Source organism: Giraffa tippelskirchi, chromosome 3 (genome assembly GCF_054371585.1).
Source record: "Giraffa tippelskirchi isolate mGirTip1 chromosome 3, T2T-mGirTip1v1.2.pri, whole genome shotgun sequence".
In the NCBI taxonomy this organism is placed as follows: Eukaryota; Metazoa; Chordata; class Mammalia; order Artiodactyla; family Giraffidae; genus Giraffa; species Giraffa tippelskirchi.
Window position 1 is genome coordinate 171970965 of NC_137277.1, and position 1118133 is coordinate 173089097.

Genomic DNA, 1118133 nt, shown 5'->3' on the forward strand with positions numbered 1-1118133 from the left:
TTCTTTTTCGGCTGTGTAGCACATGGGATCTTAGTTCCCTGACCAGGGATCGAACACATACCTCCTTGCTGTGGAAGCTCAGAGTCTTAACCCTGAACCACCAGGGAAGTCTCCATTCCCCCTTCTTTAGATGACACCTTTTGCAGGAATCCCCCTCCCCATTGGAGAGACTACGAATAAAAATGTCTTGCTCTATCCTGTCCAAAGAGTAGCACTGAGATGCAAACCAGGCCTAGTCCTTCCTAAGACACTGGTTCTTCAGCACAATGATACAGAATGAAAAAGAAAAAAAAAAATGTGGCTTCCTGTTAAAATGATCAGAAATGAATTCATTTATGCCTGCATTTATTTGATCAAGATTACTGAGCACCAGTCCAGGAACTAAGGATTCAGGAGTGAACAAACCTGACGAAAAGCCCTACTTACAAAGCTTACATTCTAGTTGCGCATATTGGTGGCGGGCGGTGGTGGTGGTGGGGTGTCAACCTTGTAAAAAGTAAAATAATAAAATATGTAGAAGTGAAATAAGTACCATAAAGAAAAAATTTAAGGGGACTTCCCTGGTAGTCCAGTGGTTAAGACTCCACACTGCCTATGCAGGGGGAGCGGGTTCGATCCCTGTTCAGGGAACTAAGATTCCCACAGGCTGTGCAGTGTGGTCAAAGGATTTTATATATATATATGCACTGTAAAAAAAAATATATGTATAATTTACATTTTAAAGCACTATAAGAAAAATAGATGAAGGAAGGGAGGCAGTGAGAGAAGACAGATGAGGTTGCAGTTGCAAACAGCTCTCACTGAGGAAATGACGTTTAAGTGAAACCCGAAGTCAGTGGGGGAGCAAACCAGGGAACAAATACAAAGGCCTGAGTGAATGTGAGCCCCGCAAGGTCAAGGATAATCGTAGAGGTCAATGCAGCTGGATCAAAACAAAACACCTGAGTGGTAGGGAAGAGGTTAGCCTTTCGTGGGTATAGCATGCATAGAGCTTTGTGGGCCACTGGGTAACTGGCCTTCTCCTCAGCCTATCTCAATCAACTGTTGCTCGAAGAGAAAGAAGCACAGGCTGTCTGTGGCATGCTACCAGCATCTCTTTTACTCACATGCCTACTAGTAAGGCATGGGCTTAGTTGGCTTAGAAGCAGCCAAGTCTAGATCGGGCTCACCTCGACAGCATGAAGCAGCAGTTGGCCCATTTCTGCTCCAAGTATCTCTCATCCTCCTTAAACAACTGGACTAGGCACAGTGTATCCTCACAGAGAGGACAGAATACAGAAGGCAAGTGGAAATACAACTCAGGCTTTTTAAGGACTGAGACACTGTCACTTCTGCAGACCTCTCTCGACTTCTATCTCCTTACCCAAAGCAAGTTCAAGGCAGAAGATGGGGCAGCATGCTGCTGCTGCTAAGTCACTTCAGTCGTGTCCGACTCTGTGCGACCCCATAGACGGCAGCCCACCAGGCTCCACCGTCCCCGGGATTCTCCAGGCAAGAACACTGGAGTGGATTGCCATTTCCTTCTCCAGTGCATGAAAGGGAAAAGTGAAAGTGAAGTCGCTCAGTCGTGTCCGACTCTTAGCGATCCCATGGACTGCAGCCTACCAGGCTCCTCCGTCCATGGGATTTTCCAGGCAAGAGTACTGGAGTGGGGTGCCATTGCCTTCTCCGATGGGGCAGCATATTTCCCCTCTAATGAGAAGGATTGCAAAGTCATACAGTAAAGGGACAGATGGAGAATCAGGACTAGTAACTCAGTCTACCAGAGAGCCATTGAAGTTTCTAAACCAACGAGTTACCTGATCTTTCATTTAACAACATCACTATAGTTGGTGTGTTAAAAATAGACTGTGGGAGGGCCAGGATGAAATCTGGGAAGCCAGGGAGAAGCTATTGCACTATTTCATGTAAAGCATGGGCTTCCCTGTTGGCTCAGACAGTAAAGAATCCATCTTCAATGGAGGAGACCTGGGTTTGATCCCTGGGTTGGGAAGATTCTCTGGAGAAGGGAACAGCTACCCACCCCAGTATTCTTGCCTGGAGAATTCCATGGACAGGGGAGCCTGGCAAGCTACAGCCCATGGGGTCACAAAGAGTTGGATATGACTGAGCAACTTTCAAAAAAAAAAAAAAAATGTGAAACATGTTGGTGGCACAGCTCAAAGTGATAGCAAAGGCATTAGTTAGAAGGGGTTAATCCTGGAAATGTTTTGAAACTAGAGACAAAGTTCCAAATCGATATACTAACTGTGAAATTTTTTGAGTTCAGCAACTGTAAGTGTAGCATTGTTATTTTTGACACAAAAAGGCTGCAGGAGGAGTGAGCTAGAAGAAAGGGAAGTTGGGGACATGTTAAGTTTGCGATGGCTATTAGACATCCAAGTAGAGAGGTGAGGTAGATGGTTGGATATCAGACTGAAGTTCAGGAAAGAGGTCTGGACTGGACATATAAATTTCAGGGTCATCAACGTATATGGTATGTACCTATGTTCTATTGCTCTGTAACAAAGTACCACAAACTGAGCAGTTTAAAACAATATCCATTTATTATCTCAACAGTTCTGTAGGTCAGAAGTCCAGACTCGGTGTGGCTGAGCACCCTCCTTGGGCTCTCACAGGCTGAAATGAAAGTGTTGGCTGGAGCCTCAGTAAGGCTTTGATCATCTTCCAAGCTGGCTTGATGGCAGAATTCAGCTCCTTGTGACCATCGGACCGAGGTCCCAATTTCTGGCTGGCTGTTGCTCAGAGCCGCTCTCAGATCCTGGAGGTACCCCCAGCTCCCTGCCTCATGGCCTTGTCCACAGCAGATTTCAGCTTCAAGGTCACCAAGAGAATCTCTTTCTCATAGAATCCCTCACCCCAGGAAGCGCTCAACCCTCTTTTAAGAGCTTGGCTGATTAGATCAGACAAACCTAGGCTAATCCTCTCTTTTGATGAACTCAGAGTCAACTGATTAGCAACCAGATCCTGGCAGTAATATCTCATCATGCTCATAATCTCACCCACACTGAAGGGGAGAGGATTAAATAGGATGTGTATACCAGAGTGTGATGGTAAATTTTATGTGTCAACTTGACTATGCTAAGGGGTACCCAGATAGTTGGTGAAACATTATTCATGGGTGTATTTGTGTTTCCAGAAAAGATTAACACTTGAATTGTAGACTGGGTGAAGAAGTCTTATCACCCTTATCCCTGAGACCAGGCATTATCCAACCTGTTGAGGGCCTGAATAGAACAAAGAGGCTGAGGGTGAATTGACTCTCTCTTGAGCTGGGACATGGGTGCTCCTGGTTTTCCAGGCTTCAAGTTTGGACTAGAACTGCACCACTGGTTTCCCTTGGCTTCTAGATTGCAAACAGCAGATTGTATGACTTCTTAGCTTCCTAATCACGTGAACCAATCTGTCATAATGAATCTCTTTGTGTGTATATATATATATATATGTATGTATGTATGTATGTATGTATACACACACCCAAAGGTATTCTTGCAGTGAACACTTCTGTGCATGCATTTTCATCGCAAACATTTTCAACACATAACTATTAATAACTAGCTATAAGACAGTTATGCCATAAAAGATTAAACAACAAAAACAAATAAAGAGGGACATTAAAATAGACATAATGAAACACGAAAAATAAATAACAAACTTAAAAAGACTTTACATTTTCACTGTGTAACTAATTGGCCATAAGGCAATTTTCCCAAAAAAAAACTGAAGAATTTTAAAACGGACACTCAAAAGGACATAAATATGAAACATGAGAAATGGATAACAAAATTAAGAAGACTTTATTGCAAAATATAAAATATCTGAATGCATTTAAAATGCACATAGATTCATGGCAATTCTACACAGATAACTAATTTTGTCTTGTGGGTGTACCTAAGTGTTTGCTTTCCAAGTCTTTCCTTCACAGTATTTGATACTTTTTCTTTTTTACTTGTTGATTTGTCTCCTCATTCAGTATCACACTTTTACTTTTTTGCCAAAACTTCTTCTTTCATTGAAAGAGGTATCAGTTTCTAAATACTGTGTATTGCCTTTTGAAAACCTCTACACAGTTGTTTGTTCTTGGCATATTGTTCCATGTTCATTGATAGACATTTCAAAGTTCTATGGGAAATGTGGGTTCAACTCTGGGCCTACAAGTCACCAAAGGATTTGTAAACTAAAAAGTTATCATTTTCTAGTGGTATACAATCTGACTTTACAGTCTCTTGTTTCACATAACCAGTAAGCTTTGTCACTGCATTTTCTATCAAGTCCATACACATAGTTGCTATCATCCACTATTTTAAGATTGCCATGTCCACTCATCACTGTATAGATAGAGACCATTATTTAAGATCTAAAACTGGGAGTATTGCATCAATGTAGAAATGACACCAAACTGTCAACAAATTATTTTATCTTTTATGGCAAAATTGCCTTAGAGCCAATTAATTATGCAGTGTAAATGTTTGTGGCAAAAATACCAAACACAATATATGCTATACATATTTCAGGTGGCGCAGTGGTAAATAATCCTCCTGCCAACTCAAGAAACACAAGAGATATGGATTCGATCCCTGGTTTGGGAAGATCCCCTGAAGAAAGAAATGGCAACCCATTCCAGTATTCTTGCCTAGAAAATTTCATGGACAGAGGAGCCTGGCAAGCTACAGTCCATGGGGTTGCAAAGAATTGAACACAACAGAGCATGTACTCACACAACAAATGTATATCTCATATACATTTTATTAATATATATACATCCTATTGATTCTGTTTCTCCAGAAAACACTGACTAGTACATAGTGGGTGGGAATCTTAGGAGGTTTAGTTGCTAAGTCGTGTCCAACTCTTGCAACCCCATGGACTCCTCCATGGGAGGAGGCTCCTCTGTCCATGGGATTTTCCAGGCAAGAATACTAGAGTCGGTTGCCATTTCCTTCTCCAGGGGATCTCCCAGACCCAGGAATCGAACCTGGGTCTTCTGCATGGCAGGCAGACTCCTGCATTGCAGGCAGATTCTTTACCAACTGAGCTACAAGAGAAGCAGGCCCATATTAGAATTCTACTATAGATAGCTAGTTTTAAATCATGGAATTAAATGAAATCACAATGTAGAGTACAGGAAGAAATAGAATTAGTTTCCCTTACTTATACCCCTAAAGCTGTCTGTCTCATTCTTTTTTCCATCTCTGTTCTCCAAGCTTCCCTCTCGTTCTCAGTTCAGTTCAGTCGCTCAGTCATGTCCGACTCTTTGCGACTCCATGAACTGCAGCATGCCAGGCCTCTCTGTCCGTCACCAACTCCCGGAGTCTGCCCAAACCCATGTCCATCGAGTCAGTGATGCCATCCAACCATCTCATCCTCTGTCGTCCCCTTCTCCTCCTGCCCCCAATCCTACCCAGCATTAGGGTCTTTTCCAATGAGTCAACTCTTCGCATGAGGTGGCCAAAGCATTGGAGTTTCAGCTTCAACATCAGTCCTTCCAATGAACACCCAGGAGTGATCTCTTTTAGGATGGATTGATTGGATCTCCTTGCAGTCCAAGGGACTCTCAAGAGTCTTCTCCAACACCACAGTTCAAAAGCATCAATTCTGCGGCGCTCAGCTCAGAGCTCTCAGAGTTCTTGTTCTCAGAGCTGCCCAAATCCTTGCTCGTTACAGTAACCCAAGAAGATTTCTGTTACTTGCAACCAAAGAACACCAACTGATTCACCTGAGAATGAGTCTTATTCATACAAGGTTTGAGAACCGCTGGATCAGACCAATAGACCAATAGAGTAAGGCTGAGATACAAATAAATGATAATGGATCTTTTATACCCCAAATTTTGAAATAAGAATGTATCTACATTTCACAGGAAATCCTATCCAAATGACTTCGTGATAATTTGCTCAATGGAAAAATCTGAGCCTCTGGTTTAAAATGTGGAAACATGGCAGAATAGGGTTCTAAAGTTGATTTTACAAGTCTAGCCTCTTTTAAATCAGTGACAACTGATGTCTCTTTTGGGTCCTGCCTATTGTTCTTGCTTGGGCATGGTGGATGGAGAAGCAAGAGTAGTATGTAGTCAAGAGAGTAGAGGTGACACATGTTTAAATACTCATGTAACCTGTGGCCCCCATCTCATCCCATACCTTCTCAAAACCTAGCTTTCCAAAAAGCAGCAGAATAAAGTAATAAAAGCACAGATGAAAGTACAAGTAACAAAAGCAGGAGATGAATCTGGGTTTGAGCTCTTAACACTTTTATTCACCAGCTGTGCAAGTTTGAGCTCATGACCCAACATTTCTGCATCTCCCTTTCCTCATCCATCAACTGCAGTAACCTTGCCTTTCTCCCAGGTTATTGAAAGGTTTAAATGAGATTATGGATCTAAAAGCATTTCTAGTGTGTGCTAAATAACGGTGACCGTTTGCTGTGGCTGTCATGCCTGTTATCCTCCTGAAACAGGAACCGGAGAGATGACCTCCCTTTGTCTCCCTTCATTGCCAAATGCACACAGATCAGAAAGCTTAAGAGAGAAAAGCTGTAAATAGCATGAAGCTGCAACACGGCTTGCTCATATTCCCTGACCTATTCCTGACTCGCTAATAGTATCCGGCCCTCATCCCTTGTCTCCTCTCCACTTTGGATTGGATAGAAAATGGGGGGAAAGAAATAAAACTCCCTGGACAACTGAGCTACGCTATGTAAATGCATACCAAGGCAGTGAGGTAGAAATCATAAAGTCTAGGGAATGTTAAAGCAAATTAAAGCATTAAAAATCTTCTATTAAGTGAATGCAAAATCAGAATGAGCGCAGAATTTATCACTTTTCTCCTGGTACCAAGATCCTCTCTACCAATTTGGAGACCCAGCACCTAGGTTGCGCATGTCATGGTGTCTCCTCTCTTGGACATTTTTTACTGCACAAATACATTAGCATGGCAACTCAAGAAATGTTATGTGGGTAAACCTTTCAGATGTTTTCCCATGTTTAACTACACGATAACTCTTTCATCTGGTATATCTAACATCTTTCTTTATATTACCTTCTGCATATTAACAATTAAGATTTGTGCCAAATCCAACTCTTAATTGTTCTCAATTAATCTCACAGTTCTACTAATGAAGCTAATCAGATGAATTCACCATTACATGGTTTATTTTCATGTTCCTTGATTCCAAGGATTATCATCATCCTCAAAGTAAAGATAAGGATGAGTCAAATGTTCCCTTTCAGAGTTCCTCTTATTCATTGGCACTTTAATTAAACTGGCTGCCACCTGGTAATAGAAGAAGATGTTTAAGTACATATGAAACTCATCCTATCATTTTCTTGAGTGTAGACATCCCAGCACCCAAACCTCCCACATCAGCAGATTTAAAGACATCACAAGACACAGAGGTGGAGGTCTATGGCAATATGACTGCCAGTTCCCTTGACCTAATATTCCCTGGTTAATATGTTGTGACTTTCATTCAAGTTTCACTTTAGCTAAATCATGATATTTATGAGACAGAATGAAACAATTGCATGCCTCATGAAAGCAGAGAGGGAGGGATTTGGGCCATCAAAAATGCAAATGAGCACTGGGAAAAGAGCAAAACTTGACCTATTAATTCCTAACTTTCACTTTCTATTTTAATTCCTAAGGGCTTATTAGGAAAAGGAAAAGTAAAAAACTACAGGAAATGATTAATGTAGTTTGTAATTTATCTATAGTCTCTTCATAAGATTAACTAATAAACATAAATAGGTGTTTGCGGGCCCAAACAACTGGTTTGTGGGTCAGTAGGGTTCTTGACTCCATCAGTCTATCCCACAAATTACTGAGTTAATATATTCTGTGGGATTTAAGAGCCCCCAGGCAATGGCTAATTGTGCTCATCAAGAAATGCCTAATTTAACTCAAAAATGAGAGAAAAATTTTAGAGGTTAGAAAATTATTGCATATATGTCCTCTTTGCCTTCCGACGTTTATATCAGTTCAGTTCAGTTCAGTCACTCAGTTGTGTCTGACTCTTTGCAACCCCATGAACCTCAGCACGCCAGGCCTCCCTGTCTATCACCAACTCTCGGAGTTTACCCAAACTCATATCCATTGAGTCGGTGATGCCATCCAGCCATCTCATCCTCTGTCGTCCCCTTCTCCTGCTCCCAATCCTTTCCAGCATCAGAGTCTTTTCCAATGAGTCAACTCTTTGCATGAGGTGGCCAAAGTATTGGAGTTTCAGCTTCAACGTCAGTCCTTCCAATGAACAACCAGGACTGATCTCCTTTAGGATGGACTGGTTGGATCTCCTTGCAGACCAAGGGACACTCAAATCTTCTCCAACACCACAGCTCAAAAGCATCAATTCTGCGGCGCTCAGCTTTCTTCACCATCCAACTCTCACATCCATACATGACTACTGGAAAAACCATAGCCTTGACTAGACAGACCTTTTTTGGCAAAGTAATGTCTCTGCTTTATAATATGCTATCTAGGTTGGTCATAACTTTCTTTCCAAAGAGTAAGCATCTTTTAATTTTATGGCTGCGATCACCATCTGCAGTGATGTTGGAGCCCAAAAAAATAAAGCCTCTCACTGTTTCCACTGTTTCCCCATCTATTTTCCATGAAGTGATGGGACCAGATGCCATGATCTTAGTTTTCTGAATGTTGGGCTTTAAGTCAACTTTTTCACTCTCCTCTTTCTCTTTCATCAAGAGGCTTTTTAGTTTCTCTTCACTTTCTGCCATAAGGATGGTGTCATCTGCATATCTAAGGTTATTGATATTTCTCCCGGCAATCTTGATTTCAGCTTGTGCTTCCTTCCAGCCCAGCATTTCTCATGATGAACTCTGCATATAAGTTAAATAAGCAGGGTGACAATATACAGCCTTGGAACCAGTCTGTTGTTCCATGTCCAGTTCTAACTGTTTCTTCCTGACCTGCATACAGGTTTCTCAAGAGGCAGGTCAGGTGGTCTGTTATTCCCACCTCTATCAGAATTTTCCACAGGTTATTGTGATCCACACAGTCAAAGGCTTTGGCATAGTCAATAAAGGAGAAATAGATGTTTTTCTGGAACTCTCTTCCTTTTTTGATGATCCAGCGGATGTTGGCAATTTGATCTCTGGTTCCTCTGCCTTTTCTAAAGCCAGCTTGAACATCTGGAAGCTCACGGTTCACGTATTGCTGAAGCCTGGCTTGGAGAATTTTGAGCATTACTTTACTAGCGTGTGAGATGAGTGCAGTTGTGAGGTAGCCTGAGCATTCTTTGGCATTGCCTATATATTCTCTTCCTCTCTCCTGCTTTTCCACTCCTTTTCATCTTTTTTCCTTTTTTCTTTCTTCCTTATTTATGGTAAGACATCAGTCATCTCACAGGTGTTATTAAAAACCCAACAGCTTATTTACTCTCAGCTCCTATGAAGGATAATTTTTCTATTGTTTCATCACATTTCCTGGGGATTACTTAAGCTGTAATGATCCACTAAGTTCCTCATTGTGTAGAATCCATTCAACCAAGTTGCTTTTGAATCAAATGCAGAAATTAACTCCAGTTGTCAACCCAGTGTGTTCCTAACTCAAAACCAACAGGAAGCCCAGTGAGGTCATAGAGAAGAGGGAGTGGATAAGGAAGGGGATTAGATGCCAAGAAATAAAGCCCTTTTCATGGTAAGAGAACTCAAGCAACCACAAACCGATAAGGAAAGCCCTGGGGCTGCCCTTCCAAAGAGATGCCAACAAGGAAAGCTGATTCTGAATTTAGAGGAAGCGGCTGCCTGCCAGAGAACAGAGAGGCAACACGGAACACCAGAGAGGCAGCCTGGGGTGGGTGAAGCATTGAAGCCCCTGAGTCAGAGCTCTAGCGTTTCGTCTTGGATTCTCTACACCAGCCTGGCAGTCTGTACCATTCAACTCACCTCTCTGAGTCTTAATCGCCTCATCTGTACAATGTAGATGATACAAATCTACTCTAGGGGACTGTTCTCAGGTTCAAATGAAATTAAGTAGTAGCAGCCCTTCCTAAAGCAGAATGTGGTTTGTAAATGTTAGTGTGTGTGCATGTGCATGTGTGCCCAGTGGTATATGACCTGATGGACTATACAGCCTGCCAGACTTCTCTGTCCATGGGATTTTCCAGACAAGAATACTGGAGTGAGTGGGTTTCCATTTCCTTCTCCAGGGGATCTTCCTGACCTAGGGATCAAACCTGCATCTCTTGTATTGGCTGGCAGATTCTTCGCTGCTGAGCCACCTGGAAAGCCCATTAGTTACATAAGTTTTGTTTTTGTTTTGTTTTTAAATACTTATTTGGCTGCACTGGCCTTAGTTGCAGAATGTGAGATCTAGTTTCCTGACCAGGAATTGAACCCAGGCCTCCTGCATTGGGAGTCTTAGCCACTGGACCACCAGGGAAGTCCCACATCAGCTTTTTTTAAAATCTAAAGGTTTTAACACAGAACGTATGACTTATCTGGAAGTCTTGATAAGGTTTGGATGATCTGGGGGCTGGACAGTGTCATGAAACACTCAAGTTCTTTCTATCTCTCTGTTCTGCTAAACACAATGTCAGCTCTATCCTAAGGTTGTTTGCCCCATGGTTATAGGATGGCTATGTGTATCAGTTAGGGCCCTATGCTTCCATGTTCCTGTCCACAGAGGGGCAAGAGAATGGAGACGGGGAAGGGAGGAAGAGAAAGATGTGTTCCCCTGCCATTGAACCAAAGCTTTTTTTTCTGTCTGTATGAAAGGACCTATGTCATTCACCCTGAGCTGTCACACAAGGAATGCCGCGCTTTGAGTTCCTGAACCTGTTGCTGATAAGGGGAAAAAGACTGCCATGATCCGCTGAGATGAATCAGGCTCCCTCCCTCTCTGGAGCTGACTTCACCACCACCACCCCCACCCCAACCCCCATTGCTGCTACACACAGGAGAGGCAGTGGAGTGGACACAACAGTCTGCATGTCCCAGGGGAAACCTTCTTGATGAGACTGGTGTGTCACTTCTGGCAGAGACATCAGCATCTTATCAAAGCAGGAAACGAGACAAGGCAATGAATATCTGAAATTTCAAGTTTCAGAAGTCTGACCGAGAAAGGTCCCCTTAATGACTCTAAAGTCATATCCTAGAAATGTTAGACTGAATTTCCAGAGGCAAGGTGACTTCCCAAAGTCAGTGTAAGGGAAAGAAGGGTCCAGAGTGCAGGTCAGTCCAGGAGGAGTTTTACTTAAAGAACCGTTGTTAGACATGCACGGTCCAGAAAGGACAAGTGTGGGGCTGAGAACAAGAGGACTCAGAAATTGGATAAAGGCTGAGAAATGGCAAAATGAAGACAAGATGAAAGTGAATGTTAATCAAGCCTAGAGGGTGGGGGTCAGCCCGAGGGACCAGAAGATTCTGAAATTAAATCAGAAAGACCCGGGGATGGGATCTTTGGGAGCAAGCCAAGCAGTAGTAATATATCCTCAGAGGAGCCACTAGGCCAAGACTCAGCCAATTTGGAGGCAGCATTTATAACTACCAGTGGGAAAGGAGAATGTTCACTTTTGTTTTAATCATGAAGGGTGCTTCTTTTTTTATGTATCACTTTGTATGAGGAACTCAACAAACTAAATGAATTATCTCACAAAGAGGACACCCTCTACAAAAAGAGTGCTTAACTGAAGCAGAAATTACATGAAAATGCAGTGTAAAATGGGTTTTGGAGATCTCTAATTTACCAATATATTTTGCGGAACTAAGCATAACTCTTTTCCAAACTCTATCTTCCACCCTGTCTTGGTGGCATTTGTTAGTAATTGTACCCAGGTGACTCTGCTTTGGATGTTGCCTAATCAAACACCTAACCTTCTGTATTTGTCACCACGCCTTGCATTTCAAATGACAAAAACTCAAACTAGCTCTTGCAAAAAGGGCAGCCCCATACTTCTGGAAGGTCTAGAATTATCACTGATGGAGACACAGCTGGTGTCAGGACCTAAATTAGGTCTTCAGGATTCCATCTCTCTAGACCTCACAGCTTTTGATCCAGCTTGGCTTTATTCTTCAATTTATGTCTCTCCAAGATGACTTCTGGTCATCTCTACCGCCAGCAGCATCCTCTCTGTTTAGCCACTCCGGCAGGAAATGGTTAATTCCAACTGAGACATTTTAGGGGAGGCAGTCAGTGGTTGGGTCAAACTGGTCCACGTGACAATCTCCGAACCAATCACTATAGCCATACCAAAAAGATACTCTGAGTGTTGTGCCCGGCTCCTGTGATGAGAAGAGGGCAGGTCATTGTGAACACCAGCCCCACCAAGTTCACATGCAATGGGCATGTCAGCACCCAGAGGAAACCAAAGGGTTATGATCAGAAGGACACTGGAACAGTAATGGTGGTAACTAGAGGTCACAGTCCTCAAGTCTCACACACTCTCGGGTCTTAATCTTTAAGCATGACTTCTCCAAAAGTAATTTAAATATGTTCAGCTTCCCACCTTGAATCTGTAATAAAATCATGGTAATTTCCATCCACCCAAATGAGAGTGATATGTAAAAATCACCTAATAGAGGAGTTCAGCAAATTGAATATCACAAAATGTTTAGCAACAAACGTTACAAAACAGACGGGGAATACCACTGTGATGAAAGTGTTTACTAACCTCAGTGAAGTTTAGCCTAATTAGATGGTAATCACACTGGGCCAGTACATAGTGTTCATACATAAGAAATAGGAGCAGCCAACGTTTGATCTGAGCTCCGATAATCCTGGCTGGGTTCTCCTTTTAGACACATACGTCTTCAAAGGAGGAATCTTTTTTACCTAAATGTTTTTTATGTGCTCTACTCCTTTATAATTAGCTTTGAAGGATTAAAAATTCATAATCATATCATACAAGCCTGGATGTGTTCCAGCCTGCCTCAATGTCTTTTAAATAATTCTCCATTAAAATTCTGCTTTCAGCACTCGAACAAGTGAGCAGGGCTGCTGAGGCAGAACAAGATTGGTTTTATTGACAGGTTTTACTGCTATCTGTTATCCAGCTGTGGGTTTCACTGATCGTTTATCACAGGGCAATTAAAGACGTTGCTCCTTAGATACACGCTAGCTTGTTCAATTCAAAGTCATTTTGCTAATTAGAAATTACTATATTCGATATGCATAACTCTGTAAAAATCCTCTCCAAAGACTGACTCCACATTCACATCTCAGAGAAACTTCCCCAATCGAAAGGATGTTTGGACACAAAGATGTACAGAATACTTCAGCTGTAGAATCGTCACCTGATCATACACAGCAGTTATAATACTCTCATCAAAAAAAGAACAACAGGGACTTTCAACGGTTAGGACTTTGCCTTCCAAAGCAGGATGCAGGTTCGATCTCTGGTCAGGAAGCTGGGATCGTATGTGCCTTGGGCCAAAAAACCCAAATATGGAACAGAGGCAGTGTTGTAACAAGCTCAGTAAAGAATTTAAAGATGGTCCACATTAAAAAAAAAAAAAAACAACTTAAAAAAAGCTCACTTACATGCAACAGTAAATTACAACTAAAAACTAGAATGGGGTTGCAAAAGTAAGCAAAATGCAAACAATTTTTTAAAACCCAGTTACCTTCAAAGTGAAAAGTGAGGCCTCAGAACTATAAAATTCAAAACAGTTTGATTAATAAGACTACGTGTTGTCCTTACGAAAAAATAAACACTGCCTCTTTTTTTTTTTTGGCAAATGAATATTATAATTCTCCCTGAAAAACACTGGCCCTGAGCCCAAAAGAAAGCAAGAAGCAAATGGCAACCTATTTGTGGGGCTGCAATGAGCTGCCTTTTCTGTAATTGTCTCTGCCCCGGGGACGCCTGACCTTGCTTATCTGAGCATGAACTCGCCGCTGAGTTCAGTCTGGCCGCTTCGTATCTGCACATGCTGGCTGGTAAATTAAGCAGGCTTCTCCAGGCGGGTGGCCTGGCTTGTATATGCACCGCCTTTGTAGCCCAGTGACAAACACTTGGTGTTATGATGGGTGTTACCCACCAAAATCCACAGAGACGTGGGAGAAATCCATTGGTCTTCAGTCACAAGGGAAAAGGGGCACATTTACCCTAGGCTCTTTTATTTTGCTTTATTTCTATGGTCCTTCTATTTTATACTTGAGTATATATATGGGGGTCAAGGTAGAAGAGTCGTGATTACAAGTCTCTATTTGGAGAAGGAAAGGGTTATATATCTAGTTCTTGTTCCATATGCATTTGTGTTTTCCCCTGATCTTACAGAAGGAAAGAGAGATTAGCAAACCACCTCACAAAAAGCTGTGCCTCATGAATGGAAAGAAAGATCTAGATCTGAAGAGTAGGTTAGGAACTGCGTCCCTTTGAGAATAGATACTGTCTCCTCATTTTCATTCTGTCTCTAGTGCCTAGAACATACCTGGCATGTAAATATTTGTCTACAGATGATCAAACAGTAGTTCTCAGAACTATATGATTCCTAACAGGAGCTCAGCTAGTGTGTATCTATCTCATCAAACCTCTTCCTCCTACAGTCACAGTCTTTGGAAGAAGGGAGTTCTGATCTGCACAAGCCCTGGTGAGCACACCCTGCGTGAAGCCTTGATGTGATCCAGGAATCATCAGGGTGTAGAGTCTGTCTTGTGAGGCTTTGGGAAGGAAGTGGCAATTGGGCTGGATTTTACACCTCAGCAGTGAATGGTGGAAGGAAAGATACTTCAGAAGGGGAAACATGCAGAAGTGAAAAATCACCTGGGAGGAATTAAACATTCTGAAAAACCATCTTTTGTGATCTTCTCTCCCAAGTTAACTCAGATGTCAGGTTGGTTGTGTGAGATGACTTACACACGCCAGGAAATAATACTACAACTTGATCCCCTGGTTCAGTCTGTTTCTCCCTGCTGGGCACAGAGAAACTTCATCCCCCAGGAGTCTGGCCTCAGCCGGGAGCATAGGGAGCCATGTACCTGCTGATAATCCTTCGAGAAACTTCAGCTTGATCAATGATCACACCACCAGGTTTTTGCTGAGAGAACTAGACACTAAATCTTACATAACTGAGATCTGAGATAATTAGAGGGACATAGTGTGCAGGTTCAAAAAGTGTCATGGATGCCTTGATGTTTCAGAATAAACAACCAGAGGCCCTGAATTTTTTTTTTTTTTAAGTGATTGTTTAGGAAAATTGAAGCCCAAACAGTAAGTTGAGGGCCTTGAAAGTGAAAGTGTTAATCGCTCAGTTGTGTCCGACTCTTTGCGACCCATGGACTGTAGCCCACCAGGCTTCTCTGTCCATGGAATTCTCCAGGCAAGAATCCTGGAATGGGTAGCCATTCCCTTCTCCAGGAGATCTTCCCAACCTTGGGATCTAACCCAAGTCTCCCACATTGCTGGTAGATTTTTTACCGTCTGAGCCACCTTGGAAGTTCAACTCATCAGATGCTCAGTAAGTAAGAGACTCTTGAAAACCTTTCTCTTAATAACTCAGTGGGCACCAGCCATAATGGATGTCAGCCTGGCACCACGGCAAAATCCCGGAAACCCTTTTGTCTGGAAAGCACTGGAACCTTGCGGTGGCCTTTGGGGACTGGAAGGTGGTAATTATAAAAATGGTTACAAGTGATATGGATAGTTCCATACTGATTGGAGAAGACTCTTGAGAGTCCCTTGGATTGCAAGGAGATCAAACCCGTCAATCCTAAAGGAAGTCAACCCTGAATATTCACTGGAAGGACTGATGCTTAAGCTGAAACTCCAATTCTTTGGCCACCTGACAATAAGAGCCAACTCACTGGAAAAGACTCTGATGCTGGGAAAGATTGAAGGCAGGAGGAGAAGGGGACGACAGAAGACAAGATGGTTGGATGGTGTCACTGACTCAATGGACGTGAGTTGCAGCAAACTCCAAGAGATAGTGAAGGACAGGGAAGCCTGGCGTGCTACAGTCCATGGGCTCACATAGAGTCAGACATGACTGAGCACCTGAACAACAAAATGGAAGCAACAGGTAAAATCACATGAACTTCCTGGTATTTAACCATTTGGGGCTACAAAGCTGATGATTTCATGGAAAGCAGCCTAATAACTCACTATTTTAATAACTGGCATAGTCATATCAGAGCGTATGTGGGGATTATGTCTCTCTGCAAATAAGCAAAGTCTGACACTTTGGTTGTGTTTACCCAGCACAAGTAAATATGATCTGACAGGTATCTAGTTGATTTCACCATCGAGGCAACTGGATATTTTACACTCCAAGCAAAAACTGCTGGGGCTGGGAGCTCAATCAACAGCATACCTTTCTCCATACCCCATTTCAGAACCACGAAAACTAGCATTTGTTGAGCCTGCACCCAGTTCCCAATGTCGTTCTAAGACCTTAATTTGAATAAACTCCTTAAATTCTCATACAACCCAATGGAGCGGATTCTATCATCATCCTCATTTTACAAATGCAGAGACTGAGATGGAAAATAGATCACTTTTGCAAAGTCCCAGGTCAAGAGTAGCAGAGGCAGTTGTGCACCCAACCTGTCTGCCTCCAGAGTCTACATATGCATTTCAGACTCATACTCAAGCTGCTGGAGATAACATAGGAGGAAGACCACAGAGATGTTTGGACACCAAAATGGCAGCCTTATGACTGAGAAGAGCTGAACTAGAGTGCACAATTTATTTAGTACCCCTGCAAAGAATTGTAAACACCAGCCCTTAAAAATGGAGAAAGAAATGGTAACCCACTCCAGTATTCATGCCTAGAAAATCCCATGGACAGAGGAGCCTGGCAGGCTACAGTCCATAGGATTGCAAAGAGTCGGACACAACTTAGTGACTAAACAACAACAACAACAAACCCTTGAAACGGACAGATTTGCCCAATCAGTAACTATCACAGTTCAAAACTGCAGGTCTCCCTCACAGGGGCAGGTGGCTCTGCAGACAGAGAAGAAGATATGCATTGTGCCACCAGTTCAGTTGAGTTCAGTCACTCAGTCGTGTCCAACTCTTTGTGATCCCATGGACTGCAGCACGCCAGGCTTCCCTGTCCATCACTAACTCCCGGAGCTTGCACAAACTCATGTCCAGCAAGTCAGTGATGCCATCCAACCATCTCATCCTCTGTCGTCCCCTTCTCCTCCCACCTCCAATCTTTCCCAGTATCAGGGTCTTTTCCAATGAGTCAGCTCTTTGCATCAGGTGGCCAAAGTGTTGGAGTTTCAGCTTCAGCATCAGTCCTTCCACTGAATATTCGGGACTGATTGTGCCGCCAGGCTGGATGGAAAAGAGAAACGACCGAGAGAGGCTGAGCTGAGCACGAGTGCATCTTCTCAGAGTCAGAAGGCACAGAGCCCCACCTCCTCCCATGCAAAGTTGTGGCGTCTTAACAAGAGGTCCCTGGAGAGAATTCTCGGGGACTATGAAATTGGAAAGAGGAAAAATTACTTCTTTATTTTCATTGACCTCTCTCTGACCTACTAACCTCTAGCTGAAATTCAGCATTTCCTTACGTTAGGAAAGCAGAGAGAAAGCCATACTCACATAAGCAGCACGTATGACTGTCAGGTGTGTTCCCAGCACGTTACTACTCTGGAAAGGTCTGGAAGCTCATTCGTGGGTATCAGAACTTCAGAATCACTGAGGTTCAGACCTGCTGCTCTGCCTTGTTATTTAGGGCATTAAGAAACATATATGCTATTATACCATAACTTTTCATGGTTTTTTTCTAGTATTTTGAAAATGGCATTTAGCTATAATTAATTTCCTCTATGCCTCTAAATATCGTATTGTATACATTTAAAAATATTATTCTGAGAAGAGGTCCATAGGCTTTGCCAGACTTCCGAAGAGAGTCGCCCGTCACCCTTGCCACAAAATATATGAATCTCTGCTCTGATTACTCCTTACTCCTTACTCCTTGGAAGGAAAGTTATGACCAACCTAGATAGCATATTAAAAAGCAGAGACATTACTTTGCCAACAAAGGTCCATCTAGTCAAGGCTATGGTTTTTCCAGTGGTCATGTATGGATGTGAGAGTTGGACTGTGAAGATAGCTGAGTGCAGACGAATTGATGCTTTTAAACTGTGCTGTTGGAGAAGACTCTCGAGAGTCCCTTGGACTGCAAGGAGATCCAACCAGTCCATCCTAAAGGAGATCAGTCCTGGTTGTTCATTGGAAGGACTGATGTTGAAGCTGAAACTCCAATACTTGGGCCACCTCATGCAAAGAACTGACTCCTTGGAAAAGACCCTGATGCTGGGAAAGATTGAGGGCAGGAGGAGAAGGGGACGACAGAGGATGAGATGGCTGGATGGCATCACCGACTCAATGGATACGGGTTTGGGTGGACTTAGGGAGTTAGTGATGGACAGGGAGGCCTGGCGTGCTACGGTTCATGGGTTCACAAAGAGCCGGACACGACTGAGCAACTGAACTGAACTGAACTGAACTGAACTGCTCTGATTGAAGTCCTTCCACATAGAAAAGTGAGGCAATAGAAGTGGAGCTTTCACCTTAAGAGATATTATATGTGTGTGCATGCTCAGTCGTGTCCGACTTTTTGTGACCCTATGGACTGTTGCCCACCAGGCTCCTTTATCCATGGGATTCTCCAGGCAAGAATACTGAAGTGGGTTGCCATTTTCCTCTTCAGGGGATCTTCCCCATCCAGGGAATGAACCCGTGTCTCCTGCATTGGCAGGCAGGTTCTTTACCACTGCACGACCTGGGAAGAGATGTTAGTAAATCATAAATAACTAAATAATCTTATTTCTTCAGATTTGATATCCCCTTCCTCATTTCCCTTAATCCGGTCATATCTGTCCATCAATGTCCTCAAAATATTAAGTCTGTGTGAGGGAAGGCTCTGATATAAGATGGCTAGGTTGGAGATTTTTTTTTTCTTTCTAGCCTTTCTCTGATCACAAATTGCTTAAACTGTGGAAAAGTGTTCAATGCATGTTTTTATTTTCAATTCATGTATTTCTACCCTGTGTTGCTCCAGAAATACTTTTAGGGATTATTAGAATGAGTGTCTTTTGGGATCAGCAAGGCAATCTTATTAATTATAGTGATGGGCCATTCGGCAACTCCTAGCAGCATTGCCCTAGACCCTCCCTTCAAGCCCTGGTTTCAGTACAGGTCCAAGCGCAAGCTCTTCCCAGAGCAAACAGCTAAGAAACAATGAGCACCAACATTGAAAGCCATTTCATTTCTACTTGATAAGGAATAGATTTAGAAATGCTTGCTCCAGATGCTACTTTTATTGCATCAGGAAAGTTCTTTCTCACCAAGTTCGGAATTTGTGTCTCATGAAAGATGACCCACTTCACTGTAGACGTCTTGGTGGCATCAGACTGAGGTTTACCCTGAATGTCCATGACCAAGTAAGGCTCCCACTTCGTTCCCATAAAAGTTCCCATTTTTTACCATGATTTCTCATGTCCAACTAGGAGAGTGAAATTAAGAGAGGAGAGAAAAAAAAAGAAAACGCTGCGTGAGTGTGTGTTTAGTCGCCCAGTCATGTCCCATTCCTTGTGACCCTATGGACTCTGCCAGGCTCCTCTGTCCATGGGATTCTCCGGGCAAGAATACTGGAGTGTTTTGCCATTTCCTCCTCTAGCGGATCTTCCCAACCTAGGGAACAAACCTGGGTCTCCTGCGTCGCCTGCAGATTCCTTTACCACTGGGCCACCTGGGAGGCCCCTAATTGATTTAACGCTGACCTTGCCTTAAATATTCACCTGTATTTGATTGGTCTTCAAGTAGCCTCTTTCTGGAAATTTATTTTTTTGATTTAAGTGACTGCCCAAATATTTGTTCCTAAGATTCAAGCCTTTGTTTTTTTTCAATCATATTATTAAATCCAATTCCAAATCATCAAATCGTATCATGATATCCAATGACATCATTTGTATAGCTATTCTGAAGGCTTTTATTTTTTAGTGTTTACTTTTTTTTTTTTTTGGCTTCTTTGAGGGCTGCTCTCTAGTCCTGGTGTGTGGGCTTAGATGCCCTGCAGCGTGTGGGAATCTTAGTTCCCTGACCAGGGACTGAACTGCGTCCTCTGCAGTGGAAGGCAGATTCTTAACCCCTGGACCACCAGGGAAGTCCCCTTGTCCTTATGAATTTGATTCTCTCTCTCCCAAAACTCTGCTGTGAGGGAAAAAAGAATACACAAATGGGTTTCCTGCCCTATCCCTGCCAAATATAAGCAGCGAGTACGCGACCAAAAGCAAGCAAGCTTTTGTCCTAGCTGACTGTGAACACACCCAGGCTGCACCAAGCCTTGCCCGGAGGCACTCTGGAAGGATTGCTCTTTATCTGGTCAGCCTTCTGGGAGGATCTGAGACTCATAAGAATTTCGTTGATTCCACCTGGTACAAATATGTCTGTAAAAAATCCGAACAGACTCTTCCACTCAAGACTTTATAAAGAGTCTACTGAGAGTGATGAAATCCACACTATGAAATAAAAAAACGGGAGAGAGGTGACTAACTAATTAGTGTAAGAATGTGTGCACGCACACCAGCAGAACCACAGCTAGCACCACCACACCCCGAAAACAAACAACAGATACTGTTCTATAAAGTTCTGATGTTCACTTCCAAGCCTTTCTTCTCTAAGTGAAAATTCTTAGCCAAGAAGGGCTAAGGGACCTGTCCCTGGCCAGGCCTGTGTGTATCCTTTGCTGCTGCCCTGGTTCCAGTTCTGTCACCTGACGACCCACTTCCAGGAGTTCTAGGAATGTTTCTCTGTAGCAAGGCATTTCCTATCAGCTGCACAGATTTTCAGTCTGCAGTTGCTCTGAGTGGCAATTTCAGGTGTTTAGTCTTTATCAAGCCCTACTGCAGTTGTTGCATTCGCTGCCCTCTGAAATGTAGCACTTGTTTGACGGGGCTCCGTGGCTAGGCTTGGTTGTGGGCACTCCAACTCTGTCTCTTTCTGCATCTTGAGGGATCTCACCCCCTGAGGCTTTGTCCAGTCTCCTCCAAGGGACTGCAGCGTTTGGGAGGGTTTTTAAAGCAACTGATTTTAACTTACAGACTGGATCCAAACTGAAAGAGGTTTCCCAGACATGGAATTCTTGATCGTCACTGGCAGGCCCATTATACAGGCTCCCAGGAGCCCAGGCTCAAGGCTTTAAGAGTTTAACCCCTTTGTTCCCATGGACTGTTTGGCGACACCAGGGGTTCTCATCCATGGGGTCAGGACATAATGGGTTTTAGGCATAAGATGTATTGGAAAGAATTCACTGCTAATATTGGAAAATAACTAACTTAATAAGAACCAATTCCAAGTTATTCCTTAACAGTGGCAATTCTATTTAACACTCACCCTTTCTTTAGTGGAAGAGAGAGCTGTACATGTCAGCACTGGGAATAAAACATAGCCTAAGGCCTATTTTATCTATGCTTCAGGCTTTTAATTCTTGTGACCATAAAAAACTTACTGTCTCTAATTCCTCATTCCACTCTCCTCTTGTTCTGATGTTTCAATGAAATCTGAGTACATCCAGGCAGAATGCAGCATATGGAAGTGTCAGCTCATCATAGCAGGTGAGTAATGAAGGGGGAGAGAAGAAAGTTCCAAATACCTGAGTACCGTTGTTGATCAGTTTTGTAGTCAACCTGCATAACACAAACCCAGAAATATCCATTTGAAATATGACCAGACGAAATTGCCAATATTAGACCATTTTTGACACACAAAAGCATCATTTTCACATGGTTCCATTTAATATCATTCACAGTGCATTAAAACAACCTGGGAAAGAGACCAAGAAAAATCACCCAGACCTACCCGATAGGTCTGCATCAAGGGAAAGAGGCGGCCCACAATGTTTTTGTTTTGTTTTGTTTTATTCCATTTTTAACCAAGAGGACTTCAACAATATGCTATAAATGTTTCCTTGTCTTTATCCATGTTTGGGTACATACATCTGAGAATAGCAATGGAATTTCTTCCTCAGCTCTGGACCCTTCATCGCTCTAAAAACAAAAAAAAGTACATCAACAGAATTTAAGAATGGTTGGTCTAAGTCCTCTTGAAATGGAAAGCTATTATTTTAAAGTTTCTGAGGAATAAATGATCCCTTAACTTAAACTTTTCTGACTGAGTTGCCCCGATCAGTACAGGGTACTATTACAGCTGCCACTATAATTTTGACCCCAAAATACAAAGAAAAATGAGATACTGTGCATGAAGGGTTTAGAAGAATGATTCTATTCTTTTCCTATTTTTGTTGTGTTTTCGTTTCTCAAGTTAATCTGATTGCTATTGTTGCAAGGACGGTATTCATCGAATATATCATAAATACGTATTACCAGGCTCAAAGTCCTTCAATGTGCAGAAAACTTCCTTAACTTATTTACCTGTATATATGGAACTAGGTAATACTCCATTGCCAAGATCATAACAATTACTATTTCCAAACAAAGGTGTGACCGTAAATAGTTTAAACACTTTAGGATTAGTTTTTAATCCTAAACTTCCACAGACACAGAAATTCTCAGCCCCTCAGGTCTTGCCTTTCAGTTACAAACTAAAATCTGCACACTGTAGAAATACCTTAAACATTTTATCAAAACCAGTGAGGATCAGAACATGTGTTAGGAGACGTCCTTACCCGCTGACATTTCCAAAGGATTTCAGTCCTCTAGGAAGAAGGAAAAAATGGAGAGGGGAAAAAAAGATACTTAATTGGTTGTTCCTTGACTGCTGAACAATATCCATGCAATTTATCTTTTCAACACATCAGTGGCACTGTTGATGGTGTGAGTCTGCGTGGCTACAATAACAAAATACAGCAGACCAGGTAGCTTAAACAGCAGACATTTATTTCTGGAGACACAGTTCTAGAAGTCAGGAGGTCCAAGATCAAGGCGCCAGCTGATTGAGTTCTTCATTAGGAACCCCTTCCTGGCTTGCAGTAGCTGACTTCTTATGTCCTCACATGGTAAAGAGAGGAGGGAGGAGTTGGGGGCATAGAGGGAGAGGAGAAGAGGGAGGGAGGACTGATGTCTCTGACTGCATCATGCCTCTTCCCTCATGACCTCATCTAAATTGGGTCTAAAGGTCCAACAGTGCTCTCAGTCATGTCCAACTTTGTTGCGACCCCATGGACTGTAGCCCATCAGGTTTTTCTGTCCATGGGATCCTCCAGGCAAGAACACTGGAGTGGGGTGCCATTTCCTCCTCCAGGGGATCTTCCTGACCCAGGGATTAATCTGAGTTTCCTGCATTAGCAGCTGGATTCTTTACCACTGAGCCACCTCGGAAGCCCCAAATGCTGCTACTTTGAAGGTTAAAGCTTCAACATACGACCTTGGCAGGACTGGGGAGGGGAGGACAATTCAGTCCACAGCACTAGTTAACAACATCCAAAAAAATCTTCAAAGTTCTAATTCATTTAAGAAGCAGCTTTCTAGATATCTGTATTTAACAAATAAAATACAGAGATGGCCATTCTAAAATGAATGTCTTCAATGTATGTGTAAATCTCACATCTATAGTAAACTATGGCCACATACCAACAAGTTTATATTACCTTTTCCTTTTAGTGTTTATATTTCCTTTCTGCATACCTACTCTCCTGGTCCTTTTTTAAAAAAAAAAAAAACGAAAAAAACAATTTGGCTTAGTGTACTAAAAATAGCTTGTGTGCGCTGTTTTTCCTTCTAGCTTCATTGTTACAAACTGATTTCTAACAGTCTTGGAGACTGGGTAAATCTCCTGTGAATGCAGTAATCATATTTGATTGAATCTCATGCAGATTATCACAGCCCTGGGTTTGGGGGGCACAGTCCTTCCCACCCCTTGAGCCCTGCCACTCCACCCCTCCTTAATCAGACACTCTTTGGGGATTTATTCTACCCTGTAGAATCTGGGTATTAAATGCTCTGAGTTGCTATAGTTAGAGAGGCTCTATTTTTAGTTACAAACTCTTTCCCTGAGATACATACAGCTGCTCATTAACACTAGGAGCCTTTCTGACAAAGCTTGTGTTCTCAACCTTCCTTTTCAATGCCCAATAGGCCTATAAGGGAAAATACAAACACTGGTTATATTTAGTTTTCTCCTCAACCATGTCAAACCCTAAATTGAGAGGAAGTTATAAATACCCTGCAAGGAAAGGGCACTCTTTTCTTTAAGTAGCATTTTAGTGCCCCACAGTGTTGTGGTATAAAGGGTTGAGAGGAGCCTGTATTAAAATAAGAGATTGAGTACATTTAACCTTTTGAATGGCAACCCACTCCAGTATTCTTGCCTGAAAAATCCCATGGACAGAGGAGCCTGGCGGGCTACCGGCCCTGGGGTTGCAAAGAGTCAGACATGACTGAGCAGCCAACAAGCAGGCAACCTTTTGAAAGTATTCTCCAGTACGTGCAGTTTCACACTGGGTGGCATTGAAGATTATCTAAGACATAGCAAGCGTTCATCCAATATTTATGGCATGCACTGCTTGAGTGAATGCATCCTTTGGCACTGTTAACCCTTTGAGATCAGAGAGAACCTTCTCTGAAACGAATTCCTTGGAGAGGTGGGCACTGCCAACCCACAAAGCATCCGACACATTTCGAGCAATGGATCCAACCATCCGTTTGCAAGGTGTTTCAGCTACTTCCTCGGTGGTGATGAGTTTCCACTTGCAGAGACACAAGGAGAGGCAATCTGAGTTTGGAACTCCCGGTTTGTGAAAATTCTGATACCTGCCACCAGCCAGTCACCCCGTGATCATCCTTCTCACTCTTCACCAGCTCATAACTCATTTCCTAATTTCCCTTGGGGGCCTGGTGATGAGCACCTGGAACCCATCCAACACCATCTGCAACACCTCTTTCATCCTTCTCTAGGGGCTCACACACATCCTGACCACCCACAGCCTCAGGCTTTCACCGCTCACTGCAGTCACGGGTACATTGTAACACGAGGGCAGTGGCCTGGCACTCGGCAGGCTTGCATTTAAATCCAGGCTCATCTCCTTTAACCTGGAAGCAGATGAAGGAGTGCCTTGAGTGAGTTTCACCTCTAAACTTTGATTTCCCCATCTGCGGCATAGGAGGGAAAACCTACTTCATGATAATGATGCAAAATAATTAATGTAACTATTCTAGCTCAGTTCCCAGTGCTGGAAGGAAGTGCTCCGTAAGTGGGCACCCGTGTTACTCACAAGTCTGTAAATTTTACCTCATCATCATCCAAAACCTTGACATCTTCCTTTTCTCTCAACTTCTGTCTATTATGCATTAGTCTCTTTCCACCGCCCACCCACCCCCCCGCCCAATTTTTTCTTTCTTTCTTGCTATTTGCCCAACTCAGAAATCAAAACAAGGCTCTTACTGATCCTAATAACAACACTACTGATAGACCCACAGACAAGAAAAGGGAAACCATCAACTCTGAAATAAAGTGTTTGAAGTGAAATATAGACTAGTGTCAATAAGTACAAGCAGCCTTAAAAATAAGTTCAAAATACCAAATAACTTCTTTAGAATGTCCCCAGAAGTCTCTTCTACTTCTAAGTTTAATCTGCTTTTCTTTGAGCAGTCAACACTTCAAAACAAGCCGAAAATATATTGGTTCTTACTCGATTTTTTCAAACTTCAACCATATTTTTGGAGAGTAGTATCAAGTAATTAGGGCTTTCCAGGTGGTCCAGTGGCTAGAGAATCTGCCTGCCAATGCAGGAAATGCAGGAGATCGGGTTCTATCCCTGGGTCGGGAAGATCCTATGGAGAAGGAAATGGAAACCCACTCCAGTATTCTTGCCTGAAAAATCCTGTGGACAGAGGAGCCTGGTAGGCTATAGTCCATGGGGTTGCAAAGAGCTAGACACAACCCAGCAACTGAGCACACACACAGCAAATAATTAACATTGCTGAGTTTTGATCCAGTCTTCCATTAACAATGAGGAGTCCAGAGAGGTATTTTCTACTGTCTTTACTGCAAATATACCATCATCCCCTCCATAATGAGCAAAATAGATGACTAGAGTTTAGCCTTGGAAATAAGTAAATTATAAAAGCACTTCCATAGAGAGCACCATGCAGACTCCAAATAACTGAGTTACAGCTACGTATGACATGACTTGATAGCAAGTTGAAACCTGTGCTGTTAAGCATTTTCCCACACCTAGCACATCTTCCTTTCTCTGTTTTATTGCTTTGTTTTTCTAAGATGTCTTGGAAAGGAGTTAGCTCTCCAACACAGATAAAAGTGCAGGAACCCAGTATCCAGAAATGAATGACAGTAGGAAAGAGATCCACTTGCTGAGACATTACCACTTTTCATCGCAGAGAATGTTTGGCCAAGAAATAACCATCAATCCTGCTCTAGGAATACCTGTAGCCTCAAGTTGTTTTTTTTTTTTCTCATTCTGATTTTTACTGAGGGACTTATCATATTGCAAGAATGTGTTTTGCTTTTATGATCAGCATTGCAGCTTCCTGGGAAGACTAAATAGAATTTTCCAAATGTTAAAAACACACAGCAGACATCATCTCCATCAATTCTAAGTAGCACGTGATGCAGGGACTCACGGGCATTCCTGCTGTGGTCCCTCTAGAACTGTGCTGTGCAGTATAAAATCTATTAGACACATGTGACTGTTTAAACTAAAATGAATTAAAAATAAATAAAATGAAAGTTCAGTGTCTCGGTCTCCGTAGCCACATGTGGTTTGTGGGTACCATATTGGACAGTGCAGATATATAGGCCATTTCGTTCACTGGGGAAAGTGTTTGTTGAAGAATGCTTCAGCAGAATATGGATTTTTCATAAAAGAACACTCCACCCAGATGATGCATTTTTGGAGTGGATTTTCACTGCTCTGGTGTGTGCTGTGCTCAGTCACTCAGTCGTGTCCCACTCTTTGTGACCCTCTGGACTGTAACCCACCAGGCTCCTCTGTCCATGTGTTGCAGGAAGGGGGACCCCTTCCAGGGCCCGAAACTGGGCTCTTGGCTAACACTCAGAAATGAATTTTCCAAGGAGACACGTGTGCTGACAAAGCAAGAGATTTTATTGGGAAAGGGCACCAGGGCGGAGAGCAGGAGGGTAAGGGAACCCAGGAGAACAGCTCTGTCACATGGCTTGCAGTCTCGGGTTTTACGGTGATGAGATTAGTTTCCGGGTTGTCTTTAGCCAATCATTCTGACTCAGAGTCCTTCCTGGTGGTGCACGCCTTGTTCAGCCAAGATGGATGCCAGAGAAAAGGATTCTGGGAAGTGGTCGGACAGGTGGTGTCTCCTTTTGACCTTTCCTGAACTCTTCTGGTTGGTGGAGGCTTATTGGTTCCCTGTTCCTTACCAGAACCTCCTGTCGTAAAACAACTCATGCAAATAGTTACTATGGTGCCTGGCCATGGTGGGCGGTTTCAATCAGTGTGCTTCCCCTAACACGTGGAATTCTCCAGGCAAAAATACTGGAGTGGGTTGCCATTTCCTTCACCAGGACATCTTCCCCACCCAAGGACTGAACCCATGTTCCCTGCATTGCTGGCAGATTCTTTACCACTGAACCACCAGGGAAGCCCCTTCAGCACTGCTCTGGACCAGTGTTCAAATCAAGACTTCTCTATTTGAGAATTGTTCAAATCAGTTCTTCTCTATACCACACGATCTTTCACCACCTGCCAGTGGGTAGCACAAGAGCGTCATCACTCTTCTCTTCTGACATAGTGGCTTGTGGCCTAAGCAATAGCCAAAGTGGCAGATTCAGACCTCTGACTCCCTTACACAATTTAGCTGACCGAGAGCTGCCAAGGAGTCAACCTTTGTTCTAAACCACTTTGTTAGCAAGCAAACTGAGCAAGGACAACAACCCAGTTATCATGTTCTCCCCAAATGCAACAGAGATTGTGAGTACATACCCAAGGTCAGCATACAGTTCTGGAAATAAAGCTTCCTCAGTTTCCTGGGTGGCATTGAGCATACACACAAAAATGACTCTTGACATTTTCAAGAATGTTAGTACATGGACCACCCGCTCAGGACGGGAAGGCAGATAACAGAACATTGTTTCAGCCTTAGGATGGATCCACCTTTTTTAGTAGTCATCTCACTTTGAGCCGAAAAATATTCCCCTGACTGCCCCCCACCCTTTGTTATTTGGACATATTTCCACCTTCTAAAATGCACCTATTAAATTTGGTCGCCCAATAAGGGTTTTATTAAAAGTGGGTTGAGTTGGCTTTGACTTAAACTCTGCTGTGAGCTTATTAAATGAAAAAAACCTGCTAGAAGATCAAAGTTCCGTCTTTTAATTCCTTTAGATCTTTTGGGGAAACCAGCGTTTATCTCTGTAAAGTTCAAGTCCGCGTAACTAAAAGTCAAAGGGATCTGCATCCAGCGATGGAAACTTGCATAGGCCACCTCCCCCTCCTCTCAGTCTTGGATCCTGGCTCCCTGCTTAGACTTCAGTTTGGAAGTGGCTGAATGAATTCACAAGTACTACCGTTTGCACTTTCACACACTGTTTAAAGGCAGAAGTATCAGGTTTCACAGCACTGTGAGGAAGTTGGCAACCACTTCAAAGAGATATCCAAGCATCTATTACTTTATTAAGCAAGGGCAATAATGATCTACAAAGTGCCAACTTGCTCACGGTTTCCGGCTCTCTCTACGTCACATTGAGAATACCACAGGCTGTCTCTTCCTGCTTAACCACCAGTTAGGACGTTGCCTTTAAAATGCACTGTAGATCTGACAGCAGTAATATAAAGCGCTAAAACCACATAGCTAAAGGATATATATGGCTTGCAGAGCTACAGAGAGGTAGAAAGATCTGCTGTAAAATAATTTGTCTTGTCACTTTCTAGCTGTGTGCATTTTTTTCTCCCTCATTCCCTTCATTTTTGAGCTCTGTATATTTCTACAGATATAGTGAAATCCAATAATAATTACAAATGATTAGCCCCTACGGTAACTCAACAGATATTTAACTGTGTGTTTCCAATTAGCCCAATGCTAGGTAACCCAAGTGGAAGCAATATAAGTGCAAATATTCTGTACTCTATCCAAGGAATACACAATCCAATCTTAGAGCTAAGTCTAATCCATATTAGGCAACAATGACCCATTGTAGATTAATTAAATGGGAATTTGGGAAAATGAATTATCTTTTCTGGTCTGTTTCTACTTTCATGGCGTATGAATTCTAGGATGGTATAACCAGAGGGCTTCCATTATGTCTTACAGGCTGTAAGTCTTGTGGATGTTAAGACCAAAGGCGACAATTGAACTGCCATTCCTAAAACTTGACCTTGTCACTTTCAGCAAGGCTGGTTCTTACCAAGTGATCCCTCGCACTTAGGATCTCTTTGTCAGCAGGAAGTGAAACTCTAGCCAGTTGACAATCTGCACTCACCTCTCCCCTCTCTGACGATCCACACTGGGATAGATGAATGGAGGTAAATGACTATCAAAGCCTTGGTAACCAAATCTTCCTTTTTAATGATATCTGTTAACACTTGGTGCTGTCACAATCTTCTGTAAGCTCTTGTAAATGAGTCAATTATATGGATTCCAGACGTTAAATCTGATTATTGGCCTTCCCTTTTGTATGTAAAATAGAAATGATTTGGTCATTATAATCCATCTCCCACCAAAAACTCTAATGTTGAAGAATATGGGAATGACATCTATCCAGGGACTAGAAATTATGATGACCTTAGCTCACCCGTCATCTGAGTATTTCAGAACTCAGGCCTGAGGCCAAAGTCTGTTTGAAGAGGATGGCTGGATATGGCAGAACAGAAAGGAACAGAAGTAGCATAGGTTACTGTGTTTCCCCAAATCTCTTGTTCACATGATGTAGCCATGCCTGAGTTTTTTATTAAGCACAAAGATAATGACCTCCTTTGACCACACCAATAATCCTCATCTCTTTTTCTAGTGTTGTTCTTGAGTCAAAGACATCATTTTTCACCCTCACAGCTAGTTGGTTCAATTCCAATAAATAGAGAAACAGAGAACACATTTCCATATGCAAAGGGTTAGTGAAAAGAATTCAGAGAAATTAGAAAGAAATCCATATTCACAATAGTGAAGAGTGACTTATTAAGGTGTAACACTGATTTTTTTTTAGGCAATCATTTGTCCAAGTGGACAACGGCTTTCAAAGCAATTGGCTTAGACTTACGCCAAAGAAACAGCTCTCTTCAACATATTTCTAAACCCCGATTTTGGAGTTACCTTCAGCTCCAGTGTATGAGACGCCTCTGAAAATCAGCTCCAATGTATGAGACACCTCTGAAAATCTAGCCCGTTACTTTAAAATCACACTTCAGATGAGGCCCAAACTGTATTGCCTGATTTTATCATTCATTCTGTTAACCCAGTGTCTTGGTTCATTCAAGGCGTTTATTATAACAAAATAACAGAGACTGGGTGGTTAATAAACAACAAACATTTATTGCTTACAGTTTTGGAGTGTGGCGAATCCAAGGCACCAGCAGAATACATATTTAGTAAGAATCTCCTCCCTGGTTCTTAGACTTCCATCTTTTCACTGCGGTGGAAGAAGAGGGGGAGCTCTCTGCAGTCTCTTTGATAAGGGCACTAATACCACTCTTAATCCCATGAAAGCCCTCATGACTTAATCACTTCCCCAAAAGCCCTACCTTCTAATACTATTACCTTGGGCTTTAGGATTTTTCACATATAAAGGGTGAGGGATGTGGAGAGGACCAGCTTTAGTCTACAGCACCCAACTTGACCATGAACTACCGTTGGCTTTTCCCAAAATATTATGCGTGTTTTCCAGTAATGAAAGATCCCCCCAGTGAGAAAGTTCAAAAGCACAAGTCACAGTCTCTGAAGTAGGTTTCAAAAGAGGCATTTCACGATGATTTGAGCAGAGGTATTATTATTGAAAGTTTATTGTTTCCCAAGATAATTTCTCTAAAGTTATAACGTAAATATCTAAATATCATGTTATAGTGTACCTCCCAATGTCATGGTTTTGCAATCTTCTCCATAAGTAATGTGCCCTGTAATGTACATTTCTCTACCACCATCATCCCTGACCCATAGGTTTCATTTCTTTCTCCTTAAATCCTGTACCCAAAGTCCAGTCCTACATTTTCCAGGAAACCTTTCTTGACAAACCAGCTTACCCTCAGCCAAGATTACTTGCACATTCCTTTAGGTTTTTTGTTTTGTTTTGTTTTTTCTTTGTCTGTTTGAGATATCATGTTGTTTCTCTGTGTGTTGTCTTTTAGTATATAGCTTCATATCTACCCCATCAATTAAATTATAAGCTATTTGAAGGTAAAGATCTCTCTCGAGCTTCACTGTATTTGCCATATCATCCAGTACTATGCCTAGTATGTCATAGGCCCTCAATAAAATTAAGCAACCTGATCCTTTTTCTATCCCACTTTTATCTAACATTTTCTCCTTAAAATTTTTTGGCTTTTGCTGTTGTTCAGCTGCTAAGTCATGTCTGACTCTCTGTCTTTCACTATCTCCCAGGGGTTGCTCAAATTCATATCCATTGAGCCGGTGATGCTATCTAACCATCTCATCCTCTGCCAACCTCTTCTCCTTTTGCCTTTTATCTTTGCCAGCATCAGTGTCTTTTCCAATGAGTAGGCTCTTCGCATCAGATGGCCAAAGTATTGGAGCTTCAGCTTCAGCATCAGTCCTTCCAGTGAAGACTCAGGTTGATTTCCTTTAGGATTAACTGGTTTGATCTCCTTGCAGTCCAAGGGACTCTCAAGAGTCTTCTTCAGCACCACAATTCAAAATTTTTTGGTTATGTAAAGCATAAAAGTAAAATGCCCAAGCCACTAGATGCATTCTTAACTTCGTACAAATAATAAAACTCTTCAACCTTTCTTTTGGCCCACAACTACATACTAAGCACTTCCTATCTGAAAGCCACAATTCTCAGTGCTGAGACTACAACTGCATGAAAATTGAGCTCACGTTTCCAGTAAGGGGAGAGGGGAGATAGATGACTAGCAATAATAATAACAAATAAAAATGACTACATATTATAGCAGATGGTGGAAGTTGCTGGAGAAAAAGAAATAAAGTATGGAAGAATAGCAGGGAATACTGGGGATGTACAGACAGAAGGTATAATTTAAAATAGGATGCTCAGGGATGACCTCAGTAGGAAGGTGACATTGAAATGTCCCAAAGAGAATGGGACACCAAACCTTGTAACATGTAGAGAGCATTTGAGATATTCAAAGAAAGAAGAGTCCATATTTGTAGTTGTGGAAGTCTTTGGTGATCATTGGAGCCTGATAGTTCCTGTCAGGAGCCCCCTAAATTATTTCAAAGCCTCCTATACTTACTTACACCTAAATATTAATCACAACATGTCATTAATCTTTCATTAGGTGTCTCCCTTAAGAGACTATGAATGATTAGAAGACAAGGATTAGCTCATTTATCAATGCAGACTTTATACTATTTAGCACAATTCCTGGCCAACAGTGAGAAATCAATGAGTGTTTGTTGAATACTGAATAAATCTTCATTCAGCCAAACAGTTCATCACATCTAAATTCAAAGCATAGCCTATGCTAATTTGAGTCAAATAGTGTTTGTGCAGATATGTTTGTTTTTAATGTAAACATTTGACAGACTGCTTTTGAAACAAAGAATTAAATCTCTTATAAAAAGTCAAGTAAATCTGACCCCATCTCCTCTTTTGGCACTTCTGTCTGGACCATGGAGATCTTGCTAAATATGGACTTAAAACTGGGTAGCGCACTTGCTACTGTTCAATAAAGGAGGAACAGCCAGTACAAGAAGAGATGGTGCAGGTTCCCAGAGGAAAATTTTAAACTAGTACACTCAGTACTAATTTGGTCCTTAGAGATATTAAAATGAGGAAAGAGTAAAGTTCAAGTCTTCCAAACACTTGAAGACAAATGAGATGACTACACAGTTTCCTTGGCGTTATCATGGTTGTATAGAGATGTAACTATCTTGCCAGCTTTTAAATTGGGGGGTAGAAAATTACAGGATGGTGGAGTAGAAGGATGTGTGCTCATCTTCTCCTGTGAGAACTCCAAAGTTACAACTCGCTGCTGAATACCATCGACAGGAGAATGTCGGATCCCACCAAAAAAGAGATACCCAACATCCAAGGGCAAAGGAGGAGCCCCAGCAAGATGATAAGAGGGGCAAAATCGAGTTTAGAATCAAACCTCATACCCGCCAGAGATGCTTGGAGGGCTCAAAAAAACCTTGTGTGCACCAGGACCTAGAGACCCCACTGAGACTGAGACAACTGTGTTTGAGTGTCTCCTGCAGAGGTACAGGTCAGCAGCGGCCTGCTACAGGGGCAGGGCCTCTGGGTGCAGCAGACCTGGGTATGGCATAAGCCCTCTTGGAGGAGGTCGCCATTAACCCCACCATAGAGCCGCCAGAACTTACATAGAACTGGGGAAACAGACTCCGGGAGGGCACAAACAAAATGCTGTGCCCACCAGGACCCAGGAGAAAGGAGCAGTGACCCACAAGAGACTGACCCAGGCTTGCCTGTGAGTGTCCAGGAGTCTCTGGCGGAGGCCTGGGTCAGTGGTGGCCTGCTGCAGCGTCAGGGGCACTGAGTGTAGCAGTGCATGCATGGGACCTTTTGAAGTCAGTCCCCATTATTGTCATTACCACCACCATAGTTTGGCTTCAGGTCAAACAACAGGGAGGGAACACAGCCCCAGCCATCAACAGACAGTTGGATTAAAGATTTACTGAGCATGGCCTTGCCCATCAGAGCAAGACCCACTTTCCCCCTCAGTCAGTCTCTCCCATCAGTAAGCTTCCATAAGCTTCCTATCCTTCTCCATCAGAGGACAGACAGACTGAAAACCACAATCACAGAAAACTAACCAAACTGATCACATAGACCACAGCCTTGTTTAACTTCATGAAACTATGAGCCATGAAGTGTAGGGCCACCCAAGACAGATAGGTCATGGGGGAGAGTTCTGACAAAACGTGGTCCACTGGAGAAGGGAATGGCAAACCCTTTCAGTGTTCTTGCTTGAGAACCCCATGAAGAGTATGAAAAGGCAAAAAGATAGGACACTGAAAGATGAACTCCCCAGGTGAGTAGGTGCCCAATATGCTACTGGAGATCAGTGGAGAAATAACTCCAGAAAGAATGAAGAGATAGAGTCAGAGCAAAAACAACATCCAGTTGTGGATGTGACTGGTGATGGAAGTAAAGTCCGATGCTGTAAAGAGCAATATTGCATAGGAACTTGGAATGTTAGGTCCATGAATCAAGGTAAATTGGAAGTGGTCAAACAGGAGATGGCAACAGTGAACATCAATATTTTAGGAATCAGAGAACTAAAATGGACTACAAAGGGTGAATTTAACTCAGATGACCATTATATCTACTACTGTGGGCAAGAATCCCTTAGAAGAAATGGAGTAGCCATCATAGTCAACAAAAGAGTCCGAAATGCAGTACTTGGATGCAGTCTCAAAAATGGCACATTGATCTCTGTTCGTTTCCAAGGCAAACCATTCAATATCGCAGTAATCCAAGAATATGCCCCAGCCAGTAATGCTCAAGAAGCTGAAGTTGAATGGTTCTATGAAGACCTACAAGACCTTCTAGAACTAACATCCCAAAAAGATGTCCTTTTCATCACAGGAGATTGGAATGCAAAAACAAGAAATCAAGAGACACCTGGAGTAACAGGCAAGTTTGATCTTGGAGCACAAAATGAAGCAGGGCAAAGGCTAACCAGAGTTTTGCCAAGAGAATGCACTGGTCAGAGCAAACACCCTCTTCCAACAACACAAGAGAAGACTCTACACACAGACATCACCAGATGGTCAATATCAAAATCAGACTGATTATATTCTTTGCAGCCAAAGATGGAGAAGCTCTATACAGTCAGCAAAAGCAAGACCAGGAGCTGACTGTGGCTCAGATCATGAACTCCTTATTGCCAAATTCAGGCTTAAATTGAAGAAAGTAGGAAAAACCACTAGACCATTCAGGCATGACCTAAATCAAATCCCTTATGAATATACAAGGTAAGTGACAAATGGATTCAAAGGATTAGATCTGACAGACAGAGTGCCTGATGAACTATGGACGGAGATTCATGATATTGTATAGGAGGCAGTAATCAAGACCATCTCCAAGAAAAAGAAATGCAAAAAGGCAAAATGGTTGTCTGAGGAGGCCTTACAAATTGCTGAGAAAAGAAGAGATGAGAAAGGCAAAAGAGAAAAGGAAAGATATATCCATTTGAATGAAGAGTTCCAGAGAATCGCAAGGAGAGATAAGAAAGCCTCCCTCAGTGATTCGGTTCTATTGAGATGGATGAAACTGGAGCCCATAATTCAGAGTGAAGTAAGCCAGAAAGAAAAACATCAATACAGTATACTAATGCATATATATGGAATTTGAAAAATGGTAATGATAACCCTATATGCAAGACAGAATAAGAGACACAGATGCATAGAACAGTCTTATGGACTCTGAGGGAGAAGGTGAGGGTGGGACGTTCTGGGAGAACAGCATTGAAACATGTATATTATCATATGTGAAACAGAACACCATTCCATGTTCGATGCATGAGACAAATGCTCAGGGCTGGGGCAATGGGATGGCCCAGAGGGATGGGATGGGGAGGGAGGTGGGAGGGGGGTCCAGGAAGGGGAACACATGTAAACCCGTGGCTGATTCATGTCAATGTATGGCAAAAACTACTACAATATTGTAAAGTAATTAGCCCCCAACTAAAATAAATAAATTTATTTGAAAAAAAAAAAAAAAAGAAAGCCTCCCTCAGTGATCAATGCAAACAAATAGAGGAAAACAATAAAATGGGAAGGCTAGAGATCTCTTCAAGAAAATTAAGGATACCATGGGAACATTTCATGTAAAGATGGGCAAAATAAAGGACAGAAATGGTATGGACCTAACAGAAGCAGAAGATATTAAGAAGAGGTGGCAAGAAAACACAGAAGAACTATACAAAAAAGATCTTCATGATCCAGATAACCACGATGGTGTGATCACTCACCTAGAGCCAGACATCCTGGAATATGAAGTCAAGTGGGCCTTAGGAAGCATCACTATGAACAAAGCAAGTGGAGGTGATGGAATTCCAGTTGAGCTATTTCAAATCCTAAAAGATGATGCTGTGAAAACACTGCACTCAGTATGCCACCAAACCTGGAAAACTCAGCAGTGGTCACAACACTGGAAAAGGTCAGTTTTCATTCCAATCCCAAAGAAAAGCAATGCCAAGAATGTTCAAACTACCGCAAAATTGGACTCATCTCACACATTGCTTAGCATTACTAGCAAAGTAATGTTCAAAATTTTCTAAAACAGGCTTCAACAGTACGTGAACTGTGAACTTGCAGGTGTTCAATCTGGATTTAGAAAAGATATAGGAATCAGAGAGCAAATTGCCAACATCCATCAGATCATCGAAAAAGCAAGAGAGTTCCAGAAAAACATCTACTTCTGCTTTATTGACTACGTCAAAGCCTTTGACTGTGTGGATCATAACAAACTGTGGAAAATTCTTCAAGAAATGGGGATACCAGATCACCTGACCTGCCTCCTGAGAAATCTGTATGCAGCTCAAGAAGCAATAGTTAGAACTGGACATGGAACAACAGACTATTTCCAAATCGGGAAAGGAGTACATCAAGGCTGTATATTGTCACCCTGCTTATTTAACTGATATGCAGAGTACATCATGTGAAATGCCAGGCTGGATGAAGCATATGCTGGAATCAAAATGGCCAGGAGAAATATCAATAACCTCAAATACGCAGATGACACCACCCTTATGGCAGAAAGTGAAGAAGAACTAAAGAGACTCTTGATGAAAGTGAAAGGGGATAGTGAAAAAGTTGTCTTAAAGCTTAACATTCAGAAAAATAAGATCATAGCATCCAGCCCCATCGTTTCATGGCAAACAGATGGGGAAACAATGGAAACAGTGACAGACTTTATTTTGGGGGACTCCAAAATCACTACAGATGGTGACTGCAACCATGAAATTAAAAGAATCTTGCTCCTTGGAAGAAAAGCTGTGACCAACCTAGACAGGATATTAAAAAACAGAGACATTGCTTTGCTGACAAAGGTCTGTCTAGTCAAAGCTATGGTTTTTCCAGTAGTCATGTATGGATGTGAGAGTTGGACTATAAAGAAAGCTGAGGGCCGAAGAATGGATGCTTTTGAACTGTGGTGTTGGAGAAGACTCTCGAGAGTCCCTTGACCTGTAAGGAGGTCCAACCAGTCCATCCTAAAGGCAATCAGTCCTGAATATTCATTGGAAGGACTGATGCTGAAGCTGAAACTCCAATACTTTGGCCACCTTATCCGAAGAACAGAGTTATTAGAAAAGACCCTGATGCTGGGCAAGATTGAAGGCAGGAGGAGAAGGGGATGACAAAGGATGAGATGGTTGGGTGTTATCACTGACTCGATGGAGATGAGTTTGAGTAAGCTCTGGGAGTTGGTGATGGACAAGGAGGCCTGGCGTGCTGTAGTCTTTGGGATCGCAAAGAGTCATACACAACTGAGCAACTGAACTGAACTGAGAAAACGAGGAATGCCAGTTTCTGGTGGAGCAGGTTTTCTTTCTTTCTTTTTTAACTGCTTTTTAACTGTTTTTTGAGGGTTTGAACCCCTGAGGTAGAGAAACCCAGCACTCTGTCATCTAGCCATCTGTCCAAAAGTGCTCTTTACCTGAGAAAGGCTGTCTACTGAGTAGCCTTGAAGGTTGACGTCACTCTCCTTTTCTAAGCTCCCTGGCAACAAAGTATCATGAGCCAGTTCATCCCAAGTAAATACAATCTATTATAATTCCAGGTGATACAAAGTCATTTGGTATTTCTCAGTACGCAAAGGTGAGCATTCCACTGCATCTCCCGAAGTGCTTAAAGAGAACGCAGACGACTCAGGGGTCTTGCCATATGCTCCTTGGCCCTGAGCTGCTGTGGCCGCTCCAGTAAAATCTGCTCCTGGCTTCCAGCCAGCCAGGAGCCTATTTACAGCTACTGTTCTGGTCTTTGAATTGTTGGCCAGCTCCAGCCTTTGCTCTTCACGGTAATGTTCTCCCATCCCTAGAGGTAACAAGGTGCCTATAGAAGGCTGCTATAGTCACTCTCCCAGCTCTGTCTCCCTTCCACTTCCAACTCTCTTGACTCATCTGGTTTCTCTCCCATTAACTGAACTCTCTTTCTCTGCATATGTCCTTCAGATTGAGATATTAGCTGCATGCTTTTTTTTTTTTTTTTTGGCTCTGCTGGGTCTTTGTTGCTTCATGAACTTTTCTCTAGTTGTGGGGCTACTCTCTAGTTGCAGTGCACTGGCTTTTAATTGTGGTGGCTTCTCTTGCTTTGAGCATGGGCTGCAGGCAGGAGGCCTTCAGTTGTTGCAGTTCCTGGGCTCTAGAGCAGACTCAGGAGTTGTGACACATGAGCTTATTTGCCCCGAGGCATGTGGGATTATCCTGTACCAGGGATCAAACCTGTGTCTCCTGCATTCACAAGCAGATTCTTTACCACTGAGCCACCAAGGAGGACTCTGGCTGGACGGTTTTACCTGATTTTTGTTTGCTTGTTTCTGCCCCAGATGCTGCCTTTCAGGCTATTCTTTCAGAGACTCGGCATTAGCACCCAAGGCTATCGCTGGCCCTTTCAGTACCATCTAGCAAGTATCTCAAGCTACTGCTCATCTAGAAGAGACTGTAGATAGGCACTCATCCATGACCCCACACCAAAAAGTTAAAATAAAACAAATGCAATAAAAGGAATGTACTCAGTATCTGTGCAACAATATAAATCTCACAACTTATCATCTTAGGGCAGACTGTAAACCTAGAAACAGTGTAAAGGGAATCAATATGGTGCTCTTAGATGCTCTGGGCTCTGCACATGGCCAACACATCAGCAAGAAAAAGACGCGGTGTCCAGATGAGTGGCCAAAAGGTGAAGGCAGGTTTGATTTTGCCAGTTCTATTATAAAGATTTTTTTTAAAGCTAATCATGAATTACCTTAGGAAGCTTCCTAAGTCTTCTGCTTGTCTGTGAACCCAAGTTCTGCCTTTATGCCTTTATGGGGCAGTGAATATTATGGGATAGCTTAGAGATTCCCTCAGATACGCAGAAAAGTGAGTGTTACTCGCTCAGTAGTGGCTCTTTGGGACCCATGGACTGCCACATGCCAGGCTTCCCTGTTCTTCATCTCTTGGAGTTTGCACAACTCATGTCCACTGAGTCAGTGATGCCATCCAACCGTCTCATCCTCTGTTGTCTCTTTCTCCTCCTGCCCTCTATCTTTCCCTGAATCAGAGTCTTTTCCAATAAATGGGTTCTTTGCATCAGGTGGGCCAAAGTTTTGGAGTTTGAGCTTCAGCATCAGTCATTGCAATGTATATTCAGGACTGATATCCTTTAAGATTGACTGGTTTGATCTCCTGGTAGTCTAAAGGACTCTCAAGAGTCTTCTCCAGCACCACAATTCAAGAGCATGAATTCTTTGGTGCTCAGCCTTCTTTATGGTCCAATTCTCACATCCATACATGACTACTGAAAAAACCACAGCTTTGACTATATGGACCTTTGTCAGCAAAGTGATGTCTCTCCTTTTTAATATGCTAAGATTGTCCTAGCTTTTCTTCCAAGGAGCAAGGGTCTTTTAATTTCAAGGCTGCAGTCACTGTCCGCAGAGATTCTGGAGCACAAGAAAATAAAATCTGTCACTGCTTCTACTTTTTCCCCCACCTATTTGCCATGAAGCGATGGGACTGATGCCATGATCTCAGTTTTTGGAATACTGAGTTTTAAACCAACTTTTTCACTCTCTTCTTTCACCTTCCTCAAGAGACTCTTTAGTTCCTCTTCACTTTATGTCATAAGGGTGATATCATCTGCATACATGAGATTATTGATATCACTTCAAGCAATCTTAATTCCAGCTTGTGATTCAGCCAGCCTGGCACTTTTCTTGATGTACTCCGCATGGAAGTTAAATAAGCAGAGTGACAATGTACAGCTTTGACATACTCCTTTCCCAATTTTGAACTAGTCCATTGTTCCATGTTCAGTTCTAATTGTTGCTTCTTGATCTGCATATAGGTTTCTCAGGAGACAAGTAAGGTGGCCTGGTATTCCCACCTCTTGAAGAATTTTCCACAGTTTGTTTTAATCCACAGTCAAAGGCTTTAGCGTAGTCAATGAAGCAGAAGTAGATGTTTATATGGAATTCCCTTGCTTTTTCTATGATTCAATGGATGTTGGCAATTTGATCTCTGATTCTTCTGCCTTTTCTAAATCCATCTGGAAGTTCTTAGTTCACATACTGCTGAAGCCTAGCTAGGAGGATTTTGAGCATTACCTTTGCTAGCACATGAAATGAGTGCAATTGTATGGGAATTTGAACATTCTTTGACATTTCTTCTCCTTGGGATTGGAATGAAAACTGACCTTTTCCAGTCCTGTGGCCACTGCTGAATTTTCCAAATTCGCTAGTATATTGAGTGTAGCACTTTCACAGCATCATATTTCAGGATTTGAAATAGCTCAGCTGGAATTCCATCACCTCCACTAGCTTTCGTAGTGATGCTTCCTAAGGTCTACTTGCCTTTACACTCCAGGATGTCTGACTCTAGGTGAGTTACCACACTAGTGGTTGTCTGGATCATTAAGACCTTTCTGTATAGTTCTTCTTTGTATTCTCAACACCTCTTCTTAATCTCTTCTGCTTCTGTTTGGTCCTTACCATTTCTGTCCTTTATTGTGCCCATATTTGCCTGAAATATTCCCTTGGTATCTCTGATTTTCTTAAGAAGATCTCTAGTCTTAATTATTCTATTGTTTTCCTCTATTTTTTTTTTTTTTGCATTGTTCCCTTAGGAAGCTTTCTTATCTCTCCTTACTATTCTCTGGAATTCTCCTTTGCCTTTTGCTTCTCTTCTTTTCCCAACTATTTGTAACGCCTCCTCAGACAACCACTTTGCCTTCTTGCATTTCTTTTTCTTGGAGATGGTTTTGGTCACCACATCCTGTACAATGGTACAACACTCCATCCATAGTTCTTCAGGCACTCTGTCAACCAGATCTAATCCCTTGAATCTATTTCTCACTTCCACTGTATAATCATAAGAGATTTGATTTAGGTCGTACCTGAATAACCTAGTGGTTTTCTTTACTGTCTTCAATTTAAGCCTGAATTTTGCAATAAGGAGCTGATGATCTGAGTCACAGTCAGCTCCAGTCTTGTTTTTTCTAACTGTATAGGGCTTCTCCATCTTCAGGTGCAAAGAATATAATCAATCTGATCTCGGTATTGACCATCTGGTGATGTCCATGTGTAGTGTCGTCTCTTGTGTTGTTGGAAGAGTATTTGCTATGATCAGTGTGTTCTCTTGGCAAAACTCTGTTAGCCTTTGTCCTGCTTCATTTTGTACTCCAAGGTCAAACTTGCCTGTTACTCCAGATGTCTCTTGATTTCTTACTTTTGCATTCCAATCTCCTATAATGAAAAGGACATCTTTTTTGGTGTTAGTTCTAGAAGGTCTTGTAGGTCTTCATAGAACCATTCAACTTTAGCTTCTTCAGCATTAGTGGTTTGGGCTTAGATTTGGATTCCTGTGAAGATGAATCGCTTGCCTTGGAAACAAAGCATGATCATTATGTCATTTTTGAGATCGCATCCAGGTGCTGCATTTCAGACTCTTTTGTTGACTATGAGAACTACTCCATTTCTTCTAAGAGATTTTTGCCCACGGTAGTAGACATAATGGTCATTTGAATTAAATTTGCCCATTCCCAAACATTTCAGGTTCCTACGCAATATTGTTCTTTACAGCATCAGACTTTGCTGTCACCACCAGAAGCCTCCACAACTGAGTGTCATTTGCTTTGGCACCACCTCTTCATTCTTTTTGGAGCTATTTCTCCACTGTTTCCCTGTAGCATATTGAAAACCTACCAACTTGGTGAGCTCATCTTCCAGTGTCATCTTTTTTGCCTTTTCATGCTATTCATGGGGTTCTCAAGGCAAGAATCCTGGGATGGTTTGCCATTCCCTTCTCCAGTGGACCATGTTTGAATGGTTATAATATATAGAACCTTTCATTAACTGTTAAGTGCTTACCTGTCCAAGCACTGTCCTCAGCACCCGATGAACATCAGTTAGGATAACAGACAAAGATCTTTGCAATAATGGAGTTCGAGTCATTAAAAAATTATGTTTTCAGGAATTTCCTGGTGGTCAGTGGCTAAGACTCTGTATTCCCAATGTATGGGGCCTGGGTCCAATCTCTGATCAGGGAACCTAGATCCCACATGCTGCAACTAAGAGTCTGCATGCCACAACTAAAGATCTAGCATGCTGCAACAGAGATTGAAGATCCTGCCTGCTGCAACTATAACCTGGTACAGCGGAATAAATAAATATTTTTTATTTATGTTCTTAAGAGCCTTTAACTGTATACACAAAGCTTAAGATATGGTATGAAGTTTAAAAAAAAAAAAGCAAGGTATAAAATTATATATTCAGCAGGATCTTTGTATATTCCTGTGAAAGTGTTAGCTGCTTAGTGGTGTCTGACTCTTTACGATCCCATGGACTATAGCCCACCAGGCTCCTCTGTCCCTGGGATTCTCCAGGCAAGAATACTGGAGTGGGTAGCCATTTCCTTTTCCAGGGGTCTTCCCGACGCAGAGATCAAACCTGTGTCTCCTATCCTGCAGAAGGATTCTTTACCCACTGAGCTATTGGGAGAGCCCCATATATTCCTATAGTCACAGATAATCCCTTTAAAACTTAAATCCTTCATAGAAGTTGTCTCTAGAGTGTTGAAATTGTAAGTTATTGTTATTTTTCATTGTGCTTTTCTATACTTCAGTATTTTTTAAATTATTTTCAGTAACAATTTATATCGACAGATAAACAATAGAACAGGTAAGACAGTGAGTAACACCCCCATCTAAGCCATGGGAATCTGGGACTTTCATCCTAGAAACTCCTACTCTGTGTTCCTCATAAGTAATATCACTTTTTTAAAGTATAAGTTTCCCAATCTACAAAGCTCTTTCCAGCATTTCTTTATCTGTCAGCTGAGAAGAGCAAACAATAACCTGCCATGAACAATTGCTGCTCAGTGTTAAACGTGTCTGAGGCTGATAAATTAACAAGTTGATGGGTCAATGTAAACTGCATTTTGAGATATCACATATTTTAATACCCATGTAATTATTCATATAATGCTACTTGTATACAATGTAGATTGAGCATCTGTGAGCATGATACACACACACACACACACACACACTTACACATACACTCCGAAGGATAAAAAAACAATGATAGCCAGGTGACAAAGATTTTCTAAAACAATCCTAATATTGAATTTTCTTATTACCAATACAGATACCATTTGAAGTAAACATTCTATTATTTTTATCCCTTTGTGAGACTTCAACCAAATAGATATTTAAATACTAGGGGAAAAAATACCACGTGTTGTAATTTTGGATTTAGAATCTAAGGTCATTTACACAAAGGAATGGTATATAAATGTTCATTGTTGTTGCTGTTTAGTCAAGCCCAACTCTTTGTGAACCCATTGACTGTAGCCCTCCAGGCTTCTCTGTCCATGGGATTTCCCAAGCAAGCATACTGGAGTGGATTGTCATTTTCTTCTCCAGTGGATCTTCCCGACCCAGGGATCTAACACCTGTCTCCTGCCCTGGCAGTTGGATCCTTTACCACTGAGCCACCTGGGATTCCAATAAATGTTCATGGAGTAATGTAAATAGAGAGTCTTATATTTATTATCACACAGTGAAAGTTGCTCAGTCATGTCCGACTCTTTGCAACCCCATGGACTGTAGCCCTCCAGGCTTCTCTGTCCATGGGATTTCCCAGGCAAGAATACTGGAGTTGGTAGCCATTCCTTCTTCAGGGGATCTTCCCCACTCAGAGATCAAACCCAGGTCTCCCACATTGCAGGTGGATTCTTTACCAGCTGAGCCACCAGGGAAGCCTTATTATCCCAAACAGATTGTCAAATGTGTGCATGTGTGCATGCTAAGTCACCTCAGCCATGTCCGACTCTTTGCAACCCTATGGACTGTAGCCCACCAGTCTCCTCTGTCCAAGGGATTCTCCAGGCAAGAATACTGGAGTGGGTTGCTATGCCCTCCTCCAGAGGATTTTCCCAACCCAGGGATCAAACCCGCATCGCTTATATCTCCTGCGTTGGCAGGCAGGTTCTTCACCACTAGCACGCACAAATGTAGACAATTACTCTACTGTAATTTTCCTATATATCTACTTATCTTAAACACGCACACACACAAAAATGAAGTTGAGAAACTAAGCTGAGTGTGAAGAAGGTGACTCGAAGGCATAAGAAGTCAGGTGAAAATGAGCAATAGCAACAATGATATTAAAGATCAGAAATTGTAACATCTCACCTCTGGTGAGTGAGTGAGGAGGTAGGTACAGAATAGAGGGAGAGTGGGTATGGATTTTTTTTTAATATATAGAACTGGTCAATGAGCACCTTTGAAGAGAAAAAAAAACTCAAATACTTGGTTAACACTGAAAATAGAATAAGTTAAAGATTATCTGTCTAATATTGTATGTATATGTGTGTGTGCTCAGATGCTTCACTCATGTCCAACTCTTTGAGACCCCATGAACTGTAGCCCCCAGGCTCCTCGGTCCATGGGATTCACCGAGCAAGAATACTGGAGTGGGTTGCCATATTCTCCTCCAGAAGATCTTCCCAAACAAGGGATCAAACCCACATCTCCCAAATTGCAGATGGATTCTTTACTGCTGAGTCAGCAGAGAAGTCCAAAAGACACACTACTATATAAAAAACAGGTGACTATTTTTAGTTATCTAAAATAGATAACTATATTGTATAGCACAGGGAACTCTATTCAATACTCTGTAATGACCTACATGGGAAAAGAATCTAAAAAATACTACTACTACTACTACTACTACTAAGTCGCTTCAGTCGTGTCCGACTCTGTGCGATCCCATAGACGGCAGCCCACCAGGCTCCGCTGTCCCTAGGATTCTCCAGGCAAGAATACTGGAGTGGGTTGCCATGTCCTTCTCCAGTGCATGAAAGGGAAAAGTGAAAGTGAAGTCGCTCAGTCGTGTCCGACTCTTAGTGACCCATGAACCGTAGCCTACCAGGCTCCTCCGTCCATGGGATTTTCCAGGCAAGAGTACTGGAGTGGGGTGCCATTGCCTTCTCCGAAAAAAGACTAGACATATGTATATGTATAACTAATTCACTTTGCTGTACATATGAAACTAACACAACATTGTAAATCAATTATACTCTAATAAAAATTTTTGAAAAAGATTATCTGTCTAAACAAAAGATTTGCTTTCAGGGCAAATCTCATAAACCAAAAGACTTGCTTTCAGAGCAAAGCTCATGACAACATGAAAGGCTAGAATGGCAGATTCGACTTACTGCGATGGGTCAAAGTAATTTTTCAGTGAGTGTTGACAGTGTGTACTGCCTTCCCAACAAGGTGGCTAGAAGCAGGAGTCAGTATGGGAGGACAAGAAAGTGACACTAAAGACTGTTCAAATTTTGTTCCAGACTGTTAGCTAAAAGAAAAGCAATCCCTTTCATTGTGCGTGTGTGCATGCTAAATCGCTTCAGTCATGTCCAACTCTTTGCGACCCCATAGCCTGTTGCCCACCAGACTTCTCTGTTCTTGAGATTCTCCAAGTAAGAATACAGGAGTGGGTTGCTATGCCCTCCTTCAGGGGATCTTCCCGACCCAGGGATCAAATTCTCATCTCCTGCATTGCAGGCAGATTCTTTGCTCACTGAGCCACCTAGGAAGCCCAACCCTTTTCTTCCCAGAGGTTCAAAGAGTTACTAAGGTATATGACATGTGAACAAGTCAGGCTTAGAGAAACATTGTCAAGGTCAGAGAGTCTGTAAAGGCATGCCACCAAGGGCTTGACTGTGAGTACACAGGTGGGGGAGAAGGGGATGACAGTCACTGGGGAGTGTATATAGATTCCAGTCCCTAAATAACTTGACCTTGTACCATGCAAGGAACACAGTGAGAAGAGGAAGGGCAAAGGACAGGGACTCAGATTATTTTTTCCTATTGTGTTCATCTTTCCTTTTTGTTTTATTGAGTGTATTTCTTAACATAACAGCAATGCAGATTAACATATGTTTATTATAGAGAATACATAGATGCAGCATAACACAAAAATAGAAGTAAATACCACCTGTAAGCTCATCCTTCAGAGATACTCAACTTGAACATTCTGACATGTACCCATCCAGCTGTCATTTTTTTCTCAATGAATAAAGTTGCTTGTTTCTTTTTTTTTAATTGGGAATCATTGTGAATATACTGCTTTGTAACCTGCCTCTTAAATTTTAAATAAAATCCTCATCATCTGGCAATGCCATTAAATATTTTTTCTAAAATATGATTTTTTTTGTTGTTTGTTTTGTTCTGTCTTTGGCCACACTGTGCAGCATCCAGGATTTTAGTTCCCCGACCAGAGATTGAACCCAGGCCTCCTGCAGTGGTAGCACAGAGTCCTAACCACTGGACTGCCAGGAAAGTCCTTAAAACATGGTTTTTACTGGCTGCGTGCCATGCTGTCACATGAATGCCTTCTCATTTAGCCAACTATGACCACACTCGCATTTCAACCAATTCTGATCTACACATAGTGTGCGATGTGTTGCTGTTATTCAGTCGCTAAGTCATGTCCAATGTTTGGTGACCCATGGACTAAAGCACCCCTGGCTTCCCTGTCTTTCATCATCTCCCAGAGTTTGCTGAAACTCATACCCATTGAGTTTGTGATGCCATACAACCATCTTGTCCTCTGCCACCCCTTCTGCTTTTGCCTTCATTCTTTACCAGCATCAGGGTCTTTTCCAGTGAGTCAGCTCTTCGCATCATGTGGCCAAAGTAATGGAGCTGCAGCTGCAGCATCAGTCCTTCCGATGAATATTCAGGGTTGATTTCCTTTAGGATTGACTGGTTTGATCTTCTTGCTGTCCAAGGGACTCTCAAGAGTCTTCTCCAACACCACAGCTCAAAAGCATCTGTTCTTTGGCACTCAGCCTTCTTTATGGTCAAATTCTTATATCCGTACATGATTACTGGAAAAACCATAGTTTTGACTATATGGACCCTTGTCAACAAAGTGATGTCTCTGTTTTTTAAAACACTGCCTAGGTTTGTCATAGCTTTTCTTCCAAGAAGCAAGTATCTTTTAATTTCATGATTTATTCATGAAATTAATTTCATGATTAATTTCATGATTTATTAATTTTATGATTGCAGTCACTGTCACTGATTTTGGAGCCCAAGAAAAGAAAATTTGTACCCTCACACATAGGACTGTAACAAATCTCTTTTTTCTTTTTCTTCCAGATAGATTTCTTGAAGTGAAACTAGGTGAATGGCTGTGCATATCTTTCAGGCATTTGACATTTGATGTCAAACTGTCCTCCAGAAAAGTCTACTGCTCTATATTTTATCAGCAGCGTATGAGCCTGTCCATTCACCATGCATCCTTGGTCACATTAAATATCACAATATTACAGTGAAAAGAATCTGTTGGGTTTATTTATGTGTAAGTGTTATACTGCAGTTTCAGCTGCAATTTTTTAAATTATTGGTGAGGTTTCTCTTACAAGTATTCATGTCTTGTGTTGTAACATAAAAGTAAAACAAGTGCAATTTTCCCTTACACACATTCTTTTTATAAAATTTTTTGTTGTGGACCACTTTTAAAATCTTTATTGAATTTGTTGCGATATTGCTTCTGTTTTAAGCTTTAGTTTTCTGGCCATGAGGTATGTGGGATCTTAGTTCCCCAACCAAAGATTGAAGCTGCACCCTCTGCCTTGGAAGGCAAAGCCTTAACCACTGGACCACCAGGAAAGCCCCTCTAATACACATTCTTTTACACAAAAGCAGACAGGGACACTTATCTCCACTCCTTCCTAATGCCCATGGAAGTATTTTCCTCACCATCATTTTTCCCACTTGTAGTTGATGGTTAATAATAACAGGAGTGGGAAGAATAGCAAAAAAGAGTGTCAAAATATTTGGATGAGAGAAGAGACTTATATTTCAACTTTGGTGTCCCTAAAGGAAAGGACCGGTCAAGGAGTAAGTGAATATTTGTAAGAGGACATCAGAAACACTCAGAAGTCGGTATTAGGAAACGTTCAATCTTCACACTCCGTCTTCCCAGCCCACAACCAGGAGCTGCTCCTCCCAAGCGAGAAGGTGGGTGGTTACCTAGAGATGAACGTAGAACCGGTCCTTGTATCCAAGGAAGTGCCCAAGCTAAGATGTTTGACTGGTTTCTGTCCAGCTTAGCATTGTCAATGGCAAAGTGTCTCGGTCTGAACAAAAAATATGTGGTCACTGTATTGGATAGAATTGTGTCACCCAAAAAAATATCCACTTGGAACCTCAGAATGTGACCTTATCTAGAATGATCTTTGCAGATGTAGTGAAGGTAAGAAACTCGAAGGGAGACCATCTTGAATTAGGGTGGCCCTTAATCCCACGAAAAGAGCCCTTATACAAGACAGAAAGGGGAAGACAGGGGCACAGTGGGGAGGGCCTTGTGACAACTGAGGCAGGAAATGGAGACCACACTGCCCCGAGTCGAAAGACGTCAGGGACGGCCAGCAGCCACTAGAAACCTAGAGAGAAGCATGGACTGCCTTACCCCTCCAGAGGGAATGCACCCTGCCAACATCTTGATTTAAAATATTGACCTCTAGAACTGTGAGAAAATAAGTTTCTGTTGTTCTGAGCCACCTGGTTCGTGGTACTTTGAGACAGCAGCCCCGGGCAGGTAATACCGCCAGCCTACTTTGAAGAGGCCGTCAGGGGTTCAAGACAACTGTGTACTGTCCTGGCTTTATCATTGTTCAGTCACTATGCTGTGTCCAACTCACTGTGACCCAGTGGACTGCAGCACACCAGGCTTCTCTGCTCTTCACTGTCTCCTGGAGTTTGCTCAAACTCAGTGGTAAAGGATGCTCCTATCAACATCCTTTGTCCGCTCAGCTCCAGAACTCAGTTTCTGGGTTTCCACACCCAGCCCTCCCCAGCATGAGCAGGAGATGGGAAGGAGAAGCTGGAGAAGCTGACTGTCCTGGTTAGTAGCCTTACTGCACGCTCTCTTGTGAGGTTGGCATCAGCCAGCTTGCCCGTGCAGAAACAACACTCAGTCATGTTTCCATGCCACCCTCTTAACTATAAACGGACACCAAATTATCATAAATGGAAACAAATTCAGAGAATTAAGAGCCTGGTATGCAGAGATTTGCAAGTCAGTGGAGCCCTGCATTCTTGAGAAAGGCGGCCCTCCTTTCCATAGCCCCAAATCCCTCTATCTCACTCTGGATTCCTAGGGTATGACTAGCTGCCTTAGTCCTGTGGCATTTACAAGAATTTTATTATCTAGTTTCCTCTCTCTTTCAGACGCTGAGCTCTATATATTTTAAAATTTTTTATTGGTGTATAGTTGCTTTACAATGTTATGTTCGTTTCTGCTGTACAGCAAAGTGAATAGGCTATATAGAGTGGATATATCCACTCTTTTTCAGATTTCTTTCCCATTTAGGTCACCACAGGGCATTGAGTAGAGTTCCCTATGTTGTAAGTAGGTGTTCATTAGTTATCTATTTTACACATAGTATCAATAGTGTATATGTCAATCCCAATCCCCCAATTCGTCCCACGCCCCTCTTCCCCCCTTCTTGTTCACACATTTGTTTTCCACGTCTATGTCTCTACTTCCGCTTTGCAAATAGGTTCATCTATACCATTTTTCTAGATTCCACATACATGCATTAATATACAATATTTGTCTTTATCTTTCTGACTTCATTCTGTATGATAGTCTCTAGGTCCATCCATATCTCTGCAAATGTCATGATTTTGTTCCTTTTAATGGCTGAGTAATATTCCATTGTTCTTCCCCACAGCACTATCAAGAATCTCCATAAATATGACTAAAGATGAGACTTGGGGGTCCAGTAGATTCCCCCCTGCAACACACACAAACACAGATTCAGCATAATCTTGATAAATTAACCATCAAACCCATGTTCATAGACTCCCCATGGCTTGACACGTCATTCGCAAGTGTGTCCATGGACTGAGTGCTTCCAGATGCCTAGTATGCAGCTAAGAGTCTGACTCAAGGTTGTAACATTCAGTCTTTGTAGAAACTTGGAAGCTAAGAACTGCCATGATCCCCCATTTTGCAGGTTAAGAAACCAAAGCTCCCTAAGGCTTCTCAACCCACCCAGAATCACACAGACTAAATTCAGGCTCTGGCAATTTAACTCTAGATCCTGGGCCCTTCAATCTCAAGGCAGATTCTTCTTCTGACATTATATGGATCATCCTATCCAGCAATAAAACTCATCCTCCCCTTCTCCATTGACAGCATCCATAGCACCAGACATTACAGGCACGCACAGGTTAAATCTAAAGGATGAGAGGGAATTCACTGGCCAGTGTCATAGGTGGGGCTCCCAGCTGGGGAGTGGAAAGCAGCCAAGCTCAGAGCTTTACACAGGATCCCTCCAGACCTCACTGAGGTCCAGAAAGATCTGAGTCAGTAGGACTTCCAATTAGTGCTCCCATGCAGTGATGAGACTTACATTTGGAAGAGTGAAGAGCACAAGAGGAGAAAGGAATAATCTTTGTCTGCACAAACTCAGGCTACCATGATCTCTTCCAGAGAGCAGTACAGATTGAATATAAAGTCTTGGTGGCAGGGACTTCCCTGGCAACACAGTGGATAGGAATCCGCCTGCCAGTGTAGAGGACATAGGTCCGTTCCTGGTCTGAAAAGATCCTATGTGCCACAGGGCAACAAAGCCCATGCACCACAACTACTGAGCCCATGCCCTAGAGCCCGTGAGCCACAACTGCTGAGCCCATGTGCCTACAGTCTGTGTTCCATAACCAGAGAAGTCACCACAGCGAGGATCCCATGCACTTAGGGACTGAGCACGCAGGTATGGGGCAGGCTTCGATAGGATCCATGCATCTCAAAGTCCATTAAGATCATCTGTTGTTCCTCAACAAGTAGCACAGTAAAACATTGGAAATTCACAGCTAGTAGCCTGCTAGCACAGCCCCAGACCACTGCTTCCCAGCGACTTCAACCCACATAGGAGTAGAGAGACTGAAACCACAGTGTCAGCATGATGCCTACAGATTAAGGGCAAAATATTAAAGTTCTTCCCTCTTTTCCTCAAAAGGAAGGAGCAAAGCTAAGGGACAAATTGAACTTAGCCACTGTAACCCAGTTCCTCTTTTCTGGGCCAAGCTGTCTCTGAATAAGAGCTTTGAGGAAGTTGTTCAAGACATTTGATAGTTCTGGCCACATTCCAATCTTCTGTCAGCATTGGGTGGTAGACAGTAGACAGGTTTTTGTTGTTGTTTAGTCGCTCAGTCGTGTCTGACTCTTTGCAAACCCATGGACTGCAGTACGCCAAGCTCCTCTGTCCACTGAATTCTCCAGACAAAAATACTAGAGTGGGTTGCCATTTCCTTCTCCAGGGGATCTTGCTGATCAAACCCATGTCTCCTTCAAGTCTCCTGCACTGCAGGCAGATTCTTTACTGCCGAGTCACCAGGGAAGCCCTTAGAATAGGACAAACTCACCTTTGACACTTGACATCTGAGCCCCAGTGTCCTCATCTGTAAGATTCAAGGTTTGGCTTAGATCAGGGTTTGCACACCAGAACCTCTTATCTACTGATTTCATTGGTCTGCATTGTCAAAATAGTTTAAATATCATTGCTCAATGTGTAGCTGAGAAATAGTCTTTTTTAGAATCTATATGCAATGAAGATTATTTTTCCTTTTGCAGATAAAACTATGTAGAACGAGCAGCATTCTTTTTAAATTCTCAGTAGAGATGACTATTTTCTGAAGGCAGTACTTTGAGAGAGGAATCAAAATAATACCAGCTGGAACTATAACTGTCTTATTTGTGATAGTGAAGTCCTCTGCTAACTCACCAAGCATTCAACCAAATATCACATTTCAAAGCCCCTCATTCGACCTTGGGTATAAACATGTATCCACACTGCCAGATGTTTGCCAAACTTTAATGAATGATATAAACTTGTAGAAGCCACCACGACATATACCTTTTCGTGAAGCACCTTTTGAAATAAACCTATGAAGTCTCTAAAATCAAGACACTCTGTAGAAAGTGCTGATCATTACTTGTTAAAAAAATTAACGTATGCAGTAGTGTAGGTGCCATAGGTGAGAAAGTGCTTATCAGTGAATATTTTCCACAGTCCCAAACTTAAGAAAATGCACTTGCAACTCTTCAGGTTGTTAGTTCTGTGTTATTTACTGTGCAGGGGCTTCCTCTTTTTCTCTCACTTTTGTGCAGGGAAGTGTTGATCTTGCTGGAAGGCAGAGCTGGAATATAGGATAGACACTCTGCACAGATGAGCCTTTCCCGGAAAATGTGGCGATTAGAGGGATTCTATAGGTCTGCACATGGCGCCACTTCCTTCCTGTTTCATTCACACAATTGCTCTTTCTTCTGTATTACATCACTGCCCTGCCTTGACTGCTCTAAATTAACTGCTAAGAATTGAGTTTTACCATTTTATCTCTTACATTAAGGTCTTTGGTCCATTTTGTGTTGATTTTTGTATGTGGTGTGAGCATTTGTTATATCTTGACACTATGTTAAAACCTCCAACTCAGAATTTTGCTGAGCATTAAGTAAATCAGTTATATTTTTGTAAGTAGAAGTGGCTGAAAATATCTGAGCCGTTAAAGAAAAATATTTCAAGCACATTAAAATATTTATTTGTTATAAAAATTGAAGTAGTTACTGGTGTGTGCATTAAAAGTCATCGTTATATATTAGAAGACACCCCCTAAGATATTTATTGGGCAATAGATTATTGACTTTATTTGACTTAGTAGTTTTACTTAAAAACAGTGCAAGCAGCATTTCTTTAAAAGTCATAATGCATACCTTTTAATGCATTTAACTTATTTTAACACTCAATAACTAATTTCTTTAAGGTAGAAAACTTTACAAATTAACATATTATCCTTCTGGCTACAACCTACATTAGGCACATGTTAACAAATATTATCATTCAAAATTATTCTTGCCAAAGTGTAGGTGCCTGACAAAGAGAAATAAACTTGTAACACTCTACTTCTTCTTAAATGAAGTCTTGGATAAGATGAAATGCTGACAAATAGAATGTTGGTAGACTGCCATTGAAACTCAATGCATGCAGAAATTCATGAAAACATAAATAGAAGACACATCTAACTCAGTGGATGTGAGAGGAAAAAACAGGGAAGGAAACTAGAGACAGATATATTTTTAAAAACAAAACTTATGACAAGGGACCTCCCTGATAGTCCAGTGTTAAGAATCCACCTGCCAATGCAGTGGACACAGGTTCGATCTCTGGTCTGGAACTAAGATCCCACATGCAACAGGGCAACTGAATCTGTGCACTGCAACTACTGAGTCTGTGCTCTAGAGCCACAACTAGAGAAAGCCCTCGGACAGTAACAACGACCCAGTGCAGCCAAAAATAAAATAATTTTTTAAAAACTTATGACAGAGGCACCCAAAAAGTAATAAAGGATATATGATTTTGGTGTTAGATTTCCTATGTCTGCAACTCAGTTCTACTACTGACCAGCTGTGTGAACTTGAGTGAATTAGCCTCTGTAAAGCCTGTTTCTTCCTCTGTGAAATGGGTTTCAAGAGACTATCTATCTCATAGGATTGCTATGAAGATTGAATGTGTTACTGCAGATAGGCTACAACTCAGTTCCTTTCTTACAGAGAGGACTCAATAAATGTTAGCTTTAGCATTTCTTCTTTTTATTTGGTATTTATTTCTTTTACAAGTTATCTAATATTTTGAGTTACTAATATTTTGTTAAGGGACCTGTTTCAATTTAAAAAATCAGTATTAAATATTATCAAATGCTTTTCCTCATATATTAGGGCAAATGACCCTTATATATTAATAGCTTCATTTACTGATTTGCTAAATTATGTTAAAATTCCTATTTAAAAATCAGCCTTATGGACCTAAAATAAACCCTTCATTGGGGTGAGTTATTTTTTTAATGTGTTGTTGGAATCTATCTGCCAATATTTTATTTAAGCTTTTTGTCTAACAGTATCATACTGTTTATAGCTTTCTTTTTATGCTATCTTTGTTGCATTGTGAAGACTACTAACATAAAAAACTCATTTCGAAGCTTCCCCCTTTTCTGCTCTGAAACAGCCTGCATGGCCCTGGAATTATCTGTCCTTTAACAATTTGGTAGAACCTCCCTGAAAAGCCATCTGGGCCTGGGACTTTCCAAGGTTTCGCTTTCACAAACTTCTCAATTTTGTTTATATTATTTGTCTAGTTTATATTTCAGTTTTGTTTTGTTTTTTAAGCTTCAGGAACAGAAGGTTAGGTTTATCAGACGCTTCAATTCATGGCACATTGTTATCACTGGTTACACAAAGCCCCTCTTATTTATTCTTTCAAAGTATCTTTTCTTAACCCCACACTTCCTCCCCTACACTTCCCCCTCAAATAGGCAACCATTCTAATATGTTTCATGTATGTCTTTCTAAAAAGTAATATCCTTGCAAACTGTGCACTGGTTTTCTGTGTGTCTGCACTCTTTGACATAAATGCTACTGTGTACTACAGTGGTCCCACTGGATCATGGGGTAATTGGTTTCAGGACCTCCATGGATACCAATGGGGTTTCCCAAGTGGCACAGTGGTAAAGAGTTCACCTGCCAATGCAGGAGATGGGGGTTCAATCCGTGGGTTGGGAAGATCCCCTGGAGAAGGAAATGGCAACCTGCCCCAGTGTTCTTGCCTAGAAAATTCCATGGACAGAGGAGCCTGGCGGGCTGCAATCCACAGGGTCGCAAAGAGTCGGACACAAATGAGCAACTTAGCTCATGGATACCAAGATCCGAAGATGCCCAAGTCCTTCGTATAAAACAGCTCAGTACAGTTGGTCTTGCGCATCCACAGGTGCAGGACCCATGGATACAGAGAGCTGACTAGTACATCTTATTCTATTAATATTTGTTGCCTTTTTTCCTCAAGCACTGTGTTTAAGACCCATCCATGTCATTGTGCAAACATGGAACCCACAGCTTCTAACTGGTGTGATAAACTCCAAGATGAACACCCACTTGATTATACATCTCTACTCTTCTGGTGATGAGCACCCAGATTTCCTGATACCACACAAGCCTCTGTAACTAATATCCTTGTACCTAGCTCTTTTGTTGTTGTTGTTTTTCAGTAGCTCAGTTGTGTCTGACTCTTTGCACCCTCATGGAGAGCAGCATGCCAGGCTTCCCTGCCCTTCAAATCTCCCAGAGTTTGCTCAAATTCATGTCCATTGAGTCAGTGATGCCATCTAACCATCTCATCCTCTGGCACTTCTTTCTCCTCTTGCCCTCAATCTTTCCAAGCATCAGGGATTTTTCCAATGGGTCAACTCATCACATCAGGTGGCCACAGGACTGGAGCTTCAGCTTCAGCATCAGTCCTTTCAATGAATATTCAGGGTTGATTTCCTTTAGGATTGACTGGTTTGATCTCCTTGCAGTCCAAGGGACTCTCAAGTCCTTTAGGAACCTAATGGTGTCATAACTCATCTGCTGGACTTCCTAATTATAAGGTGCTGTGCTGTGATTAGTCGCTCAGTCGTGTCCAAATCATAGGGTCCATGGCTGTTTAATCTGACCAAAATGGCTGACCAGCCTATACTCCCACTAGCAGTGTATAAGGATTTCTGCGCCCTGAACCCCACTGATTAGTCTTCTGTTGTCAGTCCAATGGGTGTATATCATATACCCTTGTTACTTTAATTTTGATTTTTTTTCTTTTCAAACACTGATTAGCTTTTCAAGTGTCCTCATCAGTATCTTGCCTATTCATATCCTTTGCTCACTTTCTAATTGGTCTTGCTATATTTTTATTTTTGGTTTTCAAAAGTTTCTTGATTAATCTAAATATTAGTCTTTGGCTTGGATGTGGAAAATACCTTCCCTCATTCTGTCACTGATTTATCCATTTTAGTCATGATGATGTTTGTTGAATAAAAATCCTTTGCTCTGATGTAATCAAATATCTCAGGTTTTTAGTTTATTCTCTTGCTTTTGACAGTTTATTTTAAAAATATTTCTCTGTTCTAGGTAACAAAAATAGTGTCCTGTACTTTTTTATATTAAATTTCTCTTTGAAATTTAATTATCTTATTATTTAATTATCTTATTAAACCCATTTATTCACCTTTATTTGAGATGCCTGGAATGGATCTGGGCTTCCCCAGTGGCTCAGTGGTAAAGAATTCACCTGCCAAAGCAGAAGATGCAGGTTCGATCCCTGGATTGGGAAGATCCTTTGGAGAAGGAAATGCAACCCTCTCGAGTATTCTTGTCTGGGAAATCCCACGAACAGAGGAGCCTGGTGGGCTACTGTCTATGGAGTCACAAAAGAATCAGACACAATTTAGTGACTAAACAACAACAAAGCTTGAAACTGTTAGATCTTTGCTCCTAATGGCTCTTTTTCATGTTAAACTGTGATATGGTTGTAGTTATAAAGGCAACCAGTAGATCACAATTATTATAGTTGCTTCCTCCCCGTTATTCAATTTTATATTTATCTTTATATTTTTACTTTAAATATATTTTACTTCCACCCTTTGCTTTATCCATTTATTTATATTTATTTTTGCTTATAAATTATGTTTTGTCTCTTCACCAAAAGATCAGGAAATCAGTGTATGTTCATGACCTCCACTTCATTCTCCTATCACAATCACTTCAACATCATCAGGACTGATAATATTCACATTCAGTTCCATCACAACATATCGGTATCAGTCTAAATGGAATCCATTATGATGCTAGCCCTTTCACTGTGCTTTCGATTCTGGTTCCCAGCATCCCCCACAGGTCCTAGGCCTCAGAAGAGAGGTGGTTTTGTCCCTGTCCTGTGAGGCTTCACTTCTGGGAGGGCTGAAAGAAATGTAGCCAATTTGGAAACTAGTGACTCTGGGTTTGGAGCCCTAGGCAGGAAGCTTGGTAGAAAACAGAGTTCAAGGGCCTGTGGAGAAGGCCACGTCCCGTAGCAGAAAGGAGGCAAAGCTGTGCCAGTGAGGAGGCCTTGTGTGAACACAGCTGATGTGTCTTCCTGGGACACAAGGATAATCTGGGCAGAGGCTTGGTAGAGGACATAAATCCTGCTTGAGAAGACGGAGACACTGAATCATGAAAATCTGGGTTTAAGTGGTAAAGTGGTCACATGTGACCACCTCCCCTCTGCCCCCTCCGCCACCCACCCCCCAGGCTAGATAGGCCTGGGAACATTTAGCTTATATCTGACATTAAAATGTGACTCAGTAGGAAAATACATTTTTTGGGGTAGATAAATAGCAAGGTCTGCTAAAACAGAAATGCAGGATTATAGATGTTTATACGAATCTCTTAGTCTAATAGATACAGACGTGTAGTTTTGTCTTGAAAGAAGAATGGAAGACAAAACTGGATAAGAGAAGGAAATATGCCCTCCCACAGCTACCTACAAGCTTTCTCAGAACAGAATTTAAACTCATAGTCATTCTCACCTTTCTATTCTCTACTATAAAACACACACACACAACACACCCTGGGATTTCATATTCCACTTCCAAATGTCCAGAATCTCCCACCTCCCTCCATGCCCGAATCTTCAAGGGCTGAGATCCAGAAACACGAAATCACCTTGTCACAACTCTTTCCTGTTGCCTTCATCCAGAAGCCACGTCTTCCTTCTCTGAATTCTCATGATATTTTATCTGTACTTCTCATGGAGCTTATCTCTTTCTGGCTTGTATCATAGTTGTTTACACGTGTGAGACACCACGGTCCAGAGAAAATAACCGCTGTGGGCTTGAGAGTCAGACCTGTCTGGGGATGGATCCCAGGTCCTTCCCTCACAAGGTGGGTGGCCTTGGGAAAATACCAGCTCTTGAGGGCCTCCTTTTTTTTGGCAAAATATAAAAGTAATACTCTCTCATGATGCTTTTGAAGACAGGAGATAGTATACATAGAACACAGTACTCAGTAGCATACCAAAAAAGTCAGTCATCATTATTATCATTATTTATGAAGTTATTTTTGTATTTCTTGTGCCCCCTATGAGAGTATCTATTTATCCATTCATTCAACAGACATTTATTGAAGACATACTAACATGACAGGCACTGAGGACCACATGGAGAAAAAGATAGAGTCAGTAGTCTTGCCTGGAGAATTCCACGGACAGAGGAGCCTGGCGGACTAGAGTCCATACGGTGGCAAAGAGTCGGACACGACTAAGTGAGTGAGCACAAAGGCAGGAAGTAAACAAGCAAGCAAACACAGAGCTGGTTTCATATGAAGAGTAAAGCTGTGAAGAACCTAGAACAAAACACGCGACAGAGAGCATCAGAGGTTGGGGGAAAGAGGAAAGTGTCTCTGGGAATGGAGTATTTGGGTTAAAACCAGGACAAGAGGTCAGCACCTATGAGAATTCTAAAGCCAGAGCATTTCAGGAGGAGGAGACCTCAGTGAGGAAGCTCTGAGTGAGGCGTGAGCAGACAGCAGTACCAGGAAGGAAGGCAAGGTTGGGGCATGGGAAGTGATGGCAGGGGCGAGTCCCCCAGGGACTCTGATTTTGTGTACGGATTTTTTTTTCATTATATCGTTTTTAATCTTTGCATTATTGGTACACTTTGTGAACTGTTTTGTTTTAGTCAGAAAGAGAAAACCAAATTTCGTATATTAAAGCGTATATGTGGACTCAAGAAAAAATGGTACAGATAAACCTATTTGCTGGGCAGGAATGGAGACATGTTGGTAGAGAATAAAACTGTGGACACGAGGTGAGGGTGGGGAAGGAGGGGGTGGGATGAATTAGGAGATTGAGATTGACAGCCCGTCAGGCTCCTCTGTCCATGGAATTCTCCTGGCAAGAATACCAGAGTGGGTAGCCATTCCCCTCTCCAGGGGATCTTCCCAAGCCAGGGATTGAACCAGGGTCTCCCACCTTGTGGGCAGATTCATTACTGTCTGAGCCACCAGGGAAGCCCCTAATGTATACGCTACCATGAGTAAAATGAATGGCTAGCGGCAAGCTGCTATGTAGCGCAGGGAGCTCAGCTTAGTGCTCTGTGATGGCCTAAAGGGATGGGATGGTGGTGGAGTGGTGGGAGGAAGTTTCAAGAGGGAGGAGATATACATACACAAATAGCTGATTTACTTTGTTACACAGTAGAAAATAACACAATATTGCAAAGCCGCTATACCCCAACTTAAAAAAAAAAAAGGCACATGAAAAGGTGCTCAACAGGTTCATTATTAGAGAAATGCAAATCAAAACTACAACAACAATCACCTCATACCTGTCAGAATGGCCATCACCCAAAAAACAAACAAACAAACAAAATCTACAAACAATAAAGGCTGGAGAGGGTGTGGAGAAAGGGTGGTGTCGGTGGGAAAGAGCCCGGATTTTATTCTCACTGTGGTTGGGCAGCTCCTTGAAGACTGATCCACTGTGTTTGCCTCCTGGAGAGATGCTCCCCGGGATGTAAGACTGCAGATTGCTGTGAAAGGTAGAGATGAAGGGAAGGAAGGAGGGTGGGAGGGGAGAAAGAAAAGAGAGCTGGAGGGAAGGAAAGGGGAAGATCAGAGTACAGACACTCATACTGCCAACCATCCACACGTGCGATTCAGTGCTTCTCTCCACTGTCAGGGCCTCAAGGAAACACCGAGGCCAGCCCTAGTGGGTGGGGAAATCTTCCACCCTCCCGTGAACATTTGGTGTCACCCTGGTCCCTTTCCTTGTGTGGTCCTAGATGGTGGTGGGGGCTGAGGAGCCTGGAGATCGGTGAGGAGCATCTCTCATCGCTGCCCCTGACTCCCATTGCTGGCAGCTCTGTCTCTCAGGTCACAGATTACGATGGTCAGATGGCCTCCCTGTGAAGCAATAAGCTTCCCCAAAACAAAGAGGCCAGCCAAGCTCCAGGAAAGCTGCAGTCTGGACAAAACACACCAGCCTGGAAAAAATTAAGAGTTCATGAGCAACTGAACAAAGGACCTCCGGGAAATGCAATGGGTTAAACGCGAGCACACAGTGTTCCTGACGCCCTGAACACGCAGGGAGAAAAATCATCACACATCCCTGGTAAAGGAAAAAAGAAACCACGAGAGAAACAAGTCAGTGTTGTCGCAGGAGAACTAAAAATAATGGCGTGAGAGGTTAGGCCAGCCCAGAAATGAAGGGAAAGAGAGATGATAGGCAGTAGGGGAAGATGAGAAATGAGACAGGGCAAGGGGGCCAGAGTCCAGCCCTTTTGTCTTTCAGAGAGCGCTCCCTTCACAATCTCGGTGGCATGTTCCCCCTGGACCCCCTCCTCTGTAAGAACACTATGGTGGGGGAGAATCCAGACTATTGATAAAGCAGACACAACAGTCTCATCTTAAAGATATTTCTTCATTAATTTGGGTATTAAATCTAAAAAGAAATGAACTCAACCCCAGGGGCCAAATGGTGCAGGGGGTATTTGCTAAGAGACAAACCTCTCTCCAAGAAGGCTTGTGGATCAGAACAAAACAGCAGCTTTCGGATAAGCAAGAAGTATGAGAGTGGGAGACCCAGAGGCCATATCGGAATCCAACTTATAGGTGAGCACGCGTGGAAGGGATGAGCATTTCTAACCTCAGCTCAGATCTTGAAGAAAGTAATGCAATAATCAGAATTAAAGGCGGAACTAGCTCATATGTTTATCATTTGTCATGTCCAGTTTCCTCATCGGTGCCACTTTTGTGCTCAGAAACCTGCATGACTGCATATCTGAGAAGGGGTGCCATAGTTACAAAATTCCACCTACAGTTTCATCATTACCTTCCTTGGACCACCAGAAAGGCCTTTTCCACCAGAAAGATAAACTCCAGACTTCCAACAAGGAAGACTTCTCGTGTCTAAGGCCTTTTAAACTTCACGGTTATAAAAAGGTAGACCCAACTGTTCTGGTATGAAGGAAGAGATTTTGTCCGAAAGTTGTAAAAATGTTTAGAATTTAAATTATTCTGCAAGGTCTACAATGTATGGGGTGCCAGCTATGGGCGAAGCACTGTATCAAGTGCTCTGCGTGTGGTGAGAATGCCTTTAATGCTCTCCAAGCCCCTGCAAAGTAAACGTCATAGCCCTATGTTCCAGAAGGTAAAGCTATGGCTCCAAGTAGTTGAGCAATTTTAAGACAGTCCCCCAGCTAGTAAATTGGATTTCCAGGGTGGCCTAGGACTGACTAATTCTAACACTACAGCCCTTTTCTGGAACAAAAACATCACTCCACAGCTACATAGAAAAATTACATGGCATTGACAAAAAAGAAAAAATTAAAGGACAGATTTCATCTGCACAGTCATCTTTGGTGAAAATCTTTGATAACTGATTATGTTTTCATTGGAGGCTGAACATTATAGTGCAATACACACAGCGGATATAGTCTTCTTACCTGAAATACTGTATTGTAGTTTCCTAGAGAAGATACTTTGAGTTTATAATCTCCAAAGAGAAACAGTATTTGTAAATTTTTGGCTGGGGTTTTCCTTGTGTCATGAGGATCAACTCCATTGCCGGGGCACCAAAGAGTAAAAATAGATTTCCCATTAGTAGCAACAAGTAGGAGTTGTTTGTCAGCCAGAAGGAAATTCATTCTTTTCCTGCTTTAGCTCTTTTTCTGCCAGCAATTAAGCAATGTTCATCAGAGGGTGAGTCAGAGCCAATTTCATGTACTGGTAGAATAGGTTGTTGTTGTTGTTCAGTCACTCAGTTGTGTCTGACTCTTTGTGACCCCATGGACTGTAGCACAACAGGTTTCCCTGTCCTTCACTATCTTCTAGAGTTTGCTCAAACTCATGTCCATTGAGTCAGTGATGCCATCCAATCATCTTATCCTCTGTCATCCCCTCCTCTTGCTCCCTTCAATCTTTCCCAGCATCAGGGTCTTTTCCAAGGAGTCAGTTCTTTGGATCAGGTAGCCAAAGTATTGGAGCTTCAGCCTCAGCATCAGTCCCTCCAATGAATATTCAGGGTTGATTTCCTTCAGGATTGACTGGTTTGATCTCCTTGCTGTCCAAGGGACTCTCCAGCACCACAGTTCAAAAGCATCAGTTCTTCGGTGCTCAGCCTTCTTTATGATCCAACTCTCACATCCATACATGACTACTGGAAAAACCATAGCTTTGACTATACCGACCTTTGTCAGCAAAGTAATGTCTCTGCTTTTTAATGCACTATCTAGGTTTGTCATAGCTTTTCTTCTAAGGAGTAAGCATCTTTTAACATCATGGCTTCTGTCATCATCCACAGTGATAGATAGACTAGGTGGTCATCTACAAAAGATGACTTCAGAGTTGTGAGGATAGGAGAGCTGATCCCAGGCAAGACTTGAGAGCAACAGCCCAGCAGGGACCCCATCCGCTAAAAACAAAAGAGAAAACATTTAGCTTTGATGAATATATCTAGAATTAAAATTATTCATAAAATCTAGAAGTGAAGTTTCTTGGCTGCAAACATTCAAGTTTTAGGTCATTGTCACAGCAAACTTTTATTTTAATTTAATTTAAAAAGAGAAAAAGGACCACCTCATCGGATTCCTTCTCAAGACTCAGTGTCTGTACAGCACTAAATCTGCTCCACAAAACTAAACACCACACCCCCACACCCCCTGCTACTAAACCTCTCTTCAGATGGATTCCAAAAACTCCACTATTAGCTACTGGTTCCCATTTGCCAAAATGTTCTCTTTTTCCTGGGTTCAGTTCAGTTTAGTTGCTCAGTTGTGTCTGACTCTTCTTCCTGGGTAGCCCTTCTTTTTTTATCAGATAGCCTGGAAGCTGATATATTAATTTCATTTCAGTTCAGTTCATTTGCTCAGTCATGTCCAGCTACTTGCGACCCCATGGACTGCAGCATAAAAGGGTTTCCTGTCCATCACCAACTCCCAGAGCTTTCTCAAATTCATGTCCATTGAGTCACTGATGCCATTCAACCATTTCATCCTCTGTCATCCCCTTCTCCTCCTGCCTTCAATCTTGCCCAGCATCAGGGTCTTTTCTAATAACTCTGTTCTTCGGATAAGGTGGCCAAAGTATTGGAGTTTCAGCTTCAGCATCAGTCCTTCCAATGAATATTCAGAACTGATTGCCTTTAGGATGAACTGGTTGGACCTCCTTACAGGTCAAGGGACTCTCAAGAGTCTTCTCCAACACCACAGTTCAAAAGCATCAATTCTTTGGGGCTCAGCTTTCTTTATAGTCCAGCTCTCACATCCATACATGACTACTAGAAAAACCATAGCTTTGACTAGACAGTTGGCAAAGCAATGTCACTGCTTTTTAATATCCTGTCTAAGTTGGTCACAGCTTTTCTTCCAAGGAGCAAGATTCTTTTAATTTCATGGTTGCAGTCATCATCTGCAGTGATTTTGGAGCCCCCCAAAATAAATTCTGTCACTGTTTCCATTGTTTCCCCATATATTTGCCATGAAGTGATGGGACTGGATGCCATGATCTTAGTTTTCTGAATGCTGAGTTTTAAGCCAATTTTTCACTCTCCTCTTTCACTTTCATCAAGAGGCTCTTTAGTTCTTCTTCTCTTCCTGCCATAAGGGTGGTGTCATCTGCATATCTGAGGTTATTGATATTTCTCCTGACAATCTTGATTCCATCTTATGCTTCATCCAGCCTGGCATTTCGCATGATGTACTCTGCATATAAGTTAAATAAGCAAGGTGACAATATACAGCCTTGATGTACTCCTTTCCCGATTTGGAAATAGTCTGTTGTTCCATGTCCAGTTCTAACTATTGCTTCTTGAACTGCATACAGATTTCTCAGGGGACAGATAAGGTGGTCTTGTATTCTCATCTCTTTCAGAATTTTCCAGTTTGTTGTGATCCACACGTCAAAGGCTTTGGCATAGTCAATAAAGCAGAAATAGATGTTTTTCTGGAACTCTCTTGCTTTTTTAATGATCCAACAGATGTTGGCAATATGATCTCTGGTTCCTCTGCCTTTTCTAAATACAGCTTGAACACCTGGAAGTTCTTGGTTCATGTACTGTTGAAGCCTGGCTTGGAGAATTTTGAGCATTACTTTGCTAGCGTGTGAGATGAGTGCAATTGTTCAGTAGTTTGAACATTCTTTGGCATTGCTTTTCTTTGGGATTGGAATGAACACTGACCTTTTCCAGTCCTGTGGCCACTGCTGAGTTTTCCATACTTGCTGGCATATTGAGTGCTGCACTTTCACAGCATCACCTTTTAAGGTTTGAAATAGCTCATCTGGAATTCCATGGCTTCCACTAACTTTGTTCATAGGCCCACTTGACTTCAATGTCTTACTCTAGGTGAGTGATCACACCATCATGGTTATCTGGGACAAGAAAATCTTTTTTGTATAGTTCTTCTGTGTATTCTGGGGAAAAAACCCAATTTATCAGAAGTGTTTTCATCGCTCCAGAAAGGCCTTGGGTTCCAAAAAATCATTTTGTGAAGGAAGTATACCCAACCTCAACCCATCTGTAGAGCTGAGGGGAGAAAGTGATGGGGACAAATTTCACTAATCTAATATTTTGCCATAGGCTAGCCCCTAAATTCTCTAAAAATTTCTAGCACACCATAAAAATCATGAAGTTTTCTGATTCTAAGAAGCCATCTCTCTGTTTTGAATTTTTAATGAGTGTACTAGAAGTCACAGACGCCATGCCCAGGAATAAAAAATGCACAGAGTCATACCCAGGAAAAATACTACATTTGCTTTTAGAGTGTAGACAAATTTCTGGATCTCAGGTTAAGATCAGATAACCTTCATATTTTATAAACAATGAAGGAAAGAGCCAGAGAGGAGTGCTTTGCTCTAAGTCACTCAGTGGCAAAGCAAAGATGAGAGCTGAAGTGTTGCCCAGTCACTAAAAGAAATACCCCCATCAGATTCTCATCTGTCAAACATTTCAGCAAACACAAATAGCAGGGTTACTCTATTCAGGAAGAAATTTGTTTAGCTCAGCCAACCTTATTTTCTTTTTCAACAGATGAAGTAAACCAGATTCAGAAATCTAATATATTTTTACATATGGGGCATGAGACCCTGCTAACCGGAGCAGTTGGTATGTGGTAGTGATGAAAGTGGTATGTGAAAAAGGAACAATTCGAATTTGAACCAGAAACTCACTGCTGATGTAAAAAAGAAGTTAGCCATTTTAGATGCATCATTAACTTTTTCCCCCTAGGATTTTATGATGGGGTGGGGAAGGAAAGGGGGCTGTGGTGTGCTTGTGTGTGTGTGTATAAGTGGTGTGATATGGTGCGTGTGTGTGTGAGATGTGCTGTGGAGGGAGTGTGTGTGTGTTGGCTACCATCTTCTGTGAAAAACAAATGTTAAGTTGAATTTAATTGAGCTTCAAGAGGTTAATGAGAGACAGCTGAGGAGCACTTGCACCCCAACCTAACGAGAGGCCCCCAGAAGCGTCAAGAAGAACGTTAGACTTGGGAGGTGGGAGTGGGGGAAGGGTACATGTTGTGTCCTGCAATGGGAGTGTGAATCAAGCACTCTCCCCCATGGTTGCATAACTAAACAAATAGTAAGAATATGTGGAAGTAAAAAATATATTTTTTTAAATAGATTTAGTGTCCATATATTAGCACCTTAAGAACAGATAGAGTAAGTCAGCCCATCAAACCAGTCAATCCTAAAGGAAATCAACCCTGAATTTTCATGGGAAGAACTGATGCTGAAACTGAAACTCCAATACTTTGGCCACCTGATGCAAAAAGCTGACTCATTGGAAAAGACCCTGATGCTGGACAAGACTGAGGGCAGGGAGAGAAGAGGGCAACAGAGGATGAGATGGTTTGGATGGCATCTTTGACTCAATGGACATGAGTTTGAGCAAACTCTTGGAGATAGTGAAGGACAAGGAAGCCTGGCATGCTGTAGTCCATGGGGTCACAAAGAGTCAGACATGACTGAGCCACTGACAGCAACAAAGTTTAAAAGAAAATGAAGCAAACAAAAAAAAAAGAGAGAGAGAGAATTTTCCACAGGGCATTTTCTGACAACCCTGTGTCAGAAATGTGTATCAGGATTTCAGTGAACATTTCTTTTTTCCAGGTTCCATGTCTTTCAATTGTTGAAACTCTGGAGTTGGATGGGACTGAGTGGGAAGGCCAGTGCTACACTTAACCATCAAATGACCTTAGACAGGTTCCCTTCTAGATCTTAGTTTATTTTACTCTTCAAAATGGGGTTATATGCAATATCTACAAACATTTGGGATGAAGGCATTGGAGCTGATCCATGAACAGTGACAGGCACGTAGCAAAATGCTTGAAAATGTGAGCCGTGGGTGCTCCTCGGGTTTTCACTCTATCTGATCCAGGAGTCCTGAATTCATGGGCAGGAGATGGGGACCTTAGATCCCTGACTTTACCTAAGAACAAGGAGTTGTACCATTGATATATAAAGGATTTAACTCTTTCAGATTCTCTGATACCTTCTGGTCTCTTTGAAAGCTGGCTACAGGAGCCTTTCCACCTGGTTGCTCTGATCCCCTCATTCCAGCTTTCTGGTCCTTATAGCTGTCCCATTTCAATGCTGTCGCTGTCCTAAACTCCCCACCTCACTGACTCTCCGGGTCGACCTCAGCCACCCTCCAGGACAGGACTTCCCAGCCTGTGCACCCACTTCATACACTGCAGATGGGGCCATGAGAGCACCTCAAAAGGTGCTAAAAGGGTGTTAAAGCCCTTTTAGGATCTGTTTTAATCAACCCGGTACAGACACAATTTTAAAATAAAGTCATGTTAAATAGCGGTGGAACAGAAATTCAATTTTCTTACCCACAAAACAAGCGGTCCAGACACAGATCACTTTCAGAACAAATATGAGAGCACCACGGGAGCAAGAACTGAGGCAGCGGACGCAGGAGACATGGGTTGATCCCCGGATCCGGAAGATCCCCTGGAGTAGGAAATGGTAACCCACTCCAGTATTCTTACCTGGAAAAATTCCTTGGACAGAGGAGCCTGGTGGGCTGCAGTCCATCCATGGGGTCACAAAGAGTCGGACACGACTGAGCACACGCTCTCTACTCTGCCACATCACAGCACATAATGCATACGAGCTCAGTCACTCAGTCATGTCCGACTCTTTGAGACCACGTGCATGGACTGTAGCCTGCCAGGCTCATCTGTCCATGGAATTTTTCCAGGTAAGAATACTGGAATGGGTTGCTATTTCCTCTCCACAGCACATAATAGTTCCTCAACAATATCATGGATATGATGAAGGAATAAATAGTGGGATTTTATAACTTTAAAATACCAAGGAATTGCTTTCCAGCCTAATAACTTATAACAGTGGTTCTTTTTTTAATTCAATAATCTTCATCTCATAGGTTATCAGGTATTATCTTCCTGACCAAAATCCATGCTCTTGGCACTGTTTTCATTCTCAGCACTGCAGTCGTGACAAGTTGGGAAAAAAGACTGGGAAAGGACGGCTGTTTACTGTCTCTCCCATTGGTCGAAGTCCTGCTATCCTGGAGACCATAGTCTATTTTGAACCTCCTTTAGAATCTCTTGAGGAAATCCTCTATTTGAAAGCGATAACTTTTAATTGATGATTTGTGGGGTTTTTCTTTTTTTTGGCTCTTGATATAGAAAAACTGAGGCACCAAGGACAAAGCATCATTCTAGATTTACTCTAATTCAGCTCCATGTGCCTAGTTGTAAAAGTATTTCAGTATTTGTAGGCAAAACTTAAAGAAGTCCGTTTAGCACTTCAATAATCAACCATACAGGTTGATCCCTGGGTTGAGAAGATCCGCTGGAATAGGAAATGGCATCCCACTCCAGTATTCTTACCTGGAAAAATTCTGTGGATAGAGGAGCCTGGTGGGTTACAGTCCGTCCAAAAGCACTGTAATTGTGTCAGCAGATCCAAAAAGCTCCTTGAACAGATCCAGGAGAATTTCAGAAGCTCAGGGAAAGAGTCTCTGTCTCATCCCAATTCTCTCTCTTAAAAAGCAGTGATTAAAAGCTGGACAACATTTTTTCATAAAAGACCAGATGGTAAGTGTGCTACTTGGGGGCTGTTTGGTCTTTGTCACAGTTACTCAACTCTGCCATTGTGGTGCCATAGGCAATATGTAAATGAAAGAGCAGATCTATGTTTCAATAAAACTTTATTTACAGAAACAGGCTCCTGGGCTGGATTTGGCTCCCGGACCATAGCTGGCTAACCCCTGATTGAGTGATCATGGAGTGTTGTGATGTATGGCAAAACCAGCACATGGGGATTCACTAAGATTCTCATCCAACTCCCTTTGTGTTTTATAGAATATTTTTTCTTTCTCATTATGAACATCAGACATGATTATTGTAAAAACTTACCAAAAAAACCCCAGAAAAGTTAAAATTCGTCCATAATGCCATCAAACATGCCACCACTTGTAACATTTTGAGATTTTTGTTTGGGATTTTGTTTTATAGAATCAGGATAATGCTGTATTTACGACAAATTTACCTAGTTCTCATATTTTTATGCTAAGTTTTACATTTCTACTTTATAGATTGTGCTTTTTCAGAAGCCATGAGAAACTCCAGCAACGTCTTCACTTCTCTCACATTTACAATTAGAGGCTGTGGGACTTGAGATTTGGAGAAACTTATACAGAGAAGAGAGCAGAAAGGATACTGCCTAGTGACTGCCAATAGCACATTCCACCAAGGTCAGGGTGTAGCACAGCCCCAGAGAGAAGGAGTGTGTGTGTGTGTGTGTGTGTGTGTGTGCACGTTGGGGAAACAACTTGTCACTAATATAGTTTCCTGAGGCCCCTGTTAAAAATCTTTATGCTATCAGGAAATTCTGTAGGTTGTATACAGTCCAAGTTTTGAGAAGCACTGTGGGTTTATGGGGTTCAGGACACGCCACCCACAAATATAGCCCTTTGGCCACTGAATATTTTAAGCTGAAGAAGTCTGAGAAAGCAGCAGCAGCAGGAAGGTCACCCTGACCTTCTCTTGCCCTTCTCCCCTGAGAAATAGGTCATAAAACCCTCATGTGAGAGATGCCCTCCCTATACTCAGAGCAGAGGAGCATCCTTATCCCCAAAGACAAAGAGATGCCAAGAAGAATGCAAACAGACAGGACTTGCTGTTTCCCTCAGTTTGGTACACTAGCCCCATACTCCTTATCCTATTCATCCATGAGGGTCCACACTCATCAAATGCAGCACAGAAAACACTCAGCTGTTTCTTCGGGTCCTTAGGAAGGCTCCCATGTCATGCAAAAATTCATGCATCTAAATATACAGAGTTTTCTCTTGTCAGTTTGTCTTTAATTTTCATTCCAAGCCAGGGACCTTCAGAGAGTCAAGGAAAACCTTTTCCTGCCCTGCAGGGCATATGAGAGAGGGGATTCCTGTACTGAGGCAGCTTTGACCATTCTATCACTTCAAGTCAGGATGCTCTCCAGCTCAGATGACCCCATTTTTTCCTATCTCCGATCTTGGTCATTGATCTAACCATCAGTCTCCCTACCAGAGAATGTAAGGAGCTCTGATTTAAAGGGTTTAAGGAGGCAATATGTAAAACCTGATGCCAAAACACACACACACACACACACACACACACACACACAGAAGCATCTGGATTATTTTGTGGCTTTCACATCTCTGTCCTGGTATGTTCCTGAAATAAAATTATCTCTGTTCTGTTGCTGGGGACTATGTAGATGGCTCAAGTGGTAAAGAATCCATCTTCCAATGCAGGAGAGGCAGGAGATGGATGGGGGTTCAATCTCTGGGTAGGGAATATCCCCTGGAGAAGGAAATAGCAACCCACTCCAGTATTCTTGCCTGGGAAATCCCATGGACAGAGGAGCCTGGTGGGTTACAGTCCTTGGGGTCTCAAACAGTCCTTGCTGAAAAACGGCGAACTTTCGTTTGCTTATTTTTGGCCACGCCACACAGCTTTCAGGATCTTAGTTCTCTACCAGGGATCAAACCCTGTGCTCCCTGCAATGGAAGTGCAGAGTCTTAACCACTGGACCCCCAACGAAGTCCCAGGGGTGAACTTCTTAAGCAAACCAGTATGGAATCAGAAAAAGATTTTTGACACTAGACACAAAGATAAGGAATCGAAATAAACATAATAAGGGTCTGTTACTTTGTAGAGTGAAAGTTATAAGTTGGAGAGAGTTTTTCTTTCGGGCTACCGTGAAATCGTATTTGCTCAGTACATTAGTAATACAAGCTGAGTGGAATGATAGTGTTTTTAATGTACAGAATTTAATTTTTTTTAAGTACTTGGAAACCAGAAACTGGCAGTGGTGACGATGAGAATACAAACTTTGCCATCAATCAGTCCATGGTTGAGAGGCTGGCCATCCCATAATATCCCTGGACCACATCACATGCCTTCTCTCTACTGCTTGCCTGTCTGGGAAATAAGGATCGAGATAGTATCTACCTCTGTTTGCTAAAAGGATAAAATGAGATAACTGTTGTACATCCTGGCGACTATGAATGCAGAATAAATGCTGCTATTGTTTATAATAGAATCAGTGAGGTAATTACAGATTCTCCTTGCCTGTTCATTGTCACAGGCATCTTATTGACAACATTTTACTTGCTATAGTCTGTTCCAGCATATGTGTAAAAGTAATAAGACGATTATTGCTATAAATTGGACCATTAATTCACTCCAACTAGACTTCCCTCAAATTAATACTAATTAGTGATGTGTACTTGTAATTTCTGTAGAAGTTAGAGTGATGTTTGCTTTGCAATACCACTGAAAAAACCATGTTTTTTTTAAAAGAATAAATGGAGGAAGCCAATATAAAGTGAAGACGAAATAATGACTTCAAGCATTTATTCAGTCACGTTGTACGTGACTTCTGAACAATAAAATTATCGTTTACACTGCATGCCAGGCAGAAGGAAGAGTCTCAGACCTCGTATACCAAATAAGCATAGGAAAGACAGAAATCTCAGTCTTTTCACTCTCAGTGGAGCATTATGCTCATTAAACAAAAATGAATTTAGAAAATTATATCTCAAATCTGTTTCCAAAGTGTTCAATAATGTGGGTCTGCCCTAACAACATGAGACACGTTCATCATCTGTTTGTTTAAGCAAGAAAGCACAATTTGGGAGGACCTGGGGAGTTGGCTGTTTATATATTGGCCACATAGTTTATTATTTTCAAAAATCATTGATATTCTATCCCGTCTTATAGCGAAACAATCCAAAAGATGTCATGTACAGAAATCAGGATTTTCCAAACATGCCAACCACAAGGGTCACCTATTTAAATACACGTTCCCAGGCAGCTCCAGGGGGTCAGCATTTTGAATAAGTGACTCCAGTCATCAGATGAGCTTGAGCAATACTTCCCATACCCATTCTAAGCCCTGACCTGTACTGGAGTCTCCTAGAGAATATAAAAAGCGACTAAACGTGCAAGGAACTGAGAGAGTTGCAGCAAAACATGTACATTACCATATGTAAAATGACAGCTAATGGGAAGTTGCTGTATAACACAGGGAGCTCAATCTGGTGCTCTGTGACAACCAAGAGGGGTGGGATGGTGGGGGGTGGGAGGGAGGTTCAAGAGGGAGGGGACATGTGGCTGATTTATGTTGTTGTATGGCAGATATCAACACAACATTGAGAAGCAATTATCCTCCAATTCAAATTAAATTTAAAAAAAGGAAAGCTACTGATACCCAGCCCCACCCCAGACAAAGTGCACCAGCCTCACTGGAGGTGGCCTGGTCATTTTCGTTTTTCAAAAGCTACCCAGACACCGACCATCTCAGGCCCCCTGCAAGGCAACCTGCATCAGAAAAAGAGCTTGTGTTGAAGATCACCAAAGCTGTTCTATTATAGCAGCTCTCAACAGAACAGCTCAGCTGGTAAAGAATCCACCTGTAATGCAGGAGACACCCTCGTCCAATTCCTGGGTTGGGAAGATCCTCTGGTGAAGGGATAGGCTTACCCGCTCCAGTATTCTTGGACTTCCCTAGTAGCTCAGTCAGTAAAGAATCTGCCTGCAACGCGGGAGACCTGGGTTTGATCCCTGGGTTGGGAAGATCCCCTGGAGGAGGGCATGGCAACCCACTCCAGTGTTCCTGCCTGGAGAATCCCCGTGGACAGAGAAGTCTGGTGGGCTATAGTCCATGGGGTCTCAAAGAGTTGGACGTGACTCAGCACAGCAACAGAACACATATCTTTCCACCCCGGGAAGGATGGATTTTTGCTCCTCTCTCTCTTCCCATTACTTCACCACCACCAAAAGCAACTCACAGTCTGTCTTTTCAGAGGTCTTTTTCTTTATCCTCTTGGCCATTGGAAGCCAGGTGAAGAGGGACAGGGTGAGGTAAACCTATCCATTCCAAAATCATTTATTAAAGCATTTAAACAGTGTACACTGCTCTTACCCAATCAAGTGGCCCGGAAAACTTTAATTGGCAGCTTGTTTCATGTCCCATAATCGAAAACATGAAGGATCACTAGCATTCACATCCGTGAATTCATTTAGACAGTTTTCTTTAATTAACGATGAAGACACTACAGTTCTAAGTACCAGACAGAATCGGGAGGGGGGGGAAGAAAAACTGAAAAAAAAGCATAACACTCTAAAGAAAACTTGGAAAAAGTGAATCTAAATAAAAATATAGACCTGGCCTGGTACCCATTACATATATACATCACACATATGTTATACACATATATACAGTAAATGTTTTGGTAGCAATACAGACCCTGCATTGGTCCTTTTGAACACAGATGAAGTAGCGCCAGAAGCAGCGCCACCATCTTAAGATGATAAACCTAACTGCACACACATCAAATGAAAAAATATATATGTATTTAATTTGGCCCACCCTGTAGCCAAGAGGTGTAAGGAAAGAACTTTGTAAGAAAGATGGTTCCGGGAACTACATTCTTGAGCCAATAGCAAAATTCTAAGAAGAAGAGAAAAAAAAAAAAAAAACACTAAAGATGTCCATACAGAAAAATCTTTCTGTTTACTGAATTTGTCCTATCACGTGGCATCTTGATTAACACTGAGCAAATTAACAAAAAAACAAAGAGAGAGAGAAGTGAATAGCCAGTCTATAATACCAAGATCTCTTGGTGTACACATCACAGATGCCATCAACAAACTAGGAAGACAACTCTCCAACCATGCCTTATGTTCTTCTAATCATATTAGCTAATTCTAAGCTCTGATAAATTCATTAAAAATAGGGTCAAACACCTCCAGTATCATTCCACCTCCTCCTAGCATCTAATTTGATGCTCTGGTTACAAGTAGGGAAGAAATCTAATATGCCATCTGACCCATACCTTGTCCATCTGCCCTTAAGAGGCTGATTTATAGAGCTGTGGAGGGACCCTCATGATCCTCTCTGGCTTGGCTTTAGAAATGACCAATGGCACCAAGTGCTTAAGCCGTTGATGGTCTACTGATTACAAGGCTTTATTTGCCCTCCACGACTAAGCTTACAGGGTGGAAGTCTTTTCGCCTACTTTTGGCAAGGTCCTATTTCCTCACATCCCTAGAAGCATATGCTTCTTCCTTTCGAATTTCTCAGCAACCTATATAAATGCAGCATTACCTCCAACGAACATATACGAGGTCCTAGGAACGCTAACTCTCCTGTCAAGTCATCGCAAAGGATCGAGTTTCTATCTGGCCTCCATCCATTCCCCTTCCCATGCCTTCCAGAGGGTCTCGTCTTTCCGCAGTCAAGGTCTCAATCTGTGAAGTGTTTCTAGTTTCAGTGCCTCCCTGTGTGACAGACTGACCCATAGAGCTCTGCCAAAGCAGCTGGAACACTGCACATTCATCTCATTTTTTGTGGCTCTGTCATCAGTGGATGATGACCTTCCTCCCCCCATTTTGAAACCATCTGTAGTAAATAAAAATCAGTTTTCAACTGCATGGCATATTGCATTCAAGATGCAGGACTGAACAAAACAGGGCTTCAGCATTGTCAAATACTGTTTCTTACGGCTTAGTAAAACTGTTTAACACTTTAAAGATCTCAGACTTAAAAGACAGCTAGGAGGCAAGCATCAGGGAAAGAAAAGTTAAAAATCTCTACTTCTGGCTAGATGATTTTTGGAAAATTCATTTTTTGCAGTCAACGTCAGTTCGTCAAGAGAGTCCCTGACCTTTGAAAGTTAGCAAGAAATAGCCACAATTGTAACATCAGCACTGAATTGTCATTATTGACTCAGGTGGTTGATCATTAATGGATTCTCTTCACTTTTAGCTGGTTCTAGGACCTTTTTTCCCCCCCAGGATAAAGATATCATCAAAGTCATGGAACATATTTGTTCTTTCCACAAAGGAGAATTTTAAAACTCTGCCTAAGTCTCTAAGATAAAACACTGTGAAAGGTTGGTCTCATGAAGAAAAAGCCACTAACTTATAGGTTAACCAGAGGCCACTAGAAGTCCCATTAATACAAGCCCTTGGCTGGCCTACAAATACTTTGAAACGGATAAAAGCCAAGTCTCCCAAATAAGAACTGAACACAAGGACTTAGCAGCTGAAGGTCAACCCCTCACGGAGACAGAGCATGAGTTTTTGCCTTAAATACCAGCAACTTCCAGTTTTAAACGGGTGAAGTTTGATACTACCAGCAAACCCAGCTCAGGGACCACTGGAAACAGCTTAAATGGGAGTGTCTTACCTTTATACTACATGCATGACTCAACAAACAGACACCAAGAGATGTTTTTTCCAGTCCGGTTCATTTCTTGTTCTCACCCAAAATATGTTAATAACCCCACATGCAGAGGTACCTTGGTAATACATATTCAAAGTTTAGGTTCCTTGAGAAATAACCACCTTTAATAGGAAAGTGGGTGGGGTTGACTTTGTTCACTGATATCTCTCCTTGACTACTTATGTCCTCAAGGGAAGAGAGCGGGACAGCTTGCTTCCTTCCTACACAAGTGAGAGTATGAGTCAGACTACTTGAAAAATAAGAGCTTGATTAACAAAGTCTTTTTTATGAAAGGGTACAAAAACAAAACACTTTCATATCAGATTGTAAAGATCGGTGGTGTTCTCTCCTAATAGGAAATGATGTCATTCAGCAAGTTCCTTGAAAACAATGGGTTCTTATGACTACAGACCTATTTATCTTAGAAATTGATGAGCATGCAAATGCTTAGAATCTGCAATGGTGAACATTGTACAAGAGTCTGTGAGGTGCATGTCATCCGGCAGAATTAACAGTAACACGGCCTCAGCAGGGGAAGGGGTCCACTGATCTCTACTCCCTTTTGAGTAGAGTGGGGGGTGGGAGAGGGTCCCTGACCCGTTGATGAGCAGCCACTGCGATGGCCCCCAACTCTGGCCCCTTCCTGACAATCCCTCCCCCAACCAGGGAGCTCAGCCCTTCAGTGAAAGAAAATCTTGCTCCTCTCAACAGCAGGGCTGGGGATTCCTGATAGAGCATTCACACGGACTCCAGGGGAGCCTGATACTAGACTTAATTCACTGAACTGTTAGGAAGTTTCCTGATCAAAAGATTAAAAACTCTGTAGGCAATTTCTTTTAGTATGTTCATTGCCATTTCTCTTTCATTTCTTTTAGTATGTTCATTGCCATTTCTCTTTCATTTCTTTTAGTATGTTCATTGCCATTTCTCTTTCACAAGGAAAAATTCCAAGGTGTGTGTACATTTCAAACAAGAAAAGGATTAACATTTTCACTGCTGGCTAGGTGTTTCCCTAGCAGGTCACTTTGCTTTGATATGCTCTGTGCCCTGGGTTTTATTAACTAATCACACACAGGCCAGTAGCCACCAGGGCAAATGGACCAAATTACATTCAGTTAAATAATGTAACACTGGATGTCCTCAGATAACATGAGGTAAAAGTCTTAAGGAAAGTGACATGTAGCCCTGGTCATCGTAAAAAACATGTTCTGGAATTTTAATTTCTGGTTAGAAATGAAAGACAAATACTCACTTGTCTTACATCTTTCTTGAGACAATGCAGGAAATGAAAGATCCTAACGTGTGCAACAGAAAAAAAAAAAAAATTTGGTGGCAATGGAACAGGAAGCTTACAGAAGTGGGGGAAGGGGGAGAAGAAAAGATCAACAGTCTCTAGTTTATTATGAATAGAAAGAAATTTCCAGAATTTACAAACACCCACATTATTCATTCCAAAGAGAGCTTTTGATTCAAAGGGTTCACCCATGTCTCCTCCTCTTTACAGTATATACAAAGGAAGACACTGATTGCCTTTTCTTATAATTTTGCTTCCATTCAATTGCCAATTTTAAGCTGACACTTGAAAATACCCAGCAGAATATATCCTTCTTCAGTTTCATTAACATGGCCTATTGCCTTACAGAAAAAAAAAATACAAAATTAATGATCAATTTTTGTAAGGATCTCAGCTCAACATCAAGGCTATATTACAAGAGATAGTATCAGCAAATAGAACTATACAATTGAGAACCAAAATCTATGGCACTATGATTCTTATTATATTACTTTTCTGAATTACAATCTTAAAACAAGGATCGTATCCTATTCTACTCGTTAAGCCTTGTTTTAAGCATTTGCTCCACTCTTTACAATAGAACACTGTATACCTCAGTTCCACATCCCCCCAAAAAAAGATGTGCTGTAAGAAAAGTTACATTTTAATTAAAAAAATTACACATATAAATCAAAAACCTATGTTAAATATTTAATACTCTCTCCACCCAATGCGAACAGTTCCATAGGAAATAATTTACAATGATGCTCTGTCGTACGGTTTCAGCAGCAGATGAAATGTGTCTTGTAAATGCAATGAGCGTAAACTCATTCTCTTGTGGCACGGTGGCCATCAGCTCATGTGGCCAGCTAAGTCCTTAAGGTTGAAGATGAAGTTTATGCAGACTCATTGTTCTGGTGTCACAGTGCTTTTTTTCTTGGCACGATATAGAACGTGCAGTTCAGTCAACAAACTCCTGAGGATTGTGTAAAGTAAACAAACTGAAATGGGTGCATCGTACCATCTACTGAGGAGGAAGATGTGAGGTCCTGGTTGTGAATCATGAAATATTTAGAGTCTGGGTACCCATGAGTTAAAGGAGGATTTGCTGAGGTCATTTAGGTCTTCATTCTGAAAAGAAAAATGAAAGAATCCGTCATCATCAGCATCTCAAAACGTTCAATCACTTTTTTAGGGTTTTTCTTTAAAAAGGGACAACGGGACAGCATGGGATAAACTGAAGTTACAGGCACAAGCAGTACTAGTACTTCAGAAAAATAAACAAACTGTATTTAACTTCTTTTTTTCTTTCAAAATGCAAGAGTCTAAAGCAATCACAAACTCACAATAGTCAATATTAAGTCAGCAAACCAATCGATGTGGTTTGGAGGTTTCAGAGGTTTAGCAACACAAAAACACAGAACACTTTGATGTTCTTATGATCAAAATAAAAACGTCCACTGCACCTTTCGTGTAAAACAACTACAAAATATGGTAAGCAGGTTACCGTCAAGCTATGCTTAATCTTCTTTTGGTTAAAAGTCAACTGGAGATTTTAGAATTTGAAGTTGCATGGCTTTCCCATTATAAAATCTGAAATTGGTATTTAAGTTGACATTGGTTGATAGGAAAATTTTAGATGCAAAAGAATGTCTAAGCAAAAGAGACCTAGTTAATCATTAAATTTAAAAAGGGGGTTCTAATTTAGGTCTAACAGAGATAAGTTATTCTGGCAGAAACATAACATTTCTTCAACACAGTTTAAAAGTCAGATCACAATGAGTGTTACCCATTCCCCTCAGCAGGAGACCTCTTCTCAACCTTATAAAGTCTCATTTGCTCTCAAGTCTTAACGTTAGATAGTCCTTCTGAGGGCCTTATTTTTCATGCATCCAAAAGGTATCTATAGAAACATCAATATTTATAGGATGTCCTGGGCAGGAGATAGCACAGCAGAGCTAATCAATAAATACCTGTCAAATAAGTAAATGGTTGCATTAAGTACTATCGACGCTACAATGGTGAAGTCTGCTATAGGCTCTGCTTTCCAGAAATTCTAGCAAGGAAGGTAAGCTTCATTCACAAAGAGAGAGAATGCAAAGTTGAAACGGGGTGAATTCCACAAAAGGTGCAATAGGCAAAAAGCCATTTATCAGTGGTCCCCAATCTTTTTGGCACCAGAGACCAGTTTCATGGAAAACAATTTTTTTTTCAGTGCTGCAGAGAAAGGATGGTTTTGAAGTGATTCTCATGAGGAGCATGCAGCCTAGACCCCTTGCATGCACAGTTCACAGTAGGGTTCACACTCCTGTGAGGACCTGATGCCGCCACTGATCTGATGGGAGGCGGAGCTCAGGCGGTAATACCAGCAATGGAGAGCAGCTGTAAATACAGATTAAGCTTCCCTGTCTCTCTCATCCATCACTCACCGCCTGATGTGTGTTCCAGTTCCTAATGGTCTACAGACCAGTACCAGTCCGTGGTCCAGGGGTTAGGGACTCCTGCCCTAGATGTACAGAGGAGGGAAGAACGTTTCTAGCTGGGAGTGTAAAGGAAGCACCTCACTGACACACTTGGCTCCGTTTGGAAGCCATGGAAGAGTCTGGAGACGTGGAAATGGTGTTTCAGTGCTGGCACATAGCAGGAACTCACTAAATATGAGTGGAATGAATGAAAGGGACAAGGCACACTTCCCACGGAGGGCACAGGACAAAATAAGCCCAGGGGGGATGAGCATGCAGCCCTGGATGGGCCAAGTGAGGAAGGTAGTTTTGTCAGAACACAGGGTATCTGCAAAGGGGAAAGAGGAGCTGCTGCTGCTGCTGCTGCTAAGTCGCTTCAGTCGTGTCCGACTCTGTGCGACCCCATAGACGGCAGCCCACCAGGCTCCGCCGTCCCTGGGATTCTCCAGGCAAGAATACTGGAGTGGGGTGCCATTTCCTTCTCCAGTGCATGAAAGGGAAAAGTGAAAGTGAAGTCGCTCAGTCGTGTCCGACTCTTAGCGACCCCATGGACTGTAGCCTACCAGGCTCCTCCGTCCATAGGATTTTCCAGGCAAGAGTACTGGAGTGGGGTGCCATTGCCTTCACCGGGAAAGAGGAGAGACGTCTACAAACGTAGGTTGTGTAGATGGTGAGGAACTGTGAATGACAGACCAAGACGTCTTTAAATAAGTGAAGGGACCACAAGGACATGCTTTGTGATATGATCAGCACACAGCAGTAATGATCCATGTCCACAACAAGGACAGCAACAGACCTGAAAGTCCACACAAGGTAAATGTTGACCAATGTAAATTGTGTTTTTTTTTCTCTGCCGCTCGGTCTCCTCTTTGCAGGAGAGTATGGCTGGGACCCACCAGCATTGATCGTCTACTGAAGTGCTCTCAGGTAAGCTGAAATTTACCAGATGAGGATTCAAGTTTTACTACGAGATTTCTGTTCATTTCACAGTGTTAACTGCACCCCTAAATGACAAATAAAGTCTATGTTTCTACTTACAAATAAAGACTTGACATGGAGACATCAAGGTAAAAACAAACAAACAAAAAAGCACGCCAGGCTTATCTCTTTCATTATCAAGGAGATAGGATTTACTTTGTGTGGTTGCTATAACTGAAACAATAACCTAGCTTTTCCAAAACCCCAGGTTTGGTGGCTCAGATGGTAAAGCGTCGGCCTACGATGTGGGAGACCAGGGTTCGATCCCTGGGTCAGGAAGATCCTCTGGAGAAGGAAATGGCAACCCACTCCAGTACTCTAGCCTGGAAAATCCCATGGACAGAGGAGCATGGTAGGGTACAGTCCATGGGGTCGCAAAGAGTCGGACATGACTGAGTGACTTCACTTTCACTTTATAAGTGAAACAATAACCTAGCTTTTCCAAAACCCCAGAGATCTTACTTACTTTCAAGTTTCTTCTGAATCCATATTGCAATCTATCAAAATGTTCCTACCAGGATATCTACGTACAGCTTAACACTGCTTCATACATTCTAAAATTAGGTAGGAAGGCCATGTTTTATTAAAAGGCTTGAGACAAACATACTGCCAATTTAAAAAGTCAAGGGTACGCTTTTGATTTTACATCTGGCTCTTATCCAGAAGAGCTGAATGAACAGCTTAGCATAGGAACAAACTATATCCAGTTGTGTCATCACACGTGCCAACCTGCATGGATGCACAAGGGTGGAAATTGGGGCCCCTTTGAGGAGAGGAAAAGAAAAATATATGGCTTCCCTAGAGGCTGAAATCTACTGCTTTGGACCACACACACATACCCTTGCACCCTTGAAACCATCCTGGTAATTTTCCACAAGTAGTATGTTCAAAGAGCAGGAAATCAAAGGATATATCAATTCCATCATATACTGTCCCCTCCAAAAAATTTCAGCATACTACTTTTCAAAGCCTTTATCGTAAATCCTGATCAATAAAGGCCTCAGTCACTAATGCTACCTACCAGTGCCAGCTGGTCTAGGAATAAGGTAAGTGAGAAAGTGGTAGGTAAGGCTGACATGGAGGGGATAGGAGCAGAAGCTATCAATAGGCAAAAGTGGAAAATTTAAAGGGACAGTCTGAAGTTCGCCCACTGTTTATTTTTGTGCAAGGGTGTATGTGTGTCTGTACATAAAGTTTAGCTACTGAGTAAACAAGACGGATTTTTCACAAAGATCCTCAGTGAGGACTCTTGCACACAGCCACCTCAAATCTGCATACTTATTCCAAGCATGCAGCATTGTTCAAAGCATTTTTGGAATGCCTTCTTCAAGTCCCCTTTCTTTCTTGCAACTGCCTTCTCAGCTTTGGGCATACCCTTTTGAATGGTCTCTATAGCAGCCAGTTTGGCCCTTGGAGGGCACATCTGATCTTTGGAGACAGTCAAAAAGCTTTGAGACCCAAATATGGTGAATAAAAGAGCTGATTAAGCTGGGTAATGGTTCCCAGTGAGGTATTATCTAAAGCCAAAGAACTCCAAAACTAAAGTTCCAAAAACATCACCGTAGAGTTTTGTTGGAAAGGAACTGTCCTAACTTTACAGACAGACCTTAGCAGATGCCTCATGGGACTTCAGTTTATCTGTCTATATGCCTACCACTACACATTTGCAATCCATAAGGGCTGAGCTTGAATAAAGCAACCCACTTGAAGAAGGGCACCCATGTAAATTTGTTTGCATGCATGACATGATATAGTGACTAAATGATAAAAATACATATCATCTATGAACGTATATTCATACATTTTTGCAATGTGGATATATGTTTAAAAAACCAAAAGCAATACCCATCCATACTAAACTCCCACAGTCATTAAATACAATAAACATCTGTTGAGTGACACAAATACAGTGGTAAAGACTGTAATACATACTGAAAAAGAAGACATGGGTAATGTGCTTTAGATATACAATTTCAAGACTCCCAATCAACCATACAAGGCAAATATTGCTAGGATGTTTTACAAAACCTCATTTGTAGCACTCATAAACTGGAAACAAGAAAAAGCAAAACATATCCTTGGAGAAGAACTGTGCAAATATCAAATGGTGATGTTCCTGTGATATATTCTCTCGAGTTACATCACTGGGGAATAACTTTTGAACCCAGAAATACAATGCACCTGTCACAAGATTTAGTAGCAGGAAATTACATTTTGACAAAAATTTCATCACCACATCAGCATCTATGGTCCGCATGTGTCTTCTCACAGGATAAAATCCGCCTAATCCTGTTGCCAGTAATGAAAAATGTAATTTTTAAAGCATTATCAAATAAGTCAACACTTGACTATGCTACTTGAGATCTATGGATTATTGCATTATTGTATCCAGTAGGAATTTACATCTCTTGGACTCAACCCACTTAAACTCTGCTGGCTAGAGCTGAAAAACAAATAAAGCTTCTGCTTCCTTTCACACTGTCTCAGCCTACTGATTAGTCTCCACTGGGTGAGCAGCTGAAACAGCATACGGTTATGATATAAGTACAAAAGAAGGCTGCTCCTTTTCAGCAATGCATTTTTAGTCAAACCCACTGTCTGAAAGTTTTTATCTTGTATTTAAACACCTTGAAACTTCCTGCCAACTTGTTAAGTGCAACATAGTTGAAATACCTGGTTAGAACATCACTTTCTACTTTACTAAGAAAACAGAAGTAAAAATATTGTAAGTTGCTTGGCTGTTGTCATGCACTAAAATGTAGCCAGAAAGAAACTCTTCCTCATCCAACTATGACTGGAAAAAAAAAAAAAGACTATAGTAATGACTTTTCTTCAATGGAGATCATTGTTTGAGATCTTACATTGTAGACTCAACTAGAAAAATTCATATAAATAAATTCCTCCACTTAAAGAAATGTGTCAAACAGCATATTTCTCTTTCGCTTAACACAAATAGCTGTGACTGAAAAAAAAAAACAAAACTTTAGCACAATAAAGAAAATTTACAAGAGACAGTAAATGTAAGGAAGGAATAAACATAATTCATTATAATCATTATAATTCCTGTCACCTAAGGAAAACTACTATTTAGCTATGGTTCTGATTTCACTATTTACTTAAAAATTTTGAACTTTTAATATTCTATATCTAATGTCAAAGATGTTTAAGTAGCAAGGAAGATAATGCTTTAATAGATTTAATATTTAGATCTTTCCCATTCTGAAAAATCTGTGATAAGAAAAAATGTTAACCAACTTTTTAAACCTTCTTGGTATTTTAACCCCTTTCCCATCCTCCCAATTCATTGTGTATGGGGAGAAGTATGATAATTTAAAAGTAGAAGAAATAAAAAAAACCTCTGGCTTCTTGGGTTTGTTTTCTAAAAGCCTAAGTCCTTAAGGAAATGGCACAGGCAAAGTATTTAGAAAAATTGGTGGGGGCATAGGCGGACTCCTTCCAGAGGAGAAGAAGATTACCTTTGATTGGGATTAGAAAAAGAAAGAAGGTGGAAGGTATGTGAGAGCAGAGAGGTTGGTGGGGAGCTCTGTCCCTTGCAGGATGCTGAACATGGCACCTGTGATATTTCTCTATATCCTGTCTGCCCAGGTTTGTTCATTTCTTTTTCACACAGTTATATTCAGCTGTGTACCACTAACCATGACCACAGTTCATTTCTTTGGCTACCCCACTGATGCTAATGCAATTAATTCACAGTCACGTACGGATATGAGAGTTGGACCATAAAAAAGGCTGAGCATCAAAGAATTGATGCTTCTGAAGTGTGGTGCTGGAGAAGATCCTCAAGAGTCCTGTGGACAGCAAACAGATCAAACCAGTCAATTCTAAAGGAAACCAACCCTGAATATTCACTGGAAGGACTGAAGCTGAAGCTCCAATACTTTGGCCACCTGATGCAAAAGAGCCGACTCATTGAAAAAGACCCTGATGCTGGGAAAGATTGAGGCCAGGAGGACAAGGGGGTGACAGAGGATGAGATGGTTTAATGGCATCACTGACTCAGTGGACACAAGTGAGAGCAAACTCCAGGAGATGGTAAAGGGCAGGGAAGCCTGGCGTGCTGCAGTCCATGGGGTCACAAAGAGTGGGACACAACTGAACAACAACATATGGCCAATTTAACGCTGACCAAGCCTTCTAGAATGCTTCCGTATAATAAAACACCTTAGAAAACACTGCAAGATTACTGTTTTTAAGTGTACCTGAAATCTGAAAAACAGGCCCAGTAATTCTCTTTTAAATCATCAGTATCAAATACATTTATAGTCCTGGTAGTGTACCATGCAGTCTCAGACGGATAAGCAATCTGTCTGATGGACTGTGTGAAAGCCCTTAGGTAAGGAATTTCTTGGCTCAGAGTTTGGCTTGTACCATGTGTGCTTGATGGTAGCATCTAAGGAGGAAGCAGAGTTACCAGCCCAGCTACCCAAGGAACAGAGAATTAAATCCAGACAGCTTCAAGTTTGGGCCAGAGGGACTGTCTCTCCGTTTTTCACCAGGTACTCCTGGAAGTGTGCGGCAACCTGAGACTTTGGGAAACGACAGATCTAAGTAGTGAAAAAACATTCTCTTTTAAAGCCTTCAGACCATAATCACCAAAATGAAAAAAAATCAAGTGAGGAATGAACTCAAGAAGTCAAGTCGGAGATAAGACCCAAGGTATCTGCTACTTTATTTTGAAAGGAGACAGCCATTTTAGCTAAAGAAAGGCAACCAACATCTTTCAAAACAGGCCAGAAGTGAGCTGGAAAGACTTGGTTTCATGGTCTTAAATGGCAAAGGGTAACCGACCAGCCAAGCCAGTGCTTTAATGGAGCTGCTTAAATAGCAGTTTTGCCCAGTGCAAGTCACATGGGGGAGGGCTGGTGAAAATAACACGGTTGCTGGCCAGCCCTTCCATGGCACAGAGTTGCCAAGGAAAGAAATTCAGGGAGAGCTGCCAACATGTGCGAGGCCATCTCGCTCCAATTCCCCTTTTGTCCCAGGGAAAGACCTTCTGGCAGGGCTGGTGACTTCAGGAGACCACCAATGAAGACAGGCACACGTAGTATAAACACAGGAAAGAAGAGAGGGAGGGACTGAGACACTGCCCATCATGCCTGTGGGCTCCCGCTGTGGTCCAGCCAGGTGAGGATTTCTCCTTCCCCAGCAACAAAGGGCAGAAGACGGAAGGGTCTGGAAACTTTGCAAGAAGCCTAGGGATTTATGGAGAAGACGATTTAAACAATGACAACATACGGTCCTCAACCATGAAAAGTATTCCATCAATGATCTACTAAGGAAATCTGAATAAATATTCAGAAATCTTTGAAGCCAAAGACTAATCACTTCAGTTACTACCCATATTTTTATTACAGATGGAGCATGCTGATAAAGCCAAAGGTAATTAAAACATAAAGCAAAGGGGGTGTCAACACCCTAATAGTCTCCCCCACCCCCACAAATGTGAACTCAAATGCCTCAAATCTCTCTTCTGCCAATATTCTAATCTGTCCCCATGTATTAATACATCAAAATCAAGGCAGAGGAAGTCAGAGAAACAATCCCTCTAACATTTCAAGGCAGACCACGTGTGCTAGGGGACAGGAAGTTTTCATTTTCACAGCGCTCAACTAAAATAAACCTGTTACTTGAAGACATGAAAATAATATGATCTCATCTTCCCTACCTGAGGAAGGAGGTCATAAAAGTTGCTTTCTTCCGCTTTCACGGGAGCTCTTTCTGCAGTATATTCTCCCCAACAGGAATTACAATTGCACCTCTGAGGTTTATATTGTAATTTCATACCAATTTTGTTTGTTTGTTTGTTTGTGTCATGTTCAGAAATATGGGACATAGCTTTTATTTGGCTCTGATACAAATCTGTAGACTTATATGACAATCACTTCGTTTACAATGCGGTACAGAGAGAGTAAAAAGTGTTTGCAAGACCGTTTCTATTAATTAGGCAAAAGGAAAGCAGGCGAATCTCATCCTCTTGCCTTTATTTTTTTCTGTTAAACACTCAATAGACGTCACAGTCTTTGCCCACTCCCTAGAGTCTGCTCATAAACTGAAAGAAAGCAAGTGCCTGACTCTACCTTCGAGTAATTGTCCAGCTGCTCAGCTGTCTCTTATCAGCCATCATCAGCTTTTCTGTAACAGCCGAGGAATAAGAGTATAGAACAAGCCTTCGCACAGACGGCCCCAGGTCTGCAGAGGGCTGAGGCAAGGATCATTAACGCCACTGACATCACTTTTGGCAACCAGAGAAAAGGGAAAACCTGTGTTTAATCTATTTCCTACTCACCACAAGTTTTAGTCGGAGTCCCCGATAATATGGGTTGCAGTTGACTTTATGGAAGAACTTGGTAATGCAAGAAAAATGTACTGAATTGAACAAGCATCTTTCAAAGGAACCACGAGGTACTGCAGCCATGTGGCCCTGATCTCCCTCCTGTAGGTGTTTTGGTCATTAAACTGGCCTAACAGAGAAGCCTGGTAGGCTGCAGTCCATGGGGTGGCTAAGAGTCGGACACGACTGAGCGACTTCACTTTCACTTTTCCCTTTCATGCACTGGAGAAGGAAATGACAACCCACTCCAGTATTCTTGCCTGCAGAATCCTAGGGACGGTGTAGCCTGGTGGGCTGCTGTCTATGGGGTAGCACAGAGTCGGACACAACTGAAGCGACTTAGCAGCAGCAGCAACAGAGAACAGGGCCATTGCCAGCTGGTCCTAGGAAGGTCAAACTCAGTAGGAGACTTTCCCTACTACACGCATCTGATTAACATCTCCTGAAACACATCATTGTAAATCACAAATAAAAAGGATTTAGCCTTTGTCTTCCTTCTTGCTTTGAGTATATCAAGGGGGAAGTGTTGGGGAGAATTCATCTGGGATTTTTGGCAGTTAAGTATGTGTGTGCATGCTCAGTTACTCCGTCATGTCTGACTCTCTGCGACCCCAGGGACTGGAGCCCACCAGATCCCTCTGCCCATGGGATTTCCCAGGCAAGAATACTGGAGTGGGTTGCATTTCCTTCTCCAGGGGATCTTCCCAACATAGGGATGGAACTCGCCTCTCATACATCCTCTACATTGGCAGGCAGATTCTTTACTACTGCACCATGCAGTTAAGTGAGCTATTTTTCTTTTTTTCCTTAAGCAGCCTAAATAATGAAAGAACACTCTCTGAAACCAACTGTTTCCCTTGAGTTAGCCGCTACCTGAGTGATATGCGAATAACCTGCAAGCAATCTTGAGTTCTAAAATGTAGTCTAGGACACTCCATCCAGAAAGGTTATTTTGAGAATGAAGATCGAGCCATTACATGGTTGTTACGTTTTTTTAAAGACTGATCAATTTTAACTCAGCACTTATTTCCAAGTTAAACTTACAAAAAAAAAAAAAAGACTAAGAATGTACATTGTCTCTTCTCCTGCTTCTCTTCTCTCCGTAATTTTGGGCAAGTTACAAAACCTTGTAAACCTCAGTGTTGTCACCCGTAACATGGGCTAACAGTTAACAGTGCCCACTCTATAGGGTCATCACTTGAGGTTCAACGAGATAATACATGAAAAGTTCTGATCACTGTGCCTCACACATAATAAGCCCTCAGACATTAACTCTTGCTGGTACTATTCTCATGAAGAACTAGAAATCCTTGGATCTCATATCCTCTCCTGACACCTGAATACATAGCAGCCAAAAATGTCCTGGTGGGAGAAGGAAGCAGCAGGGAAGCCACAGACCAGATGGCAGCCAAGAACCGAACCTGAAGTCAAGATTAGGAGGTGTCTTGGGAAGAGAGAAAAGTTACTTCAGAGAGGAGGTGGGTATGGGGGAAAGGCCAGAACAAAACATAAAAGTAGTAAAAGTAGTAGTAGTAAAACGCTAAAAATAGGATCTTGTGAGATGAAGTCCTTTGTCTTTAGACAAAGACCTGCTTATCTATTGAATACAAAGGGAACAGCTCCAGTTGAACACTGGGATAAACAGCATCAACAGGTCTTTGAGCAGCTCTTCAATGGATGCCATCTACAGAAATGTCACAGAAAGGCCACTTCTACTGCTTGCCAGGAAGAAATGAGAAGCTTGAAGATCCCCACCCTATCTAAGTCACCTAACGAAAAGACTTATACATGGAAGAATTTACAAAGAGTTCTCATGAATAGGCTTAAATGGATGTTCACTGCGATTCTTATGCACTATCTCCAGGTGCTAAAGCATGTTTCTAATTGTTGGGGAAGGAACTGAGTGGCTTTTGTTTCCGAACTCATTTCCCCAATCTCTACTGAACAGGAGAGTGAGGCCAATGCTGCTTGAGGAACTTGACGAAAAACTGAAATTGCTGCCAGATGCACATGTCTAATTGTTGGCAGCTGGAAAAGGAAGGGAAGACATCAGAAAGATGATCTGAAATAATTGATAACGGACACATCGCTCACATCTCTAAGGTCTTTGAAGCAGACAATGATGCAGATTTCTAACCAACTGCAAACACTTCTTCATTGTCTTGGATAAGGGGGCAAAACTCTTCCAGTGGAAAAGAGGGGCTGACCTTTCACGCACTGACCCCAAGCTCCTGGTCCTCCACTTTCATCTTTCAAGTCTCACCACCACTGTGCCCATTCTTCCCTCTTTTCCTCCATTATTGGACATCTCAGCCTTGTCATTTTTGACTTGGAAAATGATATTTGCTGAAAATTCCCTACCAGCATGCTGAACTAAGTGCTTCATGCCAGTTCAGGGCTGAACTAGAAGCATTCTGAAGACAGCTGGGCTAAGTTCTTAATGAAGAGGTAGTGACAACTCTTAAGGAATCCTTATGAAGAATATTTATTGGGGGCTCTGAGGGAATCACAGTCCCAAAGGAAATAAATGAGGTCTGTGAAGGTGATCCCCAGGCCCACTGGAGTACCAGGCAAAAGTCACCTGGACTTTAGCTAAAATGTGCTTGTGGGGCTAAGCCCACTTCTCATGCGGGAGACCCTCTTGCCTCCATGTACTCCATGAAGTCTCTAGAGCAATAATTCTCAATTTGAATGGGTAGGAATAATTTCCCCCCTCAAGGGACACTCAACAATGCCTGGAAACACTTTTGGTTGTCACAGTTGGAGTTCAGATAAGAGAGAAGTTGTTGGCATTTAGTAAGTAGAGACCAGAAGTGAAAAGTGTTAGTTGCTCATTTGTGTCTGACTCTTTGCAGTCCTATGGACTGTAGCCTGCCAGGCAAGAATACTGGAGGGGTTACCCATTCCCTTCTCCAGGGATCCAACCCCAATCTCCCACATTGTGGGCAGATTCTTTACCATCTCAGCCACCAGGGAAGCCCAAATGGAGACCGGGAATACTACCAAATATCCTACAGTGCACAGGCCACCTGCGACAAAGAATTGTTGTTATTGTTGTTAGTCACTCAGTCGTGTCTGACTCTTTGCAACTGTAGTCCACCAGGCTCCTCTGTCCATGGGATTCTCCAGGCAAGAACACTGGAGTGAGTTGCCATTTCCTTCTCCAGGAGATCCTCTCTACCCAGGGATCAAACCCGCACCTCTTGCATTGGCAGGCAGGTTCTTTACCACTGAGTCACCTGGGAAGCCCACAGCAAAGAATCAGTTCAGTTCAGTTCAGTCGCTCAGTCGTGTCCGACTCTTTGTGACCCCATGAATTGCAGCAAGCCAGGCCTCTCTGTCCATCACCAACTCCCGGAGTCCACCCAAACCCATGTCCATCAGGTCGGTTATGCCATCCAACCATCTCATCCTCTGTCGTCCCCTTCTCCTTCCACCCCCAATCCTACCCAGCATTAAGGTCTTTTCCAGTGAGTCAACCCTTCGCATGAGGTGGCCAAAGTATTGGAGTTTCAGCTTCAACATCAGACCTTCCAATGAACACCCAGGATTGATCTCTTTTAGGATGGATTGATTGGATCTCCTTGCAGTCCAAGGGACTCTCAAGAGTCTTCTCCAACACCACAGTTCAAAAGCATCAATTCTTCGGCTGGCCCCAAATGTCAGTTGAGCTGAGTCTGAGGAACCTTGTTCCAAAGTTACTGCTATAGCTGAGGAAATGGAGGAAGACACACACATGCCTGTCAGCTGTTTCTGGAGTTCCCACCGGTTCTAGGGAAGAATAGGAGGGAAGAAGTGCTCTTGGTTCTGAGGCTTTATTTCTGACTGTCTCACCATGACCTGAGTCCCAATGGTGCCTCCCAATTTATCACTGATAGGAAGTTACCTCTACTGTGTCCAGTTCCCTCATGACCTAGAAGACATCTAGTTAATCTGATTAACCAGTCCTAGCCCATGTTTGCCTACGTCCCTGCTCCAAAGGAAAACAGGAATCTTCTGGATGCAACGAACAAAGCTGACTGAAGAGAAGAGACTAGCAGGATTGCTGAGGCCAAAGGAACAGATCTAGGGGAAGACTATCACGGTGTGATGATGCTCCTCTTATTCTGACCCACAGGAGACAGATCAACCCCACAAGGAAATACATCTGAACATTCCCAGGTCTGTGTCTCTGCCCAGCTGAGCCAGGACCTTCTGTCTGGTCTTGGATAAGTCATTTGATCTCATTTTGCCTCCATAGTACAATGAAGCGGAGAAAACACCTCGTTCTCACAATCACTTGCAAAACTCCACTAGATAACAAGAGAAGGACATTGTGAAGCAGAAGACAGTTTTCTTATGTGGCTTGTGACTGTTAGCCCTGCTCATTGCCCTTCAAATATCTGGGAGGGGAAAAAAAAAATTAAGGATTAGGTCTCCTCTGTTCCAGAGTTAGTCAACTTTTAAAATAAATCCACTAACTTTGCTCTCTAACGGGCAACTCCTAAGTCACAAAACTGTTTCACACACATTGTTTTCACTTTGTGAAATAAATATCCACCTTGGAAGATGATTTATTGCAAAAAAAAAATAGTCAAAGTACAAGACTGAGATAGAAACAGCAACTGGAATTTCTAAATATAAGATGTGTTCCCAGGAAGACACTTTTAGGTCTGTTTTCCCTCAACTTAAACTTGAAGAAAAATAACAGAGGAGGTGGAGGAAGGGGGCAGGGCACATGTACCATCATCAGTAAGAATTCAGGGTTCAAAATTCTAAAATCTAGACCATGCGCAGAAAGAACAAATTGATTTCCAGGTAGTTAAATACAGATTTTTTTCTGATAAAACTTTGTGATAGTAATAAGAACAGATCCTCTTTTCAATACTGGCCCCAGAAGCTGCTAAGGTCCTAAGATACACAAAGAAAACAATAGCTTCTATTCTTTCTCGACTGTAGTCTGAGCCACTGACAAAATGCCTTCAAAATAAAACCGAACCACACAATTTCACCATTACTATCCACCAGCGACAGGCTATAATTAACACTTAATTAACAGCTCTATGATGAGCTGTGCTGAATTCTGCTCAAAGATTGCCTTACATTTTTTCCATAAAACCAAGTCACCAGTGGACAATGGCCTACCTGTTTACTTGGCTTCTCCATGCTTTCCTTCCTCAACAATCAGTTAAAGAAGAACGGGACTAGGTCGAGGTCCAGACCAAGACTGGTTCTTCAGAGATGCTTGTCTTCCGACTTTCAGCTCTCCTCACTCCCAACCATCAGCAGTTCCTAACAGAGACCCTAACACAGCCACTGACTTAACACACATCATATCTTCTTGGAGCCTCCCTAGAGAACTTCTAGTAGAAATAAACGCCCTTGCAGAGTCTTTCAACAGAGGTGCAAGCACTGGGAACACCCAGATCCTTGCTAATTCCCTATAGGAATTAGCTGGAGAAAGTCAATACGAAAGTGACTTGAGAACCACTGCACATAAGTAAATAAGCTGGGACCCTTATCCATGGTAGCCTTCTGCCGCTGCCTTTGGCCATTCAGTGGTTTATTAGCACTTGTTTCAGAGACAGTGCTGGGAAATACAAGAAAAACTCAACAAAAAGTGAACTCATACAATATCACTTATATGTAGCGAACTCATACAATATCACTTATACGTGGAATCTAAAATATGATACAAATGAACTTATTTACATAAGAGAAACAGGTTCACAGAATTAGAAAACCAACTCTTGGTTACCAAAGGAGAAGGCAGTGGAGAAATAAATTAGGAGTTTGGGATTTGCAGATACACACTGCTGCTGCTGCTGCTGCTAAGTCGCTTCAGTCGTGTCCAACTCTGTGCGACCCCATAGATGGCAGCCCACCAGGCTCCCCATCCCTGGGATTCTCCAGGCAAGAACACTGGAGTGGGTTGCCATTTCCTTCTCCAGTGCATGAAAGGGAAAAGTGAAAGTGAAGTCTCTCAGTCGTGTCCGACTCTTAGCGACCCCATGGACTGCAGCCTACCAGGCTCCTCTGTCCATGGGATTTTCCAGGCAAGAGTACTGGAGTGGGTTGCCATTGCCTTCTCCGAGATACACACTACTATATGTAAAAAAGATCAACAGCAAGGTCCCACTGTATAGCATGGGGAACTATATTCAGTATCCTATAATAAACCATAATGGAAAACAATATAAAAAATAATATATCTATGAATCACTTTGCTGTACACCAGAAACTAACACAATATTATAAATCAACTATACCTAAATTTTTAAAAAGTCCACTTAGCAAGTTTTTCCCACCTGACAGTTCTATCAAAGCGGTAAGGAGGATGTTACAATGACTAAGCAAAATACACATATGGATGACAATCATCCCAATTTTTGTTTTAGACACCCCATTCCTATTGCTATAGGCAACTTCCACTGCATGATCAAGTCACTGTATAAAGGTCTCATGGATTAATAGGAACAGAACAGTCAAAGCAGTCACAGGCCTGATATTATGGGGACTTCCCTGATGGCTCAGCAGATAAAGAATCCACCTGCCCATGTAGGAGATGCAAGGGACATGAGTTCAATCCCTGGACGGGGAAGATCCCCTGGTGAAGGAAATGGCAACCCACTCCAGTATTCTTGCCTCAAAAATTCCATGGATAGAGGAGCCTGGCGGGCTACAGTCCAAAAGACTGCAAAGAGTCAGACACAACTGAACAATTGAGCACAGTGGTACCTTGACCGTGTGGTTAGTTAAGAGTTAAAATGATCACCAAATGAGTTGCTTGAGCTCACAAAACTGATTAGTAGTAGCATGGAGGTGAGATGGAGTCTCTCCACCCACATTCTTTCTAACCATGAGTCACTGAACTCTCAATAGCCGACCTCTTTAGAAAAGCAAAATAGAAAAAGAAGGCAGGGTGGTATTCTGTATATATACATGCATAACAAACTCCCTGGCAGCCCAGTCACTCAGTTACAAGCAGGGGGTTTCTTTAGGTGATGGACGTCAATATGGAGCAGAAAAAGACAACCCCCCCCAAAGCCTCTGAAGACTATACATTTGTTATAACTGAAGATTACACAGCAATTTAGTTTGAAATCTTTTAACATCATGGGTATGAACAGGAGATAGAAGTGGGTATGAACTGAGATAGAAGAATACTTGCTAAAAATATTTCCGCTTTTGCAGTACCATGCCTGGCCTTGGCCTCCACTGTTAAGGCGTATTAGAAAAAAGTACAGAGAAAATAAATCATAAAGAGAGAAAATAAAGCAGTGCTGGTCTCACTTTAACGTGCTTAGGGTCTCCTGAAGATTTGGTTAACAATGCAGATTCTGAATCTCTAGGTTTGGAGTGGGGCGGGCCCCAGATTCTGCATTCCTAACCATCTCCCAGGTGATGCCAGAGCCACTGATCAGAGGACCACACTTCAAGGAGCAAAGGAGTAGTGATGGTGCTATAGTTGTTAAGTTGCATCTGACTCTTCTGCAACCCCATGGACTGTAGCCTGCTAGGTTCCTCTGTCCACAGGATTTCCTAGGCAAGAATACTGGAGTGAGTTGCCATTTGCTTCTCCAGGGGATCTTCTTGATGCAGGAATCGAACCCACATCTCCTACATTGGCAAGTGGAGTCTTTACCACTGAGCCATCAAGGATTACACACTGAATCAAAATATGCTTCCACTTTACCCATGAGTATTAATTCATCCTCCAAAATCTCTCTGAAGAACAAGGATGATTCCATGTGCTGGCATCTCATCCCCAGAACCATTGATGTGTGCAGAGGAAGACCCGGAAGCAGCACATTGGATAGTATCAGAGGACGAGGCAAAGCCACCATGACTTAAAGAAATCAACACTTGGGAAAAACTGAAAAATAAGCACAAAAAGATAGTCTGTGTGTGCTAATAATTTCCATTCAGGTCAATAGGCAGTAGGAAATTGATCCCCATTTCTACAGGAAGGCAAACAGCCCTGAGTCAAGAACATGGCCATCAGTCTGATTTATCAGGTAGTCAGTTATCAGATTCCGTTTCCCTATCCACGAAGTTTCACAGGAATGCAAAGCCTTCATTATTAGATGGCAGCTTCATTCTCTGGGTTGGACCCTGTGCTCTGACCAGGAGGTACAAGTTTACTGGTCTGGAACAGAAGCCCAGGCAAGGCAAGCATAGATTTCTAATGGCTTGAGGAAACAGCAGGAAAATGATGAGGTGGCCAGAGATAGTCTCCAAGAGCTAATTCCACTGGGCACGGCAGTTCACACACCGTGCCTTTCACACAGGTTGTTACCCCAACCATTTGGGACACAGAACATATTTCGCCAAGATCGCTGGGAGACAACAGGAAGGGAAACTGCTTTTGGACCCATGTGGATACCGCACTGTGGGAGACTTTAGCTCCCCCAGTGCTATCTATCGGGGACGCAGGCACTTGAACAACCTCGAACAACATCAGTGAGTTCCTGGTAAAACGCCATTAAAAGCACCTAAGTCACTAGCCTGTAGCAAGGCTTAAATGAGAGGGTGACTATAAAACATGTGACACAGACTCTGACAACTGAGCCAATTACAGAACAATTCATTCATTCTATCCAGTAGCTAGAAGCCACCAGAAACCATAATGGGAGGGGGACAGAAGAGGAATGAAAGGGGAAAGAAAGTACCTGACATTGAAGCTCTCTGCTCTTGGTCATGCCGCAGATGTGTTTGCAGAGGGGAATATCTCAAAAAATGTTCTCATGGAAACTCCAACATTTACGCTTATCAGATGACACCACTGGTCTCAAATTAGGAATACTTCCTGAGTTACAGCTGTTTTAACACTGGGTATGAAGGCATTTCCTATGTGGTTTTGAACTTACAATTTAAAAGCTGACCTATTATTAAAATTGATTGTCCTTAGTGAGTATAAAGCACCCTAGCACCCTTAACTGTTATAACCTGAATGTTTACGCTTTACTAGCTGAAAGGAAAAACTACATCTAAGCATGGTAAGTTCACACCATATTCCATATATTCCATGAAGTTTAATTTCCTAAGACTGGGAAAAAGCTTCATTTGACTGACTAATATCTTTCCCCTAATAGTTTTTGAGGTTTCTTCTCTGCAACTCTCAGCTTGATTTATCAGTGTTTAATACAAGTTTTCTGAGATCTGCCTCATATTTGGCAGTGAGTAAAGTCAGAGTTTGTTAACCTTTTAAAAGTATTATCCTCTTTTGCTAAATAAAATAAAAATCTCAACCAATTTTTTAATGCTACAAGTTAACTACGGCTAAGAAAATACAGAAATTTTAATATCGATTATAACTAATTTCAAATAATACGAACTCTTGTATTCTCCTTCCTCCTCAAATATTTCAGCAAACCATTCCTGGGGTAAAGATGTGGTATGTAAATTACCAAATCCACTAACACCCATGAACATATCACAGTAATTTCACACGTAATTTAGAGTCTTCATCAACTACATAGCCAGTATTTGCTCCATGTCAGGCAGTATATTAGGGGTTTTAATATGCATTATTTCATTTAATCCTCACAGCCACCCTGAGGTTGTTCTACTATCCCTGTTTAAAGATAAGTAAACTGAGGTTCAAAAAGGATAAGTAAATTCCTCCAGATCTCAAAGCTAGTAAGTAGGGCAATTTGGATTCAAAGCCATGCTCTTGACCATGAATGTATAGACAGTGCTATAAAAAGAATGGGTGGAAGTGCTGTCAAACATCTCATCTAAATAGAGGCCACCAGAACATACAAAGTTATTTTTATAAAAGGAAATGAAGAGTAAGCTTCGTGTTTGCAAAGGGTAATGAGAAATCACATAGTGAAATGCCATTCTGATAAATCTATATGAAATCAGCTAGAACAACATTTCACATAATAGGCACCTGGATATCGGAAATGCCTTCACTTCTGGAAAATAGTTTGCAAAAAGAGATTGTCATCACAAAAGCACCTCTTCATCCCTTAATTCATGCCCTCCTGGAAAAACAGTAAATATGAAATCTCTCATTCCCTGGAAAGTCTAGACAGTGGTAGATGCAAGCAACTGGGTGTGACTAATAGATTCTGACAAACAAACACAAACAGAGCCCTAAGGTAAAGAGTGAGGCCTGACATTTACTGGCCCCATAAAATAGAGACCCTTTTCACTCTAGGATGCTAGCTCTTCTGGCCCAATGCTTGCAGCTCAAGATCTAGTGGGCTCGGGGCTATTTTTAATCTGACAACTTTTCTTTCAGTCCCTTCCATCCTTTATTTAGAAAGCCAAAATAAAAACCAAAAAAATATAGAGCCATAAGCCATACACTAGAATAGGTAAAGAGAAGTCCTCTGACATAAAAAGCCACAAAAGAACAGAAGATGAAAAAGTAAACCATAAACAGCTGCATCTCCCCTCCCAATTGTTTACATTCTTAGACATCCACTTTTCAAAAATATTCCCTACGTAGATCAAAACAGGCTGTACTTTGAGAAGGGGCAAACAATGACGTTAGCTTTAAGCTATTACACAGTTTACATATAAACAGAGCTGAGTTTATACGCCTTATTCTGGTTGTTGAGAACAGATCTGAAGGGCTCAAATAGAGAGCTATCATTGTGTTAATTATCTGTCTACAGAAAACTCTAAAATACAAAGGTGACCTTTACAATTCTCTAGCTTGAGTGTATGTTCCCCATTTACGGTATAAGATACTACCGGTTTCACCAATCAAAATAATCCAAAAAGCTTTCTCAAGTTGAACTTGGGTAGCACGAGCCCTGGCTGACACTGACTGCAGTTACTGGGGCACTCTGTCCCTTCATTTCCCATACTTCCCTCCCTCCTCCTCCCAACTTCCCCCCTACCCTTTCCCCTAATCCCTTCTACCTATCTATCACTCAGCTGCTGCTGCTGCTGCAAAGTCGCTTTAGTGCTGTCGACTCTGTGCGACCCCATAGACTGCAGCCCACCAGGCTCTGCCGTCCCTGGGATTCTCCAGGCAAGAACACTGGAGTGGGTTGCCATTTCCTTCTCCAATGCATGAAAGTGAAAAGTGAAAGTGAAGTCACTCAGTCGTCTCCGACTCTTCGCTACCCCATGCACTGCAGCCTACCAGGCTCCTCCATCCATGCGATTTTCCAGGCAAGAGTACTGGAGTGGGTTGCCATTGCCTTCTCCATCTATCACTCAGGGCCACCCATAAATACTTCTCAGCATTGATATTGATACTCATCACTATTATTGGCCCCATATCAATAACCACTGTTCAGATTCTTGCCTTTGAGAATTACAACACGAATCCACAATTAATGAACCCTAAGGGCATGGATCTCCCCATCCCATCATCACCTATGCACCTGGAAGAGGAGAAGGGACTTCAATCTCTAAAAGTCTAGTTTGTTACATTCTCAAGACACCAGCAGTTAGCAAAACCTCTTTAAAACACGCCATCCATTCACAGACCTCATGGCATTTACTTTGAACTGTCCATATCAAAGGAGAGACTTCATTCTGAAATGTTCCAGCTTTAACTGAACGCAAGCCCACTCCATCAGGAGCAGCCAATTAATGAGCCAATAAAAAAATTCAGGTAGATAAAAGATTCGGCTGTCCTGAACTATCATTAAGAAATCATTTATCCTATACCCACATGTCTCAGGTACAAGCCAAGGTGAATCACCAGCTTCATCTTTCTCAGAAAGTTCTGATGTTAAAATCTGGCATTGATGACCTCAATGAAATCAAAACACTTGCTCTGTGGAAGGTGGTGAAACAGCCCTGAATATGCATTCCTTGTCAGTGAATCATGGTTGCCCAAAAGTTTCCAAGGACTGTTTGTAAACATTAACCCTACAACAAGGTCAATGTCTTGACATCCAAAAAGGTGGCTCCAAGTGTTTCACACCCCGAGGTTTCATGATGAATAAACAAAACAATATATTCCACCTTTAGAATATTAGTGAAAAAAGGTAGTTTTGAAATCAGATGACTTTATTGGTCAATTATACCTTTATTGATACATTACAATAGCAATGTGAATTCAGACTCAATGGTCCAAACCAAAACTCCAACAGAATTACAAGGAAGCACCAGACTGACTCCTTTAAGATATATTGGTTCCGAGAAGGCTTTTTATTGATCTTTGCTGCCCAGATTCATCATTAAAAGGGTTGGCTTATGTATATAAGTTTGCTAGGGAGGGAAGTGAAAATGTCTGTAGAAGCTTCAATGCTCTGGAACAGAACTCTTCGAATCAAAAATGTTATAATTTAAAAAAAAGATATCAGGACTTCCCTGGTGGTTCAGTGGTTAAGACTTAATGTTTCTACTGCAGGGGGCATGGGTTCTACCCCTGGTTGGGAAACAAAGATGCAGCATACCCTGTACAGTGTGACCAAAAAATAATAAATATATTTAAAAGAAAAAAGATACAATGGTTTCTCTCCTTAATAATCTTCAGAGAAGGAAACCACATGTAGCCAAAGAGAGGTCTGGAGGACTGTATCCTTATTTTCAATGATGAAAGGCAGGTATAAGAAGTACAAATTTGATTGTTTATAAAGTGTTAAAATGAATGAGTCATGACAATGACTCCAAGTAATACAACATTTGGGGGACCTACAATGTACAGAGTGAGAAGTCCTAGCACATAATGGTTAGCACCACTTCTTCAGACCTAGTCCTGGATATGCAAAAAGCCAGCAGTTCCAAAACATGTTCTACAGAACAAGGCTCCAAGAGAAAGAAGGTTCTGTGGCCAATGACACTTAAGCAGTATCTCCCTCTTGACATTAGAACCTTCACCTTTTGTTTAACTATGTGTTTCCTAAACTTCTGATCAAAAAAATATGTAGATTTTATTTCACACTAATGACTCTAACATTCTGTGAAACACACTTTGGAAAAAGCTGTGTTAAAAAATCCACGCCCCCACCCGACCCCCCCCAAAAAAGCATTTGTCCCTGAACTTTGCTATTCAAAAAATATTATGATGACATATCAGACAAAATAATATACAGAGATAAACTAAAGAAATGTATTAGGGGATGGAAAAGTTGATAAAAAATTAATTGAACACAAAAATATACTTTGAGAGTATCATATTCATTTTTTATTCCTAAATTCCTAACATCATTTGTAGTCAATAATTTACAATGTGGCATACCATATGTCAAAAGTATTATTTGCTGCTTTGATTTTGAAAGAAAATGAATATACAGAGATAAAATGAATTGAAGAGTGGAGAGAGCAAACTTCCTTCCCTAATCATTTATAGATTTGATTTGACTTCAGAAAAACCATCCTTCAGTTTTCCTGGTTCATGTATGAAAGGTGTTTTATTTTTACCTTCATGGCACTGGTGGATAAAGGTCATATAAATGAAATAGTTTATTACTGTACAAATAATTTTAAATAATAATTGAAGAAATACAGACAAAAGTAAAAATATTTTACATTGCTAGAAAAACCAATTCTACCATTAGTCTACCACTATGACCAACCACCCAAGATGGGCACATTTAAAATTAAAAAAGAAAATTAATGACAATATCATATATTATTTCAAAATATTAAACAAATATATTATTTTTAGCCTAAATAGTTTCTCAAGATACTGCTGGATATACTGGAAAAATGTGAAGTCTGAATGTTTAAATGTGAATATTAAGATGGGCAGAAATTTTACCTTATGAGGTTAAACTTTGATTAATATAGAAATAATTACAATGATTCAGACTATGACCTTGATCCCTTTCTTGGCTTCCAAAAGGCTGTGATGATATGCATATTTTCTAAGATATCTTTATGTATATAAGATAAACTCCCAGAAATATGGAAATGAAACAGAAAGAGCATAACATTTTATAGGAGTAATCAAAAAGGCAACGGTGGCAGGGAAGGGAAGCTAAATCACCAGATGTAAATGGCAACAGCCCCACAAGGGCTGTTGAGGACACAGCCAGAGAGGACACAGTCCAACTGAAGATGCCTAAAATGTCCAAGGAAGGGGAATTTTTGCAACTCTTCTGATAGACACAGGGATTATCTTGAAGACATTTTTATAAATCCCTGTAGCAAAAATGCTCAGCACACATTACAAATTATTGTAGCCAATAATTGCAGAAGAAGAGAGGCTGTGCAATTATATATTCACTTCTGTTTGTGCCCAGAAGATGACTCATAGAGGCCCAGTGGGGGATCATGTAAAAATAAGCCCTAATATCCAAAACTGCCTGTTTCAGGGGAAAAAAATATTACACAAGGCTCAAAGCACAAAGTCACAACTAGTAAATAATATTCATTAGGCACACATGTAGTGTTGAAATCCAAATGCTCATTTATAAATGTGAGATGAAGTTCTGTATTTTTACAAATGAAATGCTGGTAAATGGAAAAGTTCTTTCCACAAAGCAAAACACCTTGTTCAGAGCAAACTTTTATGGAGGTCTGGAACAAATGAACTTCTAAACATGGTACCTGCATGTAATAAAGGGGCAAATGAGTACTGGGTTCTTGAGTCTGAAATTACAAAGGTTTTGACATCGCCAGCAAAGCATGGCAGCTGGCAAACATTCCGAACCATTAACCCACCAAACAGCAGCTGAAGCAAGCCGCATTCCAAAACTCTACAACCTCTTCTTATAATGTAGTAAAATGCTGATGTGCAGGGAAATTTATTTCCTCTACTAAGGCTGAATGAAGATCATGGGAGCAGAGAAGAGCTCATTACAAACATTAGAAACAGAGCAGAGAGAAATTTTCATATGTATTTTAAAAGTGAATGAAAAATAACACCAAAACTTAACAATTTTCAAAATTCATGTGAAGGCAAATAAAAACCATTTTTTAAATCTAATTTAAAACATGCCATTTTCTTTACGCTAGTGAAAACTCTAGAGACTTGAACATCACAATAAAATGTAAATATGCCATGAATCATGAAGCCATGAAAACTCACTGAGATGTTTTGTCTTCTAGAGCTCTGTTAGAACTCATATACAGGCTTAGACAAGAGAAAAGTCACTCACAGAGTAAGCCCACCCTCCAAAAAAAGTCTTCTCCTTTAGGTGCATAAATTGAATTTGAGGTTAATTTTGCTTGTTTTATTTTTACCTTGTTTGTTTTGTTGTCTTGCGCCCTAAAGACAAGATTAAAAGTTAACTTTAAAACCAAGATTCCATAAGTAGCTTTACAAAAATGTTGTCTGAAATATTATTTCAAGAAAAAGTAGCATTGAGAATCTCCCTATTCCTTGCAGCAAGTTGAAATACCCAGTTAGTTTATAAAATGTCAGTAGCAGAGAATCTCAGGAACAGCAAATCTAATGGTGTCCGGTCCACACTTCCCTACAAAGATAAGCAGTCATCCTTTTTTCCCCTTCTTAATCTGCTGTGGCTCCATTAGTAAGCCCCTAAAAATGTAACCTGGCATTTACACTCTTATCCATCTGGAATGTCTCTACGTCAGAGGAAAACCCTCACCCCCCTGTGAAAGATGAACAAGTACACAGCTGGTAGAGATCTGGGCACGTAGGAAGGAAGCCCGCTTAAGTGCCTGCATCCACATGGCTCAATGGTTAATCCCCCATATACCCTCTTCTTCCCACCTTCCGATGAAGCCAGCGAGGAACTGAGTGGTTTTTTTTTATCACTGAATTCTGTACTATATCAGACACCTAACAATTCTTTTGTTGAAAAGATATTGCAAGAACAAAGCCTGAAAACTCGCCATCAAAGCTCTCTGAAGTCCAGGGTGTTAACCGTCACTAGAAACCTTGGAAGCAAATGTGCACAAGGTTAAGGCCAGTCTTGTGAAAGTAACATTGTGAAATCTAATCCTGCACCTCTGCCCCGCTCCCAGCAGTAGACTCACACATGTGCCTTGCAGTGGAGATTCGGGAATTGCTGAGGTTTTCCACGCTGCTTCCATGAAAACCAACACTTCTAGGTTTCACTGCTGGCTCGCAATGTGAAGCTAAACTTAGACATCAAGCTGCGTTCTCTATCAAGCTACAACATCTCACTGGCTGTGGACAGGAATGCGAACGTACAGACAATTCCAATTAACTATTGGTTTTAATGAGCAAAGCAGGGCAATCAAACCCAACTCTCCAGATAAGTTAACTACAACAGTATAATTGCTTTGGAATGCTTTCGAAGCCTGGTGGGCTATGGTCCATAGGGTCGCAAAGAGTCAGACAGGATGGAAGGGACTTAGTACCCATGCACGCTCGGTATTAAATTTAGCTTTTGTTGAACCTGAGGTTTTGACAGTACAACCACAGGGGGTGCTATTTACACCATCATCTGTATGAAACAGTCCCATGGAGTGGTGATCAGGTGGTTGCGGGTTTTATTAAGTCTACCCAGAGGTATACTTGGAAATTATCCATTTTATCTCTGATACTGTGCTTATATAATTCTTCCTAGCCACTTTCTCCACACTGGTCAACTGTCAATTACAGTGATCAAGTTTTGCTTCTCATGTAAATTTACACTAAATAAAGGTCAGTTGAGGTCCCACCAAGAATCCTAAATTGCAGATAACAAGTTCTAAAATTTGAACAGAACGAAGATTTTACAGATATTTCAATAAATCTGAAATTCTCCCAAGCCAAGGAATTTGCCCAAAGAAGTAGTGTTTGATCTAGTGAAGTTCCAAGTTGGAACTTCACTAATGTAATTCATTAATGTAACTTGGAAATCATGATAGAGCCATTAACATGGTCACAAATAAGAGAGGTTGCCAAGTGACACTGCTTTCCTTCATAAACTAAAGGAATATTAAGGTTTATCATTATTTTAAGCAAAGACCCCTGATTACTGGCTTGTACAGGCACTTCATTCTGATTATCCAAAAATCATGTAAGGGAGGGCAAAAATGACTGATCTGTATATAGGGCTGATCTACAGTCCTAGATCAATATAATTCTTGCTTACTACAGAAGCAGTCTCAATACAATTAGACGGCTCCCTAAGGCTCATGCTCTTCCAACAACTGGGAATCCTTTTCCAGAACAACACAGATTTAACTTTGGTTTGACTGATTAGCAAAATTTTTAAAAACCTTGCTCTTCGTGGTAGAAAAATGCACTATTACCATCTGAATGTAGCATCCTGACACAGAATCAATGCCCAGAATTCTTTAGGAAGCCATTATGTCTATCATAGTGTACTAATAACTGAAGACACATAACTCATGTTTCCTGTGATATAACCATCTAAAAAGGCATGAGACCATACAAATGTAAAAACAAGATAAAGAGCAAAACATTACAATGTAAATTTTACCTACCAGGTCTACCTACAATTTCTGTTGCAAGAACTCAATTCTGTTGCTACAGCTGGAAAGCAACCACAGACAATACATAATGGGTTTAGCTGGGCCCCGCAAAATGACAGAAACAAGCGATGGTCAGATTTTAGGCTCTAAGACTAATTTGTTGACTCAATCTACTGTGAAGTCAGTAAAACCATATATTGCACTGTAAATCAGGAATAAGAATACAAAAGAAAGAGAGCGCTAAGTCATGTTCGACTCTTGCGATACCATGAACTGTAGCCCATCAGGTTCCTGTGTCCATGGGATTCTCCAGGCAAGAATACTGAAGTGGATTGCCATTTCCTCCTCCAGGGGAACCTCCCGACCCAGGAATTGAAGCCAGCTCTCCGGCATTGCAGGCAAATGCTTTACCGACTGAGCTATGTGGGAAGCTTTTAAGAATACAAAAGGGACTGCACATAAGCCAAACTGGGGAATGAGGGGGGGATGGATCAGGAGTTAGAGATTATAGATGCAAACTACTATATACAGAATGGATAAACAAGGTCCTGCTATTTAGCACAGAGAACTATATTTGATATCCCATGATAAACCATAATGGAAAAAAGAATATATAGGGAATTCCCTAGTAGTCCAGTGGTTAGGACTCCATTCTTCCACTGCAGGAGGCCTGGGTTTGATCCCTGGTCAGGGAATGAAGATCCTCCAAGCTGTGCAGTGTGACCAGAAAAAAAAAAGGAAAAGAGTGTGTGTGTGTGTGTGTGTGTATACTGAATCACTTTGCTGTACAGTAGAAACTAACACAACCTTGTCAATAAACTATTCTTCAATAAAAGTAAAAAAAAAAAAATCAGCTCAGAGTAACAACCCTACAAACCGAAAGCACCTTTCAAATGCAAGGAATCAGGTAAGGAAAATAGCTAACAAGTGGTCTGCCCAAGTATAAATAGGTTATTTTTATTCTTATGGAATATTATAATGCTATTTTGATCACCCAGAAGAGAACAAGACTACCTTTAGAACATTGTGTGTCTTGATCTTCCTTTAAATGTTTTTGTAGTAAAGAAGGCACAGAAATTTTCTGAATGGAAATATAAAAGGGGAAAAGAGACAATATCTTCAAAGGCAAGGGATGAAGATAGTGTAAGGAATAAAGAAGCTTCGAAGACCACATGGCTAAGGCACTTACACTGGAGGGTCTTGATAGTTTTAAATTCACCATTCTCTAAATATTCCCCAGACCAGTCTATTTTCGGCTCCTTTTTATTCAAATGACTACATTTTTAGGGTTTTTCTTTTTATACCATATTGTGGTTTCTTCAGTACTGAAATTATGCAAGCTTCTGTATGAAGGCTCTCTGGGAAGGCTACTATGCACATTTATGACAAAAATATGACAAACAAAATCCATGAGAAGTGCCAAAGATGCCACATCTCAGATCCTGGTGGTTCCCCCACTTTGAATGCTCGCATGACAATGAAATGAGCCATTCAAAGAGCGTGACTTTCAAAAGACACCATCTGCTTTCTCTCCCTCTCTAGCACCAATGATCCAAAACATTATAGTACATTTGATTTCCAATGGCCAAGGTATCAACATTTTTGTGGTCTTTCTCTCTTGGTTTCTATAACTTATATTCCATTTGGAATTATTCATTATCCTCACAATAATTTCAAATCAATTTTAAATGCCATCAGAAAGGACCTTACATGAATCCCCCATTCACAAAAACTCTGACTTCTGAATTGAATTTCTCTTTAGTAATACCAAAACTATTCTTTTCTTCTTTGGCAATACCAACAATGAACCTCAGGACATTTAAGATATCCTACTTAATATGAAAATCTTTGACCCAGTCCCTTAGTAGTCAGAGCATCAAAACTCATTTCTATCAATGTCGTACAATATGTAAACCACAAACACTAGTACTAAGATGAAAACCCTTGACATAACTTTGCAAAGGAAGCATGGATAGCTTTTAACAGTACACAATCCAGTATCACTTTACCCCATTTGAAAACAAGTTTTATGATTTTTCCCCCATACCAGATTTTCTAAATAATATTTTGTTTTTGCTTTTATTGCACTAATTAAAGTGTGTGCTCCTTTGGTGACAACAAGGGATCACTAAAGAAATGTGACGAAGCTTCAAATTTTAAAATATGGATTTTTAGAATTGGACTCCACAAACCTAACACATAAAGCCTGGGGAAAAGAGAGAACAAATGAGGATTTTATGAATCCAGAAACGGAGTTGAGGCAGCAGATCATGGTGTTGGCGTCGTGGCATCATCATCTCTGTGCGAGAATGATCTATAGTCAACTTATAAATTCAGTGTTATAACTCATAAGTGTTATAAGTTCAGTGTTATAACTTATAACTTCAGTGTTATAAGTGTTTTAAGATATAAGTGGTATAAGTTCAGTGTTGGAGTCATCAAGTTCTCATGCTTATCTGGACATATGTGAGGGAATCCCTGGTGGCTCAGTCGTCTAAAGAATCTTGCCTGCTAATGCAGGAGACGCAGGAGATGTGGGTTCAATCCCTGGGCCAGGAAGATCCCCTGAAGTAGGAAAAGGCAACCCACTTCAGTATTCTTGCCTGGAAAATTCCTTGGACAGAGGAGCCTAGCAGGCTATGGTTTATACGGTCTCAAAGAGCTGGACACAAATGAGCACACATGCATACATACGTGAGCAGATCAGAACCAGATCACCTGCCCAACTGGTTTTCCTACAGGATTATGCCCCACATGCTACTAACAACGTGCTCCCTAAAAATCTTAAAAATGCAACAAACGAGTGAATATAACAAAAATAAAGCAGACTCACAGATCTAGAGAACAAACTAGTGGTTACCAGTGGGGACAGGGAAGTGGAAAGGGAAAGGGTAGGACAGTAAGAGGTACAAACTACTAGGTAAAAAACAAGCTTCAAGGATATATTATACCACACAGGGAACATATCCAATATTTTATAATAACTATAAATGGAGTATAACCTTTAAAAATTATGAATCACTATATTGTACATCTATAGCTTAATATTGTATAGCAACTATATGTCAACAAAAAAAATTAATTAAAAAAATAAATCACACTGGCACAATCATACTGACATGAAGGTTACAGAAATGCCATCACTATAACACTTAAAACTCTACTGCCCAAATTTTGATTCTTGGTAATCCTCTTCAAGCCAAGAAAATTCGCTTCTTTTCCATTTCTTTCCCCTTAGATGATATCCCTATCTACCTCAATCTCATGCTAGCACTTCATCAATTCATATTTCTTTCTTAGGAAAAAAAAAATCTGCTCAAATTCTCCTCCTTCAGGAAACACACAGTTGAGCTGACATGGGAATTCGACATGAGATAATCCCTTTAAGATCTAAAATGTTATTGACTAGTAAGTAGCAAGCTCTTCATGAATAGCTATTTGTTGTCAGACAAACTACTTAGGAGGGTCCTCTTGATGCAGCTGTCTTCAGGACTGGTTCATATCCAGCGCTCAGGGCCAGGAGGAATTTTGATGGGGGCCCTGTGAGGAATCGGCAACTTACTTGTGTTTGCTACAAAGTTGGCTAGCATCACTGTTCCAGTGAGTTCTTGAAAACAACCCATGAGCACTAATGGCCTTTCTTGGGCCCACAGAAGTGAAATATCCCTGGAGCTTTGCCACCTGCTTGTTTAACAACTGGCCTCACAGCTCCGAAACAATAAGAAACTCCAGTTTCTACTGAGCAAAATGTGGGGAGCAAAAAAAACGGGCTTCCCATGACTGTCTTTTACCACACCCTGAAAAGGAATATGTATGATGCCATTATCAGCTGAACCTAACTGGTACCAGAATAAGGTCATTTTTAAAAGTAACATCTAAAAAAAAAATAAAATAAAAAAAATAAAAAAAAAAAATAAAAGTAACATCTAGGTAACACAGGGACCTGATTTTCGTAGTAAAAAAAAAAAAAGGGGAGGGAGAGGTTGAATGGAATTTTACATCGGAAAACTAAAATATTCAGTTCAGTCACTCAGTTGTTTCCGACTCTTTGCGACCCCATGAATCGCCAGGCCTCCCTGTCCATCACCAACTCCCGGAGTTTACCCAAACTCACGTACATTGAGTCGGTGATGCCATCTAACCATCTCATCCTCTGTCGTCCCCTTCTCCTCCTGCCTTCACTCTTTCCTAACATCAGGGTCTTTTCAAATGAGTCAGCTCTTCGCATCAGGTGGCCAAAGTACTGGAGTTTCAACTTCAACATCAGTCCTTCCAATGAACACCCAGGACTAACCTCCTTAAGGATGGACTGGTTGGATCTCTTTGCAGTCCAAGGGACTCTCAAGAGTCTTCTCCAATACCACAGTTCAAAAGCATCAATTCTTCGGCGCTCAGCTTTCTTCACAGTCCAACTCTCACATCCATACATGACCACTGGAAAAACCATAGCCTTGACTAGATGGATCTTTGTTGGCAAACTAATGTCTCTGCTTTTTAATATGCTATCTAGGTTGGTCATAACTTTCCTTCCAAGGAGTAAGCATCTTTTAATTTCATGGCTGCAATCACCATCTGCAGTGATTTTGGAGCCCCCAAAAATATTTGACATATTCAAACTAAAATATATGAGAAAGAGCTCTTTTATTCTATGTTTATCAAAAAAGCCTCAGTTGCATCTACTAGCAAAGTCTCAGAATGAACAGACTGTGATTGAGTGTTCAGTTTTTGGATTATTTATCCTTCATGTTTCATCTGATTTCTTGTTTGGTTTTCATAGAACAATCATATAAAGGATCATTTCTATAAAAATAGTCAAAGGCTTCACTGTTTTCCCCAAGGGCCTCTCTTAATCCGACAGTTTTACCATGTGCATTAAAAGTACTAAGAAAATAATTATCTTTGATTTGTTTCTTCAACCATTGACTCATCTAATTCTGCTAGATCTTGTCATTGACTACTTGTGAATCTTAGCCCTTCTTTAACCATTTTCATTGACTTCATGAAATTCTGCACCTTTTGCAAAATGTACGTTTTCAATGTTGAATATAATGATGAAGGCACAGTTCCTGGTTTAATAATTGTTGTTCAGTCGCTAAACTGTGTCCAACTCTATATGGACTCTACCAGCCTCCCTTCCTTAGTTATTTGTAATGTGATTATAACTCAGACTTCTACAAATCCATTTAGAGAGAGAAAAAATTCATTTAACTATGTTGTTGTTTAGGTGCTTCAGTCATGTCTGATTCCCTGAGACCTGATGGACTGTAGCCCACCAGGCTCCTCTGTCCATGGGATTTCCCAGGCAAAAATACTGGAGTGGGTTGCCATTTCCTTCTCCAGGGAATCTTCCTGAACCTATCTCTCCTGCATTGGCAGTAGATTCTTTATCACTGAACCATTAGGGAAACTTGGTATTAATGATAATGAGATAATACACAAAGGGAGTTTTAAAGTGGTTCATTCATAAATGAATATTTTTATAGCTTCTACTTACCAATGAAATCTTTATAGCTGCAGGAACTCGTATCATGAAGATCACTCTTCCACCACAACTCACCCCAGCTACCCATCTATTAGGGTTTCATCTACCCATTCACACGTCCCTATGAAACTACTACAGCCAGCTGTCCAGAGCAGCTCCAAAAAAGTATGATCACAGAATTAACACCTTAAAGCACATGGCATATCCAAACATCATGAAAAGTTACCTAGGCCAACATTTTCCAGGAAGTAGGTAAAATCCGATTTAAAGAAAGCAATAAAAGTCAGTGCTAACTCATGCTACCTGACTGGTGCCGTATGTTTCCATGATAGGTTTTAAATGTCACAGGAAGAATGCTCTGAAAAGTAGGTGTTGGAGCAGACTAGTCTCTAGCATACAAAAGATTAAAGGATTAAAATGAACTAATACTTCACTTCCTAAAACATACAGATTTCCACTCAGGGCCAGTCAACTGGCAGCCAAGTGATACCAGCAAGTCTAAATTTGGATCTCATAATCTAAAAACCATTTAAGATAAAAAGAGTGCTGAAATAAGTACAAGTACTAATAGGGCCAATATGGGAATGGGTCATGTCAGGTGACATGGATTCCAAAACAAAAACAACCCAATCGAGGTATATAAAAACTGGGTTAGTTATTTACAGTTGGTATGCTTGTTGGAGGCTTAAACCAAGGCTCCTACTCCAGAAGGAAGGGCTTTTGCCATTCCCTTTTTTTTTTTTTTTTGGATGTTGGATGATCTCTCTAGGTTTATTTTATATTTTATTAATTATTTTTCATTGGAGGGTAATTGCGTTACAATGTTGTGTTGGTTTCTGCCACACATCAACATGAGTCAGCCATAGGTATACATATGTCCTCTCCCTCTTAATTTCCAATCCCACCCCTCTAGGTTATCACAGAACACCGGGTTTGAGCTTCCTATGTCATACAGCAAATTCCTACTAACTATTTTACATACGGTAATGTATATGTTTCAATGCTACTCTCTCAATTCATTCCACCCTCTCCTTCCCCCACTGTGTCCACAAGTCTGTTTTCTATGTCTGCAACTCCATTGTTGTTGTTATTGTTCAGTCGCTCAGCCATGACTGACTCTTTGCAACCCCATGGACTGCAGCATACCAGGCCTCCCTGTCCCTCACTATCTCCCAGAGTTTTCCTAAGCATCTCCATTATTACCCTGGAAACAAGTTCATCAATACCATCTTTCTAGATTCTGTGTGTGTGTGTGTTAGTCGCTCAGTCGTGTCCAACTCTTTGCAACCCCACAGACTGTAGCCTGCTAGGCTTCTAGACTCTATATATATATGCGTTAATAATGCCATTCTTTACAGAAGAATTGGGATCTGGCTTTAAAGAAACTAGAGAGGCATGTCTTACAAGGAATGTTGCAACAATCACCAGGTAGGCGGCCGAGGATCCAGACTGGCCTGGAACTAAGACCAAACTGTAGTCATAATATTCAAAGGACCCTGTTTGGCCCGTGGGCATCCCAGGGGCCTGAGCCGTAGGCTGCAATGGCAAGACTAAAGAGGAAATCTCCGGAATGCACCACTGGGTGATGCTGGGAATGAATGTAGGAAAACCAATCTAGGTCACAGGTGGCTTTAGTTCCCATAGAGAAGAACTCCACATCTCTGCAACAGGAAACTTGGTAGGCATGTTGGGTGGTCCTGGCACATATGCTAACCTTCTTAATGGAATTCCCATCACACTTAGAATGAATCCAAATGACTCACCACAGTCTATCAAACCCGACAGGATCTGGCCCTAAATTACTAGTCCAGGCACATCTCCCACCCCTCTCTCTGCTCCTCTGGAAGCATTGGAACATGCTGGAATCGTTTCCATCATAGGACTCCATCTGCTGCTGCTCCTCCTGCGAACAGTCGTCACCAGCACAGTTTACATGACTTTCTCCTGCACCTCATTCAGGTGTTTGCTCAACATTGCCTCCTTTTCTGACTACCCTTATCGGAAACAGCCCACGCTACTACTGCACCTCTATCACTATACACTACTTACTATTCTCTGCAATGCTTAGTCTCTGAAATTACATGACTTTTGTTTGCTTGTTTATCATTTGTCTCTTCCACTGCAATCATATATACTCCGTGAGAACAAAAAAATTTTCACTCTGCCTGATTCACTAGAGAGTCTCCTTTTTCCAAAAACATATCTAGGCACAGAATAGACACTCAACAAGTAATTGGACATATTTTGATTGCATTGATACAAATACATTTTATGATGTAATAATGAAAATAAGCAAATAATCACTGATAAGATGAAAACAACCTCAGTCACAGCCAAAGGGCTAATCAAAGGCAAAAGTGTTTGTGTACTGCATAACATGCCAAGAGTTGACTGGCAAAACTGCCTGGAGCACTCCTCTGTATTTGCTGACCTTAAAATCCACTTGAAACTAGGCTCTGGCTATTACCGATTTGGATGCCCTCAAAAGTCACTAAGTTCTTGATTCTTCTTTAAAGTCATCAGAGCTGACTGAGGCAGGATAGATGGTACCTTCTGTGACCCGTTCTCCAACAGCATTGTAACTTATTTGCATGACAAGACCATTCACACACTCTCTGTATTTTATGGAACTCTATTCAGTATAGCTCAATACTGTTTATGCAACTGAAAAGATAATCAGAACCTAGAAACTGGTACTAGAATTCTCCGAATCCAATGCTACCACCATCACCAAATCACTCTGTGGCCACAAGAATGCTCTTAAAAGCATTGAAGACATGCCAAAGATTGCAATCAATGGCACGGAGTCAGAAAAGAGTTATGAACAAACAATGAAACTGAAGTCAACTGAGGACATCAGCCCTTGCCCAGCCAAGGATGGTCACTGCCAGTGCAGAACAAAAACGTCAAAATCAGGACAGTCCAGGTTCCTATGATCAGTGACTGACAAGGAAAAAGAAGCTCAATCAAGACTGCCCACGGTGTCTCTGGGAAGTTCAAAATTAGACCAAAGCAGTCCAGGCCTCTAGCACCCCATGGGACCACTTCTGGGTCTGGCCTTCCAGCCAACCAGGCCATGGATGGAAGACATGCCATGCAGGTCATGTCGTTTCAGGCTTCCTAAAAGTTTCACTGACTCTCAGGCAAAGAACAGCCTCATTGGAAAAGACCCTGATGCTGGGAAAGACTGAAGGCAGGACAAGGGGATGACAGAGAACAAGATGGTTGGATGGCATCACCGACTCGACGGATATGAGTTTGAGCAAGCTCCAGGAGTTGGTGATGGACAGGAAAGTCTGGCGTGCTGCAGTCCATGGGGTTGCAAAGAGTCAGACATGACTGAGCTACTGAACTAAACAAAAGAGTTCCACAAGAGGCTAGAGACTTAATTTCCATTTGAAAAGTAACAACTTACCATCCCATCATTATAACATCAAAGTTGTTTAATAAAGTAATTCTTTTAGTGGTAAACGGGGAGATAAGAGGGTGATTCCTCCGGTCATTATCTCTAGAAAACTTCGCATCTATGACTCTTGGAAAACAGGTGTGTACAAAAAGTCATAAGCCAATGGAACAGTCTTCCAGCTTTTCTGAATGAACTCGGGTCACACTGATAAAAAGCATACATTTACCTTAGTTAAGACATCTCATCCATTGATTGCCTTACTATTATATAAGACATGCCCTTTCAAGTTGTGTAAAATATAGCATCATGGTTTTCATTGCTCTCCTCTATGAGAAGTACAGTCACTGGGAATACACTCCTCTTCCAGAAAGAAAACAGGAGGTTGAAAAAAAGAGCTCTAATGAAGTTCTAGTAGTCATAAATGTATTTTTAAAACTTTATGGTTAGGGTTGACTAAGTTATAGATGCTCCTAGAGAAGGAAATGGCAACCCACTCCAGTATCCTTGCCTGGGAAATCCCATTTGTCAGAGAAGTCTGGCGGGCTACAGTCCATGGGGTCGCAAAGAGTTGGTCATGGCTCAGTGACTGAGCACTCACTCAGGATGATAATAAGGGTTCTTGGCTGATGCTACCACAAAAAAGCGGTGTCATCTTGAGCAAGTTATTCAGCTTCTCTGGGCCTAAGTTTAAAAGTGAAGTGAAGTTGCTCAGTTGTGTCCGACTTTTTGCGACCCCGTGGACTATAGCCTACCAGGCTCCTCCATACATGGGATTCTCCAGGCAAGAATACTGAAGTGGGTTGCCATTTATCTATAAAATGAATGTTTTAAGCTTTATCATCTTTAAGGACACTTACAGCCCTAATATTCTTCTTAATAAACTCAAGAGACTCATACATGGTTTACATAATCCCTCTACACGGAAAACAAAATAGCAAAATAACTAAAATTCTAACTCCTGACCTCTGGGTAATTATAAATCATTAAGTAACTATGGCCAATGACTAGCTACAGAAGTGTGACACAATTTTACACCTCCTCCAGTTTACTCCTTTGTTCTCATTTTTCCCCTATTTTCTTTTTCCTTGACCAATGGAGCTGAAATGCCCTGAACTTTGGACTACAAATGCACCTACTGAGCCCTTGAAATTATTGTTCTAGATAGCTAACTGGTGTTGTCCACCTGAGCAAAGGAAGGAGCAAGCTGCTGTAAACGCCTCTACAGTCATGTGTACCCTCCTGTCATCTTTTTGTTGCTGTTGTTCAGTCGCTAAGTCATGTCTGACTCTTTGTGACCCCATGGACTGCTGCACACCAGGCTCCTCTTCCTCCAACTATCTTCCAGAGATTGCCCAAATGCCTGTCCATTGAGTCAGTGATGCTATCTAACCATCTCATCCTCTGCCTCCCTCTTCTCTTTTGGCCTTCAATCTTTCTCAGCATCAGGATCTTTTCCAATGAGTTGGCTCTTCGCATTAGGCGGCCAAAGCATTGGAGCTTCAGCTTCAGTCCTTCCAATGAATATTCGGGGTCATTATCCTACTGTCATTATCCTTCCCCAAAAACCACGACCTTGAAAAACACAAGTCAGGACCAAGAATGTGCTCACATCTAAATACTCACTCTCCCCTATGGGGGAAAAATAAAGGGTAGCCTCCAAAGTCACAACACAGCCCACACTACCAAGGTCATTTTATCCCAGCAAGAGTAAATCCCACTCTTTCAGCTAGCTTACATGCTCCAAAGCTTGCTTTCTTTAGGACTAGTAAATTGCCCCATTCAAATTCTAAAACCAACCTGAAAGAGTTAATCTAGTTCCTTCATTAAGTGAGTCATACTTTCTGTTCCCGGTGGCCACAGATGGTCACCATTCTACCCAGCACAGCAAGGAATACCAGTTTTCTCTGGCAAAGGGTGCTGGGACTCCAGAGTAGAGATATTTATCAACAAGAATTCTGTGGAAGGAAACATTCAGTGCCACCCATCAATACTTTTATTTTCCATATTTAGCGTATCAAAAAATCCACAAGAACTATACAATGCATGCACATACCTCCTTTTAAAATTTAACAAATACACTGCAGTCTTTAATCCTGATTTATACTTTCAGCTTCTAAAATAATTTAGCCCACGTGTAGAACTTTGTTTCTTCTGTGCCAAACTAATAATTCCCAGAATTTCATAGTACAAAATACTCATGCTCCGAGAAACAAATATCTGAACTAGAGAGTCAGAGTCAATGTATCTTTTCAGGCACTCGGTCACAATACACTTTTTAAGTCAAGATGTATAGGAAGCTGACTGAACTTGAAAAGCATTTTGAATAAGGAACAAACATAAACCAAAAGCATCCTTGTGTTTTAAGAGCAAAAGGGAAGTGGAGGGATTTAAACTCAAACCACTGCAAATCTTAGGCTCAAAAGGCAATTCACAGTTTCCAATTGCACTTTTACTTGATTCAAACAAAACTGTGAGATTGGGGAAATACCACTATAGCCAATGTTACGGACCAGAAAATTAGGTCCAAGAAAGTTGGATTCCAGGAAGTGGTTGAATCAGGAATAAAATTCACATCGCCTCATTTCCTGCCCATGCTGGTTCTATCATATCATTCAACCCTTCTTGTATTATAGTCAACCTGGCCTTGCCTTGTAAACATATACAGAATCAACCTTATATGCACACACAGAGTAGATGAGCCAATGGGATGAGTGAACAATAGTACAAGGTTCTTCTCCTAGCAGAGTAAATACTATTCAGTAGTAGGAAATGAAAGAATCTTATCAAGACAGGAAAAATGATGTTGGCAAATTCTCCCCAAACCCCTAAACCCCCCTACCCCCTCCCCGCCCCCACCGATTTCTAAAATCCTCTCACAGAAGCTGATTACAAGGAATCAGGAAAGCAGAACTGAAACCAAAAGCTTATCTGACTGATAAGGACATACTTCCACAGGATGCAATAAATTACCATTGCTTCCTGTTTTAAGTATTCTTATCTGGAGGACACTAAATGTTTTTTTTAACCACAGAACCTCATATTTAGGACACGTCCCAAAATAGGAGCTTCTGATCTTCAGCTGTCAGCTGAAATTGTTTCATAAATAGCCCAGCATATGTACTCTGGAGGCTTGCTAACACTCTAAATGCAAATATAGTCCAGTCACACCAATTCCTCTTAGACTTTGGTGGCAATCGAGAAGGTGCAAAATCTAGCAGCCCCAGAAATTCTACAGAGGATCCCATGAATGTCCCCAGTCAATGACCTATGGACCTCTATTTGGGTATTTTTGGAAATTTTGAAACAAAAGCCTTTAACAGATACAGATCCCTATTTTTAATATCTGGTTCGTAAAAGAACGAAGATTTATTTCAGGTCAGTTAATTTTCAAACAAGTTTAAAGATAGTTTTTGCCCAGAGATTCAGTTTGATGAAAAGGATGTGTTTAAGGAAACCCTTGGGTCCTATATTTTTAAACAACTTTTCCAGAAGCTTTGCTAGTCAACAAGTACAGACAACAAAACTGATTATACGGGAATGTGCTTGAAAAATTACACATGTAACCCAAGGTAAGAATACATGTAGACACACACATACACAGTAGAAAAGACGCCTAGCTATAATCTTTATGATCTAGTATGTCAGGAATTCTATTGCCAGAATTACACAAGTTGAGACCATTTCAGAGAGTGAGAGAGAAAAACAAATCAATGTTTCCCCCCACTCCAAAAAAAAGAACTATGGCACATAATATAAATGGCCTGAGACTGTATCACTTGTCTTTTGTATTTGAGCAAAATATCTGTGCCTTTATGGCCCTCTTATCACCCTGTGCTATGATTACCTGCCCTACAGCACACTCGCCCTGGGTGGGTAAAAAGGGGTTTGACTGTGCTCAATGGAAGTCAATCTACAAGAGTAGCCTCAAGATTGATTTCACCTTGAACATAGTAAATGCTCAAAAATTTTTGTTGAGTGTTGAAAAACTCTTCAATATGCTCTTCAAGCCCCTTTTAGCCATTTGTTAAGTAACTGCCTTTTTTTAAGCCCAAGTGATAAGCACAGATTCCCACAGAGTGGCCCCTTTATGAGTCTAGGAACAATTCTGCAATCCAGGAAGTGAAGTCCTGTCCCCAGACTACAAGTCCAGACAGGAATGAATTTTGTGGCCGTCTTGTGTAATCCATGTCTGGTGTGAACCGCGTCTTGTGTGAACCACACTGCACCCAGATCAGGTAGCAGTGCCTGGCCAGTTCCAGATTCCTATTGCAGAATCGATGATGACCACACTCACATGATCTGGATTATTAACTTGAGACCTGGGAAAGAATTATGATAATGAAAAAAATGTGTTTTTAAAATGTCTATGCTAAGTTGCTTCAGTTGTGTCAGACTCTTTGCAACCCTAACTATAGCCTCCCCCACCAGGCTCCTCTGTCCATTGGATTCTCCAGGCAAGAATACTCACTTCACCAGTGGATCTTCCCGACACAGCGATCGAACCCACGTCTCTTAGGTCTCCTGCATTGGCAAGTGGGTTCTTTACCACTGCTAAGTCACTTCAGTCGTGTCCGACTCTGTGCGACCCCATAGACGGCAGCCCATCAGGCTCCCCCGTCCCTGGGATTCTCCAGGCAAGAACACTGGAGTGGGTTGCTATTTCCTTCTCCACTAGTGCCACCAAAATATCTATAGCAAGGCAATATCATAAAATATTCTTTAAAAGATTACTGGTGGAAGGATTCATATAACTGTTTTAAAAAGTCCAAGTAGCTAGGTCCTTGGAAGAAAAGAGCTCAAGAAGGTGGTGGTGATCACAGTAGCTCCAAGGTGATACAAAAATCTATAATGTTCTGATTTGCATAATAACTAGCAATTTTGAACATCTTTTCATGTGCCCATTGGCCATCTGCATGTCCTCCTTCACACTGGTCAGAACGGCTATCATCAAAAAATCCATAAACAACAAATGCTGAAGAGGGTGTAGAGAAAAGGGAACCCTCCTACACTGATGATAGTAATGTAAATTGGTATAGCCACTATGGAGAACAATATGGAGGTTCCTTAAAAAACTGAAAATGGAGCTACCATCACCTTGAAATCCCACTTCTGGGCATATATCTGGAGAAAAACAGGACCCAAAAGGATACATGCGCCCCAATGTTCATTGCAGCACTGTTTATAATAACCAATACATGGAAGTAAATGTCCATCGACAGAAGAATGGATAAAGAAAATGTGGTACATACATACAACAGAATAAATTCTCAGCCATTAAAAAAATGAAATAATGCCATTTGCAGCAACAAAGACGGACCTAGAGAGTGTCATACCAAGTGAAGTAAGTACGACATAGGAGAAATATCATATGACATCCCTTATATGTGGAATCTAAAAAGAAGTGATACAAATGAACTTACTTAGAAAACAGAAAGAGACTCAGAAGATGAACTTATGGTTGCCAGGGGGAAGGGATAGCTAGGAACTCTAGGAAGGTCATGTACACACTGCTGTATTTAAAATGGATAACCAACAAGAATCTACTGTATAGCACATGGAAATCTGTTCAATGTTATATGCCAGCCTGGATGGGAGGGAGTTTGGGGAAAATGGATACATGTATATATGTGGCTGAATCCTTCGCTGTTCACCTGAATCTACTACAACATTATTTATTGGCTATCAGTTCAGTTCAGGGTTTAGTTAATTGGCTATACCCCAATACAAAATAAAAAGCTTCAAGTTTGGGGAAAAAAATCTATAATGGTCTGCTGTCATTGAACAAAGAAACACTGACAAAGAGCCGATTAAAATGGAAAGAACTGGAGAAATTAGGAAGCAAATCTCCCACTGTATGCTGGGTTGGTCTGAAACACTCTACTCCAGAATACTGACCAATTCTTGGCAGGGAAAAGATGCAGGACATTTTATAGACTTTGGGAAGAACCACAAAATTGACTAAAGGTTTGAGAAACCAGAATGCCAACTAAAATTTAATAATGGTTAATATAAAGGAAAAAACTAAAAGCTGACTTCACAAAGGTCTTCAAACACAAGTAAGAAAATATCCCATAAAAGGTCAGTGGACTAGATAAGCAAACAGTGGTACATCCATATAACGGAATATTATTCAGCAACATAAAGAAATGAACTATCAAGCCACAAAAAAGGACATTAATGAATCTTAACGAACATACCTCTAAGCAACAGAAGACAGTCTGAGAAATAAAAGTATGTACTGTGTGATTACAATTATGTAACACTTCAGAAAAGGCAAAACCACAGAGATGTTAAACAGATGAGTGGTTTACCCCCAGATGCTGGAAGACGTTTAAATAGGGAAGCACAGGTAATCTTTAGGAGAGTGAAACTATTCTGCATGATACTGTTAATGGTAAACACAAGACAACAAGCGTTTGTCAAAACTTAGAACTTTATAGCAAAAAGAATAAACATTAAGTGCATGCAAAAAAAGCTTTTTTTTAATTCAAGAGGTCACTGATTACAGGTGGAATACTGAACGTGATGGAAGCATCTAGATATATCACAAATGCATGAGGCAATCTCCCTGAGGTAGGTGGAGATATGAAGTGCTGACCTAAGTAACTCTGGAAATGTGGCAAAAATCTGCAAAACTAAAGGCAAAAGAAACTGCACTCTAGTTGATAAAGTCATTTCCTATAGGGCATGTGTTGACAATTCTGACACTGCTACATACACATATGCAGTGGAATTGAACCAGTAAGTACATGGATGAAGGATGGTGACAGCCAAGTTTCTCCCTGTTGGGGTGGAAATTAAAGATAAGCAAGGGGCAGAGGCTAGAATAATCCACCAATAATCTGATCAATAATGATCCATTGATCAGAGTTCAGACATTAGTATGAACCCATGATTAGCTTAGGTTACTTACAGATGGTTACATGCAGAAATTTTTATAGATACGTGTGCGTGTTTAGTTGCTCAATCGTGTCTGACTCTTTGCAACCCTTTGGACTGTAGTCTGCCAGCCGTCTCTGTCCGTGTGTGTATGTATATGTGAATACACACACACACACACACACACACACACACGGGCTTCTCAGGTGACGCTATTGGTAAAGAGTCCACCTGCAATGCAGGAGATGCAGGTTCAATCCCTGGGTCAGAAAGGGAAAGGCGGCCCACTTCCAACATTCCTGCCTGGAAAATCCCATAGACAGAGGAGCCTGGCAGGCTACCGTCCATGGGGTCACAAAGAGTCAGACACAGCTGAGCAAACATACATACATACATATATATATATATATATGTATATATATAGAGAGAGTCTATATATTATATATCATATATACTATATATTATCACATATACTATATATTATTATATAAACATATATATAGTATTATATATATCTAGGTTAATATACACACATATATTTCCTTGCTCCGACAGCTAAGAGAGCAAAAAATAAATAACATTTCAGTAGCAACAAACAAATCTAGTACCAAAATCTTGGTTTCTAACGCAATTCTCCAGTAAAAGGAATCAGAGCTCCTAGAGGAATGGACGATACTAGGACAGGGGCAGGAAATAAATAAGATAATCATGGAGCATCTTATAGCAACAGAAAGTACAGAAATGTTTTAAAACATTCCTACTGGGCTAAAAATGAGTGATAAAACAAGGTTAGATAATTATAAAAATATTCATGTGTTCTGCTCTCTAAATGGTTTTCAAACACCGTTAAATTTCCTGGCCACTTTAAAGAACCCTAAATGGTAAATTGTATTTGATGAATTCTTCTTTTTTATAGAAAAGTAGGATGATGCAAAATTTCTTTCAGAGGAAACTGACTGCAATTAAATGTCAGCAAATAAATATATATTCGAAACCCAGAAAGTCATATTCAGTTTAATGAATACTGTCTGCTCACTGATGAAACAGTTTCATGTTTATGGCTATTGTCTTCTAAGAATTTCTGTTTAAATTTATTTCCAGTCTCATTTCCTCTTTTAGTAAACTGATTAATAATAACAGCAATGTTGTTATGATTTCCTTTTTTATATTCTGCACATTTAAATGCATTGTTTTATTTTTTAATTTTTTTAGAACCTTATTGTACCTTACAGAAGTTTATATATATATGTATAAATTTAAATATTCTGATAAAAATATAATTTATATCTTCAATTTAAAAACAAAAAGGACAGGGGCCTTGTTTCTTGTCATCACTACTAAAATCAGAGTGAGGGAAATAATCTCACATTTCCTCACCATAAAAACTGGTAACCACTAAAAAAAAGTCACCTCAAAATGGTAGAATTTACTCTTGTGATGTATGGATATACCAGGAACATATCGACTATCCTTATTAGTAAATTACACAGTAATATAAAAATAAAACCATTTTTTAAAAAAGTAGTTTCAAGATACTGGTCTTTCCTCCCAAACATTTTATACAAAGAATAGATGCAGAGAAAAGTAAACATATTAAATAATTTTCCATCAGAATTTTCAAACAAAACTTCAGAAAAGAATTGGTATGACCCATAACCAGTTTTGCATAGTAGTCTTCAAAAGAAACCTCTTAAACAGTGAAAACTACTACCATCCAGTACCACATCATAAGCTGTGGTTCACGACGTCAACACACACACGTGGCCCAACACAGTCAGTGGTGGCCACACACAGTCCCAGTCTTTTCTGAGGCCTCCTGGAGATCTCACTCCCCCCTCACACCCCTTCCCTGAATGTCATCTGTTCCAGATATTGCCTTTCACATAAAGGCAATCTCTCCAAGCAGAAACACACCAATTTCAAGTCTTTACTTCCTTCTCTTTCATATTGTGTTCCATGAGGTCAGAAAAATGTGACTTTGTTTCATTTGTGAGTCACAAGGTAAACTTGATCACAACTGAAAAGCCACAAGGAGTATAAAAAACATACTTAAATCCAGGCAAAAGGATGTGATGAGTAAAAGTACACGAACAAATCAATGTGAACCCTTCAAGTCCATGAAAAGGGTTGGCAGTTTTTGTTCCTTTTCTCAGTGGGCCTTATTTGTCCCCCAAGGAAGCTGATCCTTTCTAGCCTTTCTTTCAACGGGTCCTCAAAAAAAAAAAAAAGCTCTATGAGGGCCTAAATTTTCACCTGTTTTCTTTACAGTTGTAATTCAAGAACTTAGGGATATGCTTGGCACTCAGGAGAAACTCACTAACTCCTTGTTGCATTAATTAACTAGAACGTTTGTGTCTTCAGCACTTCCCCACAGCTATCTTCAAGTTGGGTTATGATTTCTTCAAATGTCCAGGTTCAGTAATAACAACAGCTTAATTATGGAATGAATGGAAATATTTAAGAGCTACTTACCAAGTGTCAGACAGTGGTAATGTAGCTAAGAAAAACTCTAACTCTCTGTCCTCCTGAATAGAATATGATTCTGTTCTATAGATAAATGAGGTGTTGGCACCTTTCCCGTACTGTGGTTTAAAAACATATGGTCCCACATTCATTTATTCAGTATCTACAACAAATAGTGTCGACCAAATGCCAGAGGCATTGCACTAAGCATGTAAACCTTGTCAACCACCCTGGCAGAGAGAAAAATAGCCTAATTCAATACCAGACACACGCCCATTGAAAATACTTTCACATTTTAGAAAGTAGCATAAATGCCAACGTGACTATGTAGGACCAAGAAAATTGAAGTCCTATTTAAAATTAAATAGAACATATTTATGTTACAGATCTTGGGGACTTGTAGGGTTTTATATTAAAAACAATAAATTTTTGCTATATATAAAATTGCTTGGATGCTAATTGTTAGCGTAATACTTAAAACTTCAAGCAATGTTGAAAAAAATTACTATAATAGGTGATAAGCTAGTTTAGAACACACAGTCTAAACTTTTGGTCATCAAGCCACCCCAGCCTCAACCAAGCACAGGAACAGAATGCAAGAGCAAAGTCTCATATCTTGACAATCAGGGTCAACTGCTCAGACCGCGGTAACTTTTTAGCAGAGTAATAACAAGTACCACACTGGCAAAATGGACTCATTTAAATTTAATTCCTTTCCCCATATCTTATTCATATTTTAGTAGAAAGGCTAATTAGCAACAATATACTCAAAAGGGAAAAAAAAGGATGAGCATGGAGACAAATTAGAAGGGTCCTCTATGAATCACGTACTTAATAACTGGCCTCATTTTGAAAACTAGAGGTAACTGCTGCTACTGCTAAGTCGCTTCAGTCGTGTCCGACTCTGTGCGACCCCATAGACGGCAGCCCACCAGGCTCCGCCGTCCCTGGGATTCTCCAGGCAATACTGGAGTGGGTTGCCATTTCCTTCTCCAGTGCATGAAAGGGAAAAGTGAAAGTGAAGTCGCTCAGTCATATCCAACTCCCAGCGACCCCATGGGTCTGCAGCCTGCCAGGCTCCTCCACCCATGGGATTTTCCAGGCAAGAGTACTGGAGTGGGGTGCCATTGCCTTCTCCGTAGAGGTAACTATGATACAATAATTATTTTTCAAATACTTTTTGCATTGCTTTTGATATCTTCAAACCTCAGTAAAAATGCTATGCTTTGACCTAGATCAGTAGGCTACAATTAACATCAGAACTGTATTAGTAGAATAAAAGTTGATGAACTACTGTTGGAAGCAGAGAAATAAATCTTGTCAAAACAAAGCAAAGTTTCTGTCAATCTTTCAAAGAATGGTTTAGGGGAGCAGAGGAAGTATGCAAGGATTTCAGACACAGCAAAGATACAGCTGTAATTAATTTTCCCCAAGTTTTCACATCCGGTCATATCAGACTGCAAAGATTCCTGTAATTCTGTTTGATGATTTTTTTAATACCTTGTTAAATCTGAATTTGATTTTTAAAATATTTCGCAAATGAAAGGGTTTTAGGGCCTCAAAATAGATCCACAGTGTTGTTTTCATTTAGGATTTTTCTAAAGCTATCGTCTCCCTGGATTCAACAACTCTCTCCTTAACTGTCAATAAACAAATTTTTAATTTGGCAAGCATTTTGTGAGCACCTCCACTGATACTGGAGTCATGAAATAATTAGTGAGACTACTCTCAAATAGCTTACAATTTTTAGGAGGAAAGAGTAGCATGAAACCAGTAATTCAAGCCAGGAAAGGGGTTTCCAGCATCTCTCAGGAAGGGGTAAACTTTCTGAAAGAAAGGAAAGAGACAGCGTGCTAGGTATACTGGAATCCAGGAAACCAAAGGCTCTAGATATTTTCTTTGATCAATTAAATGAATTGATTTTACACTGCAAATGCAGTTTTATAGATGGTGAAAATCCATTCTGAACTCATCGGAGCTAAGAACTCTTCATTTATGTCCCTAAATATCTCCTGCCATTATTTTTTTAAATAATATTTCCCAAGCCAAAAAAAGGAAAAGCCTGAAGTTTCTTTATCTTATGAGTAACCATGGAATGGTGTTCTATTCTTAGGGAAGAGACATTCATTTAAAATCCACCAAAAAGTAGCTAGTGAATTAGATTCAATTGGGTGGCATGGGGTTTTGTTGAGTACTTGATGCTGCAAAGACACTTTCCAAGAGCCCAGTGGGGTGGGAAGCAGGTTCTGAAGGCACAATGACATTCCTCCAGCGAGTTTCAAGCTGGAGGCTAAAAGCTCCAGCCATTCATTTTTCCATCCTGAGACACATTCCTCACCCTGTTCAAAGACCCAAGAAACAACAAGCCTGCACACTTTCTGAAGGTCGTCCCTTGCGGGGACTTGTGAGGGACCAAGCCTGCAAGATATTTTTAAAGACCTAGTTTTAGGAATAGAACGCTTTTTATCAGACTGTAGTTTCCTCTCCATAACCCTCTGCTTCACCTCCCCACCTCCCCGTCTACACACACACACAGAGTGAAGTTGAGGCAAAAGGGAAAGTCTTAATTATAATCTCAATGACATCTAGGGTGTCCTACTAGTGGAAGTAAAGTATTTTCAGAAATTAAGTCATTACCTACTCTTTAAAAAAAACAATGCAATATTTATATTCCTTAACCTGAGGAATGGGATCAGGTTTGAAAGGAAGTTATTGTTTAGCTGTGGTTTCAAGTATACACTGGAATTGGGCAGTGGGGGGGGAAACAGCAATCAAGGGAGGATTTGGGGGTTAGGTGGGAGTTGCCAAAGGTAGGTTATAGATACCCTGCTCAGCCAGGCCCTCAAAACACTTTAAGGAAGCCCCTCCCCTTCCCCTACCGTGACATACTTCCTACAGTGGTCCCATTTTGTTTTGTTCTGTAACCCTGGGAACATTTAAGGCATGGGGATCCTGGCAAAAGAAAAAAGTAAATGCTGACTGGTAGGAGCTCTGGGGCAAAGAGTTACAACCCTGCCTTGGCTTTGAGTGGGATGTTGCCAACCCTTTGGGTTTGCTTTCCCATAATTAGCAACTCTTGTTACCCAGATCTGGACTTGTACTCAGGTGGGAAAACCTCTTTTAAGCCCTTTAAAAGTCTTTGACCTTATTTCGATCATGGCTCCCCAGCTCTCCCCACTCAGGTTTAAATTCTCATCTGTTTCAGCTTCCAGGGTCCGTGGGGAGAGGGCAGTTTTGGTGAAGAGGTAGAGAAAGGATTGTTCAAGATGTCTCAAGCCCCCCTGAGTTCTGGATGCCTTTCCAGGACCACATTTCATTTCCAGTCCTATCTGAGCCATCTGGGGACTATTAGAAAGTAAAATTCTCCAGTCTAGGAAAATACCATGAATATTTTTACCAACCACCAATGGCATTAAAAATAGAGACAACAGCCTGGTATGAGAAACCCCAGTAGTGACGTTTTTTGTTTTTCTCAGAGGTGAACTTCTAACTTTTACTCATCCAGCAAGAGGCATTAATTCTTTTGAACTCTCAGAACTACGAGACTTCGGTGTCCAGAAACTCTTCAGAAAGATCCTTAACCTTTATACTTAATCCTACTACACTATATTAAGAACTAGTTATTCATTCAGTCTTAGAGAGGTTAAGGGCTGGGTGTCAAATGCTCGAGTACTACTATGAAAGTGAACCGGGGAAGTAAAGAAAGCAATAAAATGATAGTATGTGAAAATTTAGATACCTTCCCCTTCTCCATCAATTAGCAGAAATGTTTCAAAGTTAGAAAAAGAGACCATTTCTTAACCAATGCTTTTCCTCCTTCCTGGGTTATGTGCTTCTTTTAACCTGATGATTCAAAAGAGGCATGGAAAATAGAGTACTTTTCTTTTTCCCTTTAACAGGAACAAAGCATTGAATCTACTGTAAGAGGTATCTTGTCTGCTGTGTTCCTTTTGTGCAGAAATGTGAGGTCTGAGCGTGTTCTTCCATGGAAGACTGAGTTGTTGGGCATGTAACCAACTTTCTACAACTAAGCTTCAAGATTTACGAGCAGCTCATCTCTGGAAAGATAAACAAAAAAACAGTGTTGGTGGTGGCCTCTGAGAAGAGAAACAGGGCTACAGGAGTGGGAGGAAGACTTAACTGTCACTCTATACCTCTAAAAACTGTGTAAACCACTTGAAACTTATAGCACGTTACATTCATTGCCTATACCAAAATAGCAAAGAAAAAAGTTTGGATACAGCAAACTTTCATAAAACTTGGTGGACTTTTTAAAAAAAATGCTTTTTTAATATTTCTAGAAGAAACTGCTGCTGCTAAGTCGCTTCAGTCATGTCCGACCCTGTGCGACCCCATAGATGGCAGCCCACCAGGCTCTCCCGTCCCTGGGATTCTCCAGGCAAGAATACTGGAGTGGGTTGCCATTTCCTTCTCCAATGGATGAAAGTGAAAAGTGAAAGTGAAGTCGCTCAGTCGTGTCTGACTCTTAGCGACCCCATGGACTGCAGCCTACCAAGCTCCTCTCTCTATGGGATTTGCCAGGCAAGAGTACTAGAGTGGGTTGCCATTGCCTTCTCCTATCTAGAAGAAACTACTACAAGCTTAAAAACAAGTATGACTTGCACACCATCAAAACGAAGAAAGAGAGAGAAAAGAGAAATGACAAAATCTCAAAAGAGATTGTACTTCCCGCCAGAAGCAAGCTCAGGAACCAGAGATCAGGGGGTTAGAGGTTTTCACAACTAAAAATAAAAGCCACCCATCCAAAGGCAGGGGGGAAATGTCCTTGAATAATAGAGCTTCTAAGACCAAAAAAAAAGAGATTTCACTTTTTTTTGCAGTTCTCATTCTCACCCCATGTTTCCTAACACTGACCAATCCATGACAAGTACTCACTAAACTTCTGCTCATTTAACACCTGGACCCCTCTCCTGGCTGCTTCACTTAGACTAAAGATAACTTTTTCGTGCTTCTTGCAAATGTTATGTTTGCCATCGGAAGAGCCAAAAATGAACCATTCTTCCTTCCAAGGGAGAGTTGCAACAGCTTTATAAACTCTTTCAATATACTAGTGTTATGGTGAGGCAGGAAGCTGAGGTTAGAATGATTAAGAAAAGCACAAAACTTTAGGGTAGATGGACACCTGAAGTGTAGGAAAAAATGCTAATTTTCATGAATTACACCTTCTGAATATTCCCTGGTGGCTCAGGCCGTGGGAGACCTGGGTTCAGTCCCTTGGGTGGGAAGATCCCCTGGAGAAGGGCATAGCAACCCACTCCAGTATTCTTGCCTGGAGAATCCCCATGGACAGAAGAGTCTGGCGGGCTTACAGTCCATGGGGTCGCAAAGAATCGGACATGACTGAGCAACTAAGCGACTACGTGCGTGCACACACGCCTTCCAAATCTTGATTTCTACCCTTCCCCAGCAGCCCCCACTGCCCCCGCCCAAGTTCTGCCAGAAGAAACTTGGCAGTTCTTGGATAAACTCTCTTCATTCCCATTTTCATCCCCATTTCCACATCTACATCTCCACCCTCTTAGCAAAACAAGTGCTATCTGGAATACAATAGGTGCTCAATGGTACTTATTGAGGCAAAAGGGGAGGGAAACCAACAGGAAATTGTAGTTTAGGGTTTGTCTGGCCAAAGAAGATCTCTGACATTGAGGAAGGGAGGGGTGGCCTCTATAGATTTGGAAAGTTCTGATTATTTCCACAATCCCTTAGACTCAAGGATAAGTATGATTATTCCTCACATTCCACAGAGCCCATTCAATAATGTTAAAAAGAAAATGGAGATTGTTTTATTGGAGAATACTGAATAATAGTTAAATACATAGTAATTGGGAAGATCCCCTGGAGAAGGAAATGGCAACCCACTCCAGTATTCTTGCCTGGGAAATCCCATGGACAGAAGAGCCTGGCAGGCTACAGTCCATGGGGTCACAAAAGAGTTGGACATGACTTAGTAGCTAAACAACAACAAAACAACAAAGTAATTACTGAATATTTCAGAGACCTTGAATATTTCAGAGACCTTCAACTGCTCTATTTTTAGCAAATGTCTTTTTTTTTTTAACGTTGCCAGTCTCATTTAGATCATAATCTTCCTGAAAGTAAGAATCATGACTCTGTGCAAAATATAATTTGTTTGCCACGCTAGATATATTTGAAGGAAAACAACAAAAAGAATGCCTCTTTGATCATTTCAACAAACATAACACAGCTATCAATTTCTCAAGATGAACTAATACTGCTCAGTTACATGACCTAAATATGTCAAGGACAATCAGAGAACTCACACTGAAGAATTTTTTGGTCAACAGAAAAAAAGAGGGGAGGGTAGTTGATCAAGGTCTTTTCCTTACTACAGTCTTTTCTTTACTACAACTTGGGTTATACAGACATCTTCTTCAGCCCGACCAATTATCATCAGATGCATATGAATCTGGCTCTAACAGAGCCAGGGTGATACTGGACAGGGTGGCATAGAATGGAAAACAAAAACAACAAAATCACAGAATGGCAAAGACCATGAATGCAACTCGGTTTACTCAATAAAATATTCAAACTAGGGTAATAAAATCACAAAAATTTCCTCTCTGATTGAAGGTAAATACAATTAAAATTATACTCTGACCCATGTTCAATTCCATGGCCATCATTAACAAAAATGCAGAAAGGGGGTTGAAAAAGAAAAGCAGCATTTTTAAAAGCTGTGTTATTCAAAGATCACTGACTCATTGAAGAAGCACAAATAACATTTAGTCAAACAAATTTGTTTTAACAAACAGACTACAGTAGAGCCTGCAGCAAGACTATTAAAATGGAAAATGTTCCTCTTCCCATAGATGACAGTACCTTATACTTATCTGCTCTCTTCTCCCCCGATTCCCATAAATTAAGAATGGGAGAAATACTACCATTTTCATAATGGAAGATAAGAATAGGAAAAAAAAGATATACTAGTCTATCATTTTAAAAAGCTTTACAACTTACTTTTTGCCATATTTCACCATAGTTTGAAATGAGTGTACTATGATACCATACTAATATTAAAATGTAATTCTGTTCAAGTTCAAAGTGATTACAACTTCTGAGCCTATTTCAATAACATTTTTAAGAGAACTTTTCAAGTTTGCCACACAGCTATAGACTTTCAAGGTAATGAAATAATGTCAATTACATAATTATAAATGTGGTACAGTATCTATAATTTTAAATACAAGAAAAGTACTAGGATGAAAAAAGTTACAGAATATTTAGTGTGAAACTGACTTCAAGTTAATCCACCAGAAGCAATTTTCCTTTAATACAATTTCCAGTAACTCTGTAACATAAGGAAATAATTGAGGAAATGGTTTTCTTTAAAACAAAGCAAAACAAAACCTTAAAATGGTGAAGCATTCCATTATACTAAAACTACCAACCCACCAAAATAAAAGGAATCATTTATATACAATACAGCTAAGAAATATATCTGATTATAGGAGGAGGACTGGAAAAGCATTAGGTCAATGAAGTTTTGAATGAAAGAGTCAATAGACTATTCTAATGATTTATGAAATCCACACGGAAGTGCCCAAAGGCTAGGACCTTCTGAAGGCATTGGCAACTAGTCAGGGAGGGTTACGTTGGGTCAGCAAAGCAATGAACAGTCAGACGACCAATCAAAAATCCTGAAGCACAAAAACTGGACAACACTAACTTCCGCCAGCAAGAGAAGCTTTGAGCTTTTTCACACACCTAACAGAGTAAAATAAAACTAAACAAAAAATTGTGCATGACTTCCTAGAGTTCCCAATTGGCCTCTCTGATTTCCTCTCCATTCATTCAAGTGGATACCTCACTGAAGGATTCTGATGGAATAACTGAGAAACATTATCCATAAACAGACCACCCGCTCTATTCTGACAGAATAACGTCATGGACATGGACTGGTTAAAGCCTGACCTAAATTGTCAGTAAGGAATCTTCCTATGATGCAGGAGATAAGGGTTCGATGCCTAGGTCAGGAAGATCCCTTGAGGAAGGAAATGGAAACCCACTCCAGTATTCTTGCCCGGAAAATCCCAAGGACAGAGGAATCTGGCGGGCTACGGTCTTGGTGGTGGTGTAGTCAGTCCCTAAATCATGTCTGACTCCGTGACTCCATGGACTGTAGCTCCGCAGGCTCCTCTGTCCATGGGACTTCCGAGGCAAAAATACTGGATTGGGTTACCATTTCCTTCTCCAGGAGATCTTACCCACCCACGGATTGAAACTGGATCTCGTTATTGAAAGCGGATTCTTGACCAACTGAGCCACCAGAGGCTGGCTATAGTCTATGGGGTTGCAAAAAAGAGTGGGAAAGGACTTAGAGACTAAACAACAGCATATTGTCAGGCAGGGAGGGGTGCTTCCAATAGCTGAGCTTAAAGTGAAGGAATCAGCAGGTAACTTACATCCTTCAATCAGTTCAGTTGTGTCTGACTCTTTGCAACCCCATGGACTGCAGCACGCCAGGCTTCCCTGTCCATCACCAACTCCTGGAGCTTGCCAAACTTATGTCCATCGAGTCAGTGATGCCATCCAACCATCTCATCCTCTGTCATCCCCTTCTCTCCCTGCCTTCAATCTTTCCCAGCATCAGGGTCTTTTCAAATGAGTCAGTTCTCCACATCAGGTGGCCTAAATATTGGAGCTTCAGCATCAGTCCTTCCAATGAATATTCAGGGCTGATCTCCTTTAGGACTGACTGGTTTGATCTCCTTGCAGTCCAAGGAACTCTCAAGAGTCTTCTCCAACACAAGAGTCTTCTCCAACTTACATCCTTACATAAATTTTATTTTTAAAAGGGGAGGAGGGAGAGGAGCCAAACTGAGTTTAGAAAAGGTTCCAAAAATTTAGACTGGTATAGTCAGGAAGGTTTGTCTTAAGGTCTGTTAAAACCTGAAAACGCTCCATCCAAATAAGAAAGGTTGAAATCAGTCCTGAATCAAATCAAAAGAATGATTCAGAAGGTAGAACGGGACAGAACAGTCTAATGCACTTCATTACAACCCCAACAACAGCTTCACCAGAAAGAACCCTCATTACAACTGACCCATTAAAGAATATCTGTCATTTTCTACAAAATATCGCTATGTTTAGAGCTGCAAAAGAGGTTAGAATAATTGAGAACAAAATTCTCAAGTTACTGAAAGGGAAATAGGTCCAGACAAATTAAGCGACTTTCTCAAGGTCACCCCGCTTAGCGAAGGACACAGGCTATGTTACAACCCAAGATCTCTGGTTCTCAGAAACTGTTTTTTCCATTGTATCATTCAAGATGGCGTTAAATTATTTTCCAGGAATTTTGATAAACAAACAACAACAAGAAAAAGAATAGGGAGAGGGGAGGGAAGTATGCTCTTTTGAATTCCAAGTCTCTTACTCTAAGACAATCTTGGAGATAGTGTTTATTTGGGGGTGGGGAGGCAATCAGATAAATGACAATATGTGTAATATTCATGGATTTTTAAAATAAAAAGCTACCTAAACATTGGCAGAAATTATGAAAATTATGAAATGCTCAAAGTTTTTTGGAACAGAGAAGCTTGCTCCCACCTGCTCAGACACAGTATCAGGACACAGAATTACTCAGGGGGCATAGAATTACTTCCTTACATTTTCACCTGTGATGTTTCAATCCACACCTAAGGAAAAATGCTGCCTTTGGGGCTTATGATTCAGCGACTGAAACAGTGATTGCTGGCTGCTGAGAAACACTTACTTGAGAGGCATGGAGAGAAGAAAATACTTCCATGGGATTTCTCTTTGTTATTTTCCCTCTTTACTGTAGAAAAGACAAATGTGAACAAATTTCCAATCTCATCTGGTTATACAGCACACAAAAGTTTGGTTATGTTGAGGGAGCACAACACAGATTTAGCAAGCTTTCAAAATCAGTTCGTCCAGCCTGTCTGATGAGCTGTCTCTAGAGCTGTCACTGGTGGGGAAAAAAAATCGGTTTTTTAGAAGCAAGCCGCATTACCTCCAAGCTCAGTAAGGAACCCTACCCAAGCCCTTATAATGAATCTCTAGATTCTCACGACTGGCAAAGATATATCAGATGTTTTCATTTCGCCGGGAACTCCCGAGGGCCTATGATGGTCAGTTTCTGTTGATCTTACCTAGCTTCGTGCTTTGCAAACTGCAAGCACTCAGTGAAGTGTTAACTCCAAGGCAAATTCAAGCCAAATGTGTTTTCCGAATGATCCCCACACGGTGCCTGCCACAGCACTTGTATTTTCTACTCCAATGTTTTCTTTTGTTTTTCTCTCCTCCCTCCCAATAGTAAGAGAAGTAAATGTAAAACTCCGGAGCCAACCCAATCAAACCTAAGCCACGTGCTGTAGCTTCCTGGGAAGGTGAAGGAACAGGAAAGTGGCGTAGTAGTAAACCGTAGTAAAGAGAGGAAGGAAACAAAATGGGGCACGTCACATGGTCACGGCCTGGATTTTTCTCAATTAAATATAAGAGGAAGTGTGCGTTTCCGGCCTCTGTCAGTGGGCTGGTTGGACTTTCTCATTCTTAGGAATCTGGTCTGGATGCACACTAAGAGGGCCGAGTGCACAACATCCTCCGGGAAGGGGGTGGAGGGGGCATGAGTTTGGCTCCGTTTTCCCGTCTCCAGAGGGAAGGGGTGGCGGGAGAGGGGTGGGCTACAGCCCGGAGGCCTGGCCCGCTGCCCACGCCGGACCCCAGACCAAGGCCCCCCAGTCTACCCTCTTCACCCGAGGCCCCTCCCCACCGCTACTGCAGCACGGCCTGCGCTCGCACTGATTGGCTCTGGCGGGAGCCAATCAGCGCCCGGCTGCCCCGCCCACTCGGGGCCAGTCTCTGCCCCGCTCGGCTGGGGCCAAGGGCTCGGCCGCCGCCGCTTCTGCGGCCACCGCCCACCGCGCGCCGCGCGCGGAAAGGGTCCGGCCGCCCCCGCGCCCTCAGGCGACCGGCGACGGACCGGGTGGAAGTCTGAGGGTAGCCTCCGCCTCGCTACTAACCCCCCCAACTCCGAGCCAAAAGGGGCTTGCAGGAGGGAGGGGGAGCCAAGCGCCAAATAAATAGAGAGGCATGCAAGAAGCAGAGGTGACCGTGGAGATGAGAAAGTGCCAGACAAAAAGGCCACACAGCGAGGTGACAGGAGAGAGGAACAGGGAAGGAGAGACGAGAAGCAGACTTGGAGGTAGGAGTCCTGGAAATCACAACTAGGAAATGCAATGGAAGGAAGAAAAATGGACTTTTTTTCAAGGGGACAGAACAAAATGACCAAAAAAACAAAAAAAAAGGGAATCTAAAATAGATGGCTGGAGTCGATGTCTTTGCCAAAGCCTGCTCTACCTGCCCAACTGCAGTTTCCAAACAAAACAAACTTGAGGTAAACGCTGGTTGAAGATAGCTGGCTGCTGTGCCCTTTCTGCCCTGCTTTTGGAGCTCTCCATTAACTCTCTGGGGAGCGTAGGCCACAAGTACTGCGAAATTCTGAAATGGAGCCAAAGAGAGAGAGAGAAAAAAATAAAAGGACAATGGCAGGAACATGAAATAAGAGGTGGGAAACAAGGGGGATGGGAGAGGAGGGTACCGGAAGAAAAAAAAAATCCAGCAGGTTAGAACCCAGAGGAGACATGGATGGACGAGAGAGGAGAGGAGAAACAGAAAAGGTGATCAGACAGAAGGTGAATCAAGGGCAACCAACACTCCTGGGCACCTGCGCTAAATGCCTCAGAAACATTCTCCTGTAACAGACGGTGAAAAACATTCAACACGCAGAGACGTTTAAAATGAGGGGTTAAGAGAAAGAGCACACACGCATCTCCAAGCCCCTCATTACTTTTCCTGTTTTAGGTTTTACCTGAGAAATAGGAAAGACAGGCAAAGATAGCAATTGCTGAGAAGTTAGGAAAACACCGTTTTCACAATGTAACATACTCCTTCCCAGGCAAAGGGGTTTGCCACAGACAGGCTTGATTTCTTTTTGTTTCATATGATAATTACCTATTAAATCACATCTTTAAAGGCAAAACAGCAAAGGCAAACAAGCAGAATTCAGGGTGTAAATGTGCCAAATAGCATTTAGTGCCTCACTTAAAACACACACACACACCCTCACCTCTCTCCATTTACATCTTACAAATACACATTGTAGAATTTTTCTGGCATGGTGCTGTCCATTGTTGGTCTATTGCTGCTCCAAAATTATTAAGGAATGATTATAAGGTTATTCCAGAATACTATATTCTCCCTCAGAAAGTTAAGAATAAAAGATTGTTTTGTTTGGGTTGGTTGTTTTTAATGTGTCCTCCATAAAAGGAGGATTTTATTTTAAAGCCGTTTTGAAAAATGAAAACTTTATTTGGTCAACTTCCTTCAAAGCAAAATATTATTTATTCTACTATCAAAAACAAAAAAACCTGATCAAATTAAGAAAACAGGTGAGGAAAACTTATTGTTTCTTAGCCTCTTCTTTCTTCTTTGAAATCAAAATCTTGGTTCTGCTGGGATTTTTTTCCCCCTTCAAATTCCCATTCCTTTATAAATGAGAAACTTTGCAACACAAATAGTTAAAGTGTTAGAGGGATCCACATGTCCCAAAACATCATTTGAAACAACCAAAATTTTTACTGTTGATGCACACAACTAAAACTCTCTTCTAGAAAAGGAATCATGAAAATAAATCTAAATACTAATCAGATAAATGTTTTGCATAATATATATCCCCTAAAATCTTAGTTTGAATGTTTGTACACCTGTACCTTGTTCCAGAAAACAGCAAATGATATGGGTCAAATATTAGTATTAATAGGAATAGGAACCCAATATACACATGAATTTCTTATGGATGGGCACATATTAAGAAGAATAATGTAAAAGCACATTTGATGAAACATATATAAAAAGGTTATCACAAGATAATGTTTGTCAGAATAAAGTGTTTCCAAATGCTGGAAACGTCTACATTGCCAACTCATCACATTATTTGTAAACTATACTCCTCTCCTCTTCCCACAATTATGACCACCAGAAAAAAGCCTCAACAGAATGAAGGGCAGGCTAATTTCCTATTAGAAATGTTTTTCATTTTCAGTACAGCCTTAGCCACAGAAGACCCAAAGCCAACTTTCAACATTTAGTGAGGCATCCACTCTAGAACTTAAAAGGCAAACAGTAAATATCCTACAAAGGAAGAGGACAGGGTTTAGCCCTTACATTCAATGTAGATGAAAACCAAACTCTTCCATCTCCCTGACTTAATATTTCTTTTTAACGTGACTTAATATTTCTTTTTAACATAAAAGTGTTAAGTAATTTTACAGAAGATGTACAGTAGCCCCCATATGATCTATGTGGGGGTCTCTGTACAGGCCTTTGCAAGAACAGACAACTGTAAGACTGACACGGTAGGATGAATTTTCATAACTCTTAAATCAATAATGGGTCCCAGATGCATGCAGACTTCACTGTGTAAAAGCTGCCATGCCTGTGAGGTGATGGGTCGGTGTGTGGGTAATATTTCATAAATCTTCATTCAGAAACAAAATGTCACCAATAATTACTTTCTAAAGAGAGTCATAGACAGGCAGGTATTTCTCTAAATTTCTAAGCCTAAAGCAAGCTCTTAACTTCTGAAACTTTTTAGGGCAACAGGAATAAAAATTGATGTTTCCCATTGCTATTTATGTTGCCTTGGTATTGTGAAATCACAGAACTAAAGTACACAGGGCAACTTGATAAGATCACCCTTAAGAGCTCAGAGAAATTACCTTTCAATGAAGGGCTTAGCCCCTGGATTAACAAATATTTTTGTAGAACTGTCCCTTCTAGAGACTGACCTCAGTATATAGTCAAAAGAAAACTTCCCTAAGGAGATCAAGGTTCTTACAAACGAACTTCACAAACCTCAGAACTGGTATTAACAGGATATATGTCTTGGAAATACTAAAGTACTTCACTTGGGAAACCCAAGGGGAAAAGCCCTCTGGAGTGTCTGCTCCTATAGATTTATCTGACCATCAGGCACATGTCCCCTCCTGTGCCCAGACCTCTCCCTCCCAGGAGTGCACTCCCTACAGAAGCAGAGGGAGGAGAGGGAAGGGCCCTGGGACAGAGGCACCAAATTCGAGCACCAGGTTAAAAGCAGTTTTGTCTTCTGACTTTGTCACCATGAAACGCACCTGCTGTGATGTCCAGTTGAGCTACTGGAGGTCCTCTGGCTGCTTCTGGAAAGTGATGCTGGCATAGGCGCTTAGATCCTCGCTGGAGCGGCTGGTGGGGCCGCTCTGACTACTGCCCAGGGGCTGATGAGGGGCTGGGAGTGGAGGAGGCTGCGGTTGAGGTGGGCGCTCTTGAGGGCGCTGTTTGAAGTCCTTGACCAAATCCAGGTCTATGTAGTTAAGACCATTCTCCAAACCCCCGGCGGCCCCGCACACCTGGGCCAGCTCCTTGGGGGCTCCCCCAAGTTCCCCAGGCCTCAGCCACACGTTCTCGAAGGAAGCAGAGCTGTGGCGTTTGACGTCCTCGGCGCTGCTGCTGCTGCCGCCACCGCTGCCCCCGACAGCAGTCCCGGCTCCAAAGGGCACCGTGTTGCCCACCCGGGTGGCACTGGGCGTCGAGGAGAAGGTCTCGGAGCTGTGCCGCCTCCTGCACCCTTGCGGGTCGGCACGGATCACTTTGGCACTCTGGTTGCGGTTGGGACTGAGGTTCACCCGCGTGAAGGCGCTCGGGCCCCCCAGCAGGGCAGAGCGGGCCGCCAACTCCCCTGTTCCCAGAGGCGCAGTGGAGGAAACAGAGGCCGTCGAGGATGAGGAGGGAGCAGCCGCGGTGGCCCCGGGCAGGCTAGCTTCCTCCACAACGACGCCCGTCCGCATGTCGGCGTAGCTGATGGGCGCAACGGGTGAGGTGTCCACGTAGCTCTGCCGGGGACCGCCCATCTGCATGGTCATGTAGTCGCCGCGGCTGCTGGGCACCGCCCTGGTCGGCCTGCACACGCTAGCAGCTCCAGGGGGCGCCGGGCCCACCCTGCCCGGCTGGACCCCCACGCTCTCCTGCCAGGTGGCCCTCCGGCCCGGCCCCAGGTCCATGTTCATATACTCTTCTGCGCCCGTCTCCTCCTCTCTGGGAGCTGGCTGGAGCTGGGACGGACACCTGATGGAAGGCGAGCTGTGGGACGCCACCGGGCCCGATAAGTAGCCTGGCTGATCGTTCCCAAATTCAATATTCACATACTCCCCTGGGCTCTTGGGCTCCGGAGGGAGCAGCAAGGGGGGCAGCGGCTGCTGCTCTCGGGCCCGAGGTAAGGTGCTGGCCTTGGGATCCCCCAGGGATAGCCTCGTGGGCCGAGCCAGGCGGTTGTTGGTCTGGGCAGCTGTGTCCACCTTTCGAGGCAGATGGGCCTGCAGGACCTGATGATGGAGATGCGGGAGGCCGGGCTCCGGCCGAGCCCCACAGTATCCCCCGCCCAGGCTGTCACTGCTGGTGGACGACGAGGAATCTTCTGTGGCTGCAGTGTAGAGGAGTCGACCGGAACTGGAGGAAAGGCGAAGATGCTGGTGGTGCCGGGGCTCCTCCAGCTCCCCAGGACGCTGGGTGTGCTTAAAGGACCTTGGCAATGAGTAGTAGGAGAGGACTGGCTTGTGCTGGGGGTCCTCGGGGCCATAGTAGCAGTCGGAGGGGCTGCTGGTGTTGGAGTCCCCAACGGGCGACATGTTCATGTAGTCACCTGTACAAGACAAGAGTTTGCCACTACCACTCTCCACCGGGAGTTTGGGGTGTGGCAGGGTGTGAGAGTGGTGGCTCCCTACCCCATTTGTCCAGAGCTTGCCATAGCTGCTCCCAGAAGGGGCAGCGCTGCTGCTGCTGCCGCCGCTGCTGGGCCCACCTCCAATGTCAGGCGAGCAGCTGCCGCTTGGGGACATCATCATGTAGCCGTTGGGGTCCACTCTCTGGGGATGGCGTCTGATGGGGTTGATGATCTGCTGCGGGGCAGACACGCTCTTGGGGCTCATGGGCATGTAGTCCCCACTGCCCTTCCGGCTGCCAGGCACTGGGGCCACTCCTGGGGACATGGGCATGTAGCCATCATCGGTGTGAAGGCTGGAGGTGTCTGGGCGGTGGTGGCCCCCACGCCGCTCCAAGGGGTGCATTTCCAGACCCTCCTCTGGGTAGGAGTGGGTGGGCACGAAGGCGGAGTGCCGGTAGCTGGGTACTCGGCCTCCACTGCCACCTCCTGGTGGGTAGGCGGGCATCATTTCAGTATATTCCTCAATGGAAGCCACGGAGGACTGAGATGGGGTCTTCTGGTGGGAAATGGTAGGCGAGGTGCCCGCAGAGTGAGTCCGCTTTCGGAACCGATTATCCAGATCTGCCGCACCGGCTGCTTCTTCTCCTGGCAGGGCTGGGCTCGTGCCCAAGCCGGCGGCTGGCACGTAGCGGTGACCATTGCCACCCCGGGGCAAAATGTAGTGGCCATTGGGGGCAGTGAGGGTGGAGGTCCCCTTGCCTCCCATGCAGATGTAGTTGCTTAGCTCCTCCTCACCCCGGGCAGGCGGGGTGTGGCCCAGGGAATCTGGGGTGACGCTGCGGAAGGAACTTCGGAAATCGCAGGGACTGGAGCCATACTCATCAGAGGAGATGAAACCCCCATCACTGGGGGAACCAGACACAGAAGCACTAGACCGCCGCGGGAAGAGGCAGTCTGAGGTGGAGCCGTGGCCACTCGTGCTGCTGGAGGACAGACTGACGGGACTGGTGGCGGAAGGTGAGCAGCGAGAAGAAGGCATGGGGATGGAGCGGCTGTGGTTGAGAGGCGGGTGCAGCCGGGAGCTGCCTCGATGGCGGTGGGAGTGGGTCCTGTTGGTGCTAGGACTCACAGGACTGCCGTCCACAGAGGCGGGGCGAGACATGGTACCTTCGCCATCACTGGAGGCACGCACACGGAAGGAGCCCTGCTTCCCGCCCACCAAGCTGGCTGGGGAGGTGGCTGTGATGCTCTCAGTGCGCGAGCGGCGGGTCAGCCCCACCTGGCTGGGTGGAGGGTTATTGAGGTGGTGCCTCCGCAGGGGCACACTGATGGGGTTGGAGCAGTTGGAGGAGGACTGGCTCTTGCTTCGAGGGCGGAACTCATCGCTCATGGCCCGCATGGCCTCCAGGATTGTCTCGTGCATGTTCTGGGCCACCACGGAGTCGTCCACCTGCATCCAGAACTCTCCCGGACCCGTCACTGCGGAACGGCCCACTTCGATGAAGAAGAAGTTCTCTGAGTGGCCGCAGCGCCTGATGTTCATCAGCTGCAGCACCACGGCCGCCGCCTCCGAGTTCAGCTTCACGAAGCTGATGGTCTTGCTGGTCAGGCAGAGGCGGTAGATGCCAATCAGATTCTTTGTCTGACCCAGGCCCTTGGGTTTCAGGATCACCTGCCAGACCTCCTTGAAGGCGGGTCCTGGGGGCACGTCCCCATAGCTCAAGTCCTCCCCGGCCTCCCCGAGGCCGGAGCTGCCACTGCAGCTGCCCCCGCCGCCTCCCGCCCCAGGCGCCGCGGCCCCGTCGTGGTGGCCCTTGGCACGGTTGTGCAGTTGCAGGAGGGCCTGGTACCAGCTGTCCTGCTCGGCCTCGCTGTCTGCCGCGATGGCAAAGTGCTCGTCCCTGGTGTAGAGGGCCACCAGGTGCTTGTTCTTGGAGTCCGCCCGCTTGTTGATGTTGAAGCAGCTCTCCAGGGGGATCGAGCGTTTGGGGGCGCTCGACTTGTGCCGCCACTTCTTCTCGTTCTCGTAGTACTCGAGGCGCGCCGGGCCCCCAGCCTCGCTGGCCGCCCGCAGCACGAAGAATCGCTTGTGCATGCTCTTGGGTTTGCGCAGGTAGCCCACCTTGCGCACGTCCGAGAAGCCGTCCGTCTCCGGAGGGCTCGCCATGCTGCCGCCGCCGCCGAGCAGAGGGAGGCGCCGAAAAACAACCGGGTGGGGGGCGGAGGCTCCTAGCCGCGGCCCCGCACATGCAAACAGGGCTGGAGGCGGCAGAAACCCCGACTCCGAAATCCACGCCGCCCTCTGCGCCGGGGAGGGGCGGTCGAGGGAGGACACAGCAGCTGCGCCAAGGAGATAGCCCCGACCCGAGTTTACTGGCGTTTCATGCCCTGGGGGGGAGACAACGCGTCCGGCGCGAGTGCAGCCCGGATCCCCAGAGAGCCAAGTCTCCTCTCAGCAGCCGCGGTCGGGAAGAAGCTAAGATGCATCTCTCGCCGCCGGGGCCAGAGTCCGGCGCTGGCAGGCGGCGGCCCGGGCGGGCGGGCGGGGTGGCGGGGTGGGGGGGGTCTTCTCCTGGCCCCTCCAGGCGCGCGCTCGCGCCTTCCCTCCGGAGTTCCTCTCTGGAAGTAGCGATTCCCGAGGCAAATTAAATATCCTTGGGCAGGGGGAGGCGAGCTGCCAAGTCCCAACGTTGCACGGGGTTCTCCCTCCTCCTCCTCCTTCGCCTCTTCCTCCGCCTCCTCCCACCCCCCGACCGTCCCCGCCGCCACCAGCCGCCCAAATACCAGTTCAATCGTAGAGACCGCGGCGCTGCGGCTGTTGCTGTTGCTGCCGCAGCCCGCGGACGCGTCCTCTGCAGCCCCCGATCGGGCCCATGTCGGCGGGCGGAGAAAGTGGCTTTTCCACGCGAAATGCGACTAGGCAGCCTGGGGAGCTGGGGGCGCGCCGAAGGGACAGGCTCATCCCTGCCCCTCGCTCCAGTCGGCCGGGGAGGAGGGGAGGGGACGAGGGCGGTAGGCGAAGGCGGGGGGGGGTCGGGGGTCGGGGGTGCGGAGGGGGTAGGCTGGGGAAGGAGTCGGGGGAAGACGCCTCTTCCCCAGGAGGCGCTGCCGCTACTTCTCCCCTCCTCCCTCCTCCTCCGAGAGTTGCCGAGAGCCCCAACCAAAACAAGCGGCGGCGTCTGGCTCTGCGCGCCGGCCCCCTCCGACCGCGCCGCCGTCTCACTCGGGAGGAGAAAAAAACACGTGACGGAGCCTCCGCGCTCCGCAGCCCGGCCGCCGCCGCCGCCGCCGCCGCCGCCGGGAGGCTCCCGCCCGGGTCTCTACATTCCCGGCCGAGCCCGCCCCGCGCCCGCCCCTCTCCGCCCCCCGGCTGTGCCGCAGAGGCGCCCGCGCTCGGCCTCGGCACCGCGCTCGGGCAGCGCCCCTACGCGGCCGGCCGCCCGGGCTCAGAACCGGCCTCCTCGCGCGCCACCCAGTGCGCCCCCCGGCCCGCAGGAATCCCCGCCGCGGGCGCGGGCGGAGGTGTTTGGGTGTCTCCCCGAAAGCACGAGGGGAGTCTGGGAAAACGGGGGAGGGGGTCGAACCCGGGAAGACGCAGGAGTGAGGGTGGGGGGCGACGGGGGGGCACTGCGGCTACTGGGCCCTGCGTGGGAGGGCCCGGGTAGGAGGGGACTCGAGAGCTGGGCTGGATCTTACCTAACAGGTAAGAGCAGCCCCTTCTGAGAGAGTGTTTCTAGTCAACGCTTTTTTTTTTTCTTCCCTCTCTGGAAATCTAAAAGCTGGATTTCAGTTTCAGTGTGATAGGCCATGGTGAGATCTGTATTTTCGTCAGGTTTTACTAAAGGACTTCTGGGCCCGCCTTTCACCTTGGAATCCCCGAATTTGCTGCAGTGAAGTACCACGAAAGAACAGAGGGACGCCCAAGGGCAGCGACTGGGGAAGGGAAGGAGGAGGTTATGGTCACTCCCAAACAAGAAGAGGGATCCCGGGGAAGTGTCGTGTGTCCGGAGTGGTGGGGTTAGCCGCTTATCCATTAGGGAGAGAATGTAAATATCACAGCTTCTGCCCACCCCATCCCACTCCCGCCTCAAGCTAGCGAGCGGTCGGGGAGTCACACCTTGTGGGTGAAGGCTTTGGGGAGAAAATGAGACGCCCCTTATCACATTCCGAAACCTATTTGTGATTTAAAAAAAAAAATATATATATATATATATTAGGGACCTACAGCGGGTTCGTAAGGCCAAAACCCTACTGGGTAAACTGGCCGAAGTGTCTGTTTCACACGCAGCTTCCACACCCATCGAACCACCCCATAAAATTTTTACCCTTGACTACAAGGATAATCGGGAGAAAACAAAGACGGTGCCAGCTGAGCTGTACAGGAAAATGGGTGTTTCGTGGGTAGCGGAGGTCAGCAGCTTGGGTCTACTTGCAGAGACTCTTAGGCTGTTAGCTTGCGGTAGCAATCTCACCACAAGCAAACGCTCCCCAAAGTTTTTTGTTTGTTAAGGTGATCTACAGATCATTAAGGACCCTTTAAAAAATGACTCCTCGTCTGTTTGACGTTATCTTATTTTACCACCCCAGTCCTGGCCCGTTTGGGGGTCTCCACCACCCCCTCCGCGCAGGAGACCCTCCCCAGTCGCCAGCTCTCAAGCACTGCCGGAGGCTCGCGGCAGTGGAGGCGCTGGGCATGCGCTGGGCAGGACCCACTGGGCTGCGGAGGAGGCAGCCTGGGCCTAATACCGGGCTGAGGGGCGGGGAGACTTTCTTAGGATAGCCTGCTGATTGGTGGGGCTGCCTGTCTTTCAAACCTTGGACTGCAGGAGGGGAGGTGGGAGACAGGGTGAGGGTACCAAGGTAGGTTGCAAAGCGTAGTAAAAAAAAAAAAGAAAGAAAGAAAGAAAAAGAACCAAAGGCGCCATTCAGCAGAGTGTGATACGTGAACTGGGGTACCGGGTATCTGCAGAGGAGCTACACCCCACCAAAGCCTGGGAGCTTTTTATTTCTTCCCTCACCTTCTTATTCCCTGCCATCATGCAGCCTCATCTGAGCCTCCTTCATCTGTAATTTGTGTACACGCTGTTGAATTGAAAGCCCGCCCTTCTCTCCCTCTGACAGCTTGGTGATGTGGGCACACGTGCCCACAACAGCAAAGCTATAAATAGCAGATGTAATCCGGTAACTAGGCGGCAATGACAGTGACCGGGATTCTGGGGGAATAGCGTGTTTTATGGGGAGTAGAAGAGGGGAATGCGAATAGGGAAGTCTGAAGTTAGTAGTGAAGTAATTGTGAGGTTTTACCCTTGGAGAGAGAGAGGGGAAAAAAGGTAACCGTGTTGTTTACTAGTAACAATGTAATCTAAGTCCTAAGGGCTTTTTACAGGTTTGATGTTAGCGCAGGGTGGGGGTGGAGAATATTTCACATTTTGTAGGAAAAATAATCCAAACCCACTTATTTTAGAAATGATGCCCCCTTCAAAAATAAAGCTAAATGAAGGTAGTATACCTCTATGGGAAACAAAATACTCTTTTCTAGAAGAAAGAGGGATCTGAAAGATCAACTTAATTTGCAAATATTTTGGAAAAATCTTCACAGACAAGTTAGAATTTTGATCATATAAAAATGTTATTTTTTTTATTATAAAAGCTTTTTAAAAAAACTCTGTGGGAAAGGATCTCTGCTTTAAAAGCACAACTTCAGTGGCTAATATATTCATTAGAAATCATGAAATAAGTCAGATTGCTGACATTTTTTTTTCCAAATCAATGGATTTCCCATCATAGATAATCACTGATGGTAAGATGTTCTTGTCCTTTCTTCCTACTTGCTGATGTTTTACTACCAATGTTAAAGGTGTTTAATAGTTAATTAAAATTATACTATAGTAATTCATCTTCCTTTACTTTTTTGTTTTATTAATGGGTTGAGCTAACTCTGGAAATGCATATATGGTTTATATACAGAATAGAAAGGATGCTTTTGTGGAAACTAACTGAAGTAATTTTGAGCAGGTACAAGTATTATCCTGCCAGCCTATGCTAAATTAGTCTTGTGGTGTACTATAATGAAATATATTGTATGAAAAATTGACTCCCAACTGAAAATTCTCAGAAACCAAAACAGCATCCTTACCAAATACTAATCTATTGCTCAATGCTGCCATCTATAGGACATGTAGAGATGACTTGCATGGACCCGAGCCGGCCAGGCTCCTCCATCTGTGGAATTTCCCAAGCAAACATACTGGAGTTGCCATTTCCTCCTCCAGAGGATCTTCCGGGACCCTTTCTGTATGTCCTGATGGCATACAGAAGTATAAGTTACTGGCAAAAATAACCAAAATGAGAATTGAATTGGCTGAAGGGTCAACTAACTATTTGAAAATTAGAAAGTATTTCTTATATCAAAGTGATGCTTTACTTCAGTGAAATAGATCGCAACTGGAGGAGCTGTTTAAATATTACCAACTCTAGAATTAGTTTTGACAACTTAGAATGATGCTTGGAGGAAAATAAAATTGTGTAGATTTTCTAACTTTAGTGGTTTTTTTAAGTTTTAAGATTGCTCTCAGTAGTAAGCAATAATTGAATGCCTACTCTGCAAGACAGTATGAAAAGTATAAAAAGAAGCAGCTTTTTACAGTTTTGGTGGGATAATAAGAAGAGATATAAAACAAAGATAATTGATAACTAAAGTGCCGGGAGAAATATCAGTAACCTCAGATATGCAGGTGACACCATCCTTATGGCAGAAAGTGAAGAAGAACTAAAAAGCCTCTTGATGAAAGTGAGACAGGAGAGTGAAAAAGTTGGCTTAAAGCTCAACATTCAGAAAACTAAGATCATGGCATCTTGTCCCATCACTTCATGGGAAATAGATGGGGAAACGGTGGAAACAGTGTCAGACTTTATTTTGGGGTTCTCCAAAATCACCGCAGATGGTGACTGCAGCCATGAAATTAAAAGACGCTTACTCCTTGGAAGGACAGTTATGGCCAACCTAGATAGCATATTAAAAAGCAGAGACATTACTTTGCTAACAAAGGTCCATCTAGTCAAGGCTATGGTTTTTCCAGTGGTCATGTATGGATGTGAGAGTTGGACTGTGAAGAAAGCTGAGCACCGAAGAATTGATGCTTTTGAACTGTGGTATTGGAGAAGATTCTTGAGAGTCCCTTGGACTGCAAGAAGATCCAACCAGTCCCTCCTAAAGGAGATCAGTCCTGGGTGTTCATTGGAAGGACTGATGTTGAAGCTGAAACTCCAATACTTTGGCCACCTCATGCGAAGAGTTGACTCATTGGAAAAGATCCTAATGCTGGGAAGGATTGGGGGCAGGAGGAGAAGGGGACGACAGAGGATGAGATGGTTGGATGGCATCACCGACTTGATGGACATGGGTTTGGGTAAATTCCGGGAGTTGGTGATGGACAGGGAGGCCTGGCGTGCTGCGATTCATGGGGTTGCAAACAGTTGGACACGACTGAGCGACTGAACTGAAAGTGTGTGTATGTGTGCGAGCGTGTACGTGCATGCGCATGCTAAGTCACTTCAGTCATGTCTGACTCTTTGGGACCTATGGACTGTAGCCTACCAGGGTTCTCTGTCCATGGGATTCTCCAGGCAAGAATACTAGAATGGGTTGCCATTTCATCCTTCAGGGAAACTTCCCAACCCAGGGACCAAACCCTCATCTCTACATCTCCTGCATTGGCAGGCGGGTTATTTACCACTAGCATTACACGTCAAATAAGTGGTATTTACTTAGAGTAGGTGGAGATTATGCTAGGTAAAATAACTAAAGAAATATTTTAGAGGAAAGGAGCCTTAAGCTTGAACCTGAAGGGTGGATATAATTCATAAGTGGCAATTTTTTTTCCCCCATTCAGGCATTTTGGAGCACTTCCTTGGGTTAGGCATTAGACTGGCCACAGAAGATTTAAATACCCTAAGAGGATCCTGCCCACAAGAAGCTTACAGTGAAGAGAGACAAACGAATACAGTTCAAGGTACTGGGGTCTCAGGCTCCTGTGATCTACAGAGCACTGTGATCTCAGGTGAGATTCCATAAAAACCAACTGCCTTCTGATTTTAAAAGTCATAAGTCACAGAGTCAACTTGGGGCCCTTCAGTTGTCTCTCTCCTTAATAACCTTATTTTCTGTTGTAATTAAAATCTTTCATCCTTTTGGATTAAAAATACAAAATAGTGAAATTAAAATAGTGAGCTGAAAAATCATATTTGGCTGGAAAATTTGCAAGATCAATGCATCTCAAACCTGAGGATCTTGTTAAAATGCAGGTTCTGATTTAGAAGGCCTAGGGCAGGCTGAGGTCTGCATTTTTTAGATACTCCCAGTGATGCTGATTCTGCTAGGGGGTAGATGTGGTCAGTACACTTTCAGTAGTGAAGTTCTAGGTGATTGATAGTTCATTTAAAGGCACAGGAATATGATGCTGTGAAAGTCAAGCAAGATACTTACATTTTAGGATTGTATGCATGCCAAGAACAACAGCAATAAAAAAATCTACTTAACTAGGACAATACAGCATGGAGGTTTCTCTCTTTTAGTCCCAAGTATCAAATCTTTCTGACAAGTGTGAAGAGTTAATTCTCTCTCAAACATTTGTGTTAGTGTTTTCCAAAGTGTGATTATGAATTCACTGTGAGTACTCAGTTGGGTCCCCAGCTGTTTGTGATGACTGGACTGTAGCCCACCAGGCTCCTCTGTCTATGGGATTTTTCAGGCAAGAATACTGGAGTGGGTTGCCATTTCCTCCTCCAGGGGACCTTCCCCACTTAGGGATCGAACCCGAGTCTCCTGCACTGCAGACACATTCTTTACCTCTGAGCCATTGGGGAAGCCCCACAGAGAATGTTACTTACAGTAAAATTTGAGAATGACTAGTTTAGGCACACAGGAAAATCAATTAAATACTTTGGGAACAGGATTTCAGAAAGACACTAATACTTTTAAAAGACAATTTCAAGATGTTTTTTGGTTTTGATATAAATTAAGCCCAAGATAAGGGGCTTTGCTCAGTGGTCAAGAATCCACCTGCCAACACAGGAGACAAGGGTTCGATCCCTGCCTCAGGAAGCTCCCCTGGAGAAGGAAATGGTAACCCACTCCAGTATTCTTGCCTGAAAAATCCCGTGAACAGAGAAGATAGGTGGGGTCACAAAGTTGGACACGACTGAGCACCCAAGCATGCAAGCCAGAAATAAATAGATGGATGACATTGAAGGAAAGAGAGGAGGTGAAAACTTTATGCCACTGTTTAATTTTTCCATTTCACAAGTTTTACCAATTGGTGATTATTTTTAGGTTAGTCCTTAATAACTGACACTTATCTAAAAGACTTGCTTTTGCTTTTTAAAAATTATCTTGATTGCTTTAATATGTTTTCATTTTTCTTTGCATTCTTTGGTGAGGATTGGGGTTTGGCAATTTGTTATCTGAGATAATGCCATCAAATCTGTTGATCAGTTAGTTAATCTAAAGAAAGAATCCTCAGCTGTTTCTTGTATTTAAAGAAACATATGTTTTACACAGAAAAGCACATGCCTAGAAGGGTTTGTAAACTTTATAACACATCTTGTTGATTTTGCCCTATTTTTCATCTTAAAGTTGTTGTGATTTTTTGTTTTTGTTTTTGTGTTTTAGTGCAATGCACTCAGTATAAAATGTGATAACTAAAAAACGTCTTCAAAATAATATTTGTTTCTTAACAGGGAATTGAAGTAATGATGAATTTTCGATGCCTCTGTTAGGTGGCTCGGGTAAAGAACCCGCCTGCCAATGCAGGAGACATAAAAGACATGTCTTCCCCTGGATCAGGAAGATCTCCTGGAGGAGGTCTTGGCAACCCATTCCAGTATTCTTGCCTGGAGAATCCCATGAACAGAGGAGCCTGGCAGACTACAGTTCACAGGGTTGCAAAGAGTCAGACACGACTGAAGTGACTTAACATGCACGTACCCAGGGCTCTAGAGGTAAAAACTAATAGGTTTTACTAACAAAGAATTGCTGGATCCCCATGACCCTCACTTTTCTCACACTCTCTCCTTAAATGCAAGTTTAAAAACCATCTTTTTTTCTTCTCTCTCTCTTTTTTAAAATAGTTCCTCAAACTTCAAACTGGGGCTCATGACTTCAGGTCCTTCATTTTAAAAAACAAAAACCAGCTGGTTAGAAGTTTAGACATATTTGCTATGTGTGGATTAGGAAGATAGAACTTAATCTTAACTCAAGATGTTTGTAATTACATAGCTACCAGCGGTGTTGCAGGTTGTGACTCTTCAGATGGGCAGAACACCACCCACATCAGAATCACCTGGGTGCTTGTTAAACTCAAAGCTTACATCATCCCCCCCAACTCCCTCCCACTAGCTCTCTCTCCCCAGGGTCACAAAATTGGATGTTCTGTAGGTCCACGTGCCCTTCCCCGTTTCATACCCCTACTCCCAGGAATTTTATATGTGCTAAGATTTGAACACTACTCGTTAGCCTGCATCTAAACTGTGTATTTAAAATGAGGGTATTATGAAATAAATACCTATGGATTGAACTCCAGTAATTGCTACATTCTGTCAATAGTTTTATTCAGAAATACTCTACCATATTTCTTAAAAACTTTTGACCATGACCTAGAGCAAAAAAAGAAAAAAGGACTTCCCTTGTGGTTCAACTGGTAAAGAATCTGCCTGCAATGCAGGAGACCTGGGTTTGATCCCTAGGTTGGGAAGATCCCCTGGAGAAGGGAAAGGCTACTGACTCTAGTATTCTGGCCTGGAGAATTCCATGGACTGTGTAGTCTGTGGGGTCACAAAGAGTCGAACACGACTGAGCAACTTTCACTTTCACTTTTCACTTAACAGCAAAAATACATTTACAAACCTTGTACCTCAAGCCCTGTCCATGTGTACACTTAACCGAAACACACTTATTCTTACTCTTTATAATGCACTCAGATCATTCTACTTTCTTTCTGTCCCCCTTTCTTGCTCCCATGGCTCTTTTTCTTCCAAAGCTTGCTAAGATCTACTAAATTAATTTCCAAGCACATTCAGGTGTCATGACTTACAGTGTGAAAAGTTTGACTGTTAGCCTTCTGGTGTCTGTAATGTAAACTTCTAGACATTTCTTAAAATTTTGAGAGAGGGGAGAGGGGAAGAGAGAGGGATAGAGAAATTTATAGGAAAGATTTCCAAGATAATATGTCCTCATTTTTACCAATCCTTTTAAAAAATATTTTCAGATGAAAGTTTACTTCTAGAAATCTTCTTCTAGATTTATTAAACTTTACTGATTTAAAATTTCCCCAATAACAAATAACAACTTTCCTCTTTATCTTGAATTACTTTTTTATATAAATAATATCTGACAATTTATTAACCAACAGAGCATACCAAACAACAAACTGTTTTATATCTTTCAGAAAGAAAAAACACTAAATTTGAGAAGACAGCACCCACTGAATTTGGACCCAATTACAATGTACTTTAAGTATTTCCTTGCGGAGGGGACACAACACCTCTACTGAATTAAGAGAAACATTTGTACAGTCCAGATCTTTATTTTTACACCCATCATGCCATGAATTCATAGAGAATGGGCTCAACTGTTAGAACTGTTTTAAGCTTCTTAACATTCATCCTCACAAAGTGAACTTCTCTGGGTGGAGGAAACTGGTGCTTCAGCTGAACCCAAGCCCCTTTCTCTTTGGTTTCCTTCTTTTACTGATCATTTTCCTTCACACATTTCAGGAAGCTATCTCGGCTCTTAGAGTGCTTGATATGCTTGATACGCACATTAATTCTCTTGACCAGAATCTTGCCTTTAACTTGTTTGTTTACAGTGATGCCAACAGCATGCTGGGTAATGTAGACTCTCCCAATTTTGCCATGGTCACATTTCTGGGGCAGTCGTTTTTGAACATTACTCATTCTCTTGATATCTACAATATCACCCTTCTTGTAGATTTGTATGTATGTAGCCAAAGGAACAATTCCAAGTTCTCCAAAAGGCCTAGAGAACATGTGGAGGGTGCCCCTCCTCTTTCCCTTTGTGCTGGTCATTTTGGTGAATTGCTGAAAGAAGGTGGTTCCAGCCAAAAGGTTGAATTACTTTTAAAGATTAATGGAAAATAATTTAGCACATTCAAAGGACAAATATCAATACCAGCACTTAGTGTTAAACTGGAAAAATAAGAAATAAAATCTTATGTAAAATAAATCAATACCCAACAATATAATTATGTAAAACAGAAATGACTTTATCTTTGGTGAAAGTGAAAGTTGCCCAGTCATGTCCAACTCTTTGCGACCCCACAGACTACACAGTCCATGGAATTCTCCAGGCCAGAATACTGGAGTGGGTAGCCTTTCCATTCTCCGGGGGATCTTCCCAAACCAGAGATCGAACGCAGGTCTCCCACATTGCAGGAAGATTCTTTACCAGTTAAGCCACAAGTGAAGCCCTTTATATCATTGGTGGACACATAATTTACCAACAAGTAAAAACTATAACTCTTGAATTACTAAATATACTTAAACACATATATCTGTGAATTGGAAGGTTTTACTATTGTTTCAGTTCTGCAATTTTTTCATTATGATATAAAAGTTAAAAAATCAAGAAAATCCATGTATAATTTGTTTTGGGTCAACTGAGAATGGCAGTTGAGCCATCTCACCTTTGCTCAGTGGTGATCTGCCCACTCCCCTCAGAGATCTTGCTTGTTCAGTTCAGTCCAGTTGCTCAGTCGTGTCCGACTCTGCAACCCCATGGACCACAGCACACCAGGCCTCCCTGTCCATCACCAACTCCTGGAGCTTACTCAAACTCATGCCCATTGAGTCGGTGATGCCATCCAACCATCTCATCCTCTGTTGTCCCCTTCTTCTCCTGCCCAATCTTTCCCAGCATTAGGGTCTTTTCAAATGAGTCAGCTCTTTGCATCAGGTGGTCAAAGTATTGCAGTTTCAGCTTCAACATCAGTCCTTCCAATGAACACTCAGGACTGATCTCCTTTAGGATGGACTGGTTGGATCTCCTTGCAGTCCAAGGGACTCTCAAGAGTCTTCTCCAACACCACAGTTCAAAAGCATCGATTCTTCGGTGCTCAGCTTTCTTTATAGTCCAACTCTCACATCCATACATGACTACTGGAAAAACCATAGCCTTGACTAGATGGACCTTTGTTGGCAAAGTAATGTCTCTGCTTTTTAATATGCTGTCTAGGTTGATCATAACTTTTCTTCCAAGGAGCAAGCGTCTTTTAATTTCATAGCTGCAGTCACCATCTGCAGTGATTTTGGAGCCCACAAAAAATAAAGTCAGCCACTGTTTCCACTGTTTCTCCATCTATTTACCATGAAGTGATGAGACCGGATGCCATGATCTTAGTTTTCTGAATGTTGAGCTCTAAGCCAACTTTTTCACTCTCCTCTTTCACTTTCATCAAGAGGCTCTTTAGTTCTTCTTCACTTTCTACCCTAAGGATGGTGTCATCTGCTTATCTGAGGTTATTGATATTTCTCCCGGCAATCTTGATTCCAGCTTGTGCTTCATCCAGCCCAGCGTTTCTCATGATGTACTCCACATATAATTTAAATAAGCACAATAACAATATCACCATGCAATCTTGCTTATGCATATGGACATTTGCACAGATGGCAATGCTTCCCACCAAAATTGCTTATTCTCTTTCAGTTTGGCCAAGGTTAATTGTGGTTTATTTGTTGGCAACAAAATTGATAAAAAATCTTTTTTTCTCCCTAACAGCCTTTTCAATTTCTCTTTTCCCTAATTCCCTTCCTATCACATTTCAACTGACTCTAAAATGAAGCACCACCAGGTGGTTCAGGACCACGGAGAGCGTAAGGAAGAGGCACTACCAATGTATTCTACTCGTACAGGTGGGGAAAAAGCTGTTCCTGAGATAGTTCCTGGACAGTCTTCACTTAAAGGACATTATTGTAATGAAGAAAAGTGGAATCTTGATTCTCTGATATTTGGGAGAAGTTATTTTTCTGGACATTGTGTCAGTGTTTTCTAAACTTCTTCGTTGAATTCTATGTAATGAAAGACAAAAAGACACCAAAAGTAGGCAGAACCAGAAACTGCCCATACAAAACATCTTTCAAAGTCTCATGTTTATGATGTGCGGCCTTATATGTAAATTTTCACCTTTTTTAACAGTTATGAGGCTCACCCATCTACCATAGAAGAGAATGAAATAATTCAGAGATACATGACGTTGAGGATGGATAATTAGAGGAGTGTATGAAGGCTCCAGTCTTATGTTTCTAGAACTGCCCTGGGAACTTGCAGCTTGTCCTTCAGTTCTGTGAAACACCTAGAATCCTTTCAGTAGTTTTCCTCCTCTCCCCTTTTAATTTCCATAAACTAGATTCATTTGAGTTTTGTTACTTGCAACTGACTGTGTCCTAATACTGCAGATATGTAGGATGAGATGGATAAATGAGAAGAAAGGTAATTCTAGGCTAGAAGCAAAACAAGTTTATAGCAAGGAAGCAGGGATGTAACTTAGGATTTTCTAGGATAGTGAGAAAATGAGCTTAAGAAAATTGAAGTGGTTTATAAGGAATGTATTTTAATAACTTCTCTGTACTAGGACTGAGTAAGAGTATATTAATCTTTCAGTTCTTCAGAAGGCAGTTGAACAAGAGCTATACAAATTTTGAATGCATATGCCATTTGACCCAGCAATTCCACTTACAGAAGTGAATTCTATGGAAATAATCATTCATGGATATTCATTGAAATTTGTCTTGTCATAGAAAGTGACTGAAAACAACACACATGTCCATCAATAGTGAACTTATTAAATAAGTTATACCATTTTACATGTTGAAATACTGCATAGCCATTAAAGATAATTTAGGAAACTTATATGTATCACTGTGAAACAATTCTCACAGGAAAAAAAAGTCAAGGTACAAAACTGTATTATAAATGCTCTCATTTGTGTTTCTTAAAAATCACAGGTATATTTTTATACATAGACAAACTCTAGAAGGCCAAACAAATCTTAACAATGGTTTTCTCTGGGAAAGGGACTCTGTTTCCCCATATTCTCTTATAGTGCTTATTTGTTTTTTCAACTACATTCTTGTATTACTACTGAAATTAAACCATGATATTTAATATAGCAAGTATAGAACAAGGAAAACTTTAATAACATGTAACGGTTATCACTTTCTTAGGAATGTCTATATAGCCATTGCTTTAAGCCCTTTAATATGTTTTCTCATTCAGTCCTCACAGCAACCCTATAAGAAAAATGTGTTTCTCAAATTGCACTTGACATTGCTGCAAATAAGGCTCAAAGAATCTTAAATCAGAGTGCCATAATTCCAAACCCCGGCTCCAGAGCTTTTATCTTTAACCGTTCCACCCCTTTGCCTCCATGAGTTGCTCCTGACTTTCCTGTAATACACCCAAGGACAGATTTCTGTGGATGAAGAACTAAACTTCCTTGTAGACAGTCTATCAGTGACATCCAGTAAAGATTTCTTCATAATGACTAATAAAACAAAGTAGAATAAGCTTACCCTTCTGTTCCAGGTGCTTAGATTTGGTGTAGAGGTTTTCTTAAACTGAGAGTTAAGGTAAATACCACTTTGTAAATTTCACTAGAGAGCAATGAATGATAATAGTTTCTCCAGCAGTTGGAGCCATTAAATTGTTTAATGCGGTAATGACAAAGTTGGACTTTGTAGTTAGATCACTCCTGCAGTTTTGGAGGATGGATTTAGAAGAGAAAAGGTTGGAGGCAGAGAGGTAATCGACATGGAAATTTATTAAGCATCTACACAGCATTCACTTTATTCATCTGCCAAGAGCACCCTGATCCTCTGTGGATTAATTCATAGAAGGCGATTAATTTAATCCCTCCTTAGAATGAATTGTCTTGTTCAATTGGCTCTGCCACTTACCATCATTGTAAATGTTGATAACCTATCTAACCTTCCTCATGTCTCAGCTATTAAAAACATGGGGATAATAATGGTTATCTCATTGGGCTATTGTGAGATTTTAAACAGATAGTTCCTATATTATCAATGCTTTATAAATATTAGTCACCATCATTATTGTTGTCTTAGCCATGTATTTTGAATGGGATTACTCCCACCAGTCATCTCTCTCATCTTTAATCCCTCATCCCTTGCAGAACAGGGCCTACCATATAGTGGTGAGAATCATAGAAATTTTATCCTTCAAGAAGGGGTAACAGTTTGCTAGGTCGACTCTCACCTTAACTTACTTTATTTTTCTTAAGTATCACAAGTTACATACGTTAAATATGCAGGCATGTGTGCTAAGTCATTTCAGTCGTGTCTGACTCTTTGTGACCCTATGGACCACAGTCCACCAAGCTCCTCTGTCCATGAGATTCTCCGGGCAAGAATACTGAAGATCTCCAGGGGATCTTCCCAACCCAGGGATTGAACCCACATCTCTTACATCTCCTGCATTGGCAGGTGGGTTCTTTACCACTAGTCACCACCTGGGAAGGCACAAGTTAAGTATATCTCCAGACAAATATGTGTTGAATAAAGATGGCTTAAAGGAGCATTCCAGGCATGAAGAACTATTTGAACAATGGTGGGAAAGTCATGAAGAAAAGCAGGTATTCTGTGTCGACTGGAAGAAGAGGAATACACCGCCTGTCTATAAATGAGATAATGCACATAAGGGATTAATCACCTCGTAATCATCACAGTTCCATTATAAGAAGCAGGGACTATAAACTCTTTGAGGAGAAGAGGGTCCTCTTCATTTGAGAATCACTCATAGCAAGCGCTCAGTGCCCCATTGTAGAACTGAATGCTCTTACATTAACCTCGAAGGCCCACACAGCTGACTTTGAATGCGGATCAAAAAGTTTGGAATTACTTGGCAAATAATAAGGAGTACTTATGATAAACAGGGGAAGTAACATGAGCAGATCTGAAAACAGAATAAAATGGAAATCTTGGGCAATGTAGGTTAGGTAGAAACCTGTTTCAAAAGATCAAATGAGATAATGAGGGTCCGGGTTAGGTTCATGGTGATAGAAATGAGGAGGAAGGAACAAATGTGGAAGAAAAAAAAGAAACAACTCAGAGGTGGGGATATTGGACTTTGAAAACAGCCAGCTGTTTGGAACAATTGTAAGAGAGAAGTCAAGGATGACTGGGATTTTGATCCTTAGCAATTGGGAGGATGGTGGGATGTCTGACTGCTTTTTACATTTTTTTTTTTTTTTAAAGAAATGGAAGACTATATTATGCACAGAAAAAGTAGTAGCTGGAAGTCGGCATGTTTGTGTCAGTTCCCAATCCCTCAAGCCCACAAGGGTAACTTAGTTGGCCGATACAAATTTTGCATAGAATATAGAGAGGAGCTCAGGGCTACAAGCCTCACAAGCAGCAAACAAGCCACCCTCCATCCTTGCCATCCTCCAGGGAGTCGGCAGTTGCTGGCAGTCACTCCGTGTGCTCCTTGATCTATTTGACTGCTCGTCGTATGACTAGCTACAGAAACTGCTCAGTGTCAGAAGACAGATCTGTGTACCAGCTGGCCACTAAGAAATAATTTTCAGAGACTGCTTTGGGCCCATGGAGGATGCCCCTCCCTATGCCATTTTTGCAAGTGTACTCATTGGATCAGTTTTAAGGAAAACTGGCTTGAAGTCCTTTTATTGTATTTGCTCAAACTCTAACCTAATTAATTTTTCTTCTCTTAATCCTTATTAGAATTAGAATTGTTGGTAAGTAACATTGGTTTTTGTCATGAAATTTCTGATCAATAATTATATAAGCTAATTTCTGCAATAAGCATGGTGAAGATTATTTTTATAACTCAAAATAGTGATGTGTTATGAGCAATTTCCTAGAGTCTGCTTTTGGAATCCTTCTTTGCATCTAGTTTGGAGATTCTTTTCTAAAATAAGAATCAGATAATACGGTTACTAAACATTTCATCTGAGCTTTAAAAATGCATTGAATATTTTACTGCTTATTTCCTCTAGGTAATGTAGAAATCTTTGGGGAATTTTTATATTGTATTAATTGAAGCATATCAAGGTCAATTGATTCTAAAGACCATAAACTCTACTTACATAACATGAGGCAAAAGTAAAAATTAAAACTTATGATTTCTATTCCACTTCATTAATTCTTTTTGATGGAGGAAAAGGGTTATTTGAAGACTTGTCACTAGATTTGTCTCTAGCAAAACTAAAGTGCTTATTGTTATTATTAGTCTAGTTGCTTGTCAGCTGGAAGACTGAATTTTCCAGGAATTCTTCAAAGTGTAACTTTCAAGACTCTGGCTATCAAAGGTTAATTCTTATCTTTCTCTAAGTTGTAATACATTCATGGGTTCTTCAGATATTAAAATAAAGGTCGACACTTTGAAGTGAAGGAAGTAAAAATAAAAGTGGGCATTTATAGCTTTAAGTTTTGTTTGTTCGTTTTGTTTGTTTGTTTTACAAAAAGAACTGCTCTGGGTGTCTCGTTTGTGAGGTAATGCTGATGGCTCCTCTATTAGTGTGCAGTTTGGGCTGTCTTTGTCAATGTATCTGGCTTCAGCTAGGAGGTGGATTCAATAATGTTATGCTGACTTGCAGGCTACGAAGCCTCTGACGAAAGGTCATCACATCTGAAGTCTGATTTTATGTCAGTAGCTGACCTTCTTTTCACCTTCTTCCCCATGGACTTCTTAACTTAGTATTTCTAAAGATATTATACAGTGCCATCTTGCTGACTTAGACGAGACTGTGACAAATTTAATGTCACTTCACCTTTGCAAGGGAGAATTCAAGACCTATCACTGCATCCAGAACCCAAGTAGCATATTTGAATATTGTGAACTGCAGAACCGGTTGCATTAACTAGACTGGAATGGAAATGATGAAAAAAAGGCAACTTGTGCAAGGAATTATCAGTTTATCTCCTGGAGAAGGTTATCTCGGAGGTCAAATGTTTCTTTTGTCTAACAATGTTGGAATAAAGAAACATCCCTACTTATAGTCCAGGCTAAGGGATGAATAATCTTTTAAACTGTGCCCTGTATCCAAGATGCTGTCATTTACAGGGTGTGAACACAAGATAGAAAACAGGTTTAATGCCTTTCCCCACTCTCAATGTTTTTAAAAGAAAATTTGCATTTTGGTTGATTTTTCACTGAAGCAAAATGACAATTTACATTTCAATTGTGGTTTTCCCTAGGCACGCTAAAATGTGGAGTTCATTGAACATGTCAGTCTATCAGCATTTTCTACAGCTATTGTTTCCAGTGTCTAAAATGGTGTGACAATACCACTTTGATGATACTATTTTTGTCCTGTATGACAGCGCATAGTGAGTTACATACTCCTAATAATATGTTTACTCTATGAAGGGATGAGCAGGCAAGGTCAGAAGTTATATTAATCACTTGGGGATGGGCTCATTTGGTCAAATGTCATCAAACAATCTTCTGAGAGCTAAAAATTAGTCAAATTATTGGCTTAACTAAAATGCCTGGTGGATTAAAGTAAATGATTATTCAGTTCAGTCACAGACAGTTGATCTGGTAGGCCTCGTTGACAATGTTCTAATTAATGCATTATAATAGTCAATCAAAGATTACTTACTGGGCACCGATCAGGTACATTACACTGATACTCAGTAGGGAGCCACGAAGAAATAACCCACTAAGACATTAGCTAAATGAAGACATAAACTGAGCAACAATAAACTGCAAGCTAATTGGGTAGACATTTGTCATTATGAAGTATCAACCTGTAACTACGGGACTGAATGACCCCAAAACACAGATGTGCTATGATCATCCAACTAAGCAGGGATCCAAAGGATCCGAAACCTAACCCTCTTTAAATCACAGCTGTCTCTGCCTGGGAAAATAGGGAAGATACCGAAGTTACGACTGGCAGTAAAATGACCACGTAGCCTGCAAATTCTCCAAGGGAGGGACTCCATTAATAACTATTAGAATCATCTGGGGATCAGGGTGGTTGGACAAAGTCAGATTGCTAGAAGCCACCTGAGACCTAATTAATGCAAATCCAGTATGCACATTTTAAATAAGCTCTTCAGTTAATTCTGGAGTAGGCAGTGTATAGTTTACATACTGAGAAATATACTTTACGGTTTCACCTAGAACCCTAGGCCTATGCCATCCTTTTTGTTTCTTTTGGGAAAGTACAACTTAAGTGTATTTTTAACATATATGAAGTCTAATATGGATATGAGAATTCAAAACTATGATTTCATTTTCAGGTATTATTTCTATTACTATTATCTTACTTTCTTAAATCTGTAAACTGGTAGCCTGCTGGCCAGATGTGGTCCATGGGTGGTTTTTTAAATTGGTCCGAATGGCATTTTTAAAATTAATTGTCAACATAAAGATTAGAAGATGATACATCAAAATTTGAAATTCTAATTTCTCTTTAAAAATTAGATGATCTGAGAGCATTGGCCCTCGATTCCCAGATGGCCTCAATCCGCCAGAACTGAAAAGCAGCTGCCTCTTTTGATGGCCAGTTTGCCATGATCGCATGGCTTCAGGTCACCCCCTTGACACCATGGCCAAGTGTCAGGTGCCATTTGTCACCACAACGTTTCAAATGCTTTCTTCCGTCCAGCCCACTTGACTCATTTGTATCACCTGCCTACCTCCTAGAGGCACTGGAGTTGGTGACCCCTGTCTTAAGGGTGCTTCAAAACCAATTGCTTTTGAACAGTATTTGATGATGAAGACAGATATTCTGCATTCAGATTTGTTCAACTGCATCCCCCTGGGATGCCCATACTATGCTCCGGGCAGAATCTGGACTAATTCGTTTAAAGAATGCCCATTAATCAAAAGAAGGTCCAATCTAACTGAAGTCTTTCTAAGAGGCTACACAATTTGCTTTGTTTAATTGATGTGCATATTTTATTTTGTGTGTGTTTTTTTATAGCAAAAGGAAAGATACTGCTAGAGATTGTTGTTTTACAGAAAATATGGTTACTATATTTTACCAAAAATAAAAATAAATAATAAATTTAAGAAACTGCTAAAAATTCACTTTAAATCAATCACATGTGGTTAATAGTCCAAGAATATTAAATAGGCAAAGTGTTGTCCATTTTCTTTGTTCTATAAAAAATATAGTTAAAATATTGTGTATTATTTCTCAGCAAGGCCTTGAAAAAGTATTATCTTTACCCCAGACCAAATATAATCTGGCAATGGAAAAATAAGCCTTTCTCTTCATTATTTTCATTCCCTTGATTATGTGCACTGAAAATAAGTCTCAAGGAAATTCAAAGTAAAAATCTGTTTATGAAATATTGCCTGGATTTAAATCTGAGAACCGCATCTCATATCATTTCTCTCCTGCAGTCCGGTGTCTCTTTTAGCCAGGGCAGTGGAAGCTGTGTGGATGAGTTCAGTGATTTAGGTTTGGGTTCTAAGTCTCTCATGTTTTGTCTCTGTGAACTTAAAACTAGTCATTTTGATTCTGAGCTTCTTGTCTGTAAAATGTGATAATAATCCTACTTCACAGACTCATTAGGAGGATAAATGTAGTTTTATGAATGAAGTTCATGGCACAGGTTCAATAAATGATAGCTCTATTATAATCAATGAGGGTGACTTTTTCTGATACTGTTGTTGTTCAATCACTCAGTCGTGTCTGACTCTTTGTGACCCCGTGGACTGCAGCATGCCAGGCTTCCCTGTCCTTCACTATCTCCCAGAGTGTGCTCAAGTTCATGTCCATTGAGTCAGTGACGCTATCTAACCATCTCATCCTCGGCTGCCCCCTTCTCCTTTCTCCTTCAATCTTTCCCAGCATCAGAGTCTTTTCCAGTGAGTTGGCTCTTCTGACACTGACTAAACAATATTTCATAGGTCCTAAGAAAAATCCCTAAAAAAGTGTGCCATAAACCCTTGTTTCAGTTTTCCTTTTAAGGAAATTTATTCACCTAACAAAAGAAAGGCAAAGGAATGTATTATTCACGACAAAGTAGTGTTTAGGCTAATAGCTAATCATCACTGCTGACTCTTGTTCAGTCTCTAAAAATTAAGGTCTACAGAAAAGTAAATGTTTCTTTTAAAAATTAACTTTTATTTTTGAAAGTAAGATCAAAAAATCTATTAACACAGATCCAAAAGGGAGTTTCTAGAAAGTCAGGTGATCTTTCAAAGAATTGCATGGAAGAAATGGGGCCTGTGAACTAGTCCAGGAAGGTGGATTAGTAGCACCCCCAGTATCAGTCAGACCTTTTCTGCTCTTTCTCTAGACTTCTGGGTAAACCCATCCTCACTTATCCCTGCAACTCAAGCTGTTGTTTTTCCTCCTCAAAGCAGAAGACTGAATATGAATGATGGAAAGGTTGATGTGACAGTTAACATCTTTTTGAGCCCTTACTATGTGCCAGTCACTAAGATATATATTTTATATGACTTATCACAATCAATCTTGACAAGAAGCCACAAAGGAAGGAATTATTGCTCTGTTTAAGAGGTTGGTCGGATCACACACTCCCTTGGTTGGGCTGGGACCCAAGCCTGGTTTGCCTGAATTCAAGCCAGTTATAAATGCAATAATGATTGGTAGTGTTTTCTGTATTTTTTTTTAAAGCAGTGAATGAATATATTTTTCCTGTTAAATTTAAAATAATCAATTTATTCTTTGCTTGAGTTTGTTCCAGAGTTGTTGACTTTGTTTAGTTATATTTTTTTCTTTATTCTTTTCCTATGACTTACTGGCTCTCAGTAGATAGAGATTTTTAAACTTAATTTTTTTTGACTCATGCATTTATAATTTAGGAATTTTCTTTGTACAAAGCTGTGATTGTCTCTCATGGATGTCATAGCACAAGATATATTTATTAAGTAACTGTGAGTCATATTTAGTTTACTGACTACTATAAACACGATGGTGTGATCACTCACCTAGAGCCAGACATCCTGGAATGTGAAGTCAAGTGGGCCTTAGAAAGCATCACTATGAACAAAGCTAGTGGAGGTGATGGAATTCCAGTTGAGCTATTTCAAATCCTGAAAGATGATGCTGTGAAAGTGCTGCACTCAATATGCCAGTAAATATGCAAAACTCAGCAGTGGCCATAGGACTGGAAAATGTCAGTTTTCATTCCAATCCCAAAGAAAGGCAATGCCAAAGAATGCTCAAACTACCGCACAATTGCACTCATCTCACACGCTAGTCAAGTAATGCTCAAAATTCTCCAAGCCAGGCTTCAGCAATATGTGAACCGCGAACTTCCAGATGTTCAAGCTGGTTTTAGAAAAGGCAGAGGAACCAGAGATCAAATTGCCAATATCCATCCGCTGGATCATCGAAAAAGCAAGAGAGTTCCAGAAAAACATCTATTTCTGCTTTATTGACTATGCCAAAGCTTTTGACTGTGTGGATCACAATAAACTGTGGAAAATTCTGAAAGAGATGGGAATACCAGACCATCTGACCTGTCTCTTGAGAAACCTGTATGCAGGTCAGGAAACAACAGTTAGAACTGGACATGGAACAACAGACTGGTTCCAGATAGGAAAAGGAGTACATCAAGGCTGTATATTGTCACCCTGCTTATTTAACTTATCTTCAGAGTACATCATGAGAAACGCTGGGCTGGAAGAAACACAAGCTGGAATCAAGATTGCCAGGAGAAATATCAATAACCTCAGATATGCAGATGACACCACCCTTATGGCAGAAAGTGAAGAAGAACTAAAGAGCCTTTTGATGAAAGTGAAAGAGGAGAGCGAAAAAGTTGGCTTAAAGCTCATCGTTCAGAAAACTAAGATCATGACATCTGGTCCCATCAATTCATGGGAAATAGATGGGGAAACAGTGGAAACAGTGTCAGACTTTATTTTTTGGGCTCCAAAATCAATGCTGATGGTGAATGCAGCCATGAAATTAAAAAACACTTACTCCTTGGAAGGAAGATTATGACCAACCTAGATAGCATATTTAAAAGCAGAGACATTACTTTGTCAACAAAGTTCCGTCTAGTCAAGGCTATGGTTTTTCCAGTAGTCATGTATGGATGTGAGAGTTGGACTGTGAAGAAAGCTGAGCGCCGCAGAATTGATGCTTTTGAACTGTGGTGTTGGAGAAGACTCTTGAGAGTCCCTTGGACTGCAAGAAGATCCAACCAGTCCGTCCTAAAGGAGATCAGCCCTGGGTGTTCATTGGAAGGACTGATGTTGAAGCTGAAACTCCAATACTTTGGCCACCTCATGCGAAGAGTTGACTCATTGGAAAAGACCCTGATGCTGGGAAGGATGGGGGCAGGAGGAGAGGGGGACAACAGAGGATGAGATGGTTGGATGGCATCACCAACTTCATGGACATGGGTTTGGGTGGACTCCAGGAGTTGGTGATGGACAGGGAGGCCTGGCGTGCTGCAATTCACGGGGTCGCAAAGAGTCGGACACTACTGAGCGACTGAACTGAACTGAACTGAAACTACTAAATCAGTTTACTGATTTTATTTTCTTTGTTCCAAAATATAGCAAAACTGTTTATTCTACCCATTTTTCTACACCATTAATGTTTTAATTAAATTTAAGTGAATTTTTAAATGTTAAAAATTATGATGATTCTTTATATCTCAAACCTTATCTTTCTTTTGGCTCAGCAACTCTTAGGTCTAGTCACATTTTAATATCTTACTGCTGCTGCTGCTGCTACGTTGCTTCAGTCGTGTCCGACTCTGTGCGACCCCATAGATGGCAGCCCACCAGGCTCCCCCGTCCCTGGGATTCTCCAGGCAAGAACACTGGAGTGGGTTGCCATTTCCTTCTCCAGTGCATGAAAGGGAAAGTGAAAGTGAAGTCGCTCAGTTGTGTCTGACTCATAGTGACCCCATGGACTGCAGCCTATCAGACCACTCCGTCCATGGGATTTTCCAGGCAAGAGGACTGGAGTGGGCTGCCATTGCCTTCTCCTAATATCTTACTATCTTTGTGTTTTTCCGAATGTGCTATTTATTTTTTCTTTAGATCTTAGAATCTTAAAATACTTAAGCTGAAAGAGAACTTGGAAATAATTTCATGTGATTATTCCATCTTACAGTTGAGAAAATTGAGTTTTGGAGGGTTTAAATGGCTTATACAAGACCACATAGCTAGTGCTAGAGCTGAATATCACATTCCCTGAAAACCACTAGGGGGTTTGGGTTTTTCAATATGAGCCACCCGGTTTTCCTCCTTGCATGGCCCTGCAGTTAACTTCTCTCTGCTTCAACTTTTGCAGTTTTGATTTGTTTGGCCTCACTATGCATCAGCTACACAAACTTGGGTTTGACAACAAAATGATTCAGAAAATGGTGTGTATGTATATAATGTATGTCAATTAATATATTAATACCACCTACATAGATGGAGAGGGAGAGAGGAAGAAAAAGCAACAAATGTTAACATTTAGGATATTTTGCAAATATACAGAAATTCTCTGTACTATTTTTTCAACTTTTCTATAATGTCTGCAACTATTTAAAAATAAATTAAAAACATAATTGAGAGCATGAAAACTTATATAATATGCCTTTCACTTAAAGACTGGCATTCTGATAACTTAAGAAAAATAGACAGTAAGCTATAAAAAATCTTCACTTAAATACATTTAACATTCTCAGATAAATGTCAGCCTTTACTTAGATAGTTATCAACTGAGTAACAAATTCCCTGGAAAACAGATGCTTTTGTTAGAAGTCAGGTGTGTTAGAAAAAGAAAAATCTAAATTATGTAAAGTGAAGCTATCTGTGATCATAGGTGATGTCAAAAATTCCCTCCTCTTCTGCTCTGCCCACGACTTCTATTTTCCCTAGTCCTATTGTAGTAAATTGGGCAAAACCTTAGTAATAATTCTGCAAATTTTCCTACTGTGTCTTTTATCCCAATTTCCCTCCTTCCACTCAAGATCCCTCTGCTTCTTGTTCCCTCTAGTCAGGACTGCCACAAGCTGGGAGACAGGTGGACTCATTGACCTTTAATAAAATTCATTCACTCCTAAGTGTTCTTTCAACAGCCCTACATTTTAAACATGGTATGTCTAATTGTGGGTTTCCCAGGTGGCTCAGTTCAGTTCAGTTGCTCAGTCATGTCTGACTCTTTGCAACCCCATGGACTGCAGCACGCCAGACTTCCCTGTCCATCACTGGAGGTTGCTCAAATTCATGTCCATTGAGTCGGTGATGCCATCCAACCATCTCATCCTTTGTCATCCCCAGGAGACTCTGTGGTTAAGAATCCGCCTGTCAATGCAGTAGACATGGGATCGATCCCTGGGTCAGGAAGATCCTCTGGAAGAGGAAATGGAAACCCACTCCAATATTCTTGCCTGGGAAATCCCATGGACAGAGAAGCTTGACGGGCTACAGTCCATAGAGTCATAAGGAGTCGGTCTCAACTACACACACACACTCATGCCTAATGGTGGATGGAAGGGCACTTTTTGAAGAGCTTTTAACTATTAGCAAACAGTGGTGGAGGTACAGCTGTGTGTATGTCCTTAAAGAAGGTCCTAAAATCACCATGGACGATGGGCTGGCAGGAAAGATAGCCTGAATGCCTGCGTCACCTACTGCTACTGTCATCACAGCCTCATTTTCCGTATCTTGATGCAAGTTCCTTTTTGAATATTTTTTCCTAGCAAGAACATTTGCAGATCTTCCTTTGCTAAGAATTCATTATCTGAATTGTTTTTTCATAAAGGACATATAGAGTTATCATGATATGTTCTGTCAGATTTGAGGAGATGTAGTTTGGGAAGCCTTCTATGAGATCTCATATGGCACATAGAAAATGTGATATGGCAGTGTGGAGTGAAATTATTCATTGTAGTCATGGAAGCATTAGAATTTTAGTTGATATGAAAACAGAAGTGGCAGTTGCAGATGTAAAAGAAAAATGTTGTTAAAGGAATGATTATTAAAAATAAACTGCTTATTTAGGATTATTTGAAAGAAAAAGGAACTCTCAAACAGTATCTACTATTATCCTGTAAACATAAGAACAATGGGACATCTGTAAACTCAATTTAATTTTTAGATAATAATCATGATGAGTCAAAATACGATTAAGGAAGATTTATCCAAAACACTCAATAGAAAAAAAAAACTTCCTGAAATAGAAAAATGTAGAAAATTGAAAGAAACACAGTCATTCAAAATAATTCTGAAATGGATAATAAATAGCTGTCATTTTATCTTTCATAGTTTAGATAATTAGAAACAATGAAAACTTTATGTAAACATGTACATGAATAAAAACAAAGTTACCTTTTATGTGGACAATGATGTATCCAATGCCAAGCAGTACTAGATTACAATATTCAGAAGTAGAAATAGTGTATGAGAAAGCTTGAGCCAGGGACTTCTCTGGTGGTCCAGTCGATAAGAATCTGCCTTGCAATGCATGGGAGGCAGGTTCGATCCCTCATCAGTGACCTGAGACCCCACGTGCTGGCGGAGCAACTAAGCCTTTTTGCTCCAGCTACTAAGCCATGCGCATCAAGGAAAGATCCCACATGCCACAATTAAGATTTGACACAGCCAAATAAATAAATATTTTTTTAAAAAGAAAGCTTGAATCATTAATCCCTCTAACCACTAGCTTTGTGAGCTTTGGTAAGTTACTTAGACTCTCTGATCCTCTGTTTTCCCATTTTCAAAATGGAGATGAAGTGCCTGGCCCATAGTAGACAATCAACAAATGGTGGCTAATAGTAGTTAGAAGAACAGTTCATGTGTATTGAGTGTTTATTGTGTCCCAGGCACTTTCATAAGAGAAGTCTAAATGCATTATCTTACTTATCAGGTAGATGTCACAGTAATGGTAATAGTGAAATCTTATAAGATCTTAGAGGAGTGATGAAACAATTTTTAAAATTTACTAAAATAATACTGAGTTGTAAGAAAATAAAAGCTGTACCTGAAGGTCTTAGCAATAGAGAGTCAAGTGTTGGGTTAAAGTTCGGGGAATCCTGAGATTGTTAAGCTAATACCCTTCCCTTCTCTGGGTGCTTTGAGAAGTACTCAGTCTCCAGCTTGCCCATGAAGGTACTGCCATTTCAGATGCTGAGTTGAGTATGGCCTCACCACCTCTAGATCCTTCCAAGAGTCTGTGTCCCAAGAGTGAGCTTTGACTGACATCTTCCCAGTTACAGTCTTGCTTCATTAGACTGACTGAGTCGATTAGTGACAATTGATATGCAATTATAATAATGACCATAATAATGTCAAGATAATTAACCATCACAGGTCTACTGCAAGTGCATTGCTCCTGTTTGCAGTTTTAGTGATAACTATTACTTTCAGGACCTCTCTCGTTGGCTGTAGAATGAACTCAATCATGATAGATTCTGAATTCTATATTCTTCATTTAAACCAATGGAAACCACTGAAGTACTAAAGCACACGTTTCCTTGTAAAGGCTCGAAGATCATTCATTGTAAGAATTTCTAAAACATTAGCATGTTGATAGCATTCTTATTATTAATTTTTTCAAGGGGTATTTCATATTCTCTTTATCTTACATCCACAATTTATAGCTAAACTTTCCCATTATTCTCCTAATTTTTTTTTCCATTCCATTTAGTCCAGTACACACATTATAATGCTCATTCTGCTTGTGCTTAGTGTCACTCAGTCGTGTCTGACTCTTTGTGGCCCCATGGAATGTGGCCCGCCAGGCTCCTCTGTCCATGGAATTTTCCAAGCAAGAGTACTGGAGTGGATTGCCATTGCCTCCTCCAAGGGGTCTTTCCGACCCAGGGCTCAAACCCACGTCTCTTAAATCTCCTGCATTGGCAGGCAGATTATCACCGAGCCACCTCATACACCAAGAATATTGGACACAATAGCATAAACTTTTCCTTTTCATTCCTTATTATTGATCAAAATAATACCCTGCTCAAAAGTTACACAAAGTATAAATCACCCTAATGATTGATTCCTTGTAATATTGTTCTCACTTTACTGTTTTTTTGGGGGGAGAAGGGTGCTGAAATTCTCTTCCATTCATCTCAGTGAAAGAGTTAATTTAGACAAAGTAATAAGTAGTCCAAGCCTAAGGCCCCTTTAAGGAGGAGGTGAACATTCTTTCTTTTTCACATTCTTTTGCCTTAGACACATAGGCCTCAAAGGCAGCAGTATCTCTCATTCAAGGACACACTTTTTTCGAGCTCAGAATGTATGTTATAGGAGAAGGTCTGGGTAAAACTTCCACAACCTTGAGCTCTGGGTTAACCTGTTCCTTCTGGCTAATCTCGTGCTGATGTCATCCCAGGATGTATGTTATGGGAAAGGGTCTGGGCAAAATTTTCACAGTCTTGAGGTATTTTTTTTCTATTCTCAACAACTAGCAGAAAAGTATATATTTCCCTGCTTAAAACTAGCAAGGCGGGTAACATTTCTCCCCTTTCTGATGTCTATGTCAGAAGCTTCTTTCTGTCACTATTACTTTAATAACATTTCTACTACACAAAGCTCTGAATGACTGAGACTGTCTTTGGTCCTGGAGTTAAATCTTCTCCTTTGGAGACCATGAATCCGGCAGAGCACTGTAAGCTTTCATCTGTCATCAGTAGGTCCAATCCCACTTGTACCTCAAAGAAACTATTCAGATACCAACTCCACAAAGCATTCACTCATCTCTGCAGTTTTGGTCAATATGATCTTCCTTTGAAGTCTTAAGTTAATTTAACTAAACTTCACTTAGAGCAGTTAGCTCTATCTGGTTTCACTGAAATGGATGTAGAGCCCTCTGCTCCAATTCAAGACTAGAAGATCCTAGAGCATGCCATCCAAAAACAACTTTGAGGTATCAACAGGATTTACATACCATAAAGTTCACCCATTATCTGTGTATAGTGTGTCTTTGTGACTTTTAATAAATTTACGGAGTTCGGTAACCATCTTCACAAACCAATTTTAAACATTTCTATCATCCCCCAATACTTTCACATGTCTATTTACAGAAGTATGAGTCCAAATTAATAGTCTTTTTTAATATAAATATCCAATCTTCCTAGCATTATTTGTTTAAAAGACTATCCTTTGCCTTGGCAATTTGTTGAAAACCAACTGACCACATAAAGGTTTATTTAAATTCCATTCCATTGATCTCTATGCCTATTCCTACACTGACAATAACCTGTCTTGATGTTTGTAATGTTATCGAGTCCAAGATCAATCTGCTCCCTGTTCGATAGGCTAGTGAATCTGAGAGATGAGGTGTTGAGGCAAGAAATATGACTTTATTTGGAAAACTGGCTTATCAAGAAGATGGCAGACTGATGTCTCAAAGTAACCGTCTTATCTGGGTCTGGATGCCAGTTCTTTTATAAATCATAGATGGGAGGAGGTGAGGCAACAAGGGCCATTAATCTTGTAAATATCTCCTAGAATGGCAAGCCTCAGGCAGGGGGATGTGTTAATTTCTTCCTTTCTGCCACCTAAGGTGGATAGGGTTCTGAAGTCCACGGGGTCGCAAAGAGTTGGACAATACTGAGCTACTGAGTGACTGAACTGAACTGAATTGACCTAAGGAGGATAGGGTTCTGGACAAAGTCACTTTAGTTTAAACAGTCAGGCAGAGGGGCAGGATTTTCTAAGGTAGGCCACTATGTATGATTGGGCTTCCATGGTGGCTCAGATGGTAAAGAATCTGCCTGTTATGTGGGAGACTTGGGTTCTATCCCTGGGTTGGGAAGATCCCCTGGAGAAGTAAATGGCAACCTGCTCCAATATTCTTGCCTAGAAAATTCCACGGACAGAGGAGCCTGACAGGCTGCAGTCCATGGGGTCGCAAAGTCAGCCATGACTGAGCAACTAATACACATATATATAATAACAAAAGCAAGTCAAAGAAACAGTTTCAACGTGGAGTCAGAACTGGATTGTCTTGCAACAGTAACTTCAGAGTACATTTTGAGCAGTGTCATTCCTCTGATTTTGTTCTTTTCCAAAGTCGTTTTGGCTATTGTAGATGTTTTATTCCAAATTATAAAAATCAGCTTGTCCAATTTCTATCCAAAAAATCCAAAGAATTTGAGAGATTTGATTGATTCTGTTATCAATTTAGAACTGCCATCTTAACAAAATTACAATTCGGGTCCATGAATATGGAATATCAATTTCTCTCAGCCATTTTAAGCACTTTTCAGTGTATATATCTTCATTTCTTTTGTTAGATTTATTTCCAAGCATTTTATTCTTTGTGATGCTATTTGTAATGAAATGTGAAATGAAATATTTCTTGCCTTATAGGTAAAGAAGGATGTCACAGCCAGGAGGGATTCCAGCCTTTCAAATGCAAATTTCTTAGCCCAGGAAACAATATGGTTATTAGGTAGGCACCAATTGCAACCTAGACAGCATATTAAAAAGCAGAGACATTACTTTGCCAACAAAGGTTCATCTAGTCAAAGCTATGGTTTTTCCAGTAGTCACGTATGGATGTGAGAGTTGGACTATAAAGAAAGCTGAGCACCAAAGAATTAATGCTATTGAACTGTGGTGTTGGAGAAGACTCTTGAGAGTCCCTTGGACTGCAAGGAGATCCAACCAGTCCATCCTAAAGGAAATCAGTCCTGAATATTCACTGGAAGGACTGAAGCTGAAACTCCAATACTTTGGCCACCTGATGTGAAGAACTGACTCATTGGAAAAGACCCTGATGCTGGGAAAGATTGAAGGCAGGAGGAGAAAGGGATGGCAGAGGATGAGATGGTTGGATGGCATCACTGACACGATGGACATGAATTTGAGTAAACTCCAGGAGTTGGTGATGGACAGGGAAGCCTGGCGTGCTGCAGTCCATGGGGTTGCAAAGAGCTGGACGTGACTGAGCGACTGAACTGAACTGAACTGCTTCTCAGGCAAGCTCTGAGGAGCTAGGAGTTGGGGTGGATGTTAGAAAGTGCAAGAGGTAGCCATCAGCTACATCTGCAACCCCTTAAGGAGGAGGGTTTAAGGAAGAGAAAAGTGAAAAGCAGGATTTGGCCCCAGATAGATGAGAAGACTTCTGAGAGTCCCTTGGACAGCAGGGAGATCAAACCAGTCAACCTTGTATCAACCCTGAATACTCATTGACAAGACTGATGCTGAAGCTGAAGCTTCAATACTTTGGCCACCTGATGCCAACAGCCAACTCATTGGAAAAGACTCTGATGCTGGGAAAGATTGAAGGCAGGAAGAGAAGGAGATGACAGAGGATGAGATGGTTGGATGGCATCACCGACACAACGTACATGAACTTAGGCAAACTCCAGGATATGATGAGGGACAGGGAAGCTTAGCGTGGTGCTGTCCAAGGGGTCGTGTAGAGTCTGATATGACTTGGCGACTGAACAATGAACAGGTGCGATGCATGTGAAAGAAATGATTTTAGTAAGCATCTTCCCATACATAAAAGAGTGCTAAATCCCTTAATGCACGGTATCTGGTTTTCCTTAATTACCAATAATCTTTTAATATTCAGATTACCTGCCCCTTGCTGCAAAACTTCTATATAGCCTGATTCCTCCCCTAGTCTCCTGCAAAACAGTTCTCTCGGGGTCACCTGAGATACCGTCTCCTGGGCTTGAGCGTGAATCCCATGGAATAAACCTAACTCAACTTTTAGGCCGCATGTATTCTTTCAGTTGACAGAAATTATCTTATTTTTGGACTTTTAACTTGTATTAGAGATACATTTAAAACTTTTTGATCTTGTATTCAAAGACTGTGCTAAACTCATTTATTAATTCTAGTAGTGTTTGTATGTGTGTACCCCACTGTTTTTGTGGCCTGGAGAATATATGTTAAAAGAATATAAACTCTGCTATCACTAAGTTCAGAGGTCTATAGATACCTGTTGGGTTGATAATATTGTTCAAGGCTTCTATAGCCTTAGTGGTTTCCTGTCTAGTTGATCTACCCATTATTGAGAGTATGATATTAAATTATCAAGTTATTGTCCATTTCTACATTCATACCAATTTTTGCTTCATGTATTTAGGCCTGTTTTGGGTGCATGTACATTTCTAATTGTTACAGTTTCTTGATGTATTGACCATTTTATTATGAAATGTCTGTTTCTAGAAATACTTGTCTTAAAGTCGTTTTGTCTGTCATTATTATTGCCACTGCAAATCTCTCATGGTTACCATTTGCAGGGACTATCACTCTTAAGTATTGTTGTTAGTCTTTTTGTCATAATACATGATGCAGTTTTGAACTTATTTTGTTGTTTTAATTTTCAAGTTTCATAATAATTAAGCTATAAATTCTTTGATGAGTTTCACACACCTTTCCCTACAGTGTTGGGTATAATAAATACTTGATCCATTAAAAGCAATCAGATAGCAAACAAGTTCCTCTTTAAATAAAATAATCCAGTTGTGTTATTTGCTAACAGTGTTGTCTTCTGATGCTTTGTCACCTTCAGTCCAGGTTTTGAAACCTGAGAATGACACTTACCTGCTCTCCTGCAAGTTCCGATCCTAGACTTATGAACTGTACAAAGGTTGTTACCACAACTCCTCTGTATTCAAGAATCACATTTTAGGAACACTCATTTAAGTCAGATGTCTTAATCCTAGGCCTTACTGCTCTCATGTAAACCTTTTATAAAGAAAATTGGGACTCCCCTGGTGGTCCAGTGGCTAAGACTTCATGCTCCCATTGCAGGGGGCCCGAGTCCAATACCTTGTCAGGGAACCAGGTCCCACATGTTGCAACTAAGACTTTGCATGTCACAACAAAGGTCGAAGACCCTGCAGGCTTCAACTAAGTCCCAGTACAGCCAAATAAATAAATATTTTAAAAATCCCAGAAAATTGTCCAGACCATTACATAGGTCTCTGATATTATTCATAATGTGCATAATACTGCTTATTCTCACAATTAAGATACAAGAGTACACTTGAACTTTAGGAATCATTCTCTTACAAGGTAATTTATAATTATATAACTTGTGCTAAACGACCTTTTCAAGTATTGATTCTTTGATATTTTGAAACCTTTCCTCAGAAAAAAGATCTTGCTGACTGCCACATATGTTAATGTTAAAGATATTACAATTATTATCCAAGTGATCTGTTTGTCAATTTAAATAGGGTCTGAGTTTGATACATGTTGATGTCAATGGGCTTAAAAAAATTTCTGTCTGCTCAATGAATCCTATAGGACAAAAAAAGGTCACTTTTAAAAGAGCTAGACTTTTTCTGTACTCTTAAATGGCTATGAAATTGTTCACTGATAATACTTGGAATTGAATATAATTGCCTCAGAATACTTCTAACCCCCATACATAATGACATTTTTATGAGATTATTGCATTGAGCCTCTTTGATGTGTGGCTTAAAATCACCTATGTATTTGATATATTAAGAAAACAACAATAAAAATTATGCGATTATAGAAAGGTGCAAACGATGGTAGAGAATGGAAGCTAAGGATTAGCAATAACTAAACTGATGCTCGTGATCATGGATCAGGAATAAAATGGAATGCCTTCTTTTTGAGAAATTACTTTAAGTTTTTCTAAGGAAATAAAGAGAAGGGGATGACAGAGGATGAGATGCTTGGATGGCATCACCCACTCAACGGACATGAGTTTGAGCAAGCTCGGAGAGTTGGTGATGGACAGGGAAGCCTGGCATCCTGCAGTCCATGGGGTCACAAAGAGTCTGCCACGACTGAACTGCTGAACTGAACTGAACCGATACAAAAATATTCCTACTGGCAATTCACCTCCATCCTTCAGTTGAATTTCTATTTCGAGAAATGCAGCTTCTCCTTGTCAGCCAAACTTTCTGATCAGCATATTGTTTTCAAAAGAAAGGAATAACTTGCAAGGCTCAAGGAACATACTTGCAAATTGCCAAGATTCTTCTTTATCATTTGAAAGTCTGTTATACACCCTGCACGCGAGCTAAATCTTCATTTAAATTCCAAACTCCAAAATAAACATTTCCATGAAGAATTCTTGCAATACATAATAACAAACGATCATCAAAACGCTTCTGATTTAGGCAGTTTTTAAGTAGACTATCTAAACACAGCTGCTACAACTTCCAATAAATACAGGGCAGCATAGAACCACCTGCACGTGGTTTCTTCCTTGGAAAATACGTTATCCTCCCCTTTTATATTATCATATTGTATGAAATACAGCATTTAAATTAACCTGACTCCTACAACCGAACATAACACTTGCTCCAGGGCAGAAATGGATCCATAATCAACACAGCATCAAATGATACATTAACAAAAATTACTTAACACCTAAAGCCTTAAAATGGCAAATGAAGTTCGAAATGTAGCCTCAAACGGAAGCTCTAGGTAGTGAAATGTACACCCACAATCTTGTTTTGCTAGCTTGCTTCGTAACCACGGGTTCTGCCCTGAGATAGGTGGTGGCCTGCTCTTCGGCATCTGATAACTCATGAACAGGTGTCTCTTCCGCCTTCCAGTCCACGTGTGTTACTCCTCCACGCAGCAGGTCCTGAGCCCGTGGGAGGACTCCGTCCGGAAGGGCAGTTTCTCAGCCCCGATCATCGGGCCTACTCCATCCCACATCCAGGTACTCGAGTGCAAGCCATTCACTTGCTTTACGCATGACGGGCAGCCAATAGTTACTTATGGCAGAAGGAATATTATTATCTAGGTGTCACTCGGCGCTTGGAAGACGGGTGGAAGGTACAAATCCTCCACACTATGCTCGGCCGCAGCTCTTTCCCCGTCGCGTCCTCCAAGCCACCAACACCGCTGGCGGTCCAGCGGGGAAACCTGCGAGGAAGAGCGCGCACGTGCGCGCAACTGAGCATGCGCGGTGGCCCGCCCGCTGGGCGATGGCCGTAGGAGCCGCGTCGCAAAGTCAACCACCCTCTCTCCCCGCCCCCAGGCCGCCGGGACCTGGAGCGCCGGGAGCCGGCGCCCGTGCGTGATGACGTACTTGTTCGTGAAGACGTGGGGACGTAGGGGGGCCGTAAGAGAGCGTGAGTTTCCGCGTCTGTTCGTCGCCGCTACGGTGGTGCAGTCGGGGCCGCGGGCGCCGGCGGCTGTGGGGCTGGGGATGCGGGCGGCTGTCGGCGCTTCCTTGAGACCCTAGCGGGGGCGGGGTTGGAGGCCCAGCCTCCGCATCCAGGGTTCTCTCGGCCGGTCTGAGAATGGGGAGTTTCCCGGAGCAACTCTTTCCGGGGGTCTAAGCGTCTTCACCCTCCGTCTCTGCTTGAGGCCGATCGCACCGGGAAGGACGGGCCTTGGCGCTGGGGGGATGGGATCCTTGGTTTCGGGAAGAGGGGGTGACTAAAGGATCCCTTATGAAAGCGGGAAGTTTAAAGTGCTGTTGCATCAGCAGTGGCTTGTGGTTTCAGTTTCTCTTGTAAAGAGTAACACTTTCTCTGCCCCAGTGTATGGCAAACACAATCCTAACCTGAGTAGTGATATTTCCCTTAATAGGGGACAGGAAGCAAACTAAGTGTACACAACCCTTTTCTGTCCAGGCCTTATAAACCTATTCAAAAACGGATCCTATGTGTGTATGTTTTTCTAAACCAAGCATGAGCTCTGTTGAAGACTCAGGGTTTACCAGCACAATAAATTACTGCGTAGTCATGAGTGAGTCATCGAGATGGGTAGGCCCTTTTGCAGTGACAGCTGGACTTTGTGGCTTTTTTGTTTTTTTCTTGTCCTTTGGAATTGCTTCTTAAAAATCTGTTTGATGTCTCACATTTATATGATACACTTTTCTGGTTCTAATAACTTTTAAATCTGAAACTTATTTGCTGCTGGTGTGGCAAGGGTTGGGAAAACAAGTCATCTTAGAAGAATGCAGTGCATTGTTCCTAAGTTGTCTCAGGATTACTGGCATCACCAACACCTGGGAACTTGATGGAACTGCAAAGTTAAAAGTCTTACCCCAAACTCCATGAATCAGAAATCTGTTGTAAGGAGATTGCCAATTGATCCCAGTACACCTGGGTGCTACAGTTTGAGAAATGCTGGCGGGAGTGATACAGAGCAGCCAGCCATTGTGGAGTCACAGAATGGAATTTGAATCCAGGTGAAGCCTTTCCTAGGTTTAGGACCTTGGACTAGTTACAGGTAACTTCATAGGGCTGTGGGTATTCTGTGTGAAAATTCAGGAAATATCTTCTAACACAGGTCGGAAACAGATGAGATGTTATTAAGTGATTTGTTAGAATGAGATGTTGTTAAGTAATTTGCCTAAAATAAGTACATAGATTGTGCTAGAAGGATTCTTTGGTTTAGATGTGAGTTGTAGTGCATGAATATTGTGCCTGCTTAGAGGGCATTTTGTTTGTGGATTCTCATTGTGTTGTATACAGTTGAGGTTGTCCAGTGTAGGATATTCAGTTAATACCTATGCTGTGGTGTTTTTAAGAACCACATTAATAATTGCGTTAAAGAGTAGTTTTTAATTCTTTGGCCTTTTGGTCTTTCCCATGTAATTGTACCTTCTTTTGGCCCAGAATTTGGTAAAAAAGCTAGAGTGGATAACTGACCATAGACCAGCTTCAGTTGAGAAGTATTATAGAGCAGTGACTTGGAAACAAGAGGCAAGACTGAAGATGTTTCTCTCCTTATCTTTTTTTCCCATGTGTCATATAGCTCCACGATATTAGCAGAGAAGGCCTCATCCTATCCACTTATCTCTGTTTTCTGGAAGCATCACAGGAATTAAGTTAGATATGTCCTCCATCCACTGTTTTGACCAAACGTCAGTTGCAGTGTTTGCTTACAACTTTTTCCTTCCCTTTTCAGAGCGTCAGTGTTGGGGGTATATAGAGAAATATTCAGGACTTGAAGCAGCTACCCTGAAGCCTAGACTCACTGTGATGTTGAGAAGAGTGCCACACCGTGGCTGAGAGAACACGTCATTTTGACTAGTCCTCTGCTCCTGAGTCCGCACTGTGGTTCCTGGGTATTGTGGTGAGTTATCAGATAAACAGGAGTCGGTGTAGATTTCAGCTCCTATAAGTAGTTTTGTTAATGTTGCTACTAAGTTAACACTGTCCCTCCATGAAGCATTCACTTTTCACAAAGGCCCATTTTTCTTGTTCTCTGTGTCTGAGAGGCAGATCTCTGTGGTTGGGGTCAGGCAGACCCTGCTTTGAACCCCGCCTCAGTTACATACTGATCATGTCAAGTAGACAAGTTAATAGCGTCGCAGTATTCATTTCCTCTCCTACAGAGTAGGAGTCATGGTGTGGGCTACCTTAGGACATTGAATAAAATAAAATCAAGTGCAAAACACGTCTGTTACGCTGAGAGGCTCAGTTAACTGGTAAACATTGGACAAGGGAGAAAAGGTAGTTATCGCCTCAAATCTAGCTTGACCTCATTCATTGCCTCATAATATTTTTATAAATGAGGTGATTCTGTTAATTACCTAACTACACTGCTTTTTTCTTTTTTAAAGCAAAATGCTGAGGAGTCAAAGGTTTCACATTATTATGTATGAGAGAAAGCAAACACTTGGAGAAAGTTAAAACTCTAAACGCAGTGGAAGAACACCATTTTCAGGTCTATCACTGTAACAGAGCAACTTTCCTGAATTTTTTGTGTGTTTACTGAAAGGACAAGGTCAGGATCTGGGGTTAATATTTAAGTATCTTCAGTTAACAGGGATAGCTAGAGGAAGGGGCACTTGTCACAGGAGATGAGACTTCACTGAAGACATGCACCAAAGAATAAGAAAATGCTGTCAGCTCTGAAATCATTATTTTTCAATATGGGTGCTTAATGATAGCAAAGTGAAAAGTTTTGTGTTCCATTTTTTAAAGTACCAAAACTCTTGTATTTCTGTGTATATTACGTATGAATATGTGAGCATGGAAGGCGTCATTACTAAGTCTTAGTTTTGTTTACTTGGCAATGTATGATAATGTGGGAGTGGGGACAGATATTCTACACATTATACATGTATTTGTAAAAATTCTTTTAAAAGCCATTAAAGAGATAGAAGCGCCTTAAAAAGATCACCTTTTGTGCTGCAGTTCCAGTCAGTCCTCTAAACAGGGGACCTCAGATTTTAGTAGCAGGGGAAACTGTTTAGCAGCATCTTGTAAAGCTCAGGAGCTGAGAGGCTTTGAGAGAGTTTGGAGGGCTTATCCTGAACCTCCTGCAGTGACCCTTCATGGAGGCTGAGTCAGAAGGTGTGAAACCCCTTATTCTTGGTGTGGAGATCCTCAGGAGATGAGCTGTACTGTACCCAAGAAGTCTGGGCGCTGAGAATTCCTGAGTGGGATTCACAAACATGTTCTAAAAACAACTTCCAGGGTTTTCAGCAGTGTCAAACATGCCATACATATGCTTCTCTTGCAGAGAAATGAGTGGCTATTAGAAAAGAAAAATCCAACCTTCAATGTGATTTATACAAAAATAGGAATCTGGGCACATTTTTTGAGAAATCATCTGAGGTTTTTTTTTTTTAATCACTCTAAGCTTGTGACATCTGTTAGCACAGTTTAAACTATTTAATATTTTAACTGGCTGTTGTTTAGCATTATAAGTGACTCAAGGAAAGAGAAACAAGGAGTCAGTGGAAATATATTACTTGTGTTTACTGTCCTTTGGTTTTCTGTTGTATGAAAACAGCTGGTTTGCATTTATATGGTAAAAGGTTTTTCTTAAAGAGTTAATTTCCAGTTAAGAGTGAGCTTTCATAAGAAAAATAATCTCAAATGCTACATATTTGTTAGATTGTTATTAATAGCAGTAGTAGTATTATCACATTGTCCTTTTTCACACATTGAGGAGGGTTTCCTGGTGACAGCTGGGGTGTGGGGGAGGGGGAGTCACTTTCAGTCAACCAGCTGCTCTGTGCAACATCATGATGGTGATATTTCAAAGCCGGTGGATAATTTTGGCTGTATTCAGAAGAGAAAATGTATCAAATTTCTGGGAAGCAATAGATAGTGTACAAGAGCCCTTGGGGATCTAGCTGGTAGCCAGCTAACAATGTGTGCATTCAGGTTTACATGTTGGTGTTATTTGCCACCTCCTCTTTTGGACATTGTTACATGGGTATCATAATTATAAAGCAATAAGTCTAGTTCCACGGGGGGCAGAAGGCTCATTACTTTATGGAGAGGAAGGGGAAATGGAAAACAAACTTTGGGGATGTGCTATGTGCTTTTACATGACAGGCTATTGCATTTCTTCTTCCTGATGACGCCAGAAAGTAAGTGGAATTTTCATCAGCCATGGATAAAGAAACTGAAGCTCAGAGGGATTGATTATGTGATTTGCCCAAAGCCACGTACTAGTAAGCGTCTAGATTTGACCCCAAATCTGGCTTTAGCCCCAGGAATGTTGTTACTACACCAATGGCTGTGTCTCGATGGTGTTCAGTTGCTTATGCATTTTTTAAATCCAAAGTCACAATATCAGGATAGTTATGAATGAAATTTAGATACAGATGACAATGACTTCAGTTTTATATAAGTAATATACAAGGGTGTGTGTGTTTCCCTTGAGCAAAGTCTCTTGGGCAACACTGTGAAAGAAATTTTGCTAACTTTTTTTATGTTACAAATACCAGACATTTGCAGTGATGTATATTGTAATGAATCAGTTGTGATGCTGAGTTTGAACAGATGTAGGAATAAACTTGTGCCTGCTGCCCAGGTAGTAGAAATTCTTCACGCCAGAGTCTTCAGGTCTTTCTCTTTCCAAGCAATGTTCATTTTGTATTAATAAGGGACCTTTTTGCTTTCTAAACGATCACCCTGTAGCTGTTACATCCACCAAATGATGACTTAAAATTTCATCCATTTCTTTTTGTGGAATGGCTCACTGCTTTGACTCTGAGTGTCCTGGTCATTTCATCTCCCTCCGCGTTGCCCACAGGATAATACTTGCTCCAGTACTTCCTTTCTCTCTTTCCTCCCACACCTCATAAAGTGTTAGTTGCTCAGTCGTATGTCTGACCCTTTGCGACTCCGTGGATTGGAAATTGTAGCCTGCCAGGCTCCTCTGTCCATGTGGTTTCCCAGGTAGGAATACTGGAGTGGGTACACTCTTCGCCAGGGGATCTTCCTGTTTAAACCAGGGATTAAACTGGGGTCTCCTGCATTGCAGGCAGACTCTTTATGGAGCCATAGAAAAGTCCACATCCCATACTGAATTTTAAAACTTACCTTTGCTATTTTCCAAATACTTAAAGCATCTTTATTTGCAGACCTGTTACAGTTCTTTATCACACGGTAATGTTGCCGTTTGTCTGTCTGCTTCTCTCTCAAGACTATGGTTGTCTCTAAGGGGAATGCTTGTTTTTTAGTAGATGCTCAGATGTTTCTTAAATGATGGAATATAGATGAAAATATATTGACTTACATGCTTAGTGCTTTTATTGCTGTAGTTTTGCATTCATTGGTTTTCTTCTCTGGGTTCACGATTAGAGAAATGTGGATATTTAGATCTGTTAATGAAGTGCATTATGGTGGAAAGGAGGGTTAAACCTTTCCACAGAAAGCATGCAGGATACCTCTGTGTTCCTTCCTGAAGGCTGTGAAATTGAAGTCTCTTACCCCCTTTTTCCTTTTTTCCTCTCTCTCTCCTCTTCCTCCTCTCCTTCCTCCCTCCCTTCCTCCCACGAATCTGAATAATCCATTTTCCTAAAGTTCTAGCCAGAAGTTTCTGTCAACTGATAATGTTTTATTAGGTGTATAGACTAGTCTTACTTTCAATGCAGAACAAAGGGAGTACATCACTTCAGTAATTAGAAGTTTTCCTGAAAAACAATCTTGTATAAGTAGAAGACACATTTAAGACAATCAGTTCTTCTTTTGAAATAACATTCTTCATTTAGTGTCCAAATTTATGCACCAAGTGTATGGCATTGAGAGGGCTTTGCCTTGTGTATGCAGAAGCTGCTCTTGTGTTCACCTCCTCAGCTCTGTGCACACCTGTTTCTTCGGGAGTAGCTTGTTTGTGGCTGACCTTTGGGATGCTGCTTATATACCCTCCAAGTTGTGGTTGTCCTGTCAGCCAGAGTGTTGCATGGACTCAATAAAAAATGAGAATTGGTGATGCTTGAAAGATACTAGGATCTGCTGCTCATCCTTGGCAAATGCCCTAATATCTGGGTAGGGTTCTTCCAACTGTGGAAACAGAAGTCAACTAAGTTACCTGATAACTTGTTCATGAAAGTTGCTCAGTTGTGTCCGACTCTTAGTGACGCCATGGACTATACAGTCCATGGAATTCTCCAGGCCAGAATACTGGAGAGGGTAGCCATTCTCTTCTCCAGGGGATCTTTCCAACCCCTGGGTTGAACCCAGGTCTCCCACATTGCAGGCAGATTCTTTACCAGCTGAGCCACAAGGGAAGCCCAACTTATTCAAGAAAGGAGATTTAATGGAAATATATGAATAAGCTCAGAAAATCAACAGAAAAGCCAAAACCACAGGACAGCAGCCAGGTGAGCTCTCGAGGCTTAAGTAGAGTTGGGTAGATGTGGAAAATTCTTTAATGTTCTGAATATCAGATCCAGAAGCTGTTAGTATCTCTGCACAAGTTTTAGATTCCAGGAAGAGAGCTATTATTCCAGTTTTGGTCAGCATCACCCTCGAATCCATATAGGAAACGCACCCTTGATTTGTGGTCCTTCCAGGACCACATCCAATGGGAGTGAGAGCCATCTCTCACTTGTTACTGAAAGAACGAAATTGATGCTGGCCAGGCAGCAAAGCAAAACAAAAAAATCCAGGCTGTTCCCCCCACCTTGTAATTAGCTGATGTCCTGTGTGCTTGAGGAACATGAATATCTCTGATGTCTGGCGTGCCATTCCCCTCTTGACTTGTTCCTGTGCTAGGAGGATTTCAGTTCCATAAATAATTTACTAACAGTTCTTACATACGTTAGTTTAAATGGAGTTATGGCTCTCACCTTTTCATTGATTTTAGGTAAACAAAGAAATCTGATGTGGAGTGAGCGTGAGTGTAGAATTCCTTAAATCCTCTTGAAGGGAGTGACGGTGGACTGCTGGCATTGCTGCTCCCTGAGTGCCTCCTGGTTGAAGGACCCACGTCTGAAGGGCTGTCAGTCGGAGAACTTTAATGAGCCCTCATTACACTAAAACCTGTAGTCTGTGAGAGAAGGAACCGGCTTATGATTGATACTGGAAATCATAAGTGATGATGGATCAGAATTGGAGTTGGCACTAATTCACCTCACAATGGAGCACAAGTCAAGATTATATACAAAATCCAGTATTTCATTTTTCATGTGTAAAGATCATCTAATCAAGAGTATAACACTCTAAAAAGGGGGGAAAAATTAAACTTTTGCCATCTGACTTTTTTTTCCTAATCCTAAAATGGAGGCTCATTAAATTCTCAAATGTAATGATTAAAGATCATCTTGAGAAAAACTGTGGTTTGAGATTTTATTGTTAAATTTTTTTTTTTTCTGTTTTGTTGTGCCTTCCACATACTCCATCATGGTGTTATACTCCATCATGTTGTTTTTTAAAAAAGTGTATAATTGTATCACACAATACAGTTTAAAAATGGAGGATCATAGGTAGCCCAGAAAAAGGCTGTTTGGTTACTAAGTTTTAAAATCAAGCTTTTTAGAATTTTTAATCTTAAACGTTATTTTATGTGTTTATATGCATTAAAAACCATATCACTTTCCAATTTATGATTTTATGTATATCATCTCATTTGAGCTTCACAGTCCCAAATGTGGGCTACAGCATTTCCTTGTACTGGTGAGAAACCAGCAGTTAGTAGCTTTCCTATAAAGTCACATGGCTGGCATATTTTGGAGCTATTACTAAAGACCATGCCCTTAACTACTGTCCTGTACTGCATATGTTAATATTACTAGTCCTGTATGCCATTTTGACAAAAAGCACCATGATATTTCCTTAGCCAGAGTCTTGTCTGTTTACCCCCTATTGGCTGACAACTTCTTTGTCTTCGGAAACTGTTTGAACGTGTTGTGCTATCCATCATCTTGTGCGTCTGTTTGCTGTGGATGTGGCAGCAGCTCCTGTATTGCAGCAGTGTGCCCTGTGAAGACTTGTCCTTTATGTCTTAGAGCAGCCTGACAGCCTCTCATGTTGAATTCAGCAAGGTTGCTTTTCGTCTAACAAAGCTGAGTGTTGGCTTTCTAGGTGAAAAATAATTAAATGCTTTTAAAGATGTATTCGGTTAACAGGAAGCAGATCTGTGTAAATTAATTATAGCCCTAATGATGTCATAGCCTTGTCTTTTGTTATTAACCAGATAATTGACCAGAAGTTTGGAAGCTTATTGTCACTGACAGCGGTTTGACCTTGTATGCTGTGTAGTAGTGAAACATGCACAGTGCATGTAAATGCAGTTGGTTCATTGAGCTGCATGTGTTGTCAGAACATCTGATCTTGGGTTCTTACTTTCACGCTTCCTTTACTTCTTTGCTGAAATTGTTGCCCTCGAATATTGTGCTAATATCTCTTACTAAAAGCATCTGGCCAAACACAGATGTTTTGTGTCATTGAATAATTGTAATCGGACGTGAAATCTTGACACTCCTAGGACATACAGTCAAGTAAACAAATGCCGAAATTAAACGAGCCTTGGTTTTAAATTCCATGTGAAGGAAGGTGAAACACCTTTTGGTAGAGAAGACTTAAGGGGGAAAAATGGGCATATTTGGTAGGTTGAAAGAGAATTTATCCCCTCTTATTCTAATTTGTCCAAGAAAGTTCAGAGTATACGGTGTTTAAATATTTGAGTGATGAGAGCCTCTAACCTGAGTAGTTTGAGTTACAGAGTGAAATGATAGAAATAAAACACAGAGTGGGTGTGGGATAACGTGGGCTAAAGAACAGCATCTCCTGAATACAGACTGTCCTCCTTCCCACACACTTTAGACTCGAGGAATAGTCAGCTCTGCCAAAAGTGACAGAGGCATTCCCCAAACCACCAGACTGTACGAAATCATGCAGTAAAAACCAGAGAGCTTATGGCGCAAAAGGTGCTAGGAGCAAAACGCTCAAAAACTTTATCAGTGGTACCTTTAAAAAAAAAAGATAGGAACCTAATGGTAGCATGGTTTTATACTCCTTAAATGATAAATACAGAAGTACATAAGAAATATGGCACTTTACCTTTCCAAAGTTCTAAACTTTGCCATCAGAAGTGGTTGTCAGAAAGACTGAAGCTTGTGAATTACTGTCAAGTGGTGGAGGAAGGATCATCTGGATGGGTGAGTCGTAGCTGGAGACGTGGAGGTGCATAACTCATTAAATACGCAGTGAACTTTAGGCTGCTGGTGGGTGTTCAAAGTGTGCAAATGTGTACATTTTATGAATTTCTGTACAACTTGCTTTAGCAGAGTGCAGTTTCCTGCATTCACCTAGGACTTCTTGCTGGTGAAACTGCGCACATCCAATGCAGACTTTGTATTCAAATTGTTCTCTGATATATCAATATTAGTTGCATTTGAACAAATCTGCTTGTTACAAAACACACATTATAGCAGAACTGAGCAGCCTAATGCATTTAAACTTCGCTGAGCTTCTTTTGGGCTTCTGTGGTGGCGCAGTGGTGAAGAATCTGCCTGCCAGTGCAGATGTGGGTTCAGTCCCTTTGTCAGGAAGATCCCTTGGAGTAAGAAATAACCGACTCCAGTATTCTTGCCTGGGAAATCCCATGGACAGAGGAGCCTGAGGGGCTACAATCCACGGGGTCACAGAGAGTCAGACATGGCTGAGCAGGCACGCACAAGCACTTTTCACCTATTTCCTGTCTCTGTGCTAACAGCTTCCCTGGTGGCTAAGACAGTAAAGAATTTGCCTGCACTGAGGGAGACCTGGGTTTGATCCCTGGGTTGGGAAGATCCCCTGGAGAAGGGAATGGCTACCCACTGCAGTATTCTTGCCTGGAGAATTCCATGGACAGAAGAGCCTGGCAAGCTACAGCCCATGGGGTTGCAAGCAGTTGGACACAGCTAAGTGACTAACACATATGCTAACAGCACAAATACTTTTCCTCCTTTTATCTGCTTTTTTAAAGTCTGATACAGGTGAGGAATCCTCCCAAAGGTATTCTCTGAATTGAATTGACAACACTTGTTTATATTGGCACAAATTTGTACATTTGCCCATTTCCAGAAAGTGTCAGTTTTAGAAATGACTTAAGACAGAACTTGGTAGTGAAGGGGGAAAAAAGCAACCAAATGACTGAGTAGCTCTCAGCAGAAGAGAGCACAGGCACTTCTTAGGTGAAATTAAGCCTTTTCTAGCTCTGGTAGGATTTTGCACAGAGAAGAAGTCTGAATAGTGTTTTATGACAATGTGAAGATGATTCCTCCGCAGCAGTCCCTCGGGTGAGTGAGACCTATGTCAGGGCCTCAAATAATATGAAGGTGCATTTCTGGAGAAGTCCTTCAAAGGCAAAGTGATGTGATCCAACCAGGCAGCATTTGGAGATTTGGCAAAGAAATTTGCCCTAGAAACTCAAAGCCCTTTTCCTTTGCCTTGTCATTTCTCTAAAAATGTATTGTTCTTTTGTTAAGATTCTGTATAAGCCCAAGTTCTAGCCATCTGTTGAGTTACTAATCACTGGGTACTTTCTTAAGTATCATGATCACCCTGAATAAAATAAGAGCAAGGATAGGGTGAAGGTTACCCTTTCCTCCCAAAGAGGCTGCTGTATAGAAATTTTTACACTTCGTGAGTGCTACCTAAATATATGTTGACTGTGAAAAGAAGATACCCCTTCCAGGGTGAAACACAGGGCTAAGAGTTGGAAAAGTGTCGCTTAAAAGGTTGTTGTTGTTCAGTCACTAAATCTGACTCTATGACTTCATGAACTGCAACATGCTAGGCTTCGCTATCTCCTGGAGTTTGCTCAAGCCCACATCCATTGAGTCAGTGATACTATCTTATCCTCTGCTGCCCTCCTCTCTTGCCTTCAGTCTTTCCGAGCATCAGGGTCTTTTCCAATGAGTCAGCTCTTCGCTTCAGGTGGCCAAAGTATTGGAGCTTCAGCTTAGCATCAGTCCTTCCAATGAATATTCAGGGTTGATTTCCTTTAGTATTGACTGGTTTGATCTCCTTGCTGTCCACGTAAAAGGTAGAAAAGATGTTTGCCTCTCTGTGGCTTAGATTAAGCCTTACTTTGCAGGATTGAGTCTGAGAGTGAAAGAATGCTGGGCAGGGCACCCTTCACATCCCCCTGCTTCATGCCCGTCTTTCCAGAGTCCTTGCCAGGTCAAGCCCTGGTCCTGGTGGGAGAAAAGTCAGTGAAGGAGCAGGGGCTTTTGTTCCTCAGCTTCTCTGTGTGTATAGAGTATATTCCAAAATGAGAAAAGTGACATTTGGATTACTGTTACTGTTTTGTTTCTTGATTTTAGCAACAGATTTTCTTGTTGTTTTTTAAGCTTTGACAATGATAATTACCAAAAGAAGTTGGGTATTTGAACATTACTTTGTACCTCAAGTTACTTTGTGTCAAGAAACAGTTACATTTGGTGGAGTAAAAGCTCTATGTTCTGAAATTTTCTACATTTGAAATACTTCAAAGTGCATATATATTTTGATGTGTGATGAAAGTTACCAACTGTACTTTCTTAGCAAAGACAAGTCTTTATGCTCAAATAATGTCCTTCCTAATTCTTTTGGTGGTTGAAGTGTCTTTTCTCTTGTCAAAAGACAGTAGGAGTGACTTCCTATTTCAGCTCTGACATGTAAAGAGCTTACAGGTCATTACCCCAATTTTCACAAGAAGAAGAACCCTGAACAAACTGAAAATCAGTGACTTTTTCTTAGATCTGTCAGAGAATTGAGGTCACAGGGCAAACTGTCACCTCCAAATCTGGAGCTAAAGGCTCATTTTGAGAATTGCAGCCAAGCTTGTGCACACAGTGGAAGTACCTTTGTTGCTGTTGTTCAGTTACCCAGTCGTGTCCAACTCTCTGCAACCCCATAGACTGCAGCACGCCAGGTCCCCCTGTCCCTCTCCATCTCCTGAAGTTGGCCCAAGTTCATGTTCATTGCATGAGTGATGCCATCCAGCCATCTCGTCCTCTGATGCCCACTTCTCCTCATCTGCAATGCAGGAGACCCGAGTTCGATCCCTGGTTTGGGAAGACCCCCTGGAAATGGGAATGACTACCCATTCCAGTATTCTTGCCTGGAGAATTCATGTAGTACAGCTTTTAGTGGGCTTCCCTGGTGGCTCAGGTGGTGGCAGTACCATACCTAGTGATGAGTAGCTCAAGAGTTGGTTAGAACTTGGGCTTATACAGCATCCTAGCAAAAGAACAGTACGTTTCTTTGAGAAGTGACAAGGCAAAGGAAAAGGGTTTTGAGTTTCTAGGGCAGCAAATGGTATGGAGGCAAAAGGGTCAGGGAACTAATGGAAGATTAGGGCTAGTTGATGAAATTTGCCGTGCAGATTTTTTTGGAGCCAATTTTAAGGTTGTCTCTGGTTAACTTTTGTCCTGCCTGGTAGAGGGGGAGTGGTATGCATATTTATGTCCTGCTTTTAAGCAGACTGGGGAAGCAGAGAGCTTTAGTTGTATCTGCTTGTTCTTAATTATATTCAGCTCAAGATAATTCTTATGCCAAGTGGCCTATTTGGGGGTGCACCTCTCCTGCCCTACAGCTTACCTAGAACCATGGCCACTGAGCAGTAGTAGCTCACTGAAACGCTTATATGGTGGTTCTGACAACCTGCTAGAGTACAAGAAGAGGCCATCTTAAGAGCTAAAAACTCACAACTTTCATGCGGACAGACCTGATTCACAACTTCCTTTTAAGAACCAGGACTCTGGAGCCAGATTATCTTGATTAAAATCCCCACTCATCTGTAAAAGGAAATAATACCTGCCGCACAAAGTTTAGAGGATTGAATGGGATATGCAGGATGACAAAACTAAGACAACTTAGTGATGAGTTTGATGTCCTTTGTTCATAGAGTTGGGGGGCAGGGTGCCTCCCAAGCAGTGGAGCCTTATTCCTGGGGAATTTGGGGCCAGAGCGAGTTTTACAAGAGCTTCCCAGGTGTCATAATGGTAAAGAACCTGCCTGCCAATGCAGGGGACGCAGGAGATATGGGTTCGATCTCTGGGTCAGGAAGATCCCCTGGAGTAGGAAATGGCAACCACTCCAGTATCGTTGCCTGGAAAATTCCATGGTCAGAGGAGACTGGCAGGCTACAGTCTATGGAGTCACAAAGCTTTGGACATGACTGAACACACACACATGCACACATGTGAGTTTTACAGAATGTTAGAAGAGGCAAGGAAGAAACGGCGTGGTTGGCTAGGGGGTAGGGGGTGGTCTCCTTTTGAGGCCAGCAGGACCTGTTTTTTCAAAAGAGTAAGGTGACCTGACTGAAGCTGATCTGAAGGATTGTGCTTGGTGTTAGGTTTCCTGGGCAGCAAGCCTGTTCCCATAAAAGCAGGCTGACTTGGGTTTAGATTTGTGGCATGAGCCAGACCTTTGGAACAGCCTTCATTTTGTGGGTCCTGATCTACGAATTAACTTTGTCAGGTTATAGTGCATGTGTAAAGCTTGAGAACAGCGCTGCCAAGGATGAACTCATACTATGTAAGAGTGTAACTTTAGTCAAAGTTTTGACTTGTGTGTTTGACCCGTGTTGAGGAAAACTTAAACTCAGTAACAAATGAGAATCTCTGTTTAAGTCATTAGAACACGAGCTGAGATTGACTGTGTTTACTGTGTGCTTGACATCATGCTAAGCACTTGGTGTTTTAGGTCACTGAATCCTTGGAAGAATTCTAGGATCAGGTTTGTTGTTGTTCAGTCGCCCAGTTGTGTCCAACTCTTCGCAACCCTATGGACCACAACATGCCAGGCCTCCCTATTCCTCACCATCTCCCGAAGTCTGCCCAAGTTCATGTCCATTGCATCAGTAGTACCATTCAGCCATCTCATCCTCAGACACCCTCTTTTCCTCCTGCCTTCAATCTTCCCAGCATCAAGATCTTGTCTAATGAGTCAGCTCTTCGCATCAGGTGACCAAAATACTGAAGCTTCAGCCTCAGCATCAGTCCTTCCAATGAATATTTAGGATTAATTTCCTTTAAGGTCGACTGGTTTGATCTCCCTGCTGTCCAAGAGACTTGGACAGAATCAGGTTTAGCTATTATTGTTATTATTCTATTTTCATAGCAGGAAACGGGGGCGTAGGTTAAGTGACTTGCACAACTTCACACAGCTCTTAAGGCTAAAGCCAGTCACTGGGACCAGTTTAGACTCCAGAATATGTGCTCTCAAGCCCTGAGGTATCCTGAAAACACAGTGTGGTAGAGATGATAAAAAGCTTCTGGTGACATCCTGTTGGCACAGGTGGATTGTAGACGTGGAAGGCATTGTGGGAGATTTCGTGAATACTCAGATGGCTGAGGAATCTGACATTAAGAATGCAATGCAGGAGAGGTGCTCTGAAGGTTGGGGCAGAATTGAACGGGTTGGGAGGAGTGGCAGGGAGTGTGTCTCGCATCAGGTCATGATGCTCGCATCCCTGTGCTCTTGGTGTCCTCTGACTGACTTCCAGCCTCCAGTACCTGCGGTTCTTTACCCGAGTGTTTTCTGTGGCCCCTGACACCCACCTTTCCTGCTCTGACAAGCCACCAGTGACAGAGAGTTAAGGCAGAGTCCTAGCCCTTGGCATTAACACTGAAGCGTATCTGTACTAGCTCTCAGAGTTCCCGGTGAGATAAAGCCTGGCACCCACAGTGATAGCTCACTTGACAATGAATCCATTTCAGTGGGTCTCATTATTGCCACGAGCAATACCTACCTTAAACTGGGTGGCCCTCCCTTAGCTCTTTGGTGAGATCTTATTTTTCATAAAAGCAAACCCTTGGCTAAATGGAAATATTTATAAACTTTCACCCTTTTCTCACTTATTACTACCTAAAATAGTTCTCATTGAATTTTATGCCATATAAGGAGAGAGAGAACTAAAAATGAAACATTGTTTAGTCTTTTTTTTTTTAGAACCTACAAGAATTCTCTTAAACTTGAGTTTACCACCAAGAAGCAGTTATATGAAAGCAGAGTAGCTGACATCTTGTTTCAGGGTTTCTGTTGACTTAAAAAAAGATGGACTGTGCATCAGAAGTTTGAGCTGTTTCCTGGTCTGCCTCTAGATCACAACCTAAAATTCCAAAAGATTTTTATTTAACCCCATATAGTCATTCCAGAAATTTCTTACGTGCTGTGGAAGTGTGCTGCTGACAAGTGCTCTGTCGTGTCTGACCCTTTGCAACCCATGGACTGTGGCCCTTCAGGCTCCTCTGTCCATGGGATTTCCCAGGCAAGAATACTGCGGTGGGTTGCCATTTCCTTCGCCAGGGATTGAACCCAGGTCTCCTGCGTCTCCTGCATTGGCAGATGGATTCTTTGCCGCCAGCACCACCTGGGAAACCCATGGAAATGTGGACATTTACTTTTTGAGTGAGGAACAGGCAGGACCATGGAGGTCTCTCAAAAGCGTTGACAGTAGCAGCAAGGGTTGCATTTGTGAGAGGCAGAAGGTTGAAGGGCTTGCCAGATAAATAAGCACTGTCTGGTGCAGTGAGCTGATTTTGAGTTCTAACAGTCTGGTTTAAGAGCATTGTCATCTTGGTGTCTTTAAATGAGAAAGAAATGGAATTTCTCTCTCTGAAGCTTTCTCACCAAAACTGCTGAAACGATTTCCATTAAATTGGGCAGTTATGTTCTGAATACTCAGACTTAAAAGCTATGGGATGTATGTAAAATTCACTTTGGTGACCTCTGGTGGTGAGAGAGCCCCATAGGACTACCCGTCTGTGGAGATGGCCATAATTATTTAGCACCTTGGACAGAGGAATTTAACATCCCCAGAAAGTCTCAAGGGCAGAAGCTTCATTGAGCTCCTTCTCATCTGGACAGCTCTACAGAGCAGGCTTCAGAATGACTAGCAAGACTAGTAAAGTGACTTTTTTTTTTTTTTTTGGCCAGTACTGGGTAGACCAGCTGGTAGATAACATGGAACTAACTTTGTTTTCCCCAGATTGTGAGAATTAAGTGAAGCAAGTATACTTAACTATTTTGTAGACTATAAATAGCTGCATAAATATTAGTTATTATTGAGAACAGTATACCAATATTATAGGACTGAAGTATAGGCTAAAATGCTTGAAGTTGATCTGATGTTTATTTTATATCAGCTAATACAAAGTCCTTACTATGTTTCAGGCCTTGTCCTATGTGTTTTACATATACTTACTCATCAACTACTCTATGAGGTAGGTTCTAGTATTCTTTAATATCTGTTTTATACGGGCTTCCCTGATAACTCAGTGGTAGGGAATCCATGTGCCAATACAGGAGACATGGGTTCGATCCCTGGATTGAGAAAATCCCTTGGAGAAGGAAATGGCAACTCACTCCAACATTCTTGCCTGGGAAATCCCATGGACAGAGCCTGGCAGGCTACAGTCCATGGGGTCACAAGGAGTTGGACACAACTTAACAACGAGTTCATACAAATGACAACAAGGTCATACAATTCCGAACAGTTGAGCCAGAATTTGAACCCAAGCCATGAAGCTTCAGAGTCTACTCTGTTAACTATGATACTATTCCTTCTTATTACAGTGATGATGTAGAGAAAGCGGATCTAGGTAAAAAAACATGATGGATTGGGGGCAGGGAATAACATGATGACATTGGATTTTAAGCAAATCGAGTCAGGCATAACTTAAGGTAAGATTAGGGGAGGAGCATCAAGTAATAAGGGTCTGACCTTTGGTTGGGTCTGTCACCACATAACATATGACCTTATTAATGGCTGCTTACTTGTCTGGAAGATTCTTTAACTTCTATGTCATTTTAGTGGTCTTAAATCCTAACTCCCCAGAGGTCATCTATTTTGCCTTCCACGTGGACAGCATTGATATTAGTACTTAAAACGGCCTTGTAAAAGACAGTTGGACCTAGTTCCAGTAAGGTATAGGAAATTTTGTATTTGTTTTCACTTGGAGAGATGGTATATGAGGGGGAGAAGGAAAGAGGAGCTCTCGTGTTAAAAACTAGGTCTTGTGTGTTTAAGCTAGGTCTGGTAGCTGAAAATCAGAAAGATGTAGCCTATTGGTATCTGAGAGAGTTTAATGGTTGTCTCAAGCTGGGTTAGAGTTTCTTACATAGTTGTGAAGATGAAGTGTACGAGGTTGGAGAACCATTGTGTGCATGGAGATGTCAGCAATCTTCAAAATGGGAAAGTGTTCTCAATCCCCAGTTTCTTCTGGCCCCGAGTCCAAGCTGTAGATATTTCCGTGAATAGACACTGGAGTGTAATTACTGAGTGTCACAGCATTCATGAAGACTAGATTCCCACTACCTTCTTCCTATAACTTGATTCCAGTTTTAATTGTCTATTCATGAAGTCGGTTTTCATTCGATTGTCCTCATTTCTTTGTATCTCTCTGTCTCTAATGTGAAATAAGAAAACAGAAGTCTGCTCCAGTTCCCTTTGATTTTTATCATTAACGTAGCTCATGAAGTCATGTAACAGAGTTTGATGGCCGGAAAAAGTCTGTTGTTTATGTCGTTAAATGTTGATGGTGCTCTGTCACGGCTTCCACACCGGACCCCCGGAGCCCCCCACTGACTCATCAGCTCAGGTAGATGATGCATTCTGGTCAGCTGAACACCGTGCAGTGGTGTGAAGCCAGACCATCTGCTATTACATTTAATGTTTTAAGTACTAAGTTTTAAAAGTATAATTCCTATGTTATTGAGGTAACTATGTATATTGTATTTAACAACTGTATCACATTTTAAGCTATCTAAGCTTTTGAAATGCATTTATATATTTGAAAAGGGGAACAAATTACTTCAAGTGTTTGGTTCATAAATTCTTGTTTTCCACTAAATGCAAATACATATTATACTGAAGCATTTTCTTATTTTCAAAAGTATCTTGAAAATCTGCACTTTGTAATTGGATTTTCTGGGAGCTCATACCTTTAGGAAAAATAAAATTATGCTAAGATGTATTACAGGAAGAACAACAGATTGTATTATTATTGTCCTGGACCAAAGCATTCTCATCTATTGGCCCTATAGTAACAGATGGTAAAAACAGTCTCTTATGTTTGGATTAGAAAAATCATGAATGAAAAGGCTGCTGAGAGTTATGGTGGCAATGAGAAGAAATGCTCCATTTTAGTTCATTCTTAGAGAAAAAAGACTACACTGGCAGTGAGAGAGAGAAAAAATGCATCTAATTGTTTTGTGAATTCATTTGGGCGGATATCCGAGTCAGTGTGGTATTTATGATGCTCTAATTTGTTGTTCAGCTCTTGTAATTTCAAAAGTGGAGGACGTTTTTATATTTAGCATATCCAATCTGCTATTTCCGTAGTTTTTTTTTGCTTTATTTGAATCAATAAATCATACTGACCCTCTGCATCTTTCAAAAAAAGATTTTACAGTGTGTAGAGCTGAATGTCTTGGCCCCAGCCTGGCCCCTGCTACTGAAGTACATTCTCGTTCACTTTTAACACATCACATCACATCACAGGGGAAGAGATGGATGGTAGTGCTAAAACTCTGGCCGTTTAACCAGGATGACTTTGTGGTTCCATCTTTTTTTCATCATCTTGCTTTTTTTTCTGAGGCGTTTGTTAAACTGTTCCTTGAAGGGGCTGTGGGAGGGAGGTTGAGGGAAGGGACATGTTCATCTGTATGGTTACATGTAGCAGTGAACATGCATATTTATATTTTAAGCAATAAAAATTTAAGCATTTGCTCAACATCATTAGTCACTAGAGAAATGCAAGTCGGTACTGCTTCACACCCACTTAGGTTGGCTGTAATAAATGAGATGAATTAAAAACAAGTGCTGTTGAGTATGTATGAGTATGGAAAAATTGGAACCCCGTACACTGATGGAGAAATATTGCCGGGAGAAATATCAATAACCTCAGATATGCAGATGGCACCACCCTGATGGCAGAAAGTGAAGAAGAACTAAAGGGCCTCTTGATGAATATGAAAGAGGAGAGTGAAAAAGTTGGCTTAAAGCTCAGCATTCAGAAAACTAAGATCATGACATCCGATCCCATCACTTCATGGCAAATAGATGGGGAAACTGGAAACAGTGTCAGACTTTATTTTTCTGGGCTCCAAAATCACTGCGGATGGTGACTGCAGCCATGAAATTAAAAGACACTTACTCCTTGGAAGGAAAGTTATGACCAACCTAGACAGCATATTAAAAAGCAGAGACATTACTTTGTCAACAAAGTTCCGTCTAGTCAAGGCTATGGTTTTTCCAGTGGTCACGTATGGATGTGAGAGTTGGACTATAAAGAAAGCTGAGCACCGAAGAATTGATGCTTTTGAACGGTGGTGTTGGAGAAGACTCTTGAGAGTCCCTTGGACTGCAAGGAGATCCAACCAGTCCATCCTAAAGGAGATCAGCCCTGGGTGTTCATTGGAAGGACTGATGTTGAAGCTGAAACTGCAATACTTTGGCCACCTGATGCAAAGAGCTGACTGATTTGAAAAGACCCTGATGCTGGGAAAGATTGAGGGCAGGAGGAGAAGGGGACGACAGAGGATGAGATGGTTGGGTAACATCACCAACTCAATGGACATGGGTTTGGGTGGCCTCCGGGAATTGGTGATGGACAGGGAGGCCTGACATGCTGCAGTTCATGGGGTCGCAAAGAGTTGGACATGACTGAGTGACTGAACTGAACACTGATGGAGGAAAGGAAAAATGGCCCCAAAATTTGGAAAACAGTCTGGTAGTTCCTCAAAAAGTTAAGCATAGAGTTACCGTACTAAATCACTTCAGTCGTGTCTGACTCTGTGAGACCCTGTGGACTGTTAGCCCACCAGAATCCTCTGTCCATGGGATTCTTCAGGCAGACAAGAATCCTGGAGTGAGTTGCCATACCCTCTTCCAGGGAGTCTTCCCAACCCAGGGATCGAACCCACGTCTCTTAAGTCTGCTGCATCGGCAGGCAGATTCTTTACCACTAGCGCCACCTGGGAAACCCCAGAGTTAACCCAGCAATTCACTTCCTAGGTATATGTCTAAGAGAACTGGAAAGATACGTTTCTACAAAGAAAAGGTACATGAATGTTCATAGCAGCAGTATTCTTTATAGCCAGAAAAGTGGGAGTAACCCAAGTGTCCATCATAAATGGATAAACAGTGTGGTTTATCTATGTAATAAAATATTGTTGGACCATGAAAAGGAACTCTTAAGTATTGATACTTCATGCAGTGTAGACAAACCTTGAAAATAGTGTGCTAAGTGAAAGAAGCCAGACACAAAAGGCCACATACTGTATGATTCTGTTTGTATGAAATGTTCAGAATAGGCAGATTCATTGAGGTGAAAAGTGGATTAGTGGTTGCCAGCTACTGGGTAGGTGGAGGGTTGAGGAGGTAAGTGGAGGGAGTTTCGTTTGGACGGAACAAAAATATTCTGGAATTAGATGGTGGTGGTGATTGTGACGCCTTGTGAATATACACAACCCACTGAGATGTGTAGTATAAGAGTAAAATTTATGGTGTGTGAATTATAGCTCAATTTAAAAAAATCAACGCTTAAGCATCTGGAAAGTCAGGCATTAGCAAAATATTCAACCTGAATGATAGCAGGCCTCTGATAAATACTTGCAAAGTGACTTGGACAAACATACGTTCTCTATGATTTTTTTTTTTAGAGGGTGTGCTTAAATACATATGGAACCTAAATGAAATTTTCCAAAGGCATGAAAATAATAATAATGACATATCATTAATCTACTTCAAATATGTATTGATAATCCTTTTATTGATTCTTAGAGAAAAATCTCACACAATTTTAAAAGATCTCAATGAATAATTTTAAGATCTGTTGTACTTTTAGTGACATAGAAGGCTGTTTTCAGAACAGTGTTCGATTACTCCTATTAAGACTGTAGTTGCTTTGTTTCTTGTGATAATTTTGTTACTATCAGATGCCAAATTGGGAATATAATTTATAACTGGTATATATGTTTGTAGTTTAACAGCCTGAGTTCTTGAACATTTAAACTGAAAATTGAGATACAGTGTCACCATGGTAAATGGTAATGATGAAATATTTCTTGCTTTTTTGTAAGTAGAATTGAAAATCACCGTACTTAGTTCTTTTCCCTTTTCGTAAAACTCCTTTCTCCCCGCCATGAGACACATTGGTTTTCCAAATTATAAATTCAGTTTCTTTTGTTTGTTCTAACCACTTAGTTTTTCTTATTACATACCTGTTTAATTTTTAATTTCTCATTAAAAGTAAATGTGGCTAATTTTCCTATCAATATTTTAAGAGGTCTTGCATTTCTCTTTGTCACAGCCTTGATGCAGCGCTGTCTGGTGTGTATTACTACATAATTAAAATGCCATTATTTTATCAAATAGTTCTGGCAAAGCAACTTATTAATATATTTTAAATGGAACAGCAGTTTATTCCTTTAAAGTTGAGGTAAATGTTACAAACACTGTTCAGGAACTGAAAGTATTAAGTGTAATAATATGCATAGTGCTATGAGCAAGGCTGCTGCAATTGTAGGAAAAATACTTAGGGATGAATGTATCATAGGTATTCAAACCTTGTCAGTCAGTCTCACTTATTGTACAACGTAGATATATTTAACATGCTAATTTTGATTCGTTGGACAAACACTAACAAGTCATATGAGTATATGAGTCACTATGCTAGGCCCTGGGTATTCAGTGGTAGCCAAAACAGATAACTCTGCCCTCAGCATTTATGCTGTGACCATGGAGTTCCTGGGGTAGGAGCACCTGAGTGGCTGGATCATAGCCGATAAGGCAGAGACCAGTGTGAGATGAGCCCAGAGGGGCAGGCAGGGCACTCGTTATCACAAGCATGTAGTTGTGGTCAAGAGTTTGGATTTCATCCAGCCTTTAACAATAAGCCTTTGAAGGCTTACCGCAGGGGATTCCAACTTAAGTTTTATAAAGATTACTTTGAGCAGTGGTGGAAAATGGTTGATGGGTATAAGAAGGAGAAGCAGAATTTGCTGTAATCCATGCAAGCTATGATGGTTTAGATTAATATAGTGGATCTAGGGGTAGAAAGAGGGAGATTGATAAAAAGCAGTTCGAAAGAATTAAAGTGTGGTGGATGGGATTTGGGGATGCAAAGGGGAAAGTATGTGTTGAGGATATCATCAGCATCTCCAACATGAATAGCTAGGTAGGCGGAGATTCTGTGTCCTGAGATCTGGAGCTTGGGGAGAGGGCCAGACTTGGAAGGGACCTTCCAATGTTCAGGTAGGGACATGTTGAGTGTGAGGGGAAGGAAGTGTTTATAAGGCAAGGGCAGGGTTGGAGCGAGGACCCAACCTGCTCTTCCTTGAGCTGGTATAACTGGTTATGGTCTGGGTACAGATTAGAATAAACAAGTCACTTTCAAAACCAAACACATTGCTCCAGTTTCCAGCTTATCAATCTTGCTTCTGTGCTCTCTCCCACAGCTTCAGTTCAGTTCAGTCTCTCAGTTGTGTCCGACTCTTCGTGACCCCATGGACTGCAGCACACCAGGCCTCCCTGTCCATCACCAACTCCCGGAGCTTACTCAAAGTCATGTCCATCGAGTCAGTGATGTCATCCAACCATCTCATCCTCTGTTGCCCCCTTCTCTTCCTGCCTTCAATCTTTCCCAGCATCAGGGTCTTTTCCAATGAGTCTGTTCTTCACATCAGGCGGCCAAAGTATTGTAGTTTCAGCTTCAGCATTAATCCTTCCAAATATTTAGGACTGATCTCCTTTAGGATGGACTGGTTAGATCTCCTTGCAGTCCAAGGAACTCTCAAGAGTCTTCTCCAACACCACAGTTCAAAAGCATCAATTCTTCTGCGCTCAGCTTTCTTTATAGTCCAACTGTCACATCCATACATGACTACTGGAAAAACCATAGCTTTAACTAGTCAGACCTTTGTAGACAAAGTAATGTCTCTACTTTTTAATATGCTGTCTAGGTTGATCATAGCTTTTCTTCCAAAGAGCAAGCATCTTTTAATTTCTTGGCTGCAGTCACCATCTGCAGTGATTTTGGAGCCCAAGAAAATAAAGCCTGTCACTCTTTCCATTGTTTCCCCATCTATTTGCCATGAAGTGATGGGACCGGATGCTATGATATTAGTTTTCTGTGAAAAAGCCAACTTTTTCACTCTCCTCTTTTACTTTCATCAAGAGGCTCTTTGGTTCTATTTCACTTTCTGCCGTAAGGGTGGTGTCATCTGCATATCTGAGGTTATTGATATTTCTTTCTGCAATCTTGATTCCAGCTTGTGCTTCATCCAGCCCACCATTTTGCATGATGTACTCGGCATATAAGTTAAATAAGCTTAGCTTAGCTCTGTAGAAATTTCTGTATATTGATGGACAGGACAATATTCATCTTATAGTAAATGTCACTTGTGATCTGTTGTCTTTGGTGTTCTTAGAACTGTGCCTTCCTGACCCACAAGGTCAAGTTACATATTTGATCTTCACATGAACTAGTTGGATTTTCTGTTACCTTGTTACAAGCAGGCTACACTCCTCACCTTGGATGTCTGACTTGGTGTAACTTATAAGAAAGGAAACTGGGCCACAGATCTGATATGAAACAATACTGATTGATCTTGGCTACTTAAAACTCCAAACTTTATGTTCTGTTGCCTCTGTGAAAGCAGAGCCTTACATATTATGCACTTCTCACATTGGTTTTGATTTTATCTGCCTTTGCACTAATAAGCATAGCATGTCGTTTTATTCATCATGTGATTTTTTTGCAGCCAGTATTTTTATTTCCTTCAACCAGTAGAAATGGGCCATTTAAGGACTGAGATTGAGAGTGTTTTGGTCTTTGCTGTGCTTCTGGTGTCTGGCACAGGGGCTGGCATGCATTCAGCACTTGTTATTTATTAAATAAATTAGTGATTGAAGGTGTGGCTGAATAGTCATCCTGTGAGACCAACAGATCGGGCAGATTATATTCGTCCTAGAAGGTTATGTCTCTGAAATCTGAGAAATAAAGGATGTAAAATATAAATTTGGGAACCATCCTGATAAAAAGAATTATAAAAACCATGAGAGTGGAATTCCATGAGTGTATGCAAAATAGAGTATAAGAATGGAGGGAAACTGAAAAGCATAGAAAGGGGGATTGGAAGGAGTCAGGAGACCTACAAGGGAGCCCAGCGGCCCAGGGGGGCAGGAGCAGTCATCAGTGGGGAGACAGAGCCAAGAGGTGAGAAGGGAGAAAACAAAAGGTGCCCTTTGGGTCTGAGCAGAAGTCAAGCGAGTGTAATGTGAGCCTGGATGCACGGCGTAAGAGAGGCTTGGGGAAGTGCTACTATCTTTTTGTTTGTATTCTTCATCTCTAGTAATTCCAGTTGAGAGGGAACTTTTTCTTACGCAAAGACATAATTACTTTTGGTTTTCTTCTGCGCATATGCCTGGTATCATAGGACACTGTACTAATACTGAAGGGTTTATTTTGTGATCTCTTTTAAGCCGGTTACTTAATGACCATGGCCATATTTTTCCATTACTCCCATTACAGGTAATGATGTTCAATATATATATATATATATGTGTGTGTGTATATATATATGTGTAACTATTTAGGGGAATTGCAAATGTGTCACAATAGTTGGAGATTTGAAAATCAACATGAATGTCAATGGGAAAAATATAGATTATTTCTCCAAAATTATCTGGCAAAAGTTGAAATTTTATTAAATTCTCTAGTTTATGAGATTGCTACAAAGCTATAATGATAAGCCCTGGCAATAAAGAAATTTGAGTGCTAATAATGGGGATACACATATGACACGCACATATATGTATAATTTTTTCTTTTGGGTGTGATGTTAATAAGAATCCATATGGGGGGTGGGTTGGGGAGTATATTTGAGTCTTATTAGAATGCTGTCATTTGTGCAAGCTTTTTCTCTTAAGTGAGATTACTTTATTGTAATGAAAAGTTGTTGTTTAGTTGCTCAGTCATGTCCAACTCTTTAGCGATCTCATGGACTGTAGCCCACCAGACTCCTCTGTCCATGGAATTCTCTAGGAAACAGTACTGTAGTGGGTTGCCATTTCCCTCTCTAGGGGATCTTCCTGACCCAGGGATCAAACCTGTGTCTCCTACATTGGCAACTGGGTTCTTTACCCTTGAGCCACCTGAGAAGCCCCAGTGAAAAAAGTAACTACCATTTATCTAGCACCTACTTTGTTCTAGACATGTTACAGTGATCCTGGGAAGGGGGTATTATTTCTAATTTAAAGTGAAGAAATTGAAGTTTAAGTAGTTTGTCCAAGGTCCCAGGGCTAGTAAGTAGGGGAGTCTAGCCATTTTTTAAATCCAAAGCTATACACTTTCCAGTGTGCTGTCTGAATGAGAATCTTTAGCGTATCAGAGTGAGGTATGTATTTGATTGGAAGCCGTAACCTCAGAAAAAGGGAAGTCAGGCAAATCATAAAACCACGAGCTGAGAAGTTTTTCAGCATCCTTTCCCCTAATCTGCCTGTTTACCCATATCTGTACCTGACATTTGTCCTCTTGTTATAGTGGACAAGGCTGTTCCTCTCAGGACTTGATTCCTTTTGTTTATCTCTCGCGTCTTTAATCTGTGTCCCTTTCTGTACTAGCTTCTTCCCAAAAGCGTAACCCAGACCCTTTCCAAAGCAAAGGCCTTTGGTATTGTTTAATCATTGCTGTGTAACAAACCACTGCAAAACTTAGTGAAGTTAATTTAAAATATTTACTGGGCCTCCCTGGTGGCTCTGTGGTAAAGAATCCACCTGTCAATCCGGGAGACACGGATTTGATCCGTGGTCCAGGAGGATCCCACATGCAACAGAGCAGCTAGGCCCAAGCGCTACAATTACTGAGCCTGCTCTCTGAAGCCTGGGAGCTGCATCTCCTGAAGCCCACACACACTAGAGCCTGCGCTCCGCAATAAGGGAAGCCACCACACTGAGTAGTGGGCACTGCAAGTAGAGAGTAGACCCTGCTCACTGCAACTAGAGAAAAGCCTGCACAGCAAAGACCAAGCACAACCAAAAATAAACAAATAAAAAACTTTAAATATCTTATTATTGATAAAAGCTATCATTTGTTTAACTCACTGTTTTGTGAGTCAACAAATTAGTCTGGGCTCAGTTGGATTTGTGTGTTAGTTGCTCAGTCGTGTCCGACTCTTTGTGACCCTATGGACTGCAGCCTGCAAAGCTCCTCTGTCCATGGGAATTCTCCAGGCAAGAAGACTGGAGTGGGTTGCCATGCCCTCCTCCAGGAGATCTTCCCAACCCAGGGATCAAACCCAGGTTTCCACATTGTGGGCGAATTCTTTACCATCTGAGCCACCTGGGAAGCCCAAGAATACTGGTGTGGGTAGCCCTTCTCCAGGGGATCTTCCCGATCCAGCAATCAAACCCAGGTCTCCTGCATTGCAGGTAGATTCTTTACCAGCTGAGCTACCAGGGAAGCCCCTAGTTGGACTTACTTATTCATTTTTGGTCAGTTCAACAGGTCTGTTTCTGAGGCATTAGCTGGTCAGTGGCTGCGGCCATCAGGTGACTAGAGCACGTGTCTTCCATCCTCCAGCAGACTAGCCCAGACTTGTGTGCATGGTTGCGTGGGAGGGTTCCAAATGAGAGCAGAAGTCTGCAAATCACCTTGAGGCCTAGATTCAGAACTAGTGTCCTTTGCTCTTCATTCTGCCAACCGAAGTAGGTCACAAGGTCAACCTTGGAGAAGTAGGAGAAGCATGGAGAAGTAGACCAGCGAACAGGGTACTCTTTCCTTGCTGGTGAATCCAGTTTGCCCTTCAAGACCATAACCACGTCAGGCTGAGTCACTGCCTCGGGTCGCGGCTTCCTCTGTCCCTGCATTTAAAACACTGTGTGGCAGCTGTTGGTTTACTTCTTAGTAGAAAATGAGTTCTGTAAAGACAGTGACCGTGCTTCAGTCCAGGATTTGGCACATAGTGGAACATTTAAAAGTGGAAATTTTTATGAGAATAAAGCACTCTAGCAGTTAACATCTGGCAATAGGGACTAGAAGATAATATATGCTTGCATTTTAAGACTTGCCAGTGTCGAACAACTTTGGGGCAGACTCTAATATATCAAAATTGAAATTTCTTTAAAATTAGAAAGCATTCTGAGAAGAAATCACTAAGTATCTGTGTACTATCATTAAATATCTGTGTACTATCTTTGTCTTTTTGTTAGGTTATAAGTTTTTTTTATACGGGAGGCAAGTCACATTTTTATGGCATGTTTGTCAGAAAAAGCATACCCAGCCATTCACTGGCCCACTGGGATTTGGGATAACATTTCTCCTTTAGGATGTACAATGAGGAGAGACAGCAGCCGGTGTCTTGGCAGTTGCTCTGGAGGACACGGAATATAAATGTTTCCATTAAATGGGAGATGAGATATATGTAACATAAGCTCATCTTTCAGTGAGCATGTCTTGTCGATGCCCTAATTCTTAATTGGCGGATTTTCATGTGCATTTTTTTATTGTGTTTTAGAATCAGCTGCCTGTGTATTCCCCAAACCTGACCGCATGTTCCCATCTCCGGCTTGATATCTCACCATGCATCGGAGATCAAGAGGAGTTAACATTGGGCTGCTTCTGCTCCTTTCTCAGATCTTCCAGGTCGGGATCAACAATGTTCCACCTGTCACCCTGGCAACGTTGGCTCTCAACATCTGGTTCTTCTTGAACCCCCTGAAGCCGCTGCTTAGCTCCTGCCTCAGTGTGGAGAAGTGTTACCAGCAGAAGGACTGGCAGCGCCTGCTGCTCTCCCCTCTTCACCACGCGGATGACTGGCACTTGTATTTCAATATGGCATCCATGCTGTGGAAAGGAATTCATCTGGAGAGAAGACTGGGGAGTAGATGGTTTGCCTACGTCATTGTCACATTCTCCCTCCTCACTGGGGTGGTGTACCTGTTCTTGGAATTTGCTCTGGCAGAATTTTTGAATGAGCCTGACTTCAAAAGGAACTGTGTTATAGGTTTCTCAGGTAAGGCAGACACATTTATAAAGGTAGCCTGCATGAAGACAGTAAGGGAGGTGCAGCTGTTGTTTGATGAAGCGGGGATCCCAGCGGGTGAGGGAACTGACATCTGAGTGGCTAAGGGCTGCTGGGGCTTGGACTTTGGAGAAGAGGCTGATTGGAGCACAGGAGAGTCATGGATTTTGCCATTATGCCGCGTTATTCATTCTTGAACAGTTCAGACTATGGTCTGCCCAAAGGTAGTTTTGCAGGAAATAGGATTTTGGAAATATGCCCCGGCTCCATTGTGATGGGGCCAGAGAGAGATGCACTGGTGTATTTGTGATAGGGAGTTCTCTAAAAAGATCAGCGCGTCTCTCAATGACACCATTAAAGTAAAGGTACCACACCCTATGATGGCACCTCCTTACTATGATATTCTCTATACGTGTGTGTGCATGCAATCATGTCTGCCTCTTTGTGACCTCATGGACTGTAGCCCACCAGCCGCCTCTGTCTGTGGGATTTCCCAGGCAAGAATACTGGAGTGGGTTGCCATTTCTATCTCCAAGGGATCTTTCCAACCCAGGGATTGAACCTGCATCTCTTGCGTCTCCTGCTTTGGCAGCTGGATCCTTTACCACTGCACCATTTGGGGAGCCCAGTCTCTATGCACAATTTATGCTATTTAATTAATGTAACAGGTCCATAGGGAGGTGGCCTTGTGTTGATTTTCTAAGTTAGGAAGCTAAGGCACAGAGAAATCAGTCACGGTTATACACCTCATAAGTGATGGCGCTGGGATTTGAACCTAGTCTACATGACTTTAACCACGTGTTACGGTGCCTCTCACTGTTGCCCCTCACTTGTGCTTTTCCTATATTTTTCTTGTAGGACTGAATTGCCATCAGACTTAAAATAGGTCTTCTAAAAATAGAATGTGAAGGGTAGGAGGGAAATTGTCCTGAAACAGAAAGAAAACAAACCCTTCCCTCTCCTTTCCCTGCTGTCCTTTCCCCTTTCCTCTAAGATACATCTTCATGCATCTAATTGTGTGAGAAGAAAGGAAATATGCCCTGCCTTCAGTATGTCTTTCCATAGGAGTTAGAAAAATACACATTAATGGCGTTTTTTCAAATTGAGTTAAAAATCACATAACATACAATTAATGATTTTGAAATTTAAAATTCAGTCGCATTTAGTACCATTACTAGTGTGCTATTCCCATTTTATGTGTTATATATTTAGTAGCATACTCAAAGTCAGTATGAACTTCTGTTAAGAAACATTGAAGGAGATTTCCCTGGTGGTCCAGTGCTTAAGGCTCTGGGATGCCATTGTAGGCGTTGAGGGTGTGATCCCTGGTTGGATTACTAAAGTCCTACATGCTTTTCGGTGCAGCCAAAAGATCAAAGGAAAAAAAAAAAAAGACATCGAAGGAATGGTTACCTTGAGGATTGTCTTTCTGCCAAATGTTTCATTGACTTGTTATAAGGAATAGAGTATGTTTCAAAGCCAAGAGTTGGATATAGTCAGATGATCATTTTCACTTCAGTTAGGTTTTTTTTTGCCAGTGTTGATCATCTCTGCATTTGGATTGCTGATATTTGTATGCTCTTTATTCTCTTTTAGGAGTTTTGTTTGCTTTGAAAGTTCTGAACAACCATTGTTGCCCTGGAGGCTTTGTCAACGTTTTGGGCTTTCCTGTATCCAACAGATTTGCTTGTTGGGTGGAACTCTTGGCTATTCATTTCATCTCCCCAGGGTAAGTGTTTACTCTTAGAGAATGCAAATGAAGGACCTGATATTCCATGGAGAAAGAATTGTAGTAATAATGAGGTAACCAGTGCTCTTTTACAGTGAAGTTTGTTCTTTAACTCTAAGGACAGAATCCAGTTGGTGGTTTTAATGTCAGATATTCCTGTGTTTGAATCCCGTCAGCTACTGAGCTGTGTGATTTTGATGTACTTGTCTTACGTGAGTTTCCATTTTCTCACCTTTTAGGTAGAACCTGGTACACAGCTTAGGGGGTTAATAGTAACCAGCCTGTCAATTAGTTAATTCTAATAATGATAATTCAAAGAGGCAGCTAGAAACCACATAATTTTAAAGATAAAAAATCAAAAGGTATTTTAGAGGACTAATGCTTTTAAGCCACTTTAGTTGTGAATTGTCTTGGTGATTTGATGATAGATTCTATAAGCAGAAGATTTTACCCACAGTCTTGATACATGAACTGGATCAACTCTGAACTGTTTTGGGTGGATTGAAGCACAGGGCCCTATTCCCTTTTATTCATCCCCATGTCACTGTGGCTGCGTCAGAAGCACCTCTGGAACACTGGAGCTCCAGGGAACACAGTTTGGGAATCCCTGACACCTGTAACTTTTCCTCTACAGATGAGGACAAGGAAATTCAGAAGGCTTGGAGACTCATTGAGCAGCTGGTGATAGATACCAGGCTAGTTAGGATTCTGGCCTTCTGATTCCTTGTCTGTGTGTTCCCAGGGGAGTGGGGATGGAGTTAGGGGGTGCTTTTCCACTTTGATTCTTTTCTCTACTTTCTCTTCAGAAAAAGGAGTGAATTGTTTTTTTATTTCCCTACCTTGATTCTTTTCTCTACTTTCTGTTCAGAAAAAGGAATGAATTGTTTTTTATTTCCCTGCCTCTTCCACCAGCTGCACTTCTCTTAATCTGTGTAATGCAACTGGAAGCCCATGGTTTGCACATTTATTTTTAAACTCTGGGGACCTGGACGCTGTTTGGAGAAAGGAAAGATTCAGGAAGGTTCAGAAAGAAGTATGAATATTTTTTGGCTGCTTTTCTTTTCAGTAAGGAGCTCTTTTGTTTTGCTTTTGGTTTGTGTGACTGTGTTGGGTGTTGTACTTTATTTGAGAGTGTTCTCCTTGGGCTGCATGTCAGGCCAGTAACCTTGAGTCCTTCTTTAATGCTAATTTCCCATCCCCGGCAGGGCCGCCTTCACCAGCTGGTCTGTAAAAGGCAGTGGTGTGGCCACCGAACTCCACTCATTTGCAACTGTATTGTTATCTTGTGACAGTTCTACCAAGAAAGCCTAACAAAATCTTCAAAGTTTTCTTTGAAAAAGGGTCCAGTAATGTGTGTCCCTTATCTGAACAGCTCTCTCTATACCTTGTCACTCACAGCTCCCTGACTTGCTTGATGTGACTCGGTTCTCTGTGTAGACCAGAGACTCTTGTGTGTGAGGGCAGCACCCAACATTCATATGAAAATCACTCCCTCTGGTACTTGAACTTTTATTCTATAATGAATCCATTGAATAGCTGTGCCTTTAATATTCTCAGGCAACTATTGCTTAAGACTCTCATCATGCATTTTTATGTTTTTAGGAACACCACCCCTCCCCCCTCTGCCCCGCCCCCAGTCCTTTTACATAGAAAAGGCATGGTTGCATTTTTATGTAATATGCTTATTCTGCATGGAGGGACCTGATATTCTGAGCCTGGGAATTAAATGGAATTTCCTTTGAAGTTTGAAAGACTAAATCTTCTGGTTTTTGAAGATCTGACTACTTTGAATGATAAACTGATGATATCCAAGCATCTCCTTATGTATGTGTCCAGTAGAGACAGAGTTGAGCGCTGGTCCAGGAAACCTAAGAAGGGAGTGCTTCTTTGAGATGGATCTTGGAAGAATGGGAGAAACCAGAGCTCTGCTGCTCCGCACTGTTATTCTCCTGGTGCTTGTCAATTAGAATTTTCATTGGGAAAAATTGTAAATCTTAAGAACAAAGCCTGCTTTATTGATGGACTTAATGAGCTGCCCTTTGGGAGGGAAAAAAAAATCTGCCAAGCCAACATTTGTGGCCTTCTGTGTTTTATGAAATTCACAGAATTAGTAATTTCCCCCAGTTAGGGAGTTTTATGGAGGGAAGCCACTCTAAACAGCCAGCCCTGTGAGGGGTATGGACCTGCACAGCAGGGTGAAGTAACCACTCTTCTTTGCTGGGCCTTTTGCTCTTGATGCCGGAAGCTCAGCTTCTCTGTACGCCAGTGCTGAATCGAATTTCGGAGACAGTTTTCGGTGAAGTAGAAAAGGATAGTTTTGTTGCTTTGCCAGACAAAGGGGGGACATACAGCAGGTTCAGTGCCCTCAAAACCTTGTGTCCCCACTTGGGGAAGACAGTGAGAAGTTTTATAGTAATTGTTCGAAGAGGGAATGATCAGTCCATGGCCATTTCTTCTGATGAATTGGTGATGAGGTAAGTAGGAGTCAGCATCATCAACTTTCAGGTCCAACTAGTATGGGGTTTACAGGCTTGTGGGCAGCGTACTATCCTTGATCATTAACCTCTCCCACTTTGAGCAGGGGTCAGTATCTGCAGAGCAGCTCAGAGAGGTTGTGTGTATCCATTGATGGAGAAACAGAACCTTGCCTCAGGGCTGCTCTTGATTGTTTCTCCCTGGCTTTGCATCCTCTCCCTTCCCTGATTAACAACTGCTTGACTCTGCCCACTGGGACTCAGGGAAGGTCCTGGAGGCTAAATGAAGGCTGTTTCCTACAGTCAGAGAAATGGGGGCCACAAAGGCCTTGTGCCCAGGAGCCCTGCAGGGCCCTGCACGGCGTCCCTCTCACAGTGCCCGGGTGTGGCTTGTTTCAGTGACAACTGTGCCTCACTCGGTCTTTTCCTTTTCCTGTGTGTCCTGGGACCCCGCTCGGTGGTTGTGTCTGAAGAAGTGACCCGGCTCCTAAGGTGGCACAGGAGGGAGGAGATTACAAAATTCTAACTTTTACCTTAAAGCTCAAATTTTATTGACAATAGATACCGTTGGGTTTTTTTTTTTTTCTGAAGGCTTACATTGTTTATTTTTAAGAAAATGTGTGCCATTTTCCATTTATTTAACCATGGACGGTCAGTTTTTCTTTTGAGTAAGTGTGATGAGGCAGAGTTCATAAAAACAGTGGCCAGTTCATCTCACAGCTCAACCAGCCACACTGGTGCTTCACTGGGAGATAAGCACTTTAGTTGGATATAGAGTTGACGTGCTTTATGCCTATTTCCCATTTTGTCACATAGCATATGAAAAAGATGTATGCTTTTTAAGAAATTAAAATTTTACTATTTATCAAGGATATTCTTAAGCAGAGCTTCCATTTTTCTCTTTGTGAATCTGTGGCTGTGAGACACACAGCAACTCTTGGTATTTTTTCGAGTCTGCCTTGATTCAAGCAGCCAAGGCACAAGCGGTTGTACCCCCCATTGCTTTTATGTTGTTGTTGTTTAGTTGCTAAGTCTTGTCCGACTGTTTGTGACCCCCTGGACTGTAGCCTACCAGCCTCCTCTGTGCATGGCATTTCCCATGCAGGAATACTGGAGTGGGTTGCCATTCCCTTCTCCAGGGGATCTTCCCCACCCAGGGATCAGATCCCTGTCTCCTGCATTGGCAGGTGGATTCTTTACCCCTGAGCCACCAGGGAAGCCCCCATTGCTTTTACATCATTAGTGAAAATGCCAGTACATGGAAAAGGGCAAATAATGCCTCAATATCATTATGAAAATAGTTTTGACTTCATGAACTGCGGGAAGGGCCTCTGGGACCTCCCATGGTCCATGGAGCCCACTTTGAGAATCGCTGCTCCCAGCTCTCAACCTGCCTCTCTGGCACTGCACTTGGCTGTGTCTTCACTTACATGAAAGGAAAGATGGTAGCTTCATGCAGCCAGGGCTGGAAGAGAAAGGGAAGCAGTGAAGTATGCAAGAACACATGTAACCATTGAAATCGCTAATTAACAACTCCTAATTAGCCTGAACTGTTAATGCTTTGTCCGAAGAAGAGTGACCACTTGTCTCTCTCGTTACAGGGACTGATTATAAGTTCTGTTCCGCTGGAACATAGATGCAGGGAACTCCCATCCTACCTTGAGTTCTCTCCTTGCTTACATTTTGTGATAAGGTGCTTCTGGCATATTCGTCTCAAATGCAACACGCATGTTCTTTCTTCCCCAGTAGTGCTGAGATGGGGAGCATAAAAGGCATGCCTTGTGTTTGAGTGCCACTTGACACCTCTTTGAAGTTAGCTACGTAGCAATCGGTTGGATTTTTGGCTTGGGAATTAGGAATGAGGTTGGGAAATAATAATTTGGAAGATAATGGTTACACTGTCTCCTGTCCCACGTGTTCTTTTAGAACTTCACTTAGAGATGGGGTCCAGGGCTCCTCCCCCTGAATTGAGTGGGTTTGTGTCTCATTGCAATCAGTAGATGGCAGCAGAAGTGCCATGTTACTTCTGAGGCGAGAAGTCCCTTGCCTTGTGAGTGGCAACACTGGCCCGTGGAGCCCACATTCCCTGGTTCCCCCGTGCTGTGAGGAAGCAGCCCAGAACACGTGAGTGAATGGCTGTTAGCCCAGCCTCAGCATGCTGGGGGAGAGACCTGCCACCCCATGTGCTTCCTGAATTCCTGACCCACAGAATCCGCAAGTGGAAGAAAGCAAGTGTTCTTTTGTGCCTCTGCATGTGGGCAGATTTGTCCTGTGTAATGCCAGACAGGTGAATGAAAAAGAAGTGGGGAAAGTAGAATGAAAAGCAAAGGAGTACACAGGGCAGTGTGGGAGAGAGGGGAGTGAAAGTGGAAGAGAGCCAAGGAGGGAGGCTTGGGGCGGAGTGCATGCTGGGATGCTCTGGTGCCATGGATCATAACAGCATCACCCATCAGGTAACAGGGCTTTAAAGCAGTGGTTGGCACTTGTGGGTTCTAATCCTTTAAAAGGTTCTGAAATCAGTGTAGTGAGACACAAGCAGCGTTTGAGAGAGAGAGAAAGGAAGAGAGGAAGGAAGGAAGGGGAGAGGAAAGAAAGACTAATGTTGAATGTGGTGAGGGTATTATTTCCAGGAGCTTTTGTTTTAGGTGTATATGTGCTACATTTCTAACGTGTATTTTTATTGTGGGACACAGTACAAAAATTCTGGGAGGTGCTGCTTTAAAGCAGCTATTAGTTGCTTAAACTAGAGTTAAATGCATTTACTCTAAGGTCAGGGACATTTATTGTCTTCAGTGCAAGAGCATTAGATTGCCAGGTCTTGAGGGGCAATGAGAATAGGCTTTGATGACAGATTTCTGCCAGTTTATTATTTTTCATTAGAATAAGTAGTAATTCACAAGGCTTATTAATTAGTAATCATGCCAGCTCTCCAGATAGCTGTCTGTATGGATATGTGTGCTAACAGATTTAGACTTCACCTACCTAAATCAGAATTGCTAGTAATGATTGCTCAGTTATAAACATTATTCTTAAAAATCCTTTGGAATTCAAGAGAAAGGGTTAATCTAGAGCAAAGGAGACAATGAAGTGTAAAAGTTAACACATTTCCCCCAAAAGTGCAACATTCCTTTCCCAGATTTTTAATGTATTGATATAATTATTTCCAATAGCTTAGTAGAAAATAAAACCCAAATGAATATAGGGTTAAAATACACCTTGGGAGTTTGTGTAAACAAGCAAATGACAAATAGGTAAATCCAATGATACCCAAGTTAATTGTGCTTTAGAGAGAAAGCCCCTTTAACAAGATGGACATATATACACTGCTATATTTAAAACCGATTACCCACAAGGACCTACTGTATAGCATAGGGAACTCTGCTCAATGTTATGTGGCAGCCTGGATGGGAAGGGAGTTTAAGGAAGAGTGGATACATGTATATATGGCCTACTCCCTTCACTGTTCACCTAAAACTGTCACAACATTGTTAATTGGCTATACTCCAATACAAAGTAAAAAGTTTAAAAAAATGGCCTAATGGATGAGAGCTGAGGAGGAACCATGGTCTTCTCAGGGCCAGGGAGGGTAGCGGTAGCTCACTGAGAAGAGAGACGGCTGCCGTACGAGATTACTGTTTTTCAAGTGTGGGTTAAGCTGTTTTTTCAAGAAGTTATACCAGTTCATTATTTCATCTTTGTCAGTTTTAATGCAAATTGACCTGTATTGGAGGGGCCATAATTTTTTTAAAAAACCCACTTCTTTAGTAGGCATAATGTATTGTTGCCAGGTTGTTTGGTATGCTTGTGTATGTGTGTATACGAATTTATTTATTGGCCAGGGTGAGCGTTTTCTGAAGCATTGCTTTTCTGTTTATATTATACAGTGACATCTTTTATTTTGTATCTACTGGCACGGTTGCATTTTTCTATTAAAGTTGGCTGACACATGTATATAAAGTTGATACTCACCCTCTGTTTTATTTCATAGAAGCATGTTTTCACAGCCTGTTAACAGGTTCAGCTTGAGTCAATATTCCAGGACTCTCCTGAGCAGATTCTTCTGCATTCCTTGGGTGTCCATTTATACATTTCCTTCCTTCTCTCTTTACAGACTCCCATAAAGGAAAGTTATATGAGTTATAGAAAAGAGTTAGTTAGTTTGTTTGTCTCCCAGGAGGGCTTACAGTTGAACAGAACTCGAGGTGAGAGCAGTACTTAACGAAAGCAATGATTCCCTTGGGTTAGGTTTTATGAGATGAGAATGAGAACTTTGGAGGCAGAGAACTTTCCCTCCCATTAGGACTGGAACTTTTTGAGGGACAAAGGAGTGTATAAATCATTTCCCTAGCTCTGGAGTCCAAGCTTGTGGCAGGAGAGAAGGCCCGGCCTTGTCCTGGAAAGCTGACCCATCCCTGACCGCTTACAAAGAGCCTCAAGCTGAATAGCAAGTGGATTAAGAGCAGAAAGGAGTTTTATCTGACTACGGTGTTTTCTTCTTACTTTTCTGAGAGATTTAGTGTAACAGTTTCTTTTAAAATCTGGTTATATTACCTAAAGAATTAAACTGAAAAGAAAACAGTAGCCAAATGAGAGAGTAACCTAATTTCTCAGCTCCTAATTGAAAAACAGTATATTCATGCCTGCATGGCATGGCTCACAGCTTCATTGAATTACTCAAGCCCCTTCGCCTTGATAAGGCTGTGATCTACGAAGGGGTATTCACTGTAAGTTCAAAATATATACAGATAAAGAACACAAATTGCCCACAATCTCCTACCCAGAGAAAACTACTTTTAGCATTCTGCCATTGCACACCCGTCCCCTCACACACAGTTCTGTTTCCTACTTCCTCGTTTAACTTGTTACAAGCATAGCTCTTCAGAAGCCTCCGTTTTAATGGCTGTATAATGATTCGTGTTGTAGTTTCCTTATTTTCTCATTCACTAATTTTACGTGCTAATTTTATTACCTAATCATCCAAATTACAAGTGAGAATGTTTATTAAAGCATTATTTGCTAGTCTTGGCTCCCAGATCTGAATATGTCCTTGGAGTAGATTTCCAGAATCAGTTCATGGGTTTGAACTATTTTTCATGGCTCTTTCATACATGTTACTAACTTGTTTTCTCCAAGTTTGTTCTCATTTATAGCCCACCAACAGCATATGGGAATGCCTACTTCCCCACTTCTTGACCAGACTGAATATTTGCTATAATATTTTTTTAAAAATTTGATACGTAACAAAAATTGTTTCCTTACTGTTGTTTATAATCTTTTGTTAGTGAAATGGGACAACTTTTTATTCCTTTCTAGTAAGTTTTATTTCCTTGTCCATGACTTGTCTTTGTGTCCCCAACTTACTTTCAAGATACTACACAACTTAGTGACTGAACAATAAGAACAAATTAATTGTTTATTGTTAAAGAGTGGTGATACTGAATTTCAAGGGGTTCTTATTAGATTATATATACTAAGGGACTTTAAGTACACAGTACAGTTTTAAGTTCTGTAAATAATAACTTGGGACTTCCCTGATGGCTCAGTGATAAAAAATTAACTTGTAACACAGGAGACTCAGGGTTGATCCCTAGGTCAGGAGGATCCCCTAGAGAAGGAAATGGCAACCCACTCCAGTATTCTTGCCTGGAAAATCCCACAAACAGAGGAGCCTGGTGGGCTATAGTCCATGGGGTTACAGAGTTGGACGTGACTGAGCAGGCATGCACAAATAATAACTTAGACAATGTTTATGGGGATTTTTTTGTCTGATATTAATCGATAAAGACTTAAACTATAGCTAAGGACAGAAAGTTTTTTACACTGAAAATAAGGAATCTGATAGGTTGCTTTAGGAGTAGATTGAAGACAGGTTTTTCCTATTTATATGTTTTAAATAAATTTTACTTTTTAGAATATCCTTAGATTTACAGAAAAATTGTAAAGAGATACAGAAAGTTGCATAACTTTCCATAGTTCCATAACTTGCACCCAGTTTCACCTAATTTTGACATCTTAACATCATGTATGGATGTGAAAGTTGGACTTTAAAGAAAGCTGAGCACTGAAGAATTGACGCTTTTGAACTGTGGTGTTGAAGAAGGCTCTTGAGAGTCCCTTGGACTGCAAGGAGATCCAACCAGTCCATCCTAAAGGAAATGAGTCCTGAATATTCATTGGAAGGACTCATGTTGAAGCTGAAACTCCAATCCTTTGGCCACCTGATGCGAAGAGCTGACTCATTTGAAAAGACCTTGATGCTAGGAAAGTTTGAAGGCAGGAGGAGAAGGGGACGACAGAGGATGAGATGGTTGGATGGCATCACTGACTCAATGGACATGGTCTTGGGTGGCCTCTGGGAGTTGGTGATGGACAGGGAGGCCTGGTGTGCTGCAGTCCATGGGGTCGCAAAGAGTCGGACACGACTGAGCAACTGAACTGAACGTTAGTATGGTATATTTGTTACAGTTGATGATCCAATAGACACACTATTATTAACTAAACTCCTTACTTTATACAGATTTCCCTAGTTTTTACCTGATGTCCTTTTTCTGTTCTAGGTTCTTAACTGGACTCCTATGTGACATTTCGTGTCTCCTTAGGCTCCTTTGTTAGTCAGCTTGGGCAATCATAACAAAATACTATAGATTGGGTGGCTTGAATAACAGAATTTAATTTTCTCACAGTTCTAGAGGCTAGAAGTTCAAGATTAAGGTGCCAGCATGGTTGGTGTCTAGCGAGGAGTCTCTTTCTAACTTATAATGGCTGTCTTCTTACTGTGTCTTCACATAACAAAGAGAGACTGAAAGAGAGAGAGCATGCAACCATCATGACCTTACCTAAACCTAATTCTCTTCAAGAGGCCCCATCTCCAGCTATCTTCACACTGGGAGTAAGGGCTTCAACATACGGATTTGGGTAGGGACAAAATTCAGTCCATAGCAGCTCCTCTTGGCTGTGACAGTTGGTTTTATTTTAAATGAAGAGTTACAAGCTAATTTTCCTAAATGTCCATGTGTATAAGCATTAACTTCTTTGGTTTGCCCTCTTGTAATTCAGAAGCAGTGTTCAGTTAGCTGTTGGCATGGTTTCTAAGCAAGTTTTTTGTTTTCTTTTTTGCTTTAAATTAACTTATTTTAATTGGAGGCTAATTGTTTTACAATATTCTGGTGGTTTTTGCCATATATTGACATGAATCAGCCATGGGTGTGATGGGGTACATGTGTCACCCCATCCCGAACCCCTCTCCCTCTAAGCAAGTTTTAATTTAGGTGTATGAACATATATTGTCTTTTCTTAAATGGCACTGCTGTGGTTCCATTGTAAGATGTGCACGTCATACACAGAGGTAGATATGAGAAATTTCCATCCCAACTAGGGCACACCAGCGTGGAGGACTCCTGCCGTCGGTAAATTACTCAGACCTTGTTTCAGACCTGCTTCACCCAATTGGTTGGCTCAGAATAACAGAGAAGAACAGTAGGCAGAAATGAGGAAGCAGCTGTTTTTCCAGTTGAATGCAGAGTTGTCTGGAATAAGGTTCACTGCTCAGGTTGAAACTAATTGGCCATCATGCTGTGATGTAATTGTGGGCTTGTGGATGATAATACCTACCTAATCTGTACTTAACTAACTAGGCTTGTTAATGATCAATTCTGGTGACTTGGTGACAGGTGCAGGGCTTGGGTTTACTATATTGACTGTCTCAGGTAATGATGACTACAGGTTAGTTTTAAAAGATAACATTTTTTAAAAATTAAATAAGTCATATGCCATAAGTTAATAGATGCATCTTATTAAATTAAAGAGCCCTGTGTAATGTGTGTTTTACAGGAAAAGGTGTTTTTTAATCTGAAAAGTTAATTAACAATTGCAGCAATTATTTTGAGTTGATTGTTTTCTTACTAATAGTTTTTTCATTAAAAAAATGAGCCCTGTGAAGTATAGTACATTTATTTCCCTTGGGAGTATCAGTATTTAGAATGTGCACTTTGGTCAACTTGGGTCTTTTTTTCAGGAGATATTTATTGGAGATAAATGTTACACAGAGTTCACTCTCAACTAATAAGATGATAAATCACATCTCTGGAGATTTTGTGGTGTATTTACTTAATTCTTCCCATTTCAGTATAAGAAGGAATGTTTTTAAATAGAACGTTCTTTATATTTGCAAATTTCCCCTTCCTCTTCTGCAGGATTAAATGATTTTTAGTTAAAAGTCTTGGGAATTAAATAGTCAAGAGGACTGTTTTCCATTTACATTCAGGTTTGGTTTAAATTATGCAAAATGAAGACAGTCGGTGCTATGAATTGAAATCATTAGTGCATCAATTATTCCGTGATAACCAGCTGAGAACAGGCTGCAGACTACATGAATGTTCCTTCCATTTCAAGTTGGCTTCTCATTAGCTTATATGAGAGATAAAATAATTTGATTCTAATTTATCTCTCTTTAAATGGACATTGTTCCCCTCTGAATTCAAGAGGAGAGTATTTTAATTTTGTAGTTGTTTATTATAACACACATGTCAAATAAATAACAAGTTTTTTTTCCAGCAATATATATCTCCTTTATGATTTATATTACTGTATTTTCTTGATTCTAAGACATACTTTTTCCCCCTGCATCTTTTTAGGGCAAAATAAGCTATGAACATAATAAAGATAACATCATAAATCTGTGGGGATAATAAGGGTTATTTAGCAAATGGTACTTGAAGAAGAGTTTAACTATTTGGAAGAAACTGTTTTACAGTTTTAACTCACTATACCCTAAAACAACTTTCATGTAGATTATGTTTAGAAGATTTAAAAAATAGCATCTAAAAATGTCTAAAAAGTTTCAGTGAGGTAAATTTTTCAGGTCTTGCGTTGGGAGGAAATTTCTAAACATAAAACAATAACATATCAAATGAAGGTAAAAGCAATATTTTCTAGGTCCAAATACATTATTAGTTAAAAGCCCCAAAATGTGTTAGAAATATATTTGGAAAAAGAGGATCATATTTTTGTGGTGAATAGTAGTAATTGCAAGAAAAAGTCCATCAATAGACTGTTAACAGAAAAAAAGCAATGAGTGACCTAATAAATGTATAACAAAAATTCATTATTGCCCAAATAATGAATATTAAAATAATGGACTATTTTACTTATTAAACCAATAAGATTAAAAGATTATCACTGTTGTTAAGAGTTTGGTGAAATGAGAGTTTACAGAAGCTTTTGTTGGTGCTGTATTTTGTTATAAACTTTCTGAAAAGTCATTTGGTGATATGATTCAAAAGCTGCAAAAAGTTTATACCATTTAATTTGGTAATTGCTTTTCTGGGAAATTGGCCAAATTAGAAATAACAGTAAATACAAAAAAAGATAGATTTTATTTTTTATTTATTGTCATAAAATGTTTGGAAAATTGGAAACCACTTAACAATCCAATAATAGGTAAATTGGTTAAATGATAATGTAGTAGAATATTATATAGCCATTAAAGTGCTATTTCAGAGATTGTTTTAATAGAATTGGAATATCCTCAAGATAAGAGTAGAAAGTAGAATACAAAGTATTACATGTGATGTGGTTTCAATTTTTTTTTCCAAACTAAGAATAGTCATAAACAGGACTAAAGAAAAACATAAAACAATATTATTAGTGTTAATGTTATGGAATTTTATAATTTTTCTTTAACCAATTTTTTGGTCAGATTCTCTATAGTGAGCATGCATTATTTACATCGAAAAAATTGAGTTATTAAAATATAAACATCATATTTTCATGATCCTTAACTTTCTTGTGCCTCCCAAGTTCCAGGAGGGCAGAGCTGTCATCTGTCCTGTTCTCTGCATATCCTCAGTGTCTACAATAGTGCTTGGTACATCGTAGTTACTCAGTAAATATACGTTTGTTGAATAAAGACACTTTGAAGTGACTAGTCCAATTAAAGATAATAGGCAAAGTGTAAGTTGAGTTACTGACCTTGTTCAGAAGTCTAGAGTGGAAAGAAGTCAGATGCAAAACCTGAGTGCCGAGTTAGAAGGCAGAGTACATTCAAATGGGCAAAGAGAAAATGACATGCAGGAGGCTTGAGAGTCAGCTCAACAATGGGGCTAGAATGGTGGAAGTGCCCCTGGGCTCAGCTCATCCTCCTGAGAGACCACATGTTCCTACATGAGATAATGAGATAAACAGGGACTGTGCACCAGGCTACAAAGGCAGCTTTAATCACCTCTAAAAATATGGAGATTTTATAGGCTATATTCTCTGCTCACAAAGTGATGATAAGGACTTTAAAAACTAAATATGAGGGGCTTCCCTGGTGGTCCAGTGGCTAAGACTCTGAGCTCCCAGTGCAGGGGACCTAGGTTCGATCCCTGGTTGGGGAATTAGATCCCACATGCCGCCACTAAGACCTGGTGCAGCTAAATACCTAAATACTTAGGGGAGTAAATACTGAATATAAGTAAAAGGAAAAAAACAACCCCAATAATTATTCATAATCACTTGGAAATTTAAATAACTCCCTGATGAGGAAATGATAATTTAAAAAAAAACCTTTAGAAGTGAATAGGTAGAGCACTCCATATCAAACCCTTAAGTTCTTTTTATAATATAGTAAGAATGTTTTAATAAAAGCTTTGAAAGGTAAATAAATGAAGTCCTCACCTTAAACTAGAAAAGGAATCAATACAAGATTAAGGAAAGGTGGAATTGGTGAAAAGTAAAACTTAATAAACTGAAAAAGAAGAAAAATAGATAACTGGAGGGCCATATCTTTAAAATGACGAATCAAATGGCCAAACCTGTGGCAGGCTTAATTAAGAAACTTAGAAGGAAAATTGGAAACAGCAGATATGAAAAAGATGTAAGCATAGTTATGGAGGAAGCTGGGTCAACTTTCAAATGGATGTATGTTTTCATAAACTTTTTTTTCCTGTATTAAGAGATAGCTTTTTAATTATTAAAATTCTGGACTCATTAAAACCAAAATTTCTTTATAAAAAACATTATGGAACAAATAATACAGATATGTAATTTTTAACAAGTCTCTGAGTTTCCAAGAGGTATTCCAACATCAGTATTGCATCCAAACTTGTAGAATTTATTTGATGAGATCTTACCAAGTGTCAGTTTGTGAGGACTTAAATCCTGTAACTTGGGAGGGAAAATGTCCCAGTGTAGCTGACAGTGCACAGATTTTTTTTTTCCTTGTATAGAACTTCTTGTTTTAATGGCCATGCGGGACTTTAGCTCCCCGACCAAGGATCGAACCCATTCCCACTGCTGTGGAGGCACAGAGTCTTAACTGCTGGACCACAAGGGAAGTCCTGACATTGTGCAGATTTTGATGAACCAGTTGATTTTACTTTGAGGGTGGAATGCATTCATCGAATGATATAAACCAAGTAACTTGAACTCTGAACAAAGGCTCGCTTTGCTTCCTATTCCTCGCCAGTGATTTTGTGAAGTGTGATGCTCCAGTGGGTAAAAATACTTGAGGACTTGATAATGAAAGACTGTGTACAGAGTCTGCTTCTCTAGCACATATTTTTATAGATGTTGAAAACATTGTTGTCAAATGGTATTTTAAAAACTGTCAGGTGTGTGTGTTTTTCAAATGAGTTTTAAATAATTCAGTACTATGCAGGCGGTAGAAAAGCGGCTTTATAAACTTGCAGTGCTCTTTTGTACTGAACATACAAGTAGAGTCTATGAATTAAAAATGAACACTATCCGATCCATCTTTTTACTAATAACCAGTGTAGTGTTGATGGAAATTCACTGTTACTGTTTTTTCTTTCTTTGTTTTTTACATTTTCCCATTAGAAAATTGCCTTGAAGTTATTTAAGCATAGTATCTTGTGTGTGTGTGTGCACGTGTGTGTGCGCGCATGTGTTCTGTTGTGTCTGACTCTTTTGCGACCTCATGGACTGTAGCCCGCCAGGCTCCTCTGTCCATGGGATTCTCCAGGCAAGAATACTGGAGTGGGTTTCCATTTCCTCCTCCAGGGGCTTTTCTCCACCCAGGGACTGAACCTGTGTCTCTTCCATCTCCTGCACTGGCAGGCGGGTTCTTTACCACTTTGTCACCTGGGAAGCCATCGTGTGTACTTACGGTGAAATAGGTTTCTAACAGGAGCAGTGTCTGGTTTGTCTATCCTGATGGCTGACTCCTGGCAGCCTCCTTCCCTTTTTTTCCCCCTTGTGTGCTGCTGACTGAGGGGTGAGGAAAGAGTCAATGTGGAAGATAGTTCGCTTTGAATAAGTGTCAGAGTCCTCAGAGCTTGCCCATCCAGACAGTTTGTGTCTGAGTAACCTTATGGAATATTTAAAGTCCTCTCCTTGATTCGAGAGTCTAATTGGGAGTAAAAACATAAGGGTCGTGGATTATTATGAGTCTTTACCACATTTCTCATTGATTCATCACTCCTCTCATATTTCTCCTGATCTCATCCAGGAAAGCTCATCTCTGGAAAAAGCTAAGTGGCATGCATCATCCTGTGTACAGTTCTTCCTGCCCATAAAGAATTATAGTTTTTCTGAAGGCAGAAGAATTTTCTTCATGATGGTCATTACTATGGCTCATATTTGATTTTGTTTCCCTCAGGTGTTTTGCACTAATAATAGTGGTATTAGTCATGTTCTAAAAAGATGCTTACTCCTTGGAAGAAAAGTTATAACCAACCTAGACAGCATATTAAAAAGCAGAGATATTATTTTGCCAACAAAGGTCCATCTAGTCAAGGCTATGGTATTTCTAGTAGTCATGTATGGGTATGGATGTGAGAAGTTGGACTATAAAGAAAGCTGAGCACCCAAGAATTGATGCTTTTGAACTGTGGTGTTGGAGAAGACTCTTGAGAGTCCCTTGGACTGCAAGGAGATCCAACCAGTCCATCCTAAAGGAAATCAGTCCTGAATATTCCTTGGAAGGACTGATGTTGAAGCTGAAACTCCGATACTTTGGCCACCTGATACAAAGAGCTGACTCACTGGAAAAGACCCTGATGCTGGGAAAGATTGATGGCGGGAGGAAAAGGGGATGACAGAGGATGAGATGGTTGGATGGTATTACCGGCTCAATGGGCATGAGTTTGAGTAAACTCCGGGAGTTGGTGATGGACAGGGAGGCCTGGCGTGCTGCAGTCCATGGGGGTCACAAAGAGTTGGACATGACTGAGCAACTGAACTGAACTGAGTCATGTTTTGGAGTTGTCAGATATCTAATCTGAGAACCTCCGAGTTAGGCATTAAATGGCTTTCATGGCAAAAGATTTAAGGTGTATTTGCCAGGATGGAAAAACGGCCGTAAAGTCACAGTGGTTGAAAACACCTATCTTTAAGCTTTTTTGTGTTGTAGCAGTTTTAGGGCAAATTTTAAAGATTTGCCCTAAGAAATGGTAAAAGTTCATTTAAAATTCATAAATTCCGCTCCACTGTCTCTCTCAGTGTACCACATATGATTGCTATCAGGATTGCTATCAAATGTCTTGAGCACACTGATTATATACTGTTTAACACACATCCTTTGTAGTGGTGTTTCAGATAATAGAAGACTGACTCGTTCTGAGTACAGTAGGGACCCCCTTCTTCTGAGCGAATATGTTCCAAGACCCACAGTGGATGCCTGAAATCAGGGATCATGCTGTACCCTATGTGAATGTTCTTCCTCTACGTACATACATAGGATAAAGCTCAACTTATAAATTAGACACAGAGATTAACGGTTATTGTTGTTGCTGTTGTTCAGTTGCCAAGTCATGTCCAACTCTTTGTGACTTCATGGACTTCCCTGTCCCTCACCGTCTCCTGGAGTTTGTTCAAGTTCACATCCATTGAATTGGTGATGCCATCCAACTATCTTATCCTCTGTCACCCTCCTCTCCTCCTGCTTTCAGTCTTTCCCAGCATCAGGGTCTTTCCATAAGTTAGCTGTTCACATCAGGTGGCCAAAGTATTGGAGCTTCACCTTCAGCATCAGTTCTTCTAGTGAGTATTCAGAGTTGATTTTTTTTTTAGGATTGGCTGGTTTGATCTCCTCACTGTCCAGTGGAGTCTCCAGAGTCTTCTCCAACACCACAGTTCGAAAGCGTCAATTCTTCTGGGCTCAGCTTTCTTTATGGTCCAACTCTCACATCCTTACATAACTACTGGAAAGATTAACAGTAACAATAATACAATAGAACAATCACAACAATATCCTGCAATAAAAGTAATGTGAATGTGGTCTCTCAAAATACCTTATTGTACAAATTTAATATTTTTTCCTTAATTAAATGCTTATCACACACCATGATGGCCAAACTTGTGCAGTTTGAGATGTGCCAGCAAAGCTAGCACAATTTTTTTTTTTCCTTCTTCTCAATTTCATTGATAGAAGATTCATTCTTATTGCAGATTTTAGCAACCTCAGCATACTGTTTTTCCTCTTTATTAAGTGGAAAACTTTTACCTTTTCACTTAAAGGAAACACTTTATGGCTTATCTTTGGCGGATCTGAATTGCCCTTGTACTTTGGGGCTGTTATTAAGTAAAATAAGAGTGACTTGAACACAAGTCCTCCAATACCATGACAGTTGATCTGATAACCCAGATGGCTACTCAGCATCTCCAGGCATATATGCTGGGCAAAAGGATGGCTGACAGACCAAGACAGCGACAGATTTCATCGGGCTACTCAGAGCAGCACACAATTTAAAATTTATGAATTTTTTATTTCTAGAATTTTCCATTTAATATTTTTGGACCATGGTTGACCTTGGGTTGCTGAAACCTCAGAATGCAAAATCATGGATAAGGGGGCACTGTTACATTTAGTCTGAAATGACTCACGAGAGTTGTTGTTCCCTGTCCACCTAGAGGTGAACTGCCCACCTAACGAGATGGGTGTTTTTCCTGTGCTCCATATTATTCTAAGATCCTCTTCCGAAGTCTTCATTTTTAATGATGGCTTTGAGGTCTTTTGATCTGTATTCCATAGAATTTTGCATGCTGGTTTCAGTTGAGTTTTCATGAGGTTCAGCTCAGAATCAGCACTTAAAAAAAGATTGAATGGGGAACGGGCAGCAGATCTTAGAAAACAGTAAAGAAAATTAAAACTACCTGGTGAAACAAAGTCTTTTAGTAGATTTGAAGGAGGCACACATAGCTGTTTTGAAAAAGTTTGTTGAGGGGTACAAATTAGAAATCAGTAGATTAGTTCATTTTGGGGAAATGTTTTATGGGTAAAACATGATCCAGTATATTGTTAGACTTGTGTTACATGAACAGTTATATGGCTTCTGGTCACACATGTGGTGTCTTATCCTCATGTTCCTCATTGAAGATTATACATCAGACTTAAAAAGTCTGAGCAAAGGCAAGCAGAAGGTGTATCCATCAGTGAGAGAGTGCTGGGTACAGATGCATTACTCAGTTCTCCTTCTTCCAACACACAATTATTGAGCACCACTCCTACTTTCTCTTAGCTCTCCCTTTCATAATCCTGGCCCTTGGTTTTACTTTTCAAAAATTCAGTTCTTCATCTGTTATGTAGGAACTGCAACAGTATGCATCTCATGGATTTGTTGGGAGGACTAAAAAGATGAAATCAGTATCAGACTCATTGGAAAAACTCCCACCATTTCAGTGCCTCTGAGCTGTCTTCTGTGGGCACAAGAAGAATGGCAGATGAAGCTCACACAAGTCTGAAGACATCAGAGCCCCTGAGAATGACACCTTACTGGATAAAAGTATCTCCGTATTTCAGAGAGCTCTTGAAATAGTAGATGCTCCGTCGCTCAATAGTGTCCAAATCTTTGCAGCCCCCTGGACTGTAGCCTGCTAGGCTCCTCTGTCCATGGAATTTTCCAGGCAAGGATACTGGGGTGGGTTGTCATTTCCTACTCCAGGGGATCCTCCCAACCCAGGGATTGAACCTGTATCTCCCATGTCTCCTGCACTGACAGGCAGGTTCTTTACCACTAGTGCCATCTGAGAAGCCCTTTAGAGATAGTAAACGAGTACTTAAAAATAGTGTTTCTCAATTTTAACAAGTAAGGTGAGTATATTTTGACTCACATTTTAATACGTCCAGTGTATTAAGCATTATATGGACCACTTTTGTATGTATTTTCTCTTTTAATTTTTGCAATAGTATTTTTGTTTTCTCCTGCACATGATAAATTGAGCTGTATCTAATACAAGGGTGTGGTGGTTGGTTTAATTGCTAAGTCATGTCCAACTCTTGTGACTCCATGGACTATAGCCTGCCAGGCTCCTCTGTCCATGGGATTCTCCAGCCAAGAATACTGAAATGGGCTGCCATTTCCTTCTCCAAATACAAGGGTGTAGGTTCTGGGAATTCATAGAGTGAGTTGAACATTTGGGTTAGTATTTCTTTAGTGTGGTAACATCCTTTTTGACACTTTTATTAGAATTTTCAAACCTTACATGTCAGGCTTTCTCACGAGACTGCAGCAGAGATGTCCATCAGCCCTGAGGTCTCATTTGAAGGCATGACTGGGGAAGGATCTGCTTCCATGGTTGTGTAGCTTTTGAAAGAACTCAGTTCTTTGTGGGTTGTTGGACTGAGAGCCTTGCTGTCGGCTCTCATACAGAGGACATCCTTAGTTCTCTGCCACTTGAATCTCTCTGTAGGTCAGCTGACCATATGGCAGCTTCCTTCATCAAAGCCAGCAAGGAAGAGTCGGCTCACAAGGCAAAAATTACAGTTTTATGTCATATAGTCATGGAAATGGCATGCTTTATTCTATAGGTTAGAAGCAAGTCCCAATCCCATCCATGCTCATGAAGAAGGTTTATGAAGGGCGTGAATACCAGGAGTCACCAAGCTCATCTTAGAATCTGTCCACCAGAGCTTCTTTCTCAGAAAAGCTCTCTCCACACAGTGACAGGGTTGACCAACAGCTCCTGTCTTACATCGTCATAAGGCTAGCGATTCTAGAGAAAATAGAGCCACTTATCTCCTTGTCGTCCATATATGTACCTGTTCCTTACCAGTTAGGATTCTTGATGGAAAACAGAAATTAACTCTGGCATATTTAACCATCGCAAGACTTACTGGAAGGATGACAAGCAACTCTTAGAATTGTTGAGAATAATGACGTATTGGGCTCGAGGAGGACCTGTGAGAACTGGATGGACCCTTGTGCCACTGCCACTGCTTCACTGCACCCTCAGCACTGTATTCTCAAGATTAGGTGTGAGGTGTGTCTCACTGGCCATGTATCGGTCCCATGTCTGTGCTCCCGCTGCCAGCAGGGGAGATGAGGGGACATCTGTCCTGGTTGGGCCTCCATCAAAGGTGGGACTATGTATCTTCAACTGTGACAGTGCTCCTGAGATGAGCCCATGTGGATCCCCTGGCTTCACTGGGATTACGTTGTCCACCCAGATGTTCAGCCTAGCATGTTGTCTTACATAAACACATTCTACTCTAATGGGTAGTTTTCAGAACTGTGCAGCTGGTGGTTCTTTGCCCTTGTTCAACAACTATTCCTCACAGGCATACCAATAAAGTGGCTACAGGAGCAGCATGTGATGTCCATGGCATGTCTGGGTCTCTGAGTCATGGAGAAGGTTGGGCATTTGTAGAATTTTGACTCAGACCACATTTAACCACAGGTGGAATTTACCTTTTCTGAAATTATAGGTTAGCTTTATGATCCAGTTTTGTTTCCCAGTCTTTCTGTTGGATTTAGAGGCTCAGGGATTACCCTAGCTCTTTACTGTCTTCAATTTTGACCATGTTTATATGACTCTCTTGAATACGTGGGTGCATTAGCTAAATTATCATGTTTTCCAAAGAACAAAGAACTTGTAAACCTTTTGAAGTAAGTTCACATGTTTCCTTGCACGTATTTTCAAAGCTATACCTACTCTCTTTGCTGCCTTTCAGAATATATTAAGACCAACTTTCCAAGAAGGGAAACAGATGTCACCTCTCTGGGGGTACATTGTAGGGTAAAAAGTCTTGCCAACACTCAAAATGTTTTTCTTGTTAGCCTGCCATGCCAGCTAAAATCTCATCGTTAGAATTTGAATTTTGGCTTAAGATCAGTAGGCCTCAACCCCAACACATAAAATCACCTGGGGAATTAAAAACAACATAATCAACAAGTAACCCAACAAACAGCAATGTCAGGATCCCACTCGAGAACAATTCTGCAGAATTTCTGCGAGTGGTAGCCAAGGAGCTATGACTTTAAAAATCTCTTTAAGAGACTCAGTTGAGAGCTAGGATTGAGAGCCATTGGATTAAGACTACCACCTGGTAAGAGAAGCCCACCATTTGTTTTCTGGTCTGTATAAGCGCAGTGTAGAAGTCACTGCCACCGTTCACAGCCAAGACTGTTCCTTGCTGTCCTTCTCTTCTTGTGTACCCCATGATGAACTCTTATTAATTGGGGTCATCTAAGCCAGTCTCTTCCTACAGCTTCAAAGAGCCCAACTATCATAGGGCCATGAGATTTCCAGTTATGACACTGCTTCTGAAAATACCTCTAAAAGGCTGATTTGCTTCATAACAGTAGCATATGTTAAAGTCAGGCTATAAACAATCCCACTTCTCTTTCATTTCACATTTACTTTCTGGAGGTGATATGCACATAACCATTCATGTGGTATCCAGGAATATTTTCGTCTGTAGTAATAGCAGATGGCAGAGCGTTTTTCCTGTGCCAAACTGCATTTACTCTGCCACAGCACAGCATGGAAGTGATCATGGCCTCTTTCGAATAGTCTGACTCCCCGTGTGCGTTCCAGTTGTGGTGGGAAGTTTTCTTGCATATCACTTCAATATGTTGTAGATTTACTTGGAATCCTTGGAATGTGTGCATGGTATAGTCACATGAAAAGTACTTTGAAAAGAAATATTTCTGAAGCTCAATGATTAAAGATCATCAATTCAATGAACATTTCGTAAGTATCTGCTATGTGCTAATAAGCTAGTGGTTTTCCCCCGGGATAGGTGATGAGGTCTCCAGGAGGGATCTTGGAAGTTTACAGGGTTGTTTTCAGGTATCCTAACGATTAGTGAGGGAGCTGCTGGCACTTGGTTTGTGAAGAGCAGAGGTACCAGCTGCCCTGCAGCCTGCAGGACTGTCCCCTTCAACAGAATGTCCTGCGCACACCACACCCCCATTCGGTTGGAAGGAATTTTATGTAGGTGAAAAACCTGTTTATGATTATCTGAGCCTGAAACCTAATTGTGCTTTTCATGTAAACACAAAGATTTTCCTCTTTGGCATGGATTTAACAGGCAGTGACTTTTTCAACAGGAAAATTGTAAAATGAATTGTAAATGTAACTTAAGAGAAGATTATACTTTGCATTATTCAGTCAAAAGTTTCCCATAAAGTCATGTCACCAGTGAAACCCTGCCTGTGGTGATTGAGTCACAGAAAGCCCATCTGTCCCCACCTGCATCTGTGAATCTCGCCTTCATGCAGATTCCATACATAGGGGCAAGCAAAGGACCACTTTATGTGTCTTCTGGTGATGGTGTGCCTGAACATTAAAAAAAAAATCTTATTTATTATTTTTGGCTGTGCTGGGTCTTCACTGCTTTGTGAGGGCTTTCTCTAGTTGCGGTGAGTAGGGGCTTCTCTTGTTGGGGAGCACGGGCTCTGGGGCACGGGGGCTTCAGTAGTTGCAGCATGGACTCAGTAGTTGTGGTGCATGGACTCAGTTGCCACACGGCTTGTGGAATCTTCCTGGACCAGGAACTGAAGCCGTGTCCCCCACATTGGCAGGTGGCTACTAACACTGGACCACCAGGAAAGTCCCTGAACATTTGTAATTCATAGTATTTTATTGTGCGATTTAAAATTTTCTAGTGTTTACAGCTGGCGTATTGAATTGAGATTGAGTGTATGTGTTGTGTCTGTGTTTTTAAAAATATGTGTGTAGATACGTTATTTATAAATTCCATTACAAGAAGGCAGAATGAGCATTAAAGAATATTCAGGCTTGAGGGTGGTTGGGTGTGATAGGGTTCATAGCCAGTAGGTTAAGCAGCAGGGCAACACACCTGCAGACAAAGAAAGTCTTAAATGCTGGAGGAACTCAGAGGATACTGCAGGAGCCAAGAAGCCGCCCCTGCCTTGTCCTGAGGCAGCAGTCAAGGGTGATCAGGAAGGCTGTTTCACTCGGGCTCAGCTAGGCAAAGGGCATGCATATAAAGCTGTGCGGATGGAATCATGGCTTTTGCAAGTGGCTCAAGCCTGGGATGGGACAGGGCTTGAGGGCAGTGCAGAGCAGATGGAGAGATTTTGGGCAGATGGAATCTACTCAACAGTGATATGGAAGATATGGGAGAGGGAACTCTAGGAGGTGTCCAGTTACATACATGAAGAGTCTGGTGAAGAAAAGAACACCAGCCTCACTTAGAGAATTACACTGACTCTGTAACATCTGTGCTCCAGTTAAGTATATTGGGTTGTTCATTTATTTTGTGTGTAATTTCGCTTACTTGTTGTTTTCATTTAATTTGGCACAACTTCTCATTATGTTTTGAAGGAGATTTGAATAATAACACAGCCTCTAAAGAAACTTACTAATGCTACAAAGCTAGTGATCTTGATTTCCATCTGGAGGTCAACTTAGGAACACTAGCATATGCCAAATGGAGGAAAGCTTTCTTAATGATTTACCTCAACAGCAACAGCAAAAATATTCAGATTTATATGCCACATCAATGAGAGAAATGTTGTCTTTTAAATGAGAGCCTTGTCCAGTTACTGTTTGCTTTATATATTTTTAAAAAATAATGAAATTCTTCCCAAGATAGCTCAGTGGTAAAGAATCTGCTTCTCAATGTAGGAGACACAGGAAAATACAGGTTTGATCCCTGGGTCGGGAAGATCCCCTGGAGGAGGAAATGGTAAGCCACTCCAGTAATTTTGCCTGGGAAATTCCATGGACAGAGAAGCTGGCTCCAGTCCATGGGGTCACGAAGTCGGACATGACTGAGCACATACCCAGTAACATAGTAAAGACACTCTTTTAAGAAATTTGGAACAAAGAAGGGGGGATGTTTCCCCCCCCATACTATTGGTTGCTGTTTTTATGTATTTCTTATTTTTAGATATGTATACATGTATTTGTGTGTGTATAATGCATCAGAACCAGAGCTTCCCTGGTGGCTCAGACAGTAAAGATTCTGTCTGTAATGCAGGAGACCTGAGTTTGATCCCTGGGTCAAGGAGACACCTGGAGAAGGGAATGGTTACCCCCTCCAGTTATTCTTGCCTGGAGAATCCCATGGACAGAGGAGCCTCATATGTTATATACTTAAAGATATAATACCATGGCCCTGTGTATACAAATATTCTAGGAGTCAAGTAAAGTTAAATATATGAACATTATTTTGAATCATTCTTCCTCTCAATTTCCAACTTGGTATCCAGCTATCTAGTGAACACTCCCCTCGGTATTTCTGTTTAATTGTCTTGCAGGCATCTCAGAGTAAACGCATCAAAATGGAGCTCTTAGATTCTCCCCTCTTGCTCCCCTTTTTCTGTGGTTTTCCCCATCTTAGTAGGTGGTTCCCTCATCTGTCTCATTACACAAGCCAGAAGCCTAGCTTTCTCCCTTTTCCTCACCCCCTGCACTGAATCTATCAACAAATCCTTTATCTTAGCCACCAAATAGACCTCAAGCCATTCTTTTCTCTCCATGCTTACTGCTCCCACCCTCTTCCAAGCTGCTGCCATGTCTCACCTGAGCTACATTAGCTTCCTTCTTGGTCTGCTGACACTCGAGAGTCTGCTCAGCTGACAGAATAGATCACTCTTAAGAATTCTCCTTTTTAAACTTCACCAGTGGCCTCCCAATGTACTTATGAAAGAACCTAAATTCCTCCACATGGCACATAAGGGCTATAGGACTTGACCTTTACCTGTTTTTCTAAATTCATCTTATGCCAAAATTCATGGTTTCCATCATCTCACTGTATTTGGCCACTCATAGCCATCTCAGTGTTTTTAAAACACCAAGTTCTTCCTTCCCTCAAAGCTCTTCCATATGTACTTTTCCCTGCCAGAGGCTCCCATCCTCTCCTCGTGGCCTGCCAGCTTCAAATCCTGTGTATGTCACTTTAAATGCCACTTAAGGAGCCATCCCAGACCACCCTAGGGAAAGTGGAGTCACTTCCCTACACTTAACACAATTGACAGTTAGTGTGTGTGTGTCTGTGTCTGTTTCCCCCACCAGTTATAAGCTCTGTGAGGCAGTGACTGTTTGTCTTGTTTATGTAGTAGTCAGTCAATAAGTATTTGGTGAATGAGTGAATGAATGAATGCTACTTCCTTGAACCAGCTTGTGGGATTTTCTTGCTCCCAGACTGAGAGACGTGGACTTGAGAGCCAAGGAATTGCTTGGTATCATCCATTATATTGGAAGCTCTTGTGTAAGAGAATCTCCTCCAATCTTTGTAATGCTTATTTTTGTCTAGGTCTTGTTTGTCTGGGACTGAAGTAAATGTCAGCGGTCAGCTCGCAGCTCTATGTTTGAGGTTGGTGCCATGTTTATCAAACCAACATGAAGAGTAGAGATTGCATTACCTTTATATATAATACTGGATATAATACTGGAAGGCGAGTAGTTTTTCCTTCTGAGGCCACAGCGAGCTGGAGAGGGCATGAGGAAGGCATGGTGAGAGACACATAGATCAGGTATCTCCCAAAGTGCCATTGCTAAAGAAACAGGCTGGCTGTGGTTGAACAAACCTCACAGATAGAAAACAGATGGTATAAGAACAGGGTATCTTGGGAAGAAGCCATCTGATCAAGATTTTCCGTAGTGATGTTCATTAAAGCTGAAAAATTCTTGCTACATCTTGTTTCTGTAATGTCAGTCAGGAGCCTTTTATTAAGATCCCCAAACCTTCTGATCCACTCAGTTCCTACCTAGTAGTAACTGCTTTTACAGGAGGAAAATTCTGGAACATCCAGTACCAGAGGCCACTTCTAGCTGACTGTCTTTAACCGTACCTTATTGTCTTGCCTTGTCCAACACTGGGTCTCCATCAAGTTGCGCCCTTAATAAGGTCTTCTGCTGTTCATCCACGGTGAGATCACATCTTAGAGTAATTCATTTCCTGCTTTCTGAACTGTGCCTGAGAGGATCACCTCTTCAACTGTGGGCAGAGTTTGCCATTTAACAGAGGTCCTGTAGAGCTTGTCCTGGCTTCCAATCATAACTTTAGTTTTGATTCAACAGTGCATGTGACCGTAGGAACATTTGTATAACCGCTTAGCTCAGCCTGACAAATAATTTGCCTTTTAAAGGAGTGGGGATCAGCCGATGCTGGCATAGTAGGAAAGAACACTGTGTGTTGTTATTAACAAGATTGTCTGCATATAGTCTGTGGAACTAAAATCCACAATGATATCTTTTCTTCAGCTTTATTGAGAGGTAATTGACCTATGATCCACAGTAGTATCTTAGTTTTGCTTCCAAATAATTTTTCCACCATCACTATTCCTTATAAGTAATATGTAGCAACATTGATTTGATATTTGCTTTTCATATTTTTTTTTTAGTTTTTTTTCTATAAACACGTATTGAGCCCCCACTTTGTGCTCAATACACAAGTGCTGCATAGCTGGAGGTCCACAGGATGAAAAACAATGAAGATTTTTCATAACTACAGAAAGACATGAGACCTCAGGTTGAAAAAGCAACAGCAAATCTCAAGGAGGGAATTAAACCAGTCTAACAACTGGAATGATCCATAAGGGCAGTAAATCTAACATAAAGAGGAAATCTTAAAGGCTGAGAGAAGAGCCAGATCACCTATAGAAGAATGACTGTCCGATGGTCAGAGCATTTCTTTGCAGCAGTAGTAGATTCAGAAATAGGACCTTCTTGAACATACAAAGATTGGCAGAATTTTTTACTCTCAGACTTGAACTGAAAGAATTGTTAAAAGTTGGATTTTAGAGAGAAAGAAATTGATCCCAGATGTAGGTTCCACCATGAGAGAGCAATGGGCCAACAAAGAAGTTGGACATGTTCATAAACAAGTGATCTAAGGAAATGGCTGCCTCTATGTTAGGATTTGAGTACAAACAAAATGTTTTTCCAGTTGAGTATGTAACTGCTTAGACTTAGTGCCGGTATTCGAAATTCTTCTGTTTGTGATGTATTGTTTTCAGGCAAGGATTTTTAATCAGAGGTCCATGGATAGGATTCAAGGCATCTATGAACTTCTTAAAATGATAAGTGACATACCTTGTGAATGTGGAGTCTTTCCGCAGACAGGATTCATGGTGTTTATCAGACATTTAAAGGGATTTAGAACCTGGACAAGTTAAAGGACTACTGGATTATGGTATTGTCCCCTTATTAAGAAGAAATTACATCAGCACTTGACTCGCTCTGACAGTGAGATCGGAGCATCTGGATTTGAATATCGGATCTGTCAGTTACTTTGCAGAACCATTGAGACCCTGGACAGGTTGATTTGCCTTCTGTCTGTAGTTCACACAGCGCACAACCTGTGTGGCCACCACACAGCAGTGGTATATCTGGCTCTTGTGACCACATCTCACCATCACAGTCAATGTTTGACTATAGCTGTTAGGATTTTCTAAAGAGTTCCTCTTGAGCTATCAGAAGAAACCAAACTTCTAAGTGATCAATTTTAGGCTATAATAATAGACTTAGTGCTGTTGTTTTGTTCAGTTGAGCACATGGTTTGTGTAATATGTTGTCCAGGTGTGCAGGGGTGAGCACGGGGAGGAAGTGTGTGTTCAATAATTGTCTCTCCCAGTGAAATTTGATACTAAAGCAACTATTCACTAGTGACCAGTGTTACTTGTGCTTTTAGAAAGTAGTTGTACTGTAGGTCAGATGTGTGCATTTTGTGTGTTAATTTTAATTCTACTTCTCCACTCCTTCAGGAGTTGTTTACTAAGAACTAGAGTCAGCCCACTTATCAGTGCTGCTGATGCTGTACCAGGTGTGGTTGTGGATGCAGAGTTGAGTACAGCGGTTCTGTCCCCGAGGAATTACCGTAGATTAGGATAGAGGAGAGCAGGTCACCACCAAATCCTCATCCTAGCCTGAGACCTTCTCAGGCTGTCCCTAAAAGCAGGGTTTCCCCAGCCTGCCACTTGGGGTGTCAGCCGGCAGGTGTAAGTAAGAGCAGAGGAGAGTGCAGCTTCCAGGAGGGCTGCTGTGGAGCTCGGGGAGCCTCAGATGTCAAAAACGGTGAAACATCTGTCTAGCATGTGTCATTATGATCATAGTAACACAGTCTGTTTGTAAAGCTGTGACATTTGAAGGCAGTTCCCAGCCACTGATCAGAGCGCCCAGGTGGGTCTTCTTCCCTCAAAGCGCCGGGCCTCCTTTATCCCTGCCTCCTTCCCAGCACCCCCAGGGGCCAGGATAAAGTGTCCTAATCCTAGGACTGGGCTGCCTCATCCTACTGGGGAGGAGGTAGCTCCTAGCTCTACTTCCTTTTGCTGTCTGCAGGTCTGTTTCCTCTCTCATGACATGGGTATCTCTTAGAAAGCAAAGGGCAGTGGTTTGTCAAACGGTTACCTACAGCATGGAGCAGGTTAACTCACCTCTTGAGACAAGCATATGATTCCTTTGTCATGGATGGCATCCTTCCCTTTTCTATGTATCATGTTGAGACTTTCTCGGGTTGGTTGGTATGTTAGCTATGCCGTGCAGCAGGTGGGATCTTAGTTTCCCCACCAGGAATCAAGCCTTCACCCACTGCATTGGAAATGCAGGGTCTTAACCACTGGACCACCAGGGAAGTTCTGAGAGGTTCTCAGTTTAGATTGAATAAGATGATAAGCTCTTCTTGTTTTTTATTTTAAAAGAAAAACACTTCTATATAGCTTAAGTGAAATTATAAGGACAGTAAGAGTGTTGAGATGGGACTTTAGTGGAAAAGGCTGAATTTAGGCAGATAATGAAATATAGTCTCTAGTCTGCCAGCCTCCCTTCCTTAGTTATTTGTAATGTGATTATAACTCAGACTTCTACAAACCCATTTAGAGAGAAAAAAAATACATTTAACTACGTTGTTGTTTGGTCACTCAGTTGTGTCCGGCTCTCTGCGACCCCATGGACCTGCCAGGCTCCTCTGTCCATGGGATTCTCCAGGCAACAGTGCTGGAGTGGATTGCCATTTCTTCCTCCAGGGGATCTTCCCGACCCAGGGATAGAACCCAAGTCTCCTCCATTGGCAGGCAGATTCTTTACTGCTGAGCCACCAGGGAAACTTAATACAAAATATACCTTTTTTTTTTTTTTACTATATTAACTATATTATGATCTAATTTATAAATGAAGTTTAAACTTGATTGTTTAATACATTGGGATTTAAAATTGAAATTTTCTCCCATGTCATGTTATAGCTGTATAATTTACCGTAAAATTGGCTTAAGAAGTTTCAAAGATATCGATGTATTTTATTCTTTTCAGTTAAATTGAAGTTACTGTTTTTAAAATTTTGATTCTGGACTCTTCTTTGCTTCTCTCAAACCACCACTTTCTTTGCCATTCCTTGAACTAGTTGGAGAGTTTATTGCCTAAAAATAGAATAAAATAAGTACTGTTTGGGTTTTTTTTTTTTTTTTTGAAAAAGCTAAAGGAAAGCACAGTTAATATTGTTCTTCCTTGAAAATGGGAAACTCACTGTCTGATCCCAAGTTTTTATTATCAGGTCAAACATGCTGTTAGAGATATTTGATGAAAGGAACAGCTATCCTTAAGGAATAATTATGTGTGTGTGTGTATGTGCGTGCACACATGCACGCCCACACATGGTATGACTTTCAGTTTGTGTAGACGCATGCAGAGCCTTGTTGGGCAGTAGTGTGATGAGTTGGCTATTGGGTAGGACCGTCCTGACTACACAAGGCTTCCTTTCATCTTTTTCTCTGAAGTGCTCCCTTGTCTGTTTCTTTCCTGCAAGCCAGCAAGTCTCCCTAGCTCTGAGACCATGGCAATTACTTGTGGCTGCCTCACTTGTGACGTTAAGGGCCTCTTGCCCCTGTCCTTTGCTGCCATAGTCACAAGGTGAATTGGATTTAATTCTACGTCTCACGAGGGTGACAGCATCAGCGGCACGGCTCGGTCCCTGCCATGCCACAGCCAGTGCTCTGAGGCTGAAGGTGCAACGACTTAAAATTGACTCCTGCTCTTCTTGCTGAAACCATCCTGGGACACTGGAATCATGCATTCCACACATATTTGGGTGTCTGTCCTGGGCCAGGCACCATCCTAGGTGTGTGAGATACATCGTGTAAACCACAAAAGTCACTGTGCTCTTGGAGCTCACATCGGCTCCTTGGTAACTTTCGAAGGAAGAGGAACTCTTCACCTAGGATGTGAAGAGTTTTTATGACGGGGTACTCTTCAGCCTAGCCTTGGGGTCACCAGTGAGCTCTTGAGGGGTATGGCAGTGAGCTGTGGGGGTGGGTTTAGTAGGAGATGAGGATGGAGAGAACAGATGGGCAGGGCCATGAGTGGGGAGGCCTTGAGCGCAGGCTAAAGTGTCTGTACGCAGAGGAGTCAGTGAGCCCCACAGGATGGCAGTGACGTACATGACCTCACCTCTGGGGACAATAACTGATGGAGGGTATGGGCTGCACTGAGAGCCGGAGCTGGGGCGGCAGAGAGCCGGGCTGGATGATCTTCGATTTACTCTTTTTACTCATTCAGCGTATACTTAGCTGGGGCTTGCCTTGTATTTATATTTAGAAGCAATTGCTAATCTTAGATGCTATTTTAAGAAGAATGGAACCGATTTAATGCTCTATCTCATCTTTCAAGCTTGAAGTTTACATTTTGGGGTGTTTTGGGAGGCTGAGGGACTGAAAGATCCACATTTATGTGGGGGGTATGGGAGGGGGTGGACATCTCAATCTCTTCTGCAAAGTTTCTCTTGCTCTTTGCCTTACTAGTCAGGGTGGGAAAACTTCAGCTGTCTGCTCTGCGGTGAACACAGGTAACGCCTGTCCCTCACAGTAGCTGACTAATTCAAGATTTAATTCAGAGAAAATGGATTTCATTGATACCTCCTGATAAGAGCTACATACATAAAACTGGAAGAAGTATAATGGGTTGTCTTGACAAAAACACTTCTGCTGTCCTGAAGGAGCTAGCTCACTTCACTTGGTCAAGGAGGGAGATTGCAATTTAAACCTGTTATGTTTGTTATTCATTGTACTTTTTTTTTTCTTATAAGGTAGGAAGTGATGTCCTTGGGACTGAGTTAAATGCTGCTCAGCCTGAAAGATGTGATGCAGAACTAGAGCCTGCAAACTATGACTAACTGACATGCCCCTGGCTATTGAGAAGACAGTGTATAGTCCGCAGCAGAGCAAACACTCATGAAGGTTCTCCTTCTCTCCTAGGACTTCCTTTGCCGGGCATCTGGCTGGAATTCTTGTTGGACTGATGTACACTCACGGGCCTCTGAAGAAGATCATGGAATCGTGCACAGGTATGGAGCAGAACAGGGCTTCTCCAGTGGCTCAATGGTAAAGAATCCATCTGCCACAACACAGGAGACTCAAAAGACACTAGTTCTGTCCCTGAGTTGGCAAGATCCCCTGGAGTAGGAAATGGCAACCCACTCCAGTATTCTTGCCTGGAAAATCCCATGGACAGAGGAGCCTGGCGGGCTACAGTCCATGGGGTTGCAAAGAATCAGACACGACTGAGGAACTGAGCACACAAGCACAGAACACCTTTGGCATGACTAGTTGGAAGTTCATCTTCATTTTAATGGGAATAAAAAGCAACCCCAAGTTTCCCTGTGATTCAACTTGGGAATTCCCTAATAGGCTCTTGCTAAACTAAGAGGTGAACCAGCTGATGCTGGTCCTCACATGGCTCCAAAAAGGAGGCTACAAACCCCAGTTTTAAACCTGATGCTTTCTTAGGGGACAAATGAGGTACACACTTACACCCACAACATTATTGCCACTCACCGAAACCCATGATTTCCTTGAAATTCAGAGAACTAAAGCAGGTTTAAAATATGCCTTCTTCTGTAATATTCCATGAATTCAAAGTGCAAGGCAAAGTTAAAAAAAGAAAGACAAATCTGTACTGAAGTACAAGGTCAGTATTTTAAAGAATTCAGAATGACCACTAGATCCTTGGTGGGCGAGACATATATTCATGCATGGCCAAACCAAGTCTGTTATTCCTGAAACGTGGCTCCTGCTTTTTAATTAAAAATTTTTTTTCCCTTTTAATTGCTGCTCAATGAAAATACTTTATTTTACTTAGGAAAACTATGAATTTTTTCGCTCTCTTAATTGAAAATGCTATACTAGTCGTGACTTATAAGGAAACTGTTTTGCAAACACTTGTTGTATAGACCATATGAGTTCCAATAGTTCATCTTTTACTCATGGGGAATCTTCTGAGACTATTTTACCTTCTCTTGAATCATAAAGAATTTGTTTTCACTACTTGTGCCAGTGACTGGTATTCTTGCAAACCATATAATATTCATGATATTAGAAAGCTTTCCAAACATTGTGCCCTTGCCTTTATTAGCTGGTTGTATTCACTTTTGGGTGATTTTTACAGACTGTGTTGCATCCACGCAAGTTTTTATTTTCCTACGTTTGCATCTTACTGTGTTTCTGGTGTGTGTGCCTGGAGGAGGCAGCAGGAGCTTCCTGTATTGAAAATGTAGAGTTTTATCATATTTTTGATACAACATAATTATGGAAATCCAGTTATAAGTTTTGTTGACCAAATGTCCTCAGTGCTGATATAGGAAAAGAAATGATTCTTGGGAGTCTATAATATTTTGTTTCCTTTGTGTGTGTGTCTGAGGATTAAGTGGTTAGTAAAGCTTTCTTACAGACATGTTATGAAATTTAGGCAAATATTTTGTTTTTAAAGAGGATTTTCCCCATAATTATAACATTTTAACTTTTAGTTTCCTCCTCGAAACCTTGCCTGTTTTCTGAGGAGACTTATTTTTATATCATTTTCAGTATAGCAAGTAGAAAATGGAATACTAGAAGTTGAAACATTCAGTGTTGTTCACAAATTGCCTGCAGTCTCTGCCTTTTTTTTCCAGTAAAGCAGGAGAAAGATCTAGAGTGATTTGAGAACTGGGGTGACACAGGAGCCCTGTGGAAAATACATGAAGGCTGCTGACTGATAACTCCCGGGAAAGGAGCATCACACTGAGGGTGTCCCCTGCTACTCTTCCCTCGCTCCTTTCCTTCAACAGTGCTGAATTTTCTGTCCTATGGCCCTTTTAGGGGTAAGAAACAGGAAAGTCCCTTAGGAAGGGTAAGAACATGGCTCACGAACACCCTTGTTATGGGGCATGTTCTCTCTATAGCCAGAGCATCTCTACTTGTACAGAGATCTCAAAGACCAAGCTTGGTTCCTTAGAAGGCAGAGACCATCTTATGTTGTCTGGAACCTTAAGGAACTTCAGAGGGTATAAATTAGAGTTTCATTGTCCCCACCATGTTCTGTTCCCTGTAGGACTAACCCCAAGCAAAAGAGAATATATTTTAATTGTTCAGAAATTATTTATAATGACTTTGAGCTTTGTTACAAAGAATCTAGTAATTGTTGGAAAGGCTGATAGTTACAGCTTTAGGGCTATTCTGTTCTATCAGACAACATGTCTATTTTTATTCCAGTACCATACTGTTTTGTTTACTATAGTTTTATAGTATACAATGAGCTTCCCGGGTAGCTCAGTGGTAAAGAATCTGCCTGCCAGTGCAGGAGACAAAGAAGACACAGGTTTGATCCCTGGATCAGGAAGATCCCCTAGAGAAGGAAATGGCAACCCACTTCACTAGTCTTGGCTGGAGAATCCCATGGACAGAGGAGTCTGGCAGGCTACAATCCAAGGGGTTGCAAAGAGCTGGGCATGACTATGTGACTGGGCATGGCTACGTGACTGGGCACACACACATGCGCATACTGTTTTGTTTGCTGTAGCTTTATAACATCGATCGCAGTCAGAAATTGTCAAGACAGCTGTTATCAAAAAGACAAGAGATAACAAAGTTTGGTGAGGATGTTAGTGAGAATGTATATTGGTGCAGCCACTATGGAAAATAGCATGGAGAGTCCTCAAAAAATAAAAAATAGGAGTACTGTATGATCCAGGAATCCCACTTCTATGTGTATTTCCAAAGGAAACGAAATCAATGTCTCGAAGATACATCTGTGCTCCCATGTTCCTTATAGCATTTGTTCACTACAGCCAATATAGGGAAACATTCCAAATGTGTGATGAATGGGTGAAGAAGATGTGGTATGTGTATATATATAATGGAGTATTATCAGTCATAAAAAGGAAACTAATCCTGTTTTTGACAAAGTGGGTGAACCAGGAGGACATTGTGCTAAGTGAAATAAGCCAGATAATTAAATATGTTGTCACTTACATGTGAAATCTAAAAACGCTGAACTCACAGAACCAGAAAGTAGAACAGTGGTTTCCAGGGGTTGGCAGGTAGGGTAAATGCAGCGATGTTGGTCAAAGGGTACAAACTTTCAGTTATAAGATGAGTAAGTTCTGGGGATGTAATGTTCAGCATTGTGACTATAGTTAATAGCACTTTATTAATACTTGAAATAGTACTTGAAATTTACTAAGAGAATAGATCTTACGTTTTCTCATATATATGCACACACAATGGTAAGTATATAAAGTGATGGATGTGTTAATTAATTGTGATTATCATTTCATAACATATATGTATATTAAATCATCCGATTGTACACCTTTTAAAAAATCATGACCAACCTAAACATGCACAATTTTAATTTGTTAATCATACCTCAGTAAAACTGGCAATAGGGGTCAGGGCAGAGCCTATGGCTACAATTAAAATGTTTTTTTTTTTCTTCATATTTAGGCATTTTCCCCTCCAATATTGATTACCCAGGACAGCAGTATTACTTTAATAGTTCAGGTAAGTAACTTTATTTCATTTAATACAGTTAAACTTGTTTTTAAAAATTATACTGTTTGTTACTACAGAGCTCCCATAAGGTAATGTGAGTTTATGCTATTGGAGAGTACACCAGACATTAGGTCCTTGTGCCTCTAACGTCCCTGGAAGCTAGATGGGGAGGGCCAGCCATAGAGCATATTTGAGTGTGTTGTTAGGGAAGGAGGGAACTCCAGCAAGAAAATGTTAAATGATTGGTTTGAGGTTTCTCAGACATGTTAAGATTTATATGAGAAACAGGCCCCTTGATACTCAACCTAAGAGACCATTCACTGGCTAAGTGTTAGGAGTTACTTTCATAAACACAGCTCTCCACGGTCCACTCCACCTACATATTCAGGAAGAATCACACTTACTGTAAGAAGCTAAGATAGGCATTCCTCTAATAGTTAAAGAGGAGAAGGTATTTTTTTCTAGAGGTCTTTGTAAATAGGTAGAAAGGACTTCCTATTGAAGCATATGACCTGTTTTAAGCTAAAGCCCTTACATTCCAGCCTGGCGTCAGTACCAGTAGACAAGCATCAAAGAACCTAAGCTCCAGAGACAGTGGATGGCTTTATAGTCCTGCCTGTCCAGAACCATTGTAGCTTGAATCTGAGGTCAGCAACCTTTCCTGTAAAGGGCCAGGTAGCTACTGTTTGAGAGTCTAAAGGCTTTGTTGACCATATATAGTTTTTGTCTCAACCAGGCAACCTGTCGTCCTAGTGTGACGACGACTATACACTGTTCAGTCACTCAGTTGTGTCATATTCATTGTGACCCCATGGCCTCTAGCATACCAGTCTCCTCTGTCCGTGGAATTTTCCAGGAAAGAATACTGGAGTGGGTTGCCATTTCCTCCTCCAGGGGATCTTCCCAACCCAGGGATCGAACCTGAATCTTTGCATCTCTTGCATTGGCAAGTGGGTTCTTTACCACTAGTGCCACCTGGGAAGCCAACCATACACTATTCATGAGCAAATGTCTTTAGTTGTGTTCCAGTAAAACCTTATTTATAAAAACAGGCAGTGGGTTGTATTTGTACTCCAACTTGTAGCTTTTTGACCCCTGGCTTAAATAATATAAGTACAAAGAGTTATATAATTAGATATATACTGGTGCTTTTGCTTTCTTTTCCCATACAGTATTCTGACCCTCAGTCTGGTTTACCCAGTAGCACTCTGAGTGGTCATGTTATGCATGTTTGTCAGACTGACCACTGTGGGAGAGAAAGAGCTATAGTCCTTGTCTCAGAGTTTATAACCAGGACTTGATTGTAGATGCCATACATTTGGAAAGGGAAAACAGTAGAAGTGAATAGGACTAATCTGGGTATAGAAAATAGAATGGTGAACCATGGAGTCAAGTAGTACAGAATAACATGATGATAGTTAATGTTCAACAAAATCTCCAGCCGACCCCATGAAGATTTCCGAAGGTTTTTCTGTACACGTAGTTTTCTCCTTTGCTGTATTCTGCCCTGCAAATTCCAACTGTACTCAGGGAGCCTGCTGCATCTGCCTGTGTCCCTCCTTGCACCACAGTCTAGAAAGTGCCTTCAGGCTCATTTCCTTTATTTCCCCTCTCTCAAGATTCAGAATCTTGAACGGCCAATTATACAATGCCCGAAAACATCCATCTCATATGTTTTCTCCCATCTTCTACTTGATTTGGTAGAAGATCTAGTCCAGTCCGCGTTGCTCCTTGCTGGCAGAGGTAGGAGTCCATTTCAGAGACACTGATGCACTGCAGTCAGTGCTCAGCCTGGAAGGGAGGGAGCAGGGTTGCAGTTACTGGAGGTCATCCAGAAGACGTGGAGTGCTGGGTCTTGATGAATGAAGTAAGCATCCTTACTTAACTTGATGAAGTTAAGGAAAGCAAAGAGAGGAAAAGGCTTTTCAATCCTTTATGAAAAAGCCTGCCTGGAATTATCCAGAATGTAGTAGAGTGCCACTGAATGATTTACTCAGTAGAATGATACTGTTAGAGTTACAGTCAAGATATGTTTTTGATGTAGGTGTAAAGGCTTGGATCATGATAGTCAAACTTGGCTGTTTATGTGAACCACCTGAGGAGCTTTTACAGTGTGTCCATGGCTTGAATTCAACCCAGACCAATTAAGTTATAATTGGGATAGAGACAGGGACTTGGGCCTTTTTTTTTTTTTTGGAAAAAAAAAAGAAACTTCTCAAGTGATTCTAATGGGTTCAGGAAGAAAAATCATGGGCTTAGATGATTGGGATTGCCTAGGCTTATGGACTACAGTGAAGAATACTATTGTTCCCCGGCGGCTTCACTCTGAGGCTTTCACTTCTGATGCTCTGGATGCTGAAAATCCTAGAACTGTGGTCTTGGTGCAGGAGAGGCACAGTTGCTACACAGTGCAAGCTCACTTGCTTCTATCTGAACTCACCTGAAGAGAGGAGGTGTGATGATTAGTTGTCAACAGAGCTGATACAGTCTTATGGAAGACCACTGGGTCCTTTTGGTTGTTGGTTATGGAGGCCAGCTCACACTGACTTAAGTTTGAGTAGAGGTTTCTCAGCCCATGTGACTTGGAAGAGGTGAATCATACAGGAAGACCGTTTTGGCTCTGTCTCCCATTGTGATTTCTTTCTTCTTGTTGACCTGATTCTCTCCAGTATATATGGCTCCTAATACCTCAGAGTGCTAAAGGAAAAGGGGCTTCTCTCCTGGTTCATTTTTTAAATCTCCAAGAGAAACAGGAATGATCCTCTGGATGAAGAGAATAATAACATATTTGTGCACAGACATGGCTTGAATTATCATAAATGACCTCATCCTAACATCTTCTGTGACAACTGGGAATTGAGGTCTAAAAATGTTCAGTATTTTGGCTAAAGTCATACAGGTACTTATTTACACAACTAGGACTAAACATGCAAGTCGCTGATTCCTGGCCCCTGCTGTTTCTGTTGTACAAGGATATGACATAGGCATTCTACTGATTTCACCTTACCAAAGAGGGCAGTTTCCCTTCCTGGCTTTTCTTTCATCTTTTTTGAACTTACTAAGAAAAAAGGGAAACCTGCTAAAAAAGCCTCCTTCATATGAAAGAGGCACAAGCAGAGCAGACACACAGACCAGAGAATGAAAGGCAGCAATAAAAGCCTCTCTCGCCTTCCTTTCCTGTCCCCTGTAAGATTACCATATTTATACTTCTTCCGCTGAAGTGATTGGATTTCTTCAAAGGCACCACTACATAAGGCCAGGTGGCCATGCTAATGGTCACCTAGGGAACTTTTATGAGAGCATATGTATCTCTTACAGGCAATGATTTATTCTGAATATGGCCGTCCTTAGCTGGAAAAGAATTTATAGGTCACAGAACCTCATGAATGTTTAAAAAGCTGTTACCGACCTTTCTGATCTTGGTGGTGTTTCTTGATCTCTTTTGCCGTGAAATCCTGGTATGTGTATAAGGAACAGATGGAGTAGTTTATAGAATAATGATAACCAGAATTTCTTTTATTACAGGGCCAAAGTATGTAACTACAAAAGAATATTAGACTAGCATTCATCACAGGATGTAATTTAAACTTATTTATCATAAGTGTTTGATTGTTAGGTTTTTCCAGCCATGTTTATTATGAAGATTTAAAAATATCTGATTGGGCCAGTGGAACAGCTGTGGAAAATTTTTGGTCCTAGGAGACCTGTTCTCATTGTAATAGATATTGATGGGATCTTCAGTCCTGTTGATAACGTGTGACTGACGATGTAGAACGTTTAACCACACTACTCTTTTTGACTTAAAGCGTTACAACTTTCCCTTTCTCTCTCCCTGTGTTTTGTCTGGCAAGTACCAAATTAGATTTTATAATATTCAGATGTTTAGAGTTGTAGGCTTTATTTTGTGAAGGCACTGCTCAGTTGTGCTTTAAATAAGAAATAACACGAAGAAAGATGTTCTTCTCTCTCAAGAAAACATTGCCTCAAATCATAGCAAATTTATCTGTCAATTGAAACTCCACAGATGTATGTCGTGTTTCTGGTATCTGTGTAGGTAGGTATTCAGAGCTTGGGGCTATTTTGGATTTTGAATTAGCTGAATATTTTTGAGGGTAGATAGGTAGAAATGCTGCTTAGACCTTCTGCAACAAAATGACTTTCCACAGGGATTTGAAAGTGGTAATGAGCCATATGGGAAAGTGCCCAGTGTGCTTTTCGTGTTGCAATAAAATAATTGGCACTCTTAGGGAATTGGGCATTCTCTTCCTTCAGGATTGCTGAAACATCCTGTGGTATTCAGTGACTTGTCCATAAATACTCTATTATGTTCTGGAATAGTTGCCCCTGTCTTTTTGTTCTTTGTGAAGTAGATGTATTTATTATGTATTGATCATTTGTCCTTATGTGAAAGGTTTGGGGGGTTATTTTTTTGGTTGGTGGTTTGTTTTTTTTTTGGCTTTTTGGTGAAAAGCACAGAAAGCAAGGTTTCTGGCAGTGCCATAGTCTCCTTTATCTTAGGATATGAAACTTGCTGGTATGTGTTCCCCAACACAGTGGTGGGAGCTGAATTTTTCTGATTGTTCTGTTGAGTAGAAACCAATTTGAGGAAGAGTGTCCATATTAAAAATTGTGTCCAGATCCCATTTCAGTCCTAAATCATTGAGGGGATTTGAGGATATATCCTTATCCTGATTTAAATATCATAATGTTTATATACTGACATGGTAAATGTGAGAGAGAATACAGAAGTTGGGTTACAGGAGGTGTTTGGTAAATCCCCACTAATTTCTGGGCTTCCCTGGTGGCTCAGCTGGTAAAGAAAGTGAAAGTGAAAGTCGCTCAGTTATGTCCAACTCTTTGTGACCCCATGAACTATATATTCCATAGAATTCTCCAGGCCAGAATACTAGAGTGGGTAGCCATTCCCTTCTCCAGGGGATCTTCCCAGCCAATGGATCAAACCTAGGTCTCCACATTGCAAGTGGATTCTTTACCAGTTGAGCCACCTAAAGAATACACCTGCAATGTGGGAGACCTGGGTTTGATCCCTGGGTTGAGAAGATCCCCTGGAAAATGGAACAGCTACCCACTCCAATATTCTAGGCCACCTAAAGAATAGAAAATTGTGTAACTTCTTTGGAAAACATTCTAGCGATTTCAAATGGTTAAATATAGAATTACCATATGACCTAGCAATTCCACTCTTAGGTATTTACCTAAGAGAAATGAAAACATATGTCCAAATAACAACTTGTATACAAATATTTGTAGCAGCATTATTCACAATAGTAAAAAGATAGAAATAACCCAAAAGACATCAGTTGGTGAGTGAATAAACAAAATGTGATATATTTATACAATGGAATATTACTTGGCCACAAAAAAGAATGAAATAAGGATTTGTACTGCAACATGGATGAACCATGAAAACATTATGCTGAATGAAATAAGCTATACATGAAACACCACATGTTATATGATTTCTTTTATAAAATTGTCCAGAATAGCCATAGCTATGAAGACAGAAAGTAGACCAGCGTTTGTTTAGGACTAGGATGATCAGCTTAAAACTCAACATTCAAAAAACTAAGATAATGGCATCCAGTCCCATCACTTCATGGCAAATAGATGGGGAAACAGTGGAAACAGGGACAGACTTTATTTTCTTGGGCTCCAAAATCACTGCAGATGGTGACTGGAGCTGTGAAATTAAAAGACACTTGCTCCTTGGAAGAAAAGCTATGACATACCTAGACAGCATTAAAAAGTAGAGACATTACTTTACTGACAAAGGTCTGTCTAGTCAAAGCTATGGTTTTTCCAGTAGTCATGTATGGATGTGAAAGTTGGACCATAAAGAAAGCTGAGCGCTGAAGAACTGATGCTTTTGAACTGTGATGTTGAAGAAGACTCTTGAGAGTCCCTTGGACTGCAAGGAGATCCAACCAGTCAATCCTAAAGTAAATCAGTCCTGAATATCCATTGGAAGGACTCATGCTAAAGCTGAAACTTCAATACTTTCACTACCTGATGTGAAGAACTGATTCATTAGAAAAGACTCTGGTGCTGGGAAAGATTGAAGGCAGGAGAAGAAGGGGACGACAGAGGATGAGATGGTTGGATGACGTCACCGACTCGGACATGAGTTTGAGCAAGCTCTGGGAGTTGGTGACGGTCACGCCAGGTGAAGCCTGGCGTGCTGCAGTTCATGGGGTTGCGAAGAGTTGGATATGACTGAGCGACTGAACTGAACTGAGGCTGATCGAGGGCTGGTAAGTGAAAGGTTGTTGATTTCACACACACAGGCACACCATAGAGTTAGTAAAGTATAGCAGAAAACATGTTTACTAGGAGAGTAAAGAACTAGAGCTTCAGTCATCCTTTCCTTGTCTTGAAGATCCCGGACAAGCCCCCAGGATGAAAGGTTGCTGCTGTGAGCTGTGTGTTATGCGGGATTTATGACCTCTGGAGGAGAGGATTTTGATCTGGGGTCAGAGATGAGGCTTCATTACTTGGAGCTTTTTGTGTAGCAAAGTTTTATTAAAGTATAATAGAGATAGGGAAAGCCTCTGACATAGACATCAGAAGGGGACAGAAAGAGTGCCTGCCTTCCTAGTTTTTAGCAAGGTGTTTTATGTCTGTACACCCATGGTGAATTCATGTCAATGTATGGCAAAACAAATACAATATTGTAAAGTTAAAAAATAGAAAATAAACTAATAAAAAAAAATAAAACACACACACACACAAAAGAAAGCTATTAATCAGATAAGAGAGATACGTCAAGGCTGAAGGAGTTGCACCAGGCCCCTTTCCCACAGTATGCACTTTTGAGATAGGGTGGCATGAGGTGTGTCATCCCCAGGTCATAAAACAATTGACAGGAATACTGGTTTGTTGAGCCATTATCAGCCCAAGGTTTGAGGAAAGAAAAAAGTCTTAGGGGGAATCATTTTGAAGAAAGGCAAATTCCAAAGCAAATACATAGTTTTATCAACATAAGAAAAACACATTGGTTAGCTCAAGGCAGAACCAGGTGTCCTTAGCACAAAATTAAAAGAAGCCTCTTTTAATTTTGTGTAGAGAAGGAAAAAGAAACTGCTACTTGCAGTTTATTTCCTCCTGCTGCTTGGGAACCTCTGGCCTTCCTACCCATTAACCCTCTCATAACTAAAGAGTACAGGTTTCTTTGGGGGATGATAAAAGTGTTCTCAAATTGTTTATGGTAATGACGACACAGCTTCATGAATTTACTAAAATCCATCGAGTTATATGCTCTAAATTGATGAATTATATAGTATGTCAGTTAAATCTCTTGAAAGCTGTAGCAAAAACACAACCAACAGACACATACTTTACATGACAAATATTTATATAAGCACTTATAGTTAGATTATCCAGCTGAGTTTTATTGTCATTTCATTTTTTAGGACTAATTACCAGAAATTCTGAACATGAAATTTTAATTAACCAGGTTCTTCCCTACAATATTCTTCTTGTTGGGTTTTTCCCCCCCTATAGTCTTATTAAAACAATAAGAAGTTTAAACTGAGGCCTGTGCTATGGTGATATGGAATGATATGGAGGCATATGACACAAGATGCTTAGTGAAGGGTAGGAATTCTCATCAGCAACAGGAAGCACATTGATTAAACATTTGAAACATTACCTTCAAAGGGTATGACAATGGTAGGAGAGAAGGAAAAAAAAAATAAGTGGACTTCTTTCTCATTATGGGCTTCCCAGGTGGCACTAGTGATAAAGAACCTACCTACCAATGCAGGAGACATAAGAGACTCGAGAAGATCCCCTCGAGGAGGGCATGGTAACCTACTCCTGTTTTCTTGCCTGGAGAATCCCCATGGACAGAGGAGCCTTGTGGGCTACAGTCCATTGAGTTGCAAAGAGTCAGACATGACTGCAATGACTTAGCATGTGCACACTCTCTCATTACGCCAGAATTAAGTTGTTAGTCTTCTGTGGGCAAAATATCCTCTTCCAAACAAATTTCATAAACGTGAGCAATAAAATCAACTCAAACTGAATTGAAAAGTTGGATGGAAACATCTTGCAAAAGTCAATCTGCCCCTTGTTAATAGTATGTAAAAGTTTGACTCTTAAAGCATTATTTAATGACCACACCATCTCTTCTCTCCTTTGATCTAGCAACCAGTTTCTTGAAAGGGCTACTAACAGAAACTATGATCTCTGACATAGAGTTACAATTAGAGAAACTCTATCTTGTATATCTCACTGTAGTTATTACTATCTGAAGTAACATACCTAACACAGAAGTCCTACAGTATATGTATTAAATATCTGTCTATCTGTCATTGGACAGTAAGGCTTTATCAACTGTCATTTTAACCATTCTCTCAAGTCCAGCCAAGTCTGCACTGAAAATACTTCCAGTGTTAAGTAGCTCTAAACTGAAAGAACCTACTCCATACGTCAATAGCCTATTCCAGTCCCCCTCCAGTACTACTCATGCCTTCTAAATTAGCATCTTCTTATGTAAAATAGTTAATAAGAACCTAATATAGAGCATGGGCTTTCCAGGTAGCTCAGTGGTAAAGAATCTGCCTGCAATGTGAGAGACTCAGGTTTGGTCCCTGGATCAGGAAGATCCCTTGGAGAAGGGCATGGCAACCTAGTCCAGTATTCTTGCCTGGAAAATCCCACGGACAGAGGACCCTAGTGGGCTACAGTCCATGGAGTCTCAAAGAGTCAGGTACAACTTAGTGATTAGACAACTGTGTGGCACAGGGAATACTACTCAGTACTCTGTAATAACCTATCTGGGAATGTTGTGCAGTTGCTAAGTTGTGTCTGACTCTTTGCAACCCCATGGACTGCAGCTCGCCAGGTGTCCCTTCCCCTCACCATCTCCCAGAGTTTGTCCAAGTTCATGTCCATTGAATTGGTGATGCCGTTCAACTATCTCACCCCCTTCTCCTTTTGCCCTCAATCTTTCCCAGCATCAGGATCTTTTCCAGTGAATTGGCTCTTCACATCAGGTGGCCAGAGTATTGGAGCTTCAGCATCAGTCCTTCCAGTGAATATTCAGGGTTGATTTCCTTTAGAATTGACTGGTTTGGTCTCCTTGCTGTATGGGAAAATGAAAGTAAAAGAAAGTAAAGTCGCTCAGTCGTGTCCGACCCTGTGCGACCCCATGGACTGTAGCCTGCCAGGCTCCTCCATACAGGGGATTTTCCAGGCAAGAATACTGGAGTGCGTTGCCATTTCCTTCTCCAGGGGATCTTCCTGACCCAGGGATCGAACCCGGGTCTCCTGCACTGCAGGTAGACTCTTTACCATCTGAGCCACCAGGGAAGCCCAAGTGAAGTGAAAGTCACTCAGTCGGGTGCAACTCTTTGCGACCCCATGGACTGTATAGTCCATGTTTGAATTCTCCAGGCCATAATACTGGAGTGGGTAGCCTTTCCCTTCTCCAGGGGATCTTCCCAACCCAGGGATCAATCCCAGGTCTCCCACACTGCAGGCGGATTCTTCACCAGCTGAGCCACAAGGGAAGCCCTGCTGTATGGGAATAGAATCTAGAAAAGAGTGGATAAGTATGTGTGTATGTGTAACTGATTCACTTTGAAGTACAGTAGAAACTAACACAATATTGTAAATCAGGTATACTCCAATAAAAATCAATTAAACATAAATTAATATCTACTTCATCTTCAGCACATAAGGACTCAGGCATGTCCAGTCCCATGTGGACACTGTGGTACCATGGTGACAGGATAATTATCACCCACCCTCATGAAGGCATTCTCCATTGGTCATCTTTTTTTTTAACTTTCTTTTTTTTAAATTGAAATGTGTATTTTAAAATTTTGCAATGTTGTATTGTTTTCTGCTATATAGCAATACTAATCAGCCATAATTATACATATGTCCCCTCCCTCTCTAGTCTCCTTTCCCTCCCCCCTCTCATCCCCCCAGGGCATCATACAGTGCCAGTCATCTTTTCTTATTTTGAGAATTATTACTATAATCAAAATAATGACATACATTAGTTTCATGTCTTTGCTTACAAAATAGGAAGTATGAAAAGGAATAGTCCATGACATTGTTCCATAACTTGTTCATTGTGCCTGTAGGCTACTCTGGATATCAGGATTATTACCCATATGGCGGGCGAGGTGCCTATGAAGATGTCCCCAGGAACTATGACACGTACACTGCGGGACTGAGTGAAGAGGAGCAGCTGGAGAGAGCACTGAGAGCCAGCCTCTTGGACCAAGGTAGGGAATTTGCACCCTTCACTTATTTTAAAGTACATACCTCACATGGTGTGATGTCTGAAAAAGGGCTGTTTGTAGCAAATCAAACTTTAAATAGTTTATAAAAAGGAGATGTAGATGAAAAAAATGTGTGCAGATTGTGATTACAAAGAATGGGGTGTGATGCCATATTCCCAGCAACCTAAGCTAATAAGGTGCCAGACTATGTATGTATTGTTAAAGTGGTTCTTTTTATAGGCCTGCTGCACTCAGTGCTTTGGCGTTAAAGTCAAGAAACCTAAGAAAAAAAATTCTTAGGTACATGAATGAAGGGTTTACTTTGGAATTCATATGTATAATGCAGGCTACATGTCACTGTACATCAAAGTGTTGCCCACAAGCCTTCTTCAAAACCACATGGGCACCTTGGTGAGAATGCAGACTCAGGGTTCAGCTGCAGGCCTGCTTGAACCAGTCTCCCTACGAGCAGAACCTAGGAATTTGTAATTTTAACTGACTTTCCAGACAATTCTTTTACCAACTAGTATATGAAAAGAAAGTGAAACTGAAGTCGCTCAGTCGTGTCCGACTCTTTGCGAGCCAATGAACTGTAGCTAACTAGGCTCCTCAGTCTATGGAATTTTCCAGGCAAGAGTACTGGAGTGGGTTGCCATTTCCTTCTCCAGGGGATCTTCCTGACCCAGGGATCAAACCCAGGTCTCCCACATTGCAGGCAGACGCTTTATCGTCTGAGCCACCAGGGAAGCCCTATATGAAATAGTATTTGAAAAGCGCCCTGTATATTTTGCCATCTTTCTTCTAGGTTTGGTAATAAGTTTTGGTATTCCTCTTTTTATTGTTTGTGTGTCTGTGTGTGTTAGTCACTCAGTCATGTCCAACTCTTTGTAACTGCATAGACTGTAGCCCGCCAGGCTCCTCTGTCCATGGAATTCTCCAGGCAAGAATACGGAGTGGGTTGCCGTTCCCTTCTCCAGAGGAGTCCCCCCAACCCAGGGATCAAACCCAGGTCTCTTGCATTGCAGGTGGATTCTTGACCATCTGAGCCACCAGGGAAGCCCTTTTACTGTTTCAGTTCAGTCGCTCAGTCGTGTCCGACTCTTTGCGACCACATGAATCGCAGCACGCCAGGCCTCCCTGTCCATTACCAACTCCGAGAGTTTACCCAAACTCATGTCCATCGAGGCAGTGATGCCATCCAACCATCTCATCCTCTGTCGTCCCCTTCTTCTCCTGCCCCCAATCCTTCCCAGCATCAGGGTCTTTTCCAATGAGTCAACTCTTGGCAAGAGGTGGCCAAAGTGTTGGAGTTTCAGCTTCAACATCAGTCCTTCCAATGAACACCCAGGGCTGATCTCCTTTAGGATGGACTTGTTGGATCTCCTTGCAGTCCAAAGGACTCTCAAGAGTCTTCTCCAGCACCACAGTTGAAATGCATCAATTCTTCGGCACTCAGCTTTCTTCACAGTCCAACTCGCACATCCATACATGACTACTGGAAAAACCATAGCCTTGACTAGATGGACCTTTTTTGCAAAGTAATGTCTCTGCTTTTTAATATGCTATCTAGGTTGGTCATAACTTTGGTCTATCAGTTGTCTATTACTGAGTAAAATCGCCCAGACACACTTGGCCTAAGACAATACATATTTCTTCCACATTTATGGTTCCACATGAATGATTCCATGGGCCAGGCTTCTCTGGTCTTGGCTGGTGTGCTGAGGTGTCTGCAGTGGTCAGTTGGGGCTGGCTGCTCTAGGACAGCCTCCTCTACCTGCCTCACTGACCACTGTCTGATACAATGATGGCGATTGGTCCACACATGACCCGTCATCCAGCCAGCCAGCCCAGGTTCATTCATAAGGCCTCAGCATGTGTGTTCCCAGGGAGAATGAGGGAACATACTTAGGCTGGTGCATTGTTGGTTCTGCTGTATTTTGTTACCGAAGCAAGTCAGGAGACCAGACAAGATTCAGGGGAGAAGGAAGTAGATTCCACCTCTTCCTGGGCGGAGCTGTAGAGTCGCATTGCAAAGAGGATGCACAGAAGCAGAGGTGGATAACCAGGGATATTCTTGCCATCACCAGCTTTAATGGACTGCTGGCATCACAGTCACTGGAAGCATGCCTTAGCCTTAGAATCCTAAACACTGGGGTAAGGCCCAGAGGCTGTATTTTAACAAATTCTAAAGGTTAGTCTTGGGCACAGCAGGTGCTTAATCACTCCAAGGTGAGACATGAAATATTATGGGAGGTAAGGATATTATATATTTAATTTAATTTGGAACAAACCATAATCTTAACAGAACTGTGTCTGAATTTGTTACCTTGGACTGTCCGTTGCATGTAAATACGGTATGCTCTATTGGATGTGAATCTTAGAAGTGCAGTAGAAATGTTATCACTGATAAAAATATTAATCCCTGTGTATCACACACACACAAAAGTAAGGAAGTCATGGCAAAGCTACCAAGCCTGGACTTTGTACAGAACTTTATTTAGTACCATAGAGAGACACAGGAGGGGATTGTTGGAGTGACGGCACTGTTCTGTATCTTGGTTGTTGTGATGGATACACTACTCTTGGTGTTTGTCAGAACTCACCTAACTGTGTCCCACCAAGAGAACATTTTCCTAAAAAGGAGTTTTAAAAGATGTAAACAGAAATTAGCAAGAAACCTAATGAAATAACTAGTAGTCTTGCAAACACTATAAAAATCATTACTGAAAAGGTCTTGTTTAGAAATGGGACATTGTTATAACTGATTCACTTTGCTGTACACCTGAAGCTAACTCAACATTGTCAATTAGCTATACTCCCCCCACCAAAAAAAGAAAAAGAAACAGGTCATTCACATGATGATAAAGGGTCACTTCCTAGAGGACATGTTAATAGGGAAGCAGGGAGACTTAGGATTCATCATCTGAACCCAGCGATCAAACTTGGCAGCATTATTATGGGATGGCCTGATAGTGTATGTCTCCTGATGCCATGCCATATGAGGAACACAGCATCGACTATGACATATTCTTATTAAAAATGCTTAGTCTTCCAGAGTAAAGGTCCATATACAGGAAATACATGGAATAGAGAAATAAGTCAAGACATCATATAAAACATGAGGTTTCTATAATTCAATGAGACTGGTCTCCTAGAAAAAAAATCAATGTCAGAAATAAAAGGAAGTAACAAGCAAACATAACAGGAGCACCTTGAAAAACTGGTTCTTATAAAGAGACATTTTTTGAGGAAACAGAAACTTTGTATTTGGACTATGTGTCAGATGTTATTTGGGAAATAGACTAACTTTCTTTGAGGTAACAGAAGGTCCCTTATTCTTGGGAGATATCCACTGAAGTATTGTATTTGGAAGCAAAGTAATATGTCTGCAACTTACTTTCAATTTTTAGATGAGAACAGCTCTCTCCTCTCTCTCCTTCTCATTCTCCCTGTCTCACTCACTCAAATAAAGGTGAGAAACTGCAAACTTTACCCTGCAATATATCTCTTGAAAATCCAGAATGACAATACTGACAATTCTAATTATAGTTCTGCAATTAAGAAACCAGTTTATGAAATTAATGTTTTCCAAATTTGACCACAGAACTTCATTTTCAATTAATGTTTTTAACAGCATATGGAACTAGTTCCGATGAAACTGATCTGAAGAGATCTCTTAAAGTGCATGTATGTACAGTAATGGGCGACAGCAAAGGAAATAACTTTGCAAATTGTTTATATTAATTTCAATTTTATTTCCCTTAAAACATTTCATGACTGTCTTACTAAGAGTGAGAAGCCAAGGAGACATTTTAAAAAATGGCCTTTATTATTTTTTAGCCTTATTTCCTGTAGAAAAATATTTGGTTTATTTTATAACCGTTGACAATTATGGTAGGTACCTTTGTTTTAAACCTTACTTTTTTTCATTCATTATTATGTTGTAATGTTTTAATGGCATCTTTTCATGCCATTAAAAACTTTGAAACATACAGATCCTCCATATATTTTCTTTAACTTACACCTGTTTCTTTTTTTTTTTTTTTTAAGGTCGGGAGATGTGCTCTAGGGGCTTCCCAGGTGGCTCAGTGGTAAAGAATCTGCCTGCGAATAGAGGAGACACAGGACAAATGGGATTGGTCCCTGGGTCGGGAAGATTCCCTGGAGAAGGGAATTGCAACCCATTCCAGCGTTCTTGTCTGGAAAAATCCACGGACAGAGTAGCCTATCGGGCCACAGTCCATGAGGTCGCAAAGAGTTAGACACTACTTAGCAACTGAACCTGCAGGCACAGTGTGTTATTAATAATAATATTTTTAATTCTGTGTTTGTTTGAGATCATTATATACTTTTTCTTCTTTAGTCTATTATTAGTAACATAGTAAATAATTTTGATTTTCAAACTCTGTGCTTGGAATTCTCCAGGCAAGAATACTGGAGTGGGTTGCCATTCCCTTCTCCAGGGGATCTTTCTGACCCAGGGATCAAACCTGGGTTTCCTGCATTGCAGGCAGATTCTTTACTGTCTGATTCACCAGGGAAGCCCCAGTCTGTTGTTAATAACATACTAAGTAATTTTGATTTTCAAACTTGAAGCAGGTTTGCATTCCCAGGTTAAATCTCATGTATTTGTGATGTTTATGCTGCATCTTGGTGAAGTGCCATGTGTACCCAAAAAGACTTCTGTGTTGTGCTCTAGTTGGGTGGGCTATTCTACAAATTTTAATTATATTAATTGAGTTGATAGTGTTGCCCAGGTCTTCTAATCCTTGCAGATTTTCTGTCTACTTGTACTATTGAGCACTGTATTTTGAATTTTGTAGAATTACTCTAATATTGAATATGTACTATAAGGTTACCCTCAGTGTACCAACGGCTTTGAATTCCTCCACCGTTACCTTGTTTCTAGGGTGGGGGCTAACTTGCCTGAGTGTTCCTCAGTGTCTACTTGGACTTCATTTTTAAGTCCTTGTGCTGTAACTGGGTTAGGTACCCTGTCCCCTCCCTTACTCCTCCTCCGGTGGGTGGCACACTGTTGTTACTCATTGTTGTTCAGTCGCTCAGTCGTGTCCAGCTCTTTGTGACCCCGTGGACTGCAGCACGCCAGGCTTCCTAGTCCTCCACTATCTCCCGGAGCTTGCTCAAACTCAAGTCCATTAAGTCGGTGATGCCATCCAACCGTCTCATCCTTTGTCGCCCCCTTCTCCTCCTGCACACAGTCTTTCCCAGCGTTAGGATCTTTTCCAATAAGTTGACTCTTCTCATCAGGTGACCAAAGTATTGGAGCTTCAGCATCAGTCCTTTACTCTTTCCTGACCCAGATATTGAACAGGGGTCTCTTGCATTGCAGGTGAATCCTTTACCGTCTGAGCCACCAGGGAAGCCCCATTTACTCTTTGCTCTCTGCTTTTTTTTTCCTCTTCCCTTTTCTAAGCTGCAGAAGGCTCTCACTATTTCCCTAAGGGAAACTTGGTTTTTGTCTTTCTTGCAGGCACTTAATTCTTCTGTTCCTTAGGGACAGTAGGGAATAAGGATCCAGGCAGTCTTTCCTGCGTGACTGCTGTTTTGTCCCTCAGGACTATCCCAGGAAGGACAGAGGACACAAACTCTGAACTCACCTGTGTCTTTATAAGGACCACTGGAGGTCCTGAGAAGAGCCTGAAAGTTGGGTGTGAATTCCTTTATATTGCAGCCCTCTATGTGTTCTGTGTTACGAATTCTAAGAATATAATCTTGCTAGCCATCACTCTGCCTTAGCAGTGTGTTAACAGTGTTGGCTGAATTCTCTTAAGTGTCCAGTAGAGCCTGTCCTGGGTAAACAAGGGCTCCTGTAACATCTTGGACTTCAGATTAGCTGACTGCCCTACTGCTGTCCCTTTCCCATAGGTTCAGGACAGAATATTAGTTTGCAAATTGTCCAGCATTTATGCTTAAAGATAATAGTGGTGCTTTTTCCAGTTTTCTATATCCCCAGTGGAAACCAGAAGTGTTTCTGAATCTTCATTGGGAGTTTCAATTTATCACCTTAGTACATTTATTTATTAGCTTTTTTAAAAAAAATAAGGAAAATCTTTCCCTCATGAAGAAGGTAGAATCTATAGGCTTGTTTTAAAAGGCAGGATAAATGCTTAATTCTTTTTCTTTGATTCCCAGTTTTCAGAGAAGAAGTTAGCGTAATAGTCACCAATAATACTGGGATATGAAAGGGCCAAATTGTGGAAATTCATTTGGTAGAATGCCAGTCCAGCAAGAAACATCCAGCACCAAATTAGTTTCAGACCTCTCTTTAGTTCGATATACTGGAAGAGTAAATTAAAGAATCAAGGTAGCAACTTTTTTAACCTCAGAATTTGCTGTTGTCCTATTTCTTAACAGTGTACCTGGCTATAATTACAAGTCCTAAAGCTCATGCCAGGAATAATAATACCACAGTAGCCTTTGTAGAAGAAATATCGAAATCCTATTATTTCAAGAGGCTTTTGCACATTTACTACCATTAACAGAAATCTTGTCCTGTTCTGTTGGCAGTCTCAGCTTTTATAAATGAATCCAAGAGGCAGCTGATGCCACAATAATAGAAAAATTCTGGATGAGAGCCATCTCTTTGAGTCAAAAGGCAGATGCCAACTAGGAACATTAGCTCATTCCATTTTCCTCTCCCCCTCCCCCACATCCTTCCATGTATAATTTGTGCCTTTTTTTTTTTTTTTTTAAATAGCCTGCCACCAAGTTCAGCTGGCGGCTGGGTACAAAGCTGTGTCCTTTTCAACTTCTGTCTGCCAGCCTGGAGCATGTGTACTGGTTAAAACTGGAAATCCTCATGACATGTGGAGTAACGTGTGCTGCTTTTCCTAGACTCCTCTGAAAGGCAAACGGCCACAATCACACTCCGGCTCTCTTGTGAAAATCAAGCAGAGTTGTTACCCCCTCCCCAAACTGTACAGTTGGGGTTCCTGGCTGGCCATATGTGGAGCTATGGTGGGATAAACTATAATACAAAGGTCTTGGCTTTAAATTGAAACGGTTTCCTGCTTTGTCTCTAAGTCTTCACATGTTAAATTAACCAGGGGAGCCATATTGGGAAAGACTATTGAGGTTCCAAATTAGTATCTAAGGCTTTTGTTGCTAAAAGATCACTTGACAGTATCTTTGAATCCTGTTTATAGGCATTTATATTCATAGGGGCCAATTCAGGTATATTTTAAGTGAAAAAACAAAGAGAATTTAACTGAGTTGTCTGTTTTGCCTTTTATTGAAGCTACACCAAAGTATATGCAAATGATATTTGTCTTGTTTATTATTGTATGGAAAATTTTGAAAAAAAAATGGAGTAAATGACATACATGTTTTTAATCTTTCATCATATGGTACATCATATGGTACAAAGAGAAAAGGCTTGGAACCACAGTGGTCTGAGCGTCAGTCCTCACTGAACTAACTTTACTTGAGATGTGTGTCACTGAACCTAATCAGATGTTTGCTTTATTACTATTCTTTTTTTAATAATAAGAGTTGAAGTGGGTCCCCTTCAAAGTTTTCTTTCTTTTCCATTCTTCTGTGGTAATGGACTGAGTAGGGCAGGTGTAGCCAGAAAGAAATGGGGACATTGAGAGGTGCCAGGAATATTGGCGCGTTTGTCATCTAGGTCTCAGGGCTGACGGATAAAAGATCATTTCTGTATCAGAAGATAAAGTCACACAACTGTCTAAGGCAGATCTACATTGATATGTAAATGCGTTTGATGGTGGTACCTTCTTTAGTCTCTTGATTATATGAGTCTTCACTGGCCCAATGCAGGCATAATGCAGTTGGTGATTTTTAACGTATGCAAATGTTCACGGCTGGCCTGCTTGGCTTTGCAGGCGTGTTGGAGGCCAGGACAGAGATGCACAGCTCATTCTGTGTGAGCACTTAACTTTTTTTTTTTTTTAAGTAATTTGGTGTGTTTTCCCCTAGGAAAACTTTCTCTGTAATGAAAAAGTGCCATCTGCTAGATTTCCTAAAAGCAATTTCATCACAGAACGCTTCCTTTAGATTACTGGTTCTTACTTCCTACTCTCGACATTAGAGATATTCATTTCAGTGAGTAAAGTTTGATATTCGACACTGTAGCTAGATGTGAAATTGTGCGTGTAAAGAAATATAAATACATGCTTTTTCAAACCTGGGAACTAACATGTGAATATATCCCAGTCAGGAAGAGAAAGAATAAAATAAGTGGACCAAGGTTCTGTTTAGGTTGCTATTGGGAAGGAGCAGGCTTCTGTTGAGGTTTTATACTTAGAAAGATTAACTATATCTTGGCCATTGCTAAAATAAAAAAAGGTAAAAATAATGATACGTGGAATTGAAACACATTTGAGAAATTGACATTAATAGTTCTTTGTGAATTATTTTATAATTTTTGCTTTGCCACCTACCCCCACAATCACCATTTATTTAAAGCATTATTCAGATGCTAATGAGTAGATTTAACAATAAACAAAACTCTAATGAAGTAGTTCTACCCACCCACATCTCCTCCATCCTGCTTTGGGGGCTAGCAAGTCTTAGTGGTTGCAGGAGTGTTGCCTGGTGCATTCTTCACATTGCTCCATTCATTCTGTTCCTTAGCAAATCCCTCTTTGAGTCCCTTGTCTGTGTGTAATAACAGGGTACAGAAATGAGTAAGTCTTCTTTGCTATCAAACCAAAATTATTATTCTTTTTGCTGAATGACAGGAGATTTAAGTGACTTCACTTCAGCTACCCCAATAGATTAGATTTGGGAAAGAGACAAAGTAACTTTTGAAATGAATTGGTCCCTTTACTTACCCATCTATGAAATTCTCTGATTCAGCAACTGTGATTCCTTAAGTTGTGTAAGAATTTTTTAGAATATCAAATTTATTAATATGATGATTTGGATACTCAGGTTATCTATACAATTTTTTTCTTTTTTTAATCTGTACAATCTTTAATACCAAAGTTATTGATGGGTATATTCAGTGTCTCATAAGATCAGACGGAACTGGAGAAAACTCTTTTAATATAGGTCTGTTTAAGAGACCCTTCATTCCTATAATATGTTTTAATTAGGAAGAGAGTTGTCAAATAGTGCTTTAAAATTATAGTAGATTCTGCATTCTTATTAATCAAACAATTGGAGGTATGAAAAATTTTCTAATTCTATGTATCTATACTAAAATAGGAAACAAAACAAATTCTCTTTTTTTGGAGCTAAAGGCCTAGACTTTGTTTCATTGATTCAGCAGTTGATATTTTAATGAATAAAATTAAATAAATTTATTTTTTTTTAATTTGAGCCTTTCTTGTAATATATACCATATCAGTTCAGTTCAGTCGCTCAGTCATGTCCGACTCTTTGCGACCCCATGAATTGCAGCACGCCAGGCCTCTCTGTCCATCACCAACTCCCGGAGTCTACCCAAACCCATGTCCATCGAGTCAGTGATGCCATCCAACCATCTCATCTGTTGTCCTCTTCTCCTCCTGCCCCCAGTCCTACCCAGCATTAGGGTCTTTTCCAATGAGTCAACTCTTCGCATGAGGTGGCCAAAGTATTGGAGTTTCAGCTTCAACATCAGTCCTTCCAATGAACACCCAGGATCGATGTCCTTTAGGATGGACTGATTGGATCTCCTTGCAGTCCAAGGGACTCTCAAGAGTCTTCTCAAACACCACAGTTCAAAAGCATCAATTCTGCGGCGCTCAGCTTTCTTCACCATCCAACTCTCACATCCATACATGACCACTGGAAAAACCATAGCCTTGACTAGACGGACTTTTGTTGGCAGAGTAATGTCTCTGCTTTTAAATATGCTATCTAGGTTGGCCATAACCTTCCTTCCAAGGAGTAAGCGTCTTTTAATTTCATGGCTGCAATCACCATCAGCAGTGATTTTAGAGCCCCAAAAAATAAAGTCTGACACTGTTTCCACTGTTTCCCCATCTATTTCCATGAAGTGATGGAACCAGATGCCATGATCTTAGTTTTCTGAACGTTGAGCTTTAAGCCAACTTTTTCACTCTCCTCTTTCACTTTCATCAAGAGGCTCTTTAGTTCTTCTTCACTTTCTGCCATAAGGGTGGTGTCATCTGCGTATCTGCGGTTATTGATATTTCTCCTGGCAATCTTGATTCCAGCTTCAGCTTGTGTTTCCTCCAGCCCAGCATTTCTCATGATGTACTTTGCATATAAGTTAAATAAGCAGGGTGACAATATACAGCCTTGTCGGACTCCTTTTCCTATTTGGAACCAGTCTGTTGTTCCATGTCCAGTTCTAACTGTTGCTTCCTGACCTGCATACGGATTTCTCAAGAGGCAGGTCAGGTGGTCTGGTATTCCCATCTCTTTCAGGATTTTCCACAGTTTATTGTGATCCACACAGTCAAAGGCTTTGGCATAGTCAATAAAGCAGAAATAGATGTTTTTCTGGTACTCTCTTGCTTTTTCGATGATCCAGCGGATATTGGCAATTTGATCTCTGGTTCCGCTGCCTTTTCTAAAACCAGCTCCCGGCCCCCGGCCCGGCCTAGCTCCTCTCGGCCACGCTTCTGCGCGGAGCCGTCTCAGCCGCCTCGCTTCTGTGCAGAGCCATTGCAGCCGCCTCGCTTCTGCGCGGAGCCATTGCAGCAGCCTCCCAATATACCATATAATTGTACCATATAATTTTAAATACATAACTGCAATCTTAGGGAGGGACCTCTTATATCAATCCTTTGCTTAATTTACATAAATTATTTTTAAAGTAGGTAATGGAGAATGATATAAGACCATTCCATTTTCAAACATGAATGGCATGGAGAGTGACCTAAAGGTCATCATTGTCTGACCCTTGATTTTACCCAATGAGGAAGCAGACTAGGAGAAGTCAAGAGACTTACATCCTATCACAGTGTGTATCTGTGTCTGTTAACTGTGGACAGTGGCCTGCCCTGGGGATGCCGGTGTGATGTAGGTCAGGTTCCCTGGGCATGAGGATCCTGGGAGTCAGGACCTTCCTGGAAGGTCCGAGATTGAATCCACATTTCCTCGTGCTCTTATGAGTCCAAGTGGGAGCAGAGCCAAACCTTGAATTAGCTTCCACATCCGTCTTCTGGGCTGCCTGCAAATGGACTCCCAGCTTTCTCCCGAAGTCCTCCCTGAATTCCAGATGTCCCAGGGTGGGTGTTGCTGAGGGCCTGAGACAGGTGGTGATGAGGACCTGAGTTCAGTTCAGTTATTATGGTCTTCTAGAATTTGGACAAGTGTTGTCATGCTGGTTAGAAAAGAATATAATAACCTTGGAAAATACAAACCACCAAAAAGAAAAGAGAAAAAATAGTTCATAACTCCACCACCCACATTAAAACCACTCACATTTAATCCTTGCAGCTACCCATAAGGTAGGCACCCAGAAGAAACCGCTGTACATGTTTTGGTGATTTTTTTTCCAGGTCCATGAGCATTAATGATTCTGTGCCAGGAAGGTTCACATCCCCATACAGAACTCTATGAAATAAGCATTTGTCATTGTAGTCATTGTCTTAGATTGGGAAACAGAGCACAGAGAAGTTAATTGCGAGGCCCGGGGTCACGTGCTGAGTGGCAGACAACAGATGAGAAGGCCAGACCCCTCTCTTCCTTGCCAGGGCACTTTCTACATTGTCCAACACAGCCTCTTCAGAAAAAGCACTGTGGGCTGCGGTGAATTTTCAGTTACGGAAGAGTCCAGCATGAATCTGTCTGTTGCCCTCCACATAGTCAGCCCATGTGGCTGAGCTGGAGTTATGTTTGTGTTCTTGAAAGTGGATTGGCCATTGCAATGGCCATTGCATCATCCTGACATCAGAACACTGAAAACTCTTAGGTAGGCATGGTCACGATAAAACAGTCTCAGCTAAATTGAAAAAGATAGTATCATTTATAGAATTGACAGTGACATTTCTCTTACTGTTGTCCTCACATCATTGGCCAAGTACTTTGGTTGATTTTTTTTTAAGCAAAAGAAGTCCTGACGTTAATTAAAAATTGTGAAATCAATAGTTTGTACAGGAGAAGAAAGCCCTTCTTATGCAAGAAACTTGCATATTAGGTATCTAATAGAACACACACCAAAAATTATGCTTCCTATGGACAGTCATAAATAGTCTTCTGGGCAGTCTTTTATTTCTACCAAAAATTATAGCATGTGAGCTTGAAAATATTGTTTTTACTGTGGGCTCAATTAATGTCATTTGAATTGATATTTGCACTGTTCATTTAAATAGGACTCAATTTTTCTTCAGTGGCTTTCTTTTTAGAAAAAGATTCATAACAAAAAGAAAGAAATGCGCTTGCACTAAGTGTGCCTTAAGACATCAGAATTTTACATTGAGCAACCACCTGCCAATGCAGGGAGATACAGGAGACATGGGTTCGATCCCTGGGTCGGGAAGATCCCCTGGAGGAGGAAATGGCAACCCGTTCCAGTATTCTTGCCTGGAAAATCCCATGGACAGAGGAGCCTGGCAGGCTACAGTTCCATGGTATAACAAAGAGTCAGACACAACTTAGCTACTGAGCACAAGACAAAAACACCAACGTTTTACACATTCCTCTAGTTCCTTGTTGGGCTTCGCTGGTGGCTCAGGCGGTAAAGAATCCGCCTGCAATGCAGGAGACTTGGGTTCAATCCCTGGGGTGGGAAGATCCCCTGGAGGGGAGGGTATGGCAACCAACTCCAGTATTCTTGCCTGGAGAATCCCCATGGACAGAGGAGCCTGGAGGGCTACAGGTCCATTGGATCATAAAGAGCTGGACACAGATGAGCAACTAAACAGCAGCTGAAAGTGAAAGTGAAATCGCTCAGTCGTGTCCGACTCTTTGTGACCCCATGGACTGTAGCCTGCACCAGGCTCCTCCATCCATGGGATTTTCCAGGCAAGAGTAATGGAGTGGGTTGCCATTTCCTCCTCCAGGGGATCTTCCCGATCCAGGGATCAAACCCGGGTCTCCTGCACTGCAGGGAGACGTTTTACCCTTTGAGCCACCAGGGAAGCTCAAACAGCAGCTAGCTCCTTGTTAACAGGAATCATTCATGTGAGAATTTTCACTGTCTTTTACTCAGCCTCTTGAATCTCACTCGGGGTTGCATGTGTTCATCCATTTTGTTGTGTTGTTTTGCTAGTGAGAAAAATCAAGAGTCATATGTTGGTTTCCATTTATTACAGAATCACAAATAGCTTTCAAAGTGGTCTAGTTTCATCACATGGCAGTTCTCCAAGGATTCAAAACTATTTATAATTCTGTTGTACTTCGTTATGGAGAGCCAGATGTGAGAGTCATGCATAATATGTATTTATATATCTTCGTGAATCTCAATTAGGGACCAGCAGTCTTCCTGTGTCACATCTGTGTTATTTAAATCTACTTTTGTTGTAACACAGGACCAAAATTGTGCAGTATTATTAGGATTACTATAAATATTAAGCTGATTAAAATTACATTGTAATCATCTGCTTTAGAAAAATCGCGAATGGCCTAATCATGCCCCAAAAGGAGGTAGGTGAAATAAATCTTGATCTAGAATAATACTTAGCCACTAAAAAGAGAGAAGCAGGTTCACAGTGAGTCAAATGAGCAGGATATAGCAGTATTCTTAGTAGAGACACATCTATTTTTGTAAGACCTAGTAAATGTACTATAAAAAAGATTGGAATAATATTTAGCAAAATGCCACTCATCCTATTTCTCGGGAATAAGATTGTGGTGACTTACTTTCTTGTTTTGACTTCATGCCATTCTCTCAAATGTCTGAAAAATCATGTAGAACTTTTATAAAAAAAATATGAAAATCTACACATTGCTAAAAATATGCAGTATTGGCCTTCCTCTTCTTTGATGTTATCCACAGTCCCACTCTGTTAAAGGCATCAGGTTGTTTTTTGTAGAGAAATACAGAGAAAACTCCACCTCACGCCTTCACCTCCAGCCTCTGTGGGCTACTTACTCCATCAGAGTGATGAGGGAGATGGTGCAGAGCTGATACCCAAACTAGGATCTCTCTACACCCAGTCTCTACTTTTCCTTTTTGCTCATTTCCTCCTTTCCCTTTTCATCTACCCTGCAATCCTTCCAGGCTAAAAGTATCCACATACTCTGGGCAGGAAGAACAGTGGCTTCATTTACCAGTAACTAGCTCTCCCTGGCTGCTTCAGTGATTTCTTTCTTTTTTTTCTTTAATTAATTTTTTTTTTAATTGAAGGATAATTTCTTTACAGAATTTTGCTGTTTTTCTGTCAAACCTCAACATGAATCAGCCATAGGTATACATATATCCCCTCCCTTTTGAAACTCCCTCCCATCTCCCTCCCTGTCACACCCCTCTAGGTTGATACCTAGCCCCTGTTTGAGTTTCCTGAGCCATACAGCAAATTTCCCCATGGCTATCTATTTTACATATGGTAATGTAAGTTTCACTGTTACTCCTTCCATACATCTCACCCTCTCCTTCCCTCTCCCCATGTCCATAAGTCTGTTCTCTATGTCTGTTTCTCCATTGTTGTCCTGTAAATTAAGGGATCCAGAACACACTGGATCCTGTCTCAGTGGAGCTATCAGGAGCCACGGCACCAGGCGTTGCCATCTGACTTTACAGTTTACAAAAGTTAAAGCTGCGCACATTTTACCAAGCACATTTTTTTCAAATCAGTTGTGTATCACCTCAGTGGAAGGTGTCTAGTAATTGGCACTCAGAAGTTTGGGTCGCCAAGGAAAGGGGGGAGTCTGGCATGCTTTCTCTGGAAGAGAATTTTTGTATCTCAAAATACACTTTTTGTGTTTCTAGGAAACAGTGGGAGTTGACTCTAGGATCATAGTGTTCAGGATTCCCTACAAATCCCTGCAGAACAACCCCAAACCCAGTAGTTTGTAATTTTCAGCTCAGTGAGACTAAAAGGAGCTCGGGGTGATGCCGAAATAAAATGTAGCCTAGCCCACCAACATTAAGGGAGATAAAGTGTTTAATCGGTGTCTTCTAGAAAGAAGAGACATCTGTATGGAACACCTGCTGTCTTCATTATAACTTTAAATGAGCTGTGTCTCTGGGGGTTAGCAGGCCCTTCTTTTAGCACACTGCACTGTGACAGAGATAAACTTTAAGCCCCAAGTAATTCACCATTGTGTGAAAGATGCTTTTTAGTGAGACATGTGGGGGTGAGGAGGAAAACGAGCCCCTTCCTTAGATCACTCAGACCCAGCAAGGACCATTTTGAGCATAGCTTTGACACTGTGACACTTGTCAGGTTATGACAGTGTTTTCTTACCCCCTCAGCAGCCCTAATTATTTGCCAATTATTATCATTTTAATGTTTTATGCATCAGGAAGGCATGAAGACAGTGTTTCTTGGTTTATGGGCATAGCTGTTTCCTGGAATTCTGGATTTCTTTCTCTTTTTTAAAAATTTTAAACTTTTTATTTTGTTTTGGGGTGTCACTGATTAACAATGTTGTGATAGTTTCAGGTGAACAGGGAAGGGAGTTAGCTGTACATGTACATGGATGCATTCTTTTACAAACTCCCCTCCCAAGCAGACTGGCACGTAACACTGAGCAGAGTTCCGTGTGCAATACAGTAGGTCCTTGTTGGTTATCCATTCTAAATATAGCAGTGTGTACACGCCCATCCCAAACTCCCTAACTACCCCTCCCCCTCTGGCAACCATAAATTCGTTCTCTAAGTCAGTGAATCTCTTTCTGTTTTGTAAGTTTGTTTGTAACATTTCTTTTTAGATTCCACATATAAGGAATGTTATAAGATATTCCTCTTTCTCTGTCTGACTTAAACTTCAGTCAGTATGACAATCTCTCGGTCCATCTGTGTTGCTGCAAATGGCATAATTGCACTGTATGCTTTGAGGAAGGGATCTGAGTAGTCACTGAGCAGTCCCTGCGTTGATGGCCTGTTTCTCTTACACTTTTGCTCATTATTGCAGGAGCGGACAGTCCTGCATGTAAGGGACAAGGATGCATAGAAGGGAAAGATCAGCAAGGAGTGCTTTCTCAGAGAGCCTTTCAAACCAGTTACCATTTTGGCAGATTATAATCTAACCAAGAATGATTTCCATAAGCAGTGGCTGTGAAAAAACACTGTGGCCCCAGAAAATAATGTTTAACCAGCCATGTAGTTCATCTAATTAGCCTGAGGGGAAAATAACTCACCACCAAATTTCTGCCATAGTGTAGATAGGATTGTTTGAAACCCAAATCAAAACATCTGCTGTTTTTCAACTGTGTGAACCTAATGCTTTGTCCCCCTAAAGCAGCAGCAGTAGTACAGCTGCTGTGCACTCTGTATCTCTTAGACCTTGACACCAGACAAGGGGGACATCTTCAGAGTTAATGAGCTATTAGGACATTCTTTCCTGTCAATTAACTGGTAGAATAATGAGATCAAATGAGCACTGTCCTTAAAAACACCCAGACTTGTATTTTCTAAAAAGAGTATCTTTCTCTGCTGTAAGTTACATGAATAGACAGACAACTGTTTAACATGAAAATAAAAACTGTACCTACAGCAGACAGAAGAGAGGTATACAGACAGGATTCTATTTACTCTATAAACTCAGGATTCACAGATTTTCCTCTTGAGTGGATGTAATGACATCAGAACAACTGCTTTCACCTTGATTGTCCTAAAGACTGGCAGACAAATATTTAGGGGGTGAGCATGCTTTCTCATGTGAATACATGTATCATATCTAAAGTTTGAGGCAATCAAGGTATCAATCCTAAATTTGAATTAGTGGGCTCTAGACCATGGGCCATCTAAGGATTTTGATTCTCCCCTAAATGTGATGAGAAGTTAGGGAAGGGTGTGACGAAAGGAGAGAGGGGGCCATGGGGAAAGGCCCTGAGATGAGAGGGTGGCCCATTGTAGGTACTACAGTGGTGTAGCAGCAATAGATTTTTCAGTGTGCGCACCAGAGTGGCAAATGGGTGGGAATCAGGTTGTCAGAGACCCAGTATGTTGTGCTTAAGGGTTTTGCACTTGACCTTGGAGACAGGGGACACCACTGAGACTCAAGTATGGGGGTAGCAATAAAATGAAATCTGAACTTTAAGCTCACTTTGCTATGTGTGGATTAGAGGAGAGAGATGGAATTTGAGTTCCAGCATGCCAGGCACCATTATTTAGGGACATATGCATGCATATATGTGTGTGTGTGTGCATGTGTATATATGTGAGCATGTATGTGCATGTGTGTTCACTCAATCCAACAACTGCAAATGAAATGTTACTATTTACCCATTTCAGGGAAGAGGAGACTAAACTGAAGGGAGGCAAACGGAGGTCGAATAGCTAATAAGTCATAGAGCAGAGATTTAAGCCCAAGGAGTCTTGGTTCCAGAGTCTATTTAGCTAATCATTACATTGTTTTGCCTTTCATATTGTATTGGTAGGGTCATCATCATAATATTTTACTTGATAATATAATTAATAGTATTCTAAATGCTACTAGTATTTTACTGGCTTAATGAACTTTTTTTTTGGTACACATACTCATAGGAATGAAATTAAAAATTGTAATGAGCTAGAGTTTTCTGTAAAATATTCATCAGAAACTTTCAGGCTTCCCTGGTGGCTTAGCGGTAAAGAGTCTACCTGCCAGTGCAGGAGACACGGATTCAATCCATGATCCAGAAAGACTCCACATGCCGTAGAGCACTAAGTTTGTGTGCCATTAACTCCTGAACCTGTGCTCTGAAGGCCGGGAACCAAAACTGCTGAGCCCACGTGCCACAACCTGCTGAAGCCTGTGTGCCCTAGAGCCCATGCTCTGCAACACGAGAAGCCACCACAATGAAAAGCCTGCACACTGCAGCTAGAGAAAAGCCCAAGCAGCAATGAAGACCCACCACAGCAAAAATAAAAATAAATAAAAATTCTTTAAAAAATTATTCATCAAAAAGTTTCAAATTAAGTTTTCCAAGTAGAGGTTTTCTAATGTCTTCTTGGCCAACGTTAACCTTCCTATGGGAATTTCTACTACACATTTCATGGTTGAGTGTTTCCAGAACCTTCAGTGGAGACGTGTAAAAGTGGAGAGAATATAAAATCCCTGGATGTTTTCCAGCCCACAGCTAACAGCCAACTATAGACAGAATCTTCCACTTCAGTGGAAAGTTAGAAAAGATGATATTAAATGGAGGAGAGTGGACTTTTATGAAAGGTACAGCTCACTGACATCAAGGAGAATTAAATGTATTTGTGACCACACTTGGTTTCTGGAAAAAAGAGAATCACCATTGGTATCCAGCATGACTGTGGTTCCATCTAAGGCCTGTAAGACAAGAAAGGTCAAGTGTACTGTTACTGAGTAACTCGAGGTGATGTTTCAGAGATTTTGGTGGTTTTCCATCCTGGCTGCCGGTCAGAATCATCTGAGGAGCTTTTAAAAATTATCGGTGTCTGGACCCCCAAATAAACCAGAATCCACAGCCGGTGGGGCAGGGGTGAGGGTGGGTGCACAGAGACAGCCATGTGAGCGCAGGCACTAGGACTGCGTTATGAGCATCCTCTGATTCTTGCAGGTCTTCACGTGGGGGGCTCCTTGAGGACAAAGGAGAGAGGTTTCCGTTTATCTCTGTGTCACTCTTTAGCTGTAGAAGATGACAGAGGGTACCTTTTTTTTTTTAATTTTAGTTGAAAGTACAAATAGTACCGTCCATTTAGTAGTTACCTAGATTTCTAAATTCTTTCTATGTAATTTTTAGAATATATGGAAAACCCATATTGTGCCAGGTGTGAGCCAAGGTAGCCACCCCTCTTCCCTATAATGAAGACTAAAACCAAAGTCTCTGCCTTCAGGAAACTTAGTCAAGTGGAAGAGAGAGAGAAGGTTGGAAGGAGGGAACTCAGAAGGAATCAACAGAAACAGCCATTGTCTGGGTGAACCTATTGTTAATCAAAGAGAAGGGTGACTGATGGTCGGTAATATTTAGGAATGGGATGGATTGATGGGAAGGAGCAAGGGAGAGAGAGTGGGTTGTGAATGGTTTCCTCTTAGGTTTCCATGACAAGAAAGGAAACCATTAAGACCAACTTATATCACATACTAATTCTTATTAGAAATCATGCAATTAAGAAACTGTAAAAGAGAATGTTTGTTTTTCATTTACTCTGTTTTTTAGGCTTGCCTTTATTGATGAGGAATGTTGATATAAACACAAAGCAGCACATTTTAATGATTATTGCTCATAGTGTGTTTTCTTTTTTAATTATTTTGCCTTTTAACATGTTTCTTGTTACAGAGGCATGAGATTCTTTTCCAGGCCTTTTAGTGATTAGGAAATTTGCAATTCACAAGAGCACCAATTAGAGACGATTATAACCTGACGGGCATGATTCTGCCATTTGAGGAGAGCTCAGCTGACACTTTCAGAAACTGTGCAAAAACAATGTTAGTCTAAGAGCCTTGTGGCAGCAGTTAGGCCTTATAAGAATTCCACAGAGATCTTGTTTGTAATAATATAGTTATTCCTTGGATTATAATAACTCTGTAAGAGCCTTAGCACTCACCACCTTGGTCCTAACCCCCTTGGCACAGTGCACCCTAGAAAGAGAGGGTGTTGGCTGGAGCCACACGGCTTGACCATCCCTGAGCTCGTCCTGGAGTATGCAGCATCATACTCCCCGTTTGGAGCTACTTTTTACTGTATTCCCCAAGTTCACTTTTAAGCATAATATACAATCAAAAAAATGAACGGGATTATTCAAAGAGTAATAATACACATTTTCACCATTACAGCTGTAGGGTTGGCCAAAAAAATTGTTTGGGTTTTTCATAAGCTATTATGGAAAAAACCTGAATGAACTTTTGGGCCAACCCAATGCATATGCTCCTCTACCTTAGAGAGTTGTCAGTAAGATCCTTCAGTGCCTACATTTGCTTTGAGAAGTGTCTATTGAGCAACTAGAGCAGAGAGGCGAGGATCTATCCTTTAAAATAAATGTTAACAAGTTCCATTGACCAGCTCGCATCAGCTTACTTTCTAACATGACGTTGGGAACTCTGGTGGGTTTTCTAGCATCTTGTATTTAACTGAACTTTCTTGTGGATGGATCCAGAACATCCTCCAACTAGATTTTCTTCTTATGCACTGAGTGTCTTGATGCTGTGAAGTTTTGGCCAGATTAATCTTTAAGTAGTTGATTAAATTAAGTATCAAATGATTTTTAAGACAAAATTAGGAGTCAACTTATATTTTCTTAGTCTAATTTCATGGAACAACAGACTGGTTCCAAATAGGAAAAGGAGTACGTCAAGGCTGTATATTGTCACCCTGCTTATTTAACTTATATACAGAGTACATCATGAGAAACGCTGGGCTGGAAGAAGCACAAGTTGGAATCAAGATTGCCAGGAGAAATATCAGTAACCTCAGACATACAGATGACACCCTTATGGCAGAAAGTGAAGAGGAACTAAAAAGCCTCTTGATGAAAGTGAAAGAGGAGAGTGAAAAAGTTGGCTTCAAGCTCAACATTCAGAAAACTAAAATCATGGCATCTGGTTCCATCACTTCATGGCAAATAGATGGGGAAACAGTGTCCGACTTTATTTTTTTGGGCTCTAAAATCACTGCACATGGTGATTGCAGCCATGAAATTAAAAGACACTTACTCCTTGGATGAAAAGTTATGACCAACCTAGACAGCATATTAAAAAGCAGAGACATTACTTTGCCAACAAAGGTCTGTCTAGTCAAGGCTATGGTTTTTCCAGTAGTCATGTATGGATGTGAGAGTTGGACTGTGAAGAAAGCTGAGCGCCAAAGAATTGATGCTTTTGAACTGTGGTATTGGAGAAGACTCTTGAGAGTCCCTTGGACAGCAAGGAGATCCAACCAGTCCATCCTAAAGGAGATCAGTCCTAGTTGTTCATTGGAAGGACTGATGTTGAAGCTGAAGCTCCAATACTTTGGCCACCTCATGCGAAGAGTTGACTCACTGGAAAAGACCCTTGTGCTGGGAAGGATTGGGGGCAGGAGGAGAAGGGGATGGCAGAGGATGAGATGGCTGGATGGCATCACTGACTCGATGGACATAAGTTAGGTAAACTCCGGGAGTTGGTGATGGACAGGGAGGCCTGGAGTGCTGCGATTCATGGAGTCGCAAAGAGTCGGACACGACCGAGCGACTGAATTGAACTGAATTTTATAACCTTTGTACACAATTGGATTTTTAGTTGAAATCAGCCCTAATATTGACGTTTTGTTAAATTCCAAACATTAGCTTTTTGAATTGAGGGGGACTCCAGCAAATGCCTCTCATTCATTCCCTAAACACTCCCAGCAGCATCCATGTGTCTGGCCGTCTTCGCTGTCAGAAATGTGCGTCTCTGGAAGGACCTTTTAAAACAGCATAAAGCGAGAATAATTCTGTTTTGAGCCCCCTTGCCCAAGTTGGTACTTAAGAGGATCAGAAAGTTGATTAACCCAACTTAGTTTAAAATTGTCTTATGGTAGTTATTTTACGGTAGTTATCAGATACAGTTCAGCTAGACAGCCGAAGCTTTGCCTATCAAGAATTTGGTTTTTTTCTTTTGAACTTTTTGTTTTATATTGGGGTATAGCTGATTAACACTGTTCTGATAGTTTCAGGTAAACAGCGAAGGGACTCAGCCATACATATACATGTATCCGTGTTCCCCCATCAAGGCTGCCACGTAACACAGAGCAGAGTTCCCTGTTCTATACAATAGCTGCTTGTTGGTTATCCATTTTAAATATGGCAATGTGTACACATCCCTCCATTTCCCCCAGGCAACCGTAATGATGACTGTGTTTTAAAAAATATGTAAAGCAGGGAAACAGGGAAAAAAGATAGGAAGAGCTGAGAGTCTGTCTCCGCCTCAGTCTGTGAGGAAGCCCTTTGCAGCCTGCCTTTTCACGCCTCCACACAGTGTGGGCTTCACAGCCAGTCAGGCCCCAGTTGGAGTCCCAGCTGTCTCTCCCTCACCAGCGAACAAGGTAATTAGGGGATTTATGGGGATTCTGTGGCTGGTGATTAGACCCTCCTCTTGGGGCTGTGGTGATGGCCGCCTGATGGGTGGATGAGCTCCCCCCGCCCCCCCTGGCATTCATTTCAAGCCATCCTGGAGATATCTCCAAAAAAGATGATAATGGTAATGAATGCTTAAGCACAAATGTTTAGCAAGCCCCCTTGTATGTACCAGGCCCAGCAAGGACATTACATGCATTTTTAAAAATTTACTTTGTACAGGAACTCATGAGGCAGGGCACAGTTGAGGCTTAGATATTAAACGTATTAGGGCTAGGTTCTGATTCCAAAGCACTGCATCCTGCTCTAAGGATCTTGTTCTCGGAGTGTGAAATTCTGTTTCTACCCCCATCCAAAGCCTCCCAAGTGGCTCAGTGGTAAAGAACCCGCCTGCCAATGTAGGAATGAGGGTTCTATCCTTGGCTCGGGAAGATCCCCTGGAGAAGGAAATGGCAACCCACTCCAGTATTCTTGCCTGGAGAATTCCATGGACAGTGGAGCCTGGTGAGCTGTAGTCCATGGGGTTGCAAGAGAGTCAGACACGACCTAGCAACTGAAACAACAACCGAACAACAGCCAGCCAGCATATACCTTGAGCTGGGTGCTGGTCTAAGCCCTTTCTATGTATTAACTGAATTAAGATTCACCGTAACTTTCTGCAAGTTCTATTGATGTTTCTGTTTTTCAGATGAGAAAACCAAGGCACAGAGAGTCTCAGTAACCTGTCCACTTACCCAAGGTCACAGAGTGTAAACTGGGTCTCAAACTCTGGTTCTTAAAGCCCCCAGCTGTCCTTCCCCTTTCACTTAAGCAGTTCTTAACACTTGTTTTACAATAAGTCTCAGACTAATCAATGGAAAGACAAGAATTCTCTCCTCCCCTTAACCATCCCAGCTAGTCTTTCTGCTTTTCCAGTAAACTTGCAGAATTCTTTTCCTTATCCTTGCTAAAGTCCTTCTGAAGTAGTGATATATTGACTGTTTGATCCAAAGGCTAAACCAAGACTAAAGCCTAAGCAAGGAAGAACAAATAGTGAATTCATTAACTGGGAATCTATTTACAATCCCCAAGGCTCATTGTGCAGGCAGTGCTTCTGTATCATTTAGAGTTGCTAATAAATGAAAGTCTTTGCATCTTTCCAAGCGTCTTGATATTTACCAGTCTCATATTTTACCATAGGAAGCGGCTTCAACAAGCATATTCATGTGTTGACAGTTCTAATTAATACAAGTAATTAGTCCTGACAGTAGAACTGTGAAAAGAAGACCCATTCATAAATTTGCTAATTATGTCACTCTGCTTAGAATTTAATTGCAGTCTAGTCTTTAATCATTTCTGTATATGGGCAAAAGGCCAGCTGACTAAATTCTTCAGACTTTTAAATTTACCACTCGTAAAGGAATTTTGTCAAAATTAATTTATCATTGGAACATAACGGTCCGGTGTGCCTAAGTGGTGAAGAACAGAGCTCCTTCTGCAGAGAAACAAACAGGAGAATGGGAAAAGCCAGGCAAGGAAGGAGGGAGGAAGAGGAAGTCATCAAGAGCATCCACATCCTTTCTTACATATCTACATCTACAAGGTGTTGTGTACTCATATTTCAGTGTTTTTCTAAAAGGTAGTTTTTATTTAGGCTGTTCATATGCTCATGGTACAGAAAATTTGAAGACAATTTGTTACTCGGATCCAAAGTTGAGCCCTCCTCTCTCTGATGTAAATAGCCTACTTTTCAAACAAGGATGTCTGTTCTAAAACAGGGTTTTTCTTACTGAGCTCTATTGACCTCTTGTGTGTGTGTGCACGCACGTGTGTGCTTAGTCATGTCCGACTCTTTGTGACCCCGTGGACTGTAGCCTACCAGGCTCCTCTGTCCATGTCCATGGGATTTCCCAGGCAAGATTATTAAGAGTGGGTTGCCATTTCCCCCTCCAGGGGATCTTCCCGACCCAGAGACCGAACTCGCATCTCCTGTGTCTCCTGCAGTGGCAGGCGTCTTCTTTTCCACTGTACCACTTTGTGAAAGTGAAAGTCCCTCAGTCATGTCCGACTCTTTGCGACTCCATGGACTATACAATCCATGAAATTCTCTGGTCCAGAATACTGGAGTGGGTAGCCTTTCCCTTCTCCAGGGGATCTTCCCCACCCAGCAATCGAACTTGCATCTCCCGTGTCTCCTGCATTGGCAGGCGGGTTCTTTACCACTGCAACACCTTTGGGGCTAGATAATTCCGTGTTGTGGTGGGGTGGGGCCATCCTGTGCACCATGGGATGTTGAGTAGCATCTGACTTCTTACCCACTCCATGCTTGTGCACCCTTCCTCCCAGTTGTCATGGCCAAAAATATCTCCAGACACTGCCATTGTTCCCTAGGTGGGCTAAATTGGTTGAGAACCACTGCACCAGAGTGTAAGTTTAGATGAAAAAAGAATCAGGTAAACTTGTGTATAGGATGCTTACATAGAAGCAGTTGTAGCAAAATCAATAAAGCACATCACTTAAAAACAGTTTGGTAATATGAAATTCAGATGGAATGATGTTCCTTGAATTTAAGTACCTTCTTCAGTATCAAGCTCCCTCTGGTTCTCTTGGATTGTAAGTACAGTAGTGTTGAGTATTAATAGTAGAGTAGTTGTATCTAAACCTGCAGAAGGCAATGGCAACCCACTCCAGTACTCTTGCCTGGAAAATCTCATGGACAGAGGAGCCTGGTAGGCTGCAGACCCATGGGGTCGCTAAGAGTCGGACACGACTGAGCGACTTCACTTTCACTTTTCACTTTCATGCATTGCAGAAGGAAATGGCAACCCACTCCAGTGTTCTTGCCTGGAGAATCCCGGGGACGGGGGAGCCTGGTGGGCTGCCGTCTATGGGGTCGCACAGAGTCGGACACGACTGAAGCGACTTAGCAGCAGCAACAGCAGCAGTTGTATCTAAAATCCTTTGCTTCTCGTGTTAGATACACTGGGCCCTTAGCTTTCGTGGATTTTAATATTCAGAGTTCTGACCACGTTAAGATGGCCTTGAAGTTACGGATACTCAGCTGCAGGTGTTCTTTGTTTTCAAGTTCATGAATTTCTCCCTTCTTGTCTTGCCTCCATCCAGTGCTTAGATGTCCAGTCCTTTGTTTCAGTTACTCTCTTACAAATACTTCAGTGCCTTTGCTGCTCAGTCCTTCATCCACTTATATGGAAAAATCCTCAGACTTGGATAAGTCCAGCCAACGGGCATCTGGGACCTAGCATCCAGCAGCCGAGCCCCATTGGAGAATGTGACCCGAGAGAGCAGAGTGAGCCTGTTACAAATGACGTCAACGTCTCCCCTGTCCTCGACTTCCCAAAGAAAATGGAATCCACCTGTAGGTAACACCTTCGGCCTCCTATCATGAAAACTACAAACCTACCTGCATCCACTCCCACACTTGTTCCTCCTGACACCTGGGCAGGGAGGGCTTTTTCCTCTTTTCAAAAGCTAGTTGTTCACCTGTCTTCTCTGCTCAGGAAAGTCTGTTGTTACTGATTAACCCCCTCTCCATTCTGTCTTCAGCTTTTGAGTCTTTACCAGATCCTCCCTATCAACATGTAAACCTACTCAAGTCTCTTTCCTCCCGCATCCCAAAGAGAAGGAGACAGGTCAGCAACTGGACTGATTTTTATTCACCACCTTTCCTTTGCATTTACAGTCTCCAAAGTCTTCACTTTCACTCTGGATCTTCCCTCCATTTCTTCAATCGTGCTGCTGCCCCCCTCCCCTTATTCTAATGAAAGTTCTCCAGTGATCTCAGTGTTGCTGAGGCCTGGAGACACTTTTCTTCCTTAGACATACTTAACGTTACCTATCCACTCCTTGAAACCCTGCCTTTTTCTTCCAGTTCTCCTGATGCCCATCCTCCCAGCTTTCCCACTGCTACTCTGCTCTGAACCTTTTTTTTGGTCTACTTTGCAGGCTTCCCCCATACCCCCAACCCCCACCACCACCCCCTGCCACCTTGGAATATCAGTTTTCCTAATGACTTTATTCTAGATCTTCTTTTCTTCTCTTAAGCTTTAGTTACTATTTGTACTTCAAATTTATCTCCTCCGCTCAGATCTCTTTCTGAAATCATAGATAAATGAGCTCAAGGACCTCTCACGTGCATCACGTACAAACCTGAATTTATGGTAGCTTTTCTACTTCCCCAACTTGCTCCCCATCAGGTGTTACCTCCTGGGTGCTGGTCAGTAACCAGGTGATCTTGATGCTAACTCAAAATATGTCTCAAATCCACATCCACTAGTTTGGGCCACTGTTAAAACTGGACTATAAGAGGTCAGGACGAAGAGATGTAAGAGCCAGATCCCATAAGGCCTTTCAGGCCATTGAAGGACTTTAGTTTTTCTCTTGAGTGAGATGGGAGCCATTAGAGGGTTTTGAGCACAGGAGTATCATAATTTAACTTGATTTTGTAAAGGGTCACTGGTGCTCTTGTGTTGAAAATAGTCTGTGGAGTAGCATAGAGGGTTGAATGCAAGAGATATATTCACCCAGAGCCTCAGGATATGACCGTATTTGGAGTAAGCCTCTTTGCAGATGTAATAAAGTAACAAGGTGATATCATCCTAATTGGGTAGGACCTAAACCCAATGGACATGAATTTGAGTAAGTCCTGGGAGCTGGCGATGGACAGGGAGGCCTGGCGTGCTACAGTCCATGGGGTCGCAAAGAGTTGGACATGACTGAGCAACTGAACTGAACTGAACTGAAACCCAATGACAGCTGTGCTGATGAGTTAGACAAGGAGAAGATAGACACAGAGGAGGAGGCACAAGTGGAGACAGAGGCAGAGGGGAGCAGCAGGAAGACCAGTTAGGGTCCCGCTGCAGTAATTCAGGCAAGGGAGGACCACTGCCCCCGTGCTGATGGCAGCCGTGGAGGAGTGCAGAGTGGTCAGCTTCTGGATACGTTTTGAAGGCAGAGTGGAAGCATCTTTAACAGAATGGTGGTGATTATGAGAGAAAGAGAAATGAAGGAGGAGTAAACATTTTTGGCTGAGGGCACTGAAAAGTTGGAGTTCCCATTAACCTGAACACATAGAGCAGGTTTGCGGGGGAAAAAAATAGAGCTCAGTCTTGGACGTGGAGAGAGTGACAGGCTTATGAGAGCTCCACATGGGGATGGAGTAGGTGGTTCAGTATGAGATTAGATGACAGGTATGGTTTGGAACTATGTATTTGGAAGTCATCAGCATGGTGTAAATAATATTTAAATTTGGGAACGCAGATGGAATCGCCAAGGGAGTAAACATCAATGGAGAAGAGGATCAAGGACTGAGCACTGGGGGTCTCCAACATTAAGGGGTTGAAGAGAAAAGGAGGTACCAGCAAAGCAGAGTGAGAAGGAACCACTGAAGCAGGGTGAAAAAACAGAGAAAAAGAGGGCAGGTGGTCCTAGAACTAGGGTCCCCAGCCTCTGGGATCTAATGCCTGATGATCTGAGGTGGAAGTGATGGGAATAATAATAGAAATGAAGTGCACAGTAAGTGTAATAACTTGTGTGTGTGCTGTGTGCGTGCTTAGTCGCTCAGTCATGTCCTACTCTTTGCAACCCCATGGACTGTAGCCCACCAGGCTCCTCTGTCCATGTGATTCTCCAGGCAAGAATAGTGGAGTGGGTTGCCATCCCCTCCTCCAGGGAATCTTCTCAACCCAGGGATCAAACCCAGGTCTACCTGCATTGTAGGCAGATTTGTTTTTACTAGCAGAGTCATCCAAATCATCCCTCCAAACCATCTGCCTCCCCGGTCTGTGAAAAACTTGCCTTCCACAAAACTGGCCCCTGGTGCCAAAAAGGTTGGGGACCGCTGCCCTCGAAGACAAGTTTTTCTAGGAGGAAAGAGTATTCATCTGTGCTAGGTGCCCTGGTGGTCCTGGGCGGACGAGGACTGTGAAATGACCTGGGGGTTTAGCAATGTCGAGGTTAGCAATAGCCTTGACAGGAGCTGTTTCAGGATATGAAGAGTTCCTGGTGTGATATAGACCCTGCTGTTGTCCTTTGTTCCACCAGAGTTGAAAGCACTGAGCTTCTAAAAGCTTTGAGTTTCTTAATCATCCTCCACCCCTAATAAAGAGTGAAGAGAAGGACCCTGATGATTCAGATAGGCTCCATTACTACTGCTGGTTCCCCAGCCTTAAGTAGTATTAAATATATAAATTCCTGATGCTACTCATCCTAAGCAACAGAGAATCGCCCATGGGAGGAGCGGCCCAACCACAAAGCAACATTTGCCTTTGGTGTGGACCATATTGCCTTGTGCTTTTGCAGTATAAGGCTAATAATGGAAATTCCTAATTTCCCTACTGTAGTACATGACCATCTATGGGGGGGTTTCTCCTCAGGGTCACTCAGTGGCTCTAGAGCAGCACCATCTTATAGAAGTTTCCACAGTGATGGACATGGTCTTTTATCTTCTGTGTCCAAAATGGTAGCTGCTAGCCACATGTGCTGAGTGCTTAGAATGTAGTTAGTACAACTAAGGCACTGTATTTTTAATTTTACTTAATTTTAATTCATTTAAATGTGAAAATAGCCATGTGTCTTGGGTGAGACCCAAGAGTCTGTAGTTCAACAGGCTCTGCAGGTGATTCTCTTACACACTGAACAGAATGGTTTCCCATGTTTAGAGCTGGGCTCCACCCCTAGAATTCCTGACTTAATGGGTTTGGGGATGAGGTGTGAGAATTTGGGGCTTCCCAAGTGGCTCAGTGATAAAGAGCACACCTGCCAATGCAGGAGACACAGCTTTAATCCTTGGGTCAGGAAGATCCCCTGGGGGAGGAACTGGCAACCCACTCCAGTTTTCTTGCCTGAAACATCCCTTGGACAGAGGAGCCTGGTGGGCTACAGTCTGTGGATTTGCACAGAGTTGGACATGACTGAGGCTGGCACACAGTAAGCATTTGTTAAGAGGTTCCCAGGAAATGTTCAGAAGCTGAAGTGGAGATGACTTTGAGAACCTGATGTAAAAAATGAGCCTTCTCTTTGAGAGGTGACCCCAGATCCCCAAGAGTCAATTCCATAAATGCCATGTAACTAATACTTTGTCAGGATATCCCAAGTGTACCCTGTGAACTTTATGAAAATCTTTTTAGCAATTTTCTCATGATCCAGTAATGAGCAGTGCCTGACTCATTGAGGAGCTCACAGTTCTGGGAACTGAACCAGCAAGTCTGCAGTCTGTAGGACAGGCCTTCAGGAAATGGTGGGATGAAGATGCAGTTCTACGGTGGAGTTTCTTCTTTGTCCAGGAAACCTCAGCTTTGTTCTTCGCTTTTTTCAGCAAATTCAGTCAGGTCCACCTGGATTTACTAGGATGGTCTCCCTTGAAGTCAACTGATGAGAGACATAATAACATAAAGGATCATAGTTTGAAAGATGTGGTATTTGTTCTGCTCCTTGAAGAATGGGAGAGTCTAGTCAGTGAGGACTAAGGCAATAGATATTCTAGAGAAAAATGAGCAATAAAAGATGCCAGGACAGGAAAGTACAGTTGGTATTTGCAGAGTGGCCAGTTGTTGCTGTATGATCTTTCACTGAATCTCCCTTTCTTCATCTAAAATAATGAGTTAAATGCTTGTCATAACTGTCCCCCAAAATGGAATGAGGTGGTGTTTGAAGGTGCATTTTAGAAACAATAAACACTGTTTGATCTCTAGTAAAGAAGGCAGAATGCCAAAGAATTGATGCCTTTGAACTGTGGTGCTGGAGAAGACTCCTAAAAGTCCCTTGGACAGCAAGGAGATCAAACCAGTCAATCTTAAGGGAGATCAACCCTGAATATTTACTGAAAAGACTGATGCCGAAGCTAAAGCTCCAGTATTTTGGTCATCTGATGCAAACAGACAGCTCTTTGGAAGAGTCCCTGATGCTGGGAAAGATCCAGAGCAGAAGGAGAAGAGGCCATCAGAGGATGAGATGGCTGGATGGCATCACTGATGCAGTGAACATGAACTTGGGCAAACTCCAGGAGGTGGTGAGGGACAGGGAGGCCTGGCGTGCTGCAGTCCAGGGGTTCACAAAGAGTCAAACACGACTGGGAGACTGAACAACAACAACAACAAAGCACTCTGAATACTAAGATACTTTATAGCAATGTTAGTGGTGGTAGTGTTTGTGTATAAGTTTGTGTGGTGAAGAAAAACAAAAAAGTTTGGGCAGTAAGAAAGAGCCTGATGCTTGTGGGCTTTGTCTAAAATAACGCTTGTGTGAGGAGAAAAAGTACAGGCTTGGACAAAAAGTTCGTTCATGGTTTTGCATTACAGCATATGGAAAAACCCAAATGAACTTTTTGGCCAACCCAATAGTTTCAAATGGATTAATAGGAAATAAAAATGTGCCTACATATGCAGTCACACCTGATTGCCACAAAGGTGTGGTAGGCATTTGATCGGAGCCTAAGATAGCTCAACATTTTTTACACAAGTAGACCTTAGGCCTCTATTTTTGATGCTTGAGATATTAGAGGTGAGGGAGAGTCATTTATTATAAAATTATTGAATAGTTTGCCTAAATAGGGAGAGAGAGTTAAATGATTTCCAAGAAAGTTGTTCCCAGGCAACGGCCCTTGTAGCCAGTTGACCTGGTCGTCAAAGAGAGCACTGGGTCGGGTGGGGGGATGCCAAAGTGACTGCTGTCCCCCACCCCCCACCCCAAGCTCTGCTCTACAAACCAAGCTAATTTTGCCAAGCCATTTTCCCCTTGATTTTTAAAGCCGTATGCATTTTGGATGAAATTTAATCCACATGTTCCTCCTGAGTCTCTTATGCCCAAGCCATGAAAATGTTATTTGTAAAATGTGATTCCATGTTTGAAGTCACTGTAAAGTATTTTTAGTAGATTTTCGTTCTTCATCATGCAAAATTTTTCTCGGTTTGTTTTCTTGTTTTATTTAAACACATTGTATATGATCCTAACATAAATCCTGTGGTGAGACACAGAGAGAATCTTGAAGCTGGAAAGAGGGTCTATTCTAACACAGGCCAAGCAGCCAGGTTCTACTTGCACAAGTTTATAACTATTATCCCTCTTCAGTTTGTTATGTTGTGTCCTGTACTCCCTTTCACCCAGTCACACCCTACCCCAGCCTTCTCCTACCCCACTCCCTAAAAGGGTGTCCATGAAGACGAATAGGGAAAAGGGAAAATGAGAAATAATAGAATTAGACTGCCTCCTAGGACTCATTTCTGTGTTATACCATATGATCCCTCCTTTCCAAAGCTGAGTTCGTTTTCTCCTTTTACATGCGTGCTAACATTGCCCCCCCGGGAAGATTAAGTTGTTTCATGAAATGTCTACAAAAACGAGAAGTAAAATGAAATTTAGGAGCAGTCTGCAGCTTCTCATTCCAAGGGAAAAATAGATGGTGGTGTCTGTTTAGGGCTGAGCTAATTGAAAAATGGTTTTATTTTTACCGAAGTAAGCAATTTTTTGTTTATTTTTAAACCATTGTCTGTGTGTGTGTGTGTGTGTGTGTGTGTGCACGTGTGCTTAGTTGCTAAGTTGTGTCCGACTCTTTTTGACCCCATGGACTGTATCCTGCCAGACTCCTCTATCCATGGATTTCCTAGGCAAGAATACTGGGGTGGGTTGCCATTTCCTTTTCCAGGGGATCTTCCCCACCCAGGGATTGAACCTGGGTCTCCTGCATTGCAGGAGGATTCTTTACCTGCAGAGCCTTTAAACCATTGTCTCTTTGGAATCTCATGATACGGACCTGGTTTTTTCTTTACATGAAGCATCCTGGTTTATGTATGTCTGTCTCTCTCTCAGAGACATCTGTGGGCTGCAGAAGGGCACCAAAGCAGCCTTATTTTTAGAGTATGGTGGAGATTTGTCCCTGTTCTGAGTACTGATTCCCACATAGGCAGCAGGTATAGCACCCAACGTAGTAAGAGACATTTCCCACCAGGAGGAGCTAAGATGCTGCTGCTAAGTCGCTTCAGTCGTATCTGACTCTGTGCGACCCCATAGATGGCAGCCTACCAGGCTCCCCCATCCCTGGGATTCTCCAGGCAAGAACACTGGAGTGGGTTGCCATTTCCTTCTCCAATGCATGAGAGTGAAAAGTGAAAGTGAAGTCGCTCAGTCACGTCTGACTCAGCGACCCCATGGACTGCAGCCCACCAGGCTCCTCCGTCCAGAGGATTTTCCAGGCAAGAGTACTGGAGTGGGGTGCCATTGCCTTCTCTATGAGAGGGGTTAAATTTGACTTCTCATGACTCTGAGCTTATGAAATACTTTCCTATCGTTTAATAAAACATTGGTCCTCAAAACTGCCCCTAAGGCTATGGTTTCTGGTTGGTTATTTTTTCACGAAGAAAATGAGGCCCAGAGGGGAAACTTTCTCAGGCATTTCATAAGGTGATGGGGGTTATTCGTGTGTGACTGTGGCTCTGCCACACTGTACACTCCAGGAGGGCAGAGACGTCCTGTCCGTCCGGTCGGGGCATTTGAGGACTTCTGTGGGCTTTAATTTTGGGAGCCCCACCCCTTACTCCATGTCATCTCAAATGTGTTCAAACATGTGACATCCCAGCCGTAGTATATTAATACATTTTTAAGTAAATGGCTGTAAATATATATATATCATATTTATGAGTTGAGATATTAAATGATCAATATGGTACATTTCATAGGCATTTAATCAAATATTTATTGCTGTTCAGTTTTATAGGTTTTTTTTTTTTTTTTTCCCACTTAGGGAGCCAGTTAATTATTTTGAGATCTCAGACATTTTCACAGGCTTAGTCCCTGAGCACTGGTCCCACAGAGGATAAAGCCATCCCCCTGCCCTTATACTTTCCTGCTCTGGGAAGGTGCTTAATAAATATTTGTTGGATGAATGACCACCTAGTGACAGAGTGAAGGAATGAACAAATGGGTGAATAGTAAATTGTAAAGTCTGTTATTAAAGCCCACATAAGCCCTGGATGGCCTATTTCTTTTACACAGCCATCCTGGTGGACACCCCCAAACTGCATTCAAAACATAGTCCTTGTCTTTCTCTCATTGTTCTTTTTCAAGCCGATTTTCTACCCTATTACAGCTAAGGCACACGGAAGAATAGACTACAGGTTATTTGCATTTTGGTAGTTCTTGTGAGGGCTTCCCTGGTGGCTCAGTGGTAAAGAATCTGCCTGCCAATGGAGGAGACTCAGGTTTGATCCCTGAGTTGAGAAGATCCCCTGGAGGAAGAAAGGGCAACCCACTCCAGTATTCTTGCCTGGAAAATCTCATGGACAGAGGAGGTTGGCAGGCTAGGTTCATGGATTCCCAAGAGTTGGACACAACTTAGTGACTACACATACACACAGAGTTCCTATGAAGGAGTAACCACCTTAGGGTGATAATCAGTTCTCTGTTTAATTTGCCCTAGTTTATTTGCTTTGCCTTACAAGTGTGGGATAAATGGTGGCTGTTATTAATATTCAAATACTCATTTTTTGACAAAACCAAAGAAGTGTTTCTGCCTGTCTGTTTCGTTTTGTTTAGAATTCTAAGTGTCAGCTCTCAAGTGTTTCCCATGTGATATCTGTGTTTTCAGGAGATGTGACTTTTTTTTAATCTAAAAGTGAATCTTTGTGGTTTCTCTTCAGAGCTCTTGGATTTGGATTTGGTAGCTATTGAACATGATCGAAAGCTAGAGAGTTCCCTTCTTAGGCAAGAAAGAAATACAAAGAGAACGATGAGAGGGGAGAGAGAGATGGAGATTGTGTAAAGGACAGAGCCATGCTTTCCTTCCTTAGCCCTGAGTTCAGGTCTACATGCTAGATTGCTTCAGTCATGTCCGACTCTTTGCGACCCCATGGACTATAGCCCACCAGGCTCCTCTGTCCATGGGATTCTCCAGGCAAGAATACTGGAGTGGGTTGCTATGCCGTCCTCCAGGTGATCTTCCCAACCCAGGACTGAACCCACATCTCTTAAGTCTCCTGCATTGACAGGTGGGTTCTTGACCACTAGTGCCACCTGGGAAACCCTGGTTTACCCCTAGAGAAGTGGATCCTCACTTTTCTTATGTAAATGGATACCAGGATAGATTGCTCTTCTCAGATCATCCCAAGGTCCTTAGAAGCTGTCCATCTCGCTGGATGGATCCAGGGCAGACTAGGGCTAAACTAAAGACCTGCAATGCCCCTTGATTGGCTGAGTTTGTGGGTCAAGACCAGAGCTGGAAATGGTGGAACTTACTCTCCATCCATGTACAGTCTTTGGCATTGAGTCCTACAACAAAGGACTGGCCACCTGCATGGGGACCACCACCAGGACCAGACAGACTTCTCCCTGGAGTTCAGACTCTCGATCAAGCTCTCGCTTGAGGTATAACTTGAAATGACCTTGGTTTTTATATCTCATTTTTTGGTTAAATTTGGTTGTATGTGCACAAGTGTCCTTGTGTTTTCAAAAGGCTGAAACCTTCTGTTTATAAAGTTGGAGAGGGAAAGAAAGACTGTAACATAGAAAATGGAAATTAAAACTTTAGTTCCTCCACTGCTTTATTTTTTCTGATTTCTTTCAAAATCTCTTGATGGACTTGGACTTCAAAATAGAGGAATGCAGAGCCCTTCTTGAGTTTGTGTTGTCCCCTGGCACTATCCTTCCTCATGGATTCCTGCCTGAACTTTCAACCTAGGGACTTTCGTGCATGTTCAGTATTTGCTGTTTCCAGTGTGTGTATGTTGTTTATATACATATGTGTCCTACACATGGCCATATATACACACACATATATATGTATGCATATGTGAGTATATGGTTGTCCTTAAATGATTTGATTGTCCTTAAATGATCTTTCTCTAAACTCATCTAGACCATTTAATTTGTGGCAGGAATCCCAAAGTATATTCTCCCCAGAGAAAGAACAAGATTTGCCTGGCATCAATTTAAGAAAATAATTACTTAAGAAAATTGTGCAAGATGTTTTCTTACACTGGAGATTCTGGTAACATGAAGTGGGTGCCTGTGTGGGGGGACGTCAGGCCTAATTTTGTCTAAAGAAGTTGGGAAGATAGTATTTTCTTTTTTTTTTCTAATTGAAGTGTAGTTGATTTACAATGTTATATTAACTACTGCTATATAGCATAGTGATTCAGTTATATATATGTGTGTGTGTGTATTTAATATTCTTTCCCACTATGGTTTATCATAGCATATTGAATGTAAGTTCTCTGTGCTAGACAGTAGGACCTTGTTGTTTATATATAAAAGCTTATATCTGCTAACCCCAAACTCCTTTCCATCTCTAACCTAGGCTCTTCCCCCTTGGCAACCACCAGTCTGTTCTCTGTTGTCCATGATTCTGTTTCACTGATAGGCTCGTATGTGTCATATTTTAGATTCCACATATAAATGATATCATATGGTATTTGTCAGGAAGGTATTATTTTCATATTCCACTCAGCTTCCTCATGCTTTGCCATTTACCCAAAACTATCCCCTTTTGAAGATTGATATTTTCTTTATTTAGAGCAAAGCTCCATTGCCTTGGGAGTATTTTCAAAAACAATTCGTAGATATGACCTCTCACTCTCCCTGCCCTGTCCCCTTCACCAGGGACTTTTCCATTACTTTACATTTGAGTTATTTTCTTTTCAGAAAGCAAGGTAAATTCGACCGAGAATAAGCAAGTGGAAAAGTCGTAGAGATGGTCATTCTTTGCAAAGGCCAGGCCTCATATTATCACTGCTGTTATTGTCTTTTAAGGAGTGATAACCAGGGGAGAAGAACCTTGACCTGATTCTTTCACTGACAAGATCACAGCTGATCTTACCTCCCTGGTGGCATGTCTGTGAGCCTTCACATACAGCTCTAGGGCCAAGAACTATGAGTATTCTATCCTAAAGTTGTAATCCTGACTGTTTACCCTCCTAGCTGCCCACTCCTGTGCGTCCCCTTTTGCGCACATGAGCTAGTCAGTAGCAGAATGCCCACCTACCCACGGTGAACTTGAGGCTTTGAAGGGAGGATACCCACATGCCTCACAGCCTTTCCTCGATCTTGACAGATGGCCACCATATTTCTCATCCAGGACACCTTTTACACAGCACTGGGTGTGAAATTTAAGTAAATAGAATTCTGACTCTCCTCTGCCAAACATTCAGAGTTCTAAGCATACTTAACTGTCAAATGTAAGTCTGAAATTTGGTTTGAAATTAACTGGACCATTTGCCTGCTGTTGAACCAGGTGGGTATCGTTTTTGCTTTGGCTCCATCCCATCATTCTTTCTGGAGTTATTTCTCCACTGATCTCCATTAGCATATTGGGCACCTACTGACCTGGGGAGTTCATCTTTCAGTGTCCTATCCTTTTGCCTTTTCATACTGTTCATGGGGTTCTCAAGGCAAGAATACTGAAGTGGTTTGCCATGCCCTTCTCCAGTGGACCACATTCTGTCAGACCTCTCCACCATGACCCATCCGTCTTGGGTGGCCCCATACGGCATGGCTTAGTTTCACTGAGATAGACAAGGCTGTGGTCCGTGTGATCAGATTAGCTAGTTTTCTGTAATTTTAGTTTTAGTGTGTCTGCCCTCTGATGCCCTCTCGCAACACTTACCGTCTTACTTGGGTTTCTCTTACCTTGGGCCTTGGGTAATTCCTCTCACCGCCGGCCCCAGCCCCCGGCCTGGCCTAGCCCCACTCGGCTGCCGGCCCGGCCTAGCTCCTCTCGGCCACGCTTCTGCGCCGAGCCGCCGCCGCCTCGCTTCTGCGCCGAGCCGTCGCAGCTGCCTCGCTTCAGGTCCATGAATCAAGGCAAGCTGGAAGTGGTCAAACAGGAGATGGCAAGAGTGAACGTCAACATTCTAGGAATCAGCGAACTAAGATGGACTGGAATGGGTGAATTTAACTCAGATGACCATTATATCTACTACTGTGGGCAAGAATCCCTTAGAAGAAATGGAGTAGCCATCATGGTCAACAAAAGAGTCCAAAATGCAGTACTTGGATGCAATCTCAAAAACGACAGAATGATCTCTGTTCATTTCCAAGGCTGCTGCTGCTACTGCTGCTAAGTCGCTTCAGTCGTGTCCGACTCTGTGCGACCCCATAGACGGCAGCCCACCAGGCTCTGCCGTCCCTGGGATTCTCCAGGCAAGAATACTGGAGTGGGTTGCCATTTCCTTCTCCAGTGCATGAAAGGGAAAAGTGAAAGTGAAGTCGCTCAGTCGTCCGACTCTTATCGACCCCATGGACTGTAGCCCACCAGGCTTCTCTGTCCATGGGATTTTCCAGGCAAGAGTACTGGAGTGGGGTGCCATTGCCTTCTCTGTTTCCAAGGCAAACCATTCAATATCACGGTAATCCAAGTCTATGCCCCGTCCAGTAACGCCGAAGAAGCTGAAGTTGAACGGTTCTATGAAGACCTACAAGACCTTCTAGAACTAACACCCAAAAAAGATGTCCTTTTCATTATAGGGGACTGGAATGCAAAAGTAGGAAGTCAAGAAACACCTGGCGTAACAGGCAAGTTTGGCCTTGGAGTACAGAATGAAGCAGGGCAAAGGCTAATAGAGTTTTGCCACGAGAATGCACTGGTAATGGCAAACACCCTATTCCAACAACACAAGAGAAGACTCTACACATGGACATCACCAGATGGTCAACACCGAAATCAGATTGATTATATTCTTTGCAGCCAAAGATGGAGAAGCTCTATACAGTCAGCAAAAACAAGACCAGGAGCAGACTGTGCCTCAGATCGTGAACTGCTTATTGCCAAATTCAAACTTAAATTGAAGAAAGTAGGGAAAACCACTAGACCATTCAGGTATGACCTAGATCAAATCCCTTATGAGTATACAGTGGAAGTGACAAATAGATTTAAGGGACTAGACCTGATAGACAGAGTGCCTGATGAACTATGGACAGAGGTTCGTGACATTGTACAGGAGACAAGGATCAAGAAAATCCCCATGGAAAAGAAATGCAAAAAAGCAAAATGGCTGTCTGAGGAGGCCTTACAGATAGCTGGGAAGAGAAGAGAAGCGAAAAGCAAAGGAGAAAAGGAAAGATATTCCCATCTGAATGCAGAGTTCCAAAGAATAGCAAGGAGAGATAAGAAAGCCTTCCTCAGCAATCAGTGCAAAGAAATAGAGGAAAACAACAGATTGGGAAAGACTAGAGATCTCTTCAAGAAAATTGGAGATACCAAAGGAACATTTCATGCAAAGATAGGCTCGATAAAGGACAGAAATGGTATGGACCTAACAGAAGCAGAAGATATTAAGAAGAGGTGGCAAGAATACACAGAAGAACTGTACAAAAAAGATCTTCACGACCCAGATAATCATGATGATGTGATCACTCACCTAGAGCCAGACATCCTGGAATGTGAAGTCAAGTGGTCCTTAGAAAGCATCACTACGAACAAAGCTAGTGGAGGTGATGGAATTCCAGTTGAGCTATTTCAAATCCTCAAAGGTGATGCTGTGAAAGTGCTGCACCCAATATGCCAGCAAATTTGGAAAACTCAGCAGTGGCCACAGGACTGGAAAAGGTCAGTTTTTGTTCCAATCCCAAAGAAAGGCAATGCCAAAGAATGCTCAAACTACTGCACAATTGCACTCATCTCACATGCTAGTAAAGTAATGCTCAATATTCTCCAAGCCAGGCTTCAGCAATATGTGAACCGTGAACTTCCAGATGTTCAAGCTGGTTTTAGAAAAGGCAGAGGAACCAGAGATCAAATTGCCAATATCCGCTGGATCATCGAAAAAGCAAGAGAGTTCCAGAAAAACATCTATTTCTGCTTTATTGACTATGCCAAAGCCTTTGACTGTGTGGATCACAATAAACTGTGGAAAATTCTGAAAGAGATGGGAATACCAGACCATCTGACCTGTCTCTTGAGAAACCTGTATGCAGGTCAGGAAGCAACAGTTAGAACTGGACATGGAACAACAGACTGGTTCCAAATAGGAAAAGGAGTATGTCAAGGCTGTATATTGTCACCCTGCTTATTTAACTTATATACAGAGTACATCATGAGAAACACTGGGCTGGAAGAAACACAAGCTGGAATCAAGATTGCCAGGAGAAATATCAATAACCTCAGATATGCGGATGACACCACCCTTATGGCAGAGAGTGAAGAAGAACTGAAGAGCCTCTTGATGAAGGTGAAGGAGGAGAGTGAAAAAGTTGGCTTAAAGCTCAACGTTCAGAAAACTAAGATCATGGCATCTGGTCCCATCACTCCATGGGAAATAGATGGGGAAACAGTGGAAACAGTGTCAGACTTTACTTTTTTGGGCTCCAGAATCACTGCTGATGGTGACTGCAGCCATGAAATTAAAAGACACTTACTCCTTGGAAGGAAGGTTATGGCCAACCTAGATAGCATATTAAAAAGCAGAGACATTACTTTGCCAACAAAAGTCCGTCTAGTCAAGGCTATGGTTTTTCCAGTGGTCATGTTTGGATGTGAGAGTTGGACTGTGAAGAAAGCTGAGCACTGCAGAATTGATGCTTTTGAACTGTGGTGTTGGAGAAGACTCTTGAGAGTCCCTTGGACTGCAAGGAGATCCAATCAATCCATCCTAAAAGAGATCAATCCTGGGTGTTCATTGGAAGGTCTGATGTTGAAGCTGAAACTCCAATACTTTGGCCACCTCGTGCGAAGGGTTGACTCATTGGAAAAGACCCTGATGCTGGGTTGGATTGGGGGTGGGAGGAGAAGGGGATGACAGAGGATGAGATGGTTGGATGGCGTCACCAACTCGATGAACATGGGTTTGGATAGACTTCGGGAGTTGGTGATGTACAGAGAGGCCTGGCGTGCTGCAATTCATGGGGTCGCAGAGAGTCGGACACGACTGAGCGACTGAACTGAACTGAACTGAACCAGGTGGGAGGAGAAAGTCAGTTGAGGGACACAGAATTCTTTCGTGGAAGGTTAACAGCCTACCAGCTGCACATTGGATTACCTGTGGCCCAACTTCAAAGAGAAGCCACAGTTGTAACACAGTCATGTTCTACCCTGCCTGAGCACGCGGACCGTGTCCTCTGGCCCGCTGAACTGTCCGGGTCAGGACCCATTGTGCTTGTAAGCTTGCTCTCTGGGGCACCTCTGGCTTCTCTAGAACACCGATTTCCCTGAGAAAAAGTGGAAGGAAACCCGTCTGCATTGTACATCAGGTTGCTGTCCCGTTACAGAGAGAAGGGGCCTTAGGAGGGCGCCCCCTGGAGCCTGGGTGCTGCTTCTGACCCCAGTATTGTGATTTATTTTTTCTAATTTTATTTTTGACTCTGCTGGGTCTTCATTGCTGCACCGGCTTTTCTCTAGTTACGGCGAGTGGAGGCTACTCTCTAGTTGCAGTGCACAGGCTTGTGACAGTGACCTCTCGTTGCAGAGCATGAGCTCTAGGGCGCACAGGCCTCAGTAGTTGCGGCTCCTGGGCTCTAGAGCACAGGCTCCGTAGTTGTGGTTGTACATGGGCTTAGTTGTTCCTCAGCATGTTGGATCTTCCTGGATCAGGGATTGAATCCATGTCTCCTATATTCGCAGGTGGATTCTTTACCACTGAGCCACTAGGGAAGCCCCCGTCCTTGTGGTATTTTTTTTTTTTTTTTTTTTGCTCTTGATGGTATTGCATATGTAAAATTTGTGCTTCATTTATTCTGTCCCCTGTCGTTTAAAGAGACATCATCTTTTCCTAAGAGGCCCCGCACCAACAGTGGCAAGAGGCCATGTGTTTGGTACGAGATACAGGTTCCTAGCTGTGACAAGGCTGTGCTTGACAAATCAAACTGGGAAACCAAGTCACTGCCCTCCTGAGGTTCCTCTCTCCATGGATAAGGGACCTTTGTAGTCATTTCATCCCGTGCCTTTGTTTTCTAAATGAGGAACTTGAGGCCCAGCGAGGTGAAGGGCCAGGGCTAAACCTTGCCCCTCTGGTTTCCCAGTTTGGACTTCTGTCGGCCCTGCAGCTCCTCCTCCGTTTTGTTTTGCATTCACTATGGCCTTGCCTTCATAACCGCCTCCTCTTTTTCTCTGTAAACATTAATATGAAATATATTTGCTTTGCTTTTCAGCCTTGCCTGCCACCACCACCACCGCCCCCTGCTCACCCGCCGTGTGTCCAAAATAGCTGCCGGAATCATGAGAATGTTAGGTCTTCAGATGTTTATAATCCGAAAGAATCCCTTCTGTTTTTTTTTATAATAAAACTACTTGGATGTCGGTATTTTATGTTGGAAAGGCGAGCCAAGTTCACAATGCAGCAATTACAATGCAACGCATTATGTATAATTTGTAGCGCACTCCAGGAGCAACGGTAAACCGTGAAATGCCATCCCAGCCCCACAGCATAATTAGCAGGATCAAACGCTGCCCAGAGAGGAGCACAATGGTTGTCGTCGGAGGTCCACCAAAGTAAGGGAAAGTTCCAATAAAAGCAGTACACCCCAAATTATATAAAAAGCAGCCCCTATATCAGGCTGCAAATATGTCAAGAACCTTCACTGCTAATTGAGGAAACCTTTTGAGGTTTAACAGCTCATAAATTCGTGCTGGGAATGCCCCATTGTTCTGGGGTTATAAGTCTTGTCTTTGAAATTTAGCAGTTGTACTTTTATATTGCATTCCTCCAAGAGTCCTGTTGTAAACATGAAGGGTTTGCATTTTAACATAAATTTGAACAATGTGGTTTGAAAAGAGCTCACCACATCAAAGGGAGGCTGTTTGGGCATGTTTCATAAATTCTTTTTTCTATAGTATTTAAAGCTACAAATGACTCATGGAAGTATGTTCCATTTAGATCAGTCATACTAGTGTAGCTTTTAATGCCCTTGTTTTTCCTTCCCTAAGAGTGCCTGTGTCAGAAAACAGGTCTACTAAGCCTTTGACCAAATCAGTTGTCCTCAATCTAGAATCTTCAGATCCATAGAGACAGCTCTGGAAATGTTGTTCCACTTGGTCTAAATAGCAATAAATTTTGTGCCTTTTCATGGCCTTCTTGTTTTTTTTTTAACTCAAAAATCTCCCTCTTATGAACTCTCAATTTTTTCTTTTATCCACATGACAATTACAGTCTGTAGCCCATGGGGTCACAAAGAGTCGGACACGACCGAGCAACAGGCTTCCCTGGTGGCTCAGATGGTAAAGAATCTGCCTGCAATGCAGGAGACCTGGGTTCGATCCCTGGGTTGGAAGATCCCTTGGAGAAGGGGATGGCAACCCATTCCAGTATTCTTGCCTGAAAAATCCCACGGACAAAGGACCCTGGCAGGCTACAGTCCATGGGGTCACAAAGAATCGGACATGACTGAACAACTAACACACACCCCTGTGTCCTCATAGTCCCCCAGTTTTAAAAAAGAACCCACAATTTTTTTTTTTTTTTTGCTGAGCTACCAGCTAATGTGAAGAGAGATGTGGGTGGTGGTTTCTGAAGCAGTGTGGTTGGGGGGAGTGTGGGGATCACTGCTCTTTGGTCTAGCCTCTGGGGATCTTGACCTCAGGAAGTCACACGCCACGCTCAAGCCTCAGTCTGGATGTAAAATGAGGACAGTGGTTGAACTCCTCCGCATCTTCCTCCCTCCCATTCCTGCTGGATCCTTTATTTATTCATCCCAGGGGGATGAATATGAACACAGAGCCTCAGTGCTCACCCCACAAAGCTCACCACCTAAGGAGGATGTGCTAGACTGCGATCGCCAGAATCCTGTAATTTGCTAGAAACTACTAACCGTGGCATTGTGTGCTTTGGAGAAAGGGGACGTGATCCAGGAGAGCTCAGAGCAAAGTGTGGCACGGCCACTTGCCTGAGAGCTGGGGGAGGCAGGAAACGATCCCTGGGAGTTGGTGCTGAGGGAGGGCAGGCTTATTGGACTGGACAGAACTTGATCTTTGTTCTTGGATGAAAGGAAACTCCTAGAGGGCTTTAGGCTGAGGATAAAGTTGATGAGATGCATGTTTTTGGAAAGCTTTCCAGCTCCCCTGTGGAGGATGGCTGGTTGGAAGACCAGAGCGTGGGCAGGACACCATCTCAGGGCTCAGCACCACCCAGGCTCCCGAAGCAGGTGGCTTAGGCAGGGCAGGTGCTGGGGAAGGGATGGGTCAGAGGAATGTTCAGGTGATGATGACAGGATTTGGTGATGGGCTGAAGGGGGCAGGTGAGGGAGGAGCAACTTCCAGGACGACTGGGGTCTGGGCATGTGTGAGTAACTGAGTGGATGTCAGGAACATTCCCGGGGTGGGGCAGCTTGCAGAGGGTCATCAGTGAAATAGCAGAAGACCCTGACCCTCCAATGCTTTGCGCCAGGCGCTGGCGTCCTTTACTCCCTTCCATTCAGAGCACATCTCTAGGTAGGTTTCTGCATCACACAGACAAGAAAATTGAGGGGCGATGAGGAAAGTGACTTGTCTGAGGGCCCAGAGGAAGGGGCAGAGCCAGTATTCCAACGCAGCTCTGTCTGGCACCAGAGCCTGTACCCTTCCACCAGAGCCGGGTGGCCGGAGGGCCCTCTTATAAACTCCGATGTCCACTCCAGACTCGAAAGGGGGGTTGGATTCTTCAGGATGAAATGGCTGCAAGAGAAAACAGTGAAGCCTGGTGACAGGACCAGAGCCCCGAGAGACGCAGCGTCTGGTCCTTCCCCCATTAGCTGTGCAAAGCAGGAGACCCAGTCCCCCTCTCTGGGCTTCAGTTCCTCGGCTCTGAAATGCAGACAGAATGCTGCCATCCCAGGTCCTCCTCAATCTCACTCTGAAATCCATGATTTTAAGATGTGCTGGCTGCATCTCATATTCCTTTCCACCTGTGACACCGTCTTTAAAGCTTCTTTCTTAAAACTATAGGTAGGCCTTTCAGTACTCGCCTTTTCTCTGGTCACGGCACATGCTTAAATATTCCCAAAGATGCTCAAGTGAGCAACATTTTCCTCCCCACTTACCTAAAATCATGTCATCCAACGTAACCTTCACTCTAGATTCCTAACTTGGAATTTAAAGTTCAAAAAATTTCGTACTGAGGTCTCCCTTTCTGTTCGTAAGTTTGGTTTTACTAGAAATTATTTGACAGATGCGTAAGGAGAAGGTAAGGAAATGGCACTCCAGTAGTCTTGCCTGGAGAGTCCCATGGACAGACGAGCCTAATGGGCTCGTTCGTCCATAGGGTCGAACAGAGTCAGACACGACTGAAGCAACTTGGCACAGCAAGAAGTAGCTATTTTTGCTACTGAGTCTCCATAGCACAGGCCATCTTAGAATCGTTTCTGAACGATTCTAGGTTACTTAGAGGCAGGCTAATTCAAAGGTGTCCCCACAGTCTGAGAAAGCCCTTGGCTCCTCCTCAGACTGGGAGGGCTTATTTATTGGAGACATTCCAGTGGCAAGGCATGTCTGTTAACACACATACTCGTGCCCACACACAAGCATGCACACACACATACAAACTCTCTCTTTAATGGATCAGATGTTGGTATGGGTGGGGTGAGTTAGTCAGACCTAACAGAACACAAAAAACAGCAGTGCAGCTCAGGTTAAATACCGTCGAATACAAAAAAACAAGCATTTTTAAGATGGCAGTCCTGCCTCTGGGGTAGTTTATCGCGTCATGGAAGTTGACCACCATCCCAGTTTGGGGCCAGCTCTGACCCAGAGGAAGCATTTCTCAGCTCCTGGTGCAGAGAGCAAGGCTCCCGTCTGTTCGTGTTTGTGCACAGGACTCTCCCTGCCACTTAGCTCACAGAGCTTGTCCACTCTGAAGAGATTCACGTGTGTGTCGTCCTTACCCTCTCCGGTTATCTAGGCCTTTGCCAAGGAGCCCACCCTGGTTTTCTAACCCACCAACCAATAAGAATTCACAGGGCTCAGACTGTTGACAAGGATGTTGTTCCTCTTCCAGTTACTTTTCCTCTCACCCCTGCCCTTTTTTAACCCAGCAAGTTCATCTGCCAAGGCCCTTGCATTGCTGTTTCCTCGTGGGCTTGGGCTGGTGAGTCTCAATGCCCATCCCACCCCACCCTGCCAGCCGGGCCCCTTTGAGACCAGCTGTGATGCACTCTCATTGCAGGCCTTTCCTGGAACAGCTTGTCTTCCTCTTTCCACCTGCAAGAGAAGCTGGCCAGCAGTGTCCAACTCTTGTGAGAGCTTTGAACCACAGTGTTCTCCTTGACTGTTCACCATCTTGGGGACTGTTTCCTAGGTCACGGATTGTTTCTGTAATTGTGCATTGATAACTGATGCTTCTTGATGTGTAGTTATGCACTTAACGTGTAGTTAGGCTTATTTGAAAAGTGGAAATAATTTAAATTTTTACAGTCTTTGCAACAACATTCATCATGGATATACATATCACATCTCATATCTCAGCCTGTGTCCAGGTACTGAAGGCCTCTAATGTAGTGGAACCCCAGAGCCCAGATGGCCTCCATGCGTTTGTTAAAGGAAACAAATAGATGAATTGTGTTCTGAAGCCTCCTCTCACCTTTTCTCACACATTTATATCTCAGAGTTTGGAAGCTGGTTGTTGGCAGAGGTGAGAAACCAAGATTCTTGGGCCTTGAAATTCTCTAGCTGCCACTATTTACCTGTACCTCTCAGGTTCCTCTAGCTGCATGGGCCTGATCTGGCCCCCCAGCCCCCAGCTTCCTCTCTGCCCAGCCCTGCTCTCATATTAGTTGTTGTTTTGGTTCATTCAGCAAACATTCAGCAGACATTTATGATGCACCCACAGTGTCCCAGGCACCTGGGATTCAGAGGTGAGTGGCTTTGTTCCCAGGACTGGGTGAGCAGCCAGTTTCAACCACTCTCACGTTATAATTCATAGACTCACCAGGGCAACACCATGATCATATTTGGTATATTCTTCAGGAGAACTGGGTTGCCTTGGTGTCTTACGTTTAAAATACATCTCCTCCAGGACTGAGCACAGCACATCCTGGGAAACCACCAGAGCAGATTCTTTACCAACTGAGCTATCAGGGAAGCCCCAGGGGAGATGTGACAGAAGACAGTGTGTACAACACCAAATGGCATCGTGCTGGTGCTGATGGTCACAGCCAGACAAAACCCCAGAAGAGAGCACAGCATCCCTCTGAGCCAAGTTTCTCAAAGTGGGGCCCGGTAGCATCAGACTCACTCGGGGTGCTTGTGAAAAGAGCAGATTGCTGGATCACGTTACAACCTAGAACCTGCCCCTCGCCATGCTCGCCCACGGGCAAGTTTGGAAGTGACTGTTCTAGACCCAGTATCTAGTCTCTAGAGCTTTGATGTGCCATGTGCTCTGCAGGACTGTGACATGGAAGCAGTGGATGTATGTAGGACCTGTTACATGTTTCATCTTATTTGCAGCCAGTCAGTCTTGCCACCAAGCCTGGGGCCAGCTGTCCCAACCCCCTTCCCTCCCAGGCCCCACAGACTCGCTTCTGACACGCGGTGACCCAGCAGTGGTTGTCCAGTGTGATCTGGATGTGACCCCTGAGTGCTTGCTCTCAGCAGAAGTTCCTGATTAAAGCTTCTTTGTCCCTTTCCAAAGTTCTCCTGTTGACCTTCCATCTTTTTACTTTCTTTTATTCTTTGATTTATTGGGGTGATCTTAACTTATGTTTTTTTATTTGTTGTTCACTTGCTCAGTCATGTCCAACTCTTTGCGACCCCATGAACTGCACCATGCCAGGCTTCCCTGTCCTTCACCATCTCCTGGAGTTTGCTCATACTCATGTCCATTGAGTCAGTGATGCCATCCAACCATCTCATCCTCTGTTGCCCCCTTCTCCTCCTGCCTCCAATCTTTCCCAGCATCAGGGTCTTTTCTAATGAATCGGCTTTTCACATCAGGTGGCCAAAGAATTAGAACTTCAGCTTCAGTCCTTCCAGTGAATATTCAGGACTGATTTCCTTTAGGATTGACTGGTTGGATCTCCTTGCAATCCAACGGACTCTCAAGAGTCTTCTCCAACACCCCAGTTCAAAAGCATCAGTTCTTTGGCGCTCAACCTTCTTTACTGATCACATGGATCACAGCCTTATCTAACTCAGTGAAACTATGAGCCATGCCATGTAGGACCACCCAAGATGGATAGGTCATGGTGGAGAGTTCGGACAAAATGTGGTCCACTGGAGAAGGGAATGGCAAACCGCTTCAGCCTTCTTGCCTCGAGAACCCCATGAACCATATTTTTTTTATGCCCAAAGGTTAAAAGGTATTTTTAGAAGATTATTATTTGAGTCAGTTCTAGTGAGACGGATGAACCCAGAGCCTGTTAAACAGAGTGAAGTAAGTCAGAAAGAGAAAAACAAATATAGTATATTAATATATGTATATGGAATCTAGAATAACGGTATTGATAAACACAATTGCAGGGAAGGAATGGAGATGCAGATGTAGAGAAGGGACTTGTGAATAGAGGGAGGGAGGAGGGGAGTGGGACGAATGAAGAAAGTAGCACCGACATATGTACATACAGTATGTAAAATAGATGGCTGGTGAGAAGTTGCTGTAAAACACAGGGAGCCCAGCCTGGTGCTCTGTGATGACCCAGAGACTTGGAGTGTGGGGAGGGGAGGGCGGCTCAAGACGGAGGGGATGGATAGATGTATAATTATGGCTGTTTCGCATTGTTGTATGACAGAAACCAACACAACATTGTAAACAATTTTTTAAAAGCATTGAAGTTTCTGAGGGAAATATGGCTAATTCCAAGTGGTCTATGATTTTAAAAGTCAATGAAAACATTACCTTGGGCCTTTGCTTAAAAAGCCGGACATTGATTCCAAACTCAAGTCGAAGGAAATGAGAAAAAAATTGAAACAAGTCTGAATATCATCAGCAGTGCTTCTCTCTGCCTCTCTCTGCGAGTCTGGGCAAAGAGTAAGTGTGTTGGGGATTTTGTTGTATTCTGAGTGGAGGACCTGGCCCTGTGTGTGACCGAGTGGGGAGCCGTCTACTGGGGTTTTATCCTTTCTGGGGAGGGAGCCACTGTCCCAGGCAGTTATGAGCCCACGACTTAGAGCAGGGCCTCACCCACTAAGAAGCACATCTATGCATCCCCCAGACGGCCAAAGGTCTGCCGAGCAGCAGAGATAGTTAAGACCTGCTGAACTACTGGTTACCAAGCTGCTGCCTTCCAAGATACCCTCATGGCCTCTCTGATCTCAGACCGACCAGGACAGCAGCAGCTGAGTGTCCAGGATCGCAGGCTAAGGAATTGAAAACATTCTCCAGGGAGGAACCTGGAGGTGCTAAAGGCCTTTGAAGATTTTCAGAACTCATGAATACTCCGTTTGTAACACCCTGGTCCTGCACACTTTGAACCACTGCATCAGGCACAGTGAACATGAGCGCTCCATGGCCCTCCTTGACCTTGCTTCCTCCCTGGGGTCATCAGCACAAGGAGAAGGGGCAGGGGAATAGAGGGTTTGGGCACATTTAAGTGAGGGTCTGGGTAAAAATGTAACCCAGGAAGCAGAGCCACTTTGATTAGGCTTACTATAAAGCATTTTTAAGACTGCTGCATCCAGGATTCGTCTGATTATCACAGATTGTATGTTTCTCTCTTCTCATTTGGAGTTAGAGTGATCCCAGTCATTTCCAAGAAGAAGCATGCAGCCGTGGAAGGCAGTATGCACCATAGCAAGGGTAAATTCTGAGTTTAGAGCTGGTTAAAATATCTACATCCATACCCATACCCATAACCACATCTCTCCCAGGGCCTTGTCATTCTCCTTTGCCCTGGAAGAAATCTGATATGACATAGAAACTGCTAGACACTGGCCAATAATCCCTGGGTTTCAAACCATCTAGACAATAAACAACTCCATAATATTCAGTGCAGCAGCTTCTGTGAGAGCCCATCTGTTTCAAAATAACCCTAATTCTGCTTACTATGCGGAATGCTTTGTTGACTGGAATTTGTCCTAGTTTTCTGCAGCAGATTCGGAGTCACAGGCCTCTCACTCCACCTGCTGGCAAGTATAAATACTGGCCTGAAACCCAGGGTGGATATTTTCAGTTGAAAGAAAAAAAAAAAGTCTGAGCTGTAGCTCAGGGATTCTCAAAAGCTAGCATAGCCCAGAGTCACCTGGGAGCTCATTAAAAATACAGTGGCCTGGGCTCAGTGCCAAGCCTACTAATCGGAAACTCTCAAAGAGCTCTCCTGGTGATTCATACATTCACATCTCTGTTAGAGAATCTGGAATTCAGGGACCTGAGCTAGGGAAGGTCCGGGATGACCCCACCCTATCCTGCTCATCCTCAAACAGGAAAAGTGATGAAGCCGACTTTAGGTACCTACTTCTATATTGGTAACTCTTGGTGGTGAGAGTCAAGGCTTTATTCCTGGATTTCCCTGGTGGCCCAGTGGATAACAGCGGATAGGAATCCGCCTGCCAGTGCAGGGGACACAGGTTCGATCCCTGGTCTGGGAGGATTCCACCTGCCATGGAGCAACTAAAGCTTGACCCCACAACTACTGAGCCTGCACTTTAGAGCTTGTGCTTTGAACAAGAGAAGCCACCGCAATGCAAAGTCCATGCACCACAAGGAAGAGTAGCTCCTGCTCACCTCTACTAGAGAAAGCACGCGCATAGCACCGAAGGCCCAGCACAACCAAAAAGGGGAAAAAAAAAATTAAAAAGCTTTATTCCTTACCCAGGGCTCAAGGTGACATCACCAGTGATAAGTCATATGATTGCATGGTGTGATGGGAAGGGCACGTCTCCTCTCTGGTATTCTGCCCAAAACCCTAACCCCCATCTAATGATGAGGAAAAGCATCAGTCAAACCTAATGGAGGCACACTCTGTAGGCTAGTACTCCTCAGAATTGTCAAGGTCACAGGAAATAAGAAAAGACTGAGAAAGTACCACCGGCAGGAAGAAACTAAGGGGACCTGACAACTAAATGGAGTGTCGGACCCTGGAACAGAGAAGGGAAATGAGTGGAAAAACAAGTGAGATCCAAGGCAAGTCTGGAATTCAGTTAACAGAAACATGCTCATCCCTGTAAATGGTTGGTCTTGACAACTAGACCGTGGTAATATGTTTGGCTGTATTACCTTGGAGACTTTTTTAAATCTAAAAACTATTCCCAAATAAAAAGTTTATTAAAAATTGAAATATCAGGGGGTGGGGAGGGACACTGAGTTAGATCAGATGAGTTGGAGGAAGTTTGCAAGGAGCACAGCCTGGCCAAACCTCAGTCCAGCTGTCAGAAGTCATGGCCAGGCTGGCTGACAGGCAGGCAGAGTAGCTGCCCAGACCACCGGCTATGGAGGAGGCGGGTTGCTGGCATGGCCCACTCTGCCCTCTTTGGCCAGCCAAACCTGGTGGCTCATTGAGTGGGATCTTACATCTCTGTGTGGAGGTCTTAAATGTCCAGTCCAGCTCCCTCATTGTGCAGACGGGAGCCTGAGACCCTGGAGAGAATTGAATTGTCCAAAATTCTGGTGGAGCCAGATGCAAGCCCACCTGTAAAGACATGTGTTCTTTTCCCCAGTGATTCTCAGTCATTTGATACATTGTCTGCAGCAGAAACACCTGGGTGAGTTTTCATTAAAATATAGCTTCCTGGGCCCCAACCGCTTAATGCAAAGAATCTCTGCCTTGAGGATCTAAGTAACTCTGCGTTTTTAAAAAGTTCTTCATTGTTGTGCACACAAAACTTTAAGAATCTTTGCAGCAAACCAGACAACTGTCCTATTCGTAGAGCCTCCAAGACAGTCTAGCTTTGCCCAAACCTCTTGCATTTGAGCTACTGAAGGGCTCTGACTCCTATCTCCATTGGCCAGCTGCTTGCTTTCTATGGAGACTGCTCATAGTACAGGGCTACTAAAAGGCCTGCAAGGGGAGAATTCAGTCACAGCTGAACTGTTTTATGATGATGCCCTAGCAGGTGGTGAACTGCCCGACCAGAACCCTGTGTGTCTTGAGAGGAGGCTATTTAATATCTTTTTGAGCTCAATTGATTATAGTTTAAATAATCTCCTACCCATTTCCCTCTCCTTTTAAAAAATAATTAAATTGTAAGTTACTCAGGCCTTCCCTGATGGCTCAGTGGTAAAAGAATCTGTCTGCCAATGCAGGAGACATGGGTTTGATCCCTGATCCGGGCAGATCCCATGTGTTGTGGAGCAGCTAAGCCTGAGTGTCGTAACTACTGAGCCCGGGAACTGCAACTACTGAAGCCTGCGTGCCCTAGAGCCTGTGCTCTGTGACAGGAGAAGCCACCACAACTAGAGAGTACCCTCTGCTTGCCACAACCAAAGAAAAGCCCACACAGCAACAAAGACCTAACACAACCAAACATAAAAATTAAATTAAAAAAAAAATTTACTCAAAGATAACCCCATGATCAATAAACAAAAGGAGGCGTGGGATCCAGGCTCCAAGGAGCCACTAGAAGTCCCATCCTGCTTGTCCATTCCCCACCATGGCCCGTCTTATCATCATCAGAAAGTCCAGGCAATGAAGACAGTGGAAGGCCTTCTCTGTCTGCGAAATCAAGATGAAAAGTCAGAGCTGACGGAGGACCAGGAGCTGGAGGAGCCAGAGACTTTAGTAGGTAACCATTTGGACCTCGGGATTCCCTACAGGCAACAAAGATGCAGGCCAGGCTGGAGGTGCAGGGCAGTGGCCCCCACTTTGAGGTCCTCCTAGGGCCCTGTTTGCGGGCAGGTGTGGGATCTCCATCAAAAACATCCAGAGAGGCTGCAGCCACCCGTCCTGGGCGAGTCAGGCATGTTGGTCTTGGAGCTTCAGAGAAGAGTGTGGAATTTTATCTTTCTGAAAGGTCTTCATCTTTTATCTAGCATTGTCTGTACTCATGTATGTGTGTGTGTGTGTGTGTGTGTGTGTATTTTAATCAGAACTCTCTACCCACAAAAGGACTTCCTTATTCTACTTTCTTTTTTATGTTGTGAAGTATGTTCTTCAGTCTGTCCCTTCAGACAGTTCATGTCCGGTTTCTCTCTGCCGTCCCAGCCAGCCACGTGGGACCTCATGGTACTAGGCAGTGAGAATATGGGAACAAAGGGAGGCCTGCATCTAGTTTTCTAAGAATTTTCTCTTATCTGTCCAGTGGATATTCTTAGGTGATTTTGAATTTAAAAAAATAAATAAATACACTCAGTCCCAGAGTGTATGGAACTGGGAAAGATGTTCTTGGAGACAGTCAACCTATTTGCAGAATCAGATGATGTCACTGAGTAAACTCCACCTGAGGCACCTCCAGATTGGTGAGCGTTCTGTTTTAGATCAAAGAGAATTGGAAACATCCTAAAATTTGAAACATTTGCATATTAAATATATATAAATCATTGTATAGATTTTAATACTAAAGAGATTTTTACTAAAGGGATTTTATGTATAAATATATATAAAAGGTACTTGAAAATCATTCCTAATTTCATTAAAATCCCTCTTGATAAAGTGTTAAGGTGATGACCGAATTGTGAAAGGATTACAGACAGACTGATTTAAAAAATGGAAAATCCCTTTAGTATGAAAATCTACATCCATTTGTTTAAAGAAATACATACCTCATGTTACAGTGGTTCCCCATGGGAGACACTTTGCTCCTCAACCTCTCTCTCTCTCTTCTTTTTAAAATTTGTTTGGCTGCACCAGGTCTTAGTTGTGGCATGCAAGATCTAGTTCCCTGACCAGGGATTGAACCCAGGCCCGCTGCATAGGGAGCAGAGTCTTAACCACTAGACCACCAGGGAAGAAGTCAACCTGTCTCTTTGCAGCTCCTCCAGCCTACTGAGAATTATTTCTGTAAGAACTTAGAGGCTGTTCTCTGTTTAGAAGATACATGATGTAGTTAATTACCAAGGCTGAGGTACACAGCTGGACCTCTTGCCTAAAACCTTGTCAAGGGAGATCCTAATTCTAGTTACTTTGTTATCCAGAAAATCTTGCTGTTTGCAATGAGACTTATCTACAGCAGAAGGTAACATTTTCCGGCTGCATTCTAAACAGACCCTGCCTCCAAATCGAGTGTAAAAGCAATAGTATTGTTCAGGTTTACAGAGTCTGGTTTCAGAATTAAGGAAGACAACTGACACACTCCATGTCTGGAGCAGAGTAGAAACAGACCTGAATTTGACTTTGGACTCAGTTCCTGACCAGACTGTGTGGCCATGGCAAGTTCCTTAAAATCTTTAAGCCTCAATTTTTCTATCTGTAAAACAGACGAACTTCTACTCAGAAGGATAAATAGAATAAAAACTACATAAAGCAATATGGTGAATCTCACAAAAATAATATAAAATGAAGCTACTCACACAGGGTGCATATTGTATGAATCCAGTTATGGACAAAAATAGATAAAACAAATCTCTGCTGTGAGAAGTCCGTGGACCACTGCTGGGAGGGAGCACATGGAGGCTTGTGAGTGCTGGAAATACTCTGTGTTTTGGTCTGGATATTGCTCCCATATGTTCAGTTCATGAAAATTAATCGATTAAGTTGTATACTTTTTCAAAGGAGGGGACAGTAAGTAGGGTAGTTCAGTTCAGTTCAGTCGCTCAGTCGTGTCCGACTCTTTGCGACCCCATGAACTGCAGCACGCCAGGCCTCTCTGTCCATCACCAACTCCCGGAGTCCACCCAAACCCATGTCCATCGAGTCGGTTATGCCACGCAACCATCTCATCCTCTGTCATCCCCTTCTCCTCCCGCCCCCAGTCCTGCCCAGCATTAGGGTCTTTTCCAGTGAGTCAACCCTTCACATGAGGTGGCCAAAGTATTGGAGTTTCAGCTTCAACATCAGACCTTCCAGTGAACACCCAGGATTGATCTCTTTTAGGATGGATTGATTGGATCTCCTTGCAGTCCAAGGGACTCTCAAGAGTCTTCTCCAACACCACAGTTCAAAAGCATCAATTCTTCGGTGCTCAGCTTTCTTCACCATCCAACTCTCACATCCATACATGACCACTGGAAAAACCATAGCCTTGACTAGACGGACTTTTGTTGGCAAAGTACTGTCTCTGCTTTTAAATATGCTATCTAAGTTGGCCATAACCTTCCTTCCAAGGAGTAAGTGTCTTTTAATTTCATGGCTGCAATCACCATCAGCAGTGATTTTGGAGCCCCCAAAAATAAAGTCTGACACTGTTTCCACTGTTTCCCCATCTATTTCCCATGGAGTGATGGGACCAGATGCCATGATCTTAGTTTTCTGAACGTTGAGCTTTAAGCCAACTTTTTCACTCTCCTCTTTCACCTTGATCAAGAGGCTCTTTAGTTCTTCTTCACTTTCTGCCATAAGGTGGTGTCATCTGCATATCTGAGGTTATTGATATTTCTCCTGGCAATCTTGATTCCAGCTTGTGTTTCTTCCAGCCCAGTGTTTCTCATGATGTACTCTGCATATAAGTTAAATAAGCAGGGTGACAATATACAGCCTTGATGGACTCCTTTTCCTATTTGGAACCAGTCTGTTGTTCCATGTCCAGTTCTAACTGTTGCTTCCTGACCTGCATACAGGTTTCTCAAGAGACAAGTCAGATGGCCTGGTATTCCCATCTCTTTCAGAATTTTCCACAGTTTATTGTGATCCACACAGTCAAAGGCTTTGGCATAGTCAATAAAGCAGAAATAGATGTTTTTCTGGAACTCTCTTGCTTTTTCGATGATCCAGCGGATATTGGCAATTTGATCTCTGGTTCCTCTGCCTTTTCTAAAACCAGCTTGAACATCTGGAAGTTCACGGTTCACGTATTGCTGAAGCCTGGCTTGGAGAATTTTGAGCATTACTTTACTAGCATGTGAGATGAGTGCAATTGTGCGGTAGTTTGAGCATTCTTTGGCATTGCCTTTCTTTGGGGTTGGAATGAAGACTGACCTCTTCCAGTCCTGTGGCCACTGCTGAGTTTTCCAGATTTGCTGGCATATCGAGTGCAGCACTTTCACAGCATCACCTTTGAGGATTTGAAATAGCTCAACTGGAATTCTATCACCTCCACTAGCTTTGTTCGTAGTGATGCTTTCTAAAGCCCACTTGACTTCACATTCCAGGATGTCTGGCTCTAGGTGAGTGATCACACCATCGTGATTATCTGGGTCGTGAAGATCTTTTTTGTACAGTTCTTCTGTGTATTCTTGCCACCTCTTCTTAATATCTTCTGCTTCTGTTAGGTCCATACCATTTCTGTCCTTTATCGAGCCTATCTTTGCATGAAATGTTCCTTTGGTATCTCTAATTTTCTTGAAGAGATCTCTAGTCTTTCCCAATCTGTTGTTTTCCTCTATTTCTTTGCACTGATCGCTGAGAAAGGCTTTCGTATCTCTCCTTGCTATTCTTTGGAACTCTGCATTCAGATGGGAATATCTTTCCTTTTCTTCTTTGCTTTTCGCTTCTCTTCTCTTCCCAGCTATCTGTAAGGCCTCCTCAGACAGCCATTTTGCTTTTTTGCATTTCTTTTCCATGGGGATTTTCTTGATCCTTGTCTCCTTTACAATGTCACGAACCTCTGTCCATAGTTCATCAGGCACTCTGTCTATCAGGTCTAGTCCCTTAAATCTATTTGTCACTTCCACTGTATACTCATAAGGGATTTGATCTAGGTCAGACCTGAATGATCTGGTGGTTTTCCCTACTTTCTTCAATTTAAGTCTGAATTTGGCAATAAGCAGTTCATGATCCGAGCCACAGTCTGCTCCCGGTCATGTTTTTGCTGACTGTATAGAGCTTCTCCATCTTTGGCTGCAAAGAATATAATCAATCTGATTTCGGTGTTGACCATCTGGTGATGTCCACGTGTAGAGTCTTCTCTTGTGTTGTTGGAATAGGGTGTTTGCTATTACCAGTGCGTTTTCGTGGCAAAACTCTATTAGCCTTTGCCCTGCTTCATTCTGTACTCCAAGGCCAAACTTGCCTGTTACGCCAGGTGTTTCTTGACTTCCTACTTTTGCATTCCAGTCCCCTATAATGAAAAGGACATCTTTTTTGGGTGTTAGTTCTAGAAGGTCTTGTAGGTCTTCATAGAATCATTCAACTTCAGTTTCTTCGGCGTTACTGGACGGGGCATAGACTTGGATTACCGTGATATTGAATGGTTTGCCTTGGAAACGAACAGAGATCATTCTATCGTTTTTGAGACTGCATCCAAGTACTGCATTTTGGACTCTTTTGTTGACCGTGATGGCTACTCCATTTCTTCTAAGGGATTTTTGCCCACAGTAGTAGATATAATGGTCATCTGAGTTAATTCACCCATTCCAGTCCATCTTAGTTTGCTGATTCCTAGAATGTTGACGTTCACTCTTGCCATCTCCTGTTTGACCACTTCCAATTTGCCTTGATTCATGGACCTGACATTCCAGGTTCCTATGCAATATTGCTCTTTACAATATAAATACAATATAAATACAATATAAAGTAGGGTAAGCATGTAGCAATTGCCCAGAAAACATTATCTCCCCCTGGACTTTCTTTCTTTTTTTTCTTTTTTTGCCACATGGCATGTGGTGGCTCAGTGGTAAAGAATCTGCCTGCGATTTACGAGCTGCAAGAGACTAGAATTCGGTCTCTGGGTCAGGAAGATCCCCTGGAGGTGGGCATGGCAACCCACTCTAGTATTCTGGCCTGGAGAATTCCATGGGCAGAGGAGCCTGGAGGGCTGCAGTTGATGAGGTCACAAAGAGTCAGACACGACTGGAGCATTTTAGCACACGTGTGGGATCTTAGTTCTCTGACCAGGAATCAAACTCGCACCCCCTGCATTGGAACTTGGAGTCAACCTCTGGAGCACTAGGGAAGTCCTGGACTTTCTCTTTTTGTTCTAGAGCTCAGACGGTGCATTGTCTCCATCGCAAAAAACTTTAGATCTGACAGAGTAGAGCCAGTATTTTAGATTACTCACATTGCTGACTGAATTATAGCCTGTTGATTTTAAGTCAGTTGTGGCCAGTTAAGGTCCCCAAAATTAGCCAACTAGAGCAGGCAGAGAAGTACAACGGGAAAAGTAGCAACTGAGTTGATTTCCATTCAAAGCTTCTCATTTTGGAATCCCAGGTACTGTTTCAGAACTAAGAAATTCCTACTGCTGTTACTTGATTGGTGGTGGTTGTTGTTCAGTCGCTAAGTTATTTTTGACTCTTTGCAGCCCCGTGGACTGAGCACACAGGATCCCCTCTTCTTCACTATTTCCTGGAATTTGTTCAAATCCATGTCCATTGAGTCAATGATACTATCTAATCCTCTGCATCCCCCTTCTCCTTTTACCTTCAGTCTTTCCCAGCCTCAGAGTCTAATTTTTCAACTCATTGGTTGAGGAGTAGAAATGTGAATTTTTCTCTCTCAAGTCACACCTGTTAATAAGTGTTACATTTACTATAAACCGCAACGAAACTTCCATCTGTATGAAAATTACGAGACTTTAAGTGATTTCAAACTCTTTTTAGAGATGGACAGATGGATGGATAGATAGGTCATTATAATTAGTGACTCAAACAATAGAGTGGTCTTACTGTCCTTGGGCACCTCCCACTTGTAAAGAATATCTTGCTAATTGTTGCACTTGGGATTTCTTCCAGGCCTTTTTGGTTGTAGTAAATGATTTAGCATCTGTGCTATCAGAAAGCATTTTGCAAGCTTTAGAATTCATGAAATTCTAATCAAGTAACATTTTTTGAAAGACAGACTATGGGTCCCATGTTACTGCCCTCATTTGACAAAGGAAAAGAACATTTAGAGGTTTCTTGCTTTAAAAAAAATTTTTAAGTGATTGCCTCCATGGGTCCCTGATTTAAGGGAAAGATATGCCATCCTGCGACTTCATTTTAGTGTAATTTCACTGAATGGCCTACAGGGCTCATCAGATTATGACAGCATCTATGAATACCAGCAAATTAAGCATCTCTGTTTACAGGGATGGTGAACAGTAGGGAAAATGGCCATCAGCTCACGGCATTCTTTTTAGCAATTCTTATGTGGATGGAATTGCTTCTCCTCCCTCAGATGTAAAACGCAGAGGTTACTGCATTATACATAAGCATAGAGAACTGAAAATTTTTCCATCAAGAACCACAAGTCAATAAATCTTATGATCTCACCATTGGTGCCATTATTGACCTAAATCTTCTCAAACCGGGCACTGTTCCTGAGGTTCTTTGAAGCATGCTCACTCTTTCTTTCAGTAAAATTGAGGGCTGACCTCCATTTACAGGAACACAGAAGCAAGGCTCATAAATACTAATATTCTGTACCAAGTTCATCAGAGCAAGGCCATTTCACCCAAGTCTATAAACGTTCAATGCATGATTTTACTCAGCAGAGAAAAGAAGGTCTACAGCTTCCCCAAAGCCTGTTAAGGCTCCTTCTGGTTACAAAAGTAGGGATCATAAATTACCCTTTTGTATCTGTTTCTTGGAGGACAAATATTTAATAAGTAGTGACCCCGCACTTTGTATAAAATACTCCTGGTTGTTCCTCAAACAGAATTAGGCTCTATCTTTTTTAAAGTTTTATATTTATTTATTTTTGACTGCACTGGGTCTACGCTACTGCACACAGGCTTGCTCTAGTTGTGGCGAGCAGGGGCTACTCTTTAGTTGAGGGTGCGTGGGCTTCTCATTGCCGGGGCTTCTGTTATTGCGGAACATAGGCTCTAGAGCACAGGCTCAATAGTTGTGGCACACAGGCTTGGTTGCTCCTGGCATGTGGGATCTTCCTAGACCAGGAATCGAACCTGTGTCCCCTGCATTGGCAGGTAGAGTCTCAACCACTGGACCACCAGAGAAGTCCTGGGCTCTTATCTTTTAAGAAGTCATTGGTAATTTTATTTGGTATCTGTCTTAGTCAAGGATAGTAACAAGCAGACATTTAACCCATGATTCTCACTGATGTTAGAGGTTAAAATTCCCAGCGTCCATTGGCCATCAGGCACTAACTGCATGCCTGGCACTCAGCATTTTATATGCATCATCTCTTCTTATCCTCTCAACAACCCAACAGAGGAGGTACTGTTACTATTCCCATTTTATAGATAAGAATACTGAGGCTGAGGGACAGTAACCTACTTGCTGAAGGATATATAACCATAGGAGGCACAGTTTAATTCCAGTCATCAAACTCCAGAGTTGTAGCAAGGACCCTGGCAGTCACCTTGCTCCTCAGCCTCCCCTGACAAGTGACCCAGCCAGAGCCTATGGAATGAAGTTTTCCCTGGGGTGTCCCCCTCAGCTGTACACAGGGCTGGAAACATCTCCCATTTCCAGTACACCCACAGGGACCTCTTTTTCTTTTACCATCCAGCTGAGGCCCGTTCGGATCTTTTTCTATGTGCTCAGGCTTTCCAGGTGGCACTAATGGTAAAAATCCTGCCTGCAATGCAGGAGACATAATGAGATGTGGGTTCAATTCCTGGGTCGGGAAGATCCCCTGGAGGAGGGCCTGGCAATCCACTCCAGTGTTCTTGCCTGGAGAATCCTATGGACAGAAGAGCCTGATGGGCTACAGTCCATAGGGTCGCAGAGTCGGACACAGCTAAAGCAACTTAGTACATATGTAATCAATATAAGTAGATATTAAAAGCACATTTCTTAAGACCCTTTGAGAAATAGCTTCAGAGGATCCTGGAATCTAAAGAGAGAAGTGATAGCTCATGTGATATAAGAGGAAAATACAGAAATGGGTTAAAAAACAAATGAAAAAGTGTAGATTTGGAAGACAGAGTTCAGCTGAGACTGAGCGGAGCAGCTGAGAGGCACTGACCTAAAGTACAGATGTGATAAATAGGATGGGTGGGTTGCCGACTGATATCAAATACTCAATTGCCTTTAAAATATCACGTATAATTTAGACTTGAAAACTTTCCAAGAAAATTAACCACCAGCATTAAGAAGAATGGAGTTCAAAACCTGACATGAAAGGATTAAGTCATTCTTCAGACAATAGCGTGGCTTTGATAAATCAGAAACATTGAGTTTAAAGGACTTAAAATATCCATAAAAACATCCACGTCAGGCATTGTCATCGTTGTTGTTTTGTGGTTGCTATACCCAAGGCCTTCCCAGGGATCCTAAAAAAAAAAACCCAACCACTCCAGCAGTCAGTAGAATTTAAGGGGACCCAAAGTGGGAACTTGGTGGTGGCTCAGACAGTAAAGAATCTGCCTGCAATTCAGGAGACCTGGGTCGGGAAGATCCCCCGGAGAAGGGAATGGCTACCCACTCCAGTATTCTTGCCAGGAGGTCTCCATGCCTGGCATGCTACAGCCCGTGGGGTTGCAAAGAGTCGGATACAACTGAGCGACTAACACTTCTGTGTGGGAACTTTGTGGCCACATCTGTCATGACAGCAGAGTCCCATCAAGTTGAGGACTTAGGCTGGTTCATCTTTTTCTCTTTTCAAATAGTGAGCTCCCCACATATCCATACAGGAAAAGGACTCTCTGGGTTTGGGCAGGAGGAGAAGGTCGAATGAAAAGATGAGATGCTTAACATACTCCATGTGTTAGAAGGAACAGTGACATGGGATTGCGGGAAAGGGGAGGAGAACTCGAACTGCAGTCAGAACACCTGGGTTCAAGTTCTGCTTCCCCTTGTGCTAGCTTTGTGACCTTAGGTTTGTCCCTAGCTCTCCCTGAGCCTCAGCTTCCTCCTCTGTAAGGTTGGCTTCATGAAATTAGAATAAAAACTAATGGAAATAGGATATCTTAAAAGGCTCTCGTGAAGGAGTGATTATTTGTTCCTCTCTTGATGTGAGTTTTCTACGTGGGCACGTGGTATTTCTGCCATTGGCTAAGCCCTGGTTCTCCTCCAGTGCCCTAAGCGGGGGTCCAGAGAGCTTTTGTGCGGGCTGCCCACTTTTGAGAGCCGGACCCCTGGAACCTTCACAGTATGTCCTCTCTAATTCCTCCCTCCACAGAACAGCTTTTTCTCTTGGACACTGTGAGTCCCTTTGGGCGTCTGAGCATCTTTCAGCATCTGTGGGCTTGCGCCCTGTGGCCCAGAGTCAACATGCCACGTTGAGCTTGCTTCTGACTCTGCCCACAGCCCAGACCTCCTAGTTCTCTGCCCAGCTGGAACAGGCTCTCACACACTGGCCCATGCTCATGAGTGCAATTAAGGATGGACTTGTTAAAAGCAACTGTCAGAGGAAAAGCAGGATTTGGATCTCATTGTATAAAGCAATTTGAAGCCTAATGGTAATTGGACTCATGAGTTTCTCTGTAATTTCAAAGCATTTACCACTTTAAACAGAGAGGAAGCCCTCTACAAATGTATATGGCAAAAGCTGTATCCAGTAAAACTTTTATTCTTACAGGATTCATAGAATCTCTATGGTAAAAGTGTTCTGTGTTTGAACATCATCTTCAGTGAACGTTGGTAAAATGATGGATACTTTGCTGATCAAAAAACCTCGAAGTGGAGTTTACCCAGTGAGAGTGAGTGTCGGGCTTGGCCCACCCGGTTCACTTTTGGGTGGACTAGTCAGGAAATGTTACTAGAGGTCTGGGAGGGGAATTCCCTCGTGTCTGAAAAGGAAAGAAGAACCACATATGGGTGAGTCTTGGGGTCTCTATCACAGTGTCGACCAAAAACTGCCTTCTTAGAAGTTTCTGTCTGACCGCTGAAATTCTAGTTGTAGCTCAACAAACCGACTCTTAGTTTCACACTGCTTTCTCTATCACCTTTTCATCACAGGTTTAACAGTCGCCACATCGATACATTACCTGTCACAATCTCCGACACTCGGAGTGTGAGCAGGAGGGATCACCTGTTCACTTGTTTTCCCTCGTGGCTTCAGCCCGCTTGCCCACCACCCACCCTTCCTGGCTCAGCCAGGACTTCCAGAGTCAATTGTGTCAGAACCTCAGAGGGCAGTGTTGAGTGTGGTGGTCTGGCTGTAACATATAGAACTTTTGATGGACGGATGGGAGCAGGCCTTTCAAAGTTAGCAGAGTTAGCAGATGCTCAGAAGGGAAAAGGTGTAATCTTTTTGGTCCACGTGCTTAAAAGTGAATCTACTATTTGTCTGTATCCATCAGTGATACCCTGCATGGCTGCCTCATTGCAGACATTAAAGCTCTTTTATTAGAGTTAAGTTGCCGGTTCCTTGAGCTCAAGGACTATCTGTTGTTATTCCTTTATTACCCACCCCCAACAATGCCTGGATCTTCCTTTTTTTTTTTTTCATGCAGTAAACTGAAGTGCTTCTATCATTGCAAATGATTTTCTTGGTCTGTTTGCACCAACAAGAAGCTCTTTTCAGTAATGACTTCCATGGACCTTCATATGATCTTCACATATTATGCCTGTATTTTTGTCTGCCTGCCCTGATACTGGTCATTATGGTAACATGGCCTCTGCTCTGTGGGCCGTGATGCCCTGTGGGTGCTTGTGCGTCTCAGGCAAGTGTGATTCCCACTGGCTGGCGAGGTACAGGAGACAGCAGGTTAGAGGGAGGAAAAGGGAGACCCTCAGACTCATAGGGCGACACCTCCGAGCACATCTGGTGAGGACGTTGCAGATAGCAACAAAGTTATTTCTGGGCATTAAGAAAAGATAAACTAAGCCCTTGAGACATTAGGAAAATTAAATGATGCAAATTATGGAGCATGGTGGGGGAAAAAAACATAGAAATGGGAGGATTGTCAAGAAGTTTCAAAATGAGTCAAATTAGCTTCATGGACTGGACCTGACTAAAAACATTTACTTGATGTCGCAATGTCATATTGACAGCTGCAGCTGAAATATGTTTGTTCTATCTCTGTTTCGTGCTAACGACAACACCCAAGCCATCTTCTTCCCCCACCCTTGGAATCGGGCATGGAGAGCCCTGTGAATGCCAGAACAAGGGCAGTGCTTGATTCTACCTTGTGCTTTCCCTCTTCAGGAAATCGCAGAAGCAGCCCCCCGGCCTATGGATTCCGTCTCTCACCAGAAGAAGAAATGAGGAGACAGCGGCTGCACAGATTCGATAGCCAGCGAGGCAACCCAGCCTTGTGAACAAACACGGTCCGGTTGTGCATTAGTTACCCCCAGACCCTCAGTTTTGTACAAAAGCAGAGAGGGCGCATGACCGTCCCCGTTGCTCACATCAGCAGTGGCTTGTCATCCTACAGCCACCATGAGTCCGATTGATGTCTTGAGCTGCTTGACGTCTTGAGACCAGGCTTGTTCTGACAGCCCCCAGCTCTCGGGAATGGCATTCCTGACCTTGTTCCCTTGCAGACAGAAGCTCGTGCGTCTCCACATAGGGACCAGTTTCCATGCTCCCGTCTCTCACTGCTGACTCAGCGGTGCCCCTGCCTTGTTATGTCTTGGAAGACCGTGACCTTTGCCAGGAGGATTGTGTTCACCAGCCCAGAAGATCAGGTCCTCTTCCTGCTCGGTGCTCGACTTGGCAGGAAGCGGGGAGCCATCCCTTGTCCTCCTGGCACGTTGCCGTGGTGACTTTCCAGGCACCGGATGTAGCCGTCATCGCGGGATGTCGTCCCGGCCTCCCTCGCTCAGGCGCCTCGGTTCCTGGGGCCCCCACGTCTGAGCGGTGTCTGCAGTGAACCTGCTTTGCTCTGATGCCCCTCTGCCTTCCCAGCATGTGTGAGTGGAAAAGCTTAAGTGAGACCTCAGACGGGAAACCAGTTCCACCCTCCACGACCCAGCAGGTGGCACCGACAACCTGGCTCCAAGAGCCTCTCCAGTGACTATGTCAGGCCCTGGAGATGCGACTTGTATTGAACTAACCAGCAGAGCAGCAGCAGGTGCCACATGCAGAGGGGTGACCAGCAGCTTGGTCACAGAGAAATCCTTCCTGAGGAAGTTGTTTTTTTTTTTCTCATAAAAGTGCCTTTTAATTAACCACTGTAACAGCCACCCTCCAAGACACTCCCCTAACACACAGACCCCAAGTCACTTAAGACCTGTTTCCTGGTGCTTGTGTTTCATGAATAAAAGGAAAAGGTCAAATATCACTGATGTCTTATGTCACTGAATATTTATATTTAAAGAGAGAAGCAGAAAAGGATCTTCCTCTATGGCTTTATCTAGCATTTATATAGTTTTCTGATTCTGAAAGTAATATATATACCTTGTATATGCATAAAGCCAACATCTGGCAGGAAATACACCCACATATTAACAGAGGTTATTGAGGAAGGTGGAGTGCATAGGATTTTGCTTTCTGTTTTTCACAATTTTATATTGTTCTCTTTTAAAAATGTGTGTATATGTATATGTGTGTACTACTTTTGCAGTAGGGAAACTGATTTATATAATAATAAATGAAGAAATATATAATCAGGAAAATGGACTCAAGAATAAGTATTGTGTCTCTGTTGATAAAATTTACAGTGTAAACAGAAATACAAAAAAGTACATGTGCAATTTAAAAATCACCTGTGTTTCCACCAGGGTTAAGATTTTAAGGATATTGCTTTCTCAGTCTTTGTATATGTTTCACAAATTTGGAGCATCCCAACTATGCAGTTTTTTTTTTTTTCTGGTTTCTATCAAATGAATTTATTCAGTCAATCAGTCAGTGATTGCTAATGAGCTTTTTCTTTAGTTCTTTTTTTTTTTTAATAAATTTATTTATTTTAGTTGGGGGCTAATTACTTTACAATATTGTAGTGGTTTTTGCCATACATTGACATGAATCAGCCATGGGTTTACATGTGTTCCCCATTCTGAACTCCCCTCCCACCTCCCTCCCCATCCCATCCCTCTGGGTCATCCCATTGCCCCAGCCCTGAGCATTTTTGCAGTTTTGTGTCTGGTTCCTAATGTCAGCTGACCTGGGTGAGACTTTGTCACTTGCATGTAAATGAGCTAACAAACCACTGTGAGACCTGGGAACACTTTGACCTGCCAGCTGGAGCAATGTTACCTGAGCTTCTCAGCTTAGTTTATGACTGATACAAAGTGACACACAGCACATTTATAGTATGAATTGTATCTCTGAGTCTTGCAGCTTCAAATATTTTAACATTGAAATGGTTAAGCCACATGTCTTTCCTCTTTTCTCCCAAACTCTTCGAACTTGTTTTCCATGACTTCTGCTGGCGATGCATGCATGCTAAGTCAGTTCAGTTGTGTCCAACTTTTTACAACCCCATCGACTGTAGCCCACCAGGCTCCTCTGTCCCTGGGATTCTCCAAGCAAGAATACTGGAGTGGGTTGCCATTTCCTCCTGCAGGGAATCTTCCCAACCCAGGGATCAAACCCAGGTCTCTTACATCTCCTGTATTAGCAGGAGGGTTGTTTACCACTAGCGCTACCTGGGAAGCCCCCTACTGGGAATAACCTCATTCTTATACTCCATCTTCTGATAGCACATTGTAAAGGTAACTCTGACATTTATATTTGGCTCTATGATTATTTGTACACAACTGTAGAAAGACATGCCTTCTACACAGGAGCACAGATTATGAATGGCTGTGGAATGAGGTCTTGTTAACTCCACACTTTGCAGCTCTCTCACTGCATCACCCAAGGCTGGCCCCGGCCTCCCAGTAGAGGCTTCTTCAGTGTTGGTTTCTCACCAGAGTGTTTTTATGCAGCAAAAGTCCAGCCACTGTATATGGAGGTATTTATATTTTTTATGGCTGCCAAGTCTAGTGATAGTAGCTCCTTGCTCTGTTTCACTTGTCAGATGTAAAAACATCAGAATTGGACTTCAGATGGTGTAACTGATAGGTACACCTTACTTATGGAGTGTTTTATCACTAAACTTTACAGATGTGGGAAAGGGCATTTCAGTTATAAACCAGTTATCTTAGCACAACAATAAAGATGTTTTGGAAATTATTATTATTAACTTTGTTCAGTTAATAGGCTTGCTTGTAACCCGTGCTTATTATTTTCAATATCCATCTTATTTTTTCTTCCTACAGTAAAGAATCTCCAAAGTTCCACCACAAAACTGAAATTGGGTTGAGAAAGACAAAAACCAGTATATTCAACTGATAATCTCTCAGGGAGTAAGCATTTAGAGCTGGTTTTAAATTTGGTTTCTTTGCTTAATAGTGATTTCCTGGCTGTCTGTTAAACATTCTCACGATTTGGTTGTCAACTTAGGAAACCTCTTAATTCAGACTCTTTCCTTGGTTTTCAAGATGAGGAAGCAGTTAAAATTGCTTCCTCTTTATGACCTTGAATGTATTTAGTGCCTGTGATTCCAAAGTTGTACATGATTGTTCACAGCCCCTCTGTCCTTTTAAGCTGTCTGTTGTTGAGGCCTGGACAGTAAAAGACTGATTTTTGTAGAATTGGGGCCAGTATACATATCCATCACACATTCTGCTGCTTGGGAAGTAAGTTAAGGATCTGAGGAAATGGAGTCGCCCAGTCCTGTCCAACTGTATATGACCCCATGGACTGTAACCCACCAGGCTCCTCTGTCCAAGGAATTTACCAGTCAAGAATACTGGAGTGGGTTCTATTTCCTACTCCAGGGGAGATCTTCCCAACCCAGGGATAGAACCGTGTCTCCTGCATTGGTGAGCAGATTCTTTACCACTGAGCCACCTGGGGGATTAAAAGACTGAGACCCATCACCTGAAAAGGACAGTAAAACCCAGAGAGTGTGGCAGACCTGGCCACCTCCTTCCTGGTCCTAGTTTCTCTTGAAAGACTCAGTAAAGAATTGTATTCAATTAATAACTGATGCGAAGAGCTGACTCATTGGAAAAGACCCTGATGCTGGGAAAGATTGAGGACAGAAGGAGAAAGGGGCAACAGAGGATAAGATGGTTGGATGGCATCACCGGCTCAATGGACATGAGTTTGAGCAAACTCCAGGAGATGGTGAAGGACAGGGAAGTTTGGCGGGCTGCAGTCCATGGGGTCGCAAAGAGTCGGACACAACTGAGTGACTAAACAACAAGTCGTTAAAAAACAAAATCCTATCATCTCTTCCCTTCCCTTCCTATTGATTACTGCAGTCATTTTCTTTCTGCTTTTGCCCCAGTCTTTTATTTTAGAGTCACAGACTCCCTGCTTAAAATCTCTGTTCATTGCCCCACTCAAAATTCATCTTCACTCAGTTCTACATAGCACTGCCCATTAATCTTCCAAAATCTACTTCTGTGATGTCACTCACCATCTCAGTACCTTTTTATCATTTCTCTGTTGCCAAAGGATAAAGGTCAAACTCATTCGCCTCAACCATGGGGCTCCAGCCAGCCTTTCAGCCTCACCCTCACTTATCCCTAACGGAGTCTGTGCTACTGCTGACAGGTCTCATCGTTGCCCAGGCCACGAGCATTCCTGACCCTGTGACTTCCATGCAGTAGCCTATTCCTCTCAGCGCATCCAGATCCTCCCCGTTGTGCCCACAGAATGATCTGCCCTTGGAGGGTGTTCATCACAGTTTCCACAAGCCACTTAGAATTGCTGGTTATCCTGAAGTGAGAGAAGGTGTTTGGATTGTAAGCTTCACAAGGGCAGGACTTTGTGTTTCTGTGAATCTCTTCATAGTACCTAATACAATGTCTGAAATGTTGAAACCAATGAAGTTTTTGTGGAGTGAAACAGAAGCTCATTTGTAACATCACCAGTGGCACACGTGAAAAGAGGTGCCTGTTGCTGCTTGATATTGTTGACTGTGTGTCTGTTTTCTTGAATCACAGGAAAGAATCACTTGAAAGAAAGCTTTTGTCCATGTTGTTGTTCAGTCGCTCGGTCGTGCTTGACTCTTTGCGACCCCATAGACCTCAGCACGCCAGGCTTCCCTGTCCACTGTCTCCCGGAGTTTGCTCAAACTCACGTCCGTTGAGTCGGTGATGCCATCCAACCATCTCATCCTCTGTCGCCCCCTTCTCCTGCCCTCAGTCTTTCCCAGCATCAGGGTCTTTTGCCCATAGAAGCAGAAACATCCAGGCCTTCCCCGAGGCTTACCAGATGGTGGGGAGAGGTCGCCATCCTTCTGTGCCCAAAGCTGGTTCCATGTCACGAATGCTGCAGTGTAGTGCACAAAACTCAAGATTCCAGGACCTTCAAAGGGTATCACCAAGGAGCCCCCGTGGATACCACCAAATCTGGCCACTGTCCCTTTGCGGGTGTGTTTGTGTGTCTGTGCTCACTGTGCTTTTCCCCCCATGGCATTTTTGACATCTTGTTCAGGAATCTTCAGATGAACTAGCAGTTTGGAACATACAATTTATACTTTATCAAGGAAAACCAGAACATGACTAGCAGAAATCACTAAATTTGTCTGTAATACATATTGCTGCTTGGGTAGAGAATTGTGTGATAAAACCAGTAGTATGGGAGGCCATGGTATAGTGGGTAAAACACAGTCTTAACCAACTGATGGACCAGGGTTCAAGTTCTCCTGGTGTTGACTGTGTGACCCCGAGCGAGTCATTTATTCTCTCTAAACCTCAGCTTCCTCATCTGTAAGATAGGATAGTTGAGAGGTTGAGGGGAGCTCGTACCACAGGGTTCATACTGTTCCTGTCATATAGTAGGTGCTCAAGAAACATTCATTTGCTAACATTATTGCTCTATTAAGTGAGTACATGACCATGCATGCTCAGTTGCTAAGTCATGTCCAACTCTTTGCAACCTCATGGACTGTATCCTGCCGTGCTCCTCTGCCCATGGACTTCCCAGGCAAGACTACTGGAGTGGGTTGTCATTTCCTCCTCCAGAGGATCTTCCCAACCAAAGGAACAAAAACTGCATTTGTAGGCAGTTTTTTTTTTTTTTACCAGTGAGTCACCTGGGAAGCCCAGTTGGACCAAATAACCACTGAAGTTCCCTCCTAATTAAAAAATGTTGCTCCATAAAACAGCTATTGAATATCTGCACTACACCCACCCCTGTGCTATGAGAATAAAAATACCTCCTAACCCCTAACTTCCAGTTACTCTGGTTGTCAGTAACAGTACCTTACATTTTACATCTCTTTGTAGTTATGTCTCTTAATTTTTTAAAGATTTTTTTGAACTTTTTAAAAGTCTTTATTGAATTTGTTACAATATTGCTTCTGCTTTATGTTTTGACTTTTTGGTGTGAGGCATGTGGGATATAAGCTCCCTGAACAGGGATCAAACCCACACCTCCTGCATTGGAAGGCAAAGTCCTAACCACTGGACTGCTAAGCAAGTCCCCTATAGCTCTTACTTTTAACCTTTACAGCAACCCTGTGAAGCAGGTGGTCTCATTCTTCAACTGGTGGGACAACTGAGACCCACGAGATCAGAGCCCCATGCTGGCAGGTGAATGCAATTCAGCAGAGGTTTGGTTTCATGTCCACCCCAGCTCACCACTGCATGGAGGACAGTGCTCCCTGGAGCCTCAGAATCACGCTTTCCCAAGCCCGGGGCGGGGGGGGGGTTGGTGAGGGGGTAGGGGGTGGTGGTCACTGTCTACGCTCCGCTCATGCTCTTCCCATCTGCATATCACACTTCTACCATGCAGCCTTTCCTGTTCCTCCCCACCCTCAGAGCCAACCCTAGGGCAGGCCATATTACAAGATAGGTCAAGTAGTAAACTCACTTTGGCTTGAAAGAAAGTGAATACACCAGATAAAACACAGTTGCTTTTGGAGGTCATCAGAGAATTTTATATATAATAAGTGATAGTATAAATTGCAATACAACATTTCAATGTCAATAGCAAACCAGGCACCTTGCAAATGTTACATGTTGAAAGTCTTTAACTTTACAACTGTAGGTTAGATAAAGGGATGCAATTTACCAGACATGTTTCACATTTTTTTCCTATGAATCATTAAATATTTAAGCACCATAAAATTCAAGCATTTCACATGGATGTGGCAGCCAACCTTGGTGGTTGAAAATGCATTATGCAGAATCTCTGGCAGATAATAACAGTGGCAATTGCAGAGTACTGATTTTTAATGTCAATTGTTGTGTTCCCTGCAGAACTTCCTGATAATGATCCTGCAGGAAATGGTGACTTTTTTCACATGTGGTATAGTAAGTTCGAGAATTGGAATAAAATAGCTTTCCCAAGGACATTAAGAATTGACCAAGTATAAATAATTCTAATCAGTAATTTATTTGCCCTGTGAGAATCATCATGTTCTACTATGTAAAGAATTCCAAGAAATATGTTTTCATGTGAAAAGGTTTGTTTTAAATCGGAGATGTGGCCATAATAAATATATGAGGTCAGCTATGTGCTGGACATATAATCTTACAGAGTTAATTTTCAATGCAAGAGTAGACATTAAGCCCCATATTTTAAATGTGGAGAATAGGGGAAAGGGAGTCGGTGTAACACTCAGGGTGCTGCCACTGGAAAGGGACAGCTGAATTGAAACCTAGGTTCAACCAACTTTAAGGCCACATCTTTCCACTGTTCTTGCAGCCATACCAAATAAAAGTAACAATGATAAAATTAGGCTGGTGAGCTGACAGAAGAACAAATCCATGTAATTTCCTGAAACACAGAGAATGATTTGTCTTATTATAATCTCTAAGAGGCTCAAAGTAAAACCCTTGATAAATCCAGTTTTAGTAAACCATTCTGTTACTCTTTTCCTCAGCACCAATAACATATACAGATTTTGTAGAGGAGATTTTATGCTAGGACACTCAACATCATGAGGGAACACAGCCTACAGCATGAGTTAAGACATACCACATTTCCGCGAAGAGTCTTCTCTCATTGTCAAATCTCTCAAATGTTATTTCTAAAATTTCAGTTTACGGAAAAGTAAGCTATGTTTCAGGGGAGCCCTGGTGACTTAGGGGTAAAGAATCTGCCTGCCAATGCAAGAGACATGGGTTCGATTCCTGGGTTGGAAGGATTCCCTGGAGAAGGAATTGGCAACCCACTCCAGTATTCTTGCCTGGGAAATCCCATGGACAGAGGAGCCTGACAGGCTACAGTCCACGGGGTCACAAAAGAGTTGGACATGACATAGCAACTAAACATAAACAAATAAGCTACGTTTCAGGAGTGGGTGATAGTTAAAGTTTATCAGTCGGCCTTCTGTCAACAATTGTAAGATGAGATTGTGGGTGTGCAGATAGGTTGTCACATTAAAATCGTTTGAAATAAGACATGGTTTGTATTTGTAACCATTTTGTCAATGAGAACCGATGCCCAGAGCTGAACATCTAACGTCTAATGATGCTTATTTGAATTGTCAGTGAAGAAAGAATTAAGAGTCAATAACATGCTGAGCTCTATGTGAGCCCTGAGCATACAGCAATGAATGAGGCATGGTCCCTGCTCTCTGGGCTTACATTTTAGCAAGAGAATGAAGGCAGTGGGATGAGGTGTTACAGGAGCTGTGGGGAAAGCATGAGAGAGTGAGCAAATCCCTGACTCGTCCTGGGAGCAGCAGAACGGAGGCCAGGTCATCGTGGGGAAATGCACACAGTCCTCCCTACCAGCTAATTCAGTCTAAAGATAAGTTGTTGTCTGCCAGGTAAACTTACTTACGGGGGTGGGGCAGGGACATCCCTGGTGGAAAGAGCAGGAGCAAAGTCACAGAGACAGGAACATGCCTCTGTGATGAGCAGAGAGTTCCCACAGGCTCTTCCCCCCTATGGGAAGCCATCTAGACTTCGTGGGCAGTGGGGTCATTTATCACTGCAGACAGTGACTGCAGCCATGAAATTAAAAGACACTTGCTCCTTGGAAGAAAAGCTATGACAAATCTAGACAGCCTATTAAAAAGCAGAAACATCACTTTGCCAACAAAGGTCCATATAGTCAAAGCTATGGTTTTTCCAGTAGTCATGTATGGATGTGAGTTGGAACATAAAGAAGACTGAACGCCGAAGAATTGATGCTTTCGAACTGTGGTGCTGGAGAAGACTCCTGAGAGTCCCTTGGACTGCAAGGAGATCCAACCAGTCAGTCCTAAAGGAAATCAACCCTGAATATTCATTGGAAGGACTGATGCTGAAGCTGAAGCTCCAATACTTTGGTCACCTGATGCGAAGAGCTGACTCGTTGGAAAAGACCCTGATGCTGGGAAAGATTGAAGGCAGGAGAAGAAGGGGATGACAGAGGATGAGATGGTTGGATGGCATCACCGACTGAATGGATGTGAGTTTGAGCAAGCTTCGGGAGATAACGAAGGACAGGGGAGCCTGGTGTGCTGCAGTCCATGGGGTCAGAAAAGAGTTGGGCACGGCTGAGCAACTGAACAACAACAAAAGCCAAAGAATAACAAAATCAAGTTTGCATCTTAGAGAAATGATAATGAGAATTTGAAACTGGAGGCAGCAGCTAGGAGATGTCTACTACATGAGCAGAGGTGAAGGACAAAGGCTATGTTAAGACAGGTGCAGTGAGGTCGGAGAAGAAGGTAGCAATCCACAGAAGCAGCAACTGAAGTTGAGGTCTGGGGAGAATCTGAGATGGGAGGGACTATGGTGGCTAGGCCTCCCTCCGCTGGCAGCATGGATGGGCTCCACTCATTGAGAATAAGAACCTAGAAGGAAACACCCTGACCCCCAGCTCATAGCAACTGTCTTTGGGCAGTCCAGAAGCATTTCAACTAACTCGCTGGGGGAGAGGGTTTGGGAGAAGGAGCTTTTGATAAGGATAATCACCAGTAAGGGATTAGGGGAAGAACTTTAAAGCTTTGTTCATCCTTCAGAGAGAAAGGAGAGAAGTACACTGACGGGTAACCAGATAAAGAAACTAATGGGCTAAGAAATAATGTGGTTTTCTGATGCAAGATAGTATTTTTGTTCCATCGTTTTGCTTTTTCGAGCATTGAAAATAGTTTTTCAAAATCAGCAGACAGCATTTGTACTGCATTTAGAGGGGGCTCTTGTGATACTAGTATTTTGAAATCAGCCTTGTACACGACCTTGGACTCACTGTGGAGGAACTTGTCCACTTAATTCAGGCTGTTTTTTTTAAATTTTATTTGGCCAGTTTGTTAAGATAATATTCTAATACTAAAATGAAGGTGTTTAAAATAGCAAACAAGGTATGTTTCCTTATGGTCCATCAATCACCCTTTCGTCTTCCCAGAAAATGTTCTCAGAACAATTTCGTGAATGAACAAGATGAATTTTTGGAAGGCTTGAATTTAGGTAATATATGAAAACACTTTTGGAATCAGAAAGTTGTAATTATAAATAACGTTGAAATTGGCTTAAATTTCAGGTGTATGCAAATATTTAACATGCCGTAGCAGAGTTTAATAAATGGGTCAAATGAACTAGGAAATATTCTGGTACATCAAGATAATATTTCCTCTTAAAATGTATATTTTTCTCTTTTTACCAGGAAGCAGCCTTTAAATAAATTGCCATCCCAGGGTCAGCCCAGAGCAAGATTCATTTGAAATATATTCTGCATATAAGAGCACACTCTCAATCAATATTTGGCAAGAAAAGCATTTCTTATAAACAAAGTTTTAATTATTATTAAGTGCATTGAAACTAAGCACTAAAATGATGTCACCTTCTCGTGGGAAATTTCTTTAGTTTTCTCTACCATTTTTTTAACATGAGAAAAGGAAATTTAATAAAAGTCTTTTCCAATAAGCCTTTGGATTTTTAGGATTAGATCACAGAATTCTAGCAAAATAGAAAACGTATCCTTTTGCTAGACAGAAAACTACTCACTATAAAATGACATGACCTCTAAGCTTTTATTAAAAAAAAAAAACAAAAGCCAAATATCAAACTGCTGCCTTGGTCTAATACTGATATAGAATACAAGAATGTTTTTAGGATAGGAAAAACAGGATGCTCCTGTAAAAACCAATAACAGAACGTAAGATTCAAGCTGTAGGTTGTCTTTGTTTCATTTAAAAGTGTCAGGTCTTTGGCGGGGGCAGGGGGTGACGATGACCTAAATGACTCTTCTTACCTTAGTTTAATTAAGTCGGCCCTTAATTTTCTCCCAAGCACATAATGATAGCTCTGTCACTTCCCTGGATGAGATGACGTTATGTGGATGGAGGGAAAGTGTCCTTTGTGGGGCTATGGGGCGGCTCTGTAGGCGTACCCAGGGGAGGGAAGGGGTCTGCTTTGTGTGAACGTGGCCCCCTGTGGCTTCAGGCCCATTAACACACACACACACACACACACACACACACACACGCGGAAGACAAGTTGGACCCCGACTGGGCCAAAGCGGTCTGTTTGGAAGTTCACTGCAGTGGGGAATCAATTTTTGTGAATCACTGCCTTAATATTCATTAATAGCTTTTAGGCTCTTAATCCCTTATTGAACATATTTTTGCCCCATAATTGCTACTTTTCCAAAGGGTTGCCAAAGTAGGCATTTCTATTCTCTGAAAAATGCAGAAGGGAACATAATGTTTTATGTTCATCTGCGATGTGTTTTATGCTAATGTTGCATCTCTGGAATATAGCAACCGTGGTCCTTCATGGCATAATGATTCAGTCTGCTTTGAAATGAACTGTTAAGGCTGGCTGTGTGGTTGTTTTTTTTTAATCTCCTTGGGTCATGGTTTTACAATTATTTAAAGTGCATGGGAAAATAGATTACAGAGGAAATCATTTTGAAACATAGGAAATCTCTACTTCCTAGTTCATTTGCTGGTCTATTTTTTTTTTTTCCTGGAACATCCATCCAGAAGCCCACTGTACTATAAAGTAATTGACTTCAATTGTTTGAGTTGCTATTAACCAATGAATGAAGTTTCCAGTAATGTCATTTGTAATCTGGCCTTTATCGTCTATTTGCCTTCCCCTGGATTAGCATACTTTTGGATGGCATCACCGACTCGATGGGCATGGGTTTGGGTAGACTCTGGGAGTTGGTGATGGACAGGAAGGCCTGGTGTGCTGCGATTCATGGGGTCACAAAGAGTCGGACACGACTGATCGACTGAAGTGAACTGAAATGAAATAAAGCCAGCTTTTCCCACCATCCTCAATGAAAGAAGAATATCTGGGTTTCGTCTAGATTGGTAGATCCAAACAAATCCATATGTGTAGCATTTGCTTAATCTGTCCGGAACAGAGGAAGGAATTATATAGCCCTCTGGGAATAACCCACATTGAAACAGAAGGAACGGCTAAACCAGGAGTCTAAGATGAGCACCACTGAATCTCTTAGCACATCCTAGGATGTCTCAGCCTCCCGGCAAGTTTCTCTTGGCAACCTGATTGCGAAAGGTGGGATCTTAGCTCTGCTTCACACAGACCTGGCACCTGCTGATTTTCTGGCGTTGAGCGTGGCTTTCTTTCAAGGTGTCCGGTAATGGTGCAGAGGAAAACTGCAAGTCAGGTCTCACCGTTGTTAGCCAGAAGCTATACTTGTTGGCAAAAAAGTGGCAAGTTCCCTGCCGGCCTTGGCATTCCAGGAATGGTGCAGCTCTGAAATCCTCTAGGCAGCTGCCTGGGGACATGAGGGCCTGCCCGCCTCCTTGGTCCCCAGCGCCTGTGTGCTACCCAGACAACAGGAGAGAATTAGGGCTCAGACATGCAGACAACCCCAGACCCAACCAGTGACACACCCAGGTCTGGGCCTGACTTTACATTTTCCCTGAAAATCATCCCAGAAAGAAGAGACTATGATCTGCTAAAGAAAGGTGGCTCAGTGGTAAAGAATCTGCAATGCCGGAGACACAGGAGACAGGGTTCAATCCCTGGGTCGGGCAGATCCCCTGGAGGAGGAAATGGCAACCCATCCAGTATTCTTGCCAAGAAAATCCCAGGGACCAGGGTAGCCTGGCAGACTACAGTCCATGGGGTCACAAAGAGTCAGACACGACTGAGAAAACAGGAAAGGATGGGCTTCCCTGGTGGCTCAGTGGTAAAGAACCTGCCTCCCATTGCAGGAGATCCTTGGGTCGGCAAGATCCCCTGGAGAAACGAATGGCAGCCCAATCCAGTATTCTTGCCTGGGGAATCCCACGGACAGAGGAGCCTGGCGGGCTGCAGTCTGTGGGGTCACAAAGAGTCGGACAGGACACAGCGACCCCATAAGGACAACAAAGGAAAGGGTACATGGGAAAGGAGATGGGTGCACACACAAAAAGAAACCTCTTTCACTGAGGGCTGATGCAAATCTGTTCTCTAAATTCTACCCAAGTAATACAAAAATTCATCCACAATAAGCAAAACAGAGTGGCCCTGCGTCTCAGCAGGCTATAGTTTGGGGTAGCCTTCATGACCTCCATGCCAAACTGTCACCCATCGGCCCTGGATTCTCAAATTACGGTCCAGTCCAGATGGAAGGGGCGTGGAGGGGGTCTTAGGGACGGCGGAGGCACAGGGGCTCACCATGAGAAAGGAGTACCCGATCCAGAGGCTCCTCCAGGCCCGCGGACATGGTGGGATGGACTGGTCTTGGCTGTGCACCGCCACGGCCTGGGCGGGGGCCTCGCACACGGCGCAGCGGCTGATGTACGGGCGGATCGCCTCCTCTGAGAGTGGCATCATGGGCAGAGGCGCGGTGCTCGCCAGCCAGTAGGACCTGTCGTTCCTCCGGGCATAGTGGCACACCTGGTGGATGTTGCAGTAGGCGAAGGGCAGCGTGCTAAAGATGGGGAGGCAGGAGCCCGCCAGACCTGGGCAGGGGAGACCACGTGGAGGCTTAGTGCTCTGCTCTGGGGTGACCTTCCCTACCTGGGCCCTCTGCAGACACTCGCCTGGCATTGGAGGGGGGCAGGGGACAGGGGCGTGGCATGGGGGTCGGGGGGCCCTGGCCAAAGCCTGCTGCTGTGGGCACCTGACCACTTCGATCACCTCTCAGGTCTCACGGGTCAGGCCGCTTTTTTCCCTGGATCCTGCATCGCTCTCCTGAGTCAAGCAACAGGCCAGGATGGAGAGAGAGACGTGAGCACACCTCTTGTCGGAGAGGAATTTTCAGGAAGCTGCTGGCCTGGCTTGGTGGGGGTGGGGAGCTGAAGGAGCCAAGGGGCCGTGGGAATACAGCAAGACAAGCCTTGAGAAGTGGGGGCTCCGGGGCACACAAGCCGGATGGCTGCAACAAGTGATTGGAAGCCAGGACCTGAATTCCGAACAAGGTTTGGGCCAGGTTTGGAGATGGTAGTGATGGTTCAAAGGAAAGGCCTGTTTATACAGCAGTAAAGAAGGTCAGAGGTAATTAGGGAGCATGAGCTCAAAGGATTCTGAGAAGTTCAGCCCCGGGGAAGGCAGGGAGAGCAGGTCTGGGTCTATCTCTAGCGTTGCTCAAGTATTGAGTTGGCCAAAACGTTCCTTGGGGTTTTTCCGTAGGATTACACATTTTCAGCCAACCCAGTAAAGCAGACCAGAGGATGCAGGCTTTGTCCATCTCGTTAAGGAGTTTGGATTTTATTCCAGGAGCTCTGCAGAGCGTGGCCACAGTGGGGTGGCTCTGGCTAGAGTAAGGCAGGGGAGCTGGCACTGGTGGTACACAAGAAAGTAGGTGCCCCCCACAGGCCTGCATGCTTTTCTCACCCTTACTGACAGCGGGGGTCATGCCCAGCGAGAGAGGTGACAAGACTCACCTCACCACCAGCTGATCCTGTGGGCACAGCCCTCCTGCACCCACCACTGCAAGCACCACTATCTTAGGGAGATCATGAGCGTCAGCACCTAGGGCCTCAACCCTCAGCTTAGAAGTCAGTTTCTGAGGCTTACGAAGCCACTATTGGAAATTGACAAACAGTGCTAAGGAATGACACTCAAAGTAAAGTTCTAAGTAAAGTAAACTTTACTTTTCTCAAAGTAAAGTAAAGTTGTTAAAAGGTATAAATTTGAAACTAGTAGATACATAAGTCCTAGTGATCCAATGCATAGTGGAATGAATATAGACAACAATATGGTATCATAATCATCAAATTTATGAAGCGATGAGATCGTAATTATTCCCACCACAAAAAAGAAATGAAAATTATGTGATATGATGGAGGTGTCAACAATTGATACAATGAAGTCATTATGATATATATATGGACCAAATCAACACCTTGTACACCTTAAACTTACATCATGTTATATGTCAAATGTATTTCATTTGACAATGAATTCCAAAAGAATACTGGAGTGGGTTGCTATTTCCTTCTCCAGGGGATCTTATTGACTCAGGGATTGAGGGAACCAGGAACCTCGTGGTTCTCCAGGAACCAACTATATCCTGATTAAATCATTTACATTGGGAAATAAAAATTGCTTTTTATATCAGAGTTATACTTACTGAGGAAGAATTATTTTTAACTAATACTATGTAGTCAGATTATAATAATAATAAAAAATTATAAATAACCTAAATGTTAAAATAGTTATTTTATAATTTTATTTTATAATTTTAAAATGTTATAAAAATTTTATAATATTTGTCATTTTAAATTTTACAATAATTAGTATTTAAAATTAGAAATAAAAATATAATAATGATATAGCCAGAATGAGCTTTCTTGGCACCTCACAGGGCCATAGATTTAACAGAATTAGTTAAGAATTAGCATGGTAGTTGAAAAAGAAAAAAAAAAAAATCTAATAGAAGATGAATGATCGTTTAAGATGTTGATGAATCCATGAAACTAACCCCAAAGTTTTGCTCATAAGCAATGAACTTGGGTGACCACGCGCCATTTACATACCTAGGTCTTGATTGTGAGCTTTTTCCTGTCCTTCGAGGTATAGCAGACTATACCCAGTCCAGAGCCTGGGCATGCCCGCAGGGCAGGTGGGTTCTCCATCCGTCTGACTGTGGAGAACCAGGAGGAAGCCACTGAGGTATCCAGGGCCAAACCCTATGGGCCCAGGATCCCCCATGGGCCCAGGAGGGCCTGGAAGAATAAAGAAACATAAAGAAAGGTGGTTTGGGGAGTTCAGTTTAACAGATATTTCCAAGTACCTCTGTCTGATGCTATGCTAAGTACTCAGAGAGCAGAGAGGAATGTCCCACTCACACAATTGCAATGCACTTCAACAACTCATTCAACAAGGACACGGTTTAGCAGCTTCTAGCTGCTTGGGTTACATTAGCACAGAAACAGCCGAAAATACCTGTCCTCCTACAGCTTACATTCTACTTGAAGAGGAGAAATGACAAGCAATAAGCATAAGGAAAAGGTAAACTATGAAATACTTAATAAAGGATAAGTGCTGAGAAGAACCACGATGGGGTAATGACAGCCAGTGTGGGATCTCCCAGACTTTTTCAACTAGACTAGGAGTCTGCTATCTGAAAAGGTGAATCTCAAAAGTTGGTCTTTCTTATACCTCCCAGACTCATTCCATGGTTCTCCCATATTGTCAGTTCTGTTTCTAAGAAGGACAAGGGTTTAGAGTCCACTGGGATTGTTGTTTAGTCGCCAAGTCGTGTCCGACTCTTTGCAACCCAGGGACTGCATAGCCCATCAGGCTTCTCTGTCCATGGGATTTCCCCTACTCCAGGGGATCTTTCCAACCCAGGGATTGAATCCGGGTCTCCTGCATTGCCAGGCGGGTTCTTTACTGCTGAGCCACCAGGGAAGCCCATATGTTTGGCTTTGTATCTCTTCTTTTATAAGAAAGGGAGGTGGAAGAAGCCCAAATTCTAGATCTCTAACTGGCTGGTGGGAAATGAACAGCTGTACAGAATATGAGCAGGGACATCTCCTTTGGCCTCTCTAAGGGGGTGACCTACTGAAGAAGGTCAGTGGCTACTTCTAATTGCCAAAAGCAGAGGGTGGAGTTAAAAAAAGGTGTTTTTTAAAAGTTTTTGTTTCTGGAAGAAACATCTATGCTGTAAACCAGAAGCTACAACCTGGTAGCTTGTGGACTGCATCCGGCCTGCTTATGTGTTTTGACTTATCAAGATTTGATGAGTTAAGATTTCAGACTAGAAAAGCAGAGTATAGGGAACACTGGGCCCACATTTCCACATGGCCACAATTTCCACATAACAGAAGCCGAGCCCTGCTTTCAGATTGCAGCGCCCATTTTCCCAAGACCCCTTCCTCAGCATCCCAGCTGCCCCACACTCCTTCACCTGCTTCTCATTACTGACCTGGTACTGCCAGATACTCTCCACAGAGGAGCCTGTATCTGGGAGTCTTCAGGCCCTAACATATTGCTTGATGAGTTATACTTCAGATTTATATTCTAAAGGGTCTTATCTGCCTTCACAGAAGGCCCACTCTCAAGTATTTTTAAAGAAAAGTCTTGTATTCTTTTTAAGTGGCATCATTGACTCAATGGACATGAGTTTGAGCAAATTCCAGGAGACAGTGAAGGACAGGGAAGCCTGGCATGCTGTAGTCCATGGGGCCACAAAGAGTCAGGCACAACTGAGCAAGTGAACAACAACAAAATGTATTGATGGCTGTATGATAAGAGAAATGAACTCAGAAAACCAGAGACCAAGTGATTCACCCAGTTATAGATGTGAGACCACCCCTGCCGACCCTAAGATCTTTAGCACAGCCTCTCAATGCCAGGCTCACATTGGGAAAGTGAGCAGCAGAAATGGCTGAGCCTTTTATGATAATGAATAGTGCTTTGCTTTGGAAGAGTAATGGACACAAGGCCTTGACCCGTTTTTAGGATAGTCGAGTATCAGTTAGAATGTGGGGGCGTCCGTTCTTTTCTGTTCCTGTTGCTTTGTCTCCCTAAAGCCTGGTGAGTTGGTATCTAAGGCAAATGCTTGAGAGGCCAGGGACCTTGTACACAGTTCTCAGATTCACTGGGCCAGAGAAAAGAAGAGAAATGGAAACTCGTTACCTGGTGCTCCTGGACAGCCTGCTTCTCCCATGTCACCTTTATGTCCCGGAGGCCCAGGGGACCCTGGGAGGCCATCCTTACCCCTCCTGCCATCCAGCCCGGGCTCTCCTTTGCACCCTGCAGGAAAGTTCACAACAGCAATGATGACAATGACGTGACACCAGCTAGGCTAGCATTTACTTCCTGAATTCCACTTGGCAGCCTGGGGCCTCCCATCTGGACACACCTGCATTGGTTCGTTCACCTTGCAGATACGTGAAGTTGGGATTATACCACCTCCACTTGGCAGTTGAGGTAATTAAGACTCCTAGAGGTCAAGTAACTTGACCAGTTAAGACCAATGAGCCAAGAATGGGCAGAGCCAGGATCTGAAGCCAGATCAGCAAGGTGTTGAGTGAGGCATTTTCATATTTTCTTCGTAATCTTGTATTTGGACCTGGTTGGGTTTTTTTTTTTTTTTTACACTGAACATCTATGGCTTTTGTCATTGAATATTTTCCTTAATAATGATGCTTTAGAAGCCTGAATGGAGGAATGAATACAACTGAACAGCATTCAGTTGAGAGAGAGTCAGGTTAAATTTAAAGCAAGAGCAGCGACTTTTAAAAACAAGCTGTTTGTTGAGGGTTCAAGGCACTAGGGAGCAGGGTAATCTCTTTATGTGAAATTACCTGATTCAGTCTATACAGCAGCCACACGACTAGGTGCTACCACGTGGGGAGACGGAGGCTCAGAGAGGCCATGGTGAGGGTCACGTGTGCAGAGGACATGGACCCAGCAGGCCAAGTGCACAGGCTGTGCCAGGCATCACCAGCCCTGCGCTCGGGACAAGCCACAGGGCTCAGGAGTGCTCCCTGGGGCTTCGGCAGCCAGCCATCACCCTGAGACTCCAGCAGTTCTTTCTTTAAGTGTTTGGTTTGTTTTGGCCAAGGCATTAATTCATCAGCCGTGATCTGTTTTGGTCTGGGAAGCAGATTTGGTCCCTGCCTGTGGGAGAGCATGCAGCCCTTACCGTAATTATCTGAATTACTAGCCCCTTGAGGTTTCCGGTGTCTAATCTCTCTCCCTTCCTCGATCATTGTCCTTCTCTAGCCAATCTCTCTCTCTTTCTGCCATAAATCAGCCTAAAACCAATCATTATGTCAAAGAGGCTTCACTCCAGGAGCTGCCCCTCTTTTCTGCGCTGGGCTGTGTTCTTTGAGGCAGCGGGAGCCCCCTGAAGGAATGGAGGAGGGGCTGCCGCACTCAGGGGACCAGACGTCTCACTCAACTCCCCTCTCACACAGGCCCCCCTTAGAGCCATCTGAAATGCGTGCCCCCCAAACCTTTACATTTTGCATCCCCTGCCTGAGTGGCCCCCATAAACCTCCTCTTTTTGTCCCACAACCAGCAGCCCCCATACCCGATGTTGGTCGCAGGACATTCGATGTGGGCATCAGGGGTGCTCCTGGCTTTTGGGGTGCTGTCCATGTCAATTCCTCACCTCTTGGATCAAAAATTCTCTTGGAACGTGCTGCACGCCTGGACTGTGTTCTTACATGGTCATCACTCAGTAAGTGAGAAAGGACCCCCTCTCCTCCTCCCCAGTGAGGGGAGGGCTGCCCTTCCCCATCTAACTAGGCAAACGTCTCTTCCTAGATGGCGCTGCTCTCTTTCCACCAGCTTCAAAGAGAATATCTGTTAGTTTGGAAGGAACCTAGGGCCCCACGGTGAGCTCAGAGCATTCTTTTCTTTCCCATCCAAAGACATGATTCCAACACGTGGCCACAGGGTGATTCTGGAAAGGGCTGCCCAGGGTTAACGAGCCAGCAAACCAACAGGTGTATTGCAGAGAAGGCAGGAGCCGTTTTTTTCCCAAGCCCCCACATGCAGCAAGCCCACTGGCCATCTGGAAAAGAGTCCCCCGACCAGATGTTACAAATGGGCTTTGCTCCCTTTCGAGGAAGACAAATGGAAATTGTACGCAGAATACGTTTTCCGAGCCCCAGGAAGGAAGGCTTTTGTTAACTTGACATGTAGGCCCAGAGATTTTCATCTGGAACTTTTTTGCAGGAACAGAAAAACAAATGTGTGCTCAGTGGAATCTGACTCTGCAACCCCATGGACTGTAGCCCACCAGGCTCCTCTGTCTGTGGGATTTCCCAGGCAAGAATACTGGAGTGGGTTGCCATTTCCTTCTCCAGGGGATCTTTCTGACCCAGGGATCGAACCTGCGTCTCCTGCATCGGCAGGCAGATTCTTTACCATTGCGCCAGGGACGGACCTACATCTGAAAGCCCAGCACTGTCGGATGGAGTCCCTCCTCTGAGAGGGTCACATGTTGAAGATAAATGCTCCCAAACAGGATGGAGGGAATGTCCATGAGACAGTAACAGTTCAACCCAGAATGGAAACCACTTTTGAGTTCATCACAGGAAGCCTCAGACTTTGAGGGCCACTCGGGAAGAATAATTGTGGAGATGAATGAGACGCATGAGGAGAAAAGCATTAGACCTTCTGTTATCCAGGGATCTTAACAGATTCAAGTTTTACTTGGTGTGGCCATTACCTACTCAGATTAGGCAGAAAGGAGCCAGAAGTTCATTTTTTTCTCTGTAGATCTCAGCTGCAGCACTTGGCTACAAGATCAGCTCAAAAATGAAAGAGGTCTTGATGGAAAACAGGAAGAAAACCATATTTTTTTAAGCGGAGGTGGTACTTCTATGGGGCAGTTGATCCTTCACAACCAAACTTGGGGTGGTTCTTAATGCTCTGTTCATCCTGCTGAAAGAATCTCCTTCAGAAAAGGAAAGATGACCCAAACCCATAAGGGTTCCAAATTTCCAAATTTCCTGGCATATCGAATGCAGCACTTTAACAGCATCATCTTTTAGGATTTGAAATAGCTTAGCTGGAATTCCATCTCCTCCACCAGCTTTGTTCATAGTAATGCTTCCTAGGGCTCACTTGACTTCACAGTCCAAGATGTCTGGCTCTAGGTGAGTGATCACACTATTGTGGTTATCTGGGTCATTAAAATCTTTTTTGTATAGTTTTTCTGTGTATTCTTGCCATCTCTTCTTAATCTCTTCTGCCTCTGTTAGGTCCATACCATTTCTGTCTTTTATTGTGCCCATCTTTGCATGAAACATTCCCTTAGTATCTCCAATTTTCTTGAAGAGACCTCTGTTTTTCCTGTTCTATTGTTTTCCTTTATTTCTTTGCTTTGTTAGCTTAAGAAGGCTTTCTTATTTCTCCTTGCTAGTCTCTGGAACTCTGAATTCAGTTGGATGTATCTTTCCCTTTCTCCTTTGCCTTTCTAATTCTGTTTTCTCAGCTATTTGTAAGGCTTCCTCAACCACTTTGCCTTCTTGCATTTCTTTTTCATGGGATGGTTTTGGTCACCACCTCCCATACAATGTTATGAACCAAATGGTTTGGTTTAAATACTTAAGAATCCTGCCACCCTGACAATGACTGAGCAATGCCCAAGTCCATGAGGTGAGTAAAGCCATCTTTGCCAGAATTTAGAATGACCCTCCCCCTCTTTCCTCTTCCTCTTCCAAGAAATACACCTCCACCTCCCTTCTTATAGGCTGTTTCTGCTCTACTGAGCCCTGATTCAATAGTTTTTAATTCAAGGTCAAATCAACACCTAACAATGACTGCTCGTAGAGCATTTAATCAGTGATGCGAAGAGATTTCAATGCTTCATGTCCAGGGACTTCCGAGGTGGTCCCATGGTTAAGAATTCATCTTGCAATGCAGGGGACATGGGTTTAGTCCCTGGCTGGGGAACTAATATCCCACACGCTATGGAGTAACTAGGCCTGCATGCCACAACTAAGACCTGAGACAGCCAAATAAAGAAATAATTTAGGCAGATAATTATTTCTTGGGGAAAAAAAAAGAACACCTCGTGCAAAAGCCACCCAAGGATAAAAGTTAAAATAGGCATTCCCCTAAAAATAGAAGGGATATTGTAGATCCCATTGCATGCATGCATGGCAAGTCACTACAGTCATGTCTGACTCTTTGTGACCCTATGGACTGTAGCCCACCAGGCTCCTCTGTCCGTGGAATTCTCAGGCAAGAATAGTGGAGTGGGTTTCCATGCCCTCCTCCAGGGGCTCTTTCTGACCCAGGGATTGAACCCTGGTTTCTTATGTCTCCTGCATTGGTAGGTGGATTCTTTACCACTAGGTCCACCTGGGAAACCCATAGATCCCATTCAGTTCAGTTCAGTCACTCAGTCGTGTCCAACTCTTTGTGACCCCATGAATCACAGCACGCCAGGCCTCCCTGTCCATCACCAACTCCCGGAGTCTACCCAAACCCATGTCCATCGAGTCAGTGATGCCATCCAGCCATCTCATCCTCTGTTGTCCCCTTTTCCTCCTGCCCCCAATCCTTCCCAGCATTGGAGTCTTTTCCAATGAGTCAACTCTTCGCATGAGGTGGCCAAAGTATTGGAGTTTCAGCTTCAACATCAGTCCTTCCAATGAACACCCAGGACTGATCTCCCCTAGGATGGACTGGTTGGATCTCCTTGCAGTCCAAGGGACTCTCAAGAGTCTTCTCCAACATCCCATTTCAAAAGCATCAATTCTTCGGTGCTCAGCTTTCTTCACCATCCAACTCTCACATCCATACATGACCACTGGAAAAACCATAGCCTTGACTAGACGGACCTTTGTTGGCAAAGTAATGTCTCTGCTTTTAAATATGCTATCTAGGTTGGTCATAACTTTCCTTCCAAGGAGTAAGCGTCTTTTAATTTCATGGCTGCAGTCACCATCAGCAGTGATTTTGGAGCCCAAAAAAATAAAGTCTGACACTGTTTCCACTGTTTCCCCATCTATTTCCCATGAAGTGATGGGACCAGATGCCATGATCTTAGTTTTCTGAATGTTGAGCTTTAAGCCAACTTTTTCACTCTCCTCTTTCACTTTCATCAAGAGGCTCTTTAGTACTACATGATTAAACCTTTGGATAAATGTAGAAAAAATGTTAAAGGGGAAGGAGATTTTCATGCTTGATCCCCAAGAGTTGTTTAGGCTCCATACAAAAACCTACATAGCAAACACCCAGATTTTCATTTCAGCAATCTTCAATGCCAGAAATCAGAGTGAGGTTCATACCTGGTCCCGGCGGGCCTCTCATGCCAGGAAGCCCCATAGCTCCTTCCGGTCCTCTCGGGCCTGGTACCCCAGGAAGCCCTGGGATTCGGGGGCAGGCATCCAAGTCTGCTGGGGGCCCAGGCTCACCTGAAATTGGAATCACCACCTGTATAAGGGGTTCAAATGCTTATGAACCAGTGCCTTCTGCAATTTGGATGGGCTTGTGACACCACACTGGAATGTTATCAAGAATGTTCAGCCATCCAATGTCAGCTCTGTGAAGGTAGGATTTTGCCTTGTTCACTATGGGGGGCAGGCAAACTTCTCCAAAACTTTTCATTGAGTGACTGAATGAATGAGTGAATGGGATTTCAGAGGAAGCAAAACAAGTAGGAAATAGTGAAATCTGGCTGAGACAGTGACCGTTTGGTGAACTTCACAGCATTTGCCATCTTTGGGCCATTTCTTACTAGGTGCCAGCCACAGGTGGCATGGGGAGAGGTCCTGGTGGGTTCCTCACACTCAGCTTAACATTGCTTTAATTCAGCCATCTACACTGCAGCCAGCTGGGTTTCCAGAGTGTCTGCTACTCAAGGAGACATGATTTCAGGATGGCCAGAGGCACTGAGGCAGCAGTGATTTTCAACCTTGAGTGCACGTTGAAATTATCCAAGAGAGTTATAAACACTCAGATATCTGGGCCCCATCCCAGAAATAATGGTTTAATTGGTACAGGATGTGGCCTGGGCAGTGACCTCAAGCTTGACTGTACAATAAATCCATCTGCAGAGCTTTTCAAAAATACTGCTGTGGAATCTAGAAACATGGCACAGATGAACCCATTTGCAGGCAAGGAACAGGGTGCAGACATAAAGAAAGGAAATGTGAACACGGGGCCGGGAGGGAATGAATTGGGAGATTGGGATTGACATATTAATAATATATACTGCCATATGTAAAACAGATAGCTAGTGGGAACTTGCTATATAGCTCAAGGAGCTCAGCTCGGTGCCCTGTGATGACCTAGGTGGGTGGGATGGGTGACAGAGTGAGCGGTCCAAGAGGCAGGGGATATATGTGTTCATATAGCTGATTCACTTTGTTGTACAGCACTGTAAAGCAACTATAGTCCAATTTTTTTAAAAAGTACTACTGACGGCACCCTGTCTAGATTATTAAAAAGGAATTTGTGTGAGTGAAATCCAAGCATCACTAAGTTTTTAAACTCTCCAGATGATTCCAATATTCGCCCGGGCTAAGAAGCACCACTGGAAAGCTGCAGCTGTGACCTGAATACATCATGACTGTCTCTCAGGCTTCTTAGAGCCCTGAGTCTCTGAGTCAGTAGGTCTGGGGGAGGGGGCTGCAATTTGCATATTCTAATAAGTGCCCAGGTGAGCTCAATGGTACTGATGTGGGAATCTCACTTTGAGAATCTCTGCCCTAAAGGTTGAAATTTTTTTTATTCTTGGTTAAATTCACATCTCTAAGACAGTTTTTCCCCCCTAAATCTTCATTCAGTCTCCCTGCAATCATTCCACAAAGGACAAGAAATAATAGCTCTAAGCAAAAATGATGACCGCTAACACCTAGTGGACGCTTTATCGTGCATCACAAGTGAGTGTCAGTTGCTCAGTCATGTCCAACTCTTTGGGACCCTATGGACTGTAGCCCACCAGGCTCCTCTGTCCATGGGATTCTCCAGGCAAGAATACTGGAGTAGATAGCCATTCCCTTCTCTAGGGCATCTTCCCAATCCAGATCCAGGGATCAAACCCAGGTCTCCTGCTTTGCAGGTGGGTTCTTTACCATCTGAGCCACCAGCGAAGCTCAACATGCATCAGACCTCACGCTAAATGTTTTATAACTGAATGTTCCCACCCAGGCTGTGTGTATGTGGTACTGTCATTAGAATGTTACAGGGAAGAAAACTCAGGCCCAGGGAAATAAATGACATTTATTTATTGACAAATAAATGACATTTATTTATTGACAAATAAATGTCATGTGGCCAGTTTGTGGCATAGTCTAGATTAAAACCCAAGACACCTTGTCTCCAAAACTGTGCTCTTCACCCCCACCCCATACTGCCCTCCTTAAGGACTCTGAACGTCTACATGCTGAATTCTAGGAAGTGCAACATATTATAAAGCACACCCTTTATTAGTTATCATTTTCTTAAAATTCATACAAATGTGCCAAATAATTTTAAAAACAATGATAAAGCAGTGAGAAAATCCTAGAAAACCTGGCCATAATGGCAACAGTGTCTACATGATAGTAACTGTGCCTGTGGAAAATGGACTTGAATGCTATAAGCAGTTTGGAGTTTAACCTCCTGGAAAATATTGTATGAAACCACAAATAACACCAAGTTAGAGGTATTTTTACAGTATGACTAGTTTAATGTAAAACTTGGCTTTTTCACTCTGGGTGAGTTGAGACAGGTATATTTCTTATTTTTCCTAGATAATCTGGTATGTTATGGTGGAAATTCACCAATGGGGGTGGAATGGAAGCAGGTAAGTAAAGGCAGGGCTGGGCATTTGGCTGGTACTTTATATTTAGGATGTTGATGTTATCGTCTAGTGAGTCACAGTATATACTGTGACTATACGTATAGTCACAGAGAGACATTAAAAAGACTGAAGTGAAAACATTAAATATATAGCAATAATTTTAAAATATAAACATTAAAAGCAGCAAGATTTCTCAAAATTCTGTTTTTGCTTTTTCTTTACTTTTTGACAAACCAGAAGCTGAAAGGAAGGGGCCAAGGCATCTCTTCTAAGGGCCCTAAAAATAATGTACAGCGTCTGTATTCAGACCAACATTCCTTGGGGTTAATAACAGTCTCCTGGAAAGAACAAATGCCCACATTCAGGGTTTTTCTTTCCTTCTTTTGAGAAACTCTTTTTATTCTCTTTGAAAATGCCAGACACAAACTCATATGTTGTTTTTGCACTGTAGAGGATTAAGTACACACTTAGTCGAAAAGAATGGCATTTTCATTTTAATACACAAAGGAACTTGCTCGTTGAAAATGGACCTCAGGTGTGATGGGAAAGGCTTGTCACAGCCCCTCACTGGGTGGTCAGGACCCATCTTTTCATGTTGTTCATATTGTTTATTTTAGGGATGGTCTCTGTATTCATATTGCAGAATTTAGAAAGCAAACTTACACTGCTATGTACTGTAGCATCTCACAGAGAAAGCTCATACCCTGTGCCTGAACTGAATTATATAAGCCGAGTCTCTACACGGCCGTGACAACCTCTAAGGAAGTTCAGCACTGGGACACTTTAATATAGGGTTACTGTATCTGGAATGAGGAAGGGGAAGCATTAAAACCTAATATAATTACAGCACCCCATCTAAAAAATTGAACAAAGTTGCCCTCACAAATACAGTGAAAAAAGCAAGTATGAAAATGACTAGAAACAAGACTGAAAGGAAATTATTCATCTTATAGCAATGCTTACCTCTGGAACCTGGAGAGATCCAGAGCCAAAAATGTGAGGCCACACAACGATTTTCACAAGGCGGAAAGAGATTATAAATGTGTAAGTTAGGACAAAAGTGAAATAGATTGAGAACGCAAATAATAATTTGAGGACAGCATAGACAACAAGCAGAATGACGGCATCTTATTTACATAAAAAGTCCACATTCCTGTTACTGACAAGAATAGCTATGATGAATGAAGTTGTCATATCTAGAAAGACCTGAAATGAAACCCTCTTGCGCAATATAAAATTCAAGTTGGTTTCTTACGGCAAATATGCCCTAATTTAATGTATGGAAAAATTCTGTCCTTTTAAAGGCCTCTGGAGATTCCATATTAATTTGCCAAGTTTTGTAGATTATTCACAGAAAGGAAATACAAGATGAATCATAGTAGTTCTTCACCATGTTGTTCTGTGGTCCATCAAAAAGCAGTACAGTTTTCTTACTCTTTGGACTAGAGTGCTAATTTAAGAGACTGCAAAATATTCAGAACTGATACCACACTGCTATCATATTGACTTAGGATCCTGTAACTTCTGCCAATCTCAGATACACATGTGTGCCCTTCCAACTCTTCCTTGGCTTCTTTTGACTTTCTGATGAAAACCTGTTGTCTATAGAGCTGAAAAATCAAATAGCCTTTCATCTTCATAGGAACTAATATACTTGACAAGAAACATAATATAAAACATATAGAAAAATTAATGGTAGGGAAGTCGGAGACAAGAATTGAATACACAATGTTCACGTAAAACAATCAAGTCTGTCTTTGGATCTTGTGTGAAGGAAAAAGGGTTTATCTACCTTAGAAATAGTATATGTAAAACCAACTCCTAACTTTCAAACTCACTTGTTCTAATTATAGGTAAGTTTTCCAAACCTGAGACTCTGTCATGCAGCTTGAGATAAACATAATCTTTATAAAAAAGAGCTTAACTTACTAGAATTTGCTGATAATTTCAGAATAATTACTTTCTGAAAGATGACCCTCATAGTAAATATTTTTTAAAAAACACTCCATGTAGCCTAGGTAGAGATGATTAGGCATTAGAAGCTTACCCGGAGGACCCAAAGGCCCTCGTCTGCCTGGAGGTCCAGGTAAACCTTTGTCTCCAGGTGGCCCAGGACTTCCAGGTGGCCCCTGTGGCCCCGGGAATCCCATTGGTCCTAAAAGAAATGTGAAAAGGAGGGCACTAGAATGAAGCGTTATAAAGACAACAGCTTGACGGGCTGAATTCAGAGGTTCACTCCAGCAAAATGCAGGGCAAAGTCAGCCTCGGAATGGAGAATAGCTCCCTCTTTCTTCTGGAAGACTGAGAAGAGTTGCTTCTGTCTAAAGGAAACACAACAATCCATCAACAGGACAAAGGGAAATTGTTCCATGACCAAGACAAAACTAAGTGAGGATGAAAACCCAGTAACCCTGAATTTTCTCTGGAGACAGTCAAAGGACTGCCACGGAAAGGGAAAATTAAGAAAGATGCTCCACTATCTGGGAACACCCACCCTGACCCTGAGATTCCACCCTTCTCTGCCCCACTCTCTCAGTTTCAGCCAGACCAGCCATTTAGTGCCTCATACACACTGCTCCTTCTCTCCTCCTCATCCAGGAAGTCCTCCACCTTCTGTAGGGTGCAGATCACACCAGGGAGACCCTCCCTAGAATCCCAACCCAAATCCAGTTGCTTTGCGATAAACACTCAGACAAGGGTGCCTCACCACCCAAAGCATGTCTGTCATTTAGAACTGTTCTTGTTGTTCAGTTGCTCGGTCGTGTCAGACTCTGTGACCTCATGGACTGCAGCACGCCAGGCTTCCCTGTCCTTCACTCTCTCAGAGCTTGCTCAAACTCATGCCCACTGAGTCAGTGATGCCATCCAATCATCTCATCCTCTGTCATCCCCTTCTCCTCCTGCCTTCAATCCTTCCTAGCATCAGGGTCTTTTCCAATGAGTCAATTCTTTGCATCAAGTGGCCAAAGTATTGGAGCTTCAGCTTCAGCAACAGCCCTTCCAAACAATATTCAGGGCTGATTTCCTTTAGGATTGACTAGTTTGATCTCCTTGCTGTCCAGGGGACTCTCAAGAGTCTTATCTAGCACCAAAATTTGAAAGCATGAATTCTTCAGTGCTCAGCCTTCTTTTGGAGTAGGAAATGGCAACCCACTCCTGTATTTCTTAAATGTCTGGAAAATTCCATGGATAGAGGAGTCTGGAGGGCCATAGTCCATGGGGTCGCAAAGAGTCAGACACGACTGAGTGACTAACACTTCAGCCTTCTTTATGGTCCAACTCAGTTAATACAGACGATCCTTTAATGTGAGTATCTGTCTTCCCTTATGAAACCATATATTTAACTTACTTAGTGGGTATTCCTTTTGAATTTGTTCACTACTATATTTCTTGGATTCCTAATAATAATTTATGGAACAGATCAAATATTTCCCACTGGGTAAGTCTAAAAAAGGTAAGCTAAAGAAATTCCCTCGTCCTTTTAACAGTTAAGCATTCTTTGGCCCTAGGCTCACTGGAATGGGAGTTAAGAAGCATGATTAGAGGTTCTACCAATATTTCCAACTCTTTGTATATCATTTTGTAGGTTGCTATTATTTATATGTCTTGCCATTTCTCTAAGCCTGAAGTATATTTCCAGGTGAAAGCTAATTCTCTAGGGAAACCGCTGGGGAGGAGGAGTAACTTATTAGGGAGAGGAACAAGGCTGTATAGCCAGCCCCCTCCTCCTCTCTCTTGGTGACTTGAATGCTACGTGTATCTGTCTAATCCAGGAGTTTAATAATTAGAAGCCAAAATAGCTGCAGATATAAGCCACAATTTCTACAATTCATTTTACCGCTAATAAAGGTGAATAGGATTGCTGAGTACTGTTGTACAGGTTATGCACTGCACAATTTCAGGGATGCCATTTGTGTTCTAGTCATAGCAGCCTCATGGTGATTCTGACCTTCCCTCTGCTCTAATCATTTAACTTATTTCACTTTTGTTTCAGAAATCAGACAGGGTGCTAGTTACTGGGCTCCTGCAAAGTTCAACATTTGCATCTCAGGTATAAAGTTTCCTTATTTATGACATAAGGGAGGTAAAATGGATAATCTTTATTGATCTCTTCTCAACAAAATATCCTATGAACCTTATAATTCTCTAAAATTGTTACAGCCAAAACTAAGGTCCCCAAATATTCAGTTCAGTTGCTCAGTCATGATCGACTCTGTGTGACCCCATGAACCGCAGCACGCCAGGCCTTCCTGTCCATCACCAACTCCCGAAGTTTGCTCAAACTCATGTCCTCGAATTGGTGATGCCATCCAACCATCTCTTCCTCTGTCATCCCCTTCTCCTGCTGCCTTCAATCTTCCCCAGCATCAGGGTCTTATTCAAATGAGTCAGCTCTTCGCATCAGCTGGCCAAAGTATTGGAGTTTCAGCTTCAACATCAGTCCTTCCAATGAACACCCAGGACTGATCTCCTTTAGGATGGACTGGTTGGATCTACTTGCAGTCCAAGGGACTCTCAAGAGTCTTCTCCAACACCACAGTTCAAAAGCTTCAATTCATCGGCACTCAACTTTCTTTATGGTCCAACATTCACATCCATACATGACTACTGGAAAAATCATAGCTTTGACTAGATGGACCTTTGTTGGCAAAGTGATGTCTCTGCTTTTTAATATGCTGTCAAGGTTGGTCATAGCTTTTCTTCCAAGGAGCACGCATCTTTTAATTTCATGGCTGCAGTCACCATCTGCAGTGATTTTGGAGCCCCCCAAAATAAAGTCTCTCACTGTTTCCATTGTTCCCCCATCTATTTTCCATGAAGTGATGGGACCAGATGCCATGATCTTAGTTTTCTGAATGTTGAGTTATAAGTCAGCTTTTTCACTCTCCTCTTTCACTTTCAACAAGAGGCTCTTTAGTTCTTCTTCGCTTTCTGCCATAAGGGTGGTGTCATCTGCATATCTGAGGTTATTGATATTTCTCCTGGCAATCTTGATTCCAGCTTGTGCTTCATCCACCCCAGAATTTTGCATGATGTACTCTGCATATAAGTTAAATAAGTAGGGTGACAATATACAGCCTTGACATATTCCTTTCCCTATTTGGAACCAGTCTGTTGTTCCATGTCCAGTTCTAACTGTTGCTTCTTGACCTACATACAGGTTTCTCAGGAGGCAGGTAAGAATTTAAGAATTTTCCACAGTTTGTTGTGATCCACACGTCAAAGGCTTTGGTATAGTTGATAAAGCAGAAGTAGATGTTTTTCTGGAACTCTCTTGCTTTCTCGATGATCCAGTGGATGTTGGCAATTTGATCTCTGGTTCCTCTGCCTTTTCTAAATCCAGCTTGAATATCTGGAAGTTCACAGTTCATGTACTGTTGAAGCCTGGCTTGGAGAATTTTGAGCATTACTTTGCTAGCGTGTGCAATGAGTGCAATTGTGCAATAGTTTGAACACTCTTTGGCATTGCCTTTCTTTGGGATTGAAATGAAAACTGACCTTTTCCAGTCCTGTGGCCACTGCTGAGTTTTCCAAATTTGCTGGCATCTTGAGGGCCGCACTTTCACAGCATCATCTTTTAGGATTTGAAATAGCTCAACTGGGATTTCATCACCTCCACTAGCTTTGTTCGTAGTGATGCTTCCTAAGGCCCACTTGACATTGCGTTCCCCAAATATTAGCAGTTAGGTAAAACTTAATTAAAATAAATATTTTAGTCTTAAATAGTGAGAGAATTCAGTAGTGGAGACACTTTAGTGAATATAAAAAGGCAAAGTCAGCAGTCTAAAACTGAACTGTCCAATACAGAAGCCACTAACATGGCTATTAAATAGCTGAAATTGGCAAGGCCAAACTGTGTTGTGCTGTAAGTTTAAAATACACACCAGATTTCAGCATTAAAGAGGAGCATCTTATTTGGGAAAGAAACTAGGTTTGTACAACCAGCCCTAATTATCCCTTTGATAATTTATATTGATTTTATGTTAAAATGTAATAATATCTGAATATATTATGTCAAAGTAGTAAAATCTATTTATTTGTTTCTTTTTACTTTCTAAAATGTGGCTATTACATCTTTTAATTACATATGTAGCTTGCATTAAATTTCTATTTGGTAGTACTCATCTAGAAGATTATCAAGCATGTTATTAGGGACTAAAGATGAACTTGTGTTTCTTCTTCTTACTTGTCCAACTGTCACCCAGATTTTAGGATTCTGGGAGAGTCAGGACATTTTGGAAATGTAGTCATTATTGCATAGAAAATGAGAATGACCTCACAGTGCACACCCCAGACCTGCAAGCCAGGTAGGGAAAGTCATCTGGTGCTACTTAAAACAACTATTTGCATTCATACCTTTCTGGCCACGTTTTCCATCACATCCTGGGAAGCCTTTGTGTCCTGGAGGGCCTGGTGGGCCGGGGAGACCTGGAGGCCCTGGCAGACCACCGTCTCCTGGTTCCCCTTTCAGAAGGTCGACACTCCCAGGTGGTCCTGGAGGCCCGGGTATTCCTGACCACACGAGTAGGCAAAAAGATTCTTTCAGTCAAAGACAAATGTGCATGCTGGCTGCCTAAGAGCTTCTTAAGGAAAGGAATTTAATCGTTTACAAGCAAGGGATGCAAGGAATTAGAATAAGAAGGTCAATAGTGTCAGAGGTAAAGCAGTATGTCTCATGAAGCCCAAGATGAGAAATGTAAATAGTCTGTTAGTAAGTATTAGGACAAAATGAGCTATGCAAAACCTTCCTTCCCTTCAGAGCCATTCCTTGTGGAAGCATTAGTTTGTGACTTTTCTTTGCATTGCCTTCCCATTGCTTTCATGTGACAGATGGATGGATGGATAGATAGATGAATAGATGGATGGGTACATGGATGGATGGATAGATGGATGGATGGATAAATGGATGGATGGGTAAATGGATGGATGGATGAATGGATGGATGGATGAATGGGTAGATGGACGAATAGGTGGATGGATAGATGGATACATGGATGGATGGATAGATGAATAGTTGGGTGGATGGGTAAATGGATGAATGGATAGATGGATGAATGGGTGGACAGAGAGATAATAGACTTTTAAGAAAGTCTGACCAGGTTCCTTGCTGGTCCAATGGTTAAGAATCTACCTGTCAGTGCAGGGGACATGAGTTTGATCCCTGGTGAGGGAAGATCCCAAATGTCTGTGCACCACAACTAAGCCCATGTGTCACAACTACTGAAGCCCACGCACCCTAGAACCGTGCTCTGCAACAAGAGTAGCCCCTGCTCGCCACTACTAGAGAAAGCTCATGCAGCAGCAAAGACCAGTGCAGCCAAGAATAAATAAACCAAAAAAAAAGACAAAAAAGAGAGAGAGAGAAAATCTGGCTGATGAAAAAGGAATTAAATTTAAAATCCTATTTGAAAACCATTGTCTACACATGGTATTTGAGCCCAAGTTCTATTCCTACTTAACTTCTAACCTTCTTAGCATATTTTTGGGCATTTCAGTTTTTCATAGCGTAAAGCAGAATTACACATTTTTTATCCCACCCTCACTAAAACCTAAAGATTTAAAGGTTTCTGTCTCTCTGGAAGAGTTCTATGAGCTAGTAGGAATATGACTGCCTGCCTTTGGCAGAAGGCTGCACTGAGCTACACTCTTGTTCCAACTCCCCAGTCAGCTCTGGTTCAATCTTACTTTGTTAAATATTGACTTGCTAGAGTTCATCCCAGTGAAGTGATAACAGGAACAAAATGTACTGTGAGCAGCACCTGAAGAGACTGTGTGTGTGTGTGTGTGTGAGAGAGAGTGAGAGAGAGAGAGAGAGAAAGAGAGAGAGAGGCAGGGGTCCTGTCGTCTCTGGGCTGAGAGAAGTGCTTTATGTGCTGATACTGAGACCAACAAGGAGAACGAGACTGCCTCCTGCTGGTCCCTTCTGCACCCTCAAGCTCAGCATCAAGCCAGCGATGGTAGACTTTCTCTGCATCAGAGGTGGTCTGATGGAGTTGAAACAGAAAAGTGAGGGGTCTAAGAGCTGGTCCTGGGTATGGTCTTCAGAGCTCCCCACTTTTCCAGCTGCCAAATTGATGGGGCTGCTAACATGTTTCTACTTGACCATTCTCTCTGCTCCTCCATCCCTACAGAGCTGGCAAGTGTCTCAGGAAAGGAGAACATCACCCTTTGCCGTGACAGTTCCATACCTCTTAGACCATCGGGGCCAGGAGGTCCCTGATCTCCAGGCAGACCCGGGTCTGGAATGTCATCCTTAAGAGCTTTTCCTGGGGCACCTGGGGGACCAGGTAGTCCAGCTCTCCCTGAGGAGGAACATGTTCAGCTGTTAGTCTCACGACATTTGGGAGGTTTGGATTCAGTTATCGAGCGAAGGGCGAAGCATGCTGCTTTCTTACCCGGGGGTCCTGGGGGACCTGGGGGACCTCTTTCTCCAAAAAGTCCTGGAGGAGAAATTCCTGGGTTCCCGGGGTCTCCTGTCTCTCCTTTAGGGCCGGGCATTCCCACTGGGCCCGGGGGGCCCATTTCATGCGAACCTTAATGAGGAAAACAACAGCACTGTATCTTCTCCTGTTATGTCCCTGGCGTGGGGGCTGGAAAGGAACTGCTTCCCAATGGGCACAGGACAGGAAAGGAGCACATTCTGCCAAGACCGACATTGTCCACAAGAGTGATCCGAATGGCTGCACAGTCTTTCGGGGGTCACTGTCCCCTCTCTTACGACCCATCACACCTGTCCAGCATAGCTCTGATTTATTTTTATGATTGTTTCCCAGATTTAAAAACACAACCGCTTAGTGACAATACCAACCCTTCAACCTCTACAATCGTTAAGAGTGAAACGAATGGCAACTGGCAAATAAACAGAACCATTGTGCAGTTTCACGTAGAAAAGGCAGAACTCCACTGGTTTCTTGGAGAGGGCACACATTTTACCAGACGATTTGGAAGAGCCAATAACAATCCTAAGTGACCTAAATGATGTCTTGACCTTCCAAACCGTAGAAACGTTTTGTCCCTCCCCAACTACAGATTCAAACCCGGCAGCACAACAATTCAGTCCTTTTCTCACAAATGCGCAAGTCTGCTTCCAGCTACCTCGTCTGATTGCAAGCTCTTTTTCTGAGAAACTAATGCAACCAACGTGAATTCTATTCAAATAACAGAACAAGCTAAGATGTTGATGATTAGCCTATTTGTGGCATCAAAAATAACAGCAATTTGTTCAGGTAATTTGTTTTCACAGCAGGCTACTGAAGGATGCTGAAGTACTAATTAGACCCACGTGGTTGTACTTGGCACCACAACACATAAAACAATACTCCAGTATCCTGACTATTTATTTGTTATTCATAACATTTTGAAATCTAGCTCCACCTAAGTGATTATGCAGAATATTTTTAATAAATAGTCACAAGCAGTATCAACAATAGGCACTGTTAATCCACCATTCCTGCTTAAATTGGGTTTTCTCAAGTGCCCGTTTGATAAGTCATCATCAAAACTAGAAACAGTTACAACATGGTGAATCTAAGCTAAACCAGTGGCTCAGTTTCGCACCCATATCTTATGAAGGGAGGAAACACCAGTAGACTCTCATGGTTCATTAGAGGCTGTTCAGCCTCTTGCAAAGGTTCTCTCTTACCTGAAGCGCCTTTGCTGCCTTTCTGACCCTTCAAACCATGCAAGCCGTTCAGGCCGGGCGACCCAGAGGGACCTGAAACACATCACATGTCTGTGACCCACGGGGGAAGACCCTCCATTCACATTCTCTGACTGTACCTCGCATGCACAGTCCAGAGGAGGGTTAATTGATGGGACCCACGAATTCTCTAGGTGGGAACCATGAGACATCACCATCTAAACATCACTAGGAAGGCAGAATCCATGCCAGTGATCATCGCTAAACATGTTCATGTGATGGATGTTTTCTGTTAACATAGACTGCTTAACATATACCTTTAATATTATATATTTAAATAGTCTTTCCCATTATGGTTTATCATAGTGAAAGTGAAAGTGTTAGTGGCTCAGTCGTGTCCAACTCTTTGCGACCCCATGGACTATAGCTTGCCAGGCTCCTCTGTCCATGGAGTTCTGCAGGCAAGAACACTGGAGTGGGTAGCCTTTCCCTTCTCCAGGGGATCTTCCTGACCCAGGGATTAAACCCAAGTCTCTTGCACTGCAGGCAGATTCTTTACCATTAGAGCCACCAGGGAAGTATATATATATGTGTGTGTGTGTGTGTGTGTGTGTGTGTGTGTGTGTGTATATGTATATATATATGTATACATAGTAAATATTTTTCCCATTAATCTTTATCATAGGATATTTAGTATAGTTCCCTGTGCTATACAATAGGACCTTGTTGTTTATCCATTCTATATATAACATCTTGCATCTGCTAACCCCAATCTCCCACTCCATCCTTAATTCGGCATATATCCTAACACGTAACTATTTTTTCATAATGTGTTTTTTTTTATGTGGACCATTTTTAAAGTCTTTATTGAATTTGTTACAATATTTCTTGTGTTTTATTTTTTTGTCTGCGAGGGATGTGGGATCTTAGCTCTCCGACCAGGGACTGAACCTGCGCCCGCTGCACTGGATGGTCTTAACCACTGGACCGCCAGGGAACGAAGTCTCCCTTTCTTTGGTTTTAACACAGTTCTATTCGTTTCTGACCATATCATGAATCTCTCTCTTTCTAGACAGATACAGTCCAGAATTACTGAATCTTGGCATAGGAAACGACCACCAATTTTACAACAATAAAGCCATTCTAGATAAGGAAGAGATTGGGTGGGAGTAAACCCCTGCTTCCCTCCTCCCACGCCCAGAATCTTCCCTCTCCACCATGGTCTGCAGATTCTAATTTCATCACAATCTACCTGGATAAATGTAGTAAGACAGTAAGGCCAGGTGGGTCTGTGGCACACTGTGGAATGCATGTCCTGCTGATGTTTCTGAGCACTGTGCCATTCAGAGAGAACAGGCCTGCAGCTCAAATGTGCCATGAACTGGAGCCTGACAGGTTCCTCTGCCCATGGAATTTTCCAGGCAAGAATACTGGAGTGGGTTGCCATTTCCTTCTCCACGGGATCTTCTCAACCCAGGGATCGAACCTGGGTCTCTTGTGTCTACTGCATTGGCAGGCAGATTCTTTACCACTAGCACCACTTAGGAAGCCCAAAACAAACCACAAACTGTCACTGAGTGATACTATGGAAAAATCCAAATGTACTCTTTCGTCAACCCAATATGTATTATATTGGGTTGGCCAAGAAGTTCATTCGGATTTTTCTGTGTAAGATGTTATTGAAAACCCCCAAAAAACTGCTTGGCCAATCCAATATAATATGTGCTATAAGACATATAACTATATAGATTTGTAGGGAGGAAGTAAAGGGAAGCAGGGAGAGAGGGACAGAATAGACAGGTTACAAATCGGTACAGAACATCCCTGGCTGGTGAGTCTTCTGCCAAGTGCTCCACACATGTCCCACTGATAGATGTGGGAAAAGAATCTTCTCAGCCCCTGGCCAAGCCTGGTAGCCTTCCCACTGCACTAATGGATTTCCCATCCAGAAACTGTTCTTTCTCACCTAAGGCTAAAAGCCCCTCAGAGCACAGTCAGGCATTCATTCAGTTTAGGTCATAGCCCTCGAAATTGTGAAAATCACACCTTCGCTTATGACTAACACAGAGAAGTGCCCTCACCACCCCCCATGACACTTACAGAGCTCCCTCTAGGCCCTTCTGCCCAACCTATCCCACTCTGTGTAGCAGTCCTGTCTGTGGTGACTGGCTGACTTTGGGTAAATTAACTGAGTGCAAGAACAGGTCTTATTACTCCTTCTATTCCTGCACTTAGCATATATCCTGACACACAGTAGGTGCTCAATAAATGTTTGTTGAGTGAGTGAGTGAATGAATGAGGAAAGGACCAAGTCTAGAACAAGGAGGGTGAGGGACTGGACAGGAGGAGTTGTTGTTTATTGCTAAGTCATGTCCAAATCTTTGTAACCCCATGGACTGCAGCATGCCAGGCTTCCCCGTCCTTTACCATATCCCAGAGTTTGCTCTAACTGATGTCCATCAGGTTGATGATACAATCCAACCATCTCATCCTCTGCTGCCTCCATTCTCCTCCTGCCCTCAATCTTTCCCAGCATCGGGGTCTTTTCCAGTGAGTCAACTCTTCACATCAGGTGGCCAAAGTATTGGAGCTTCATCTTCAGCATCAGTCCTTCTAATGAATATTCAGGGTTGATTTCCTTTAGGATTGACTGGTTTGACCTCCTTGCAGTCCAAGCGACTCTCAAGAGTCTTCTCCAGCACCACAATTCAAAAGGATCAGTTCTTTGGCGCTCAGCCTTTTTCATAGTCCAACTCTCACATCCATACATGACTACTGAAAAAACCATAGCTTTGACTATCTGGACCTTTGTTAGCAAAGTGATGTCTCTGCTTTTTAATATGCTGTCTAGGTTTGAAAGAGTTTTTCTTCCAAGGAGCAAGTGTCTTTTAATATCATAGCTGCAGTCACTGTCCACAGTAATTTTGGAGCCCAAGAAGATAAAATCTATCACTGTTTCCACTTTTTCCCCCTTCTATTCTCCATGAAGTGATGGGACTGGATGCCATGATCTTAGTTTTTTGAATGTTGAGTTTTAAGCCAGCTTTTTCACTCTCTTCTTTCACTTTCATCAAGAGGGTCTTTAGTTCCTCTTTGCTTTCTGTCATTAAAGAAGTATCATCTGCATATCTGAGGTTGTTGGTATTTCTCCCAGTGATCTTGATTCCAGCCCAGCATTTCACGTGATGTGCTCTGCATATAAGTTAAATAATCAATATACAGCCTTAACATACTCCTTTCCCAATTTGGAACCAGTCCATTGTTCCATGTCTTGACCTCATACAGTTTGCTCAGGAGACAGATGAGGTGGTCTGATATTCCCATCTCTTTAAGAATTTTCCACAGTTTGTTGTGATCCACACAATCAAAGGCTTTGGTGTAGCCAATGAAACAGAAGCAGATGTTTTTCTGGAATTCCCTTGTTTTCTCTATGATCTAGCAAATGTTGTCCCTTTGATCTCTGGTTCCTCTGCCCTTTCTAAGTCGAGTCTACATCTGGAATTTCTCGGATCACATATGACTGAAGCCTAGCTTGAAGGATTTTGAGCATTACCTTGCTAGCATGCAAAATGAGTGCCATTGTACAGTAGTTGGAACATTGTTTGGCACTGCACACAATTTGGCATTCCAAACTTTTTTGGAATTGGGATGAAAACTAAACTTTTCCAGTGTTGTGGACACTGCTGAGTTTTCTAAATTTGTTGACATATTGAGTGCAGCACTTTGACAGCATCATCTTTTAGGATTATAATCAAGGAGGGTGAGGGATTGAACAGGGTGAGAGAAAGCTGTAAAAAAGAGTGAACTCCAATTTCTGTTTGCATGTAACATCTTTCATTGATAGATTTATAGAATGAGTCAGATTGGGGGAAGTTAGTGTTTTCCGTCTGTATATAAATAATTCAGGCACTCATTATTATTTCTTCATTAAGGTAAGTCCTCTGTAGACTTCTTATTGGAAGATGGAACAGTTCATTGGTTCCACTTTATTTTTTATCAATACTGGAAACAGTTACTCTATTTTAAAACCTAAACGTTAAATTGGTGCAAATGAGCCATATTCTCTCGAAACCAAAAAAGGGAGGAATGCACCCCCATTTTCCCCAAAGCTCTTATTTCCTAACCACTTTTATCAGGTCTAGCCGAGCTTGTTTTCCAATTCTCTTTCCTACTTATGAGCAAATGGTTCAAGTTTGCACCAAAAGAACACACAGACCTTCTTCATCTGCCAAATCTGGATATTTATTGCCATCTATCTGAAACGATAATACATTTTTTGAGACTACTCTGCTATTTCAATGTGTTTTGATCTCCAGCTTAAGCCACTGAGATTGATGGCTTGGGGACTTGGCTGGGGGTGGAATGTCTCAACTGCTGCCAACTCTCCATTGTCACATCAACACGTCCAAATCCTACTCTGTCACAATTTCAGCCTCTCGCCATTGTTGAACTGGCCGACCCTTATCTGACCCAATGTTATCTTTCTAAATTGAATGCAGCTACATCTGGGTAGGGTTTTAAGGGCAGTTTTTCCTTTTTTCACTGAAAGCTTTTTATCCATCCCATCTCTAAATCAGAGAGTTGTTCATGCATAAAATACGTACAGGGCAGATGAGAGGCAATTAGGCTCACAAAACACAGTCCTCAGTAATGAGGCTTTTTTTTATTCACCTCTCTGGTCATCCTCTGGCTTAACAACCATCATTTAAGGCTGCGTATCACTGCGTACACAGGCGAGGGCGTTCTCTAGTCGGAGAATCTGATCTCATCTCCTAACTGTAAGCACAATTAAAGCTTCCATCTCTGTGAGCCAGCAGACTCGTGACTGGATGCCCACTCTGAGGTTTTCTTTTGTTGTCAAACTGAAAATGCTTCCCTATCCCCAGGAACCATTCACAGTTTATACCTTTAATAGGGTGACCAACTTGTCCCTGTGTGCTGGTGCCTTGCCTAGTTCTAGCACTGTGACTCCTGTGTTCTGAGCATCTGCTCTGGCCAAGGCAAAGCAGGACAGCTGGTCACCCTAACTTGAAAGCTGCTGGGAAAGAGACCTTTCTTTGAGCCTCTAGGTAATGGTTGAACAAAGTGGAAAACTTAGCAAAACAGATTCTGAAATAAGATGGAATTCTCCTTTAATTCAGAAAATACATGAGTGCCTACTGAGGGAATGAACAAGAGCCTAAGCTAGGGTCCCCTAACCTTGGAGCTTCAGCCCCCAAATGTACTTGGTGACAGGCACTGAGGAGACACGAGAGCGAGAGAGAAACCATCCTTGACTTGACAGAACAATCAGGCAATTACCTCAAGAGTGGTAAATGCTGTGGGGCAGGGTTAAGGAGGGGGCACTAGTTGTGAAAAGGGAGGATGTTTCTGATTTTCACAACTATGAGGTGCCAGGCCTGTCTATGCTGATAAAAGATATCTCTAGGTGCTTTGTTCTTATGAAACAGTTTACTTGCCATCAACCGAAAGAACCCAGCCCACATTCTTTACATGCTCTCATGCCAAAGCTTATTATTTTAGGCTTCTATTATTACACTCTTCTATGGGGCTTTCCAGGTGGCTCAGTGGTAAAGAATCTGCCTGCAATGCCGCAGATGAAGTTTGGATCCCTATGTCAGGAAGATCCCCTGGAGAAGGAAATGCCAACCCATTCCAATATTTTTGCCTGGGAAATCCCATGGACAGAGGAGACTGGTGGGCTACAGTCCATGGGATGGCAAAGAGTCAGACACAACTTAACAACTAAACAACAACAATATGAATGCCTAACTAGGAATTGAGCATATGCTGTGAAAGTGCTGCACTCAATATGCCAGCAAATATGGAAAACTCAGCAATGGCCACAGGACTGGAAAAGGTCAGTTTTCATTTCAATACCAAAGAAAGGCAATGCCAAAGAATGCTCAAACTACCGCACAATTGCACTCATCTCACACGCTAGTAAAGTAATGCTTAAAATTCTCCAAGCCAGGCTTCAGCAATACGTGAACTGTGAACTTCCAGATGTTCAAGCTGGTTTTAGAAAAGGCAGAGGAACCAGAGATCAAATTGCCAACATCCGATGGATCATCGAAAAAGCAAGAGAGTACCAGAAAAACATCTATTTCTGCTTTATTGACTATGCCAAAGCCTTTGACTGTGTGGATCACAATAAACTGTGGAAAATTCTGAAAGAGATGGGAATACCAGACCACCTGACCTGCCTCTTGAGAAACCCGTATGCAGGTCAGGAAGCAACAGTTAGAACTGGACATGGAACAACAGACTGATTCCAAATAGGAAAAGGAGTAGGCAAGGCTGTATATTGTCATCCTGCTTATTTAACTTATATGCAGGGGACATCATGAGAAACACTGGGCTGGAAGAAGCACAAGCTGGAAGCAAGATTGCCGGGAGAAATACCAATAACTTCAGATATGCAGATGACACCACCCTTATGGCAGAAAATGAAGAAGAACTAAAGAGCCTCTTGATGAAAATGAAAGAGGAGAATGAAAAAGCTGGCTTAAAGCTCAACATTCAGAAAACTAAGATCATGGCATCTGGTCCCATCACTTCATGGCAGATAGATGGGGAAACAGTGGAAACAGTGGCTGAGTTTATTTTTCTGGGCTCCAAAATCACTCCTGATGGTGATTGCAGCCATGAAATTAAAAGATGCTTACTCCTTGGAAGGAAAGTTATGACCAACCTAGATAGCATATTAAAAAGCAGAGACATTACTTTGCCAACAAAGGTCCGTCTATTCAAGGCTATGGTTTTTCCAGTGGTCATGTATGGATGTGAGAGTTGGACTATAAAGAAAGCTGAGTGCCAAAGAATTGATGCTTTTGAACTGTGGTGTTGGAGAAGACTCTTGAGAGTCCCTTGGACTGCAAGGAGATCCAACCAGTCCATCCTAAAGGAGATCAGTCCTGAGTGTTCATTGGAAGGACTGATGTTGAAGCTGAAACTCCAATACTTTGGCCACCTCATGCGAAGAGCTGACTCATTTGAAAAGATCCTCATGCTGGGAAAGATTGAGGGCAGGAGGAGAAGGGGACGACAGAGGATGAGATGGCTGGATGACATCATCAACTCGATGGACTTGGGTTTGAGTGGACTCCGGGAGTTGGTGATGGACAGGGAGGCCTGGCATGCTGCAGTTCATGGGCTTGCAAAGAGTTGGACACGACTGAGAGACTGAACTGAACTGAACTGAGGTACTGGAAATCTAAGCACCAAGCTATTTTTACCTATGTTGAAGTGAAAGTTTAAATCTGATGGAACATAAGCAGGACTCGGAATCCATATGGCCTGTTCTAGTAGAGCAAACAACTTGGAGTTCAGCAGCTGGTTTGTTCAAACAAGATAATCAGTCCCCTTGACTTATTTAGAACATACTTCAAATATTTAGTTTCTCAGTTCAAAGCATTTCTGCCAGAGTGTGGTTCATTTTTCTATCAGCATGATAAACGGCAGCAATGGATTTATATTGTAGACATTTTCATTCCTAAGAATGTATTTCACTGTTTTGTGGATTTTTTTTTAAAAAAAAAAGACTGGTTGTTCCCTAGGCTGTTTGCAGGGAAACAGTGTCCCCGCATGGCCAGGAAACATCATTGCAGCACCCATCTGTACACTGGTGTGAACATTTGGCTCAATTTCCTCATTTCCTCACTTCTCCTCTTAGAAAACTTGTTTCATAGCACCGAATTATGATGTCATTGGAGATAATTTTGTTATTCGATCAAATTCACCAGCTATTAGTTTTTTAATAACCTATCATACTGAAGCTACGTGGTAAGTGCAAATGAATTCAAGGAAAGGAAGAATCAACAATCATAACATGAGCCTTGTCATTTTATTCAAGCTGAGTGTATAAAATGGCACCAGGGCTTCCCTGGTGGCTCAGATGGTAAAGAATCTGCCTGCAATGCAGTCTACCTGGGTTTGATCCCTGGGTCAGGAAGATCCCCTGGAGAAGGGAATGGCCACCCACTCCAGTATTCTGGCCTGGAGAAATCCATGGACAGAGGAGCCCGGTGAGCTACAGTACATGGAGTTGCAGAGTCAGACACTACCTAGCGACTAACATTTTCACTTTTCAGGACACTTGAAAATCCTTGCCATTTTACTATACTAGGAGGGTAGGAAGAAGTGGAGATTCAGTAGAAGTAAAGCAATGGAAAACATTTTCTTCTGGTTCTTTACCAACTTAGTCTCTTAAAACTCAAAAAAGCATCAGAGAATACCCCAACAGAGTTGTAGGGTTTGCCAGAGACAGGAAACAGCCACAGTAACCAGAGAAACTCTGAAAATAACAAAATTGTTTTGCTTGGAATCCTAAATTTACCACCAATCACTGCACTTCACATTACTAAAAAGGCCAGTGAAGAGGAAGAAGAACAGTGTAAAGATATGTTATCTCTGTACTGGTGATGGGAGCTTGCCCTGGTCTAGTTATTTGGCTGGATAGAAATACATAAGTGTATACCAACTCTTCAAAATAAACAACTTCCCTCTATCTATCTGACAAATGAAGAGGTGAGAGTGTAGAAAAATGTTACTTGGATTTTCAAAACAATAAACTGAGTGAGCCCAAAAGAAGGGATTTACAATTCTTCTAAGAGGAAGTACTCTTCATTTTACCAAAATTTACTGTACTTATGAGACAACTAAGGACTTCTCAGGTCTGCCAATGCAGGAGACCCAAGTTCCATCCCTGGGTCGGGAAGATACCCTGGAAGAGGGTAGGGAAACCTACTCCAGTGTTCTTGCCTGGAGAGTCCCATGGACAGAGAGGAGCCTAGTGGGCTACAGTCCATGAGGTCGCAACGAGTCAGACACGACTGAAGCGACTTAGCGCACACACACACATGAGCCAACCCAACAAACAGAAGTGGGAGGAAAAGGGAGGAAGGAGATAGAGGGGTCTGGGTTACAAAAATCTACCAAGTAAGGCTGGACCCTTCAACTGTTGACTGAGGTGAAGACAGACTCTCAACTTCATAGCTACTCATTCAATTGTTCATTCTTCCATTTCTCCATTAATTAAACAATTAATTGTATTTATTTACAAAAATAAATTTATAAATTGTAATTTTAATTTATAAATATATTTACATTTTATTTATTTTTATAAATAAACACAATAAACCAGCCAACAGACTTACTAGGAATCTACTTGTACCAAGGATATAAAAAGTAGTTCTTAAAATTAAAAATCAAGCTACCATATGATCCTGCAGTCCCACTCCTGAGCATATATATGGAGAAAACCATAATTTGAAAAGATACATACATCCCAGTGTTCACTGAAGCACTATTTGTAATAGCCAAGACATGGAAGCAGCCAAATGTCCGTCAACAGATAAATGGATAAAGAAGATGTGCTATACAAATATACAGTGAAATATTACTCAGCCGTTAAAAAAGAATGAAATAATGCCATTGGCAGCAACATGGATCGACCTAAAGCGTATCATATTAAGTGAAGTAAGCCAGACAGTGAAAGACAAGTATTATATGATAATGCTTATATGTAGTGATCAAAAAAAAAAATGATACAAATGAACTTATATACAAAACAGAAATAGAGGAGGGGACATATGTACACCTATGGCTGATTCATGTTGATGTATGGAAGAAACCAACATAACATTGGAAAGCAATTGTCCTCCAATTAAAAATAAATAAATTATATTTTTTAAAAACAGAAATAGAATATAAAAAACAAACTTATGGTTACAGAAAACAAACTTAATGGTTACCAAAGGAGAAATGGGGGGAAGGATAAATTGGGAGTTTGGGATTAACATATATACAATACTATATATAATATAATCAACAAGGACCTATGTATAGCACAGGAAGCTAATATCAATATTTTGTAATAACCTATATGGGAAAAGAATCTGAAAAAATAGATATACATGTATATATGATTGAATCACCTTGATGTATACCTGAAACTAAGACAACACTGTAAATGAACTATAGTTCAGTTCTTAAAAATGATTCTTGGTTTTTAAAAAACTTATATTCTGGGATTTCCCTGGGAGTACAGTGGTTAGGACTCCATGCTTCCAATGCAAGGGGCAGGAGGTCGATCCCTGGTTGGGGAACTAGGAATGCACATGCCTTGTGTGTGGGCAAAACATTTAAAACCTTTTTAAATTAAAAAAAAACTAAACATTATATTCTGCTTGGTGAGAAAGACCTCTGAACAAAAACAAACATGATACAACATAAGTATTATGCTAGAGGTATACAAAAAGTACCACGGAAAAAAATATTTTTTCTACAATGAAAGAAATGGACTGAAAAGGAATTAGTACCATGGATGAATGGAGGGGTATGAGATTTTTATACACACACACACACACACACACATATATATATATTCTATTCTACTCTATTCCACAAAACCTATATTATAACCAATCTACTACACTTTTAAAGGGATAAAAACTTAACCAGGACAAAAACATTCCTTCATCAAACAAAGATAATGAACATGGGTTCCTCCTTCACCATAGCATCTTATTTTTTTCTCTTCCTTTTACTTTGCACAATTGGCAAATACACATTTAATATCTGTCTCTCCTTCTAAACTGTGAACTCCACCAAGGCAGGAACTGTGTCTGTTTTCTTCAACATTATGTGCCTAGTGTCTAACACAGAAATCTAGGACACAAGAGCTTGACTCTCTGGGGAGAGAATAAATGCAAAGGCTCAAAAAATTATGGAAAACAATGGGAGAAATGTCCTAAAAAATGAGCATCATTTTGGTAGAGCCGGTCAGGAGACCTGGCCAGTGCTGCCTGAGGAAGAAAGAAAAGGAGGTGTCCACGGGCATCCTGGACAAAAGGGGGAACCCCAGAGCATGTCCCTGGGTTTCGAGAGAGGCACTGTGAACTTGTGGCAGCATCACTGGCTAGAACTCTCTGAGGGGTCAGGGTTCCTTTTGACTTACCTTTTATTCCTGGAAGACCTGGTGCCCCTGGGTCCCCCAGGATGCCTCTTGGTCCAGGATCCCCCACTTCTCCTGGGGGTCCCTGCAGCCCAGGCCCCCCTGGATTACCTGAGGATGACAGGGAGGTTTTGCAGGCATCCAGGTGATACACAAGTTTCTTTAACTGGGGAGACCATCTATATTCTTAATATATGGGTACCTGGGATATTGTTTTATTACTTTTTCTTCCTTAACCTCCTAGTTTTAATCTCAAGAGGAGAAAATACACTTCAGATTAAAGTTGCCAATTTTGATTTGAAATTTTCACTTGATTCTGAATTGGCAGGAGGAGGAGCCGTTGAAATGTTGTGTTGAATGGGTGAGGTTTGCCTGAAGGCTGAAAGAGAAGAGGAAACCAGCATCCTGAATGGAAGAGGCCTTAGGAAAGGCTGGAGAGGAGCTTTTCTCTGTCAGCCCATCACTTTGTGCCTGGCATCCTCCTCGGCTGAAGACAGGTCTGTCTTCATTTACTCCCAGACTAACCCAGTGTGATCAGTCTATCTCCAACTTAGGGGTCAGGGATAGGTACGTTTAAGCGACTTGTCCAGAGTCACAGGTCTGGGAAATGGCAGAGCCAGCTATGGACCAGTCTAAGAGACAAGATCTAGATGAGTGCCCGGGAAGTCTCCGGGTGCCTTTCAAGTTACCTGGACATCCTGTTGGTCCAGAGGAGCCAGGAGGTCCTGGCCTTCCGGGTGGGCCTCCAGGACCTTGAGCACCGGGCAAGCCCTGCTCTCCAGATGCTCCCAACCGTCCTAAAGAAAGAAGGGTCGAACATCTGAGTAGCTGCAGTTGCTCTCCATGGTGGTGAATCTATAAAACCTCCAACTTCAGCTCTCTTTTCTACTCTTACTTTTACATACATACAATTTTTCTATTGAAAAGATAACATATAGGAAAAATTGAAAACAAAACACCTATAATCCCACCAACTTAACACAGTATTTCATATGTATAACATTGTGCAAATAAGGGCCCCAATTTTATATTGATTTTTAATTAGCATTGTATCATAAGTAATCTTACAAGCTTCATATCATTTTCCTAATTATTGTTTTGAAACAAGTGGCTGATAGCTTATTGAGTTAACCCTAATTAAATTAATTAACGAATTGCTCTACTATGGGCCATCTGAGTTATTTCTAAGCTTACTGTTATGCATAATGATCTTTAAATATTTTCAATTTTTTTTTTCTTCTATTAAATTGTTTCCTCAGGAAAAATTCCTAGGAGTAGAATTTTTAGGTAACAGAGTCTGATATTTTGGTTGTTTTTATTGCATTTTTAAGGGCTGAAGTATTTTAAAGTAAATCACAGACATCATGGAATTTCATCTCTAAATATCTCAGGAGGTATGTCTGAAAACATAAGAACATTTTCCTATGTGGCCAAAATAACATCATCACAGCCAAGAAAATTAATCATTTTCAATATTCATTCCATGCTTGAGTTGCCCCAATTGTCCTCTTAATGTCCTTCACAGCTGGTTTGTCCTCACTGGGTCCCCTTCCAGAACCACACTTTACATCTGGTGGATACATCTACTAGGTTAAAAAAAAAACCGACCATGGTCCCCTTCTCAGGACAGTGATGTGCTGAAGAGGAAGGGTCAGCTGCTTTTAGTGTTCAAGAACAGATCATTCAGCATTTGGTTCTTGAAAGAGGTTGCCTAGTGGTTTTGGATAAAGTCTCCATCAACTCACATCACCACACGTAACCCACCCACAGCCCCACAACTCTGACAGCATAGCATGTGCTCACTGAAGACGTTTTAGTTTTTGGATTTGTTTTCTTGCTAATCTAGTAAGAATGAAATGATACTTCAGACTTTAAGTCATATTTGATTACTAGAGAAGTTGACTTCACCATGTGTTTATTCATTATCTATGACTTGACTACAATTTATATTTATAGGATAAACCAATAGTCTGTGCCAAATTCATCAGTTGAATCTGCAAATAAATTACATGGTACTGTATTTACAAACCCACAGAGGTCATAGTCACTATTCTAAAACACAAGAAACAAGCCTGTGTTAGTCTATACTTGTTCCTGATCAAATTTAAGATCTATGAGCTTCACTGTGTGTTGTTTTATTTATCCTGAAAATATCCCTGCAGTAAAAGTATTAGTCCTGTTAGTCGCTCAGTCGTGTCCAACTCTCTGCGACTGTAGCCTGCCAGGCTTCTCTCATGGAATTCTCCAGGCAAGAATACTGGATTGGGTTGCTATTTCCTTCTCCAGGGGAATCTTTCTGACCCAGGTATCAAACATCTGCACTGCGGGGAGATTCTTTACCATCTGAGGGCAGCATTTTCCTATTTGCAAGTGAAAGTTGCTTAGTCGCTAAGTCATGTCCAACTCTTTTGTAACCCCATGAACTGTAGCCTGCCAGGTTCCTCTGTCCATGGAATTTCCCAGGCAAGAATACTGGTGTGGGTTACCATTTCCTTCTTCAGGAATCTTCCCGACCCAGGGATCGAATCCAGGTCTCTTGCACTGGCGAGCAGATTCTTTACCACTGAGCCATCAGGGAAGCCCTTTTGCAAATGAAAAAACTGAACTATTAAAGACTTGTCTCTCCAATCACAGTTGTATTAAGAATAAAACTTCTGAGTTAATCTCTACTGTATTTGCTCTCTGAAACAAAGGAAGGGGAAGTAGAACTGAACCCAATACAATCATATAAAGTCCCCTGAGACAGGCTGCACGTCCACGCCTTCTTGTTAGGCTTGTTCAAATTCAATCCAGTTTTTTTCCAGTCAATGTAAATTGCATGTTTAGGTAAACTCTGTGCTGGTACATAAAGTATGATGTAACTTTAAAATTTTAAGCAAAAGCTATGGCATTTGGGAAAGGGAATGATTTAAATGGTGATAACCACAGGAGACCAGGGAAATACCAAGGCAAATTTTCTTGAAAAAGTGAGCCTATACATAAAAGCTTTATGATTTTTAACTAAAAATATTAGGTAATATAAAAGGGCTCCATTTTGGACTACTTTCAGCTCATGAAGTCTTACTCTCTTAAAGATTTTACACAAAAATAGCGGTAAGTGTGGAAAGATTTCTTCATGTTTTGCTGATGATGACAACGATTACATTATATTTGTGTAGCACTTTTTGGTTTACAAATCGCTTTCAAGGAATCTCATTTGATCTTCAGAACAACCTGTAATCTGCTTAAGGCCAGTTTACAGATGAGCAAACAGCTCAGAGATGATAAGCAACTGGCCCAAGACCACATGTTCAGTGGTAATGGAGGTTGACTTTGAACCAGTGATTTTCCTTTCTGAGACCTCATTCTGGTACTTTTTATGAACCCCTACAATGCTAACTTCAAAGCTATTTTCCCCTCCAAATGTACACACGTAAGCTATACATCTCAGTTAAAATCATATTATCTAAATCTATTTGACATGCCAGAGGTAAAAGACCCAAAGGGAAGGGAATGGGAAAGGAAGTTTTTGCCAGGGTAATGGCTTGTTCTGTTAGATTTCCATTTTAGCAATTTATGGTATAAAAACAAAATTTAATTCATTCTTATTGTAAATATGGCTTCCCTGTGCCTATAATTTATTGAGTTGTGGAGATTTATAGAGTGTAAATGGCTTCCCTTGTGGCTCAGATGGTAAAGAATCTACCTGCAATGCAGGAGATGTGGGTTTGATCCCTGGGTCAGGAAGACCCCCTACAGAAGGGAATGGCTACCCAGTCCAGTATTCTTGACTGGAAAAACTCCATGGACAGAGGAGCCTGGTGGGCTGTATAGTACAAGGGGTCAGAAAGGGTCAGACACAACTGAGCGACTAACACACACACATAGAGTGTAAAGACAACTGAAACTCTATAAAATGTCTAAAGTTAAAAAACAAATTTTTTATTTATTCTTTAAAATAAATAAATACATAAGCAAGTGAAACAAAAACAAAGAAATAAAAATTCCCATAATAGGTCTGCTCAGATAGTCTGTCATATGGAACAAAACATAACCATCACCAAAGAGAATTGGAAGATAAAGCATGAAACTATTAATATGAGACATTTAATTTACATGTGCATGTTCAGTCATGTCCGACTCTTTGTGACCACACGGAGTGTAGCCCACCAGGCTCCTCTGTCCACAGGATTCTCTAGGCAAGAATACTGGAGTGGGCTGCAATTTCTTCTTCTAAGGGATCTTTCCAACCCTGGGACTGAACCGGTATTTCCTGTGTCTCCTGCATTGGCAGGCGAATTCTTGACCACCAAGCCACCTGGGAAGCCCTTAATTTACAAGGTGCTTATCTAAATCTAAACCTGGTCTCTAACCTGTCCACTATCAGCTTAACAGCACTGGGCATCACTGATTGAACCAATTACCTGTGGAGAAACAAATATTCTTTCCTAGCAGTGGCTATCCCTGTGCACACACCTTTGCACATCTGTCTGATTATTGATTTCAGGTGTATTCCCACATGCAGAATTAGTAAAAGGCTGTGTGTATTGTGTCAGCTGTGGGTCATCTACTGCAGGAAGCCACGGCCTCTGTGGAGAGCGAGAACTCACTGGAACACCGTCATCTGTTCTGAGGGATTACACATCAACTGTTGCTGATAAATAGAGTACTGTTTCCAAAGACTTGTTGTGGATGATGAAGCTTTACTTTTTTTTTTTTTTGGTTTGTTTTTTAGTAAATTAGATACACAGGAAATGTGGTATTCTATAATATTATATCTCAGCAGCAGCGGCCCTCAGGGCATTCACCTATGCTTTTCTGAGTAGAAAAGAAAGGGTTGGAATGAAAACCTGCCACTGTAGTCAGTTGAGTGGTTCTTGCTAATTATCATTTTTAATTACAGAGATTGCAAAAGGGTCCAAATTTTCATTTTTGACCCTGGGAAGTGTGTTGTTAACATCCCAAGTCATGGGACCCACGATGGAAAGAAGATGGTGAGTCTCTGGTGTTCTCCTAGGCCAGTGTTTATACATAAGTTTTCTGTTTCTTTCTCTCTTTTTTTAAGTTTTATTTATTTATTTGGCTGTGTCAGGCCTTTGTTGTAGTGTACAGGCTTCTCTAGTTGTAGCACATGGATATACTTGCCCCACGGCATGTGTGATCTTACTTCCCTGACCGCGGATTGAACCCTTAGAAGGCAGAGTCTGATACGTATCTTAATGAGTAAAGGGGGAGAAAATACTGATATAATCATTCCCAGCTAGGAGGATGAAGTAATTGTTCTATTTTTCAAAACACACTTACTCTTTTTTGTTTGAATAAGAAAACGATGTGTCTGTACCTGGATATCCGGGGCTACCTGGCTCACCCTTTGGACCAGGTAGGCCAAACTGACTTGCAGATTCCCCTTTGAACCCTGTAAGTGATAAAATACACACATTATTTAAGCGAGTTTATATTTTTTCCTCTAAGTGACGTAATAACTTTCATGTACTTGTGTCTTTATAGTCTATGGTCAATGTTCCAGGAAAGGATTTTTTGAAAAATGCTTTTTTTCCCCCTACATAAGAACAAATGGGATGCAAGATGAGATTTAAGAACATATGTAAGAACATAGATGCAAGGTGTGATTTAAACACACACACACACACATTTATAGTTCATAGCAGTCATAAGAAACAAAAGATCTTAATAAGCTTAAATTTTTAATTTTCTAAAGTAGTTTCAAATTTAGATGTCTATTTAAGGAATTACTTGGCATTGAGTAACTATATCCTCATACTGTTTTTCAGGAAGAGAAAGCAGAAATTGTTACTGTTTTGGCTACTGCAATCACATTTCAGCCTCTCTGCAAGGAAGCTCAACTCAGTGTCCTTGTAAAAAAAAATCACAAAAAGTCATCTTATTGATGACTTCATAAGGCACATTCAAAGGCCATTGTAGGCAGTGATTCTCATAGCCCCACAGAGCTGTTCCACACTGCTGCTGTGTCCTTTCAGACACGAAGACTCATTAATACATTATAGCTGAGAGTCAATTAAAAGACGCTTACTCCTTGGAAGGAAAGTTATGACCAACCTAGACAGCATATTAAAAAGCAGAGACATTACTTTGCCAACAAAGGTCCGTCTAGTCAAGGCTATGGTTTTTCCAGTGGTCATATATGGGTGTGAGAGTTGGACTCTAAAGAAAGCTGAGCGCCGAAGAATTGATGTTTTTGAACTGTGGTGTTGGAGAAGACTCTTGAGAGTCCCTTGGCCTGCAAGGAGATCCAACCAGTCCATCCTAAAGGAGATCAGTCCTGGGTGTTCATTGGAAGGACTGATGTTGAAGCTGCAACTCCAATACTTTGGCCACCTGATGCAAAGAACTGACTCATCTGAAAAGACCCTGATGCTGGGAAAGATTGAGGGCAGGAGGAGAAGGGGACGATAGAGGATGAGATGGTTGGATGGCATTGCCGACTCAATGGACATGAGTTTGGGTGAACTCTGGGAGTTGGTGATGAACAGGGAGGCCTGGTGTGCTGCGGTTCACGGGGTCACAAAGAGTCAGACACAACTGAGCGACTGAACTGAACTGAACTGAGAGCCAATTATAAACGGAGGATTCAAAATGGTGTAGTAGGAAAGGGCAAAATAATTGATGTGGTTGTAAGAGAAGAAGAGAGCCTATTTAGGCATATGTTGTAGCACCTGCCCACCGACACCCCTTTAAACAGGTCCCACCCACACCTTAGACAAGGTTCTCTTCCACCTGACCCTACTCATAATTGGAGTTAGTCATTTGAAGAGTACAAATCTGGTCCATCCCAGGTCAGCCAGTCTTTGAGAAATTGTAATAAAAAGTAAAAATTTGAGGTCCTTGCCTATTGAGGCAGAAATCAAAAGCATTTTCATGATGGAGGTAGGTTATCACAATGTCCTGATACAGATCATGTTCAAGTGCAATCCAAACATATCCAGAGAGATCCAGAAAGGATACTGAATACAGAGTGATAAAGCCGGTTGTAGGCAGATAAGTGAAAATCAGACCATGGAGACAAGTCTCAAGAGAAAAAAACTATGGCTTGCCCAAGGGGTAGGTTCCACCAGACTGTGGCCCAGCAGAACTATAGCCCTTATTTGTGGGCTCCATGAGACAGCTTTTACTTCAGTACCTTCATTGTACTTCATTTTCTGGAAAAGACGGCCAAGTGCAAGGAGGAAGGAAATGAGAAGAAATAGGTTTGAGAGGCAAAACATCTATAATAAATACATAGATGAGTAGAAGAAGAGACGAAGAGTGTGTTTTGAGCACTGAAGCTATACGATGTCAAAATCAAATATGAAAACTTTCCTATTTGTAAGTATTTCTGAAGAGATCTAAATTATTCTCTCTGAATAAGTAAGGGTGCACAGTTCATTTTTTTCATATTGCAATTATCCCATTATTTATGGAGTGTCTCTCAAAGTAAAAAGCATGTTTCACTGGTAGTAAGGGAGAAGATTTTTAGGCAGGTCACTAATTACTGTTTCACATTTTAGAGTTATTTATTTTAACCCATATTAAAATAAAACATAACTGTACATCAAGCCTATAAATTCACAGATAGTGAGGGTAAGGCTAAGGTTAAAAAGGTGAATCATTTTAAATTAGATTTAAAGAAAAATATTAACCCAATGGTACACAAAAATACTAAAAATATTAAAGCTTGTGTGTAAACATTGAAATTTAAAATAGCCTGATTTTTGTTTGTTTGTTTATCTGCATAAAGAGTTAATGAAACCTCTTTTTCTAAGGACTGGGGTTAATTTTTATTCCTATTTTCCTGGAAACCTGATAAAGGTAGAATGTAAGTTGTGTTACAAGGCAACATTGTCTCTGGCATAAATTAAACTAAGACCTATGAGGCCAAATGCAGCCTGCAGACCGTTTTAAATAAAGTTTTATTGGAACACAGCTATACCCCTTTGTTTTCATGCTGCTTTCATGCTTGCTGTGTTTTCACGTACTGTTGTTGCAGCAGAGCTCACAAAGCTAAAGATATTTAAGATCCGGTCCTCTGTAAAAAATATACCTGCTGACTTTTGACTTATGGTAAAAAATCCCAGTTGTAAATTACACTTGACCCAGGAATTCTTAGTGAACTATTAACATTTGGTGAGAAGCCAAGGCTTTGGCTTTCTCTATCTACCACGACTCTTGTAACTGAGCCCCTAAAAGCTGTGCCTATGCAGTTTTTAGAAGAGATATTGGTTCCTCTGGGGCATGGGGACATGGGCCACCAATGTGGCCCTGTCTCCTTGCACCTGAGCTGTCACTTACGGAGCTGCAGTCACTAGAACAGCTGTGAGGACTCCTACCAAGCACGCAGACATGTTTTCTACACAGTACCATTGGATCTGAATGACAAATACAGGTGATTTAGGTCTTATCTGACTATCTAGTAGAGTTTGTGAAGAACTCTTTAAATGTTTCAGTTTGATATACTTTGCTTTTCATGCCAAAGGTACTTGCTCACAATGTTACAAACACCCAGGACTATGAGCTTGGTGGATGGCTACTGTATTTCCAAGCCATACCTTTAGGTCCTCTTGTACCATCAATTCCTGAAGGTCCCGGGCACCCTGGAGAACCTGGCTCACCCTGATAGTTTAATGAAACAGAAGTAAGATTTTAGCTGAATTTCAAATACAAATGACACACTCTTGACATGACCCGGTTATCATTTTCTATAACAAATTTGGCTTTTATAACTTGCTGTGGTAAATAAAATTGGAAATGCATTGCAAGCATATCACTGCATGCATCCAGTTTGTAAAAAGTTGACAAAATGCTTCCAGAAGTAGCAACACCAACAGGAGGTATCCAGTTCTCTATATTCGATTATAAAACAGTAATTGCATCACATCATTTGAACTTTAAGTTTGGAATGAATGAACTGATACCAAATAAAATATTATTATAAAACTTTAAAAATCTATTTTACTCCAAAAAGTGAGTAGCAGAGTATGCTATACATTTTCCAGAAGTTGTAAGTTAGGCTCCTACAGTTGTACTTCCTGGGGTATTTGGCTCATGATTGTAAAGATAAAAAATATTTACAACAAAATCTATGATATCTGCCATTGGATAGGAAGGCTTTGAAAGCAGAATTTGGGTCACTTTCACATGACTCTTTAATCTGATGAACCAGCAGTCCTCAGGCAAGTCTCTATGAAGTTGTTTAAACAAAGGAAGGGTAGTATGTGGAGTAAGTGACTTGATCATCTATGTCACTGGAACCAGGCATGAGCACTGGCCAGAAATTAGTTACATCATGGCCTCCAGAGTCTCCATTCTTCTCTCGACCAACTTCTTATATTCTAAAAGCTGTTGAAAGGACCCTGACACACTGGCAAAATAAGATGCCTAACGGGCATCCCCAGGGCAGAAAGATTTTACTATTTCTTTCTTCCAAAACAGTCGCTGCTTACCTGGTCACCCGGAAATCCTGGAAAACCAACGATCCCTCTCAGCCCAGGTGAGCCTGGAGGGCCTGGGGGTCCAGGAAGCCCTGGCTGCCCATTTCTCCCGGGCTCCCCAGGGTGAAATCCAGGTGGTCCATAGCTTCCTGGCTCTCCTCTCCTTCCTTGCATCCCAGGATGACCTCTATCACCTGATGGAGTTGGAAGAGTTACAGACCTCTTGGAGGAAATTTTGGGCTGGGCAATAGTTAGGCTATAGGTCTTTGGTCCTACTTGAAGGAGATGAGGGCTTTCCTCGGTGGCTCATATGGTAAAGAATCTGGCTGCAATGTGGGAGACTGGGGTTTGATCCCTATGTTGGGAAGATCTCCCGGAGGAGGGCATGGCAACCCACTCCAGTATTCTTGCCTGGAGAATCCCCATGGATAGAGGAGCCTGGCAGGGTGCAGTCCATGGGGTTGCAAAGAGTCGGACACAACTGATTGACTAAGCATATAGGAGATGAAGCCATGTCCTAGGAATTAAGAATACTAATTCCTGCCCTAAACCACATCACAAAGGTTTCTGGCTTCTGTGATCTCACTGTAAAAAGGATTCCTCCATAAAGAGACCCAGGGCTATCCCAGAGAAGGATGCTTTATTTATTCCAGCATCACTTGCTTTATTATAACATGCTTATTTTACAGATGAGGAAGGACTTAGCCAGAGAAGTTAAAACATTCATCCTCTAATAACTAGCTAAAGAAAGAACCCAGATCTCATGCACATCAGGTCTAAACCAGGGAAAGGGAACACAAACTTGCCATCAAAACCCTAGCTCTGCAGTGTATCTGAGGGCCAGCAGCGCAGGCATTGAGGAGCATGTTAGAAATCCAGACCTGCTGATTCAGTAACTGTATTTTAACAAGGGCCCCCAGGGATGCCCACTGAAGGCTGAGGAGTACCTTTTGTCCTTGAAATTCTGGATAGTCACTGTGCTACTCATTTTAATGAAAGTGTTAGTCACTCAGTTGTATCTGCCTCTTTGCAACCCCATGGACTGTAGCCTGCCAGGCTCCTCTGTCCATGGGATTCTCCAGGTAAGAATACTGGAGTGGGTTGCCATTCCCTTCTCCAAGGATCTTTCTGACCTAGGGATTGAACCTGGGTCTCCTGCATTGCAGGCAGATTCTTTACTGTCTGAGCCACCAGGGAAGCCCCTAAACACATATGAACTAAGTTCTAACATGGAAAAAAAAGTACCATGAGGGAGATTCCTAAGTATGTATTTTTATTTTTATCTAAATAATGACCTTTCCTAAACTCTGTATTACAGTTTCCTTGCAAAAGTTGTCTAATATACATGCCTGTTTGAATGACCTGTAAAGAAGTTAACCTACTTGGTATGGTTAAAAAACATAAGCATTTACCATTTTCTCCTGGGAATCCACCATCCCCAGAAGGTCCAGGTTCTCCAAATTCCCCCTTCTTAGAAATAACATCCATTTCTCCTTCATATCCCGGGGGTCCTCTTGCTCCTTTAGATATTAATTATACAAGAGCAAAACAAATTATGACTGTATAAGAAGCATCACACATATGATTATTCCTTTATGGCTCTTCACATCCAGTTTGCAAATTCTCATTCAACCTAAACTATATTTATGTTCATAGACTGCATGGTATCAACATTATTGACTGACTTCATAAAGGAAGGTCCACGCCTTTTACACTCCTTTCCCACCTTGTCCAACAACAGTGTCTGATATATAGTAAGTCCCTACCTATGAACGGGTTATGTTCCTAGAGTGCGTCTGTAAGTCCAGTTTGTTTGTAAGTCCAACAAAGTTAGCCTAGGTACCCACCTAACACAGTTGGCTTATATAGTACTATACTGTAATAGGTTTATAATATTTTTTACACAAATAATATATAAAAGCAAACATACACACACAAAAAAAAAACATTTTTAATCTTATAATAGAGGATCTTCAAAAATAAAAGTAGTACCTTACAATAGCAGCATACAGGGGCTAGCATCGAGTGAACAGGCAAGAAGAGTTACTGACTAGAGGAGGGACAGGAGGTGGGAGATGGTAGAGCTGAAGGATCATCATCAATAGGAGACAGAGGGCAGGAGGCGGTTTCACTTATGCCTGACATTGATGGAATGCATGTTTGCATCTTTGAAAGTTCACAACTTGAATATTCGTGTGCGGGGGACTTACTGTACACTGAGTGCTCAAGGAATGTTTGCTAAATTCAAGCAAATTGGTCTCAGTGAAAAAAAGGCTTGAAAAGTTCCAGGTCTAAAATACATCTCTTTATCCTGTAAATTTTAAATTGTCCATCTCATATTTTCCAGTTCCTCATTTTCCCCTTCCTAACTACCCTCCAATTTTCTCTTACACTAAAAGAACGGACAATTAATTTGGTTCTCCACATAGAGAATTCTAAAAGGTTATAGGGGTGGACAATATTTCTCCTCATTTGGGCAAGCACTGTCCAGTGGTAGATGTGGGCTGGAGTGGGCTCATCCCAGCTTGGCGAGAGCCACTTACTAACAAGTCAAGAATTTTGTAAACTAGTTGTTAAAACACTGGTAGTTTTAAATCAGTCATGGTGGGAATATTTGCAAACACTACAGATCTGGGCATTTTTAAAAACTTTTATTTGACAGCCAGCCTACCAGCACATCACTGGCATTAACCCAATTTTAAATATTTTTAGTGAGATAATTATATAGTAGCATAATGGCACAGCAAACATCACTTATCTAAGCTAGCAGAGAATGTCTCTTTCATTCCTTGATTCTACATAAATAATTTGCAGGCTAGTAAAACAAAAAATAATAGTACAATCAATCAACTAAAAGAAATTTGAATAAAATATGAGGCTATTAGCCCAAAGCATTTTAAAGACAAAAACTTTTGTTTTTAGACATTGTCAAGCTTTCATTCTTAACAGTGGAAATGAATTTGTACCTTCACTCTCCACAGCCTCTTTGGCTAAGAGATCAAAGTGAATTTAACAAGAATGGGCACAGAACACTGACACCAGTGGTCTTGAAACTTTTTTTTAATAGTAATGAAAACTCTTTTTTTAAATGAAGCTTGGGAGAGACGCAATTCACAGCCCAGATGAAAGCATACTCAAATAGTTGAGTGGTCAGCAGGCTGGCCCAAGGGCCAAATCCTGCCTGCTGTCCGTTTTTACATAATCTGTGAGCTCTGAATGATTTCACGATGTTAATCACTGGGGGAGGGGACTCAAAATAAGAAGAATAAAATGACATGTGAAATTAAATGAAGTTCCAATTTCAGTGTCCATAAATAAATTTTACTGGAACTTGGCTATGTTTTTTTGTTTACTTGTCTCAGGCTGCTTTTGTGCTCTAAATGCCGAGTTGCGTAATTTCGACAGAGACCATACGGTATACAAAGGCGAAAATATTTATATCTGGCTTTAAACAAAAAACTGGTTTGTTTGTTTGTTTTTTCATTAAAAACGTAGAAGCAGGATTTGGGGGCCAGCAATCCTGCTTGGACTCCATTCCCAAAAGATGAGAAGGTTTTCTGAAACCCAAAAGCTACCCATCAAAGCCCTTGTTAATTTTTTCTGTTAGTAGAACAATTCGTTTACCACAGTCATATGTGATAAGACTGAGAGGTAAGGAAAACACATTTTGTTTAAAATCCTAAAACAAACACCACAGATTCAGAAGGAGCAGAATCTAAGTGGCAGAAGGATCCATTTTATTTTTCAGGGATTGTACTTACAGTTTCTGGCCAAAGACTAAAAACAAGCTGCGTTGCATCACAGCGCTGTTAGCTGCGTTTACCTTTGACACCTTTCAATCCTCGGTCTCCCAGGAAGCCAGGCCGACCCTTCTCTCCATGTTCTCCCTTTCTGCCAGGGTGTCCATCCTGACCAGGCTTTCCTCTTTCTCCCGGAAAACCCAGGAAGCCAGGCAGCCCCTGGGGTCCTGATGAAGGAGAACATGAAAATTTAGGAAAAGTTTTATAGGCTAGTATGGTTCCTAGATCTGTGTTTCTTTCTTTTTTTTTTTTTTAAAGATTTTTGATGAGGAGCGTTTTTTGTTATTTATTTATTTTGGCTGTTACGGGTCTTCATTGCGGCGTGGGCTTTTCTCTAGTTGCAAAGAATGAGGGCTACTCTTTGTGGTGGCGCTCGGGCTTCTCATGGGGAAGCGCAGGCTCTAGGGTGCCAGGGCTTCTGTAGTTGCGGCACATGAGTTCAGTAGTTGCGGCTCTCGGACTCTAGAGCGCACGCTCAGTTGCAAGGCACAGTCTTAGCTGCTTCACGGCAGGTGGGATCTTCTCGGATCAGAGATCAAACCTGTGTCTCCTGCGTTGGCAGGTAGATTCACCACTGAGCCACCAAGGAAGCCGGATGGGGATCATTTCTAAAGTCCTTATGGAATTTGTTACAACGTTGCTTCTGTTTTATGTCTTTTTTTTTTTTTTTGGCCACAAGGCATGTGAGATCCTAGCTCCCCCAACAGGGATCAGAGCTCCACCTGCATTGTAAAGAGAAGTGCGAATCACTGGACCCCCAGGGAAGTCCCTATTCATGTTTCTTGCCATCCACATAGAGATGCAAACTTGCCCCAACTCTGAGCTTGTGCTCAACCACTATCAACCTCACGCCTGTAATAGCCATGCTGTCCCCCTCAAGCTTCAGTTTTCCACCCCACAGATGTCAACTGTAGGCCCTTATGCTTCTGCGTCCCAACTCCATAAACTTCAAGAGAACTGGGCCTGGGGGAGGTGGGGTGGAGTGTGGGGCCCTTTTCAGGGTGCAAGCACACCTGCCCTGACCCCACTCTCTATCAGGACCCCCAGTCCTTTGTGCAGAAGTGTTTATGGGTTCTTTATACCTAACTCTACCACACCCCTTTTGCCCATTAACTTAAACCGAAATATTCTGCCCCTGAAAATCACAATACGGAGGACACCAAGAAGGAAGGAGTCCCATAGGAAATGATAAAGCCAGGCTAATAGACCAGTCAGGCTAATTCCTGGGTCAGGAAGATCCGCTGGAGAAGGGGATAGGCTACCCACTCCAGTATTCTTGGGCTTCCCTGGTGGCTTAGCTGGTAAAGCATCTGCCTGCAATGTGGGAGACCTGGGTTCGATCCCTGGGTTGGGAAGATACCCTGGAGAAGGGAAAGGCTACCCACTCCAGTATTCTGGCCTGGAGAATTCATTCCATGGACTGTATAGTCCATGGGGTCGCAAAGAGTCCAACACGACTGAGTGACTTGCACTTTCACTTTCAATAGACCAGTTAAATCCTACAGTAAAGTCACATGTACAAGAGTAGTCTTCATCTGGCAGTGGATTTTAAGTTTATAAACTGAGGGAAATATTGGAAAAGTGATACACACCCTTTGGGCCTGGAAGACCAGGTAGCCCATCGTCTCCAGTGGGGCCTGAGACCCCTGGAAGACCTGCGGTTCCATCTACCCCCGGCCGTCCCGGGACTCCAGGGAGGCCCTTCATTCCAGCAGGTCCCAGAGGCCCCATGTCCCCTCGCTGTCCTTTCCAACCTGGGGCACCTGTGATGTGACAAACAGCAGTGACAACAAGGCATGAAGACTGAGAACTGGCTTCACACATGAGCAGGAAAAAAAAAAAATCCATAGTAGCTTCAACTGTGTATCTATGGCCAAGTAAACAATATTTATCAGCTAAAATAACAGTAGCGACTTTCCATCAGTTTAAGGTTATATTTTTCTGGCTGCTATAAAAAGAAAGGCAGATTATTTAAGTAAATACTTCCCTGTTGAGATGCATTATAAACAGTCTTTTAAAATGGAAAATGGATAAGGGTAAAGAATTTGTATTTACTCTAGGGTGAGGAGAGGGTGGGAACTAACAGAAGAAAACATTCCAGGTGCTTTTTGAAGCTACCGCCAAGTGAATTTTGGTCAGGCTGTTTACTGTAATGAGAGAACTACAGGAAACAGCAACGTCATCTAGTATTACGGTGGTAAAAATAAAGCTCTAGTGGCACAGTTTCCTCCCATCTCATTCGGCTCCTTCAAGAAGGCATATTCCTGGATTTGGATAAACGCTGTTAGGATCTAAATAATAGATGACACGCTGAACGATGAAATAAAGATCCCATTGGAAAAAGCCCCTGGCACCCTGTGTTGAGAGATAGTTTTTCACATGGGTCTCTTTGAGCTCCTATGATGTCTTGCTGGGTATGCCAAGAACACAGAGTCCGGACCCACCCTTATCTGGAATATTCTCGAAGTTGCATTGGCAGTGAGCAGCCTTGACATGATTTAGTACCTCCCCTGCGAAGAAAACTGGGGCTTCCCTGGTGGCTCAGTGGCAATCAATTTGCTTCCAATGTAGGAGACACAGGAGATGTGGGTTCGATCCTTGAGTCAGGTAGATCCCCGGATGAGGACATGGCAACCCCCTCCAGTATTCTTGTCAGGGAAACCCCATGGATACAGGAACCTGGCAGGCTACAGTCCATGGGGTTGCAAAGAGTCAAACACAACTGAGTCACTAACACTTTAACACTTTCACTTTCTTTCTGGTAAGAAAAGCAGGCTGTCATGCAGATTACCTCATTATTGACCAGAGGATTTTTGCAGAAACTAATGCCTGTGGCCAGTGATTTTTATCTTGACTGGCCAAAAATTAATTATGTTATTTCACTAACACTTTGCTGGCTATTTCATTCAATGTGTGCTTAGTTACTCAGTCGTGTTCAACTCTGTGCCTCTATGGACTGTAGCCTGCCAGGCTCCTCCAGGGGATCTTCCCGACCCAGGAATCAAATCCACGTGTCTCCTGTGTCTCCTACATTGCAGATGGATTCTTTACCCACTGAACCATTAGAGAAGCCCCAGTTTTATCTGACACACCTGTAATACCATGTACCATGTATTGGTACCATGAGTTTTAGTTTCACTTGCCATGTCAGAATCAATCACTAAGGTTTTCTGTCTTTTTGTTGGCCTAATATTTCTGTTGTCTGAATCAGAACTATATTCTGAAGAACTATCATCTTCTGAGAAACTACTATATATGTACCATGGACAATCAGAAAAGCATCTGTATAAAATTCACCAAAAAATTCTTCCTCAGTCAAAATTTTTGCAATGCATTAATTTTTAAAATTTTATGGTAATAAACTTGGGTTTATGATATACACTAGGTTAGAACAAAAACCTAGCACAGGATAATGTGAATGATAATGACAATAAGTTGTATAATGAACTCTTGATCAATTTTAAGCTCTAACAACGTCACAATTCAGTTCAGTTCAGTTCAGTCGCTCAGTCGTGTCCGACTCTTTGCAACCCCATGAACCACAACACGCCAGGCCTCCCTGTCCATCACCAACTCCCGCAGTTTACCCAAATTCATTGTATCATTCTCCAAAAATGTATTAATACATCTCCGATCAATTATTTGTTACTATACAGCCATGGTACCCCAGGCTTAGAAACTGCAACCCATCATGTATGCAACATCCACTAGCCCATCTTATATCATACCCGAGAGACTTGGGTGACATGGGGGAATGTCACCAACAAGAAGCTCATGCTACCTGCTGTGCTGTGAATAATAATGTCCTTGACCCAAGAGTCTTGCTCCTGTCAGCACCCACAAAAGAACAACAAGTGAGGTTATTCTTTTGTAAGTAGGTACATCTGACACCTGTCACAGTTCTTGACACCTGCCAACGCTTACCTGGACTGCCTGGAGCCCCGGGGAGCCCTGGTTGCCCTGGTATCCCTGGAGCACCTCTTTCACAGGAGTGACCAGGTGGGCCTGGGATCCCTGGAAACCCAGCATTTCCCTCTCGGCCTTTAGGACCTTGGAGGCCTGGAAATCCGGGCATGCCAGCTGGCCCTGAAATGACACAGTTCATTGTGATACTCAGGGCATAAACTATACAGATGGCCTACGATGGTGTTCATGTGGATTGGTATTGGAGGTAAACATTTTGATCCTGATTCAGGGCTCCAATGAGTTACACCTCTGAATGGATTTTCTTATCATAGATTGTACTGAGCTCCAAGTGCACCCACAAACCATGCCTGTCTATGAGAATTACTTGGTAAGGTTATACAGACAATACAGAAGTTGCTTATGCAAATTTTAAAAAATGTAGCTCTTCCTGATTTTAATTAACCTCTAACATTGCAACACTAGAACTAATACCCCCAAAAGATGTCCTTTTCATTATAGGGGACTGGAATGCAAAAGTAGGAAGTCAAGAAACACCTGGCATAACAGGCAAATTTGGCCTTGGAGTACAGAATGAAGCAGGGCAAAGGCTAATAGAGTTCTGCCAAGAGAACACACTGGTCATAGTAAACACCCTCTTCCAACAACACAAGAGAAGACTCTACACATGGACATCACCAGATGGTCGACACCAAAATCAGATTGATTATATTCTTTGCAGCCAAAGATGGAGATGCTCTATACAGTCAGCAAAAACAAGACCGGGAGCTGACTGTGGATCAGATCATGAACTCCTTATTGCCAAATTCAGACTGAAATTGAAGAAAGTGGAGAAAACCACTAGACCATTCAGGTATGACCTAAATCAAATCCCTTATGACTATACAGTAGAAGTGAGAAATAGATTTAAAGGACTAGATCTGATAGACAGAATGCCTGATGAATTATGGATGGAGGTTTGTGACATTGTACAGGAGACCTGTACAATCAAGACCATCCCCAAGAAAAAGAAATGCAAAAAAGCAAAATGGCTGTCTGAGGAGGCCTTACAAATAGCTGTGAAAAGACGGGAAGCAAAAAGCAAAGGAGAAAAGGAAAGATACACCCATTTGAATGCAGAGTTCCAAAGAATAGCAAGGAGAGATAAGAAAGCCTTCCTGAGCGATCAATGCAAAGAAATAGAGGAAAACAATAGAATGGGAAAGACTAGAGATCTTTTCAAGAAAATTAGAGATACCAAGGGAACATTTCATGCAAAGACGGGCTCAATAAAGGACAGAAATGGTAGGGATCTAACAAAAGCAGGAGATATTAAGAAGAGGTGGCAAGAATACACAGAAGAACTGTACAAAAAAATTCTTCATGACCCAGACAATCACGATGGTGTGATCATTCACCTAGAGCCAGACATCTTGGAATGTGAAGTCAAGTGGGCCTTAGGAACCATCACTACAAACAAAGCTAGTGGAGGTGATGGAATTCCAGTTGAGCTATTTCAAATCCTGAAAGATGACGCTGTGAAAGTGCTGCACTCAATATGCCAGCAAATATGGAAAACTCAGCAGTGGCCACAGGACTGGAAAAGGTCAGTTTTCATTCCAATCTCAAAGAAAGGCAATCAATGGCAAAGAATGCTCAAACTACCGCACAATTGCACTCATCTCACACGCTAGTAAAGTAATGCTTAAAATTCTCCAAGCCAAGCTTCAGCAATACATGAACCATGAACATCCAGATGTTCAAGTTGGTTTTAGAAAAGGCAGAGGAACCAGAGATCAAATTGCCAACATCTGATGGATCATCAGAAAAGCAAGAGAGTACCAGAAAAACATCTATTTCTGCTTTATTGACTATGCCAAAGCCTTTGACTGTGTGGATCACAATAAACTGTGGAAAATTCTGAAAGAGTTGGGAATACCAGACCACCTGACCTACCTCTTGAGAAACCCATATGCAGGTCAGGAAGCAACAGTTAGAACTGGACATGGAACAACAGACTGATTCCAAATAGGAAAAGGAGTACATTGTATATTGTCACCCTGCTTATTTAATTTATATGCAGAGTACATCATGAGAAACACTGGGCTGGAGGAAGCACAAGCTGGAATCAAGATTGCCAGGAGAAATATCAATAACCTCAGATATGCAGATGACACCACCCTTACGACAGAAAGTGAAGAAGAACTAAAGAGCCTCTTGATGAAAGTGAAAGAGGAGAATGAAAAAGTTGGCTTAACGCTCAACATTCAGAAAATGAAGATCATGGCATCCAGTCCCATCACTTCATGGCAGGTAGATGGAAAAACAGTGGAAACAGTGGCTGACTTTATTTTTCTGGGCTCCAAAATCACTGCAGATGGTGATTGCAGCCATGAAATTAAAAGACACTTACTCCTTGGAAGGAAAGTTATGAGCAACCTACATAGCATATTAAAAAGCAGAGACATTACTTTGCCAACAAAGGTCCATCTAGTCAAGGCTATGGTTTTTCCAGTGGTCATGTATGGATGTGAGAGTTGGACTATAAACAAAAGCTGAGCACCAAAGAATTGATGCTTTTGAACTGTGGTGTTGGAGAAGACTCTTGAGGGTCCCTTGGACTGCAAGGAGATCCAACCAGTCCATCCTAAAGGAGATCAGTCCTGGGTGTTCATTGGAAGGACTGATGTTGAAGCTGAAACTCCAATATTTTGGCCACCTGATGTGAAGAGCTGACTCATTTGAAAAGACCCTGATGCTGGGAAAGATTGAGGGTAGGAGAAGAAGGGGACAACAGAGGATGAGACGGTTGGATGGTATCACCGACTCGATGGACATGGGTTTGGGTGGATTCAGGGAGTTGGTGATGGACAGGGAGGCCTGGCATGCTGCGGTTCATGGGGTCGGAAAGAGTCGGACATGACTGAGAGACTGAACTGAACTGAACATTGCAGCAGTCCTTCCACCAAATCTCCACACTGCTTACACACCCTGTGTGCATTATCTAAATTTGCATTTTGTAAGTGATTTCATCACTGGAACTCTCAAATTTTTATATATTGGGAAGACAACACCATAATCTTCAGGAGGGGAAAAGCCTCCCATAATTTTGTGCTCTAACCTAAAAACCTATTTTATTGTTTCACGTTTTCATTTTATTTTGGTTCATGTGTTTGCATTTTTAAAATAGTGATCACAGAGCATTTTCAGTTGTTGGATTATTTTACATTGCAAGCTAATATGCAAATATTTTCCTTTTTATTGTAATCTTTACAGGTATAATTTTAATTGTTAATGCTGTTCAGCTGCTAAAATGTGTCCGACTCTTTTGCAACCACACAGACTGTAGCCTGCAAGGTCCCTCTGTCTCTGGGATTCTCCAGGCAAAAACACTGGAGTGGGTTGCCATTTCCTTCTCCAAGGGATCTTCCCAACTCAGGAATCGAACCCATGTCTCTTGCATCTCCTGCTTGGGAGGCAGATTCTTTACCACTGAGCCACCTGGGAAACATTAATTGTTATAGCTGAATAGTATTCCTTTGAGCGTGGTATGTGAGCATGTGTGTATGTATATATATTACTTTACTGTTTTCAATTGTTCCCCTATTGTGAATAATACTGCAATAGTATTTTCATTTTAACTTTCACATTCTGTTGAACACTTGCCTTAAATACATCTCACAAGTGGGATTACTGGGTCAAAATTATTTTCATTGACTCACATAATGTATTATCTTGTTCTGTTCCAATTAAATGAGTTTCTGTTTACGAATGTTTCTGGTTTATATACAAACTATTGAATAAGCTCCCTGAGGACAAAGAATGTGGCTTATTCCCTGGCCCTTTGTCTTCCCTGTACTGTTGTATAGTACTGTCCTGGGTACCTATTAAATACAGGACCGTCATTGTTAGAAAGAACTAGAAGAGTGTCTGTGAAAGTCTGGTCTGGGGTTCACCAGCCTTCAGGGGCTAAAGTTCAGACTGGAGTGCTGGGTTCCACGCAATTCTGATGTAATGAATCACAGTTTCTGAGACTGGGGCCCAGAAGACAATGATGTTAATGACTCCCACTCCCGCCCTGGGTTATTTTTAAGTACATTAAAATCTGAAAGGCTCTGCTGGGGATCCTGAAGAATCCAAAGTGATTTCAGAAAAGGATGTGAATCAGTGCCAGGGGCCCTCTTCCCCATCTCCAGTTTCTCTGCCCTGCCAGGTAGCCCTGCTGGAATGAAAGTCCCTCTGGCCTGTCACCTGTCCACCTAATACAGCATCTGCCAGCATTCTGTCCTGCCCTCTCTCAGCCGGGCAAGGGCAGTGGGAAGGTCACAGGGTCCCTACTCCTCAGCACTCACGTACTGTCCTGAGTCCAAAGCAGAAGGACATATGGTAGCCACTGGATCAGATTGAACTGACTGAGCCACAGTAAGATGGGCTCAAAAACAACCAATAAAATGCAGAGGCAACCCTGGGGATGCAGGTTATTAGAAATGCAACCACTGCCCATAGATGAGGGAAGATACTCGAGTGAACATTTTACATTCTACACTTTTAAGGCGAAACAGTCTAGACAATCTTCAGGGACCTGTTCAGGGACTTGGCTTTATGGACTGAGGGGACAGTGAAGCCCTCATACCTGTGGTCCCTGGACGCCCAGCATCGCCTCTGAGTCCTTTGGACCCTGGTGCTCCTGGAAGACCGCTCTTTCCCGGGAGTCCTGGGTAGCCGACAGCAGGATCTCCTGGGGGTCCTTTCTGACCATTCACTCCAGGTGAACCTGGAGCGCCTGGGGGCCCAACAGAGGAGGACCCCTTTTCACCTCCCAAACCTGGTTCTCCTGTATCACCACGGAAACCTATCCAACAGAAAATTGTTTAAATTTTTACACATACAAATATGTGTAAAACACACACACACATGTAAGAACACTACTTTAATTAAAAACACATTATTTTTAAAATACGGGGGTACTTACTAAAATTAAAGGGTAGCTTAATAGAAATATTGGGTTTTTTTGTTGTTGAAAAATAAATCGTAACTGTGTTTCCTATAAGCCAATGATGTTTCCATATTGCTTTCTTTTACTGGCAAACTGTCTAGACTGAGCAGTTTCTAACAACATAGACCAATAATAGCTTATGACTCATGCTCCAGGCTTAAGGAGCCCTGAAAAGTCACAAAAGTATTATAGCCTAGAAGTTATCGAAAGATAGCTAAGTGCTTAATGTATCAAAAAAAAACCATTCCCCACTCATGTAGGGATCCCTGGGCCATTTGCTGACTGTAATCATCCAGTTTAGAGGTATCCAGACATTTCTAAATGAAAAGCTCTTATTTACCAGGTGGACCAGGTCTTTCTGAGATTCCTGGTTTGCCACGCTGACCCTTTTGCCCATCCAAACACCTCAGCCCAGGAGCACCCCGATGACCTGGAAGTCCCTTTGGACCTAAACAATAACAACAAACACAGACTCGATAAAACACAAAGCAAATGAGAACAAAATAAGATGACTTAAAGAAAAACAAAAACTATGTTAAATCTTTCTTAGGATATTGTTACTTCATGTAAAAGTGTTGCCTGCGTGTGCCTGATCAGTTGCTCAGTTGAGTCCGACTCTGTGACCCTGTGGACTGCAGCCCCCAAGCTCCTCTGTCCGTGGGATTTTCCCGGCAAGAACACTGGAGTGGGTTTACCATGCCCTCCTCCAGGGGATCTTCCCGACACAGGAATCGAACCTACATCTCCCGTGTCGCCTCCACTGCAGGCAGATTGATTACCGCTGAGCCACTGGGGAAGCCCTAGCCATATTTATATAATCATTTTATGTCATTTGCTCCAACCAAGTATTTCAGAGATGTGTATTAAGTTACTTTCTCAGAAGCCATACAGTAAAGAATTTACACCACCACTCAGATGAACCTTTTGATACCTTCCCACACTGAGTCTCAAACACAAATACATGAGTACAACCTTCCTTTTAAGAGGAGAGAAGTGGTGGCCAGTGTGTAGCTTGATGAGAAAACACCAGAATAAAGACCAAATCTATTTCTCTTCACTTATTTACATTTGCCCTTATATGAAGTACAGGCAAAAAGTACCTGCAAAAGGAACTGAGTTTTTTTAAACCTTCTGTGATTTCTTACTAGGCGCTATCTCAGCCAAAATAACTTATAAATTATGGATTTCAAAGGAGTTAACAACTGCTAACTGAAACTCTGAGTGTTCACTTCCCTTGAGGCTGAAACTGCTGAAAGTAATCATAAGCATTTTTTTATCCATCCATAGGGGCTTCCCTGGTGGCTCAGAAGGTAAAGAATCTGCCTGCAATGTGGGAGACCCAGGTTCGATCCCTAGGTCAGGATGATTCCCTGGAGAAAGGAATGGCTACCCACTCCTGTATTCTTGCTTGGAGAATCCCATGGACAGAGGAGCCTGGCAGGCTACAGTTCACGGGATCACAAAGAGTCAGATACAACCGAGCGACAAACACATCTATCCATGATAGTATCAGTCAATGTGAAAATGAACATTCAGTGAGCCAAGCAACAATTCTTCACTCCACAGATACAAACTTACACTTCCACAAGCTACCATCTTGTGGTGGGTGGCCTGTATGTCCCACACTTTGATCTGGGGCTTGGTCGTGTGACTTGCTTTGGCCAAAAGGATCCTAACTAACACCATGAAGCAATGAGAGGTGTGAGGTGTGCCAGTGAAGATGGGGCCCACCCTCTTGCATTTCTGCAGCCACAGGAGCAGGGCACACCCTGGCACCACAGAAAGGTGTGTGTCGCAGATCTGATCTGACTTGACCTGGAGCCAGGGACCAAGTCAATAGAGAACAGCTCATGTCAGCTGAACCCCAACCAACTACAGACCCATACAAGAGAAAATAAATATGATTTATTAAGCCCAGTGCAATTTGGAGGTTGTTATACAACATTATTGGGATGAAAGCTAGTGGTTATAGAGGGCAATAGAAGGTCATCCATCATTCAACCTTTAAATAATTTCTGCAGTGACGTAGAGCAAAAAGGTGACCTCTAGTGGCCATGCTAGTACTTAATGGATCAATTTAAGTGAACTCAATAAATATTGGGTTGGCCAAAAAGTTTGTTCAGGTTTTTCTGTAAGATGTTATGAACTTTTTGGCCCACTCAATAAAAAATAATTAGCAAAAAAAATCTCTTATATAAATTTTGGGTTAAATTCAGCTATAAATAAGTGATTGAGTCAAGTGACATGATTGTATAAAAGTGTAGTCAGGGCATATAAAAGTGTAGATGCGTGGGCATTTTTCAGAATGTCTCTAGTCAGAAATCTGGATCTCTTGGACAACAGAATAGAGTAAAATTTATAATGAGTAAGCAGCTTTTTCACTCTTGGGGCACAGGTAAAGAAAAGATAGAGTTTTAAAATGTTCAGTTTTTGTGTTAAAAGCGCAGTCAGTTTTGCTGATATGTGATCAAATCAAGGTAAATTTTGCTGCACAGAAATATGATTCAGAATGTGTTCGGTAGACTGGGGACTTAGGGGTAATGCCTACAAATTCTGTTTCCCGAGTCCCTCAAAACTTTATAATCAGGTAGAAAGAGCCTGAAGAACTCCCTGAGGATTTGCTGTTGGTTTATCTGTCTTGCAGGTTCTTTTACTTTGAGAATGTGTATGACAGGAACTTCTCCTTGATCGTACCTGGAGGACCATCAAAACCTGGAGGGCCTGGCCTCCCAGGGTATGTTACGTTACAAGGAATTGTATCACCTGGAATGAAAAAAAAAAAAAGTGACATTCATACAATTGATAGATCAATGCAAATTTCAATAACAGCTTGATCAAAATGCTTTTTCATATAGAAAATGTGAAATTCAAAAGAAAAAAAGACTCCTGGCCATCATTAGGCCACTTGAATTACTTTTATTTTGAATTTCCAGAAAATCTATCCTGAAATCTGAACTTCAACTCTCAAAACAGTAATAAACAGAAGGGGAATAAGGAAAATGTTGATTCTAAGAAATAGTTTAATTAATAACCTACAGAAAATAATAAATGTATAGGTCCATGGATGCCTGATACAGTGGAGTCAGAAGCTCTGATAAATGATGAAACAGTAGCAAGCATCCAACACTGAGATTCCAAGATTTGGCCCCTAGCTTGGATGTAGGGGAATTGTGCCCCCAAAAAAGAGACTGGGAGAGAGATTAATAACAAATGCTGTTTACTGAGGGCCTACCACATTCCAAATATATTCTCTCTCTCTCTTGTTTTCCTAATGACTCTGCAATGTGATTTTTGTCATCCCTCATTTTATTTAGTGAAAAAAAAACTTCAAAGTTGTGCCCCTGAGTACTCTTCTCCTTTAAAATAAAATGTTCCCCTTTTAAAAGAAATTACATCTCCTAATGTATTACACTAAATGCTGTCAAATAAAAAATGGACCACATGAATAAAAATCATGCTAGATGATTTTGATGGTCACAGACCATAATCTTAATCCATATCAAATTTTGAGGTATTAGTCTTTCTATGTCGTCAAAACAAGAACCAAAGATATTATTATATTGTAAAATTCCACAATTAACTATGTAACCCAAGGTACATATACATATTACAAAAGAGAAAATCTTAAATAAATCTTTTTCCAAGTTTTTAAAAGTTTTCAGCTATAAAACTACAAATCACTTTATTGTTTGGAATTCAAATAACTGTCAAATATATTTAAAAGCCCAATTTTTTTTTCTCCCTAGAATGCTTACAAATGGGTCTTCATGGGCAATGCTGTATTTTAAAATGAAATGTTGGTGCTTTTTATTAAAATACAACAAAATATCTCCAAAGACTGTTAAAACAGAGAGATTTTGAGTATATACACATATGTAATTTTAACACAGTCAGATTGTCCACAGTGATACGGAGAAATGAATGAAGGCAATTTGCCAAGCCAGTAAAACAGCAAAGACAGCTTAGCATTTTAAAGACTTGTTTTAAATATTGATTATGCTGTAATGCTTTTATTTGTTTGACAACATTCGAGGTTTGAACAGCAACTTGTAGGAATTTTATTTTAGAGGTTCTGCCAGAGCTGTAATGTCTCTGCTCAGAACAGAGGCTCACTTTAGTTTCCATAATTTCACCTGACATTCTGCCACAAGAACATTCAAAATTACCTTTCTGACCCTTCCGACCATCAGCACCCCTGTTGCCTGGGTAGCCTGGAGCTCCTGGTTGCCCTCTCTCTCCTGGAGGGCCAGGAAATCCCAGGCCTGGGGGCCCCCTAGGTCCCGCTCTGCCAGGGGGGCCAGGCAGTCCAGGAGGCCCTTTATCACCTGGGACTGCATCTTCGTGATCACCCTGGGAACATTTGCATCACAAGTCAATCATCAGTCTTTGAAAGGCCATGAACACAAAGCTATCATTGTCATCGCAGGCTACAGAAACGCATGCAGAAAGCCAGTGATTCCAGAAGTTACTTAATAGCAAGTGTAATTTAAAATGTTTAACCTAGATTTTTTACAGACATATACAGTATACGTTTGTCAAGTGTGTACGTTATGCCTCAAATACAGAAAGTTATGTGTGTTACATCTTTTATGTTTAAAGATTTTTTTGATGTGGCCCATTTTTAATGTCTTTATTGAATTTGTTACAACATTGCTTCTGTTTCCTGTCTTGGTTTTTTGGCCCTGAGGCGTGTGGGATCTTAGTTCCCTGACAAGGAATCGAACCTATGTCCCCTACATTATGTCTCATAGTCTTTTCTTATGAATTTCATTAGCTACATGTAATCTCCGTCCAAAACATGTTTGAAAAATGCAGAAATGCCATTTATTCGTGGGACCCTGCATCAGCCAATATGTCTATCCAGTAGATCTGCACTAGTTCCTCCTTTCTTGTTTGCCACTTTGCCTCACGTGCTTCTCCATCAGGGAACAGAACTGAAGGCAATTCTCAGGACCTGTGTGTATCCTCCACCCTACAGAGTCAACTGAACAGACCTGAAACCAGCGGGGGCTTCACAGAGACAAGGGTCCCAGAAGAAAATTAACACCGTGAAATAATACAAAGACTAGAGACAGAACGTCTTGCCATGATGAACCACCACTCAGGATTTTAGAACATCTGCAATATGCCATATTTTTATAACAACCACCTTCTTGTGGCAGTAAATCAAAGGTGACTCTGATTTGCAGCATGTTGACACTTTACTGAGTTTAGCTTTTTAAACTGGGATGCTATGTGACTGTATGAGTGAAACTCTACAGCAGGAGAATTATACATACAGGCGCCCCTGTATCCCCCTTTTCTCCAGCATATCCATCTCGACCGTGTTGTCCCTGCTGCCCTGGAAGTCCAGGGGGCCCATCAGGCCCTCTTTCTCCTTTGTGTCCTGGGAACAAAGGCCAAAATATTTAAGTCCTTCTCAGCAGTGAGCAAAGGCGAAAGGAAACAACGGACTAAAAATAAAGGCAATGACCTTGACTCTGCATGGGCAGGTAGAGATTCCTCTGAGTGTCTCAGCTGACTAAAGTCATGCAAAGACAAGCACGCAAAAATCAGAGGGGAGATTGACAGTGGCCAAACCCGCTGATTCTCTTATTTGAGAAGCGTTTCTTTTCTCATTCTGACAGAGATTGTCTGTGGAGGTGCCAGTCTCTACAGCATCTTCCTCAGCTTGTGTGATGCCAAACTTTGTACCCATCCCTTGGCTATAGTGAATGGGGAAATGGTCCATAGTTGGGCATGTGCCCCAGGCTAATCCAATCCTTCCTGGACTTCTTTTCCTAACTGGAGCAAAAAGAAGTAGAGCTCTCTTTCACCTCTGGTTGTGAACTTGGAGCCACCTGCGAGCACATACACATAGCCCAGAGAAAACCAGATGGGGAGAGAATGCAGATGGCACAATGAAAGATATAAGATGCCGAGACAGCCTCCCGATGCAGGTGTCCCAGTGCAAATCAAACATCTAACCTTTCACATTTTTCTTAATTAAGTCAGTAAATTACTTCTCTAAAAGCACTACTTGAAGCTGTGTTTCTGTCACTTACAGCCAAAATATTCTTTTTAAAAAAATATTTATTTGACTTCATGGGGTCATGTTTGTTGCAGCATTCAGGCTTAGTTGCCCTGCAGTATGTGGGATCTTAGTTCCCCAACCAGGGATCAAACTGGCATCCCTTGCATTGGGAGATGAAGTCTTAACCATCGGACCACCAAGGAAGTCCCCCCAAACATTCTTGATTAATACAAGATACTACAATGCAGTGAATAAACACTGGGCAAGTCAAAGGAGTTCTTGTTTCAATCAAACCCAATTCACAACAAAGAGGATTTGAGTATGTGACTAAAGGAGTATTTGTGTTTTCAGATAAGATACAGAGGATTTAGGCTCAACATTCACACGACTCTGAAGGGCAGGGAATATGTTTAAGCAATCTCAACACTCTCAAATCGAATTACAGAATTGGTCTTAGGTCACAGGGAAAATTAATGCAAAAGAATGGTTCATACATCATTCATAAAATGGCAGAGAGCAAAGTGATTGATTATGCTCACCTTTTACTCTTGATACAACCATGTCACCTTTTTCTCCTTTGCTGCCAGGTAGTCCTGAGGCACCAGGTTTTCCCTTGGTGAAAAGAAGAACAAGTCAGTTTAATTGTGATGAGTCAAAAGTTATTTGTATACATCTAACCTCTCTCCTCTTTCCTTCTAAATCACCTGTTCTAGATTCTAGTTTGGCACCATTGGTATCATTCTCTTTCTTCTCTGCCTTACAAAATCGAGGTTCTTGAACTGTATGTAAAACTGGTTAAATCTGAATAAAATCTGTGCTGGGATCAATAGAAATCTATCATTGTCAATTTCTTGGTTTTGGCAATGTACTCTGGTTAGATAACATATCACTGGGGGCTTCTCTGGCGGCTCAGTGGTAAGGAATCCGCCTGCCAATGCAAGAGACGGATGTTCGATCCTTGGGTCAAGAAGATCCCCTGGAGGAGGAAATGGCAACCTGCTCTAGTAGTCTTGCCTGTGAAATACCATAGACAGGAGCCTGGTATGCTGCAGTCCATGGGGTCACAAAAGAGTCAGACACAACTTAGCAACTAAACAACAAGATATCATTGGGGGAAGCTGGGTGAAGGATTCATGGGACCTCTCTGTATGACTGTGCAACTTCTTGTGAGTCATAAAATAAAAGCATCTCAAAATAATTTATAATCAAAAAAATTGACTATCTTGGGTGTTGTAGTGTAGAATTGTAAGGAAAAGGAGGGGAGATAACCATAAAAGCTGCCACTAGAGGAACCTCCCTGGTAAAAGTGAAAGTGTTAGTCACTCAGTGGTGTCCAACTCTTTGCAGATCCATGGACTGCAGCCTGCCAGGGTCATCTGTCCATGGAATTCTCTAGGCAAGTACACTGGAGTGGGTAGCCATTTCCTTCTCCAGGGAGTCTTTCCAGCCCAAGGATCACATCCAGTTTCTTCTGCATTGCAGGTAGATTCTTTACCATCCGAGCCACTAGGGACATCCCTGGTGGTCCAGTGGTTAAGACTCTGTGCTTCCAATGCAGAGGGTTCGATTCCTGGTCAGAGAACTAAGATCCCACATGCTGCAAGGTACGGCCAAAAAATTAAAAAAAAAAACAGAGACGCCACTAGAGTTGAACGCAGACGTTAGGGATGAAAGTGATGAAAACAACTGTGATTCTGATGAACACTGATGAGCAAGAGAAGGCAAAATAAGAACACTTTCTGTCATCAATGTATTTCCACTTTATGGCAAGTAAACAACTAATTTTGGCAATGGGTTTATCATCTTTTGATCTCAACACTGCTCTGAGACTGGACTATTTGGGTCATGGTTTTGTAAGCATTACCTATTATCAAATATTAAGCTATCTCAAAAATCTTTTATCCTACTTTTGGTATATTAGAATGACAAAGCATTACAGTAAATACAGTTATAGAAACACACTGTACCTAGTTTAAGGTCACTTATCTAGTGACTTCAATAATCAAGAAACATAGATAAGAATCTGGAAGGAAGTAAAAATGACTGAATAGAATATTTGCTTTGTTTATACAGATGCTGCTTTGTCTTATCTTCATACAATCTAACAACATGTTCTAGCAGATTTCATTATCTTTTTGCCTGGTTTCTATCAGTTTGTGAGCAGTGAACTATGAAGGGGAGTAGAGGTACCAGTGGAAATAAGCACAATGGCAGCATCAAACAGTGAGAGAAGAAACAGCCTAAAATGTACACAACAGCTATCAAAATTAAAGTGGACCAAACGGTTGGGAGCCATTTAATGTAAAGAAAATATCGCTTTGCACACACCACTCCGTACTCCCCAAAATATCATCCTAGGACACCATCCTGTGTGTAATGATGTCCAGAAGGGAGAGTCGAAAAAATTTCTTTGTAGAAACAGCCAAATGAGATAAGAAAAAAGCTTTAGGAATCATAAAGTGGGAATTTAGGTGAAGCGTTCGCTGTCTTAATTCTTACTTTTACTGTCTATGCTAAGTCTTAAGTTAACAATGAGACTGACCAAAATGTATGGCAGACAGCATCCAATCCAAGAGTTGGTTAATGAAAATGCCCTTCTAGTACATGAACTATCAAGACAGAAAGCTATTCCCAGAGCACATGAACCAGTTTCTCTCCAAAAAGATATTGACAGTGGCATGCTTAAATAAATAAGACCAGGGTACCCGAAAGATCAAACTCACCCTGGGAGTCTGAACAATTTACTTTTGCAACCCCATGGACTCTTTGCAACCCCATGGACTGTAGACCATCAGGCTCCTCTGTCCATGGGATTCTCCAGGCAAGAATATTGGAGTGGGTTGCCATTTCCTTCTCCAGGAAATCTTCCCGACCCAGGAATTGAATCCAGGTCTCCTGCATTGCAGGCAGATTCTTTACTGTCTGAGCCACCAGGGAAGCCCTACACTTTCACCCTGAAGACCAAATTCACGCTGGAGTCTGAGAAGTTTATTAGCCAGCACAGTGGAGACTTAGGACAAACAGTTGTAATGCGCTGCAGGTGTAGAATTTTAAGTATTAGAGTCAGATCATAGACTTAGTTGAGCTAGTAAGGGGAAAAAAAACATGACCAGCCCTGTGTTTGGATTTTGATAAAGAGATTTACTGAGAACCTACAAGTTGCCAGGCATTATTCTGGGTACAGAACACACTATAGTTAACAAAGCCATCTTGCCTTCACGGCCTCGGATTCCAGTGAAACAAATGTGGAACCTAAAAAATTTCCGGGACAAAGGTTCCAAGCTGGCTTGGGATGGAGAGTTAGCCTAAGACCTGAGAGCACTAAACACATGTGTTAACACAACAACAAAATCTCAGCAGCAACAAAGAAGACCTCTCCGCCAGGCATGTACCAGTTGTTTTATACACAGCCAAAACAGGGACTTCAGCCGTAGATGCCCATCTACGGCTGTGCCCTTCTGAGAAGCAGGCAAAAGGGCATAGTGGAAACTAGAGCACCCCGACCTCCTCTCACAGGCACGACCACCTCTCAGCCTGTGGCAGCAGCAGGAACGCATTGACCTGTGTTAATGAACTTCCAGTTTCTCAAAGGCAGCCACAGATCTCATATGCAGAATACAAAAAGGAACACTGTGAGGGCAAAACCAAAACTGCCAGCGGTTTAGCCCTCGTCCGTCTGTGACCTTTGGTTTGCCCTGCAGCTCCTCAGGGCCAGTGACCCTGGTCATCTGGTTCACTGGTGTGTGACAGCTCTCAGTGCATGGCTGAACTGAATTCCTACTAACCCTGGAGGACAGATGATGTGATATCGATTTTCCAGGAAGGCCGCAGAGATCACCAGTGTCAGGGTTGGGGTGTGAAGCTTGGTCCACGTGCTCCTAAGCCCTATGCCTTGCACTAGAGTGTCCTGGTGGGAAACTCCCATCCTAGGAAGTGCTCTCAGGCTAAAGCAAGGAATATAAAGCTTTGGTCCAATCACAGAAAAAAATTGGCAGAGAACATAAACCTACTTTTCTGTTTTGTACTTTGCCACCAACCTGTGGCTAATGGGGCCAGGGATCAGCAGAAGAGAGATGTACGGAGGAGCGAGAGCACCCTGTCTGTGGGTCCTTTTGTCCATCCCTCGCTCCTTCCTTTCCTTTCCTGTGCCTCACGGTGTGAACCTGGTCCCTAACTGTGATCCCAATTTGATGAATTTAATACAGAGAAGTCATATGGACAGAAGCATACAAGGAACAAAGACATCAGAAATATGGCCAGTTTAATACAACATTGTAAATGAACTATACTTCAATATAAATTAAAATTTTAAAAACATTAAAGAAGTGAGCCCTGGAGCAACTGAATTACATAAACTTTTGCCAGGATAACCCTGGATGAACCTGTAACTCACAGTCCAAGACGCTAACTCTGAGAAGCAACTCAGTATGAAGGCAGAAAAACTTTAGAGCCAATAAAACCTTCACTAAGAAGATTAAGTAACGACACAGAAAAATGACTATGACAAAATGTTGAATTAAAAAAATCAGACTATAAAATGCAAAACACTTAGTAATTACAACCACGTTCACTCAACATTTGTGTATGAAGGATGTAGCTTCTCCTTGAGTTGACTTTGCTAGTGTGACAAGTAGGGTGTGGGAAGAGTAAAACAATCACCTTCACTTAAGGCTCTGAAACTGGGACCTTATTTTGCCAAGATTTCCTGAGGGAAATGGAAAAGAGTGCACTGGGGCTTCTGGTTGGGCCCCAGGCCACCCCAAGATGAAGCCTCCATAACAAAGGCTGTCTCCAGCCTCCAGAGGAGTGCCCTGGAGGGCACTGATCTTATTCTGCGGGACAGCCTCAGCCCAGGGCACTTGTAATGGTTCCTTGGAACGGCCAGCAAATGAGAGTCACGGCCAGATCTCCCCCACCCTCTGGCACAAAACATCACATAAACTCTGACGGAGCCAATATTTATAGCTCCAGGCCGATCGCTCATCTGGATCCTTCACTTGAATCACCTCGGCTTCTACTTAACACTTCCACTTGCTTGTCTAATTGGTGCCTCACACTTAAAATGTGCCCAGTGGCTCTGCATCCTTTCTTACCCCATGCTTACTCTTCACGTTGTCCCCCATCTTGGCTCCATCCTTTACTTCTCTGCTTTTCACATCACATGTCTAATCTCACAGCCAACCTGTTGGCTCTGTGGTCAAAATATATCTAGAATCTGACCACCTCCCGCCACACCCAACATTAATATGGAAACCTGTCCACCTTTATATTTCACCAGGATTACTGGAGCAATTGCTCAGCTAAATCTTCCTACTTCCTCCCTTGTCCTCTCTGGTCTGTCCTTAACAAAGCTTCCAGTGTGATACTGTTAAAACTAACGTCAGATTTATCCCTCCTTAAGATTCTCCACCAGCTGCTCCATGGCATTCAGAGTACAAGTTCTAAGCCAGCCCTTCTACAAAACCCTATGCTCTCTAACCCCTCCTAACCTCCAGCCATTTCTCTGACTACATCTGCTACTCTGCCCCTCCCTCTCTCCACTCAAACCACGCTAGATGGCAATGGATTTTATTGCCATCTGCCATACTGTACATTCACTTTTCTATCTGTCATACTGTGTGTATTCTCCCAACAGAGAAAGGGCCCCAGGAGGGCAGAGATTGTGTTCTGGTCCCTGCTGTATCTGGAATAGCACCTGGAACATAGTAGGTGCTCAATAAACAATTGACTGAACAAAATGAATGATGAATGGATGAATGAAAGGACAGAGACAATTTTTTGCCATTAATATAGATTCAAAACATATAATATATTGTAATTCAACTATACTGCAATAAAAATAAATTAAAAAACATATATATCACATTATATATATTAAAATATATATATTACAATATATACAATATATATATTAAAAACATATATATCACACTATAACTTAGAGAGAGGCACAACTGAATTATAACTCTGTTAAAAGATTAATACTGGGAAGTTACTCACCGGTGGCCCTGGAAATCCTTTGGCACCAGGAGGGCCTGGGAAACCTTTTTCTCCAAGCCACCCAGGGAGCCCCAAGTCTCCCTTACTCCCTTGCCTCCCAGGAGGCCCTGGAGGGCCTGGTGGGCCCATGGGACCGGGCTGGCAGGCACAGAGCCCTGAGCTCCCTAGACAGAGGATAAAAGGCAGCTTTGTTATATTTCCTGAATGAAATCCCAATAAAGTCCTTACTATACAAAACCAATAGTGTGAATAAGAACAAAAAGGGTCTGATGCACACAATTCTTCTCGCAGACAACCGACAACATGTTATGGGGGAGGGGTACAGAGCTTGATTCGGAGGTAGCTATGGTCTATGTGGGTGGACATACTGTTTCTAGACAATGGGGTGTTCTGTGTCTTAAAAAATTCATCCTGGTAAAATCAAGGGGAAAAGCTAATGCTGAATTCTATTGCAGAAACTTTGAAAATAAGAAAATTTCTTATTTTTAAAAGTTTAGATAGCTCTTATTTGGATCCTACTTAAAACAAAAAATCTCTTAATTTGGTTCCTGCTGAAAAAAACAACTAAAATTGGTTAGAGTATAAACTTTGAACATTTAAAGAATCCAAATAAAATATGTAAAGAGGATTACTGACTGCACTGCATATCACAGTTGATAATTCACTAAATGCAGTTCCTACTCATTAGGATTTTTAGTCTAAAAAATGCCTTTAGGATAATCAAATTGCTCAGCTCTCATACCTGCCTGTCCCTGTGGGTCAAAAACGCACCAAACAATTTATAGAGCATAGAAACGGAGAGCTAGGGGCATTTGGTGAATCTAGGACAGATGGGACCCACAGCGAGAAACCGAAATTGAAGATCAAAACTGTCCTATCTCTGCTTTTTCCAAGGAATTGAGAGGATCTCATGGAAAAGAGTCACCGCTCTGAGACAAATCTCATGACAGATAAATGTCTTCTTTATACTCTAAAATATGGATTTGACTTTTTGGCAATTTCTAATCATGTCACAAGCACACAATGAGTTAGGTACTCACAGCGGTCACTAAACGGAGTAAAAAACCTCAATGAAAGGCCACATTGTACATGTCATAATGCCTCCCAACCCTCCACATGCTGTTGTTTTCTAGAAATTCTACTTGGAGGAATACTTGCCTTTTTCTCCTTTGGAGCCTCGTCTTCCTGGAGGACCCACTTTGCCTTTTATTCCTTGTGGTCCAGGTTGCCCAAGAGTACAATATACAACTTCACAGTGGGAGAGGGGAGCACAGAGAGAATCACACAATTTCTGTGAACATCTACTACCAAACAAGTAGAAGTGTCTCTCATACATCAATCATCCCCTTACCCCCATTCTTTCTTCCACTCCTTTCTTAAGATTCTTTCTCTCCGATATAAGAATATGTACACAAATAGACCACACGGTTGTCACAGCAAGCTTCTGGTACCATAACCATTGATTAAAACCACCCCTAATCTCAGCCCTAAGTTAGTGGGTTGTAGGGTAAGGTAGGGAATAAAAAAACAAACAAATATACCAAAACAAAACAAATACAGTAAGAATCAGTGCATAGCAAAAATCATTTTTCCCCATTCAATTATCAATAATTACCTAATAAAGAAAGCATAAAACAGAGTTTGTAAAAGCAAAAATTCAGAGATATCTGATCAAAGATGACAGATAAAGTGCAAACAGTAAGGTCCTTGTTCTCTCCAAACAGACAGTAAAAGAATATTATAAAAAGAATTCTTTAAAACAAAGAAACAAGAGAAAGGAAACAACAGCAAAAAAAAAAAAAAAAAAGTAAAAAGATTTAACAGATTTTAAAAAGCTGAACTCCAAGCAGGCTGTGGGGGAAGCAGAAAAAGAACAAAGCTGACTGAAAAATCTCTCCTAAAGTTCAGGAATTGGCACCTCTGAAGCAGAATGACAGTGAGGCCCCACACAGGATGACTGGTCAAAGAAACAGCTAAATAGTTAAGAACTCTTTCTTAAAAATTGCAGGAGGTAAAAACAAACTCCCTCAAATAAGAGAAAACAGACAACACAGTAAGAAGAAATCTTTAAAAAATAAACTATATATTTTAAAAAGCAGACAAAGGAAGGCATTTCATCCCTGAAACATGAACAAGCTGCTGCAAAAAGACACATTAGGAGAGAACAGCACCAACAACAAAATTCTCAGAAATTAAAAAAAAAATGGTTATGAAAGCAGAAATTTAAAAATTCAGAAGCAGATTTGGAATATGGAGTTGAGGAAGTCTACCAGAAAGTGTCAGCAAAGATAAAAAGACGAAGAATAATAGGTGAAGATTTGAAAAACAGATGTGTAGGATTGATTCTGAAACAGACAAATATATTGAGTCCAGAAACAGAAAGCAGAGGGAAAAAGCATAGAATATTTTCAAAAAATTACTTCAAGACATTTTTCCAGAAATGAGGGATTTGTGTTCAATTGAAACTGCTCTGAGTGCCTGCAAATTTACCCACGCTGAGGTAAACCACTGTGAAATTTAAGAACATTGAGTACAAAGAAAAATTCCTAGAAGCTTTCAGAGAAAAAAGAGACTTTAAACAAAGGATCAAATATCTAAAGATTATTCAACTTTGAACTTCTTAGTAACAACACTTAAAAAAAAAAAAGAAAGAAAGAAAGGAAATGCCTTCAAAAACCTGGAGGAAAAATGATTGCAACCTAGAATTTTATATTCAACCAAACTATCAATCAAATTTCACATTAGAATAAAGGTATTTCAAATAGTGAGATATCCCAAATTTATACACTTTCTTACAAAGCACAGTGAGAGAGTAACCAAAGGACAAGGCTGAAGAAAGAAAGGGAAAACCACTAGACCATTCAAGTATGGCCTAAATCAAACCCCTTACAATTATACAGTGGAAGTGACAAATAGATTCAAGGGATTAGATCTGATAGACAGAGTGCCTGAAGAACTATGGATGGAGGTTCGTAATGCTGTACAGGAGGCCGTGATCAAAACCATCCCCAAGAAAAAGAAATGCAAAAAGGCAAAATGGTTGTCTGAGCAGGCCTTACAAATAGCTGAGAAAAGAAGTAAAAGGCAAAGGAGAAAAGAAAAGATATATCCAATTGAATGCAGAGTTCCAAAGAATAGCAAGGGGAGATAAAAAAGCCTTCCTCGGTGATCAGTGCAAAGAAATAGAGGAAAACAAAAGAATGGGAAAGACAAGACATCTCTTCAAAAAAATTAGAGATACAAGGGAAACTTTTATGCAAAGATAGGCACCATAAAGGACAGAAATGGTATGAACCTAACAGTAGCAGAAGATATTAAGAAGAGGTGGCAAAAATACACAAAAGAACTATACAAAAAAGATCTTAATGACCCAAATAACCAAAATGGTGTGGTCACTCACCTAGAGCCAGACACCCTAGAGAGTGCAAAGTCAAGTGGGCCTTAGGAAGCATCACTATGAACATGAAAAAGTTAGTGGAGGTGATAGAATTCCAGTTGAGCTATTTCAAATCTTAAAACATGATGCTGTGAAAGTGCTGCACTCAAGATGCCAGCAAATTTGGAAAACTCAGCAGTGGCCACAGGGCTGGAAAAGGTCAGTTTTCATTCCAATCCCAAAGAAAGGCAATGCCAAAGTATGCTCAAACTACCACACAATTGCACTCATCTCACATGCTAGCAAAGTAATGCTCAAAATTCTCCAAGCCAGGCTTCAACAGTACATGAACTGAGAACTTCCAGATGTTCAAGTTGGATTTAGAAAAGGCAGAAGAACCACAGATCAAATTGCCAATATCTGATGGATCATCAAAAAAGCAAGAGAGTTCCAGAGAAACATCTACTTCTGCATTATTGACTACGCCAAAGCCTTTGACTGTGTGGATAACAGCAAACTGTGAAAATTCTGAAAGAGATGGGAATACCAGACTACCTTACCTGCCTCCTGAGAAATGTGTATGCAGGTCAAGAAGCAATAGTTAGAACTGGACATAGAACAATGGACTGGTTCCAAATTGGGAAAGAAGTATGTCAAGGCTGTATACTGTCACTGTGCTTTTTTTAACTTAATGCAGAGTACATCATGAGAAATGTCAGGCTGGATGAAGCACAAGCTGGAATGAAGACTGCCAGGAGAAATAACAATAACCTCAAATATGCAGATGACATCACCCTTATTATACTTAAAAGCGAAAAGGAACTAAAGAGCCTCTTGATGAAGGTGAAAGAGGAGAGTGAAAATGCTGGCTTAAAACTCAACATTCAGAAAATGAAGATCATGGCATCCAGTCCCATCACTTCATGGCAAATAGATGGGGAAGCAATGGAAACAGTGACATACTTTATTTTCTTGGGCTCCAAAATAACTACAGATGGTGAATGCAGCCATAAAATTAAAAGATGCTTACTCCTTGGAAGAAAAGCTATGACCAACCTAGATAGCATATTAAAAAGCAGAGACATTACTTGGCCCACAAAAATCCATCTAGTCAAAGCTATGGTTTTTCCAGTGGTCATGTATGGATGTGAGAGTTGGACTATAAAGAAAGCTGAGCACCAAAGAATTGATGCTTTTGAACTGTGGTGTTGGAGAAGACCCTTGAGATCCCTTGGACTGCAAGGAGATCCAACCAGTCAATCGTAAAGGAGATCAGTCCTGAATATTCATTGGAAGGATTGATGCTGAACCTGAAGCTCCAATACTTTGGCCACCTGATGTGAAGAGCTAACTTATTGGAGAAGACCTAACTTATTGGAGAAGATCCTGATGCTGGGAAAGATTGAAGGCAGGAGGACAGAGGATGAGATGGTTGGATGGCATCACCGACTCAATGGACATGAGTCTGAGCAAGCTCTGGGAGCCGGTGATGCACAGGGAAGCCTGGTGTGCTGCAGTCCATGGGATCGCAAAGAGTCGGATATGACTGAGCGACTGAACTGAACTGAAAGCCACCGAAGAAATATATGAGTTGTGGGGAAAAAGGAACCCAGAGAAAGAGAGGCAGAGACAGACAGAGAGGTAGACACAATTCCTAGGATAACAATGAAGGAAGATCTCAAGGCAGGATCTTGGCATCAGCTTTTGAAATTGTGACCTGACTTAACCTGAACAGTCATAATGCTCCAGAAGAGACTTATTCAAAGAGATAACACTGGTAATGAGTTAGAATGCATGATTAAGAGATTTATACAATTCTAGATGATTTGAGGTTGAATTAGCAATAAGTATTTTGAAAACCAAGCAAACACACAAAAAGAATGTAAGACAATTATTAACTAAATGCCATGCTGGGAAAGCACAAGAGTAATATATATTATTATATGACTAAACCACTGAGGAGAAGGAAATGGCAACCCACTCCAGTGTTCTTGCCTGGAGAATCCCTGGGACGGGGGAGCCTGGTGGGCTGCCGTCTATGGGGTCACACAGGGTCGGACACGACTGAAGCGACTTAGCAAACCACTGAACAACATTTATATAATCCTTCAGTATAGACACTGAATATTTAACTAAAATAATGATAACTGTATTGATACGTTGTAGAAGTGGAAAACATGCGTGTGTGGCAGGGAAAGAGGGACACTCATCTGCTAGACAGGAAAGTCAAACGATAATGTGCAAACTGAAAAATTAAGAAAGAGCGACACATGTTTGGTGAATGGTCATAAAAGACAAATAACAAGATTCAGCTAACTATGTGGAAATAATTGCCCCTAGGGAGGACAGAATAGGAGAAGGGGTTGCCTGGGATGATTATCTTTCACGAAAGGCTTTATAGAGTTGTTTGATTCTGAAGTCAGGTCTGCATATGATTCATAAAAATAAAAACTATATTCAAAAAATAAAAACTGTGTTAATTTACAAAATTCTATCATCACACTTATATTCTCACATACTTTAATTGATGTGGTAGGTCAATATCAGTTTATGTTTTTGTGTTGTTAATAACACTAATTCGGCTTATGAAATATTAGACAACTTTTTAAAAATTTGGAAAGTCACATTTTCTGGGTGATTCTGCAAATATCAAATGCAACATAAATGTTATGAAATGTGAATGCAGAGCACTTTACCATCTGATCCTGGAGGTCCCGGCAGTCCTGGCACTCCAGGCAGCCCAGGTGGTCCCTGGTTGCCTGGTTCTCCTGGAACAGAATCAGCTCTCCCAGGAACACCAGCTGCCCCTGGAAATCCTGGGTGACCAGGAAACCCTCGCGGCCCAGGAGGTCCCGTCATGCCTCCAAGAGAAATCAAGAATGAAAACCACGTATACTCTCAGATAATCTCACATTAATACGCTCAAAAATTTTTTCTGTGGAAGAAATAAAAATCAGTACATCTTTCTTAAGCTGTGGAATTTTTTTAAGGAAAAAAAATTGTAGTTTAAAAATAACCAAGTATCCCAGCCATCAAAATGCCTCAACTCCTTGGAAACAAGAACACAAGTGGTAATAAGAAAGATTTGGGCAATCAAATATTCTTACTTTTTTGTCCATTCTTTGGAATTGATGGAAAAGAAGTATATATTATTTAATTAAATCTACTTTTAAAATCTTTCCACCTTGATAATTTGATAGAACCTAACCTGAACCAACATATCAGCACATTCAGTGAATTAAAATATGGGCTCACAGAAAGACAAATACTATCTGATATCACTTATACATGGGATCTAAAAAATACAGCAGACTAGTGAATATAACAAAAGGGAAGCAGATTCAAGGACATAGAAAACAAATTAGTAGTTACTGGTAAGGAGAGGAGAGGAGGGAAGGGCAATATCGGGGTAGGGAGCAACAAACTATTATGTATAAAATAAGCTACAAGGATATATTGTACAAAATGGGGAATACAGCCAATATTTTATAATAACTAAAACTGGAGCATAATCTTTAAAATTGTGAAGCACTATACCTGCTCCTTGGAAGAAAAGTTATGACCAACCTAGACAGCATATTAAAAAGCAGAGACATTACTTTGCCCACAAAAATCCATCTAGTCAAAGCTATGGTTTTTCCAATAGTCATGTATGGATGTGAGAGTTGGACCATAAAGAAAGCTGAGCACAGAAGAGTTGATGTTTCTGGATTGTGGTGTTGGAGAAGAGTCTTGAGAGTCCCCTGGACAGCAAGGAGATCCAACCAGTCCATCCTAAAGGAGATCAGTCCTGAATATTTATTGGAAGGATTGATGCTGAAGCTGAAACTCCAATACTTCAGCCACCTGGTGCAAAGAACTGACTCATCTGAAAAGACCCTGATGCTGGGAAAGATTGAAGGCAGGAGGAGAAGGGGATGACAGAGGATGAGATGGTTGGATGGCATCACCGACTCAATGGACATGAGTTTGAGTAAACTCTGGGAGTTGGTGATGGACAGGGAGGCCTGGTGTGCCGCAGTCCATGGGGTCACAAAGTGTCGGACATGACTGAGCGACTGAACTGACTAATACTGTATACCTATAACTTATAATATTGTACAGCAACTATACTTCAATAAAATTTTAAAATAAGGAGAAAATAAATGAGGTAATGCATTAAATCATTACCTGGAGAATCCCAGGGACGGCGGAGCCTGGTGGGCTTCCATCTATGGGGTCGCACAGAGTCGGACACGACTGAAGCGAACTAGCAGCAATGCATTAAATCATGCAGATAGGTGTCTGTGTGTGTGTGTTAGTCGCTCAGTCCGTGTCTGACACTTTGCGACCCCACGGACTGTAGTCCGCCAACCTCCTCTGTCCATGGGATTCTCCAGGCAAGAATACTGGAGTGGATTTCCTTCTCCAGGGGATCTTCCTGACCCAGGGATTGAACCCAGGCCTCCTGCATTGAAAGTGGATGCTCTACCATCTGAACTTTAGGAGAGCCCTCAGATAGGTATCTAGCATATAATTTTAAGCACTTTGTTTTTATAATGATCATTGACTAGGAGAATTTAATGAGAAAATTGGTGTTGCCTTTTAGATACTAAAATGTGATATCTGGGCATGCTTGTAATATGCTTATATGGAGACAGTCTTCTAATCTTTTACCCTCAAATTAAATGGGAGCATACTTTCTTAACACGGCCAAAAAATTGGACTCATATAATTATCTATGTAGAAGTAAAATATTATAACCACATAGGTTGGTGGAAAGCACAGAGATGCTAGATTTGAACCTGGCCTCTGTGTCTCCAGCCACAGGTACCAAAGTAGGTTATGTAATTATTTAATTCTCTACATCTTCCTCAGAGGCTTCTAATGAGGATGAAACAAAGTAATCACATAAGGACCTTAATGTAGTATCTGGCTACAGGAAGTTCTCAGCGAAGGATTGGAAGTTCAGGGGAAGTCAAAGTAATATTCAGTGTGTTCACGGGAAGTCAAAGTAATGCAGGAGCAGCTAAATCCTGCCTCCCCTTGATACCCTACTCCACCCACGCCATACTGACGGTTTTAATATAAAGATAGCCGGAAGCCCTCGTGTGACAGCGACCACTTCTAGCTGCTTCCTCCTAAGCACACCTAGTACCAAAATCTCTCAGATGGAAGACGGTCATTATTAAAGATGGTGTCATGGTAGCTCTCGCTTCTCACGCCCTTGCAGAACCCTGACACTCTCCTAGCAAGAAGTGGAGGTCCCCCTTCCCTGCAATGTGGCAGCCTTTGGTGACTGTTTGGACTAACCAAGTATGGTGGGAGTGACGCTCTATGGCTTCCCAGGCCAGATTATGAAAGATGATTCAGCTTCTGCCTTGTGAGCTGAAATGCTTGGGACTGGAGTCCTGAACCACCATGGAAGCAATATTATCACTTGGAAGCCACCATGCTGTAAGGAAGTCTCGGTTAAGTGCAGAGCCGCACAGCAAGGTTTGAGACTCTATGAGAGACAAATGAGAGAGATGCCTGGCCAGTCCTCGCGTCTCTGTTCCAGCTACTCCACAGCTATAACTAGATGAAAATCTTTGCTCTGGAATCACTTGGGTTAATGCTTCCTGAATTTCTGAACTATATGGAAAGAGTGAAGGGTATATACTGAATGTTGGTGTTTTAAACCACTAGGTTTGGGGTTACTTGTTTAGCAACAGACAACTGGAACCTTGTTTGTCATCAGTAACGTAGCACCCAAAGTAAATAGATGGCTTTCATTCTTGTGTGCGTATGTGCTGAGGCTTTACATATATTTTCAGACATTAGCTTTACTCCTCAAACAACTTTGTAAAGGTTGTACCTTATAGATAAGGCACAGTAAATTTAGGCCCAATATAAGAAATGCTAATAATAGCTAACATAGTGAGTCTTTATGTCAAGTTGTATTCTAAAAACTATACATATTACTTCTTTCAACTGTAACAAAAACTCAATTTTGCAGATGGGAAAACTGAGGAACAGAGAGGTTTAATAAGTGCCCAAGATCATACAGCTTGTAAGCACTAGAATATGAAATGTTGTTAGTTCTCTATATAAACACATAACAATTTCACCGTACTACACCAATTGTGAAGGCTGGGATTCAATCATAGGTGTTTGACTCTAAAACTTCACGGCAAATACTATAGATGATTATAAAGTTGAATAGGTACAATAAAGGTTACATACATGGGTTTCCTTAAAAAATAATGAACATGTACTCCTATGGACTCGGTTGCCATCTTGTCTTCATAATGTTCCTAAGACCTGACTTGGAATGAACTTGAATGATGCCTGCTTGCTGTCTCACCCCGGGGCCAGGGGAAAAGCTTAACCAGCTTCCACAAGGCGGAATGGGTTACAGTGTACAGCACACCACAGCCTCAATCACCCACCGACAGGACACGATATCAATGAAGCTGTGGTCAGCATTAAAACCTTTTTTTTTTCCAAAAGAAAAGAATGGAATAGAAAAGGGAGTGTCGCATATACCCCACAGATATTATTTTGTAAGATTTGTGTTTCAACCATATGTATGTATGGATACATATATGTGCATGATGTAATGTAAATACTATACCATATAAAATTACTTCTTACTATGGGTTGAAGTCCAAATATGGGTTAATTCTTTTTTAAAAGGTTTTTGGGATAAAGAGATTTCTTGTTATACTTGGTTTGAAATTCCCTAGAGACATGTGTTACTTACTCCCACTGGGTTTTGATTTCAATCTGCTGGAAGCACTATTTTATTATAAACAAGCCTGAAAGGAGAAATGTAAGATGAGAGCCTAGTGCCTCCTGACTGAGTGAGTAGTCTATATGATTTATATAGTCCTGGGTCAATTAAACCATGGCTTCAATGTCTAAAGAGTAAATGAACTAAACAAAGCTTTATTTACTGACTTTGTGGTCATCAGACTCTCCCAAGTGAAAGCCAGCTTCGTGGAAGATTAAACAAGAACTCTGTAGTTCACAGTTGAATATCTCAGAAAACTTTTTACTCCTCAGGAAACATAACTTGAGACAGATTGAATAAAATTGCATTTATTCCAGACTTTTCTCCTTACATGTTTAATAAATTCTCCTGGGTTCACAGAATGAAAATACCCTGTAAACTTCTATTCCCAATATCACTGAGACTATTAACTAAGATAGCACTTGAAGGAGTTGAAAGTCCTTGTGTCAATAGGATTATTTCTCAGGCTTTTCATCAAATATGACCATGAGCCATAGGGTTTTTCTGTGGGGGATGAGACTGTTGTTTTTTTGATTTGGAGGGAAAGGATGAGAAAGCTGTGGCTTTTGTTTATTTTTTTAATCAAGTGTGAATCAAAATCCTACTTTTAATTCACAATTTGTATTTCCACATTTCATACAGAATATTTAAGTTGGGGCCTAACTAAATTTTAACAACTAGATATCCACAGGGAGAGCCTTCCAAGAAGGTGGTAAAAACCTGAAGACACACTCTAATCCTAGCAGTGGTTTCCAAATCTTATCTGCATGTGATAATCTTGTGGGAGGGCTTCCCCAGTGGCCCTAGTGGTAAAAAAAAACTCTCGTGCCAATGCAGGAGACATAAGAGATGTGTGTTCAATCTGTGGGTCGGGAAGATCCCCTGCAGAAGGAAATGGCAACCCACTCCAGTATTCTTGCCTGGAGAATCCCAAGGACAGAGGAGCTTGTGGGCTACTGTCCAAAGGGTCACAATGAGTTGGACACCACTGAAGCTACTTAGCATGCATGCAATCTTGTAGGAAGCCCATTATACATAGATGCTTCTTATCACACCCCTGAGATAGTGACTGAATACTTCTGAGCAGCAGTCTAGGAACCTGGATTTTCTCCAATTAATTAATCAATTGATTTGAGTTCTGTGCTTCTTAGTCCTGGCTGTGCATTAGAAGTAGGGGGACGATTTTATAACAGTAGATGCCTGGGTGCATCCATCCCCCCAGAGTCTGACATTCCTGGTCTGGGGAGGCTCAGCCATCAGTATTTTTGAAACAATCCTAAGGTGAGTTGGGCTTTGTCAGTGACTCAGAAGTAAAAGTGTTTGCGTGCAATGCAGGAGACACGGTAGGAGCCTCAGGTTCAATCCCTGGGTTGGGAAGATCCCCTGGAGAAGGAAATGGCCACGCACTCCAGTATTCTTGCCTGGGAAATCCCATGGACAGAGGAGCCTGGTGGGCTACAGTCCATGGGGTCACAAAGAGTCAGATACAGCATCATGACTAAACAACAAGATGATTTTAGTATCAGCTAGAGTGGAGAACCCTGGTGTGGAGGAGGATTTAGCAAACCTGAGCTGTAAAGGCCAGCGGATTCATACCTGCACAGGCTTCCCCTGGTCTACCTGGGGCACCAGGGGGACCATGTGGTCCAACAGCCCCTGTTTCTCCATAGCGGCCGGGGCGCCCTGGATCCCCTGGAGGGCCTGCCAAAAATAATGGCATCACGTACATATCAAACATATGTATACATTAGAAAATTCATGCACAATTATTTTTTGGGAGGCTTGCTCAAGTACAACTGGGAGATGGTTTTGCAGTTTCTCACCAAATTCAAAATGCAGTATTTTAGACCCTCCCCCACAGACACGTGAAGCTGAAGTAGTGCTGAATTTGTCATTGATTGAGGCTGCCTTCTTCCTGGAGGCAGCATTGTGGCAGGCCTTAGTCAAATGGTTTTAAATGCGTTTAGCAATTAAAATACCTACTTTCTGAAAGGTAACATAATAAAAATCCCAGCAGGCAGTTTACACACTAACATAAAATTTGATGTCTTATGCTGATAGAAATGATGAAGATGTACATCTCTATTCGCACTTGTAAAATTTATACATTATGAGGCCAATTCTTTGGCCACCTGATGCAAACAGCTGACTCATTAGAAGACTCTGATGCTGGGAAAGACTGAAGGCAGGAGGAGAAGGGGACGACAGAGGGTAAGATGCTCCATAGCATCACTGACTCAATGGACATGGACTTGGACAAACTCCAGGAAATAATGAGGGGCAGGGAGGCCTGGCGTGCTGCAGTCCATGGGATTGCAAAGAGTCAGACACGACTTAGCGACTGAACAACAACAACAATTACGCATTCATGGTAAAGTTCATATATTTAGCCCACCTAGTGTATAAAGTACAGAAAGAGTGGACCAAGCTCTTCTTTCAGGACAACTTAAATCCCATTTCAGCATAATTGATAGAGAAGTCAAATGGAACACAAACCTTTGAGTGGAAGAGATGGAGTTACCAAAACCCCTGGTGGTCCTGGGTGCCCACGGTCTCCAGGATCTCCCTGAAATCATTCATTCATTCACTTTTCTTAGAAATATTAAAATTCTTCTCCTGTTTCCTGGCACTAAGTAAATATTAGAAGGGCCAAGAGTACATTCGTATAAGAAATAAAGCCTGTAGGCTGACTAGAGAAATAAATAACTCATGATGTTCTAAGAGAAACAAAAATAAGTAACCTCCTACCTATAAGCAGAAGTAAACAACCAACTAACAAAGTTCTCCCTAAAGAAAAATAAATCCAAACTCCAAAAATGATTCCATGTCCATAAATTAGATACCTCTGAAGCCATGAAATTTCTTCCATCTATGATAAGCATTAATGTCTAATTTGGCACTCTAGGACAAATGGTTTCTTTGCCTATAGAGTCTGAACCTACATTTTTTTTTGTAGCAAATATTGTCCCCCCTTAATTGTGTCATCTCAACGCCACCATGGCTTGTCCGGCACAAGTGCTGAAGGTGAGGTCAGAGGTTACAAAGGAAAGAAAAACTGCAGTGGTGGTCAAAGCAAAGAGTTCTCCACGGTTCCCTCTGTTTTCAATCACGAGACTATGTGATCCCTATGGAATTTTTGAAACTTTCAGTACTTTTCATCTGCTTCAAAAAGATCAATTCACAAATATAAAATATAATCATTACAACATGCATTAAAATAATACATGCAAAACGGGCTCATTTTTAAAATGATATCTTGAAATACTTTAAAAAATAAATTAGATAGCATAAGGGATATAAGCTGTTATCAGATTGTACTCAAACAGGCTCACTTTTTTACCTTTGGGCCAAGAAATCCAAATGACCCAGGATCTCCAGACAGTCCTGGTTCCCCCTACAAGTAACAAAAAGCATGCCTTTTTTTAAAAAAAAAGTGATTGTGACATTTTACCTCATTGACAAATTATCTCATTCTCATTTTATCTGAATGACACATGCTCCCTGAGATTCTGTACAAAATCTTAGCACTGTTTTGGGTTGCATTGAAGAGTTTTGTGCTCCAGTTTTTGCACCCACAGCAAAATTATATAATTTATAAAATAAATGTGTTTCCTCTCCCATTACTGTGTGTGAATCTACATGTTCTGGTACAACTTTTGAATGATACTGAATTGCATCTACTAATGAAAATGTATTTATCATCTCTGTAATGGTATGCATTTACCTTTAATCCTGGAAAACCTGGAGATCCATAGGAACCAGGGTCCCCCTAATAAATTCACAAAAATCAACACAAGCAGAATTAAATAAAAATACATCAACCAACTCGATAAATCATTTTTCACCTTATGAGATTGCTTTTGGGATTATTAATCATATCTACAAAGATAACTGAATAAAGGAAATAAGCATAAAAGAGATTCTATTTCTTTGTAACATTTGTTATTTTAATTACTCTTTAATATTATTTAAAAAAAATCATGCCCTCTCCAGTGTTATAAATTAAGAATATAGTTTTGTTGTTTTCATTGCTCTTCTACTTTAATTTATTTAATGTAATGCTTTCACTGAGCTAAATATCTTTGTCATTGCAATATAATTTGTCTGGAGATTAATAGTTGCTCTATGCATTATCAGCAATAAAAATTACTATGGAAGTCAATATTGCCTCATTAAGCACTAAATCTGGAGTCAAACAAACTCAGTGCCCATGCCTGTTGGGGTCTGGCCTTCATCGTGACTCTGTGAATCGGGATCCCATTAGTGACAGGTATGGAGATGTTGAGGCCTGATGCTGTACTTTTTTTTTTTCTAGCTACTGTCCATAGATCAGTACTGTCTTTTGTCACATAGGCTTAACTGAACAATTCCAAGCTATAATCACACTGACACTGAGCCAGTGAGAAAATGTCATGATCCCATTTTTGTTATTGTTTAGCTGCTAAGTTGTGTACAACTCTTTGCAACTCCACAGACTGCAGCACGCCAGGCTTCCCTGTCCTTCACTACCTCCTGGAGTTTGCTCAGACTCATGTCCATTGAGGCAAGGATGCCATCAAACCATCTCATCCTCTGTCACTCCCTTCACCTTTGCCCTCAATTTTTCCCAGCATCAGGGTCTTTTCCAATGAGTTGACTCTTCACATCAGGTGGTCAAAGTTTTGGAGCTTCAGCTTCAGTATCAGTCCTTCCAATGAATATTCAGAGTTGATTTTCTTTAGGATGGACTGGTTTGATCTCCCTGTAGTCTAAGGGACTCTCAAGAGTCTTCTCCAACACCACAGTTCAAAAGCATCAATTCTTCAGTGCTCAGTCTTCTTTATGGTCCATCACTCATATCTGCATATGACTACTGGAAAAATCATAGCTTTGACCATGATCCCATTACTTCCTGCCAATTCTCCCATCTTTTGCTTGTCTGTTTTATCCAAATGATGTGCACAGAAGGGATGCTCTGGGGCCTTTAGCTATCATACAATTCTTGCTGAGCAAAATATAGTACTCCTCTTTGAGAAAATACTTTGAAAGTACTCACTTTTGAGCTCTCAGAATTATTGATTGAATCTTATAAAAATGTGAGAGAGAAATGCCTCCAAACTCACTGAAGTTAAACACAGCATGAAGGATCCTTACCCGAGGTCCTGGAAACCCAGGAATCCCTTTCTCTCCTTTTCTCCCAATACCAGGTTCTCCCTTAAAGACATAACAATATTTAGAGGGGTTTAAGCAACTATATTTCAGCAATATGGAATGCAAAAACAAAATGAGAAATAAAAATTACTGCCATCAACTTAAAGAAAATGAATACTTTGGAATAGTCTTCCTATACATTTATGATAAAATAGTGAAAAATTCTAGTAACAGATCAGCATTTAAAGCAAGGATAAGAACCATGTAAAATTTTTAAAAATGAAGATAGTACATCATACAAATTTTTTAACATTATTTAAATAAATTACCTTGGGTCCTGGTGCTCCAGGAGTTCCAGTCATTCCAGGCATCCCTTTAATACCCTAAAATTTACAAAGAATATAATCTGCCTTACTCTTATTTAACATACTGAATTACACCTGTTTCAGAAATTACCCCTTTCAACAACCGTTCTCCTAACTTTTTAATAAAGGATTACCCTTCAACTGTTGCTAATTAACAACTAAGATCCAAGGGCACCTTTAAACCTGACACTCTTCAGGCTGGTTCTGTGTGAGAGTGTAGCCTCATGGGGCATGGAGGAGGGGTGGTGGGGAGGGAGCCACCATGGGACCAGGGCAGGAGATGTAAGCTGGGAATGTAGCTGTTGAGAGGAGAGGCTCATTTTGAACAATGTAGTGAAACTGAATCCAGTAACTGAAAACTGATAGGAGAATTTGCACATGGCATCAGTAACATCAGTGTTGGAGGCTGACAAAGGAATTAACATTTGCCAAGAGTCTATTATGTGCCCAGCTCTATGCGGCTGTCACCTTTTCAGTTACCCAAGCATCAGATCCATCTGTAACATCTAAAGGACAGTAACATCTAAAGGACAACTGGATTTCCAGTGGTCTTTTCAGCCACCATATCAAAGACACGAATGGGGGACTAGATCCTGGAGGACATGTCACCATTTGCAGCCCAAGCTAGGTCTGCCACTGAACAGCTGGATATACTTGAGAACACTGGTCAATCTTCCCAAGCCTCCTTTTTTCAGCTCTGTATAGTGGAGCTAATAATAGTACCAATCTGTGAAGGCTGCCTTGGGATGGAGGCAGTATGGCACATAGGTATTCAGCTCTTTGCTGGCATGGGAACGTGTTCAGAAAATGCCGGCTATGACTCCTTTATCAAAGTATCATATGAGTTGACAATTACCTTTTCTCCTTTATAGAGACCAGAATCAGGTGGCTGCACCAACAGAGTGGGTCCCGGAGAACCTTGTTGGCCAACCTCACCCTTTAAAAAAAAATCAAGATAATAAGAATGCCATTTTTAACTTTATTTTGAAATGAAATTTGAAACAAAGAAGCTTTTCATAACTATGATATAATGCTTATAATCCTATGTACCACGGATTTAAAATAAAAAACTTGGCAAATATGTATGTCATGTAATTCTAAATGTTTATTGTTTTTCATAAATAATACATACTTATTGTTAAAAATGAATTTAAAAAATAAAAGTGATGCATAATCCTACTATCTGGAGACAATATTTATTAAAACTTTGGTATAGTTCTTTGGGTGTGCATGTGCTTGTGTATATTCGTGTATATACACATGTATACATATACATATATGTGCACAATATGCATGTGCACATACATGTATATGTGACTAAGTGGTGTGTTAAACATATTAAAATATAATCGTAGTAAAACTATATCATGTCATTTAAATATATAATACAGTTTGTATTTTTATATTTTATTAAAATTTTAACTCACTTAATATGTTTTACAATAATATTTTTTGCACATTTTCCTATTATACTAGAAATTCTTTAAAAACCATTATTTTCAATACCTATGCAATAATCTATCATAATAATATATTATCACTTACTAAGTTATTTTACTTTGGTTTGATTTAGGTTATATCTAGTTCATTAATATTTTACATCTCTTTGTAGGAAATCATGAGTCAAAAGTTTTCATTTGGGTCATTAGAGATGTTCTCTACAAGAAAAAAATGTTCCTTGGATTGGTTTTGCCACGATACAACAAAAACACACCCTTAATTAGAAGATAGTTATTTCATGCTTTTCTGAATATTTCTATTATTTTGCACCTGGAGTTATCTTCCCTCTTGTGTTAAAAGCAGGTGATATGTCAGGTTGTCACCTGTGTGTAGAAACTAGGCCCTTACTAGACTGGGTTCCTTTGGGCAAGGTTCTTAAAATCTGCTTATCCTTAGTTTCCTTAACTCCTCAAAATCTTTCTCTCCTTCTCTGTGAAATGGGGACTATAATACTGCCTGCCTCAAAGTATCTTTTTATTGAATAGATAATGTACATAAAATGCTTATTACTTTCTGCAAAGTAAATGAAAAAATACAACCAATAATTCAAGTCCCACCCACACCTGGGAAACTACAGAAGAATCAGGAGGTTAGGGATGTGGGTTTGGTTTGTTTTTCTTATGTACCCTTCCTAACACAGTGAGGGTGTAGGAGCCATTCTAGTGGCATCTGTTGCATGAATAAGTAATTGAACAAATGTATAAACACTGTGTATTTGCTTACTTAATAAATACATAATATGGATGGGTAAGATAACCATACTTATTCCTGTAACTGGAATAAAACTATACAAAACCCATATAGGCTGGCAAGCAAGGAGCCTCTTCCAAATGTTGGTCATGCTACTGTGTTTTTCCTTAATATTGTGACAGTACCATACATTCATTTAAGTCAAAAGTACAAAAAGGTAAATTATGAAGAACAAAATGTATATGATCCATAATCATATCCCCTAGGAAAACATGAGTAACAACCATGTAGGACAGTCTGCTCTAAACATGGTCTTGGGCATTGTGAGAGCTCTGCACCAACATTTCAAAACTATGCCTTTATTTACCCAACGATCCAAAAGAAATTTTTAAAAGCGTATTTTGGATAATTTGAACAGCCACCTCACAGTCAAATATTTCCACGTTACTATAGGAGTAACAGCCTGAGTTTGCAAACACATGCGATTGTGTTGGTGCTGAGGTCTCTAACTTGGCAGTGCTTTCTCACTGTGTGAGGTTTCTCAAAATAGGGTGCACAGGTTTAGGGGTTCTGACAAACATATTCCAAGTTTGGAAAACATCGTTTTCATCTATTTTTCCCCAGTCATTTCTCTAAGTTAGTGGTTCTCAAGATTGGGGGTGGGGGGGCATGGGAAGGGAGGGGTGAGTTTGGACGTGCCTCCCTCCAGGAACATTTGGCAAGATCATTTGATATATTTGGTTGTCACAATGAAGTGGAAGGAATCTTACCAACATCTAGTAGGTAGAGGCCAGGGATGCTGCTAAACATCCTACGTTGCACAGGACAGCCCCACGACAATACATTAGTATTGTGAAGGTTGAGGACTCCTACTCTACATGTAGATTCTAATAATTTTTGTTGTGGTTTTGGTTTTACAAAGTTGAGCTTAGCCCTTTGTTAACCTGTACTTTCTGCTTAGCATTGCACTTCCCCACATCATAATGTCTTCCACTATATTTTTGGCAAGTGTGTCCTTCTGTTAAATGGATGTACAGTAACTTACCCAACCATGCTGGGACCACATGAGAGGGGTGATCAGGTCTGTCTCACTAAAGCCCCACCCCCAGCACCAATCCTAGCCTGGCACGGGGTGGATGCTCAGTATCTTTTTACCCAGAGTTGTTGAAAGAGCCCCTCACCAGGTACTGCCCTGATGGTCCAGTGGTTAAGAATCTACCTTACAGGGGATACAGGTTCGATCCCTGGTTGGGGAACTAGCATCCCACATGCTGGAAGCAACTAAGCCTGCAATGTGCAACTATTGAGCTCACAAGCCTCAACGAGAGAGCCCATGAGCTGCAATGAAAAGATCCCACATGATGAAACCATGATCCCACGTGCTGCAACTAAGACCTGACACAGCCAAATAAATAAACAATTTTTTTAAAAAGAGCCTCTCACCAACTCTTAGACACTGCAGATTGCTTCTAGATGAACAGCCACCATAGGGCACTTTTCTAAAGCTTGTCCTTACTTAGTGTCCTGCTTCAGCAGAAAGGACTATAAGTGTGAAGGGTGGAGGGAGTGGAAGAACGTGTGGCTAAATGGCTTGGATTGCAGCTATTTATGTTTTTACTTATGTGTGAAGTTTTGGATTCTGATGAAATTTGTAAAATTAAGTCAAACAAATCTGTAATTAAACATAATTGTTACTCTGGATGTATTCCCAGAATCGTTTCATCTCTTTGGGCTAGGAAGAAGTGTGTCATATAAATTAATATGAATTTACTATTAGATTTCGCCAGAACTGTCGTCCTACAGCCAAGGGTAAAGGTATCTTAATAAGTCAGCGAAGACAAATCCTTGGCCACAAAACTGGGCAGTGATGAGAGGATGAACACAAGTTAAGTGGTAATCAGAACAGCCTCCTAGACACGGGCAGTCCATGCATTTTAACACTTGCTCCTCCGTGCTAAATGGGATTCTTACCGGGTCTCCCATTTGCCCCTTTACTCCCACGCCAGGATTACCCTGGAAAAGAAAACAAAACAGAAACTCATTGCTTTTGAATATTAAAGCAAGTAAGACTTCTGGATAGGTAATTTGTTGGAGTGTATTTATTAAATAGGGCTTCCCCGGTGGCTAAGTGGTAAAGAATCCACCTGTAATGCAGGAGACCTGGGTTCGATTCCTGACTTGGGAAGATCCCCTGGAGAAGGAAATCACAACCCACTCCAACTCCAGTATTCTTGCCTGGGAAATCCCATGGACAGAGGAGCCTGTGGGGCTGCAGTCCATGGGGTCGCAAAAGAGTCAGATGCGACTGAGTGACTAAACAATGATTTATTAAATACTTTGGGAATTTTAAAAAGAGGGAAGACACGATTCTGACAAACATCAGTGATCACTTGTCTTGTTGGACATGGACATTACCTGTGTATCTTACTCATGACTGCCTACCTTCAAGCCTGGACTCCCAGGGGGGCCTGGAGGTCCCTAAATCAACAGCAAAAACACACAAATCACTCATCAGTCACGGAAATCAGAATGGGTCCTTGTTGGGGGTCCCAAGCTCTTCTTTAGGAAACTCTTAATTTTGAAACATGCACAATGGACTTCCTACCACAGCTGGGCTGCTTGTCCTCCCCTCAATCCCACCACCAGAGGGGATCTGTGCTTCAGAAGGGATTCGCGCTCTAATGGTGGGTGTGCGCTGATTCATCAGGTCTCACAAAGGACCCACCTCTGCCTGACCCAAGACTGCAATTCTGCTTTCTTCTGCTTTATTTAAACGTCAAGTCGGGGCTTCTAGAGGAACAGCATCGGCAATGTGGTACTTACTGCTAACCCGGGCTCTCCCGGGTACCCTGCTGGGCCTGCTGGGCCTCTCACTCCCCTTGGTCCCTAAACAGGAAAAAAATCAGTGCCTTTGTTACCGAAAACTATAAGCATTGTTCTTGCAAGAGCTGCATGTAATCCCAGGTAGATGAAGACTTGGAGAAGTCGGTTCCAGACATGCCTGCCCTCCTGGGTCGTCCTGGACAGCAGCCCTGACACAGCTGGGGAAAGGGCACAGAGCAGGCAGGCAGCAGTGCTCAGGTGGGGGTGCCTAACCTCTACATCGGAGATTAAATCAAGACCCAGAGATCAAAGAGAACTTATTCCACATATAACTTTAACAGACATCAAGATGCTTTTAAATGCCAGGAGAAATATCGATAACCTCAGATATGCAGATGACACCACCCTTATGGCAGAAAGTGAAGAAGAACTAAAGAGCCTCTTGATGAAAGTGAAACAGGAGAGTGAAAAAGTTGACTTAAAACTCAACATTCAGAAAACGAAGATCATGGCATCTGGTCCCATCACTTCATGGGAAATAGATGGGGAAACAGTGGAAACAGTAAAAGACTTTATTTTGGGGGGCTCCAAAATCACTGCAGATGGTGACTCTAGCCATGAAATTAAAAGATGCTTACTCCTTGGAAGAAAAATTGTGACCAACCTAGACAGTATATTAAAAAGCAGAGATATTACTTTGCCGAAAAAGGTCCATCTAGTCAAAGCTATGTTTTTTCCAGTAGTCATGTATGGATGTGAGAGTTGGACTATAAAGAAAGCTGAGGGCCAAAGAATTGATGCTTTTGAACTGTGGTGTTGGAGAAGACTCTTGATAGTCCCTTGGACAGCAAGGAGATCCAACCAGCCCATCCCAAAGAAAATCAGTCCTGAATATTCATTGGAAGGACTAATGCTGAAGCTGAAATCCCAATCCTTTGGCCACCTGATGCGAAGAACTAGCTCATTGGAAAAGACCTTGATGCTGGGAAAGATTGAAGGTGGGAGGAGAAGGTGATGACAGAGGATGAGATGGTTAGATGGCATCACCGGCTCAATGGACATGAGTTTGAGTAAACTCCAGGAGTTGGTGATGGACGGGGAGGCCTGGCATGCTGTAGTCCATGGGGTCACAAAGAGTCGGACATGACTGAGCGACTGAACTGAACATTAAATTAAAATATTAATGTAGTTATACTCTATTCTTTCAACATGCCTAAAAGATCAACATGAGTAGGAATGCCCCCAGTTCAAGACCAAGGCAATTCAGCCTTAAACAATTTTCTGGAACATGTTAAGATGTGGCATGATACACAAATGCACAGGAAAGGTAATAGCTGGGCAGTTCTAGAAGTATAAACAGAGACACTCTGTTCTCCAGCTCACCCTGTCCACATCTGATGATTTGTTAGCATGCAGTGGCGTTCCTCTCTCCTAGAGGATGAACTGTTACTTATTTTAACATCGATGCTGAGGTATCTCATTGAAAACATAGCAATGAGCTTCCAGAGTAGGAAGAGAACCAACCTGGGAAATAATCCCATCAACAGCCAGAAGTCACCAAATGAAATTACAGTGAACCATTAGGAGGCAAAATTTGCTTTCAGTTTTAATCTTGTGAACATTGATGAATTGGAACAAGTCTAATCACTGAATTACAAGTTCCAGGAACAAGAAGATGGTGCAAAATATTAAACACCATATACAATTACTAATTCAGCAGGCAAAATCGCTTTCACTGGACATATATGATTTAGGTAGTTTCAAAGACGTACATTTTCCTAAATACTAAGTGACTGTGGCTACCTGAGCAATACCAAATGATCACTGCAAGACAGAAGAGGCAGGTAAGTGGGAGCCAGCTGAGATTCAAGGACGGCCCCTTGGGCCTGTGATCAGTGTAGTCATGTAGAGCCTTGTGTTTGATTTAAATCTCTGCTGTCATCATGAAATTTGTAATAATTTTTGAACAAGAGACCTACATTTTCGTTTTGTACCGAGTGGGCCCTGCAAATTTAGGTAACCTTTCTTGCTAATGGGGTTAGGTTAGTGGGGACCTACTAAACTACCAGTAGGGACCATAGGTTATTTGAGGAGCAAACAGAAGCTCAGGGCCTGCCCCGAAGACTTACTGGTGAGCCGGGAGGTCCTGGGTCCCCTCTGTCGCCCTGCAACAGTAGCGGTACATTGCATTAGAAGAGCAACACTGTTCCCCTCAAACACACAAGACGTAAAAGAAGAAACACACGCAGGAATTATCTGGACAGTCTGTGCAGTTTGTTCAGTTTGTCAGTGTAGAACAGACAGCTGTGGATAGGGCTCTGTGGAGGCGCTTTCCTGATTTTATTCTTAAGCCCCGAACTGCACTTCTATTCAGTCGAAACCAACCAAAGCCAGGGAACGATCGCTGAAGTCGTGAGGACCTGGAACCAATTTGCAGGGCAGGAATAGAGACACAGCGTAGAGAACGGACATGTGGACACAGAGTGGGAGGGGAGGGTGGAACGAATTGGGAGATTAGGACTGAGATATATGCACTACCAGGTGTAAAAGAGACAGCTAGTGGGAAGCTGCTGTAAGCGCAGAGAGCTCAGCTTGGCGCTCTGTGATGACCTAGAGGGGTGGGATGGGAGGTGGGGTGCAGGGGGTGGTCCACGAGGGATGGAATATGTATACATATGGCTGATTCCCTTTGTTGTACAGTGGAAGCTAACACAACATTGTAAAGCAACTATACTCCAATAAAAATAAAATATCAGTGTTTTAAAAGGGGATCTCATCGTTCATTTCTAAATCCTCACTTGAATGGTTCCGTTCCATCAGCGTTTAACCATCTCTCTTCTGATTGGCAGAGCTTGGCTGCCTTAACTGATGCTTTGTTATCACCCCAGAGCAGGTGCAAAGGGAATTTGTGTTGCAATTCCCTCACACCTGCCTTTGTGCTCAGCTACCATTTCGTGACTCTGCCCTGAGACTTTACCTACTTTAAAAAAATCAAGGAGTGTATATTCTCTTGAACATGGGCTTTTTTTTTCAAAAGGTAAAATGCATTGTAAAACATATATATGGTAAAATGTAACATTTCAACCATTTTTAAGTGCACAGTTCTGTGGCATTAAATACATTCACCATGTTATGCAACCATCACCAACTCCCATTGTCAAAAGTTTTCATTTCCTCAGTGGAAACTTTGCACTGATGAAATGCAGGCCGCCTACTCCTCCTCCCTCCAGCCCCTGACAAACCTCATCTCACTTCCTGACTTTATGAATCTGACTACTCTAAGAACCTCCTCTAAGTGGAAATCACTCATTTTGTGTCCTTTAGTGACCAGTTTGTTCCACTCAGCATAATGACCACAGGGCTCATCCATGTTGTAGCATTCCAAAGAAAATCAGCCCATGTGTTTTCTGCATGGGTTTACCTGTATGGAAAAAAAATTCATTTGAAATCCACCCTGATCATAACACTTACCTGCATACCTTTAGTGGCACCTAAAATGAACACTGAATTTCCTTTTTCTCCTTTTTCTCCAGGAAGGCCCTGAAGAGAGGAAAAGGGCATGTTACTATTTCTGTATCTTCTTTTGCAACTGAAATATTACCAATAAAATTACTGTTATAATCATATTTCACTAGTGGAGATTATTTTATTCTCATTATTATTACCATCCTCAGTTACTCATATATACTTATTCAATATTTGCTTAAGATCTATTAAGGAATCTCCTAAGATGGAATATCTACTAATATATTCATAAACATATTACAAATATTTATTATACATTATAAATACATTATATATTTATATACATTATACATAATGCTAATACATTTATAGCTATTTGCTAATTATTCAGCAGAAAAATTGCATTTTTCCTTACAACATAATGTACATAGTACTTGGGTTATTCTTATAAGTAAATAACATTACAGTTGTCAGTTAATAATTTATGCCCCAGAACTAGCAAAAAAATTATTTTATCCACTTAACTATTTGTTTTCAAAACAGAGCCTAGGTACCCCTTGTAAGATTAACCTTTTAAAAAAATAACCTGTTACTTTTAGAAGGTTTTTGCCTGTAGCTGCAAGTTTGTTTTCTTAGAGTAATTTTTAAAAGTGAACAAAACACCTTAATGTACTTTCATCCCAAAGTTTCCCTATTTAATATCTTAATGTCCTACTTAATATCTTAATACATCTTAAGTTGGTTGCTCAGTCACTCAGCCGTGTCTGACTCTTTGTGACCCCTTGGCCTGCCAGGCTCCTCGGTCTATGGAATTTTCAGGCAAGAATATTGGAGTAGGGTGCCATTATATCACGTTTCTATGAAGCACATGCAGGTTTCAAAGTTAATCCCTGTTAGGAGAGTGCTTGACTTTGCTTCCAAAAGGAGATAACTAAAGAGTTTTGTGGTAAATTACACCATCAGTTTCCTTGAGAAATCAGATTTGCTTATACAGACAGTTGTTGCTTCTCACAGTTCCAACACACAACTGAACTGTGTGTTTCAGTTCCACAAATAAGTTATATCACAACAGTCCTCCAACCAACTGCTTCAAATTTCAGTTACCACTGTGTATTAACTGAGTCAATGCATAAGACAAAAACATCACTGCTAGCTCAATGGCCCACAGATCGCTATCGAGGTAACAGGTGAACGAAGATCACCAAATGATCATATCAATCCTTTCAAAGTCCACCGGTGGCTGGTCACTAACCTCTGTTAGCTCACACAGGGACAGTGAAGTGTGTAGCTGGGTTGCTTCTTGTTTCCCTCCCAGTGATACACCCAAGTGACATTTCATGAAAATAAATCAGTGAAAGAGAGGATTGGCCAACAAAGGTGAAAAGGAAATAAAAAACGCTAATACTGGAGGTGAAATTCAAACAGAATGTAAGTGGAGTTATGGAAAAAAGAGCATTGTGAGAGTGTTGTCACTACTGTCTCTCAAGCCAGAGGAATTCAGTGAAGATAAACATATCCACATAAAAGAAGGAAGTGGTTGTGACCAAAAGAATGAAGATGTACCAGAGGAAGTGACACAGACAGAAGAATCTCATGTTCAAGAAACTCTTAGAGATATTTCACCACACTGGAAGCTGGTCCAAACTTAGAAAAGAGGGTGATATTCACCAAAGCACAGAAAACTTCTCCACTTCATGTCCTATGTTACAGGACCAGGAGAAGGCAAGCCCAACTCAAATTGTCTTTAATAAGTTTTTACAAAGAAAGAAAACCCTTTAATTCTCAATGTTTCTAATGTTTTAGATTATAATGTGCTAAATAAATATTATTTTTAAAAATTCCCCCTATATATTTATGATGCTTTAATGAAATATCTTAAAGGTCATGGAACAATAGTAATTTTCCCATTGGATGTTAAGGTTGCTTTGTGTGCCTTCGGATTGCATGCCATTCTTAAAGTCTCAACTTTTGTGCAAAGTGAGGACCGCCCATATATGAAATGGGTCAAGGGAAAAAAATCACGTTTCAAAGAGACCATTATGACAAACTTCAGTACTGTGATCAGAACAACCTGCTGTGTTAAAGCTAAAATTGAGAATCCTGCTCTCTTAGATGTTCATGGATGCACAGTAGAATGCGGTGTGATCCAATTTGAAGATCTTAAGAAGTGTGCATTCACCAGACTGCACTTGCATGTTCAAGGGGCTGAGTTTGAAAACAAATAGGGGTTGAGAAGCTTAACCATGGAAGTTGGTTGTTACTTGATACCACAAGAAAAAGGTGAATATGGACATTCTTTTTTGAGTTCTGTATTCAGACCATTTCCGCTAGGATCTGGAGCAAAAGGAAAATGCATAGAAGAAAGTAAGATGACTGTGGTGGTGATGAGAAAAACTTTTAGAAGGAATCTTGGGTGATGATATTTAATTAGGGGAGCAGAAAGGCTGAAAAACAGGCACAGAAAATCAGTTTTGAAAGGCCAAATCATCTCCAGTCTTTATTTAAGTGAGAAAAGAGAGAAATGGGATATAAGTGGCAAAGGAAAGAGTCATTCTTACTAAAGTTACATTTAAATAAAAGTGCAAACTTTTGAAGGAAAAAAAAACACCAAGAGCAGTAAAGGCCTCTTATGTGCTGGATACTGTCAACTATTTCTGAACCTCCACTCCAAACTCTTGTCATTTACTTATTTCTTTTGCATTATGGGGGCTAGAGAGCTAAACACTACATTTCCCAGACTGCTTTGCAGCTGGATGTGAAGTAGGGTCCACCTGGGAGATGTACTTATGAGATTTGGGAGGCAGAAATGAGCAAAACATCCTCTTCTGGTACTGCTGATGCTGCCAAGAGGGAAGGTAGAAACCTAAGTGTTTGTTGGTGTCTTGAAGTGGGGATGAGAGGCAGTGGTTGAGGTGCAGGAGCAGCTTCTTACTTCTGGATCTCACCTATGTGTGAGCCCCTGAAGTCTTGCAGTGATCCTGGAGGTTTAATCCTCCAACCATTAAATTAAGTGCCAAATTCCCTGTATTAAATTCCTTTCTGTTTGAAATACCTAGAGGGGTTTAAGTGGCTGCAGTGAACCCTGAAGGATAAACAACCTCAGTTTTGCTAACTGGCCTCCCTTCCCCTACTATCTATTCTCTATCTAGCAACCAGAAACATCTTGGTAGAACATCAGTCAGATCCCTTAAAACCATCCAGTGTCTTCCTATGCCATGCAAAAGGAAACCCAGCCTCCTTCCACAGTCTACAAGGCCCTATGTCATCTACTGAGAGAGCTGTCATGTCAACTCTCTGTTCTCATCCTCCAGTCATCCCCATCCGTCACCAGGCTCCCAGGATACTTGTAATAACTCTGTTTCTTGAACACATCAAGTCTGTTCCACTGGAGGCTCTTTTCACTTGATTCCCACTAAAATGAGCTGTGGCTCTCTTACTGGGGGGCCCCATGGGCCAAGAGCTCCTCTTTCTCCTGGAATCCCTGGATCACCTCTTGAGCCATTGTAGCCATCTATGCCAGGTCTGCCTCTGGATCCAGGAGGCCCTGGGTGCCCCTACAGAAAACAAAATTATAGGTGAAATATTTTTGCAAGAATATAAAGATTGAAGGCGGGAGGAGAAGGGGACGACAGAGGATGAGATGGTTGGATGGCATCACCGACTCAATGGACGTGAGTTTGAGTAAACTCAAGAGTTGGTGATGGACAAGGAGGCCTGGCATGCTGCAGTCCATGGGGTCGCAAAGAGTCGGACACGACTGAGCAACTGAACTGAACTGATCATAACAAAACAGTTATGCAATATGGGTCCCCAGATTATGGCCTTTATGACTCACATGTTGTTCTTCAGTTTTGTGAATCTTCCTTTCCCACCCACAAATACTATGTAGTACAGTGCGTATGTGCATGCTAAGTCACATCAGTCGTGTCCAACTCTTGGGACTCTTTGCGACCCCATGGACTGAAACTTGCCAGGCTTCTCTGTCCATTGGATTCTCCAGACAAGAACACTGGAGTGGATTGCCATGCCTTCCTCCAGGAGATCTTCCTGACCCAGGGATCGAACACATGTCTCTTATGTCTCCTGCATTAGCAGATGGGTTCTTTACCACTAGCACCACCTGGGAAGACATAAATTTATTTTCATACACTCCAATTTAAATTCATTCAGTTTGGAGTATTTTCAGAGATTTGGGAGGAAATCTTCCTTGAAATCCTTAGAAAGACTCTAATGAATTATGCTGCTGCTGCTGCTAAGTCGCGGCAGTTGTGCCTGACTCTGTGCGACCCCATAGATGGCAGCCCACCAGGCTCCCCTGTCCCTGGGATTCTCCAGGCAAGAGTACTGGAGTGGGGTGCCATTGCCTTCTCCCTAATGAATTCTAACCATCCCCAAATACATTTTTCTTCTTTCCTTTGATTTTCATATTAAAAATGAGAGCTTTAAGCCCACTCCCACCATTAGGACTCACAGCTGATCAAAAATTTCATAATGAGAATAAATTTATTTCCAGAAAATTATACTTGAGCTGACAAGTATATCTAGCTCATGTTCTAAAATGTTTTTCTCCAATCTGCTTGAATACTTGTTCTTCAAGTAAAGTGTTTTGGTCTCAGGGTTATTATACAAAATTGAAATGCAAGTACCCTGCCATTTATGAAAATAAGAAAATAAAGAAAAGTTTGCCATTTGCTGTTGTTTTTGTTCAGTTGCTAAGTCATGTCTGGCTCTTTGCGACCCCATGGACTGCAGCATGCCAGGCTCCTCTGTCCTCCATGATCTCCCAGAGTTTGCTCAAATTCCACGTCCAGTTGGTGATGCTATCTAACCATTTCATCCTCTGCCTCCCCTTTCTTCTTTTGCCTTCAATCTATCTTTTCCACTGAGTCGACTCTTTGAATCAGGTGACCAAAGAGACTTTGCCACATATATGATATATAGTATATATCATATAAATACATTAGATCATGTGATTTTAAGGCTTTGATGAGTATCTCCCCCCCCCAAAAAAAAATGGAGAAAACTTAAGGATACTTACAGGTATCCCATCCAGACCTGGAAATCCAGGAACTCCAGTTGGACCCTAAATTCCCAGAAAATAAAAGATATAAAAGTTACTAAATTATTAGATTAACCAGTTGATTTATTTATAAGCATTAGTAATTAATGGCTTGCTTTAAAAAAAAAAAAAAACCAAATCCTTAGTGGGCACTGTCATCTATTTTTACATTAAGGAGCTCAAATGCCAACATTTAGAAATCAGCATTTTGTTCCCTTCTTTTTGCACCTAGGAAGCCAACATGGCAGTATCAGTTCAAAGAATACATTCAATACTGGATAATGAGAAATTCAACTTCCCAGAGTCTCTTCATCCTAGAGAAAGAAAACCTTAAATGTAAACACGGGTAATTGACAGGACTGTTTTTGCACGCTCACACTACAATAAGGTCTCAAATTCTCAACAGAGAAGGTATAGTTTTATCCATATGATGGCATATTATACAAAGTTTCTAAAGGAATAAGTTCAATCCACATCAATTGATATGGAATGATTTCCAAGCCATGTGATTGAGTGAAAAAAGAAAAGACTCAGCATGATACATATAATATCATTTAGGTTTTTTAAAAAGTCATAAAGAAAACCACTCCTCACTGGATACATTCATGCTTTTTCATATCATTTTATGTATTTATTTTATTTTGGGCTGTGCTGGGTCTTTGTGCTGCACAGGCTTTTCTCTAGCTGGGGTGAGTGGGGACTACTCTCCAGTTGTGATGCTCCGGCTTCTCATTGCGGTGGTTTCTCTTGTTGTGAAGCACGGGCTCTAGGGATTGTGGGCATCAGTAGATGCGAATCCTGGACTCTAGGGCACAGGCTCAGCAGTTGTGGCGCACGGGCTTAGTTGCTCTGTGGCACGCGGGATCTTCCCAGATCAGGGATCGAACCCGTGTCTCCTGCATCGGCAGGCAGATTCCTCACCACTGAGCCACCAGGGAAGCCTGGCATGCTCTTCTCTTTAAGTATCTAGAAAACATCCAGAAAGGCATGCTCTTCTGGAAAGGGGCTAGGAATGAGGGCAGATTATACAAGAGGTGTTCAGGCTTAATTTTTATAAGGTGCAAATAGGTACTACTTGTGATCATACAATAAAATCTGGTATAGCAACACTGGTGAGTGGTTAAATGAGTCTTTCACTTAAGAAGAGGCTTACCTTGTCACCTTTTTCACCTGCTGCTCCAGGACGGCCACTGTCACCTTTCATCCCTTTCTCTCCTGGGATCCCAATGGGTCCTGGTGGTCCCAGGGGTCCAATAGGACCCTGTGGCCCTGGTGGTCCCGGTTGACCCTAAGAAGAAAGATTAAAAAGGTAAGGGAGTGGGAGTGGGAATGGATGAGCCTTAAATAGAGTTTTCTAACACCAATATATGGTGACTTGGGTTTACAGAAGACTGGAAAATTGAAGATGGAGCAAATTTTAATAACAGAAGGACAAATGATGAATTAATTACCAAAAAAGAAAGAAAATGTTGCCTTTTTCAATCTGAATCAAAGCTATACAATAAATTTGAATTATTGCATGTGCACACACACACATATACATACTGACTGAAAGTGAAAGTGAAGTCACTCAGTCGTGTCCGACTCTTTGTGACCCCATGAATTGTAGCCCATGGAATTTTCCAGGCAAGAGTACTGGAGTGGGTTGCCATTTCCTTCTCCAAGAGATCTTCCTGATCCAGGGATCAAAGTCGGGTCTCCCGCACTGCAGACAGAGGCTTTACCTCTGAGCCACCAGGGAAGCCCTCTTCTTATTTTCATTCTGTCATTGAAATTTATAAATCTTGAGCTTTTCAGTGAAGTAAGAAATTTTTTAAAAAATTTATTTAGCTGCGTCGTGTTTTTGTTGCAGCGCATGGACTCTCCAGTCGTGGCACGCGAGCTCAGTAGTTGTGGCATGTGGGATCCTAGTTCCCCGACCAGGGATCGAATCTACGTCCCCTGCATCACAAGGGGACCACAGGAAGTCCCCTGAAGTAAGTAATTTTTAAACAAAGTCTCATTAACATTATGTTAGTGACACAAGAGTGAGGAAAAACTGCTAGGTCTTTTATTTCCTTCAAATGGCTAGTGATTTGTCTGCCCTTTTAGACAGAAACATTTCTTTTTTAGCTGATTTTATCTGCTTTGTTATCCCTAATTTGGAAGCTGGCTCTCCACGTCACATTACTTTTATACAATCTAACTTTCTTTCCAGGAATGAAAATATCACCTTTTCTTTTAGGCAAAGAAGTTGCAGGAATTCAGCTCTCCCCCTGAACACACAGTGGGAACATCTCTGGGACAAAAATGAGGAAACCTCTGTTCTCTTTAAGACTATTCCCTTTTGCATTTAGACTGATGCCATGAATGAATGTTCAGTTACGACAGTGAATCTCACAATTCTTTCTATTCTGAAGTAGGCAGATTGATGTGTCTCAGCATCAGTTTCTCTGATCAGTTTCCAGATGATCATATCTAGCTTCCTGCTTGACATCTCCCTGAATACAAAGGTTGTTGTTGCTGGTCACTCAGTCATGTCAGACTCTTTGCGGCCCCACGGACTGTAACCCTCCAGGTTCCTCTGTCCATGGAATTCTTCAGGCAAGAATATTGGAGTGGGTAGCCATTCCCTTCTTCAGGGGGATCTTCCTGACTCAGGGATCAAACCCAGGTCTCCTGCATTGCAGGCGTTCTTTACTATCTAGCCACCAGGGAAGCCCCAAATACAATGGTACTCTAGCGTAAAAAAAAAAATCCAAAATAGAACTTCTGATTTTTCTCCCCAGATCTGATCTTCCATTCACCTTCTCCAGCTCCAGAAAATTAGGGATCACCCTTGCTATTCTCTCCAGCTTCCTCTTACCCGCTCCCAGCCTTTCTCCGAGGGACGTTAAAGCAGAAATCAGATCATGGCATGGCCCTGCTTTTCAAGTTCTCCTTGCCTTCCCGCTGCAAGCAAAATAAACCCTGTGCTCCTCACCTTCCAGGCCTCACAGAGCGTGGCCTCAGATTCCCTTGCACCCCACACTCAACGCATCTGCCACGCTGCTCTTATCTGTCCCAGGACCTGGGTACAAGCACTTCCTTGAAGGCTCTTTCTCTAGATCTGCACATGACGTGGGTCTCTCCTGAACGACCACCAGTGAGGTAGGATCCTCAGTTCATCCACACCCCCATTGGTCTCCAGCAGGGCACCCTGTCTACTTCCTTCTTAAGGCCTTAGCATTTCACTTTTTTTTTTTTAACTTTTGGCCCTTCCGCACAGCCTGTGGGATCTTAGTTCCTCGACCAGGGATCGAACTTGTTCCCCCTGCATTAGAGTCTTAACCACTGGACTACCAGGGAAGTCCCTCACAGTTTTACAATTAGGCATTTGCTCATCAGATTGTTGTCTGCTCTCCAGTGAGATACTAGCACCATGGGAGTGGGGACATCTGTTCACCATTTAAGTCTTCTATCTACCATCTGCCATGGCCTTGGCTCAGGAATGAATGAATGAATAAAGGGTTCATGTGGCAGTAACTACGCTCTCAGGCTTGGTGGTCCAGCCTGACCATCCATCCATTCCAGAAACATCCTACCTGCACCCTGGAAAGTGATTTTTGAACTTTGCAAAAAGGAATGCTATCAAATGTAATATTTATGACATATTTCTTGATTTTATACTTCAAACTTATTTTTATAAAATAACAAATGTATGGGAATACCGAGGCTCTTTGAATGAACTTTAGAATCTAAAGTCAGGGTTTCTAAATGATACTTTCAGCCTCCGCATTCAATCTCTGTCTATAATTTGATGTGAGCAGAGAGTATCTTAGATTCAAATGTTTTTTTGAAATAACTCACTTTGCAGTCTTAAGGTAACACCTCTAGGTGAGGTAAAGAGAAGCGTTTTAACGAGAAGTTTATAACAATGATTTTGCCAGTGCAGGGTGATCTGGCCACATGACACCATGTACTGTTCACACACGTGTCCAGCTGTGTTGCCTAACAGCTTCAGAGTCTGTGCTCTATTTCACCACAGTCTGAAAACACTCTGTATCCATCCGAAGTCAGACTGTTCACCTGCAGTTTTTTTTGTGCTTTCTAAAAATTTTCCAAATATTTAAGAAAAGTCATTGAATCTCCCTTTTCCCCACCAGAAAACCTGGATAACTGCATTCAGTGAGCAAGTGAATTCTTGATCTGTGGAGAGAAAAGCTGAGTGGATTTCAGAGGAGATCTGCTCAGATCAGATCTCTTAAATCTCTGGGCAATTCTGAATCATTAGTGCTTAGCTCCAAGCATGAACGGGGCTTCCCCAGGTGGCTCAGTGGTAAAGAACCTGCCTCCAGTGCAGGAGACTCAGATTGAATCCCTGGATTTGGAAGATCCCCTGGAGAAGGGAATGACTACCCACGCCAGCATTCTTGCCCGGAGAATCCCATGCACAGAGGAGCCCGGGGGGCTACAGTCTATGGGGTCGCAAAGAGTCAGACGTGACTTAGTGACCGAATAACAAAAACCACCAAGTGTGCACAGGACCCTACAAAAGAATGTAGAGCCATCCTTTGGGTGTGTGGGGCCCAGGGGAAAAAGATTTTTTGAAGAGTCTCATCTACATAAAAATTTGAATCATCTGAAATCAGTGTGTAAGCACCATTCTGGTGACCCAATCTCAGGAATCCTATGAATGAAATCCCACAAGGGGGCGAGTGAGACTGTTCTGTTAGGCGGCCACCCTCTTGAAACCAGGGCCAGTCATGGGACCCCAGCCCTGAGCATGAGCCCCAGAGCTCCTCATGTGCTCAACCCGCACTGGATAAACAGTCAGAGTGCATCCTGTTGAAACTACTTAAAGCCCAAGTTGGAGCTGCCACTGCCTGGGTACCACTTAAGCGAACTTCCGTTAACTTTTCTGTCCCTGTAAATGATCCACGTGACCGAAAATGGGGTCTGTCCACTCAGCCAATCCCCTAACACCAAGCTGACCCTGGACTCGGTGCTTTCTTCCTCGTTCCTTTTGTTATTATTGACAACCTTTAACATCTGCCTACATTTTATAAGTCAAAATCTTACTTTATTTGTACTTTCCCTTCTCTTCATGCGTTTTCATTATCATTAGAATAGCTGCTATTCTTTGAGCACCCATAAAAATACTGTAAGCTTAGAATTTTCAAGGCAGCTTAAATGTATACATAAGTGTTACAGAAAAGACAACAATAAAATTTAAAATCTAATCATATGGGCACCAACCATTTAGGGGCACTTTGAGGGCATATCTATTTACTCTAGATATTATACAATTTCTAAACTACAATCTAAATGTCAGCATAAATAATGCTTCAGCTGACCTTTTCTACGTGTTAATTAATCTCAGTTGGTTTTGATTAATTACCATAAGGCTCAGGAAATAACTGCTTTTTCATTAAGTTTGGAAATTATCTGTCTCACACATCATTTACACACAAAGTTCTAAACTATCTATTGTGAACACTGTACTTTACAATAACCTATGATCTAAAAACAACAAAATGTATGTCTGGACAGAAAAGGGGAACAGAAAGGACAGCCAACTCACTGGCTATAATTCTCTTTAATGTATTTCGTTTTAGACATGCGATGCCGAGTCCAAGCCACTAATGGAACTTTGGAGAGAAAAGGAAAAGGAGTGGAAATATTGAGCACAGTGGCAAGAATGATAAAACTGCATTCAATAAAGAAATGTGTCCTGATTGAGAACGCGCCACCTAAAACACTCTTAAACAGAAATATATTGAGCAATGGTAATTTGTATTATTAAATTTTCTGTCCCTCCCTTTTGCCACCTCCCCAGCCCTAATCCGTCACACTGACATCCCTGAACAAGAGATGTCAAGCTCCGTTCCTTCACAGACTTCTGTGTCCTGTCCCTGAAGTGCCCCTGCCATGCCCCCCAGGTCATCTCTCACTCCCCACTCCCCGGAAAAACCCCACTGTCTGCTACCCTTGCCGCACACCCTTCAGAATGAGATGTTTGTCCAAGATGCCTGCGTAATGACACTTCCCATCCACTCCTGTGATCACCTCTTTGTATGTGTGTCCCCAGCCCCACACCCACCAGACCAGAGCTCCTGGCAGAGTCTAGGTGCCCGAGGCCATGATGCAAGAAAGGCAGAGAACAACACTTAAGAAAATCACGTGATCAGATCCACCACCCAACCCAAGGGAAGACTGTCAAGGATCTGCTATCTCCTGGCTCTGAACTGCTGTCCCTGGAAGTCTGGCTGAGAGTAGGGATGGGGACCTGAGACGACTCCACCCGGGCTGAGCAGAACAGTGGCCCTGAACGCTGCCCCGTCGGTGTCTGTGGTTGTTGAGATCTGACACAGGGGTCTTCCTTCAACCACACTAAACTGCACATACAACCCCTACTGTGCAAGTGAAAAAACAGAGAGCATCAAAGGCCCCTTTTATGGGGGAGACTTTGCGTTTTGTTCTACATGTAGTACTGTTTTTTCCTCTTAATATTTATATTATAGAATACATCTTAACAAATACCTTAAACCCTGTATACCAGTATTAAATATGCCAGAAAGCTGTTCACAAAAACTTCCTGAGCACCAATATTTGAAATAGTCATTGTGAATTTATCTAATCTGAGTAAATCATTTATGCACAGTGATGGAATAATTCCACTTTCATTAAATCACTTCATATAAAAGAAGGGATCAATAAAAGAAAAAAAAATGTTTAAAAGTAAAGAGTTGAGCTTCCTAATTTATCAGCCACCACTAAAACTAACTTCATGATGAACAGACATAAATAAGGGGATGACAGAGGATGAGATGGTTAGACAGCATCACTGACTCAGTGGACATGAATTTGAGCAAATTCTAGGAGATAGTGAAGGACAGTGCTGCCGTCCACGGGGTTGCAGAGTCAGGCGCAACTTAGCAATTGAACAAGACAAGACACTACTGTAACTACAGAATCATTAAATAATCACAAGAATTTTGCATCTTTAAAAAAAGGTGTGTTGTTTTTTTTTTTAAGAAATATTCCACTCCTACCCCTGTACCTTTCACCCATGCTAGGCAATGGATCACTGCATTTCAGTCACTGTAGCAAAAAGAAAAAAATGCCCAAGGGAACGGCTGGCTGACAGAGGTAGGATCTCTGAATTTTTTCTTTTTTTTTCTTTTTTTGCTACTGTGGATCTGGAATTGCCTCTGTGGTTTATGACCTTCAGTGAGAGACGGTGAAGTCAGTAAAAGGATTCACTGAATCCAGAAAGGACATTCGGCCTGACAGCCGAGGAAGCTCTGGCATGCCATGGGAAGCCGCCAGGCCATGGCTTTCTACCCAAAGGCCAGGCGGACGCCAAGTCATCAGACCCGTTCACGCGCCTCCCCACTGTGGCTGCAGCCACACCGGGCTCTCGGGCCAGCTGAACAAATAAAGGCTGAAGGCGATCCGAGTGGACACGGGCTCCCACGCCTGCCTGGCTCTCGGAGGCCAGAGCATTCCTTTAGGATTCCCCCTCGTTAACCGTCCGTGTCAGATGTGTCTCTTGAGCTAGGCTAGGATCAAACTATCTTTATTTCACAACATTTAGTAGACGAGACCAACAGAAAAGATGGTATGTACATTTTTAACACCTAAATCTTCAAATCAGGCTTTTGGGCTACGGCTGGTCTGCTTGCTTCCAGGAACTAAACCCTAAGAGGAATGGAGGGACATGTACACCCGTGGCTGATTCATGTTGATGTACGGCCAAAACCACCACAATATTGTAAAGTAATTAGACTTAAAATAAATTAATTAATTTTAAAAAAAGAAATCCTTCGTCTATTGAGCAGTATGAGGACTGGGAGAAATAGCTACAGATAGACAATAACAGATGCACACTTTTCTGCCACTATTTCTTGCTCTTTTAGAATCAGAAAATCAGTGCAAGAAGTCTGAGTGAATGAAATGAATGAACAAACAAGAAAGATGCTCTTATTATACTGTTGGTGTTTAGCCACTAAAGTGAAACTGAAGTTACTCAGTTGTGTCCGACTCTTTGCGACCCCATGGATTGTAGCCTACTAGGCTCCTCTGTCCATGGGATTTTCCAGGCAAGAATATGAGAGTGAGTTGCCATTTCCTTCTCCGGGAGATCTTCCCAAACCCAGGCATGGAACCCAGGTCTCCCGTCTTGTAGGCAGACACTTTACCGTCTGAGCCAGAAAGTAAAAATGAAAGTGAAGTCACTAAGCCCTGTCCAACTCTTTTGCAACCCCATGGACTGGAAGCCTGCCAGGCTCCACTGTTTTTGCTTGGAATTTTCCAGGCGAGAATACTGGAGTGGATTGTCATTTCCTTCTCCAGGGGATCTTACGGACTCAGGGATCGAACCCACATCTCCTGCATCTCCTGCTTTGGCAGGTAGATTCTTTACCACTGAGCCATCTGGAAAGCATTTTCTTATACTGTTTACACATAAATTTCCAAATCACTCTTGGCCAATAAGAACATGACATTGATCATCAAAAGTGTCGCAGGAAGGGAAAGGTATTTATTTATTAAGCTTGGTTATGTGCCTGCGGTGTCCACATATTACTTCATTTAATCCAACCAGCAGCACTAAAGACTGTGGATTATTATCCCCGTATAAGTAAGGGAAGTCCACATACAACAATGTTCATCAAATTAGTTAAAGACTTCTATTTTTGTGTTCTCAAATCTAATTTCCTAGTCCCATCCTGCATCTTTGACTGTTCTCTACAAACTTCCTTGAATCTTCTTCCCTGTACATTCACACTCATCATGTCAGAAGCTGAGCTCACCACGCCCAGACTGGTTTTCCTGCCTTTTTCCTCCCTGACTCAGCAGATGGCAACTTGGGTTCCTTCCACCAGCTAAGCTCACCACCCAGCTGTCAGCTTTGCTGACCCTCTATCCCTCCTTCTCCCAAGACCAAGTCTATCATCTCTTTCTCTGAATTAATTCTCAGATGTCTGTCCCTCTTTCATCCCACTGTGGCGGTCCTGGGTCATGGTCTGGTCATCCATATGGGCTACCCAAGCACCAGCCTCCCCCGCTTCCCTAACTCCAGTCTCCCCCTCATTTGCATATACCAATGTCAACTAAGCCTCAGTCTTCCCTTTGCTGTGTCCTTGCTTCCATCAACACTGCAATGAGCACAGCCCATCTTCCTCCACCCCAGCTAGCCCTAGTCCCTAAGTGTCTGCACTCACACCCTCTGGGCCAGTCACATTTATGTCTTCTCTTTGCCTGAAGGAATAGCAGCCTTGGCCCATCTGTAGCTCAGATTCAACCTTCCCCAACCCAATTTATGATGATAACAATGACGACGATGCTAGGACACCCTTCACTGAGCACTTACTCCATCTGGTCACTGGAAAAGTACTCTGCCTTCCTCTCATGCAATCCTTACATCCTTAGAGCACAAAGTCATCCTATGTCTACTTTTCATCCCCAAATGAGGAAGCCTAGGCTCAGAGAGATGAAGGCCACTTGGCTACCCCCTGGAGAAGCAGAGTCACACCCGACTTCCAAGTTGCTACTTCCCTTTTCACTACAGTCTTTATCGATCTCACTCTCGTATAAACTCTCATATCCACCCTCAAGCAATTAATACCTACATAAGCTTAGCACTTATTTCTTGTTATTATTTTATGCATATTATTTTAATATCTACTTGGGGTGAGGTTGTCCAGTAAGATTATTGAGACCAGGAATCTGTGTACATTTTTATTACCACCCCCAGCCCAACTTGGCCACTGCCTTCCACAGTATAATTAAATATCCACTCAAGCACTTATTTATAATCAAAATTAACAAAGGGGTTGCCAGCAACTCTTTTAAATTCTTGATTGTATTTCAACAACTATGCCACTAGGTGGCACTATAACATCACTTAAAGCTCAACTAGGCCTCAATGTGCAGCCTGAACCCTTTAGGGGTGCCTCCAAGGTCCTCCTCTATTGTAGATGAAACAACTGCTGGAGATATAGAAGGATCATAACATAAATAACATAAAAGGTGTTACTCAAAGAGTAGACAGTCCAAGGAGACCGGACTGCAATGGCAGAGTGTTTTCTTGTGCCTTAAATTCACCTCACTCAATGAAGGAACAAATTGGTCAGTTAAGTCTGTAATATCATTGGCTCAGATTTTCAGCTGTGTTTTTAAAAAAATTTTAATGGAGGTAAAATGAATATTATTTATTTTTTTCATTAATATAAGCAGGACATAATGTGTTCTTCCAAATCATGTAAAATTCATTTATTAATGTCTTTTAATTTGATAAATAGGCTGTATTTTTGTATTTTTTTTTTCAGTATTTTTTGGGGGGGGGAGGGCCACACCTCAAAGTTTGTGGGATTTTAGTTCCCTTGGGCCCATGGCAGCCAAAGTGCAAAGCCCTAACCAGTGGACTGACAGGTTAACTCCCCATGGGGTACATCTTAAACATACAGTGCTGTATTAAGTATCTCATTAAAACTGGAAGAAAGGGAATTTCCAGGATCTCAGTTCCATTCTTGGTCAGTGAATTAAGATCCTGCAAGCCAAGCAGCAGAGCCAAAAAAAAAAAGATAAAAAAGATGTACAGCATAATGATTCAACTCACATACATCATGAAATCACAATAAGTTTAGTAAACATTCCTCGTCTCATATAATACAGATCAAAAATAAAAGAAACAAGTTGTTTTCTTAAGCGGAAGCTTGATGCAATGGGAAAAAATGCTGCACTGAGAACTAGAAGACATGGCTTTGCTACTGAACGATAAATAAGGTCACCCACCTACTTATACAGCATGGGGAACTACCTTCAATATCTTGTAATAGCCTGTTTGGAAAAGAATCTGAAAAAGAATGTGTGTGTGTGTGTGTGTGTGTGTGTGTAACTGAATCACTTTGCTATACATCTGAAACACTGTAAATCAACTATACTTCAATAAAAAAAATAATGTCACTCCTTGATCCAGCTCATGGAACACTGGTTTTCCCATCTTCAGAAATGGTGTAACATCAGCCCAGCATCGTACCCTTCCAGGTACGATGGTCTCCAGCCCAAACCTCCCACCAGGATGACTACAGTAGCCTCCTGACAGGTTTTCCCTAATAATTCTCCCCTCCCCTCATCACTACATTCTCCAAAGAGCAGCCAGCATGTTCTTATAACATAAATCCAACCTGTGTCTACTCCTCCGAACATCTTTCAGAGCCTTCCTATTCTTCAGGATAACCCGTATCTGGTTTTTCAGCTGCCGGGGGAATGCAACAGGCAGCACCAAGAGCTCCTGGGATGCCGCCCGAGGAGGAGAATCCAGGTGTCTCTCTTTCCCTCCCCTGCTCTTCTGGGGTCCCTGCCCCTGGCCCTTCCCATCTTTCTCCCCCTCCTGAGTCTCCAGTGCTGGCCCCCTTCCTCCTCCTGCAGCTCCGCTGGGCTGCCCTGACCTCTTGTCACTTTCTCTTGGGCAGACTTGCCCATCTCCCTGGGGTCAGTCACCTCCAGGTCTGAGCATCCTCTCTGTTTCCCTCCCTAGCCCAAACTCTCTTCCGAGCCCTGGCCACACATCTGTATGCAAAGTGGACTCATGATCATCCCCTTACGTGTGTTCCTCGGCCACCCGCCTCCATCCACACAGCTGTTCACATCACCTCCCGCCCCACCTGGAGTCTCCTCCTTCCTACCCATCTGCCTCCTGAATATTCTTAACACCCACGCCCTTCCCCTCCATGCTCACCCCTTTGCTGAGCCACCATGACCTTCCACCAGGGTGACTACAGTAGTCTCCTGACAGGTTTTCCCTAATAATTCTCCCCGCCTCTCGTCACCTTCACTATATTCTCTGAAGAGCATCCAGCATGTTCTTATAACATAAATCCAAACTGTTTCTACTCCTCCGAACATCTTTCAAAGCCTTGCCTATCCTTCAGGACACCCCCACCTGGTTTCTCAACTGCATCCTTTACCACTCGCCCCCTCACCTACATGATCAAACCTTGCTGGCCACCTTGTGGCCCATCCAACACACCATCTCCTTCTCACTTCAGGGCCTGAGTAGGGGCTGTTGTCTCTGTCCAAACACTTACAGTGATTTGAAGCGTGGCCACAAAAAGATATGTTTATGCCCTAATCCTGGAACCTGTGGATATTGCCTTGGGTGGCAAAAGATGTAATAAACCTAAGGATTTTGAGAGGATGATTTTTGTTCTGTGTTATCCAGGTGGGTCCTAGATGCTGTTACATGTATCCTTATAAGAGGGACATGGAGGAAGATTTGGCCCAGACATGCAGGGGAGAAGGTGATGTGATGATAGAGGCAGCGACTAAAGTGATGTAGCCACAAGCCAGGGCTGGAAGAGGCAGAGAATGGGTCTCCATCTTGCCTATGGAGATAACATGCCATGCTTCCCCTAGGCCATCGCTGGGTGACCTCTGGTTCCATCAGGTCCAAGATATCCTGGTACCGTCCACCACGCACACATAGGCTTCTGTGCAAAATCAAGTTAGGGCACTAGATTATCCACCTGGGGAAGAAGAAAGGGTCTTCGTCTATTCTTTTCCCTGATGGATCCAAAACACCCAGACCACCCACATCTGGCACTCATCAGGCACCCAGAAGGAACGGCTGGAAGGTGAGTCTGTCTTGCTAGATGGGCTCCCAGCTCCGGGCCACAGGGCCCCACCTCTTTACCCTCAAGGCCTCACAGCCTCCTCAGATGCCTGGCACACGGTGAATGCTCCTGAATTAATGGAAGAAATTGTTGCTGCTGTTGTTGTTCAGTTGCTCAGTCTTATCAACTCTTTGCAACTCCATGAACTGCAGCACACCAGGCTTCCCTGTTCTTCACTATCTCCCCTGGTTTGCTCGAACTTACGTCCATTGAGTCGGTGATGACTTCCAACCATCTCATCCTCTGTTGTCCCTTTCTCCTCCTGCCTTCAGTCTTTCCCAGGATCAGGGTCTTGTCCAGTCAGTCAGCTCTTCACATCAGATGGCCGAAAGATTGGAGCTTCCGCTTCAGCATCAGTCCTTCCAATGAATATTCAGTGTTGATTTCCTTTAGGATTGACTCGTTTGATCTCCTTGCTGTCCAAGGTGCTCTTAAGGGTCTTCTCCAACACCACAATTCTAAAGCATCAATTCTTCGGTGCTCAGCCTTCTTTATGGCATGAAAGGACTGAATGGCTACTAACTTGAGTGATTTGCAAATTCACATATGTGTGACAGGAGTGAAAAAAAAACAGCACTTGAAGACACAGCTATTTCCCTGTGGATTTCTTAGCAACTTATAGAAAATGGCATGTGAAAGGAGAAATACAATTTTCTCTCCTAAAAACTCTGTGATTCATTTTAACTAATTTAGTCACATGCTACCTTGGCACGAGACAACTATTCTCCTAGTCACAAACTCTGCTCCTGTGTTCCTGTGTGGAAGATGCCCTGCGTGGAAATGCACCTTATTTCTTACCACCACCACCAAGGCTGACTCCACTTTGGTAATGACCTTGATCTTCTCAAGTTCAGCCTAGTCCCACATTTGCTGAGCTCTGCGCCCGCCTAGTCACGGTTCACGCCCTGTCGCAGAGCTCAGCAATCATCGTTGCTATGGGATTGAACTGAGCATGCGCGCGATCACACACACGCACACACACAGGATTGAACTCCAGCCAGGAGACCAAGGGCACGGCTGTAAAACCACTGCCCGTTTAATGGGGTGACTGGCTGGGGCAGACATACCAAAATCTACCTTCAGACCCAACCTGTCACTGGGGTTTCTTGGTGAGGTTTCATACAGTTAGCCTGTTTGGTAAATAATAGAGGCAAATTATTTAATAAAAGTAGCAGGCAAATATAGGTTTGCTTTCCTTTTTCAAGCACAAATGTTGGGTTTAAAGAGCGAGATCATCAGTGTACTGAAAGCCATGCTAATTCGTTGGGGTTATTATTCCTCTGTGATGTTTAGTTGCTAAGTCATGTCCGACTCTTCGCAACCCTATGGACTGTAGCCCACCAGGGTCCTCTCTCCATGGGATTCTCCAGGCAAGAACACAGGAGTGGGTTGCCATGTCTTTCTCCAATTCCTCTATATACGTGAGTGCTAAGTCACTTCAGTCCTGTCCGACTCTTTGCGACTCTATGGACTTTAGACTGCCAGACTACTCTGTCCACGGGATTTTTCAGGCAAGAACACTGGAGGAGGTTGTCAAGCCCTGCCTCTTCCAGGGGATCTTCCCAGCCCAGGCATCAAACCCACATCTCGTATGTCTCCTGCAATGGAGGCGGGTTCTTTGGAACAGCCTGGGAAGCCCCATTTCTCTATATAGATATTGGCTATTAATGATATTATTAATAGGCCAAATGATATAAACTGATATCTCCCCACTATCCGCAGGTCTCCCATGGCCTGTTCAGAAATATTCTCGTGCACTGACATATAGGATTCAGTCTTTAACTTCTGTATGTTTCCCATTCTTCAAAATTTAAGGTTAATATTTATGACAAGGGGAACTACTTTAACCAGCTAAACCAGTTACAAGCTGGCAGGTGGCAGGCTGAATTCTACCAGGAAACTTGTTTAATTATTAGGCACTATGTTGTTGGTTTTTGTTTTTAATGCTGATCCCTTTACATGACAAAAGGACCACTCAGCCCCACATAGTCCCCAAGGCTGAGGTCCCTTCCTGGGACCCCTCACTCAGGTCACCTGCTGTCACCTCAAGGCACCTGCATTTGTCAGTTCGGGTAAGACTTCATGTATCGGACAATTCTCCAGCAGAGACACAATGAGCTAAGGAGTCGGTCCTCAGAGAAGAAAGATGTAGCAAGAAAAAGAAGACATCAGAACCAAATCACGAAGGGGTGGTGACAGACGATATTTGCCAACTGTTCTGTTGTCACTGGAATTTGCATAGTCGACTTACGCAAACTTTGGGAACATGAAAATAATTGCTCTGAACCATTTATCCGGCCACAGTCATACAGCGTACTCGAACACAGTTGTGTGAGTGATAAAGAGGTTGAATTCTAGAACTTTGTGGGCAAATCATTTAATGATATGAAAAATGTTAACGATAGTTAAAATTTCCCAAGGAAATTCCATTTTTATCATGGACTGCAAGCTCTTAGGAGTGGAAGGGACAAGTGAATGACATTGCAGGAAAAAATACCTGTATGTATTTTGGTGATTTAAAATTCCCAAAAGAAAGACTGGTTTGCTAATGTGTGATTTTGGTTTCCAAACCAAAAATAAACTAAGTCAGATCGTGAGTTTTAAGCCATTTGACCTTCTAATGTATAAAACTACCAAACTATAAAGTTCTATTGACTTAACCGTTACAAGACTCCCCTGAATGGAAAACAATATTTTTTTTTTCTGGAATAAAATATAGACGGTGTCTTTAATATCAAGAGAGTTACTAAAGCAACCTTATAAAAGATTCCATCCTGGTCTGTGATGACATGTATGTCATTTTCCCTACAAGAAGACATCCATTAAAATACAGCAATTTCTCCCTTGAAACTGTTGTGCTGCGCTCAGTCCTGTCCTACTCTTTATGACCCCATGGACTGCAGCCCACCAGGCTCCTCTGTCCGGGGGATTCTCCAGGCAAGAATACTGGAGTGGGTTGCCATTCATTTCCTCCTCCAGAAGATCTTCCCATTGAAACTGATAAAGAATAATTTGATATCCTGCCCAATGCTACGTCATTTATATCCCTAAAGAGGGAGTATAATGGGGTTTGGGGAAGTGTTATACAGAGTCGCAAAATATTTTAGAAGCCAATTAAGTTACTGTCATATATGAAAAGTAATGCCCACATCACAGAACCATAGGCTGTTAGGAGGGACAGGACCAGTCCTCTAGTACAAACTCTTACTTCCCAGGTGACGGCTCTGAACTCCCCCCAAAACCAAAGGGGTAATTCCCAGTATCCTAACCTCAGACTCAAGGTCTTTCCAGGGTGCTACTAAACCTTCAAGAGATCTAAATACAGCAATGGCCATGTTCTCTTCTGTGGCTCAAAGTGCTTATTTCTGGTCCTATCTGATACTCACAAGAAAGTCTGAACTCTGTGAGATGCTCAGTTACTAAGAGGTTTACATATTGTGTATAAAAAGACTCGGGGGAAAGACTTCCTGCTAATTCTATTTCCATTTCCCTTGGACTTGGCAGGTCTTCCCACATACATGCTGCTTGTGGCCTGGCTACCAGCTCAGACTCCCAAATCCTGTCCAGGCTCAAATCTGAATTTTAAGTTATTGATTTAAGTGTGTTAACTACCTATTAGGTGCCATCTACTGTGATCATCTCAAAGAAATACCTCCAGAAATGACTCTCAGCTCTCAAAGAGGAGAAACTAACGTAGGCAACTTATATTTCTAGAACATCCACTACGAGCCAGGAACCAGCATAAACATTTTACATGTGTCCTCACAACCACTTCTAAGGAGAACATGCTTACAATCTAATCAAGAGAGGCAGACACATCCACAGTAGAACCCAGACAGAGCTGTAGGTCAGGGCGCAAGAAGCATCACAGAAGGGAACCAGGTTCACATTAGGGGGCCATCCGCACTGTCTGGGACCAGCCAGGAGAACTTCTGGGGGCAGAGTCTCTCCTGAGTTCCTTTGGGGAGGGCAGGAAAGATGGAGACCAAGTTGGAAATGGGAAGGCATCCCAGAAAAGGGCAGAGGGGATGTGTCATAAAATCAATAAATATTGAGTGATTGCTTTCTGGTCTTGAATCCCTGGATGATTTATTATGCTGCTTCTAGAGCTGACTCATTGGAAAAGACCCTGATGCTGGGAAAGATTGAAGGCAGGAGGAGAAGGGGGCGACAGAGGATGAGATGGTTGGATGGCACCACTGACTCGCTGGACATGAGTCTGAGCAAGCTCCGGGAGTTGGTGATGGACAGGGAAGCCTGGTGTGCTGCAGTCCATAGGGTCGCAAAGAGTTGGACACGACTGAGTGATTGAACAACAACAAACAAAAAGTTTTTCAGTATTATCTAAATGGTTTATAATAATCGTATATGAATGTTACAATAAAAACTGCTATAATCATTAAAAAAAAAAAAGGTAGAGGAGTGGGAATATTTAGATTGTGTTCGAGGGACAGTGAGTGCCCAGCTGATGCAGCGGGAGATGGTCCAAGGGGAGGTGATGGTGATTACTGATGAGAACACATGTGGGGGCTGGACTGTGAGCCTCCAGCAGTGCAGGGGTGAGACTGAAGGAGCACCCTTGGTTCCTGCCCTTAGATGCATCCCAGTTCAGTTCAGTTCAGTTCAGTCACTCAGTTGTGTCCGACTCTTCACGACCCCATGGACCGCAGCACGCCAGGCCTCCCTGTCCATCATCAACTCCCGGAGTTTACCCAAACTCATGTCCATTGAGTCAGTGATGCCATCCAACCATCTCATCCTCTATCATCCCCTTCTTCTCCTGCCCTCAATCTTTCCCAGCATCGGGGTCTTTTCAAATGAGTCGGCTCTTCGCATCAGGTGGCCAAAGGATTGGAGTTTCAGCTTCAACATCAGTCCTTCCAATGAACACTCAGGACTGATCTCCTTTAGGACGGACTGACAAAATGTGGTCCACTGGAGAAGGGAGATGCATCCCAACTCCACCTCAAAGCCCAATTTCTGTCTCCACTGAAACCCTCACCCAGCCTGGCTCCCCATCCCTCACTATAGACACAGCAGCTTTGATTCTGGGCTGGACAAACCACTTAGTCAACCATTCAACCAGAAGAGGCATCACTTCCCTCTCAGGAAGGCCCTGCTGTTCCACTCTGGGACCGTGCCACCTCGGAAAGAGCCTCAACCCTCATAATTCGGCTTATTCCTGTTTCTATTGTCCACCTTGAGCTGTCACTGTGGCGACTGGAGAGATGGCGTGAGAGTGGCTGGCCGCCTCCCAAACCTCCTCCCGGTTATGCACAAACCACGCTTCCAAATTCCTAGCTGCAGAACGTTGCCAGCACCTCGCAGCCATCACCAGGGATCCATCTGTGCCAGGAAGGGCAGAGGTTGACCGGTGTTCCGCACACAGCTCTCCCTGACCACCCAGAAACCGGGACGAAGACAGTGGTTCACGAAGACAGAGGCCCACCCCCGTGAGCCCTGCAGCCCCACCTCGCTGAAGGTCTGGTGATCAGAGACAGCACATCCTCTACGGATGCAAATGCCTGTGATGGTTCCACAGCCCAAGAACACGGAGACAAAGCACCAAGGGAGTAAATATGAGGAAACCCAGGCTTGGGCAGATTCAAGCGGCCACGGCCAAATATTAGGACGAGAACTGGTGTTTGAGCCCTAGTGTCATCCTTTTCTCCTGGACCACGAGGCAGATGCTGGGACTGAGACCAGACATCTGGAAGTGGTCCCTGTTCCTTCCACGTGAAAATGAAAGTGTTAGTCGCTCAGCTGTGTCTGACGCTTTGTGACCCCACGGAGGTCACTGCAGTCCGCCAGGCTCCTCTGTCCATGGGATTCTCCAGGCAAGAATACAGGAGTGGGTTACCATTTCCTTCTCCAGGGGATTTTCCTGACCCAGAGATCGAACCCAGGTCTCTTATATTGCAGGCAGATCCTTTACTGTTTGAGCCACCAGGGACACCCACCCCTTCCACATATAACCAAGTTATTTAAAACTCTTGGAAATCCAGGGTTCCCCGTATTGACAATGGACATAACAATCCTTCTGGCCTCAGAACTGCTGTAGAATGAGAGAAGGATTTCTCAATCTCAGCGCTACTGGCATTTGAGGATGGAGAAGGCACTGGCGACCCACTCCAGTCCTCTTGCCTGGAAAATCCCATGGACAGAAGAGCCTGATTTTCTGCAGTCCCTGGGGTCACTAAGAGTCAGACACGACTGATTGACTTCATTTTCACGTTTCACTTTCGTGCATTGGAGAAGGAAATGGCAACCCACTCCAGTGTTCTTGCCTGGAGAATCCCAGGGACAGGGGAACCTGGTGGGCTGCCATCTATGGGGTCGCACAGAGTCGGACACGACTGAAACAACTTAGCAGCAGCAGCAGCAGCAGTTCTTTGATGGGGGGCTGTCCTATGCATTGTAGATATCAAGCAGTCATGGCCTATGAGCCACTGGAACCAGGAGTACCACCACTCCTCCATGCAGGTATGTCAGGAAAAAAAAAAAATGTTTTCAAATATCATTAAGTCGGAGGACCACACCCTACCTAGCTTCAACTTTGTTCTGTGGTGTTCCCATCCCATTCCTGCCATGGAGCTGATCCCTCCATTTCTCTTGGACCTCAAGCTCCAAAGGTCTTAAAATCTTGGCTTGCAATCTTGGCACGTTTATATGGACAACCTCATGAAAACGCCAGGCTTTTTTCCTGACTATTGGGGTCACTGATATGAAAAAAGCTAAAGCATTTCTTAGACTGCTCATTTTTAGGGTCCTAACTTCACTTTCTGGCAAATGTAGTTTTTAAATATTATCATGGGGACTTCCCTGGTGGTCCCGTGGTTAAGACTCCACCCTCCAATGCAGAGGGTACGGGTTCAATCCCTGGGGGGGAGCTAGAATCCCACATGCCTCACGGCCATAAAAACATAAAACAGAAGAAATATTATAATAAATTCAATGTCTTTAAAAAAATAAATAAATCATAAAAGTGGCTGGGGAAAAAGCTTAAGATAAACTCCGATCACCAAAAGTCATGATGTATTAAAGAAGAAACAAACCATTTCAAGCAGAAAGGGGTTTGCCGTAACGTAAGCTCAACAAGGAAGCTGCTTAAAGCAAGGAATTGACAAACGAACCACACACACCTTGTACAACTACTATGTGAAGATAAAGCAACACTGTGGGAGACATAGACGGTCCTTTCTCTCAGAAAGGTAATATTTTGCATCCTTGCGGGCTGATCTTTATGGAATTGTGCTTTTTGAGCATCACACACAGCCCTACTGGATCCATCTAGACACATTTCAACATCACTGATCTGACTCAAAAACTGTCTAAAACTTCTGAAACATATTCTTTTCTCATAATACGGTGGGAGTGTTTTGAACCAACAGGATGGTTTGATCTAATAGTCCCAGCCACAGGTGAGTTAATGCCTGCCAACTGCTGCTGTCAGAATATGTGAGAGAAGTTTAGAAATAAATGTTCAAGAGACCCCATATACTGTAACCAAGAAGGTTATTATTGTGCGTCTCAGGACAGAGAATCGAGTGTGGTCATCAAAAGCACTGTCTTGGGTGGACTTGAGCAGGGTGCTCAATTGTTCTATGCTGATGTCTTTGGCTCCACAAAGATGGTACCATAAGATGGGAAGGGAGTTATTGTGAGGGATCGGTGAGCTAAAGCATTTTGAGCACGTCGGACCAGTGCCTGGCACATAAGGAGCACGTGATAAATGCAACTGTCACTTTGATTACGGAACACTATTCCACAAGGTTTTAAAAGACGTCCCAGAGTCATGGGGTCAAATGTCTAGAAACATTACTTTAAACAAGTTAAGTGGATTTTTTCTTAACTCATTGCAGTATTAATACTTCTCAACTAGTGCTTTTAAAACATGAATATCAACATGGCGACCCAGCGTGGGCCGTGTGCACCAGGACCCTTTCTGCACAAGGTGATTCAACAGAATTTTAAGTGAACAGTACGTTATTGATGACAGTGGATAGGATGCTGGGTGGAGATCTCTAGAGCTTATTCATCTTGCATAATAGAAGCTTTACGCTCTTTGATTAGTAATTTCCCATTTTCCCCTCCCACCACCCATGCTGAATTTTACATCACTCACCCGAGATCCCTTTTCAGGAAAGCACTGGCAAAGAGAGCAATCTCTTCCTCCACAGAGACCGATAAACTTCTTTCCACCCTAGAAAGTGAAGCATTGATTTAGTCGACCAGTATTTATCACCTAGCTGGGTACACGATATATACATTATAGCAAGTACTCTTGGTTTCTCTAACTCATGAGAAGTCCACAGTACAGTTTTATCTCTGAGTCTCTGAAAAGACTAATACTGATATATAAAAAGGCAAAGAACTTACACTGTGGCTTGAAAATCAACGGGTTGATAAACTGGTAGTTTGGGATTGACATATATATGCTATTGATACTATGTATAAAATAGATAACTAGTGAGAACCTACTTTATAGCTCAGGAAACTCTACTCAATGCTCTGTGGTGACCTAAATGGGAAGGAAATCCAAAAAAGAAGGGATACATGTATACATATAGCTGATCCACCTTGCTGTACAGCAGAAACTAATAAAACATTGCAAAGCAACTATACTCAAGAAAAAATTAATTAAAAAATTTTAAAAAAAGAGTTGATGATTATGTGAGCAGGATAAAGGTTTACATGAACTAGGATTTTTTTTTAAAAAAAACCTCCTTTGAAGTCATTTATGTTTAACCAGAATCTTCTACGATTTGTCTCTCTTGGTAAGAGTTTGTTTACCAAATTGTGAACAATTTTAGAATGTTAACTATGTAGCTGGGAAAACCGCATGTACGCCACGGTGTCTACTTTAAATTATAAGAGTGACTTTTCTTCCAAGACTCTCTTCCTTTACCTCCAAGATCAGCTAGGGCTTGTGTCCCCCAGGGAGGCCCTCGTGGGTCAGCACTGCCGTCACAGCCTTGCACTTGAATTAAAACTCTTCCTCCTACAGCTTGCTGACACCCCAAGACGGCTCCTCTGACGTGTCTCTCAAACCAAAAGCTTCTGAACTTGGGTAATTTGGGCCTTTTCCCCACTTGTAGCTAGCTTTTCTATAATGCTCTTTAGAAAGTTAAATTACCACATGATCACATATCTTCTTAACTCTAACTCATCCTACACACACACCCCTACGGGAAGAATCAGCCCCATTTTCTCACAGACCCTCATTATGTATGTGGGCGAGTCGTCAGTCACTTCAATACAAAAGTATAGTTGTAGAGGAACAGTGTCCACAAGGAGACCCTTAATGACAGCCAGAATGACATACCTGCAGTGAAAACACACTGAGCATTGATTCATTCACGGTGGTCAGGGCTGCATGTTGAGAGGGAAAAGGTGGTACAGCAGCTCTCGGTGCTGGGCGCTGAGGGTATGGATAGGGCCATGTGCATTCTGATAAGTCGCTTCAGTTGTGTCCAACTCTTTCATGGACTGTAGCCCACCAGGCTCCTCTGCCCATGGGAAGAATACTGGAATGGGTTGCCATGCCCTCCTCCAAGGGATCTTCCTGACCCAGGGACTGAACCTGCGTCTCTTGCGTCTCCTGCATTGGCAGGTGGGTTCTTTACCACTTGTGCCATCTGGGAAGCCCCAGATAGGGCCATACACTTCTATAATTAATAGATCTTTTAAAACTAACAACAGTGTAAACTTTAGCCTTTAGACCAACACATAATGGGGAAACATCACACAACTGAACCAATATGTACTGTTCTCTTTTTTAAAATTGGGCTATATTTGCTTTACAGTGATGTTGCGTTAGTTTCTGCTGTATGACAAAGTGAATCAGCTGTCAGTCAGCTCAGTTGCTCCGTTGTGTCCAAGTCTTTGTGACCCCATAGACTGCAGCGCACCCAGACTCCCTGTCCATCACTAACTCCCAGAGCTTGCTCAAACACATGCTCACTCCACTGAGTCAGTGATGCCCTCCAACCATCTCATCCTCTGTCGTCCCCTTCTCCTCCCGGCCTCAATCTTTCCCAGCATCAGGGTCTTTTCCAATGAGTCACTTCTTCGCATCAGGTGGCCAAAGTATTGGAGCTTCAGCTTCAGCATCAGTCCTTCCAATGAATCAGCTATATGTATACATGTATCCCCTTCCTGTGGCTTTCCCACTGCCTCCTCCCATTCCCCCCACCCCACCCAGGTCACCACAGAGCACCCAGCTGAGCTCCTTCTGCTATGTAGCAGGTTCCCACTAGCTATCTGTTTTATATATGACAGCGCACATTCGTCAGTCTCAATCTCCCAACTCATCCCCTGCCCTGTGTCTATGTGTCTCTTCTCTATGTCTGCATCTCTATTCCTGCCCTGGAACTAGGTTTAGCTGTACCACTTCTCTAGATTCCACATATATGCATTAATATACGAAATTTGTTTTTCTCTTGGGGACCTAATTAAGCTTAAAAGATTCTGCACAGCAATATGCACAGTTCAGATAGAAGATATATATATATATACATAAATATACACACTTATGTAAAACATACATAAATATACATGTATATGTATGAAATGCACAAATGTATACATATCCCCTTCATTACATGTACATGTACAAAAGTATACAGCCCCATATACACAAGAGTATATGTATATGTGATGTGAGGGAAAAGAGTCTAAGTGGCATATCTTTCTTTTCAATCATATGATTAAGAGCTCTTTTTTCTTGAAAAATATGCTCAAAAACAATTAAATATTTTAATTAATCATTAATTAAAAATACATTTTTATAAACATAACTCTTGTGGGTCACTGAAAAATACATAAAAATTTGAATCTTGACAAGAGCTAAGGAATTAGATAATTTAAGTTAAAAAATGTAACTGAAGTTTCAGAAACATATACCTCTTGAGCTTTGGGTAACACTGTTATCTATGAATGCAGAAATGTTAAGTTCAAAACCCTGATAAGGTAAAAAAAAAATCAAATGCTCAGGGCCAGGTCAGGACAGTATGAAAGCACTTAAAATAACTATTCAGAACACTTGGGTTCATTTAAGGTTGGGATTCATTACTATGTGTTCAGTGAAATATCAAAACAACCAGAGAAAAAAGGTCAGTTGATTAGATGGCTTGATAATAGAGGCAAGTTTGTTATTTTTTAAACTTTATTATGCTAAGTATTATTAAGATGTTTGTAGCAAAATTACATTTCAGAGAAGAATCAGTTTAAAGTAGATTAGTAGAATTCTAATAAAGAAACACGTACAAAACTTCAACTTGAACCAATAAAAGAAAAAAGCAAGAGGCAATTTTAGTCCCCACAAAGTTCTTCTACATCAGACATATTCCAACAAACATCACTTTAAAGGAGGGAGGCATCTATAAAGGAAGAAACTGTACCTCAGAACCATATTGTATAACCCCATTAAAAAGAGATAAAGATAGTATCTCAGACAAGTCAACATTCAAAATACAAACTGGGAATATACTAGCATTCTCAAAAACCAATGCTACTCTTCAAAGAGAAAAAAATAAAACTCACTGCCTGTTTTATCCCAGATATTTTAAACAAATATTTGTTGCATAAAAAGTTCAAGAAAACATTTTACTAATGTCTAGGTTAATGACCTGTCCTGTATTTGTGCTTTTATGGGTTTTTTTAAACAAATAACATATGTACATGATAATTTAATCAGTTCAAAACAGTGTAATGGAAAAAGAAATTTTCTCTTCTAACTCTGGTCCTCAGTTCCTTCTCCTAAAGATAACTGCTCACCTCAAGTCCATGTCTGGGCACTTATGAGTATATTTATTATAACACAATGACTAAACACACACACACACACACTTTTGGTGATTTTGTCCTTGTTTTGTTTTTACGCAAAAGGTATATTTCTTTGTACCTTGCTTTTCTCACTTATGTCTTCAAAGTCATTCTGAATTACTGCATATGGCTACCCATTAAACAAAGTATTGGGTTGGCCAAAAAGTTCGCTTCGGTTTCTCTATAACATCATACATAAAAACCCAAATGGACTTTTTGGCCAACTCAATATTATAACTTATTTAGTTAGTCCTTATTAATGGACATTTAATTATCTCCCCTCTTGCTTCTGAATGCTACCTTTAAACTAATATTCTTGTGCATATGTATTTATCCATGCCAGAATAAATATATATGATAAATTTCAAATAGGGAAATTGCTATGTCAATGGGCACATGCATTTAAAATCCTGACAGATGATGCCAATTTGACTTTCCATGGAGATTTTATCAATTTACATCTCTACCTTTAAAATCCACCTACTGTACAGTCTCTCTCTGTGGGAAATCTCTAGAATCTCAGCACACCAGAAGCTGGCAGGAAGAGCCAAGATAGAATAATCTTTGTTCAGGTGTTATATGCACTCATATGAAACATAAAAAAGTGAAGGATGTAAAATTTAGCACTCTATAGACTTTTGTAATAGAGAAAAAGAACATAATACAAAAGAAACTTTAAAAAGTTAGATAAGAGGAAAAATAATCCACAAACATATATTTCGGTGTGTTTCTGTTCATTATTTGAGGTGATGCTCTGAAATGCCTGTGAACTAAGCTGGGCAGGTTTTATCAAGCCCATTTCCCATAGGAGAAAAGTGAGTTTTGAATAAGTTATGAGATGAATCACTGGCAGAGGAACCCAGGGCATCCTATTCTTTGATGCATGTGCTTTCTGCTCCTGATTAAAAGAGAAAGGAGAATGAATGGAAACTTTCTATTTTGATTCACTTTGAAAAGACCTATGATAACTTGAATCACAGAAGCTGGGCTGGATAGGTCCAAGCTACAGGATGGATAGACAGAGATGTATTTATTAGCATGAATTTAAACCAGTCTGACTGTCTCAAGATCAACCTGAATACAGGCTGCCTCTAACAGGATTTCCTAGAAGTATCTGAAGTTGGGTTTAATCACTTCGATTCTCTAGAGAGGAGCAGAACAGAATGTTTGAGGCTTATCCTTCTCCAGAGTTAAAATGTTCAAATTTAATTTTATACTTCTTGATTTAATCTTGTAATGGCCCAGCTGCTTCCTTCTACCCTGTGAAAAAAAGTTTTGAAAAAATAGCTCCGCTATAAAACAAAGAAATGTCTAATACCTAGGCAATTTTGTCTTGATGGTTGGATATAAAAGAAATCTTACAGCCCATTTAATCCAACACTTCCTTTTTTACAAATGAGAAAAAAGCCCCAGAGAGTGACTTGTTTACAAGTATAATAAAGAAAGAACATAAACAAAACCTAAAGGTAGCTGAAGGAAAGAAACATAAAGATCAAACCTGAAATAAATGAAATAGAGACTAGAAAACAATAGAAAAGATCAATGAAACTAAAAACTGGTTCTTTGAAAACGTAAACAAAATTGAGAAACCTTTAGCCAGACTCATCAAGAAAAAAAGGAGAGGGCTCAAATCAATAAAATTAAAAATGAAAAAGAAGTCACAACTGACACAACAAACACAAAGGATCATAAAAGTCTACTATAGGCAATTATATGCCAATAAAATGGGCAACTTAGAAGAAAAGGATAAATTCTTAGAAAGGTACAATTTCCCAAGACTGAACTAGGAAGAAATAGAAAATATGAAAGATCAATTACATGTACTGAAATTGAATCTGTGACTAAAATAATTTCAACAAACAAAAAGTCCATGACCAGATGGCTTCACAGGGAAATTCTACCAAACATTCAGAGAAGAGATGACACCTATCCTTCTGAAACTATCTCAAAATATTACAGAGGAAGAAACACTTCTGAACTCATTCTATGAGGCCACCAACACCCTGATATCTAAACCAGACGAAGATATCACAAAAAATTAAATTATATCTCTAATGAACATAGATGCAAAATTCTCAACAAAATACCAGCAAACCAACTCCACCAATATATTAAAAGGCTTACATATCATGATCAAGTGAGATTTATCCAAAGAAGATATACAAGTGGCCAACAGGCATATGAAAAGATGCTCAATATCACTAATTATTAGAGAAATGCAAATCAAAACTACAATGAGGTATCACCTCACACCAGTCAGAACAGCCATCATCAAAAACTCTACAAATAATAGATGCTGGAGAGTGTGTGGAGAAATGGGAATCTTCTTACATTACTGTTGGGAATTGCAAATTGGTGTAGGCAGTATGAAGAACAATATACAAGTCCCTAAAAGCTGAAAATAGAGTTACCATGTGATCCTGCAACCCTAATCTTGGGCATATATCCAAAGAAAACTCTAATTCGAAAAGACAAATGCAACAAAATATTCACAGCAGCTCTGTTTATGATAGCCAAGACATGGAATCAACCTAAATGTCCATCAACAGTTAAATGGATAAAGAAGATGTGATATTATATGCATATATATACACACACACACATATATAATGAAATATGTGTGTATATATACATATACATAATGGAATACTACTCAGCCATAAAAAAAGAATGAAATAATGTCATTTGCAGCAACATGGATAGAGGTTATCCATGAAGTAAGTGAAGCTAAGTTAAGTAAGTCAGACAGAGAGAGAAAAATATCATATGATCTCCCTTACATGTGGAATCCTAAACAAAATGATACAAATGAACTTATTTACAAAACAGAAATAGACTCAGAGACATAGAAAGCAAACTTATGGTTACCAAAGGTGTGGGGGAGATAAATTAGAAGTTTGGGATTGACATAAACACACCATTATATATAAAATAAACAACAAGATTTTACTGTATACCACAGGGAACTATATTCAATATCTTGTGATAACCTATAATAGAGAAGAATCAAGAGGCAGATAGATAGAGAGATATAACTGAATCATTTTTCTGTTAGTTCTGAAACTAACACAACATTGTAAATTAACTATACTTCAATTTTTAAAAATGATTTAAAACAGTATAATAAAAGTAATGCATTCAGTAAAGTAAATTTTCAACATGCAATCAGAGCTCTTTAATGGACTTACCCCATGTGCATATTGTACAGAAAAGAGAAGAAGTATGAGTGACCTACAAAAAAACAAAAATGCAGATTAATTTAAACTGTCAGTTTTCATGTACAACAAACTAAAAAGCAAAAGGACATAGGAATTAATTCCAGAAAGCATTTTTTTTTAGCTTCTAATAGGCTACTATCACCAATTGATGGTCATCAGTGACCAGATAAATGTTACCCTCTCTCCAGATAGCATCACCACATTTCCTCTTTATAATCAGTCAAGAAGTACTCACACCCTTTAACGTGGCCCTCACTGTGCTGGGTACCACAGGGACATTGGGAAGGTGAGACGTGGGTGGATGGATAAGTGAAGGGAGATGACTCTCAGAATAAAAACTAGAGGAAAGCAGGAAGCAAGCAGCTTTGCCCAGGAACTACTGTAAAGATTAAGGTATTCTGGATGCTATTAAGTGGGACCAACTAGAAGGAGGGAGAATGGAAGAAACCTAACTGGGCTGAGGAGATGGTTTGGGAAACAGTATGGGAAAATGCCTCCTTCCCATTACCCTCTCTTCTTTCATTACCCATCAATACATGTTCATCAGCTTCAAAATTTTCCATATTTTTCACTATTTAACATTTCCCTGTCATAACTCCCAATATTTTTGTAGTCACTTTGAACAATCTCATACTATTAATAGTTTGCTACTGCTGCTGTAGCACATGACCACAAACTTGGTGACATAAAACAACAAAAATTTATTTTCTTATCATTCTAGAGGCCAGAAGTCTGAAATAGGTCTCACTGGCAAAAAAAAAAAAAATCAAAGTGTTGGCAGGGCTGTGTCTTTTCTGAAGTCTCCAAGGCACACTTGGTTTCCTTGCTTTTTCTGGATTCTAAAGGCTGCCTGCATTCCTTGGCTTGTGGTCCCTTCCACCTTCAAAGCCAGCAGTGACCAGTCAAGTCTCTCTCCCGCTACATCCCTCTGACCTCTGCTTGCATCATCACATCTCCTTCTCGACTCTCAATCTTCTGCCTCCCTCCTTCACTTTCAGTGTTTTAGTCCCCCAGTTGTTCCCGACTCTTTGTGATCCCATGGGCTGTAGCCCGCCAGGCTCTTCTGTCCATGGGATTCTCCAGGCAAGAGTATTGGAGTGGGTTGCCATTTCTTTTCTCCGATCTTCCCGACCCAGGGATGGAACCTGGATCTCCTGCATTGTAGGCAGATTCTTTACCGCCTGAGCCACCAGGGAAGCCAAAAGAGGACACTGTAGCTGCATGGGCTGGGGAACCCTTGTGATTATACTGAGTCCCTCAGATAATCCAGGATAACTTCCCCATTGCACGGTCAGCTGATTAGCAACCTTAATTTCATCTATAACCATAATTCTCCCTTACCACATAACAGAACACATTCAGAGGCTCAAGGAATTAGGGTGTGGACAGCTTTGGGGGTCATCATTCTGCCTACCACACTCATGCAGTGCATTGTCCTAACTGCTATAACTGCTAGTTATAGAGACCCTGTGGCTCTGGACACAAGAAGGTTTTTGCTATTCAAACCCAGTAAATAGGAGAGCAAGAATCTGTGGCCTTGTACATTCTCCCACTGGGTGACTGTGTGGCTGCAATTCTGGAAGAGTAGAGAGAATTGCTGCTTAATAATAAAAGTGCAGTTTAATAGAACGGCAGCAGGTAAAATTTATAGATTTCTGGAATACTTGGGTGTTTTGACACTCAGATAATTTATACCTATAAAACTAACCCTGGGGAGAAGTTACTAAATAAAAGCCAGTGATCCTACTTGAGGACACTCACCAGGAATCTGTGGCCAAGAGCTTGTTGCACCTGAAGGAACGTCTGACCAATGCCATGTGCACAAATTACTTCATATTCAAGTCTTGGTGCTCAGCAAAAACTGTCACTCTTCTCCTCTCTTCCAGAAGACTCTCATCTATAAGTGAGGTTCTATGTCCTGGGTTTAAAGTCTGTATATGGCAAATATAAAATATCTTTTAAAACACAGTATGCATTACAACATCGAAAATAATTACTTTCATTATTCAGAGTTAGTGATGGAAATATTTTCTAAAGGGGAACTTCAACAGTGTTTTGACATAACACTCTTTCCTTAGTGATGAGTAAACGGAATATATATCAATTTTTAATTCTTAGAAATAAAAATACCAAATCCTTTCATTCATAAACACGTTTTTCAGAAATGAAAAGATACACATACATAAAACTTTTACAAAAATTATTGTTTCATTTTGTTATGTGAAATTTTCTTCTGTTTAATCTTTTCTCTTAAAAATTCAAGCTAAAATTCACTCAAGTGCTTTTTTTTATTTTTTGAAACTAAAAAGGAATCCCCTAGTACAGAAATGAACATTTTGCCTACAAACAGCAAAGATATGTAAACAGGTTTTATGTAAAATGGTACAACATTTTGGCAGGTCATCAGAAAGTAAAACACAGAGTTACCATATGACACAGCAATTTCATTCCTAGGTATATACTCAAGAGAACTGACAAAATATGTTCATACATAAGCTTGTACATGAATATTTACAGCAGAATTATTTGTAATGGTCAAAAATGGGAATGACTCATTTCCATTGATCACTAAATAAGCAAAACATGCTACATCTATACAGTGAAACACTTGTCGTTAATTGTTTAGTCACTAAGTCATGTCCAACTCTTTTGAGACCCCAAGCACTGTAGCCTGCCAGGCTCCCCTGTCCATGGGATTTCCCAGGCACGCGTACTGGAGTGGGTAGCTGTTTCCTTCTCCAGGGGATCTTCCCAGCCCAGGAATTGAACCCATGTCTCCTGTATGCAAGTGGATTCTCTACCACTGAGCCACCAGGGAAGTCCCACAATGGAATATTTGACCATAAAAAAGAATGAAGAAGATGGAAGTACCAATCGGTGCTACAACATAGAGGAACCTTGAAAATGTGATGCCAAGTGAAAGAAATCACGTACTGTATAATTCCATGTGTATGAAATGTCGGAATAGGCACATCCATAGAGACAGAAAATATTAATAGATTAGTAATTATCAAAGGTTGGAGGAGGAGCGAATGGGAGGTATGGGGTTTTCCAGAGGGCAATGTAAGTGTTATGGATTTAGATAGGGTAATGGTTGCACAATATTATAAGTACACTAAAAACCACTGAATTATAAACTTTAAAAGAGTGAAAATGGAGCGCTTTATTTTTGAAACTTATCTCAATTTTAAAAAAGAAAAAATATCTTGACCCTAAGTACCATATACTTTGAGAAAAGCTCTCTTTGGCTCAAAGAATTTGAAATGTCTCATCTTTAAAATTTTGGCTTCTCTAAAGACCGTACCTGTCAGAATTGAGTACAGAGAAGGAAATGAGAGTGTAGAATGTTACAACTTATTTTTAAATTTCTGGATAAAATCTAGATAAACTCAATCAATGTTATATTTATGACAGACTAGTTTTCCAAGTAAGCATCAGAATGATGTTCCATGATAATTTCGAAACCAAGTGGAAACAGAATCACCTTGAATAACTAGATCTTTTCCCATTCCTAAATCCATCATTGACGTAGTTTTCTATTTGCCTTCTAAAAGCATGTCTCAATAAAACAAATTACTGTTTTAAGAGGAATACATAAATTGGCTTGAAACATTCAAACTGTATTTGTTATTTCAGACAAATAGGAAACACAGTCAAAAATTTAACAACACCAGAGGTATTTGCTTTTTAATCACAAAATAGATACATCATGTAATTAGTCTGCACACATAATGTGATGAGGTGTATCCCTCCCCCATTCTATCCTAGTGCAATATAGTTTTATACTTGAAAATCATATTAATCACTCCACTATACTTCTCTGCAACAAAAATATGTATATAAATTCAATATTTTCATTTATGATCATAAATTTCTGAGTCTTAAATTTTTTTTTCTCCTTGGTTGACATTATTATGGTTATTAGTAGCCTATAATTCATCCAAAAAAATAAGTATGTCTTGATAAATAATTGTTGTTGTTGTTTAGTCGCTAAGTAAACGAGCTGCCAAAGGTAAAACAGTTTTGCTCACAATTTTACCTGGAGCAAGCCTCAGATGACTACGTGCTCATCTCACACATCTGTCTAGACTGAAAACAAAGACACAGAGGAGTCACAGAGACTCTAGAAGCACTCTCCTGGCTAGAGTGCAGCTCCAAGGTCACAGGTAAGCAGAGGCCCATCTGACTGTCAGCTGGACACTGTGAACGGTGGTGTGTAATGGACTCTACAGTTTCCCAAAGGTTGTCACACAGTCTACAACAATCCACAGCAAATATTTCCTTTATTGCAATCACCTGTGTTAAGAGCAAAACACCTTTTGTCTCAACCATGCTTTTGATGACACCAAATAAAATTTCTCATAAATAAAAGGCTGTCATCACATGGGAGAGGCCAAGGCAGTGTGTTTCTATTGAAGTTTGTTTTAAAAAAAGAAAAAGGTATAAACAATTCGAGGGCTGTGCCACTAAAACATAAGCAAACAACAGCTTTGGGAGATTGCCCACCTAGGAAACTTTTGCAAAAGTTCTGCACCTTTCAAAGGGTATGCTTTATTCTGCCAACCGTTATTCTCAAGCAGGGAGTGTTGAGTGCTATGGAGGGCTATATTGGAGCCCCTCGCCCCAGGCCCCATCTTTGGCTCTTAATTGCGGGGATAACCAGGTTTCCATCACCTGATTCCATCTTCCAGGCACATGGAAAGGTTAAGGATAACCACCTGACCCAACCCAGAGCTTGGCTTAGTGACACAGAACTCTGGCCCGGAGGATGGTATAAAAACATCGTCTGAACCAGTCCTCTTGGAGAGTTGAAATGAGGACACTGAGAGAAGAAAGGGAGATGAAGGAAGAAGGATATGTCCAGTATATCCTCAAGTACAGCTGGGTGTTAGAAAACTGCGACAAGTCAAGGTCAAGTGCAAGTCTGAGTTTAGAAGAGACAGATAAGCTGCGTAATCAGACAATGCTGTTTCCAAGAAAATGCAAAAACAAAGAAAGACGGATAGTCTCAAGAAAGGAGGAAAGACCAGCTCATTCCTGAGAGCCCTCCCCGACCCTGACAGTTCTTGATGCAGTCTTGTTGTCAACTCCCTTTTCTTGAGCAAACTGACCTGGGCAGCAGAGTCTGATAAAAAGCACTGCCCTCACCGCAGCTGGTCCCAAGGCTGCGTGTGACACACCTCGGGAGGCCATCTAGGGCCACCCACCCCCAATAGGGAAGCTGAACATACGTGCCCTGAGCCTTTGACATTCATCTTGTTCACTAACCCAGTCCGTAATAGGCTCTTGCCCAGCAGTATATTTCTATCAGTAATTTCTAGCATGTATATTCAGCAGATATCATGGTGTTCTCTTCCTCCAACTCTCTGGGATTTTTTTTTCCCCGCACTTCTTTATGAAAACGCCTAGACTCCAGTTTCCCTGGGACTCCTTAAGAGTCTCTATCCAATGTTTTCCAAAGGTCTGGGAACAGGATCTGAGAGCCTCCAAGCCATTCTCGGTACCCTGGGGAATTTGTTTTCTCTGCAAGCTAATCTTGAATGCAAATACACCCTGCTGGAGTTCTCATCTACTGGGGGCTAGGCATGGGGGTGGGGGTGGGGGGCCGGGGGGGAGGGGAGGACCAAGACCAGATAAACAGGAGACTGAGGACTGGAATCTTCTAGCCACGAAAGGTAGCAGAGATACAGTGTCTTTTCTTTTCCCAAGGAACATTAAGTCTTCGAGCTCTTTCGAAAAATATTTGCCCTTTCTGGGAAATCATTTTCTATTAACTCAATGACTACATGTTCTTTCCTTTGACTTTCTGACACTGAGCTATCTGAAGCCTCTCTCCCCAAGGCTAAATTTTTTGGATGGTCTGAACACGTATTTCTATATACTTTTATCTTTCCAAAGTAGAATTCCTAAAGGCTAAGCTTTTGTAGAGAAATAATCAAGGGGCCTGGGGGGGTTAGAAAAATGCTCCCAGAAAAAGAATGGCATGCCTGGGGCTGGATATCTCCTCTGAGGCTTATACCTTTCTTGTTAAGGGATCACCTGACCTTTCCCCAACATCCAGGTTGATTGCTTTCTAAAATCCCATATCTTTGGGTTGCCTCTAACTGCAGACTTTCAGAGCCTCCAGGTTGATGAGAGCTTTTTAGTGAAAACAGTCAATACCATCAACCATCACAAGGTTTTTAAAACAAGTCATGGACCCATGTGGCTCACGGACTACCGGAATGTGGCCGGAGCATCATGTTCCCTGAGAAGGAACTGGGGAAAAAAACTCGAGAACGACTCAAGTAAATTCTTGAGAATATCTCTACATTCCAACAGGACCAGAAGGTTGTTGGATTGTGGTCAAGCCCGCCCCCACCTTGCCTTCCTTCTAGATTCAACTGAATTGTTTGAGAGTCTTTGCACAGTCCTCAAGTGACCCTGGAATTGAGTTTGCTAGTCCAGGGCCAAATGGGCCATATCTCAGCTAATCTACCATTCTGCCAATACAGGCTTTTATCATTTTTCTCCATGAGATCTCCTCCCAGAATCAACAGAACATTTGACAACAATCATAAGAATGTCATAGGTGGGAAACACACACAGGTGACACTGTTCCACAAACATACAACTGATTTTCAAAACCAGATGTGCCCTTTACTTCCAAGTTAAGAATGACATTCTTGACTCAGAATGCTGGAGGTCTCTTGCCAAAAACACTACGCCCCCAGGTTTCTCTTGGTCTGTGATTTTCCCTGCAGGGCAGGGATGGAGCAACTCTGGATTCCCATGGCCTTGCAGATTTCTGAGAGCTGCCTTTGGTGTAAGTAAATCCCACTGCCCACTGAGAAGTCCCCACCCGCAACCAAGTGTACTGAAAGACTGGCATTCACCTGTGAGGACTTCTTCCCTCCTCCCTAGAGACTGGCTACCTTCTCCTGGTACCTGGTGATCTCATGTGAGGGATTGAAAGCAAGACTCTAAGAGGTAGAAAGACTTGTGTTCAGATCTTGATCACTTACCAGTATAACCCTGAGCAAATCTGTACCACTCTGAGCTCTTCGTTTCTCAGTATATAAAATTAATGCTGGAGAGAACTACACAAGTCAAAATCCATGCCTAGCACAGTCCCTGGCATGTTGTTATTGTTATTGTTGTTTAGTCGCTAAGTCGTGTCTGACTCTTTTGGGACCCCATGGACTGTAGACCGCTAGGCTTCTCTGTCCGTGGGATTTCCCAGGCAAGAATACTGGAGTGGGTTACCATTTCCTTCTCCTGTGTCTCCTGCATTGGCAGGCAAATTCTTTACCACTGAGTCACGAGGGAAGTTCCATGGCATGTGGTAGCACTCAATATATGTCTATTTCCATCCTCCCTAATTTGTTACACAGGCAAAATGAGCTCCCAATAAATGAAAAAAGGGTTAGAAAACTGGGAACTGGGGCAAGCCTGGCAAACCCAGGAGGGAGGCAATCTTGATCTGGGAATGAAGGAAGATCTGGAGAAAGGAGGAGAAATAAGCAGTGACAGTCTCTCTTAAAGGACTTTGTAAACACTGAGAGAAGTCAGTGAGAGGGATGACTCCTCAGTGAGTGCAGAAGCAGGAATACAGGAGGGCAAGTCTGGTCAGAATTGGAGTTAACGTAATGGGACTCTGAGAGGACACTTATGAAAAGGTCAGCATTTGTTTTTATCAATGAGAGAGCCTTCTGCTGCTACCACAGCTGCTGCTGCTGCTGCTCCAACCCCACGCCCTTCCTCCTCCTCCTCCTCCTCTCCATCATTGTCAACATCTTCCCCACCATAAGAAATTATAATAAGCAGCATTGTCAGTAGGTTCCTTATATGCTACATCCTGTGCTAAAGGTTTAACACCAATCTTCAATCTTCACAATAACCCTAAAAGGTAAGTTACACAACGATGTCCTTTTACAAGTAACTACAGTTAGTAATTGGCTTCCCTCACAGCTCAGTCGGTAAAGAGTCTGCCTGCAATGCAGGGGACCCAGGTTTGATTCCTGGGTTGGGAAGATCCCCTGGCAAAGGAAATGGCAACCCACTCCAGTATTCTTGCCTGGAGAATCCCATGGACAGAGGAGCCTGGCGGGCTTCAGTCCATGTGGTCACAAGAGTCTCACACAACTTGGTGACTAAACCACCACCACCACAGTTAGTAAGAGACATTTCCAGGGTTCAAACGTGAAAGCTTTCCTTATTAACCACTACACGACACAGTTTCAAGTTCATAAAAATTCATGGGCACATTTCAGGAAATGCATCTCTGGAAAGAACAATTTTAGCCTTCAATATAATAGTAGCAGGGAGATTCACTTGTAAATGCAGTGATGCACTGTGATACATAGACATTCAGTTTCCTGTGAATCCTAGAAAACGAGAGTTCTCCTGTGAAAGTCTTCATGTTTGGAATTTCACCTCTAGAAACTTCTACAGGACAGTTGGCTATCTTCAAGGCACTATTTCTAACTAGACTATAGGAAAGTTAAAGCATTTCAGGCGGCTATGTAAGCAAAAAATAAAAAGAGAGAAAGAGATTTCACAGAAGTTTCCAAATGAACTTTTAAGGTTAAACAGAAATATTGAGACAAGCAGGCAGTTGGTTTCAAGATAGGAGAAAAGCTTTGTCTTGGGAGGGAAGGAACATTATATTCATATGAGTCTTGGCCCTTTCTGGGCTTCCCAGGTGCCTCAGTGGTAAAGAATCCACCTGCCAACGCAGGAGACACAGGTTCAATCCCTGGGTTGGGAAGATCCCCTGGAAGGAGGAAATGACAACCCACTCCAGTATTCTTGACTGGAGAATTTCGTGGACACAGAAGCCTGGTGGACTACAGTCCATGGGGCTGCAAAGAGTTGGACGTGACTGAGTAACCAAGTACACACATGGGCCCTTTCTAAGGAGAGCCTCAGTTAAGTTCAGTTCAGTCACTCAGTCGTGTGCGACTCTTTGCGACCCTGTGGACTGCAGCACACCAGGTTTTCCTGTCCATCACCAACTCCCGGAGCTTACTCAAACTCATGCTCACTCCACTGAGTTAGGATGTCATCCAACCATCTCATCCTCTGTCCATCCCCTTCTCCTCCTGCCTTCAATCTTTACAAGCATCAGGGTCTTCTCTTTTCACATCAGGTGGCCAAAGGATTGGAGCTTCAGCTTCAGCATCAGTCCTTCCAATGAACATTCAGGACTGATTTCCTTCAGGATTGACTGTTGGATCTCCTTGCTGTCCAAGGGACTCTCAAGCATCTTCTCCAACACCACAGTTCAAAAGCATCAATTCTTCGGCACTCAGCTTTCTTTATGGTCCAACCCTCATATCCATACATGACTACTGGAAAAACCATAGCTTTGACTAGACGGACCTTTGTTGGCAAAGTAATGTCTCTGCTTTTTAATATGCTGTCTAGGTTGGTCATAGCTCTTCTAAGGAGAGCTTAACCATCTCCTTTTCCTTGTGTCCACATCCTGCCTTCTGTCCACCTCTGTCTGCCTTCCTTCAGGCAAGAGCTGATTCTAGAGAATGGGTCCCCTTAGCAGGTCCTTCCCTAGAGGACAAGACCTGGAACTACTCTCCTCTAGAAATGCTTCTGCCACTCTGAAACCTTATAAAAGATTCAAGAACATCCCTCACACCTAGACTTCAGAGCTGGGCCATTTCCTATTCTGCTACAGACCATAAAGCTACAGACCAAACACTCGTTTCGGTGTCAGCTTTACACATTGGAAAATAACAGAGCAAAGTCAAGAGAATGTGTTGTATATTGGATGTGATATCACGTGGGCAGAGTGGTCAAGACAATCAATGTTTGGAAGTTTCACAGAACCATAAAAAATTCCATTATTAAAGTAAGATTGCTTCTCCCCTAAAACTTGAAAATGAGGTGGTTTTTTTTTTAATTCAGAAATTAATGGTAAGAAGAGATCTATATTAAATTTTTACAATTAAAATTTTAAGCATTTGTTTTCTTTAAAGTCACTCAGTCATGTCCGACTCTTGTGACCCCATGGACTATATAGTCCATGGAATTCTCCAGGCCAGAATACTGGAATGGGTAGCCATTCCCTTCTCCAGGGGATCTTCCCAACCTAGGGATCTGAACCCAGGTCTCCCGCATTGCAGGAAGATTCTTTACCAGTTGAGCCACAAGGGAAGTCCAAGAATACTGGAGTGGGTAGCCTATCCCTTCTCCAGCGGATCTTCCCGACCCAGGAATTGAACTAGGGTCTCCTGCATCGCAGGCAGATTCTTTACCAACAGAGATACAGGAACAAAATAAAATAATACATAGAATCTTGACTACATGTGAAAATTACAGGATTTGTAAATTCAAATCCACTGAATATGTAATAACATTTAAAAGTGATTTTTCTACTAATTAGCCTGACATTAACCAAAAGAAATTTTTAATCATTTCTATATAAGAAATGATTAATACAACATAAAAACACCCATGATTATTATTCATTCAGGAAATATCTATTATATCAGTATCTGTCAATTTTCCAGTTTCTATCTAATGCCATGCTAGGCACTGTGGATACAAAAGTGAAATCAATTTAGCTGAATTCAATATTCGGTAAATTGAGTTTTCAATTTACCGAATATTGAATTCAGTTTGAACTCAACTGAATTCAAATATTCAATATTACTTTTAAGTAGATTGGGAAAAGTTAAAGGTGCATACTATAATCATCAAAGTAACCACTAACAACAACACAGAGAGATATAACTAGAAGTAGAAAAAAATTTAAATGGAACATTAAAAAATATTTGATTAACAAAAAAAGAATGCTGGGAAGAAGAAAGGGGACAAAAAACAGATTAGACAGATAAAAAGTAAATAGAGAGATGACAGACCTAAAAATAACTATATCAACTAGGTGAAAATGCACTAAAAATTGAAAGGCAAAACATTGGATTTAAAACAGAAAAAAGAAAAAACCCAAGTATATGCTACCTAAAACATACACACTTTAAATAAAAAGACACAAATAGGTTAAAAGTGAAAAGGTAGAAAAAGATACACCACACAAACAGTAAGCATAAGGAAAGTAGACTGGCTGTATTAAAAATGGACTTCAAGATGGAAAGTGACACTTAAAAGAAAAGCCACAGAATGGGCAAAAATATTCAAAATAAATACATCTGCCAAGGATCTATTACCAGAATATATAAATAGCTATTGCAACTCAACAGTAAGAGCAACAGCCAGTGTTTTTAATGGGGAAAGGTCTGAGTGGACACTTTGCAAAAGTTCTCTGAACAGTTAATAAGTACCTGAAAAGATGTTCAACATCTTTAGTTACTAGAAAAAAGCAAAAGCACACTAACTGCCACTGTGTAACCATTTGAACTGCTAACATTTTAAAAGCTGGCAATACCAAAAGAAGGCACCAAAAATATATGAGGGCACTGGAATTCTCATACACTGCTGACGAGAGTGAAGATGCAGTTACTTTGGAAAACTCTTTTATAATTAAACATACACCTACTCTATTGTCCAGCCATTTCACTCCTAGATATTTATTCAAGAGAAATGGAAACACATGTTCACACAAAGCCTAGAACAAAAATAGCCATAGTAGCCATATTTCCTAAACTGGAAACAATTTAAAAATCCAACAGGTAAAGGGATCTTTAAACAAGTGATGTCCATACAACAGAATTTTACTCAGCTATAGAGCAGAACAAACTGCTGATACACAGAACATGGATCCATCTCAGTATTGTTCTGTTGAGTCAAAGAACCCAGATACTAAACAGTACACACTGTATGACTCTATTTACATAAAATTCTAGAAAATGCCAACCAACCTACAGAGACAGAAATCAGAACTGTGGTTGCCTGCAAATGGACGGGGAGAGATGCATGGACTAAAAAGGGACAGGAGGAAACTTTGGGGAGTGATCAAAGAGCTCTGTATCCAGACTCAAGCTATTGATTTCACAGGGTGTATGCATCTGTGAAACTCCTTAAGTTGTGTGTTTTAAATAGGTACAGATTTTGGTATGGAAATTATACCTCAATATATTTATTTTTAAATACCACTGTTACTATATTAAAAATAAAATGAATCTTTGTATGTGCTCGCAAAGGTCTCATAGTACAAAAAAGTACGGACATGACTTAGAGACTGAACAACAACGAGTTTGTGCTGATAACTTGTAATGCAATTACTTTACTATGATTATTGTTCTTTCTACAGTTTCTGAACATTCTTTTGCATGTCTTTTTCTATATAAAAAATTTGATCAAATTTTCAAGATTAAAAGAAATAACTGGTCAGTGTAAAAAAAAAAAGTAAAATGCATGACTGTTTCAATGTTATATAATAAAAGTCTGGACAAAGGTCTTCACAGAGACCATGATCTTTGACCTTTGACCTAGATCTCAAAATGTAAGGGTTGCATCAGGCAGACCCCAGGTTGGGGGGTGGGGGTGGGGAGGCGGTTCCTGAAGGTAGAGGGAATGGTGAGTACAAAGGCTTAGGGTAAAGAAGGGTGTTTGGTGAGCTTGAGACATATGAGTGATACACGCGATTTTTGAAAAGTTGGTTTTGGACCATTCTATTCTATCCAAAGAAGGGTGAAGTAATCTGTAAAGAAACAGAGAAGCTTCTGGAATCTTTAATATAAGCAAGTTACACGATGTATGTGAGGAGTGTAACTAATATTCACCAAACCTTTTACTAGTGCTTTTTCAGGCATGTGGGAGATTATTGCCTCATCACTTTCAAAATGAAGTGTGACCACTTTGGTCAATGAGATGTGAAATAGATGTAGCAAGCGTCACAGTAGTTGGCAGCTTTTAGAGCAGTTTTTGATTCGCTGAATTCTCTTCCCCTTTAGAGGAGATCAAAGAACAGGTTGAGTGGGAATTTCCAGGAGGTTCCTGAGTGGTTTTGATGAGCAGAATCCCCCCAACCCCTTTCCCACCTCCCTATACCCTGTGATGAAAATGTGTGTGTGTGTGTGTGTGTGTGTGTGTGTGTGTGTGTGTGTGTGTGTTAGTCGCTCAGTCGTGTCCGACTCTTTGCAACCCCATGGACTGTAGTCTGCCAGGTTCCTCTGTTAGAATTCTCCTGGCAAGAATACTGGAGTGGGTTGCCATTTCCTTCTCCAGAATATGTAGAATATGTATAAATGGAGAAGAAGAGTCTTATTATTGGAAGCCTCTGAAGGTTGGGGGTTATTTGTAGATGCCCCCAAGGTAACTGGTTCTTTCTGATACAATGTGAGTTTTATTCAGACAGTAACATAGAAGGTGGATTTCAGAGGACAAACATCGCAGAGAACTAGCTAGAAGGCTATCATAGTTCACAGATGATAAATGCTGGCCCTGGGAAGGACCATGATCTTAGAAAAGCAGAGAAAGAATCTGGAGATGTAACGGCAAGAACTGATATGAGTTGAAAATAACTCTGAGACTGTGAAGAGCCTCTTGATGAAAGTGAAAGAGGAGAGTGAAAAAGTTGGCTTAAAACTCAACATTCAGAAAACTAAGATCATGGCATCCGGTCCCATCACTTCATGGCAAATAGATGGGGAAACAATGGAAACAGTGACAGACTTTATTTTCTTGGGCTCCAAAATCACTGCAGATGATGACTGAAGCCATGAAATTAAAAGATGCTTGCTCCTTAGAAGAAAAGTAATGACCAAACTATATTAAAAAACAGAGACATTACTCTGCCAACAAAGGTCTGTCTAGTCAAAGCTATGGTTTTTCCAGTAGTCATGCATGGATGTGAGAGTCAGACTATAAAGAAAGCTGAGGGCCGAAGAATTGATGCTTTTGAACTGTGGTGTTGGAAAAGACTCTTGGGAGTCTTGCAGTCTTCTTGAGACTGCAAGGAGATCCAACCAGTCAATCCTGAAGGAAATCAGTCCTGAATATTCATTGGAAGGACTGATGTTGCAGCTGAATCTCCAATCCTTTGGCCACCTGCTGTGAAGAACTGACTCATTTGAAAAGACCCTGATGCTGGGAAAGATTGAAGATGGGAGGAGAAGGGAATGACAGAGGATGAGATGGTTGGAGGGCATCAATGACTCTATGCACATGAGTTTGAGTAAGCTCCGGGAGTTGGTGATGGACAGGGAAGCCTGGTGTGCTGCAGTCCACGGGGTCGCAAAGAGTCGAACATGACTGAGTGACTGAACTGAACTGAGACTGTAAAAGAAACTGCATCTAATTGTTTTTGAGTGTTAAAAACAGAAGGTACTTGAAAGAAGAGAGATGACTAGGTGAAGTCTAAAAAAAAATTAATTTAAAATGTAATTAATATTAAATTTAATCTTTCAAAAAGATTGAAGAAGGAGCAACCGGCAGTCTGGCAAAATACATCACATCAAAAGCCTAGGCACATTCCTATCCAGAGAAGGATATAGAAAGATCATAAACTTTGGAAGAAATCAGACCTGGGTGTGAATCCTGAGTGAATTTGTCAAGTCATCCAGTTTCATTCATTCAGCAAATAGTAAACAACTTCATTCATGCACTAACTTCATTCATTCAATAACATTAAAGAACACCAAAAAGGCCACTGTCCTACTGGAGCTGAACTCCAAAAATAGGGAAGCAAACACTACACATTTAAGCACTGTGCAGAAAACAGACCTGATATTGTGACCATGAAAAGGGGGCAAAAACAATAATACAGGCCTTGTCAAAGGTCATTACCATTTCACTTTGTTCAAAACTCTCATCTGGCACCAAGTCAAAAGCAGAGATTTCTGTCTCCTTTGTTCTTACAAAAAGGACTGCCCTCACTTTCCTTTTGTTTTATACATTTCAAGAGCCAGCTGGGAAACTTTCGACTCTGAGAACATTTTTTAAAAAATCAAAAATTCTGGTTAATTAATACCATCTAGTGAGCATATCCTGAATGTTCACTGGAAGGGTTGACGCTGACTGCTGAATTAGATTCCCACAGTTGTTTAAGGTGGGCACGCTGATGATGCCGATTTACAGAAGAAAAGACCCTAAGCCACACTAGTAAGTGCGGAAAAGATGCAAAATCTAAACTCTACTGCAGAGACCACACTTAATGATTCCTGCCTCCTAACCCTGTTTACATCACAAGTTTCTTTCCTGCTCTTCTGTAGCATTAGAAGTGACTTGCAGTTAACTGTTGCCACCCCTTCTAAAGTCAATAAAGCCAAGTCTGGACTTCAGTCAAAATGACATCTTTTCAGGAAAAGGCAATTGAAATCCAAATTAAGAAAGCTTCTGGACTTCAGCATAAAGAAGGAGCATTTAACTCTGGCATTGAGAGTTGCTGTTGTTTTTTCCAGGAAGTAATGTCAGTTCATGCTAGACTGTCACAGGCCTCTCAGAATTCTTGGACCCTTATTTTATCAACAGAGCACCTGATATCTCATCTACCAAGGATGGCAAGAGAAAGTTTCATAAGAACTCTCTTTATCAATGTGGAGAAGCTATAGCAACACCATGGGAAACTCCCGAGAGCTTAAATAAAGATACTTCAACACCTGGGGACTTCCTAGGTGGTGCTAGTGGTAAAGAACCCACCCGCCAGTGCAGGAGACCAAAGAGACTTAGGTTTGCTCAATCCCTGATTGGGAAGATCCCCTGGAGGAAGGCATGGCAGCCCACTCCAGTATTCTTGCCTGGAGAATCCCATTCTCAGAGGAGACTGGCAGGCCATGGGGTCGCAAAGAGTCAGACACAGCTGACACAACTTAGCACACAGGCACCTGAGTATACAGACTCCCATTGCTGGTGTAATTGGCTTGGGATGTTTTAGGATTTTTAGAGGCTCCATAGGAGATAGTAATATACAGTCAGAGTTGACATTTGGTGGCATAAAAAGAACAGAGGGGAGTTTATAATTATTCCCTCTACAACCGTAAAAGGGAGTGTGCACCTTCGTTCATGCACTGTCAGGGTTTCGCCTAACTACAGAGGTACAGAAGTCTAATATACCGTGACCCCATTCTAACTGCAAACAAGTGGTTCTCCAACATCAGCCACCAAACCACACATTTCACACGTGGTATCTGATGACCAGCTACTGCAGACATCAGCAACCCTGATCCACAGTAAGGGTTCTTAACCTGGGGATGGAATTCAGTTGGTCTGTGAACCGTGGATGGGAACCAATACTACATCTGTCTTTTCACTAAACTTTCCTGGAAGACCAGCGTGTTCTTCAGTTATGAACACAGCTAACAAACCACAACACTATCGGCAGTTCTTGAGACTGTACCCACTGGTATCTTTATGTCACGTTTCAGTTTTGCAGTCATCACTACTTTGAGATTACGGTTGTTTAACAGATCTGCTGTTAGATCGAAATATTCAGTGCAATAATCATGATGCGTGTATGTTACTAGATCATGACTTTACTACTTTGATAATTTGTTCCAGTAAAACGGATTGTGAGAATGGCAATACTGTAACAAGGATCCGAGTGCTTCGCCAGAGCCCGTGTGGTCAGTGGCACAAGAAAAGGGCAAGAGCCCTGTTCTGCGGACGGTGCCCAGCACGTCCACCTCCAAGGCCACCTCGGAGAAGGAGACGCGCCCTCTCAGGCCGGAGGCACCCCGACAAAGCTGGCGCGCGGCCTCCCGTGCACTTCCGCAGATAAGATTTAACGTGAAAAGCCAGTTCAGCGCGGCGGAGAATCGGCTGGATGAGCTTTCCCTTTCCCCTCAGCTGCCTCCTGCTCTTGGCATTTCGGAGTGCCCAGACCGCCAGGCTGGTAACTTGAGCCTCCAAATTAATCAAAACACAACAGCACCCAGTTCAAGCCCAGGCAGACAAGACTGGAGCCAGACAAGCTCTCCTCCCGTGACCCCCGGGCCCAACTCCCCAACCCCGCCCGCCAGCCCGGTATGCCGCGCACGCTTCCTCCGCCGCCCGCGCCCGGGATCGCCCAGACACGGTCGTGGTCGCCTTACCTCGTGAGGACACCCGCCGCCCCGGGGAGCTGCCGCGGCGCCCGCCCGCGCGGCGCGCACCTCCCGCCGCGCCCAGTTCCACGCGCCACTCGGCCACCCGTTCACCGCGCTCTCACCGCCGCTGCGTCCGGCGGCGGCCGGATGGAGGTGGGTTAAGAGGGGGAAAGTGGCGAGACGGCACCGCCAGGGAGTCCGGAGCCAACGGGGCCACCCAAGTGCCCACCCCGGCGCGCCTCCCGCTTAATCTGAAGCAGGGCCGCTGGCCACTCCCTCCACCCTGCTCGGCCACCTCCCCATAGCACACCCTCCAGTTCTCCACCTCCGACTCACCACCTCTTACCCCGACTCGCACCCCTTTACCCCGTCGCGACTCCTGAACCTCGGGCGCATCACCTCCTGCACCCCTTACCCTAGCCCCGCGGCCACCTGCCCCGCAGGCGCGCAGCCTTTTCTCGCCTCCCGCGCGCGCTGCCCAGGGCTGAGGGACGTCGCCTGGAGAGTTGGAGGGGAGGGGGGGGGGGACGAGGGCGGGACCTGAGCCACTTCTTCCCTCCCTGGAAGCCTCGGTGGGGAGGCTGAGCCCTACAAAACCCGCCCCGGGCGGGCTGGCCAGGCGAGCTTCACCGCCGGGCTCCCAACGCGCGCCGCGCAGGGGACGCGGGGGCCCGAGAGCCTGCGGGTCCCTGGACCACGCCGGGGCTCTGAGCGGTCGCCCACCATGCGCCCGAGGACCGCGCCGAGGCCTCCGGCGCTGCTGCCGCCTCTCCTGCTGGTGCTGCTGGTGGCGGCGCCCACAGAGGGCAAGGTGAGTACCCGGGGGAGTGGAGGGGTGGGCGGCGCGACCCCCACCCCGCTTCCCCTGGCAGTCTGCCGAGTCCGCGGTGGGCGCTGGCCTTGAACCTCTGCTGGTGGGTGCGGTGACAGTGGGCTCCAGGCAGATCCCTGGTTGGAGCAAGCGAGGATGCCCCGGGACAGGTGCAATGCGCGGGGTTGGAGGAAGAGGCAAGGGGTGGGAGCTAGCCTCCAGAGGGAGGGAGGGAGGGAGAGAGGGAGGGAGGCAGGTAGATAGATGGATGGATAGATGGATAGAAATGCAGGCAGATATATATAGAGAGATGTGGGTGGATAGATAATCGCCAGGGATGAGCGCTTGAGAGCACCGGATGTAGAGACACGCGAGGTCACCCTGGTGAAGCAGAGCAGGCAGCATGGCCTGGCAGAGAGAACAGAGGGCTGGAGTCCCAGCCCTGGCACTTCCTAGATGTCATCTCACACCGAACTTTGACCCCTCCTGTTCCTCCTTGTCAATACTTGCCTTCCGGGGTTCCATCAGTTTTGTTGAGAAAAGCAAATGCATCACTGAGAATTTAATAGCACCTTACAGAACTCATGTTAGGATAAGTCAAGCAATCTGTCTCTGTGATTTCTGTTAGAAATGTGACATATCCTGGATTCGTTTAAATCCCCCTGCATATTTCTTGTTATCTGAGAAGATACATTTTTTGTCCTCAAACAGTTAGGACTCCTGGAGTAGACTTACTCGATTTTAACTAGCGAAAGTGCAATTTAACTTTTCAGATGCTTTCTGTGACTTCTATTTTTGTAAGTTTTCAGAACTTAATTTGGGATGACAATGCAGTATAAATTTCATTTCCCAGGATGATCAGATATTTTTTTTTACAAATTTCATGGTTAAGATTGTGATTGGAAATTAATCATCACATAAGTATGTGTTACATGAAAAGATTCTTCCAACCTACAGTCACAAGTAATCCAAGCATTATCCTTTTAAATTAAACTTTATGACATTGCAGGTGAAGCTAAAACCCTCTTTATCACCTCCATACCTTCCCCTACCCCTGTCTAAAGAAGGGTATCCACTCTCACCACTTTGGGTTTCTTTTCAGATATTTTTCTGTACATGCACATATGCATGTATAGACCCACAAACAATATGTGTTTTGTATGTATTTTTAACATAATTGATACCATATACCTATACTTTTGCCTTCTATAGGTCTATCTATGCCAGTATTTAAGACAGATCTACCTCTTTTTCTTTTTGCATTGTTGGCATATGAATATGCCAAATTTAACTGAGCCATTTCCCTATCAATGAACATTTAGGCTCTTTAGTGTTTTATACTCTAAAGGATTTTGTAATACATGTAATCTCTTCATGAAGTTGGTTCTAATAAAAATGTACGTTACCTAGACTAAGGATGACCAACCCAGGTAGCTCAGAACTTCTGAACATGACAGATAGAACTCAATCTAAGTCAGTATAGAATGTCTGCCAGCATTAATCCAGAAACAAATACAAGTGAAAAAAAAAAAATAGCTGAAGTATCTGTATGTGTGTGTGAGAAGGGCTGGGTTTGCACATTCTTCTAGAGTCCAAAGAAGAGGGGAGGTTAGGGACAGGTGGAGAAAGAGGGGAAATATTACCAACGAGTAAAAACCAGCCTGAAAAAAGGATGCTCTGTGATCATACAATCTCTACTTATACCAATTTTCAATTTTACTGTCATATTCCTTTATTGTTTTTTACATAAGAAATTTTCTGTCTTACCTTTGGCCAAATCTTAGAGGCTACCTCCTGATGTTACAGTTAATCCATTCGTATTATTTTTATCGTCATTTGAAGTGAGCCTCTGTTAAAACTTTGCTGAGTTACACAGTGTCATTAGAAAGCATGAAATGTGCCCTCATCACATAGAAAAAAAGAAATCACAGCAAATTAACTGATAACTGGTCTGCACGGTGCCAGCATGGCTCCGTCCCAAGGGTAACTCTGATGTTGGGCAAGGCTCTTGACCTCTCTGAGCCTCACTCTTTTCATCTATAACATGAGGGAGTAGAAACCCTTCATGAGGTCAGCAGGTGAGGTTTAACTGAGTGAGGCTTTGAGGGGAGTGGGGGGCACTCTTCAGGGCCAACTAATTGTTGGCATTCTAGAATTCAGACTTAGTAATACCAGAATCCACCTCTGTCGGAAAAGAAGCTGGGAATATAGTTTCCATTAGAAATCTCTTAAATTCTAAATATCAGCAAAGAAATTAAAACTTTACAGAAAGAACAAACTATAAGTGAGAGCCAGATGTAGTCATTGGGCCATTCTATTTATCATCTTTTTGCTACATAGTTACAGACATATTTTGCTCTAAATTCCTGTGATTTCGTGTTAGCATTTCTCAAAACAAAGAAATAGTGCTGTTCACCCTCCATTCGGAGTTCAGGCAGGGTGGAACTGTCCACCCACACAATTTGTTCTAGAGAACCCTGAGTAAAATCCTGCTGCTGCATTGCTGAAGGCATCCAGTTCCAGGCCTGACTATTCAGTACATGCCCAGTTTTTACAGCTGTTCCCAGGACCAACTCAAAACTGGGAGGCACTCTGCCACTGCCACCGACGGCAGGTCTAGGAGAAGCGCAGAGAAAGCCCCTTCTCTGATTATCTGGGGAAGGTGAGATTCATACTTTGAGATATCACAGTTTATTCTTCCTCTCTTTGCCTTAAAATTCCAGACAGGGCAGAAATATGGCCAGCAAATATCAGGAGCCAAATAACAGCTGTGTTTAGGGAGGGTGCTTCTCAACTGATTTGGTTTTTAAATCTAAAAACAAAAATTAAGTTGAATTAAGAAACATCTCAAACAAGCAAAAAGTCATATAACAGACTCCAGTTTATCCATCTCTGAGATTAAGCAAGTATTAAGTTTGGACCTGTTTGTTCTCACATCTCTCCCTTTAGGAAAAGAATAAGTAAATACAAAAAGTCCTGCGTTCATTTTTTGCCTCCTCTTCCACACATGATTTTATATTTATGCACCATGGATGCGTGTGTATGTGTCAGTCACCATAAAAAAATAAATGCTATTGTTGTATGGTCCTTCAAGTGTAATAAATGATTTCACATGATACATACCTATTGGAGCTTGCTTGTGTCAGTCAGCAGGATGTTTCTGGATTTTATCCATGTTGATATATAGAGATGTGATTTGTTTACATACATATAAACGTAATAGCTGTCGCATATGTAATAGCTGCTGCATAGTATCCAGTTACATAAAGTACAATTTATTTTTCCATCTGCCCAAACAGTAAGTTTGTTTCTTTGCTCTCATTTTACAGAATTGAAATTTACAGCTTTGTACATGTACCATTGTGACAACCAGATGTTGAATTGCTAGAGGGAATTCAAAGAGGGTTATCAGAGAAAACATATTTTAAATTGTGTTAGGGATTGTCAAATCGACTCCAACAACGTGCCAGAGTACCTGTTTTCCTATATCCTCAGCAAAACTTGGTGTACTGAGATGTTAATGGATGTGAAATCGGATCTTGTTTTGACTAGTGAGTTTAGGAACCTTAGCATTTTTTGATTGACAGTCTATAATTCTCTCTGAGCGAATTGCATAAATAGGTCTTTGCCTGTTTATCTTTTGTGACCTTTGCCTTTTTGTTGCTAATTAATTAGAAGTTGTTTATATTTGGATACTGAATGAATTCTGCTATTTAAATGTGCAGAAAATATTTCATTCCAGGTTTTGGCTTTCCTTCTCATTTAGTTATTGGTGCCTTAACGTATAATTTTTCTTTTCACTATAATCTCAAAGTTATCCATGTTTTCCTTGATTTCATTGATTTTGTGTTTTGCATCTTGTTGAGATCTTTTCCTTCCCTGGGATTATAAAAATGTTCTCCTATGTTAAAAAAATTATAGTTTAATTCTTTTGCATTTAAGACTCAATCTTTGTTTTCTACTTCTGGGATTATAATCTTATCTTTTTCCATATAGAATAAGAATTGTCCCAACATTATTTATTAAAAAGTTCATCCTTTTCCTCACTGTTTTGCTATGTTACATCTGCAAACATGTGTACCAAGCACTCATTAATATTTGATCTGTTTGAATTCTTACATGGGTCTGTTTATTCAGGGCTTTAATTTCTTACAATGTTTTAGAGTTTTCTGGATTTTTTTAAATTTCTAAGTATTTGACATTCTTAGTGTTATTATAAATAATATCTTTCTTTTAAAAAATTTATAGTCTAACTAATATAAATTTATAAAAAAGTAGTTGAATTTTATATTTTGACTTTGATTTGAATAGTCCAAATGCATTTAAGGCTAAAAAGCTTCCCTTAAACACCGTTTCAGCTGCATCATACAAGTTTTGATAAAAACTACTTTAATATCATTAAGTTCAAAATCCTTTCCAATTTTTTCTTTGTCTTATGGGTTATTTAAATGTTTATTTCTCAATTTTGAAACATAGGAAAATTTTCTAGTTATTTTTTTATTGAATTGTGGTAGAGATGATATTCTGACTTCAATTTTTTCTATATTTCTTGTCACTAGATCAAGATTTTTTATTGTGTTATTGAAATTGTGACATGTGTGCATATGTGGGATTTTTTTGTATATCCTGTATTTAACCTGAGATTATTTTGCATCATCTTGAACATTCTCAGATTTTTTTTAATGTTTTTCATTAATTTATTTTTAAAACTTTTTGTTTTGCTTTTGGGTACAGTTGATTAACATTGGGATAGTTTCAGGTGAACAGCAAAGGGACTCAGCCATACATACACAGGTATCCCTTCTCCCCCCAAGCTCCCCTCTCATCCGAGCTGCCATAGAACGTGGAGCAGAGCTCCCTGTGCTGTGCAGGAGGTCCTTGCTGGGTATCCACTTAAACGTAGCAGTGTGTGCACGTCCATCCCAAACGCCCGAACTCTCCCTTCCCCTTGGCAACTGGAAGTTCATTTTCTAAGTCTGCGAATCTCTTCTGTTCTGTAAGTTCATTTGTATCCCATCTTTTTAGATTCCACATATAAGGGATGCCATACAATATTTCTCCTCTGTCAGAGGTTTATTTTTTGTATTTCTCTTCCCCACTCTCTACTCTTGGCATTCTCAGGAGCCAAGCTCAGCCTTCTCATTTTTCCTCCAATTCTCCTGACTTCTTATGTCAGATATCTTTCCTGTGCGACTGAGCCTCTCCTGGCACTTCCTCCCTGAGAGGCCAGTTTGGCCATGGGCTTCACACAGACACAGCCTCATGTGCTTTGAGACTCCCCCATGGCTTCCTGTTGCACCCCAAAAGTGCAGGCCGTTAACACCTGTGGGGCAAAGCTCTGACCAGCGGAAGGTGGGAACCATTGGATAAACTCTTCTCTTTTCCCCACAGAAGGGTCTTGAACTGCAGAGGTTCTCACAGACTCTCCAGGAGACCCCCTCATCAGTTGTCTTTGAGACCAAATTGTAACATACTGAGCTTTTCTTTTTTTCTGGAAGAGAGATATTTATCATCTATAACAGATATTTATAATTTAAACCACATGATTGTATACACTATAAATGGAGGCTAGCTCAGGTCCTTTGGGTCCTAGTAACAAGCTTCCAGAAACCTCGACAATATCTTCAGTATAAACCCGTGCAGGTAGACTATTGATCAGAAAATCTTAAGCTGTATGTCACTTCTAGGTTTAAATGAAACGTGGATAATTCTCATGGGCCCCAGTAAAACTACTAGGAAAACCTAAGACTTCTTGATAATAACTTTTATTTAAAGGAGAGTGAACCCAATAAATCACAGTGGCTGCCTTTCTTATGGCCTTCCCAGGTGGTGCTAGTGGTCAAGAACCTGCTTGCCAATGAGGAGGCATAAGAGATGTGGGTTTGATTCTTGGGTTGGAAAGATCCCCTGGAGGAGAGAATGGCAACCCACTCCAGTATTCTTGCCTGGAGAATCCCATGGACAGAGGAGCCCAGTGGGCTACCATCCATAGGGTCGCAAAGGGTCATGACCCACCTCCGTTTAGGTCCCTATACAGTGACTGTGACCTTGAAGAATGTGTCCCTGTTGCATTTCCATATCTCTCATCATTGATAGTTGTCAACAATTTAAATGCTCAAGACAGTCTCTCTGGTGTTCATTGAGGGCTCAGTAACTGTTCACTCTCATTATTACTGTCATCACAATCATTACTATTGCTAACATATTGGATTTTTGTTTCTCATGCTGTTTCCCAACCTGCTGTATCCTATGACGTGCTCCCATCCATCTTTCAATGTTTAATTCTCTCTCCTGCTGTTTGTAATGTCCAGGAGATTTTCAATCTACTGTAATTTTCCATAATGAAAAAGAACTCTGGAACTATTCAACAAGGGTTATAACCCCAGATCTATTAATTCCCAGTTTTTTAAAACTTTCTGCCTTCATTTTCTCATCTTAAAATGGAAGTAAGAGATCTTCCTCAGGATTTTGAGGATTAAATGATTTAACACATACAACACACATTTTACCTTGCCTATCACATAGTAATCATCCAGTAAATGTGAAATGTGATTATTTTTACTCACTAAATGTTACTTTCAACAATTTTTCCTATTTCTAGATGTTCTTTTGGAGTCTAAGTCTGTCTAGGGTTTTCTGATTTGTTGGAGTTATTTTTCAGTCTTTTTTGTAGGGATTTTTTTCCTCCCTTTTATACCTTCAGTCATTTTGCACTTATTTGTACTATCTTTCTGATTCTTTTTATATGATTTCAAGATTTGGGAGTGTATCTTGTTTCTTCAGTCTGTCGACTGACTCTGACTCATGGGGAGACTCCGGAGATGAGAGTTTTGGGGGAAATAAGCCTCCTCTGTTATCACAGCTTGCACCCTCACCCACTCACTGCTCCCGTACTGGAGCTGTCCTGCCCTGGGAGAAAAAAAAGAGCAAAGTAGTTCTAAGGCTCCCAGGGGGATTTTCCCCACTTGGACAGACTTATGTAATAACAGTAATGGTTTGGGGGGAGGGGGATGGGCGTACCAAGCATGTTTCCTCTCCTGTTCTCAAGGTCACCCTCCTCAAGACCTCTCCTACTGCCCACTTCCTCCAAACACACTATTCTTACATTTTTTAAAAGTTTTTAAAAAAATTATTTATTTTTAATTAGAGGATAATTGCTTTACAATGCATTGGTTTCTGCCATACTTCAGCATGAATCAGTCATAGATGTACATATATGTATCCCTCTTGAACCTCCCTCCCACTTAACCACCCCAATCCCACCCCTCTCGGCTGTCCCAGAGCTCCAGGTTGAGCTCCTGCCTAGACTTACATTTGATGACCGGGGTAAGGTCAAGGCCACACAGCAAAGCCACCAGCTTCGTCTCTCTGAACAGACTAAGGGTCTTTCTCCTTGAGTGTTTCTGTGGGGTTAGAGTCCTTGGTTGGTTTCCAAACATGGTCTAGGGAAATAGTCTGAATTAAATGCAATTTGTCATTGTATTTCCTTTATCATTGTTACTGTGTTACCCAGAACACATTAATAACTGCCAAGTGTTACCTGTGCCTAAGGTTAACTTTGTTAAATACTGCAATTGATTAAGACCCCCAAACCTATATGTGTGTGAGTCTGACAGCTGGGCTGTCTGGTCTACACACACCCTGTGGTCCTTCATCCTTGTGCGGTTAACCACACTCATGTTGTGACCTTCAGTCAAAAAGCAGCCATCCATCGCTTCTCAGCCTTTTGGCTAAGATCAAGTGTAGAAAACAGCCATCCACCACAGTCATAGATTTTTCAAGAACAGTAAAAAAAACTTTGTTCTACAAAGTTTATATCCAGCCTCAACCTAAACTTTGTAATCATAACAGATTTTCACCATAGGTCATTTATTTCACCTCTGTTTTCAGTTTAAGAAAATAAGGAAACCAAAATTATACAACTTCTTAACAGGATAGACAAGTTCCATATTAGCCCTACTGCCATGGCCTTGAGATTAACCTCTCTGAGTTGTCTTCATCTCTAACAATCTGATAAGAAAGCATCTTACTCCAAGTTCTACATCATTTCACAAGATCTAATCACTGGCTCTTGTCGTCCTAAAACACCCACCCATGCGTGTCCTCATTCCTCCTGGGGTTCTTCCCGTAACCCTCAATGAAGACTTCTGGCTTCAAGTATGTTTTCTTAGCCAAAATTGAATTAAATTATATCAGCTTTATATGTAATACAAGCTTTTTTCACTTTCATTGCTTTTGTAAGTTAGATAAATAAATATCTATGTCCACACCATCCATTAGAAATATACTGTGAGCCATAGCTAGGAGTCATATATGTAATTTAAAATTTTCCAGTAGCTACATTAGAAAAGAAAAAAATGGATGAAATTAACTTTGATCGATTTTATTTATTCTAATATATCCATAACAGTATCATCACAATGTGCAATCAGTATTACAAACATTGAGAGATATGTATCTTCTTTTCATATTAAGTTTTCAAAATCTGCTGTCTGTTTTGCACTTCTAGAACCTTCCAACATTTCAGGTGTCTATAGCCATGTGTGGCCATCATTCTAGATAGCAGAAATCTAGGTAAATTACATCCAGATATGAGAAGGGGTTACAGTCCATAAGCATTTATCTCTGGATAGAACACATTTGCTTTATTTGCCATAAGAAATAAACATGTGGCCAAATAATAAACATCAATTAAAGATAGTAAATCAGCATGGGTTGTGCCTAAATACCCATGCAAATTCTTTCTCCAGAAAAGTAAGATAGTTGGCCTTGGCTACAATGTTTAAAACTATGCAGATTACCATTTGTACAAGTTTAATTATATTGCAATTGTATTGCTCCATTATCAAAATATGAGTAAGTTATACACACACAAAAATTAAAGACACATCACAGAAACAGTGAACACTTGGCAAAAGAAATGGAGAAAATTATGAATGTATTAAAAACCAACATGTTATACCTTCCTTTCATCTTAAACTGTAGACTGTGTGCTTAGTCCTGTCTGACTCTTTGCAACCCCAATAGAATGTAGACCGCCAGGTTACTCTGTCCATGAGATTATCAAGGCAAGAATACTGGAGTGGTTTGCCATTTGCTCCTCCAGGAGATCCTCCTGACCCAGGGACTGAACCCATGTCTCCTGCATTTGCATTGGCAGGCGAGTTCTTTACCACTGAGCCACCTAGGAAGGCAAACTATAGACTAAATTATCACTAAAGTTCAGCCAGGTGACAAGGTTAGTGTTAGCCTGAACAAATTGCTTCCAAAAAGATCTCTAGTTTTCTTACCTGGAAATGATGCTACTACCATCAGTGCTCAATACAGTGCTTGATACAAAGTAATACCCAGCTTTTATATTCTAGCCACAGTTATTTTATTATCTCTAATAAAAGCAGGAAAGAGAACAGGACAGAGACATGAGCACATGGTGAGGTGCTGGGGATAAACCAAACAGCCGGAATCCCTAACCATGATGGATTTGGGATTCTAGTGGAGCAGAAGAGAGAGACAGGAGCTCAGTAAACAAATGTGCAGCTACAGATTTTGGTACCTGCTGGAAGAGAATGGGATGTGGTGATGGAGAAGAAGCCCACCTTTCTGAGAAAGCAGCGTACAGGATAAGGCCTAAGAAACCAGCATGGAGACAGCCTTGGGAAGCACTGGGGAGTATGGTCCAGGACTTCTAGACGGTGGAGAGAGGCAAGACACTTTCAATCTTTTGGCTCCTGGGTTGTCAAAGCATAAAACTAAGACCAATAGAACTTTTTTTTAAAAGGGAGGGGGAAGAAAAGAGCTGAGTTTATTTACTCACCACCAAGGGAACACATGCCCCTGAAGGAATATGCTGAGTATTTTGTTAGAGGTGGGAGGAAGGATGGGGAACAGGGAGGCAGGGGACCCCAGAGAAGGATGACTCCTGGTGGTCCTACTAATAAGGATGGAAAGCTGCTCACTCAACAGGGTGGGATAAGTCCACAGGCCTATATGTAGCTGATCGTGGTACGATTTTAAGGTCTGCACTTAACAAATAAGTATTTTAACAAAAAAGGCATGAGGCTGTGTTTATGCTATTCACAAGATAGTTGTCACATTGGTAATGGATGAGTAACAAATTCACAGCACGGCTTGGTAATGGGCCCACACATAAAGTGGTGTGATTAAAACCTTCTTTTGCTAACTGTCTCTTCTCAGCCTCAAAGGAATGGGTCTGGATTTGCCCCATGTGGCTGTGAAAAGGTGAAGCTGAGCCAAAGAGATCTTGTCCCAGGTGACATAGGCCCAGGCCAGGGGAGGCTCGAAACCAGGGAAGGATGAAATCCACTTAAGGACTGGAGACCTCCTCGCTCCAAACCCAGTAGCACCAACCTCTCTTGGGTGCAGGTCTGGGAGACAGAATGTCATGTCAGGCTCCACTCCAGCCCTCCCCCAACTGGAACCTGCAGTTAACATATTCAAAGGATTCCTGGGTATACTGTTGTCTGAGAACTGCATTGGCTTGATAAGGACACCGGAGGGTCCTTCAAACTGTGATTGGCCCTGGATTATTTCAGAAGGACAGTGACATGACCTCAATTTTAAAGATCCATGTGGCTGATCCCCGGGGAAGGTTGACTGCTCTCTCTCTGGGAACCCAGCCTACGTGAAGGAGAAGTAACCAAGCAGGAACCAAGTCTTGCTGGTGCTTTCTCTTTGGATTCTGGTGTCTTGGAAATCAGAAAGAAAGGAAGGGAAGAGAACCAGTCTAGACCAGTATAGCAGGTGCTCAGTCTGTCTTAATTGATTCAGTGAGGTTAATTTGATAATTATTTATGTACAGAGAAAGGTTAAAAATCCAGTTCAAGAAAAAAAAATCTAGTCCATAGTGTACTGCTCTGTACACACAAGGTCAGACTATCAAAAAATATTTCCCTTTAAGGAAGTCCAAAAAAGATGGGATATATGTACACGTATAGCTGATTCACTTTGCTGCACAGTAGATACTAACACAACATTGTAAAGAAACTATACTCCAATAAAATTTTTTTTAGAAAGATACAACAACAAACTTTAAAAGAAAAATATATCTACATATCTTGGTAGGTATTATGTATGTATGTGTGTATACATGTAAATATACACACAAACATATTTAAAGAATATTTTATAGTCTCAGAATTTTGATGTTGATTGTTATAGGAAGATAATGGCCCCCAAAAGTATAATTTTCAGAACTATTTAAAAATGTAACCATATAAGAATCTTTTCTTTTTCTGACAGTAGTTTTGGCGTAAGTTAGGAATTTTCCATTTTTAATCTTTAAGATTGATGTTTGTTAATTAGATTGTCTCTCTGAATTGATTTCTTAGAGAAGTGATCCCAATGTTTAAAAATAAGTTCAAGTGTATTTAGAAACCTCAGGAGGTTTGTCATTGTGTAGACAAAACAGTCAGGTCATTGGATTTTTTTTCCCACCGAGATATTTTGTTGTTGCATGAACTTTTCAAGCAAAGGTTCAACAAGAGGAAAGCTGAGAAATTTACGATATTATCCTTTTGAGTCAAATGACAAAGTATGTCTGAGAAGAGGCAACAAGGCTAATATTCATTTCTTTGTTTAACCAGATGAGAGGATAATTTTATGCTGTTTATTTATGTATGAAATCGGGAAGACTGAAGAGTTTACATACTGGCTTTAAAAATAAAAGGTTGCATGTGTTGTACAAACTCTGTAAAATGTTTAAAAGCACAAAATGAATTATAAACATGAAAATTATCCATGATCATATTACCCATAGATAATTGCTGTTAACATTCTGGTCAGTTTCCTTCCCGACTTTTATTCTGCTTTTTTTTCCACCTGAGAATAGACTGGAAAAAATTTCCTGGGTCATTAATTTTTCCAAATACTGCTTTTAATTATCTACAGAGTGCTTCATTAGAGGTGGTACTATAATTTATTTAACTAATGCCCTTCTACTGAATATTTTGGTTATTTCCAATTGTTTAGAAATAATACAACAATGGAACTCCTCGAAAATAAATATTCATTAAAATTACACTTTAAATGATTTTGTGTGTAGATACTTTCTTATTAGATGTCTGACTTTGTGCTTTTCTGAGAGCTAGATGGCAAGGTGATATCATTCCTGATTTACAGGTGAGGGTGTGATCCAAGAGTGTTCACCAAGTTAGTGGAGGGAGTGGATTTAGAACTGGGAGTTCTGCTTGTTAGGGCTCTTCAATAGGGCTCTTTCCTACCAAAACATCACAGATAATGGAAAGAGTATCAGATGCCACTTCATCCATTATTTAGATAACTAAGTACTGTTTGAGATAAAATTGATTTTTTAAATGCTTCAGTTGTCAAAAATGAATGATTCACGACACTGCTATCTTTTTACAATCACAACACTAATGAAATACCTTTATTTACTTATTTATCTTGCCAATCTAGAAAGATTTTAACTCATTTCCGTGTCATTTTCCCTACTGGACTCCTTGAAGACAGATGTTATGTCTTACCCATCTTTGTGATTCCAGCTCTTGACATCATACTTGGTGTTACTCGTCCTCAATGAATGTTTGCAGAATCGGATGTACACTTTATTAAACACTAAAATGAAAAGGTCAATAAAGAATTAATAGGCTGATTCATGTTGATGTGTGGCAGAAACCAACACAATATTATAAAGCAATTATCCTGCAATTAAAAATAAACAAATTTAAAAAATAAAACAAGCCTGCCTATTTGAAAAAAAGAATGAACATACCTTTTAATCCTTTGGCATAAGAATAAAAATAAAACACTATTTTTCAGATGAAATATTTTTAACGATTATACTCCATTTTTAAATATTATAGCATATTAGCTATATTCCCTTACAATATATCCTTGTAGCTTATTTATTTTATATTTAGTAGTTTGTACCTCTCAATCCCATCCCCCTAACATGCCCTTCTCCCCTGCCCACTCCACACTGGTAACCACTAGTTCATTCTCTATATCTGTGCATCTGTCTATTTTTAATTATATTCACTCTTTGTTTTATTTTTTAGTTTCCAGACATAAGTGATAAGATACAGTATTTTATCTTTCTCTGTCTGACTTATTTCACTAAGCATAATACCCTCCAGGTCCATCCACGTTGTTGCAAATGGCAAAATTTCATTCATTTTTATGACTGAGTAGTATTCCATTGGGGCTTCCCTGGTGTCTCAGGGGTAAAGAATCTATCTGCAATGCAGGAGATGCAGGTTTGGATCAGGAAGATCCCCTGGAAGAGGGCATGGCAACCAACTCCAGTATTCTTGCTTTGAGAATCCCATGGACAGAGGAGCCTGGTGGGCTACAGTCCCACCAGGTCGCAAAGAGTCGGATATAACTGAAGCGACTTAGCGCACACACAGGCATGCACGCAGTATTCCATTGTGTGTATATATCACATCTTCTTTATTCATTCATCCCTTGATGGACATTTAGATTGTTTCCCTATCTTGGTTGTTGTAAATAATGCTGCTGTGAACATTGGGATGCATGTATCTTTTCAACTTAATGTTTTTATTTTCTTCAGCTATATACCCAGGAGTGGAATTACTGGATCTTATGGTGGATCTGTCAGGCTTCTCAGGTGACACTAGTGGTAAATAACGTGCCTGCCAATGCAGGAGACAGAAGAGACTCGGGTTCGATCCCTCGTTTGGGAAGACCCCCTGGAGGTTGGCTGCCCACTCTAGTATTCTTGCCTGGTCAATCCCATGGACAGGGGAGCCTGGCAGGCTACAGTCCATAGGGTTGCAAAGAGTCAGATACAACTGAAGTGACTTAGCATGGATGCACACAGGGTAGTTCTATCAATATTTTTAGTTTTCTGAGGAGCTGCCATACTATTTTCCACAGTGGCTACACCAATTTACATCCCACCAACAGTGTACAAGAGTTCCCTTTTCTCTACATCCTTAGCAACATTTTCTATTTGTGGTTCAAATGAAATATTGAATGCTTCATTCATTCATTCAGCTAGTTAGAATTAAATATTGCAAAGATACAACCAGCATGGCCCATCCCCCATTTATGAAACATGCCACCAAGTGAAGGGTTTTGATAAGTATGCAGACAATAGCAATGAAATTATACATACTGTCACAGGGCAAATATGCAAAAGTGAAATCAGAGTGCAACTGAGAAAGAGGAGAGATTCGTAAACGTACGGAACATTGAAAATGTAGGCTGTATATTAATCAAATATGTGATGGCAGTGGAGCCAGAAAGTAGTAAGATTTCAGTGACTTAAAAACAGCTTATCCTCAAAGTTGAGTACCAAAAAAAGAGGTGGAATGAGTGTAGTTATATAACCACGTGGAGTTACCAGGTGGTATTTTCACCTTCTTCAGCTTCTGCCTCAGCTGGAGCTCTTCAGCGTTTGGCAGCAGCAATATCCTCAAGGTTTATACACATGGACTAGATTCTCCTTCGTTTGCTCTCTTAGGCAAAAGCAGATTCCACAGTCCCTTCCAAAAAGTGATAAAAACTTAAGAACAATACTATATCTGAAATCTCATGAGATAAGGTTCCTGCTGATTGGAGGCCAGACTATGTGCCCCTGAAGATACCAGCACTCTCTGACTGCTGCAGACAAGGCTAGAAGAAACCAAGGGGTTGATTTATCCAGTACTGCATGGGCCTGGGGCTGTGCCCACAGCACTAGTCAGAGTGTCTGCTCATTGAGACCTGCTCAGACCTCTTGGAGATGAAGCATTCAGAGTGCATGTGACCGGAACAAGCAGCATCTCCAGACCCTAGGAGGGCAGTCTTGCAGGCAAGGACATCTGAGGCCCTGCTGCCCATCTGCCAGCCAAGAGAGGCCACGCTGAGCCACAGTCAGAGCCCTGCACTCTCTGCCAGCAGGAAGACACTGTTGTGACAGTCTGGGGCAAGTCACTTGAATTCTAAGACTCTTCATTTCCTCAATCATAAAAATGTGGTCATAAAACCTCTCTCCTATTTCCAGAAATAATACAGTTGCACACATTTTGCACACAGTTAAGCATGCTACAAATGCCAAGTAGTATTGAGATAGGAATGAGTTTCAATATCAAGAAAGCTGTAGTCCAAATACGTTTCTTATACTTGTTTAATTCTCCTGTTATTTTGTGACCTAGTATCTACTTCCTGGAATGTATTAAGGAGTGTCTTGTTTTCAAAACTATTATTCAGTGCATTCTTTGCCCCTGGTATTTTCTAATAACATTATTTGGAAACCTCAGCAGAAATGCCATCCTCCCGTAGCACTGTCCCTGTCAAAAAATGAACAGTTTATTGACTTTACACCATCCCATGCAAATACTGATGCTAAAACTCAGCCAGTGATTTCATGGCTTTGATGGTGACTTTCCAAACACCTCAACTAAAGTACCTGTTAGGTATAGAGATAGTCCTGGATAACATTTAATACTAGTAATCTGTGCTTTCTAATCTTTAAGATATAGGCTCTTTGGCCTGTATTTAAAAGACAAGCCATGTAGCCAGCTTTGGCACACTTCCTCCCTCAAATTCTGTTAATATGTAATCTGCTGCAACTGCAGAGAAAGTGTAAATTCATTTTGAGCCCATTCACAGATCATCTTAGGTGCGATGCATTGAGCTAAGGAAACTCTTGGAGTGCCTTCCAACAGAGGATTGGTCCTTGAGGAGTTTCATGCTGAAGCTGCTAGAACTCATTATCAGACATGGCAAAATATTTTTTCTGTGTTGATTTTTTTCCCCCTAACAATAAAAGTAATATATGCCCATTTGTGAACATTTAAGATATATAGATAAATATAAAGACAAAGCAAAAAAAAAAGTACTCCTAGTATAAGAACCTAGGGGCAGCCAATGTTAATATTTTGGTATATTTATATAAAAATAAGGCTATACATCATATGCATTTTGTATCCCACTTTTTTGTTGTTGTATCACATTGTTAATATTTTCTAATATCATTAAGCATCATTAAAAATGAATGCATACATTTCATGGTGTTTGTTGTTGTCGTTTTTGTTCAGTCTCTAAGTTGTGTCCAACTCTTTGTGACTCCATAGACTGAAGCATGCCAGGCTCCCCTGTCATCGTGTTATTATATACCACAATTCAACCTAAATTTTTGATATTATAAATAAAACTGTGAAGAATTCTTGCCTGCTTATAATTTTTTATAATAAGCTCACAGAATTATTTAGATCAATTGGCATGCTTTTTTCTTTCTTTATACCACAAGTTCTTACTCGTCCAGTAATAGACATAATTTAAATACTAAGCAAGAAGAAAACACAATTATGCCAAATCTTATTATGTAAATATAACTAGAGCTAACATTTTGATATAAATTCTATTTTCTTTTTTAACTTAAACCAAAATATGACTTGGTGTATGACATGAGCAGAAAATATAAATTTTAAAAATTTCTCCAAAGTAGCAAATTTTCCCATCATATCTGCAGTAATCTACCCATCCCCCATCGATTTCTAGTAATCTCAGTTCTGCCCCTAAAATGGATATGTTGAATACAGTCAAGATTTTCTTAGAACTCAGGTCTGAGGATGAGATACACACAAATTAAATATGGTGTTTAGCAGTTATTCCCCTTGTTAAGACTTGGAGTTAGCCTAGTGTTCAGTTCAGTTCAGTCGCTCAGTCGTGTCTGACTCTTTGCGACCCAATGAATCTCAGCACTCCAGGCCTCCCTGTCCATCACCAGCTCCCGGAGTTTACCCAAACTCATGTCCATCGAGTCGGTGATGCCATCCAACCATCTCATCCTTTGTCGTCCCCTTCTCCTCCTGCCCCCAATCCTTCCTAGCATTAGGGTCTTTTTCAATGAGTCAACTCTGCATGAGGTGGCCAAAGTATTGGAGTTTCAGCTTCAACATCAGTCCTTCCAATGAACACCCAGGACTGATCTCCTTTAGGATGGACTGGTTGGATCTCCTTGCAGTCCAAGGGACTCTCAAGAGTCTTCTCCAACACCACAGTTCAAAAGCATCAATTCTTCAGCGCTCAGCTTTCTTTATAGTCCAACTCTCACATCCATAAATGACCACTGGAAAAACCATAGCCTTGACTAGACAGACCTTTGTTGGCAGAGTAATGTCTCTGCTTTTAAATATGCTATCTAGGTTAGTCATAACCTTCCTTCCAAGGAGTAAGCATCTTTTAATTTCATGGCTGCAATCACCATCAGCAGTGATTTTGGAGCCCAAAAAAATAAAGTCTGACACTGTTTCCCCATCTATTTGCCATGAAGTGATGGGACCAGATGCCATGATCTTAGTTTTCTGAACGTTGAGCTTTAAGCCAAGTTTTTCACTCTCCTCTTTCACTTTCATCAAGAGGCTCTTTAGTTTTTCTTCACTTTCTGCCAAAGGGTGGTGTCATCTGCATATCTGAGGTTATTGATATTTCTCCCAGCAATCTTGATTCCAGCCTAGTGTTAGATAGACTTAAAAATTCTCACCTCAGCCTGTCCACCATTTCTTAGTGCCCTGCACCCTTGTCCTCAGCTGTAAATCTAGAATGAGGCTGACTCAAATATCTCCATTATCCCTTACCATAGAACATCCCATTGGTTTTAGATCATTCCAGGCGTTTGGAGCAGAGAAGGCAATGGCAACCCGCTCCAGTACTCTTGCCTGGAAAATCCCATGGATGGAGGTGCCTGGTAGGCTGCAGTCCATGGGGTCGTGAAGAGTCAGACATGACTGAGCAACTTCACTTTCACTTTTCACTTTCATGAATTGGAGAAGGAAATGGCAACCCACTCCAGTGTTCTTGCCTGGAGAATCCCAGGGACTGTGGGGCCTGGTGGGCTGCCGTCTATGGGGTCGCACAGAGTTGGACACGACTGAAGTGACTTAGCAGCAGCAGCAGTAAGCATTTGGAGAGAAGGTGCTATTTCCCAATGTGCCTTAATTTCAATCAGTGAAAATTTTTTCCCTCTCAATTGCACTCTACCTACCTTATCTCCTCATGCTTCTCTCATACATTTTTATGAGTTCCCAGCAGGTGACATTTGACCTTATAATCTACTGGATTTTTTTGTTTGTTTGTTTTAGGTTTCTTGAAGGCCAATCTAGCTAAAACCATGCGTCTAAATTAGAACTAAATTGATTTCCTTATGTCAAATTGAGCAGTAACTTGATAAGCATTCTAGTGCATTATAAACCCAGGAGTAAATTATATAGTGATTGATTATAATCTCGTATGCAAATAATAATGTAAAGAAAAACAGGATTGAAATAAAGAAAAGACCCAAAAAACTCACAATTTTGTAAAGGAGGAAAATGTTGGAAATTCTGACCTGCACCTACTGAAACACAGGATCAGTCAGACCCCTCTTGAATCATCACACACAGGATTCAAGAACTTTTCTTTAAGCAAGTTAATACAAATGCCTTGGAAAGGAACAGACATTATTCTGTTGTTTTTGAGATTGCACCCAAGTACTTCGTTTTGGACTCTTTTGTTTACTATGAGGGCTACTCCATTTCTTCTAAGGGATACCTGCCCACAGTAGTAGATATAATGGTCATCTGAATTAAATTTGCCCATTCCAGTCCATTTTAGGTCACTGATTCCTAAAATGTCAATGTTCACTCTTGCCATCTCTTTTTTGACCACGTCTAATTTACCTGATCCATGGACCTAACATTCCAGGTTCCTATGCAATATTGCTGTTTACAATATTGCCAAACATCTATTGGATCAAATTGCCAACATCTGTTGGATCATTGAAAAAGCAAGAGAGTTCCAGAGAAACATTTACTTCTGCTTTATTGACTACACCAAAGACTTTGACTGTGTGGATCAAAACAAACTGTGGAAAATTCTTTAAGAGATGGGAATACAAGACCACCTTACCTGCCTCCTGAGAAATCTATATGCAGGTCAAGAAGCAACAGTTAGAACCGAACATGAAACAACAGACTGGTTCCAAATTGGGAAAGGAGTATGTCAAGGCTGTATATTGTCACCCTGCTTATTTAACTTACATGCAGAGTACATTATCTGAAATGCCGGGCTGGATGAAGCATAAGCTGGAATCAAGATTGCCAGGAGAAATATCAATAACATCAGATATGCAGATAACACCACCCTTATGGCAGAAAGTGAAAAGGAACTAAAGAGCTTCTTGATGAAAATGAAAGAGGAGAGTGAAAAAGCTGACTTAAAACTCAACATTCAGAAAACTAAGATTATGGCTTCCAGTCCCATCACTCCGTGGCAAATAGACGGAGAAACAATGGAAACAGTGTCAGACTTTATTTTCTTGGGCTCCAAAATCACTGCAGATGGTGACTGAAGCCATGAAATTAAAAGACGCTTGCTCCTTGGAAGAAAAGCTATGACCAACCTAGACAGCATATTAAAAGGCAGAGACATTACTTTGCTGACAAAGGTCCATCTAGTCAAATCTATGGTTTTTCCAGTAGTCATGTACGGATGTGAGAGTTGGACCATAAAGAAAGCTGAGTGCTGAAGAATTGATGCTTTTGAACTGTGGTGTTGGAGAAGACTCTTGAGAATCCCTTGGACTGCAAGGAGATCCAACCAGACAATCCTAAAGGAAATCAGTCCTGAATATTCATTGGAAGGACTGATGCAGAAGCTGAAACTCCAATCCTTTGGCCACCTGATGGGAAGAACTGACTCATCTGAAAAGACCTTGATGCTGGGAAAGATTGAAGACAGGAGGAGAAGGGAATGACAGAGGATGAGATGTTCGGATGGCATCACCAATTCTATGGACATGAGTTTGAGCAAGCTCCGGGAGTTGGTGACGGGCAGGGAAGCCTGGCGTGCTGCAGTCCATGGGGTCGCAAAGAGTCAGACACGACTGAGCAAATGAACTGAATTAAACATGAATGCAATGTGTTTAGCATTTTTTGATGTAAGACCAGGAGACTAATACCAATTACTCTCAGCGTCCATCCACTAACATACTGTAAATTTTTCTTGGGAGTCTATTTCAGTGAATTTTACCTTCAGGAGGTAGCAGTAGGAAAAGCTTTGCTAAAGCCAGACTTGTTTTTGCATGTGAAAATGTTGTGCTTTTTCATTTGAATAAATCACTGAATTGGTCTAAATAGAGTGGGTTCTTTGTTGTTGTTATTATAAGCTTTTCTGGTCTAGAATTTTCCTGTTTACTCATTATGAAGAAGGACAGTGCTTTTTGCTTCTAAAATTGGAGTGGTAGTTCTAACTATAAGCAAATTGAAAATGATCATGTTCATCAAAACCACCACAGTGAACCATGACCCAAGAGATGATTTCCAACAGTCCATCTCTGGGGCCTTGAAGAGAAATACAAGTGTGCATAGCCATGCATGAGTATAATAATACACACCTATAGATTTCTATATATGATGATGGTTAAATGTTACAGTGTCTGTAAATGTTTAACACAGTGTCTGGCATGTTCAACCCACTCCAATATTCTTGCTTGGGAAATCCCATGGACAGAGGAGCCTGGCAGGCTACAGTCCATGGGGTCACAAAGAGTTGGACACAGCTTAGCAACTAAACCACCAAACCACCGCTGGCATGTTGGGAGCTCAGTACTTGTTCATGGCAGTGGGTGGTGGTATTTGGCAGTCTTTGACCAAATCAGATCTGGTTTTTCTAACTAGAACCCAGCAGTCAAACTGCTTTTGTTAACTTTGCAATCTCTTCTTGCATACTGAGAGAATTGTTGAGCTGTTCATTTTTAAAAATGAGATCCTGGTTATATGGCAAGTTATTTGTTTTAATTTCAATTTACCAAGGGGGATACACATGAATTAAATTAGAATTGTTCCTAATAACTTTGTATTCAAGGACATTGGGTTTATGAAAGATTTGACTTTCCAACATATGTGAAGTGATTTCCAAGTAGATACATTCTTAAAGATTGTACTATTGCGCTCACTCGCTTTAGTCATGTCCAACTCTTTACAGCCCCATGGACCGTGGTCCACCAGTCTCCTCTGTCCATGGAATTTTCCAGGCAGGAATACTGGAGAGAGTTGCCTCTTCTTACTCTATGGGATGGTCCTAACCCAGGGATCGAATCCCTGTCCCTTATGTCTCCTGCATTGGCAGGCAGATTCTTTATCAGTGGTTCACCTGGGAAGTCCCTTCTTAAAGGTTATGCATTTTCAAAGGGAGGAGAGTGGTTCTGCTCACTTTCCTTCTTGTCATTTAAAAAAAAAAAATGAAATTATATAGATACACATCTTGAATTTTTCTCCTTAATACAAGCTTTGGGGGCAGATGAGCCTGTGATAATAGTGAACAGCGGGAGGACGGGGTGAATCTGAGGAATTTCTCAGAAACCAGAACCCAGAAATGTCTGAATATTCCAATCAGAGACCAGAGGAAAGTAGTGTGTGGGAATGACAGAGACATAAATCAGAGGGCTTTTTAATTGTATTTGACTTCAGAGCTACCTGGTCAACCCAAGGAGAAGATGGACTCAAACTTGGTGGTTATCGAACTTGGCCAGAAGGACCCAAACTGAGAGGAGACAGTATGTCCAAGGCCAACAAACAGACAGAGGGAAACCAGTCAACACCCAAAAACCGAGTGTAGTGGACATCTGCTCTTTTCGCCTGCCCAGACGCCTTCCTTCCTTCTGGTGATAGCTTGTTGATTTTACCTCGTTGCTTGTCAGTCCTCCAGCCAAGGCTTGGCACATGACCTTAGCTGAGCCAGTCAAGTGCCCTCTCCCAGGAATTTGAATCTTCAACTGAAACTGCAAGGAGCTTATTCATCCTGACAGCAGTGCCCCGAAAAACTTTCCGTTCGTTTTTGTACCTTGATCCTCACCACAGCCCTCAGGCTGGTCTTTTCTGAGGCCTGTTTATTTAACTTTTCTTCAACTTCTGTGTGCTGCTCCATGTCATTCCAGCAAATTCCTCTTTTATCATTGAGTTAGCCTACATAATTTCTGTTGCTTGCCACCAAAGAACCCTGGCAGGGATTCAGGAATCCAGACAGCAGTCTGGCCCGCAGAAATGGTGGGTCAGCAACCTTCTACCCCAGTCAAGGAGTCTCTTATATTAACATGTGAGGAGAGAGTTCCCCTTAGAAGCAACACATTCAGGTCGACAAGTGCGCATGGATGAACTTTTGCTAGGAAACTCATCTGGCAGTCACCCAGGATGGACTGGGGAATGTGAGAACTGAGTTACTGATTAATCATTGCTTATCACCGAATTATGAGGCTCTTTCTGTTTTGTATGCAACTGAGAGCTGGCCTCAGTCAAATCAAAATTGACTCAATCATTTGATGAAAGAAATAGTAGCCATTGAAATATTAGGCTTCCCTGGAGGCTCAGTCGGTAAAGAGTCTGCCTGCAATGCAGGAGACCCAGGTTTGATCCGTGGTTCGGGAAGATCCCTTGGAGGAGGAAATGTCAACTCACTCCAGTATTCTTGCCTGGAAAATCCCATGCACAGAGGAGCCTGGGGGACCTAGAGGCCATGAAGTCATGAGCTGGCAACTAAACCACCTCTGAAATATTGTCTCTTCCCAAAATATGTCACTTGGAACAGCTACTTAGCACATTCATGAAGGTAACTTTGTTTGCCAGCTTGATTTCAGCCCTCAAAAAGTTCTGGCCTCTGCTTTTTGTACAAGAAAGACCTGGTCAAAATTTTTGCTGCACTGCTGTATTTTGGTATTCATGTCTAAGTCTATTTTCATTTATTATATCCTTTCACTTTGCAAGGCCTGCCTTTTCTTCTCCACCAACAATAATTTTTAACTGCTTTAACTAACTTAATTTGAACATGCTCAAAGTTCATACCCAGAACCAAATAAACTGAATAGAGCATTTTAACGATATAAAAAGTCTGATCTTTTCTTTTTCTCATTATGCACATTTTGGAAAACTTCTGTCTAAACTTGTGTACACATTCTTGACCCTTACTTTGCATAGCTGACTTGTTTGACTCTTGACATTAGACTGATTTTTTTTTCTTTTAAGAAGTGGATTCAGTCAACCAAATTGTAAAAAATAAAAAGCTCTGGCCAAGTACAAGGTTTAGTTGATGATTGATGAAATGAATGGGTGGCTTGAGGTGATTTGCCTCAGCGGTTACCGCAGATAGTTAGTACAGGGGATTGCTAGTCAGAACACCAAGAACAGGTAAAATCTCCAGGTGGACTGGTTAACTTCTAGCTGTCTGAGAAAAAAAGCAACCTGGCAAGCTGTTCTTTTTTAAAAATTAATTTTTATTGGAGTATAGTTGCTGGTGGCTCAGATGGTAAAGAATCTGCCTCCATTGCAGGAGACTCAGACTCAATCCCTGGGTCAGGAAGATCTCCTAGAGAAGGGAGTGGCTACCCACTCCAGTATTCTTGCCTGGAGAATTCCATGGACAGAGGAGCCTGGTGGGCTAGAGTCCATGCGGTCACAAAAAAGTTTGACAAGACTGAGCGACTAACACACACACATAGTTGCTTTACAATGTTGTGTTAGTTTCTTCCATATAGTAAAATGAATGAGCCATATGTATGCATATACATATATCCCCTCCCTTTTGGACTTCCTTCCCATTCAGGTCACCACAGTGCATTAAGTAGAGTTCCCTACACTATACAGTATGTTCTCAATAGTTACCTACTTTATACATGGTATCAATAGTGTATGTGTGTCAATCCCATCTCCCAATTCCTCCCACCCTGTCTTTTCCCCTTGGTATCCATATATTTGTCTCTACCTGGCTAACAAGCTGTTTTTGCTCTTGACTATCAGGCAAAGCTTTCATTACTTTGGGAAAAGCAGTGCAAAATGCAGGTTTTGGGTTCATCTTCAAATACAAAAGGAGAATGTGTTTCATTTAATTTGTTATACAGTGTACCGATTTCCCTCCTCTCCCATACTGCTATTTTAATCTTTTATAAATATTTGGTCCCACTGAGATCAGAGGGTGAGGGCCCTGTTGAGACCTGTGGGTAACTGTGGTCCCAAGTCACTTCAAATATATTTGAAGATGTAATTAACTTATATCTTCAGAAGAAAATTTGAACCCATCAAGGAATAAATGTTTAAAAAATGTCTGTATATTTAAGTTTTTACTGTATCTTTAATACACTTAGCGGGAAAATTAAATAACCATGAATACTAGCAGTACAGAGCCAAAATGTAGAGAAAACAAAGACAATTTAGTTCTTGACAATATCATAATCTGAGGTGCTTCTCAAAGGGACAGAAACTTCTACCCAGAGCAACTAGTTAGAAACTACTGGGACCAACTCCTCTCAGTGATGGGTCTCCTCACTTTCTAGACATTTTCCAGTTATTTTCACTGCACATGGTGAAACTGCAGGTGCTTAACAGCACATTTCTCCTATCCTTGTAATCAAATGGCATATGGTCTTTAAAAGTTCAAAGCACCTGACTCAGGATAATATAATAATTCTCCATTTTCTTCAGGAGTCAGAAAGCTCAGCAACCTTTCAGATATTGACTTACTGAATTACTGAATGGGCTTCCTGGGTGGTTCAGATAGTAAAGAATCTGCCTACAATGGGAGAGACCGAGATTCGATCCCTGGGTTGGGAAGATCCCCTGGAGGAGGGCATGGCAATCCACTCCAGTATTCTTGCCTGGAGAATCCCTATAGACAGAGGAGCCTGGGAGGCTATAGTCCTTGGGGTCGCAAAGCGTCAGACACAACTGAGCAACTAAGCACAAGTTGCTGAATGGGTCTTCTGCCAACTGAGAGAATTAGAGATAAGGTGAGATGAGGATGGGGCAATGATGGTGATCACACTTCTGCAGCTGGGATGAGATTGGTACACCTGGCTGTGCTTGTGCTAAAATGGACTGTGAATGGTGTGGTGATGGCAGGAGAAAAGTATGGCAGAAGGGAAGCCCTCTGTACAACCCAAGTTTGCTTGAGTTTGCTTGATGTTTTGGATATACATAGATAGGTAGATATAAATAGACATAAATATACATGCATACATACATATATGTGAATGACGCTTTTTTAATGGGGAACAAAGATTCTCACAGTATCTCAAGAAATTGTTTTCTGTAAATATATACACTGAACAATAAGAGAAACAGGAATCTAAATCTTGAGGCAGATCTCATGGATAGCGGAAGTTAGTTTAGTCTAGTGTATGTTTAGTAACCAAGTCACCTCATTGTCCCTTGAACAGCAGGAATTGCAGCAACCCTTTAGAAGTTACTGTCCCAGTTTATCCTCCGCCTCACTGTCTTCCCTGTGTGTTCCAGCTCCTGACTCAGTTTCTACATCATGGTTTCCCATCTTCTCATTCACATCTTCTGCCAGACTGTCTCCCTTCTGCCTTCTGTGTGTTGGTCTGGGCTTCTGTTCCCACTATCAAGTACCTAATTCCCCAATCCAGGGAGAATCTGATCTGTGCAGCTAATAACTGCATATTTGCCCTGATAATAGCTTTTGGGTCAGGGTAGATCACAGGACAACGGATTCGCCGCTTTGGGCCAACGAGCTGTGCCCAAGGACATGATCCATAATAAACTCACAAACAACAACCCCTATTAGCTTGCTTCTATGGGGTCTTATGAGAACAGTGTCTCAAAAGTACTTCCTTTTAAAAATTAAAGTAAATATTAGTAACACGAGATATTTTCTGATTGTTCTGCTCCAATAAAAAGTATTTTAAGCCCAAATCTAACAACATTTCTTTATAGGAATCCTGGTTTACTTTTCATTACGTTGTTAAAGGATTTTCTTCTTTTAAAGTCACTTTTAGTAGTAACACTGGATTTTTTTTCAAGTACCTGGAGTTAAAAAGTGATAACTGTTTGGACATTGTACCCTTCCTCTAGGAGATTTTCAGTCTGATTCTGTTGATAAGCAGATATTTAACACTGAAAAAAAAGGATCCCAAATAGCCTTTTCAAAGCTCAGCGATCCATTGTGAGACATTGGCTTAACACAAAATACTTTTACATAACCCAAGCCACCAAGAGGGATATCCGGTCAGCTATTTTTAAAGCCTCCTCCCCGATACCATCTCACGTAACAGGGTTACAGCAGTTTGCTTAGAAAATTGGCACAGGTTCTGTGATTCATGAAATGAAAACCCAAATGAAATGTTTTTCACTTGTTTAAAGCTGGGACCACTTTCACTTAAATGTGCTACAATACCAGAGAAATAACGTTCTGGATTAGACACAAATACGTGTGCACACAGAATGTAGTTTTTTGCATTATTAGATACATATGGTATTATGTATTGGGTTTACCCGATGAATAATTTTCTAATTAATTAACTCGTTCAGCAAGTGTTTCTGAAGTACTTACTGTGTGCCAGCTGCTGTGTTACAGCTGGAGGCACAAGAGTGAGAAAGGTGGGCCTGCCCTCATACAGCGTCCAGTCCAGTAAGAGTCAGGCAATCGCAGTGTCATATGATAGGACTGCGTTGTGGTGGTGGAGGAGGATGCCTGCAACAGAGGCGTGTCCAGGAAGGCTTCCTAAAGGAAGTGACATCCACGCTAAGACTTGAAAGGTGAGGAAAAGCCAGCCAGGAAGGAAGGGAAACAAGAAGTTTCCAGCAGAGAGAGCAGTCCATGCTGGATTAGGGCTTCCTGTTGGTGAGCCAGAGAGGAGATCAGCATGCCTGGATGTAGAGAAGTAGGAGGAGGAAGGAAGGAGGCTGGAGAGCTAGACAAGGGTTCCTCATACAGGGTCATGTTAAGGGGTTTGGACCTGATCATAAGGGTGATAGGGAACACAGAGACCAAAGATATGATGAGATTTATGCCCTAAAAGGAGAACCCTGGTTGTGGTGTGGACAGTAAATTGGAGGCAAGGAGAAACTAAGACATAGTGGTGATCCAAGTGAGAGATGGAGGCAGTCCAAGAGAGGGTAAGTCAAGAGGGTGGAGAGAAGCAGGCAGATCTGTGAGTTTTTAAGATCTCAGCACTAGAACTTGATGATGATAGATGGACAGCTCCATATCTACCCTCAGTGTGAAAGTCGCTCAGTCGTGTCTGACTCTTTGCGACCCGTGGACAATAGAGTCCATGGAATTCTCCAGGCCAGAACACTGGAGTGGGTCGCCGGTCCCTTCTCTAGGAGATCTTCTCAACCCAGGGATTGAACCCAGGTCTCCTTCACTGCAGGCGGATTCTTTACCAGCTGAGCCCCCAGGGAAGCCGGTATCTACCCTAAGTCGTCTTCAAAGCACTGCCCTCAACTAAGGACTTGTGCTTCACTCATTTTCAAATTAGTATCAGTGAAGAGTTTGTCTGTTTTACTATATTAGTAGATATTCCTTTTAATCAAGTAAGAATTAAATAACCCAGAGTTCCTGTTAACAGCCTTGCAATTGTAAGTAACCTAAAACTCTATTCAAAATGATATAGACAATAAAAAGAATTTTTTTTGGTTCCTGTAACTTAAAAATCCAGGATCAGGAAGGTTTAAGGTAAGGCTGGATCCAGTGTTTCTTTTTCTTTTCTTTTTTTCAGTGTTTCAATGATATCATGAAAGACTTGGTTTCTTGTGCCTCTGCTCTTTGTATGATGTCTGCTTGATCCCAAGGTTGCTTTCTGTCACGGTCTCAACAACATGCTTCCCTGTTGTATTATGTCCACAATGAAGAGAAATAATTTGCACCAGTTATTACTATTCCCCCATAACTCCCAAATCAGGAAGTTTCATTTCTCAGGACTCTCCAGGGAAATGTTTTGGAGTCCTATGTTCTCAAGCAGTCACAGTTGCCAGGGAGAAGGATGGAAGAGAAAAGAGGAAGGAAGAAGGATGTCAAGGGGAGAGGGGAAAAAGCAAATATCCACTACATTCAGCACATTTTCCTTCGCATCTTGACTGCCAGCACTGTTGTAAATGAGTAGAAATACTCACCATACAAGGAGATTTTGAAATAAATTCTCATCTTCTAGTGCAAAGCATATGCATGTCCCTCCAGAGCTGGAGGCATACTCGACTGAACAGTGCTTCTGCCTCACTGCCACCCTGGCCCACCTGTTCCATGATCCTCTCTTACTTTCTCTACTTGTTCACCAAACATACCTTGAATCTCATCTTTTCCAGATTCTGACACTCTTTTAAAACACGGACATAAAATGATGCTTCTCATAGCAGTCTGCTACTCCTGAATAACTAAAATTGAAATACTGCTGCAGTCTAAGTCAAACACACAAATAGATAAATGTGTTTTTATATATTATCTAGAAACATACATACCTTTTTATTTCAGGTCCAAGCTTGTTATGGATGAGGGACTTTGTATATTCTCTGTATTGTCGCTGAGATGTATAATGGTTAATTAAAAATAAAATGTATCAATTATTTTCTATTATAAAAGTAATATATGCTCATGGAAGAAAATGTGCAAAATTCTGAAGATTTAAAAAGAAGAAGTTAATCATAATTTCACTACTTAAAGGCAGTATCATTAATGTTTTCAGTATTTTCCTCTAGCATTGTTATTATGTATAGAATTTTTAAAAATATAGGTGTAAAAATACTGTATATACAATTCTTTGGCCCTTTTTTTTTCTCTTATAAAAATGGACTCCATAAATAATATTTACGTGGTGTTGAAAACATTTTCTAACATTCATACTTTCTTGGCTATTTCTCTCTTATTGGATATTTAGAACCTTTCAACATTTTTATTACTTTAAATAATGCTGCTGTAATCATACTTGTATATAAAACTGCTTCAGATTTTAGATTATATTCTCTGCATAAATTCCCAGAAGTAGAATTCCAGTATAAAGGAATCTGAAAGTTCAAGATTCTTGATGTATACAAAAGACCTATTTTTTGAATTTGGACTTTCTTCCAAAAAAAGGGAGGGCAAGTGAGAAAGTAGGAAATATAATCAGCTTTAGGAAAGTATTTTGAAAAGCAGTCCACAAAATCACTCTGCCTCAGCAGTATAAAAATGTTGAATGGCTTCATCTAAAAAGAATTTATGAAGCACCCCTGGTAGCCAGGCCTGGTATCAAGGACTCAAAAGTAAAACGTGCCAAGCGGCTGCAATCAGTAAGTACAGTGACTCAGCAAAACAGAGTTATCAGATTTCAAAGTCAGCCTGATAACTCATCTTAGGGGCAGATGCGGCTAAAATTTTGCACTATTGCCTTCAACTTCAAGAAATTTCAGTGTAATTCTGATAGAAATAAATTGTGAACTTTTAATGGAAACCTCTTTTCGTTATTGAAAAGCGTAAAGTTAAAGATTCTTTTCATAATTCATTTCTGGGACACTAATAATAGTGAGAATACTATTGTGAGAATACTTGAAATAATAATAGTGAGATAATAATAGTAGTAGTAGATAGTAGATAATAGATAGTGATAATAGTAGATAATAATAATAGTGAGAATACTTGAAAGTATTGCAAGTGCTTTTAAGAAGAACAAATATATCGGAGTAAATTTGATCATTCTTCATAGGTAGTGCTCTTATCAAACAAGCTAAGGCTAGTCATAAAGAGAAAAACAAAAACACTCCAATAGTTGACAGGAGAAAGAAATTTGTATTTGCTTAAATTTCAACTGTGAATGTGCCACTGTTAAGTTCTTCATTCTATAAAGTACACTTTTTAGAAGAAAGAATTTGTTTGCTCTAAATTATTCATTTTTTGTCATTCTGGTTGTAGGTTGAAAAGCGGGACATAATTTTAGCACAGAGTACTAATGTTAAGTCACATTTTACCATTCAGATGCAAAATGTAGTTGAAATACGGGTGGTTAATTTATCCCAAACAAATATGACTCCAGGTGCTGACATCCTATTTGTTCTTGAATATCTTATCCAAACCTAGTTATAGGGTTGTGAAGAAGGCTAGGTTTGTGTCCAGTTGTTATCTTTTCCCTATCATTTTATAGTGTGCAGGGGGCTTCCCTGGTGGCTCAAGCAGTAAAGAATCTACCTGCCAATGCAGGAGACACAGGTTTGATCCCTGGGTTAGGAAGATCCCCTGGAGAAGCAAATGGCAACCCATTCCAGTATTCTTTCCTGGGAAATCCCATGAATAGAGGAGCCTGGCAGTCTACAGTCCATGGGGTCACAAAGGAGTCAGACACAACTTAGTGACTAAACAACAACAACAACAGTGTGCGCAGAACGCTTTGCAATGTTAAATGTGATTTGGGATACATTATCTCATTTGACTTACTCATTTCATTTTCTCCAGAACCTAACAAGGGAGTAATAAAGTCAGAAGAATAAAATAAATACCAACCCAACCCCTGGGCTTCGGTTTTCTCATCCGCTCTTATTACATCTCAGCTTATTGTGGGGATCAAATGATGTCCTACATATAAACATGATCCTCTTGCCCTGGGAGTGGTACTGGGATGTAGATGCCCCAAATCCTCAATCTCTGAACATGTCCCTTTTCCTGGAATTTTGCTCTGTGTGTAGGGAGTGGAGGCGGGAGTGGGGTAACTGGGTGGGATAGAAGTGGGCTGAAAGGCAGAAAGAGGTGTGATGTATCCTCTGTATGGTGAGAGTGCATAAAAGATCTCTGATCAATCAATTTGACCAAAGTAAGAGTTTAGAGCCATGTTTCTCAATCTTTCTGAAGTGAAGGAACAGTTTTGTTTTACTTTTCATTCTATCATGGACCAGTACTTTTGTAAAATTTAATGAATGTGAATTACAGAAAAGTAGAATAAAGAAAATATAAAATATAAGCCCAAATATTTTATTTTAGAATTACCCAACATAAAATTGTTCTGCCAAGTTGCTCTAAACTTAGTAAGTACTTACTCTCATGGTCTGAAGTTATTTTGTCATGTTCAGGTGAGACACTGGGACACATGCACTCTTTGAATTGCACTGTTTTAGAGGAATTGAAAGATGCAATTAAAAATTAATCTGAGATGTCAAACTCCCTCTCCCACACCCAAGGATACATCTTTTCCAGTGTTCTTAGAATACTTACAAAAATAAAACATAACCACAAAGAAAAACTGAAAGAATCATACAAATTTCACCAAAAAAGGTTAAGAATCAAAAACCATTTACACTGTGATAAAATTAGAAACAACAAGGAAAAGCTTACCTATACACGTGAAATCTTCCTCCTAAATAACTCTTAAAGAGGAAGTCAAGATCACAGTAGCAGGATATTTAAATAAATGTTGACGAGGAGAAGATGAGGAATGAAATTATATAGGATGTGTCCATAGCATCCTCTGAGGAAAATGCATAGCCGTTGTGTCCCTCAGGATCCCAAATGAGAAACGAGTGCCACATCCAAAGTCAGATATCTTGAAAAAGAAAGAAAAAAAAATCGGATACTTTGAGCAGTTTATTTATGGAGACATCGTTAACGAGGGTGAGGTTCAGAGAGACCATCAGAGACAGTACAGCGGCCAGACTGTTTCCAGCTCTGTCTGCTTCCTTTTCCACGACCCTGAAATACAGTGGTATCAAGCTGACCACTGTTCTGAGGAGGGCCAAGGTCAAAAGTAGAGGGATCCGGGGGGAGTCCGAGGCAACCCAGCAGGGAGGGAGCCAAGAGAATAAAGACCTTGACTTCATCTACTCCCTCCCTCACCTCTCCTTTTTTCCCTCCATCTCTGGCCAGAAGCCTGACAGCTCAGAAACCCCTCGTTGTGTGACCTCACAGTCAGCCCCCCGCCCCTGCGGGACAGAGGAGCACTGAAAGGTACCTGCCACCACTGTAAGCCACATTCTTAACAAAAGAAAGAAGAGAAATATTGCAAGCAATCCTCAAAAAGTTTCTTAATAAATGCAAATATAGAAAATTAAATCAGAAGAAGAAAATTGAGTAAATATTCCAGGAAAATAGTTAGGTTTCGGGCTCTTAAACCATCCCATGCATAGAGAAAAATAATAGATGTCCTGATTTTTTTGTTTTCATTTTTGTTATTTTACAAAGCGTCATAAATCAATTGCAAATTTGAGCAAAAAGCACAGGAAAAATAAGATCATAATATCATGTAAGAGTCCTGATGAAAAAGTCCAGAGTAAAACATGAGCAAAACAAAATAAAATAATAAAAATGCAGTATATTTCACCAGGACCAAGGAGAGTCATTCCAGAAATGCAAAACTGTTTAATACTTTTATTCATAAAAGTATTTATAAATACTTTATTTATTTTATAAATAAATATAATTTTTAATAATTTATTTTTTATGTAATTTTATTTATAAAAATAATTTATAAATTATTTTTGACCATGTTTGTAAGTCCAAAGAGAAAAAACATCACTGAATCTCTATAGGTACTAGAAAGCACTTGAAAATTTTTCAGTCATTTCTCACTACACACACACACACACACACACACAACTTGGTTAAAAAACAGCAGTTGGATAATTATAATAGCTAATACTTACTGAGCCCACCTACTGTGGGCCAGCATGCCAGCATGGTGGTAAGCTTTTCATAGGTATTAATTAGAATGTCCCAGTACTCCCATGAGATAGCTTACAATTATTATCCCATTTGACTAATGAGGAAATGACGGCATGAGGTATCCCATTTTACTAATGAGGTAGCTGGGTAGGGTCACAGGCGTGCTGAGTGCTGGGGCAGGGATGCTAGGCTAGCAGTCTGGCTCTAGAACTCTGGGTGTCATCGTTCCCGTTTATTGCCTTTCCCACATGCTTTGTGAATTGCAGAAATCATATTTCTGCCCAGGTGAAGAGAAGACAAAATGCCCAATCTCTTGGAAATAGCCCCTCTTTGACTCTCACCGGAGTCACTGGCCCAGCTTGTAGGTTTGTTGTTCTTGGGATTGTTGCATATTTCTCTTGGTCAGAATAGATTAAATTCGGTTCTTTGCTATCTATGTGGATCATCTCGTGTAAGTGATAGCTGGGCAGTTATCTTCATTTTGTAACCACTCGTGGCATTGAAACTTAAGTCTGGAAGTGAGATGTTTGTTTCCTGCACCAAGGTTTAATCAAACTTAGATTTGTGAATGGCCATTATAGTTTGGTGAGAAGTGGATTCTTAACCTCAAATTTTTATTTTTTTTAATTATCATTTTTTAAATTTATTATTATTTAATTATGTAATGCTTGTCTAAAAATTCAGATATAATGTATCATGTATTAAGAACAAAACTATTATGTCAACCAAGTATTAAACTTGTGCTTCAAATGAACCAAGTAAAAATGAAGACCTTATTTGCATGCTGACAAATGCTCAGTCACGTCTGACTCTTTGAGACCCCATGGACTGTAGCCACCAGGCTACTCTGTTCATGGGATTTTTCCAGGCAAGAAGATGCTCTGGAGGAGGGGATGACAACCTGCTCCAGTATTCTTGCCTGGAGAAATCTCATGGACGGAGGAGCCTGGTGGCTACAGTCCATGGGGTTGCAAATAGTCTGACATGACTGGGCGACTGGATGTGCGCGCGCACACACACACACACACACATAAGATAGATTTACATTTTAGGAACAATGTGCAGTTATGAAGGATGACTGGAAAGAAAACTGAGTGACTTGGAAATAGCAGGAATTCGGATGGTCTATGTGACTCGAAGGAATCAAAGCAAGGACCCCGAGTCTTTCCCTTCACCCCACCCTACCTCGCCGCCGTCACATGCTGTCTGGGGGTATGACTTTGGACAAGGGACTTCCCTCTCTAAAAGTTTATAAATGTTCACAGGAGATTCAAAATAGTGCTCACAATAAGGGTGGGGAGTAGAAGGTACTTTATGTCAGATGTAAGATAGACTCAAGGATGTATTGTCCAACATGGTGAATATAGCCCACATTTTGTAATAGTTGTAAATGGTATGTAATCTTTAAAAATTGTATAACAACAAAACAAAATATTGCTCACAATACTTAAAAATAACATGACTAAACTGGAGGGCTATCCTAATATTTTATGCATATCTATAATTTTTCCTCTGTTGGTTTAACACTGGAGAGTACCAGCTGTTTTTTAGTCTTAACTAAGGACACCATTAAACTTCCCTTGTGGCTCAGCTGGTAAAGAATTTGCCTGCAATGTGGGAGACCTGGGTTCAATCCCTGGGTTGGGAAAATCCCCTGGAGAAGAGAAAGGGTACCCACTCCAGTATTCTGGCCTGGAGAATTCCATGGATTGTATAGTCTATGGAGTCACAAAGAGTCAGACATGACTGAGCAACTTTCACCTCACTTCACTTCAAGGACACAGGAGAAAAAATTTTAATTAAGGAATGAAAAATTCAGATGAGGCACAGAGAAGCACATTACCAGTAAGTGAAGACTGGTAAGAGGCTTCCCAGGAGGCTCAGTGGTAAAACAATCCACCTGCCAAGGCAGGAGACCCAGGAGCCTCGGGTTCAATCCTTGGATCAGGAAGATCCCCTGGAGAAGGAAATGGGAACCCACTCCAGTATTCTTTCCTGGGAAATTCCATGCACAGGGGAGCCTAGCGGACTACAGTCCATGGGGTCACAAAGAGTCAGACGTGACTTAGCAACTGAGTATGCAGCACAAAGACTGGTAAACATAGCAATGGGGCATCTCAAAATAAATATCTTGTGATGTTTATCACAAGAAAAATTCCATCTTCTTCTGGAGGATTTACCTGGGTAATTGCAAATGCTGTGGTTTTATAGCAGAGTTAGTTACCAATTTTCTTGTCTATCATCCCCCATCCCACTGCCCCTTGGGTTGTTTCTATCACTGACACCACTTGGACATATTTGCCCCTGGAAATTCTTGCCCGTGGCACACCATCATTGTAGAAAAGTGTTTTTGAGGCTTAAATGTAACCAGGTAATCAATGCCCCTTTGTAATTCATTTTGGCTCATTCTACAACAGGACTGGGTCAAAACAGACTAAAGGATTTATCTCTAATCTGAAACATTCCAAAGAGATTGATTTGAAACTTCCCTAAAGTCCCTGAAAATACTCAGCTGGAGATATGACTCAGGGTCAGGCTGAATCCCCTGCTTCTGTGTTCCAGGACAACAACCATGGCATGAAAATCACCTGGGGGAGCTTCTTAAAAATACAAAATCCCAGGCTTAAGATGAATCAAAATGAAGACTGGTTACAGGGAGCAGAAGTTCAGAAAGGCTTGTGCTTTTATCATGCTCCCTGGGTGATTTTTGTGCACCTAAAAATGTTAGAAAACTAGTATGAAGGATGGGTTATGCCTTTGATGATTTTTAAGAGAAGTCGAAGGTTGAGGCAAGTGTTATCTTGCTAATTCATAACTTATACTGCATGTTCACTCATAGCCTTGAAGGTACCACATTCCCTAGGCATGAACATGGTTTGACCTTGTAATAGCATGCTTGAAGTAGAAGGAATCGTAGAGATGACCTTGACCAACCTAAGGAAGCTGAACATCAAAAAGACTGAAGCCTTTAATGTGTGCACATGGCTAAATGCTAGCAGAACCTGAGTGTGGGCTGAACCTGGCCTGTCTTCAGACATTTCTTTTTATGATATGATAGTCATTGGAAGAAAAAGAACAGGAATAAATTTTGTGCCCTTCCACAGTGTATGTGTGCATATTGAGTTCTAAGCAAGAGTTTTTGGGTTTTCTTTTTTCAATCTATAGCTACTTTCCAATAGAATATGGGATTCAGTTCAGTTCAGTTCAGTCACTCAGTCGTGTCCGACTCTTTGTGACCCCATGAATTGCAGCACGCCAGGCCTCCCTGTCCATCACCAGCTCCCGGAGTTTACCCAGACTCATGTCCATCAAGTCGGTGATGCCATCCAGCCATCTCATCCTCTGTCATCCCCTTCTCCTCCTGCCCTCAATCCTTCCCAGCATCAGGATCTTTTCAGATGAGTCAACTCTTTGCATGAGGTGGCCAGAGTATCGGAGTTTCAGCTTCAACATCAGTCCTTCCAATGAACACCCAGGACTGATCTCCTTTAGGATGGACTGGTTGGATCTCCTTGCAGTCCAAGGGACTCTCAAGAGTCTTCTCCAACACCACAGTTCAAAAGCATCAGTTCTTCGGCACTCAGCTTTCTTTATAGTCCAACTCTCACATCCATACATGACTACTGGAAAAACCATAGCCTTGACTAGATGGACCTTTGTTGGCAAAGTAATATCTCTGCTTTTTAATATGCTATCTAGGTTGGTCATAACCTTCCTTCCAAGGAGTAAGTGTCTTTTAATTTCGTGGCTGCAATCACCATCTGCAGTGATTCAAGTGTTCACAAAGTCCTTCCTGGGTGCCAGCAGCCCAAGGCACCCTACTGTTCTCCATTGTCTCAAATAGTACTGATTCCCACATAGGGTTTCATGCTTTGTTCTCTTATTGGTTCTCATCTATCCTCTACTCTTCTACATCCTTGGTTCTTTAGGACTGGCCCACTATCTAGTTTTTTCCATAGTTCCAAACACAGCTACGGTGCATAGGTTGGTGCTTAAAGAATGCGTGTAGACTTAAGGGTTGCCCAGTTTTAGAAAACAAGAAAGATGATGGTGGATGTTTCTTATATACACTAAAGCTAAAACTCAAAACTGCTCAGACTCACCAAATCATTCATAGCAGACCGTTTGGCAGTATTGTTGTTGTTCAGCTGCTAAATCAAGTCTGATTCTGTGACTCCATGGACTGAAGCACACCAGACTTTCCTGTCCTCCACTATCTCCCAGAGTTTGCTCAAACTCATGTCTATTGAGTTACTGATGTTATCTAACCATCTCATCCTCTGTCTCCCCCTTCTTCTGCCCTCAATCTTTCCCAGCATCAGGGTCTTTGTCAATGAATCAGCTCTTCGCATCAGATGGCTGAAGTACTGAAGCTTCAGCATCAGTATAGCGGAGGAAAATCTTTTCCTCTACCTTCTTGTGCTTGTACCTGAAGCTTGTAAATTAAATGGACAGAAGCCAGATAAACAGAAGAAAAGCATACAACTTTTATTTGATGTTAATATTTTTACATGCATGACAGCTTCACAGAAAAGAAGTGAAAAACCAGGAAGTGGTTAGACTTGGGGGCTTATATGCTATTTTAACAAAGGACAATAAATTGTGGAGAAGTGACTAGACAGAGAAAGAGGATATTGGGCTTATGCAAGTGCTAAATATATGGATCCAACCAGTCCATCCTAAAGGAAATCAGTCCTGAATATTCATTGGAAGGACTGATGCTGAAGCTGAAACTCCGATACTTTGGCCACCTGATGCGAAGAACTGACATATTGGAAAAGACCCTGATGCTGGGAAAGATTGAAGGCAGAAAGAAAAGGGGACAACAGAGGATGAGATGATTGGGTGGCATCACCAACTCAATGGACATGAGTTTGAGTAAACTCCGGGAGTTGGTGATGGACAGGGAGGCCTGGCGTGCTGCAGTTCATGGGGTCGCAAAGAGTTGGACACGACTGAGCGACTGAACTGAACTGAAATATATGGGGGAATCTAATGGTAGATTAAAGTTACTTCTTAAGGTTTGTTTATGCAGACTCATCTGGTGCTTTGTCCCTGGGGATAATGGTTGTTCTTTTTCCTGGAATGGAGAGGAGAGAACACCTTGGTAAGGGGAATATAGGCCCTGCTTTGAGGCAGATAAGGGGAGGACAGAGAGTACTTTCTATATCTATTCACATTTACCTTCAGCTCAAAATAATCCTTAACCCAAAGTAGAAATTTTCGAGGTAATATATTCTGAACCCCTTCAGCAGCACAAATAGAGCTAAAATGTTTGGAGTCTAGTTTCTAGAAACTTAGGCACACATTCCCAATGTACGGTTTTCTTAGAGAATGTTTTAGTTCTCTGTGCTTTGTATTTTTAAACTTATCTCCTTAATCAGTTACACAGTGTTAATTACAATTAAGTTTATTGTTTCAGTGTTCAACTACAAAGGTCAAATCTCCGGTTGTTTTTTGGTTTTGGGTTGTATTTTTTTCTAAAATTTTATTATGCAAATTTTTAAAGATGTAGAAAACTTGTAAGAGCTTTTCCCTGTAATTTACTGAAATTCAGGTTAGAAATTCTATTTTTTACACTTAATTTTAATGAGAAAATCATAAAAATGTCTCAAATGTTTTTCAAAAGAGTTTTGCTTATACAAATAATTTACTTTAATTAGATCGAGATGTTACCCTGTTGAATCTCTCTTCTAGAGTCTATCAGCCCCATTAAAGAACCAAGAAAGTAAAATGCGAACCGTATTGACTTAGCATCTGTGTAAGAGCAAGAGGGTATTTTCTCTATATATAAACAAATCCTCTTATTTACAACTTCATGAGCAGTTTTAAGACATGAAACTTTTCCACTGAAGAGGAAAACAATTCCCCCTGTTGGTAAAATTTTAACAGTAGTTTAATAGGAGGGACATAGTTTAGTGAGTTCAAAAAGCAAAATCCAAAATAAGGAAAATCAAAGAAAGAAAATCCAACATATTTTGGGTTGAAAAAGAAAATTTGTTGCATACCAGACTTACACTGTACTGGGGGGCTCTCTTCTCAGTCAGTGGTTTTAGTTGAACTCTGAAGGCAAAAAGAATGGAAGCAGAGATTAGTTTCCCGTTGACCTTGATTTCAACAGACTGAAATCCAAGGTGTGGGGTCATGTGTTTAAAGAAACAAATAGTTCATTCTAAATTCTGAGAAACACCTGATGTTATTACAGACAACAGTCAAAAACAATTGTAGAATAGAAAGGATTCTGAATGAAACAAGAGATTTAAAACCACTTATGGGACTTAAGCATTCCAATCATATGTACTTCTCTTATTGAAATTTATGACTCTTATCTATTGGAAGGACTTCCCAGGTGGCCCAGTGGTAAAGAATCCAGCTGCCAATGCAGGAGATGCAAGAGACTCAGGTTTGATTCCTGGGTCAGGAAGATCCCCTGGAGAAGGAAATGGCAATCCACCCCAGTATTCTTGCCTGGGAAATCCCATGGACAGAGGAGCCTGGTGAGCTTCAGTCCATGGGGTCGAGAAAGAGTCAGACAAGACTTCGCAACTGAGCATACACAAATACATCTATTGGAAACATAATCAGATTCATATTATCATAAACACCCCCTAATCCCAAATAAGATATTGGTCTAGTTTACCATTACTTGTTTTGACAGATTCTTCAGACACCGAAGGATGTTGTATTATTAACTTAGTTAATATTCTATTAGACTATTCCCATGGAAATTTTTTTCTTGTTTAATTGTCCTTCTTAGCAAATGTTAACATTTTTACTCTATGTATTTCTTGAAACCTTCACTTCTATACTATGGCTGTCTTTCTTTGGCGTCCCACGTTTGCTGTTTATTCTGGACCAATGATGCTGGTATGCTGGTGTTAAAAATGAGGCCATAGGGACTTCCCTGGCGGCCCAGTGGCTAAGAAACTATAATACATTTTAAATACCAACCCTTAACCATTAACCTGAATGCCAGTGCACTAAGCCCTATTTAATAAGTTTGATTTTAGGGTTGGTAGCAGCACAAAAATCCATGTTCAGAATTCCTTTCCAGAATTCTTGTATGTTCTACTAAATACAGGTTCACTGAGTTTGATGTTTGAGTGCAGCATGTGTTCAACATGATGTGACACTGTAGGGTGTCCAGCAGGTGATCAAAGCAGCACAATTTCTAGCTGGCCTGCAGTGTGTAATTCACCTGTGGTCAGACTGCTGGGTAATTTAGCCTAGTCGGCATTCATGACTCTTCCCATGGAATTTTTTTTTCAAATATAATTGTCCTTCTTAGCAAATGTTACCATTTTTACTCTATGTATTTCTTGAAACCTTAATTTCTATAATTTGGCTGTCTTTCTTCAGCATCCCAAGTTTGCTGTTTGTTCTAGGCTGATGATGCTGTGTTAAAAATGAGGACACAGGGACTTCCCTGGTGGTCCAGTGGCTAAGAATAGGCTCTTGCATTGCAGGGGTCATGAGTTCAATACTTGGTGAGGGAACTAAGATCCCACGTGCTGCTCAGCATGGCCAAAAACAAATAAAAATAAAAATTTAAAAAGAAGCCATATATCACAAGAGCAAAGTCCATTTTTATCTCCCAGTTCATTTTTTTCTCAACGATAATATTCCACAGAAAAAAAATTTACAAATATTTTAAAAATTATCAACATAATCTACACATTCCCTTAGAACAAAAGCTTCTTGAATATGGGATGTTCATGGCTGGATCTACAGCAGCTAGATCATTGCCAGGCACACAGTAAGGGCTTCATAAGTATTCACTGACTTACAGTCTTAATTAGAACCTGGGAATACAGTAGTGAAAAATAATAAGATCTTTGATAGCATGGAGCTTACATTATTCATGAGAAGGCCAATTTGCAACATAAATATCACTGATTGGCATCTCAGTGGCACATAGTAGATCTGGACTGTCTGAATTCAAATCTAACTTCCACTATTTACTAGCTGGGTGACCTTGGGAAAGTTACTGAGTCTCTCTGTGCCTCAGGTTTTTTCAACTGTAGTATGTTGTAAAGATTAAATGAAATAATATAAATAGCTTACTTAGACCAATGCCCAAAACAGAAATAGACTCACACAGAAAACAAGCTTATGGTTACCAAAAGTGAAAGGATGGGAGAGAGGGATAAATTAGGAGTTTGGGACTAACATATATGCATTATTATATATAAAATAAGCAGCAAGGACCTACTGTATAGCACAGGGAACTATATTCAATATCATGTAATAACCTATAATGGAAAAGAATCAGAAAAAATATATATATGTATAACTGAATCACGTTGCTATACGTTGTTGCATAGCCGCTAAGTCATGTCCAACTCCATGGACTCGCTCAACTAGGCTCCTCTGACCGTGGGATTTTCCAGGCAAGAATACTGGAGTGGGTTGCCATGTCCTCCCCCAGGGGATCTTCCTGACCCAGGGATTGAACCCACAGTTTCCTGTATCGGCAGGTGAGTTCTTCACCACTGAGCCACCAAGGAAGCCCCATCTTGCTGTATACCTGAAAATAATACCACACTGTTCAGTTCAGTTCAGTCACTCAGTCGTGTCCGACTCTTTGCGACCCCATGAACCGCAGCATGCCAGGCCTCCCTGTCCATCACCAACTCCCGGAGTCCACCCAAACCCATGTCCATCGAGTTGGTGATGCCATCCAGCCATCTCATCCTCTGTCGTCCCCTTCTCCTCCTGCCCCCAATCTTTCCCAGCATCAGGGTCTTTTCCGATGAGTCAACTCTTCGCATGAGGTGGCCAAAGTATTGGAGTTTCAGCTTCAACATCAGTCCCTCCAATAATTCAATTAAAAAAACAACAATGCCTGGCACATGAATGTGCAATAAATCTAAGCTATTATTTTTAGGTGTAACTCGGTACTAGCTTGATTTTGATTTTTTTCTTCCTTTGCTTCTTTTTGTCTCTGTCCTTTCTTTCTACCTGAATTACTTTTGCTTCTCCCTTTCCCGTTTCCCCTTCTCCTTCACTCTCATCCCAGCAGGGACTCTCATAAGCATTACTAAATTCATCATATACATGAAGGGGCCCATGCTGACTCATAATACAGAATTTCTGAGTTTCTAGAGATGGGCTAACAGAATCCCTTGTTGGTGTTTTTCTTATCAAGTCCTTTTCTCTAGCTTAATCTTGTTACCAGCAATTGCCTAGCTGAACACAGGACCAAAAATCCAGGGATTTTCACATTTTATTCCCAGACTTGCTTCAACCACACTTTGTCTCTTGCCTATATGTAGCTTTCCTATTTAATCAGGGACCTAAAAAATGTTCCCTCACTGTGTGTCTGGATCCTTGGGGAAAAAAACCTGTATTGTCAAGCATGTTTGTGAATGTGCACACATGTACAAATCTTAAAAATCAGGCCAGTTTTTAATTTTCCGTATACTTGACTAAAGGGTGTCCCAGGTGGCTCAGTGGTAAAGAATATGCCTGCCAATGCAGGAAACATAGGAGAGACCTGGGTTCGATCCCCAGGTTGGGAAGATCCCCTGGAGGAAGAAATGGCAACTCCCTCCAGTATTCTTGCCTGGAGAATCCCACGGACAGAAGCGCCTGGCGGGGCTACAGTCTATGGGTCTCAAAGAGTTGGACACGACTGGCAACTGAGTGAGCATGCATGCATAATTGACTAATGGCTGGTCATGTGCATGGGTGTACAGTTCATGAACCTGGGTACAGGTGCAATAGCAGTGATGAAAAACAAGATTCATGTGTCCTCTCTGTTCACCTTTTAAACTGTGTAAATGAAAGTTATAAAAATATTCAATTATATTCCATTTAAGGAACAAAAGTTTCCTTAGAAGTAATTGGTTACTTTACAAAAATTGTATGATACTTCCCCATGTTATCTTGAAATTTAGAGGTCTGATACATCTGTTAGTTCACAGTTTTAAACAGTCTTATCTATATGTGATAGCTAGAACCAATAGTAAATTCTTTTGTCCTAGATTAGCAATCTGCAATAGCACAAACATTGTGATATTCCTTTATAATGAGAGAATTTATTTTCAGTGCTTCAGGACATGCAATGTTTTTATTATACCCCATAGTGACAGAATTTATATCTCATATTGGAATTTATTTTTAAAGTTGTTAATCATCCAAGAGATGAGTACATTTTCTTGAGAAGATTAATTTGTGGTTAAAATTATTATGTATCAAAATTTAAAATAACAAGGAAGCAAATATGGTACTTTATCAATAATAGTACTAGAGGCTGTTTCATAATGATGGAAACTCATTAGAATACACCTCAGTATACTAGTATACATCTCAGTACAATATATTTTTTTCAATCTTCCCAAGTTTAGGATGCTCTCTTTCGAGTTTCTTGAGCTTTAAATCTTGTTAAGACACAGTTCCTGCTTTTAGGTTGAATATGATAAGGTCTATGTAACTGAATCCAATAGCAAGAAGTCAAATGTCATAAGCGAAGGGCCTTGGCAAGTCCACCATGTATCTGTGGAGACGGGGAGCCTCTGAGCTGAGATTCTAGGGCAGCAGCTCTCACCTGGGTCTCCCCAGTGAAAATCAGTGGTCAGTTTTCCAAAATACTGATGCCTGAGTTCAGCCTCTGGGGATCTGATTCACTTGGTCTGGGCTGTATCCTGGGACTTTGGAGGGTTTTAAGAGTTCCCTGGATGATTCTAGTGTGTTAGTCACTCAGTTGTGTCCAACTCTTGGAGAACCCCTGGACTGTAGCCTGCCAGGCTCCTCTGTCCATGGGATTCTCCAGGCAAGAATACAGGAGTGTATTGCCATTTCTCTTCTCCAGGGGCTCTTCCCAACCCAGGGATATAACCCAGGTCTCCCACATTGTAGACACATTCTTTACCATCTGAACCACCAGGGAAGTGACTGCCATCAATTGGTATAGTCCTGGAAAATAGATACAATTTTAATAGATCGGGATGGGGACTAGGGAGAGGGCAGGAATAAAAGGATGAGAGACCAAGAGGAGAGCCAGTAGAGGGGGGAAGGTGAATTATCGTGGGACCAATAGAAGGAGTAGAAGGAATTGTCTGAATCCTGCTCAGAGTGTGGCCTGTGAACCCACATACTGGGTATCACCTGGGAATTTATTAGGAATGCAGACCCCTGCACCAGACTTACTGAATGAGAATCTGCATTTTCAGAAGACCCACAGGTGACTTATAGCAAGAATTGAGGAGCACAGGCCAGATCACAGGCAGCCATGATGGCAACCACTGGCATTTATACACTCACATACAATTTTACATGTTATCATCTCAGCTGAGCCTCCTATCAAGCCATAAGGAAGTGGTCTTCATCATAGTTCAATTTCAAAATGGCAAAACTGAAACTAAGGAGGGTTTGGTATAGTTTGCCCAGCTAGAGAGTGATAGAGCAGGGATTTGAACTCTAGATGCCTAACTCCCAAGCTCTTGCCCTGTAGTCATATAACATGTCACCATCTCTGCGGTCTGAGGGGGGCGTCTAGGGAACCCCCTGGAGGAGGATGGCTTTGAGATAGCCCCAGGTAGAAATCTAAGTCCTGGACAAGGAAGAGCAGGCCTGTGAAAGAGCAAAGACACCCACTCCCACCCCCTTGCCAGAGCTCTACTAGGGGGTTTGCTGTCTGCACCCCTAACCTTTCCCACTCTTGCACCCCGGGCCTTTCATTCTAGGTTACTAAAAAGGACTTCTTGGTGCCTTAGAGGAAAAGTTCTAGGGAAATGATGGCAAAAGAAAATACCCCCGTGCAAATGGAATGCTTAGTCACTCAGACTTAAAATATTAACAAAAATCAAACACAGACTGGTGGTGGTTTAGTCACTAAGTCGTATGCGACTCTTGCAACCCCATGGACAGTAGCCTACCAAGCTTCTTTGTCCATGGGATTCTCCAGGTAAGAATGCTGGTGTGGGTTGCCATTTCCTTCTCCAGAGGATCTTCCCAACCCAGGAATTGAACCCGGGTCTCCTGCATTGCAGGCAGATTCTTTACCAAGTGAGCTACTCGGGAATCCCCAAACACAGACTAAAAGGACATAAAAATAAATATCTCTTCCAAATAGTTCTCTCTCTTCACTTATTTCCTTTCCTATCTCTTCCTTCCTCTCTCTGACACACACACTCGCACATACAGAAGTTATCTTGACACAGAATTCCAGAAAGAGAAGCAAGATGCAAAATAAAATAAGAAAAAAAAAAATAGGGAGCACACAAAAAGTAAAAGAACCTGTGCTATATCAAATATTTCTAACACATTAAAATTGTCTTACCTAAAGTTTTCACAAAATCATTTTTACTTAAAACAACAGTGGTGGGGGAAGGAAGGACAGGGAAGAGGGGAAGAGCTGAGAAATTCCCAAAGGAAAGTAGAGGGGGAAGAGGGCATTAAAAGTAAACTTTAAAAAATAACATGTTTTAGCCTAGGCCAGCTATTTGTGAACACTCAATGTGGCTGAGGAAAAGCAGTTCTGCCTACCATGCTCATATGTCACCGACGTGGTATAGCCACCAGCACCATGCTGGGTCCTATTACATGCTGGGGTACTTTGAAGGTTATCTGAGGATAACCTGGGGAGTTTCCCCAGGAATGTGTAGTCCAGGCTGCATCCAACTGTGTCAGGATGCTTGATTTCAATGTCAGTTGTCTACAAGTCAACTGCTTTCTCAGTGGACCATCCCACCCTTCCCTTCCTGCTCTCCTCACTCTAGCCAGCTGAGTCCAATAGCATAAAGTCCTCAATATGCCTTGCATTTTTTTTACCTCTAGTCTTCACTTATTATTCTTCTTTCGTGATACATCTTCCCCAATAGATCTCTTCTTCTGAATCCTACACAGTCTGTAGAACCCAGTTCTAGCACCATCTCTCCTGTAGAACCTCTGTAACTCCAATCCTATGTGATCTTCACTTCCTGTGAATTCGGACAAGTAGATGTGCTTTTTTCAAGTCATCCTTCTTTATTGTGAAACTGTAGTCTCATTTTCATTACTATATAATATGTCATCTTACGAATGTAATAAAATTGATTTTTTTCATCCTTCTTTGAAATATATGTGGGGGGTTGCCATTTTTACTATTAGAAGCAATACTGTTGTGAATATGTTTGTACATTTGTCCTGGTGCACGTGTGTCAGGGTCTCTCTAGGGAGTATCCTGGGTATGGAATTGCCATGAAGTGGGGCGTGCACACTGTTATCTTAATTAGAAAATGCTACCATTTCCAGTGTTCTTGCTGGAAAACAGCTAACAGTCTCTCAGCAGGGTACGGGAGATTCAGTTTCTCCTCACCTTCACCGACATTTGGTGCTGTCGGACTTAATTTTTGCTGGTCTGGGACCCACTTTTAGGCTTCCCTGGTGACTCAGGCGGTAAAGAATCTGCCTGCAGTACAGGAGACCTGGATTAGATGCCTGGATCAGGAAAATACCCCAGAGAAGGGAATGGCTACCCACTCCAGTATTCTTGACTGGAGAATCCCCTGGACAGAGGAGCCTGGCGGGCTACAGTCCATAAGATTGCAAAGAGTTGGACATGACTAAGCATACATGGAACCCACTTTTACTTTTGTCAAAATGTTACATGTATGTATACAATGAAATATTACTCAGTCATTAAAAATAATGAAATAATGCCACTTGCAGCAATATGGGTGGACCTAGAGAATGTCATAGTGAAATAAGTCAGACAGAGAAGAAGAACTATCATATGACATCCCTTGTATGTGAAATCTAAAAGGAAATGAATACTAACAAAACAGAAAGAGATTCACAGAGTTATCAGACAAACTTATTGTTGCAGGGGGCATGGGATAGTTAGGAGGGTTGGGATGCTCATGTACACACTGCTATATTTAAAGTGATAACCAACAAGGACCTATTGTACAGCACATGGAACTCTATTTAATGTTATGTGGCAGCCTGGATTGGAGTGAGGTTTGGAGGGAGAATGGATCCATGTGTATGTATGGCTGAGTCCCTTCACTGTTCATTTTAAATTATCACAACATTGTTAATCAGCTATATCCCAATACAAAATAAAAAGTTTTAAAAAATGGTACATGAGAAGTCATACCTAAATTTCGATTAAATATACAGTTTTTCAGTTTTCTAATGATGTTGGACATATTTGTATATGTTTATGGACTGTTTGTGTTCCCTCCTCTGTGCAATGGCTGGTCATATCTGTTGTCTATTCTTACATTTTTGATTCTCAAGGATTCTAAGTCTCCATTAGCTGTATGTGTTGTGCATATCATATTACAGTTTATGATTTATCTCTTCATTCTCTTTATAGTATCTTTGGTAAAGAGAAAATATTTTCATTTGAATATGGTAAAATTTATCAATCTTTTCATATATAATCTGTGACTTTACATCTTGTTTATATAGCCTTCTCTACTGAGGTCATAAACATACACTCAAATTTTCTTATAAAAGTTTAAATATTGCATCTTGTCCCTTTGAATACTTAGTGCATTTTGGCATGGATCCTTTGTAAGGTATGAGATGGAGAAACTTTGCATTATTTTCTGTACAGATGACCAGCTGACTCAGCACCATTGATTGAATAGTCTGTCCTTTGCTCAGGGATCTGTGATGCTAGCTCTGTCATATACAAGGTTTCCATATATGCAGGTCTAAGTCTGGGTTCTCTGTTGTTCCATCAGTCTGTTGTCCATCTCTATACCAGCACCACAGTGCTTCATTACTATAGTTTTACATAATATGTCTTGAAATCTACACCAGTATGTTCTCCTCCTGGTCCTTTTATTCAGGTCTGTTTTGGCTGTTGCAGGCCTATTACACTTCTATGTATGTTTTAGAATGTGCTTCTCACTTGCTGTGGTTCTTGGTCACCCCTGGTGCATATTGCTCCTGTCTTACTGCTAAAAGCTCATTCTCAGCTCACTCTCAGGCCTCAGACGTCAGGCCATAGAATGTGATGAATGTCTTAGATTTGTGTGTGTGAAGTCGCTCAGTTGTGTCCGACTCTTTGTGACCCCATGGATTGTAGCCTACCAGGCTCCTACGTCCATGGGATTTTCCAGGCAAGAGTACTGGAGTGGGTTACCATTTCCTTCTCCAGGTAAAAAGTCATTGGAGGTTTCAAAGTCAAGGCACAGTACTGACCCTATTGATTATCTGAAGACTACAAACCTGCTTGGAGAACTCCAAAATCACAACTTGCTGCTAAACAACCATCTACAGAAGAATGTTGGATCCCACCAAAAAAAGATACCCCACACCCAAGAGCAAAGGAGAAGCCCCAACAAGATGGTAGGAGGGGTAAAATTGCATTTAGAATCAAACCCCCTACCTACAGAGATGCTCAGAGGGTTCAAACAAAACCTTGAGCACACCAGGACCCAGAGGTTCTAAGACCATGGCATCTAGTCCTATCACTTCATGGCAAATAGATGGGGAAACAATGGAAACAGAGACAGACTATTTTCTTGGGCTCCAAATCACTGCAGTGATGACTGCAGCCGTAAAATTAAAAGACGCTTGCTCCTTGGAAGAAAAGCTATGACCAACCTGGACAGCATATTAAAAAGCAAAGACATTACTTTGCCCACAAAGTCTAGTCAAAGCTATGGTTTTTCCATTAGTCATGTATGGGTGTGAGAGTTGGACCATTAAGAAAGCTGGGTGCTGAAGAATTGATGCTTTTGAACTGTGGTTTTGGAGAAGACTCTTGAGAATACCTTGGACTGCAAGGAGGTCAAACCAGTCAATCCTAAAGGAAGTCAGTCCTGAATATTCATTGGAAGGATTGATGCTGAAGCTGAAACTCCAATCCTTTGGCCACCTGATGTGAAGAACTGACTTATTGGATAAGACCCTGATGCTGGCAAAGATTGAAGGCAGGAGGAGAAGGGGATGACAGAGGATGAGATGGTTGAATGGCATCACTGACTCGATGGACATGAGTCTGAGTAAGCTCCAGGAGTTGGTGATGGACAGGGAGACCTGGCGTGCTGCAGTCCATGGGGTCACAAAGAGTCGGACATGACTGAGAGACTGAACTGAACTGATAAACCTGCTTAAAGTAAAACTCAAGAAACTTCCCTGATGGTCCAGTGGCTAAGACTCCATGTTCCAACGCAAGGGGCCTGTGTTCAGCCCTGCTCAGGGAACTGGATCCCACATGCCATAACTAAGATCCAACACAGTCAAATAAATAAACAATTTAAAAAGAAAAAAAAAGTAAAACTCAAGGCCATTGCACTAGAGATGGTTCTTGCCTCGATCACTGTAGCCTTGGCCATTCATAAACAAACCTGTTTCAGTCAAATTTTTGGTTTGACATTTAGAAAGTTGTAAACACCATAATTACTTCCTTTCATCCTGACACAACTTGGGTTTATCCAGAGCAAATTGATGTCACAGTGCTATTCTCTGGGTGCTGTGCAACTTAGGTTTGTTAGAATATCTTAAATAGCTACAGTGTAGCCTGAAACACAAATTAGAATTAAATTAAAAAAGACCATATGTTATAGGAGTATTGAAACCTAGAGAAGGTCTTTAACCAGCCCAAAATCACATAGTGTGAAAAATAACTCAAGTCTTTTTGCTCTCTGTTTAGTTCCAGTTCTTTCTACTTTATACCAGTGGCCAGCAAACTCTTTTTGGAGAGTCAGAAGGTAAATATTTTAAGCAATTGCTCTCCTGGAAAGACTGATAATGTTTTTACATCTTTAGACTCTTTAGCTCAAGGGCCATACAAAAACAGGTGGTAGATCAAGTTTGCCCTGCAGGCTGTATGTCTACCCCTGCTCTAAACCACACTTATGAGATGTAAATTCTTATTTCAGTCCTTTTTGGTGATAAGAGGCATACAAAAATAAAATTAGAGCCCCAATGGAACAAAGAATCTGATTACGTTTTATAAGCAACCACAGATGAAACTATGTTCCTGGGAAGAACTAACGCTTTTTATTTGAGAATCACTTCTGAATATGATTTGAGTAATTGGATTCTGGTTCATTTTACCTTCCACACATTCAGAAATCTTTGTGGCTTGGGGACTCTTTGGTTCCAAATCACAAAATTAGGAGTGGTGATTTATGTGAAAATCCTTGATAACCTATTAAAATACAATGTTTTAGTATTATTTAATAAAATCCCTTAAATATGCACACTGAGAAAGCATATCAGACAGGTCATTAATTTTTTGAATGCTCTATGAGTAGACTCCTCCGATGGGGATTTTGTCATTTGCGTCCTTTCTGATTTAGACATATGTTGTTTATCGCATTTTTAAAGGAAGTTGCATATTCGCGGCAGCTCAGCATCCAAACCTTTTTTCTTTGTTTCTTGCTCTAAATCCAAATGACTGTAAAGTGCGTTCAGAGTTGTGTCTTTTTCATTTTCTATCCTGTAAGCCAGAGGCTTTAATAACACATCACAGTCCTAACACTATGTCCTGGTGTGCAACTGGCTTTCCTTTCTTCAAATGCTTGTTCATTACCAGTTATAGACACCGGCTGTGTAAAGTGAAAAACATGTCAAAGATTCGTGGTTGGAGAACTTGTGACTCATTGCCAAGTCCTTTGAAATAAGCTCATGGATACTGTTAGCTTCCTTCTCATTTATGTAGTGTCCCGTATTCTGAAGGGCTTTCTTGTAATTTCATAGAGCTCTGTAGCCCGGGCGTCTGCTTTAAGAACCTCTTATCACATCATTACCCAAGGTCACTATTTACCAACTCCACAGAAATGAAAAGTGTGCCTGAAAATATGTGTTTTCAGATTGACTCATTCTTGAATGTATGAAACCTGTATTAGAATTTTAGTTTTTTGCTGTTTGTTGTTTAGTTGGGTTAGAATGTAGGACTAACATGAGAAATTAACATAAGCTAAACTTAAAACATAGACATTTCTCAGCAATGAATTTTTATTTTTCATATTTGTGGATAAGTCTGCAGCCTACTGTTTCCTTATCATCATCTTTATTTCTTTTTTTAAAAAAAATGAAAATTGTTCTTATTGTTTGTTTTCCTGAGTATGAGGTAATGCACAGACAAAGGTCTAAAAACAGTTCAAGAGAGTAAAAAGTCAAATATGAAAGGCACCATAATCCCACCCCCAGAGATACTTCCAGAACTTCTACACATACACATATATGTTTCATACAAAAATGTGAAATATTACCATACCGTTTAGCAACTTGCTTTCTTCACTTGCAGTCATATCTCCTCTCCAAGGTAACATGTATAAAAATTTGATCACTTTTTATGTGTCCCCACAATAATCCACTGTACTGGTAGGCTATAATTTATGTAATCAGCCCCGTTTGGAATCTTGTTTCTTTCATGGGCAGACTTATACTTCCTCAATTTTTTCTTTCTTCAAATAGGCAGGTATAGGTTTCATGATCTTGGATTTTTTATGATGATTTTTTTATTAATTAATTTTTATTGGAGTGTAGTTGCTTTACAATATTGTCTTAGCTTCTGCTGCACAGCAAAATAAATCAGCCATCCATATATCCCCTCCCTTTTGGACTTTCTTCCCATTCAGGTCACCATAGTGCCTTAAGTAGAGTTCCCTGCGCTATACACTAGGTTCCCAACAGTTGTGTGTTTTCTACGTGGTATCAATAGTGTATATGTGTCAAGCCCAATCTCCCGATTCCTTCCATCCCACCCTTCCCCCCCTTATGACCTTGGATTTTAATGATATTTTTATTGATATTAAAATTTTAATTCAGTTCAGTTCAGTTCAGTCGCTCAGTCATGTCTGATTCTTTGCGACCCCATGAACTGCAGCACTCCAGGCCTCCCTGTCCATCACCAACTCCCTTAGTCCACCCAAACCCATGCCCATTGAGTCGGTGATGCCATCCAGCCATCTCATCCTCTGTCGTTCCCTTCTCCTCCTGCCCCCAATCCTTCCCAGCATGAGGGTCTTTTCCAATGAGTCAGCTCTTCGCATGAGGTGGCCAAAGTATTGGAGTTTCAGCTTCAACATCAGTCCTTCCAATGAACACCCAAGACTGATCTCCTTTAGGGTGGACTGGTTGCATCTTCTTGCAGTCCAAGGGACTCTCAAGAGTCTTCTCCAACACCATAGTTCAAAAGCATCAATACTTCGGAGCTCAGCTTTCTTCACCATCCAACTCTCACATCCATACATGACTACTGGAAAAACCATAGCCTTGACTAGACGAACCTTTGTTGGCAAAGTAATGTCTCTGCTTTTACATATGCTATCTAAGTTGGTCATAACCTTCCTTCCAAGGAGTAAGTGTCTTTTAATTTCATGGCTGCAATCACCATCTGCAGTGATTTTGGAGCCCAGAAAAATAAAGTCTGACATTGTTTCCACTGTTTCCCCATCTATTTCCCATGAAATGATGGGACCAGATGCCATGATCTTAGTTTTCTGAAAGTTGAGCTTTAAGTCAACTTTTTCACTCTCCTCTTTCACCTTCACCAAGAGGCTCTTTAGTTCTTCTTCACTTTCTGCCATAAGGGTGGTGTCATCTGCATATCTGAGGTTATTGATATTTCTCCTGGCAATCTTGATTCCAGCTCGTGTTTCTTCCAGCCCAGCGTTTCTCATGATGTACTCTGCATATAAGTTAAATAAGCAGGGTGACAATATACAGCCTTGACGTACTCCTAATTATGATAAAAACAAATAAGAGTGTTTACATGTTACAACATGGATGAACCTTGAGGACATTATGCTAAGTGAAATAAGTCAGTCACAAAAAAGACAAATCATTTGTGAGTCCACTTACATGAGGTTCCGAGAGTTTTCAAATTTGTAGAGACAGAATGATGGCTGTCAGGAGCTGGAGAAGACAGAAACTGGTTTGATGGGTATAGCATTCCAATTTTGCAAGATGGAAAGAATTCTGAAGACTGATTGCACTATGTAAATGCACTTAACACTACTAAACTGACAGTTAAAACTGATTAAAATGGTAAATTTGATGTTATCTATGTTGTGTGACAATTTTTAAGAGAATATATAAAATATGACTATATGTTTTATTTAATTAAAAAAGTAGTATTAACTTAGTAACTATATAAACACCACCTTTACCCAGCATTTCATTTATCTAGAAGATAATTTTAAAAAAACCTAGACAAGTCTACAAAACTCCTGAACTTTGTTTACGGTTGAAGCATTTAGGCTTTATCCCAAGTCTCTTTATTCTGAATTTATAAGCAATTCTACCAAACTCTAGTTACCTGATTTCTTAATCAGGAGCACATATGAAGCAGAAATGCAACAAGAAATACAGACAGCTGCAGAGAGCACACTAACAGTAGAAAGGAAGAAAGGCAGAATGCCAATACCAAAAAAAATTCCTTCCTCAAAAAAAGAAAAGCATATTTAACAATTGAAACTATATACTACCTTGCAGTCAAATGATATAGATATAAATCTCCTATACATGTAATACCGTCAGCCAACAAATATTTCTTAATCATCAGTCATGTGCCAAGAAACCATTAGGACACGAGAGTGTTGACAGTGACAGCAACAGTGTTTAGAGAAGAAGGATTATGTCACTTAAAATCTGTTGGCAAAGGCAGAGGAGCATGGAATACAATGACAGATGATCAAAGTTCGGGCACTTTTTGAGATGTAAACTCCAGTTATCTATAAATTAGATTTAGAATAGTTCATCTTTCCCAACAACCTTGGGTCCAAATGAGACTTTCTTTTTAATCATCATGTATGGTCTTTCCTGATGGCTCAGGTGGTAAAGAATCTGCCTGCAATGTGGGAGACCTGTGTTTGATCCCTGGGTTGGGAAGATCCCCTGGAGAAGGGAAAGGCTACTCACTACAGTATTCTGGCCTGGAGATTTTCATGAACTGTATAGTCCATGGAGTCGCAAAGAGTCGGACATGACTGAGTCACTTTCACTTTCATGTTCATGAATTAGTGACTTGACTTTGACTTCAAAGTCAAACCATTATGCTGCTTTTGTAGCCAAACAATTTGTAAGCATGGTCTTCCCCAACCAGCAAGTGTGCAGGTTCTGAAGGCATAGTTGTTTGGTTTTAAACATTTGCAACAGAATGTCTTGATTTTAACCACATTGCTTTCTTGGCTATAGCCCTTTTTCATTTGGGTATTTGTGCCACGATCCACAGTTTATAGATTTGGGTTTTAGCAAAAGCTTATGTCAGGCAGAAAAAAAATACTTGTTGTATACTATATCACTACATGATAGTGAATTCTGGGATCTTCTTCCCTTTTTCCAGGGAAGCTGTAAATTGTAAAAAATTATCAGTATGTCATCTATAATGTATTTGCCATATGAAAAATTCAGAAATGAAGTTTGTGGTATCAGCAACTGAATTCAATAGCAGAGATCATCATTCAAGAAAAATGTGTTTGTACAGAAGACTTGAACACCACAGTCTCTGATGGGACCTCGGTATTTCTCTTTGGAGATGAAGTTTTACACCTTGGAGGCCTTCAAGTTAAATATTATTTTGGACATTACTGGTTTTGCTTGTTCCATTCTGCAGAGTGTTTCTGCAAATAAGACTGTACTTGCTGAAGAGCAGGTGATACTCTCAGCATTGCTATGATATCCACATGTATCCATTAAAATGTACATTCCAACTCCCAGAGTAAATGATTTTTAAAAAACTTGAATGTGGCTGAGTATCAACATTGTGTGATAACTATGGCATGGCAATAGTCATCCATAGGAAATCCTGTCCGTAGGATTTCCCAGGCAAGAATACTGGAGTGGGTTACCATTTCCTTCTCCAGTGTGTGTGTGTGTCTTCATTTATATTTCTGAATAATGGTCTGCATATATACGTATATAATGTGTGTATACATTATATATATACATATATATAATTATTTTGAATTTGCCAGAATTACTAAATCCCTTTTAGTTTTCTAAATGTAATTGTACATTTGAAAGGATGTCATATAAAAACACATTTTTTTATTAGGATGTGATACTGATTATATCTCTGTCTTAAGAAAACTAATTTGAATGCACTTTTGTTGTTCTTTCTGTAGTCTTTCTTCCAAAACTAACAGTGAAGCAAGTTATCTAGATGCCTGCTCTGAACAATCAAACTCTGTTTAAGCAATAACACAGAGTTATTTTTAATCGTGAGAGAAGAGCAAAGCAAAACATCTAAGTGTGCAAATAGAATCATCTCAGAGAACTCCAAAATGTATCTGATGCTTAACATTTAGAAAGTCAGTGATCCGAATTTCAGTTGCTTTGCATTCTAAATTATGTTTTTTTTGCCTACTTGTATTTTTGATTCTAAAATACAGATTAATAAAAATTCTTTCATCATATCCTTTTACATTCCTGCAAAACAACTCTCACCATTGCACAGAATTTCTCATCCTCGAATCAAAAACAAAATAGTGTAGAATGAAATCTCTGTCCTCTAACCCAGGATTTTTCTCTCATCTTTACCTTTTCTACTTACTCTGCTTTCCAGCTCATGCATTTATTCTTCACTTAGTGTCTCGCCTATTTACAATACGACTCTGTGCCAGCTAGTTGATTTTTTTCCCCCAGTGCTAATACTAAGGACTTTAGTTAATTCTCCCATGGCTTTCTCATTTATCTGCTCCTAAGATTTTATTTACTTGGCATTAGTCATGTCGGGCAATGGGCAAACAATGGAAACAGTGACAGACTTTATTTTCTTGGGCTGCAAAATCACTGCAGATGGTGATTGCAGCCATGAAATTAAAAGACGCTTGCTCCTTGAAAGAAAAGTTATGACCAACCTAGACAGCATATTAAAAAGCAGAGACATTACTGTGCCAACAAAGTTTCGTCTAGTCCAAGCTATGGTTTTTCCAGTAGTCATATATGGATGTGAGAGTTGGACTGTAAAGAAAGCTGAGTGCCGAAGAATTGATGCTTTTGAACTGTGGTGTTGGAGAAGACTCTTGAGAGTCTCTTGGACTGCAGGGAGATCCAACCAGTCCATCCCGAAGGAGATCAGTCCTGAATATTCATTGGAAGGACTGATGCTGAAGCTGAGACTCCAATCTTTTTGCCACCTGCTGCGAAGAACTGACTCATCTGAAAAGACCCTGATGCTGGGAAAGCTTGAAGGCAGGAGGAGAAGGGGACAACAGAGGATGGATGAGATGGTTGGATGGCATCACCGACTCAATGAACATGAGTTTGAGTAAGCTCCGGGAGTTGGTGATGGACAGGGAGGCCGGCCGTGCTGCAGTCCATGGGGATGCAAAGAGTCAGACCCAACTGAGTGACTGAACTGAATTGAACTGAGTCATGTCGGTAAGAAGAAAAATTCAGTCAGTCATCAAAATGTCTAAAATATCCACATGTTTGTTTTTACCAGAGGCAGAGCTTATACTTTCTTGTTTATTTTTTTTGTAGGATGTCTCACTCCAGCTGTCATTATTACATTCACATGCTTATCTCTCCATGGTCTGTTCTCTGGGTGCTGTGAAACATTGTATTACTCTTGATAACACAGTTTCACTCTTAACCTCCTTTTGTTATTACAATTGCATATATTTTTATAGTTATATAAAAGCCACCTACCACCAACTTTAGGTACCAATTTATGCATTTAGCAACCTGTAGCCTGTCTTTCATCTAGTCAACATTTATTGAGAATCCCCTGTTGGTGATTGTAGCCCCAATGCTATCTCGAAGTATCCTATCCTTTGAGGTTTAAAACTATTTGAAATTCTTTGAATGCCATCTCAAATCCATAAGAAGTTCAAGTCCTGCCCAAGATTTCTACAGATTTGCTGAGGTCAGCATTTTCTTGGTAGGTTCTCCTTCTGATTTCCTGTGCTTGCTAAAGACTGAATCTCCCAAGCATCTCAGTTTTCAATGCTCTTCTTCCATTTGTGGGTCAGAGCAGGACAGAGAGCTGCTTGTTCAATTTCCCCAGAACCAGGCAATTTTATTGAACAATCTTAATGCACGAGCCAGAGACAACACAGAAGACCCCAAATGTACTTCTATGTGCTGTTTCTTACTCTGGGGGGAGTCATTTGTTACATGACTCTCTTTACCTGTTCATACATATGGTCCCCCATTCCCACCATTCTGGTTTGTCTAGAGGGCCTCCTTTTATTAGCCAAAGGGCCCATGATGTCCTGTGACACAGCTGAGGAGACAGTTTCTCCCCTGGGAGAACTGCTTCTCCCAGACCTGCCCTGGGAACTGTTCCCGCTGCTAGAAACACAGAGATGAGTAATGTGTGGCTTTCTGTGAGAAGATTTGTCAAGTGGTGGAGGAAGACGTGTAAACAAATACATACAATGCAATTAGACATGTATTTTAAGAGCAGTTATGCACAAAACAGAGGAGAGAGCCACTAACTACCTAGGGAGTAGGTCTTCCAGAAAAATGTAACTTTTGAATGGCTCCTGAATGAGCAAAACTTAGCCAAGCAGGGTAAGGGGTGTTGAGAAGTGGGCTCGCAGGCCAAAGAAGGACCATGTGGAAAAGCACAGGAATGTGAACGAGAGTGAGGGTGAGCAGTGACCTCTGAGGCTGGGGAAACAGAGGGACCAGAATACACAGAGGCTCAGACATCCACTGATGTATCAAGCTGAGGAACAAATCATTTTCATCCAGGAAGTGATATGATGCCATGTGGGGAATTTATTTAGGGTTGGTAAGTAATCCCAACTATCTTCTATGTTTTTAAAATAAGTGCTGTTTTCATATTTCATAAATAGCACAGAGGTTAATATAATAGTTTTCCAGATAAGTCTTAGTCTTACTCCATGCTTGATATGCTGAAAGTGAAAGTGAAAGTCGCTAAGTCGTGCCCAATTCTTTGTGACCCCATGGACTATACAATCCATAGAATTCTCTAGGCCAGAATACTGGAGTGGTACCCTTTCCCTTCTCCAGAGGATCTTCCCAACCCAGGGATCAAATCCAAGTCTCCCACATTGCAGGTAGATTCTTTACCACCTGAGCCCCAAGGGAAGCCCAAGGATGTGAAGTGGGTACACTTTCCCTTCTCCAGTGGATCTTCCTGACCCAGGAATCGAACCAGGGTCTCCTGCATTGCAGGCGGATTCTTTACCAACTGAGCTGCCTATGCTGACGATTCTCAAAGTGTTGTCTGGGGAACCCCTGCAACCCAATTACCAGGGCTGCTTGTTTCAAATGCAGATGCTAGTCACTCAGACCTACTCTATAAGGAAAGGATGCCTGAAAAAGCATGACTGCCAAGAGCTCCAGGTAACTTATAGATACTAAAAGCTGAGAGCAGTTATCCTAAATTTTAGTTGTAGTCGCATGAAACAAAAGAGAGAAATTTTTCTGAATCACAATGAGATTTGAACTGGTGCTATCGAAGAAGGATGGTGATCATAACAAATACAACAAAACTATCCCAAACATTGATAGTATACATCTTCCAAAGCAAATTCTGGGTGTCAGATTCCCTTCTTATGCTTTGTAGAGTTACATTCATGATTTATCGGCCTATGTTCAACTGTGATCAAAATATTAATTGGACAGCATCTACTATCCACTGTTAAAGACGAGATATTTTCATAGGGGTGAAATTCCTCAGCCAGGAATTGGGCCCGAGCCCATTCAGCCATGAAGAGTTAGCCTGTTCGATGGTGAGCTTGCAGGTTTGTGGACAGGAAATCTTGCAGGCAGCACAGTCTCTGTGCTTGAAGTTTGCACTCTCTCCAAAATGCAGTCAGCGCCTCTATCCAAGGGAAAATTAAGTTCAGGGCTACAGATGAATTCTGGACCAACCTCAGAATCAGCATGAGATGAACGACTCTAAGGCCCCCTGCTGTCTTGATATTCAGTGATTTGTAACAAAGGAGGTCTCCCCTACCTGCAACTGAGCGCTCAGGCAACCTCCAAATTTACCTTTGTCTGCAGAGAATTGTCAGTTTAAGGTTTCTTTGATTCCTTGGTGGGAAAGGTCCCCTGGAGTAGGAAATGGCAACCCACTCCAGTGTTTTTGCTTGAAGAATCCCATGGAGAGAGAAGCCTCGAGGGCTATAGTCCATGGGGTCACAAAGAGTTGGACACAACTGAGTACACACAAACACACACACACACACACGGTTTCTTCATCACATGTCTGAATCATTTTTCTTTATAATTTTCCTATGTTTATTCTGGTTTTTTTTTTTTTACTACTAAGAAGTCAAAACTAAATTGGTAGTTTTCCAAATTGGTGGAAAACATCCTTTAAGATGAACTTAGAATGCTGCTTTGTTTGAGAAGATAGTAAACTATAAAACTTTAAATGTAAAGGAGCAGGAAATCTTTTGTTTTTAAAATGAAATTTCTTTTTTTATTGTTCTGAGTGAACTTTATTTTTTACTGTTCATTTTTAGCAAAGTCAATAGGCAGATGGTGAAAAAAAGTAATAGTGATAATAATAAAATACTTGTGATAATAAAGACAGAACAAAAACAAAGTCCTTCTGGTTACCCTCTCCCAAGTTCCTTTCCACAGAGGAAATCACTTTCAATTCTTGTAGCTATTTCTGCCAATTTTTTTTTTTTTTTACCTCCATTGTTCCAAAAAACAGGCTTTTAGAGTAATTCCTCAATTTGCAAGTTTTGACATTATCTATAGGCTTGCAGTTGGGTAGGTTAGGCCTCTCTCATGACCCACCTCCCTTCTTTTCCTCAAATCTTCTTATCATGCTTATATCGTAACTTTTGGTTAAATCAGTACTGTATGATTATGGAAATTTTGTTCACTGCTGAGTGACTACTTTCTTTCTCCCTCTCTTTTTTTTATTGGAGTATATTTGCTTTACAATGTTGTGTTAGTTTCTGCTCTGCAGTGAAATGAATCAGCATATGTGTACAGATATCCCCTCCCTCTTGGACCTCCCTCCCATTCACCCCATCCTACCTATCTAAGTCATGACAGAGCACCAAGCTGAGCTCCCTGTGCTGTACAACAGCTTCCTGCTAGCTCTCTATTTTACACAGGGTAGTGTATATCAGTTCAGTTCAGTCACTCAGTGGTGTCCGACTCCTTGCAACCCCATGGACTGCAGCACGCCAGGCCTCCCTGTCCATCACCAGCTCCCGGAGTTTGCACAAACTCATGTCCATTGAGTCAGTCATCCAACCATCTCATCCTCTGTCATCCCCTTCTCCTCCCACTTTCAATCTTTCCTAGAATCAGGGTCTTTTGCAGTGAGTCAGTTCTTCCCATCAGGTGGCCAAAGTATTGGAGCTTCAGCTTCAGCATCAGTCCTTCCAATGAATATTCAGGACTGATTTCCTTTAGGATGGACTGGTTGGATCTCCTTGCAGTCCAAGGGACTCTCAAGAGCCTTCTCCAGCACCACAGCTCAAAAGCATCAGCTCTTCGGTGCTCAGCTTCTCTCAGTTCATCCCACCCTCTCCTTCACCTACTGTGTCCACACATCCACCCTCTACTGTCTGCATCTCTATTCCTGCCCTGCAAATAAGGAGATATGGTACATACATCTTAATATGATATAATGGAATGTTGCTGCTGCTGTTCCTAAGTTGCTTCAGTCATGTCTGACTCTGTGCGACCCCATAGACGGCAGCCCACCAGGCTCCTCTGTCCACAAAATTCTCTAGGCAAGAATACTGGAGTGGGTTGCCATTTCCTTCTCCGAATGGAATGTTACTCAGCCACAAAAAGGTATGAAATTGGATCATTTATGTTTAGGTAGATGGACCTAGAGACTATCATACAGAGTGAAGAAAGTTAGAAAGAGAAAAACAAATATCATATATTAATACATTTATGAAATATAAAAAAAAATGGTACAGATGAGCCACTACTTTTCATGTTTGTAGACTTTTTTGGACAAACATTCATTTCTCCTGAAGTTTTAAAATTTTCTACTGTCTCACTCATCAGACAGTTTTCTTATTTCCTTGGTGTCCACTTGGACCCCCAACTCTCTGGCTCCAATCTGGGTCAGGTGTACCTGTGTCATCTGAGACACCTGGACCCCATGTCTTTCCCTTTCCTGATCTAATTCTCTTTTTACTGGAACACATCTTCCTGTAGTTTAGTATGGAACTATTTCCTGCACTACTTCCTATAGTTTAGTATGAAAGATTTCCTGAATTTTTCCTTCATCATTTCCACCAAACTTTCAATTTTAGTTGGGCCCTTTTATTGTTTATTACTGCCTAACAATTCATCATTTGGGCTCCAAAATCACTGCAGACAGTGACTGCAGCCATGAAATAAAAAGACACTTATTCCTTGGAAGGAAAATTATGACCAACCTAGACAGCATATTAAAAAGCAGAGACATTACTTTGCCAACAAAGGTCTGTCTAGTCAAGGGTATGGTTTTTCTAGTAGTCATGTATGGATGTGAGAGTTGGACTATAAAGAAAGCTGAGGGCTGAAGAATTGATGCTTTTGAACTGTGGTGTTGGAGAAGACTCTTGAGAGTCCCTTGAACTGCGAGGAGATCCAACCAGTCCATCCTAAAAGAGATCAGTTCTGAATATTCATTGGAAGGACCGATGTTGAAGCTGAAACTCCAATACTTTGGCCACTTCATGCGAAGAGTTGACTCATTTAAAAAGACCCTGATGCTGGGAAAGATTGAAGGCGGGAGGAAAAGTGGACGACAGAGGATGAGATGGTTGGATGGCATCACTGACTCAACGGACATGAGTTTGAGTAAACTCCGGGAATTGGTAATGGACAGGGAGGCCTGGTGTGCTGCAGTCCATGGGGTCGCAAAGAGTTGGACACGACTGAGTGATTGAACTAACAGCTCATCATACAATTATGCAGTTTTAAGCAACAAACACTGTTTATCTCATGTATTTTCTGAGGATCAGGAATCTGGGATCAGCTTTGCTGGTTGGTGTTGACTCAGTCTTTCCCATGAAGCTGCAGTCTAGCTACAGACTAAGGCAGTAATCATCTGAGGCTGGGCAGAGTTGGAAGATAAGCTTGAAAATGGGTCATTCACAAGACTGTTCCTCAATATATAGGCTTCTTCCTAAGGCTCCTTGACTTCATATGGCAGCTGGCTTCCCAGGGCAAGTAATCCAGAAGAGAGAAGACTTCACACTATCTTTTTTGTTGTTGTTGTTAATGTCTTTTTATTGTGGTAAGAGTCACATAATATGAAACATACTATCTTAACCATATTTAACTGCACAGTTCAGTGGCATTAAGTATACTCACATTGTTCTGAAGCTCTCACCATCATCCATGTCTGGAATTTTTCGATTTCCTAAACTGAAACTCAGTCCCCATTAAACACTAACTCCTCAACCTCCCTGCCTATCCCCCACTCCACGCCCTGCCCCGCTCCTGACATCTACCTATCTACCCATGTACTTCCTGCCTATGAATTTGGCTATTCTAGGTAACTCGTGTAAGTAGAGTCAAACAGTATTTGGCTGCACCACCTACTGTATATTGGAATGCATTTTTAAGATTAATCTATGTTCTACAAATAGATTGTGCCCTTTTTTCCCCTGTGCTATACAGTAGGGTCTCATTAGTTGCCTAATTTATACATAGTTGTGTGTATATGTCAGTCCCAGTCTCCCAACTCATCTCCCCCTTTCCCCTCTTGGTGTCCATAGCCTATGTCTGTGTTTCTATTTCTGCTTTGTAAATAGGTTCATCTGCACTATTTTTTCTAGATTCCACATATACGTGTTGTTGTTGTTCAGTGCTAAGTCGTGTCCGACTCTGCGACCTGCTGGACTGCTGCGTGCTAGACTTCCCTGTCCTTCACTACCTCCCAGAGCTTGCTCAAACTCTGTCCATTGAGTCATTGTGTTATGGTGATGCCATAACACATAATATATATATATGTGTTAATATGCAATATTTGTTTTTCTCTTTGTGACTTACTTCACTCTATATGACAGTCTCTAGATCCATCCACATCTCTGCAAATGGCAACCTCTCATTCCTTTTCATGGCTAATACTCCATGTATATATGTGCCACACCTTCTTTAACTATTCCTCCATCAGTGGACATTTAGGTTGCTTCTTCCATGTCCTGGCTCTTGTAAATAGTGCTACATGACTTATTCTCAGAAGTGACACAACATCACATCTGCCTTATTCTATTGGTCATACAGACCAGCCTCAGTTAGTGTGGGAGGGGCCATGCAAGGGCGTAGACACCAGGGCAGGGTATCACTGAGGCCATCTTGAAGGCTGGCTACCAAAGCTCTGGGTTCCAACTTTTGTTATTTCTTTTCTCTTCCTCCTCTGCATATGCCCACTTTTTACGGCTGCCTCCCTTGGGTGTCCTCCAGGATCCCCATCCAAATGGTGTTAAAATGGTGTTTCTTGATTCATCCTCCCCATTCTGTACAGGAGCCCGTCTCCCGGGTACCTTGGTTAGCTTCAAACTCAGTCTGGCTGCCTGAGACATCGCTCCCTACCACTGCTGTGTGTTGCCTTTGCATTTTGCACACTGAAAATACACATCTTGTTTTTTGAGTGTGTCTGTTTTGTTTTTTGTTTTTATATCTTATCTTTTATTGGAACAGACAATATGTGCCAAGGTATTCATAAATGTACCATCACACTTGACTTGAAGGCTTCACTCACCTCCCTCTTCCAAAAATTAATTGACATCTTTAATCTGGTTTTGTCTTCTCACCTATTTCACTTGTCTTGTGAGTTGATACTTTTAATATTCTTTATCGATCATCTGGTTTTCACAAGGAGAGGACACATACAAAGTTATTTAATTGACTTTTTTCTGAATTTAGTCTCACAAGAAAGAGTTAGTTGCTCAGTTATGTCCAACTCTTTGTGACCCCATGGACTGTAGCCCTCCCAGCTCCTCTGTCCATGGGATTCTCCAGGCAAGAATACTGGAGTGGGTTACCATGCCCTCCTCCAGGGGATCTTCTTGACCCAGGGATCGAACCTATGTTCTCTTACATCTCCTGCACTGGCAGGCAGTTTCTTTACCACTAACACCACCTTTTCTGCTTTTATTCAGAGTAGTATTGTTATGTAAGTAGTGTCCATATTTCCAGATAATGTGACATCAGAGCTGACCCTCGAATCCACAGAAGGCTTACTTTTGGAAAAGAGGTCCTATTTTATGAGTGATGCACAGCTTCCGTCTTGCATACTTTTAGGTTCACAGGTACAAAATGGATTTTTCCTCAAAATGTCTTACATTTCTGTGACTAAGTACTAGGTTTCTAAAAACTTCTAGCAACCATCCCAGAACCAAAGATGAAAAATATTAAAACATTTAAATTCCCTCCAGATTCGTCATTGACAATCGCTCTAGGTAGCCAAGTAGCAGCTTGTGGAAGGGGTACAAGGCATGTGGTGGTTCCAAATGGACGAAAGCTAAAGGGTGGCTTCTCCAGGGAGATTTTCACCCACCTGAAGCAGCACATTCTGGAGAGATCAACCAGAATCCAGAAGTGCCTGGCTCAATTGTCAGTTAACAGGTAAAATCCTATTAAGTGCTTATTCACTGATCGTCAAATGAAAAAGGAAGAGCTGAGTTTTGTATACAAGCTACGTTTCATTTTTTAAAAAGAAATATTATAAAAAATTATAATATTATAAAAGATATTTTCTGAAAGACCTGGTCCTACACACAAACAGATCAGGTATGCAGACTAAGGGGCCCATTCCCCAGCATGTCTCCACCTGTGGGTCTGAGGCTGGAATTTTCTACCACGTGTGGCATTTTTGGCAGGGGTGTATATATGTGTGTATGTGTGTGTGCATTGATTCTTGAAAGACGTGTCAGATTTTTTTAAATTAATTCATTAGCATACCTTATACAGTATGAGATGAACTTGCATCACCTCTCAAAGGGAAAAACCACGCATCGATAGATCACTAAGCAAGCAGTGGCTGACCCGAGCGGGTGGGGGGCAGAGAAGCAGGCAGTCATGCCTAGTTTAGCACATCACAAACTCATACCTGTGTAAACTTTTCACAAAACTAAGGCAAATGAGAAAAATAAGAACAGCATAGAGATTTTTACGAAGAAAAATTTACTTGTTTTCATATTAAAGGAGCATCTTGTACTCTGTGAGCATTTACTTGCTTCCTCTATAGTTTTTCAAATTCATTTATTTTGACAGAACAAAGACAGTGGTAGAAGACAGATTGATGAGGGAGAGAGTGGATTTGTTTGTGGTTGTAGGTGGTCATATGGGCTTCCCAGGTGGCACAGTGGTAAAGAATCTGCCTGCCAATGCAGGAGATGCAAGCAACATAGGTTCAATCCTTGGGTTGGGAAGATCTCCTGGAGTAGAAAATAGCAACCCTCTCCAGTATTCTTGCCTGGAAACATCCATGGACAGAGGAGCCTGATGGGCTACAATCCATGGGGTCACAAAAAGTCAGACACAAGTGAATGCATACACACAAGGTAGGTGGTCATTACCCTTAAATAGCAAATTACAAATAGGCTAGTCCTCGGTTGGTGTCCACTTTAAAAATGATTTTATTTTACATCTCTGTAAGTTCCAAAGCACTAGGAACTTTGGGATTAGATGATCTGCAGGGATCTTCCAATCCCCAAACTGCATTAGCTTGGACTGAAGTGTGACAGAGGGAAGGAGAGGCTGGTAAGGGGGGATGGGAGGAAGAAAGAAATTCCTGTCTGACCCTTGGAGGCAGAAAACTATCTCTCACTGGAGCTCAGAGCTGATAAATTTCTTAGCTTCTCCTTTAATACTTTTAATGTAACTTTTGTACTAACACAAAAATATAATCAAGATCTTTCACACCAGCGGTTAACAGGTTTTTTTCCTTAAATGGCAAGAGGCAAAAATCAAGGATATTAGGTAGATACCCAGATGAAAGTGAAAGTGAAAGTCACTCAGTTGTGTCTGACTCTTTGTGACTCCATGAACTATGCAGTCCATGGAATTCTCCAAGCCAGAATACTGGAGTGGATAGCCTTTCCCTTCTCCAGGGGATCTTCCCGATCCAGGGATCAAATCCAGATCTCCCACACTGCAGGTGGGTTCTTTACCGGCTGAGCCACAAGGGAAGCCCAAGAATACTGGAGTGGGTAACCCATCCCTTCTCCAGTGGATCTTCCTGACCCAGGAATCGATCTGAGGTCTCCTGCATTGCAGGCGGATTTTTTACCAACTATGCTATCCAGGAAGCCCACCCATTCAACAAGACAGAAAACAAATCCCACAGAGATTTTAGTGATGAAACACAAACATTTATTTACAGACACGGAGATCTGAAGTTCACATAAACTTCATGATAACAAACTATTGTGTTTCTTTTAATTTTCTTTCAAGTATTTGAAAATAGAAAAGCCATTCTTCGCTTTCATGCTGCACAAACACAGAAGGCAGACTGAATCTGATCTGTGGGCTGCCCTGCGCTGCGTCCCCCTCCCCACGCTGATTTCATAAATAGTAATATTATGCTTATTGCTGGAATCTGATTACAGCATCACAGTGCAGTGATCGGATGAGTACAGGAGATGTGTATTCTCTCTCCCGGAAGTCTCAGTGGCCCCTGTTGGTGCTGCCCAGTCGCTAAGTCATGTCAACCTCTTTTGCAACCCCATGGACTGTAGCCCACCACAGTCCTCTGTCCATGGGATTCCCCAGGCAAGAATACTAGAGTGGGTTGCCATTTCCTCCTCCAGGAGATCTTCCCAATCCAGGGATGGAACCCACATCTCCTGCATCACCTGCATTGCTGGCAGATTTGTTTTCACCACTGACCTGTCAGGGAAGCCCCAGTGGCCCATAGAGCCGATCAACACTAAAACAGGGCGCGGGGTTGAGAATATGGCTTGAGTCAAACCACCTGGGTTTGGATTCCCCAGCTCCACTCCTGACCACCTCTAGCCTCTTCATCATCTCCCAGCTACCTGTCTACAAGAAGAGACTAATCATAGCACCTGTCTCCTAGAGCTGTTATCAGATGTCCATCAGACCATGTACTAGACAATGCACCCTGCGCAGTGCTCCAAAATGTTACCTACCGGTCTCATTAGAGTCCTGACTGAAGTTCATTTTCTCCACAGCATCCATTACACGGAATTCTGCAGAGTCTGTTCATCTTGCATGAATGCCAAAGACCTCATAGTTTTTCTGAACTCAGAACCATTTAGGGCAAGAAAAAAAACCTGCTGGTTAATGATTATAGGTATGTGAGAATGGAATATTTCCTGCCATATCAGTAAACAAGGATGTCCCAGCCCTGAGGGAACTCAGGAAGGAAAGAATACCTGCCACCTAGCAGCCATCAGACTGCAGCTACTCCCAACTTGAGCCCTGAGGAAGCTCAGGTTGTAAAAACACAGGAAACTGGCTGATAGCTGAGGTGCATATCAAAGGAATGATTTCAGTGAGCCCAGACTCTTGCAGCTTCCCATACACAGAAAAGTGCTAAATTCCTTAGCTTGGGGTATCTGGTTTCCTTTAATTAAAATCATCTTTTGATGTTCAGACTACTTGCCTTTTGTTACAAAACTTCTGCATAACCTGGCTCCTCCCCAGGACTCCTCAGAGCAGTTCTCTCTGAGTTTCTTGAGATGCTGTCTCCCAGACTTGAATTCCTAAAAATTACCACCGAATAGAACATAACTCTCAACTTTCAGGTTGTGAATGTTTTTAAAGTCCACCTATAAATGCCACTCGCTGCTTTTTGTGAGTTTATTCCCCAGTATCTGGAGAAAGGAATGGCGACCCACCCCAGTTTTCTTGCCTGGAGATTGCCATGGACAGAGGAGTCTGGTGGGCTACAGTCCATGGGGTCACAAAGAGTCAGACACGACTTAGGGACTAAACAACAGCAACATTCCCCAGTACATCAGAGACATCTGACTGCCACCTTCTTGGGCAGAGCCAATAATCTGTATGTTTGCTGTGGTCCAGAAAATCAAAGTGGGATGGCTGAGTTAGATGTCTAGGCTAGTGATATCTCTCTGGATAGAAGATTGGGAAGTGGCCGTCGCTCCTGGCCAGGGAAGAAGGGGCTACTGCAGAAAACAGCCCATGGATGTCGAACTCTGTCACTGGAGGGCACGCCGCCAAGGCTCACAGTTGGTTGCTTAAGGCAGACACAGATGGAAGAAAGTGAAAGTGAAGTCGCTCAGTCGTGTCCGACTCTTTGCGACCCAATGAACCACAGCACGCCAGGCCTCCTTATCCGTCACCAGCTCCCGGAGTCTACCCAAACCCATGTCCATTGAGTTGGTGATGCCATCCAACCATCTCATCCTCTGTCATCCCCTTCTCCTCCTGCCCTCAGTCTTTCCCAGCATCAGGGTCTTTTCAAATGAGTCAACTCTTCACATCAGATGGCTGAAGTATTGGAGCTTCAGCTTCAACATCAGTCCTTCCAATGAACACCCAGAATTGATCTCCTTTAGGATGGACTGGTTGGATCTCCTTGCAGTCCAAGGGACTCTCAAGAGTCTTCTCCAACACCACAGTTCAAAAGCATCAATTCTTTGGTGCTCAGTTTTCTTTATAATCCAACTCTCACATCCATACACGACTACTGGAGAAACCATAGCCTTGACTAGATGGACATTTGTTGGCAAAGTAATGTCTCTGCTTTTTAATATGCTATCTAGGTTGGTCATAACTTTCCTTCCAAGGAGTAAGCGTCTTTTAATTTCATGGCTGTAATCACCCATCTGCACTGATTTTGGAGCCCCCAAAAATAAAGTCAGCCACTGTTTCCACTGTCTCCCCACCTATTTGCCATGAAGTGATAGGATCGGATGCCATGAGCTTAGTTTTTTGAATGTTGAGCTTTAAGCCAACTTTATCACTCTCCTCTTTCACTTTCATCAAAAGGCTCTCTAGTTCTTCTTCGGTTTCTGCCATAAGAGTGGTGTCATCTGCATATCTGAGGCTATTGATATTTCTCCTGGCAATCTTGATTCCAGCTTGTGCTTCCTCCAGCCCAGCATTTCTCATGATGTACTCTGCATATAAGTTAAATAAGCAGGGTGACAGTATACAGCCTTGACGGACTCCTTTTCCTATTTGGAACCAGTCTGTTGTTCCATGTCCAGTTCTAACTGTTGCTTCCTGACCTGCATACAGGTTTCTCAAGAGGCATTGTAGGCAAACACTTTACAGTCTGAGCCACCAGGGAAGCCCGACACAGATGGAGGGACCCTGCAAAGAGCAGCTCATGGAGTCTGTCTGGCACGGCCAGCCCGCACTCTGTCAGCTCTTCTTTTCACACACAGAAACTTTGGCCCCAGGCTATTGGCTGGGCAGAGGGTCAATAATCATAATGCAAAATCAACAGAGCTGCTCAGTAGAGTGTTAACCAGCTTTGAACGCTGCCAACTTCCCCTTCTGCTAAACCAGGCTGGGATGAGTGTGGAGGAGGGGCGCCCTGAGGGAGGGCTGGGCACTTCTGTTTCACAGGGATGCAGGGAAATGGGATAGGCGATGGATGCTTCGAGCGTAGAAAGGGGAAACACCCAAGCTTCCTTTGGAAATTGTTTCCCGGCCTATTCAACGAACAATATTTAAAAGGTATGCCCATAACTAGATCCTTCATTAGTTTGAAGAAAAATTAGGTAATTTTGTTACTGCCTGCCAGTGCTGAAGAGATGTAAATTTTGTGAGACACAGTTCCTACTTGCAAGCTAGTCGATCTAATAAGCACTCAACTCATGAGCATCTGAGTAGCAATATTAACAAATGAGTAATAACCTACATTCTTGATTGCCCTCTGTAACAGCTGAAGGTGAGGAAAATGCTTTCCTAGACACTCTTAGGGTCCCTAGCTGGATCTGAAAATGAAATTGAGAAAAACAGATTAACAGGAGAGAGACATACGTGTACTTTTAAAAACATTTTTTTTTTTTTACATGTGCCTGGGAGTCTTTGCAAGAGAATCGAGACCCAAAGAAGTCACCGGAGGAGGAAGCATTTAGACCTTTTAGACAAAGAAGCAGTAAATTTGTGAAGAATTGATTAGACAAAGGGATTTGGGCTCGAGGTAGTGAAGGGTGAAGGAATAACCAGAAGATAGGGCTAGATTAATGAGGTTTGTATACAGATTCCTCTAATGCCCTCTCTGGGCTGATAAATTCTATCTTTATTAAATTATTAAATTTCTTTCCTGAATTTAAGAACAAAGGGAGGAGTTTTTCTGCATTTAGTGCTTTTTAGTTGCCTTCAACTCAAAATAATTTGTGTATCAAAGGCAGATTTGGGGGTGACACTTCTGATTTCCTTCACAGCCCTCTTCAGGCACCCTATGCATTCCTCTAAGTGCTTTATCAGAGGTAACCCACTTGACCCCATTTTACAGATGTGGAAACTGAGGCACCAAAGATCACCCAGAGTCACACGGGTGGCTTGCCAGAGCTGGGATTTAGACCTAAGAAGTCTGCCCCAAGGCAGTACCCTTAACCGTTTGGTCACAAACCCCCAAACAGAAGGCAGAGAGCAGGCGATACACAGTCACAGTGGAAGTTGAAACAGAGAGAAAAGTGTGAGAGATGATTGTTCAGCCTGCCCAAAAGTTCCTGCTTTTGTAATATATTTGATATGCCACCTTTCCTTTATAAGCACTCAGTATCACTGGTACTTCTAACCCCAATGTTTATTTTATTAAACAAATAAAACAAGTTGTTTCTGTGCTCATGTATGAATTATATTTGGTGAATTAACTAATATATTCAATATACTCTAAGATGATTATTAATGAATGATACTTTTTTGTCTCTCTGACAATTGCTCAAGACAATTTATACTGGACAAAGGACTTCAGGAGGAACTACTTGGGAAGGCTGTGGCTTCTTTGGAAAAACATATCAGACATTAGCAGGAATGTCCCTTGATACAAGATAGTGGAGCGAAAAAGGAGAGGGTGGCAGCCCCCAAAGACTGAGTCTGCTACGGAATTCAGGGCACTCTGTGTAAATATAGATCTTACTGCCTTCCTTTACAGGTGATGTAACTTGGAAGGATTAAGTAATTTTCCCAAAGCTCCAGATCAGTTCAGTTCAGTAGCTCAGTTGTGTCTGACTCTTTGTGCCCCATGGACTGCAGCACGCCAGGCCTCCCTGTCCATCACCAACTCCCAGAGTTTACTCAAACTCTTGTCCGCTGAGTCAGTGATGCCATCCAACTATCTCATTCCCTGTCGTCCCCTTCTTCTCTCGCCTTCAGTCTTTCCCAGCATCAGGGTCTTTTCAAATGAGTAAGCTCTTCGCATCAGGTGGCCAAAGTATTGGAGTTTCAGCTTTAACATCAGTCCTTCCAATGAACACTCAGGACTGATCTCCTTTAGGATGGACTGGTTGGATCTCCTTGCAGTCCAAAGGACTCTTAAGAGTCTTCTCCAACACCACAGTTCAAAAGCATTAATTCTTCGGCTCTCAGCTTTCTTTATAGTCCAAATCTCACATCCATACATGACTACTGCAAAACCATAGCCTTGACTAGATGGACCTTTGTTGGCAAAGTAATGTTTCTGCTTTTTAATATGCTGTCTAGGTTGACCATAACTTTCCTTCCAAGGAGTAAGCGTCTTTTAATTTCATGGCTGCAATCACCATCTGCAGTGATTTTGGAGCCCCAAAAAATAAAGTCTGCCACTGTTTCCACTGTTTTTCCATCTATTTGCCATGAAGTGATGGGACCAGATGCCATGATCTTTGTTTTCTGAATGTTGAGATTTAAGCCAACTTTTTCACTCTCCTCTCTCACTTTCATCAAAAGGCTGTTTAGTTCTTCTTCACTTTCTGCCATAAGGGTGGTATCATCTGCATATCTGAGGTTATTGATATTTCTCCCAGCAATCTGATTCCAGCTTGTGCTTCCTCCAGCCAGCATTTCTCATGATGTACTCTGCATATAAGTTAAATAAGCAGGGTGACAATATACAACCTTGACGTACTCCTTTTCCTATTTGGAACCAGTCTGTTGTTCCATGTCCAGTTCTAACTGTTTCTTCTTGACCTGCATACAGGTTTCTCAAGAGATAGGTCAGGTGGTCTGGTATTCCCATCTCTTTCAGAATTTTCCACAGTTTATTGTGATCCACACAATCAAAGGCTTTGGCATAGTCAATAAAGCAGAAATAGATGTTTTTCTGGAACTCTCTTGCTTTTTTGATGATCCAGCAGCCTGTTTCTTCTTGACCTGCATACAGGTTTCTCAAGAGATAGGTCAGGTGGTCTGGTATTCCCATCTCTTTCAGAATTTTCCACAGTTTATTGTGATCCACACAATCAAAGGCTTTGGCATAGTCAATAAAGCAGAAATAGATGTTTTTCTGGAACTCTCTTGCTTTTTTGATGATCCAGCAGATGTTGGCAATTTGATCTCTGGTTCCTCTGCCTTTTCTAAATCCATCTTGAACATCTGGAAGTTCATGGTTCACGTATTGTTGGAGCCTGGCTTGGAGAATTTTGAGCATTACTTTACTAGCATGTGAGATGAGTGCAATTGTGCGATAGTTTGAGTATTCTTTGGCATTGCCTTTCTTTGGGATTGGAACGAAAACTGACCTTTTACAGTCCTGTGGTCACTGCTGAGTTTTCCACATTTGCTGGCATATTGAGTGCAGCACTTTCACAACATCACCTTTTAGGATTTGAAATAGCTCAACTGGAATTCCATCACCTCCACTAGCTTTGTTCATAGTGATGCTTCCTATGGCCCACTTGACTTCACATTCCAGGATTTCTGGCTCTAGGTGAGTGATCACACCGTCATGATTATCTGGGTTGTGAAGATCATTTCTGTACAGTTCTTCTGTGTATTCTTGCCATCTCTTCTTAATATCTTCTGCTTCTGTCAGGTCCATACCATTTCTGTCCTTTATTGAGCCCATCTTTGCATGAAATGTTCCCTTGGTATCTCTAATTTTCTTGAAGAAATCTCTAGTCTTTCCCATTCTATTGTTTTCCTCAATTTCTTTGCACTCATCACTGAGGAAGGCTTTCTTATCTCTCTTTGCTATTCTTTGGAACTCTGCATTCAGATGGGAATATCCTTCCTTTTCTCATTTGCTTTTGGCTTCTCTTCTTTTCACAGCTATTTGCTGCTCCCTGTCTCCTGTACAATGTCACGAACCTCCATCTATAGCTCATCAGGCACTCTATCAAGCTCCAGATAGTAGCTGGCAAATCTGGAAATAGATCCCATATATATTTGGCAGAAGGCCTATGACTTTTGGGCTTCTTAGGCTACAAGATTTAACTGTTTGAGGGTCTCACAAGTTTAACTGTTTAATATGCAACAGTGCTAAAATATCATGGAATCCTGGATTACTTCCTGATGTGATTAGAAGAAAAGTCAGAAAATCACTATTAAGAGTTTTCTGCTCATGATGAATGATTTCTTACTTCATTAAGGTACCTGGAAACTAAGAGGTACTTTATTGTTGGAAGTGAAAAAATCATTAAAATGTTACTTAAGAAGTTTCCATCATTATGCTTTCTTAATAGTTCACAGCATTTGGCTATACTGGTTTTAAAATGATCTAGCATTTGAGTAGTAATTAGTGGGTTATATTATGTTAATATAATCATGGTGTTTCAACAGTAAGTCCAAAAAAGTGGATCAAATGCAACAAAAATGAAAATATGGCCACAGTTATCTGTCTGAATTATTGAATTATTAAAACACATTCACAAAATTAAAAATTTATTTCAAACATAAAAAAATTATTTTAAGAAAAGAAGTGCAATTAAGAGAAATGGATCTCTTGAGTCTGGGGCTACTGTCAGCACCATCCAAAGACAGTGCCATGCCTGTTTCACATGGCCCTGGGCTGGGCTCCCTGCTTCTAGAGAAGCAGCTGAGCATCAGCCAGAGAGCTGCCCAGACAGTGATTTTGAGTTAATTCAATCAGCTGGAGCATCCACAGGTCAGCAACTTCACATCCTCTGAAGTCCTAGTCGGTTCAATTGTGCGGATATATAGCCAGGCCCTGCCTTGCCAATTTCACTGAAAATTCAAGTTGGAACAATTCTGGAGCAGTTCTGCTCACCTGGGCCCAGAAACACACCCCTGACCTGGTTCTGAAGGCCTGCCAACAGTGCTGAACGTCTACATGTAGGTGACACAGCGGATGAGTAGATGGTCCAGTAAATTCCCTTTCACTGACTCTCCTTCTAATGGTTAGCATCTAACCAGAACTCCTAGGCTTTCCCAGCACAACGACATTCGCCTGCTCCATGGTGGAGATGCATGATTGCCAAGAGTTAGCTGCTTCTGCCGGTTGTACTTATTATTATAACAAAGTCATCTAATTAAATATTAAATAACAAATTGGTTAAATACAAATGCAGAAAAAGACATGTTTCTGTGAAAACTAGCTTAGAAGATTTGATAAGATTAAAACTGATAGGAAACTGCTGTTCAATTAAGTGTAGCTGAGAAAACATTTAAAAAGTTAGAGGGAAACATGGATTCGTATCTAGAAGGACTCTATACTCAGATTGCATCACCAGCATCTTTACGCAATTGGCCTGCTCCAAGAAAACCCAAGCTAGAAATGTCAGTGGTACTGAAGAGGAAAAGTTAAAATTTGACAGAACCTCCTTCTCCTTCTGCCTCTGTAACTCAGCTTGGCCCTTGCAAAGTCTAGATCACATAGGTCACATAGTCTCAGAAAGTGGGGACTTACAATACTAGGAACTGGAGTTTATCTCAGTCACTCTTGTCCTCCTCTTTGCAATCGCCCAGCCCCTGCAAACCTGCTTAATCATGCCTGTCCAGGTCAGGCATCCCCTCCCCATCCTGACTGCTGTTCTCATGCATGCGAAACCCCTTAGTTTAAACCAGCCTGTAGTGTTGCCCTCTACAGTCTGTCTATAAAAACTCTGTAATCTCTTTGCTCAGGGCTCAGAGCTTGAAGTAATAACTCCTCTGGGCCCACCGGTACAGTAAACCTGAGTTCTCCAACTCTCCGAGTGTGAAGTTTGTTTTCTCGAGTACTGGTTTCTGCAACAGTACATTATGGGTGTGACTTAGCAAAAATGATGCTATAGACCTCTAAACAGCAGCCCCATTTCCAAAGATGGAACCTGGGCCCTACTTCACAAGACTGAAGAATTGGTGTGCATGTTTTAAGTTAAAATGCCTGAAGTGCTCATGTATCTTTTGTCTATCTGTTTTTGATTCCTCACCTTAACTTCTTAAGCTAACCAACCATCAAACCATCAAACTGTTGTAGCCACGCATTCCAGGAAACAAACTCACTCAGAAGGACAATGTAGATAGTGGAGTGCAGTTTATTACACTGGTGGGCCCAAGGCAGAGTCTCCTCTTAGCCAAGGACCCCGACCAGTTATTGTGAAAACCTTATATACCCTAAGTGTATGTGCACAAACCCGCCTCCCCAAATTCCCTGAAACTAGTCTGAACAAAGGAAAAAGAAAGATACAATCAAAGTTAACCCGTGATTCATATGCCTTAAGCCTAGGTAGCTAACAGTGGACAATTATCAATAGGCCTGTGGTCATACCCCAATAAGCATAATAGAATGTATAATTCTATTCGGTTACACAGATAATTAGGGTATTCTTTTAGGCAACAGAGAATCTAGGTACGAGCCCTGGGTCTGGTTTTCCAGTTGGTATGTCGTTTCCATAGATACTGGGCATATGGCTTAAAGTCCACAGTCCGGCCCAAGATGGAGTCCTGTTTTCAAGATAGAGCCTGTTCTGTTTCCTCCTTCAAAGTAAGACTTCTACCTTCATGTGAAAACCATGAAACCAAATAAAAACAAAAGCTAAATATGTCACCCATGAAGGTTCAAGACCCAAACTCAAGGACAATAATGCAAAAAGTCAGGGACCGTGATTCTGATGACAGTGCACAGTGATCAGTGTTGCTGTGGGTGACGATGGGAGGACCGTCCCCAGACAGGAGGGGATTCAAGGGAACAGCTCTGATACCGGAGTCCCACCCCTGCTCTCTGGGTGCAGTCATGTGGGCTCTAAAGCTGCTTGGATCTGTGACAGTCACTTCTTTAGACCTCATGTATTGCTGCTGCTGCTGCTGCTGCTGCTAAGTCGCTTCAGTCGTGTCTGACTCTGTGCAACCCCATAGACGGCAGCCCACCAGTCTCCACCATCCCTGGGATTCTCCAGGCAAGAATACTGGAGTGGGTTGCCAGGGGATCCTCCAGGGGATCTTCCTGACCCAGGGATTGAATCCTCATCTCCTGCATTGGCAGGCATATTCTTTACCACTGAATCACTAGGGAAGTCCAGATACTAGTATACTAGTATACTAAATTAGTATACTAGATTTAGTATATATTTTAGTATACTTAAATATGTGATTGAAACAAACACTAAGGTTTAAAAGCCCAGAAAAACAAGATTAAAATAATTAAGCTAGATGTGACCTAATGACCCCCAGCATCTGGGAGGAAAAGTGGGAAAAGTTAGTCTTCTTAAAGAATGCCAAATAGCTAACCCTTGGGGAAAATATAGACCTTCCTTTTCAATTACTTATTTTTCATTCAGAGAAATTGTGATGGGTGAAAATGTGGTGAGAATCAGTGATGAGTGTATGAAAATGACTATGGTCTCCCCTTTCTTGAATAACAACATAGCCCATTGCCCTGGGATTAGAAAACAGATTCAATTTCAAGTTTTTTGTTTGTGTACTTATATTTTTGTTTTTTAATTATTTTTTTGGCCATACCAGGCAGCATGTATGATCTTAGTTCCCTGACCAGAGATGGAACTCCTGCCCCCTGCAGTGGAAGCTCGGAGCCACAACCACTGGACCACCAGGGAATCCCCTGTGTATTTTTACTTTGATTGCACAGAGTCCTCACTTTGGGACTCTCTGAGGCAATTTCTTTCTATTTTTCCTACCAGCCGGCACATCTCCTAGGCTTGCTCTGCCTCTGATGTCAATTAATATTTTTTCCTGGGGAAAATAAACTAATTTTCAGTTAATACTAACACCCCCCCCAAAAAAGGTAAATGTATAACCATAGAATGTGTGTCCAAAATGTTTAGATCCACCATTTAAAACTATTTCTCTCTCTCTTCCTCTGCTGGCAGAGAGGAATTTAAAAACTAGTCTTCGTAAAATCAATAAATAAAAACACCTTTATTAGAGGTGTTGGCACGAGCATAGGTGTGAAAGCTCGGGTTGTAAGTGGGTCTAAGTGACCATTTAGATGTGTGAGTTCCCAAGATGGCAGCTCAGGTTTTGGTTTTGTTTTTTAATAAGAAACAGCATTTTGATATCAGCATCAGTGAATTAGTTTGTTCTTGAAAATACATGAGGGATACTGATCATCCTTTTTCAGTCTTAAACATTATTTCAGGAAAAGAAAACTCCAGAATTATCTACAGAAGATATCACCAGTTAATATATACAAATTCAGCTACATTTATTTTGTTGAGCCAAGAAATCTGCAAATATTAGACCACTTTCTCCCTACAACAGTGGCAATTTCACGTGATTCAACTATATATTGTTCTGAAAAAAAAAGGAGAGCGGACTTGATCTTTTCCATGAATAAATCACTTGAAATTCCTAAATACAATAAAAATGATGTACAGTTATCTGACAGTTCTATATACATCTCACTTTTCTACTCTGTTTCTATTTAGAAATTGCTACGGTATCACAGGACTCCTGCTAAATGGTGTTTGATGCTCAGGGAACAGAAAAATGTTTGCTTTTGTTCTGTCAGTTGGAATTTATTAAGCCATTTTTAAACAAAACCCTTTCTCTTTCTCTCTTCCTAGGGCTGTATCTGTAAAGACAAAGGCCAGTGCTTCTGTGATGGGCCCAAAGGGGAGAAGGTAAAAACAAAATCTTCATTCAGCTTCTTTTCTCCATAGAGCTCATTAACGAGTCACACTCTTCCTTCATTCATAGTAGACAGATCAGCAGTACCATATTCCATTCCCCAAATCCATTTTTTTTGTCTTTATTGAATTTGTTGCAATATTGCTTCTGTTTTACATTTTGGTTTTTTGGCTAGGAGGCACGTGGGGTCTTAGCTCCCTGACCAGGGATTGAGCTGCACTCCCTGCATTGCAAGGTGAAGTGTTAACCACTGGTGTTAACAGTCAGGGAAGTCCTTCCCCAAAAACAATTTTAAAGTAATTGTGTATAAATATTAACCTGGAGTGGTGGAAAGGCCTTGGAGGGGAGCTTCAGATAACTGGTATAAATTCGGGCAATTACTGTAACTCTCTCGATCTGGAAACAAAAAATAGTAAGTTAAAGAAAAAGAAAGTTTATGAGAATGATCCGTAGGTATCCCCTATTTACACTGTCGCAGTAGGCGAGAGAACTGAAAACAGCCTGATTCACTCACTTTGACACAAACCCTCCGAGTTTGTCCTGCAGCATTGGTGTGAGGGCGCCCTCTGGTGGAAGAATCTTGAACAAGCACTCTCTCGAGGCAAAAATTCAGCGAGACAAAGTAGCTCCATTGCAGAATTGGAGTAAAAAATGAGTGCCGTGAAATCTCATTAATTCGCTCCATTAACTTTCAATTTGTGATAATTAAGACGGAGCCAGAACTAAAATTTTTCCTTTGTTTACAAAACCCTTTTCTCAGATACGCTAATGAATTGCTTAACAATATTGAAAGATGACTGCTTAAAAATATTTTTAAAAGAATGCATTTTAAGCTCTTTAGACAAAATAATTTGCATGTTAATTACAATAAAAATTACCATATTTAAAGTATTCTATAATTCATGTGTAGTTTGATTTAGAGTTTTTCCTGAAGCTGTGAAAGTGGTATGTTCAGATCCGTGTTGAAAAGCTATGACTCACTCTCTCATTCAAGAAGCATTTATTGAATCCCTCCTCTGGGTGAGATGCTATTCAAAGTGTGAAGGTAACAGTCTTGAGAGGGGCCTAGCAAATTCTTCTGCTTCTCTTTTTATTGGATGTGTGTGTGCACACACCATGTAAAATACCTGACTTGCTCTGTTTCAAAAATCTAAGTTTCCATTTGTCTACTAGATTATCTGAATCAAACCAGTGGCCTTAACTGTTGAAGAGTAATCCCAGGATCTGTGTTCATGGGAAGGTTATTTGTTGGCAGAACCATGTCCCTCACTGGGCCTAAAATTACTCCCTAATCCCTAAGGGCTTTCCCATAATATCATCTCTTAACTATGTAGCTCACACTTTTGGTTTTGCCACTCTTGATATCTCTCCTGCATCTCCTCCACAAATAGCAGATTGAATTACTAATTCCTATGTAATCAAGAAAGGACTGAAACTCATAGCCTGTGTGTTGTTCTTTCGAGCTACATAGCAATTATGCACACTCCCAAGACATTCCTGAACCTGACTGTCACTCTCTCTCCATCCCCAAAAAACACCCTCCACCAACCTCCATCTTTCTAACTGGGCTTTCCCTCTCAATTCTTGATTCCCTGAATCTCTGCTCTGTGTAGCTCTGCCATTTGGGTAAAAGTCGAGTTTCCAGAAGACCAAAGACAAATGCTTTCAAGCCTACAGACAAATATTAACAGAAACATTCCAGTTGCTATTACACTTAGTGTTGAGTGTTTTTTTTTTTTAATCCAAGGAAAAAATGTGCAAAATGTTATCATTATATCATAAAGAAAAGAAAATGATGGTTATGTTTACTCCTGGGCATTGCTATTCTGTGTGTGTATTGTCTTGTTTTGGTCTTAACAGGGGGAGAAAGGCTTCCCAGGACCCCCTGGGCCTCCTGGCCAGAAGGGATACCCAGGTCCCGAAGGCCTGCCTGGACCACAAGGACCCAAGGTATGTTAGCCTATGAGTTTGGAAAATCCCCAGTCCATTTAAGCTTCTTTGTGACAATGGATGCCATGGTTAATTCCTGCTCCAGTCTTAGCTGGGCCCTCAGAACTGCTTCTTATTTCAAGCTATCTATTTTACAAATGGAAGTATATATATATCAATGTATTTACACTAAGATGTGTAAATTAGCTATATAGCAGCTAGGAAGCTGCTCAGCTCAGCACTCTGATGATCTAGAGGGATGGGATGGGGGTGGTGGTGGGTGGAAGATCCAAGAAGGAGGGGATGTGTGTATACATATAGCTAATTCACGTTACTGTACAGTAGAAACTAACACAATATTGTAAAGCAATTATATTGTTGTTCAGCCACCACATTGTCTCAGACTCTTTGCGACCCATGGACTGCAGCACATCAGACTTCCCTGTCTTTCACTATCTCCTGGAGTTTCCGCAAGTTCACGTCCATTGAGTCAGTGATGCCATCCAACAATCTCGTCCCCTGTTGTCCCCTTCTCCTCCTGCCTTCAATCTTCCCCAGCATCAGGGTCTTTTCTAGTGAGTTGGTTCTTCACATCACGTGGCCAAAGTATTGGAGCTTCAGCTTTAGTATCAGTCCTTCCAATGAATATTCAGGACTAAATTCCTTTAGGATGGACTGGTTTGATCTCCTTGCAGTCCAAGGGACTCTCAAGAATCTCCTCTAGCACCACAATTCGAAGCAATTATACTCCAATTAAAAAAAAAGAAAAGACTTATCAGTATTTTTCAGTCCTCAGCTCCACATCCTCCAACTTCCTGATTTAGGGGTCTCCACACCTGCATTGAAGAGATGACTCATTTGAAAAGACCCTGATCCTGGGAAAAATTGAAGGCAGGAGGAGAAAGGGACGACAGAGGATAAGATGGTTGGATGGCACCACCGACTCAGTGGACATGAGTTTGGGTAAACTCCAGGAGTTGGTGATGGACAGGGAGGCCTGGCATGCTGCTGTCCATGGAGTCGCAGAGAGTCGGACACGACTGAGCGACCAAACTGAACTGAACACCTGCATTGGCCCCTCGTGAGGTGTTTTTTTGCCTCCATTCAAGCCCTGTCCTCTACCTGTATCCTGGTCACTGGGATTTCCACTAGAATCGCATTCTGATGGTGTGTCTTCTTTCTCAGATATTTCAACTTGGTTATTGGTTTTTCTCTTTCCATCTTTATGCAAAACCCATACCAGCACATAACTTCCTCTGGATCTTTCCAGCACTATAATCCAAGGACTGCCATCCTTTCTCTGTCTTTCCTATCTCAGTCAGACTTCTTTAAAAAAAAGAACCAACCACACTGGCTGTGGTTCATCTATTCACTCCTTAGCCAGCAACAATTTGCCTTCTGCTCCCTCCCTGAAAACCCATGACCTCCACTTTGCCCTCGACCCCCAAAAGGTCAACGAAGAATACTCTGTCTTTGTCTGATGTGGACCCCTCTGCTTTGTTTCCAGCGTGTGGCTCCCTCTTTTCTCCTTGAAACACATGCCTTTGTTTCTGGAATCCTCCTTTCTCTTCTCTCCCCTCCCCATGCTTTCCTTCTTTCCTGGGTTCCTGTTTCTCAGCTGGGTTCTTCAGACTCAGGCCTCCTAAGGTTCTTACCAGAGCCCACCGCCCTTCACACTCATCACACATTTTTATCCTAAAGTCTGTGATACAACAAAGGGCTTTGTTTAAATAAATGCCCTAGAGGATTTGCTAAATAACTGCATAACCACTAGATTTGCTGATGGCTCTTTTCTGCTATGGAATTAAGCCTGGACTCAAGCCTGGACTCTCACGCACCCTCTGGGTCACTCCCCTGACTGCTGGCTTCCCGGAAGCTATCAACTAACTAATAAGTTGTGGAAGGTGATTATAATTTTTAAATTATAATTTTAAATCTTTTTAAATTTCGTAAGTAATGTTACAGAATATTTGGGTAACATTTTATGTGAATTTGTTGCAGGAAGGGGCACCCCTTCCAAGGCTCTTGTGTAACACTCGGAAATAAATGGTCCGAGGAAACACACAAGCTGACAAAGCAAGAGACTTTACTGGGAAGAGGCACCGGGTGGAGAGCAGTCGGGTAAGGGAACCCAGGAGAACTGCTCCGCCATGTGGCTTGCAGTCTCAGGTTTTATGGCGATGGGGTTAGTTTACGGGTTGTCTCTGGCCAATCATTCTGACTTGGGGGTCCTTCCTGGTGGCGCACGCATCGCTCAGCCAAGATGGATTCCAGCGAGGAGGATTCTGGGAAGTGGCAGGATATGTGGCGTCTCCTTTTGACCTTTCCCAAACCTTCCGGTTGGTGGTAGCTTATTAGTTCTGTGTTCCTTACCAGACCCTCCTGTCGTAAAATAACACACAAATGGTTACCACGGTGCCTGGCTAGTGTGGGCGGTTTCAGTCAGTGTGTTTCACCTATTCGGAGTCAGGCATTGGGACATTTCTTCTTGTCTGGATTTCTTTTACTCCTCACATTGATCTCATTGGTCATGACGATGGTGACATATTATTATCTTCATCATAGAGACGAGGAAACTGATACTCAGAGCGTGAAGCAATTTGTCCTGTGTTACACACTAATAGGTGGTAAAATCAGAGTTCAAATCCAGGATTATATGATGCCAGAATCAAATTCCTACAGCCAAAAAAATGAAACACTGCAAAACTTACTGTTTTCCAGGGATTCTACTTTACTATATTCATGTATGCCTTCTGTTTCTTCATTTCTCCTTTCTCTAATCCTAATATGAAAAAAGTGGTTTAGATTCTGGATATTTAGTGTCTGAACATTCTGCTACGTTCCTTCAGGGTGTGGTCTCCGATTTTCCTCCATTTCCCTGGAGGGGGAATTTGTCACTTCAGCACTGGACTTAAGATCAGCCTAATGCTAACTCACTCCTTTTTGTTTTGTTTTCTGCACTCCGATCTGCTGGTTTCCTTAGCTTTTCTTTAGAGAAGTCAGTAATGAATTAAAATTATGGTTGTAAACACATGGTGCTTTGTGTGGGTTACATGATGTGCAGGTGTAGGTATTCCGTAACATTCATCCAGAAAACTGATATAGTAAACTAAAGCTTAGAGCTGCTATGTTGTGTTCTGCGTTGTGTCCGACTCTTTGTGACCCCATGGACTGTAGCCCACCAGGCTCCTCTGTCCACGGGATTTTCCTGGCAAGAATACTGGAGTGGGTTGAGTTGAACCCATATCTCTTGAGTCTCTTGCATTGGCAGGCAGATTCTTTACCACTGCACCACCTGGGAAGCCCATAGCTTAAAGATATAGCCACAAATGATAATTTAACCAAAGGCAGGCAATCAGAGAATATTAAAACCTGATTAAAAAGGTGTTGCAGGTTTATAAAGGTCTTCATTCTGAATATTTTCTATATGGGACAGTTTACAATGGCGAAGTGAAACCTGTAAGTCACGCTTCTGGCATCTGCAGATTACAGACAGCCCCCAACAGAGGAGGGGGTCATGGTCACGCACCTACGAATTCCACTTCAGACAAGAAGACTTTGGCCTTGACCGTCCGGTCTCAGAAGTCTCTGTAACAACCCTGTCCTCAAATAATCAGAAATACCAAAACATACTGAAACTCTCAGGAATGAAGAAAAACTTTTGGAGGACAGTGGAACTTTCACACCAAGTGGTCTTGTTAAAACAGTTTTGTTTGGGGCTATTCTCTAAGAAACAGAACCTCCACGTGTATTCATTGTGTGTTCAAAGCAAGCTTATCTCTGGTTCAGGCAGTTCTCGGTTTGCTATTTATTTATTTGTGCCTGCCAGGCACATTTTGTTAATAAAGTAGTTCTCATGCACGGAAATATTGCCTGCCATTCTCGTCCGCCGTTGTAATTGTGTCATTCATACTTATCAGCCCAGGGCAGCTGTCTGGCTAATGTGGGGCTTTTCCCGCCGCCCTTCTCAGACACTAATGTGAGCAAGAATCATCATCAAATCTTGTTGAAATGCAAATTCTGAATCAATAGGTCTGGGAGGTGGGGGAGACCCAGGATGGCGCATTTCTAACAAGCTCCCAGATGATGCTACTGTTGGACCCCCCACCTTGAGTAGCAGGGGTATGAATGGATTTCTGTTTGTCCTTTCGGATAAATAACTATAGCGCCAATGAAACAAGCAAGCAATTGAACCGTGTTAACAATGAAATAATCGCAAGAGCAAAACTGCATGGCGTGTGAATAAAACTAGGACCTTTCATGTATGGGCCTATTAGTGCCAAGTAATTGTCACAGTGCTTACCTTTTGTTTTTTGCATTTGGATCTAGGGCTCTCCAGGATCTCCAGGACTGACTGGTGCCAAAGGCGTGAGGGTTAGTAGTCCAACCAGTCTATCCCACTTGTTTGATGAAAAATCTTGTTTTAAAAAAGTAAAAAGAATCCCGGGACGGTGAAAGTTATACAGATGTCACAAAGGAGTAGGTTTTGTGTGATCCACTTCTCTAGATCAGGTAAAAGCAGTAAAAAGGGCAGGTAAAAGCAGCCTATAATGGTAGAAGTCTACATAGTGGTTACTCCCGTGGGGGTAGGTGTTAATCGACTGGGAAGTTGCATAAGGGTACCATCTGGGGTGGTGGAGAGGTTCTGTGTCTGGTTGGGTGGGAATCACCAAAACGTGCGTATGTACACAGGTAAATATTCCTCAATCTGTTGGTGGAAGATTGGAGCACTTTATGCAAATTATGCCTTAAAAAAATCTACCCCCCCAAAAAGCCAAAAATGATCTTAATTGTGTCTTTTTTGAGAAGTTATATAAATGTAAGATTTACAAAGTTTGTCAAGCTTTTTTGTGTGTTTCAAATCGCTTTTAGCTGTTCCCACGATAGTTACAGAATGGGGTTATTGGAATGATAGATCATGTTTTGTTTACAGGTTGAAAATTTTTGGTTTTTTCCTTGCCATCTTTCTTCTTTTCTGTGTCTTTAGGGAATAACTGGATTACCAGGCTTTTCAGGTCCTCCTGGACTTCCAGTAAGTAGTAGAAAATGTGTAAATGGAATAAAAGTATTTTAATAAAGATGTTAAAGCACTAACACAAGAAAATGAGTATTATGTTTTTGCTACATGATGAAAATGTCAGAATAATAGTGTATTAAGAGTGTGGATTTATAGGATATCAAGTCAAATTGTATTTTCTGAAATGTAAGCAGAATAGAATGGAATAGATTGGGGTGGGATGGGATGGGATGAGACAGAATAGAATAGAATAGGATAAATCTACTTAATAGCATGGGATAAAAATAATCAGATAGTTACCACTGTGCACACTTTCCTCTTCTCCTTTCCCCAGCTTAACACAGCATGTTAATGGACTCATTTTGTATAGAAAGACCTTTTGCTTTATCTTAAATAATATATCTCACTTGATAATTTATGGTTTTAATCAGCCTATGTTATTTCCTATGATTTTAATTTAAATTATCTAAAATAGCCAGTTTACTACTTAACTATTTAAATAACCATTTATACTTAAATAACTGCCTACATTAGCCTGTCTTTTCCCACTGTGTGCTCTGCGCTGTTTATACCTGGCCCAGAGCCTGATTATCTTTTCTTTTTGAGACTTTCTCTGTTTTTTAGGGCATCCCGGGCCATCCCGGACCTTATGGACTTGCTGGTTTGCCAGGATGCAATGGTTCCAAGGTATGTATCTTCTCACACAGGAGATGGTTAGTTAGTGTTTTGCTAAATGAATCAACCTGGGTGACATAGCAATGAGATGGCCTAGCCTTTCCTTGAAATGTTGTTTTGGCCAGAACCAGTGGTATATGTCTTCAGGACAGAAATGTGATGATTTTCTTTCTTCTCATGCTTTTTTCTTTATTCTTCCAGCTTTACTGAGATGTAATTGACATAGAACTACCTAAGTTTAAGGTGTACAGCATAATGACTTACATACATCATGAAATGATTATCATCATAAGTTTAGTGAGCTCACCATCTCTTATAGATACAAAATTAAAGAAGGAAAAAATTTTGTGTGTGCAATAATTCTTAGGCTTTATTCTCTTAACTTTTAAAAATTAACAGTGTTAATTAGATTTCTCACATTTACATTGTATCCCTAGGACTGTTTATCTTATAGCTGTGAGTTTGGAGTACCATTTGACTGCCTGCACACAATTCCCCCTCCCTCCACCCATCTTGCTTTCAGATTATGTTTTAAGGAAGTTCTCTCATGTTCTCCCACAGAAAGATGACTAGGGCTCAAGCAGATACTTGCATCTGAGGTTGTGATTGAATATAAACCAGAAACTAAAGCTTAGAATACAAAGTTGGTTTTTGGAAAAGAAAAACTGAGCTTTCCGAGGTGCACTCATCTCCTTTGTCTCCTGACTTCACTCTGCTTTTCCCCAGGATGGTGGCCATGAAAGGACTAATTACAAAAATTTCAAGGAAGCAGCCATTAAAAAGTTCTTGGCACAATTATCCTTTTGCCGTTTATGCACAATTTGAGAAACAGTAGTTTCTAATCCTGTTTTCAATTAAGATAATGGTTTTCTAGTCTTTAGCCTCATGATCCAGTAGCTGTGAGGAATTTGGGTTACTTTGTCTAAACGTACTGCTGCAGGGTTGGAAGCAAGAAACAGGGGAACTATCACAATAGGCTGTTCTAGAACAACTAAGAAGAGTGACAAGCACCATGTGTCTTCTAGGGAGAGCCAGGGTTCCCGGGACTTCGGGGGACACCAGGCTACCCAGGGATACCGGTAGGTTTATGTTGCCAACTCCCCATCCAAGATATGATGTGCAAGTACAAGGAGTTTCCTTTGAAATGATCATATACAGAAATCAGTCATGACCTTGGGGAAGTTGAGGTCAGTCAACAGTAGACATCTGACTACTCTTTGCAACCCCACCAGGCTCTTCTGTCCATGGGATTTCACAGGCAAGAATACAGGAGCAGGTGGCCATGCCCTCCTCCAGGGGATCTTCCCGACCCAGGGATTGAACCCACGTCTCTTTTGTCTCCTCTATTGGCAGGCAGATCCTTTACCACAGAGCCACCTGGAGAGACCAGTAGTTGAGAAAGGAATGAATAAATGCACTGGAGTTTGCATTTTGAGACTTTATTTTGCTTTTGAGACATTGAAGTAGAGATCTGAGAGACAGTGGGAGACATCTGGATGGGTGGTGGTGACTCAAGGATGGAAGAGAGGAGAGAAGGGCCTTGAAAGTGGGGCTTAGAGAGCTCTAGCATGTGAAGCGAGGTCAAGGACAATGAGCCTGTAAAGAAAGAAGGGCCCTGGGAGTAGAAGAAAAGCAAGAGGGGTGTATTCTGTAAGCCCAGGAAAGATATTGTTAAATAACAAAAATTCAGCTGAGTAAATCTGACCATCTAACTGGCTTTATTAGATGATTCACGAACCCAGCTGCATCCTGTCCAGCAAGGAAAGGGTTTCTGCCTCCAGCCATAGAGAGCAAAGGATTTTAAAGTCACAGAGAGAATGGAAATATGACATTCTTAGCAAAGAATGTATTGTTTTATTAACAAAGAAGACATTGTCTTAGACAAGGTAGCCTGTTAAGGGGAACAGAAGGGGCTATTGGGTGGAGTATCTTATTAGTGCTGACCGGGAAGTTCCAGGTTGGCTGGTCAAAGGTCACATTCCTGGAGAAGGTTAAAACCACAGTCAAGGCAGGTATTAAGTCTTGGTTTACTGCACTGGACCTAACAGGAGTGATTCCATTTTGGACTCATCTCCATTTTAATAAATTCCAGTAAAGGCGAGTGACAGACAGCTTCTTAGTGCTGTTGAGAAGTTCACTAAGACAAGAACTAATGTTTTGTCATTGGTTTCTATAACATCAAAGTCATTGCAGACTTTAGCAAGGGATATGGGATAGGGAGGCCTGGTGTGCTGCAGTCCATAGAGTTTGCAAAGAATTGGACACAGCTGGGCAAATGAACAACAACATTTCCATGACAGGAGGCAGATATGAGCCTAAGGAATAAGTGGGGATGAACAAAGTGAGTAATTTATAGATGACAGGAACGATAGATAAGACAGGATGAGGCAGTGTATTCAGGGGGAGACTGGTTTCCCTGGTGGTTCAGATGGTAAAGAATCTGCCTGCAGTGTGAGAGACCCAGGTTCAATCCCTGGGTCAGAAAGATCCCCAGGAGAAGGGAACGACAACCCACTCCAGTATTCTTTCTTGGAGAATTCCATAGACAGAGGAGCCTGATGGCTACAGTCCATGGTGTCTCACGACTAATCGACTGACATACACTTTGTTTAAATGAGAAAGACTTGAACTAATGTAAACGCCAGTAGGAAGTTTACAGCAGGAAGAGAAAGCAGAATAGCAGAGAGAAGGACAAAGCAGGGATGTTCTATATTTGATTTGCCTCTAGTTATTCATATGATGCTCTTTTCCCTAGGGTGTCATTGGTTTGAAAGGAGAAAAGGTAAGTGATTTGTGGCATGTTATTGTTGAAAAATCTCTAATTGTACATATGAAAGGCACATCTATTAAGATATGTCATTACAAATCAGATTTCATGATTAATTCAGAAATGATATTTATTCCTATTGAGCGTCTTCTACTTTTTGTCATAAATATGTCTTAAGGAGTACAAGCTTTGTATCATCCTTTAGGAAAATAAGGTCTGGGAAAGGAGAACTGATCTTATGCTTAGGACTCCAGATTCTAGATCAGGAAGTGCCACTCATTTTGGTGTCTTGGGAAGTGGTCTGTTATTCTTGTGTCTTCCCTCTATAGTCAATGGTCAATTTTAGAAAACATGAAAATGCTTTGAATTCTTCAAAACAGAATAACTAAAAAATCCTCTAGCATTTCTCTAACTATATATCCCGGAAGCGCTTTTATCCTTGAAACAGTATGACCTTGAATAATCATTTAAAGACATTTTAAAGATAAAATGCTGCTGATGTTTGATGAATTTCCTTTTCAAGGGTGCTCCTGCTGAAGGAGAAGGTGTAGGCCTTGATGGAAGAGGTGACCCTGGGTTGCCAGGAGCTCCTGGATTCCAGGTACACACTTCAGAGAAGGTCTCCATCATTCTCCATCTCTCTCTCTCTGTCTCTTTCTACCTCTTTTTTTCTCTTCTTTCTCTCTCTCTCTTCCTCTCCCTATATCTTTCTCACCCTCTTAAAAATATTTTTCACGTTCATATTTCTCCTATTTATATATTTCGTTTTATTCTAAAACTTTCACCTCATTATAAGAAACTGCATTAAGCTCATATAAAAAAGATGTTTTTGTACATATGTATTTTAATCTCTTCTCAAGTCTCAATCACCCAAGCTTTCTTAAATCTTAAGGAGGAGTTTTCAAGGAATGGTGATGTTCCTCTTAGTATTTGTCAAAATCCAGGATAGGTTTGTATCCCACATCGAATATAATTTAAAACTGTAATATTAAATAACAGTCTTATTGTAAATTATGCATGATAGTAATATTTTATTTAAATGCATCTTTCTCCTACTGAATAGTTTGCTTTCTGACATCTATGCTTGTTGCCTGAGGGTGATCCAGAATAGATACAAAGAAACAGCTGTTCAGCTGAATATCCTTTACTTCATGTTTCAAAGCAGTCTTTTGATACTAACTTTCAGATTAATTAGAAATATCTTAATTCCGGAATACATGTGAAAATTCCTGGGTAGAGATTGGTATTTGCCTGAGCAAGTCAAAGAGTTTGAGTTAAGGCTGTTGAACATCCATCTAGTGAACCATGCCAGCTGGTGAGGGATGGGCTGCAAAACTGAACAGTGATGCAATTAGAAGCCATCAGAGAATGTTATTTATTTACTTATTTTCAGCTGTGCTGGGTCTTTGTTGCTGCTCTCGAGCTTTTTCTAAGCTGCAGTGGTGTGCAGGCTTATCATTGCAATGACTTCTCTTGATGCGGCACACAGGCTCTAGGCACGCGAGCTTCAGCAGTTACGGTACACAGGCTTAGTAGTTGTGGCTCATGAGCTTATTTTGCCCGGTGGCATGTGGGATCTTCTCAGATCAGGGATCAAACTGGTTTCTCCTGCACTGCAAGATGGATTCTTAACCACTGGACCCCCAAGGAAGCCCCATCATAGCTTTTGAGAAGAGACACAAAAGTCGATGGCTCCTGGTTTGTTTTTTGTTTGCTTGTTAGTTTGCTTAGGAAGCGTTAAGGGGTCAGATGCTGAGGGTGGGGAATCTAGTAATAGGAGACAGTAGCAATCCGGGACACGCTGTATCCCTTAAATGTGTATGGAGTGTTGGCAATGTACTACAACGTGCTACTGCTGAAAGTACAAGAATGGGACCTTCAGTTCTACAAGAAATCCTCCTTACATCCGCCTACCAGTTAGGTACCAGGAGCTATTTAGGCTCTGGGATACCACAGTGCACAAATCCCCAAAAACAATTTAACCAAAATTCTTGCCCTCGTGGCACATGCCTTTTAGAAGGAGAAAATATTTCAAAATGTAAATTACCACCTGTGTGTTGTGTTAGATAGCAATAAATGCTGAGGAGAAAAATTAATGTTGGGTTGGGGATAGGAAGCATCTAGGTTAGAAGGAGTGTTATGGCTTTAGATTGGATGCACAGGAAGGCCCATGGAAAGGACAATGTTTGAGTAAAGACAAGAAAAGGGAGCAGAAATGAGTCATAGAGATAGACATCTGGGGAAAGAGGATTCTAGGCAGAGGGAAAGCAGGTGGAAGGATCCAGAGGTAGGAGCATGCTTGGCAAGAGACAGAGAGAGAGGCAGAGAGAGGAAATTTTTCTAAAAATATTAGAAGTCTTCTAAAGTAAAGCAAGCACTTTGGTCATTTTTCTGGAAATAGTACCCCCAGGATGGTGGTGCCTCCAGGATAGTACCACCAAGATAGTCCTGGTAGTTATACATGGCACATGGCCTTTACTGAAATTAACTGCAGGTGTAAATGGGAAACATTATGATCTGATTTTACAAAATAATTTAAGGCATTTAACTAATGGACATTGTTCTTCAGTAAGAAGTAAATTTAAACTTACTCTAATTCGTCTCTTCATTTAAAGGGTTTGCCAGGCCTTCCAGGTTTTCCTGGACCTGCGGGTCCACTTGGCCCTCCAGGATTCCTTGTGAGTATGAAGCCACCATTGTAACAGACGTCATAACTAATAAAAGAATCATAGCTTAAAAATTTTAAACAGAGTTGTAGGCTTGGTGCACTACCTGCTGTAATTTTAACTGATGGATTTTTCTAGGGCTTTCCGGGAACCATGGGACCTCCAGGACCTAAGGTAGATTGCAATCTATGTGTTGTACCACCCAGAACATCCTAACCAATCTAAAAGCCAACTCAGTCTGATTGCACATGCGGGTCTCTGCTGGGGCTTCTCTTTGGGACTCCCGAGAATCCCCAGTGGGGAAGTGAACAGTTCTGCACCTCTTTGTTCTCTTTTCCCTGCACTTCAGTAACTTGATCTCTGATACAAAGAGTCTTAATTCAATTATAAGGAGCTCCTTGTCGGGAAAAGAGCAAGGATTCCTAGTCCATAAGTTTCCATTTCTTATAGTCCTGCCAATCTCCCAGTACTTTATCATATACATTTTTGTACTGGGCTGCTTCCAAAAACCAACCTGTCTTCATACTAGAAAATAAAAGATGACTGTTCTTGTGCTCATTAAACAGGGTCCTGCATGTCTTTCTGTTACAAAAGCCAACTGTTAGGATTGGGGAGGAAAAAAAAAAAACTTTTTCTTCTATCTTCTTAGGTTCAGTGACTGGGGTAACAGGAGAAAAAAGGTTGATTTCATATGCATATGGAGACCTCACAGAAATGAAATGAAAACCCCAAAGAAGCAATCAGACCCAGAGGCTTGTATACCATTTTAACAAAGGGTGATACATTTGTGGCGAAGTATCAAGACATAGGAAGTGGGTTGTGAGCTTCTAGGGGCAACAAATTGTGGGAAGGTAAATATATGGGGGAAACTAGTGGAAGAGAAGGGTTATTTCAGTGAAGTTTGTTTATGCAGATTTAAGTTGGTGTTGTCTCCAGTGATGAGTTGTCTTCTCTTCTGTGTACAGGAGAGGGGAGGGTGACACATTCGTGCGGGGAAATCTATGTGCAGCCTTGAGGCCCAGGGAGAGAGGAGAGAACTTTTTCTGCATTCCCTGTTTCTCAAATGCCTTCAGCTCAAAAGAGTTCTTCTGCCGAAATGGTGTATTTTGGGGCTGGATAGTCTAATCTCCTTCATTAGTTTAAGTAAGAAAATGTTGAGAGAGGGCTGAGCCTCACCAAGAAACTAGTATTAAACACAGTATCTCTTGCTATCAGGTAGGCCTTTGTGTATAGGATACTTTCCAATGTGCTTTCACATTTATTGTTTCATTGATGTGCGTGTGTATACACACACACACAGACACACACATACATACTCTGTGAAATGAACAGGTTCAGGTTAAGTGAATCATCAAACAGTAATTGGCAGAACTAAAGTTTAAAATCTTTTGATTTGTCATCCTGAGCTTTTCTCTACTGCTTGTGGCCTAATGGGATGAAAATCTGCAAACTCAGAAGCAAAGAAACAAAGAGACATTGGTTGAAACAATAGATTTACTGAAGAGAGATGATTCACATTAGACTTAGCTCAAGTTCTAACTTACTAATGAAGTCAGGTTAGCTTGAATTCTGTTTTTAGTTCTCTATTAAGTTTTGAATGTCAGAATCCTAAAGTTCAGCTACACATCCCTCTTATTTTTAAGACTAGAAAACAGGGCATCAGGAAGTTACGTCCCCAGCCAGCAGATTCAAAGCTAGCTGGTGGCTGGCTAAGCCAAAAAAAATGTCCTCTGAGCTGGCTTCCTCCTCCACCCCACACCCTTTCATGCCATCACTTGCTTTTTTAAGTAACTCCCTTCAAATTTCTGCACTTTAAGATCTCTACTTTTAAAAGAAACATGTTGCCACTCTACTCCAAGCAATAAAGTAACTTTTACAATCCTAACATTACAATTAAAATCTAAGTGTTCATTTACAAACACTGGAACTTTAATGGGCTTAGACTGTATATTTGTATTCATTAAAAAAATAATTTGGTTTTGTCTTTTCTTACAGGGTCACATGGGTGATAACATGCTAGGACAGAAAGGAGAGCGGGTAATTTATATACTATGGTTTATTTGTGGGCAAAATATTTTAGGTTCATTAGTAAACAACACACTTTATAATGCCATTTGCAGCAACATGGATGGACCTAGAGATTGTCATACTGAGTGAAGTAAGTCAGACAGAGAAGGAGAAATATCTGATGATACCCTTATGCAGAATTGAAAAAGAAATGATACAAATGAACTTATATACAAAACAGAAACAGATTCACAGGCTTAGAGAAAAGCTTATGATTGCCAGGGAGAAGGATGGGGGAAAGGGATAGTTAAGGGCTTTGGGATGGACATGTATACACTGCTGTATTTAAAATGGATTATCAACAAGGACCTACTATATAGCACAAAGAATACTGCTCAATGTTATGTGGCAGCCTGGATGGGAGGGGAGTTTGGGAAAAAAATGGATACATGTATATATATGGCGGAGTTCCTTTGCTGTCCACTTGAAACTATCACACCATTGTCAGTCAGCTATACTCCAATAAGGTAAAAACAAAACAAAAAAATCTTAATAACTCAGATAACCACAATGGTGTGATCACTCACCTAGAGCCAGATATCCTGGAGTGTGAAGTCAAGTGGGCCTTAGGAAGCATCACTGCAAAGCTAGAGAGGTGATGGAATTCCAGCTGAGCTATTTCAAATCCTAAAAGATGATGCTCTTAAAGTGCTGCACTAAGTATGCCAGCAAATTTGGAAAACTCAGTAGTGGTCACAGGACTGAAAAAGGTCAGTTTTCATTCCAGTCCCAAAGAAGGGCAATGCCAAAGAATGTTCAAACTACTGCACAATTGCACTCATTTTGCATGCTAGCAAAGAAATGCTCAAAAATCCTTTAAGCTAGGCATCAACAGTGTGTGAACGGAGAACTTTCAGATGTACAAACTGGATTTAGAAAAGGCAGATGAGCCAGAGATCAAATTGCCAACATCAACTGGATCATAGAAAAAGCAATAGAATTCCAGAAAAACATCTACTTCTGCTTCACTGACTACACTAAAACCTTTGACAATGATCCATCACAACAAACTGTGGAAAATTCTTAAAGAGATGGGAATACCAGGCCACCTTACCTGCCTCCTGAGAAATCTGTATGTAGGTCAAGAAGCAATGGTTAGAACCAGACATGGAACAACAGACTTGTTCCAAATTGGGAAAGGAGTCCATCAAGGCTGTATATTGTCACCCTGCTTATTTAACTTACATGTAGAGTATCATCATGCAAAATACTGGGCTGGATGAAGCACAACCTGGAATCTAGATCACCGGGAGAAATATCAATAACCTCAGATACGCAGATAACACCACCCTTATGGCAGAAAGCGAAGAAGAACTAAAGAGCTTCTTGATAAAAGTGAAACAGGAGAGTGAAAAAGTTGGCTTAAAACTCAACATTCAGAAAACTAAGATCATGGCATCCAGTCCCATCACTTCATGACAAATAGATGAGGAAACAGTGGAAACAGTGACAGACTTTATTTTGGGGGGCTGCAAAATGAAATTAAAAGATGCTTGCACCTTGGAAGGAAAGTTATGACCAACCTAGACAGCATATTAAAAAGCAGAGACATTATCTTCCCAACAAAGGTCCATAAAGGCAAAGCTATGATTTTTCCACTAGTCATGTACATGTGTGAAAGTTGAACCATAAAGAAGGCTGAGCGCCAAAGAACTGATGCTTTCAAACTGTGGTGTCGGAGAGGACTCGAGAGTCCCTTGGACTGTGAGGAAATCAAACCAGTCCATCCTATAGGAAATCAGCTCTGAATATTTATTGGAAGGACTGACACTGAAACTGAAGCTCCAGTACTTTGGCTGCCTGATGCAAAGAGCCAGATGCTGGGAAAGATTGAAGGTAGGAGGAGAAGGGTACAACAGAGGACGAGAGAGTTGTATAGCATCTAACTATCTAACTCAATGAACATGAGTTTAAGCAAACTCCAGGAGATGCTGAAGGACAAGGAAGGCTGGAGTGCTGCAGTCTATGGGGTCACAGAGTCAGACACAGCTGAGCAACTGACCAACAACAACAAAAGACTTACTAATACACATTTTATTTACTAAGTCAGATTGAAACCAAAGTATATGATGTGTCTCAAGTTTTGTTTGCTTTATTTTTTAGGTAAGAGCTAAAGAGGAAATGTAGATCTCTTAAGCTTAAGTTTTTTTTTTTAATTCCTGAATGCATTTGTCTTTAGGGTGTGAAAGGATTAACAGGACCGCCTGGACCACCAGGAACAGTTATTGTGACTCTAACTGGCCCTGATAACAGAACGGTAACTCTTCTGTTTTATTATTAGGCTCCTGCCTTCCCCTCTCTGCCATGAGGCCCTCGTGATCCTTACCTCTTTTATAAGCTCTGTCACCTAAGTCCACTTCCCAAGTGACCCAGTGGTAAAAAATCTACCTGCCAACTCAGGAGACAAAGGTTCAATTCCTGGGTTGGGAAGATCCCCTGGAGAAGGATATGGCAACGCACTCCAGTATTCTTGCCTGGGAAATCCCATGGACAGAAGAGCCTGGTGGGCTACAGTCTACAGGGTTGCAAAGACTTAGTCACGACTTAGTGACTAAATGACAGTAATGGCATTACTCCAGTCCAGCCAGCCTGGGTCTCTAGATTTTCTTTCCCTGTCTTTTACTCAAGAACTGGAAAACACGAGGTGGAGAAGACTCAAGGCAAGCCACTTTCAAGATTGTTGAAAGAGGAGCCTCAATCTAATGTTGCTTACCCTTTATCCTCATCCCTCTCACTGTTCCTAACACAGGTTGGGTTTTCATTTTGTATTTTTGAACAGGTGGTAACAAAATGGGTGTGTGTCTCTGATCCAACTGCATAGTTGTTTTGCTATCTAGTCACTCAGTCATGTTTGACTCATTGTGACCCCGTGGACTCTAGCCCGCCAGGCTCCTCTGTCCATGGGATTCTCCAGGCAAGAATACTGTAGGGGGTTGCCATTTCCTTCTCCAGGGGGTCTCGCCGACCCAAGGATTGAACCTGTGTTTCTTGCTTGGCAGGCAGATTCTTTACCACTGAGCCACCAGGGAAAGATGGTAATGGCCTAAAAATAAGGGTAGAGTGTTATCAGAATCAAATAGGACATTTTTACCCTGCCATTATAACCCCAGGACACTGTGGCCTCCATTCCTCTCCAAGGACACTGTGACTCTTATTCTGAAATTATCATGTGCTTTTTGCTCCTACATTGGGGTAGCTGAAAAGACCAGGGAACAAAATTGAATCAGATGCTCAGAAGTGCATCACAGCATAATACACCAATCCTAGACACTAGGTTGATCCTGAAATGTTTGGGACAGGTAATAGGGAGTGAGGGGGAAGCTAATAATTTTCCTGTGGATTAACTAAGAAATTGGAGAAGGAAATGGCAACCCACTCCAGTATTCTTGCCTAGAAAACACCAGGGACAGAGGAGCCTGGAGGGCTACAGTCCATGGGGTCAAAAAGAGTCGAACAAGACTGAGTGACTAAACAACAAACTAAGAAGTAAACATAAATCATCTCTCTTTTTTAAAATTATCATTAATTGTTTTGATAATACCTTTATTGCAATATAATTTACATGCTTAATTTTCACCATTTTAAAGAAGGAATTCATGGATTTTAGTTATAATTAATTTTTAACAGCATTATTGAGGTATAATTCACATAACATATAATTCACCCATTTAGTGTGCAATTCAGTGGCTTTTAGTGTATTCACAGAGTTGTGCAACTTACCGTGGACAATTTTAGAACATTTTCATCACCCTAAAAGAAATACCTTAGCCATCACTTTTCAATATAATTAACTTTTAGTGATAGAAGTTATCAAACAAAGCTAATAAGTTAAAACACAGTGAAGTTTAATATGACCAAAATAATAACTGTCATTGAAGATTGGAAAAAATATTGCCTGAGGAAAATAACTGAACTTTTCAGAATTAATGAACAAAAGTAAATTTAATAAAATCTAAAGCTTTATTGGCTGAAAAATTGATTAAAAAAAAATCTTGAGAACGTTAAGAGCTCAGAGATTTGACCCAGGAGATAAAAAATGACTTTTTAAAAAAAGTGATAACCCCAAGAGAGTACTCACATTGGGAAAAAATTGTTTTTGAAAATTATATTTTCACAAAATATTAATAAAATGTGATAAGGCCAAAACAAACCTGATTAATGACTCAAATCCTCATTATAACATTTACTCAGAAAATAATTGATCTCAGTGAAAATAATTTCAATATATTAAAAATGAGAGTAAAATATATTAGAAATGATCTGATTGTGCTTATAGAAAACTGATTCAGGAGTTAAATTAGTTTAATATAGTTTGATCTAAGTTACTTTCTTTTTTAAAAAAGAGACTGTAGAAAGGATATATTGTACAGCACAGGGAATATAACCAGTGTTTTATAATAACTATAAATGGAGTATACTATAGAAAAATCTTAAATCACTACATTGTACACCTGAAACTAATATAATATTTGTAAATCTACTATACCTCAATTCAAAAAATAAAATGTAGCATACAAAATGTTTGTGTATTGTTTCAGGAGGTTCACAGGTATAAAATTCAAAATGTGAGAAATGGTGATGTTTTATGTTAATAGAGGGTATAGATGTAACTGGAAAATCCAGTTCGTTGGACAGCTAGAGGACTTTTCCAAATGTAGTCAATAATATCTTGTTTTCTCTCTTTCTGATGACGTCAACTTGTTTTTGTGACAGGACCTCAAGGGAGAGAAGGGAGACCGAGGAGCCATGGGACAGTCCGGACCCCCGGGACCCTCCGTAGGTCACTTAGAATCATATTGTTCCCTTGAAACAAAAATAGAAACTTAGAGCATATTTTGATGTATGATCTACCTTTAAGGCTTAATATTAGCTAAAGCACGATAGCATTTTACTGCAGGGATCATAAATACTAGAATTGTTTTATGGCCACTTCTAGCTGAAATCCCTGAACTATTTTACATGCACCCTCTGTCACCCATCTTGTGATTTATCTTCAGCATCTGATTTTATAGCATCTGTTTTTAATTTAATATTCATAAATAAGATGTCCCACTTAGGTAAACTATCATTTCAAAAATTTCAATGGAAAGGAAAAGTTAATAAAAATCGATGTAAGTCAAAGATCAGTAATTTACAAAACTTGACCTAACTCTCATTGATACAGGGGCCACCTGGGGAATCTTATGGATCAGAAAAAGGTGCTCCTGGAGAACCAGGCCCGCAGGTGAGTTTGGAAATCAGTGTCATGTGCAGCCTAAATTAATCGAACCCACGTCTTTCACATTGCAGGTGGATTCTTTACCATCTGGGCCACCAGGGAAGCCCAAAATTAGTCAGTACTCAGGATTTTCTAGGTGGCAAGTATAAGATGCTTAGGGCTTCCCAGGTGGCACTAGTGGCAAAGAACCTGCCTGCCAACTTAGGAGACAAGACAAGAGTTCCATCCCTGGTCAGGAAGACCCCCTGGAGGAGGGCATGGCAACCCACTCCAGTATTCTTGCCTGGAGAATCCCCATGGACAGAGGAGCCTGGCAGGCTGCATTCCATGGAGTCACAAGGAGTCGCACAGGACTGAAATGACTTAGCCCATAATACCCAGCAGGCAGCATTCTCATGTTTAAAAACTCTAAAAATCATACACTGGGAAAAGTATATTTTTTCTAGGAAAAATATTCAACTGATATTATTTTCAATTTTACCATGGAGGTTAAGTACCATAATAGTTAATCCCATAATAGTTAAACAGCCCTTTCTCTTTAAACACTGTAAAATTCCTTTTATATGTATATTTAAGTATAGGCACATCTGCAGTTCAGGGAATTGCCAACATTGCAAATAAATACATTGACTGTGAATGCCTCTCTCTTTCTGAATTTTCCTGCTTACTTCTCTGCTCAGTGCTTCCCTGATTTTCTTTCTAAGCTTGGATGGCTAACTCTAGTTTAGCCAGGACATGGAAACAACATGTGTCCATTGACAGATGAATAGATAAAGAAGATGAACATATATACAATGGAATAGTGTATGTGTGCAAAGTTGCTTCAGTCACGTCTAACTCTTGCCTGGAGAATCCTATGACTCTCCCTGACTTCCCAGTCTGACTGGCTTCTGCCTTTCTTGGCAGAAGAAGGTCATCATCCGTTCTGCAAGCAATAGTTTTTCCTTCTAATTGAGGAAACCTCAGTTAGGCTTTCTTGCCTAAGATCAAGAGATCGTATCATGTAAGTTTTTCGTGTTTATTAAAGTATCCATAAGTTACATATTTTTCTTTTGTTTTTATTTTAGGGAAAGCCTGGAAAAGATGGTGCCCCTGGTTTCCCTGGCACTGAGGTAAAGACGTGACTTGGCCTATTGATGTAATGAAAGTCAGTCCTATTAGACCAAGAAGGGTTTTTGAGAGTCACTCGTGGTGGGCTACCGTCCATGGGGTGGCAGAGACGGAAACAACTGAGCGACTGAGTATGCATGCGCTTTTAGTGTTACACCCTCTCGGTGGAGAGAGGTCATCTGAGCACCTTCCCGCCTCCGCCAAAAAAAAAAAGAGTTTAAAGCATTTTGCTTGCTACAGAAGAAATTGATTATCAGTGTGTCTTCTGATCTATTCACCTTGCTCTTCTCTTAGGGAGCCAAAGGCGACAAGGGTTTCCCTGGGTTAAGGGGTGAAGATGGCATTAAGGTAATTCCCTTCCTAACATCTGCTTTCAGCTTTTATTATTGGTTGGGTTTTCTCACCCTTTTCCTCCGCACATCCTGAAACTCGGTGCAAGGAGTTGCAGTCAGCGTTCACTAAATTACCTCAGCATATTTGTTAGGAAGAAAGGAGAGCTGTGGAGGCTTTATTTAAACACTTGAAGGGAAAGATATTAAACCTGTTCTGTGTAGTGGAAGCTGGCTTAGGACCAGTGAGATTTCAGCTTCCCATGAGGAAGGAGTTGGAAAGGACCTGTGATTGGAGGAAGTTTCGGCTCATCGGAGGTCAAGCATGGTCTGAACCCTGTGAGTCTCAACCTGGGTCACAATGAACCGAACGGTCATCATTGGTGAACTGTGGACTGTGTTTCACATCAGTTTATTTCTGACAACATGTGACAGATTTCAAATAATTTTCCTATATAGGTATATTTATGCAGAGTCAAGATTTTTATCCTATGGTATTATGGCTTTCTGTAGGATTCTGGAATGCCCTCTTCAGTAAGAAAGGTTGACTATAGCTGGGACACTGGGAATTGCCTGCAACCCATGGCCTGGCTTCCCTGTGTCTCTAGTCCAGGTGCAAACAGGGAGAGCATGCACTGATGCAAACATCCTTTGAAGGGAGTGATGTGGAAGAAGCCTAGAGAACAAGAGCCACTTCTTCCAGACCTTGTAGATAGGATTTCTGCCTCAGATATGGCCCTCCAGGAAAATAATCAAAAGTCAGTATCCCTTTCGTGCTATTTTGACTTGTACATTTCATAGAAATAACATCAGTTTTAGCATAGATTTGTTTAACTATTCATTTTGATTTCTAAGTGTACCTAACATGTAAATACTTTTGATTAATGTGCTCATAATTTGTAAATCTCTTTCAATACAGGGGTGGAAAGGAAACTCTGGCCCTCCAGGATTTCATGGTCCAGTAAGTGTAATGAAGGACAATATTAACACTTGATCAAGTCTTTCCAAATATCAAGGAAATTTTGAATCAGTGTCCCTTATTAACTGCTATGATAGAGATTATAGTATTTACTTTTATATCAATTCAGGGCAAAAAAAATAGCTATTGTCATTATTTGTCCATTCGATCATGGACAAATATTTTTATCTGGTCCTACTTGGTCCTTGGAATGCACTGGCAATGCCCATCCTGGGCTGCAGAGAAGAAAAAGCCTTTGTCTAAACCGGCCCAGCCTAAGGTCATCCTGCACCTTTGAGGGCATAGGAGGGCAGCAGGGAAGGACAGCTCAGGTACCGGGGGTGGGGGAGAAGGACTTCACCTTCTGGGCCCTGTTATGACAGCCCTGAACTATGAGGCAGCAGAAGCTCAACTTTGGGTTTAATTCAGGGCCTGCAAAAGCCAATGACCCCAGCCAAAGCTTTCTTGGTGGCTCAGATGGTAAAGAATCCACCTGCAATGCAGGAGACCCAGATTTGATCCCCAGATCAGGAAGATCCCCTGGAGAAGGAAATGACAACCCATTCCAGTATTCTTGCCTGGAGAATTCCATGGACGGAGGAGGCTGCCAGGCTATTGTCCATAGGGTTGCAAAGAGTCAGACATGACTCAGCAACTAACACCTTCACTTTTAAACTCCTTAGAGGCAGGTGATCTCTCCTTCCCACATGGACATGAATTTGATGTCCATCAGCTCCTGGCAACGGGGTGGCCATGCTGTGTATAGTGACTCTGTAGCTTGAGGAGATGAGTATGAACGAGACCCAGGCTCTGAGTTCCGCTACCTTCCTTTGCTGCCTCAGATGACAGTGGTTCTCACATTCCGAGTGCAGAACAGAGCTCCCATTTAAGACCTGCAGGTGTGACAGAAAGGTCCCTGGTGGCAGAGGAGTTACTGGGGGAGTGTGTTTGTGTCCTCCTACAAATGCAGTTCTCAGACCGCCCCCCCAGGCCAAGTAAGTTAACTCAGTAACTGAAAGAGGGTCTCAGAATTCAGCTTCTTTACCTTGCAAGCAAATGATTCAGATGACTATCCCAAGATCCTTTTAAGGGGTTGCTGGGAAGATGAAAGGCTGTTTTGTGCCAATACTTGGCAGGTACATACATATCTTTATGGATTTTATGATGGAGGAGTTTATTACACTGTTATTACTATTATTATTATGAATTCTTTTTTTTCACTTTATACATACAGTTTTAACTACAAAGTTCTTGTTATAGTTCTTTAAACAAGTCAGTAAGCTAATTGGCCCCATGCAGCATATGAAAAAAGTTTTTAAAAACTTTTATATTTCCATCTTTTTTTTTTTAATGCTCAATTCCACATAATTCTGCAGCTTCTACTGACTTCAGAGGAAGTTCTGCTTTGGAAGGAGATGGTTAAGGAAATGAGCAGAAGGTCCATTGATAACTTCAGAAATACTAATAATCCTCAGCCCTTGGACTAAGAAAACGTTTGTCTGAAGATCAATGCTGTCCTGAAATTTAGAGAAACAATGAAGTATTTTTTGATGTGTAGGTCCCAATGTACTTTGAAATAAATTTAGTCCACAGGACAAGCATTTTTAAAAAATGAAATAAAATAGAATAAAAAATATCAGAGTTGATCATATATTGTAAGAAGTTACTCTTTTGTAAAACTTTCATTTCTATACATACTCACATATATGTAGATATGTATATGTATATTTAAGTGTGTATATATGATTTGGGCCACATCATAAAATGTATTTCTAAATGAAAGCCGATGAAATATGCAATGTCATGATACCAGCTTAACTTTTAAATTTATCCATCCTATATATCTAACTGCCATATTTTTCTAACACATAAGCCTGTGAATTCAAGAAAACAAGGAAAGTATCATTTTAGTCAAAAAAGAAGAAATTGAAGTAATTGTATTTGGTGAGTTACCATAAATAGCTATCTTTTTTTTTTTTCAATTTCATTTTCCTTTAAGACAGAATATTATGACGCATACCAGGAAAAGGGAGATGAAGGAATTCCAGGCCTACCAGGGCCCAAGGGAGCTCGTGGCCCACAGGGTGAGAATAATTTTCTTCCTAAAGCATTTGCTGATCATCGTGTATCTTTTGTTCATGGCAAAATGTGTTTCAAGGCATGGGTTTATAGACCTAGAATTTGCAAGAGGAAAGGGGCAGTCTCCTAATGTTCATAGGTGGTGGTATTTTTTGATGTTTCCTAATTTTCATATTTTCCTAAGAAAATTCCTTAGGTGGTATACAGTAGATGGTAACTGATTATCTTTATGCATAATTAAATATCTTTAGACATAACATCCACATCTGATAGGAAGACACTAACATAGCCAGAGGGCAGGGAGAGGGAGTGTCCAAAACCAGCAGTCCCAGAGGGATGACATAAGAGAAAATGGAGCCCCGAAGAGCTCTCATTTGAGCAAATCGACACAAATAGGGACAAGAAGGAACTGAAGCCCTTGCTTCCTGACTTCCAGGACCGTGAATTAAAGTCACATTGACTTATATTCTGTCCCTTTTGATGGGTTGAGATGATTTTGGCTAATAAGCTCTGTATCTCACTGCACATTGAAATCCCCAGGAACTGCTGAATAAGAACCATGTCTGCATTTCTTCCCCATGATTCTGATGTAATTGCCTGGAGGAGGGCCCTGGATACTGGCAGGTCATAGAAGCTCCTTAGATTAATTCTAATATGTAGCAGGCTTGAGAACCACTGATCCAGGAAAATGATTGATATAAATAAGATTTCAAAGGAGAATTTTATTTAAACATGTAAAAATCCTCATTGTTTTAAACAAATGGACAGATAATTATTAAACACAGGTTTTAAAAAATCTGATAGGCTCACTACAAATTACTAATATACATCAAAGAGTTAGAACCCTACTCAGTGTTATAGCTATAAGTGATCTGAGATGGATCCAGGCCAAACTTGAGATTGTTGACAATTTCGGCTATTTGACCTTCTGGCCTCTGAATCATCCCGGCAAAGTGCCAAACATAGAACAGCTCTTAGGAAATGTCTGTTGAGTTATCTGAAGATGATAAAGCACTATAATTTACTTAAAAAAAATAAATTATAGTTGATTTACAACATTATATTGGTTTAAGGTGTACAACATAGTGATTCAATACTTTTGTAGGTTATACTCCATGTAAAGTTATTAAAAAATAATGGCTGTATTTCCCTGTGCTATACAATATGTCCATATTGTTTATTTATTTTATACATGGTAGTTCATGGCCTTTAATCCCCTACTTCACCCCCTCCCTGTTTTTGAGTGTTAGACATCTAAGATGAACTTCATTTCTTCTTCACAGTTTGTCTAAATGAGTGAACTTTTCTCATACTTACTTACGTGAGAGTAGAGGCAAAGTATGAAATATGTATTAGTAATTATCATTATATTGCCATCTAAGATTTCAATAACGGAAGGAGGGGATATTTCTGTCTTTGTAAACAATTACTGTTATGTGTCCTCAGGTCCCAGTGGTGCCCCTGGAGCCCCTGGAAGTCCTGGTATGTACGTGTTTCTCAGATACCAATACTACTGCTACTGCTGCTAAGTCGCTTCAGTTGTGTCCGACTCTGTGCGACCCCATAGACGGCAGCCCACCAGACTCCGCTGTCCCTGGGATTCTCCAGGCAAGAATACTGGAGTGGGTTGCCATTTCCTTCTCCAGTGCATAAAAGGGAAAAGTGAAAGTCAAGTCGTTCAGTCGTCCAACTCTTAGCGACCCCGTGGACTGTAGCCTACGAGGCTCCTCCGTCCGTGGGATTTTCCAGGCAAGAGTACTGGAGTGGGGTGCCATTGCCTTCTCCGAGATACCCAATACAAATACTATTAAAAGGAAAACATGCTGCTTTCTAATGAGTTTGCATTATTTACATAAGAGTGATGTTTCATTAATTGATATACAAGTGTTTCCAACTTCTTCATCATTAACTTTGGGACCTTCAGGGGAAAAGGGAGGAAAACTGACACAAACTGATATAGAAATGCTCTTTTTTACTTCTCAGTAGTTTCAACAACTACTAAGCTTCCCAGGTGGTGCTAATGGTAAAGAACCCGCCTGCCAACACAGCAGATGTAAGAGACGCCGGTTCAATTCCTGGGTTGGGAAGATCCCCTGGAAGAGGGCATGGCACCCCACTCCAGTATTCTTCCCTGGAGAATTCCGTGGACAGAGGAGCCTGGCGGGCTATAGTCCGCATGATTGCAAAGTCGGACACGACTGAAGAGACAGCATTTTTAACTAAGTGTCAGGCAGTAACTTTGGTGTGGAAATAGGAGGCTTGAAACTCAGAAAAAGGCACAGAGAAAGAAAAACATTAATATAGTGGCAATTAGGTTGGTTAAAGTGATAGTTTTCATAATGTATCACAAGTTGCCTAAGGATACATAGATTACAGTTTTTATACTTTACCATATATTGTTTGTGGTACATACACAATTCTGTAAAGTGTAAAAACACTCATGAATCATTAGAGTGGTTGCCTCTTGAAAGAGGAAGAAGAACAGGGTCAGGGATGGTTAATTAAGGATTAACTACAGTGGCCTCGGTTTTAACTGTCATTCTGTAGTGGGTCATCTTGTAAAAAGGAAACAAAACAAGAACAAAATAGAAAAGATTTGATAAACCTTTGCATTGATTATATTTTATTTTTCTCTATACTATGCTGTATATTTTAAAAACAATTTTGAAAATGAATTAAGATTAAAGAGAGTGAAGAACTGTATGTATATTATGATTTTATTGTAAAAGAAAAGGAAAAATGTATAAATATCATGTGTACTTGCATATACATGGAAAAATACATACCAAACTCTTAACAGCAGGTATTTCTTGAAGGTGAAATGATGCAAATGGAGATTTTAGAGGTCCGACCAAATGTTAAGAAAGAGCACCTTCCAGTAGTCTTCCCAGGTGGCTCAATGGTAAAGAATCTGCCTGGAATGCAGGAGACACAGGAGACTTGAATTTGATCCCTGGGTTGGGAAGATCCCCTGGAATAGGAAATGGCAATCCACTCCACTCTTCTTACCAGAGAATTCCATGGATAGAGGAGGCTGGCAGGCTGCGGTCCATAGGATGGCAAAGAGTCTGACACAACTGAAGCTATTTAGCACGCACAGCACACAAGACGATTGGCAGAAATAAGCTTCAAATAGGCTTCCCTGATGGCTCAGTAGTAAAGAATCCTCCTGCCAATGCAGTAGGTGTGGGTTCTATCCCTGGATCAGAAAGATCCTCTGGAGAAGAAATGGTAACCCACTCCATTATTCTTGCCTGGGAAATCCCATGGACAGAGAGCATGGTGGGCAGTAGTCCATGGGGTTGCAAAAACAGTCGGACGTGACTTAACAACTAAACAACAAAAGTTCAATTACAATTGTCTCTCTTTCTCATTTGAGACACTGAAAGATAGGCATCTTCTAGTCTCTAATAAAAAATTACAAAATATTTAGCATATATTGAATAATTTCTCCTGAAATCCTTTTGAATCAAGAGACTGCAGTGAATCCCAACCTCTGTTTCATTCCCTTGTAACAAAGCACATAAGTTACCTTGTGGGAATGGAGTGGTCTGAGCTTTGCTGTATTGTGATAGTTGAACCAGGTCACAGGTGAGGGAGAGAAGAAAATTCACTTTGTTTCATATGTTCTATATACTTTTTGATTGTACAATGTTTACAAGACTATCTCACTTTTGCAATTGAAAAGCATATGTTAATCGGGGGAAATTTTTAAATACAATAAATGATTATTTTCTCCAAGGGTCATCAATGCCTGGCCTCCGAGGAGCCCCTGGAGTACCCGGTGTGAAAGGAAGTAAAGGGGAGCAAGGGCCCCCAGGAAAGACTGCAGCAGGGCCTCCGGGGTCCCCTGGCTGTCCTGGTTCTCCAGGTCCTATGGGGTTCCCGGGACCTCCAGGCCCACCAGGTAAAGATGCTTCATGGCGCCCTTCTGTGTGCGATGCCCAATGACAGGTGTGCCCATCGGGGCAATGAGCCTTACATGCAGCTTGGCCATCCGCGTGGACCTTAGGTGTTATCTTTCCACTGGTGTTTCATTTTATTAGCTGCCTGTGAAAGCATGACTGCTTGGCAAGATCAGCCCAGCAGTAGCCTGAGGACAGAGAGGGAGGCAGGGGCAGAGGAGTGGAGCAGAGAAGGAGTGACTGTTATCACGTTGGCCTAAGCCAAGTGCAACTTCTTGTTCAGTCCCTGGAGACTGTCTTCCAAGAAGCTGTATAACTTTGTCTCAGGATAAACTTTTTGGGGACCGAGAGGCAAAAGTTTCTCCGGGGATAGGACTAACACCCTGCCACCACCACCATACACACACACACACACTTCCAGACTCTGTTTCCATGGCTTCCAGGGCATCCCATGCCTTGGCATCAGCAGGAAAGCCCCAGAGCAGGAAACTACAGGTGAGCAAAGTGAACCAAGGCAAGATGCTGCCAAGTAAAGTGGGTCAGAAACCACAGAGCTGCCACCAGAGAATGTGAAATGGTACCTGGAGGTTCTGATGAAGTTGTCCTTTTCTCCCCATCCTATGACAGAGCTACTTCACAGAATGTGTTGGCTGATAGGAGTATAGAACCTCAAGAACATACAGATCACTCCATGTATTTTAAAATACCTTTCCTGGCAGGTACCTAGGAGGTCTTGTTTTATACTCAGCCCTCCTACTAGCCTTAAGAATCTTCCAGAGATCTTTTTAAGAAAGGAGGAATCATTATTTATAGACAATATTATTAAAACATAGAAAATTAAGAAAATAATCTGGAAAACTAAATAAAGAAATACAGTTAAGTACCTAGTTATATGAGCAATATTAAAAAATAAATAAAGGGAGTTCCCTGGTGGTCTAGTGGTTAGGATTTGACACTTTCACTGCCATGGCCCAGATTCAATCCCTGGTCAGGAGAACTAAGATCTGATAAGCTGAACAGTCTAAATAAATAATAAATAAAAGCTTTCCTCTAGGCTAACAACCATCTAAGAAATTATCCTATTAATAAGCATAATGTCTAAGAACAAATCTGTTAAGTTAAGGAGTGAATCTATGTGGAAAACAAAGCAAAACAAAACTAAAATGCTTCACTATGTGTCAGGGCTCTTAGCCCTCTGGGATTTTTTCCAAATGTAGGTTTTGTGTCCTCATTTTATTGATGACAAGCCTGATGGGCATAACTCCTGAAGCTCAGGAATGTTCAAGTCACAATCTGGAACCTGGGGCACCTGCAATAGAACTGCATCTTTATTTAAAAAAAAAAAAATCATGTGTGTGATGTGAAAGGAAAGCTGGTCAGTCTTTTCAGTTGCAGATAACCTTCACAAGACTTAACTTGCAAAACAGAGATGGGGAAATGGATATAAAATAAAGACATTACTAAAACACTTGCTAATTGAAAAAAATACTTAAAGAAATAAAAAATTAGCTTTGATGTTGTCTCTTTGCAGGTGGTATTGTTTTTCGCGAAGGTCCACCTGGAGTCAGTGGACATCCAGGCCATATCGGGTCACCAGGTATCCCAGGAGTCAGTGGACCCAAAGGTTAGTTCAGCTGGTGATGTTCGATCAGAATGAGTCATTCTCATCACCTTTATCATCGCTTATTTTATACTTCCCAGAGACAATGATCCCAAATAGCAGACAGTCACAGATGGCTTCTTTTCCAAAAGGATTACCTAATAGTATTTATTTCTCTGGAAATCAATCATTTATTTAGCACCCGTGCAATAAATCATTGGCTGTTCCTAGCATGTGAGTTTTATCCTGCACTCAAGGAGAGAAAAATTGAGATAGTAAATGTTTGTTACTGGGCTCTTGAGATTTCCTCTCTATAATCCACACACACACAAAAAAGCTCAGATACAGTAAGCAGATATAATAGATAAATTATTTTTTATGAATATACATGTCCTAGATATATATGAATACATACATAATTTTCACTACATGAAAAAAATTTAGATGTAATAAATGATCATGTGGTTGGAAAATTTCAGTCCTTCCTGAGGACTCGGTGTGGGTTTGTGAATGGAGTTTGTGAGTGATGCAAGTGTGTTCTCATTGCAGGGGAGCCAGGCCTCCTGTGCACACAGTGTCCTTGTGTCCCAGGGTCTCCAGGCCTACCTGGATTGCCAGGATTAGAAGGTGAAAAAGGATTCCAAGGTAGGACAGTTTATACCCAAGTGTTTTTACAAGTACCAAAAGGCTCCGCTCACTGGACAGAAAAAAAAAGACATCAGACTGCTCAATGTCAGGATGTGGTTTACATGAATTTGGAGGGAAACCTTCAAAAACACTCTGTTAACATAAAGAAAGCCAAAAACCCCATAAAACATGGCATTTCCCTCTATTGCATTTTAGTTGCTGACTACCTGAGACAAGCCTGAGCGGAAAGGATGGGGCAAAGAACAGGGGAAGTATTTTTCTGTAGCTTCTATTTGGTACCCACGTCTCTGGGGGAAAATGTTAAAAAACCAAAAGGAAAGGAGGAGAGAAGGAACAAAAGGAAAGCTATCATAATTTTCCTACATCCCCAGAATCATCTCTGACCCAAGGTTTGAGATGCAGGTGAGCAGCTCATTGCTGCTGCCCAACCAGTTGCATTGCTATATTTTCCTTGGTTTCCTTAACGTTTGAAGAACTACAGCTATAGCTTAAAAAAGATGCATAAATGGTAAAACTGTTTTGGTTACTATAAAAGAATTCTCCTGACTCAAATCTTGCATAAAATAAAATATGAATAAACATTTGTTAATAAATTGACCTTAGATCCATCCAAAAGACCCTCTAAAGGGATCCTCTTTACCGAAATATTTCAATACCCAGAGGAACTATACAGTTGTACAGCAAAACACAATTTAGCAACAGATATCCAGAGCCTCAGAAAGGTTTTTACCTCTTTGGACCTGAAGGTACACTTTTAGGAATTTATTGTAAAGGAAATCATTGGTTAAATTTTCAGAACTAAATTTGGGGTATTTATCATAGGACTGTTTACAACAGCTAAAATTGAATAAAACAATTCAGATGTCTAAAAATAGAGACTTCGCTGGTGGTCCAGTGATTATGACTTCGACTTCCAATTCAGGTGGTGTGAGTTCGACCCCTGGTCCAAGAGATAAGATCCCAAGTGTATCTCAGCCGAAAAAGCAAAACATAAAACAGAAACAATATTGTAACGTCTTCAGTGAAGACTTTACAAATGGTCCATGTCAAAAAAATCTTAAAATAAATGCCTAGAAATAGCTGTTTTGCTGAATAAATGATCTGGCAACCCACTCCAGTATTCTTGCCTGGAGAATCCCATGGACAGAGGAGCCCGGTGGGCTGCAGTCCATGGGGTTGCAAAGAGTCGGACACAACTGAGCAACTGAACACACACACACACGTGCACGCGCACACCCACACAATAAGCTGCAGCCATTTAAACTGAAGCTACAAATACGTATTTATTGACATATGCATAGTATGATGCCAAAAAAGTATATTATGAAGTCCTACGCATTTACGGATATAAAATTTTATGAGTAATACACATGAAAATTTTAGCAAATATTATCTTCTGGTGGTAGATTTATGCATGATTCTTATTCTCTTCTTTAAGTAGAATAACATCCATTACTTTTATCATTAGAAAAAAATAAGTGTATTCCTTAAAATTATAAAGACAAGAATTTTAGGAAGCTAAAATTTGAGTACTTATTTTGAGCATTAACTCTTTTTCCAGTTTTTTAACTCCTATTGTCATCCTCCACTGTGTGTTTTAAGATAGAAATTTTCTTTCTTCAGAAGAAAACACCCTATTTTCCTCACACACTGCATTACCCTGGCTACTCCAAGTTTGTGTTCAATGACTACTTAATAATTTACTGCTTTGCAGGAGAACCAGGGGCAGCTGGCATTAAAGGAAGCCCAGGGTCCCCAGGAAGTGCTGGTCTTCCAGGATTTCCAGTAAGATTTCATAGTCTTGAAGCTTTATTTAGGTTCAATTTGGAGCACTCTGGAGATAAAGGTTGCTGTCCATACAGGTAGTCAGTTTGGTGCCTCAGAAGGAGGCTTACTTGATAGTAAAGCACTTAGTTGATACTTTTGGATTGAATGAATTAATGAATGATGTGTGAATGAATGAGTGAATTCATGAATTTATCATCATTTCAAATGGTATCAGAGACAGAAAGTAGATCAGTGGTTGCCTGAGGCTGAGGTTGGGAACAGGGATGGATGGCAAGTAGATCTGAGGGAATTTGGCGGGGTGATAGAAATGTTTTAACACTGGATTGTGGCAATCGAAGTGCAATGAGTAAATTTACTAAAAATCGTTGAGTTGTAGTCTTACAAAGGATTCATTTTACGACATTTAAATTATACTTCAATATAATTGTTAACAAATTAAAATCAGAAAGTTATATTCGGATAAATACATTTAAATCAAATTATCCATGGATGCATATTGTGGGGCTTCCCTGGTGACTGAAACAGTGAAAGAGTCTGCCTGCAATGTAGGAGGCCTGGGTTTGATCCCCAGGTCAGGAAGATCCCTCAATAAAATCATTAAAAATTTAAAACCAAAAATTATATTTGGATAAATGTATTTGAATTGAATTATCCATGGATGCATATTAAAATTTACCAGTATTCAAACATAATCTGAATTATGATGATGGTGGCATCATATTGAATTATATTATTATAGGTGTTGCATTGAATTATACTAACTGAACTTTACTGAATTTTTTCATAGTTTTGGAAGTAAAAATAAAGCCAAAAAGCTTGACATTCTTGTGGGTCAAAGAAAGTGTCTGAAAAATAATTCATGTTCATTAAAATTGACAAGTTCTTACTGACATTTTTTTAAGATTGACAAGAACAACTGTACCCTATGCAATGCAGACATTTCTGTACTACCCTAGGGATTCCCAGGTGCTCAGGGTCAGCCAGGACTTAAAGGAGAAAAAGGTGAAGCTTCTCGGCCGGAAGGAGAAGTGGGTGCCCCAGGGGATCCAGGACTCCGAGGACATCCTGGAAGAAAGGGCTTGGATGGCATTCCTGGAACTCCGGGAGTGAAAGGATTACCAGGACCTAAAGGAGAACCGGTTGGTACCCAGCAACTTTTTCCAAATTACCTTCCTTCTGAATGAAGGGCTCTAAAGTTAAGACATCAGCTGATCTCGTTTCAAAAAATTATTGGCCTTTCAGCACAGTTCATCCCTCAAACCAGAACAAATATTTATAGTATTTTGACAAAATAAATATGTAGCACTCAATATCTTTTTTTCCCTCAATGATTTTTTTTCAATCCAAATAAAATTCCACATTGACAATGATCTTGTCTCATACACAAGTAATAATTCCACATTTGTATCAAATGAGTTTATAGGGAAGTTCAGAAAATGATTAGTAACAAAGTTTTAGTCAGTATATTGGGGACATTGTTCATTCTTTTAAGTAAAAATAAAGGCCTGAAAGGACAAAATATTTAGTGTAGTCAAAAAAATCTAAAGGGTTGTCATTTACAGTACTTAAGCTTGTATAAATCCTGTCTTTTCATGTATAGAATCTCTCACATGTTCAAGTGAGAGGTTCTTACTCACCTTTATTTTAAATGTCATAGAGGCAGAGGCTGACCACCTATCACATATATCTGAGAGGTTCACAAGGCATGCTACCCACTGTGTTTCATGAAATACCAGTTTCTCCAAGGCTTATCAGTGTCATCCAATCAAAAGTGTTCTACTTTCAACAGGGAAACTTGGAAACAATTTAAAGCTTCATTCACAAACCATTTAATATGAGAATATGAATTGACTCCCCAAATGTAGATGTGATATGCAATCTTTCCTACACCATTTTGTGTACAAAAACCCTTTTTGGCCAGAGCAGCTAGCAGTGCCAATGTTTCAGACTCATCTTTGGCAAACTGCCAGCTGTCCCTCCAAGGTGGTAGTTATGCTTAAAAAGGGCTGGAGTACGGAATTCTTTTGTTCTAGTATTAATACAGTCCATGAAAGTGATAGTCACTCAGTCGTCTCCAACTCTTTGCGACCCCATAGACTGTAGCCTGCAGCCTGCCAGGCTCCTCTGTGCATGGAATTCTCCAGGCAAGAATACTGGATTGGGTTGGCATTCCCTTCTCCAAGGGATCTTCCCTTTCTGGGGATCAAACCTGGGTCTCCTGCACTGCAGGCAGATTATTTACCGTCTGAGCCACCAGAGAAGCCCAATACAGTCCATATGATGCTCCTATTTGCATCTCCCTATTTTTTTTTTTTTGTTAGTTCTTATTATGTCCCAGAAAGTAAGGGAGTATCAAGGAGCTGTTTTGAGTCTTACACTCTGCCATCATAAAAGAAGGACTACTTAGCCACCTATTGACATTGAACAATGAAAGTTCAGTCAGATGGGCTTCCCTGGTGGTGCAGAGGGTAAAGAATCTGCCTACAGTGTGGGAGACCTGGGTTTGATCCCTGGGTCAGGAAGATCCCCTGTGGAAGGGAATAGTTTCCCACTCCATTATTCCTGCCTGGAGAATCCCATGGACAGAGGAGCCTGCCAGGTTACAGTCCATGGGATTACAAAGATTCAGACACAACTGAATGACTAACACTTTCACTTTCACTTGGGAGGAAAGAGGAACTTCGATTATTTTGTCAAATTCAACATCAAAAGATATGACTCATTTTCAAAGCTAGAGATGATGAAATTAACAACAACAACAAAAAAAGATTTAAGAAAAAATTAATACGGACTCAATATCTCCTCTGTAATGAAGATATCTGGTGAAAACCAATCAAATGATGATTTGTTGTACTGGGTTTATTTTAGAAATGTGACGTTAACATGAATGTCAACTCTGATGCCCTTTGCATCATTGGCCAATTTGAGCTGAGTTTTCTGGGCTGTTACATGCATAGCATCCCATTGTAGGACATCTCAAGTGGGACTTGAGAAAGTTAATGACATGTTGCTGGATCCCAAAAGGCAGGAAACAACAGACATCATTCAGTACTTATTTTAGAAACAATGCCTCCAATAACAACCGCCTTTTAATTCAGGATCTTCTCAATGATGACCTAACTGATATTCATATTCATGTGAGATTGTGTAAGGAGATACTGGATGAATCACTATCCAAACATATTCCTATTAATACAGGCCCTGAGCGGTGAGAAGGGGGACCCAGGTCTTCCAGGGGATCCTGGTATCCCTGGATACCCAGGACCCATAGGACCGGCTGGACCATCAGACTATGGACCACAGGGAGAGCCTGGTCCAAAGGGCGCCCAAGGACTTCCTGGAGCCCCTGGACTACCTGGAGAAGCCGGTTGGTTAGTTTTCTTTCCAGTCCTGTTTTCCTGTGGAGTGGATTGGTGGTTCCTAGAGCTAGAGGGAATGTAACTCCCCCAAGACTAATGAATATATAGAAACTTACTTCTAATAAGAAGACTGTGTCAACTTGTAGACTCTGGGAAAGAACATGGAGGCTGTGAGAGAGAGCAATGTTACTGAGCAACACAGTTGAAATTTCCTAGGAATAGTCTATATCCATTCCTGATATAGATAAATGGAATGAATAGATCCCAAGAGATGAGTGGAAGTCAGTTATGACAAAGGGGAGGCAGAAAACTGTAGAATTGACCTTGAGAAGCCTCTTCCTATTGTAATTGCAATTTGTTCTTTTTGATCCATAACCTCAAAAATGGTTTATGAATAAAACTTCAAAACATCTAAGGCAAATGAAGAAAAGTTGTATTGACAATAGTCGTAAAGTGCCATTAATGTTGGGATCTATGTGTACTGAACATAGCTGCGGTATTCAGGAGGGATTGGACTCTCATGTTCACCCCTGGTGGAAACCATGGCTGAAAAGGAGAATTTCCTGTTCCTGACAGTGTTAAGTAATGCTGCACTGGTAATTTTTTACTTCTAAAATCACTTTAGTGATTCAATACCAGTGGTCTCCAAATCTTTTTATAGCATCCCTCACCAGGAATAAAATTTTGAATGCAGTATCCCCTGTAGTATTCGCATACATTTATATATACATTCCTCAAACAACACTATATGGGAGTTAGGGTCACCAACTCTCCACGTGTATAACTTAGAGTCAGGTTTTCTGTGTGCAGCTCCTCCCTATCTGTGTAGTTCACCCTAGCCTGTCATGTAGTACTCTAACATTTACTATTGAAAAAATCTGCCAATGAGTGGACCCTTGCAGTTCAAACCCATGTTGTTCAAGGGTCAACAGTACATTATAAATTGCATGCATGCATTTCTGTCCATACACATATGTAAAGCTTATTTTATGGTTATAAATACATGAGTATTTTTTTCTGCCCCTTACTTTAAGGCTGATATTCTAACCCAAAGATTGGCATACTATAGCAGACCACAGTCTAAATCCAGCCCACCTCCTACTTATGTATAGTCTACAAGCTAAGAGTGGTTTTTATATTTTCAATTATTGGAAATTTTTTTTTGAGTAATATTTCGTGACTTGTGAAAATTATAGGCAATACAATAGACACTAAAAATTGTATTTCCTATTAAGTTTTATTGGGACACAGATTGTTCCTCACTATTCTCACACTAGGAAAGCAGAGTTATTTCAACAGAGACACATCTGGACCATAAAGTCTAAATTATTTACCATCTGTCCCTTTAACAAATAAGTTTACCATTTTCTAATTCATCTTCAAATCCTCTGTTCTTTTAAAGGGAATTTTAATGAAGGACTCCATTGTCATAAAATATATTATCATCAAATTTCTCCCATCACATTACTGTAAACTTATTTTTTCTATAAATATATGAATATATGGGTGATTCTAATCAGTAAAAATTGTTTTAATATTGGCCACTGTTTTCAGAGGGCTTATCTAGTGGCTCAGCAGTAAAGAATCTGCCTGCAATGCATGAGAATCAGGAGACCCAGGTTCAATCCCTGGGTTGGGAAGATTCCCCTGGAGGAGGGCATGGCAACCCACTCCGGTATTTTTCCTGGGAAATCCCATGGACAGAGGAGCCCGGCAGGCTATGGTCCTTGGGGTTGCAAAAAGTTAGACACAACTGAAGCAATTGAACATGCACACACACACACACTTTGGTCAAAACATTATCTCAAATCTTTACCTGGGAAGCAGTCATTATTTCTTCAACACATGAGAACTCAGGTTAAAAAACACACCTGAGCTCACAGACCTTACAAAGAGCAGGGCCAAGATTCAAGCCCAGTTCAACCTGTCAAGTCTCACTTAGTGGTTTATTCAGTAAACCATACTGTCTTCCTGTGAAAACTAGTCACCCAATAAATAAATACCCTACCAGTATTCACTAACAGTTAGGCTGAATTCCATATTATCAATATTTTTTTTAGAATAGTTCTCTTTTAATAGATCAGCATGTTGGACTACTAACTAAAACATGGTTTAGCCAATAACAGATGCTTATAAATGTTTGTCAATTGAATAAGAGAGTTTCTATGAGCTTGTCTTCCTTAAGCCAGATTTGAAGCCTATGGAAGCAGAGATTATATTTTATATCCCTTGGGGTATGTTTATGAATCACTTATAACTATGTTTTTCCCTTCTGAACAAATAAAAACTTCAATATGCAAACCAATCTTATGCTGTAAATTTTCTTAAGGTCCTGAGGGAGAAACTGGTGTTTCAACACCAGTCCCAGGGCCCCCAGGACCCCCTGGGCCTCCAGGCCGTGCTGGTCCCCAGGGTCCACCTGGTGAGTATCCCCTTTGCCATGTCTGGTACATGGGAGCAGATGGCCCCCTGACTTTCCTGGTTATAACTCTCCCATTAGAAGGAAAACAGATTCATTGGCTGCAATAAAGAGCTCAGGTCACAGGGGACAAGCCAACAGGCAGGCGACTTGCTGTTGTCCTTTGAGGTTATCTGGACTATTCCCATTAGTACTTCTGATTCCAAAATAGAATTGATACAATTCCTTAATAGGGATTGGAGAGAAGAACAGACTTCCTGGATTTTTGGTGGAGGAGCAAGCAATGTGAGCTGGTGGTTGATTGGGACAGTTCCCATAGCTCCTTCATTTGAAAGCTTAACTTCTTTGCCAACATCATCTAAAACTTAACACTACATTCATGCTGGGGGGAGGGGGGCATATAGTTCAAGATATCAAAAATAATTCATTTTAGAAGTTAAATTATATTTTCAAAATTATTTACAATATCGTATATTAATGCATATATATGGAATCCAGAAAAATGGTACTGATGATCCTATTTGCAGGACAGCAAAGGAGATGCAGACATAAAGGTCAGACTTTTGCACGCAGTGGGGAAAGGAGAAGGTGGGATGATTTGAGAGAGTAGCATTGAAACATGTACGTCACCATATGTAAAACAGCCAGTGGGAATTTGCTGTATGAGGCAGGGAACCAAAGCCACTGCTCTGTGACAACCTAGAGGGGTCGGGTAGGATGGGGGGTGGGAGGGAGATTCGAGAGGAAAGAGACATGTGTATACCTATGGCTGATTCATGCTGATGTAAGGCAGAAACCATCACCATTTATAAAGTAATTATCCTCCAATTAAAAACAAAATTTTAAAAAATTATTTGTGCTTCCTAATGATAAGCTCATTAGATAGGAATGGGTAGGAAGTTGGGGTTATTATTTCTTAATTTCCAAAAAGGTCTGGGACGATGCAGAAACAAACATCTTGTTTTATGGCAAGATACAGGGAAGGTGCTGACATGGATGTCTATGTGTTTTCAAGGTATCCCTGGATCGACAGGAGAATGTGATCTGGGTCTCCCGGGGCCTGAGGGTGAACCAGGAATTCCAGGAATTGGATTCCCTGGGCCTCCTGGACCTAAGGGTAAGTTTTCAAAAAATTTTAAACACAAGGTTCATTGTGGATATTTATAAAATGTAAACATATGTAATGAGTAGCATAGGAAATATCCATTAAATCCTTCAAAATTATGTTTTCCACTAGTCTTAAATGGGGAAAAAAATCTTACAATAATTTTAAGCAAAAAAGGAAGAATTCACAATTTATGCAGTCTCATCTCAATTGTATTTTTTAAAATGCACAGAAGAAACTGGAAGAAAATTCACCAAAATGGTGATAATGATTCTTTTTGATTGTGGGGTTGTAAGGAATTTAGTCTTCTTAATAGATACCTGTACTTTGTTGTTTTTGTTGTTTAGTCACTCAGTCGTGTCCAACTCTTTCAACCCCATGGACTGCAGCACGCCAGGCTTCCCTGTCCTTCACCATCTCCAGAGTTTGCTCAAACTCATGTCCATTGAGTCGATGATGCCATCCAACCATCTCATCCTCTTTTGCCCCCATCTCCTCTTGCCCTCAATCTTTCCCAGTATCACAGTCTTTTCCAATGAGTCAGTGCTCACATCAGATAGCCATGTAAAAATTCATTTGGCTGTACACTGTATGTGAACTATACTTGTAAAAAAAGGCAGCCAAATTGCATCAGTATCAGTGGTTTAAACTAGAATTGCCAGAATTTAGTGGCTCTAAACAGCAAAAATACAGAAGGTAATTTTTTTAAACTGGGAACCAATGTAGTCCAATTTGGAATTGACTTTTTTAAAGTGCTAATTTAGCAGTTGTCTTTCTCATTTTTCAAACTTTCATGAAAACACCTAAGGCTGCTTGCCTTGCAAAAGCACTTCAAGATGAGAAAGCTACTGCTTAGGCTCTTTTAAGACTTATCTTACAACCTTTATTATTTTTTCTCTAGGAGACCAAGGGTTTCCAGGAACCAAAGGATCACCAGGTTGTCCTGGAGAAATGGGAAAGCCGGGCTTACCTGGAAAGCCAGGCCTCCCAGGAATCAAGGTCTTGGAGAATTAAAATTTAGACTAATATGGGGGAGTAGAGGGGCAATTACAGTTGGCCAGTTCGTATGCTCCTGCCAGTCAGGATGCTCTGGGCGCAGAAATTATCAATATATTTGTAGATGATGAAGATACTGATTTTTTTAAGTTTCTTTAAATTATTCCTCCCCTTTAGAAAGGAAATAGAAGGTGTAAGAATGCCAAGTTGCCTCTCTATTTCTTCCTTAATCTTCAGAAGCATTTGGAGCTCTTAAAATGGGAAAACTTTAGAAACAAACATGGATAGCTATGAGAAAAACTATCAAAAGGAGAGACATCTAGACTGTTTGTAGAAAATTCCACAGTCTTCTTAAAAAGTAGAGGCTAGGAAGAATTACTAAGCACAATTTTATTTAAAAAGTCAGCAACTAGAGTTGAAAAAGGGAAGTGGATGGAATGGTGGTGACTGTGCAAAAAGGGATGTAGAACCTCCACCTTGGAGATATTATTTTCAAGTAAATAGCTCTAAAGACCAGTCTACAGTCAGTAAGGATTTGAAAGCATGATGCAGTGAAACTAACATCATTTTTGTGCTCTAGGGAGAGCCAGGACCAGCCATGCCTGGAGAACCCGGAGCGCCAGGTTTGCCAGGAGAAAGAGGCAGCTCTGGGGAAAATGGAGAAATTGGACTCCCTGGACTTCCGGGTCTCCCTGGAGTTCCAGGAACTGGGGGGCTTGATGGACCACGAGGTACAATAGCAAGTAGGGTTACCTTTTTCCACTGTGAGCTCAGCTACAATGCTGCCATTTGAGTGTGTAAGTGCTCTACAAGTGGAGAATTCTTCTCAAACAAACTTCTAGCTCAATAAATAGAATGTGGGAGGCTTAATTATTTTTCCATTCAACTTTCCATTCCATTGCTGCCCTACCTTTGTTCCCCCTTCCTTCCTTCCTTCTTTTCTTTTAACCAGTGTCCTCTGTATTAGGCATAGGACTATGTACTATCAATGGTACTAAATATAAGTTCCATTCAGGGGGCAAAGTTATAGGAGAATGACTGGAATAGCAATACTAAGACCCTGGGTTTGGCACCTTACTGTGTTTGGGACTCTATTTTGCAGGGGATCCAGGGAAGCCCGGGCCACCTGGAGAAAGAGGACCCCCAGGAAGGTGCACAGAGGGTCCCAGGGGAGCTCAAGGACTTCCAGGCTTAAATGGATTGAAAGGGCAACAAGGTAGGGGGAGGCCCTTGAAACCAATCACCAGGTGGGCAAGTGACACGGGACTCTTCCCCCTGAGCTTTGCTGCCTAACATGAGAAATGTCCAGTAACAAGTCCTGACCACTGTTCAGTGGGAAAAGTGATTTCAAAAACAGAAACCTGTTGTCATAGATTCGCTGCAATGAGTACCATCTATAGAGTAAGAGACCTGAAGTTACTACAGTAAAATTGGTCTATGTCTTGTATGCAAGAAAATATGAACACTGAAATTACATACAGATATATATTTACACATATATATATATAAACTCTCAAAAATATTTTACCTTGAATACTTTCATACGTATATTAAAGTGGTAAATTTATCCTAATTATTGAAACAGAGTGAATGTATGCAAAGATATGTGTTTACAAGTTACAAACTAGAACATATAGTCAGTTGCTTTACAAGCAACATAAAAGAATACGAAAATAAATCTAATTATGAAGATTAGGTGGTCATGGAAAATTTACTGTCTTTTTGGCTTCTCTCAACCAGATTTGTGAACTATTTCTGGGGAAAAAAAAATCCTTTTAGGACTCAGCTACCACACTTCTAATATGTTCACAAGCAAAATTTTAGCCAAAATGTTAATTGTTGGAGGGGTGCTGTTATTGTTTCCAGAAGCATCTGGGACTTGCCAGATGAGTGGTTCAGTACCAGTCCTGCAGGTTAAAGACTAAGCCACGTCAGCGAGTGCATCCCAAGATGTGCCTGCAGGACTAGAAAATAAAGCTAAATTCTACACTATCATCACTTCATGAAGCATTGAAACACAGAATCTTAAAGCCAGAAGGGATCTTTGAATTCTACAAAAGGGGACCTAAATCAATCAATTAAATCATTCGATTAGATAAGGGTGCGATTTGCTCAAATCACAGAGCTAAATATTTACCTCCATGAAATGAAAGCAACTGTGTGCTCATTTTCTCATTCATTCACTTATATACAGGCAGAAGAGGTGAAACAGGGCCAAAGGGAGACCCAGGCATCCCGGGCTTGGATAGGTCAGGATTTCCTGGAGAACCTGGACTACCAGGAATGCCAGGTCATCCAGGGGAGATGGGACCACCTGGTCCAAAAGGATATCCGGGAAATCCAGGATTCTTAGGGCCACCAGGTATCCTTGCTTTTGTTATTCTTCTTCCCTCTTCTTCCACATTTTCCTTTTAAGTTACTGTTGTTAAGTCAGTCGTGTTTTCATTTGTTTTCCTTAGCATGAATAGAATATTAGATTTCTAATTAAAAAAAAATAGACATGCAACAAGTAACAAGATTTACTATATAGCACAGGAACTATACTTAATATTTTGTAATAACATATAATGGAAAATAATCTCAAAAATAATATATGTGTATATGTATGACTGAATCACTTTGCTGTGTACCTGAAACATTGTGAGTCGACTATACTTCAATAAAATATATATATAAAGAAAAAATAAAAACTCACAACAACAAAAACAAACAAAAAAGACTTTAAGACCTGAACAATAAAACTCCTAGAAGAAAAATAAAATTACAAATTCAATCTCTTTACTTCTTACAGATCTATTCAGACTTTCTATTTCTTCTGGAGTCAATTTTGGTAATCTGTGCCTCTCTAAGAATTTGTCCTTTTTGTCTAAGTTATCTAATTTTCTGGCATATCATGGTTCATAGTATTCCCTTATAATTCATTTTATTTCACTACTTTTTATGGTTTTTATGTTTGGGGGAGAACGTTTCAACAGTCTCTTCATGGTGTAAGGACCTTGCTGATCTCTCCTCAAGAGACGAGCCCAGAACAGCATTGACATATATGCATGACAAGGTGTAAAATAGGTAGCTAGAGGGAAGCTCAAAAGGGAGGGAATATGTGTATACTTAAAGCTGATTCCTTTTGTTGTACAACAGAAGCTAATATAACACTGTAAAACAATTATACTCAAATTTTTAAAAGTTAAAAAGAAATTGAAAAAGGGCTCAATCTGCTAATTAACATTTCATTTATACTACTAAGCCTCTAGTATATGCCATCACTGTTCCAGGCCCTGGAGACACATTGCTGAATAAGACCCCACCTCCGACAGTGAGGACACAATAACAAATACATTGAAGAACTAAATTCATCTAGAGACGAAGGCTGTGAAGGAAGTAAGATAAGGGAATGTAACAGAAAGTCATTGATCAAGGGTTGGGAGGAGGAAAGGCTCCCGAACTTTAGCCACAGTCTCTCCTCACCCACAAGTATGATGCACTACCAATGACTTCTACATCTGTGATGTGAGAAAAAGGCCATTTCCTGGCCCATCTCCTAGACTATTATTTTCCTATTTACAGAAACCAGTTTTTCAACTCTCTTTCCTCTAAGTATACTTTATTTATGGAGTATTTGCTTTTCTCATTATTTACAACGTGTGCTGCCTTGTGTTCATTTCTTTCCACAGGTGAAAAAGGAATAATGGGGATGATGGGGTTTCCAGGCAACATTGGTCCCCCAGGGCCTCCTGGAAACCCAGGCACCCCAGGACAGAGGGGTAAGTGATGGAGTATCTTCCAGCTATTAGACGGTACAAACAATATCCGTTTAATTAGCAGGAAAATAAATTATATTTTATTCTTTGAGGAGAAAGTATTTCTGAGAGAATCGTGTATTTAATTTTGCAGTTTCCTGTATTCCTTTTTGCGATTTGAACAGAGGCGTATTTTTCTCCCTACAGGCTTTGACCACTACCCTCATGTGCATGCCTGTTTGGGAGCAACTATTTATCAAGTTCTCAGCCCTATTAACCTTTTTTGGTCTATGTGTCTTGTTTCATGATAAGCACTGTTAGCTTTTGAATCCTCATGGACTTTTAAAGAATTAAGGAACTGATACTGTTATTCCTGTCTTTTAGGGAGCTTTGGAATTCCAGGAGTAAAGGGCGAGAGAGGACCCCCAGGAGCCAACGGGGAACAGGGAGAGAGAGGAACTCCCGGGTCTCCTCAGATATTCCACTTAGTGGGGGACAAAGGGGAGCCAGGACTCAAAGGTAAAGACTTCTTTCCATTTAGACCAGAGCATCAGAGCTGATTCTGGGACTAAGAAATTATCCCGGAAAATCCCTTTAGTTGACATATGAGCACAGTGAGGACCAGGGTTTAATTTCACGCCCAAGCTCACAAAGCCAGTTGGTGGCTGAGCTCCACTAGAACTGGGTTTTGTGTGCCTTAACAAGAATACACTGCCTCTTTAAACATAACATTTTATTTCTAAGTTAATTCTGCATTTCAATCTGCTGTCTTTAAACTGTCACCAGTCAATTTTCAGAGTCTAAGCCTCAAAGCCCCCCTTTGACCAAGAATGGTGAAAATGAAACCTTTAGAAAATTCTACATAAAAAACTTCCCTGGCTGGAATAGAAACCTCCACCTCAAATTCTACTCTATTCTGTCAACTGCCAGGATGAATTTTTCTGATTGCATCCAAAAACTGCTTCTCATGCTCAGAGTTCTTTGGAGAATAATTACTGAAGAGAAAATATGTCTTGATTACAAGTCAATGCCTTTAAAAGGCTGAGAATTGTTAGCTATAGCTGTTAAGTTCAAATTCAAACCCATTCACATTATTTCAAATTATTTAAGCACTCTATATGACAGGTTTTGTTATATGATCAATGCAATCAATATTAAATCAAAATTTAAGAAAGTCTGCCTTGCAGTCTGGAGAAAGCAATGGCACCCCACTCCAGTACTCTTGCCTGGAGAATCCCATGGACAGAGGAGCCTGGTGGGCTGCAGTCCATGGGGTCGCTAAGAGTTGGACACGACTGAGCAACTTCACTTTCACTTTTCACTTTCACACATTGGACAAGGAAATGGCAACCCACTCCAGTGTTCTTGCCTGGAGAATCCCAGAGACAGGGGAGCCTGGTGGGCTGCCGTCTGTGAGGTCGTACAGAGTCAGACACAACTGAAGCGACTTAGCAGCAGCAGCAGCAGCCTTGCAATCTTCCTGATCAAATTGAGTAACTTTAGTAAAACAGAGAATTGCTGGGTGAAATTAAATGTTTGCAGATCAAACTTATATAGCAGGGAAAATAATGTGTTTGTAGTTGCAAAACCATATAAAGTTTTGGGTAATTTGTAATCAATTTTTAGAAGTCAGATTGTATTCAACAAATATTTACATGTTTTTTCAGGTAAGGTTTTACAGTCCAAGTACAGATTTGATTTTAAAATTCTGTATAGAATTCTGTAGACCAAGCTGGCAAGCTAAATAGCCATCTCTCCTAGAATTAGGAAGGACTTCACATAGTGACTTTGACCAGTGTTCTGGAGAGTGATTGAATCCAACTGATTCTCTAACTTAAAAAAATGGCTAAGCATTGGAAAAAACTGCAATTTTTTTTCTATAAAGGAAAATGAGCAAGTAAGTCAAGGTCTTTGGGGCATGTGCATACTTGCTAAGTCACTTTAGTCATGCCTAACTCTAAGGTCTTTGGGATGGTCCCCCTCTAATCTGCTGTCAAAGAGATAGTTTGGTTCTAGGTGCATACAGAAGATTGTGTTGCATTTTTAGCAATGAAATAGAAAGTAGTATTAATTTTATAAAACTCCTCTAGAACTGGTCTAAGTCAAGATATTGAAAAAAAAAAATACTGGCACAAATGTCCAGTCTTCATAAACAAACACTGCTTCGCTAAATTATCCTAGATGATTTAGGTAGTGTTGCAAACATTTTGAAAAAAAGATATGAATAGCATATCTGTGCCTGCATAAACTAAAATTTGGCATCATGAATGCACAATGGAGACTAATTTATAATTAAAAAATTGTTTCTGTGAAATATAAAGGGACGCATGTTATTTCTATGCTTCTAACAAAGTACAGTATGCATGGAGGCTGTCCTGTATGTTTCCTTTTGTCTTTTCAAACACTTAACCAAGGAGCAGAGAGTGAACAACAACAGCAAAAGATCACACTATCTAGGCCTCTCTAATTTCAATATGATTCATTTTTTTATCTGAATTTCTGACTTGAAGACATCCATTGCAAATAGTGGAAGAGCTATTAAGGGTACAAAAAAGCAGTCTTCCTCTCCTTGAGGAGTCTGCATGGGAGATTTAGGCATACGTACAAAGAGAAGGAGATGGCAACCCACTCTAGTATCCTTGCCTGGGGAATCCCCTGGACAGAGGAGCCTGGTAGGCTACAGTCCATGGGGTCGCAAAGGGTCAGATGCGACTTAGCAACTAAACAACAACAAAAAGAAAATGAATAATACAATAGAACTGTTGTGTTGCTTTTAGCAAAGACCTGTGAAGCCCTTCCCACATGCAGGTACTATTCCAAATTTTACAAATATTGACTCATTTAATTCTCACAACAACCCTAGGAATAGATGATTGCTATCATCCCATTTTATAGATGGGAGATAGAAAGGTCAAATTACTCAGTGTCATTCTGATAGGAAGTGCAGAGATGGACCTCACTCTGATGTGGTTCCAAAGTCCATACTCATTGAGGGCGAATGGATACATGTGTACATATGACTGGGTCCCTTCACAGTTCACCTGAAACTGTCACAGCATTGTTTGTTAATCACCTATACCCCAATACAAAATAAAAAGGTAAAAAACAAAGTCTATTCTCAGCCTCCTCACTCTGCTGTTGGCTGGGTACCAAGACAGTGAGCTTTGTGGGAGATGAACAAAGCAGAGATCACCTCAAATGGGGTAGTCAAAGAAGCCTCCATGGAAACTATACTCAATATCCTGTATTAAACTATAATGGAAAATAATATGAAAAATAATATATACATATACCGCTGAATTACTTTGCTACACAACAGAAATAACACTGTAAGTAACTATACTTCAATAAAATAATTTTTTTTAAAAATCCTCCATGAAGGAGGATTTAAATTGTGAGTAGGTTTCAAATTAGCAAGGAATATTCTTGGCTTAAAATCTTTCCAATTCTCCCCTTGCTTTAAGAATTCAACTTTCTTAGGCTGGCATCCAAGGTTCTCTACCACTTGCCCTTCGCCTACCTCTCCAGCCACAGGACATTTATCTACTCAACAATTATTTTTAGAACCTGACTGGGCATTTTACTGTGTCCTAAAGACAGAGAGGTGAACAAAGCAGTGCTAATATCCTGGTCACGAGGGAACTAACAGCTCAGTGGAGGAAAGAGGCAGTCATGTCTCTGAAATGATTTATATCCAGGACCAGGTAGTAAATATCTTAGGCTTTGTGGACCACCTATGACCCCAGCTGCATATTCTTCTTTGGTGTTTGTCTGTTTGTTTGTTTACAACCCACAAAAATGTGAAAGCCATCCTTGGATCTCCAGCCGTAAAACATGAAGCCGAATTTGGCCCACAGGCAGTCGTTTGCCACCCCTTAAAAAACAAACCAAATGAATAAATTAAATAATACATATTTTAGGTTATGATAAAGGACATATATGGAAAAAACAAAAGTTATAAAAGAAAAAACCTCTTGCCACTCACCACCCCTTCACACATGCATTTTCTTGTCTAGGAATTCTTGCTCCATTGCATGCTTTCTCCATCCATCTGGCTCCCACTTGGTCTTCAAGATTGAGCTTAAAAATATCCCCTCTTCTTGGGACTTCCCTGGTGGTCCAGTGGTTAAGACTCTGTGCTCCCAATGCAGGAGGTCTGAGTTGGTTTCCTGGTTGGGCAACTAAGATCCTGCATGCCTCATGGTGCAGCCAAAAATAAAAATTGAATAAAAATTTTAAAATTCCCCCTCCTCTCAGAATTCTTATGTGTAGCACATTGTGCCCAACTCTGTTACAGAAACTATCTCACTGTATGGTGATTTTTTATTTGGCTCTCTCCAATTAAATACTAAAAACTGGGACAGAGGGAACATGATTTACTTATGTCTCCAGTACTCAAAACAGGACCTGTCTATTAATTCGTACTCAATCCATATGTGACGGAAAAGGCAATGGCAACCCACTCCAGTACTCTTGCCTGGAAAATCCCATGGACGGAGGAGCCTGGTAGGCTGCAGTCCATGGGGTCGCTAAGAGTCAGACACGACTGAGTGACTTCCCTTTCACTTTTCACTTTCATGCATTGGAGAAGGAAATGGCAACCCACTCCAGTATTCTTGCCTGGAGAATCTCAGGGACAGGGGAGCTTGGTGGGCTGCCATCTATGGGGTCGCACAGAGTGGACACAACTGAAGCAACTTAGCAGCAGCACCCATATGTGAATGAATGAATATGTAAGCAGGGAAACAGGGAAAGGAAGTGAATCTGCTTGAGGAAAGGCACAAGCCAGGCCATGGAGAGATTGTAGAATGCTCTAAGTGTTGGCAGCCACGTTAGGCATTACTGACAAAATGAAGGCACGACCCCAACCCCCTCTCCTCATCCCGCAGGCATGGTCCCAAGATGAAGGAGTTAGGTCTTGTGATTCTGACTTGTCCTTGCCTTCCTTTGGTTGAGTTGGCTGGAAAAAATGTTAAGGTGCTTACTGTTCTTGCATGATAAGGCACAAAGCCTTCTGCAGTTGCCCAGGAAATAATCCATAAAGTTACATTTGTTCAAGGACCTTTACAAAGAATGTTCCAGGATGAGCACATAGGCCGCAGCTTGAGGCCATGGGAAAGATTGTTATTGAGACCTGCTTGTGAGGGAAATGTTTATGGCAAAAGAAGTTTGCTGAGTTTAGGGTTTAGGAATAATTAAGAATAGTTAGAAGCTAAAAGTTTAAGGTATGTTGTAGTGTTGGCATATTTTACTATAGCTTATAGAGACTAGCAATTTTAAAGATACTAATAGCTAGAAGCCTTTTTAAGAGATAATGAGCTTAAGCAGGATTTAGAAAGATAAGAAATAAACTGAGGAATGTGGTATGCGGCCCAGAGACAAACTTGAGTTACAATGTAATCACAGGGACACTTAAGAGGGAACTCTGAAGGACAATAATGATTTATGGAGACAGTAATTCTGGCTGAGGGGAAACTGAAGATGTCAAATCTCTGACCTAATGCTTTTGTAAAAGTATAAAAGAAAACCTGATGCTTGAAATGAACATGCAGTCCAGTACTTTGAGTGAGAGGTTGCATCATTCTCCACCGACACCATTCATCCCTTCAGGGCGATTCCCTGGCTGCTGGAGCTGGACTCCAGCATCTAAGCGCCCATGAAGGGAATTCATCATTTACTCTGAGGGCAAAGGAGAGGCAATGAATATTCTTTAGCAGGAGAATAATGTGATCAAAACCATGTTTTAGGAAAAGCAGGATGGTGTTGTGGGACTGGGTTCAGATCCCAGCATTACCACTAACTGATGTTGTAACTCTAGATTAGTTCATTGACTTCTTAAGGAGTCTCAATTTTCTCATCTCTCCACCCAATCTGGAAAGGCTCAAGAATTCATTGAGATTGCCTGAAGATTAAATCAGATAATTAAAAGAAAACAATGTCTTCCATAAACCATTACTTAATAAATTATATTTGTAATAGATGGATTAAGAATGCAGTAGTCCAAATAAGAATAGTGTAGTAGAAGACCCTCTGTCATTAATTTAAAAAAAAAGAAAAGAGCTGTATTTAGGCCACTAATTCCTAAAATGTTGGTTTAAAGTGTAAACATTATGGTAATTGCTAGTGTTCTTTGAGAACTATACCTAACTCATGCCAGGAACTGTGCTAATGTTTTTTATGTTATCTAATTTAATCCTCTTTTTAAATAAAATATGAACCCAAATCTGCCCATGCTCTTAACAAATATTCTATGTATATTATAATAATAGCTCATAAATTTTAATCAGGATGTAGAAAAGTCTGATAAAATTCTAACCTGTATGTTTAATACATGGTTTTTAACTTTAGGACTTGCAGGAAAGCCTGGTGAGAAAGGAAACAGAGGCATTCCAGGGCTACTGGGTATAAAAGGACTCCCAGGGCTTCCTGGACCACCAGGACCACCAGGTATGGCTGATTCTCTAATAGAAATATCAGTAGTTAAGTTTTCCTAGACCTAAAAGTAACAAAAATGTGTTTCTAGAATATGAATTCTGCCCCAACAGTGTTCCAACAGAAATCTGTTTCTTATAATTTAACCAAATTGTGGTCATCCTGCATTAACTAAAAATATTAACCTACATGAAGTTTTATTTTGCATTCAAAATGTTATTTTGAAATTGCTGGTATGTATTGCAAGCTATAATTTATTACAATATCATATGTCCTGGAAGAAAGTAAGAGAAAGCTTTAGAGGGCTCTTTCTATTTTAAACAAGTTATTCAGTTTGCAAAATAATTTTTTTAATAAATAAAGTAGTCCCCTATTCCCCATGACAGCATCAGTGATGAAATTTATTGCATGGTAATAACATTACCTTATTGCATTTGGAAATCTATTACTGTATTGTCACAGTAGCCCCTTCTTTCCTGCTGGCCTTGGTCCTAGGATGATTTTGATGTTTGAACTCCAGGCCTGCTCACCAAAATATAATTTTCTCTAACTGTACATTTTCTGAGTTGCCAGTCCCTTTCCTATTTGAAGGCATAAAGGCAGCTAAACAAGTACTGAACCAGCTGGTCTGGTTGCTCTGGATTCATTCATCTGTGCAAGCAACAAGTGTTCATTGAGAATATACTGTGTCCAGAAACTACACAGAGCCTATGACTATTTATTTGTTCTCAAGGTCCCAGAGGAGAACCAGGAAGCATTGGGAATCCTGGTGAGCCAGGACCACGTGGCATCCCAGGAAGCATGGGAAATATGGGAGTGCCAGGTAACGCATAACGTCCTATTGTGAGCCTACAACCTCCTGATGAGTCCTGATTCTAGATTTTCTGTGTTGTCACTTTGGTTTTCCACTTGGTAGAAAGTTGGTGTAAAACAACTAGATATGCTTTTAGACAAAGGTACTGTATGCAGCAAGAACATGAGAATGAAATAAATATTTACACTGTGCAGAAAATCATCCATTGAGGCTACCTGATACATTAGAGCTTCTGAGAAACCAACTTCATGGGAGAAAGATGGTTTGTGCAAAGATCAGAAGTAGAATCCTTCAAGATCTCTGCTTTTACCTGTTTTACTTGATTTCTTTCCTAATTTCAGGTACTAAAGGAATGAAGGGAACTGTGGGATTCCCAGGTCTTGCTGGAAGTCCAGGCCTCCCAGGGATTCATGGTCTCCAAGGAGATAAGGGAGAGCCAGGTTATTCAGAAGGTGCAAGGCCAGGACCACCAGGACCAAAGGTATGTAGGCCGCTGAAGTACTTACATTTTGGTAGTGGAATGAGTCCTTTTAAATATCAACAAGCATCTGGATTCATTATGGGCAAGGAAAATTGAAAACATTACTATATTTTCAGGCATTTGTTTGGGCTCCCCCCCCCTCCCCATAACTGAGGATGTCTATCACACAGTTTCAACTTCTGAGTTTATTTTCTCTAGTTTCAGCCCCCGAGATATTTCTCATAACTGGCCCTGCAATTTATGCATGCTTCCTAAAAGATATAAAATAAATTTAGAGAATTATGAAAAAGCAAACACACACAAAAAATCCTAAGAGACATTTATTTTTCTTAATTGTTTTAGAACTTTATTTTCATTGCATTACACAGAGGATTTCTTTATCTTGTCACACTGTTTTCAGTGCTTATGCTCTGTCCAAGTCCCCCCGTGTATGTTGTACTGGAATGGATGTCAGAGTCCTCCCTTGTATGTTGTATCATGCAGTAACCAAAAGTTTCAGTGGGGCTCAGTTGTTCATTTAGGTTTATCTTCTTCCAACCTTTCTGTCTATAGCAACTACACTAAGATTCAGAGTGAGACTGATAGAGAATAACTAACAGAAATCCCCACAAGCAAGGTGTTTTAACTTGTAATTCCATGGACCCCTGGGGAAGCCTATTGGATCCAAAGAAAAACCAAATCCAGATTGATTTCATCGATCCTGAAGTTGAATGAAAACTGTTTGGAGACAGGGTTTTTTGTTTGCTTGTTTTTCTTTTGTAGGAGTCTGTTATTTTTCATCAGACTTTTAAGAGTATATGATTCCAAAGAATGTAAAAATTGTTATTTAGGGGACTTTCTCCCTGACTCTCTTTTGAGTCAATAAAATACCACCTTTCCTAAAGATTTCCTCCAGCTATAAATCAATAAGAAAGAAAAATTTTTAGAAACCACGAAGACCCAAGAAAGTAACCCTTTATTACTTGGAGTACAAACAAATTTCCTTTGCCCTTATTTTTAACTAGATCCTCAGAAAGCCAGGGAGAGATTCTTTCCATTCTTTCCTCAATGAGAAATTGTATTTGACTTAATTCATTCAATTAATTAACAGTTTCATTAAGATTTAAATTTTTCATAGGTAACTACAGAAGAAATTTTTTTTTTAAGCTGTACACTGAACACAAAATGAGCTGGCTTTATCATGCTGGCAAATCTTAGTAACAGAGTAGTATCTTAATCAGCTACCTTCAAGATTTTGTAAGTCACTATCAAATCCATATGTTCTGGCTTATCATAAAAGCGAGGTACAGATTTAATGAATAGAAAACCATGGAAAGTTTTGGGTTTTTTACATTTATTTATCTGTATGCAGAGTATTTGATGAACACACATCTATTTGTTCTGCTTGCTTCTTACACCTGAGTTAAACATTACAATTTGAACTTATACATTTGTGATTAATATCTGTCTCCCAGTGGTCTCTAAAGTTCCATGAAGGCAGAGATTGTATCTATCACATATCTGTATGCAATTACCATCTGTATGCCATATTCCTGGCTTCCTGGGCATAGGACTCTCTATAGCTACAGAGGTCCCATGCTGATAAGGACTCCAGGCTTAATTTAATGCTCTGCCACCATTTCTGTCTTGAATTGCTTTTTAAAAGTTTAATTTTAAAAAAACAAGAGAGGTGCATTTTCATTTTGCACTGCACCCCACAAATTATGTAGCCATCCTGTTTCCAGCAAGTTTTCAGGGTGCTGGCTTACAGCAGACATTTACCATGAATTGCTAAATAAATCAATAAATGCAAACTAACATAGTTTGTACTTAATTCTGATCACATATCCTGCTTATATGAGAATTTTAAAGGTGTTTGACTGAATTTAAGGGAGATCCAGGATTGCCAGGTGACATGGGCAAGAAAGGCGAAAGAGGGCCACCTGGCGCACCTGGACGTTCGGGGCCTGCTGGACCAGAGGGACTTCCTGGGAGTCCTGGACCCCCTGGCCACCCAGGTGAGCCTGGCTTTGCAAACTGAGTGCTGGAAGCCTGACACGGGTATGGCCCTCGCTTCCTAGAATACTGAATGGAAAGCTGTTTAGGCTTTTGTACTACAGCTGCCTTCTTTCACCTTTGATCTTTAAAATCAAAGACGCTAAGAAACAGCAAATGAATTGCAAGGAGCCCATTTCAGTCCAGTTTGGTGACCTGAAATCTTAAAACCTCCTGTAAACAAAATTTGGGGAGTGCTACCTCACATGAATTCAACCTAAAGACATGAAATGTTAGCTCAGTGTACTTAGGATATTTGTATTAGTTTCCTAGGGCTTCCAAAGCAAATACACAGACTGGGTGACTTAAACAGAAATTCATTTTCTCACAGTTCTGGAGGCTGAGAGCCTGAGATCAAGGTGTCCCAGAGCTGATTTCTTCTGAGGCCTCTATCCTTGGCTTATAGGTGGCCTCCTTCTCCAGGTGTCTTTCCTCTGTGTATCTGTGTCACAGTCTCTTCTTGTAAGGACATCAGTCATGTTGGATTAGGGTCACCATCTGCCTTGGTGACCGCTTTTTAACTTAATTACTTCTTTAAAGACGCTGCCTGGGAATTCCCTGGTGGTCCAGTGGTTAGGACTCCACTGGGGGCCAGAGTTCAATCCCTGGTCAGCGAACTAAGATCCCACAAGTGGGGCAGCACAGCCAAAAAATAAATAAAGACCTACCTCCAAATGCAGTGATATTTTGAAATACTAAGTGATGAAGACTTCGGCAGATGCATTTGGGGGCAACACAATTTAACCTGTAACACTGTTGATCTGAGACTTTTTTTTTCCTGACATGTTTCCAGTTCGAACACTGGGTTGCTTTCTTATTAATATTTGCTTGTTATTTGGGTTTTCACTTCATTTGATCAAAAACAACTACTCAGTCACTGGTTTGCAGCTTCAGGTCTTACCTAAAGGCAATATTTAAACTATTTTTTCCAAACATGGAAAGGTGCAGTGGATTTGCTGCTAAATCCCAATTAAAGTAATAAATCAGATATTCAGCTGTCCACCTGGCATCCCTTTGAAAATGAGTGGACACATCTCTGCTGTGCTTCTCTGGGGAAATAACATCCAAGACAAAACCCACTGTGACTGGTAGCAGGAGCGACCCCTGGAAGACCAGCTTGAGCATAATTGACTGTAACAACTGACATTTAGCTATTGTTGGAATCATTCATCTTGTGGTTTTCTTTTTTCCTTTCCCTCTCTCTTCATTTACAGGGAAATCTGGTCCTGGTGGTGATTTGGGGTCCAAAGGAAACAAAGGCTTCCGTGGCTTTCCAGGAGTAAAAGGCCCTCCAGGTTCCATTTTTGTATTTTGTCTAGTTCCCTTTTGTGAGGGAAGCATGTTTTCTATATGATTGGAATCTCTTTCTACCTACCTGTATCTCTGACCCACGACTGCTCCTTGGAAGGTAGCTTCCAGTTACCCAGTTTCCAGACAACAATGCGGAAAAGTGAGGTTAGGTATAATTCAAAGATCAGGCTTCCTAGGTGGTGCTTGTGGTAAAGAACCTGCCTGCCAATGACGGAGACATAAGAGACATGGGTTCAATCCCTGGATCTGGAAGATCCCCTGAAGGTGGGCATGGCAATTCGCTCCAGTATTCTTGCCTGGAGAATCCCCATGAACAGAGGAGTTTGGTGGGCTACAGTCCATAGGTTTGCTAAGTCGACATGACTTAAGCGACTTAACTTGCCCTCTCTCCCAAATCAAAGATCAGCCAATCTACCCAAAGTGAAAAATCCTCATGATAGCACTAACCAGTCCATGGCTTTCACTGTGAGTTTAGCTTCATGTCACTACAGTTCTGAAAAGTGAACACTTTTTACAGAATTCCACACATCTGGGATTCACATCAGGCCATTGGTAGGAAGTAAATCCTCTCTTTGAATGGCTTTTTTTTCCAGGTCCTCCAGGATTGCCAGGAAATCCTGGAGCAGTGGGTGAGAGAGGTAATCAAGGACTTGATGGAATTCCTGGTCCAGCCGGAGAAAAAGGAGAAACAGGTACAGCTTGCTCATCGTAGATACACTAGTTTTACTTTTCACAGAATGATTAGTGACACTGTAATTCTTCACCATTCTAGAAATTCTTCCCTGACAGAACTGATGACCTTTAAGTTGTTCTGAAACTGAAGTTGCTCAGTCGTGTCCAACTCTTTGCGACCCCATGGACTGTAGCCTACCAGGCTCCTCTGTCCATGGGATTTTCCAGCCAAGAATACTGGAGTGGATTGCCATTTCCTTCTCCAGGGGATCTTCCCAGCCCAGGGATCGAATCCAGGTCTTCCGCATTATAGACAGACACTTTACCATCTGAGCCACCAGGGAAGTCCAAAGTTGTTCTGGGTTGTAATAATTCTGTTACCAAAGTGAAGTTGACCAAGTAGAATAAACTTTATATATAGGTCAATTTCACATTAGGGAATATATAATATATGTGTGTGTGTCAGTCGCTCAGTAATGTCCATCTTTGCAACCCCATGGACTGTAGTCCACCATGCTCCTCTGTCCATGGGATTTTTCAGGTAAGAATACTGAAATGGGTTGCCACTTTCTACTCCAGGGGATCTTCCCAACCCAGGGATCAAAGTCACATCTCTTGTATCTACTGCATTGGCAGGCAGATTCTTTACCACTGTGCCACCTGGGAAGCCACACATAAATATATATATATATATATATATGCATGAAGATGAATATATATTGTGTGTGTTAGTCACTCAGTCATGTTTAACTCTGAAAGGTTGTTGCTGAGCCGTGAAAGACACTGGGATTCTTGGCCTCTGGAGGAGAGGAATTCAATCCAGGGCCAGTGACGAGACTTGATCGCTCAGAGCTTTTGTGTGATAAAGTTTTATTAAAGTATAAAAGAGATAGAGAAAGCTTCTGACATAGACATCAGAAGGCGGCAGAAAGAATACCCCCCTGCTAGTCTTTAGCCGGATGTTATATAGCTACCAGCAGGCTGCTAATTAGAGAAAGGGAATGTCTCGAAACTCAGAGACAGGCACTAGGCCCCTCACCCACAACATGCATTTTGAGATAACATTGGCACAAGGTGAGTCATCCCAGGCCATAAAACGATTGACATGAATCTTGAAGAAAGGCAGGTTTCCAAGTAAATATATAGTTTTATTAACATAGATTAGGAGAACAACATGTGAGTAAAACTGGAGAAGGAAACAGCAACCCACTCCAGTATTCTTGCCTGGAGAATCCTATGGACAGAGGAGCCTGGCAGGCTACAGTCCATGGGGTCGCAAGAGTTGAACGCAACTTAGCAACTAAACCATATGAGTAAAACATACTGGTTTTTGAGCCCTTATTGGTTCTGAATCTTAAGCAGAACTGACTTGAAGAAAGACTGAGTCTAGGGTAAATACACAGTTCATTAACATAGCTTAAGAGAAACATTTCCAAAAGAAAAATGCATTGGTTAGCTCATGGTTTGAGAAAAGTTAAGTTCAGGTGGAACCAGGTGTCATCATGGCAACACAGAAATTTTAAGAGAAACCTCCTCTTAAATTTGTATGGAGAAGGGAAAAAATCTGACACTTGTAGTTTGTTTCCTCCTGCCGCTTAAGAGAGATAAAAAAAAGTCTGACACTTGCAGCCTATTTCCTCCGTTTGCAGACCCCTAGCCTTCCTGCCTGTTACCCTCTCAACTCTTTTCAGTCCCATGGACTGTTGCTTACCAGGCTTCTCTGTCCATGGGATTCTCTAGGCAAGAATACTGGAGTGGGTTGCCATTTCCCTTCTCCATAATATATATTATATGATATAAATTAACTGTATATATAACATATTGAAATACCAACATTTTCTCCTTCAGGGTTGCTGGGAGCACCTCCAGGTCCAAGAGGGAAACCTGGTCCTCAAGGTGAGTGGTTCTTCCTCCCAAACCTGGTGATATACATTTTCAAGGACAGAATCTGATTGAATAGCCCTGACAGATACACTTAGCATTTTGAATTAAAGAAGTCTCAGCGGTAACACAGAATATTTATATTCTTAGCATTCAAGTAAAAATGTTCCATTATTACCATCACAACAAAATGAAAAACTAGACACTGTGATCCAACTTTCAAATTTCCATCTATGAAAGTAACAAGACTTCTGCATTTCCTTCCTTGTTATCAGCATGGTTTAAATGTATCACCTCCTAAAAAGATGGAGGTGGACCTGATAGCTTCTCAAGGAAAGTTTCCTCCCTGTGCTATTCTGAGCTGCAGGAGTAACGCTAATCTTTTGCCCCCTTGTTTTCTTTACTGGTCTGATTCCAGCCTCTGGAGCCAGTGTGTGGCTCAGGCTGCTGTTTATTCAGGGCTTGCCCATAACTCTCTCAGGATGACAGACATGGCAACTTATTGAACATGTCATTAAGAACATACACGTGTTTTGCTTGCCTCAGACTGTTGCCAGACCCTTCAAGCATTTCAGAGCTTGCAGAGAGCTGAAATCATCTAAATTCTTTCTTTTAAAAGTATAAATTACAGGCATAAAAAAGAACATGGTAGACAAAGTGTTAGATATTCAGTTTTATTTTCATCATCACTTTAAGCATTCTCTACATAATATATAACTCCCCAAGCCCTTACCTGAGCCACCAGCCTCATCCTCACTTTTCCTTCTTCCTTCCATCTTTTCCTATTATCATGCCATTTACTATTTTATTTCTAGAATATTTCTAGAGTAACACAAAGATGGGAGAGAGCAGGGGGAGATTGTTTTCAATTCATAAAACATTTTCCATTCATGAATGTCAAAGCACAATTTCTTGAAGGTTTTCTGAGATTAAAAATATTAGTATTAAGTGGGGGAGTCTTCTTTGGTAAATCCAAATCTCTCACCACGTTTCTCCCAGACTAGTGTTTATCTTATGGGGGAGAAGTAATCAGAGGACAGAACAGGAATTGTAGCTTTGTCATTCCGTCATCGGGGTTTGGCTGAGCAACACTTGAAATGCACAAACAGTCCCTGAAGTTTAGCTTTTCAATGCTCTGTTGAATTAAATAAATAATGTGATTAAATAAAGTCATTGTAATTAAAATTCACCAGATAATAACAGACAGAACACTTTAGAGCTTATACTATGCTTTTTCATCTGCATATTCTCTCATTTGATATTTAAAGAACCGAGTTAAGTCACATATTACCTCTATTTTTAAAATAAGAGAACAGTGAAATGACTTTACCAGGAGCAACATATAGCCGGAGGCGGAACTGAGTCGAGTCTGGACCCTGTCTTCATAGACGTACATCTCTTTTGTCGGCCTCTTTAAAAAAAAATTATATTTTGAATCTTAATACCTGTAAGCAAAGTGTCTCTGTTATTAGGGATAACCACAAACTGTAACATCAAACACAGGGGCATTACAGAAACTTACCAGACTTTTTTCTTTGCAGGAGCCAAAGGAGATAGGGGAGCACCAGGCTTGCCCGGCCTCCCTGGCAGGAAAGGGCCAGTGGGAGATGTTGGGCCTCCAGGGCCCATTGGCATGACAGGACCTCAAGGGGCACCAGGCTTTCCGGGTGTAACCATCCCTGGCCAGAAAGGAGATCAAGGTCCACCTGGCTCCAGAGGAAACCCAGGTAGAGAAATCTACTTTTAAATATGATAAAAGAATGAAAATAACATTTGACATCAGAAGATTTCAACCCACTCATGTGACCATCTTGCTTCTTTTTCCTTCTGGTCTTCTCTGTTTTCCCATGTCCACCTGTCCTCACGTGGGGTGCATAAGGCTGTTGGTGTGGAGACAGAGGGACCTGTTTGAAAAGTTAGCAAATACTGGCACTTCCCTGGTGGTGCAGTGGTTAAGACTTTGCCTTCCAATGCAGGGGGTGCAGGTTCGATCCCTGGTCGGGAAAGTAAGATCCCACATGCCTGTGGCCCAAAGAAACAAAACATAAAACAGAAGCAGTATTGTAACAAATTCCACAAAGGCTTAAAAAACGGTCCACATCCAAAAAAAATTTTTTTAAAAGAGAAAGCAAAATTAGTAAATATCAAGTTCATGAGCCTGGGAGAGAGAGAGAGGCATCCATTCACCAGTACTAACTGAGCCCCTACTGTGTGTAAGGTACTGGGTTAGGCACTGATTCTGCTCTAACAAACCATCATCAAGGAGAAGTAGTTCCTGCCTCATGCCTTGTGCCAGGTAACGTTAAGGTGCAGGGTTTGCTCTTCACTCAAAAGGGTACTAACAGAACCTGCAAAGCTCCCTGAGTGATAATACTGACAGGTTTTTTGTGAATTCAGGCATGCCTGGTCCTCCTGGACCTCCAGGGAGTCCTGTAGAAGGCATAAAAGGAGACAAGGGGTTGATGGGAGAGCCTGGCCAAAGAGGTCCACCTGGAGCTGTAGGAGACATGGGGCCTCCGGGTCATCCGGTAAGTGGGAAATTATTTTGACGTCTGACCAACCTAGACAGCATATTAAAAAGCAGAGATATTACTTTGCCAACAAAGATCCATCTAGTCAAGGCTATGGTTTTTCCAGTAGTCATGTATGGATGTGAGAGTTGGACTAGACAGAAAGCTGAGTGCCAAAGAATTGATGCTTTTGAACTGCAGTGCTGGAGAAGACTCTTGAGAGTCCCTTGGACTGCAAGGAGATCCAACCAGTCCATCCTAAAGGAAATCAGTCCTGAATATTCATTGGCAGGACTGATGCTGAAGCTGAAACTCCAATACTTTGGCCACCTGATGTGAAGAACTGACTCATTTGAAAAGACCCTGATGCTGGGAAAGATTGAAGGTGGGAGGAGAAGGGGATGAGAGAGGATGAGATGGTTGGATGGCATCACTGACTTAATGGACATGAGTTTGGGTAAACTCCGGAAGTTGGTGATGGACAGGGAGGCCTGGTGTGGTGCAGTCCATGGGGTTCCAAAGAGTCGGACATGACTGAGCAATGGAACTGAACTGAATGCTTCTAAGTTGACTGCCAGGATCAGATGTACCTGGAAGCAACACAAGTTTCCTACTTGTGATGCTTCTATTCAGTGAACCCAGAAAATAACAGAGTCTGGAAGGTTCAAAGAATCAAAGGACCTTAAGTGTTGGGCAGATTTGGTCTCTAAGAGGCCTGTGAAAGTTCAGTCTATTTGGGGCCCTTCTCTGTGTCATTCCTGACCTCATCTTGTTTCGACTTTAAACAATTTCACGTAGAAGCTTGGCATCACTCTAGATGACAACAAAATTTTTCTCCATTAATAGGATTTCAAAATCATCTTTGCCATCCCCTAAATGTCTATTTTTCCCCACAACATACTTTCCAGTATTTATGAATAGCTTCCATTTCCTTCTGAGTATTTTCTCTCCCAATAAGTATATTTTTCCCTCAATTTCAGTTTAACCTTTCATCAGTGTGCCTCTATTCTGAATATATCCTAGTTTGCCAATACCTTAAGAATGCAGCCCCTGAGATGAATACCTTCTAGGAATATGAATTTAGTACCCCACAGAGTAGCTACAAGACAGACAAGTCTCACTATTCTGAACATTCTGTTTTATAATCCAGCCTATAAGTCCACATGGGGCTTCCCAGGTGGCTCAGTGGTAAAGAATCTGCCATCCAATGCAGGAGATGCGGGTTCGATCCCTGGGTCAGGAAGATCCCCTGGAGAAGGAAATGGCAACCCACTCCAGTATTCTTGCCTGGAGAATTGCATGGGCAGAGGAGCCTGGCGGGCTACAGTCCATGGGGTTGCAAACAGTCAGACTTGACTGAGCTACTAAACAACAATAAAAACAGAATTCCACATGGATTGTTTGGCTGCCTAGTCACCACATGATCATCACACATTGAGTTTATGGTCAGTGAAAGCCCTTGTGCCTTTTCTGCCTGAACTGCTATGAAGTTTCCTCCATTACTTTCTGTCTTGTCCATTTGTGTATTTGTGACTTAAGTGCAGAACTTTCACATTTATTTTTCTTAGATATCATCTTGTTCCTTTAGGCTCATGCTCCATTATAATTTTCATTCTGGCAATCTGATACCTGTTCTTCCGGAAAGATCTCCGAATGCCGGGAAGTTCACTTTGAAATACAGAATATCCAATTGTATCTGATACACTAACATACATTCACATCAAAAGTTATGTTTGCTCTTGTGTTCAAAGGTAGTTTTTACTTGTTTTTTATTGAAAAATCATAGTCCTAAGGTGAGGTCTAGGTGACATAGAAGTTACAGGAGGTGATATAGTGGATTGGAAGGTAAAAATGATGTCTATCAACTTTAGATCATTCTGACCCAATATAATAAATGTCTTATATGCTTTAAAAAAAAACTATAATTAATATTGTGATTTTAAAAATTTGTCTTTGGTTTTGCTTCTTCTTATTTGAAATATAGGGAGCACCAGGTGTCCCCGGTCGGCCAGGGGCCAGAGGTGATCCTGGATTCTACGGATTTCCAGGCATGAAAGGTACTGTTTTTGTTCAGTCCTCTGTGGATGCAAAGACAATGACCATGAGTCACATTTTAGGGCACACAGATGTTTACTGAACCCGTAGTGTCAGAACAGGCTGGGTGCAAATAGAATGAATGAAAAAGGGAGAATGAAGCAGGACGACTACACCAGCACCCAACCCCAGAGGCCTTAAAAATTAAACCATATCTGAAGGATGGAAACTCTAGAAAAGCTTAAAAGAGAAACAGTTTGAAGTGGTGACTTTTGAGTGCACTGATGTGTGTTGGGCTAGAGAATGGGGAACTACATCAATAGCAACAGTGTTGCTTTGAATGATTTATTTTACTTTGTGCCTATGTGATAATTTTAAAAAGCTGAAAATCTAAAAGAATATTCACAAACTGATCATGGGGGAGGGTAAGTAAATTTTTATATGCACATTTAAGCGTTTGTTTTTTTTATGGGGCACATGTATCATGTTTTTTAATCAGAGAAAACATAATTTGGAGTTTTAAGTTTAAAACATTCATACACATAAAATTTAAACTTCAGGTTTAAAGAAAATCCCCCATTCAGAAAATCCCCCATAATGGTCCTATGACCTCAAATGACATTGTGAATATTGAATGTGTTGTCTTAGCAGGTTGAATCCACTGGGATTGTTTTGTGTGTGCATGGAATTGATGATCATAGTATAAATAGATACTAAATTAGTATTAACCAAAGTGAACAAGATCACATTTCCATGAAAGACACTTTTCCAGTTCTGAGGGAGGACAAAGTGGAAGTCAAAGATAGCCTTTTCAGTTTTTCAGTCACTGGCTCTTCAAAGAGCAAAATAACTAAGGAGAAAGCAAAGCAAGAGATTCTGAGAAATCTCACTAGCCACTGGGTGGGTGAACACTGGCAGGCAGCCTGGGGAAGATGTGGACCATTTGTCACTCTTCCAAGTCTCAGAACAGGAACAGCTAAGACTTGAAAAATTATAGAAAGCCATACCAAAGAAAGAAGTATTCTGGTGAAATATTTAGATGTATATCGAGGGCATGTGTGCGTGCATGCTAGGTTGCTTCAGTCGTGTCTGACTCTTTGCGACCCCATGGACTATAGCCTGCCAAGCTCTTCTGCCCATGGGATTCTCCAGGCAAGAATACTGGAGTGAGTTGCCATTTCCTCCTCCAGGGGATCTCCCCGACTCGGGGATCGAACCCGTATGTCTTATTTCTCCTGCATTGGCAGCTGGGTTCTTTGCCAGCAGTGCAACCTCCGAAGCCAAGGAGGATTCATAAAATAAGAAGTATTAACCAGTTCTTTTGAAATATGTTCCATGAAACACATTCAGTTATTCTCTTAGATATCAGAATAAGACTGTCCATCATCTGGCACCACTAATGAGTTTGAACTTCTTTATTTGGAAATTTTTATTCCCCAAAAGATTAGGCATCTTCTGGTAGATATAAGCAAATATTAACATATCCTCAAGTTCTGATATCAAGTGGATAATTTATAGTGTGATTGCCAGTTAGCTTTTGATAATATAATTGTTTTATTATATTTCTGCTATGAATATCATATTTAGTATTAAGTTCTAAGTAATGAGATGTTAGAGCAACCCACTTCAGTATTCTTGCCTGGAAAATCTCACGGACAGAGGAGCCTGGTGGGCTACAGTCCATGGGGTCGCAAACAGTCAGACATAACTTAGGGACTAAACAGCAACAACAATTAGAAATGATATGTACATTGTGTCAAGATTTGTAAAGAGTGTTTCTCCAAACCAATGTTTCTTGATAACTTTTTATTCATGTCAAAGACTGTTTTGGAGAGAAACCTTACTACTTTGATAGTTTTCATCAAACAAGATATTCCATATGAGCTCATGAGAGTTCCTAATATAACTAACTTTGGGCTACTAGTAAAGCTAGAGTAAAAAGCTGAGAAAGTAGATAACTATGACAACCAATATAACTCACTAGGAAGTACTAAAATAAGATTTAATGTCACTTCATATTTTACCTTAAATATTAAATTGGTTTCTGAACTTAAAAAGAACTCTTCCCCTTCAATGCTAAGATACCAGTACTTAATGTATACTTCTAGAATACATTTTTAACAGACACTACACATGACCAATTGGGCCCAAATGAAATGCTACAACCCACATGAATATAACTAAGTCGCTGTCCTTGTCATGCAGCTCACAACCTCCACTCATCACTCCCAGAATCTCCCCTTAGAGACAGTAATCAGTCTGAAGAGCTAGGAAGCCCATTGTTCCATGTGAAATGACATTGACTTTTTTTTTTTTAAGGGGAGAAGGGTAATTCAGGATTTCCAGGACCACCTGGACCTCCAGGGCGAATTGGGCCAAAAGGACCACCTGGTAAATATATTATTTCCTTCATATTGCTCTCAGTGAAGAAAGAGTAGCTCATCAGGAAAGCCATCATCCTCTTTTGTTTATGCCAATAGGTGTACGTGGAGAGCCTGGCACAGTGAAGATCATCTCCCTTCCAGGAAGCCCAGGCCCACCTGGTTCAGCTGGAGAACCAGGGATGCAAGGAGAACGCGGGCCCCCGGGACCACCTGGAGATCCAGGTGTGGGATCACTAGGAAGTAGTTGAACCAAACTTCTTGTAAAGAGATTTGGAAACAAATGATACAACTTCACAGAAAATGTTACACATTATAGTGTTTTTAATAATCAGCTTTCAGTCAGTTCAGTTCAGTCACTCAGTTGTGTCTGACTCTTTGCAACCCCATGGACTGCAGCACGCCAGGCCTTCCTGTCCAGCGCCAACTCCCGGAGTTTACTCAAACTCATGTCCAATGAGTTGGTGATGCCATCCAACCATCTCATCCTCTGTCATCCCCTTCTTCTCCTGCCTTCAATCTTTCCCAGCATCAGGGTCTTTTCAAATGACTCAGCTCTTCGCATCAGGTGGCCAAAGGACTGAGCTTATTTTACTCTAGGCCAGCAAATAAAAGACCTTTTGACCCTACTGACAACTGTTGTTTATAGTATAAAGTTGAGCAAATACACTATAGGGCACTCAGGATTGTTTTTTATTAAAGTAAAAGTATGAAGTCTATCTTCTCTGAAAACTGCCAGTCTTAGAGTTCTATTTCTAAATGATTGCCTGAATAAACCCAAGTTCAATGTAAAATATTTACACCTCTCCAACACTTTGCACAGCACTTGGAAAATTAGTAAATGCAAATGTACTTACTATTATGAAATCTTTTTAAATTATTGGTGCATGGAAATTGAACTAAACCCTTTCTATTGGCCTAGCATATTGTTAATAGACCTCTGGATGGAATCGTGTTCTAGGTTCACCTGAATCACCTGAGAGATAAGAGAGATTTTATTACTTTGATCAATACAAGAGCATAGTGAATTCTGGAGTAGCATTAATCTAAATGGTAGCACAGTATTAAAATGCTGTATTTCATATACCCCTAGTTCATTTTTTAGTTTTTTTTCTCCTTTGGGAAGTAGATTGTAGCATGCTGGATGACCAGTTGTCCCAGTCTGCCCAGGGATGAGGGCCTCTTCTATTTGTAGGACTTCTATTATTGACACTGAGGAAGTCTCGGGTAAACTGGGATGGTTGGCCACCTTGCCTTTTATCCTATATGAACCATTCAATACAATGTTGGTTTTTTGCTTTAGGACCCTGTGGGCCAAAAGGTAAACCAGGGGAGGATGGTCCACCAGGAACTCCTGGACCAACTGGAGAAAAAGGCAACAAAGGTTCTAAAGGAGAGCAAGGTAAAAAAAACAAACAACTGGCTGCTCTTCTTCACTGAGGGAGAGCTAGTCTCTGTATATACAAAGGAGACTTGTTTGAACTTATGAGAGCTCTAAATATTTCAGTGTGTGCTGTGCAGAGAAGACTAAGCCAGGGCAAAACATTCTTTTTGAAATAGACAATCAAGAGTTATTGGAATATACCATTATTCCTATGTCTTAACTGGGCAAATGTACTCCTGATTTTTAACCTGCAGGCTCATAGACCTAATGAAACACCAATTGTATTTTCAGAAAAGCTGATACTGTGTACTTAGTTAATAACATCTACCTCTAAGCATGGCACCTAATTTTTGATACCTACTGTAGAAAGTGATGATCTACTTGTTTAAGATTAAGGTTTATAGACTTCAATTAAGAATGTATTTTACTTATTGGCATGTTGATACACATGCATCTTATGAGATAAGAACATGGCAGAGTTAATAAAGCACATAGATTGGTATAGAATTTGCAAACTATCATACTTATATAAATTTTGCTATTGTAATATAAGTTAAAATCACTTTATAAATTCTCTTCAGTTTAATTTTTATATTAATCTAATTTACAACAGAAATATATGAACTGCACATTTTTTTTTCAAAGAAGAGAAAAAGAGTGGCACCTAAGTCACAGTTGGAAAAATATTACTTTGATATGAATAGAAGAGCAACTTAGTATCATTATTCAGGACAGCCGGCTTCTAACTATGCCATTCTTGAATACAACTCAACAATTCATGTGTGTATCCTGAAAAAGGGCCTCTTTTAAGTACTTTGGTCTGAACATAAGCTTATATGTGTCAATTTGATATGCCTGAATCAAAGTCTACCTTCTGCAAAGGTTTCAAAAGCACCCTTCTAGAAAATATCTAAATGTCCAAATCTTATTTTTTAGGATTGAGTCTTTGTTAAAGTAAGAAAAAATTCTAAACGTGATTTCCCAATTCATTGACATACTCCCAGATCTACTATGACACAACTGTATAAAGATTAGAGATTTGTCTTTAAAAATTCAAATATAATGCTAGCTAATAATAATAATTGCATAATTGCTCATGATTTAGTACTGTCCTCAGTGCACTTTAAGACAGTATTAATCCTTTGACTTTCGTCAAAGTGTGTTTTTCAAAGTGGTAAAAACAAAACTCTTATTAATAATTATATGAATTTAAAAACTTTACTGGCCACATCTGGCTTTCAAAATGGGGCCATAGCAAGATTGAGGATACTACAACACAAACTGTGTTGAGAATTACTAGCAAGTAGACAGAGATGGTCTTGATGCCAGGCACCACAGGGCAACAGAGAGATGAAGAACTGATCTCAAAAAACTCATCATCAGATATACAGAAATATTTATAACAAGGGGCATCTGTATTAAAATAGTCAACATTTAAGAAAGTTCTTTGGCCATTTTATAGACCATACTTCTTTAGGACTTCTTTCTCTAGTTGAGGCTTAATAAATATATGTAAATATTCGAATTAGTATTTTGTATAAACAAGTTTGAGGTTTTGTTTGTGTTGCCACATGTATAGTGTGTTTTTTAAAGGACCACCTGGATCCGATGGCCTGCCAGGCTTGAAGGGGAAACCTGGAGACACTGGACCACCTGCAGCAGGGAGAGTGATGCGGGGCTTTGTCTTTACCCGGCACAGCCAGACCACAGCGATTCCCTCCTGTCCAGAGGGGACAGAGCCACTCTATAGCGGGTTTTCTCTTCTTTTTGTACAAGGAAATGAACAATCCCATGGACAGGACCTGGGTAATGCCCCTGTTTAATTTCTATCCACTTCATCCCATATACAGACAGTACATTTTTATGGCATGGGGTACTTCCCCTCTGAAGTTAAGTGTAAACAACCTGAGTATCTTTAGCACTTTTATTTTTTGTTTTTTAATTTTTACAATGTTGTGTTGGTTTCTGCCATACGACAATGCGGAGCAGCCATAATTATACATCCATCTCCCCCCTCCTTCCCCTCTCCCTATCCCATCTTTCCAGGTCATCACAGAGCACTGCTACACAGCAATTTCTCAGCTATCCATCTTACACCTGATAGTATATATCTCTATTGATGCTACTTTCTCCATCCATCCCACTCTCTCCCTCCCCTACTGTATCCACAAGTCTCTGCATCTGTGTCTCCATTCCTTCCCTGCAAATAAGTTCATCAATACTTTTTAAAGAGAGTAAATAAGACATTGGCCTTATGTCTAATACTCATTCTGGATTGTAAGCTCTAGAAGGAGCCAATCTAGTTGGTCTTATTCAACAAAAACAATTTTCACTTAAATAACCTGTCTGCTGTTCAAGATGATTAGAAAGGGCCCCAGAAAGTGTTAAAGGTGGAAGAAGGAAGGAGGATTTATGTCCCTATTGGATCTTTAATTCCTATCAGTATTAAAACTTTTCAATCACACATTTTGCAGATAGCTCTTTTGTGTCGTGTTTCTCCAGTTTTTGCCACATGTTATGTTTTAATTAGCTTCTATCTAGTAATGATAATCAAAATAATTGGAATTCACTGAAAGTGATACCCAGTCTGATGTTTTATTAGGAACACTTGGCAGCTGCCTGCAGCGATTTACCACAATGCCATTCTTATTCTGCAATATCAACGATGTATGTAATTTCGCATCTCGAAACGATTATTCATACTGGCTGTCAACACCAGCTATGATACCAATGGACATGGCTCCAATTACTGGCAGGGCCCTGGAGCCTTATATTAGCAGGTAAAATCCCAGTTCCTTAGTTTCATGATGGCAACAGGTGAATCATTTCCTTTGCCACAGAATGTAAGGCAGGACACTGTGGTGCAGAAAGTGGTGATGCACTCGTATTTTTTGTTTCATGTTACAGATGCACGGTCTGTGAAGGTCCTGCAATTGCCATAGCTGTCCACAGCCAAACAACTGATATCCCCCCCTGTCCTGCTGGCTGGATTTCTCTCTGGAAAGGCTTTTCTTTCATCATGGTAAGGAGAAAAGAAATAGCACATTCATAGTAAACCTTATCCATGGAATCTTACATTGGGCTGGATGAGATGTGGTCTCCAGGAATGATATTGTTAGACATCAGTATGCACAATCGGCTGTGAATATTTGCTTGGAAATCTGCAAATATGCTTTAAGTTTGTTTGTTTTTGTAAATAATGGAGCATTTTAAAAAACAGACTTCTCAGAAAGAGATTACCCACATATTCTAAGTAAGACCCTTTGAAGTTCCTATGAAGATGAGAACTAAAAGAGAAATAGCCTTTCAAAGAAAAATTCTCCAGATGCAAGTACTAAGTGAAGAAATCTATGGATTGACATTTGTGATTTTGATACCTCTGCAGATGTGGTTGGTGATTATTCATATTTTGTGTAACATCGTTTATGATACCTTATTCTCCCTTCTTTACTCAATCACTAATTTAACAAATATTTATTGAATGCCTACTCTGTCCTGTGACCATTCTAGGCACTAGGATACCAGCAGTGAACCAAAGTTTCTGCTCTCATGGAGCTTCTTTCATAGTGGTAGACATATAAGTGAGAAGACAACATAACAATAGTAGTATGTAGTGAGTTCAGATGGTGAGCAGTCCTATGGAGAAAATAAAGCAAGATAAGAGGAGAGACTGATAGGGATGAGGTCAAGGAAAGCTTTGTGGAGCAGGCCCCTGAATGACAAAAAAAGAACAAGTCAGACCTGGGGGAAAAAGCATTCTAGGCGAAATAAACAGCTTTTAGACTATGTTTGATGACTATTCTTCAACTTGGAAGGTACCTGGAGTGTTATAGTATATTTGGGTAAATAAGCACAAGAAGTTCAATTCATGCTTTCTTTTTTTTTTTTTGTCTTCTATTAAAAAAAAAAATTAGAGCATTGAAAATGTGAGCACTATGCACAGAATTCTTATTTGGATCCTTTTCTTGTGATAGTTCACAAGTGCTGGTTCGGAGGGTGCTGGGCAAGCACTCGCATCCCCTGGCTCCTGCCTGGAAGAATTCCGAGCCAGTCCATTTATAGAATGTCATGGAAGAGGAACATGCAACTACTATTCAAATTCCTACAGTTTCTGGTTGGCCTCATTAGACCCCAAAAGAATGTTCAGGTAACTATTCAAAGTGAAGTTTAATCTGATGACTCAACTGCATAACTATTCAAAGGTTGCCTGTGTTAGATTTTCATTCCCCGTGTGCTGATGTACTCACATTTAAAAAAAAATCTCCCTGTGCCAATAAAATCCTGTTTAGCTTGGCACTCCCAGTGAACAAGTGGTCTAGAGTCAACAAGTAGCCCTGATTTGTGCTACTGTACCAATAAAGACCAAAAAATATGATTTTTGTCATCATTAAAAATATTTAATATTGATATATGAATTTATAGACTACTGAATAAACTACTTAAGTGAAAGTGTTAGTTGATCAGTCATGTCTGAATTTTTGCGACCCCATGGACTGTAGCCCATGGACTGTGGCTCCTCTGTTCATGGAATTTTTCAGGCAAGAATACAGGAAGGGGTTGCCATTTCTTTCTCCAGTGGATCTTCCCAACACAGGGACTGAACCTGAGTGTCTTGCATTGCAGGCAGATTCTTTACTGTCTGAGCCACCAGTGGGCTCAAAAAAAAAACACAACTATTTAATGATCTACTAATTTTAATTTATCATGTTGGAAGACTTTTGAGTATTACAGAGAATTAAAAGTTTAGAAGTATTTTTTTCAGAAAAAAAAAATCTGTAAGTTTGCATTTGTAATTTACTGCTAAATACAACTAAAATGATAAAGTGTTGACATATATATCTTTTCAGAAACATACCTCCATGAAATAAAGTTTAGGTGAGCTACCATATTTATTAACAAAACACAGACCCAGGAAGTATTTCCCTTTTATCTATAAATTGATGAGATTTTTGGTGTTTTTTTGCTTTTGTTTTTTATTTCAGAAAACCCATTCCATCAACTGTGAAAGCTGGGGAGTTAGAAAACATAATAAGTCGCTGTCAAGTGTGCATGAAGAGGAGACCATGAAGAAATAAAGAAAAAATAAAATTGTTACTTTTCATCCTAAATAACCAAGTAATATTGCAGAACATGCACTTATTTAAGTATCTTTCTCTCTTGGAACAGCAGTACAAAGTTTCTATTTGTTTCCCCACACAACAAAGCCTTCTTTTAAGTTAGTTCTGTGATACTGGTCTCTAAATCTGTACTGTGTCAAAGTTCCCTAATGCAAAGCACTAAGCTTTTCACAAAGTATCACCAAAATCTTGTATTCCACTTTTAGCCAATGCACTAAGTAAATGGCGATTGTATAAAGTTTGATACAAGTGAAGAGCTATTTGGTCCACTGGATTCCCAGGATTCACCCCCTTTCTATTCCAGTCTTAGACACTCAGGGAGGCTAATTCTGTTTTAGATTGCCTGATCACCGGCTTCCCAAAGCTTTAGACCCTGGGTAGGGAAGGGGATGAAATGGGATATTAGAGCATCATGAATAAACTGGACTTTCAAACCTCGTGAGTAATCTAAGACCAAAGGGAACCAGAATTGAATTGAGGTTCATGGATTGTCTTGTGCTTTTTCAAACACACCCAAGACTAAGCCCAGAAGGGGGTTGCCCTGAATGGAATATTAATAGCCTTGGAAATACTGTATGGTTTTGGTTTATATTTTTTAAAAGACATTTTTGTTTGTCCATTGAATTCATTTCACTAGAGAAATATAGCTTGCTTATATTCAAATAGATATAATTTTTACCCTTAGTAAATTAACTACACCCACACAAATAACAAATTCCTTGATGTGCACTTTATTCCCATCCCTATAAATGTCGGTGCATACCTTATAAACTAGCAATTCAGCAACCCATGGAATAACTGAAGGCATTTGTTGGCTAATCAAGCTCAAAATATTTTTCATTTGCTCTAAATATTCCATTTAACCTGGGTGTTCAGAGATGTATTCCCTTGTTAACTACATAATTCTTCCTTTGTTAAAGACATGTTTTGGATATTACATGTTCTTATAAACCATTTGCAGAGTCCATTGTGTAAAAATTTCGATGTACAAATTGTATAGTTTGGTGGTTGTATGTCTTAAAACTTGCTTTTCTGTGTGTTGATACATTCCCAAGTTTACCTAATTCACCTTAAGTTTTTATTCAACACCAAGTCATATTCCAGGCGCTGCACTAAATTATAGACACTAAGGGGATGAAAAGAGACTTGTTTCTGATCCAATATCTCAGAGAAGGTTACTGTTTCTGTTAAGAATTCTACATGTCTAAGTCATTTTTCCTCCTTTTTTTCCTTTGTTTTTATATTTCATCAGAATAATTCAGCAGGCCTCAATAAAGGTTCAAAAATAATATTTATGCCCAGGGAAAGCACAGGACATCTAGCTTCTCCTAGGCATTACAGAAGCCAAGGTCTGAAAATGTTAAGAAAATGAAAATCTACAAAACCTTAAAGACCATTTATACTTGATAGTAGCACTATTTGATGAATCTCAGAGGCCAGATGTCCAGAGATAAAGCTCTGCAGATACTTCTTAATCCACCGAGGTGGAGTTGGTGGTGCTGATATTTAAATTCAGGTTATTGCTTCAACCTCAGTTGCTTTGTAAATGAAGGTGTGACCCCAGAGGAAAGCACAGACTGTGACCTTGGTTGGCATCCTTCACTGCTCATGTGACTGCTGTCAAGCGATTTTTACATTTAAGCTGAGAAATGCATTTTACTTAGATTATTTGCTTAGACTCACCTTAGACTAAGACTTTTTTTTTTTTTTTGCTCTAAAAATATTCAACTTTCTTAATTGTACCATAATGGCATAGGGCTAGCTGATCTATACAAACCCTCTGTAGGTCAGCAATTCTCAAAATGTGGTCCCTGGACCAGCAACATCAGCAGCATCTGGGTACTTGCCATCAACGCAAATGCTTAGCCTAGACATTTAGAATCAGAAACTCTGGGGGAAAGGCCCAGAAATGCATATTTTAACAAGCTTCTCCAGGTGATTTCTGGTTGAGAAGAACTGTTCTAGGCAAACATCCAAGAAACTATTCTACGGACAGTTACCAGTTAAGGGCAACCAATATTGCTCCATCCATACCTCTCTTTAAAGTCCAAAATCACAAGTGACCTCAAGGTCATCTAATTTTACTAATAAGTTAAAGCCCTATATTGGTGCTAATGGCAAATGACTGGCCTCTGCTTGTCCCCAGGCTCCCTCTTTTCTTGCCCCATTATCAGTGTTTAACTTCTGAGGAAGACAAGTGATGCTAAAACATTAGATCCCAGTCAAGCCATATTGAAAGTGGCTCAGTTTCCCTTCTAAGACTGAGCATTGAAACACAGCTCATGAGCATTACTTTTCAGATACCCATCAGTAGTTTATAAAGTTATGAAGATTTAACTTTGCAGATAAAATGTAAATAACTTGTTTCTTTTAAATCTGGGGCTTCAACTTTGGAATTTCACAGTGTGCTGAAATAATGGGTTTCTCAGAGGTGTTTTTGCGAGATAAACATTATTAAATAACTTATTTATAAAAGTATTACAATAATTCTAAATTTGAATTTTATTGCTAATTTAACTTACAAAGATTTTTCTATGCATCCAGTGCAACTTACTGCTACTAAACTTAATTTAATGTTTACTCTATAACCAAATGAAATATATTTAAAATATATTGAATATTTTATATTATTATATCTTGACAGAATTACAATGTTGTACTAATATTTCTGTAATTACACCTTAAATATTATGTTGTTGTATTGTCTAAGAATAAAATTGAAAAATTTATATCTGGTCTTATTTTTTTCAAAATATAAACAAATTAATTTTTTTGGATTGTAAAAATAGTATATGTTCACTGTAAAAAATAACAGTAATTATGAAGACTATATAAAAATTGCCATGATCTAACCCCTCACCCCCATCCAAGAAAATTAAGGTATTATCATCTCAGACTTTTTTCTTGTGGAATATTTTCAAATCAATAGGTAAGAACTAATCAGTATTTATATGAATTTTTCTACATAAGTCAATGAATTGGCTGATGTTTAGTTTTATTATGGATGTATTATGAACATTTTATTTCATATTTGTCCAATTGCTTCCTTAAGATAAATCTCTAGGAGGAAAACTGCAAAAATCAAAGGAGTTGCAATCTTCGGCCTTTGAGATACATATATTTTTTTATACACACACACGTGTTCTCCAGAAACATTGCTAGAATTTCTAGTTGCATCAATACAATGTTATGAAAACATTCATCTCCTTATGCTTTTACCAATATTGGACATTACTGTTCTTTCACAATTTTGCCAGTTTCAATTTACATTTTGCTCATTATCAGCAAGGCTGAACATTTAGCACTTTAAATTAGTATTGGGGTTTTTATTTAATATATTTTAATTAATACTTGAGCTTTTTTTCCCTGTGAAAGGCCTAATCATATCTTTATGCATTTCCTATTGAGTTATTTAAGGAGTTTTCATAAATCAAGAGGAAAAGATATACATTACAGAAGTTATGGATCTTATATTTTGATGTTTCCCATTTATAATTTACCCTATTGAAGGAAAAATATTCATAAAATTTCAAAGGTAGAGAATTGGTAAAGATGAATGCCTTTAATATACAAAAATCTGAACTCTCACAGGTAAGGAACTTTTGGGGTGTGTCAAATGACAATAAAGATATCATCATATGAAAACAGAATGAATGGTGATGCTGGGTAATAATTCTAAGAAAAGCAAGAAAATTGTTGCCCAAATATTTAGAAACAGTTTCATAATTGGACCAAAAAATCTAGTTAGAAAATATTTTGATCAAAAAGTATACTAATCCATTTTAATGAACTTATTTTTACAAGCAAAAGAATGAATGCTGTGTTGAGTTCATTCTCGCTACTTATAAGCCTGTTTAGAAAGAAAAGTCTTCATCAGTCTCTAAGGGATTCCTTGTAACTTACTGACAGGGCACTTGCAGAGCACTTAGTGTGCCTAGCTCACCTCAGTCTTACCCCAGGACACCTCAGTCTTATTCCAGCTCTGCTTACTGGAAACTAAAAGACAACCAAACACAGAAGAAAAAGCAACTGATTTTGAATCATCATCATGTCTGACTCTTTGCGACCCCAAGGACTGCAGCACACCAGCCTTCCCTGTCCTTCACCATCTCCTGGAGCTTGCTCAAACTCATGTCCATTGAGTCAGTGATGCCATCCAATCACCTCATCTTCTGTTGTCCCCTTCTCCTTCCGCCTTCAATCTTTCCCAGCGTCAGGATCTTTTCCAATGAGTTGGTTCTGCGCATCAGGTGGCCAAAGTATTACAGCTTCGGCTTCAGCATCAGTTCTTCCAATGAACAGTCAGGGTTGATTTCCTTTAGGATTGATTGGTTTGATCTCCTTGCTGTCCAAGGGACTCTCAAGAGTCTTCTCCAGCACCACAGTTCAAAAGCATCAATTCTTTAGCACTCAGCTTTCTTTATAGTCCAACTCTCACATCCATACATGACTACTGGAAAAACCATAGCTTTGACTACATGGACCTTTGTTGGCCAACTGATGTCTCTGCTTTTTAATATGCTGTCTAGGTTTGTCACAGCTTTTCTTCCAAGGAGCAAGGGTTTTTTTTAATTTCACGACTGCAGTCACCATCTGCAATGATTCTGGAGCCCAAGAAAAAAAAAGTCTCTCACTGTTTCCATTGTTTACCCATCTATCTGCCATGAAGTGATGGAACCTGATGCCATGATCTTCAGTTTTTGAATGTTGAGTTTTAAGCCAGCTTTTTTAACTCTCTTCTTTCACTTTCATCAAGAGGCTCTTTAGTTCCTCTTAACTTTCTGCCATTAAGGGTGGTGTCATCTGCATATCTGAGGTTATTGATATTTCTCCCAGCAATCTTGATTCCAGCTTGTGCTTCAGCCAGCCTGGTATTTCACAGGATGTACTCTGCATGTAAGTTAAATAAGCAGGGTGAAAATATACAGCCTTGATGTACTCCTTTCCTAATTTGGAACCAGTCTGTTGTTCCATGTCCATTTCTAACAGTTGCTTCTTGACCTGCATACAGATTTCTCAGGAGGCAGGTAAGGTGGTCTGGTATTTCCATCTCTTGAAGAATTTTCCACAGTTTTTTGTGATCCACACAGTTGAAGGCTTTAATGTAGTCAGTGAGGCAGAAGTAGATGTTTTTCTGGAATTCTCTTGCTTTTTCTATGATCCAACAGATGTTGGCAATTCGATCTCTGACTCCTGCCTTTTATAAATCCAGCTTGTACATCTGGAAGTTCTTGGTTCGCATACTGTTGAAGCCTAACTTGAAGGATTTTGAGCATTACCTTGCTAGCACGTGAAATGAGTACAGCTGTGATAGTTTGAACATTATCTGGCATTACCCTTCTTTGGGACTGGAATGAAAACTGACCTTTTCCAGTCCTGTGGCTACTGCTGAGTTTTCCAAGTTTGCTGGCATATTGAGTGCAGCACTTTCACAGCATCATCTTTCAGGATTTGAAATAGCTCAGCTAGAACTCCATCACCTCCACTAGCTTTGTTCATAGTGGTGCTTCCTAAGGCCCACTTGACTTTGCACTCCAGGATGTCTGACTCTAGGAGACTGATCACACCATTGTGGTTATTCGGGTCATTAAGATCTTTTTTGTATAGTTTTTCTGTGTATTCTTGCCATCTCTTCTTAACCTCTTCTGCTTCTGTTATATCCATACTGTTTCTGTCCTTTACTGTGGCCATCTTTGCATGAAATGTTCCCTTGGTATCTCTAATTTTCTTGAAGAGATCTCTAGTCTTTCCCATTCTATTGTTTTTCCCTATTTCTTTGCATGTTCACTTAGGAAGGCTTTCTTATCTCTCCTTGCTATTCTTTGGAACTCCACGTTCAGATGGGCATATCTTTCCTTTTCTCCTTTGCTTTTTGCTTCTCTTCTTTTCTCAGCTATTTGCAAGGCCTCCTCAGACCAGGCTCAATTTAACCATTCAGATAAATACTACCCTCTCTAGGTTTTTGGAGACTTTAAGGTGTTTCTAAAAATGATAACACTGCTCAAAACCTTTTTAGAACTATTGCCTTGGAATTATCCTTAACTGCAATTTATCAGTCAAATAAGGAAATAGATCTCATTACTTTATACCCAAGACATACAATATGCTCAATATGGTTGCTCCATGAAAATAGTGAGATGAGTAAGATATAGACCTTGGTCTCAAACATTGAACTTATCATCTGGTAGGAGAAAATAAAGCAAATACATAGATAATTACAATATGCAACCGAATGTGACAAGTACTGTAAGAATCAATAAACAATGGTTCATAAGTTGGAGGCCTCAGAAAATCACAAAAGTGGATATTTTAGGTGGTCTTTCAAGGGTAGTTAAAATTTTAAGAAACAAAAGTTTATCAGAGGCAGAATGGCATTAAGGTGGCAGAAATACATAAAGGTAAGTATCAATAGTTAGAAAAGCATGGAGTAATCTCAGAGACAGAGAAGGCAATGGCACCCCACTCCAGTACTCTTGCCTGGAAAATCCCATGGACGGAGGAGCCTGGTAGGCTACAGTCCACGGGGTCGCTATGAGTCGGACGACTGAGCGACTTCACTTTCACTTTTCCCTTTAATGCACTGGAGAAGGAAACGGCAACCCACTCCAGTATTCTTGCCTGGAGAATCCCAGGGACGGCGGAGCCTGGTGGGCTGCCGTCTATGGGGTTGCACAGAGTCGGACACGACTGAAGCGACTTAGCAGCAGCAGCAGCAGCAGCAATCTCATAGAACAATCGATGATCAAGAATATATACATATATATCGTTCACACATGTAGTAAATTGAGTGGTATGGCAGGAGGTGAGGGCCGTATTAGAGTTTAGAACACCACGGTGAACTTGTACATCATTGGTTGGTGTTAGAGACCCATTGAAGACTTTGAGCCAAAGAGTAGAATAATCATACAGATGGTATGATGGAAGATTCCATATTTTAGGATCACAATCATCATTTGAAACTTATTTCAGTTTCCCGTGGGGAATGGACAGGAGTAAGAACAAAATTGTAAGTACTAAGAAGTAGAAAGATACTAGTGGAGCAGCAAGACCCTCATTTCTAAAAGTTTTGGTCATAGCTTATTTAGCTTGGTCTATAAATTCCCCCAAAAGGTTGGCTTGAAATAGCTGATCATTCCTAAGATCATCTACACCTAAAGGATGATTTGTCAGTATTAAAAAGGGGCCCAAAAAGGAAATTCTCAGAGGACTTCCTAAATTGTTTTAAAGAATGGTAACATTTCTAGATGTTACCAACATTCAACATTCAGAAAACTAAGATCATGGCATCCCATCACATCACTTCATGACAAATAGATGTGGAAACAATAGAACAGTGACAGATTTTATTTTGGGGGGGCTCCAAAATCACTGCAGATGATGACTGCAGTCATGAAATTAACAGACGCTTGCTCCTTGGAAGAAAAGCTATGAACAACCTGGACAGCATATTAAAAAGCAGAGACATTACTTTGCCAATGAAGGTCTGTCTAGTCAAAGCTATGGTTTTTCCAGTAGTCATGTATGGATGTTAGAGTTGGACTATAAAGAAAGTGAACTCCAAAGAATTGATGCTTTTGAACTGTGATGCTGGAAAAGACTCTTGCGAGTCCCCTGGACTGCAAGGAGATCCAACAAGTCCATCCTAAAGAAAATCAGTCCTGAATATTCATTGGAAGGACTGATGATGAAGCTGAAACTCCAATACTTGGGCCACCTGATGCTAAAAACTGACTCACTGGAAAAGACCCTGATGCTGGAAAAGATTGAAGGTAGGAAGACAAGGGAACGACAGAGGATGAGATGGTTGGATGGCATCACCAACCTGATGGACATGAGTTTGAGCAAACTGCCGAGAGTTGGTGACGGACAGGGAAGCCTGGCGCGCTGCAGTCCATGGGGTCGAAAAGAGTCTGACACGACTGAGCGCCTGAACTGAACTGAACATCTCTAGAGTATCTTTAGACTTCAAGTATTCCTTGAATTGGCTTCAGTCCGCCCCAGTGTTGACGAACAAGGTACTGACTTTCTCTTAGAAATTTAGTGATTATGTGGTTGTCTGTCTGCAGTGCAGGAGACCCCGGTTGGATCCCTAGGTGGGGAAGATCCCCTGGAGAAGGAAATGGCAACCCATTCCAGTATTCTTGCCTGAAAAATCCCATGGATGGAGGAGCCTGGCGGGCTACAGTCCACGGGGTCGCAAAGAGTCGGACACGACTGAGCGACTTCACTTTCACTTTAAGTGGTTAGACAGCAAACAGGTCTTGGAAACTAAACAGGGCTTCTAACTACTGTGAAACCTAACTTCTTTTCCGAGATCCTTACCTTTAAGGGTTAGTAAAGCAGGTCAGGGTAGGGGTCACTGTTAAGGGAGACACAGAGGGCTTGAAAAATCGTCAAAATTGGAGTATAGTGTTTATGAATCACTTGCAGAGCTTGCGAAATATGTAGATTATTAGGCCTCACACCAGTCCTGATTTTGATGCGGACAGTCCTGAAAACTAATTATTTAACCAGCTACCAAAGGTTTACCTTTTAAACCCGGGATGCGGTGGGGGCACTTTGCCCACAACAAAGATGTCGTGGAATCGCCGTCGTACAGCCCCGCTCCTCTGCGTGCGTCTTACGTCCGCCCTTCCTCGCGTCACATGACCACGAACCTGTCTCAACTACAGCTCCCGGAAGGGACCAGTCCCCGGCGTTCTCGCGTCTTTCTTGCTCTCCCCGCCCGCTGCGGGCGTCTCCGGCCGGTGATTTGCCCGGGCGCCTCCGTGCGCTCGGCCAACGGCCTCTGAGACCGCCCACCCGAGCGCCCCGGGAGCCGGCGGGCGGCGGCCCTCGCCGGCGACCCTCCAGCGGGCCCAGGGGTGAGTGCTGACGTCTTCCCGACCCGGGACCCGCGGCCCGAGCCGGATGCGGGGCCTAGCGCCGCGGCCGGGATCCTCCGGCGATGGAGGGACCGGCTGGGGCTCCAGCCGGTCCGTGGTGCGGTCTTGTCCTTCCCCAGGGGCCTCCCCGCTTCAGCCCTGACCTTTCCTCCTTCTCGGGGCGTTGCTCCCCCCTTTAGTGTCTGAGGAAAGCACGGGAGAGCAGCGCACCCTGCTGCAATCGTTCTGGGGCTAACCTTTCCCGCTTTAGTTCTGTGCCTTCGTTTGGTCGAAAAATTGAGTTTTCCACGTAGAAGATAGTTTCTGGCGTGGGAAACCGTAAGGGCGTCCTAAGAGCTTCAAGCGAGGCTTGAGTGGTAGTCTCCTCTCATGCTTCCCAGCCGAGGTCCTGGAACCTTCCAGTATGACCTTGAGCCCAACGCCTGTCTCTTTGAAACTCGTTTTTGGTTTGTTTTTGCTTTTACTTTGTCTGGGGGGAGGCGAGACGTGTTGGAGAAGAACGGCCTTGTTGGAAGCCCAGGCGCCCCGGGGAGGCCCCTGGTCGCGCCGATCAGGAAGCATCCTTGCTGCAGGTGTGGATGTCGGGAGATGCTCCAGGGCTTCCTTCCAGGAGCTGAAAACTAGAGAAAGCTCGGATTCCCCTTCGGTCAGCGTGTGACCTTCTTCGTCTGCAGGACGAGTTCCCCTTCTGTGGTAGAAGACCCCTGGCTGCCTCCTACAAGAGGCATTCTCGAGGGAGGAGAACCCTTTCAAAAGTGGTGGTGTCTTTTAGTTGCAGAAGATAAAAAGCCTTAGCGCCTTTGTTTCAAATATAGAACCAGTTGTATACAGGCCTCTCACCCCACGGAGAGACTTGAACTGAGGGATCTTAAATGTTTTCTCTCCCTAGATGGAAAAAACATTTCTTTCGGTGTTAATTGCATCACCTAATGAGATCCCAAAGGAAAATCTCTTAGGAAAATAGATTGGGAGAGAATTAGAACGATTTAGTTGTACCTCAGAGTCTCTGCCTGTGTAATTAAATTGTGTGTAGGGCCTGCTATCTTTTTGGTTGCAAGCACTTGTGAGTTGGTTTTGCCCTTTTTTTTTTTTTTCCCCAAAGGAAATTGTGTTTTCTATCCCTTCCTGTCTGATAGTGAAAGTGAAGTGAAGTCGCTCAGTCGTGTCCGACTCTTAGCGACCCCATGGGCTGCAGCCTACCAGGCTCCTCTGTCCATGGGATTTTCCAGGCAAGAGTACTGGAGTGGGTTGCCATTGCCTTCTGATAGGGCTACCGCATTTTATGATTATAAAGTTTAGCGGTTACTGTCTTCCCTTCTGGTGTTGAAACTTGTTTTCTATGGATTGATAGCCTTATTTTAAAATTCATTAACTCGTATTTTTCCAACTTTTCAGTAACTTTCCTTTAAAAATGAAAATCCTGGGTTACTCTGCTGTGACTTTCTTATACACCCATTATTTAAATGTGAAAGTGAAAGGTAATCAGTTATGTCCAACTCTTTGCAACCCCATGGACTATACAGTCCATGGAATTCTCCAGGCCAGAATACTGGAGTGGGTAGCCTTTCCCTTCTCCAGGGGATCTTCCCAACCCAGGAATCAAACCCAGGTCTCCTACATTGCAGACAGATTCTTTAAGTACAGTTGCTTGAAAAGAGAACTGAAATAGGGTGACCGGTATAAAAGCCTTGAACTAGGTCCACACAATAAGTGACAAACAACCTGACTTTTTTTTTTGGTATTTGGGGAATTATAGAAATCTCTGTAACCACAATCAATTTGACCCAAGTTCTTTCTGTGACTTCCTGGGCTGTGTCTTTCGATCCCAGCATTCTAATATAGAAAATGAGAAAGTAAAGCTTGATTCATTATTTCCCCAAATTGAGGACACTTTCCGTCACGGGAAAGTGGATGTGACTTGACTCTAGGTGGTTTGCGGGTGAGGGGTTTTTGTAAGAGTTATGTTTTTGTTACCTGTTTTTGTATGTATACATTAAAGGATTTTGTCTCTTTAGTTATATCACAGAGAATCATGTACCTAGTAGATTGTAAGTGACAAAACTGGAGTTAATGTCTTAACTCCAGATGAGAAATTTATTTTCTTTTTTGCCGAAAGATACTACCAAAAATGTCATAGTCTAATGAGAGAGAGAGAGAAAAAAAAATGAGATTTTGATCTAATTTGCTTAAGCAGAAAAGCCAGTAATTGGAACAGTACAATGTTAAATCTTAGTAGAAAAGTTTAATCTACCTTGTAAGTATCTCAGATTGGCTACAGGAGAATTTGGCTTTTTCTAGAAGTTGTCTTTTCAGTGCCCATCTTGGGTGATGTAAATCCATGATACTTTACAAACTCAGAAAGTCTTGTAAGCAAAGATGTTGCTGTCGAATGAAATGTTGAGACCCATGATATGTAGTTCAGTTCAGTTCAGTTGCTCAGTCTCGGCTGACTCTGTGACCCTGTGAATCGCAGCACACCAGACCTCCCTGTCCATCACCAACTCCCAGAGTTTACCCAAACTCATGTCCATCGAGTTGGTGATGCCATCCAGCCATCTCATCCTCTGTCGTCCCCTTCTCCTCCTGCCCCCAGTCCTTCCCAGCATCAGGATCTTCTCCAGTGAGTCAGCTCTTCGCATCAGGTGGCCAAAGTATTGGAGTTTCAGCTTCAACATCAGTCCTTCTAATGAACACCCAGGGCTGATCTCCTTTAGGATGGACTGGTTGGATCTCCTTGCAGTCCAAGTGACTCTCAAGAGTCTTCTCCAACACCACAGTTCAAAAGCATCAGTTCTTTAGCACTCAGCTTTCTTCACAGTCCAACTCTCACAGCCCTACATGACCACTGGAAAAACCATAGCCTTGACTAGATGGACCTTTGTTGGCAAAGTAATGTCTCTGCTTTTTAATATGCTGTCTAGGTTGGGCATAACTTTCCTTCCAAGGAGTAAGCGTCTTTTAATTTCATGGCAGCAATCACCATCTGCAGTGATTTTGGAGCCCCCCAAAAATAAAGTCTGACACTGTTTCCACTGTTGCCGCATCTATTTGCCAGGAAGTGATGGGACCAGATGCCATATCTTAGTTTTCTGAATGTTGAGCTTTAAGCCAACTTTTTCATTCTCTGTCACCTTCATCAAGAGGCTTTTTAGTTCTTTACTTTCTTGCATGAGGATGGTGTCATCTGCATATCTGAGGTTATTGATATTTCTCCCGGCAATCTCGATTCCAGCTTGTGCTTCTTCCAGCCCAGCGTTTCTCATGCTGTACTCTGCATGTAAGTTAAATAAGCAGGATGACAATATACAGCCTTGACGTACTCCTTTTCCTATTTGGAACCAGTCTGTTGTTCCATGTCCAGTTCTAACTGTTGTTTCCTGACTTGCATACAGGTTTCTCAAGAGGCAGGTCAGATGGTCTGGTATTCCCATGTCTCTCATAATTTTCCACAGTTTATTGTGATCCACACAGTCAAAGGCTTTGGTATAGTCAATAAAGCAGAAATAGATGTTTTTCTGTAGTGGAAAGTTAATACAAAGGCTAAAATATAGTAAATGGAGTGCGGAGAATAGCACATTTTGGGGAAATACTGTTCTAGCAATTTGCATCCCTTGTTTATTATTATAAAATTTCAGTTTATAATGTCTTAAGGCTGTACTCCTTTTGAAGTGTCTCTTTCAGTGGTATTTCCAAATACAAGCTTTTACTGTGCTTCAGACATATGTATATGTAAGTATAAGAAGAGTGTCTCATTTCTTATTTAGAGTGATACACAGAAATTGATGAGAGGTTGCCTCTGGGGACCTGAGTTGTTATGTAGCATAGGGTCCGTGGGGCGCTCTATTGTTCTGTATGTCCTGGTGTACTTTATACCCTGTGCATGTGTTCCTTGTTCAATTAAATACTGAATTAAAGTTATGAATGAAATTAAATACTGAATAAAAGTAGCTGGATATATGCCTAAGTATTAAATATTAAGGATATATGCCTCAGTATTAAGATTCTGTTAAACATATATATTTCGTCAGCTATGTTTTTCCAAATTCAAATCAGAAACAGTAGTCTTTTGTCTTGTATTAACTAGTGAATGGTTGTAGGGCTTTGTCTCCAGGCCTAAAATTAGTGGTAAGTTTGTTCATTTTTTCTTTATTTATCTTACTGTTTTTTTTAACGTAAGGCTATGCATCTTTAGTGGCTTTCATCATTCAGAGGATTTCCAGCAATGCATCTCTGATGTCAGTATCATTTAGTTTTCCAGTTAGCTCCTGTTTTTTCTCCCCCAGGGACAACAGTGGCTCTAAACCCAGCACGTGCATGCTGAGGCAAGTTAATGGATTTAATATGAAGCACAGAAGCAGATAATGCTAAAGAGCAAGCAGTAATTGGTACACATTTGTGAGTAAAAATTTTCTTTTGGGTCTGTTGTGTTAGTCTGTAATCCATATGCATGCCAGATCCTTAAAATTCACACATTTTGGTAAAGAATAAAAGGTGCAAGTTAGCAGTCATAATTAACAAATTGTCAGGGTTTAGCCCCTTAACCAACCTCTAAGAACTCTGCAAAGCATGTCAGTGACATAGAGTTTGAGATGTGTGATGTGTCTCTGACATGAAGTTTAAGAAATGTCCCCACTATGACTTAAATTTATACTCCTTAATTTTTTTATTATCTTTAATTTTTATTGACTTTGACTTAAATATAATATCTTTTGCTGAAAACTTAGTGTAATTTAGTTTTCAAAGTTATTTGCTTTTAAAGAAATCATTACTTATACATCAAATATTAAGTTACCGCAAATACATTTTTCTGCCCTTTATATTATCTTTGTGATTTCTTCATTTGTACTTAGTCTAAAAAAGAAAAGGATATTCCCCCCCTTCAGAATATAATACTTAGAGGAATTTTGTGACAAAATGTTTTCTTCTAATCTGACTTCACATTTGTATACATGTTTGATTAGCTTTTCTTGACCCTGTTTGCAAAATCATAGTATAGTGACTATGTTTAAAATAGCCCTTGTGATTTTTGAGGTAGAGAAGAACTCTTTTTAGGAGAGATTTGAACATTGGTTTTGGATGAAATCCAAAAATAATTTTAAGTAGATATTTGATTCATAGTTTTCATATGAAATGAATTGTTGAAATACTGATTTTTATTCTTTCTTTTTTACAGCTGGAAAAGCAGTGTCCGTGTTGTTATGTACACCTCCAAAAAAGTTCAGATCTGTAGGGGAATTGTTGTGTAAAGTAAACAACTCCAGGGTAGCAGTATTTTAATAGCTTTTATAGACGTGTGTTTACTGTATTAAAAATGAGTAAAAGAACAAGCAATGACACATCACTAGGAAGGTCAGTGACATTTTATTCAGTTGAGCTGGTATTATAGGCTTGAGACATAGTGGCTTTAAAGCTGATTGCCCACAGGCTAATCATCTTTACATTTTGATCAACATTTTTTATCTCAGGCAACTTCCTTTCTGCTGCCTTTCCTTGGAGCATGGATTCTTCTCTAATTTAGAAGATTTTGCAGCGCATATGTTTTGCCTTTCCCTTTGAAGGCATGTCATGTTTTTTTAAAATATACATGCAAATATGATATTCAGTACAAAGGATGAATAGTGTGAACCTTTCACACTATGGTCCCTCAAAATGAATGCATACATTAAGAATTTATTAATGTATATTCTTTGTTTGTATTTCATTTCATCTCAGTCATCACGTATACATTCAGTAAGAGAAGTTTTAATTTGTATTTTGTGAAACTTGGGGTTGCTTCTTTTTTAGTAAATTTAGAATTAACATTATTTGCCTTCTGAATCTGATTTTCATCATTAAAAAGTTTTATTTTTTCCATGCATGATAGCAGTTTCTAATTTCATTTTTATAAAGTCCTAGCAGCTTCCCTTCACTAGGAAATTTCTATTTGAGTTTTATTTTTGGCAGTTTTTAGTTACAAGCAGCATGCCTATCTGTTTATGCAGTGAAGAGGAGAGTGTATGTGTGTGCATATTCATGTTGTAGTTATACACAAATTTTAAAAATTTGCTCTTTAGTAATAACCTCAAGGTGCAACTTCAACTAAGTGGGGAGGTATTATGTTTGAGAAAAGCGTTTTCTTCAATCTTGTATTTTTCCTTTGTATGCGTTCAGTACTCACAAACAAGAAGTCTTCTTGTGCTCTTTCTAAAAGGTATTGTCTTCTAACTTCACCTCATAGAGAAGACTGGCGTTTTAGCACTCATTCACCCCGTCTGTAAATTTTTTGCCCACAGAGTGAGTGGGGCGGCCTTTCCTTCTCCCACTGCTGCTGAGATGGCGGAAATTAGTCGAATTCAGTATGAAATGGAATACACCGAAGGTATTAGTCAGCGAATGAGGGTCCCAGAAAAATTAAAGGTAGCACCACCAAATGCTGACCTGGAACAAGGATTTCAAGAAGGAGTTTCAAACGCTAGTGTGATTATGCAAGTTCCAGAGAGAATTGTGGTAGCAGGTATTTTATATTTGTTTATAAAGTTGTCTGATAAACCTTTATTTTATATATTTTTGTGAAAACTTTTGGAACTTTTGAAAATATTTAGAAAAAGGATTGGGGCCCATTCCAGTGTTGTTGCCTGGAAAATTCCATGGACAGAGGAGCCTGATGGGCTGTAGTCCGTGGAGTCACAAAGAGGCAGACACAGCTGAGCGACTGAGCACACAGAAAAGGGATCGAGAAATGCAGCTTGACGTTCTCTTCACAGAGCTTATTGATTACCGTAGTCTGAAATTTCAAATGGTATTTGTTAATGGTTCAACTAATGATTGAAGTAGTATTTACGTGCCTGATGATTTTTGACAAAAGTATACTCCTATGTAACCTCTACCACAGTCCAGATAGAGAACTTTTCATTATCCCACCCTAAAAGGTTTTTTATTCAGTTCTTACCCCTCAATTCCAGGCAACCGTAATCTCCTTTTCATAACCAGAGATCAGATTTATCTTTCCCAGAGTTTTGTGTGAGTGGAATGATACACTGTATTATATACTCTTGGGTCTGGCTTCTTTTGCTTAGTGTTACATTTTTGAGAGTCTTCCATAATATTGCTTATATCGATTTTTCTTCCATTTTATTTCTAATATTCCACTATGTGGATATACCACGATTAGTTCATATATTCACTTGTTGGTGGACATTTGAGTTGTTCCTTTTTTAGTGCTATTAAGAATAAAGCTGCTATGAAGACACATGTTTTCATATCTCTTAGGAATAAGTTGCTAGATCACATTATAAGTTATGACTTTTAACTTTATGAACAGCTGTCAAACTGTTTTTGAAATTGGTTGTACCCTGCTATGTTCCCGTCAGTGACATATGAGAGCTCCATTTGCTCCGCATCCTTGCCAACACTTTGTATTGTTAGCCTTTTTAATTTTAGCTATTCCTGGTGGGTGTGCAGTGGCAAATACATTTGAATAAAACCAGTATCTTTTTAAAAACCTCCCTCCTTTTTATTGTTTTTACTCTCAGGAAATAATGAAGACATTCCATTTTCAAGACCAGCAGATCTTGACCTTATACAGTCAACTCCCTTTAAGCCTCTGGCTCTAAAAACACCACCTCGTGTGCTTACGCTGAGTGAAAGACCACTAGATTTTCTGGATTTAGAAAGACCTGCTCCAACCCCTCAAAATGAAGAAGTAAGTACTAGAATTTTAACAGCATCTGAATTTGAAATAACATAGGCAACAGCAAAAGTTAAAGAGGCATCAAGAGCCTATAAATCATGTCATTAGCAATATGTAATGATATCCTTCTGCATGGACCATTGATTGCTATAAATTCTGGTTTATAGATACTCGAAGTAAGATACTGTGCTTTTTTTTTTTTTAATTTAAATATCATATTTCAGGAAAATGACAATTTTGTGAAAGGCATTAACATTCATGGAGTCTTGAAGAGCTTTTATGGCTAGGAGTCACTTTAAGGAATTCAGACAATTTGAGGAAGTTTAGCATGGGAAAAAATTAATGCATCACTTTGTTATAAAATCTGGCAGTTGGCAAAAGCTCTTTTTTTCCCCTTGACACTACCTATTCTCTTGCTTGCTCCAAAGTTTCTACTGAGTTACTGTGTTTTGTAAGGTTACTACCCCTTTTGACCTAAATATGGCAGTGTATGGACTAATAAGATGTTAGTAGTGAAGTTCAGATTTTGCCTTTGCTGTTGATTTAAGGCTAGTCTTGTAAAACTCCTTTCTGTAGTTGCAACTTTTTCATTATAATTCCTGAATTCCTATGTTGTCATGATTCTAATAAAAGACAATATGCAAAGATTAGTTTTTATTGGTAATGAAACTGCCTTTGTCTTTCATCTTTCATATAGTCCTTCCTAAGAGAGTAAATCATGCACATAACCTACAGGAGTGCAGTTTCCCAGTACTAGGTATAGCCTTTTCTTAGGCTGGACGTTTCTGCTGAGGTGAGTCAGATAATACACTTATTGGTGCCAGTTTAGACATTCCACATATTTGCTTGATGAAAAGTACTAAATTTGAATCTTCACATGATGAAAAGGCACTGAGGTACTTGCAGGACTGTATTTAACAGACATCTTTTGAGCTTTTGTGTAAGACAGTGCAGTGAGACACACTTCCTTCACAGTGGTCTGAGTGAGGGAGAGACCGTTACAGCTGTGAATAATACTGTCGGAATGAGGATTCTGCCAGAAGAGAAACCCTCCCTTTGATATTCCTTTAGTTTTGTTTGCCTTCTGATCTTCATGATCCCACTGTTTTAGACACTGCTTGGTGTGAATAACCAGCCTGAAAACAAGCTGAGCACTGTCATGAATGACTATTTTTTTATTAAAATAATATTTTATTTTAAAATAATAAATAAGTGGCACTTATGTTTTTGTAAATCACCCCCTTTTTTCTGAGTGATAGAAAATTTTTTACCAGGATTTCCCTCAGTAGACCTAGATTCTAAACCTGTGTGGGGTTTACTCTTGCAATAATTGTGATATTTTAGTCAAATGTGATAAATGTCCAAAGTGTATAGCACTGAAGCGAAAAACTGAGCCTAAGAATTGGTCTTAATTTTGAGGGCGTACTTTGCTGCTTACTAACCACATAACTTTCATCTAGTTGTTTTAACTGTTCCAAGGCAAAGCTCATCTCTAAAATAAAGGAAAGAATAATGCCAAGTACATAAGATTATTGAGAGAATTAGGTGTAATAATATGTATAGTATGTTTACCACGTGATTCTAATTGATGTTAAGATCAATACGTACAAATATCATTGTTATGAAAGTTAGCATCTTCTGGCAGAAGATATGGAAGTAAGTGTCTTATCAACAGATGAATGGATAAAGAAATGTGAGATACATACAGAGACACATACAAATACAATGGAATACTACTCAGCCATAAAAAGAATGAAATTTTGCCATTTACAACATCATGGATGGACTTGAAGGGTATTAGGCTAAGTGAAATAAGTCAGAGAAAGACAAATACTATATGATGTTACTTATATGTGAAAGCTAAAACATGCAACAAACTAGCAACCGTAACAGAAAAGCAGCAGACTCACACAGAGAACAAACTAGCGGTTATTAGTGGAGGAGTCAGCATTAAGAATTGGGGAGTGGGAGGTACAAACTATTGGGTGTAAGGCTACCAGGATGTATTGTACAACACAAGGAATATAGTCGGTATTCTGTAATAACTATAAATAAAGTGTAACTTTTAAAAATTATATGAAAAAAAATAAAACAGACCATTATAGGGGAAAATACTAAGGCATCTGAGCAGATTCTTGAGGGAGAGATAAGATCTGAATAAATCTGGAGAACCAGTAAACAAAGACCTTATGGACATTGATTTGTCCAGGATTAGTTTTTATATATAAATACCTTCAAATAATTTTGACTTTTGGTTTAACTGTAAAGAACTCTTGCAGTAGGCTCCAAGCCAACTCCTTTTCTGTTTTTTTTTTTCTTTTGTTCAGATGGATAAATGGTTCATAATCATAACCAAATCTAAACCACGCTTTGAAGTTATGTGCTGCTTAGTATGATTTTAAGTTATGTTGGCATGAAGTGCAGGATTTTTTCTGCTCTGATGGTGCTTATGCCCTGGTGATCTATTCCCAAGTCTTTTTTAAGAGCATTATAGAGACCGGGTTTGCATTTTTGAGCATGTTAATCTTCAAGTCTGTTGGTTTACACACCAGTTGTCATTTACAATAAAATCTAAATTTTTTTTTAACCATTAAGTTGCCAGAGGTGTTTCCAGTAAAAAAAAAAAAAATTTTTTTTAAGCAGAAAAGTTCATGATTATCGTTTCAGTTATCTCCTGTGGGTATGTGTGTTAGTCACTCAGTCGTGTCCGACTCTCTGTGACCCCCATGGACTGTAGCTTGCCAGGCTCCCCTGTCGATGGAATTCTCCAGGCAAAATACTGGAGTAGGTTGCCATTTCCTTCTCCAGGGGATCTTCCCAAACCAGGCATCGAACCTGGGCTCCCACATTGCAGGCAGATTCTTTACTGTCTAAGCCACCAGGGAAGCCCCAGTTATCTCTGCTGCCCATTAAACCACCCTAAGTTAGTGGCTTGAAATAGAAAGAAATTGCTTGTTTTGCTCATGGATTTTGTGAGTGAGGTATCGGCATCAAGCACAGTGGGAAAAGCTTGTTTCTGTTGTATATTATCTGGGCCTAGGCTAGGAAGTCTCAAAGGCTCGGGATGACTCAACAGCTTGAGGCTGCAGTCGTCTGAAGGCTTACTCACTCATAGGTCAGTTGATACTAGCTATTGTGTGGACCTCAGCCAGGATTATTGACTGGTATAACTGTACGTGGCCTTTCTGGGTGGCCGCTTGGGTCTTGGTGCTGTTGTTCCAAACAATGAAAGGGAAAAAAAGCAGAAGCCTTAGTGTTGTTTCTAACTTAACCTCAGAAGGCACATTTATCATCTCTGTAGAAGTCACTAGCCCGCCTAATTTCAAGGGAAGGAAACATAGATTCATCCTTTAATTCCATCTCTTTAATGGAAAGAGATCAATGATAACATTTTGTAAGAAGTACATGTAAGGTGGAAGATTGTAGCTATTTCTAGAATGCTAAAACTTTTAAGCACGTAAGACTTTTAGTTTTCAAATATCTAAACTAATCTGAATTTGTTTAACCTCAGAAGCCTTGGAGAAGGCAATGGCAACCCACTCCAGTACTCTTGCCTGGAAAATCCCATGGACGGAGGAGCCTGGTAGGCTGCAGTCCATGGGGTCGCTAAGAGTCGGACCTGACTGAGTGGCTTCACTTTCACTTTACTTTCATGCATTGGAGAAGGAAATGGCAACCCACTCCAGTGTTCTTGCCTGGAGAATCCCAGGGACAGCGGAGCCTGGTGGGCTGCCGTCTGTGGGGTCGCACAGAGTCGGACACGACTGAAGTGACTTAGCAGCAGCAGCAGCAGCAGCAAAAGCCTTATTTGTAATATTTACAAATATATCCCATTTCCTATAGTGTAAGTGCCTTTAAAAGCTGTTGTGAATTGTTCATAAGTAATGTAAGTACTGATGCTGGGAAAGATTGAGGGCAGAAGGAGAAGGGGATGACAGGCTGAGATGGTTGGATGGCATCACTGACTCAATGGACATGAGTTTGGGTAAACTCCGGGAGTTGGTGATGGACAGGGAGGCCTGGCATGCTGTGGTTCATGGGGTTGCAAAGAGTCGGATGCAACTGAACTGAACTGAATGTAAGTATATTGCATAATTGTAATAAATAAAAATATTAATAATTGTACCAGGTAAGGTTGAGACTTAAAAAGCAACTAGAAGTCACTATTTTTATAAAGAAGATAAGCATTCCTAAGTTTATCTGCATTATAGTAAGTAGAGGTTTTTGTCTTAACATGCCCTGCATATAATACACACACAGAGCAGTAATTCATGGTTGTGTTCTTTTTTAATTTTGTGAGTAGCCTTAGATTAAGGTCTTTTTGATGCTAAGCAACTACTAGACTACTAAGAATATTTTCTGTTCCTTTCCCTTTCTTTGTGCCTAACAGATCCGTGCAGTTGGCAGGCTAAAAAGAGAACGCTCTATGAGTGAAAATGCTGTTCGCCAAAATGGACAGCTGGTCAAAACTGACTCCATGTGAGTAGAACCACTAAGCATTGTATCTCATTCATAAGTTGTCTCTATACACTGCCTGTCCCATCCTTTTCTAAATGATTTACTTACTCTCAGATACTTAAAAAGAAAAAAAAAGGATGAAGAGTATGTTTTATACCTAAGAACCTGAAGAAAAAAGTCATTTGCTTCTAATAGTGTTTGCAGTTTATTATGTAATACATTTACATCAGTTTTATATTTTTGTAGTACTCTTTATAACCTTAAATTTGGAGAAAGAAACAAAATAAAGCATAAACACTTTGTTAAGGAAACATCTTCATTTTCAGGTTACTTAATTTGTGATTAGATTGTAAAAGGACTAGCCGGCTCTGCTTCCAATGAGCCATGGTAAAGAATATAGCATAAGCAAATGGCATTTTTTTGCTTTCCAGGATTATTTTTTTAGCTCTCTTCCTACTGAGTCTCAGAATTCTTAGACCCTTTTCATTTTCTAAAAATTTAAGTACATTGTTTAAAGGACTATTTGTGTAAACCTTTCTTTCTCATTTGGTTATATTATCATACCCTGATCTTAAAAACTACCCCTACCATAAAATGTTTTAAATTGGACAAGTGATTTTTGTTGTTTTATTAAAATTGATTGGTTTTTTAAAATAAAATATCCCTTTAAAAACTGGTCAGAATTTTTTAAGTCTCAAAGCCATTGGTGATTTAAATTATATAAATTACTATTTCTTCCTCATTAAGTTTTCAGCTTTCATGAGCTCATTTATCATGAACCTGATTTGATGTCAGGTATCACATTAATTTCTCTGGGAACTAAGAAAGAATCAGGAGATGATAATGTCTCTCCCAGCTTGCAAATCTAGATAAAAAGCAAAGCATTTAAATTTACATGGAAAATAGCATACAGTATAATTATGCTATTGGTATTAAACCATATGAAGTTTTAACTTGGACTTGACTAAAGAATATAGGGACGCAGAAGGGACTTTGATGGGGATTCAGTCTCTTTTTGCATTAGGTGCAAAGGAGAACTGTAACTTTTCATTCCTTGGGGAATCTTGACATGCCTCCTAAAGTAGTTACAATTATTCTGAAGCATTATATAGGAAAATAGGAAGTTTGAAAGAATATATGTCTCCTTCAGGGAGTTTTTTGTGATAATTGTATGTTTTCCTGCAGGTCCATGGCTGGCAGTGATGGCCAGTCTATGGAATTCCTTTTTTTAGACTATGTTAAAATATGTTACACAAATGGTGAAAAGACTACCTAATTTATGGTGAAGGTAACTTCTTGATATTTAGAACCCTCTCAGAATGATTAAACATAGACCTAAGGGCTTTTGTTATTTTCTATTTGTAGTATTTTTTAGGGCACCAAAAGTTTCTAATTAACTTTCCTGTTATATAAAGATACTGCTTTTTATTTAGGTCCATGATTACTTTGAAATTTCCTGTAATGAAATAAAAATAGGACTATTTTACTATAGCATCACTTTTGGTTTTTTCCCTCACAAAGTATATATTACTGATAACTAAGTTCAGTTGACAAGAAAGGAAACTGCTCTGCTCTGTAGTATATAAAAACCAGCCTTGTGAAGCATGAGTTAGAGTAAATGACTGCTGCTGCTGCTAAGTCGCTTCAGTCATGTCCGACTCTGTGCGACCCCATAGACGGCAGCCCACTAGCCTCCGCCGTCCCTGGGATTCTCCAGGCAAGAACACTGGAGTGGGTTGCCATTTCCTTCTCCAATGCATGAAAGTGAAAAAGGAAAGTGAAATCGCTCAGTCGTGTCCGACTCTAAGTGACCCCATGGACCGCAGCCCACCAGGCTCCTCCGTCCGTGAGATTTTCCAGGCAAGAGTACTGGAGTGGGGTGCCATTGCCTTCTCCGAGAGTAAATGACTAGTTCATAGATATTTTTGCAGTTACCAGTAATGAAGGTTCCTCAGAAAAGGTGAACAAAGTTAGCTAATATTTGAATTCTTTGTTTCTTTAAGTCCCTTGAAAGGCATTTTCTAGATCAGGGGCACCCCAGTCCCCAGGCCCCGAACCAGTACTTGTCCGTGGCCTGTTAGGAACCAGGCCACCCAGCAGGAGGTGAGCAAGCCTGCAAAGCTTCATCTGTATGTACAGCCACTCCCCATCGGTCACATTACAGCCTGAGCTCCACCTCCTATCAGATCATGATTCTCATAGGAGCACAAACGCTAACCCTAGCATCAAGGCAGAATGTCCTGAGATTCCTACAAAATGCACAATAAATGTAATGTGCTTGAATCATCTGAAAACATCCCCGCCCCTGCCCCTCCGTCTGTGGAAAAATTGTCTTCCATGAAACCAGTCTTTGGTGCCAAAAAGTTTGGGAACTGTTATTCTAGATGTTTAATAAAACAAAATCTCATGTTTTAATTTTTGGTTGTAAAAATAATATGAATATTTAACTATGCAGTTTTTTGCAATAGAATGCTTACCTTCCTTAACCATACTTTTTGTTTCAGTAGTTATGTATGTTACCATCGTAAGATACTTAACCATCTTTTTGTTGATAGTGTGACCTTGTCCTTTCTTCTGCTGCTGTTATTAATTTTATTATTTATAATTTTATTCATCTTTAAGAATCTACATTTGATAAACTTTCAAATTTTTATATAATGAGCAAATTATGTATTTAATGCTGGTAGTATGGTAAGGAAGAAACTATTAACATGGTTCAGCTGTATTTTACCTCTACCAAAGTAATTATTGGACTCTTCCTGTCTTGACCTACTTCAGCCTTTTCTCTGTGATGTGATCTGATTATGTGTCATTGTGCGTGCCTCCACTTTATTTTATTCCTTGGATTTAGGAATAGAAGTCCATAGGGGTGTAAGAGCAGGAGCGCTGGCCTTGTTCTCTCACTTACTTTCAAAGAGACAATAAGGCTTATTATTGACACGAAAATTATCAGTAGATTTGTATTTAGCTTTTTTCTTTGTGTTATAAAAGCTGAATATGTAAAAGAAGCATAATTATTATTTAAGGTGGCACAGATCAGATTCTGCCCCAAGAAATAAAATTTCAAGGTTCCAGGCACCGATTTCTGCACCGGAGTACACGTAAGATTTTATCTGTCTGCTCTGCTTTTCACAATTAGGAGCTGTTTAATTTTGCAGACTTATGTTAGACTAATATTTCACCAGGTAATTGGCATGTACTGCCCTAATTCTCTTACTGTTTGGCTTTTAAGTACCTCTGTTTCAGGATTTCTCAAGCTGTTATCATACACTTTGTTTAAAAAAAAATAAAGCTAGATCAACTAAGGAAGTTATGTATGATTTGCAGTATAATGGTGAAAGTAGAATGGAATAATTCATACCAAAAATCCTTTCTAGTTCCTTTATTTTGCTTTGGTTGGCATATTTGGTTGACTCTGTGGAGTCAGTTCAACCAGATTCAGTGTTTTCAATCTTTAAAAAATTTTAGCACACTATCTTTTATTGTTTATTTTCACTCAGAAGGAGAAAAGGAGTCTAAGTATAATGAGTCATTTAAGTTTTTTTTAAATTCCATATATTAAAATTAAGCTTTGGAAGAATATTTTGAGATCATTAAACCTACACTTTCTGTGTGTGTGATACAGCAAGGGATGGGAATGACTGGCCTCTTAAGGGGAGGGGACACTTTGGCATGCAGTATAAGATTCAACAGCTAGCGTAGTGCTCAAGTACCAGAAACCGTTCTAACAACCAGTGATTTCTCTCTTAATCCTGATTCTCTTACTGTACTTCTAAGAACTAGTAAATTACCTTAGTGGCAAGAAATTAAAACTTTATCTGTATTTAAAATTTCAAGAGAAATGGTATAAAATTTGTGATTCAGTGAAAAATTTTTCTTCCCTTTCTGACTGTTTTACCTTTACTATATTTTTGGAAGAGACTGGAGCCTCACCAAAGAGATTATCCTCGCAGTTTGAGAAACATTATTCCTATGAAAACCCATGGAAAAAAGAGGTGTTTGACTTTGGACTTACGTTATAATAATAGTTATACCAAGTCAGTTTTCATTTAAATTTGAGTTCTAACATTGGCTAGTGTTGTTTATTCAACACTCACATAGTAAGAGTTCATATAGGCATGAGAGAGAGCTATTACTAATGATATAATATGACAAACATAAGTACATTTTTCAAAATTTCCTTTTATAAAAGAAAAAGGTAAAGCTGAGAGTTTTGTAACATTACTAGGATGAATTTATCATCAACATGCATTTTTATTAAATCACTAATACTATAACATTTGCTTGAATAATCTCAGTGCCTTTGCAATATGTTTACTTATTTTTCACAGGAGTTCATGTGTCAAAACAAAAAACCAAAGTCACTCCACTTTGGATGGGTGGGCAGAGATGAAACTCACCTCTGAAAGCACTGTTTCCTGTCATGGTTAATGCCACCAGTGCCAGGCATCACAGCTAGCATCAGGCCTATCACTAACATGGGGCTTATTCTTTTTTTGTTCTTAGATTTGTTTATTTTTAAAGAGACTCGCAAGACTGCTTAAAGCTTTGAAAAGAAAGAATTATTAGACTCTTCTAATTAGTGTAGCTATGGCCATCTTATGATTTAATCATTCAGTTCATCTGTAGATAGAAATAGATTAACCATTAAGGGCATTTAATCTGTACATATACTGCCCAAACTGGTCATCAGTGTATGAAATACTTCCTACTCTGATTTTGCTGTTTATGAAAGATTGCCATGTAATGAAAAGTTACGTTTCTTAACTAATCTTTGAAACTTTTGAGAAGAAGTTTTCTTTTGAGAAACAACCTGAAATCCAAATACGTTTTTGATGTTAATCTTTGATGAAATATCTTCACTAGCATTAATGAAGACTTAATTTTAATTTTCTACATTAATATGTTTTTTTATTAAGTTACCATTGAGGACTGTGTAGGGTTTTTCCCCACTTAATACCATATTCCAATTTTATATGATCGTAGAATCTTAGAATTGAAGGTGATCTTACAGACTTTTTAAAACTCTGTTTTCTGTGCATTCCATCTGAAGAATGCTTTGCAGATAATCTGAAAATAGTTTATGCTCGATGACCTGATTTCCCATGTATGGACAGGAAACACTTGTACTGTTAGAATTTAAATAAACAATTCCTATTGCTTATTCCTGACAAAGTGAGTTTTCTCCAAGGAAACCTTCTTTCCTTTTGAATTTTGATGGACAAAAATCCATCAAAGTTTTTTCATGGATTTGGATTCAGTTTGTTGGCATTTTTGCTCTAATATTATAATTCTAAATAGTGATCATTATAAACTTTATATAGGTAGCTCATTTATATACTACTTCAAATTTGTATATACAGTGTTCAATTTAAGCCCCAGAATATGAAAACAAAAGCTTCAATTACGTCAGTAGATATTGTCCTGAATAGTCTTTTAAAACTTGCTTAAGTCAGTTTAGCTAGGTATGATGGTGTTGCTGTCAAGAACAGTGTCAGATGGATGCCTGTTTATGTTGATGAAGAACTGGCCATTTTATTCCTGCCTCTGGTGACACTTTTCTAACATGAACTGAGTCTGGTTTCTTAAAAGGAGCAAAAACTTCAGGTGTTCTCTATGCTGCCTGAAGAGAATGTTGAGTACAAGCCTAGTACCTAGACTTTGAGTCCCAGATATACTGTTTCTTTTACTCTTTTTGGATACCCAGTTTGGGTTCTGCTGAGTACCATGAATCAGTTGATATTTATTGTTGTTGATAAGTTATATATATTCTAGAAGATTCCTAGTCTGTGGACAGATGTTTCAGGTAACCATCCATGAGTCTGCATCTGAAAACTTGCATTTATCTTGACACCATGAGGCCTCATTCAAATGGTGAATCAGCCCTGACAGATTATTTTCTCAGTATGCCAAGATTTGGCTTAAATCTCTCTTTTAAGTAGTCTTTGGAAAACATGGTTTTCATGTGTTTTGTACTTTTTGCTTTGGATCATCAAGACATTGAAAGTTATTCACAAAATTGTGGAGAAGATTTTGTTTTTAATTTCCTGGGACTCTGGGAATAATATTAGATGACAGTTACCCTTTCAAAAATTATCCCACTCATTTCGTGGGTCCCAAAAATATTAAGTAAGAAAAGATTACGCAGATCAAAGTACAATCTTTTATCTTTCAGTTGTGCACTATTTGCTCCACTTTCACTCTTTTGTATATAATATGCAAGGATGAGGCTTAGTCTAAGGTGTTCTTGCCCTGACACTGAGAAAAACTATTGAGCCCACATCCCATAGTTCTCTTATTGTAACAAAACATCTTACTGTAACAAATCGGATGCCAAGTCCTTAAATCAGTTAAATACCTCATGTGGCTGATCATGCTCTAAAATTAGACAGTTCTCTGAAAATAAGAATCCAGATTAGAACTGTAAAATCACTTCATTGAAATGTGCTTAGCTTTTAGGAGAAACTTAAGTGGAACCAAAGACACTGTAAATCTCAACTCACATGAAAGAATGACCAAGATTATTGTCACTGAGAAACCAAAAAATGATCATTTAACCTCCATCTGGATAATTTAAGAAGTATCCTTGCCTTTTCATTGTACTCACCGAACTGGTCATTTAGCCAGGAAACGTATGCTTTAATGGAGTAATCAAAATGCTTTTTGTTAGCTTTCTGAAACTTTGGTTCATCTTTAAATTTACTCATCATAAACTAATTGCTTCATTGTCTTTGCGAAGTATTTGAAATTGGCATTTTCACGGAATTCCTTTCGTTTTATGCATGTAAACTTTGCCTGATACCTGTATACTGAAACTCCCTCTTACTCTTCTGATCATCTGTAAGGCGCAGTGCCATGTTGTTTGTTAGAGGCTTGGGTTTATGCTAAGGAAAGCACGCTGTTTCTCCAGAGCCGGGGGTTGCAGATCCTCTGCCCTAGTTCTCTTCCCTCTTAAAGTTGTTCTTTCATATTCAGTCTGTTTAATTTGATGCTTAAAGCTACATAGTTACAGATGCCTCATAGTAGCTGGGTTTAAAAAAAAACAACACAGAAACAATTTAACATGTTTATTAACTTACTTGGCCTGACTCTTTTGGGGGAAAATGAAGGGTGGGGGAAATGGGCAAGAAAACTAAGCTAATTTTTAAAATGTGGGTGTTTGGGGGAAATGTTGAGCTGGGGTTTTACAAAAGTCTGACTTGAGTGTTTTTCTCTTCGTTTGCTGTGCTTGTGTGAACAGTGTGACACCATCGCCACCGCAGGTTCGGGTTTGCCCTCCCCGTATGTTTCCTGAAGACGGACCTAATCTTTCCTCTGCTCGTGGCATTTTGTCGCTTATCCAGTCTTCCACTCGTAGGGCTTACCAGCAGATCTTGGATGTGCTGGATGAAAATCGCAGGTGATTGGCCATCACTGACTCTTGCCAACTTTTCTGCATTATTTTTTGGCTCCTTATTAGTGGACTGTGGTGTCTTCCTTTTATGTTTGCACCTTTGTCTCTCAGATGCAATGATTTAAAGAGCTTGCTTTACTTTCTTTTAATTTGAAATTATTGTCCAAAATTCACATTTCAGAAGATTCTGTTAGCTTCTCCTCCGTCGAGGTACGGCGGGAGGGGGTGGGATACAATTAATAACTACCTGTATGCAGGAAATATATTGATTTTTTTTTTTCCCCAAGACCTTGCTGAGCTGTTCTAAGTACTTGATTCCATTTTGGATATGCTGAGGGGTACTTTTGGATCCAGTGTGGAATGTTGGGCTGAACTGTAATCATTTTTGTTAGTAAGTCTTTAATCATTTATGATACTAATGTGGTTGGATTAGTAAGCAAATCTGAGAAGATGAAGTCAGTGAGTCAGTGTAGCTGCCAGGGCTTTTTTTTTTTTTTTTTCTTTCCTCTGCACTAGGGATTTCTAAGCCTGTGCTAAAAATCCCAGGTGCTGTTGTGTTTTTATTAATAATACTGATTGTTCTCAGTATGGATGGCGTGTCTCACTTTTGAATGTCTCCAGGTAAAATCACTAGTAGTATACCTAGAATTGTTCATTCAAATGAATTTTTTGCCATTATTTCGAATACCTTTTTCTCCTTGCTTCATTAGTAGATAGTCTTTTAAAAAGATGAAGTTTGAGAGCTTTTTGGCAGAATGTGAGGAAAGTGCAGTCAATTTTACTTCAACTCTAAACATTTTATGTAGTAATAACTCTGTTGAGTCAGTGCTTGAATTTTCATAATCATTTTATTAGGCTGTTAACTTTACTTTTTGAAGAATTCTCAATAAATTAAGCAGGCGTTTCCAGTAAACCTTCTTTCTTACCTTGAGAACTGACATGTGTCGTGACTTGCTCTGAACAAACTTTTGCTTATTACCTGCTCTTGAGCCTCACACAAGCCCCAGGTGTTTCACCATCCTTGATGAACACCTGTTGTGCCGCTGGACTAGGGTTCCTGACCCTTCCCAGGGTTCCCATACGTGTGGGCCCAGGAACTTAAAGCCGTACTAGAAAAAGCGTAACAGAGAAAGCTCATGGCAGGGGCAAAATTGCATCTATGTGTACATGTATTCATGTATAGGTGGGGGTGTGTGGGGGTGTATATATATATACACATTATGAATATATATATACATATATATATATATATATACATATATATATATATATATATATATACATCCCTCCCCAAGGGTTTAGAGTCCCTCTTACACTCTTTAAAGCTTCAAGGACTATATTAGAATATAAGAAGCATCATGGTTTAGAGCAAAAAGCTTGGATTGAAGGGATTGGATTTAATCTTGGTCCACTGCACTGAGTAATTAGCCACATGCTGACCTTGGACAAATTGCCTAGCTTCTCTGGGCCTCATTTTCTTCCTCTGTTAATACTAATATTACCTAGTTCTCTGGATTTTTGTGAGGAGTCTTCTTTCCTCCCCTGTCTTAAAGATATAAAGATGGCCTCAAATTTTTTGTTTAGTGTCATGAGAGATACTTAAAAAGATTTTGAATATAAAGTACCTGGCACTTGACTAGTATTTCCAAATGCCTGTTTTCTTCTCCCTCCTTAACATAGATTTATTGTTTACCAGGTATCCTCTTTAACTTTTTAATTATAATAGGTCCTTAGAAGAGGCTAGATTATTAGGTCAAATTCTATTATATCAAATACTATTACAGTGAAAATACCTGAATGGGAAAAATGTTTATAAACCCTGTATAGATGACAAAGATCCATCCCCCTGCATACACACAGCTCAATGCAGTATATGGAAAAATAGTTGGGTTTTTTTTTTTAATCCATAATGGAACAGTTTTGCCTTAAATTCAAAAGTACAACTAGAAATCTTATTAATTGTAAAATTTGCTTTGTATTCTTTTATTTGTGAAAAATTATCTTGAGCTTTAAGTGATTTTTTTTTTTTTTAGTTGAAATAAATTGATAATTTTCAAATTTTCTTTTGTGGGAAGGAAGTATTTTTCTTATTCACTTAAGTGACATTTTTTAAAAAATTCATTAAGTAGTTGTAGTAATAATTCCTTGCTCCTGTATATATACCTTGGAACCTGGAAGAATAGATTATCATTAGTATTATTGGTTGCTTTCAACTTGAAAGGTTTTTTTTCCCCCTGTTGTATTTACTAATCTAAATGTTGTACAAGATTTAATCAGAGTTGTAGTTGTCAAATTAGTTGTTATTTCTACTAGGAGAACTGTCTAGCTTGACTTATCAGATACAAGAAATAGGAATGTGAAATTTGGATAATGTTCTACTTGCATGACTATTAAATAATACTGCATATAAAGTTTGAAGTGCTTTTATGTTCCTTGCTCTGTACATCTTTTTTTTTCATTCCTATTTTTTATTCCTGGCTGTTATGCTGATGCAGTGTTTTATCTTTGGTCTTAAGCCATCACATTAGATACAGTAAATAAAGTTAGAACTGTTTGACAGAAAGAATGAAAAACACCTTTCTGCCTGTTTTATTATCATAAAATAATGCATTTTCCCGGTTGCTTGGTATAAGAACTATTTTTAGTTTATACTCTGAGGGTCACTGTTGAAAGGTTTATGTATTTTGTTTTTGTTTTCTCATCTTGGGAACTTATATGACCCAAAACCAAGTTCAACGTGAAAACAAAGTTAAATTCTACGTATACATTAGAAAAGTTTACTTACATAGGTCAGTGCTGTGCATTTGGAAAAGTGAGGTATAAGAAAAAAAAATTTACCAAAACATCTGAAATAGCAAGTACCAGATGTGTTCTTTGGATTTAAAAATGCTGTTTAGTCCTTGCTAGTTAGGAAATGCTCACATTCCCTGACACCTTCTAGAGCTCTGTATCTCACTCTCCGATACAACATATTAACGTTTTTAAAAAGAAACTTAGTACCTCTGAAAGAACACTATTTAAGTACTCAGATTAGTCATGCTCAGCATGCTAAAGTTTTATACTTGAGGGACTTCCCTGACAGTCCAGTAATTAAGACTCCACTCCTCACTGCAGCTGCTGGGGACACAGGTTCGAGCCCTGGTCAAGGATCTAATATCCCACATGCTGCTCAAGTGCAGCCAAAAAAAATAAGGGGATTGATTATTTCTGGCTTTAATTCAATAGAATAAAAAGCCAATTTGTAAGTAATTTATATTTTTTGCAAGTATCCATGTAAATACATTACTTGGAAGACCTAGAAATGCAGAATTGCAGTTGAGACAGTATCTGTTATTTATAATCTATCTTTTAAAAAAATACTTGTAATTCCTGGTACATCTACCCTGTTTACTTACTGTAGCAGTTTCTATGTTTTTTTTTTTTAACAAAAAAACATTCTACTAAGACCATTTATTTACTGAAAAATGTTGATATACAAGTTAATACTGGAAGAGCCTTGAATCTCATTCCCTTTTACCACTTTAATTACAAAACATATTTTCAAACCTAAAAAGATTTTTTAATATATTAAATCTTATTTATTTTCAAACTTAAAATGATTCTTTAATGTATTAAGTCATATTTACAGTAGAAAGTGGTACTTGAATAAAGTTTCTAATTTTGCCAAACACCTGTCTAATTTACTTTTATGATTATATGTGTCAATTGCCAGTGTGAGAAGACAAAATGAAATACATTGTGAAATGTAAAGACTGTATTATTTTCTGGCTCTGCATTATAAAAGGGAAATCTCTGTGGTGGAATATGTTGGATATGGCAGATCCTTTTGAGCATATGCTTGAATTTTTTAAAAAAGCTTTAGGTAGCACACAGCAGTGGCTTCACTTTTAACCTTTCTCATGTTAGTGTGATGTAGGATCAGAAAGTACGTTTTCCTAATGTCACAGAATAAATAAATTAGTAGGATGGGATGAGTTAAAAAATCTGCCTCAAGCATTATGATTTCTTACCGTTCTTTAGCCAACAAAGGAGAAGTCTAATATCTGACTCAAAAGTCCCTTCCTCTCTAGGTTCTGTAAATTTTTTTAAGTACCCGTAGTGCCTTTAGGAAACATACAACCTAAGCATTAAGATTTTCTCTTATAAATTGATTTGACATAAAATAGTGGTTTACATTGTAACAAAAATTCTACAGCTGTGCCAACTTACAAAAAAAAGTAGTAGCATTTGGTGTTAAATGTTTCCTCTAAGAACGGTGTTGATACTTAAATTCAGGTAAAACCTGATCAGCCTGTAGAGAATGAGACATTCAAAATAGAATAATAATTCTTCAAATCCTTAATGTGGCTTCTGCACCCCAACCTCCTTTCTCTGGTTATAAGTATTGCTGATTACTTTTGGGGGAGTTGGCCAGTGACCACATAGAGCCTTTGTTTCCTGATTTAAAAAGTAAAATTTATTGAAAAGGTTACCTCTTACCAGTAGAGAACTAATTGTCCTCTAGAATCAAAGTATGTACTCTGTGAAAATCCCCACAGAGTTTTCCAGTGTGCCTTAGTCTTCATTTCCAGCAGCCCTGTATGTCACTCCTAGTTGCCTCTCGGGATCAGATATATACATTCAGTTGCACTTCCTGTGATGTGCTGTATTATGCCCTCAAGACCTGTCCCCAACCTCCTCAGCTCCAGTTCTGCTCTTGAGAGCTGAGGGTTTGCGTGAGACCCAGCTGTATTAGGATACAAGGCACTAAGCAAAATTAATGAGGCGGGAGGCAAGGAATGGAGGGAAGTGGGAGTTCCTTCAGATTTTTAGCTTTCGAGATAGCTGTTGATACCAGGTGAGCAGCCGTGGCCATGCAGGTGCTACTAACCAGTTCTTGACATGCTTCTAAAGTTGCTGATGGTTTTTTTTTCCAACTCAAAGAGAAGAGTTACACATTTTGAACAGAATTAGTAGGATGTCAAGTATGAGCACCAAAAAATTATTTTATATGTTGGTGCTATTTTTGTTATGAAAATAAGAGGTTCCCTTTGTTTTCTAACTCATTGTAAAATACTCAATTCATGAAAGTCATAACATGGAGGACAGTGAGACAAAGATACGTAAAGTATTTGAAATATATTATATTGTATTGAAACATACAATATAATCCTATTTGACATTTATTTATCTTATTTTTGCTTTTATTTTATTACTCTCTGTTTCCTGATTCTGTCTTGTGCCTTCTCCTGCAAAAACCCACCTTAGACCTGTGTTGCGTGGTGGGTCTGCTGCCGCCACTTCTAATCCTCATCATGACAACGTCAGGTAACTCTGAGACTTTGTAATTACCAGGGTGAACAGTTGGTTGAATGTGTTATTTTGCAGGACATAATGCATGCAGTAGCCACGCCTTCAGATTATAGCTTTAACTTCTGGAGTTTTCTCTAGGTGGACCCCCTGCTGTTCTCTGAGAACAGTGAGTCTAATCATTCGTGACATTTGGCCAAGAGAGTATAAAGACAAAGTTATAATACATTACCATGTGAACATCTGAGACGGTGTATTTAAACACGGTTTTAATGGACGATCATGCTAGTACACAGAAAAAAATAATCTTAAACCTTGCTTTATGTGCATTATGTTAATTGTTGCCTGAGGTTCTGTACAGCATTTCCTTTTTAGTTGTTAATTGTCTATAATGTCACTTTGTCACTTTCACTGTATAGATAAACATGTCTGTAAAACATCATTTTAGATTGGGGAAATTAGGATTGACAGCCTGAAAGATTAAATGTTTAGAAAGAGAATTTGGTTTTTAAGCATTTTTGTCATCTGTTGATGAAGCTTTTCTCTCTTATTTTGTCCCTTTCACTTTGAGTTATGCTTAGCCTAAAGTAGGTATTTCTTCCTGTCTTGCGCAAGGACAGATAGAATGGCACATACTAATACTTAAGGTTCTCAAGGACCCAAATCCTTATTTCCCAAGTTGTACGGTTAAAAAAAAAAAGATTGGTACAATAATGATACCATTATTGTAATTTTTTCAGAGCTTATTTTAAGCAAAATCTGCAGCAGTAGATTTCAAACTGGCAGCATTGTTTCAATGATGAGAGGAAGCGAGCTGGCACATTCATCTTTAGGCAGAAGAGGGAAACATGGGTTTCTCATTGACACTAAATTCTGATTGGAAAATTGAAAAATGTGTCTTTAGGAGTCCCATTCCACTCAACCGACTAGTTTATTTTTACATTATTAACAAGTTTTTCCTTGTGTATTTCCCATAAGTTTGTGATCCTTTTATTTTTCTGTTATTTTCAGCCAATGATCTGACTTAGAATTTCTTACAGAGATTTTAGGTCTGATAAATACATGTTTTGGTTAAAACACACATGTTTTAAGTTGAATTATACAGGTAGAGTCTTTTGTCATATCCTTAGGTTTCTTAGCAAACAAAGATTTCCTTTACAGATGTTTAAAACTATAGTTAGTTCAGAATGTATGTTGTGGGGAGTTCCTTTCAGTTACAGTTCATTTCTCTGCATTCAGTCTGGGTCCATTTACCTTTGAAGCAGTTGCTTCTGTTGTTTGGTTTTTTCCCCCGAATTATTTATCTCATATATGACCTCACAGAAATAGAAAACTTTTATTTTGAGGATAAAGTATAGAGAAGAGGAATCTTCAACCTTTATTTTTTTTTCCACTAACTGTTTAATAATTCTGCTTACTATTAAGAGGAATTCAGATGTTTGTAAACGCATTGTTCTAGCACCTACCGACTTGGTAGCTTACTTCTCTACCCGATGCAGTTACTCTCAGTATTACCATATGTTTGCTCTGTTCCCCCATAAAGGAAAGGGCAGATTAGGAGAAAGCAAGTTAATTTAGCCATAAAAGGAGTATTTAGAGATCATTCTAGGTTACCTGAAGTCAGTACACACCAAGTGTCATTGAAACCACAACCTATATAATTCTAATCAGTGTTCAGAATGATGGCACTACAGGATTATAAAATTAAAAATTGTTTCACATTATTTATTAAAGTATTTTCGAATTATTTTCAGTAGCATTCATAGCAAAATGATTTTCTAAATAGACTTTAACATGTCTGAATGAAAAATATAATTCTCTTCGTACCCCTTTGTACCCCTTTGTATGGTCATGTGCTTTTTGTTATGGGGACTTGCTTTAAGTATTAAAAACATGATGTATGTGCCAACTCTAGATTACATAGGAATAACTTTTAAATCTGATTTATTTATAATCTGCTCATTCAGAAGAGTTAATGAGCCATTTTATTGAAATAGCCATACAGGATTAAATAGACTGTACACGTGTGAGGTGAATTATCAGGTATGTAAATTGTATCTTACTTAAAATATATTTTAAAAGTGGAAGTCGGGGCAAAGAGGAATAATAGCAATTGTGTGTTTCTCAGAAGTTGATTGTCATTTATTTAAAAATCAATGCCCCTTTAGAAGTAACTGCATTTGAACAAGAAGAACTTTTTAATGTTTTCTCCAGAGTTTTTCTTAGTGGCCTTCCAGCATTATTTTATACACAGCTCCTTAATTACAGTACTTAAATTCTGGATCTGAATGTAGTGGCAAGGTGTGTTCAGGTTATTTTAGAGCTGCTTCTCTGGAGATACAGGAGAGATTAGATAATTGGAAATAAGAAATGAAGAGTAGAAATGGCAAGAGAGGAAGTAGAAATGGCAGTGAGAAGAGACGGAGAAATAAAAAATGATCAGACTTAGGCTTTTAGCTGGAGTTTGTTTGCTTTGTGTCCCCTGCCAGTGAGTCCCAGCAGGGACTTAGGAGCAGAGTGACAGCTCTCAGATCTTTTCAACCGGGTATCCTTTTTTAACACTGCCAGTCTCTCTGAGTTGGAAAGTGTCTCCTTATTTACATCCTTAGTCAGGCTTTCTTCTCTTTCTCTGACCTTCAAGACACTTTCCCAGGATTGTAGGTAGTTGTTCCCTTAAGCTCTTCTCTTTATTAATACCCATCCAGATTGGTTAATATTTTAATAATTTGTACTGTTAAATACCAGTCTTTATAACAGACCTCTGAGTATTACATAATATGTTATGTGACTTGCAAGGTACTTTTAGTTCTGTTCTAATATTAAATTGTGTTTTATTTCGCAGGTATGGCATTTCAAATACAGATGCAATGATTGAAGGAACTTCAGAAGACATGACAGTTGTAGATGCAGCTTCGTTAAGACGACAGGTATTTAATGTACCAAACAGCAATGTGACCCTAAATTCCATTCATATGACATGTAAAGTGGTAGTTCCTAACATTTTATCGTTTTTCTCTCCATTGTAACCCATGAATTAAAATACTTTCTCTATCAAACTGTTTATTAAACCATGATTGATATTCCCATTTTGGTTAAAGATATATTAAACCACAGTTTACAGGTTTTCATCAGCATAAAACAGTATTATCAAAATGTATTGATGTAATTCTAGCCAGTAACACAGGGTGTTAACATTTTAAGCAAACCTATACAGCTATATATTGCTCTGAAGCTGGGATAACCCTTCAGAGTTGGAGCAAGGAACCTGGGCCTTGAACGCCATCACCAACCGGTTGTTGGATGCACACTGCCTTCATAAGGGAGCATGAACTTGACAAGACAGTTGTTTGGCCCAGGGCTGCTCATAGGAGGACCAACAGCTAGATACAGTGCTGTTGACCAGTGACACTCCTGGCAGGCAGAAAATTAGCATTTTAGTCCTGAAGGGCTTGGGTGGCAGATCACACGGCCCACTCCAGTAGGTTAATACATGGGGTCTTCTGAGTAACTCAGAGGAAGCATAAAGCGGTTAAAGCGGGTCAAATAGGAAAAACTGAAGCTGAGTGACAGAAGCTCTTGAGAGAATTTAATGAATTTAAGCTGTCACGGGTAACATTTTTTTTCCTATATACAGCTTTCTTTTTTGGCGCCGAATGAAACTTCTCATATTTGTAATAATTCTTTTGAGAAATTAAACTACTTAATAAGCATCTGATTGCATCATGCATTAAAGCTTCTATTCGTTTTTTGATGTTGTTTTTCACTCAGATAATCAAACTAAATAGACGCCTACAACTTCTGGAAGAGGAGAACAAAGAACGGGCTAAAAGAGAAATGGTCATGTATTCAATTACTGTAGCATTCTGGCTGCTAAATAGCTGGCTCTGGTTTCGCCGCTAGAGGTAACCTTAGCTCTCAGAAATATTGTCTCAACAGCTGGAAATATAAAGAATTTGCAAACTTCTTTGTTTTCTGTCTTTGCATTGTATGCCGTTTCACAGTCCACATCCTGAAAATGTATATCTCCCAGAAAGGAGGGGGAAGGACTTACATTTGCAGAAGTAAAGGTATATTCTGTCACTTGACTGTATTTAGTTTTAACCAGTTCTGCCATAACACCTACTTAAAATTCTCACTTTGCATGTTTTGTAAATAGGATCTAGTTGGGGTTTTTTTTAAGGAATTTTCTTTTGCCCAAGAGTGTGAGAAAGTGTATAGAAAATGGGTTTAGGGAAATGTCTATAAAGGAAAAATAGTATTTCATTTTGTCCTATTTGTAGTGTTTTCTCAAACCCTGTTAGATTAAACAATTTAATTAATAGACATTTTTGCATCCACATTTCAACATTAACACTACTGAAGTCCTGGTCTGGTGTCAGATTTAATAAAATCAAGCCACATGTTTCATGATCACCTCCAATAAAATAATTCCTAACATTTTCAGTGGTTTATCTAAAATGTGGGCCAAAATGTGCATTTTATTTTTATTTTGCAGGTGGTTTTCTATAAAGTACATTTTTACTAAGTCTGTGTGTGAATGATTTAAAAAACTACAGAATAAGGTACAAATGTAGTGTATTTAATAAACTGTCAACCAAAGCTGTATTTGTCTGTTGAAAGACTTTATTTCATCATATTGTGCTGTGTGCTATATTCCATGTCATATTTCTTTATATTACACCTAAGTGTTCCCATCTCTGGAGCAAGTAGTATAGTTAATGACATGGCAAGTAGCAAGTCAGATCTTCGTCCTGGTGGTGGTAGACACTGGTTTTGTTACAGCTGTTTTTCTGATTTGTAGCGTCTATAAAGTGATTCAGATGGAAACACCATCAGTTCTGTTGCTTTTTCCGTTGTGTTTATCTGATGTTCTAAATTTCGTGAGATTAAAAGCATCAAGGAAACCAAGTGCTAGGAGCCTGTAGTTCCAAACTATCTGTTTTTTTTTCCTTTTTTTTGGTTCAGAAATGGATAGAATTTTACTTAGGTACAGCATTCACCATACATCTTCAGTATCTTTCTATCAAGGCAGTGAGTTTTGAGAAATGCAGTTAGGGGAAATTCCTTTGATAAAGGTGTATTCAACTATTCTTTTCTTGTTTCTTCCCTGTCCTTCAAAAAATACCTGAAGGAGGGATTCTTTTCTTTAATTCTTAGGGTTTATCATGAGTTTGGTGACAATTTTTTTTTTTTTACCCATGAAAGTCTTCTGACTTTTATATGAATAATATCCTTGTGATATCATTCATTATAGCAATTCTCTCTATATGTATATCTCAAGGTAGTTTCTGTGAATAATTGAAACTACAAAAATGATTTAAAAAACAGTCAGGATGGTCAGGAAATACATCTTAGATATTCAAGCTGAATCTCAAAGTAAATAAAGACGTGATTTCAACAATCAGAGAATGAAGAAAAGATTTCAGATGCAGGAAACAGTGGGAGAAAAGGATACAGTTAGGGCCAATAACCCATTGTTCAACCTCCCAGGCTCACTAGGGCCATAACAACTAAGTAGCAAGTACAAGTGTAGCAAGTGTGTTGTGCCACTACTTTCGGAACTCTGTTTAAAGGTTGGATTTTTTTTCACTTCTCGGTATACTTGTTGAAGCATTTGCTGGTTATTTACATTTGGGGGATGATTTTATGAAAATATATTTGGTGAAAAATATAACTTTCCTTCCTTTCCTGCATGAATGTCTGTTATCCAGCTTCTTAATTATATTTGTCATTGAATTTGAACTTTTTCTGGCCTCAAGTTTGGAAAAATTTAATTACTGTGACTGTTCTTTTACTTACAGTTTATTATGTCAGTAAGCAGACACTCCTGTGTGCACAGCACTGACCTCAGCAGTAAGCAGTTACAGCAAATACACCACCACAAGCCCCACTGTTAAGAAATTGATAGATTGATGGAGGAGGAGGGAAATAAGGCTCAGTAATGAATTAGAGGATTATAAAAGTATTTTATGAAGGAGAAGGAGCATGAGATATATGCTGAAGAATAGGGAGAGACTGTTTCAGATGGTGGATACAGTAAAAAAAAAAAACATCCAAAATGAGGTTGAACGTGGGGGTGGAAGTGAGAAATAAAAAGCAATGAGCTTTGTAAGTGACGGAGGTGCATGTTTGGCTTCCCTGGTGGCTCAGACAATAAAGAAACAGCCTGCAATGCAGAAGACCCAGGTTCGATCCCCGGGTCAGAAAGATCCCCTGGAGAAGGGAATGGCTACCCTCTCCAGTAATCTTGCCTGGAGAATCCCATAGACAAAGGAGCCTGGCGGGCTACAATCCTTGGGGTCACAAAGAGTTGGACACGATCGAGTGACTAACACTTTCAAGATTAGGTGCATGTTGTTGGGGTGGGGGTGGAGGGCGTTTGTACAGACATGCATTTGTAATTTTAGGTACCAGGGTAGAGATAACATATAGCCAACCCACTGCAAGTGGCCCATCAGCTTTAGGCATTTAAAGGCATTTAGGTGTATCTGCTATACACAATGGCAGCAGTTTCCACAAGACCAAAATAGCAGAGAAATAACTTACCAGCCATTTCAGCCAATTGTGCTACTGCCAACCATCCTTTTGCCCTTGGAAATGAGAGGCTCAAGTCTCTGTCCATGACCCTGTAGAGAACTGGGGTCATCTCTCAGCCGTTTCCAGGCTGAAGAGGATTATATACATCATCACTGACTTGTCAGTCAAGTACAGGGAGCTGTCACATTTACTTGCGTTTTAATTTTATGACTCTTAGCAGTTTGGCCTTCATTTAATATGCAGTGAGTCTTGGCTAAAAGCTGAGTTCTAAAAATAGGATTCATTTACTCAATTAAGTATTCATAGGGTCGCTACTTTGTATCAGGTACCATACTTGGTACTGATCCAGTGAATAAAAGAAACATCCTTGTACCCCTGTGCAGCTTATGGTCTTATGGGGGAGAGGGGAATTTAAGGAACAAGCAGAAATTAAAACGCTGTTGCCATTGTTATATGTACTGTAAATGAAAGAATGCTGAAGGAGAGAGGAAGGGAAGCCCACTTTTCATTAGGCTATTAGGGAAAGCCTCTCAGAACAAGTAACTTGTTACACTGCAACATGGGATGAGGTATGGTAACAGTGGTTTTGGTACCTGCTGATTTTTGTTGAAATCATGCACTCGGAAGGCTTTCTCAAGTAGGAGATATTTAAGGATAAATAGGTTTTTATAGGAGCATAGGGAGAAGATCTTTATACAGTAAATTGGTTCAGAAAAAAAATGCCTGTAAGCTCTTGATATTACTGATTGGGGGACACAGGCAGGTATAGGAATTGTAAATTATTTCCAGAATCTTAAGCCAAGTGAATATAATATATAAATAATTGAAATAAAAATGCAGGAATGATCATAATTCAGAAAATGGTAGATTTTGAATTTTTTCTATAATGTTTTAATATGCCCAATACACTGTTTTGTTATCCTGTCTTTTGAACTTGGCATATGTATAAGCCAGATTGTGAAAGACTTGATTTTCCCCCCTAGGTATTTATTATTTTTTAATTACTGTGAAAAATGCAAACATAAGAAAATTGAAGCATGTAATGAATTGCCATACACCTGTCACCTAAATATAATAATTAAATTTTTCCATTGCTTTATTTTTTAGCTGAAATATCTTAAAAAGTGACATTTTCCCCAAATGCATAAATATGCATTTCTGAAAAATAAAGACATTTTCCTGCATAACCATAAAATCAGCATCAGGCATAAAAAACGAACAATAAGTCCTTAATAATACCTAAACCAGTCCTTGTACACGTTCCCCCAGTTACCCCTGACAAGGTCCACATAGTCCATTTGGTTGAATCACACCTATCTCTTTGGTCTCTTAATCTAGAATAGTTCCCTCAACCCGTCCAACCTTTTGTTTTCTTTCTTGTACTACATTTTCTTGTTGAAAACAGTTGACTGTTATGTGCTGTCCCACCTTTTGAATTTGTCTGAATATGTCCTCTTTTCTTGGATTTCCTGTAAGCTGAATGAGGTCTGAAAACTTGATTATACTCAGATTACCTTTCACACTTGAACAGCTTGGAGGGTTAGGGGCACCAACTTTCTACACAGTCAAATGTTAGAAGTGTTAGTTGTTCAGTCGTGTCTGACTCTTTGCGACCCCATAGACTGTAGCCCTCCAGGCTCCTCTGCCCCATGGGATTTTTCAGGCAAGAAAATGTGGCTGGCCCCCCATATAATATGCCTGTTTTTTCCATATCCTTGGGTCAACTGTATCCCAGGGCTCGTGTACCCACAGATTCAACCAACCGCACCAAAAATCATGTGGTACTATGGTATTTACTTTTGGGAAAAATCTGCTTCATAAGTGGACCTGGACAGTTGAAACCCGAGTTGTTCAAGGGTCAGTTGTATATATTTATCTTTTTTAATTATAAAGAAATACAAAAAAAAAGAAAAATCCCATACTTTGATTTCTATTATAACTTCTGTCCTGCTTACTCTCCCTCCCTTTCTCCACATATGAGAATATAGTTAGAAAATCCAAATAATACACAAATACAGAAAGACACAAAATAACCAGAAAGCTTCTCTCCACATTTCTCCAAAGTCAGTGACTGATATTTTTCTTTCTATATGAGAATTTGCATTTATCAGCATGCTTAAATGTGATTTGTTTTAATTATATCAAAGTTGACTTTAAAAACAACCTTTGGGCTAAACTGACTCAGCCACAGCTTTCTAGGTAATGTTCTATTATTGAACTTCTAAAAGCATGTCTTTTAAATGTTCTCAAATGATTTAAAGTAGTATTTCCATTTTATTGTTACTAAACTACACGATTTGGCTTCTTCGCTTAGAGACTCCCCCACACAGACAGCCAAGGAAGCCGATGAGTATCTGACTGAGTCCAAACAGGATCTCGAGAATGCCCACGAGCAGTAGACCTAAAAATACTGAGAAATGGATAATCCTGTGTTTGTTTTCTATAGAGTTGAAGTGCAAGTTTTGTACTCTCCAGTTACTGGCTGTTGGATTGATAATGGAGGGATTATTGGAATCCGTAGGAGGAACACAAGAGTCTTCAAAGAACCACTGCAGATCAAAGGATTCGTGATAACTGGCACTGAAAAAAAAGGAAAGAAATGATAAAAAAATATTCAGAAATACCACTGACCATCTCAAGAATGCAGCGTGGCCTCCAGAAAAGGACATGTCCAGTAAAACAGACACTGCTTTTAAAATATTGTGCCCAGAGACTGTAGCTAGGATCAGGGTTCCAGAGGATGTACCTTTGTATGCTTAATAGCTATAAAAGTTTGATTCATTATGTATCTCTTCAACGAGCATTTCTAGGGCTTCCCTGGTGGCTCAGTGGTAAAGAATCTGCTTGCCAGTGCAGGGGACACAGGTTCAATCCCTGGTCCTGGAAGATCCCACATCCTGCAGAGCAACTAAGCCTGCAACTCAGGCACAACTACTGAGCCTGTGCTCTAGAGCCTGGCAGTCACAACTACTGAAGCCTGTGAGCCCTAGTGCCCGTGCTCCACAACAATAGCCCCCACTTGCTGCAACTGGAGAAAAGCCCAAGCAGCAGCATAGCCATAGATAAGAAAAGTGAAAGTGGTGGGTTGACGTTTCCTTCTCCAGGGGATCTTCCCAGACCAGGGGCCCAACCCGAGTCTCCTGCATTGGCAGGCAGATTCTTTACCACTGAGCCACCCAGAGGGAAGCCCTCTGATTTCCTATTCCAACTCTATTAGTAAAGGGAGTTTCTTTGGATTTTGATTCACAACTGTGGTATGCAAATTTTGAGAGATTTTTCTTTTTTAACCATTCAAGATAAGGAAAAAGGGGAGCAATTTTTTTCCTGTAACCACAAAAGTGAATTCTAGTTGTTTTCTGTACTGAACAATATATAGTTAATGAGATTGTTATTTTCTTTCAGTTTTACCAGTTGTGCCTAGATTAAGGCACAGAACATTTTACAAGACTGAAATGAACCATTTCCATGTAACTCTTCAGCAGCATTACTTGCTACTCCGTGACTTAAACTTTTGATTCATCCCCATGCCTATAGTGTATTTATATTATATTTGCATGATTCCACTGGCTGCTGCTTTGTTTCTCTTTTAGGGCTTAGTGGTATGCTTCTAGATTTTATTTACTTACTGTGTTTTTGTTCAGATTTTCAAAGTAATATATGCTTAGGTTTTACAAATATAATTGGGCTTCCCTCATGGCTCAGACGGTAAAGAATCTGCCTGTAATGCAGGAAACCTGGTTTTGATCCCTGGGCTGGGAAGATCCCCTGGAGATCCCCATTCCAGTATTCTTGCTTGGAAAATTCCATGGACAGAGGAGCCAGGCAGGCTACAGTCCATGGGGTCTCATAGAGTCAGACATGACTGAGTGACTAACACTTTCACCCATTTCGCTACAAGTTTACTCCGATCAGAAGTAGTGCTCCCTTCACTCCCCGAGGGCATCCTCCATTACCATTCTTCAAGGATGAAAGTTTCTGGTGCGTATTTTCAGAAAATTTTTATATACATGCACATATGCTACCATAGATTTTTGGAAGACAAGGATAATCATCATCTAAGTCTACTCCTTTTAGCCAAGACCATACCCAGAGCATTCTGAATGCAATGATTCCTCCAGCTGGGCCAGCTGGGATTACTGTACTAAGTCCCTAAGACTGTCCCATGAGAGAAAACATGGCACCGGGTCAGCACCACAGTCTTCTAATCTAATTAGCTGCAACTGTGTAAGGGAGCAAATGGTTACTCACGTTAAGTTTTTAAGTGAAAATTCACAATTGGAAGTTGTGTTGCTTTGAGAGTTGCAAATGAGAGGGCCCTCCGCGAGAGCCTGGATGGACACCAGCAGGCAGTACGCAGCTCCAATGACTGTGATGGCATTCAGAAGTGATGAAAGAAACATCTGAAAAATAAAGTAGGCAGGTTTGCACACATTATTACATGAGCGTAATCTGTTGCAAGTTTCAGCAGCATATATGGTCTTTATCAACCACTGCTGCCATTGTCCAGCCACCTTACAGACCTCGATCTTAGGATCTAGGTGTGATTGGGTGGGACTTATGCAAGAAAGCAGAGTGCAAGGTGCCTGCCGTTCAGTTAGACTCTTCAAAAGATCACTGGTCTTGGACTTCCCTGGTGGTCCGGTGCTTAGGAATTTGCCTGCCAATATAGGGGACACAGGTTTGATCTCTGGTCCGGGAAGATCCCACGTGCCACGGGGATACTAAGCCTGGGCACCACTACTGACCCCACACACCTAGAGCCCACGCTCGGCAACAAGAGAAGTGCACACGCTGTATCTAGAGAAAGCCCACACACAGCAGCAAAGACCCATTGCAGCCACAACTAAAAATAAATGATCATTACCATTGTTTCTGAGAAAACTGAACTTTTATGCTCTACTTTAACCTTGTCCATTTCACTGGACCACTACAATGTGTCAGGACCAGAGAGAGACTATAAATAACTAGCAAAGTAACTATAATGCTAGATAAATACCAAATGTCAGAAAAGGTATTTTTTAATTAATTTTCTAATTTTTGGTTATAAATATGTACACTTTTAAACAGTGGCTCTTACCCCTGGGAGCATATTAGAATCACTTAAGGTGCTTTTGAAAAATACTGATAAAGAATCTTGGGGAGGGCCACAAGCCATGGGTATTTTTAACATTTTCCCTAGGTGATTCTAATGTTCCCATCAGGCTGAGAATCATTGCTTTAAAATCTTAGACTCAGCCAGGAATGTTTACTGTGATTTCTGGTTTATTGATCTGCTTGCTTCCTTAAAGAATTGTGAGAGGAGTTCTCCGAGTTACTGCATAACCATGTTCATGGCATAAAGACTGGAAATTTTAGAATCTGATGGTGGTGGTGTGGATACAAATCTACCTGCTAATGGTGCAACACTGGCAGTTATTTGCTTTCTCTGAGGATTAATTTCTCAGTCAATAAAGTGGAAATCATAAAACATGGATTTTCAGAAAAATAAGATACCATGCTTGAAAATGTTGAGTACAGTGAGAGACAAGAAGGAAATGGCAACCCACTCCAGTATTCTTGCCTGAAGAATCCCTTGGACAGAGGGGCCTGGCAGGCTATAGTCCATGGGGTTGCAAAGAGTTGTACAAGACTGAGCGACTAACACACACACAGTGAGAGAAGGTTAGTAAATATTAATTTTCTTTACTTTTCAAACTTTCTTTTTTTATGCCGCACCAAATGGCATGTGGGTTCTTGGTTCCCTGACCAGGCCAGGGATCGAACCTGAGCCCCCTGCATTGGAGGTGTGAGAGTCTTAACCATTGGACCACTAGGGAGGTCCTCCTTTACTTCTAACTTAGTTACAATCTTAAACAATCTTATATATACCAAAATGTTTGGGGGAAAAAAATGTGATATTCTCCTTTAACTTAACTGCATAAGGACAATTAACATTCTGATCCTAGTAAACCAGTCTTCCACGTGCATAAGAAAACAGAGTACTCTTCTCTAAATGTTTTATACACATCACAAAAATAACGAGTACTTGAGTGTTATGAAACTGATTACAGCTCTGAGAGTGACTTATAAATCTCCTTTCTTTGAAAACCTTTAGACTGAAACTGAAGATTGAGGAAAGGTCCGAAAGCTGGCTCCAAAAGTAAAGTTTTACGGGAAAGCCGAAAGACAAACTTCAGTCTCAGTATTATCGTATAAATCCTCCTAAATAGCACGTGTCTAGGACCAGTCCCGCCACTGGAGCCACACAGTTGATGCAGTTGATGCTGACGCCTCGGCGACTTTGCTGAGATGCCAGGAACTGCTTCTGCCCTTCTGCTCCCAGACCAGCTGCACTGTGCTCACCCCGGTTTTGTTGTTGCAGCATGCTCTTTTCCTCGCTGCCAAGGACATCGTTGTTGCTGGAATGGCCTGGAAATTACATCAAGAGGAATGATGAATATGATTACTTCTCAGCAGATGATAAAGCAGTAATCTTCGCCTTCTACTTACCAGCAGTTGTGGGAAGCCAAGGCTTAAGAGAACAAGAAGGAAGTGTGGCAATGTCCTTTATCTTGTGATCCCCGTTTGGACCATAAAGAGTACAAGGGAGGGCAGAGGATAGGGGATTTCAGGACAGCAGTTTCAGACTTTCCCGTCTACATTTTAACACTACTCTGAGTCATCGTGAGAGAGACTTGGATTTTAAATACAGTGAGTTATTTATCAATTATTTTGAAAGGAATGTTTCTGAAAGAGTTGGTTGCATCATCCAAAATTCACTTTTTTTTTTTAAACTATAATCTGCAACCACTTACCCAATTTCCCTAAAATGGTGTGAGTTAATCCAGCAACTGTTCAGAAAGGAAACTGATGGTTTTGTCTGCCTGGCAGTTGGGAACTAAGAATTCTATCATCACCCTTCTGCCACTCCCAGGGTCACCACCAGCTCCCTCATTTCCCAAACTTGTGATTTGAGAATTATTTTTAGCTCCACATTCTCCTTTCTACTCCTGTGTCCATGATATGAAACGGTTTCACTTCACATTGATGTTTAGAAATCTTGTATTACATTCGGTGTCAAAGGAATACATACTGCTGGTGAAAGCTATAAGGAATAATGCCACATTCTCAGGAGTTAAATTCAAATGTTTACTAATAACTAGTCAGCAGCTGGGATTTCCCTGATGAGTCAGCAGTAAAGAATCCACCTGCAATGCAGGAGACATAGGAGATGTGGGTTTGATCCCTGGGTCAGGAAGATCCCCTGGAGGAGGACATGGCAACCCACTCCAGTATTCTTGCCTGGAGAATCCCATGGACAGAGGAGCCTTGGTGGGCTGCAGTCCACAGGGTTGCAAAGAGTTGGACATGACTAAAGCGACTGAGCAGGTACTCCTGCAGTCAGCAGGTATGACTAGAAATTCTTCCTGGAAGAAGTTTTATATCATTGAAGGGAGGAATGTTGATTACTTCCTTCCACTTTAGAAATTTTAGCCACAGGGTTTTTGGTTTGGTTTTTTTGTTTTTTTGCCGTGTCAGCATAGCCGCCCTTGGGTAGTTCTCTGTCCTCCACTCTTTTCTTTCTAACATTTTACTGAGTTCTAACAGCGTAACATGCACTGTTATAGCTATTGTATGTGTTTTAGTTTATTCGCAACCTCATAAAAATCCTATGAGGTAGGTGCTAGTTATCCCCATTTCACTGGGGCAGAAAACTGAAGCCCAGAATGCTTGAGTAACTTGCCTGAGAAAGTGGAAGAGATGGGGGGAGGGGGGTCAAAGCTGGCCACTAGGGTTCCAGAGCCCAGACTCTTAACCACCATTCCAACCACACTGGCCAATTCTTAACAATTCTCTTTTCCTTCACAGAGCTTATTCATTCTCATCCCTACCACCACTGTCACCTTCTTCAGTCATCTCAATGTCTTCCTAATTGCTCCTTCCCCCCAATCTATCTTTCCAATACAGTGTCTACCTTTATCCTTTCAGAGCAGATCTAAGATTGAATACCTTGGTTTAGTCGCTAAGTTGTGTCCGACTCTTGGGACCCCCATGGACTGGGAATCTACCAGCTCCTCTGTCCATGGGATTTTCCAGGCAAGAATACTGGAGTGGGTTGCCATTTCCTTCTCCAGGAGAACAGCCTTACAAGGCAGCTTTCCTAACAAACTTCACCCTTCTCTGACCATGAACCGACTCCAGAAACACTTTGTGTTATGATCAGGTTTCGCTTACAGACTGCCTTGAACACCAGCACCCTTATGATTCAGAGGACACATGTATGTATGGTAGCCTAGACCCTCAACTGTTGAGAGCCCAGAAGAAAAGAGAAAAGAAATTTATGCACCCAAATAGGTGTCAGTGTTCATGGGCTAAACGTCTTACGTTGTACCTGTAAGTCATACTGCCTTCTGAGCTTAAGGAACAAATTGTTTAGAACAGCAACTGGCAAACTATGGCCCACAGCCTCTCTTTTGTAAAGTTTTATGAAAACACAGACATGCCCATTCACTTACTTAATTTTTCTTGCTGATTTGGTACACAAGCAGGAGAGGTGAATAGTTGTGAGGGAGACTGTCTGGCTCCCAGAACCTAAAATATTCACTACCTGGCTTTTCACAGAGGAAAAAAAAGCTAACTCCGATTTAGAAAATTAATCCATTAAAAGAAAGTTGAAGCAACATTAAATTATAATTTAGATGGATAAGTCACTCCATCTTCCTTATTGATACAAATTAAACTCTGCTAAATTTCTTGAAGATTAATTTATTTCAGAGATGCTGAAAGAATACATTCATAGTTCCCTTCTCTTGCGAAGGGGTTTTATAAATAATAGCTTTTCATATATGAATCCTCACCTGGTTGACTTCTGGCATGTTGACACATCTTTGTTACATTGTTACTGGTAACTTGATAACTCACTGTATTTCAACAATTTTGCCCATTCAGAAGTTTGGAGATTAGAGGGATTCTTTATAGAATGGACATTAAAATGTGCAACTGTGTGTGTGTGTGTGTGACTGAATTATAAATCTTCCAGATTGTCTCCTACAAAAATAAGTAATCTGGAGAATACTCTTTCTCTTCAATTCCTAAGCATGTTCAAATGTATCACAGTTTTTATGAGACTATTTTTCTTGATAGTCTTTTGTTTTTATAAAGAAAAGAAGTAGCATTGTTCACTTTTCATTACGGAAGCCCATACTTTCACCCAGTTTTAGAAATAAGACATATGATTTCATAAATGAAGTCCAGAATAGCTTTAGACCATTACAACTCTGTTAGAATGCAGATTTCTGGGGCTCCTCAAAGTACTTGAACATGAAAGTAACACACAAAACCATGGTTCATTATAAATATAAAAGCTGTATTTTGAAAATTCTTATTAAACAGTATTTTCTAATTTGTTTAACGTTCAACAATTTCTACTCTAAGACTTTAATAATTGATTAATTATTACACAGAAGTGACTTCAATTAATAATCATGATTAAGATTAGTTTTATAATTAACCTAAAATAAAATAAAATAGTCTTTCCATTTTTTAGAGGAAATATTTCAAGGAAACATTTCAAGTTGTTTTTTTGGTACTTGGGAAAAGAATGTGTATTGATTTTCCATTTAGCAGATAATAAGTGAAGATAATATAATATTTGAATACTCTTAGTCATGGTTTCAAAGATGAAAAGATTCATTTCTGTTTTGAGTAAATCATAAAGCCATAAAATAGCTGTATTTTATGAAGTGATCGATGATGAATTCCATAGTTTTTATTTTTAATGACTTCCTGCAAAATTCCGTTTTTGAAACTAATTTAAAATGCTACAGATTAGAAGGATTTCAAGAACTGTGACGAAAGTACTTATTAAGGGAGTGATTTCTTCTTCATTAACTTTTCTGTGTATATACAAGTATATTGAGAGTTCAATATTTTGAACTAAGTCAGTAAGTAGTTAGATTGATGTAAAGGACACAATTCCCTTTGAAAAAAATATTCTTCCACATTCTATACATGGCCAAGGATCGAGAAAATAGCCCTTGTATCATCCACCTATTTGCTTGTGAGCCTAGTTTAGAGTTTGAATCTCTGTCAATAAAATGTCTGTTGAATGCTTCAGAGAGTTGTTGATGCTGTGAAGATGTTGCATGATTCTGAGTAATAGCAAGAACCTGGTGTGATAGCAGTACATTGTTAGTATTTATTGAGGGTGATAAAGGAACCTTTATCTGGAAGAAAAGTCCAGATTCTCTGAAACAGTTTCATACTTATGTAATCTTTCTATGCTTTGGTTCCCCAGTTACTTGAGTTTATGGGTTAGGTTGTCGATTTTGTCTTTCCCTTTGTCAGCCTGAGACAGGTGATGAGGATTATGGTGCTAATACTGAGGGGAAACGGAGGTTTGGTGTCTGATAAATCTGGAATTGGGTTTCACACCTACCTGTGCTACCTTGTTAACATTCTTAACCTTCTCTTGGTCTGCTAAAATACAAATGTTAATAACTACTCAACCAGATTTTTATAGAGTTTAAATAAGATAGTGTAATGTATGAAGTCAGTGGTCTCTCTTTCTCTGTTTCATATGTAATGACCCAACAGCAAGCAGATCGAACCAGTCAATCCTAAAGGAAATCAACTCTGAATATTCCTTGGAAAGACTGATGCTGAAGCTGAAGCTCCAATACTTCGGCCACCTGATGGGAAGAGCCGACTCATTAGAAAAGACCCTGATACTGGGAAAGATTGAAGGCAGGAGGAGAAGAGGATGACAGAGGACGAGATGGCTGGATGACATCACCAACTCAATGGACATGAATTTAAGCAAGTTCCGGGAGATGGTGAAGGACAGGGAAGCCTGGCGTGCTGCAGTCCATGGGGTCGCAAAGAGTCAGACAGACTGAGCGACTGAACAATAACAACAACAACAAAGACTGTTTTCATGTAAGTCGGGGAATAAGACTAAGAACAGTAACCAATCATCATTATAACACAAATGCCCGTCCAAACAAGGGTGCATTTCTCTAGCATTCATGAGACCACCCTTAAGTAGGCCCTCAATGGTCTAACAAAAACAAGCCTCTTGAATGCTAAATTTTCCAACTTTAATTACATCCCGCTTTTACTGATATGGAAACAAAATCACAGGATAAATGATTTGCTAGTAGTAATATATTGGGGACACAACCAGAACTGAGATATTCTGCCAGGTCTGAAAACAGGATTTGATGCCACACCATGGGTCACACCTAACCCACCTGCACCAGAATTCCCAGGAAAAGGCATACAAATCTGCATGTATTACGAGTGCCTGGGGTGGTTTATGGCCAGGTACGTTGGGCAGTTCTACCTTATACTGCTCGGCTACAGACTTCAACAAAGATAGACCTATTAATAATTATCAAACTTTAAACAAGCACCATGATGTTTGGGTTGTAAGTAAGATCTGAGTCAAAAAAGTCCCTGAGGTTAGAGAGAGCCAGGGTTTCAAGTCCCAAACCTCTTAGGTCAACTCCCCTAGGTGCAGGCAGTGTCATACTCATGCCTCACAATTTTCATTCAGTAGGTTCACGGGCCGTGGAATGTCCCTCCCCCTTCCTACTGAGCACTTCTCACTCCTGTTGTATTCCCTGTGAATACCTAGAGACTGGGATTGGCAAAGGAAAGCTGAGGCAATGAATTCAAAAAGTCTTTACCACTACCTCTGAAGCTTGGGAAAGCGGACTTATATGCGAAGAAGTATTGAAATGGAGCAGCCTCCTATGATCCTTGCCCCCTAGGTCCTCAGCCTGCCTTTTGTCTGTGGAAAAACTTTAGCCAAAGAATAAGGTTAATCAGAGAAGTGGGAAAATGCAGAAACAAAGGAAAACAGTGAAAGGAGACCAAATGATAACAATGTGGTCATTAAACAGGCTTCCCTGGTGGCTCAGATGGGAAAGAATCTGCCTGCAATGCAGGAGACCTGGCTTTGATCCCTGTGTCGGGAAGATCCCCTGGAGAAGAGAATGGCTGCCCACTCCAGTATTCTTGCCTGGAGAATTCCATGGACATTTTAATTCCTTCTCAAGTGCTGTAGATAATATTCTGAGCCATATTCTATGAGCTGTCTTACAGATACTGAAATCCCCACCAGGTGGAAAAAGTTAACTACATGGTGACCAGAATGTAGCCATGACATAAGCTGCCACAGTTCTGAGAACCGGCCTCAAGATAATTGGAACAAACTGAAACTGAAGACTAACTGTACCTAAAACAATCGCGATGACACTGGTCAGCCCACCAGTGACCGATTTCAAGGTGGCCGTCAGAGCTGACTATACTGTTGTTGCATGTAGCCCCCTCCCTCTGTCTATAAAAGCTCTTGCCCACTGATTGTTAGTTTAGGGGAGTTGGATTTTGGACAGGCATCCCACCCACCACCCCCCACAATTGCTGGCATCCAAAATAAAGCAAACTTTCCTTTCCACCAGCCTGAACTCTAATGGCTTTTGAGCAGTGAGCTGCCAGACCTGGATTTGGTAACAGTATGATACATAATAACCCAACCAACTTTTATCATTGTATTACTATTTTTTGGCCCAAGCTCCCTAGCCTATACCACAGTTCATTTAAATTGCTATTCTTCACTGATGCCAATACAAGTTGATACCATACCCATTTCCCTGTAGTATATCCTAAGCCAAGACATACCTCACTGCAAGGTGGCAAGGTTGTTTTTAGATCTTCAATATAATAGGCAGGCCTTTCCCCAAATTGAGTCAAATAAATTTCACTCACCATCACACCTGCTCCAATAATTCCAGGAAACCACCATTCAAAGCAGGAGATGGGATTTTCAAAAAATTGGTTTTCATCCACAAAGTTGACAATTAGAGGTATTGCGTTGAGAGTTACTCCCAACAGAAGTAGAACCAGCAGGCTGAATCCATTGCAGGCTGTCCATCCTTCGCAGCAGGTCATGGTCACCCCCTGGTTTAGGAGAAATCCTGTCTGGGTGGCTCTTTGTCTGGCACTGTTTTGCCTTTTGTCCTGTGCCTTCTAGTTAAAGCTCAGCACTTATAAAAAAAATTACAGAAAGCAGTTCAGAGTCCAATAGGGCAGGACATTATTATGAGTATTACAGGAAGTAAGGATGATTTTATATAACGATGGGGTGGAGGAAGATAGGTGGAAAAAATCTATGAGTGCTACTAGATAAATTTATGCATGAAAATAGGCAAAAAAAATCTTTAAAAAAGTTTAAGATACGCTCTTCTAATGCATTTTACATTTTGCTAGTATGCCATAAAAAAGTAAAACTAAGAATATCCAATTAATATAACCTATTTTTTATTGTATTGATATCAATATCAACCATGAAAGTTCCTTATTTTGAAGTTGTTCAACAAAAAAATGAATATATATGAGATTGGGAGAAAAAAAAATATTTTCTCTGCTGCAAACATTCTTAGTTAGTCAAAATGTTAGGGTTCAGTTTCAGGCTGTATGCTCATACACATAAAACAGGCTTTCTACTTCTTAATCTCTACCCTATGAAGACTGACTGCGGTTCCTGTCTTTGTTTCCTGAGATGCCTCTATATTCTTTTTTTTTTAATTGAATGATAATTGCTTTACATTATTTTGTTGTTTTCTGTCAAATCTCAACATGAATCAGCCATAGGTATACATATATCCCCTCCCTTTTGAACCTCCCTCCCAACTCCCTCCCCATCCCACCCTTCTAGGTTGATGCAGAGCCCCTGTTTGAGTTTCCTGAGCCATACAGCAAATTCCCATTGGCTATCTATTCTTATAATAAATTTTCTCTTTGTTAATACTTTAAGTGGGTTTCTTTCTTTTTTCTTTTCTTTTTTTCAAACAAAAGCTGGAAGTTACTAACACCAAGGATAGAAAAGTGTACAGATAACTTGTCACATGCCATACTAAAACAGCAAAAGAAGTTCAGAAAGAAAGGAAGGATTCTGTCAAGATGGGCAAGAATCAGGATTCCTCTTGGCTTTGGAAGATGGCTAGAATTTGACACAAAAAGATGGTCAGAAGAATATTTTGTGTATCAGAGTCAGTTGCAGAAAACCCAAACTCTTCTAGCTATGTTAAGCTGGAGGAAGTGTAACTGGGTTATCATGTGTACAAAACTGCCGGGAGGTCTGGAGGGGCAGGCTCCAGCGTGGCCTCCAGGAATGCCTCCCAGGACATGACTGCTGAGTGGCTGCAGAGGAGCTTCTGCCTCTGCAGTCCTCAGAAAGGCGGGGAAATTGAGAAACCACCTCTGCAAGGGTCAGACTCAAGCACACACCAGAACAGTCACAGTCCAGGGAGCCACGGCCATTGCTGCTGCCTCTGCCTCTCCACACACACAAGGGTGGTAACAAGACCCTGGAACACTGAACTTGACTTCTGTCACTGCAACTGCTTCTTAACACTGTGACAGTACAGAAAGCTCAAAACCTCCTCCCCCACCCATCTTCCTTCAGAGCCACCTATGGAAGTAGCTGAAAGACGGCCTCCACCTCCTTGCTGTCTTCCAGTGCATGCTAAGTTGCTTCAGTCATGTCTGAACCTGCGTGACCCTGTTGACCGTAGCCCGCCAGGCTCCTCTGTCCATGGGATTCTCCAGGCAAGAACACGAGTGGGTTGCCATTTTCTCCTCCAGGGGATCTTTTGGACTCAAGGATCGAACCCGCATCTCTTACATCTCCTGCATTGGCAGATGAGTTCTTAACCACTAGCACCATCTGGGAAGCCCTGCTGTCTTCCATATTGTTATTGAAAGTGGGGTCTGGCTGCTTGCTGCTCAAAAGCCAATAAAGAAGCAAACTGGGGGAAAGGAAAGTTTGCTTTATTTCAGATGCCAGCAACGGAGGGGAGGACAGACTCCAGTCCAAAGGCTGACTCCCCCACTGCCCCCCACCATGGACAATCATGGTGCAAGAGCTTTCATAGGCTGAGGGAGGGGGCTACATGCAAAAACAGCACAGGCAGCTCTGACTGTCATCTTGAAATTGGTCATCGGTGATCTGACCAGCATCATCTTAATTGTTCTAAATACAGTTAACCTTCAGTTCCAGGGTTGGTTTGTTCTCATTTTCTTGAGACCAATTATCAGAATTGTGACAGTTTATGTTATGGCTACAGTCTGGTCATCATATAGTTAACTTCTCCACCTAGGGTTTCAGTATCTATAAGACAGCTCATAGGACATGGCTCAGAATTTTATCTATAGCTCTTGAAGAGGAGCTAAATAAAGGTCCTTGTCTTTCCTTAATGACCAAGCTATCATTTGGTCTCCTTTGACTGTTTTCCTTTGTTTCTGCATTTTCTCACTTCTCGATTAAACTTATTCTTTGGTTAAAGTTTTTCTGCAGACAAAAAGCAGGGTAACTACATGGAAGAGGAGGCAAGGACAATAGGATCTTCCTCTGTTTCAATATAGCACAAGGATTGGTCTAATCACTGCAACATCCAGACCGTAGAGGTAGAGTATTCTGGAAAATGTAGCGTTTAATCATCACAATCTCTACAGTACAGAAACGTATACTAGAATGACATTGACACGGACATTGAGCAAGATAATTCACCATAGTGATTTCATTTAAATGGTATGGAAAGAAACTTTCTCTAGAGTATGGAGTATGTATGTATCATTTAAGTGATTTCGATCATGTTTCTGTCTCTTCCATGGCTTGGCTGTCTAGAGTGTCTAGATATACTTACATGTCTAGGCTGACATGTAGCATTCCAAATGAGAACACCCTTAAGAATATTAGGAAAATGTGTTTCTTCAAGACAGAAGAGAGTTAACATATGAGAGAGCATGGAGTCATGGCCAAGTCATGTTTGTGCCATTGTTGAAAATAAGAGGTAATGCAAAAGCACTTTGTTCTGTTCTTTCCCCCAACCCAAAACTTCCCCTCCTAGTCCCATGCACACTGTGGACCTAGAAGCAGTAAGGATCATAGTCAAACATCAGGGACCACATTTCCTAAAATTCTCTAGCTTTTACCATCTTCTGCCCACCCGCATGAAAGGTTATGTTATCTTAAGTAGCTACCCCAGGAGGAATTCACACAACATTGAATGGGTATTAAACACCCACCCATGTCCTGTCAGGCATCCTCTTCTAAACACCCTCCAGTTAAACCAGCTGAGGGTTTTATTAGAACTTGGGCTTTATACACAGATAAGGCTAACTGTCCATCAACATTCATGCTTTTACCTTTCATAAGACAGTGGTTGATAAGTGTCTGGGAACTATAATTCCCAGTTTCCCATGCATTTAGGTTGCGCCATGTGACTTCTTCTAACCAATGAGAAGTCACTTTCAATCTAAGACACTTAAAAAGTGACAGACGTTATCTATTTTCTTCTTTTCCATCCATAGTTTGCAGACAAGTAAGCTGCCTTGGAAGTCATGTGCTGAAAATACCAGCTTTCATCAACCCAAATCTCTACCAATTAGAGGCCCCATGCCCTTCCCTTTCTGTCCATCTAGAACTGTTCAAGATAGCTGACATCAACAAGCAATAAATGTCTATTGCGTTGTCATCATATATTGTATCAGTGTTAGAGTAGCTAGCATTACCCCCAGTAAACCCAGTGTATCCCTTGTCTTAGGCCTTACAACCTTCCTAACCTTTGCAACATGTTGCCAAACATCAACTATGTCACTCCCGCCTCTCCGAAAAGTGACATTAAAACAAGGCAGTGAGATACCGTATTTTCCTAGAGTTTTATTCATAAATTATATTCAGGAAGATTAGGGAACATTAGAGACTGTAAGAAATGTACAGTATATAGCAAATACAAGTAGGCAGCTGTGCTCAGTCGTGTCTGACTCTTTTGTGACCTGCATGGGCTGTAACCCTCCAGGCTCCTCTGTCCCATGGGATTTCCCAGGTAGAATACTGGAATGGGTTGCCATTTCTGCCTCCTGGGGATCTTTCTAAACCAGGGATTGAACCTACATCTCCTGTGTCTCCTGCATTGCAGGTGGATTTTTTACTGCTGAGCCACTGGGGAAGCCCGTAAAGTAGGAATACAAGTGGAGAAATCCCAGAAACAGAAAAGTAAATGTTTGAAAAGAATGAAATATCTTTGAGAGTATTATCTCATTCTACTGAGCTCATTAATAGGAACTTTTGCACCCTCAGTACCAAGCTTGCCTAGCGAATTTTGATTAATGGATCATATTGGATTGAAAGCTGTTTATATATACATAAACAAATTTAATGCCCACTATAACCAAAGAATATACATGAGTCTGTGGAGTAGAGAAATTGTGAATTTAATTTTGAGAGCTCAGTAGATACATGTACTTCTAAAGCTGTAAATGTTCATGGAGATTCTTAGCTCAATCTTTTTGCTGTATAGATGAGTAAGTAAGACAGTAAGATTCAGGGAAGCTGAGGTGACTCACTCATGGTTAGGTTGCTCTGGCAGAGCACGGACGTGAATTTAGGACTTCTGACCTCCAATCAGTTGTCTTTCTATTAAAGTATAAGCTTGATGTTTAGATGAACAAGATGAGATGAAAGTTTAGGACGTCTGAAAATCTAAGCACCTGCCAAGAGGACGCTGCCTAGTGACAGCCTCGTTACTGACAACAGCCCTTCCCACACCACAGCCACACGATTTGCAGCTGCAGGTGTGGTGGTGGCAGCAGACCACAGGGATGCAGCAGCAGCCCCCACAGCAGCCGTGGCAGCAGGGGCAGCAGCTAGTGCAGCAGCTGACCTGGTAGCATCTGCAGGTGAAGCAGCTGCTGCAGCCTCCACCACAGCCACCACCACAGCTCCCACCACAGCCACTACCACAGCCACCACCACAGCAACCACCACAGCCACCAACACAGCCACTACCGCAGCCACCGCCACAGCCACCACCACAGCCACCACCACAGCCACAGCCACAGCCCCCACAGCCTCCACCACAGCCACCACCACAGCCACCACCACAGCCACCACTACAGCCACCAACACAGCCCACACCACAGCCACCACTGCAGCCATCACTACAGTCACCACCACAGCCCACACCACAGCCACAGCCCCCACCACAGCCACCACTGCAGCCACCACCACAGCCACAACCGCAGCCACCACCACAGCCACTACCACAGCCCCCACCACAGTTACCAACAAAGCCACTATCACAGCCACCACCACAGCCACAGCCACAGCCACCACTACAGCCACCAACACAGCCCACACCACAGCCACCACTGCAGCCATCACTACAGTCACCACCACAGCCCACACCACAGCCACAGCCCCCACCACAGCCACCACTGCAGCCACCACCACAGCCACAACCGCAGCCACCACCACAGCCACTACCACAGCCCCCACCACAGTTACCAACAAAGCCACTATCACAGCCACCACCACAGCCACAGCCCCCACAGCCCCCACCACAGCCCCCACCACAGCCACAGCCACAGCCCCCACAGCCTCCACCACAGCCACCACCACAGCCACCACCACAGCCGCAGCCACAGCCCCCACAGCCTCCACCACAGCCACAGCCACAGCCACCACTACAGCCACCAACACAGCCCACACCACAGCCACCACTGCAGCCATCACTACAGTCACCACCACAGCCCACACCACAGCCACAGCCCCCACCACAGCCACCACTGCAGCCACCACCACAGCCACAACCGCAGCCACCACCACAGCCACTACCACAGCCCCCACCACAGCCACCACTGCAGCCACCACCACAGCCACTACCGCAGCCACCGCCACAGCCACCACCACAGCCACCACCACCGCCACAGCCACCACCACAGCCACAGCCACAGCCCCCACAGCCTCCACCACAGCCACCACCACAGCCACCAACACAGCCCCCACCACAGCCACCACCACAGCCACAGCCACAGCCCCCACAGCCTCCACCACAGCCACCACCACAGCCACCACCACAGCCACCACTACAGCCACCACTACAGCCACCAACACAGCCCACACCACAGCCACCACTGCAGCCATCACTACAGTCACCACCACAGCCCACACCACAGCCACAGCCCCCACCACAGCCACCACTGCAGCCACCACCACAGCCACCACCACAGCTCCCACCACAGCCACTACCACAGCCATCACCACAGCAACCACCACAGCCACTACCGCAGCCACCGCCACAGCCACCACCACAGCCACCACCACAGCCACAGCCACAGCCCCCACAGCCTCCACCACAGCCACCACAACAGCCACCAACACAGCCACCACCACAACCACAGCCACAGCCCCCACAGCCTCCACCACAGCCACCACCACAGCCACCACTACAGCCACCACCACAGCCACCACTACAGCCACCAACACAGCCCACACCACAGCCACCACTGCAGCCATCACTACAGTCACCACCACAGCCCATACCACAGCCACAGCCACCACTGCAGCCACCACCACAGCCACAACCGCAGCCACCACCACAGCCACTACCACAGCCCCCACCACAGTTACCAACAAAGCCACTATCACAGCCACCACCACAGCCACAGCCACAGCCCCCACAGCCACCACCACAGCAACCACCACAGCCACCAACACAGCCACCACCACAGCCACAGCCACAGCCCCCACAGCCTCCACCACAGCCACCACCATAGCCCACACCACAGCCACCACTACAGCCACCACCACAGCCACAGCCACAGCCCCCACAGCCACCACCACAGCCACCACCACAGCCACCACCACAGCCCCCACAGCCCCCACCACAGCCCCCACCACAGCCACAGCCACAGCCCCCACAGCCTCCACCACAGCCACCACCATAGCCCACACCACAGCCACCACTACAGCCACCAACACAGCCCCCACCACAGCCACCACCACAGCCACAGCCACAGCCCCCACAGCCTCCACCACAGCCACCACCACAGCCACCACCACAGCCACCACTACAGCCACCAACACAGCCACAACTGCAGCCACCACCACAGCCACTACCACAGCCCCCACCACAGTTACCAACAAAGCCACTATCACAACCACCACCACAGCCACTACCGCAGCCATAGCCACAGCCACAGCCCCCACAGCCCCCACCACAGTTACCAACACAGCCACTATTACAGCCACCACCTACAGCCACCAACACAGCCCACACCACAGCTACCACCACAGCCACTACTGCAGCCACAACCACAGCCACCACTACAGTCACCACCACAGCCCTCACCACAGCCCACACCACAGCCATCACCACAACTTCCACAACCACAGCAGACCATGGTGTCAGTAGAGAGGACTCAGGAGAGGTGAGGAGTGAGACTCAGGAGGGGAGGAAGGTCTGAAGCTTCCTTCTGCTGGAGGAAGCCCTTGTTACTCTGTTTGGCTTGGCCTTGACCCAAGCACATGACCAGGTCTCTGTTGTTTGTCTCAATTTCCCTGGGAGAAGTTTACAGTGCCTCTGGTTTACTTCCTTAAGGACTTATGGCCTCATAAAATAGATTATTTTAGTTCTGAATTTATTTGTTTTAGGGACATATTTAGAATAGGATTATGAGGATCTGAAATATATTACTGTCGTCTTTATTTTCTGTTCAATCCATGCAAGTCTGACTCAGAAGTCTTAACTGAATCATAAACATGAGTAAAATTGTGACATTTAATCTTTCCCATCTTTTGTTCAGTGTCTTCATTGATCCTTTAACAGATGAAGCAAAGAAATACTTTCTGAGGCTGATGTCTCTACCAATAAGAGGCCTCAAACTTAACATTTGCAAAACCTCCCGTGTCTCACGTAAAAGGAGAAGAATAATCTGTGGGTCTTCCCCCTTCTTTCCCAGGCTTTCTACTGTCCCTGGTTAGTGTTCAGATTCTACAAAGAAGGGATTCACTCAAAAGTGGGCAAAAAGAAGACTCTTTCAGAACCGCAGGACTTTGGGTCACAGGGTCAGGATTTAGAGCAGCTGGTACACAGAAACCACGTGCGATCCTAGCAGGAATGAGATCCACAGACGGACCCATGGCTGAGCCTGTCAGCCCAGGAACAGGAAGCATCTTCTTCCCCAGAGAATGGTGGCTTTCCACCCGGGCACACAAACAGGATGGAGCTTCCCAGGTGGAACTACTGGTAAAGAACCTGTCTGTGAAGGCAGAAGACATAAAAGACACGGGTTCAATCCTTGGGTCAAGAAGATCCCCTGGAGGAGGGCATGACACCCCATTTCAGTATTCCTGCCTGGAAAATTCCATGGGCAGAGGAGCCTGGTGGACTACCAGTCCATGGGGCCGCAAAGAATCGGACACGACTGATGTGACTTAGCCTGCGTGCATATAAACAGATGGCAGGAGTAGTTGGAAAACAGATTCAATATACTTTTACATTTGAAAAATTAAATATGTGTTACCTTTGAAACACAACAAAATACAAATAAATTTTGGCTTTAAGCCACAGGTCCTCAAGGAGACTGCACTGGAGTGGGCGCTTGTGTACAAACAAGCCAGTTCAGTGACACGAGCTGAGTCCTGGTTTAAAGTCAAGTTCCATGAGGACTTCTCTGGCAGTCCCATGGCTGGGACTCCACACTTCCGCTGTAGGGTCATAGGTTCAATCCCTGGTTGGGGAATTAAGATCCCGTGTGCCGCATGGTGTGTCCAAAGGTCAAAGTATTTTTTCACATGCTTAAAACTTAACTTTTTTGAAAAAAAAACTTCAAAATTACCTACAAAATTAACAGAAAATCAAATTATAATTAATGAGCATTGTAAATTAAAATTATTTAAGTAAAGCTAAATATGTGTATCTCTACATCCTGACCCATCAACAGAATACCCAGACACAAAGCATTAGTGATTAAATTCATGTCTTTGATATTTTGTCAAAAGTAACAGGTGTATACAAATTTTTATATGTTTTTTATGATGGTATATTTGACCAGGCAAAAGAATGAAGCACATTATGGCAGTTTCTTAGCATAATTTACTGCTTTACAGTATCGCAACTATACAGTCTGAAGTTCCATGTGTTCTCAAATCCAAGCCCTGCAAATGTTAGGGCTTTGCTACATGCAGACAAAAGCAGAGAGCATCCAAGCCCTAGTACAAAAGAGGGACACAGAGATTAGGGCAGGCTCAGGACAATCAGGGTGTGTGTGTCTGGAATGGAAGGAGCAGGGATGGCAGGGGCCACAGTCAAGAGGCCTGAAAAAAGCCACTCTTTTTTTCTTTTTAATACTGTTTTTCAAAATTTAATTAATTTATTCTTTTTTTTTTGCCTGTGCTAGGTCCTCATTGCTGCCCACAGACTCTCTCCATTTGTGGAAAGCAGGGGCTACTCTCTCGTTGTGGTGCATGGACTTCCCATCGCAGTGGCTTCTCTTGTTGCCGAGCACAGGCTCTAGGATTCACGGGCTTCAGTAGTTGTGGCACACAGGCTTAGTTACCCTTTGGCATGTGGAATCTTCCAGGACCAGGGATCAAACCTGTGTCCCTGCATTGGCAGACAGATTCTTACCCACTGGACCAGCAGGGGAGTCCTGAAAGTCACTCTTTACTGTCTGGCTGACCCTGTGGGACTGGCAGCCCTGAAAGTTGAGGTGTGGGAGGAGGAAGCCCTAACAGTGAAGAGGTGAACTGTTCTTCTGCAGGGTAGTCAGTTAGGATGATCAGAACCACGTCTCCTGGGGGAGGAACCAGAAGATGCTGTGCCCCTTCAGTTGAAGGATGGGAGGTAGGGTTTGGAGAGGTCCAGTGCAAATCCTGCTTTCATACGGAGTTGCACCCCTTTTAGAGCAGTGGGGTTTTGTTACTGTTCTCTGAAGCACCTGAGGCAGAAAAATATTAGAAAAAAGAGAGGGCATTCTTTAAAATGGAATATCTGGTCATGTCTTGCTTGTTCATGGGATGCTGATGGATAGAATATCCTTCAGGGGAATGTTGTGGAGCGTGAAACCGGAAAAAAGTCCTGATATAGTAGGAAAATGCACTGGGAGGCAGGAGGCAAGGTGGCCCCTCTATACGGTGGGCTTATGCTGGTTCCTTGCTTCCTGTGTTTTACTCACCAAGTTTCTTCTTCACATCTTGTGTTGCTGTGATGTGGTGTTCATTCCTTGATCCTCTATCACATTCCACATTTCATTGTCGGAAAACATTTCTCACAGAAAATAAATATTGCTTGTTTAAAAAAAGTTTTTATTGGAGTGTAGTTGATTTACAGTGTTGTTAGTTTGTGCTGTATAGCAAAGTGAGTCAGTTATACATATATCCACCCTCTTTTAGATTCTTTTCCCATATAGGTCGTTACAAAGTATTGAGTAGAGTTTTCTGTGCTATACAGCAGGTCTTCATTAGTTATCTATTTTACACATTGTGTTGTTGTTGCTCAGTTGCTAAGTTGTGTCCGACTCTTTGCAACCCATGTGCTACAGCACTCCAGGCTCTCCTGTCCTTCGCTATTTCTTGGAGTTTGCTCAAATTCATGTCCACTGAGTTGGTGATGCTCTCTAACCATCTCATTCTCTGCCACCCTCTTCTTCTTTTGCCTTCAATCTTTCCCAGCATCAGGGTCTTTTCCAGTGAGTAGGCTCTTCGCATCAGGTGGCCAAAGTATTGGAGCTTCAGCTACAGGATCAGTCTTTCCAATGAATATTCAGGGTTGATTTTCTTTAGGATTGACTGGTTTGATCATTTTGTAGTCTGAGGGACTATCAAGAATCTTCTCCAGCCCCACAATTTGAAAGCATTAATTTTTTCGGTATCCAGCCTTCTTTATGGTCATCTCTCACATCTGTACATGACTACTGGAAAAACCATAGCTTTGACTATATGAAAAGCTAATCACTTTGTCAGCAAACTGATTTCTCTGCTTTTTAATATGCTGTCTATGTTTGTCATAGTTTTCCTTCCAAGGAGCAAGCGACTTTTAATTTTATGGCTGCAGTCACCATCAGAAGTGATTTTTGGAGCCCAAGAAAATAGTCTGTCACTGCTTCCACTTTTTCCCCTTCTCTATACCATGAAGTGATGGGACTGGATGCCATAATTTTTTGAATGTTGAGTTTTAAACCGGCTTTTTCACTCTCCTCTTTGACCCTCATCAAGAGGCTCTTTAGTTCCTCCTTACTTTCTGCCATTAGAGTGGTATCATCTGCATATCTGAGGCTGTTGATATTTCTCATAGAGTTGTTTATTACGTATCTACTATAAATAATCATGAGTGAAATCATAGCAAGTTCTCTCGTCCACCAAGGTAGTTTTCCATACAGTTTCTAACCTAGTGCAGATTAGATGTAGAGGATCTGACTGTGGTTTTGTGTAGTAGAACCACATATGATGATGTTTGTAATATTTTTAGAGTTGTGAAATTATATAAATCATTGAGGAATTGGTTGAAGTATAACTTATTGATTAATTCAATTCATTCAGCAAGTGTTTACTTGAGAATCTACTATGTGACAGATTCTGTTCTAAAAGCACATGGAGTCCATCAGTGAATGAACACCACACAAATCCTTGCACCCTTGACATTTCCATGAGTATGGGAGGAAACAGAAGATAAATATAATGGGTAAGTATTGAGTACAGTAGAACGTGCTAAGTTCAATGGAAAAGTAAAGGAAAATTAGAAATGTGGTATGGTTTTGTAATTTCAAATTAAATCATATCCATACTATGTGCTGTTTGCAGCTTTTAGAAAATCAGATAGATGCATATAGTACACAAGGGAAGAGCTCTAAGACGAAGAGGAAGAAAGCAAATTACAGAACAATTTGCTAGGAACTCATGTAGATGTGCATGTGCGCATGTGTCTGAAAAGATCTTAGGAGATACACAACAAAACATACCTGTGAAAATCTCCCATATCCCCACTACCCAAACTGCAGCAAACACTAAGTAGCTGCTTTGTCCTGAGTGGATTTTTTCCAAGCCCTCCTTTCGCTGAGGGTGACATTTTGAGGGTCCACATTTCTAACAGGGGTCTCTGCTTCAGTTCCCCTTTGCCCAACCAAAAGCTGCTGCATGTCAAATTTGTAGCCTTCTTCCATTCCTTACCCTGGGGGCTGCCTTTTATTTTCCTGAGTCAACTCTACACTTAAAGGGGAGCTTTTTTTAATTTGTGCAGAATCTCTAAATGTTTTGCAGAAAGGGAAGGTTTGGGGAGGTATCTAGCCTAGCATATTGCCAGAAATGAAAATGATCAATAGAATTTTCAAAGCAACTGTAAAAAGTTACAGTTTAAGACAAGAACTAATTTATTCTTTCCCTATCTGTTCTTGAAAAGAATATATTGACAATAGGATGCCACATCATGGGGAGGAAATTCTTAGCCTATCAATATATTAGGAGAGATGCTTAGAGAAGATGATGGAGCCTTCCAGTATGTCATCAGGAAAAACATGCCACAACCCTGCAATCAAATCTGACTTACTTGTTGTTCTAGGAATGAGCACACAGCAGTCATTATAATCTGTATTTTATTAACTATAAAACAAAATAATTCTTAGGCAACACTTTTAGCTTCATTTTTAAAGATTGGGTTGCAATCAAACTTGTTACTAAATTATTTGCTATGAAACTTCAGTTCCTGTTTAGATAGATTCAAGCTTTTTTTACCCCTGTACTGATTACTCCTGGATGATGAAGACCTACAGTATTCCCATTTGCAAAAAGATGATATGGAGATTCAAAAAGGTCAAGTACTTTGCCCAACACACCCCAAGCAGTGACCTAGAGCCAGGTTTCTGGGCCAGGTCTCAGTAACGTCAGGCTCGGGCCCTGTCCCTTCTGAACATGAGGCCAGGGAGGGGCGGCAGCACCCACGGCATCGCTCCAGCCCACCTCCCCCCTGACTTGTTCCTCTTCCTGTATCTCATCCTCTCTCCCAGACCTGGGCCTCCCGCTCCATTTGGCCTCAGGATTCAGGATGTAGTTTTAGGTCTGCTTTCCAGGCTTCCATCTTCAGGGCAAAATCACGCTCCATGTCCCACCCCTCCCAACCCCAAGTGAGAGACCAGGTGGGACCTGATTCGAATGGACCAGTCTCCCTCTGGGCCCAGAGCTGACAGGTGAAGGCTGTGTGAGTGCTGGATGTTGTGTTTCATATTCTGTTCCTGTGACATCATCGTGATTAGCTGAAACCTTGACCTCAGCGACCTCAGCGGAGTGCCTGCGTCAGTGAGTGAGCTGGCTGGTCATTACGGACTGTGGCTGCCGTTTCCTTGATCTCTGCCTGCCTATGGGTCCCCTTGCCCCATTACCTGGGTTCCTGCCACAGCCCTATCACATGTTCAAGACGCAATGACTCGTGATTTCTTATCACTGTTAAGGTAGTGATTAATATATGACAATATTATAAGGTAATTTCTAAACTTTGTTTCTCTAACACGAAGACTATCTTTTATGGAAGATGGAGAAACCAGCCTTTCTGAGCACACAGAAGGTAAACAAACATACAGTATTCGAATTAAGGCCAAAATTTCCAGGAACAAATTTAGACATGAGACCAAATTATCCATAATTGTGTAGATCCAACTGCTAGGGACATGCAGTACTGTCTTCATATTAGATTTCATCCCACTAAAAATCACTAGTTGTCTATCTTGTTTATATAGATTCCCAAGAAAAAAGGGTATTCAAACTCTTTCTGCAATCAGGGATTTTTTTTTTTTTTCCTCCCCATGTCACCAACCTAAACGCTTCTGTACTTTGAGGCTGATCTTCCTCTGTCTTTGGAATAGATGGAAAACATCTGGCAAATGCAAGAAATTAAAAAGAGCCCTTCAGATGTTGACAAATAGCTACTATATTACCTTTTAGCCATTTTCTTTTCTTTTCTAGAATATATTATTCATAGCCTCATTATTTAACTTATTTATTTACTTTTTAAAAATTTAACGGAGCTGTTTACGTAGTAATACCCTTGGAAAACCATCCTTGCTCCAGCAGCTGTGACCTAATAAGTGCCCAAATTATTTCTCTCCAGATCCTTTGGCCATGCCTAGAGGCTTGGATCATAATCAAGTCTCTCTTTTTTTAATTTAAATTTTAATTCATTAATTGGAGTATACTTGCTTTACAATGTTGTGTTAATTTCTGCTGTACGACCATCCATATGAATCAGCTATATGTAAACATATATCCTCTTCCTCTCTAGCATCCTCCCAATGCCCCCCTCCATCCCACTCCTATAGGTACTTATTTATTTATACTTCCTTAGTTCTGTTTCTTCAGTTCAGTCTTGCCCATTTTTCCCCTTTTCTATTTAATTCTCTCCCTCATCTTAACTCCCTAGTGCCTTCTCAGAGTTTCAGAATAAAATCCAGACTTATGGTGTTTCACAAGGTCATTCTTGGGGTGTACGTGAATCAACTCTTCAGTCTCCCCACTATTGCACCATTTTCCCTTCCTCCAGCCCTATCAGACTCTCTTTCTCCAATACATGTGTTCCCACCTCAGAACTCTGCACTCATGGTGTATATCAGCTGGAATTGAATCAGGAAAAGAGAAGCCACTCTAATGATTGCCATTTAGGGGATCCAATGCATTGGTCAAAAGGATTAGAAAGGATTAGCTTTGCAGACACAATCAAGTATCATGGTCCTATGGGGATCAGGGAACTGCTGCTGATGGGTACAACTGCCAAAGTGGTGACTGGCAGGGATATTGAGCCCCAGCACATGAAAGACCAAACCCTGCCCTGAGGAGGAAGCATATGGACCTTTCTAGCCTCCTCCCACAGCACCATGGGGGTGTGGGTGGGTGGTGTGGGAAACATAGCTCCCTGCCTTCTAACACCTTTGGTGGAGGGTTGGGGATGGGGTTTGGGGCTGAAGCTGAAAGAGAACAACCAACAGAGAGGTTCCTTCTGCTTCAGCCCACCAGCCCAGAGGCTCTCTCTTCTCATCCAATCAGCTCTTTCTAGAGTCTTTAATCCCTCCCTCACCCAGCGACTCTTGCTTAGAAGTCTTGACTTCCCTCAGAAATTAGTTCAGTTCAGTTCAGTCACTCAGTCATGTCTGACTCTTTGCAACCTCATGGACTACAGCATGCCAGGCTTCCCTGACCTTCATCATCTCCTGGAGCTTACTCAAGCTCATGTCCATTGAGTTGGTGATGCCATCCAACCATCTCGTCCTCTGTTGTCCTCTTCTCCTGCCTTCAATCTTTCCCAGCATCAGGGTCTTTTCTAATGACTAGACTCTTCGCATCAGGTGGCCAAAGTATTGGAGCCTCAGCATCAGTCTTTCCAATGAGTATTCAAGGTTGATTTTCTTTGGGATTGACTGGTTTGATCTCCTTGCTGTCCAAGGGACTCTCAAGAGTCTTCTCCAACACCACAGTTCAATTCTTCAGTGCTCAGCCTTCTTAATGGTCCAACTCGCACATCCATACATGACTACTGGAAAAACCACGGCTTTGACTATACAAACCTTTGTCGGCAAAGTAATGTCTTTGCTTTTTAATATGCTATCTAAGTTGGTCATAGCTTTTCTTCCAAGGAGCAAGTGTCTTTTAATTTCATGGCTTCAGTCTCTGTCTACAGTGATTTTGGAGCCCAGGAAAATAAAGTGTGTCACTGTTTCCATTGTTTCCCCATCTATTTGCTATAAAGTGATGGGACCAGATGCCATGATCTTAGTTTTTTAAATGTTGAGTTTTAAGCCAACTTTTTCACTCTCCTCTTTCACCTTCATGAAGAGGCTCTTTAGTTCCTCTTCACTTTCTGCCATAAGGGTGGTGTCATCTGCATATCTGAGGTTATTGATATTTCTCCCAGCAATCTAGATTCCAGCCTGTGCTTCCAACCCATCATTTTGCATGATGTACTCTGCATGTAAGTTATTAGTAATAGCCTAAATGATCATATTTTTTCCTTGTGTATTTTCTCTCTTCCACCACTATACATGTATATATAAAATTGCAGTGATATATAAGGAAACACAAGAGAGGTGGGTTCGATCCCTGGGTTGGGAAGATCTCCTGGAGGAGGAAATGGCAGCTGACTCCAGTATTCTTGCCTGGAAAATTCCATGCAAGAGGAGCACAGCGGGCTACAGTCCATAGGGTCACAAAGAGTTGGACACAACTGAGCAACAGAGCATGCACGCAGGCACAACTGGAGACTCTGTACACACATTAGATCCTGCACCCTTGTAGACCCTGAACTCACTGTGTAGACCTAGGACTCACAACAGTGCCTGCCATAGAGCAGAAACAGGAGAAACAGTGTCCTTCCCCCACCCCTTCCTCACAGCCACATCTAGAAGGGTTCAATAGAATCCAAATAGTCAGGGCTGGCTTTCCAAGACAAGTGAGCATTGTGGACCCACTGTGAGAAAAGCATGGATTGTGACTGTCTCCTTCCGAGTTCTCATAAACCATCCATCCTTTGTCTGGAGACTTCTGCTTGTGCTTGTGGTGGCTGAGAGTCCCACCTGATCATCCTTTAGGGTCTGTCACTCACAGCTTCATGGAGAGAGGAGCCCTGGAAGGTATTGGCAGGCACAGAGATGAAGTTTGAATCTAGGTTCTGTCTTTTCTGGTTATGAAACTCCAGGATTTGTTTTATATCTCTCAGGCTCAGCCTCTCCATCTGATGCCTCTTCCCAGGGAATCAAAAAGTATGATCTGGTACTGTGTATACGGCCAGTCGCTCAGTCGTGTCTGACTCTTTGCAACCCCGTGGACTGTGGCCCACAAGGCTCCTCTGTCCGTGGGATTTCCCAGGCAAGAATACTGGAGTGGATTGCCATGCCCTACTCCAGGGGATCTTCCTGTCTTCCATGGCTCCTGCATTGACAGGCAGATTCCTTACCACTGTGCCACCTGGGAAGCCAGGTGGCCTGGTACCCTCAGATCAGATAGTACAGGTACTATCACCGTTTCTCCTTACTCTACAGAAAGGAACAGCAAACTGTGGCCCCAGGCCAGTTCTGTCCTTGGGCTGGTTTTGTACTGTCCCCTAGCTCAGAATAGTTTTTATTTTGTAAAAGTAGAAATACGCAGCAGTGATGGTAGATCACCACAAAGCCTAACCAATTTACTACCTGCCCCTTGACAGGAGAAGTTTGTGACGCTGCTCCAAAGGTCTAACTTCCCTTAGACTGTTTTGTGGTTTACTTGATTGATTAGAATGAGACTGAGACTTTTTTCTTAATTAAGAAAGCATGATTATTGTTCTGGAGATTTTCCAGAAACTGATAAAACAGAGATGCGTAAGCCACTGGAGGGCCTTGAGGAACCAATGACCTATCGATGTTATATTTACCTCCGTCATTCTCCAGGGATTTATTCTATCTAGGTGTGTCTAGGAATACATAGATTAGCTATAAATATGCCTTAATAGCACCTCTTTGGGAACATTGGATGGATTATCAGCTAATGACTGATCTTGGAGAATTTCCAAGGTAACGTTTACAGCTTTTGCTGTAATATTACATACATAAAATATGTCAACCCCGAGGCCAGTTCTTTCTGAAGAAAGAGGAGTCCAGGGTGGAGTCCACCCAGCCTGCCCTCCACCCTGGCCACTTCTGCGTCTTCCCGCCCACTTCCTGTTTAGCCCTCCGCTCCATGCCCTGCTCTGCCCCAAGTCTGCAAGGCACACATTTGCAGGGGAGTGGTCAGGTAGAGGTCATCCATCCCTCCAGATTCCATCTTGATCATATCAGATCCCACAGACATTTCTCCTGCCATAGCTGTCCTTGTTACTTGGAAAAAACCTTCTGGACTCAAGTTTAATAGTAGTTGAATTATCTGGGGAGAAGTCTGTTACACAGACAGGTAAATCTGTTGATGGAGTCCCGGGTAAAAAGATGTTTTAATAACTGCTGTTGTTTAGTCGCTAAGTCGTATCTGACTCTTTGTGACCCCATGGACTGTAGCCCACCAGGCTCCCCTGTCCATGAAATTCTCCAGGCAAGAATACTGGAGTGGGTTTCCAATGCCATTTCTTTCTCCAGGGGATCTTCCTGACCCAGGGATCAAATCCACGTCTCCTGTGTCTTCTGCATTTCCTGCTTTGCGGGCAACTTCATTACCACTGACCCACATGGAAAGGCCATATTAATAACATGCTAACTTCAAAGGGCTTTTTTCCGGTCACTCCACCTGGGTCCTCTCTGGACCCTTTGTCCCATAGCATCCACCCACTCTATCCATCTTTGCTCTCTGGGATTTCTCTGAGAATCCAGCATTGTCATTGTTACTTTCTACCACTGTATTGGGTAGAATGTTTTTGTTTTCCTGTACACTCTCACAGTCAGACTTCTTAAGATGTCCAGAAGCCAAGAGATCCTTCAATGTCATGGGTTCCACCCTCGTTGGAAGGCAATCATGATTACAAGGAACAAAAGATCTATTTTGGTTCCAGTAGTGGGGGTGCTAGGAAGGAGAGGTTTAGGACAGAGGGAACTTAACTAAGTTTGTAGGTTCAGGAAGGTTCCTCTGGAGGAGAGAGCTATAGGCTCAAGTCCTAACAGGAACTGGCCACCAACATGTGGGAGTGAGAGCATTCCAGGAAAAGGCAAAAACAGACACTGAGGTAGGAACGTTCTAGAATTAGAGGACTTGAGAGAAAGCTGGAGATTACGGACTGTGGAGAAAGAAAGGGAGATGCTTGCAATGAGACCGCAGGGGTGGCAAGGAGCAAGTCTTACCCAACATTGCAAGACCAGTGAGAATCCTGATCCTTCTCCTGGAATGTGTGTGTGTGTGTGTGTGTGTGCGCGCTCAGTTATGCTCAGCTCTTTGTGACCTCATGGACTGTAGCTCACCAGGCTTCTCTGTCCATGGAATTTTCCAGGGAAGAATACTGGAGTGGGTTTCCATTTCCTTACTCAAGGGATCTTTCTGACCCAGGGATTGAACCCACATCTCTTGTGACTCTTGCATTGGCAGGTGGGTTCTTTACCATAAGCACCACCTGGGAAGCCCCCTTTCTCCTGGGGCAGCAGGTATACTCTTGGCAGGGCAGTGAGTGGCCCCTTTCCTGTTGTGCAGAGAGTGGGTTGGAAAGACATAGTGATGGAGAGACAATGAGGAAGCCATTATGATAGGCAAGCAGGTGGGATGGATTGGATCTAGGGGTAGAAGTGGCTGTGGAAAAAAGTGACTGGATTAAGCATATGTTTAGGAGGACAGGTAAAAGAGGAAGGGGCTTGGTCTAGATTGCTCCAGGTTCTGAGTGACCAGGTGTGGGAAGACATCTTCTTTGTTGGGGTGGTTTTGAATGAGGGCAAGACTGAGACTTCTTGTGACTTCCAGTGACGACTTCCTGCCCAGGCCTCTCACTTCCTGTTTAGCCCTCCACTCCACACCCCTCCTTTGTGTAGGATTGGAAATACCCATGCATCGTCAACATGGAGGTGTACATCATGCTGTGGGAAGGACAGACCTGGAACCAGGAAAGGACCAAGGTGGGGGAGCCCCCATAGGAGCCACAGAAGGAGTGGCAGGAAAACTAGGGTGGTAGTCTGCAGGTGCCAAGAAAAGAAGGTATTTCAGGAGAGGGTGAGCGATACTGGGAAGGCCGATTGGGCTGAGAGCACAGGGATAGGGCAGGCCGGACATGGCGCAAAGCATCCAGCAACATGGACAGCAAAAAGGGACCACCGAATGCTGTGACAGGCTCCATTAGAGTGGGCTGAAAAATGAAGGTGGGTGTTACACTGAGATTTCTCTTGAATTCTCCAACCAAGAAGAGCCCTGTCTCAGGCCTCAGAAAAGGGAAATGTCTTCAGGAATCACTCTGAAACTCCAATCAATCAATCTGACTGGGCATCCTACACCCTTAGGAGCCGGCCCAGAGACAGAGTTATGTGTTTAATCTTTCATCTTATCCCTTTTACAGAAGAAAACTGTGAACCCAAAAGCCCTGCCCTTTACCATTAATCTCAATTTACGCTAAAGAGAAAATCAGAAAAAATAATTACCGGAATAATCAGCTCAAAGCAAACAACAGTCCACCTATGCTAGGTAGACTGGTGTGATCACCACTGCCTGTTGGAGCCCCTGGAGGCAAAGGTCAGATTTATTCTGGCAACTGGGCACAATTGGACCTTTGATCAGTGAGAGTAAAGAGAGAGAGAAGCGAGAAGCCTCTCTTCACAGAGATGACAAACACAGACACAGAAAGCCTGCTTAAAGGGTATTAGAAATGTCATGCTACCCAAATACCTGCCTCACCTGCTGGTCACTAACATGGTCTGTAAATTTCTCAGCAGAACTTTGTTCCCTGAAGTAAGGGATTGTGCACCCATTAAAAACGGGTGCACCTTGCAGGACAGAGGATGGAGGAGGCGTAATGGTAAACAAGGAAAAGCACAGTAATGGTGGAATGAGAATCCAAAAGGGGCCCACGCAGCTCACCAAAAGAAGCTCCCACACGCTGCAACGAGAGAAAGCCCGTGGCCCCCAGTGAAGAGCCCGTGCTCTGCAACAAAGACCCAACTCAGCCTCCCAATATAATAAATAAAAATATATTTAAAATTTAAGAATTAAAATTTTTTAAAAAATTAAAAGAAAAAGAGAATCCAAGAGGAGAGGTAGGAAAGCCCAAGCCTGATCGGTTCAGTTCAGTCACTCAGTCATGTCCGACAATTTGCGACCCCATGGACTGCCGCACACCAGGCTTCCCTGTCCATCACCAACTCCCTGAGCTTGCTTAAACTCATGTCCATCAAGTCGGTGATGCCATCCAACCATCTTATCCTCTGTCATCCCCTTCTCCTCCTGCCTTCAATCCTTCCCAACATCAGAGTCTTTTCCAATGAATCAGTTCTTCACATCAGGTGGCCAAAGTATTGGAGTTTCAGCTTCAGCATCAGTCCTTCCAATGAGTAGTCAGGACTGATTTCCTTTAGGATGGACTGGTTTGATCTCCTTTCAGTACAAGGGACTCTCAAGAGTCTTCTCCAACACCACAGTTCAAAAGCATCAATTCTTCAGCATTGAGCTTTTACAGTCCAACTCTCAAATCCATACATGACTACTGGAAAAACCCATAGCTTTGCCTAGATGGACCTTTGTTGGCAAAGTAATGTCTCTGCTTTTTAATATGCTGTCTAGGTTGGTCATAGCTTTTCTTCCAAGGGGCTGCTGCTGCTGCTGCTGCTGCTAAGTCGCTTCAGTCGTGTCCGACTCTGTGCGACCCCATAGACGGCAGCCCACCAGGCTCTGCCATCCCTGGGATTCTCCAGGCAAGAATAGTGGAGTGGGTTGCCATTTCCTTCTCCAGTGCATGAAAGGGAAAAGTGAAAGTGAAGTCGCTCAGTCGTGTCCGACTCTTAGCGACCCCATGGACCGTAGCCTACTAGGCTCCTCCGTCCATGGGATTTTCCAAGCAAGAGTACTGGAGTGGGGTGCCATTGCCTTCTCCTTCCAAGGGGCAAGCGTCTTTTAATCTCATGGCTGGAATCACCATCTGCAGTGATTTTGGAGCCCAAGAAAATAAAATCTGTCACTGTCTCCATTGTTTCCCCATCTATTTGCCATGAAGTGATGGGACAAGATGCCATGATCTGTTTTCTGAATATTGAGTTTTAAGCCAACTTTTTCACTCTCCTCTTTCACTTTCATCAAAGGGCTCTTTAGTTCTTCTTCACTTTCTTCCATAAAGGTGGTATCTGAGGTTATTGATATTTCTCCCTGCAATCTTGATTCCAGCTTGTGCTTCATCCAGCCCATCATTTCGCATGATGTACTCGGCATATAAGTTAAATAAGCAGGGTGACAGTATACAGCCTTGATGTACTCCTTTCCCGATGACTTAGCACTCATGCAAGCAAAACAGGGTTTTAGAGGCTTAGTCTGAACATCTGTGCTTTTTTGTGGAGAAGGTATTTTATGAGGGCTGCTTCATAAGGATGGTCACTTTGTGCACAGCACAGCTCTGGAACAATGTTCATTTCACAGCCATGGTCTCCTGCAGAGGCCTTAACTGCAGTTTTCTGAAGGTGAGGTGCACTTGTCTGAGAGATGTAGCCATAGAATATACATTTCTATCATGGAAATTCCTACAGTGTCTTTTTAACTGTGCAGGACAACACACAACTGAGTGTCCAGGAGAGAGTTTTTTAATGTCAATGGTGGGAGTGTCTTTCATTCTAGTCTCTGCTTTAGAAACAAATAGAATAGAGGCTCAGGTCACCAGTCTCATCCAGGCCATGCTGGGGCAGTGAACATCGGCTTTTCAGATCCAGATACTTGTCTGCTGTGCCAGAAGCTCACCTTGCATCTGCTGGAATGGTTGGAGGGAAGAGGACTGGCCAGGGTAGAGATCTCTCTCCAAGCCAAGGTGTATGAGGAAGATGAGCAGTCTTACATTGTGACTGAGAGTACACATCCAGGGAATGGGTATATTTGTACCTCACACAGCTTGCGTATGTGGGTGTGTGTGCTATGAATGGACAATGCAGCCCTTCCCCCCCAAAAAAAAACGATATAGAAAGTGGTTCAAGGCAATGAATTGGAATATGAAGAATCTAGGAGTACATCTTCATTTTCTAATTCATAATTTCAGTTTATGGAAATGTTCGGCTCCATTAGAAAGTAGAATTTTCTGTCTCTGAGCTCTTGAATTTGGATTTTATCATGCTTGATTTTTTGTTTTCACTTTCAAAGCTCTGCGTTGAGTAGTTAGTGCCATCTTCAAAACATTCTGGGCAATTGGATGTGTATGCTTTGCCTCCCCCTCAATACTGAGGTCTTTCTGCATGAATGGCGTCACTTGGCTGAGCTTTAGCAGATGTTGGAAGCTATATTGTCAAATGCATCGTAGACACAAGAGGGCGGTGTGTGCTTAGGAGTCAAGGTGGGCAAGGGCGAGACATTGACCCTCTGCAGCAATGTCTGGGTTAACTCTCGGACCTAAAAGGGATTCATAAAATAGGTTGTCCAGGGGCAAGATTGGCCCTAAACTTAATCAAAGAGGCCCCAACATAAAGTCAGCATAAGGAGACAGCCTGGCAAGAGCTGGAGAGGAATTCACATTCTTGTGTTTGAAATCATGGCACTGTCTGCGCAGCAATCTATGCTCATGATGGTTGTAATCAAGACACGGCCTTGTAGGGATATTCAGAAAAGTCAGACTTCAAGACTGCAGAGAGTCTGCCACTGTCTCGAGACCTGATCACAGAAACCTTATTCTGAGAAAGTCCCTCCTTCGTTTGTGGGAAACACTGCACATGTGCTATATGCCAGGCCTGAGTCTTGGGACTCAAACAGCCCTGAGTCAGATAGCCCTGGCCCTAACCTCCTAAAGCTTACTTTCCAGTAGGCAAGAGGAACGAGCAAACAGGACACAAATCATTAACTTCAGAAACATTCAGTGTTCCCATCTTGTAGTTTTTTTCTTTCTCAGCCGGTCCCAACCAGCACCATTTACATTATCTATTCTTTTTCTTTTTTATTGACTGAGCTATAGTTGATTTACAGTATGATACAAGTTACAGGTATATAACATAGTAACACTGTAAATCAGTAATGCTTCTGTGAACATTGGGGTGCACGTATCTTTTTGAATTAGTGGTTTCATTTTCTTTGGATATATACCCAGGAGTAGAACTGGTGGGTATTATGGTAACCCTATTTTTTATTTTTTGAAGAACATTCATATTGTTTTCCAGAGTGACTGCACCAATTTACATCCCCACCAACAGTGTACTAGGGTCCCCTTTTCTCCACATCCTTGCCAACTTTTGTTATTTGTGGTCTTTTTGATGATGGCCATTCTGACAGGTGGGGCTTCCCTGGTGGCTCAGTGGTAAACAACCTGCGTGACAATGTAGGAGATGCAGGTTCAATCCTTGATCCAAGAGGATCCCCTGAAGAAGAAAATGACAACCCACTCCAGTATTCTTGCCTGGGAAATCCCCTGGACAGAGGAGCCAGGTGGACTACAGTCCATGGGGTCACAAAAAGTCAGACACAACTGAATGACTGAGCAACAACAATGCTGACTGGTGTTCGATGGTATCTCATTGTGGTTTTGATTTGCATTTCTCTAATAATTAGTGATGCTGAACATTGTTTCCTCTGCCTGCTTGGCCAGCTGCATATCTTCTTTGGAAAAACAGGTCTCTGCCCATTTTTTAATGGGTTGTTTGTGTTCTTGATGTTGGGTTGTATCAGCTGTTTACATATTTTGGATAGTGATCCTTTATTGGTCATATCATTTGCGAAAACTTTTCCCATTCAGTAAGTTGTTTTTTCATTTTGTCGATGGTTTCCTTTGCTGCACAAAAGCATTTAATTAGGTTACATTATGTATTCTTATTCTGAGAGAGAATGTGAGTCACACATTCAACTCCCAAGCATGGCTGCAGGCCACATTTTTAGAGATACCATCTGGCTGCAGTTGATCTGACAGTCTAGTGGAGAGTGGAGATTGCAACAGCCGTCTCCCAAAAGAAAGGGGGTGATGGAAGCGCTTCGTCATTGCCATGGAGATGGTCTCTGGCCTGGCCTGTTTGCATTCAAATGACTTGGGGCTTTACTCAACAAAGTGATTCATTGGAAGGACTGATGCTGAAGCTGAAGCTCCAATACTTTGGCCACCTGATGCGAAGAGCCGACTCATTGGAAAGGATTCTTATGCTGGGAAAGGTTGAGAGCGGGAGGAGAAGGAGGCGACAGAGGATGAGGTGGTTGGATGACACCACTGACTCAATAGATATGAATTTGAGCAAACTCTGGGAGATAGTGGAGGACAGAGGAGCCGGCATGCTGCAATCCATGCGGTCACAGAGCCAGACATGACTCAGCGACTAAAAAACAACAACAACAAAGTGAACAATGCCTGCTCCCTCTTCCATGAAGCCATACCTAACCTATTTAACCAGAAACGAAATCTGACGCTTTGTACAGAGCTCTACGTTCTGTACAACATGACACTGTTGGGGGAGATGACGGCTACTTCAGATCCCTGCCCATGGCATCCTGTTTTATCTCAGTGCCAACTTCTTCATATCCTAACCTAGGGATTGAACCCGGGTCTCCCACATTGCAGGCATATTCTTTACCAGCTGAGCCACAAGGGAAGCCCAAGAATACTGGGGTGGGTAGCCTATCCCTTCTCCAGGGGATCTTCCCGGCGCAGGAATTGAGCTGGGGTCTCCTGCATCACAGGCGGATTCGTTACCAACTGAGCTATGAGGGAAGCCAGAGTCTGCTCAGGTATTATCTATTTGAAAAATTGGGATCTGAGGAAAAGGGAAACAGCTACATCTGTTACAAAAACCATCCCCGCTCCTTCACACACATCTCACCTATTGGATGGTAGCACCACGAACCCTCCCCATGGAAACCCTTTCATCGTTTATGAGTGGTGTGACCGCAGAGCTCATAAGGCCCTGTGATGCCCAGCACCTGGCTTGCTGGCTCTTCTGCGTTCAAGTTCCAGGTGTGCACGTTCAAGATCAGGGTTTGTCATTGGTAGCGTTCTTCCAAAAAGGGTCAAAGGGCCCAGCAAAGACAGGCATTAGCTGTGACCTAAAACATAAACCTCATACATTTCCTCCAGACAGTCCGGGAAAAGTGTACCTTTCTCCTCCCGCCGAGTGTTGCAACGGGCAATTCTGCTACTATCCCTTTCTTCTACTTTCTGGTGCGTTGCTCCATCATCCAGTTTTCTGAGACAGTGGCATTCCCAGCTCACCCCTCGCCCCGGGGCACTGGGAACTGCCGTGCAGCAAAAATTTCAGCCTGACAGCACTGTGCTTCCAACCAAAAGTGGGGCTCAACTTTTACATCCATCAGGCTGTAAGAAATGAAAATAGAACTCCATGGGTAGGTGGATGCGGACGGAGACGAGGTTGCCCTGATTCCCAAAGGCGTTGGTTGGTTGAGTAAACTTATGCTAAGACAGACAATATCATTCTAAACATGTTTAGCTTTCTGGTTCTGGCTCAGCTTGGGTGAACAGTCCAGATTCTGTCAGACATGTTTTTCTTCGGCTGTCAGCACCGTGTCTGTTGCCAGGATTCTTCCTTCTCCCCATCAGGCATAATTTTCAGACTTTGCCTTTCCTGTCAGGAAAAGTTTAATTCACCATTTTCCTCAGGCTTTGAGAGAATTTCTGTAGAGGAGAAGTGGTGGTGGGGAGTGACTTCATGACAAAAATAAATATTACAGCACTTTATTCATGTGTAATAAAAAATACTTATTTTTGAGTAAGTAATACATACACACGGTACAAATTCAAAAAGTTCAGATGGGAGTACAGGGGACAAAGCTCCGTATTCCTACTCCTGTTTCCCGGGCACCTTGTTCCTGGGAAAGACAGACGCAGGGTCTTTCGTCTTCCTAGAAGCAGTCTTCATATAAATTAGCAGAGAGATTCCTCATCTGGGCCTCCCAGGTGACTCAGTGGTAAAGAGTCTGCCTGCCAACGCAGGAGACCCAGGCTTGACCCCTGGGTCAGGAGGATCCCCTGGAGGAGGACATGGCAGCCCACTCCAGTATTCTTGCCTGGAGAATCCCATGGACAGAGGAGCCTGGGGGGTTACGGTCCATGGGGTCACAGAAGAGTCGGACACGACTTAGCGACTGAGCATGTACGCATGCATTCTTCGTATGGCTTCTGAAAGTAACTTTTTCTAATTCCTAACTCAGAGGAATTCTGAAACCAATATATAAAATATACATTAAACGTACCAAAATGGGTTGTCCAAGGAAAACCCTGAAGCTAGACCTCGTCATTTGTTTGGTGTTTGCTTTTATTGCTTTAATAGAAATGTGACTGAACTTGTCATCAGTCTGGCAGCGTTTTAGGTACTTTGGAATTTGATAAGGCAAGTTTCTTTTTTTTTTAATTGGAGTATAGTTGATTTACAATGTTGTGTTAGTTTCAGGGGGTACTGCACAGTGATTCAGTGATGCACATACATATATTCACTCTTTTTCAGATTCTTTTCCCATATAGGTTATCATAGAATATTGAACAGAGTTCCCTGAACTATACAGTAGGTCTTTTTTGGGTTTCTGTCTCATACACAGTAGTATATATCTGTTAATCCCAAATTCCTAATTTATCCCTTCCTGACCTACTCTTGATACAGGGTGTTTCTTATCTCTTAATGCCCAGTTCATCATTTCTTAGTTTTGGCTACTACTCATATCCCTTTGAAACGGAGGGTAGGGCCTCAATTCTTGAAAATGAGAGAACAGATTTTTTTTAAGATGAGTTCTTTTGTTATTAAAACCCAAGGGAAAAGCTAGCTGGAGACCCACCCGGCCATACTCCAAGGGGGAACCCTTGGTCACTTGGGGCATATTTATTTTCTTCTTTTTAATCGGAGGATAATTGTTTCACAATATTGTAATGGTCTCTACAATGCATCAACATGAATCAGCCACAGGTACACGGATGTCCCCTCCCTCCTGAACCTCCCTCCACTTGGGGCATATTAAATAGTCCAGGGCATCGGCTGGGTCTGAAGGACACATCTGTTTTGCTCCTGAAGCTTAAAATGGGCTGGAACCACAGCAGCTGGTTGAGTGGCCTGATCTTCAATGAACAGGCCTGGCCTAGCCCCACCTCCACACAGCAGGTCTGGTCAGCTTCTTGCCAGAGGTCAGCGCTCAGGCCCAGGAATTGTGTCACTTATCTTTCTCTTTGCCCTGCTCCACCTCCGGCCACACCTAAGGGAAAGTTCTCCAGGCCTAGGAGTGGGTGCAATTTGTCTTTTAATTGCTCTATGGCATCTAGAAGATAAACCTATACAAAGTAGGCCCTCCTTAAATGTTGACCATCGTAAGGCAACAAATTAAAAAACAAATTTTTATAGCATGTACCGTTATTTTATTTTATCATTTTTAATTACAATTGTTCACTTTGATCTAGATTGTAAGATATCTGGTCACCAAATTGATTTTGCTGAGTACTTTTCGATGTCTGAGAGAGGAGTCTGATTTCCTTGCCTAGGGATTTGCCTCAGATGCTTTCCAATTCCCCTCCTCAGTCTATGGAGTGAAGGGGACTCTCGTGTATATGGGCCCCCTCCCCCACCCCCTGCTGTGTTGGGTCTGGAAAGTGTTGGTCGCTCAGTCATGTCGACTCTTTGTGACCCCATGGACTGTAGCCCACCAAGCTCCTCTGCCCATGGGATTCTCCAGGCAAGAATACTGGAGTGGGTTACCATATCATCCCCCAGAGGATCTTCCCAACACAAGGATTGAACCCAGGTCTCCTTCATCACAGGTGAATTCTTTACCTGGAAAGCTCTAACTATTGAGTTGGCCAAAAAGTTCCTTGGGTCTTCTGTGAGATGTTATGGAAAAATCCATCTGAGCTTTTTGGCCAACCCAATACTTGTGATCTAGTGACCAGTCAAATGCTTCTAAAAAAAGTCTCAGCTTCCAAGATTTTATTGTATCAACATTCTCACTAATTTCTCAACCTTGGCTGTGGTTCAGTCACTTATCTGACTGAAATGAAATATCCACTGAAGGGTTGATATTTTTGGTGACTTCCAGCAGCCCAACATATCCCTCTCATCATAGAGGCCCGCCTCCTTGTTGCTGCAGGCCATGAAGCTGGGGAGGGATCCTGGAGACCGAAGGGGAACACTTTCCTTTGGATTTATTTAATGATATAAAATATACCTGTGCTCTTCATCGGGGATGTGGTTCTTCCCTCTTCATTCCCTTTGGTGACTGTAGAGGAGAAAGTGTATAGGACCTCCCGAGGAGAAATGATGGAGTGGAAAGATGTTGAATCTTTCCAATATCATCCAAGTTGAACATTCCAGGGCAATAAATAGCTCCACCAAGCCAGCCTTCCTCAAGAAGGCACAGGTGTGGAATGAAATGACAAGTAGCTATGCCTGGGGCACAGACAAACTAACCCCACTGCCTTCTTAGACACCTGTTCAGTTCAGTTCAGTTGCTGAATCATGTCCAACTCTTTGCGAGGCTTTCCTGTCCATCACCAACTCCCGGAGCTTGCTCAAACTCATATCCATCAAGTTGGTGATGCCATCCAACCATCTCATCCTTTGTTATCCCCTTCTCCAGCCTTCCATCTGTCCCAGCATCAAGGTCTTTTCCAATGAGTCAGTTCTTCGCATCAGGTGGCCAAAGTACTGGAACTTCAGCTTCAGCATCAGTCCTTCCACTGAATATTCGGGACTGATTTCCTTTAGGATTGACTGACTTCTCCGCCTTTTGGATATGATCAAGTGTAGACCCCTGGAGCCTGAGTAATCTTTGAGACTTCCTGGTGTAGGCCCAAGGTTCTGGTTATTCTATTGTGACTGTGTTTTGACTCATCTGGTTCCCAGGCAAGCCAAGGCAAAAACGAACCTGCCAACTCCTATCTCAAATTCACTGGATGAGACATGGGATTTGTTTTTTTGTTTTTTTTAATGAATTTATTTTTTAACTGAAGGATAATTGCTTTACAGAATTTTCTTGTTTAACGTCAAACATCAACATGACTCAGCCATAGGAACAGGAGGGAGGTTCAAGAGGGAGGGGACATATGTATATCCATGGGATTTCTTGGTGTTTTATCTGTTGTTCTCCAAGCAGAAGTTTCATTCCACAGGAGCATTTCTCAGTACCTGATCTCATTTGCATAACAATTTTTATGGACTCTACAACCAAAGCCTTGATATTGATCCCCCAGCTGAGTCAAATATCTATGCACATAACAGCCCAGAGTGCCCTGAATCCTACCCCTTATTTCTGTTGGTGCCGCTCCCACTCAGATGGATCAGGTTAGAGTAAAGCCTCCTCCCCAATAACCAGGTAGAGCAGGAGTCCTCCCTGCGATAGAGCAGAAAGGGAGAAGCGTGGAGCTTTGTGGAGTCTCATTTCATTCTCATGTCTACTTGGATTCACCTCACTGTGGAGGCTTGGCGAGGCTCCCCCCAACTTCTGCCCCTCACTGTCAATCTCTATACCCTCACTTGGCTTTGTCTTTACTGTGTGTTTCCCCAACCAGTATGTGAGCCCCCTGCAAGCACAGAATTGGTCTGATTCACTTACTGCTGTTCCGCCAGTGCCTAAAAGAGTGCCTGCCCCATCTGGGGACACATAAAAATATTTATTAAAAAAATAAGGAAACTCTACTAATGCCAGGCACTGGGTCAAGCCCTGTCCACACACTACACATTTAACACAAGTGAGTATTGGCTTCATCTTTCTACAGATGAAGAAAATGAGGATTCATGAGGTTAAGCCACTTACTCAGGATCACACAGTTAGTAAACAGTCAGCTCGAAATTTGAACCAGGAATGTCTGCCTCTAGGGCTCTGTCCCTTCTATACACAAAAACTAAAGATATGCATAGACTGTGAGTGTGTTCACTCTTCAAATGACCTTAGTTTTCTGCCTGAGTAGAATGTAGGAAAATGGAAGGAATGGCAATATATACATTGAAACTAAATCAGGAAACTAGGAGAACCATGATGAGAGTCAGATTTAAATTAAACTAGCACAGTCTAATCCAAAATATTTTGAACCAAATGCAGACAATTCTCACTATCTCAGAGAGTTTAATTCATTTACTTAAAGTTCTTGCATCATCCCATATGTATTGACCGAAGCCCTAGTATATGTATCTGGTTCTGTGCTAAGTGCTCAGAGGACAACAGATAGGATCTTAGCCTCCCTTGGGTTTACTGTCCTCCAGAGGAAACAAACACATGTAAATTTCTGATTACAGACTGAAGAATGAGGAAGAAATATACAGTGTGCTTGCAGGGCAGGTAAAAGAGGGTTCTGACCTAGACTGTTGGACAGGGAGGCAGGTCAGGGAAGGTTAGCCCATGGAAATAGTTTTAGAACAAAATTAATTCACCCTGGAGAATATCATTGTGAAAGAAAAACAAACAGTAAATAAACAGGACACACAACACAAAAATTATAGAAACACTGACTAGAGAGAATGTGAAGGGGGTCGTTAGGTTTGCGGGCAGGAGCACAGAGAAAAAATGAGGGCTGGAGCTATTTATTTGGAAGTCTTCAGCTTACAGAGGGTACTTGAAATTGGTGGTGTTGATGAGATCACCTTGGAAGAAGGGAAGGGAGCCAGCACTGAGCTTTAAGACAGTCTAGCATTGAATGGCCAAAAAGAAGAGGAGATGCCAGCAAAGCGGACAAGGGGGAAGGAGTCCAAGGAATGTGATCCTGCTAAAGTCCAGGGGGGAAAGACTCACTAGGAAGTCACCTGCGGGAAATGATGGTGCTGGGGGCCAAGGGAACTGGGGCCATGGGTGACCTTATAGGTGGAATGATGTGCGTGAGGGTCCAGTGAGAGCTGGTTCAGAGCAGGTGGGAAAGGAAGGAAGGAAGCCGGTGGAGACCAGCCATCTGCCAACCTGGGTCCATGGTCCAAATCTGGCCACAGGCCTGGTTCCAGAAACTTTTGCAGGAACACAGTCCCCTACTCATCCACATACTTATTATTTGTTATGGGCTGAATGCCCCATGGGCTTCCCTGGTAACTGAGTGGTAAAGAATCTGCCAGGAGATTCAGGTTCTCCTGAATCCAGGAGACACAGTTTCGATCCCTGAGTTGGGAAGATCCCCTGGAGAAGGAAATGGCAACCCACTCCAGTATTCTTGCCTGGGAAATCCATGGACAGAGGAGCCTGGTAGGCCACAGTTCGTGAGGTCACAAAAAGTCAAACATGACTTAGCTACTGAACAATAACGACCGCCACCCCATACCCAATTCATACGTTGAAGTCTGAATCCCAGTATCTCCGAATGTGACTGCACTGGGAGTTAGGGCCCTTAAAGACACAACAAATAAAATGGGCTCATGAGTGTGAGTCCTGATCCAATATGACTGATGTTCTTGTAAAAAGAGGAGATTAGGACACAGACAACAGAGACAGAGAGATGGACTACCATGTGAAGACACATGGCCATCTACAAGCCGCAAAGGGTGGCCTCAGGAGACACCAACCCCTCCAGCACTTTGGTCTTGGACTTTTAGTCTCCAGAACTGTAAGAGAACAACTTTCTGTTGTTTCAGCCACTCAGCCTGTGTTACTTCAGCATGGCCGCTGTAGGAGATGAACATATTATGTCTGGCTATTTGGGGACTATGGGAGTTCCTAAGAGTTGAGAAATTACAGCAGTGGGCAAAGTGGAAAATATCTATTAGCTGGCCCTTTATGGAAAATGTTGGCTGACCCCCGCTGCAGACAACAGCTTCAGGGTCACAGAGCTGGTCCATTCCCAAGCCAGGGTTTGGACCCAGCTTGGCCCCCGTGAAGCCTGTGCCCCGGCCCTTGGAGCGCGTGGTCTCTTGTCAGGCGAGAGAGAGCCGAGTCAGCTGATTCTTTCATTTTCATCAGTTCATGCTCTGTCCCGTGGGCAGCTGCTGTGGGGAAATGCTGAGTCATAAATAATTCTTACATTAGTGCCAAGGCAGCCGGAAGGGAAATGTCAGTAGGAAACGGTATTTCAAATAAGTGCAAATTTCATAATTCAGCCAATTGCTTAGACTATTTATCATAGCAATTTTGCCTTAATCTGAGCGAGGGCAGAATGCTCAATGTGGAAGACACTTACCTTTATTTATCTGGACCTTGGACCCGGGTACAGATGTGATAGAAAAATGAAGGCATTCTTCCTGCCGTTTAGAACCGGCTGAATGCGCCAGAGCAAAGAGAGGAGCCAGCCATCCTCTTTACAAAATTTGACCTTTGTATCTTTCAATCACCCTATCCAGGTGCAGCCTTGTGACAGCCTCTATTTGAGTTTATAATCGAAAGGCTCTGGGAAACTTCGATTCCTACTTAGCAGAATGGCTCATCAGTGTAACATTATCCTTTCAGAAGTACATCACACAGGACTTCCCAGATGGCTCAGTGGGAAAGAATCTGCCTGCAATGCAGGAGACATGGGTTCAGTCTCCCATCTGGGAAGATCCCACATGCCTTGGAGCAACTAAGATTTTGCTCCTGTGCTCTAGAGTCCAGGAGCCACAACCAGTGAAGCCCTACGGCCCCTGCTCTGCAATGAGAAGCCAATCCAAAGAGAAGCCTGTGCACCGCAACTAGAGGGTCACTCCTACTCGCCACAACTAAAGAAAAAGCTGTGCAGCAATGAAGACCCAGTGCAGCTAAAAATAAATGGATAAATAAAAAAGTTTTTAAAAGAAGAAGAAATACATCACACACATCTGCCCTCACCATCAGCTTCTTTCCCAGGAAGGCCCTTCTGGGTAGTGTCCAGAGAGGTGGGGGCTGGTGTGTGTGCACACGCCAGTGTCCACAAGGCCAGGCTGCTGGGTTCAAGAGCAAGGCCATTCAGGTGGAGAAAGCTGCCTCCCCCACCAGCACACTGTGGCCCGGAGGAATCTCGGGCCTGAGTTTCCCAGATCTGCTTTATCATGAGAAGCCGGAAATCCAGATTTGATCTGAAATTTCCCAATGTCTAAATCTCGGCAATGCTTTACATTAAACAAAACAAAACAAAACAAAACACTACCTATGCCAGACTTCTTTTTTTTTTTGTCTATGGGCTGGATCCAGCCATAAGCTCTCAGTTTATGACTCCTTCCCTGGCCACCCTGTCTTGCAAAGTTGAAGGTCAAAATCTCTCTGAACTCACGTGTGCTCATCATTGTCCATTTCAATACCTCCCTTCAAGGTGGGGTCTGCCTGTGTGTATTTTAGTGTTTGTATCTGACTCATCCAGTCTCATACCCAGTTTCTCTTGCTCCCCTTTATTTCTGGAGACTGAAGTTCTTGGGTTCTCCAAGTTCAGCTCCTGAACCGTGCCTTCCCAAGTGAGGAATCAGGGTGGAGGCGGTGCTAGCGGTAAAGAACCTGCCTGCCAATGCAGGAGACATAAGAGATGCAAGTTTGATCCTTGGGTCAGAAAGATTCCCCTGGAGACAGAAATGGCAACCCACTCCAGTATTCTTTCGTGGAAAATCCCATGAATAGAGGAGCCTCTGGCAGGCTACCGTCCATAGGGTGGCAAAGAGTCAGACACCACTGAAGCGACTTAGCAAGGAATCAGGCTGAGCTAGGGCAGCAGGAAGGACGGGACTAGATTTCTTCTGTCACCCTGACAATGTTTTCTAAACCTTGAGTGAGGTTTCCTGACTCAGTCTCTGTCGCTCTTCACATCAGAGTTGCCAAGGAACAGAAGAAAGGATACTAAAAATATAAGCTTTGTCATCTCTCTGTTCTTTTTTATTCAAAGCTTTTTCTCCACTAAACGCTTCTACTCAACACTTGAATTTCCATTTGTTTCTCTTGTTTTTTCATGTATTCAGTCACTCAATAAACATTTATTAAGCAAGTGATATGTGCCGGGCACTGTTAGAAGCTGGGAAAATCAAGATAAGTCAGACCTGGCCCCTGCCCTTGAAAAGCCTATAGTGACCTGGGTTCCTGGAGGTCAAAAGCTAAAGTTTGTCTAGTGACCAAAGCCCCTATATTCATAACCCTTCTCCCTCACCACTCCTTCCTAGGTCTGGTGAATGTGGCTTGGAAGGGTGAAGGTGAACAATAGACCCTAAATTAAAAGGGAAACCATACAATTCCTTAGGAGAAAAACATCATCATGGTGGATACCTTAAAACCAAGAAATGATTTCAGCAAAGAAATTATTTTTATTTTTTAGCTTTCTTAATAGATTGTTAATCTTTAAAAAAAAAAATTTTATTGGAGTATAGCTGATTTAGAATGTGGTGTAGATTTTTAAGGCAGTTTTATATTCACAGCAAAATTGAGCAGAAGGTAAAGCTATTTCCCATATAACCCTGCCCCTACATATACACAACCTCCCTCACTATCAAAATCCCACTCCATTCGGCTCATTTGTTATAATCAATGAACCTGCACTGAAACATCATCATCATCCAAAGTCCATAGTTTACAGTAGGATTCACTCTTGGTGTTGTACATTCCATGGTTTTTGGTAAATAGGTAATGATCCAATACTTTGGCCATCTGATGTGAAGAACTGGCTCATTGGAAAAGACCCTGATGCTGGGAAAGATTAAATGCAGGAGGAGAAGAGGACGACAGAGGATGAGATGGTTGGATGGCATCACTGACTCAACTGACATGGGTTTGAGCAAGCTCTGGGAGTTGGTTATGGACAGGGAGGCCTGGCGTGCTGCAGCCCATGGAGTCGCAAAGAGTTGGACACGACTGAGCAACTGAAATGACTGACTGAATGATACACATCCACAATGATTCCATCATACAGAGTAGGCTCACTGCCCTAAAAATCCTCTGTGCTCTGCCTAATGGCATTAATTTTTTTGACTTAACTTTGAAATGGTTAAGAAGAGCCTCAGTAAAATGTTTGTAGCCCAAGTGAAGGCTAATTTGATCATTTTAAAATGTGAATCAGGTGGTGTCACATCAGAGTTCAGAGGACAACTGCAGATTCTGATATGGGAACATAGAAGATTTCCTCCAAAAGTTTTTAACATTATCAAGTAGTATTAGGCAGTTAAGATCCCCTGGAGAAAGAAATGGTACGCCACTCCAGTATTTTCTCCTGGAGAATTCCATGGACAGAGGAGCCTAGTGGGCTACAATCCATGGGTTGCAAAGACACAACTAAGCAACTAACACTTTGACTTTCATTAGTCAGTTCAGTTCAGTCCAGTCGCTCAGTCGTGTCTGACTCTTTGCGACCCCATGAATAGCAGCACGCCAGGCCTCCCTGTCCATCACCAACTCTCGGAGTCTACACAAACTCATGTCCATCGTGTTGGTGATGCCATCCAGCTATCTCATCCTCTGTCGTCCCCTTCTCCTCCTGCCCCCAGTCCTTCCCAGCATCAGGGTCTTTTCCAATGAGTCAACTCTTTGCATGAGGTGGCCAAAGTATTGGAGTTTCAGCTTCAACATCAGTCCTTCCAATGAACACCCAGGGCTGATCTCCTTTAGGATGGACTGGTTGGATCTCCTTGCAGTCCAAGGGACTCTCAAGAGTCTTCTCCAACACCACAGTTCAAAAGCATCAATTCTTCAGCGCTCAGCTTTCTTCACCGTCCAACTCTCACATCCATACATGACCAATGGGGAAACCGTAACTTTGACTAGACGGACCTTTGTTGGCAAAGTAATGTCTCTGCTTTTTAGTCAGTTAACCTTGTTGAAATAGCTTGCGAGGGATTAGTGAGGGGACTTTGCTGGTGGTTCTGTGGATAAGACTCCGTGGTCCCAATGCAGGGGGACAATTTTCCATCCCTGCTCAGGAAACTAAAACCCTACATGCCATAGGCCTGGCCAAAAAACACAGAGAGAGAGAGGCTAGTGAAGCCATGGAACTTGATGGAATTAGTAGTACCCCCTCCAATCCCTTCTGGCAGCATTTACCATTCAAAGTATCTGGAAGTCTTGCGTGCTCAAAACATTGATAATCCCCTCCCCTTTTTTTTCCAAGAAAATGTTAGTCGCTTAGTTGTGTCCAACTCTTTGTGACCCCATGGACTATAGCCCGCCAGGCTCCTCTGTCCATTGAATTCTCCAGGCAAGAATACTAGAGTGGGTAGCCATTTCCTTCTCCAAGGATCTTCCTGACCCAGGGATCGGACTCAGTTCTCCTGCATTGCAGGCAGATTCTTTACCATCTGAGCCACCAAAGATAGCCCTAATTTTTAATTCAATGTGAATGTCCTTGTTGCAATGAGTAACAGCTGTATTTGCTGAGCAGATTTACCAGTAAAGAGAGGGATCTTCCTTTCAAAGTCTACTGAATTTATATATTGCTACTGCTAAGTCACCTCAGTCATGTCCGACTCTGTGCGACCCCATAGACGGCAGCCCACCAGGCTCCGCTGTCCCTGGGATTCTCCAGGCAAGAACACTGGAGTCGGTTGCCATTTCCTTCTCCAGTGCATGAAAGTGAAAAGTGAATGTGAAGTCGCTCAGTCGTGTCCGACTCTTAGCAACCCCATGGAATGCAGCCTACCAGGCTCCTCCATCCATGGGATTTACCAGGCAAGAGTACTGGAGTGGGGTGCCATTGCCTTCTCCAGAATTTATATATTAGGACATCTCAATTAGGACATCTCAATTAAGAAAAATCTCGTCCAAAAAATAATTGCCCAAACAGCTTTGATATTAAATGCGTGGGTTCACATTCTTAACTGTTTACAAACGTATCCACTTGAATTTTATTTTACTGTCAAAATAAATGTCTACAGGTTCATGGTTTGAATAGACTTCCAAAAGTGGGGTAGATAGTAAGTGTTCAACTTCAGCCTGTTCCACTTGTGACTTTTATCCAGAAACCAAGTAGGTCTTAAATCTGGAGTCACCTGTCCTTGAGCCTACACCTGACCCAGCCAGAAAGAAGAGATGTGTCAATGGCCTGGGGAGGAAAGAACCTTATATAAAATTAGCAGAATGTTGTAGTTAACCATGTTACATCTTGGGTCCAAGCAACTCATTTAAGACAGCAGAATCCAGAAGAGGTGGAACTTCTCTGCAGTGGGAGGAAGGAGATGAGACTGGCCAGGATCTTCGTATCCCTGATTATTGCCTTAGAGACAGGAGCAGGGTTGAAATCTGCTCATGAAAGACCTTCTTACTGTAGTTGAGACACACCTAGCAGACCCACTAGGTACCAGAAGGGAAAGGAGCCAAGAAATAGGAGCTGATGCCCTGCAGTAGCATGGGTAGGAAGAGGAAACTGAGGTAGTGAAATGATGAATTAATAATTACTGCAATCCAGTTTGCCCCTAGGTGACCACCAAGCTATCTTCTCTCAGCTTCAAACCCAACCTTCTCCATTTGGCTTTGTGATTCTGGGGCTGGGTCTCTACAAACCACACTTTCGCTTTGGAGTTGGTTCCCTGTAAGGCCGTGCCTGCAGGACTGATGCTGGGGGAGTCTGCAGAAAATCATACTCCTTCCTGACCACTTCTCGCTCCTGGGAGCAACAACCTGGCAACGCATCTTCATCCCAGCAGATTCTTGCCCATGGCAACCACCAAATCCAGTTTGCAGTATTTCCAATGCTTACAGAGATGGTCTCCTCACACCCCTTCAGAGACATCAGCACCAGCCAGCTGGCACTCCTCTTGGAGGGTTTGGTTTGCAGTTCTGTGGGGTTTTTCCTTCAAGCATCTGTTTCAATCATTTCAGCCACATTTGTTCTCCAAGCCCTAGGGGTCGTAGCCATTTCCTACAGTTGCAACTTCCCTAATAATTTGCTACTTCCTAATAATTTTGCCACTTCTGGTTTCTAGTCCACAAATTTGTACTTCATTAACAATTAAGCCTTCTGAATTCAACTATTTCTTTGCTGGAACCTGACTGACTTATCCTTAAGGTTTGCTTTGGTCATGTATTCATTCCACAACAATGTAGTGAGTTCCCACTGGGTGCCAGGCACAGTGCTCAGGCCTGGGGATGCTGTGATGAACAAGCCAGACAAACTCTTTGCATTCAAGGGGGAGAGATAAATGCAATTAACAAGCATATGGACTCTTTAAACCCACTTCCAATTACTGCAGGGAGAAATTTAAACTCTCAATTTCTAATGTAAATGCTTAATGCTCATTTAGCTTCTCAGTGAATTTGTAAGACTGAAGTTGCCATTGCTTCCTACATCATCATATAAGCCTCATTGACAGATGTCCTTGTCAGGCTGACAATTATGCTGGCAAACGCTCTGCTCCCACTAGTGGAAACCCACACTGATCGAGAGTCAGTTGTGCTTGCTCCCAGTCCTGTGTTTGCCATTTGTATTTACATTTCTGATTACATTATTCAATGAAATCATATGTAAACCAATAAAATGTAAAAGGATGAGCATTACTTCGTTGAAACTAAATTATATGAAGGTTGTTACAAGCAACTCATTTGAAAAGACCCTGATCTGGGAAAGATTGAAGGCAGGAGGAGAAAGGGACGACAGAAGATGAGATGGTTTGATGGCATCACTGACTCAATGAACACGAGTTTGAGTAAACTCTGGAAGTTGGTGATGGACAGGGAGGCCTGGCATGCTGCAGTCTATGGGGTCACAAAGAGTTGGACACAACTGAGTGACTGAACTGAACTGTTACAAGCAATAGTGATGCAAGAAGATATTATGTGTCTGAGAGGAGCATTTCATCTGTGTGTTCTTTCTAGAAATCTGTAACTGCAGGCTAATCATGAGAAAAATATCAGAAATTGAGAGACATCCTACAGTCTATTTTAAAGTCCATTTTGTCTGATATGAGTACTGCCTCTCCAGTTTTCTTTTGATTTCCATTTGCATGGAATACTTTTTCCATCCCCTCACTTTCAGTCTGTATGTGTCTCCAGCTCCAAAGTGGGTGTCTCATAGACAGTATGTATATAGTCTTGTTTTTGTACCCACTCAGTCAGTCTATGTCTTTTGCTTGGAGTATTTAAACTCTTTATATTTGAGGTAATTATTGATATGTACATTCTTATTGTCATTTGGTCAGTGGTTTTGTTTTTGTGGGTCCTTTTTCCTCCTTTCCTCTTTTATTTTTAGTGATTTGATGACTTCTCTCTGCTATGTTTGGGTTCCTCTTCCTTTTTTGTGTGTGTATCTATTATAGACTTTTGGTTTGCAATTACCATGAAGTTTTAATATAGCAGTTTCTCTCTCTCTCTCTATTTTTATATATATATACACATACATGATTGTTTTAAGTTGCTGATCTCTTAATTTCAAGTGCATTTCAGATATCTTGCATTTGTACTCTCCTCCTCTCACAGTTACTGGTTTAGATATCATATTTGTGGGGGAGACATTCTACAAATAGCTGGTCAGTGCTTCTCAAGACTGTCAGGGCCATGAAAAATAAGGAAAGAGAAACTGTCATAGACCAGAGGAGACTGAATGCAATGTAGCACCCTGAATTAGATCATGGAAGAGAAAGAGACAATAGAAAAAGTGGTAAAGTCCAAAGAAAGCCTGCAGTTTAGTTAATAATAATGTAGCAAAGTTGGTTCCTTAATTTTGACAAATGGAAATGGTAAGGACAGGGAGAACTGGGTGAGGGGTAATCAGGAACTCTGTGCTATCTTTGCAACTTATCCGTAAGTCTAAAATTATCCTCAAATAAAATGTTTGTTTTTTAAAAAAACTAAATTACATGCTTTGGAAGATTAGATAATGGTAGGTTGTTTTTAAACAATGCTGTTAAATTAGATGTAGGCAAAACCTAATTGTAAAAGATACAGAAAAACTTCTTTTTCAATCTTGCTTTTACAAGTTTCCTTATGTTCATGCTCCACTTGAAAGAAACTGAGGCTGGAAATTGTAGATGATACTTTTTGGCTATAATTTATGTAAGAAAGATGATGCTGAACTTGAACCAACAAACACATTCAAGATCATGGTCTTGTCTCTGAGTTAAAACCGAGGTAAACAAATGTGCCTTTATTTATATTTTCATAAAAATATTTAAAATACATACATAGCACTTTTTATGGTTCCCCAATTTCAGTGTCTAATTTGTAATCAACTTACCCTCTACTGGTGTCAGTTGAGTCAAATAAGGCTGCATCTACTAAAAATTAAACCAAAATAATCACAGGATCTGAACGGCGTTCTGAAAGATACAGGCAGGGTGTGAAGAGTGATGAGGTAATGATCTTATTTGCAAAGCGGAAGTAGAGACATAGACTAGAGAACAAATGTGTGGATACCAAGGTGAGGGGATGAATTGGGAGACTGAGATTGACGAACATATACTACTGATACTGTGTATAAAACAGATAACTCATGAGAACCTACTGCATAACACAGGCAACTCTACTCAATGCCCTGTGGTGACCTAAATGGGAAAGAAATCCAAAAAAAAAAAGAAGAAAATGTATAGCTAATTCACTTTGCTATACAGCAGAAACTAACGCAACATTGTAAAACAACTATACTCTAGTGAAAATAAATTTAAAAAGAGTGACAAGGTTAGGGGTGCAGGGCTTCTTGGGGACATCAGAAAAACTCTGAGGAAATGACATTTGAGCTGAGGTCAGAATAAGGCTTAGGGATTTTGGTTGACAAGAGTTTAAGGAGGGAGAAAGTCATGCAAACAAATAAATACAGCATTGTCAGGAGATGGTTGTGCTGACGCATTGTAGCAGGAACCGACGGGGGGGGGGGCAGGGGGAGGGGGTGCTCATTTCTAACGGAGGACGTCAGAAGAGGCTGTCATATAGCTGGGCTTTGCGAGAAAAGAAGGCGTTTCCTGGGTAGATGCGAAAGGGAGCAGGAGCGATTTCTGGCGGTGGGAGCAATATTAATAAAGCCCAGAGGTGTGAAACAGCCTGTTATGTTTGGGGAACCATAAATAGTTTTATACAGGGGAGTAACACGGTGAGAGTCACATTTTTGCAGGAGCGTTTAGCAGCCTTGCTCCTTAAAGTATGACTTGAGAACCTCGAACAGCAGCATCGCCTGGGAGCTTGTTAGAGATGCAGAGCCTCAGACTCCTCCCAGACCGACTGAATCAGAATCTGCATTTTAATAAGAATCCTGATGACTCAGATGCGCATCGCTGTTTAAGAACCATTGTCTAGAAGATGGATTGGAGGCGTGTGTTCTGAAGTCAGGAGAAGATCTCAGAAAGTATTATAATAGTCTGGGCAAGAGACAAGACGTCCAGAGGTAAAAATAAATAAATAAATAATACATTGGCACTGAGGAGGGAAAACAGACGATACAGAGGTTTAGGGATGAAATTATAGGACCTGGGGACAAATTTGATGGGCTGACATAAGGGACCTTCGAGAAGCAGCAGGAGATGCAATGGTAAGTTTACGTTGCCATTACAAAATCAAATATATACATTTACAATAAAATACATTTTGTTAAAAGCAATGGTAACACATTCTCAAAAGTCATCACTTCCTAATTATCTCACTACATTTTACTCTTTTCCAAGCTCTGGAGGTTATTTACATCTGCTGTATCTGTCTAATGGACATACCATTTAGTAGGGCATTTCTGCATCTCTCTCTACCATCACCCCCAGTAGCTTGAAACCTGCCATGGTGGGAATATACCAACACAGAAATTGGTCAAGGCTACAAATTAGGGCTCAGTTTGTTGTTTTGTTGATTTTCTAGCTCAGGGGTCAGCAAACATTGACTATGAAGGGCCAGAGAGAAAATATTTGGGGCTGTCTAGGCCACACAGCTCCTATCACAGCCATTTAATTGTGCTGTTGTCCACTGGAAGCAGCCACAGAAAATCATAAGCCATGAGGGCTGCTGTGTTCTGATCACATTTTATTGATGAAAATAGGCATGTATCCTTTTGGATCATGTTTTTCTCTGAATATATGTCCAGGAGTGGGATTGCCGGATCATATGGTAGCTCTATTTTTAATTTTTTTTAATAGGTAAGAAGTGGATTTATTCAAATACAGAGAGAAGCACAGTCCACAGAGAGAGTGTGGGCCATTGCATTGGGCAAGTGCTATTTTTAATTTTTTCAGGAACCTCCATATTGTTCTGGGCTTCCCAGGTGGCCCTAGTGGTAATGAACCCATCTGCCAATGCAGGAGACATAAGAGACATGGGTTCAATCCCTGGGTCTGGAAGATCCCCGGAGAAGGAAATGGTAACCCACTCCAGTATTCTTGCCTGGAGAATCCCATGGATGGAGGAGTCTGGCAGGCTACAGTCCATAGGGTCATGTAGAGTCAGGCATGACTGAAGTGACTTAGCACACATTCCGTACTGTTCTCCATAGTGGCTGTACCAATTTATATTCCCACCAACAGTACCGAAGAGTTCTCTTCTCCCTACACCCTCTCCAGCATTTATTGTTTATGAATTTTTTGATAATAGTCATTCTGACTGGTGTAAGGTGATATCTCATTGTAGTTTTGGACGTAAACATACTGCTATATTTAAAAATGGATAACCAACAAGTTCCTACTGTATAGCACTGGGAACTCTGCTTGATGTTATGTGGCAGCCAGGATGAGAGGGGAGTTTGGGGGAGAATGGATACATATACATATACGGTTGAGTCCCTCTGCTCTTTACCTGAAACTATCACAACTTTGTTAATCAGCTATACGCCAGTACAAAATAAAAAGTTAAAAAAAAAAATAGCAGCCATTCTTTTTTTGTTTTGGTTTTATGCCCACAAACCATTGTTTGCCAACTCCTGCTCTAGGCTAGTATGTGATGGAGAAAGTGTTAACAATGTAAGTTGTGCTTTAAAGAGTTTTACGTCTATAGCCAGGACATAATAGTGTAAAAACTGAGGAAATAAACTCTTCCAATATTGAGATCTGTCATCTGATTCAGCTGAGAATTCACTTGCATCACTGATGAACAGATGAAGTTCCAATATGTGTCTTCTGCTTCATATTCACTATTATAAACAAAAACATGAGCCCACATCTGTGTTGGGGCTGTTACCAAATTGGACCAAGACCCCCTGGCTTTGGTCAGGAAGTTCTTTCCCACTTAGTTTCGTGCTGCCAATGACGAAACTGAGTTTGGTGCAAGCAAGACAGGCTTTTATTCAGTGGCCAGAAAATAGAGAGAGGGAGCTTATGTTCTAGAAGCATCCTCTCCCCAAAGTGAGGAGGTTGGGGGGAGTAAGGGACTTTTAAGAGTTAAATTATCACCAAAAGTCACTGCAGATGGTGACTGCAGCCATGAAATTAAAAGATGCTTGCTCCTTGGAAGAAAAGTTATGACCAACCTACACAGCATATTAAAAAGCAGAGACATTACCTTGCCAACAAAGTCCATCTAGTCAAGGCTATGGTTTTTCCAGTGGTCATGTATGGATGTGAGAGTTGGACTGTGAAGAAAGCTGAGTGCCAAAGAATTGATGCTTTTGAACTGTGATGTTGGAGAAGACTCTTGAGAGTCCCTTGGACTGCAAGGAGGTCCGACCAGTCCATCCTAAAGGAGATCAGTCCTGGGTGTTCATTGGAAGGACTGATGCTGAAGCTGAAACTCCAATCCTTTGGCCACCTGATGTGAAGAACTGACTCACTAGAAAAGACCCTGATGCTGGGAAAGATTGAGGGCAGAAGGAGAAGGGGACGACAGATGATGAGATGGTTGGATGGCATCACCGACTCAATGGACATGAGTTTGAGTAAACTCTGAGAGTTGGTGATGGAGAGGGAGGCCTGGTGTGCTGCAGTCCATGGGGTCGTAAAGAGTTGGACACGACTGAACTGAACCGAAGAGTTAGGAGGCAGACAGGTGATCAGGGCTCTAGGAAAGAACACTCACAGTCTTCCACACTCCTTTGCGGGTGGCACAAATTGTGCCTAGCAGAGTGCAAATTCTCCCTTTGGGTGGAGATTGTAGCATGACAAAGAAGCAAAGGAAACTCTCTGACACCTCCAGGTCTCACCTGCACAGGTACATTCCTGTGGTCGAGTCAGAGCAGGGCTGAGGCAGTTGACCATCCTACATTTCTCAAAGCACGTATCTCTCAAAGTACAGCAGCAAAGCATCTCTGCCAAATGCCGGGAACTTTTGAAAACAAACACAGAAATAAAGCAGGGCCAGTGTCCTTCAGCTCTCAGGGGTTGTTATGGAAATAGAGAGAGAAAGCAAGGCAAGGAAATTGGTGGCCTGTAGCCTACTTTGCCCACCCTCTTGGATTTAGTCCATTCAGCCTGGTTTTGTCTCAGGCCTTTGTGTCATACTGCTGATAAAATACAACTAGTCTGTATGGTTAAAAAAACGAACAAAGAAAGAATAAAAACACTTTCTGCACCAGGGGCCTGGGCTGCATAGCATGAGTGACAAGGCCACAGTCCTTCAGCAGTTGCACCATAGGATGGCTGTGGTTACAAGAAGCTAGTAAACATCAGTGAAAGCATTTGGTAAGCATCGATGGGCTTCCCAGGTGGCTAGTGGTAAAGAATCCACCTGCAATGCAGGAGACCCAGGTTCGATCCCTGGGTCGGGAAGATTCCCCCAGAGGAGGCCATGGCAAGCCACTCCCGTCTTCTTGCCTGAAGAATCCCATGGACAGAGGAGCCTGGCAGGCTACAGTCCGTGGGGGTCACAAAGAGTCAGACACGACTAAAGGGACTTAGCACGCATGCACAAGCATCGATAGGCCACATGGTGTGTGGTTGCAGTATCTTAGCTGCTGAGTCATGTCTGACTCTTGTGACCCCGTGGGCTAAAGCCTTCCAGGCTCCTCTATCCATGGGATTTCCCAGGCAAGAATACTAGAGTGGGTTGCCATTCCCTTCTCTGGAGGATCTACCCGACCCAGGGATTGAACCCGAATCCCTTGCATTGCAAGCAGATTCTTTACTGACTGAGCCACCAGGGAAGTCCCCAGGCCACACAGAATTTACAGTGAAGATAATAGTATATTTTATTTGTAAATTGTGTGCCATATGTTCTTTCTCTTTTTAAGATTTTATTACTTATGGTACACCAAGCATGAACATAATATTGTGTTGGTTCTCCCTCTCCCAGTTCCCATTGGGATGACACAGAGGGATCCACCTGGGTATTATGCATGCACCTGGTTGTGTTACTGAGTTTGAGGGCTTCAGTGCCAATTTTATTTCTGGTTTCACCACACGACATTCTGAATCTTAGTTCCCCGACCAGGAATCAAACCCATGCCCCCAACAGTGGAAGCTCGGAGTCTGGACTGCCAGGGAAGGCCCCACACATTCTTTTTTATCAGAAAAACTCCTAATAAATGTATATGTATATAGCGATCCTCTTTGATTTCTAGAGAGTTGCAGTGCACACCAGCACTCAGGTTTCTGGTTTAGGTGAGAAGTGGGGCTGGGTGAGGGGGTCCTTGGGGGTGGGGAGGGGGAGAGGAACAGAAGGAGCAATACTGCAAAGAAAATTGAGCTCAGTTTTTGACATATTCCCCGATTGTAATATATGGCTTTCAAAATGGTAAAATAGAGCCCACTCAGGGCCCAACCTCAAATTCCATGAGCAACCCTCTTTTCTCCTATTTTCTTTACCAAATCTTAAGTGGACTCTTCAGCAGTAAAGTGAACCCTACGGGCTGGGTTTCCAAAGTGTGTCCTGCTAAACAAGAAAGGTTTAGGTGGATAAAGTGTTCTGAGGTCACTTGGGTTTGAAATGCTTGAGTTAATGATAAAGTTAATTGTGTTTTAATGCAGCCAGAACCTCTCCGAGCCTCACATGGGTAATGCGGATTGTGATTCTCCCACAGTGAGTAGAGCATGCAGTATTTCTCTACCCCTTTGATCTCAGAGTCGTTTTCTCCGCATATCTTTCATGGCTGTTGTTCTCAGGAAGACACTTTGACAAACAGTGCCCCCACACAATCACCAAAGGAATGAAAAGTGGCTTCTTCCATCAGTCTGGGCACATTTCTCTTCTTTAAGGTAAAAATGTTTATTCTTATATTTTAGTCGAATATTCTTGCACTGTAGGGAAGGAAAAATAAATCTGGGGCCCTGGAAATTAGACAGGCCGAAGACAGATGAATAAGAGACAATAGACAGAAGCTCATTGACTTGTGCATCATACATACATATGGGAGCACCCAGTGAGGAGCGACCCAAAGGTATGGTTAGAGCTTGGGCTTATAAACCATTGTAGGACAAACAAAGGAAAGGGGGTCTTGGGCTTCTGTGCAGGAGAAACAAGTTATGGGGAGGCAAACCAGGCTTCCAAAATTGCTCAGAGGTAAAGAATCCACCTCCCAAACAGGAGGCACAGGTTCGATCCCTGAGTTGGGAAGATCCCCTGGAGTACAAAATGGCAACCCACTCCATTATTCTTACCTGGGAAATCCTATGGAGAGGGGAGCCTGGTGGGCTGCAGTCCATGGGGTCACAAAAGAGTCAGATACACCTGAGTGACTAAACAACAGCAACAAAAAGTAACCAGGAAACATGTGGTGAACGAGGGCTGTTTAGTAGCATTTATTGTGGTGCCTTCTCCACTGATAAAAGTTGAGTCCTCCTCTTACTGATACAGGAGAGGAAACATCTCTATAAGTGGAAATTTTCTTTACAAAAGGAAGCTGTGTGCCCTGTTTTCTCTGCATCTGTGGTTCTTAAAATAATCCACATGCCAAAGAGGCATATTTTGGGGTGGCAGATTTTGATACCTGTCAGCGCTTTTCAGCTTCAAAATCTGGTCCGTATTGAAAGCAGCCATTTTCAGCATCAGGTAGAGCAGTGGGACGTCAAGGCTGGAATTTTAATTGCTCTCTTATGTTGGCTGGAATGGTTTTTTTCTATGCATTTCTTGATTATATTCTACGGAAAAAATATTCCCACATTAAGCAACTCATTTTCAAATCCAGAATCCATTAATTTATAAATGATGATTAAAGAACCCATAAGCTCTGTCTATATAGGCCCTGAATATTCACTGGGAGGACTGATGCTGAAGCTGAAGCTCCAATACTTTGGCCACCTGATGGAAAGAACTGACTCGTTGGAAAAGACCCTGATGCTGGGAAAGATTGAAGGCAGGAGGAAAAGGGGACAACAGAGGATGAGATGGTTGAGTACTATCTCTGACTCAATGGACATGAGTTTAAGCAATCTCTGGGGGATGGTGAAGGGCAGGGAAGCCTGGCACGTTGCAGTCCATGGGGTTGCAACGTCAGACATAATGTAGCGACTGAACAACAACAACAATAGGCTCTGTTGACTTTAAAGAAAAAAACACAATGTGAGAGTTGTGAGTTAAGTTTGATTTGAGGCCAAATGAGGACTGCAGCCCAGGAGATAGCACCTCAGATAGCTTTGAGAAACTGCTCCAACGAGGTAGGGGGGAAGGCCAGTATATATGTGATTCTAGTGAAGGGCAGGTATATGCTTGAATCAAGCACATATTCTTCCAGAAGCTTTCTGCTAGACTCATGAAGCTTTCTGCTAGTCATGAGAAACAGTCATCACCAGGAAGGACTTTAGTGTTTTCCTAGATATGAGGAAATACAAAGGTTTGGGTTCATAAGATCGACTCTAAAAATATGTAAGTATCTGAAGACCTGTCTTGCCAGTTCCCTGCTACCCACCCCACAACAGCGTGCCTCTTTTCTGCTCTCCACCCTGAACTCCCTTCAGGGGGTGCTGAAGGTCAGCAGCTGCAGCAGCACATGATTTAATCCTTGTAGAAGTAGATGGCAAGTGCCCATGGCAAGTGCCAATGGCAAGTGCCAATTTGTAGCTGACCGCTCCTTCACAGAGATCTTATTGCTACCTACTGGATAGGATTATTCAGTTCTTTAGAAATTTCTGGAGATGTAAGTTAAGCACACATAAAATATTTCTATTTATTAGCTGTATCCAACCCATGGCTGTACATCCTGTGGAGGGTTTTATGGATATTCCCAGGAATTAGTGGGAAAAAGGAGAGAGAGAGAAACATTATCTATCTCCCCTCAGCAAAAACCACAATGGAAACAATTTAAATGTTTCCTCTTACCCCAGGAATGCTGCAAGCAGCCCTGTAGACAGTGGCTGTGACACTGTTGTCAGATTTGGTAAGCCACGGGCAGAGAAAAGGCAGAAGTGAGGAAGCAGAGAAGACCTCAGTGCTCCACACCAGAGATACTCAGATTCAGAATTATATAGGATGTTCGCTCTAAAAAACATTTGTGGGAGCCTTTCATCTTGCAGATGAGGAAGGGAAACTGAGCCCCAGAGAAGGAACATGTACAAGAACCCCAGGCTGATCTGATGGAGCAGGACTAAGAAAAGCCTTCACATTCCTGGCTCACTTCTCTGTTGGGCTCTGGCCCCTGGAGGCAGCCGGCAGCCTCCTCCCGCCTTGCTAATGTGGGTCAGGTCTGAATCCACGTGTGGGTCAGAATCGCTTCTACTTGTACTAATAGTCTTTCACTCCTGAGGGTTGAGAGCCAATTTCTGTGGCATTTGCTGACCCTGGCTGTTCACCTTTCTTCGAGCCTTTGGTAATGCAATGTAAAGGCCTCAGAATCTATTCACAACAGGAAGCAGTCCGTTTTGCAATCCTTTTCCTAAGTTGAGTTAATAGCTAAGCTCCTGTGGGACACAGAGCAACTGAAATCCTATTATTTAGTCATCAGAAACGGCCCCAGTCCTAGTTTTCATTTCCTTTGAAGCAGCCAACATGCCTTTCTTCTTTTTTCACTTTTATATAATACAAAATATAGGAATTGTTTTATGTCGGGGATATTTTTGATTGGCAAGAAGACATGCTTTTAGACAGAAAATATTGGCAGCTCTTTAAAAAGTGAGATTAGAATAAAAATTTACCTGCGTAGTTGCAAACTACTTAAAATAGATCAGATAAAATGACAATGGAGAGAGTGAATTTGTAAAATTTAGTGACAGTCTTATTGAATTTCATGCATCAGGCAATCAATCAATCATTTTGAAACCTTACACATAAAAAACAACAGGAACTTAGTTCATATTACTTATGTAACTATTTCACAAACAATCTTATACAATATCAAAGTGAACAGCAGCTTTAAAAATCAGCTGTATTTATAGAGATATGGTTACAAACAATAAAATTCATGCATTTAAGTTTGAGACATTTGGCAAATAAATACATTTATATAACCCTTGTAACCACCACTGAAGTCAAGATATGGAACTTTTTTGTCAACCAGAAAGTTCTCTTATGCCCATCTAAGAGTAAGTTTGAAAGCAAAAGTGAAAGTCGCTCAGCCGTGTCTAACTCTTTGCTACCCCATGGACTGTACAGTCAATGGAATTCTCTAGGCCAGAATACTGGAGTGGGTAGCCTTTCCCTTCTCCAGGGGATCTTTCCAACCCAGGGATCGAACCCAGGTCTCCCACATTGCAGGTGGATTCTTTACCATCTGAGTTACAAGGAAAGGCCAAGAATACTGGAGTGGGTAGCCTATCCCTTCTCCAGTGGATCTTTTCCACTCAGGAACTGAACCGGGGTCTCCTGCACTGCAGGCAGATTCTTTACCAACTGAGCTATCAGGAAGAGTAAGTTTAGATATGACGATCATTTACTCCCTATTTTTACAGAATATTTGTTTGTATTTTCTTAAATTTTCTTGCATGACCACAGGACAGTGACCAAAAATAAGGAGATTAATCTGAAATAATGCTACTATCTAATCTACAGACCTTATTAAGATTTTATGTTAAACAATGCAATGCTTGAATTCTGTCCCTTTGGTCTCCTGTGATTTGGGACGTTTTCTGGCTCTTTCTTTCTCACATCGGCATTTTTGATGAGCAGAGTCCCAGTTGCTTTGCAGATCACCCTTCCACTCGGATTTGTTGGCTATTTCCTCACTGCTAGATTCAGTTGTTGCACCTTAGGAAAGAATCCCACAGTAGTGATGCTGGGTTCTTCCTAGAGCGCCCTGCTGTCGATTAAAAAAAAAATTCACAACGTGAGAGTTGCCAGTTAAGTTTTATTTGGGGTAGAATGTCTGGAGAATTCCAGGGATGGGGGAGCCTGGTGGGCTGCCGTCCTTGGGGTCGCACAGAGTCGGACAAGACTGACGCAACTTAGCAGGGGTAGAATGAGGACTGAAGTCTGTAAGTCAGTACCTCAGACAGCTTTGAGAAACCACTCCAAAGATGTAGGGGGGAAGGTCAGTATATATGTGATTTTGGTGAAGGGAGAGTACACACAATCAAGCACATATTTTCCCAGAAGGTTTCTGCTAGTCTCATGAAGCTGTCTGCTAGTCCAGAGAAACAGTCATCGCCTTAAAGGATTTTAGCGCCTTTCTAGATAGGAGGAAATACACGAACTGGGCTCATAAATCAGCTCCTGAAAATAACTATCTAAAGATGTGTCCTGCCAGCTTTCCCCCAAACACAGAGTGCCTCATTTCTGCTCTCCGCTCTGAACTCCTTTCAGCCGATGTTGCAATCAGCAGCTGCAGCAGCACGTGATTTAGTCCTTGGAGAGGTAGATGGCAAGTGCCCATGGCAAGTGCCAATTTGTAGTTGACACTATCAGGAGGCACATGCTGTAGTTTTTATTCCATTGCTGCAAGTTTATCTTTGATCATTTGGTTAAGGTAATATGTTGCAGTTTTCCTCACTGAAAAGTTTGCCATTTTAGCCTTTGTAATTAAAAAGTAATTGGAAAGAATATTCTTTGAGATCCAGTACATTATTTAGTATCTCGACTCATGAAGTTTCTTCTCTAAGGACAGTAAAATCTCAGTTGGCCAGTGTCAACAAAGTGGACATGTTATCCTTCGCTAAACTCTCCATTTTGGCTCCCTACAACCTGGTGAAAGGAGAGAACTCAATGCTTTAAAGCTGGGTCAGAAATTCATCTCTCCAAAAGTATTCTCTAGGGTTCACCTGAGGTTCTGAGGTCTGGTCTTCAGTCCTGGCTTCAACTGTATTAACCATCATCACGGATGTTGCAATACCTGTCTTCAAGGGTTAACTCAACTTTGATGACTCTTCTGTGCTCAGAAAGTGAGGAAAGCTTATATATTTTACCAATGGTTTCAATGATAGATGTAAAAGTGTTAAAAAAATTCCTGCTTCCTATTTAAACATGAATGGAAGATTTCTGATTAATAGAGCTTTTCTAGTATACACAGAAATCCAGTTTCATCTTTGACAAATATATTCCTAGAGTTAATGTAAGATTTATTCCACATTTAATTTTTATACTTTTCCGTATACATGTGAGATTGTATCAATGGACCGTTAGCTTTTTACCACAATAATTTTCCTTGTCATTTAAACTTCTGGGTTAACTGTTTTTTAAATGAACATTCCTGGAATCCAATCATGTGGTAATTAATAGGCAGGAGTTATGTTCATTCTCTAAAATCATCTTCCAGAATACTTATTTTATTTTGCTGTTTCTTTAGCAGAAGTGTGGGAAAATGTGCTACACACATTTCTCAAAGCTAGGCTGTTACCACTCACCAAAAAAATAAAAACCATCAAAACGACCAGATTCTAAATGCTTACTCATCACTGGGAAAGCTTTTAGAGCTTTACATTTACTGAGAACTCTCCAGGTTCAGATGCTTTCATTATATGTCTAGTTAAATAAGAAATGAAGATCTGAGAGGATATACAGCTGGGCTTTAACTAGTTTGAGAGTCTGTAGCTTCTTATTCCTTTACAACCATGGACAGACCAATGAAAGCAGAGGAAAGGCCACCTCCTTTCTTTCTCAGATGAAATCAGATGGGGAGCACAGCGAAGCAGCAGTGAATCTGGGAGCGTCTGGATGCTCACTTAGCATTCTCGTTCTGCCCATCGTCTCCCTACTCGCACAATGGCCGTGAACTGCTCTCTTACCGGTTCTCCCCAAGACCTTGACCAAACAACCCATTGTACTATGGCCCTGCGGTTGTCCACACTCAAGCGGGGCCTCATGTGTATCTAGGGCGCCTAGATAACTTTCTGAGACACGTCAGACGGCTGAATGGACAACTGAATGCTTCAGAGGTTTGATTAATATTCTATGGTACTTTATAGGTGGAAGAGATTTCCAATAATTTAACACAATGCAGCTGCTTAAGGAAGAGGAAAGCGACTCTGAGGAGTTAAATGACTCGTTGACATCATCCACTTATTTAGTTGAAAAAAACAGGACTGGAATGTATTGTGCACTTTTTCCAAGGCAGTATGGACAAATAAATTTGAGTTTCACAGGACTGGACCAAAAAACGAATTAGAGAGAATGTAGAGACTGGTTCCTCATGTTTTTCACTGAACATTGAAACAGCTGAGGTCCCTGGAAGGATTCACCTTTTGAGAATAACAGCTTTTAAGGTCAGAGTCAATGGCTTGTGATGGATAACCTCTGTCAACCTTCGTGTCAAAGTGAAGTTCCCCAGGGATCATCTGGGACCTGCTCCATTTAATGACGTTTTCTCATTTTAGAATCAAGTGGCTCTAAGGTCACATCAATTCTGAATCTTTGTTCTTAATATTTCTATCTCTTGGAATGCAATCTTCTACATACTAGAATTTTTCCTAGTATGTAGAAGAGGTAGGTCTGGATATAAAACAATGTTGAGTCAATTAGAAGGCTATAGAAGGAAGACAACATTCATGTATGCTTTCTCCTTGCTTTTTAGTAACATATAGTAAAATGCACTCTTTTTTGGTGCACAGTTCTGTGCGTTTTGACAAATGCACACAGTTGTATTACTACCACCACAATCGAGATAGAGAAGAGTTTCATCTCACACACACACATGCACACATTCCCTTGTGGTACCTCAAAATAGTCAAACACACTTTGTTCCCCTAAACTGCTCTAACTCTCTGGCAGCCACTGATTTATAAGCTGTCACTATAGCCTTTTCCAGGATATCATAAAAATGGAATCACAGGCAATATAACCTTTTGAGACTGGCTTTTTTCCCCCCACTCAACATAATGCCTTTGCAATCCATCCAAGTCACTGAGTGTACCAGTACCTTTTTTCATTGTTAAGCAGTATTCCATTGGGTAGACAGACCTTGGTTCGTTTATCCAGTTCCAAGACAAGAAACTTGAAGGTTATTTTCAGTTTTTGACAATGATAAATAAAGCTGCTATAAACATTTGCATACATGTTTTTGTGTGAACATGGGTTTTCATTTCCATTAGGTAAAAATGTAGAAGTGGAATTGCTGGATCTTGTGGTAAACATATTTCTCTCTGTAAGAAACTGCCATGTTTTCCATAGTGACTATATAACACTTTTAGCTGCTTAACATCCTTGCCAGTCATGGCATGGTCAAATTTTCATTTTATTATTTAGTTCAGTTCAGTTCAGTTGTTCAGTAGTGTCTAATTCTTTGTGACCCCACGGACTGCAGCACGCCAGGCCTCCCCGTCCATCACCAACTCCTGAAGTTTACCCAAACTCATGTCCATTGAGTCGGTGATGCCATCCAACCATCTCATCCTCTGTTGTCCCCTTCTCCTCCCACCCTCAATCTTTCCCAACATGAGGGTCTTTTCAAATGAGTCAACTCTTCGCATCAGGTGGCCAAATGATTGGAGTTTCAACTTCAATATCAGTCTTTCCAATGAATATTCAGAACTGATTTCCTTTAGGATGGACTGGTTGGATCTCCTTACAGTAGTCCAAGGGACCCTCAAGAGTCTTCTCCAACACCACAATTTGAAAGCATCAATTCTTCAGCACTCAGTTTTCTTTATAGTCCAACTCTAACATCCATACATGACTACTGGAAAAACCATAACCTTGACTCTACAGACCTTTGTATAGTAATATTTCACCGTAGTTAAATTAGAATTTTTCTAACTACTAACATTTTTAACACCTTTGCATTTTGGCATATCTTCTTGGTAAAGAATTTTTTTCGAATCTTTTGCCCACTTTAAAAACTGCATTATTTGTTGAAATTTGAGAGTTCTTTATATGGCTCAGATGGTGAACAATCTGCCTGCAATGCAGGAGACCCAGGTTCAATCCCTGGATTGGGAAGATCCCCTGGAGAAGGGAGTGGCTACCCACTCCAGTATTCTTGCCTGGAGAATTCCATGGACAGAGGAGCCTGGTGGGCCACAGACTATGGAGTTGGAAAGAGTTGGACACAACTTAGTGACTAACACTTTCACTTTGACTATATAGTCTATATAGAAATCTTTTGTGAGATGTATGATTTGGAAATACATTGTCCTTTTCTGTTCATCCTCCTAAAGACGTCTTTCTGAGGACAAAACCTTTTGATGTTGATGAAGTCCAATTTATTAATTTTTTTCTTATAAGTATCATTACTATTTGCATCATATCTAAGAACACATTGACTAACATGTTGTTTTCAAAAAGTTTTATAAATTTATGTTTTACATTTAAGCCTGTGATCCATTTTGGATTCATTTTTGTGTTAGATATGACATGTAAACCTTTCAACCATTAAAAATGCCACTATGTGAAAATAAAAACAAATATGATAGATACATTAAGTAGGAGAAAAGATCATAAGACTATGTAAGATTTACAAAGATTTCTTGTTGAACAGGAACTATAACATTTTATTTCCTTACAAATGAATCTTAGAGTTTGAGGTGCACATAATTTTCCCTAACCCCCCCCACTGAGTGTAACTAAAAGCCCTAGAAATTATATGTAAAACAAGCATAAAAAGACTCTGAAAGGTAAGGAGAAGGCAGAACTGCTAAGAACCTCAGGGCCCAAGGAATAACAGGGTGGTAAGTTCTCTGGGTTTTCTTTCTGTTGCATACAGAAGCAGACTTAGAATTGAAGTAGTTGTTAACCTGGAAATACCAACAAGCATAGAAAAAAAATTCCCAACAAAATCTTCTCCAGCCAAAGGACCTGGAAAGGGACAGCCTCACAAGATGTAAAACTTTTAGACAGTAACTGCTCTACCCTAGCCAAACTCCATATTGAAAACTGTACTCCCATCTTCACCCATTTCCAGGCAGTAAAGATTGAGTAGGGAGTTTAGACTCCAATCCTTGTGAGCCTGTAACCACATGCCCAGGACCCCACTGACATGGTGTCAGAGAAGACCAAGTAGGGAGTTAGGACTTACACAGCGCCCCAGCAGTCATGAGTCACTCCTTCCCCCACAATCCCCTGAAGAGTCGGTAGAGTCAGAACCCCACCTGTGACCAGCAGTAACAAGGAACCCCCTACTCAGGTGTCAGTGCAAACCTAATGGGGAACCTGGACTGCTGTCTCCACCTGGCACAGTGAGGTGGCATCCCCCCTTTCCTTGCCTTACCAGTGTCACAGAAAGTCTGCTTAAACAGGTTTATATGAGATCCAGAGCTTTACAACATAACACAAAAAGTCTGATAGGAAACTTATCATCATACCGAGCAACAGCAAGCAATTATTAACACACGTGAAACAAATGAGAACAAAGAAAGCCTCAAGAAAGAAACTGACATTTTCAGATTTAGAAAAGATAAATGGGAATCAAATAAAAGTTTTAGAAGAGAAAACTGCAATGATTGAAAATTATTTTAAAAATCCCAAGTACATGGATTCATCCACAGAATGGGGGAATTAGAGGGAAAAAAATCAGTGAACTGTATGTTTGAACACAGAAATGACCACATTTAGGACTTCCCTGGCAGTCCGGTGGTTAAGAATCCACCTTTCAATACAGGTGATGAGAGTTTGATCCCTGGTTGGGGAACTGAGATCCCACATACTGCAGGACAACTAAGCCTGTGCACATAACTACTGAGCCCACTTGCTCTAGAGCCCATGTACTGCAACAACGGAACCCCACTGCAACAAGAGAACTAGGCAAAGACCTAGTGCAGGCAAAATAAAAAGAAGAAAGAAAGAAAAAGAAAGAAATGATCCAATTTGAATAACAGAGACAAAATAGATTGAAAAATGAATGAACAGAGCCTAAGGATCCTTTGGAACTAGAACAAAAGATTCTACACTCACGTCATCGGAGTCCTGGAAGGAAAGGAGAAAGAAAGCAGGACTCAAAAATGCTTGAAGAAATAGCGGCTGAAAACTCCCCAAATTTGGCAAGGAACATAAACCTACTGATTCAAGAAGCTGACTGAATCCCAATAGGATAGACCCAAAGAAATCCATGGTGCATTATAATTAAGCTTTTTAAAACTAAAGATGAAGAAAAAACGTCTTGAAAGCAGCCAGAGAAAAATGACGCAATACCTGTAGGGGATATGTGATTTGAAAGGCAGGATATTTGTCACCAGAAACCACGGAAGACAGAAGAAAGAGGCACAATGTTTTTCAAGTGTTGAAAGAAAAGAACTGTCAATCCCAAGTCCTATATCTATCAAAAATATCCTTCAGAAATAAAGGGGAAATCAAGACATCCTCAGATGAAAGAAATCTAAGAGACATAATTGCCAGCAGATCTACTGTCAAGGAATGACTAAAGGGAGGAAATGATAAAAATAGGGACCTTGGCACGTAAGGAAGAAAGAACATGGTAAACAAAACTATGGATTGAAAAATACAGGCTTGACTTATCCTCTTGAGTTTTCTAATTTATGCTTTCCAGAAGAAGCAAAAATTATAATACTAATATGGTTCTTAATGCATATAGAGGCAATATTTAAGATAATCATGTAAACAGGGAGTGAAATGGATCTAAAAGGAGGTTGGGATTCTCCACTTTGTTCATATGGGCTAGATGACAACACCAGTAGATGGTGATAAGTTTTTATATATAATGTATATATATGAAACTTTTATATATATATTTATAAATATATATAAATATATATTTATATATAGAGAAACTTTTAAAAGGCTGAAAAGAGATATACTCAAAGACATATGGATAAATCAAACTGGGATTCTAAAAAATATTCAAGTAACCCACATAAAGATAGAAAAAAGAAAACAAAAACATAAGAGTCAGAAAATGACAACAAAATGCCAGATGTAATCCCTACCTTATTAATTAATGGCCTAAATACAGCAAAATCCCATGGACGGAGGAGCCTGGTAGGCTGCAGTCCATGGGGTCGCGAAGAGTCAGACACGACTGAGCGACTTCACTTTCACTTTTCACTTTCATGCATTGGAGAGGGAAATGGCAACCCACTCCAGTGTTCTTGCCTGGAGAATCCCAGGGACGGGGGAGCCTGATGGGCTGCCGTCTGTGGGGTCACACAGAGTCGGACATGACTGAAGTGACTTAGCAGCAGCAGCAAATACAGCAACTTAGATAGAGATTGGTAGTTTGTATTAAGAAACATGACCCAACTACATGTTCTTACAGGAAACTTACTTCAAATATAATGATACAAGCATTGAAAGTAGAAGGATGGAAAAAACACACCGTTCAAACATTAGTCAAAGAAAAGCAGGAGTGGCTATGGCAATATCACAGGAAGTAGACTTCAGAGCAAAGAACATCGCTAGAGATAGAGGGCATTATATAATTAAAAGTAAACGGGAAGACCAATTCACCAGGAAAACTTGGTGAACATTCCTAAATATATACACACCAAGCAAAAGAGCTGCAAAACAGATGATGCCGAAAGTGTTAGAACTAAAAGAAGGAATGGACAAATCCACAATTATAGTTGGAGACTTCAACACCCTCCACAGTTGATAGAACAACTAAACAGAAATCAGCAGTGATGTAGAACTCAACATCAATACCCAACAGAAGTGAACAGATATTTATAGAACACTCCATCTAAAAACATCAGAATACACATTCTTTCCAAGTACCAATGGAACATATACCAAGATAGGTCATATCCTGGGCCACAAAACAGACCTCAAAACATTTGACAGAATCAAAATTAAACAAAATGTGTTTTCCAACCACAATGGAATCAAACTATCAATCAAAAATAGAAAGATAATATGAAAAGCTTGAAACTTCTGGAAACTAAACAGTATAATGCTAGATAACCCATGGGTTAAAGAAGTCTCTAAGGAAATAAAATCAAAATGTTGATGTGAATGAAAATGGAAATACAGTGTATCAAAATTTGTCCCCATGAAGATTATATGATTGACTATGTAGAAAATCACAGGAAAAAAAAAGCAAAAATACCTCCTGGCAGTAGTAAATGAAAGGTCATGTGATGCAAGATAAACCTACAACAATCAATTATATTTCCATATATAAGCAATGAACACATGGACACAGATTAAAAGCACAGTGCCTTTCACAATAGCTTAAAAAAATGAAATACTCAAATGTAAATCTAGCAAAACATGTATAAATCTTGTATGCTGAAAATCACAAAGCCAATGAAAAAATTTTTTAAAAATCTAAAAAAAAAAAAAAGAGAGAAGTACACTGTGTATATGGATTGGAATACTTAAGGTAATAATGGAGAATTCTCTGGAGGTACAGCAGTTAGGACTCTGTACTTTCACTACCAAGGGCTTGGATTCAGTCCCTGGTTGGGGAATTAAGATCCCACAAGCTGCATGTTGTGTCCAAAATATAAACAAACAAATAAATATGATTTTAAAAGAAGATAATGATGATATCAATTCTCCCCAAATTTATATATTGTTTTAAAACAATTCCTATCAAATTCCCAGCAAGATTTTTTTTTATAGATATAGGCAAGATTATTCTAAAATTTATATGGAAAGGGAAAGGAACTAGAATAGCTGAAATAATTTGAAAAAGAAGAATACATTAGGAGAAAGGAACCTAGCTGATAGTAAGGCTGATTATAGAGCTATAGTAATCAAGACTGTGTGGTATTCGTGGAAGGATATACACACAGATCAAAGGAACAGAATAAAATACCCAGAAATAGACTCATGCAGATATGCCCGACTGACATCTGATAAAGGTACAATGCAGGAAACACAGCCATTTCAACAAACGATGCTGGAGCACATGGATGACCATCTATAGGCCATATTATGAAACCCAACCTGAGATCTCAAACCTTATAAAAAACTGATCCAAGATGGATCATGGACATACTGCAAAACATAAAACTGTAAAAAAATTTAAAGAAAACATAAAACAAAATCTTCAGGATCTAGGGGTAGACAAACCATTCTTAAATTTGATAGCAAAAGAATAATCCCTGAAAATAAAAATTGATATATCAGGGTTCCCTGGTGGTCTAGTGGCTAAGACTCCATGCTCCCATAACAGAGGCACTGGGGTCAATTCCTAGTCAGCAAACCAGATCCCACATGCCTCAACTAAGAATTCGAATACCGCAACTAAGGATCCCACACACCGCAGCAGAGATCGAAGATCCCACGTGCTGCAACTAAGACCCAGTGCGGTCGAATAAATAAATAAAAATAAATACTTAAAAAAGGATAAACCAGATTTCATATAATTAAAAACTCTTTCTCCTCAGAAGACCCTGCTAAGAGGATGAAAACACAAGCTATAGAATGAGGGAAGATATTCACAAACAGTATATCTGACAAAGGATTGGTATATTGACGATGTAAACAGCTCTCAGAACTCAAAAGCAAAACAAACACACAAGTGAAAAACAATTCAATTAAAGAACAGGCAAAAGACAGGAAGAGACAGTTCACAGAAGAGGATATTCAGCTGGCAAATAAGCAGATGAAAAGGAGTTCAACAGCATTAGTCATTAATGAAATGCAAATCAAAATCACAATGAGAATTAGGAGTTTGGGATTAATTTACACCTACTACTATATATAAAATAGGTGGACAACAAGACTCTCCTGTTATAGGACAAGGAACTATACTCAGTATCTTGTAATAACCTGTAATGGAAAAGAATCTGGAAAATAGTATATATACCTGTAGAACTGAATCACTTAGCCGTACACTTGAAACTAACACAATGTTGTAAATTAACTCTACTTCAATTTAAAAAAACAAATATGATGAGATATCACCAGACATCTAATAGAATGGCTAAACTACAAAATAGTGACAACTCAAGATGCTGGTGTGAATTGCAGATCACTCATTCACTACAGGTGGATATATGGAATGGTATAGCCTCTCTAGAAAACAGTTTGGCAGTTTCTTAAAAAATTAAACATTCTAGCATTAGGACCCAGCAATTGCAGTCCTGGGCCTTTTTCCCCAAAGAAATAAAGACTAATGTTCATGCAAAAAAACTACGCATGGATATTTGCAGCAATAATAATAATGTTTATTAGTAATAACCAAAAACTGGGAACAATCCAGATATCCTTCCGTGGATGAATGGTTAAGCAAACTGGCAGATCCGAACCAAGGATTACTACTCAGCAATGAAAAGAAATGAACTACTAACACACACAGCAGCTTGGATGAATCTCCAGGGAATTATGCTCAGTGAAAAAGCAAATCCCAAAGGTTGCATGCTGTATGATTCCATTTATAAAACATTTATGAAATGATAAAAGTGTAGAAATGGAGAACAGACTAATGGTTCCTGGGATTTAAGGAGATGGTCCTAGAGGGAGAGATATTAGCATGGCTATAATAGGACACCACATGGGATCCTCAGGGGGATGGAAATGTTCAGTATCTTGATTGTATCAAAGTCAGTGTCTTGGTCGTGATAATAGTGTCACCTACATCTACAAGATGTCACCACTGGGAAAAACTGGGGAAGACTACAGGGCATCTCTTGGTACTATTTCTTCTTTTTTTAATTTTAAATTTGTTTTATTTCTTATTAAAGGTAACAGATAACCTTTATTTTTTTAAGGAAAGGGAGAAGGCATTTCTTTTTTTTTTTTTTTTTAATTTTACCTTTTTGTTGGCACCAGGTCTTGGTTGTAGCAAGTGGGAACTAGTTCCCTGACCAGGGATCAAACTGAGGACCCCTGCATTGGTAGCACAGAGTCTTAGCTACTGGACTACCAGGGAAGTCTATCATGTAGCTATTAAAACAAGGCATTTTATAACTTCTAACAGTTTCCCTTCACATAGAGACATCCAACTGCGGGACTGGAATTCTTCACTAATCTCCCTGGTCATTATCAAAGCTTACAGCCTGTTATACAGAGTGAAGTAAGAGAAAAACAAATATCTCATATTAGCGCATATATAGGGAATCTAGAAAAACAGTACTGATGAACTTATTTACAGAGAAGAAATGGAGATGCAGACATAGATAATGGACTTGTGGACAGGGTGGAGGAAGGAAAGGCTAGGAAAAATCGAGAAAGGAACATTGACATATATACAGTATCATGTATAAAATAGATAAGTAGCAGGAAGTTGCTATGCAACACAAGGAGTCCAGCCTGGAGCTGTGTGATGACCTAGAAGGGAAGAATTGAGGTTAGGGGAGGGTGGCTCAAGAAGGAGGGAGGGAATATATATATATATATATATATATATACTTATGGCTGATTCACACTGATGTACAGCAGACACCATCACAACATTGTAAAGCAATTATCCTCCAATTAAAAATAAATAAATCCACAGGAAAAAAAACTTAATATGTAACTTACCCCATCAATCTCTGTATTACTTCTTAAAACTGTGTATGAGTCCACAATTATCTCAAAATTAAAAAGTTAATTTTAGAAATGAATCTAAAGCCGAAATGGCAATGCTAATATTTATCCAAAAATGTGTTGAGTACACAAGTGCTTAGTGCATAATTTTCTATATTTTTAATGTTTGAATTTCCTTTATGTAAAAAAAGTTCCAAGACTTAGGTTAAAGGTCACCTCTGCTCAAAACTGTTGTCAGAATTACATTAACTGCTCTTTCTCCACGATTCTCTGGGGACAGAACCAGTATGAGAATATCTTCCTAGCACCAACTTATTCATCTTTCATTGCACCTCTTCCCATAACCCCCATACTTAGTCCAATGGTTTAAATGCAATTATTATTCTTACTGATGCACACACACACACACACACACACACATTTAGCTGTTATCCTAGGGTTCTACATTAGAAAGAAGGAAGACAAAACCCACGCAACTTGGATCTACATTTCATAAAGAAAACAAAGCAGGCCAAAACAAATACAAGTCACAAAAATTCAAAGAAACCATAAGGGTATTAAAAAGTACCCACAATGTGCTTTTCTCCAAAGTAGTTACTTTGCCTAGGAGGATAAAATATGGTTTGTGGGGTAGAAATTCTGTTTTTGTTCCTTTGATGCTGGCTTTCCTCTATTTGTATCGTGTAAATAGAATGCTTTCGGTGTCCAGTAACACACACTGAACTCAACTGGCTTATATTGACACAACGAGAAACTCTCTTTTCTCTCACAGCTGGAACGTTCATAGGACACAGTCAGGGCTGACCGAATCCACAAGCTCGAGTTCCATTTCCAGGGGCTCTGTGTTCCCCTGGGGGCTGAGTTCATCTGCAGGAGAATACTGAGAAGTTCTGGCTGAAAAGACCCACTCTTTCTCTCGCTTTCTCCTTAGAGTGAGGACACGGCAGATTGCCCCAGAAAAACCTCATCTTTCATCCCATCAGCTCCCAAGCCCATCACTGAACCAGCTGCCAGCAGAGGTGGATGGGATTGCCCACAGACCAGCCAGGTCCTTCTCCCATCCTGTAGGTTTAGCTGCTCCTTAGGACCCGAGAGTTTTCCTGAGCAAAACTCGGGTTGTTCCGATTGGGTGATGAGGCTAATAATAAAATCCCTCCCAATCCCCCTGTCAGCCCTCCCTCATGCTGTGGCTTTGACTTATGCTTCTCTCTTTCTGCAAATTTGTTTTGTTTCTATTAATGGTGTGATAAAGTGAAAGTGAAAGTCGCTCAGTTGTGTCTGACCTCTTTGTGACCCCATGGACTACAGTCCATGGAATTCTCTAGGCCAGAATACTGGAGTAGGTAGCCTTTCCCTTCTCCAGGGGATCTTCCCAACCCAGGGATCGAACCCAGGGATCGAACCCAGGTCTCCCACATTGCAGGTGGATTCTTTGCCAGCTGAGCCAACTGGGGTTTAAACCTCTGGGCTGACTTGCATTTAAGAAAAGAAAAAAGGACTTCCCTAGGGGGTCCAGTGGTTAAGAATCCGCCTGTCAATGCAGGGGACATGGGTTTCTACCTTGATCCCAGAGGATGCCACATGCCGAGAAGCAACTAAGCCCAGGTGCCACAACTACTGAAACCTCTGCACCTAAAGCTTGTGCTTTGCGACAAAAGAAGTTACAGCAATGAGAAGCCTGTGCACCCCATTGAAGAGAAGCCCCTGCTCGCAGCAACTAGAGAAAACCTGCACACAACAACGAAGACCCAGCAGAGCCAAAAAGAAAGAAAGAAAGAGAAAAACTTTCTCTCACATGCCTTCTGTCCACGAGGATATATGCTAAAAGGCCTCGGGCTGGAGCCAGAGGGGGCATGTTTGTTACCAACCGAAACGTCACCAGGAGGGTGAAACGTCACAGGCTCGTGAGGAAATGACCCAGACGGAACTCCAATTCCAAGTGGACAGAAATCCAGAGAGTGTCCCGTAGGTAATAGGAAGATGGGATCTGTCATCTAGCAGAGCCCCTTAATGTCTCACGCCAAGTTGGTGAGTTTCCCTAAAAGCATTCCAGAGGCCAGGCGACTCCCCAAAGAGACTGGGGGCAAACCTAGATACAGCAGTGGTATGTGTTTCAAAAACATCAAACGTTCAAGATATCTCCAGGGAGAGCAGGAAATCAGCCAGGAAGACAGGCCAGGGGAGTGCTGCATTCCTGTTCTGAGACTTAAAGGGAATGGTGATGGACTTCCAGGGTGGGGGTGGGGGTGGGGTCCAGTGGTTAAGAATCTGCCTGCCAGTGCAGGAGACACAGGTTGGATCCTTGGGTCTGGAAGATCCTCTGGAGAAGGAAATGGCAACCCACACCAGAATTTATGCCTGAGAAATCCCACGAAGAGAGGAGCTGGTGAGCTGCAGTCCATGGGGTTGCAAAGAGTCGGACACGGCTGAGCGACTGAGTAACTTACTGAACAGGCACACAGGCAGTGGGAAGGTTCTACGTGCTGCAGGGCAACTAAACCTGTGTGTCACAACTACTGAGCCTGTGCTCTAGAGCCTGTCTTGCCTCAAGAGAAGCCACCGCAATGGGAAGTCTGCACACCACATGCAACTAGAGAGTAGCCGTTGCTTGCCACAACTAGAGAAAACCTGCATGCAGCACTGAAGACCCAGTGCAGCCATAAATAAAGAAAGAAAGAAAATAGTGAGAGTAAAGCAATCTGAAGCAACAAGATATTCAAGGCTATCAGAGCAGGTCTGTTGGATCTCTAATGAATACCCTACTTTCACACTGTCTCCATGGATCTGCAGGATCAATGTTAGTTTAAGTGTCCACTTACTTTCACTAAATGGAACCCTTCTTGTAATGAAAGAAAAACAGCTACAGAACTAAAAATGAACTTGGGGGCTTGAATTAAAAGCAGGTAAACAGAGAAAGAATCACTGAAGGCTGGGGTAAATGTTATTTGATGTCTATTACTAATATTCAGAGATTATTTTCCTTAATTCTCACTCTAATTTACTTGGAATTGCCTGAGATATTTATGGGACTGGCCTGGTAAAGATTTAGTGGTGATATAAAGTACTGTCAACTCTGATAAAAAGAAAAAAAAAGGGAATTGGGGCACAGAAAGAATTTTTTTTCTCTATTCTCTGAAAATTTCTAAGAGAACACACGAAGAACTATTAATAGTGCTTATTTCTGAGTAATGGGGCTGGAGGTTGGGTAGGTCGAGAAAGGAAACTGTTTTCACTATCATTTAGTGTGGTAGACATTTTTTCATTTGTCATGAGCTTATGTGACTATTGAAATTTGTAAAAGTTCAATAAAAATAAAAGGAAAGCAAACGAGCTTATTAAATGTATTCCTGGTTTAGAGAGAAAGGAGTGGATTTATCAGTTCCTAGTTTTGCTATGACAAATGCTATCACTGTGAAGAATTCGTGCTTGAGTTCTCCTGGGCAGCCTCATTTAGTAGGGAGGAGTGTGGGAGACTGATTTTAATAGCAAGAAATAATGAAGATTCTAGACTGAGTGCTTTGTAAAGATTCTTCACATATGAACTAGCACCATGAAGTCCCTACTAAGCCTTAGTTTCCCCCTTCTCATAAGTACCCCAGGAAATGCCAGAAGATAGTTCATTAGGAGATGTAACAAGAGTTGTAACTGAGCACAAGTGACAGATTTTAATTTAATTTAGCCTAATAGCACACAAAGGTTCAACCTTGATTGTGTTTGGGAGAGGGGAAAAGGAAGAATGTCATAGTCAAGGCACAGTTTCAAAGAAGGGGTGACTGCCTCATTGGCCAAGAGTAAACAGCTGTCATGCTTCAAATGCACACGTGTCATTTTGAAACCAATGAGCTAACAAAACCCCACGTTTTTAACAAGGATTTGCAGTGGATACAGCTTGCTTCTCACACTTTCAAAGCCTCTGAGCTAATCTGGAATTTGTAACAACTCCTTTGGTCTTTGAAAATATTAACTCAGATTAGATTCTCAAACCTAGAAACTCAAAGCAAGCAAAATATTATGATATGGGAGAACCTGAAGCTGATATATTTCTAATATTGCTTGTTTTTCCGATGCTGGTATTTTGGTAATAATTCATAACTGTTTTAAATGTTTTATCCCGTTTTTCCCTTTATAGTCTTCCCTGACCTAGAGTATTAAAATATACATTTCAAGTGAGACCAAAGCCAATATTAAAATGCACACAAGTTGGGGGTTGAACACCCCCCAGGAAGTTTCTGTCAGTCGAGGTCCTTTTGAACCTGCAGAAACAAAACTTTGGTTTCTCTCTCCCCTTTCCTTTCCTTACCTTGTCCTTATTCTAGCTCTCCATTCTATCTTATATTCTCTTTTCCTTTCTATGAAAGTGAAAGTGTTAGTTGCTCTATCGTGTCCAGTGCTTTGTGACCCCCATGGATTATGGCCAGCCAGGCTCTTCTGTCCATGGAATTCTCCAGGCAAGAATGCTGGAGAGGGTAGCCATTCACTTTTCCAGGGGATCTTCCCAACCCAGGGATTGAACCTGGTTTTCCTGCAATGCAGGTGAATTCTTTACAATCTGAGCCACCAGGGAAGCTCTTCTTTTCTAAACTTCCTAAGATGGAAGCTGGATGAATGGATGATGGATATGATTTGGGGTAAGGGCAGGAGGGTATTTGTTGAGTACTCTGAAGTGTTGGCTTTTTTACCAAATGTTTTTCACCTAAGGTTTTGAGTTTAAAGATATACTCTACCTAAAAACTTTGAAGAACATGTAGAAATAAAATATAAGCTTCTAATGAACAGTAAGATACTAATGGTTTAGGAAAATATGGTGGTTTCTTTTTCCTTAAGCCTATAACGATTCCTTCTCCTAAAGTCTCTGGAATGTTACTTACTGGATCTGGAGTCTTTTAAAATTTGGCACAGTCTAAAACTCCTAGTACTTACTTATTTATCTGTCTTAGTTCTGGCATGGGGGATCTAATTCCCTGACCAGGGACTGAACCCAGGCCCCCTGCTTTGGGGGCACAGAGTCTTAGCCACTGGACCACCAGGGAAGTCCCCACAGTCTAACTCTTGAAATAACTAGAAAAGGTGCTTTTGTTTTCTCTCTATGATTGTTAACACTTGCTTAGTTCTGAAGAAGAACCAGAGTTGGTAGGAATTTCATTTGAAATAGTTTATTCCAGAATAGCATATGTTCTTTGGTGCCATGTAGTCAAGCAATTCTGCTTAGTTTGGAGCTGAGTGAATAGCTAAACTTTAGGGAAAAGAGTTAGAAAAAGACCTGAACCAGAGTTTCTCAACTTGGGGACGACTGACAGTTGAGGCCGGATAATTCCTCATCGTTGGGAGGCTGACTTGTGCAATGTAGGATGCTTAGCTGCAACCCTGGCCTCAACCCACTGGATGCCGGTAGCACCCCATCCTCTCCTGAGTTGTGACAATCAAAAAGGTCTTCAGATATTGCCAAATGTCTCCTGGGGACCCAAAGTGCCCCCATTTGAGAACCACGGACCTAAATTCAGCCATGTCATTGTTTCTTGAACAGTCTTTGGGAGTTATTTCAGAAACATTCAAAAATTAAAAACGGTAGAGGGAAACATTTTACACGCCTCTAGAGTTTCGTAAGATGATGCGTCTGTCTCTCCCAGGAGACCTAGGTTTGCCCCAGGAATGGACTTTGATGATCTAATAGATCTCTTTCCTGTCTCGGTATTCTGGCTAATGACGGCATAATCAATGTGCCAATGCTGAAAACATGCTGAGAAAAGAATGGGAACAGGATCGGCTTCTCCTGAAGAAAGATCTCTTTTTGAGTAGCCTGGGCCAAACACAGCATTGCAGTGTACATTTTTCATAAGGCAGAAAATGTTAGTGATTCAGGTGAAATAAAAAGTCATCCTTTTTTATTGTATTCAAGTTCAGCACACATTTGTATATAGATAGAGCTAAGATACAGTCACAAAAGGAGAGCTCTTGAAATATGTTGCCAGGTGGCTTAAAAAAATCACAGCCAAATCTATACATTCAGTTTGGCAGGAAAGTGCTTTCTTTCCTTTTTGGGCAAGTCATCACACTATGCTTCCTAGATTCAGCAGAATTATGAAATGCAGAAATTGACACTTTGAGGCAAAAAGGAAACCATTCCCTCCCCCCAACCCTTTCTTTCCTTCCTTCTTCTTCTTTTTTTTTTTTAAATTAGTGTTCACGCATATCAGAGAAGTTGATTCAACACATCTGGATTGTGAAATCAAGCATGAGGCATGGATGTGTCAGTGCAAGTATTACACACTGTTAATGTTCCATTGGACACTTAAAATCAAACGGCTGCCTTAGCAAGTTCTATAAAGAAAGGAGTGTGGATTTTACGAGCTTCTCTGTAGCCTGCAGAACTTTCCATATTGTACAAGCCAAGGACAGGTATTTGGTTGTAAACACTAAATATTATTCCACAAAATGCTTCCTTAGTGGGGTGCCTGGCCCACTGGCTGCTCCATCCACATAGCTTTACCTGTCTGAAAACACCTTCTTCTACTAGGCTTGCCAAGAGAGGGTCACACAGGTAACTGGCTCATTGAGAAAACTTTCTCTAAAAAAGTGAACAACAGCCTCAGAATGCTTTCTAAGCCTGTAACATAAGTTACTGTTAAAAGAAGTTTGACCTGCAAGCATCCTGCATCGTGAACAAACTAAATTCTCTGTTCTGGGTCTGCCTCCTGGATCTCCTGCTTTCAGCCTTAGCCTGGATTGTTTCCTCTGCCTGGGATGTTCTTTTTTCCCACGGCTACGTGCCTTCCGAATCCTGCGCATCTCAACTGCCTCCTCCTCCATGAAGTCTCCTTGCCCTTATTCGTCCAGACCAAGGGAGTCACACTTTGCTTTGAACTACATTATTATCTCACAGCCCTCGTGACCCTTCACTTTCTGTCTTGCTTTAAGGTTTTTTGTGCTTCTTTTCCCATTATCCGAGAAACCCTCTGAAGGGAGAATATGTTTCTGGTTCCTTGTTGAATTTCCCATATCATGTGGCTCAGGACTTTGTACATTGCGTTCAGATCACATGTTCAATAAAAGACTTTTACATACCAAGTCCATATCTCGTATTTGTTCCACCCCGAGGAAGTTCTTCTGGACAGCAAGATAATGCAGGCAAGCTCTTCTCCACCCCGTCAGGTTGAAGAAAGACAAAGTCTGGTTACAGTTCAACTCCCTGGATTAATGTTGCAATCATCCCCTTTGCAAATGTGTGTCAGCATTTTTGCTCCCATTCTTTCTACCTTTCTCAGTGAAAACAATGTTCTCATAAACCCTGGGTGCTTCTTGAAATGGGGCTCATTACTAAAGACTCAGCCATTCCTTTTCTTTCACTGTTGTATAACACACCAACCTGCACTTCCGTATTTAGTAATATAAAAATGGCTACATTACCTAGCCCAACCCCTTTGTAAGGCTACCACTGCCAGGGACGTGTTGAGATGACATGTCTGACCTTTCTGAAAAAAAAAGGAAGAATGCTCCCAAACTGAATTCTTAGCATGAGAATGTTCAACCTTCAGAGTTCCTAAACACCTGCTGGCTTGTTACTTTATATAAATCCATCGTTGAATTAAAGGAGCTCTCTGAGCTGACTATTTCTACCCACAGAATGAGGATTAGACTTCTTGAATTTGGCTTGGCTCTGGGTCTATCTACCTTCTTCCTTCTGAAGAAGTGAACTCTGGCAGATAGTTTCCGGTTTTATGCTCATCTGTGGTCATTGCCTCTTTCGCAGTGTTCAAGAGTCATGTAAAGTTTCTTTTGCCTCCACAATGACACTGTGCCATTGGTTGGGTCTCAGAAGGCACTGGGGGGAGAGTAAAGGTGACCTAAAAGACAGCATATGGATGGACGCCTGAATTTGAGTCCTCGCTCTGCTACGATTGGTGGTTTGGTTTGAGGACAGCCAATTAGCTTCTCTGCCCCCCAGTCTTCTACTTGAGAGATGGAGACAGCAATAATACATGTCTTCCAGAATTGTTGTGAGGTCTTAATGAGATACTGCTGTGAAAATGCACTGGAAAGTGTATAGTGCTTAGTAGGTGCCATTTCTTTTTATTACATCCCCAGACTCTGGTATCCAAACCCTGCGTTCACTTCAGATCATACTTGGAGTTCATACTTGGAGTATGAACCCCTTCTCATCTGAGGCGTAGGGTGTACAAAGTTGAGAAAGAGATGCTGACTTTCCCTTCAGAGAGCATTCTCTCTAGAAATGAACTTAAGGCGTCAAAAGAGTTTAGTCACATTTGCTTTGTGAATCCGGAAAATTAGCTTAGTTTCTGTGAGGGTGGGTTTCTTCATCTGTGAAATATAAGTGGAAGCTGGAGCTCCAATACTTTGATCACCTGATGTGAAGACCTGACTCATTGGAAAGGACCCTGATGCTGGGAAAGATTGAAGGCAGGAGGAGAGGGGGGTGACAGAGGATGAGATGTTGGATGGCATCATCAACTCAATGGACATGAGTTTGAATAAACTGTGAGAGATAGTGAAGGACAGGGAAGCCTGGCATGCTGCAGTCCATGGGGTAGCAAAGATTCAGACACGACTTAGCGACTGAACAACACATAGGCAAATAAGAAAATACACATGAAGTTCTGAGCTCAGTGCCTGAGGTATCTAGTTACCTAGTAAGTTCTATCTTTCCAAGGGAATAAGATAAGCACCAACTTAGTATGACAAAGGTTCAAATAGCTAAACAAGAATCATCACATCTGGTTGAAAAAAAATCTGGAAAGTCTTCACAGAAGATTAAAATCTGGCCTGAGGCTTGAAGGATAAAACACCTTATGCCTTTGAAGAACATGGTATCAAATGGCTAGTGCTGAGACTGAGCAGGACCCTGTGGGGTTCCTGAGCATGGAAGCCTTTCTGCTCATTTCTGCAGGCAAGCCTCCAGCCTCCATGACCTTTCCGGAGTTCCAAAGGGCAGATTCTAACAGTTGCTAATCAAGGGAGGAGCGGCAAAGAAACCACTTGAGGCAAGATTACAGAGACCAGAGAAGCTCACCAAGGTTAGGAGACCTGCCACCTGAGATGAGATTGGGGTGCAGGCCCTGCACATAAACTATTCTTATCAGCAACCCCAACCTTGCACTATTGCTATAAAACTCCTCATCAAAATCTCCTGGGTGGGGACACATAGATTTTTGAGGGCAGAAGCCCGCTATGTCCCCCTTCACCTGGCAAAGCAATAAAGCTTTATTCTCTTCACCCAAAACTCTGTCTCTGAAATTTGATTCAGTACTGGTGCATAGAGGTCGAGATTTCAGCATCAGTCCTGTATCAATCGGGCTCTCCCAGTAACTCAGAGATAAAGAATCTGTCTGCCAATACAGGAGATGTGGGTTTGAAACCTGGGTAGGGAAGATCCCCTGAAGAAGGAAATGGCAACCCACTCCAGTATTCTTGCCTGGAAAATCCAACTGACAGAGGAGCCTGGCAGGCTACAGTCCATGGTGTTGCAAAAGAGTCAGACACTTAGCGACTAAACAACAACAATGTATCAATCACTGTTCAAAACACTTTGTATGTATTATCTCAATTAACACATCTCCTGACATGGTTAGTGTTGTTACCCTTATTCTGAAAAGAGAAGGGCGAAGCACTGAGAGTCAAGGTGATGAACCCCAAGTCCCATGGATGTTTGGGGATCAAAGCAGGGACTAGATCCAAGCAGTCTGGCTCCTGAACTTCAACTCATAACTGGAGCACAGAACTGTTTTTTGTCTGTTTGTTTTCCCTGGATACAGGAAGCTTTTATTGATGATGAGGGCTAGGAGGGCCCCTAGGAATCCCGAATTTGGAGGGCCAAGTCACTCAGTGGATGCACAAGGCCTGGGTAGGTGGAGGTATGTTTGGGAGGTATGTTAGGGTACATGGACGTATGTTAGGCAATGTTAGGGAATATTCATCTTAGGATTCTGTGGCTCCTTCTTTGGGGAAGGGAGAGAGCATCTTTAGTGGGGAGCAATTTGAAGAGACAGGATATCGGGTAAGAGGTATAGGGATGATAGGAAGCACCACAGGAACAGGGAAGATGAAGGAAAACGTAAGATCCTCCTCTCTCGAGAAGAAGTAGTGTAAAGAGAAGAGGCACAGTCAGAGAGAAACCCTGTGTGGTGAAAAAGTTCAGGGATGAAAGGGCAAGAGGGACAGGGTTGCCCCAGTGGACACAGAGAGGTCACAGAGAACTGGCACTGAGCCTGGCTGATGTCTACTGATGGTGAAGCCAGTAAGAAAGAGGGTTCTGGATTTTGCAAATCTAGGAAAGATTGAAGGCGGGATGAGAAGGAGATGACAGAGGATGAGATGGTTGGATGGCATCACCAACTCAATGGACATGAGTTTGAGTAAACTCCGGGAATTGGTGATGGACAGGGAGGCCTGGCATGCTGGAGTCCTTGGGGTTGCAAAGAGTCAGACACAACTGAGTGACTGCACTGAACTGAACTGAACCGAGGCCATACTGAAATTCATGGCCTGGATTTGAAACCAAGCAGAACCCTTGTGGGGCTCCTGGGCATGGAAACCTTTCAACAGTTGCAATCAGGGAAGGGAAGGGATGCAGAGACAAGGGAGGAGCAGTCAAGAAACAATAGTGTACCCGTGGGGCAGGGTCCTGGTTCCACCTCAAGGGATACACATAACAGTATGTTCAGGCCCTTCTTCAGAGCTGTTAATAAAACCCCCACCAAATGGAAGATGTTCCAGAGAGAAAGTCACAGTTCAATAACCTCCAGAAGCTCATTAGGACACTACCTGATTAAAGGAGCGAAGGCCCTGCACACACCCGGATCTTTATCAGCAACTCTGCCCTTGAACTCTGCTATATCCTTCCAGGTTGGGACATACAGTTTTTCAAGGCATGATCCTGCTTAATCCCCCTTTGCCTGGCAAACCAATAAAGCTATTATTTTCTACTTCATCAGAACTCTGTTTCTGAGATTTGATTTGACATCAGTCGCACACAGTCAGACACGACTGAAGTGACTTAGCAGCAGCAGCAGCACCAGTCCACAGAGGCCAAGTTTTCCACATTGTTTCCTTAGGAAGATATCTTGTCTAAGAAATCAAGTTAGGGCTCCCCTGGTGGCTCAGTGGTAAAGAATCTGCCTGCCACTGCAGGAAACAGGGGTTCAATCCCTGGTCTGGGAAGATCCCACATGTCGTGGAGCAAGTAAGCCCGCAGGCCACAACCCTTGAGTCTGTGCTCTGGAGCCTGGGAACAGCAACTACTGAGCCCGAGTGCCCTAGAACCCTTACTCCCCAACAAGAGAAGCCACCCCCATGAAAAGCCCTAGCACTGCAACCCAGAGTAGCCCTCGCTCACCACAACTAGAGAAAAGCCCTCACAGCACCCAAGACCCAGCAGAGTGAAAAGATAAATAAAATGATTAACAAAAGAAAAAAAAGAAACCAAGTTTAACCCCTTCTCAGGCCGCAAAATGTTGGTGACCTTTGACTTCCACCAGAGATTCATCTGAAAGCCTTTCATTTGGTGTCACCCCCCATCAGGTCTTAGCAATTAGGTGTATTTTTTAAAAAGGTTAGCCTTGCAATTTTTCTAAGCTCACACAGTAGAATGTCATTGTGTGCATGTTTAATTAATCACATCGGCATTTAGATTGTGAAAAGCACTTCCACAAAGTACATTGAAGGAAACAATCAACACCCTTCAATCTTTGAAATCCAAATTGCCATAAGAATGCACATTTTCCTTCCAAAGCAGACAGACTCAATGTACATCTCCTTTGTTATCTTATTTTGCATCTCGTCTCTCAAATGCAGAGTTTTACGGACATGATTTCATGAGGCCTCTAGGGTCAACTTTCTTTTCAATAGAATCATTCTGTATCTTTTACAGCCCTGTATTGTTAGTATTTAGATTCATGGTTGCTTCCTCTGCAAAAGTTAATTGGATGGTATGATGGTTATTCGATGATGATGTATTACACTGCCTTGGTGTTACACTTGGGTCTGCCTTTTCATTAACAGTCCGAGAGCATGTCTTAAAGGCTTTTTGGCTCCTAATCACATAAGCAGCTTTCACTTACTTTCTGTCAGTAACATTAGGGGGTTCCCTGATAGCTCAGTTGATAAAGAATCCGCCTGCAATGAGAGAGACCCCTACTTGATTCCTGGGTCGGGAAGATCTGCTGGAGAAGGGATAGGCTACCCACTCCAGTATTCTGGCCTGGAGAATTCCATGAACTGTATAGTCCATGTAGTTGCAAAGAGTTGGACACGACTGAACGACTTTCACTAACTAACCGATCACATGAGCTCACCTTTGCATGCAAAATTAGAGATGCTGAAAGGTAGTTAGCATAAATTATTCCATCACTCAACCACAAAAACATCTTTCTTTTAGCAAAATATTTATGCTTTTTAAGTAACTTCCCTGCACATGTATTTCTGCTCTCTCTCTAATGAAGGAAAATCTGAAGTGCTACTAGAGTAGTCCAGGCTACCATTTGTATTTTGCCAGAAAGACCCAGAGAACTGCTGCAACTTTCCTTTGTAAAATAAAATAAAATTACTGTCAAAACTACCTGCTGGAAGTTGTGTCAGTTTTGCTTCTATAAAAATAGGTCAACACCAGCAGTGAGTATATATTAAGTAGAAAAATAAATGCTATCGATCATCTGTGTTCACCCTTTTCTAAAATGTTGATTCCCCCATCCCATTTTCCTGCTTCCGTTAGAAACTGTTAGAGGTGGTTTCTAAACACTTGCTATTGATCAGTAGTCATCCCAGAACAAAGATTTTACTCACTCATGGACTTATTTATCCATTCAACCATTTATTTATTGACTATTAACCGATCACCTAAACTACCTAGCACAACTCAGGGCAACTCTAATACATTAGTGAAAAAGATAATTAGAGTCAAAGATTCCTGCCCCATGGGGTTTACATTCTCGTGGGAGACGATGAGATAATAAACAACAAACATGGTAAGTAAGAACAATACAGTATCCAGGAAGTTCATAAGCTCTCTGGAAAGAGTAAAATAAATAAATGAAAAGGAGAGCAAGTTTAAGGAAATGGAGGATTGGGATGTGTATGTGTGGGAGGCAGGTTGCCACATTAAATAGGGTCATCCAGATAGGCCCTGTTGAGAAAGTGAGATGGAGAGAAGTGAGTGAGTTAGCCAGTTATCTGCCTTAAAAACAGATGCAGCAGCTAGTGTAAAGGTCCCAGGCGTCTACCCAAGGAGGTGAGAAGGTGAGAATGGCCGAGCAGAGAGAGAAAGAGGCAGAGCCTTGTAGAAGGGGAGGATGAAGGTGGGGGCAGGCACTGCAGGACCTGGAGTACAATATGCTGGGTGCAACTTCCTGTTTAAAAGGACCCCCCTGTATCTAGTGGAGAATGGACAGCAGAGAGCGAGGTAAGTGTGGAAGCAGGGAGACCAAAGGATTTCTTAAAGTGACATCAGGAAATATTAAAAACCCTCTTGGTTTACATCAGACTCAAAAATAGAAAGCCAAAGACAAGCACACCAGGACCTCCTGTTCAGTCCCTCTCTGGCCGAGAGAATGTGCCCACCCTTCCATCACAGGCTGCAACATGCCTAGCACATGGCTTCTTCCATTTGAGAGAAGGATGAGACATAAGCTAACTTGGTTGTTCCCTTTGGGGACAGCACCGCTGTATCACAGAAGACGAGTCATCAAGACAAGGGGCACTGAGGCAAATACAAGGTTGGAACATTCTGGAATGCTTGGTGATGCAAGCAAAGAACAAAGGCAAGGAAGGGGTCCTGCATTGGGCTCTACTCTCAATGCATCTAACTGGTGTCACAGATAGAGAGCTCCTATCGGATATTTAGAGTGACAAGGCGTAAAATCTCACACTGCACCTCACCTTGTCATTGTCTTTGAACTTCCTGACGCAGCTTAGATTTGTGTCAGTCTACTTGTTTCTTCTCCAAAATCTAGCATTAGGGATGTGGTGGAGAGAAAGAGAGAGAGAGAGAGAGGTTGATCACTGATACAAAAGCAGGTTTTGAAATCAAGACACAAGCCCTGTGGCAATAATAGTTTTAAAGAACTGACTGTGTTAACAAGCATGCAAGTGTGCTGAGTCGTATCTGACCCTTTTGTGACCCCCATGGACTGTAGCCTGCCAGGCTCCTCTGTCCATGGGATTCTCCAAACAAGAATCCTGGAGTGGGTTGCTGTTTCCTCCGCCAGGGGATCGTCCCAACCCAGGGATCGTATCCACATCTCTTGCATTTCCTATGATGGCAGGCAGGTTCTTTAACCATTGAGTCATCTAGGGGGCCCTATGTAAACATAAGCAAGGATTCTTAGGGCTCTCAATCATTTCACATGACTGAGAATGTAGGAGAACAGCTATTAGAAAAAAAATCCTAGGGGAGACTCCTGCCCTAGAAATAGAGATCCCTAGGCCTCTGCTGAGCCAAGTAAAGCCATCAGAAAGTTTAAATGGGACGACAGGGAAATCCATCATCACAGTTCAGGTCAGCTCAGTCGCTTAGTCGTGTCCGACTCTTTTCGACCCCATGGACTGCAGCATGTCAGGCCTCCCTCTCCATCACCAACTCCTGGAGTTTACTCAAACTCATGTCCATTGAGTCAGTGATGCCATCCAAACCATCTCATCCTCTGTCACCCCCTTCTCCTCCTGCCTTCAATCTTTCCCAGCATCAGGGTCTTTTCCAACGGGTCAGTTCTTCGCATCAGGTGGCCATAGTATTAGAGTTCCAGCTTCAGCATCAGTCCTTCCAGTGATCCCAGTCATCACAAGAGACTAGGAACAACATTGGAAAGTCATTTAGCCAGAGGATGGCATATAGGTTGCAGACCTCATTGCCAACTGGGAGGAACTGAGCTGTGAAGGACTCTGGGGCCACACCTGGTGTCGGTTTAGAAATAGTACAATGAGGGTAAATGATGTCTGCTTGGGGCTAAGTAGGCAGGAGTGGTGTGCGCCCAGACAACGTATTTAACCTTCCTGACCAGCCTCTTGCCTCCATAACTGTCTACATTCAAATCATCTTAGATAGATGAGATGCTATTCTATTTTTAAAGAGGCCTGCAGAGGACAGTATATAAACTTCTTTTAGAAATGCAAAGATAGTTACTTAAAATAAAATTCCCTTGCATTATCTAAAGCTTTGCTGCCTTAATGTAAAGTTCTTTTGTCTTGGCCTTGCTGGAAACGGGAGGAGTGCCACGTCTGAGGAACCTACTGCGGTGTCCTGGCCACAGTCTGTGTGGAGACCTTGGACTTGCTTCCCTGCCTCCAACCATCGGCTCCTGGGATCTGAGACTTCCGCCCACAATGTCCTGTGCCCCACCTTGGTCCCCCACCTGCTGACACACAAGTCTCCTGAGAGAGTCTCAGGGAGGTGGTGGGTCACGGGGAATCTAGGTTCTTGTCCTGGGTCTGCCACCAACTCCCTCTGAGACATTTTTTGCTTTATGTTTCAGAGTCTGATTTTTCTCAGCTGTAAAATGAGGGGGGACTTTAGCCTGGGCACAAGGACCGGCCTGAGATTTTTGCTGATATGCTTGGTGCACAGTTCAGGGAAGGGGACTGGCATCTTTATCAGGTCCTCAAAAGGGGGCTGTAACCCTAAAACCCTTAGGAAGCAGGAGCTTTCTAAAATTCCTTCCGCTTGAAACTTTTGTCTGTGAAGATCCCTTTTCATGTAACTGATAACTGTACATATGCTCACAGCTGGAAGATGAGGCCCACAAGCACTCTTCAAATGGCTATTTCCATTTCTTACAGAGCACGGACCGATATTAATATTAAATAGACCCGTATTAGTCACATCTGTGGAAGATGACTCAGGTAGACAAAAATGTAACCTGCATAAGAAAGAGGAAGTAGGGCTGTTAAAATGACCCCTGAGGGTATGAGAATTATGAAAAAGGAGACACTGGGACTTCCCTGGTGGTCCAGTGGTTAAGACTCTGCAGTTCCTCTGCAGCGGACTTGGGCTCGATACCCGGTCAGGAAACTAAGATCCCACGTGCTGTGTTAAAAAAAATGAAAAAGGAGGCCTTGTTCCAGAGGATTCTCTTGTCTTTCAATGGTTGTCATTCAGAGGCAGTGCTCATGGGAGACACAGGAGAGGGTCCCCTGGGAGAGGCAACTCAGCTCTTCTCATCCTGAAGGTGGTCCAGCTGCCCGGCTGCAATCAAGGCTGCAGAATGCAGTGAGGACGGTTTAGCCACCTTCACCATATGCTGTTGCCAACTAGATGAAATATGCTAGACTCATGGGAAAAGGTCTGGAAAGGTAACAAAATGACACTCTGCCGGGAGAAGGGACATGGATGGGGGGGATGGGGAGGCATGTGCCGTGGACAGGGTAACGCGGGATTCACCGGCTGGATTCATTTCCTAGAGCTGATATGACAAGTGTCCACAAGCTGGAAGGCTGAAAACACCAGGAATTTATTCTCTCGCAGTTCTGGAGGCTAAAAGTCCACAATGGCGGTGTCACGGGGCGGTGCTCTCTCCAAAGACTCTGCGGAAGGATCCTTCCTGCTTCTTCCGGTTTCCTGGGGCTCCCGGGTCTTCCTTGGCTTGCATCGCTCTGTCCGCTGCCTCTCTCGTCACGTGGCCTTCTTCCCAGGGTGTCCCCATGTCTTCTTTACTAACTGATCACATCTTCAAAGACCCTATTTCTAAATAAGATCACACCCTGAGGTTCTGGGGGAATGGGGGACACTATTCAACCCGTGACGCTAGCACTGTCTGAAGTTCTTTTTTAAAAAATGAGACCGTATCCATGTTTTATTTAGCATATTGAAAAACGAAAGGAAACAACAGCAACCAAAGGTGTTGTCAGAAGCCACACACACACACACACACACACACACGCGCGCGCGCATACATTTACTCTCTTACTCTGGCTGGATTGTAGCGGAGGTGGTTGGTGGGAAGACAGAGAAATATAAGAATAATAGCTAACACTTTCGGAGTGCTCGTTATTTGCCAGACACTATCCTAAGTGCTTTGCTTATTGTTCTGTTTTAGAAGGATCCCTTTCATTATTTTGGGAAATAAACATAAGATTAACAGCCCCAGATGAAGTTAATAAATTTGGAGAAGCAGGGGCAAATGGTGATAGTAAAAGTGTTAGTTGCTCAGTGGTATCCAACTCTTTGCGACCCCATGGACTGTATAGCCCACCAGACACCTCTGTCCATGGGATTCTCCAGGCAAGAATACTGGAGTGGGTTGCCATTTCCTGCTCCAGGGGATTTTCCTGACCCAGGGATTGAACTTGGGTCTCTTGCATTGCAGGAAATACTTAACCGTCTGAGCCACAAGGGAAGCCTTGGGGGACAAATGGTAGGTACCATGAACGATGGGATGAGTTCCTTATTTTCCATTAAGTACTGTCCTCCAGGACACACACTGGCCATGCTGCTGACCTTGAGCACGTGTGTCAGCTGACCACTGCAGGACCCCTGCATGCTCTGAGGGCAGCATTTAAGTTTGAATGTTTAAATTAAGCTACTAATCCACTCTTTCTCTTTTTTTAGTAGGTAGCAAATTAAAACTTTTCTCCTTGTGCAAGGAGTTCAGAACATATATTATGTAGCTGCAAGCACTCAATTTAGTTTTCCTGAGGTGGGCTGCGGGGAGAACAGTTTGCATTAATTTTTTGGGTCCAGTGAAAAGTGAAACTGTGGGACCTCTTCTTTAAAATATGAGGGATGAAGTGCTTTTTGTATACTGAATCACCTAATCTTCATAGCTACCTTAGGAAGTAGGTGATACTGTCATTTCCATCTTACAGAAAAGAAAAAAGAAAACTGAGGCATGGAAGACTTAAGCTCCTTATGTAAGCTCCTAGGGGAGATCCAGGATTGGAATCCAGACAGTGTGACTCAGTAGCTGTGCTCACAGCTGCCCTGTTGTGCTGTCTCTATATGAGCAGACAGACACAGGAGACAGCGGTCTGATTAAAGCAACTTGTCACCACTTCTAAACACAAAGAGACCCACATTCTCCCCTCCCCCCTCCAAATACAACAACAATAATAAATGAACATGTCATTTCCATGGTTAGATGCGTTTGGAGCACTTCATCCACAGAATCCATTGAACTGGACATTGTCAGATACTTAGAACAAATAAAGACTAGTATGAAAGTGTTAGTCGCTCCTTGTGATCTCATGGACAATAGCCTGTCAGGCTACTCTGTCAATGGAATTCTCCAGGCAAGAATTCTGGCCATTCCCTTCTCTAGGGGATCTTCCCAACCTAGGGATCAAACCCAGGTCTCCTGCATTGCAGGTGGATGCTTTATTGTCTGAGCCACCAGAAAAGTCCAAGACTGAGTGAAATACAGATGTTCATGAGCATCATCTACTGCCTTGCAGACCACACAGACCACAAGTGATTTCACCCAATCAGAGCGCAGCGTCGCTCTGGTCAAAGTAGCCACGTACCCAAGGGGGTTCAATTACAGTAGCTTCTAGCAAATTGCAGCTGAACCGCAGTTGCAGTTGACTTGTACATTACAAGCAACACACACTGAGTGAAGAAAACGGAATTAGCAGGCATCTTTAAAATAATGAGAAGAATGACTGGAGTGCTTACATTCAAATGTCAGGTGCCCTGCTGAGTATTTTTTCTCATTTGAGCCTTACCTTCGCAAAATGCTATGACCTTCTGAATCACTGCTGGCCCCAGGGCTCGGAGGGTGACTGTTAATAAAGCAGTAGGTTATCTTTACGGTAAAAATAGCTACAGGCTTCTTCCTGTAAACCTGCTCCAGGGGTTCCCCCACTTCTGAAGTGGACTTTGCTCTGTGACTCTCTGCATATTCTGTAAGGATAAATCTGTACTGCATCAACTACCTGAATGAATACTGGGGACATTTTCACTGGGGGAAGTTTGGTGTCTGTAACTTTCCAGGTAATTTCCCTCATCTGAATAACTTGAGTGAAAACAGGTCCAAGCACACAGCCTGATGCTCTGGGGGTGGTGTGACATCCTTGGGCTATACCAGCCCGGTTGTGTTCCAGGGTGTTTGTACCCCTGAAGGCCAGATTAAGACCAAGGAAGCACATATTCCTGTCTTTTCCTGCTCTTGGGTAGGGCTGGGTTTGACTGACAAGAGTACGTAACAGATAGCACAGTGCTGACTGTAGACATTAAATCATGGGCTCTGAAGTCACCCCACCACTGATCTTTAAATCTCAGCTCCATCACTTCCCAATTGTAGGACCTTGACATGGTCCTCGACTCGGGAGCCTTAGTTTCTTCATCTGTAAAATGGACATGTCTGTATGTCTTTATGTCTGTAGCCTACTGCTGAAGGCTGGTATGAGGATTCATGGAGTCACTCCATAGAGCATGCTTTGCCTAGTCCTCATGCTTAGTCCCAGAAAACACTTGTCATCATTCCCGGGCATCAACAGTGGAATTCTGTGAGATCGCTTTGCTTTTCAGGGGCTGGATTGTGAGGGCCATGTCAGTTAGCTGGGCTCAAGAGAGCTTCTCTGTGCTCAGTTCACCCCGTGTTGAACCATCACCTGTTCTGCTGGCATTTGGTGAAAAAAAAGAAAAGAGCGGGGGGAGATGAGTGTTTTCGGAGACCCACGTGTACAATATCTGCATCTGAGCCCATCCAAACAGATGGCTGCTGGTGGGGTCCATACTCCTTTTGGGCAGCCCCACAAGCCATGCTGGGGTTTCTTTTCTGAAACCAGAGCAGGTTTCTCTCCCCACAGGAGCCCCATTCTTCCCCCTGAACCAGAAGGGAAGGTCCCCTTTCTCTTTTCAGCATCGGGCAAGAACAACGTTCCATTGACGACGTGAATGGAACGTTTCTTACCCGGAACGCTCTCCCTGCTGTAGACGCGGGGCCCTTTCCTCTGTCCCTTGGCTTCCAAAGACGATGACTCACGTTCTCTTTAGGCAGCCTGGGTAGCCCAGGGGCCCTTATTCCAGTAAACTGACAAAGGGAGGGGGGCTGCTTGGTCGCAGGGTCTCTATACCAGGCCATTTTACTGGTGATTTTTTTTAAATTAATTTTTATTGGCATATAGTTGCTTTACAATGTGTTAGTTGCTACTGTACGGCAGAGTGAATCAGTTATGCATACACATATACTCTTTTATAGATTTTTTCCCATTAAATCATCACAAAATATTGAGCAGAGTTTCCTGTGCTATATAGTAGGTCCTTATTAGTTATCTATTTTATATATAGTAGTGTGTATATATCAATCTCAATCTCCCAGTTTATTCCCTCCCCTTTTCCCCTTGGTAACCATAGGTTTGTTTTCTACATCTGTGACTCTATTTCTGTTGTAAATAAGTACGTTTGTATGATATTTCTAGATTCCACCTATAAGCAGTATCATATGATATTTGTCCTGTGATTTCTGACAGGTGCACATCCTAGAACTTTCCCTGCTTCACTGACCTCCAGGCCTGCCTGAACACCCAGCAGCATCCTCTTCACACTGTATTCCTTTATCTTACTTCATTTTGAGTTAGAACACTTAGCATCACCTGCTCCATTTCCATTATCATGTATACAGTCTGGTCTCTGTCTCATGGGAACACATGTTCCAGGAGAGTAGAGACCCTGTCTTATTTATTGCTGAGTCTTCAGCATCCAGCACAGTGCCTGGCACACAGTAGGTGCTCAAAAAATATTCACTGAATGAATGAATAGATGGATGAATGCAGGCTGAAAGCCACTTCTGGTTTCCCTCTAACAGCCAGAAAGCGCCTTTCTGACAAATGGATAACTGGAGTCTAATTGCAACTATTCTGGGCTTCCAGAATGGCCTGAGGTTAGATCAGTCAACTGACTGGCACAGTTCTTCTGTGGTCTGGCAAGCTAGGGACACCGAGCTTAGGAGCTGGTCCCTGCTCTCTGAGCAGACACCATTCAGCTGGGTTCCTTGAGACAAAACTCACAAAGGACACAGTAAGATGAATCCAGGTAGAGAAGTACAGCTTTGACGGTGGTGGGGACCGCTTGGGGGCAGGTCTTCGGGGAGCAGGAGGCCAGGTGACCGAGTGCCTGTTAGCCTCACAGCATTGGCCCTTCAGGTGTGTGGTTTCCTGGCGCTCTTGTGCAGAGTGTACCCAGAAACCACGCCGATGTTTCCAGGAAGTACATACCAACCGCTTGTTCTCTGTAGGTTCTTTCCCTCTTCCCTTTCTATCTCACTGTTTCTTGCAAATTAAAAAGCAAGTCAAGAAGCAATGTTAAAAATAATCAAACCACAGCTAAGGGAAAGAGCTAGCAAAAGAAGAAAGGGGAAAAAAAAAAACCCAAAACTGAGCTGAGTATTATTCTACAGTGCTTCACATCCAGGCCCTGTGATTGTTCACCTGTGAGACCTGCGGGGGCCTGGGGGAGTTAATGGGCCCACGTGACTTGCCTCTGCCATTACTTACACGGGCCATAAAGGTTATCATTGGCTCCCTGGTCACAAACTGGAAAAAGTTACACTCTGGGGAGGGAAGAATGTTAATAAAAAGAGAAAATCCACAGCTCCAGTTTCCTACCTTGGAAATGCTCCTAACTTGTCAGGTTAACTCCTCTCCATAAGCAAAATCAGCTCCAGGCATCAAGGGGTCCTGAGTAGACGGAAGATCTGAAGACCCCAAGCATGAGAAATGGGGTCCCCAGTAACCTCAACTCACTAGCCTACCATTGGGGTGCCTTGAGGGAGGATTGGGAGAGTTTGTGAGAGGCTCTGTGCTTCAAGGTTTGGGGCTGGGCAGGGGGCAGTCAAGGGTCTTGGGGCTTGGAGAAAGAAGGAGATTCATTTCAGAGGGGGTTCATGGCCATTTCAAATTTTTCAAGGTTTCCAGTATATGAAAACAGATGTCAAAACAGGGCCACTGCGGCGTATTTTTCAATACTTGCACTCAACATATTAGCCCTTTTAATATACAAGCAAACAAGTCAACTGTGTTATTCACAGGCTAAATCCAGGACTTATTAAAAGCAGGAATTCAGAGAGTGCTGGAGGTGGCAAAGATGCACACAGGCCACGTGTGCATCTCTGGCGATGTCTTCTTTCTATTCTGTCAGCGGATCTCGTTGACACTGTGGGCAACTCAGTGATGGATATTGTCAATATTCTCCTGTTGCAGAACACAGGCTCTGAAACATTCAGGCTCACTAGTTGAAGTACGCTGGCTTCGTTGCCCCACAGAGCGTGGAGGGATCTTATTTCCCTAACTAGGGATTGAACCCGTGTCTCCTGCGTTGGAAGGCGGACTCTTAACCACTGGATCACCAGAGAGGCCCCCGTCAATAGTCTAAATTTGAGTCCTTCACATAAAAGTGGGGGGACTCTCCTCTACTCACTCAAGTACTTCGGCTGTTACATTTGTTATTGTTCATCCTGCTTTGCTCCCAAGAAGACACAGAGGGGCCTCCTCTCCGGGCCCCGCCTGCAGGCTGGGAGGGTGGGGCGGCCAAGGATGAGTTGGCAGCCTGGTCACTGGCTCCACGGGGCCTCTCCAAACACCAGGGTTTGTTCAGGACATTTTCTCTGAGTCACCCCTGGTGATAAGCACAGGCAGGAGCCTCTAAGCAAGTCAGGTTTTTAGATTCATACCCTTGGAGGTTTGATTTCAGAATCTGCAAATTCCTTAACAAACCTTTTGTAGCTTTGACAGAACTGTAGTCATTCTGGGAGCCAAAGCAGCAGAGACAACAATAAACAGAAGGCGGAACCCCGTGCAGAAGACTGAGGGAAGCTTTATTCTTTGGCTGGATTTTTTCAACCAATATTTATTGAGCCCCTTCAAAGTGCTGTGCCCCAAGCTAAGGGCCGAGGAAACAGTGGGAGCAAACACAGACCTGGTCCTGATGAAGCCGTGTAGTGGGGAGGGGTGAGGGGGTGTGAGGTTGGGAACCCGATCTGAAAAACATAAAGCCACTGCAGCAGCAAATGCTCTAAAGGAGACGTGCGTGCGTACGTGCTAAGCTGCTTCAGCTGTGTCCAACTCTTTGCGACCTTATGGACTTGTGTGGCCCTTGCAATAAACCTTGCGCTTGTGTGTGCTCAGTTGCTTCAGTTGTGTCTGACTCTTTGCGACTATGGCCCACCAGGCTCCTCTGTCCGTGAGGATTCACCAGGTAAGAATACTGGAGTGGGTTGCCATGCCCTCCTCCAGGGGATCTTCCTGACCCAGGGATCGAACCCACATATCCTGCATCTCTTGTACTGCAGGTGGATTCTTTACCGCTGAGCCACCGGGGAAGCCCTGGAATGAAACTTTCTCTGCTCCAAACTCTGACTTTACAGTTTGTTTGGCCTCACCGTGTGTTGGGCGAAGGAACTTGGGTTGGACCACAGGGCTTCTGGGTTTCTTAGGGTCTTTATCTTCCTAGCAGCAACGGGAAGTCTCTGAAAGGCAGGGGGAGGAGACTGAGAATGCCAGAATCATTTTTGTGTTGGGAAAGATCACTCTGGCTGCAGAGCTAACTTTTCTGAAGGTAACTTCTGTGCAAATCCAATAAGCAGGATCAGTATTCAGTTACTAGAAGCAGAAGCTGGCACCTTGCACCTGGACCTGGGTTTGAATTCAACTTCATGCTTCTTTTCTGGCCTTGGGCAAGCCAGCACTTCATAGCCTCAGCTTCCTCATATATGAAATAGGGACAAAAATACCTCCTTTTGTTGTGAGGGTCAAGATAAGTAAATAGATAGCCTTGCCTGACACACCACAAATTCTCCTTGGGATCTGAGAGAGTAGAAACCTACTTTGATATTATATGGGAAATTAAAAAAGCTAAAATTCAGCAGGTCATATGGACTTTCAGCTTCATTTGGAAAAAACACTTTGGATGTCACCTGAACTTCACCTTCCTATAGAACGACAGTCTGGAAACACTGAGTCCTGATTCTTTAAACAACGACAACAGCAACAGCACAACAACCACTTATTAAACTGTTTTTACAAGGGGCTGCAGTCATGCCTTCTGATTTTGGCATTTATTAGATGCTAGACCATGGAGAGAGGAACAACCAGAAAACATACAAACAAGTGAGCATTACAAATATAGAAACAAATAAGGAAGCCATTGGCTGTGGGTTGAATGCATTTGTTAGTGATGAGTAAGAGATGGCTGGGTGTCACACTTAGTTGCAGCAGGGTTGTGAATCCTTCTGTCTTGGTCAGTCCAGGACTGGACATTTCAGTACTCTCCTCTCCTAAACAGCCAAGGATCCGGCTGCCTTGGCGTTCCAGCTGATGTTAAATCAACGGTCTTGTCAAAAAGACTCGGAAGTCAACTTTCTAAGGCTCCCACTCGCTCATGAAGAGACAATGTGAGCGCCAAGGAGGATGTGAAATATATCAAATACATTTTAAAATTCTTGAGTTTGTAATGACACAGAAAAAACATTGCTCACCATCGCAAGGTGTTAGGAAACCAATATATTATTTTGAAAGTTTGTGAATAAATGGAAGGAATCAAATAGTCACCTTGCCTTTCTGACATGAACTGTGTTTTACAGTGGCTGAGGGTAAGTTTTTCTTTATACAAAACATTTTCCTTCAGCCGATACGTGAAGAAGGAACAGAGTTAGAGTATCACCATTTTGTAAACTTTAACGGATCAATGAATCTAGACACTAATCAAGGGCTATCAATGTCATAAAAAGACAGATATCCCCCTCCTCCTCCCCCGCCCTTTATGTACCTCCTGATGGAAGAACACAAAGATAAAATTTGGCCAAAATTAAGAAAAAAAAAATTGAACTGGATACAAGTGAATTAGACCCAACAATGCATTTCTTAGGAAACAGAGGGTAGAGAAAAATGTTAATGACGTAGACAATGGTAAGTGACATGACCAAGGGCCCAGTTCCTAAAAGAAATTAATTGGAAGGATAAAAGGAGATGGTGGGGACTTCCTCGTGGTCCAGTGGTTAAGCCTCCACTGCAGGGGTCAAGGGTCCAATCAAAGGTCAGGAAAGTAGGATTTTGCATGGCGCAGCCAATAAAATAACATAAAAAAAAAAAAAGATGATGGAGGGGTAACCATCGACTAAAAGAGATTTTGCAATATGAGACACATTACTCAATTGCAAGGTGGGGATTCAAACAAACTGTAAAAATCTTTTTTAAAACATTGATAATTGGAACTTTGAACTCTGGTGGGATGTATGAGGATTTTAAGGAATTATTAATTTTTTACATGTGCTAATGGCATTGTAAAAGTGTTACTCCTCAGTCATGTCCCACTCTTTTCGACCCCATGGACTGTAGTGCACCAGGCTTCTCTGTCCATGGAATTCTCCAGGCAAGAATACTTGAGTGGGTAACCATTCCCTTCTCCAGGGGATCTTCCCAACCCATGGATTGAACCTGGGTCTCCTGCACTGCAGGTGGATTCTTTACTGTCTGAGTCAGGAGGGGAGCTTAAGTTAAAAATCCATTGGCCAATCCAAAATCTGTCAATCCCTTTCTTTTATTATTAAACACATTATTATTACTAGTATTATAGTAATACGAAGTCTCATTTGGTTGATTCGTCCAGTCACTTTCGCTGGAGATCTGGAGGCTAGCCTTGGCAATAGGAAACCTGGATTCTAATTTCACTTTCCTATTCACTGGCTGAGGGACTTTGGACTCTCTGGGTCTCCCTGGATACTCCTTGGGGAAACCAGGGGCAAGGATGATTTTTAACATCCTGCTGGCTGTGGATTCCTGGAGTGATTAAGAGATTTGAGTTCTGCAGTCTGACTGTCTGGGCCAACCCATGTATATCCAAGGGTAAATTTACTTAATCCTCTAGAGTGTTGGCTTCCCGATTGTAAGAACCATAAGGCTTACCCTTAAGGGATCTTGTGAAGATTAAGTGAGATACATAATGCACTCATTCCATAGATACTGAGCACCCAGCCTGCAGCTCTGGGAGGGGCAGGGGGTGGAGCAGAGAAGAAATACTGGGGTCCAGGTCGTTTGGAGCCTAAAGGGAGATCCCAGGGAAAACACAGTAAACACTAAAGAAGGAGTAGGATTTTATTTATTTACTTTATAACGGTGGGTCAAAGGTGGGGGTCTCTGATAAGATTAAGGGAGCAAGCAGGGCTTGCACTCCCTTAATCTCTTCTAGAGTAGCAGGAACAGGATTTTAAATAGCCAGAACCGTGAAGAAAACACAGCACAGACATTTCACCGAGGGTGACTTTCCTGACCGTGGAAATATTGCAGATCCTCCGGGCTGCAATATTAAGTAGGTTGATTGGGCTTAGAGAAGTTGCCTGCAGTGGATGACATAGCCTCCCACGTGTAGCAGAGGTTCTCAGCCAGGTGGATTTCACCTCCCTCTACCATGACTCCACAGTTAGTAATGTCAGGGAATTTTCGGTTGCCACAACAACACGGCAGGGGGTGGGGAGGTCATTCTGGCATCTAGTGGGTCAAGGCCAGAGATGATGTTCAATATCCTACACGGCACAGGACAGCCTCCACACCAAGAAATAATCTAGTCCAAAATGCCAACAGAGGCATAGCGGAGAAACCTTGCTATACAGTATACAGCCCCGACAAGGCTTCCTGACTCAAGAGGGAGCTTGCTGTGTTCGGGATCCAAATGGAAATCCCGTGTGGCTGAGTAGATTAGGATGAAGTGAGAGAGGCAGCCTGGGCTGGACGGATGGAGAGCTGTTTAGGACACACGGTGAGGAACTCTGAATTATCCCCAAAGCAGTGGGCAGCCCTTGAACCCCTTCAGGCAGGGGGAGGAAGGCAACCCAAGTAATGCGCTTAGCCTGCAAGTGCGGCCGCAGTAACTCCTCCCGGCCAGCAGAGGGCGCAAGCCGACACTTGGCCTCCGGCCGCCCGGGGCGGGCCTCTTCTTGCCGTTCCCCTTTCCTCGTCTTCTCCCCTCAGGAGAAGTCGGGAAGGCGGCGGCGGCGGTTGTCCCACGACCGTCGGGCCGGTTCGCGTGGCCCGTCAGCCCGCGCTCCGCAGCGTGTCCGCCTCGCGTTCAGCCCGGTCGAGTCGAGCCGCAGCGGCCCGGGTCCGGCGCGGGCGGCGCGCGCTGACGGAGGGCGGCGGCCGCGGCCAGGGCGGCCGGTGGGACCGCGGGGTCCCCGGCGCAGCGCCGCCCGGCTCCCGGCCCTGCCGGCCTCCTTGCTCGGCGCCGCGGCCATGGCGGCCAGCGCGAAGCGGAAGCAGGAGGAGAAGCACCTGAAGATGCTGCGGGACATGACCGGCCTCCCGCACAACCGAAAGTGCTTCGACTGCGACCAGCGCGGCCCCACCTACGTGAACATGACGGTCGGCTCCTTCGTCTGTACCTCCTGCTCCGGCAGCTTGTGAGTGCGGGGCGGCCGGCCGGCCCTTCCTCGGGCACGGGGAGCGGTTGGCCGGGCGGGGGCCTCGCGGGGCTCGGGGCCATGGGCCGGGATGCGCTGGGCCCGCGGGGCCGGGGATGCGCTGTCGGTTTTCGCCGGGCGAGGGTCCAGGCCTGGGGGCGGGGGGGCAGGGTAGCCTTGGAGGCTGGGCGTGGGCGTGGGCGGGGTCGGGGTCGGGGTCGGGAGAGGGCGCCCGGGGTGAGCATCTCTGGTCCCCGCGGAGCCGGCGCCCGCCCGCCTCCCTCGGGCCTTCTCTCGCCCGGGCGCGCCGACCCGATGGAGCTGCAGTGGGAGGACGGGAGAAGGCTGGGAGGGCCTCGCGGGTCCTTTGTGTGCCCCGCCTCTCGGCCGGGGCGCGGCGGTCCATAGCGAGGCACCTGCTGGGCCCCCGGTAGAGGGGTGGTGGGTAAGGCCGGGGTTGGAGAGAGAGCAAGGACGCTTAGCCTGTGTGTTGTTTTTTTTTTTTTTTCTCTCGGATCCAGAGTTCCTAGGATACTGTGAGAAAGCCAGCACTTAGAAATAGTAGCAGGGTTAAAATATTTTGATGGCAGAGATGGGAATCCCAAGGGAAAAGTTGAGGGGAACGGAGGGGGTCCATGTTTAGTTGCGGGAGAGGGAGGCAGAGAAAGCAGGCGTGAGGTTGTGGGACTTCAGCTTTATGACCCAAAGAGAGTCTTGAAGAGTTGGGGTAAAGTTTTAATGGAAGTAAGGGATTGACTAGGAGCTGTGTCATTGTCCGTATGGTGGTGGTGTTACCTGTAAGATTCTCCGTCAATACCCAAGTGTCCTGGCTGTACACAGAAACGAGAATAGATGGAAAGACAGCATTGTTTCAGGAAAAGGGAGACTGCTGTCTTGTATTACTGGGGTGGTTTGTATTTGTTTCTCTTTTCTTCATTAAGCTACTTTTTTCTATTAAGATTTTTGTTGCTGAGATTGAAGGTTTTTTTTTTTTTTTTTTGGAGAGTTTGCAGTTGATTTTGGAACTAAGTTGTTATTATACAGTAAATTATCTTGTAGTAAGTTACCAGCGAAGAGGTAATTGCTAAATGGTCTTAAAACCTCTGTTGTACCAAACATCTACTTAAAGTTCTTTCTCTTGTTCCATTCTTTGAAATCAATTATTTAGTCTCCCCGTTCCCCTCCAGAAACTTTGTAAGATTAATCTTGAGGTAAAGTGTATAATATGTGAGAAAACCTGATTTTTTTTTTTTGGAAAATGTAAGGCATGCCCAATAATGTACAATTTTTCATTTTCCTAAGTTAGGCAAAGATGCATCATTAGTCTTCCATGATGATTATTTCTTTAACAGATATTTATTGCGTGCCTACTAGGTTCTCTGTAAAGCCTTGGGAAATGCTGATGAATAGAGCAAGGTCTTTTGTTCTCTTGGTGCTTACATTCTTGTTGGGGAGATGGTAACATAGTAAGTAATCGAATGAAAAAAGTGTCAGGGGCAGGAGTGCACTGAAATAGTAAGACAGGAGGACAGACCTTCTCTGAGAAGTCACTTTTAGATTGTAGGATCAAGAAAACACTCTGAGAAGTTGATAATTAGTGATGTTGTTGAATGACAACAGAATCCTAGAGCTGGGTAGTGTTTAGGAGATAGTCTGGTTCATTCTTTTCATTTACAAATAAAAACTTAGTTTGTGGGCAACTTTGGTTTTAAAACAACGAAGGCTATAGTCCAGTTTGTTTTGAGGGTGGTACTTGGCTTTTTGCATAGTAAGTATGCTGTGTTTTTACTTAACACAAGGTCCTTTAATACATTTAAAGTATTTGATTTGAAAAAAAGTCCAGTCTCATCACTTCATGGCAAATAAATGGGGAAAAACAGGAAACAGTGGCAGATTTTATTTTCTTGGACTCCAAAACCACTGCGGACAGTGACTGCAGCCATAAAATTAAAAGATGCTTGCTCCTTGGAAGAAAAGCTATGACAAACCTAGACAGCGTATAAAAAAGCATAGACATCTCTTTGCAGACCAAGGTCCGTATAGTCAAAGCTATGGTTTTCCCAGTAGTCATATAGGCATGTGAGAGTTGCACTGTAAAGAATTGATGCTTTGTGAAGCATTGATGAAGAACTGATGCTTTCAAATTGTGCTGCTGGAGAAGACTCTTGAGAGCCCCTTGGACAGCAGGGAGATCAACCTAGTCCATCCTGAATATTCATTGGAAGGACTGTTGCTGAAGCCCTAATAACTTTGGCCACCTGATGCGAAGAGCCAACTCATTGGAAAAGACCCTGATGCTGGGAAAGATTGAGGGCAGCAGGAGAAGGGGGCAACAGAGAATGTGAGGTTGGATGGCATCATCAACTCAATGGACATGAGTTTGAGCAAACTCCAGGAGATAGTGAAGGACAGGGAAGCCTGATGTGCTGCAGTCCACAGGATCACAGAGTTAGACATGACTTAGTGACTGAACAACAACAATGTATATATTTATGCTTCTGGATTTCTGACTTTTCTGTGTATCTGTTTATAAGTATGAATTTATTGCCACAAACGTGTAATATGAAGAATTATTTACAAGTTTCTTCCTAGAGTGTTTGCATTTCAGAAACATTATATATGAGAGGCTATCTCATAATACATGCCAGTTGTTCACTTTAATGGAATTTAATGTGTAACAGCTAGGACTCTGTATCTGTTTAGTCATAAATCTGTAAGTATTTATTGCTTGGCCTGTTTCGTGTACTGTGGGAGGCACTGGTCCTGTTGGGATCCCACTGTATTTCAGGTGCTTGCATTCTCAGTATGGAAACAGTTACAATATATTGTAATATTTCATTTCTTTGAATGAGCTATCCCCAAAATATGTAAATGAATAGGGAAAGCTTCACAGAAGACTTGATGGCTGAGCGAAGACCTTTAAAGAAAAGAGCCACATGGCAGTGGCTTCATGTAGTCAAAGAACAAATACTAATGCTTATGAACTGGATAAACTTGGTTTTGAATCCCGGCTCCACTTATTAGCTGTGTAAGTATTGAGAATGTCACTCAGCCTCTATGAGTGTGAATTTTCTCACGTTTGCAAAGGCAAGGATGAGGTTTACCTTATGCATTTTGGATGTAGGTTAGTTTTCAATATTAGAGATATTGTATGTCTGACATCTCACATGACTCCTGGGATATATATTAATAATAGCTGCCCAGTAGGTGAGAGGCATTATTAACGAAGGGGACAGGACATTCCACGAGTAGGGAACAATATATGAAAGATGATAAAATGAGAAGCACCTTTGTAAACAAATTTATCAATTTGGATTCGTTAGATTTAACTCAGTGTGACTGAAGTTGGTTTAAAAATATGAGGGGAATGTATTGTTTGTCTTTAAATGAGACTTTATCCTCTGGTTTAATGATGTTGCCTAGATTTCCCTCATTGAAAGATGGCTGCTCCCAGCTGCCTTAATTTATATCACTGTTAAACTCTTCCAGAAATTCTACAATTCATTCTGCATTAGGTTAGGTCATATGATTGCACAGAACCAGTACCCTCATTGGATACGTTGTACAATGATGTTATTGGAATAACAGAGATCCCAAATAGAATTCCCAAATCAGAAATCTGGGATCCTTGTGAAGGAAAGACTGGATCCCAGATCAAATGTCTACTCAGATATTCTGAAAGAACAATTATTCCTGAGGATTTTTTTCTGCTGCGGTTCATGGGGTCGCAAAGAGTCAGACACAACTGAGTGACTGAACTGAACTGAACTGAATATAGGAAAATACTTCAAGAATAATAGCTATTGAGTTTAATGATAATTATGTCTTTGATATTTAGATGACATGCTGTAATTGAAAGAATATGAATTGTGAAGGCAGATTTTGACTCGACCACTAGCTTTGTGACTTGAAAGTGAAAGTTGCTCAGTCGTGTCCAACTCTTTGTGACCCCATGGACTGACTATACAGTCCATGGAATTTTCCAGGTCAGAATACTGGAGTGGGTAGCCTTTCCCTTCTCCAGGGGATCTTCACAACCCAGGGATGAAACTGGGGTCTCCTGCATTGCAGGTGGATTCTTTACCAACTGAGCTATTAGGAAAGCCCAGCTTTGTGACTTAGGGCAAAGTATTAAGCAAAGGCAAAGTATTGAACAAGACCACTGTGTGTAGGTTGGCCTGGGTTCATCCCCTCAGCTTCTTTATTTGTGATAACAGGATGATAAGATAAAACTTAAGGTTGTTCAGAGGATTAAATGGTACACTTCAGTGAATATTAATTGAGCATATATTATTGTTGCTGCTACTGCTAAGTCGCTTCAGTCGTGTCCGACTCTGTGCGACCCCATAGACGACAGCCCACCAGGCTCCCCTGTCCCTGGGATTCTCCAGGCAAGAACACTGGAGTGGGTTGCCATTTCCTTCTCCAATGCATGAAAGTGAAAAGTGAAAGGGAAGTCGCTCAGTCGTGTCCGACTCCTAGCGACCCCATGGACTGCAGCCTACCAGGCTCTTCCATCCATGGAATTTTTCAGGCAAGAGTACTGGAGTGGGTTGCCATTGAGCATGGGACTAAGCAGGGAATATACATACATGAGTTGAGGCATGTTAGCTGCCTTTCAGAAACCTTGATGTGCCTAGAAAATGCTGATACACAATAAATGTTGCCTGCTGTTATGAATTTTAAGATAGTCACATGCCTTTTTATTATTTAGCAGTATCTTTGTTAAATAAATTGAACAAGTATCTTGTTAATATTATTAGACTCAGAGCTGATCTTTTATTTCCTGTTTTATTTTTCCAGATGATTGCACTCTGTGCTTGTATGATGCTTATTTAGAATATGTAACTGAATTAAGATTGTGAAACTTTAAAATAGGCTTCACATTTAGGTATATTAAACTTTCACTGAGGTAGAATGGTGGTGTTCGAACAGATTGATTTGTCATTCTTCCTGTTTCTATCTATGGAACTGTTTAGATTTATAAATGGCACTCCGTTATAGCCAAGAGAACTTCATGTTAACGAACTTACAGTTGATATAAAGACTAGGTTTAGACCAAATTATTTATTTTGTGGAGATTGTTAGCATTAATGTAATTGGTAAATAATATAAGAATTGTTCTATCCTTAAAAAATGATTAATTTACTTTTCAGAGAGAGTTTAGATAAAAATAAAAAATAACATTTGAGAAACATCGAGTCCAGCTGCTTAATATCAGCCCTTTTATGTAGACAGTGCATTTAAAGTTGGAATTTCACAGGTGGATAAATGTAAACGGATAGTAACTTGTACTCAATTTTGTGCGCATTTTGAGTCTTATGGTGAATCTTTATTAATAAGAATTTTTACTTTAAAATTAAAGTTGGGCTGTTGAAGAGGCATTTGTTATATATTCACTAGCATTTGAGTAGATTGAATCAAATACCCTTTTGGACCTCTGTGTGTAATATTCAGAACCTTGTGGGTGTCACAAGGGGCAGTTTACAGCCTTAATTCCCTTCTGCTTTTTTTGGTGCACTAGCATGGGTGCATTCAGTGAAATATTTTAACAGTGTAGTACAATTTCACTTTTTAAGTGGGAAAGCTATTTTGATAACTTTTTCAATTGTGAAGGGCAGAGTTTTTTCTAAGGTGAATATTCATTAAGTCCAGGCACTAGTACATGTATCCAGAGGATACAAAAATTAGAGTATTGAAATGAAAAATAAGATAATAATTACTAGCTACAATTACTAAGTACTCACTCTTGTGTCAGGAAGATCCCATGGAGAAGGAAATGGCAAACCACTTCAGTATTCTTGCCTAGAGACTCCCATAGACAAAGGAGCCTGGCCGGCTACAGTCCATGGGGTTGCAAAGAGTTGGACATGACTGAGCAACTGAACAACACTCTTGTGTCAGGCATTATTCTAGTAACAGTCATATAAAGAAAAGTACTGTAATCCTTCACAACTTAAAATTGTAAAGTTAGTTTACACTCTAATGCTTATTGTACATTCTTGTGAATTCTGTATTTGGGGGATTTAAATGGTGGATTTTACTTCATTGGATATTAAAGAGCAAGACAGGTAGTTTATTGATGTATTGTGTATTTTTGTGTTTTATAGTTATGTCATGCTTATCTTTAAATTGTAGTTTCAGCTACCTTCAAATGTCTGCTCTTTGAATTTCTTCGGAAACTATTGTTATGTGTTGTGAGTGTGATGGATTATGGTGCGATTGGTTCTGATATTGATTATTTTGATTTGGCACAACTCTCCTCTCAGGAATTAATTACTTTGCTATTTTCTGTGTTTGAACTGTAATTAAAACGTCTCATCCTGTGTGTTGAGGATTGATAGTGGTTAGATTTATCCAAAAAGGCAGTGAAAAAAGACCATGATAGTCATTAGATTTATCAAAAAAGACAATCATTAAAAAACATACACACAGATAAAATTTAGGTTTTTGAATTTTAGCATGTAATTGTTAATTTGCCAGAGTGTTATGTAACACCTAGGACTTTTCTTTGAATATGGTTCCACTGATGAGCTTTTTGTCCCCTTGATGTAACTTAGACTCACTTTGTGTTATAAAAGATTTTTAGAATTTTAAGCTACTTGTAAAGCAGTTTGAGTGCTGAATTGTTCTAGATCTCTTATCAGCTTAGATGTTTTACATTTCTTGTCTACAGTTGAGTAACAGCTTTTCATAGTGACTATTTGGTGGAGTTTTTAAAATACTTCATTTTCATGGAAACAATTCCTACTCAAGTGTGATTGTTTTATATAATGTTTAATTAAACTATATATCTACCAAATAGAGCTTCCCTGTTGGATCAAGCACCTGCCAATGCAGGAGACTCGGATTCTTTCCCTGGGTGGGAAGATCTCCTGAAGAAGGAAATGGCAACCCACTCCATGTATTCTTGCCTGAGAAATCTTGTGGACAGAAGGAGCCTGGCAGAAGAGCCTGGAGAGAAGGTCCATGGGTTCTCAGAGTTAGAGATGACATAGCGGCTGAACAACAACAAAAAAACCTGCCAAATACTATACCAAGTAAATATGGTTTAGTATATGAAACAACTCTCGATAAGCATAAAACTCAGTTGAAAGGAGCAAGAGATAGGACCTTCTAGCATGAATGTTCATTGTGGAATAGGCATTTGCTGTAGGTTTTTTAGCAGGAAAGACAAACGTGGATTCATTCAGCAAACTGATTGAGAGAGACTCTTCTTAAGTGTTGTGAGCACCTCCTGTCTTGGTGTCCTTTGGCACCCAAGGGATGGTGACATCATTTGACCTTAACTTGCTACCAAGGCATTTTTACATTGTTTATCTGTGTTCGTCTTTCATTAGTCTATGAATTTGGTTCAGTGTGCTTGTGAGCAGTTTGACCTTTAATCAGTTTTGAAGTAGTGATTGTATCATTTATTTAATTAAATTTACATTAAAATTTTAAATATTATTAGTGAGTTGTATTATGAATAAAAAGAATTAAAGCATTCTTTTAAGGAACTTGCTGACCACTGGAACTCAATTTAAATATTTTGCCTCTTTAGAAACTTCTGTATCTAGTTTCAGTACACTTTGGAAAATAAGCAAATACCCAAAGTGATAATTTTCTGTACAACATGTATAATGCTTACATTCTTAAGCTTCTGTGGAGATATTCAGTACTAGGTGCCATTATCTTCCTGTTTTTTTCCCCCACTCAGTAATGCATTTCCCAGTCCACCTGATCAAATCGATTAGGAATATACACCTTGGATTCCTCTAATGTATGTAAAAAAGATAAATCGTTCATAACTTTGGGTACTTTGTTTAATAGGTTCTTCCAGACATCCTTTTCAGCCTCACTCATGAGAGCTATTGCCTAGAAGCACCTGCTTGGACATGATTAGAATGAAATTTATTAACTTAGAGGAGGGATGGGCACCTTATTTGAATTGTTCTGTATATGGGGAATGAATTTTTTGTTTGTTTTTTTGTTTTTAAGTTAGAATGTGCTTTTCCAAAGACTCCTGTGTAAGACATGGTCTCCTTTTGATTGGTACCATAACTGCTTTTTACAGGGAAGGAAGTCGTAATTACTCTTTGCTTTTATTCTAGTTGCTTAGCTTAAGAGATGAATTAACAAACTGGAGCATGGTGTAAGAAAATTGATTAGGATGATAAGGAGATTTGAAATTCTGTATGAACGGAATATCTTCAGGGACCAGAAGTATATTAGCTTAAAGAAGAAAAAACTAGGGAGTGGAGATGTGGAGCTGTACATGTGGTCACTGTCTTTGAGTAATTTAAGGCCTTTATGCAGAAGAGCTTCCCTAATACCTCAGTTGGTAAAGAATCTGCCTGCAGTGCAGGAGACCCCAGTTTGATTCCTGGGTTGGGAAGATCCCCTGGAGAAGGGAAAGGCTACCCATTCCAGTATTCTGACCTGGAGAATTCCATGGACTGTATAGTCCATGGGGTCACAAAGAGTTGGACAGAGCTGAGCCACTTTCACTTTTTGTGCAGAAGAGGTAATAGGTTTTATTCTGTAGTTCAGTTCAGTCACTCAGTCGTGTCTGACTCTGCGACCCCATGAACTGCAGCACGCCAGGCCTCCCTGTCCATCACCAACTCCTGGAGTCTACCCAGACTCATGTCCATTGAGTCAGTGATGCCATCCAACCATCTCATCCTCTGTCGTCCCCTTCTCCTGCCCTCAATCTTTCCCAGCATCAGGGTCTTTTCGGATGAGTCAGCTCTTCGCATCAGGTGGCCAAAGTGTTGGAGTTTCAGCTTCAACATCAGTCCTTCCAATGAACACCCAGGACTGATCTCCTTTAGGATGGACTGGTTGGATCTTCTTGTAGTCCAAGGGTCTCACAAGAGTCTTCTCCAACAACACAGTTAAAAAGCATCAATTCTTCAGTGCTCAGCTTTCTTTATAGTTCAACTCTCACATCTATACATGACTATTGGAAAAACCATAGCTTTGACTAGACGAACGTTTGTTGACAAAGTAATGTCTCTGCTTTTTAATATGCTGTCTAGGTTCTGTAGAGGGAGCTAGAAGACCAGGTATGGAAGTCATAGTGAAACATACATATTTAGGAAAAGAAGAGGGATTTTTCTTGTAGTGTCAGATTCTAAAAATTCTTATTCTTCCCCCATTTTTTGGTTAAATTTTTCAAGATCTTTGATGGGGGAAGTAAGAAAGTCAGCAGAACTAATAATGTGGGAAGATGGGAAAACTTCCTCATTTCTCTCTTCAAGCCTTTATCTCTTAAAGAATCTTGGTGGCTCTGACTTGGGACAGTTGTGTTCAGCTCAGTCGTGTCCGACTCTTTGCGACCTCATGAATCGCAGCACACCAGGCCTCGCTGGCCATCACCAACTCTCAGAGTCTACCCAAACCCCTGACCATCGAGTCGGTGATGCCATCCAACCATCTCATCCTCTGTCGTCCCCTTCTCCTCCTGCCCCCAATCCTTCCCAGCATTAGGGTCTTTTCCAATGAGTCAACTCTTTGCATGAGGTGGCCAAAGAATTGAAGTTTGAGCTTCAACATCAGTCCTTCCAGTGGACACCCAGGACTGATCTCCTTTAGGATGGACTGGTTGGATCTCCTTACAGTCCAAGGGACTCTCAAGAGTCTTCTCCAACACCACAGTTCAAAAGCATCAATTCTTTGGCGCTTAGCTTTCTTCACTGTCCAACTCTTCACATCCATACATGACTACTGGAAAAACCATAGCCTTGACTAGACAGACCTTTGTTGGCAAAGTAATGTCTCTGCTTTTTAATATGCTGTCTAGGTTGGTCATAACTTTCCTTCCAAGGAGTAAGCGTCTTTTAATTTCGTGGCTGTAATCACCATCAGCAGTGATTTTGGAGCCCAGTAAAATAAAGTCTGACACCGTTTCCACTGTTTCCCCATCTATTTCCCATGAAGTGATGGGAGCAGATGCCATGATCTTAGTTTTCTGAATGTTGAGCTTTAAGCCAACTTTTTCACTCTCTTCTTTCACTTTCATCAAGAGGCTCTTTAGTTCTTCTTCACTTTCTGCCGTAAGGGTGGTGTCATCTGCATATCGGAGGTTATTGATATTTCTCCCGGCAATCTTGATTCCAGCTTGTGCTTCATCCAGTGCAGCATTTCTCATGATGTACTCTGCACATAAGTTAAATAAGCAGGGTGACAATATACAGCCTTGACGTACTGCTTTTCCTATTTGGGACCAGTCTGTTGTTCCATGTCCAGTTCTAACTGTTGCTTCCTGACCTGCTGTTGTGTTCAGAGGTACGTCTATAAAAGAAATTGCTAGTGTCTAGTGGAGTCTTGATATTTTTGAAATATGAGAAATTTGAAATTTAAAAAAATTGCTCACATTTTCTAGAAATGTTTTTTCTTCACATAAAGGCCTTAAATTACCACATATGTATGTGTCAGATTTCATTTTGAAGGGAAAGAACTGTTTACTTTCCATTCTTTTTTATGTTTACTTTTTAATTTAAATTTTTATAAAAAAAATGCTTTCACATAGTTTAAGAAGACTTATAATGAGCAGCAGCCATCACCTCTTCCCTTTCGCCGTTGCTATTCATCATGGACCGTCTGTTTCCTTCTCTTTATTACCTTTGTATTTCTAACTCACATGCTTGCAGCTTTTTTTTTTCAACTTTGGCTTCTCTGCTCTGCAAGAGTGAAGATAAGGCTTTGGCCCTGTTAACATTCCTCTCACTTTCTATGTGTTCTCTGCACCTACTCATTCAATAGAATATCACAGTTTTGGTTAAATCACTCTTTAAGTATTTACCTTATTGCATTATGTACATACTGTCTCAGCTAAGTCATATAGTTTGTTACTATTATGTACATACTGTTCTCAGCTAAGTCCTATAATATGTTACTAGTACATTTTCTTTCTTACACAGACTTTTCTCCCTGAAGTTTATAATTGTCTAAGTTTCTTCATTTGCTTTGTTTTCCATGTGAATTTCATTAACATATGCCCACATAAAATTATCTCTGGCTGCAGTATGCACCTTTTTTACAGTATGATCAGATGTGTCAGATACTGGGTGCTTTTGTCATTCTGATCTGGAAATAATGCTCTCTAGGCCTGCTGTGCAGCTGTCGTCTTTGGACTTTCTTCTTCTACCTTCGTTTTCGAAATTCCCATCATGCCTAACCTGTGTTGAAACCTCTTTTTCCAGGATCCCCACATTTCCATTAGCCTCTTGATTAAAGGTTAATGGGAGATCATTTTTGAGATCTGCATTGCTGAAAATGTCTTATTCTGCCCTCATGTTAAAATTAATACTTTGTCTACATTCACAAAGGTGAAAATACCCTTGGAGTTTTTAAGACATTGCTTCATTGTCTTTAAACCTTCAGTATTGCTGTTGAGAAGTTTGATGCTATTCTTACCACTCATTCTCTGTTCCCCATTTTCCACTCCCTCTGTATGATCTTTCTATCCGTGCTTTTTTTCTAGTTCATAGATTTTTTTTTTCTCCAGTCTTCTTTTTGGGGAATAAAAAAGTCTGACTGTCATTCTAGGTGCCAAGTTGAGGGAGGGGACTGGGGACATAGAATCTATTATTGTTCAGTGTGTAGAGTCTCAGATAAGCCTCCAAGTTTTGGCATAATACCCAATAGCAGTCCTCAGCTGGGCCTGAGTCCAGACTGTATTTGGTATAGTCTCTCCAGATTAAATAAGCAGTTAGATAGCATCACTGACTCAATGGACATGAATTTGAGCAAACTCCGAGAGGTAGGGGAGGATGGAGGAGCCTGATGTACTGCAGACTACGGTGTCACAAAGAGTCAGACACGATTTAGCGACCAAACTACAACAGCCACCATTGCAGATTAAATTTTCCTACCTAGGATTTGGTATGCGTGGTGCTCAGTTGCTTCAGTTGTGTCTGACTCTTTGAGATCTTATGGACTGTAGCCCACCAGGCTCCTCTGTCCATGGAATTATCCAGGCAAGAATCCTGGAGTGGATTGCCATGCCCTTCTCCAGGGGATCTTCCTGACCCAGGGATCAAATCTGGATCTCCTGCCTTGCAGGCAGATTTTTTTTTCTGCTGAGCTACTGGGGAGTAGTCTTTTGGAAGTAGGGAAATTGGAAATCTGATTTTGAGCCTGCGTAAATCCCCCAGCTTGTGGCCTGATGGCTTTTGTGACTCTGTAAGGGGTTCTGTGGTGGGAGTCATCTTCTAGTTGGCTTCTCCCACCTCTACAGGAGCTTCATTTTAGCTTTCTTTACTCCGCACAGTCAGTTACTGCTGGTATTGTATTTTCTATATTTTTTCTATGCCTTTGGGTTTCCTCCCTGTTCTCTATTCCTCTCTTTGTGGGTTAATGACTTTTTATTCCTTTGCTATCTGTTCAGTAGAGTTTAGAGAGGTAGTAAAGACATTCTTGGGTTTTGTCCACTTTTAACAGGAATGCCTTAGTTAGGTTTAAATTGTTAACCTGAGTATTATTTTTTTAGGTTCTTGCCCTAAATGTTACAAGGACCTTACAGTGTAGTGTTGCTGGCTTTTAAAAATAAAAACCTCAAATAACAATTATGGTTTGCACCATGGGTGGCTGTGTGTGTATGTGTGTGTATCTTCAGTGTTTTAAAGTTGAGTTCTGGATAAACTAATATCTGGACTATCTAACATATACAGATCTTGGTTTCAAAAGTCTGTAGATTTTTGATAACCTGTTAAAGGCATCTTCTATTTGTTGTAGATTTTAAATGTATAATTTATATAATACAGAACATTTATGTACAATATTTTTACTCCATAAGATTGGGATAGATTTAAATGTCAAATTAGCTTTCTTACTTAATGCCAACATTAGCAAACCACTTAAATTTCCACAGCCTAATGAAATATTTGAACCAGCTTCTCCTCCAGCAGGAGAAAAGCAGTGAATAAAACTAGCTAAATAAGCTTTCTTACTTATTCATCCAGTACACATTGTTTTTTGAGTTGAACAAATGGCTATTTGCAAGATTGTTTGAGGCATAGTTAAGAGTAACATACTGGTGGACATATGGAATGAGTCACACCATCTGGTTGCAGTCATACCTGGGTGGTGGTCCTTAAAACTGAAACTCCTGGGGGTCTGCATATGACTTAATTATGCTGCAAAAACATATTGGGCTCCACCAGTAGATGACTTTGAAACTTCTTGAAGCTGATTAAGTGGCAAACATGCTTTCAAAATACACATACTCCTGTTATTAAATGAGTCACTATTTAATTTTTTTTTTTTTTTTGCACTAAACTGGAGACTTAAAAATGTGTGTTTTAGGATCCAGAATGGGTGGTACTTCAGTGTTGGCACTGTAAAAATGATGTGGTTTATTTGCATAACACTTTGATCCAATAATTGTGACTAATGTCATTACAGTAAAGTGTTTTATAAACACTGGATTCACATGATAGCTAGACTTGGCTTAGCATAAAACGAGGAAATGGTACCAGCTTTCAGGAGTGTATCCTGAAAATAACTACATAAATGAATAATTCAGTTTTGGTTACTTGAGGATTTCATTCATTTAAATAAATAATCAGATTTGGTAGATGGAGGAGGAAAGGTGGTCTGCCAATGAAAAATTTAGTTTGTGTGAAAATTGTGGTTACTGTAGATAGTAACATGGAATCTTAAGCTGGCATACGTTAAAAGCAACTTTTTTGTTGTGTCTTAACATCTGTATAGAGGCATGTAACTACCACCACAGGTAGAACATGGAATGGTGCGTGCATGCCCACTTGTGACCGTATGGACTGTAGCCCACTAGACTCCTCTGTCTGTGGGATTCTCCAGGAAAGAATACTAGAGTGGGCTGCCATGTCCTCCTCCAGGGGATCTTCCTGACTCAGAGATCAAACCTACGTCTCTTATGTCTCCTGCATTGGGAGGCAGATTCTTTACCACTAGCACCACCCAAATAGTTGCTGGGCACATTGCAAATTCCAGTTTTGCTTTTTGGAACTTTCTGGAATTTTTTTTTCCATACCATATTTTTGATCTGCAGTTGGTTGAGTACCTGGATATAGAACCCAGGGACACAGAAGGCCAACTATATGTTTCTTTAGTGAAGATCTTCTGGGGATAAAGTTCAGTTTTTTAATCTGAAATTGTTATTTTGTCTTACACTTCAACGATATTTTTGCTGGATTCACAACTGTTAATTTTTAATTTTTAAAAAACTTCCTAAAGACAATATTCCACTATTTTCTGGTTTTCACTGAGAAGTCTTTTCAGTCAGATTTCGTTTCCTTTTTCTTTTTTTTTTTTCTGACTGATTTTAAGGTGTTCTCTTTATCTTTGAAGTTTTACCCAAATGTTTCTAAGTATGGAATTTATTTGTGCTGATTTTCATAAGCTGTGCTTCCTATATTTGTAGATGCATGACTTTCATTGGATCGTAAAAATCTCAGCTATTAGCTCTTTAAATATTGCTTGTCCTTCACTCTTTGAATTCTTTCTTGCAAAAGCAAGAATACTGCTTACACCTTTTAATAGTGTCCCCCCACCCTGTTTTTTTTTTTCTTTTTAAAAAAATCCTTGTCTTTTCTATCTCCTTATGCATCTGTGCTGCCTTCTGGGCTTTCTTCTTTCTGTTTTCTCATTCCCCAAATCTCTCTTCTGGTATGTTTAATTTGCTCTTTAACTAATTTGTTAAATTTTTGATTTCCACATTTATAAATTTTCACTTCTAAAAGTTCTGACTTAATATTTACCAGTTTATTCTGAGAATTTCATATCTCCTGTTCATTTTTATTCCACTGTTTAACATTTCCTATATGCTATGTTTACTTTATATTTTGTATTTGATAAATCCAGTAGCTAAAGTCATGGGAAGAGGTGGCATAAATCTGTTTTCTATTGTCTCAAGCTCAGTAGTGATTTGTTATTATGTGATGATTTTTATTGTAGTCTCATCTTTTACTGAACTTAATATTTCCAAATCCTCATAGCATAATTTGTGAATTAGAAATACATTTTTCTTGAGAGGATTTGCATATTCTACTGCTGGGATCTAGGGATACTGCCACCCTGAAGCTGCTTAATTCTTCATCCAAAGTCTTGGGTTTAATAGGAATAGCTCAGGATTACCTCTCACATTGTCTTAGCTATATTTGCCTTCTGAGCGATACTGAAGTTTTTGTATAACATAGGCCACTCTTCTAGTTTCAGTTCACTTTTGCTTTTTATCTTTGTGTTTTTCTTTTGTGAAGGGGGAGTACTTTGAGATTTATTAGAAGTGTTAATTAGGATTTTTCTAGAAATGTTAGCAATTAGGGGTTTTCTTCATTTTTTTTAGTAGTCTATAAAGTTATCATATTTTAGCAGAGGAACCTCTTCAAAAATGTCTCCCATACTGTTGTAAGTAGAAATTAATGAGATTAGATAATGCAAAGTGGATGCCAGTCTAGGTACTTTATAGATATTAATTTCCTTCTGTCTTATTAAGTTATTTTTCACCTCTTAATTTGTATAAATGTGCCTAATATCATATAGGTTTTTTTTGTGGACTCTTGGCTTAATCTTTTAAGGATTTCTGTTTTTTGTTATGCTGGAAATGGTAAATTTTTGGAAAAATTTAAAGTATTGTTATATATGAGGTGACTGAAGAAGGAAATGGCAACCCACTCCAGTATTCTTGCCTGGAAAATGGACAGAGGAGCCTGACAGGCTACAGTCTGGGGTCGCAAAGGAGTCGGACATGACTCAGTGACTAAAACAACAACAACATATGAATGGAGAATGTGTAGAGTGTTTTGTGGACAATTGAACCTGGGTATAATTTATATCTCAGTAGTGATCTGAAGAAATTCTACTTCTTTTTTCACTTGGTGATTAACACATTTAGTATATTTAGAGTAGTGGTTCTTGAGTAGGACTCTGCAATTCCACCCCCTGCACCCTGAGGGGACATTTGGTGGTATCCTGAGACATTTTTCATTGTTCTTACTGGGTTGGGGGTCCTACTGGCATATAGTGGGTAGAGGCCAGGGATACTGCCCCACATCCTACTGGGCACAGGGTGATGTGCCTCATGTGCCTCGTGATGGTTCTCTGGCCTGAAATGTCAGTAGTGCCTGGTTTAGAGAAGTGCATGCTCAGTTGCTTCAGTCATGTTCATCTCTTTTGCAACCCCATGGACAGAGCCCACCAGGCTTCCCTGTCTATGGGATTTCCCAGGCAAGAATACTGGAGTGGGTTGCCATTCCTTTCTCCAGGGGATCTTCCTGACCTAGGAATCGAGCCCACATTTCTTTTATTTCCTGCACTGGCAGGCAGGTTCTTTACAGCTAATGCCAGCTGGAGAGAAGTGATGTGAACATAAATTGTTGATGCTGGTAGCTGTATTTGGGAGGAGAGTTTTCCAGGTATTTTAGAAAAACTGAAAGATAGCCTTAAGAAGGAAAACTGTTCTTGCTTTTTTTTTTTTTGTAATTCTTCAGCACGGACATTGACATCTATAAAGTCAATACTAAAAGTACAAATTTTTTGACTACTACTAGTTAATTGAATTGTTTACTATTTTCTGCTGGTTTTTTTTTTTTTTTTCCTAGTACAGAATAATATAGATTCATTGTGGAAAACTTGGAGAGAATAGAAAATTATATATAGGAAAAAAAAATCATTCAATTCCATAATCTATAAACAAGGACTATTAACATTTTGGAGTATTTAGTTTGTTTTCTTTGCAGATATTTTTAATATAGTTTTGAGAATACTCTATAGTTATACAGTTTTATTGCCACTTAGGACTTCCCAGGTGGCTCAGCAGTAAAGAGTCCGCCTGCCAATGCAGGAGATGCAAATTCTGTCCCTGGGTCCAGAAGATCCCCTGGAGTAAGAAATGGCAACCCACTCCAGTATTCTTGCCTGGGAAATCTCATGGACAGAGGAGCCTGTTGGGCTACAGTCCATAGTGTCAAAAAGAGTCAGATACAGCTTAGCAACTAAACAATAACAACACTGTCACTTACCATTTCCCCTTTGATAATGAAGTGTTTTTTTTTAACGTTATTTTATGTTGGAGTAAATTAATAGTGTTGTGATAGTTTCTGGTATACAGCAAGCGATTCAGTTATACATGTATCTATTCTTTTTTCAAATTCTCTTCCCATTTAGGTTGTTACATAATAATGAGAAGAGTTCCCTGCACTACAGTTGGACCATGTTGGTTATCCATTTTAAATGTAGCAGTGTGTACATGTCAGTCCCAAACTCCCTAACTCTCCCTGCCACCCACCCTTCCCTTGGTAAGCATAGGTTCTTCTCTAAATTTGTGAGTCTGTTTCTGTTTTGTAAATAGGTTCATTTGTATCATTTCTGTTTAGATTCCATATATACATGATACCATATGATCTTCCTCTGTCTGACTTACTTCACCCAGTATGACAATCCATCCATGTTGCTGCAAATGACATTATTCTTTTCAGTGGCTGAGTAAAATGTTGTCTTGTATATGTATGCCACATCATCTTTATCCATTCCTCATTGATGAACATCTAGGTTGCTTCCAGATCTTGGCTGCTGTAAACAGTGCTGCAGTGAACATTGGGGTGCACTATCCTTTCAGACCATAGTTTTCTCTCCTGATAGAGGCCCAAGAGTGGGATTATAGGGTTATCTGGTAGTTCTATATTTAGATTTTTAAGGATCTTTCATATTGTTTTCCACAGTAGCTATACCAATTTACATTCCCACCAACAGTGTAGGAGGGTTCCTTTCTGTCCACAACGTCTCCATCATTTGTTGTTTGTGGATTTCTTTGATGATAACCATTTTCACTGGTGTGAGGTGATATCTCATTGTAGTTTTGATTTGTATTTCTCTAATAATTAGCAGTGTCAAACATCTTTTCATGTGTCTCTCAGTCATCTGTGTGTTCTCTTTGGAGAAATGTCTGTTTACATCTACCCTTTTTTGATTGGGTTGTTTGTTTTGATGATATTAAGCTGCTTGTATTCTAACAAGATAGCAGAGTAGAAGGACACGCACTCATCTTCTCTTGCAAGAACTCCAAAATTGCAGCTCACTGCTGAATAACCATTGACAGGACAGTGTTGGATTCCACCAAAAAAAGATACCCCACATCCAAGGGCAAAGGAGAAGCCCCAACAAGATGGTAAGAGGGGTGAAATCACATTTAGAACCAAACCCCGTACCCACCAGAGATGTTTGGAGGGCACAAACAAAACCTTGTGCACACCAGGACCCAGACCCTACAGAGGCTGAGCCAGACCTGCCTATGAGTGTTTGAGTGTCTCCGCGGGGGCACAGGTCAGCAGTGGCCTGCCGAGGGGACAGGGGCTCTGGCTGCAGCAGACCTGGGTCATGCAGTGTGTGACGTTAAGCCCTCTTGGAGGAAGGTGCTATTAGCCCCACCACAGAGCCACCGAGCAGACGACCCACAAACTGCAGAACAATTATACCAAAGAAATTCTCACACTGTTAAGCAAGTTCTGGGACCCACAGCAGATTTCCCAACCTGGGGATTCATCAAAGGGATGGAGGACCCCCAGGGAATTTGACTTTGGAGGCCAGTGGGATTTGATGACAGAACTTGCACAGGACTGGGGAAACAGACTCTTGGAGGACGCAGACAAAACCTTGTGCACTCGAGAAGTCAGGAGAAAGGAGAACCAGTGTCCCCACAAGAGACTGAGGCAGACTTGGTTGTGAGTGTGCAGGAGTCTCCAACGGAGGTGTGGGTCGACAGTGGCCTGCTGCGTGATCAGGAGCTCTGAATATAACAGTACATGCACAAGTCCTTTTGAAGGAGGTTGCCATTACTTTCCTTCATTTCAGTTAGTCGCTCAGTCCTATCCAGCTCTTTGAGAACCCATGGACTGCATTACCCCTACCATAGTTTAGAAAATGAAGTCACTCAGTCGTGTCCGACTCTTTGCGACCCCGTGGACTGTAGCTTGTCAGGCTCCTCCATCCATGGGATTTTCTAGGCAAGAATACTGGAGTGGGTTGCCATTTCCTTCTCCAGGGGATCTTCCTGACCCAGGAATCGAACCTGGGTCTCCTGCACTGCAGGCAGACTCTTTACCATCTGAGCCACCAGGGAAGCACTACCCTAGTTTGGCTTCAGGCCAAACAACAGGGAGGGAACACAGCCCTGCCCATCAACAGAAAATTGGATTAAAGGTTTACTGAGCATGGCCTCACCCATCAGAATAAGACCCAGTTTCCCCCACAGTCAGTCTATCCCATCAGGAAGCTTCCATAAGCCTCTTATCCTTATCCATCAGAGGGCATAGAATGAAAACCACAATCATAGAAAACTAACCAAACTGATCACATGGACCACAGCCTTGTCTGACTCAGTGAAACTATGAGCCATGCCTTGTTAGGGCCTCCCAAGACGGACAGGTCATGGTGGAGGGTTCTGACAAAATGTGGTCTGCTGGAGAAGGGAATGGCAGACCACTTCAGTATTCTTACCTTAAGAAATCCATGAACAGTATGAAAAGACAAAAAGATATGACGCTGAAACATGAACTCCTTAAGTTGGTAGGTGCCCAATATGATACTGGAGAAGAGTGGAGAAATTACTCCAGAAAGAATGAAGAGATGGAGCCAAAGCAAAACAATGCCCAGTTGTGGATGTGACTAATGATGGAAAAGTTCGATGCATAGGAACCTGGAGTGTTAGGTTCGTGAATTAAGGTAAATTGGAAGTGGTCAAACAGGAGATGGCAAGAGTGAACATCAACAGTTTAGGAATCAGTGAACTAAAATAGACTGGAATGGGTGAGTTTAATTCAGATGACCAATATATATACTACTGTGGGCAAGAATCCCTTAGAAGAAATAGAGTAGCCCTCCTCATCAACAAAAGTAGTACTTGGGTGCAATCTCGGAAATGACAGAATGATCTCCGTTGGTTTCTCTTCTGTTCTATTCCATTCAGTATCACACTAATCCAAGTCTATGCCCCAGCTACTGATGCCGAAGAAGCTGAAGTTGAATGGTTCTATGATGACCTATAAGACCTTCTTGAACTAACACCAAAAAAAGATGTCCTTTTCATCACAGGAACTGGAATGCAAAAGTAGGAAGTCAGGAGATACCTGGAATAACAGGCAAGTTCAGCCTTGGAGTACAAATGAAGCAGGGCAAAGGCTAGCAGAGTTTTGCCACGAGAACTCATTGGTCATAGCAAACCCCTCTTCCAACAACACAAGAGATGACTCAACCCATTGCCATCACCAGATAGTCAGTACCAAAATCAGATTGATTATATTTTTTGTAGCCGAAGATGGAGAACCTTTATACAGTCAGCAAAAACAAGACTGGGAGCTGACTGTGGCTCGTGTCATGAACCCCTTATTGCCAAATTCAGACTTAAATTGAAGAAAGTGGGGAAAACCACTAGATCATTTAGGTATGACCTAAATGAAATCCCTTACAGTGTAAGTGACAAATAGATTCAAGGGATTAGATCTTATAGACAGAGGGCCTGAAGAATTATGGACTGAGGTTCCTGACATTGTATAGAAGGCAATGATCAGGACGATCCCCAAGAAAAGGAAATGCAAAACAGGCAAAATGGTTGTCTGAGGAGGTCTTACAAATAGCTAAGAAAAGAAGACAAGCTAAAGGCAAAGGAGAAGAGGAAAGATATACCCTTGTGCATGCAGAGTTCCAAAGACTAGCAAGGAGAGATAAGAAAGCATTCCTCAGTGATCAATGCAAAGAAATAGAGGAAAACAATAGAATGGGAGAGACTAGAAATCTCTTTAAGAAAATTGGAGATACCAAGGGAACATTTCATGTGAAGATGGGCACAATAAAGGACAGAAACTGTATGGACCTAACAGAAGCAGAAGATATTTAAGAAGAGGTGGCAAGACTCCAAAGAAGAGCTATACACAAAAAGATCTTAATGACCCAGTTAACCACGATGGTGTGATCACTCACCTAGATCCAGACATCCTGGAGTAGGAAGTCAAGTGGGCCTTAGGAAGTTATGAGCAAAGCTAGTGGAGGTGATGGAATTCCAGTTGAGCTAATTCAGATCCTAAAAGATGATGCTGTGCAAGTGATCCTAAAAGATGATGCTGTGAAATATGCCAGCAAATTTGGAAAACTCAACACTGGCCACAGGACTGGAAAAGGTCAGTTTTCATTTGAATCCGAAAGAAGGGTAATGCCAAAAAATGTTCAAACAGCCACACAACTGCTGTCATCTCACACGCTAGCAAAGTAATGCTCAAAATTCTCCAAGCGAAGCTTCAAGAGTAAGTGAACTGAGAACTTCCACATGTTCACACTGGGTTTAGAGAAGGCAGAGGAACCAAAGATGGACTTGCCAACATCCATTGGATCATTGAAAAACCAAGAGAGTTCCAGAAAAACATCTACTTCTGCTTTATTGACTATGCCAAAGCCGTTGACTGTGTGGATCACAGCAAACTGGAAAATTCTGAAAGAGATGGGAATACCAGACCACCTGACCTGCCTCATGAAGAAATTTGTATGCAGCTCAAGAAGCAACAGTAAGAACTGAACATGGAACAACGGACTGGTTCCAAATTGGGAAAGGAGTACGTCAAAGCTGTATTTTTGTCACCGTTTATTTAACTTTTTTATGCAGAATGTATCATGAGAAATGCTGGGCTGGATGAAGCATAAGCTGGAATCAGGATTGCCAGGAGAAATGTCAATAACCTCAGATATGCACATCAGTTCAGTTCAGTTGCTTAGTCGTGTCCGAGTCTTTGCGACCCCATGGACTGCAGTATGCCAGGCTTCCCTGTCCGTCACCAATTCCCGGAGCTTACTCAAACTCATGTCCATTGAATTGGTAATGCCATCCAAATATCTCATCCTCTGTCGTCCCCTTCTCCTCCTGACTTCAATCATTCCCAGCATCAGGGTCTTTTCCAATGAGTCAGTTCCTCGCATCAGGTGGCCAAAGTATTGGAGTTTCAGATTCAGCATCAGTCCTTCCCATGATATTCAGGACTGATTTCCTTTAGGATGGACTGGTGGTATCTCCTTGCTGTCCAAGGGACTCTCAAGAGTCTTCTCCAACACCACAGTTCAAAAGCATCAATTCTTCAGTGCTCAGCTTTCTTTATAGTTCAACTCTCACATCCATACATGACTACTGGAAAAACCAACACTTTGACTAGATGAACCTTTGTTGGCAAAGTAATGTCTCTGCTTTTTAATATGCTGTCTAGGTTGGTCACAACTTTTCTTCCAAGGAGCAAGTGTCTTTGATTTTGGAGCCCCCAAAAGTAAAGTCTCTCACTGTTTCCATTGGTTTCGCATCTATTTGTCATGAAGTGATGGGACCGGATGCCATGACATTAGTTTTCTGAATGTTGAGTTTTAAGCCATCTTTTTTACTCTCCTGTTTCACTTTCATCAAGAGGCTCTTTAGTTCCTCTTTACTTTCTGCCATAAGGGTGGTGTCATCTGCATATCTCAGGTTATTGATATTTCTCCCAGCAATCTTGATTCCAGATGCACATGACACCAGTTTTATGGCAGAAAGCAAAGAGGAACTAAAGAACCTCTTGATGAAAGTGAAAGAGGAGAGTGAAAAGGCTGACTTAAAACTCAGCATTCAAAAAACTAAGATCATGGCAGCCGGTCCCATCACTCAATGGCAAATAGATGGGGAAACAATGGAAACAGTAAGATACTTTGTTTTTGGGGCTCCAAAGTCACTGCAGATGGTGACTGCAGCCATGAAATTAAAAGACGCTTGCTCCTTGGAAGAAAAGATGTGACCAACCTATACATCTTGTTAAATACCAGAGACATTACTTTGCCGACAAAGGTCCGTCCAGTCAAGGGTCTGGTTTTTTCAGTAGTCATGTATGGATGTGAGAGTTGGACTATAAAGAAAGCTGAGCGCTGGAAAATTGATGCTTTTGAACTGTGGTGTTGGAGAAAACTCTTGAGAGTCCCTTGGACTGCAAGGAGATTCAACCAGTCCATCCTAAAGGAAATCAGTCCTGAATATTCATTGAAAGGACTGATACTGAAGCTCCAATACTTTGGTCACCTGATGTGAAGAACTGACTCATTGTAAAAGACCCTGATGTTGGGACCGATTGAAGACAGGAAGAGAAGGGGATGACAGGATGTGATGGTTGGATGACCTCACCGACTTGATGGACATGAGTTCGAAGGGGATGACAGGATCAAATGGTTGGATGACCTCACTGACTTGATGGACATGAGATCGAGCAAGCTCTGGGAATTGGTGATGGGCCAGGAAACTTGGCATGCTGCATTTCATGGAGTTGCAAAGTGTTGGACTCAACCAAGAAACTGAACTGAACTGAAGCTGCTTGAGCTGTTTGTAAATTTTGGAGACTAATCCCTTGCCAGACATATCATTTGCAGATGTCGTTATTCAGTCACCCTGTCGTGTCCCACTCTTTGCGACCCTATGGACTGCAACTTGACAGATCTACCTGTCCCTTACCATCTCCTGGAGTTTGCCCAAGTTCATGTTCATTTCATCGGTGATGCCATCCAGTCCTCTCATCCTCTGATGCCCTCTTCTCCTTCTGCTGTCAGTCTTTCCCAGCATGATGGACTTCACCAAAAATAGAAAGATCTGTGGATTGTCCTTTTGTTTTGTTTATGGCTTCCTTTGCTGTACAAAAACTTTTGAGTTTAAATAGGTCCCATTTGTTTCTTTGTATTTCCATTACTCTGGGAGATGGGTTGAAAAAAAATATTGCCGTGATTTATGTCAGTTTTCTGCCATTGTTTTCCTCAAGTTTTATTTTCCTTGCTCATATTTAAACCTTTAATCCATATTAAGCTTATTTTTGTGTATGGTGTTAAATAATATTCTAACATCCTTTTTTTACCCATGTAACTGTCCACTTTTCCCTGCACCATTTTTTGAAGAGATTATCTTCTCATCATTGTATAGTCAGTCTCGCCACCTTTGTCATAGATTGACCAGAGGTGCGTGGGTTTATTTTTGAGCTTTCTTTCCTGTTCCATTGATCTTTTTTTCTAGTTTTGTGCCATACTGTTTTGATGACTATAGCTTTGTAGTGTAGTCTGATGTTGGGGACCCTAATTTCTCTAGCTCTGTGATAATGAAGTGTTTATGCTTTTTCGTTGTTGTTGTTGTGAGTAATGTTTGTAGAACATCTTTTACATAGTCAAGTTTCAGATTCTTTCTTCAGAATAGATTCCTAAAAGCTATTACTGAGTCAGAAGGCATGGATAAGGTTTTTTACAGGTTGATGAATATATCCTACCATCATCAGTGGTGAGGCTGCATTTTTCACTGTAGACTTGTCGGCCTGCATTCTTCTTAAGAAATTGCAAGAGTCGGCCTTTATTTTATTACCGGACTGTTGTATAAACACATAATGTTCACAACCAAACCTTTTGGAGGCGATTAAAGGAAAAATGTTTGCACATAAAGTATAATCTGCCAGAATTAATGAAATATAAAAGTAATTAGGGAAACCAGGATGAACAAATGTAAAATTTCCTTGAAAGTGAAAGTGAAGTCGCTCAGTCGTGTCCGACTCTTTGCGACCCCATGGACTGTAACCTAGCAGGTTCCTCCATCCATGGGATTTTCCAGGCAAGAATACTGGAGTGGGTTGCCATTTCCTGGAGTTACTTAATTTATGTAAGTAATCTGGCTTTGCAAAATTGTGTCTACCAGTTTTGCAAATTGAATCTGATTTTAAGTACATTAAGAGAGCTCTTTTAGAGAAACTGTAATAAGTGTTCTTATTAAGTGTGAAAATACCTTTTCACATTTTGGTTATGAGTATGTTATGGTTTTGTTTCACAAGTGCAAATTTTTGTTCACTTAAAGTTAATGAATATGAATACCTTCTCGATGCAAAAATTGACTCTGTGGTATGGTAGAGCCTTGACAGAATAAGCTGTACAGTGCAGTGCTTTCATGAGAATGTATCTGTATAACATAACTTTAAAAGAGTCAGGGGCTTCCCTTGTTTGATGCTTTGAGAGTATAGAGATATAATTCATTACTCCCAACTTTCTTATCTAAAACATACACACCCTTGTAGCAGTGTTTTGACATTTCCTTGTTAGAAAGTTATGCCTTTGCTTTTTTTTTTTTAAATAGGATACTATAAGGGAGGTGGGAGTGGAGAGGGTTGGCTGGAACAAGGAGAAGTATTACGGGATAAGGAGAGACAGAGTTGCTAAGTGTGAGGGAGAGAGAACAATAATAAGTTAATCCCTTTTTAAAATTGTTTTGAAACAAGATAGGATCCAAATAAATATAAATGAATAAGCTGTGAAAGTGATGAAGTTAGTCTTATTTTCATAATACAGTTGAATTGAAAAACAAAATGTCCTGCTCTAAAAGAGTAATAATGACTTTCCTAAATTTTCATTTTTGGAAATTTAGATATCTTTAAAGCATTATTTAATTTGTGATCACTAGTTGTAAAGATACTTAAAGTAATTCATACGGTGGTTGTTTCTAAATAGTTAAGTTTCAAAGTTTTACTAGGATGAAATGGCTGTGTTTCAATTTGTCCTACTGTGCAATCTTCATTTCTGTATTTTATGACTTACCAAGAACTGAAAGAAAAATAATTTATTAGTTTAAAACTTAAAACAACAAAACCCAACTATTGTTTCTCCACCTTGAAATGTGAAGCAGATAAAGTGCAACTTGATTTAGTTCAAAGTGTGAGCTGAAGTATGTGCCATCTGTGTCTGACAGAGGGGAGAGAAAGCAGCAGCAGTGTGTAAAAACTGAGCTTCTGTTAATTCTGAATTATTATGTTGACTTAAAATATTTTGTATTTCCAGAACATTATGTACCATATTTAATTATTCAGAAATGTTTCTAGAATATTTTTGAAAGATTTTTTGTTACTTTGCATCATTGTTAACTCTTATTTAATTATCATGGTTGATTGCAAAATGAGTATGGCAAATTCTATAAAACTATTGATCTGCCCTAGAACCTGTATTTCAAATGAAGTCTTTGTCAGAGGATATGACTCCAAACTGATTTGATGAAACTGCATAGATAACTTGTTACTTTGCATAGATTATTTAACTCCTCATTCTTGTGGGTAGAGTAGGCCACCATGTGGTAGTTGGACACAATACAAGTAGTTCTTACTCTCTGAGTGCATCTCTATTTAGTTTTTCGCGTGCATGATAAAATATAAAGAAACTTAAAAGTCCTCTTAAGGCCACATATACAGAAAAGATTTCAAAGTGGTGAAGGACCTTAAAAGTATTCATATATATTCAGGTATTTCTTGAATCCCATCATGTCCCTTTAATTTCCTCTTGAACACTTAGGGCCTCCTGAGGTGGTTGAAGATGTTCTTCATTATCAACCCTTATTTGAATTGATGGAGAGATGGAACTTTTTTCTCATCCATCAATACCTTCAAGGTTCCTTGGATTAGTTTTCAGTTTCCTAAGTCAGTCTTAAAGGTGGTAGCTATTTGATTTGAGTATTTGTGTAATTCCATACCCGACATATCATCATCACTTTCTTAGAAAATATGAAAATATTTAAATAATAACTTTTTGAATTCTTTACCATTGAGCCTATCATATATATATAAATTATTCTCCTTCCATCAGACTTACACTAAAGCAGTATTTGTGTTCCCAGTAAGCTAGCTAATATATTACAGGTACTGTATATTTCTAACTAACTGGTTGCTTGAATTTATCTTTAAATAAATTAGTGTCGGTCTGAACAAATTCACCTTGATATATCTATTGTGGGGATTAATAGTTTAAAATATTTTTTAATTTAGCTTATAGCATAAAAGCAGTTCTAAGTTTAAATGTGTTAATTAAAATGTTTTTCATTGACACATAATTTTTTAAATACTATAGTTTGTAATGGTATTTTCTTTTATCTTTTAGGCGAGGGTTAAATCCACCACACAGGGTGAAATCCATCTCCATGACAACATTCACACAACAGGAAATTGAATTCCTTCAAAAACATGGAAATGAAGTAAGTGTTCTAGTCCTTTTAAAAAATTTGAGTTGTTTAGAATGATAAGAAATTTTCACTGTCTAAAAAAGCTATTTTTGTATTCTGTATTTAGGTGTTTCAAGAATGTACTCATCTAGCCATGTATTTAGAATTAATGTCTACTACATAAATACTTTACCTTAAAGCTGAGATGAAACCTGTATTTAAGCTTTGTCAGTATTGAATGTAAAAGGCATTTTTAGAGGACATCTAGTATCGGAGTAACTTAGTTTTGGCTTTAAATGACAAAAGGAAGGAGAAAGAGAATTAACATTGTGGTACTGTAGTAAACTTTTGTTAGGCTGTTGTGTGATCGGCTTTCACTTGAGGGTCCCCTGCTTCCTTTTTACATTTATATGTGATGTTTGATGTTGAGCAGCTTCCCTGGTAGGTCAGCTGGTAAAGAATCTGCCTGCAATGCAGGAGACCCTGGTTCAATTCCTGGGTTGGGAAGATCCCCTGGAGGAGGGCATGGCAACCTACTCCAGTATTCTTACCTGGAGAATCCCCGTGGACAGAGGAGCCTGGCAGGCTACAGTCCATGGGGCTGCAAAAGAGTTGGACACGACTGAGCAAATAAACACACAGCACAGCAGTGTTAAGTAGGTGCTCAGTAGGGAGGAGATTAGTAGTTCTGAGTGAGCAGCCTGGCAGCATGAGGAACCCAACAGAGTCAAGATTTGTAGGGGAGCCTTTTCTTTCTACTCTGCTTTCATGGGCTTCCAGGAATTCCGTTCTGTTTGTTGCTTTCTTGTTTTAGTTCCATGTTTTACTATTATTAAGAGTGGAGGTCTGCTATTTAAAACAAATACAAAAAACTGTAAAATTAACAGAAAACCAGCATGTTTTATAATCTTGGGGCATGGATGAACCAGTCAACCCAATTGATTAGTAATTGCCATTATTTAATAAGACAGTTTAATCACTTCCTAGAAAGGAAGTATTACTTTCGTTGTACTACAGTGGTTGCGTGTTTTGTTTTTTTGCATGTTTTTGATGATAGAAAAGAAGTCTTCAAATTTTATTAGTTTCAGTCTTCTTTTTCACCTCAGAAGATGTTTGCAAGCATTTTGTACGTGGCTTCTTTTTTTCCCCTAAGGCTTCTATAGTAATGTCTTAAACTTGCTTTCCAACTTTTGATGCATGTGTGTATTTGGTTCTAAAGTAGTAAAGATTATGAAATATTTTTTAATACATGATTTAGAGAAGTAAGCACACATTTTGAAGTTTCCAAATTTTGCCAATAAAAAATTATCTTGAATAATCAAGTTCTATATTACAGGAAAATCTGAAGCAAGATGAAAAGGCAGAGGTGTGTAATGACAGTAAGTGTAGAAATGTATTTCGATTAAAAGACAATTTGAACAGTTTGTATAAAGTTTGAGATTAGCCTGCCAGTGGAAATTTTAAATTACTTTCTTAGAATTTTGGCCTTGAATACAAAATTTCGGACCTCAGAATAGAGTCAGCAATGAAAGAATATCATCTATTCTTATGTTAAAAATCTAATAGCAGTAGATAAAATTATAGTAGTAGAACTGTAAAAGTAACAAACAATCCATTGGAGAACTAAGTAAAAAACATTCAAACCTGTCAGTAGATAAGATTTGGTGGAAATTGGTCCCAAAATACTACAATTGAAGGACCCTTTTAAAAAAAATTTTTCCTGAAATTGTGGTGAGTACACTTAACATGAGATTTACTCTCTTAAAATATCTTTAAGTGTAAAATGTGGTGGTGTTAGCTATAGGCAAAGTATTAGGAACTTACTCAACTTGCATAATTGAGCTTCGTAGCCAGTGAATAGCAGCCACCATTCTACTTTCTGCTTCGGTGGGTTTGACTGTTTTAGGTATCTCATCTTAAGGGGAATCGAATATATGAAAGGAAATCTTAGGCAACTCAAATAGTGGAAACAGAATACAAGCAATAGAGATGACTGGAATGGATTTATGAATTTTAAATTCTAAAAAGAGTCATGCAAATTAATAGTCCATTTAAAGCCCTCACTGTTACAGTTACCGTGCTAGTGCTTGCGGAGAAGGCAATGGCACTCCACTCCAGTACTCTTGCCTGGAAAATCCCATGGACGGAGGAGCCTGGTAGGCTACAGTCCATGGGGTCGCTAAGAGTCAGACATGACTGAGCGACTTCACTTTCACTTTTCCTGTTCATGCACTGGAGAAGGAAATGGCAACCCACTCCAGTATTCTTGCCTGGAGAATCCCAGGGATGGCGGAGCCTGGTGGGCTGCTGTCTATGGGGTCGCACAGAGTCGGACACGACTGAAGCAACTTAGCAGCAGCAGCTAGTGCTTGGGTACGGTAGACTTAGAGCTCATGGTCTGTGTAGGAGATAGATACATAACCAATAATTGTGACACTATGTTAGGTAATTAATGATAAGAATAAGAAGTTTCAGAAGTAATGTGGAAAGGAGAGGATTGGGAAGATTTCATAGAGGAGGCGAAATGTTTGCCGCCTTTTGAGGGTGACTAGGACTTAGGCTAGCAGGAAAAGATTCTACAGGCAGAGTAAACAGTGCACAAAGAGAAATTTCCAACAGTTCTTACTGCTAGAAAGTTTACCAACTACTTAATTACTTGTTAAGGGAGCCAAACATAACTTTCTTGTGTGCCTAAAGACATCTTATAACCAAAATATTGGAGTAGGTATATTTAATTCCTTACGCTATTCGCAGAATTTCCATTCTTAAAAGTTTTATGAGGTGTGTAGAAGGTGAGGATTGATATTATGAAATGCAGGATGATTGATATAGCTTGGTAAAAAGCTGTATAGACTTCCAAGTGCGAGTGCCTAATTATCAGTTTATCTTATACACTTAAATGTTAAGTATAACATGCATAGAGAAAAGTATGCAGATGTTTGTTTTCTATTTCAAATTATGTTGCCATATTTGAACAGTGTGTTAAATCTCTCCATTGTCTGGAAAGGAACGTACTCAGTCATGTAAATGTTGGGTTAAAAGAAGGTATTGTTGTATGTCTAGTGAATGAGTGGGTTCAGGTCTGAAGTTGAAAGATCAAAATGTGTATTAACTGGCAGAAGTCTTGGATCTTCTACCCCCACGAGAGAGTTTTAACGTTCTGAGGACATTTGCAGCAGGCAAGCACCATGGTTGCTGGATGACTCACAAGGCGTTGATTCCTAGATCATCCTATATTCCACATGCTTTGAATTTTCCTCCAGACATTTATATGTGGGAGAAACCTTTTTACAGTCAGTCTGCGTGTAGAACTTAAATCTGTTTTACATGCTTTCATTACAGTTGTGAACAACTTTTTGTCAGAGAAAGTCATGCTGCCAAGTCCAGAATCAAGTGTGGGAGGGGACCACAAGTTACAGAGCAGAGGGCTTAGACAGAGGAAGCCATTCATTGGCACAATCAGTGCAGTGACTTAACACATTTGTATATCTGGGAAAGATTTCACTTTTCATTCAGAACTTAAGAATTGTCCACTGTTTTTGGCACATCACATAATGCTTTCTTTTGTATCATGTGTTATTAAAAAAAAAAAATCTTTAGTGGTTTACTCCATATGTCCTCTTTTATGGTGTTGTGGATCAATCAAAGGAATTTCACTATTGGGTTAACTTCTGATTGTCAAACTTAATGGAAAGAAGACTGGGTACCAGTGCTGTATAGCTAACTCAGTAAAAGGAAAATGTAGGAATAATTTTATTTTGAGCCATACAGTTTTTTTCTTTTAGTAATAAATTAACCTTCCTAATGACATTTCAGGACTGAGTAAAAGGGTTACTGCTGATGCTTCACAGGCATACACTCGACATGTAGAAATAAAATCATGCGTTGATTGACATTATTTGGTCATCTTTATGCTAGATTCAAAACATAACCCCCAAACCATCAACTAAAGCTTTTAAAAACATCCTTCCAAAGTGGTAGACCCATAAGGTAAGTTGTGCTTTTCCCTAGTCAATATTAATGATCGACTCATTCTTCATTCCTAAAGCAGAGATTTATTAATCACCTATTGTTGTGTCCGGGATTGTCTTTGGGTACTAGGGGTACTGCCTATGATTCCTGCCCTCATGTAAAGCTTTCAGTCCAGTGGGGGAGAGAGAGACAATAAAAATCTTTTTTCCCCCCAACTCTTATTTTTGTGTAAGAGTGAGAAAGGGCTTCTGTTTAGGATTGTAGATGCTTGGGATTATGGAGACAGGATTTTTTTTTTAACATGTTATACTTATGGCTTAAATAGGCCTTATTTTATGAGACAGCACTTCAGGCCTTTTGGGTAGTTGAATTGCATCTTTGGGAAAGATTGGAGCTATTTTATAATCAGAAATAAGCACTTCCACAGAGAAAAGTGTTCTGATATCTTAAAAACATTTTAAATTTCAAATTCACATGCTGTGACAATTTTGCTGGAATATTCAGGTATCATTTTATAGTATTAGACTCAATCTATTATGATGTTAAACAGGACACTAGTGGTTATTTCTTAAACCATCTTGTCTTATAAATTGTAATAAGTGATGGTCACTCTCAGTACAGAATAGTGGACTCTGTAAAGTGGAAGGCCAATATCTGAAAGAGCCTGTAGGCCATTGTCAGAATAAAGACGATGAACTTCTGAATGAATCCTGACTCAGGGCATGGAACTATTATGTAGCTTCAAAGTGTTACATTCGGTTCAGTTCAGTTCAGTTGCTCAGTCGTGTCCGACTCTTTGCGACCCCATGAACTGCAGCACGCCAGGCCTCCCTGTCCATCACCAACTCCCTAAGTCCACCCAAACCCATGTCCATGGAGTCGGTGATGCCATCCAGCCATCTCATCCTCTTTCGTCCCTTTCTCCTCCTGCCCTCAATCTTTCCCGGCATCAGGGTCTTTTCAAATGAGTTAGCTTTTCGCATCAGGTGGCCAAAGTATTGGAGTTTGAGCTTCAACATCAGTCCTTCCAATGGACACCCAGGACTCATCTCCTTTAGGATGGACTGGTTGGATCTCCTTGCAGTCCAAGGGACTCTCAACAGTCTTCTCCAACACCACAGTTCAAAAGCATCAATTCTTCGGTGCTCAGCTTTCTTTAGAGTCCAACTCTCACATCCATACATGACCACTGGAAAAACCATAGCCTTGACTAGATGGACCTTTGTTGGCAAAGTAATGTCTCTGCTTTTGAATATGCTCTCTAGGTTGGTCATAACTTTCCTTCCAAGGAGTAAGCGTCTTTTAATTTCATGGCTGCAGTCACCATCTGCAGTGATTTTGGAGCCCAGAATAATAATGTCAGCCACTGTTTCCACTCTTTCCCCATCTATCTGCCATGAAGTGATGGGGCCGGATGCCGTGATCTTAGTTTTCTGAATGTTGAGCTTTAAGCCAACTTTTTCACTCTCCTCTTTCACTTTCATCAAGAGGCGCTTTAGTTCTTCTTCACTTTCTGCCATCAGGGTGGTGTCATCTGCATATCTGAGGTTATTGATATTTCTCCCGGCAATCTTGATTCCAGCTTGTGCTTCTTCCAGCCCAGCGTTTCTCATGATGTTCTCTGCATATAAGTTAAATAAGCAGGGTGACAATATACAGCCTTGACGTAGTCCTTTTCCTCTTTGGAACCCATCGGTTGTTCCATGTCCAGTTCTAGCTGTTGCTTCCTGACCTGCATACATCATTTAAGTTTGATTAAAAACCAGACAATCTATCCCAAACTGCAGCTCTGTACAGAAATTGATGAAATTTGGACTAGACGTTTTTTTTTTTTTATAAATTTATTTATTTTAGTTGGGGACTAATTACTTTACAATATTGTAATAGTTTTTGCCATACATTGACATGAATCAGCCATGGGTTTGCATGTGTTCCCCTTCCTGGACCCCCCACCCACCTCCCTCCCCATCCCATCCCTCTGGGTCATCCCATTGCCCCGGCCCTGTGCCCTTGTCTCATGCATCGAACATGGAATGGTGTTCTGTTTCACATATGATAATATACATGTTTCAGTGCTATTCTCCCAGAACGTCCCACCCTCACCTTCTCCCTCAGAGTCCATAAAATTGTTCTATGCATCTGTGTCTCTTATTCTGTCTCGCATATAGGGTTATCGTTACCATCTTTCAAATTCCATATATATGCATTAGTATACTGTATTGTTGTTTTTCTTTCTGGCTTACTTCACTCTGTATAATGGGCTCCAGTTTCATCCATCTCAGTAGAACCGATTCAAATGTATTTTTTTAATGGCTGAGTAATATTCCATTGTGTATATGTACCACAGCTTCCTTATCCATTCGTCTGCTGATGGACATCTAGGTTGCTTCCATGTCCTGGCTATTGTAAACAGTGCTGGACTAGACTTTTTAAATGTTACTTGAAGTTCAGTGGTCTTGTGCATAAAGGATTGGCTTTGAACTTGGAGGGTTGAGAACATTGGTAAGGTTACCTCTGAGATTCAATTTCTACAAGTGTAAAATAGTGACAGTATCTTACTGTAGAAAGGCTGGAATGCTTTGAGCTCAAGCAACCATGAAAGTTCCTAGCATACTCCTTGTTGAATGATATTCAAATGTCTATTGAATCAGAACCTGAGGTAGTAGAAGTTACAGGAGGATTAACAATATTTTTTTTTCACTTCTTGCTCAAAGTGGTTTTTTTGGAGGATTTTTCAGTTTTCTTAGAATATGGTAGTATGTCAGTTACATTAATATTTAGGTTAAGTGTTGAAACTCTTTGGAGCATTTTAACTATATGCTGAACCTAATAATATTAGTAAAATTTGGTAGTTATTTTAGTAATGACATATTAAATGTCTTTATTGAGTGGCAGAGTTAAGTTACATCCTCATTACTCCAGAGTTTACAGTTACCTAACTGCTTGTGCAGAGGTTGGCACAGATAGTAAATATTGTAGGTTTTGTAGGTCAACTGCCTATAGTAATTCTTGTGTGAAAAAAACCTTTTTTTTTTTTTTTTTTAAAAAGTAGCCCTTTAAACATATATAAACCAAATGATCAGGGGCAGTACAAAAACAGGCCAGTGGCCCAATTTGATCCGCAGGTGGTTGATTGAAGACTCCTGATCTATGAAATTCCAGTTCTGATTGTAAATTCTTTTATAACCTTGCTTCTTTTCCGAGTTAACTTTCTTCATTATCAATAGAAATGTTTAAACCCCCATAATTTCTGGTTTGTTTCTTATATATGCTGTTTATATCTCAGTTTCGGAGAAGGCAATGGCACCCCACTCCAGTACTCTTGCCTGGAAAATCCCATGGACGGAGGAGCCTGGTAGGCTACAGTCCATGGGGTCGCTAAGAGTCGGACACGACTGAGCGACTTCACTTTCACTTTTCCCTTTCATGCCCTGGAGAAGGAAATGGCAACCCACTCCAGTATTCTTGCCTGGAGAATCCTAGGGACGGCAGAGCCTGGTGAGCTGCCGTCTATGGGGTCGCACAGAGTCGGACACGACTGAAGCGACTTAGCATAGCATATCTCAGTTTTCTTGACATTTTTCTCAAGTTGTTCATTTGTCATTCATCTTTGTTCCAAGACCTATCGGTTTTTACCCTTCCATCAAGTCTTTCAGGAGTATTTTAGCACACAGGGACCAAACTACCCCTCATACTTTATACTTCTTAAAAAATATATTTGAGTATAAGATTTTACACGGGGTTTTTTTTTTTTTAATTGCTCTCATAGTTTCTTGTATATTGATCTTACTACCCTCAAAACATAAGACATTTCCATGGCATAATCTTAAATACTGTATCATTACACCTAGAGCTCTGAGAATGTATGTGTGTGTATTTTTTGTGTGTGTGTGTATGTATTATTTAATTTTTATAAAAATTTCTGGGCTTTACTCTGTCGGAGATTCTGACCCTGGGTGTGGGATATAGGAGTGTCTGCTTTTTCAGCCAGAACCCCAATGTGATTCTGTTGCTGATGCTGTAGACCATCTTTTGGGAGAACCAGTATAATAACTGAAGGCTCCATTGAGTCTAGACTCAAAATAATCTGTAGTCAGGTTTCAGCACCACCAATTGATAAGCCTTGTTACCTTGAGGGAACTGCTTTTCCCTGAGCTTCATTTTCCTTTGTACTCCATGGGAAGTACCTGTCCTGCCTATTTCATGAGGTTGATTTGAAGGTAGTATATGTGAAAACATTTTGAAAACCAATGTACTGTGTAGATAAAAGATGCCAGTTTAAGTGCAAATATACTTTCTCATTGATTTCTAAGCTCAGGGTGTGGTGGGGGGGTACCATGTAGGAAAATGATGTACTTTGAACTGAATTCAGTTAGTTTAGTGTAAGCAGATTTTTGCAGAACTATAGTCAATATGATGGTATTGATCAGTATGGAAAGCTAATTCAGTAGTAATAGTAACATTTCAAACAATTTTAGACTAAAAATATGGAATTATTTGGGAGAATGGCTTTGTAGTTTAAAACCATCCAGCTAAAATACTGAAACACATGCTATTATTTAATAGGCTATTTTTTTCAGTTTCTACATATTTGTGAAGAAACATTTTAAATCTGGTTTCTATTTTAAAAGAAAGGCAAGGTGTTAAGAGTTTCTTAAAATTCTGAATCAGTGCTCGCTTCAGCAGCACATATACTAAAATTGGAATGATACAGAGAAGATTAGCATGGCCCCTGCACAAGGGTGATACGCAAATTCATGAAGTGTTCCATATTTTTGGATTCATGTCAATGTATGGCAAAACAAATATAATATTGTAAAGTTAAAAAATAGATAAATAAACTGATTTAATAAAAAAATAAACTAAAAAAAAAAAAATTTGTCTTGTACATACTGTAACATGTGGATCTTTTTGAATGATTACTGAAAACCCAAAGGGTATCGTAGAAGGAGATTGATGATAGTTTATGTAACTACTCTGAGTGTTTATTTCACTTTTTATTGCATTGGTATCCCAGGTCATTTTATTTACTTGCTTCTAACTGTTTGCTTCAGTCATTCTCGCTTCCTGTCATCTGTTTCCCAGCTTTTCTTGTTTATTTCTTTTTTGCCATAAATATGTTACTTAAAAGAAGAAAACAAATTTGTTTGAGTCTAATTAAAAATATAAATTATTCATTCTTTTTTTTTTTTTTTAACTTTTTGTTTTGGAGATTCCCATATAGCTACACAAGTGGACAAAATAATATAACAAACTCCTGTTCCTTTTTTATTACGTGAAGCAGGTCTGAGACATACAATTTCTTCTATAAATTCATGAACTAGATGTTATCTTTGAAGAAAGACTTTAAAAAATATATAACTCCATACCATTTTCACATCCATGAAATTTAATGGTGATCTAATTATCTAGGTTTCCCTTGTGGCTCAGCTGGTAAAGAATCTGTCTGCAGTGCGGAAGACCTGGGTTCGATCCCTGGGTTGCGAAGATCCCCTGGAGAAGGGAAAGGTTACCCACTCCAGTATTCTGGCCTGGAGAATTCCATGGACTGTTTAGTACATGGGGTCACAAAGAGTCGGACACTACTGAGGAGCTTTCACTTTCAGTTATCTAGCCAGTGTGCATATTTCCTTTTATTTCATAATTTTCGTTTTTTCTCTTCCCTTAAGCATACGTTTAAATAGAGGTGCAAATAAGGTTCCCATGTTAATGAGTGGTTAATATGGGTTTTGAAACTCTGACAAAGTATTGGAGGCTAGATGGGTCAGAGTTGGGCTTGCATAGTTCTGGCTGGAACCAGGCAACTTCCTGGGATCTGTACCACTTGGTCTGTGGGATAGAGCCAGGTTTGTGCCAGGACAGTGGGAACCTCAGACCAGGTGGTTAGTCTGGGGCTGGATACCCTGTAACCAGGGGCCCTGCCAGCTCAAGTCCCTGGGAAATATAGCAGTTGAGGTGAATTCTAACCCTTGCAGTTAAACTTGTAGTATACATTCCCCTGGTACACATTGAGTTGTCTTTCACGTGAATCTTCCATTGCTCCAGCATCACCTGCTAACCAGACTCCTGAAAATTGATGTTGAATTCTTGCTACAGAGCAGGGATGCTAGTTGGTTGCTAGGCATTCATCTTGGCAACAGAGGATGCCATCTGGATATGGGGTGCTTTATAAGCTGGTAAGAAGGATCTTAAACTCTGGGGCTATAGATTTTTGAGGAATTGGTGATGACATTGAAGATTTTTTGGTTCTGTTTTATGAAATTCAAGCCATCCTGTACAGGCAAGATCAGCTTTTGTAGAAGAAGCCAGAGGTCATTCCCAGTAGGATTTAGGGTAATATCTTTCATCAGTTTTCTCCTGGACCATGGACTTCACCAGTTCCCTAAGGATGATCTCATACTGGCCTGTGATGCTAGGATTTTTCCAAGCGTGGGGGTGACTCTGAGCCGTCATCTTCTGGCAGAACTTGACCTGTGTCGTGCTGCATAATGCAGCTTTTTAAGTCTTGCTGAGCAAAGTCTTTTGGCAGTGTTGAGTGCAGCAACTGCTCTGTTGGTGGGGGGCTGCTTGGCTATCTGCTACATTGTCTTTAGAACCCTCTCTCATGGATGGTCATAGCAAGGTCTTGTCCCTGGCAAAGCCTGCTTCAAGCCACAGCACAGTGGCTGTATTTGCCTGTTGTCTGCCTCACACCTCCCAATATTTTATTATGAGAAATTTATAAAACTTAAAATTATGCAGATACATTGAACAGTGCCATATTTGCACTAGCAAATATATCTGTGTCTCCATTTGTCCACCTGTCTTAACATTTTTCTTGCATTTCACAGTAGGTTGCAAAATAAGTTCATATCACTCCTAAAATCTTTTGTATATCGTTAATTAAAATTCAGTAAGATTTTTTTGAGGTATAATTTACTTACAGTGAATGTAAAAGTCTTACATGTAACTTTGGAAGAGTTTTGACTAATGTATCCAGTTTGGTGACTCAGAGTCCTGTAAAGATATGAACATGACCATTATCCCCAAAGTTCTCCTGATACCTCTTCCTATTCAGTCCCTCCCCTTTCCAGAGGCAACTACTGTTTTGATTTTTATTCATACTCATATAAATAAAATTAGAATGTGCTTTTTTTGTTCTACAAGTAACAAATACTGAAAAGGGTACAGAGAAAAGGGAACCCTCCTACACTGTTGGTGGAAATGTAAAGCAGTACAGTCACTTTGGAAAACTGTAGGAGGTCCTCAAAAAACTATAAGTAGAGTTGCCATATGATCCAGCAATTCCTCTCCTAGACATGTATTCTGACAAAACTATAATTTAAAAAGATACAGCTCTCCTCTGCTCATAGCAGCACTATTCACAATAGTCAAGACATGGAAACAGCCTAAGTATCAATTGGTAGATGAATGGATAAAGAAGATTTGGTGCATATACATAGTGGAATACTACTCTGCCATAAAAAAAGAATGAAATAATGCCATTTGTAGCAACATGGATAGACCTAGAGATTATTGTACTAAGTGAAGTAAATTGGAAAGATTATCATGTGATATCACTTACATGTAGAATCTAAAAAAAATGATACAGATGAACTTATTTACAAAGCAGAAACAGACTCACAGCCTTAGAAAACAAATTTATAGTTACCAAAGGGGAAAGGTGGTGGGGAGGGATAAATTAAGAATTTGAGAATAACATGTATACGCTACAATATTTAAAATAGATAATCAACAAAGACCTACTGATTGCCTTTTATTTTGAATATGGATCACACTCGCTTGTTTCTTTTGGGATATGTAGTGGTTTGGGATTATATGTAGAACATTGGAAATGTTGGTTGTAGAGCCTCTGGATTCTGTTTTGTTTGTCCAGAAAGTATTGGTTTGTTTGTTAGTTTTGTTTACATTTTGCTTTAGCAAACTCTGCCTCTCCTGGTGGGAGCCAGTTGAAATCTCTGCTCAGTTCTTTCAGTCGTTAATTGAACTGCTTTGAATCATTCCTGAGGATGCCAAGGTCAAGGGTGAGCCAAAGTTTCAGGCAGTGTCGTTATGCAAATCTTGTAGCTCTTGTCTTTTTGGACATACCCCCACTTTCTGGTTGCTGTGGTTGTGAACTCTGTCTTTAAGCTTTAAGGTTTGGGGATTTCTGCTTGAGTTTTGACAGCTCTGCTTGGCAGAGGCCTGCTTTCAAATGATGATCCTTAAAAAAATGCAAATACCTTGAGCTGTTTCTTCCAGGTGTTGACTCCTCTCCAGATTCTGTTTACTTGTGGTGGTTTTCTAGTATCTTCTGATAAATTTTATAATGTCTGCTGAGTTTATAGTTGTTACTTTCTGGGAATTTTTTTTTTTCATATGAGCTACTCTGACATGGTTGGAAGTGGAATCTACTCTGCTTGTCTTTTAAGTCTTCTTCATTCTGTATGTTTCCCCTTCTGTTTTTCACTCCTGTTCTTCTCTCCCACCTTCTCTTCTCCCCTGTCAGCTCAGTAATTTGTTCAGTAGTTTCCCACTGTCAGGATTTTGCTGATTCCATCCATGAAGTGTCAGTGTTCCTCTGTCATCTCAGTTCAGTTCAGTCGCTCAGTCGTGTCCGACTCTTTGCAACCCCATGAACCGCAGCACACCAGGCCTCCCTGTCCATCACCAACTCCCTAAGTCCACCCAAACCCATGTCCACTGAGTCAGTGATGCCATCCAGCCATCTCATCCTCTGTCGTCCCCTTCTCCTACTGCCTTCAATCCTCCCCAGCATCAGGGTCTTTTCCAATGAGTCAGCTCTTTGCATCAGGTGGCCAAAGTATTGGAGTTTGAGCTTCAACATCAGTCCTTCCAGTGAACACCCAGGGCTGATCTCCTTTAGGATGGACTGGTTGGATCTCCTTGCAGTCCAAGGGACTCTCAAGAGTCTTCTCCAACACCACAGTTCAAAAGCATCAGTTCTTCAGCGCTCAGCTTTCTTCACAGTCCAACTCTCACATCCACACATGACCACTGGAAAAACCATAGCCTTGACTAGACCGACCTTTGTTTGCAAAGTAATGTCTCTGCTTTTGAATATGCTCTCTAGGTTGGTCATAACTTTCCTTCCAAGGAGTAAGCGTCTTTTAATTTCATGGCTGCAGTCACCATCTGCAGTGATTTTGGAGCCCAGAATAATAATGTCAGCCACTGTTTCCACTCTTTCCCCATCTATCTGCCATGAAGTGATGGGGCCGGATGCCGTGATCTTAGTTTTCTGAATGTTGAGCTTTAAGCCAACTTTTTCACTCTCCTCTTTCACTTTCATCAAGAGGCTCTTTAGTTCTTCACTTTCTGCCATCAGGGTGGTGTCATCTGCATATCTGAGGTTATTGATATTTCTCCCGGCAATCTTGATTCCAGCTTGTGCTTCTTCCAGCCCAGCGTTTCTCATGATGTACTCTGCATGTAAGTTAAATAAGCAGGGTGACAATATACAGCCTTGACGTAGTCCTTTTCCTATTTGAAACCCGTCTGTTGTTCCATGTCCAGTTCTAACTGTTGCTTCCTGACCTGCATACAGGTTTCTCAAGAGGCAGGTCAGGTGGTCTGGTATTCCCATCTCTTGAAGAATTTTCCATAGTTTATTGTGATTCACTCAAAGGCTTTGGCATAGTCAATAAAGTAGAGCTAGATGTTTTTCTGGAACTTTCTTGCTTTTTCAGTGATCCATCGGATGTTGGCAATTTGATCTCTGGTTGCTCTGCCTTTTCTAAAACCAGCTTGAACATCTGGAAATTCACGGTTCATGTATTGCTGAAGCCTGGCTTGGAGAAATTTAAGCATTACTTTACTAGCGTGTGAGATGAGTGCAGTTGTGTCATCTCAGTTACCTATAAATTGATAGTCAAATCGAGTAGATTCCTAAGATTTACGTTTAGCTGAGGGAAGGGAGAAGACTCGGTGTCTCATAGGTTGGGTGTTGTGTTCTTTTGTGGAGAGGCGTTTTTGTGTCTGTGTGTGTGTTGGGGTGGGGTGGCTAATACTCTGTCTATATCCATTTCGTAGGAATGGTAAAATGGTTATAACTTAGTCTAGGATCCTGTGAGAGGGGAATCCTTGAGACCTTTGCAGGGGTTCTGTAAGGTCAAGATTTTTTAAATAATAATTCTCAGACTTGATTTGTAGTATTTACTCCCAGTCTCATGAATATATAGTGGAGTTTTCCAGAAGCTGCATAACATAAAAATGCAGCAGCTGATGAGAAATCAACTTTCCTCTGTTTAACCAGGTACTAATGAAATTTGTAAAATATATAGCAGTGCCACTCTTTATTTTTTAGAAAATATAGCTATTTTTACAATTAAAAATCGATTACATTAGCATACAGTAGTTTTATTGTTGTTAAAACTGTATTAATATTGCGACAGAGGACAAGATGGTTGGATGGCATCACTGACTCAATGGACATGAGTTTGAGCAAGCTTTGGGAAGTGGTGAAGGGCTGGGAAGCCTGACGTGCTGCTGTCTGTGGGGTCACAGAGCCAGACACAGCTGAGTGTCTGAACAACAGTATTGCCTAAGACATGGGGTTAGTATAGAGCAACTGCTAATGGGTGTGGGTTTTCTTCCGGTGATAGTAAATATTCTAAAATTTGGTTGTGATAGTGTCACAACTCTTGTGAATATACTAAAAACATTAAATGGTACAAATAGGTGAATTATATGGTATCTCAGTAAAACTATTTCTTACAAATATCAGAAGATACAGTGCACATAAATAAAGCCATTTGTGGTCCTCAATATTTGCTTGCTTGTGCTTAGTTGCTCAGTCATGTCCTACTTTTTGCTACCTGGGAAGCCCCCTCAATGTTTAACTGTTCTCAGAATGAGTTAGTTCTGTAACATCTGTAACAGTGAGCAGCTGGTGTTTATGTGTGTGTGTATGTGTGTATCACTGTGAAATTATTTATTTTGGTCAGTAGCAGTTATTCTTGTTGATGTTCAGTTGTCCCCTTTGGACAGTTAGGTAATCTTTTTGGAAACCTGTTTATAACTGACCACTTCTGCAGATCCCATTTTTACTTAGGAGGACTTTGTCTAAATATTCCTTTTCTTCTTTTTATAAAACCTGTGAGCCATCTATTTGCAAATATTCCAAGAAAACTAAATGTTTCTTCTTCTCATGATTGATTTCTGTAGAATATGGTACAGATCAAGCTTACTTCAGAGACTTGTTCTGCATTTGGGCCAGTTCATGTCTCTGTTCCTTTGCCAACGGCTACATTCCCAACCTTAGTCAGCTGCCTGGCAAATGCATGCCTTCAGTCACCAGGACAACCAGACAATAGAGTGTCCGTCTGAATCAATTGCTATCATTGAGCCTTAGATGAAGCTGAACAATGGGTGAGTCCTGTTCATACTGGAGGTAGCCCTCTGGTGCTGGTGCTGTCCCTAAACCATTGATAATCTGAGAACAGTTCTTCCTTCGTATCAGGACAAGTAAATAAAACGTCTTAATATTCAGTTCTAAATGAAGTATCAGACCATTTTGCCCATTCTACTCCCTTGCTTACCTCCGTGTTTGTTCTTGTTATATTTTAGGAATGTAAAAAATGTAAAACTTCCTCTGTAGAGAGAGAAACAAACCTTTGGTAATTTTTCCTTCTTGGCAAGCTTGCTTATCAGATTCATACTGTCTTTGGGTATGAGAACGCTTTGCTTTAACAGCCTTCACAAATAAGTTTAGAACAAATGGAACCAAAACATTGGTGGGAATTTTTTTTTTTACCTTTTTAAGAAAATAATTCTAAAGTTTATTCAAAAGATCAAAAAAGTAAAACTAGCTGGAAAGAATTTATGAAGCGAAGAGTAAATAGGATTGGCTCTAGTAGATACTAAATAATAGCTCTGTTTATAGGAAGTAATTTGCAATATAAACTTGAAGTCATTAATTATAGCACTCTGAAAGTAGTGCAAGGTGTGGTAGACTAGACCTGTAAAAATAGATCCTGAGATATACTATAGTCTTTATATATAGTAAAAATGTATATGAAGTTATTACAAAATTCAGTCCTGTGTGAAAGGAATTGGTTATTCAATAAATGCAGAGTCAGTTAAAATGTTAACTGACATGGTAGGCCAAAATAAATTTCAGAAAAATTTTAGTTAAGAAGCCAAAAAGAAAGCCATAAAAATACAAATAGTAGTCTCAGAGTATTTCCCTGCAAGATACTTATTAAACTTAAAGGGAAAAATAGTGACTTTACTATGGAAAAATCTAGGCTGTATCTTTTTTTTGGTCTGTCATTTGTTTTTTGGCCACACCACGTGGCGCGTGGGATCTTAGTTCCCTGAGCAGAGACGGACTCTGCACTCCCTGCAGTGGAGGTGCAGTCTTAATCCCTGGACCACCAGGGAAGTCCCTTGGCCTGTATCATTGTAACCAAAGGATTCAAGTTAGCATCACCAGGAACGGGACAAATTGACATCATGTGCTTCCTGATATGATGCACTGGGAAGGAAACAACATCACTGATGTATTCCTTCCCAAAATGCATAACATAAATTTAATTATGAGGAAACCTAAATTTAAAACCATAAAATAACTGGCTTATACTGTTCAGAGATGTCCAGGTCATTAAAGACAAAAACAGACTAAGAAACTGTTCTTGATTAAAGGAGACTAACGAGACAAGACAGTTATGGATACTGTACTAGGAGAACTTTTCCCATTTGCTATTAAGAATACTATTAGGGTAATTGGTTAGTCTGTGGATTAGATAATATTATGAAGTGTTAGTTTCCTGATTTTGATAATTGTGTTACGGTTATATAAAAGAATGTCCCTATTTTTAAGAGATACACATTTAGAGGTACAAGGTTTACGTCTATAATTTAATTGGCTCCAAAGGTTTTTTTGGAGAGAGCAATGATAAAGCAGATCTTAGACTCTGGGTAAACAGCATATATGGGACTTCTTTCCATCACAATTGCAACTTTTCTGTAAAACAGATTATTTCATAACTAAAAAACTAATTGATAGTGTTTAAGGAGGTATATACTTGTAGGTAACATCAAAAAACAAAAGCAGTGGTTACCGAAAAATTAATAAAAAATGCTGCTGCTGCTAAGTCACTTCAGTCGTGTCCGACTCTGTGCGACCCCATAGACGGCAGCCCACCGGGCTCCGCCGTCCATGGAATTTTCCAGGCAAGAGTACTGGAGTGGTGTGCCATTGCCTTCTCCTTAATAAAAAATAGCTGACTACATATTTTAACATTTAAGTGTATGAGAAATTTATAGACTAAAAGCAATGGAAGAAATCACAAAAGTAAAAGTAAAATTGATAAGTTTAGCTAGCTAAAACATGGAAACTTACTAAAGACATAACGTATAAAAAAAGACAGGTGATTGTTTTGTTACACATACAGGGTAAGTTACATATGTCATCTTAGTTTGATAAAGTAGGGCAGTTGATAATCTTTCTGCAGACTACTGTCCTTGGCTAATATAATGAATCTTACATTTATAAAGCTGTTTATACTTTATAAATTACATTTATGAATAAACTTGGGTTTAGGAGGTAGGGGCTGCTTACCAAGCTCATGCTCCCCTTACTGAAGGAAGAAATGGGCAAGGCTCCCTCTGCTGGGAAAGCCACAAAACACACAGCTGATTGGATGCCTAAGCCTAGGGACTAGGGTCTAATCAGATCCTCTCTCTTTTATGAAATTGAATTAAGGTTCACAGAGGCTGGACTGAAAAGATGAGTCACTTAACCAAAAAGGCAGTATGTATTTGGGCCATGTGCAATCGTAACAAGTAAACAGGAAAAAAAAATTGTACTGACATTAAACATGAGCAGGGATGAGACATATGTGTGTAAACTATGTGTTTGCAGGGAGTGGGAGCATGGAGAAGGGCTTCAGTTCAGTTTAGTCGCTCAGTCGTGTCTGACTCTTTGCAACCCCATGGACTGTAGCACGCCAGGCCTCCCTGTCCGTCACCAACTCCCGGAGTCTACCCAAACTCATGTCCATTGAGTCGGTGATGCCATCCAACCATCTCATCCTCTGTCGTCCCCTTCTCTGCCTGCCCTCAATCTTTCCCAGCATCAGGGTCTTTTCAAATGAGTCAGTTCTTCACATCAGGTGGCCAAAGTATTGTAGTTTCAGCATCAGTCCTTCCAATGAACACCCAGGACTGATCTCCTTTTGGATGGACTGGTTGGATCTCCTTGCAGTCCAAGGGATTCTCAAGAGTCTTCTCCAACACCACAGTTCAAAAGCATCAATTTTTTAGTGCTCAGCTTTCTTCACAGTTCAACTCTTACATCCATATTGACCACTGGAAAAACCATAGCCTTGACTAGATGGACCTTTGTTGGCAAAGTAATGTCTCTGCTTTTTAATATGCTGTCTAGGTTGGTCATAACTTTTCTTACAAGGAGTAAGCGTCTTTTACTTTCATGGCTGCAGTCACCATCTGCACTGATTTTGAAGCCAAAAAAAATAAAGTCAGCCACTGTTTCCACATATATTTGCCATAAAGTGATGGGGCCGGATGCCATGATCTTAGTTTTCTGAATGTTGAGTTTTAAGCCAACTTTTTCGCTTTGCTTAGGAAGCAGGTAATCAGACTGCCTAGGCCTTGGATGACTTCCTGTTTGCAGCCCAGGTTCCCATAAAGTTTTTAAGAGCTACTGTTCACTTTGAGTAAACTTGTTTTATCTGATCAAATGTGGATGAGTTTTGGTTCTTTGGAGCCTACCTGGAATGAGGTTCTGACATTTGAAACATTAAATGAAACAGGGCATACAGTGTGCTGTGAGGTTTATACACTGGCTGACTTACTCAGTCTCCACTGTAGGTGTCTGAATTAGAGCTCTTGGTCTCCTTCACAACTCACAGACACTTGGAATTAAGTTTTATTGGTCTTTCCACTTCATTTCGGAGAAGGCAATGGCAACCCACTCCAGTATTCTTGCCTGGGAAATCCCATGGACGGAGGAGCCTCGTGGGCTGCCATCTATGGGGCTGCACAGAGTCGGACACGACTGATGCGATTTAGCAGCAGCAGTAGCCACCTCATTTGATTTCTCTCTGATGTCCTAATGTTTGCTTCTTTTTTCTATTTCTTTCTGATTACAGTTATTTTGAGAATAAGTGTGAAATACCCATTAATCTCTCTTTGTTATTCTCAAGTGAATGGGTGTATATAATAAATTGGCCCTTAGATAGTCTTCACTCTTGGAAAGTTCATCCTCCAGGAAAAGACTTCTTTTATGTTCATCTCTGGTCTTCCCCATGTGCATTAACTCATACCTCAAAAACAGGCTTTTATTTATTGTCCTATTTAATATTATTCTTGGATACTGGGGTAGTATCCTAGTAAGTCCAGGGGTCTTGCAAATAGTTCAGGGGTCAGCAGACTTTTTCTTTAAAGAGCCGGATAGTATATATTAGGCTTTTGGATCATGCGTCCCTGTTGCAACTACCCAGCAAAACAGCCCTAGACAACAGATCAACAAGCAGACGTGTCTGTGTTCCAGTGAAACTTCAGCTGTAAATGCAGGCTATAGGCCAGATTTAGCCTGAAAGGTGTAATTTGTTAATGTCTGGCCTAAATTTGATTTGAGAACTTGGTTTGGTGAATTTATTACTTATTCATAAGTTGATAAACTGAATGTTCTAGGTCAGCATGTACATTTTAGATGGAACAAAGGGGGACAAAAATTCTACTGTACATATAATATTTTCATGGCTGTTAGGAAGTTGCTTTCACTCATGCACCAGATATTTATTCAGTGTCTACTCTGTGTTTGGCAGGCACTGAGAATACAAATAAATAGTGACGAATTGGAGAGAAGGCACCTGCCATGTGAAATTTACATTTAAAAGTTAGATAAAGGGCTATGAAATAAATAATACATTGTGATAATGTTTATGTGTGTTTTGGTGTGGGGAATTTGCCCCTTTGGAATTGGTGGTCAGGAAAGACTTTATGGCTGGAGAGAGTGATGATGTAAGATGAATTTGGAGAGTTAATCAGTGGTTAGATCCCTTGGGACCTAAACGGGAGGTGATGAAGAATTTGATTCCTACGCTAAGGAAGCCATTATAAGGTAGTTTGTGCTTAAATTAAAAAACAGCAACAAACTGGTATTAAATAAATTGGATTTGAAGTCTTTAATCTGATACTCCCTCACCTACCCATTTAGATCTCTGGTTCACAAGTCTCATGTCCTGGTGGTCTGCACAGAGAGCTTGTGTGTGCCTGTTTTCAGTTACTCAGCTGTATATGTTCTAATTCTTGCTAAAAGATTTTTTAAAACCAAATTTTAAGATGGAATATACCACATGATCCTAAAAGGATGTATATAAATGCAGGATTATCTGTATCTTTGCATAAGGCATATAGATAGTGTCATAATTTCTTTAAGCATTATTAGTTTGTATAAATCCTTTATAGATAGGCCATCACTGAGAAACACCTGTTAGCCGATGGCCTAGAAATACTAGCATAGTCATGCTCATGTAGTCTGGGTGAGTATAGGAAATTTTAATAATGTACTTTTTTTTTTCAGTATTTAACTTAAGTCATGACACATATTTAAAGTATATTTTTTCTGATTGTGAGTTTTTAGGACAAACTAAGGCCCCCAAAACCCTTATTGTCTGTCCCTTTTAGGGCAAAATGATATGTTGCTGACAGAATTTGTGTAGATCCATGGTAACTCACTAGAGAGTTTCTAATGTTCTTTCCTGTTCATCATTATTTCTGTTAATCTTTTCTTTCTGCTCCTCAAAAGTGGATATTATGCTCATGAACTTTTCAGTTCTATAAGTTTCCTATTAGTCGTTCCTGTATTTTATAGGCAGTATTGTTAATTGCTGTAATTGTATCTTAATAGAAGGAGGCAATAATCCTCTCTCTACTGAGGAGAGAAAGGGCAGAAAAAAAGAAAGTCTGAACTCTAGTTGATATGTGTAGATTGGCTTAATGACAAAAGTTTATGTAATTCCAGAACATCTTCCTGTATTTTCCTTATTTTGTATCTTTGGACCTAGAGGTTACAGGTAGAGTCATGTTACATTGTTTATGCTTTATATCTATTTTATGAAAATATGAGGTTGTCTGAATAAAGGTCAGTATCCATTGCAGCAAGTTTCTCTATTTTGTTGTCCTTGAGGGGATTATAAAACTATAACATGTCATATCTATTTGCCTGATGCACCACTGTTTTCTTAACTCTTTCTTTTATATGTGAGTAATTGAGAATTAGTATAGATGTTCCCTATTTTTGGTTTTCAGAATTGAGTTTGTTAAATTGCTTGCACTGCATGTATTTATTACATGATTTACGTGCAGTGCTGCTTATCTTTCATGTGCCCTTCTAGCCCTAGTTTTTAACCCTGTTGTGTCTCCAAGCACCTGGTTTGTCGGGGTACACAAGTGGGGTTTCTTGCCTCCTGGAAGGGTTTAACTAATGGAGAACATTGTTAGCAGATCAAAGAAAGGAAGGAGGGAAAGGTTAGAATAGAATATTTACTTTCTTAACTTCTTTAGTGTGGGATTTCTGTAGCCTTGCTGCCTCCTTTCATTGACGGTCAAAGCTCCCATCAAGTAGCCCTCTTTATTTTAAGGTGGTGACTGACCACTTCCTCTCCTCCTCCCTTTGCTGCCAGTAGGTGGTTATAGGCAGGCCTTGCTGTTGCTAGTAACCCTGGGACACTGTACTCTCACTGGTGATTTCCTTACAGCCTACCTCGGCTTTAGACAGTCTCTGTTGCAATTCTCAGATTACCCAAATTAAGTGTGTCATCTGTTTCCTAAGGCTGACCCTGACTGATAAATATACGTTAAAATATTCTAGATTCTTTCAGTGGTTATCATGATTGCAATTCTAAAGTGGATTAGCAGTAGAATAAGGGAGAAAATTATTCTGACAATTTCACGAATTTATTCTGTTGGTTGACGTGTGATTTTATTTTTAATTCCTCCATAAGGTCTGGTTTTAAGTATTATCAGCCTGGCTATTGAACCCTTAGCATGGCACAACCCATTGTTTCAGCATTATGGGGAATTCAGAAGTAGATGCTGCTGCTGCTGAGTCGCTTCAGTCGTGTCCGACTCTGTGTGACCCCATAGACGGCAGCCCACCAGGCTCCCCCGTCCCTGGGATTCTCCAGGCAAGAACACTGGAGTGGGTTGCCATTTCCTTCTCCAATGCATGAAAGTGAAAAGTGAAAGTGAATTCGCTCAGTCGTGTCCGACTCTTCGCGACCCCATGGATTGCAGCCTACCAGGCTCCTCCGTCCATGGGATTTTCCAGGCAAGAATACTGGAGTGGGGTGCCATTGTCTTCTCCGCAGAAGTAGATGAGACACATAGTAATCCTAATATAGGGTAGTTTGTGGTAAGTTTCATGTGAGAGATACAAAGTGTCCTAGAAGTTCAGAGAGGGTGATTAAGACCAGTTTGATTCTGTCTGCAGCAGGAATGAGAGACCCCCAGTTGGCTGCATTTCTGGTAAGACGTCTGCTTTCCAATCCTTGCTTACTTTGTCACCCCATAACACTCCACTGCAAACTACATAAGAGACTAGGCACCAAAGTAATAATAGCTAATAACATTTAAAATCCACTTGTATATACCTGTTCTGAGTGGAAAACATATTAACTCATTTAACTCGGCCAGCATCTCAGTGAAGCAGGTTCTCTTACCCAACTGAGTTGGAATTCACATTAAGGCAGTCTGGTTTCCTTGACTAGGCTCATAACTGCCACACCTACCATATTATTCTGTAATTAAAACTAATTATCCATCTCCCCAAAGAGATCATCAAAACGAATTTCATCATGTATGAAGCCTTTTAAATGATGGCTTTTACGTGTCCTCCTTGTCCTCAGTGATGTTTCAAGGCCTCCAGCCCCATGTTCTTCTTGTCAGTAGAATTTATCACATGCTCTGTCATACCAGTCAGCCCCTCTCATTCAGTATGTTTTAACAGTTCACACGATGAATCTTTTTTTTCTATTAATCATTTCTGGCAGTCCCAGTGTCCACATAAGATATCTCAGCGTCCTGAATTCTTTGGCGATTTATGTCCAGGAATCCTTTGTTCTAGTTTAGATATCAGTAACTGTATTCTTAGATTTCAAGTGTAAGTGTCCTGTTTTCTGACCACCACTGCTCCTCTCTTCCCAGCTCATGCCCTCTGATTTCTGACTCCAACAGTTCTGGTATAACCATTAAGACCTCCAGTGCACTGATGCTAAATTTCTTTGTTGTGCATCATTCTTACCATGTTTCCATTTTTCGTAACCTAGCTTTGATTCCATGGTCTATAGGTCTATTGTTATAACCACTCACTTAACGCCTGTTGTATTTTACCTGATTAAAGCCAGCACTCTACCTACTTTGTACCTAAACAGCCAAATGAGACTAGAGGAAAACACAACTGTTGTGACTCATCTCACTTTAAATATCTGTACCTTAAAACCTTAGTGCTGCCTGTAGTTTTAGTTTATTCACTCTCTCATTTTCCGTTCAATTCAGAAACCCTCTCTTTTCAGTTGATGGTGTTTATTATTTTACTCTAAAAAAAAAAAAGCCAAAACGAACATGGAGAAAAGAGAACTTTGTGTGTTTCTGTCAGAAGATCTACAAACCTGAAATAGCAGTTTCCAGAAGAATGATAGGAGCAGAAGCCACTTTTTCAGGGATTAAAATGTGAATGGATCAAAAGGAGATAGGATTGTGACACTTTCCCAGTTGTATATCTGGCATACTGTCTTTGTTTCATGAATCTTGCCCAGGAAGAGATTTAACGGCTAAGTAAATTTGAGACATTCTGAAAACTGTATGTAGTATTCGTATGGAAGGAAGTTTCCATTTGCTGGCCTAGATTTTACTAAAGAGTTGGTTTTCAAACTTTGGCCCATTTCACAATCACTGGAAGGGCTTGCTAAGACACAGATTGCTGCATACCACCTCCTGAGGTTCTGGCCCCACAGGTCTTGGGTGGCTCCTAAAAATTTGCATTTACAAGTTTTTAGGTGATGCTGATGCTGCCAGTCCAAGAGATTGGGGAATCCCATTTTGAAAGTCACTTCACTTGAATAAGAAATCAACTGCCGAGAGTGGCAGGTATAGCTAGGATTTTGAGCAATACACGAAGTAGCCTTTGCAGGGTAGCAGAGTCAGAAATAAGAGCTGACTAACATCATCATCTGTGTCAAGGGATTCCCTAGTGGCTCAGACGGTTAAGAGTCTGCCTGCAATGGGGGAGGCCCAAGTTCATTCCCTGGGTCCGGAAGATCCCCTGGAAAAGGAAATGGCAACCCACTCCAGTTTTCTTGCCTGGAAAATCCCATGAACGAAGGAGCCTGGCGGGCTACGACTGAGCGACTACACACAACAACATCATGGAACTTTGATAGTAAGATAGCATGAGTTTGTAGTGGACCGAGGCAGTGAGGTTTCACGATTTTCACTAACGGTTTGACCTGTCAGGGAGAAAGAACAGACCCTCCAGCAGTTAGTATGAAATTTTGAGTGACTTGTGCATGCGTGCGTGCTAAATTACTTCAGTCGTGTCCGACTCTTTTCCTCGCTATGGACTGCAGCCCGCCAGGCTCCTCCTTCCATGGATTTCCCCAGGCAGGAATACTGGAGTGGATTGCCATACCCTCCTTCTGGGGATCTTCCTGGCCCAGGGATTAAACCTCGCATCTCTTATGTCTCCTGCATTGGCAGGCTGATTCTTTACCACTATTGCCACCTGGGAAGCCCTGAGTGACAGGCCACTAATTCAGGTATCTATAGATCTTGTCATCAAGCACTCCATCTTTGCTGTATATTACCATGATGAGTGCTAAGACAGTTAATAGGGGTTTGGAATACAAAGACTAAATGTCATAAATTATCCTAAGCTAATGCTTTCAATTACAGTTTAATAAGTCTTTGAGCAAATATCTTGTTTTCTCACTTGGAAATTTTTTAAATAAAAGAATTAGGAGCTACCAGTTATTTCTTTATGAATGTAATTTTAAAGCCATAGAATCTTTTAAAATAACATTTTGGGAGAATCATTACAGGTTTCTGGTTGAGAAGAGTCTCATGTGGACTTTTTAAAAAAATATCAAGTTTTTTGGCGTATACTTGACTTACAACATTGTGTTAGTTTCATGTGTAAAACTAAAATGTGAAACTAAAAAGTAAAATGATTCAGTTCTATATATATACACACACGTGTTTTTCTTTTCTTAGATTCTTTTCTCACATAGGTTGTCACAGAATATGGAGTAGAGTTCCCTGTGCTATACAGTAGATCCTTGTTGGTTATCATGTATATAGTAGTTGTGTGTGTCTTCATCCCAAGCTCCTGATTTTTCCCCCCTTCCCCTACAATTTCCCCTTTGGTAACCATAAATTTGTTTTCAATATCTGTAAGTCTGTTTCTGCTTTGTGAATAAGTTCATTTATATCTTTTTTAAAAAAATTAGATTCTACATATGAGTGATATCGTATGATATCTGTCTTTCTTTGACTTACCTCACTTGGTATGATAATTTCTAGGTCCATTGCTAGGTCCATATTGCTGCAAATGGCATTATTTCATTCTTTTTGTGGCTGAATAGTGTCCCATTTTATACATATGTACCACATCTTTATCCATTCCTCTGTTGATGGACATTTAGGTTGTTTCCATGTCTTTGCTACTGTAAACACTGCTGCTGTGAACGTTTGTGTACAAATAAGTTCTTACTTAGAAATGGGATGGTTGGGTCGTATGGTAGGTATAGGTTTAACTTTTAAGAAACTGCCAACCATCTTCTAAACTGATTGTACCATTTTTACATTCTTGAGAATTCTTGTTGTTCCATATATGATATGGCCAGTCTTTTTTTTTTTGGCTAGAACCTTTATTATTTCAGAAATAAGCATTCTGTGTAGCTTGAGGTGGGTAGAGTAGTAATTTCTGGATTACTGTAATAAATATTTGTCAAAACACCAACTATTTCAGTAATCATACACTTATTTATAAGAACGTCCAGAAATAACTCTTCTGTATCAAAAACTTAATGGCACAAGAGAGTTAAACAATGGTCTGTAGAGGAGAAAAGGAAAATTCTTCTAGGGGAAGCTTCATAAAGCATTTTCTCCATTACTTTTTTTTTGGTGCGGGTCCTGGGGATCAAACGCAGAAACTCATGCTCCATTACATTTCTGATTGATACAGTTCATGAAAAAAGCCTCGCTTTGTCTTGCTTTAGTCTTTTTGTTTGGCCATTATGGTGGTTTGTATGGGTGTCTGTGTAGTGGGGCTCAGTGTTGTTTTAATTTGCATTTTCTACATGGCCTGTGATCTTGGGCTGCTTATTTGTCATCTGTATATCTTCTTTGATGAAGTGTCTGTTCAAATTTTCTGTACACTCTTTAACATTTTGTAACTTCCTTTTATCAGTTGGTGGCTTGCCTTATCTGAAGAGCAACAGTTTTAAATTTTGATGAAGCACACCTTATCAGCTTTTTCTGTACACTTCTCTTTATACTTTGTATCCTATTTGAGTACTGCATCATTTTGTTTCTTTGATTTTTACTAAAAAGTTAGATAATCTTAGATTCTCATTTTTTAGCCATTAGGGGAAAAAAAAGTATAGGAGGCAGTTATAAAGTTAGAGTCATAGCTGCCTTGTATTTTTCTTATATTATACTTTAAAAGCAAATTGTGTATGATTCTAGTACTTTTTATTTGTTCTTTTTGGTTGATTTTTAAACCTGTCAAGGATTTAAGAGATTGCTGATCAAATTCCTTTGTTTCATAGGGGTGAAGGAACTGAGGTTCATAAAGGTTACATGACTTTGCTAATGGTTTACAGTTTATGATTATTCTAAGATCAAACAATCTGAAGTCCTCTTAGATCCCATTTCACTATTTATTTCCCTTTGAGGAGCTGGTCTTTGTGATGCTGTTGATAAGACTTCACTGCATGCTATAACATTAAAATAAATATAGTTCCTTCATTTGTTGCTGCTTCATTGCTCATTGTGATTAATATCCTCATTGAAAGCAATATTATTAAAATTAAAGTAGGTTAGCTTTCTGAATGAATCTTAATTATCTCTTAAAATTTCATTAAGATGTTGAATTTAACAATTTTGTTTTTGTAATTCTTTCCAAAGGTCTGTAAACAGATTTGGCTAGGATTATTTGATGATAGATCTTCAGCAATTCCAGACTTCAGGGATCCACAAAAAGTGAAAGAGTTCCTACAAGAAAAATATGAAAAGAAAAGATGGTGAGTGAATAGTTTCTATTTAGAGCAAAGGCTCCCCAGATTGCATTAATTATGGGTAAGATTAGTATAACAGGAAGGAAGGAAATAGGTAGACAGGAAATAAGGAAATATGTAGATACTCATTATATTTTGGCTTTTATTGGATTTGATTTCCAAAAACCTTTACTCCTGCTTTATCCTAACTCGTCTGTGCCTGGCAGTAGCCTTTTTGTCACCACCAGGCCTCTTACCCTTTTTTGGGAAGTCGGGGATTCTTCCTTCTAAACCTTTACTATCCCTGTTAGCTTCTCTAGACATTATGGTCATGTAAAACCTCCTTTCTTAAAAGTCTTCCTTCATTTAGCAAGTGTTTTTGTAGTTTCTTTTATATAGTAAGCACTGCGCTAAAGCACTCATGGAGCAGTCTATTCACTTAATTGCAGGTTGCCATAATTCTTTGCTCAAAATACCCCTCACTACCCACCCAAGAAGTCATTTTTCTACCTTGTTAAGAAGGGAGTGTTTATACTTTTTAAACTAAATCTGTCAGATGTTAATTTTTGAAAAGGAGTTGAAACAGATGTACGAGTAGCTAGTGAAGTGTTTTAAAGCAGAGCAAGGGTATATTCGTAGAACTAGTGTTCAGCTACTTTGAGCTCTTCAGTTTTAGCTGTATGAGAACAAGTTAAGTCAGCTTACTAAGATTCATTAGTGATGAATTCTTGGTTATTTCTTTAGTGTGTGTATTTTAGTTTCAGTAGTGTGTATTTTCCTTCTTGAGAAGTTAAAAAGATGAGAGAGAATCATAAATAGAGGGATAATGAAGAAGTAAATGGCCTCTTGTTTGCCAGAGGAACTATATTTTAACCCAGAGAATATCTTCAAAAACCTGTTCTAGTTGAGGGAATACTTGCTGTGGTTATGAGTGAGATATCTCCACCTCCATTAGGTGAGCATAGTAGAAAGAAGCGGCTCTGATTTGTATGTTCTGTGAACTTTGTATTCTTACTGTTCTCTAGAGGAGACTAATTTTTGCCAGGGCCATATTCAGCATTACTAGAAACATTAGGTATGAATATAGAAGAAAAAATAACAGCAAGATTTTAGTTTAGGAAAGGAAAAAAAAACTTAGAAGATGAGGTGATAGTAAAAACATGGTGCCATAAATAATTCTCTTAAAATGAAGGATATAATTGTCTTTTTATCATTTTAGTTCTAAATTTCCCTGGCCTTTTATCCTGTAGTTAAGACCTTTCTCCTTGATAGCCTTGGCCTAATTTTTCATTTTCCCAAGTTTCACTTTTACCAGCTCAGAGTTAGTTTGAATAGAACTTAGTTGGGTTTTCAGATGCTTCAGCTTCAGCTGATAAGAGGAAAGTGTGTGTGAATAAGAGTTGATAGAATTAAAACTGGAAGTCCCCTCTCCCTGCATTAGTGATAATAGCCACAAAATAAAATAATAAAAATTATTTATTCAAACCATAACCAAATAATTGTAAACCTCAAATAATTGTAATTTGTGTTACCTTTTCTGTCCTGAGAAACAGAATAGTAATGAGTAAGACAAATACAGACTTCAGTTGGTGGGTAGGGGAGAGGGAATGACTAGCATTCAGGTAGGCTGGGACCTTTGCATTTTAAACTTATGCTCCTGCACACCTGTGATATGTACCTAGTGGGTGGTGCATTGCGTTTGTAATGCGACATTAGTGAAAGTGAAGTCGCTCAGTCGTGTCCAACTCTGCGACCCCATGGATGGAGGAGCCTGCTAGGCTCCATGGTATTTTCCAGGCTAGAAGACTGGAGTGGGTTGCCATTTCCTTCTCTGCAACATAAGCGTTATCCAAATGCAGTCTCCCTAAAAACCCTCTCACTGTGGGCAGCCTCACTTAAGACATTGAGGCTGGTGCTGTCATCTAAAGGGTTTTTGAAATTATTCTTTTAACCAGTTTTTGAACTCACTTCCTATGCTGTACTTGCTTAGTTAGCTTTTTTACTTGTAGCTACATAAGCCTTTGAGCCAAAGATTCTTACCTGATTTTATGCTTTAAAAAGACTTAGCTATTCTCAGAAATTGGCATCACCACTGATAAGCCAAACTATGGGAAAATGTAATTTCCTGTTTTCATCTCTTCCATATACTGAAAAAAACAGAAGTTTTATTGTTTTTTTGTTTTATAAGTTTTATTGTGATTATTATATAATTTGGTAATAGCCAACACTTGTGTACCAGGACACTGTAAATGTTAATTTGTTGATACCTCATAGTAACCATATTTTAGTGTTTTAGAAGAAAATTCAGAGGCACAGTGTGCTGAAGTCGTTTGCCCTGGATTTCACATCTGTTGAGTGATGGAGCTAGGATTTGAACTCTGATTCTGGAACATAGGCAGAGGACCCTGGCGGGCTACAGTCCATGGGGTCGCAAAGAGTCACACACAGCTGAGCACAGACGCACACACATGTGGAACACAGTAGAAAAACTCTGCTTTTCTGCTTCTCCCACCTGTGTGATATGGGGAACGAGGGTAGTTAGAACCAAATCCAGAAACACAGAGCAAGAGCTCTCACACAGTGCCAGCCCTGGAGATAGCACTGCTCATATGTGGGCATTGTATTCTCACTTCCCCTTTCTTTCCTTTATTCCTTTCACCCCATGAATCCTTACGTGACTGGAGTCAAACCTGAAAGACCTGTAAAGTCTTATGGACATCTTTCCATGTCAAGATAGAGAAGCTGTGTATTATATAGATGTTAGCATAACCCTTTTAAGCATTTTTCTCCTGGTGAATTTTGGTTTATTGCCGTTTTTTTTGAAATTTTAAAGAGTGCTATGGTAACATACACTTATTTACACTTAACCCAATTATTGCCTAAGGATAGGTTACTGGAAATGGTACTTCTGGGGCACAGAGTATTTTAATAGAGAGTAACAAAATTTGTAGTTTATACTCAGACCAAATGCGTGTCATTTTAATTTACATTTTTTATTAGGTTAAAAATGTTTTCATTTCTGTGTCTCCCTTGGTGAGTTGCTTCTGTCCGTTTAAAAATTAAGTAGTTCATCTTATTCTTATAGATTTGTAATAGACCTTTATATTTTGGGCTATTAACTGTAACATAATAAGTATTTTTCCTTCCTTTTGCTCAGTTTTCAAATGTTATTTATGACCTTACAGTACATTGGTTTTTAAAAATTAGAGTTATTAACTATCATCATGATGAACTACAAGTCTTCTTTTTAAAAAAACGCAGTTAATATTGTTATCTTAGAAAAACTGTAAGTAAATAATTGAAGCAAGTTTTGTGGTTGCTCTTTGATTACCTTTTCTCTGAATATTTTAATTAAGTGTACTCTTACGGTATCAATTCTAAGAGGGTTTTGAAATAAGAGTAGTATCGAAGCAGTCTTGTACAAAATTATAGAGTTAAGCTTTTTGAGCTTAGTATTCCCTACCTCTTCCTTAGTTAACTGCCTGTTCAACTTTTCCTATGTTTTAGGTATGTCCCACCAGAACAAGCCAAAGTGGTGGCGTCAGTCCATGCATCTATTTCAGGGTCCTCTGCCAGCAGCACGAGCAGCACACCTGAGGTCAAACCACTGAAGTCTCTTTTAGGAGATTCTGCACCAGCACTGCACTTAAATAAGGGCACACCTAGTCAGGTGAGTCAGTTTTAAGTCTTTGTAGAAGATTCTACATAAGGAGGATTGAGTACAGTGAATTTGGGAATTAAGACAGTTGCATAATGCTACTTGTATACCAGTAGCATTATGTCCTAATGGTTTATAATGCATTAAAAGATACTTGGTTAAGTGGTTGGAGTGTGTCTATTTTTGTGGTTTTTGCTATTGTGAATATGAGTTTGTAAAGGTATACAGGAGCATTGTCATAGATGTAACATACAGTGGTAAAACATGAATCTGTGGTGACCATCAGAGTTATTTAGAACAGTATAGCCTTTGTGATATACTTTTACAGGAAAGGATTTCTCAAGCACAGAATTTTTTCCCCATCCTGATGGTGAAACATGTTTATCACTGAAACGCAGGTAGCTTTGCATTACATAACTTATTCTAAAAAACTGAGTAGACTGAAGTCTTTTCAGCAGTTGGTGTCTAGAGTTTATGCTTCTATACTTTATGACAGTCAGATGAGTTATGACAAATCTGTTACTGTGTGGCATTATGTCTGTCTTACATAAGAATGATTCTGAAGAATGTTGTTATTTGAATTAAATTCCACCCTTTTAAAAAATGCATGTACTAGGGCAGCTAGATAAATTGCTCCATTTTCACCAAAGCTTTGAGTAAAAAATGAAGAGAAGGGTAAAGTCAGTATATTGTAACTCTTCCCTTGGATAAAAGATTTGTTCTGTGAAAGCCTTATCATCATACTCAGTTAGCAATAAGCCTGTTTGTGTCATGAGGTGTAACAACTGCTGTAATTATACTTCATCACTTTTGACTCTGTACTTAAAAGATAATTATGGGCATAGATGTTGAAAATTTGTGCTTTCAGAAAACACGGTTCAGACGGTAAAAGCGTCTGCCTGCAATGTGGGAGACCCGGCTTCGATCCCTGGGTTGGGAAGACCCCCTGGAGAAGGAAATGGCAACCCACTCTAGTACTCTTGCCTGGAAAATCCCATGGACGAAGGAGCCTGGTAGGCCACAGTCCATGGGGTCGCAAAGAGTTGGACACGACTGAGCGACTTCACTTTACTTTTTTTTTATTCAAAACTCTACAAGTAGATAATATAATCTTTAAACTGTTTTAAGCTTGGTGAATTGGAAATAGTTTTATAAAAGTTTAGCAAATCTAGCTGGAAGCTCTTTGTAGTTAATATGTGGTTTATAGTCCCCTGTTGTAGGTCGCTCCCAAGGGCAGCAGCAGGAAAAGAAGCAGTTTGACCTTTTAAGTGATCTTGGCTCAGACATCTTTGCTGCTCCAGCACCTCAGTCAACAGCTACAGCCAATTTTGCTAACTTTGCACATTTCAACAGTCATGCAGGTAAGTGTTTTTTCCTAGCAGCTTTTGCCAGTGTTTGAATAATCATCAAATTTAATGTGGAGCACTAAATTAAGAATTCATTTGGTCATTTTGAAGCAGTTTTATTTGATAATTTGAGACTTTGCTTTATATTTTTGCGTGTATGTATTTCACTGTTTTACAAATATGACAGAAGCCAGTACTTACTGAATTGGTTTCCTGTTTGTATTTTGGGACTTACTTTACCTTCTTTTACTCACCTGTGAAATTGTGATGCTCTCTGCCCTTTTTTTCCTTTCAGTTTCATGTCCTGGCTTATAGTTGGATAATAATGGTACAAATTATTTCATGTATATGTATCAAAAAAATATGCTGTTTGAGATAATTTGGAAAATTATAGAAAACCTTCAGCCATGTTTCTATGAAGCATTAAAGGAATTTTTGTTTTAAATATCAATAAAAACATTTTCTAAGACTATGCTACAGCAGGAAATTGTGGTGTAATTTATGTATATTTGTGTCTGTATGTGTTTACTTTAAAAAGAGATCCTAGGATGAAGATTTCTTTCAAGAGAGATTATACTGAGAAGGGTAAGAAATCAGGAAGCTCAAGTTGTTGGGGCTGTGGTAGGTTTTCCATTTTCTTATATTAGCCAAGTAGCAGAAGTCCAGAAGGAGACTGAAAAGAATCTTTCCCCTTCATCCTCCAGGCGGGAAGCCAGTTGTTCCTTCTCTGAGCAGACAGGAGCTCCAGCTCTCTGTTCTCACCTCTTGCTTTTTGAATGATGGTCAAAAGAGTTGGTGGAAGAATCAATGAATAGAGAGTGAAGCTTCTGTAATTTATGAATTATTCTATTTATCTCAATTTTAGGCTTATTGAAATATAATTTGAAATGATAGATAAGTAGCTGCCAAACTCTTATAAATTTTCAACTTATTTCATGTTTTTTGTGTGTGTGTGTGTGTGTGTGTGTGTGTTTGGTTTCTGAATGCAATTTGTGAATATTTGCAGGTCAGGGGATTAATGTTACTTACACTTTTCTATGTAGCCATATTAGCAAAAAAAATAGACAAGTCACTGTACTCCACAGACTAATTTGTACCATGATTACCCTTATATTTTCAGTAACTCCTTTAAAATGCTTTTTGAAAATAATTGTCATTATTTAATTGTAACATTATATAAATGTTAAAAAATAGCAATGTATGATTTTATCAGATTGATTGAAGGTATTAAATACCTTCCACATATGACAGATATATAGTAGAGGACAGATAGTCTGTGAGGAAGTAGTTTAATAACCATGTAGATTAGGTCAGGTTGCCTGAGGGTAATAATTTTTTAGCCTAAAGTTCTTTTGTTTTTACAAAGGACCACTCAGATTACTCTTTTCTTACCTCATTTGATTCCAGGAGCATAAAAAATATATATGGATATTGCAAGAAAAAGCTAATAAAATTACTTATTTATTTTCCCTTCTAGTATAGTTGATGCCATCTTTTACTTTTTACCTACGTAGTTTTTAAGTGTAAGCCAATGTCTTAGTTCAGTCTGAAATATCTTTTCCCAGAACCTTTGTAAGCACTCTGAGTTTTTACTTTTTCATACATGGTTCACAGATTTAAAGTCATTGATAGCTGAATTCTTGCCCTGAAATTCTCATTTCAAAAAAAAAAATAATTGGGTGAAAACTTTCTCCAGAACAAATTGATGTGACAAATGGAAACTTTAATGGCAAACAGTAATTATTCAGATAAGCCAATCTAGCTAGCATTATTTTATAGGAAAACCTGTTCTTTTAAAGACAATTTAATGGCTTAAAAACCAGAAGTCTTTACCCTTCTTCATTTGAACATTCTGGCTGAGTTAGTGTGTGTGGATGTGTGTCGATGATGGGGTCAGTATTATGTTCAGGAAAAGTCATCTTCTACAGAAATATACAGGGCAGTTAGAAACATAATTTATTATGGAATGGAATAGTTATCTTGCCTGGTAATAAACATATCGCAAAAACTGTGAACTGTCATTGATTATTGTCACATCTTATATGAGGGATGTCAAACTCAATTGCCTTGCCACCCAGTTAACACAGATGAGTAGTGTAATGCACTGTGGAAGGGACCACAGTGCCCCTTTCACAGGCGGATGTTCTGTAATCTGCTGCCGCATGGAAATGTGGGCTCAGGGTTCCTAATATATGGATTCTTTTAAGAGAAGCAAGAAATCTTGTTGAAATGCTCTCTTTAAATGTTAGGAATTGATGAAAATAATCTAAAATATTGTATAGATGGAATGAAGTCTGTTATCTGAATTTGATGAGAGTTGCTGGCTGTTATCCTCTGGTCTCTACATTTTTATTTTTTTTTCCTTTTTCATGAGTATCTGTTGCTCACTGAAGTGTAAAGACAGCTCTTGGCAAGATTCAGGCTCATTGACTTAGTACCTTAAATTCTAAACTGAGTTGACTTGTATTTTTTGAATAAGATGATATAAAAAGCATCTTTACTATTTTGTCACATTCTTTTTAGTCTGGATTTCTTTGTGTGAAAGTTGTTTGAGGTTCTAGATAGTAGTTTTTGTTTATTGTATTATTAATGTTTAATTCCAAAGTTGTATTTATCAGAGTTTCATTCCATAATGCTTAGAAATTTTAAAAGTTACTGTAAAAAGTTGTTGAAAACAGTGAGTAGATTCAGTATCTACAAATAAGAACTGATAGAAGTATTACAAAATCCTGTTTTGTTGTAATGAATAGGTATTTGATTGGTTTGTTTGGTGCTCTGGTTGGAAAACAACGGGAAAATTATAGATATGATAAAATAGACTTGATTAATAAAATGGGTTGCATTGAACTAATTTTTTTCCTGATGTTTGAAACATTTTAAATGTAAGTTTTTCTCATATGATGTTCTAAATATAAGTTAAATGTTCAGTATATATTATTATAGACTACATAATCATATATACTTGAGGTTATAAGCCACAGACTAGCTTAGGGACCCATTCCTGTTTCTACAAGGGACAGATGTATTTCATTTGTTGTTCTCAACCGTACAGCTAAGTGTTACAAAAACTTGGAAACTTGTCTTTTGGAATATAATCTCTGAATTTGAAAACTTTTATCATGCTCTCTATTCATTTGGTTTACAGTTGTATTATCTGTTTTCGCCTTAATAAACTTATTTTGTCTTTTAGAATTTTCTTTGGATTAGCATTTTAAAGCTGCTAAGAAATTTATTCCTATTTTTTCATAAGTTGTAGAATCATAGTGTTGGTTTTACTAGTAGAGACCATCTAATGAATCTTCTCATATTGTTAGTAAGAATACTGGTAGAGCCAGAACAATGAGGGACTGATCCAAGGGTTTACAGTTTCTTACGTTAAGATGGAGTTGTCTGACTCTTAGATTCCCTTTTCACTAAACTGTACTTGCTTACTGGTGTTGTAGCAATGTGTCAGTAACTGTGTTTAACCTTATGTATAATTTAAACTGGTATAGATACTTGTTTCAAAATATTTTTCAAGAAATTAATTATAACCTTTTTTAATCTGTTAGTATTTCTTCTATTATATGTATTTTGGGGAAAGTAAAATTTCAGCCTGTAAAGTTGATTTTTATCCTATTAAGTAAAAACAGACAAAATAATGTAGGGAGTCCAGAAAATACAGAATTTATGTTGTTAAGCAGTAAGCAGCCTTTTCATTTAGGTACTTCTGTGTGGTGTTTGAGGGCCAAGACAATTAGTTTTAAAAAGGTTTTCAAGAGCAAAGTGGGATAGCACTCCACATGTCAGAAGTGGTAGGTTGGAAGATGCTGGAAGAGAAGTGGCACAGATATGTAGGAAAAGGGAGTCTGATCTTCTTTATGTACATCTCCCCCTGCTCATTATCATACCCATTTAGATTAAAAAAAACAGCAATTACAGGAAATGCTGTAAGTATTGCTGATTTTCTTCCTAGAATAGTGTTTTACTTTGTTAATGGACAATTTTTTTGCTTAGTGATTTCTTTTGGCTTTTTTCTAAGTAGAGTACAGATTCACTGAAAAAGCTTGGCAAATTCAGGACATGATACCTACCTGAAGTCTCACTACTTCCATTGAACTAAAATGCAGATTTTGTATGCACATGATGTCATGTTTAACGAAATTAGCACATGAAGATATATCTGAAATTTATTAACCTATTTATCTTGTTTACTTTGCTATAAGTATTTGGGCTAAATATTCTTTAAATGATGTTTTTTTTTAATGACTACATTATATTCCATCGTGTGATGTTCCTTAATTTAGTAATCTGTAATTACTGGCCATGTGAGTTTCTGATTTTTCATTATTATAAAAAAATACATTGTTTAGCTATTAGAATTAGCTGTATGCTCATTTGTAGTAGTTTTACAAAAACTGCCTAGAAATAGAATTGCCTGCCAAGGAATTTAAAGTGGCTAACTCACTTCGTTGGTGACATAGAACCTTTCTCCATCTTTTGGACATCTTTTTCATTCTTACCACTTGGCATTCACTTTCCTGCGTATCAGCCACTTCTTATTCTTATCTTATCCTCCGTAAAAATCTTATCCAGCATCTGTGTTGGTCTTTAAAAAAGTCTTTTGTTTTACCTTACATATTTTAACTTTAGAGAAGCCTAGGACTTTGCTCTTAGATTGGTTACTAGCTGGGAAATGCCAGTTGGTCTTTTTCAGTAGGTTTGAGGTGTATTTATGGTATAATTCTTACTAGTTTTTATTGTTTCTTAAGTTAATGTGTGTTTTAAAATGACAGGCTCCTAATAAAATATGAGTTTCTTCAGTTTATTTGGGCTTCCCTGGTGGCTCAGAGGCTAAAGCGTCTGCCTGCAATGTGGGAGACCTGGGTTCGATCCCTGGGTGAGGAAGATCCCCTGGAGAAGGAAATGGCAATCCACTCCAGTATTCTTGCCTGGAGAATCCCATGAATGGAGGAGCCTGGTGGGCTACAGTCCACAGGATTGCAAAGAGTCGGACACGACTGAGCGACTTCACTTTCACTTTCAGTTTATTTGATGATCATGTCCATCTTTTTGTATACTTGCTTTAAGTATCCTATGATATAACATAGTTATAAGCTTAAAAGCAACAAAAATTTTAATGTAATCAAGCCATTTTTATATGATTCATGTAACTGGTGAATCACCATTTTAAATCTCAATTTTCCAAATGTATCCTGTATCCCACATCTCTGTCTGCTTTACTGCAACTTGTGTTATTTAGTGCTGTTAATTCAGTTTCCTTTAATAGAGTCACTTTATAGTACTATTCCTGAAGTCACTCAAAGGCTATTTGTGTACAAATTTATCATTGTACTGTATCTCCTTTGATGAATTGCTTGAAGTTGGGTGAAATAAACATTTGTAGAGCTTAAAATCTGATTTCTAAATGAATTTAAGTTATGAAACATGGAAACTTTCATAAAATTCTTAAACTCATTTATCATATTTTTCATTTATAATTTTCATATTCATTAACATGTATTATTCCTTACCATTTACAGCTCAGAATTCTGCAAATGCAGATTTTGCAAACTTTGATGCATTTGGACAGTCTAGTGGTTCGAGTAATTTTGGAGGTTTCCCCACAGCAAGTCACTCTTCTTTTCAGCCCCAAACTTCAGGTAGAGCCTCTCAAGCATTATGATTAAATGTTTACTTTAAAAAATAGACTACAACTCTGTAGATACAGTTTTGGAAAATTATTCTAAACTTAAATTCTGTGATTATCTGGTTTTAAAATAGTTGTTTTACAAAGCTCTGGGGAAACCTGAAATCTTTATATTTTTCTTTCTTTATTTTTCTGGACGCTAGTGTTTTGTCTAATTCACATCTGTTCTCCTTTTCCTGCACATGAATCTTTCTTAAATTTCTTGCGCATGGAGACATTAAAATAGTAATAGTTTTTTAGGTTCACACAATACGTTTTGGTTTAATTTAGGCTCTAAATAAAGGAAGCTAGTTAATTATTTCCATAAAACTAAAAATGTAAGTAAAAAAAATAAATAAATAAAAATGTAAGTAATTTTCAGGGCAACAAGCTTCAGAAAATAATTAGTAGAGTAGATTATTTAATAATCACTTTGATAAACTTCAAATAGTTTTCTGTGCAGGAATTGGTCTTTAAACATTGAATACTCACCCATAAACTGTATTATTTTCAGAAACTCATTGAACCTTTGTTTAGATCTTTGGCTGTTTGCTTTTCTTTCGACTTTTAACTCTGTATTGTCTTAAAGCCTTTTCTTTCAACTTTCTTTTTTTTCTTTAAATTTCATCATTTACATAATTTCTGGCTGTCCAGCATTTAGAATGGTTTCATCTAGCTGCAGTTTTGGTGAATTTACTTCAGCTTTTCCTCTCCAGGCTTCCAACAGTAAGTTCTGTTGTCAAGTAGGCATCTTTTACTAGTTTGTATGTTTAATGGTGTATTTTATAGGTTTTTCAGTTATAGAATTTTAATCATCTTTTCATGGTAATTCTCCATAAATTCTCACTTTTACTCTCCTCACTATTGCTAAACTCGGAGAACACAATAGTGTACAGTAACAGTTGCTTTAATAATTGTTTTTATTAATTTGAAATAACTTTCTTCATACAGATTTTGAAAACTTAGTATGTGCTTTGTTCACCAGTTCCTTGTAATAGATCAGTCTTTTAAATACAGACATTATTTAGTTTTAATAAAAAACAAATAGAGTTTAATTTCTGTAAGACATGTATTTGTTTTAGAATGTATAAAAAACTGATTGATGGAAAGTTTTTTTTTTTTAATAGGGTGTAATCTTTCTGTTTCTGAAATACCTTTAAGTGCACTTTGCTGTCAGTTTAATCTATAACTGTATATACACGTATCTATATCTACTATCTTGATTGCTGAAACTAATGTTTAGGTATAAAGAACAAACATCAAAAGTATAGCATCAGAAGCATAGAATGAATATATACTAGTTTTTAGTATTTTGGTAGTATATTAGGGAAGATTCTAGAATATAGAACAGTCTTTAAAATCTTAGTAGGATAAAGTAGATGTAATATTTGTATTATTTATATATTACGTGCTCTTATTTTTTTCTTGAAATATATGTTAGCATAATTTTACTGAAGACATTATAGTGTTGTGTGTACATTAAATTATTATGTGGAATTGAGTAGTAGCTCTTCAAGTACAATAAGTCTAAAGCTCAAAGACCACTTTTTAAGAAATTTAGATCAAAATAGTATATCTAAAGCATTTTAAACCTCTACCCTGGGATTTTTTTTAACCAGGTCTCCATTGAAAGTACAAAAGCTTTTGTAGTTTAAGCTATTCTGCATCTTGCCTACAGAGTTTGTTTAGGGAAGAGTAGTAAAAGGTCATAGTGTATATAGCGGAATGTTCTTTAAGTTTCAAACTGGGTAGCATGGAGACTCTCCTGTGAATTATTTTGTTCATTCCGAGATAGGTAATTACACAATTACACATAGGAACTTGTTGCCCTATATGTTGTCAGGACCTTTGTAAATCTAGTTTTGCAGATTGTGAATAGTCATGTGTAGATGATTGAAGTTGAATGCCATTTGCCAGTTTTTACTTTTAAGAATTTAGGATTGCTTATAGCACACTTAATTTAGGAAGAAATGATCATATAATCTATCAAAGGATATTGGGAAAGTCCGGCAGTTTCAAGTTTTCTGTCTATTCTATTACAGGTGGAAGTGCTGGATCAGTAAATGCTAATTTTGCTCATTTTGATAACTTCCCTAAATCCTCCAGTGCTGATTTTGGAACCTTCAATACTTCCCAGAGTCATCAAACAGCATCAGCTGTTAGTAAAGTTTCAGCGAACAAAGCTGGTCTACAGACTACAGACAAATATGCGGCACTTGCTAATTTAGACAATATCTTCAGTGCTGGGCAAGGTATCAAGCTTTAAACAAAAGAATACAAATTGGTATATTAAGCAGTCTTCTACATTTGGTTGTATTAAATTCTGAGGATGCTTTTCTTAGTTGTGTATAGGTTTTATCTGCACTAAATGTTCGTGACTATTTAACACATTTTGGATCTGAAATAACCACACTAGTTTCTAGAAAGCCTAGAAGCTAGTTTGTAAACTTCTAGATTTAAAAGGAAATAATTAACAAAAATTTAATTTTGTCTTACTGTGCTTTATTATTCTAAAGGCCAAGAGATGACTAGAGGATTATTTGGTGGTTTCTATGATGTATTAATTTTGAACTATTTTCTACTACTATTTTAGTATTTATTTAAAAAGAAATAAAGCGTATTTGCAGTGTAGTTTTATACCCAGTTATGGTTATAAGGCTAGTATTTTTGCCTCTCAACGTGCATAGTGTAGTATGGAGAACAGCCGGGGTCTGCTTTCAGACTGGATTCTGCATCCTGATCTCTGAGCTTGATTTCTCATCTCCCCTCCAAGAGTAATAGAAATAGCATTTGACTTAAAAAGTTGTGTCGTATGTGTTACTGCATGAGAGGTATTTAGAACAGCATCTGGTGCATAGTAAGTGTTTTCTTATTACTATCTTAATTTTTTTGTAAACAACCCTGGGAAGATGATATTATTAATAGATTGAGTTCACATAGGCCCAGCATTAGATGAGTGTATATGTGCACTTGATTGAGTTGTCCCCATTTTGCAGATTTAATGTAACACTTTGAGAATTTCCTTCTTATATGTAACCTAGACATGTCATTGGTACCAGGTCTTAGTTTTTATTTCAGAAACAGTATTGTATTTTTATCAGAGTGGAATGTATAGCATTAAGCTTGTCCAGTATTTTCTGGAGTATTTATTTATTAGATAAGACTCTAGAATCATGTCCATTTATTTGCTAAGCTCCAAATCAGTTTTAAATTCACACACCATGGCAAATGCAGTCGGTAAGTTGAAAGTATAAGTTAAATTTAAGTTAAAATCTTTGATTTAATTTGTTTCTGTTTGTTCGTAGGTGGTGATCAAGGTAGTGGGTTTGGGACCACAGGTAAAGCTCCTGTTGGTTCTGTGGTTTCAGTTCCCAGTCAGTCAAGTGCATCTTCAGACAAGTATGCAGCCCTGGCAGAACTGGACAGTGTTTTCAGCTCTGCTGCCACCTCCAGTAACGCATATACTTCCACAAGTAATGCTAGCAGGTAGCTTGTCATTGTCTTGTGTTTTATATTTGAAACTTTTTTTCAACTCTGAATAATACTGTTGTTAAGTAATCGCTATTTGGGGCTTAATTTAAAAGATTCTTGAATGTTTTCCTAAGTTTGAAGAAAGTTACGAGTTTACATTTTCTAATTAAAATATACTCCTTGAGTAATTACCATAGGTGATTTTACCATAGTTTTATATTTTTTACTTAATCAAAAGTGCTTTTCCCCCTTGAATGCTGAAATGTAATTTAGAGTATATACACATCTTGAAATGGATGTGTTAAATTGTTAAATACAAATTTAATTATACTCAGAGAATCAGTTTACAGAATTACTTACTTTTAAGGTACAATTCTTAGTTATGAAGATTAAACACTGAGAGTAACATGTTGTAGCCTGAGTTGTAAGTAAAGTTTTAGAAAGATTTGCACCAGAACCCAAGATAGGTCCTGTATCTTTTCTGTCATACTGGTTTTTATAAATAGATGTATCTGTTACTGTGTTTGTGTATGTCTGGTGTAAGGAATTCTTGGCAGAAGAGAGTCTACCACATTTTAAAAACATTTGATCTTTAAAAACTCTTCTAGTTTTTTGACTTCTTTTTGGGTCAAGGAGGCAGACTCAGAAGTATAGGTGACTTACCTGTACAACGTCTTACCCTTGATTTTTCCATTCCTATAGATTGTCTCTTTTATCCGAGTAACTTTTTATTTCCTTTTAGCACCTTTTCCAGAAAGAAATGATAGGATTGCAACACTGGTTAGTTGGGCTTATTCTCCAGTAACAAATTTTCTGTGTGGCAGATGGGAAAAATTGAATCCAAAGAATAAAATTCAGAGTATTTCTGTATTTTTGCTTTACTAATATTGTCTACATTAGACATATAAAATAGTGAACTATATATAGCAAGGTGGCCATAAAGTCTGGAAACACAGACAGGTATATGTAATGAAATGTTTTATTGATATTACATTATAATCATAAGTGGTCCCCAGAGTATAACACATGGACTATTTGAAGTACCTGAGACCCATTCAAAATGTCTGAGGTTAAAACTAGATTCATAATAATTCTGAGTGGTTGGTTGTGTTTTCATTAATTGACATTTGTATTAATGGTATAGAAACTCTTAATAGGTGAGACTTGATGGTGACTTAGCATTGAATTATGGCTCCAGTGCCAAGCTGCACAAGCAGTCATCTAATAGTCATTCCTTGCTACCACACATTGAGTTTTACTTAGGAATGTTTTGATTCAGTTTTTATTATGAATATGCTTGATGAAGCAGTGTAAAGGAATTTAATTTTATTAAGCCTAGACCCTTAAACATGTCCTAATTTTATGTGTGTAGAAGTATGGTATGCATCAAGTAGTTCTGCCGTATACTGAAGTATAAAGCTGTCTTGAGGAAAATCAACTTGTGTGGTTTTTTGAGTTGTGGAATGAACCAGCTACTTGTCTTATGGAACAACCATTTTTTCTTGAAAGTATGATTGCTAAACAAACCATGGTTATTCAGATTTGGATATTTGGTAGACATTTTCTCAAAAATGAAATTTTAAGTCTGTCACTTTAGGGAAAATAACAGCTAAAATACATGCTCTCAAGCAACTAAGTAGAATTTTGGAAACTTTATTAGCCACCATGAGCTTAAAATTAAGCTTCCTATTGCTTTTCTGATGAGATAGATGGTGATATTAATGGTTGTCTTTTTTTATTTTGCATAAGGAAATATGTTGACATTTTGAAGATTGGCATCAAGTATTTTCCATATGATACAAACGTAGTAAAAGATTCATTTAAAGTGTAAGAGAGACTACTGGATGTTACTTTAGGAGAGTGCATCAAAGTTCATTGATATGGTTTCAGATTCCATATCACAGCTGTTGTTCAGTCGCGAAGTCGTGTCCAACTTTGAAACCGCATGAGCTGCAGCGTGCCAGGCTTCCCTGTCCTTCACCATCTCCAGAAGTTTGCTCCAACTCATGTCCATTGAGTTGATGATGCTATCCAACCGTCTCATCCGCTGTCCTCCCCTTCTCCTTTTGTACAGATGTGAGAGTTGGACCATATTGCAGCTAACCTTTTAGGAAACTATAACTTGTTTTTGGAATGATATCAAGGAAGATATACATAGTTATCTTGAAAAGGTGTTAAAATTCTCCTGTTTTGTTCAACTGTGATGCCACGTGAGGCCAGTTTTTTTCTTCATATGCACCAAGTTAAACAATATATTGCAACAGATTGATCATCTATTAAGCTAGCCATTAGAGAGATGTGTAAAAGTATCAGATATGAATGCCTTTATTATTATTTTCAAATGAATTAAAAATTCTTAAATTTCTGTTTAAATTGATATAATATATATTGGTAGATATAGCATCTTGAAGCTCTTTGGGGTTCTCATTTTTTTAGAATGTAAATGAATTCGAAGACTTAAAGTTTGAGAGCTGATGTGATACATGATATGTTCAATATTATTTGTTTCCATATTTTATGGCAACCTTATTAGATTACCTTTGCTCTTTTCCCCTCTCAAAATATGAATTCTTGCAATACTTGTTTTCAGTAATGTTTTTGGAACAGTGCCAGTGGGTGCTTCTGCACAGACACAGCCTGCGTCTTCAAGTGTGCCTGCTCCATTTGGAGGTATGTGTTTCTGGTATACGTATTGGTTTTTATATGGAGTCCAAATATATATATATATTTGTATTGCATTTTCTTAGGGATACCAGAAGACGATCAAAGCACCAGTTTATTATCAGAAATCTCTAGTTTTCTATCTTCATAAATATATGAACAAATACTTTAAATGAATACAAATGCATTAGGATTTTATAGTGTATCTTATAATTTTTTAAAGCTACACCTTCCACAAATCCATTTGTTGCTGCTGCTGGTCCTTCTGTGGCATCTTCTACAAATCCGTTTCAGACCAATGCCAGAGGAGCGACAGGTAAGAAATGTAAATTACAGAATAGTAAACTTTGGGAAAGGTATATACCGCCAAGACACTATGTTAAGAACATTAGAAAATAAGGTTCCTTTCTTACTGAAGTGACTGTGAAATGGATTAGTTTTGTCCATGAAGACATATGCTAGCTGAAAGTTTATAGAATCCTAGAAACTAATAGTTGAAAATGGACCATGGAAGTTACCTAGCACCCACCACTGAAAGCTTTTATGTTTTAGGTGTGGAAGCAAGCATAGAGATGAGAGTTAAAGTCTTAACTCCACACTGCCGGTTCATGACAGAGATGTTACTTGAACATTATAATTCTGACTTATTTGTTGATCAGGTTTCACAATTATTGATTATAACTCAATTGAAAAAATGTGTCAGTTTTCATTTGCTTGGGATTGCAAGGAATGGATGGATTTTATTATTGATACATGAAATCTTCTTACTAATGAGGTCTTTTTCCAGTGCATATCTCTTTTAGGGTTGTTAACTTTTTTTTGGTTGTTGAAACTGGTTTAATTTGGGATATAATAATTTGAATATTTTTTCTTTTTATAATTTTTTTTTTGAAAATCCTCTTTATCCGTCTCCCTCTGTTTTCTTTTTGATTCACATTGTAAGCTAGCTACGTATTTCTTATATTTTGCCTCTTTGATTTTTGTCTTATTACCCTGAACACCAGAGTTATTTGCCAGTACCTTGGAGTCTTGGCAGGTGCATATGGTTGACCCAGTACCCATTAAGCTGAATTTGTCAGTTTTTAGATTTAGATAACTTTAGAACTAAAGCCTTAAACTTGACTTGTGGCATATGTTGATGTGATATTTTGAGAGAGTAAGGTGCTTATAACATCACAATAAATTTGCACCGTTAAGAATTACTAATTACTAACTAGCACATCTTTTTGACATTGGCAAGGTTGAGAACTGTAATATTGGAAGTTTGAACTATAACTTCCATTTTCATATAATGTCTTCATTCATAATCTGTTGCTATCTCACGGAATATATGTTGTATAAGTATTTGAATTTTGCACATAATTTTTAATGATTTATTTTCATTCAAATACATATAAATACACTATGCTTAAACATAATCAGTGATTATTTCAGGTTTCTGTTGTGTTTTGGACAAAATATACTATTCATCACTGATGATATATATAATATTTCGGTTTCTGAGCATATTATTTTGACTTCATGGAATGAATTTGTAAAATGTCTCATGACATGGGATTTTGTACATTGTTTCATTTAGTCCTCTTAAATTTCATCAAATGCTTTAATCACTCTTTGATAGCTGAGGAGACTGAGGCTCAGGGAAGTTAAGTGCATATGTTTTGGATACAGCCAGATTTGTGTTCAAATCCTGGTTTAGTATTTACTTACTAGGTAATCCTAAAAATTCTTTCTGTATATTATTTTTTTAATGAATGGAGGACAAGTGATAGGAAAATACATTATTTGCAGTAATAATAATAACTGTTGAGATGTTTATAGCCATTATAACCCCATTTGATAACTGAAGGATGGAAACATATTATACCTTGACCAAGGTCATGTTGATCTAACTGCTCTGAACTTTATTCTCTTTTTCTGTAGAATGTGTACAGTAGTCTCTGTCAGGGATATTGTGAGAATTAGATGATACAGATCACCTTGCATTGTCTTTGCATTATTGTATATAGTTGGGGTGTGTGTGTGTGTGTTTAGTCGCTCAGTTGTGTCTGACTCTTTTTGACCCTATGGACTGTAGCCTGCCAGGCTCCTCTGTCAATGGAATTCTCCAGGCAAGAATACTAGAGTTGTCATGGCCTCTTCCAAGGGATCTTCCCAACCCAGGAATTGCAGCCGCGTTTCTTAGATCTCGTGCATTGTCAGGCAGGTTCTTTACCACTAGTGCCGCTTGGGAAGCCCATATACTTGGTAAATCATTCCTGTTATTTTTATTTGGAGATTGTACCTCCAGACTGGTTCTGTTATTAGAGTTAAGGATTATCACCCCCCACCCCCGCCGGTTATTTAGAGTACAAAAATCCTTAAAGTTAAGATTCTGTATAAGATATGAAATAATGTAAAGTGTACAAAGTAAAGTGTACAAATTATATCTCAAAAAGCTTGTTCAGATAATATAAAGTAGTTTAAATATTAGTCTAAGGAAAATTTATTGAAAGGTAAATGTAGTATGTCCACAAATTTTTATATTTCAAGGTAAAATATCTTTTGTTGTAAACCATTTTGATTTATCACATTGATGATCTTATTGAATTGACTAAGTCAAAGTAAATGTTAACTACGTAATATGTTTCTGTTGAAGCTGAAATATAAACAACACTTTGACAAATACACTGTGCTTAAGTACTTCCAGTGTTTTATATCATCAAACTTAATATTCAGTTCAGTCGCTCAGTTGTGTCCGACACTTTGCGACCCCATGAACCGCAGCACGCCAGGCCTCCCTGTCTATCACCAACTCCTGGAGTCCACCCAAACTGATGTCCATTGAGTCGGTGATGCCATCCAGCCATCTCATCCTCTGTCATCCCCTTCTTCTCCTGCCCTCAATCTTTCCCAGCATCAGGGTCTTTCCCAGTGAGTCAGCTCTTTGCATCAGAGGCCAAAGTATTGGAGTTTGAGCTTCGACATCAGTCCTTCCAATGAACACCCAGGGCTAATCTCCTTTAGGATGGACTGGTTGGATCTTCTTGCAGTCCAAGGGACTCTCAAGAGTCTTCTCCAACACCACAGTTCAAAAGCATCAGTTCTTTGGCACTCAGCTTTTGCATATCTCAGGTTATTGATATTTCTCCCGGCAATCTTGATTCTAGCTTGTGCTTCCTCCAGCCCAGCGTTTCTCATGATGTACTCGTACTCTGCATATAAGTTAAATAAGCAGGGTGGCAATATACATCCTTGACGTAGTCCTTTTCCTATTTAGAACCAGTCTGTTGTTCCATGTCCAGTTCTAACTGCTGCTTCCTGACCTGCATACAGATTTCTCAGGAGGCAGGTCAGATGGTCTGGTATTCCCATCTCTGTAAGAATTTTACACGGTTTATTGTGATCCACACAGTCAAAGGCTTTGGCATAGTCAATAAAGCAGAAATAGATGTTTTTCTGGACCTCTCTTGCTTTTTCGATGATCCATCGGATGTTGGCAATTTGATCTCTGGTTCCTCTGCCTTTTCTAAAACCAGCTTGAACGTCTGGAAGTTCACGGTTCACGTATTACTGAAGCCTGGCTTGGAGAATTTTAAGCATTATTTTAATAGCATGTGAGATGAGTGCAATTGTGCAGTAGTTTGAGCATTTTTTGGCATTGCCTTTCTTTTGGATTGGAATGAAAACTAACCTTTTGCAGTCCTGTGGTCACTGCTGAATTTTCCAAATTTGCTGGCATATTGAGTGCAGCACTTTCACAGCATCATCTTTGAGGATTTGAAATAGCTCAACTGGAATTTCATCACCTCCACTAGCTTTGCTCGTCGTGATGCTTCCTAAGGCCCACTTGACTTCACATTCCAGGATATCTGGCTCTAGGTGAGGGATCACACCATTGTGATTATCTGGTCGTGAAGATCTTTTTTGTACAGTTCTTCTGTATATTCTTGCCACCTCTTCTTAATATCTTCTGCTTCTGTTAGGTCCCTACCATTTCTGTCCTTTATTGAGCCCATCTTTGCATGAAATGTTCCCTTGGTATCTCTAATTTTCTTGAAGAGATCTCTAGTCTTCCACATTCTATTGAATGGAGGCCTTACAAATAGCTGTGAAAAGAAGGGAAGCGAAAAGCAAAGGAGAAAAGGAAAGGTATACCCATTTGAATGCAGAGTTCCAAAGAATAGCAAGGAGAGATAAGAAAGCCTTCCTCAGTGATCAATGCAGAGAAATAGAGGAAAACTTAATATTAGTTCTTTAGGAAATATGTTTTGTTGTTGTTCTCAAATACATTAGTACTGTTAAATTCCATTTGAGGTAGCTTTTGAAAGAGGTATTAAATAATAGTTCTGTGCAAACTAGAAAGTTTTGCTGATACATTTCATTCTTAAAATGTACATTTTAATAATAGTTTTTTTCCTGCATTTAATAGCTTTTGGGCCTTCTTTTACCATGTTATATAGAAACCTTCAAAAGACTAGCCAGTGTGGCCTAGGACTTTTTTTTTTTTTTAGGATTCTATAATATTTAGTATTCTATTTTTCTAGAGCCCTTGAACCCTTTAATTAATAAAGTTAATATAATTTTATAGTTTTCAGTTATTAGGAAATTCTCTTAAAACTCTTAAATCTCTCCTTTGCCCCTGAATGAGTGCCCTTTATTTCTGATACTCATTTAATGAATAAATGAATGTTTTTAAAAGCCCCCCTACCCCACCCCTCCAAATAAATAAACTTGTAGAAATGTAGAACCAAAAGAATCATGGTAGCATCTGGCCAAGCATCGTCATTTTATTACTTAGATGGGGACCAATTAGATGGATTTGCCTGATTAACCAATGACTAGTATTAGTTCCAGAGTGCTTCTAAACCAGCACTATTTCCAGTGGTTCCACTCATTATATTTATAGGAAAGTAAATGAAATATATATATCAAAGACCAGTTAGATGGATTTGCCTAATTAACCAATGACTAGTATTAGTCCCAGAGTTCTTCTAAACAAGCACTATTTCCACTGGTTCCACTCATTTCACTAATAGGAAAGTAAATAAAGTATATATCCACATAAGAACTTGTATACAAATATTTACAGCAGCATTATTCCTAGTAGTCAAAGGTGGAAACAGTCTTGGCTCAACTGAGTTGGCTCAATGATAATCCGCCTGCAGTGCAGGAGACGAGGATTTGATCCCTGGGTCAGGAAGATCCCCTGGAGTTGGAAATGGCAACCTACTCCAGTATTCTTGTCTGGGAAATCCCATGGACAGAGAAGCCTAGCAGGCTGCAGTTCATGGGGTCTCAGAAGAGTTGGACAAACTGAACACGGGTACATCCCAGGTGACCATCCACTAATGCATGGATAAAGCATATGTGTATAGCTGTACGGTGGAGTTTTTTTGATAATAAAAAGTGAAAAGTAATGATATGTACTGATATGTGGTACAGCATGGATGAACCTAGAAAACGGAAAATAAAGGATGCTAGTCACAAAATGTCATATAATGTGTGATTCCATTTATAACCTGTCCAGAATGGACAAACCTATAGAGACAGAAAGGAGACGGGGCAAAGTGGAGAGCTGATAGGTGTGGAATTTCTTTTAGTGACGGGGGTGTGAAAATGTTCTAAAATTGTGATGATGGTTGTACACCTGGTGAATTTGTTTTTAAAAAAGAACAAAACACTGAATTTTACCCTTTAAGTGGACAAATTGTATGATATATGAATTATATCTCAAAAAGCATGTTAAAAACAAGTCTAAAATATTTTGATAGAGCCCAGGACTAGGCATCAGTGTTACAGATTGAGTACTGCAAGTAATACCAGTTAAAAATCAGTGTTGACTAAAAGTCAGGTTTTGCCAAAGCATATCTTGTAGAACATGTCTCCTAAGGTGATGTTATCACAGTGCTTCATGGGAAGGGGTTCTGTGCCCAAAAGCATATGGGAAGTGCTGAGTTAGTAACACAAAATTGAACCAGTATTATTAATGCATGGTTTCTCAGAGCTTGTAACATGCTCTAAGAAAGGAGATAAACATAATGTGACCAAGCTTGTTTTATCACAGAACCCTTCCACCTCATTCAAGCTTCTGTTGAATTTATAACAAGCTATAAGCAGCATCTTTTAAGTTAGCAAGAAAAAAGAACAGATTCATTGAATATTTACTCGGTAGTAATTTTAATCACAGCAGCTTTGTAAATTAGGTATTACTGTATCTACCTCTCCATCGCTTGTTTACAAATGAGGAAACTGAGGCTTAAAGAAGTTGTGGTGTCCTGTAATTAGAAAACAACAGAACCAAGACTCAGAACCACTCTTATATCTCGGTTATTGTTTTCCCCCAAATTTAGTTATTTAAACTGTATGCTTATTTAAAATGCATGGACATGTATTTTTAGAAACAGTCCCACTCCGGATAGTTTAAACAGTGGTTCTAGTGCTTAACCTAAATTTGATTTCTGTTGGGTACTTTTATTTACGTATAACCTGTCTGACCTCAGTCATGCAGGTTAAGATCTGCACGGGATGAATTTCTCTTCTCTCTCTCTTTTTAGCCATCATATTTTAAACTGAAAGTGATGGTCACCTTTCTAATGGAGTCCACTGACTTAATTTTCCCTGAATAATTTGTTCACTTGAGTTATTTTACTAGTTTCTAGTTAATGTATGGTGTTGAAAATAAAACAAACATTATTCAGGTGCTTTCTCTGAGATTTGACTTTTTAAATGCTAAAAGGTAGATGCTAGATCATTTTAGATTATTCTACGAATAGCATTTTTGGGTGTAACTGGTGAGGCCTAAAAAATCATTTCATGTATATTGTTGCATCTTCAAGTGAAATTAAAAGTTGGATTTCATAAATGTTTCTTTGTTTGATATTTGTTTTTCTGGTATTATTCTAATCTCTTTGTTTCAAATAGTGTAAATACTAGTGTCATGAATATAGTTGAAGTAAAGACTGTGGATGCGTTTTTATTATGTATTCTTATGCTATCTCCTTTGTAAGTATATTCTAATTTTAGAATTTTTTAATGAAACAAATTTATTTTGACAATAGTTACTCATAAGTTAATTGACATTGGTCTCTTTATGGCTTTCCATAAGGCCTTTCTGGAGCAATGCATTCTCAAGTGTTTCCTCACGCTCATTTTGGTAGGTGGCCACAGCTAATATCTAGGTTTGTGTGGCAATTTGTCTACTTGCTTGTGGAAGCTTCTGCTAGTGTTCTGGATCCCTGCATGTGAAGTTAAGTTTTTCCCATGTTTTAAAATGGAGTGGGCATGGATGTGTGGCATTGGGAATAACTTATATTTTAAAGTTACATGAAAATCTTATGTGATAATTTGTTTTAATATTGAAAAGCATATTGCTTACCTCCATGGTCACATTAGAACGTTAGTAGCTTTTTTGATTATTTTTCTTAAGTTTGAATTCATAGTGCTTTGAGTGGCACACCTTTTGTATGTACCAAACCATTTTACCACATTATTCCATGGAGTTTGGCTTTGCTTAACTATAGCCAACTTTTGCTTTATACTGCTTTCTTAAAAAGTGATCTGTCAAAGTTATGTCAGTGTATTGTTGTCTGTTCTGAAACCCTTCTGTTTCCCTTGCAGTGTGCTTATTCTTTAATTCACTTGCTTCCCAGTGGCTTAGTGTCCTGTTTCTTACAAATAATAAAAAGTAAAATTTAAAATTTTACGATCTAATTAGGTTCACTGAGGAGAATTGCACTGTTACAAATATTAGGATTATGAGAATTACATTGAGCAAAATCCATAACAGATTTTTAAGTTTTTTTAATAAAAGATAATTCTATATAGTACATGTAGTATTAATTTCAGTGCCTTAAGTCAGCATTCAAGTTGGTAACTTTTTTCTTAGAATCAGAAAATTCAATGAATTATGTTGTTTGATAACATCATGCTGAAAATGCTTCACTGTGTAATTGCTAGTGTTCTGTATTAAAAGCAAGATTGTTGTCTCTTCTTTCCTAGAACATATAGTTGAAAGGTTCTGTTTTGAATCATTAGCAAAAAGTAATATATCATTCTGCTACTATGTGTGTTTTTATATGAGTAATGTAATAATGTGAATTCATAAGTCATTTGTAAGTGGGGGCTGATGGCAGCATACTGTGTGTATGTGTGTGTGTGTGTGTGTACACACACATATATATGTATATATATATATGTATATGTATATATAGCTGTAGTTCACACACAGATTTCCCCAACCTGTGAATGAATGCTTCACTCCATGAAGTTATAGTGACTGCATATGGGAGGCCATGGTAGTTATTGGGTACAGTGTCATTCACTCTACATTCTTTGTCTCTTTTAAGAATGCATATTTCACTTTCTGTTCAATTTTTGTGTACTTTGCCCCAGTTTCTATAACTCATTGGTCTTAATGTTATCTTCCTTATACCCCTTATGCAAAGAAATCTTCGTTTATTTATACTTTTCAAAAAAGGAATGGGAGTCCATATAGTTTAATTGTGTTAATGTTTTTATTAGGATTACCCCCCCATCCATTTTTGACTATGGTTGCAAAGCTGCATAGGTTTTGAGTGGCCTGCCACAGACCCTATTTCTCCTGTAAGTTTTATTTTTAAGTGAACTATTTTGCAAAGGTTTTTCCAGAAACACATATACTACATTATAGCAGACAGTTCACTAAATATTATTAAATGTTTGACTATTTTACTGTGTATAACAAAGCAAAACTTAAAAACGTATATACTAGTATACATGTGAATTGCATGATGATGGACTTTAAAAGTAGACTGCTATTTAGACTCAAATTTATATAATTACTTTGAGAGGTTTATTTATTTCAAATGATAGCTTTATAGCTTACATTAAACTGTATGGCACTAAAACTTGCTATTAAGTTTGTTGGAGTTTTGGGATTTAAAATACATCTTTCTATTTTTAAGGTAAATGATGTCTGTTTTACATTGCTGAGTATGAGTATAGACAACCTCCCTTTTCCTTTGTAAGTGATCAGCCTTTCCTTCTCCCACCAGCGGCGACCTTTGGCACTGCATCCATGAGCATGCCTGCGGGCTTTGGGACTCCCGCTCCCTATAGTCTTCCCACCAGCTTTAGCGGCAGCTTCCAGCAGCCAGCCTTCCCAGCCCAAGCAGCTTTTCCTCAGCAGACAGCTTTTTCTCAACAGCCCAATGGTAAGAGCTAACATTTTGCCAAGTTCATCGCAGGTATCCTTTATTTATCATAATTTGAATGTTTGGACAAAAAGATTTATCTAAAGAACGCTCTAGTGTTATCTACTGAGTGTTTATTACACAGATATAGAAGCCTTTGGTGAGTTAAGCCACAGAAAATTGAGTGATTACTAAGTTTTTGTGACCAGACTACAGGTTTGGGAGTAATCTGAGACTAAAGAGTACCTCTTCTTTCTCAGGATCTCCAATATCTTTCTTGTGTCTTCTGTGTTAAAATATGCTTCTTGATTTTAAAAGGAAACTTTATAGACCTAGAGTGTTTGCTTTGCATTGGAGAACTGTTGACTTTGTTCCATTTATTGTATATATTTTCTTGTTTGTTGGTGGTGGTGATGACATAGACTAAAGGTAGCTGTATTGTAGTTCGAGTTTGTTACTTGTTTTCAGGAAGATTCACTAGAGAAAGTTATCAGTTTTTGTTTCTGTTTTTGTTGTTGTCGTCTTTTTTGTTTGTTTTGGGTGGATTTTTTTTGTTTGTTTTCATTTGCTGAAGTTTGAAATCCCTGGATCACAGCCCCTCTTAAATAGTCAACAGACTCATCTTTTGATTAAATCCTTTGTCAGCAACTACATAGCTGGGACAGACTGGAATTAACCATTTCTGGGGAGTCGATGTAAGCTCTTTAAGACATGCCACTGAAACTTTTAACTTATTTTGAAGAACGTGAGACTCAACAAGTTAACATTGATTTTTTTAAATTACTGTTGATCTGGTAGGAATTTTTCTGATGCTCCTTAGAAGCTTGATGAGCATCAGATCGCCTCTCACAGGTTAGGTTATAATTGTGGGTTTTTTAAACAAGGTGCAGGTTTTGCAGCGTTTGGACAAACAAAGCCAGTGGTGACCCCTTTTGGTCAAGTTGCAGCGGCTGGAGTGTCTAGTAATCCTTTTATGGTAAGTGAGATGCAGTTTTAAGCACTTTGTAAGTTGTTGCATTGTTCACAGTGGGAAAAGCAGGATGTGATTCCTCCCAGATGCAAGAGGCAGCCATTGTGCACAATCCCTTGTTAATTTAAGAAAACAGATTAATCAGCTGAAAAGCAAAACATTGACAGTAAACTATTGTAGACATGAAACTTGTATGCTTTCTTATCAAAATTCTTCTTTATGAGAGGCTGCCGATTCAGTGACCAATGTGAAAAAGGAATCCTGGAGTCAGATTTGGTTTAAGTTGTAAATGTATTTTTTAGGACCAGTCCCTTCTTGGAATCTGTTAACAGAATTATGTGAAGTAATGGATATAAAAGACACAACACAGTGCCTGGTAACCTATAGTTGTGTTACAGTATGTTGCTAATAACAGTAACTGTTGTTCAGTCACTAAGTCATGTTCCAACTCTTTGTGACCCCACAGACTGCAGCGTGTCGGGCTTCCCTGTCCTTCGTGGTCTCTCGGAGTTTGCTCAGACTCTTGTCCATTGAGTTGATGGTGCCATCCAACCATCCCATCCTTTGTTGCCTCCTTCTCCTGCCTTAATAATAGGAATGAACAAATATGGTTGCCAGTAATTATAAAACCCTAATCTAAATTGGAGAAGGAAATGGCAACTCACTCCAGTACTCTTGCCTGGAAAATCCCATGGACGGAGGAGCCTGGTAGGCTACAGTCCATGGGGTTGCAAAGAGTCAGACATGACTGAGCGACTTCACTTAATAATACTTAATCTAAATACTGTTAATTAAAAAATATTATTATTTTCTTATTTTCCCACACACTCTTGTCTGTTTATTTATTTTGTCTTATGTTTTCCTTTAGACTGGTGCACCAACAGGACAATTTCCAACAGGAAGCTCGTCAACCAATCCTTTCTTATAGCCTTATATAGACACTTTACTGGAACGAACTTTTACATGGTCACATTACATCTCTCCGCCTCTTGCACTGTTGTCTTGTTTCACTGATCTTAGCTTTAAACACAAGAGAAGTCTTTAAAAAGCCTGCATTGTGTATTAAACACCAGGTAATATGTGCAAAACAGAGGGCTCCAGTAACAACTTTTAACCTGTGAATTGGCAAAAAAAAAAAAGTAGCAGTATCATGTATATTAAAAATTGGCTAATATTAAGTTATTGCAGATACCACATTCATTATGCTGCAGTACTGTACATATTTTTCTTAGAAATTAGCTATTTGTGCATATCAGTATTTGTATCTTTAACACATTGTTATGTGAGAAATGTTACTGGGGAAATAGATCAGCCACTTTTAAGGTGCTGTCTTATATCTGGGAATGAATGACCTAAAATCACTTTAACCATTGCTACTGGAAAGCTACAAAGTCAAAATTGGAAGGTTTTATTCATTCTTGAATTTTTCCTTTCTGAAGAGCTCTTCTGTTTATACATGCCTAAATTCTTTAAAAATGTAGAGGGATACCTGTCTGCATAATAAAGCTGATCATGTTTTGCAACAGTGTGCAGGTGAAAAAAATAAATAGTAGAAAATATGCTATTGTTTTGTGTTCTTGCTGCAATGCCTTTACCAAAGTGGCCTTAAATATCAGTAGTGAATTGAGAACATCTTGAATTCTTAAATTAGAGTTTCAGAAGACTTCTAGTGACTAACTTTTATGTGTAAAAGCAAGTTTTATAAAAAGGCCATGTAGAAAATTTATTAAAACTACTATGACTGCTATGTTTAGGAATATGTCAGTGGTAAAGCATTTAATGTAGCTTGTTAGATTCACTATAATCCTTCTAATTTCTTTGCAACTTCTTAATTTTGTGAAAATTTGTATATATGAAGAATTTGCATGTATGTGTATTTACAAATTTTTTTAAGTATCTTGAAGTCTCAGACTGCAAAAGGCTTATTTTAACTATTGATTTAAAAAAAAAAAAAAATATTGTCTTTGAATGTATTGAAAGCAGACATGCATTAACTGTGACATGATTGCACCTCAGTTTTTTTTCTTTGGACAAACTGATATTAATAGGACATTTGTTTATGTTCATTTCTAGGGGAGAGAAACTGGAACCCAGTGTTACTTAAAGTCATAGAATACTTTGTTTAAAAAGGCGCCGATACTAATGTTTAGTTATGTCTTTATGTTAATATTCAAGTGAACTTGATTAAATATTTATATAATGCCTCATTCATCCAGTGATAATCTGGCAATCTCATCAAAATAGAACACAACTGAAAAACTTGTAATAGTTTTTTTTTTTTTTAAATGCCTTTGAGCAGCCCACGGAAGTCACAAAGTCCATATGTTAGAGCTCATGTTTTTATGTGAAATTTTGATTATTAGATTTCCAAGACCATGACATATTAAGAGTTAAGAAGTTATGGCTTGAAACGAAGGAGATAGACTGTATGACAAGCATACACTGTCCAAGACTGCTTAGTGTAGGGACAGCCAGCCCAGTTTAGAGGGCATCACTATATACACCATCTTCTGAAAATTGCCTATTACTGTGACTCTGTGTCATTTAGAAAACGTGAAATTATATATGTAAATATGTAATACATATTTGAAAAGTTTTCTTATAATACTTAAAATTGTTTTTAAAGCTTTGGCATTAAAAGAGGTGAACATCAGTTTCCTCAAACATTATTCGTGCTGAATACCTTTTCAAATGGTGACTACAGGAGTTGTTTTCATAGTATATTAAAATCTGTGTTGAGTTTTAAACTTTTTGAAGCATTGCTGTCCAGTGCATATCTAGTTGAATGTATAGTTGTCTGAACTACTTTGATCAGACTGGGAAGTCTCTGCCCCCTTTCTGAGCAGTACACCTCTTCTCTTAGAATTAAATGAATGCTGCAAAGGTCTGGGTGTGTGTTGGTGTATACTTGAAATCTCTCCAAATTTTTGGAATCACCTTCCAGCCCCCTCTTGGAGGGAATACTTAAGAGATGTCTTTTTCCTATGTTTTAGATTGTATTGGGTCCCAATCAACTCTTGTACCAAGTTATGCTATACCATTGAAGGCCATTACCCAGTTAACCTACCAGGCTTTCCATCTAAGAAATAAGTAAATTAAACAGTTGTTATTAATATAATTTTAAAGACTATTTTTTTTCTGGGTAAACCTTGAGGTTTGTAATTAATTGGAAACTCTTGTTGACTTTGAATGGTATAAAATCAAAATGCTTAGTGTAAGAAGTGATCCAACTTTAATATGAATTTGAATCCTCAGACTTTGATACTCAGATTTGCTTCTGGTTTTATATGGACCATCAGAACTGCGTTGAACAGTGAAGAGGAGAAAATCCTCAGTGGTAGCAACATGAAGATGCAGTTTCCTGACTTACTGGTTGAGTTATCTTCTCTCCTTTTGTGTTTGCTCAGGAAAGAAAATTTTCTTTTAGGGTGACAAGCTGTATTGATTAGTTTAAAGGTATATTTTACTCTTATTTTAGTGAAGATAGAGATCAGGTAGTCACTTGCTTCTGCAGAGTAATTCTTTCTGTAAATTTAAAGAAGCACATCAGTGCTTGCTTTACTTCTGAGTTGCCCCAGCTCTCAACATATATCCTCGTTGGTACAGTTCCTGTAAATTGGTAAAATGAAGAGAATAACTAACTGGTTGCTTTCCAAACATTTTGGCCTCAGGACTATTAACTCTTTTAAGTTATTGAAGATCTCCAAAAAGCTTTTGTTTATGTAGCTTCTATTGCTCAGTATTTGCTGTATTAGAAATTAGTACTGAGATATTTTTAAAACATATTTATTCATTTAAATATAACAATAATAAACTCATTACACATTAACATAAATACCATTTTTGATGGCAAATAACTGTTTTCCACAAACAGAAGAACATTGTTTTACATTTTGCACATCTCTTTAAAAATCTTGTCCAATAGAAGCAGTGGGTTTCTCATACTCCTTTCACATTGCAGTTCTCTTTTAAGTGATATAGTGTGTAGGCGCTGGAAAACTCTACCGTGCACTTGTGAAACCACGAGTGAAACAGACAGCATTTTAGTATGCTGAAAATGATTTTGACTTTGGGTTTGGAGGGGACGCTCGGGGTTTCTCAGACTACAGTGGTTTGAGAACCACTGCACAACACTTTAAATTTGTATTTTCTGTGACAACAATGTTTAGTTGTAGGGAAAATATACTGCTCCCTGAACTTCTGAGTGTTTTTGTTGGCTTGATGGGGAAAAAATTAAATTTCAGTTGAAATGGCAAACTTTTTAAATGTTGTTTTCTGGATTTTCTTCCTTTGATTTTTACTTGAATGTATTTCAGTAATGAGGAAATTGGTAAATATCTCATTTTTAAAAGGAATATTCCAAGTTCTGGCTTTTGGATATTAGTACTTATTTTGGAATTATTTACTCTTCTGACCACTTTGAAATTGTGATATTCTTTTGGGAGAGTGTCAGATAGCTATTTTAAAATTACGCCTTGCTAAAGAAAGTTCAAAAATGAAGAATAATTTATCTCTCCTGTGTTTATAGTTAACAAAGAATTTTAACTTTGTGTATGTGTGTGTATATATATATTGGGGGAATGAAAATAGGATTTCTCTAGCAAAAATCATGACCTTCCAAGACGTCGGCTACAGTTAAAGGAATGTGTTTACTTCTTAAGAAAGAAATTTGCTCTGGGTTTTTCCCCCAGTGGTTTTTTATACTTTGTCCATTTTTAGAAAGAACTCTTGTTGTTTCTCATTTAAACAATGTTTTTAAATTCTTTTGAAGACATAGTGACTTTGTAAAAGGTAGTTTATGATACATAGTCAGTCACCTCTTGCTGCTGTTGTTGGCATACAGTAAAACATGCTGCTGTCCTCAGGCCGGCCTGTGCCTTTCTTCTTGGGCCTCTTTCTTCATATGTTTGTGCTCCTGCTCCAGACTCATATTCAGAATGACTCACCTCGTCTTTGGCCTCCACTTGCAGTCTCAGATTTATATCAGAAAGTTAATCTCTATGGGACCTTATAAAGATATCTTTAAAGATATGACTTGAAAGTAATAATAGTGATGGTATTACAGAGTGTGGTTTATTAAGCTCTTTTAGTGTATCCGAAACTTGCTAAATGCTTTCCATGTATTATATGGTCCTTGAAGTGGGCTCATACTTTAAGGATGAAAGAAGCAAGGCATTAGGCTAATGACAGGGCTTTTGCTCTGGGGAGCAAGTATTTTATTGTTGGATTAAGATGCTCTCACATTTATGTGTAAGCAGATTTTTTAAAAATGAAATTCTAAGAAAATCTCTTTCTATATCCTATATACCTAATAAAAATCGTTTTTAATTTGGATTCCATTCATAATTTGCTGCAATCAGTAGTTTATTCTCTAGGGTTTTATTTAAACTTTACAAGTAAATTCATGGGGGTAAATAGTGGGTCAGGTTTTAAACTAAAGAGACATTTGAAGTATCACAATAACTCCTATTTTGTGAAACATTCCAACTATTAATTAAGTCTGTGCCCTAGACAGTAGTAAAATTACTTTTGAAAGGGTGCTGTTACTAAAATGTGTTATAAATTATCCTATTGTATTGAATTTATATTCATTAGTTAACTTTTTCCTTGTATATTTTAAAACATGTCATTCATTAAAAATTTTATGTGATATATTTGAACAAATGAATATATGACCAAGATGTGCTGGTCATATATTGTGCTGATGAATGCTTTTCTCTCATGAAAAAGTGTCCTGTTCTGTAGTGCTTACTGATATATGTGATATTAATACTCTCACCATGGCTGATTTCAGCTACCAGTCTGATGTTAATTAAATTAAACTTGGAGTTAGACACCCTCGTCTCACTTTGGAGGCCAGCTCCAGCAGGGCACTGATGGGTAATTCCACAACCCAGTTCATTAAATTTATTGGTTATTAGGTGATTATATGTAGTATTTGAAGAGCCTTTTGCGTTGTTAATTCAGTAAGCATTTGAACACTAGTTTACTTAGGGCTTCCCTGGGGTGGCTCAGACGGTAAAGAATCTCCCACAACCTGGGAGACCTGAGTTTGATCCCAGGTTGGGAAGATCCCCTGGAAAAGGGCATAGCAACCCACTCCAGCATTCTTGCCTAGAGAATCCCGTGGATAGAGGAGCCTGGCCATCTACAGTCCATGGGGTCACAAACAGTTGGACACGACTAACGACTAAACATAGTAATTACTTCTAGAAGTGTAGTGGGCAATGAAGTATTTAATCTGGAAAGACCCAAGTGTTGTGAAAACCCTGGTTTAAAAAGTCCAATTATTGTTCTAATGTAGAGGTTGCACATTTATGGCATATACTCTGAATTCTTTCTGCAGTTGTGTTTTGTTTGACCATCACAGTGTTTTAAAAACTTGAATTTTGTGTAGTTTGAAGGGTATTCATACTCTAAAGGTGGCCACTAGCCTACCACTCTCAATTTTCTGAGCCTCAAATGTTCAAAAACGTTGTAACGCCTTTGAATTGGCAAATCCTGAGGAGACATAAAAGAGCTCTTAATGCCAGCTCTTAACTGTTCTGATTTTGGAGTCAGTTCTGTAGGATTTGAATTTATGATGCTGTTTTCTGGTGAAGACTCTTGCCAAAAATGTATTTCCTTTCAAACTTGATAGCCTCTATGTATTTTGCTTATTTTATGCCATTGGAGGAAAATGCAACATACTTAACTATATTTTTGAAATCTAGGGTTGTTCAACTCACAGGGCTATGGAGTTTAAAGATTCAGGCCTTTATAACCAGGAAAAGTGATCCTAGATAAAATATTTTAACTGGTGATTCAGATGTTCATTGGTTAATTTCTTAATTGGTTCTCTGGAATCTTAAATAGATATTATCCAAATTATAGTTTAACCAGTGAGATTTAAAGCTTGAATTCTCACCTTTTTCCCTCAATCTTGAGGGACAGAGAAAGCAAACAACCCAGAAGCCTTCTAATTTTGACTAAATGACCATTAAGTGAAAGGCAGGAAGGGATTGTGAGTTAATGTTACCCAGTGTTTCATAGAATGCTGTGAGTACAATCAGGTTTTTTAAAGACTTTAAAGGTTTTTTATATGTTACCAAAATATAATACATGTTTATGATATTTAAAAATTATGCAATATACAAAGGGGTATAAAGTGGAAAAGTGTGTCTCCTTCCTTTGACTCTATGCCCACATCCCAGGGAAATACAGTTACTTGTGTTTTTGTATAGTCTTTCAGAAATGTTAACATTTATTTTATGTACTACTTTCTCTCTATATATATGCCTCTTGCTGTCCTCTGTTATTTTAAATGTGTGGCTTTATAACTTGATTCTCTTTGTTTAACTTGGTTATTTTTCCATATTATCACATCCAGCTCTAATTCATTATCTCTTTGGAGCTCCGAGATTTCATTATATGGATGCCCCTTTTGAAGAATATTTGTTTATAGAGTTTTTCTACTTAAAAACATTGTTAAAATGAGAATATCTTTATGCATATATGAAGGTTAGTCATGAATCTGCCTGACCCTAAACTCAATAAAATAGACATCATTCAATTTTGAATCTCACCTGCAGATTCAGTATGACTGTCTTAAAATAAGATGTTTGAAAAATCTCATACTTTTTAATTGAACTGTGACGGCCTTCAGTTAGTTCATTGAAGATTGTGCAAATTCACAACTATTTAGCACCTTAATTTTAATTTTTCTATGACCCTTGAAGTTTCTAAAAGTTCAAGGTTTGGGACTATTTTCTATTACTACTTGTTGGTATTGTGCCTTTCCTTATCTACATTAGCTTAGAATATACCTTATTGTTGAGATGAGAACATAGAATTTAATTTGGCAAAATCTTTTGGCACAACCACATGTTTTATTTATTACTTCTCCGAAATTAACTCCCTTTGCCTTAGAAAAGACTTGGGTAATAACTGAAAGTTCCAGTTCTCATTCCTCACAAGATTATAGAGTCGAGAATTTCTTTATTTGTGTTTATCATTAGTCAAGGGCAAGTCTTGGTTTCTGGAATAGGTTGTGAGAAATAATATCAGCACTTAAGGCTAAGAATAGGGAGTGACACAACTGAGAAATCTGAAAGAGCAAGGCCCTTTTAGCAGGGCATGTCTTGGAAGATGTTTTAATATGACAAGATTTATGAAGACCAGTCTTAATTGCAAGAGGTGGTCTTAGGTATTAGGCAAAAACAGGTTGATTTCAATTCATTTCAAATATGTGGTAGATACATTTGATTTATTGTTCATTGTGAGACATTGTTGGAAGAATTTTTTCAAAATAAAGACTCCTGAATTTATGTACCATTTGAAAGTAGTAGCCTTTTTCCTTTGATGGTCACAGAACATAACAAGACATCTGGAACACTGAAGAATAACATTTTTTTTCCTTTTGTCATGCACATTTGTTCCTGCCAAGCACATGATGCATCTACTTCCAGCCTTTCTTTGCTCCATTAGTAGTACATTAATAGCAACTTTTGTCACTTTCTCTTTGCTTTTTAAATTACAAAGCATCTGTTTTTTAAAAGCACATATTTATTACTGAATTTCCAATACTGATTCCCCATCCCCAAAGGATGACATTTTTTCTTGAAATCCATATTGTTCTAGCTTGATTTTTAAGACAGTGGTTTTTGTAATTAAATTTTAGTTTCTCTACTACCTATTGAAGTTTAAAAGGCACACAGTAAACTATCTTTGGGTCTTCGTACCTCTAATCTTATTTCCTGGTAGTAGTCACCATTATTTTTTGTGTCCCAATTCTGTACATTTTCATTGTTTAAACTATTTTCACTAATCATCAAAACCCAGAAGAAAATTTATTTTCCTCTGAATCAATAATTTCACTCCACTACCACCACTCTTCGCACCCCTCCCCTCCATCTCGAGAGAGACTAAAGTTTAGTTTAGTCTTATTAGGAGAAGAAAGATTCACATTCTTTTTTTTTAAAGTCGTGTGCTAACTTTTTTTAAATTAAAACTGAACTTGAAGATTGAAAGGTACTGACAGAGTCAAGTTTCCTGTGTTTCAGTCTTAAATTCTGTGTTAACTGGCATTCAAGCAGGTAATTGAGATGCCAGTTCCCCAGCTTTAAAGAGAAATCTCTTCCAAATGGTAAAACATGATTCCCATCAGCCATTTGGAATATATGTTTAGAGAATAATTAGTTTTGGAAATTGGAATTAGACATTTCATAATAATAGCTGTAAGGTTGAGCATAAACTATTGTATTTTGTAGATTGAAAGTACAGGTAACACCACCACCATATAGTTTAATATTATGGCCATTATTTTCAGTTTCTCTTATTCAGAGCTATCTTTTTAAATGCAGAAAAGTTTTGACTTTTAAAGTAATGGTTGAGGATTTCTTATATGAAAGAAATTGTGCTGAATGCTGTATGTCAGTGTCGTAGTAGCTTCCATTTAATCTGTATTAATTTGGTGCTACATTGCTGAATATTCTTTAAACATTTCCTGTTATCCTCATAACCTTATATATAGGAATGACTTGATTTTACCAGACGAAACAGGTTAGCTGGTGGTTTACTTGGCTCAAGGAGTTTAAGCAGCATGACTGAGCTTTAAACCCAGCTGTCAAAGCAGAGATTCAGAACCACTCCACCCCAGTTCCTTGGAGCAACTGATGAGGGAAGGGTGATACCTGCAAATCAAGGGCAGGGCAAAGGGCTCTGGAGAGTAGGAGAGATCTCAGTCCTGTGTACAGACTATGATAAAGGAGTGTCAGCCTTGAAGGAATAGAATGTAAGACTGAGGACTAAGGCTGAATTGAAACGGGAGGGAGAGGAGTGTATGTGTTCTGTGAGTGTTGAGAAGCTTAGGTAGTGTTGATTCTTTGTGACCCCATGGACCATAGCTCACCAGGCTCCACTGTCCATGAAATTTTCCAGGCAAGAATACTGGAGTGGGTTGCCATTTCCTTCTCCAGGGGGTCTTCCTGACCCAGGGGTTGAATCTTGTCTCTTGATTGGCAGGTGGATTCTTCACCACTGTGCTGCCTGACCTGCTTTTATGTGTTGTTCAGTCGCTAAGTTTTATCCGACTCTTTGCGACCCCGTGGACTGCAGCACACCAGGCTTTCCTGTCCTTCAGTATCTTCTGGAGTTTACTCCAACTCACATCCATTGAGTCGGTGATGCCACCCAGCCATCTCATCCTCTGTCTCCCCCTTCTCCTCTTGCCCTCGATCTTTCCCAGCATCAGGGTGTTTTCCAGTGAGTAGGCTCTTTGCATCAGGTGGCCAAGTTATAAGTTAAATAAGCAAGGTGTCAGTATACAGCCTTGACTTTCTCCTTTCCCAATTTTGCACCAGTCCATTGTTCCTTGTCCGGTTCTAACTGTTGCTTCTTGACCTTCATACAGGTTTCTCACGAGGCAGGTAAGGTGGTCGGGTATGCCCATCTCTCTAAGAATTACCCAGTTTATTATGATCCACACAGTCAAAGGCTTTAGTGTAGTCAATGAAGCAGATGTTTTTCTGAAATTCTCTTGCTTGTTCTGTGATCCAATGGATGTTGGTAAATTGATCCCTGGTTCCTCTGCCCTTTCTAAGTCCAGCTTGAATATCTAAATGTTCTCGATTCACATACTATTGAAGCCTGGCTTGAAGAATTTTGAGCATTACCTTGGTAGCATGTTAAATGGGCACAATTTTATGGTAGTTTGAGCATCTTTGGAATTGCTTTCCTTTAGAATTGGCGTGAAAACTGACCTTTTCCAGTCCTGTGACCACTGCTGAGTTTTCCGAATTTGCTGGCATATTGAGTGCAGCACTTTCACAGCGTCATCTTTTAGGACTGAAATAGCTCAACTGGAATTCCATCACTTCCACTAGCTTTGTTCATAGTAATGCTTCCTAAGGCCCACTTGACTTCACACTCCAGATGTCTGACTCTAGGTGAGTGACCATACCATCGTGGTTATCCGGGCCATTTAAACCTTTTTTGTATAGTTCTTCTGTGTATTCTTGCCAGCTCTTCTTAATTTCTTCTGCTTCTGTTAGGTCCTTTTACTGTTTCTGTCCTTTATTGTGCCCATCTTCGCATGAAATGTTCCCTTGGCATCTCCGATTTTCTTCATGAGATCTCTAGTCTTTCCCATTCTGTTGTTTTCCTCTAATATTTCTTTGCATTGTTCACTTTCTTATCTCTCTTTGCTATTCTCTGGAACTTTTCATTCAGTTGGGTATATCTTTCCCTTTCTCCTTTGCCTTTCACTTCTCTCCTTTTCTTAGGCATTTGTAAGGCCTCCTCAGACAACCATTTTGCCTTCTTGCATTTCTTTTTCTTTGGGATGGTTTTGGTCACTGCCTCCTATACAGTGGTACAAACCTCTGTCCATAGTTCTTCAGGCACTCTGTCAGATCTAATCCTTTGAATCTGTTGGTCACTTCTGCTCTATAATCATAAGGGATTTGATTTAGGTTATACCTGAATGGTCGGTCAGTCAGTCAGTCACATCTGACTCTTTGCAACCCCATAGACTGCAGCACACCAGTCTTCCCTGTCCTTCACTATCTCCTGGAGTTTGCTCAAACTCATGTCTATCAAGTTGGTGATGCCATCCAACCATCTTATCCTCTGTCACCCCCTTCTCCTCCTGCCCTCAATCTTTCCCAGCATCTGGATCTTTTCCAGTGAGTCGGCTCTTTGCATCAGGTGGCCAAAGTATTGGAGCTTCAGCTTCAGCATCAGGGTTGATTTCCTTTAGTATTGACTGGTTTGATCTCCTTGCTGTTCAAGGGACTCTCAGAAGTCTTCTCTAGCACTACAGTTCATAAGCATGTATTGTGGGTACTCCATATTGGAGAAGCAGCTATTTGCAGTATTTTATACAGATTTGTCCTCAACATTTGAATAAAGAATATTTGTGTGTGTAAGAATACTTGTTGCAAATACTTCGGTTCCTAGAGCAGAAAGAACATGGAAAGCAGAGTAGGAGTCAATAACAGTAACTGTATTTAAAGTTATTGTAAAATAGTTTGGAATTCTCTAAAGCATGTATATTTCACCTTTTCCATTAAAGATGATTATGGTCACTTGGTACTCAAAGTTTGGTCTGAGGAGCCTGGACATTGCCTGGACTCTTGTTAGCCATGTCAGTTCTCATCCCAGGATAGTAATCACAATCTGCATTTTAATGAATCTCAGGTGAATTGTAAGCATATTAAAGATTGAGAAACACTGGTTTAGGTACTAAGTCATTTTTGTTTTAGCTTTTTAAATCTTTATAAAAGTCGATCTGTTTTGGAAAAATTGCTCCAAAGAATCCTAAAAGGTACACTAAAAGCTCATCAAAATAAATTATGTAGAAGCACTTCTGAATTAAGTTCCTTCTTAAGAATGTTCAGGTTAAATGTTTCTAGGAGTTAGGAGTCAGTGCGGAGGCTATTCATGAAGAAGGATTAGTAAAGAAACATACCAGTATTGATCTCATAGCACATAAAGGCGTTGGTTGATGCTATAAGATGAAGGATGAATTTGAAGAGCACAGGTTTCACTGTCACCATGAGACCAATCACTGAAGAAGAGGAGGCAGCTCTGCAGACAGAACAGAACCACCCAGGGACACCAGAATTATCTCGTGGTGCCAGTAGTTGAACTATGCCAGTCCACTTTGGATTGAGTGTGTGACTCAGAAGGATGGTGGCTTAGAGGACAAAGATGCATGCATGTTACATCCCCTGCTGGCTGAGTTATGGCCCAGGTTGCAGGAAGCTGACTGAAGAGGGATAATGTATGGTGATTTTAAAAAACTTGTGTTTAAAATTGTTTTCTTATACCTTGCCTGACTCAAAGGACATGAATTTGAGCAAACTCCAGGAGATCAGGAAGGATAGGGAAGCCTGGTGTGCTGCAGGCTGAAGTAATGCCCCAACACTCCACTGGCATTACTGCAAATAATATTTTAAAAATTCGTATCCATATATCTGTGTGTATATTATATAATGTTACTATTTGAAAGATTAATTTCCAGGAGTAGGTTTTGTGGGGTTTGTCTTTTCTACATATTTACATTGCCAAATTGCCTTCTGAAGAAATTTTACCAAGCTCATACTCCCACCATCAGGATGTGAATGTTTATTTTGCTTGATCCTTACTGATGTGGGACTTGTAAGAAGTCTTAGGCTTTATTATAAGCAAAAGACAGTATCTCATTTTCTGCATTGTAAATAGTTAACTTGCCATGGAAGCGGACTCTTTTCCCCAGGAGTTATTTGCTTGGTCTTCTTACTGTTTTGGCGTTGCAGCTGGGAGTAAGGGATTGTGCCAGGAGGAGGTTGCCTAGACGTGTCCTTAGCCTGTTTCTTAATTGTTTAGTAAATGCAACTTTTTTCCTATTTGGAAACTATTCATCCTCCAAAAGCTGATTCCTGTTGTCTCTCTATTACCATCAGCAAGGGTTCTCGTGTGTCTAATGTACACTTCTGCTTTAGCGTGATATTTATCACTCCTTTATTCACTTGGTCCCCACTAGGCAGTGAACTGGTCGCTAGCAATAGCTCTGTCTCAGTTACCTCTGAATAACTATAACCACCGCTGGGCTGGGCACATGCTAAGCATTCAATAAATGTTGCTTAGATGAATGAGAGTTTCTTGGATCAACTTCTGAGAAAATAAGAGTTGGCACTGGTAAGATAATAATCCTTTAAAAAATTCCACTCCGTACCTTTGGAGGATTTTACCTTCATCAACGCATATAAAGTATGGACTGTGAACCAGGAACCAAGTAAGATACTGGGATTAAACAGGAAGGAACAGTGCCTGTCCTGAAGTTTAGAGGGAAACTTAGAATTACAGTGTAATATAAATTACAGTGCAGTGGGGGATGTAGACACAGTTCTCAGTAAAATAAGTAGGATAGAGTCAGGTGCTGTGGTTATAGGAGAAACACCTAACTCAAACTAGAGCACTGAGAAAGGTTTTCTATGAAAATAACCCACTGAGACTTAAAGAGGGAGGAAGAATCATCTAGCTTATTGCCCAGAGAAATGCAGGCACTGAGATAACCTAGTGCAAAAAACCTGGGGAAATGCGAGAGACTCTCAGAGGGAGTAGAGACGAGTCCAAATGATGAGAGATCAGATTGCAAAGACAGAAGCCAGGTCTTGAAGGGCTGCTTCTGCCATTTTAGATGGGCTTCCCTGGTGACTCTGGTAAAGAATCTGCCTTCTAATGCAAGAGGCACAGGAGATGGTTCGATCCCTGGGAGAGGAAGATCCCCTGGAGGAGGAAATGCCAATCTACTCCAGCATTCTTGTCTGGAAAATCCTATGGAAAGAAGAGCCTGGTGGGCTACAGTCCATGGGGTCACAGAGTCGGTCACAACTGAGCATGCACACACCTAACATGCCATCTTAGGGGTTTTGACTTTAGAAGTTGTGGGCAAGAGTGTTTAGATTTAAGGAGATGATTGATGTGATTAGACTTGCTTAGAAATATAGCTTAGCCTGCAATGTGAAGAATGAATTTACTGAAGAGATGGGAAGTAGAAGCAGGGAGACAATTAAGATGTTTTTAGTAATTTATGTGACAAGTGATGGTGACCTGAGCCAGCATAATGGGGAGATGGTGTAAATTCTGGGGGTAAGAGAACAACCCAAATGATTCCCAGACTTCTGACTCAGACAGTTGGATGAATGGGAGTGACATTTGCTGAAGTAGTTGGATGAAAAATTGTTGAAGTCAGTTTATATAAACTGAGAGTCCAATATGCAGATAAAACCTATAGGTTGTTTCAGAGACTCAAGTGAAAGGTCTCAGCTGGAGATACAGTCTTGAGTCTCGACATTCATAGCATTTAGAAGTAAATGTAGGAAAGAACTTCCATCTTTCAATAATTCCTGTGTGACCAACCCAGAAATAATTACGGATTCTGTAAAAATATTGGATAGAGTTATCTGAAGGCATTGGAGAGCAACCAATAGCAGGCAGAAACTGCTATACTGAGAGGAGTTGACAATGGGAAGAAGGGAACACTGAATTTCCTGCTTCATAGCTCTTTGCCTATGCACAGGCTCCAGTTAATTTCATGGTGGGCAACTCAAAATTAGTTTTAAAAATACTTACATATATGATTGAATTATGTATATTCAAGGCTGATGAGGGCAGCCCTTGTATTATGAAAATAGCCATAGATAATATGCAAACTATGTACATAGTTATATTCCTATAACAACTTGATTAAACAGGCTACCTCCCAGATCTGACCAGCAGCTCATAGCTTGCCAACCCTTGATATAGATAAAGAAGTAGGAAAATTTAAACTGTACTTGAGAAATGTCTACAGCCTGTCAACCAGAGGACTGGCAGTTCTTTCAGATGTAGATTCATGTTCATTGATGAACTGTTTATTCCCCACTCATTTTGGTGTTCCTGCTTGCACTGATCTCAGCACATGTGGACTGGGCTCTTGGCCACTTCTCCCCATGGCCCTCAGCACACACAGGGGAGAACTCAATGTTCTTTCAGCACCTGAACTATAGGCTCCAAACTTTACTTTCATTCATAAGTTTTGCAAATAATATATTAAGTATTCACAGCATGCCTACATGATGCTATGTGTGGAGGTAGACAAAAAGTAAGACCCCTGTGTTCGTGGAGTTGACGCCAGTGAGAGTGAACTTTCCATCTTCACCTGGTGCTGTTAGTTGGGCACCATGCACTCTGTCTTGGCTTTGATCTTGGCTTCCTTCCAGATGTGTTGTCCTTGGTTTAGTGCATCTCCAAGGACTCTTAGAGCAAATTCTTGTCCCATCTGACTGGACCCTGAAAAGAATCGCTGTGTTCATCCAATGGGTAGCCCCTGCCTTACATTTTGTCTGGACTCACTTGGAAACCAGGACCTGGGTAGTGGATATGATGCATAAAACTCAACCATAATGGGGAATTAGGAATTATCTATAGAATAAAATATTTAAAAATCCTATTTGAGGTGCTTGAGAAAGAAGTACTGTCTTAAAACTTCGAAATGATTTTGGCTAAGATTCCAAGATAGGACAATCTCTGAAATATTAGAAGATTGAAAATTATATGCAAGGAAGATGTTCTATCGTCTTAGAAATTGTTACGTTCCTGATGAGGCATTTTAATGGTAAGAAATATAATAAATGCACATGACATTTGTCTTTGAATCTTGAGGTAACGAAGTGTTACTAAATTTGACTTTGAACAACAGTCTGTGGTTCAAATTAGATGAAGACAATAATTAATTATTGATGGACATCTGGCAACCATTGGTAATTTTTCTTGTCATTGGGAAGAATTATGTGACCAGTCTACAAATGAAGAGGTTAATATGCGACTTAATAATATTAATATATCAAGTATTGAAATTATTTTCCTATAATCTAAATTTACTTGGTACTTTTTGCTACTGTCTGTTTAAGAGTTGGTAGAGCTTTTGGTACTTCTTACATTTTCCTTTATTATAACAATAGAACTTAAGTTTCTAACTATTCATAAAAATTACTTAAATTGCAAGCAAAATATGCCTACATATGAGTTTGTTTAAACATATACATATATTTCAAATTTGGTTTAACATGAGTGTAATACATTCCTTTTTGTAGTTTTAACTATATGAAGCAACTCTTATCTAAGTAATAAAAAGACAAATGACCCAACCAAAAAGTGTGCAAAAGATGTGAATAGACATTTTTCTATTAAAAAATTTACAAATGGCCAATAAACAAATGAAAAAATGTTCAGCATCATTAGTCATTCAGTTCAGTTCAGTCGCTCAGTCGTGTCCCACTCTTTGTGACCCCATGAATCGCAGCACACCAAGCCTCCCTGTCCATCACCAAGGAGTAAGTGTCTTAATTTCATGGCTGCAGTCACCATCTGCAGTGATTTTGGAGCCCAAAAAAATAAAGTCTGACACTGTTTCCCCATCTATTTCCTGTGAAGTGATGGGGCCAGATGCCATGATCTTAGTTTTCTGAATGTTGAGCTTTAAGCCAACTTTTTCACTCATCAAGAGGCTCTTTAGTTCTTTTTCGTTTCCTGCCATAAGGGTGGTGTCATCTGCATATCTTCAAGAAAATTAGAGATACCAAGGGAACATTTCATGCAAAGATGGGCTCAATAAAGGACAGAAATGGTATGGACCCAACAGAAGCAGACGATATTAAGAGGTGGCAAGAATACACAGAAGAACTGTACAAAAAAGATCTTGACGACCCAGATAATCACGATGGTGTGATCACTCACCTAGAGCCAGACATCCTGGATCTTAGAAAAGCATCACTACGAACAAAGCTAGTGGAGGTGATGGAATTCCAGTTGAGCTATGTCAAATCCTGAAAGATGATGCTGTGAAAGTGCTGCCCTCAATATGCCAGCAAATTTGGAAAACTCAGCAGTGGCTACAGGACTGGAAAAGATCAATTTTCATTCCAGTCCCAAAGAAAAGCAATGCCAAAGAATGCTCAAACTACCGCACAACTGGACTCATCTCACACGCTAGTAAAGTAATGCTCAAAATTCTCCAAACCAGGCTTCAGCAATATGGGAACCGTGAACTTTCAGATGTTCAAGCTGGTTTTAGAAAAGGCAGAGGAACCAGAGATCAAATTGCCAACATCCACTGGATCATCGAAAAAGCAAGAGGGTTCCAGAAAACATCTATTTCTGCTTTATTGACTCTGCCAAAGCCTTTGACTGTGTGGATCACAATAAACTGTGGAAAATTCTGAAAGAGATGGGAATACCAGACCATCTGACCTGTCTCTTGAGAAACCTGTATGCAGGTCAGGAAGCAACAGTTAGAACAGGACATGGAACAACAGACTGGTTCCAAATAGGAAAAGGAGTACATCAAGGCTGTATATTGTCACCCTGCTCATTTAACTTCTATGCAGAGTACATGAAAAACGCTGGGCTGGAAGAAGCACAAGCTGGAATCATTAGTCATTAAGGATAAACAAATCAAAAAGACAGTGGATATCACTTTACACCTACTGGGATGGCTATAGTAAAAAAGACAGACAATAACAAGTGTTAGTGAGGGTGTCGTTGGAACCCTCATACGTTGCTGGTGTGAATTTAAAATGATGCAGTTGCTTTGGAAAACAGTTCAGTTGCTCAGTCATATCTGACTCTTTGCGACCCCATGAACTGCAGCACGCCAGGCCTCCCTGTCCATCACTAACTCCCTAAGTCCACTCAAACCCATGTCCTTCGAGTCGGTGATGCCATCCAGCCATCTCATCCTCTTTCGTCCCTTTCTCCTCCTGCCCTCAATCTTTCCCAGCATCAGGGTCTTTTCTAATGAGTCACCTCTTCACATCAGGTGGCCAAAGTATTGGAGTTTCAGCTTCAACATCAGTCCTTCCAATGAACACCCAGGACTGATCTCATTTAGGATGGACTGGTTGGATCTCCTTGCAGTCCAAGGGACTCTCAACAGTCTTCTCCAATACCACAGTTCAAAAGCATCAATTCTTTGGAGCTCAGCTTTCTTTATAGTCCAGCTCTCACATCCATACATGACCACTGGAAAAACCATAGCCTTGACTAGATGGACCTTTGTTGGCAAAGTAATGTCTCTGCTTTTTAATATGCTGTCTAGGTTGGTCGTAACTTTCCTTCCAAGGAGTAAGCATCTTTTAATTTCATGGCTGCAGTCACCATCTGCAGTGATTTTGGAGCCCAGAAAAATAAAGTCAGCCACTGTTTCCACTGTTTCCCCATCTATCTGCCATGAAGTGATGGGACCTGATGCCATGATCTTAGTTTTCTGAACATGGAGCTTTAAGCCAACTTTTTCACTCTCCTCTTTCACTTTCATCAATAGGCTCTTTATTTATTCTTCATTTTCTGCTATAAGGGTGGTGCCATCTGCATATCTGAGGTGATTGATATTTCTCCCAGCAATCTTGATTCCAGCTTGTGCTTCCTCCAGCCCAGCGTTTCTCATGATGTACTCTGCATATAAGTTAAATGAGCAGGGTGACAATATACAGCCTTGATGTACTCCTTTTCCTATTTGGAACCAGTCTGTTGTTCCATGTCCAGTTCTAACTGTTGCTTCCTGACCTGCATACAGGTTTCTCAAGAGGCAGGTCAGATGGTCTGGTATTCCCATCTCTTTCAGAATTTTCCAGTGTATTGTGATCCACACAGTCAAAGGCTTTAGCATAGTCAATAGAGCAGAAATAGATGTTTTTCTGGACCTCTCTTGCTTTTTCGATGATCCAGCAGATGTTTTCGATTTGATCTCTGGTTCCTCTAAACACTTTGGCAGTTCCTTAAAAAGCTTAACATAGAGTTACCATATGACTCAGCAATTTTACTGCTCAGTATATACCCAAGAGAAATAAAAACATGTCTGCACAAAAACTTGTACGTAATTGTTCGTTTCAGCATTTCCATAATAGACAAAAAGTGGAAGCAACCCAAATGTCCATCAACTTGTTGTTAGATGAATAAAATGTGGTATGACCATACAAAGGAGCAATTTTCAGCCATTAAAAGGGAGGGAAGTACTGATGCATGCTGTAACATGGATGAACCTTGCAAACATGCTAAATGAAATAAGCCAGATATGAAAGACCATATATGTATGATTCCATTTATATGAAGTATTCAAAACTGGCAAATCCACTGAGACAGAAGAGTGGTTCCCAGGGCTTGGGATGGTGGAAGAGTGAGTGAGCGCTAATGGGCATAGGGTTTCTTTGGGGTATGCGAAAATATTCTACAATAGAGAATTTTGTGAATATACCAAAAATTATTGAATTACAGAAGGAAAAAAGGTATAGTTTATGTGAATGATATCACAATTGAAAATACAAGAATAAAAGGACTATGCATGAGTCATTCAAAAATTTACTCTCTCCTAATTGGACTATGGGGACTTCCTCTGAATCTCTCGCACCAAACCAGTGCTAGCAAGTGGTCGAGTTTTGTTTTTGGAGCAATTCAACAAGTGAACTAAGTACATACGTCATCCTAAATTGAATTCTTTTGACTCGTCCCAGGATTGATAATATGTGTCCCTGTGTCTCATTTCCTGCTGCTGATGTGGCTGGTGGTTCCACTACTTCCCTTCCTGGAATGATTTTTGCCATCAGCCACTTAGCAAATATTATCCACTTACTCAAGTGATGTGATGAGCAGTCTAGTCATAATTGTTTCCACACTTTATTGACGGGTATTCTCAGATTTCTTACAGGATGCTGTGATAACATGGATGAAGACACCAGGTGGGTTGTGTCTGTGATGAAATAGCTGATGACTTTTACCAGGCCCCTTGTGGGTTAAGGCAGCATGAGTGGGTGAGAAAAACAAGGTGTGGACTGGCCAAGGTACAAAGGGAAAATCATCCTGTCCTCAGCTTGGAAAGAACCTCGTATTTAGGTTTCTCTGCTGCTTTTAATGTGATAGGGCACTTGACACAGCTCACATCAAGAAAGAATTTAGTTGTCCCGATAAATTGTGTTTGTCCAGAGAGAATGAATATTGCTGGCAGTTACTGCTAAAATACATGAAGGCATCGGGTCACAATTTGCCCTAGTTTGTCTAGCAGCCACCTGTTGAAGCTCTCAAATCTGGATTCAGATTCCAGCTCCACATCTTAGAAAGCCTTGCACCTTGGGCAGCTTTCTGAGAAACAATAGCTTTTCCCTTTGAAAAGGTGGTTCAAGGTATTGACCCTTCAGGATTACCACCAGAATTAAGTTAGACTGATGGCTGTATGCCCTCTGTAAGTGGTGACGATTATTGTATCTTCTTTATTAGCATCATGGGTTTTATTTTCTAGTTTTTATTTGTTCAGAGTCTAAATTTCTTTAGGCTTATTTTTTAAGAAAATTTGGGCTTATATGCTTGTATTAATTTAAATCACAATTCTAGCATTATCTGTTTAACCTCTCATCGTGTAAATAAATTTGACTAAAATTGCCTCACAATTAGTTGTATATATCAAGTTTAAAAAATGAAACCTTAAAAAAAATGAAACTTTCAATCCACATCAAATAAAAATCACCTCTGCCATCATTAGATAAATCTGTAATTCCCTTTGTGAGCATATAGTTACAGAATACTGTTTAGTTTTAATGGATCATTCTGTATTATCATTGAACTCTGACGAATTAAGAGCTGGAAGGACCCTTGGGAGTGCCTGAGGCTCTGTGATTACAAGGGGGAAGAAATGGCTGTTTAGGGAGATTTAGTGACTTATGGACAGGCAAACAGCTGCCTTGTGATGTGGACAAAACCAGATAGCACTGCCCATCTTTCCCAGGCAATGCTCGTTCCAAGGTACCAATTCCTGTTTTAAGAAAAAGCCGAATAGTGATGCTGGTCATTTGCCCTTAAGGTCTTACCTAGTATTATCCCTTCAACTACCTGTTTGAGCTCACCAAGTACAATCAATATACATCTTCCATCTTTCACAGCCTCCTGACCCATCCTAGCCCATCAGTCTTACAGCACTCAGGCTGTATTCTGACCTCAAGTTTAAAAGGCATCACAGAGCCGTCAGTGGTAATTAACAGCCTCCCACGTTGTATTCCCAGAGTTTTATGAACAGTTACAGGGCTGGTTATTTCCTGGGTGAAAATACTCAGTCCCGTATTCTATGGCTTTCGTTGAGAAATGTTTGGTGAAGATTTTAGTCCTACCCCCTGCTCCAGCACTTTGGCCACCTGATGTGAAGAGCTTACTCATTGGAAAAGACCGTGATGCTGGGAAAGATTGAGAGCAGGAGGAGAAGGGGGTGACAGAGGATGAGATGGTTGGATGGCATCACTGACTCAATGGACATGAGTTTGAGCAAACTCCGGGAGTTGGTGAGGGACAGGGAAGCCTGGTGTGCTGCAGTCCATGTGGTCGCAAAGAATCAGACATGACATAGTGACTGAACAATAAGAACATCTGGCTCCTGGTGGGTTAATGATATGTTCCAGACACCTGTTATGTTCCCCTCAGTGGCTCTTAGTTTCTGATTCTTTTTTCTGTGTCAGAATAGCACAAAGGGAAAGGAATATCCATGAACACCCTTCTTGATAAATAGTCAAAATCCATTTTGAAGATCTTGGGTCCCAGGGAATTAGGCATATCTCTTTGTTCTTGCCTTGATTTACTCCAAGATTGTGAAAGTGTTAGTTGCTCAGTCATGTCTGACTCTTTGTGACCCCATGGACTGTTGTAGCTCACCAGTCTCCTCTGTCCATGGAATTCTCCAGGCAAGAACACTGGAGTGCGGTAGCCATTCATTTCTCAAGGGGATCTTCCTGACCCAGGCATCAACCCTGGGTTTCCTGCATTGCAGGCGGATTCTTTACCATCTGAGCCACCTTGAGAGGCTGGTGATTAAACTGAGCAAAGGCCCTGCCCCCGGGGGAGGTTAGGGGGAGGGGAGCTGGGTGCAGCATGGTCCTCAAGTGGGAGGCAGTGGGGGGCATCCAGGGTAAGTCTTCCCTAGGGAAGCTGTGTTTCTGGCCTGTTGGAAACCCACTGAGACACTTAGATGGAGGGTGTTACGAAGTATCCACATAGATTGGGCACTTTAGGTACCTCATTCCAAAGGTTTTCTTTTTATTGTCCAACTATGGGGCCTATATATTTTTTTGTTGGTTGCTCAATGTTGCTTGTATCTAATTACTACACTTCTTTGTAACAGGCAACAAAAGGGGCTTTAGCATGATCTTATATTAGCGTGGATTAAAAAAAGGAGTGCTTGCTTCCAAATTGACTTTAACCTCTGAGTTTCCATCATCTTCTCTGGTGACCTCCCAGAAGCAAGGTCACTTGGGCATCCCTTATGAAAATCAGTGGTTTAATTGTGTTGTATTGCTATTATGGAGCTTTCCTTTCCCTGGTGTTTAGATGATTTGCTTTTTTAAAAAGCGTTCCAATTTAAAATCTTTCTGAAAAAAGAGAAAGTCGCTCAGTCGTGTCTGACTCTTTGCAACCCCATGGACTATACAGTCCATGGAATTCTCCAGGCCAGAATATTGGAGTGGGTAGCCTATCCCTTCTCCAGCAGATCTTCCTGACCCAGGAATTGAACTGGGGTCTCCTGCATTGCAGGTGGATTTTTTACCAACTGAGCTATCGGGGAAGCCCAAAATCTTTCTAGAAGATGCATTTGTGCTTTTGTTTTTCAGCTTTGCTGCTTTATTTTGTGAATTTTCTGTGAAGAATGTCTTTGGCCAGAAGCTTAAGGGCATGGCTGAGTTGCATACTTAGTGAGAAGGGAAGTGTCGATCTGGGTCTGACCTTCATGCCTCATGTGAGACACTGTTCAATACCCATCATCACTGGCCTTGTAAATGGCTTTAAATGTATTCTTGGGGAGGTGACCACCTGCTGTCGTCCCCAGAAATGAGGGTGAGGTCATTCATTCGTCACATATTAATTGAGGGAAGCCTTATACTGTGAAAGGACCTGGGACTTCAAAACCAAAATGCGTGGTTCCTTCCCTAATAGAACTTCAAGGTCTTGTAAACAAGCATGTGCATGATTGTGTCAGTGTTCCAGTGGGATCCTGTAAAAGGCAGCTGCTTGCACAGGTGAGGGAGTGATTGACTCCGTGCATGATGCAGAGGAAGGCATAAAAAGCCTTTGTTTCTTTAAGTGGGTGTTTACTGAGGTTGCACCCAGCATTTTTGTGGGCACCAGGCACACAGCACTGTGTGAGTAGATAGGCAGGTAGGACTCAGCTCTCAATGGGGGAGAGAGAAAAACAATAAGGGCCAACAGAGAAGCAAAATTCCCTTGTTTATAAACCATACCCTAAGGGTTACTTCAGATTGAGTGATCAGAAGGTCACTCTGTAGAGATGAGATTTAATTTTAGACCCGAAAGTTAAGTAGGAATCAATCATGCAAAGATTTGGAAAACCTTTCTCCAGGCATAGAAAACAGCTAGGACAAAAGTGTGCAAACTGGCATACAGTTTACATATTTGACAAATGGAAAGAAGGTGAATGTGGCAAGTGGGTGAGGCTAACGAAAGGGGATCAGGAGTCAATCAGGCAGAGCCTGTGGTCTGGGGTAAGGTATTAAAACAAATTTAGAGCATGAAGGGGAGCCACTGGTGGATTGTCAGCTGTGTCATGGTGGGGTCCGAACCCTAGCTGCAGTGTGCAAAACAGAATTTATTGGTGATAAGGGTGAAACATGGAGAGTAATAGGGAGTTTACACCAGTAGTTTGGAAAAGAGACAGTGGCTAGTCCTAAGGTTGATAGTGCTGGAGAAAGAATTGGATGTTGTTGACAGAGGAAAGGAATTCACCAAGTATACAAGGTGAAAGTAGGACAATCCAGGTGCAGGAGTGAGTATGGAAAGATCATAGTCTTCATAGTCTGGCTGAGGACAAGCAAATGGAGTTGCCAGAGAGAACTTGGAAAGGAGAGCTTTGGGGGTCTCATTCAGACCAGATGCCATTTTGATATAGACGTGCCCTTTGCAGCTTATTATTGCTTTGCCGACAAAGGTCCGTATAGTTAAAGCTATGATTTTTCCAGTAGTCATGTATGAATGTGAGAGTTGGACCATAAAGAAAGCTGAGCACCAAAGAATTGATGCTTTCAAACTGTGGTGTTGGAGAAGACTCTTGAGAGTCTCTTGGACTGCAGGGAGATCAAACCAGTCAATCCTAAAGAAAATCAACCCTGAATATTCATCAGAAGGACTGATGCTGAAGCTCCAAAACTTTGGCCACTGAAACAAAGAGCTAATGCATTGGAAAAGACCCTGATGCTGGGAAAGATTGAGAGCAGAAGGAGATGGGGGTGACAGAGGATGAGATGGTTGGATGGCATCACCGACTCAATGAACGTGAGTTTGAGCAAACTCTGGAAGACAGTGACGGACATGGAAGCCTGTGCTGCAGGCCATGGGGTTGCAAGGAGTTGGACACAACTGAGTGACATTTATTTTTTAAGCTTTTAATTTGGAGAGAGTTATAGGTTCACACACACTTGTAAGAAGTAATGTGGAGAAGTCCTAACAGCCTTTACCCAGTTTCCCCCAACAGGAACATCTTGCATAGCTACATAGTACAGAATCGCATCTGAGAAACTAACATGACATTGATTGTGTTTGGGTTTCACCAGTTTTATGGGCACTTGTTTGCATGCACTTATTTCTATGCATTTTTATTGCATGGTTAGATGTGTGTGACTACACCAGTGAAGACACGACAGTTCCATCACCAGGACCGCTCACGTCACCCTTTTACAGTCACACTCACTCCCTTCCCTCTCTTCCATTCTGACTCCTAGTAACCACTAATCTGTTCTCCATCTCTGTACTTTTGTTATCTCAAGAATGTTATATAGCAGGTTCCTGCTAGCCAGCTTGGTGCTCTATAATGACCTTGTTGGGTGGAATGGGGGTATAGGAGGGAGGTACAAGGAAGGTACAAAAGGGAAGTGATATATGTATATAGCTGAATCACTTTGTTGTACAGCAGAAGCTAACACAACATTGTAGAGCAATTATACTTCAATAAAAAGAATGTTATATAAGTGGAATTATACATATATGTCCTTTTGAGCTAGGCTTTTGCAATACAGTATTATTCCATTGAGATCATCCAAGCTTTACATGTATAAATCTCCTTTATGGCTGAGTGCTATTCTGGGGATGGATGTATCGTTATCATACCTTGTTTAACCCATCATTTGTTCTGAACTGTTTTCGGTTTGGGGTTATTATGAATAAAGCTAGCATAAACTTTCATGTATAGGGTTTTTTTTTTGGTGAGCCTTAAGTTTTTCATTTCTCTGGGATACATGACTGAGAGTAAAATTGCTGAATTGTATCATGAACATATATTTGGTTTTGTAACATGCTTTTCCAGAATACCTGTACCATTTTATATTATTGCTAACAATGACTTGGTCTCTCTGCTTTGAGCTGGTTTCCTTTGCAGCTTTGGGGCTGTCACTATTCTTTATTCTGGTAGGTATATAGTGATATCTCATTGCAGTTTTGATTTGAACTTCTCTAATGGTTCATGATGTTGAACACCTTTCCATGTGCTTATTTGCAATCTGTAGATCCTCTTCAGTGAATTGCCTGTTCATGTCATTTGCCCATTTTCTAAGTGGCTAGTTGTTTTCTAAGGAGTTTTAAGAGTTCTTCATGTACTCTGGATAAACATCCTTTGCTGGATATGTGGTTTATAAATATTTTCTCTAAGCCTGTAGCTTGTCTCCTCATCCTCTCAACAAGGTCTTTACCAGAGCAAACATTTTTAAATTTAATGTGGTCCAATTTGTCAATTTTTAATTTTACTGTTCTTGTTTTTTATGTCCAGTCTAAGAACTCTTCGTCTAGCCTTGGTTTCCAAAGATTTTCTTCTCTGTTAAAAAAAATATTCACTGGAAAAATGAGATAGAAATAGTTCACTAGATTCTTATTACTATGAGATAGTTCTCCAAATCTAGTGGAAAAAAGCATCTTCCCCTATACCAATACAGTCCAAAGTTCTCAAATTCAAGCATGCACCAGGATTTCCTGGAGGACTTGTTAGAACACAGATTACTGGCTTCACTCTCTGACTGTCTTGAGAATTTGAACTTCTAACAAGTTCCCATGTGATGCTAATGCTGCTGGCTCGAGAGTTACACCTTGAGATAGCCCAATATATTCTAACTTTACTGAAGGCCAAGAAAATTGAGGTCGTTGGTTATTGCAAAAAAAAAAAGAAAAACAAAACTGAAGACTGTCCTCTGATCTATAAAGGGTTTTGATGAGCAGACTGCTAGATTTACTTTCAGGTCTACAGTGGACAAGGAAAAACACAAAAGCAGAGAAAGCAGCGGAGATTCCAGTTGTACATGTGGGAGACATGAAGAACCAGGGTGATGCTGGTTAAGCCAACGGTGGATAAGCCAACGGTGGAGAGCATGGATTTTTCTATACTGAGAGTCCTTCTAAAGGCCAGAGGCCATTCTTTGCTCTGAATTGTTTTGAAAGTTTCCTGTTTCAAGGTAAATGATTAAGTTTCTAAAAATGTAGGATATGGCACAAAGTCAGTGTAGATGAATTCTCCTCCATTTCTAAACCTAAGTATAGTCATTGAATCCTTTGATTTTATAGACATTTTCTCTCTCTATTAGACCTGCTTTCCCTTTAGTTACACACAAGGAGAATTTTCTTGGGTCTTACCAGTCAGGTACTCGTGGTATGTTCCTGGTGTGGCTTGGCAAAGACTCATGCAGGGACTTTTTATCCCTGTATCACACAGAGATCTTAAAAATCTTCATCCTCTTGCGCATTAGTGTGCATAAATAGAGTAGGGGAGTGGGTCCTTGATCAACATCTTAGTTCTGTCTGGCCCACTGACTGTATTTATCCTTCTCATAAGAATGGGGTGAAGAATTGCTTTCAGAAACTGTCAAATAGAAAATGAAAACATGTTCACCATTCCCAAGAATAGTACCAGAGTAAAAACAAAGAGAGTTGGACCTAAATCTTCAGGGGCAGGTCTAACCTGGGGTCAGTGAACTTTGAAAGCACCTGGAAACACCTGCTCCCAATCCATTTCAACACACCCTGTCATCAGGCCATTGCCACCTAAGAGCCAGATGCCTGCCTGAGCCATTCAGTACCTCTTCCAAAAACAACTCTCTCTGACAAGGCTTTTATGTCAAAAGCCATATACTTCCAATTGAAATTTGAAAAGAAAAGACTTAAGGCAGATTTGGAAACATATGACATTTGTCTTAAGAATATCCTCAGGGATGGCGTTGGCTGATTTAGGGTAAAACATCTCCTGTTTTTCTGGAGTGGCAGCAACTCAAGCTGGATTCATGTTCCTTCAAACCAAGGTTAGAGGGAGGCATTTTTGGAAAGAATAGTAACATCCCCAAGGACTTCACTGAGTTCCCTGGTGGCTCAGATGGTAAAGAATCCACCTGCAATGCAGGAGACCTGGGTTCAATCCCTGGGTTGGGGAGATCCCCTGGAAAAGGGAATGGCAACCCACTCCAGTATCCTTGCCTGGAAAATTCCATGGACAGAGGAGCCTGGTGGGCTACAGTCCATGGGGTCACAAAGAGTCAGACACAACTTAGTGACTCACATGTTCACTTTCACTGATTTCAAAGAAATGAGGTGTCACAGTGGTATCAGGAGACGGAACATGGACAGGTCAAGCTGCTCTGAGACCTGTTTGTGATTCTGCCATAATGCATCTCAGGGCAACTGTGATTATAAAAGAAGTGAATCTGACAAGACTTTCTTTATTTGGCTTGCCTGAATTTATAGACTAGAGAAGGTCCTTTCATAGCAAGACAATTAATAAAAGTTTTTAAAAAAGATTTAAACATCAATAAATGGTGCCTTATTCTATTTATGATTTCATTTTCAGCAGTACAGCACTGCTGGGCAGAAGAATACAGAAGAAATGGCATGTAGCATATGGACACAAAGAGGAAGAAGTTATGTCAAAGAATTTCGGAAAAGCAAAAGCGTTTGTGACCATGATTCAGTTTTCAAGTTTGTTCAATATGTGGATTGACTGCAGTGGCTGGGGTATCTTGTTGGCCCAGTTCTTTCTTTCACCTCGGCAGCAGGGTCTTATGAAATTAAACAGTTTGTAATGTGACAGAAAAGAAAATATACAGTTACAGCCCTTGAGTGCACAGCAGTGACTTCTGGGTCACAGAAAGAGAGACGAGGAGGGTTGTAGGAAAGACTTGCCAACAGACAAGCCCAGTTCCAGCAAATGCTACCAGCAGTCAGGCTGGTGCCCCTAGCAGCAGCATTGCTTCTGGCTTCTGCTGGCAACAGCCCTTCCCACCACTGCAGCCATATGAGTTGCAGCTACAGGTGCAGCTGTGGCAGCAGACCATGGGGACGCTGCAGCAGCCCCCACAGCAGCCATAGCAGCAGGGGCAGAAGCTGGTGCACCAGTCGACCTGGTAGTATCTGCAGCTGTTGCAGCTGCCACAGCCCCCACTGCAGCCACCACCACAGCCACCGCCGCAGCCACTATCACAGCCACCACAACAACTTCCACAGCTACAGGTATCAGTAGAGAGGACTCAGGAGAAGAGGGAGGTCCAATGCTTGGCTCTGCTAAGGGGCTGTTAAATAGTCCATCTGGGGGCTTGGCACATGGTATGCAGTCACCTCCTTGTTCTTTTGACCAATTTTTATGGCAGATGCTTATTTCCTGTTTGTTAATACCTCTGTGGATACATGGAACTTGATTGTTTTCCAGTTTTAGCAAAATTCACTTCTACTTCACAAATGGAATCAGAACTGAAATATTTAATAAAACACTGCATTTTCCCAGTATGACTGCCTGAGCATGCAGTTCTCCTGCTGAGTGTTAGATGGTCTAAGTCAAGGCCAGCCAAGCTTTCCCTCTGCTCACACAGATTGGTAAGAGCCTCACAGAGGAAAGAGATCGGTTCTAATCTGATCCATCTTTTAGTCTGCTGTACTTAGATACATTTTATGTACATTATGTCATCTACTCATCCTTAACAGTAAATTAGATATATAGAGTCTGTTAAAAGGGAGTTTTTAGTCAAATAAGCCTAGGAAATGCTATATATTATGTCTCCATTTGGGAAATTGACAAAGCATCCCAGAAGTAATAAGGACTCCTGGAGGGAAAAAAGCCCTTAAAAATATCAGGATTCAGCAATAAAGAAATTTCTTACTCATAGAATAGAAAATGTAATTTAAAGAAGAACACCTTCCGAAGAGCAACAAAAATTGTAATATAACAGTGAATAAATCTAATAATATGCAAGGATCTTTATGGAGGAATTTATTAAATGTTGAAGCACACAAAAAAGAAATGAAGAGAAAAATATATTAGGTTTATGAATGGAAAGTCTCAATAGATAAAAGACATTTTAACGATCTTGCCTGGTCTAAGGGATGCCCGTATATCTGATAAAACATTATTTCTGGGTGTATTTGTGAGGGAATTTCTAGAAAAGAATTGTATTTGAATCAGTAGACTGAATAAAGAAGATCCATCCTCATGGTTAGGGCTTCCTGGTGGCTCAGTGGTAAAGAATCCACCTGCCAATGCAGGAGGCACAGATTGGGTCCCTCCCTAGGTTGGAAAGATCCCATGGAGGAAATGGCAGCCCACTCCAGTATTCTTGCCTGGAGAATCGCCTATACAGAGGAGCCTGGCAGGCTACAGTCCATGGGGTCACAAAGAGTGAGACATGACTAAGTGACTGAGCATGCACGCATCCTCCTAATGTGTGTGTGTGCATGTGTGTGTGTGTGTGTATACACATATGCAGAGAGAGATGGATAGACAAATATAGACACAGATATTTTAGGGGAAGTGATAGGTCAACAGATACATAGATAGATAAAGTACAAGGAGGATATCAATTGAGGGGTTACAGAGAACAAACTTGACACAGGAGAAGCTCATCTCCATTCAGTTCAATTCAGTTCAGTCACTCAGTTCTGTCCGACTCTTTGTGACAGCATGGACTGCAGCATGCCAGACCTTCCTGTCCATCACCAACTACTGGAGTTTACTCAAACTCATGTCCATTGCGTTGGTGATGCCATCAAACCATCTCATCCTCTGTTGTCCCCTTCTCCCACCTCCAATTTTTCCCAGCATCAGGGTCTTTTCCAATGAGTCAGTTCTTCTCATCGGGTGGCCAAAGTATTGGAGTTTCAGCTTCAACATCAGTCCTTCCAATTAATACTCAGGTCTGATTTCCTTTAGGATGGACTGGTTGGATCTCCTTGCAGTCCAAGGGACTCTCAAGAGTCTTCTCCAACACCACAGTTCAAAAGCATCAATTCTTCGGCACTCAGCTTTCTTCACCGTCCAACTCTCACATCCATACATGACTACTGGAAAAACCATAGCCTTGACTAGATGGACATTTGTTGGCAAAGTAATGTCTCTGCTTTTTAATATGTTGTCTAGGTTGGCCATAACTTTCCTTCCGAGGAGCAAGCATCTTTTAATTTCATGGCTGCAATCACCATCTGCAGTGATTTTGGAGCCCCAAAAAATTACGTCAGCCACTGTTTCCACTGTTTCCCCATCTATTTCCTATGAAGTGATGGGACCAGATGCCATGATCTTAGTTTTTTGAATGGGTTTTAGGCCAACTTTTCCACTCTCCTCTTTCACTTTCATCAAGAGGCTCTTTAGTTCTTCTTCACTTTCTGCCATAAGGGTGGTGTCATCTGCATATCCAAGGTTATTGATATTTCTCCTGGCAATCTTGATTCCAGCTTGTGCTTTATCCAGCCCAGTGTTTCTCATGATGTACTCTGCATATAAGTTAAATAAGCAAGGTGACAATACACAGCCTTGATGTACTCCTTTTCCTATTTGGAACCAGTCTGTTGTTCCGTGTCCAGTTCTAACTGTTGCTTCCTGACCTGCATACAGATTTCTCAAGAGGCAGGTCAAGTGGTCTGGTATTCCCATCTCTTTCAGAATTTTCCACAGTTTATTGTGATCCACACAGTCAAAGGCTTTGGCATAGTCAATAAAGCAGAAATAGATGTTTTCTGGAACTCTCTTGCCTTTTTGATGATCCAGCGGATGTTGGCAATTTGATCTCTGGTTCCTTTGTCTTTTCTAAAACCAGCTTGAACATCTGGAAGTTCACGGTTCACGTATTGCTGAAGCCTGGCTTGGAGAATTTTAAGCATTACTTTGCTTGTGTGTGAGATGAGTGCAATTGTGTGTGTGGTAGTTTGAGCATTCTTTGGCATTGCCTTTCTTCGGGATTGGAATGAAAACTGACCTTTTCCAGTCCTGTGGCCACTGCTGAGTTTTCCAAATTTGCTAGCATATTGAGTGCAGCACTTTCACGGCATCATCTTTTAGGATTTGACATAGCTCAACTGGAATTCCATCACCTCCACTAGCTTTGTTCGTCGTGATGCTTCCTAAGGCCCACCTGACTTCACATTCCAGGATGTCTGGCTCTAGGTGAGTGATCCCACCATCGTGATTATCTGGGTCGTGAAGATCTTTTTTGTATAGTTCTGTGTATTGTTGCCACCTCTTCTAGTTAAGAAAGGTGCAAATTAACACCACAATGTGGAATATTTTATACCCATGTTGATCAAAGTGTTCAAGACTAATGATATCAAATATTAGTGAGGATGCTGAGTGACTGAAGTTGTCATGCACTGTTGGGTGAGAGTGTAAATCACTCTCACCACTTTGTAGAGCAATTCAGCTGCATCTGGCCGGGTGGAACATGTGCATTCTTCTGTTTATTCATTTATATCATTGTGGGTTAATAGAATAATCTTGTTCTATTCAATGAATTACAATCTTTTAGTATCATTATTTTGATGCTCAAGCTGTCCCAGATTTTACCTGGGGCCATACCTGCAAGCTGGCCTCTGTAGCTTTTAAAAATATCTCCACTATTTTTTGAGCACTGACTTAGGGTCCGGCACAAGATGTTCAAGGTCTGTTTCATCCCTTCCCAGCTTCAGATCTGAAATCAGTCATTTCTCCAAAGAGTCTGTCTCTTTTATTGGAGATTGGTGCTTAGAATCCAAGATCTAGGTGCTAGGTGAGCTCACTGCTTAGATGATTTTCGGTACTCACAGTTCGGCTATAACACAATATAGGTGTTCTTACACAACATGGCACTCTACAAGATCATGCAGTAAAAACCACAGGGCTATGGGATTGGGGAAGAGCACTCAAAAACTTCAGTGACTTGTTTACAGAGTTGAAACAATAAAAATTGTGCACAATTTTACATGTTATATGTTTAGTATAAATCCTATGATAAGCAGGTCTTTTGTTTGTTTAGTCAGTAAGTCATGTCCTACTCTTCTGTGACTCCGTGGAGTGTGGCCTACAAGGCTCCTCTGTCCATAGGATTCTCCAGGCAAGAATACTGGAGTGGGTTGCCATTCCCTTCTTCAGGGGATCTTCCTGACTCAGGGATCAAGCCCACATCTCCTGCATTGCAGGCAGATTCTTTACTGCTGAGCCACGAGGAAAGCACAATAAGAATGGTACTTTGCCTTGAAAAAGACCTAAAGTTTGCTTTTGGAAGTGGCCCTGAGAAAGGTTGCAGCCTGCATTATTGTCAAGTGGTGCAAGAAGGTGTCTCCAAAATGGGAGGGAAAGTTGTATTTGCAGGTGTGGATGAGTGATGCTCTTAACCCATAGGACACACAGGTAGCTGGTGGTGGTTTGAAGTGTGTGTGTGCATATGTGTGTTAGCTGGGTGCAGCTTTTTGCATTTACCTGGTGTTTCTCAGGCACAGAATCCCACACAAACAAACGCAAAATTTGCATTATGCTCAAATCTTTCCCTAACATATCTATTTCCTTGGAACAAATATTTTTTTCTAGCTCTATTGAGATATAATTAAAAAATCAGTTATTTATAGTTAAGGTATATGATGTGATGATTTATTATATGCACATATTATGGAATGATTACCATAATTAAGTTAATTAATACATCCATCACCTTGCATAGTTATCTTTGTGTGTGTGTGTTGAGAATGCCATTCATGGTGGCAGTGGTGCTAATAGCCTTAACTCCTGTCTCTCCTTCCTTTCCTACGGCAACAGCATTTCCTCCTATTTTCCCTGCTCTCATTCTTCCCTTCCTTTATTAGAATGTAATGGAGCTACAACCAAAACAGGTGGGACAAAAAAGGCATCTTTAAAAATGGGTAGAATTTTGATGGTGGCAGAAGGCATTTTCAGCTGAAAGCACAGCCACAAGGGAGGTACGGGAGTATAAAAGTTCAAGGTGTGACCATGAGGCTGGGGTGTTTCTTTCATGGGAGAAAAAAGGTCTGCGTCACAGGCGTGGTCTAGTGTTGCCCTGCCTTCGCCACCTTTGCTCTTGACACTGTTCCTTCATGTGTGTGTTACTGCCTGAGTCCTGCCTGTTTCATTGCTTTTGTCTCCGTTTCATTTCTGTCACTGGATGGAGTCGGAATCAAACTTAAGCTTGGCTGCTCTGCTCAAAAGTCAACGTTCAAGAGACAAGGGTTGATGGAAAAGAGAGATGCTTTATTTAGGAAGTAGGCAACCCTGGAGAGATGTTGCACTAGTGTCCCCCAAACCATCTTCAAATTCCCCATTAGGGGGAAAAGGGAAAATCAGGAAGTTTCAGGGGAGTGTGGCAAGGGCCTACATGCAGAATGCATGGTCAGCTCCAACAATCATCCTGAACTCATGCGATGGTCAGCGTCATCTTGCTTAAGCACAGTTGATCTTTAACTCCAAGGTTGGTCTGTTTCCATTTCCTTGAGGCCAATTCTTGGAACCAGACAAGCCTCAGATTCTGTACGGCTCAAGATGGAGCAGCTTATCATGGTTACAGTCTGGTCATCATGAAGTTAGCCTTTTCCCTCTGGTGGTAGTTTTAGTGCCTGCAGAACTCAGGTATGTGCATCAGACCCTCTTATCTATGTCCTTCAGGTAGGAACTAAAGATTCTGTGACTCTGTGATATGGCTGATCTACTGTTAAAATTGTCACCAGTTCTCCTCACCCAACTGCTATCTTTTGTTACTACATGTTCACATCCTTCTAATCGTTAACTCTTGGAGGCCTGGGAGATTAAAGCTTTTCTATATACAAGAGACAGGTGGAGGACGTGGGCTGGGGTTCTATCCCAGGAAGTCTTAAGAACCTGCTCAGTTACATATATAAGTGCTTAGTACTGTGTTCAGTACGTAGTACTTGTACCATGAAGATTAACTATTATTCCAGTGAGTGAGTGAGTGAAAATCACTTAGTCTTGTCTAACTCTTTGTGACTCCATGGACTAAACAGTCCGTGGAATTCTCCAGGCCAGAATACTGGAGTGGGTAGCCTTTCCCTTCTCCAGGAGATCTTCCCAACCCAGGGATCGAACCCAGGTCTCCCGCATTGCAGGCGGATTCTTTACCAGCTGAGCCACAAGGGAAGCCCAAGAATACTTGAGTGGGTAGCCTATTCCTTCTCCAGCCGATCTTCCTGACCTAGGAATCGAACCAGGGTCTCCTGCACTGCAGGCGGATTCTTTACCAACTGAGCTATCAGGGAAGCCCGTTAGTAATGGTATTAATTTCCGGTCTCTCTCTTCTTTGATAGTCTTGGGTCCCCCTGGAACTGTGGACAGAGGATTAAGCTGTAAGGGTCAATTGAAACCAGATTGTTGAGGCCATTGAATGCTCTGCTGGTGAGTCTCAGCTTTATTTTAAAGACAAAGACAATCACAGGATTGTTGAGTGGGAAATGCATTAGAAAATACCATTAGAAATGCCTTTAGAAAATACGGCAGCATGTGGTAACTATTTTAACATAGAAGCATTAAAATTCCATAAAGTGGCATAAAGATGTATCCTCGATGAAGTGAAAGTGAATAGTTGGGAACGTTTTTACATAGGTTGTTTCCACAGGGAACTAAGTTTCTGGATCTTTGCTGTAGCAGTCCTTGAAGTGTGATTCTAGTCTCCTTGGATTATCTTCCTTTTTCAACTGCCTGTCTGTGTGAGACTGAGTTTTCTTTATTTACTTCAACAAGAACAACACAGTTCGATGGAGTCAACACAGAACTAGATGTGACCACCCAACGGACTCTAAGCCATCTTTTAAGCCAGACATTAAAGAGATTAGCAAAAATGTGAAACAAATGCCACTGTGCTCACTAAATACTTTTCTTTGTTTGGGAAGTGTTCTTGTCCCCAAAATGTGTTATTTTATGTGAGCAAGTGATGGGATTATATTGTTGTTTTAAAATGAATTCATAATTCTTAGTATTAATTTCTAGTATAGTAAGTAGCAATAGATACCAGTCATACAACAAGAGCTCTTTGGGGTCATAAGTGCTTTTTAAGAGCATGATGGGTCCCAAGACCAAAAAGTTGAGAACCGCTGTTCTACCCTTTCCATTCCCTATGGTCAACGTTTTTCTAAATTCACCATAAGAATCTGAACTTGGGACTGTCCTGGGAGCTCTCTCACCTGAAGAGTGAAGGAAAGCAGGGCCTTCTAGCTGAGAGTAGGCTCCGTGGTCTAATAGGTTTGCTCTGTTGAGAGTCGCATGACCCATTGAAGCTCTGAGATGATCTACAGTCGAAACATCCGGTTAGCTTTATTTAAATGGATTACTTTTGAAACATAACTGAATCTTTTTTTGTGTTGTTGTAAGTTTTAACATCCTGTGAAACTAGTGTTCTACCAAACACATTTTGAGAAGCGCAATGTTGAGTATGGGATCTTCCCTGGTGCTCAGACCGTAAAGAATCTGCCTGCAATGCAGGAGACATGGGGTGGATCCCTGGGTTTGGAAGATCCCTTGAGAAGGAAATGGCAACCCACTCCAGTATTCTTGCCTGGAGAATCCCATGGACAGAGGAGCCTGGCGGGCCACAGTACATGGGGGTCACAAAGAGTCAGATAGGACTGAGCGACTAACACTTTCACTTTCTTTTTTCAATATTGAGTATAGCCCTTCTCTAGCCAAGGATCTAATGTGAGTCCTGAGCTGACACTGCTGAAGTCAGCCATCAGAGGAGGGGGTCTTTTGGGGGACAGAGGAGTTTCCTAGGGCTTGTGAACTCGCATCTCATGGTTGTCTTGTCACCTGCTCTATGATTAAGACTGGACCTACGTATGTGACTCATGCAAGAAGTATTCATTACAAGGCAGAAATGTGAGGGTTAGGAGGTCCTGTAGATGGATCTGGTCTTCCCCACAGAGAGGGTGATTTTTATAATTTGTTGACCGAGTTCACCATTTGTAATCAAAGCTTCTATCCCAGGTTAGAGAAACAGACATATCCACTAGTTTATATATATGTGGATCTATAACTTTCAGACTGATGATGGCAACAGCCATGTTGAAAGTTACCTTCTTTATATAAGGTTCTGTACTCTCTTTCTCCTACTGAAAGGACCCCTAGGAGTTTTCCCTGGAGAGGTGACAGGGGAAATACACAGTTCCTCTGGGAAAATATTAGTGACTAAGGAAAATGCCAGTGGGCAGCAAGGTATTCCCAGTTCACCTATGCTAACACTGGCTGTGTTTGAAAACAGGGACAGGTCCCTTGATAAATGCTCCCATTGGGTGAAACAAAGGTAAATTTAGTTAAACTGAAGAGATGTGACTTAATGAGTCGAACGGTGTCTAGAAGGAAAATGAGCAGGAGGAGGAAGAGGTTTTCCTAGAGAAATGGAAACAAACAATTCCAAGGACGTGGTCACATGTCTTCCCTCTCCTGTCCCCAGAGCTGTTATATAAGGGTCCCCTGTGGCAGAAGGTGACATCTGACCTCCCTGCTCTCCTGAGTCTCCCTCCTCACCGCTTCTGAGTCCTCTCTACTGACACCATGGGCTGCTGTGGTTGTGGGAGTTGTGGTGGCTGCAGCGGTGGCTGCGGCGGTGGCTGTGGCGGTGGCTGTGGTGGTGGCTGCAGCAGCTGCAACAGCTGCAGATGCCACCGGGTCGGTTGCTGCACCAACTGCTGCCCCTGCTGCTATGGCTGCTGTGGGGGCTGCTGCAGCGTCCCTGTGGTCTGCTGCTACCGCCGCACCTGCAGCTGCAACTCCTGTGGCTGCGGCTGTGGGAAGGACTGTTGCCAGCAGAAGAGCTGCTGCCAGAAGCAATGCTGCCACTAGATGACCGCCCGGCTCCACCCAGGAGCTGAGGAGGACATGCCCTCTCCTGCTGGTAAGGCTACTTCACCCTCTTCGGTCCATTTCTTTCCTCTAAAGCCTTCGTCACCAGCTTTTCTTCTCCTCCTGCGTGTGCTTCGTGCCTCATCCTTCTGAGATCTTCCTTTGCCCACAAACCACACAACACGGCAGGGAACAAATATGCCACAAAAAACTGATGACGAGATAGCTGGGCAAAGCCCAAGTTTGCAGAGAACCCTCATTTACAAATAAACCCTAGGGTATTTGATTGTGTTGTTTAATCTTTCAACACGTTCAGGCCCAGGTTTGGGTCGTTTTGGCGTTTCCTGCCTGTGTGGATTCTCTTCCACTGCTGTGTGTGTACACTTGCTGTTTTACACTGTCTAATAAAATGACTCAATGCACAAGGAAGCCTGTTCACTAGTCACATGTGTCATCAGTTCCTCTGTTGGTGTGGTGTCTCCCGCTCCCGCTTCCAGGGCCATTTATCAGCAGATTATGGGTGTTTATCAGCCCAGCCCCCTCTGATGCTGCCCCGTAATGACTCTTTTCCTGGGGTCTCTCGGTGCTCAGACTCGCCCAAGGCTTTTCCAGGGTGGGAACTGGTGGTGGTGGTGGGTCTTGGTTTCTTTTGTAAAATCTAGGAGATGAAAAATGGGCCTCAAAGGAAGGCAGAACTCACACAGCCCCCCACCCTGCAGCGCCTGGTGGTTTCTGAAGAGCCTGGGAACTCCTGGCCAGGGTGGCCAGCTTGAGTGCCGAGGATGGTTCTGCAAGGCTCTTGTTCTAGCTGATGTCCTTGGCCTTGCCCCCCACACTGGTTTATTCTTTCTCTGCTTCTGTCAATTTTGTGTGGTAAACTCTCTGGGCCTGCCCTTGAGGACGGAGACCTATGCTCCCCACTACTGACTGAGTGGGCTCGTTGGATTCGTTAGGCAGAAGTGGGGGTGGCGCTGCGCTGTCAGGTCTCCCAGTAGAGCAGCAGGGGCTCCTCTCAACCCCTTTGCACCCTTCTTAGCTCCCAAATCTATCCGGGTAAGAAAGGGTGAGTGGTTAGCTGGCCTGGACCCCTCTTTACACTCATGACTACTTCTGTTGCAACCTTTCACCACGGGGGTTATATTAGACCCTTTACAGGTAAAGAGACTGAAGCGTAGTTAAGAAACTAACCTGGAGAAATCAACCAGTAAATCCTGATTTCATCCCAGGCTTCTCTGACACCAAATCTGACAATCTCTTTCCTATATTGTAGTGATTTTAGAAGTTTGGACCTATTGCCTCGTTCATTTCTTCTTTCTCTCTTTTATCTCCTTAAGTTCAGGCATGTGTGCTTAGTGTGTGCCTAGTTGCTCAGTCATGTCTGACTCTTTGCGACCCTAGGAACTGTAGCCCACCAGGCTCCTCTGTCCAAGGAAGAGGCAAGAATTCTAGGGTGGGTACCCATTTCATTCTCCAGGGGATCTTCCCAAGCCAAGGATCAGCCCTGTGTCTCCTGCATTGCAGGCAGATTCTTTATCACTGTACCACCAAACTGGGCCAAACTCTTGTAAAGCAAGAAGTAGGGCTGGAACTAGGAGAGGCTGAGTCAGGTCAGTTCAGGGTCCAGTCCTATCTCTCTTTAAAATTTTGATATTTTGTTCATCATAGATTTTTTTGAAATAAAACCATCTTTCTTCACTGATGACATGTCCTTGTATATAGAAAATCATAAGGAATCAACAAAAAATAGTTATCGGGGATAATAAATGAGCTCAGCAAGGTTGCAGGACACTGAATCGAGACACACAAGCACTTATTTCTAAACACTAGCAATGAACAACCCAAGATGAAATTAAGAAAACAATTCCATTTACAGGAGCATCTGAAAGAAAAAAACACTAAGGAATAAATTTAGCAAAAGAAGTGGAAGACTTTTACACTAAAAACTACAATACACTGCTGAAAGAAAGACCTAGACAAGTGGAGAGACATTGAAAGCTCATGAATTCGAAGACTTAATACTGTCAAGATGGCAACACTCCCCAAATTGTTCTACAGGTTCAAGGCAATCCTTATTAAAAACCCAGTTTCCTTTTTTGCATAAATTGACAAGAAGATTATAAAATTCGTAGGTCCATCATAGATATTTTGAACTGGTTTTGATTTTTTGGAAATATGGCATCAAAATATTATTTATCTTGATGACTTGAGGTTTCTGGAGCCACCTTAAATTTTGCTCCCCAGGAGAGGACCTCATTTACCTTATCCTAAACCTGGCTGTGGAAGGAAAGAAGCATTATCGTGGCCCAAGTAATCCCAGCCCATTCCACTACTGTTATTTCTATGAGAATTTAAATAGATTTTCTACATAGAATGATGCTTGTTTGTTGGAAAGAATGACTAGTTCAAATTGGTTGCCCTCAGACCATGACCTGGCATCAGTGACCTTAAGGACTAGGAATAAATAGGAAAGTCATCCTAATACTTAGGAACAAACAGATTCCACCTAAGAGGGGAGTCAATGGAAAATGCTCAGACCAGCGTGTGGCTGATTAGAGGTGGGAGAGAGGAGAGCACCACACTCCCTTGGCAGCTCATCGCAGTATATCAGGTCAAGAACAGTTTGCTTGCACTCAAAAATCCCTTTCTGACTAATCATTCTGCAGGGTCCAGACCAGTGTTCGGCAACATTTTCTCTAAACTGTGTGCATGCATGCTCAGTCATGTCCTACTCTTTGTGACCCCATGGACTGTATCCCGCCAGGCTCCTCTGTCCTTGGGATTCTCTAGGCAAGAATACTGAAGTGGGTTGCCATTTCTTTCTTCAGAGGATCTACCAGACCCAGGGATCGAACCCAGGTCTCCTGCATTTCAGGCAGATTCTTTACCACTGTGCCACCTGGGAAGACTTGAAAGGGCAATAAACAGCCCTTAAATTTATGAGTGGCTTTGTTCCAATAAAAGATTATTTACAGAAACAGGTAGCAGGTCAAAAGTGGTCCTTAGTCTGTTGCTCCCTGATCTAGACTTTGAACTCTGAAGATACCAAGTGCAGTGTTGTATAGGGGTTAAGAGGGTCAGTTCAGAGATCAGGCTACAGGGCCTGTTTCCTGATTCTCCAATTTCTTTGGGAACTTAGACAATGAATGTTCCAGAATCTTACTTTTTCTTTATCTGTAAAGTGGGAGTATTAACAGTACTTTCTTTGAAAAGTTATTGCAAGAAGTGAGTCAAATGATACATGTAAAATACTCAGAATTATACCTGGAACATTATAAGAGCTCAAAAATGTCTGTCCTGAGAACCAATAAAGGTTAAGCAGTATGGAGGAAGTACTTGTATTATGGATTTGACTCTCTTTGTAGTTGGGAAAAACCCATTCTTTGTGCTTGAATGTGCTGGGAGGGCCTGATCATGGCAGGACCACACAGGGAACCCGAACTCCTTCAGGGAGTGGGTTCTCTCCTTATTCCTCAGTGTTTGACTCATGTCTCATCTCCCTCCCAAGACTGCATCCTGTCAGTTCTCTCTCCTGGGACCTAGGGCCTCTCAACAAAACCATCTGCATGTGTGTGTGCATTGCTGAGTTGTGTGTCCGACTCTTTGTGACCCCATGGACTGTAGTCCACCAGGCTCTTCTGTCCATTGGAATTCTCCAGGTAAGAATACTGGAGTGGGTTGCTATTTCCTCCTCCAGGTGATCGAATCTGCATCTGCTGCTTGGCAGGTGAATTCCTAACCACTGAGCCACCTGTGAAGCCCCAAAACCCTTTGACACTGGACTAAGAGCGTTGCCTGAGTTTCCCTTCTGCCTGTGAGATCAAAGTACCAATTTCCATCTTTAATTTATCCCATAAGCTGCTACCAGCTACATCTTCCTGAAACATCAAAGTCTTCACATCCTAAAATTCATAACTAGTCTCAACTTTTATTTCTGATTTCAGTATCTTAATAACTCCCTGAATGAACATTGCACAATAGGCAGGTTTGCTTTCCTTTCTGTCTCCTGAGAGTAAGTCTTGTATATTCCATTATGACTTGTAACCTTCCTTGAAATACTAACAATGGCTAACATTTATTGAGCACTTACTATTTCCAAAGTTCTACTCTAAGTGTTTTATATGTTGTCATATTTACGTTTCACTATAACACTATGATTTAGGGTTTATGGGTATTGCAGGCAGATTATTTACCTTCTGAGACACCAGGGAAGCCCCTTATGGGTATTGTCGTTGCTGTTCAGTTGTTAAGTCATGTCCGACTCTTTGTGCCCCATGGACTGCAGCACACCACGCTTCCCTGTTCATCACTATCTCCTGGAGTCTGCTTATGGGTATTAGGATATTACTGTTTTCATCAGGAAATTGAGGTAGAGAAGGGTCGGGTCACACACCTAGAGAGGGAGGGAGAAAGAGCGGGCACAATGACCCTGGACAGCATCATCCCCTCCCCTCCTTCCTCCTCTCTACCTATTCAACTGCTCACATCCAGTTTCCCATTCAAGAGCCCGCTCAAGCTCTGCCTTCTTCAGTTTCTTTCTTTACTATGCAAGTAGAAGTCATTTGGAGCTCTTGGAAAGTAATGCTCACTTGGAACTTAATCAGCCAGTACGTTAACCCTTTTATTGAACTATCAGTTAAGTCTTTTTTTTTTACCCCCACAATTTACTCAATTATTTTTTCCTCACCTCTCTTATTAGTTTGGAATTACTTATTACTAGAAGTACATTTCTTTGTATCACCTGTGTAGCCTGGCACACAACAGAGGTTCTACAAATATTTGTTGATTTGGTTTGCTTTTGCTCAAGTGTTTATCTTTTTCTTTAAAAAAAAAAAAAGACATTTAAGTTTATTATTATTATTATTGGCTGCACTGCAAGGCATGTGGAAATCTCAGTTTCCTGAACAGGGATTGAACCTGTGTCCCCTGCATTGGAAGGGCAGAGACTTAGCCACTGGACCTCCAGGGAAGTCCCTAAAGTGTTTATTGTAAGCAGGAAGTTAATTGATAGATATGCTACACAATCACCTATATTTAGGTCAGCAACACCTGGTTATTTTTAACAGGCATGCTTACACATTGGGAGCCATGCTTTATGCAGGCATTTGTGCTACTGATAAATGGGCCACATGTTTGAATGCCCTGTGGTTTTCAGTGACCTTTGTCGTACAAGTTGGCTGAATGGGGTTTGGGATTGTTGTCTGTCCCCACAGAGTGGGGCCAAGCTGATGGCTCTGTATGTAGGTGAATTGAATGTGTTTTGATTATTGCCCCATGTTATTTTTTCTGAGTTTGGTTAAAAAAATTCAAGAAAAGCAACGAATCCATTATATGGCATCTGTTTGGAAGTCTAATTTAGTCTTCAGGTAATTACAGGGGCTCCTGCATTCTTTTGCAATGCAAGGTGTTGTTACGATTAAATATGATGGTCCAGGATCTATGGGTGACCTTGGTGTACTCTGAGTCCTTATTTCTTTAGCCTCTATCTGCCTTTTCTCAATGTATAATCCTTTCCATCACCTCTTTGACTCTGTGAAGTGTCCCCGACACACCTTTTTGCCATAGCCCTTAGCTTCTGGTCTTTCCTCTAGGCAGTGTGCATACACTCTTTTTATGCACAAAATGGAAAGTCTCTTGAATAACCACAGATTTTTATCAGTTCTACTCCCATGATGTCATTGACACCAGTGACTGTCCAGCTTGAACTTCAGCTCCACTGGTCTGGAGGTGCTGATGTGTCTGGTGAGGTTTAAAGAAATGGTGAAGGGGGATTGCCAGGAGCCCCTTGAGATGAAGACTGAGGAGCGTTTAAACAAAAACAAAAGCAAGTAGAGTTATTTTATTTTTTTAATTGGAATATAATTGGTTTACAATGTTGTGTTAGTTCTGCTGTACAACAATGTGAATCAACTATACATATACATATATCCCCTCCCTCTTCAACCTTTCTCCTATCTCCACCCCATCACACCCCTCTAGACATCACAGAGCACCGAGCTAGGCTTCCTGTGCTTTACAGCAGCTTCCACTAGCTAGCCATCTTACACATGGTAGTGTATATATATCAATCCTAATCTTCCAATTCATCCCACCATCCCCTTCCCCACTGTGTCAGAAAAGCAAGTAAAGTTATTTTAAAGGAAAGGAATCGGACAGTGAAGCTTGAAAACTGTGACAACCAGACAGTGTATTAAAAAGCAGAGACATCACTTTGTCGACAAAGGTCCATCTAGTCAAAGCAATGGTTTTTCCAGTCAATAGTCATGTATGGATGTGAGAATTGGACCATGAAGAAGGCTGAGTGCTGAAAAATTAATGTTTTTGAATTGTGGTTCTAGACAAGATTCTTGAGAGTCCCTTGGACTGCAAGGAGATCAAACCAGTCAACCCTAAAGGAAATCAGTCCTGAATATTCATTGGAAAGATTGATGCTGAAGCTGGAGCTTTAATACTTTGGCCACCTGATGTGAAGAGCTGACTCATTAGAAAAGACCCTGAGGCTGGGAAAGATTGAAGACAAAAGGAGAAGTGGGCAGCGGAGGGTAGATGGCGTCACCGACTCAATGGACATGAATTTTAGAAAACTCTGGGAGATAGTAAAGGACAGAGGAGCCTGGTGTGCTGTAGTCCGTGGGGTTGCAGAGAGTCGGGCACCACTTAGTGACTAAACGACAACAATGAAGCTTGACTTTATGACAATGCCCTAGTTACTGGAGATCTTTTGAGTAGTCCAAGTCATGGAACTATAATAGTTGTATCCCACTATGAACCTGAACCTGATAATGCAGAGAAAAGGCAGTGAGAACAATTCCCTGTGTCATGGGGAGTCAGGATTTTGGGACCACATAACAAAATGTGGCAAAAAGTGAGGGCAGGACATTCTTTCCACTGTGGCAGAGTGACATCAGGGCAGGGTGACGTGCCACAGATGTGGCCAGGAGTGTTGCCATGGCAGCATGTACAACACAGCCTGGTAGCTGGTGACACTGGTGGGCTCCAGTTTAGGACCTTCGTCTGGTACCTGCGGGAGGTCACATCCACCATGTACTTTCATGGTGTTTCCTGCCGAAAGGCCTCAGAGTTGTGTTACCGCTGGCCTGGGAGACTGTGCAGGGTAGAAAATGAAGCAAAGGAAAGAGCTGGTCCACAGGACAGCTGAGTATGTTGTGCTCCTGAGCACGTGGACGCCTGGATTAATGGTTGTTGGAGCAGGAGGACTTTGAAGAGGGTGAGAAGACCCATGTGGAGCATAAAGGAGGATTCATTTAATTAATCAACCACTTGATGAACACATTCAGCAGGTGTTTATCGGCCACTTACCAAGTGACTAATAGCAGGTCTAGTGAAACACTGTTTGCTACTCTTAGTGTGACCCTGTTTTCTCTCCTGCAGTGATGCTCCGCTGGGAAATGTTCCATCCCCAGTTTATCGCTCTTTCCTTCCCTCACTTCCCCAGCTTCTGCCCTGTGGACGCCACCCTCTCTCTCTGGCCAGGACTGCTGCAAACATCTTTTAACTCGCTCCCATGTTCAGTTTCTTCTTCCCAAGCCCTGGTTTTGCTGTTAGTCATTTTCTTGAAACATGAATCGCACTTTATGTTATTAAGTTGGCTGCCTGGGCCCGTGCCGGGGTCGTAACCCAGGCTGGGGTCTCTTGTCTTAGTTGGAGAGGTTCTTTTTCTGCTCAGATTTGCGTAGTCGATAGTGAAACTGAAGCTGAGATGGGAAGCTTTATTCAATGGCCAAAGAAAGAAGTGGGGACACAGTACACACATATTGACTTCTCAACTCCATCCGGGCATAGGCACCATATAAGTAGGAAGGTGGAGGTAAAAGGGAGGGAATTGAGTAAAGAGAGGGAGGAATATTCATGACTTATCCAAGAACAGGGGTGTGATTGGGACCCAGAACTGAGGCAACACTACTTTTCAGTTCTTGTGTGGGTTTGTCCCAGTGTTGCCATGGCAACTGTCAACTGTCAGGGCACTAGTAGGTGTGTCATTTAGTTTGTTAATGCATTACAGTGAGTGTGCGAGTGTGTGTTCAGTTGCTCAGTTGTGTCCAACTCTTTGTGACCCCATGGACTGTAGCCCACCAGGCTCCTCTGTCCATGGGATTGTCCTGGCAAGAATACTGGCATAAGTTCCCATTTCCTCTCCAGGGAATTATCCAGACCCAGGGACTGAATCCACATCTCCTGTGTCTTCTGCATTGGCAGGCGAATTCTTTACCACTGAACCACCTAGGAAGTCACTGGGAGCGTTTAATGAGTCCCAAGGTCCACTGGAAGTCCGGTCTTCCACCATCTTGAGCTTAGTTAGTTCAAGCCAGTTCTTGTTTTTTTCTTTTTGAAGCTTCCTGTTTTTATCATTGAGCCTGAAACCCAGATAAGAACAGCTCATTTCCATTCAGGGGAGGGACAACAGCCTTGGTAACATTCTCACCAACTACTACACTTCCAATGAGTCTTCAATGTGGTACCAAAGGATGTCTCCCTTTTGACTGTACCTTTGTTCCCAGATCCTGTTCTCACTGTTCTTAGCCTTTGGGCCTCTCCCACATCCTATCCTGCAAGTCCCACCCATAGACATATAGCAGCTGCTGCCTGACCACCCCTCACATTTTCCCATCTCCAGTCTTTACTGAAGCTCTTACATAGGAGGCCTTTCATGTGACAGTCCTCCTAGTCATCCCAATTCTCCTTCTCTCACATACACTTAGAATCAACACCTCCCAGGCCCCCCAACTCCATACCTCTAAGAAAGTCTATTTACAAGGTTATTCTAGTTCTTGTCCCATTGCATTGAGATGTCTTTATATGCATTTTTTACAAGACAAAGAGCTTGTGGATTCATCTTGTTTTCATGGGCTTCCCTGGTGGCTCAGTAGGGAAAAAGTCTGCCTGCAATGCAGTAGACCTGAGTTTGATCCCTAGGTTGGGAAGATCCCCTAAAGAAGAAAATGGCAACCCATTCTGATGTCCTTGCCTGGAGAATCCCAGGAACAGAGGAGCCTGGTGGGCTACAGTCCATGGGGTTGCAAGAGTCGGACATGACTTTCAGACTAAACCACCACCACAAGTTCTCATAGTGCCACGCAGAGCCACTTCCTTGGATGAGAAGTAATTCAACAACTATTTATTAAGCTGATTACACTGCCCTCCTCTCAGTTTATATGATGGGAAAGTATTAAGATGCATTAAAGCAGAAGTTTGTGTGCCCTTTAAATAAAAATAGACAAATCCTGAAGATTAGAGAGTTGGAAAGAACTGTATACTAGCTGAAGGCATGAAAGAAATGCTAGTTCATCCTGTGTTTTCTGGTATCGTTCTTTAAGTAATTTTACAGTTCTGTCTTTACTCTGTCACAGGAAAAAAAAAAGCTACCAAATATTCATAGGAAATTATTACATTCCAAAACATCAGCCAAAAAGTATCAGCAGAAATGAACTAGCTGTTTTACATGGGGGTTATCCTGAAAATGTAATGACTAATGTCAGGTGAGGGTAGGCAGGGTTTAGTGGTTTTGTGTTTAGAGCACTCAACCACTTGATTAACTTTCTGGCTTTCTAAGGAGTACACGGAAGGTATCTTTAAGACTTCTTAAAGTAGCTAAAAACTAACCTGAAGAGAGCCTGTGTTAAAGACTCGGATCGTAACATTATTCCAGGGGAATTACAAATTCCTCCCTCAGGGTCCCAAAGAGGGCTGAAGGGGAACCTGGGCTTTCCTCGGCTGTTTGCTGCTTGCACAGGCTGAGGGTGACCCATCAGTTCACCTCAGTTGCTCAGTTGTGCCTGACTCTTTGCGACCCCATGGACTGCAGGATGCCAGGCATTTCTGTCCATCACCAACTCCTGGAGCTTACTCAAACTCAAGTCCATCGAGTCAGTGATGCCATCCGACCACCTCATCGTCTGTTGTCCCCTTCTTCTTCTGCCTTCAATCTTTCCCAGCATCAGGGTCTTTTCCAATGAGTCAGTTCTTCACATCAGGTGGTCAAAGTATTGGAGTTTCAGCTTCATCATCAGTCCGTCAAATGAATATTCAGAACTGATGTCCTGTAGGATGGACTGGTTTGATCTCCTTGCAGTCCAAGGGACTCAAGAGTCTTCTCCAACACCGCAGTTCAAAAGCATCGATTCTTCTGTGCTCAGCTTTCTTTATAGTCCAATTCTCACATCCATACATGACTACTGGAAAAACTATAGCCTTGACTAGATGGACCTTTGTTGACAAAGTAATGTCTCTGATTTTTAATATGGTATCTAGGTTGGTCATAGCTTTTCTTTCAAGAAACAAATGTCCTTTAATTTCATGGCTAGAGCCACCATCTGCAGTGATTTTGGAGCCCCCAAAATTAAAGTCTGTCACTGTTTCCATTGTTTCCCCATCTATTTGCCATGAAGTGATGGGACCTGATGCCATGATCTTAGTTTTCTGAATGTTGAGCTTTAAGCCAACTTTTTCACTATCCTCTTTCACTTACATCAAGAGGCTCTTTAGTTCTTCTTCGCTTTCTGCCATAAGGGTGGTGTCATCTGCATATCCGAGGTTATTGATATTTCTCCCAGCAATCTTGATTCCAGCTTGTGCTTCATCCAGCCTGGCATTTCTCATGATGTACTCTGCCTATAAGTTGAATAAACAGGGTGACAATATGCAGCCTTGACGTACTCCTTTCCCGATTTGGAACCTGTCTTTTGTTCCATGTCCAGTTCTAACTGTTGCTTCTTGACCTGCATACAGATTTCTCAGGAGGCAGGTCAGGTGGTCTAGTATTCCCATCTCATTAAGAATTTTCCACAGTTTGTTGTGATCCACACAGTCAAAGGCTTTGGTATAGTCGCAGAAGTAGATTTTTTTCTGGAACTCTCTGGCTTTTTTGATGATCCAGCAGATGTTGGCAATTTGATCTCTGGTTCCTCTGCCTTTTGTAAATCCACCTTGAACATCTGGAAGTTCACGGTTCACGTATTGCCAAGCCTGGCTTGGAGAATTTTGAGCATTACTTTACTAGTGTGTGAGATGAGTGCAATTGTGCAGTAGTTTGAGCATTCTTTGGCATTGCTTTTCTTTGTGACTGGAATGAAAACTGACCTTTTCCAGTCCTGTGGCCACTGCTGAGTTTTCCAAATTTGCTGGCATATTGAGGGCAGCACTTTCACAGCATCATCTTTCAGGATTTGAAATAGCTCAACTGGAATTCTATCACCTCCACTAGCTTTGTTCGTAGTGATGCTTTCTAAGGCCCACTTAACTTCACATTCCAGGATGTCTGGCTCTAGGTGAGTGATCACACCATCTTGGTTATCTGGGTCATGAAGATCTTTTTTGTACAGTTCTTCTGTGTATTCTTGCCACCTCTTCTTAATATCTTCTGCTTCTGTTATGTCCATACCATTTCTGTCCTTTATTGTGCCCATCTTTGCATGAAATGTTCCCTTGGTATCTCTGATTTTCTTGAAGAGATCTCTAGTCTTTCCTCTTCTATTGTTTTCCTCTATTTCTTTGCATTGATCACTAAGGAAGGCTTTCTTATCTCTCCTTGCTATTCTTTGGAACTCTGCATTCAAATGGGTATATCTTTCCTTTTCTTCTTTGCCTTTAGCTCCTCTTCTTTTCTCAGCTATTTGTAAGGACTCCTTAGACAACCATTTTGCCTTTTTGCATTTCTTTTTCTTGAGGATGGTCTTGATCACTTCTTCCTGTAGAATGTCATGAACCTCCATCCATAGTTCTTCAGGCACTGTATCAGATCTAATCCTTTGAATCTATTTCTCACTTCCACTGTATAATCGTAAGGGATTTGATTTAGGTCATATCTCAATGGTCTACCAGTTTTCCCTTTCTTAAATTTCAGCCTGAATTTGGCAAGAAGGAGTTCATGATCTGAGCCACAATCAGCTCTCTGTCTTGTTTGTGCTGACTGTATAGAGCCTCTCCATCTTTGCTGCCAAGAATATAATATCTGATTTCATTATTGACCATCTGGTGATGTCCATGTGTAAAGTCTTCTCTTGTGTTGTTGGAAGAGGATGTTTGCTATGACCAGTGAGTTCTCTTGGCAAAACTCTGTTAGCCTTTGGCCTGCTTTGTTTTGTATTCCAAGGCCAAATTTGCCTGTTACTCCAGGTATCTCTTAACTTCCTACTTTTGCATTCCAGTCCCCTATAATGAAAAGGACATCTTTTGGGGGTGTTAGTTCTAGAAGGTCTTGTAGGTCTTCATAGAACTGTTCAATTTCAGCTTCTTCAGCATTACTGGTTGGGGCATAGACTTGGATTACCATGATATTGAATGGTTTACCTTGGAAATGAACAGAGATCATTCTGTCATTTTTGAGATTGCATCCAAGTACTGTATTTCGGACTCTTTTGTTGACTATGATGGCTACTCCATTTCTTCTAAGGGATTGTTGCCCAGTAGTAGATATAATGGTCATCTGAGTTAAATTCACTCATTCCAATCCATTTTAGTTCACTGATTCCTAAAATGTTGATGTTCACTCTTTCCATCTCCTGTTTGACTACTTCCAATTTACCTGGATTCGTGAACCTAACATTCCAGTTTCCTATGCAATATTGCTCTTTACAGCATCAGACTTTACTTCCATCACCAGTCACATCCACAGCTGGGTGTTGTTTTTGCTTTGGCTCTGTCTCTTCATTCTTTCTGGAGTTATTTCTCCACTGATCTCCAGTAGCGTATGCATATTGGGCACCTAGTGACCTGGGGAGTTCATCTTTCAGTGTCCTATCTTTTTTCCTTTTCATACTGTTCATGGCAAGAATACTGAAGTGGTTTGCCATTCCCTTCTCCAGTGGACCACGTTTTGTCAGAACTCTCCACCATGACCTGTCCATCTTGGGTGGACCTACATGGCATGGCTCAGAGTTTCATTGAGTTAGACAAGGCTGTGGTCCCTGTGATCACAGTTTTCTGTTACTGTGATTTTCATTCTGTCTACCCTCTGATGGATAAGGATAAGAGACTTATAGAAGCTTCCTGATGGGAGAGACTGAGGGGGAAACTGGGTCTTGTTCTTATAGTCTGGGTCTAGGTCTTGTAGTATCAGAGTTTACTACAAGATGGTGGAGTAGAAGGATGTGCACTCTTCTCCTCTTGTGAGAATTCCAAAATTACAACTCGCTGCTGAACAACCATCGACAGGAGAATGTTGGATCCCACCAAAAAAAGATACCTCACATCCAACGGCAAAGGAGAAGCCCCAGCAAGATGGTAGGAGGGGCAAAACCACGTTTAGAATCAAACCCCATACCCGGCAGAGACACTCAGATGGCTCAAACAAAACTTGTGTACACTAGGACCCAGAGACCCCACAGAGTGAGTTGGAACTGAGTTTGAGTGTCTCCTGTAGAGGTGCGGGTCAGCAGTGGTGGGGCAGGGCCCTGCTTAGTAAATCTTTAATCCAATTTTCTGTTGATGGCTGGGGCTGTCTTCCCCCCCAGGTGTTTGACGTGAGGCCAAACTATGGTGGAGGTAATGAAGATAATGACGACCTCCTTCAAAAGGTCCCATGCACGTACTGCTGCACTCAGTGCCCCCAACCCTGCAGCAGGCCACCACTGACTCACACTTCCACCAGGTACTCTTGGACACTCATGGGCATGTCTGGGTCAGTCTCTTGCGGGGTCACTGCTCCTTTCTCATGGGTCCTGGTGCACACAAGGTTTTGTTTGTGCCCTTTAGGAGTCTGTTTCCTCAGTCCTGTGTAAGTTCTGGCAGCTCTATGGTGGGGTTAATGGCGACCTCCTCCAAGAGGGCTTATGCCGTACCCAGGTCTGCTGCATCCAGAGCCTCTGCCCCTGTGGCAGGCCACTGCTGACCCATACCTCTGCAGGAGACACTCAAACACAGTTCCTACTCAGTCTCTGTGGGATTTCTGCGTCCTGGTGCACGCAAGTATGTTTGAGCCATCTGAGCGTCTCTGGTGGGTATGGGGTTTGATTCTAAATGTGATTTTGCCCCTCCTACCATCTTGCTTGGGCTTCTCCTTTGCCCTTGAACGTGGGGTATCTTTTTTTGGTGGGATTCATTATTCTCTCAAGAATTGTCTGTCTCAAGACAATTATTCTCTTGTCAATGGTTGTTCAGCAGTGAGTTGTAATTTTGGAGTTCTCACAGGAGGAAATGAGCGCATGTCCTTCTACTCTACCATCATGTAGTAAACTCTGATACTAATACACAAGTAACTGATTGAAGCCCAATGCTACAGAAGTAGCTGCATGTTCTTTGGAGTCAAAAAGTTACAGTCACTGGATAAGGAAACTTTTTAGTCCTCTGGGTGTGTGTGAAGGCAACTGAAGAGCCCATGGGTTCAAGTTTCATTTGCTGCAAAAATATTTTCCTCCTTGACTTCAAAGTTCTCGGAAGGTGACCCATAGAAGTGTTTTAATCTTCTGAGAATGGCTAATAGAACCTGACCTGCAGGCTCCAGTGATTGCCTCTAACAGGAAAGAGGGGTCTGTGCAGTGACAGCCATGTGAAAGCAATGATTTCAAGTAAGTGTTCCACGTGGATGGTCTCTGACCACCCCAGCAACACAGAGATGTTAGAAACCTGCTCTTTGGTTTGCCCTTCTTTTTATTTATTTATTTTTAATTGAAGGATAATTGTTTCACAGTGTTGTATTGGCTTCTGTCATGCATCAACATGTATCGGCCATGTGTATTACTCAGTCAGTCATGTCTGACTCTTTGCCATGGACTGTAGCCCACCAGGCTCCTCTATCCATGCGATTCTCCAGGCAAGAATACTGGAGTGGGCTGCTATGCCCTTCTCCAGGGCGTCTTCCCAACCCAGGGATTGAACCAGGTCTCCCACATTGCCAGCAGATTCTTTACCATCTGAGCCACCAGGGAATAGACTGAAACATGTCCCCTCCATTTTGAACCTCCCCTCCAGCCTCTCACAGAGTACTGGATTAAGACCCCTGCATCATGCAGCAAATTCCCATTGGCTGTCTGTTCCAAATATGGTAAAGCATATGTTTCAATGCTATTCTCTCAACTTGTCCAACCCTCTTCTGCTGTGTCCGCAAGTCTGTTCTGTGTCTGCCTCTCTGTTGCTGCTTGTCCTTTTTGAACAGGCTGATAATAGCAGAAGTGTCCTTAAATTTGGCAGGTGACTTGGGAATGTTCTTCTTAGGATGTGCTTCTATCATCTGACACAACTGAAAGCATGCCCTGGAGTAACCCCTGATAACACAGGACCATTCTCTTCTGAATCAGAGTCCTAACCTACATTAGAGAATGAGGAATTATCCCAGGATGAAATAATGTGACCGGGGATCCCATTTCCCTTTCAAGTTCAAAATGTTCCCCTAAAACAATGTTTTTCCAACCTGGTAATCAGGAATGAACAATCTCTGTCCTGGGCTGACAGGGCTGAGAGATGTAAAAGCAGCCAAGAGAGTTCTGGTCCGTTCAGACCTTTACAACTCCCTAAAGAGAAAAGGGGGTTAATAGTTGTTTCCTGTTCTATTTTTAAAGGTGGCTTTAAAAAGACAAGTGAAAGCTAAATTTAGCAGGTTTTTTAAGTGAGAAGGATCCACTAAGGAAGTGCACAAGGCCATGTGAGATTCCACTGTGGGTATCTGCATCAACAACAGGGAAGTGACCTCGAGGCTTCGGTCACTTCTCTCCCCAGAGATGGTATTTAAGGGGCCCTTGGTGGAGGCAGGCATCAGACCTTCTTCACCTCCTGAGTCTCCCTCCTCACTTCTCCTCTCTATTCAGAGTCCTCTCTACCGACACCATGGGCTGCTGTGGTTGTGGAAGTTGTGGTGGCTGTGGTGGTGGCTGCGGTGGTGGCTGCGGTGGAGGCTGCAGCAGCTGCAACAGCTGCAGATGCCACCGGGTGGGCTGCTGCACCAGCTGCTGCCCCTGCTGCTACGGCTGCTGTGGGGGCTGCTGCAGTGTCCCCGTGGTCTGCTGCCACTCGTGTGGGAAGGGCTGTTACCAGCAGAAATGCTGCTGCCAGCAAAGAAGCTGCTGCAAGAAGCAATGCTGCCACTAGGTGATGAGCTCAGCCTCTGTTCTGGATGTCTCTACCCTGTTCACCTGCCCTACCTGATATCACCTGGGATTCTGGGACTTACCTTCCTGGGCTGCAACTTTGCTCCTGGATTTGGATTCCTATCTCTTCTACTTTGAGTACTTTCAGTTTCCCTCTCTGAAAAGTTCCCAATCGATTAGCAAACATCCAAAATAAAGGCCCAAGTACAACCTGACTCCTAAAGAAGAGTCGACGTCACTGAGCTCCGTCAAATAGGATCACGATCCCCAGTATTCTTTAGATGCACATTTCGTTCCCAATTATGTACTTTTATCTCTGTACCTTTTCTATCATGTATTCCTGTTTATCAACAACTGTTTTCTAACTTTCTAATAAAATAATTCAACTTATCATGTAGAAGTTTCTCTTAGCCTTTGTTTTGGTTTAATCATATTCCACCTCCTAGAAGATCTCAATCTCTTAAAAGTCTCTTGGTGGAGGGGCAGTGACAGTGGAGCCAGGAAGGACCTTGAGAACAGTTTTTCTGTCTCCGTTGTCTGTGAACTCCAGTTTCAATGCAAGCAGAACAAACATACGTGAAAGTGTGGCTTTGTCCACAATTTGAATTCAGTTTTGAGGTAACAGTTTTATTTACAGATGGGTGTTTCCCTAATTTATTAAAAGTCCTGTATTATTCACAAAGAACCAGTTTAAACAAAGTTTTCATAAATACATCTACTACCAAAATATGGATGACTACATTGCCTTAAGATTTCCATCCACTGAAGCCATTTACTCGTTGCTTGGAGGGCAGAGTTCCACCCCTGCAGCGTAGGCCCTTTCATTTTTTTCCCCGTATAAATTCAGGCAGCGATGGACATTTACAATTTTGCTATTATTAGTTTAGCTTCCCCGGGTGGCTCAGTGGTAAAGAATATGGCTGCCAATGCAGGAGATACAGTTTCGATCCCTGGGTTGGGAATAAATCCCCTGGAGAAGGAAATGGCAACCCACTCCAGTATTCTTGCCTGGGAAATCCCATGGACAGAGGAGCCTGGCGGAGCTATAGTCCATGGAGTTGCAAGGAGTGGGTCATGACTTAGTGACTAAAACAAACAAAATAACTACAAAAATCAATACCATCAGGTTGTGCTAAATGAGTTGGCATTGGTGAATGTGGTATTTATGTTACGTTAATTCTCTTGCACCAGCCTTATGCCCCACTGGTTCTTTTGAAGTAACTGCTGCTTGCATTTTGTTTATGTTATTGGGTTGCCCAAAAAGTAAGATCATATGAAAAACCTGAAAAAACTTTTTGACCAACCAAATAATTTACCCTCATTTGGGGTTTATTGTTAAGACTTAGGGTTTCTTTCTAATTTATATCAGATATTAATAGCTTAAGATATAATTTATGCTTTCCTGTATTTATTTTTGTTTCTTAGACTCTTAAGCCTATCGGGACTTTGAGCAGTCATCTAATCTATGTCCCTTTGGCAGACTGTTGGAAGTCCTTACCTGTTGGAAAATCATTATATGGGTAAGATCTACCTCTCTCATTCCTAGAGGAAACTAGACCTTAGTTAATCCTCGATAACCGTCATTCACTTTGAAGATGCAAGTTGAAATACAAGTGATATTTTATGATTCAAACCATGATAGTATTTAGAAGGATTTGAATATTTCAGAAGAGCTTGCCTTCTGTTGACAAATGTTCATTGAAAGTCTCCTAGGTATAAAGATAGGTCTAAAGAGATGATGCCAGTTCAAAGATGGTGCAGACTCTGCCTTGGAATGTTTGCGGGGGATGGATGTGCACACAAATAATTATAATCTAAGGCTAAGTGTGATGCCTGGCCTTGTAGGTGTTTCCATCAGAGGTAGGAAGACCATTCTTACAAACACACAGAACAGGTTCATTGCACTCAACCGTGTAGCTTCTTGTTCCATGTGACCTTTTCAGTGTATGTTTTCTCCATCACATGTGGTCCAGTTTGGACAAGAGCCAGAGAGTGGCAGAGGCTGCTGTCCCTAGATGGGGTGGTCAGCATCATTGTTTTTGCATAAGTTTCCTCATTCCTTTGCCACAGGCATGAGTTTCTCAGATGAACTAAGTACTGAGAAGAAAGTGATGGGTCACAATGTAAGAAAGAAAATATTTTCTGTAGCTCAATTGAGCTCAGCAAATCTTTTCATTTTTCAATCTGATATTATTCCCACTTAATTTGCAAATTCCTGTAGGCCCTGCTTATCCATTTCCCACAGTAAGGCACACAGACTGTGTTTATGCCACTTATTCAGATAACTTACTGAAGACCCAACTTCTCAGTAGGATTACAGAAAGCAAACTATTCACCAACGGAGGTGTGGTGTAGAATGTGTGAACTCAGAGTGCTCCCTCTACACTCTCCAACCCCCATCACACCCTCTCCCCACCCTGTCCATGCATAGAGTCTGTCTGACTTCCTTTTGAATTTCATGGCAGTTTCGTGTGATGGGAATTAGTGTGGACCATGTTCAGAAGGAGGGAGAGAGCAGAGCATGTCAAGGGAAGTCAGGAACCAGGCTGCATACCTGGACCACACCCTGGGTACAACAGCAGTATGTTTCTTTCATTTAAACATCCAGAATGATTCATTACACAGGTTCACCTAAGGCACAACTTCTCTTTAGGCCTACAGCTCAACACTCACAGAAACACATGTGGTTGATACTCATCACGCATTACCAAGAGAGTGTATTTGTTTTCAAGGGCTGCCATAACAAAGTAGGACAAACTGGTGGCTCAAACAAGAGTATGTTTTCTCACAGTTATGGAGGCTGCAAGTCCAAGATCCAGACGTCAGCAGGTTAAATTTCTTCTGCAGCCTCTCTCCTTGGTTGCAGATGGCTGCCATCTTGCATGTCCTCACATGGCCTTCCCTCTGGGCATGTCTGTGTCCTTACTTCCTCTTCTTAGAAGGGCACCGGCCATATTTGTTTAGGACCCACTTTCATGATCTTCTTTGAACTTAATTACCTCCTTAAATGCTTTATCTCTACATATAGTCAGGTTCCAAGGTACTAGTGGTTAGAGCTTCAACTTCAACATATTGATTTGAGCATGAGTGGGGGACATAGTTCAACTCATAACAAAAAAGCAGCACAACCTAGAGATGTCATATCATATGTCCTTCATTCTTGTGATTTTGCTAGTGATCTATATTTGCTTTGCTTTTTGTTTCTCTGTGGATTTACACATATCTTCTTTTCTATATCAAACTGCCACCTATCTATCTGAAGGAATGGTGTCTTCTTGGTATCCCCCTGTAAGACCCAGCTCCATGCCTGGCAAATAAACATTCAGTAACTGTCAGTGGTTGACTGGCCACCTGGGTCCCTTTCTCACAAATCAGTCTCAATGGTGAATGTGACACCTCTTTCATCCTGACAGCCTCACGTCTTTTATTTACAGTGACTGAAAGCAAATGCACATGTCTAATGAGAAGGACAAGGGACCAACTGTCTAAAAAGGGTTCTATCTTCCATGGGAGGTGTGGCTGTATCTCCAGGATTCGTCTGTTCAACCTTTCTTTGTGGGAAAACTGCCTCAAGGATCCCCAGGGAAGAAAAGCTGGGTAAGAAAGATGGATGGGGCTTCTCTCTTGACCACTCCCTCCCAGCTGGGAGCCTCTTGATGAAAGTGAAAGTGGAGAGTGAAAAAGTTGGCTTACAGTTCATGGCATCCAGTCCCATCACTTCATGGCAGATAGATGGGGAAACAGTGGAAACAGTGGCTGACTTTATTTTTCTGGGCTCCAAAATCACTGCAGATGGTGCCTGCAGCCATGAAATTAAAAGATGCTTACTCCTTGGAAGGAAAGTTATGGCCAGCCTAGATAGCATATTAAAAAGCAGGGACATTACTTTGCCAGCAAAGGTCTGTCTAGTCAAGGTTATGGTTTTTCCAGTAGTCATGTATGGATGTGAGAGTTGGATTGTAAAGAAAGCTGAGCACTGAAGAATTGATGCTTTTGAACTGTGGTGTTGGAGAAGACTCTTGAGAGTCCCTTGGACTGCAAGGAGATCCAACCAGTCCATCCTAAAGGAGATCAGTCCTCGGTGTTCATTGGAAGGACTGATGTTGAAGCTGAAACTCCAATACTTTGGGCACCTGATACGAAGAGCTGACTCATTGGAAAAGAGTCTGATGCTGGGAAAGATTGAGGGCAGGAGGAGAAGGGGACGACAGAGGATGAGATGGCTGGATGGCATCATCGACTTGATGGACATGGGTTTGGGTGGACTCTGAGAGTTGGCGATGGACAGGGAGGCCTGGCGTGCTGTGGTTCATGGGGTCGCCAAGAGTCGGACACGACTGAATGACTGAACTGAACTGAACTGAACTGAACTGATCGTGGTTCTAAGGGTGGAGTGTGCGACTGGAAGGATGAGTCAGAGGGTGGGGGTCCCGGGGATAAATCCTTGAGGCTGAGATTAACTAAGGGGAGGTGGGTAACCAGAGAGCACTAGAGGGTCAGGGCTCTTGGAGGTGGGAAAAAACACGAAAACAGAGTCAGACAGCTGCCAAAACCTACCTCGTCAACTTAGAATTTGGGGAGACACACCCCCTCGTCAGATACTGTCTTCTGAATTCCAAGGAGCTGAGAAGGAAGACCTCCTTTGGAAGTCTTACCTGACATGGTTACTTCACTCATGTCTCCTTTGGTTATTTCGTTCCATTTGGTCAGTTCAACCTGTTTAAACATCTGCCTTGTGTCAGGCTCTGTGAAGAGGGACAAGAAAACGCCCCAAGTGAACCTTGTGAGGTTGGCGCCCGAAAGTCCTTCTGGGAGACATTTCATAGGGGTGTGGCTCCCCTCAGGCTTGACTCTCCTGTCCGACTCAGCTGGGAACCCCAAACCGACCATGATGGATTAAACAGCTGGAGTCTGCAGAAAAGGGCCAGGGAGAGGTATGGGAGAGTGACGGAAGGGGCGTTTGGGGACACGTTTTATCATGTATATGGACTCTTCAGGGAACGGGGTGCATGAAAGTTGCCCTTTTTGATTGTTTGGATTCCTATGCGCACAGTCTCACGTTATAACCGAGGGCTGATCTTGTTTTTGCAGAGGCTGATCTCAGACATCCATGGTGCTGGCCTTGGCTAGAGCTGAACTTTGTGGCCTGGCTCTGGGAGGTCTGAGCTGGAGGATATGGATGTTCAGTGAGGAGGATGCCTCCTTGGAAAGCACACGTGAACTATAGAGCTAGTGGCAAAGGAATGTGCGGGACCCAACGCCTCCATTTATGTTGCTTTTTGAAGTTGTTGCTGTTGTTGTTGTTTAGTTGCTAAGTCATGTCCAACTCCTTGAGACCCCATGGAGTGTAGCCCACCAGGCTCCTCTGTCCGTGGGATTTCCCAGGCAAGAATACTGGAGTGGGTTGCCATTTTCTTCTTAGTAATGAGGCATGACAATTATGATCAAAATGCAGGAGAAGGAAACTCTAGGAGGAGATGAAGAGTGATCATCATAAACGTGAGCCTAAAGGTGACCATGCTCCTAAGTGACCCCATGACCATGCAGGATCTGTACAAATATTTACTGATTCACTAAGACTTCTGCTGCTAAGACTCTATCCAGGGAGAGATTTGGGGAGAGTCTAGTGTACTACATTGAAGTGCTAACACTGAGGATGTGCCCCTAATCCCTTGCTTCTTTATAAACTCACACAGATTACTCATTCACTAACTGCATCTATGACAAAAAAATGTATCTAGTTTTTGATTCATTACTGCCTTTACTTATATAACACCTACCTTGTCTATTGGGATCAAAACACATTTCTCCTGATAGACTGTTGAGAGACTGGAAAGAGAAAAGAGATGGGTCTTGCTCTAATGCAAATCCAGGTCTCCTGTATTGCCGGCAGAATCTTTACCCTCTGAGCCACCAGGGAAGCCACAGCTAACACTAATGCAATTTATTAAGACAACAGTTGCTTTGTGTATACAGGGATGCCAATGCAATGGTGAAAACAGGACACAAACACAAAGTTAGAGGCATTTCGAGAATGTGGAACATCAACTATCTTGACTCAGTTTTGTTGAGAACATGATTTGAACAGTAATTGACAGAGGAGGAGGTTTCTCAGGTAGCACAGTGGTAGAAAATCCATCTGCCAATGCAGGAGACCCAGGTTTGATCCCTGAGTTGGGAAGATCCCCTGGAGTAGGAAATGGCAACCCACTCCAGTATTTTTGCTTGACAAATCCCATGGACAGAGGAGCCTGTCAGGCTACAGTCCATGGGGTGACAAGGAGTCAGACGTGACCGAGCAACTGAATGTACACACACACACACACACACACACACACCCCACACACAAAACAGAGAAGATTGCACATTTATTATTTTGGTTGGTGTTTATTAAATGCAGGCAGGAAAACAGAAACTCCAGAAATGTGAGATTTCCATGGACTGATGATAAGGATCCAGCCATGTTTGTGACTTAAAAGTCAAAGAGGAGAAGACAGAAAGAGAGGGGGGAGTCTTACCTAGAACATGGCTTCCTGCAGCACCTTCCCAGAAGCCAGACTAGCAGCCTAGTGGCAGCACTGCTTCTGGCAGCTGCACTTCTGCTGGCAACAGCCCTTCCCACAGCCACCGCCACATGAGTGGCAGCTGCAGGTGCGGTGGTGGCAGCAGACCACGGGGACGCTGCAGCAGCCCCCACAGCAGCCATAGCAGCAGGGGCAGCAGCTGGTGCAGCAACCGACCCGGTGGCATCTGCAGCTGTTGCAGCTGCTACAGCCACCACCGCAGCCACCACTGCAGCCACTGCCACAGCCACCGCCGCAGCCACCACAACTCCCACAACCACAGCAGCCCATGGTGTCAGTAGAGAGGACTCAGGAGAGGTGAGGGAGAGAGACTCAGGAGGTGAGGGAGGTCGAATGTCACCTTCTGCTGGAGGGGACCCTTATATACCAGCTCTGGGGACAAGAGAGGGAAGACATGTGACCACTTCCTTGTTGCTATTTGTCTGGGTTTACACGGAAGACTGCATCATCTCTTATTTACTTCCCTTTTAGATATCTTTGTCTTTACCCAATTTTCAATGTTTTTTTCTTTTTTCATAAAACTATATTCCAATGCAATTTGAAAAGGCCTAAATGTTCCAGGGAAGTATCCTGAGAACCCAGCTGTCAACAGGAATGGGCAGACTTCTCCATCATCCTGCAATACCAGGGGAATATCACTGTGAGTGTGAGCGCTGGGCGGGGTTGTCTGCAGCCCACACCTGCCATTGGACAGCCCCCAGGCCAGGCGATCTGTGAGCTTCCAAGGGGGTCGGGACAGTGAAGTTTAAGGTACAATCCCTGACCTCAAAGAGTTTGCAATATAGTGACATTAGAAGCTGAGGATGTGAAAAAGTCCACAAATTCCAAACAGGGCCAGATGTTGTGATCAGGCTTCATGCCCAGTGGGAACTGCTGAGGCTAGAAGTTTTCATTCCTCACCTCTTTATTTGAAGTTTACCACTGTGATTTGTCTTCTCACAGCCAGGCTGTAATGATTCTTTTAAAAACGGAAATATTGGGTTGGCCAAAAAGTTCGTTCGGATTTCTGTACCCTCTCATGGAAAAACCCAAACGAAGTTTTTGGCCAGCCCACCAGATCCTCTGAAGAGTCTGCATACTGATAGTGTAGTTCTTGGCACGTGTAGCTTTGGCTGAGGGACTGATTTTGTCTTTGATGATATGACATCAGTTGTTGTCTGAGAGAAGCACTCCTGTGCTAAGTAGCTGACTTCGGTGATTCTGAGAGCAGGGCGGATACCCGAGGAGTACAGGTCCAGGGGCCAGAGAAGTAGAGGAAGAATGGAGTCTGTGGCAATGAGGTGAAGCATGTAGCCGTGGATCCTGGTGGGATGTGAGCGCTGGGGACCAACACGGAGGCTGTAAAAATATAAAGAAGGAAAAACAGGAGTGCTGGTGGCCTTTTCATCACACAAGCTGATGTAGGAGCATCTCTCGCCATCACTGAGTCCAGAGACCTTGGTGGGCATGTTTGCTGGCTGACTGTCTCCCGGAGCTTCTCTGGCAATAGGCTTGCTGCTCAGAATCCACGATGTCGATTTGGTGAGACTGTTCTTTGGGAATTTGAGTGAAAGGAAATGCTGTGATAGCCCCAGGGCTGATAGGTGGTGTTATCAATGAGCACAGACCGTTTCTATATGTGGACTCAAGAGCATTTCACCTGCTCAGGGGGTGCTTCATCGGGGGTGAAGGGGGGCAGTGAAGCAGACAGAGATAGGTGAACAGATGTGAGAGCTTTTAAAGGGGCAAAAATCAACTGAATTTTGTGAAAGACTAGATATGGGCTGAGAGAAAGGAAAGATTCAAAGACGACTTTAAAAATTTTATTTAGTTATTTCTTTATGACTGTGCTGGGTCTCTGTTGCTGTGCACAGGCTTTCTGTAATTGCAACAAGCAGGGACTATCTTCTTTGCGGTGTGCGGGCTTCTCCATGCAGTGGATTCTCTTGTTGTGGAACACAGGCTCTAGGGCATGTGGGCTCAGTAGTTGTGGCTCATGGGTTCAGTTGCCCTGGGGCATGTGGGATCTTCCCAGGCCAGGGAACAAACCCACGTCTCTTGCATTGGCAGGAGGATTCTCAACCACTGGACCACCAGGGAATTACCAAAGGCGATTTTTTAAACGGATTGCCAACTTGATGGGTAAGGAACTGCGGAGAAATTTACATTTTGGGGGGAGGGGGAGTCAGAGAAGATTATGACTTGAGTCTGGGACAAGTGACACTGGAGGTGCCTCTGAGATGCCTGCAGGGAGAAGGTGGACTGCAAGTTGGCCAAGTGTGGAATCTGAAGAAGATCCCATGCTGGATGCGCACATCTGAGGAACAAACCCGGGCATATACGTGGGGAAATGGGAACCACGGGTGTGGACATGAGCATTCAGGGAGCTAGTGTAGAGTGAGAGAGGAGAGCATGAATCAAGGCTTCTAGTAGACAACTTTTGAGGTTACAAAAAGGAAAGAAGTTAATTTCATTTCAAAAACAGTTTTTGGAAATAGAGCTGTGAACATGTAGCTTCATAAGAACTAAAATGACCAATGTCATGATGCAGAAAGTACACAGTACTAACAAAGGGGAAAATTTGGAAAGAGAATGGCTTGTTCAGTGTGGGCATTCATGTTGACTTGCCTGCCTGTCAAAATTTTTGTGAAAGCAGGGTGATTTCAACTGACTATTTGGAGAGAAAACCATTAAGGAGAAACAGAATGGGAGCTCATAGCAATCCAGGGCCTTCTTAATTCAGAATCTTAGACTCAACTGTGCTTCTGCAAAGATCCCCTCCAACATGTAAGCATCTCTTGGCATGTTTCTAAAATGACTTTAAAGAGGAAAGCTAAAATTAGCAAATGTGTTGGGTTAAATGTAGTCCATAAGAATGTGAACAAGGAAGAAGCCTAGACAACCCTATTTGGAAGCTGCACTGGCAGCAAGGAGGAAATGACCACTGATCATGAGTCCTGGGTCACTCCCTCTCCCGTCTCCCAAGATGGTATATAAGGGCCTCGCCAGCAGAAGGCGGCATCAGACCTCCCTGCCCTCCTGAGTCTCCCTCCTTACCTCTCCTGAGTCCTCTCTACCGACACCATGGGCTGCTGTGGTTGTGGAAGTTGTGGTGGCTGCGGTGGTGGCTGCGGTGGTGGCTGTGGTGGTGGCTGCTGTGGTGGCTGCGGGGGAGGCTGCAGCAGCTGCAACAGCTGCAGATGCCACCGGGTGGGCTGCTGCACCAGCTGCTGCCCCTGCTGCTACGGCTGCTGTGGGGGCTGCTGCAGCGTCCCCGTGGTCTGCTGCCACTCGTGTGGCTGTGGCTGTGGGAAGGGCTGTTGCCAGAAGAGCTGCTGTCAGCAGAAGTGCAGCTGCCAGAAGCAGTGCTGCCACTAGGCAGGCTGCTGTTCAGGTGCTGCTGGTACCCACTCTGTTGGTAAGACTTCCCTCCTTCTCACCCGTTTTTCCTCTACTCTATGGTCCTGGACCCTCCTCCTGGCTTTCTTTGGTACCACAAATCCCTTCATCTGGAAAGTTTCCCAACCAAAAGGAAACATCTAATGGAAAAATTCTGTGTGCAGCCCAGCACCTGAGTGATTGTGCACATCAGTAAACTCAGCTGAACAAAATCTTGATTCCTAATGTTTGGTTTGATGGATATGAATACATCAGCTGAATACTGCCATTCAGTTCCTTCCTTGATCTACTTTTTCCTGTGGTTTTCTTTTTCCCCTTTTGTGTTCTTAGTTATCCCATAATGTTGTCCAAATTTCCTAATAAAATAAAAACTAGATACCCATAAGAAAGCAGTCTTTTTGTCTTCATTGTGCTTTGAGCACACTGAATCCTGGTTTGTCTTCAGGGAGAATTTATCTTTGAGCAAAGTCTTTAACTCCCTCGCAGTGGCAGCATCGCAAGCAAAGGTCATATAAGAAGCTCTGCCAGGTCTAGGGGGACCAACCTCTCTTCCCAGTGAGACATCACTTTGCCTCTGTGACCCCTCCTTCCCTTACACCCCAGTGTGTCGACGCCTCTGTTTTATTGATGCAACATGACATAGCCCATCAGCAGCTGCTCTGCAAGCCAGGCATGGCCACTCTCTTCAGGACCCAAATACAGAATTCAGTGGTGGGAATAAGACTATCTGAGCTTTTGATAGGTTTCTGTTTCTGATATATTCAATCTTTTTCTTTGCCTCTTCCTGTTCTTTGTGTATGATGTTTTCTTTTTCCAATTTTTTTCAGTACACTGCAACATTCAATAAAAACACACTGAAATATTTAAAAATAAAACACATTAAATTGCCACAAACTCTCCCAATGCCTCTATCTTCTCAATTATCTTTAGCAAAAGTAATAAATGAAATGAAGGAAAGAAAGGATGAAAGAATATCAAGGGGAAAGGACGCTTTCAATGCGTTTTTCCAGGAGGAAGACTTTTCTTCCACTGCTTAAATTTCATTAAAAGCAACAGGGTAACGGCTTTTTTTCCCCTTCCCTTTTCTCTTCCCTTCTTTCTCTCCTCTCTCCTTTTATCTGCTTTTCCTTTTCTTTTTCTGATTATTTTCTGCGGTCTACAGCCATATCAACCTGAATGCACCCGATCATGTCTGATTATTTTCTACAACTTTTTCCAGTTGTTGAGATTTTGCTGTTTTATCAGCAGTAGAGATGGGAGGCTGAGGAGATCTGGATCACAATGGTTCAGTCTTTTCACTTTGATGCAACCTCTATGTTCAAAAATATGGAAAAAATCCAGTGTGGATAACAGAAAAATAAAACAAGTTAACAGTAAAGCTGGGCTCAAAATCAAGACAAATATCTCTGTGGAGGAGACTCAGAATGGAAATGCAGAATATGGGGTTGCATGTTTTGGGTTCTGGGCCTGTCAATGGGCTCAACGGAGAGTGGGGATGTGATAGTATAGCCAATATATCTCACTTGATATGGGGGACCAGAGTCAGGCTCACTTTTGAGGTTAAGTGCCAGGGTGGGTCCTCTTGGATCTTAAAAAATAATCTACTTCTCTTTGTTGCTTGGGGCTATGGCTTCTAAACTGCTTTTCACCAGAGACACTGTTTTTGATGCTTTTGAACTGTGATGTTGGAGAAGACTCTTGAGAGTCCCTTGGACTGCAAGGAGGTCCGCCCAGTCCATCCTAAACGAAATCAGTCCTGAATATTCATTGGAAGGACTGATGCTGAAGCTGAAACTCCAATACTTTGGCCAACTGATGCGAAGAACTGACTCAATGGGAAAGACCCTGATGCTGGGAAAGATTGAAGGTGGGAGGAGAAGGGGACGGCAGAGAATGAGATGGTTGGAGGGCATCACTGACTCTATGGACATAAGTTTGAGCAAGCTCCGGGAGTTGGTGATGGACAGGGAAGCCTGGCGTGCTGCAGTCCATGGGGTTAAAAAGAGTTGGACATGATTAAGTGACTGAACAACAATCTTGCTCAAGAATCACCTATGCTATCCCATAACTACTATGGGATGGGGCAGGAAAGATAATTATTAATACAAAACTTCTCGACAGGAAGATGCAAAGAGAGTGGGGCATTGAGGCGAGAAGAGAAATAGATGAAGCTAATACCCAAAACACCTCCCTGCAAACAAGTTTCAAAAGCTCTTTATAGTGGGAGCCTCTAAGATGGTGCCCATGATTCCTGCCTCGGGTTGACTCGTGAAACCACCTCTGTTGAATATTGGCAGGTCTAATGGCTCATGATTGCAAGTTTATATCTTTAAAAATAAGGACTTACTAAAGCATAACCACCCGCTTCCCAGGTGGCGCTAGTGGTAAAGAACCTGCCTGCCAATGCAGGAGACATGAGACACGGGTTTGATCCCTGGGTCAGGAAGATCCCCTGAAGGAAGACATGGCAACCCACTCCAGTATTCTTGCCTGTGAATCCACGGACTGAGGAACCTGGTGGGCTACAGTCCATAGGGTTGCAAAGAGTCGGACACGACTGACGCAACTTAGCACACACGCAAAGCCTAACCACCAACTACTATCACACCTAAAAATGTGAATAGTTCTTTAATATCTCTAGTCAGTGTTCAAAATGTCCTGATTATCTCGTATTTTTAGTTACTTGGTATGGAACAGGATTCAAACAAGATTCACATATGGCGACTGATAGATAGATCTCCTAAGATACTATCAACCTCTTTTTCTTTTCCCCTCAAATTCCATTTGTTGAAAAAAGCCATACTTTCCCAGATTCTGGTGTTTTTGAGTGATATCCCTGGATGTCATTTAATGACTCCTTCTATTTCCTCTGTTTTCTGTAAATTGGTAGTTCAATCTAGGAGCATGTTTATTATTTGCATTTATTTCTTACTACTCGTTTCCTATTTTTTCATGCTCCTTAATTTTCCCATTCTTTTCTTGAGTTCTTTAGTGTTAACATTTCCCATATGTTTTATTCCTCCCTCCTGTTTATAAATTCTGTAATTTACCTCTAAGTTTTTGGTAGTTACACTGGACCTATTAATTCTTGAGTAAATGAAGCAGGGATGTATAAGGATGGTGGTGGTAGGAGTTGTCTGCCCTGGCTACAGGTAGTAAGGGGAAGAATTGTCTACAGAGAATTTAAAAGCAATAATAAAACTGATTAAAACTGTCTGCATTTTATTATTGCCATGAATCAGCAATTTCAAACAATGATGTTGATAAACATATGCCTCCCTGCCACATGGACTGCTTCCCAGCTCCTTGCTTTGCATGCAATCCTAGCAGTGTATAGTCAATGTAATTTTTTCCCTCCTTCAGAACAATACAAAAATCTTTAATTTTGAACATTCTTTGACTAATATATTATTGTTCAGTATTTAGTCATCTTTTAAAAAAACAGAGTCAGTGTTTATTAACCTCCTTTTTTTGCATTTCTTCTTTTGGGATTCCCTTCCTTTTGGGATAATTTGCCTTCTTCCTCAAGGGCATCCTTTAGAAATTGCTTTCAAGAAAAGATCTGTTGATGATAGTACAGTCACTCCATTTCTGTTTGTCTGAATATGTCTTCATTTCCCCCTCATTTTCGAAATGTAGTTTCTCCTTGCATATAATTCAAGGCTGGCAATTATTTTCTCTAGCACTTCGAAGCCATTGTTTTCCTGGCTTCCATTATGTGCTACTGAGAAATCAACTGTCAATCTAATTGTCATTTCTTTGTAGTGGAAGTTCTAATTTCTCTGCTGTCTTTTCCTTGGTTTTCTGCAGTTTTATCAGTGTGTTTAGATATGAATCCCTTTCACTCATTTTTTGTTTCTTTTTGGGATTTTGGGGGCTTCCCTAAAGTAACTACTTCTGATTACTTTCAGAAGTAATCAGAGGCATGAGAATACATAACTTTGATCACTTCTGAAAAAATTCTTCAATAATTTTAAAATCTTCCTCATTCTATCACCTCTATTAGGAACTCCAAAGAGAGATTTGTTAAATATTCTCACTTTAATCTCCATGTGTGTTAATTCTTCCGTTTTTATCTCTCATAAAAAAGTGCTACATTCTAAGTATTTTTCCAGTTCTATAATTTCCTTTTATACATGTCTACACTGCTCTTAATATGTTTATTAAGTTTTAAATTCTTATTAGTTCTATTTTCCCCCTTTGTTTCATGATCATTTTTATGAATCATATTTTTCTCTTATGCTATTATTTCCTTCTGTGTAAAAACATATTACAGATTATTTTACATTTTAATGCTGATAATTACTCTAAAATCTTTGTTGGTCTGATTATGCTGTTTGTTATTTCAGTTGACTTGCTTATGATATTTTATATCCTTATGTGATTTTGGATTTTTTATCATAAACTCTTATCTGGTGGAATTTTATCTGTGGCAATTTTTTTCATTCTTGTTTTGATGGACACTTCCAGAGAGTATTTGCTTTTAATACATATATGTACATAGGGCCATTGCCACTGAGCACCAATTTACAATGAATTCTCAGCTTTAAAAAAAAAAATAAATTAGCTTGTAGGAATTGGGCTCCAGAATTAGGAGTGCTAGGTTATGAAGACAAATTCCTAGAGTAAATTCCTCCAACTCTATCCAAATTAATCTTTTTTGTTAGGTTCCCCCCAACTCCATTTTATTCTATTTCACCACTTACTGAAGGTGCAGCCTTTTGGGGATGCCACTGAAACACAAACTCCAGGTCACTGAATCAGCAGATGCCTTGAGCACATGACAGACTCAGTGCTTCCTTATCTGGTTTCCTGTCTTGCTTTGGCCACTGAGAATTTTTCTTACTTATCACCAATTCAGATTTTTATTTTAAAAAGTTAAAATTATATCCACAAGTTTTAGGTGTTTCGTAGTGCAAGGATTTTTCTGATATCTAGTCTATCATTACCTTAATCGGAGAAGGCAATGCACCCCACTCCAGTACTCTTGCCTGGAAAATCCCATGGACAGAGGATTTTCCATCCATGGGGTCACTAAGAGTCAGACACGACTGAGTGACTTCACTTTCCCTTTTCACTTTCATGCATTGGAGAAGGAAATGGCAACCTACTCCAGTGTTCTTGCCTGGAGAATCCCAGGGATGGGGGAGCCTGGTGGGCTGCCGTCTATGGAGTCGCACAGAGTCGGACACGACTGAAGCGACTTAGCAGCAGCAGCAGCAGCATTACCTTAATGGAAGTAAGCCTTTCTTATTTTAACATTTTTTAAAAAAGCACTTGTTGAAATTTGTTTAAATTCTCTTATCCTTCTTCAAGTTCAATCCCTCAATCCTATTCCCCCGAATAACTGCAATGAGGCCATCTCCATGAGAACAGAAAGATAAGAAAAAAATTGTCCTAATGATCAGGAGCCAAACTTATTGAAAATCCACATATATTGTTATTTTGTTTGATATTGAAAATCTGGCTTTCAACTTCAGCTATACTTTGAGTTGACCCCAAAACAACGTATGAAGTAGTGAAGCCTGAGGCTGAGCAACTGCATACACTACAGGTTTGAATGAATGGGTATGAGGTGAAAACACTTGTCTGAACTATCTTGACTTTTTGCAAATATTGTGTACTTTAATCACATCTGAAAATTTTCAGTTTTGGTGTATGTGAGGCTGCCCCAAATTTGAACACATCCTTGTTTCATGCACTTAAAATAACAGCATCGCTGCTCTACTTTCTGTGAGATAATCTCTCTGTTTACAGTGACCTTTCCTTTACTAAGCCCTTGGAGGTTGCAACTAAAAAGCCATTTTCATGATTCTAATTTTTATTTAATTTAGGGTAGACAAAAGTGCCCGTTACCGGAGCTAGATAACCTAATGGACAGTATAATCAGGATCCATCTGGCTGGTCCTAGGGAAGCTGAGTGCAATGGCTTCCTGCCAGGATGGATAGAAAGGATCCCTTTGCATTTCCCGGTGAGGACAGGCGGGACAGCGCAGCGCAGCAGCTGTGGCTTTCCTGACATCACGGGGCCACTCTGCGCTACTGGTCTTCCCCTTTTCTTTTTCATGTGTACTTTCCAAACTTGGTGGTGATGGAGTTCAGGACATGCTACCCTCAAATATGGCATCTTGACATACTAACTATTTTTAAAGAGAAATTGGAGCACTGCACATGCAGGAAAGACTGACTTTCCCCTGGAGCAGATCATAAGACACTCCTGTGAGAGATGCCCTCCCTCCACTCAAAGGAAAGGAGACTCCTTACCTGCAAGAGACACAGAGAGGAATGTGAATGACCAGGCCTTGCTAAGTTCCCCTCCGTTTACTGCTCTTAGCTCATATCCTTTCTGTCTTATCACATTTTTTCATGACTCTCCACTCTTTATCAAACCTAAGATAAAGCCACACAGGTTTAACTGTTTCTCTGGGTCTTAATTTCCTTATGAAGGCTCTGGTGTCACACAAAACTTATGGCAAATAAATTTGTATGCTTTTCTGTCATTAATATGTCTTTTGTTACAGAGACTCAGCTGAAAACCAAAGGAGGTAGGAGGAAAAATAATTTTCTAAAACACCACAGTTGCTTTTTTGTAGCTCAGGTCTTCAAACCATCCAGGAAGGAGGACCATGAAGGCAATGAGATTCATGTATGGAAGGATGTTCTTACTGTCAACTCCCTTGATCAAAAAGAAACGAATATTCACCCAATCTGTTTCCTATTCAGAGGGGTATCTTTGCAAGGTGGAGGGTAGAAGGGTGTGTGTGTACGTGTGTGTGTTTGTATGTATGTGAGAGAGATGGTAACAGGCAACCAATCTGTCAATAGCTGGGTGTTTGGTGTGATACTAGTGAAGTGTTATTTCTTCATTTGCCTAACTAAAGAGTTATTTTAAGAAATTAACCTTTATTGAGAAGTTGTGGGATTATTCACTCTCCAACAACACTTGCTCCCCAGCCCATATTTTAGACTTAGAAATTTCTTCTATTTTTAAAAAGCAAGATTCCCCCAGAAAATTATTTTATATCATCTATATACCACAATATATTCTTATGCTTTCAGTAAAGATAGTTTATAGTGGCACTCCTTGCCTAACTGGCTGTATATTTAAAGATATTATTGAATTACTCCTTAGCTTCTTCTAGATGAGATAAGAAGATTTTTTTTAGCTTTTCTCATGGGGCTTCCCCACCCCCAGCCTTTCATTAATCTTCAAAAATGTGTTTGAAATCTCTTTTTAAGCTATGCATAGCTTTTGTAAATTGTAAAATTCATAAATAGCTGATGTTCTGATAATGGCTTGAGAAATGCTGAGAAAATAGAAGAATTACTTTAGGATGTTTCAATGCAATCTTCTATCTGATGAATCTCTGTGTCATGTGAAAATGCTGACATCGTATTTTCTGTTTTTTTGGTTCCAATCTTTTAAAATGGCATTACATTGAAGAGCTCATGGGATATCATAAGTGTATAATCAGTGATAAATGAATGTTTATGATGGAGTTTGGGGAGTTATTAATCAATATGTCTCTATAGTCTTGGCACTTAGAAGTTTAATTCAAGTACATTTAATTAGATTCCTACCAAAAATCAATTTTGAAGAAGTTTGCTTTTCAAAACCAGGAGCTTGCAATAACACATTTTTGTCTAGGGAAATATTTTATTGAAATAGGATTTGTTTTCTGTTATGCCTTTAGACTGTGTGTTTTTTTTTTTTTTTTTTTTTTGCTTACTCTGCTCTGGCACCTGGGTAAAGTCCTTCCTTTGGGAGCTGAGTTTTAAAGTAACTTTCAAGGAAAAGATCTCAATGAAAGTTGTTCTAGCATTGAGGATGCTAGAAACTAGAGGAGAATATATTACAGGAATACAAAGGAAGATTTTGGAGAAGTTTCTAAAAATCTATCTTTCCCTTAGTTGAGAAGTTAAAAAGATTAAAAATCTTGAATTATCAGGAGAAACAAGGTGAACCTTGACTTTTTCTGCCCAATTTAATTTTTTTTCTGAGTCTATGATGCCTGTGTGAACTCCCCAGAAAGGGCAACATGATTTGCCAACAAAGTAGGCATTTCAATCGAGTTATACAAAACAGCAGCAGAAGGAGGATAGAGAGATTGATGGGTTAATTTCCATCTCAAGTTCTCTTTTGCCTACTTCAGTCATAGGGATACATTCATTTCAAATTAAGACACAATGGGTTTGTGAAAAAATAAAGGGAATATCTGGAGATGATTAGTGTAAAAGTCCTTAGAAAAAGTAAGTGCATTCTAGCAGTGTGACTAATATGAATATTTATTCAGTTAGGAAATCAGAGAAATGCACCATGTATTGAGTACATTGTGGGCCAGGAATCATGTGTTTAACAGGCTGACATTTTGACTGCAGACCTTCATGAACTTACATTCTCCATTTTCTTGATGAGAAAACTGAGACATTAAAAAAGATGAGGAATTGGGCGCGGAGAACAGATGAAACAAGATTGGCCACAAAATGATGATGATTGAAGTTGGGTGAGGTTTCACCACGTCGTCTATTCTATTAAAATGTATTTGAAATTTTCCACAATGAAAAGCTTTTAAAAACTTACTAACAAACTTGAAGATTCAAATCTGTATTTTTCTCATTTCAAGCTTGTATTCTCTCTGTCACACACTGAATAATTTCTGAAAAACAGGGGAGCAAATTTCCAGCTGGATAATCAATTGGGAATTCAAAAATAATTTTAGAAAGTAAAAACTGCTTGATTATCTCAAATATTATTGAATCTATATGAACTTTACTTTTAATATTTACTAAATAAAGATATCCTTCCTTCTGTTGAGTAAGTAGGGGATTAAAATAGATTTTTTAAAATACTCTGATGTTATTTTATTTAATTGTGCTTTATGAATTGATTTTATCTTTTTGTTTTCAAAGTGGCTCAATATTCTAAATGTTTTGAAGTAAATATTTATAGAGATATGTAAGACTGACCATTTTGTTCATGAGATTAGGTAGGTTTACAGAGTTTGTGAATTAAGCTTTAATAAGAATGAACTTTAACCAAGACAAAGAAAAACCTTTGTAAGTAATGGAAACAAGTAACAAGGAAAAAACTCAATAAATAATGAGACCCACTTAAACTGGCGTGACTTTATGGCTCTCTTTTTCTAATTCTTTCACCTGTTGAATAAAAAGTTTATCTGTTTAATGAAAAAGATTCTTAAGAAACAAAATGCATCTTAAGTACATTATATTTCTATTTCTCAGTACAGAATTATTCCATCTGAAGACACTATGAGACATGAAAGACACCAGAAACAAAAGGTTGTATAATATGTGATTCCATTTCTAGGACTTTTTTTTTTAAGTCTGATTTTTATTCAAAAGGACAAACTTGCTGACTGCTACCCCCTCATCTAGAGTATCTTTTTAAAAAATTTTTTGGCCTTCCCACGTGGCATGTGGAATCTCAGTTCTCTGACCAGGGATAGAACCCACACCTGTGTTGGAAGGTTGGTGTCTTAACCCCTGGACAGCCAGGGAAGTCCCGCAATAAATCTGATTTTTAAAAAAATATGTATTTTAAAAGATATGCTTCTGTGTCAGTGTGGATGCAGAAGCAATGCACTTACCTGGATGTTGGCTGGAAGCCCAGGTCCCTGATTATCAACCATGGCCATGTCAGGATGGCCTGGGTCAGCAAGGCAATGAAGGCATGACCTCCAGCACTAGAGAGAAGGGTTCCATGCTGAGATTAAAAACGATCTGAAATCTCACATGGTATAAATGGAAGAGTTTTGAAAGAGCACATATGTGGGCTTTTAAATACAGCGCGGTAAATGGTATTGCTTTGCTCAGAAGCCCAGGCTTTTGTTGACAGTTTCTTGTTAAGAACTCTTCTAGCAGAGAAGAAGGAAAGGATAAATGGGATAGTGAAATGCTGTATTTTAACATTCCATGGGATGCGATAGATTATGATAAGAATTTAAAACTAGTTAACTTGTTCTAAAATTAAGCCAAGTATTTCAATGCTCTTAAACTAAAGAACATGAACATTATGTGATGTAGCTGAGATTCACCCGTCACTTTTTAAAGACGTTTTTTTAGTTTTTCAATTTTTATTGAGGCATGATTGATTTACTAAGTTGTGTTAGTTTCATATTACAGCAAATTGAATCTTTTATACAAATACATATCAGTTCAGTTCACTTCAGTTGCTCAGTCATGTCCGACTCTTTGCGACCCCGTGAATTGCAGCACGCCAGGCCTCCCTGTCCATCACTAACTCCCTAAGTCCACCCAAACCTCTGTCCATTGAGTCGGTGATGCCATCCAGCCATCTCATCCTCTGTCGTCCCCTTCTCCTCCTGCCCCCAATCCTTCCCAGCATCAGGGTCTTTTCCAATGAGTCAGCTCTTCGCATGAGGTGGCCAAAGTATTGGAGTTTCAGCTACAACATCAGTCCTTCCAATGAACACCCAGGACTGATCTCCTTTAGGATGGATTGATTGGATCTCCTTGCAGTCCAAGGGACTCTCAAGAGTCTTCTCCAACACCACAGTTCAAAAGCATCAATTCTGCGGCACTCAGCTTTCTTCACTGCCCAACTCTCACATCCATACATGACCACTGGAAAAACCATAGCCTTGACTAGACGGACTTTTGTTGGCAAAGTAATGTCTCTGCTTTTAAATATGCTATCTAGGTTGGCCATAACCTTCCTTCCAAGGAGTAAGCGTCTTTTAATTTCATGGCTGCAATCACCATCAGCAGTGATTCTGGAGCCCCCCAAAATAAAGTCTGACACTGTTTCCACTGTTTCCCCATCTATTTCCCATGAAGTGATGGGACCTGATGCCGTGATCTTAGTTTTCTGAACGTTGAGCTTTAAGCCAACTTTTTCACTCTCCTCTTTCACTTTCATCAAGAGGCTCTTTAGTTCTTCTTCACTTTCTGCCATAAGGGTGTTGTCATCTGCATATCTGAGGTTATTGATATTTCTCCCTGCAATCTTGATTCCAGCTTGTGTTTCTTCCAGCCCAGCGTTTCTCATGATGTACTCTGCATATAAGTTAAATAAGCAGGGTGACAATATACAGCCTTGACATACTCCTTTTCCTATTTGGAACCAGTCTGTTGTTCCATGTCCAGTTCTAACTGTTGCTTTCTGACCTGCATACAGGTTTCTCAAGAAGCAGGTCAGGTGGTCTGTTATTCCCATCTCTTGAAGAATTTTCCACAGTTTATTGTGATCCACACAGTCAAAGGTTTTCACATAGTCAATAAAGCAAAAATAGATGTTTTTCTGGAACTCTCTTGCTTTTTCGATGATCCAGTGGATGTTGGCAATTTGATCTCTGGTTCCTCTGCCTTTTCTAAAACCAGCTTGAACATCTGGAAGTTCATGATTCACGTATTGCTAAGCCTGGCTTGGAGAATCTTGAGCATTACTTTACTAGCATGTGAGATGAGTGCAATTGTGCGGTAGTTTGAGCATTCTTTGGCATTGCCTTTCTTTTGGATTGGAATGAAAACTGACCTTTTCCAGTCCTGTGGCCACTGCTGAGTTTTCCAAATTTGCTGGCATATTGAGTGCAGCACTTTCACAGCATCATCTTTCAGGATTTGAAATAGCTCAACTGGAATTTCATCACCTCCACCTTGTTCATAGTGATGCTTTCTAAGGCCCACTTGACTTCACATTCCAGGATGTCTGGCTCTAGGTGAGTGTGAATGATCACACCATCGTGATTATCTGGGTCGTGAAGATCTTTTTTGGGTCGTGAAGATCTTTTTTGTACAGTTCTTCTGTGTATTCTTGCCACCTCTTCTTAATATCTTCTGCTTCTGTTAGGTCCATACCATTTCTGTCCTTTATCGAACCCATCTTTGCATGAAATGTTCCCTTGGTATCTCTAATTTTCTTGAAGAGATCTCTAGTCTTTCCCAATCTGTTGTTTTCCTCTATTTCTTTGCATTGATTGCTGAGGAAGGCTTTCTTATCTCTCCTTGCTATTCTTTGGAACTCTGCATTCAGATGGGAATATCTTTCCCTTTCTCCTTTGCTTTTCGCTTCTCTTCTCTTCCCAGCTATCTGTAAGGCCTCCTCAGACAGCCATTTTGCTTTTTTGCATTTTTTGCATTTCTGTTCTATGGGGATGGTCTTGATCCCTGTCTCCTGTACAATGTCACGAACCTCTGTCCATAGTTCATCAGGCACTCTGTCTATCAGATCTAGTCCCTTAAATCTATTTGTCACTTCTACTGTATACTCATAAGGGATTTGATCTAGGTCATACCTGAATGGACTAGTGGTTTTCCCTACTTTCTTCAATTTAAGTCTGAATTTGGCAATAAGGAGTTCATGATCTGAGGCACAGTCTGCTCCCGGTCTTGTTTTTGCTGATTGTATAGAGCTTCTCCATCTTTGGCTGCAAAGAATATAATCAATCTGATTTCAGTGTTGACCATCTGGTGATGTCCACATGTAGAGTCTTCTCTTGAGTTGTTGGAAGAGGGTGTTTGCTATGACCAGTGCGTTCTCTTGGCAAAACTCTATTAGCCTTTGCCCTGCTTCATTCTGTACTCCAAGGCCAAATTTGCCTGTTATGCCAGGTGTTTCCTGACTTCCTACTTTTGCATTCCAGTCCCCTATAATGAAAAGGACATCTTTTTTGGGTGTTAGTTCTAAAAGGTCTTGTAGATCTTCATAGAACTGTTCAACCATTCAACAAATACATATACCCACTCTTTTAAAGATACTTTTCCCATATAGGCCATTACAGTGTATTTGTTGTTTAGTCGCGCTAAGTCATGTCTGACTCTTTGCAACCCCATGGACTGTAGCCCTCCAGGCTCCTCTGTCCATGGGATTTTGCAGGCAAGAATACTGGAGTGGGTTACCATTTCCTTCTCCAGAGGGTCTTCCCAACCCAGTGATTGAAACCATATCTCCTGCATTGGCAGGTGGATTCTTTACATCTGAGCCACCAGGGAAGTCCCTTACAGAGTATTAGTTGCTTTTTAAATGAGCCATATCAGTGAGTGAAAACACAGGTCAATTGATGAACATTTACTTCTTTGGAGACTGTTCATTGGATCACTGATTGTCTAAATTAGCAGTTTCAGTCTAAAAGGTGATTTTTTTCTCTGGAAAGCTCACATATTATTTCCTTTCACCGGTGATACAATCTGGCAATTGTATTGGCTTTTAAATTTAGTTAGACAAGACTAGCGTATATGAATTAAATTTCTTCCATGTAATACAGCTCAAACATTTGTAACTTGAATCTGTTTAAAAATATATAACCAAATGAAAAGCTTTAACTATTTTTATATCCCCTTCCAATTTCTCACATTGAAAAACAAATACAAGCATTTAAAAATTATGTGATTTGGTGAAAATGCATTACTTCATTGCAAAGAATTACCAACTAAACATAAGTAAAACCATAAATAATCACAGGTCCCACAAAAAGAACAAAGCAGGTGGTCCAAATGGGCCTTAAAATTCCAGGTATTTCTTGTTCAGGTTAAGTTTTTTTCCCTTGACCAAATGTTACACTAGATTGACGTTTCGAAATCTAGATTAAATCAAACAGCAGATTCCCATTTAGAATGTAAATTATTCCAGGCTAGAATCTTGATTTCGCTTGTACAGATGCTTAAACAGCTTTTCAGTGACAATTTGGTTTTCGATAAGACCTATACACATTGTGGATTTGGAAGAAAACACAATTTTGAGGGCAGGCTGAGCGTGGCCTTGACTCCTAAGATTTCTCAGTCTAAAGCCAGAAATTACTTTTCCAGATACCTGAAATTGCATGTATAATCATATTATCTAAGACCTTATTTCAAAATTCCTGCTGGATCATTTCTCAATGGCACCTGCTTATTCACCGTAAAGCTACCATGCAGAGTACCTGGTCCCAGCTAATAAGTTCTAATATTAATAAGAATAGTATTCATGTGCTTCTGTTAGGCATTTTGCACTTAATACAAGTGAGTCTTTGGGATAGTCTATACTTTAAAAAGTAGAACCACCTTGAATTGTTATTTGGTTGTTTATGTCCCAGGTATTATGGAATCATGAGATTGGCATTTACCAATTCACCCTGTGACTTCAAGGAAAGTAATAAGAACACTAATTTGTGCTGTTGTTGTATTTGTTTTTTTTTTCTCTAGAAATGCTAGTCAAGTACTCACTGTGGAGCACGAACCAGGGTAAACACCAGGTGTACGATCATGCAGAAGCTTGACTCTACCCTCACTGAGCTCACACTCTATCAGAGAATAAGTAATTGGTACTAGATAACTACTTTGTCTAATACTGAATGAAATTTATCAGTTTCTGTATCATGAAAAGGAAATAGGAAGTAAATATATTTTTATAGAAGAAACACAATTATTTTATGTGAACCTCTTATATTACATGATGGTTGAAACCATGGTCAATGACTTTCAGACTTTCTTCCAAACCTGAACACTAACCCTTTGCATTAGAGATACACTTAATACCCTACACTTGTTAAGTTCATTTTAAAATTTGCTTAGAAGTTAGAATAACCTTTAGATGTGCAGAGATTGGACCTTGAAGAGCTGTGAGCATTGCCATGTTCATTGTAGCACTATTCACAATAACCAAGATATGGAAACCACCTACGTGTCCAGTGAAGGATTAATGGATAAAGAATATGAGGCATATACATACAATAGAATATTATTCAGCCTTTAAAAAGAGAAATTCTGCAATATAGGACAACATGGATGAACCTTTATGACATTATACCACAGTGACAGCAGGACAAATCCTGCCTGATTCCATTATTGTGATATATTCCATTATATCAAGCTCATAGAAGCAAAGAATGGTGGTTTCCAAGGGCTGGGTAGAGAGGAAAATGAAGAACTGTATATTTACTGGGGATGTAAACTGTATATTTAAATGAGGAACTGTAATATAAACGTGTATATTTCAGTAATGCAACATGAATAAAGTTCTAGAGAGCAGATGTACAACATTGTACTTATAGGTAACCATACTGTATTGTATACTGAAAAATCTGTTAAGAGGACACACTTCATGTTAAGTATTCTTACCAGAAAAATGGGGGAGATCTATGAAAGAAAAAAAATCACTAAAACGATTCTGTTAAATAAATAAATAGAATACCAAAATGATAAAAAATCAAAACCTGAAAATGTATGTCCCTGCTTATTAACTGTGAGAACTCTGAATTTTCTTGCCTAATTAACAAAAAGTCCCAAGAGAACGTTGGTTAAAAATAGGAATATAGTTCCATCATCTCTTATGTGAAGCATTGTATATAAATAATGCAAAATGCTATGCAGAAAAACTGGAAGAATAAAGAAAGAAATGTATTTTGTTGCTTCAGATTTACATGGTTAAATAAAGAAATATAAGAAGCTTGTAACTTGAATATTTAAAACCAGAGGAGCACACCCAAATATTAGCTGTGGACGGTTGAAAAAAAGAGCACTTGCATCAGCTGCAGAGAGATTCCCAAAGCCCACTCTCCCAGAAGATTCCAGTTGACACTCACATGGCCCACTGCCCTCTGCCTCTGAAGAGAGAGGAAACAACCGTCATCCCGTTATTCTCTGCATAATAAAGTAGTGCATCATTTTGCCAAAATCCAAAATGTATAAGCACTGAAGCGTTTCTAGGCTATGGTACAGAAGGTTGACTTGTGAACTTTGAATGAAAAATCACTTGATCCAACTCTGCGAACTGCACATAACTTTTTTCTCTTAACATTTGAAATAGACCACCTAAATTTGGGTCTCCATAAATCATAGACTAGAAAGGACACATAGAGGCCATTTTTTCTCTCCTCTTCTCTTCTCTTTGCTAGAAGTTAAACTCAGGCTAGAAATCTGGTGTCAAACAAAAGCAAATCCAGACTTCCACAGGGAGAGCCTTATTGATGAGAAAGACTACCGGAATTGGGAGAATTGTTGCAATTACTGGAATCTGCAAGTGTCTTAAAATCAATCTGAAAAGGGGGTTTCTTTTCAAAGATAATCCTTTGCTACTGGCAAGCAGAGGTAGACAGAACTTTGGAGGGGAAGCTGGACAAGCCAGGGGAAGTGACCAGTGGAGTCTGACAGGAAGGTCTCCCGCTGTGGTCAGCCGATTCCCGGGAGAAGCTGATAAGGAGGGACGGGCAGTGGCGGAGGGTTTGGGCGCGGTCCACATTTTTTTGTCCTTGCTCAGGGCTGTGGGCATGCAGGGTGTAGGGACCTGCAGGAAAGAGAGGAGCCGGATTCAAGTTTGGTCAAGTAAAAGCAATAGGTGAGAGATGGACAGTTGTAAACGCTATGTGATCCAGTGGGGTGCCAAGTTTTTCAACTGAAATGTCAGCTCATTCCAGCACACCCTTCCTTCATGCCATGTTAAGATGCTCTAGCAAGTATGACCTCTCTCTTTGCCCTTGGTTCTATTTTTCTCCACCTCCTCTGAAATATCATTTAAAATATTTTTTCAAGATCCCTGACAGATACCAAACTTCTCTTCCAAAATTCTCTCTACACACTTCTTCCCCACTTCTGTGTTTGTGTTCACTTCCTCATTCATTCACTTATTCGCCCACCAAGAATTTTTGAGCTCCTCTGTGGGAAATTGTGGTGCTAAACTATGGACGCTTGCCCTTTTTTCTAAAAAAAAAAAATTTATTTTTTATTGGAGGATAATTGCTTTACAATGTTTTGTTGGTTTCTCCTGTACAACAATGGGAATCAGCCATAAATATACATATATCCCCTCCCTCCTGTGCTTCCCTTCCACCCCCCATCACACCCCACTGGATCTTTACAGAGCTGACTCTTGCTCTTGAAAATAATATAGCTTACTGGGAAAATGAGACAAATTTGTAGTTTTTAAAGAAATTTATTATAGTTGATTTACAATGTTGTGTTAATTTCTGCTGTACAGCAAAGTGACTCAGTTATACATATATATATATTACTTTTTATATTATTTTCCATTATGGTTTATTACAGGATATTGAATATAGTTCCCTGTGCTATACAACAGGACTTTGTCGTTTATCCAATCTATATATAATAGTCTGCTGCTGCTGCTGCTGCTGCTAAGTCGCGTCAGTCGTGTCCGACTCTGTGCGACCCCATGGACTGTAGCCCACCAGGCTCCTCCATCCCTGGGATTCTCCAGGTAAGAATACTGGAGTGGGTTGCCATTTCCTTCTCCAAGTCATGAAAGTGAAAACTGAAAGTGAAGTTGCTCAGTCGTGTCCGACTCTTCATGACCCCATGGACTGTAGCCCACCAGGCTCCTCCATCCATGGGATTCTCCAGGCAAGAGTACTGGAGTGGGTTGCCATTGCCTTCTCCTATATAATAGTCTACATCTACTAATTTCAAACTTCCAATCCATCCCTCCCCCACCTCCTCTCCCCCTTGGCAACCACAAGTCTGTTCTTTATGACTGTGTGTCTGTTTCTGTTTCATAGATAACATGTCACATTTCAGATTCCACTTATTAGTGATGTGTGCATGTATGCTCAGTTGCTTCAGTCATATCACACTCTGTGAGACCCTAGGGACTGTAGCCTGCCAGGTTTCTCTGTCCATGGGATTTTCCAGGCAAGAATACTGGAGTAGGTTGCCATTTCCTTCTCCAGGGGATCTTCCCCACCCAGGGATTAAACCCGTGCCTCTTAAGTTTCCTGCATTGGCAGGCAGGTTCATTACCACTAGTGCCACCTGTGAAGCCCCATATAAGTGATACCATGTAGTAATAAATTTGTAGTTTTAATAGTTTGCGATAAAGATTGTAAAAATTCTGACCCTGACTCAGATGGAACCTAACCCTAACCAAATGGTTATCACCAGGGTTGTTTTTGCCTCCAGAGGAAAGATGGCCATATTTGAAGTCATTTTTTGTTGTCATGACAGGAGGAGGGAGTCGCTAGTGGGATCTAGTGGGCTGGAGACTGAAGAATCTGTTGAACATCCTACAACACACAGGACAGGACCCCTCCTCCCCATGACAAAGAATTACCCTCTCTCAAAATGTCAGTAGTGTGAGGATGAGAAACCTTGACCCAAGCCCTCGCCCAACTAATGGAGTGCTTGGAAGCAAATGTGGCCACAGGACACATCCTTAGGAGAGTTCTGTTTTATAATATGCATTATACAGATGTCTTTCCAGTGTGTTCCCACAATGTGCTGGGAGCTAAGTAGTCAGTTGTCAGACTTCTTACTACTCTCAGCTTTCCTTCTTCAAGTGTTAGTCGTTCAGTCATGTCTGACTTGGCAACTCCATGGACTGTAGCCTGCCAGGCTCCACTATCTGTGGGATACTTTAGGCAAGAATACTGGAGTGGATTGTCATTCCCTTCTCCAGGGAGTCTTCCTGACCCAGGGATCAAACCTGGGTCTCCCGCATTGCAGGTGGATTCTTTACCATCTGAGACACCAGGGAAGGCTTTCTTTCTTAAAGATGTGATTTAATTTACATGCATCCTTAGGTCAGCAACCCAATCCTACTTCACTTAGTTTTGCCTAAAAATTTGAGACTAGATAAGGTCTTCCCCATCACCAAGAGACTATAAAGACTGTTTGTGTTTAATGGGCTTGTAAAGAATACATTTTATGAGAATTTTATCTTTTGTACACATGGCCTAAGTAAGGGCATGTTACCTGGAGAGAAGAAGATTTTTTTCCCCTGCTTCTCCCCAGGACCAAGTACTTACAGAGGACATAAGTAGTGCAGAACCAACTAGAACAATTTTCTAGGAGTCAAAATAGAATTTCCAGAAAGGGAAATGAGAAGAATATGAGCTCAACAATGGACCCTGAAATGCTCAATAAATAAGTGGGTGTGGAACACCCCAACTTCAAAAACAAGTATCTTCAAAGTCTTATTTGATGTGAAGGCTTTGTTTCTTCAGGAAGGTCCGTGTGCATTGTTGGGCTAATTTCAAAGCCGGCTTTGGGCTCTGCCCAGACTGTAGGATATTAACTCCTGCATCAGCCCACCTTCCCTCTCTCTCTGCACCCTACTCCTTCTGGAAAAGTGTTTCAAATTTCACAATATGTTCTGGGAACAAGGAAGGGTGTTTGGATACACATCTAAAACCACCAAAGACTGTAGTTTCCCAGATGGGAGGGAAGTGTTGCTAAAACAAAAAGCTCAGGAGAGGTGGAAGGTGATACCCCCTCTAGTAACAGAAGCTGGAGTCCCTCCACCCACTAGAGACCTTCCTAAGGCTTCTCCAGGCCACTTGGTCTCCCTGGCTTCTTTCTACTGGACAAGACGCAATGTCAGAAATCTGTCTGTAGTAAATAAGGATGAAACAGACATGTATCAGACAACTCAAGGAAAAGCTGTAAACACTCAGGTTCACCATGTCCTCTTGAAGGGCCTGACCCTTTCTAGAATGCTGTTTGTCCTCTGCTGCCATTTTCACCAAAAATCAAGAATTACTGTTTATTTGCTAAGGGCAACTGTGTCCTTGTTCTTGCTAATGACAATTGACTGAAAGTAGTATATGAATGAAAGGCCAGTGAGACAAGTATATGGGATAACACAATAACTTGGTTGTGGAGAAGAGACTGGATGGAAGGTTATTAGAATCCAGGCTGGGTTCACTTTTATTCTAGCATATATCAGGATATGGTAGGGAAGGGGATAGCTGGGTGTGGAAAATAGTCTTAATACAGGGCAAAAACTTCAGCAAATCCCTAAATGTATAGTGAGGGAAAGATACAATTATTTTAGTTGTCTCAACTGGGAATCTTTGAAATGAAAAGATAGATCCTAGAGCAGCAACTTCCAAACTTCTTAGCAAGGAGAGATAAGAAAGCCTTCCTCGGCAATCAATGCAAAGAAATAGAGGAAAACAACAGATTGGGAAAGACTAGAGATCTCTTCAAGAAAATTAGAGATACCAAGGGAATATTTCATGCAAAGATGGGCTCGATAAAGGACAGAAATGGTATGGACCTAACAGAAGCAGAAGATATTAAGAAGAGGTGGCAAGAATACACAGAAGAACTGTACAAAAAAGATCTTCATGACCCAAATAATCACGATGGTGTGATCACTCACCTAGAGCCAGTCATCCTGTAATGTGAAGTCAAGTGGGCCTTAGAAAGCATCACGACGAGCAAAGCTAGTGGAGGTGATGAAATTCCAGTTGAGCTATTTCAAATCCTGAAAGATGATGCTGTGAAAGTGCTGCACTCGATATGCCAGCAAATCTGGAAAACTCAGCAGTGGCCACAGGACTGGAAAAGGTCAGTTTTCATTCCAATCCCAAAGAAAGGCAATGCCAAAAAATGCTCAAACTACTGCACAATTGCACTCATCTCACATGCTAGTAAAGTAACACTCAAAATTCTCCAGGCCTGGCTTCAGCAATACGTGAACCGTGAACTTCCAGATGTTCAAGCTGGTTTTAGAAAAGGCAGAGGAACCAGAAATCAAATTGCCAACATCCGCTGGATCATCGAAAAAGCAAGAGAGTTCCAAAAAAACATCTATTTCTGTTTTATTGACTATGCCAAAGCCTTTGACTGTGTGGATCACAATAAACTGTGGAAAATTCTGAAAAAGATGGGAATACCAGACCATCTGACCTGTCTCTTGAGAAACCTGTATGCAGGTCAGGAAGCAACAGTTAGAACTGGACATGGAACAACAGACTGGTTCCAAATAGGAAAAGGAGTACGTCAAGGCTGTATATTGTCACCCTGCTTATTTAACTTCTATGCAGAGTACATCATGAGAAACACTGGGCTGGAAGAAGCACAAGCTGGAATCAAGATTGCTGGGAGAAATATCAATAACCTCAGATATGCAGATGACACCACCCTTATGGCAGAAAGTGAAGAAGAACTAAAGAGCCTCTTGATGAAGGTGAAAGAGGAGAGTGAAAAAGTTGGCTTAAATCTCAACGTTCAGAAAACTAAGATCATGGCATCTGGTCCCATCACTTCATGGGAAATAGATGGGGAAACAGTGGAAACAGTGTCAGACTTTATTTTTTGGGGCTCCAAAATCATTGCTGATGGTGATTACAGCCATGAAATTAAAAGACGCTTACTCCTTGGAAGGAAGGTTATGACCAACCTAGATAGCATATTTAAAAGCAGAGACATTACTTTGCCAACAAAAGTCCGTCTAGTCAAGGCTATGGTTTTTCCAGTGGTCATGTATGAATGTGAGAGTTGGGCAGTGAAGAAAGCTGAGCGCCACAGAATTGATGCTTTTGAACTGTGGTGTTGGAGAAGACTCTTGAGAGTCCCTTGGACTGCAAGGAGATCCAATCAATCCATCCTAAAGGAGATCAATCCTAGGTGTTCATTGGAAGGACTGATGTTGAAGCTGAAACTCCAATACTTTGGTCACCTCATGTGAAGAGTTGACTCATTGGAAAAGACCCTAATGCTGGGAAGGATTGGGGGCAGGAGGAGAAGGGGACGACAGAGGATAAGATGGTTGGATGGCATCACTGACTCGATGGACATGGGTTTGGGTAAACTCTGGGAGCTGGTGATGGACAGAGAGGCCTGGCGTACTGCAATTCATGGGGTCAAAAAGAGTTGGACACGACTGAGTGACTGAACTAAACTGAATAGTCTGAGAAAGAAATATATTTTACATGTTAGTCATGTTAGTACATATGCATATGAAAACTGAATTGTCACAATACAGAATTCATCCTTACAAGTTGATATGCTCTAGTCTATTCTATTCTGGTTAGAAATCCACTAACTTGATTTCAAGATCTGTATGTTGTAAAGTGCCAGATAGTATGTATTTCAGGCTTGTGGGCCACATATCTTTCTTTGTTTTTACTTGGCTGTTAGATGGGATCTATTTATTTTCACAACCCTTGTCATATACTCTTTTTTCTCCCTTACAGTGTTTTATTATTTTAATTAACTAATCTGTGTCAGATCTTACTTGTGGCATGAAGGATCTTTCATTGTAGGTCTTCTTTGTTTGCAATGCACAGGCTTCCCTAGTTGTGGCACAGAGGCTCAGTAGTTGTGGTGCTCAGTAGTTGCAGGATCTTAGTTCCCTGACCAGGGATCGAACTCGTGTCCCTTGAATTGAAAGGAGAATTCTCAACCACTGGACTACTAGGGAAGTCCCCCCCTTACAATGTTTTAAAGGTGTAAAAACTGTTAGCTATGGTAGCCCATTGGCCATCATTTGCCACCTCATATTAATGGTTTGCAAATCACAGATTAAAGATTAGAGCTACTAAAAGGTTAAAGAGAGGAAAGAGTTTTGATAGTTTGACTTTGAACCATGTAACTCACCATGGCCAAACTGTGTTTGACCAGTGGGACTCCAATTTGCGGCCCCTGTTTTTAGAGGTGAGTGAAACTCATGTATAGCTTCATCAAAACATTTTGTTATATTCCTTGTCTCTTTTACATTTTGTGACAAAACTCTTTATTTTTCAAAGTAGCTGGTATTCAGTGTTGAAATCACTACAAGATTATCCAAGAATACAATTTGAAAGAATACATTTCTTGCACATTGATTGTTGTTCAGTCACTCAGTCGTGTCCAACTCTTCGCGACCCTGTGGACTGCAGCACGCCAGGCTTCCCTGTCCTTTACCATCACTTGGAGTTTGTTCAAACTCATGTTCACTGAGTTAGTGATGCCAACCAACCATCTCATCCTCTGTCATCCTCTTCTCCTCCTGTCTTCAATCTTTCCCAGCATCAGGGTCTTTTCCAATGAGTCAGTTCTTCACATCAGGTGGCCAAAGTATTGGAGCATGAACTTCAGCACCAGTCTTTCCAATGAATGTTAGGGATTGATTTCCTTTAGGATTGAATGGTTTGATCTCCTTGCTGTCCAAGAGACTCTCAAGAATCTTCTCCAGCACCACAGTTTGAAGGCATCAATTCTTCAGCGTTCAGCCTTTTTTATTGTCCAGCTTTCACATCCATACATGACAACTGGAAAAACCATAGCTTTGACTATATGGACCTCCCAGAGTTCCATAATATATAACGGAGAAGTAGAAGCCCTTGCAACTGTGGGGGTAAGTATAGTTTATCTGTGGGGATATGTATAGGATAATTACATAGGATAACTATACATAGCCCCAAAGATAAACTATCCTTATCCCCACAGTTTGTAAGGGCTTCATTGCTCCATATTGTATCATGGAACTCTGGGATGGTGCCTTGTAATCTCACAGGATTTGAACATAGCTCAAAACCTGGTTAAAACCTGCTATGGAGAAAGTGCACCCAATTGGGATCAGTAAAAATGAGAAGTAGAGGAGTAATACTCATTCAAGTCTTAGAACTACTGTGGACACACTCAGAGCTACATTTTATGGCTTTGGGTCAGATAGTTGGCCACCATCGGGGTTCCTTAAATCAGTGAATACTGCTTTTCCCACTGGTTTGTGATCTTTTTGATGTTCTTCTGGGACAGCATCCTTTCCTGTGTCGACTAAAGAATGTAGTCACAATCTGAAAGTATTTATTTGGTGTGAATCTTTCGGACTCTGGGCCTGGGAGATAGCATCTCAGTAGCTCTGAGGAAACTGCTCCAAGGAGGCAGGAGGGAAATCAGGCTATACACAAGTTTGCAACAAAGGGAGCAGGCAGTCTGAACATCAAAGATCAGGTATCAGGTTAAGGAATTTAGCATTGTATGTATGGGAAGAGGCTAGCCTCTGGGCTCACTGAATTCATTCCTTTCATATGCTCCTCAGCTATCTGGGGCCAATCCTGTTTCCTTGTTCACTTTGCTTCTCGCATTCCCCTAGCTCCTCAGCAAGGTGGCAGCATACACTGGATCTCAGTTCTGGGAGCCCTCATTCACACTTGGAGGCCAGAAATCACTTATGGCTGTGGCATTTCTTGTTTATTGATATAGCAGGAGGTATTTTCATTTCACTCCTGGTGGCTACGGAGGAGCTTCTTTGCTAGGTTTTGCATGAAAAAACACACTCTTCTTAGGCATGGGTAGGAAAAGTGAGAAGAGGAAGGCCACGGAGACAGAGACCAAGGATATGACGTTGAGGTAAAAGTAGGACAGGCCGGCCAGGGATACCAAGAGCTGGGCCAGCACGGAGGCCGCCGTGTAGGCCACCAGCGTGACACTCCTGCAGTAGCCGCTCACTTTCTGGTAGTGCTCCGGGCTGACCACGCTGTAAATGTAGGCATAGTAGGCCACCTCGGTGGCGGTGACCATCCCATAGAAGAATTCCAGCACCTGCATGGTCCTGACTCCTTGGCCAAACAAGAGCAGCAGCCAGCAAATGATGAAGCTAATCCCCTGGAGGATGATGACCGGCTTGTAGCAGACATAATAAGTGAGGAAAAACACCAGGAGCAGCAGCGCTAGATAAGTGTGTATGCAAAGTGAAAGACTCCCCCACTTTAAAAAAAAAATTCAAAGTGAAAGATGTCTTTTGTGATCTACAAGATTAAATGGACAGAGTGTGAAGACGAAGTTCCAGGAAGAGAAATGCATCATGACATTAGCATACGGCATGTATCGATCTGAGGACACATTTGTTGGCCTCTGACCAAAGGGGGTCCACTTGGATACTTCACATGCTTTCCTAATGGTAGAATGAAAAACAAAAGACAACTGAAATTCGAGGAAACAAACTGCAAAGATAATAGATATTTATAACATGTGAATTCGTTCCTCCAAGTGTAAGGAAAGAGCAGCTATTGCTCATCACTGTTAAGTGCTTCTTACATTTTTAACATGTGATTTGATCTGCATAGGCTATTGAGGCTGGGAAAAGAGGTCAAAATGCGTACATTCATTCATCTCTCACACCGCGTAGTAGTTCCAGGGCAATTCATGCTCAGGTACTGCTGCCTGTGAACACTTAGTCATTTACTCTTCTTCAAAGTCAGAACCATGAGGGTAAAAAGGATGTTTCAGTCCTGGAAGAACCTGACCATCTTCATCTTTGATCTGCATCAGTGTAAATGCCCAGACCAAACTGAGATACCATCATAGTAATCAGGCAACTATAAAACAAACGATATTTCAAGACTGAGAGTCAAAGAAAGAAATCTACTTGTGTATCTTGCTCTTCCACATTCCTGGCCTTATTTCACTGGGCTGTAATGGAGGAGCCATGAGAGATTGCTCAGTCAGTCGTTTACTTAAGTCAGTTTGGGTCACAGTTTCCCAAGGAACACTGGCTGTATCAGCAAAATTACCTGAGCCCATCAGTAACACGTGATTATTTGTTTTCAGTAAGAGGAAGGTACAGTGGACAGAAGACAACATGAGGAGGTTGACATAGACCCTCTAGAATCCTAGTGTCTCTCAAACAACTGAAATAAACCCACTGATTTACTGAGCCCAAGAATATCTTTTGTTTTAACAGAATCTGTGTCCTCACTTCTTGAGTTCCCCAGTTCAGTTCCGTTCAGTTGCTCAGTCGTGTCCAACTCTTTGCGACCCCATGGACTGTAGCACACCAACTGTCCATCACCAACTCCTGGAATTTACTCAAACTTATGTCCAACCATCTCATCTTCTGTCATCCACTTCTCCTCCTGCCTTCAATCTTTCCCAGCATCAGGGTCTTTTCCAATGAGTCAGGTCTTCGAATCAGGTAGCCAAAGTATTGGAGTTTCAGCTTCAGCATCAGTCCTTCCAATGAATATTCAGGACTGATCTCCTTTAGGATGGACTGGTTTGATCTCTTTACAGTCCAAGGGACTCTCAAGAGTCTCCTCCAACACCACAGTTCAAAAGCATCAGTTCTTCGGTGCTCAGCTTTCTTTATAGTCCAACTCTCACATCCATACATGACTACTGGAAAAACCCTACCTTTGACTAGAAGAACCTTTGTGGGCAAAGTAATGCCTCTGCTTTTTAGTATGGTGTTTAGGTTCCCCAGTAGACTTTTATTTAAGTGTTCTTTTTTTTTTTTAAAGATATAGGTTACTTTTTTTTTTTGCTACACTGGGTCTTTGCTGCTGCATGGGCTTTCTCTAGTTGCCATGAGCAGGGGCTACTCTTTCAGAGTGGTGCCCAGGCTTCTCACTGCGGTGGCTTCTCTTCTTGCAGAGCAGGGGCTCTAGGGCGAGAGGTCTCAGAAGTTGCAGCTCCTGGGTTCTAGAGCACGGGCTCAGAAGCTGCGGTGCACAGGCTCTAGTTGCTCCGAGGCATGTGGGATCTTCCTGTACCAGGGATTGAACCCACGTCTCCTACACTGGCAGATGGATTCCTATCCACTCTACCACCACGGAAGCCCTATCTAAGCATTCTTCAAGTTTGGTAGAAGGTATTCTTGCTCTTCCTGGCCTTTAAGGATAATTACCAACCTAGGAAAAGCTACATTCCAAATCTGCTTTTTATGAAAATCTGGAGTCTAAATCTAGCCCAGCAATAGCTCCCAGCTACCCCTAATTTGCACTTACTGGCATTCAAGTTTGGTGTTTAGGGTGAGGAAAAAATGGATTGATTTAGGGGGCAAAGTGTCCTTGGTGTGGGGCAGAGGGGGATGTGGATGGTGGCTGGGCAAGGCAAGGAAGAAAGGGAGATAAAACTGTCATGCTCCATCTGCTGGATAACCAGGCTGTAAATCAGATGTTAGTGACAGTTGTTTTTGTTTTTTTTTCTTTTTCCCTGAAGAAAGTGAACTGATACAATTCCTTAGCTGATCTTTTTATTGCTCAATGGCTTAAAGCAGTGGTTCTCAAATTTTAGCAAATCTCAGATTAATCTGGAGGAATTAATCTGGAGGCTAAAAACAGACGTTCGGGGTGGAGGGTGGGAGAGAGGTTCAAGAAGGAGGGGACATATGTGTACTTATGGCTAATCATATTGATGTATGGCAGAAACCAACACAGCATTGTAAAATAATTATCGTTCAGTTTTTAAAAAGCAGACATTCAGATTTAGCAGATCTTGAGTGGGGCTTGAGAATTTATATTTCTAACAAGAACAGGGTTTTGGAGTCAAATAGGCCCAAATCGTTCTCTGTTACTTACACCCATGTGACTTCAGCAAGTTTCTGGAACTCTTTGTACAGATTGCTCATGTGTAAATGAGGTTGATGAGGATTACACACATTAATAATCCTCTAAGTGTTAGAACAATGCCAGTTGCTAAGCACAAGCATGCAATCTGTAATATTGATGGCCTGAAAGATACTAATGTATGGATGCGCAGTTCTGCTCCTTAACCTGGGAGCTCCTTGGGAGCAGAGATTCATCTTTGTCACCCAGAGTCTAGCACAGGATCCAACATTGAAGGTCTCCTGGAAATGCTGTATAGCCATTGAATCAAATGGGGTTTTCTAACTGGCCAGAAAAAAATCAAAATTATAAGAGCAAGAAGCTTTCCAAGTGCTCAGTTATTTAAAGGTGTTCTCTGGAGTGGGAACTACATGCCATTTGATTTTCAAGAATGTGTAGGTTACTCTTGGAGCAGTTTCGGAATAAGGAAAAGAGGATTTCCTGATGGGAAGAACATGGGTTTTTGGCTGAGCAAATTCAAATCTCGAATCTGCCTTCTCAAGTCTTGTGACCCTGGATAAGTTTTCTATTCTGTTGAGACCTCGATATTTTCTTCACCTGCACAGTGGTAGTAATGTCCATCACACAAGTGTAGTTGTGTGGAAATTTCTTGGTATGATGCCTCTCATTGTTACAGGTACATAACATGGGCTAGATTCCCGCCTCTAGCTAGAGAATCCACACCCAACTTCTGTGGGAATAAACAGGGAAATACTAGACAGTGGTGGTGTTTGGCACCATTGAGCTGGTTTCTGTTGGAGTATGACATGCTTAACCTGCAGGGAGGTTCTAGAACCTGGGACAATTAGCTGTTAAGTGAATACGCTTAGTACTTTAAATTGTTTTTACACAGATCAATCCTGCTGGTTGTCAAGGGAAACAGCCAAGGGAGCTTTCTACTCATCAGGAAATAACCCCCTAAAGAGTGACGTATTAAGTAACTGTATACTTTATAAAAATTCATAATTTCTCACTGTCTTACCCAATGAAGTTTTTGAAAGTGTTTTTGAGGGACTAGTAATATTTGGGAAACTACTAACAAAATGCAGAGTAGAATCAGTTTCTAACAGAGGTCATATCGAGGAAATCTCATATTATTTTTCTGAATCCATGCCTCAGGTATTGGCAGGGATGAAATATCATCATTTCTAAGACCAGTGACTTTGGTTTCAAAGAGATCATGTTTTAGGTGTTTATGTTGAAAATGACTTCTGATTCCACCCCTAATGTTGGCAGCCAGTTTGCACAGCAGAATATTGGACTCAAAATGGGTGGATTGGTTTGACTAGACTATGAAATCTATTACCACCAGAAGGAAAGACTCAACAACAAGTGACTACATGGAGAAACGGGCTTCCTGGGTGGTGCAGTGGTAAAGAATCCTCCTGCCAATGCAGGAGACCAGAGTTTGATCCTTGGGTCAGGAAAATCCCCTCGAGAAGGAAATGGCAACCCACTCCAATGTTCTTGCCTGGAAAATCCCATGGACAGAGAAGCCTGGCAGGCTACAGTCTATAGGGTCGTAAGAGAACTGGACATGACTTAGTGACTAAATGAAAACAACATGGAGAAACGATGCAGCAAATTCCCTCATATGTGAGATTTTCAATGCTCCCTTTAGGACAGGCTCCAATTTTGTCCCCTGCTGTTATTACTGCAAAAAGACAGTATGTTTTTATTTTTAAAAATTTACTTAAATTAAAAAAATCTTTTTTACTTAACCTTTTTATTTTCTATTGAAGTATAGCCAATTAAACAATACTGTAATAGTTTCAGGTGCACAGTATAGTGACCCAGCCATCCGTATACATGTTTTTATTTTATCTATGGATGTTCTGCCTGGACAGCTCCTTTGAACTGAATGACTTTCCTTACGGTCTATGGAAAACTAATGATTTTCAAGGAAGAACTTTGAAAACATGAGGGTACGATAGTCCTCCTAACATGTGGTCTCTGCTAACATTGAAGGGAGAAAAAAAAAACCTCAACCTGAAAGATGGAACACTTCTTTCTTAGAGCTTTTTTTTTTTTTTTTTTCTAATTCTAAGACATTTTCTTTAAATTTTAAAAATTAGGGGTGGAGTTGTAACTTCAAAAAAAGAGGAATACTGAGTTTACCATTCAAGATTGTCTTAGTAGTTCAATTTTCAATATTTCAAGCAGGCGATAATTTTTAGTTAAATTTTAACCCATTGTTTCAAAGGTTACTGGTAGTCAGTTAAAATGTTACTAAACAAATGCTCTGATTTGCTTCTGATGATGTTAAAATCCAAGTTTGTATCCTTCCTGGGGAACTTGGGTGCATTGAAAGTAGTGGGCTTCTGTTCCAGGACCCTGGTCTTTCCAGGTTCCATTTCAGTTCTGCAGCCCTGGCTGTTTGCAGAGCTGGCTCACTCCATGAGTGGGTAGGCATTAAATAAATACCTCAGTTATTATGTGATGTGGGCTATCAGATATATACTTTTTTTTCTGTTGTAGTTAATCATAGTTGGCTGACCTTACTCAAATTCCTTAGTCTTTCTGAGTCCCACTGATTTAGAAGAAGATAAAAATTAATTATCTATTTTATTGTTTGTGAGGAGTTGTTGTTGTTTTGTCCTAAGTTGTGTCCGACTCTTTTGAGAACCCGTGGACTGAAGCCCTCCAGTCTCCTCCATCCATCGGATTTCTCAGGTAAGAATACTGGAGTCGGTTGCCATTTCCTTCTCTAGGGGATCTTCCTGACCCAGGGATTGAACCTGTGTCTCCTGCATTGGCAGGAGGATTCTTTACCACTGAGCCACCAGAGAAGCTGGTTGTGAGAAGTAAATGAGATCAACAGGAGCAGACTCAGGGCAGTGCCTGCACTATAAATACAGGGTCTTTCCCTTGCCTTTCTTTTGGAATCTGATCTAGTCTCAGTGACCCAGGAAATCACAAGGTCCAATGAATTGCTGATAGGTGAATGCTCATAATATCAGACCCAGCTAATCTGAATTATTGATCATTAGTACAAAATGTAAAATTAAAGACAATAAGGAGATATTTAAAAAGTAAATTTACAGTTTAAGTAAGGTCACAAGGAAAACTATTTCTTGAAGGAATTACCTTGTCTGAAAATCCCTTAAAAATATTAACTTACATAAAAAAATTAAGTCATACTTATTTGCCTTTTAATCAAATTTTTATGGTTTTTCACTACAAGAACACTTGGTCAGTTTATTTAGGTTCTGCTCAAAATGCATGTTGTCCACACACATACCTGTCCATTCAGATGTTAAGTTTTTTTTTTTGCTTCTCCATTCAGCAGGTAGGAATCTTAGTTCCCCAATGAAGGATTGAACCCATGCCCCTTGCAGTGTAAGCACAGAGTCTTAACCATTGGACCTTCGGGAAAGTCCCCATTCAGATGTCATACTAGTTTATTTAAGTTCTTTTCCAAATAGTCTAGATTAATGAACATTTACTATATGTACTTTTTAAAGAATTAAAGGAAATGATCTCTATATTCCAGTTCATCATGACTCAGTGTTAAAAATAATTTTGTCCAGATAACTTAAGTCAATATTCCACAACAACTCTCTCTGTCTCGACCCTTATTTGCCTTTTTTTAACCAGTAGTGTTGGTTAATACACACTGACTATGCAGCCTCATCATTTTTTAATGGTGATTAGATGGATTTTATTAACTCATCTTGCTATTTTGATGTTATGAGCTAGGGGGAGGGTCTCATTTCAATAGTGTATTTCCCAGGTGCCCAGGAAATCACAGGACTAATGAACTGATGATACCAGTTTTGGTCCTGGGAAGTAGAGTGCTGCTGTAACAAATACCTAAAAATGTGGAAGTGGCTTTGGAACCGGATACTGGATAGAAGCTATAAAAGTTTTGAAGTGCTTGATAGAAAAAACTTAGCATGCCTTGAAGAGACTATTGGTACAAATGTGGAGATTAAAGGCATTTCTGATGAGGGCTCAGAAAGAAGAAAGAGGAGCTGTAGAGAAAGTGTCTACTGTCTTAGAGGACACATGTATCACCATGAACAGAACACTGCTAGAAATATAGATGGTAAAGATGCTTCTTGCAAGGTCTCAGATGGAAAAGACCATATTATTGGACACTGAATGAGATGTGATCTTTGTTACAAAATGGCAGAGAACATGTCTGAATTCTTTCTATTGTTGAGAGGAAAGCAGAATTTGTAAATAATGAACTTGGATATTTTGCTTGGAGATTTCCAAGCAGTGTGGAAGGTGTAGCTTGGCTTCTTTATACTGTTTGTAGTAAAATCTGAGAGGAAAAAGATAAATTGAGGAAGGAACTGACAAGCAAAAATGAATCAGCACTTGATGATCTGAAAGATTTTCAGGCTACCCAGTGTACTTTATAGAACTGAGAATGTGCCTGCAAAATCATTTATTAATGATAAAGAGATTAAGTATTTAGCTAATGGATCTAAGGGCTTCCCTGGTAGCTCAGTCGGTAAAGAATTTGTCTGCAATGCAGGAAACCCAGGTTCTATCCCTGGATCGGGAAGATCCCCTGGAGAAGGAAATGGCAACCCACTCCACTATTCTTGCCCAGGAAACCCCATAGACAGAGGAGCCTGGTGGGCTGCAGTCCATGGGGTCTAAAAGAGTCAGGCACAACTGAGCGACTAACAGTGGGTCTAATCTCGGCAGGAGCCAGGAATAGAGATAGGGTTATCCAGAAGAGCTCTAAGGAGGACACTCTTGTCTGATGACTTAGGACTCTGTGAGTTACATGGGAGACTGACAAGGTTTTTGAGAATATACCAGCAAAAACACTGCCAGCCTGGCATAAAAGGGACACAGACAGCATGAAATGAAGAAAGAATGACTCTTAGGACAGAACCAAAATACAGAAGCTTGTGATGATGGAATCTCCTTGAACCAAGAAGCTGAGGCTGTCATCCTATCATGCCCAGGGGACAGAGCATCAGGCCCCAGAGGATTATTCCCAGGCTTTGAAATCTAATGAAACTTTCCTTGCTAGTTTTTAAGACTTGCCTGGGATCTGTTATTTCCTTTTTCCATCCAATTTCTCCTCTTTGGAAAGAGCACATCTATTCTGTGCCTGGATATTGTATTTAATAAGCAGATAACTTATTCTCTGATTTCACAGTTTCTCAGATGGAGAATTTTTCCCCAAGACGAATCAAACTCGTACTGATTTAGATGATTTAGATAGTGAAATTTGGGACTTTGAATTGATGATATTGAGATGAATTTTGGACTTCGAGTTGATGCTGGAATGTTTAAGACATTTGAGAATGTTGGGAATGAGGTGAATATATTTTGCATATGGGGAAGGACATGAATTTGAGGGAGGTGCAGGGGGTAGACTGGTAGGGGTTCAACTGTGCCCTCCCCTAAAATGTGCTGTGGTCTTACACCCAGGACCTCAGGATGGGATTTATTTGGAAATAGGATTATTGCAGGAGGCCTGGGTTTGATCCCTGCATTGGGAAGATCCCCTGGAGGAGGGACAGGCTACCCATTCCAGTATTCTGGCCTCAAGAATTCCATGGACTGTATAGTCCGTGAAGTCGCAAAGAGTCGGAAAAGACTGAATGACTTTCACTTTCAGGATTATTGCAGATGTAATTAGTTAAGGTGAGGTCATGCTGGTGGAGGGTGGTTCCTTCATCCATTATGACTGAAATGTTTTTAAGAAGAAGAGACAAAAAGTCACACAGGGAGAAGATGGCCATGTGATGACAAAGGCAGAGATTGGAGTAATGCATCTACAAGCCAAGGATCACCAAGGATTGACAGCAAACACCAGAAGCTAATAGTCACAAGGCAGGATCTTCCACGATAGGCCTCAGGGAGAGAGAATGGTCCTACTGACATCCTGCTGGATTTATAATCCTCAGAACTCTGAGACAATAAAGTTTTGTTGTTTTAAACCATGTTTTGTGATACTTTATTACAGCTGCCCTAGAAAACTAATGTAGACTCTGATATATCTACTCTGAGTTTTAGAAAATTTGGACAAAATGTAAGACGCATTTCACATTTAAAGATTTTCATTAGATATAGTCTATCTGGATTTCCATGTATCCATACTTTTATTATCGTTAAACGTAAGTAGGACAAGTGAGTCTTTATTTGCACGCGGGGTAAAATTTTCCAGCTTGTTTTCACAGCTACTCATAAGTATAGTTAGCTAGGTAATAAACACTGGTTATACCCCATGTGGTGGCTGTTTGAAAACTTAAATGTTCTCATAAGAGTGAAATGTTAGTTTTTTAAATGTAATGTTATATATTGCAGAAGTGATAAAGGTTACCCTTTTAGGTAACCTGCTTTTTTAAGCAAATTGTAATTTTCAAGTAAAAAATTTGTAAATTTACTTATAACTTAGTCATTACTTGCAAATTTATTTTGTACTGATTTTCCACTTGAGATGGATGTTTATAACTATTGCTCTCCTTTTGGCTGACATCTTCTTTATCAAGTTATCAAGTTTTGGAAACAAGTGTGCAATGGTGACAATGGAGGTGTGTCTTGTATTGGAGGCTGGCGCTCCCAGGACATTTCATAAATTCATGTTTTCAGCCAACAGAGCCCTCATCCATCCTAAGAGTTCAGGCAGCCTCTGGGGAAGGAAGAAGGAAGAAAGCCATTTATTTTTCTTGTAGTGAAATTGATTTAATTCATTCATGCACATTTATTTGGTTTCCCTGATCATGAACACTGTATAAATTCATGAGAGCTGGCCAGAAAAAAACAAAACTTATGCTAGAAATATCATCCTGTCTTCCTCTTATCGTAGGTCAGCTTTATACAGTTTTCACCACTACTTCAAAGTGCAAAGCCTGTTTTTTTTTTAGAATGGGTGTTTATAGTGGGTTGATCAGAATGTTCTTTTGTTATTCATGGCAGTGCTACACCAATTTGGCTCCACTGGTTTGTTGGAATGGATGTAACATCCCATTGGAATGGATGAAAGCTGCTTACCAAATGCTAAGTATAGAATCTCTTCTCTTTATGAAATTTTGGGTTTTTGACAGACTGTTCCCAAGTTCATTTTTTTCTTAATTGAAGGCAATATGGTTTAAAAAATTTCTGCTCCACCCGGGGGTGATAGGCTGGGTTGTGATTTTACTCCTCATCCGGAGGGTGTGTTTAAGCACTGAGTTTTGGGTTCCTCCCCCATGAACTGATTCAGTGGGTCTTGGAGAGGAAGATACAGGTTCATACTGAAAATTTTAATTTCTAACAAGCTCCCCAGGTGATGCTGATGCTGCTGGTTGGAGACCTCACTTGGAGAGTCACTGCCTAGCAAATAGCTGACTTGGTCAACTCTTAGGCTGAAAGTTGCCGAAGAGTTTTCTGTAGTAAGCTTTACTTTCTTTGAAGATTAGACACTAGAGGGCGGTATCACCACAGCGCACACACACTGAATTGAGCCTACTGATTTCCATCTAGTCTAAACTATGCTGCAGCCCAGGCATATTTGATTTTATCTGTTTTGTTTGTTGATGTTTCACATTGGAATGTATATATAAGATAGATTCTGATGCTAAGTTCAGTTCAGTCTCTCAGTCGTGTCCAACTCTTTGCGACCCCATGAACTGCAGCATGCCAGGCCACCCTGTCCATCACCAACTCCCTGAGTCCACCCAAACCCATGTCCGTTGAGTCAGCGATGCCATCCAGCCATCTCATCCTCTGTTGTCCCCTTCTCCTCCTGCCCTCAATCCTTCCCAGCATCAGGGTGTTTTCCAATGAGTCAGCTCTTCACATCAGGTGGTCAAAGTATTGGAGTTTCAACTTCAACATCAGTCCTTCCAATGAACACCCAGGACTGATCTCCTTCAGGATGGACTGGTTGGATCTCCTTGCAGTCCAAGGGACTCTCAAGAGTCTTCTCCAACACCACAGTTCAAAAGCATCAACTCTTCGGTGCTCAGCTTTCTTTATAGACCAACTTTCCCATCCATACGTGACTATTGGAAAAACCCTAGCTTTGACTAGATGGACCTTTGTTGGCAAAGTAGTGAGTGAGTGTAAGTGTAAAGTCGCTCAGTCGTGTCCAACTCTTTGCGACCCCATGGACTGTAGCCCACTAGGCTTCTCTGTCCATGGATTTTTCAGGCAAGAGTACTGGAGTGGGTTGCCATTTCCTTCTCCAGGGGATCTTCCTGACCCAGGGATTGAACCTGGGTCTCCCACATTGCAGGCAGACACCTTACCATTTGAGCCACCATGGAACCCCCTGTTGGCAAAGTAATGTCTCTGCTTTTTAATATGCTGTCTAGGTTGGTCATAACTTTTCTTCCAAGGAGCAAGCATCTTTCAATTTCATGGCTTGTTGGTCAAAAAGTTCATTTAGGTTTTCGTAAGATGGTTTGGGAAAACCTGAACAAACTTTTTGGCCAACCCAATAGCTTTCTTAAAAAAAAAGAGAAGATAATTGCCTTGGAGAAAACTGGCCACTGTGAAAACTTCCCCTCTCCAAACGTTGCAGGAATGCCTCTGACAGGCACACTGATCCGCAACCATAAGGGGAAATGAATCCAGGCAAACACCTTCCCAGACTTCTTCTTTGCAGGAGGGAGGGGGCCCTGGAAGATGGTTGTGGTGGTAAAGGGTGAGGTTGGGTTCCCAACAAACAAAGAATCCCAGGATCTTTCAAAGTTGTTTTTGAGGTTAATTGACTTACAGTGATAAGGTCCACCGTCCCCACCAGCCATGCCTAAGCCTCTGAGGGTTTTATCTTTTCTCCTTGAATCACAAGGCCCCTCCCTCTCTTCCCGTACTGAATGAGGTTATAGGGTAATAGGAGTGAGGAATGGAGCTGTGTGTGTATATGTGTGTGTGTGTGTGTGTGGGCAAGTGGTGGCTTCAAAATAAAAGAAAGCCTGAAAATAGATTCGATGTGTTAAAGACCTCATATGTTAAATACCTGGCTTCTAGTCTCAGCTAGAGTAATCCTGTCCACATGAGAGATGAAAGTATACAGATACATACTTTTACACTAACTTGCTAGTGACAATCAGTTAGTCCTCAGGTAATTTCACTTTAAAAAGAGGGTAGAAATAATGCTTATCATGAAAGATGGTACTCCCCAGAAAAAGAATGTGGGTGGAGAGGACCAGTACCTCCTCAAAGAGATGGTGGTGGTGAATCAGAAAAGGTGCTAGAATCAAGGAGAAATGAAGGCAGGTGATCTTCAGGAGGAAGGGAGATGGAAGTTATTTTGCCCATTTAATAAGGAGATCAATAATGCTGCCAGGTTTTTTCAGGTTCTTGAATTCAAATACTAGCTTCATCATTCTCTAGCTGTGATTTTGGGCTTTTAACATATGTTAACTGATATTATCCTTGCTTCTCACTGTTGTCTCCAGACAATTATCCTCAACTCCTTGGGAGAACATTAACATGTTCATCTTCTGGAAACTCGTTTAACTTGACCACCTTCTCCTAGTTGCTGGTATCTGTTGACTTCCTGATCTCTTTTCCTTAGTCATCAACCTCTTTGGGACCAACTCTTCATCCCAAGTCCTGCTATTATCTTGCAAGTTCTTCAACAGACACATGTAAGGCATCTTGTCTTTCTGGTTCCCCAAACTTCTTTAGTTCTAAAGACCTTTTTTTTTTTTTTGCATCCTACCTCAGTCACCCACTCTCAAGACCACACCCTATTCCCTCTCTAATAAAGAATTTCAGTCGTCTGACTCCGACTACAGCCATCTCTTCTTGCTTATTACTGGATCAACTACTCCCACTGGTGCTGGAGAAGACTCTTGAGAGTGCCTTGGACTGCAAGATCAAACCAGTCAATCCTAAAGGAAATCAACCCTGAAGGAAGGACTGATGCCGAAGCTGAAGCTCCAATACTTTGGCCACCTGATGTGAAGTGCCAACTCAGTAGAAAAGACTCTGATGCTGGGAAAGATTGAAGGCAGGAGGAGAAGGGGACAACAGAGAATGAGATGGTTGGATGGCATCACCAACTTGATGGACATGAGTTTGAGTAAACTCCGGGAGTTGGTGATGGAGAGGGAAGCCTGGTGTGCTGCAGTCCATGGAGTCGCAAAGAGTCGGACATGACTGAGCGACCGAACAACACAGCTTCCACTGCACACTTCTTCAAGATACCTCTGTTCTCCTTCCAATCTCCCATGCTTCTCCTTTCTTTCTTTCCCTTCTTATTTCTGTAATAATCATACCAATGCCCTAAACTCCCTTGCCTGTAAATGCTTTAATCACACCTATGTGGAAAAACTGGAATTTTTACAGAGCCAATTTTTCAGTTTGTGATTCTATATTCATTATTGTGTCTATTGTATTAGGAGCTGAGTTCTCCCTTAGTCTGTGAGCTCCATGCCATCAGGAAGTAAGTGTGTTATTGTTGATTGTAAGTCTATCCCCAGTGTCTAGAAAAGGATCTGGTGGAGTATGGGCTTAATAAATATTTTTTTAATGAATGGAAAATATACAGAGCCCCAATTGCCTCATTTTTTTGAATTAGGGAGCATAATACAGACTTTGGACTAGGCTGTGAAAGTTAAATGATATCTCTGCATGTAAGGAACCCAACACAGAATCTGGCATGAAGTTACTGCTCAATATTGTCTTGGTTCCAGTTTTTCCTTCTTCTGCCTTGTCCTTCCTTCCATTTTATAACTAGCAACTGTTTACCTGCCTGTGTGAGTTTGTGGGTGTTCGTGGTCCAGATCCTGGTCTTAGCAGATGAAAACAATGAGTAGTGGTCTAGGGAAAGGTGGAGGTTTGTTGTTGACTTCTGGGGAAGTTCTTTCTTCACTTCCACTGTGCCCAAAGCAGGTGCTTCTGCCAGGGGTAAGTGACAGGCAGATCATCTGCTCAGAACAATTGGAGACGTTTGTTCTTGGGAGGATGGGTGGAGAGGCCAGAGTCCAGGATTGCAGAGAACTGAGGTTTTCAGTAATCATCAGAGGATGCCTTGGGAAAAAGCAATTTTATTGGCCTCGACCTTCAACCTCAACTCTGAGATCTGTTGGTGAGGCTTTTGAGTCTGGAATCCTGCCTCTCAAATGCTCAGATATGGGCCCTCCTCCAGCTCCACCTTTATTCCAATGTGTGGGTGGCTGTCCCAACTGACGTATTTATATGCCGACCTTATCCTTTGATCCGTTCACATGCCCTCGTAGGTGATTTACCAAGACTGTAATGAGTAACTTTTAGGATTATATTCACTTGGGGAACTTGGGAAAAATATAAATGTCCTGGTCTCATCACTCTAGCTTCTGACTGGATAGGTCAGGTTCGAAGCCCAGGAATCTGCATGCTCACAAAGCACTGTTCTTACTGATGGAGAGTGGTCACAGTTCGTAGCAGCAGACCAAGGGACCCTGCATTTCATCCTCTGCATTGGCTCAGGTCTCCCAAAGGCAACCTCCTGAGGTATATACCACAGTGACATTCACAAAGGTGGGAGGTGAATTTATTATACCTTACTTAGGGCTTATCCCGTCTCTCACGAAGATCCTGGCGTGCCCTACCAAGAGAAGGTACTAGAATTTCCTATGTGCAATTTTCAGCTTCTATTCTGTGATTCTTCTGTTTCTAATGTGCCCCACCCCCAAGCTGAGGACAACTCTGGAGCCCCTGCCCGGATGGCTTTCCCAGAAAGGGACCACCTGAGAGTCAGACCTCCATGATGTCCTGGGTTAGTGCTGCACGGAGTGAAGAGACAGGGCTTCACTGTTGAAAAGAGACAGGCATACGAATAGCGGACATTCGTCAGCCCACAGAAGACTTCTACCTCCCCCACACCTCCTGCAAGTCCCTGGAAGTGAAACTGAGCCGGTCTTCTTCTAACACCTCTTTAATTTTAATTTCGTTATCGTTCAGTTGCTAAGTTGTGTCTGACTCTTTGCAACCCCATGGACTGTAGCCTGCCAGGCTCCTTTGTCCATGGGGATTCTCCAGACAAGAATACTGGAGTGGGTTGCCATTTCCTACTCCAGGGCATCTTCCTGGTCCAGGGATTGAACCTGCATCTCTTGCAACACCTGTATTGGCAGGCAGAGTCTTTACCACTGAACCACCAGGGAAGTCCCTTTGATTTTTTAAAAAAAATGTGTTTATTTGCTGTGTTGGGTCTTTTTAAAAGTAATTTTTTATTTTATTTATTTCTGGCTGTGTTGGGTCTTCATTGTTGCATGGGCTTTTCTCTAGTTGTGGCAAGAGGGGGCTGCTCTTAGAAGCAGCGTGCAGGTTTCTCATTGGGGTGGCTTCTCTTGTTGTGGAGCACAGGCTCCAGGGTGGGAAGGCTTCAGGAGTTGTGGTTCCCAGGATCTAGGGCACAGGTTCAATACGTGGCGCATGGGCTCAGTTGCTCCGCAGCACATGGGATCTTCCTGGATCAGGGATTGAACCCATGTCTCCTGAGTTGGCAGGGGTGTTCTTTACTACTGAGTCATCAGGGAAGCCCCTGCCCCTTTAACTTTCATAACTGCCTATAAATATGGTTTCTAGCAACCTAGCTCAGTCTGGTTGCTCCTGTCTGTCCACATTTCCTGAGATTCTGAGTGTTTAGCTTGTCCTCCAAGTATGCAACTCTTCAGCAAAACCAAATCAATTCTGGGACTTCCCTGGTGGTCCAGTGGGTAAGAATCCATCTGTCAATGCAGGGCACATGGGTCTCATCCCTGATCCGTGATGATTCCACATGCCACAGAGCAACGAAGCCTGTGCACCGCAACTTCCCAGTCCAAGATCTAGAGCCAGTGCTCCACCACAAGAGAAGCCACCTCAGTAAGAAGCCCACGCGCAGCAACAAAGACGCAACACAGCCGAAAATAAATAAATTAATTAAAAAATAAACAAACCAAATTCTGAGAGTTTCTTGGTGGTCTAGTGGTTAGGACTCGGTGCTTTCACTGCTGTGGGTCAGGGTCCAATCCCTGATCAGACAGGTAAGAACCTGCAAGCTGCATGGTACAGACAAAAACACAAAAAGAAAAAATACTTTCAACAAGCACATGAAAGTAACATTGCTGGTAGCTTCCATTTTTTACTTAATTCCTATTTGGGCAGATATTAATACCACTTGCTTTCTATGCTTTGTTTCTAATCCTTTGAAAAGTTTGCAAAGTAGATATTATCTCCATGGCCTGAATGAGAAAGCAGAAATTCAGCATAGATAATGAGGCTTGCCCCAGGGTCATGGTGTTTAGAATCCAGTTCTGTAAGGATACAAAGCCTAAACTCTTTTATTTTTTTTTTTTTCCCTATCTACTGGGTTAGGAGGTGATTATCATCTCATTTCTCTCTCTCATTCCTTTCAGGTTAACCCACAAGCTTGTTTACTTCCTCTGTTCTTACAGGCTACTCCCAAAGATTGAATCTGTGTGGTATTTGACTTAAGATCGTCTTCTCAAATAAGTATCATTAAATGGTCATGTACCCTCCTAGTTGATAAGAAGTGGAAGATGAGTTCTTGAAATCAGTTCAGAGGACATTTACAGAAGCTCTTCTTTGAATAGTTTAAGCACTCCATCCCCCAAAGCTGTTCCTTCTACCAAAGCGATCCTTTATGATTTAACGCTGGTGATATCTACTAGTTGTCAGGCTTTTAGTGATAAGATGCTTAATTTCCCATCTGGAAAGGTTCCTAGATCGAAAGTTTGGGTGAAAGGGAAGGAGCATGTACACCAAAACTCATGGCTGTGTCCATGAGACATCAGGACACAGGAAAGGGGAAGACCCTTTCTCTTTCTACCCCCCAGGACCTGTTTCAGTCTGCTGCTGATGCCACTAACAAGAGTTTTGGAGGTTGTCACAAAGATGTTTTGCTTTTATTATTGCACCGAATGGCTTATAATTTTGAGTACATATTGCAAACCTTCTCCAACCTATGGAAAATCACAAGGTCAATGATGTTTAAATGACTCTTTAATTCATGAGGATTAGAAATAAGAATTCATACAAATTGTTATTTTGCTAATCTGATATAAGTTTTTTCTTCCCTCTGGAATGAATAATTTTATGTACTATATTTTATCCTATTAAGATCAAGCAAGAGAGGTTAGATATTTGGTGAAACAAGAAAGATGTCTTTCATCAGCAGCACCTTCCAGCAGATAAACCAAGAGCGTCTGGGCTTACCTTTGTGATCTTGAAAGGAAAAGAAGGCTTTACACAAAGAGGGAGAGTTAGCCAAAAGGAAACCCGGAATTAACAGGTGGATGTGGAGTTCTGTACTATGTTCCTTTTGGAACACAAAGGCCAGCCACAAACAGTCGTAATCTCAGAGTACCCATCTATAAGGCAGATGGGATAACGCCTGCCACAAATCTTTATTGAGCAATAAAGCACGCCATGGCATGCCGCCATCCTTAGCAAACAGGAAGGACCACGTCAGAGTCTCATTATAACAGATTAACGAAATCTCCATCTTTGCATTGTCCTCGTATTAAAAATAAATCACTGTTATTATATCAGCAACTTCTTGAAGAATTCAAGTTTTTGGATTTTCTCAGCACCTAGTTTATATATATATATATAAATATATACATATGAAAGTGAAAGTTGCTCAGTCGTGTCTGACTCTTCGCGACCCCATACACTATACAGTCCATGGAATTCTCCAGGTCAGAATACTGGAGTGGGTAGCCATTCCCTTCTCCAGGGGATTTTCCCAACCCAGGGATCAAATCCAGGTTTCCCACATTGCAGGCAGATTCTTTACCAGCTGAGCTACAAGAGAAGCCTATATATATATACACATACATATATATGTATATATATATATATATGTATGGATATATTTAATTGGAGGAAAATTGCTTTACAGTATTGTGTTGGTTTCTGCCATGCAATGTGAATCAGCCATAATTATACATCTATCACCTCCCTCTTGAGCTTGCCCCCCCTCCCCTCCCCACCCCTCCAGGTCTTCACAGAACACCAGGTTGGGCTCCCCGTGTTATATGGCAACTTCCCACTAGCTATCTATTTTACACATGAGAATGTATATATGTCAATGCTACTTTCTCCATTCATTCCATTCTCCTTCCCCCACCGTGTCCACAAGTCAGTTCTCTATAAATGCGTCTCCATTCCTTCCCTGCAAATAGGTTCATCAGTACCATTTTTGTAAATTTCCTATACATGCATCAATATACGAAGAACCTAGAGCTTGTTATACAGAGTGAAGTAAGCACCTAGTTTTGTTAGTGACCAGAAGAACCATCACATTCTTACTATTTCACAGGCTTCATTAAGAAGGCTTCTTTAAAGTCACAGTTTTCTTCCTGAAACACTTAACTGGGTTGAATTTTAAAAAGTCTGCACGCTTGTCCTTTTTCCCCATGACATTTTATTAATTCCCATCTTGAAGGTTGGTTACATTATTTCCCCTATTATTTTCTTTGAAAGTTTCCCCTTCCAGGATCTCAAGAACGTTTTGGTCTTTTAGGATTAAAATGTAGACATCTGACTCCTTTCGTTGCAATCAATAATCAGTGTGCTCCTCCATTTTTCCTGCTATATCTCTTACAACCAGTTCTTGAACCACCTCCTTTAAGACATATGTGCTGGCTCCAGGCCAACATCCTTCTGTCTGTATGTAGGTGTAGCTCAGGGCTAGACGTGTGCCAGTCAGCATTGTGGATTTTATACAATGACCGTGAAGCCCAAGGACATTTGTAGGTCAGGTCAGTTATCCTTATACAGCCATCTGGAGGGGATTGGTTTCAGGACTCCCTTGGATACCAAAAGCCATAGATGCTCAAGTCCCTATATAAAATGGCATACTTTTGTTTATAACCTACATACACCCTCTTGTGTGCTTTAAATCATCTTTAGAGTACCTATATATCTAAAACAATGTAAATGTTATGTAAATAGTTGCCAAGAAGTGGCAAATTCAAGTTTTGCTTTTAGGAAATTTTTGGAAATTTTTCTTTGAATATTTTTGCTCTGAGGTTGGTTGAACCCTCAGATGTGAAACCCTCAGAATCGACTGTAATCATTTTGAAAGATCTGGAAGAGAAATGACATTCATGGAGAAAGCAAAAAGGAACAACAGTGTTGCCCAAGATTCCAGTTTGTGCAAAGTAGAAGGGAACAGGGCTTCCCTGGTGGCACGGTGGTAAAGAAACCACCTGCCAAGGCAGGAGATACAGGAGACGCAGGTTCAATCCCTGGCCCAGGAAGATCCCCTGGAGAAGGAAATGGCAACTTGCTTCAGTATTCTTGCTTGAAAAAAATCCCATGGACAGAGGAGCCTGGTGGGCTACAGCCCGTGAGGTTGCAAGGAGTCAGACACGACTGAGCGACAGAGCACAGAAGGGAACAGAGCATGGGGTGTATATCCTCATAGCTACACTTAAGAATTTGCTTTGGGCAATTTTAGCCTTCCCTTGCCCTTCAAGGTTCATCCCTTGTCTTTTCTAGATATCCTGGGAGATAAACCCAAGCACAGTACCTTACCTCAAAGCCTGCCTCCTGCCTTCCATCCCAGCCCTTTAGGTCATCACACTAAATGCTCAGCTGGGCTCCCTGTGTTATTTAGCAACTTCCCACCATCTCTTCTATGTATGATAGTGTATATGTGTCAACGCTACTTTCTCAGTTCCTCCCCACCCTCACCTTCCGCACTGTGTCCACAAGTCTGTTTCTCTACTAAGTTCATTAGTACCATTTTTCTAGATTCCACATATATGCAATAAGACACTTGTGTTTCTCTTTCTGACTTGTTGTTCAGTCGCTCAGTTGTGTCCGACTCTCTGCGACCCCATAGACTGCAGCATGCCAGGCCTCCCTGTCCTTCAAGTAGGTGATGCCATCCAACCAGTCTTCCTGACTTACTTCACTCTGTATAAGAGGCTCCAGGTTCATCCACCTCACAACTGCCTCAAATTCATTCCTGTTTTGGCTGAGTAATGTTTCATTGTATAAGTGTACCACAACTTCTTTACCCATTCATCTGTCGATGGACATCTAGGTTGCTTCCATGTCCTGGCTATTGTAAATAGTGCTGCAATGAACATTGCATAACCTACTATTTTTCTGTACTGTCCCCAGAAATAAACTCTGACTATAAAGTTATAAATCAGGGGTTGAGGGTAAGGTCTACCAATACTGGATACCTAGAAATGGAAATTTAAGGATTTAGTTGAATTTCATATACAGTCAAATAAAATAAATTTCTTAAATTTACTCCTAGTATTAAAGCAGGGACAATCCCTCATCCATTTAGTTAAAACCATCATATGATGTTCTAATCTGGGCCAAGATCTAATCTGGTCCAAGATCTAAGTTGGTCCAGATGGAGCAGAAGCACATGCTAAGGGAAGAAAAGAGACTGTTTAATTTCTATTTCTCTACTGAAAATAGGAAAATGGAAGGGTTTTTTTTTTTTTTTTAAGCCTTCTAATTAATGCAGGACTAGAACAATGCCTGGTTCATATCAAGCACTCCATTAATTGTTTTTGTTGTTTAGTTGCTCAGTCATGTCCGACTCTTTGTGACCCCATAGAATGTAGCCTGCCAGGCTCCTCTGTCCATGGGATTTTCCAGGCAAGAATACTGGAGTGGGTTACCATTTCCTTCTCTAAGGGATCTTCCCAACCCAGGGATCAAATCCTCGTTTCCTGCATTAGCAGGCAGATTCTTTACTACTGAGCCACCAGGGAAGCTCACTGCATTAATTACTAGTCCATAAAAAGTTTTACTTTTGAAGGGACCTCCTCCAGAGCAATTCAGTATTTTCAACCTCATACAAACTGTCTCTTTTCAAGATGTTTATTTTTCCTAATAGTTCAGTAACTGTAGTTTCCAAAACCCAAGGTACTGCTCTGCTATGTAATTACTCTGCTAAGTAGAAATTGAAATTTCTACGTAGAAAAATGCGGACGATGTGATCTCTGAATCTAAACTCGGGCAACTCAAGGAAACATGTATGCCTGCATATCTCACATTTAGAGAAATAATTATTAACAGTAATACTAGCCAAGACTTACCCTTCCCTGTGTCCTGAGCCCTCTGGGTAAGTGACATGTATGTCTTAACCAATTTAATCCTCACAACACTCTTATGACCTAACACCCTTCTTGTCCCCATTTTGTAGGTGAGAAAACTGAGGTGCAGACAAGTTAAGTATCTTTCCCCGAGTCATGCAGTATATGGAAATGGGAAGCTGGGCAGTTTGACTGCACAAATATAAACCTCCCTGAAACTCCTTCAGAATGCCATGTCAAATCACCCGATTCCCTCCTCTGTCACTGAGGAAGACAGGAGGCTGGAGCAAGTTTCCCTTTCTCATTTCTGTCTGTTTTGATTACTTTCTGGATGAGTCCTGATTTCTACTTCTCCTGCTCCCAGTACCTGTGGCTTCCCAGTTTCTGAGACAGTCCCAGAGTTACCACCCTCCACTGCCAAAATGTCATGATACTGACGGACACTGAAGCATACATCCCGCAGAAGCCAGCTTCTTTTGTAAAGTCACACAAAACTCCATTTTTTGATCTAGTTCTTTCTGGAAATAAGGTGGGGTGGGGAAAGCATACACCAAGATTTCTCCCAGAGTGATATGATCAAAGAAACTGAATTCAGAATTTTTTTAGAATATTGTGCTCAGTGACCTGAAATCCTAGGAGCATAGAACCTTAGAAAAGTTTCCCAAGGTAGCCTCCAGCCCAAAGTCACTACCATCAGAATACTCCCCTCCACCCCACCCCGTCCCACCCCAGGTGATGTTTTTTCAGCCTCCGCAGAAGTAAAGTAATGCTCAAAATTTCCAAGCCAGGCTTCAACATACGTGAACTGTGAACTTCCAGATGTTCAAGGTGGATTTAGAAAAGGCAGAGGAACCAAAGCTCAAGTTGCCAACATCTGCTGGATCATCGAAAAAGCAAGAGAGTTCCAGAAAAACATCTATTTCTGCTTTATTGACTAGGCCAAAACCTTTGACTGTGTGGATCACAACAAACTGTGAAAAATTTTTCAAGAGATGGGAATACCAGACCACCTGACCTGCCTCTTGAGAAATCTGTATGCAGGTCAAGAAGCAACAGTTAGAACTGGACATGGAACAACAGATTGGTTCCAAATTGGGAAAGGAGTATGTCAAGGATGTATATTGTCACCCTGCTTATTTAACTTATATGCAGAGAAATGAGATGCTGGACTGGATGAAGCAAAAGCTGGAATCAAGATTGCTGGGAGAAATGTCAATAACCTCCGATATGCAGATGACACCACCCTTATGGCAGAAAGCGAAGAACTAAAGAGCCTCTTGATGAAAGTGAAAGAGGAGAGTGAAAAAGTTGGCTTAAAGCTCAACACTCAGAAAACTAACATCATGGCATCTGGTCCCATCATTTCATGGCAAATAGATGGGGAAACAGTGGAAACAGCGAGAGACTTTATTTTTTGGTGCTCCAAGATCACTGCAGATGTGACTGCAGCAATGAAATTAAAAGACACTTACTCCTTGGAAGAAAAGTTATGACCAACCTAGACAGCATATTAAAAAGCAGAGACATTACTTTGCCAACAAAGGTCTATCTAGTCAAAGCTTTGGTTTTTCCAGTGGTCATGTATGGATGTGAGAGTTGGACTATAAAGAAAGCTGAGTGCCAAAGAATTGATGCTTTTGAACTGTGGTATTGGAGAAGACTCTTGAGAGTCCCTTGGACTGCAAGGAGATCCAAGCAGTCCATCCTAAAGGAGATCAGTCCTGGGTGTTCATTGGAAGGACTGATGTTGAAGCTGAAACTCCAATACTTTGGTCACCTGATTCGAAGAACTGACTCATTTGAAAAGGCACTGATGCTGGGAAAGATTGAGGGTGGGAAGAGAAGGGGACGACAGAGGATGAGATGGTTGGATGGCATCACTGACTCAATGGACATGAGCTTGAGTAAGCTCCGGGAGTTGGTGATGGACATGGAAGCCTGGCGTGCTGCAGTCCATGGGGTCGCAAAGAGTCGGACACGATTGAGCGACTGAACTGAACTGAACTGCAGAAGTAAAGTGACAGGGAATGGCGGGCTTAGAATGTTGCTGTTTTTATGTTGTTGTTTTACTTTGCCATTGAATATGAGGTTTGTTGATGCATAGGGAAGACTTTGTGCATCAGTGGAGGACTAGACATTATCTGGATTCCAGTGACCTGATTCTAGCCTTTTACGGCGAGGTGGGTTATTTCACAGAGCTGTACATTGTAGATAAATGAAAGATAGAAAATAATCCTTATCTGTAAACTTGCAAATGATGCTGTCCAGTACAGGGAATATCCTTCTTACCTGTGATAAAAAAATGTGAAAGGAAGTTTCTTTGGGGTACAGTTCTCGGTTGACATTTATCTTCTACTGTCTCCCGACTTTTCATTCTGTTGAGACAATGATCTAATAATTATTTGATTTAGTAATTATTTCTGCCTTTGATTCAGTCATTGTCAAAGGACATGAATTTTCAATTGTGTGTCTAGAGCCGGTCATAATTTGTTCTGAGCAATACACATTTCCTCACCTAAGTCAACCTGCCAACCCTTGGTGAACACTTACAAGACATTAAGGAGGTTTAGATATAGTCAGTGGTTGTGATAATGGAATAAAGCTAAACGACATATACAGAAGTCAAAGCTGTTCCCTGGCCCCAGTCAGGACTCCGCGGTCCTTCCTTGATGACACAGCCCCAGCCTGACCCTTCCGGCAGCAATGAACGTGAAGGGACTCTGGGGCCCAGGCCTCCCCGCCACCTGCCACCGTCCTTTAGATATTTTCACTCCTGCTACGTGTGTGCCTCTTCCTCACAGGCCCTGTGACCCTGCTTATCTGCCGAAAATGCCTCTTCCGTGACAAGTTTCTGAACTAGAGCAACATATTTCACCTTCATCAAGGCCTAAATACAGGCAGAGAGCAAACCAAACAAGCTAGAACCGTAACTTTTTTTTTTCTTCTCAGAAAAGGCCGTTCTCTTGCTATTTCTTCCCCCTTATTTCTGTTATTTGTCTATGAGTTCTGTTTCTGTTGTTGTTTCTGAGTCATTCTGTGTACAAAGCAAAACATTAAAAAATTTTCCCCATAAGGTGTACTTAGCAGTCACAAAATCCTACATCTTACCAAGCAAACCTATGTTTCAATTCAAAAAAGTAATAACCTCTTTATTGAGATACCAAATAAAATTTTCTATTGAAAAAATATTCCATTTTTTTCTTGTGTGTTTGTTCCTTTGATTAGTAAATGTACATTTTGTTAACCTTGCATATTGCCCAAAATGTAAAAACATTGGAATGGTTATATAGAAATAATTTAAAAATTCTACCTCCTTATTCATCCACGCTAATTTATTTCCCCAAAACTTAAATGCTTTTTTGAAAATTAATATCTTAATTTGGGGGTGCAAACATCAAAAACCATGATGAGATGACAATTCCTTCTGGTTCCCATTACTCCACAGCAGGGAAGGATACTTATCAGCTTTTTAAAATCTTTCCAGAAAAGTTGTATGTGTATATAAGCCAATGTAATTATTTTTCTCCTTAACTTTTACATGAATGATGAGCTATTGCATTCATTACTATTTTGTCATTTGACTTTTCTCCACTTAACAATAATTTATCAGTATTTACTGAATAGTAATAATATATTTAGAGCCCTTTCTCACAATGAAAATGTATTCTTCCTTTTTTAATTTAGTTAATATTATTACAAGTGAATATACTGGTGTCCCATAATACACTTCCCCTCTCCCCATTTAATGAAGTTTAAATAGTTTCCAATCCTTTGTGCCTAGAAACTTTACTGTAATGAAAAACATTTACAAAAATCAGTTCCCAGGCATACAAGATATATCAGTAATATATATTTCTATCAGACAAAACTATAGGTGGAAAGAGATACACATCTGTAATTTTGAAAATCCTGAATTTTCCTTCCTAGCCATGAAGACAATGTACACTCCCACCAAGAATCTTCAAGACTACCATTGACCCATTCTCAAAGAACAAATTCTATTATCACACATTTAGATTATTTTCTACCCTGACAGGTGAAAAATGGAGCTACATTGTACTTTTAATATGCATTTCTCTTATGAGTTAATTTAAGCATTTTTTCATATGTCTGAGTCATTTATATTTTTCTTTCTCTGAATTCCCTGTTCACATTCTGTGCCCATTTTTCCCTCAGATTTTTGACTTCTTTCTTATCAATTTGTATTGGTTCTATATAAATTAGAAAAAGTAGCTTTGATGAGTTGCAATATTTCTTCCAGATTATCAGCTCTCCTTTGGCTTTGCTTATATTGCTTTACTTTCCATGCCCAAGTTTAGTTTTACGCTGTCAATTCACTTTTTTATGACTTCCAGATTTTCTGTTACTTTAGAAAGGTTTAAAGTTATAAAGTAAGTTTTACATGTTTTCTTCTGGTAGTTTCATTTTTCATATTTGCATATTGATATGTATATATTACATATTGATAGTTATTCTAGTCCAACTTAGTTTTTCCTTTGAATAGTTCCAATATTATTATTCACATTTCTTTTTGTATGAAATGCTATCTTTATAACAGTCTACATTCCCATATGAATTAGGCACTAATTCAAATTGTCTCATCATGCTGATAACGTTACTGTAATTAAGAGTTTAGAGCTAGATTTTATTCTCTGCAAATAATTTAATCTCATTTTCCACTTAAAAAACCATTCTATTGGTTCTTCTTTGTTAATTTCCAAATAAACTTAGAATCACCTATATTAGTTAAAAGTATTTTTTTCTTCTGGGATAGGATTTACCACATAAATTTAGGAAGCCTAATGCCTTTATATGTATTTTTCTTACTTGTCAAGAACAAGGTAGGCATCTCCATATGTTTAGGTGTAGCTTTGTAATTTCCAAAAGTGTTTTCAGGCATATTCACACATGTCTTACACATTTATTAAATTATTAAATAGATTAAATGTAATCTTAGGTATTTATTTTTAATCTTCTATAAATGTGGCCTTTTACTCACATATATCTTTTAAGTGATTATTTTATCACAAAAGCTCTTGATTTCTATACACTTACTTTCTATACTACTATCTGTTTTTAGTTGAGTCTTTTCGTTGCATACCTATAGCCTCTGGAATTGTGACAGTCTTTCCTCCTTCTTTTCAATTTTTTTTGTTTCTTTGTTTTATGGTGTGCCGAACAGCTTGTGAGATCTCAGTTCCCAGATCAGGGGTCGAACCTGGGCCCTTGGCAGTGAAAGTGCAGAGACTTAACCACCGGACCCCAGGGAATTACTCTTCTTTCCAATTTTTGACTTTTCATTCTTTATCTCACTGTGTTGACTAATATCTTCACTACAATAACCAAGAAGGATAACAGTGGTCATTCTTTCCTTGTTTTTGATATAATTAGTTATTAGCTTTCTCCACTAAGTATGTTGACTTTTTGACTGAATTTTAATTTTCCATCCAGTGATTGAATTTTGAGATTTGGAGAAAAGTCTATTGGAAAGACAAATATTGAATCAGTATTCTTTATTCCGAGTGGCAGACTGTTCAATGAGACTGTTGTTGAAGTTTCAAAGGACATGCAAACTGAGACATTTTTCAGCACAATTCATCAAAAAACTAGAAAGGCTCCTTAATTTTTTTGCACATGTCTATTTTATTTAGCACAAGTTCTGCCATCTAAAAATTAGATTTTCTTATTTACAAATACCTCTAGAAATCCCTAAAATGTCTACTTAGGTTTTTCTGTTTTAGGCAGACATCACATTGACATGACATTAATACACCTGTCTGGAGTCATGATAGTGAGTGATAAGTGATAGTAGCTCAGTTGTGTCCGACTCTTTGTGACCTGATGGACGGTAGCCTGTCAGGCTCCTCTGTCCGTGGGATTCTCCAGGCAAGAATACTGGAGTGGGTTGACATTTCCCTCTTCAGGAGGCATGACAGGAGAAAGCTTATTGCCTCTCCTGGGACCACTGGAAATTGGCACGAATATCATTCTGTGGCCACACAGGAGTGTTTGAAGCTACTCCTGAGGTAGAATTTCAACAACAAAGCTCAGCAGAGCACAAAGTGAGAAGTCATCATGAAAACATTAAGTGGTGAGGTTAACAAATAATAGCTTGTGAAAAATACTGTGTTCTCAGGAGAGAAAAGGAGTCCTTACAGATGGGACCAAGTATTATAATTTTCTCAGGGAACTGTATGTTTTAAAGAAATATATTTAATGGAAGAAGGACAACGGTTCATGTGACAAAAAATGTCTATTGTGTTGCCTATTTTGGTAAAACAAAACAAATATTTAAGAAAGGAACAAGGTCACTTCAGTTAGTATTTCTGTTCACAGATGGGGAACATCAACTTAAGGATGACTGGGGTTTTTTCATGGTTTGTTTCCATACCACGTGCGTATCCTTGCAAGCGATCAAAACCAGAATCTTCCAGTCACAGCTATTCATTGGAGTTCCCCGACGTGGGTTGTTGAATTGAGATGATAGCCCTGGTCAGCTGCATCCAGGTCAGTTGGGCACGTAGATATCTGGTCCAAAGCTGAACTTTCCTGGTTGTGGAAATGTTCGTTGGAATCTAGACCTGTGAAGGGTGTTAATGTATGACACTCAGTATATATGAGTGTGACCAGCAGAGTCCTTGCTCAGAGGCTGCAGTGGTTGACAGGGGTTAGAGCTTTGCTCATTAGACGTTCTTTGGTTGTTCTGGGTGTGGCCTATATGGATTCTGACTTGTGATAGCATAGTTCTGCACTCTTTTTCGGCATGTGGCTGAGTAGATAATGTATATGCTTCTCATTAGGAAAATGCCAGCAATGGCTGCAAAGTAACTTCCATAAACTAAAAACTAGAGAAAAACAAATAGAGTGAATTAGACACACATGAAATATGACTGTCCTTAATAATACACAGCGATGCTATTGATTTACTTGCATTACGGGGTTACTGAGACCTAGGATCTTAATACAGATCTTTTAGATTTGCATAAAACTTCCTTCTCCCCTTTTAGAAGAACCAAGTGTGAAAGGATAAGCAATGCAGTAACTAAGAGTGTGGGCTCTAGAGTCAAGGTTGCTTGGGTTAAATTCTAGCAGATACCACTAATGGTAAAAACCAAAAACACTAAATCCCACTGATGTATGTGTCCATGTTTGGGGAACAGTGCATATGTAGTGTCTCCAGGAATGGATTATAAACATGAGGTTACTTTTCACAGGCCTTATCCCTTTTATTTCGGAACCATATGTAAAATGTGATACTGGTCTAATTTCAAGTCTCTCAGTGCTGAAGGGAGAAGGGAATTAGACTCGGTAAGCATGCACTCCTCCCCAGTAAACCTTGGTCCTAGACCATGGGAGGAAGAGGAGACACAAGGAGGACATGACGGTGAGCGTCACTTGATGGGGCTTTAGGAGCCAAAGCAAGTGCTGACCTATAGTGATTACTGCTCAAAATCTGCTTGATTCTACAGTTGGTAATTAAAGGTACGGCTTATTTTAAAATTTGCCTAGCCGAGGAATTCAAGACATTAAATACTGGCAGTGGTAAGGCTGAACAAAAGCCCTTTCATTCTATATTCCCCCAACTACATGAATAGGTCAGTGGAAGTATTGCAACCTACCTGAATGCTGATTGGAAGCCCCAGTCCTCCCTGATCTACTACGATTACAGTTATAATGGTCTGAATCACCAGGGCAATGAAGGTATTGATTCCAAACACCAGGGCATAGCGTTCCACGCTCAGATTAACAGCAATCTGAAACCTGTCATTGAACACATAATAACTTTTAAAACGTGAACATACATGGGATTCTTATCTTTAAAAGACAGAGACTGAAGAGAAAGTGTCTTACTAACAGCACTTTTTGTCTAAATCTCCTCCAGTATAGACAAACAGGCAGAGCAAAAAAAAAAAAAAAATACTTACAGGCTGAATTAAAATGTAGTTAAAGGAAATATGACAAAATTGTTCCTATCCAATTTAATACTTCCAGAAATGAAACCTAAATGTTTTAGTTCTCATAACTTGAGAATATGGGGGCTATCTGATCGTAGATACTGTTTCACAGTGCATTTTTATGCAAATCAACAACATCCAACCTAAGGAATTTTTTGGACAGTTATTCTTTTTATTGTTGACTGTATTGACAGCTTTGGGAGAAGGCAATGGCACCCCACTCCAGTACTCTTGCCTGGAAAATCCCATGGACAGAAGAGCCTGGTAGGCTGCAGTCCATGGGGTCGAGAAGAGTCAGACACGACTGAGTGACTTCACTTTCACTTTCCACTTTCATGCATTGGAGAAGGAAATGGCAACCCACTCCAGTGTTCTTGCCTGGAGAATCCCAGGGACAGCGGAGCCTGGTGGGCTTCCGTCTGTGGGGTCGCACAGAGTCGGACACGACTGAAGGGACTTAGCAGCAGCAGTAGCAGCAGCAGTATTGACAGCTTTAAAGTTTGGTAGGTGAATTGTTCTTTGGAAGATACAAACCATGACTGGTGGTATAACTGAGTGAATCTATAACTAACTTTTTTTTAATAATTATATAGATTTTGAAGTCTTATTACAAAACACTTTTGAAAGGCTGGCAAATATGTGATATTTGCAGTTCTTCCTTGGAATGCAGGTAAAAGGCTTTGGGTTCTGAATATTCTTAAAATGAAAAGAAATAATGTCATTCTACCTTAACAAAATACATTAAAAAAACTCAAGACACATGAGTTTGATACATTAACCTGATTCCCTTCAGTGAAAGGAAAAAAAAAAGAATATGCCATAAGTTTCATCTCTTTCCTGGGTTTCATGATCTTTTCTCAGGGTCTTTATATTTCTGTGTTTTGTCAATTACTTATCAAGCATTTTTCACAGATTAAAACCTAAAACTTTATAAAGCTTTTGGCACTACTTCTTTCATGTGTTTGAAATTCAAATGTTTCTTATCTCTTTCAGTGAAACCAAATCATATTTGCTATACTCAACTTTCTCTGCACTTATATATGGAACCAAATTCTTTTAATCATTAAAAAATCTCTGGGATTTATAGTTTTCTGTGATTTTTGCATTTACTTTTTTTCAGTATCCAACTTCTTATGACAGGCTGAGAATATTTTGTTTCATACAAAAGTATATGCCTGGAATTGCTCTAGCAACCAAGTGAAATTAGAGATGAAATCTCAACTTAATCACAAATCAAATTGCATCATACTGTGCAAACTGGAAAATTGCTTAAAATAAAAATTACAACTGACACTGTAACATGCCTTTGGTTTATGAACTTATAAAACATTTTTCCTTGCTGACTAATATTAGCAATATTTAGTGGATAAACAATTGAATGAAAAGATGGCTTAACTGTGACTAATTTAACATGAAGTAGTCAACATTTAATATTGCATTGATTAAAATCCTTCCAAAGTTCTCAATGGAATTACAGGAATACAGAAAAGAGAATATGGTTTCGTTTTAGGAGTGGGAAGAAATGCTTAGTAATACTTACACTGCTATGGTGATAAGGAGCATATAGACAGTCTTGAATATCAAATAGCCAGCGTAGCACGCCCATATGTTGGTCGTGTAATGCATGAGAAATAGAGAGCCTGCATTGGCAACTGAGAAGATAGCCAGAGCCAACTCTCCCAGAAGATCCCAGTTGACTTTCACGTAACCCACTGCAAAGGCAGCCAGGGCTCCTAAAGGAGAAACATTAAGGAAGATCCAACATACCGACTTTGCCCAATGAAATATTAACATACTGTCTTAAGAATTCAGCTTTCAGGCAATTCTGAAAGATGAATATATTACTTTCACGATCTGCGAAAATAATGTGACCCGGCTAAATGGGGATTTATCCACTTCTCAAGCATGTTTTCCCTTGGCTACTGTCTTTAATTTCTATTCTTTCAAACATTTAGTTGTCACACTTTAAATTAGCATCAACTATATGCCAAACACTATTCTATGCAGAGGGACCAGAAAAGTTCCTAACCATCAGAGTGGGGAAAAAAGATACATAAACTCAGTTGCTTAATATAACAAGCTCAGGGCAGGGATAGATAAAGATGAAACAATTGTTCTGGCAGTATACCTAGCCTGTTCATATTTGCCTTTCTTTGTTGTTTTTCTCAGCAATACGTAACAGATATGTTGCACTGGGTAGTAAATTTTAGTCATTAGTATGAATCTTCATCTATCTTCTAATCTTCATCCCAATGTCTTCAAGATTTGGCTTAATCTACTTCAGGTTTGAGGTGAACAAGTTACAGAATTTAAGAGATTGAATAAGTGACAGAAATTAGGGTTAGTAATTATAGTTCCTTTAACGAAGTGAGAGGTATTTATGTTTTGAATTACTGAGATTTGATTAACTTTTCCACATGTGATGTAGGCAAGAATCATTACTACAAAAGAAATAAAATTACTTTTCTTCTCAGAATTTGAAATGTGGAATAAATAATTTCAGTGAACCAATTCCAAGGCTGTCCTGGTTTCCAGGAGTTTAAACATAAGTCTTCTTAAAAGGGGAACAATAGTGAAATGGACGCCACATGAGGTTTCTGAAATTTTTTTGTAAAGGAGGGTGTGGAAATCTCCTACTTCCTAGAAAATATCTTCAAAGTCTTAGCTGAATTTAAGTTTCTGTCAACCAGGATATAAATATTTATTGAAGAGTGAACTTCAAAGGCAGGCTTCTCTCTGATATTAGAATCTTGACTCTTAAATACCTTCCACTTCTGATTTAAATCTCATAAGAAAGCTAATTTTGGGAATGTGTGGTGTAGAACCTGGAATTGCTTAAAGACAGGCACTATCTAAATCAAATCCTTTATTAGCAAAAACCCTTCCAGTGAAAATTTGGAAGTCTTACTATTTCAGTTCATTTTCTAAGATAATAGAATACCTTGTTTATATATTAATACAAAATGCCCATTTTCTTTTTGATATTAAAACCAATCCTGAAAGAAAAGAGGGCATTATTAACACTTTTCTTGATGAGGAAACAGAATTTTAGGAATCTGGTTAGAATGTAATCACTTGGTGTTGAATCCTGAACTCTTGAGTTACCTGTAACTGTAACACATTAAACAGAAATGTCGTGTCTCTTTTTCCTCCATTGCCTTCTATTCCTGAAAACAGTTAATATGCCTTCTGAACAGACTTAATTTACCACTGTGGAGAATTTAGCAACTGGAGAAATGAATTTAGTTTGGGGGGGTGGGGGTGGGGACTAGGCAACAAAGGAAGATAGATCAATGTTTACTTACCTCCAAAGGTTGCAATAGCTTCTACTGCTCCGTTATATATTGAACTCTGGGACGGTGCTTTGTAATCCCACAGGACTTGAACATAGTTCAAAATCTGGTTGTAACCTGCCGTGGAAAGAGCCCACCATAGGGACCAGTAAAAAAGATGTTTTGAGGAGTAACACTGCTTCAAATCTTGTAACCACTGCACAAAAACTCTCAGAGCTACATTTCCTGGCTTTGGGTTGGTCACCTGGCCATCATCTGGGTTCCCTGAATGAGTGAACACTTCTTTTCCCACTGGTTTGTGATCCTTCTGAGGTTCCTCTGAGACAGCGTCCATTCCTGGTGGCTCTGGAACAGCTGCTTGGCTGGGTTTTGCATGAAAAAACATGCTCTTCTCAGGCATGGGTAGGAACAGTGAGAAGAGGAAGGCCACGGAGACAGAGACCAAGGATATGACGTTGAGGTAAAAGTAGGACAGGCCGGCCAGGGATACCAAGAGCTGGGCCAGCACGGAGGCCGCCGTGTAGGCCACCAGCGTGACACTTCTGCAGTAGCCGCTCACTTTCTGGTAGTGCTCCGGGCTGACCACGCTGTAAATGTAGGCATAGTAGGCCACCTCGGTGGCGGTGACCATCCCATAGAAGAATTCCAGCACCTGCATGGTCCTGACTCCTTGGCCAAACAAGAGCAGCAGCCAGCAAATGATGAAGCTAATCCCTTGGAGGATGATGACCGGCTTGTAGCGGACATAATCAGTGAGGATAAAGACTGGGAGCAGTAGCGCCAGGTAGGAGTAGGTCCACACGGGGAAGATCTCATTTGTGAGCTGCAGAGGTGGAAAATGGATTCTGTGACCATGAAGCAGTGGGAAGAGAGGAGGGTTACCTTTCTCAGACTTGTGGATTACTAAGATGTTGATCCATGTGGCTTGCCCAATATAAAACTCTGCATCTAATCAGATAGGGTGCTGTGCTCTGCTTAGTCGCTCAGTCATGTCCGACTCTTTGTGACCCCACAGACTGTAGCCCACCAGGTTCCTCTGTCCGTGGGGAGTTTCCAGGCAAGAATACTGGAGAGGGGTCCCATGCCCTCCTTCAGGGGATCTTCCCAACCCAGGGATCGAACCCAGGTCTCCTGCATTGCAGGCAGATTCTTTACCATCTGAGCCACCAGAGAAGCCCTAATTAGATAGGGTATCTTCACATTATGAGAAAGCAGAATAAAAAACTGATTTTCAAGGAGACCCTAGGAAAGGAGAGCTCCCTCACCCCTTCAAAAACCCACTTTACACATCTACATGCCTCTCAGTATAAGAATATATCAGCTTAACGTGCAATCTGAACTTTGTTGTTTAGTTGCCAAGTCATGTCCGACTCTTTCAAGACCCCATGGACTGTAGTCCACCAGGCTCTTCTTATCCACAGGATTTCTGAGGCAAGACTACTGGAGTGGGTTGCCATTTCCTTCTCCAGGGGATCCTCCTGACCCAGGGATCAAACCTGCAGCTCCTGTGCTGATAGGTTGTTTCTTTTCCACTGAGCCAACAGGGAAGCCCAATGTGAACTATGCTAAATGTATAATGGTGTGTACACTAGAATCCACGCATACCTCCTTTTATTGTGTTTTGCAGACATTGTGCTTTTTACTTTTTGTTCTTTTTATTTTTTTACCAATTAAAGGTTTATGGCAACCTGCATCGAGCAAGACTATTGGTGCCATTTTTCCAACAGCATTTGCTCATTTCATGTCTTTTTGTCATATTTTGGTAATTCTTGCAATATTTAAAGCTTTCCATTGTTATTATGTTTGTTATGGAATCTATGATCAGCGATCCTTGATGTTACTATTGTAATTGTTTTGGTGTCGGGAGCCGCCTTAGGCATAATGGAGGCACGGCCCCAACCCCCTCTTCTCATTCCGAAGGCCGGGTCCTGGGATGAAGGAGTTAGGTCTTGTGATTCTGTCTGGTCCTTTCCTTCCTTCTGTTGAGTTGGCTGGAAAGAATGTTATAATCCATAAAGTTAACTATTGACATTTGTTCAAGGATCTTTACAAAGAATGTTCCAGGATGAGCACCTAGGCCGCAGCTTGAGGCCATGGGAAACATTGTTATCTGAAACCTGCTTGTGAGGGAAATGTTTATGGCAAAAGAAGTTTGCTGAGTTTAGGGTTTAGGAATAATTAAGGATAGTTAGAAGCCAAAAGTTTAAGGTATGTTGTAGTGTTGGCATATTTTACTATAGCTTATAGAAACTAGGAATTTTAGAGATACTAATAGCTAAAAGCCTTTTTAGGAGATAATGAGCTTAAGTTACTAGGGATAGCAGGATTTAGAAAGATAAGAAATAAACTGAGGAATGTGGTATGCAGCCCAGAGACAAACATGAGTTACAATGTAATCACAAGGACACTTAAGAGGGAACTCTGAAGGACAACAATGATTTGTGGAGACAGTAAATCTGGGTGAGGGGAAACTGAAGATGTCAAACCTCTGACCTAATGCTTTTGCAAAAGTATAAAAGAAAACCTGATGCTTAAAATAAACCTGCAGTTCCGCACTTTGAGTCAGAGGCTGCATCCTTCTCCGCTGACACCGCTCATCCCTTCAGGGCGATTCCCTGGCTGCTGGAGCTGGACTTTGGCATTTTGGCATTTTTTTAGCAATAAAATATTTTTCAATTAAGGTATACATATATTTTTTGGCATAATGCTATTGCATATTTAATAGTCTTTGAGTGAAAGTCATGCTCAGCTGAGACCATTACTTGCTCAGTCATGTCCGACTCTTTGCAACCCCATGGTATGTAGCTCACCAGGTTCTTCTGTCCATGGAATTCTCCAGCAAGAATACTAGAGTGGGTAACCATTTCCCTTCTCCAGGGGATCTTCCTCTCCCAGGGATTGAACCCAGGTCTCCTGAAGTACAGGCAGGTTCTCTCCTGTCTGAGCCATTAGGGATTAGTACGGTATAAACATAACTGTTTTATGCACTTGGAAATAAAAATTCATGTGACTCACTTTATTGCATTGTTTGCTTTATTGTGTCTGTAACCAAGCAATGTCTCTGCGGTACGCCTGTAAACTAGTTAAAAATTGTTCAACAGACCTGTGGGCTTTTCAGGCTATTGAAAAAAAATACTATCCTTGTCTTGCCTGAAGATTAACAACACTTGATTAAGCAGCTACAGTGTTAGAAGAATTCAGCAACCTTTATCTTTGTGTTGATTCATCATTATGGCAAAAAATCTTAGCCCTTGCAAGTCTGAATGAACACACACAGGAAGACAGCAAAGAGTAAATCACCTTGCAGAATTACGATGTGGGAACAGGCAATGTCCTTCCTGGACAAACTGGATGGGCTTCCAACCCCGTTTCTCTTCAGTTCTGTTGATTTATCTCTGTTTACTCAATTCTTGGTCTCAGCTTAATACGAGTTGTCTTGTGGATTTAGTCAGAGATGCAGGGGACCTCACTGTTCATTCATAGGAAGCACTGAAGAAGTTGTTGATCTTTGGGGCATGGTGGGTACAGGTGTAGGTCAGCCATACTAGCCTCCCTTCTGTGCCCCACTGTTTCCTCCAGCAACCCCAATGGGTCCCCGTGTCAGTGACAAAGGTGTAAGTTCAGTGATTTGAAAGGCTAGTGTGACTGGGCTGCACCTTTGTGGTCTAGCTAGTCCACAGTAGCTCCATGGTGGCTCATACAGTAAAGAATCTGCCTGCAATGCAGGAGACCTGGGCTTGATCCCTGGGTCAGGAAGATTCCCTGGAGAAGGGCATGGCAACCCACTCCCGTACTCTTGCCAGAGAATTCCATGGACAGAGGAGCCTGGCAGGCTACAGTCCATGGGGTTGCAAAGAGTCGGACAGGACTGAGTGACTAACACTTTTTCACTGGTCCATAATGGTTGCAGAAGTAGAGGCTTGGGGTTCGCTGGCTGATTCTGGACCTCTCTCTGTGGTTTGCTTTGTCTTAACAGAGTCATGTTCCCGTCTCAGAAACTCTGAAACAGAGCTGCCCCTAAGTGATCTTATAGTGTAGCAGAATAAACTTGCCCTTCTGCCCTTATCACCTCATCACCAAATAAAACATCATCAATGACCCTTTCAGGTGAAGCCTCACAATCTGCAGTGTTATCTTAGCTAGGACTGGAGACTACAGAACCAGCCCAGGGTAATTCTCCAACTGGGTCAGGGCACTTCTTTGTTACACTTATCATAAAAAAAAAAAAAAAAAAGCGGTGGACCTTTTGAATTAAAGACTTGGAACTTCCGGGGAAGATAAAGCTGGGAGATAAACTGTTAATGTCTCATCTGGTGATAAACAAGTTTTTCAAAATTAAGTGTCCAAAGTAAAACCACTAGACCATTCAGGTATGACCTAAATCAAATCCCTTATGATTATACAGTGCAAGTGAGAAATAGATTTAAGGGACTAGATCTGATAGACAGAGTGCCTGATGAACTATGGATGGAGGTTTGTGACATTGTACAGGAGACAGGGAGCAAGACCATCCCCATGGAAAAGAAATGCAAAAAAGCAAAATGGCAGTCTAAGGAGGCCTTACAAATAGCTGCGAAAAGAAGACAAGCGAAAAGCAAAGGAGAAAAGGAAAGATATTCCCATCTGAATGCAGAGTTCCAAAGAATAGCAAGGAGAGATAAGAAAGCCTTCCTCAGCAATCAATGCAGAGAAATAGAGGAAAACTTAATATTAGTTCTTTAGGAAATATGTTTTGTTGTTGTTCTCAAATATATTAGCACTGTTAAATTCCATTTGAGGTGTTAATTTGCACCTTTCTTAATTAGAAGAGGTGGCAACAATACACAGAACTATGCAAAAAAGATCTTCACGATCCAGATAATTATGATGGGGGGATCACTCACCTAGAGCCAGACATCCTGGAATGTGAAGTCAAGTGGGCCTTAGGAAGCATCATGACGAACAAAGTTAGTGGAGGTGATGGAATTCCAGTTGAGCTATTTCAAATCCTGAAAGATGATGCTGTGAAAGTGCTGCACTCGATATGCCAGCAAATCTGGAAAACTCAGCAGTGGCCACAGGACTGGAAAAGGTCAGTTTTCATTCCAATCCCAAAGAAAGGCAATGCCAAAGAATGCTCAAACTACCGCACAATTGCACTCATCTCACACAATAGTAAAGTAATGCTCAAAATTCTCCAAGCCAGGCTTCAGTAATATGTAAACCGTGAACTTCCAGATGTTCAAGCTGGTTTTAGAAAAGGCAGAGGAACCAGAGATCAAATTGCCAACATCCGTTGGATCATCGAAAAAGCAAGAGAGTTACAGAAAAACATCTATTTCTGCTTTATTGACTATGCCAAAGCCTTTGACTGTGTGGATCACAATCAACTGTGGAAAATTCTGAAAGAGATGGGAATACCAGAACACCTGACCTGTCTCTTGAGAAACCCGTATGCAGGTCAGGAAGCAACAGTTAGAACTGGACATGGAACAACAGACTGGTTCCAAATAGGAAAAGGAGTGCATCAAGGCTGTATATTGTCACCCTGCTTATTTAACTTATATGCAGAATACATCATGAGAAATGCTGAGCTGGAAGAAGCACAAGCTGGAATCAAGATTGCTGGGAGAAATATCAATAACCTCAGATATGCAGACGACACCACCCTTATGGCAGAAAGTGAGGAGGAACTGAAGAGCCTCCTGATGAAAGTGAAAGAGGAGAGTGAAAAAGTTGGCTTAAGGCTCAATATTAAGAAAACTAAGATCATGGCATCTGGTCCCATCACTTCGTGGGAAATAAATGGGGAAACAGTGGAAACAGTGGCTGATTTTATTTTTTGGGACTCCAAAATCACTGCTGATGGTGATTGCAGCCATGAAATTAAAAGACGCTTACTCCTTGGAAGGAAATTTATGACCAACCTAGACAGCATATTAAAAAGCAGAGACATTACTTTGCCAACAAAGGTCCGTCTAGCCAAGACTATGGTTTTTCCAGTAGTCATGTATGGATGTGAGAGTTGGACTGTGAAGAAAGCTGAGCACCGAAGAATTGATGCTTTTCAACTGTGGTGTTGGAGAAGACTCTTGAGAGTCCCTTGGACTGCAAGGAGATCCAATCAGTCCATCCTAAAGGAGATCAGTCCTGGGTGTTCATTGGAAGGACTGATGTTGAAGCTGAAACTCCAATACTTTGGCCACCTGACGTGAAGAGTTGATTCATTGGAAAAGACCTTGATGCTGAGAAGGATTGGGGGCAGGAGGAGAAGGGGACGACAGAGGATGAGATGGCTGAATGGCATCACCGACTCGATGGACATCAGTTTGGGTAAACGAGCATTGGTGATGGACAGGGAGGCCTGGCGTGCTGTGATTCCTGAGGTTGCAAAGAGTCGGACACGACTGAGCAACTGAACTGAACTGAACTGACTGAAGGAAAGGCTTCATTGGTGGCCCAGAGGGTGAAGAATCTGCCTGCAATGCAGGAGACCTGGGTTCGATCCCTGGGTAGGGAAGATCCCCTGGAGAAGGGAATGGCAACCTACTCCAGTATTCTTGCCTGGAGAATTCCATGGACAGAGGAGCCTGGTAGGCTACAGTCCATGGGGTGGCAAAGAGTTGGACACAACTGAGTAGCTAACACTCTCAATACTTTCAAAGAAATGCTACATTTAAAAAAATATATTCTGCTTATATCCCAGCAAACTAAAAGTTTATTAGGACTAGATCCTGTGCCTGGCAGTGAATGCATTTTAGGATAAGTGTAACAGAATCAATGAGACTTGACATGTTCCCATGCATTAAGCCTAATCTTAGAACTCTGTAAAAGTGAAAATATTTATTATACATGCAATGTGTTTAGGCTTCCCATCTTTTCAAGTGTGAAGAGTGAAGAGCAGTTTGAACCGTTCTATAAAATAACAAACACCATGAAAATGGGATTCATTGAGGTCAGTATGTTAATCTTATTTCCAGTTGAATGACACCCTGACTCTATGTCCTTGTTTAAGTCTTGTAAGATTAAACAACATCAAGCTTCATATGGATATTAACTCACCTCTGCACTGGTCAGGTTTTTATCTGGTCCAGATAAATACAGCATAAGGAAGGGTTCTGAGGGTCTCATCATGGAGAAAAATCCAAACAAGCAGAGGATCACAGTGGGATAAATCCAAGACTGGCTCTCTGAAGTCTGGAAACAACTCATGGCTGATCAAATGAAAACAAAACCAAATGAACTGAGGTTTATTCTTTTTGGCATTCTGGATATCATGAAGAGCTGATTTCTAAATGTTTAATGAGAGGACAAAGTTTCCTCCATCTCAAGCTGACCTGAAAAGGTGAGTGATTAACAACTGCTTTCAAATACTTTTTACAGAAGCCAGTCAACCCTACTTTATCAACAAACTTCTTACTCATTATTGCTGGGAGTAGAGTTCCACTTCATTAGTGCTCTCCATCATAATCCTGGTAATAAACAGCTACTAATAAAGGGTAAGGGTATGGCAACCCACTCCAGTATTCTTGCCTGGAGAATCCCACGGACAGAGGAGCCTGGCGGGCTGCAGTCCATGGGGTCCCAGAGTCAGACATGACTGAAGCGAATGAATACGCACACAACAAAGGGTAAACAATGGGCCAATGGACATGTGAAAGTACATAAAAACGTCAGCTAGTGAATTACCAGTGTACAGGCATACTCCGGAGATACTGTGAGTCTTTTAGACTGCCACAGCAAAGCAAATATTACAATAAAGTGAGTCACACACTTTTTGGTTTCCCATTGCATATAAAATTGTGTTTATATTGCACTGTAGTCTATTATCTCTGCAAGAGCATTACATCCAACAAAGCACTGTGCATAACTTCATTAAAAAATACTTTATTGCCAAAAAATGCTAACCATCATTAGAGCCCTTTGTGAGTCGTAATAATTTTTCTGCCACACTAACATCCAATATCACTAGTCACAGGTCACCATGACAAACATTATAAAAATGAATAAGTCTGAAATACTGTGAGAATCACCAAAAGGTGACACAGAGACAGGAAGCGAGCAAGTGATGTTGGGGAAAATGGTGTGGATAGACTTGCTCGAGGCAGGCTTGCCACAACCCTTCCATTTGTAAAAATGCAGAATCTTCAAAGCGCAATTAAGTGCAATAAAAGGAAGTCTGTGCAAGACGTTCTAGGAAGTCAAACCCAAAACAGAGATCGACTTGATCAAGGCTTCTATAATCTGCCAACTACATTTTGCACAGAAATCTCTGACTCAGAAATCTTAATATGCTGAAGGTATTTATTTACACATTTTCTCTCCATCAGACTCTTTCCTTGCTTAGTATTGTGCTTGACACAAAACAGATATCCACATTATTTTTAAGTGTCTATGATCTGGGAATTAATAATTCTTCGGTTAAAAAAGTTAAGCTGGTAAAGCTCTGACGTGCCATCTTCTTCATATTTCCCTTCTATATGCTGGTGTAACTCTGTGTTGCAAAAAGAATGCAGCATGTCTCAGACTGTTATTCCACTTTTCTTTATGACAGGCCCCATCTCATCTCTAAGTTTGCAGTTTCACATCACTCAGTGGGGCAGGTAGCTTACTGATCATTCATACTAAGTTCATACTTCTTTTACCAGCTCACCAATAACATTGCTTGAAATTCAAATTTCAGACAAAAACTCCACTGAAGGATCTCATCCGCCAATGCACAGAAAAACAAGAACAACAAAGCCTTTATTTTATAGTGGCCACATTTGAGAACATGTTGCTTTTTCATGTGGATTACAATATGTGACAGGAAAATTCACTCTCATGCCTTCATAATTTTTCATCAAGTTTTCCTCTGTAAAGTGGACATGTGTTTTGGTGGTCTTGGACATGGTTAAGTTCTCCAATATAATTCATAGGAAAGAAACTAACCTGCTGTGAGCCTGAAGCGTTTCTTCTGCACTGACCCTGTCTGTCTGCTGTCCACTGGGGCACTCTGAGACTCTTGGCTGCTAAGGTCTGGCTGTTCTACCCACACAGTCCCTACTCTCCATCCCTCCTTCCTCCCACTCCCTGCCCCCTTCTCCAGGTCACTTTGTCAAGCACTTGCCTCACTGCATAGCCATACCCTACTCTGGCCAGTTACTATGACTGTGAACTTAATTAGCATCAGAATCACCGGGGGTTTGGTGAAAATATGGTTTCACGGATTCCAAGTGTGATTCATTCAGTAAGTCTAGTGAGGCCCATGAAACTACATTTATAGGCGCTGAGTGGCCAGAGCCCTAAGGACCCGTGGTCCCTTATCCATGCGCTGGGCTGAGTGACTCCATGCCACAGGGTTGGGAGAGAAGTGGGTAGAAATCAGCTAGGGAGCTTTCCCAAACCTACACAAAGACCTATTACCCTGAAATTCTTTGCTGGTCCTCTAAGCCCTGGAGCGTACAAGATAGGTGGAAGACATTCCGATGATTCAGATAAGACTCTCAAACCCTGTCCTACCCCCTAACCCCTTGATATGCACACAAAACTCTGCTTGTGACCTATTCTGTCCCATCCAATCTAAATTGCTTGCCCAGTAGTGGCCCCAGAGTGCCTGTGTTCAGCCCTGAACAAAACACCATGGCTCATGTGAGAATAGGACCATAAAGAAGGCTGAGCACTGAAGAGTTGATGCTTTCGAACTGTGGTATTGGAGAAGATTCTTGAGAGTCCCTTGGACTGCAAGGAGATCAAACCAGTCAATCCTAAAGGAAATCAACCCTGAATGTTCACTGGAAGGACTGATGCTGAAGCTGAAGCTCCAATACTTTGGCCACCTGATGCAAAGAGCTGACTCATTGGAAAAGACCCTGATGCTGGGAAAGATGCTATTAATATATATTTAAATATATATATACACACATTTTAGTATACATTATATATTTGAACACATATATTATTTAAATAACAACTTAAACATTATATATTTATTTTATCAACTTGTATATTTATATATTTATAATATAAAATTGTAATTTATATACTATACATTATATATATATAAAATATATACATGGCCCCCAATTTCTCAGACACAGAAACTGAACCTCCCCAAAGCTCATGGCCACTCAGCTATAAAAGGCTAAAGCTGAGTTCAGGGTTGGATTTGTTGGTTCCAAGGTTATATCTTCCTTTTCTCTGATGGGTAATGCCTCCTACTTCCATGGCACCATTTCCACGACCTCCTCATTTCCTAGCCAGCTACCCTGGAAAGTGCTGTTTATATGAGCTCTAGGATTCCAACCAAACAACCTGGTTATCACTCAAATCCTCTCTCTCCTACTGGAGAAACCTGAGGCTCCTGGTCTCACAATGACTGGAAGTTTTGGTCACTATATTTTTATCTTACTGAGATGCTACTATTTACTGTCATCATGGCTATGACTATGATAATCAAGTTACTTATGCAATTTCTTTGCACAATTTTTACATTTGGAAAATTATTTTAAACTGAAGTGCAGTCACTTTAAAATATTGTGTTTGTTTCAGGTGTACAGCAAAGTGATTCAGTTATATATGTATATTTTTTTCTTTTTCAGTTTATTTTGTATTATAGATTATTAGAAGATATTGAATATAGCTCCCTGTGGTATACAGTAAATCCCTGTTGCTTATCTATATTATGTATAGTAGTTTTTATCTGTTAATCCCATACTCCTAGTTTGGCCCTCCCTATTTCCCTTTCTCCTTTGCTGACCAGAAGCTTGTTTTCTATGTCTGAGTTTGTTTCTGTTTTGTATACACATTCATTTGTATAATTTTTTAGATTCCACATATAAGTGGTATCATGTAGCGTGTTTTAGTCTGACTTATTTCACTAAGCATAATACTCTCCATTCACATTGCTGCAGATGGTAGTATTTCTATGAGTAATATTCCATTGCATATATACACACTGCATCTTCTTAATTCAATTGTCTGTTGATGGGTACTTGGCCTGCTTCCGTGTCTTGGCTATTATAGAGTACCCCTCTAAACACTGGGCTGCATGTGTCATTTTGAATTAGTATTTTTATTTTTTATGGATTATACACCCAGGAATGAAATTGCTTGATCATATGGTAATTCTATTTTTAGTTTTTAAAGGAATCTCCATATTGTTTTCCTCAGTGGCTGCCAATTATTTGAATTTTTCTCTGAAAATTTTGTGAAGTAGATAAAGGAGGTGGTATTGTCCTTGTTTTATATGTAATGAAACCAAGGGCTAGAGACAAGATTTGCACTGGTTTTCATGTTTAACCAGCATCAAAACCTGGACTTGGACTCAGTTTTTCTAATTGCAAGGTCACTAATCTTTCCTCTTACACTGTGTTGAGACTGCCTGGCTATATCCTCAGAATTCCAATTCAAATTTATTTTAGAACTGTGTCTTTCAGATGGTCAGTGTCAAAAAATTCTAGTGGGTTGTCAATAGGATTTAAAAAAAAATGTTTCATAAAAAACATTAAGTATCAAAGTGCACTGCAGAGTATGCCTGTTTCTTCTAAAACTTTAGTTTGGATTATCAGTTCATCAATAAAGTTGATCCTTGAACCACAGGGGGTTAAGGGTGCCATCTTTTCTCACAGTTGAAAATCAGAGTAAAAGGTATAGTTGGCCTTCTGTGGTCCACGGTTCTACTCTATTCACGATTCTGGATCCATGGGTACAACCAAACAGACTGTGTTCTACTGTAGTATTTACTACTGAAAAAAGTCTATGACCAAGCACACATATGCAGCGCAAAACCATGTTGTTCAGGGTCAACTTTATGACCATGACTTTATATTACCTTACTGCAGATATAGCCACTGGGTTAGAAGTTGCAGAGGAAAGAAGAGAACTAAATATCTAATCACATCCCTCATAATAAACTCACCTGTCTACATCATCATAGAACACCTGTTCTGTCTGGGAGGACCACAGCTTTCATGGCAATGCACCATCCTGAAAAGGCTGTTCTCTTGCTACTTTATCCACTTATCATTCCATTTGGACTCCACACAAAATTCTCCTCCTCCTAAAGAGTATTTTAAGCTTCCCTTTGCTTCAGCGAATCTAACCTGAGGATATGACTCACGTTGATTTTCTGAGTTGGCAGTTTTGAAAGAAGATGCTTATCTTTCCCCTTGCTGTGTTTTCCAAATATGACAATCCTTTCAAAAGTTGTTCCTGTGGCAGCAATTCTCACATATCACTTCCATGCTCCATCACCATGTTTAAAAAGGTATAAAAACACTGCAACAGGCAATAGGATTAAAGAGGGGAAAAAAAGAAAAAAAAAGATGGTCTCCAAACAAAATTCAGCCTATCAGGCTACCATGACTTGTAACCTACAATGAAGACGCTGCAAGTAACAAGAGAGGCTGAATGAATCAACTGAGGATTTGGAGCCTGGGACACCTTGGAGTGCTCTTAGGAAGGCGAGCTCCTGCTGACAGGTGAGCTGAGCACTGAGCTTTAGCCTCTGATCACTGCTGAGCCACGGTGGCCCCTGGCAGGTCGCAGTCTCCTGGCTCAGCCTGCCCCACAGACCAGATCTAGTTGTGCCATCTGTACACACAGGCAGCATGTCACATGAGCCCGGGGAGTACATTGCCACGTGCACCACTGGGGTGACCAGCCAGCCCTTGTGGCCTTGAACAAGCCCCCAAACCACCAACACCTTTTCGACTGGAAGTGACTCACCTAAACTACTCTGGGACCTACATGTTCTTTTCTCTTTTTGCTGGCAGGTGGATAATGATTATCTTTCATTAAAATCCACAGCCATCTCACCAGGGTCCCTTCATATTCTACTCTTAAGTCTCCAGCATCTCTCAGTCTCTCATTTGGATCTAGGTCTAGAAGGTCCCATGTTTTTACTGCTGCTTCCCTTTCTCAGGGTATGTGCGGGCAGTAACCTTCTTAACATAATCTCTTTGCTAGCGTGTCTTATCTGACTTCACTTTGAGGTGCTCATAAGTTTTTCTTCATTTCCTGAAGAAAAAAAAAATGAAGATTTACTTGTCTTTCAACTATGAACAGTTGGGCTGGTTGTTTCCACCTGCCTTGGAAAAATTTCTTTCTATGCAACCTCTTACATGTTTTTAGTGTCTTGGTATAGAGTTCAGTTTTTCCTCTTCTCGTTTATTCCAAGAATTGCTGTGTTATTGACTTTTTCCATTTCTGTTGTTATTTAACCATATCCTTAAATCTTTCTAACTGCTTTCAAGCAAACATTCTTTTTCATATGAATGTGCATAGCTCTAGTGATAATCCTAGGTGTTTCCTGGATTTTATAATATCATCTCTGAAACTCTCAGTTTTCCTATATGGACTGCAAAAGAAGTTCATTTGTCATTATAATTCTACAATGCGGGGAAAATGAAACTTTTTAAAACGGAAAGCAAATCAAAAAATTGACTCATTTTCAAGGAGTTGCAAGGTTAACCCATAACTCACATTTCTTGGTTCCTGAAGTCCAGACTCTCCACTTTGCTGTATGTCCTTCAGTTAGTCTTCACTTGTAGACTCACTGTGTGGAACAAACCTTTTCCACATTTGTTCACATAAAAAATTTTCATGTATTATTCCTATATGCCACAAGGAAACATATTGGGCCTATATCAACTTCATCTAAATTTCAGGCATGGGCAGTGTCCTATTTCCTAATCCACAGGCTGTGTATATGCATAAAAACTCTTATGACCATAGGTATTTCTAAATATATATTTTCATTTGTATAGGAAGGCAGCTATTAAAAAGCAAGAACTGTAGAGAGTGGCACACACCAATGGGCTTTCTGGTCCTTTGAGGTCTGGGTAGATTTCCTAGCTAAAAATCTTAATTGATTAGATTCTTCCGCCCACTCCCAGAAGATGGAATTCTGCTCAGAGCCAAAGTTTTCAGAGCTGTGGGGCTCCCTAAGGCAGGGGTCAAGGTGACCTGATCAAAGACCTTCTCCAAATCATTGGTTTTTCAGAAGTTCCCCAGAACATTTACCTGGAGAACAAGGGATAGATCAGCAGCAAGCAATCATTTTATCAAATCCTCTTCCATGCTTGTTTAGAAGATGCTGCCAGAACTAACTGAGATGTTAGTAATTTAGAGGGAAACTATCTAGAAGCCCCCGTTTCTACCCCATTCCCATCCACCCCTCCTTACTAATTGTTCCATTTATCTTGGAGAGAGTGCTTGACAAGACAACCAGCATCTGAGAAGGGGACTGGCCTAATTTTCACATTATTCTCCAGGATCTCACACCTATCTCAAACAGTACAGCAAGAGACTGGTAATTCAAAAGGATCATGCATCTCACAGCCTCTAAATTCCAAAGGGGTTGGGCAGCTGGGAAGTAGATGACATTTGTAAATGGCTCCATTCTCCAAGGCCCAAAGCCTTTGTGAAAATAGAGTTAGGGCCAATATTTGCTACATTTTCCAAAAAACTCAAGCTCCCCTTTTAGATTTTTCAACCCTGCCACACCAAGCCCCTCATCAGACAGAGGCAAATAAAAAATTTAATCACTGAAAACTGAAACATCTGCATTTTGCTGATAGAGTATAACAACTAAGTATGCCTTTTAATCTATTTACTACTAAAACAGAAGAGAATGTAATTTTGAGTAAAACATCCAAATCCAAGTCTGCTTAAGCAAGGCAAGCTGATGCTGGAGGAAGGCCTGGGGAAATGACTCCAGGGAATTGCTTAACTACTATTGCTCTGTTGCAAAATCAAGGTTGGAGAGTGGTTTCACCAGTTTCTAGTAAGAGACTGCATTTTAGCTGTGACTTCATCTTATTTAAAATGCATTAATACTTATCGCTACTTCATTCCATACAGAAAAACTAATTTCACATAATCAACTCTAGTACCAGAGAGTACTGTTTAGAAGAAAACAGATCTTTGTGACCTCAGGGCTGGTAAATATTTCATTGCAATGACAACAAGGACTAAACTTAAAACAAAAAAAAAAGATAAATGGAATTTCATTAAAAAACCATATTTGCTCTTTAAGAGGTACCACTTAGAAACCAGAAAGGAAAATCACAGAAAATGCTTCATAACCACTAGAAGGTCTAAGTACAAACATTAGCATACCCAATGTTCACAAAGATTTAGTGCAACTGGGTTGAAACAGTTGCTTGGGAGAAAGTGAAATGGTACTAACTCTTTGGAAAACCTTTTGGCAATCTATATAAGAAAGTTCATGTGATTCATAATAGTAAAAAAAATGGGAAGCAATTGAAATGTCCATTAAAAGGTGAATGAATAAACAATACTGTATATTTAAGCAACTAATACTGATTTTAATCAGCAATAGAAAGGAATGAATTATTTGCAAAAATTTGGGTGAATATGGAAAACATTATGCTGTTCTAAAGAACCAAGACTCAAGGCCATAGAGTTTCATTAATACATATAAAACCCTAAGACAAGCACAACTAATCTGTAGTGATAGAAATTAGGTCAGTAGTTGCATGGGGTAGGATATGGGGGTGGGGACTGACTGCAGTGGAACACAAGGGAACTTTCTGGAGTGATGAAAAAGCTCTACATCTTGATCGTAGTGGTGATTATAAACTTAGATTTGTCAGAATCTATTTGCATTTTATGTACATTTTATTATATGCCTCAATAAAGATAATTTTTTAAAAAGCAGTGAATCATTAATACATGGACTAAAACAAATAAATCTCAAATATTATGCTGCCTAAAAAGAATCCAGACACACAAAAACATCCTTATATGATACACCACTGATTAAAATCAGAAGGAGGGGCAGGAGGTGGGAACGGTCTGTAAAGGCGCATGAGAGAACTTTCTAGGGATAATGAAATATCCTAAATTCTGGTATGCTAGTGTACATACATGTATGCAATTATAGACACTCAAGCTAAAAATCTATGCTTTGTATATTGCATGTACATTATTCTTCAATCAACAGAAACATATCCCTTACCTTCCACCACCCCCCACCCACCATCAAAGCATTTTACTGTGTATGACTCTCCAAAGCCTTGGCACTTTACTATTACTGCAACTACTAAGGTTTTCCCAAATTCTACATTGGAGCAGGACCTCAATTTAATCTGAAAATAGAACAGCATCTTTGAAATTGGGTCTGTCCTAGAATATCAGAATGGAAACAGGGCTCATAAATCAAATCCAGGACAGGCCAACAAACTTTGCAAGTCTGACCACATATAGCATCCTAAAAAATAATATAGATAGAGTCAGAGTTACCTGTTCCTTCTGTGCCTTGAACTTATTTCTTCCTAGAACCTAGGCCAGTTTCCTGCCTTCAGATCCAGCTTCGGGTCCTTCCTGCCACCAGCCGCTGTGAGTCCTTATTACAATGTGCCTTCCTTTCATTGGAGTCTCAAGTCCTCTTCCTTCAGAACTGAGTTGTCAGGAGCAATGGCTTTATATACACCAAACCACACCTCCTGCTAATCGTTTCGTACCTTGGAACACCCTCTTCCGAAGCCACCCTCTTTGGAATGCCGTTGAATAAGATCGAGATTCAGATTTTTCTAAAACACAGATGACTGAAACTGAAAGTTACTTGCACAGCTGTATCTGACCGTTTGTAACCCCATGAACTGTAGCCTGCCAGCTCCTCTGTCCATGAAATTCCTCAGGCAAGAATCCTGGCGTGGGTTGCTATTCCCTTCTGCAACAGATGATTAGGGAGGTAAACATATCAAAACACTTTCCTCTGAGTAATATTACTAAAGTAATCTAGTTTCTCCAGAATTTTGTCGAAGTGACTCAGAATTGCAGGAAACTGTGAAGTAGCCCTATTACCCATCACCCACTCATAATCTTTCAGGTATCTCCCTCCTCCCAAACCAATCAAAACCCAAACCGTGGACTCCTCACTGAAATGAAGCATCCACACAACTTCAAAAGGTAATTATGTCCAGATATTCAATATGCTTCCCGGGTGGCTCAGATGGTAAAGAATCCTCTTGTCAATGCAGGAGACTCAGGTCCCATCCCTGGATTGGGAAGATCCCCCGGAGAAGGAAACGGCAACCCACTCCAGTATTCTTGCCTTGGAAATCCCACAGACAAAGGAGCCTGGTGGACTACAGTCCATGGGGTCCCAAAGAATTGGACATGAGTTAGCAACTGAACAACAACAATAATACTCAATATTCAGGCTCGGATAGTTCTGCTTTTGGTCAAAACCATAGCAAAAGTAGATACAAGTGACCTTTAAAATACATGCTTCAAGTCTTTGGCATCACTTTTTTTTTATTTGCACAAAACATTTGTTGATAAATTGATCGTCCCCTCACAGATTGTTTATTCTCTGTGTGTCTATGGTTAGATAAATCTGGTGTCTGATGTAGCTGAAGGGATATGCCTATCTAACCATCAAACTGGTGGACAACTTTGATAGAAGTCAACCATCACATCCGGTCACTGAAATGCAGTGTGGTAACTAGTCAAAAATACAGAGTGGGTGGAAGTGGAAGGGAAAAGTTGTGTTTCAAGGAAAACCTAGGCACTGTTTGACCTATTTTACAACTCTGTAGTAACTCGGGCTTCCTTGATGGCTCAGGGGTTTAAGAATCTGCCTGCCAATGCAGGAGATGTGGGTTCTTTCCCTGGGTTGGGAAGATCCCCTGGAGAAGGAAAAGGCAACCCACTCTAGTATTTTTCCCTGAGAAATCTCATGGACAGAGGAGCCTGGTGGGCTATAGTCCATGGGGTCACAAAGAGTCAGACACGACTGAGCGACTGAGCACTGAATTGTAATAACTCACAGGCAGTGTGAAAGAACTCTTGTCTGTAGACATGAAAATGAGTTCTATCCAAGGAAGACAGCCTTTTGCCCCTCTCTTCCATGGAAAACCAGTTTTACCTCCATTTCAACATTCCCGACCTATAAATGTACCAATTTCATGGATTCTTCTTTGATCTGGTTCTAACAGCTTTAACGGTTTCCTTACTAATGAGTTAATAAAACCTTTGTTGCATGCATTTTATATATGTATGAGTCATGACTATCTCTTTTTGAAAATTATCTTTTAATACTTGTTAAGTATTTGCAGTGCCTCTGGCCTATGCACATGACCTCTAATCTACTCTTCTGAATTTAAATGATATGAGACTAGTTGTTAAAACTACCAAATCAGCTTTAATATTTTGACATCTCACTACAGACTACCCAGCCTTAAGCTTGTTTAATTTTCTTCCCCTCCTAGGTTTGGGTTTGCTGTGACCAGTGAGGTCCCATGGAAAGAGACTTTGGAGTCTGAAGCCCATGTTCCTCCTGGCCCCACCCTTGTTTGTAGCATGTGTTTAACCTTTCCAAGCCACCTCTTAAAATGTAGATAATCACATCCACCGCATAGGGTTGCCTCAGGAACTACTCCATATGGTTCTTGGCCCCTATGAGGGATTCAATACACCTCCCTTCCCATCGCCCTCATACAGGCAGGCATTGCAAATCCAACCAGAATGAACACAGCTGGGCCTGCATAGTTCAGAGACAGTAATTTCAGAAATGTTTCTCACAGCCTCTAAATTCCAAAGTAGTTAATTTCACCTAAACTGCTAAGGTTGTGTGTGTGTCTCTGGGTGTGTGTGTGCGTCTCTGTGTGTGTGTGTGCGTGCGTGCTTGGTTGCTCTGTTGTGTCCGACTCTCTGTGACCCCATGGACTATAGCCCACCATGCTCCTCTGTCCATGGAATTTTCCAGGCAAGAATACTGAAGTGGGTTGCCATTTCCTACTCCAGCAGGTTGCCATTTCCTACTTCGGGATGGAACCCATGTCCTTATGTCTCCCACTACCTTCCCTGGTGGCTCAGACAGTAAAGAATCCACCTGCAATGTAGGAGACCTGGGTTCAATACCTGGGTTGGGACGACAACCTGAAGGAGGACATGGCAACCCACTCCAGTATTCTTGTCTGGAGAATCCCCATGGACAGAGGAGCCAGGTGGGCTGCAGCTCATGTGGTCACAAAGAGTCGGACATGACTGAGAGACTAAGCACAGCGCCATCTTCCCATCTTCACCTTTAAATATTTACACTTGAATTGCATTTACCATCACCCAAACTTGAGACACCACTGTTGGTCCATAACCAATAATGACTGAAAGAAACTAGTATTTTCGTCCACTTCAGCTACCACTAAGATAGTCTAAAGAAAAACATACCAGCATACTTCCCAGCTATCATGGGTTCGTTTCCAGACCACCCCAATAAAGCAAATATTGCAATAGGGAGAGTCATTGGAGCTTTTTGCTTTCCCAGGACATGTAAAAGTTTATGTTTACACTATATTGTAGTCTATTAAGCATGCAATAGCACTATGTCTAAAAAAAACCCATGTTCATATCTTGATTTAAAAATACTTCAGTGTGAAAAAATGTTAACCACCATGTGAGCCTTCAGCAAATGGTGGGAGTAATAGCAAAACCCACAGACCATCATAACAAATACAATAATAATAAAAAAAAGTTGGAAATACTGCAAAAATTTCCAAAAGGTGACAGACATAGAAGGGAGCAAATGCTACTGGAACTATTGTGCGGAGAGACTTGCTTGAAGAGGTGAGGTTGCCACAAACCTTCAGTTTGTATAAAAAACTCAACAAAGAGAAGTATGTCTGTATCTGGAAGTTATGTTTACGGCTCTTTAAAATATGTATATTAATGAAACACACCTTCTACCTCAGGAGACTCTGATGTCTGCAGACAGAAAACTCTTCTGTGCATTTTTATAAAATATTATTTCCATTACCCTTGAAAAATTTTAAGCACTCCACAAGCTCAAATGTTTTGCATATTTACCGCGGCAACAAGGTCTTGATGAGTAATTGTTCTACACGTTATTTGATGAATTGGGTATCCTTTCCAGAAGTATCATTGTAAGGTACGCGTTGCGTTATTTGTTAACTTCAAAAAGAGTCGTCTCAACAGGGTCCCAGATCTCCCATCTTCAACGTTTCCGTTCTTTCCCTCACTAGGACCTCTTCGACATTCTTGGATGAGGATTCAGAATTGTGCTTTAAGATTTCTTTACAGTTAAAAATCTGTGACCATGGAGGTAACCATGGGGAATGCTGGCCCTGTATCAGAATTCTGGTTTTATGTAATCTGGTTTTTCCAGATGGTTGAGAGTAACAATTCTAGCCAAACCTACTTGAGCGCGTCTCAGCACTGTGTTTGGCAGGACTGTGGACACCAGTGGAGCCGCAGCAGGAAGGAGCTGGCAGTCCGCCAAGGGCTGGGCGGGTGGCCTGCAACCCGGGCCAGTCTGAACCCACCCGCGGCAGCGTAGGTGCCCGCCCCCTTATGCTCCCAACGGTGGGGGAGGGGAGACAAGGCGGCCGAAGGATGAAGGTGTCGGTTTCATCAATTAATTTACCTCCCAGAGACATCCTTACCTACAGGAGGGGATTTCTGCTCACCAACTCGCTCACAGCCTGGGTTATCAAGCTCGGGGGGCCAGCATCCTCGCCAGTCGGGTCAAGTAAATCAAGCTCGAAAGGTAGCGCGGGCCGTGGGCGAGGCAGGGCCGTGGGCGGGACCGTGCCGGGGCCGTGGCGGGGCGGGGCCATGGGCGGGGAGGAGGCGGAGCCGGCCCTACTAGGAGTCGGAAACCCCGCCCCAACGTTTTGCAAGTGCTCTTCACAAGCTTCTAGAACCTTGAAACTGGAGGCGGGAATCCGCGGTTTGTGGGCAAACACCTCTGTATGCAGAAAGACCAACTGAAAGCAGTGTATCCATACCCGGTTGATACCCAGTGTGACAGCGCAAGAGACACTGCGAGCAGTGCCAATCATCTGCTTATAAATATGACATTTCGTGTAAATCTGCAAGGAGATCAAGCTAGTCAATCTGGAGGGAAATCAACCCTGAATAGTCAATGGGAGGACTGATGCTGAACCTGATGCTCCAATACTTTGGCCACCTGATGTGAAGAGCCAACTCATTGGAAAAGACCCTCATGTAAGAAAAGATTGAAGGCAAAGGAGAAGAGGGCAACAGAGGGTGAGATGTTAGATAGCATCACCCACTCAATGGACATGAATTTGAGCAAACTCTGGGAGACAGTGAAGGACAGGGAAGACTGGCTTGCTGCAGTTCATGGGGTCTCAAAGAGTCAGACACCACTGAACAACAACATAAATCCATTTATTCTGGAAGTTTATGAGAGAGATTCAGCCATGATCCTGATTTTGCAAATAAGATGATCGAGGAAATAAGACTGATAAATATAGAAGCCTAGATTTTTGTCAGGTTATCTTGGCTCCAGAACCAGTGTTTATAATCACTGGTCCTGTTTCTGCTTTATTTATTAATTTATTTATTTTTAATTGGAGGATAATCGCTTTGTATGGATGTGAGAGCTGGACTATAAAGAAAGCTAAGCACTAAAGAATTGATGCTTTTGAGCTGTGGTGTTGGAGAAGACTCTTGAGAGTCCCTTGGACAGCAAGGAGATTCAACCAGTCCATCCTAAAGGAAATCAGTCCTGAATATTCATTGAAAGGACTGATCCTGAAGCTGAAACTCCAATACTTCAGCCACCTGATGTGAAGAACTGACTCATTTGAAAAGACCCTGATGCTGGGAAATACTGAAGATGGGAGGAGAAGGGGACGACAGAGGATGAGATGGTTGGATGGCATCACCAACTCAATGGAGATGAGTTTGAGTAAACTCCGGGAGTTGGTGATGGACAGGGAGGCCTGGCATGCCGCAGTCCATGGGGTCGCAAAGAGTCAGACACGATTGAGTGACTGAACTGAACTGAACTGCCATACAGTAGCCATAAGTATACATATGTCCCCTCTCTCTTGAATATTGATTTTGTTTTTAAAGGTGGTAGGTGTAGTGGTTTTCTGGTGCTTTGAGAATTTTCTAAAACAAATAGCTCATTTAGTAAATACTGTTTATGAAGCATAATGTGAGTAGTGTATAGTGTGAAAGTCACTCAGTCATATCCGACTCTTTGCAACCCCATGGACTATACAGTCCATGGAATTCTCCAGGCCAGAGTACTAGAGTAGGCAGCCTTTCCCTTCTCCAGTGGATCTTCCCAACCCAGGGATCAAATTCAGTTCTCCCGCATTGCAGGTGGATTCTTTACCAGCTGAGCCACAAAGGAAGCCCAAGAATACTGAAGTGGGTAGCCTATCCCTTCTCCAGTGGATCTTCCCGACCCAGGAATTGAAACGGGGTCTCCTGCATTGCAGGTGGATTCTTTACCAACTCAGCTATCAGGAAAGCCCAGATTTTTAAAAAAAAATATGAAATTCTCATTGGTTAAAATGGATTTTTAAAAACTTATTTTCTGTATCTGTTGCTGGAAACAGAAAACTCTCCCCAAAGATGAACACTGCTTGGTTCTGAAGGCTAGTAGTGAAAATAAAATTGATTAAAGGTCTCCCAAGGTGTCTTGGGTCACTGTCTTATAGGTTTGGGTTTTCTATTCTCATCCTTCTGTGATTTTTTAAGAAGTCTGCCTATAAGTTAGCAAGATGCTCCTAGGAAGTGGCAAAGAATAAATTGTAGGGCCCTCCCAGGGAAAACTGAAGTTTTCTTAGAGGTGAGGGTGTCATGTTTTCCTCTACATGATTTCCTGAGAGACCACTTCGCTTTGGACCCTGAGAAGTTTACTGCTGCATTCCTCTGATAGCTCTTAGCCATAGTCTAAGTCAGAGAGAGATGATGAGGAATCCATTTGTTCCCAGAAACGTGAACATATTTGCTGAGGAGATGACATGGGGATTTCGGTCTGGATGATCTGGTGATGGGAGGGGTGTGGAGGAGGGCATAGATGACAAGAGATGAGCCATGCGTTAACAGTTGTTTTCTTGGGTGATGGTTCTTAGGCATTTCTTGTACTATTCTCCACCTTTGTGTATGTTTGACATTTTCCATGATTAAACACTTTTGGAAAAATCATCTCTTCATTACAAAGCTATTTATTGAGTACATACTATGTACCAGGGGCTATTCTAGGTGCCAGAAATAGGTCAGTGAACAACAGAGTGAGAATCTTTGCTTTGTACATTCTTGTTGGATGTGGGGTGAGGCAGAGGGAATGACAAAGGGTAATCATGGTAAATTTATGGGTTATATGGTATGTTAGGAAGTGTTGAGTACAGTGGGAAAGAAAAAAGAGTAGAGGCCAGATGAGGGCGTAGAATGATGGAAAAGAAGATGAAGGCTTGGGCCTTGGGTACCAATGTTGGGAATGGAGCTGTAGAGGAGGCTGAAGAGGAAAGAGAAAAGAAAAAGGAGGGGGTTGTTATTAGGGACGAGGAACTAGTCAGCTGGGAGGCTGGGTGAAACGCCTTGTGAAAAGTGTCAACTATTTCCTTGGTTGGCTTATCCAGGAAATGAATTGAGTGTCTCTTACATTTGTACTCAGCACAGTGGCTGCAATTATGTACCCCAAAATCTATTTGAATTGCTGATGTAGGATCCATCCTGGAGAAAAGTGACCAGAGAAAGAAAACTGAAATAGAAAGCTATATTGTAATTGACTCTCCGTTTTCCTCTCAGATGTCTACTCCTTGAGGGCAAAGGATTGTTTAGCCTCAGACCTCTAGTACTTGGCTGAATATCTAGCCTAAAACAGCCCATGCTTGCTGAATGAATGAGTGAGTAAGAAACACATAGAGTGAAGGAGTGAAGCTCTGACTTCTGAAGACTGGTGCAGTCAACTCTTAAAGCCAAAACTCAGTTGCAGACACAGATGTCACAACAGCATCTGTAGGAGAGCCTAGGAACTTCCCTTAATGATATTGACAACCAAAGGTTGGGGACTTCCCTCAAATTTCTATCTTTGTTATAAAACCAGATATAGGATAGCAGAGGACTAATCATCCATTAACTGAAACTTATCCCAATCTTTGAGTATCACCTGCTGTCTTTTGTGCTCTTGGATCACCCATGGGCAGGTATCCATCTCATAGAACAGAGAGACACATTAGGATAAAGAAAGATCACTTTTAATTAAGAAAGTGTTCCTCTTTTTTTTTTTTTAACAATACAGAAACAGGGGAAAAGTTAGTAAATGGACAATAGAAAAGAACAAAAAGTCCATCAAATGTAATGCTTTCTAAAAAAATGAATTATTATTATTATTAAAAATTGTTATTTTATTTTGTTATACTTACAAATAGATTTTTGACATGAGTGGCTGTGTTCCCAAGCACCAATGTTGACAATACATGCTCATCTTTCACCTTCTTTTTTTTTCCCCAAGTGGAGACAAGAATAAAAAGGTGACAGAGAATAGATACCTCTGTATGCTGAGTTCTGAAGATACAGGGAGAAGAAATTAATGTCATCATGATACCACACTAAAGGGAAAGAACAAGCCCTGAAACCTCAGAGTCAAGGGACAGAACCAGCAGTTACAAGGCAGTCAGGTACCTGGGACAGGAGGAAGTGGGCAGGAGGGATGGAGGGAAAAAGAAAAGTCAAAGTGTTAGTCACTCAGTCGTGTCTGACTCTTTGTGACCCACCCTGTGGACTGTAGCCCACCAGGCTCCTCTGTCCATGGAATTCTCCAGGCAAGAATACAGGAGTGGGTTGCCATTCCTTTCTCCAGGGGATCTTCCTGACCCAGAAATTGAACCTGGTTCTCTTGCATTGCAGGCAGATTCTTTACCATCAGAGCCACCAGGGAAGTCTGAGGAGAAGTCTTACCAAACGGTGCGAGCTGTGCTCCAAACATCTCTTACCCTGGGAGGCAGACCCCACCAGCCACTCAGTGGCAGCATTGCTTCTGGCAGCAGCTCTTCTGCTGGCAACAGCCCTTCCCACAGCCGCAGCCACAGGAGTTGCAGCTGCAGGTGCGGCGGTGGCAGCAGACCACGGGGACACTGCAGCAGCCCCCACAGCAGCCGTAGCAGCAGGGGCAGCAGCTGGTGCAGCAACCCACGCGGTGGCATCTGCAGCTGTTGCAGCTGCTGCAGCCTCCACTGCAGCCACCGCCACAGCCACCACCACAGCCACCACCGCAGCCACCACCGCAGCCACCACCGCAGCCACCACAACTTCCACAACCACAGCAGCCCATGGTGTTGGTAGAGAGGACTTGGACTCAGGAGAGTGAGGAGGGAGTCTCAGGAAGGGAAGGAGGTCTGATGCCCTTTGTCTCAGGGGCCCTCCCTTAAATACCATCTTCATGGCTTAACTCAGAGCAAGTGACCAGCTTCCTTTGTTATGTTTTCTACCAGCTTCCTCGGGAGAGTTTCACAAGACCCTGAGGCTATTTCCTCATGAAACACTGCTGAATTCATCCAACTGCTTGTTTTAGCATTGACTTCTTCCTCAGGTTATGCTTCTAATAAAACAACATGCTTCTAAAATGTTAAATTTTGTTTTCGTCTAGCAGTCTCTAAGTGCAAGTCCGACCCTCCTGTGAGTCTCATTTGATGAAAACTTACCTGTTTTCTGGGCATTGGGATCGCTCGCTCAGCACCCAGTGAAGTTCTTTCCCTCAGTTGCAGAGGGAAATCCTCCTGTTTGCAGATATTCTTTGCTGAACCCCAGACAAGGTGGAATTCCACGTGTGGAAGCAAAGCACCCCAATTTGCCTCTCCTCGTGGGTCATAAGGTTCTGAAGATGAAAAGTCAAAGAATTTTCTCATTTATTTGCAGGTTCACTTTTGTCCTTATCTTGAGAGTGAGTGAACTATGGGCAAGCTGCTTGGCAAGGGGTTGGCTCTGGGGTAGGAGGCCTTGTAATGATGGATTTCAAAGTGAATGTCCCATGCTGGTTTATCTCTGTCTCTTTTCTCCAATACTCAGGGTAAGAGCCAAAGAAGCCAAGAACCCCAACCACCAACTGAGTTCATGTCCCCCAGAAAACCACAGTCTCTCTGTGGATCAGTTTCCTTAGTTTAGGTTAAATCATGTCTATTTTTTTGAACTAGACTGTATTTTTAAGAGTAGTTTTAGATTTAGGTTCATAGTAAAATTGTGCTGAGGGTACAGAGATTTCCCATATGCTCCCTGCCCCCCTACACCTACAGCCATCAACATCGCACACCAGGGAGCTACAGTTGTTGCAACCGATGACCCAATGCTGGAAAGTCATTATCACCCAAGGTTCATAATTTATGTTTGGGTTGAATTCTGGTCTTGTATATCCTATGAGTTTCGATAAGTATTGGGTTGCCCAAAAGTTCATTTGGGTTCTTCCATTATTACATCTTATGGAAAAGCCCAAACAAACTTATTGGCCAATTCAATATAATGACAGATAGCCACCATCATAGTACCATATAGAGCAAACTGCTCTAAAAAAAAAAGAGCTCTAAAAACTGCTCTACCTGTTCATCCCTCCTTCCCCACTAAACCCTGCCTCCAGTTTTATCTTTTCCAAAAAGTCTTCTAGTTGGAATAATTTGTCCCACATATGTTTGTGTCGCCAGGTCTGAAAAAATCATACATTTGTCATGACTACCAGTTAATGAGGTTCGTGTAAATATAAGAAACTTACTTTGCACACCATGTTAGCTTTTATCCTTAGTTTTCTTAGAAGAAAGGGACTAACCACATGTCAGGTACTTTATTGTGTTTATTCTCAGCATAGTCCTACAAGGTAGATTCATTAGCAATTCTGGTTCAAAGGGGTCCAAGGATTTGCTCAGGGTAACATTTGGGGTCTGAGTGGGGTTCCAACTCAATTCTGCCTCACTCTGCACACAGTGGAGGGACTACCACGTCTCTTTGATTCTAAGATCTGCATTGTTTTTTCAGAACCTACTGCTGTGACTTTTGGGCTAATTTTTCGCTTTCAATTATGACTTTGAGATCCAACATCAGTGGCAGTGATTACAATGATTTCCTATTATATTTAACATATTTTGTGTAGAACAATGGTTAGTCGATACTGTGTTCCTCTGCAGAGAAGCCCACAATGGATCACATATGCTCAGTGTCCCATCACTTCTCAAAAAGCACTTATGTCTCACTGCTACTCAGGTACCCTCTGCAAATGCCACCATAGATTGCAAAGCCTGGAGGAATGGGGATTAAGCTTGCTTTCACAGTCAAGCTTAATTCCTTGGTCACGTTTTTATACTTGAAAAGATACCATGATTGATCAATTTAAGAAATCATCTTTTAAGAAGGAAATCTCACCATCTCTGTTTTCCTCACTTGTGGCCTCTGGGAAGATTTCTGGTCTTATTCAATACTCAACTGAAGCATCTTCTGTACACCATCATTGCCCAGAGATCATCACTCACTTCTTTTGAACTTTCTCTATTTCTTTCTTGATGTCTTCACATTAACAGATAACAATCCTTTGTGTTCTTGACCAAACTGTGAACTTTTCAAAGTCTGATATCGTATTGTATTTATATTTTCATCCTTGTATCAGGAACACAGAAGTTAAATGATAAAGGGCCAGTTGAAGAGTGATGAGGAAGTTGCAATGGATTGAATGTTTCTGTCCCTCCAAAATTCATATCCTGAAATCCTAACCCCAATGTGATGTTAATAGAAGGCCTTTGGGAAATGACTAGGTCTTGAGGATGGAGCCCTCATGAATGAGATTAGTGCCCTTTTAAAAGGAACCACTGAGATCTTTCTCACCCTCTTTCCACCATGTAAGGATACAACTGGAAGCTGGGTGCCTGCAACCTAGAAGAGGCTTCTCACCAGAACCTCACACTGCTGGCTCTCTGATCTCAGACTTCCAGTCTCCAGAACAATGAGAAATAAATTCCTACTGTTAATAGGCCACTCTGGTATTTTGTTACAGTGGCTCAAACTGAGATGATATTAAACCCAGGTTAAACAATTTGGGTTAAAGTTAAACTTTAACTTGGGTTAAAGGACCACCATGGAGGCTTCCAAACAGAAGCCAAGAAGAAGAATATGGCAGGCTACCCAGCCTATAGGTGACATAAATTGGGGTGGAGGGATGAGCTGTGGGAGAAGCATGGAGCAGAGTATGTCCATTCATTCTCCCAATTCAGTTTTTATGCCCCTTTTCCTTATCGTCTTTCTCTTCTCCACAACCTAGGTCTTTTGGAAGCCCTTTGAGTTCCCTGGGGTACCCAATATTATAGAAAAGACCATCTCCCCAGGCCCCTTCCTCAGGTCTCTTGTCTTTTCAGTATTGTCTGTGGCAGCCAGGAGTCAGCAGGCAAACCCCACTTTCAACAATTGCCCTTCCCCTCACCAAGCATTACTTGTGTTTCTTTGTGTTCCTTTTTTCACTTCCTGCAGGGGTGCAAGATAGAGTGTTGGCTTATAATTGACGAGCAAGACCGTTTGGACTTTGTCTGGCATTTTTGCTTGTGTATGTGTGTGTTTTAGTCTTTCTACTTGACTTTTAGAAAGGGGAGGCAGGATTTTGTTTTGTTGGCATCTGTAGAATTTCCTGTGGTGTTCTTACTGTTACTGGCTGCCTTCTTGTGACATGTAGCACAAAAGAAGCTACATGAAAATGCAAATCAATTTACTCCAACAAGCATTTTCTGAGCATTGCTGCTCGTAAGTATGGTGGCAGGGAGAAGTAAGAGTGGACGAGGCCTCTCCTACTACTCCTCCTGTCCTCTTTCACCAGCCATCTCAGGTGCTTAGTCCCTTCAGAATCATATGCCCAAGGGATTCTCCCCAGACTTTAAGAAGAAAGAAGAATTTCACCCCAAATCCTTTTGCAGATTTCATGGGGCTATTTCTAAACTTGCATCATTGTCCAGAACAGCTTGGCATGGATTATCCCTATTACATTTCTGGGTGTCCTCAGTTGCCAAGTCACATTCAACTCTTGTGACCCCATGGACTGTAGCCTGCCAGATTCTTCTGTTCATGGAATTTTCTATGGACAGAAGGCAAGAATACTAGAGTGGGTTGCCATTTCCTACTTCAGGGATCTTCCCAACCCAGGGATTGAATCCATGTCTCTTGCATTGGCAGGTGGATTCTTTACCACTGGATCCATTCATATTTCTATAGGACACTAGATGTCAATGGGAGTCAATTTCGCACCCTCCCCCCCAGGGCACTTGACAATATTTGGAGACATCTTTGGTTGTCACAATTGAGGAAGAAGTTGTCGTAACTAGTGGATTGAGGCCAGAGATAGTGCTCCACATTCTGCATAGGACTCCCTTCACAGCAAGGAAACGTCTGGCTCAAAATGTCAGTAGTGCCAAGACTGAGATAGTGTTTTATTTTTCCAAAGCATCTCCCCATCTAGTATTTCACGACAATATAATTGCCTGAGACTTGCTTGAAAGAAAACTGTCCTTCAGTTAGTTATTAAAGGTGGGCAGAGTTCTTGGTGTGGACCAAGTTCTGTGCTGGGAGATGTAAATGGGCATTTTGTGTGATTATTTGATCTGTGATTTAGAATAGAAAGTAAGACTGGGTGATAGGGTCACGTGAAATGTGCCACAGGGGAGGTGTCAGTCAATTACCAGGATATCTTGAATATTAATCAGCAAAATATATGTACGTACACAGTTAAAATATTTCTAAGTTGCCCTCTCTCATCCCACCTCACCCTCTAGGCCACTCTGCAGAGGCAATATTGCCATCTTGTCAATCGTTTCTACTAGGAGCTGCCTCCATCCCCACATTTATTTTGTTTTTAAAAACTATTTATTTATATGACTGTGCTTGGTCTTAATTGCATCACATGGGATCTTTGATCTTCACTGTAGCATGTGGGATCTAGTTCCTGGACTAAGAGTTGAACCCTGGGCCTCCTGCATTGGGAGTGTGAAGTCCTAGCCACTGGACCAACAGGGAAGCCCTCATATTTCTTATTAATTCCTTGAATGACTGTTTCTGGTAGCCATTGTCAGTTTTGTTAAAATGGGGATTGAACTCTTTTATGTCACTCTTAATGTATTAATATTTATATCACTATTTTTAGTAAAATCTGTAACTGATGATAAAATTATTATAATATAAATATGACTCATCACAGAATAAAAATTGTATACTGTGATTATATTTCCTTTATGTACAATCTTTCATTTTTCTGAATGGGCTTCCTTGATAGCTCAATTGTGGCTCAGCTGATAAAGAATCAGCCTGCAATGTGGGAGACCTGGGTTGGATCCCTGGGTTGGGAAGATCACCTGGAGAAGGGAAAGGCTGCCCACTCCAGTATTCTGGCCTGGAGAATTCCATGGACTATATAGTCCATGGGGTTGCAAAGAGTCAGACACGACTGAGTGACTTTCACTTTTCATTTTTCTGCAGTACCTGTCTTTTTATTTTTATTTTTTTTGTTTTTGTACTGTTTCTCTTCATCTTTCTGCCACTGTGGGCCATATGATTTTGCATATAAGGTTTTCCCCTTAGATATCAATCAATAAAAACTCTTCAAGCACCCAAATTCATTTTTAATTCTAGTATTAATAAAAATTCTTCAAGCACCTAAATTCACTTTTCATTCTAGCTAGGAAATGGTTTCTTATTTTATGTATATATATATGTGTGTGTATTTGTTTTTTGATGTGGATCAGTTTTTAAGTCTTTGTTGACTTTGTTACATACTGCTTCTGTTTGATTTTTGTTGTTGTTGTTTTTGCCAAAGGCACATGAAAATTTAGCTCCCTGACCAGGAATCAGACGCTCACCCCCTGCACTGGAAGGTGAAGTCCTAACAACTAGACTACCGGGGAAGTCCAAGCTTTCTTATTTTAATTGTAATAGGAATCTTTCTAGAAAAAAGTAAACCATTGACAAGGTTTATTCATGCTTTCTAAGCCAGCACACAAAGTGCAACCTACTACATGATGGAACACAGTGGCCATCCTTAAACCATGTGGTGAGGACCTTCCATTCCCCAGTAAAGAGGCTCTGGTGAGGGAATTGGGGCTGCTATTGCACTTGGCAATGACTTTTGAGGCTGAGACTGCTTTCATTTCTCCAGGCTTTGGAAAGAGGACTTCCGGGCCGTACATAGAAATAGCCTCCTGATAATGTTTACTTGCTGTTCAGATGTCATTTCAAGCACAACATGTTGTGTTATGTGAGACTTCCTTGTGTGCCCGTGACTGGTCACAGCACCCCCTTTTCCAGGGCTCCCAGCGGCCCTCACTGGAATGTTTAGGGTGTTTGACTTAGAAAAATAAACATCATCTAATAAATCTTGCTGACATTCCTAAAAAGGGTACTAATTAATATATTATGACGTTCTTCCATGACTACAGAGCCAAATAGCAACAGGGAAGTGGTCACATGTCTTCCCTCTCCTGTCGCCAGAGCTGGTATATAAGGGTCCCCTCCAGCAGAAGCTGACATTCGACCTCCCTCACCTCCTGAGTCTCCCTCCTCACCTCTCCTGAGTCCTCTCTACTGACACCATGGGCTGCTGTGGTTGTGGAAGTTGTGGTGGCTGCGGTGGTGGCTGTGGCCGTGGCTGCGGCAGTGGCTGCGGTGGTGGCTGCAGCAGCTGCAACAGCTGCAGATGCTACCGGGTGGGCTGCTGCACCAGCTGCTGCCCCTGCTGCTACGGCTGCTGTGGGGGCTGCTGCAGCGTCCCCGTGGTCTGCTGCCACTCGTGTGGGAAGGGCTGTTACCAGCAGAAATGCTGCTGCCACCAGAAGTGCTGCTGCCAGAAGCAATGCTGCCACTAGGCTGCCAGTCTGGCCTCTGGGAAGGTGCTGCTGGTAACTGTCTTGTTGGTAAGATTTTCTTTCTTTCTGCCAGTCCTCCCTGATTTGAATATCATATAGGTGACCTGAGATGAATTCTCAGGCTGAGGAATTTAATTCATATCCTCTGGTCACTGAGATTCTGCCTCCAAATGAAAAACACCAACAGAGTCTTTCTCCATCCATCACCAAAGTATGAGCCCCACAAAATGGAGTGATGATTTTTAATGCTATGCTTTCTCGAAATTTTACTGTTGAAATGTTTGTTTTATCTCTTTCCCCTTCTTTCTGTGGTTTCTGCATTCTCTATCTCTGCTACTATTTTCTGATTCTGTAAACCATAGACAATTCTTTTCCTAATAAACCATAAAGCTGGCATTCAAAAATGTGTCAATATCTCCTCTTTTTTCCTTGTTTGAACGTGTCTCATGCAAAGATGCAATTAAACTGACTGAAGTGAGTAAGACCCCCTGATGTTTTCTGAGATGGATTTAAAGGAATTAATAATCTGTCCCTAATAGATTTTCACGTGATGGTAAAAATTGGGTGGTTGTGGTTCATATATACAGTGGAATGTTACTCAGCCATAAAAAAGAGTGAATTTGAATCCATTGTAATGAGATGGATGAACCTAGAGCCTGTTATACAGAGGGAAGTAAGTCAGAAAGAGAAAAACATCATGTATTAGCACATAGATATGGAATCTAGAAAAATGGTTTGGATAAACCTATTTGCAGGGCAAGAACAGAGACGCAGAGGTAGAGAACGGATATGTGAACACAGTGGGGGAAGGAGAGAGTGGGATGAATTGAGAGAGTAGCACTGACATATATGCAGGACCACGTGTAAAATAGATGGCTAGCGGGAAGCTGCTGTACAGCACAGAGAGCTCAGTTTGGTCCTCTGTGACCACCTATGGGGTGGGATGGGGAGGTGGGAGAGAGGCTCAACAGGGAGAGGATATATGTATACATAGAGCTGAGTCACTTCACTATACAGCAGGAACTATCACAACATTGTAAAGCAATTATATTCCAATAATAAATTTTAAAAAAATTTGTGGCTTCAACTCTCCTCTCATATAAGTGAGAAAAAGGATTCTAGGAATACCATATCAATGAACTCTTACAACATCACTTTCTCTCTACCCCTAGATAACTTTCTAACAGATTTTGATCTCAGTGTCTACAGCCAGATGAAATTCAACGCCTAAAGCAATGTGTATCTGTTTAGGTCTTGGTTATTTTAGTTTATTTGTATAGGTCTTTTTTGTTTAACATCTGACTACAATTTAGTGAGATTTTAAAATTTCATTACCAGTACTAGTCAACTTTCTTACGGAAGATTATGATTATAAAATACTGGTCTGGTCATGAGTGAATAAATCTATTAGTAAGAGTTGTGAGTTACTGAAACACTACCCACTTTGGTTGTATTCTATCATAAGTAAACATTGTAGAAACATAAAAATGAAGAGGTTACAACAAGGTATTTTCAATCACATCTCTCACAGTCCCTTGAGGGTAAAACCACTTACAGTGTATGATGTTGATAAACCCACCCTTGGAATGCAGTGCCCTTAGGATTTTCTACCTAAATCTGTTCCCTGGGCAAAGCAAGAGATGAGGAAAGGGGCAGGGCTTTGTGCCAGTGCCTCAGTGGTCAGGCAATTGCCCCAGGGCTGCAGAAGGTGACTTATTCCTTCTGGACTATGCTGGGATCGCAGAGGTCCTGCCCTCTGTGTCTCTCCCACTCCTCTGGGCAGTGCTCACAGGGGATGGATACTTTAGAAGTCTGCATTGAAAAGAACTTCAGGAGGCTCTGGTTCTGGGTGCAAGGTAAAAGCACCCACGTAATAACAATGACACAGGCTTCCCTGGTGGCTCAGTGGTAACAAACCCGTCTGCCAATGCAGGAGACTTGGGTTTGATCCCTGGGTTGGTAAGATCCCCTGGAGAAGGAAATGGCAACCCACTCTGGTATTCTTGCCTGGGAAATCCCATGGACAGAGGAGCCTGGCAGGCTGCAGTCCATGGGGGTTGCAAAGAGTAGGGCATAACTCAGCAACTAAAGCTTCCCTGGTGGCTCAGAGGTTAAAGCATCTGCCCGCAATGTGGGAGACCCAGGTTTGATCCCTGGGTCAGGAAGATCCCCCGGAGAAGGAAATGGCAACCCACTCCAGTATTCTCACCTGGAGAATCCCATGGACGGAGGAGCCTGGTAGGCAACAGTCCACGGGGTCGCAAAGAGTCGGACATGACTGAGAGACTTCACTTCACTTCAGCAACTAAACAACAGCAACAATAACAATGACAGGGGTGCTTCAAGGGAGAGGCTGTGGGAGGATTTAACAAGGCTCAGGGAAAAACAGGCCCTTCCCACCTGGCCAGTCTGTGTTCAGATGTCCCTAGACAATGAGGAGTGATCCTGCTTACTGGGGGGTTATTACTTGTTACTACTTGCCAGCCTTCACATTAATAGGTGCATCAAAGGGTAATAATATAAATAGATGAATTTGCTTCAGCTTTTACCTGGTGATCACCAACTTCGTCAAACATTAAGCATACTGCGGTGGATTATATACAGGATATGGTAACCTACTCCAGTACGCTTGCCTGGAAAATCCCATGGATGGAGGAGCTTGGTGGACTACGGTCCATGGTGTTGCAAAGAGTCGGACACGACTGAGTGACTTCACTTCACTTAAACAAAAGCTGGAAGCCAGCCTGCATTAACGGAGGGGACGTAGTCTTTACTTGTGAGGGTAATGGCAAGATCAAACATATGCACCCATAACATAACATTTTATAGATACATCATATCCCCTCATTTTACATATATATATATTGAGTGCCTAAAATGCACTAGGCATTGTTCTAGACACCGAGAATACTTCAGTGAACAAAAGAGATAAAAATTCTTGTTCTCAGGAATTTTTTTCTATTTACACAAGAGATGCTTTATTTTAATACATTTCATTATTTTCAGAATGTTCCTGGCAATTAGAAACCTACAAGCCATGGTGACTTTTATAACTGTAGAATAAATAAAATACAATAGATAATGGAGTTGTAATAGTAAATACACCTTAAATATGGATACACACATTGACATCCACAAGTATAAAGGTCAGACTATCTAAAAGCTCTGTCCGCACACTGTCTTTGCAGGGTACTGAATTCCTGATGGATCTTTGAGGCCTTACATGTGTCCCATTGTTTATAGATATTTCCAGAGAGCTTATGTAGGAACAACACAATGCAAATTTTAAAGAAGTATCACAGAACATTAGAAAATATTTAATACATTTTTCTCCAAAGAATGAGCATTTATTAAATGTTGCAAAGGGTGAAACAAATAACTTGCAGATATGTACAATTTACTTTATAATTGAAGCAATATAATTATAATTAAATTAATTGCTTTATAATTAAAAAGTTCAGGAAGATAAATTATACAGAAATATGTATTATATATGTGAAACTTCAAATCTAATTAACAATTCAATATTAGTCTTGGGTTGATTTTACTGTGTTGCATGCATGCTCATGGCATGGTTATATAAATGACCGGCCCAGGCAGCCAAGTATCTCTAGCAAAGGGTGCAGGACGTCAAATGATAATGTCTGTAGCAATTTAATTAATAGCTGACAACTTCCCTAATTTTGTCCCCTTCTTCCAACTTAGGAAGAGCCAGAGAAAGTCAAGTATGTCTAACCTGTTGCATAGGACCCCCCACTTCTCGTTAGGCACATCCAGCTTCCTTACAACAACAGCCTCCAATCAGGGTCCACATGGATCCTCCCTTTTTCCACCATAAGACTTTCCCACTCCTCTGTTTGCCTTTGAATCTCTGTCACAACACCGTGACGGTCGGTGACCCCTTTGCCATAGTAACTCTGAATAAATAACCTTTACCCATTTTCTTTGATTGATCTTCATTTATTTCCATAAGACTTAGGCATTCCACTCATAAGTGTGTGTAAGTTCTTGCACATGTCTCCAGGAGATATATACAAGAATGTTCATAGCAGCATTGTCAAAAATTGCAAAACCTGGAAACAATGGAACTTCCTGTCATCTGGAGACCGTGAACGTGAAGTCGCTCAGTTGTTTCCGGCTCTTTGCGACCCATGGACTGTAGCCCACCAGGCTCCTCCGTCCATGGAATTTTCCAGGCAAGAATACTGGAGTGGGTTGCCATTTCCTTCTCCAGGAGATCTTCCCAACCCAGGGATTGAACCCGGGTCTCCCGCAGAATTTGAACAAATAAATTGAAGTATATTCATAGAAAGAAATACATATAGTTGTAAGCAATCCATGACCAAAGAAAATCAAAGGAATTATGAGCACAGGCATTAGGGTAGGGGCTTGCCTGGGTATGGGGTTACAGGGCGGGGGTGGGTTGGGATGGTGAGGAGATCTTGTTAAGATCCTAGCTTGACAAATTATTAAAATGTTTGGGAGAATAAATAAGGAAAACTATGCTTAGGGTGTATTATGAACCAAAGAGATTACAGTCCATCATTTTCTGTGCCTCTGAAGTCCTTTAAAAAGAAGAAATCAAATTAAAATGTGATGCAAAAGGAAAGAAATAGAGCAGAATACAAGAGGTTTGAATAGCAAAGAGAATGGGTGGGATTTCAATTTTATATTGGGCGGTCCAAATAAGACTCGAAGAGATAGTGCCATTGGAGCAAAGGAAGACAGTGATGGAGAAGGGAACTGGCCAGTGATCTGGACAAGAGCATTGTGAACGGTGGGAAGGGGGCAGTGAGAGGGTGGGTCAATGAGGCTGCTGAGTGTAGGGAGTTCAACAAGGTGATGTGGACTGCATTTCATGAGTGTCATTATAGATAATTGTAAACTTCAGCTTTGACTGTGAGTGGAGCTGGCAACCTGGGAAGAGTGTGAGTTTAGAAAAGAGATCACCTGCCTTTCATTGTAAAAGGATGACTCTAAACAACATGTTGAGAATTGACTTTGGAGGGGCTGCGATAGGAACCAAGCCATCTTGAGGAAGTTCTTGCTGGGCGGAGGTGGTGAGTGGAATATGAATGCTTTGGTCTCTGGTAATGTCCGCTGGACTTGCTGATAAATCCAGTGCGTGTGTGTGAGGAGAGCAGGAGTCAAAGTGGCATCAGTGTCTTTTAGGATGGTGCAAAATGATGAGGTTGCTGTTAACTGAGGGTAACCAGAAAGGGGTGTCTGTGATAAATGCATCTTTTTGAGGAAGTTCAGTTTCAAACATGAAAAGCGAGGTTATCAACTGCCTTCCGTGCTATAATTGTGCCCCTTTGTAATACTTTGGAGAGAGCAGCAAAGGTTTCATAGGAAAATTGAAAGTCATGTCTGGCTTCAACATAGTGACTTCAAGCTACCTTCAGGTTACTGCTCCTTTGATTTGGGTCCACCAGTGAAAGTGAAAGTTGCTCAGTCATGTCCGACTCTTTGCGACACCATGGACTGTAGCCTGCCAGGCTCCTCTGTCCATGGAATTCTCCAGGCCAGAATACTGGGGTGGGTAGCCTTTCCCTTCTCTAGGGGACTTTCCCAACCCAAGGATTGAACCCAGGTCTCCTGCATGGCAGGCTGATTCTTTACCAGCTGAGCTGCCAGAGTCTACCGCTAGTTAAGCATTTATCCTGATCTTGCAGAGGCAGATAACAAGGTTCATTCAGGGAACAGCAATTTGACAGGTATTTTAGCTGTGTTTATAGAGAACTGTCTGGGGCACCCTATTTCTTTTCTTGGTGTGGGGAGTGTGTATGTGTTCACACTCTTGTTCAAGCCCATATTCGCAAATGATTTGGAGCAGTCATTTCAAAGGAAAGATGTCCCAGGTCAGTTTTACCCTCAGAGAGGAAGGGAAGGACCATGAACATGAAGAAGATAAAGTTGGGCACTTTTCAACAGAGGCATAATATTTGTGTCCCATACGTTGTTGTTGTTCAGTCACTCAGTTGTGTCTGACTCTTTGCGACCCCATGGACTGCAGCACGCCAGGCCTCCCTGTCCCTCACCATCTCCCGGCGTTTGCCCAAGTTCATGTTCATTACATCAGTGATGCTGTCCAGCCATCTTATCCTCTGATGCCCTCTTCTCCTTCTGCCGTCAATCTTTCCCAGGATCAGGGACTTTTCCAGTGAGCCGTCTGTGTGCATCAGGTGACCAAAATAGTGGAGCTTCAGCATCAGTCCTTCCAGTGAATATTCAAGGTTGATCTCCCTTAAGATTGACTGATTTGATCTCCTTGCCATCCAGGGAATCTCAGGAGTCTTCTCCAGCACCACAGTTTGAAGGCATCAGTTCTTTGGAATTCGGCCTTCTTTACGGTCCAGCTCTCACAACCATACATGACCACTGGGAAGACCATAGCCCATAGCCTTGACTATACGACCTAGGTCTCCCACATTGCAGGCAGATTCTTTACCAGCTGAGTTACCCAGGAAACCCATCCCATACATATGATACTTGAAATACTCCAGGTATCAGGTGGTACAGATGTTGGTTTATTGAGTTCTGAAGTAATTGTCCTGCTGTGAACTTTGGGTTTGGAGGCAAGACCACATCTGTGTGGGTGAGAATAAAGTGGGATTTACCCTGAAGGGAGCAGGTTTTCCCACAGTCCTTGACTAGACCTGGGGTAGATATAAGAATAAGATCAGGGCGAGGCCCCACCCAGGATGGGCCAATTTTCCTTTCATTGGAGTCTAATTGTGGTTTGTGCCTGGATTCCAAGGGGAGCAAAGATGCCTGGAGGGGGGGAACTGGCTGGTGCTCCCCCAGACACCAGTAGTGGAATGGAGCGGGTCACAGAGGCACCCAGGGGTAAAGAGCATGGCTGCAATGGTATGATTTTAAATCCCTTTCTGTTGTCCTTGCACCTTAAAGTAGGCACTAGCTTGGTTGTCATCTGGAGTCTGAAAGGTTGTAGGGAGTTAAAAGAAGACCCTGCTCCACCTCTGAGATGGAGGAGGGGAGGTGGGTACGGATGGTATAAAAGCAGTGAACGCCAGAAGGGCCCCCTCAGCTCAGCAGAGCAAGGATCCACAAGAGTCGGTCGGAAGCAGCAAAGAGGGTCCACGGTGAGGAGGCTGAAAGTGGGGATTGTGGGTGGGTGCCGTGAGGAGGGACCCCTGAGTAGGTGACTGGCACCCTAGGGATCTCTTACGACAAATGGAGGTTTTGGGAGGGTGCAGAGATGTAGGGCAGCCTGGCAGTGACTACCAGAGGGACGAGATTCCAACACAAAACTGGGTGGATCTGGCATGACACAACCATGACTGTGGAGGTTGATGGAAATGTGACCCTGCTCTAATCAGAGGCCTGAGCATTTGGGTGGCTAAAGCATGTTGCTTCAGTTTGTCCTTGTTTGGAATATGCTGCAGGCTATTTTATAGGGAACTTCAGCTTTGTATACATGCAAGTACAGACCGGATGAGTCAGAGTCAAAGGCGCTTGATGCTCATCTAGGAACTATTGTAATAGTTGTAGATAGTGCAATTTATTTGGCCAAATGCCTATGAGTGAACTTTTTAAAAATTATTTATCTAATTTATTTGTTTCTGCTGGGTCTTAGCAGTGGCATGCGAACTCATAGTTGTGGCATGTAGGATCTAGTTCCCTGACCAGGAATGGAACTTGGGCTCCCTGATTTAAGGGCTTGAAGTCTTAGCCAGTGGACAACCAGGGAAGTCTCCATGTAAGTGAACTTTTAATGTTGTCATAAATGTCCAAACATAACACTCCCCACATGGGGTCAGATTCCCAGGGTTCAAGTCTCAGCTTTATCACTTACTTGTTTGTGCAATGACCTCACCTCTCTGGTCTCCTATTCCTAAAATGAAAGTGAACGTTGCTCAGCTGTGTCTGACTCTTTGCAACCCCATGTACTGTAGCCTTCCAGTCTCCTCTATCCACGGAATTCTCCAGGTCAGAATACTGGAGTGGGTAGCTGTTCCCTTTTCCAGAGGATCTTCCCAAACCAGGGATCGAACTCAGGTCTCCTGCATTGCAGGTGGGTCCTTTAGCATTTGAACCAATAGAAATGATAATAATAGTATTAATACCTGATCCATATGGTTATTATGCAGATTAAAAGAGTCAGGCCCCAGCACAAAATAAGCACTCCGTAAATGTTAAACTACATATTACATCTTTTCTCTCTTCTGATTATTTCCTTTGAACAAATTCCCAGGGATGGTATTACTATATCAAAGATCATCTGTTTTGCATAGTGGTAAAAGTTAACTGAATAACCCTGTATAGAATGTGCATCAGTTATTCTCACCCTCTTTGTATGATGCTTGCTTTATACTCTGCAACCAACACTAGATAGTATTAAAGCAATGTTTTGTTACTATAGCAGATGAAAAGATCAATATTTTTCTTGATTATTAGTGAGGTTGATCATCTTTTTCTAATTGTACACTATTTGTTGATCTTTGTATTTTTAAACTCTTTATTGTAAAGAAACTTTAAGCATGTAATGAACTCCCAACTATCCAGCTTCAACAGTGATATTCTGAAGCAGATTTCTAAATGCATAATGATAATTTAATCATACAGTCCTCACTTCTGTCCTGAATGTGTTTGGAGACAAGCCTCTCTTATCTGGGTGTGTCTCCTTAGGAATCTGAGAGACTGTTGTAGGTCTACTTCTGTGACTATAGAAGATCTTTTGGACAGCACCTATTGGAATTTAAAAACATGCAGAAAATAAGGTAAGGGTGAATCGGTTAATGACACCTATTGTCGTTATTGTTGTTTAGTCTCTAAATCATGTCCGACCCTTTGCAACCCCATGGACTGCAACCCACTAAGCTTCCCTGTGCATGGGATTTCCCAGGCAAGAATACTGGGGTGGGTTGCCATTTCCTTTTCCAGAGGATCTTCCTGACCAGGGATCGAACCCATATCTCCTGCATTGGCAGGCAAATTCTTTTCCACTGAGTCACCAGGGAAGACCAATGACACCCATAGATTGAGCTGATTTTGTACATAAGAATCCATGGATTTCCCTCCAAATTATTTTACCCACTAGGAATCTGGAGACATTGAAGTCTTTGGTCAATTGAAAATCAGACACTTGCATCCAACACAGCAGGAAGGGAGCTGCTATCAGGCTATCTTTGCCTCTATTTTCCCTGGAATCCCTCAGCCCCAGTACCAAGGAAGCTGTGGTTGGACATCCAGAGAGGCCAGCAAAGAAGAAGAACTCAGAGCATTGCTTCCCATGGCTCAACGCTCCCCAGGGCACTAATGCTGCTCAGCTGTGATGTCACAGGATGCTCCAATAGTGGCAGTGCCCTCAAGGGGTGCCATTTGAAGCCTGCAGGGAACCATCATATCAGATCCTCTTCCTGAAACCTCCCTGCATGGGTGCTAAGTCATTTGAGTCATGTCCAAAGCTATGAACTGTAGCCTGCCAGGCTCCTCTGTCCAAAGGAATCTCCAGGCAAGAATACTGGAATTGATTGCCATGCCCTCCTCAAGGGTATCTTCCCAACCCAGGTATTGAACCCACATCTCTTTACATCTCTTGCATTGTCAGGCAGGTTCTTTACCACTAACGTCACCTGGGAAGCCCCAAACCTCCCTAGTCCCCTTTGTTCCCCTACAGTTACTCGGACAACACCTCATGTATACCTCATTGTTAACGTATTTCTCTTGATTGTGTATTATAATTTTTTAGGTAAATTATAATTGACCTTGTACACTGTAGCTTGCTTTATGAACATTTAATAGATCTGAAATCATTCCTTCTCAGTTGATGGAGATCTATTTCCTTTTTTTGGCAACTGGGCAGGATTCTGTGTATAGAGAGAAGTTGAATCTGGTTTTAGGGCTTCCTTGGTGGCTCAGATGGTAAAGAATCTGCCTGCAATGCAGCAGGCATGGGTTCGATCCCTGGGTCAGGAAGATCTCTGAGGAAGGGAATGGCTCAGTTCAGTTCTGCTCAGTTGTGTCTGACATTTTTCAACCCCATGTACTGCAGCACACCAGGCTTCCCCGTCCATCACCAACTCCTGCAGCTTGCTCAAACTCATGTCCATCAAGTTGGTGATGCCATCCAACCATCTCATCCTCTGTCATCCCCTTCTCCTCCTGCCTTCAATCTTGCCCAGCATCAGGGTCTTTTCTAATAACTCTGTTCTTCGGATCAGGTGGCCAAAGTATTGGAGCTTCAGATTTAGCATCAGTCCTTCCAATGAATATTCAGGACTGATTTCCTTTAGGATTGATTGGTTTGATCTCCTTGCTGTCCAAGGGACTCTCAAGAGTCTTCTCCAATACCACAGTTCAAAAGCATCAATTCTTTGGCGCTCAGCTTTCTTTATAGTCCAACTCTCATATCCATACATGACCACTGGAAAAACCATAGCCTGGACTAGACAGACCTTTGTTGGCAAAGTAATGTCTCTGCTTTTTAATATGCTGTCTAGGTTGGTCATAGCTTTTCTTCTAAGGAGCAAGTGTCTTTTAATTTCATGGCTGTAGTCACCATCTGTAGTGATTTTGGAGCCCAAGGAAATAAAGTCTGCCACTGTTTCTATTGTTTCCCCAACTATTTGCCATCAAGCAATGGGACTGGATGCCATGATCTTAGTTTTTTGAATGTTGAGTTTTAAGCCAGCTTTCTTACTCTCCTCTTTCACTTTCATCAAGAGGCTCCTCAGTTCCTCTTCGCTTTCTGCCATAAGGGTGGTGTCATGGCTACCCACTCCAGTATTCTTGTCTGGAGAATTCCATGGATGGACAGAGAAGCCTGGTGGGCTGCAGCCTGTGGGGTCAAAAGAGTTGGACACAGCTGAGCAACTAACACACACACACATACACACAGGGGAAGATAGTGTTTTCCTAGTCTTTATGTGTGATGCTGGAGAAGGGTCTTGAGAGCCCCTTGGACAGCAAGGAGATCAAGCTAGTCAATCCTAAAGAAAATCAACCCTGAATATTCATTGGAAGGACTGATGCTGAAGCTCCAATACTTTTGCCACCTGATGTGAAGAGCTGACTCATTAGAAAAGACCGTGATGCTGGGAAAGTATGAGGGCAGGAGGAGATGGGGGTGACAGAGGATGAGATGGTTGGATAGCATCACCCACTCAACGGAAATGAGTTTTAGTAGACTCTGGGAGATGGTAAAGAAAAGGGAAGCCTGGTGTGCTGAAGTCCATGGGGTCACAAAGAGTCACACACAACTGAGTGACTGAATAACAAAGTCTTTAAGTTAAATGCCATGAGTTCAACCAAGTGAGACCCTCCCAGGGGAGACACCTCCCCTATATCCTCTGCTATCACTCCTCTCTGAATACTTAGATAATAATATCTGATGCATATTTTCTAAGTTTTTTTAGAAACTTCCACCAAATGGAAGAAATTAACTACTTGATGATCATGAGCACATGTCCTGCAGACCTCCTGGTGCCTAAGGATTGATATATTAACCCCTGTGACACCACCCTGTTCCCTCACCATCAACCAATCAGAGCACTGTGCATGAACTGATCACAGACCCTGTGACCTTCTCCCTTACTTGGCTTTTTAAAAGGCTTTGCTGAAAAATCCTTTGGTGAGTTTGGGGTTTCTGAGCACGAGCCACCCATTCTCCTTGTGAGGTGCCTTATAGTAAATGCTGCGCTTTCCCTCACCACCACCTGGGGTCAGTAGATTGGCTTTCTGTGTGGGTAGCAGACTCAAGTTTGATTTGGTAACGTGAATAGCCTTGTAAAGAGTATGCCTTTGTCCAAGATATGAAATTTCTGAATTAAAAGACATGTACTTAAAAAAATGAAAGTTCAGACTGCTTAAGTGCTGTCCCAAGAAATAGTACTATTCAGCATTCTTACAGATATTGTAGAGGAGTGAATGCTTCTCCATGTGCATTACAATCTGTTACTCATTTTCAAAAGTAGCTTATGGGGACCTTGAAAATACTGTTTAAAAGACCATTGAAAGGTGAGTTTCTTAAGTTTCTCTATTCAGTCTTCCTTTTAATTTTTATTTAGAGGATAATTGCTTTACAATATTGTGTTAGTTTCTGCCGTACATCAGCATGAATCAGCCATAGGTATACATATGTCTCTTCCCTTTTGAACCTCCCTCCCACCTCCTACCCCATCCCATCCCTCTAGGTTGTCACAGAGGTGTTTGATCTTCCTGAAATATATAGTAAATTCCTTCTGGTTGTCTGTTTTACATATGATAATGTATATGTTTCAATGCTACTCTTTCAATTCATTCTTTTTTAATGCAAATTGATGGTGGTCAAGCTGGTGATTGTGGTCGGGCTGGTGATGATGTCCGTGATGGTGGTTGGATGAGTGTGATCTTCTGTGGAAAATTCACTTTTTTCAGAAGAGATGGCAGAGTTCACCTAAAAGCTTCATAATTCCAAAACCTGATTTGCTCACAGTAAGTGTGAAAATATAGTTCTAAACTGAGAAGCAGTATTGTGTTCTGTTATAGAGGATATTTAGACTGTAATTAGACACAGAGTTGGCTAAAAATCTGTGGAAATTAATCTTTTGTGACTAAACAAGGATTTTAAATTTAATTGAGGAAACTCACTTGTCAAAAAGACACTCTTAACAAATCAAATTTAAATTGCATATGAAATCCATACTTTCATGAAATTATTTTGCCTAAGAAGGAAATATGCATGGATCACAATGGCGAAATTCTGACAGCCAAGGTAAACTTTGTCCAGCTTGGTGTGTGTGCTTGGCTATCATCTTCAATTCACTGAAGATATCCTTGAAAAAAAAATCAGGTGACAAAATAGATGAGAAGCAGACAAAACACTTAAAATTTTAATGTTTATTAATGTAGGTCTTCCATTAAAGTAGTTTGTGCTCACAATCAATTCAAGCAACCAAGCGAGGTCTCTTTCCTCCTTATTCAACGTTACCACTCCATCCTCCCTCAGAGGTTACCACCAAGTAAGAAGACCTTATGAGTCAATATTTTGAGGATGATTTAGTTTATTTTATTTGACAGTTAGAAGGTGGCAGTGTAATAACTAGAAATATAAAGCATGCATTGCAAAATCAGGAATCCGTTGTACTTAGAGATGGCAAAGGCAAAACTTGGTGGACAGAAACAATGAACACCTGCTACAGATCAAAGTATTGAGGATCTCAATCCTGCTAGTCTGAGATCAGGGCTATGGGCTGCTATCATATGCTTAGCGGTGCTCACAGCTTTGAATTTAATTATTCCCGTGGGTTTAAACACTTTAAAGATATGAAGACTTGAACTGCTCATAGCAAAAAGAGAAATACTAAAACAAAGTCCCAACACAGAGTCTAAATCCTACACAGCAAGGTAACAGATGGGAGAAGCAGACAAGATTGAATTGAGAGAGGTTGGTCTCTACAACTGCCATAACGTCAGCACCTGCCAAGCGCTACAGCTACTGATGAACAAGCAACTCCATCTTTTCCCACTGGATGTCATTGTATAAGATGTCCTGCCATCACTCTCAAGAAGTGAAGAATCACTGAAGCCTCAGAGTATGATATACACAACCAAAGAGAAAATTACTAGGAAGCTCAAGTGGCAGAGAGACAGTGCAGAGCAGACAGACTGATGGAGGCAGTGCTCCCACTGCCTGTGCAGTGGGAGCACGCAGACGCCCAGCAGCACCTTCAGACCAGCTCACCTAGAGGCAGCATTGCTTCTGGCAGCTGCACTTCTGCTGACAGCAGCTCTTCTGCTGGTAACAGCCCTTCCCACCACTGCAGCCACATGAGTTGCAGCTGCAGGTGTGACAGTGGCAGCAGACCACGGGGATGCTGCAGCAGCCCCCACAGCAGCCATAGCAGCAGGGGCAGCAGCTGGTGCAGCAGCCCATCTGGTAGCATCTGCAGCTGTTGCAGCCACTGCCGCAGCCACCAGTGCAGCCACCACCACAGCCACCACTGCAGCCACCACCACAGCCACTGCTGTAGCCCCTGCTGCAGCCACCACTGCAGCCACCACCACAGCCACTGTTGCAGCCACCACCACAGCCACCACTGTGGCCACCACCACAGCCACCACCGCAGCCACCACAACTTCCACAACCAGAGCAGCCCATGGTGTCAGTAGAGAGGACTCAGAAGAGGTGAGGAGGGAGACTCAGGAGGTGAGGGAGGTTGGATGCCACCTTCTGTTGGGGGAGACCCTTGTATACTGACCCCCTTTCCTGTTTTTTTGGCCCAGTTTCCCAGGAAGAGTCTCACAAGACCTTTTATTTACCTCACAGATATGCAGATGATACCACTCTAATGGCAGAAAGCAAAGAGGAACTAAAGAGCCTCTTGATGAAGGTGAAAGAGGAGAATGAAAAGGCGGGCTTGAAACTCAGCATTCAAAAACCTAAGACCATGACATCTGGTCCCATCACTTCATGGCAAATAGATGGGGAAAAAGTGGAAACAGTAACAGATTTTATTTTCTTGAGCTCCAAAATCACTGCAGGTGGTGACTGCAGACATGAAATTAAACGTCACTTGCTCCTTGGAAGAAAAGCTGTGACAAACCTAGACAGCATATTAAAAAGCAGAGATATCATTTTACTGACAAAGCTCCATATACTCAAAGCTATAGTTTTTCCAGTAATCATGTGTGAATGTGAGAATGGACCTAAAGAAGGTTGAGCACCGAAGAACTGATGCTTTCAAATTGTGGTGTTGGAGAAGATTCTCGAGTGTCTCATGGGCAGCATGGAGATCCAACGAGTCAATTCTAAGGGAAACTAACTCTGAATATTCACTGGAAGGACAGATGCTGAAGCTCCAATACTTTGACCAACTGACCTGAAGAGCTGACTCACTGGAAAAGATCCTTATGCTGGGAAAGACTGAGGGTGGGAGGAAAAGAGGGTGAAAGAGGACCAGTAGATTGGATGGCATCACCGACTCAATGGACATGAGTTTGAGCAAAGTCCAGGAGACAGAGAAGGACAGGGAAGCCCAGTGTGCTGCAGTCCACGGGGTCACAAAGAGTCGGGCAGCACTGGGAAACTGAACAACAACAACAACATGAGTTTAGGGGATACAATTCAGTCCACAGCAATCACTGCTGTCCCTCCTTGCCTATTCTGTAATTACAGACATCATAGACATTTGCTGGGTTTTGTATTTGCCCACAAATATGCTACTCTGCCATTGTTTCAGTTCTTATTGCTTGTCCCAGGAACACTGATGTAACTTTAGTTCTCCCCATAAACCATTAACTATGCAGGTGGCTGCACCAAGTTCTTTCCTGAAAGCCTTCACTGGCCAACAGCATTGCTGCATGTCAGAGCTCCCCCAGCTGCAGCTGTGTGCTTTAAGCAAGTTATTTAACCTCTCTGTGCAGAGGGCATTGTAATAGTGCTTCTTTCAAAACAGGTGCATTGTTAGAAAAGTGCCTGGATTTTAAGGGCAATGTGTGTGCTGGTCATTGCTATCATTGTAAATGATAGACTTAGCATCTTTTCAGTGCTTATTTCTAACTATTTATATTGATATGCTCTGTACGTAGGTCAAACGCATGGCTTGCTAGTTTCCATATGTGCTTTGAACTTTCCCATCCCTCATTTGTTTGCTCCCCTTCTAGAATGTCTGCCTCCAACTATCTCCACTTGTCACAATCTTACTAATTCTTCAAAACAGCTCAAAATGTCATCTCTTTCTTGAAGTCACTCTACTCATTGCACCCTTTTCTCACCCAACAAGGAGGAGTCCCTCCTGCCATGATACATGACAACGTGGACTCCCGGTATGTTTATTGTTATTCTGTCTTGTGTTCATGGTCACTTGTGTATGACTAGATTGTAGAGTAAATAAAACTGGAAACCACACCAGGGCATAATTATTTGTGTATCCTTGACAGCTCCAAGCCATGGGAAACCATAATTAATACCAGTTTAATAAGAATATCTCTAAGGATAAATCAAGAGCAAATGTTCAGAATTTATTTTTGTATTTTATTAAGACATTTTTAGGACATCAGCTAGAAAAAACTCTATGGCCACAGGAAAGACAGATATTTATGGTAAAAACAAGAAGACAAGGCAAAGACAAAAGAATTTCACAAAAAAAGTGAGAATCATTACCTCATTTTGTTGAGCTTAGTAAGCAAAATGCCCTCCATCATTTTTCTTGGGATGACGTTGAATAAAATATCTACGTGTGACTACATTAAAAAATGGAATAAGATACTTAAAGTCAGAGCATGAGAACCTGAAGGAAGTGCCATAAAGCCCAGGTGCCAAAGAGAGAGCACAGTACAGATGGATGGAGAGAAGTCTCAGCAGTAGGAACAAGCAGACGCCCAGCAGCACCTGCAGACCAGCTCACCTAGTGGCAGCACTGCTTCTGGCAGCAGCACTTCTGGTGGCAGCAGCATTTCTGCTGGTAACAGCCCTTCCCACACGAGTGGCAGCAGACCACGGGGACACTGCAGCAGCCCCCACAGCAGCCGTAGCAGCAGGGGCAGCAGCTGGTGCAGCAGCCCACCCGGTGGCATCTGCAGCTGTTGCAGTTGCTGCAGCCTCCACCGCAGCCACCACCGCAGCCACGGCCACAGCCACCACCACAGCCACCACCGCAGCCACCACAACTTCCACAACCACAGCAGCCCATGGTGTCAGTAGAGAGGACTTAGACTCAGGAGAGGTGAGGAGGGAGTCTCAGGATGTGAGGGAGGTTGGATGCCGCCTTCTGCTGGGGGAGACCCTTATATATCGACCCCTTTTCCTGTTTTTTTGGCCCAGTTTCCCAGGAAGAGTCTCACAAGACCTTTTATTTACTTCCTTCTTGAGTACCCGTGATGTGATAACTTGCTATTTTTAACATAGCAGCCTCATAACTTTGACTTTTCTGTTGGGAATGAAATAGTTGTGTAGCAGATCTTTAGTTCTTCTACACAACTGGTGGGCTGCCGTCTATGGGGTCCCACAGAGTCAGACATGACTGAAGTGACTTAGCAGCAGCAACAGCAGCAGCAGCAGCAGCAGCAGATCTTTAGTTCAGAAACAGAAAAGTGATGGCCAAGGTGCAGGGAAAAACCAGCCTCAGGGGCTTCCGAATGTTGCCTGTGTGTCAGACATGGCCATCCTAGAGTTCACATGAGTGAATAGTTGAAGAGCTCCCATGAGTGCCCCAGAGTTTTCCCATGATGCTGGGCAACTGAAATGGGGGGCTGGGAGAGACTGCTCAATGGTGAGAAGTAAATCAAAGGAGGGCATATGAAGATTTCCTTCTCTAGCTTTCGAAAGGTAAACTTAACAAAGAGATGCCAGTTGTCAATCCAGGGACACCAATATATTGGGAGAAGCACAGACCTGCCCAAGCCCAGGTGTCTCTGATGCAGAAGCTGCAGTGTAAGTCCCAAGAGAGACTGTCAGTGAGCTCTTTGGAGTTCCTGGACTAGCTGGACAGGCCTCAATTCTCAAGACAATCAAGGAAGGGGGATTACCGTTTACACCTGCAAGCTACTTGGGGTGGAAGAAAGAGACCAGACACACAGAGCCAGCTGGATGGAGACCAGTAACTTCAAATAAACATTCCCTGGGCCATGTTCAGACTGAACTGATGGGCTGGCCCCAGGTCTAAAATCCGGAGAGGCACGGGGAAAGGCCAGCCTCTGGATGAAATCTTTCTTATTTTTGTTTACCCAGACAAATGATAAGGAGGAACTTCCTCCTAGCAGATGTTAGGTGTGGGCTACACAAAATTATAGTTTTAGCATCTGACATCACACAAGCTTTCTTTTTTTGGTGGGAGCAGGGTAATCTTTAATGAACAGTCAATTTTTTAAAATAAATTTATTTATTTTAATTGGAGGCTAATTATTTTACAATATTGTAGTGGTTTTTGCCATACATTGACATGAATCAGCCATGGGTTTACATGTGTTCCCCATCCTGAACCCCCCTCCCACCTCCCTCCCCATCCCATCCCTCTGGGTCATTCCAGTGCACCAGTCCTGAGCACCCTGTCTCATGCATTGAACCTGGACTGGCGATCCGTTTGACATATGATAATATACATGTTTCAGTGCCATTCTCCCAAATCATCCCACCCTCGCCCTCTCCCATAGAGCCCAAAATATTGTTCTATACATCTGTGTCTCTCTTGCTGTCTCGCATATAGGGTTATTGTTACCATCTTTCTAAATTCCATATATATGCATTAGTATACTGTATTGGTGTTTTCCTTTCTGGTTTACTTCACTCTGTATAATAGGCTCCAGTTTCATCCACCTCATTAGAACTGATTCGAATGTATTCTTTTTAATGGCTGAGTAATATTCCATTGTGTATATGTACCACAGCTTCCTTATCCATTTGTCTGCCGATGGACATCTAGGTTGCTTCCATGTCCTGGCTATTATAAACAGTGCTGCAATGAACATTAGGGTACACGTGTCTCTTTCAATTCTGGTTTCCTCGGTGTGTATGCCCAGCAGTGGGATTGCTGGGTCATATGGCAGTTCTATTTCCAGTTTTTAAAGGAAATCTCCTCACTGTTCTCCATAGTGGCTGTACTAGTTTGCATTCCCACCAACAGTGCAAGAGGGTTCCCTTTTCTCCACACCCTCTCCAGCATTTATTGTTTGTAGACTTTTGGATAGCAGCCATTCTGACTGGTGTGAAATGGTACCTCATTGAGGTTTTGATTTGCATTTCTCTGATAATGAGTGATGTTGAGCATCTTTTCATGTGTTTGTTAGCCATCTGTATGTCTTCTTTGGAGAAATGTCTGTTTAGTTCTTTGGCCCATTTTTTTGATTGGGTCATTTATTTTTCTGGAATTGAGCTGCAGGAGTTGCTTGTATATTTTTGAGATTAATTCTTTGTCAATTGCTTCGTTTGCTATTGTTTTCTCTCATTTTGAAGGCTGTCTTTTCACCTTGCTTATAGTTTCCTTCATTGTGCAAAAGCTTTTAATTTTAATTAGGTCCCATTTGTTCATTTTTGCTTTTATTTCCAATATTCTGGGAGGTGGGTCATAGAGGATCCTGCTGTGATTTATGTCGGAGAGTGTTTTGCCTATGTTTTCCTCTAGGAGTTTTACAGTTACTGGTTTTACGTTTAAATCTCTAATCCATTTTGAGTTTATTTTTGTGTATGGTGTTATAAAGTGTTCTAGTTTCATTCTTTTACAAGTGGTTGACCAGTTTTCCCAGAACCACTTGTTAAAGAGATTGTCTTTTCTCCATTGTATATTTTTGCCTCCTTTGTCAAAGATAAGGTGTCCATATGTGCGTGGATTTATCTCTGGGCTTTCTATTTTGTTCCATTGATCTATATTTCTGTCTTTGTGCTAGTACCATACTGTGTTCATGACTTAAACAGTCAATTTTTATAAAATAAGAACCTCAGGGAGCCAGAAAAAGCATAGCTGTGTTTTTTTTTTTTTTAAACATAATCACAATAGTAAAAGATGTTTTATCAGTTTTCATAATCAATAGCCAGACCAAAAAAAAAAAGATAATTACAATTACAAGCCATTATGGGAACATGATTAACTTAACAATATAAAATAATTACATACAGTTTGGTGGAGGGGGGGCGTCAAGCAGAGTGATGTGGTAAGTGGAAGTACATATGTGCAGATGTTTTCATCCACCCAGCCAGTCTATGTCTTTTGGTTGGTGAATTTAATCCATTTACATTTAAGCTAATTATTGATATATATGATCCTATTACTGTTTTTTTAATTGTTTGGGGTTTATTGTCTGTATTTTTTTGGTTTTATTTCTGTCTTTTCCTTCTCTTGTTTCCTGCCTAGAGAAGTTCCTTTAGCATTTATTGTAAAGCTGGTTTGGTGGTGCTGAATTCTCTTTTGCTTGTCTGGAGAGCTTTTCATTTCTCCTTCAAATCTGAAGGAGAGTCTTGCTGGATAGAGTGTTCTTGGTGTAGTTTCTTTCCTTTCATCACTTTAAATACATCCTCCTATTCCCTTCTGGCTTGTAGAATTTCTGTTGAAAAATCAGCTGAGAGCCTGACAAGAGTTCCCTTGTATGTTGTTGTTTTTCCCTTCTTGCTTTTAACATTTTATCTCTGTCTTTAATTTTTGCCAGTTTGATTACTATGTGTCTTGGTGTGTTTCTTCTTGGGTTTATCTCTCCTGGGACTCTCTGTGCTTCCTGGACTTGGTTGACTATTTCCTTTCCCATGCTCAGGAATTTCTCAGCTATTATCTCTTCAAATATTTTCTCAGGTTCTTTCTCTCTCTCTTCTGCTCCTGGGACCCCTATAATGTGAATGTTGGTGCATTTAATGTTGCCCCAGAGGTCTCTTAGGCAGTCTGCATTTCTTTTCATTCTTTTTTCAATATTCTGCTCTGGGGCAGTGGTTTACACCATTCTGTCCGTCAGGTAATTTATCCATTCTGCCTCAGTTATTCTGTTATCCATTTCTTCTAGTGTATTATTCGTCTCTGTTTGTTGGTTCTTTAGTTCTTCTAGGTCTTTGGTAAACATTTCTTGCATCTTCTCAATCTTTGCCTCTATTCTTTTTCTGAGATCCAGAATCATCTTCACTATCATTACTCTGAATTCTTTTTCTGAAAGGTTGCTTATCTCCACTTCGTTTAGTTGTTTTTCTGGTGTTTTATCTCGTCTGGGACATAACTTTCTGCTTTTTCATCATGATTAACTTTCTGTAATATGGTTTTTGTTTTAGCTGCTGTGAGACTATGCTTCTTCTTCTGTCTACTCTCTGATGGATGGGGCTAAGAAGCTTGTGTAAGCTTGTTGATGGGTGAGACTGGTGATGGGGAAAACTGGGTCTTGCTCTGGTGGGCAGGGCCTTGCTCAGTAAAGTTTTTAATCCAATTATCTGCTTATGGGCGGGGTTCCACTCCCTCCCTGGTAGTTGTTTGGCCTGAGGTGACCCAGCCCTGGGGTCTGTGGGCTCTATGGTAGAGTTAATGGTGAACTCCAAGAGGGTTTACACCAAGGAGGACCTTCCTGGCCTGATGATGCCTGTGCCCTTGTCCGGTGGTAGTCTCTGCTGACCCATGCCTCCACAGGAGGCCCTCCAACACTAGCAGGTAGTTTTGGTTCAGTTTCCTGTGGGTTCACTGTTCCTTTCCTCTGGGTCTTGGTGTATGCAAAATTTTGTTTGTGCCCTCTAAGACCTGAGTCTCTATTTTCCCAGTCCTTTGAAAGTTGTATAATCAAATCCCACTGACTTTAAGGTCAGATTCCCTGGGGACTCCCAGTCCCTTTGTCAGATCCCCAGGCTGGGAAGCCTGATGTGGGGTTCAGAACTATCAGAACAGTGCAAGAACTCCTTTGGTATTATTGTTCTCCAGTTTGTGGGTCACCCACATGGAGGGTATGGGATTTGATTTTATCATGATTGTGCCCCTCCTACTGTCTCACTGCAGCTCCTTCTTTGTCTTTGGACATGGGGTGTTTTTGTTTGATGGATTCCAGTGTCCTCCTGTTGATGGTTGTTCAACAGCTAGTTGCAATTTTGATGTTCTTGGAGGAGGAGAGGACTGTGTGTCCTTCTACTCTGCTATCTTGAACCAGAAACCATTACTGTGTTTTAAGGTGAGATGTTAAGGATGCTCTTTCTGTTTGGGATCTGGTTTTTCACTTATTCTTCCAAGAGGTTTTTGTAACTTAGTGGATAAGCAGTGAATCTCAGTAGAGAGAAAAACAATCTTTTTTCCTAACCTGCGATGACTAAGAAGCATATGTTAATGGGACTTTTACCTGACTCCAGATGCAAACTGTCACGGTTATAAAAAATGAGGATAGTTCTTAAATAGTTCAGGCATTTATTTAATACAACAGCTGGCTGTTGAATACGTACAATGGGTCAGGCACTATTCTAGTCCCTGGGGCAAAACATACATACATGTTCTTAGGAGCGCAAAGCTGTTCGAAGTGTGTTCTAATCCAAATATAGCTTTAAGAGACAGGTAATGGTTTAAAATAGCAATATTAACTGGACACAGTCTCAACAAGGAAGGATGTCAGAGTCTCGTGAGGTCTCTTATAGGAAGTGGGATGAACAACAAGGCACAAACTGTATATTCTTGGCTCAGCTCCTGAAGATGGTATATAAGGGTCTCCCTAGAAGAAGGCGACATCCAACCTCCCTCACATCCTGAGACTCCCTCCTCACCTCTCCTGAGTCCAAGTCCTCTCTACTGACACCATGGGCTGCTGTGGTTGTGGAAGTTGTGGTGGCTGCAGTGGTGGCTGCGGTGGTGGCTGTGGTGGTGGCTGTGGCCGTGGCTGCGGCAGTGGCTGCGGTGGTGGCTGCAGCAGCTGCAACAGCTGCAGATGCTACCGGGTGGGCTGCTGCACCAGCTGCTGCCCCTGCTGCTACGGCTGCTGTGGGGGCTGCTGCAGTGTCCCCGTGGTCTGCTGCCACTCGTGTGGGAAGGGCTGTTACCAGCAGAAATGCTGCTGCCACCAGAAGTGCTGCTGCCAGAAGCAGTGCTGCCACTAGGTGAGCTGGTCTGCAGGTGCTGCTGGGCGTCTGCTTGTTCCTACTGCTGAGACTTCTCTCCATCCCTCTGTACTGTGATCTCTCTTTGGCACCTGGGCTTTATGGCACTTCCCTCTGGTTCTTATGCTCTGACCTTAAGTATCTTTTTCCATTTTTTAATGTAGTCACACGTAGATATTTTATTCAAAGTCATCCAAGAAAAATGATGGAGAACATTTTGCTTACTAAGCTCAACAAAATGAGGTAATGATTCTCACTTTCTTTGTGAAATTCTTTTGTCTTTGCCTGTCTTCTTGTTTTTACCATAAATATCTGTCCTTCCTGTGGCCATAGAGTTTTTTCTAGCTGATGTCCTAAAAATGTCTTAATAAAATACAAAAATAAATTCTGAACATTTGCTCTTGTTTTATCCTTAGAGATATTCTTATTAAACTGGTATTAATTATAGTTTCCCATGGCTTGGAGCTGTCAAGGATACACAAATAATTATGCCCTGGTGTGGTTTACAGTTTTATTTACTCTACAATCCAGCCACACACAAATGACCATGAACACAAGACAGAATAACAATAAACATACCAGGAGACCATGATGTCATGTATCATGGCAGGAGGGACTCCTCCTTGTTGGGTGAGAAAAGGGTGCAATGAGTAGAGTGACTTCAAGAAAGAGATGACATTTTGAGCTGTTTTGAAGAATTAGTAAGATTGTGACAAGTGGAGATAGTTGGAGGAAGACATTCTAGACGGAGGGCAAAAAAGTGAGGGATGGGAAAGTTCAAAGCACATATGGAAACTAGCAAGCCATGCGTTTGACCTACGTACAGAGCATATCAATATAAATAGTTAGAAATAAGCACTGAAAAGATGCTAAGTTTATCGTTTACAATGATAGCAATGACCAGCACACACATTGCCCTTAAAATCCAGGCACTTTTCTAACAATGCACCTGTTTTGAAAGAAGCACTATTACAATGCCCTCTGCACAGAGAGGTTAAATAACTTGCTTAAAGCACACAGCTGCAGCTGGGGGAGCTCTGACATGCAGCAATGCTGTTGGCCAGTGAAGGCTTTCAGGAAAGAACTTGGTGCAGCCACCTGCATAGTTAATGGTTTATGGGGAGAACTAAAGTTACATCAGTGTTCCTGGGACAAGCAATAAGAACTGAAACAATGGCAGAGTAGCATATTTGTGGGCAAATACAAAACCCAGCAAATGTCTATGATGTCTGTAATTACAGAATAGGCAAGGAGGGACAGCAGTGATTGCTGTGGACTGAATTGTATCCCCTAAACTCATGTTGTTGTTGTTGTTCAGTTTCCCAGTGCTGCCCGACTCTTTGTGACCCCGTGGACTGCAGCACACTGGGCTTCCCTGTCCTTCTCTGTCTCCTGGACTTTGCTCAAACTCATGTCCATTGAATCGATGATGCCATCCAACCTACTGGTCCTCTTTCACCCTCTTTTCCTCCCACCCTCAGTCTTTCCCAGCATAAGGATCTTTTCCAGTGAGTCAGCTCTTCAGGTCAGTTGGTCAAAGTATTGGAGCTTCAGCATCTGTCCTTCCAGTGAATATTCAGAGTTAGTTTCCCTTAGAATTGACTCGTTGGATCTCCATGCTGCCCATGAGACACTCGAGAATCTTCTCCAACACCACAATTTGAAAGCATCAGTTCTTCGGTGCTCAACCTTCTTTAGGTCCATTCTCACATCCACACATGACGACTGGAAAAAGCATAGCTTTGACTATATGGACCTTTGTCAGTAAATATCTCTGCTTTTTAATATGCTATCTAGGTTTGTCACAGCTTTTCTTCCAAGGAGCAAGTGACGTTTAATTTCATGTCTGCAGTCACCACCTGCAGTGATTTTGGAGCTCAAGAAAATAAAATCTGTTACTGTTTTCACTTTTTCCCCATCTATTTGCCATGAATTGATGGGACCAGATGTCATGGTCTTAGGTTTTTGAATGCTGAGTTTCAAGCCAGCCTTTTCACTCTCCTCTTTCACCTTCATCAAGAGGCTCTTTAGTTCCTCTTTGCTTCCTGCCATTAGAGTGGTATCATCTGCATAACTGTGGTTGTAGATATTTCTCCTGACAATATTGATTCCAGTCTGTGATTCATCCAGCCTGGCATTTTTCATGATGTATTCTGCATAGAAGTTAAATAAATAAGGTGACAATATACAGACTCCCTTGCAGACTCCCTTCCCAATTTTGAAATAGTCAGTTGTTCCATGTAAGTCTCTAACTGTTGCTTCTTGCCCTGCATACAGGTTTCTCAGGAGACAGGTAAGGTAGTCTGGTATTTCCATCTAGTGAAGAATTTTCCACAGTATGTTGTGATCCATACAGTCAAAAGCTTTAACGTAGTCAATGAAGCAGAAGTAGATGTTTTTCTGGACTTCTCATGTTTTTTCCTGTGATCCAACGGATGTTGGCAATTTGATCTCTGGTTCCTCTGCCTTTTCTAAACTCAGTTTGTACATCTGGAAGTTTTTGATTCATGTACTGTTGAAGCCTATCTTGAAGGAGTTTGAGCATTACCTCATTAGCATATGAAATGAGCACAGTTGTATGGTAGTTTGAAGATTCTTTGGCATTGCGTTTCATTGGAATTGTAATGAAAACTGATGATTTCCATTTTCCAGTTTTCTCTGTCTCCAAGGGAAACAGAGACTCTTGGGGGGCACAAACAAAATCTTGTATGTACCAGGACCCAGGGAAAAAGACCAGTGACCACACAGGAGACTGAGCTAGACCTGCCTGTGAGTGTTTAAGGGTCTCCTGCAGAGTTGTGATCGGCAGTGGCCTGCTGCAGGGACAGGAGCACTGGCAGCAGTAGTCCTGAAAGGTGTGTTGGTACAAGGCCTTTTGGAGATGCCAGTAACCCTATCATAGAGTCATAGACTCCAAGACTGGGTCAGTTCAGTTCTGTTCAGCTCAGTGATTCAGTCGTGTCCGACTCTTTGCAACTCCATGGACTGCAGCATGCCAGGCCTCCCTGTCCATCACCAACTCCAGGAGTTTACTCAAATTCATGTCCATTGAGTCAGTCCTCTGTCGTCCCCTTCTCCTCTCACCTTCAATCTTTCCCAGCATTGGGGTCTTTTCAAATGAGTCATTTCTTGACATCAAGTGGCCAAAGTATTGGAGTTTCAGCTTTAGCATCAGTCCTTCCAATGAATATTCAGGACTGATTTCCTTTAGGATGGACTGGTTGGATTTCCTTGCTGTCCAAGGGACTCTCAAGAGTCTTCTCCAACACCATAGTTCAAAAGCATCAATTCTTTGATGCTCAGCTTTCTTTATAGTCCAACTCTCACATCCATACACAACTACTGGAAAAACCATAGCTTTGACTAGACGGACATTTGTTGGCGAAGTAACGTCTCTGCTTTTTAATATGCTGTCTAGGTTGGTCATAACTTTTCTTCCAAGGAGCAAGTGTCTTTTAATTTCATGGCTGCAGTCACCATCTGCAGTGATTTTGGAGTCGCCCAAAATAAAATCTCTCACTGTTTCCATTGTTTCCCCATCTATTTGCCATGAAGTGATGGGACCATATAATATGATCTTGGTTTTCTGAATGCTGAGCTTTAAGCCAACTTTTTCACTCTCCTCTTTCACTTTCATCAAGAGGCTCTTTAGTTCTTTGCTTTCTGCCATAAGAGTGGTGTCATCTGCATATCTAAGGTTATTGATATTTCTCCCGGCAATCTTGATTCCAGTTTGTATTTCATCCAGCCCAGCATTTCTCATGATGTATTCTGCATAAAAGTTAAATAAGCAGGGTGACAATAGGCAGCCTTTACATACTCCTTTCCAGATTTGAAAGACTGGGTCACCTCAGGCCAAAAACTAACTGAGGGAGCACGGCCCCACCCATCAGCAGAAAATTGGATTCAAGATTTCCTGAGTATGGCCCTGCCCACCAGAGGGAAGGAGTTTTCCCCATAGCTAGTTCCTCCCATCAGTAAGCTTGCATAAACCTCTTATCCTTATCCCTCAGAGGGCAGACAGAAGAAGCAAGAACTATAAACCCACAGCCTCGAGAAGGAAAACCACAATCACAGAAAGCTAAACTCACATGCTGAAGCCCCACCCCCAACATGATGCTGTTTGGAGATGGGGTCGTTGGGAGTTCATTACATTTAGATGAGGTCCTGGAGGTGTGGGTCTCATGCTGGGATCAGTGCTCTTACAAGGAGGGGAAGAGACACCAGAGCCCTTTCTCTGCCACACGAAGACACAGTGAGAAGACGGCTTCCTACAAACTGGATGAAAGCTCTCACCAGACCCCGACCAGACCGGCACCCTGCTCTCAGGCTTTCTGCCTCCAGAACTGTGAGAAAATAAATCTGCTGTGTAAGCCACCCAGTCTACAGTATTCTGTCTCCGCAGCTGATGACTGCTAGAGTGATGCAACAGCATAGGATGGCCTCTGTTCTTCTTTCCTGAGAGGTCTGGAATACTGCACAGGGGAGCCCATTTTAAAATTTATCTTAAAAAACAACAATACAGTATACTAATGCATATATATGGAATTTGAAAGATAGTAACGATAACCCTATATGCGAGACAGAATAAGAGACACAGATGCATAGAACAATTTTATGGACTCTGAGGGAGAAGGTGAGGGTGGGACATTCTGGGAGAATAGCATTGAAACATGTATATTATCATATGTGAAACAGAACACCATTCCATGTTCGATGCATGAGACAAGGGCTCAGGGCCGGGGCAATGGGATGACCCGGAGGGATGGGATGGGGAGGGAGGTGGGTGGGGGGTCCAGGAAGGGGAACACATGTAAACTCATGGCTGATTCATGTCAATGTATGACAAAAACTATTACAATATTGTAAAGTAATTAGCCCCCAACTAAAATAAATAAATTTATAAAAAAAAATAAATAAAAATAAAATTTATCTTAAATACAGGAAACGACTAGGTGAGAGGCTGACAATTTCCTTTAAGGTTGTTGGTTTCCCTCTATAAGACATAGAGGTAAACCGAGTTGATAACAACCTGTTAATAAAAGAGCCGTCCAATAAATTACAAATTAAATTCTCTCATAAATCATTCTGATCCTATTTATAGTGTATGTATTCTATTCTTGTGGTGTGAGTATTCTGAGAAGCAGGTATACTTAATTTGCTATATTGGCTAAACTAAAAAGATCTAGGTTTAAAAAACAAACAAACATTGTTTTGGTCTGCTTATCTAATGGTGATCTTTTGCCTTCATTTCTAGAAGGAATATTAGATTGAGATTGCAGACCCCAAATATAGTTTGTATAGATCACAGAGCTTGGCGTGTACCACAGTCTGCTAATAAATACTGTTAGAGTGGGTGGACGTTATGTATATTATATATATGTATAATATATATACTCGTATGTATACTGTATATTTGTATAATATATGATCTCAGGTCTCCTGCGTTGCTGGCAGATTCTTTACAGTCTGAGCCACCGGGGAAGCCCATATAACGTGCTGTGCTTAGTCACTCAGTCGTGTCCGACTCTGCGACCCCATAGGCTGTAGCCCACCAGGCTCCTCTGTCCATGGGGATGCTCCAGGCAAGAATACTGGAGTGGGTTGCCATTTCCTCCTCCAGAGGATCTTCCCAACCCAGGGATCAAACCCTGGTCTCCCGCACTGCAGGCAGATTCTTTACCACTGTACCACCTGGGAAGCCCATAAACTTCTATATTGTTTGAATTTTTCCAAGGAAGGTCTTGTGTGATCAGAAGATATGAAAGGTGTGCTGGGGGCAGAGATGAGGAGAGCATGGGGATGCCCGGTTTAAGGTTAGTGACGAGACAAAAGGGGTGCCTCCTGCAGAGAGCTCTTTTCTCCAAAAGGCTTTTCTTGATAAAAGCTGCTTATACCAAGAGTCTAATTTCCTAATTGTTCAAGTACCAATGTCTTCAAGATCCTCCCGAGTCTTTTTTCTGAACTGAATTTTTTCAGTTCTCCTCTATCAGTCTATATTTGCATTAACTCGTACACTTTCTTCCACCATTTCTGATGTCAAGAATTCAGTGGTTGTTTCTCCACCTGGAATATGCTTTCTGCCATCCCCAAATCTACAAGGTCAATTCCAAGTGCTCTCTCTGCCTTTCACGATGTGCTGGGATTCAAGGCATCACTCTTGTTTCTTGTCCATAGCCTCTCGCCTGGCCTGCTCTTGCTATACTGGCTTGCACTTGCTATACTCTGCTGCAGATTTAAATGGTGTCCTCCCTCATCAAAAATTCACATGTTGAAATCTTCTAGGACCTCAGAATGTGACCTGACTTAGAAATAGGGTCATTGCAGATGTAAATAGTTGAGGTGAGGTCATACCAGAGTAGGGTGAACCCCTAATTCAATAGGACTGAGGTTTTTATAAGAAAACAGCCATGGGAGAACACCATGTGATAACAAAGGCAGCGCTCAGCCAAGGAAATCAGTCCTGAATATTCATTGGAAGGACTGATTTTGAAGCTGAAACTCCAATACTTTGGCCACTTGATGTGAAAAACTGACTCATTTGAAAAGACCCTGATTCTGGGAAATATTGAAGATGGGAGGAGAAGGGGACGACAGAGGATGAGACAGTTGGATGGCATCAATGACTCAATGGATATAAGTTTGAGTAAGCTCTGGGAGTTGGTGATGGACAGGAAGGCCCGGCGTGCCACAGTCCATGGGGTCGCAAAGAGTCCAACTGAGTGACTGAACTGAACTAAACTGAACTGAACTAACCTGAACTGAACTGCCATACAGTAGCCATAAGTATACGTATGTCCCCTCTCTCTTGAACCTTGATTTTGTTTTTAAAGGTGGTGGGTGGAGTGGTTTTCTGGTGCTTTGAAATTTTCTAAAACAAACAGTTCATTTATTAAATACTGTTTATGAAGCATAGTGTGAACAGTGTATAGTGTGAAAGTCACTCAGTCATATCCGACTCTTTGCAACCCCATGGACTATACAGTCCATGGAATTCTCCCGGCCAGAATACTGGAGTGGGTAGCCTTTCCCTTCTCCAGTGGATCTTCCCAACCCAGGGATTGAACCCAGGTCTTCCTCTGACCTCTAGAAGTGTGAAACAATACATTTCTGTTGTTTTCACTCTCTCAATTTGTGGAATTTTGTTACCGAAATCTTAGGAAATTAGCACAGGGGTTAAGTATCCTGCATTTGAGTGGTACATAAAGACCTGCTATTGGTTTCTTCCATTTGGTTTTACATCTGGCACTTTTCTGAGCTCTCTTATTAGATCTAATGATTTATCAGTTGGTTCTATTAATATTTCTAGGTATCCTAGGCTCGTTTCTGACAGTAACTAGAATAAAGCCAAAGTCTCTTCATTAAATATAATATTTTTTGTAAGTTACTTGGAATTTCTAGGTAGTAAGTGATAGTCTTTATATTCTCAAAGACCAAAAATAGGTTTCAAATTTTATAAGAAACTTTCTGTATAAGTTAAGGTAGTCTTCTAAATTTTCTCCTTCAGCATAGTGAATTAGCAATTTTTATAAGTGAATTGTTTCTACACATTCCTTTTCTGGCAAGATCCTTAGTTTGGAATCCATATGACATTTGTCTCAAAAAATAATGCAGGTAGTTTTCACCCTTTTTTTCGATTTTCTAACACAGATTCATAAGGAAGGAATTAAGTATTTTAAAGAATTTGGTAAGTTTATCTAAGAGTGGTTCGAAAATGTGTGTAGTTGTTTAACCTTTTCAAAAAGTCCAAAGTAAATGAAAAAGTGAAAAACTTGATTCCCAGTAGAAATAAAGAGGGAACAGAAGTCTCAGTTTTCTAAGTGTATCTTGTTTTGAGCATTTGACTTTGGAAGCATGTGAATATTTTACATAATTATTCAACACAATTCACATTTGAAAATCCGTAAAAATTGAAAATAAAATGAAACAGATGAGCTTCAATGTGAACTAAGTAGGCAACATAACCACAAAGGAATCATTTCAAGCAACTTTAAAGCACAATAATTTGACTTGTACGTTTCTAGTGAAATACACGCTAAGAACAAAAGAACTACAAAAGTGGATGAAAGAACTAAAAAAACAGACAAAACTGGTGTCTGGTAACCCAATTTTTGGTGCTTGTTTGGTATTGTTAGACTGAGACTATTGTGTATATGCTATGGGGTAAAACAAGTGAGCACTTATGTTGCTGTTAACTGGTGAATGGGAATTTAATATTGAAGGAAGAGGATACGGATGTGAGCTAAGCACAGTTGGTAAAGCCTCTGTAGTCTTGATTTTGAATGAGAACTATTTATATGAACTAACGATGTATTTACATTTTCCTACTCTGTCTACTGAGATCTAGAAAACACTGCTCAGCCTACTAGCAATGACTGACTCTTAGGGCATAGACTGTGGTCCCTAAATACCATCTACTTCATAAAAAGCTGTTGAGACAACTTAGACACCAATTTAGAGAGGTTCCACTGGCCAAATATAAGACAGTTTGAGTATCACTAAAAATGTTATGGTGATGAATTGCAATATTATGTTAAATGAAAGATTTAACAAGGCATAAAATTATGGATTCAAAGAGTTTTTATTTCAAAAATTTAAAACATTACTTTATTGTATTTTTGGTACCAGTGTTGCTATTTAAAAGTATAATGTCAATTTCACTGTTTTTTGTGTGGGGTGTATGTGTGTGTGTGTGTTGTCATCATTTCTGTTCCACAATAATGAAGGTCTTAGTCAATGCCATGCTTCTCTAGTAGCTCAGATGGTAAAGCATCTGTGTGCAATGCAGGAGACCTGGGTTTAATCCCTGGGCTGGGAAGATCCCCTGGAGAAGGAAATGGCAACCCACTTCAGTATTTTGCCTGGAGAATTCCATGGATAGAGGAGCCTGGCGGGCTACAGCCCACGGGGTTGCAAAGAGTCAGACATGACTGAGTGACTAACACACACATAGTCAATTCTACTAATACAAGACAAAAATACGAGAGGGATAAGGATCAAAATGGAAAAATCAAATCATTATTATTTGTAGATGATATAATTGTGTCTCTAGTAATCACAGTGAACCTCCAATCCCTGAGTAAGATGGAAATGCTCCTGGAAAGTGACATAAAAAATCAGTAATGTTTTACACACTAACAACAACTAACAAAAATGTAATAAGGGTAGGACATGCATGCGTGTTCAGTGGCTCAGTCATGTCTGACTTTTTGCGACCCCATGGATCATAGCCTGCCAGGCTCCTCTGTCCATGGAATTTTCAAGGCAAAAATACTGGAATGGGCTGACATTTCCTACTACAGGAGATCTTCCTGACCCAGGGATTGAACTTACTCATGTCTCTTGCATATCCTGCACTGGCAGGAGGATTCTTTACCACCCGAGAAGCCCAGGGTAAGGACATATTAAGAATAAATTTAGAGAAAATATGGAATACAATCATTGAGAAAAAATAACAAAATATTTAAAAGGCATAAAAGAAAATCTGAACTAATGAAGCAATATGCAAGGATCACAGATGGAAAGAGGATGGTTTTGTCAGGATTTCTGTTTTCTTTCAAACAAATATATCAGTTTAATGTAATTCCAAAACAAAACTTGAAAAGAGTTTTAAAAGGTAAATATAAAACCCAACCAAATATATTTTTAAAAGTGCCTAGAACCCAACAGAAAAAAATCAAATAAACTATACAAATGGAGCATTTACATAAAAGGAAATTCAAATAAAATAATTTCCAATCTTACGGAAATTCAAGTTAAAAAAACTATAATGATATGCCATAACCTCTCAGATTCGGGAGTGTACATGTGGGTGAGAGAGAAAGGAGATATTCCAGTTAGTAAAGATTCAAGGAAACAGTAGCTATCATACACTGTTGGAAGTATAAACTGATAACACCCCATTTTGGAAAGCAACTTGGCAGTATCTTTTAACTTGTGCTAACAGTCCAAATCAGCAATTAAATTTTTAAGTTCATGTTTCAAAATAACTTCTAAATTTATACAAGAAAATACGTACAATTTTCTTATACATATTTATTGCAGCATTATGTACAATGGCACAATTTGAATGAAAAATTCCTAAATAAATAAATTCCAGTAGTCACATATAGATGAGAGAATTGGATGTAAAGAAGGCTCAGGGCTTTGGAACTGTGGTGCTAGAGAAGACTCTTGAGAGTCCCTTGGACTGCAAGGAGATCCAACCAGTCAATCCTAAAGGATAGAAACCCTGAATATTCATTGGAAAGACTGATGCTGAAGCTGAAGCTCCAATACTTTGGCCACCTGATGCAAAGAACTGACTCCTGGAAAAGACCTGATGCTGGGAAGGATTGGGGGCAGGAGGAGAAGGGGACGACAGAGGATGAGATGGTTGGACGGCATCACTGACTCAGTGGACATGAGTTTGAGTAAACTCAGGGAGTTGGTGATGGACAGGGAGGCCTGGCATGCTGCAGTCCATGAGGTTGCAAAGAGTTGGACACGACTGAGCGACTGAATTGAACTGAACTATTCCCATGTAATTGATTGACTACTGTACTGAACATGGAAAACAGAATGGTTGTGTGTATGGCTAGGGTTGGATATCACACAAGAGCGTTGAAGGAAAAAAGCAGAGTTCAAAATTAAAATACAATTTCTACTGTATACATGTTGCTTTCACACTATCCTAAAGTCAGAAAATTATAAATCAAACCATCCTAAGTTGGGTACTGCCTGTGGTCAACTGAGTGAACAAGGATATTGATCTCAAAAACAATAAGTAAATGAAACAAGATGTAGCATTATACAATTTATATAAATTTAAATAGCATCAAGACTTTCCTCAATATTACTATATTGATATGGCCACATATATGCACTATAAAATTATTTCAAAAAAGATATTTAAAAAATGAGAAAGAGAGCAACTTTATGATTGTCTTTGGGGACCATGATGGAATCAGTTTGTCTGGTTTATTGAGACAGGGTTACAGTCTAGTGCCCCTACGTGCAAAAATCATTTTCTGGATAAACTTCTAAAAACTTTGCAAAAGTACATACTTTAAACATTAAGGATGCAATGTTAAATGGGTTTCATAACTCTCACTGCCTGACTTTGATTGGAAGGAAGCTTTAAGTCAACTTTTTATTGTCTCCAGTGGTGAGTAGCACTGAAGAATGTATATTTCTCAGTATTAATCTCTCCTCGTAGCTTTGATTTACACACCTATATTTTCTCTTTGCCATTACCTTTTCAACACTTTATTTTCTGTGTGTATTTTGAAAGCCATCTCAAATCCTCTGTGAAATAAAGTGGAACATAAATAAGCAAAAAAGAAAATAAGCTAAAGCCATCTGCACTCCAGCCAAGAAAGTGGTTTTGTTTTCTTTGCTGTTACTACTGATCCACCCTGAGATTTTTTTTCCTTCAGGAAAAGCACATACTTTATGAAAAACCTTTCTATACGCCCATTTCCCTCAAACTTCCACCTGTTTTATTTTGATGCAGAGTGAAAAAATGATCCAATAATTCTTCAAGACAGAGAATTTTGTATAATGCCAGAAAGAACTAGGCTAGGTGAGACTGGAAGAAATGACTGCACCACTAATGATTTCCTCTCTTTTCCAGAGGTAGATCTTCATACTCACACCTTTCTTTGTGGACATTCAGATATGCTGTGTTCTAGATGGTCTATGTCAATTATTCTTCAACGTTGACGTTTTCTCCACATATTGTAGAATTGTTCTCTTGTACCACTTTGCCATCCCTCAAGGTCATGCTTGCCAACAAAGACTTTGAGAAAAATAGTTTGACTGAATTCCCCCCAAGAAATACCATAGCTTCTAGTTTTTAAATCTAATTGGAGGTTTAACCATCTGCCTCTTGTCTTCCCACCCTATAATCTGTCTCAAAAATATAAATTACAACTTTGTAATATTTTCTCATATTGTTTAAGTGCTGCTTTTGGAGCTATTGACCCCAAATTTCAAGATCCTTTATTAAGACCTCATAGCATCCTTTTTTTTTGTATGAGACTCACTCCTGACTTTACCATATATTTTCTTTCCTAATTATTCCTTCATTCTCATCTCTATACTTGAAAAAAAAATCTTGTGGAATAAAGTGGCACTTGACTAATAAAAAGACATTGTGTTAGAAAAATATGTACTTTAAAATTTCACAGTAGACAAAAATAACTTTTCTGGTAATTTTTTTGGTAATAAAACATAAAGTTTTGTTACTTTTCAAAAAACATTTTATTCCTTGTATATCTTCACAACCACATTGTCCATGTATATTCTCCATTCATGGGACAACTTTCTTTTTGCTGGACATTTTTTTGACTGAGACTGTAATAACAGGTCTTCCCTAGGGTGGCTCAGTGGTAAAGAACCCACCTGCCAATGCAGAAGACACAGGTTTGATCCCTAGGTCAGGAAGATCCCCTGGAGAAGGAAATGGCAACCCACTCCAGTATTCTTACCTGGGAAATCCCACGGACAGAGGAGCGTGGTGGGCTACAGTCCATGAGGTCACAAAGAGTTGGACGCAACTTAGCGACTCAGCAATGACAATGATATTTAGAAAAGCAGAAATCAAGAGCTAAGATCAGTGTTGCATAATGATCTCATCTTTATGATTAAGGTCTAAGGAAAATAAAGATGAACAAATGGAAAAGGAGTAAAGGAGCTGCTTACATTTAGCAAATCATACAGACCATTGGCTTTCTGGAGTGTAGGACGTGGATGCCTCCATGGGCATAAGTATATGCTTGATTGTTGGACTATATCCCAATGATGCTAATTCATGAGGGGCAGTTGGCTGGCATCCGGAACATAGATTTTGAAGGGCTGGCCTGAGCAATTGGTAACGAAGATTATGGTTGGTCTTGGTGTCTTCACTTGTCCCCATTTCACGCCTTAGGTTAGTGGGGGTGTTCGAGAGGGAGGGCTCATGTTTTCATCTGCGTCCAGTGACTCACATGTTCCCTTTCTTTTCCAAAACCTACACCCAGGAACCATTTGATAGCAGAACTCAGTTACTAAAAGCTGTGTGAATCCGTGAAAGGTGACAGGTCCCAGGTATGTTTTCATGTCACATTTTACTTTAAACTGGGAACAGTTTGCCTTTGAAGGAACATCAGCTACAGTTACTCTCTGGAGCTGGAGCACTTTTGTGATGGTCTGCACGCAAGTTCTGGCCTAGGGAAGAGAGCTGGCTGCAGAGATAGCACAAAGACTATTCATTTGCTGGAATGACAATTATGCAAAATAAGGGTGAATGGCACACTTAGATAGTCATCCAACCTTTTAGCATGCAGCAGAGGAGAGTAAAGTGCCCCAGACCAGGAAAGGGTGAAGTTTCATAATTGGCTGTAAAACATCAGAAAATAGCTTCATAAATGATTAACACAGTGGATAGCTACTGTTCTCTGTTTTCAAAAGAATGTAAGGCATTTTGCTGAATATGTGTGAATACGTGTTTCTGTGTGCATTTAAAACCAAAACTTTGGAACTTCCCTGGTGGTCCAGTGGTTAAGACTTCCCTTTCCAAGGCAGATGGTATGGGTCCGATAGCTGGTGGGGAGAGCTAAGATCCAACATGCCTTGTGGCTAAAAAAAACCCAAACATAAAACAGAAGTAATATTGTAACAGATTCAATAAAGACTTTAAAAATGGTCCACGTCAAAACAAGTTTTAAAAACATTAACAAAGAGCATAGAAGAGCCTTGGTTTTCTTCTCTTGCACTTAGCCCCTCGCAGCCTATCTATTTCTAGGTGAACTTCCTGCAGTGGGATTGGCATGGCACATACGTATGTTTGTGGACAGTATCTTAGATAAAATGTCACATACGTTACATAGATAAAAGCAAGTCATGAGTAAATACGATATCCTCCCCTCACCCCGTTGTTTTTGAGTTTACCTGCCAGTTCTGAGGGCAGAGAATGAAAGAAGTTCAGAAAGACAAAATCAGTTTATACTTGGAGGACAGGGAGGATGAGGAAAGAAAAGAGGTGGCTCCTGAGAGAAGAAAGCCCAGACTGAGTTCTTCGGGAATTTTGGGGGAGTTTTGAGAGATGAGAGAGATAGGAGAAGTTCGGGCACACTGATGTGGACTGCCCTGGAAGGTGAAGATTTTTGGAAGTATTTCTCTGACTTTTTAAAAATATGTATATTTAATTTTATTTATTTGGCTGAGCCAGGTCTTACTTAAGGCATGCGGGATCTTCATTGCAGAATGAGAACTCTTAGCTGCCCCAAGTGGGATCTAGTCCCCTGACCAGGGATCAAACCTGGGCATTGGGAACACGGAGTCTTAGCCACTGGTCTGCCAGGGAAGTTCCCCTCTGGCTTCTTTTATTCATTTCCCACTTTGAAATTTGCTAAGAGATTGCAGTGAAGAGTCATTTTTTTTTTCCTTTTTCCATATGAATTGTAATTTTTCTGGATAACTTTTATTCTGTACTGAAATGGACTACAAGGCAAGCCAGCTTTTCAAAGAGGGTCTACGTCTGTTTATCCACCCCTCTAATTCAGCACATGTTAATTTTACATTGCCGTAGTAGATCCTCCAATACAGAACGTGACAAAGTGAAAAAATAAAAGTGCCTCTGGGTTCTAGAGTCGGGAAGGGCAGGTCTCTCTCCATCTCCACCTGCGTGCTCTCAGTCCTCTTGTCTTCACTCGGCCTCTTTCTTTCTTGAAAGGGGAGTCAAAAGAAACTCATAGTTCCCTAGAGTTAGTCCAGAACCCTGGTGGACCTTCATAAACTGGGCTGAGGTGGTCAGACTTTACCCTCTGGGCATCGGTGAACCAGATAAGACTTTGAAGCAGGGGAGTGGTGTGATCAGAGCTGCTCTCAAGTCCACTGTGATGAGGAAATAAAATTTATAAAGTGTTTGACCAAGCAGTTTATGGATGGTAGAGGGAAGGAGGGGAGGGGAGAGGGGGTAATTACAATCGACCAGGAAAATCTGTAAATAACTTAGAAAATGTGAAACTCCCAGGATAGAATTAAGTGGCTCCTGTGAAATGGACTCTCTCCAATTCGTATTTAAACATGAAACATTAATCTCAGCCTGCTGGGAGGGGCAGACACCTCAACAGAAAATTAAAATCCAACAGTTACTTATTATTGAGCATTTACCATGGGATTTCTGAGCACTTTTCACATATTAGCTCATATAATCCACACAACGATTTGATGAAGCAGATTCTGTTTTAGGTCCATCTTTCAGGAAAAAAAAAAGAAAAGAAAATATGAGGTACAGAGGCGCATTAGTTGATTTATCCAGGGAGTCATTTAACCAGTAGTGGTTGGCCGAGCTGGTGGTTGCACTTAGGTTGCTTGGCCCCTGATGCTGAAGCTGAAACTCGAATACTTTGGCCACTTGATGCAAAGAACTGACTCATTGAAAAAGACCCCGATACTTGGAAAGATCGAAGGCGGGAGGAGAAGGGGACGACAGAGGCTGAGATGGTTGGATGGCATCACCGACTCAATGGACATGAGTTTGAGTAAGCTCTGGGAGCTGGTGATGGACAGGGAGGCTTGGTGTGTTGCAGACCATGGGGTCGCAGAGTCAAACATGACTACGACTGAGCGACTGAACTGAAAGGAACTGGCCCCTAGTTCAGTTCAGTTCAGTCGCTCAGTCGTGTCCGACTCTCTGCGACCCCATGAATTGCAGCACGCCAGGCCTCCCTCTCCATCACCAACTCCCGGAGTCTATCCAAACCCATGTTCATCGAGTCGGTGATGCCATCCAACCATCTCATCCTCTGTCGTCCCCTTCTCCTCCCGCCCCCAATCCTACCCAGCATTAGGGTCTTTTCCAATGAGTCAACCCTTCGCATGAGGTGGCCAAAGTATTGGAGTTTCAGCTTCAACATCAGACCTTCCAATGAACACCCAGGATTGATCTCTTTTAGGATGGATTGATTGGATCTCCTTGCAGTCCAAGGGACTCTCAAGAGTCTTCTCCAACACCACAGTTCAAAAGCATCAATTCTGCGGCGCTCAGCTTTCTTCACCGTCCAACTTTCACATCCATACATGACCACTGGAAAAACCATAGCCTTGACTAGATGGACTTTTGTTGGCAAAGTAATGTCTCTGCTTTTAAACATGCTATCTAGGTTGGCCATAACCTTCCTTCTAAGGAGTAAGCGTCTTTTAATTTCATGGCTGCAGTCACCATCAGCAGTGATTCTGGAGCCCAAAAAAGTAAAGTCTGACACTGTTTCCCCATCTATTTCCCATGGAGTGATGGGACCAGATGCCATGATCTTAGTTTTCTGAACGTTGAGCTTTAAGCCAACTTTTTCACTCTCCTCCTTCACCTTCATCAAGAGGCTCTTTAGTTCCTCTTCACTTTCTACCATAAGGGTGGTGTCATCTGCATATCTGAGGTTATTGATATTTCTCCCGGCAATCTTGATTCCAGCTTGTGTTTCCTCCAGCCCAGCGTTTCTCATGATGTACTCTGCATATAAGTTAAATAAGCAGGGTGACAATATACAGCCTTGACGTACTCCTTTTCCTATTTGGAACCAGTCTGTTGTTCCATGTCCAGTTCTAACTGTTGCTTCCTGACCTGCATACAGGTTTCTCAAGAGACAGGTCAGATGGTCTGGTATTCCCATCTCTTTCAGAATTTCCCACAGTTTATTGTGATCCACACAGTCAAAGGCTTTGGCATAGTCAATAAAGCAGAAATAGATGTTTTTCTGGAACTCTCTTGCTTTTTCGATGATCCAGCGGATATTGGCAATTTGATCTCTGGTTCCTCTGCCTTTTCTAAAACCAGCTTGAACATCTGGAAGTTCACGGTTCACATATTGCTGAAGCCTGGCTTGGAGAATTTTGAGCATTACTTTACTAGCATGTGAGATGAGTGCAATTGTGCGGTAGTTTGAGCATTCTTTGGCATTGCCTTTCTTTGGCCCCTAAGCGGTTCTCAAACACAGCCCTGTGCTGCCACCTGATGGTTGCAGTCGGGCAGTGCAACAGTAGAGGTGTGTCCGGGCGGGTCCACGTGGGGACGTCAGGCTCCCTGGAGAACGTGACCTTGAAACAGAAATGAGGGAGATTGGGCTGGAAAGCTTTCCGGGCAGAGAGAGCGGCACGCTGCAAGGCACAAAGACTACAGTCAGGGCGCCGTTCGTGGGGGAACATGACCAATCTGCCCGTCTTTCCTTTTTCTTTTGGGAGAAGATCCTCGAGTATTTCTAGAACGGGAAAATGAAACCAGCCCTCGCACCGGGCCTCAGAACTTCCTGACAAGGTTGGGGTACCGCGGTTACGAGTGCACAGAAGGCCGTTTTGGAAAACGTGCACGTGCTTGTGGAGAGAAAGAGCCCGGTCTTCGTGCTGCAGAGTTTCATCAGGTGGAAAACCAGGGATGCGAAGAGATGGGACTCAACCTTCCTCCCCAGACTTCCCATCCCACCCTCACCCCCACCCTCACCCCGTCTTTTATCTCAGACGCTCCTCAGCCCGGTGACACATGCTCCATTTTTCCTGATCCCTCGGAGGAGTGTAGAGTGCAGCGGGTTACCGCGGGGCTGCCAGAGATGACCTCGCCTCGAGTCCATGTGCTGCCATCATGGAAACTCCGAGAGGTTATTTCAGGCCAACAGGTTTGGACACATAGATGGGTAGCCTTGTAAGCGTTCTTGGGGGAGGCAGGAAAAGGGCGCTCTGGGTGGATTTAGATGAAGGAGGTCTTTTTTAGAGCTGAAGGGTCAGTCCCAGCTGACTTGTGAGAATGATCAGTTTCATCCTTTACTGTATCATCCCCAGCATTTATGGCTCTTGCATCTGGACAAAAGGAGGACCATCAAAAACTTCTTCTTTTTTATGCTTTAATTTTTTTTTAATTTGAAGAACAATTACTTTACAGTGTTGTTAGTTTCTGCTGTACAATGTGAATCAGCTATAAGTGTACATATATCCCCTCCCTGTTAAGCCTTCCGCCTCCCCACCCAACCCTCTCCTCTAGGTCATCACAGAGCACTGAACTGAGCTCCCTTTGTTGTACAGCAGCTTCCTGCTAGCTATAACTGTAAATTTCATATGAAAGGCACAGTTATGGCCTGAATTGTGTCTCCCCTACAAATTTCATATATTCATGTCCTAACCCCATTACCTGAGAACGTGACTATGCTTGGAGGTAGAACCTCTTAAAAGAGAATGATGGTTAAATGAAGCCATTGAGGTGGACCCTACTCTGGTATGACTCCTGTCCTAAGAGGAGGTTAGAACACAGACACACCAATAGGAAAGACCATGTAAAGACATTGTAGGGGACTTCCCTGGTGGTCCAGTGGTTAAGAATCCACCTGCCAATGCAGGGGACATGCGTTCGATCCCTGGTCTGGTAGGATCCCGCATGCCATGGAGCAACTAAGCTCATGTGCCACAACTACTGAAGCCTTGCTCCCCAGAGCCTGTGCTTTGTGATAAGCGAAGTCACCTCAATGAGAAGCCCGAACACTGTAACAAAAGAGTGGCCTCTGCCTGCTGCAACTAGAGAAAGCTGTCGAGCAGCAATGAAGACTCAGCATAGCAAGAAATTAATTAATTAACAATAAAAAGACTACAGGGAGGTGGCCATCTACAACCTCCAGGGAGAAGTCTCTGCAGACATCAATCATGCTGGCACCTTCAGCGTGGACATCCAGCCTCCAGAAATGTGAGACAGTAGATTTTTGTTCTTGAAGTCACCTGGTGTGTGGTACTCTGTTATGGGAGCCCAAGCAAATTAATATAGGCATCTTTGTGAAATGATAACCCCTAGTGATGGTGAGTTAATAATGTGAGTGGTTTCTCTGTTAGACTCCAGGTCATCTGATGCTTAAGATATTATCCTGTTGACAGGGTAGCTTAGGGAGGTTTGCTGCCATTAACCCATTTTGTGTTCATATCAGGGCCTCATCTGGAGTTTACAAGAGTAGGTGATTTAGAGCAAGGGTCGGAAACTCATGACTGAGGCCCAAATCTGACCTGCTACCTGCTTTTATTCAGCCTATGAGCTAAGATCAGTTTTTTCATGTCTAATTGGTTGGGGAAAAAAAAATCAAGGGTAAGTAGCATTTTATAATGTGAGAGTTTTACAAAATTTACATTTAAGTGCCATCAAGTTTCACTGGAACCCAGTCCTGCCCATTCATGTGCTTGTCCGTGGAGTCGTGTGTTGCAAGGACAGAGTCGAGTAGTTGTGACATGCACCCGATGGCCTGCAAAGTCTAAAAAATTTACTACCTGGGGCTTTACAGGAAAGGTTTGCCCTGATTTGAGCACAGCATCAGTCAGTGACTGGAAGATGGCTTTTTCTGGGGTGGTTGTCATTTTCTACAGATCACATGGCTTCAGGACAGAGGTGGATGTGGGGCTTGAGTGAGAGAGGATGGAGGAGTTGGCAGGAGCTGGACCACAAAGGGCTTAGGGCCATGTGAAGAATTTTGTCTTCATCCAAACAGTGGTGGGACGCCACAGGTATACATTAATATGACTCCACCATGCCAACGAGGCCAGGTGCTTATAAATCACTTATTAAACTGACCTATGAGGAGCAAAATCCTTTTTTTACCTTCTGACTTTTGGATAGACTCTTTTTTTTTTCTTTTGGCCATGCCATGCAACTTGTGGGATCTTAGTTCCCTGATCAGGGACTGAACCCAGGCCCTTGGCAGTGCAAGCACCGAGTCCTAACCATTGGACTGCCAAGATTGGAATTCCCAAGACATTGATATTCCCAAGACAAATTCTTGACAAGAGATGAATTCTTCTCCACTGCTGGTGCTGTGAACTGCCAGAAAACAGACTGCTGTTCTAAGAATAATGCTGCCAACCCACCGTAGTGAGTGGGTGCATGGAGGGGGAAGGATCACGTCCTCAGGATTCCCGTGAGCCCCTCACTCTGTCCAGCAGCTTTTGGCCACAACCTCAGGGGTAGAGATACACCCCTCTGCCGACCCCTAAAATCCCACAGTGCTATCTGGGTGAAAGTAGCCTGTTCCCCCTTGTTGATAACCCCAGACTGACTACTGAGAACAATTTTTTAAAAAATATTTTTATTTTGCTTTGAGGCATAACTGAAACAAGCAGTGTGATAGTTTCAGGTGAACAGTGAAGAGACTCAGCCATCCATATACATGTATCCATTCTCCCCCAAACTCCCCTCCCATCCAGGCTGCCACATAACATTGAGCAGAGTTCCCTGTGCTGTACAGTAGGACCTTGTTGGTTATCCGTTTTAAATAGAGCAGTGTGTACATGTCCATCTCAAACTCCCTAACTATCCCTTCTCTTCATCCTTCCCCCCTGGCAACCATAAGTTCTGAGAATAATCTTTTAGAGAATCATTAAATAGGTGTATGTATATACACATAAATATGTGTATCTATGGGCTTCCCTGGTAGCTCAGCTGGTAAAGAATCTGCCTGCAATGCAGGAGACCCCGGTTCGATTCCTGGGTCAGGAAGTTCTCCTGGAGAAGGAAATGGCAACCCACTGCAGTATTCTTGCCTGGAGGATCTGCATGGACAGAGGAGCCTGGCAGGCTGCGGTCCATGGGGTCACAAAGAGTTGAACACAACTGAGCAACTAAGCACAGCACAGGAGCACGTGTGTATCTATATACATGTGGATATGTTATGTATATACACATATTTAATAGTTCCTAAGAAAAAAGACACACAGAGGACACACACACACACAGAAGGAGCTGAAGGACGGAGAGAACACTGCCTTATATTCATAGACTCTTCTTGCATTGAAAGCTTGCCTGAGATCTAATACATTCCTTTCTTTCCTTGGGGCAAAGCCAATGTTGAAAAAGAGTCTCCAAATTTGGGTACCAGTTTTAGGTAGAAAATCTGCAGGTTAAAGTCTAAAAGAAAGTGTGAGTCGCTCAGTCATGTCCGACTCATTGCAACCCCATGGACTGTATCCCACCAGGCTCCTCTGTCCATGGACTTTTCCAGGCAAGAATACTGGAGAAGGCTGATGCAATTAGACATGAAGGTCCTTTCAAGAGAAAGACACTCTTGTGTGCCTGATGCAGTGAAAGGCTGAGCAGGACAGCACGGGTAAAACACAGCAAGCTCTCTCTTGTTAGAAATAAGCTTTGTGGTTTCAGAATGCTGCTTGGCCCAGTTTCTCTACTGGGCCAAATGACAATCTTTGTTTATCCTGGGGGTGGCAAGTGAACTGTTGTTTAAGTGTTACAATAATAAGATAAAGGGTAAGTGGGTGGAACAAAATGCAGATTGCTGGGTCAGTGATGATACACATTGTCATCATATATCGAAATTTTTCGTCTTCTTACATTCCTCCCCCCGAAAGTTACAAGACATTAATCATTATTGTCTTCAGATACAACAGGGGAAGCCTCAAAAGAGCTTTCCTATGAAATGGGGAAATGGAAAGAGTGATGAAGTCTCCCTGATTGATTCTTAGTGAAGGTGGTTTAGTCTCCAGGGGAGCGCGGCTCAGGCACCCCATTGGCTTCCACCAGGTCTGCAGTGTCTGGCAGCTCCATGGGCACCAGCTCCCTGGCTGCACCCTGCGGTGGGCACAGGCTGCACATCTCCAGGGCCAAGGGCACCCCTGGGCTTCAGGGTCTCAGGTCCAGGCTGGAGGCAGTGAAGGGTATGCCTACCCATTTTCTGCAAGAAAGGGAAGGAGGGAGAATCATGGATGGAAGCAGGGACAAGGGTGCTCAGTTGCTCAGTCGTGTCTGACTCTTGCAACCCCATGGACTCTAGCCCACCAGACTCTTCCGTCCATGGAATTTCTCAGGCAAGAATACTGGAGTGGGTTGCCATTTACTTTTCCAGAGGATTTTCCTGACCCAGGGATCGAATCCTTGTCTTTTGCATTTCAGGCGGATACTTTACCAACTGAGCCACCAGGGAAGCCCTCACTGGTGGATTATTCTCTAACAAATTCCTTGAACCATTGTCGACTTTCTTCATAGTCTGACTTCTCAGCTTTTTCTATTTAATAAGCAGTAGGATAAAGAGGTCAGACGAACTCTCCTGCCACTGACCAACACTCAGATGGCTACACCTCCACTTTCTTCGTAATGGGAGTGTTCTGTCTTCCATGCCTAGGGGCATGGCTGGAGTTTGAAGCCAGGGTGCCCAGGGAGATCAGAGAGTGGGCTGGAAGTGACAGCCTGGTTAAATATGTATTTAGTTGCAGTCGTGTCCAACTCTTTGCAACCCCATGGACTGTAGCTTGACAGGCTCTTCTGTCCATGGGATTCTCCAGGCCAGAATAGTACAGTGGGTTGCCATCCCCTTCTTTAGGGGATCTTCCCAATCCAGGGATTGAACCTGGGTCTTTTGCATTGCAGAGAGAGTCTTTACCATCTGAGCCACCAGGGAAGCCCATTGGTTAAATATAGACTCTCCCTTGCCTTAAAGCATCAGGACCAGACTGGCTCACTCCCAGGGGAGACTGTCTGATAACTGACTTTCAAAAGAAAGTTGTGGAATCATAAGATGGGGAGCAGTGCAATTTTGTGACACTCTTTTTCTGCTAAAAGTTTATGGGAAGATTCACTGTTGGTGAATACCATTGATATTTTAAATTTGCTCATTAGTACCTAAAGGGAATGGCTTGGGAACTGTTCCTATGTGGTTTATTGTTTATCAATAGCAATATACTCTGGGCTCATTTACTAATTTGGAAATTCTTTAGGCCCTGAAACTTTCTTAGGGCACATAGAAAAAAAAGTGTGAGAAATATGTCCTGGAGGTTGTGCAAACATGTGGAATTCCCTCTGTAACTGGTTCCTCCTCTGTTGGTTCCTGCACGATGAAAGTGTGTTTCTATTTTTGTATCTTCAGGTGAAAGCAATCTAAATGTCCATCAAGCAATGAATGGACAAAGAAAATGTGAAATATATGCATATATGTGCATTTTATATATCATAATGGAATACTACTCAGCCCATAAAAAAGAATGAAATTTTGTCATTTTTGGCAACATGAATGGACCCAAGCAGTATTAGGCTTAGTGAAATAAATCATACAGGAAAGGACAAATACTATTTGTTTTCACTTATATGTGGAATCTAAAAAATAAAGAAACTAATGTAGCAAAACAGAAATAGGCACAGAAATACAGAGAACAAACTAGTGGTTACCAATAGAGGATGGGGTGGAGTGAAGGGTAAGATGAGAGAAGGGGATTAAGAAATACAGACTCCTATGAATAGAATAAACAGGGTACAGGGATGTATTGGGTTGGCTTAAAAGTTCATTCGGGTTTTTCCGTTAGCGGTAACAGAAAAACTTGAACGAACTTTTGGCCAACCAATAATATTTTGCACAGGGAACATAGCCAATATGTTATAGTAACTTTACATGGAGCATGAGCTATCAAAATATTGACTCACCATGTTGTACACCTGAAACTAATATAATATTGCAAGTCAACTCTATTTCAGTTGAAAAAGAAAACATACCTTGGCTCACCGTTTAGAGGTTAATTGCTTTTAGCACGCATGTTTGCACAAGTTTTGCGTTGTATCAAATAACCACTTGGCTTCAAACAGCACCCATGGATTCTCTTACAGTTCTGGAAGCCAGAAGTCTGAAATCAGCTTTCCTGAGTGCCCATCAAGGTGTGGGCAGGAAAGGGTTTTCCAGAATTCTCTGGGGGGAGGATTCACTTCCCTATCTTTGCTATTGATGGTTTCTGGAGGCCTTGTGGATTCCTTGACTTGTAACCCCTTCTTTGAATCACTGCAGCCTCTTGCTTCCACTGTCACATCTCTTTCTTCTTCCTCTGTAGTCAAATCTCCTTCTGCCTCCCTTTTTCTTTTTTAAGATTGTGTGTGTGTGTGTGTGTGTGCGCGCGCGCGTGTGTGTGGACCATTTTTTAAAGTCTTCATTGAATTTGTCTCAGTAATGCTTCTGTTTTATGTTTTTAGGTTTTTCTGGCCACAAGGCATGTGGGATCTTAACTCTCTGACCGGGAATCAAAACTGTGCCCCCTGCATTGGAAGGCAAAATCCTAACCACTGGATTACCAGGGAAGTCCCATCCTCCCTTTTATAAGGACCCCTATGATTACATGTAGGGTCTGGCCTGATTTCTGGGATAAATTTCCCATCTTAAAACCTTTAATCAAATCTGCAAAGTCCATTTTGCCATGAAAAGTTACAGATTCTAGGCATTAGGACCTGAACATCTTCAGGGCCAGTACTCAGCCAACCACACCACATTTTCAAACTGGATGACTCTGAGGATCTTGTTTAGTACAGGGGGAAACCTTGAAAGATCTGAAAGTATTTGCAAAATATAAAGCTGACAAGGCTACCCCAAAAGCAAATGTGTTAGTTTTAAGAAGTGTTATTTGGTCAAAGAAAATTCTTTAGGAATTCAACCAGCTAGCAAACAAAATGTTTTTGCTGAGAAATACATTTTACTTGAGTAGCAGCTCTTTATTACAATTCACATTTTGTGTATCATTACTGTTGGCACTGCCATGATGACTTCTGATCTTGTCAGACAGGTGTTTTCCTTAAGAGTTTCCTCATTTCTGGAACTTCTTTTTCTCACTGATCACGAGTCTATGGAACTTTGGACTGTGTCAAAGAACACAAGACCTTGTTTTGCTCACAAGAACTTGTGCAGGGAGCACTCTTCAAATGAAGAGAAAGGCTGCTGGATTTTGGAGGAGTGTTAATTTCCTCCATGTCAGAAACAGTCCTAGAGAATGTGCTGGAATGCATGAGGAAGGTGGATGCATCCTGCACGCCCTGGTGAAGATAGAAGGTCCAACGTGCCACAGTGAAAACCCGGCACAGCCAAATGAACAAAGAAATATTAAAAAAATGAATTTAAGAAACAGGTGAATGTAGTTATTCCAGGACTGATCTGAATAGCAGCAGGTAGTGCTGTACTCCAACCAGGTGAGTAATTCAGGGCCGGGCACTTGCCGTCCTTAACCCCGGGCTCCTCACTATTTGTTGTTGTTCAGTCACTCAGTCATGTCTGACTCTTTGCGACCCCATGGATTGCAGCACGCCAGGCTTCCTTGTCCTTCACTATCTCCCTGAGTTTGCTCAAACTCTGGGGCTTCCCTGGTGGTGCTAGTGGTAAAGAACAAGCCTGTCAATGCAGGAGATGTAAGGGACACAGTTTGGATCCCTGAGTCAGGAAGATGTCCTGGAGAAGGAAATGGCAACCCACTCCAGTATTGTTGCCTGGAGAATCCTATGGACAGAGGAGCCTGGTTGGCCACAATCCATGGGGTCATAAAGAGTCAGGCATGACTGAAGGGACTTAGCACGCGTGCGTGCCCCTTGAGTCGATGATGCCATCCAACTGTCTCATCCTCTGTCACCCCCTTCTCCTCCTGCCCTCAGTCTTTCCCAACATTGGGGTCTTTTCCAATGAGTTGACTCTTCACATCAGGTGGCCAAGGTAGTGGAGCCTCAGCTTCAGCATCAAGACTCTCAAGAGTCTTCTCTAGCACCACAATTCAAAGGCATCAATTCTTTGGTGCTCAGACTTTTTTATGGTCCAACTCTCACATTCACACATGACCACTTGAAAAACCACTAAAAGCAAAGGGTTTTGCTAAGCTATCTGTAGGTCTCCTTCCTCCTTTCCCATGCTGGAATTCTTTTAAGTTAAGTCTATTCTTAAACGTTTCTTCTCTGTGTGAGGTCTTCTGGGTCATTATTGAGATTCTCCCCTTGGGACTCGACTCCTTGAGATCCTTAAAGCAGTGAGGATCACACTCAGAGCACAAAGCAAACCCATAAACACAGAACACAAGCAAAAGAGAGAGGGGGTTTGAAGGCTGTAGGAAGTCATATTTATTCACTCTGTAGCCTGTGTGATGAAAAGGGATGATTATAACATACTATATGAATGAAATTCGTACTTGTGAGTGGCCGGTCCAGCCTTGTAAACCATACAGCTTACACTATTGGCAGAACACTCAACTCTTGTTCACTAACCACAGGCCATAAGGCATGCATACGTGGTGTAAGCCAGTGATTGCTTTGTTCTTTCGGTTCTAACCCAAACCTTCTGGGGTTCTCTAAGCTCTGCTGTCTCTGTTCTCTAAGCTCTCTGTTTCTAACAGTATCAGGGGCCTGTGTCCAGCTAAAGCATCACCTTTCTATCCTTCCCCTACTTTATCATTATAAATCATCGCCAGGGTTCTGTTGATTTATTTACATTGAAAATTTTTTTTCTAAAGTTTTAGATTCATAGCAAAACTGAGAGGAAGGAGCAGAAATTTCACATGTACTGTCTCTCCAGCCCCGCTCAGGTTTCCCCACCATCAACATCCTGCAGCAGATGGCACATCTGTGACAAGTGACAAACCTACATTGACATATCAAAATCACATAATCACTCAAGTCCATAGTTTACACTAGGGTTTGTTCTATGGGTTTGGACAAATGTATAATGAAATTATTCCATTATTATGGCATCGTATTTTCACTGCCCTGAAGACTCTCTGGGCTCTGCCTTTTCACCCCTCTCCCTTCCCCAACCCCAGCTCCTGACAACCACTAATCTCTTTACTACCTTCATAGTATTGCTTTTTCCAAACGTCATATCATTAAAATCATACATTTATGACCTTTTCCTGTTGGCTTCTTTCACTTAGGAATATACCTTTAAATTTCCTCCATGTTTTTTCCATGGTTTGACAACTCATTTCTTTTTCACACTGGAAGATATTCATCACCTGAATGTTTCAAAGTTTATTTGAACGACTTATTTGAAGTTTGTTGAATGACTTTTGACTAGCTTCCAAGTTTCGCAATTATGAATAATGCAGCTGTAAATGTCCACGTGCAGGTGTTTGTGCAAATGTGAGTTTTCATCTCCTTTGGGTTAATACCAAGGAGTACAACTGCTGGATTGTACAGTAGGAGTATGTTTAGTTTTGTAAGAAACTGCCAAACTGTCTTCCAAAGTGGCTGTAAGTTTTCCCATTCCCCCCATCTCATTGTTATTTTAATTTGCATTTCTCTGATGACCTACTATGTGGAGCATCTTTTCATATGCTTATTTGCCATCTGTATATCTTCTTTGGTGGGGTATCTGTCAATGTCTTTTGTCCATTGAAATTTTTTTTTTTCTAAATGTATTTTAACAATTTTTGTATATTTTGGAAAACAATCCTTTATCACAAATCTTCTTGCAAATATTTTCTCCCAATCTGGGGCCTCCTTTCGCATTCTCTTGCCCTTGTCTTTTGCGGAGAAAAAGTTTTAACTTTTAAAGTCCAATTTATCAAAATTTGATGGATTGTAAAAAAAGTTGCCATGCACAAGATTTTCTCCAATGTTACCTTCTAGGAGTTTTATGGTTTTATGTTCATTTCTATTGATTTTTAATGCAAAGCACTTTAACTTTCACTTTTGTGTCTTTGTTTTTGCTTGTGATAAATTTACCCACTGATCATGACATTTTGCTCACAAAAAAAGAGTTCCCTTTCTGAGAGTATTTCTAGAAACAGTGATTACAATTATGGCATATTTATTCTCTGCATGATTAACAGTATTCATGGGTGAGAGGGTAAATTGTTGCCCAAGGTGAAAGAATTTTGAGCTCCAACTGGAATGTAATCTTGCTTGGAAAGCGTCACTTTTTTTCTAACCAAATAATACAAAAAAAAAATAGAAATTTATTATATAGTGATTAAACAGTTCCTTTTCAATAACAGATAATTATCATCTCTGGGCTTCCCTGGTGGCTCAGATGGTGAAGAATCTTCCTGCCGTGTGGGAGATCCAGGTTCAGTCCCTGGGTGGGAAGATCTCCCGGAGAAGGGAACAGCAACCCACTTCAGTATTCTTGCCTGGAGAATTCCATGGACAGAGGAGCCTGGCAGCTACAGTCCGTGGGGTTGCAAAGAGTTGGACTGAGCGACTAACACTTATTTACTTACTTATCATCTCTGGACTTCCCAGGTGGCGCTAGTGGTAAAGAATCTGCCTGTCAAGGCAAGATATGCAAGAGACATGGGTTGGATCCCTGGATCAGGAAGATCCCCTGGAGTAGGAAATGGCAACCCACTCCAGTATTCTTGCCTGGGAAATCCCACAGACAGAGGAACCTGGCAAGCTATGGTCCATGCTAAGCTCACAACTGAGCATTCACACAGTTAGTTCAATTGCTCAGTTGTGTCTGACTCTTTGGGACCCCAGCATCAGGGTCTTTTCCAATGAGTCAGTTCCTTGCATCAGGTGGCCAAAGTATTAGTATTAGAGCTTCAGCTTCAGTATCAGATTGAGCAAGCACATACATCATCTCTAATTTCTCCTTTGGCCTTCTTGCGGCTATGAATCCCTTTCCTTTTAATATAATCATGAGTAAATGGACCCTTTCTCCATATATGAACGCCTAATGTTTTTTTTTTTTTCCCCCCAAAGTGAGATGAACAGAGAGAGTGAGGTAGGTGAAAGAACAACAGCTTTAGAGTTAGAAGACCTGGGTTGGAGTCTTGGTTTGTCACTTATTAGATAACTCACTCTGGAAAGTTATTCAGTTGATCTGGACCCTCCGTTTCTTTATCTGAAACATGAGTGGCTCTCCTAGGTGACTCTCAAGTTTCTACAAAAATAGCACTGAACTCTAAGTAGGTCACTCTTTATAGCAGATTTTTCCACATCTATGTTGACCCTAGAAAGTCCAAATCTAGGTAAACCAGTTTAAAAGAATATGAGAGGAAATGAGTCTACTGTTTTCCATTTCTTAATTATTAAAATCAAAATTCTGGTATAATCTTTCAGAATTTCCATTAATCATAAAAAGGGCACTGGGCCTCCCTACTGTCTCTGTCATTGATTGAAAATCTTTCATTTCTCTTCCACCTGGAATTATAGGAGCTTTCTGTGTCCTTAACCTTCTTGCCGGTTTGGTTATCATAGGGTCACCCGTCAACCTGATTTACAAGAAATACTGTCTTCACATTTTATTCCTGGCGTGCTGGTGTTTCACCTGCTCGGATAGAAACTGGAGAAAAATTCTCTCCCACACCTTGAAAACTCTTGTGAAAAATGATACTAACCACAAAGGCCTTCCTTGAAATGAAAAGAAAACTGTTGACATTTTTATGTTTTGGTTCAACTTTTTCTTCCTGCATTGGTACTGACAGGTACAATCCTGACACACATGATTCATTTTCTTGTTGCTGTTCTTTACTTTACCTCACTTCAAACAAGACATTTGTTTAAGAAGGAAAAAAAAAAAAAATACCTCTATCAATTCATGGTTTCAGCCTAAAAGATGAGAGTTGTTTTCCAGGAGAATGTCTAGGAAATATTCTTTATCAAGGGTAAGAATTCCAGGGGTACAGCTAGAAGAGGGCCTACTTCTCCCTACCTCAGAGTTTTAGTGACTTAACCAAAACTGAAGTGCTGATTTCTTCAAGCCCTGAGCAGGTAAGAAGGCAAGAAAGGGTTCTCTTTGCTCTCAGATGAACCAAGCATTTGGAATTCTTCTTTTTTTAAAGCTTTATTAAGATTTAATTCACATACCATTTAAAGGTACAATGTAAAATTCAACGTTTTAAAAATACATTTGGATGTGAGAGTTGGACCATAAAGAAGGGTGAGCACTGAAGAATTGATGCTTTCGAGCTGTGGTGTTGGAGAAGACTCTTGAGTGTCCCTTGGACTGCAAAGAGATCAAACCAGGCAATCCTAAAGGAAATCAACCCCAAATTTTTAATGGAAGGACTGATGCTGAAGTTGATACTTTGGCCACCTGATAAGAAGAGCTGACTTATTGGAAAAGACCCTGATGCTGAGAAAGATTGAAGGCGAAAAGAAGGGGACGGCAGAGGATGAGATGGTTAGATAGCGTCATCGACTGAATGGACACGAGTTTGAGCAAACTCCGGGAGACAGTGAAGGACAGGGAAGCCTAGCATGCTACAGTCTGTGGGGTTGAAAAGAGCTGGATGTGACTTAGCAACTGAATGACAGCAGCAAAGATAATATTCACAGCATTGTGTGACCATCATTAAAATCTCATTTTAGAATATTTTTATCTTTTCCCCCCAAAGAAACCCACAGGCTTTGGCAGTCACTCTTCCTTTTCCTCCATCTCTATCTCCTGGCAACCATCCATTTGCTTTCTATCTCAAATGATTTGCCACTTTTGGATATTGCATGTAAATGGACTCATACATGGTATAGTCTCCTGTGTCTGGCTTCTTTCACTCAGTGTAAAGTTTTTGAGATTCATCCCTGTTGTAGATGTCTCAGTACTTCACTGTATCATTTTTTGCTGTTAAATATACCATTGTATGGATATATCCCATTTTATTTTGGTGATTGGCTCCATTAAAAGGGGAGGAGAAAGCTGGCAAAGATTTCACACTGAGGACAGCATGGCCTGGTAGACAGGAAAAAAGGTATAGCTACCTCTTCGAAAGAACTGAGGTTTCCATACAGTGGACATTTCCTAAAGCAGAAATGATGCTTCTTCTGTGTATTATGCTCTGTGTCCATATGGCCCTCCACTGCACTCCAGGCTGAGACACCTGGACCCCCACCTCCTGGCACAGCATTGCTCCACTTTAAGGACCTACTTTAAATCTTTGGGCTGGAGAATTAATTTAAGAAACATTGCCTCATTATTTCCCAAGAAGCATTTTGATGTTCCAAAAGCTAACAAGAGATGACCTGTTAAAAAACAAAAAAGGCATTCTGAGATCAAATATATTGGAAATGCCTTCCCTTCCCTTTCTGAAGATTTGAAATGAAGCTGAGTATATGACTGTCTCTGCAATAACAGCAGTCAAGTATTTGGTTACCTTTGCTTAGCCCAAGGCCATGGACAAGATTATCTATCACCATCTCCAAGGAAAATGCAGTCCACAGAAAAGTGTGGAAGATGTGTCCTTCAGGGACCACTGGGACCACTGGCCCAGCCTGACCATGAGCCACGGCTGTGATCATGGAGCTTCTGCCCTGATTGCTGGGACTCTGCTTCCCTGATGGCTCGGCAGGTAAAGAATTCACCTGCAATGCAGGAGACATGGGAGACGCAGGTTTGATCCCTGGGTCAAGAGGATCCCTGGAGGAGGAAAATGGCAACCCAGGCCAGTATTCTTGCCTGAAAAATCCCATGGACAGAGGAGCTTGGCATACTGAAGTCCATGGGGTCACAGAGAGTTGGAAATGACTGAGTGACTGACGCATGCAAGCCATATCTCAGGACTCAGACCGCTGCTCCTGTCTTATTCTCCATGTTTTTCTACTCTTATCAGTTCATGCAGGGACCCCAACCCTGCCCTGAAAACTCAGCCCAGGGGCTGGGGTTCTGTTAGCTCCTGATCAATTTCCCTGTTGTCCTTTGCATCCTTACTGGATAAGTCCCTTCGTGGATTGCTTGGGATACTCCAGTTTCTTTCATTCTTTGCATCCCGACAATATTCTGCCCGGATGATCTATTGCACAGACTCCAATTACTGTCCCTCCCTGGGTCCTGGTCCCGGTCACCCAGGCCCCTGTCACACAGTAGTTGAGGTTTTCCAAGGCACCATGTTCGCCATATGGCAGTGCCCCTTTGGAGTATCTCCCACAAGGTAGACGCCTGAGGTCTTTTTCTGAAATTGCAGCAGGATACCATCAGTGTGCTCACTCTCCCTTGGGGTTTGACTCTGTACCATGTCGTTGCTGAAGGACCATGAGCTTCAGAGTCTGGCAGACTCAGGTTTTGTTCTTGGCTCTGGCACTTAATGGTCATGTGACCTTGCGCGGGATATGAATTTCTCTGCATCTCTCAGTTTTCTCATCTGTAAAAGAGAGGTTCATATGCCGACCTCACATGGTTGTTGTAAGGACTGGTTTTGAATTGATTTAGGAACCATCATTGTTAACAAGAACGCCATGATTCTGGTATGAGTACTTCCCAAATATCATTTCAGGGGAGACCAGAATAAATAATAGATATGAAATCTCCTAGCAGAGAATTTATGTATGTTGTGAGTTAATATTTGGAAATCACTAAGAATAAGACCCAGTACATAAGGTGTCTAAGTGCTATGTAAATGATTAAAGAAGAGATTTCTCTTTCTTCTTTCTTCTATATAATAAGGACCTTGAGTCATTGGCTTAGGGAAGAAATTGGAAAATCACCTATATGGCGAGGCTCATCATACCAGGATTTGGGGTGACAGCTCACTTTAGTCGAATTCCACCGTGGTAACACTGGACCACAGAGGACAACCAGATAGCATGAAGGAGCTGGAACTGTGCTGGCCGAGAGGTGAAATTCAAATATACTTTAAAAAGTTTTTTCTTTAGCTGGAGTATAGTTGCTTTACAATGTTGTATTAGTTTCTACTGTACAGCAAAATGAATCATTTATACATATACATATATCCACCTTTTTTGGATTTCTTTCTCATTTAGGTCACCGCAGAGAATTAAGTGGAGTTCCCTGGGGTATACAATTGCTGTTGTTCAGTTGCTAAGTCAAGTTCAGCTCTTTGCGAACCTAAGGACTGCAGCACATCAGGCTTCCTTGTCTTTCACTATATCTTGGAGCTTGCTCAAACTCATGTCCATTGAGTCAGTGATGCCATCCAATGATATCATTCTCTGTCATCTCCTTCTTCTTCTGTCCTTAATCTTTCCCAGCATCAGGATCTTTTCCAATGACTCAGCTCTTTGCATCAGGTGCCAAAGTACTGGAGCTTCAGCTTCAGCATTAGTCCTTCAAATGAATATTTAGGATTGATTTCCTTTAGGATTGACTGGTTTGATCTCTTCGCTGTTCAAGGGATTCTTAAAAGTCTTCTCCAGCACCACAATTCAAAAGCATCATGGTTCTCATTAGTTACCTATTTTATACAGAGTGAAGTAAGTCAGAAAATGAAAAACAAATGTCGTATATTAATGCATACATGTGGAATCTGAATAACTTGATGGAGATGATCTTATTTACAAAACAGAAATAGAGACACAGACCTAGAGACCAAAGGCATGGCTATCAAGGGAGAAGGCAGGGTTGAGATGAATTGGGAGATTGGAACTGACATATATATATATACTATTGATCCTATTTATAAATGTACTTTTAAAGAAATAATCTTGCCCAAATGAAAGAAAAACTATGTAGCCATCAAGCATATTTCTGATTCTCAAACCATGTAACAATTTCCTACATACTGCCCCTCATCTCAAGTGCCATCTTGAAGACCTCCGACTTTCTTAGCAGAAAACCCACCTTGTGCTCCTTTGTCCACTTAACTTCAAGCCCAGTATCACAACCCCTCCCCCTTCACCTGCCTCCTGTCCCCAATTTCACTTTCCCAGATCCCCAGGACACCAGGGAGAGAGAATCCACAGCACTTACGGACAAGTGTGTTCTGACTGTGTCTGCACTTTCCCATACTTGGAATTCATGGTGGCTTCTAAAGAATAAAATGCGAAACTAGCCATCAGTTTCTCCTTTTCGTCTCTCCTGGGGCAGTTGCAGCTGGGAGGCAGAGAGGTGTGGCAGAGTTGATTGGACCTTTTCAGGGGATCATAACCTACTGGAAAGAAAATGAGGGTATCAAGGTGCTGAATGGAGTGTCTCCGTCTTGCCTGTGGAGGCCCCTGAACTACACAACTAGCAGAAACTGCTGTCAGCTTTCCGCAGCAAAGCTGTCTTTGCAGATGTCATATTTCAGTGAGGGGTTGGAAGCCTGTTGCTGAGTCCAGAAATAGTTTCTACACCTTGATCCATGAAGCCAGTAGGCAAATCTTCAGTCGTGTTCCATTTAGATGTGTCCACAACTTTGGTCTTTATTTACTTTTTTTTTTTCTTTCTGTAGAAGCACAATTCTTTTCAGAGCAGGTGGTGGTTGGCTTATCTAAACTGTTTGTATATTATTTGTCTTAGGCATCTAGCCAGGAAAACTACTTCCGTATAATGTACCCACTGGAGAAGAAAATGGCAACTCATTCCAGTATTCTTGCCTGGGAAATCCCACGGACAGTCGGAGCCTAGTGGGCTACTGTCCATGGGGTTGCAAGGGTCAGACACAACTTAGTGACTGCACCAATGTACCCACACGTTCTTGGTGTTATGGCTAAGAAAGCGTTGATACATAAAATTAGAAAAATAAGTAAGTAAGAAATGTAAGAAAGAAAGTAAGTAAGATTCAAGTAAGAAGTGAGCATGTGTGTATCTTGAAGTTGGTGGTGCACAGTTCAGTTCAGTCGTGTCCAACTCTTTGTGACCCCATGAACTGCAGCACGCATCACCAACTCCTGGAGTCCACCCAAACCCATGTCCATTGAGTTAGTGATGCCATCCAACCATCTCATCCTCTGTCGTCCCCTTCTCCTCCTGCCCTCAATCTTTCCCAACATCAAGGTCTTTTCATATGAGTCAGTTCTTTGCATCAGGTGATCAAAGTATTGGAGTTTCAGCTTCAACATCAGTCCTTCCAATGAACACTCAGGACTGATCTCCTTTAGGATGGATTGGTTGGATCTCCTTGCAGTCCAAGGGACTCTCAAGAGTCTTATCCAACACTACAGTTCAAAAGCATCAATTCTTTGGTGCTCAGCTTTCTTTATAGTCCAACTCTCACATCCAGACATGACCACTGGAAAATGGTGGTGCACATTGGTTTAGGAAAAAACTTCTCCTGACTCTAAAGCTAGTTAGTTTTTAAGATTTTGACAAACTGTTTGCTGTGTAGTTGGCTTATTTGTTGAATTGAGTGAATAAATTCTGTAGTGTTATCATAAAAACAAGTCTGTAATTATAATTTACAGCACATGATTGAAAACAGAAAACTGATTTTTTTCCTATATAAAGGAGAGCTGTCACATAAGAGAAGACTCATTGCCTCTCTAACTATAGGGTAAAATAAGAACCAACAGGTAGAAAGAGATTTTATTCAATGTAAGAAGCAGCCACTCAGCAATGAAATGGGCTGTAAGTGAAGTGGTGAACTACTCATGGCTATAGAAGTTCTCTGAGAGGGTTTGGGAAAGGTTAGGTCCTCCTTCCCACTCTGTGATACTGTGTTTCTAATATTGTTACTTTCATGCCAAGTAATCTTAGTGACTTGGGAAATTATTGTGCTCCTTCTGTATTCCTCTCTTAGAAAGAATTACTGATGCACAATTACTTATGATAATTATTTATATATAAGACCAATTCTTCTTGATATTGCATTATTTTTGACATCAAAAAAGTAAAAAAAAAAAGGTGAAAATGCTTGGTAGAATTTTCCAGGGGCGGTCGGGGAGGATGTGGGCATGAAGTCACAACACTGAAATTTTACTGTGGATTTGAACATTCTATCCTTTTCCTTCCAAACCAGTTTTGCATTTCTAATTTGAAGCTCTGAATTGATAAAGATAGATGACAGGAATAAAGTAGGTCCACATTCTTTATGTTTCCCAATAGGTCTGAGTTTTTCTTTTTGGGAATTAAAAAAACCAGAAAAAAAAACGTCAAACACCACCACCACCAGAATTAACTGGGCTCTGGTCCCAGCCCCAGGAAACTACCTGCTCGGCAGGTAGCCAGGCAGAATGGGGAAATCTAGAGATAAAGGCCCTGGGAACAACACATCAGATTTTCTAAGGAGGGGGAATTGTGTTTAGCAGGATTATCTGAATGAGGATAAAGGAAAGGAGGGTGGTGCCCAGGCTAGGAAATTACCAACTTGAATCATAGGAATCTGTAATTCTGCCTAAGGAAACCACTAAGAGCCCATTTTGTGCTGCAGAAAATCCTTTGGGGAATTGACAGTCTTTTGCATGGTGGGCTCAGGGAAATGAATTCAAACAAATAAGCACAGATTTTTTTTTTCAGAGAAAATTTTTTAAAATTGCAGAAATGCTCGAAGGCAGTGATTCTTCAACTCTTTGGAGTTGAAAGTGAAAGTGCTAGTTGCTCAGTCATGTCTGACTCTTTGCGACCCCACGGACTGTAGCTCCTGTTCGTGGAATTCTCTAGGCTAAGAATACTGAAATGGGTTGCTATTCCCTGAGAGAATCCTTAGGGCTCTGATGAAAGCTGTGGCCTGTCTCCTCAGAAACGTGCACCTATACCCACAGACCCAGCATTTTTTTTTCAGACAATTTTTTTGAGCAGTTTTAGGTTCATAGCCAAATTGACAGGAAGATAGAGAGATTTTCCATGTATTCTCTGCCCCTACAAATACACCAAAATGATGCATTTGCTATAATTGATGATCCCTTATGGACACATCATTATCACCCCACATTCATAGTTTATGCTAGGATCCACTCTTGGTGTTGTACTTTCTATGGGCTTTGATAAATGTATAATGACATGTATCCATCATGATAGTATCATACAGAGCATTTTCACTGCCCCTAGAATCTCCTGTGCTTCACCTTTTCATCTCTCCCAACACCTAAAACTCTTGTCAACCACTGTCTTTTTACTGTTGTCATAGTTTACCTTTTCCAGAGTGTCATATGCTTGGAATTATACAGTATTTAGCCTTTTCATATTGGCTTCATTCACTTGGCGATACATTTGTTCCTCCAGGTCTTTTCTGTGGATTGATAGTTCATTTCTTTTAGCACTGACTATTACAGTTGACCCTACATATCCTTGGGTTCAGCATCTGTGGACTCCACTAACCGGTAGATGGAAAGTATTCAGAAAAAAGTTTCAGAAATTTCCAAAAAGTACAATTTGAATTTGTTGCAAATCAGCAACTATTTACAGAGCCACTTACATTGCATTAGGCATTGTAAATAATCTAGAGATGTTTTAAGGTGTATGAGAGGATATGTGTAGATTATAAACAAATAGTGCAGTAATTTAAATGTGGGGCTTGAGCATTTAGGAACTTTGGTATTCATGATGGGCCCTGGAATTAATCCTCCACGGATGCTGAGATAAGAATGTATTCCATTGTCTGGATATTGTTGTTGTCGTTCATTTGTTCAGTTGTGTCGAACTCTTTGTGACCCCATGGACGGCAGCATGCCAGACTTCCCTGTCCTTCACCATCTCCCGGAGTTTGCTCAAACTCGTATCCATGGAGTTGGTGATGCCATCAGACCATCTGATCCTCTGTCATCCCCTTTTCCTCCTGCCTTCAATCTTTCCCAGAATCAGGGTCTTTTCTAATGAGTCAGCTCTTTGTATCAGGTGGCCAAAGTATTGGATCTTCAGTTTGAGCATCAGTCCTTCCAATGAGTATTCAGTGTTGATTTCCTTTAGGATTAACTTGTTTGATCTCCTAGCTGTCCAAGGGACTCTCAAGAGTCTTCTCTGATACCACCATGAAAGATTGAGAAATGTTATAAGGAAACAGAGAGAAGCAAGGTTGTTAAGGTGGAAATGAAAGCAGAAAGTTGAAGAAGATTGGATTTCAGAATAAGGTAGATCAGTATTGAAATTTGCATTCTACTGCAGAATTCTAGCCATGTGAACTTGGACAAGGGTGACTTAGTACACTTGATAGTAAGGTGTGCAGTGATAATCCTCATCTTTCTCCTTTTATGGTCAGTATAGAAGAGGGAGGTGATGGAGAAGCAGCATGAACTCTATGTCTGGACTGATCTGGGTTCAAATCCCAGCTCTGAAGTTATTAGTTGGGTGACAAGGAACAAATTACTCAATTCCCTAAATCTCTTGTCTGTAAGAGAGGTATAGAAACACTGTACCCCTAAAATGATGCATATGTAAATAAACTGCTTTCTAGAGAACATTCAACAATTAACAGTCATTACTATGATGAAGGAGGCCAATTTAATTTCAATAGAAGGTACGTCTTGAGAGGAAATGGAAGATTTACAAAGAACCTAATGTCAAATTATAAAAATTAAAGACATATTAATTTTAATTTTCTTTTTTCTCTAAAATTTCAAACTCAGGGTTGCTCCCCCCAAATCTCTTTACCTTACTCTCTTTCTGTAACCCTTCTATACTCATTCATTTTTTCCCTCATTTATGACTTCTCTTAAGATCTAGCTCCTATCAAGAGATCTTTCCTAGTTTTCCCTACAGCCCCATAGGGAAGGTAAACTGGTCCACATCTTCTTTTGCTTGGGAACCAACCAAACAGAACAACGACAACAAGTTTCTCCATGTCATTATCATAACAGTCTTTAAAATTTTGTTATTGGAATATAATTACTTTACAGTGTTATGCTAGTTTCTGCTGTACAATGACGTGAATCAGCTATATGTATACATATATCCCCTCTCTCTTGAGCTTCCCTCCCATCCTCCAGCCCCCCATTCCACCCACCTACATCATCACAGAACATCAAGCTGAGCTCCCTGTGCTATACAGCAGCTTCCCACTAGCTATCTATTTCACAGATGGTAGTGCATATATGTTCAATACTACTCTCTCAGTTCATCCCACCCTCTCTCCCCCCAACCTCCACCTCCATGCCTGTGATGGGCTGACAAGGCATCAGAAAAGTACCATATTAATGCAGACATGGGAGTTCTGAGAACTGAGGGCAGGGCAGCTGTGATGGGAGGTAGAGAAATGAGTTGGAAGCAAAGTGTATAAGAGAATTAGTGGCTAACAGAAATAGGGAATGAGGAGTGGGAGTAACCAATGGTGACTTGGATTGGTTGAGTCATCTGGCACACGTTCTTGAACATTTGGCCTCCATCAGGCATTGTATGGAAAAAGACTAATACAGGTTCTTATGTGATATGAAAAGCCAAGTCTTATGGGAGTTCAAAGTAAAGAACCTTTTCACCCAATTGTGGAAACTGCCCTGGAAAAGCAGCCTTTGACTTAGGTCTTGAATGATAAATAGGACATGGGCATCTAACAATAGTGATGGACCAGGTAGGGGTAGAAGTGATATAAGGAGTTATTCTAGAAATGAGGCTGATACACAGGAGAAAGGCCTTTAAATCAATATGTCCTATTGAAGAGCTGACTCACTGGAAAAGACCCTGGTGCTGGGAAAGACTGAGGGCAGGAGACGAGGTGGGTGACAGATGAGATGATTGGATGGCATCACCAACTCAATGGACATGAGTTTGAGCAAGCTCTGGGAGATGGTGAAGGACAGGGAAGCCTGGTGTGCTGCAGTCCCTGGGGTCACAAAGAGCCAGACACAACTTAGTGTCTGAACAATAGCAACATTGCTGAGTGATAGACAAGATCAGAAGGACTCTTAGGTTTTTAAAAACTTCTCACGATGATAGAGTTGTACATTGGGGAGTGTGGGCAGAGCTCCAGCAAGCAAGGACCTCTCACCTTCTGAGGGTCTCCCCCAAGCCTGCAGATATGTATGTTGAGTGTTGCCCACTCTCGTTGCAGTCTTCTTCATAGTGGGTTGGGGCACTGAAGGCCTGGCTCCAAAAAGGGTGTGACAACTTCCAGAGACAAACACAGTCAATCCCTTTGCCCTCCAGTTTTTACTCTGTCTTTTTTCTTTTCCTGTTTCCTCTTGATCACAGACCTGGTGTTGGTTCTAAGAAGTGCATCTTGAATCCCTTATTAGAGTTTGTGAGCCTCGTTCTCACGGTCCTGGAGAAGGTGATCAGGTAGTTCAAGTGTGATCTTGCTAAGCTGCTCTTAGTCACTCCTGGGAGCTGGATTTGGTTCAAGTTCTAAAGCTCTGACTGTGACTTGACACTGACAGATGATTTTCTACTCCCACAATCAAGTCTCTTCTTGGCATACGAGAAATGGTAAATACGTCACAAGTCAGGCAAAACTAAAAAGATCAGCAATCTTTAAACTGCAGGTATTGAAGGCCAAGAGGAAGCCTTGGAGTCCTTGCCAGACCTCCTGGCAGAATGGCCCACGTGTTGGGGAAAATTGTTAGGTGGTGTCATACATGTGGTGGGTGGACTGAAAACTCTTGGAATGACAGGATGGGAGTGTGGTGTGGCTTGCTTTTCTCTTTTTTTAATTTGAGAAGATGCACACAAGGAATTTTCACAGGTGCCCAGAGGTGATCTTTCCACATATACGAAATTTCAAAGTTTTTTTGCACCAATATTGAGTATGTTTTATTTATTTTTAAATAAAGAACTTCCATTTCCTCCTTTTGAGTAAAATGTCACACGTTAGATTCCCATATCCCACCTTATTTTTAATAGCATCACCCTCAGTTCTCTAAGGACAGAGTAGTTCTTAAATACCATTATTTCCCTGAGAATGCTCATTGGAGTATGTTTTCAAAAGGTTGTTGGTTATCTAAACAACAAACTTCCTTTAATACTGTACTTTTTTCTTCTTTCTCTTTACCTTTCTTCTCCTTCTCCCCCTCCTTTTCCTCTTTTTTCTCTTCCCCCTTCCCTCACTTTATCTCCCCTTTACTCCTGGATTCAAATATCACTTTTCATACTACCTGTGACTCTGGGAAATTTACTTTATATTTCTTTGTATATTTCACTTGTTAAGTGAGAATAATACTAGTCATTCCTATATATGTGAGAGATACATATATATATATATAAGATATATATAAGACATATACATGCTTTCATCTTATAATGTTACTGTAATGACTGTCGTTGTTTAGTTGCTAAGTCATGTCTGAATCTTTTGAGATCCTGCAGACTGTAGCCCACCAAGGCTCCTCTGTCCGTGAGATTTCCCAGGCAAGAATACTGGAGTGAGTTGCTATTGTCTCTTCCAAGGGATATTTTCAACCCAGGGATCAAACCCATGTCTCCTGCATTGGCAGACAAATTCTTTACTGCTGAGCCACCAGGGAAGCTCAAGCATTCATATTAGCTGTAATTACATTGAATGAATTTTAAAATAAATATGAAATAGATGAAATATAAGCCCATTTTGGCCTTTGGTATACTCTTTAAAAAATTCCTGTATTTTTACTCAACAAACTATGATTAGAGTAACTATGAGCACATAATCTTCAGAATCTGCGACAGTCCTGGTAACATTCACAAGGGCTGCTCTGTCTTGTCCTTCCTCAGGCTAAAGCCCAATACATAAGGCCGCCCCTTTAGATTTGAACATAGAAGAGAAATACAGACTTAAAAGAAAAGTTGCTTTGCTGTTAAATGTAAAGTCAAGAAGAAAAAGAAAAGGAATAATGACAACAAAATTTTAAACAGGTATGGGTTCTACGGAACCTATTCTTCATTTACAAAAGGATTTCAAGCACTCCCAGGAATTAGACAAAATTTAAATCAACCAAAAAGATAAAAGGAGTGCTCATTTGAAAGGGGAATTGATGATACTTAAAATATGCTGCAAGTATATCTAACATCCCCACCATTTGAGAAAAAATAAGAACTCTATTGCCTTACTCTCTTAGGTAAAGTAACAGTTTGGCAAGAATCAATTTTCTGCTACTACAGAGTAAGTGCTATAGTTCAGTTCAGTCACTCAGTCATGTCCATGAACATGGACCCCATGAACTGCAGCACGCCAGGCCTCCCTGTCCATCACCAACTGCTGGAGTCCACCCAAACCCATGTCCATTGAGTCGGTGATGCCATCCAACCATCTCATCCTCTGTTGTCCCCTTCTCCTCCTGCCCTCAATCTTTCCCAGCATCAAGGTCTTTTCAAATGAGTCAGCTCTTCGCATCGGGTGGCCAAAGTATTGGAGTTTCAGCTTCAACATCAGTCCTTCCAATGAACACCAAGGACTGATCTCCTTTAGGATAGATTGGTTGGATCTCCTTGCTATAAGGAAACAACAACAACAAAAAACCAACCCAACCAATAACCATTTGCATTTGATTCATACCCTACATGGTACAAAGTGCTTTCATCTAGATTCCCTTATCAATCCTCTCAACAATACTTGGGTGCATATTTATCCCCACTTTTAAAATGCAGAAACTAAGGCTAAAATTTAGTGGTGCCAGAGGGCTAGTTTGTGCCAGAGGGCTAGTTTGTGACTCAGGTGCCACCAGGCCTTAATCTTGACTTCTGGCCCAAGGGTCTTTCCTCTAGCCAACCTGACCTCATGACAGTTGCCCAGCAAAATCTTGTGGGTATTTATGTGCTTCCCTGAGATGGTTCTTCTTTCACATTCTATAGAGTATTTACCATTCAGTGTTGATTTCTTACTTGTGTATCTGGCATGGTTAGAATTCCTGAAAGATAAGGTTTTTCCAGTATATTTTGTTGCTATCCATTATAGGAAGCATAACATTCAGTACCCTCTTCTCTGCTCTTCCTTCAGTGAAAGCTCTCATTAGATTTAGCTTTCCAGATTCTCTGAATAATTCCCTAAAGTGAAAGTGAAAGTGAAGTCGCTCAGTCGTGTCTGACTCTTTGCGACCCCATGGACACCAGGCTCCTCTGTCCATGGGATTTTCTAGGCGAGAGTACTGGAGTGGGTTGCCATTTTCTTCTCCAGGGAATCTTCCTGACCCAGGGATTGAACCCAGGTCTCCCACATTGTAGACAGTCGCTTTACTGTCTGAGCCACCGGGGAGGTCCCTACATCCATGTAATTATTCTCTTATGTATGTTATTTATTGTGACATTCAGCAAGGATCAGAATTCCTTGGAGCTGGAGTGATGAAGAACATTATATCTGAAAGAATTCCTTAGCTGTTCTTGCTCTAAAATGAAAGCTCTTTCGTTTATAAAGGCTTAAGTTATGTCCCCATGCTACCAACTTAATATAACTCACAAAATTCTGTGGAAGAATAAACTAATGTATTTTCTATTGGGGGCAGAGGAGGAAGGTATAAACATAGATGTTTTTAATCAATAAGTAAAAGAGTCAACATATTTTCTAGAGTTGACTAAACAAATTATACTCGATTTGAAAAGACCCTGATGCTGGGAAAGATTGAGGGCAGGAGGAGAAGGGGATGATAGAGGATGAGATGGTTGGATGGCATCACCAACTCAATGGACATGGGTTTAGGTGGACTCCGGCAGTTGGTAATGGACAGGGAGGCCTGGTGTGCTGCGGTTCATGGGGTCAAAAAGAGTTGGACACGACTGAGTGACTGAACTGGAACTGGAACCTTTATTTGGTGCAGAAAATGAGAAGGAGAAAAATAATTGTAGAAAGACAGGGCAAACTAGATCTTATATTTTATACATTAAAAAGGATAAAAATGGGGAGGATGAGAAATGGAGGAAGAAAAAGAAAAGGAAGAAGGAGAGAGAAAATAAGCTAAAATCTTGAAAGAAAGATAAAGCTATATTAAAATAAAATAAATTCAGAGTAAGATCAATGAATGAGAGAGACCCACATGAAGACGCTTCATATGCCACCCAGGGTCCTTAATATTTAAAGTTCCTGTTTTTAAGTTGTCTTTCTAAAGTGATTATGTGTCTCTATCAATTAGCAACACATATTTTGGGTGGAAAATTCTCCAGTGGTTTTCCTGGTGATATACATCATTTCTTAAAATAACATAGCTTTTCTTAACCTTTTTAATTCTCCCAATGGTCCTATACAGCATCCAGCTTGGTTAAAAATCATCAGCTGCACTTGACTCATTTCTAGCAGAAAGTTCTTTCCTAGAAAACGTAACCTGTATGAGATAGATGTTTGAATGAGTCTGACAATTTTCACTTGTGCTTTTCTACAGAGAGGATGTAGTAGTCCTCAAGTAGGGTGGAAATATTTTGGAGGATACTTAAATTCAATCAGCATGAAGGGTATATCCTTCTGGTTGAGCATCATAAAATTGTTTTGGTCTTGTTCTAGAGATGCGGGACTGATAGTTATTTTGGTATAGACCACAGTTTGTACCAATACCTTTACCACCACTCACAAGCCCCTTTACAGATGATGGGCTGGAGTTAAGGTCTGTAGAACAGAGGCAAATCAAGGAGTCTTTTCAGTAATGAGTCCAGAGCTTTGACCTTATTGGCGTCATTTCCTGGCGAGCTACCGTAACACTCCACCCAGTAGCTATTGAAACATCTTTGAATCAAGTCAATGATTCATTTTATCTTTCCTAACTGACACACAAACCCCGAGACGATAGGTAGCTCTTGACTGGAGCTGGAGGACATGGTGGTGCATTCCAGTTGCTTATCTGGTTCTATCACTGGGTTCACTCCCAATGGGCACCTGCGAGCCCTGAAGGAATGCACCGTAAATGGAAATGTATGTAGTTAAAAGTGACCGGGTATCTTAGGATTTGCCTAACCTTTTGTGAGAGGAAGGATGATCAGGATGGTGTGATGTTACATAATCAATAAAAATAACAAGATCCAGAATGGATGCTTGCTTAGGGTCAGACCATGGTAAAACTCAAGCATGTGTTTCTAAGTCTACTGGTTAACTGGTTTATTATCAGCTAGTTAAATCATGAGACTATGCAGAACTGATGGAAACAGAGTAGAAGGATGGCTAACATAACATAACAGGGTTGCAGACTGGGGAGATGTTGGGCAGTGAGTACAAACCTGCAGTTAGAAGGTGGTAAGTTTTGGAGATTTAGTGCACAGATTTGTGATGATAGTCAGTAATACTGCATTGTATACTTTAAAGTTGCTAAGAGAGAAATCTTAAATGTCCTCACCATAAAAAAACAATCATAAGACTATAATACTACAAGAGGTTATAGCCATTTCTTCTTATTTATGGAAATGAAACTGCTAATTAATAAGATCTATAAAAGAATTCTCCTGTATCATTGAATAGTATATTCCTTCCAAAAGAGAATTCAGAGAGTGGGTATTTGCACAGCACTTATTTTCTGACAGAAATCCTAAGACCCAGAGAACACAATGGCTTGCCCAATCACGCAGCGAATTACTGGTATGGTTAATTAGTTATTCTTGAGCCCTAACCAACAAAGTAACCTATTTCTGAAACTGTTCTATGGGTACTTTCCCCCTTAAAGTTAATAAAGAAACTTCACTACTAAATTTTGAAAAAGCTACTGGCCCATGTAAACTGTTTGTAGTTAGCTTTCCCTTATTTTATGTTGCAAAATCTAACACAAAATATAGCATATTATTGATATCTCTTGATATAGTATATTGTTTCTAGGACTATCCATTAAGTTGGGGGTACAGTAAAAATTTTTAAGGGTTGCTGTAATATTTTCATAAAAGCCTGATATTCTAAGAAATAAGATCATTCTTTATCTTCCAATAGAAATTCTTTACTGCTGCTGCTGCTGCTGCTGCTGCTGCTGCTAAGTCGCTTCAGTCGTGTCCGACTCTGTGCGACTCCATAGACGGCAGCCCACCAGGCTCCCCCGTCCCTGGGATTCTCCAGGCAAGAACATTGGAGTGGGTTGCCATTTCCTTCTCCAACGCATGAAAGTGAAAAGTGAAAGGGAAGTCACTCTAGAAAATATTAAAACTCTGAACAAAGGTAACCTTTTAAAATCATATTTCTAAGTTAAGTACTGCATATACTGTGAAATAAGGTTCTTTTTACATGTAGTTTTGGAAATAGTTTATGCTTTTCTGATTATAAAGTATTTGTCTACTGTAAAAATTGATATAGAAACAATATGAAAATAAGGGGGGAGAGTCCCCCACTCCTGAAGATCATTTCTGTTTCCATTTTGGTGATTTTCTTTCCAATTTGTTTATTTTGAAAAGCATGGATATGAACATATACAATTTCCCATAATGTGTTAACAGAACATTTAAAATGTTGTATCCTACAACTTTATCATTATGTCATTGAGATTTTCCCTTTGATAAAATGATTCAAAATTGTTTAAATGGCAACATATCATTCAATACTCTGGATATCCTATAATTATTTTAATCACTACTCTATTATTAACTGTTTGGGTATTTTCTTTCCTGTTCTCTGTAATGTTGCAATGAACAGTCATGTGTGTAATTTTCTCAAGCATTTCTGATTATTTTCTTGGTATATATGGATTGCCTTAAATGAAAAATTAGGTTTAGTCATTTCTAGAAAAGCTCCAGAACATAAACAAATGAATAGCTGAATGATCCCTAGCAGGAGTACAGCAAACCTACCTAATATTGGAATGTTTAAACATCATATATTAGAACTTGGAGGATGTCACATGCTGGCCTTTTAGCTGATGCTGTTCATATAGACCAGGTGAAAATTGCTGGCTCAAATGTGAAACTACCTGCTCTGAAAGAACTTGTGGCCTAGGTCCTTACCTGTGCCTTGACCCAGCAGCATTCCTAAGCAAATTATTTGCTGCCTCATTAGGTTATGATAGCTGGCTCCTTCATGTCAGCTTTGATAGGCATGCAGGGGAATTTTCAAATTTACAACAGGGAGCTACCAAGATTTCATCATCAGAGCAATAACTCAACTACCTATTTAAAACCTTTGATCTGTTAAATAAATACACTTAGTACTCAGAGGCTCCTTCGGAAAGTACAGGACTGCCCTCCTCCCTTCCACTGGCTCTCTTCTTCCGGTTCTTCGATTTCCCTGGCAGAATATTTACTTTAAGAGTTCAGGGTGTGGCATGTACATTTCACAGGGCATTTTGTCTTTGTGCCAGAAAAAAATAAAAAGTACCTAACAGTTAATGAGACAGAGGCTAGGGCTTATCACAGTAACTGATAGTGTGCTGGCATTTGCTACATTTTAGACTCTTATTTCATAAAAAGTCCTAAGTAAATATACCTATTTCTGGATATTGTGAACTGTACAGGGATCTGGGTTTACCCGATCAGAGATTTCTAGTAGGTAGCTTTGCAATCTCAAATCTATTGATATTAAGTATGTACACTTTTTAAAGACCCTGAAATTGCATTTCTTGGACCTACTTTAAGAGAGTAATTAAGAATACGTGCAAAAAGTCATCTGTAGTTTGTCCTTCATAGTGCTGTTTATAAAAACTGAAAAACTAGAAACAGCCTAAGGAATTAAAGCAAGGATGATTATGCAATGGGAAACTACACAATAATTTAAAACTATGGCATAGAGAGTACATTTTTTAATATGAATGGATGATTTTTCCATATTCTAAAATGAAAAGGATAAGTTTTGGAAAATATGAGCACTCTGATTAAATTTATGTTAAATATGTGGATACGCTAATAGAATTAAGTCTAGAAGTTTACACAGTTTTTTTTAAACAATTGAAATCCTCTAGATGATGAATGCATGACTAATCTTTACATTTCTCTTTTGATTTGTTTATATCTGTTTTATTTAAACAGATTATATGGTGTTGTTATATTTTTAAGTGCACAAATATCTTTAAAGCTCTATTTTTTCCTGCATTATGTCCTATAGACTTTCTTCATCCTGAAGAAAAGACACTAGAAGACTTATGTATTCAGCGTGACATACACACTTTATGATAATTTTTTTTCTTTTGCAAGGAAGAGACTAAATATTCAACCATTTCTTTTAAACCATTAAAGCAATCCAGGAGCAGATATGACCCCAGAGTCTATAGATAAATATGATGCTCTCATCATTGCTTCCCTCATCTCACAGCAACCATTCCTAATACATAATGAAGCTTTTCTCAATGTCCTGTACTTAGCCTCAAAATCGTTCTCAGCATAACAGTTCATAAAATGTTAGCTTGTTTGTCTCATCAGGAAGTTATCATACTAAAATCAGTCATAACACTGTTGAATAATATTTATTGCTTTTTCCACTGAATATTGTTAAAGGGGAACTCTATTAAACCAAGAAACATTAGCATTTCATCAGTGAAAACCCTTTAATGAAAATATGACCTATGCTTTAGAATGATAAACAAAAGAAGTGAAAGCTAATTTTAGCAGGATGAAATTTAAAATAAATGTTGCAAATACAGAAGATTAAGACTATTTTTGAAGTACAACATGCCAGTTGTTGTACGTGGTTCAACAATCTAAACCTAGAAAATTTAGATGTCTTCTCATTGTTCCATACCCATACACATCCAGCGTGAACACTGAATACTTTGGTATCTTGTATGGTATTTATCTAATTTCTTAGGAGATTTCAATCTCATGATGTTTTGTGTAGCCTTTTTGCTCTTTTTCAACCTGGATTTCAAGGCACACATCTTGGCTTGAACCAGCCAGTCTTGGGGACTCTATTAGTAATTAAGCAAAGAAAGGCAGCACCAATTTTATAGTATCAGTACTATAATTTGGAAAGTTCATAATTCCTAAAAGACTTGAAGATAAGAAAAATCAATCACATTGATGGCATTAAGTTGTCTCTGTAGATGAGATTTTTTTATTTCAAAGAAAAATTTAGTCATGGGATGTTGACTGGCTTGATGATGCAATCTAGTTTGAAGTAACAAGGGAGATTCATTTGCTTCCAGATTTATAGTGGGAAACTCCTGCTAAAATCTCTTGAGCCCTCATGTACTTTGAGAATTGTCTCCTTCATAATTAAAGATTTCTTGAAAGGCAGCCAAATTCCCAACTTCTTCATTCAGAAGAAGCAAAATACAGACTATCAGAAAATCAAGAGAATTTTAAAGTGATGTGTCTGGAATAACCAGTGTTATACCATCTAGTAACAACAAACTTTAGGCATCCCTGGTAGCTCAGCTTGTGAAGAATCCGCCTGCAATGCAGGAGATTCCAGTTCAATTCCTGGGTAGGGAAGACCCCTGGAGAAGGGATCGGCTACCCGCTCCAGTATTCTTGGGCTTCCCTGGTGGCTCAGATGGTAAAGAATCTGCCTGCAATGTGGGAGACCTGGGTTCGAACCCTGGGTTGGGAAGATGCCCTGGAGAAAGGCATGGCAGCCTACTCCAGTATTTTTGCCTGGAGGATCCCCATGGACAGAAGAGCCTGGCGGGTTACGGTCTATGGGGTTGCAAACAGTTGGACATGACTGAGCGACTAAGCACAGCGCAGCAGCAACAAACTTTCAAAAAATGAAACTATAATTGGTTTGCAGTATTGCATTAACTTCAGATTTACAGCAAATGGTATATATACTTGTATACATATATTTTTTTTTAGATTCTTTTCTATTATGGATACTACAAGGTGCTGAATATGGTTCACTGTGCTGTACAGTAAACCCTTGATGTTTATCTATTTTATATCTCCTGGTGTATCTGTTAGTCCCATATTCCTAATTTATCCCTCCCTTACCATTCCCCTTTGGTAACCATGAATTTGTTTTCTAAGTCTAATGACAGACTTTTTGATCACAAGAACATTGAATTCGAAAATTAATGTGAAAGAAAGAGAAATTGTATTTAAAAGTGCTTTAAAATAATGTGGCTTACTTTCACACGTATAGGAGAAATTTTTCTAAGTAGCTGAAGCACTTTTCCCCAGACAGTAGCATATCCTCTCCTGCTTGAGTTTTTGTGGTTTCCATTTCTTGAGGATATGTCATATGTTCTTTTTGACCCGGGAAAGGCATTAAGCAATGACTCACATTTTGGAAAAACTGGGATTTCAAAAGATAGTGTTGAATCACATAAAATATTTCCCTCTCAAATGTCCATCATGGCTTTAAAATTTTTTTCCTGAGATACGTAGCATACTGTGTAACATTAACAGTGCAGGTTCTGTTATACATACTAGTGGCCAAAAGGTTTCATTAAACAACCAATGCCCCTAACCCATGTTGAAAGTCAGATTTCTTGTTTGCTTGAAATTTCATTAAATTACGTATAATCTAATGTTAAAAATGTCTCAATAGTCTCTAAGGTGGCTTTATATTTGGTTCCAGACAGTTATTGATTTTTTTATTAGTTGTAACCAATTATTAAGTCCTCAAAACTGAGGTTGGCTTCAGTTATTCCTGAGTCCAGGTGAGACTGTCATATGTGGGGGAAAGAAGCTTCTCCATTTGGATGTCCATTGAGCGTTATAGACAGGACAGAAGTCCTGGTTCTGTTCTTCCCTCAATAATCCACTCTGCTCTCACTGCTCCCCGATTAAATTGCACGGCCACTCCCTTAGTTATTCAAGACAAAACACTTGGAATCATTCCTACTTTTTCTTTCACATTCACTATCCAAATATATATAAAATAACTCTTCTTTTTATCTTTATATTCCCAATTTAACTACTTCTGACCATCTCTACCATGTCCACCCTACTATCAACAAACTTCCTCACTGCTTTCCTTGCTTCTATCCTGTTCTCATTTTAATATTTATTTTTACTTCTTTGTTTACTTGACTGCACCAGGTCTTAGTTGCAACATGTGGGATCTAGTTCCCTGACCAGGGATTGAACCCTGGGCCCTCTGCATTGGGAGTGCAGAGTCTTAGCCAGTGGATCACAAGGGAAGACCTGTTCTCCTTTTAAAACCTTATACTGTTTCCCTACACAAATTTATCCAATGGCATCCCATCCTGTCCCATTTGGGCTTCCCAGATGGCTCAGTGGTAACAAATTTTCATGCCAAGGCAAGAGACGCGGGTTGGATCTCTGGATTGGGAAGATCCCCTGGAGGAGGCAATGGCAACCCACTCCAGTATTCTTGCCTGGAAAATTCCATGGACAGAGAAACTTGGCGGGCCACAGTTCATGGTGTTGCAAAGTGTCAGACACGACTGAGTGACTGGACATGCGTGGACCCCCATCCCGGTTAGAACAATCAAGCAAACTCCTGACCAAGGCCAGCAGAGTCTTACCTGATCTCTCTCCTGACTGCCTCTCTGTTCTCATTCCATACCACCCTGCCCCTCACTCCCTCTCCTCCAGCGCATGGGCCTTGCTGTCCCTCAAGCTTCCCAAGCAGTTCCCTGTCTCGGGGATGTTGCCCTTGCTGTTCCCTCCACTTTGGGTGCTCTTTGCCCAGACACCTACAGAGCTCTCTCCTTGACTTCATTCAGTCTCTGCTCATTGTCTCCCCCAGATGTTCTTTCCAGATGACCTCACCTAAATGGCACTCAGGACCTTTCCTGATCACCTCACTCAAATGGCACTCATGAACAGTCTTTTTCATCATCCCACTTTAGTTTTCTTCATAACACTTACATTACCTAATATTAAATTGCTTATCTGTTAATGTCTTTCTTGTCTGTCTCATCTACTACAATCCAAGTTGCACGTGGGTAGAGACTTTGTTTTGTTTACTATGCTGTCCTCCGTGCCATGAACAGTCTCTAGTGCAAATGAGGTGCACAAATACATTGCTGAAGGAATGAATTCCTCTTCTCTTGGGTGAACAATTGGGCCCGTGTCAATGAGGTACCCTCTCTGGATCTTTCCTTGGAGGGGTAATCATTCACTTTCTTTACCCTTCACCCTTTACTTTTCCTTTTATGTGAATAGAAGTATAATCAATCTTAAATATTCATTGGAAGGACTGATGCTGAAGCTGAAGCTCCAATACTTTGGCCACCTGATGCAAAGAGTCAACTCATCGTGAAAGACTCTGATGCTGGGAAAGATTGAAAGCAAAAGGAGAAGGGGGTGACAGATGAGATGGTTAGATAGCATCACAGACTCAATGGACATGAATTTGAGCAAACTCCAGGGGATAGTGGAGGACAGAGGAGCCTGGCATATTGTAGTCCATGGAGTCGCAAAGAGTCAGACATGACTAAGTGACTGAACAACAACAAAAAGTATTTGTGTGTGTGTTTGTGTGTGTGTGAATGCAGGTGTGTATATGTTTTAAAAAGTAAGACAAGCAGAGATGATTTTCCACAGCAGGAAGGTGGCCATAGCATTTTCACAAATCAGAATTCCATTTAGAATTCAGTGGGAAAGATTCATTCTATCTCATAGTGGCACAGCAGAGAAATTTTTTTCTAGATGTCTGCAAAGAAAGTTTCTATTTTCCCAACGTCAAAAACAAGCACCAGTGGTCCATCTGCTGGGTCCTCCATAGACTTTGGGATGTTACCGTCCTAGTATCAACAAGCTTCCTCACTGCCCTCTCTTATGTTCTTCTTTTAAAGTTTTTATAATATTTGCTATTAAGTGAAGGGGAAGAGTGACTTCCTAGTTGGTCAAAACAGTTGAGCAGAAGATACTGAAGGTTGTCAATGGGGTGATGAAACTGCTCTTAATGTGATTTTGGTACCCTTGAGAGGAGGCAAGTCTTGATTGTTAGGTGTACTGGCTGCAAAGAAGGAAATCCTCAATCTGCCAACTTCGAAAGGACCAGAGGCTATGTAGCCCAAGATGGCAGTAAGACGGAGACTTTGACAGTAAGAGAAAACTTAGAATTTTCAGTGGCCATTTGACAAGTATGGAGCAGTCAAGCAAAAACAAAAAACAAAACAAAACAAAACCCTAGCATACTAACAAAATCATTCGAGACCTTAACATAAGCCAAGTGGGGGTCTCAAAGGTGGGAAGCCAGAAAATTTAGGGGAGTGTCTGGAGGAGAGAGAAAGAAAACCAGCATTAGAATGGAGGGGATTTCAGATTCAATGGTCCTGTGTATGGTTAGCCCACCATGGACTTGTTGTTCAGTTGCTTATTCATGTCCGACTCTTTGAGACCCCATGGATGGCAATATGCCCAGATGCCCTGTTCTTCACTATCTCCTTGAGTTTGCTCAAACTCATGTCCATTGGGTCAATGATGCCATCCAACCATCTCATCCTCTGTCACCCCTTCTCCTCCCACCTTCAATCTTTCCCAGCATCAGGGCATTTCCAATGAGTCAGTTCTTTGCATCAGGTGGCCAAAGAATCAGAGCTTCAGCTTCAGCATTAGTCCTTCCAGTGAATATTCAGGATTGACTTCCTTTAGGATTGACTGGTCTGATTTCCTTGTGGTCCAAGGGACTCTCAAGAGTCTTCTCCAGCACCACAATACAAAAGCATCTATTCTTCAGCACCCAGCCTTCTTTATGGTCCAACTCTCACATCTGTACATGACTACTGGAAAAATCATAGCTCTGACTATACAGACATTAGTCAGTATCATGGGCTTGGATGCTGGCATCTCAAATGCAATCCTTCTCCTGGAGAAAATGTCAAGGCAGGGAAGGAGCATCATCTTCTCCATTCATCAGACTCATGACTCCACCTTCAAACTGTTTGATAGCCTTACCTTGTTGGCTTTGGGAAGGTGAGGTTTTATGGTTATGCACAGGAAACTTTGGCACCATCTACATCCACTGGTTATGACTGTGAGTCCTGTAATAGCTCTGCTGATTTCTTCCCGTATATCGTTAATGACACTTCTCTGCTGTGACCACCCAGAAACCGAGGAGATGGAAGCCGGAGAGTAGTGAAGAGCCTCCCGTTAAGGATAAACAAAGCAGGGAGGAGTGAGCCAAATTTTATTCCTCTTCCTACAGAGAAACTAAATCTGAACCGGAGGGTCTCTCAGTAGGTCAGAAAAGGAATACATGCTTTTCACATATAAAACATATACAACTTTGGTCATAGACTGTGATGGGTGTCCAAACTCAAAAGTTTACTTGGCAGCCCTCAAGCTCCATTCCTGTTATGATAAGACTGGTCTTATGATAGGGGTCTTTATTTTGGTCTAAACAACAACTCTGCAGAAATTCAGAATGAAGCTGACTTCCAGTTTTACTGGACCTGCAACCAGTGCTTTAACAATCTCTCAGTGGTATCTCTTTTGGTTCTTGAAAAAAAAAACCAAACCAACCCAAACAATTAATGCATGAGTCTACCAGTGGCTGTGCTTCTCTGGGAGCTCAGATGGTAAAGAATCTGCCTGTAATTCAGGAGACCCAGGTTCGATCCCTGAGTTGGGAAGATCCCCTGGAGAAGGGAATGGCAATGCACTCCAGTATTCTTGCTTGGAGAATTCCATGGACAGAGGAGCCTGGTGGGTTACCGTCCATGGGGTCTCAATTAGTCGGACTTGACTGAGCGACTAAACAACAGCCAGTGGCTATCAGAGAGTAACATCATATATATATTTTTGGAAACTGACATCTGACCTACTCCCTGTAAAAATGTTATGAAGAATCATATTAACAGGCATCTTGTATTTAATGTAGAGACTGAAACCTTCTTTATCATGTTGTTTCTCCTCGTGATGTTTGCACTGACCCAGCACCTCGGCTCTGGCTCACACTGCAGGTCACAGTGGCATCTTTTGGTAATTCCTCTCTTGACTGTTTCTTTAGTGGTAATGATGACATTTTCAGGCTTCTTTGTGAGCCTCAGAAATATTAGCCTTTGGTTTTCCTATATCCAACATGTAAGTATTCCTTAGTATGACTACACAGCCTTGCAACATAATGAATTTATAACAAAGCTTTTGTCTCAGGATCAGTGGGACACAAGGAAACAAGACATGTGCATATTCAGTATGTTCTGGAAAATATTTTTTTACAAAACCGAGCTGTCCTCCTGGGTTCTAGGGGGAAATCACCTGGCCTTAGAATGTACAGTAGTTATTTTCTTTATAATTGCGTGCTTCAAATTTGTATTCCTAGGAAAGCTTTCTTAAACCATTGTAGCAAGTTACCTCTGAAACCTACAATCACATTCTTTCAGCTCACCTTTGATTTCAGCCCCAGGGGTAGTGGAGTGAACTGAGATCATATCACTTGGACAGTAACTTACCTGGAGGATGCTATGATTGTATTTCTGCTCCAAAACTTTCTCAGGGCTGAGAGAGAATGCTGGACCAACCTCCTCACTCCTGAGTGTGTGTGTGTGTGTGTGTGTGTGTGTGTGTGTGTGTGTGTGTTTGTGTTCAGTCATGTCCAACTCTTTTCTACCTCATGGACTGTAGTCCATCAGGCTCCTCTGTCCATGAAATTTTCCAGGCAAAAATACAGGATTGGGTTGCCATTTTCTACTCCAGGGGACCTTTGCGACCCAGGGATCGAACCCATGTCTCTTGCATCTTCTGTATTTGCAGGTGGATTCTTTACCACTAGCACCACCTGGGAAGTTCAAGCATAGCTTGAAACTATAGGGGGTTGACTCTCCCCAGGACACTCCTGAGATAATGAGGCATGTGAACTGGCTGACAAATGGTCAGTCTGTCACTCTTCAGGGGGATAACTCTGTAAGACATGTCTTTGCTTCTCTGGAGGTTTTAGTGTAACAGATCTCCCAGTGCCCACAGAATGACCTTGAAATTCTTCCCTTGCTTCATCTCCCTGCCTGGCTCTTGTTTCCTGGGATTATGTCTCAAATAAGTTGTCTATACCTGAGGCAGGCCCTGCTTTTAGAGGAGTCCAAACTCAGATGCCAAGAAGCAAGATGCTTGATTTGTTTCAAGCTGTCATTGTGGGTATTTGCATTGTCGCCACCCTCCAATGAAGCTGGGGTTTGTTATTTTTTTTGTTCGCCACCTCTGTAATGCTTCAGTGTTTGGTGTACATGGTTAAGCCTGTACAGAAACTACAACTTGTGTCACTATCTAAAGAAAACAGAAGTATAAGTTGATGATATATAATTCCACCCATTTGATAATCAGATAATAAAACTTTGAGGAGGAAATGCAGAACAATCTCTGACCTGGGGAGGAGGATCTGAATTCTAGATCTGGTCATCATGGTTTGATGAAATCAAACCACTTTCTGGCTTCCGTGTCCTTATCTTTAAAATTAAGATATTGAGCTGGATGGTCACCACCCTTCTCTATCTTAGAAATTCTACAATTTGGTACTATTCAGAAACCATGGTAAGAAGTTTGTTTGTTCCTTAAAGCTCAGCCAGGACCTACTTGTGTGGAAGCCAGAGAGTTCCTCGTCTTTGCATCACATACACACCTGTAAGGAAACAGACATCACGTTCTCTGTTAAGACACCCAGCACATAGTAGTGATCAATACATGCTATTTTTTAAAAATGTGCTTTATTTGTGGTAAAAGTCCCATAATGTAAAGCATATTACTTTAATCATGTTTAACTGTGCAGTTCAGTGGCACTAAGTACATTCACACTGTAGTACAACTTTCACCATTATCCATCTCGAGACTCAGTTTTTCACCTTCCTGAACTGAAACTCTGTCCCCATTAAACACGAATTCCCCACCCGCTCCTACCCCTGTACCCCTCAGCCCTGGGCATCGACCAATGTCCTTTCTGACTCAATGACTTTAACCCTTCTAGGTATCTCAAGGGCTTCCCTTGTGGCTCAGCTGGTAAAGAATCTGCCTGCAATGTGGGAGACCTGGGTTCGATTCCTGGGTTGGGAAGATCCCCTGGAGAAGGGAAAGGCTACCTACTCCAGTATTCTGGCCTGGAGAATTCTCATAGAAGTGGAATCAAAGGTGCAGAATTTGTCTGCACCTAATGTATATTGGAATGCCAATCAATGCTGTTTTAAAAGGACTTGTATCATCATCCAAAAAACTTTACATGGAATCCCTATCAGGAAGAGAATAGTTTTTTGATGGTTACTCTGTTAAGTCAGCATGGCATGTCTTGTGTTCATCATAGAAATGGAAGGGGAGTTAAGTCATTTTTAAGTGACCACATTTTGTTAATTTCTATGAAAATATTTCATATAATATGAAGATGGCACTTACCATATTGCTAGATTTTATAGTTATTTGTGTGTTTTCATTTTCTTATAAGTTCCCTTGAATCCTGTCGTCATATTCTGGCCAGCTGTATGAGCCACTCTGAACCTTCCACATAAAATACGTGTCAAATTTTTTTTTCTGGGGAAAAAAAAAAGCAAGACACTGAGACTCTGCTACATGAAGGAATTAGAACTCATCAGGAACGCCTGACATATTTGAAAAAATAGCCAGAACCTGAATTCCAGTGTGATATAGGTTTCTAATAAATTAAGTTCGAAATAATTTTCTTATGTTAACCTCATTAGCATGTTCATCAAATGAGCAAAAAATTAGTTGAAGGTCATATTTTTTAAAAGTTTTTAAGTGACAAATATGAAATGACACATCTATGAAAAGAAAGAAAGGGTACCTGTGGGCTGGGGTGAGTGTTAGATGTAGGTGGGTGGGAGAATTTTTGTTGTTGTGTTATGAAATTTATTGAGATATAATTCACACACCATAAAAATCATGCTTTTAAAGTGCATAATTAAATGTGTTTTAGTATATTCACAGGATTATAGAAGTCATCACTATCTATTTTTAGATTAAAAAATAAGGAAGAAACGTCATAACCATTAGCAGTCACTCTTCCTTCCCCTCCCTTTCTCCTAACCCCTCAGTCTACCCTCAACTATCAGTATTCGACTTCCTGTATCTGAAGGTTTGCTGGCTTTGGACATTTTATATAGATGGACTCATATAGTATGTGGCTTTTTGTGTTTTTTTTTTCACTTGTTTAAATGTTTCCAAGGTTCATCCATATTGTATCATCCACTAGTACTTTTTTCATTTTTATTGCTGAATAATATTCCATTGTACACATTCACTACATTTTATGTATCTGTTCATCAATTGATGGCATTTGTATTATTTCTACTTTTGGGCTATTATGAATAATGCTGCCATGACATTCATACAAGTTTCTGTGTGGAGATAAATTTCTCTTGAGTGTATACCTGAAAGTGGAATTGCTGGGTCATATGACAGTTCTGCAATCAACCATTTGAGGAACTGTCAAAATGTTTTTCAAAGTGATTGCACCATATTTTACTCCCATCAATAATACATGAGGATCTCAACTTCTCCACATCGTTTTTGATGATATCCATCCCTGTGGGTGTGAAGTGGTATGTTATTGTGGTTTCGATATACATTTATGTAATGACTAATGATGTTAAACATCTTTCCATGTGCTTTCTGACCACTTATATATCTTAGGAGAAATGTTTACTAAGGTATTTTGTCCATTTTTAAATTGGATTATTTATCTTTACATTAGGAGATGGGGGTGACAGAGGATGAGATGATTAGATGGCATCATCAGCACAATAGACACGAGTTTGAGCAAATTCCTGGAGACAGTGAAGGACAGAGACGTCTGGTGTGCTGCAGTTCATGAGGTCACAAAGAGTTGAGGATGACTTAGCAACTGAGCAATAAAAATATTTACGTTATTGAGTTGTAGGGGTTCTTTATATATTCTGTATACAAGCACTAAGTCCCTTATCAGATGTATAATTTGCAAGTATTTCCTTCCTTTCTGTTGATGGTTTTTTCACATTTTTATAGTTCTGTTTGAAGCATGAAAGTTTATAGTTTTGATAGAGTCCAGTTTGATTTTGTTGCTTGAGCTTTTGGTCTTGTATCTGAAAAATCATTACCCAACCCAAGGTCATGAAGATTTACTTCCCATGTTTTCTTCTAAGAGGGTCAGAGTTTAAACTCTTATATTTAGGTATATGATTCTTTTTGAGTTAATTTTTATGTATGGTGTGAGGTAATATTAACATTATTAGCAATTTTTTTGCATGTAGATATCTAGTTGCCCCAGCACCATTTGCTGAAAAGACTATTCTTTCCCCCACTGAATGGTCTTGGTACCACAATAAATAATCAGTTGACCATAGATACAAAGGTTTATATCTGGACTCTCAATTCAATTCCATTGATCTATTTGTCTACACTTCAGCCAGTATCACATGTGTTGATTAGGTTTATAGTAAATAATGTAATCAGGAGGCTCTTTGGGATCCTTTGCAATCCCATATGAATTTGAGTACCATCTTTTTCCACTTCTGAAAAGAAATCAACTGGGAATAGAGATGCAGATATAGAGAACTGACTTGTGGATACAGCAGGGGAAGGAGAAAGTAAAGAAACGAAAGAAAGTGAAGTCGCTCGGTGGTGTCCAACTCTTGGCGACCCCGTGGACTGTAGCCTTCCAAGCTCCTCAGTCCATGGAATTTTCCAGGCAAAAGTACTGGAGTGAGTTGCCATTTCCTTCTCTAGGGGATCCTCCCCAACCCAGGGATCAAACCCAGGTCTCCCGCATTGCTGGTAGACGCTTTACCGTCTGAGCCACCAGGGAAGCATAGGGGAAGGAAAGGATGGAATAACTGAAAGAGTAGCATGGAAGCGTATACATTAACCATATGTAAAATAGACAGCCAGTGGGAATTTGCTGTAGGATGCAGGGAGCTCAAACCAGAGGGGTGGGATGGGGTAGAAGATGGGAGGGAGGATCAAGAAGGAGGGGACATATATATGCTTATGGCTGATTCATGTTGATGTATGGCAGAAACCAACACAACATTGTAAAACAATTATCCTTCAATTACAAAGAAATTTATATATATATATAAAGAATTCAGCTGGAAGTTTGCTGGGACTTGTGCTGAATCTGTAGATTAGTTTAGAGAGTAGTGACATCTTAATAAGGATCTTTCAACCCATGGCATAGGAGGTCTTTCCATTTATTTAGAAGTCTTCTTTAATGTCTTTAATAATGTTTTGTAATTTTAAGTTACTTTTCACTTCTTTGGCTAAATGTATACATAAGTATTTTATTCTTTTATGTTACTATAAGGGCAATTATTTTCTTAATTCTATGTTCAAGTGGTTTATTGATACATATAAATACAATCGATTTTACGTAAATTGATATTGAATCTTGCCACCTTGTTGAATTTATTAGTTGTAATAGTTTTTTAGTAGGTTCTTTAGATGTTCTACATACAAGATTATCTCATTTGCAAAATAAGATAGTTACTACTTCTTTTCCAATCTGGGTGCCTTTGCCTTTTTCTTGACTAGTTATCCTGACTAGAACTTCTAGTACAACAATGAATAGAAGCGGTGAGAGTGGGCACTCCTGTCATGGTTTTGCTCTTAAGAGGAAAGCGTTCAGTCTTTCAACATTAAGTATGAACAAGCTGTGGGATTTTCATAGATGACCATTTCTAGTTTGTTGAGTTTTTAATTATGATTGGGTGTTGGGTTTTGTCAAATGCTTTTCACATGGTTTTTGCTTTTCATTCTATTACTATTATATATTACATTTCCTAGGTTATGGTGCACGATCCTTTTTATATGTTGTTGGATACAGTTTACTAGTATTTTTTTGAGGACTTTTGTGTCTGTATTCATAAGAGATATTAGTCTGTCGTTTTTTTCTTGTAATGTCTCTATCTTATTTTGATATCAGTACAGTACTGTCCTCATAGAGTGAGTTAGAAATTGTCTTCTCCTCATGTACTTTTTAAAAATAGTTTGTAAAGGATTGGTTTTAATATTTTTTTGAATATTTGATAGAATTATCCAGTGAAGCCCTCTGTGTCTGGACTTTCCCTTGTGGAAATATGTCTAGTTACCAATTTGATTGCTTGTTGCATATTCAAACTTTCTACATCTATTTGAGTCAGGTTCATAATTTGCGTCTTTCTAGTAATTTGTCTAGTCAAGGCTATGGTTTTTCCAGTGGTCATGTATGGATGTGAGAGTTGGATGGTGAAGAAAGCTGAGTACCACAGAATTGATGCTTTTGAATTGTGGTGTTGGAGAAGACTCTTGAGAGTCCCTTGGACTGCAAGGAGATCCAACCAGTCCATCCTAAAGGAGATCAGTCCTGGGTGTTCATTGGAAGGACTGATGTTGAAGCTGAAACTCCAGTACTTTGGCCACCTCATGCGAAGAGTTGACTCATTGGAAAAGACCCTAATGCTGGGTAGGATTGGGGGCAGGAGGAGAAGGGGACGACAGAGGATGAGATGGTTGGATGGCATCACCGACTCGATGGACATGGGTTTGGGTAGACTCCGGGAGTTGGTGATGGACAGGGAGGCCTGGCGTGCTGCAATTTATGGGGTCGCAAAGAGTTGGACACGACTAAGCGACTGAACTGAACTGAACTGAGTAATTTGTTTCTTTCATCTATTTTATCTAATGCATCATACAGTTGTTCATAGTATTCCCTTATAGTCTTTTTCATTTCTTAAAGTTAGTAGTGGTGTCTCTTCTTTCATTTCTGTATTTAGCAGTTTGTCTTCTCTTCACTCTACCCCTCCCTTTTGTTTCTTGGTTAGTCTAATTAACACTCATTAATTTTGTTGCATTTCTCTAAGAACCCACTTTTGAGTCCTTTGATTTCCTCTACTGTTTTGCTTTTCTCGATTTCATTTATCCCTGCTCTAAGTTCCTTTCTGATCAGTGCTTTTGTGGCACCATACAAGTTTTGGTATGTTGTATTTTCATTTTATTTCCTCTCAAAATATTTTCTACTTTCTTTATTGACCTCTTCTTTCACATACCAGTCATTTAGACATGTATTGTATAATATGTGTTTAGACATAGCTGTGAATTTCCCAAATTTTCTTCCATTATTGAATTCTGATTCCATTGTGGCTTGAAAACATATTTTTGTATGGTTTCAAGCCCTTTAAGCTTACTGAGACATGTTCTATGCCTTAGCACGTGATTTATGGAAGAATGTTCCATGTACACTTCAGAAAAATGCCTCTTCCATGGTTGTTGGCTAGAGTGTTCTAATGATGTCTGTTAGGTTTAGTTGGTTTATACTGTTGTTCAAATCTTCTGTTTTCTTGTGCATCTTATGTCTAGTTTTTCTATTCATTATTGAAAATGTGGTATTGAAATATCTGACTTTTATTGTTGAATTGCTTATTCTTCCCTTCAATTCTGTTTATTTTTGCTGTATGTATTTCGAGGTGTTGCTGCTAGCTGTACTGCTGTCCAGTCACCAAGTCCTGTCTGACTCTCTTTGATCCCATCAACTACAGCACGCCAGGCTTCCCTGTCCTTCACTATCTTCCAGAGTTTATAAAACTCATGTCCATTAAGTCAGTGATGCCATCCAACCATCTCATCCTCTGTCACCCCATTGTAAATAGTGCTGCAATGAACACTGGGGTACATGTGCCTTTTTTGCTTTGGTTTCCTCAGGGTATATGCCAAGTAGTGGCAATGCTGGGCCACATGGTATTTCTACTCCATTTTTTGAGGAATCTCCGTATAGTCTTCTACAGTGGCTGTATCAATTTACATTCCCACCAACAGTGCAGGAGGGCTCCATTTTTTTCCACACCCTCTCCAGCATTGTTTGTGGATTTTTTGATGATGGCCATTCTGACCAGTGTAAGGTGATAACTCATTGTAGTTTTGACTTGCAGTTCTTTAATGATGGGCGATGTTGAGCATCTTTTCAAATGTTTATTAGTCATCTGTATGTCTTCTTTGGAGAAATATCTGTTTAGGTCTTTTGCCCACTTTTTGATAGGGTTGTTTGTTTTTCTGGTATCGAGTTGTATGAGCTGCTTATATATTTTGGAAATTAATCTTTTGTCAGTTGTTTCATTTGCTATTAATTTCTCCCATTCTGAGGGTTGTCTTTTCACCTTGTTTATAGTTTTCTTTGCAGTGCAAAAGCTTTTAAGTTTAATTGGGTCCCACTTGTTTATTTTTGTTTTTATCTCTGTTACTCTGGGAGGTGGGTCATAGAGGATCTTGCTGTGATTTGTGTTATTTCTCTATAGTCATACCCTTCCTACAAACCCATCGCCTAGTTTACAATGATATTCTTCCTAGTGGAGAGTTCTTATATTGTCATAAGTTAGGGATACATACCACATTATCATTATCACTGTAATTTGACCTTTGTTTTGTTGATTATTCACTGCTGATAGGCTTCCCCCTTTTATTTCCTTCTGAGGCTTTGTATTGAGTTATGCAACCACATTGGCATGAAGAGTTAAGGGAAGAGGGGAGCTCACTTTCTGAGCTGCAGTATTGATTGCTACTGCTGCTGCTACTGCTAAGTCGCTTCAGTCGTGTCCTACTCTGTGCGACCCCATAGACGACAACCCACCAGGCTCCGCCGTCCCTGAGATTCTCCAGGCAAGAACACAGGAGTGGGTTGCCATTTCTTTCTCCAATGAATGAAAGTGAAAAGTGAAAGCAAAGTCACTCAGTTGTGTCCGACCACTAGCGTCCCCATGGACTGCAGCCCACCAGGCTCCTCCATCCGTTGGGATTTTCCAGGCAAGAGTACTGGAGTGGGGTGCCATTGCCTTCTCCGCAGTATTGATTAGAGTCACATTAACGTAGATGTAGAAGAGTGAACCTGAAACTAAATGAAGTTGAAGCTTCAGTCATACTTAAGAGCTGGTATTTTTCACTACTGGTGGCTCGGCAGTAAAGAATGTCAATGCAGGAGATGTGAGTTTGATCCTTGGGTCAGGAAGATCCCCTGGAAAAGGGAATGAAAACCCACTCCAGTATTCTTACCTGGGAAAAGTCACGGACTGAGGAGCCTGGCGGGCTGCAGTCCATGGGGTTGCAGAGAGTTGGACACAGCTTAGAGACCAAACAACAATAGAAAATTTTCCACTAAAACTGGAAACACTAATATAAATTGTTGTATTACCAGCTCTGAGTAGTAGCCTAGAAATTCAAAGCTTTGGTGACAGTTGAGCACCAATGATGAAACCATAAACGCCTTGGTATCCCACCTCGTCTTCTCCCTCCCCAGTCGCCTCTGGAAAGCTCACGGAGTGTAGCAGTAGGAGTTCTGGAATGTTCCTAAGTGGGGCTGACCTTTGTACCACTGTTTATCCTTGTCCTCTCTTCTCAGAGACAAGAGATTAAGTTAAAACTGATACGTCTTCTGGGACATAGGGCAAAGCTACTTTTCCTTCTTTGCAAATTCAAAGGATTTTCCCCTTCTCAGCATTCCCTCCCCCTCCGTCCTGACCTTCACACCTTCCCGACATTAGGGAAAGGCAGGAAGTTTTCCCTGTGGTTTTTCTTTGTGACGACATGCTGGGGCGGGTTAATCAATGGGGAAAACCCCATGTGAGAACACGCCTTCTGTGTACATTCCCAATATTTGCTATAAGTAGGGCCATCCCAGGCCCAGGCTGCTATCAAACATCACAGCATTCCTGAGGCACTGGGTACCCAGCACTGAGACATCTATCCCTCAAGTTGAAAATGATGTGCAGTAGCAAGAGTTTGCTCCTGGCTGCTTTGATGTCAGTGCTGTTGCTCCACCTCTGCAGCAAGTCAGAAGGTAAGTGTCGCTCTTTCTGCCAGCTCAGGAGGAAGATCTCTTTTCATTTTCCTCTAAGCCTTGAGCTCCTCTGGGGGTGTCCCAGGGGAATGGAAGCCTGTTAGAAAATCTTCTAAAGGAAGTGATGGGGGTTATCATCTCACTGGCTAATGGAAGAGGGAACAGTTTCTGCTGCCTATCAGGCTTTTTTCTCTGCTGTCAATCTCAGCAGGCTTTTTTCAGAATGGGCTCTTAGAGACCACCGAGATCCAGAGAAAGGCCAAAGTGTTATTTCTGGGAGTGATGTAAATTGTGTAACACTACCAGTGAATGGGGTCACTTTGAAATGTAAGCAACACTCTCATTTCCCCAGCTTTCTCACCTCTCAACTAAATAGCTTTGCCAAAGTTCAAAACTCATCCTGTAGGGGTGGATTATGACACCTGATTTCATCCTTTCAAGGCCTTGGGATATCACTTGCCAACTCTGAGACTATAATTATCCCTTACAGCAGGTTAGAGATACAGCAGGTTATAATCTAACTTGGAGGAGTTTCCAGGCATTGCTTTATTGCTATAAGAGGACATCACTTTTATCAATAGGTGCATTCCTGAAAATGCAAGTGTTGAACTTTTATGAACAAAATTAAAAATTCTCATTAACTAACATTACCATTTCAAAAGTCTTTACTTGTAGCTCTTATTAGCAGCTCCTATAAGCCACATTTCCCTTTGTACCTTCTTGTCTTTTCCCTCCTCTCAATGTTCAGTAGCCAAGATAATAGATTAAAAATCTGCCACTTTTTTTTTCTGAATTTAAAAGACTATTTATAATGGTTTCTTCCAGTGAGAGGTATTCATATTCTTGAGTGATTATAGTGAACTGAAATAAAGCACTGTTAGTTTGCATTTCTTGCTAAAGCTATTCCTTGGTAAAAAGTCATATGCTTCTATATTGTATTATTGAACCAAAATTTCCCAGCACACAACTAATTATTTTAGGGGAACTGAAAGCTATGCTAAATTGGGTCTCAAAGACATCGGAACTGTTTCCTTAAATAGTTAATTTGCCATATAAATCAGGTTCTAGGTTTTCCGCAACTTCAAGTAGTTCTGTGATACCTACCACTGAATAAATTAATTCATGTGGACTCAATACCTTTCATTTCTTTTTAGCAGCAAGCAACTTTGACTGCTGTCTCCGATATACAGAACGAATACTTCACCCCAGTTTTCTTGTGGGCTTCACACAGCAGCTGGCCAATGAGGCCTGTGACATCAATGCAGTTGTGTAAGTTACTAAGGGGTTCTAATTTATTTGTATCAGGAGTACATGGGAATTTCAGGTAGAAAAAGCTTTGCCTTTTGGAGTTTCATTCAGAAATTACTGATGCAGCAAAGATAACTTTGTTTTAGGAGTACATATATCTTCAAAGTTCACTTTAAATAGGACTGAAATAAGGCAAAAGCTTAGTTTAAAAAGCATGAACATAGCTGAGGGCAAAATCACTTTTGAAGATAAATTTATAAACTAAGATGCTATCTTAGGAAAATAGGGAAGACATAAACTTTGAAATGTGCATCTTCTGCCAGAAAGTGGTTGCAGCTCTAAGTAAAAACTCAGAATTTATACCACCACATATAATATTCTTGATGTATCTAAGATATTATATTTGAAATGATCAGATATATCCATATGTCATGTAACCACCACCAACAAAAGTAGATAATTCTGGGACTTTATCTTCTTATTATAGCACAATCATTCATTAAATTGCAGAGAAAGTTAGGGAGAATCACTTTCATTTCTTGCATCAAGCTTTATCAGAAGCTTTATTTTTTCATTTCGTTTCACCTCTGAAACAAATGAATTGTTTAGGGTGTAGAGCAATCAATTGGAATATGAAATTTCTATTGTATGTTCTGTGGAAAAAAATTTAAAACTTCTCGAAACATAAATCAAATTGTCTGATTTTTTTTTTTCAGCTTTTACACCAGGAAAAAATTAGCTGTGTGTGCAGATCCAAAGAAGAAGTGGGTGAAACAAGCCGTGCACATGCTCAGGTAAGAAACCTTTAGTCCATCAGCCTTGCTCCAGATGTTTGGGGTTAGTGTTGTTAGAGTGGTGGATCACAGGCTTGCTGGAAGGCTTTAGCCTAAGTGCTGTGGCAATTTTAAAGGGTAATTTGAATGGAGCCAGTTGGTGCTAGTGGTAAAGAATTCACCTCCCAATGCAGGAGACACAAGTAGATGTGGGTTCGATCCCTGCGTCAGGAAGATCACCTGGAGGAGGAAATGGCAACCCACTCCAGTATTCCCATCTGGAAAATCCCATGGACAGAGGAGCCCGATGGGCTATAGCCCATGGGGTCGCAGAGTCAAATACGACTGAGGGACTGAGCTCATGAAAACAAAACTTCTTTTTTTCAACTACTTACAGATCATTTTAATTTAGTTTTTTTTTTTTCTCACATAGTGTGTTAGATTCCTCTATGCATTCAATCCTTGTTGCAAAGATGCTTCCTATCTATATAACTGACAGACTACATGACATTCATTTGTTAAAAGCTAAAAAGTAAACAATTCAAAAGAGGTCCATGGCTCTGATTTCATGGATGATAACAGAGTGACATTTTATCAGTGGACAGAATCATTTCACACCAGGGTGTCAGACACTCACTATGAAGACATGGTGTTTACATTCTGCTTCTGTCCTTGGCTAGCTGGCTTATGTTGGGCAGGGTCATCATTTCTGAACCCTGACTTCCTCACAGTGCCTCTGAGCTGCTTGGTATCCTGAAATGAGACTAGGGAGTGTGGGTCAATCTGTAGGCACGAAACACATTCCCACCTGCCTGTCACTCTATCTTTGCTTATTTTTTCTTTTTCTCTTTGCAGTCAAAGAGTCAAGAGGATGTGAAAATGGATGCTCCCTGGAATGGAATTGGGTACAGCCCAAGGACGAAAGGAACCTAGCTGATCTGACAGCTTCACTTACTTCTTGTTGAGGGCTCAAAGCTTATCTGATTTGTGTCTCATTGGACTTGTCCAATTAGTGAAGTTGATTCATATTGCATCATAGTTTGCTTTGTTAAGCATCGTGTTATATTCTATTTTATGTTATGTTATTTATATGTGTGTTTTTTGTGTGTGTTTTGCTATTTAATACTAGTTTTCCATAAGCTGTTTGGTTTAGAATGAGGTATAAAGTTATGCTTGAAGGAATAAGATATATGGACTTTCTTGAGCAGAAGGCTATTTTAAAAAGGCATTGAACACTCTTGTTTGTATAGCTTTGTTTCTTAAATTGTTGTCATTACTTTGCAAAAGACAAAAATGATGAGAAGAATAAACCTTGAAAATAAAAGAACTAAACATTGTTTGTTGATTGAGTTAAATAGCATTGAGAGGTATATAAAAAATATTTAAAGGTTTAGCAAATATGAAAATGCTCTGCAGTGTTTTTCTTTTAATTAAATAAAAAAATTTTAAATTTACTTTTGGCTGCGATGGGGCCTCATTGCTGCACGAGGGCTTTTCTCTAGTTGTGGTGTGTAGGGGCTACTCTCTAGTTGTGGTGTTCTTCTCATTGTGGTGGCTTCTCTTGCTTTGGAGCATGGGCTCTAGAGTGCAGATTCAGTAGTTGTGGAACACCAGCTTAGTTGCCCCATGGCATGTGAGATCGTCCCGGACCAGAGATTGAACCCACATCCTCTGCACTGTCAGCTGGATTCTTAACCACTGGATCACCAGGGAAGTCCTGCTCTGAAACTTGTATTCCCCATTTACTTCTTTGCCTAGTTGTTCTATTTTTGGAGTAGGAAATGATACCCCATTCCAGTATTCTTGCCTGGGAAATCCCATGGACAGAGGAGCCTGGCGGGCTACAGTCCATGAGGTCACAAAGAGTTGGACACGACTGAGTGACTAAGCATGCATGGTTGTTCTCTTTGTCTTTATCCCTTGTGGTCCTGGACTTTATTCGATATTAATTATAATGGAAAGATTTTTTGATTCTTTTTTTAAATTCAAAGTCATTTAAACCATAATTTAGAAAGATTTTATATCTGTGACATAGTTCAATGTTTCTGGATATGAAAATTTTCAAAATAAAAAAGTATGCCCATCAATTTTGTGACTGCAGAGACACAGTGACCATTTAGAAACCACTGAGTCCATCCTTCTGTCACCAGCAGGATCCTAGGAATGGGCATCTCAGCAGAGGTTTCACTACTTCACAAGGCCTCCCGAGTCACCTTTAAGCACTTGCTAAAAAGAAAATGACTATACAGTGGGTTTTTAAAAACTCATTGCCTCACTAACCAGAGGAGACACAGTGAGAGTGTGAAACCTAGCAAGAACTCAGGAATAAGACAAAAAGACCCTGGACTGGGGTAGTTATTGTCACAACAGTCATTCACTTAAGCTCACAGAGTGCCTGACACAGCACTCTGGCTGGACAGTCAGCTTCAGATTCCAAAGGCCACGAAGGATTAGTGCAGGCAGGCATGCCAATGATAGGATTTAAAATTCAGACGCACACATCCATAAAACGAGAAAAGGCAGGTCACTTGGTATAGAGCCAAAAATGTGACTCAATAGGCTTTGAAGGCAGCTCTGTGCCCACAAATACCAACATTGAATCATCAGGGAAAGTATGCTCAGTTTCCTGTGTGTGTATTCATCCAACATGGGTTAGTACTATTATGAGCCAGGCGCTGAGCCAAGTGAAGCTGGAGATACCAAGAGATTAAGTTAGGACTTGGTGCTCTCTCTTCTAGATAATTAGGGCCAAGCAGTATGGGGAGAGGGAGGGGACCACTAGAAAAACAGCTATTACAACACACACAGAGTGGTAAGCACTGGGTAAAGGAAGTGGTGGAAGGCTGTAGGGCATTATTAGTGAGGGTTTCCAGAAGAAAGAATATTCAGTTGAACCATATTAAATGGACTTCCTTGGTGGCTCAGACAGTAAAGAAACTGCCTGAAATGTGGGAGACCCGAGTTCGATCCTGGGTAGGGAAGATTCCCTGGAGAAGGAATTAGCAACCCATTCTAGTATTCTTGCCTGGAGAACCCCATGGACAGTAAAGAAACTGCCTGAAATGTGGGAGACCCGAGTTCAATCCTGGGTAGGGAAGATTCCCTGGAGAAGGAATTAGCAACCCATTCTAGTATTCTTGCCTGGAGAACCCCATGGACAGAGGAGTCTGGCAGGCTATAGTCCATAGAGTCACAAAGAATTGGACATGATTTAGTGACTGAACAACAGCAATAGGAAGGGGCAGTAGGAGACCCAATTGGAAAAGGGACAGCAAGGTGTGTTTGGAAATATCTGGGGGCGTATTTTAGCTGTCATAGTGTCTGAAGGTGGGGTACTAAGGCACTCGGTGGGCAGGAGACAGGAATGCTACACCCACTGAATTTCACGGGATAGTCTGGCACAATGAAGAAATGAAGTGTCTCACCCAAGTGTCAATTATACCATGAATTGAGCAACACTAGACAAAGCAGGACATATGCAAAGAGTGGGTGTGGGATGGAATAGCTGCAGATTAAGTGAAACTGTTATCTCCAGTGGCTCAGTCGTAAAGAATCCGCCTGCCCAGCAGGAGACACATGTTCGATCCCTGCATCAGGACGATCCCCTGGAGAAGGAAATTGCAACCCTCTCCAATATTCTTGACTGGAGAATTCTATGGACAGGGGAGCCTAGTGGGCTACAGTCCATGGAGTTGCAAAGAGTCGGACATGACTGAGTGAATGAGCCCACAATTCCCTGATATCACCAAATATTCAGTCAATATTCTAATTTCCCAGTTGGTTTCCCAAAAAAAGTTATTTTATTTGTTTATTTATTTCAATTTCATATGTTTGAATGAAGCTCCACATAAGGTGCACACACTGCATTTGTATGATTTCTTTTTAATTTTAATCTATGTTTCTTATCACTACCACCCTTCTCATTTTCCTTTGCAATTTATGTTTTGAACAAACAAGGAGGTTTTTTTTTTCTGAGTTTCCCTCCTTTTGTTTCTTTTGTTAATTACATTCCTGTGGTCTCACTTAGTATGTCCCCTGACTCTTAGTTGGAAATAGAAGCTGATTTGGGGAGCTGGCCAAAACCACTTGATAAGTGGCATTGTGTCACATGGTTTTAACGTTGCCTAAACTGATGTCATGCCCTGGAGAAGGAAACGGCAACCCACTCCAGTACTCTTGCCTGGAGAATCCCAGGGACGGGGGAGCCTGGTGGGCTGCCGTCTATGGGGTCGCACAGAGTCAGACACGACTGACGCAACTTAGCAGCAGCAGCAGCAAACTGATGTCAGCAACAGGAATGCAAGAGGAGATGGTGAATTTGGGCCAAATTCTTCAAGGGTAGTGAAGAACTGATGAAGACCTTCAATTGATAGCCAGAAGGAGGGGAAACAGAGGGTCTAATGACACACATATAATTCAAAGAATGGGGAAGAATGTAGGATTGAAGTGCCATCATGGAAGCACAAGAATGCTGGTCTCTAGCTGTTCCTGGTCCTGTGGACATCTTGAGAAAACCATAAAAAAAAAACAGGGAGTGTTGTACTTGCGATGGACTCAAGTTTCAACCCAGGCAAGGAGATAGAACGAAAGATAGAAGGATAGGAAAGAATTGTCAGGGAAGGCCAGATAGGGACATCCTGGAGATGAGTTGGAGGCGCACAACAGTATTTAGAGGAAAGCATGAGAAATATGGAAACGGCCATATGGATGCAATGAGTTGGGTTTGGATTTGGGTAGTAATCATGCCATTAATAAAATCTAGATAGTAAACAACAAGTGATGTGCTAATACCATTTGCTAAGATCATTGATGTATTATCTCATTTAAATGTGGGTAGGTACAATTTTAATGCCCATTTTGGATATAGAGAAACTGAGGGTCAGTGGAGTTAAGGACCTTACCTAAGATCATGCAGTCCTTAGAGATATAATGGAATTAGCTGGTGTCAAGTTTTTGATCAGGTGATCTGGGTCATTTAGGCAGCATCTGTGGTGTCTAAAGTTTTTTGTTGTCGGTTCTTTTGTTGGTTCTTTTTCATCTTTTTCAGATCAGTTCAGTAGCTCAGGCATGTCTGACTTTTTGGCATCCCATGGACTGCAGCATGCCAGGCTTCCCTGTCCATCACCAGCTCCCAGATCTTACTCAAACTCATGTCCATCAAGTCGGTGATGCCATCCAACCATCTCATCCTCTGTCGTCCTTTTCTCCTTCTGCCTTGAGTCTTTCCCAGAATGGGGGTCTTTTCCAGTGAGTCAGTTCTTTGCATCAGGTGGCCAAAGAATTGGAGTTTCAGCTTCAGCATCAGTCCTTCTAAAGAATATTCAGGACTGATTTGCTTTAGGATGGACTGGTTGGATCTCCTTGCAGTCCAAGGGACTCTCAAGAGTCTTCTCCAACACCACAGTTCAAAAACATCAATTCTTCAGTGCTCAGCTTTCTTTATAGTCCAACTCTCACATCCATACATAACTACTGAAAAACCATAGCTTTGACTAGATGGACCTTTGTTGGCAAAGTAATGGCTCTGCTTTTTAATATGCTGTCTATGTTGGTCATAGCTTTTCTTCCAAGGAGCAATCATCTTTTAATTTCACGGCTGCAGTCACCATTTGCAGTGATTGTTTCCCCATCTATTTGCCATGAAGTGATGGGGCCAGAGGCCATGATCTTAGTTTTCTGAATGTTGAGTCTTAGGCTAGCTTTTTCACTCTCCTCTTTCACTTTCATCAAGAGGCTCTTTAGTTCTTCTTTACTCTCTGCCATAAGGGTGGTGTCATCTACATATCTGAGGTTTTTGATATTTCTCCCAGCAATCTTGATTTCAACTTGTGCTTCAGCCCGGCATTTTGCATGATGTACTCTGCATAGAAGTTAAATAAGCAGGATGACAATATACAGCCTTGACATACCAGTCTGTTCCCTGTCCAGTTCTAACTGTTGCTTCTTGACCTGCATACTGGTTTCTCAAGAGGCAGGTAAGGTGGTCTGGTATTCCTATCTCTTGAAGAATTTCCCACAGTTTGTTGTTATCCACACAGTCAAAGGCTTTCAGTTCAGTTCAGTCGCTCAGTCGTGTCTGACTCTTTGCGACCCCATGAATTGCAGCACGCCAGGCCCCTCTGTCCATCACCAACTCCCGAAGTTTACCCAAACCCATGTCCATCGAGTCGGTGATGCCATCCAACCATCTCATCTTCTGTCGTCCCCTTCTCCTCCGGCCCCCAATCCTACCCAGCATTAGGGTCTTTTCCAATGAGTCAACTCTTCGCATGAGGTGGCCAAAGTATTGGAGTTTCAGCTTTAACATCAGTCCTTCCAATGAACACCCAGGATTCATCTCCTTTAGGATGGACTGGTTGGATCTCCTTGCAGTCCAAGGGACTCTCAAGAGTCTTCTCCAACACCACAGTTCAAAAGCATCAATTCTTTGGCGCTCAGCTTTCTTCACCGTCCACCTCTCACATCCATACATGACCATTAAAAAACCATAGCCTTGACTAAATGGACCTTTGTTGGCAAAGTAATGTCTCTGCTTTTAAATATGCTCTTTAGGTTGGTCATAACCTTCCTTCCAAGGAGTAAGCGTCTTTTAATTTCATGGCTGCAATCACCATCAGCAGTGATTTTGGAGCTCCCAAAACTAAAGTCTGACACTGTTTCCACTGTTTCCCCATCTATTTCCCATGAAGTGATGGGACCAGATGCCATGATCTTAGTTTTCTGAACGTTGAGCTTTAAGCCAACTTTTTCACTCTCCTTTTTCACTTTCATCAAGAGGCTCTTTAGTTCTTCTTCACTTTCTGCCATAAGGGTGGTGTCATCTGCATATCTAAGGTTATTGATATTTTTCCCGGCAATCTTGATTCCAGCTTGTGTTTCTTCCAGCCTGGCATTTCTCATGATGTACTCTGCATATAAGTTAAGTAAGCAGGGTGACAATATACAGCCTTGATGTACTCCTTTTCCTATTTGGAACCAGTCTGTTGTTCCATGTCCAGTTCTAACTGTTGCTTCCTGATCTGCATACAGGTTTCTCAAGAGACAGGTCAGATGGTCTGGTATTCCCATCTCTTTCAGAATTTTCCACAGTTTATTGTGACACACACAGTCAAAGGCTTTGGCATAGTCAATAAAGCAGAAGTTGATGTTTTTCTGGGACTCTCTTGCTTTTTCAATGATCCAACAGATGTTGGCAATTTGATCTCTGGTTCCTCTGCCTTTTCTAAATCCAGCTTGAACATCTGAAAGTTCACAATTCACATACTGTTGAAGCCTGGCTTGGAGAATTTTGAACATTACTTTAATTTTGAGAATAGCATTATCAGTGTTTTAGAACATAGAGCATTTTAGACTTTCCTACTTTGGTACAAAAAAAGACTTAAATACTTGCTTCTTCAAGGAGTAAACCCCAATTGTGATGTTGCTACATTATTCCCCAGCAGTGCGACACATATCACAGTCCATTTTTTCCTCATTAAATCATGGTTTATTGAGTGAGTTACGTTCTCCACCCATTCATTCATTCAGTGGACAGCTATTTATTGAGCATCTACTATAAGTCAGGCATTGTTCTGGTCACTGAGGATGAGCAGCATGATGTTCTTACTTTAACATAACTTACAGAAGGAGAGACAGAAAACAAACATATAACCAAGTAAATGTGTAATATGAAAGAAGAATAAAGTCAGGTAAAGGAATAGAGATTGGAGATGAGGATGGAGAATTCTCCATATCTGTGAAGAACCTGTCATAATTTACTTTCTCTCTGAAGCAATGCCCATGTCTTCCCCTTGGCTGAGCAAGAAATCTAGATAAGGTAAGAAAGACAAATGTGATTAAACCTCCCTAAGAATATAGTCTTAATTTTCTGAGATACAATAAGATCCAGGAAGGACAGTTGTACCAAGATCTGGCTTACTCTGACTTTTTCTGACTGAAAGGACATGTCATGAATTAAAATTACTCGGGCTATAAACTATTGCTCATTGGATTGACTTTTTCACCAAGTGTCAAGAATCCAACTGAGGACTGACATAAGGTGCTTAACTATAGCCTCAATTTGGTGATTCAGTTAGCACAAACCAACATTTTTATCCACAGACTTTGGTGATTTTGCAAATTTGTTTTCTTTCTATGGTTCTCACTCAACTGAAACAAGGCTATGAATGAATCCGGGACAATAATGTGATTATAAAAAAGGCTGCCCATGCTCTGGCATGGCATAACCCATTCTCCATTCCTCAAATTATTAGAATCCAAGCATTTTTAACTATCAGTGATCACAGGTTTGAAAGCCTTAACATAGAAAACTTTTTTCACTTTTCTTGTTGTTCCTGCTTCTTGCCTTCTTCACTTCTGTATCAGTTATCTTAACAGGCATATATTAAGTTTAAATTAACCTAAATTCCAGGTGATGAGGAAAGTGTTGGATTTAGATTCATTTGGAGTCAGGCCATAACGTGCTTCATGTTTCAGAGGTCCAAATCTGAGGAAGAAAAGAACTTCTGGATTCCTGAGGGATAGTCTAGAGGCTGACCCAGGAAGATAGAGGATCCAAGGTGAAGGGGCTTTTATGGGCTGAATTGGTTCACCCATCCCCCAAACTCACATGTTGAAGTCTTGATCTCCAGTGCCTCATATGTGACTGTACATGAAGACAGGATCTTTAAGGAGTTAATGTCAATGACCTAAGTCCTAAGGATGGGCCTTAATCCAATACAGCTGGTGTTGTTATAGGGAGGGGCCATTTAGACAGACATGCACAGAAGAGGGCTTCCCAAGTGGCTCAGTGGTAAAGAATCTGATTGCGAATGCGGGAGACATGGGTTTGATCCCTGGGTTGGGAAGATCCCCTGGAGAAGGAAATGGCAACCCCCTGCAGTATTTTTGCCTGGGAAATCCCATGGACAGAGGAGCCTGCAGGCTAGTCCGTGGGGCCACAAAAGAGTCAGACATGATGTAGCGACCGAACAAAACAACAAATGCACAGAGGAAAGACCATGTGAAGGCACAGCGTGGTGATGGGCATCTGCAAGCCAAGGAAAGAGGCCTCAGAAGAAACCAATATTGCTGGCACCTTGATCTTGGATTTCCAGCCTCCAGAACTGTGAGAAAATTAATTTATACTGCTCAAGGCTCTCAGCTTGTGATATCTGTTCCGGCATCCCTGGAAGACGGATGCAGGGGTCAAGGAGAGGGAAGCTGGTCCTGAGTCTTTTGGGAGTTATCACAGGTGTTCATAAATCACTCTTAGCACGGTCTATACAAACTATGTTTTTGCACAAGATCTTCTACTCCGTAGGTGACATCTTCTGCCACAGAAGTTTTCTCACGTCTATCTCAGCCATGTTATTGGGATGGAACTTGTGAGGAAAAGTGCTGGCAAAGCATAATTAATGAAGGTCCCATCCAACCTGAGGGGCTTCCCTGGAGGCTCCGTAGTAAAGAATCCACCTTCAATGCAGGAGACATGGGTTCAATCCCTGGGTTGGAAAGATCCCCTGGAGAAGTAGATGGCAACCCGCTCCAGTATTCTTGCCTGGGAAATCCTGTGGACAGAGGAGCCTGGCAGACTATAGTCCATGGGCTCACAAAGAGCTAAACAGGACTTAGCAACTGAACAACCATATCCAACCTGAACTACCTGGTAATGAATTACCTTCATGTCTCAAGGCAGAAGCTGACACACATGTTCTTCTCTGAAAGCAGGAAGGTTACCATGGAGTTCCCCAACTCTGCCCCCAATAACAAAAGAGGCAGGAAGCTCTTTTTTTCTCTGTGTTACAGACCCCAACTGCCTGCCCTTGATTCAATACATGTCAGGTGGTGGCTCCAGGTAGAAAGGTCAGGTGGCATGTGTCTCCTTTAGTAAACCGAGTCTTAGGCAATTGTGGTGAATGTCATGAGCTTCTTTCTTCACCCCATGGGACTCCCTGGATTCAGCACATCCGGTGCAGTTTCCTCTGTCCCAGATTTCATTCGCTGCTAAAATTCCACTTCCTCAGTTTCCACCCTCAGGGTTCCTGCCCGCCTCTTTCGGCATCACCACCCTGCTCATTCCCTCTGACTTTGTCTGGACTTGAACGACCCACCCCTCCTCTCTGCTCTACTGTGAAAACCGGCTCATAACCTTTAAATGTGAAACCTGCCTGCAAATGAGTCAGCCCAGATCGAAGTGTCAGTTGGGGTAAAGGATGTTTTCCCTGTTACAACTTGGGGGGGGCGGGTAGAAATATTGTCTCCCTTCAAAGTAGAACTCTGACAACAAAAAACTGAATTTCACATTTTAACCTATGATTGAGGAAGAGATTTTTCGTTTTCATTTGTTTTTTAAACCCATAAAATCGCTGTGTATTAGAAATGCTATGGAAGTTAAGGGAACACATGGATTCTGCCTGGGACTTGCAGAAGGCATCCGAGATCAGAAAACACAGGAGCTAAGCATGTAAACTCATGTTTCAGGTGGGGATAGAGACATATGTTCACAAACACACACATGCTTGTGTGTGTGTGCATGTTGCAGAAATGACTGGAGTGAGGGTGGAAAAGGAAGTAGTCACTTTAAGAAAGTGACATTATCCCTGAGACAATGAGAAATCAGTAAAGGGATTCTAGCAAGGAGTCATGCAGTCAGACTGGGCTGACGCCTCTCTGAGGATGGCTATCTCTCTTCTAGCCACTACTCATATTTCCTTACATCTGCTTTGCTTCATTTTTAAATCTCACCCAGTCCTCTAATTTCTTGACTTCTATCTTTTTTTTTCATCAACCATCAGGTTCTAATTCTTCTCCAGTCAGCCTAAACCCCATGACATGTCATCAGAACAATTCTCCTGATGACATCCTTGTCCTTTTGCTTCCTTGTGTCACATCCAGGCTATAAAAATCCACATGGGGTTAAGTCCAGTGCTCCATCTTCTTAATTTGCAGATAGCTAAGTCCTGGTGGCAGAGTTCCACCATCTGTGGTTAAATGCTATTGCAAGTTCATGGTCTTCCAAGTCAGCTGGGCTTTCACTATGGCTGTTAAAACAAAAATTGCCCTGGAAAAAGTTAAATAAGCAAAAATGATTTTGTTCAAGGCTATTGCAATAGGGGAGAGAGAGGGCTGAACTAAATTCTGGACCCAGTTCCACTGAAACAAAGAGCAAGAGGGTATTTAAGGACTGTGTTAGGCTACTATAGTCCATCTGTGTTTGCTAATTGACTTAAGAAAGCTGAGCGCTGCAGAATTGATGCTTTTGAACTGTGGTGTTGGAGAAGACTCTTGAGAGTCCCTTGGACTGCAAGGAGATCCAATCAATCCATCCTAAAGGAGATGAATCCTGGGTGTTCATTGGAAGGACTGATGTTGAAGCTGAAACTCCAATACTTTGGCCACCTCATGCGAAGGGTTGACTCATTGGAAAAGACCCTAATGCTGGGAAGGATTGGGGGCAGGAGGAGAAGGGGACGACAGAGGATGAGATGGTTGGATGGCATCACTGACTCGATGGACATGGGTTTGGGTAAACTTCGGGAGTTGGTGATGGTCAGAGAGACCTGGCGTGCTGCAATTTATGGGGTCGCAAAGAGTCGGACACGACTGAGCAACTGAACTGAACTGAACTGAAATAATGTCTTAAAAAGCAGAGACATCTCTTTGCCGACAAAGTCTGTATAGTCAAAGCTGTGGTTTTTCCAATAGTCATGTACAGATGTGAGAATTGGACCATAAATAAGGCTGAGTGTGGAAGAATTGATGCTTTTGAACTGTGGTGCCGGAGAAGACTCTTGAGAGTCCCTTGGACAGTAGGGAGATCCAACCAGTCAATCCTAAAGGAAATCAACCCTGAATATTCTCTGGAAGGACTGATGCTGAAGCTCCAATACTTTGGCCACCTGATGTGAAGAGCCAACTCATTGGAAAAGACCCTGTTGCTGGGAAGGATTGACAGCAAGAGGAGAAGGGGATGACAGAGGATGAGCTGGATGGATGTCATCACCAAGTAAATGGACATGAGTTTGAGCAAGCTCCAGGAGATAGTGAAGGACAGGGAAGCCTGGTGTGCTACAGTCCGGGAGTCTCAAACAGTCAGACTCGACTGAGTGAGTGAACAACAACTCCCAAAAGTAAGCTTTCTGGTACCTTCATTGCATAAAACAGTTTTGTAACCTGGAACAAGATGCCCACTGAAGTTAGGCTCCAATCCTTCCACAGAGGCTGGGAGATAGGGGTAGTCATTGATGATTATATTTCACAGAAATGGTTCCCAGGTGCTTGAAAAAGACATTCCTGAGTTGTAAAACTGGCAAAAATCTTTTAAAAATGATTGACATTTCAAAGACAAAGACAGAATTGACAATAAGTTTTCTATAGTAGATGCTCTAAGGAAACAGAGATCAGGAGCCTAGAGGGAAGAAGACACAGGTTTAGAATTTGGTCAGACTCAGGGGGAAGTGGTAAGGCCCTCTTTAGTCACTGACAAGTGCCCCCTTTTAGGCAAACTCAGCAGCTTCTCCTTGGCATGGACTCAAGGCTGGGGCTTGTTTTGGAGCTGCCACAGGGCATACTTTCTCACTTCCCTCACCTCTTTTCTGTAGCTCTCATCACCTAAGAGGTTTTCCAGCCTCTAATCTCTTCCTGTTTGAACATGCTTTGCATATCGTTGCCACATCCTCAAATTTTTATTTTTAACATTCTGTGGTTTATAAACAGCTCCTGGGTTCCTGTCAAGTCTCCAGACTGGGAAGCAAGGCTCTCCATATGCAGTCCCTTCCTCCCTCTTTGGGAGCTTGTGTTCTGCATACTGCAGGCACATTGACTTCCTTTCCTTTTGGCTTTGGCAAACTTGGCCATTTTCTGTTTTCACATCTTTCTCTACAGCTTCATGTAGATTGCTGCCCTCATCCCCATCTAGAACAAGACCCAGTTCATGTTCTTCCTCCTTCATGGACCATTTCCAGATCAGTCTAGTCCAAGCTATGTCCTCATCCCTCTATGTTGAGTCTCTCCCAGTGGTGGAGCATGCATTTTGTTCTCCCATGAATTGTATCTACCACATGTGCTTCATCTCTGTATAGTGTTGGGCTCTCCTTTAGGAAATAAAGCATCACATTGCTTCTGCCTCTTTGAATCTTGCAGTGCCTAATACAGGGCTTTGCATCTAGAAGGTGCTCTTCAGATGGCTTTGAATGGCTAGGATCAATATCAAACTCTGAGATCCTGGGACTTCCCTGGTGATCCAGTGGCTAAGACTCCACGCTCCCAACGCAAGGGGCCTGGGTTTGATCCCCAGGCTTAGATCCCACATGCCACAACTTAAAAGAACCCGAATGCAGCAACTAAGACTAGGCACAGTCAAATGAATACATAAATAAAATAAAATAAAGCTCTTGAGATCCCGATACCCTGTTTATCAGATGCAGAATCTGTATGAAGTTGTTAACCATGAACAGACCCAGATAAGTCTCATGTTATTATTTGCTAATGTAAATTCTCTACCCTAAAGGTCAAATCAGGCGATTTCTGTGGTATTTAACTATATCATTTAGTCATTCAGGTTTCTAATTTTCAGATAACAATGTAGTTGATACCCAAAAGAGAGGTGAGCTACTGAAAGGAATTTGGGTGGAGCTGTGGTTTACCTCTTTCATCAAATGAAAGCAATATTCAGTGAAACTACCAGAGTCAGAATCTTGGAGTGGTTGGGCTTCCATTTCCAATTGTTTCTCAGGCTCTCAAAGGTGATGTTCAAAGAGATGTTGCCCATCCGACTTGGCTTTACAGTTTAAATTCATTGTATACATACCCCTAATCTCTGGTCTCTTTCAAAATTACAGATGTGTGTTATTTTTTGTTATTTTGTTTTGCTCTTTCTCATCCATTTTTAGTCAACTTTTCAACTATGTATGTTAGAGTTGGATCCACAGAAGGGATGAAATTAATGACCATCTCAAGTAAGACCCCAGTGACAAATAAGGAATGAATAAGTAAGGAAGCAAACATAAACTGGCATTTATTTGAAAAGAATCATGAATGCTATGTTAAAAACATTGCTCTTTGCTCAGCCATCAACTGAGTAAAAGACCAAGCTCAGGGTCTCTGGAGTCTCTTTTTTTTCAGTGTCATTAGTTTTAAGTTGTGCCTCCCACTTTAGGTCCCTGTTTTAAAACAGTTATCTTTAAGATTACTTCTAATCTTTATCTTGTGATTCCGTGATCCTGAGAGATATTGCTTTGAGATCCTGTTTTGAAGTATTAGCAGTATCTAGAATGTGCTTTAAGCTAATAAAAATATTCTTAAAGAGCTTGATAGTATGCCAGACTATTAAAGTTTAGTATACATTCTTCAAAGTGAAATGTGGAATTTTAAAGCCACAATTGAGTATTTTCTTTATTGTACACTTTTGGAAGAAGTTATTTCATTCTTTCTGTGAAGTGGCTTTTCTCAATAGTTTCTGCCAGGTTGATAAATTATTGCAGACAATAATGTAATCTGGAGGAGAGGAAGATTGGGAAATATCAAAATGTCAGCATTGAGATTCTTGCGTCACTCGGCAGATTGGATCTCATGATGCCTACAAGCCTTTCCATCTTAAAATCCTACGTACCTGTCCATGGATTTCCATGATAGGCATGTTGCATCATACTCACTTGGGGAGATTTAAAAAATAAAACCTAGGCTCCACCTAGGGAAACGTTTATCGTGTAGTTTTGGGTGGAGTCAGGTAGTTATTTTTTTCTCAAGTGTTCACGGTGTTTTGCTGTTCCAGATTTTGGAAACCCTACCCAAGGGTAAGTTTCAGTTAAAAATTTCTTGTTTTTTTTTAAGATGCTTGTTTCTCAGACTCATGCAATTTTATCAGTCAGAGTTCAATGTGGACAATGAAAACCACTCTAGGCATTTAAAAAAAAAAAAAGGTTTAAAACGAGAAGTTAAGTCTTAGAAAATTATTGGAAGGGCTCATAGAATGGGTTCAAAGTTGGATGGCCCTCCAGGAATAATTCTAGAACTGAACAGAACTGACACATCACGGGAGCTATGCTAAGATCAAGATTATTGATGGAAATCACCAACTGGTAGTCGTGGCACTGTTGCCTCCATTTTGGCCACCTCTAAACTATCCAGAAACTGGGAAAAGGGGAGTCTGGAGCTGCAGTCCAAGGATTTGAAAGCCTCATCAAGAGGTTCTAGTGACTCATTATTCCTTGAAGCTAGAGATGGACCTGGAGTGCTAGCAAAGAAACCTCATGTATTACTCATGGCTTTGCCAGAGAGCAAAAACCAGAAAGAAGGCATGTAAATATGGCCTTGCCTTATTTCTACATTCCACATCTTGAACAAATACATCCAGTAGGCAGATCCCATCACATCCAGCTCCCTAGCTGAACAGGAGTTTGAAAAATGTTGCTTTTGCATTCCAGCCTCCCCAGTTAGAAGAAGGAAGACGGGGCAGTGGTTGAATCAGTCATCTCCAGTCTCCACAGTAGGAGAACAAAAGAACCTTTGATATAAAGGGTGTTTCTGTAAAGTGAAACAGAGTCATTTGTCTGATTGTTGTGGGGAATACAAATAGGAGTCTGTCAGAAGGCATGCAACTTAGGATTTGATTCTAAACCACTGAAGGATGAATAATATGACCTGATCTTTTCTGAAAGCTCACTTTGGCTGCAGGCATAAGATGGATCAGAGTTGACCAGAAGTGAAAGCCAAGTACACTTGTGTTATTCACTGCAAATAGAACCACAGTTTTGTTTATATCTTACAATAATATTTCATATATTTCGGTTTGATACTATTATTTTTATTTTTATTTTTTTTTTATTTTTGGCGACATGTAGGATCTTAGTTCCCTGACCGCAGTGGAACTCATGCTCCCTTCATTGGAAGCACAGAGTCTTAACCACTCATCTGCCAGGGAAACCACTGGTAACTGTCATTTTAAAATTATACTCTAAATTTTAAAATATTATTTCATTCATTACTATTCGTTTCTTTTGTTAACATTTTTTACTATAAAAACTTCCAAACATACAGAAAAGTTGAAAGACTAGTATAATGAACACCATGTACCTAGCAGTTAGATTCAACGCCCATAAACATTTTGTTATATTGTTCTTTTGTGTTCTTGACCTCCCTCTCAGAATTATTTTGATAAATTATTCAAAGTAGTTTGCCAACATGATGTTACTTGGCCCCAAGAATTCAGCAAGAATCTCCTAAAGCAATGAAATTCTCTCCCATAATGAATAGGTCAATATGATGCCTAATAAAATGAACAATCATTCGCTAATATGTCTAGTCCCTAAACCACATTATATGTCCTCAAATTGTGCTCCATCCAAATCTCTCTTTGTTTGGCTATTTTTTTCTTTCAAATTAATTTCTGACAAAAGTTTGCATATTACAGTTCTTAACTGATAGCTTTTCTAGTAGAGAAACTGTGCTAGACCCCCCTCTTGTTTCTTTTCATCTTATCGACTGAACTATTGTTTTATCAAATTGTACATTCTGAATTTGACGACTGTTTCTTTTAATTTAACTTGTTCTCTGTCTCCTGTATTTCCATTAGACTGGAACTTAAGTCGATAAGTTGATTTGATTCAGATGAAGTTTTTCTGATATAACTTCATAGTTGAGGTTTAAATTTTATGCTTCCCTTCACCAAGCACACAATGCCAGTTTGTTCCATTATTAGGGATGCTAATTTGGTCACTTGGCTAAGACGATGATACACATCTCTCATATTTACCTTTAGCAATGTGAACAATCTGTAGGGTAATACTGTGACATCATGCTAATATTTCCAATATAATTTACATGGTAGTTTTATATCCACTGAAGATTTTGCATGAATCCATTGTTACTTTTGTGGTTGAAAATATCTTATTGTTTGGACTGTAGCCTGCCAGGCTTTTCTGTCCAGTGAATTCTCCAGGCAAGAATACTGAAGTGGGTGGCCATGCTCTCCTCCAGGGGCTCTTCCTGACCCAGGTATCAAACCTGGATCTCCTGCATTACAGGCAAATTCTTTAGTATCTGAGCCACCAGGGAAGTATCCCCTCTTTCAATATTATTAGCTGGAATTCTGCTGTAAAAAGCTTTCTCCCAGTATCTGGCTTGCTGTATAGTTCTTCCCCCAAAGTTACTGCTTTTCAGAGGAAGGATTTGATAAAATCCACACTGCCAGTGATAAGAAATGTCTCCTTTTTTCTTTGTTTGAGTAGTAGTATGGATGTTTATTTATTCAGTGTGTCACAATCACTTTTTGTGGAGCCCACAGTGTCCTAAAATTTGACACATGCCCATTCATTTGTGAGCATTTCTTGCTTTCTGTAACAAGATGTCCCAGGCTTATCTTGCTCTTTCTTTACCTCAGGCTTGGAATTAGATATTTCTCCAAGAATCCACAGTTATGTCTGGGGGTGGGGTGGGGTGGGGGCAAAAATGATACATACAAACCAAGCTCTGCAGTATATAAGGTATTGATTATAACTAGATGCACTGCTTCTAATACCTTCCAGGGAAGAAGAGCTGGGCAATGTATTTCTAAAAATGTGTGAGTCCATATTGATGTTTCCAACTCAAATGTAATATTACTGAGTTTTTACAAGGCCTGTTGGATTTTAGTTTTAATCTCTTATCTTTTCACACTATCTAGGATGTGCACCATCAAAGCCCCAGCCCCCGTGCTCTTTCTGTTCTGCAAAGTCTCTGCCATTTGATCATGTTTTTTCCTCTTTAGTGATGACATTCTGTTCTTGCAAAAAGTTGCTTATTCCTGACATTTAAATAATAGCATGACCGACCAGGTGGGCAAATGTGTTCATTTTGAGTGATGTTTTAAACCTCTTTTTTTTGTTTTCTTTGTTTTGTTTAAGAGGTTTTTTAAACCTCTTTGTTTTGTTTTCTTTGTTTTTTGTTCCGTTGATTCAAAACTATAATTCACTAAGAAGAATTCATTCATTAATTAGGAAAGAATTTGATGAGGTTTGTAGAGGCTGATAGCTAGACAGATTAAAGTGTGGAGCATCTCTCTTTTTTCATATAGCAAACATTACTTTTTGAGAGTGTTAAAACAATCTACAAAATTTCTCTAATGGCAAATATTCTCTTTTCCTATCAGGTTTTGAGGAATTTCTTCTTAAAGGGAATGACTTCTCTGATAGGCATGTACGTAACATTCAATTTGAAGAACACTTTTAATCGACATTATCCAAAAGAGGAAGTATTAAAAATGAAAAAAAAAACTTTATAGATGAGAATTTTAAATCCACTTCGCACGGAGGCTCTAACCAAGAGACATTTGTAGAATGTTAACTCATACATTCAGTTAACATTTGAATTAAGGGAAACATTTGTTTGTAGGTGGGGAAATTTTTATTAGCAATACTTCACTAGCATTAAAAAAAAAACCTTGAACACGAGTTTATAAGTGGCAGTTATTTTATGTTTTGTAACTTTATTCCATATTGCTCTTACTACCCCTCTAGTAAATGATTTCAGAGAAGTATAAAGACCAGTATAAGGTCTATCCAAAACTTTCCTTTTTCACTTCTTTTAATGTAAGAAAATCAATCGGTAGGGACTTCCCAGGCAGTCCAAGGATTAAGACTCCCAGCTTCCACACAGGGGTATGGGCTCCATCCCTGTCTAGGGAACTAAGATCCCTCATGCCAGAAGGCACAGCCCCCAAAATATTAATCTGAAAGATTGTCATTTTAGAAAAATTTACTAGTGGGCATATATTAATGCACTGTGGTGGGAGTTTAAGGGGCAGGGGCTCCCTGGGATGGGTAGGGATGCACTGCCTGTATCCTGCTTCCAGAGGCAGGAGAATTCCACAAAGTTTCCTGGTACATTCAAGTCTCTTGAATCCAGAACTGTTTTGTGAGACAGAGATGGAAAGTCTCCTTCTGATCTCAGAAATGGAAGACTCAGTGGGCATCCTTCATCCCCATCTTAGGGTTAAAGTCTGGCCAGGTGATGGACTGCAGTCTCCCTCACTCTGCTCCATACAAACTTTGCCCTATAGTCCAACAGTACTAGTGTGCTAAATCTTTTCCCATATTAAAGAAATTTTCAGAGTCGATGCCCACTTATGGTTGACCACAGTCCTCCCAAGGTAGATCCTTGGAAAGTTTTCAGACATGGAATAAATCTGTAATGATTCATAAACAGAAGGGAATTTTAGGAATTAACAAGTGCTTGGGAGCATCTTTTAAAAACCAGTCAACTGGGTAGCTCCGGGCATACAGAGATGAAAATGCCCATCCCTGCCCATCGGATGGGCCAAGTTTGGCAAGGCTGTGGAGCAAAAGGAATTCCCATAGACTGGTGAGTGGGAATGAAAATTGTTACCACCTCTTCGGGAAACAGTTTGGAAATTTTTTACAAATCACAGACATAAGCACATGCTGTGACTCAGCAGTGCTGCCTCATTCATACCCTGGAGGCATGCGTGCACACGTGTGCCTAGAGTCTTGCCCAAGAATATTCTCAGCAGAACTAATAATAGTAGCGCCAAACTGGTTCATCAACTTTACAGTGGATAAGTAAACTGTGGAATATCGTGTGCAGTGGGAATTTAAATGCAACAGTAGCCTAGAATTTTCTTTTAAAATTTCGTGTTGTATTGGAGTAAAGGTGATTTACAATGTTGTGTGAGTTTCAGGTGTACAGCAAAGTGATTCAGGTATACATACACATACATCTATTCTTTTTCAGATTCTTTTCCCATTTAGGTTATTGCAGAATATTGGGTAAAGTTCCCTATAGGGAACAGTAGGTCCTTATTGATTATCTATTTTAAATATAGTAGTGTGTATCTGTTAGTCCCAAACTTTCTAATTTATCACCCTCCCCCACCTTTCCCCTTTGGAAGCCATAAATTTGTTTTCCAAGTCTGTGTCTATTTCTGCTTTGTAAATAAGCTCACTTGTATCATTTTTTTTAAAAGATTCCACATGAAACAGCATCATATGATACTTGTCTTTGTCTAGCTTACTTCACTTAGTATGATGATCTGGGTCCATCCACGTTGCTGCAAATGGCATTGTTTCATTCTTTTTTATGGAATAACCTGGACTCAAACATAGCATTGAATGAAATAAAAAGCAACAGAGAGAGCAATATATAAGATCTGTCTACAGATGATCCCATTTTTATAAAACTCAAAAACAGGAAAATAAGTAAACTTCATTGTGTAAGAAAGCATACAAAAGTAGTAAAACTGAAAAAAAAAAAATATGAGAAAGTGATTAGCACAAAGGCAAAGAGAGTAAGGAGAATGTGACCAAAACAGGATACTGTGGGGTTTTGGGTAATGCTAACCTGGGTGGAGGTTCTATGAATTTTTCTTTTTTAATTTTTGGCCGCACCCGAGGCATGTGGGACCCTAGTTCCCCAACCAGGGATTGAACTCATGCCCCTTGCATGGGAAAGCAAAGTCTTACCCACTGGACCACCAGGGAAGTGCCTGAATTATTAAAAATAATTGTTCTGTACACTGTATGTTTGTTTTATGCATCCCTTTTGTATGTTGCTATATGTGACTATTTAAAGGTTAAATTCTTCTTTAATTACTGAAATTCAAGTTATGACCGACCTAGACAGCATATTAAAAAGCAGAGACATTACTTTGTCATCAAAGGTCCGTCTAGTCAAGGCTATGGTTTTCCCAGTAGTCATATATGGATGTGAGAGTTGGACTGTAAAGAAAGCTGAGCACTGAAGAACTGATGCTTTTGAACTGTGGTGTTGGAGAAGACTCTTGAGAATCCCTTGGACAGCAAGAAGATCCAACCAGTCGATCCTAAAGGAGGTTGTCCTGAATATTCATTGGAAGGACTGATGCTGAAGGTGAAACTCCAATACTTTGGCCACCTAATGTGATGAACTGACTCATTTGAAAAGATCCTGATGCTGGGAAAGATTGAAAGCAGAAGGAGAAGGGGACAACAGAGGATGAGATTGTTGGAAGGCATTACCGACTTGATGGACATGAGTTTGAGTAAGCTCCAGGAGTTGGTGATGGACAGGGAAGCCTGGTGTGCTGCAGTCCATGGGGTTGCAAAGAATCGGACACAACCGAGCAACTGAACTAAACTGAACCAAAATTCAAATGGTTGAATTTTGATTGATCAGGAGGTAAACCCATGAAGTGATAGAAGCATAGAAGACATGTGACTGACTGGTCTAGGAAGGTCAGAGAGAAGGTGACAGATAAATCTTGGGTGAACGGTGGAGGTTAAGCACAAAAAGCTGGAAAGCGTTTAGGCTGAGGTAAGACTGGCTCAGGAGAGTGAGCACATGGTCTTGGTGGCCAGATGCCAGGTTTCCGTGTGAAGCCGTGAGGAATGGGCTGGTGAGGCAGGTCTCAGAGGCCGGGAGAAGTCCTGTTCATGTCTAGATTTACTGGAGGGTTTTTTTGTTTGTTTGTTTTTGTTTTTCCCCCAAACTTTAAACTTTGTATTTTGTATTGGGGTATAGCCAATTAACGATGTTGTGGTAGTTTCAGATGAACAGTGAAGGGCCTCAGCCATTCATATACGTGTGTCTATTCTCCCCCACACTCCCTTGCCATCCAGGCTGCCACACAACATTGAGCAGAGTTCCACGTGCTGTGCAATGAGTCTTTGTGAGTTATCCATTTTAAATATAGCAGTGTGTACATGTCCACCCCCAACTCCCTCACATAGAGTTTTAACAGAAAAAGAGAGAGAAATTGATCAGAAATGTCTAATGGGAATGTGAAAGGTAAAAGTTTGCAAAGCGAAAATAAAATGAGGCTTATTTTTAGAAGAACAAACATTTATAGAAAACCAAGGAGGCTCAAATTTCAAAGATCGACAAAACCAAGTAGTGGAACAACCTTTAGAAAAGAAACCAGAATGACATAAGAGAAAAATCCTAATACTTTAATCGTTTAAACGTTAAGGGAAATAATAAGGCGAAAGGAGCAAAAAAACCACACATGTGCTTTATGAAGCAGGTGAAGATATAGATGAAGAAAAAGGGCAAAAACTGTTCAGTTGTCTAAATTTCAGGACTCTTTGCATCTTACTCTACTAAAAGTAAAAGAATAATGGAGGGAAAAGATGAAAAACCCCACAAAGCCATCCATTTTGAGTCACTCCAAGTCATTAAAACAGGGGAAAACCAACCATTGCAGGAAGGAATGGGAACCTGGTGAAAGTTGGGAGGAGGATGGGAAAATAAAAGTAGAGAGATGTCAAAATCTTGAGTTTACTTTTCCTTGGGGGTGTGACACTCCCTCAAGTGGAAAGTCAAGTTCCACTGAAGCTAAGGGAGCAGCTAGGAAGTGACTTCATGAAAGTCTTCCTCTCCTCTGGGGTAATTTGTGCCTTTCATGATTTAACTCAGACTACCACATCATGACCTAGTTGAAAACTGGGTCAGACCATTTTTTCCTTCAACGGAAGCCTAAAAACCACCTTTCTTTAAACAAATTCATATTTTGAACTGTACTCTATGTTCAGTTTCTTTTCATCTTTTTGGAGATATTGACAAAAGTTGCTTGAGCCAGCTGGAGACCTGGTCTCTAAATGTATAGAGAACTGAAAAGAAACCTGGGATTTTGCAAGATAGTAGGATACTTACTCACAGCCCCTGCTTGTATAGCCCTGGGTATTAATTTATGTTACACTTAGCTCATCTCTTGGTCCCAATTTTTCTGAGCGATTACAGAGGTCTATTAATTCCATTTTGGCTCAGAGATTTATAAGAGGTGCTGAAGGAAGACAGTGTGGAAGAAGTTGAAAAGTGCAGAATGAGTCATAAATGAAGCTGCAGAAATAGGTTAGGGGCAGGGATTCCTAGGCAACAGAAATATATTTGAGAGGATTATAAAAAGAGTGGTACTACGCACAGATTAGCATTTGGTTGCAGATCAGAAAGGAGCTAGAGTGGCTGGCAAAGTGATGTGGAAGAAATTTTCCTGAAGGTAGAGCTAGTAATATGCTGTTCATCAGTGAGCAGACTTTCACCCTGGCCTGGACCATAAATGCCCCTTTGAGAATGCTTGTCTACGCTCTTTTCCCTATCTGGCTGGTTGGAATGGATATGATCCCCATGGAAGTTTGCCAGATAAAATAGAGGATACCCAGTTAATTTTGAATTTCAGACAAGCAACATACTTCTTTAGCATTATTATATCTCATGCAAAATTTGAAGCATATTTATACTAAAAGTATTTTGTGCTGTTTATCTGATATTCAAAATTACCTAGAGAATTCCATGGACGGTATAGTCTATGGAGTTGCAAAGTTGGACATGACTGAGTGACTTTCACTTTCACTTTCTTTCATAGGCTAAATCTGACAATTGTATCATCAAGGAAGTCTAGGCAGCCAAAAGTAGTAGAAGATGTAGTCAAAAGATGAATTTCCGTTTGCATGGAATACCTTTTTCTATCCCCTCACTTTCAGTCTGTGTGTGTCTCTAAGTCTGAGGTGTAGACAGTATATAAATGGGTCTTGGTTTTGTATCCATTCAGATGGTCTGTGTCTTTGGGATGGAGTATTTAATCCATTTACATTTAAGGTAATTATCAATATACATATATATATTCCTGCTACCATTTTCTTTATTCTGGGTTTGTTTTTGTAGATCTTTTTCTTCTCATTTGTTTTCCTTCTAGAGAAGTTCCTTGATTAAAATAGTATGTTTTTATATTATGTGACTTTTACCATAACAAAAAATATTTTTAAAAGTTTAGATAATAAATATAGAGTTCCAGGAGGAAAAAGCTGGAAAGAGCCTGGGTCTCTGAATCCAAGGCTGCATGATGACTACACAGGAGGACTGCCTAGATTTTAGGACTGCCAACCTCCAGAACTATCAGAGAAAAAAGTCATGTTTTAAGCCAGGAAGGTTGTGGTAATTTGTTACAATGACCATAGTGAGAAAGCACACGATCTAATACTCTGGAATTACTGAAGCTCTGTTCATCTCTTTTATTCCTTTTTCTCTTTCTTTGTGTATTCCAGATACACAAAGGATGCCAGAGCTGGAAAGGACATTGGAGATCATAAAAACACAATTTGTTTGTTTTCAGAGGAAGAAACTGAGGACAAAATCATCATTTAATTCATTTGCAGAATAACCCTCAGCAATTTTACCCTCCACGCTACCTATGCAGTCTCTTCTATTTCACTTCCTTTTTCTCCCCCTCATCTAATTATCTCCTCTTCCCAGATTCTTCTAGTCTTTTTATTTTCATCCTCTTTCCTTTTCTCCTTCAGTTATCCGAGCTCCATCCATCCATCCAACATTCTTTTTCCTGCTTTGTTCTTATTTCAGAGAAGCGTTTTTCAAATCCATGAATCCCTGCTTCCTCCTAGTAGTCATTTTGATGTGTTACTAGTTATAGATCCATTTGAGCAAAGAAACTTCCGTTTTAAAAATGCAGTATCTTAAGGGGTGAATGGGATGAATTGTGAGATTGGGGTTGACATATATACACTATTGATAATGTATATAAAAATAGATAACTAATAAGAGTCTACTGTATAGCACAGGGAACTCTGCTCAATACTCTGTGGTGACCTAAATAGGAAGGAAATCCAAAAAAGAGAATATATGTAAACATATAGCTTGTCCCCTTTGCTATACAGCAGAAACTAATACACTGTAAAGCAACTATACTCAATTAAAAATTTATTAAGAATGCATATCTTTGCCCAGTTTTCATAGGCAAGAACCATCTGTGGCACTTTTTAAGATGCAATTATTTTGGAGAAACTCATGTGTGCATGCATAAATTCATATATTGCTTAATATATGTGTAATGTACTTCATCTATTTGCATACTGTTTAAATATACAAAGTCCATGACTTAACAATGCCTTGACTTGAGATTTTTTTGACTTTATGATGGTGTGATATACACTTAATAGAGACTGTACTTCGAAGTGAATTTTGGTTTTTTTCCTGGGCTAGTGAAGTGTGTGGTATAATCCTCTCTTATGATGTTTGGCAGAAGCAGTGACCTCAGCTCCCCATCAACCACACAATCTTGAGGGGAAACAACCAACAGACTTACAGCCTCTCTGGATCTAGACTACCAATCTGCTTTTCCCTTTCAGTGTGGGTTCCATAAACTACACGAAAATATTCAATACTTTTTTATAAAATGGGCTTTGTGTTGGACAATTTTGCCCAGTTGTAGGCATTGTCAGTGTTTTGAGCTTAAGATAGGCAAGGCTAAGCTATGATGTTCAGTAGGTTAGGTGTATTAATAAAAGCATTTGGATTTCTGTTATTTTAACATACCATGGGCTTATTGGGACATAACTGCATCATAAGTTGAGGACGATCTGTACTTTGAAAAGCATTTTCCATAGGCTGCATTTTTTCTAGACTCTGGAGTTTCAGAGATCAGTTTTTAAAAAATTTTGGAGTATAACTGATTTGTAATGTGTTAGTTTCAGATGGACAGCAAAGTGAATCAGTTATACATATACATATGCTCAGTCGCTCATTCACGTCCGACTTTTTGCGGCCCCATTGTAGCCTGTCAGGCTCCTCTGTCCATGAGATTTCCCAGGCAAGAATACTGGAGTGGGTTGCCATTTCCTTCTCCAGGGGATCTTCCCAACCCAGGGATCAAAGGAGCATCTCCTACATTGGCAAGTGGGTTCTTTACCACTAATGCCACTTGGGAAACCCATACTTACACAGATACTGACTTTTTTTTTAAGATTCTTTCCCATATAGGCCTATACAGAGTATTGAGCATAGTTCCCTGTGTTACACAGTAGTTTCTTATTAGTTATCTATTTACATGCAGCCACATATATATGTCAACCCCAATCTTCCCATTTATCCCTCACATAGATCAGTTTTAAAAAAGAAATGAGGCATTCACAGTGAAGGGAGTTACCAATCCTTTATTTTTCAAGGCAAAGTCATCAAAAACAAATGAATGAACAAATACACCATAATTTTATTAAAGGAAGGATGTTTCCACACCATAAATATGGGAAGAACAATTTCAGAATACTGGGAAATCCGTCTTAAGAAGCATAGGAAGTAAAGTTATGTTGATATCTAAATTTTTTAAAAAAGAATATATTAAAGAATTTAGATAGATACAAATAAATAGCAACATGACAGTTTTTCTTACTTTATTTGAGTGCACTTTGTTTTATTCAAGCTTGTCAATTTGCATATCTATTTTTGTTGTGGTGTGAAATGAAGTGACAATATCCTATTTCTTCCTGGATTTAATCTTTATCAGTTATTGTTGAAAATCTGTTCTCACATGCATATGTTGAAGGAAATAGATGCAACTTTCTTAAGGCTATTCTACTCAATCTGAAGTATTCAGGAAAATTATAAGGAAGAAGCTTCGTGGCTCCAGTCATTTCTCCTGGCTTTCTCATTCTCAGTGACAGAAGCTGCTCTGGTTGGTGATTTCTCCTATTGAGAAGGAAAGATCCAGAGGTTGCAGGGCTCCCTCCCTTCCTGGTAGCACTTCCCTCAGGGCTGGTCCTCCTTGAGGGGAGCTGAGCTTGAGCACCTGGGACCAGATGAGAGGAGTCTGGACTGGGGAAAACATCATCCCTGACAGATACTACATCTCAGACTACTTTTGGGGGAGCAAGCTTTTCATCATCACCTTTGGAACGGTGATGAAAATTTTCTGGCCAGTGGTTTCCCAAAGCACATTGGAATCACCCATATAGCTTTAGAAATATAGAGGTACTTGGTCTCACTTAAGAACTGTGGGATCAGAGTCCCTTGGACATCAAGGAGATCCAATCAGTCCAACCTAAAGGAAGTCATCCCTGAAGATTCACTGGAAGGACTGATGCTGAAGCTGAAGCTCCAATACTTTGGCCACCTGATGCCAAGAGCCGACTTATTGGAAAAGACCCTGATGCTGGGAAAGATTGAGGGCAGGAAGAGAAGGGGACGACAGAGGATGAGATGGTTGGATGGGATTGCCGACTCAATGGGCGTGAATTTGAGAAAACTCCAGGAGATAGTGAAGGATAAGGGAGCCTGGTGGGCTGCAATCCATGGGTAGCAAAGAATCAGACACGACCTAGCGACTGAACAACAACAATATGCACGTATCCACACAAGCGATCTTAAGGCAGAGTGGTAGGAAGAGGGGACTGGACAGTGGGATTTCAAGGTGGTCTTAAAGGACACTTACAGCCAGCTTCCACTGGGCTCTCTTGTAGAAGATGGATTTGATTTGCTGGGTCCAGTCTCAAGGACTGAACTGGTAGTGGATGCCAGCTGAGAATTTATCCTATTGGAAGAAAGTTCTCCTAACTTCCCTGAGAAATGTACTCTTTATTATTAGAAAGAACCAAGATAGGTTGAACAATGGTTGTGGGCAGGGATGGTGGTGGTGCTGGGGCGGTTAGTACCTGTCAATATCTTTTCAACTGAACTTCTGTGATTCTGTGATGATTCCCATCCTCATTCAGTGATTGAACAGGGCTTACTGTTCCTGTACTAGGCACAAGGGATACAGTGGTAAACACACAGACTTGGCAAGCAGAGAGGAAAGAAAAATAAAGTTTCATTCCTACACTTATGATCACTTGCTCTAAAAGCCTAAATTGGAATTCAGATTATTTAGCAGTGTGTTTATATCTTATTTTAGACTTACCACTTATTATATTTTATATTTTAGACATCATCTCTCTTGGTTTGTTCGTATGCCTCGCATTTGCCTCCTCTTTATCTATTTTTAATGCCTCTTTTCCTCCCTCATAACCATCTGTCTTTTTCTCTCTTTTATCCCTTATTTCCCCCTTTACTTCTTCCTGTCCTCATTAATAAATAGGTGGAATTAATACATTTATTAAACAATATCTAAGTACTATACACATATAGATATATACCTAAATGTCAATTCATCGTTTTAACATTCCTGGTTATGTCAGAAGCATCAAATGAATGTAGTCTGGAAAAAAAAAATGTTGACACACAACTCTCTTTAGGCTCCTGAAATACTTAATAAAAGAGAAAATAAATTCCTTCTCTCCTCCAAACCAGTTCTCAAAGGTGAACTTCCACCCCTCACCTTGGGTCTGGAAAGTACTGAACAGTTTATAACAGAAAATTCATCATATATTGCATATCTTGTTACTTGATAGTGAATAGCTTTTTTGTTCTGCTCTGGATTATCAGAGACCAAACATTGACAGAACAATAGCCTCAGCAAGACAGGCAGCCCTGAGAGGTAACTTCAATTTGTTGTTTCAAAAGTGGTGGTTTCCACTGTGAAGAAAGAAACACAGGCTGAATTTTTATTCTTTTCACCTCTGCAGGTTCAAGCCATGGGTGAATTCTGAGAACAAGGAATTCAAACAGTTTTGCTTTAGCATGAAAGTCAAGAGCATGTAAAAACATATTTTAGGAACTTTAACTTGGAAAGTACTAAAATAAGAAAAAAAAACCCCTCTAGGCAATTGCTAAGTATTAAATGGCACCTCCTGTTCCATGACAGAACTAAGGAATCAGGGCACTGGGGTTGGGGGCTGCACAAAAATACAGTTCTACCATCTGAAAACTACGTAACTACGAGTGATGTGGTCCAACGTTTTAATGCGATATTGGCCCTACATCCTAATAGGGGCTTTTGTCCAGATAAGGTTCTACTTCTAAAAAGAAATCAGATCTTAGCTGGAGAGACATTTCCCCTGGTTTTATGCCCAGTTAGATAATATCATAATTGCTTTTCCTTCCTGAAATATTGCACATTTTTTACTCATTGTATCTGGGGAAAAGATATGACCAGTTGCCAAACTGGCAAACAGATCTGTCAATTGTTAGGAGATGAGGAACCAACCTTTGGTGATGTGTGCCAGGTACTATACTAGGTGGTTTACACGCACGATCTCTCTTATTTCTCATGGTAATTTTCCCAGGGAGGGGTTATCTTTATACCCATGGGATGTTGAGAAGGTCAGGAGATTGCCCACATTCTCATAGCATTTGGCAGCAGAGAAGGGATTCAAACTCCCATCTTTCTGACTCTAACTTCTCTGAACTTTCTGTTGTAGCTGAGAACATAGCCCAGACCTGGGTTTAAGCACTTCTTTCCCCATTTTTTTTTTTTTTTTTTTTACAGAAGGCTCAGGTGGCAAGGTCACGTGGGAAACCTGAGCTAGAAGCATGTCTGGGAAGTGTAGTCGTGGGTGTCTCAGCTCTCAGCTTGCAACAAAGCCTGATACAATCAACACAAGGGATTTGGAAAGTACTTGCTGGAATCAATATCCAGTTCTTGCCAGCAACGACACCTTTGACTACTGGACACCCAAGAATTTTCTCCTTCCCTCAGAAATTCTCAAATCATAACAACAGCAACAAAAAAAGCACCCATTATTGCAATGAAATCTTCGCTCATGCCAATAAGAGAACAATTTCCCACCCAAAACAGAGACCCCGAATGTCTTCAGTTGCAGCACTCCCCTCTGGGCATCGACATTTCCCCCTTTAGTTTAATCATAGTCTTGATTGTTATACTATGGATACTATGGACGTCATACTTAATTTTCTGTGGAGAAAATTAAGCCCTATGTAAAGTAGTAGAGAAAAAGCAGAGAAAAAGTAAAAATATGACATAAAATGGAGAGAAGGAATATGTTAAGTACAACAGTGTTCATTTCTGCACAACTTTGTTTTGGTTTGTTTCTTGTATCTTTGTTACTCCACCACCCATTCTGTGTTGGCTTTGTCTTCAGCCAGCCCATCATCAGGTTAGGATTCTTTGTTCAGAGGGTAACCCAAACCTTCACTCCTAAAGATTTGAATCTTAGGAAGGTCCTTGTTATATTGGTTCTCACAGTCTTCCATTGATTTTTCTCACTTGACAGGGCAAGAAATGGGCTCCCCGCAGAATTTCTTGGTTTGAGGAATATTTTTCCATTGTTTCTGGACTTCCCTGGTGGCTCAGAGGTTAAAGCATCTGCCTCCAATGCGGGAGACCTGGGTTCGATCCCTGGGTCGGGAAGATCCCCTGGAGAAGGAAATGGCAAACCACTCCAGTATTCTTGCCTGGAGAATCCCATGGACGGAGGAGCCTGGTAGGCTACAGTCCACGGGGTCGCAAAGAGTCGGACACGACTGAGCGACTTCCCTTCCTTCCCTTTTCCATTGTTTGCATAATTTAACAGGAATTTTGTTTCCCCTTGATAACCAACCTACTCTCCCCAGTGAATGTGGCCACCTTCTTTTCTTACTATTTATTCAGGGACACAGGGGCCTGAAATGGCCAAAGGGCAGCTTTTAGCTCTGGGAACATGGTTGTGTCTAATTTAATAATTTTGTCCCCAGAACTCAGACTTCTAAGCTGGCAAAACCACACTTGAAAAGTGTGATAATCAGACTTTAGCAGGTAAATTACTAGGTGGAATACTGAGAGATGCTGCTCTAATTTCCCATCCTTTGTATTTGCAGAACAATGGATTCTATGGGAAAGTCAGCACCCTTTATTGTTGCCGGCTTAGGACAGACAACCAAATCAGGAACAAATCCCTCAATCTAACCAAATATTGCTTTCCCCCAGCCCTGGAACTAAGTCCTCTGTCGGCCAGTTGCTTCCAGGTGGTGAGCAGGGAGTCCTCTGACCACTTTAATTCTTGAGCAGGCACATGGCTCTGTGCTCAGTAGCAACATTGTTTGGATATCATGATGATACAGGGTTTCGTCTGTTCATGCTGCTGTAACAAAATACCACTGACTGGGCAGCTTATAATCAACAGAAATTTATGTCTTACAGAGCTGGAGCCTGGAAGCCTGAGACTTGGCACCAGCATGGTTGAATGAGGGCCCTCTTCCAGCTTATTGCTATGTCCTCGTGTCGGAGAAGGCAATGGCACCCCACTCCAGTCCTCTTGCCTGGAGAATCCCATGGACGGAGGAGTCTGGTAGGCTGCAGTCCATGGGGTCTCTAAGAGTCAGACATGACTGAGCAACTTCACTTTCAGTTTTCACTTTCATGCATTGGAGAAGGAATGGCAACCCACTCCGGTATTCTTGCCTGGATAATCCCAGGGACAGGGGAGCCTGGTGGGCTGCCATCTCCAGGGTCGCACAGAGTTGGACACGACTGAAGTGACTTAGCAGCAGCAGCATGTTGGAGAAAGTTTGAAGGCAGGAGAAGGGGATGACAGAGGTTAAGATGGTTGAATGGCCTCACCAACTCAATGGGCATGAGTTTGAGCAAACTTCAGGAGACAGTGAAGGACCGGGAAGTATGGCGTGCTGCAGTCCATGGGGTCACAAAGAGTTGGACACAACTGAGTATCTGAACAGCAACAACACATGGGAGAAGGGGCTTGGGAACTGTCTATTTTTTATTTTTATTTAGTTTTTAATTGTATTTAAATTTTAATTGGAGGATAATTGCTTTACAATGCTGTGTTAGGTTCTGCTGTACAACAATGTGAAACAGCTATACATATATCTCCTCCCTCTTGAGCCTTCCTCCCACCCCCATCCCACCCCTCTCTGACTTCTTGGTAAAGAGAATTAATCTCATTCATAAGGGCTCACTCTCATGACCTAATCACCTCCCAAAGTTCCCACTGTTTAGTATCACACCTGGCATTACGATTTCAACATATGCATTTTGAAGGGGACACATATAATCAAACTACAGAAATGCATGAGGTGGGTTGCCTGGAAGGAGGGAGCATGGTTGGGCAGAGAAGGAAAATTCTTATCCAGCATCATCATCTTTTCCACTGAGGGCAACTTTCTGCCCTGTCCATCCTACCAGTAAGGAAAAACAGAACTGAGTGAGCCGAGCTGTCAGCTGAGCCAGAGTGCCCAGGCAAGAGTTTCTGGAACAAAAGCACTCACCAGCTGATTATGTATGAGAAAAAAGAGAAGGGAAAGTCTGGGAAGTCTTTGAAGAGGAGCTGGTTTGGGAAAATGATACTGTTACGTAAATTGAGTTGGAAACGATGGCAACGTGGAAGTGAAACAGCAGAAAGAGAGAAATAGATCAGAAAGGCAGGAGGAAGCCAAAGAAGTTTTGAGAAGGACGTGCCAGCGGGGTCAGAGAAAGTGAAGGGGGAAAAGATGTGGAAACTCACCTATGCCAGATCAGCTGAGAGAGTCAGCTACATCTTCCCAGAATTACCCACCTGTTAGTGCTTCTCTGAGATGCTGGGCAGGGGATGTAAGGCCTAAGACGAACAACCGTGACACAGAGCAGCACCCTATGGTCCTTGCCCCACCATGTCCTCTGTCTGCCTTTTGTCTGTGGAATTTAGCCAAAGAATAAGTTTAATCAGAGTACTGAGAAAATGCAGGAACAAAGGAAAATAATCCAAGGAGACCAAATAATAATTATGTAGTCATTAAGCAAAGTCAAGTACTTTTAGTTCTTCTCCAAGGGCTATAGACAATCAGTTCAGTTCAGTTCAGTCACTCAGTTGTGTTCGACTCTCTGCAACCCCATGGACTGCAGCACACCAGGCCTCCCTGTCCATCACCAACTCCCAGAGCTTGCTCAAACTTATGCCCATCTAGTCGGTGATGCCTTCCAACCATCTCATCCTCTGTCTTCCCTTTCTCCTTCTGCCTTCAATCTTTCCCAGCATCAGGATCTTTTCTAATGAGTCAGTTCTTTGCATCAGGTGGCCAAAGTATTGGAGTTTCAGCTTCAGCATCAGTCCTTCCAAAGAATATTCAGGACTGATTTCCTTTAGGATGGACTGGTTGGATCTCCTTGCAGTCCAAGGGACTCTCAAGAGTCTTCTCCAACACCACAGTTCAAAAGCATCAATTCTTCGGTGCTCAGCTTTCTTTATAGTCCAACCCTCACACCCATACATGACTACTGGACCTTTATTGGCAAAGTAACGTCTGCTTTTTAATATGCTGTCTAGGTTGGTCATAGCTTTTCTTCTGAGGAGCAAGCATCTTTTAATTTCATGGCTGCAGTCACCATCTGCAGTGACTTTGAAGCCCAAGAAAATAAAGTCATGCATTGGGACTGGATTCCATGATCTTAGGTTTTTGAATGTTGAGTTTTAAGCCAGATTTTGCACTCTCCTCTTTCACTTTCATCAAGAGGCTCTTTAGTTTCTCTTCACTTTCTGCCATAAGGGATATGGCTCAGAATATGGCTATAGACAATATTCTGAGCCATAACCTGTGAGCCATTTTATAGATACTGAAACACCCACCAGGTGGAAGAAGTTAACTACATGATGACCAGACTGTAGCCATGACATAAGCTGCCACAATTTTGAGAATTGTCCTCAAGGAAATGGGAACAAAGCAACCCTGGGACTGAAGATTAACTGTGCCTAAAACAATCAAGATGACTCTGGGCAGAATACTGACAACCAGTTTTAAGATGATGGTCAGAGCTGACTGCGCTGTGTCTGCGTTTAGCCTCTTCCTTCAGCCTATAAAAACTCTTGCCCACTGATTGTCAGCCTTTGGACAGACATCTGCCCTCCACCCTGGTTGCTGGCATCCAAAATGAAGCAAACTTTCCTTTCCATCAAACTGGCCTCTTGGGTGGCTTTTGAGCCATGAACAGCTGAACCCCACTTTAAGTTATAATAGAAATGAGAGCAATATTAATAATAGCACCATAGAGCTCCAAAGTTTTTATTTTGAAAAGTATTTTTGTATATACTCCCATGGAAAAAAAACAACATAAGAGAAGATGGATTCTCTTCCTGTTTTAAAACATTACTTTTTATCAGCAATGCATTCACTTCAGTAGGCACTGCTCAGTTCAGTTCAGTCGCTCAGTCATGTCCGACTCTTTGTGACCCCATGAATCGCAGCACGCCAGGCCTCCCTGTTCATCACCAACTCCCAGAGTTTACCCAAACTCATGTCCATTGAGTCGGTGATGCCATCCAACCATCTCATCCTCTGTTGTCCCCTTCTCCTCCTGCCCTCAAACTTTCCCAGCATCAGGGTCTTTTCAAATGAGTCAGTCCTTTGCATCAGTAGGCACAAGTGAAGTCAAAAGTCCTGGCTGAGAGGTAGCCAAGCTCTCATGGTCTTAGAGTTTGTTACATATAATACAGTGAGCCCTGCAGGGACCATAGCTCTCGCGTTGGCACAGACTCAGTTCAGGGAAGTAGTATTATGAGCAGTTCTTTATTTGTGGTGAATGTGTTACTACATTCTTAAAAAAAGAAAAGAGAGAGAGAGACAGGAGAAAATCGAAATTTAGGATTTTTTTTTTAATTAAAATTTTAGACTAAAAGGCAAGCAAAAAAAGTTGGTTAAGTAAAAGGACTATTTTAAAAGGCCATAAACAAAGAGAAAGAAGCTCAAACTATCTTATCATCTTAGAACCTCAGTTGCTTATCTGTAAAATTGGAATCGTTTCCTTCATGGAGGTTTTGTGAAGATTAAATCAGGTAATAATTTGTGCAATGCACTTAACCCAGTGCCTGGCACAAAGCGGGCACTCAGTAAATGTTAACTATTATTGCTGCCATTGCTAGCATATTTGCTTATCATTAGCATTGCATAGCATTATCTCACATGTTTTGATTTCTTATAGCTATGCCATCTATGGGGTTTCCCAGGTGGCACAGTGATAAAGAATTCACCTGCCAAAGTAGGTTTGATCGCTTGGTTGGGAGTGGGAAGATCCCATGGAGAAGGAAATGGCAACCCACTCCAGTATTCTTGTCTGGAATATTCCATGGACAGAGGAGCCTGGAGGACTACAGTCCATGGGATCACAAAGAGTCAGACACAACTGGGCATATACGCATGCCACCTATATTTATCATTATTATTTTATTATACATTCAAAAGTTGATCTTTTTTTTTGTCACTCTCAAATATATTAAGTGACAATTAAGAATACAGCAGTAGCTCATTAGGAAAGTTAAGTGCAGTAGAAAACAACAACAAATGTCTACTGCACCAATTTTGAATATTCTTTCAAAACAAGAACACTTTCAAATTATAAAGCCTCAACAAATAAATACAGAATTATAAAAAGATAAAAGAAATAATAATCTGTCTTCTGGTCTGTTCTGGTATATCCAGGAAGTGACTTTCAAAGATTGTTTTCGAGAAGGCAGAAGAAAGATGCGTTCTTGACACAGCTTACACTTTTTGTTGAACCCTGCCTCTGGACTTGGAAAGGAAACAAGTGTTGCTGCTCACCTATACCATATGTACACTGCTGCCCTCTGCCGCCAATGGCTTGCTTAGCAGCTAAGTAACAAGATAATTTAAAAAAAAATCCCTCAAAGTGATATTTTATTCTGAACAAATGGTTGAATATATTGTGTATGTATGTATTCCAGAGTGAGGTAATTCAGTTATAGAGACAGATAACTGTATCATGATAAGGTTTAAAGAGAAAAAATTAGATGCCTACAAATTGAAAGGGGTACACACTGCAATGCATATATTTACATCATTTAGGCAGAAGGAGAAGAGGGTGACAGAGGATGAGATGTTTGTACGGTATCACAGAGTCAATGGACATGAACCTGGACAAACTCCAGGAGAAGGTGAGGGACAGGGAGGCCTGGCGTGCTGCAGTCCACGGGGTCACAAATAGTCGGACACAACTTGGCGACTGAACAGCAGCAACAATCTCTACAAGAATCCCACAGGTGGGTACTATTAATATTATTATCCCCACTGTAAGTAGAGGAAACTGAAGTTTGAAAATGTATTCAGCTAGACTCCTCTTTGAACCTTTTCTAAGTCAAATCTCCCTGAAGGGAATATTAGACCAACTATGTTCATCAAAAGTGTGACCCTTGGCAAGTCTAACAAAATGGCATGGTGTGCTATTTTCCCCCACTTTCTTTTGCATTGAAAAGGAGCTTGCAAGCAAATGCACTTCAGCAGATTACACACCAAGTAGGGAGGTTTAGAGGAGTCAAGGCTATGAGCCTTGGGTAGGTTGTATCAGCCGTCCTCTCGGCACAAGTGGAGGGCTTCCCTGGCTGATGGGTTCTGCAGACAGCCTGGGCAGCTTATGAAGACCTTCCAGGAAGGATGTGTTGGGGGGAAACTGGTCCATGCTTATCTTGGGTCAGCCAGCTGTGGGAGTGTCTCCTTGAAGCCTGGCCCTGGAAGTCCAGGAGGAGTGAAGAGATACCTTGGTAATCCTCTAACCCATAGGTGACATCTATTTTTTTTAAAGATTTATTTATTTTTGGCCATGGTGAGTCTTAATTGCTGTACATGGAGATTCTCTAGTTGTGGTGAGCGGGGGCTGCTCTCTAGTTGCAATGAGAGGGCTTCTCATTCCGGTGGCTTCTCTCGTTGCAGAGTACAGATTCTAGGTTCACAGGCTTCTGTAGTTGCAGCGTGTGGATTCAGTAATTGTGGTGCCTAGGTTTAGCTGCTCCATGGCATATGGGATATTCCCAGACCAGGGATCGAACCCATGTCCCCTGAATTGCAAGGTGGATGCTTAACCATTGGACCACCAGGGAAGCCTCGACATATTTTTATAATTTGCCCACAGGCATGACTTTGGCTGGTGGGGGCACTAAAAAAAGCCCTGATGGATGTGTTTACCTGCTTGCTCATCATTCATAAGACAAAGAGAGACCTTTTTCTAAGGCAGGCAGAGGGCATTGGCAAACTGATCTTAAACCAATCCCATCCCCCAGGCCCAGCACCACAATCAATAGTATATTTAGGAAACAATCCTTTCATCTGGGTAAAGAAAGAAGGATGGAGAGTTTATTATGGTGAGTGGTGGGAGGGTAGGGGAGAGCATCTTTGGAGTTTGAGGGTCCAAGGAGAATGAAGAAAGATACCAGCTTTATGAGATGATATTGGAATTCAACAAGCCTCACAAAGGAGCTTTCATGAATCAAAGGAATGGATGGAAATTGGGTAGAAATGGCCTCTCAATGTAACCTGGAGAGAGCCCCCTAGATTCTCCTGGTCAATCTAGTGAGTTTAGATAACTGCAAATTTGCTAGACTCCTTAGTAAGGCATGGAAATTGACAAAGAGCTAAGGGCTTTCCAGGTGGCACCATGGTAAAGAACCTGCCTGCCAATGCAGGAGACATAAGAGATGTGGGTTTGATCCCTGGGTCCGGAAGATTCCCTGGAGGAGGGCATGGCAACCCACTCCAGTATTCTTGCCCGGAGAATCTCAGGGACAGAGAAGCCTGGTGAGCTACAGTACATAGTGTCTCAAAGGGTCAAACATGGCTGAAGTGACTTAGCGTGCACACGCGCGTACACAAAACACACACACACACACACACACACACACACACACACACACACGGCCTCCTAGGTCTCTCTCCTAGAGGAAGCAATTAAGAGGTGATGTTTAGTGGAGTGTCCAGCTGGGACCGAAAGCAGGACATAGTTACATCACTGCCGTTGACTGCAACAAGGTGGGAGGTAGTACTTTGACAAGCAGGGGGAGGGTTATATATGTAAGTAGGAGCCTGAGGCCAAGGATAACCAGGACTGAGAATATTAGACCTCTTCTCCGTCAGTTTGTAAGAAGTGGCTATGTTGTAAGACCCCTCAGGAATTTAGAATACACTCCATTGGAGACTTTTCTGGAGGTCCAATGGTTAAGACTTCGCCTTCCAATCCTGGTGGTGCAGGTTAGAATCCCTGGTCAGGGAGCTAGGATCCCACAGGTCTCAGGGCCAAAAATCCCAAACATGAAATCCAGAAGCAATATTGCAACAAATTCAATAGAAATACTTTAAAAATAGTCCACATTAAAAAATATGTATGTAAATATATATACATATATATATTAAAAGAAAAACTCTGTTGGAGGAAGGAAAAAACAACAGTTCTGAGGGTAATGTGGTTTTAAACATGAAATGACCGAGGAATCAGCGGTTTGTCATGAGTTTACCTGAGAGTGGCCAGATGCAGCTTTCCAAATGGGGGCTTGAGGCAAGAATTGCTTGGAGGTAATAATTCAGAAACTGTGATGTGAAACCCACACTTACCACATACTGTTGAATTGAAATAAACCTGTGCAGAAGGTGATCTAGCCTGATAAGACTTTAGAACAGATTAAGTGGGAAGCTTATCAGGTGGAAAGAATGACAAGAATAAAGTCGCAGAGCATGAATAAGCAAGTTGTGGTAACCTGAAGCTGCATGGAATGAAAGAGAGTGATTCACAGATGAGTAACCAAGGGTTGGAATGTGACAAACGACTTTCTTAAAGGTCGCTGATGAGAAGGCCAGGGTTGGAACTTCTGTCTCCCAGCTAGTGGGTCACTAGACCCACCGTGGTTCACCTTTCCACATGCATTCTCTTATAAAAACACATGAGCAGCACAAAATCATGGAATTGTGGAGTCAAAAGGGAAACTAGACATCTCTTATCTAGCCCTGTTCTCAGCCAATTTAGCACTGCATTCTGCAATAATCTTGGCATCTGGGCAAACTGCCTGAGCTAGAACACTTCCTGTGATGGGAAATTCTCAGCACTTTTTCAGGCATTACTGGATACACTGGCACAAAATTCTTTATTTTAAGCTGAACTCTGCCTCCAGGTATCTGGCTCTCTTAACCCTGCCCTGTCTCTGTACCTAATCAGCTCCTTCCTCTTTCCAATGCATCCTCCAAACTCTTGAGCATCGATGGAAGACCTACTATGCACCAGGCATGGAAGGTAGCATCATGCCCACTCCAGATATCCTTGTTCATGTTCCTGACATTTTCAGGTCCTTTTATATCTTATTGTTCTTTTCTGGACTATCACTAGACTTGACCAGACATAGAACCCTCTCCATACTTCTAAATCCTCACCAGTCATTTCTTTAAAAAGACAAATCTATTTGGATCTACAGAGAAAGTAGTTATTTCTTAAGAAATGTAAGCTAGTTTTAATATTTATACTAATTGCTCAGTCACTCAGTTGTATCCAACTCCTTGCAACCCTATGGACTGTAACCTGCCAGGCTCCTCTGTCCATGGGATTTTCCAGGCAAGAATTCTGGAGCAGGTTGCCATTTCCTCCTTCTGGTCATCTTCCAGACCCAGGGATCATCTCCCACATCTCCTGCATTGGCAAGTGGATACTTTACCACTGAGTTACCTGTTAGAATAATGCAAAATATCATCAGTAGTAAAGCATATGTGTTGTTAAATATCATACAAAAGACTCCAAATTGAATGTAAGTGATTGCCAGAGTAATTTTTGATCTAGATGATCAGTTTCAATAGGAACAATATGGATACATTCTTTCCCCAATTTGAAACACACAATCATAGGATAATAAAGGCTTATTGTTATCATTACCATCCTTGATAGTTACAGAATATTTCTGACTGAGCCAGACTCAGCGAGAACTCAGTTATTCAGAACCTGTGATCATTCCTGTCATTCCAATGAGGAAACTGAAGCCATTGGGGTTATGGACCATGTCTAAGAGCACACAGCTGGTAGATGACAGAACAAGGCTTCCAGTCAAGCAGCCCACGCTAAGGAATTACAACTAGCTGCAAAGCTTTGTTAATTGGCCCTGCTGGTATGGCTGCACTTCTCAGTAGTAGCCCATCTGTGAACGTCAGTTGTGGTCTCACCTAGAGATGTGTCTCTCTCCATAAATGCAATAATTTCAAACCAATTTGAGGTCTGAGTCTTTCTATGAATGAGTCCCCTGAAGAATTTTTTTCAGAATTGGATCCCTTTGTAGTTGGAACATGCCTGGAACTCACAGGTCCTCACCACACACTGATTGAATGATAAACTTAGTGGACCTCAGCCCCAGCAGTTTTCTGGTCTTAGGAAAGATCAGATGCTTTGATAGTCCTTCAATGGGATGGAGGCTGGATGGGAAAAAAATAAAAAGGGATGTGTCATCAGTGTGTCTGTGCCCTGATGCAGTTCCTTGCTTGGGGGTCTGCTGGGGCAGACCGCTATTAACTGGGCTGCACAGCTGACCTCTACTGTCAGGCCCTGATCTTCTGAAGGGATTGTCTTTCTCTCCAGAAGGGAACTGCACTTCTCTTTTTTAACCTACCATTCTCAATGAGGCCTAGTGATGCAGTTTTTCACTGATGCCATGACTCTCCAAGATAAACGCAAATGGGAACCACCAAGCCTTACTGTAGCTGGAACCCTTCCTGCCCCATCTGTCCCTCATCAGGGCTGAATCTGGATCCCCTAGACCGACTCCTGCCTCCCTCCCTTCATCTTCCTCCCCCTCTCCCATCTGTAGGGATTGCCCTGCTCCCCACCTTCCTTCCCAGGGGACTTCTTCTCCAGCCCTCTGTATGATATCCATACATACTCTGGATTGGAAAGCCAGTGGGTGAAAGCTCGTGTGGCCCAGGCTGCAGCTGAGGCCCGTGTCTTGGAGCATCTGAAACCCAAGTGTGCAAACCTCTCTTCCCATGTTGTTTCTGGGCCTTAGTCACATCTTCGGAGCAACCAGTTTACTGTCCCTGACAATCAGGGAAGATGGTTTAGAATACAAAACAGGCCTGATGGCAGGGGAGGGTGTCCAATTTCACTGAGACCTGGCGGAGCCAATGTAACCTACTACACTAGTTGCAGTGGCTTTCAGACTTCACCACTCATCAGCATCACCAGGAAAGCTAATCTAAACACAAACTACTGGGCCTCACCACTAGGACTTCTGATTCTGTAGGTGGTGTCAGGTAGGGCAAAAATGTGCATTTCTACCAGGTTCCCAGGTAATGCTGATGCTGCTGCTAGTCCGGGGACATACTGTGAGAACTGAATTTCTGGGTGGCTTCAATGCGTTGGACTGAAGTGGTTTGCGGGAATAAAATTATTATCACTAACTTTTCAGTTTCTGATAGTTCAAGGCAGCCGTCAGTGGGAAGAAACCCAGAGTTGAATGTTACATTTACATGTATGAATCCATACATGTGGCGATTGCTGATCTAGAGAGTCAATGGTCAGATCAGCACAGAATGCCATGAATTGATGAAAAGTGTTCCACAACTTTTACTTGTTATTTTTCAGTCGTTAAGTCCTGTCTGACTCTTTGCAACCCCAGGGACAACAGCCCTCCAGGTTCTTTTGTCCATGGGGTTCTTCAGGCAAGAATACTGGAGTGTGTTGCCATTTCTTTCTCCAAGGGATCTTCCTGGATCAGGGATGGAATCTGCATCTCCTGCACGGGCAGGCAGATTCTTTACCACCAAGCATCAGGGAAGCCCACAACTTTTAGGGAGGCCTCTAAAAGCCCTGTTAGAGTCTTACTGAGGTCCTCTGCACACTGAGATGAGCACTCATCATCATCACCAGGACAATGTAGGGGTTTTATTTATGTAAATTTCTGTACATCATTCACAACCAATGGCTCTGATCTGGAGGTGACCTTTACGATTGACTGGTTTGATCTCCTTGAAGTCCAAGGGACTTTCAACAGTCTTCTCCAGCACCACAGTTCAAAAGCATCAATTCTTCCGTTCTCAGCTTTCTCTATGGTCCAGCACTCACATCCACGCATGACTACTAGAAAAACCATAGCTTTGGGTACACGGACCTCTGTCGGCAAAGTAATATCTCTGCTTTTTAATACCTTTTCTAGGACTGTGAGT

At 41.2% G+C, this 1118133-nt stretch overlaps 10 protein-coding genes, 6 long non-coding RNA genes, 1 other non-coding gene and 2 pseudogenes across 134 annotated transcripts; 9 read left to right on the forward strand and 10 right to left on the reverse strand.

The window, feature by feature from the left end:
* Positions 1 to 59396: 59396 nt before the first annotated feature.
* Positions 59397 to 68237, reverse strand: LOC145543381 (uncharacterized). Its single transcript, XR_014080674.1, has 3 exons — positions 67995 to 68237; positions 61581 to 62548; positions 59397 to 60119 (listed from the first exon to the last, which is right to left on the reverse strand). It is a non-coding gene; the product is annotated as an uncharacterized LOC145543381 (long non-coding RNA).
* Positions 68238 to 76257: 8020 nt separating this feature from the next.
* Positions 76258 to 140522, reverse strand: IRS1 (insulin receptor substrate 1). The gene is made up of 2 exons (XM_081584672.1): positions 135624 to 140522; positions 76258 to 77284 (listed from the first exon to the last, which is right to left on the reverse strand). Exon 1 carries the CDS (start codon positions 139353 to 139355, stop codon positions 135645 to 135647), a length of 3711 nt encoding a protein of 1236 aa, XP_081440798.1. The 5' UTR covers positions 139356 to 140522; the 3' UTR covers positions 76258 to 77284; positions 135624 to 135644.
* Positions 140523 to 148783: 8261 nt separating this feature from the next.
* LOC145543387 (large ribosomal subunit protein eL21-like) lies at positions 148784 to 174201 on the reverse strand (annotated as a pseudogene).
* RHBDD1 (rhomboid domain containing 1) lies at positions 173181 to 357625 on the forward strand. Of its 37 annotated transcripts, none has more exons than XR_014080679.1 (9): positions 173181 to 174323; positions 175005 to 175172; positions 200783 to 201280; positions 202886 to 203018; positions 233869 to 233957; positions 237373 to 237429; positions 247536 to 247679; positions 308953 to 309073; positions 310525 to 311602. XR_014080679.1 is itself a non-coding variant. In XM_081584682.1 (9 exons), exons 3-9 carry the CDS (start codon positions 200848 to 200850, stop codon positions 288822 to 288824), a joined length of 1203 nt encoding a protein of 400 aa, XP_081440808.1. In that variant the 5' UTR covers positions 173181 to 174323; positions 175005 to 175172; positions 200783 to 200847; the 3' UTR covers positions 288825 to 288920. The 37 variants fall into 37 exon arrangements, 31 of the variants coding, with proteins under 31 accessions (XP_081440808.1, XP_081440835.1, XP_081440836.1 ...); XR_014080681.1 differs by having other exon boundaries at positions 173181 to 173460; XR_014080677.1 differs by lacking the exons at positions 308953 to 309073; positions 310525 to 311602 and adding exons at positions 272806 to 273058; positions 288769 to 289681.
* Positions 274036 to 284492, reverse strand: LOC145543390 (uncharacterized). Its single transcript, XR_014080685.1, has 2 exons — positions 284314 to 284492; positions 274036 to 277068 (listed from the first exon to the last, which is right to left on the reverse strand). It is a non-coding gene; the product is annotated as an uncharacterized LOC145543390 (long non-coding RNA).
* Positions 298993 to 304258, reverse strand: LOC145543388 (uncharacterized). The gene is made up of 2 exons (XR_014080683.1): positions 300963 to 304258; positions 298993 to 299952 (listed from the first exon to the last, which is right to left on the reverse strand). It is a non-coding gene; the product is annotated as an uncharacterized LOC145543388 (long non-coding RNA).
* Positions 317174 to 464848, reverse strand: COL4A4 (collagen type IV alpha 4 chain). 6 transcript variants are annotated; one of them, XM_081584673.1, is made up of 48 exons: positions 464375 to 464848; positions 449208 to 449377; positions 447417 to 447459; positions 440528 to 440605; positions 420918 to 421052; positions 419744 to 419788; positions 418143 to 418259; positions 414712 to 414780; positions 413370 to 413405; positions 411241 to 411303; positions 410860 to 410895; positions 410389 to 410430; positions 407084 to 407164; positions 406192 to 406245; positions 405866 to 405925; positions 404457 to 404501; positions 404073 to 404126; positions 403229 to 403298; positions 402329 to 402433; positions 396675 to 396839; positions 391761 to 391850; positions 390603 to 390766; positions 385142 to 385214; positions 383869 to 383975; positions 382756 to 382939; positions 381284 to 381352; positions 378930 to 379037; positions 378227 to 378445; positions 373615 to 373776; positions 371283 to 371453; positions 369714 to 369857; positions 367303 to 367410; positions 365903 to 366084; positions 365009 to 365072; positions 361786 to 361860; positions 357155 to 357262; positions 356469 to 356576; positions 345512 to 345583; positions 344265 to 344402; positions 344058 to 344171; positions 342226 to 342381; positions 337916 to 338023; positions 333371 to 333496; positions 329653 to 329733; positions 328251 to 328367; positions 326144 to 326332; positions 323838 to 324124; positions 317174 to 322999 (listed from the first exon to the last, which is right to left on the reverse strand). In XM_081584673.1, the coding sequence occupies exons 2-48, from the start codon at positions 449261 to 449263 to the stop codon at positions 322736 to 322738; spliced, it is 5142 nt and encodes a 1713-aa protein (XP_081440799.1). In that variant the 5' UTR covers positions 449264 to 449377; positions 464375 to 464848; the 3' UTR covers positions 317174 to 322735. The 6 variants fall into 6 exon arrangements, 5 of the variants coding, with proteins under 5 accessions (XP_081440799.1, XP_081440801.1, XP_081440802.1 ...); XR_014080676.1 differs by lacking the exon at positions 329653 to 329733 and having other exon boundaries at positions 328244 to 328367; XM_081584675.1 differs by lacking the exon at positions 329653 to 329733 and having other exon boundaries at positions 464784 to 464848.
* LOC145543389 (uncharacterized) lies at positions 346393 to 349393 on the forward strand. The gene is made up of 2 exons (XR_014080684.1): positions 346393 to 348353; positions 348409 to 349393. It is a non-coding gene; the product is annotated as an uncharacterized LOC145543389 (long non-coding RNA).
* Positions 464849 to 464989: 141 nt separating the features above from the next.
* Positions 464990 to 616449, forward strand: COL4A3 (collagen type IV alpha 3 chain). Of its 3 annotated transcripts, none has more exons than XM_081584680.1 (52): positions 464990 to 465179; positions 542234 to 542290; positions 544158 to 544247; positions 548556 to 548600; positions 549214 to 549258; positions 549868 to 549930; positions 550944 to 550997; positions 552674 to 552700; positions 553209 to 553286; positions 555301 to 555363; positions 555490 to 555525; positions 557347 to 557388; positions 559598 to 559675; positions 562132 to 562194; positions 562583 to 562642; positions 563704 to 563748; positions 564041 to 564094; positions 564995 to 565040; positions 567037 to 567117; positions 568559 to 568594; positions 570855 to 571019; positions 572549 to 572641; positions 573167 to 573262; positions 574980 to 575050; positions 576010 to 576192; positions 578252 to 578420; positions 580742 to 580834; positions 581847 to 581948; positions 582838 to 582935; positions 583513 to 583663; positions 584035 to 584148; positions 585127 to 585294; positions 586604 to 586693; positions 587054 to 587188; positions 593018 to 593116; positions 593835 to 593924; positions 594257 to 594396; positions 596267 to 596393; positions 597645 to 597725; positions 598335 to 598433; positions 600262 to 600309; positions 601836 to 602021; positions 602692 to 602822; positions 604789 to 604861; positions 607158 to 607229; positions 607319 to 607444; positions 608523 to 608621; positions 610197 to 610409; positions 611206 to 611383; positions 611511 to 611625; positions 612578 to 612750; positions 613586 to 616449. In XM_081584680.1, exons 1-52 carry the CDS (start codon positions 465093 to 465095, stop codon positions 613668 to 613670), a joined length of 5013 nt encoding a protein of 1670 aa, XP_081440806.1. In that variant the 5' UTR covers positions 464990 to 465092; the 3' UTR covers positions 613671 to 616449. The 3 variants fall into 3 exon arrangements, with proteins under 3 accessions (XP_081440806.1, XP_081440804.1, XP_081440805.1); XM_081584678.1 differs by having other exon boundaries at positions 564995 to 565036; positions 567033 to 567117; positions 596267 to 596402; XM_081584679.1 differs by having other exon boundaries at positions 564995 to 565036; positions 567033 to 567117.
* A 5965-nt stretch (positions 616450 to 622414) lies between these two features.
* MFF (mitochondrial fission factor) lies at positions 622415 to 677081 on the forward strand. 50 transcript variants are annotated; one of them, XR_014080686.1, is made up of 13 exons: positions 622415 to 622584; positions 626889 to 627000; positions 627779 to 627954; positions 628878 to 629098; positions 630117 to 630286; positions 634665 to 634753; positions 637759 to 637833; positions 641973 to 642131; positions 647373 to 647432; positions 650257 to 650341; positions 651183 to 651316; positions 660046 to 660641; positions 664527 to 667748. XR_014080686.1 is itself a non-coding variant. In XM_081584719.1 (12 exons), the coding sequence occupies exons 3-11, from the start codon at positions 627917 to 627919 to the stop codon at positions 651312 to 651314; spliced, it is 1029 nt and encodes a 342-aa protein (XP_081440845.1). In that variant the 5' UTR covers positions 622415 to 622584; positions 626889 to 627000; positions 627779 to 627916; the 3' UTR covers positions 651315 to 651316; positions 664527 to 667748. The 50 variants fall into 50 exon arrangements, 44 of the variants coding, with proteins under 44 accessions (XP_081440845.1, XP_081440851.1, XP_081440854.1 ...); XR_014080688.1 differs by lacking the exon at positions 627779 to 627954 and having other exon boundaries at positions 664527 to 664868; positions 665488 to 667748; XR_014080689.1 differs by lacking the exon at positions 627779 to 627954 and having other exon boundaries at positions 664527 to 664868; positions 665837 to 667748.
* TM4SF20 (transmembrane 4 L six family member 20) lies at positions 656206 to 667742 on the reverse strand. Its single transcript, XM_081584766.1, has 4 exons — positions 666702 to 667742; positions 660294 to 660359; positions 658200 to 658351; positions 656206 to 656531 (listed from the first exon to the last, which is right to left on the reverse strand). The coding sequence occupies exons 1-4, from the start codon at positions 666882 to 666884 to the stop codon at positions 656240 to 656242; spliced, it is 693 nt and encodes a 230-aa protein (XP_081440892.1). The 5' UTR covers positions 666885 to 667742; the 3' UTR covers positions 656206 to 656239.
* Positions 677082 to 755551: 78470 nt separating the features above from the next.
* Positions 755552 to 838641, forward strand: AGFG1 (ArfGAP with FG repeats 1). 22 transcript variants are annotated; one of them, XM_081584767.1, is made up of 15 exons: positions 755552 to 755981; positions 782880 to 782973; positions 810070 to 810185; positions 813666 to 813828; positions 815024 to 815177; positions 820685 to 820804; positions 821485 to 821556; positions 822873 to 823082; positions 824136 to 824316; positions 826892 to 826971; positions 827186 to 827278; positions 834050 to 834097; positions 835977 to 836135; positions 836999 to 837090; positions 837953 to 838641. In XM_081584767.1, exons 1-15 carry the CDS (start codon positions 755815 to 755817, stop codon positions 838010 to 838012), a joined length of 1809 nt encoding a protein of 602 aa, XP_081440893.1. In that variant the 5' UTR covers positions 755552 to 755814; the 3' UTR covers positions 838013 to 838641. The 22 variants fall into 22 exon arrangements, with proteins under 22 accessions (XP_081440893.1, XP_081440895.1, XP_081440901.1 ...); XM_081584769.1 differs by having other exon boundaries at positions 837005 to 837090; XM_081584775.1 differs by lacking the exon at positions 834050 to 834097 and adding an exon at positions 837387 to 837460.
* LOC145543857 (U6 spliceosomal RNA) lies at positions 791583 to 791689 on the forward strand. The gene has a single exon (XR_014081105.1). It is a non-coding gene; the product is annotated as a U6 spliceosomal RNA (small nuclear RNA).
* Positions 838642 to 852745: 14104 nt separating the features above from the next.
* On the forward strand, positions 852746 to 858026 carry LOC145543394 (uncharacterized). Its single transcript, XR_014080692.1, has 2 exons — positions 852746 to 854655; positions 856361 to 858026. It is a non-coding gene; the product is annotated as an uncharacterized LOC145543394 (long non-coding RNA).
* Positions 858027 to 863319: 5293 nt separating this feature from the next.
* LOC145543395 (uncharacterized) lies at positions 863320 to 866379 on the forward strand. The gene is made up of 2 exons (XR_014080693.1): positions 863320 to 864065; positions 865448 to 866379. It is a non-coding gene; the product is annotated as an uncharacterized LOC145543395 (long non-coding RNA).
* Positions 866380 to 916132: 49753 nt separating this feature from the next.
* LOC145540501 (thiamine transporter 2-like) lies at positions 916133 to 925631 on the reverse strand (annotated as a pseudogene).
* A 25646-nt stretch (positions 925632 to 951277) lies between these two features.
* Positions 951278 to 977466, reverse strand: SLC19A3 (solute carrier family 19 member 3). 4 transcript variants are annotated; one of them, XM_081584795.1, is made up of 6 exons: positions 976697 to 977466; positions 963944 to 964095; positions 956915 to 957725; positions 955150 to 955342; positions 953274 to 953415; positions 951278 to 952499 (listed from the first exon to the last, which is right to left on the reverse strand). In XM_081584795.1, the coding sequence occupies exons 2-6, from the start codon at positions 964091 to 964093 to the stop codon at positions 952338 to 952340; spliced, it is 1458 nt and encodes a 485-aa protein (XP_081440921.1). In that variant the 5' UTR covers positions 964094 to 964095; positions 976697 to 977466; the 3' UTR covers positions 951278 to 952337. The 4 variants fall into 4 exon arrangements, with proteins under 4 accessions (XP_081440921.1, XP_081440920.1, XP_081440922.1 ...); XM_081584794.1 differs by having other exon boundaries at positions 977293 to 977450; XM_081584796.1 differs by lacking the exon at positions 976697 to 977466 and adding an exon at positions 973130 to 973287 and having other exon boundaries at positions 955150 to 955339.
* Positions 977467 to 981635: 4169 nt separating this feature from the next.
* On the reverse strand, positions 981636 to 981947 carry LOC145540502 (small cysteine and glycine repeat-containing protein 9-like). Its single transcript, XM_081574992.1, has one exon. The coding sequence runs from the start codon at positions 981945 to 981947 to the stop codon at positions 981636 to 981638; it is 312 nt and encodes a 103-aa protein (XP_081431118.1).
* Positions 981948 to 1073822: 91875 nt separating this feature from the next.
* On the forward strand, positions 1073823 to 1078079 carry CCL20 (C-C motif chemokine ligand 20). Of its 2 annotated transcripts, none has more exons than XM_081575792.1 (4): positions 1073823 to 1074604; positions 1075759 to 1075873; positions 1076569 to 1076646; positions 1077481 to 1078079. In XM_081575792.1, exons 1-4 carry the CDS (start codon positions 1074526 to 1074528, stop codon positions 1077500 to 1077502), a joined length of 294 nt encoding a protein of 97 aa, XP_081431918.1. In that variant the 5' UTR covers positions 1073823 to 1074525; the 3' UTR covers positions 1077503 to 1078079. The 2 variants fall into 2 exon arrangements, with proteins under 2 accessions (XP_081431918.1, XP_081431919.1); XM_081575793.1 differs by having other exon boundaries at positions 1074475 to 1074604; positions 1075762 to 1075873.
* Positions 1078080 to 1118133: the final 40054 nt, after the last annotated feature.

Excerpts from the sequence above, each read along its gene's own strand:
- LOC145540502 (XM_081574992.1), bottom strand. The coding sequence starts at position 981,947 with ATGGGCTGCTGTGGTTGTGGAAGTTGTGGTGGCTGCGGTGGTGGCTGC.
- MFF (XM_081584718.1), top strand. The coding sequence starts at position 628,701 with ATGTTTGAGAAAAGCGTTTTCTTCAATCTTGTATTTTTCCTTTGTATG. Across the intron at positions 630,287-634,664 it reads CAACCCCTCAAAATGAAGAA|ATCCGTGCAGTTGGCAGGCT; the intron begins GTAAGTACTAGA and ends TGTGCCTAACAG. Across the intron at positions 642,132-647,372 it reads GTGCTGGATGAAAATCGCAG|ACCTGTGTTGCGTGGTGGGT; the intron begins GTGATTGGCCAT and ends AACCCACCTTAG.
- COL4A3 (XM_081584678.1), top strand. The coding sequence starts at position 465,093 with ATGCGCCCGAGGACCGCGCCGAGGCCTCCGGCGCTGCTGCCGCCTCTC. Across the intron at positions 562,195-562,582 it reads CCGGACCCCCGGGACCCTCC|GGGCCACCTGGGGAATCTTA; the intron begins GTAGGTCACTTA and ends TCATTGATACAG. Across the intron at positions 607,445-608,522 it reads GGGACCACCTGGAGATCCAG|GACCCTGTGGGCCAAAAGGT; the intron begins GTGTGGGATCAC and ends TTTTTGCTTTAG.
- RHBDD1 (XM_081584682.1), top strand. The coding sequence starts at position 200,848 with ATGCATCGGAGATCAAGAGGAGTTAACATTGGGCTGCTTCTGCTCCTT. Across the intron at positions 201,281-202,885 it reads CTGTGTTATAGGTTTCTCAG|GAGTTTTGTTTGCTTTGAAA; the intron begins GTAAGGCAGACA and ends ATTCTCTTTTAG. Across the intron at positions 273,059-288,768 it reads AAAGAAAATGGAATCCACCT|CCTTGCCTGCCACCACCACC; the intron begins GTAGGTAACACC and ends TTTGCTTTTCAG.
- SLC19A3 (XM_081584795.1), bottom strand. The coding sequence starts at position 964,093 with ATGAGTTGTTTCCAGACTTCAGAGAGCCAGTCTTGGATTTATCCCACT. Across the intron at positions 955,343-956,914 it reads AGCTATTGCAACCTTTGGAG|GAGCCCTGGCTGCCTTTGCA; the intron begins GTAAGTAAACAT and ends TTTCTCCTTTAG. Across the intron at positions 952,500-953,273 it reads GGCTTCCAATCAGCATTCAG|TTTTTAGTTTATGGAAGTTA; the intron begins GTAGGTTGCAAT and ends GTTTTTCTCTAG.
- AGFG1 (XM_081584767.1), top strand. The coding sequence starts at position 755,815 with ATGGCGGCCAGCGCGAAGCGGAAGCAGGAGGAGAAGCACCTGAAGATG. Across the intron at positions 782,974-810,069 it reads TTCAAAAACATGGAAATGAA|GTCTGTAAACAGATTTGGCT; the intron begins GTAAGTGTTCTA and ends TTCTTTCCAAAG. Across the intron at positions 836,136-836,998 it reads TTTTTCTCAACAGCCCAATG|GTGCAGGTTTTGCAGCGTTT; the intron begins GTAAGAGCTAAC and ends TTTTTAAACAAG.
- IRS1 (XM_081584672.1), bottom strand. The coding sequence starts at position 139,355 with ATGGCGAGCCCTCCGGAGACGGACGGCTTCTCGGACGTGCGCAAGGTG.
- CCL20 (XM_081575792.1), top strand. The coding sequence starts at position 1,074,526 with ATGATGTGCAGTAGCAAGAGTTTGCTCCTGGCTGCTTTGATGTCAGTG. Across the intron at positions 1,075,874-1,076,568 it reads TGTGACATCAATGCAGTTGT|CTTTTACACCAGGAAAAAAT; the intron begins GTAAGTTACTAA and ends TTTTTTTTTCAG. Across the intron at positions 1,076,647-1,077,480 it reads CAAGCCGTGCACATGCTCAG|TCAAAGAGTCAAGAGGATGT; the intron begins GTAAGAAACCTT and ends TTCTCTTTGCAG.
- TM4SF20 (XM_081584766.1), bottom strand. The coding sequence starts at position 666,884 with ATGACCTGCTGCGAAGGATGGACAGCCTGCAATGGATTCAGCCTGCTG. Across the intron at positions 658,352-660,293 it reads GCTGCAACAACAAAACCGGG|ATGTTTCTTTCATCACTTCT; the intron begins GTGAGCACAGTG and ends TTTATTTTTCAG. Across the intron at positions 656,532-658,199 it reads TTTTCACTTAAAAACTTAAC|TGCCAGTTATCACGAATCCT; the intron begins GTGAGTAACCAT and ends CTTTTTTTTCAG.
- COL4A4 (XM_081584673.1), bottom strand. The coding sequence starts at position 449,263 with ATGGCATTGGTCAGACGTTCCTTCAGGTGCAACAAGCTCTTGGCCACA. Across the intron at positions 391,851-396,674 it reads GGGACCTCCAGGATCAGATG|TTGTATATTGTACTCTTGGG; the intron begins GTAAAGTGCTCT and ends CCCACTGTGAAG. Across the intron at positions 369,858-371,282 it reads TGGTCTTCCAGGCCCAAAGG|GACCCCAGGGGCTGCCTGGC; the intron begins GTGTGTATCACT and ends CTCCTTCATCAG.